This window comes from Callospermophilus lateralis, chromosome 10 (genome assembly GCF_048772815.1).
Source record: "Callospermophilus lateralis isolate mCalLat2 chromosome 10, mCalLat2.hap1, whole genome shotgun sequence".
Classification (NCBI taxonomy): domain Eukaryota; kingdom Metazoa; phylum Chordata; class Mammalia; order Rodentia; family Sciuridae; genus Callospermophilus; species Callospermophilus lateralis.
Genome location: NC_135314.1, coordinates 33,400,282 through 34,553,714, shown reverse-complemented (window position 1 = coordinate 34,553,714; position 1,153,433 = coordinate 33,400,282).

The following is a 1,153,433-nucleotide window of genomic DNA, read 5'->3' as shown; positions in this document are numbered from 1 at the left end:
TTTTATAAAAAAAGTCAAACTTTTTAACTCCAGAAAAATCTGTTGGTATTTTTATCGATATATTGAATTTTTAAATAAATTTAGGGAGAAAAAATGTGTCTTGACTTGAATAGATTAAATAAAATTGACCTGGAATTTTAAATTTGTTCAATATTTATGCATATGTTTGAGGATAGCATGTTTGTTTTCTGAATGAGTGTTTTGAAATTTTCTTCTAAAAGATTTTAGCTTTATCAATAATTTTATTTCTAAATATAGTATGTTTTATTATCAATACTATTATAAGGGTCTTTTCCATACTTCTTTAAAATATGCAAAAGATATATTTTCAATAAAATAAATTTTATCTTTACAGTTGCTTCTCTTTTATTTTAGAAGAAAAGATTTATACTTTTGCAAACAGTGATTAATCTGTTTTTATTTTCTTCTAATTTCTGAATTCTTTCTCTTAATAGTTGCCTTATCAATAAATATTGGATCAGGTTGTTAAATATTATTTTATTACCTAAGAAGGATACTGATAATGAAAGACCTACACATTTTTCCTCTCTACCAGGACACCAGAGAGGTTCAAATTTTCTCAAACATGTATGCTTATAACAAACCAATTAATGATCACTTGCACAGAACTCCCAGTGAACATTGTAATAGGTATTTGCTAGTAAATATTTTGAAGAATTCTCTTCAGTGAAATGTTTTTAATAGGAGGCATAAACTTTTTTGAGATTGCTTAATGTAAATAAAAAGAGTATATATGGGTTTATGAAGCATTGTTGGCTTGAAGTCATGCAGGCTGTGCAATTAATGGAACATAAAATGAAGAATTTCATAAATGTAAAAGGCTCTTTTGTGTGAATATCATGTCCATATACATTGCTCCACAAAATTTTGTCTGTAATACCTGAATTAAAAATGAATTTTCAAAGATGAAAAAGGACATTTAATGGAATTATGTTAATAGTTTCTTAATTTTCCAATATAAATATATTTTAACTCCTGAGCATAATAACTGCCTGTAACTCCTTAAACACCAAAAAAATATGATTTGTATAGTCCATGTTTGTCCAATTAATGCTTTTTCATTATAAAAAAGGTGATGCAGCTATCAGAATAACACCATTAGATTTATAGAAGATTTTTTTAGTATTAAAATTTATTTACATTCCTAAAATAATCCACACTTACAATGAATTATGTTTTATTATCTAATAAATTTCTGTACCTTTATGAATTTGAAAAAAAAATTAGTAGAATTTATTTTTCATATGATGCTTGTGAAATGTAATACTAATAAATTAGAAGTTGTGTTCTTACAAATCACTTAAAATATCTCTTCTTTTCAGAAACATTTAGCTTAATAGTTTATATACCATTAATGTCCTAATTTTTCTGTGAATCTGCCTAAGTATGGCGTTTCATGAGTTGTGTTTGTTCTTTGACAGAAGATTATGGTTCTGCTACAAAAAAAAAATGGATGTGCTATAGTAAGATGTACTTCCAACTCTATATAATACATTTTGATGTATTTTCCTCTAGTAAGAAATATTTTGCATACTTGAGAAAAGGAGATGTTAAAAATTTTCTTTTTTGTGGTTAGTTTTCCAGAATCATCTCTATTTTTGAGTTTGCTTAGTGATCTATGCTTTTCTTCATTAGGGAAGCTAGTGGGTTATCATATCATTATAGTTACTCCTAAGGATCAGCTTTTTATTATATCTACTAGTTTCAAATTATCTATAATGCATATTAGTAGTTTTGTGCTTATACCTATATTTTTTTCACTTTCTGAAGTATACATACTTTTCTTTGTATACATTATTTTGTAGATGGATATTTTATATTATTTTGGCCTTGATTTCTTTTTATGTAATTATTTAAAAAATATTTTCTGTATTTTTTGTTCTGTTTCTTCAAGTTCAAGATTATATAGTGATTTTCCCTTCTTTCTTTATTAAGCTTCATATATTTTATCTTTTTCCCCCGTTTTTATAGTCTTTACATAAATGGGTATATTAATGTTTTCATCTGTTTGTTTTGGTTGTTTGTTTAATTGTAAATGTTTGATATTTTCCCTTGCTGCTTGGCAACAGGTTTCTCATAAATGCTCTTCATCTGATGGTAAGGATTAATGCTCAATCACATTCACACATTTTTCCTTATCATATTTTTATTGATTACACACATGCTGCATTTTTCCTTTATTCATAATTGAATAATAATGACTACACAGTAAAATATTTTTGTTTTTGTTTTTGGCAATGCCAAGGATTAAACCCAGGACCTTGTACATAATAGGCAAGTACTCTACCTGAGCTATATCTCCCAGGTCTACAACTAGCGATTTTTAATCTTTCTTTGTTTTTATCAGTTCCAGTGGACTTGCTTGGTACATCTTTGCTTCCACATTTAGACTTGCAATCTCTGTGTGATACTATAGGAATTTCTCAAGTTTTTATTTTCAAAAGTAAATTTACCAGTGCTTCTGCCACCAACTTTCTCCATTCTGTTTCTGCATTCGTCATTGCATATAAAATATGTTTGCTTTATAGGAATCAATTCTCTTCTTCAGAAAATATATACTTTCTCTTCTTTGTAATGTGATGCAGATGGTATCTCTCACTCCTTTATTTCTTTATTTTATTTCCATCAAGATCTAAGCAACAATTCAAGATTTTGGTAGACTATCTATATATTGTAAAGTCTGTAGATTGTATCTGTCTCCTAGTTATTTTTTAAAAATTGATTTCTCAAAGTTTTTTTGTGCTTTTTTTCCTTGTTCTTTGTCACTATTTTTGTATTTTCTATGAGAATAAGGAGAAAGATGCTGAACTAAGCAACCATGTTTCCACCAGAAGTTTTTTGAAATAATTGGAAAACATATAAATACTTAAAAAGCAAGTAGACATATAACCCTTTCCATATGGTATAAATCTAAAGGTTGAATATTACTTTCTAAGCAGAAAAATATGTTATCCTGCATTGTTTAATTCTATCAGAACTAGTAATAAAAGTCATTTAAAAATGGTTGACATCTGGTTTCTAAAATAAAGAACCTTAAGTGAACAATTACACCACAGGCAATATGTGTCATTCTCAGTTTTCATACAGCATGTTTTTCAAAATTCTGAAGGAAAATGAATGATTTAAAATTAAGGAATAAATTCCACTGTAGATCAGCATGAGGTGAAATTATAAACACCTAATAATATTCCAGGAATTGTATATTATTTTTGTCCTTATTTCAAAGTATAATAAAATAGAAAATGTGTTGTTTGTAAAATTTATTTTTTTTAATGAATTATATTGGGCCCATCTCTGCTGAACACAAAGAATACTGGACTTTGGAAAGTTCTACTGTACAATTTTTTTTTTTTTTACCTGCTGATATTGTCTTCCTCAGCTCTATCAACTTGTAAATAAAGCCTGTTCACTTGCAGCCAGAGTTGGAATTCGAATTGGAATAATTTATTTATTTATGTAAATCTTTTGGTAAGGGAGGGAGATGACCTTTAGGCAATCCTGCTAATTTGTGGGTTTTATGACACAGAGCATATATCCTTGGACAATGATGTTAAAGAAGAAATACATATGTAATAGAAAGAAAATATACTAAAGTGTAGGATACATTAGGTATTATCCCAAAGGTCAAAATTAACTCTATCTAGATTTAAGCTTCAAATTTGGGTCAGCTAAGTCTCATATCTCATTCTTTTTGTTTGCTTTTAAAAACTGTAAGTAAATGACATAACTCAACATTGTAGAGGGAAACTGTTCAGAAGGACATTTGGTTTGGGCTCAGGCACAACTGAATATTAAATATATTATGGAAAAAATAAATCTAAGATTTGTGGTCATTATGTTTAATTTAATACATTTGGTAATGTTATAATATTGTGACTATATGATTTACTTTAAAAAATCATTATGCTTAGCAATTCTCAATCATTAAATCAAAAGAAGTTTTAAGGGTTGATTAGAAAGAGTTACAGTAAATATAGACTTATATTTTTCTACTTTTGGAAGCAAAATATGATGATATTTGCTTTTGGAAATTATAAAATTCCAGAATGACAATAACACTGATATTAATGACAGAAAATCTAGGACTGATCATTTTCGACATGATCCAATCAACAGAATGATGAAAGCCATGGAATCTTGGTAGAGTCATTAAACACTGAGCCCTGGGAAACTCAAATAAAGTAGCCAAGCATTTTGTTGCTGAGTTTCTCAGTGTAATTTGTGTGTATTTCAGAATAGAAAGTTAATAGACTATACTTGAAGGAGAAATTGTTAAGCAAATGGAGAGAGGAAGACTTGGTCAATTGAATGATTTGTCTTTTGACTATCTAAGGAAATTTATGAATCACTGCACGCAAGGTAAACCTCTTGGAACAAAACTCTTGGTATTATATTCTTCAGGGTTTAAACATGCACTTGTGGGGTCTGGGATTGTGGCTGAGCCATAGAGTGATCGCCTAGCATGTGGGAGGCCCTGGGTTTCATCCTCCCCACCACATAAAAATAAATAAACAAACACTTGCTTGTGGTAGAAACCTTAGGAATAGCAGGTTTGAAAAGTGCCTTTATGCCTCTCTTCCAAAAAAGTCAATTCTATCTTAGAAAAGAGTTGCAAGAATCTAAAAAGTATTCAAGTTTATAAAGAAGTTTCACCTTGTAAGCATAAGCTTTTTATATTGGGATATATGAGGCAACAAATTTTAGAGAGAAAGAAATAAGAAATATGATAATAAAGGAAAATAACACATTCAAGCACTAAACATTTATTACATATATCTTAAAGTGGTGCTAACACTAGGACTTCAAGAATTTACACTACATGTCTGAGCTTGTGCTATTTATCTAGTATTTGACTTAGGACTTATACACAATGGGTCTATAAAACTCCAAAATAAACAAAACCATTTGTCAACTATCCATTCCTGAGTAAAGGCATGTGGTTTTTGTTTCTTTGGGGTATGGGACATTTTTTGTTCTATATTACTTAAGAAATTTAAATAAAAACTGCAATACAGCCAAGATATTTCATAGCAACAGATGTGTGTGTGTGTGTGTGTGTGTGTGTGTGTGTGTACTGAACACATTTAGGCTTCATTAGAGTACATATTAATGTACTAAGGGGAATTTAAAGGGTTGAGCTTGGAAAAATTTTCTCATGGTATAACAAGTAGTATCCACATAGGACTCTAGCAATAGGTGGTGAACAGGAATGTGTTACACAAGAACTCCAATATTAGGAAATTACAATATTATATAAGGCCATTCCATCCAAACCTATCCAATATCCCCGTCTAGATGAAGACATTATCTTCAATATGGAGAGGGACAGAGAGAGAGAGAGAAAGAGAGACAGAGAGAGAGAGAGAGAGAGAGAGAGAGAGAAAGAGAGAGAGAGAAAGGGAGAGAGAGAGAGAGAGAGAGAGAGAGAGAGAGAGGGAGAGAGAGAGAGATATCAGAAATATCAGCAGCTATAGGGAAGGAAACAAATATCTTGTCTTTCAATGTTATTTGTTTATACAAACATCTTCATAAAAGTAGCCTGGAGCAAACCTGCTATTAATGCTCAGATGTTAAAGAATGTGAAAGATCTATGGAGAATAACCACTCATATCAAGATTCTTCTTTTACCTCTTCTATTGCCACTAAATGGAAAGATGATATTTGTGTAGTTTCCCTGTCCCCAACAATAGACAGAAGAATTACCAACTTTCCATAAACTAGACACTAGGTTAAATTAAAATTCAAATTAATAAAGCTATTACACTATTTTTTTTAGTATAAGTATATCCCATATAGCATTTGGTTCTTAATAATGCCAAAATGTACTCTTGGCTCATCTTAAATTCAAGTCCAACTGGTTTTCACTTTATTTGCTGAATCTGGGAACTTTAATTATTCCTCATGAAGCAAATGATACATAGGCTTTGGTCTCTCTAATTGGGAAAGATTCTTCCGCAAGGCCTTGTGAAGGGATTTAATGATCTTCTATTAATAATTTTGAATCACTTTCATTAAACAGGACCTCCCAAATAATTGAAGCTTTTGGCTATTAAAAAAGCATCTTCCATACACTCAATAATTTCTGTAATAAAATGCCATAGTAACAAGAAAATCTGCTCCTTAGTAGATACAACCAAGTATGGTAGCTTCCCCATACCCATGATTTTGATTTATACAGTTTATTTTATCCATGTAAACTGTGGTCTGAAAATATGAATGGGAAATTTTGGAAATAAGTAATTCAAAAATTTTCAATTATGATTTCTTTAGAGTAACTAAAGCTTGCACAATGCTGCCTCAAATTGCCCTGTGCTTGACTCCTGCTTGGTTCAGCGTATACATGTTGCATCTACCATCTTTCTGTCATGCACTTAGTAGCCTTCTCAGTTATCAGATCAACTCTGTGGTATGTCTGTGCTTGTGCTCAAATAGCACCCATTTTACTTCATAATAGCTCCAACACACAAGGTAACAATGTCAGCAATTTTATTATAATATATTGTTATAATTCTTCTTGTTTATTATCATGTGATTTGTCTAATTTTTAATTAAAATTTATTTAATATTTAATTTAATATATACATACTTATCATAAGTATGTATATATATATATATGTATGTATACATATATTATTATACTATTCTATTGCTAGTTAAGAGCATTTGTTCCAAAATGTATGTGTGTTCATTTTTTGAAGTTAACTTCTTGAGTTTATTTTAAATTTTGTGAGTATACTTTTATTTACATTGTATGTATAAGTATATACATAATTATCATAAGTATTTATATATAGGAAAAAAAACAGTCTATATAGGCTATAGTGGTATTCATGGTTTTAAGCATCCACTAAGGTACCTTGGAAATATATTCCTTCAAGGAGAAGGATGGATTAGTATGCCATTCTCCTGTGAATGGAAGCTCAGAATTAACAGGTACCTTTCCCATTGGGCCTTTGAGCCAGTTTCCTCAGGAAAAGCACAAGCAGATATTTAGTAACACCTACTTATGTGATATGAATTATCCTCGGCCTTTAGAGATCAGCTCAAAGGCCACACTTCTAACAACATTTGAAGTCTTTCAGTCCACACAGCAGCGTTCTTCATCATATCACTTTCATTCCCCCTGTGGCAGGATGCAATGACATGTTTACCTTTCTCTCATTAGAACATGAGCTCTATACTTTTCAACTCATCATTTCTTCTTTTATCTTCCTCATAGTACACGGAAAATCTTATACCCTCTAATATATCTTGAAATAAAAGATACACTTAATGCATTTGTTAGGTCCTATTTGTGTAGGCACTATGCCAGGATTAAGAATTTCAATGTAAATAAAATTACACTCACAAAATTTAAAATCAAATCAAGAAGCTAACTTCAAAAAATGAACACACATACCTTTTGGAACACAATGCTCTTAATTATCAGGAGAATAAAAGAGAAGCCTAAACATTATCATTATTATTAATTCTTAGTATTTACATTGTTGCTGTTGCTATGAGAAGCAGCTCAAGTTTGCTTTGTGTCTTTCCTGGGTCTTAGCTCTGAATAGAATCTAATTTGTGTATTTCTTTCTTTGACCATGTCATTCATATATAAAAACTTTAACCTTTTGAAAACATTTCATTGCCTTCTGACCATCTGAGGCTGAATCTTATCAGGAGTAACGCTTATAAACTCTCAGACTCAGACTTACTCCTCTCTTCAACTGCAATTTTCTATAAACCTGGGCAAAATAGTTTACCTAAGGGGCCAAAAATTTGTTCAGCTCCCCAAGCCAAAACATTTCATTAGTGTACCATTGTTCAGTTATATGTATTTGTGACAGAAAAGCCTGTAAAATTAATACTTGTCTATATGTTCATGCCTTGTAGCCCAAACCAAATTCTAGGAATCACATTTAAGAGTGTCTGTTTAGGTAGATACTGAATGCAACAGTTTTTCTGCATTAATGCAAAGGACTTCCCTCTGTAAACAGCAGCCTTAGCAAGGGACATAAACACTTTCTAAAAAAAAAAACTTGAATATATCAAGGGAATATGTTTCAATACCTGCACACTCATAGCAAATTAATAAAAACATCAATAAACCTTATCCAGAAGTTAAAGTAGTTAAATATATTTTAACTGATACAGAAAAACAAAATTGCATGTACTAAAAATATACAGATGTTTGGATATATATATATATAATATACATATTTTATATATATATATGTGTGTGTGTGTGTGTGTGTGTGTATAATGTTTAAATTAGGTTAAACATATCTTTCTGATCAAATATCATTTCTTTATTATTAAAATATTCAAAATCCTTTCTTATAACTTTTAGAAATGTATAATACATTGCCATTTTCTATAAGCAGCATAGTGAAATACAACACAAGAATTCTTACTCCTATTAAATTGAATCTTGGGCCCCATTGATCAATCACACACAACCCCCACCTTAGTATCTTTTTCTTACTCTCCTCAGCTATTGCTGCTAACCATTCTATCCTCAACTTCTGTGAGATCAATGATTTTACCTTCCATATATGAGGAAATTATGTGCTACTCATGTTACTGTGCATGGTTTATTTCACTTCACATAATTATCTCAGTTTCACCCATTTTTCAAAAATAATAGTCTTTCTAAAATTTTTATAGTGTAATAATATTCTATTGAATACATACACCACATTTTCCTCCATTTATCAGTTGATGAGCACTTTGGATTTTTCCGTTTCCTGGCTATAGTAGTGCTCTGATGAATACGGGCATGCACATGTCTAGTAGGTCACTGGATAGCTGTAGTTTTAAATTTTTGAAGATGTTACATACTGTTTTCCATAACAGGTGTACTGTACTACATTCCCATGCAGAACATCCCCTTTTTTCATAGTACTTGTTATCTTTTCTTTTGATAATAGCCACTCTTACTAGAATAGGTGGTGTGTTATGTGGTTTTGTGTTGAGAGCCACAGCCGAAGGGGCCCCAGCAAACTTCCAGCTGCCAGCTGATGATTGGCTCACAACGGCCCCAGCAACTTCTAGCTGATTGGCTCCTCTGCGGTGATGCTCATTGGGCTGTTTCCCCACCCTTTCAGACTACGGAGCTGCTCATTGGGGGATTTTTTTGGCTCCGCCCACACGACCCAGCCAATCGGCCTGAAGAGCAGGAGGAGTGGGGGAGGTAGAGGGGCTTGGGAGAAGCCGGTGGTGGCAGTTGGGCTCTGAGGGTTTTTCCTGAGGAGCTGTGTGGTGTGGTGTGTGGTTCTAAAAATAAAGTTCATTTCTTTTGACAAGTGGTTCCAAAACCCTCAGAGCCCAACAGCCACCACTGGCTTCTCCCAAGCCTCTCTACCTCCCCCACTCCTCCTGCTCTTCAGGCCGATTGGCTGGGTCGCGTGGGTGGAGCCAAAAAAAGTCCCCAATGAGCAGCTCCGTAGTATGAAAGGGCGGGAAAACAGCCCAATGAGCATCACCGCAGAGGAGCCAATCAGCTAGAAGTTGCTGGGGCCTCTGTGAGCCAATCATCAGCTGGCATCTGGAAGTTTGCTGGGGCCCCTTCGGCTGTGGCTCTCAACAGTTTTGATTTGCATTTCTCTGATGATTATTGATGGGGAGTACTTATTCATTGGAATGTCTTCTGAATGGTCATATTGACAACAAAGAAATGAGGCACCCATTTCTCATTACTTACAAAAACCAACTCAAAATGGATTAAAAAGATAAATGTTAGCCCTAGAATTGTGGAACTAGTAGAAGAAAACAGGAACAAATTCTGTAACATATTCAAATGGCTAAGGATCTGGGGGACATACCCCAGAAACTCAGGAAGAAAAATTGAAAATAGACAAATATGATATATCAAATAAAACACTTGCTCCATGAAGGAAATATTCAGAAAACTAAAGAGACAGCATATAGAATGGGAGAAAATATTTGCAAATTATAAATGTGATGAAGAGTTAATATTGAGTACACTTAATAACTCCAAAAAATACAATATAAAAAAGTGAGAAATAGGCAATAGCCTTAAGCAGATATTTCTGAAAATAATAAAACAATTGCTAAAATAATCACTCAATATGTGTGTGTGTGTGTGTGTGTGTGTGTGTGTTTCTTTTTTGTTGTTTTAGGGAGGAAAAAGCTAAGGCTTTATTAAAAAGTCATTTAAAAAAACAAGCACTACGCAGTACTTTTAGAGAAATTACAAAAACACTCTTTTAACATATGACATACTGATTTAAACGATCCTCTAAAGAAGACATAAAAAATGGCCAATAGCTTTATGAAAAAATGGTCAAATCATCAGAGAATGCAGGTCAAAACTATAACATATCACCTCCCTCTAAGAATTGCTATTATCCAAAAGACAAAATGTTTTGATTTGCATTTCTCTAATTGCTAGAGTTGACGACCATTTTTCATATATTTGTTAATTAATTATATATCCTCTTCTGAGAAGTGTCTGTTCAGGTTCTTGGCCCATTTACTGATTTTTGTTTGTTTGTTTGTTTGTTTTTTGGTGCTTAGCTTATTGAGTGCTTTATATTCTCCAGAGATTAGTGCCCTATCTGATGTGTGGGGGGTAAAGATTTGTTCCCTAGATGTAGGCTTTCTATTCACCTCACAGATTGTTTCTTTTGCTGATAAGATATTTTTGAGTCCATCCCATTTATTGATTCTTGGTTTTAATTCTTGAGCGATAGGAGTCTTATTAAAGAAGTTGGGGCCTAATTCAACATGGTGAATATTAGGACCTACTTTTTCTTCTATTAGATGCAAAATCTCTGGTTTAATTCCTAGACCCATGATCCATTTTGAGTTGAGTTTTGTGCAAGGTAAGAGATAGGGGTTTTATTTCACTCTAGTCAGAATGGCAGCTATTATGAAGACAAACAACAATAAGTGTTGGCAAGGATGTGGGGAAAAAGGTACACTCATACATTGCTGGTCGGACTGCAAATTTGTGCAGCCAATATGGAAAGCAGTATGGAGATTCCTTGGAAAACTGGGAATGGAACCACCATTTGACCTAGCTATCCCTCTCCTAGGCCTATACTCAAAGGACTTAAAAGCAGCATATTACAGGGACACCACCACATCAATGTTTACAGCAGCATGATTCACAATAGTGAAACTGTGGCACGAACCTAGATGGCTTTCAGTAGATGAATGGATAAAAAAAATGTGACATATATACACAATGGAATATTACTCAACCATAAAAAAGAATAAAATCATGGCATTTGCAGGTAAATGGAATAAAACCATGGCATTTACATGTAAATGGGTGGAGTTAGAAAAGATAATGCTAAGTGAAGTTAGCCAATCCCCCCCCACCAAAAAAACAACAACAACAACAAATGCTGAATGTTTTCTCTGATATAAGGAGGCTGATTCATAGTGGGGTAGGGAGGGGGAATATGGAAGGAATAGATGAACTCTAGATAGGGCAGAGGGATGGGGGGAGGGGCATGGGGTTAGCAAGGATGTTGAAATATGATAGATATCATTATCCAAAGTACATGTACAAAGACACCAATTGGTGTGAACATACTTTATATACAATGTATATGTGCAATAAGTAAAAAGGAAAAAAAAGACAAAATTTTGCAAGTACTGGAGAAGATGTAGAGAAAGGGGAACACTCCCACACTCTGTGTGGGAATATATTTGAAGAGGCATCTGCACTTACATATTTATTACAACACTATTTTCAACAGCCAGGAAATGGTGCCCATCAACTGATGAATGGATAAAGAAAATATGGTATATATTCACAATAGGTTACTATTTCATCATAAAAATAGAATAAAATCCTGTTATTTATGGCAACATGGATGGAACTGGAGATTGTTGTTGAATGAAATAAACCAGGCACAGAAAGACAATTAGTAGATAATCTCAGGCTTTTGTAGAATGTAAAATAATTTATTCCATAGAAGATGGGATAGAATGGCGATTACCAGAGGCCAGGGTAAGTAAGGGAATGTGAATAATGGGGAGTAGTTGATCAATGGGTTCTATTTTAGCTCTACAGGAGTAAGAAGTTTTGGTGTGCTATCATACTATGATGATTACAGGTAGTAACTACAATAATATATCATATATTTTAAAAAACAATAAAGAAGAATTTTAGATAGATTGGGCAAATTTAAATGACATTTGAGGAGATAGATAAGTTTAACCTGATTCACGCAATGCAAACTGTATACGTGTATCAAAACATCAGATGGCACCTACATTGATAGGTTGATTTTTTATGTTATTATGTATGAGTTAAAAAATTTTTAAATAATCATCACTGAATGGAGGCAATAAATATTTCCAGTAACATTAAAAAAGTATTTATAAATATTTATTCAGGTATACAAAATATAAGGACTTTTATTGTAAGCCTTGGAATTCTACTATGCAAAAATAGAAACATTTTCAAACAAAACAATTTACAGTAATTCTATGTCATTGATGGTTATAAAATCCATGGTATTTTAACTAACACATTAAATAAACTACTTAAGGTCCTTAAATTTCTACACCATTTATTTATAGTAAATTATACTCTAGGGGACATACAACCTACTAAGTTTATAAATGTATAAATTGATGATAAAATGCTGTGTTTGGCATGGGTATATTAGACATGGACTAACTGACCTATTAATACCATTTCTACCTTTATATGCTTACTATACAATATACTTGGTATTTCTTTCAGGGCAAGAGACAGTCTACCTGGATGATGTTAAAACAATTCTTCTTTATATAAGTAATATATTTCCCTACTAATGCATTGCATAAAGCTATTAATAATTCTTTTAGGCATTGATAAATTCATCTCAGTTTTTTAAACCTTTAGAGACTTGAACATGTTAGTCATGAAGAATAGCTATTACTATTAATAGCAAGAATAATACTGAGCATTAACATTTTATATTTGACTCATATCATTACCCTACCTAGAATATATTTTTCTTCCATGTCTGCCCATCAAATATTCTACAATTTTCAAGACCTAGTACAAATATGCCAGTCTTTTTGAAACTTTTTCCAATTTCTCATTCTAGGAGTTATCTCTTATACCTTTTAATACTTTTAGAAACTTCTTAAGCATTTTTTTGATGATACTCATCATATCCTACATTTTATCAAATTTATATTCACAGATTTGAAATCTGCAAAAAATGGAAGAAATCGTGTAAAAAGCACTTATGTACTATATCATTAATTGTTAGAGGTATTTTTACAGGTATTTTGCCCTATATTTATGCTGAATATCTAAAAGCAAATAGAAGACACCATGGCATTTCTTATATATACTTCATATATTGCTAGGAACAGGATTATTTTCATATATAATCATGATATTATTGTATTACCTCCAAAATTTAGCATAAGTACAATACCATTAATTAAAATAGAGTTTTTATTTAAATTTGCATATTTGTACTAGTATTCTCTTACCATCTGCAACAGTACCCTAAGGATTTTACTAAGGTTCACATAATGCATTTATTTTTCTATTTCATTGTTGTTATTTTCCCATAATAGTGTTTTTCTGTTTTGTGCCTTATCTCAAATTGTGTGTATGTGTGTGAGGGAGTGTGCACGTGCATTGAATTACTCATGTATAAATAACTTAGGTCAGTTGTTCAACTTACTTAAATATTAAAGATAGAGATTTGGTATAAAACTACCTAGCTACTTTGCCACACTAGAAAGCATGTCAGTGTGTTATCAGTGATTCAGAATCTGATCATCTAGCTAAGAATACTCTCCAAGTCTCTCAAATATATTTGTTCACTTTTTAATTAATAAGAAATAGGTGAGGTAGTATTTTGAGATAATGTATATATATAAATATATATATAAATATATATATATATATATATATATATATTCTGTATTTCAATAGTTTTTATATTTTTTCTATGTTCATTGATATATTTGATTAAACAAACTGTATACGTGAATATCAAATGAATCCTGTTTCTCTCCTTACATAATCTAGGAAAGTGGTGAAAATATGATATGCCAGTTTAATAATTTCCAGGGAAATTTAAAAAATTAAAATTCTCATATTTTATTCCACAAATCTACTAAATAATGCAGTCTGTGGGTGGAGCCTAGGAATAAATAATTTGACACATAAGTTCTTCTAGTGATTCTAAAGTGAAATGAAGTTTGGTAACCAGTGCTTAGAACTATTTTAATTCTAAATGCTGCCATGGCTACCATCTGTTTATAGGCATAAATTAAAAAAGACTTAGACCAGTTACACCACATGTTTTATGTTTTTTTTAGGGCTTTTCTGCCTCTATGTAGGTTGCTTGTCCTCCCATATACAAACCTAGAACTGTCAGGAAGTTAATAATTTATGGTATAGCCCTAAAAATTCTTGGATAGATTTCTTTTTTTCCCTAAAGATTTCTTTTTTTCCCTTTTTTCTTTTTACTTTCTAAAGTAATCTAACTTAATAAAACCATTGATTCAAGATCTGCTTTGTATACATAATAATGTTTATTTATATTAGAAACAGAATATTCACTGAAAGTCTGATCCTGAGTTGGTATGCTAGAAGTGGTTCACTCATCCATCAGATGGTAGTGGGAATAATGAAGGTGGTAATCACTGGAATACTGTAAAATTGCAATTATTATTGTACCTGGAAGTGATTTGATTTTAGGAACTGGTATAATTGAAGCATAGGCTTATGTGGTAATAGAGGATTGAAAGCAATGGGGCGATGGTAATTATAAGGTTATAACTTTACATGATCCTTGGTTAATAGGAGGAAAACCATGAAAAAATAAAACGACACATTTAGATTATGGAACTTAAAATTCAATGCATAATATAAAAGTCAAAGTGCCTCCACAGCAATATTTAAAGACATTATACTCTACTGGATTAACTATGCTGAAAATTGGGCCCAGGAATTAATTGTAAGCGTAGTGGAGTTACAGAAGATACTGAATGCATGCATAGTGTATAGAGATCTTTTAAGTTTAATTCAGGTCTCTAACAGGAAAAGACAGGGCCATGTAGCCTATCTAGGATGAGGATATTTGACTGATGAGTCTAAGATACATGAACCAATATTTTTTCCTGGTGTCTCTATGCTGATATAAGCAGCTACCCCCATCGAAGAGGAGGATACTCTGCCCTCACAAACTTTTACCTTATGCCAAGATCTTATGCTCTTCTCAAGATTCTCATTTGCATCTATTTTCTCCCTCCAATCCAATAATTTGGATCAAAGCATTACATAGCATAAAAGACAATACAATTCTGATAGTTATAAAAAATGCATATCCAGAGAGTTATTAAGATCTGCAGTATGTCTTTGGCAGGATCTGAGTGAACACATAAGAAAATTGACCATAAAAGTATTAATTATGAGAATATAGAATACAAGGCTGGATAGGGGGACGTTTATTAACTCCTTTGAAATTCTGGATGTTTTGTCTAAGTATGGACAGGTTCTGTTCCTGATATAATTTTAGGGATGCCCAACTAAAACATGAATGTAATTATGGTTTATGGTAAATAAAACAGAGATTTTATAATTAACTTAGCATTGAATACCAAAAAGGACCAGAAGGTTAATGGAGGTGTAAAACTTGACTCATATTAATGAAAAATAATCTAGAAGTAACAATTCAAAGTTGAAGTCCTTTCAAATAGTATAATTAAAATCCTTCAGTTTTCACATTTTTCCCCCCTTAGGGCTACTCTTCATTGATTAGAAATCCAGTCTTGAAGAAGGCCACCATAAATATATATGTGCAATATTGAAAATATTTTCTAATTAGTTTTCAAAGCAACCTATGGTCAATTAACAAACATTGCTTTCAGAAAAGGAACATTGCTATGGTTTAGATATGAGTTGTCCTCTGAAAACTCATCTGTGAGACAATGAAAGAATGTTTAAATGTAAAATGATTAGATTCTGAGAGTTGTGATTTAATCCGGAGATTAACCCATTGATAGGGATTAACTTTATGGTAGCTTTTGGCAAGAAGTTTATGACTGGAGGATGTGATTCTCTGGGTTATGTCTTTGGGGATTACATTTTGTTCTTGATACAAAAAGTTCTCTATGCTTCCTGCAGCCCTGTCCTTAGCTGCTTTCCTTCACCAATTCCTTTCCACATTGAGGTTCTTCATTATTTGGCCCTAGAGCTATGAGTTAAGACAATTGTGATTGAACTTCTGAAATTGTGAGCCCCAAATAATCTTTTCCTCCTCTGTGTTGCTCTTGTAAGGTATTTTGGTTACAGTGATGTAATAATAATTGACTAAAAGTAGATATTTTCAAATATATGTAGCCAATACAATATGTAGAAGGTTCTCTAAATTTACAGTATCTCACCTCTTAAAATGAAGAAGAAGAAAGCCTAGATGTTTACATGAATTCTGTTCAATTACAGTCAGCCCACAGTGTTCCCTCATCCACTATGATCCATTACCCCCATCCACTATTACCATCTGCTCAGGTCCTAGTGCATAGTAGTATGGATAGCAAAAGGATTGAATGAACTCACACAAAAGAGGGCCTTATGCTAAGAATGATTAAGAGAAACTCCTGTATCTGTCCAAGATTCTCCAGACAAGATAGTGAATCAGAAAAATATAACATTTTGATGGGGAATGTACCACACCAAACACCTGAAAAATATTGGAATACTGATCCCTATCTTAACCACATTCAATTTAACTTTCTTGTCAAAAAGAAACCATGGAACATTGTGAGATATTTTGAATAGTTTGATAACTCATTATTTATGTCACTATTAGTTTTTCTCTACTATGTTATAAATCTGCTTGGCAAAACTGTCAATTCTTCTTTTTTTATGTTTCTTTGCATTTGTATATTAGAAAGTAAAAACTGTGTATTTATTTACCAGAGTAACCCTAACAAATTACCACAAATTTGATGATGACAAATTTATTATCTCACAGTTCAAGAAGACAGAATTATAAAAGTCACAGAGTTGGCCAAGTCTCTTTCTTTCCAAATCCCATAAGAGATTATTTTTCTTTACTTTTCTAGCTTCTTGAGACTCCTGGTATTCCTAAGATTGTCCCTGCATATATAGCTCTTCCATTTTCTTCACATGGCTTTCTGTGTACCCATGTGTCCTTTTCTCTCTCTTACAAGGGCACTTTGTGTTGGATTTAGAGTGTACCCTAATCTAGTCTGACTTCAACTCCATTTTTACCTGAATAACTTCTTCAAATATCCTTCCTAAATATGATCCCTTTCTGAGAATATAGATAGACATGAATTTGGGGAGGTGCAGTTTAAAACATGATAAAAGAGAAAATAATCATTTAATGATATATAATGGGATTTTCTGTCTCTCTAATGGACTTCATTTAGACTTTCAAATGACAAATTTAAAAAAATTTATTCTTTCTAATGCACTCTATATTTTAGATGCATAATATAGAAAGTATTATTAATTATTCATTTGAGTGTAAGATATGATTTCACTTATGTAATTTTTTCAATAAATCTATTTTAACACACTATGAAAATATTAAAAATTAGCTTAATGTTGAGCCCTTTAACTATAATATTGTGCTTTAGATGCATGGTTGTAATAGGTTGAATCTTACCTCCTCCCCATACAAAAAAGGTTTGAAATCCTAAATTCCAGTACCTCAGAATGTGATCTTAATTGGAAATAGGGTCATTACAAAAGTAATAAGATTAAAATGAAGTTTATAAGGGTGAATTGTAATCCAAAATGACTAGTGTACTTTTAAAAGTGTGGGGGACTTGAACACAGGCATAAACTGAAGGAAGAAAATTGAAAAATACATGGTGAAAAGTCTTACCTGTAATGATGGTGATGCATCTTCAGACTAAGGCATGCCAAGGATTCTGGTCAAGCACTGCAAGCTGGCAGAGGGAAGGAAGGAAGGATTTCCCTTTAGAGCTATCTGTCACAAAGAGCATGGCCTTGCTGACACCTTGACTTCAGCAAACCTTGATTTCTAGTGTGCAAAACTAGGAAGCAATACATTTCTGCTCCCTTAAGACATCAAGCTTTAGGTTTATTTATTTATTTATTTATTTATCTTAATGTCAGACCTGGAGAACTACAACTGACCTGCATTATGTTATAGAATGTTGTGTAGATTCTTATGATATAGATCCCATATCTCTATAATGTGTTTTAAAGTTTTTAATATGTAAATTTGAAGACAATTTCTCTATCACTTGATTATTAAAATATAACATCAGTCACTGAAAAAAGAGGAAGATAGTTATAGGAATTATTTTTTTAAAAACTCCCTCATAGTTCCAGATATAATATGGTGTTTCACTGCCAGTCTGGAATATGCAATGGCAATGGAACAGATAAATGAATTGATGAAATCAAGCTGTGTCTTCCTGTGCAGTATTTATGCAGTGAAGCAAGTGATGACAGATTAATTGATGTTGGAATTTGACACATATGTATTTACAATACATTGGGTGTTTATCATGATTGACAAATATTGTGATAAATTATCAAAACTTATACGGGTCATCTTTTCAAATTTTTTTAAAAATCCAACTTTATTTTCTATATAAGCCATTTATTTACTGACACTTTGTAAATATTTTATTTTAAACTTATGATACATGTACATTCATTCTAATTAAAATTAGTTGAATTATCTTAGTTGTAATTTCTTGGCAACCTATTATGTTATACACTGGATTTTGTTGGTGCAACAATGAGAGGTGGATAAGTGTCAGTTACAGTGCAGAGAGATGAATCTTTAACCTTTAAGATTTTTATACAATTTAATCAAATTCCAATCTTGTTAACTATACTAGAACTTTTGAAGTTCTTTCACTTGTTAAATGGTAACTTTTACATTGTAATTTTGAAATATTTAATTAAATTTTTTTCTACCCATTTTAAAAAGAAATAAATTTGTTTCACTTTCCCTATAATATATATGTTTAATTCCAATAAGATTATACTTACTTTAGCAAGATTGAGGATATTTAAAAATATTATTTTGTTTAAAATATACCCAATCTTGGTGGGAGGGAAAGGAAATGGGAGGTGGGAGGGAAAGGGAGTAGGAAGGGGAATTGCAAGAATGGGGGAATGTGATGGTCATCATTATACAAAATATATGTAAGACAGTTTGAAGTTAGTGTCCACATACCTTATATACAAACAGAGATTTGAAAAATTGTGGTATATATGTGTATTAAGAATCGCAATGCAAAAAAAAAAGTATGTGTATAAGGCCATGAATAGACATGAACATACTCTATATACAAAGATATGAAAAATTGTACTCCATATGTGTAATAAGAATTGTAATGCATTACCCTGCCATGTATTTAAAAAAAATAAAATCAATAAAAGTAATAAATAAATATGTAAATAAAATGTAATGAAGAGGAAAATAATAATAATAAAATATACCCAATCTTTTTAGTTCTACCTTTTTAATTTATTTTTAGTTGTGGCGACAAGTAGCATTGAATTTATCATCTTAAACATTTTTAGGTGTAAAGTTCAGTACTATTTAACACATTGACATTGTTGTAAAACAGATTTACAGAACCTTTTCATTTTACAAAACTGAAAAACCGATTGTGTCCATTAAATATACTACCCCTTCCCCTGCCCTCCAGCTGTTGGCAAACACCTTTGTACTTCTGTTTTCATGACTTCTATGACATAGAATCATCTTCTGAGTAAAGTCATGAAGTGTTTGTCCTTTTGTGATTAAATATTTTACTAAGCATGATGTCCTAAAAATTCATTCATGCTTGTGATGGCTTGGATATAAAGTGTCCACCAAAGAGTCATGCTGAAGTCTTAGTCTTAAATATTTTTATATTCAGAAATGGAGCTTTGTGGAAATAGGGTGATCATAAGGTTCTGACTTCAGCAGTGAATTAACCCATTGATTGCTGAATGGATTACTGGAAGTTGGTACAAACAGTAGAAGGCACGGTTGGGGGAGGAATATTATAACTGTGGGTATGACCTGGGAGGATATTTCTTGTCCTAGTTCCTTTCACCCTTGAGTTCTTTCTCTCTCTGTCTCTTTGACTTTTCTTCCCAGTTGCAATGAGCTTAATAGTTTACCTCTACCATTCCCTTCTACATCATGTTTCTGCCTCAGAGCCACCTGCCCACAAACTGAAACCTCTGAAACTGTGATCTAAAACAAAAACTTTTCCATTTCTTAAGTTGATTATGTCAGTTGTTTTCATCATAGCAAGAAAACACTGACACAATTTTTTAGCATGTTGCAGAATATTTCTTTTTTGGCTGCATAATATTCCATAGTATTCATAAAACACATTTTACTTATTTATAGATCTAATATTTAAAAGTTAATTTTCATAAATATGATGCTGCTGTTTTTAAATCCAGAAAACCTATTTAAGAATTTAAATAAACTGTTTCATTAAATTCTTTCAACCTCCCTGTATTAATGTGCATAATTTTACTATAAATGTTTTTTCTACTTTCCTTAACTATCAATTTCATATTGATAGATTTGGCAACAGTGCAGTGTATGACTTGAGTTCCTATGTTGTACTCCAATACTTTTAAAATACCAAAGGCAGATAAAGTGAGAAAACTTTTCTAGAGTTAATGGTAATTCATAGTAGTCAAATATAGCTATGTATTTCAGGGAATGGATGCTGGACTACTCAACTGTTTGATCACTACATGAAGGTTTCATGTAGGGAAAGGGTATCCACCAATAGTGTGTAAAATGCTCTGAGATTTATTCATTTAAATAGACCCTAATCTCCCCTAATTAAAACATGAATCCTCATCTTTAAAATGGTATACTTGTTCTGTTATTTGTGTTTTGTTCTAGCACATTAATTCAAAATAATATTTATTATCATGTCCTAACCAATAACTTTTTCTTATGTGAATAATTTGCTTATTTTCTAATCCTCAAGTAATATGCTCAACTTTTCTTCTTATAAACATCAGTAAACCTGTCTCCTCCTATTCTAGCAAAGGAGACTGCTATTAACCAAACTTTCCCAGAGTTCTTATACAGATTACAGCATTGGTTAGTATCACCAGCAAATAAAATATAAGAAAAATTTAAGATTTAAAGTAGCATATAATACCAGAAGGATCTTGAAGAGTAACTTTTGCTATTTTTGATTTTTTTGAGGTATATCTTTAACACATCTTCAGTCTGAAAAAGAGGATTAATTTTGTGTTTTTTTTTTTAATGCAAGCTGCAGAGTTGGACTTTTTGCCTGAGTTTAAAACTAGACTTCTCATTTGTTCATTATGTAACGCTGAGTAAAATATAATTTATCTTCAATGTTTTTGTGTAGAAAAGCAGCACCACTATTATTATTAAAGTATTTAGTTTTTCTTATTCTTCTTTTTTGTGCTGGGGATTGAATCCAAGGGCACTTTGTTCCCAAGCTACATCCCCGACATTTTTAAATTTTTCCTGCAAGAATTGGTCTCGCTAAATTATTTATGTCCTTACTAAATGGCTGAGGCTGACTTTGAACTTGAGATCCTCCAGTCTTGACCTCCCGCATCAGTCACCTGGATTACAGGCATGTACCTGAGTGCTCAATAATAGTGTTTCATATGGATTAGATAAGACAGTGTTAGGAATTTAAAATAGTACCTATCTCAAATAAACTTCCCCCAAATATTAGCTACACAACATTATTATTAATTCAAGGGAAATGTGAAATTTTATTCTTAATTATTTAAACACTATTTTCTGCCTGTGAATGCCATATGTGCAAGGATGTAAAATTTAATTTTCTGTATTTGTAGAATGGTCTTGAGAATCAAACTAGACAACATAAGACAGGTCATTGTAAACTGCTATATGGATATACAGTTTTATTGTATAATCATTTTCACACAAGAATAGAGATAGAATGGTTTATACATTCCTTAGGCAGTGTATTTTTCTATTTTTTCATTCAAAGTTGTCTTTGGCATCCTGGTGAGACAGATATCTCCTTGTGAAATTCTTCAAGAGCAAAGGAGAAAGCAGTGTAATTTGTTCTTGATCCCTTGGGCTCTCAGAAAACTCTCTGGAGATAAAATTAGAAGTTTTCTTAGATTCTACTATACCCTTAATTTAATTGTACTATAAAATGTTTTTAGATATATCTTAAAGTCTAGATGACAGTGAATGATGATTCAAGCTTTTAATATTTTCATGGAAGATACACATGAAATACATGTTTTAGACAGGGGGGATATATGGCTTGAATTTATCATTCTTTCTGGAGTTTTGCTGGCTTTGAATATCTTGTTTTGGACATGCTGATGTTTGATAAGTAATTTGTCAATTTGAGTTACTCAGGTTAAGTTAATAACATTGCCATGATTAGAAGTAGTTGCTAAAATTAAAACACTTTAAATTTTAATTATTAAGTAAGATCTTTCTTATTAACAAGTTAATATCAAGCAAATAGTATAACTTCTCAAGAGCCTCATCTTCTTACGTAAAAAGAAAGAGTTATGAACTGCTATAAATTTATGATCTTTACATATCATTATATTCTGTAACCCCAAATAAAAGTAAATATAAATATTAGAACTGTATCTTTAATGTAATGTATCATGTTTCCTGTTAACATTTTTTTCGTTTTTTTTTTAATTTAAATATTCAGTGATACTCAAGGTATTATTATGTGGTTTTCCTAAGCATTATGAGACTACCTCTCTGTGCTGTGCTTCCTCAAATTTACATTCTGTTATTTGCAAGCATCATTAGCAATAAGCCATTATGCCAAAATCAACAGAACTGTTCTTTAAAAGGTAAGAGGAGCAAAAAGTGCATACACTTGGTTCTGAGATGCCTTTTTATTAAGATGCTCTTTTTGAAGCTTAGCTTCATACACTTGCCTGTTCAGTGCTATCTTTCTAGTTTATATGCAACTTTTAATTTCCTCCCCCAGCTGAATTTTGCTCTATCTTTGCTTAATTGCTTGTGTTTGGGGGAGGGGAGATGACATATACTTTGCTCATCCAATCTTATTGGATTCTCTGGTTATTTTATTTTGCAAAAGGTCAATGCTTACTTGGCTTCTGATTCACACTTCCTTGGCAACCAGTGAAAATAGTTGCAGGTTCATGATGCTGATAAATACAGGCTCCTGTCCCAGCTCTTCTACTTAAAACTGCACGCCATTTGGCAAGTCCTTTAAAATTTTTGGCCCTTCATTTACTGCTTTATTAAGTGATTATAGCAATTCCAGAATACCCTGTATTTAACAAATACTAGTAAGTATTTAACAAATATTAAGACAGAAAAGAAAAAAAGGTACCTTTGTTCCTGGTGCTGTACTTTTTAGAAAATTCTCTTAATTGCTACAATCCACCAAGTTACAGACCACTAAACTTCTGTTAAATGTTAACTTATCTAGATGATTTTTTTTTTAATTTAAGAGTACGAGGCAGAGATCTCGGTGAAGAATCAATTGTGGAGATGGTAATAAATTTATAATTTGTGTGTGTGTGAGTTTAGGTATTTTAAGTCTTAACAAACATGAGTTCAGGTATATACAGATCTTAACACCATGCCATTGGGCTAAGAAATAGAACAAATCTTATTAACTATTATATTGTATGAAATATTTCTTATTATCTAAACTAGAAATTAAAATTTCCAAATAAACCGTCTTTCAAATTAAACATTTGGATGGGAGCTGTGGCTAATGCCTGTAATCCCAGCGGCTTGGGAGGCTGAGGCAGGCAGATTATAAATTAAAAGCCAGCCTCAGCAACTAAGTGAGGCCCTGAGCACCATAGCACCATTGCAAGACCCTGTCTCAAAATCTCACATAAAAGTATAAACACCTGGCTGGGAGATGTGGCTTAGTGGTTAAGCGCCCCTGGGTTCATTGGTACCCTACTTCTCACCATCTTACTACAACATGTTATTACCATAAAAGAACTCACAGTTCTGAAGGATATTTTCAAACCAACCCCTAATAGATGCTCATATGCAATCACTATTTCAACAGTCAAGTTATCAGCAATAGAGAGGTGTTGACTTCATGGTGTATAAATGCCACATTTTTTTAATCCATTCATCTATTGAAAGGCATCTGGGTTGGTTCCACAGTCTGGCTATTGTGAATTGTGCTGCTATGAACATCGATGTGGCAGTATCCCTGTAGTATGCTCTTTTAAGGTCTTCAGGGAATAGTCCGAGAAGGGCAATAGCTGGGTCAAATGGTGTTTCCATTCCCAGCTTTCCCAGGAATCTCCATACTGCTTTCCAAATTGGCCGCACCAATTTGCAGTCCCACCAGCAATGTACAAGAGTACCCTTTTCCCCACATCCTCACCAGCACTTGTTGTTGTTTGACTTCATAATGGCTGCCAATCTTACTGGAGTGAGATGGTATCTTGGGGTGGTTTTGATTTGCATTTCTCTGACTGCTAGAGATGGTGAGCATTTTTTCATGTACTTGTTGATTGATTGTATATCCACCTCTGAGAAGTGTCTGTTCAGGTCCTTGGCCCTTTTATTGATTGGGTTATTTGTTATATTATTGTCTAATTTTTTGAGTTCTTTATATACTCTGGATATTAGGGCTCTATCTGAAGTGTGAGGAGTAAAAATTTGTTCCCATAATGTAGGCTCCCTATTTACCTCTCTTATTGTTTCTCTTGCTGAGAAAAACTTTTTAGTTTGAGTAAGTCTCATTTGTTGATTCTTGTTATTAACTCTTGTGCTATGGGTGTCCTATTAAGGAATTTGGAGCCCGACCCCACAATATGTAGATTGGAGCCAACTTTTTCTTCTGTCAGACGCAGAGTCTCTGATTTGATATCAACACAATCACCAAGAACAATGAGAGCCCCACATCTGGACCACAACTTTTCACTCAATAAGTTCCATTTGGTATTCACCTTGGGATGATTGTTTGGCATCTAGTGCCAGGTCACTTCCCTGGACTGATAATATAGATGTGACCTCATTTCTCCTGTAAACCATTTCTCAATTTAAGAATTCTCAAAATACTATTTTGTTTCATCTGCCAAAGATTATGATGATATTATAGTATAAAAATTATTATTTAGAATTTTCTTCATTTTGATGTGATTGGTGTGGTTGGTGTGTTTTGCAGGAAAACTTGTGTATTTGTAGCATCATTAAATCCATGTTAATCAGATAAATAAAGGCAAGGGAAGGTATAGTAGAGTATTTTGTGCTGAAGAGGTAATGTAATTTCTAAAACACTAAATTAGGCTGACATCTGGAATTGTCTATTGGATTAATCATTACCTCAGCACAATGGTTCAGATTTGTATATATGGCTCAGATATACATATCCAAGGAGACATTATCACTTATCAGATTTGAAAGCTGCATAACAACCTAAGGGGAAAATAACTGCAAAGAAAAATAGATTCGTGGAGACTTGGAAGCTTCAGGGTATGACAAATCTGTCTTTGGAGAATTTGTAAATAGTGTATAAGGATATTTCCCAAATGTAGAGAGACTATATAAATATACTCAATGCAAAATGGGGGTTATATTTATATTTCAAGAAAAAATTCTGAAATTACTAAAGTCTAAGAAACTTAAAATATAAACTAGGAGACAAAGATTCTAAAGTTGTAATGGTTAAGATTCTTGGTAATTTTTAATTAATATAGGGATAAAATCACCAATAACATCCTCACTAGTGTAGGAGGAAAAAAATGCTTCCAAAATACAAAAGATCATACTGCCAAATAATATCTACTTGAGTTTAAATAATTTGAATGCCACTGTGTTACACACTAATGAATGATTACCAAAAAATGTGGGTTCTCTCATCTTTTTCTCACAATAATCCTAAGTATCAGTAGGGCTGATAGGCATTTTGTCAATTGCCGTATTAGTCAAAACTTTCTATATAATCTGATAAAATTTCTCTTGAAAATATGGAATGTAGCTAAGGTAATTTTGGGGAAGTGAAGTGTCTGACTTAAAGAGAGAGAGGGAGAGAGAGAGAGAGAGAGAGAGAGAGAGAGAGAGAAATGAAAGAAAAACCTTCATTCTTATTTCAATTGAGAAAACAAAGCCTTATGAATTCCTCTTTGTGAGCTAAAGAGACCGGTAAAAAAAAAAAAAATCCTTGAAATCTTTAGTGTTGAACTAATGTAAAGTATTACCTCCTTCGTTTCTACTATACAAGAACAATAATCTTTTGTTTCTTTAAAATCCAATGTTAGTGTAGTTTTCTACTGAAATAGTTCTGATTCCTAAATCTATTCATATGTATGCACTACTTGTGATAAATATTACTGACTTTGAGTACATTACTTTTAAAATTAGCTTTAATTAGTTATATATGATAGTAGATTGTATTTTGATATATTATACATAGGTAGAATATAACTTCTCATTCTTCTGGTTGTACCTGATGTAGAATTACACTGGTTGTGTAATCATATATACTGTTTGTCTCTGTGCATCCAAAGGCAAGCCGGGATTAGGGATGACTGTCTATTGAGGCCAGACGTGCTCCAAGCCTGGATAGGGCAGTGAGAAATGTTTTGGGCAGAACCTAACATAGCTTCCACACCAAGGAAATGTGGACCTGTTCTCAATTTCCATGACTAGTGTCACATTTACAACAAACATAAACTGAAAACCCATACTCCTGAAGTGTTCTCAGTGCAGTATTATTTTTTTCAAACTTCTTCAAGGAACCCTAGTTATACACAGGTACTGGAAACCATAGCATTATAAGTACGTGGAAAGAACATATAGAATGACAGGTTATTGCAATTTCAACTGCAAAGGTTCTCTTTTAATTCACAAATTCCTGTGGTAAAATTCTTTTGAAAAATAGTGATTAAGTAATATTTTTCTAAAATCCATTAGTAGAAAGGAAAAATATTAGAATATCAATTGAAAATCCTATATTCTTTCTTGACCCTCACTTGTCAACTTATTAACCCATATTGCCTCTGAGGGAAGAATTTTTAAATCTTCAAATACATAAATGCACTCTCTCTCTCTCTCTCTCTCTCTCTCTCTCTCTATATATATATATATATATATATATATATATATATATATAAATATAAAAATTTGCTCACTCTTACTGAAATATTTGTGGTGTAGACACATAAACTTCTAAGGATTGCCTCTTTTATTTTGGTAATGGATTTATTTACATATGTGCACAATATTTAAAATCTAGTGAGTTGCCTAATATTTTGAAAATGTGATTAATCATTGAAACAGAAATTTTAGCAGATGAATATTTTTGCATAAGCACATCTATCTCACATATAAAGGAAGAGAATTGCATGGAGGGCTTGATTTTCTTTGAAGAAAAAAAGATAAATTAGGTAAGTTAATTTGAAAAGGTAATATTTTCTGTATATATTGATTCTGTAAATACTTCATATATTTTTATGTTTTCATGATACTAATATCCTTAGATAACCCCTATAAAGTAAACATAAAAGTGAAAAAAATAGGAATAATCAATGTATTTGGAAATCATAAAATTCCACTCATTTGAATACTAAAAATAATTTGTGGCCCTTTATACACTTTACATGAACCTCAAAAGGGTGTGAAATTCAAAACAATCTCTCTCATGTAATTAGTTTTAAAATTCCTCTTTAAATTACTTCATGTCAATTTTGAACTAAAATTAAGTTGGAAACTGTAGGAAGATATAAATTACCATAGTAACCCAAAATTGAAAGATGAAATCTTTAACAAGCAAGAATTTTATTTCTCCAGAAAAAGAGAAAATATTCCCCAAGGTTATATAACACTTATACCATTATCACTAATGATTATCGCAGGAAATAGGTGAAAATTGTAGGCCTAACATTTGTTCATTCTATGGCAAAGTCTCCCAGGGTGGCCAAGTGGCTGAGACTCTGTGTTAATAAAGTAATTCACCTTCTGACCTTCTGGTATTGATGGGAGAAATAGTCTCATCTTTGAGATGATGCTTATGTTTTATAAATTGTTAAAAATGAGAAGTACCTAAGTTAATCTTTAAAGGAATAAAAACATGAAATAATGTAATCCATTTCTAATTCTACTATGTGTTCTAAGATTCTTTTACACGTTTCTTTGCCAATTTCTGATAAAGGCTCTACTCCTTTCCACAATTTCTATCTTTATTTGTAATTGTTTGTTTACTCTCCTATCCTGATACTCACCAACTGTCATTACCTTTTACTTTTTAAACACAGCTCTACTTATATTGACCTCTCTTTTGCTTCCATCTCTTCTTTTGTTCTCATTTTTTCTCACTAGCATGTGACAACCAAAATCTTGAAGCAGTCAATTTCCTTTTAACTGCAGTTTATCTGCTACTCCTAATGAAACCTTTCCATCCCAATAGCTACAATAGCCTTACTATTGTCATAAAATGACACATTTTTAATTAATGAAGTAGTACAAAGACAGCGTTATTGGTGACTATGAGCTATCATTTTCTTTGTACATTTACATTTTTTCAAATGTGCTTCAATACAAACTCTTTGGATTTTTTTAAGGTTATAGTCCTGATAAAATCAAAATTCTTCAAGGGAACATCTACATACAATCAATTTATTAGACACATTGTAACAGTGATTAGTTTGTATAGAATGCTTTTTTTGGTACATGCAAAATTCTTAACATTAATTTTTTCATTTGCACTTCAAAGCAAGATTTTGGTTAATGGAAACTTGACCAAAATTTTACTTAAATAAAATTACCTTTCTGATCCCTTAACTCAATTTCCAATTTTTCAACTCTACTCTTCCTTTATCAACTTTTTCAATATTTACATTCTGTTCCATAGCCATAAATTTATCATGCTTTGCATATAAATGATTCTAAGTACTGAAAATAATAATGACAACAAAACTTTCATTATGGTACAATAAATATTTAAGTTATTCTTAGCATTCAGTTTAAATAGAAGATCTTTTTTTGAATTTCTAATTAATTGTAAGTACATTAAAAATCTCATATTTTTGTAGTGTCTGGATAACTTTTTCATTTAACTGGAAAGAGAAGCATCGCAAACTTTTTTCCTTTCATTTTCTCATACTATTTAGTACTGAATAATACCCATTCAACTTACTTTTAGATATTTTAAAATCAACTGGAAATTTTGGGGACAAATGCTCTCTGAACTTTCTACTCAGCTGTTTTACTTGTGATTGCATTCCAATCACTTTTGTACACCAAACATTTACATTTCTTGAATTTTACATTTATATTTCTGGTAAAGTCACTTACTCAAAAAGATAACTAGAAGGTAAATATGGTAGACCTTACTGGTCTGAAAATGTCTCTATTTGAGTTTGTGCTTGATTGATAAGAGATTTAGCAAAAGTTCAAAACTCAAAATGCTTTTTTCCCCCTAAAAATTTGAAGAAATTTGTATCCAAGTTACTGCAGGAAAAGTATAATTGACAAACCTATTTTTCAGTTTTTTTTTTCCATTTAAACTTTTAAAAAAAGTTTCCATAAAATTTTTGATTATTTTCTGTGATCAGGGCATTACAATTTTATGATTGGAATTCAACCTATTGCATGGCTGTTACATATTTAAAAAGATTTAATCCAAGAGATCCTTTTAACTTCATTGCCATTCTAGGGTAATTGAGTACATAACCAATATAAATAACTGATAAAGAACAATAGCTGAGTCTTTACTTCGGGAAAGTAGACTTTCCTAAAATTACCAGCTAAACCAGTAAACAAATAATTCAGCAAACAACAACAAACCATAATACAATCTGTATTAGAAATTGCTACAATATAATATTTAAAATGTCCAGTTTCAACAACAAAAAATGAGACGTGAAAATAAGTTAAAAATGGATTCATGCAATAAAAATCAAAGATAAATAACAGAAACTACCAGAGAGCTTCCATGTAATATATAATGCAAAAACCTTTAAAATAGCCATTACAAAAAAATTTATACATCCAAAAACTTTAATAGAATAAAGAGAATAAATTAAAGATTAGCACATCATATTAGAAGTGTTTTTATACCAAAGACAAAGCAAATATTATGAGTTAAACAATAATAAGATGACTCATTATATGCATCAGAACCACAATAAAATTAATGGTTGACATCCATGGTCTGGTAGAATTCTTGTGGAGTAAATGAGCAGTAGGACCTACTGCATCTTCTGAGACATTTGCTTCATCAAAATAAATGGAGACTACAATGAAGTAGAATGACAGTTGAAGTGCTGAAACAAACAATAAAATGCCAATCAATAATCTCATATCCAGTAAAACTGTCTTTTAAATTAATGGTAAAAAAATCAATTCTCAGAAAAGCAAAAATTGTGAAAAATTATAAGCCTTACTTTATAGGAAGTGTTGAAGGAAGTTCTTCAGGCTAAAAAGAAGTGACACAGCACAGTAATTCAAATCCCACATAACACAAAATAGAATCACAAAAAAAGTTTACTGTGAACATGTATTTACCCAGTTACTGTGTCCCACAATATATTAAGCAAGAACTGACAGAAATGAAATAAAAATAAATAAATAATTTAACAATGATATTTAGGGATCCAAATAAGTCATTTTGACAAGGAATAGCACAACTGTGCATAAGATCAAGATGGAAATAAAGACTAAAATAAGCTTATGACCCAATATATAATTCATACACACACACACACACACATGAAACACTACTACTATGCTGTTATTCTTAAATATCAGAATATATGTTTTTTATTTCAAATTCATTTAGAACATTGTCCAGAAAAAATGATATGGTAGATCATAAAACAATCAATTTAAAATAATTTAAATAAATGTGTTATTTGCACAAACTAGAATGAAAATTTTAAAAAATGCAAAGAAACTTGAGAAATGTACAGGCATGTGGTAAGTAAAAAATTATAAGATAATTGCATGAAGAAATTATTGAAAGTTATAAATATTCTGGATAAATAAAAATGATTACAAAGCATATTAAAAAATTAAGTGACACAGCTAAGAAGTGAATAGAAAATAACATATATGAACATCCATAATGAGATACAAAAAAACCCTCAAATTAGTTTTCTAATATACCATTCTATATATATAAAAGCATTGATAATATAAAGCACGTAAAATAAAGGGAATAATAAATATTAGAAAAGAATTAAAGAATTGAAAAGCAAACAGTAAACCAAATTTGGATGTTTTGAAAATATCAACAAATTGACATTTTTTTCTTCATCAAGGTAAAATGTGGACTCTATAAGTAAATTCTTGAATGAAAGAGGGGATATTTCTATAGACATCACAGAAAGAAATGAATTGTAAGTTAATTACATAAGCTACATATGACAACAACTTACATAATTTAAATGGAATATATTCATTTCTAAATATCCACAAACTACTGAAAATGACTCAAGAAGAAACAGAAAATTCAAATACACTTGTAATTAAGGAAGAGATTAAACTCATAATTTAAATACTTTCACAGTCCAGATAGCTCCACTGGTGATTCTACCAAATAAGGAATTTATACCAATTCTTCATAAACTGTTAAAAAATTGTCAGAGCAAGAACACTTTTCAACTCCATCTATAAAGCCAGTAATACTCCAACACCAAAATCAAACCATTTAAAATAGAAATGATACAACAATATTATATTCAATTTATCCCAAAAAAAACTTAATAAAATATTACTGCAACAAAAATACAGTGTATGAAAAACAAAAATACAGCATATGAAAATGATTGATCATCACAGGTAGGATTTATGCCAATCTTTCAAGATTGATTTAATATGTATAAATCAATTAATGTAATATAACATATCATGTGAATAAAGAACATAAAAATGTCCATTTCGACAGAGTCATAAAATAAGTATTAAAGAGAATGTTGAATGGTTTTGAGTTGTATCTATTTTTTATTTAAAAATTCCCAGAGTAAGAATAAAACGAAGTTTCTTTTAATTCCAGTGTCTCTAGAGGCTGAGACAGGAGGATCATTGGTTCAAAGCCATCAATTGTGAGGGGCTAAGCAACTTAGTGAGACCCTGTTTCTAAATTTAAAAAATAATACAAAAAATAGGGCTAGGGATGTGGCTCAGTGGTTGAGTTCCCCTGAGTTCAATCCATGAATCACCAACTGCCCTCCCCCCATGCCTGGAAAAAAAAGGAAGTTCCTTAAACTTGTATAGATAATCCATGGAAAACCCACAGTGCTTTTTACCAAGTAAGAGAAACCAAAGCAGGATGTACACTCTCAGACTTCTCAAAATATTTTACTGCAGACTCTAGCCTGGACAATTTCACAGGAAAACAGAATTAAATCATCCATAATGGAAAATAAGTAAAATAGCCTTTACTCACAGATGACATTATCATGTATATTGAGTGCCCCAATGAATCCACTAAAGACAATTGAAACTAGTAGAAGACTTCAGCAAGTGTTCAGGAGAGAAGATCAGTATAAAAAAACTTATTGCATTTCTATATACTGGCAAGGAACAAAGCAGAAATGTGATTTAAATTAATTTCATCTATAACAACTTTATAAGAAATAAAATATTAAGAATGTACAAATAAATAGAACAAATCAAAGGTAAAACATATACTCTTACAATTAGAAAATATTGAAAATTTTTTTAGGTTTAAAGAAGACCTATGTCAATGAAGAGTTTTCACATGTTCACACATCAAAATGATAATAATATGAAGTTAATAATCCCACATATACCCATAGATTCAAGTCATTCCATACCAAAATCCCACTGTGCATATCTATAGTCAGTTGATTTTGACAAACATTCCAGGACCATTCAGTCAGGAAAGAGGTATCTTCCAGACATGGTCCTGGGACAAGGGAACACTGATAAGGCATACAAGTGAAACGGGGCCATTTCATTACAACACACAAAAAGATTGTTTCAAAATGCACCGTAGACCTAAATGTGAAGCTAAAAATAATCCTTTGGTGTAAAATGCAAGGGTAAATATTCTTCACTGTGGGTTTGAAAGACTACTTAGACATCCCAGGGCTTAAATAACAAAAGAAATAATATGGCTATCATCAAAATTAAACAATTTTGAGTCACAAAACCCTACATTGAGAAAATGAAAATATAACCTATAAAACGAGAGTAAATATTTGCAAAATGTACACCCAATTACGAAATTAGAATATATTTAAATATATAATTAAAATATAAATAAAGACCTGTTATAAGTCAAGAATAGAAAGATAACTAATTCAGATAAAAATTTGGCAATGAGTCTACATTGACAATATTCCAAAGAAATTTAAAAGTAGCTAATGAACACATGAAAAATACTCAAATCCAATAGCCATCAAGGAACTGCAAATTAAAACACAACAAGATACTACTTTAAGTCAAAGTGAATGGTCATAATCAAGAAGAAATTGAATATCAAGTGTTGGTGAGGATGTTGAAAAATTAAAACCCTGATACCTTACTGGTTGAAAAGAGAGAATGCAATCATACTGGAAGATGGTCTATCAATTTCTCAAAATGTTAAACAAAGCAACAATATCTCCCAAATATTGCAACTTTCTACACCTAAGAGAAATGGAAGCATATAACCCACATACACACACACACACACACACACACACACACACACAAAATATCTTGTACACAAATCTTCAGGGTTGTCTTACTCTTAGTGGTCACGATTGTATACCAAATTGATGAAGTACTGAAAAAATAGAGCATATACATATCATGGGCTTTGAATCAGTCATACAAAGGAATGTAATACATGTACATGATATGAACATGTATGAACCTTGAAAATATTATTCTATGTGAGGACAGCCAGTGATAAAAAAAACCCCATAATATACAATTCTCTTTATTTGAAGCATTCAGACCACCAAATCCATAGACACAGAAAGTAGCCTAGTGGGTATGGAATTTTCTTTTAGGATAATGGAAATGTTTGAAATTGATTGTAGTGAAGATTACAAAAGTCTGCAAATACACTAAAGATTGTTAAATGGTACATTTCATATAGATGAATTGCATGATACACTAATTAATATTTTTTTTGTGTGTGTGTGTTCTATTATAATGTACCTTGAGGAGACACTATTTCCATGAGTCAAGGAAAGTGAGCTTTTAAAAAATGAATATAAAAAATTTAATTTCCACTGTTCTAGGTATCCTTTTATCCTCAACATTTTACCTTTTTAAAAATCTTGTTATTGTTCGGTTTAGATATAATGCCTTCTTCCATGCTACTATTTACTTCAAATAATAGAAAAGCAACAAGGAGACATTTCTCTCAGAAGACTTATTAATAGGCTATGTTTAAAATAACCATATGTGTTATCTGTCTTTTGGGGTCGGTTATCCAAAAAATGATAAAAGGAAGAGGACTTTATTCTGGAATAGAATACCTCGTTCAATTTCTTCAGAGGTCATTTGATTTTTTCATTTGATGGAGTTACTGGTAAAATATTACATGACACTCTGAACACAACCAGAGAAGCATAGTGGATGACTGCCATCTATGTCAACCTTCAATTAAAACTGAGCTTTAAGTTTTATTTAGTGTTTCTAACCAATGTTGGCACAATCTGTTCTGAAAACAGATTTCTCTTTAAATTCTGCAGGGTAGAGTATATTCCTTCTTCTTTAAAAACCTTTCTCATAAGTTCCCCAAAAGCATATGTTCTGTTTCATCTACAACATGTTTTGCATGGTTTTTCTTCAGAAATGAATTGTAATCTATCCTCCATTGACAACCCTCCCCTCATGTTTTAATTTTTATCAGTTTAAACATTTCAAGATCTTCAATAATAATATTGGTATTTCATAAATCATGGACATCAACCTGTGTTCTTTCCTTCACACCAATCCTCAGGTTTCTTGACTTGTTCCACGGAATTTATCCATTGTTATTATAGTATAAAATATTTGTTTTAAAAGTGAGTACTTCATAAGATTGACATTTCTATTACCCTGGTCAAAAACAGGAATTGTGCTATTATGTAAACCTAGTGGTTTCACATATTCTGTGAAGGAAATAAAGTCATGGTAGAAAAACATAAACATCATAGCTGTTCTGAAGATGATATTCATTGATATAAGTGAATCATAATACTAGAAATACATGTTAGAAAAATTTAATGTCCCTAATGTACACTTTCAAAGTGAAAGCTGAACAAAAGAATTATTAGCCTCAGGTGAACATTTATTTGAACATTTATTCCCATAATTATTATTGCCTGTTTGGAAAGCACTTCAAATGTGATGAACAGAATCCTTTCTTAAACAATTCTCTCCCTTAGAGTTGCTACAGAAATGAGAAGCTTTAAAATAGAACAATTAAGACCCTATCAATTGTGGAATTCCAAGAGAACCTGGTGTCTGTTATCTGCATGTTAGCATCATAATGTGATAAATAAGCACTAAATAACAGTTTTTCACTGAGGAACAGAATCAGCTAATAGACCAGATTTTCTCCTAAGAAATTTTCAGGAACAATCTGTCTTTGGTCAGCCTCCAGGCTATCTGGGACTCACTTGCCATTATATAGGACCTCTTGACCCTGTATCTCTAGCAAAATCCTAGCAAATTTCACAATAAAATAAAAATTAAAAGAAAAGATAGCCTGTGATTTATTTTTAAATTTTTACACAGTGATTCCATATAAAAGGAATCCATGCTATTGTATAACATCTGGTTGTATTTTAAAAACTATATACTAATTATTAAAATGATTTGACCCTTCACTCTGTAATGAAAATATCACAAAAAAACTCAAAATTATTACATGTTTAGATGGGAGAATAATATTGTACAGCAATTGGAAGAAATATGATAAATTTTATGTTTCAAAATTGAATAAGAATACATTCAATTTTTTTTTATATATACAAAATCACATATATGAGGTTGTGAGGGGAAAGGGGGGGAGGGAGAGAATGGAACAACAACAGACGAGGTAGAGAGGGAAGATGGGAGGGGAGAGGAGGGGGGATAGTAGGGGATAGGAAAGATAGCAGAATACAACAGTCACTAATATGGCATTATTTAAACATTGTGAATGTATAACTGATGTGATTCTGCAATTTGTATTTGGGGTAAAAATGGAAAAGCATAACTCACATGAATCAAATGTATGAAAGATGAAAAAAATAAAAAAATAAAAAAAAAAGAATACATTCAATTTTTAAAAAATAATCATGAAAAATTGAAAGTACAAAAGTAATGACAGGCTCAATGGACTTTGTTCTTGTTTTAACTAAATACTATTTAATTTTATTGAACTCCAAATTTTCAAAATGATTTGCTCATGCAATCAACTTCAGCAAAAAAAAAAATATGACATGGAAATGGCATCCAATACATACTATAAAGGTCAATAATTTTAAAAAATATATATCTCCCTTCCTCATTTTTATTCAATTCATTTATGGTAGTGATAAAATACACAAGAAATTTCCTTTCAATACCATGCAGTACCATCACCACTAACCAGTTCCAGAATGCTTTTTTTAGGACAAGATGAAATCATATAGCAGGAGTTTTATCAGAAGATATTTTTCTGAATGAGGAGGAGGAGAATGAAGATAAGTAGAGCTACCAGATTGACATGCAGTTGTGACCTTTATGAAAGATCAAAGTGGGGGGAAATGATTGTTACCTAAGTAGAGTCCCGAAGTAGATTGGAGTTAATAGGGAATTCTGACTGGGCTACTGGGGAGTTGTTAAACTGAATAGCTATTGGAGGAGTTTTGTCTCTGGCAGAAATGGGCCATCTGTGTACTTTTCTCTAAATTCAGTAAAAAAGAAACACCACTGATATAGTTAATAATATTTCATGAAAGTTGATAAAACAAAATTGTGATTAAATTACTTACTAACAATTATCCTACATGCTCAAAAATAAAAGTACAACCAGTGGTCTTTTGAATATAAAATATATTGCACAAGAAACCAACATATTATAGAAAACTCCTCTTGAAGCCAGCTTCTAATAAGCAGAAAAATATCCAAATTTTACTCATTTAATTAAAACATGGTAAATTACACATCTTCCATATCAAATGACACTATTATTTGCTTTCTTAATAAAAAAAACTCAAATTATTAAAGTAGGAGAAAATTGAGTATTTCCATGAGACATAATGCACATCTTTTTTATAAACAAAAGGACAAGGCTATATTTAAGGTATTGGGACTTTCACTAAAAGTATAAAAAATGAGAATGTTGTAGGTATGCTCATTAAAATTTGCTCAACATTTCATCAACCAAAATGTTTATAAAATATTTTTTTTCTTGTGTCTAAAACCACCACAACCTTAAAATATTATGTGTCGATTGTGGGTTTGCAGGGCAGAATTACAATTCCAAGATGAAAAAAGTACTACCCTTGTACATGCTACTGGCTAGTTTATTGTTTTCCTTCATGCTCATTCATTCACATTAAGTAAAATAAATTCTTTTGTATTATCATTGTTGTTTTTTCTGGGGGGGTCTAGTTTTAAACTGGTGCTCTTTCTATTTGTCTTTAATCTTTTCTAAGATGCATGTTTATTCAAAGTTTAATATATATGAAATCAGAATACATTTTCTATGGATAATGTCTTTTATTTGATAAAATGAAACAACCTTTTTGTGAAGACAAATAGCAAAGAGTTTTACTTACATCAAAAGACACTTTTGTCATCATATATGGATTCTATTCTCTAAAATCATGGTGAAGAATTCATCGGATGTTTTCTCTGGTGAGTCCAGCACCATGTTCTGAGTTTTAGTCTGCTTAGGTTCCTATAACAAAGACTGAGCTGTGATGAGCAGAAATTTATCCCCTGGGCTTCTGGTAGTGAGGAAAACCAATATTAGGACACTAGAAGATTGTGTGTGTGTGACAAGACCTCTTTTCTGGTTCACTTTCTTGCTGCATCCTCACACAGTGAAAGAGGTGAGTGTCTCTCTGGTTTCTCTTTGTATGGGGACAGATACCAGGAAAAAAGTCTCTATTCTGAGAACCTACTCTTCTACCAAAAGCCCTACCTCCAAATACTATCACACTGGGGAATAGATTTCAACATTTGAAATTTTGGGGAAGTATAAACATCAATCTCTAGCATACAGTAGAAATATGAATGGTATTTTGCTTTAGATTCAACTGTATTTTTCTTAGTAAGGTCAGTAAGGGCTAGGTTTTTAAAGATAACCATTTATCCTAAAAGTTCTTTCAATCCTTTACCTGCAAAAACATTTAAAGATTTAACCATGTTCTCAAAAACACAAAATCAATTTAAATTATATTTCTGTAATCTTTTTAGAGAAAGTGACCTTGTGGAATTACTTCATCATTTTTAGTAAGTGACATTGTATGATAAAGATTATATTATTGCTTTAAAAATTCATCTTTTGTAATGTTCTAGATTATATATAATAACATCATTTATATTGTTGCTAATTTGTCAAAAATCATTGTGATTGATATATATCAATTTATCTATTGGAATTATCTATCAAATGAGTGGCACTAATCAGAGGAAAAAAAATGAGTGGGTTTGACATACTTCAATTCTCTATATTGGAGAGTAGAAAAAGTACTGTCTGCTTTAAGAGAAGTTTCTCCATCAAATGTGTCCTTACCTAACTCACTTTTCCTTATTCAACTCTGTGCCAGGGATTTTTTTTAAAAGAATCACCAGTTTTTAAATATAGGAGGCATATGTTTTTTTTTCCTTTTTTGAATATTGTTTTATATGCCTGATGACAAATTCTAAAAGATGATATGGTGAATCAATGACATAGGAAAAGAAGATCTGTTAAATGAAGTATTCTTCACTTCTATTTCCCACTTGGCCTTTGGAGAGACAAATATAAACATTAAAAATGACACAATAATTATTTTATAGATTATTCCATGTTTAGGGGATTCTAAATGGATAATATGGGCTATATCAAGAGGTATACTACATATATTTCTTTAATGGATTATGACAAATGCCTATGATTTTATAATTTTTGCATAGAAAGAAGTAAGTAGGAAGATTCTAATCCCTGTGAAAACCTGGAACAACTGAGTTAAGGAAAATGTTTACAGTAAAAAGAAGCTTCATTAAAACATAATGAATATTTTTAACTGGAAATAAAGAATTAAAGAGTGACATTCTTCTTCTTTTTAAAGTTAGTTTCATGTTGGTCATTTTCCATATAAGCATACATTTATCAATGATTACCAAGATTTTAAGTATATTAGAAAAAATATTTAAATTTGATTAAATAAAATTATTAATTTTACTATATTGTTCCTGCTTTAAAGATGTCCAATAGTCTTCTTAGACATATTTAGGGAGATATTTAAAATAAAAATATATTCATAAATTATATACAATAAAATATGATGTAGGAAAACATATCACACTTTTCTGTTGTTTCATTTATCCAGTGTCATATGTAAGTGATTAGAAAGAGTGATAATATTTTATGAAACAAAATGTATTTCTAATCACAAATTAGTGAAAGAAAGCATATACTATAAAATATCCACACATTTAATTATCAAAAGCAGAAGAGTCTAATTCAAATCTGAAATGTATTTATTGATATGTGTGTATATTTAATGCATAGAAAGTTTATTTCTCTCCTAAATTTTATATTTCACTGAATTTCCAACAAAACTACTCAGGAAAGAGAAAATGATCAAATAAAATATAAATAGGACCCATGGTTCTCTACTTTTCTAGAAAGGTGTGCACGCACACACACACAAGGGACACAGGATTTTTAATCAGAAATGATAGGTAAAAGTTGGCATTGCCAGGAGCAAAATGCATTTGAAAGCTTTGGTCATGCTGTGTGAAAGAAAAGAAAGCCAACTTTAAAAATGAAGCTGTTAGCATAAACTTTTTCTTCCACTAGAATTTCAACTGTATCATTTTAACTAAATTTCTATTTCAAAAATAAATGCATCTGTAATGTATAATGTGTTCCAAATGGTATTTTTGAATAAACTACAAATTTAAGGGTTCATTTGCTAACAAATATCCCTCCAAATTATATTATCAATATATAGATTTACAGTTATGTTTATATATTTACATATATGTGTGTGTGTGTATACACACACACACACATACACACACACAAAGGAAAAGAGTAAAGCATAGCAGGGACCAGGAGCGGATTGATATATACAAATAGAGAAAGGGAGAAAAGATGGGGAATATGAGAAAAAGAATGTTTTAGGTAAGCTGGATAAAAAATATTTGGAAAGAAAACTTCATATATTTTTCACATTTTTATTGATATCTAAAACTGCAAAACCAAAAGTGAGTAGAACTAGACTTTGGGGAATGTAAAATTAATATTCAGTAAGACAAAATTGCTGGAAACATCACCTGCTCATATCTATTGCATTGTGGTTTAGGAAATTGACTTCTGACCTATAAAACCATAAATTTTATAATTTCAGAGTCAAACACAAACCTGTATCTTATATTCATTCAAAATATAGGCAATATGAATTCAATTTATTATTTGTTTGTTTACTTTTACTACTATCACCATAAGTGTTAAAGATTGAAAACTCTCAAAGGATGTTTAATGATACTTATTTCCTTTATGATACATAACATAGTCTAACAGATAATTAGAAGTATAAATGCCTTATCATCCAAATAAATTTTTGCATTACAGATAAACTGTTTTACATCAAAACTAACTTTCAGGGACATTTAAGGAAATACACTTGTGTACACAACACAGATAAATTTAACTTTACACAAATGAGAGGAAGGAAAGAAGAGGATGTAATGCACGGTGGTTGTAGTTTCCTGTCTTTTGTAGAAGAATCAATAGAATATGCCTAAAATTGCTAAATTAGAAAAAAAAAGGTGTACTATACAAACATAACTTAGACATCCAGATGTAATAATTTCAGATTTCTCAACAGAAACAGTGGAAAATAATCATTTCTATGGAGGTGGTGCAAGATCTGTTACATTTCAATAGAAGCTCTTCAATACCTTCTAGTTTTGACAATGCAGAGGTTTTTTCTGGTTGAAAAATATAACCTAAAAACCAACCCAACAAGCATACTAAAACAGATGATATTGCTTGTGCTTTTCTGAGAGTTGTAGAATTAAGGATAGCTTATATAATTCTGCACTACAGCTTTACTCATATACAAAAAAAGTATGAGAAAACACTGTATTTGGAATGCAATACAAAGGATCTGTGATGTAAAGATGAAAGTTCTGGAGAAAACAAAATGTAGCCTAGAGAATAGCATTTTTGAAGGCTGTTAGAAGTTAGTTGTCAGATATTATATATGATCAAAGGACTTTTGAGATACTAATTTTATGAGAAGAAGAAATTAATAAAGGCAGGAAGAGAAGGCTTGGAGGGCAAATTAGGATGAGGCTTGATTATAAACATCATTTTATGCTACAATGAAGAATTAAAGTATTTTCTTATAAAGATGTATAATTATCAAATATAGTTAAGATCAATTTGAATTATATAAAGAGAGGTATTAGTGATGATTTCTAATGTACCAAATATGATGATTTCAATTATTAGCCAATGAAATAGGTAAAATGAGAATGTGTATTATAGACAGTATCAAAGGAGATGGATCAAGAAGGAAAGATGGAAATAAGAGAATGAGGTAAAGAACTAATACCTGAAGAGCTCTGGTGGATGAGAAAGATGATTTGAAAATTATAATTAAGGATTTCCAGTTTGATAATTATACCAAATCAATTGCATTTTTTTTAAAAAAGATGACACTTTTCAAATTCCAAATATGACAACACAATTTTAAGCAAAATTCAAGCAAGTACACCAGATATAAAAGTGTTTCAAATTCAATTATTGACAAAGATTCAATAGTGTTAGTCTATAAATGAAGATAGTCCTGTTTAGTTGTATCCATCAAATTTAGTAATTGGGCCACATAAATTATGATTTGAGCTACTGTAAACAAATGGGTGGTGACTGTGATAAGTGATTGTAAGATTGGAACAAACTTCTTCTATTACATTAAATCATATTGAAAGAAGTTTTGAGTTCTTCCTACTTGAACCGTTTTTGTCAAAAAATTCTCATGAATGAGATACACCATAGCATAAAAGAATGCATATTTTATTATGCATGAAAATGTAACAGAGGGAAAATATTATATATTCAAATGATAAGATTAGCTTGGTTTTTGCCATATGGTTATACATTTTTTATTACTTAAAGTTTTTTGATGGATAATTCAAAAAGTGTCAGAGTTTACAGCAAAAAAAAATATATCTTAAATTCAAAGAACATAATTATGAAGATTGATTAATTACTGGCATGTGGCCATTTTATAACTTTGGTTTTGTATACATGTTTTGCTTTAATTTTTGATGAAAAACTTGTGATTATAACTAGGAATATTTTGTTAACTGATTTTGTTTATTTAAGTGTAAGGTTTGCTTATATTCTGGCAGGCTTGGATTTTTAATAAATAAAAAATTAAAATCACAAAAGTAGCAAATCAGAAAATCTATGTTTTTAACTTAGGTATTAATCATTATAATTTCAGACTTCGAAAGGGAATTTTCATTTTCCCAGAGCTAATAGACATATTTTCCTAGAGAAAGTGCTTTATATTGAGTTAAATACCTTTGAAGATAAAGCAGTTAAGATATCTAAGAGTATCAAACTGATGCCTAGTGTTAGGCAAGAATTAGAGAAATGCATTGGCCATGAAGGGGGTTAAGACTTTCAAAATCAAATCATGGTGTTGGTAGAAAAGTAAATACAACTACGCATTTTATAGCAAAATTTTAATAAGATGTTATTATCAATTTACTTTAATCGATTCTTAAAATCAGTTAAAATTCTAAGCCTACTTATAATCCACTTTGCTCAAATGTAAAAAAAAAATTCAAATTTATTTGCTCCTTAAATAAGAGTAAAACTAAACTTTCATAAGGCCCTGAACTCAGGAAGTTCTTGAGAAAAAAAAATTGAGGCTTGAGATTCAGACTGTGATTTCAAACTTTCACAACTATTGCAAAGATCTGAGAAGGAGATGACAGAGGCAGCTGGTTAACGATGGAGAAAAGCTTTAACCTCAGACTGTTATATTGCATGCATCTTTGAGAAGCTATGTTCTAACTTAAGTAGCCTCGTGGATTTCAAAGGTGGTTTTATTGAATTATAGACAAACATTTAAAACTATTATAAAACTATTTGGGTAACTTTGGGAACATACATAGTGATGGTAAAGTAAATAATAATAATTTTGGAATTCTTCACTAAATACATTACCCAAACAATTAGCAAGTATTTAAGAAGAAAGTACAAACCCATGTAACTATGTTCTCTTAAAATGAATAATGAGCCTAATAATGGAGATTAGAATTTTATTTTTATATTTCTGAATAATTTTGTATTTTTATCTTGCAATACTCTATAACCATTTTAGCCTTGTGAAGAAAAGCACTGTATGGAAGTAACCATTTAAGGACATTTCATACAGGAAATTAAATGTATTATCTATGATACCTCATGTCTTAATGATAATTTTATTGGTTAATGCTGTTGCCAAAATGCAAATTACAGTGTTTTTTTTGTTGTTGTTTATTTTTAGTAATAACAAAACTAAGTAAATACTGTAGGATAATTATAATTTCTTGGGGCTTTATATTTGCTTGTTTAATTTGTGTACATCTTTTAGAACAGAATATATCAAAATATGTTTTGGCATCTATCTTGAAATAAAACATTCTTGTCCTTATTACAGTTTGTATAGAGAATTCACTTATGCTTTGGAAATATATGAGAGTTTTATTCACCATGATAATATAGGTAATATCACTGTTGTAATTTATATACTTGTTCAAATACTTGGGTTTTCTCTGTGCACATATTTATTTCAATTATCAAGTATTTGTTATGCAACACAAGCTACAACCATTTCTGAGAATGTTCAGATAAGTAGGCTCTATAGCTATTGGAAGTTAAGTTTACAGTCTAACAAGGGATGGTAAGAGTATATAATACTATATGACAGAGTTGGAATCAAGTTTTGTGGAAGCTGCAGATATAGAGAAGCTCAGTTCCTGGAGATGTGAGTCAAAGACAGGACTCAAGACTTGAACCAAAAGAAGGATGGTGCCTTACACATTAAAATGAGAGGATGACCCAGTCACAGATAATGTTGCTGGAAAGACCAAGATGATTTCTGGAAATTATTTGAAACTAAGATGACTCTGATATTAAGTGGTATATTTGTTTCAGATACATATTGAGTCCTGTGATGACCAGTTGTTAGGTAACTGAACATAAAAGAAGAGAAGGAAAAATTCATGGCAATCAATGAAAAAAATGTGTGACCATATCATGAATATTTAATAGGTATTTTAAATTATTTTTACAAGTTTAATAGGGTAAATATTTTCCTTAAGGTTCCAAAAGGAATTCCCTATGAACAGAAATAAAAACAGCCTATTCTGGTCTTTATTTTAATAATTTTTTATATAAGCATATAATTATTATTATTACATGAATAATGCCATTTTATGGATATCTACATGTATTCAAGTTGATGCTCATTTCCCAAATATATATTCTTTGTATTTTTCCCATGTTCCTTTTGATTTATGAATATATAATAAAGCCATTTTGATTCTTTTTATTTTTGTACTAGGGATGAAACCCAGGAGCATTTAACCTCTGAGCCATATTCAAAGCCCTTTTTTAATTTTTGATTTTTTAAATTTTTTTTCTATTTTGAGATAAGGTTTCACTAAGTTGGTTATGGCCTTGCTAAGTTGCTGAGGCTGCCTTTGAACTTGTGATCCTCCTCCCTAAAACCCAGAGCTGCTGTGATTACAGGCATACCCCACTGTACCCAGATAAGACATTTTCAATCATAATGATTGTTTACCATAAATAATACAGAGAAACACGTAAGACAGAATGTTCTAATATGAAAATTCACAGATCATTACAAGTTTACATAGTTTTTTAAAAATTCATATGCATGATTGGAATGATTAAATGTATGTTGGGGCTCTAATTACACAAAAACATATCATTTGAAAATTGCTTAAATCCAAAGAGGATAAAGAGGGAAAGTAATTGTAATGTCATAATGACTTTTAGAAAAGTAATGATCCACATTAAATTCTTGTCTTAGTTATAAATATCAAAAATGACAATTCAAGAAGATATATTTTACTATGTATTGATTATATTATGTCCTGTTTGATATTATAAAATCAAAACAATTGATTTTTAAGTGATGCAATCATAGTAATAATAAACTTTGAAGTATAAATACCCTACATTAAATATGAACAAAATATAAAAATTAATATTTCATTATATGCCGTGATATTTAACATGAAATGGTTGTGTTAAAGCAATAACAAACATAAAAATTAGCAAAGGACTCTGGACTGCTGTTATCTAATTATTATTGACAGAAATATTATATTTTACATGTAGAAGAAATTTTAAATTCATATGTACTTTGTAATATATAAATATTAAAAATTTTATATTTATGTTTCTATTTGTATATAAAACTTCTTTATTTAATTATTTGCAGTTCTGGAGTTTGAGCTCAAGGCATTTTGCATGCTATGAAAACACTCGTCCAATAAGCTATAACACAACCAGACATTTAATTTTAAAATATTTACTTCTTTAATGACCATAAAGCACTATGGATAAAATACTGTGCTAGGAGCATTGCAAACATTATTAATTCAATATTTATAAAACACTAATTGACCATACCACTGTTATCTCCATTTAAAGATGAAGAAGGCTGTATAATTAATCAGGTATTATAACCCTGTGTGCATCTGTGACTATGTGACTGGTGTGATTCTACACCACATACATCCCAGAGAATGAGAAGTTATACTCCATTTAAGTACTAGGTGCCAAAATGCATTCTGTTGTCATGTATAACAAATTAGAACAAATTTTAAAAATTTTAAAAATATTAATATGAAGAAGACAGGACACTGAATATGTCACTTCAGAGAGTAAGTAATAAAATTGGAATTTGAAAAAAAGTTTGAATGTAGATTAAGCAGCCATCTTTAACTCTAGTTTACATATTTTTTTTTATATTTGACCTTTCTATGTTGAAATGTAATGGTAGATAAAGTAAACATTTGCAATATAGTTTTCTTCCTTGTCCTCCTTTCTGTCTACCCTGTAATGACAGTCCCCCCCCACCCCACACACACACACAAAAACACAGTTGACACTGCACAGGTGCAGTGAAAATGGAGGAGGGGCAAACAAGGATAATACAATAGAAACAACATAGCTGATTTGAAAATGCATGATTTCTTTATTAGGATTAAATGAACAAGAAGCATAGAGGAAGGAAGAGTACATGTGTATTAATGCAGATTTGGTGCTATGTCAGAAGCATAGTACAACTCAGCTAACTATGCTTCTTTGAATTATTTTATTTATTTATTTATTTATTTATTTATTTTTGGTTCAGGGATTAAAATCAGGGGCATTCAAGCACTGGGCCAAAACCCTAGCCCATTTTTGTGTTTTATTTAGAGACAAGGTCTCACTGAGTTGCTTAGCATCTTGCTGTTTTTGAGTCTGATTTTGAACTCAGGTTCCTCCTGCTTCAGCCTCCTGAGCTGATAGGATTACAGGCATGTGCCACCAGCTGAATTATTTTAATTAGAGTGACTAACCTCAATATCTGCATAAGCTCTTTTTGGACATTATTTATTTACAGTTCCTATACAATTATTTATTTTAGTGTGTGTCTGTTGTATTTTTCTTTTTGTTCTTTCTAGTTATACGTGACAGTAGAGTATAATTTGACTGACTTATCCAAACATGGAGTACTTCTGGATGTTTGTTCTTCCCCTCCCCACCAGGTTGTGTGTCAGCACCCACATATCAGTGAGAAAATTTGACCTTTGTTTTCTGGGGATTGGCTTATTTTGCTTAGCATAAGTTTGAGTTTTGCGAAAAGTGAGATACAGGGGTTAAATTTTATTCTGCTACATATGGATTTCCAGTTTTCCCAGCACCATTATTTGAAAAGGCAGTCTTTTCTCCAAAGTAGGTTTATGGCACCTTTGTCTAGTATGAGATAACTATATTTAAGTGGGTTTGAATATGTGACTTCTTTCTGTTTGGTCTTCACATCTGTTTTGGTACAAATAATGTGCTGTTTTTGTTACAGACTTCTGTAGTATAATTTGAAGTCTGGTACTGTGATGCCTTCTGAATCCGTTTTCTCATTAAGGATTGCTTTGGCTATTCTGGGCCTTTTATGTTTCCAAATGAATTTTATGATTTCTTTCTATTTCTATGACGAACATTATTGAAATTTTAGTAGGAATCACATTAAATCTGCAGAGTGCTTATGGTCATTTTGACAATATTTATTTATTCTGCCTACTCAAGAATATGGGAGATCTTTTCATTTTCTAATATCTCCCTCAATCTCTTTCTATAGAGTTATATAATTTCCATTGTAGAGGTCTTTCATCTCTTTTGTTAGATTGATTCCCAAGTATCATTTTTGAGGCCATTGTGAATGGGATAGTTTTGCTAATTTCTCCTTCACTTGATTCATCACTTAGATATATATGAATGAGATTGATTTATGTGTCTTAATTTTATATCCTGCTACATTGCTGAATTTATTTATCGGTTCTGGAAGTTTTCTGGTGGAGTTTTCTGGGTTTTCTATAAAAAGAATCATATCCTCAGCAAATAGGAATAGTTTGTGTTCTTGTTTTTCTAGTTGTATCTCATTGATTTCTTTCTTCTGCCTAACTGTTCTGGCTAGAGTTTCAAAGATTATTTTGAATATAGGTGGGGAAAAAGAGCACCTCTGTCTTGTTCCAGTTTTTAGGATTAACACTTTTAAATTTTTTCCATTTAGAATGACGTTGGCCTTTGGTTTAATATTGTAAAAAGCTTTTACAATATTGAAATGTGTTCTTATTATACTTAGGTTTATAGTGTTTTGAACATGAATTGATGCTGTATTTTTTCAAAAGCTCTTTGGATTGGTGTTAGTTCTTCTTTGGAGGGTTGGTAGAATTGAGCTGAATATCTATATGATCCTGACTTTTTTTTTTTTTTTAGTAGACTTTTGATGGCATCTTCAATTTCATTGCTTGAAATTCATTTGTGGGGCTGGGGATGTGGCTCAAGCGGTAGCGCGCTCGCCTGGCATGCGTGCGGCCCGGGTTCGATCCTCAGCACCACATACAAACAAAGATGTTGTGTCCGCTGAGAACTAAAAAATAAATATTAAAAAATTCTCTCTCTCTCTCTCTCTCTCTCTCTCTCTCTCTCTCTCTCTCCCACTCTCTCTTTAAAAAAAAAAAAAGAAATTCATTTGTTTAAATTTTCTATGACTTGTTGATTGATTTGATTGTACACCATCTTCTGAGAAGTGTCTCTTCAGTCCTTGGCCCATTTATTGATTTTTTTTTTTTTTTTTTTTTTTTGGTTTTTAGCTTTCTGAGTTCTTTATATACCCTAGGGATTATGGCTGTATCTGATATGTGAGGGGTAAGGATTGCTCCCAAGATGTAGGCACTCTATTCACCTCACAGATTGTTTCTTTTGTTCAGAATAAGCTTTTTAGTTTGAGTCCATCCCATTTATTGATTCTTGATTTTAATTCTTGTGCCACAGGAGTCTTATTAAAGAGGTTGGGGCCTAATCCCACATGATGGAGATTAGGGCCTACTTTTTCTTCTATTAGACATTAAGTTTCTGGTTGTATGCCTAAGTCCTTGATCCATTTTGAGTTGAGTTTTGTGTATGGTGAGAGACAGGGGTTTAATTTCATTTTGTTGCATATGGATTTCCAGTTTTCCCAGCACATTTGTTAAAGAGTCTATCTTTTCTCTAATGCATGTTCTTGGCATCTTTATTCTATATAAGATAATTGTAATTTTGTGGGTTAGTCTCTATGTCTTCTATTCTGTACCTTGGTCTACCAGTCAGTTTTGATGCCAATATCATGCTATTTTGTTACTATTGCTCTGTAGTATAGTTTAAGGTCTGATGTAGTGATGCCATTTGCTTCACTCTTTCTGCTAAGGACTGCTTTAGCTATTCTGGATGTTATTTTTCCAGATGAATTTTGTTACTGCTTTTTATATTTCTATGTGGAATTACATTAAATCTGCATAGTGCTTTTGCAAGTATGGTCATTTTGATAATATTAATTGTGCCTATCCAAGGGCAAGGTCAATTTTTCCATCTTCTAAAGTCTTCTTTGATTTCCTTCTTTAGGGCTTTCATTATATATATATATATCTTTCACCTCTTTTGTTAAGTTGATGCCCAAGTTTTTTTTGTTTGTTTGTTTTGTTTTTTGTTTTTTGAGGCTCTTAAGAATAAGGTAGTTTATCTCATTTCCCTTTCTGTGGATTTGACACTGATATACAGAAATGCCTTTGATTTATGGGTGTTGTGTTCATCATCACTAGCATTTAGAGAAATGTAAATCAAAACCACTCTAAGATTTCATCTTCCTCCAGTCAGCATGGCAGCTATTATGCATGCAAACAGTAGGTGTTGGCAAGGATGTGGGGAAAAACGTAAACTCATACATTGCTGGTGGGACTGCAAATTGGTGCAGCCAATATGAAAAGTACTATGAAGATTTCTTGGAAAATTGAGAATGAGACCACCATTTGACCCAGATATCCGTCTCCTTTGTCTATACCCAAAGGACATAAAAACAGCATACTACAGGGACACAGCCACATCAATGTTTATAGCAGAACAATTCACAATAGCTAAACTGTGGAACCAAACTTGATGCCCTTCAATAGATAAATGAATAAAAAAAATGTGGCTTAGATATACAATTTAATATTACTCAGCAATAAAAGAAAATAAAATAATGGCATTTGCAGGTAAATGGACGGAGTTAGAGAAGATAATGCTAAGTTAGCCAATCCCTCCCCCACAAAAAAATTCAAATGTTTTCTTTGATATAAGGAAGCTGATTCATAGTAGGATAAGCAGTGGGAGCATGGGAGGAACAGACAAACTCTAGATCGGGCAGAGGGATTGGAGGGGAAGGGAGGGGACATGAGGTAATGATAATCATTACTATCCAAAGTACATGTATAAAGACATAAATTGGTGTGAATATACTATGTATACAACCAGAGATATGGAAAATTGTGTTCTATATATGTAATAAGAATTGTAAAGCATTCTGCTGTCATATATAAATTTAAAAAATACAGGTGAAGGAAATTTAAAAAAAATTCTATGACAGCCTGGTTCAATTAGGGTAGGTTGTATTTCTCTGGAAAGTTGTTGATATCTTTATAATTTTGTATTTTATTGGAGTATGGGTTTTCAAAATAGTTTCTGATGAAAATCCATTTTAGTAGTGTTTATGGTGATATTTTGTTTTTCATCATGAATGTTAAAAATGTGTTTTTTTCCCTCTTTCCCTTGAATAGCATAGTTAAGTATTTATCAATTTTCTTGTATTTTTAAAAAACTAAATTGTTGTTTTACAGATTTTTTGAATTATTTGTCTTTGTTTCAATTTTATTGATTTCAGTTCTGATTTTAATTATTTTTCTGTCTTCTTCATTTGGTGTTGATTTGTTCTTCTTTATTCTATGAACTTGAGATGTAATGTTAGCTCATTTATTTGGTGACTTTCTTTTGTTTTCATGAATAAGCTCAGTGATATGAACTTTCCTTATAGAACTGCCTTCATACTATCCCAGAGATTTTGATATGTTGTGTTCCTATTATCATTTATCTCTAATGATTTTTTTTTATTTTATCCTCGATTTCCTCTGCTATCCCTTGATCCTAGAGCAACATATTATTTAGTCTTCAGGTGTTGTAGTAGCTTCTATTTTTCATTATATCTTTGATTTATAATTTAATTCCATTACGACATGTTAGAATAAAGGTATACTTCTAATTTTGTATCTGCTAAACATTGCTCTGTGGCCTGAAGTGTAGTCTGTTTTAAAAAATTATCCATGTGATGTTGAGAAGAAAGTGTATAGGCCTTGATGGGTGAAATATTCTATATGTGTCTGTTAAGTCAAAGATGTTAATTGTATTTCTTAGTTCTGTTGCTTCTTTGTTTAGGTTTTTTTTTTTTTTTTTTTTTTTTTTGGAGAAACTATGCAGTGGGGAAAGAGTTGTGTTAAAGTCACCCAGTATTATCATGTTGTAGACTATTTGGTTCTTGATTTTGAGACGTATTTGTTTGATGTACATAGGTTCTCCATTATTTGGGGCATAAATATTTATGATTGTTATATCTTATTGATTTATAATTGTAATAAGTAGTATAAAATTACCTTCTTGGTCTCCTCTGTTTAACTTTGGTTAAATGAACACTTTATCTTATTATGAGAATATAAACCTTGCTTGTTCTGAGATTCAAGTGAATGATATGATTTTTCACATAATTTTCCTTCAGTCTATGAATGTCTTTCCCTATGAGGAGAGTATCTTAGTATATTTTTGCATCTTGATTTTTAATTCATTCAACCAGTTTGTGTCCTTTAATTGATAAGTTTAGGCCATTTACATTCAATTTTATTATCGAGAAATTATTTGTATTTTTTGTCATTTTGATTTATTACTGGTTTTTAATTTCAGTTATTTTCTTTTCTCGTTGACTAATTTTCTAGTGTCGTTCTCCTTTTGTTAGTTTTCAATTTTATTTTTAATTTCTTTTTCATGAAATATATTTTTTTAGTGCAGTCTTTCTAGTTCTGAATTCTTTAAAGTTTTATTAATCATGAAAGTTTTTTATTTCATCATCAAATCTGAACCTTAATTTCGTCATATATAGTATTCTTGATTCACATCATTTTCTTTCAGGGCTTGGTTTATATTATTCCAAGATCTCCTAGTTTTGAGAATCTAGGTTGAGAAATCAGCTGATATCCACATTGGTTTCCCTCTAAGTGTGGCCTGTTGTTTTTCTCTAGCAGTCTTTAAAATTTTATCCTTATTTTGTACATTAGACATTTTCATAATGATATGCCTTGGTGTAGGTCTGTTATAATTTTGTATAATTTGGAGGCCTGTAAATCTCCTGTATTTTTAAAATAAGTTTATTTTATTTGTTTATTTTTATATGGTTCTGAGGATTGAACCTGATGCCTCACATGCTAGGAAAGTGCTCTGCCACTGAGCCCAAACCCTAGCTCCCAAGACTCCTACTTTTGATGTTCATTTCATTCTGAGAAATTTTCTGATATACATTTTTTGAAAATCTTGTACATTCATTGGCTTTATATCTCTAAATGTCATCTATTCCAATAAACCTTAAATTTTGTATTTTTATGATAACATATTTCTTGAAAGTTCTGTTCACTCTTAATATCTTTTCTCCATAGTCAACTTGATTTTCCATATTATATATTTTGTCTTCTGACTGAAACTCTATCATTTAAGTGGTCTGATGGTGATCCTTTTCTTTGAGTTTTTAATTTGGATTATTGATTCTTCATTTTGAGAATTTCTGACTCATTCTTCTTCAGGATTTCTATCTGTTCATTGCAGTGATCTGTCCCTTCCTGTATTTTATCCCTGATTTTACTCCTTACATTGTCTTTTAACTCACAGATCAGTGTAACTATAAACTTTGTAAATTTCTTCCTTAACCTTTTCTCACTGCGATATAGCATTCTCTTTAAGAGTTGGGTTTTTTTATGTTGTTTGTGTATACCCATTTATCAGTCAGAATAGGAGGAGGAAGAGCTTCTACTATATGAATTTATAGTGTTCTTGAGGATTTCTTGTACCTCACATTTTCAGGGGGTATGAATAACAACAAACAATGCAATCAATATTCAGCATTAAAATAGTTAGTTCCAATTTTGGCATCTACAGTGGTATGGCTGTCAGTTGCCACCAGTAGGAAGATGTAGCATGTTATAATTCAGAGGCAGGATGAGAGAGAATACTAGTGAAAAGTTAAAGGAAGAGTGAAAGAGAGAACAATAGAATGTGGCTGTTTAAAAAAAAGAGAGAGGAAGAGAACTAGGAGATACAGAAAAAAATAATATTCAACAAACTATATATATATATAAAGACCAAGGTATACTAATCAAAAACTCTAGTCCTCAAAAGATAGAGTCAATAAAATAACTACCTTCAGGAAATTTTTGAAATAAGAAATGTGAGACAAATATATATATTCAAATATCCACAGACCATTCAGCACAGAAAATTTTAACAAAAATGGTTCTTGATTGAAGATTGAGGGATTGTTTCTGTTACAATGGTCAAAAAATTGCTTATAAATTTATATGTTGGTTGTTAGTTCCCAGTTGTCTCTTCCCATTTATTCTCATGGTATTTACTATGTGCAAGAGCAGTATTTGGGGACTATCAAGTCCTTATTTTTATGGAGCTCGTCTTTGTTGCCTGATCTCAGCTTCCTTTCTTAGCAGTATGAGATGGGTCCGGTTGGAGAGTGTTATCTCTTCTTAGCAAGGGGTTGCTATAGAGTTCTATAGAAGGGGTGCCCAGAGGCAGAACTCCTAGAGGCAGGGGTTTAGCTAGACCCCTGATCCTTTGTGGAATGATGTTTGATGGAACCTTTAAATCAGAACATCTCCATATTCCATCTGCTGTCAGTTCTCGGAGACATCTATCCTGGGTTCCACTGGAAGAGTGGAAGAGGCAGTCTTTCACCTTCCTCTGCCTCCCATGGGTCCATATCTTGGCCACATGGGTTCAGTCCCAAAGTGAACTTCATGCTCCCAGCCACCCAAATAAGTCCCTGTTTGTTCCCAGCTGGTCCTGCTAACCAAGATATTCAAACAGTGAGAGATACCCACATTCTCTCATAACTGAGTATCCATTCCATGCCTGAATTCCACCTGTTTCTTTGGTCACCTTCTGGGTTGTGTGGCAGGCCTCAGCCAGGTCAAGTTTTTGGGCCCAGACAGAATTACACAGGTCTGGGCATCTGCGTTTGGACTCACACTCTCTTGCCAACATAACACAATGGAAAAAGATGGTGGATGATCCTGCTCTCTCCAGGTCATGGGAGAGTGCTGCATATCTGTCACATGACAGTAAAGTGCAGCACACCCAATGGATTAGCTCAATAGTTTCCCTGATCACCTTTCTCTCTGCTTTAAGATATTCCTAAGTGCCACCAAAAATGAGCACTCTCTTAATCTCCCTCTTTGACTTGCCCTGGTTCCACATTGGAAGCCCCTGGTGCCAGGGATAGATTCTTTCTTTCTTTCTTTCTCTCTTTCTTTCTTTCTTCCTTTCTTTCTTTCTTTCACTTTTATTTTTAAAAATTCTATCTAACCTTCTATGCCCTTAAGCCATTCTGAGAGTCCATTTTTAAATTGCAGTATCATTCATTCACTCACTCATTCATTCATTCATTCATTCATTTCTTCCTTTTTTTTTTTTTTTTCTTTTTAAACTGACCTCAAAGAGAAGCTGTTTGTCTTCTTTCCAATTTGGACAGTAACTTTCCTGGTCCCATGCCACAGATCAATTGCACAGCGACTTTCTCTACTCTGCCATCTCAACCCCATTCTCTGCATAGGCTCTTTACAATACTTTGTATTATTTTAAAATTGAAAACACAACTCCAATGTACTTCTAGATTATTGTTTACACACACACACACACACACACACACATATATATATATATATATTTTTTTTTTCTAGTGAAGTGAGCATGGATGGAACATTAGTGTTACAAGACAAACATCCACACAAAGTCTAGCTGGGCACAATTCACGAGCCACTTGTCAAGCAGAAACAAACTTTATTTTTAGAACACACACGTCACACCACACGAGCTCTTCAGGAATTCCCTCAGAACCCAACTGCCACCACGGCTTCCCACAAGCCTCTCAACCCCCCCCCACTCCTCCTGCTCTTGAGGCCGATTAGCTGGGTCGCATGGGCGGAGCCAAAAAAAGTCCCCCAATGAGCAGCTCCGTGGTCTGAAAGGGTGGGGAAACAGCCCAATGAGCATCACCGCAGAGGAGCTAATCAGTTGGCAGCTAGAAGTTTGCTGGGGCCGCTGTGAGCCAATCATCAGCTGGCAGCTGGAAGTTTGCTTTTTACCAAAGGACTATTAAATCATGATGTTTTATTCTCATGTCTTATGTGTACCACATTTCTTCCTATATAGAAAACTATAAAGTTGTTTACAGTTTACATCTTCAATGACAAGATATTGAAATATGGGGGCATGATTTATCTACCAATATATCTTACCCATTAGACATACAACAGTATCAAATACCTGTTAAAATTTTCCTATCTGGGTAAGTTGAACTTAGAACTAAAGTACCAAAATTTAAAATTCAAGATGATTCCTGGTAAAAGTATTCAGGTTCCCCAGGAGGAAGACTAATTTGAGCAACAGCAACTTTGAAAAGACAGCCACTGCATTTCTCTTTGACCCCTGAGCCAGGCACTGAATCCTGCCTGTGGCTATATCATGCACTTACTGAGGGTTGCATAGGAGAGGGTGATGTTGCATATTTCAGCACTTAGTTTGTTCTTATTAAAGAAGCTTCCTCTTGTCTCCAGCTACCAGCTGGAATTACTCCCTAAAACTGTAAGCCTTATATGAAGAAATCACTTTTATTTACATGGTAAAGTCTTATAAAATGTGTATATATGCATATTAGCTATGCCTCAAATGATTTCCTATCTTATAAGGTTGGAAAATCACCTGCTTAAAATTAGAGAAAGTGTAGGAGGAATGGGATATGCATTTTTAAAAGCAGATTGAGTTACATTGATATCATAATTTGACAGAATAAGCTTAATCACTAAAGAAAACTATTTTCTCTTTGGAAAAATTCATAGGCCAATGCTTATCATCCATTTTCCTTGTTAAATGATTATCTATAAATAGGTGTATATTCTCCCACTAGTGTTAAATATGCTTTATTTTTATGACACATTGAGATGTTTTCCTCATGTCAGTTTTTATTTGATTTTTGCCTTTCCCAAGAACATTTTGTAAAAGTGTAAGTTAAATTAAAAAAGATAGATCTAAAGATAGAACTTGTACCATAAATTCAAAACTTGATGTGGTTTTATACATTTAGTATTGCAAAGTTGTGAGTTAAGGATTGACCTTGCCATCTAAATTACTTTATAAAGCAAGATAAGTATACTTTTTTAAAGTGAGATTTTAGTATTACAGTAATTACATCAAGTAGTGTATTGCACAAAATTAACAAACTGCCTAATTTAAAATAATTTCAAGTGTAAAATTATTAAAGTATGATGCATGTTTAGCTTTCTGATTTTATTAAATGAAATAGGATAAAATGAAGTAGACATATTAATAGCTATTTCTTCAGTTTAAAAAATTTTCGAATGAAGTAAAATATTTTATAATTTAAAATTCTCTTGACTGATTTTATCACATGGATCAAATAGATCAAGTGTTAGTTTCAAAACAATGTATTCCAAACTTCATGTATCTGACATAGTTTCTGATCTTTAAATTTAATGTTCCAGAATAAGACTTGTATCCTTCAATCACTGTTACATATTTGCTTATATTATCATGTAATAAAAGATACAACTCTCAAGTTGAGTTGGAAATAACTGGCCATGGCTGCTCCATTTTGGTGGATGTATGAATATATTAATTATACAATCAAATATATATATATATATATATATATATATATATATATATATATATATAATATACAGGTGCATTTCTGTGTGTATGTATCACAACGTTAAAGTGATTATCTAGAAAAATTTAGAATGAAAACTGAGGTTTCTTTACATCATAAAAATAAAGAATCAAATGGCTTAATCCTTTTTCAAAAATAAAAAAAAAGAAATCTTTACCATACTTATTAAATAATTCATTTCTAATTGTGTCTTATATTTATCTTAAAATAAATGTCAGAAAAGCCTAAAATACTATAAAATTTAAAATAATTTAAAATCCAGTAATAGAGTTAATAAACAAACAAATAGAAATTTATGGGTGCACTTTATTGACTTTTTTTGAAAGAAATAACTCACAATAGTACATAGGAAAAAAAAGTGCCACTATTTTTTAAATATACACTGGAATAGTAATTATTCTACTTCCTGTAGGGGAAAAAATGAAGAAAATTTAGCATTTAACTGCACCCAGAAATAATCTTTTATAAAATACTGCTACTGATTGTTCTTATAGAACTTTCCTAAAACCTTAGACTAACAGAGGGTACAATACATCACAAATAGTCTTTTTCAAGATTAGATCTTGTAACTTCATTATTGATCTATGATTACTTTTAAAAACATCTCTTTCCTACTGCCACTGTCAACTGTCAAAATGGAGAAAGCATTTTGTTTGCTTGATGAACTCTTGGTATGTCCTACCCTTCAGAATAACTAAGAGCAAATTTAATAAATACATGCAATGAAGAGCTGAGATAGAAGGGGGAAAAATAGCTAGCAGTGCCTAACAAGAGGTTTGGAGAATAAAGACTGAGAGAATTCTTCAGCAGTTGCTAGGTGCAGCAATTGAAAATTTTTAAAAAAATTTAAAAAAGGAAAAAAGAAGAATAACTATAAGTGTTATCCAAAATAATGAATGGTATTACTTTTAATGTTTTTCAAATAATACAATAAAGAAATACTTCAAATTGTATTTGATAATAGCTTTAAAATCTCAGCTCTACACCAGGACTGGAAAGAGTGACAATGTTATTACTATTTGTGACAATGTTTTTACTATATGACAATGTTATTATCAATTAAAATCTAAATCTATAGGGAAAATCAATAAACCTACAGTCTTTTAATATTTACTCAAATATGTAAAGTTAGCTTACATGTATTTTATATCTCTATTTCTCTAATATATGTATAGTGTTTCTACTCCCATTTAATGTCTTTATTTCTTGAAACTCCCCTTACATGCCAAACTTTCAGATTCCTCTTCATCCTCCTCCCTTTCTGAAAGTATTTTATTTTAATATGACTAAGAACCTCTAATGTGTTCACAAATTGAATTTATTTTATCATGAACTCATCATAGGCTCACTTCTTGTTTTGACTGGGTGCTTTCTACTAATATGTTCTAATTACAACATAGCAGACATCAGCACAGCAAACTCTGTCTCATAAGGTGTTTGGGGTCAATTAAATTTCTCATATTTTATACAAACTGCTGTCAAACAAAATGTCCTCCATGCTATTTAATTACTTCTTTAATTTATATGCAAAGACTTTAATTCATGTTAAATCATTTAAATTGGCAAAATGCTATTTTGTTATTTAAAACATTTGGAAAATGAGCCATCAATTTCACTTGTGTCATCTGCCATTTCCATTATATTAGATAATTTGTATCTTTGAACATGGAATAAATTTTCCATTCTATCTGCATTACCAAGCTGAGTACACAACTCACACATTTGTCTAATCTACATACTATTGTATAACTAAAATCCAGTTGGTAAAATAGTCTAAAATCAGAACATAGATACTTCAAGTCATTTGATGGAGGAGATGAGTAAATATAACTGTTCTAGTAGGGTAAGTTTAATATAATAAGCACTTAATTCTCTCCATTAAATATGGGAATTTATTGTAAATCCTATTTGAATTCTACTTGCATTTGAAAGTCTTTTAAAATTTAAAATGATTTCAACTTTAAATGAAGGATTAACATTCAAGAACATAACTGTAAAATAGCAAGAATAAAATATTTCCATATTAGTAAACATTTATTATAAATATACTTCTGATGTAGATCAGGGTCATAGAACAGAGAAGCTATATTTGATTCTCATATATAGGAGAATTCAATATCTGAAAAAATAGTAGTTTAACAAATTGGGCAAATGCACTCCATTATTTAACAGATATGCTGGCACAACCATCCATGTTATGAAAATCTATAACATGGTTCACTATTTTGCATTTTTAAAGTTATAATTGTCTTATTTCCTGTCTTTCCTTGTATCACTTCAAATGGTGATAAGTGTTTGTTTCAATCACCAAGTAAGTATAATATATAGTACATGAAAATTCAGTCTATCAATTATATTCCCTCCTGTGTTTGTTTTCCCATTCTAATTTTCTTTTCTTTCTGAAGTCTCAATTCTCTTTTGTTATCATTTCTTTGCTTTTTATTGTTTAGAACACCCCCTTTAGTGACTTGTTAAGAATAAGCTTGCAAGCAATAATTTTCTGTTTTCTTCCATGTAAAATTGCCTTTATGTTGCTTTCAATCCTAAAGAATATCTTTGCTGAATACAGAATTTGGATTTTACAAAGTTTTTCTTTGAATACTTAAAAAATGTCATGTTGCTTGCCTCAGGTGTCCATGGTTTCAGATGAGAAATCCATTATTTTTCCATCTTGTTTTTCTTTTTCAAGTAAGTACTTTGTTTCTCTGTAATTGCTTTTTTAAAAAATGTTTTTGTTTTTTTAATCTCTCTTGAACTTTCAGTAATTTAACTATGATGTGTATTGGAATAGGTATTCTCTATTGGATTCACTGGACTTCTTAAACTTACTTTAGAACTTTCACCACATTTGGAAAATAATTTAGAAATTATTCTCTGTAACAATTTTTCAGTCCACTCCTCTTCTTTGGGACCAAAATGATTAAAATATTAGTTCTTTTATTATTATCTCATAGTTTTCTAAGAGTCTGTTCATTCATTCATATCTATCTATCTATCTATCTATCTATCTATCTATCTATCTATCATCTTGTGTTACTAGGACAGAAAACAGATCTTTTCCCAAGCTAGATATGTGCTCAACCATTGAGCTATATCTGCATTCCTTCATTCCTTTTTATTTTGAGACAGAGGTCAGACTAGCTTGAACTTGAAATCCTCCTGTCTCAGGCTCCTGAGTACTGGGATTATCAGCGTGCACCACCTCACCTATTTTCTTTCTGTTTTATATGCCTATTTCTCTCTTATTTTATCTGCATAAGTTCCACTGATCTGGAATTCCACTTGGGAGTGTTAAGTCTGCAAATAATTTATTGCTTTGAACCTCATAGGCTTGGACAGCTTGACTGCCACATCTGGGAATCTTTCCATGTGAAGATGTAGAAAGACGCCCATTTGCAGACAGCCACTGGTAACAGGGTGGATTCCACTCCTGACACAGAGTTTCTTAGCTTTGAATTTAGATGTTGGCTAGCCTTGGGTAAGAGATGACTGCCCACCTAAACAGCCTTCAGGCTCTAGGTGCCTGGAGGAGGAAGAATCACTTCGCAAATGATAAGGTCCCAATCAGACCAACATCCCCACAATCACTAGCTTCTTGTTTACCTTGAAGAACCCTTCTCAACAATAAATTTCTTTAATGTGTTCCCCTATAAAGTAAAGGTTGGCAAGCTTTCTCTCTTTGTTAGGAACAGACCAATCAGGTCTTTTCCACCCATAAAGTCCCCGCTTTAATTATATTTCCTGTGTCCTGAGTATTTTTTGTTTTGTTTTGTTAGTACTTTTTTTTTTTGGCCTTTTATTCCCTGCTTTTTTTTTTGGCCTTTTATTCTCCATACTGATTCCCTCTCAGAGCAGGATGTGATGAGAATTCTCATTTTTAAAATTTTCTGAGGCTTTATTTTTAGCTTAATTTATCACACTTTAATATTATTTCTTTGCATTAAGGGAAATGTATAGAATCTATGGATGAGAACTCTTTTATGTAAAAAGTAAATTTTTTTAGTACTGGGGTTGTGGCTCAGCAGTAGAGCTTGCCTAGCACATGTGAGGCACGGGGTTCTATCAACACCACATAAACAACAACAACAATAAAAAGTTAAAAAAAGTTAGTAAATGTTTTAATTGTAATTTATTTGTCATACATCATTGCTAATATTGAATCTGTTCATTTTATGAATACTCAAGAAATTCTCAAGAAACATATGTACCTTAGAGATATATTAATTTTCTTTGTAGTCATTTTTTTGTGCATGTGTTTTATGTTTTATAAACATATAACAATATTTTATATTTTTTTGAGACAGATTTATTTTCATCTGGCATACATATATTTGAAATAGGCAAATCTTCATATCAAATATGTTAATCCTTTCTGGTTGGACCAGTTTTACTCTTATTATTCTTTTATTTATTTTACAGAAAGTATTAATTTCCTAGCTTTCACTCTGTTCATGCTTTCTCTCTCTTTTTTTCTTTTTTCTTTTTTTAAATTTTAGTATTCCTTTTAGACATTTAGGACAAAAGGTTTTGGTTTCACCATGGACTAAGTGCACTAGGTTGATGTGTAAATTTTTTCCATATTTGTAACTAATAAATAATTTTTTTACATAAGAGAAGTGCCAAAATCATGAAAAAATATTTTTTGCAAAAGAAAAGGTGGTTACAGGGCATAGTGGTGCCTGCCTGTAATCTCAACAACTGGGAAGCCTGAGGCAGGAGTCACATGAGTTCAAAATCAGCCTCAGCAACTGGCTAGGTGCTAAGCAACTCAGTGAGACCCTGTTTCTAAATAATAATAATAATAATAATAATAATAATAATAAAAAATAGGGCTGGTGATGTGGTTGAGTAGTTGAGTGCCCCTGAGTTCACTCCCTGATACCTCCAACCCCTACCTCACCCCCCCCCAAAAAAAAACAGTGGTTTTATCAATTGATATTATAATTATTAATGCTAAAATTTAATAAATTATTCTTGATTAAGCATTCAAAAAAAATCTTGGACTATAAGAACTGGCATTTCCATAGTTCAGAGTCAAAAAAGTAACACAACTTTGTAGTAGGACTTTTTACACCCTATACAATTTCCTCTGCACATAAGATATAAGAATCAGGATGTCAAGCAAAAATTAATTTTAAAAAGTATACTTGGTGGAACACTTTTAAGAGTGAAGAGCCAGATATCTCTTCATACAAATTTGAGAATTTCATTATAAACTTATTTTCTTTTTTAAGAGATTAAAAAAAAAGAATCTGAAAATCAAGGTGAATGTAAGTCTTTTAGATTTCTACTGGGAATATTATTAATAATATAAATATTTGATGTTTAAAATTATATTCTTATAGTCTTCTTATTTGTTCAAATAATATTTTTAATATTCTCATTAAACTCATAAATGTTTATAAAGTAACATCTGGAAAAGGTTTCAGTCAGGTCAAAGCCATTATTTTGTACATTATGAACTTCCTATTTTTCTTGATATTAAAGTAGTTCATGATTTCAGACAAGTATGTTGTCATGGTTTAAGCCAAAAAAAAAAAAAAAAAAAAACGGTAGTATGAAGTTGAATTAAGCATTCTCTCTCTCTCTCTGTCTCTCTGTCTCTCTGTCTCTCTCTCTGCCTCTCTTTTATATTTATACTAGAGATGGAACGATGGAACACAGGTGCACTCAAACACTGAACCATATCAACCAGCTCCTTTTTTAGTTTTTATATTGAGGCAGGATTTTGCTAAGTTGCTAAGGTCCTTGTAAAGTTTTTTGAGGCTGGCTTTGAACTCACTATCCTCCTGTCTCAGCCTCCTGAGCCACTGGGATTACAAAAATGCATTACTGCTCCTGGCCCAAGAGCTAATTTTAAAGATGTGTTAGTTAGAAATTTTAATTTCTAGATTCCAGAATCAGAATTATTTCACACAATCTAACACTGAGTAATATTGTAATGCATTTTCTTAGCATAATGGCATGGTAATGAGATCTATAAATACCTGAACTCAGTTAAGACTCAAAATACCTAAACTTACACACATATATATCAATTATAACTTGATTATCAACTGGTCATTTTCTTATATTTTAGAACTAGGTGTTGAAAATATCTCAATGAATAATCATAAATGAGATTAGAAAGTAAAATTTATAATTACATACAGAAAATATTCTGGGATAATAGCTTACTCACTATTTTCTTGAAGTTGGAGAACTTCATGTCAATATAGGAGAGTTTTGTTACAACTTACTGCTTATGTTATTAAAGTTAGTAAATGTTATCTGAACTAGATGAAACTTATAAATAAGAACTGGAGAAGTATATAGATGTCATGCCCTTTAAAATTTTATTATAATGTTGAAAAGAAACAAAAAATAAAGTAACAAATATCTGGAGGATGATAACTCTCAGTATAAAAGAATTAATGAGATATGGAGCATTGATAGTTGATTAAAACATAGCCTAGACCCTGCTGAGAATGTGAAAAAATAATTTATACTAGTATAAAATTAATTACATAAAATATAGGATATCTGAACTGGACATTTTAGATTTGAGATATTGCAATAATCCATGTGCACTTGATTGGAGTTGTCACTAAAATAGTAAAGCTGGTGTTGGGAACAGGCCATATGATTCCTCCTTTTTAAATTTCTATTAAACTTAAAAAAATCACATCAGAGGTGGGTACAGTTATCCCACTTTTACAGAAAAGAATACTAAGGCCCTGCAAGTCATAGAGTCACCCTCTATTTAATATAGGGAACTAGTGCCAGAACTTCCATATAAGTACTTTCCTGAATTTTAATAAAAGATGTGCACTCTTACTATATTAAGGTACTACCAAAAAAAAAAAAAAAAAGAATGGTTTAGTTAATATAAAGAGAGGCTTCCAATATAAATTATCTTTCCTTCAAATATATATGAATTTTATGCCGTTGCAATATTAACAATTTGTTGCATTATATAAATATGTTAAATCAAAGTACTTGAGACATTTATTAAAAATATTTTATTAGCAAAAGCTCATACTTTAATTGAGGAAGTCATGAGGATGTATGAATTATGTTTTGCTTTATTTTCTAAAACATTAATATGGTTAGAAAGAGATTTTTGTAAATTAACTGTTAATAACTTTTATTAGTAGTAATATTTTTCTTTGCAGTTCTATTAATATTTCATTGTAAGTGACTGCTAACAAGACTTAAAGGCATGACCATCCAGTAATCATTGTGTTAAACTTCTCTAAATCAACAGTTAATAACAGAATTGTCAGTATGAATTGTAAAGAAAAACATTTTCTAAAAAAAAAAACAACAATTATCAACTTGTGCAAAAAGGGAACTGGTAAATATTCTTAGTAGTAATTTTCTCTAAGTATTATGCATAATAAAGTGACAGTTACAATAAATACAAATATAAGACTTTTTTAAATCACAAATTTCATATATAGAATCTAATTTTTGTGTGTATTGATGTACTTTTTCAACTATACTTTATTAACTTTTATGTATGTAAATGTACAGTATGCAATATACAAGGAAGAATTCAAAAGACATAAAATGTTATTTTAGAAATATGAATTTTTAAAATTTGTTCTCTTTAATAATACATGACAGCAAAATGCATTTCAGTTCATTGTACACAAATGAAGCACAGCTTTTCATTTCTCTGGTAGTGTATGATGTAGAGCTGCACCATATGTGCAGTCATAGATGTACCTAGGGTCCATCTCATTCAACCATCTTTCCTACCCACTTTTGCCCAAAGTTCCTCCATTCTTCTCTTGCTACTGCCATCTCCCCCAACCCCATTATGAATCAGCATCCACTTATCAGAAGGAATATTTGGCCTTTGGTTTCTTGGGATTGGCTTACTTCACTTAGCATGAAATTCCTCAACTTCATCCATTTACCTACAGATGCCATCATTTTACAATCTTTTAAAGCTGAGTAATATTCCATTATGTATGTATAGAACATTTTCTTTATCTATTCATCTATTGAAAGACATCTAGGTTTGTTTCACAGTTTAGCTATTGTAAATTTAGCTGCTATAAACATTGATGTGGCTATGTCACTGTAGTATGCTGATATTAAGTCTTTAGTGTACAGACTGAGGATTGGAATAGCTGGGTCAAGTGGTGGTTCCGTTTCAAGTTTTTTAAGGAATCTCCATACTGCTTTCCAGAGTGGTTGCACCAATTTGCAGTGCCATTAGCAATGAATGAATTCACCTTTTTCCCTTCATCCTCACCAATTCTTATTGTTGTTTGTATTCTTGATAATTGCCATTCTTACTGGTATGAGATGGAATCATAGACTAGTTTTGATTTGCATTTCTCTAATTACTAGTGCATAGAACATTTTTATTTATTTGTTTATCAATTGTATCTCTTCTTCTGTGAAGTGCCTGTTCATTTCCTTAACCCATTTATTGATTAGGTTATTTATTCTTATGGTGTTGAGTTTTTTAGTTATTTATATATGCTGGAAATTAGTGCTTTATCTGATGTACATGTTGTAAAGATATTCTCCAACTCTGTGGGCTCTCTCTTCACATTATTGGTTGTTTCTTTTGCTGAGAAGAAGCCTTTTAGTTTGAATCCATCTCATTTATTAATTTTTTACTTTATTCCTTGTTCTTTAAGAGTCTTTTTAAGGAAGTCAGGACCTAATTAAACATGATGAAAATTTGGGCCTACTTTTTCTTATATTAGGGCAAGGTTCTGGTATATTTCCTAGGTCCTTGATACACTTTGAGTTTTGTGAAACGTGAGATACAGTGGTTTAATTTGAATTTGCTGCATATGGATTTCCAGTTTTCCCAGCACTATTTGTTAAACAGGCTATCTTTTTTTCTATGTATGATTTTGGTGACTTTGTCTATTATGAGACTGTATTTATGTGAGTTTGTCTCTGTGTCCTCTATTCTGTACCATTGGTCTACAAGTCTGTTTTGGTGCCAATACCATGCTGATTTTGTTACTATAGTTCTGTAGTATATTTAAAGGTCTGGTATTGTGATGCCTCCTCATTTAGTCTTCTTGCTAAAAATTGCTTTGACCTCTTATTTTAACAAATAAATTTCATGATTGCTTTTTCTATTTCTATGAGAGATATTGTTAGCCTTTTAATAGGAGTTGCATTAAGTCTGTATAAGGATTTTGATAGTATGGCCATTTTGACAGTATTAATTCTGCCTATCCTAGAATATGGGATAGTTTTTTCCCATTTTCTAAGATCCTATTAAATTTCTTTCTTTAGTGTTTTTATAGATGATTTAATTACTGGAGCTTTAGAAAGATGTGATTACAATTATTAAACTCAATGAAGAAATTTTCACACATATATGTGATACCAAATGATTAAAGCTTATGTAATTTTCAAATTGTTTAATACATATTTCTTTTAGCTTTCTTTTTAATTTTTTTTATGTAAACCATGTCCCACGAATGTCTTCAAATTGGTTTCCTAAAGTATTCTTTAAAATCTATGCACTATTATTCTATTTGTTGCCATAAGCAATTCAAATTATTTGCTTTCTTGTGATGCTTTGATCCTCTTGTTTTATATCCTAAAATTATTATAAAAACACCTTTGATTCCATTCAAGTTTAGAGTGAAGTATATTTATCCACAGGAAATTTAAAGACTTTTAATCATCTTCACATTAGTATTGCATGCTTGACTTTAAAACACAAATTTATCAAGCTTCTTATATAAAACTAAAATTAGATAATAAATTAAAACTTGATGCTTTCCAATATTACATTTGCTTATTAAAAATTGCATTAAATTGCTCATGCTGCTTTTGCAATTATGTTTTCCAAGATAACTCTTTGTGTCTTCATTTTATTCTCTTTACATTCATCCAGGATGAAGATGTCAAGAGAAGGCTGATGTGGGTTTTTCATTTAACCAACATTGAGATACAAAGGATCTCTTAATTACAGTACTCCACCTTACAGTTGTTTTTTTTTTTTTAATTTATGATGGTGCAGGAATAATGCACATTTAGTAAAATTTTAAATTTTGACTTATTTTCTTCTTGGGATAGCAATAGAGGGTAAGATATTTTCTCATGATGTAGTGCAGTAGCAGTGAGCTGCAGCTCCCAATCAGCCATAAGATCACAATTTAAACAACTGATAAGCTGTAGTGTACTGGTTGCTAAACTATGAAGCATGGTAGGTTAGGACTCTTGAATGCATTTTGACTTACTATATTTTCTAATTATGGTGGGATTTGGTAGGTTGCCAAATAATATTTTATTGAATGTCTCCACATATATTTAGGCAGGACAAATATCTTCTCTTTTACCAAAAACAAAAACAAACAAAACTCTTCTGAAGTTAACCATGTGATAAAACAGTAGATAATAAGAAATATCTCTTTGAAATTGTGGTATTATAAATATGTATCTGCTTTTCTTCCCTGTTTCTTGACATACACCTCCTGAAGCTTTTGTAGTTTCTGGGTGATAGTAATGTCTTCAGTATGCTGCTCAGATGATAGAGGATTGGGGCTCCTGATGGCTGAAGGAAGGAGATAATCAGGAGATAGTTTAAAGCATGTATGATAGATTGGGATTTTCCACCTTACCCTTCAACTTGCAATGAAGGGAAAGGGCTAAAGATTAGTTTGATAGCCAATGGCTAATAATTTCCTAAATCATTCCTGTTATGGTTTGGATGTGAGGTGTCCCTCAAATTTCATATCTGAGATAATACAAGAAGGACTGTATAAGAAATGATTGGGTTATAGTCTTAACCTAATTAGTAAATTAATCCCTGGTGGAATTTACTGAGTGGTAACTGGATGCCTGTGGAGTGTGGCTGGAGAAAATGGATCATTGGGGGTGTGGCTATGGGGTATATATTTTGTATCTGGAAAGTGATGTCTCTGCCTTTGCTTTCTAAACATCATGTGAGCTGCTTTTCTCTTTCACATTCTTCTGCCATAATATTCAGCCTCACCTTGAGCCCCAAGGAAGGAGCCTACTGTCTATGGATTGAGACATCTGAAACATTGAGCCCCAAATAAACTTTTCTTCCTTTAAAATTTTTCTGATAAGATCTTTTAGTCCCAGCAGTGAAAAAGATGACCAAAACAATGCCTATGTAATGAAGCTTCCACTTAAAAATAAAGAACAGAGTTTTGAGCTCTTCCAAATTGCTAAGCATCTAGAGGTTCTAGGAGGTAGCTCACTTGAAGAAAGAATGGAATTCTGTGTCACCACCCACATAGCTATTCCACAAATCTCTTCCATTAGTTCATCTGTATCTTTTGTAATGCCCTTTTGAAAATAAACTAATAAAGTCAAATAAAGAGAGTTCTGTGAAACAATTAACTAAACATAAAGAGCTGGGTCATGAAAAAGAAGCCTCAATTTATCTTAAGTGGTGGGCAGTCTTGTGGGACTGAGCTCTCTATCTTAGGGAACTGACACTATCTCTGGTGGATGTAATCAGAAGACATCCATCTAATGTCCCCAGAAAAATCTGTAGGAGAATTGCTTGGCAAGTGGGGGTAATAATCCCACATATCAGGTGTCAGAAATTTTGATTGACTTTGTGAGAATAAAGATTAAATAAAATTTTTACCTTTTTTTTTTTAGAGAAATTAAGGTTGTTTTTTTTTCTGGACATAGTGCAGAAGTGCACACACATGAGTTGACTTCTAGATGCTATGAATTAGTGAGTGAAAAAAAACGAGAATATAGAGCAGTTATCAGAATCCTGCCATCAATGCAAAGAAACTTGAGTTCTATCCTGTGACCAATAGGGCCGATTAAAGGCTTTTAAGCAGGGGAATTAGTTGGTCAGATTTGTATTTATGAAAGATAATTCTGGCAGCAGTGTAGAGAATGAATATGTTTTGGGCATGACTAGAGGCAGGAAAATTCATTAAGGAACATTTGCAAAGAGACCTCTGACATGACACTGAGAACACAGGGCTCTGATTCTAGCTCAGACACTAACTGTTGGTAATGTCACCTCTAGCAAGTCAATTGGCCTCTCTGAGGTCCCACAGCTGTGTGTAAAATAAAGGAGTCTTGGACTATTTAGTCTCCAAGTTTCTTCCTGTTCTGATAGGCAATATTATAATAGCTTCCACATTGTTTATCATAAATTACAGGAAAGAAACTGCTTTCTCTGTGGAGTATTTGTGTCTTTTTCAATATAATTGTTGTTACTACTATTCATATGTTCATATTCAGAGCACAAGTAGTTAATACAGAAACCCCCAAAGCCACTGATATGATATTTAAATTTAGTATTAGCAACACATGTTGACTGAAGGCTAGTTTTTAGTACTCCTTTTATGAAGTTCTATTTTGACTTTATATTAAACTTTTAGGAAAAAAGATCTTTGTCTAAAGTGATATCATATAGTTAATATTCTATTTTATTTTTTTCCCCTGGGGGAATGATTACAGGGGATTGAACTCAGGGGCACTCAACTACTGAGCCACATCACTAGCCCTATTTTGTATTTTTATTTAGAGACAGGGTCTCACTTCTCACTGAATTGCTTAATGCCTCACTGTTGCAGAAGCTGACTTTGAAATAGTGATCCTCCTGTCTCAGCCTCCTGAGTTGCTGGGATTACAGGCATATTTCACTGTGCCTGACAGTATTCTTAATTTTTAAGAGATGGCGGGTGTTAATTTATTAGTTAGTCATAATTCTTAAAACATCATATACACATAAAGACACTAGTAGAATGGTCATAATGTTCTTGTAAAAATACAAGGAAATATGTTACAAATATAGTCCATAACAGTTTTTAAACATATCCCTGAATTTAACTAACATGTAGCAGTTCACATTTTGAATCATAGAGTTGTATAAATTTTAACTTATTTCTCTTAAGTATATATTTTTACTGTTGAGACAAATTGATATAAATGATTTAAATTTAAAGTAACAGAAGTTTGGATATTGTAGAATAACATTAACAATACTTGTTATAGTTCACATTATAAAGTCACAGAAACCGAAACTGGAATTGTGTGTTCCTTGATCATTTTAAAAGACTTGACTATTAATATTTGCTGCACCAGTAACATTTGACTTAGTTATAGCTATTTTTTTAAAATTCATAATTGACTTACATTGCATTATATGACTATGACAAATTCACTTGGCATTGATAATTCGCTTGCTTTTATTTTAGCTACCACATTAGAAGTGACAGAATCTGATGTTATTTTTATTTTATATTAATTAGCTTTGATCATCTGATGTTTTTGTTATGGAAATTTCTGAAATAATACTACAAATACTTTAACATTTTAGCATTGGATTTCCTGGAGAAATCTACATATGCATCTCCATAACACAGTATATGTCTTCAGGGCTACTCTTTTTAAGGGATCATAAAATAACAGTGTCTCTGGTTGTATGGCTATTTTAACTCTTCAAATTTCTTTGGCCTGCTTTTCATTTACTTTCTTTTGTCCCTTTCTATGTGAATGTCTTAGTGGGCTGATTTCGGTGGTTTTGCCTAATCATGGCCTTTTTGTGAACCCTTGGTGAGGATTAATGTTTCATACAATAAATAAAATGTCATGTATTAAAATATTAGAAAAAGAAATATCACATAAATTTTATATTCCTAAAACATGTAACATATTAAATAGTCCATGCTTATGAAAAATAGTATTATTAGTTATTCATACTTGCTACTGTTAATGGAATATAGATAGCGATTTTACAATTTTATGGTATCAAGCATCTGGAGAATCATGGGTTTGAGTTAGTCCCTAAAGAAACAGTTCTAGATACCATAATCCCAAATGTTGAAATCTTGAAAGAAATGTGAAATTCCCCAAAGCCTAAATTAATTCATTAAAAAGTCCCCCAACATAAAGAATGTAAAAATACATTTCTGGACAAAATAAAGAAGTATTTTCAAACATTTTAAAATCTATTTATAAATGTAGTTTCATTTTTTATTGGCACATTGTGAAAATATATATTTATGGGGTAAGTGTGACATTTAATACAAGGTGTAATGATCAGATCAGGGTAACTAGTACATCTCTGACCTCAGATATATGTTCTTTCTCTTTGTTTGAAAAATTTGAAACCCTCTGTATTAGCTATATTGAAATATTCATTAATTGCTGCCAATCATAGTTATAATGCTGTGCTACTGATGACTTTTTTTCCTAATGCAATCACATCCCTACAACCATTAACACTTCTGTCTTTATCCTGTCACCTTATCACTTCTAATAGTTCTTGTTTGAATATTTAGGTTTTTATGCACATAAAATAGTATTGTTGCAAACCAGGATTAATTTGACCTTCACTTTTCCCATTTGGATGCCTGCCTTTCTGCCTTCCTTTCCTTCCCTCCCTCCTTCCCTCTTTCCTTCCTTTCTTCCCTCCTTCCCTCTTTCCTTCCTTCCTCCCTCCCTTCCTACCTCCCCCCCCTGCCATCTATCTCTCTTTATTTCCCTTTCTTCCTTCCTTCCTTCCTTCCTTCCTTCCTTCCTTCCTTCCTTCCTTCCTTCCTTCCTTCCTTTCTGGAATTTTCTTTAAAAGGAAAATAAGAGAAACACTTAGAAATCTCAGTGCAGCATATCTGGGAGGGGCAAGACTGACTAACTTTGTTTCTTTATACGTTGTTGTAACTTGGCCTGTCTTCCACTAAGTTATTTAATACAAAGTCATTCAAGCAGACTTGCTTGTATTGTTAATTATATTAATGTAAATGATTCCAGCTTTTCCCCATCCATTATAATACAGAATATGGGTTTTGCTATATATAGCTTTTATTCTGTTTAAATATATTCCTAGTATAAAACTAATTTTAAAGAATTTAATTATGAAAGAATGTTGAATTTTATCAAATATTTTTTCTGCATATACTGAGATTATCATATGATCATTATAATACATTTTGTTTATGTGATATAATACTTTTGCTGATAAACATTATGTTAAACATACTTGCATGTTTGGGTTAAATCATACTTGATCATATTGCATAATCTTTTTTATGTTCTGTTTAATTAAATTTGCTAGTGTTGTGCTGAGAATTTTTACATATATGTTCATCATGTATATTGATTCATGGTTTTCTGTGTTTTTTGTTTTTTTGTTTTTTTGCTATTTCCTTGTCTGCTTTTAGTATCCATGTGATTCTGTTCTTGTTGAATGAGTCTGAAAGCATTCCTTCCCTTTGATACCTTAAAATAAATACAGTAGAATTGTATTAGCTATATTAAAGTCAGCTAAAATTCAGCAGTGGCACCATTTCATTTTGGGTTTTACGTACTTGGGAGAGTTTATTACTGATTCAGACTCGTTACTTATTGATCTTTTTAGTTTTTTATGTCCTCCTAGTTTAATTTTGGTATATTAAATGTGTTCAGAAATATGTTCAATTTTTCCTGAAGTTTCAGTGTATTGGCATGTTATTATTTATAGCAGTCTGTAATGAGCGTTTGAATTTTGTCATCACTTTTAATTTTCTGATTCTATTTATTTGGGGGTTCTCTCTCTTTTTACGGTTAGTTTAGGTAAATTGTTATTAATTGTTTACCATTTAAAACAAACCAATTTATTGCATTGATCTTTTTGCATTTTTTTAATCTTTGTTTATTTCTACTCTATTAATTTCTGTAAGTTTTCTTTGTACTAACTTGAGTTTTGTTTTTTCTTGAGCTTTTAGCTTCACAAGTCAAATTATTAGGCTCTTTACTTGTTTTTTTTTTCTTCCATTTTCAATGTATGCCCTCTCACTCTAAACTACCCTTAGTATTGCTTTTATTACCTTACATGCATTTTGGTATTGTGTTTTTATTTCATTTGTTGCAAACAAATTTTTAATTTCTTTTTTAAAATTTTTAAAAAATATTTATTTCTCAGTTTTTCGGGGGACACAACATCTTTGTTTGTATGTGGTGCTGAGGATCGAACCCGGGTGGCACACATGCCAGGCGAGTGTGCTACCGCTTGAGCCACATCCCCAGCCCCTTTAATTTCTCTTTTGATGTCTTCATTGATCTATTGGTTATTCAAGAAACTATGGTTTAATTTCCATTTCCATATATTTGTACCAATTTAAATTTTTTTCTTTTTGTTGATTTCTCATTTTATTCTGTTGCAGCCAGGAAAAGTGCATACTATGATTTAAATTTTATTTTTAATTTTATAGACTTGCTTTATGAGTTACCATAGAGTCTATTCAAAAGAGAATATCTCCTGAGTCCAGAAAAATAATATGTATCCTTATGCTCTTAGATGAAATTCTGTAAATGTCTCTTAGGCATATTAAAATCTATCTCACCTTTTTATAATTATGGATTTTTATTCTTTACATTTTTGTTTATAATTTTTGGTCTTCCTCATTATTCATATGAATTTGACTTACCAATGGATGTTAGTTCTTTTCAAATTTATTCCACCTGTAAACTTTTTGCAGCTATTGTCAAATATATTATTTTCAATATTTTATAGATCTAAGGACACAATTAAATATATATATAAACATATATACATAGCCATATGTATGAATATTTATGTAATTATCACTCAATATCTGTGAAAGAATGGTTTCATAAACTAACATGGACTTTTAAGAAATCCATGTATCTCAAGTCTTTTATATGAAATAGCAAAGTATTTTCATTTGAATTATACATATACTCCCATATTTATAATCATCTCTGCATTACTTACAATACTTAATGCAATATAGATTCTACATATAATTATTATAAAATATTGTTTAGGGGATAATAACATGAAATAATGATCTGTATCTCTTCAGTACACATTTTCCCAAATATTCTTTTTTTAAAAAAATATTTTGTTAGTTGTAGTTGGACACAATACCTTTATTTTATTTTTATTTGGTGCTGAGGATAGAACCCATCACCCCGCATGTGCTACTGCTAAGCTACAACCCCATCAGTTCCCCAGATTTTCTTAATTTACAGTTGGTTCAATCTGTTGATGCATAACCCATTCATATTGTATTTTTTTTGTATATAGTAATCTTTGTTTTGTATAAATGTTTGCCCATGCTCAGACACTGAGTGCATATATAATTGCAATTGTTTTTTCTTCTTGTTAATGGTTAAGTCATACTATTAACATTCTGTTACTTTTTTCTAATTGTTCTGTATATCCTTTGTTCTTTTCTTTAACTTTTGGGCTGGTAGTTTTCTGTGTTGATAATTTCATTCACTTCCCCTTCTCTCTCTCTCTCTTCTCTTTTTTATTGTCGAGTTTTATACTTTAATTTATTTTCTTATCGTAGTTATCATCTTTTTACTTATAGTATACAACTCCTTTAGCTATTTCTTATAGTCTTCTGCTGATGAATTTCTTCAGTTTTTGTTTGTCATGGAAAATTTGTCTTTCATTCCTGAAGAATAGCTTTGCTAAGAATAGTACTCTTGGTTGGAAATTTTTGTTTTTGTTTTATTTCAGTATTTTGAACATACCATCTCATTGTGTCCTTACTTGCAAATTTTCTGCAGAGAAGTCTATTGTTAGTCTAATGAGTATTCCATTCCAAACACCTGATATTATTCTTTTATTGTTTTTAGAATTCCATTTGTCTTACAGATTTAATACCATATCAGTAACATATTTTGGAGATAATTTTTTAGTCAAATCTTTTAGGAATTCTTTGAACTTTCTGTACCTTAATGTCCATGACTTTCCCAAGATTTGGAAAATTTTTAACAATTATTTTGTTAAATGTTTTTTCTATTTATTTTTTCTTCTTTTCTCGTTTTGGAACACCTATAATATAATATGAATGGTTGCTTACTTAATAGCATCCCATCAGTCTCTAAGTCTTTTGTCATTTTTTTTCTTTTATATTATATTCATATATATATATATATATATATATATATATATATATATATATATATATTATTTGAAATAACCTGCTGGGTTATTTCAAAAGACCTAACTTATAGCTCATAAAGTCTTTCTTCTTCCTGAACAACCTTTCTGTTCAGGGTCATTGACTGCCTTTGTAAATTTACTTGTTAAATTATTCAACTTCAAGATATCTTTTATTGGACCTTCTTTATAATCTTTGTCTCTGTTCTGACTTTCTTATTCATATCATAATATGTCTTCATAACTTCATTAAATTGTCTTAGGCTAAGGATGTGACTCAAGCCGTAGCGTGTTCGCCTGGAATGCGCAGCCGCTGGGTTTGATTATCAGCACCACATAAAAATAAAATAAAGATGTTGTGTCCTCCGAAAACTAAAAAAATAAATAAATATTTAAAAATTCTCTCTTAAAAAATGTCTATATTCAAATATACTTCATTAAATCATTTTTTAAAAATTATTTGTCAGTTTCTTTTTTTCTTTGTTTTTGCTACACAGTTATTATATTCTCTTCAAGTGTCACATTACCTTTTTTTTTAATTTTCATGCTTCTCATACCCATATGTTGGTATTTTTGAATCTGGTCAAATAATTGCTTTTATTATGTTTTAAAGCGACCTTTATAATGAATATCTTTTTGCTGTAAATGTGTCCTAGGTTGTCAGTTCAATACGCTGTGTTGGCTTCACTTATAGTTAGTTGCTTCAGTATTGCACCCATATATCTTCTTTAGCTGTAATCGACGTTGTCCTAGGCTGTAGGGATTGTGGAATTTTTCTACTCTCTGAGCCAGAGCTCCCTTAAGAGGAGTAGGTTTGCTGGCAACTCTGGGTTTGAGGAATCTGGTTTCAAATGTGAGGTGTCCATCCATGGATCATATGAGGATGTGGCCATACTGGTGGGCACAGTATGGTGCAACAAGGCATGACAGGTAAAAAGCTGAGATGCCCTCTATGTCTGAGGGCCACACAGGGGCTGGGCTACACCATTAGACTAGATATAATACATCTCACTGACTAGATATAACACACCTCAGTGTCTGAGTGCAGCTCGAGTAACCCTGTGGGTCTTCGCAATGCTGAACCTCAGATAGTTTTGCCCAGTTTCTTTCTGGGACAGAGTAGCTGGACTAAAGAAATACCTCTTAGGGTCTCAAAGACTGAGCTTTTATCAATAGACTGCTTAAGTGTTTTGTGGGACCATAGAAGGATGGATGAAACTGTCTGGTAGCTTTCTGGAGGACGTGAAATGCCATATTATTCAGGAAAGTTTGCTTTGCTATTGTAGGTGGTTAAAAGGGCTGCTTGTCTGCTTCCATGGGCTTCAGTGGCCTGAACTATTTAGGTCTGGCTCCCTTTCTATATTCTAGGGCTGAGAGTTGGTAAATGGGGCCACCTAGATGTTAGATGTTTCCCAGGAGTTTTAGAAGGTCAAAATGCTCATGGTAGGTGTAGAGAGTTAACCTACTGCTTCCAGAGGACTTGAAGGCTCAGAGATTTTCTGGCGATGTCCTGGGGCTGACGGTGTATGAATGGGGCTTCCTGGTTACAACAGGGCAGTGGGAGAGTAGGAAAGGCTATCCAATCATTTATTTGTGACCGCCACTGTCTGAGATTCTTTGGGCCAGCCATCTAGTTGTTTCTTGAGTAGTTGGTGTTTAAGCAGAGTACATTTGGGTGGTTTACAGAGATGGTGGAGATGGGTGAGGTAGCTACCCAGCTGCTTCATAGAACCCAGGATGGCAGCTTCTCAAGATGCCTCAGTGTAAAAAACACCTGGATGGTGGAGAGGCCAACATGCACTAACCTCTTTGTCAAGGGAAATGCAGTGAGGCGGTTGTCCAAAAATACGCGACTGGATTTACAGTTTGGGAGTGCTGCATGTTTATCCAGCAGTAAATGCCTCAGGTTTCAGTGGCATGAGTGAGGATTACCAGAGGACTTTGGCTTACTCTTTTTCATCCAAGCCAATTCCATCATCATTCAAGGTTCTTTTTGAGAGTTCGGAAGGTGGATATTGTATATTTGGTTTCCTTTTTTTTATAAATTCTGTGTGTATATCTATGTTCTGCAATGTCTTTGCTACATCCCTACCATACTGATGCTCTCCCTCAAACAATGCAGTCACATAGCTGATGGTTTTATTTTGTTTTGTTATTTTTACTTGTTTGGGAGCTTTGTTGTGGAGAAAAGCATTCCAGACACCATCAATCAATCATCTTTCTCATGAAATGCTAAAATTTATTTTTAAAATGTTTATGTATATTTTTAAAAGGCGATTGATTTGAGAAACGTAACTGTGTAGACTATAGTCCCTTTTATATAATAAAGTAGACAATAAGAACACATTTTATAAGCATAAAACATAAACATTCAGGTACTTTCCTGACAGGAACAAGGGTATAATATTTATGAGCAAATGAGACATATTTATGAATAAGTAGATCATGAAGCAACATATATAAAATCAAATCATTATGCTTAATAATTGGGTGAATCTAACCTTATAATTATGAATATCTGAAACCCAGTGCTTTCAAAGTAAGACTTTGAAAAGACCAATTAAAAACTTCAATATATCATCTCTACACATGCATTCACTCAAAGAGCTGAGATTTTGTGGAATTTTATCTTTCACCAATACAGATATATAAAAAAAGGATACATTTTCATTTACTGAGTAAGCTTCAAGGTTTTTATGCCCAAGTACAGTGCCCATTCGGACAAAGGATAGATTTTTTAACTAATGTTTCCATTGTTGCTGTATTGTATGACCAATCCCATCCCCAGAACTGGACTTTTACCCCTGAAATATATCACTTTTTAGGGAAACTGCAGTTTTAAAATTTCAAAATTAAAGATTTTATTATTTTGGTATTGCGATTTTTTAGAATTTTAGGATCTACAGAAATTTTCTTTCAGGTTTTCAAAATTTAGTATTGTGGCATTGTGATTGTATTTTTTAATTTAACCTGTTGTATAAGATACTTAGGCTTCCTATGCACATATGTCTAAGCACATGGGTAATTTTTAAAATTTTTACTACCATTCCTCTACAGCTTATCTGCAATTTTACTTCTTCTAAGAAACAGTTATTAATCTTTGTTTTCATTCCTAAAATCTGAATAGCTATATCTTTGATTTGCTTTCAAGTAGGCCATATATATCTCAGTGGGTATCTTCTTTATTCCAGGGTTGAGAGGCTTCTGATCTTGGCCAGTGCCTTAAAGAATTCACGATTTAAAACTATAGAGAAAAAAAATAACTTTATAACTGAATCACTTGGAATTCAGTACTCACGATGGCTTGGGAGAACATAACCCTAACTGGTCACATTTGTGAGAAATGCCATTTTGAAATTGGGGTAACACTTCACCACATCAGTCTTTGAAATAAAGAATTTCTGAACATTGAGAACATTTGTGCATTGTGTTGCTGCCTATATTACAAAATGCACTTCAGTGAAGTGCGAAGACAATTTGAGCAGCAGAAACATTAAGGTAAGAGAAAAGACAAATTAATTAACTTGTCAAATCCTTTTTCTCAGCATGAATACAAAGGATTCCAACATAACCAGGTATCATTACCCAGTAATGTGGAATGACCTTTTTTCTTTCTTCACTTTCATTTCAATTTCAGGATCCAGTGATACTTCAGAAACAAGGTATTCAAATGAGTTGCATGTAGTGATTGAAAATATAGCCTCATATATAATAATAATTTATTGAGATTGTATATCAAGATGATATATGTGTATCCCATGATACCAGCTGTCTATGTTACTAACAAGATACAATTGATCGGTAGAATTTTGACTAGTTGTATTTTTACTAAAACTTAATAGTTTCATTTTTTAAAAGATTAAATTGAACCCTAAGTACATTTGTGAAGACAAGAATGGTATACAACCAGAGTTATGAAAAATTGTGCTCTATATGTATTATATGAATTGTAATGCATTCTGCTGTCATATATAGCAAGTTAGAATAAAATAAATAAATAAATAAATAAATAAAAACAAAAATCAAGTGATGGAAGAATATCACTTTAAAGTGTAAAGTAACACATTTCAATGTGTAATTAGGTTTTGCTATAATATTGATAAAGAGAATCATCATATTGATATGAAAAAAGATTAAATTGACAGTGTCATTTCCTTTTAAGTTTGAAGTACTAATATTTTAAATATAATTTTTGAAAATTGTTGTGCTATTTTAAAATTTTCCTCAAATAAAACATTTGAATTTTACATATATCTTAATTTATTTTTGTAGATATATATACATATTGTCCATTTCATGTACAACTATTTTCATTCTTAGATTGGTACTACTCATAAAACACATTATCTATAAAAATTTGTCAATATACAAAGCAAGTTGAACAAGATTTTACTACTATAAAGTTGAAAATTAAATATAACAGAATAATTATGAAGTAATTTATCAGTTATGATTATTTTTGCTATATGTCCAAATATATTTTTTCTGCCCATGAAAAAACTTAATCCTTGAAATATTAATAATAAATAGTCTATGGTACTTTTCTGATATTCAATCATACAAATATAATTTTTCATTTAACTTTTCTATTTTATTAGTATGAAGGTATAATCATACATGAAAGAAGGAAGAGCCTATTTTAATGGTCATATAACACATAGTTTGTCTTTTTCCTTTCAGCTCTGTAAATTTAATGTATGGAAGTGATTTGAAATCAATGATAAACATCTTCCTATTATGTTGAAGTAATATTTTACCTTTTTTCTCCAGGCCACTATAGCAAGGAAGAGAAGATAATCCATGCCTATGGGTTAGCTTAAGAAATGCAAACTATTTTTTTTGTGTGTATTTATTTATTTATTTTTAATGTACATATGACATCAGAATGCATTACAATTCATATTACACATATACAGCATAGATTTTTCATATTGCTGGTTGTATACAAAGTATATTTAGCATGGATTATGAAAGGGGACCCTCATTACTATACAAAATATATGTATGAAGATGTGAATTTGGTGTCAACATACCTTATATATAATCAGAGATATGATAAAATATAATATAATGGTGTATTAAGAATTGTAATGCAAAAATAAATAAATAAACATTTTTAAAAACCCAAAGTATATTTACACCATTTGTGTCTTCATACATATACTTTGGATCATGATGTTCATCATATTTCACCATCATTTCTAACCCCATGCCCCCTCTCTTCCCCTCCTACCTCTCTGCCTTATTGAGAGTTCATCTATTCTCCCATGCTCCCCTGTCCATCCCAATATGAATCAGTCTCCTTGTAACAGAGAAAACATTTGGCATTTGTTTTTTGGAATTGGTTAATTTTACTTAACATTATCCTCTCTAACTTCATCCATTTACCTGCAAATGCCATGATTTTATTCTCTTTTATTGCTGCTTAATATTCCATTGTGTATATATGTCACATTTTTATATATTCATCTACTGACGGCCATCAAGGTTGATTCCACAGTTTAGCTATTGTGAATTGTACTGCTATAAATATTGATGTGGCTGTGTCCCTATAGTATGCTGTTTTTAAGACTTTTGTGTCTAGACCAAGGAGAACTTACCAGCTCCAACCCAGAAAGATGTATTACAGAAACTTTTAATAACCAATAACCATGTTAGTGGTTGTCATCTAGAATCCTAAAATCTAAACTCAGGCCAATATCAGTTTTTATAAAAAATATATAAGAATCCTCTTTTGCCTTTAAACCTCATCTTCCATTGTTGTTTTCTAAGATTATTTTCTAAGGCACTTTGTTCTTTAACTCTGAATCTGAAATGCTATATTAAACAAGGCTTATTCCTTGACTTTTTTGAGAATGCAAGATTTACCTGAAAATATTTCATGAAGAAAATAAACTCTTTAAGTGGTGTGACTTATTTTAATTTATCTTCATATCTTTAACACCTAACTCAGGGTTTAGAATATAGTGGGGTCTCTATATATACATGTCAAATGAATAAATTAATGGAAAAATGAATGAATCAGAAATAATGCTATCATTCACATCTACATTCAGTCTACATCTACCTATAGGTTTTCATTTTCCATTTAAGAACTTATATTTTAAGGTATGAAATATATGCAAAGGTGTATTGAGGAGAGGCAAGCTCTTTCAGACATTTCAAACACTGGTACAATAAAAGGCTGATAGATTTTAAGCACAGTTTTATGTACACACACACACACACACATACACAAATTGAGTGGAATGTACAGAGATTTTCTCGAAGCCTTGATCTTTCCTCATATATGTACTTCCCATTTGTTACAATTGAAGAACATACATCAACTGATCATTATCACTTAAAATAATTTACGTTAAGACTTATGTTTGCTATTATGTGTTTTATGGCTTTGAACAACTGTATAATATAACACCAGTATTATTAAAAGTAGTATCACTGCCCTAAAAAGTTATCTATGCTCCACCTATTCATGCCTGCCTCCTGCTTAGGTTTTGAAAACAAATGAGTTTTTACTGCTTCAATACTTTGTCTTTTCCAAAATGTGATAGATTTCATGAATTTTTTTCCACTTTTAATTATTAATATGCATTTATGATATATGCATGACATACCATGACCTGTTCCTTTTTAGCACTAAATAATACCACATTGTCTAGATGTAGCTCAGGTTATCCATTCACATGCTTAAGGATATCTTGGTTGTTGCCAATATCATCAATCATGATTATAGATTTCATAAATGCTAAGGTACATTTTTGTGTATACATAGTTTATATTTACTTTGGGAAAAAATCAATTTTTGCTTGGCTTCTAAGGTAAAAAGTATGTTAAGTTTTTTAAGAACATATCAAATGTGTATCCAAATGTGGCCAAATCCTTTTGCATCCCCACCAATAATAAATGAAATTCTCTGCTAATTCACATCCTCCTCACAATTTGGCAGTTTAAGTGCTCTAGATTTTTGAAATTCTAATAGGTGTATAGAAGTATCTTATTATTGTTTTGATTCGTTTTGCCCTGATGAATTATGATGTATACCATATTAGATAAGCATATTTGCCATGTATGTATTTTTTTTTTTTTGGTGAAGTTCCCTCAAGTCCCATTTTTACATTATTTGTTTTCTTAATGTATTTCAGAGCTCTTTGTTCAGTTTGGTTTTTAATTCTTATTTGTTCTTTTTAGCTATACATGATAGTACAATGTATTTTAGCAAATAATACATACATGGAGTGTAATTTATTCTATTTAGGATCCTGTTCTTGTGGTTATAATAGTGCAGAGTTACCCTGGTCATGTATTTAAATACAAGGTAGGAAATTATGTCTGATTCATTCTACTATCTGTTCTACTCTCCTCCCACTTCCCTTCCTGTATTTCCCTTTTCTAATACAATATATTTCTCTTACCCTCCCACCCCCACCCCACTAACCTCCCTTGTTTTGGGTTAGCATCCATAAATCAGAGAGAACATTCAGCCTTTGGCTTTGTGGGATTGGCTTATTTTACTTAGCATGATAATCTCCAGTTCCATCTATTTACAAACAAATGGCATCATTTCATTCTTCTTTATGGCTGAGTAATATTCCATTATGTATAGGTACCACATTTTCTTCATCCATTTATCTGCTGAAGGACACCTAGTTTGGTTCCTTAGCTTGGAACCAATAGTGAGTTGAGCTGCTATAAACATTGATGTGGTGGTGTCACTATAGTATGCTGATTTTAAAACCTCTGGGTATACTGAGGAATGGGATAACTGGGTCAAATGGTGGCTCCATTCCAAGTGTTTGGAGGAATCTAATGCTGCTTTCCAGAGTGGTTGCCCCAATTTGCAGTACCATCAGCAATGTATGAGCATATCTTTTTCTACACATCTTCATCAATATATATTGTTAATGTATTCTTGATAATTGCCATTCTGATTGTAGTGAAGTGAAATATCTGTGTAGTTTTAATTTGGATTTCTCTAATTGCTATAGATATTGAACATTTTTTTCATATATTACAAACATGAAACTTGTATATTTCACAATTTAATTAGTTCTATTATTTCTTTATTGCAATTTGTACATTTTATTCTATAGCTCTTGTACTAATTATTTATATTTATAAATGTCTTAGGAGTGTACTAATAATGTAAATAGAATTATATATTTAAAATTTCCAATTTTTCATTTCATAGGAAAACCTTTGACTATTGCATATGAAACTTGTCTCCCACGATCTTCCTATAATCACTAAATAATTTGAGAGTTTATCTTTAAACTATTTTCTATGACATAGATAATTATGTAATCTGTGAATAAAACAGTTTTATTGCCATTTGTGAACATTTATTTTTCCTTTTCTTGTAGCATTGGCTAGAACTTTCAGTACTTTGCTGAAAAGCAATGGTTGAGAGTAGACACCCTTGTTTTATTCTTGATATTTTGGGGAAAACTAGTTTCTCCCCTGTAAAATAATGCTAGCTATAGGATTTTTGTAGATATTCCATACCAAGTTGATATAGTTTCTTTATACTCCATGTGTACATAGAATTTTTTTTAAAATAATTTAATTTTCAAAAATACTTTTTTGCATCTATTATGTTTTTTGCTATATGAGACAGTTGATATGATTAATTATTTACACTAATTATTTTTCTAATGCTAAAGTAGCCATACATACCAGGCATAAATCATACTTGATCATGGTACATATTTTTTACAATATATTTGGATTCAAATTTCTCATATTTTATTGAAAATTTCTTTCACCTATGTCATTAGAGGAATTAATATGGAGATAATATGTAGTTCTCTGTTCTTATTAAGTTTTTCTCTGATTGTAACATTGGATTATTGACAACGTTACAGAATGAGTGAGAAAGTAATCTTCTGATATTATATTTTAAAAGAGAAGGAAGATAATTGATGTAATTACTTTTTAAAATATTTGTGCAGAATTAAATGATTAACCAATCTAAGCTTAATGTTTTCAGGTTTTGAAAGTTATTATATAGTGATTTGATATCATTAATATTGACAATCCTATTCAGATTACATATCTCTTCTTGTGTGAATTTTGGTGGATTGTCTTTTTCAAGAAATCTCTCCCTTTTACTTAGGTTGCAAATATATGGATATAAAGTGCCCATAGTAGTCATGGATTTTATTTGACATATCTGTGGAAGCTGAAGTGGTATTCCAGTTTCATTTGTAATATTCATAATATGTTTTCTTTTGTATATTTTCCTAGTTTGATGGATAACAGGATTACTTTTGAAAAAATCTTTTTAAGGAATCAGTTTTAGTTTTCTTGGTTTTCTCAACTGATTTACAGATTTCAATTCTATTGATTCCTGTTTTAAGCTTGATTATTATTCTTTTATGCTTATTTTGGATTTTTTTCTAGCTTCCTAGAAGATGAAATTATTTATTTTAGGTATGTTTTCCTAAGTAATCACTGTAAACCATATATTTTTTTAAATTGTGTCTTTATTTTCATTTAGTTCCTAATACTTTTTAAAATTTTTTTGAAATTTATTCTTGGAATTATGCATTATTTTTAAGTGTGTTATTTATCTTCAAAATATTCTGCATTATTCAGTCATTATTCTGGAGTCCAGATATTTAACTAATTTATTTAGGTACCAGGGATTGAACCCAGGAGTGCTTAACCACTGAGCCACATCCCCAGATCATTTCTTTTAATTATTATTATTTACTATTTGTGGCAGGATATCACCAAATTGCTTAATGTCTAACTAAGTTGCTGAGGCTGGCATTAAACTTGCGATTCTCCTTCCTCAACCTCCATAGATATTGGAATTACAGGTGTGTGCCACAGTACCCAGCCTTTCCCATTGTCTAAATGTGTGGAGTTTGCAAATTACATTTACAGTCAATCCCAGTATATTTTCAAACAACACTATGTTGATTCACAATAATGTAAGTCATTTATAATAACGAGATAATATTATCTCCTCCCATCCCTTTTATATTACAACTATTCATTTTCACTTATGTCTAGGCATGCATAAGCATGTGTAGGCATGCAAAAACAAATATGTTATTAAGTCGATATTGCTCATATCTATTATGAACAATGCATACTTAATACATGTCCTTTAAAATTATTTGGAATTTATTGTAATGGAAATGGAAAATATTAAAGAATATTAAATATATGGCTCAAAAATATATTTGTATTCTCTAAGATGTTATGTAGACATGATAACAAGGGAAGAATTCCAGTGTAAAGAAGATTAAATTTAAGCATATTCAGTTTAGTGTTGGGGAAACAATAGATAAGGAATGGGATTCCAGTAAGAAGAAATGGCATGTAAAAATGGGAAAAAACAAAACAATCATAAGAAATGTAAATATATGCATTGTGATTATAACTGAAAAGAGAAGAGTGTGATTAGCTTGACACTTTAATGGTGTGACTGATGTATTTGGTTAAAGCCACATGATACAAGTCCTTGTTGGCCATCCTCCTAGTGAGCAATTTGTTTTAGATGGTTAAATGGCTTTGTATATTTTATACATTAAGGCTTTAGTTGCTCTATCAATGAAATATTAAAACTTTAGTTGCTGTATCAATGATTTATTGAAAACAAGAGCAGTGGGAAAAAATGTGGATGCCCAAATCTCATTTAATTTCTATAAAAGTTTCAACTTCATCATTTTGCTTAAGTTTATTGCAAGTCTAAGAATATAGAATTAACAATGTTTAATATACAAAATTTATAGAAAGGAAAGTGTATTTTGTCTTGAGATTTTTAGTATGAGATCTCAGATTTAATATTTGAGCTTGAATATTTTCCAATCCAGGATAAGAATCATTAGATTAGTTGTAAATGTATTGATCTTAATAGAAAAAAGTCATGAGATGTATGCTGAAAATGCTAAATTCATGGAATTTCAGATCAAAAGTTTCATTATGTAACTTGCTATGTATGTCCATTGTTCAATATAAAAAAGCAAACAATGTAAAGCAATCAATATCATGTAGACTTAATTGAAGTCATAAGAATTTGAAGAGTTCTTTTAAAACCAAGGTTTCATGGGGTAGAATATTATACTAGAGATTTTTAATTAGTTATCTCAGAGGTTTCATAAGTTTTCATAAGTTTTATCATTGACCCCAAAGTGTAAAGTGGGTGAGGAAAACTAGACAAAGGATGTAAGAATGCAAAGAGATACAGTGGAAAATCTTGAACAATTTTGACTAAAAGTTTGGGTGAAGAAGATAGAGTAGAAAAAACTTGGACCATAGAAACAAAGTGACAAACCAAAAAAAAAGGTAAATGAACAAAGAACAGATACTTAAATTGTCATGCTTGAAGAAAAGGGTAAAGGTATTTTGTCAAAAAATTAAAAATGTATTAATTCTTAAAAGATATCTATGACAAAGCTATCCAAATGGATAAGAAATACAAGATTAGCAAAGCATAATTTTGATTTATGACATTTGTTTATGACTTGACAGTGGTTAGGAGGAAGAGATGTAGATAAGTTCTGTGAATTAGGGGATGAGTTTCTGTAACTTATTAAAATATAATTCCTATTATTACACTGGGGATAGGAATATACCAATAAATGCTACATTTGTCATTAAGAACCTTTTATTTATTTATTATTTACTTATATTTAGATTATTTCCTAGTTGACACATAACAACTATTTCATATGTCAATAGAATAATGTGATATTTCAATCTACGAAATCATTTTGTAATCATTAAGTGGGGTTAAACATATCTATCTCCTCAAACATTTTCATTTCTAAAATATTTTTTAATTGTTGATGAACCTTTATTTTATTTATTTGTATGCAGTGCTGGGAATTGAACCCACTGCTTCACACATGCTAGGCAAGCACTCTACCACTGAGCCACAACCCCAACCCCAAACATTTTCATTTCTTTATGGCAAAAACTTTCAAAATACTTTATTCTAACTTTTTGAAGTGAATGGGACATTTATGTTATCCATAGTCATGCTACTTTACAGTAGCTCACCAGAACTTCTTGATTTTAAATTATAGCTTAGTACCCATTGATTGATATTTCCCATACCTCCATCCCACTTACTTCTACCAGCCATTGGTAATCACCATACTACTCTCCAACAAGTTCAACATTTTTAGATTCCACATAAGTGACATCATGTATGTTTCCTTCTGTGCCTAGCTTTGTTCACTTAACATAATGATTAGTTTACACACATGGTGTTGAAAATGACAGAATTTCATTGTTTTTAATGTTGAATAATATATATATATATATATATATATATATATATATATATATATATATATATATATATATATCAGATTTTATAATGCATCCTTCCCTTGATGTACACATTGGTTCCATTTATTGGCTACTGTGAGTAAGTAACAGAATGAATAGAGAGTGCAGATATGTACTCTGATATACCCTTTCCTTTGGATATTTGTACCCAATTGCAGGATTGGTGTATTAGGTGGTAGTTTTAATTTTTTGAGGAATCTTTATAAACAGTTTTTCACAACTGCTATAATCATTTATATTTCCATCAACATGTATAAATGTTTTCTTTTCTCAACATCCTCACCAGCACTTTCTATTGTTAACTCTTTTTGATAACACTTATTGTTTTATTTTTATTTTTTTTAGTTAGATGTAGATGGACACAGACGTTTATTTCATTTACTTACTTTTGTGTGGTGCTGAGGATCAAACCCAGTGCCTCACATTTGCCAGGCAAGCGCTCTTCCACTGAGCTACAACCCCAGCCCTGATTAAACTCATTTTTACTAGAGTGAGCATATATGTCATTTTCATTTTAATTTGTGCTTCCCTTACGATTAATGACATTGTGCAGTTATTCATATATCTGCTGAATATGTGTATGTCTTCTTTTGAGAAATGTCTACTTAATTGATTGACCATTTAAAAATGTCTTTCGTATTTTGTTACTGAGTTTTTAGAGTTCTTAACATATTTGGATATCAAACATGTCAGATATATAGTTTTAATATATTTTATATAATTATGCAGGTTGTCTGTTCACTCTACCATTTCCTTTTTTGTACAGTAGCTTTTTCATCTGATATAAATTTTCATTTTGCTTTAATGCTTTTAAGGTCTTGTTCAAAAAATATTTGCCTACGTGAATGTCTTGAGATATATCCACTAAGTTTTCTTCTGATAGTTTTGTATTTTAGGTCTTATTTCGTATTTCAAGAAGCTTTAAATTGAGAGTATTGTCAGGAGCTTCTGTTTATCAGTGCAGTTCGAAATTACCAGTTATGAAAGACGGTGAAGAAAAATTTATATGCTTAATATTTCCCTCCAGATATTAGAAAGGCTTAGTATAAGACATTTAAAACAGTGCTATCTCTATTTGATCTTATTGTTTGCTCCCACATAACCGTACACCTAGCTTTTTTTTCTTTTTACATATGTACTTTTTAAAATATTTATCTGCCTGTAATGGACATTATTGAATAATAGTATATGACTAAAAAAAATTTATACTAATTTTAATGCACTAATTTATATGTCTTTTATTTATATACAGTATATATAAATAAAATATAATATATACATTAATATATATATTATCCAAATCTTAGTTACATCAACAGTGTTTAATGCAATAATTATTTTTGTATCACAATGAAAAGTTTTTTCAAGGTCACACAAGAAAAACATATTGTCATAGTTGTAAATAAATTATAAGTATTGTTTACTTGAAAAACAGTATTTCCTTCAGTCTAGATTTTTCATCAGGATAGCATTATTGCTTTTGTTCTTATCACTCATTCTTCTTTACCTTATGTTGAAAAGTATTTGTTGGTGTAAACTGTGTGTTTCCAGAGATAGTTAAGATTGATAAAGGTCAAATAAAGAAATAACATCTCCTAAGAAGCCAAAGACAACACTTAGTATTTTGGAGCTTCCTAGGGGAATTGGGAATTAAGATGACTCCAGGAATTTCTTAAAATCATCTAAAACTTTCATAGTACAGCAGTGTGCCAAGGAAAAATCATAAAAATTCAGCTCATGCTGGAAGGTTTTTTTGTTTGCTAATCTTTTGAACATTCAGCCCATTAAAGGAGACTGTGTCACTTTTCATTTAAACAATGTTTAATAACAACCATCTGATAAAAATTCCACATATCATACAGCCTGCAGTAAAAGTAATTTCTCATGTCCTCATCAACAGTGAAACTGCCAAAGAAGTAAATAATCTCACTGAAGAAGACAATGTATTTACTAGCACAGTCATTGTTCAATTTTCACAAGCTGCTAAATGCAAATGTTGTCACCATTTTCTTTGATGTGCTTGTAGAAAGAAGCTGGTGAAAATAAGCTGAAATATTATGTTTTGGGTTTGTGAAAAACTGTAGATGTCACCATGAGTTTTTTTTTAATTTATGGCTTAATCTGCATAATAAACGTTTTTCTTTCTTTTTTCTTTTGGTAGTAGACATATTTTCTTTACAATTAGATAAAATATTTAGAGATAGGACTCATTAAAGATAATATAAACCCTTTCATAATATATTTTTTGTTTACTAATGCAAATGCTTGACCATTGATGGCATGGAACAGCTGTTCTGAATTTCAAATTCTTAAGATACACTCTGCCTTTCACAAAGTCATCCTTCATTTGTGGATGTTTGTACAAAATTAACAACAACAAAAAAACAAAACAAAATTGTGATGTTTTATTTTTTAATGTAATTTTCTTGTTGTACTCCATCAGTCTTTCATTTAATATAATAAAAAGAGTCTCTCTTAGTGATTATTTTCTCTCTTTGTTTGAATGTCAGATTAGTTGGTTTATGGTCTTGGATAGATTATTTATTTTTTCTTAGAATTACGAAACAAATAAATGTTGCTTTCACTTCCAAATCTAGATATCTTCATTGACTCCATCCCTATGTGTCACATCTGTACTCTTGAAGTATAAACAGTAAGAAAGGTTTTAGTTCCTTTTTAATGTCAGGAACTAACAGTAAGCCTAAGAAATATAGTATGGATGGCAGAATTTGGTATATGAGGTGGTATAGCTGGTTTTCTATCTTTCTCTTTCTGTAGTATTATTATTATTATTATTATTATTATTATTATTTATACACATAGTAATTTGCTGTGAGTTTTTCAATTTAAATTGGAAACTCTTATCTACATAATTTGACTCTTAAATATCAGTTGTATTTTCCCTATGGAAAATAGGTTTAAAAAAAGGTTATTGGAAAAAAAAATGAATAGTAAATAGTCTCAACCAAATGTTTGACTTATCCTTGTTATTTCTTTTTGCATTTAATCTATTCATGTAAAATATCTCAGGTTAATAAAAATCATAACAATTTTAACTTTCAGTTAAAACTGGGCCAATAGGATCATACACAGTGCACTCATTAAAAATTTTCAAGTTACTTTTTTTTTCTAAATATCCTTTTTGGAGGTGATTGGGTATACTGGGGATTGAACTCAGGGGTACTTGACACTGAGCTACACATCCAGCCATATTTTTGTATTTTAATTAGAGGCAGAGTCTCATTGAGTTTTTTAGTGCCTTGCTTTTGTTGAGGCTGGCTTTGAGCTTGCTATCTTGCCTCAGCCTCATGAGCCACTGTGATTACAGGCATGCATGCCTGTGCCTGGGGGCTTAATCATTCTTTTATATATATCCTAAAACCTATAAACAAGAAGTCTCTGGAATTGTATTAAGAACATATAGCACTGATTACACTGATGAATAAGAATCAAAATTCTATCTTGTTTAAAGGTTCAATTTTCTCTTTCTCTTTAAATTGCCAGAAATTCCCCCACATTTTTAGTGCTTTCTTAATAGTGTTTGTGTCATGATTTACTGTGATAACCTATTTATGATATTACAATATTTAATAAAACCATTTTATTGGATGTTTATTCACATGGGCAAGTGGATGAGAATCAGAAACACCTGGGGGTAATCTACCTGCAATTTCATTTTGATTTTGTGAAAGATAGAGAACTATGTCTACGGCTCAGTACACTTCAAAAATAGGGATGGTCTAAGAATTCTGTCATGCTTTTATTTCATTCAGCTAAGTGCTACTTTGCCACAGTCCGGTTGCAGCAAAATAAGGGGGAGGGGGAGTGAGGATGAACAACTTGTGTACCTTGATACAGTAGGAGCAGTTTATTGTAGGACCGGATCCATATTTATACATTCCACACAGCTTATCTTAATTAGCATAACTAGATACATCAGTCAACCAATAAGGAATCTCCACACTTAATGGCTTGCTTTTGTTACTTCACAAACCTCTCCCTCTGGCATTTTGCCAGGCGCCATCCAGACTTGTTTACAGACTCTAATATTTCTCTGGCAAAATGCCAGGTGCCATCCTGACTTGTTTACAGACTCTAACACTACTTGAAGATTAGGGGAGGTGAAATTTGCAGATCAAAAGTAAAAAGGTGAAAAGAAAAAAAAAATACATTGTAGGTTCACCTGCTTACATTGGTAAAAATACATGGGAAGTTTTATGTTATAAAACTTAAGTTTTGTCATATTTTAATATTAAACTCTTCTTGAAGGTATTAAGAAATAGCACATGGAACCTCTCTATCCAAGTTCAATGTCATCTGAATACTAGTAAAACTATTCACATACATGGAGTCCATAATACCAAAGTATTAATAATAAAAGTATTTTTGAGTATGCAGTTATAGCTCTTGGTAACATTCTCCTGAATTTTGTTCCCCTAAATTGGAGAACTCAGCTAGAGATGACACCAGTGTTCTCTCTGAGGAAGGCATCTTAATAAAAAGTGGTGAGAGAGGAAGACTCAAAGTGGATATATTTTAGTTTTCTCTCACCAAATTCCCATTTAGGAATGGAGAGGGCAGAGGTTTTACTCTTTGTTTTTCCTAATTTTCCATATGTAAATATGAAAAATAGCGAATAGATTTGGATGTTACTTTCCACATATAAGCATTTAATATTAATTCAAAGATTTATGGAATATAAATGTTAATTCCCATTCATGAATGTTACAGAGTGATGATCTAGATTGGCTATAGCTAAGCTATAGAACCAGAGTGAAGTGGTTCAGCTAGCTTTATCAACTGGTTTTCTAGAAAACCTCCAGTCAATTGGAAGTGGAAGATATTATGGTTTAGATATGTGATATGCCCCCAAAGCTCACACGTGACAATGCATAAAGTTTCAGAAGTGAAATGATTAGGTAGTGAGAGTTGTGAACTAAATGGTGGCTTCAGCCACTGATATGGATTAGCTGAGCTGTACCTGAAGGCAGGTAGAGTATGGATGGAGGAAGTAGGTCATTGGGGGCATGCCTTTCAGGTTTATATTTTGTCCCTGGTAAGCAGAGCTCTCTTTCCTTCCTGTTTTCCATGTTCTTAGCTGTTCATCAGTTCCACCATGCCCTTCCACTTTCCTTTCGTCCCTTTATCCTTTCGTTCTTCCTTCCTTTCTTTCTTTCTCCATTCTAGGTGTGATGACTAAAGAAAGGATTTTACTTTGCAGCCCATAAAGCAAACAGTTGTTACAGCATCTGATGTGGTATATAATAATATCAGTAAAGTGTTGAGTTATGGAATTCAGAATAATACTTCATCTTGGAATAAGTAACAAGATGTGTTGAAAGCTGCTTAGTGAAAGATGAGGATAGGAAACAACTCTTGGTTAGTTGAGATAAGTTCAGTAGGCCCCTTAAATCATTTCAGAGGGATTATGTGGACCAACAGCTAAATGAATAGTTTAGGAAGAAAATGAGAACTGAGAATGTAGAGTTCTAATTATAAATGTGACTTTTGTGAACATTTTCTGGCTGAAGAGCAAAGTGGTCATGGGGTCAATGAGATTTTCTTTTCCTCTTTTACCTTTCTTTGATGTTTTGCACTTTTTGTGTTCTATTTAAGAAATCTTACCTTCTCAAAGGATAAAAAGATGTTCTTATGTTCTCACTTTCTGAAACTTTCTTAGTTTAACTGTAGTGTTCAGATATAAAATCCTCCTGGAATTAAATTTGTCTGTAGAATGTAAATTGTGTTTGGAGATAGTTTATTTTTCCCCATATACATGTACAATTAACGCTTCAGTTTTATTGAAGAGTTTTTTTTTTGTTCATTGTTCTGTAACTTTGCCCTAAATGAAATATTCCTTCATATTATGAAACTCCATTTTCAAATATTGCTTTGTTTCTCTCCCAGGGGATATTTATTTTCCTTTTTGCTTTAGGTCCACACTATCCTAATTTCTATAGCTTTACAGGAAGACAAGATAACCCTCATAGTGATCCTCCGAACTTGTTCACCTTTTTAAGGATTTTCTTTGTTCTTGTTCTCTTTTAACTTTGTAGAAATTTTTAGCTTAATAAATAATATTTATAATTAGCTTTCTCCCACATGACCTGCCAATACATAAGTAATTTTCAGATATGTACATTATGCACTACACAAATTTTGAACTTTTGAATTGACAGTGGTAATATATAACCATAGAAACACAAGTTACAAATACAATTCCTATATCAAAGTCATTCATTTACTTATGTACATTCATTAACTCTTTTGAGTCTTACGCACAGTTTAGAATCTAATGAAAGCTAGTGAAATTTCTCCTTAGAACAATAAACATATGCTCCTAATTACACATCCAAAATTTGAGTTTTCAAGGACTTACCCGAAACACATCCAAGAATCTCTATTACAAAGACCTGCTTGAGATTTATTTTTATGTGCTTCATTTCCTTTAATAGAGTTCTTTTATTAAACACATACTTTTATTGAGTATGTATGAAAGCAAATCTACATTAATTTCTAGCTTATATTTCTAGCTATCAGCATCCCATTTCAAATGACACAAAACTCCAGACTTGATTCTAGGAATGTTTTCATGTAGTTTTGATAAATGTACAATAGAAAGAATGTATTGTAAGATATTATAGAATAACTGTTGTATGTCAGTCATTCCCTTGCAATTGAAGGGTCACTGGCTAGAATATACAAGGAAGCTTCTCATCTTTGACAGTTTATATTGAAGATTCAATGACAGTGCAATACTTTCATGCTGCTGGGCATTATATTAGATGTCAAGAGCCCAGCAAAAATCTAAAATTCTTTGTACTGTGATTCTGAAGTCAGGGTTGCAATTAGCTTCCTTAAGTCTTTCTGTTAACCATTTGAAGTTCTTTTTCTTTCTTCTAGATGTAGTAAAGCCTAATACTAACTTTTCTTTTTTCTTAATGTTTTGTGCTAACATGAATCACTGGACTTTGTTTTAACTAAACTTAGGAAAAAAAATGTCAATTGTTCCCCAAATCAAGTAATTTTTCATGCATATAAAAATCATTTGGTTTTTCTTTGAAATGGGTGCAGTTGAGAATTGTAGCATTAAATCAATAGTATTAGAATATGTTAATTGTATCATGTCTAATCAATCATAACAATACCCTAAATCCCATTAAAATTTTTCTTACTAATGTATAGTGTTAAAATCATCCTTATTTAAAGGATTTAGATAAGATCAGAAAATGTTTGGTGGAAATATCAGAGATTGTGTAATAAATTTTAATATATACATCAGGAAATTTATATATGGCCATTTTAATTTTTATAGTAAGCTGTCTAATTTTTAGTACTTCAGTATTTTTAAAGAATAAAAAACATGTCTGAGGTAAAAAAGAACAAACAAAAAAGCAATCAAACAAGCAGTATTTAGATAAAATTGAAATAAAATTTTAATAGAGTATCTTAATGGCCCATCTCCCACCCTTTCCTATTTTATAAAAATATACATGCCTATAATCTCATTCATTTGAAAGTGACATTTAATTTTAATTTACGCTGAAGAAAATATTATACTACCAGTCTAAAACAATGTGTGTTTGTATGTGTGTATGGTTTTACAATGCATAAATGTGTCATAGTTTATTTGTATTATGATTCTCAGGGAAGATGTTTCAAATGCCACTATGGATTTTTTTCTTCTTGTGAAGAATGAATATTGAATTTCATTGAAAGTCTCTGCAACACTGAAAAGACCTGTTTTGATCTTTAAAATTATCACTGTAACAAATAATATAATTAGAATTACTAATATTAAAACATCCTATAATTTCTGAAAAAACTCTAATTTTTTAATACACTGCAACATTCTGTTAGAATTTACTGAAGATTCCATATCAAAATGAGACTTTTGTTTTGTGTGCTTTATCAGATTTTGTGTCTGATTCAAGGACTTGAGATCTTCATGGGCTGTTTCAGTAAAACAAAACAAAACAACACCAACAAAAAAATCACAACTCTGTAAAAGGCTACATCTTGCATGTCTAACAGGATTCCTGTGTGAAACTGACTAGCCTACTGATTTTGGAAATGTTAACACTTTGATGATTTTTTTCCTTTTGCTATCATAGTAATTAAATTGAGTGAATTTTCTAGTTTGCTTTGAATCAATGTTTTATGCCATATTTTTCTATACAGAGAAGAATTTCATTAATATGTTCAAATACATAAGCTTACATATGCTTCTTTTACTTCTTTCAACTTTCTAATTAAAATTTTACATGCAAAATCTTATGCACCCCTTTTATTGCTGTCTCTAAGCACAGACCTTAATATTGCTTTGTTTAGAAAAAGAGCAGCTAACTTTTGTAATTATTTGTTAATTCTGTCTTTAAAGCATCTACATATGTTTTATCTCAAAATTACTTTGTTTTGTTTTCTTCAGTCTTATGATTATCTTTCAAGTTTTATATTTTTCTTAATTTACAGTTTTTCTATGAATTTGCCTCTCATTACCTGTTTATACATAATCTTTGGATACAAATGCAATATTATTATGATTATTATTATTAGGATTGTTTACATCTTAATAATGTAAGTAATAATTTACCAATGATTTACATCCCAGCCCTTTTTGGTTTTTATTTTGAGACAGTTTCTCACTAAGTTGCTTAGGGCTCTGCTAAATTGTTGATGCTGTCCTTAAGCTTGCAATCTTCCTGCCTTGACCTCCCAGGTGTTGAGAGTACAGGCTGGTACCACTACTCCCTGAAATATTTTTATTATTAATATTTCTTTCTTTCACCACTGGTAATGCTGTTTCTCCCCCTCCTTTCTCTTCTTCTTCTTCTCCTTTTTCTCCTTCTCTTCCTCTGCCACCTCCCCTTCTGTCTTTACCCTCAGATATGACACTGAATTAATTCTATCTCAGTGCTCATAGATTATCATAATCATCATTCTTCATTTTTTCTTATTTTTTGATACATTTATTTAATCTCTATATCATTTGTTTTCATTTTTCCATTCCCTTTACTCTTCCTCATCATATGCAACATCTACTAGTGTTCTAAGTAAATATTCTTAAAGTAATATGTATATTTTCCAAAGAGTAGTTCCAATTTAGTCTTCTGCACTCTGGCTCTGAGGCTAGGTTGGTTGCTTATCACTTTCTGCAACCACATCTGATGCTGAGATACAAATCTCTGGACATGCCCCTGTCACTGGCTACAACAATATTTTAGTTCAGGCTGCTATGTAGTTCACCTGCACTTGTTCAGAAAGACAAAGAATCATGAATTCTTCAATAATTTAACTTATAAACATGAATAAGCATTATTATAATTCATCACTAAGAATATTAAAATCCTTTAATCAAAAATATCATTTTGGCCAAGCATGGTGGTGCACACCTGTAATCCCAGTGGCTCAAGAGGCTGAGACAGTATAATCATGATTTCAAAGCCAGCCTCAGCAACAGCAAGGTGCTAATGAGATTGTGTATCTAAATAAATTACAAAATAGGGCTGGGGTGTGACTCAGTGGTTGAGTGCCTCTGAGTTCAATTCCTGGTACCCAAAACCTCTCAATTAAAAAAATATATGTTTATATATATCTATAAATCTCTATATAGCTCTCTCTATATATATATCCATATATATATATATATATATATTATGAATCTTCAAGAAAGATTATCACTTTTATCTCTCAATAATTGTTATTTTAATGATTATCTCAATAAATACATCAATCACATATTAAAAATATACATCCTCATCCAATGACAAGTACATACCTCTCCCTTTTTACAGAAAAGTATACACTATCTCAAGTATGTTTATCACTCTTTGTCTTAGCTTTTTGCCTGCTGTGACCAAAAGACCTGGAAAAACCAATTTTAAGGAAAAAAAGTTCATTTGGCGCTCATAATTTCAGAGGTCTCAGTACATTGATGGCTGACTCCATTTCTTAAGGCCTGAGATAAGGCAAGACATCCCTTATCTCAGGGAAGAGTGTGGGGGAGGAAAGCAGATCAGGACTTGACATAAGGAAGCAGAGAAAGAACAAGTTCAGTTTGCAAAATATGTAACCCAAAGGCATGTCTACAGTGACCCACCCAATCCAGCCATGGCCTATCTCCCTGTTAGGGGATTAATGCATTGATTGGTTTAAGGAGCTCATAATTACAATCATTTTACCTCTTAAGTTATCTTGCATTGTCTCACACATCAACTTAAGGGGAATACCATATATCTAAACCATAACTCTTTTATTAAGGAAGAAAATATGATATGTACAAATTACATATTAAATAATGTAGTTTTTGTTTTATTCAAATGCAATTATAAAATCTAATTCTGCCACTTGCTTCTTTGGCTCAACATTATTTTTTTGAGACTTGTTCATATAGAAAATGTGAGTACTTCATTATTGAAACCACTGTATCATATCACAATTGAATGAATACAACACAATTGATGACTCTTTTCATACATTTGAGTTGTTTTGAATTTTCTTATATTGCACATAATGAAGAAACAAGGATATGCAGACATATGCATACTTTTCCTTTGAATAAAAATGTAAATATTGACATATATTAATTTGTAAATATTCAATACTTATTCATGGCTTGACTGTTTCTCTGCTATATTCTTTTTTAATGTTCATTATTGTATAGTAGCATCATAAATGAGCAAATATTTTAATGTCAGGAAATAATAATTAGAGAAAGAATATGAAAATATAAAGGAAAACTGCAGAAAACAGTTTTTTATTTGAAATGTGAACACAAATGTTCAACATCAATTACAACCTTTGAAATATTATGTCACCAAGAGAAAATTCTGAAAACAAGGTAGAATAAAAAATTTACAAAATCTGTCTTGTTACCTAGAAAACAATAGGGCTGAAATAATTTGTCTGATGCAACTCTTGGGATTCTGAGTCTAATATAAGCTCACATCCTCAAAGGAAGACCTGGTTAGTCACATTCAATTTCAGTCCATAATTTATGTAGTAACAACTAAAGATCCTTGTCCCAGTCCAAAGGTAGGTTGCTGTGCATGTGTTTTTGTAACTGCCTGCACACAATATGAAGGAGCCAGAGTATAGAAAAAGAAAACTATCTTCCAAATGTCAGAAGCACATGATGTGTTACTGATGACTGCTTCTGATCACACAAACAAAAACCGAGGGACAGTGATGATTATTGTTCATTTCCCCCATTTTTCTAAGCCTTTTGGTCTCCAGATGATATTACTTCCCAGGGATTGAAAGAGCCAGTGGCCTATCTCTTTTTTTAATATATTTTTAGACATTGATGAACCTTTATTTTATTCATTTCATTTATATGTGGTGCTGAGGATGGAACCCAGTGCCTCACACATGCTAGGCAAGCTTTCTACCACTGAGCCACAACCCCAGCCCGGCCTGTCTCTTTTACCTCATTTTTTTCTATTTTCTACTTTTTGTTAGGCATATATTAGAGACAAAGGCACTCTAAAGCAGTTGTACATATTGTAAGAAATAGAATCCAATTGTGTATATCTGAAAAAAATCTCACATGATTTAATAGTCTCCTGAAGACCACATTTTCTATTGGTTCTTTGTAGTTACACATGACAATAGAATGTATTTTTACATATCAAACATACATTGAGTATAATTTCCCATCTTTGTGGTTGTATATGGTGTGGACTTACACTAGTCATATAATAATATATGAACATAGGAAAGTTATGTGGTTCATTCTACTGTCTTTCCTTTTTCCACCCCTTCCCTTACCTTAATTCCCCTTTGTTTAATCCAATTAAATTCTATTCTTCTCCTCCCCTACCCACTAATAGTGAATTAGCATCCTCATATCAGAGTGAACATATGGCCTTTGTTTTGGGGAATTGGCTTATTTTACTTAGCATGATAATGTTCAGTTCCATCTACTTACTGGCAAATGTCATACTATTCCATTGTGTATATGTAAATTTTCTTTATTCATTCATTTGTTGAAGGGCACCTAGTTTGGTTCCATAGCTTTTTTATTGTGACTCAAGCTGCTATAAATTTTGATGTAGCTGTGTCACTATAGTATATTGACTTTAAGACCTTTTGGTATAGGCTGAGAAATGTGATAACTTGGTCAAATGGTGGAATCACTCCAAATATTCTGAGGAATCTCCATACTGCTTTCCAGAGTGGTTACCCCAATTTGCAGTTCTACCAAAAATATATGAATGTCCCTTTTTCTACACATTTTCATTAACATATATTGTTAATGTATTCTTGATAATTTCCATTCTGATTGGAGTGAGATGAAATCTTAATGTGGTTTTTAAAAATTTATTTATTCTAATTTGTTATATATGATAGAATAAAATTCAATTCATATTACACAAATGGAGCACAATTTTTCATATATCTGGTTGTACACAAAGCAAAGTCACACCAGATATTTGTCTCATTCTGTTGTTTTTCCTACCCCCATACTTCCTTCCTTCCTTTCCCTACCCTTTGACCTATGTAAAGTTCACCTATTTCTCCCACACTACCAACCCCATCCCCATTAAAAATCACATCCTTATATCACAGAAAACATTCAGCATTTGTTTTGGGGGGGGTTTTAGTTTACTGCACTTAGCATTATATTCTCCAACTCCATCCATTTTCCTGCAAATGCCATGATTTTATTCTCTTTTAATGCTGAGTAATATTTTATTGTGTATATACACCACATTTTATATCCATTCATCTTCTGAAGGATATCTTGATTGCTTCCACAATTTAGCTATCATGAATTGCGCTGCTATAAACATTGATGTGGCTGCATCACTGTAGTATGCTGTTTTTGAGTCCTTTGGGTATAAACTGATAATTGGGATGGCTGGGTCAGATGATGATTCCATTCCCAATTTTCCAAGGAATCTCCATATTGCTTTCCATATTGGCTGAACCAATTTGCAGTCCCACCAGCAATGTATGAGTGTGCCTTTTCCCCCACATCCTCTCCAACACTTACTGTTGTTTGTACTTTGAATAGCTATCATTCTGACTGGAGTAAGATGAAATATTAGAGTGATTTTGATATGTATTTTTCTAATTGTTAGAGATATTGAACATTTTTTTTCATACATTTGTTAATTGATTGTATATCATCTTTGGAGATCTGGAACAATTAGAGATCCAGAATAGCTAAAGCCATCCTTACCAAGAAGAGTGAAGCAGGTGGCATCACTATACCAGAGCTTAAACTGTACTATAGAGAAATAGTAACAAAAATGGCATGGTATTGGAACCAAAATAGACTTGTAGACCAGTAGTACAGAATAGAGGACACAGAGACAAACCTACATAATTACAGTTATCTTATGTTAGACAAAGTCACCAAAAACATATTGAATAAAAGATATCCTCTTCAACAAATGGTGCTGGGAAAACTAGAAATTTTTATGCAACAAAATGAAATTAAGCCCCTATCTCTCACCATGCACAAAACTAAGCTCAAAGTGCATCGAGGACCTAGGAATTAAATCAGGGACCCTGTGCCTAACAGAAGGAAAAGTAGGCCCAATATCCATCATGTTGGATTAGGCCCCAATTTTCTTAATAAGACTCCTATATAGCAAAAATTAAAACCAAGAATTAATAAATTGGATGAATTCAAACAAAAAAGGTTCTTCTCAGCAAAAGAAACAATCAGGGAAATGAATAGAGAGCCTACAAAATGGGAGATTTTTACCACATGTACATCAGAGAGAGCACTAATCTCTAGGATATATAAAAAAAGTCAAAAAATCTTAACACTAAAAAAACAAATAACCCAATCAATAAATGGGCCCAGGAGCTGAACAGATACTTCTCAATGTAGTTTTAATTTGCATTTTCCAACTTCTAGAGATGTTGAACTTTTTTATATATATTTTTTATTGATTATATTTCTTCTGTGAAATATCTGTTCAGTTCCTTATCCCATTTATTGATTGGGTTATTTGGGTTTTATTTTGTTTTGGTACAGATGGCAAAGATCTCTGTTCATGTTCTTGACTGTCTCCTTTGTGTGAAGAATATTTTTACTTTAATACTATCTCATTTATTGATTCTTCATTTTGCTTCTTGTGCTTTAGGAGTCCTTTTGAGGAATTTGGTTCCTCCTACACAGATAAGATGGAGATTTGGGCCTACTTTTTCTTCTAGTAGGTGAGGGTCTCTGGTCTAATGCCCTCATTCTTGATGCACTTTGAGTTGTTCAGCTCCTAATATTATCACCTAGTTGGCTGGATTTCAACATATGAATATTGAAAGGAGATTAATATTTGGATAATGTTAGACTCAGTTACTTCCTCCCTACAGGTATACAGATGGCCAACAAGCACACTAATAGATTTTCAACAACACTTATCACTCAGTAAATATAAAACAATACTACAGTGAGATATTTTTATAGCCATTTTCTTATATTAGGGTAATAATATAATAAAAAAAATGTATCAAACATCACAAATATCGAAATAGGGAACATTTTGTGCACTAATGTTAGGAAACTACAATATTATAGCTACTATGAGAAAAGTATGCCATTTCCTCAAAAAGTTAAAAAAGTAGGATTCTTATGAATTATGTTCTGAATATATATAACCAAAATATTTTAAAGCAATTCTCAAGGCAATAGTAGTACATCTATGTTCATAGCAGCATTATTTACACTAGCTAAAATGTACAAATAAGTTAAATATCAATTGATGAATTTTAACAGAAATATTATATATAGTATGTATACATAGATATCTAAAATATATTGTTTGATATATATATATATATATATATATATATATATATATATATACAAACATTCATATGTACAAAGGATAATAATCAGTCTCAAAAAAAAGGCAATTCTTACGTATGACACAATATGTGTAAATTTTGACATTATGCCAAGGGAAATGAGTCACAAAAAAAGGCAATTACTGTATGATTTCAGTTATAAAAGTAGACAAAATAATAGACACAGAAAGTAAAATGCTTGATGCTAGGTCTAAAGTCAGGGGAAATAGAAAAGTATTGCATAATTGAGAAAAATTTTAGTTTTTAAAATTGAAAGCAGTATAGAGGTGGATGACACTAATGGTTATATAACATCATGACTGTGTCTAGTAATATTAAACTGTATACTTAGAATTGTTTAAATTGATAGATATTTTCACATATTTTACCACATTGAAAAATGGAAAAAAAATGTATTGCCAATTTTTTTTGTTTAATAAATCTGACAACAATGATACACCAGTTGAGAATAGGACTCCTACTGCCTACACCTAATTAAAAAAGTATTGTTATGTGCCAATTTAAAAATAACTTTTTTTTTTTGTCAAAAGAAATGGCTACCATTTGTGTGGAGCAAGTCAAGTACTAAATAATTTTGGAATGCTTTATACCAAAAATGTGTTTAAAGATTAGAGGTGGTGAAATAAACATATTGCCAATCATCAAATTAAAGACTATTGGAATGTTAATAGTGATTATTGTGTTACTTGATTTCAAACACTGAATAAATAAAAATCCAAGAATCCAAATTGCTACCAAAGAACAATTTGGAATTATATTTGTCACTGCTATATACTACATATCAACTAGTTAATCTAAAACTTGATTCAATTTTCTGGTCCAATGGGGACTTACAGAATGATTTCAATAGCATTTAGCAATATGGAAGTAATATTCCAGGTATGCCCATTTTCATGAAATAATAGGCATATCTATACAGTACTACTGCAGCTGTGCAAATGACTGGTTATATAATGCCCCTAGGGGAAAAATTAAGAAAGCTCTAATATAGAACTTCAGATGAAAATAGAGATGTAGTTTGCCCTCAATATCTGCTGAGGATTGGTGCTTAGTACCCCCATAGATACTGAATTCCATGAATGGTCAACTCTCTTATACAAATTGATAGTATTTGTGTATAACCTACACAAATCCTCATGTATACTTTAAATAATCTCTAACTTACCTGTAACATCTAATATAATGGAAATGCTACATATTTACTAGTTATGCTATATTTTTCAGGGAATAATGACAAGCAAAATATTTACATGTTCATTACAGACACCATTTTCTCTAACTCTTTTCTAATCTGGAGTTATGTGGGATCAACTGTATAAGTACATGCTATTCAAAATTGCTCTTTGCTTTGAGATATCAGGCAAGATCGTACTTAAGAAACAAGAGAAATGTAGAAATGATTGGTGCAACAGCCTTAAAGAGTATTTTTTCCTATTTAGGTTGAATATTTATTTACATTACAGGAATATTATAAATGTTAGTTGCTTACCTTGTTTTGCTTTGTGTTAGAAAAGACAGGCAAGGAGTTTTTTGTTTAGATATGGGGTCTCTCCCAAAAGCTCATGCGAAATAGATAATCTAATAAAGTTCAGAGGTGAAATGATTAGATGATGAGAGTTGTAACTTAAAAACTGGCTTTACCCACTGATATGGATTTACTGGGAGGGAAGTGTTGGCAGGTAGGATGTGGATGCAGAAAGAGGTCACACAAGGTATTCGTTTTGAGGTATATATTTTTATTATTGGTGAGCTGAATGCTCTCTCTCTCTCTCTCTCTCTCTCTCTCTCCCTCTCTCCTTCCTGTTGCCATGTTCTGAGCTAATTTCCTCTGTCTGGTCCTTCTGCTGCCTCATTTGGGTCCAGAGCAATGGATTTGGCTATCTATGAACTGAGACCTTTGAAACTTTGAGTCTCAAATAAACTTTTCTTTTTCTACATTCTCTTTGTCAGGTCTTGTGGTCACAGCAGCAAAAATGCTGACTAAAACACAGGTTAGGGGAGAAAAGAACATAAAATTACTTGAAATGTGTTAATGAAACAAATATATGCTATTTGTATAAAAGATTGAGTACTGTTATTAGAGTAAAAGCTATAAACATCCTTTCTTTCATTTTATATTTGTTAAATTACAACTGATGAAGAAAATTCCATTTTATAGGGGAATCCCAAATAATAAATGTGGAGAAGGGATAAAATTAACAGATAATTTCTTTGTAACTTTAAGCAAGTACATATTCTGAAAAAAGTCCACTAAATATTAGATATGATATGGTGATAAACAGGGTATTCCCATAGTGTGACATGATTACATAATAGATGAGTTGCAAATTGCATATGTAATCAAGCTTAGGATCAATAACTGTAAGTCTTTTGATGTGATTCAATATGAATTGCTTAACATTATTTACTGGTATTGAAATATTACTTTAGCTAAATTTAATTCTCTTGGTATAGGTTCTGATCTGTATGAAATTTAGGAAATGAAACATTTTATAAGAGATTTTATATATATACATACATATATATGTATTATCAAAAAGTTAATGGGTAAAAATGTCATACTTCTAAATTAAAATGTATATAATATCAAGTAACAGGACACATAACTAGATATTTGATTAAAATATATAACATTTTGAGAAAAGTTTAGAGAATTTAAGTAACATTAAATATTAAGAAATGTAGATTTATTATTACTTTAAGTTTATTAAAAATGAATTATTGTAGGAGAAATCCCATGTGCTTATGATATGCATACTAATGTATTTAGGAATAAAAAGTAATTTTGTGAGAAGCATTTTTTCCACAAATACTTTAAAAAGGTTAGGTGAGCGCGCGCGCACACACACACACACACACACAAACACACAAATATATGATAATACAAATGTGTTATGATTACTTTGGAATATCAACTTTATTTACTTAAGAAATGCCTAGAATTAAGAGTTTCCTGGGTGTGTCAATGAGGGTGTTTCAGAGATAATTGGTATTTGGGATATCCAAAAAAAAAAAAAAAAAGAGAGAGAGAGAGAGAGAGACCAGTGCTGAGTGTGAGCAACAGTGTCCAATAAACTGGGATTCCCACATGGAGCAAAGGGTCGAAAAAGGAGGAAGCCCAGACTGATGCAAGCATGATTCTTGAATGGGTGCATAGAAAGCTGTAGCCATCATCAAAGAAAAGCAGACTTCAATTCCTTTACTTTTCTAACATGAACTCTGACCAGTTATTCTACAAGTATTTTCCAGGCTTCCGTCACATACTTCGACGGCATTGTTGGTTCATGGCTCCATCTCCTTGGACTGAGCAGCTGCTAATACCCCGTATAATACTAATATCTCCAGTGTGCAGTGGCCATTACGATTCACCTTCCAAACATGTAAACAAATCTAGGAAATCCCCTTTTATAATCTTACATGGAGACATCCTATTGGGACTAGAAGTGGTTCTAGAGAAAAAAAATTGTAAGTTTATATTTTCTTAGTTGATTTTGTGGTTTCTGGAGTTGATTGTCTAAATTGGATAGACCTAATGTTCCTAAAGCTGGTAGTAAGGAGGACAATGACAATTCATGTCATGAACTTTTTAAAGCCATATACATAGTGAATGCATTTGATACTCATAATATGCCACTTGTGAGAGTCAAAATGTCTAGTGACTCTACAAATCATATTTTTAACACTTCTGGAAAACTAAGCAATATAATACTGTTCCCTGGTTACTTCTTCACTGAACAACAACAACAACAACAAAGTGGCTCAGGAACTCATTTTTTTTTTCAACTCTAGGTGTGCATATGCAATCTAAAGCCTTCTTAGTTTGTACTGAAGGAGAAACTTCTCTCTTTCAGTCATAGGAATAGGGTTCGTTGAAAATTGATCATAAACCCCCAACCTGTCATAGATTGAATTACGATGCAATTTTAGCTCTTATCCATAAACAGTGTCTGTAATGAAAGTAAAGTTACTGCTAGGGGGTAAAAAAGACATTCTGTAATTTCGAGAACAGGTGAGAGGACACTGAATAGGCTGGGGAAATTCCTACATTCTGTTGGGTTCATTTGCTACAGGAAGTGACTTTCCAATCCTTAGTGCCAGTGTCATCTCCACCCGCAACTACACACTGTGGTATTGACCTCTTCATCTCTCTGAAAGAATGGATTCTTCATTGCCTGTGGAAAAAACAAGGATCTTTCTTGATGATATTGCCCAGTCAGACAACGCTGGTACTCCTCAGGACCCACCTTTACCACCCACTTTTGATAACTAGACCCAAATCTAAGCAGGCTCCTAAAGGAGAGTTATAAAGTGTGAACTATGAGGAAGTGCCTCACACCAAGGGACCTTCCTGAGTTTTACAATGTATACAAACAGAGGTCTGAGGAACATGTATGTGAATGGACTTTAAGCATATGGAATAATGGTAGAAGAAACATAAAATTAGACCAGGCTGAACGTATTGATATTGGCTGGTTAAGCTGATATGCTGAATTTAATGTAGCAGTTTAAATTGCTAAAAAATAATGTACTAATAATTTATTCAGTGGGTTGGCTGAAATAAGGATCAAATTATGTAATTGTGAATGAGCTGGAAATGCCTGATATTCCTTGGTTTACTGTTGATTATGTGACTCAAATTTTCAGAGAAACTGGAATGCTGGATTTTCCAAATAAGACCTTCTACTCCAAAATATAGAAGTCTAAAAGATGTGCATTCATTACTACTTTAAGAAAGATTTATGAGGGAAGAATCAGTATCATTGATGAGCTCTGTCATTGCTCTTCTTTATATGCCATATCTTACCATGAGAGCTGAAATTACCCAATTAGAAAACTGAAATGCAATGAGTATTATTGGATCTCAAAGTATCAGAGACCAAGTGATAGCACTAAACCACCACAGGCAACTTGGTTCATACCATAATGCATAGCAATGTAGAAGCAATGACTAGATTCTTCTGACTTATATACATCTAAGACATTGGCTAATCAATCATGATATTTTCAGAAGTCAATAAGATGGGAAATTAAAGTTCATACTCAATTTATATGAGCATAAAAATTTCAGAGCAAATGTACAAGCAGAATATCGTGGTTTCTCAGCCAATTCCAAGACTTGAGTCAGTTTAAGTCTCAAGGGGATAAATTAAGAAAAGGCAAGCTACTTTTGAAGAAGGACTTTGGTACAGTACCAAAAAGTTAAAATGTTAATTTTTCTCCCATTCTTCCCCTAAGGGGCCTATGGACTTGAATCAGGGTAAATATACATTAGGGAAAAGGCAATGATCTAGTCTTTGGGGGACTATTCAATACCATCTCTGAACTGACATTGATCTTGGGAGATTCAAAATATCATTGTTACCCTCCAGTCAAAATAGGGACTTAGAGAGGTCAGTGATTTATGAAATGTTAGCCATGGTTTGACTAGGAGTATGTTTAGTGGGTCCCCTAATGCATTCTTGTGGTTGTTTCCCCACTCCCAGCATGCACATTTGGGATAGAAATACTTAGAATATTGTTTTTCTAACATGTGGATTGATGGTTATTAAGGTGCAGGAAAGACTAAATCGAAGCTGGTAGAACTTCCTTTGCTTGGGAGAATAGTAAATCAAAAACAATGTTGCGTCACTGGTGGGATTACATAGATTAGTGTGACCACCAACAACTTGAAGGATGCAGGTGTGGTAATTCCTACTATAGTCCCACTTAACTCCCCTATTTTACCTGTGCCGAAGGTAGATGTATCTTGGAGAATAACAGTTAATTTTCATTAGCATAATAAGGTGGTGACACCAATAACAGCTATTGTAGCAGATGTAGTTTATTTTCTTGAGCAGATTAATACATCTCCTACTACCTGTAAGTAGCTATTGATCTGGCAAATGCCTTTTTATCCACACCTATTTATAGGGCTTAATAGTAGTAATTTCCTTTCATCTGTCAATGCCAGTAATATAACTTTAATGTCTTTTTTCAGGGGCATCAATCCTCCAACCTTGTTTTATAACTTAATCCACAGAGATTTTTCACATAGTGTCACACTGCTCCATTGCATTGATGACAATAAGTGACCTGTCTTTGAGTCTCCTAATGTTTTCTTCCATATCATCTAATCATTTTAATTCCTCTATAAGATTCTTAATTTCAGTTATAAGATTCTTCAGCTCGATTATGTGATACATCTGCTACTTAGTATCTTTTCACTTAAATTCTCATCATTTTTCTTGCATTGTTTTCCTGACCCCAGTGAGTATCTTTGTGTTCCTTCTAATTCTTCATAAATCAAATATCTCTGCTTAGTTCCTAAGATTTATTTTAATACTTTATTTGGAATATATTTCCCCATTTTTTCAAGTTATTCACTCTCTCTGTTGTCTTCTATACATTAGATCAGACAACTACTTCTCTCAATCTTGTCAGAATGGCCTCATACATTTGTATTTCACTAATTTATCCACCCAAAGATTTTAAGCTATCTATCATATCTTTATTCTTTTCTAGAGTGCTGTCTCTTTTGTGGTTGCCCTCTGGACCTTCAGATATGCCACATCCTGTTAGTTTCCTAAGATTGAAAATGTAGAAATGAGACATTCTAGATGTAACTAGAAAGGTTGGAGTGTTGGATATGCATTGGGGTTTCTTCTTTTTTCACAATGAAACTGAGCAGAGGCATTTGTTTCTCACTCTCTCTGCAGCAAGTCACAAAAGGATCCATAGGTAATTCTGAGGAAACATTCAGGCTGAGTTTGTTAGTCCTGGGAAGGTAGATACTTAAAGTTAGCTGTTTGCTTCTCATGCTCCTTGTTTTCTGTGGTCTAGTATCAATAAGGAGTACAAAGTATCATTAATTCCTAGTTTTAGTCTTTAAGAGAACTCTGACTGAGAGGTATGAAAATTGTGACATCCATTGAAGAACCAAATGTATAATAGGAAAATTGATAGACTCAGCTTTGTCACTGGGGTGAGCTGAAAGAAAATACCAAGAAGTCATGCCAAGGTCTGACCCAGTTTGCCAGAAGGCAACTATTAGTTATTTCTGTTTGCTTCCAAATACATGCTTGTTAGAAGGGAGACTTTCAAGTAGCCACTGGAAATATGTCCTATAAGTTCCCTTTAGAGATTAAATAGGAGCTCTACATTTTTGTCCCCTTTCTCCGCTACTCCAATAGGTTATAGCCCAGTAAAGTGTTCACATACCTGTTTAAAAACATGTCTTTTTATGTGATCTAGGGATATTAAATCATACACCTTGCCCTTTATGATTCCAAGCTAAGTGGTTCATGATGAAGTACTTGGAAAGGTGGTTATAAAAGATGGAGCATTCAAGTCATGAAATAAGCCAATTGCAGGCAAAAATGGGGAGCTAAATATTTTAAAACCCTTCTCTGCTCTACTACTGGGGCTATGAAACCACTGGAAGTGCACACAAGACCATAAAAACTTTTTGGGGGCTTTCGATACAGTTACCTATAATTAGTTTCTTGTGCTTCCAGCATTAGGAAGTTTAAGATACAATCCTGTTAAAACTGTAAGATTGGGGTGATCAATGCCTTGACAAACTCCTTCAGGGGGGGGTATTAATAGACCTGGAGTTATCACTGGGGTGAGCTGAGGCAGAAAGTTTGGAAGTGCATATCATCCTACCCCAAGCTGGGCACAGGATACTAGTTGTCTACCTCTTTAATTACTAGATACAAGTTAGTCAGAACCATACCACCAAGTAAATATTGGGAGAGGATGACTGTCTCTTCCAGAGAGAAACAAGGGACTGCATTTCAAAATTGCATCTCTAAACTATTCCTGGGAGATGAAGTGCCTGAATGTGCTGTGATTCTTGTATAACATCGCCACATTTATCTGTGGTCTAGAGTGTTTCTAATCCCTTTCCAGCCCAGAGTTGATAAAGTAAGATTTAAATTGTGGGAAACTTTAGCATTAAGTACATAATTGGGGTCAAATATTTCTCTCCATGTGGTGCAGTTGAATGTTGGGGATTCTCATCATGGCACAGTGACAAGAATACAGTCTGAGTCCAAAGATGCCTTAGCTTTTATTATTTACTTGACATGGATGTTTTCTTAGTTGATTGGTGGTTCAGAGTCTCTCAGCTGGTCTCTGAAAAACTCTGAGTGACCTGCTCTGTGATGAGAAGTTTATTTGGTGTGTCTCTTGGTGGAGGTAGTCTGCCATGTGTCTTGCATCCCCTCTGCTGATTCCATCTATATTTATCCCTATAACTCAAAAACCCATGGGATTTCCTTTTCACAGCTTTTACTTTTGTTTATTAGGCAAGAATAATGTTTATTTAATTTTCAATCTTACAATATCTTTCTTTTGTATTTATATATAACCATTTTTCAGTATGCATAGGGCCTTATTCCCATGACTACCTCCTCCCAGATAGCAAAATCTATGGAATCACAAGTTCTTAATATAAAACAGACATAGTATTAACATACAACTTACACACATTTTTTTCATATACTGGGAATTAAGTCTAGTTTACTTATGTTAATAAAATCTTAATATTATGAAAATATTGATATTCTGTATCATTTATTGAATAATAACATAATATACATATTCAGAACAAATGCAATTTCCTTAAAATAATTTAGATCTATGCTTGGTTGATGCAGAACTTACAGCTTCAGATACTGACCTGTATTTATGTTTTGTTGCTCCATTTGCTTGATATGTTGTATGGTCAACAAAAAAATAGCATTGTTATCACATGGAGATTATTAGATGCAAAGACTTTTGTGCCTCTCAGCTCAGGATCTCTGAATTAGAATTTGCATTTCGCATTGTTTTTAAATGGCTCTGATAAATTTAAGAAGTGCTAGTCTAAAGGAAAATTACCTATTGGGATAAATTTCACTACTTACTCCTGACAAAGATCTAGGAACATATTACAGTAAACTAAAAGATGAGTTTACTTTTTGAGTAGATAGAACAGATTCCATTCTGCAATATTTGCACATAATTTTTATTGATTGTTACAATGTTTGGCATAAAAACAATCATGCCCACATTGAAATACAATTTTTCTTCTTGTTTCTAGTTTTTAACATTATAGAGATTACTTACAAAAATGTTTTATTTTGGTTTTGTGTTTACTTTTCTCACCAGATATTTATCTTCTTTTATTAGCATTCAAAGGGATTTTACTTTTGTGTTTTTTGGTAGAATTATAGTGAACATTATCAATCTATAGGTTTAGATATTTTAAAATGATATAAATATATTTTTCTATTGGCTATAGTCTATGTTTGTTATAAGTATGCCAAGTAGGAACTAAAATAATTTTTGTTCTCTTATGTATCCTGTAATTTAAATTATAAAACAATTGCAGCAGGTGCAAATACTTTATAAAATTTTTGGAAGCTAATCAAATAATCAAACCTCTCAATGAATATGTAGATTATCTAAAGAATTGTATCTTACAGCAAATTTGTCTTTGGGAGAAAACCATATTATACAGCTGGTATAGAATGCTATGATTGTCTGGACTATGTATGAGTATACATATTCTAGATTGTAGCAGACATGATATAACTCTATGTGAAGGTATGATATAAAAAAACTATCCTGAAGTGGCAAACTGCAGAAAGTTACAGTGCTGTTACGATACAGTGGAACTTGAACTTCATTCATTCATGAATATGTTGTTATTTCTCAAATATTTATTTGACATCTTATATAGGCTGGACTCTGTCATATCTGTTGTGGATAAAGCATTGAACAAAATACTAAATGATGTCTATAGTCACACACCTAATTTTAGTGATAGGAGATGCAATGTAAACAATTAAGGAACCAACAGATATACTAAAAAGGGGAAGGTAAGTCATATGAAGAAAAAATATTCCTAAGAGAATAATAAAGGGAACTATTGTAAGTAAAAGTGACCAAAGAAGTCATCACTGTTAGAATGACATTTAGATGATTAGCAAAATGCAAGGGAGTGAGAAATTCAGATATGGAGAGTGATAAAATGGAGAATGTTCCATGCACAAAGAATTTCAAGGCAAAGATATTAAAGGATGAAAATCTTGCCAGTGTAGACATAACAAGGAGTATATCGTAGTAATAAATATCTGGGTGTGAAATATAAAAATGCCAAATGAGAGTGTATATACCAGTTTAATGACATTAGTTTTGACTATAATAGGCAGACACTGAAAATTTTTGAGCAAAATAACATGATGTTACATTTGAGAAATATTTAATTTTGTTTGATTTGTTGAGAATACAGTTTAGATGAACTAGGATAGTAACACAGAGACTATTTGGGGGTCTACTGTGAAAGTAGTGTTCTGTGAAAGGGATGATTATGTTTTGAACAGAGTAATAATACAGGATATACTAATTCTGGAGACTTTTGTTAATCTCTATCTGTATACATGTTTTTATATATACATAGACACATTTTTAAGGAGCTATAGTAGACAGAATAATAATCTCCTAAATATGCTTATGTCCTATTCTAAACACAAGAACCCATGAATATACAACTTTACCTGAGACAGGGACTTTAAATTTAAGGAACTTGAGACAGGGGGGTATCACATTGGATTATCTGCACATGCCCAATGGTCCTGAAAAGTTGGAAAGGGAGACAGAAGTAGAGAGTCAGAAGGATAAACCACTACAGGAAGAATACACAGAGATAAGCAGCATTTTTTTCTTTGAAGATGTTGAAAGGGAACCAATTAGTTTGGAAGACGCAAGGAAAATTGCATCTTTACACTCCTGAAAGGGATAAAGCTCTACTAATAACTTGATTTCAGATTAGTGAGGACTGCCTAAGATGTCTGACCTACAGAACTGCATGGTGATACACTTGTGCTATTTTAAGTCATTGTTTTTGGTCACTTACATGCCATTAGTAGACAATCTCTGTCACCTGAATGTGAATTATTTTGATAACAAACACCTGAAAAAGTGGGTAGAGCTTTGGAATTGGGTGGTAAGCAGAGACAAGGCAGATATTGAAAAGCAAGATAGAAAAAGACTCAGATTGTTTGAAAAGACTATGAATAAAGACAAGGATGTTAGCAATTCTGCTAGAGACTCTTCAGTAGGAAATGAGGATCATGGTACAGAACATACTTCACTAAACACAATACTCAAATCATCTGCTGATAGGAATATGTTTGTTAAAGACACTGCTGATGAGGGCTGAATAGGAAATGAGGAATTCCTTATCAGAAATAGTAGGAAAGAGAATCCTAATTATATAGTGATGGACAGTTTAGCAGATTGTGTCCTGCAGTTAAGTGAAAATCAGAACCTGAAAACATTTTTATAAGACATTTAGCTGATGAGATTTTTAAAGCAAAAATGTTGAAAGTGTGCACTGATTTTTTTCCTGATGTGAATAGTAAAAAATAAGAGGAAAAAAATAAATTTGGGGGAAATTGCAAAACAAAAGAAACAAGAATTGATAATGTAGGAAGTTCTTAATCTATCAGGATTGAAAAAGATGCTAAATTGTGTATTCTATGAGGTATGTTGATGATGTGACTATGTTACCCTTAGGAAATACCATAAAATGCCAAAAGATCTACATACATATTCAGTAAAGACTCTAGAAGATATTAAGGGTATAACTCACACATTCTGTCAATGAAATAAAAAATCATTTTGGAAACATAATTGTTATTCCTTCAGTAAAATAAAAATAAATGGGTTAAATTATATTTAAAATGTTCTGTGGATGACCTTGTATGTAATGGAAGAGTCTTTATGATATGCATTAGACAGCTACAAAGTCATGAGAATTTTATACCAGCACAAATATGAAAAGTATAGAGAGACTACAAACTACAAGAAGGCTATCAGATCCCTCAAATATCTATACGCAGAAACTACACTGATAAAACTACTCAACTGTAAGTACCATCTTTCATTAAAAGAAGTATGATTCTGAAGGTAGAGGCAGAAATCCAGAGGGTGGATCCACCCATTACATTATTTCCAGACCTTAAAACTTAGTGGTATTTTACTGACTGGTTTTCAAAAATTATTTGCAATTGGCAACTCCTTTGCTTTTTTTCATTTTATCCATTTTGGGACTGGAATGTCTACAACAGTTATAGTAAGCCAATTCTGTCATCATATTTTGGAATAAAACAGTAGGGAATTTTTTTTTAGTATCAGAAGTCCACATATGATGAGACTCTGCTTCAGGAAGAAACACAATGAGATTCTCACCCAGGCCTAATTTAGATGAGTTTGATAATATGATTTGAAATTTTAACTAACGATATTTTATGAGATTTTGTACAATAAACGAATCCCATAAGAATTCAGGCTTTTTGTGAGCTTGGATAAAGTAAACATATTTTACACATTGATGAACCAGAATCTTTGGGGGGCATATAGTGGACTGTGATGAAGAGAATATGGATCCCTAAAATATGTTTCCATTTTGTCTTCAGAAGTTTTGATATGTTACCTATGAAATTTTGTACATCTGATTAAGTTAAAACTGGAGAAGAAGATTAAAAATCAAATCAAAGGAGGTGTGAATACCTAAGCCAGGGACATATGAATTGCTATGATTGTTCTGAATATGGAAGAAGAAGACTTTAAGAAGCTGGGAAAGTCAAGGAAATGGATTCTCCCATTTAGTTTCCCAAAATGAATGTAGCCTGTTGACACAGTGATTTTAGTATCATAAAATCTGTGTAATATCAGACCCATGGGATTATATGTTAACAAATTTGGGGACTTTTTAAAAATCTGCTAAGTCTGATATGAAAAATTGTGCTCTATATGTGTAATAAGAATTGTAATCATTCCATTGTCATATATAAATAAAAAAAAATTAAAAAATCTGTAGTCATTTGTTATGGTAGCAAAGTGCAAGCTAATTCAAAAGACATTATTTACTAATGGTTTAGATATAAAAGATGAAAGTAATAATTTAAAGAAAAATTTCAAGTTTATAGTAATAAGGAAGAAGCAAATCTTGAAGACAAGATGTTTACATTAGAACATGTGAAATTGATGATGACTCTCAGAATTCCAAGCGAAGATATTAATAAATCTCCTCTACCAGTAGCTAAGGAACATGGGGGATGATTCAAGTTGCAGATCCACATGTGGGGGTCCACTTTATCTAAATGATATTTTGAGCCACAAGAAAGAGTATTATCACCTTTCAAGTGAATATACAAACAAAATGTTCAAGAAATAAGGAGTAAATTCTAAGATATTTTAAACTTTAGAAGTCAGGATTATGAAGAAAATATAGGAAGCAACATTTTTAAATCAATAAAAAAGAGAATACTGGTTTTCTAAAAGCTATAAAAATAATAACAACATAATAAGGAGAGGGACATGATCAAATGAGAACTGATGTTAGAATGAATAAATCAGGATTAAAAAGTGACATTATATTTAGCAATGTGAAGTTCATAGGTTTTTTAGTCATCTTTGCATTGTTAAAATCCAAGGACCTGACAAGCACAAGATAGAGGAGGAAAAGTTTAATTGTCACTCATGTTTTCAGAAGTCTCAGTTCATATATGATTGACTTTCTTGTTCTGGTCCTAAGTTGAGGCAGAACATGTGTCAGAAAAGTGTAACTGAGATAATGAACTCAGGACTTGGCAATCAGGAAGCAGACGGAGCTGAACTCATCAGAGGCAAAATATAAATCTCAAGGGCATGCCCCATAAGGTCCCACTTCCCCCAGCTACACCCTAGTGGCCTACAATTACCACCCAGTTAATCCATGTCAGTAGATTAATGCACTGAGTAGGTTAAGGTGCTCCTAACCCAATTATTCCACCTCTTAAGTTTTTTGCATTGTCTCACACATGAGGTTTTGGGGGACACTTCACATTCTAAACTATGACAATAGGTTATCTTAAAATGGACAATTTCGTGTGATGTAAGAAAAATAACTCTGGTCATAAATAATTTTACCAGGGGTTAATATATATATTTCTTTTTGCTTGCTGATGATTATTTATTTTCTCATATTTTAAAGGCTGTTTTAAAAGCCATTTAGTGGAAGAAATTTCTGATTTTTATATTCAGTGGTAATTTGCTATGGAATAGTTTCTTCTGTTGTTAATGGAATGAACTATTCCATTTTGGTTTAATATACACCATAGCCCAATATTGCTTCACTTAAAGCCAAAATATAATAATAGTAACACTTATTTTATTTTTCCCTTTTTCTAAGGCACAACCATGGAATTTACAATTTCATTAAGTGTAAATGTCATCTTTTCATTGTTAAAATTCAAGGACCTGACAAGCACAAGATAGATATATAATGGTATTTGCTGTGTCATTATGAGTAAAGAATCAATAATGTACTCTTTAAAAAATAAATAAAGTAAACCTAGACATAATTTTTGAACATATTTTGTATGGAATGTTTGCCTACATTATTTGAATGGTGTTTTTAATGTTTAATTCTTTGACAAGGATGTTTTAATACTAACAATATATGTTTAAGATAATTTATTGAACTGCCAGTTGAACGAGAACTATGGCCCCCTTAAGTAGCATAGACATGGTATATTACAAAGCAGAACTTCTACAACCAACATAAGATACTTGAAGTGAAGGTGTGTTATTAATGTTTCATGCAAACTCATCCCATTCAGCTTTGTAGTTTTCTGTGTTCTTCTAATAGATTTTCAGAATTTGAATTGGTGGGGAAAAATTCAGCTTAAAACTCTAAGGACTATTTTACCCTCAGAGTCTTGATGATGGAACCATAGACACCAATACCACATATAATAACAGGAGAATTGGGTCATTTATTACCTGACCTGACTTCAACTACAGGAATTTGTTTTTCAACATTCAATATAATTAAAATATATTTATTTTCAGAAATCACTGATGTACATTCTTAATAATTTATTCAAAAATACATTCAAATATCAGTTTCTCAAAACTTAAAAACCATTAATGTAATAAAAATAACTGCTGCCATTAGCAAACTGAGCTTTTGAAAAGAATATACATGCATGGAAACATATATTTCCAAAATTAGTTCTTTGTGAAAGAAGATTTCCAATATTGAAATTTTTTTAAATGTGGCCACTGCTATTATTATATTTTGACTTTAAGTGAAGCAATATTGGGCTATGGTGTATATGAAACCAAAAAAGAAAAAGTGGGTAGTTAATACTTAGAATAATTGGTCTACTATGGATACAAATATCTATCTCTTTTGGAAAACATAATTATGTGGTTGAAAAGATTGAGGACATGGGGAAGAAGAGTTGGCATCTTCATTTGAAGACGACAATTCAGTCGTCCCTCAATCTCTAAAATATGAGTTCTTTTAACTTTATTGTCTGAATACATAAGGGATTTTTGTTTCTCTATAATTCAAGAAAGAGAAAAGGCAGTTCACACTCCAGTTTTATTGGAAAACAGTTAAGTGTTCTAATAGTTTGTTTTAATTATTTTTTTGCTTTTTCTTCACCATTATTACTTATTTAAAATATTAGATTGTCTTTTTATATTCTTCACTTTCAGGGAGCATGTCCTGACACATAATTATTTGTAGGTAGCCACTCTGAATGATTCGTGTCTTCCTTCCCAGAGCGAAGAGGCCTTGACCTTCACGATATCTCATAGAGAACTGGACATTGCCCCATCCTGGAAGTCTGAGTATGTGTCTTCAGACATAGGTGTCACCATACAGCCCTTGGGTTGAATTACACTCACATGTCCTTTGTAGCTCTGCCCCTTCTTAGCTTTTCTTGGACGGAACTTTCTAAGAATGAGGGTCCTCCTAATAAAAGCCCATTTCCAAATGTCTTTCTCTCTCATCAGCCTCTTGTGACTATCCTTGCTCTTTCATTTGGAGAGCTTGAGGCCGAGAGAGGAAGAGCTGTCCTGAAGCTTGTTGAAAGGTAAAGTGTGTGTCTGTGTTTTGTTTGGTGTCCCTGGAAATTCACATGAGCGACTTTAAGTTCAGCTGCCCCCATGGGTTGGGAGCGGCTATTATTTGCATCATCATCATCATCATTATTATTATTATTATTATTATTTACTTTTAAAAGTAATTATAAAAACTGAAGTGTTTTAGCAAAACATGATGTTACAATATATCCTTTTTTAATTAATTTTATTTTTTAAATACATGAGAGCAGAATGCATCACAATTCTTATTACACATGTAGAACACAATTTTTTATATCTCTGTAAATAAAGTATGTTCACACCAATTCATGTCTTCATAAATATACTTTGGATAATGATATTCATCACATTCCATCATTATTGTTAACCCCCTGCCCCCTCCTTTCCCCTCCCATCCCTTTTGGGGGGATTCACTAAATTCACTTAGCATTATCTTCTCCAGCAGTAACCATTTACCTACAAATGCCATGATTTTACTCTCTTTTATTGCTGAGTAATATTCCATTGTGTATCTATGCCACATTTGTAATCCATCCATCTATTGAAGAGAATTTAGGTTGGTTCCACAGTTCAGCTATTCTGAATTGTGCTGCTATAAATATTGATGTGGCTGTGTCCCTGTAGTATGCTGTTTTTAAGTCCTAGCTGGGTCAAATGGTGGTTCCATCCCCAGTTTTCCAAGGAATATCCATATTGCTTTTCATATTGGATGCATCAATTTGCAGTCCCACCAGCAATGTATGAGTGTGCCTTTTCCCCCACATCCTCACCAATATTTATTGTTGTTTGTATGCATAATAGCTGCCATTCTGACTGGAGTGAGATGGTATCTTAGAGTAGTTTTGATTTGCATTTCTCTAATTGCTAGAGATGATGAATATTTTTTCATACATTTGTTGATTGATTGAATATCCTCTTCTGAGAAGTGTCTATTCAAGTCCTTGACCCAATTGTTGATTGATTTATTTGTTTGTTTTTTTTTTGGTGTTTAGTTTTTTGAGATATTTATATATCCTAGAGATTAGTGCTCTATCTTATGTGTGAGGGGTAAATATTTGCTCCCAAGATGTAGGCACTCTATTCACCTCACAGATTGTTTCCTTTGCTGAGAAGATACTTTTTAATTTGAGTCCATTCCATTTATTGATTATTGGTTTTAATTCTTGAGCTATAGCAGTCTTATTAAGGAAGCTGGGGCCTAATCCCACATGATGAAGAGTAGGGCTTACATTTTCGTATCCTTATTAATTTTACTCCATTAAATAAGTCCTTAGAATTTTATAATCAAATGTTTTAAATCTACTTGTGAACATAGAGTTTATGTATGTTTGTTAGTTTGTTTTAAATTAATGCTTTATATATCTGGTTTATATTTTTTAAATTTTTGTTGTTTTAATTTTATAGTGTTAGTTTTTAAATTACTCATGAGCTAGTTTAATCATGTTAATTTATATTTAAATAAAAAGCAATATTTATTTTATTTTTCCCTTTTTCTGAGGCATGACCATACTAGGTTTATTTAATGCAGTATAAATTCAATAGATTTTCTTAATGCTTTATTATTTTATTCTAGTTATATATGATAGTGGGTTTCATTTTGACATAATCACACATTAAAGGAAGAAAAGTTATTACACTTTAGTCCCTAATACTTTCACTTTCCCTCCCCTTATCCCCTTCCTCTACTCTAAATAGCCTTCCATTTATTTACAGATTTTAAATTGATGATTCATACATAGAGGTGAAATTCACTATGGTATATTTATTTATGTATATAGAAAAAGTTGCCAATATTATATTTTATTTCACCATTCTTTTTTTTTCCTGTCTCCCCTCCCTCCCCACTTATCCACTTCCTCTACTCCACTAATCTCCCTTATTTTTATGGTGTCTCCCCCTCCAGTTTTTTTTCTTATTTTGACATAACTTTCCCATGTGAGGGAAGAAATTTGATTCTTGACTTTCTGAGTCTGCTTATTTCACTTAGTATGATGCTTTCCAGTTCCATCAATTTACCAATAAATGCCATAATTTTATTCTTTGGGGCTGAGTAAAACTCCATTATGTATATGTGCCATATTTCCCAGTCCATTTGTTTGCTGAGAGGCACCTAGATTTTGTAACTTGGCTACTGAGAACTGTGCTGCCATAAACATTGATGTGCCTGTATCACTATAGTGTGTTGAATTCAGCTTTTTAGGATAAATACCAAAAGCAGAGTATCTAGGTCATGTTGTTTTTCCATACTTTGTCTTTTGCAGAATTACCATAGTGCTTCCAAAATGGTTATACTAGTCTAGAGTCCCACCAACAATTTTTGAGAAATTCTTTTCCTCTACATCCTTGCCAGCATTGATTATTATTTCTATTCTTGATAATTGCACCCTAACTCAAGTGAGGTGAAATCTTGGTGGTGTTTTGATTTGCATCTCCATGATTGCTAGGGATGCTGAAATTTTTTTTTGTATCTTTGTTGTCTATTTGTATATCTAATTTTGAAAAGTGTTTATTTAGTTCTTGTGTCCATTTGTTACCTGGGTGATTTGTTTTTATGCTGTTGAGTTTTGTGATCTTTATATATTCTAGACATTAATCTCCTATCAGAGAAAGATCTTTCAAAAGATCTTCTACCATTATTGTCTCCTGCACTCTATGGAAACTTTTAAATTTAATGCCATACCACTTATGGATTCTTGGTTTTAATTCTTAAGTTTTAAGGGCTGTGTACCTTCCTGTCACTGGTGTGGTCAATTAGTCTCTCGGCTACCTCAGTCACAGTGGGTAGAGATGCGGAATCAACACACAGACTCCAGGAGCTTGTGAGAGAACTGGCTGGTGACAAACCTCAAGTTGACATCCAGTAGCTCAGTTTATTTTTGGAATGCACACAACTGTTATAGGGTTCGAGTGGGGCGTGCCTGTCAATCATACATAAGCAAGATAATATCCATAAGCCAATCATCTTCTGCCTAATGTAACCACACGGTGAGGAAACTCTAAATATTGCTGTCATGGTGGAAAGCAATCTGGAAGGGTCTTTGACCCTAAAGGAGGGGGCTTACTGAGTCAGGGATTTCATGCCCTGAAGCCCCTGACTCTCCGTTTCCTGGCCTGGTAGTTTGGCAGTGCTAACCACAAGTGCTCCTGTCAGGCCTGAACGAACATGGATATTTCAAGCACTTCTGAGCTGCTCGTAGCTGCTAGCTGCGACTGAAAATTATTCCAACATTTCCTCCCCTTTTATTAAATTTGTTGCCAAAGGAGAACCATGATGAGAGAAGAAAGGAAAAGGGCAAAGCATAGAAAAAGGCAGAAAAAACAAAAAAGAGAAAAAGGGAAACACTCAGACATGGCCCTTTCTTATAGTTGCAGTAGTTTCCTGCTGTGGTGAGTGGGCAGCCACTGCTGACTAGGTCTCTATCTGTCACTTAGGTCCCAATCTGAGCTGGGCATGGAAAGTAAAGCAGCCACGGGAGCAGGGGACCTTTCTCAGAAGGGGTGAAGACTTAGGCCTTTGCACAGTTGGGGGGGAGTGAGGGTCTGTGCCCCACCTCTGTTGGACCCTAAGTTTTCTGCTGATGGCCCCTCTGTGACTGTGCCTGTCTTCAGATGTTTCTCCCTTGAGGAATCTTACCCATCATTGACTAACCAGCCATCCTCTGGGGTCAAACAGGGTGATGTGGAGTGTGCAAGGCATTGCCACCGAGAGGGCTCTCCGTCTCCTTGATAGATAATGCCCCTTGGCCTCCACGCCAGCATTTACCTTAGGATCTGGAGACTCAGGTTTCTTCTTCATGGAGGGCCACCTCACAGCACTGGACTGGTGAGGCTGCATTCAGGAAGGAAGGAGAAGGCCATAGAAAGAGAACAGTAATATTGTGACAGAGCTGACAGACACAGATAGATGAAGAGCAGAGCAGTGCTAAGACTCAGGGCATGATCCCTCATAGAAAAGTGGCCCTAAGTTGGTATTACTTAGCTCCTATTCATACCTGGCATCTATATGGATGTGAGAGAATCATTACTTCCCTTTTGACTTTCCTTGCATGCATAAACTAACATAGCTTGTTTTGTTTCTACTTTGTTGAGCTTTTTTTGGAAGCATCTTAAAAGAACATATACTAAAACAAGAAAAACTATGTCAATACCAGTGAGGATCCAATTAGCAGGGTCAATTAAACCTGACAATTTATCCCATAGATGATGTAAGATTGAGGGGTTAAAAATTAGCTCTGCTCTGGTTTCATTTAGGCTAAGAATCTGAGCATGCAGCGTCATAGTGAAGTTTCTAAAAGTCATATCCCAAGTTCCCTTAAGTCTATTTTTCAGTTCAAGCTGAGCTTCTGTTACATTTTTTTTTTTTTTCTGAGATAGGGGTTTGACAAACGTACAGAAATTGAGGACTACAGGGTACTCTAACATTCAATTGAAGCATATCAATTTTCTCATCAATAAGGTCAATCTGTTGCTGTAACATTAAGATACCTCCTTGCAAGTGCAGGAGTGGTCAGGGCTGCTGCGACCACAGTGAGGGAGGCAGGTATAATGGCTGCAGTAATCCCAAAATGTCACCTAACTCTGGGAAGGGAAATATTTTTTTTGTAAAGTGAACCTCTTGAATGGAGGAGTCATACTTTGTTGGAAACCATAACATGGGGGGTGTTCTCATTAGCACTACTGTCTTAACAGAGGAATTCCAGCAACTGGTTGACTCACACTGGGAATGATCACGATTAAAACCACCATTTTTGTGATTTTGAGAGGAAGTTCAAAGAAGAAGGGTAGCTTAACACATAATAGCACGTTTAGCTGAGGGTTTTTCTAAAGAGCAGAAAACTAAATGGCATCCATGGTGACAATAGGACTGATATCTATACATTTGTAAGCACAACATAACAATTGTTTGCCTAATTGCAAAAGGCTCCTGACTGTCTTTCTTTTTGATAACTAAAAAATAAATATTAAAAAAATTGTCTCTCTCTCTCTCTCTCTCTCTCTCTCTCTCTCTCTCAAAACAGTACTGTCCTAAGAATGGCAGCCTCCCTGGCCCCAAGACACCCTTCCCTAAATGAAAAAAAAAAAAAAGTCACCTCCCATCTACTTAAATGTTTTAAAATTATGAATGTTCCCATGTCTATTGAAATTGATAAAGGGCCAACATATACTAACAAGATATTTCAAGCAATTTGAAATGTTTGGCATATACATCACTTAATTGGGATTCTCTAGAGCCCTTAGACTCTTGAACTCTTGTGAGTTCAAGAAAGAACTCACAAGAAACTATGCTAAGTCCCCTCATGATGCCTTGAAAAGAATCTTATTTGCTTTAAATATTCCTTCAATTTCAAAATGTTCTACTGAAATAGCAGCCCATAAGCATTGGGCCCCCTCTCAGAGTCCTCTCATCTACCTCTGGTCTCATGAAAGGATCCCATAATAAATGCATGGGATTTTCTGTGGCTCCTCTTAAATGTCACACCAGTCACCAATTGCCAAGCTCTGGAAATTGAGCCTGGAAGAAAGAAAGAGACCACCATGACCTCCCTACCTGAGCACTCACAAGATAACCTGAGATAATATCAAAGCCCTATCAGATCAAGCCCAGACCATGTCACTTGGTACTCTCTTCTTGCTTATGTGTGCAATTATAACCTGCAAGTCACAGGTAAGTGCACAACAGGTATGTATGAAAGAAGAAAGGCCTCTGCCTAACGGCCTGATAACTCAAGGCCCTATGTTGGCCTGTCTCAAAATACAGTTTAAAGTATGTCCCTTGAGCGAAAAACCACTTTGCAGATAGCTATCCCTCATGAATGGCTGTCTGCAGGACAGTTCTCCTCTAGTGGAAAGCCTCTACCACCACCTAATGGCAAAAACCCTTCAGTGAGCAAAATACTCATGCCATTGCAATTAAAAAACCATGAGAACAATCCACACTCAATTAATCATGATCAGAATGTTGTACATACTTCTCTCAAATATTGCAGAATGCATCCCAAGTACAAAAATCAGGAGGACAGTGGGAGCCCCCCGGATCAACACCATCATAAGACTCCTGGTCCTCACAGCTACAATTTCAACTATTGCGCTCTCTCTGTTCTCCTACACCGGACTGGAAGGACCACACCCAACTGATTGGAAACAACTTATGCTGTTCCTTGGACTTTAATTGGACTTTCCCAGGTTTGATCCTCACCACCACATACAAACAAACTACCAGGCCAGGAAACCAAGAGTCAGGGGCTTCAGGGCATAAGATTCCTGACACAGTAAGCCCCCTCCCTTAGGGCCAAAGACCCTTCCAGATTCATTGTTCTCCATTTATTTTAAAAGACTATCTTTTTTCCAACATGTTTTTAGCACTTTTCAACGTATCAGATGTTTATAATTATATGGGTTTGTCTCTGTGCCTTCTATTGACTTATTCCATTGGTCTTTCATATTTATTTTGATGCAAATATAATGTTTGGATTTTTGCTTATTTATTTGTTTTGTTTTGTTTTTGTTACAGAGCTGTAGTATTATTTGAGAGCAGGTATTGTGATGCCTCCTCTTCTTTCTCAGGATTGCTTTGGCTATTCTGAGACTTTTAGTCTCTCAAATTAATTTTAGAACTTCTTTTCTATTTCTGTGAAGTTCATCATCCATATTTTGATGGGAAGGGGATTGGATCTGTGAAACACTTTTGTAGCTTGGCCATTTTGACTAAATCTATTTTGCCTATCCACGAATATGGGAAGTATTTCCATCTTGTTTTCTTCAATTCCTCTCTTTAGTGTTTTATTGTAGATGTATTTCACCTTCTTTGTTATATGTATTCCCAAGTTTTTGTTTGATTGAAAGTTATCAGTTTTGTATGTTGAACTTATATCCTACTACTCTGAATTTTTAAAATCAGCTCCAAAAGTCTTGTGGTAGAGATTTTTGAGTCTTCCAGAGAGGATTATGCTATCAGGAGACATAGAAAATTTGACTTTTTCAATTTCTGTTCATATCCCTTTAATTTCCTTTTCTTGCCTGATTGTTCTGGCTAGAGCTTCAAAAATTATATTCACTAAGTGTGATAAGATTGGGCATATTTGTCTTTTTCCTTATTTCTAAAAAAAAATACTTTCAGCATTTTTACGGTCTGTATGATGTTGGCCTTGGATTTGCTATATGTAATCTTCACAACGTTGGGGTAGTTTTCTCATATTTATAGTTTCTCTAGCATTTTAAAGATAAATTGAGGCTATATTGTGTTGAATGCTTTTTCTGCATCTATTGAACTTATCATGAAGACTTCAAGACAATCTCTTTTTTATCTTTTTTCTAATTTTATTCCATAGTCATTGAACAGGATACAAATACCTCTATTTTCTTTGTGTTTGATAAAATTGCACTGTGTCCTAAACTGTGGTCTAATTTAGAAAGGTTTCTTTGTGCCACTGAGCAGAAAATGAATTTGGTGTTCCATGGATGAAATAGTCTACATATGTCTGTTAGAACAATATCCTATATGATTAATAGTAATTTTTTAGTTTTAAAGAGTCTTTACTTAGTTTTTGTCTGTATGACATCTAATGGTGAGAGAGGTGTGTGGAAATAACCCAATATTATTGTATTGGAGTCTATTTAATTCTTTATATTGATAAGTGTTTGTTTTGTGGATGCTGTATGAATGCCCTGATGTTTGGTATAAATATTTACAAGCAAAATATCTTGTTTTGGAATGAATCTTGTAAAGTGACCTTCTCTGTGTCTTCGAATTAATTTTATCTTGAAGTCTATTTTTGTCTGATAAGAGAATAGCTATTTCAACTTGCTTTTGGTCTCCATTAACCTGGTATATCCGTTTCTCAGCTTCTTATTCTAAGCCCTCCTGGATTTTAATCTCTGGACTGTAACACTAATTGGCTTACCTCTTAGTGTGACCTGCCCTTGTTCTCTTGTGGTTTTTAAAATTCTATTCTTATTCTGTATAGTAGGAATGTTAAGTCCATGCCTTGGAGAGAATCTATTTTGATGCTGCCTACTTGGAGTTCCAAATGAAATAATGTAAAATTTTCCAATCTTTAGGAATGAGATGAGAATCCAAAATTTTACCTTATTTTAATGAAAAGGTTATATGTTCCTTTACTTTTTATTTTGGTGCATACATCTATAATGTTATTCCAGATTTCTTGAATATTCGTGTAATCATCTCTTAACAACTCTTCTTTATCATTTACTTTATTTTCATGATGTTATACTTTGTCTTCAAGGCCTGAGCATGTATATTCTATGTGGTCTATTCTATTGATGATACTTTTTTTTTAAAAAGAGAGAGAGAGAGAGAGAGAGAGAGAAATTTTTTTTAATATTTATTTTTTAGTTCTTGGCGGACACAACATCTTTGTTTGTATGTGGTGCTGAGGATCGAACCCGGGCCACACGCATGCCAGGCGAGCGCGCTACCGCTTGAGCCAAATCTCCAGCCCTTGATGAAACTTTTGACTGAATTTAATTTGATTTATTCTTTCATTTCCAGAATTTCTTTGGGTTTCTATTTTTATTTAAAATCTCTCTTATTAAAATGATCTTTTATTTCCTGTATTTTCTAAGTTTATTCCTTACATCTTGTTTTAGCTCATTGAGTATTTTAACTTTGAATCTTCTAAATTATTTCTCCAACATTTCCTTCACAGTGGTATTCATGGAATCAGTTGTTGAGTGTTGTGGGCTGCTTGAGTGATTTGGTCCCTTGCTTTTTAAAATTCCCTTTATTTCTACTTATCTTCTGGGATGATCATCTCTTCTACTTTGAGCAAGAAACTATTAAGTGAGCTTCTTTCTCTTTTGGAGCCCCAGGCTGGACAAAGATATATCCAGTTATTGATACTTCCAATCCATGTGTATTGTCTTTTATTCGAATTATCAGTACTAATTTGAGAGAAAATACCAAGCCCTATTCACTGCAGTCCATTTAGAGCAAAGTCATTTAATAAGTTTTGGCGGGTGTTGGTGGGGGTGGCAGCGGTGGGACTGAGGGGCTGTGGTGGGGAGGACTTGTTGAAAATGTTCTCCAAGGTTCCCCTAGTCTGTGTTTATAATTGTATTTATATGCTTATTGAAAATAATAAGGTTTTTTATTAAAGATCATAAAATTATTATATAGGAGTTGAAAAAATGGATGAAAGAAAAAAATTTCAAAGGAAAAAATGAAGACAAAAGAAAAGAAAAGAATAATACAAATCAAGGTAAAAAAATAAAAGGATGGATGGGAAGAATGTTTCAGACAGAAGTAGGTGGCACAAGAAATAAAAATGAGAATAAGAGCAGTAAGCATCAACTGGAGCTAATCAGAGATGGATGTTTTCATTTAATTCTTCAAAGCATAAGAATAAATATAATCAAGTGTCATGACGACAAAATATTGAATAAGAAGGAAACATCTATCAATTGAAATGGTAAGTATATGCAAGCTCACAATTAATATCAGACCTATTTATAAGAACAGATGTTGATTTAGTGACATTTCTTGAGTCTTCCTGATTTGAATTTCATCACTATTTGGACCTTTAGAAGATGGCCATCACTCTTCAGCTTTATCTGTGTTTTCCAAGGTGTGGAGGTAGTGACCATAACAAGTTTACTCACATACAATTCTAAGAGTTCTCCTCATATCTTTGGTGTGTCGAGCTTTCTATTGGGTCAGAGTAAATGATCCCTAATTGTGACTTAGTAGCCTGGTTATGGACCTGTCTTATGGACCCATCTGAAGAAAAGCTCCATGTATCCACTGCTGTCAAACCCAGTGTGGGCTACCCACATTTATCAGAGTGCATGGGATTTGGCACTCTTAAGTAGAGGCACTGAAGTTTTTTGTTGTGCCACTGGGTGGCTCAGAGGTGAGAATGATATAGGGACATTGTCCTCTTTAGACTGCATGCATTGCAGAGCAGCTGGCTTATATCAGGGCTAACTGGTTGGTAACTAGTGTCTTTGGGGGTGCTCCTCTTTAAGCACTTTTATGGGATTCACAGCTGGTGTGTGTGCATGAGGTTCTCTGCTAGCTACTTGGTATTAGGCTCAGGAAGTGATCTTTGTGGATCTGTGCATCTGAAGAAAAACTGAGTTAACTAGAAACTCTGGGAATTTAAAACTGTGGATGCTCCTGGAGGTACAAGAGCACCAAAATTACTTCCTTGATCACTGTGAATATTTTTATTAGTGGTTTCATTGGCACGGGGTCCCAAGCCTGCAGTGCTGTTTGTGGGCTGTTTCTGTTGGATGCAGGACTCAGAGCTCTAACTAACTTCTGTAAAATGTTGTGTGTCTGATTCCCTGGACAGTACTGTCTTTAATGTGTCATAAAGTTTGATGACTGTCTGCAAGTGGGCTATCTGTGAGTGAGTTGTGGTGCAGAAGCCTCCACCTGTCTGATGTAGATCATTAGGGGTATGATCCCTATGACTTTGCTCTGGCTGCATTTGACTGCCACTGCCAGTGTTTGGGAACCATGGGTCCCTTCTCCCTTCCACAGGGACTTCTATGGAGTGGTGCTATCCAAGCGCTTTGTGTCTTTCTGCAACTGCCAGCCCTATGGATGCAGGCTCTGTGGGATATCTGTGGCACAGAAGCCTCTATCATGGCTGGTACAACTCAAGGGTTTCATCTGATACTATAAAACAGGAGTAGGATGTCAGTTGGTCCATCTTTGCCTGAGCTTTAAGGGGGCTATGGGGAAGGCTGGCTTTGGGTTAGCACCTACCAGAGTGATTAAATCTTGATTCAGTTCCACCACAGTCCACTTGTACAAGGTGGTACAGTGTTTGGGAACTGCAATCTCTGTGGGATATCTGTGGCACAGAAGCCTCTGTCATGGCTGGTACAGCACATCAGGGTTTCACGTGAAACTATAGGATGTCAGTTGTTCCATCTTTGCCTGAGCTTCAGAGGAAGCTATGGGGAGGGCTGGCTTAGGGTTAGCACCCCCAAGAGTGATTAACTCTTGATTCAGCTCCACCACAGTCCCCTTGTACAAGGTGGTGGGGGGTTCAATAACTTTCAGCTAGCAGTGATTCTTCTGCAAGTTCCTTCTAGAGAGATTACTGTGACAACACGTTTTAAATGTATTTCATTTATTTTTGTTTGTTACTGTCTTAAGGAGCAGAGAAGCTATATTGATTTAATTTCTTAATCTGGCTAGGTATAGAAGCTACAGAAAGGCTGACCATCCTAGTACAGCTTTCAGTTCACAATTTTATATAATCTGTGTGATTTCCTTCACTGTCTCTGAGGCTTCTGTCTTGTTTTAACTTTGTCTGTTTTTCTTTGCAGCTGTTGTTGAAAAGGTAAGATTATGGGCTTTCCCCTTCCTTCTTTCTACGTTACCTCTCCCTTGAACCCTGTCTAATAAGTGTTCAAGTCAAAAAATTCTGTCTCTATTTTCTGTTCCATTAACCAAATTTCAAGTCCCATTCTTAAGTTTTAGAATATTTACTCTGTCACCCACCTTTCTGTCAGATTTTCTTTTACTGGTTACTTTCTGCGTTTTGGAAGAAACAAGAATAACTAACTGTCTAGATCTGCTGCACCATCTTCTCTTCCAAATACTGGGAACATTCTCTTAACTCAGTGGAATTTTATCAATTTTATCATAGGGAATTGAATATTTCTTATCCCATTTGAAGTCTGAGACCTGCAAATCTTAACAGCTCCCTGGTAGTTGCTAATGCCCCAGATGTTTAGTTGTTCGACTTGAAAGCTAAAAATTATAACTCCCTCAGAGGCCCTCTCTAATGCACAATTTATTTTCTCACCTTTTCAAAATTGGGGATATGATTAGATTTATTTTGCTAATATCATATTTTGTAAATTTCATCAAGGTATACATTTAAACTGCCAGTATAAAATAACTAACTTTATTGCTTTGACTATTCATACTAATTTGATATGGAATCTCCAATAAAGTGGTTAGAAGTAACTTGCAATTATTTCTATAATGCAAACATTTTATTTTGGTTTTCTCAGTTTCACAAAGCATTGTACATTAATCAAATATCTTTCATTTTTACTGAATTTTTAAAAATCTTAAATATTGCTAAATAATTACACTATATAAAAAGTAAAATAGAACAAGATAAGTTACCACAGGGTGGTCAAATAATTTAAAAAAAAAATTTAGAATAGAAATGGGCATGATGCCTCATACCTGAAATCCTAGCAGCTCAGGAGTCTCAGGTAGAAAGAATTCAAGTTTGAGGCCAGCCTTGGCAACTTAGTGAGGCCCTAAGAAACTGAGTGAGAACCTGTCTCAAATTTAAAACATAAAAAGAGTTACAGATGTAGTTCAGTGCTTAAGCACTCCTAGGATCAATTCCCAGTACAAAATTAATAAGTAAATAAGTAAGATAGATATTTTGCATTATGATATCTCTGGAGAACTTTTTTGTATTAAAATATATTGTTTTACACTGAATCCGTAAATATTAAATTCATTAATAATATTAAAAAAGAAGTTAAAAACCTTTGTTTAAATACAAATATTTACAATTTTGAGGGCTTTATTATGGTTCCTGTGAGGATTCCTTTTTTTTAATTTTATTTATTTTTTTATTGGTTATTCAAAACATTACAAAGATTGCAGAATCACATCGGTTACACATCCACAGGTAACAGAATACAACAGTTACTAATATGGTATTATGTAAAAACGAGGATTCCTTTTGTTTTCTCCTACTCAATTGCATTGGAAATGAGTTCATATGTCACATTATAAAAGCAAGGCAAATGCCAAGCCTGTGGTGCACACCTGTAATCCCAGTGGCTTGGGAGGCTGAAGCAGGAGGATTGCGAGTTCAAAGTCAGCCTCAGCAAAAGTGAGGCTTTAAGTAATTCAGTGCGAACCTGTCACAAAATACAAAATAGACCTGAGGAGGTGGCTTAGTGTTCAAGTGACCCTGAGTTCAATACCCAGTATCACTTTCCCCCCCAAAAAGCACTGTAAACACATACTTTTGATACAAACTTTAAACATTATTTCAGTGATTTTTTTCCCCTCAAATTTTCTAATTGGTGATTTAAATGATGTTTGCAATTTAGATAGTGAAAAATCTAAATTTTTCCCTTTTTGTTTGTTATGTTTTTCAATGTACTTAGGAGGATACAATGATGCCTTACCTTAAACCTAAACCTAGAGATGCCACAGTAGAGGGGTAAGGTTTACTGCCCACCTGAAAAATAAAATAAAAAAACCCTAAGAACCCCTTGGAGAATTGTATATCATCTTCCAGTAAAAGTGAATGATTAGCACGCATGCAGTGTTCCCAGTCTTTGTACCACTATCTTGCACAGGTCTCCAAACTGCCATTGGCAAAAGTGAAGAGGGGTCCCATACCTTTAAAGACTCTTCAATTTCCTCTCTCCTGATACAACCTCATTACAATTTTCTCCTTGGTGGACAGACTGCATTAAGTTAATAATAAAATTTATCATTTCTTATATTATTCTCAAAATAAGCTACACATTTTTTTTTTATTTTGTATCCCAGAAATTCACCACCCCAAATGACAATTTATAGTCTCTTATCTGACCTCATTTTGCAACACTCCCTCCACTTCTTATAATTATTATCCTAAGCTCACTATCATTTCTTACTGTCTATCAACAAAATAGTGTATCTTTACACTTTTCTAATGTCTCTTTTAAGTTTTTATTGTAATTGTAACCTGGTGATATTCATCTCCTGGAGTAATTTGAAGGTATTTTGTGTCATATCCCTAATATCAACAAAGAGATAAAATTGTTCTGATAGCTGCCTCTAGGTCACTGAGGATCATTGTCATCATCATCATCAGTCTTGATTATGAGGTGGTCATAATCCAAGTTGTGTTCCTTTTTGAAAATTTTGATATTTACAATAACCTATAATTTCAAGTCCTTGCTTACCTTACCTCTGGTTATCCTATCCTATACCTTACTTTACCTTCTACTATTGTTATACATTAGATTTTCATCATTACTAATATTTATAGTTGCTTCATAATTTTCACCTTTAGCCACCCATTTGCTGGAATGAATTTTTTTATATTTTAGTATCCTTTCACTATAGTTGACTCCAATAACCCTGTGACATCACTAAGACCTAGAGCTATTTAATCTGAACACTCTTGTTGATAATTATCCTCTTTACCACACTTAAATGCTAGAAAATATTTTTCTCATTCCCTATTCACTTTCTGTATTTTACTTTCCACGAATAACTACAACTCCAGCTAAATCTGACTTTCTCTTACTCTTACTTTCTTAGCACATAGTATTAAGTGCACTTTTACTATACAACACAGAGAAAATTAACCTTGGCTGAAGGAAAACACAAAACCATTGCTAAATTATCAATCATTCAATAATCTTAATTACTTATTGGTGCTTGGAAAATCTATCTGTATTCTTGTATACTCTTTAACATTTACCTCTTTGATAATATTTTATCATCTGCACTTTCAGGTGATTGACATTTTTAATGATTTTTTAGTTACACATAAAATAATCAGAAAAGAACATCCCAATCCTCTATAACCACTCATTAACAGTATACATCTTTACTAATATACTCTGCTTATTATATTTTAGTGAATAAGCTATGCATTATACTATACACTATATAGGAAGTCCAAAATCTCCGTATAGGAGTGTCTCTTCAACAATTTCCACATTCTGGCATGTATAACCAATATTTGTTTGTTTGCATAAGAAAACAAAGATTCTGTATATATTCACTATTTTTCTATTAGTGAAATTTTTACTAGTCTTTTGCCATATTGACGATAAATAACATTTATATAACTTTTTTAAACACATAAAATGCATATGCATGTAAGTTCCTGTAATGATACTTCTGTCTGAAAGGGTAAGTACATTTGAAATTTTGATAAATATTGCTGAAACGGCCTTATGAAATATATTAAAGGGTTCCTGTTTATGCATGGTTAGCCAAAGGACACACTATTAAACAGTACACCCATTTTGTTTGTCAATCGAGAATATGAAAATTTCTATTTCAGTATAGTTTTAACATGTATTTTTATTATGGTAGAAAGATAAAGAAATATTCCAATCCTCTATTTTCCTTATATCCAAATCTTATGAAAGGTGATGTCATGCTTACTACTACAAAAAAGTAAAATATGTTTCTCCTCTTGTTGACTCTGAACTGGCCTTGTGACATACTCTGTCAACTAAAATTTGGAAAAACATGAATGATGTTTCAGTTCTGAACCTGGGTCTCAAGAAGTACTGTGTACATGTGCATGTATTTTTTGTGTGGTACTGGGGATCGTATCCAGGGTCTGACACCAGTTAGACTGGTACTGTACCATTGAGCTAAATCCCTAGCCCATGATCCTGTATTTTTCTGATCATTTTCTTTTGTGTTATTCTATCATCACCATATGAAGAAGCTTGGGCTAGCTTGTTTGATGATGTGGTTCATTCACCCATATTTCTTTAGTTAAATATTGATCGGACAATAAACTTCTAATTACCAATAAAGTCATCAATGCCATTCTACAGGAGCCTGCTCCTCACTGTCCATCAAGCTGGCCACAGATACATGAGTAAATCTATCCCAGGTCAGTTTGTTCAGGTGATCTAGCATAGGTACATATTTGGAGTTTCAAAATAAAAGGAAGGAACAGAATGAAAACATAAAAGCATTTCATTTTGTTTTTCACAGCACTGAGGTACTTTTTTACATGCAAATCCCTAAATGTATTTGTTTTTTGTCTCTGTGCATTATATATTTTTTTACTTATCTGTCATGTTCAGTGATACATTTCTTATGTTACTGCAAATTAATACTGTGTTTTAATATCTGATTTCACTGCTCCTCATCTATTCTCTTTCTTTGCATTGCTTTTCTTTTCCTTTTCTTTCCTTTATTTGGGGGGTGGGGTGGGGGTAGGTACCAAGGATTCAACTCAGGGGAACTCTACCACTGACCCACATCCTCAGACATATTTTGTATTTGATTTAGAGACAGTCTTACTGAGTTGCTTAGCACATCTCTTTTGCTGAGGCTGGCTTTGAACTCACTATCCTTCTGCATCAGCTTCCTGAATTGTTGGGATTATAGGCATGAGCCACCATGCCTGACTACATTGCTTTTCTTAATGTTGGTTTTAATATTATTTTCTTTGTAATGTATAGAACAGCTCATTTTAAGTGAATATGTATCCTTTTGTAATTCTTTGGAATTACATTCATGAATAAACATTAGTGGAACTTCATGTATTTGATATAGAAACTTTCCTACAAAAATTAGGTCTTCTCATTTTTAAAGACTATTTTAGTGCATTTGACCACATTTTGAAGGTTTCATCCTATAGGGTTCTGGATAGTCATTTAGTTTTAATGGAAAATGTTTCCATGAATGTCTAGGGAATATAGTTGCATGTTTTTATTAATATTACTATTCTAGAATGCTAATTCACTGAATGGTGATTGGGTGAGGAACTTACTATTGCTTGGAAGTCTTTATTATTCTTAGGTGACAAATAGTACTAAATATAACCTATTGATTTATATCCCTCAAGTGAATATGTTAATTTGATGTTATAGTGAATTTTTTTATGTAAGCGTTTTCTTTAGTTCTTATTTTTCTATGACAGACCCTTTAGTTCTCCACAGCTTATATCAATTATGATCTGTACAAAGGGTTATAAAAACAATTTAGATAAATATGAGATAATGCAATTAAATTGCTCTGTGAGTCCTAGTGTATAAGAAAATTCTACAGATGGTTTTTTGACATAATTGTATTTTGAGCAATTAATAACTTACTGATGATTTTTTCCTATATTATGACATAATTAATCTCCCCATTGATTTATACTTCTATTCTAATTTTCAGAATTTTTGTATTTTGCATTTAAAATTTAACTCTCTCTTTGAAGATTAATTTATGCATATCAAATTTAAATTAATACCTAAAAAGTAAGATATTTTTCCTGACTATATTACTTCAAATCATTAAAAAGAAGAAGAATGGCAATCATTGATTTTCTTACATTAGTCATGGTTATTCCTGACATATTTTAGAAAAGGAAATTGTTATACTTTGTAACCAGACCATATTTAATCTTTTAGTATCATGAAACAATATGATAGTCAAATAGAGTATTAAAAAATTGGATAATTTTTAACAAAATTCGTTATCTTTCTGCAAATAAACTATTTATTTCAGGATTCAACTTAAAGAATTTTATATATATAGGCCATATTTGGTGGTTGTCTTGCAAGTTTGGAGGATAAATTACAACTCATTTAGTGTCAAATGTAATTGATTTACATAATAGAAAGGTAAAGTAGAATCTGGGGTTCAAAAACAAAACTCATGCTAATTAGATAGTTGTGAAATAGTTTAAAATAGTTGAAATTTTATTACCAATACTTATTTGGTCAAAAATATTCAATAATATAACTTTACCTTTGACAGGTTAAAATTCATCTTAGAGACAAGACATCAAGTATCACAATGGGTATAAAGGTATTTCTACATTTAATTGGAAAAATATATGAAAAGGAAAATATAATTTGTATTATATGTATAAGAAATTTTTCTTCTGATGAAGAAACTAAGATCACTTTCACATTTTAGACCTGTAAGAATATTTTTTTCACAAGAGAAATAAAATATCAACTAGCTATATAGCATACTGGTTGTAAAAACTCAAGGGCAACTATTTCTTTTAAGAATAATATTAAATAAAATTTTTAGTAATCTAGGAATCATATATTTTAGATACCAAGTAGTTATCTTTAAATAACATAATGTTATTTCAAAAAGATTATAGAATAGAAGGTCCTCAGATGACATTTACTTCACATAAACAATGATATGACAGACATCTACTGACTACAGCTCCTTTGCGGAAGCTATGGAATCTAGGTGGGATATTCTGAAGCCACAGTGAAACCAAAGAATTGAGAGCAATTAGCCTGGTAACCAGCCCCATTCTTCAAGGAACACTGTATTAGTCAGATTTCCATTATTATTACAAAATATCTGATAAAGAAATTTTAAACTAAAAAGGTTTATTTTGGAGGTTCCAGTCCATGATCAGCAGGCCCCATGAGTTTGGTCCTATGACAAGACAGCATATCATGGCAGCAGCATAAGTGAAGACAAATCGATTGCCTCATCTGTCAGGAATTAAAAAGGGAAAGATGCCAGGATTCCATAATACTATCCAAGGACATATGCCCAATGTAAGGGCATTCCACTAGGCCTCACTCTTACAAGTTTCACTACCTACCAGTAATGCATCACTGGAAAACAAGCCTTTAATATATAGACCCCATTGGACAATTATCCAAATCATAACAGATCCAGAGAGAACCACATTTGGCTGTGACTCTGTAACATGCCTGATGATTTGAATTCCAACCATGACCTATGAAGCAACTCTGAATCCCAATTCCAGGCCCATTGTGACATATTCTTGAGTCATCAGTATTCAGTGATGTCTGTCTGTGATAATGGTAGCAAGCTCACCAAATAAAGATCCAGCTATAAAGTAGGCCAATCCCCCCAAAACCAAATGTCAAATGTTTTCTCAATAGTGGATGCTGATCCATAATTGTGGGGTGTGGTGGGTGAGCAAGGAAATAATGGAGAAACTTTGGATTGGGCAGAGGAAAGAGAGGGTGTACTGAGGTGGGAAATATGGTGGAATGAGAGAGACATTATTACCCTATATATCGGTATGGTTACACGAATGGTGTGACTCTACATCATGTACAACCAGAGAAATGAAAAGTTGTGCTACATTTGTGTACACTGAATTAAAATGCATTCTACTGTCAAGTATAACTAATTAGAAAAAATAAAAATTAAAAAAAAATAAATACCCACTGTAGCCTTTAAATTTTGTCTAAGATTTATTTTTTCCCCTGTCCTACTCTTCTATAGTCTGGAGGCATTCCTACCTAGTCATGGGTTAGTGGGAGACACACTTCAGGGTATTCTACCAGTAGTTCTGCCAAACTTGAACTGACTTCGGATCTTTAAGGAATCCTGTGCCACATTTCTGGCTATCCTTGACCATAGTCTAAGAGCAATTCTATCCACCCAGGACCTAATCAAAGATAATACTATCTATGCACTTGGTAACAGACTGTCCGATCTTGATACTGATTGTGGTCCTTGGAACAGTCTATGACCTGCTCCAGTTTTGTTTAACTGCAAGTCTAGATGTAATCTTGTTTGACTGAGGCTCCTGTAGGAGGTCTTTACCTACCTACAACCAGTGTATAAAAACAGAAAATGGTACTTGCTATTCAAATGCACAGACACCAAAGCAAAGCTACAAGGGTAATTGAGAATCATGCAACTATGATGGTACTAAAGGAAATAATAAAGTGCCAGCAACTACCTCCAAGAAATGAAAATGGAAGCATGTTCTGAGAAAAAAAAAAAAAGTAAAATACTTATATTAAGGGAGCTCAAAGTTGTACAAGAAAGAACAATAGGCAAGTTAATGAGATCAATAAAACATTATGTAAAAAAATAATAAATTCAACAAAAGATAGAAATAATTAATAAACAACAAAGAAGCAAAAAAAAAAAAAAAAAACCCTGGAACTAAAAAACAGCATAAATGCAATAAAAAATACAATAGCTCCAACAGAAGATTCTATAAAGCAGAAATATATGATTCAAGGATAGTTTCTTTGAAATTATTCAATCAGAGGAGGAAAAAAGAAAAAAAAAACCTAGTGAAAAAAAAGTCCTCAATATTTATAGAACATCATCAAGCAAATACATACACACACACACACACACACACACACACACACACACATATATATATATATATAGACACACACACACACACACATACATACACACTGATATATATATATTTATATGTATAATATCATGTATAATTCTGGAGCTCTAACGTTGAAGTATAAATACTTATAGATATAACTTATATATAATTATAATTTATATATACATACAAAAATTATGAAGAAGTATATAGAGAGGCATAAATATAAACAAAGTAATTATGAAAATAATCTAATAATACAACATAAGTAAATGGAAAGATATACCACGTTAATGGGCCAGAAGAATTAATTTAGTTCAAATATGTATATAACTTAAAATAAAAATATTCATCAAAATAAAATGTCAATCTTACAGAAATAGAAAATGTAATTTTACAGTATATATTGAATCACAAAATATTCCAGATAAACAGAACAATCCTGAACAAAAAGAGCAAAGCTGGAAATACTTTATTTCCTGATTTCAAAACATTACAAAGATACATTAAAGAAAACGATGTACTACTGGTATGAGACCTAGACCAATAGAGAGCCCAGAAATAAACCACTCATCTATATTTACTGGACCTTTGACAAATTCAACAGGAACATATAATGGCAAGAGGATATACTCTTTTATAAATGATAAGAAAACTGAATTTCCACTATAACAGAGTAGAAAGATAGACTATGGAATGGGAGAAAATATTTGAAAGCCATATATCTGATAAGGTGCTAATATTAAAAAAATTATTTGGAACACAAACCATTCAATAAAAAGTGAAACAATATTTCTAAAAATAGGAGTGAAGGACTCAAATAGATATTTCTCCAAATAAGACAAAAATGACTAACAGATATAAAATATGTTCAATATCATTAAGGATATATAAAACTTGGCATATGTTGCAAAGTTATATAAAAAATAAAATTATTATTAACAAGTATGTGTAAAAAAGAAAAAAATTAAACTTTTTGTTGGATTACAAATTAGTATAGCTATTACATAAAATATAGAGAGGTTTCTCAAAACTAATTAACAATTAGAAGTATCACACAATCTGAGAATTACAGTTCTGTGTATACCACCAAAGGAATGAAACCAGCATCTCAAAGAGATCAGCATCTTAAACTAACCATGAAAAATTATTCTAAGTCAAAGCTTTTAGAATGTATAATAAATCAGTGAAAAAATCATATACATTCCAAACATTGATGTTGCTTTTGAGACTGAACTCTACCTTTCTTAGAGCATAATCAAGTATAATTCATAAAACTTTCTAATCTCCCAAGAAAATATACTTATATGATTTTCAGATGATAGTACATACCTTTATATATTTCCACAAATCACAATGGCTCAAACAATGCAAATTTAAGCATTTTGTACTCTAAAGTATTGTTTTATTCCCTCATACAGTCATTTAAAATATGAATAACGAATTAGCCAAGAGTTGATAACTTTATTCTGTAAGGGGTCAAGATGTAAATGTTTTAATCTTTCTGAGTCATATGGACTCTGAAAACTACTGAGGTCTGCCATTCTAGTATACTACTAGTTGAAGACAAATACACAGATTAATAGCCATATTTTTGCCCTATTAAAACTTAATTTACATAAATTTCTTGTGGAACAATTTTAGACCACAGGTCATTGTTTGTGGAAATGTGATTTGCACACCAATCCGAAATAAAAACTGCAAACCATGTGAAAATCCATATTCTAAAATAATTCTTAAATAATGATATTACAAGTAGAAAGTTTTAAAGATTTCAACTAGTTACCAAGTATTTCCTCTTGCCCAGCATTTCTTTTTTCTTTTTAAAAATATTCGGAAAGTTTAAAAATGCCATCCTGAGTGTGGAATAGTGTTTAGCAGAGATTGGGAAAGAAGGGGAAAGTAGGCAAATGGAGGGCAAATTTGATGAGTGCAATTTGTACACAGGGATGGAAATATCACTCTGAATCACACTTCTATGTACAATCAATATGTGTTCATAATGAAAAGAAAGTAAAAGATTATTCATTTGTCTCCAAAACAAAATGTCTAATTCTTCTTTTGCACTGCCTCTCAAACGACATCTCTAGTTGATGCCTTTTGCACTCCTTATTATCTTCATCTTATTTCATTTTCTTCTCCATTTTCTTTATTTTTTTCCTGGACAATAAATTAAAATTAAAAATGAGGAAAATGCTAAGTAATTAAAATCATAGAGATGATTCTGTTACATTTGGTTTTATTTCTTGTCTTCTTCTAATGTATTATTTTTTCTTGCTTAGTATTTCTAATAAAACCATGAAAGAATATTGTGGGTGGGGGAAACTAAGACATTAAGAAGTTTAAATTCAGAGACAACACATTTTATAATCCAAGTGGATTTGATATGGCGGAGACCTGTTGGTTAAACCAACGTGAAATGATATATATGTCAAAATGGACTGGCGGGTAAGAAGACAATCTCATTCAGAAAGAATTTCTGGAATTTCTGGAGGTCAAAACCTAACCATCATACAACTTGTCTCACTATAAGTGATGTATTTGAAATGGAGTTGGCATATTTGCACATAAGTGCAGGAATATTTTGAAAATTTTATTAGGTTCAAAGAACTTATAAATGCATATTTCAAGGGACATGGTATTCATGTCAAAATGGCATTAAAAATGAAGAGCTGTCAAATAGTCCTTCAGGAGTAAATAGAAATGCAGGCATCAATCTTACTTCAGTTCCTGGGATTCTCAATCAATTTTTGAAAGCAGTTTACTGATCTACCCTAAAGGGGAAAAATCACAAATATATTGAATTGACTTTTATCCTTTCATGCTTCGAAAATTACAATTTTCACACACTTTTGAAGTATTCATGATATTATGTTATTTGTGTTTCTAATGAATTTTAGGTAAAACATGAATTTCATCTTTTTAAACATATGTTAAACAGTCGTGTGTACTGCATAGCACTGACTATCCTTTACTAGGTTTAAAAATAATAATTGATGTTCGAAAATCAAACTTAAATGGAATAACATATATATATATATATATATATATATATATATATATATATAAACTGTCACTTGTAAATATATAAACATGAATGGTCCCTCAGTTTCAATGATTTGACTTATAAATGTTTTATTTAATGCTGGTTTAAAATGATGCAATTCAATAGAAATAATACTTCAGATTTGATCTATCTCCATCTCTGGCCCATAATAAACAGTATGAAGCTCTTTCAGGGTGCTGGGCAGTAGGGATAAGCAGTAGCTCCCAGTTAGCCATGAGATTTATAAAATTAATCAACTGGTACTCTACAGCACACTGAGTTGCTAAGTTATGATTTTTACTACATTACTAGTATTAAATGTGTTTCTTATGACATTTTCAAATTTAGATGTGTTTATTGGGATGTTACCCCATCATAAGTTAAGAAACATCTGTACACACACACACACACACACACACACACACTCAAACACAGGTGTGTATATGTGTGTGTTCATCTGATTTCTTCAAGTATTATAATATCTCAATCATCCAGCTTGGCTTTAGAATTACTATTACTATTTAAAATTAAATGCCATCTTTAAATCTAGTTAGTTTTATTTTATACACTCTAAAGGGGGTTTGTCAGCAATTCTCTGCCCAAAATAAAATGTTAATAAAATAGTTTTATATTCTTAAAAATTAGTAAATAATAAGAAAATATTTTGAACTTTATATATTTGGATTGATTTTCTGAAATTAAAACACCACCAATAATGAAACTAGGGTGACTATTTTTCTTGAACATTATTGTTATTCAAAATTTAAAGGCATTGATTCATGAATGGCTTCATACAAAATAGTCAAATGAAAAATTTTAGGAAAATCTTCATTATTTTTCCTTTCATTCTTCTTCAGCAATTATGAACACTGACTTACTTCCTTTGAGCTTATTAAAAAGCACTTATGAGTTGGAAATCACTAGGATAAACTCCAATTGGGATTGGCAGTAATTTTATATATATATCATCCATAAATCAAAAGACTGCACATCATGCCATGTTACTATTTATTTTTTCATAAATTTGCTTTTATGGTATTTCCTTTAGCTATACTTCTTTATATTTATCCAATACATCACTCTTTATTTATGTCAAATATAAATTTTGTTGTTTGCAATCAGACTTTTATTTAGACATATTTAAATTTCATTTCTCTTTATAAAAAATAATTTTGTCAACTGTCTGCATTTTCTAACTCAATTGAGTTAATGTTAAGTAAAGATATTAACATAATATATGCTTTTAGTATAAACATTTCAATTTAAAAACCATCATAACTAAATTTTTTCCACTTATTGAAATAAATGGATTTTATTATTGTTGTCATTATTGTTATTTAGCAGTGTGTTGAATCCTGGGTTTACTGTGGCCCACAGAAACAGATAGAGTGAAATTTTCCAAACTGTATCCATGAAATAATATATGTAAATAATGTGCTTTTCCTTATAGTTCTAGTCATTATTATAAATATAGATTTGCTGGTGTGATTATTTTATATATTCAAATCTATTAGAATTAGAAAACATTAGTGCTTCAGATTTATCATTTTTAAATTAAAGTACCTGTCTCAAAAGGTCATTAATATTTTATGTCACTTTGTCATTTTTATTTCTAGTCTGAGGGTTTATAGTCAAAGTACTGATTGGTTGGCCACCCACATCTGCAATCATCTGAAATAAAGTTGAACTTATTTGGTCTTGTTTTTCATTGTAAACCATTTCTACATTCCCAACCATCTTCTTCAGGTTATTACTATCAATAGTTTCTGGCTTATCTTTCTTCCTTTCTTATAATAAAAATAAGCAGTTATTTGGAATTTAAAATTATTTGTTATACAAAATTACTGCTATCATACTATTAGTTTTTTCCTAAACATTCTCATTAAATTACATTTAGAAATTATTCCTTGTTAGTTCAGTATATATTCTACATTTTTGAAAGTTATATAACAAAAATTTATATATACAATATATAGAAATATATATACTTAGTTTATGTTATGGTTTTGATATGAGATGTTCCCCAAAAGCTAATGTGTGAGGCAATGCAAGAAGGTTTATAGGTGAAGAGGTGAAATGATTGGGTTATGAGATCCTTAACTGGATCAGTGCATCAATTAACTGGTTGGAAACAGTAGGTAGTTAGAGTGTGGTTGGAGGAGGTAGATCACTAGGGATGTGCCTTTGGGGTATATATTCTGCTGGAAAGCAGAGCTCACTCGGATTTCTGGTGTCCATATACTAACCTGCTTTTTTTCTGACATGAAGTTCTACCCCATCTCAGATCCAGAGCATTGGAGTCAGTCCCTTATAAACTGAGACCTTTGAAACTGGGACCCCTAAATCAACATTTCCGGCTCAAATATTCTTGCCATGTGTTTTGGTACAGTGATGAAAAAGCTGACTGAAAAAGTTGATGTATACAAACAGTTTATTGTTGAGAGTCATATATTATGGTTTGAATATGAAGTATCCCCCCCAGTCCCTATGTAATTGAGGAGAAACAATGGGATTGTAAGAGCTGTCATCTAATCAGTCCATCCTAGTTTGAATGACCAATTGAGAGGTAACTGTAAGTAGGTATAGCATGGTTGGGGGAGTTGGGTCACTGAGTGTGAGTTCTGGAAGATTGCATCTTCTCTACCACTTTTCACCTTTTTCTCTCTACTTCCTAGCTGCCATGAAGTGATCAGTGCTCCTCCGCCATAGCCATTCATCATGAATGATCTGTCTTACTTTGGACCCAGAGCAATGAACTTGGCTGAAAGTGGACCTGTGAAACCATGGGCCAAAATAAAATTTTCCTCTATTATGTTGTTGTTATAGGGTATTTTGGTCATAGCAATAAAAATAGGATACATTATGCTTCAGCATAGTCATTTTCTTATAATTTAAATTCACAATATTCCAAATATATTGCATTTTTTAACAAAGAAATAAGCATATAGATATATATTTGGTATTGTTGGGGAATTATAACCAAAGAAAATAAATTTAGAATTGTAGTTGCCAGGTCAAAAACTAAATCCATTTTTAATTTTATTACATATTGTCAAATTCTCCTCTGCAAATATACTCATTTCATCTTCCATAGGTAACATGGAAGAGAATTATTCTTTCCCATTAGCTTCATCAGTAGAATGTACTGTCAAGTTTTTAAAATTCCCAGTCTGATAATTGAGTGTGTTTCAGGGTGCTATTTTTAACTATATTTTTATTGAGTTAATTATAGATTTACTTGTGCTTCTAACAAATAACAGAAATCTCATCTATACTTTCCCAAGTGTTCTCAAGTGGGTAACATGTTTTGAAACATCTTATGGTATGTCGCAACAGGATATTGAAATTGATAAAACTGATTAATCTTGTTCCAGATATCCTGTTTTTCTTGTACTCATTTACCCTGCATGTGCATATTTGATTCTATATTATTTTATTATATATATAAATACAGATATATATATATATATATATATATACATATATATATATATAATAGATTCACTACTATAGTGTATGTACAAAACAATTCTATCACCCAAAGAATCCTGCTGTTTGCAAGTAAATGGATGGAGCTGGAAAACATAATGCTAACTAAAGTTAGCTAATTCCAAAAAACCAAATGCTGAATGTTTTCTCTGATATAAGAATGCTGATTCATACTTGAGTGGGTGGAGAGAACATGGGAGGATTAGTGACTTCTAGATAGAGGAAAGGGGAGGGAAGGGGAGCCAGGAGGCCCAGGGGTAGGAAAGATGGTGGAATGAGATGGACATCATTGCCCTAAGTACATGTATGAAGACACAAATGTGTGACTCTACTTTGTGTACAATCAGAGATATGAAAAATTGTGAATCTATTTTGTGTACAACCAGAGATATGAAAAATTTTGATCTATATTGTGTAATATGAATTGTAATGCATTCTTCTGTCATACATAGCAAATTAGAATAAAAATAAATAGAAAAAAGAATTCTGCTGTTGTCCTATTATAGGACATGTCTCCCCCACCCTATCCCCAAGTAACAAATAAACTGTTCTCCATTTCTAAAATGTTTTCATTAGAAAAATGCAAATAAAAACTACTCTAAGATTTCATCTCACTCTGGTTAGAATGACAAGTATCAAGAATATAAACAACAATAAATGTTGGTGAAGATGTGGGGGGAAAGGTGCACTCTTGCTAGTGGTACTACAAATTGGTAGAAATATTAGGGAAAGTAGTATGGAGATTGCTCAGAATACTTGGAATGGAACCACCATTTGAACCAGCTGCCTCACCTCTCAGTTTATATCTGAAGGACTAAAATTAGAATACTACAGTGATACAGCCATATCAATGTTTACAACAGTTCAACTCACAATAGTCCAACTATGGAACCAACCTAGGCGCCCTTCAACAGATAAATGGATAAAAAAAATGTCATATATATAAACTATGGAATATCGCTCAGCCTTACGGATGAATGAAATTATGGCACTTGCCAGTAAATGGATGAAGCTGGAGAATATCATGGTAAGCAAAAGAGCCATTCCCCCAAAAGCAAAGGCTGAAACTTTTCTCTGATATTTGGATGCTAATTCACAATAAGAGTGAGGGTGAAGGAAAAAATAGAAGTACTTTGGATTAGGCAGAGTGGAGTGAAGGGAGGGGAAAAGGACTGTGGAGAGGAAGGATAGTAGAATAAATCAGGCATCATTACCATATTTGCATATATGATTACATGACTGGTGTCATTCTACAACATGTACAACTAGAAGAATGAGAAATTACACTTCAATTATGTATGATGTGTCAAAATGCATTCTACTGTATGCATAACTAATTAGAACAAATTAAAAATAAGGAAAAGGTTACATAAATAAAATCCTATGGTATGAATTGGGAATCTTTCACAAAGCCAAGTTGTCATGTGAATGGATAAATCGTTTCTTTATGTTGCTGAATAGTATTTCATGGCATGGATGCTTCACAGTTGTTTTAACCATCATTTCATTTAAACACATCTGGTTTGTTTACAGATATTAGCTATTACAAAAAAAAGTTTATCTAAACATTTATAGAAAGGCTTTTTTATAAACATAATTATCTTTATTTGGGTTAGATTCACAATAATGAAATTTCTTGGAATTGAATGTTTAGTTTTATAAGAAATTTTCAAATTGTTTTATGAAGTAACTGTGTTACTTCCCATTTTTACCACCAAAGTGTGGTTGATTTTATTTCTCTGTGCAAGTACCGACATTTAAAGTTGTCATTAGTTTTCATTTTATACATCCTAATAAATGGTAGATACATAGCATTGTTGTTTTATTTTGAGTTTTCCTGATGGCTAATTATGTTCAACATCTTTTTATTGGTATTTGCCATCTGCATATTCTAACCAATGTAATGTTTGTATATAATGTTTGCCTATTTTCCCATTAGATTATCCAGTTTTTAAGTGTTGAAATTTAAAAATTTTCTACAGTGCATGCCTTAGTTGTTTGTCATAAAAGTGGTTTTCAGATGGTTTTTACACACATGCAGCTGGTGTTTTTAATCCTCTTTATATTGACTTTCAAAAACCAAATAATTTCATGTGAGGCAAAATTTCACTTTTTTCTGTCATTTTTAACTATGTTGTTTTCAAAATCAACCCAGTCTTAAAACCAAAATAATTTATATTTTTTCTAAAGATGTTATATATAGTTATGTGTTTTAGAATACTTACGGTATCATAAATTTTGTAAATATTTAAAGTATTTTTATTTTGCATAAGTTAAAAGCTATATTTTAGTTAGTTTTTTACTGTCTTGCTTATGGATATTTGATTATACTACTTGCTGAAAAAATAATCTTACTGTTAACTGCTTTTGAATCTGTCAAATATTTAATATAACTGTGTTGATCTTTTTCTGGATTCTGTGTTTCATTCATGATTTTTATGATTCCTCTTCAACACCATACTGTTTCAATATTCAGCTCTATGATAAATCTTCATGTCAGGTAGACCAATTCCTCCGATTTTTATTCTTCTTTTATAAGTTTCTTTAGCTAAAGTCTGGCTTATGAATTTTCATGTAGATATTATACTAAGTTTGTATATGTCTGCAGAAAACCTGAGGTTCTGATAGCATCTCCGTTAAAACCATAGATCAATTAGAGTAGAACTTATTTCTTTGCCATAATAACTCTTCCGATTTAGGAAAAATAGTACCTATCTCCATTTTCAAAAAATCTGTTTGATTTATTTCATCAATTTTTTAAAATTATCAACACATATATTTGGCTATGTTTATCCCTAAACATTTCTATTTACTTTCATTTATTATAAGTGATACTTTTTTTTATTTTGGCATCTTCATGTTTATTGTTGGTATATCAAAAGGTGATTGATTTTTATAGTTTGATTTTTTTTTTTTTTTTTTTTGGTATTGAGGATTGAATTAAGTGGCACTCAACCACTAAGCCACATCCTTAGTCCTATTTTGTATTGTATTTAGAGACAGGGTCTCGCTTAGTTGCTTACTGCCTCGTTTTTGCTGAGGTTGGCTTTGAACTTGGACTACACTTATTTTTATTTTTTATCCTCTGACCTTACAGAAATCACTTACAAATCTATGAATGTTTTTCAAGATTTATAAAATTATTTACAATATTTTATTTTGTATTGAGTTAGTCATAATTACAAATTATTTGGAATAAAATTTGTGAATTTGTGGATAATTGCCATGTTACAGAAGAAAACATTTAGTTCTTACCACAATGTAGATTGCAGTATAATTTTTATTTTTTTGTTTCTTTTCCATATTTAAAAATTTTAATGGTCATTTTTATATTCTCTTTTGAGAATTGTTTACTTATGTCTTTTTACACAATTTTCTGTTGGGTAATATCCCAATAGCTCTTTCACTCACCCTTAATATTTTAGTTCTACAAATATTAGGTCTATTAACATTTATCCATGATGTACATTGAAAACTTTTATTCCAAGTATTATTTTTTCTTTTCCCTTTTCTTGTGATATTTGTCATTTGTTAAAATGGAAAAGCCTGAGACTGAATTTTGGGGCTTATTTTTATAAATCTTTTTATGTCTTCTTTCATTGAATTTATCATATTTATTCATATCTATGGGAATTTCCCTGGTTATCATGACACTTGAATGCTTTTCATTATTATATTCAGATATCTTCTTTGTGGTAGATAGGCAGCACTAGTCTGTTTTTGATTTTTCAAAACCAAACTTGTCAAATGTATCAACTTGTCAAATTATTTCAGCATCATTTACTTAAATATTTTTGATAAATTAATGTAATTTAATCTTTATCATATAACATTCTACATATATATTTACATGGTCTGAATTTTCTATTTAATATTTAATCTGTCTATTCATTAGCCAAAGCCACAGTGTTTTAATTGTAAAATATAGCACATTTTATATAATATATTTTTTGTTTTCACATTTTGTGGCATATTTTAATATGTTTTGGAAGTACACTTTAATATATCATAGAAATAGTTCCTACAGTTTTTTTCCCCATTGTTTTTCTGGTAAGTATTTTATATTTTGTAAAAACTTTTGAATTCAGCAAAGTAGCAGAATATAAAATCAACACCCATAAATCAAAGGCATTTCTGTATATCAGTGACAAATCCTCTGACAGAGGAATGAGGAAAACTACTCCATTTACAATAGCTTAAAAAATAAAATAAAATAGTTGGGATTGAACTTCACAAAAGAGGTGAAAGATCTATACAAGAAAAACTACAAAATCCTAAAGAAAAAAATCAAAGAATAAGTTAGAAGATGGAAAGATCTATCTTGCTCTTGGATAGGCAGAATTAATATTATCAAAATAACCATACTACCAAAATTACTATAGAGATATAATGCAATTCTGATCAAAATCCCAATGGCATTCCTCATAGAAACTAAAAAAATCATGAAATCATCTGGACTAATAAGAGACACAGAATAGCTAAAGCAATCTTTAGCAGGAAGAGTAAGCAGGTGACATCACAGTACTAAAGAGCAATAGTAACAAAAACAGCATGGTATTGGCACCACAACAGACTGGTGGTAGACCAATGGTTCAGAATAGAGGACACAGAGATGAACTCACAAAATTACAATTATCTTATATTAGACAAAGGTGTCAAAACATGCATTGGAGAAAAGATAGCCTCTTCAGCAAATGGTGCTGGGAAACCTGGAAATCCATATGCAAAAAAAAAAAAAAAAAAAAATGAAATGAAATGCCTATCTCCCACCGTGCACAGAACTCAACTCAAAGTGTATCAAGGACCTGGGAATTAAACCAGAAACTCTGAATCTATTAGAAGAAAAAGTAGGGCCTAATATTTATCATGTGGGATTACGTCCCAACTTCCTTAATAAGACCCCTATAGCACAAGAATTAAAACCAAGAATCAATAAATGGGATGGATTCAAACTAAAATGTATCTTCTCAGCAAAAGAAACAACACGTGAGGTGAATAGAAACCTTATATCTTGGGAGCAAATTTTTACTCCTCACACATCAGATTGAGCACTAATCTCTAGGGTATATAAAGAACTCAAAAAGCTAAGCACCAAAAAAACAAATAACCCAAGCAATAAATGGGCCAAGGACCTGAACAGACATTTCTCAGAAGATGATATACAATCAATCAATAAATATATGAAAAAGTGTTCATCATCTCTAGCAGAGAAATGCAAATCAAAACTATTCTAAGATAACATATCACTCCTGTCAGAATGGCAGCTATTATGAATACAAACAACAATAAGTGTTAGCAAGGATATTTGGAAAAAGGTACACTCATACCTTGCTAGTGGAAATGCAAATTGGTGCAATCAACATGAAAAGAAGTATGGACATTCCTTGGAAAACTGGGAATGGAACCACCATCTGACCCAGCTATCCCTCTCCTTGGTCTATACTCAAAGGACTTAAAAACAGCATACTACAGGGACACAGCCACATGAATGTTTATAGCAGCACAATTCACAATAGATCAACTGTGGAGCCAACCTAGATGCCCTTCAGGAGATGAATGGATAAAAAAAAATGTGGCATATATACACAATGGAATATTACTCAGCAATAAAAAAAATAAAATCATGGCATTTGCAGGTTAATGGATGGTGCTGGAGAAGATAATGCTAAGTGAAGTTAACCAATCCCCCCCCCAAAAATGCTGAATGTCTTATGTGATATAAGGAGGCTGATTCATAGTGGGGTAGAGAGGGGGAGCATGGGAGGAATTGACAAACTCTAGCAAGGATGATGAAATTTGATGGACATCATTATCCACAGTACATATATGAAGACTTGAATTGGAATGAACATAGTTTATATAAAACCAGAAATATGAAAAACTGTGCTGTATATGTGTAATAAGAATTATAATGCATTCTGCTGTCATTTATTTTTAAAAATCAATTAATTTTTAAAAATAAGCTGTATTTATATACCTTTTATTTAACACTACAAAAAAAACCTCTTTAGGTTCATCTTATTTAACTCCATTATAAAGGCTTGTGGTACATTAAAATGTACATATTTCAATGCAATAATGGTCTCTATTCAATCATTTTTATTGGTGCATTATAACTTGACATAACTGGTTTCATCATTACATAGTCATAAATGTACAGAAATAAATTTAATCAATCTTGCTCCCTAGTATCTCCCATTTCCCTCCTATCTTTTTTCTCCATGTCTCCCTTTTACTCACTGATCTCTCTTCTGTTTGCTAAAATACTGCTATCCAATTCCATCCTCCTGCAGATGACATGTTTTGTTCTTCTTTGTGACGGAAAAAAATCTCCATTGTATATATACATGCCACCTTTTCTTAATCCATTCATCTGTTGATGGGCATGATATGAAAGCTGGTTCCATAATTTGGCTATTGTGCTTTTTTTCTATACATAAGGACATGCTTACATCAGTATAGTATGATGACTTTATTTTGGATAAATATTGAGGGATGTACAGCTGAGTCATATGGTGATTCATTCCTAACCTTTTGAAGAACCTCTATATTGGTTTTCAGAGTTGTGTTTAATTTACTATCCTATCAACAAATTCCACTGCAACTTAAATCATGAGGATAGTCTCTAGTGCACAAATTGTGCTTAATATGATTTTTCAGAAACATTGCAAATCCTAGAAATGAAAATTGTTTTTATTCACATACCAGTGTGTGAGAATATTTATAAGTATTGTAGTGTTTTTTTCAAGCTGTGGACGATAAAGGACCCATTGTCAATTCTGGTGAGTATTCTCCTTTTAAAAAGGAATATTTTGATGTGACTCATCTATCATACACTTTATAAAATATTAGTTTCTCTTATAATATTATGTATTATACATAGTTGCACATATAGTTCTGTTTTAAGGAGTGAATATAATTTCTAATTCTTTTTAAAAACATTTTGTATAAACTCTATTTTGACCTATTCTGAGTTACAAATAAATATGAAGTTAATATGTCCTTGAAATATTACCTATTAATAAATAATTTAACACAATATTTTATTATCAGTAATTCTGAAGTAACAACCCAGAGTTAAAAAAATGTTTTCATCAGTAAATCTACTAGCATATTTTATTAAACATTTCTGAAAACCAAAAATGATAAATTGTAACATCAAATGCTTAAGCTAAGAAAAATTTTTGTTAAAATAATGGGTTCACTAATTTGTAATATTATTGTTAAAGAAATGAATTCTAAACATGAAGAATCTTTGTTGAAAATGATATGTAAAAATTAAGATAATATATCAATATTTAATATCACCTAGAGAAAACAAAACTGTACTTGAAAACCACAATGCATATGTGAAGTTTTATCATGCTGTAGTCCCATTGTCCCAAATTCCAAATATTGTGCTAAAATCCCAATGATGTTCTTCACAGAAATAGAAAAAGCAATCATGAAATTCATTTGGAAAAATAAGTCACCCAAAATATCCAAAACAATTCTTAGCAAGAAGACTGAAGCAGGAGTTATCACAATACTGGACCTTAAACTATACTATAGAGCTATAGTAACAAAAACAGCATGTTATTGACACCTCCCAGACAATAAGAGAACTTAGAAATAAGAATGATGAAAACAGAATAAGGCAATGTTTTTCTTGAGAAAGAAAGAAACAATTTGGTACCACCTACATATAATTATAATATGATTGTTGCATTCAAGTTAATAGAAAAATTGTATTGACTATGAGTTGCTTGATTTTAATTTTAATATTAACACAGATTATAAGAATTAAACTTCATAATTTTAAGTTTCCAATTTTTTATTACTATTGCTGTGAATGAAGGGAGATGTCCCCATTGAAAATAATCACATTGATTTTGGGGGGATTAATTAGTGTTTTACCAACTGTAATGTTCTATACCAAAGTTACCAGTACTTATAAAGGTAAATACAAAGATTTTCAATCTCATAATGATGGATTGAAAAGTTTTGCAGAGAAATATCTACAATTTTGTGTGTGTTTTTCTGATTGCTAAATATTCCATTTTTCTTTCCTCTAGGACTCACAAACGAAATGGAATAAAATAATCCCATTCTTTAGATCCCGAATTTTCTTTTATATTAGTTCCAAAGAGCACCCCTATTTATAGGTGTTAGAACAAACAGGCAGCAAGGTGAAATGGTCTTTTTACCTGACAGGGTTTTCAGTCCAAGTAGAAGATGAGGAGAAAATTTATCCTTAGCGAATACTCTCAGAGTAAGTTTCTTACAGTTACTCCCTAGAGGTTAAGTTAAGAAATAACTGAACACTAATACATCTACCAAAATTGCCTAGTTTGGCTCAATTCTCCACTAAAGGTGTGACTGTATTTCTTTTTCTCCTGTTTTTATAAGATATCTTTAAGTGACAACACTATAGTTTTAAGGTGGATATTTTAGACATTTTTGAAGAAAGTGCAAGTACTACAAGTTAGAATTGTTTCCAAATCTAGGTTATTTTAAGAAAATGTTAAAATGTCAGAGCCAACTGCTTTTCCTTATATAATCAATCACTGATGTATCTCCACTGTTGATTCAGTCAATAGAAGTATAAGTCAGTAATTCATTCATATTTAATTACATAATAGGAAATATCATTCAAAACAGTAATTTTTATTAAAAATATACAGCTTGTTTACTTTTATAAGCTTGAAGTTTTCTATTTTTGTAGAGTTTTGTGTACAGAACATCACAAAATTTATACTGTGGTTAGATGTAATAATCTTATTGTATTTTTTGTAATTTGTATCATTACAAAAACATTATTTAATAAATAGTGTGACAAACAGGAATTATGTGTACTTAAGCTTTAATATACGAGGTCATTATATAATTATTCATTTCTTCTAAAATGATGATAGGAAAATATGATTGCTATGGATTTTTAAATGTAACAAAAATCTAAAGAATACATATTTCTAATTACATAAGACTATACTCACAGGATTTTTTCTCATTCATGTTTTTGAGAATGGAAATAAAGGAATATCAAAACAAAAGGTGAATTGAATGATGTGTTAGAAAGTTTCAGTCCTGTAAAAATCAACAAACTTGGTTGTACACACCCAAATCTATTTTTATGAAAAAAGACAAAAATTCAAAAAAAAAATTCTGACGATTTATTACCATTACTTATGTGAATTATTTTAAAATTTGCTACATAGATAATTTTGTACTTTACTTTCTTCCATAATGCTATTCTCATAAATTATTCTGATGGCCTTTTCAACTATTGAATTTTAAAGAAGTTACTTAAAAAGTAATTAGTCTTTTTAACAGTATTAGGAATCATTAAATAATTTGTATAAATATATGTAAGTTATTTTCACTGTTGCAATTTGCAACTGAATTCTCCCAATATTTGCATGCAATAACATCTGTTCCTTTGGGAAGAAGTGTATTTAGCATTTTGTTTTTAGAAATGTATGTTTGCAAATATATTGCATACACAATATTTATTACATGAAAGTATACCTTTTATGCAAGAATAATAAAATAAAAATTTCATCAATTAATAATAATGCAATTGAAATAAATAACTAGATTATTTCAAAGAAACACACACACATATTTGTGTGCATACATACATACATAGAGAGGGAGGAAAAGGAGAGGGAAATAAGGTGGCAAGGAAAGGTATAGGAGGAAAGCAAGGAATAAAGAAAATAATCCTAGAAAGTTGGAGAGAAGGAGGGAAGAATAATATAGCACAATTAGACAAGCATGCCTTTCTTTTTATTATACTTTACTTGAAAAATGTGACTATATATGCTTTCAAATATAGATATCATGAAATATTTCATTATAATTAAGAACAGAAGCAGCATCCTTGAGAATTATATTTGTTAATCTTTGTGTACCTGAGTAGAATAGATTCATAGATATTAGAAATTGTCAATCAAACATAAGAATTCATAGCAGGGAAAAATCTAATTTAGCATACATATTATCATTGGAAAATATAGAAATAGAAAATAATGAGTTAAAATGTGGTGTTGTAAGCATTGAAATTTGTGTATCCCCCCCCCCAAAAAAGAGGCTAAAATACATATTTCTTCCTTACTTTTAAGATAAAAATACACCTAAATATTATGTATGTTAAATAAAAACCTGTTTAACATAAGACAAATTTTATAATATGTGTATGCTTTGGTGAAACAGAAAGCAAGTTTAAGCTTGATAGTGTATTAGCAGTCATTAAATTGTTAAAGACTATTGAATAACCTACTCAAATTTAAAATAAAATAGATGTAGTTTATAAAGTATAACATTATTTCAAAGTGATCAATATTATATCTTGGAAGTATTCCATGCTATTTTTCAAGGATGGAGTTCATTTACTACAAATTATCAAACAAAAACAGAAAAAGATAATATGAATAGATTGAGGTATGGCTCCTAGTCTTTACATCACTTTAAAAAAAAAAATAAGGGTTTCTCTTAATTTAACTCTTCCAAGAAGAGACCTATTAATGTTAGGCAGAACTTTTAAATTTTTTAAATTAAGTTTCCTAAAGCAATGATCAGAATGAAACTTCTTCCCAATTTTTTCTATTTTGTTCTTATATTTTTTAATTTAGTTTTAGTATTTATTGTTTATACTTCATGCTTCAAAGTTTACAATTATAATTTAATGATGCAATTAAATGCATAGAAATATGTATATTTTGATCCCTTGTGACTAATGTATATACCCACATGACACATGTTGAAGTCAAGAATAGAATGCCATTATGTCTCTTATGGTTTAGATATGAAACATCCCCAAAAAGGTCACATGTGAAACTGCTAGCATTTTCAGAAGTGAAATGATTAGATTATGAGAGGTACCACCTAAGTTCTGGATTAATTCTCTGGTGATTAACTTGCAACTATAGACAGGTATAGTGTGAGTGGAGGAGTTCACTGGGGTTTACAATTTGATAAGTGGAGTTCTGTCTCTCTATTTCCTAGTTGTTACAATCTGAGTTGCATTCTTCTGTTGTGCCCCTCTGCCATGATCTTCTCTCTCAACTCAGGCCCAAAGCAATGGAATCAGCCATCTATGAACTGCAACCTTTAAACCTGTGAGTTCCAAATAAACTTTTCCTCCTCTACAGTCCTTGTCAGGTATTTTGATTACAGATATTTAAAAAATGACCAAAACAATCTCAGAAATGTACTTTGCATCACTTTAGAAATCAAGTTCTACACTTGGGGAGCATCCACAGTTGATTTTTGAAAACTATACATTAGTTTTATTTCTACATAAATTTTATGTGAATGGAATTACACAATTGTGCTCTTCTATATCTAATAGGATATTACTCATTTGTATGGATATGCTGCAAATTGTATATACATTGTCAGATGGATGAATACTTCCGCTGCTTTCAGCTTTTGACATTGTAAATAATGCTACTTATGAACAAATTATATGTTATGTGAACACGTTTTCTTTTCATTTCTTTAGAATAAACTTGCAAAAAAGTAGTTTCATAAGATAGGTTTGATGTTAGAAAAACTGCTGACCTGTTACTCAAAGTGGGGATTTATTGTTTTATTCCCAGCAGTAAGGTAAGATAATTGCTCTTATGCCACATCTGTGACAGTATTAGGTGCTTATCAACATTTTAATTTTAATCATACATTCATATACATATATGCTGAAATAACAGAGAACTATTATATATGGAAAATGTGTATGCAGATGTTGAAAAATTAAACATGAATTATCATGGCAAAAATTGATAGAGGACATGGTAAAAAAGAAAACATGAAGCCTAATTATCCAGTAATAATGGGGGAAATATATTGTCATACCAAATAGCTGCTAATTAAAACATAATGCCATTATAAAATGTATCAAATTAATGTGATTAGAAATAAAAATGCAAAATGTTACCAGAGTATTTAAAATGAGTATCACATATGTTTAATTTGGACATAGATAATTTTAGAATTTTTGGAAAAATAGGCAAAATATCAAGTTATTAAAATGTTCTGTTACCTGATATTTCAATTTATATGCACAGATAAAAAGGATAGAGGCAGAAACTTTCAACAATGATTCTGAACAAAGATATACAGCATCAACATATCTAAAACATTTTAAATATTTAATAGAAATTGTTAAAATACACAAAATATGCATGAATAATTACACCATACAGCACACTTGGAAAAATACCTTGGAAATCATCATGTTTAAGCTTAAAAGATTATATATTATTTTATTCCTATTCATATGTATTATTTTGTCCCACTATTACATTTCCTGATTTTGCTTTATTTATTTGTTAGCTGTTCTGGAAACACTTCAAATATTATATTCATATCCTTCATTTTACTACCTCTCCAAAGTTTTCCTTCTTCCCCCATCCATACACATCAGAAAAACATCCATTTGTGATACATCAACTCAATGCCTCTCTATATCCCTAATTATATCCTCCAGCATTTACTATTTTTTATGAAATAGGCATCAAATATTTTTGTAGTTGTAGCACATGTTCTGAAGCATTCCAAAAATAGCATTTGTGATATCTTGAATAATAGCTGCAAGTTGACCACATCATGTGTGAAACTGGTCCTGGAGTTAATATTATTTGCCCTACATATCACCTCAGATTTGGATTATTTCCAAAATATAAGATTGGAAAATACTGAACATGTGGTTCTGTAAAGCCTAAAAAGTACATCAAGTACAAGGGTTGGATGCACTCTACCTTGATTACTAACAACCAGTTTTTTGTTTGTTTCAAGTGTTCCTTCTAGGTACATATTTTGTGTATATAATTATATGTGTGACAAAGGTCCTATTTGTTCTTTAGGTTTACAAGTTGCCTTGAAGAGTGAAATATCACAAAAAGTATGAAACAGCACAACTTAAATGGTTTTCTCTAATGAAATCATCTTTTTCAAGTATAAAATGTCTTGTGAGAAAATTCAGTTTTCCATTATTATTTGCAGCAATGGAAGTTCTGTTATAGAAATATCATGCTGGTTACAGATACAATATTGATATAAATGAATTTAAGAATTTTTAAATAATGTGTAATTTCAGTATTTCAAATAATTACTTCTACATTCCATAGGAAGAAAAAATAAACATTAGAGGATATTAAGAGTTTTTAGTTCTTAGCCTAAAATTCTTGTATTATAACCTGTAAGAAAAAGAATGAGCACTTTCAATTTAGCATAACATATTGTCAGCAAGCCATGTGAAAGACAATCTGCTTTGTGTTGAGGAAATGATAGGAAAAAACGCTGAGCTACAGTCCCAGAGAATTTTACAGTCAAACTATATATCTGGCAATAATACAACAATATAAATCAAGAATGATAAAAGTAGCACTTGTGGACTTGTAGCAAAGCTCAAATAACCCTTGATGACTGGGGCAACCAAATCTAGGCAAGCTAGTATTGAAGAAGGGAAGTGACATTTTAACTAAATTGTTGAATATTTGTGAGATTTCACTATGTGATGTTGAGACTGAATATTCCATAGAAAGGCCACAATATCATGTGATTCCAGAGTGCAAATGCTAATCATAAAGTAATCAAAGAACTATTTATTCAGTGTACTTTTTTTTATATCTTTGTTTTATTTATTTATTTATTTTAATTGGTGCTGAGGATTGAACCCAGTGCCTCATGCATGCAAGGCAAGCACTCAACATTGAGCTACAACATTTTAATGTCAGAAAATGGGCAAACTCCTGGATTATGAGTGCAATATGTCTTTCCTCAAATGATCAATGGAGAAAATACAGGGAACTATCTCTGATGATCCAAGACAACATAGTGTAACAATGAACTGTTGGAAGTACACACACAAGGCCCTTAGAAAACATATAGAATCAAGTCTTTAAATAACATAAGGTTTTGGTAAAAAAGTAAAATTCAAAATTAAACTATTGAAACATTCTGAAGGTAAGCACTGAAATCCAACAGATTCCCTTTAAAGGCATAATCATGTGTGGCAATATAGCAGCTCAGAAATGGAAATAAATTGATTTCCACTCTTACTGTGAAGGAGAGACACCATGCCAGACCTCACCAGGAGAGAAAGGCCATGTGGTCATGGCAAGAGCTTAACATTTTGGAACACAGCAAATCTGAACATTAAATTTAGTTTAGCTAGTAATAAAAACACATTCCTGCGATGTCTGATTTATAAAATAATCTTTTTATGGACTTTATAAATTGATTGTGCCTGAATAAATCCAGGATTTGAAAAGGTTAATTTATTATAAAATATTATGGAGCACCTAATATGTCTCAGGCTTTATGTCTTAGGCCAATGCTTGGAATGCCAAAAGTAACTTATTCTTTTTTTCTATGTCCTCAAAGTCATTAATACATTGATGAGACAGACAAGTACTTAAGAAAGCACAATTTAGAGTCAAAATTAATTATTCTTTATGCTTGAGGAATGTTAAGTCCCAAGAAGATATTTTGTTTAAAATTGTAGAATAAATTCATCAGAAAGGTATAGGGGATGAGCAGAAGAAAAGATTTTCCATAATTTGTGAGTATTTGTGCAAAGGAACAGAAGCAAAAAAATATGAAATTTTTGAAGAGTTTTTTTAGTATGATAACACAAATGTAGGAAGAAAAAATTTCAAGATAATCAGATGAACCTAGAACATAAGAAAAGTGATCCCAGAAAAGCATGTGTACTCTTAATAAAGATTTCAAGATTTAATCTAAGATAGAGAACTTTCAAATGCAAGTAATGAGGAAGAGTATACCATCATATGTAAGTACTGAATAAAGCATTTTCATAAAGTATGAACAGAAACAATTTATGTGAGAAAGCATAATTATACATTATTGTAGCAATGCAGTAAAGAAAAGATGTTGATCTACAAATACAAAGGTAAATTTTGAGGTTTGGGGCAATTGCTACCACTAACTGAATACATGATTCTTGGAGTAGAACAAGTACCAATGGGGCAAAAAAAGGACTTATTAATTTATGATTGCCCAACCCCAGAGGGCTAGAGATTTGTTTATCATAATCTTGAGAAACAATGAAGTTAAAGTAGCATAGATAATCAGAATGTCAAGGAGACTATCTGAGATAAGACCAAAATTTAAGGCAAAAATTATTCTGCTAGTTAATGGTTGATAAAAGTGAAAAAATAGTTTCATTATACCTTCAATGTCAAAGATTACATTTTCCAGAGAAAGCCAAAGGGGCAAATGTAAGAGAATTATTTGAAAATATTAAGATAACAAAAATTGATCATTGAATTTGTAAAGTGATGGACACCAATGGCCTTGGCAAAGCAATTGCATTGGGATAGTAGGAAGATAATATACATTTCTGATTAGTAATAAACGTGACTAAGAAAGAAAAAGAAAAAGGATGAAGAGTTCAGGGGAGCATAAATAAGAGATAATGACCCAATTCTGATAGAAGTAATTAAACGTGTCTGTATTCTAAAACAATAAATTAAAACATAACACTAGTGGGGTTACTTAAGGATAATATCTGCTTCAGCAAGTAAAAAAATTACACTTCTCTCACTCTGATATTCTTTCTATGCAAAGTGTGTGTGAGAATTTTTAAACAAAAAATTTATATAGCAATAAATTTATTTTAAGATGCCTAATTAATGTTACTTAATTGGTGACATCATTTTATGAAGCTACTTTTTGTATTGGCAAGTAATTGCAACATATTCTATTCTGTGATTCCTTTCCTTCTAAAGTTAAACACATTTTATATGGTCAGAACCAAGGGTAATCTATCTGTAATGTTTTAAAAACATGGCTATAGGATTTTATTGGTGGTGATAGTTTTTATGACACACTCAGTATAGAGGTTTAACATAGTATTTTTGGAGATAACAGTGGAATCATGATGAAACATCTTATAAAATAAGAAAAACAGAAAATGTGAAATGGCTGCATAAAACAACACTAAAAAATATTTTTGTCCTACAGCCAGAAACCTCTCATTTATGATGGTAATAATTAATTATTTAACTACTTAACTAATTGGTTACATATAGAAATTGATGTTTACTCGTCCCTTTATGTAAAATGCTGTCATTTTATCCCAGTGTTTACAAGAATCTACTTGAAAAAGCTTATTTTCAAAATTAAGATCTACTAGAAGGAGTATAAGTTTCATAATTTTTCTTCAGGGGGAATAATATAAGCTGCAATATGATAAGTGATGTTTTTTATGTTGAAGCAAATTCAACTTGAAAATATTAATAATGTACTTTTAAAAATAAATGGAAATATTGTTTGTATTTTGATATTTTGTTTTGATAATAGTATTCATCAATGTACTTTTAGTTAAAGAGATATTAACAATGGTTTTGAAAATTATATTTTTCATGTCCTGAAAAAAATAATAAAGTAATATTTTCCTTTGAAATAGAAAGTAGAATGGCTATGACTCTTACATTTGAAAATTATAAAATTCAAATATGATTTAAATACTTAAAATTATATACATAAAGAAATAAGTAAAAGCCACAATATTGCATTCTTATTAGTTATTTGACCCTGTTAAATTTATCAATATTTATGGTATGTTTGTATAATGCTGATCAAAATGGTACTGATTCCATGAAGTTATTTTGACAAATAAGTTTCTCATTCTATTGTGTAGTCCTTGTCTACACCTCTCTTTCCAAAAGATTCTCAAAAAAATAGCTAGTTCTATAGAAGTGTTAATATTACATATTGAGTACATTAATTATTACCAAATATAAATTAATAGTATATACATTTCTATTATTTAATATGACATATTCAGTTTCATTCATTAACATTAATTTGACTTTTCAATTCAAATGTATTTTTTAAATTTTACAATCTCCTTGGTACTACATTTACTCCATTTTATGATTTCAAAAGGAAAACAAAATCTAGACCCAATCAGTCTATCTCAAATAAAATAGGCAATTAATATTGCCATGTTCCTTTAAGTGATAGTTTTGAGTAATTATGAGTAAGTTCCTTTGAACTAACCAAGAAAGATTAAAGTTAAATGTGAAAAATATTGTTCAAAAATTTGCTTTATAATAATCAGTATTATGAAAAAAATTGTAATTTAAAAATAATTAAAGGAAAAAGATATTTAAATGAACCAAGTTTCAGTATCAACTTTAAATTTAAGTTTTTGATTAAATGGCATTTAAATTGCTGTATCAAATTACTGAATCTTTTTAAAATTATAAGTGCATATTAATTGTACCAAATAACAGGTTTCATTGTAAAATTTCGATGTGAATATAACATGTTTTGATCATATCCCCTTCCTATTAGTCTCACTAATTCCCCACCTTCCCAGCTCCCCTTCCCTTTTCCTCACAGTTTCTCTTTTTTTTTCTAGATTTCACATGAGAAAAAAGGATGCAATACTTGTCATGTTGAGTCTTCAATTCACTGTATCTTGACCGTCAATATTTGTGTAATCAAAGTACTAATATAAATTATCATGTAAAACATCATTTTATAGGTTTTTCTTGTTCTCATCCAGCAAATAATGATGTTTAAAACATTATATAGAGAGAAATAAAAATCTAAATGTAGAAATCTTTAAATACCAAAATAAGTGTGTATATCTGATATTTTTTTCTGCCAAATGTTAGTCATATCAATATTCTCATTGTAGATGAGGAAATTGAAACTCAAGGCAATAGTAATTTTTACATAGTCATTTCACCTATGTGTGACAGAAGTACAAGATAAATATAATAGCACTCTATTTTTTGATTTCATGATCTAATCAGGATACACTCTTGAAATGGATCTTTCCTCTCTCCTTCTAAGTCACTATGTACTATTATTTGCCCAGCATAAACACCTGAAATGTATTTCCACTTTAATTATTGGCTGAAATTCTTGTAGAATCAGATATTCAATATGAAAACCTGTGATGTGGCAGGAATTTATGAAATATATGACTAGGTGAGAAGAAACATGACACTTACTTCTACATTTCAAAAAAGATAAGTGATGACATTTGGGACCAAGTGAGAATCACTTAGTGAATGTGAAAATTGTTCAGTGTTGCTAGAAGCAGCTGTAAAAGTCAGACATCAGTGTTGACTTTTGATAAGAATTAAGCCATAGACTTCAGGCAATTGACGTTCTGAAAACTGTTCATATTTTCTATTGTTCATTTCAGTAACTTGAAATAAATATAAAAATTATATCAAGGCTTCAAGAAAACCATCTAAATTCTCTCTCTCTCTCTCTCTCTCTCTCTCTCTCTCTCTCTCTCTCTCTAACACACACACACACACACACACACACAAAGTAAAAAAAGGAGATGTAAAGGATAAAAAAATAAATATTAAACAAAGGATGCTAGTGTTACAATATTAATAGTAGACAAAATTTAAGACGCCATTATAAAGTTCTATATATAAAAATGAAACAATTCAACAAGAAAATGTAATAAAAATTTGAATGAGGCTTTGGAATAAAATTGATGACTTTATGTGCATGCATATTATTGAATTATATAAGATCCACTTATGTAAACACAAAATAAAAGAATGATTGACACAAAGAGATTTAGAAAGAGACACAACTAATAAATACTACTTATTCAAATAATATAATTTAGGCAGGGTGAACATACATCAAGAAACTGCCCTGCTAGTTCCAGTCAGGCTAATTTTAGATGGTCCATAGATGGAAGGGAAAATATTGTTAACTCAAAGTCAATTATCAGAGTTCAGCTAAGGAATATTCTTTTAGGTCTTTTTGTAAATGGACATATTATATACACATAATTAATTTAATATAATATGCAGCACAGAATGAGGTTTCTGTTCATGAAACACATTTCTCACTCCTCCTCATCTCACAGCTAGACAATATTTTCTAGTATATACTGGAATTTGACCATGCCATGCATCCAAATTCTGCTTGATGTGATATCATTAGAAATAAAGTATGCCACCTTAGTTCAGGCCAGTAAAAATTATTGCTGCATATTGGTAGCCAGGAAGACCTATAAAAGTAGACCTTGTTTGTTATTTCAGAATTGAGAGAGATACATAGATAGGTATGTGTGTATGTGTGTGTGTGGGTGTGTGTGTGTGTATGTGTGAATACCCACAATATATAATATTTGCTATAAATATATTCACAGAGATATATATGTAAAATATATCAGATATATCACATGTATATCACATATATATCTGTGATACATATATCTATATATATTTATATCTGTATATATCATAAGAACTACAGATGTAGACTTGAATTTAATATGGATGACTTCCATCCTTCCAATAAATTCATCAGTGTCTAGAGCTCTAAAGACGTTTTGAAAATATAAAGCTCTACCAAGACATTGGAAGGGAAACTTTAATCTTTGTTGAAATAAGCAACAAAGACCGGAAACAAAGACCAGAAACAAAGATTCATAAACTTTTAGTGCCGAAGCCTATGAAACTCTTGAACTATATTACTGGTTTCAACATAACTTGTGGATTTACTTGACAGAAAAAAATCCTAAAAAACATGTCCTGGTCACCAAAATAAAAACAGGTACAAACTGAAAAATGTACAAGAAGAACTCAGCAATGAGCCAGAAAGAGACAAAGCTGGAGTTCTAGAACAGTAATGTTTTGGTGAAATAAAAAAGCTATAAAAAAAAAGAACATTAGATCCTCACATATAAAGAACTTAATTTTAAATTTCAGAAAATCATGTTCTAGAAAAATGAATTTGAATTAATTACAACAATAAGCTACAAGAAGAAAAAAAGTTATATTTTTGTGCTAATGTATGAGTTTGGAATATCTCAACGGGAAAAATCAGTACAAGAAGATAATGCAGAAATACAAAATAGACATGACAGTTATTATACAAGAGAACATTTTTTAAAATGGAAAAAAAAGTATCTTAGAAACTGTATTTTGAATTCTACAAAAGAAATGAGTGGAGAACATACAATAAAAAATGGCAATAGCATCTATAGATACCTATAGATTAAAACAATCCCTCCAGCTCTAAATAGGATGGATTAAAAAAAGAAAAAAAAATGTTGGTGTATTAAGGTTGATGCTGTATTACATTATCTCGTTATTTGAGGGTGGGTAGAATTTTTTACTTTTTCCAATGTATTATTTAACCAAGAATAGAATAGTAGTTTACTTTCAGTATAATATGTAGAAGTAAAGGGAGTCCATTAACTCTGGATGGACAATTCAATACATTGCAAAATTCAAACCACTAGCAGCTTAAGGATAGAAGATACAATTTTAATATTGGAATGTAATATTTTCAGTTTAATTTATATATTTTAAGTCACTTATGTTTTTGTAGTTCTTTGAAATAGAGCAAGTTAATAACAAAACAATGGCGTATTTCCTCCTAGGAGGAAAATAAAAGAATTACTTTGCTGACATAGTATTTTGGGCTTTATAACTAGCATTATTTTGTCATATACTAAAGATTATTCAGTAATGGGATACTTTTAATTAACTATAAGTATCAAATATTAATTCTGCTATATTAATATTTTTAAAATTAATATTCAATTTTCCTTTTAAACTTGTAGAAGCACAGAAGTAAGAAATACCTAATACTTAATTATTTTCCTAATTCTCTTTCAGGTTTACTTCTTTTTTTAGTAAATTATTTTTCTCTTTTTTATTAAAAGCCTCTGAAACTTTCTTTCATCCAATTTAAGAATGCCATTTTAGAATCTAAGGTAAATATCTATTACTGAACTAGAAAGTAAACCACCTGTGAGTCTTCATCATAGCAGAGAAACAATTGAATGCCTTATAGGAAAAGGCATACTTTTTAGAATTGCATCTGTTTCTTTCCTTCTGTAATTGTGATGTAAAGGAAAAAAAATAGACTATCCACTTCGTATTAAAATTGCTATAAATTACTAATCTGTATCATATAAAAGCGCATTCTTGAATAAAATATACCCTATGTAGTTCAAAATATTTTGATAATGGAATTTGATAATAGTAATGATAGTTGATGTAGCTAAATGTTTCCTATAATATTTTATTACTAGCTGAAAACACTAAACACAACATGATATTTTGAGTGCTAGTAAACTATCAGTGTTACATCGATTAGGAAATTACACAAATAATCATATAAGTTAGAATATTTCTGATTCTTTACTCTCCTTGAATACATTTTATCCTATGAAAAATCATTTTTGACTAGTAGTAAAATTCATTTTGATGCCAGTTTTGAAGACTGGAAATAAACCCATGTTAAATGCCACTTGCAGTACAAATTATTTGCCCCCGCCCACATTCATTTTTTTCTGGTCTAATGCCCCCATTTCTCCAATTCTTCTGATTATTGAGCTTTGATTTGAAATTGACTAGGATCAGCCTGAATCTGGGACCTACTGGTAGTGGGTAGGGCAAAAAGCCTTCTCAGTGTTTCTCATTCTTGTTCCCTAATCCCTGACCTATTTTGTTGACCTCATTGTTTTAGAGTGTTAATCAGAGTGCTCCTTCATCTTCTGCCCACCCAGGTGATGAAAGCTGGGTTCCCCTCCCTGAAGTGGGCTGGCTGAGAAATATGGCGAAAATCCCAAGACAGTTTTAAAGAGTTTGTGTCGGTGGGTGGGGTTAGGACAACTCTTGGACCTTAAGGGTCGAGCTTCCATGCTGGAAAGAGAGAGCAAGAGCCCATGTTTGCTTTATTTACATGAAGAAACTTCAAAGTCAATAAGGTGGGAGTTGGGCTGCCCCATTTCCAATGGATCATTCCCAACTCCAGAGGTAGGAGATCAGTCTGCGGAGGCATCGCTCGATCCGTTAAGTGGAAGGAGCCACAAAATAGCTTGCAATGTCAACCCAAAATCTCTTTGGCTCCTAGGCTGAGTGAAGATGTTTAAATAACTCAAATAGCTCAGGGTGGCTCTCCACAGTGCTCCTTTTATAGAGTCAATGCACTAGAAAGTCTCCGGCTTGCTGGGTGTGAGGGTGCATGTCCATAAGCCCAACTATGTGAGAGGCTGAGGCAAAATGAATTTTATATTGAGTTAGGCATCTTACCAAAAAAACAAACAAACAACAACAACAACAAAAAAACATAAAATGGGCTAGGCATGTAATTCAGAAGTTGAGTGCCCTGGCGCCCTGGGCTTAATTCCCAGTTCTGAAAGAAAATTTTAAAATTATAAAAAAAAAAAAAATGAAAGAAAGAAAATAAATTTTCAGGCTCTGCTCCTAAGGACCTCATAGTAAGATGAAAGAAATGTGTCTTTTGAAAAATATAAATATCAGGATTTAAAACAAAAGTTTTTGTAGCACAACTTGAGGTAATTTTCTGGATTAATCTATGTATTTTTGTTTTTTGCTTTGATAAACCACTGATTATCAAAACAAAAATTTTGCTGTGAAAATTTGAAGAGACGAGAAATTTTATTGAAGGCTATCACAGTAAGTTAAAGAGACCAGAATTCTGTGTGGATTCATCTGAGACCAAAGGGTGGAGATCTGGGGTGAAAATCATTATACATGTGTATTTGCTAATTGACTTTACACAAAGTCAAAGTAAACTTTCTAATTACAGGTAGTTTCACAACTTGGAGCAAGGCACCTTCTGAATTTAGGCTCCTAACCATTCACAAAAGCTTAAAGATATGAGAGCTTTTTGGTTTTGCTTTTGTTTTTTTATAAGAATGACATATTTTCCTTTTTAATTTTTTATATCAGGATATTTTGATGTATATTGACAGACATCTTTCTTTATGATTACTTTACAAAGTAATAATTCCAATTCCAATATCTTGAGGAAGACATTCCTGGATGCTAACTATAACAAGATATTGAAAATATTTACATTTCAAGGAGGCAGAGAAGGAATATATAATTTCAATTTTTTAAGGCAAATGTTCTAAGAAAAAGGACTTTGGAACCCAGAATTTTAAAATATTTTAAAATATTATGAGTCACAAATCATGTCTAGAGTTGATTAAGCAGAAGAAAAAGCTAATGCTTTTTTGGTACTATTTTAAACACAATGTACTTACAAAAAATCCATTAATAGCATCTTTTCACTACAGGAAAGGGTCCTGTTGTAATGTATCACTGAATTTTCCTATTGCTTCCCTTTGAATTCCATTGATCTTATTTAGTCAAAGACTAGGGGAGAAGGTAAGGAACCTCAGAATACAAAATTCTTTCAGCTTTCTGCTTGCTGGGTTATTTAGGTTGGCTACCTCTCTCTATAATGACCACAGTATCATATATATACCTTCCCACTATCTGTATCTTCTTCATATTCTAGAAACTGATATATTCTTGTTTCTTCAAGTCATTGCCCTAGGGTGGCAATGACTCCTACTATTGCTATTCTCAAGTACTTAATATACCTTGTTGGCTTCTTTAATTTCTGAGCACATATATTTGGTCAATAATCAATTTGTCAAAGACTCCACAAATGACATCACTTGGGAAAGTCATACCTTTGTTAATAGGAATCTAACTAGAATAGTTAAAGTGTTATACAAGTATAACTAAAATACAATTACCACCATATATAACTTAATAGTGTCTTGTTTATTGCTATTTTAAGGGGATATTTTAATACTATAAAATTGCTATTGATCAGAGCAATGCATAAACTTTTAAAATATTATAAAATATTAATCTTATAATGTTTTATTTCTAATAATATAGCAATGAGGTTACTTGACATAAATAATACACTATTAAGGTTTGATAGTGATCATTGAAAAATGATGATACTACAATAGGTTTCCAATGGAATTAGTTCTGCACAAAAATAGAAAACTTCTATGAAAGAAGAGAAAAACTTAAGAATTCTTATGTAGATTTCCCTGCCTTGAAGTGTGCTTTATGAAAATTATAGTTGTAAAGAGAGTAGGTACTCATGAGGATCGGAGGAGGAACACTATTTGTTGGTTTAGATTTATTTTCCATTCATGCTGAATTGATCTCTGAAATTATTAAGATCTTTTTTCAAAAACCTCAATCACATTCAAGCCATCCTAATTGTCACATTTATTACATAAATAACTTATTCTATTTTAAAAAATATGGTCTTTTAAACTTTTGCTTTGAAACCATATATGAAAGAATTTATTGCAATTCTTAGAATGCTGTGTTTTAAGAGGTGCTATGCAACTCTGGTTAGTGATGGACTTCACGTCTCCTCAGAAGTTTTACATAATCTTTGATTCCTTATGTGTGTATCATGAATATTCTGTTGTATGTTTTCATTGAGTTGTAGGCAAATTTAGAAAATAATGGATAGACTCTGTTATGTTATCTATACATTCCTAGTTGGGAAGCAGGAGAACTGCATTTTCAGAGTTTTAACAACTTACAGAAAAAGTGAATTGAATTTCTGAAGCCTGGAAAATGATAAGCAGGAGGTGAATGAGAGATAGTGTGCTAATAGCCCTGGAGAGTTTGAAAAATGTTGTGGTCATGCCTTTTGAGAGAATCTCTTAAAAGGAGATAATGGGCATGGCCAAATCTGTAAAGAAACGATCTTGTTATCAAGTGCCTGAGAACATGGCAATCAAAAGCAGGGGCAGTCAACCAGAACAGCCCCTGAGAAACACATTTGATTCCTTCACAGAGAGGCTGTGCCTGTGCCACTGAAAATGAATTAGCCAGTACCATTTCTCTCTCCCCTCACCACACAAAAATTAACAACTTTTTTTGTAATGCATAAGTGGTAAACTCGCACATGATGGAGATAAATAAAGCATATTTCATGAAATTTCCTGACATGATACTTGGGAAATGGAATATCAGATTTAATGATTCTTAAACATCATTAAGTTCACAGTTCTTTGACCTGTTCAATTAATAACTTTAAATCAGTGCATTTTATTTCTGCTTCATTTCAGCCATGCATCAAAATAGCTAGCCTTTAGGTGTTACCATCCAGAATCATGCAATACTTGAAATTCCAAACTTTGTTAATCAATTCTAATAAACTATCTTCCCTGCCTTTTTTTATGGCAAATTTTCTGTGTTCTCCCATATCTTCTTCTTAGTCTTTGATGTTTCTTCTCATCAGTTATATCCTCTTTATATCCACCAAACCATTCAATCAACCCACTATGTTCTTGATACTGTCATGGATAATGACTCTCAATTATTAATAGATGTTTTGGCTTCTATTAGGGTATGAAAAGTGGGACAATTAAATGTAAAGTTCATGGCTATTGTTACCTTCCTCTAAATAGCTTAAAGAAATTTCCTCTTCACTCAGTTTTCTTTTTGTGTCTGCCTCAAGATAAAAGAAAATTTAAAAAATAGAGTCTCTTTATAAGTAGCAACAGTGTCAGTCTCAGGCAGAATATGTGAAGGAGTCTTTTAAATAGCCAACTGATGTTCCTTAAGTCATTCATAAAATGCTTCTTCAGTCAGTTTCAGCCATCTTCCTCAAGTTATATTGTGGCTTACTATAAAATTTTGGCTCCATTTTCTTCCAAAACTAAAATCTCCATGTCAGATCATTTATATAATCTATGCTTTCTTTTTCTTTCTTTCTCCCCCTCCTCCTTCTCCTCCTCCTTCTTTTTTTTCTGTTTCCCTCTGTATGGGCTATATGCATTTATTGAATTCTTTTTTGTTTTTTTGAGAAATGCTAAACTGAGCTTTCCCTTCAAACTGTCAATAATCTACTGACCAAAATAATTGAGACTTAACCTATAAGCCCTTTGACTCTTTTCATGATCTCTCTTAACGTCTTGGCATTCAGAACTCCATATTCATCATTCCATGATTCATATTGATTTGTAAGAACTCAGTTTGCCTCGATGAAGTTTGTTTATATAAATTGATTTTTGTAAATTTTTATAAATTGATTTTGTAAATTGTGGTTCATATATATAGCTGTAAAATATAAATGGAGATATCCCTTGTGTATTTTCTTCAATTTCTCTCAATAATTACATTTTGTAAAACTATGTACTATGTAAGAGAGGAAGATGGTGGGAGCTAACTAGATTGGATATTGTCCTTGGAGGAGGAGAAGGATTGAGTAGAAAATGGAAATAAGGAGGAAAAGTCTTTCTGGAAACTCTATGAACAACCCCTACATGGGAGCCAAATGTTCCCATCTCATGCAATAATCATGGGATTACTAAAGGTCCTGCTCAGCATAGTTCACAGGCAAGGAGTTAGGAAAAAAACAATAGAGCCTCATAACAAAGCTAGGAATTTCCAGAATCCTGAGTATGTCACCATAAAGAACTAAGAAGACATATCACCATATCACCAACAGGAAGTTTGAATTGGTATAATTCCAAAATCCTTTCAGATGTCTCCAGGTTTATTTGTACTTGTATACGTGTGTGTGTGTGTTTCTGTATGTGTGTATGCACTCAATTTCATACAATTGGTCACCAGTATAGGTTCTGTGTTTACCACCACAGAAAAGATACTGAGCATTTCTAACACTACAAATAATCCAACTTTTTGAAGCCATGCTTCTGCATCCTATCCGTGTCTGTAATACCAAGCATAACAATGTTCTACTCAGTTCTTTTCTATTTGATCAAGAATCTTTGTGGTTTCCTTAATTAATTAATTAATTAATTTTTGTTTTGTTTTGGATGCTGTGGATGAAACCCCGTTCTTTTGGCCTTGCTCAAAAGACAAGTGCTCTACCTATATCCCCAAACTCTCTAATATCTTCCTTGATGAACTTCTTTGTTCTCTATGGTGACATACTCAAGATTCTGGAAATTCCTAGCTTTGTTATGAGGCTCCATTGTTTTTCCTGACTCCATGCCTGTGGACTATGCTGAACAGGACCTTCATTAACCCCATGAACACTGCATGAGATGGGAGCATTTGGCTCCCATGTAGGGGTTGTGCATAGAGTTTCTGGAAAGACTTTTCCTCCTTGTTTCCATTTTCTACTCAACCCTTCTCCTCGTCGAAGGACAGCATCCAATCTAGTTAGCTCCCACCTTCTTCCTCTCTTACATAGTACATGCTCTGCAATTATGGACTTTTAAAAGTCCAATGACTTTTAAATCAGCAAAATTTCATCAAGGATACCTTGGAACTTTCATGACTTTTTTCAAAAAAATTGAGTTCTTTCAAAACTGGCTCATCTAAGACTCATCCCTTCCCATTACTTTCCCATTACCATGTTTTTTAAAACCAACTTGGATCATCCTTTATCTCCCTTCAATCTGTTCATATATTCCCCCTTTCCAACTTTACCCCTGACAGACTTCCCATGCCACACCAGCACCTCAAATAGAACTCTATGACTCTTGCCACCAAGGAAATACCTTCAGTGTCTCTGAGACTCCTATACAATTACCTGAAGTAGAAAATAAAGGGTATTTAAAACATATTGTACATTTTATCCACTCCAATAGCTTTGGAAATATCCAGATGATTGTGTGGTGTTTTTCAAAACTTCCATAAGGTTATATATCCTGGTAAAGAAAATCTTAAAAGCTCCCTCTACAAATATTGATGAGGACTCTTTAATTCTTATATTTTGTAATTTCAACCAATTCCATTTTTAAAAAAATTCTGATGAGAAACACAGTAATAGGGCAAAGACAATGCAAATTATATTACATAAAACAATGGTTTTTATATTTCTGCTTTTGCCTGGCTCATCTAATGTTTAATATTAAATGTATAAACTATTTGTGTCTAATTTATGTGTGTATATGTTTGTATATGTGTGTTACTGTATGTATAATGTGTATTTAATGATCATATATTTATATATGTACACTATTTTATTACCTCCAGTGGTATTGCCAAGTTAATTTATAAAATACATTAATAAAATTCTATTCCAACTGTTTATAGATAAGCACTTATATAAAGGTAGTATTACCAAAGCATTCAGAAATTACAAAAAAAGAATTCTAAATTTCTCAAACTGACAGTGTAAATTATTAAAATAATTACAAAAGGTTTCTCAAGTCTTTTAAATATTCAAGTTCACATTCACACAATCTTTGTCAAACAAGTCTAGTTTAATATCATTGTTTTAATGAAAAGCCATAGACTCCAACTTATCAATCTTAGGTATAAAACAAACACATATTTTCATCTACTTGAATATTTTCTTCACAAATGTATACAGGTACTCAATTAATAAAGTAGAATTATAACTAGAAGGAATTAAGGATTTTTAAAAAATAAATGTACCCTACGTAAATGTATGAAGACATGAATGGTGTGACTGACTCTACTTTGTGTACAACCAGAGATATGAAAATTGTGCTCTATATGTGTCATATGAATTATAATGCATTCTGCTATCATATATAACAAATTAAAATTTTAAAAGGAAGATAAAAAATGTAAATGTGAATTTGATCAAATTTAATTATTATTTTGACAATCTTAATTTCAATATAATCATGTTGTATAAAATATGTATGTCATTTTAAGGAGAGTGTCCAAGTTCTTCTTTGTAATTTGTAATTTTTTTTTAATATTTATTTTTTAGTTTTAGGTGGACACAATATCTTTATTTTACATTTATGTGGTGCTGAGGTTCAAACCCGGTGCCTCTTGCATGCTAGGCAAGCGCTCTACCACTGAACCACAACCCCAGCCCCATAATTTGTAATTTGTAAGCTAATTTAAGGTATTCTAGGTTTACAGGATGTGTTTGTTACTATTTTAGGGAAAATTCTAATGTCTTTCTAAAATAAAGTGACTAGTTAATATTTGGCTTTTTTTTTTTTTTTGAGAAAATATAGGCTAAAACCTGAGTCGATATAAAAAGTTATAATGGTTTTGCAGAAAAATAATTGAATTTGTTATGAAAAAGCTAGTAATGGGCATAACATTTTAAATAAAACTACTTTGACAAAATGAGAACATGGTTTTCTTTCAGTTAAAATGTCAAAATATATTGGTTATTGGCCTTACCTTAAAAAAGAGTTTGTAATTTCTTTTCTTTGTCTTCTGAGTAATGTGCCTAGAAGGCAGATTCTGTATTTGATTAGTTTCTTTCCATTTTAGATTGAATTTTTCACTTTCATATTACTTGATACAACCAAATTTTCCTGTTTTACAAAACATGATAATTTTGCAATCACATTTACCTTACATATCTACTTTTAAGACAGTTTGTTTATTGTCACTGTAATTAAATAGGTATATAAGTATTGCTTCTCTCTTACTCATGATCCTTTTTAGCCAAATTATCAGACCTACAGACAAGTTTGACATTTTGCCCTCCCCAAATCTGGTATGAATGACATATTTTACACATAAAACTAACTGGTATTTTTCAGAGGGACCCAGGACTATCAAAATGATTTTATCTTCCACCTTATACAAGGAAATATGACAAAAATAATTAGGTTTATTTACTATAACTTAAATTAAATAGGGAATATGAAAAAAAAAGATTAGCCTTCCCTAAATCAAACATGTTTATGGTTAAAATATTCTTGTAAAGTTGCTAGTTTTTAGACAATGCTGCAATAGGCTTCTATTTATTGGAAACTCAATCCTTTTATATCTGATATTAAGACAACAAAGTAATGTCATTTATTGATTACAATTTCACTTACTTCTTTCAATATGAACTTGATCATATTTTAATTTCTTTAATTTAAATCTAGTGTATTCCAAGCCAACAATTTCCAATGCGGTTTCACATGAGTTTTCTATTCAGTTTCATTAATATAAAGATATTTAAATTATTTCTTCATTTTCAATTAGATTTTATTCAAGTCCTCAAATCTCATTGTTAAAAATATGTTCTTATATTCATGTTTTGTCACTGTCTTGAAACTGTCACTCATAGAAGGACCACTGCCACTATTGTTGCTAAACTTTCATCATAGCAAGTATTCTCCACATGAGAAAAATCTCAGTAAAACCATTCAAGAAATCTAGTGATTCGTTCCTTTGTGACAAAAATTTCCTTGTCCTACTCATCCCCAATCATCTGAAGTAATATAGAGAGCTAACAGATTATTAGTATTTAAACTTGCCAAACTTAGAGAAAAACTCAAACTTCCATGATCTAGTTTTATCCTCAGTCCTGATAGTACTCCTGTCTTTTTGGTGGGTTACACCAATGGCCCCATGGAAAATAATAAACAGGGTGACTCATAATAATTTTCCATTATGTCTGGGACTTTAACCTGGGCAAAGAGATATTCTAAAACATTTTAGAGATTGATTAAATATACACATATTTATCACAAAGAGGTTAAAGCTCTACTTTTTCTAGTTATAGAAACTTAATTCACTAGGAGCAAAATCGTTGCAAAACAAATATTGAACCCCACTGCAACCTTATACCCCTTATATTCCAAAGGTTCCAAATTTAGACACTCAAGTAATATCTTCTCAAATTGGAGACTTGACAGGAGACTCTCTGAAAAGTCCTCAGAAGCAGCCAACACCACAGAATTAATAGCTTTATGGAGAACTTGGGGAAAAGGAAATAATATCACAAATTGGTTCACTTATACCCAAGACGTCAATATAAGACCCCCTAGGAACCCTTTTTCTATTTACTATCTTCACCATTTCCATTAACTTTCTTTGCTTTGTCTTTGCTTCTCTATTGAATTATTTCTTGTTTCCCCTCACCGATGCCATGCTTTGTCTAACCATTTGTCTATAATAACAAAGATGCTAAAGTCTATGCAATTCCCTTGACCAACTCATAGCATCATTTCATAATACCGATTTTGATCATTGGTTTTGTTTTATTTTTCTTTTGTCCACTTTCAGTTTCTCTCAAATTAACATATTATTCTCACATTTGAGGAATCCTTCATGTTTTGACTTCAGTGAAGGCTATTAGGTATAAAAGTTCATCAGTGTATAAAAATTGTTACAACTGCAAGTTGGGGATAGAATCACAGTCCTGGAGAGAGGCGATGATTTCCCTTACCTCTCTTATCCTCCAGAAATATCAGAACAAAGCAACTTCGAAGGCTGAGGATGGAGGGCAGCAAGTGTGAAGCCTGCCCAGGCAACTTTGTGAAATCATGTCTCAAAATAAAAATATAAAAGAATGGGGAAATCTATCTATCGAAGGTAGAGTGCTTCGATTTTCAATTCATGTACCCTACCAGCCCCTCTCCCATACATCTTCACACAAACACAAATAGCCTAAAAGACTAGGAGTCAACTTAAAAGATTCTGGTGCTATATTGGATCATATATGGGCAACTTTTGTACCTGAAGGCAATAATGGGTAGATCATTCAAAAGTACATCGTAACTCCTTTATTTTACGCGCTCTTCAGTGTACAATAAATGAAATTGTGTACAGTCATATTTAATTCACTAATAGCATCTCCACATATCTACGAAGACTCTAGTGAGTGGCCTTTCACATTGTTTGGCCTTGCAAGTGATTCTGGCTTTGTTGGAAGACACTGGTGAAGTAGTAGAAGTAATTGCTGTAGATATATTTTCTAAAATGTTTTTGATGGCTATGTCATTACACAAAATATGCAAAGTAGAAGTTGAAAAGTACTTCAGAATGCTGTTGTCACCCTCAATGTACTTTCTTCTCTGAGATTCGAGTACAACATTTAAGGAAACTCTCAACTGCCTCCCTTTAAAGCACAGGTTGCTTTACTCCTCTATTCTACTTTTAATAATCTTTCCTTTTATTAAGTCCTTAGGCGTAGCTTTCATTAAAAATGTATTCTCTGAGATGTTTTATTCAGGCAGCAAAATAAACATACCATGCAATTGGTCCTTAAGGGCCAACAAAACCATGCCTATTGGCTCAAACTCTGAAAACTACTTGGATGAACAGCAACCAAGGTGTGGCGGCATATGTTCCATTAGTAATTATGGTTAAGCATAGGCTTTGTGTGTCTAAAACAATAGTGGGGACTGACCAAGTGTTTGTAGTAGCCCATTTCTTACTGTTTACTTTGTCTTGACCAAACTTTCATCAGGGTTCTATCCCCCATAGATGTCATGGAACTCTGCTTGTCCCTGAGACTGAGCAAGCACTAAAAAAAGAATCTACCTGCTTATCAATGTACACTAATATCAATATACAATGACATCAATACACACTAATAAATACAACATATTTCCTGTCAGAGCCTTGTGGATATTTCCCTTGCATGCCAATACCTTAAAAGTTTCTGCTGATCTCTGCTAAATGAGACAATAAAAACATTTTTTTTTTCTGTTTGATTTTGAGATGCTTGCAGTTACTGAGTTTATAGTATTCTTTCTATTGCAATAGTCTTTCTGAGGAAAGTCTCCACTTATGTAGCCTAAATTTGATTTTATTTGACACTAGAACAAACATTCATATACAGGTTTTTGTATAAATTTTCATTTTTCCCCCAGATTGCAATTGCTGGGTCACGTAGCAATTGGAGGTTATATGTTTGTTATTAGGAACCTACCAAAACTGTTCCCAGAATAACTGTAACATTTAATATTTCCAATATAAATCTAACTTGGTTAGATTAGCAATCTCAGTTAGCAATCTAACTCAGTTTCAACTCATTCTAACCATCATTTGATATTTTCACTATTTTTGTTCATTTAGCCATTCGGATACATGAGCAGTGATATATTGAAGTTTATTTTGCACTTCTTGATGATTTATTTTATTGAACATCTATGTCTGCTTTTATGAAATGTCTATTCATGCCTTTTGGCTATTTAATTATTTCTGTATTATTGGATTCTGAGAGACCTTTATAATTTATAAATATGTATCCTTTTATGGATATGTGATTTGTAAATGTCATCTCCAAATCCATTTTTAATCTTCACTTGGGCTTTTCAGATCAAGTATTTGATTTTGCTTAAGCAGAGTTGATTTTTACTTTCTATACTTTTCTCTCTCTTTTTTTTTCTTTAACTCTATTTTTATTTGGCTGGGTATCAACACTAAGAAATATTGCCTACCCCTAGAATCTGGAGATTTTCTTCTAGATTTTTTTTAAAAAACTTATCCTTTCTTGTTTTGCTTTTAAACTTATTATTCATTCTAAATTTTCTTTATATAGATTTTAGGTTGATATTCAGTTTGGGGCCTATAAGATGTTTGAACTGTTTTAGCAACTTTTGGTGAAAAAGCTTGGATTCCATTAGACAGTGTTTCCACCTCTAAAAAAAATCAAGTTCACCCTATAATATTGCAGGTGTATTTATAGGTCCTCCATTCTTTTCCATGGATATCTCTCCAATAAGAGCAACATGTCTATAGTTCCATAGCCATGTTCAGGACTATTTCTTCTTGTTACTTTTCTGTGCAAGGATTATTTTCAGCTATTTTTTTTTACCTATAATTTCCACATATGTTTAGAATAAATTTGCAAACAACTATAAATTTTGCTATAATTCCAAAAGCAATTATATAAAATTGTAGATCAATTTATTAACAACTGAGTTCATTATTTGTCTGAATTCTCCGAAACATTCAGAGTGTAATTTTCACTTATTAAGGTCTTCTTTGACACCTTTCATCAGAATTTTGAAATTGTCAGCATAGTGACCTTCTATATGTTATATTTATGTCTAAGTAATTAATTATGTTTGGAAAGACTATAAATAGTACTATGTTTTATGTTTTGGACTTTTAATGTTCCTAAGAAAGCTTATGTTTTGAAAAAAATGGTCACTAATGCATCAAGATAAAACAGAGGGCTTTAGGGAATGAAGAGACCTCTAACCACATCATTGGATTAATCTATTTGATGGTTTAATAATTTGAATGGACTACAAGTAAGCAGGTGTGTTGTAGGTAGAAGAAGTATGTCAGTAGGTTCATGCAAGCTCTTGGGGATTGTATCTTCTATTTCTCTCTTTGCTTCCCAACTTCCATGAAATGAGCACTTTACACTTCCACAGTGATGTTCCACCTCACTGTGGGCCCAGATCAATGAAGTTTGGATGATTGTGGACTGAACATTGGAAATTCTAAGCTAAAAATAAACTTTTCTTCCTCTTTTTCTTGCTGGTTATTTAGGTCACAGTGACAGATATATGCATAGAGTCACAGAATCACTGTTTCCAGGTAGAAATGCAAATGTTTTGTTTTGTTTTAGTTTGGTTTGGTTTTGTATACTATGATATGGAGCTCACTTATTCTTAACGTGTATTTTTAAAATATTCCTTGTTTTCTCTATTAAGAAAATCATGTTGTCTGCAAATAGTTTCCTAATTCATTCACATTTTATTTTTATTACTAATATTTTCCTTACTGCAGGGCTAGAACTTTCATTACCTTGTGAATAAGAATTGTGTCCTAGTTTCCTGTCTTAGGTGAATGGTAGAAGTAGAAATTTTTCTTGTCTTTTTGTTTGCTTATTTATATTAGATGCTTATTTTCAAAGTAAAGTTCTCTTCTAATCCTATCTTGTTTGAAGTCTTTATTATTAAAAGATGTCAGACTTTGTCAAGTGCTGTTTGGAACTCCATTGATGATCATATGTTTTTTCTTCTTTAGCTTGTTGTTTTGAAGCCTTACACTGAAAATTTTTTGAATTTTGAATCAGCTTTGAATATGAGGAATAAATCCCACTTGGTGTTTTGACATAATTCTTTATATATATATTTCCAAACTTGCTTTACTGATATTTTATGGAGATACTTAATTTCTCAGCCCATGAGAGAAAATGGCTTAAGTTTTCTCTTTTCTTTATTGTATCAGAGTACAAAAGGCCTGTTAAGTGAGTTGAGAATTAGCAAGTGTTCCCTCTATTTTCTTGTTGAAATAGTTGCAATTGCTGTTAATTCTTGTTTTGATATTTGTTAGAATTCTCCAGTGCTAACATTGATCCCAATATTTTTTCCCAGTAATTTTTAGTTACTTTTTAACTTTAATGATCATAACATTATTCAAATCATCTTTTAATTACTGGTTCAGTGTTATTAGTTTATTGTTTTCTAGGTATTATTGTATTTCTTCTATGCTGTGAAAATATATGAGCATATAGTTGTTAAAATAACTCTATAAATATTCTTAAAATGGTTAAAGGATCTGTAGTGATGTCTTCTATTTCATTTTATTTCATTAATTTAGTGCTCTTGCTATTTTTCTTTTATATAATTTGAGGCTAATTAATTTTGTTGACACTTTCTGAAATGTAATCTTTTTATTTCAATGTTTAACTCTTTTTCTATTTTCATTTTCAGTGATTTATGTTTGTATTTTTACTGTTTTCTTCCTTCTGTATGTTTTATTTTCTTGATTTCTCTAATTTCTTGAGAAATGAACTTCAATTATTGAAGGTCTCATATATGTATGAGAAAAGGAAACAAAAAAAGACAAAAAGAAGTAGTGTATTTTTGGGTGAAGGGTTTTATATGTTTCAATTAAGTCCTGTTAGAGGATTGTACTGTAGATCTTCTTTATCTTTGCTAATTTAACTTTAGAAGTTTTATCACTTTCTAAAATGAAGAGAGGGGTGCTCAAATCCCTGATTGCAATTGTAAGTTTCTGTTTTTACTTTCAGTTCTATTAGTTTTGCTTTATGTAAGCCTTTATTATTTGGTACAGATTTATTTAGGATTCTTATGCCTTTCAGATGAGGTCAGTCTTTTTTATATTATATAATGTTTTTCTTTGTCTCTAGTAATTTTCTTTTATTACTTATTGGCTAGTCCAATACATGATTATGACTATTTTATAGCATTAGTATTCAGATATTTAGTTTGTAAATTTTTTATTAGCTCTGCCAAACTGAATAACCTATTTATATCATATACACTTATTCTAATTATTAACCTGTTAACAGTTTAGTGTGCTATTTTATTATTCATTTTCTATTTATTTTATTTGATTTGTATTCCTCTTTCCTTGTTATGGTTTGTAAATAAAGTATCTTCTAAAAATTCCTGTATTATTACAGAAGGTAAAATCATCATGTTATGAGAGTTGTAGTCTAACCAGTGGATTAATCAATTTGATGGGTTAAAAATCTGAATGCATTAGTGGATGGGGACATAGTCAAAGCAGCTGGATTACTGGTGGTCTGCCTTGGGATTACGTGTTTTGTACTAGGTTTCAAGGCTTTCTCTACCCCCCAGCTGCTGGGAACTGACCAGCTTTCCTCCATCATGCCCTTCCACCATTCTGCTCTGCCTTACCCAGAGACCAGAGAAGTGAAATTGGTTGACCGTGGACTGAAACTCTGAAACCATGAGCAAAAATAAATTAGTTCTCCTCTAAGTTTTTCTTTGAGCATTTTGACCACTGTGACTAAAAGCTAACTAGCATCATTCTTTTGCTTTCCTTCATATAGAGATATTTTTGTTCTTCTTATTATTATTGATTTCATTTTGGCTTGCTTAAGTCATTCTTAGCCTATATGTTTGCGTATTTTTGCAGAGTGTTTATCGTGGTTTAGTAGTCGTTTTTATAGTAGTAGATTTTATACAACATGCATTTACACATATGAATTACAATGTATTGATAGTGACATTTTGTCATATTGAGTAAGTGTGCCAATTTCACTTCCATTTAGTCTTCTCCACTATTTCCATTTTAAATTCCATTTTCTGAGCATCAGGTAATGCCATAATTTTTAATTCAATTTTCATTTGATTTATAATATTCATGAAGAAAAGTATGACCTATTGTTTGTACCTACATTTGCCCCTTCCTTTGTTCCCTTTTTTTTCTTCTGATGTTTAAAAATTCTTCCTTTGTCATTTCCTTCAGTTAAAAATACTCCGTTTAGCCAGTCTTTAAGGATTTATCTGTTAGAAATAAATTAATTCAATTTTTTTTTTCAGATTGACTCTATTGTCTCTTCACCTCAGAAATTTAATTATACTACTCACAGAATTTGCAGTTCATTGTCTTTTCCACACTTGGAAATACATTAGTTTTTTTTTTTTTTAATCCTCATAGTTTCAGACCAGTAGTTTATACCACATGAATTGAAATCTCTCATAGGTAATGTGTGATTTTTTTTGATGCTTTCAAAGTATTTATTTTTTAATTTTCAAATGTTATAATATATGTTATCATAAATTTCTCACAGGGTTCATTCAGCTTTTTGAGTCTCTAATTTTTTTTCTTGTACTAAATAATGAAAATGCTTTAGAAATTCTTTCATTCCTACTGTAATTCTTTTTCCTTATGGAATGTCAATGGCACACATGTCAGTTCCTTTGTTAATTCCTTCAAGTCTCTGGAAGCCTGTTTTTTTCCTCTCTCTCTTCATTTTTTCTCCGTTTTACAGATAGAATAAATTTATTTTTTTGTCTTCAAATACTAATTCTATTTTTTATTATCTTCACACTCTTACAGGTCCCATCCAGTGAGTTTAGTATATATGTTAGTGATCTTTAGTATTTGATTTTTAAAATTTTATTATTCTTTCAAATTTTCTTTTCAAAATTTGTTTCAAGACAATTAATTTGTTATTGAAGCGTTTTTGTGATGGCTAATTTAAATTCCTTGCTAGATAATTGTAATAACTGTATAACTTGCAGATTGGTATCAGTTTTGATAATTCTAATTTAGTCTATGGTTTCTTGGTATCTTGATATTATAAGTATCATATCCATTTCATTCTGCATTTCTGTCTGTGTCAGGACACTCTGAATCCTATTAAAATATTTTACTTTTTTATATTAAACTATTTGCTTTTATTTTGAAATGGGCATGCTATATTTATATCATAATAATTTAATTTTCAAATCATTTAGTAATATATTGTGGCCTGCTTGGATTATCTCGTGTCACTATTGCTTCCTGACAGAATGGAATAAATTTTCCCAGGTCAAGATACTGGGTGTCACTTGGTGGTAGGAGAGGAGTATTAGAGTTCCATTATGGGTATCCACTGTGTATCAGGAAGGGAAAGGACAGTCTTAGGACCACAGACATTACTGGTTTGGGCCACTAGCTTTTTTTGTTCAATCAACTTTTCCCAGTGTTTTGTTGTAAAGGAGAATGGTCTTGGAACATTATTATTTTTCATTCTGATTGTGAATTCTAAAAATTCCTATTTTACTCTTTCCGTCTCCATAAATCATGACCTTGGTCACAAAATATTCCTATAATAACTTTCCAACTGCTCTTTTTATCTCTACTCTTCCTCTTATGCTCTATCCCCATATTTCCATCTAAATCAAACATTGAAACATCTTCCCATGTAAACTAGTCTTAAATCCCTTCCTCTTGTTATTCTTGACTAAATTTCAGAATTTATATCTTTCTCAAAATTAGCATCCATTTAATTAAAGTTCTCAACTATACTGATGTTTCATTAGTTTTAATTTACATTTTATAGGATTTTCTACTCGGTAAGTCTTTGTAAACAAATCATGTATGTTCTCTCTTTCTTCTCTGGTGGGATCATGAGCTGGTCTCAGGCCTATTTGTTTCCTGGTGTTTGATATAACAAAGCTGTTCTGACAGTCTTTTTGTGGCCTTTCTCACCTTTCTGCTGTTTCCTCACATGTTCATTATCTAGATTCTTTGAAGACACAGTTTGAGTCCTTAGCCTATATCCAGAGCCTTCCCTCTTTTTGTTCAGCTTTCTTTTCTCTTCATCGGAATTTTACACATGTTGACCTTCACTAGTTCAGAACTTGTCTATTTTACTTAAAGAGACTTCCTGTTTATGCTGAAGTAACATTTCCCCATATCACAGCAGAATTTCCATGTGCAAAACCAAAGCCATCATGAGTTCCTCATTCTTTTAATTTTAGTCAGGGATATCTGTACCTTGTTCCTTGATGGCCAATATCTGAAAAGAGAGAGAGAGAGAGAGAGAGAGAGAGAGAGAGAGTGTGTTATGTTTGCCTTTGTGTGAATGTTTGTGTAAGATCAGGGTTTCTTGACTTCATCATGATTGGAAGACAATGCCTAAATGTCAGGTATTTATAGAAATTGTAAAATGGCAGCCCAAGATGAAAGAATATTTTACACAAACATACATGGGGATATTAAAAATTTTAATGCACCCATCATACTTTTGTTTGCCTTCTCTTTTAATTTATGTTTGTTAAATTAAATTTAGTTATATACTTAGTTGATTAGGTTAGTTGATTTGGTCAAGATATGAAATTAATTAAAAATAAATGATATAATTTAAAGAATAGGAGTATAAATCAAACATTGAATAACATATGTTTTTGAATAAAGGAACATATAATTCTATTTTAATATATAGAGTGACAATTTTATAGCAAATTTCAAAGCTTCTTGGCAATATAGAAACCTATTTGACTCGCTGATTTATACTTTATTTCAGTAAAGGAGAAAAGTACAGGTGCTTTGGACCTTAGTTCAGAGCTCAATTAACTTTGAAAGGTTTGAAAGTAATTTCCAAGGCCATACAAGTATCTAATGAATCAAGTGCCAAGGGAGGTGAAAGTGCTTGAGCAAGAGATAATAATAAACCTCCCTGTTTTTGACCCACAAATCATAGATGACTTTCTTTAGCTTGGTAAGTAGGACAACAGATTTTTCATTTTCAGAATAAAGAAGATTAAACAAATATAAAGAAAATAAGTATACTTCTTATAGAAAAAGTGAAAAAATACAATTATAACAAGTAAAATTTGAATAATTAAAGCCCCTCTACTTCAAGTAACTTCATTCTGAAATGTTTTGACATCTTCTTAGAGTATAAAGTTATTTGTAGTAGTAGCTTCTTTGACTAGAATTTTTTGCTGTTTCTCTACTTCGTTTCAAAATATATGACTGCTTGTTAAAAATTACTGATCTTTTTTGTTATTTTGATGCTCTTTTAGATGGCTTGTCACTATTATATTTATTGATTGCAGTCACTAAAACTAATCATATCTGTCTGCCCTCCAATCTTTACTTAGGTTTACTAAATTTCTGAAAAGTATATTTAAGGAAGTAACACTGCCCATCTCAAACAAATTGCCACTCTCCTCTCTGATATGAAACTCTTTTATGATGGAAATTCATGGGGCATCTCAGGTAACTTCAATTATATTATAATTTTGTATATTATATGATTAGTAATAATTGTTGCCATCCAGAGTCACTTGCTTTTGAATATGTAACAGCAAAATAGTAGTGAATTTTTGTGTTCTAATGGAGCACATTGGTTTATACACTAATCTTTAGTCAGAATTAAATGACTTTTGTCCTCAAAATTGCTTACATCATTGATAAGACTACATCAAACTAAAACATTCTGAACAATAAAGAAATCAATCAACAGAATAACACAAATATGAATAAAATATTTGCAAACCCATTTTTCTGGCAAGAAATTTATATACAAAATATATAATTACATCAAACATATAAGCAGAAAACAAACCTCAAGTAATTCTATTAAAAATTGAAAATAATCTAAAAGGATATGTTGAGCAGAAGATACATAAATAGTCAAGTTTATGAAATAAATGCTCACAATCACTTATCACCAAGGAAATGCCACAAGGGGATATTTCAACTTACATAGAATGACTTTTATTTAAAAAAAGTGTAAATGAGCATGAGGAGAAAGGAAACCCGTATATACTGAAGGAGTGTAAATTAGTATAGCTATAATGGAAAACAGTATGAAAGTTCCTCAAAAAACTGAAAATAGAAGTAGCATATGATTCAACAATCCCATTACTGGCACATACCTAAAGTAAAAGAAATTAGTATGCAGAGAAGAAGTTCCTTCTCTTCCAAGTTCATTGTAGCACTATTTACAAGAGTCATGATTTGGAATCAACCTTGTTGTTCATTGACTAGTGAATGATAGAGAAAATATGATATATGTGTAACAGAATATTATTTATAGAACGAATGAAATCCTGTCATTTGATGCAACATGGATCAGCCTGGAGGACATCATGTTAAGTTAAAGAAACAAGAAATAGAATGTCAAAGACCACATGTTTTTACTTTAACTTGGAAGCTAAAGAATTGATCTCATTGATGTTTAACATAAAATCATGCTTACAATACACTAGAAAGAGTAGGAATAAGTGAGGCATAAGAAAGACTGAATTAATGGATGCAAAAATACAGTTTGATAAAAGGATCAAATTTTAGTGCTCTATACCTTAGTTAGTTGAATATAGTTAAAAATTTACAATATATTTGAAATAACTTGAAGAAAAGGATTTGATTGTTCCCAACACAGAAAAAAGTGATGAGTGTTTGACATAATAGTTATGTTAATTACTTTGATATGATCATTATACATTGTATTCATATATCAAAATATCACACTATACCCCCATTAATATGTACTACTATTGGGTCAATTAAAAATGAATTAAAAATTTCCTACATTGAAATATGTAATAGGAAGTAAGAACTATTTTTTCTAGGGTTATGCAGCAGTTAAGAAATAATAGATTAAATAAATTCAAGACAGAAGATACCCCACAGTTATTTAAAATTTTATGTAGAAATGATGACATACATGTTTGAGAAATGAACCATGGCAATATAATCTATATTCTTAGAATTTAAGTACTCAAGTAAAGGAGGAGTTGGTTGAACCATGTTAAATAAAGATGACTTTTAACATAAGGTTTCAATTTGAGAATCCAGTCCTAAAACTTACTTACTTCTAGTCAGTGGTCTTATAGCTGTGCCATTCAGATACATCACATTGTACAAGAAGAATATTTTGTACAATGGTCACAAAGTACAAGAAGAATATTTATAACTCACTAAGTTTTAATTTCATGTAGCAAACATGTAATTTAGTTTCAGAGTCCAAATGTTCTAGATTAATTTTAACTAGTGCCTACATTTTTAAAAATCTAGCTTATGATATTCTTTTCATAATACATTTGTTTCCAAGATTGTTAAAATCGCTGTATTTTCTGGATTTGGGATAAAATAATTAGGCTGGTTAATTTTGTTTATAAATTTTCATAGATTAAAGTATACCTGAAGAATTGTGTAAGTATATTTTGGGTATGTCTGTAAAGTTATTTCCAAAGAAGTCTGGCACACAGAGCAATGAACTGAGAGAAGAAGACCCTTTCTGAATGTGGATAGCACATTTCAAGAGCTTGGGGACCCAGATGTAGTAAAACAGAAGTGGGAAGGAAGCTGTCACTAGTTTTCTATCCTTCTATCCTCTTTTTTTTTTTTTTCCTACTGGAGTCACCTATGGACATTGACTCAAGGCTCTTCAGTCCTTTGAAAGCAGACTTGCAACAATGGATTCAGGGATTTTAAGGACTGTGGCCTAAGGCTGGGGCTGAATCACTGACCTCTCTCATTCTGAGGTTTCTGGCTTCTTCATTAAGCAGTTTTGGGTTTGCCTTGCTTTCCAATCTGCAAACAGTCAAACGGGGTATCTCTAGCTATGTGAGTCAATCTAATAAATTCCCTTTCATAGCTATGTATATTCTATGGGTTCTAATACTAGTACATTAATCTCATTTAAAAAAATCTTTTATAGAACAAGAAATGTTTTTGAATGCATAATGTTAAAACAAGCTTCATTTTGAAACTGTTTTTGTCCCAAATGTCATGCCTTTTATGTAAGTAATTTTTTTTTCTTTTGTTATTTACACATATCTCAGGTGAAATAATTGAAGTTCCAAAATGTTGTTCACCTATTATTATAGTCCTTAAATCAAACTTTGGCACATTAAAATTAACATCCTTATTCATATATAATAAATGAAAGAAATTGTAAAATGGAATTTTCAAAACACATTTGGAATTCTTAGAAAGTCCAGCCATCTTGCAATGAAGTGTGAATATATTCAGAGATCATGTATGTAATTAGAAATAATCAAAATAATATAAATTGGAGGTATTTGTAGTTTTCTTCAAAATAACTGAAGTAAAATAAGTAAAATAGAATATTTCTCATTTGGAGGCTATATTACTTGAGGATTTATGTGTGTGTGTGTGTGTGTGTGTGTGTGTGTGTGTGTGTTTGAGAAAATGAAATCTGTTATAAACTTTAAAAAGTACTGCTTATATCTTATTAAAATTGTGATTTCAAGCTCGAAAGTTTACTAAATAAATCAATTAAAATAGGATTGAACAACAATAATCTTAAAGAGAAGCTGCAATCATATTATTTTAAATAAATCTTACCTTTTGATGTATTCAAGATGAGACCTCAGAGTCTTATTTCTGCAGCAGAGTCCCATTGCGTTCTTTACTAGTCATAAAGAATCAGGGATTTAAAAACCCTATGTTGCTATGTGTTATAGTGTAGAAATTAGGTGTCCCCCAAAAGCTCATGTTTGAGATAATGCAAAAAAGTTTAGAGATGAAATGATTGGGTTGTGAGATGTTTAACCTGATAAAGATTAACTAGGTGGTAACTATAAACATGTAGCTTGTGGCTGGAGGAGATGAGTCCCCAGATGAATGCCTTTTTTTTTTTTTTTTTTCCCCTGTACTGTTAAGTAGAGCTCTGTCTACTTCCTGTAGCCATGTCTTGAGCTGCCTTCCTCTGCAGCACTCTTCTGCCTCAGGTTGGGCCCTAAGGAATGGAGCTTACCATCTACAAACTAAGATCTCTGAAACCATGAACTCCAAAATAAACTTTTCTTAAAATTGTTCTTGTCAGGTCTTTTGGTCACACGAGTGAAAAGCTAAGGAAAACATTTTGAATATCTTGCAATTTAATTTCCAAGTATAAATTTTTCTGACATCAGATGAAGTACTTCAATTTTGGAAACTTAGCTTCTTTACACACTAGCTTAACCTTTGACTATATTATATTAAAAATATAATTACATTTATTGGAAATATTTACATCTGTTAGTCATATATAAGAATATGAGAATAATGTTAATTATCAGTAATTAATGTCTTTTATTAAAATCATAAATACATGCAAGAAGAATAAACTTTAATAAAATATTCTAATCACATTTATGAAAGTAAATTTGAAACATGACCATAATATTAAATTGCTATATGTTTAAGTTAGAGAAGCAAATATATTCTTTGATGCAGTAGACAGCTAGATACATTTTATACTGATAAACAAAATAATATTTTATAAAACTCTAGCAGTAAATAAGAGGCACATATTTTATAATATTGTTATGACAATTTGCTTTTATTTGTCTCAATTTCTAGAAAACTAGTTAATTAACATGTATTCTCTGGAGAAAAAGGTAATCATCATGGAAAATAAAGTTTGCTAAAGTCTAAAATCTTTAAAATTATATAGATTTATATAGCATAATGTTTATTCAACCTGCATTGTACTATCATTTTCAATCTCTGCATCTCACCTCATCATTGACTCTATTTTATTTTGGATATTAGAATATGACATGTGTTACACAAAACACGTACTAAAGTATTTTTTAATTACTAAGAGGAAATGTGTCTATAATAAAAAAGAAGGATCCTTATTTTTAACATACCAAATATTGAAAAACCAACAAGAGAAACAACAATGCTGTTAGTGAAGTAGTTAATATATAGGTATTGAAAATACTCATCACACTTCCCATATATTTCTATAGGGAAACCTATAAAGAGAAAAATGTATGGACCTAGTTAATGGATTTGTTTAAATTGAACAGATGATAAAGCAATGGTAAATGATTTTTTTCCAATATTTTGAATGGTACATGTTATAAGGGGAGGAAAGCAAAGAAATAAAAATTTATTTTGTTAATTAAATCTTTACATAAATCATTTGCTTTGCTTTTGATGTTTAATGACAAAGTACTATGTTTAATGACAAAGTACTCAACATATTTTGGCAATTGCTGTGAGCAGAATATGAGTTTCAATACAACATGCAACATTATCAAAACTTCAAAATCCTAAAAATACACTGCAGATTACAAAAAAGTAATGATTGAAAGTAACTTTATATAAAGGTAAATAATTATAATTTCTAATTTTATATAGAATCAACTATTTGATTCCTTCAAATTAATTTGAGATTTTTTTCAGTATTAGAGTTAAGAAAAATATCTCCCCTCCTTTTATTTATTTATTATCTATCTATCTATCTATCTATCTATCTATCTATCTATGTTTTCAGTTGTAGTTGGACACAATGCTTTCATTTTATTTATTTATTTTTATATGGTGCTGAGGATGGAACCCAGGGTCTTGCATGTGCTAGATGAGAACTCTATGGCTGAGCCACAATCACAGCCCTCCTTTTATTTTTGATTGATTGTTTAATTAAGCACAGTTATAGGTAAGTCTTATGCTGTGTATTTTTAATTCATAACATTAATGAGATGATCAGCTATTATTTTAAAATCAAAATATGATTTACAAATATGCTCATTAGATGAACTTGTATTATCTTATTTTTTTGTATTTGATATAAAATAAGAAAGTTTTCTTTACTGTTTAAAGCTGTGTACTTGGTAGTTGTATCATATCAGTCCAAATTGAGATAGATTTGATATATAATCACTCAATCATGTTTCAATATTAGGCTTAACATTACTGAACAACAATTTAATTGTAACAATGTATATAAGTATGTTGAATAGAACAATGGTCAAAGATCACAAATGAAAGCTTCCCTTGACCATTATTATACGTCCTTTATTTAGGCTACTATTTTCACTTCTACCTGCAATTACTCTTACATAGATCTATAACACAACAAAGATAAAACATCTGTTGTAAACTTCAAATCATAGAGGCATGGTTCAATTATTTATAATAGCAGCACCAGGGTTTTAGTACCAGTCTTTATTTGTAGGAGAGATAAAGGGATGTTATTTTTCTGCTGATGGGTCTTTCCGATTTTGACCTACAGTACATTTGGGGGTTAAAATTAACATCTTGCCAATTCCTCTCTCTCTCTCTCTCTCTCTCTCTCTCTCTCTCTCTCTCTCTCTCTCTCTCACACACACACACACACACACACACTTGTGTGTGTACAAGTTCATTTAAGGTTATAATCTCATTTAAAGATGTAAAATTACCTTTAGTTAACAGTTTGCTCTAATATCAACCTGAAGTTTAAATAGAAATCTTGAGTGACATAATATTATTTTATGAACAAATGTTCAATGAACTGTTTTGAGTTTGACTTTCATACTGTGTAAGTCACACAATGATTTTAAATATTTCATATTCTAATCTTACAAGTAGTAAGTAATATATAACCAACAGCATGCAGTTGATTCAAACAATAATTGAGCACGTTTTATAAATAATCTCATTTAGAATAACATGCACAATTCCAGTGTTGAATACTTTGATTCTTAGTAAAATATATACTTCATTGGTCTTCTGATTCAAACTTAGAAGGACAATTCAAGAAATAAATATAATTATTGGTTAGTAGATGATATAAAATTTAATTCTTTGAAGTTATAATCTATTATGTTAGAATTGTATACTTATTAAATATAAAAGAGAAGATGGAAAATGAAGCTCTATAACATTTAAATACAAGCAAAATTCTTGTGAGAACATCATGAAATTGTACACAAGTCATATCTTGACTTGAATCTTGAGTTTTAACTCAGGTATAAAATCTTTAATGAAAAAAAATTCTGAAAACTTTTGATACACATTCTTCATTCTTTGTGTCCTGAGGTAGTGATAATACAAAATAACTGCTATTAATCTATTTAATTACCAGTAAATAATATGGACAATGACTAAAATATAGTATTATTTTAGGTATTTTATAGAAAAGGTTTTAACAACCATGTACATGCCTATTACACATGAATTAATAATATGAAATTTCCTTGGATGTTAAGGATCTATAAAAAAAAAAAAAGGAAAGCGTATTTGAATCCTTAGACCTAATTTTACATTCTCCACTATAAAAATTTACAGATAAGTATCTCAAATTATTGCATTTTTGTAGTAGGGATATGCATATAATTTCCCTTCTATATTTTCAGTTCCTTTTTGTTTTAGTAAATACTTAAAAGAATAACAATTAGATAATTATATCATTGCATTTCTTGAAAGCTGACATTCTAATAATTCAAATTTATTAATAATGGAAAATGTACAATTCAGTTTTAAGTTGCTACAGTCGTATAAAAATCTTTGATTAAAAAGAAACATGCAGAGCTGTTGTTTTGTTATATTTAAACCTCAGAAAATCCTAAGAAATTTATTTACTAACTAGTAATTCTAAAAATAATTACATTAAATTTGATCTCATGAAGAATTCATAAGATCTAATTTAACATTATTCTTGTTTTTGAAATGCAGGTTTTTTTCATGCTGGTTTATAATGAGTTTACAAAATAGAAATAATAAGTCAATACAGGTTCATGTTTAAAATTAAAGTTTGAAACAATGCTTTAAAGTAGTGAAAATATAACATTTTCTAAACATTTTTTAAAAATGATTTTAGTTTCTTGTTCTATATTGAAACATATCTTTAAAATAATGTTTCCCCTTTATGTGCCATGAAGAACAAAATGACAATTTTGCACTTTTACATTAACTATTCACCAAAAATTTACACACACAATGCATTGGCATGGTGGAACATCTCTGTTGTCCCAGGTACTCAGGATGCTGAGGCAAGATGATCACCAGTTCAAGGCCAGCCTGGACAACTTAGACAGGCTCTGTGCCTAAACTAAATAAAATAAAATAAAATAAAAAGGTCTGTGTGTGTAACTCAGTGGATATAGCGCAGATTAAATTTCCAGTGCCACAAAAAGAAGAAAAAATTAACAATTACAGATATTACTTTGTATCTATTTTTACAGATTAAATTATTTTCAAGAACAGTGAGGAATAAAAAAAAAAAACATACTTCACTTCCTTCCTTTAAAGTTTAGAGACTTTCCAAAATTCCTCCCTCTATCTATTTTTTAATATACTTTGCTTCCTAACTGCTTGCCCTTTTGTCTTTTTATCTGAGAACTCTATTTTGGGATAATTTGATTTAGATTGAACATCACTGCTTAGGATATTTTTGATTTAACACCAATACAGGGTAATATTCTTGAACTCTATGAAATGTATATATTTAGGAGCAATCACATTACTTCCTATTAGAGGTATTTATATAATCATGGTACCTCTTTCTCTAAAAAAAAAAAAAAAAAAAAAAAAATCATACTCACTTCTACTTTGGCATCTCCAATTGAAATTTTTTCAGTTTGGGAGTGGCATCATGCATTTATAAAGATCAACTTGCATTTTAAATCTTTCATAATGCTTTCATGGGTAAGATAATTTTTTCATAAGTCCTACATTGAAGAAAAAAATAAATCCCAGCAAATGAAGTCAAGAAGTTATATTATATGGAAATTTTTGTGTGCTACCCAAAATGACCTGGATAAGTTTTTAGGTGCAATCAATCTTCTTGTCTGTAATTCTTTTTAGGTTCAACATTGATTTCTATAGCCTTTTCTAGTAGACAATGAATTTTAAATGTTTGCCAATAACAGTTGGCACAGAGTCATATAAAATGGATGGATGCTTTTCACATTTTTGACTTGAATTCTTTCCACTATTCCTTTCTCAAAGCTATATAGTTCTTTCCTTGTTGGAAAACCAAGAACTCTAGTTCTCAAGTTTTATTTTTTCTTTCCAGTCTCCCTCTCTTGAGAATATATAGGAGAACTCTGTGACCTTGTGTATGTTGAGGAATACACAACTATTTGACACTCTAACCTGCATTGTAGCATACTCTATATTTCCTCAGGAAATCCAGGGCTAAGGTAAGGATTTGAATTCAAAACTGTTAATGCTCTATAACATTGTAAAATATTGAAAGGAGAAAGGATAATAAATCATTTGCTGATTTTCTTGTTTTATCTAAAAGAACAGTTTCAAAGTGATTGTCTTTCACTAAGTCACAGTGTCTCTTTGCAATTAAAGAAGGAAAGACACCTAGACCTGCTGATCTGAATATAAGCTCTTACAATTAAATGAATATGGAATCTTCTGTATGTCAAAGTAGTGATAGTGGAACAATGCATCATCTACCTTCATTAATGACCATAATAAAAGGTTTTATTACACCTTGGAAGTAAATGCAGCAAACAATTTTTTTTGCAAACAAATTTATTGAATCTTAAAACTTGTAATGTCTGTCTGGAGTGTACATGTAGTATAGCATGATCTTTTTAATTGACTTATAGTTATCTAATATACTTATAGTTACCAAGGCTGGAACACCTGGTTCTTCAGGTGACTATGAAGAAGAAAAACAAAACAAAAAATTCCTAGATATGGATAATTGTGTCAGAAAACTGTGTTGTTTTAAAAATGTCAACTTGTATGTCAGAGAAAGGTATGTCTGTGTTTATATGTTTGTATGTAATTTTTAATTATAATAAGGAAAATATTCTCCCTCTATGTTCATTTGGAAATATTGGTAAAATATTTTAAAAAGCTGAAAAATAATCCTAAAACTGCATAACTTGGCTTTATAAAAGGAATAATTTTAAATTTAGATATTTATGAGAGAATGTTAATATTTACAATTATAAGGATATATGATTTTTTTATTAGAATTTTATTTTCTAAGAGCCTTTATAGATGCCATCTTAACTTGTCCCCACAGTTGATGTGGGAACTCATCAAGGGAGATTTTTATGATTTACCTATTGCTGATAAAACAACAGGGCTAAAATGATTAAGTGATTTGCTCAATTTGAATCAACTAGTTCAAGTAAAAGAAGAAAATATATTTTTTTTCTTCCCATTTTAGATTTCCAACAGAGACCCTGTAAATTAAAGTATTAAAAAATAGATTAACAAACAAGTTTATTAGTGTATGCATTATGCTTACACATGAGCACAGAGAGATGAGTACCTCTAAGAGATAGATAATTAATAAGAAGTTGGACATATACAATATCTTAACAAAAGAATAACACATTTAAAGTGAATTACAGGACAAAGGAAAAAAGATTTCCAGATTCCTAGACAAATTCTGAAAAGAGAATTCTTACTCTATTATGTAGATTACTCTGGTGTCATTCCAAGGTTAAGGGTCTAGAGTTGTTTTAGTAATTGACTTTTGCCCTTCATGGTAGACAGTAAAGAAGGGGGCACCTTTGTAATTTATGTCTTGCTTGTAGGCAAATAGTGAGTGAGCAGAAAGTCCTATTTTTCTTATTAATAAATAACTATCCTTTATTTTTTATCTTTTGAAACACTTTGAATATTGGATTATCACAAATTGTGTATATTTATGACATACAATGCATATTTCAATACATGTATTCAATGTGTACTAATCAAATGAGGTAATTGAATTTCTCCAAGCTACTACGTTTTGTCTTGAGCCTTTAAACTCTTTTGTTCTAATTATTCATAAATACATTGTAGGTTACTGTGAACCATATTCATCTATTCCAATACACTAGAACTTAGTACTTTTATCAACTCTATTTTGTTACCCATTGTGGAATTTTTTCAGTTGTCTTCAGTTTCCAAATGCTTTATTTCAAAATGGCATATTTCAGGTGGTGTATTCTGCTACCCTGTAGTTGTTCAGACCCTTGACCTATAATCATTTATAATAAACTAAATTAGCAGTTTTACTCAATTTCAGTGCCATATTTTTATAAAAATACAATCATCTATATACATCTCACGATTATTATATTACTATGAAAGTAAAATCACTATGTTATCAATTATTGAGGTTAATTTAATACACTTCATAATTGGTTTTTGCATCCCAATCCCTTTATTACAAAAAAATATGAGATTTTTATTTGTAACTCTTACTGAATGTATTCTAATAGTGAATTCTATTTATAAAACATTGTCAAATTAGGGTCCTACATACAACCTGCAATTCAATATAATACATAAAAATGGGTGAGAACTAACAGCAGGAATTATCAGCTTATAGTCAGCCTTAAGAATTATGTACTACTATGCCACCCTCAATTTATATTAATAACAATCAATAATAGGATGATTTTATTATACAGTTGAATTCTTGACACTTTCCCAAATCAGTGCTTATTTAGAAAATATGGTTAGTTTCTGGAGTATATAATGGATCTTGGGTTTGTCTTGCTGTTTTAGTCCCAACATACAGTGTAGTTACAGTGAGGCAGTATCCTTACCACAATGTGGGTATGTAGTATGTTCAGTCTTCCCACATGAGGAGAAACTATCTTATCATATGTTCAGTCTTCCCACATGAGGAGAAACTATCTTATCAAGTCTCAAATGTATATGGTATTTTCCAGTTTCTGGAATAATTTTGACAAAAGATAATGGTTTCCTTTTCTCTCTACATCAATGATAGCTGATTTTCCCATTTCACAAGTAGTGTGGCTACTTGAACTCACTGGTGCAATATTAGCTCCTTCCTTTGAGCACTGATCTTCCTCAAACCACCTCTCCATCTTCAAGAACCTTATATTTTAAAATGTTAATTGAAAGTGCATAATTCAGTATGGTGTAGAGCACAAAACCTTACATTTTTAATGTGATTCCCAGGAAATTGTATTCACATTTAAAATATTTCATGCATTTTTATTGTGTTTACATTTAATGCTGGGTATTAAAATATTTTTTCAGTTTTTTAAAAATTTTTCAAATTAAAAGAATTATCTAAAATATCATCTAATCTCTATCTCCTTCTACCAGCTTATGTGTCAAATGACAAAGACTGTTGAATACAATGTTATTAAAATAGAACTCAAGGACAGCAAAATAATTAGAAACTATCAAAATGCAAACTTTTTTAAACAGTTGTATATGATATATTAATGGTAGAACAAATCAATATGGTACTTAAAATATGTTCAATTTTTCAAAGAACAAAACATTTGTAATATAGCAGAATATAAAATAAGTATACAGAGAACTAAACCTTTCTTTACATCAAAATAACTACTTAGAATATATATTTATAGAGAAATAGAAAAAAATGTAGTTGGAGAAAAAAAAATAAAATAAAATTGACCAAATAAGCAAAACATATAAGTTGAAAACTTAATGAAATTCTCAAAAGGAACACAAGTAGAATTCAACAGAATAATATTCTGTTTTGCAGGATACTCAACATTACAAAAATGTAAGTTATAAGCTAATTTATAGATTTAAAATAATTTCATTAAAAATAACTGAAATTTTATGGACCTTGATAAGTTGAAACTAGTTATCATAGATAAAAAACATTAAAAATTGTTAACAACAAAGAAATATAAAATATACAAGTGTGACTAAATATATGACAAGCTAGAATATATTTAATGTTCCTATAGTCTAAACATTATCATTTTGGTACAGGAATAGACACAATGAGATAAAATGTGAAATACAGAAATAGTTGCAAGTATACCCAGAAATTTCACATACGTAAAACTGCCATTGCAAATCATTTGGTTAAAGGAAACTTTCATAAATGGTTCTGAGATAGACAAACTGGTAAAATAAAGATACAAATTGATCGGTATCTGAAAATAAGTTCTAAATGAGAGCCATAAATTTAAATAATTTTTAAAATGTGATTTTTAGAACACTAACATAGGTGAATTATCTTTAACATGAATGTAGGAAAATATTTTTCACTATAACTCAATATTCTGCAACAATAAAGATTGATAAAATTGATAAAATAACACTGTACACACACATAAATTTCATATGTGAAAACAATCAGGAATGATCTGATGACATTTTAAAATATAAACAAGATAGATATTAGCAAAATATGTCACACAGATGATTAATATTTAATATTTACAAAGGATACTTAATGACTGGGGAAAAAGAAACTGAAAGCAAATTGACTATTGACATTTTAATGGGCCAAAATTAAAGTAACTTCAGAAAATAGTGTTTCAGTCCTCCCTACACAGCCTAAATATGAATGGGGAAAAAATTAAAAGTAAAATACAGAAAAATTTAAACTATAATTATTGCTAATTTGATTTTATTCTTCAGCAATATGGCTTATTTTAAATATGGGTCAACAATTTTTAAGTCACTGTCTATTTTATGACTGAGCAAAAGCATCAATATGAAGGATGTTGGGAAGTAATGATTCTCTTTGTTGGAGAAGGAACTTAAACATATAGAATCCAGGAGCCTAGAAAATTGAGCCTTGAAATGTGATTTTTGAAATTACATAAGAATATGCTTATATATCTCTATGAATGTGTCTATTTATATTTGTGTAACTCTCACGAGAGAGAGACAAGAATCTGTAGTACCAAGGAGTATACTTAAGACCTAAGACTTGATTTGGAGAATACTAATTGGGATATTACCATGGTTTGAATGTCACCACCAACATTGCAGAGCCTTTCTGAGGGTGAAGCCTTGTGGTGATTAGTGCATTAACATATTCATGGATTAATAGGTTAATGATTTCACTCCAGAGGGGGTCTTTTATTAAAGTCAGTTGACTTCTGTCCCTTGCATTTACCCCCTCACATGTGAAGGCCTAGTGCCTAGGACTCTACAGAGAGGCCTTAACAACAAGGAGGCCTTTAGCAGACTCAGTCCCATGAACTTGGACTTCCCAGTCTCCACAACTATGAGCGGAATAAACCTTTATTCTTTATAAATTACATAGTCTGAAGTATTGGATTATAAAAATAAAAAAATACCCTAAGAGAGACATTGAATTTTAAAAAAACAAGTACATTTTCAGAAAAACTAATAATTAATAAAGTGTTTTAAATACAATGAATAATTAAAGAAATAAAAAGTTTTTTCAATCATATGATTGAAGAAAAAAAAAGCATTGACTTTTCTTAAGTAGAGACCTTCCAAAATAAGCAGATGTAAAAACTGTAACTGTAATAATATCTAAAATTGCTTTTAACTATAATTGATATTAGAACACATTAATTTTAAAATTACTTACTTGTTATATGTCCACATAACCTCCATGCTTTCTATACTGCACATCTCTTAATCATTACAATAATATTGTTATGAAATCACACAGGAAAATTCTCCTGATTTCCCTTTTCAACTGTGTCAATTTCATTCTCTTCTCTATTTCTTATATATCATAAAGACCCTCATATCTACTCATGTTTTTTATACAAATTCCAAGTTCCCCTTAATTTTGTCCTTCAGTCATGTTCTCCTCTATCAAATTCATCATTACATGGGGAGCTTTCAGACTCTAGCATATATTTCAAATTTATTTCCTTATTTTTTCATAGGCTATAATTCTACTCTATGGCCACATCATATCTACACTACAATTTTAAATTTTGGTTCAAAGTGATAAATATGTGTAAAATATAGGTCATTTCTTTGCAACATATGATTTACTAGGAGAAAAATCAGGCCCAACTCTGTAACATGTCTATTTGGGAACTAAATTTCTCAACAAGACTCCTAAAGCACAAGAAATGAAATAAAAAATCAATAATGGGATGGTATAAAACTGAAAATTTTCTTCATATCATAGAAAACAATCAAGAATGTGTACAGAGACCCTACAGATTAGAGAAAATGGTCCCCACCAGAAACTCAGATAAGGCACTAATTTTCAGGATATTGAAGAAGAAAAAAAAAACTAACCACTAGAAAGATAAATAGCTCAATCAATAAAGGGACAAAGGAACTGAACAAAAGCTTCATAGAAGAAAAAATACAAATGGTCAAAAAGTAAAAGAAAAAAAATTCAACATCTCTTGTAATTGGAGAAATAGAAATTAAAACTACCCTGAAATTCCATCTCACTCCAGTCAGAATGGCAATTATAAAGAATACATGAAGAATAATGAATTTTCGAGAGGATGTGGGGATAAAAGTATTATCATATACTGTTTGTTGGTAGGACTGCAAATATGTGCAACCAGTATGGAAAGTCCTTAGAAAACTTGTAATGGAACCACCATTTGAACCAGTTATCTCACTACTCGGTCTATACCCAAAGAACTTAAAAACAGTATACTATAATGTCATAGCCACATCTATGTTTATAGCAACTCAACTCACAATAGCCAAGCTATGTAAACAACCTAGGCATCCTTCAACAGATGAACAGATAAAAAAAGTATGGAATGTACACACAATGAAATATTACTCAGCCATAAAGAAGAATAGAATTATGGCATTTGCTGATAAATGGATGTAACTGGAGAATGTCATGCTAAGTGAACTAAACCAATCCCCCAAAACCAAAGGCTGAATATTCTCTATTATTTGTGGATGCTAGCCCCAAAAAAGCGAGGTTGGGGAGGGGAATAATAGAAATTCGTTGGATTAGACAAAGGGAAGGGAAGGGAGAGGGCAATAAGAAAGTAGAATTGATAGGTCAAAATTTCCCTAGTCTTACATTTGTATGTGTGATCAGGGTAATTACACATGATATACAACCATAAGAATGGGATCCGAAACAGAATAAGTTATAGTATATGTATGTATGATCTGCCAAAATACATTCCACAGTCATATATAACTAACAAGAACACATTTTAAAAAGGTAGAAGCATCTACTCTGCTAAAGACTCTGTCAATAGAATGAAATAGAATGAAATAACAAGGCAAATACTGGAAGAAAATACTACAAAAGTCATATTTGATTAGCGAAACTGCTATTAAAAGTAATAATATTCTCAAATCTTAACATTAAAGGAAACAAACATCAAACGTGCTTATTATTATATCGAGTAAAATACTTTAACCTACACCTCACAAAAAAAGATACATACATGTAAAATAATCATATTTACAGATGTTCCACACAATAGACTATCATGGAAATGCAAACTAAAACAGCATTTATATAACTGCAATTATTTAACAATCATACTAATAATGCTTCTAAAATGGCAACTATATAGCATACTGACGCTATCAAGAACTGGTAAAGATTGGTTCAAGAATGACTGTCATTCATTGCTGGTGGAAATACACAGTGGTACAGCAACTTTGGCAGACAGTTTGGCAATGTCTATGAAATTAAACATACAACCCTGTCTTCCAATCACACACTTAGGAATTTACTCCAAGGAATTGAAAGGTTATGTCACCAATAAAATCTGTACATAGATATTTATAGCAGAATCTTTTTTCATAATTGCTGAAACTTAGAACAATTCACTAATCAAATAAATTAATGGATTAATAATTTGTAGTGCAGTATAAAAATAAATAACAAGCCATGAAAAGCCTTAAAAATTTGTCTTTTAAGAGACTTAAATGAATATTATTAAATAATTGAAGCCAATCTAAAAAAATTTACATACTGTAAGTTTGGAATTTATAACATATGTGAAAGGAGAATAATAAAAATATGAGTGTTTGTTTGGGGATAAGGGAAAGGAGGGCGTGTAGGAAGAGCACAGAGCCTTTTAGAGCCGTTAAAATACTCTTCATGATACTGCAATGGGATAGGTGACATGTCATGATTGTCCAAACCCACAAAATGTTCAACATTGTAAAATAAATTATAGACTTCGGGTGATAATGAATGGTCAATGGAGGTCTATCAATTATAGCAAATTTATCAGTTTTATAAGGAAATTAGTAAGAGGGGAAGTTATGCATCTCTGGATCAAAGAGTATATGAGATATTGATATATCTTCTTTCTAGGGTAAATATGAACCTAAAACTGTTCTTTCTTTTATTTTTAAATTATGAGTTATTCTGAAGTAATAAGAGCAGGGATTTGGGTGAGGCAGCTGAATAAGTGCTGATCTTATATCTCTGGTGATGTATAGGGGGTGGCAAAGTTATGAAGTGAGAAGATCCAAATGATTTCTGTTAAAATTAAAAAAAAATCAAGATCAATGCTGCAACTTTATTTCTATTGATAGAGGCAGAGTTCAGGAAAGAAATTTGAGATTAAAACTCTGTGGTCATCATTTTACAGGTGGTATATAAAAGGTGAACATTCGTGAGATCACTCAGGGATTGAACTCAGAAAAAAATGAGTGTTGAAATTGCACCAGACAATTCAAAATTCACTACTGTGCAGGTGGGAAAAGTAGGAAGAGCTGGTGAAAGAGAATGAGAAGGAGGGGAAAAATGAACGAGTGTGATATTTTGATGGAATTTCTGGTTCAGTGTTGTATTTGTTCTGAAGCTTTCCTTGCTGCACATACCTAAAATTGATAACTTACAATTTATTTCTTCCCCACCCTATATCCATGTGGGTATGTATATGTGAGTGCATTTGTCTGGGCTAGATTATAATGTTTCATAGTCAAAACAAATTTTGGGACCTTAATACTATGCACATTTTCTAAATCTTGTATATTTCTCCTTTTGCATAGATACTAAACTTTTTATATCCATTGCTAATGAGTTAAATAGATTTTTTTTTCATTATTTTGTGCTCAGCTGTCCTCCTGGATAATAAATTAAGGGAACATTGTTGGATAATTTAAATATAGCTTGTTTTCCTATTTTAATTTAATACATGAGCATGAATCAAACTAAAGGGTTATTTTTATGTTTTTTTTTCCATTGTTTATGCCACAGGCCAATGTCCCTCAAAGTATACTTTTACTTTTTTTTCCACATAGCATAGAGTAAATATGAAGCCATATATATATATTTTCCATGTCTGTTTCTAAGTTGGCTGCATTTTCTAGAGTAGATAATTGAAGCTTCGGATTTATGTAAGAAATTCTGTTCACAATGTAACTATGTTTTGGAGGTCAAGAAACTATATTCACAAACTCTGTATTAAAGCACGTCAAAGATACTTGGGAGGCTGAGACAGAAGGATAACAAGCTCAAGGACAGCTTGGGCAACTTAGCAAGACCCTGTCTCAAAAATAAAATTAAAAGAGCTGAAAATGTAGCTCAGAGCTAGGGCATTTGCTAGACCTCCCATGCATGAAGCCCTGGGTTAAATCTGCAGTACCACATGCACACATACACACACCAAAAAAAAAAAAAAATTACAAAGACTTTCCAAGATTGATTACTTGGACATAGTTTATCATATATAAAATATTGAAAATTCCTAAAATAAAATAAGAATTAAAAGATTATGTCATACCCATATGCATGCCAACTGATATTTTCAAATTATCAGTAGTTCTCAGGAGACACTCTAAAATTCATTTTAGATAACATAAATTTAAAAAATATATATATATGAAGGAAAATATTACCTTGGTATGATTTTTTTCAGCACTATAGAGTTTGCTACAAAAATATGGCTGACATAACAATTACCAATTTAATTAAATTTATTTGTATGTCTATAAGTTATAGTTAAAATAAATTTTTCATCATAAAGTTCTTGTTTTTTCAAATAATTTTTTTCAGGATTTTTTTAAAACTGTGGGTCTATATACATTTGATATTAAAATATCTTGTCTAGATGACAGGGTTAGCATTCTATTTAAAATACAGCCAAACTGTCACTAAGATCTGTATTTCCTAAGCTATTTGGGTATGGTGACAGGTATTTCTATGTATATGTCAGTGTACATGCATATCATTTTTTATAATTTTATATAATTTCAGTGATTGCATTTTAGAGCAAAGCAGAGACAAGATTAGTTAACTCAAAATCATGAATACTTATACTATATTTTATATTTTATACAAGATAATACTTAAATAGTTATTGGATATGTATTATAATGTGAACAACAATATTTTCTGCTAATGATAGAAACATGAGTAAAATATAATCCCTGATTTTAAGGACATCAAAATGAGAGGAGAAAGGAATGTATGCAACCAACTGCATCTCATAATTATCAGGGGTGTTCCAGTGAAATGGAATTATTATGGGAATATAGAGACAGAAAAAATGAGTGCTTGAATTAGCTTTTGGAAATGGCTTCCCAGAAAAATCAGGTTGTGACAAAACTTGCGTTGTTTCTCTAGTGTGAAAGAAACAGAACAGAAATGTGATAGAGCATGATTCAAGCAGATATGCAAGTAAGTAGAAACTATGTCTTATTTATATTTTCATTATTATGGCTTAATATACGTTTTTGGGGGTATAAAAATAAATAATAAATAAATTTACTGCATTAAGATTTATAGGCTCACTAAAAAGTGGAAGCAAGTGACTGAAGAAGATTGACAAGGAAGACATTGCAACAATGACAGAGGCTGAAGAAACTAAATTATGATGACATTGATATTGCCATTAGACTACCTACTTTAGAATTTAGAAGTTTTTCTGTAGAAAACACGAAATTTGGGGAAGTTTTTAAACGCATCTTCAACATTTTTAGTACTCTGAAAGATTTAGAAATGGAAAGTGGTAACATGGCGGTGTACCATAAAATAAAGAATTTGAGAAATGAAAGAGACTATAATACTTCTTATTTGAAACTAAGAGGAGATGAGAGGAAGACCCAAAAAGTAGAGCAGTTACCTATATTTTGAGAGATAAGTAACAGGAGAATATTGCCCAAAGCATTGAGTTAATTTATTTAACAAACAATTTATAAGCCTTTATAATATGCAAGAAATCATAATCTGCAATACATTGTAGTGGCAATCCTTTACAAGTATAGGAATATAATCATAAGTACTGCTTCTCATTATAATGAATAATGAAATATATAATACAATGCCACAAGTGGCTAGAAAATAAAAGAAAATATATAATCAGTCCAAATTTCTCAAAAAAAGAAAATGAAGTCCAATTTTTCAGTTTTTCTTCTTTTTTTTAAAGAGAGGGAGAGAGAGAGAGAGAGAGAGAGAGAGAGAGAGAGAGAGAATTTTAATATTTATTTATATTTTTTTTTAGTTTTCGGTGGATACAACATCTTTCTTTGTATGTGGTGCTGAGGATCGAACCCGGGCCACACGCATGCCAGGCAAGCGCACTACCGCTTGAGCCACATCCCCAGCAGTTTTTCTTCTTTAAGGACACTTAACATCATTAGTTAATGAAAGTCTTTGTTGTTTTTGAAATAGTATACAACTGGCCTCCATAACAGACACACACACACACACACACACACAACACACACATTTTCCCCCCTGAGAACTGGGGATATTTTTCTAGGACACTTTCCATGGATACCAAAATCCATAGATGTTCACATGTCTTTGGCAAAATGGTGTAGTGTCTGTATATAAATAGTGCATAGTCTCTTATTCACTTTAAGTCATCTCTGCATTATTCATAATACCTAACTAACACAATGTAAATGCTATTCAAATAGGTTGTTGTTTTACTGTATTTTAGGGAATATTGACAAGAAAGAAGTATGTATATGTCCAGTACAGATTATTTTTTTCTATTTTTTCTAGCTATAGTTGGTTGAATCTATGGATGAAAAACCTATGCTTATGGAGGGATGACTCTATATGTGTATATCTTCTTATGTGTGTCTATACATTCAAAACAAAATATTATGATATGTTTATTTTTGTTTTCTCAAACAGCATTTTTAGTTATCTATGGCCAAACAAATGTGGAAGGAGAAACAATGAGTTTAGATAATTTGTTGACTTTATTGGATACTCAGTATACACACAATTTAAAATATAACCTACTAATTTGCATACTGACTAATACATTGGTGTTTCCACCATTTAAATATAAGTTACTTATTATTTCAAGTATGGACTTCTTACTAGGAATTTTCAGGAGGTTTGGTCTAACATGGGAAAATAAATTAAAATATGATTTTATGGAAATTTGTTTTTTTCATGTTTTTGTTGTATAACAGTTGAATATAAAAAGTTGAAAGACAACACAAATAGTGGACTTCTTTATATTATTCTCCTCTACACAATACTTCCAGGTTATTTTTTCTTCTTTCTAAGGACTTGCATTGCAATGATTCTATAAATCTTTCTTAACTCCTACAAGGATGGTTGATTTTTAGAATGCTATTGAAAACGAACTTGTGGGACAGGTAATTCCTATGTGGCAAACCTATTTGCACACTGCCATCAGCATGCAATGACAAGATACAAAAACTGTCAGAGCAATTCATGTGAAGAACATCACACCAAATAACATCATAGAGGACCCATGTAACCAATAATAACACATTTTTCTTGATCTGTTAAACACTGTACATATAATAAAATATTCGCCTGATTGCATTTATTTGCATTTACATTTTATTCAAAGCATGTCATGTGTTCCTATAAACAATAAACATACACACATATCCACAAAGTTTCCAGTGCATTAAGTTCCATTGATAAGAAATATGAGACACAGGCAGAGGTGGAGACTCTCTGAGAGATGCAAACCTTTATTACCCCATGGCACTGCTGTAGTAGTTCTAGCCAGCAATTCCACAGACACTTAAATCTAAATTAGTTAATGGTCCTTGTCAGCAGCCTGCCGTTCTAGGGATGCTGCAAAGTATTTCTTTCTTCCAGTCACAGACAGCCTTGGCTGGAGTGAAGTATATTGAGGAAATAAGGCATGTGTCATCAATGAAATATATTGGATCTCTAATGTGTATTTCCTGGAAGCTGTTATTAATCCCAAATTTCTCAGACTGAATGTCTTGTAGCTGTCAAAAGGAAATAGTGGTGATGACAGAGCAACTGAGATTTTAAAAGTTAAATATCTTCCAAGTATAGATAATTGATTACTAGAACTCAAAAGAAGAAAAAAAAAAAATATATATATATATATATATATATATATATACACCTTTAAATAAAAACGCATTTTAAAGCAGAAATACATTTTTTTAAGAAGTAGTGACTTAAAACAATAGCACACTATTTAGCTTAACATTAAATTGTAGTCACATCTATCATTGTATTGAAAATAAAGTATTATTGAGTCTTGGTCATTTGGCTAATATCAAGTTAAAAGAAAATATTGATAAGCTGTGCCTCATTGGGCTACTTATTAAACATTTCTTGCCCCAGAGTCGTCTTTTCTTAAAAAAAGTATAATAATGCACTTTTTATAAGGTTTTTTTTTTTTTTTTTTTTTTTTTTTGGTGTGTGTGTGTGCCTGGCATCTAGTGGACAAAATAAGAGTATATGGCAAATGGCAAATAAATGAATGAGAGAGTTAAGAGAACTAATCACAGAAAATTCAGCTTGAATGTCTGTTTAAGGAGACAGGATCAGGGAGATATCACTCTATCATTTGGGAGCTCAAGGTTCATGTACAAATTCCTTAATCTTGCTACACAGCATCTGTGAAATGGAAATACTAGTTTCATGATGATAATATAGGAATTAAAGGAGCAAGTTCCTATAATGCAGTATATTGGTTAAAACAGATGTTCAATAAAGAAGAGGAAACATTTTCTATCTTCTCTTACCACTAATTAGTGCTGGGCTCATCTCAGTCACCACTTGTTCATCTTTCTGACCTATTCTGAACCAGATTCAAACTTCTATCAGCACTTTGATACTAAGTCTTTCTAAGCAGTACTTGTAGTGCAAACCTAGTGGAAATGAAACTGTTAAGAAGAAAAACCTCAGGGTGCTACTGCCAGAGGCATGTCTGAAAGTATTAACCTAGGAAGTTACTTAGAATCAATGCCTGCTGAAAAATGGAGAAGACTTGATCTGCTAGAATTCACCTTGGAAGTCATTCTCTTTTTTATCAAAAGCAGGAGCCAAAGAAGATTTATAGAATGAATGAGATGAAGTTCAACACAGCACAGAACTGCAGTTACAATGGGTGAAGTCTCTACATTTTTGTTCAAAGAATCAGAAATTGCACACATAAAATGAAGTTAATTTCTAAGCACCAATATAATAATATGACCATTTAAACTCAGCCTAACTTACAATATATAAAATTATTAATTGATGAAAAAAAGCATAAATGAAAAATAAGATAACTCATAGAGGACAAAAGTAAAATTATTAATCTTAATTGCATCTACATGAAGAATATGTTTGTTTATGTTAAGAGCTGTTTGCTAACATGATATTATGGTGGATACTATATGATACTATTTGAGTGCAAAATCAGGAATATTTAAATTGTATTTGTGGATTTTATGCATATTAAGTACATGAAATAAATACAGAGGTAAATAAAAGCAATATAATTCTAAATAAAAAATATATTTAAACAGTTTATGAAGAAAATGAAAACTAACAAGTTGAAGGGATTACTCATCATGGGTAAAGGACCAAAGAAAGAAAGTATGACCACAACTATATGAAAGTGAATTAATTATTTTCCTGTTATCTGTTCAGTATACAAAAGAATAAAATTTTGAAAATAAGCAGGAAATATAGCTGGATAAGTAGAAGTGGGGCCAGAGAGCCTTAAACAACTACAATAGCAGTCTTAACTGGTAGTAATACCACAAGGCTGAAAGAGTCCTAATTAAGAATACAATGTAGAATTTAGGGGAAAAAATCATAACAGTTGGACTGCATGTTGATCTAGGAGGAAACTTTGGATATATGAACATACATGTAGAGACTCTAGATTTTAAATATACAGTCAAACTGTATTCACAAAATAATTCATCAATAAATCAACAGTCATAAAATTTCAGATACCATTGTACAAGAATTGAGGGAATTTCTTTTTCTTAAACTGGGGCTGGAAAACTTTAGAATCTGATGGAGTGGAGTTCAAAACATAACAATGCATTCATATTTTTTTAAGTATGAAGAATTCTTAATCTGTAAGACTCATAATTTATATAAGAAAATATATTAAATGACTATTGTGTGTTAAAATACATGATACAGAGATAAAGGGCCTCGGACCCTGTTAATAAAAAAAAAAAAAAATTGCTCATTCAGGTGAGAGAATGTTGAATAGAATCTGACAAAGAGAACTAGAAACGTTAAAGGAAATTTATAGAAACGGTATGATCAATGCAAAAGTTAGGGCATTGAGGATGTGTTTAGGTAGTTAGCAGGAAATTAAGCTTTTGTTAAACTAAGAAAGCCAGAATTTACTAGTAACTATATGTTCAAATTTTCAAAGACTATTCTTCAAAGATGGAGCAGTCTATCCAAAAAATATGCAAATACATTCAGAAGATGGCACTTGAAAATATTATAAGTAGATCCTTATGAATACCATATAAGGATGAAGAAATTAAAGGGAAGCAAAAGCAAGCTATTATAACTAATGTGGAATTAATGTGGAAGCATGTAGGAAGCCACTGATGAAGTATAATTAGGGAATTGAAAGGGTTTTAGAAACTTACTTGGATGGTGTAGTGAATACAGTTGATATTCTGCCCAGTTGATACTATCTTTTTTCCAAAATATTAAATCTATTTTTTTGTAATACAGCTTCCACTGTGGCTATATCCGCCTGGATCCCAGCTGCCAAACAGCAGAGAACTGCCCTCAGCCATGGTGACCTGCTTAGCATGTCCTTATAATCCCGACTATCTAAGAAATTTCATAGCCAAAGGGCTGTGCGGTATACAAGGTTGGTCCAAGGGAAGCAGAAACCCTGTGGAATAGTTCATGCTTTAGCAGACCCCAAGGGATCCAGCTGAAAGAAGGATTCCTGCTAAGACCTGGTTGCACTTTTGTATCTAGAATCTCTCAATTCCCTTCTCTAAATTAGAGCACTACCTCACTGAGTTGTTTGCAAGACCATTACCAAGTGAGAATTTTCTTTAGAGAATCAAACCTAAATGAGTCATTTGTGTAGAGAATGGGCCCGCATGGCAGTCAGAAGATTGGGGAGGAAGAGTTAAGTCTATAATCAAAGTACTTATAGGGATCCTACCAAAACTTAGATTAGAAATAATGAAGAGAAAGAATAGTAAGAAGATAATTTCCATATCCATGCAGGGTTGAATTGATAAAACAAATATTCATGTTAAGGGATAAGGGAAAGTCAAAGATAACATCAAGCTCTGGTTGTTGGTCTTACAACACTCTAAAATATAATGCATTCAATAATTTTATGCAGGACTGGGGATGCGGCTCAAGTGGTAGCGCGCTCGCCTGGCATGCATGCAGCCAGGATTCAATTCTCAGCACCATGTACAAACAAAGAAGTTGTGTCCGCCGATAACTAAAAAATAAATATTAAAATTTTCTCTCTGTCTCTGTCTCTCTCTCTCTCTCTCTCTCTCTCTCTCTCCTCTCTCACTCCCTCTTTAAAAAAATAAATTTATGCAAACATTCAAATACAGAGAAATAAGACTAAATTTTTAAAAATATGTATGCACTTAAAAAGTCATCAAAAACAGTAAAACAGGTATCTGGATTGAGGACAGGGCATGGGATCAAGGATGAAGAAGAAAATTACAGCATCATAAGAAAGGGTTTTATGCTGGAGAAATAATAATGATGTTTCATGATGTCAAGTATGTAATTATCTTAGCATTCCCTTTTTCTACTACTGAAGTAGGAAAACCATGAAAGAGAAGAGGGTAGACTAAATGAAAAATAATTGAAGAGAGAAGAGGTTAGGCATCAAAATTTGGATTTTCTAGCAGAAAGCTAAAGATTATAGAGTAGACTTCAGAAAATCCTTGACTCCAATTTATTCATCTGTAATGAGAAAGCACTTACTATATACAGTGAGACATAAATTCTATAGTATGTGCAAAAATGTCAATTTCAGCATACCATCCTTATCTCTTTTCCTGTGATCACAGCTAATTATGCATTGATACACTGAAAACTCTGTATATTTGTTTTTTCTTCTTAATATCAGAGCTCTTGAATTTGCCCTTCCAACTTGCTAGCATTTCTTTTTACCTGACCCACTTCTAAACTATGGACTTCTCTAGCCTTATGCCTTCCACTTTAGTATTCTCTGTTCATCCCGGCCAATTTGCCCAAATAACTAGCATATAACTACCAAATACATTTGCTTCATGAATCAATTTGACTATTTTAAGAGTGCAAGCCTAATTTTTTTGTGTGTGAACAGGTAAGGCGGAAAGGGAATCTATTATTCTCCATATAATTTCTTAGTTTGTGTTATTGCTACCTAAGATTAAGTCCCTTAATCCAAAGAAAAGAAAATAATTCCCTGGTAATTAATTGGTGTATATAAAGTACACTTAAAAAATAAAGGTAGGGAATTATTTTGATTATGTTTCTATAGGCTCATAAATACATCTTGGCCAAACTACTTAATGAAGAAGATTCAGATCTCATAGTGGCAGTTTAAGTTAGAGCAGGTTGTGGATTATATACAGAACGTGAACTGAAGAAATATATAAAACTGAGATTTTATTTTTTTTATTTGTTTTAATTAGTTATACCTGACAGTAGAATGCATTCTGACACATCATACATAACTGGAGTATAACTTCTCGTTCTTCTGGTTGTATATGATGAAGAATTATACCAGTCATGTAATCATATATGCACATAGGGTCATACCTCTGATTAATTTTATTATCCTTCTTAACCTCATACCTCCTCCCCTCTCTTCACTTCCTTTTGTATAATCTAGAGTACCTCTATTTTTCCTAAACTGTCACCCACATTGTGATTTAGCATATGCATATCAGAGAAAACATTAGGCCTTTGGTTCTTTGGAACTGGCTTATTTCATTTAGCTCCACTTATTCACCAGCTTCATCCCTTTACCAGTAATAATTCCATTCTTTCTAAAATATTAGCTTTATTTTAGTGTAAACAATTTATTACAGATGTAACAAAAGTTATGTCTGTATCTATGCATGAAATTTCAAAACTAAATTTAGAAGTAATGCTCCATTTTGTACAAAAACCACAACATTTTTACCTATTCATTTATTTCAGGACACCTAGGTTGGTTCCATAATTTAGTTGTTGTGAATTGAGCTGCTATAAACATTGATGTGGCTGTGTCACTGTAGTGTGCTGTAGTATCCCTTGGGTATAAACTGAGTAGTGGGATAACGGGGTCAAATGACAGTTCCAGTCCAAGTTTTTTTGAAGAATCCCCATACTGCTTTCCATTGTGGTTGCACCAATTTTGCAGTCCAGCCGACAGTGTATGAGTGTACCTCTTTCCCCACTTCCTCTCCAACATTTACCGTTGCTTATATTCTTGATAATTGCCATTCTGACTGGAGTGAGATGGAATCTCAGTGTAATTTTAGTTTACATTTCTTTAATTGCTACAGATTTTGAACATTTTTTCATATATTTGTTGAGTGGTTGTATTTCTATTTATGTTAACTGTCTATTAAGTGACCACACGCAGCAGAGCTGGATGTAATCCAAGTGGTTTGGGAGGCTGAAGCAGGAGGATCACAAGTTCAAAGCCAGCCTCAGCAAAATGAAGCACTGAGAAACTCAGTGAGACTCTGACTCTAAATAAAACCCAAAACAGGACTAAGGGTGTGGCTCAGTGATTGAGTGCCCTGAGTTCAATCCTGGGTACCAAAACAAACTAACAAAAATAAGAGACCACATACAAAAGCCAAGGCTACCTTGAGAGGTCTTAGTCAACTAGAACATGATAACAAACAGTTTCTTATAATCTGGACCAGGTAGCATACATTCCTTTCAAGCACAACTATTAGGGAAGAGATGGAGAACAGATCCTGAAGGATAGATAACAAGGAAAAATATTGGGACTGAGATACTGACTTATAAACCCATCCTTCTGGTTTCAAGTCAAATCTCTCATAAAATAATGCTTATTCTCCCTGTTTACACAGGCACAGAAAAATGTACACATGAGAACATATTACACAATACCCACCTGGAATAGAAATCTATCTGCAATAACAAAATGATATCTTGTCTACATAATTTAGATCTTTCCAAAATAGAGAGGGCTGGTGCTAGAGCAGTAGTTTCAAAGTTGTTTTTTTTTAATTTTATTATTATTATTTTCTCTATTACTGATATTAAAAAATATATTACTATATAATATGATTGAACACTCACTCATTCACAAATATATACAATTATATAACATTTATCTTTTGATTTTTCTTCCCTTTTTCCTATTTCATTACTACCACACTATCCTTCTTTTACTTGCTTTCCTCTTCATTCTTTTTCTATTTCTATTTCTAAACCCTTGCATTCTTCATTTTTCTTCCTTCCCTAATTACTAAGGACACACAAAGCAAAAATTTAAATTGTACTAACAACTTCTATATTGGTCAGTACTAAATTTTACCCTGAACTCAAACATTAGGCCCATGAACTTCTGTCAGTTATAGTCAACATGAATGACCAGCAATTGCTGTAGACATACAAGCTACAGTAGAATTAATTTTGAAATTTCATGCATAGATACAGACATAACTTCTGTTATACCTGTAATAAATTGTTTATTACAAGTTAATATTTCAGAAAATAGACCTTTTATCATCATGAATTTTCTTTTCTTAACAAAGCTAATACTACAGATGTATAATTCTTTATTGAGTGTATGTATGTGTGTGTTTCTCCCTAAGTCAAAAGGGTTACCTTTAAGACTAATTGGCTAAAATGGCTAACTTATTTTATGCTATCTTTTCCTGTAATCATTGTTTTTACATGCTCTATAAACAATACTACATCACAGCATTAGGATGACAGAAGGGATTCTAATAAGTTAAAGAGTGATGGCCTGTAATTGAGATTTAAAACATATCCTAAAACACAGCCATTTCTCCAAAGTATTAAAACATACAGAAAACATTTAACAAAATTTACAACCATAATTTTACTACTGATTATTTTTACAATGTAAACAGAATATTGGAAAATGTGTACTAAATCAAGAGTTTTTTTTCTATATTTCTCTATTTTTTGGCCAATTTATTTTAATAATATATTCAATAATTGGCTAAGCAGCTAGTTTTTTTTCTATTATTTTTCCAGCTTCTTTTAGACAAAAATATGAACTGAAATACACATGCTTTATTCTTTACACTCTCAAATATTGATAAATTTATGACTTGTGTCATCCTTATAAACTAAAAGCTTGCAAGTGATTCATGCAACTATACACCTGAAAACTCATATACAGAATCTCAAAAAGGTCAGGTCATGTGGCAAGCAAAGACAATCCAAATCAGATTACCATTTGAACACTGAGTTGATATTGATGAAGGAAGAAAACTTGTAGATACCTGAAACATTGCATGATAGGGGGAAAGCAATTACAGTTGACCTGAAAGCAGCCTGTAAGTGGCATTCTTGACGCTTGATGACTGGAAAAGAAGCTAATGTTGCTGCAGTGGAAAGAGAAAGAGGGAGTTGACATTAGAAAAGTAAGGCAGGCCATTTAGTGGGATCTTTGGATTTTATTCCAAGTGAGATAAGAATCAGTGGAGGATTTTGAACAAGGTCAAATAAACTGTCTTATGTTTTGTCATGACCTATATGCTGTTTTTGTTTTTTTTTTAACTTTCTTTTAGTTGTAGATGGACACAATACCTTTATTTTGTTTGTTTATTTTATGTGGTGCCGGGGATCAAACCCAGTGCCTCACACATGCTAGGCAAGTGCTCTACCACAACCCAGGCCCCCAATATAATGGTTTTATTAAAGAAAAGATTGACATTTGGATGACAGGATATTAGTACAAAGGCAGTGCAGTTTCCAAATTATGAAAAAATGTATAGTGGAAATTAAAGATATAAGGTCTGTAATTTTCAGTATTTCTTTCCTTTTTTCAAAAATATTGTATCAATTTATTAAATTAGACTTTTAAGTTCTCACCTATATTTTGCCTTATATATGCTTTGAAGCTTAGTGAACACTTTCATCAATCTTAGTCATCAGGGCAAGAGTAAAAACAAAATAAACTTAAACATATTTCCACAGTGTAGAAAAATCTTTTATAACATTGTGTTATGGATGATTAGGAGACGGTCAGGCTCAGAGAGGAGGAAAAAAAATATTAGAGATTTAAAAGAGCAAACATAAAGTACCAGGGGGAGGAAAGATCTTATCATAGTGCGAAAAGTGAAAGAAGTCAAAGTGACATAAAAATAAGGGTGAAGTGAGTGGCTACAAAGCTGAAGATAAAGGCAGGACTCAGGTAATGCAAGGCCTTTAGATTATTGAGTTAATTTCACATTTTATCCTAAAAGAAAAGACACTCATTGAAATATTTCTATTGGGCAGCTTATACTATATTGTTTCATTTAAAAAAAAATTACTCTGAGCTCTCCAAGGCATAGAACTGGGACAGGGAGGGACATGTAAAAAAAAAAAAAAAAAAAAAGAAAGTGAAAACATAGATCATTGAAGAAGACTGACACTACCAGACTTCAATATTCACCTTAAAGCTATAGTAACCAATACATGGTATTATTTGAGAAAGAATAGACAATAAATAATGAAAGGAATAGAAACATAGAATACACCAAAATAATAGCTAGTAGAACTTTGACAAAGGAGCAAAGACAATCCAACAAAGGAAAAAGAATATTTTTCAAAAAGAGGTAGTAGAACAAGTGGATATCCACATGCAAAAATTCAATCTAGACATAGGCCTAACATCTTTCAGAAAAAAACAAACAAACAATCATAACTCAAAATGGACCACAGACTTAACTATGAAACACACAAAATAAATCAACTTCTATAAGATAACATAGGAGAAATCTAGATAGATAATCATGGAAAACACGTTGCTCAAAATAATTGATAAGATGGGCTTTATAAAATTAAATTCTTCTTTTTATGAAATTAAATTCTCCTCTGGAAACAATGAGAAAATTCACAGAATTGAACAAAATGCTTGCAAAAACACATTTGATAAAATAATATCTAAAATATGAAAAGTAACTTCTAAGATTCAACAATAAGTAAACAAACAATTCATTTCAAAAATGGGCAAAAGACATTAACAAATACCTCAGCAAAGAAGATGGTAAACAAGCATATGAAAAGATCTAAACTACAAGTTAAAACAAGGAGATTCCACTGTACACTAATTAGTTGGATTTCAAAATTGTAAGTGAAAGGAAAAAAAATGATAAAGTTATATAAATATAGGGTTGGAATGGAATGCTAGAATATTGTAATGACTCCTGATATAGTATTACTAATGTTTTTATAATTAAGAATTAAGTCCATCATGTAAACTGAAACGGGGAATATCATGTGAAGATTCAAGAAGAGATAGCTGTGATTTTCGGTAAATGCTGAACGCTAGGAAAAAGGCTTGGTACACATTCTTCCTCATAGCTTTCAGAATGAAACCATATGGAGGACATTTTGATTTGAGAATTTAGTTTCTAGAAGTATAATATAATAATATGCAATTATATTAAGACAGTAGTAGCTCTTTGGTAGAGCAGCCCTAGCAAATGAACAAAAGAAGTGTTAAAGCTAATATTATTTAAATTATCCTTTTATAGAAAAATCACATAATGTACTCATAACTAGATCATCCTAATGAATGAAATTTTAATAGGGGGATATGTAAACATTTAAAGGTTGCTTTTATTCTACAAAATGTCATAAGTTCAACTATAATGTTTTTAGTATATCCTGTGTGCTTCAAGAATGTTAATAAAAAACGAGTAAGTTTTATATATTTTATGTCTGTTTATACTATCCATATGAAATAAGAACCTGTACACATCACAAAATTAACATAAAATTGCTACCAATCCTATGAAACCCAAAACAATCAAACAAAACACAAACCAAACACAAAAATTCCACTATAATAGTGGAATTTCAGTCTTCATCTTGTATGATGCCCAGGTGAAAAAAAAAATCTTTAATTTCCCAGGATAAATCCCACTTGATCAACGTAAATAATCCTTTTGTTCTGTTGTTGGTTTTAATTTGTTAATATTTTGTTGGGGACTTTTTCCCTTTCTGTTTATCAGGAATACTGAACTGTTAATTTTCTGTTGATGTAGTGTTCATATCAGGTTTTGGAATCAAAATAATTCTGGCTTCATAAAATGAGTTTTGAAGTTTTTTTCTTCAACTTTTTGAAAAGTTCAAGAATGGAAATTAGTTCATTATTTGGCATTAAAGACTTTGCTGATCTAGATTTTTCTTTGATAGCAGACTATTTATTAATGACTCAGTCTTCTAGAGTTATGTTCAGACTATCTATTGCATCATAATTCTTGGAAGGCTGTATGTTCTAAGAATTTATCAATTATTTCTAGGTTATTAAGTTTATTGCTACATAGTTGTTCATGGCAGTCTTTTATGATCCTTTGGCTTTATATAATGTCAGTTGTAATGCATCCTCTTTCATTTCTGATTGTGAGTCTTCCCTTTCTTTCTCTTAATATTTTTTTCAAGATTTGCTGATTTTATTGATTTCTTAAAAAAAAAAAAAAAAAAAAAGCTGAGGCTGGCCTTAAACTGGTTATTCTCTCGTCTCAACCTCCTGAGTTGCTAGGGTTAGAAGTATATGCTACCATTCCCAGTCACCCTACTTTCCTTTTATGTTTGTCCTTACCTGTGAAGTGAGTATCATGTAGGCAACAATCTACATAATGGGATAAAATATTTGCAATCCATATTTCTCATATGGGATTAATACTCAAAATATATAAGGAATATGAAAGGAATTCAAATAACTCAATTAAAAATGGTCAAAGAATTTGTATGCACATTTCTCAAAAGAAGATATACTAGTGATCAACAGGTATGTGAAAAAAATGTGCAACATTATCAATCACCACACAAATGCAAATTGATACTACAATAAGATGTCAATTTATTTCCACTAGAATGACTAACAAAAGACAATATGTGTAGCATACATTGTAGAAGAAAATGAATCCTCTATATATTGTTGGTGTAAATATACATTAATACAGCCATTATAGAAAATATAATGGAAGTTCCTCAAAAAAACTAAAATAAAAATAGATATACCATACAATCCAACAATTCCACTATTATAAGTAAACCTAAAGGAACTGATAAGTGTTTTGAAGAGACACATGCACTGCCATTTTCTTTGCAGCAGTATTCACATTGGTAAGAGATTGAAAAAACTGTGCCTATCAATTAGAGAATAAATAGAGAAAATGTGGCATAAATCGAAAATGAAGTACTATTCTATTTTGCCATTTGAAACAATATACATAAACTTAGATGACATGTTAAGTGAAATAAACCAGGCATAGATTGACAAACATCACATACTTTCACTTACATGTGGAATAAAAAAGAAAAAAAACTGAACTCATAGAAGTAGATATAAGAGTGGTATATATCAGGGCTAAGAACGGGGGAGGGGAAATATGGAAGAGGCATTGCCCAAAAGATACAAAATTTCCATTTGATTGATAGGAAAAAAAATTTCTGGTTATTTTGTTAAAGAATTGTGACTATATTTCATAATAATGTAATATATTCTTGAAAATGACTAAGGAGTAGATATTAATTATTCTCAACACACACAAAGATTATTACTTATGTTAATTAGCACAACTGAGCCATTACAAATTGTGTATGATTTCAAAACAATATGTACATTGTAAATATACTCAATTTTTATCAATTACATTTTTAAAAGTGTTATTATTAAAAAACACAGGAAATTTTAAGCTATTTCTATAGAATCCCATGTTTTTAAATTCAAGATATTTGATGATTTCAGTAAAAAATAATGTAAGTTAATGTTAATTAGAAATGATTTATAGCTTCTCTTAAACTTCACCTAATAGATTCTTTTATCTCTCTATATTTGTCTTTATTTTGATCTTATCTTCTTCTGCTTTTTGACATTATTAGGCATTTGTTATAGACATAAATTTTTTCTTTTCAATTTTCTGGTTGGGTACTCAAGTTAAAAATGTAAAATTATAACCCAAATATAACTTGGGTCTTATTAGCATAATATCATTAGAAACTCTAATCACTGAAAGTTACCCATCTTCTCTGATTTGTATGAATTCACAAATTTATTCTGAGGAAAAAAGCAAATTTAATTCCTATTTATTATTTACATTACGAAAATAAGTATTGTATAATCATATAGATTACTAAATATTTGAAGCTAATCCAAGCATTCAAAAATAAAATAACTAGCATCAAGTGACTAATGTTCACAATGATCAAAGTCAAGTGATAAAATCAAATCAGATCAAATTCATAATATGGATGATAAGAAAATATTTTTTTACTAATAAAGGAATATTTCATGAAATTTTACTCAGAGGAATTAATCATCTAAAAAATAAAATTAAAAAGGGGCTAAAAGGTTTCACATGTACATCATGATAAAGTAACAAGGTATACATATTATCATATGTTTTCATACATATAAGAATCTAAGTACTTTCAAGGAAAAAAAACAGACTTTATTTTTTTGTATGGTAAGAAGAAAGCAGACCTAATAACAAATGACATAATGGAAAAATGGAGCTACATAGGAACTCATGGCACTCTGTGAGTGTTCTCTCACCTGTCATAATTTCTGAAATTCTTTTTTTTTTCCCTACAAGAACAGTATCATGTGTCCTTAGGAAAACTGCCTATTATGATTGTTATCTCTTCATTTTTCACCTTCATACATCCAATTTCTTCTCATAAATTGCTTCAGATTTTGATTAACCAGGAAAAGCAGTCATGTCACATATATCCTTCTTTTTCCCTACCCATATGAACATTCTTAATTGGATTGATCTGAGCATTTTTTAATAATATATCTGACATTGATCCTAGAACCCTCAATATAAAGCTTCAGCTGACCAGCTTGAATTAGCTCATGGAAAAGTCTGTGTAGTCAATTAACAATAACTATTTCATGCTGCTACTCATCAATCTGGGGAAAATAACTGTCTCTCCAAATTTATTTTAAATGTGAGTACTAAGTAAGTGTGTATTCTGTCTTTTAAGACAAGATTTTCCTTTTAATGTTCGTGTGCAAGGAACATATATTCATAATAATGGTTATAAAAGGAGTGGGCTAGGACTGGGCAATAATCCGTATTTTTACATATTTCAACTCATGAAGTGTTACTATTGCTGGTCATTAAATGTCTCTTATTCTTTTCAGAATATTTGATAGTATATTGTATATCCCCACTTCTTTGATGTTAAATTTAGTCAAGGTTTGCCAAGTTCAGTGTTTCTCAAACTTCATTATTCCTCAGAATCTACAAAGGGCTTCTGGAAATAGATTTCTAGGTTTCAATTCTAGAATAACTGAGAGGAATAGAAACTAAATTTCTAATAAGTTACTAAGTTGTTCTGATGTTGCTGGTCAGGCAACAAACTTTTGGTACCATATTTTATGAATTCTTACTGGAAAGACAATAATTTTTGAAAGCCAGTGAATAATTGTCAAAGCTCTCTTTTCTCTCTCTCCTCTGTGGAAACCTGCAACATCCAACTGGCAGTGTGTGTTGGGTTGTTATGGTTAGGATATATAGTGTCCTCAAAAGCTCCTGTGTTAATGCAGGAAAGTTCAGAGGTGAAATATTTGATTATGAGAGCTGCAACCTATTTCGTCCATTATAGTTTCAGTGAACCACTGGGCTAGGTGCTAACTCTGGGTTTCTGAGGTATGGCTGGATGAAGGTGGGTTGCTGGGAATGTGCTCAGATAGGGGTTACCTTCCTTACCGCCCCTTCCTCTCTCTGCTTTGTGGCCATCATCAGGTAAACAGCTCCCCTCCACCATTACATTCTGCTATTATGTTCTGCCTCACCTGGGACCCAGACCAGTGGACTTGGAGGACTATAGACTAAACTTTTAAAAGGTAAAAAAAAATATACTTTCCTTCCTCTAAGTTGTTTTTGTCAGGTATTCTGGTCAGAGTGATCCAAAGTTGACTACCACAAGGACTTGTCTACAAGCTTGGGTGCTACACTGAAGACATGCAGCAGAGCTCAGACTTGGTAAATATGTAATGTGAGTGACAGTTAAACTTTTTGTTCAAGTAACTAAAATTTTCCTATTGTTGGTTTTCAAAGCATGCTCAGAGATTGAAGTAGTAGCTCCCTGGTATGTCACCTGCTAAGCATGCAATTCAATCCCCAGCACTGATTAAAAAAAAAAAAAAAAAAAAAAAAAACCTTACTGAATCTAATTGACAATTATGTGTTTTACAAATTTTTAAATATCAATCTGTGATTCTTAAAATAAATGATTCTAAGCAGGAGAAAATAAATCAATTCACTTTCTTTTTCTTGTATAAGTGTCTCAGAATAAAATGTGAATTGATTTTTTTACATTAGAAAAGTGAAATTATTTTCTTTGCACATTTAAATGTATATAAGAAAAATTTATTAGGTAACTGTAAACTACAAAGAAGTGTACATTTTTAAAAATAGTGTTTGGTAATATTTATTTGATAATTATTTCATAAAATCTGATTTTTGTTAGTTATAATATTTGTGCAAAATTTTGAAATGAGTGGGATAATAAATGTTTAACAGAAAAATAATGATGCAAAGTGTAACTATAATATATAAAATACAATACAGTATACATAAAATAAAGGAATGATACTGTAGTTTCCAAATGCATGAATTTAAATTAATAAATAAAATTCACTCTTAAGTTTAGGGAAAGTTTTCCTATACTTTTTCAAAGTCATGATCTATTAGATAAATAAAATACTTCCTACAAATAAAATATGTAAACCCCCAAAAGTAGCATTTTAAAATACTTCAGTATACCAATTACTATTTTTCTCTTAAGCCATAGGTATTTTTACTTTGGAAATACAAAACTGAATAATCTTTCATATCTCATATTTTGTGTATTGGCACTTATATAGTAGCACTGGAAACATTTGAGCTACTATAAAGAAAGCAACCTTTAAACCAATTTCATTTGACATATCTTGAAAAATCAAATTACACTTATGAATCAGATTAATGTGTCTTAAATATCCTCCAATTTCTTAGAAGATTATATCAGCATTACAAGATCATTCAATTCTAAATGATTCAAGTACAAGGAGCTACAAATTGAAAAGATAAGACAATTTTTCATTGTGAAAGCTATCTGATTAAAGTACAACAAACTGCGCATCACATGCTGCTGAAGAAAATATTTTTTTTATCACCAACGCACTGAAAAGTTTTGTATTTATTAAATCACTTCTTAAGATAATGTATGTCTATACAATATTATTTGAAATTTTCAATAATAAAATCTATATTAAAGTATCATTATATAAATATATAATGCTTTGTCATGCTAAGTTATTTTTCCTCTGTGATGTGACTTATTCAACAATTTTACCAGGATGAAAACTTTTTCATCATGAAGTATATTTTTTGAAATAGTAGAATCTTCAAATAACAAAGAAGAATTCAAGTAGTTTGATAATTGTGAATTCTCTTAAGGATGCTTGTTCACACCATGTAATTTGGAAGAAAGGAAAAGTGTCTAATTCAACTAAATTTTAATTTTTTTTTAAATTCACAATTTGTAATCTTAGTAAATCCTCATGAGATTTTATGTGTCATTTTCCATAACAGACTTCATATAAATCAATGATTTATTTAGTATATATTCTATCATAAAATTAAAATCAAATACTTTAAATCTGTAAGTGTGGTCTAAAAGATATTCACAAATCTCATAGAAGATTATGTATAAATCTAATTTGGGTGTATAAACATGGGTTTGGAAGTACATACATGAATTTATGGAAATATAAAAAATAAACATATCATTTCTTTAGTTGCCATTTAATTTCTAAATCTTAAATACTGTTATTTGGATATATGTTTTGTGAATTTCTCCTTCCTTATTTTAATTGACTAATTGTAATTCCCCAATATTAGATATTTTCTCAAAAATCTTGTGCCTTAGCCAGATGTGTTGTCACATGCTGTACTCCCTGTGGCTCAGGAGGTTGAGACAAGAGGATCCTGAGTTCAAAGCCACCTTCAGCAAAAGTGAAGCACCAAGCAACTCAGTGAGACCCTGTCTCTAAATAAAATAAAAAAATAGGCTGGGGATGTGGCTTAGTCTTTGAGTGCCCCTGATTTCAATCCCCAGTACTAAAAATAAATATATAAATAAATAATAAAATCTTGTGTCTTTCATAGATATTCTACATGTTAAATATCTAATATTACTTGTATAATAAAATCATAAGAGTGTGACCTAGTCATGTATTTTATAGTATTCTATCATTTTGCATCTGTTTCAGAAATTACACACTTTCTATTAATTTTGTTTATAATTATATACAATTTTATTTCACAACTTATTTGAAGAACATTTTAGATTACACCATGTTTGTTTCAATAGAAAGGAATAAATCCTTATCTTCTGAAATAGCCAGAACTTTCTGTAGATTAAGTAAAATCAACTCACTAGTGTCCAAAAGTATAGTATTCAAAGTAGATCTTTCAGAACCTAAAAAGTGTTTATAAATATAATATGAAATGTGAAAACAGAAACTAAGTTTGTTTCTTTGACAACATCTATGTTTGGAAAACAGCAATAATGATTGAATCTATAATTAAACAAAAATTTCTGATGCAATCCCTACTCTAGATTTCTTTTGAATTTACAAATAGAAACAAAATTGCCAGTTGCGTTTTCAGTACTCATGTGGTTTTAACATACATAAGTAAATATAATTTTTAAATTTTAATTTAAATTTTATTTGCTTACCTTTCTAACCAAGTGCTGATAATATATAGATCGATAATTAAATCCAGTAATGTGTAAATACTAGACAGGTGTTGTACTACTGAGGTCCATACCTAATTAAGAAATATTTTTGACATAGGTGTTAAAATAGGCATTTGAGAAATGATGTGTCATATCCACATATGGTAGAAGGATACTAAATTATTCTTTCACCAGTTATAAAAAACTGTTTAAAGTGGATTAAGATTGAAAACTTAATTAAGATAAAACTACTAGAAGAAAACATAAGGGAACACCTCTGGACATGGTAAAATACCAAGGTTTTATTTTGCAAAAATACCTTCCGAACACTGGAAACATAAATAAAATTTGACAAACAATATTACCTTAAATTTAAAAGTTTGCACATATTAAAGGATAGAATCAACAGTATGATAAGAAAACCTGTGAAATGAAAAACGATTTTGCCAACTATATCTGACAATATCTAATGAAGTCCCAAAACTACATAGGTGAAAATAAAATTGCTTTAGAAAGAATGATAGACCTAAGTATAATTTTTTTAAAAAAATTAATATCCAACAGATATATGAAAAATTGTTCACATCAATAATCAACAGGGACACCCCCCAAAAAACCAAATAGATAGCACCTCATCCCAGTAAGTATGGTTATTAATGAAATTAAAATACATTAAAAGTGTTTATAAAGATGTTGAGAAAGGAAGATATTTGCATACTGTTGGTGGGAATGTAAGTGCAGACATTATGTAAAATAGTATGGAGGTTTCCCCAAAAATTAAATATAGAACTAGTGCACATCTTCCTCTCACTAATGGATATATAATAAAAGGAAATACAATCAGAATATCATAAAAAAATCTGTACACCCATATTAATTTCAACAATATGTATAATAATCAAATAATGGAAGCAAAGTGTTGAATACATAATGAATAGATAGAAAATATGCTACCTATACACAATTGAATACTATTCAGTCAGAAAAAATAATGAAAATCGAATCATTTGTAGCAACTTGGATAGGACTGGCAAAATTATGTTGCATAAACCAATCAAAAAAGACAAATACCACATATGTGGAACCTAAAAAAGGTGATCTCATGGAAGGTAAGAATATAATGGTGGTTATCAGAGTATGGAGAACATGAATGGAGGATGGGGAAAGTTTAATCAATTGTACTAAATTATTGTTAGGAACAAGAGATTAAAAAATGTATTGCATATATCATGAAACTACAAGATAGTTTCACCATGATATGTGTGAAAAGGTAGGTATGTTTAATCTGATTTGAATACTACACAATGTACACATGTATCAAACATTAAAAGGAACTCTCTTAATATGTACAATTTGTATGTTTTTATATACCAACTTAACATTTTTAAGGAATCAAAAAAATAAAATCTAATACTTTAAACAACATTTTTCATTTTATCAATGTTAGGAAGAAGGACAAAATCAAACAAATTTATTATGCATCATGTTGAGGCATGTTCAGAGATTTTTTACAACCTAATTTTACATGATTTTACTTGAAGAGATACTTTTTTTCTAACATAAATAAACAATAAATAAGAAAAAAGTGAGCATCTATAAAAATTTTCCTAACTTCATTTATTTTAATAAGGCAAACATGAGATTTGTCATCATGTTCTCCTTGAAATTTGTCAAAATTCATTGCTGCTAATTCTGTCAGAATAATCAATAGTCAAGAATGAACACTGCGAAATATTAAATATGTAGATATCTATCAATCTAGCATCCATCATTTTATCTGAATATTTATATACAATAGAAACATTTGAAATACACATAATTAATAATATTTAACCCAAATTTATTACTTTAGATAAACTTTTGTTTTATAACTCTTCCATGTTTAATTATTTGTTACAACTTTTAAATTATACATTTCATTTTCTTGCAGGTATGATTCTTTTTATTAAAGTTTATTTTCATGGTTTTCAAAGTTTGGTATTTTTTAAATTTATTATATGATGCAAAGAAATGCACAATTCATAAATCACATTAAAATACTTACATGGCATTTGACTATCTAGCAGATTATTTTTGTCTAAGAGTGAGCATCATTTTGAAATTAACTGCACTTTATATAATCCTTGACACTTTAGGCATTACTATATTTTTAATTTTAGCTGTAGATAAAAATAAAGATTTGGAGGTAATGAATTGTGGGGAGCGGCAAATAAATTATCACTTTGAACTCCATAGCCTTGAACAGTTAGAGTGCTCTTTTGGGTTTCTCTCAATACAACAGTGCTGAAAGACACGCCCACTTGCAGGTAGCCCATGGTAATGGGGCGAATTCGTGCGGGGAATGGAGTTTATGAGCTAGATAGTTTTGAACTTAGATGCCTCCTAACTTTGGGGGATACCAGTGTACCTACATATCCTGGAGGTGCCTGCTGCCCAGAGGAAGACAAATTACTGCTCAAGTGATAAGTCCTCAACCAAGATAATTCCCCACAGCTCCTTTGTTCTTATTTACCTTTGAAGAACCCTTCCTCACAGAAAAAATTCTTTTGGTGTGTTTCCCTATAAATAAAGCACTCTCGGGCTTTTTTCCTTTGGACCCATCAGATCCTTCCCCCCAGTCAAGCCCCTGCTTTCAATGTAAGTATTTTCTGTGTCTTTTGCTTTGTTTCTTGGTATTACTTTTTCAGCCTCTTGTTTCCAGCCCGTCCATACCTCGGAGGTTTACTTATTCCATCCCAGGCAGGCCACGTTGGAGAATGAATCTTTTATTATTATTGTTGTTTCATCAGCATATCTATTTATTCTGTGATAAAATGACAACAAACCAAAAAAATTAGTATTAATAATATGAGCTCATGTTGTAAATGAATATTCCTATAATGTAGATAACTTAAATTAATCGAGTTGAGTTGTTGACATATTAAACAGGTAGGGAGGATATTACTTCCACAAAATATTTTAAATGCATTACCTCAGAGATTTTCTTTTGTATTTCCATTTTTATTAGAAAAAACAAATACAGTCAGTCTCCATATACCCAGGTTCTGCATCTGCAAATTTGAACAATCAAGAATAAAACAAATTTTTAATAATTGCATATTCACTAAATATGTTGATAGTTTTCTCATTATTCTCCCGAAATACCTAAGAACAAGCTATTATAAGTAATGATTCTAAGTACAAGAGATGTTGTAGACATGTTATATACCAAAATTATGCCATTTTACTTTAGCATTCATGGATTTTTTTGGGCAGTGGGAGTCAGGGTTCATTGAACCAACCATTCATGAACATTAAGGAATAACTGTATTAGAAATATTCAACTTACTTTTTAACACCTATAATTTTAAGCATCATCACATGGGCATTAATAAATGATATGTCACTTAAATATATCTCTGGGTGAAAATAAGAAATGATGAAGAAACGTTTGTTTTTTCTAGCTATTGCCTCTCTTTTTGTGGATCATTTTTTCCAGATCTTCTATCAGTAAAGAGTTTCCAGCAATCTCAAATATTTTGATGGCAGTGCTATTATTAAAATTACAATTCTACATAACATGAACTTGTTTAATAAACTTATCTATTAGTACCATGTAGATCAAGTCTATAAATTAACTTAATGTGTCTATAAACTGAGTACTATCATTTGAGCTGTTACACTTGAAACAGAGGTAAATTAAAGATAAAACAAAATTATAATTTATGCTGATACATCTAAAAATCATTTTAGGACTAGAACCTAATGCATGATTCTGCACTTGGCATGTAGTTTATTTCATACTAAGACATTAATTTATTGTAATTAGATAAAGATATCATCCACACATACTAGATTTATCTTTAGGCAACAAATTGAGATTTAGGATATTGCAAATTGAATTAAAAATATACTTTACCATAGAAAATATTTTATTATTTATTCTGGGCTTTTCCACAAACTTCATAAGTAATATTCAGAATTTGTATATATAGTATTCTATATTGTAAAATCCATTATTTTATTCATTTCTGACTTGACTTGCTTAGTTTTGGAGACATACTTCTGTCTGAGTTGGGAAATATTATTTCATACTGAAGGTTTTCAGCATATATTTTTCATCTTTAAATTATTTTAAGTGACAATTTTTAACTCTTAGCAACACACAAATATTGACTGAATTACTAGAACATTGTACTTAAATAGTTTACAAATATAAGCATTTTTATTTTAAGAACTGCAGTTTTAGGATATGAGAAATTCCAGTTGAAAGATACATTAACTTTTCAATAATTGAACAGTTTCTATTAACTTTGTTCTCTTTGATGACACACTAGATTTTTGAAGTTTTAGTTCATTTGGTACCAATTTCAGTATTAATCTGTGACCTTGCATATGCCTCATGACCCTTTATCTTATGAATATGTCTAGGGAATATTTTCAGTGCACTAAGTGGAACACTTAAATCATTAACAGACTGTTTGTTTTTTTTTAACCATTCTGAAGGCCATAAATCACTCTTATCATATTATTTTTAGTTCACCATCACATATATTTTTATCTGAATTTTTCACTCCCTGGCATTATTCTGTATACCTCTCAGCACACCTGTACCCATTATATTTGATTTAATGTGACAATCGAAAGAAAATGGTATTGACAGATCCTTCTTGGATGTAATTACTCAACAAGAGCCATCCTGAATCAATTAATCATAGTTTAACTGAAATTTGATGTTCTGAAGCTACAGGAAAGTAATCATTCATAAGTTTTCAGAGGAGAGGTGCATCCACCTTATTTATAATTTTTCACTTGTTTTGGAATCACCTGGACAACTGTTGTATCATTTTTTGATGAATAATACACTAAAAAATTGCATTAATGCTAGATTAATGCACATAAAAGAAAATACCAGTTTCTCATTTTAATCACATTATCCTCATGATTTATTTTGTCCTTCAATAGTGCTGCAGAAAATACAAGCTTTTTACTAAAAATTACTAAAAATTTACTAAAAGTTTTCAGTATTTGTAATAAAAAATATATTAGTTCTAGCAATAAAATTAAAACAGGTTATTATTTATAACAGTCATTTATTTATATGTGAACATAGGAAATTAATGGAATTTTACTGTAAATACATGTGCTATCATTATAGTATAAAGATTAATACAAATTTATTAACACTAATATAAAATTTTAAGACTTTCATTTATTCCATAGTAGAATAAGTAAATTGTCACTTCTAAAACAGTCTTATTTATTTCAAATTATCAGATTATTACTAAATATTCATTTTTAATCTTCACCTAGGCATGATTTGAATACAAAACAAACTACTGTGGGATCTTACATATTGATTTCTTATGCCTTTCAGAGTGAAGTAATAATTATTAAGTTAAAATTATTTTAAAGAGTCTAAAAGTAATATATATGCAAGGATACACAACAACATAAAAACTCAAATGTTATGAAAACATTGTGTGTGAATGTGAAAAGACAAGAAATCATATGAATTTGACAAAAATAATAGAAAACAAAGATTTTTTTTTGTACTAAATTAGAATCAAGTGATGAATAATATTGTGTTTCATGCATGTAACCTAAGTTGCTAAAAACATGAAAAGTTTATTGCTTAATGGTGATGCAACTTCATGTTTTTAAATTGGATATTACATAACAAAATTTTTAAAAAACAGATATAAATATGTATAAACATATTGAAAAATGTTTTTAAGAATTGTCATAATTTTTTTCATTGAAGTCCATGTAACATCAAAGTTTATAGTAGTAATAGTAAATGATTGCAAAATGAAAGTACAAGAGACAGTGGCTTTAAGGTTATTTCTGGCAATAATAATTGTATTGATTTTTGTTAAACGTGAATCTTCATAGATTTAGAGAAACTCAGGAAGAGTTATTTATGTTGATCAAACTTATTAATATTTAATATTAACAAGTAATTAGTTTTGCAAACTTTGGATGTTGCTCAGCTGTAGAGCACTTGCTTGGCATGTATGTATATACATATATATATATGTATATACATAGATATGTACATATATATGTTTGTGTATATATATGTATATATATACTTATATATAATTTTTCCATTTTTTAATTAGAAAATAATAACGTAACTTTTCATGAGGTTAAAAATTTCTTAGATTTCCTTATCTAAAGTAAGCAGTGGTTTCTTTGTTTTATGATTTTATCTTCATAAAGTTAAACAAATTAAAATTTTTCCAATAATTTTAATATGATTAAATCCTTCCAATAAACTTATAAATTAATTTTATATGCTTTTAATTGTTAAAATTATTTTGTTAAATAGATTTTAAATACCTATTTCTTCATATTGCATTTATTTATTTTGCTTTATACGCTCCATTCATTATGTGATTACAATGTGATAAACAGTGTGCTGATTATTTTTAATAGATAATTTCCTGTTATACCTGCTACGCCTCCATGAGATAGATCATCTCACCATTAGTTGCATATGGAGAAATCTGAACCTGAAATATTTTGTGACTTTCCAAATCAATTGTACAGCTATTAAGTGTCAAGATTAAGATACAGTCTCTGCTTTCTTAATATTAAAGTTTATTTTTTGACATTACAGAATACACTGACAAAGTTCTTGATAAGAGTTCTCCACATTTGCTTTCTTTATTCCTCACTTACTATTTTCTCTGTAGTTATTTGAATGATCTTTTTCCACCTATCTGTGGCAAATCTTCTCTATAAGGTTATACTCAAACTCTTCTTGGATAAATCATCTCTAAAGTGCGAAGTCCCTGAACAGTTGTTTATTATACCTTACTTAGTTGGCCTCTCTCAAGAGCTCTTTTTTTTTTTTTTTAAGATTTGGTTCTCACTTCATTTTTCCAATTATTTAATTTAATGATTATCTTTAGCAGAATAAACAAAAATGTAAATTTTCTAGTTTTAATTATAGGGAAAGATTTTCTTTTCTTCCTTTCTTCCTTCCTTCCTTCCTTCCTTCCTTCCTTCCTTCCTTCCTTTCTTTCTTTCTTTTTTTTTTTGTACAGGATTGAACTCAGGGATTCTTGAGCACTGAGCAACATCCCCAGCCCTTTCTAGTTTTTATTTTGAGACAGGGTCTCACTGAGTTGTTTGGTGCCTAAATTTCGGAGTCTGCCTCAGCTTCCCCAGCTGCTGGGTTTACAGTGGGGCTCTAATGTACCTGGCTAGTAATTTCCTTCAAAATAGAGCTTCATGGAATTGATATCACAGGATGGACTGTAAACCTGTAGTCATTGAGTTTAATAAGGTTGAATGCATAATGAATAAATGCTTTAATAAAGAGGACATTAACTTTTCATCTTGAGAGTCAATTTCCCAATTAAAATGATATATAAGGATGCTTCCAACATTCTATCACTTTTCAAGTCATAAGCAAATACATACACACCTATAAGCAGGCATGCAGACCTATATGCAGACCCACAAGTGCTCCAAAGTATGGTGCTCCATTTGAAACCATCATAAAGTTAAAAAATTGGGAAATTAGACAACACACTATTATATAATTTAGATCCACTTGATAACCTGAATATTTTCATCAGTTAAAATATGGCAACAAAAATTGAGTAGGGTAAAAATAGTGTCTCTAAACAATAGTCTGTTTTGTTTTTTTATGTTTTCAATGTTAACAGTTAACCAATGTTAAAGCTCTCATGTATAAAGTGGAAATAAAATCATAAAATCCCTTAGGCTTATGCCCTCCACCAAAATTTTATAAAGAAAGTATTTGCTTACTCATATGGCTTTAGTTGATGTCTAACATTTTAATGTAAATATAAATATTGTAATTTCAATATATTTTAAACATAAGTGTTTTAAACAAACTATTACTTCAGTATTTCAATAGAAAAAAATGAATTCTACTAGTAAACTTTTTGAAAATACATAAAAGTTCATTTTTAATGTTGGAAAATTTACTTCTTTCAATGAAAGCTTATCTGCATTTTTATTTTATCACAACCAGATAATTTTATCAAAGTATGTGTTTTGTTGTTGTTGTTTATTTGCTTGTTTCTTGGCACTGGGCTTTGAACCTAGGGGAGTTTTACCACTGAGAAATAGTCCTCTTTTTATTTGTAATTTGAGACAGGTTTTTGGGGCTGGCTTAAAATTTGCACTCCTTTTGCCTCTTTTTCTTGAGTCACTACAGTAGCTATAGGTATTTGCCACTGTGCCATTTCCAAGTATATTCTTATACATCACAGTCTTTTGTTGCTTTCTTTATTATAATTTTCTTTAAAAATATAGATTGAAAATTGAAATTTTTTGTTGAAAAAATATTGGTCTGTGTGACTTCAAGTATTAAAAATTTAGTCATGGCTGAATTATCATTAAAATTACTAATATGTTATTCATCAAATATAAAATGAATTTAAAAACAAATAGTAAACTTTAACAAGTCCACTTCTTAGTGGTAAAATACCTTTACAATTTTATTTTAATTATTTTTTGAATATTTTACCTATATTATTTCATTTTCTGTGTATAACTGTCATTTAAAGGTAAATATAATAGTGTCCAATCTATAATACTATGTTTTGCTTTATTCATGTTGTTTGGTTATATGCCATTAATAAGTTAGATATCTGTTTACATTTAAGTGTTTAAGAATATAATTTTTAAAAGATTGTCATTCACATTTTTTAACTGATTTTTAAAAAGCCAACCAATAACTTAGAAATCTAGTATTAAAAAAAAACTTTAGTGTTTAAGCCAGGTGTGGTGGTGCATGCCTGTAATCCCAGCAACTCAGGAGGCTGAGGCAGGAATATTGTTAGTTAAAAGCCAGCCTCAGCTAGGAATGTGGCTCAGTGGTTAAGTGCCCCTGAGTTCAATCCCTGGTAAACTTTAGTGTTTAAATTTTCTGAAAGCAAATCTTTTGGAATTATTCAGTTTTCAAAAGATTTTATTTTTCTACAATCAGTGCTTAGTTCACTGTGTAAATTTCTCCCTTCACACTTGCTAAAGGAAAGACCTGTTAATACTTGACATGGTCACCCTAAGGCATGTCTTTGATCTGAGCTGTTAAATCAAAGAGGTTTGAAGGAATGATCTAGGTAATGTGTAGACACCATGTTTCTTCTTTCATATTCTCAAATATGAAAAATCAGTACTAAGTAAGAGGATAAATGTATGATAGAATAGAGCAAGGGCTATCATATTACTAGAAGGAATATTAGAGTAGAAAATGACAATGTTCTGTCAGTATTATCTTAATGTTACACTAATGTTTTGTTAACCTTGTCAACACAAAAATTATCTGAGTTTTTGAGTGATTTTAATCAGCACCTTTATTCATAAATGCATGTCATGTAAATATGTGTATATGGATGGCTGCATAGGTGCATATATATATATGCATTTGCGTCTCCTTTTGTACATATTTAATAAAATCAATGTATCAAAGATTATTAGGCTATTTTTATTCATTTCATAGTACATTTTAGAAAGCTTTGTGTATCCAGATACATGCCCCTTTTACAACATATTCTTCTTCATTTCAAGTTATTCTTTCCTTAAAATTGTCTTAGAGATTTTGAAAGTTTCAGTAAGAGGAGATGACAAACGTTTGAAGAGATAAATATGTTTAACCTGATTTAAATAAGATGTTACCCAATTAATATGTACAATTTTTAATGTTTTTGTGTATGTATCAGGTAAAAATAAATTTTAAAAGCCTATATAGAGGACTCATTATATTTTACAGGGTAAAATGTCCTTCCATTATTTTATGAAAATCACAAATCACTTATCACTTTACATACATTGTTATAAACTTTTTTCACAATTTGTTATTCTGAGGTCAGTTTAATGAGAAATATTTTTTTTCAATAAGAATTCTCCATGTGACTAATTTTTATAATTTTCATCTTTAGTTTTTCCATTCTCATGCATCACAAAACACTGGAGTCATTTTCAGTAATCTTTGTGTCTCAAGTATTTTCTTTCAAATTCATATAAGCATTTACAAAATATATTAAATATCCCAGCTATCCCCACTCACCCTATTTCATTTTCCCTTTAAAAAAGTAACAATCTAGAAATGTGCTATATTAGAGGGAAACTAAAATAATTAGCAGGAAATATGTCCATTTAGGGATAATTAAATAATTTAGATGCTTAATTGTGATGTGATATATAGAGATCTCAAATATAATAATAAAATTTTTTGATAATTTTCAGATTGTTATGTATAATACTACTGTGACACTATGGTGTCAATAGGAATGAACCAAACAGGTGATGTTTGTCTTCGTTAGTTTGCTCACATTGCAATTTTTTTATTGAAATGTAAAGCCTTTTGTATTAGTTTGACTCATTTATGTTTTGTAAAACTAATTTATGTTGTGTAAAACTAATTTATGAGAGCTACATTGTAAACTACAGAAGTACACAGGAAAACAGAATGATATGAGATATGGGTTCTCATCTTATAATTTACATTACTTATTTTCAGGATATGATATGAATATCATACAAATTTTATATCCTTTTTTTACATCTCCTTTCTTAAATACTGTCTTGTTAGCTTATCCTAATAAAGGCTAAGGTTAGAATATTTGGTATCTTATGATTATAAGATATATAATACCTGTCATTATTTCAAGTATAATTCCAAAATTAATTTTGATTGTTGTGAAAATTAAAAGTCACTGACTGACAGTTTTGAGATTACATGTTTTCTTTGTTTTAAAAACACAGGGTTATTTTTTTCTTAATTAAAAGAATGAGGTTGTTTTCTGGCTGTCATGGTAAGACTAATATGTATTAATACACCTAGCAAAGTACTTCTATATGCTTAATTCTATACAGGTGTTTGTTCTAATGTAGAGATCAAGTTTCATAGGAATGTTTTTTTTCTACCATCATGAGTTTTAAATTTTAAAAAGAATAGATGAAGTCGCAAAATACCTATAACAGGTAACAAATCAATTCTAATTTAAAAATCATAGGACCAGACCATCATTTTTAGTTTATTGATATTTAATTCACTACATTTATTAATGTTGTGGATAAATTACTAGAAAAAGTGTAATAATAAATATTAATTAATTTTATATACATCTTCATTAGTAGAAGGTATATACTAGTGGTTATTTCCTTGTTTAGTAATATCCCAAGGTTTGAAAGACAAAAATGTACAGTATTACATAGAATATTTTACATTAAAAATGTTATTTTATGAGAAATTTAGTAGTATCTACTTCTTCTTCTCTTTTATTTTAATGGCTTTCCTATTATGCTAAATTTGTGATGTTTGATGAGAAAATAGTAATAAACATATATATGCTAATTATGTAAAATGGATTTAAAGATTTTTAAAGCATCATTAAAACTTTAACAATTATAGAACAGTAAGTTTATTAGTTCATGCTTCATCAAGAAGAATGGATATTCTTTTTTTTTATTGGTTGTTCAAAACATTACAAAGCTCATGATATATCATCTTTCATACATTTGACTCAATTGGGTTATGAACTCCCATTTTTACCCCAAATACAAATTGCAGAATCACATGGGTTACACACTCACATATTTACATAATGATGGCATATTAGTGACTGTTGTAAGAATGGGTATTCTTAACACAACAATAAATCAATTAGTTAGGGCTCAGGTGAATATTTGAAGAAATAGAACTTTTTCAATACAGCATTATGTAATGCTCTAATAGACCATAAAATGAAACAATGAGGCAAAAAGAAATTATGACTAGAAATAAAAAAGGATAAATTTTAATACAGTATTTAAAAAATGAGATTAGATCAACATCTTAGTACTTTACTGTAATTATTTATTTTAAATAATATTCTGTAAGTTCCTTTGGATCATGAGTTGTTCCCATAAGATATGTGGGGAGAGAGACAACTACAGGGATAAAATTAGTGATAGAAACAGAAAAACCAGCTTTCTGCAAATATTTCAGTGATCACAGAAGTATACAGATTTAATTATGATGTGTCCATTCATGAATTCAGCTCATAAATTTGTTGTGTTATTATTCATTTTTCAATCACTAAAGGACTTATCTGTGCTCCCAGAAGTGAAATTTCAATAAGTGTTCTCACAAAGTTTAAAACATTATTAAACACATATTTTAGAAATGTGGGATTGGAGTAAATATGTTCATAAGAATAGGCATCTGAATATTGGTATTAAAATGTATTCTGCAGGAAATATGTCTGTTTTAAAATATCATTAGATATATTTGGTGGCAGCTTAAAATACTATATCCACTCTATAAGGTAGAAGGGAACTCAAAAGTTTTTCTAAGTTTATAATAATATGCCTAATAACAAATATAGAAGAAATTTTGAAATACAAATTCACTCTTGATACCATAAAATTACCTTTTGGTGTGTTACATTAATTGTTGCTAAAAATCTTACCTTTAAATTGGATGAGAAATATCAACCTAGTTTCTATTTATCTTTCCAATATATAAAATAACTTCATAAAAATTATAAAAAAAATTACTTCATAAAAGGAAAGAGAATCCTTTCTGAAGCTACCTCAAGTATTTAAATCAAACATCACTAATGATGGAACTCATTGACATCACAGGAACTTCTTAGGAAGCAGTGATAATAATTTGGTAGTATTCCTGTGATATTTTTGCCCAAAAGTCATAATTAAAACATAATCAAGAGGAGATAGAGATAAATAGAAACTAAAAATGTTCTAAAAAGTACATTTTTATATTCTTCAAAATTATGTAATTCATATATAAGATCAAAAAAAAAATGAAGAACAGTGGTGCTTGCCTGTAATCCCAGCAACCCTGGAGCCTAAGGCAGAAGTGTCTCATGTTTAAAACCAGACAATTTAGAAAGAAGTGTTCTGGATTAAATTATACCAAAGGGCCAAATTTAAGAGTGTGTATTATAATTTAAATAGATGTTACATTACTGAGATAAGTTTCACATTTTGAATGAAGTATCTAAGATGAAGGATAAATAAACTTGTTTTTTTTTTCCTGTTCTTTATCTTGTTCTGTAATTTTGAAATGAATTTAAACAAGTTTAAAAACAGAAGACAAAATCCTATAAAACCCTGCTTCTCATTCACACTGTACTTGTAATGTATACCTTACTATAAACTAGACCTTATTATCCTTATAAAAAGAAAAGGGAAAGAAGAAGGAATCATAGAATTAGGAGCTCAAAGGGAGCAATTAGTACATAGAAATAAACAGCATTTGACCAATAAAGAGGGAAAAGAGGACCAATTTATTCATGCTGTAAACAATGTCAGGTAATGTTTATTTGATTGACAAATATTTTGAAATTTTAAAATGTTTAAAATGTTCAATAATGTAAACATTTAATTGTACGCCCATATTATTAGCATAGGAATGGAATATTATAACTGGAGGTCAGTGTGGAAAGAGACATAACCAGTTGACATAACCTATGTTGACAATGTTCCGTTTCACTTTAATCAAAAGACATCATATTATTCTTTTTTAACCTTGTTTTATTTTGATGGTGAATTTTAGAAAATGCTTTCCTCTGTACAATATTCTTGACTATCAAAACATATTCTGTTTGATTTTTTGATCAAAGATTCAGTCATTCTGAATCCTTATTCATCAAACCAATGACACTATTGAATTTTGAATGCAATTTTCAACCATATGAAAGTTTAACTCCCTATGCTAAAATATTTTTCCACCATAATTTTAGTGACTTTACTTTCCTTAAGTATTGATAATGGATCTTTTTCTCCTTCTAGAAATCATCGTTGATTTATCTAACTCTTAGAAATATGATTTTTAAATATCATTTTGGGTATATAATAGATGTGTGTGTAGATTTTATAAATTTATTTTTCATCAGTTATGATTTCTTTACACTCTTTATGAGTCCGCTCACTTTTTTAACAGATTTATTTATTGCTGTTGAAAGATATATTAATCTAGCAAAGCAGATCAATGACATTTAATAATTATATTGTTTTGAAGGCCTAAAGCTATTTCTATCCAGTTTGCAGAATCAATGTTCAGGTGCACGTGTTTCCTCCTCTATGTATGCCACTTCAGTACTTACTGGATTCCTAGGTGCACCCAATTTTCCATCTTTTACTGGTGTTCTGGTGTTAGGTGGTTGTGAGAATTTACATAGGTCACATGAAGGAGCCTAGGAGCCGGAGTCAAGTCACAAGGGATCATAAGTTTCCACTGAATACAATTTAGGAAAGCTGCCAGCTGCTCTTGAGTTAAACTTTACATACAGCCAGAAAAAAAAAAAAAAAAAAAAAACTTAGAAAGAGGCAAAAGACAAGTGAGGCTCACTTAAGTAAAGACTGAGGAGAGGTTTCAATTTGTCAGATTATTCTGTTTCCTGTTGGCCTTCCCTAATGTTTCATCTGAATCTTCTCCCTGTGAATACTATTCTTACCCACATTCTTGTTTCACACCCTTTCCAAATAAACAATCCTAAAATGATTTCTGTGAATGTTTATGCTATATGCATGCTTGGCATGTAGGTATTATTGTTTTGGGTGCTCATATTTTCATTTTATCATAATATTATGTCATATACCTCATTCTATTTATTACATTTTTTTATCACTATTACCTTTTAAAGACTTATCCCCATTATTAGTGTAGACTAGCTAGTTGTCTCTAACCAATACTACTATTCTATAACAGACCTACATCGAATTTTAATAACTTAGGGTTAAAAGGTTAGTCAATGAAATTCCTTGTATGTAAGGACTTACTTGAAAATATTTGGGAGATATTTACTAAGGATATCATTCTTGGGTCATTAGTTGTGCATATACTTAATTTGACCAACCAAGCCAAATGCTCTGGTTGTACTAGAGATCATCAGGGACTCTGTGTCTCCATTACCCCAAATACTCACCATTAGTATGTGATAAGGTCAATATGATATCAGGTATTTATTTTCACTTGATTACAAAGTGATATGTTACAAAATATTTTTAAAAATCTTCATGTCTTTCTTAGTTTGTGAATTTCCTTTTCTACCCACTGCCTAACCCTTGGCTTATTTTCCTATTTTTAGTGCTCTATTTCTAGTTGATTTTCAGTTATTAGTATATTTTAGTATAACATCTATATGCAAAATGTTAATCTTTCTCTGTTTTCTCATTCTTCCCTTACAGTTTTTCATGATATCTCTATTAAACATCACTCTTCCAGCTCTGTTTGTTGTTTAATCTTAAGTACTTAAAAATCTTGTTTAAGAAATTCTTGGTTGTTTTTCAGTAACAATGATAGTTTTTAACATTTTCATTTACTGACTTTATAATTTTACTTTTCATTAAGTTTTCAAACCATCTGGAGTCCACCTTTCTATGTGGTATTAGGTAGAGATCCAAGTTTATTTTTCTCCACTTAATGAGCCAATTTCCCAAACATTATCTAATAAACAATCTGTTCTTTCCACATTCATTTGTGATGCCATCTTTATTGTGCACTACGTGTTCGTATATTGATGAGCATGAGTGAGAAACACTAAGAGCTGGCACTTGGCAAAGTTTGTGATCCAGGAGAAAACGGTGGAAAAATAAATGCCTGTGAATGGCTGGTTAGGCCGGACCTGTTTCCACTAAGTTTGCCCTTCCATGTGGCATTGGTCTTGTTCTAATACTATTCACATCATTTTCAATTGCTAAGATACCAAGTCAATAAGGAAACACTGGTATTTTTAAAAAATTTTAAAGTATTCTCTCTGGGGAAGGCATCAGAGGAAAGGAGGAGGGAAGAGAGAGGGAAAACACTGGGGAATGAAAAGGAGCAATTTATGCTTTGTGCATGTATGAATATATCACAATGAACGCCACTACCATGTGTAATTATAATGCACTAATACAGTCATAATAAAAGGAAAGTATTCTCTCTCTGCTCCTCTAAAGTTCTGTAGCATCCATTCTCCCACATATACTGACCCTAGAGAGACTTCAGTCTCCATAGAGATTTCTTAAATTAGTTACATTTGTTGCTGTTAGTTGCTGGAATTAGCATTTCCCTTTAACTAATATTGTTGCTCTAGGCTTGTTTCTCTCAGCCTACTGAACTTTCTGGTGATTTGCTGTGACCCAAAATTTCCTCCAGGGCTTCTTCATATACACCTCAGTTTAACATCTTCCAAAGTTTTCTCTCGTACTCTCTTCTACTATGCAACCAAGGAGTTTCTCTTCTTAATTTGTAGGAAACTATCTCTTCTCACATGGCCCTTTTTTGGTAAGCCCAGATTTTTTTAAAACAAATATCTGCTATGATCTTTATTTGAGAGAAGGAATCTCAGAAGCTGCAACCTAATTAAATGAGAAACAAGAAAGGGGGAAGCAGTAAAACAACATTAAAATGCACTTTCCACAGGTATATTGATGGGAATTAAATGAATACATGAACCACACCAAAAAGCCACAGTACAGTTACATCCAATGCAGCATATATTTAAGTAATGCTTTCTGAGTTATAAAGCACTTTTAAATTCAACTATTTATGGGAGACTTACCTAGGAAAGTCTGTCCACCTCAGCATCTCACAATAAAGGCCAGTTGCCTTGATTCACTAGTTTTTCACACAGCAACATTTTTTAGTATTAATAATTTTGAATTCTCCACTTTGGGATGTACTGTTTAAGAAAATTTTCATGTACACTAACAAAAATGCCTGACTCTCTTATCACACATTATTTTACTGGGCTACCAATTATTATGCCCTAAGGAAAGAAAAACTAATTTTATTATTAGCTTAGGTACAACACAACTAGGAAGTAGAATCTACTACTGAAAATTATTTCATATAACTTCTTTTAAAATTAACTGCACTTTTAGATTATTCATGCCACTGCTGCTCTCCAATAGCGTGGATAAGTGAAAGTTGATGAAATTGCTAAATTGAGTTCTTCAGAACAGCAAACTGGAAACTTTCCAGGAAGTTAACACTTTTCTTGATTGAAGATCAAATCATTTATTTTAAGGAATAGTCTCTTCATGGTATCACCCCAGAGAATTTGAACTGGGGGTTTCAAAATCACAGTTTGAAGTTTCTCATCTCACCAACTCCCACAATGAAGCTAGGGTCAAGTATGTTGAAGTTATGAAACAATATACTCTAAACTAGAATCAAAAAATAATAAAAAAGTAGGAGTTGTTAGAAAGTCAAGCAAATGTAATTCATTTTTCTTGCTTACAGACTTTTAAATTTTGATTGATAGTTTTGATATCTTTGCTTTTTTGAAATCATTATGTAGTCTCCATTTTAAAAAGATAGCTAATGTTCTGTTTAGATGATAGAGTTATTTAATCTTTTTGATGGAATTACATGAATAATTTTGAATTATTCCAACTGGCTAAAATGGAAAGACTTGTTTATTGAATGAGTAGAAAATAATTATTACTTATTTGAAACTGTATAAGCAGTCAGATTATTTTGCTCTCTTTTGGTTCATTTGTTGTAATCACAATATACACAAGCATTCTATCAAATATTCTACCCACTTTCATTTTTTTAACATTTTGTTTTTTAAAAAGATTCAGAAATTAAATAGACAGTGTATCTCTCTGCATTCTTGGTAATAAAACCCAAATGCAAATCCCTATTTGGTAATTTTTTGTGAAGTCCCTTTGATGATACATCTCCTGTGAGAAATTTTGCCTGGCATTCTAAGGGGTAAAATTATGATTAAACTCTTTAGGACAATTTTCTAGCCATTTCTGCTAGTTGCATGCCAGTAACTGCTACTCAGTGCCTAAGGAGGTGTATTGCCAACAATGTCTGGATCAAGTCCTGGGGTCTCCTGTTCCATGGATATTCTACCTCAGCTCCAGGGATAGTAGCTGCATTTCCATATACTATTCCTTCATTATTCAGAGTTCTCATTACATTTTAATTGCTGATTCATTATTACAGTAATCCATGTAATAGTTGATACTTCTTGTATTAAATTCTTCAGTTTTCTGGATGTCTATTTCCTGGTTAGATCCTGACTAATACACATGGATGGCAGAATGAGGTTGAAGAAGAAAAATTTTACTTCCTGTTGACTGCTCAAAAATACAGATTGACCTTAAAAGTAATAAATGCAAAAAGTTTATTCTTATGGGACATATAATCCCATAGACCAATATAGGACTGAAAATATAGAGGGAAGGAGACAAATACCATTGTTCTCAATTGATGCAGCAGAGTAAGCAATAAGTCTCTCTCACACACACACACACACACACACACACACACCAAAAAAAAAAAAAAAAAAATGACCAGGATACAGGGAAAGACCAGTCACTATTTTCAAGGAATTCCTTCAGAGTCTTACCTCAGAATAGTTAAACTAGATATCAAGTGCCCAAAGAACATGAGGATTTCATCAGTGTGAAACTCACTTTGAAACTAAAACTAAAGAATTGGGAAGAGATGGTTATTGCCATATTGCTTCTATTAGCCTTCTTTTTTGTGTAAATTTTTAATTTATATATGACAGCAGAATGCATTATAATTCATATTACATTTATAGAGCAAGGTTGTATACATAGTATATTCACACCAATTTGTGTCTTCATACATGTACTTTGTATAGTAATGATCATCACATTTCACCATCACTAATTACCCCATGTCCCCTCCCTGCCCCTCCAACCCCTCTACCCTATCTAGAGTTCCTCTAATCCTCCCATGCTCCCACTCCCTATCCCACTATGAATCAGCCTCCTTATATCAAAAAAAAAAAAAAAAAAACATTCGGCATTTGGTTTTTGAGGATTGGCTAACTTCACTTAGCATTATCTTCTCTAACTGCATCCACTTACCTGCAAAGGTCAAGATTTTATTCTTATATTGCTGAGTAATATTCCATTGTGTATATTTGCCACATTTTCTTTTTATCCATTCATCTACTGAAGGGCATCTAGGTTGGTTCCACAGTTGAACTATTGTGAATTGTCCTGCTATAAACATTCATGTGACTGTGTCCCTGTAGTATGCTGTTTTTAAGACCTTTGGGTATAGACTGAGGAGAGGGAAAGCTGGGTCAAATGGTGGCTCGATTTCCAATTTTCCAAGAAATTTCCATACTGTTTTCCTTAATAGCTGCACCAATTTTCAGTCCCACCATCAATATATGAGTGTACCTTTTCCCCCACATCCTCGCCAACAATTATTGTTGTTTGTATGCATAATAACTGCCATTCTGACTGGAGTAAGATGAAATCTTAGAGTGGTTTCAATTTGCATTTCTCTAATTGCTAGTGATAAGGAACATTTTTTTCATGTATTTGTTGATTAAAAATATAAGCCAATGCAACAGTTTTACTAAAAACAATTCTAGGAAAATTGGTGCCCTTGGAGATCTTAGGTTCACTTACTAGTTTTTTTTTTTTTCCTACTCTAAAGGAGTTCACTATTTTTAATCATTGTTTATTTTGTAAAAGGATTCAGCTAACATTTTTAAGGCCAATAATAGATACAGATTTTTGGATAATGTCCAGTAACCTTGGATATGTAATTAGAACAGATGGCAATGTAAACAAAATGATATATTTCTAGCTGCCTAAGCACAAACTTTAATTAATTTAACATATATTGTGATGATTAATTTTTAGATTTCAATCGGAGTAGTTATTTAAAATATTTTGATCTTTTAAAAAATTGCATGGAGAACTATAAATGTATTGTATTATCTTATGTAGCATTTAAATGGCTTCAAATTTGGTTGAACTGCTGAATAATTACATGAGGTAACCATGTAAACAGAAGAATTACAAAGTGTTAAATCACCATAAGAAATAGTTTATTCAGGGCTATAGCATTCTATCCTGTGGTTCAGTGATAGAGCACTCGCTTAGTATGTAAGAGACCCTGTAGTACATGAGAAGCCCTGTAGTATGTGAGAGGCCCTGGGTTCTGGGTTCAATCCTCAGCATCACATATAAATAAATAAAATAAAGGTATTGTGTTCATCTACAAATATATATATATATATATATATATGTATATATATATATATATATGGTTTATTCAGCAGACTCTTAAAAAAATCCAAGCAAACACTTAAAAGAAATCCAGGCTAATATTTAAGGGTACTTGAATTTTAAAATTTTACATAATTTATAACTATGAGCAAACTAAAATACCTTATGAATAATTGAAAATCAAATTTCCAAAAACATCACAAATATAACAAATCCTTTTTTCCTTTGTAAATATATATTTGTAAAACTTTTTTGAATAATTTCTAGATTAAATATTTCCAATAAGTTTTCAGGGCAATCTAGCCTAAAAATATTATATTGACTAAGTATCTCACTGCCTTTGAATGCATATCTTTTTCAAATAACTTGATGTACTATTTCACCTTAAATTCTTTCCTTATAACTAAAATTGAAAATATTTAAAATATAATTCACTAAGAAATATTGTTATCAATTTAGGTGCTAGCAATTATAATTTCATTTTTATAAAACAAATCCACTTAATTATTTTTTACTACTCCATCCTTGATACATTATTCTTTGTTCAAACTTTGTTTGGACTGCCATTTGATCCTGACCCATTGCAACCCAAATAGCTTCCAGTTCTATTTCACAAGTTAGAAAATATTCTTCAGTCTAATAGCAGAAGCTCTTCAAATTATCTAACAAATAGAGACTAATTTTGATAAACATCCAATTATTTTTTTTTCAGTCTGAACATTTTGGCTTTTATTTTTTTAAGAAGACTTATATATTTGCTTTAATACATAGAGACCAGTCATTGCTTTCTTCTTTTTGCTCCCCAGAAATCCTTCCTTTTGTTGACCTCCTCTTTCTGCTCATGTGCTTCAAATACCTTACTATGGCATTTTCAAAACTCCCAATGGTACCTACTCACTCTTGTCAGCTCTGTGGGAGACAGATGTTACCACATCTCCTGTTGGATGGGACTTTGTCAGAAGAGAAGCAGACATTCTTTAGGATCCATTTATGAACTACAAAACTGACATACATTCTATTATCTTGCTCCAACAATTTTTATCTAAACATTATAGGATACCATTATTCTGCAAACATATGGAGTTTTAATATACAACATTTTCAATAGGTTTGTTTTATTTTACTAGGTCTGAGAGCATTTATTTAATAGAGTTAGCACCAAACCTAGTCATTAAAAATGGCCCAAATAATTCTGCAAAAGGCACCATCCACCCCAATAATCACCGCCATTTAAATTTTCCTAAACACAAATCCAAGAATAAACTTCAAGAATTATGTGTATTCAAGAATCTATAACTATATTTTTTTTATTTTGTAGTTTTCTGATATGTTTATTTTTTCATGTCTTCATTAATGCACTATAATTATACATAATGGTGTAATTCATTGTTGCATATACCTTAATGCATACCATAAAGCAAAATAATTTGGACAATATCTTTCCCAATATTTCCCCTGTCCCTTCCCTCCTCTTTTTCCCTGGCCCTCTTTCTGTACTCTACTGATTTGTCTTTGATTTTCACAAACTTTCCCCTCTTTCTTTTCTTTCCTCCTCTTTTACTTCCAAATGTGAGAGAGAAAACATGGTAATTGACTTTCTGAGTTTGGCATGTTTTTCTTGGAAATTACATAATTTCAATTTTCTTAATAATTAAATGATACCCTATTGAATATATATTTCTTTATCCATTCTTCCATTGACAGACAACTAGACTGATTACCCACTTTGGCCATTGTGAATTGTACTGCTATAAACATGGGCATGAATGTATCACTATAGCATTCTATCCTTAATATTTTAGGTTAATAGTAAAGAGTGCTAAAGCTGGGTTATATGATACTTCCATTCCTGGTCTTTTGAGGACCTTTCATCAGAATTACCATATTTGTTGTGTTAACTTAAATCCCACCAGTGGTGTAAAAGTGACATTTTTCTTCATATCTTCACCTGTATTTGCTATTGTTTGTATTCTTGATGACTTCTATTCTGACTGGAGTGAGATGAAATCTCATTGTAGTTTTGATTTGCACTTCCTTAATGATGAAGATGTTGAACATTTTGTTTTTTATACATTTGTGGGCCATTTGTCTTTTCTCTTTTTTTAGAAGTGTCTGTTTAGTTCATTTGCCCACTTATTAATTGGGTTATTTGTTCTTTTGTTGTTAAAGTTTTTGAGTTCTGGATATTAATTCTCTGCCAGCAGAGTAGTTAGCAAAGATTTTCTGCCATTTTGTAGGTGTTTTCTTAATATCCCAAATTGTTTATTTTGCTGTACAGAAGCTCTTTAATTTTAGGTGATCCCATTTGTTAATTCTTGGTATTATTTCCCAAGCTTTTAGGAGTCCTATGAAAATTTGCTGCCCCTACATATATGTTGGAGTGTTGGACCTGTATTTTCATCTAGGAATTTCAGTTTCTAATTCCTATGGCTTTGATGCATTTTAAGTTGGCTTTTTTTTTCTTTTTTGCTGGGGGCAGGTATTGATTCTCATTCTTCTACAGATGGTTTTCAATTTTCCTAGCACCATTTGTTAAATACCTTGTATTTTCTCCAATGTATATTTTTGGTCCCTTTGTCAAGGAGCAGATGATATGGTGTTCAAATTCACTGAAAGACAGGGATGTTATATATACAGTTGTTTACAAGAATTTTAGTCAACACCATGGATATAGGGAAGATATAAAAAAAAATCCTGAGAAGACAATTTTTAATCACTCTCCATAATTTCTTAATATTTACTCTAGCAAGAAGAAACTTGGATAATATCATTAATAATTAACTCAGTATTAAGAGCAGGACTATAAAAAATATTTATTATGTAGATGACCTATTTTCCTTCAGACTGGTAATAGAATGTGGAGCAATATTTCTAAAAGTTATTAACAAAGGGTCATCTTTGAATCCCTCTCAGGATTATTGAAAATAGTGGCTTCCAAAGCAGTCAAGAGTGGACATAACTATATTTCCTTATTCTTGTTGTAGTATGTTGCACTATTTTCAAGCTTGCTAACCACCTTGAAAAGTTGGAAAATTATATAAGTATAGATCATTCTACTATCATGGTACATTTGGAGTTATTTAAGGCATAAGACATTAAATTGGGTACATTAGATAAAAGTTTATGACTTCATAAAAATAAAATCACTACTGGCATTGGCTGAGTAGGTAAAATTGTTGTATATGACTTACTCCTGCACTTGGGCAATACTTGCTTTTAAAATATCTTAATACCTTTTCTTAAAGGTCTGATATACCATTTTGCAAAGATATTTTATATCATTGGTACCATTTCTCATAAAAAATATATAATATTTGGTCAGATTAACAAATTCAGCTCATTAATTGTGAATTATATTTCATGTTTCATACACTTTTTTATAAATTACTGAGGTGAGAACATAAAAAGAACATAAAATACCTTGTAATTTTAGTGAGAATCATGTTTCTTGATATTCTTAATTCTTGTGTATATCTTTACACATATATATGATTTAATACTGAAGTTATCTACTAAGATGTGAAAATAATTAAATCAAATAATCATTTGAGGAAGCATTTAGATTTCATTATTTTAATTGCTTCTTAATACTGTTCTAGTTATTTTTGTTTCACATTAAAATAAATATACCCAAAATTTTATTTGTTGTGATTTGTGAGTTAATATTTTCCTTAGAGTTAAGGAAAATATAAATTTTAAAATACAAGCATAAAAATTGTCTCAGGGAATATCAACAACAGCTTCTCTAATGTCTGATGAAATTAATTCTTAGGTTTCTGTGAAATATTCTTTTCTGCAAATACATCAGATAAAACCAACAGAATTTCTGGTTAGGAGTATTTAGGAATTCTGTTTACTAGTGTAGCTTCTGGAACTTTTCACAACCACAGTGAAAATGACAGAATACTGGTTAAGTCTAAGATCTTTCATGATTTAAAACCAACCCAGAAACACACCATATATATGTTTTATCATCTCACATTTACCATGGGTAAAATGTCTGACAAGGCTGAAATCAAGATATTGATTGTGTGTGACCTCAGCTTGGAGTTTGAATAGAATCATCTGCTTTGCAGCTTCCTTGGGTTATTGGTAGAATTTATTTCCTTGGAGGTGTGTAACTAGCATTCATATGTTCTAGTAGTATCAAAACGAGCCCATTCTCAGTTCCAAGAGATAGCACTCAGGTCCTTGTCACGTGACACTCGCCATAGGCCCTCTCTAACTTCAAATATCTTCCCTCAAAAAGGGTTTAGTCTCTTTTAAGGGATCACCCAATTGGATCCCTGGTTGTCTGCGATAATCTTCTTTTTGATTAACTCAAAGTTAATGCATATGGGATCTTAATTAAATCTGCAAAATTATGTTAATTCTGCCCAAAATCGAAGGGAGGGAATAATACAGGGTATTTACACCAAGGGATAGAAATCTCAGGAGACATTTCAGAACTCTGCCTGCAGAAGAGGCTTTGCTGATAGAATGTGATTGGCTAAGGGAATTGCAAAGGAGAACTGAACAAAATCAGACATTTCTTCATTTTATGAAGTAAGATTGGACTATTAAATGTCTAAAATATTTTAAATTAATTTCCTTCATTCCTGTGTGCTGTACTCAATTAAGATTTTTATTTAACTCTATTTTAATGGATACATAAAACCATAAAATAAAACATACTAAAGGTGTACTATATGATGTTTAAATATATGTATTGTATATATTGAGGTAATGTTTTAATCTAGTTAAGTTTATCCATTTTTTCAAGCATTACCATTTCTTTACAATATACACTTTCAAAATCTTTACTTTCATTTGGTTGAAATGTATAGTACATCATTGTTGGTTATAGCACACCAAAGTCTCCTGCTCATATCTCACTGTAGTGTATGCACATTGAATAAGCTTTTCCATCTCTCTGTGCCCCCTACTCTCTCTAGTCTCTGGTAATCACCATTATTATCACTATTATGTGATTAGATTTTTATATTCCACACATGAGTGAGATCATACAATATTTGTTTTTCTGTGCCTGACTTATTTCATTTAACATAATCTAAAAGCCTTTTCATGCCTAATAAATATTTATTTGATATAAAATACATCATCAAATTAATCACTAGAATAATAAAATTTCCATTAGAGAATAAAAATTGTTTCTTTACTGTATTCTGATCTTTTTGAAATGTTTAGCTAAGATGATGATGATGATAATAATAATAACAAAAATATTATACAATTTCATATTTCCTGGACTTTTCCCACAGGTAATTTTATCTCAGTATCCCTTTCTTATGAAATCTTCAATAGTATCTAAAAAGTTATTTATGCTTTACTCCATTATTTATTTGTTTGTTTAATTTTGAAACAATGCACATTATGAAAATTTTAATGATTCGCCAATATACTTTCTTTCTGTTTTTTGATTTTTGGTGCTGGGGATTGAAACCAGGGCCTTATGCATATGAGCCAAGCACTCTGCCCATCCACCCTTATACTTTGCTTTTAATGCACACTGTCTTACTTTTCTTCTCATCTATTGCAAAGATTTATTGCAAGCATGCATTAGTAATTCAGATGATCATTTCTGACACATATAGTTCTTATATTAATATTCACAGTGTAATTTTGTGTTTTTTAATTAGTAATATAAGGTCAAAACTAGATATACATTACATTCCATGCACTACTCTAACTATTGAGAATATAGTAATATTGTAGTAAATACATAGAAAATGTTCCCAAAAGTATGAATTTCTTTCTACTGGACTGAGAAAAATTATCAAAATATGTTGTAAAATAATCATAGGTTGGGGATGACTACAATATATGTAATAAGTCACTCTAACTGCAATAGACAAAATTAGAAAATTTTTATTGTTATTAACATTCTAAAGCCTGAAGAATTTTTTTTCCAAATTTTAAGTAACTTAAAATATTGGCCTTTTTCATGGTCAAAAAACAATTAACTACAAAACTCTAATCCAATTATACCAGTTTGTTTGCATTTTAAATGTTGTGCACATTAGTTCGTCTATTTATGCTTTCATTTCTCCTTACATATGTTTTGATAACATATTGTGCTGTGAAATATATAATTTTTTATTTGGGAATCTTGTGCACCTCTAGATGTAGCTTCTAATATATCTATCAATGACCCAGGCTTCTTCCTGATTATATGACCTCATGTAATCACACCTTCTTGTGTGTGAGCAGCTCCTCAGAGAAGAATAAGACCAAAGTGATTGCATGCTACTTCTGAGATTAGAATACAAAAAAAAAAAAAAAAAAAAAAAAACTGTGGATATTGTCTTATTTCTCTCCTTCCTCTGTTTCTCTATTTTTTTTTTTTTTTGTTGTTGTTGTTGTTCTGTCCCTCTTCTTGCTTACTCATTCTAGTGAAGTAAAATCTCCATGTTGTGAGCTGCCCCGTGGTGAAAGTCTCCCTTGGCAAGGAGCAGAGGAAAGCCAAAGACTAACAACCAACAGGGAACCAAGGACTATCTAACACTGGAGGAACTGTATCCTACAACTCCTGTTTGAGCTTTAAAGTAAATGTTGCCTCAGTTGAGATTTGAGATGAAGCAACCCCTACTGACCTTTTCAGAAGCCTGAGAGACCCCGAGCTTCTGACTCCCACCTGGAATCCTAGGCACTGAAACTATGGATTGATAAGTGTTTCTGTCATAAAGTAACTAAGTTTGGAGTTAACTTGTTATACAATAATTATCAACCCAAAGTTGTTTATATTAATCTCTTCTGATTGTGTGTTTTACTCCTTCTTTCATTACTAATCTACATATTTTGTCCTGTACTTTCCCTTGACTGTTTTGGAGGTAATTGGTATCGTATTTTGTTCTTTTAATTTTAGCATTAAATAAACAATTTATAGATTATCTGGCATTAATTTATTCATTCATAGCTTTATTGATTTATTTTATCTTATTTTTTAATTGATTTTATTTTTAAAATACATGATAGCAGAATGCATTACGATTCTTATTACACATATAGAGCACAGTTTTTTTATATCTTTGTATATAAAGTATGTTCTCACCAATTCATATCTTCATACCTGTACTTTGAATAATGACGTCCATCACATTCTACCATTTTTGCTAACCCCCTTTCTCCCCTTTTCCCCTCCCACCCCTCTGCCCTATTTAGAATCCATCTATTCCTCTCATGCTCCCCCTCTCTACCCCACTATGAGTCAGTCACCTTATATCAGAGAAAACATTCAGCATTTGTCTTTTGGGTATTGGCTAACTTCACTCAGCATTATCTTCTCTAACTCCATCTTTTACCTGCAAATGGCATGATTTTATTCTCTTTTATTGCTGAATAATATTCCATTGTGCATATATGCCACATTTTTTTTTATCCATTCCTCTACTTAAGGGCATCTAGGTTGGTTCCACAGTTGAGCTACTGTGAATTGTGCTGCTACAAACATTGATGTGGCTGTGTCCCTGTAGTATGCTGTTTTTAGTCCTTTGGTTATAAAGGACTTTCTTTTTTGGTGCTTAGCTTTTTGTCCCTCCTTACATTTCTAGTAAGCTTTTACAATAATGATTTGCTGTAGAGTTTGATAATAATAATTTACCTACCTTTCAACATTATCTAATACCTTTCTTTGTCCTGTTTGCAATGGCAACAATATATCTCATCTTGTTTAGCATATGATTTTTCAGTTCTTGATTTCTGTATTAGTTAGCATAGGCTAATAGTAGAAAATACTGTATATAGACTGAGTGGCTCATAGAACATGAATATATTTCTTACAGTTATGATGGGCTGGAAATCTAAAATCAAAGTGCTATCTGATTAAGCTCATGGAAACAGCACCCATTCAGGTTTTCTGAAGACTGATTTTTCATGTGGAATTTCTGCTTAAGAGTACTTCTTCTCTTCATCTAAAAAACCATCAATCCCACCATGAAAGTCTATCACTTATGGCCTAATCAAATCCTAATTAACTCCTGTGTACCCCATTTCTAAATATCATAATATTGCGAGTTAAGCTTTCAACACATGAACTTGGAGAATACAAACATTCAGTTCAGAACAATGTGAAAACCAGATTAAGTATAATTTAAAAAAACATGTATATATTTATGGTGGGTATCATGAAGTTTTCATACACACATTCATTGTAAAATTATTAAGTGAAGCTACTTAACATATACATGACTACATTTATCTATCATTTCTGTGATGAGAAGATTTAACATTTACTCACTTAGCAATTTGCAAGTTACCTTTTAATCACAATGATGTAATCTAGATCTCTAAAGCTTATCAGCATTGGAACTTTGTTCCCCATAGACTAACATCTCCTTATTCTAACCACAACTCCTGGTAACTACCCTTATACTCTCAGTTTTCATGAATGCAACTCTTTCAAATTCAGTGTGTGTGTGTGTGTGTGTACATGAGATAAATTTATATACTATATATGTATATATACACACACATATATGCATATGTATTTTTTTGTATATATATATATATATATATATATATATATATATATATATTTGTAATGGCAATAATGTATCTCATCTCATCATGTGGTATTGTTTTTCTATACCTGACCTATTTCATTTAACAAGATGTACTACAGGTTGGTCCATGTTGCCAGATATCGTGTGTACTTTAAGAGTATTGTGTGTGTGTGTGTGTATGTGTGTGTGTGTGTGTGTGTGTGTGTTTAGAGCCAACATATTGGACAATGTGGAAAAAAATGGATAAAGTTATAGAAACATATGTTAATGAGACAAAATCAGAAAGACAATGAGTAAGGAAATTGAATCAGTAATAATAATGTACCAAACAAAGTCCAGGATTTGATACATTCATTGCTGAATCCTGCAAAATATTTAAGGGATTATCAACACCAGTGTTGGTCAAGATGTAGAGAAAAAAGAATACTTATATTGTTTTAGTGGCTGTTATAGAAAACAATTTGGAGGATCCTCAAAAATATATACTATTGATTCATCAATCATACTTTTGAATACATATCCAAAGAAATGACAATCAGGTTATGGAGGACACCTTCACTCCTGAGTTTATTGTAGCATTAATAACAATAGCACAGTTAAGTTACCACCTTAAGTATATATCAATAAATGGATGGAAAAAGAGAATCATACATATATTTACACAAACACACTCATATGTTGATTTTAGCATATTTTATGATTCTTAAATAAATTGATTAGTTCATAAGAGGTTGAAAATATGATGATTTAGTAGTTTTTTCATTATATACTTATTTGTTATTCTTTTGCAATCTGAGTTGTATTACTGTTTTGTTTTTTTTAAAGAGAGAGTGAGAGAGGGAGAGAGAGAATTTTTAATATTTATTTTTTAGTTTTCGGTGGACACAACATCTTTGTTTGTATGTGTTGTTGAGGATCGAACCCGGGCCACACACATGCCAGGCGAGCGCGCTACCGCTTGAGCCACATCCCCAGCCCTGTATTACTGTTCTTTTATAAACTCATGATAAATATTTCTTATTCTCATTTGTATAAAGAAAAAAATCAGTATAATGTTTGCTAACATTGTTGGGAAAATGGATGCTTATTTAACTGCTTTGATTACTTTTGTAAACATATTACTATAATTTAAAAATAGGAGATGAAAATTAAATGTGCAGATTTATTATAAATATCTTTGTAAGTGGATACATTTTTTTTCTTTTTGAGCAAGATTTAAAAGATATTAATTTACTATACCAAGTTCCATTCAGATCTCCTGATATTTAAATTATTGAAAATTTGACCATTGTTATATCTTTAAACTGGATCATTTTTCCATTTGATATGATTCTTCCCATTAGTGTTTAAATGCTTCCTTGATTTTTGATATAAAGATCAACAAATATCAACTTTAATTTAATACATTCAGCATAGAATCAACCATTTTTCCAGAGCCTTGGTTTGTCAGTTTCTTTAAAAAAGAAAGAAAGAAAAAAAAAAAAAACAGCTTGGATTTTGATAGGGACTATGTTGATATAAAGATCAATTTTTTCATCTATGCAATATTAAGTACTTTTTTTTCCGAACCATAAGTGTGGGATATATTTCCATTGATACGTTTGTCTTAATTTATTTATTTTTGTAATGTAAATATTGATGGGTGATTTTGCTCATTTTTTAATTGATGCATATTTATTATACAGAATAGAGGCTTTCATAATGGCACACTCATACATAAATATAAACAATTTGATCAGTTTAACTCCCTTTCCTTTACGCTCACACCAACCCTTTACCATTCTTCTACTCCAATGGTCTGCCTTCCACTTTCATGTTATCATTTCTCCCCCTACATCTACCTCATATAAAAGAAAACATTTATCCTCCTGAATATCGGTTATTTTGCTTAACAGGATGCTCTTTAATTCCATCCCTTTGCCCCTTAAATGATGTCATTTCATTCTTTTATATGACTGAATAGAACTCCAGTATGTATATATACCACATTTATTTTCTTTCATCAATTGAATGATGAGAATTTTGCAACTTCTAGAAGAAATCATAGAAGAAATGCTTCAACATATAGGAGTAGGCAATGGATTCCTGAATAAAACTTCTACATCTTATGAAATAATAGAATAAATAAATGAAATGGAATCAAATTAAAACGCTTCTTCACAGCATTTGGAAGCAGCAATATGAAGAGAAAATCTTTGCCAGCTACTTTTCCAACAGAGTATTAACATCCAGAATATATAAAGAACTCCAGAAGCTCACCACCAAAAAAAAAGAACAAATAATATATTTTTAAATTTGTTTTAAGATGCCTGTTTAAATTTTTCAATAAGATACTGTGAACTTATAGTATAAAGGTCTTTTGTAGCATGAAATATTTGACTTCTCAATCATTTGCCTTGTATCTTCTAGAAATTTTAATTAATATTATCATGACAATTTTGTTTAATTTTATGTACTGTTGTGTCCATATTTTTACTTTTATGTCTCATAAAATATGAATTCAATGAAAGTAGAAAATGATATAATTGTGTATACACAGTTTTTCAGGATGCTTTTTATTTATAAAATTTCTCAACTCTTACTTATCTTGCGAACGTTCAAAAGACCTTATGCAAATTACATACATTTTTGAAGTACAATTTAATATTTTATAGATTTCTATTTGCACTTATGATACAATAACTGCATGTTTTCATAGCTATTTCCCATACTTAGAAAAACAGTCTTGTCTTAATTATTTTAGGATGCTTATAATATAGCAGGTTTTAAAAATCTATACCAAAAGAATTTGCTAATCTTATAGCCATTTTCTTAATGAACATTTTATTAAATATACAGAGAATTGTAGCAAACATTCACAAAACACACAGCTTTTCAATGCTAGATTATCATATTAATACATTATTCAATAGAAGATAATATGCATCCAACTGATATATGTCTGCATCAAATTAAGTAACAGAATATATAAAACCTGTGTTACCTGTTAAATATTTTAAATTACTCATATAATAATTATTTAAACTTTCTGAGCCTCAGTTTATCTATGTATAAGCTGAGGATTATGATGTCCGCCTACTTTAGTTAATTTATTTATTTGTATCTGCTTTTCCCTAATAGACTAGACACTATGCATGATTTTTTAACATTGAGAAAATAACTTGAAAAATAAACTATCCATGCACTTAACAGCAAAAGTGTGAGAAAAATGACACAAAATCACATGAAACTACATAGAACATATTGACTAATATTCAAACATAAGGCATTATAATTTCATGTGTATCCTTTTAAAACTAAGTTAAAACATAAACAAAGCTATATCCTGTAGAAATGGTCTAATATATCAAGCATAAAATCCCCTTTTTAAAAATTTACTGAGTTACTTTGTTGTTTAGATATAAAATTAAATTTTAATGTACACAGTATCTTGTAATTACTAAAGTGTCATTATACTTTAATGTAATTTGATTCTTAGTATTCAGATGCAAGCACAGCTTAAGGAGAAAAAATGGGCTTCTAGGGTTGGGGTTGGCAAACCAAAAGCCTTGAGTGAATTCTGTCCTGCAGCTTGTTTGTATGGCTGAAGAGCTAACAATGTTTTCACAGTTTCAAACATTTAAAAAAATTGAATAGAAAAAAATGACTTCTCAGGACACTTGAAAGCTATATAAATTCCAAATTTTATTGGCTGAATTGTTTCTTCATAATCTAAAACATGTTGAAAGTATAAACCCTAGTATTTCAGAATGTGCCTTAATCACCCTTACAGGTGAATAAGTCAAAAAGAAGCCTTAGAGAAAGCTCTAATTCAATCTGACTTATGTCCTTATAAGAAGAGAAAGTTTCGACTTACAAAGAGGTACCAACAGATCTGTGCACCATTGAGGACATAGAAGGCTATCACCCCAATTCAAGAACAGAGGCTTTAGACTAAACTAAACTTCCCCAAAACTTTCAGCCTGAGAACTGTGGGGAAATAAGTTCCTGTTGTTTCAACTACCTACTATGTGTTTTTTTTTTTTGGTCATTGCACCTATAAAAACTAATAAAAGTGTTCAGAAACTGAATGATATAAACCCTTCATTACTATTATTACAAAGCCCCTTCATTACTATTATGTCTTCTTCATAACCTAAAAACTGTGTTGTAGTTGTAATGAAAATAATTTGGCCTGGAATCCTAGAACACTTACTATCTGTCCCTTTAAAGAAAATGTTTGCCATTTCCTACTGAATGATGTCAGAGAGATGTACATTAGAAGGGAAACTTGCATAATGCTGTGATTTTTAAAGACTTTCCAAAATGTTTTAAACATCATCTATGGAAACTCCTCATAATAGTATCTTTCTTCTTTCACTGTTCTGTAGCATGAGAGAAAGAAGAAAGTCTCTAAATAAATCAGGGCTGCTAGACTCTAGAAGCTAATGTGTAAAATATTTCCTTAATTAAAATTACCATTACTGATAATAGAGAGAAACTGATTATTACTTTCATAATAAAACTGTAAAATTTTGAAAGGTTAAGGATAAAGATCCCAAAGATAGTTTTGATACTGACATTTATAATTATTATGCTAAGTACCATAATGAAGATTATTGTTAAAGAAAGACTCCAATGAATCCAAATGAAATCCAAAAGAAAGAGAAAGCTAAAAATAAAGGAAGTTACAAAAACTAGATTAAGTTGTGGTAATTATTGTAAAGAGTTAATGACAGAAGCAGCCATATCACCACGGTTGTTTTCACCAAGTGGTTCTTATTTTCTTGAGAGTTAGAAGTGTGAAAAATAATGTGAGAAAATGTCAATCCAACTTTTCTGTTGAAATTTTGGGAAATAATATATCTCAAGGGGCCACAGTAGGTGTAAAGAATAACAAATGCTAGGTCTTCCAAGAAGAGAAGATTCTCCAAGTCCCAAGGGAGGGAGGGAGGTGATAAAGGGAGCTTCCTTGCCAAAAGCTGTTGGATTTCATTTCTGTAGCTTTATTCAGAACAAAAACAAATTGTAGGCAGTAACCTAGGTCTCCCAGCAACACAGGCACACAAGAGGATGCAAGGTCGCATCTCATGAACTCACACAATTAAAGCCTCTAAATAATTCTGTTTCTATTCAGTATCAAAAGGATAAAGAAAAACAAATGAACAGGCATAGTACCATTGTATTCTTCCCTTCTATAAATGGATGCCCCTACTATGTGCCAAGTGCTCTCATTGGATGTGAAAAAGAGAAGAGTGAAGGAGAATCCTGTGGTCACGTAGGTAACAGACTAACTAAAGCAATGTAGTTTTTTCTAACCAATGAGACTGCTGATATTGTTTCTTTAAATTAAAAAAAAAAATCCAGCAATTTAAACTTGGTGAAAGTAGCATGTATAAGTTGTTTAATATATATTTTTTTAAAAAATTATAGAAAACTGTAATCCCAGTGGCTTGGGGGGCTGAGACAAAAAGATCCTGAGTTCAAAACCAGCTTAAGCAACAGCAGGGTGCTATGCAACTCAGTGAGAACCATTCTCTGAGTAAATTAGAAAATAGGACCTGGGATGTGTCTCAGTGGTTGAGTATCCCTGAGTTCCATCCCGAGTATCTCTCAAAATAAAGGAAAAGAAAAAGAAAAATTAAAGGAAAGCAAACAAAACCCTTAATGGACATTCCTCTTCAGAATAAACCTAATATCTACTTTATAACCGCCAAGAATATAATATTAAAGTTTAGCTTAGTGACAGATGAAAGTTAAAACAAAATTTTCAAATAATTGATTTAGCTGTGTCATATGCTTCCATGTCTTTAACAGTGGTTGTTTAATAGCCTGTGGGGAAAGTTTCATATGCAGTGTGTGTGTGTGTGTGTGTGTGTGTGTGTGTATGTGTGTGTGTAGAAATAGAATTATAACTTGATAGGCATACTGCACATAATTTTATTTCTCATACATACATTTCCTATGAATGAATCAGCCAGAAGTTGGAAAGTATGAGATATATACATTTTATAAAATGGAAAATGGGGACTTGAATAAAATGTAGAAATGGTGATCAAAATTAGCTTTTCCCTTTTAATGTCATGAATTGAGGGACTTTAACTTGTCTGTCTGTTCAACATAAATTATGTTATAGGTGTGCAGTAATTTTCTCCTTTCCATCATTTACAATTAAACATATCACATATATTTATAGGAGACACTCATGGAAATTTGCAGCTCAGTTGTTGGAGTAGATGCTGAGGCTTCGCACCTTTGCATTCCGGGCTCCTACAAGTTGGCAGCAATTCAAACTTTATTATGCCCTAGTATCAAGTTCTTGTTTAATTGTGATAATCTTGTCCTCAGTGATTTTTTACCAAATCATAACATTTTGCACTGCTCCTGACATAGGAATTTTTTATCATTTTTATAGTAAGATTAAGTTTCAAATCTGAAAACAGAACCTAACCTCATCTCCTTGAGTAATTTCTTCAAATAACATTTAAATCCAGATAAAAGAGCTACGCCCCATTGTCATTGCTTCTGTGTTCCCTAAGGTAAGAGAATTTACTAGCTCATCATCTCTTTAGTCAGGAAAACCAATAGTGATCAGTAAAAAACAGATGCTCTTTAATTTACCTGCTCCTTATTTCTAACAGTTTTCCAGTTAATTTCATTTATCTGTTTAATTATCTGCCATTATTTAGTCATTTTAATCATTTTATCTGTTTTTGCTTTCTATTAAAGATGGTAATGATAAGGCTTTTAATAATAACTCTAATGAGATTTCCAATTAAAAACTCTGATACCTCACCTGTTGATCTCAAGGTATATTTTTGCACATGATTAGAAGAAATTATTTAACATAGGAAGGCAATAAGAGAAGCGGGTAAAAGAAAAGAAAAAAAATAAAGAAGATATATAAGGAAAGTTGTAAGGGAAAGAGAGAAAGTAAAAAATAAGAAAAAAATTAGCCTTGGAAAAGATGTAGCAATTTTCACAAAAGTAGGCATACTTAAATTTGAATATGTATATATAAAAAAACAATGTAAAATTGGTAGCTACAAAAGGGACCAGTATAGATTATCTATCAAAAATGTTGATACAATTTTTAAAAATATAAACTTATCTTATTTAGGAAAATAATATTCACATCAGATTGGTAAGTATGAGATTTAATTGAATGTGACTGTTGGTGGTATAAAATACAAATAAGCCATTATAACTCTCCTAAGTATAATTTTTCCAATTGAGTCTTATATTAATTACATGTGTGTATGTATGTATGTATATATATACAATTATATATATAATTGTATATATCTTATATTGTACAATATTTTCCCTCTTCTTCCTTTCTTCTTCCATTTTTCCTTATCTTCCTCTCTTCCTTTTTTTTATATCTTACTTTCTCTCTCTCTTTGCTTTCTCTCTCTTTTTTTTCTTTATCCATTTCTCTTTTATTCTCTCCCCACATAGGACAAGCAACTATTGACAATGGGTCCTACAGAAATTGCTTATAGAACCACTGGAAACTGATAAGAAGGCATTTACTGATGTGCTTGAAATGTCCTTTAACTATAAATTCACTTCTAATTTTATATATTTGAGAAGAAAGTAGAATAGCATGCATTTTGCAAATCTTTAACAAACCCATGTGTGTATATTTCCCTGTGTTAAAAATTCTATATTTAGCTCTTGATAAAGGAAATTCTGAATTATTCCCTAAGAATAGATAGAAGATATTTTTTTCTGTCTCCTTTACGGTCCAGGTTTATGCTCAAGGGAAATGGATCCATTATTAAGCCACTGCCAATCTTCATTCACCCAACTGTGTCATAGAAGAAAGCGACAAGCTTTGCCTATGACATATTTTTCTATACCAGCCTTACATTTTGCTCTGGGTCTACACAGTGGAATATTTTTCTTCCTTTTCCTCAGGCAGAATATTTCATGAAAAATTCATTTTTTTTCCAACACCCAACTCTATGTAACTCTTTATAAGAAAGGTAGACAAAAGCAAGTGACCTTGAGTCCATTTGAATGACTAGTTCTGAACTGTTGGCTTGCTGTTTCCTGCTTTCACCGTGAGTGTCATACTTCTTATGATGACTCTTGCATACAAATTTAGCTTCTGTATTCCACTGTGCTTCACTCATACCAATTAGGTAGTCCACACAGACCTCAGAAAGTTGGCTATTTTTAAAGTAGGTTGAGTTCAAAGTTCTTCCAAAGACTAGAGCACAAATGTCTCAGTCTTTCAAATGTGTTAAGTGTAAGCATTGAAATGAGAAAAATGCTGTTGTTTTTACACATTCAATAAGCCCGGAAATTTGAAGTCAGAAAGTTATTGTGATGATGCATTATTCTTTACCTAACAATGATTATAATTAATAGTTCAGGAATAACAATGCAGTGTTCAAATATATGAAACATAAAATAAAATAAAATCAAACCAGAACTGTGATGTATCTGTGAATAAAATCAAATAGATAAAAAAAATTGGCATTTAACTAAAACTGATATATACATCTAACATTGTAGATATATTCTTATCATTTTAGGATCACAGTAAATATAGATACTTATAATCATGCCAATTATTTTCAAAAGAATAATTCTTCATCTAAAAAAGTAGACCTAAATCCATTAATCAAAAATTATCAACATGGAATTTCAGACAAAATACTGAAGGTAAACATAAGAGAAACTTAGAAATTTGAGAGGAGGTGACTATACTTAACCTGGAAATGCTCCAAACTCTTAATATCACCTTTTTCTTAGAATTCGCTTTAAGTACAAAGACAGAACACATTTTATTTTGTTTTAGAATTCTTGTTTTAATATTATGGTATAGAATTAGGATTATCATGTATGGTTCTTTTGATTCGTTCAAATAGCCCAAGAGTTACACACGTAACCTTCCTGGTATGACTGTTAAGCATAATGTGACCCTTATTTCTCATTTGATACTTATTAGTTATAAATTTTCAAGACCTATATTTTTATGACAAAGATATTCCATGACTTGAACATGATTCAGAAATGGAAGAAGTTTGCTGTCAACATTTCACTTAAGTATGAATCCAAGTAGCATTTTATCATGATTTACAAGACCCATCCTATTATAGCATCAATTAATTTACACTGTTTCTTCTACTTTCATTTTAATTTCACATCTGTATGCTTCCAATACAAAGTTTCTCCAAGGCAATATTTTCATGTTTTCTAAATTACATGCACTTTGATTTCTCTTTAATAGAATGTCCATTTTAGCTCAGCTTGAAATCCATATCCTCAATCAATTCTTCTTATGTCTATAAAGCTGGAATTTTGTCCTTTCTTTTGATTCTCAAAGCCTCTTATATTTAATACATAGATTTTTTATCACTTCTACTGAGATGTTTCATCACATTTTTTTTTATCATCATTGATTTATCTGTTTCCTCAATACAGTAATTCTGATTGTTCAACATTAACATAAATATCTATCCCAGCTCTGGAATATTGCTCTAGTTTATCTCCCATGATGCTGTTCCACCAGAGCCATCTGGATGATTTTTCTCTATTTTGAACATGACATAGTTTAGTTCCTCCTTTTTCCAGGATATATACATTTCTCTGTTCCCTTAAAGTCAACTTTAGGATTCAATGGATTCTTCTCTTTTTCTATTCCTTCATTTAGAATCCTTATTTGTGAATATGTAATGCTATTTAAGAAGGCTCAAAACGTATTCCATAAAGTAACAGACTTGTGAAGGATTAAAAAGGAGTCACAAGCTGAGCACTGTGGGTCATACCTGTAATCTCAGCATCTCAGGAAGATCGTGAGTTCTAAGCCAGCCTCAGCAAAGGCAAGGTAGCAAGCAACTCAGTGAGACCCTGACTCTAAATAAAATAGAAAATAGGGCTGGGGGTGTGCCCCTGAGTTCAATCCCTGGTAAATTAAAATGGGTAGAAACTTATTGTAAAGAGTTTACTGACAGATCAGTTAAAGTAGCACCCACATGTTATTTTTTGGAAGTCAATGATCCAAATAAGAATAATGGCATAGGGTATTTAAGTTAAATCATACCATATTTTTTGTATATCAAAATAAAAGACGAGCAGAAGGATTAAATTAAATAGAGGAAAAAATGTTGAGGAAGCAAGAGAGTGAAAAGTACAAAAAGAGAAAGCCAGGCAGAGAAAAGTAAAGGTGGTTGTTTTTTTGACTTGGTTCTGATGAACTTTATTTTTGGAAATATTTGAGAAATTATCAATTATCCTGCATGAAAGGTGGAATCCATAGTTTGTAGCTTTCTACAAACTTCTTAAGCTCAGTTTAAATAATATTCTAATGTTCACTTTTGTACACTAGTCTGAACACCATACTTTTGAACTTTTTAGCACTTTAAGTTTGGGGAATCCTAGTTTATGAACTATTCTTTTGTATGCATGATGAACTTTTGTACTTTTAAGCTGATGTAATTTTATTTTCAATGAGATTTTGTATCAGATAAAGGGTCTAAGGAAGACCCTGATGCCAATGAGTAATCAGATGTTGATACTCAAAATCTCTTGAATTTACTGCTTTCTCATTGACCAGGAGGAGAATTCATGAATAGGTCTATTGAATCTAAATTTTACTGCCTGAATTTTGATTTTTCTGATTATGCTATGTATTTTTTCTTTGTTTTTCTGAGTTTAAGTAGATCACTCCTCTCTTTCCAATATGGGTAAGGGAGGGCATGTTTCAGGGCATGTTTCTCAATACCATATAAACTATGGCTAGACTCCCATAGTTTATATGGTATTGAGAAAACTGAGGCAAACATAGGTTCCACCCAGTGTAAGAGTCTGGGATCTTATTTTTTCTAGAGAAAAATATGTGAATTTTGAAGAACATTTCAGAATTTAGAAGGGATGATTTAGAACTGCAGTAGATACTTAACCTTTAACTTTGTTAAAATAGTCCATCTTAGGAACTCATTTAAAAGAGGTCATCCCAGACTTCTCAAAAACAAAAAAATAGAATGTATTCTTTGATTGATATGAAGCTTTAAAAATACAAAATGACTAAAAAATACTTAAAAATTAAACAAGGATAACCCTTATTGTCCAAAAATGAACATTCTTTAGTTAAAAGCTTTGGCTATATAAACAAGTCATCTTAATATATGTTATCTGACAGGAACAAAATTTGAACTCACTTTTTCTTTTTAATCTAGTGAAGTTTGTTTTATTGCATTACAATACTTGGCATATGGCTTAAATTTATTAAATGAAAATTCTAAGATTTTCATATGCATGTTTGAAAGAAGAAAAGTACATAGGTATTGTGGTTTGGATGTGAGATGTCCCCCGAAAGCTCACGTGTGAGACAATGCAAGAAGGTTAAAAGAACAAATGATTGGGTTATGAGAGCGTTAACCCAATTAGTAAATTATCCCCCTGATGAGATCAATTGAGTGGTAACTGGAGGCAGGTGGAGTATGTGGCTGGAGGAAGTGGGGCATTGCGGCAAGGCTTCAGGGTATATATTTTTAGTTGACAAGTAGACATCTCTCTCTCTCTGCTTCCCAGCTATCATGTGGGCTGCTACTCTGAGTCATATTCTTCTGCCATGATGTTCACCCTCACCTTGAGCGCTGACAAATGGAGTCTGCTGTCTATGGATTGAGACCTCTGAAACTCTGAGCTCCCAAATAAATTTTTCCTCTACAGCTGTTCTGGTTGGGTCCTTTTAGTAACAGCAGCAACAAAGCTGAATAAAATAACAGATGTCTGTTATTTTTTCATATCTGGATGATGTTGTCAAACTCCACTTGTAATCTTTTACAAATTAACACTTGATATAAATTAAATATTCTCTCAGAGAAAATAAAAATTACCCCACATGTTTTTTTCAAACCATATGACTTAGGAAATCTTTAACAAATAAAAATGCTATGAGTTTTTTAAACAAACAAACAAAACTTCACACATACAAAACAAAAACACAAAAATCAGACATTCATTTTCAAAGTTATCTGGCTCAAATATCATGCAGAAACACAATTTTATTTGAACTATGTTTAAAATCTAATAAGTTTAAATTATCTGGAATTAAATTTATTGCAATGAAAACAATCTTTGTTTAATATTTCTTTAAAAAAGCTTTTAAAATTCTTTTGATAGCTTTAAATTTTAATGTTATTACTAAATTTAAATTAAATGATAAACATTCATTAAATTTCTGAATCATGTCCAAAAAAGATAAACTGCTGAACCATTAATTACTGAACACTAGTTTAAGCTTATCTTTTTTGACTACTTATTAAAGAGGAACCGAAGATATTTGGGTTTGCTGGTAAACAAGTTCAGAGCCACATGTAAAAATATTCAATCATTAGGATGCATATACTTTTAAAGAGTATGAAATGGTGCACTTTCTATTTTTTGCTCAAAATTAACATTATGAAGGCTTAAGAATTCTAATCAATATATAATACCAAAGCTAGAAGTAATAGGGTGAAGAAAAATAATTTTTGCATGAAAAATATGCAAACCATTGTGAATATAGGTTTATATAAATGATCATATATACATAAACATTTAAGTAAATAGTACATATGAATATGTAAACATATATATCTGTATGAATAAATATAAGGTATGAGAAATAAAGTATATATTTTTATTGTGAAATAGAGCACTTTTTGTCCTAACATAGAATGTTTTGTTTTCTACAATTAAAAAGAGTAAAAGCATAGGATCAATACCTGAATGTATATGAAGAATATAGAACACTTATAGAAAAATAATTCTTGGAAAATGAATATCATTTATAATAAGTTGTTAAGATTGGATGGTTGATTTATCAGACTTAAGCTTGAAAATGTCCTGATAGAAAGCAAGAATTTAATGTACTGATGGAAAGCTAGGTTTCCATAATAAAAAATCTGAGTTTTCTTAGATGACTCTGTTCTTATTAACAGTTTGTAAAAATGTTTTATTTTGCTTATTAGATAATCACCAGAGAAAGCAAGATTTCTGCATATCTGTCAAACAGTTTCTTCTGCTTTATTTTGTCTTTATCAGGTCTTGGATTATTTTTAAATAAACCTCTCTGTTAAAGAGCTAAGAATTATTTACAAGTTGAGTCTTTCTACATTAGTTATTAAATGTTTTGTCACTCTATTTGAATCTATGACTATTTTTAGAGTAATGTGATTATATTATATCAAGTGTTTTAAAACTTTGACTATTTTCAAAATTTCCCAAAGTCATATTCTAACTGAAGAGTTTTTCAGAAAAGCCCAAGAAGTTCTCAAAGGAACTTGTTTTCTCACCTATAAAAAATAAAGGTGAAACTAATTAGGCTTACTTAATATGTAAAAGTTACTGGAAAACAATGTTAAGGAAAATATAATGCTAATTCTACCATAGGCTAACTTTGTTGCAAAATGTGTTATTGATAAAGCCAAAATTATGCAAAATTAATTAAAAAAAGTTCTTACTGCCAATGTTCTTCCTGTTTGATCATTTATAACTTTTTATATTAAAATGTATATCACCAAAATTTCTACATCCATTGCTTTGTAACGAATTTTCTTCATACTCTTAATTATGAACACCTTAACTCTTCTGTCATGTGAAATGCACTTATTGTCTTAATCTGATGGTTTTCTCAAATTTTCTGCAAAATCTATGATAAAATAATTATAAATTTGTGGAAAAGACTGATAGATTTCAAATGACTTTATGATGATACAATCAAAATAGGTAGGAATTTCTAGAACTTTAATGGATAAACCAATTACTAAAACTTCTAGCCCCATATTAAGCAAACCATAAACTAATTACATGAGACTCAAATTAATAATGATAATTGAACTTTTCATAAGCTTTCTTTTAAAACATTGCTGATTAAAAACTTTTTTAAAATTTTTTGTTTTCTTGATTTAATGACCTTTTTTTCTTTTCTTTTCTCTTATGGTATCTATAACCTACAACAATTTGTTTATACATTTATAAACAAAAAATTAATATTGGTCTCTCTCTCTCTCTCTCTCTCTCTCTCTCTCTCTATATATATATATATATATATATATATATAAAACCATAATATGTATAAACACTAATATATTTTTACTAATATATTTTTTATGTTATGGAAGTATACATATTTGCATTAGGTAAAAAGAAGTTATTCTTTTTGTAAAATGCATGTAATCAATCAACTCTATAGATTGGCTTTTTACTTTGAAGAGGCTTTAAAAAAATCTAATTTAATATTCCTACTACTTGACAGTTTTAGAAAATTAAGGTTGATTTTTATGGAGTTGAATGAACTCTTGCTCCATGGATATTTCTGCAGCTTCTACTGAAGTTTCATATTTTAAAAAATACATTGAATTACAACTTTTGTTCTGATTAGAGACTGGGATTATTTTACAAATTACTCTCACCAAAATTATTTTTTTTGTAAAAAATGGTGATGACTATAGAGAGAAAGATTATATTTCAGTAGAAAATTATGGTGCACTTTTTATCTGACTTTTGGATGTTAATTAACTTTAAGATTTTGGTTTCTATCTGTAAACTTGGTTGGATTTTTAATTCCCCTTGGTTCACTAAAATCTAAAACTATAGTTTTCCAAATTCATGCAAGCTGAAACTAGATGATTAAATATGAATTTCAGATGAATCTCCACAATTGATTATACATAGGTAAATTTTATGTCTAATAATTTGTGTGCCAATCAGAGAATCTGGCAGTATATCCCATGGTAAAACCCAGAAATATTCAAATGAGGAACCCAAAGAATCCATAAGATTTTAACTACTATCACATTTCACCATCTAAAAATGATTGGAGTTACAATATGCAAGTTTTGACTAACTTCCTTCTTGACAGCCATCAATCATTATAAAGCTTAAAGAACTTCGTTTCCATTTGATAAGACAGTTTGTGGGGCCATGCCTCTGTGTTTTCCCTAAAAACTGTCACTGGTTAAGGGCCACTGGTACCCAAAAAAATAATAATAATTAACTTTATTATTCTATCATTTTGGTCTCATTCACTTGATAGCTTTTTTTTCTTCAAATGTGATATAAACATTCAATCTAATTTCTCTCAATTATTTCTTATAGGAATACAAAATGTTGTTCAACATATTATTACATTTCTGTGTAAATGTTTCTTTAGTGAATATAACTTTTATTCTGTCCTGTTTAAACTCTGTGAATGAGAGAAAATTTTGATATGTATTTATCCTGATTTCTATATTCTCATAGTAGACAATATGTAAGACCTCATACTTATGAGAAGCAGAACTTCATAACTTATGCAGAGTGGAGGATGTCCCCTTAACAAGCCAGTATCCCAGGGAGACAAAGAAGTTAAAGCAATTTTCAGTGGTCAAATTCTTGGTCAGGTAATGGATAAACTGATGTTCTGATGAGACAGCCATTTGCCCAGAAAAATGGGTTGTTTATCAATGTAAACTGGTTTGCAAGAATTTCCTGATACTAATTATGATGATACTTAGTGTTTTATAACTCTAATTTCCTCAATAGGATTTTCTTGAAGAAAATAGATGTGATGATATGTTATATAAGGTCTCAGAAAATTTTAGTGTGTCAAACCAAGCAGTCTTCTTTCATCTTTATTTATGTTGTGATTTTTAAACATTCTGTATCATTTTCTGTTAGAAATTTGACTTCTAAATTATATATTAGTATAGCTATTTTTGCATTCTCTATCCTGTTCCTTGGATCTGTATTTCTAGTCTTGTCAATACCAGAAACATTCTGCAAGCTCTTACATTTGTATCTTTGATCAATTTGAAGTGAACTTTTGTGTATGGGATTAGGTGAAAGTTGTGATTTTTTTTTCTATTTTTACTGGTATTTCAACTTCTTAAACATATTTTAGGGGAAGACCATATTTTCCAAATTTCTTCTTTAAAATTTTATTTGTTTCCTAAAACTAAATTAATTTTATACAGATAGATCTATTTCTGGGCTTTATGTTTTTTTCTTATATCAATAACCCATTTTTGTGATTATTGTAGCTTTATGGGGGGTTTTAATATCAGATCCTTAAAAAGTTTCATTCATTGATGAAATTTTTGCAATTCTAGATATTGTAATTTTCCTATCAAATTTAAGAATCAGATTGACTTGGCTTCTGGACCCAGAGTAAAGTCCTCTGGCTGCAGTGCTGTCACAGTGGCATCTGCAGCAGTGGCACAAGAGAGCCTACAGAATGGGAAAAAATCTTTACCACACACACCTCAGATAAAGCATTAATCTTCAGGATATATAAGGAACTAAAAAAGAAACCAAAAAACCCTTAACACCAAAAAAACAAACAAACAACAACAACAATAACAAAAATAACTCAACCAGTAAATGGGTTAAGGAACTGAACAGACACTGCACAGAAGAAATACAATCGATCAACAAATATATGAAAAAATGTTCAACATCTCTAGTAGTTAGAGAAACACAAATCAAAACTACTCTAAGGTTCCATCTCACTCCAGTCAGAATTGCAATCATCAAGAATATAGTCAACAATAAATGTTGGTGAAGATATGGGGAAAAAGGTGCATTCATACATAACTGGTGGGACTGCAAATTGGTACAACCACTATGGAGAGCAGTATGGCGATTCCTCAGAAAACTTGACCCAGCTCTCCCACTCCTGGGTTTATACCCAAAGGACTTAAAATCAGCATACTACAGTGACACAGCCATGTCCATGTTCAAAGCAGCTCAAATCACAATAGCTAAACTATCTATGGAACCAGCCTATGTATCCTTCAATAGATGAATCAAAAAAAAAATGTGGCATATATATTTAATGGAATATTACTCAGCTTTAAAGAAGAATAAAATTATGACATTTGTAGGTAAATGAATGAAGTTGGAGAATATCATGCTGAGTGATATTAGCCAATCCCAAACTACCAAAGTCCAGCTATATTCTCCTATATGTGGATGCTAATTCACAATGGAGTGTGATGAATAGAGTTACCTTAGATTACATACAGGGGAGTGAAGTTAGGAGAGGGAAGAGGACAAGAGATAGGAAGGATATTAAAACAAAATAAACATTATTTATGTATATATATATATATATACATATATATACATATATATATATATATATATATTATATATATATATATATATATATGTATATATATATATATATATATAAAACCAATATGATTCTACAAAATGTATAATCAAAAAATGAGAAATTATATCCCATCTATGTATGATATATCAAAGTGCATAAATGTATTCTATTGTCATGGAAAAAATGTAGCTACTTCCCCATTTAAAGGTTTGTAAAATGTCAAAAAGAAAAGAATCAGATTACAAATTTTTAATCCATTGGTCAAAAAATTGCTTAATTGACATTATTTAGAATGACTATCTGTCAATCAATTAGTTGTGTAATCCATAATACTGTGCTTCATTCTTTTTAAAAGTTTTTAAAGTGTTTCTTTTTCTTTCTTTTATATCATTATATTTTATGTATTTATATTTTATGTCCCTATTGCACTGGCTAGGACATGCAACATAATGTCATTTGAAAGTATGGGAAACTATATTCTCTTTTTGTTCTTGACATTTGCATGAATTCTTTAGTCTTTATGAGTATTGTGTAGCTGAATGTTTTCATAATTTTTTGATGAGGAATATTTGTTCAATTTTGAATTTATTAAAGATTTTATCATAAATGTATATTGAATTTTTTCAGATGTTTTTCTACGTTTATATAAGTAGTCAGATGGTATATATCTTTGAGTGTGTTAGGAACATAATTTATATTAATTGAATTTTCATTTTTAATCTAAATGTGTATATCTGGGAAAAACTTAAGTCTGTGTGATGTACCAGACTTTCAAAACGTCTGTGAATTCAACCCTTTAAAAAAATTTAAAATATATTTTAGTTGTCAATGGACCTTTATTTTATTTATTTACTTATGGTGCTGAGAATCCAACACAGTGCTTCACACATGCTAGTCAAGTGCTCTACCACTAAGCCACAACCCCAACCTCAACTCATTGAAATTTTAAGAATTTGTGGGACTGTACTCTTGATATACAATAGTCTTTTTGAGATTTTCCTTTGAGTTCTTTGTTTTTAACAATGCTGTGTTTCTAATAAAATAAGTTGGGAAATTTCACTTTCTTTATTTTGTAGAAAGATTTGGTTAAAAATTTTAAGACATTTTCCCTTGTTCTTGGGTAAGGTATTTTTCTGGAGTTAGTTTTAAAATAGGTGTGGAATAGCTGAGATTATTTCTTCTATAGAGGATATTTTACATAGATAGGAATATATAATTGGATTGACAGTGCTTATCTTTCGAAGAATACATTTATGTTTCACATAATGAGCTTATTAACATAAAGTTTTTCATAATATGTCCTTATTGTCTTTGAAATACCTGTAGTACCTGTCATGTGTTTCCCTTTTATTAACATTGATCTTTTTCCTGATTAGCCTGTCTGTACCTTAGTAAATATTTTTTATGTTTCCAGCAGCGAGAAGCTTTCAGAATCTGTATTTTCAAGTTTTTGTTTCCTATTTCATTGTTTCATTTCTTTATTATTTTTTCTGCTTGATTTGAGACTAATTTGATTTTACTTCCAGATTCTAAGTGTGTAAGAAAGTTTACACTATTGAGTTGACTTTTATACCTCTCTAATAAGTTATTATTCCTGTAAGTTTGACTTAGTGATGCTATATCTACATCCTAAAAATTCTAAAAATTAAAAAAATATATTGTTTGAAATGTGTTTTATTTCATTTCAATTGTGCTTTTAGTTCTTCTTAAATGTATGATTACTTGGAAGTTTATTTATTAAATTTTCAGTATGTGGGCATTTTCCAAATAGCTTTCTGAAATAGATTCCTTTTCACATTTTGTTAGTTTTAGATAATGGAGATTATATGATTTCTTTAGTTTTATATTTATTGATCCTTGTTTTATGATGCATAGTATGATTTATCTTGATTTTTGGTTCAGATTATGAATTATCTTGGGAAATATTCCATTGCCACTTGGAAAACAATAAATGAATTATCCCATTTCTAATAACAGTGTTATATAAGTATCACTTAGGGAAAATATCTAATTTTCCACATTCCTTTTGTTTTGTGGGTTTTTGTTGTTGTTGTTGTTTATTTGTTTTGTTTTGCTTTATTTATTTATTTATTTTTGGGTGAGGGTGGTACTACAGTTTTAACTCAGGGTTATTATTATCACTAAGCATTCTGCCTTTCATTTTTTGGGATGGACTTACTTCATTTAGCATGATATTCTCCAACTTTATCCATTTATCTGAAAATGCCATAATTTTATTCTCTTTTAATGATTAATAATATTTCAATGTGTATATACACCAGAGTTTCTTTATCCATTCATCTATTGAAGGGCATCTAGCTTGCTTTCAAAATTTAGCTGTTGTGAATTGAACTGCTATTGATGTGGCTGTGTTACTATAGTAGGCTGATTTAAGTCCCTTGGGTATGGACTGAAGAGTGGGATAACTGGGTCAAATGATATTTCCATTATGAGTTTTCTAAGGAATCTCCATACTGGTTTCCAGAGTGGTTATGCCAATTTTCAGTTCCACCAGCCATGTATGAGTATGCCTTTTATCCCACATCCTCACCAAAACTTATTGTTGTTTATATTCTTGATAACTCATTCTGACTGGGGAGAGATGAAATATTATAGTAGTTTTGATTTGCATTTCTCTAATTACTAGAACATTTTTTCATTATTTGTTGATCAATTGTATATCTTCTTCTGAGAAATGTCTGTTCAGCTCCTCAGCTCATTTATTCATTGGCGTGTGTGCGTGTGTGTGTGTGTGTGTGTGTGTTAAGCCTATTGAATTCTTTATATATCCTGGAGATGAGGGTTCTGACATGCATGTGGCAAACATTTGTTCCCAAAATGTAGGTTCCCTCTTCACTCATTGTTTCTTTTGTTGAGAAACATTTTAGTTTGAATGCATCCCATTTATTAATTCTTGATTTTATTTCTTGTGCTTTAGGAGTCTTGTTAAGGAATTCAGGGCCTACTCCAATGTGATGAAGATTTGAACATACTTTTTTTCTCTATTAGGCACAGGGTCTCTGGTCTAATTCCTAGGTCCTTGATCCAGTTTGAGTTGAGTTTTATTCATGGTGAGAGATAGAGGTTTATTATTATTTTGCTGCATATGGGTTTTGAGTTCTCCCAGCACCACTTATTTTAAGAGGTCATCTTTTCTCCAATGTATGTTTTGGGCTCCTTTGTCCAGTATGAGATAACTGTATTTATGGAGTTTTGTCTATGTTTTTTCTATTCTGTACCATTGTACATGTCTATTTTGGTACCAATATCATGCTATTTTTGTTACTATAGCTTTGTAGTGTAGTTTAAGGTCTGGCATAGTGATGCTGCCTGCTTCACTCTTCATGCTAAGGAATGCTTTGGCTATTCTGGGTCTCCTTTTTTCCAAATGAATTTTCTGATTGCCTTTTCCATTTCAATAAGGAATGACATGGGAATTTTAACTGGAATCACATTTTTTCTTTCTTTAGTGTTCTGTAGTTTTCATTGTAGAGTCTTTCTTTCACATCTTTTGTTGATTCCCAAGTACTTCTTTTTTCTTTTTTTTTTTTAGGCTATTGTGAATGGGGCAGTTTTCCTAATTTCTCTTTCAGAGAATTCATCACTGATGTATACACATGCATTTGATTTATGGGTATTGATTTTATATCAGGGTACTTACTGATTTTATTTTGAATCTTCTAAGTCAACAGCAAATATTGATAGTTCAAGGTCTTTTATTATGTTCACATCCCTTTAATTTCTTTCATCAGTCTAACTACTGTGGCTAGAGTTTCAGGGAGTATATTGAATGCTTCCAGTTTTTCTCCAACTAGAATTATATTGTCCTTGGGTTTAACCTAGATAGCTTTTACAATGTTAAGGTATGTTCCTACTATCCCTAGTTTTTCTAGTGTTTTGAAAATAAAAGGGCACTGTATTTTGTCAAATCATTTTTCTGCAACAATTGATATAAGCATATGATTCTTACATCTAAGTCTATTGATGTGATGAATTATATTTATTGATTTCCATATGCTGAACCAATTTTGCATCCCTGGAATGAACCCCACTTGATCATGGTGCACTATGTTTTTAATATGTTTTTGTATGAGATTTGCCAAAAGTTAATTGAGAATTTTTGCATCTATGTTCATCAGGGATATTGGTCTAAATTTTCTTTCCTTGTTGTGTCTTTTCCTGTTTTTGATATCAGGATGATACTGGCTTTGTGGAATGAGTTTGGAAGCATTCTCTACTTTTCTATTTCTTGAAATAATTTGAGTAGATTTGGTATTAATTCTTCTTTGTAGGTCTTTTAGAGCTCAGCTTTGAATTTGACTAGTCCTGGACTTTCTTGGTTGACAGACTTTTGATGAAGTCTATTTTCTTCCTTAAAATCGATCTGTTTAAATGTGTATGTCCTCTTGAATCAGTTTGGGTTGATCATATGCCTCTAGAAATTTGTCAGTATCTTCCAAGTTTCTATTTTTTTGGAGTATAAATTTTCAAAATACTAATTATCTTCTGTATTTCAAAAGTGTCTGTTGTGATATTTCCTTTTTCATTATGAATCTTAGTAATTTGAGTTTTCTCTCTCCTTCTTTTCATTAAGCTAGCTAAGCATTTGTTAATTTTATTTATTTTTTCCCAAGAACCAGTTTTTTGTTTTGTCAATTTTTTGAATTGTTTCTTTTGTTTCAAATTCATTGATTTCTTCCATGATTTTAATTAGTCCCTATCTTCTACTACTTAGCACCTCACTTTTGCAGAGGCTGGCTTTGAACTTCTGCCTCAGATCCCCAGCTGCTGGGATTATAGGCATGCATCCCTGCACCCAGCTTTCCCACTGTTTTTTGCTTACTTTTTCAATTAATTATTACTGTGAGAGTGGTTCTTTTTGAGTTACCCATTTATTTGATAGAACTTTTAAAGCATCCTATGGAAGCAAGTAGAGAATCAACTATCAAAGGACATCATCCTTATAACTTCTCACAGAGACTCACAATCATGTGCTATATGTTGATGTCTACATAAAAACAGTTTGTCATGTATGTTAGTTAAATTTCTTTTGACTTATGTTAGGAATGGTAAATATGCCTCCTGATAGTATGCTGTTGTTAGACACAGAAAATATTCTTTTGTTTAAAAAAAGACTGTCTTTCCATATCTCTCTCTCTCTCTCTCTCTCTCTCTCTCTCTCTCTGCCTCTATTTCTCTGTATATATATCTATATATCTATATATATATATATATACACATGCATAAACATATATCTTATATCAAGCTTATATCAAATTATTTCCTCTAGAAGAAAAATTATAAGCAACTTTTATTTTTTCTTTATTCATGTGATGTAGCATATTTTGCAATGTGATAATATTTAGATAAATAAAACCTATTTTACATGCAATAGATAATCTATATACATTCCAGTTTTGCAGAATACTCTCAGTCTTAAATCTTTTGAACTATTTAAATCTTTTGAACTATTTTAATATTTAGTAACAGGACTTAACTCTATTTGGAGAATTAGAATATAGAATATTGACATACATAATTTAGAATATAATGTAAAACATTTTCAGAATTATACATTTGTTTACTTTGTACTACTTATATTTAGTATACATTTAATCCATAACTGCATTTTTATCTTCCAAATCAAATTGAACTTCAAAATAAATATAATTTCAACTTTTAGAAACTGTAAAAATAAAGAATAGACAATTGAAAAATGACAAAGTTACTGAATTTAAATATTTCCTAGGTGACTGCTTTGAAAGTTATTTTTCTTTCCTGAGTGTGTTTAAATGTTAGTAATATTTATATATCATCAGTCATATTAATTAACAACAAAATAACACTTAAGTCACAATATAATATACATCTATATACAACAATATACTGTGTAAATGAGTTAAAAGAACCAGAATTTGAAATGCACTGATATGTTTGCCTCCATACTCTAATAAATATCACTGAAGAATTTTTTAGAGGTAGAGGATGTAATTATCAAATCAATGGTGTAATTCAAGGATAAGCAATTTTCAAAAATACGAGTTAATATTCCTTATGGAAACTGGCATAAATAGGATTATGGAGGGATAAGAATAGTGGAAATTTATTATCTTTCAATTTTGAGATATTGAGAATGAACAAAATGCATTTAAAATATGTGTAAACTCATCATTGTATGTGCAATTGAGGTCATAAATCTCATTTTTCTCTTTCCTTTTTCAACCTAAATTCATATTTTGAACCATTTTACTGTGACTCATTAAATTGAAATTTTATTTTATAGAAATTATTAGCAATGACAGTGAAAATATGTAACTTTACAGCACATAAAATGATTCATGCTTAGAGCAAGTAAACAAAAAAATGTAAATATAAAAATAAAAGCATATCTTTTATACAAAGATGCAATATCTGCCAAATTAATCTGGTCTTAAAGACAATTAATGAACATGCTTTTCCTCTTATGGGCTAGGCTCTGTGAAAAATTCATTTACTTACAATTGTCACATTAAACACCTATTGACAGTCAACAGATTAATTTTAAGGAAATTTGATTTGTAGTAAAAGCATATTTACCTTATCTAAATATATATATATATATATTTTAGATACAGACACAGATACCTTGCTTACCTTAACACAGAAAGATTGAAGACTACTCCACAAGCAGTTTTCATTCGGAGCAACCTCATATTTTAATAGGCATAGTTTTCTTCTTAGTTCTTATTAGTTCTCAAATCTTATTAGTTCTCAATTCTTTATGTACTAACTTTAAATTAATAGTATTTTTTATACCTACCTAGTGCTATATCATCCTTAACTATACAACTTAAATTTAGAAAGTTAGCAAATGGCATTCTTCCAACACTTATTGTCAATACAAATTATTATGTACCATAAGAGGTACCCGAGTGGTATGGGAATGCAGTCTCTTGGTAGTTTTCTTTTCAGAAAAAGCTTTAAGAAAAACTGAATACCTCTGGCTCCCATACAGAATACATGAAAACATTTGTGCCATTTTTGGTGTCTCTGATGGTATGTACTAATTTACTCTACAATATTCTAATTTCTATTATGCAAAGAAAAATGTGAAAAAAGCAGAATAATTGGCTGCTCTCTCTTTCTTCCTGTCTTCAAATTAGAAGTATTGGCAATATTAGTAAACTCATTTATGAAGAGCTCTTTTTCTTCACAGTAAGATACTGAACACTTTATAAAAAAAATTCCATTTGTTCATTTTTGTTGTATATGACAGTAGAAACTATTTATACAAATATGGAGTATATCTTATTCTAATTAGGATGCCAGTCTTGTGTATGTACATCATGTTGAGATTCACTATGGTTTATTCCTAGCCTGTACATGTAGGAAAGTTATGTCTGATTCATTCCACAGTCTTCCTAATCCTGTTCCTCCTCCCTTCCCTTTATTCCCTTTTGTCTAATTCTATGAATTTTTATCACCACCCCCTTGTATGTTAGCATCCATATATTAGGGAGAACATTTGACATTTGTTTTATGGGGGATTGGCTTACTTCATTTGGCATGATATTCTCCAGATTCATCCATTTACTAGTTAGTGTCATAATGAGATAAGGCAAAGGGCAGATAATTAGCATAGACAATTAATGATTAGGTGAGGAAGATGGGGGCTAATTAAAAGAAAGGGAAACCAAATGCTATTATCTTCTGAGCACTTCTCCCCACTGAAGTTTACCACTACCTCTGGGCAATCACTCCTCCCAACCCATGAAGTTTCTGAGTGGCTCTTTTACTGCCTTTTGGTCATATAGGCAAAACAGAAATGGAGAGGGGTCAGAGGATAGGAAACCTGATACCTATAAAGGGACAAGACACACCCCCTCCCAAGAGCAGGAGCTCTGATTCCCCAATCCTCTCTAGAAGAGGCTACTATCTCTCTCTCTCTCTCTCTCTCTCTCTCTCTCTCTCTCAAATAAAATTTGCTTTCTATGCAAATTTCTATTTCTTGGCATTTCTTTGGTGTTTAAACTTCAATACCAGGGGTACCAGAACCCAATCCTGACTTCCAAGACCAGTATCAATGAAGCCATCCTTCTTTATGGCTGAGCAATATCCGTGTATATATAAATCGTATTTTCTGTATCCATTCATCTGTTGATGGACTATTATGTTGGTTCTATTGCTCATATATTTATTGTCCTTTGGCATTTGCATTCCTTTCTTTGAGATATATGTGTTCAGGTTGGTAGTTTATTTATTAATTGAATTACTTATTCTTTTTTTCCCACTTTTTTTGAGTTCTTCATATATGCTGGATACTAATCCTCTGTCAAATTAATATCTCGCAAAGATTTTCTCTTATTCTGTAGTTTTTATCTTCGCTCTATTGATTAGTTTTTAATTTGATGTTATCTCAGGGCTTAATACTTGCTCTTATTTCCTGTGCTATCAGAGTTCTATTGATATCTTTACTGATCCTTGCTTCCCGAATGCTAAAGTATAACACCACAGAAGCATGCCAAGGCAAGCAGAGAGTGGAAAGTAAAAAGGCTTATTAAAGATAGCAGAAAAGACTTCTCCTTTTGGAAGAAGGGGACCTGAAATGTAGAATCTGTGGGATGGGGAGGTCTCATTCCTTTTATACCTGAGGTTTTCTTTTGTCCTCCTATGTTCCTGTCTTTCATCTTGCTTATTTTCCTCTATCCTGCAAGTGATGGGGGATGCAGGTGGGAATTTGGAAAACAGGTGGCCAATGGGTCAGGAGAGAAGTGATCCAGGCTGGAAGGGCCTAGGGTGATTTGATGAGCACCTTCCTATTTGCTAGGAGCTGCTTCAGTTCTTTAGGACAAGCTGAGGCCTTGAGAACATTAACATTTCAATCTCCCAGGTATAGTTACAATGATTTTCTGGCTCAGATTAGACTTCATTTTTCTCTGTTAGACTTGATATTAGACCATGTTTACCTAATGACACTAACTACCCATCTTTAAATCTGGATTCACTATCTAGGAAATCATTCTTTGTGCCAGTATCTTGAATTGTTTTCCCCTGTGTTTTCTTCTAATTGTTTTCATTCCATGTCTTATGTTGAGGTCTTTTATCCATTTTCAGTTAATTTTGTACAGTATGTGTAAGGATGGCTTTAGAACTTAGACTAAGCAACTCCATTTTAAAACCCCAGTTTGAAACCTTCGGTCTCATCAGGCACACCTATGGAGCCCTCCAGTATGGCCCTCAGATACAAACAAGTCAATTTTTGCCTCCCTGACCTACTTAGAGTCCCTGGCATATTGCCTTCACTCTGATTAGTAGGAGAAGCAAGAAAATTAGGGTGGGAACTACCAGACCAGATGCTTTAACCTCAGGATGAATGACATCACTGAAGAATCTGGTAGCAGCTGTTAGGAATTGAAAGGGTGGTCAGAAGCCCAAAAATTTAGTATAAATGACAGAGCAAATGAACAGACATTGAGCCAGCTGATACTTATGCATACAAGCCTGAGAGCCTGAGGAGGACCTGGACTGACATCCCAACTCTTCTCATCTGCCTGATCCTCTGCCGTGTTCTCACAGCTCTCAAACTCTATAGTAGCCTCTTGACTCTGGTGAGAAAAGGACTTCTCCCTATAACCACCTCCTCAGCCAGCCATCATCTCCACCCCAGGAGAAGCCTGCCTTGGTTCCTGACCTGATCACCACAGTCTGAGTGAGTATGCATCTGCTGCACTTAAAGCCTAAGGCTTAAGACTTTGAAATCTAGCACTTAAGCTTAGCACGCAGAGGGAATGTCTATAATAGCTGTGTCAGGATTATATGTCTTTGCAATGCTTAGAATTAATCTAGAATTGTTTTCTGTGAATTGATTATGTCTATTGCAGTGCCTAGCATTAAGGATCGTCATTTTCTTGATTTAGAACCTATAGAGTGAAATTGTATTGAGTGATTTGAGTGAACAAAGGATTGAAAAGGGCAGAAGCTCATGGACATTCTTTATTTCTCCCCCTTAACTTTATAAGTCGCACCTTTTGGCCATTGCGACAGTATGAGAAACAATGGTCTGTTTTCAATCTGCTACCTGTGGATATCTACTTTTTTAAATAATTTACTTTTTAGTTGTAGATGGACATGAAACTTTTATTTTATTTATTTTTATGTGGTGCTGAGGATCAAACCCAGTGCCTCACCCATGCTAGGCAAGTGCTCTACCACTGAGACACAATCCCAGCACCCCCCCCCCCCATATCCAGTTTTTAAGCACTGTTTGTTAAACAAGTTATTCTTTCTCAAGTGCATCTTACTATGGTCAGGGAATATTTGGCTGAAGACATGATGATGTGTGGATTTGCTTCTGAGTCCTTTGCTCTGTTGTATTGCTCTAGATTTCTGTATTTTATGCCAGTGTTGTGCTGTTCTTGTCACTGTGGTTCTGCCATTTGTTTTAAAGCCAGGTGTCATGATGCCTCCAGCATTGCTCTTTGTACTCAGGATTGCCTTGGCAATTTACCCTTTTGTGCTTCTGTTTGCAATTCAGAATTGATTTTTTCCAGGTTTAAAGAATACCATTGGCATTTTGATGAAAGTTCAATTGAATCTGGAGATTTCTTTGAGTCTATGGCCATTTTAACAACTTTAATTCTCCTAATCCACAAACATGGGAGGTCTTTCAGTCTTCTTGTGTCTTCTTCAATCTCTTTCTTCACTGTTTTATTATTTTAATTGTAAAGGTCTATCACATCCTTAGTTAGGTTTATTTCTAGCTTTTAATTAATTAATTTTTTGTGGCTAGTACAAATGATATTACTTTTCTGATTTCCTTCTCAGGAAGATAATTATTAAGGTTTAGAAAAAATACTAATTTTGTTTCAATTTTCTTTACTGAATTGGTCTGTCAGTTCCAAAAGTCATTGGGTCCATCTGATACTGCCCTTTCTCCAATGCCTTTCTTTGTTGGGACACTTTTTTTTTTTTTTTTTTTTTTTACTGCTTCACTCTCAGTGTGCAAAAACTTCCAAGATTGATCCCTATTACACACACAAAGAACAAAAAGTAACAACAACAGAACAATTGCAGCAATAAGATGCAAGAGGAAAAGTACACAATAAATACATAAAGCAAAAAAATTAAATTATAACAAGTAAAAAAGAAAAAAAAACAGTGGAAAAGAAAAAAAAGGAGGGGAGGGTAGAATTTTTTTTATTAATAAAAAGAAAAGAAAAAGAGATATAAAAATAAATAAGTAAATAAAAGCTTCCTCCTTAATGAAGTACTTGAATCAGGAGGAAGCATGCTAATCAAAGTTTCTCTCCAGGTCTCCTTAGGCTCTGTGCCCTGTGGACCAAGTGAAAGCTGGGGACAATTGAACTCTAATTCTTCACACTGTGGTACCTGCCAGATCACCAATGAAAGTGATTGATGGAATCACAGACTAGTTGAAATTTCACTCAGCTGGTTTGCATCCTGGAACAATCTAGCAGAATGCAGAGCTTGCCATGCAAAGTTCTCTCTGGAGAATTTTTAGTGATTCCATTCAAGGGTGGGACAACTATTGGTGCTGAGGTTTGATGATGACTAAGCTGGTATAGAATACAGAGGTCTCTAAGCAAATAATTTCTCTAGAGTACTTTAGATTATGTGTCCTGGGGCAGGGGACAGGTTTACCATGCAGCTAGGAAAAGGCAGTAGAATGGTAGGGGGAGATGCATGGTCTATCAGCTACAATTCTGGTATCCCAGACCTATATGAGAAGGGAAATTACACATGATTGTTCACTCCCCCAGGATCTCTCATCAGGTCCCTAAAATCACCAGTATTAAAGGGAAGTGTCTTCTGCCCTTCTCTTTGATACAGTCTGGTTTCCCACCACATAGAATTCTCAGAGGACTTGTGTCAGAGTCTCTTCAATGGGCCAAACTGACCCACAAGATATCAGCCCACTGAACCATGGCTGCAGAACTGCAATGAGGTCTGAGTTCTGAGAGACAGGAAAATGGCACAGGTCTCTGATTCCCAGAGTGGGAAGCTTAGACAATAGAACCTTTTTTCAGGAATGCTCCCTGTCACAGCTCCTTGAGAATACACTGGTAATTGTGGAGCACTTCTCCAGTGCCATCTTGTTATGCAGTTCCTAGACCTCTTATCTGTTTAAGATTATGCCTGCAAGGTGCTGAAATTTGCACTCATGTAGCTCATTTGGACTTTCCATCTTTCATCTTTCTTCATCTCACTTATTTCCCTAAAGACGGGGGTATTCATTCTCTGTGTCCTCTGTTCTGTTATCCAGTTGGTGCTGAGGTGCTCTGATTCTCACACTATTCCATCATCCAAAATCTCTGGGCATCTCCATGTCTCTCTTTCTCTACTATTGAAGTCAGTGCTCTCCCACAGGCACCCATCTCGTCTCAAATCCACCATAAATGATTTTTTTTTAAAGTTTCTTCTTGCATGACAAATTATTATATTAATATTGAGTTCTCATGTGTCATGGAACATTGTGTTTTAGGAAAATTTATCCATTTTCCTCAGACGGATACAGATATGGTAAAACATGATTTAAGATCATGAGTGAATTCTGGATATTCAGACCATTATTAAAATATGTTTAACAAATGAACATATAGTTACTTTGCTTCAAAACTCTGTACCATGCAGAGACTGAAAGGCACACAAATTCAAAAGTCATTATGATATTAAAATATGTATTTTTAAAAGTTCATTTTTCTGGAATACATAACATGTATATTTCAAAAAAACTTTATTTTTCAGCAAAGAAGAGGCTTGGAACCTCCTGTTAGATAGCTATATTTTCATGCCTTCAAGATATAATTTTAGTTTTTCATGTACAATTATTTTTTGTTAATTAGCACATTCCTAATAATAAAATTTACACATCACTAGAAGTATAAGGGAACATTATAAGCTTTCTTCTTACCACTTAAATTCTTTCTTAATCCCATTAAATTTTGCTAAACTAATATAACATCATTGTCCAAGATTTAAATATAAAGTTTCTTAACTATGATACAAAGGTAAAAATGAAAAAAAAAAAGTCAATGATGTTATTAACTTTGCTGTGAGTGTATTTGCCAGAGTTATTTCAGGATACTTAGTTTCTTTTCAAATATCTATCACTTTATTTAGACAATTTTTATTCTTGATTCCATTTCATACACTTGCCAAAGATGTCTGTGATTTCTCAATAATGTTTATCTACATTATCTTCTCAAACGACTCTTCTATCATTGCCCTATTTTCAGAATAAAATAAGCTCCTTGGCTGACAACTCTCTTTTCTATGGAATTTACCTCTTTTATCCATGCTTTGCCAAGTCATGTCAAAAGGCCATTACAAAATTTAGGACTGAACAAACAACCAAGGAACCTGCAGAAGAAGGAACACATACACATCATGACCAACACATCATTGATGTGAATAAAGTTATTTTTGTGCAGCTGTTTATGTAGAAAAATAAATAGCTGATGTGTTTAACAAACATTAGTTTCTTTTGTTCATACAAATGCAAAAGTGGTATATTTTTTAGTGTATTTTCCTAAATTCAGTATTTCTTTCTTGGAATACTGGATTGGAGAAATTACTACTTAGAAATTAAAAATGTTTTTTAACAGTATATAGTGTCCTTCTTTATCCCTTTTGATTAACTTGGGATTGAAGTTGATTTTATTCAATATAAGTATGGCCACTCCTGCTTGCTTCCAAGGGCCATGTGAGTGGTATAATTTTTCCCAACCTTTCACCTTCAGCCTGTGTATGTCTTTTCCTATCATATGAGTCTCCTGAAGGCAGCATATTGTTGGATTTGTTTTTTTTTTTTTTTTAATCCAGGTTACTAGCCTATGTCTCTTGATTGGTGAATTTAAGCCATTAACATTTAGGGTTACTATTGATATATGGTTTGTACTTCCAGTCATGTTTGTTTGTTTGTTTGTTTGTTTGTTTATTTATTTATTTATTTATTCTAATTTGGCTAGTTTTTCCTCTTTGGTTATTTTTCTCCCCCTTTACTGAGATACCTCCCACTGTTAGTTTTGGGTGCTATTTTTCAATTCCTCTTCTTGTTGTATTTTGCTCAAAATGCTTTGCAGTGCACAAAATTACATATAAGAGGTTGTGAGGGGAAAGGGGAAAAAACAAAAAAAAACAAGGGAGAGAATTGAATAACAGCAGATGGGGTAGAGAGGGAAGATGGGAGGGGAGGGGAGGGGGGATAATAGGGGATAGGAAAGGTAGCAGAATACAATAGTCACTAATATGGCATTATGTAAAAACATGGATGTGTAACCAATGTGATTCTGCAATTTGTATTTGGGGTAAAAATGGGAGTTCATAACCTACTTGAATCAAATGTATGAAAGATAATATGTCATGAGCTTTGTAATGTTTTGAACAACCAAAAAAAGTTTTAAAAAAAAGAAATTAAAAATGTTTAAATAAAAAAATGCTTAAATAAATTTTAGTATCTTGATTTCCCACTTTATTTCATATTATTGATAACACCATTCCTTAGCACTAAAAAGGATAACTAGAATGTAATTTTGAAACTCATGACTTATCTTTTTCAATGATTAAAATGAGAATAATTAAAAGCAGAAAATGTAAAGGCCAGCTTACTCTTTTCAGTGTAGTTCATTAGTTCAATTAATACTGTTATCTAATCAATTACATTAGATTGATTGTGTACAATTATTGTGTACCTCCTCTAAATTGTTCTCTGAAAGCTGATGACAGGAAAGTTCTAGTTCTCATGTTTCTTTTATTCTAGTGGGAGATATTGACAAAACACGGCAAACAGGTATGTTTATATCAGATGAGGGAAACTACAGTGAAAAACAAATGTACTGAAGAGCTGATATTAATTATCAAAACATATAGAACATATATAAGAAAAGGAAACAGCTAATATAAAGGCTCTGCACTCATTTTATAAGGCTACCATATAAAATTTCTAAAAAAAAATTTTAGGCTTAAAACAACAGAAACTTATTCACATATTTTTATGGGTCAATGTCTGAGATCAGATTTTCAACAGAGCCATACTTCTCTGGAACCACTAGTAATGAACTCTTAATTATCTCTTTCAAATCTTAGTGGAATTTCCAAATTCCAATTTCTTGCCTCTGCTTTCACAGAGTTTTCTCCTTTGTTTCACCTTCTTGTGACTCTTATAATGACATTGAATTTGGGGGCCACCAAGATAGATAATCTAGGTTAATCTCAGTATGAAATGATGAACGCATTTATATCTACATTTTCCAAACAAAGTCACATTCACAAATTCCAAGAAGTAGGGCTAGATACAAGTTTTAGGGGCCACCATTATACACATGCCATAATGCAAGGAAAATGCACACTTCCCATATTCAAAAGAATACCATAATGCTATATTAGTGTGAATATAAAGTATAAAAACTAGCAGAGGCAGTGTTATGGCAGGAATTGTGAACCCACAAAGAACATGTTAAGTCCTTGTCCCCAATATCTATGAAGTGCTCTTTCTTGAAAAATATTAACTATGAAGAATATGAAGTGAGGTTTATTGAGTCCTAATCAGATATGACTGGCCAAGTGATGATGCAAACAGAGTTTTCATTGCTATATCTACAAGAAAAAATGGCAAGAATTGCCACAAGCACCAGAAACTCAAAAGTGGTAGTGAAAGGTTGTATTCAATGTCTTACAGGAAGTACAGCTCTAACAAAACTTTGCTTTTAGGTTTCTGGCCTCCAGAATTATGAAAGAATTTTTATTCATTGTTTTAATTGCACCAATTTATCCTAGTTTATACAGCATTCCTAATAAATACTAGCAGATAACTGAATTAGGTGTAAATAAATCTAAGGATCTAAAGACCACATATATCTGTTAGGAACTGAGTTCAGGTTCATAGAATGGAAAACTTGAATAGTAACTCATTTAGACTTTGAATAATATATATTTCAAAACATTTTCTTGTTACATTTTTTTATGCAACAAGAGACCCAGGAATGTTTTAATAGCTTAAATATCTCATCAAAGTCTTAGGATCACACTATCATTTATATCATCCATAGGGTGTGGTTCCTAGCCACATGCTTACAAAACAGCTAAAAAGAATGAATGATACATGTAGAATGTAGAAGGAGGAAAGACCAACCAAAATGTAGGAGTGCCACCTGAACCTGCTATCCTTGTATAACATTCCTGAAAATTGCATGTTGCAATTTCTGGTTATCAATTTTGTTCTCTATTTTATGTATCTCAATAAGGAATGCAGTAGGGAATATGTTCAGGGAATAATTACAGTGCATAATAGGCACAGACTGGTAGCCAGGAGTCTATGTATTACTATGATAAGGATGTGAAATTTTATGCAGCTAAACATTACAAGTCATTTCTGATTATTTAAGAGAGTGTGAAAAACTGATCTATATTTTAAAGATTTATTCTGTCTCAATTGTTTGGTGTAAATCTTAGAAGACAGGGAGACCATTTAAGATCTTATAGATGACAGCAGCCTTGACTAACATGACACCAATATAGGTGGGGAAGTGTAGTAATTCTGGATCTGTTTCAATATTAAAACTGAAAAGATTTTGTCACAGTTTGAATTTGGAGTATTTGCTGTAAAGTTGTGTCAGAGATGGCCATAAGATGTTTGGTCTCAGAGATTAGAATTTTCCCTTACTAAGATGAATGAGTATTGTGGAACAAACAAGTATCATGACAGAAGTCAACAGTTTGGTCTTAATGTTAATATTAAATGCCATTTACACTTCTAAACACAGAATTTCCCCCAATACAAAGAGGAGTTTTGAATCTAGAAACATTTGAAGATTGGAAATCTATACTTAAGAATCATTATAAAATATATTTTGTCTTATTTGGTTATAAAATCATCAATATGATAAAACACTTTGTAAAAATTACAGACATAAAATTTTAATTTATTCATATTATCATCATTCAACTTTTAGTAATAATTATCCCGGCTGCCGCAGTCAGGCTGGCTGAAGCAAAATAACCGTGGGATGACGAACAACTTGTGTACATTGATACAGCAGGAGTAGGAGCAGTTTATTATAGGACAGGAGCAGTATTTATATATATTCCACATAGCTTATCTAATTAACATAAACTAGATACAGTAGTCAACCAATAAGGAATCTCCACACTTAATGGCTCGCTGGTGTTACTTCACAAACCATTCCCTCTGGCATTTTGCCAGGCGCCATCCAGACTTGTTTACAGATTCTAACATTTCTAATTGCTAGTGATGATGAACATTTTTCATATATTTGTTGATTGATTGTATATCATCTTCTGAGAAGTGTCTGTTGAGTTTCTTGGCCCATTGATTATTTTGTTTTTTCCTTTTTTTTTTTTTTTTGATTTTTTTTTTTTTTTTGTGTGTGTGTGTTTAGCTTTTTGAGTTCTTTTTATACCCTAGAAATTAGTGCTCTATTTTATGTGTGAGGGGTAAAAATTTGCTTCCAAGATGTAGGCTCTCTATTCACCTCACAGATTGTTCTTTTGCTGAGAAGAAACTTTGTAGTTGGTGACCATATGATTTATTGATTCTTGATTTTAATTGTTGCGCCAAAGCAGTCTTATGCAGAAAGTTGGGCACTAATCCCACATGATGGGTATTAGGGCCTACTTTTCTACTATTAGATCCAGGGTCTCTGGTTTTATTCCCAGGTCCATGATCTATTTTGAGTTAAGTTTTCTGCATGGTGAGAGATAGGGGTTTAATTTCATTTTGTTGCATATGGATTTCCAGTTTTCCGGGCACCATTTGTTGAAGAGGCTATATTTTCTCCAATGAATGTTCTTGGAACTTTTGTCTAATATAAGATAACTGTAATTTTGTGGGTTAGTCTCTGTGTCCTCTATTCTCTACCATTGGTCTACAGTCTGACTTGGTCTGATACCATGCTGTTTTTGTACTGTTTTTGCTCTCTAGTTTAAAGTCTGGTACAGTGATGCCACGTGCTTCACTCTTCCTGCTAAGGATTGCTTTAGCTATTCTGGGTCTCTTATTTTTCCATATGAATTTCATGATTGCTTTTTCTGTTTTTATGTGAAATGTCATTGGGGATTTTGATCAAAATGTATTAAATCTCTATAGTGCTTTAGGTAGTATGGTCATTTTGATAATATTAATTCTGCCAATCCAGGAGCAAGATAGATTTTTCCATCTTTTAAGATCTTATTTTACTTCTTTCTTTAGGATTCTATAATATTCATTATATAGATCTTTCATCTCTTTCGTTGATTCCCAAGGGTTTTTTGTTTGTTTGTTTGTTTTTGTTTTTGAGGCTATTGTAAATGGGATAGATTTCCTCATTTCCTTTTCTGAGGATTTGTTGCTAATATACAAAATGCATTTGATTTATGGGTATTGATTTTATATTTACATTTATTGATTTTCATACGTTGCACCAAACCTGCATCCCTGGGATGAATCCCACTTGGTCATGATGCAGGATCTTTTTGATATGTTTGTGTATTACATTTGCCAGGATCTTATTGAGGAATTTTCATCTATGTTCATTAGAGATATTGGTCTGAAGTTTTTTTTCTTTGATGTGTCTTTGCCTAGTTTTGGAATCAGGGTGATATTGGCCTCATAGAATGAGTTTGGAAGTGATCCTTTTTTTATGTTTCCTGAAATAAATTGAAGCATATTTGTATTAGTTTTTCCTTAAAGGTCTTGTAGAACTCGTCTGGGTATCCATCGTATCCTGGGCTTTTCTTGGTTGGTTGATTTTTGATGGTGTCTTCTATTTCTTCAATTGAAATTGATCTGTTTAAATTGTGTTTATCATCCTGACTCAATTTTGGGAAATTATATGACTCTAGAAATTTGTCGATGCCTTCAATATTTTCTATTTTATTTTATTTTATTTTTTATGACAAGATGTTTTACTATTAAAATAAAAAACTTTGTATAAAAGTATTACAGATCAAAAGCTATATTTACACTTATTGATTGAAAGTCCAATTAAGCATCAAACTCTGAAAGGGTACAGCAACAGGCTATACATGCAATACACTGGACACACAAACACTTAAAATCCCACTTCTACCATATAATGATTTATGTGAAAGGAAAGAAAAAGACAAAATCTTTTAACACCCCAAATTTTCCAAACAGGCTGAGGATGTAGTTCAGTGGAATTTGGGCTTGGCCAGGAGCAAGGTTCTGGGTTCAAATCCCCAGCACCATACAGACACAGACTCCAAATAAGTAGCAATTTGCATAACCTCTAAACATTTAAAACTTCCCATTTACATATCTAATAAGATTGAATTAAAATTTAAGATTCCAAGAAATCTGCCCAGAAACTACAATGGCAGAGATACCAAGTTAAAAAACCATTGAAAAAGTTACTCATCTCTGAAAAGGCACTTCTCATTGTTATAAAAAAGTGCTTAAAACCTGAACAAAAGGTTTCTTCCTTATGCCAGACTTTCTAACTGTGTAATATTTTCTATTTTATAAGAGTACAAGTTTTCAAATAATTTCTAATTATCTTTTCTATTTCTGTAGTGTCTGTCATGTTAGTTTCTTTTTTATCATGTATGTTAGTAATTTGGGTTTTCTCTCTCCTTCTCTTCATTAGCATGGCTAAGGGTCTATCAATTTTATTTTTTTTTTTCAAAGAATCAACTTTTTGATCTGTCAATTTTTTCAATTATCTCTTTTATTTCAATTTTATTGATTTCAGCTGTGATTTTAATTATTTCCTGTCTTCTACTGCTTGAGGTGTTGATTTGTTCTTCTTTTTCTAGCGCTTTGAGATGTAATGTTAAGTCATTTATTTGTTGAATTTTTCTTCTTTTAAGGAATGAACACCATGCATTGAACTTTTCTCTTAGAATTGCCTTCATAGATCCCCAGAGATCTCGATAGGTTGTATCTGTGTTCTCATTCACCTCTAATTTTTTTTAATTACCTTCTTGATGTCTTTTGCAACCCATTGTTCATTCAGTAGCATATTATTTTTTCTCCAAGTGTTGGATTAGATTTTATTTCTTATTTTATCATTGATTTCTAATTTCATTTATTATGATATGGTAGAATACATGGTAGTATCTCTACCTTTTAATATTGCCTAAGAATTGCTCTGTGGCATAGTATCTGGTTTATTTTAGAGAGGATCCATGTGCTGCTGAGAAGAAAGTGTATTCTCACATTGAAGGATGAAACATTCTATATTTGTCAGTTAAGTTTAATTTATTGATTGTATTATTGAGTTCCTTAGTTTCTTTGTCCAGATTTTGTTTGTAAGATCTATTCAGTGGTATAAGGGGTATGTTAAAGACACCCAAAATTATTGTGCAGTGGTCTATTTGACTCTTGAGAAGAGTTTGTTTGATGAACATAGATGTTTTATTGTTTGGGGCATATATATTTATAATTGTTAAGTCATGCTGGTGTATGGTGCCCTTGATCAATATGTAGTGTCCTTCCTTACTCTTTTTGTTTGACTTTAATTTGAAGTTTACTTTATTTGAAATAAGGATGGAAACCCCTGCTTGCTTCCGCAGTCCACGTGAGTGGTATGATTTTTTTCCAATCCTTCACCTCCAGTCTGTGAATGTCTTTTTCTATGAGATGAGTCTTTTGGAGGCAGCATATAGTTGGGTCTTTCTTATTTTTTATTTATTTTTATTCAATCTAATAGTCTATATGTTTTGATTAGTTAATTTAGGTCATTAACATTCAGGGTTATTATTGAGACGTGGTGGTATTTCCAGCCATTTTTGTTTATTTTTGGTATTTTATGTGACTTGGTTATCTTCTGAGTAGATTTTCTTTTAGTGTAATACCACCCTTTCAGATTTTCATCATTGTTTTTCATTTCCTCTTCATGAAATATTTTGCTGAGGATGTTCTATAGTGCAGGCTTTCTCATTGTAAATTATTTTAACTTTTGTTTATCATGGAAGGTTTTTATTTAATCATTAAATATAATGCTTACTTTTGCTAGATATAAGATTCTTGGTTGGCATCCATTTTTTTTAAAGAGCTTGGTATATGTTGTTCCACAATCTCCTGGCTTTGAGGGTCTGGTTTGAAAAGTCTGCTGATATATGGATTGGTCTCCCCCTATATGTGATCTGATTCCTCTCTCTGTGGCCTTTAAGATTCTAAACTTATTCTGTATGCTAGGTATTTTCATTAGAATGTGCCTTGGTGTAGATCTGTTGTAATTTTGTACATTTGGTGTTCTGTAAGCCTCTTGTATTTGGTTTTCCAATTTGTTTTTCATGCTTGGAAAATTTTCTGATATTATCTCATTGAAGAGATTGTGCATTCCTTTGGTTTGAAACTCTGTGCCTCTATCCTAATGAATCTTAGATATGGTCTTTTGATGCTGCCCCATAATTCTTGGATGTTCTCTTCATGGTTTCTAACTTTCTTCACTGTGTGATCAACTTTATTTTCCAGATTGTATACTTTGCCTTTATTATCTGATGTTCTTTCTTCTAAGTGATCTAGTCTATTTGTTATGCTTTCTATTGAGCTTTTTATTTGATTCATTGTATCTTTCATTTCAATTTTTTTAAAAATTTTTATTATTAGTTGTTCAAAACATTACATAGTTCTTGACATATCATATTTCATACATTTGATTCAAGTGGATTATGAACTCCCATTTTTACCCCGTATACAGATTGCAGAATCACAGGTTACACATCCACTTTTTTACGTATTGCCATACTAGTGTCTGTTGTGTTCTGTTGCCTTTCCTATTCTCTACTATCCCCCTCCCCTCCCCTCCCCTCCCCTTCCATCTTCTCTCTTCATTTCAAGGATTTCTGACTTTTTATTTTTCAGATTTCTATCTCTCTCTTGAAGTAATCTTTTGTACCTGTATTTGCTGTCTTATGTAATTGTTGGAGTGATCAATTTTTGCTTGTATTTTCTCATTTATGTCATTATTTAATTCATAGATCATTTTAATTATGAACCTTCTCAACTCTTTCTCTGACATTTCATTAAATTCACTGTCCATGGGTTTTGTTCTTATAGTATCCTGGTTTGTTTGGGGCACTTTCCTCTCTTGTTTTCTCATGTTGTCTATCTGTCTTCATTTCTTGCAGTGTGGATCTGAGATATTATAGTTTTTTCCTTATATTCTTGTTGTACCCATGCAGATTGTCTGTACCTCATCTTAATGTTGGGCTTCCAGACCCTGCTGGTGTCCCTGAATATATGCTACTGCATCTAAAGGTGGTGGAGGCAATAGCCAAGGTAACTCAAGATAATACTTAAGGTGCCCCAAGATGGAAGAAATGTCTTACAGAGATGGGGCTGAACAGGTGGGCCTCACACTTTCTTTGGGATGTCTGCTCTGAGATGTGGCTGCTTCTAGGTGCTGTCTATTGTCAAAAATTTAGGGGCCACTGCATGGGGAAGGCTGTAGAGATGACTACAGTGTCCACAGATGAAAGTGGGCTAGGCTTAGGCTCCCAGGTGTGTGTGGGGTGCAAACTCCGACCTACCCTTGACCTGGATCCTGCACAAGAGGATGTGGGATTATCTGGGATGGGTCTAGACTTCTTTGATAGTCTGCTGGTCTAAAGAGGCAGTCCTGTGCCAGAGGCTGGGTTCTTTTAGGTGTCTTGCCCTGGTGGTAAAGAAGTTGACCCAGGCATACTGTGATCCTAGGTCCCACAAAGGCTGGTGTGGGGGGATCTGGGCTGGGCCTGGACTCCTTTGGTAGTCTGCTGGTCAGAAGGGGGCAGTCCTGGGCTCCAAAGGGTGTCTTCCTTGCTGGTAAATTGGTGGACCTGGGCCTACTGTGGGCCTGGGTCCTGCACAGGTTGGTGTGGGTGGATCTCACTAATATTCTTAATGACATCTAGTAGATGATGGAGTCATTTTGTCATTTCCAGAAGGCTTTCAGTTTATTCATTTATTTATTTTTTTTTTTTTTTAGTTGTAGATGGACAGAATGCCAGCCCCTCAGTTTACTTTTACCAAGTTCATCAGAGGAATCAATATTTAGGGCAGCTGTAGTTTTACAACATTCATTTCTTGAGTATTAAGACTTGAAATCAAAATTACTCTTTACTAGTAATAAATATTTGATCAAAACTGCTCATGTTGTTTAAATTAATGTAACAATTATATAATGCTGCACAATATCAACTTGGAGAAATTTTAAAAATCTGATTACTATTATTCTGTAGTATTGCAGAAAAAATAAAACTGGCATAGAATGATTTTGAAGGAAAGTAACTACTCATCAAAATTAAAAATACATGTTAAAACAAAGTAATTCTTTCAAGAAGAAACTGATAACATCAGTAATTCTTTATCAATCAAACTGAGTTTCTGGTTTAAAATTTTCCAGTAAAAAAAAAAAAACAACCCTGAACTGGTATGCTTATGAGGAATATTGGACTATAGGTAAATTATTTGAAATATCTTTATCTCATTTTGGTATTAGGATAATGTTGGTATCAAAATCAGTTGGGAAGCATTTCTTTCTCTTCTATTTTCTGGAAAAGTTTTATAGGCAAATATTAATGTCTCTTTCCTAAATAAATACAAAGATATAATATATACTTGGTTTGGAAAATTGAACTTTCTTTAAGTTGATAAAGATTAAAAGCAAAGCTAATCAAAACACAATAAAATTTTTGCAGATATTGGTAAGTTTTTTCTAACATTTATATGGAAAATATTAGAGAAATAAAACTTTTTGGAAATTAAAAAAACAGCTTTGTAGGGCTCCCACTAGTCAATATTAATATTTGGTATGAACATTTTTAATATAACAATAGAGACAGTATACTAATTGTGGAAGAATAAACAAATACATAATTGAATAAAATACAGTACACAGAATAAACCCTAACAAATATGGTCATTTTTTAAATGTATAACTGAAATATACTTCCTGATAATCCTTAAAAAATTAATTTGTTAATCAAATTTATAAATTAAAGGTCAGAATAAGAATACTTGAATTTTTAACATTTCCAATCAACTTGTCACACATCAATATAAGGTGTCATCCTAGTGCTCAAATCCAAATTTGTATCAGCATAAACCATAAATATTGGGAAGATTACAGAATTAAAATATACATTTATGCTTTTATGGAATTGCATACCTGTAGTTTCTGAACAAACAAACCATTAATAAAGTCAGAACTATCATACCAAATAGCCATTAACATTCTAATAAAATAAAGTGAAAGAAATAAAAAACAATGATCTTCTAAGAATAAAAATGGTAATTTAAGAGAACCATGAAAATGGCAACAATACTTAAGTTCTTTACAGATTATTTTACATTAAAATATTTCACTTTAAATGTATAAATGTATTTGTCATCTATCAATGAAGGAAAGGCACTAATGTGCTGTGGACAACTTTTAAAATATAAATCCATGACTACTATCCCCCTTTATTTTACATGAACTTGACCTAGCAATTATCAGAATGAATATTATATAATGTATATAGAGATGTGCTATGATATTTATGCTACTCCTATTAGAAGGGGATCAGGTGAGGAAAGATGAGAAGGTTTATAGTGCTTTCAACAGCTTCAGGTGACATTAATTATTCATGCTATTTGTTTAATTGTGGTGACTGAACCTCCCGGAATTCCTTTTCTTGAGCACTGGTGATAAAGCAGCATTGGTGACTGGCACACTTTTTGAGAGGTGGAGATGGGGAGAACCTTTGTCTACAGTATAGGTGGTGATGCTTTTTTATTTAGGAAGGTCATGGAAGCATACTTTTCCTTTAGGAAGTTGAGAAGAATAGTGTATATAGAAGAATATATTTCTGGGAGAAAGGAGAAGGAATCTTTGTTTATGGTAATGAGTGGAAGACCTGCATGGCTGAGGAAAAGGAGAGGAAAAATGACAATTTTATGCTGAGCTTTCTGCTGCACAGTGGAAAGCAATTCCTGCGTCATCTACCAAAAGGTAACAATTTTTAGAAACTTTTATGGGGAGTCACTCAAGGAAGAAAAATATAGTAAAAGATCTACCTATAGTTCAGAAGTTTACGTAAGACCTCTTGGGCCATTCATTCTCTGACGGAGAGGAGTCAGATTCAGACAAAGATTGCTAGTTTGTCCCATATATTTATTATTCTGATGAATGGAACCTGTTGCTCTGTTGCCACTTTATCTTTCTCTAATTTAGACAACTCTCCTTTTCTAGATTTGGGTACTGTGGAGGGAATCTTCTTTCCTCAGTGCCTGTAAATCTTGTCATTTTATATGAAGTTCTCATTGATAAGGTAGACATGACTTTCTCTTGTGTGTATTGACTATTTGGTGTTTGGAAATGAAAAGATTGGGATGGAAGTATTGCTGGAGGTGACAAGAACTGCATTCCTCTTAGCTTGCTAAATTGGATAACCAGCCCCCCACCCCAAATCCCTCAGGAGGACTTATGTTATGTGGGGAAATTTCTTTGATAAAGACCCAGATAATGAGTGACTTCAAGACAAAGATACAGATTTGTGTGTGTGTGTCTCACTGGAGTTTTACTGCTTTTATATATGGATGAAGTAACATTCATATCTGATGGAGTTCTTCCTTGAGGAATGGCATCTGAGTTGGACCACTTGCTTGAAGAATAAGACCTTTATGAAGATCTGTAAGGCTCAGTCACGCATGAGAAGAAAAACTACCATGCGATTGGTTTATCAATTTGGAATGGCCAAATTATTATCTACCTTTCCCTTCCCTGTCTTGACTTTTATTTTTCCTCAGAGATGATTCTCTATTGTCTGTACAGGTTAATGTCTGAGAAGTTATAAGGTGCCACTGAGGAGAACGACTCTTGCATTAAAGGCAGTTTGACTTTCACTGAAGGTTTTGGAAGTTGTCCTGAACAGATTATTTATTTTTTTTTTCTGTGACAACTGTCTTAGAAAAACAATTTAAAGCTGATAGGATTTATTATGCCTTGTGGTTTCAGCCCATGATTTGTCCAGCTTTGGGCCTGAGGCAAAGGTCAATTCAGAAGGAAGGAAGAGAATGCTTACTTCATAGCAGTCAGGAAGTAGAGGAAGAGATAAAGGGTCTGGGATAAGAAATATCTTTCTATGATCCACTTTCTCTAAGCATACCCCTCTACCTACAGTTTTCATCACCTCCCAGTTTTCTATGTAGCGTCCAATGGATTCATCCCCCGAAGAGATCAGAACCCTCATGAACTGATCACTTCCTCAAAGTCTCAAAGCTTAACATTGGTGTGTTGAGGACCAACTTTTCAATACATGAGTCTTTGGGAGTCATTTCATATCCAAACAATAAGCAAAAGCTCTGGGTTTTCCTTTTTCAGGAGTAAGGGAAGGACTCATCCACTCTTGGTTCGGTGACAGGAAGACTGAGAGTGGTTGCCCTCAATCTTCTAAGGTAGAAAGACATTCTTCAAGAGGTGGGTAATTCTGATTATGTTTTCTTGAGTTTCTAGATGACTGTTCTTTTCACTTTCCTTTTTCTTCCTTCTTTTGTTATACTTGGCTTTCTTTTGATTTTGTTTTTAATAGATGCTAAATTTCTTTGACACTGTATGTATTTTATTGACTCTTCCCTGAATTTAAGACAAATAGCACCCAGGTTTTATTTTGTAAAAGTAGAGTTCACACTTCTTTATACATTTTACAGATTTTTTTAAAATCCAGACACATGGATTTATTTTCATTTATTTTAGAATCTGGAGTCTTCATTTACAACTGCATGAATATAAACTTGTTCATAGTTTTATTTTTATTTGTTTTTTGGTATTGGGCATTAAACTCAGGGATATTCAACCATTCAGCCACAAACCCATCCCTATTTTATATTTTACTTAGAGACAGAGTCTCACTGAGTTGCTTAGTGCTTGCCATTGCTGAGACTGGCTTTGAACTCATGATCTCCTTTATTCAGCCTCCCATGCCGTTGGGATTACAGGTGTGTGCCACTGTACCTGCCTCACAATATGATTTTTAAATTCAGTGTTTTCTTAACTCATTTTGACATTCAATGCTTTATAATCTCCAAATTTGCTTTGTCTATGTCTACCTTTTTTTCCCTAGGCATTCTATAAATTTCATTTTCTTCAGTAGTTTTCTCTATGCGTTGAGGAGACTACTATTCTCTTATGGATTTGTTTCTGCTAGCACTTTTTCCACCCATCTCATAGGGACTTTGTTCTTGTTTCTAGACTGGATCTAAAGTCCCTGTGAAGCACTTGTAACTGTGCCTGATGTCACACCAATATAAACAAGCAGTGAGATACTGCTTGGGCCCATTCCTCCCATCATCGTCTAGTGATTGCTCACTCCATATAAGCTCATTGATCCTTGGCATAGGTTCAAAAACATTTCAATGAAGACTTGATCATATTTTTAAACAAATGGTGTTAGGACGATTGGATGTCAATGAGAAAATATTAAACTTCATCCTATATTTCATACTTTATACCAGATAACTCTAAGTGGATTATGGATTTAGAAGTCAAGAATAAAACAATTGAATTTCTAGTAGAGACAAATCTAGTAGAGACAAATTTTGTAGGGAAAAATCTTTGGGTAAGAATTATCTGGACACAATGTCAGAAGCATGATCAATTTTTCTTTGATTTGAATGGTAAATTTAAGTTAATTTAATTAAAACAGTTTGCCATGTAAACATCATTTTTAAAGAAATGATGAAATTACCTACAGATGAGAGAAAATACTTAGATATAATACTTGTGACAAGAATATTATAACCCAAATGTATAAATAGCTCTCAGCAAAACAATAGTTATAATAATACAACTCAGTTTCAATATGGGATGGGCCAAATTATGAAAATATACTTCATTCAAGAGTATGTCTTAAAAGCAAATATAAATACAAAAGGAGGCACAATGTCAATAATCATTAGAAAACTGTAAATTAAAATGACAATTGGGTAATACTTCATAAATTTTAAATTGGCTAAAAAAGAAATAACTGGTAATATTTATGGATGGTAAATGTGTGAAACAGCTTAAGCACCAGGCATCACTAGTAAGAAAGAAAATGGAGTAGAGCTACTTTTGAATCTCAGTCACTTTGAGCTACTGCAAAAAACCACCATAAACTTGGTGACTTATAAAATGTTGGAATAACTTTCGGTTCACAGCTAGTAGCTACGAGCAGCTCAGAGTGCTAGGAAAACCTACACTTGTACAGGCCTGACAGGAACACCTGCAGGACAGGGCGCTCTGCTCTAGTGAGCCATCTGTGAAACCACATCCTTGGTACTTGTGGTTAGCATTGCCAAACTACCAGACTACCAGGTCAGGAAACCGAGGGTCAGATGCTTCAGGGCATTTATCCCCCACCTCATAAACCCCCCCCTCCATTAGGGACAAAGACACTTCAAGACTGCCTTCCATCACAACAGCAATATTTAGTGCTTCCTCATAGTGTGGTTACATTAGGCATAAGATGATTGGCTTATAGACATTAAGGTGCTTATGTGTGATTGGCGGGCATGCCCTACCTGAACCCTATAAGAGCTGTATGCATTCCAAAAATAAGCTTGAGCTTGAGCTTGTTGAATGTCATCTGCTGTTTCTCATCAGTCAGTTTTCTCTCTAAGCTGCTGATGTCCATGTGTTGATTCAGTATCTCTAACCCCCTGCAACAAAGTAGCCAATTGACCATCAAACACACCAGTGACTAGGAACATATACAATAAAGAAGTGAAAGTTATTTTTCATAATTATGGAGTCTGGGAATCCAAGATCAGGGTGCCAGTGTAGTCGTATTTTGCGAAAATTATTCTTTCAGCCTGCATCCTGTCAATTTCTGGTTATATCCTCACTTGGTAGAGAACAGAAGGAGAAAACAAACTCTCTCATGAATTATTTTAGGGTGAACTAATTTAATTCACAAAAGCACCACCTTTATGGGCTTATGTAATCTTAATTATCTACTAAGGACCCACTTTCAAATACCATGATTTTAAGGGTAGAATTTTAATAAATACATTTTGAGAGGATACAACCTCCTAACACACAATATGTTATATAACTTAATTTTTGTAGCATTATGGAAAATGGAAAAATATATATAAGAATCAAAACGTATTAGTAGATGGATTAGTACAAAGGTGGATTTTGCAATTAAATGTAAGAAAACACAGACCCAGACAGATGATAGATAGATAGATAAACAGAGAGAAAGAGTGAATTACTATATACACAGATAACAAGGTAGGTTAGTCTGCTTTTCATCATTATGACCAAAGTGTCTTAAAAAATCCACTTAAAGTAGGAAAAGCTTATTTTGGGGTCAACATTTTCAGAGGTTCCGTTCTTGGGTGACTGGCCCCATTGCTTTGGACCCAAAGTGAGGCAGAACTTCATGGCAGAAGAGCATGGATAAAGAAAAGTGCTCCGCTCATGGCATCTGAGAAGGAGCAAGTGGAAGGAGACAGAAATAAAATATACAAGATCCAAGGTATGACCCTAGGGACCCACTTCCTCTAGCCACATCCCACATATCTACAGTCACCACCCACTTAGGTCATTCAAATAATTAATCCATCAAATAGATTTTTCCACTAATTCAGTTTCAGCTCCCATAATCTAATCATTTCACCTCTGAACATCCTGCATTAATTCACATTAGATTGGTGGGGGAAGACCTCATATGAAAACATAACAGGAGGAAATATATAAATGTTTCCATGTGTATAACATGCATAACTGTGATACATAATTATATTTCCTAGTTTAGTCTAGTGAGAGAATCTAGAAAAATAAGGCCCCGTAGCAATGAAAATATTTATTTACTTACTTTGAGTCTCTAAATTCTATCTATTAAAAATAAAAAACATAAAACTCCTTTGAGAATGAATTGATTCTAGAGTTGAGGTAGGGAAAATCAAGTAAAGCCTGGGGCAGCTTAGAGTATCAGAAGTATACAAATGCTGATATAAATAATTATGTAGATCCAGAGATACATACATAGAAACAGAGACATTGATATGGAGAAAGAGATGGTGCATGCCTGTGAGAAGAGTTTAGAAGAGATTTTGAAAGAACTCCAACTCCTAAACCTTAAACAATTTAAACAACAACAATATTGTTATTATTTTACTGAGTTACAGAATTTATTTATTTATATATTTATTTGAATAAATGTATTTGTAAAGAAGGAATATATTATTGGGGAATGTGGCACAACACTCCCTTACAAAAAAATATCCAGAGAATAGTATTTAAAAATCATTATTAGACTAACAATAAAAATTGAAGAAGGCAAGGTCTATAATGAATACTAAAATATGCAACCAAAATCTTGAAAAGAAACAAATATAAAAGAGGGGAGTAAAATGGAAGGGGAATGGGAAATGAAATCAAATTCTTTGTATGTATAATTATGTAAAATGAAATCAGATACTTTGAATAAATATAATGCTCTAAATAATAGCTAAAAAAGAAAAAATACATATATATGCATATACACATATTTATGTATTTATGTATGTATGTATGTATGTATTTATTTATTATAGTACTGGCAATTGAGCCCAGGGCCTCACACATGCCAGGCAAGCATTCAAACACTGAGTTACATCCTCACCCCTAAAAATAAATATTTTTTATAGTCTCAAATGATCTCCTTCAAGATATTTATTAATTACAAAGGAAAAATTAGAAAATTTACAAAAATTAAAAAATAAGAAATTGTATTTCAATACAATTTCAACCAAGTGATTGATGTCATCATCTTCAGTAACCATACATATTGACAAAATTCACAGAGAAAGGTAAATTTGTGTACATCATTCCTATAAAACATTTAATAAAATTGATGTAGTATAAAAAAAAAAAACTTCAGACAAACACAATCTGAGGGGAATTCTATATAATATCTTACCAGCCTTCTTAAAAAGTGTCAGGGTCATGAAAGACAAGGAAAGACTGAGAGTTTGTGAGAGAATATGCAGACATAACAGCTAAATGCAATTGGACCTTGAATTTATTGTGAAGCAGAAAAATAATATTAGTAGAAAAACTGGTGGAATCTAACTCTTTAATTATTTAATGTTAAATTTAGTTTCTTGATAGTCACCATGGCATATTATGATTGTTAGTACTTGAAGATGCCGAGTGAAGGACGTACAGAAAATAACTGTACTGTTCTGCAACTTTCCTATTTATATTGTTGTCATTTGGATATGAGAGTCCCCTAAAGCTCATGTGCTGAAGTTTCAGTATCCAATGCAGCAGTGGTCAGGGGTGAGGCTTTGGGGAGGTTGTAGATTAAGAGATAAATGGCATTATTGGAAGGTGGTAGAAACTGGAGGAGGTGGGACCTCCTTGAAGGGTATGTGTCCTTCCAGGCATTCCCTTAGGTATTGTACCTTGTCCCCAGTGCCTTTCTGCTTTCTGACTCCCAAGAAACGAACAGCTTTCCTCTGCCATGCTCTTTGGCCTCCGTATTCTGTCTCACCACAGGCCCATAGTAATGGAGCCAGCCAAACATGGACAGAAACTTTTGAAACCACAGGCCAAAAACCATATTTCCTACTTGAAATACTTTTTATTGGGTATTTTCCTTACAGTAATGAAAATCTGAATAATACATATGTAAAATTATTTCAAATATTAAAATAAATGATGTGGGAATCATAAATTTATGTCTTATATTTTTAATATATATATATTTTTTTTTTTTTTTTTTTTTTTTTTTTTTTAATGCGGTGCTGAGAATTGAGCCCAGTGCCTCACATGTGCCAAGTGAGCACTCTACCACTAACAGCCCCAGCCCCAACGTTTATTTTTGAATTTGGAATTTCCTTAAATTTTATTGCTGTTTACAATTTAATATTTTCTTGTTGTTAATGTTACCAGCAACTAAAATGCTTTGTATATACATTTGAGTTGCATATATTAAATATTTTAGACATGTACTTTGAGTTTTTGTTTATAGTTATCAAATCTCTAACATACATTTTGATCGAAACTAAAACAAAGTATGTGAAAGTATTTTCAGAAAAAAAAAGTAAGACCTATAATGACACAATCCTATTGAGTAGCATTATTGTAGATGACTTTTACCATTTTTTTTTTCAAATTTGAGAAAGAAAAGGATGCTTGTACTTTGGCTTCTTGGTGACATGACCTGTGGACCTTGTTAGCAAAGCATACTGCTGGAGCAGTAACAGGAGTGACTGTCTAATTGGCTTTGTTTCCCAAGAAGTCATTATGTACCCAGAATAGCATGTGTCTTTTCAATATGACAATAATTAAATCACCTCAACCACTGCACACAAGTGTGAGTTAGTTTAATGCATTGATGAGTACCTGAGTTTTACAATTCCAGCGAATGTTACCTGAGGTAAGCTTTCAATAGGTAATTTTAATACACATTAATTTGATATATTTCCCACTTCCCCTTGGCTCATAAATTTTAAAGAAGACTCTATTGCTGTTCTATCCTGATTAAAAATTCAATAAAACTTGTTCTTCCTTAATTAAACACTCTCTTTCCTACCAAACAAGGATGGCTTTGACTTTTCTCATTACTCTGTGTTGGTAGTAGGGGTAGTAGTTCCATAGGTTGAAAAATCATAGACTACTTAAATGGAAGAACACAGTGTTGTTGACATTAGAAAGTGGCATGGTTAAGAAATTCTTTTAAAAAACTATAATAGATTTTTTTTCTGACCAAGGATGCAAATATTCAAAATGAAATAAGTTCAATTACCATTTCACCTAATGTTTAACCCAGAGGATCATTTGAAAAAGCCACTTGCATTAATCAGATATGAGGATAACTAGAAACTAATGGCTATATAGATGTATTTCTTTGATTAATAAAATGCAATTAAGAGAAAGTAAATAAGATTTTACTACTGAATAAAAGTAGCAGGAGCAAAGTAAATTTGAAGCAGCAAATAATGCTATAAGTATCTTCTTACCATACAGTTAAAAAGTATACAATTGACAGAATTAGAGCCATGGGGTATATATTGATTGTATTTCCTCTAATTTTTTCTTTGAGTAATTAGTATAAAATAGAATATATTTAGCCATCTATAGATTACTAAGAGGTTATAAGGTTTATATTGTGAATATTTTAGATAATGGCTTTTTAAGGAATTATTTATTATAAAATAAAATAATTTGTCTCTGACATTGGTTGATCAATTCAAATAAAATAAAATATTAGAAAATCAATTGAACTTTCTAGAAATGTTGATAAAATTATTTTAAACTTCTACAGACTAAAAGATATTCTAACAATGCTTACATCCTGAATCTTTGAAATACTATTAAAGCATCTTTAAAGTAATTGAAAAAGATTTACTTAATAAATGTCTACCAAAAGGATAATGCTTGCGTGTATCAATAGATATTTCTAAGTACTTACATTAAAATTAATTTAAGCTTATGTTCAATAAATTTTAAACTTTAATACAATTAACATTAATATCTTTCTAGCAAATTGTTAGTCTTCAAAGAAATGAATTGCAAATTTCATACAGCTTCTCCTCTCATCAGAAAGCAGACTGTGTTAGGTTTTTCACATAGTATTTGAGTGATGTTGCATTGATAAAGGTCCTCTAAGATCTAGCTTTTCAAGGTGAAGTCCAAGGACATGTAACAACTATATAGCTTGGGAGCTTGTTAGAGATACAGATGCTGGGAATCTGCTTCAGACCTGTAAGAACAGAGATTGCATTATATGTTTGACAAATACTATTCTAAGATATTGATTCCTGATTTATTTATATATTGACTATACGAAGAATTTTTAAAAAGCAGAGACAAGTACTGATGACGTTTCAATCTCATACATTTTGATTTACTAGGATGCAAGGCAAGTTGGACACAGATTTTTAAATGGTTCCCAGGTAATTTTAATAAGCAGCAAAGTTTGGGATCCGCAACTGTTACTCCAATTCATTATGGGGATCCATAATAATCACTAGTACTTAAATTTTTGATATTGTAAATTTATCTTAGCAAAGATAATTACATTAATGATAATCTTTATTTCTGTTAAAGAGGAAATAATTTGTTTCAGACAGTCCATTTAAACAATATGTTCTTGAAAATTTTCACATAATTCAAAGAATTATAAATCTGATAAGGGATCTATTTCATGTAGTTGCTTCTTTAACACAATGGTTGTAAATATATTCATAATTGAAAGCTTCATTTTCATTATTACATTATTAGCATGATTATGCCTATTTTAATTTAATTTAACTTTGGTTCTGAGGATTGAACCCAGGGACTTATGCTTGCTAAGTTTATGCTTTACCACTGAGCCATATCTCCAGCTGTGTGACCATAATGTTTTAAATTTTCTTAAATTAATTGTGGATTTGTGTTTTGTTTGTTTTGGGTACTGGGGATAGAACTCAGGGCACTTCACTACTTAGCCACATCCTCAGTCTTATTTTGTATTTTATTTAGGAACAGGGTATCACTGGGTTTCTTAGCACCTTCCTGTACTTAGGCTGGCTTTGAACTTGCTATACTCCTACCTCAGCCTCCTGAGCTGCCAGAATTAAAGGTGTGCTTCCTAGCTCCTTGCTTAAATTAATCATGTTTTAAGCAACTTTTTTTCTTTTCTGTCCTGGTGGTGCTGGGGATTGTGCTATGCACAAATTCTACAACTGATTGAACTATGCCCCAATCCTACACAAGTCTTTTTCAATTTAAAAATATAATTGTTTTAAATAGAAAACACCCTTTTTATTTATTATTTATTTTTTATTATTTAAATATTTTTTATGCCGGAACTAGTGCCTATTTGCACGGGTGAAAATAAAAATTACCTAGAAGGTCACATATTGTTCTTCATTATCATGCACAGTGCACTTAAACTTTTGGATTCAGTGAAAAATGAATATTTAAATCTATGCAAGGAATCTATTAATAGAGTTTTATTTAGCTAAAATATTATGCCCTTAGGGTACCAGTGTCAGGTATCACTCCTGAAACCTGTTTTGTGTAATTTTGGATAGTGGCATTTTAAGTGGCTATTTAATAAATACCAGTGGTGATGATTAGTCTACAGTGCTTTTCCTGGGGCAATATAAGCAAGCACCATGTGTAATAATGCATTTTTTATTTTAGTTGACCTATCTGAAGTTAATAATTGCATATGATAGTGTAAATTCACCTTGATGACCTTACCCATAACATAAATAGCATATGTGTTTTTGTTTTATTAAGAACTATACAGTGATAATTCTTTTTATAATTTTTGTTCAGAATAAATCCTTTAATTTACACTTGTCTTTGTGGGTAATATGAATTTTCTAGAGTTGTAATAATGGAAAAATAAATAAAGTAGAAAGAGATATTAAATATAGAAAAGTAGAGAATAAATGTAATTGCCTAAGCCAGCTAATGAACACCTTAATTAAACATCTAAAAGCACTAATTTTAACTAAATCATACAATATATAAAGTTATTCTTTAAAGTTGACATATTTTAAGTTATCATTTATACGAAAACAAAAATCATTTTTTTAATTAATCATACATGTTCTCATTTACATATAATGGTCAATACACAGGAAGCTCTAAAAAGAGAATTATGTTTTGAATCTTCATTATTTTAAAGAGAATAAAAGTTATTACCTATATACAATCCAAACCTTATCACAACTTCAAAATTTTGAGACCAGAACTCCTAATGTCTAGATTAATGTCCAACTAGTTTTGGCCAATGTACTAATTAATACACATAGTTTTGATCTGTGCTAAATTTTATTTAATATCTTAAATGTGATCTTAAATTAATTTTTACATTTTAAATCACAAAAATGTTTTAAAAGTTGAGCTTTGATATTTTATGGTATATAAGCTTTTGTTTTTTGTCCCATTTTTATATAATTAATTGAAACATACATAAAAATGATAAATTATATTAATTACATTCCTGTACAAAATTATAGCAATTTTTCTATGAGATAGAAAATGAAGAAGAAGAAACTCCTGCCTATGAAAGACTTTTATTTAAAACACATGGGGATAGAATTATAGCTCAGTGTTAGAGCACTTGCTTAGAATGTATGAGTCATTGGGTTCAATTCTTACACCACATAAATATAAATAAATAAAATAAAGGTATTGTGTCCATCTACAACTAAAAAATATTTTAAAAGAATAATTAAAATGCATGGACTGAAGGTGAGCTATCATACATTGGAAGTAAGAAAAATAACATGGTGATGAAATAACATTATACTACCTAGATAAATTTCAATTTCAAGCAGACCATAGGATATGGATATGGTTGTAAGTACTCATTTAAGTATTTAAGTTTGTGTTAAATCTAAAATATCAATAGCATTGGTAGCAGAGACAATATTTGCCAGTTTTGTTTTCACAACTTGGAAATTGATAGAGCCACCTACATCCATTTATTATGACTGTTATGTACAAATTAAACACTATAAAGCATCTTGTAATAAACTGCTATGCACATGCCTAATAAGGCTAATAACATTTATAATGATGCCAGCTGTTAAAATCCAACAGATATACATAATTAATGGCAGTTGAAGCTTACCTACAGCTTTTCCATCTGCTTCATTAGAATACAATTTCCAAATTAAACAAAATACTTTTACATTGGAAGGCAACAGTTTCTCCAAACCCATTCCAAAATATGTGAAGATTTTATATGTATCTTAAAATTATATTTATCTTTTAAGAAAAGACTCAAGAGATTTTGATACATACATATGGAAAAATATCATCTTTCTACAGAATCTAATCATATTTTTATATGTATCAATTCAATACCTTATTAATGAATAAAATCAATACTGATTTTGTGTATATACATCCATGAAATTATAAATAATAATATATTTATTTATAACATAATGTACATATATATAGTCTTCAACAATCATGTAATATATATGTGTGTTTACATGTGATTATCATCAATTTTGTACAAGACTTCATATTAAACACTATACATTTCTTTACTTTGGTAATATTCAAAACAAAACAAATATTGTTGATACTAAAGTTTATAATTTTAAAAAAAATAAGCATAAGAGATGTAATAATACAGAGATAGTTTTCAAATGTTAGAAAAAAAACACACAATTAACAAAGGACCAAAAAATAGAGGGAAGAAACATCAATTTTTCATTGGCAAAAATCAAGAGAAATTATGTAAAACTTATATTGTGAACATTCAAAGAACCAAATGTGTGGTTGAAAATGAGTTTGATGAGATTCTCTATAACATCTCACTTTTTTAATGCAAAGCATTGAAAGTTGGCAGAGTATTAAAATTCCTCAACAATTAATTTTGTTTTACTCTTTTCATTTTTTTTTTCTGTGACCAAAAGATCTGATAAGAACAATTAGAGAAGGAAAAGTTTATTTGGGACTCATGTTTTCAGAGGTCCTAGTCCACAGATAGCCAACTCCTTTGCTAAATTAAACAAAATACTTTAAAATTGGAAGTCAACAGTTTCTCCAAACCCAGAGGTCTTAGTCCATAGATAGCCACCTCCTTTGCTCTGGGCTAGAGGAGAGGTAGAACATCATGGCAGAGGAAAGGCAATTGGGAACATGGCACCAGAAGCAGAGAGAGAGAGAGAGAGAGAGAGAGAGAGAGAGAGAGAGAGAGATTCTACACTACTCACAGGGACAAAATATATATCCCAAAAGACTGCCACCAATGACCTGCCTCCTCCAGCCACACCCTCCCTGTCTTCAGGTACTACCCAGTTAATCTCAAACAGATTAATGCTCTGATTAAGTTAAGGCTCTCATAACTCAGTCATTTCATTGCTCAACTTTCTTGCATTGTGTCACACATGAGATTTTGGAGGACACCTCATATCTAAATCATACAAATTTAAACTTAGAAAAACAAAAAAATGTGAGTTAAGTAGATATAGAAAGAATAATAAAAGCCCCTGAACTCATATTTTTTTTTTTTTTTTTTTACTATTTGAGATAGATTTCAGTTGACAACTAATAGGATCCAGGAAATTCATAAGCCATGAAGCCATGCTGTGAGTGAAGCTCAGTACTATTTCTTCCCAATCTCTCAACTTTTGTGTTTCAGAAAAGTGAACAAAAATAAGATTCATCCTTCAAATTCTACCTTCAATTTAAAATTCATCTGATTGATGTGGACAAAAGTATTAATAAAAATTAAGAATGGAGAAAGTATAAACAACATTAGTAATTAGAGACAGACCCTTGGAAAACAAGGAGAAAGCATCAGATAAAGGAAGAACTCAGCCTCAGGAAACATAACCCTTTGTACTAAACATCACAGAAGAAGAGAAAACATGGATAACTATACAACAAACAATAAAAATATAGAGTCAGCAAAACAGAAGCCCCAAATCCAGATAAATCAGACAAAGTATAACCAGAACTAATGAAAAGGCTGTTTGAACAGTTCAGAAAGGCAATTCAAAAATATGAACAATGCCTATATAATATAAGGAAAAAAACATTCAAATTCGTAAATATTTTAAAAATAGAACTAGAGTATGGAGGGATAGATTGACATAATTATATTGAGTATGAAAATGAAAGTAAAATTAAAACATTTAAAGATGGGACAAGAGTTCTGAATGAGTAAGATTATCTAACCAAAGATAATTAGTATTGTCAAATTTGAATAATTGTAATAAGGGATAGAAAGTGTTCATGATGAAAAATACCCCAATAAATATGAGTTCTGAATCAGAAATGAATAAAACTTGAAAATTAAGGGTCACAGCATATATATGAGGAAATATAATAGCAATTACCATCAACTTGGAACTTGTTCTATTTGTTTACTTGAAACTTAAGAGGACAATTCTTTGGATATCAACATGAAACAGTAAGTAACCTCAAGGAAAGATGATTAAACTACCTCTCTATCAATACTGTGATAGAAAAAAATAATTGTGGATATTGGAGTTTTGGATGATATTTGGTTTATGAATTTTTACTTGTGTAATTACTTGTTCTATTTGGTTAAGAGAATGGATTTTTTTGTATAAATATAAATTATCGCCTACTTGTGCAAAGGCATCATGCAAGATAAATCCCTCTCTTAAGAGAAACTTTTACTCAGTGGTTTAAGAATATTTTAAAAATAGTAATTTAATAAAGCAATAAATCCTCGAGTGATAAGACAAAGAAGTAAGAAAGTTCAAACTTCAAATGATGGAAAAATCATGGGATGATTGTCAGAATGCTCTTAGATTCTTCTGGTGTCTTCTGGGTACCAACTCTGGGCTAATGTGCAGCTTTCTCCAGCAGAGGGGTGTTTACGTGTCTGAATTTAGGTGAAAAAGGGAGGAAAAGAAGAATAATCTTTTATCATTTGTGTCAGTTTCTGTCTTGCTATCAGACTTGAGGAAAAGACAAAGCTTGCCTTTCAACCACCTTTATCTCCATATTCCTCAATTTTAGGGAGAACTATTTTGGTTTGTTTCAATGTTACGTATGCTTGTGAAGTTACAAGAATAAATAGTTTTCAAGAAGTTTGCAAATTGCAGTGCTACCCTCAATAGTCAAGATATGGATGCCAGGGGTGGGGGTGGTAAGTGCCTGTAATCCCAGCAGCTAGGGAGGCCAAGACATAAGGATCATGTTCAAATCAAGGTTCAAACACAGCCTCAGGAAAAGTAAGGTGATAAGCAACTCAGTGAGACCCTGTCTCTAAATAAAATACAAAAGAGGGCTGTGGATGTTACTCAGTGGTGAAGTCCCCCTGAGTTGAATCCCTGGTACTCTCCCCCTTCAAAAAAAAAAAAAAAAGATGTGGAAAAAAACTAAATGTCCACTGAGAAATGAATGAATAAAATAAGGATGGGATATTAATAAGCTTGTAAAAAAAGGAGGAAACTTCACAATATGCAACCATGTGGATGAACCTTGAGAACATTAATCCAAGTGCAATAAGCCAGTCACAAGAAAACAAATACTGCATGATTGCATTTAAATTAGATCTCTAAAATGATCATATTCACAGAATCAAAGAGTGGAGAGGTGGTTTCCATGGATAGACAAAGAAAAAATGAAGAGTTATTAATGTACATCAGTTAAGTAAGTTGAGTAAGCTGTTGATATTTATCATAAAACATTGCACCTATAGTCAGCAATAACAAATTTTCTATTTAAAGTTTTAGTATTTTAAGCACTACAAAAATCTTGTGTTATCCACAATAAAATGTTCTTACCACAATAAAATTTAAAAAATAGCTACACAGAAATGTACAGAAAATACATAACTTATAACTGTGTTAGAAGTTGATATGTTTCATGAAGAAATTGAAACCAGCTCTAAGGAGTGCACAATGGTTATGATGGCACAGGGGTTTGGTATTTTAGATGAGTTTGTTGAGAAGAATCTCTGAAACACAGCAATGTAGACTCATCTAATGAGTCTACAGAAGTAGCCATGTGGACTTCTGAGGAAAGGGCTCTATGGAGAAAGAGAAAAACCTGATGAAATGTCCTGAGGGCAGAATATGCAGGGGCATTATGAAGTAAGAACCAAGAATCCTGTGTTCCTGAAGTAAATCAGGAAGAGAAACTAAGAATTAAAACTAACAGGTAAGGGTGTGTGGGGTAGGCTGAGTAAAATGTGTTTTCATTTTTTTTACATAAGTATATAAGAATAAAACAGTGAGATCCATTGTTAGGTGTTTTCTTTTTGAGGAAATCCTTCTGCAATGGAATTGTAACACTGTGTGTGTCTATAGGATTATTTTGCTTATCATTTGTCTGATTGATAAATAGGAGTACCTCATATAACCTAAATTTCATTACTTGTTATGAACATGGTAAATAATAAATGACTATTATTCATCTAAATAAATGGGTTAAGTATGAAGAAGTTCATAGACAATATATATGTTGGAAAAATAAAATTTAGAGTAAGTAGTATAGATTATATTCATATATATGTTTTTATGGAATATCCAATGACTAATACATCATCAATAATATGTAGAAAATAAAGGATCCAGCCAGGAAAACAGAATGAATGGCCTGTATTATAGGAGGAAATAAAGTGTGTGTGTTTTTTCATGACTGTGTTTTCTAGAAGGCAAGTGAAAACAGTAATTAAGGTTAAGTACTAATCAACTCAAGCAAATATTGCTTATAGAGCAAAATAATTTATGGACAAAAAAATTTACCATTTTGTCTAATAACAGAGATCTTTGGTGACTAGCGAGAACAGCATCGTTGTAGTTGAGAATCAAAATCACAATTTGGGTAAAATTAAGAGAAAAAATATGACTAATGAATTAATAAAATCAAGCAGTGATCATCAGTTTGCTGATATCACAGAAAAATCATAGATTATTAACCTGAGGTAGATATTCCATAGCACCATCTAAAACATAAAATATAGTCTTAAAAACGTCAAACTTGAATCTAAAGTATGTTGACACCATAGTTTGTTATATGTAAAAATCCAGATTGTAGCAAAAATGATACACAGTTTGAAAATAAGTAGAAAGGAAAAGAAAATACTATGATGAAGGCATAATAGATAGATGAAAAACAAACATAAAATTACCATCAATCCAAAGTATTTGATTTATTGGAAAGCGATTCAGTCAACAGATGAGAAAGAATTCTATTTATGAAAAATGTGGGGAGTTTTGAATAATGCTTGGCTATTTAATATTATATGAGAAGTATATTTTTAAACTTCTGCCGAAATGGCACAGTACATATTTAAATATGATCTATTTCTTAGAGAAATATCTTGGAATCTTTATTGATAATTATATATTGTTATGATTTGGATGTGAGGTGTCTCCCAAAAGCTCACATGTGAGACAATGTAAAATGGTTCTAAGGAAAAATGGGTTGTGAGAGTCCTAACCCAATCAGTGAATTAATCCCTGATGCGATCCACTTATTAGTAACTGAAGGAAGGTGGGTGTGGCTGAAGGAAGTGGTTCATTGGGAGTGTGGCTATGAGATATATATTTTCTATTTGGAGAGTAGAGTTTCTCGCTGCCGCAGTCTCTGGCTGGGCACAAATCACGAGTCTCCACACAGCTTGTAGATTCAAACAGCAATTCTTTATTCCCAAACTCACACCGGCCGTCTACAAACACGCTCTGGGGGAATCCACGTTCTCTGCCCAAATCCACCACTGCCCAAATCCACTCCCCATGGGCTTCTGTCTCCCAAAATATACTGTCTGACCCTAAGCACTCAAGAGGAACTCAGCAGCAGGATACGCCCTATTCTAAAGGGGGAACACCCTAATCTCCTATTATGCTAAACTGCCCTATTCTAAAGGGGGAACACCCTAAACACGGATCCTGCCCTGGTCCTTGAGCAAGGTCACCTTTCAGAAGTCCTTCCACTAGACTGCATGGGAGTAAGCTGGCAAGGAGATTGTCATACCTACTTGGCTGATGGCTCCCAGCATCTCGCCCTGTTTTTTTAGGATCATTGTGATGTGAGCTGCTTCCCTCTGCCACACTCTCCTGCCAATGATGTTCAGCCTCACCTGGAGGCCTGAGGAATGGAGCTGGCCCTCTCTGGATTAAGACCTTTGAAACTGTGAGCCCTCAAACTTTTCTCCCTCTGTAGTTGTTCTGGTCAGTTACAGCAATGAAAAAGCTGACTAAAACATACATGGAAATTGTTTTCAAATAATTAGTTTTGAGAAAAGAGAGTGAGGGTATAGAGATACAATTTCATGATTTAATTATCAGTATAACTAGGTGATGTGTGTATGGATTAATAATATTCTATTTACTCCATATTTGATTATTTCTAAAATCAAAATTCTAATAAATAAAGCTCTAAGATAATTTATTTAATACTCAAGTAAAATAAACAATGAATGGAAGGACAAATATTATAATGCAGTAATCAATAACTTTTGCAAGGAGTTATCCTATAGTAAAAAAATAAGATTTCAAGAGAACATTTCAAGATGAAAGAAATGACTTGGTTATTACTAACAGGAAAGATCCAACATGATAGTAAATATTGATGATATAGGATAGATCTAGAGTCCTTGGATAGGTTACACAAACTCCCCAAATGGAGTCTGATATACACTTTCAGCAACTGTCTTTAAAGCCCAAACTTGAACTTTAAAGAGAAAAATGGATAATCCATTTAATACTTATGCTGTGGCACTGGGATATATGGTATTGGGATTTTCAGCACCTTCTCTTTTGCTCAAATATGAAATGACAAGCAAGGCCACTAGCTGAGAGTTCAGTTAGCATAAGATAGGTTGCAGGTGTGAGAGGAATGGAGAATATCTCACACAGTCTTCTAGAGGACTGGGGGAGGGCATAAAATGAAGTAGCATCAAAAGTCTACTTGAGATCTGTGGTCAATGATTGGGTAGAGAAAGGTGATGGGGGGGGAAGGACAGGAAAAGGGGGCATAGGAAGGGTAGCAGAATAAAATAGATACTAGTATTGCTGTATGTATACACGTGTCTGTATAACCAATGTGATTCTGCAACCTGTACACTTGGAAAAATGAGAGATTATATCCCATTGGATTCAAATGTATGATATGTCAAGATCATTGTATTGTCATGAGCAACTAATAAAAAAAGAAGTAGATTTATCCACAAAAGATATTTTAAGGAATAATTAAATATTTATTAAAAAATGGGTTATATGTTCATCTTGAAAGCAGCGCAGTACCCTGAGATGGCTTGAGAGTGTGTGTGTGTGTGTGTGTGTGTGTGTGTGTGTGTGTGAAGGAACACATGTGTATGCATATAAAATAATTAGAATAACATTTAAAAGAATATCTGTCAATTTTTAAGCATTAAATTATCCAAAACAATAAAAACTAATAATTTAAAATGAAATTTTCATTGTTTTGAACCATTTTGTCCATGAATATCAACACTCTATCCTCATCCAGTTCTCACATCTCTCATGGGTTTCCAGATTATGACCAGTCTTCCTTTTAGAACTATTACATTTGATAATAACATTCCCCCCCACACACACACTTAATGGCTTTCTGTTTTTGTTGAGATAAAGAAAAATCTTTTAATATAAACTATAAGACCATATGTAATCTGATCTTTGCCTTCCTCTCCAGCCTTATTTCAGTCTTTTCCTAGTGGTTTCAATTCTATTCTCAAATTTCATCTTTACCTCCTCTGCTCAAATACTAGTTTCTCAACAACATGTACAATTAATTAAATGAAGGAAAATATTAATTGCTTAATGGTTAATGTACAATTGTTACTTAATATTATTTGTCAACCCTGAATCCTGGGAATATTTTATGCTGTAGACTAGAGACCATAGTTTATTTTTGCAATCCCAAGAAATAGTAAGATGCTTAAATAGTGGGAAACACCTAAAGATATTTGATAAATTTATGTATTTTATACAACTATTCAACATCTTAATTCATTGACTTTTACATGCAAAAAGTTGATCTTAAAATTTACTTGCAAAATATAATATAAAGTGATCACATGCTTTATTATTGGCTTTTTGTAGATCTTAGCTATATATCTGTATTAAAAATAAAACTGGGTACAGTTGCGCAAGCCTGGAATCCCAGCAGCTCAGGATGCTGAGGCAGGAGGATGGTGAGTTCAAAGCCAGCCTCAGTAATAGCAAGGTGCTAAGCAACTCAGTAAGACCCTGTCTTTAAATAAAATACAAAATAGGGCTGGGAATATGGCTCAGTGGTCTAGTGCCCCTGAGTTCAATCTCCAGTACCCTTTCAGAAATAAAATAAATATAAGATAATATGTAAATTAATTTACATTTACATTCAGATATATTATATGTACATTTTTAAAATCACCTATGGCTCAGTGTTTAAAACCATAATTGTACATAACAGGGTAATACAAGCTCAATAAATACTTTTTCAATGAGTAAATAAAAGAATGAATGCACTAGATCAGAAGAGGAATCTCTTTTCTTAACCCATTATATTGATAATTGGGTATCCATCTATCTCTATTTATGTGTATGAATGTTGTTTCTTGTTTGTTACAATGTAGAGGGCTTCTTCTCAAGTGAGCATACGTGTCCCCTCTAGTGTTCCACATCTTCTTAGTGTCTTAGTGTCTTTTGAGAAGGCATAATTTTATTTATTGTACCATAGTATGTTACCCCTATTATCATTAGGCTTAACTTTTTTTTGACCAGTCTTCCTTTTGGCAAGTGAGAGTTATCAAATATTATACATTAATGGGCATTTTTTTTTTTTTTTTTTGGTACCGGTTATTGAGCTCAGGGGCACTCAACCACTGAGCCACATCCCCGGCCATATTGTGTATTTTATTTAGAGAGAGTGTCTTACTGAGTTGCTTAGCACCTCCCTTTTACTAAGGCTGGCTTTGAACTCTAATTCCTGTCTCAGCCTCCTGAGCTGCTGGGATTAGAGGAATACAACACTGTGCCCAGCTGTGGGCATCTTCTATAAGGTCTGGATGAGAATGCTGAAACAAAGCATAATGGACAGGCTTAGCAAACTTTCATTCAGATAACTTCATGACCTGATCGGGATAGATTCCAGAACTGTAGATCGCCAATCCACTTATGTTACATGATTTTCTTTCTTGAAAGATGCCAATAATCTCATATTTGAATTAATAACCTTATAAATATTTACTTAAAATCAAATAGGCCAGGCATGGTGGCACACATCTGTAATCTCAGTGGCTTGGGAGGCTGAGACAGGAGGCTTGAGAGTTCAAAGCCAGCCTGAGAAAAGGCAAGATGCTGAGCAGCTCAGTGAGAACCTCTCTAAATACAATACAAGCAGGGTATGTGGCTCTGTGGTTGAGTGCCCCTAAGTTCAATCTCCATTACCAAAAAAAAAAAAAAGCAAATTCATCATAGTGACTAAGAAAAAAACTGAACCCAGATGCCTGAGTTCTATTTTTCTCACTTCTACCTATCTTTAACATGTTACTAATCTCTCTGGATCTCTGTTTCCTCATCCATCAAATGGCAATGACAACAACAACAGTAGTAATAACAACATGCCTCTTGAAATTGTTTACCGGCATTGAAGTAAATGAAACATGATTTGTTAATGAGCTTAGACATAACAAGGGACATATAAGTATATGCTACATAACTAAACATACATAGAGTTTTCTTTCCATTTTCAATGCTTTTGATTGCAAGAATGATTACAAACTGAATGCCCAATTTGTATGTATCTCACCTTGCTTACATTTGAGATTACAGAATCTGATAATAAAAAAAGGGAAAAAATGATGAGATTCATTATCACTTATTATATATTAATTGCATGTGATGACATGTTTATAATGACAATATAGATTTCTTTTACTGGAGTTTACTCAATTTATTTAAATTGTTTATGAAAAATTATACAGAATTTATGGATTGGGGGGCATGGCACACTAGGAAGTATCACTATTTACTTTTTGGTATATGTGTGCTACTGAAAATTGAAGTGCTGGCATCATACATGCTGGGAGAGAAATCTACACTGAGCTACATCCCCAGTGGTTTGCATTTTTAATTTTGAGACAGGGGCTTATTAGGTTGCTGAGTTTGGCTCCAAATTTGAGATTTTCCTGCCCCAGTCTCCTGGATTCCTTGGATTATAGATAAATGCCACCACACTCTATACTATTTTTGGAGAAAAATATGGAGATCTTTTATGATTAAAAAACTACATTTGGGTAACTAAAGGCCCACATTTATTACCTGAGTGTCACAATTGCCAGAGTATATTCAGTGAAGCAGATAAAGATGATGGAAGTTGTCTTTTTTGGCAGGGGTGGGGGTGGGGGGATTACCAGGGATTGAACTCAGGAGAATCTGACCATTGAGCCACATCCCCAGCCCTATTTTGTATTTTATTTAAAGACAGGTTCTCACTGAGTTACTTAGCACCTCGCTATTACTGAGGCTGGCTTTGAACTCACCATCTTCCTGCCTCAGCCTCTAGAGGCACTGGAATTACAGGTGTGCTCCTCCGCGCTTGGTGGAAGTTATTTTTTTGAGGTGACAAACTTCTCAATGACTTTCTCGTATCTCATGATTATATAAAAATTCTGAAATCTTAGTGAAGTAGGATATTGGGGAAAATCTCTGATAAAGTTGTCGTTTGTTAACAGATTTTTCACAGTGTGAACACTTATTTTTTACACTCACATTTCCTAAAAATCTCAATCTCCATCAGTCAAGAACCAGGAAGATATGAAAAAAAAAATAACAGAAATTTGATGTGCAGGTGATAATTTCCCTTCTTGTCATGTAGTGTGAACATTTTGAGGCAGGTTATGGGGGACTGATGAGATCTGAGATATATGGGAATTGTACAAATGGATAGCCAGGGGATATGCAACTAGGTAGAAGGAAAATTAACAAAAATTTTAATTTTGTACTTTTTGTCATCAGTTACAGTTAAAACTGGATGTTCAGAAGTTTCCTTATTCTTATTTTAAAAAATAATAGAACCAGGAGGTTCTGTCACTGGAAAAACTTTATGCTGCTTCCATATCCACCTGGTCAGCTGGGACATTTATTGAGAAAATTAACTCAGTTAAAACCATTTATTAATCTAAAAAGTATACAAAAATAAAAGCCATGGCCTAGGTACCATAAAATACCAATAATAGACTGTTTAAAAATTAAACTTCTTATAGCACAAGCCTACCAACCCATCATGAGCCTCGATACATAAATTCTTAAGATTAACCATGGGGTGTATGGAGAACTTCTCACATGCTACTTGGAAGAAATTATTTTTCCCTAAATAAACAAATTGAGCAGATATTTCCCAAAAGTGAAGAAAGGCTTTTGGCAGACCTAGTGTAAAAGAGTTGACTGCCTACAAAATAGCTTTATGATGCCATAAGAGGAAAACTTTAATGTCATTGACAAAAATTATCATATATGTGGTAGGAACAAACACACACTTTCTGATCTTCCATGCCTTATTTAATCTAATTATTGGGGTCAAGTGAATATTTAGAAAGCAATAACTGATTTAGTTTTCATTCAAGAGGTTTAAGAAATGAAAAAAAATTCAGTAATGCATTAGGTAGATAATAGGAAGGATAAACAAAAAACAGAAAAAAATTTCATGGGAAAAATATCTCCCATCGGCTTTTAAATAATGGCATAAAAACAAAGAAATTTGGTTGCATTTCTATTAAGGATTGTATAGTTCATTAACAATATGGGGTGGAGATTGGAGGTAAGAGATTTGTTCCATTTGGTTCTTAAATTGCCACACCAAATATTTCCTTTGTATCCTAGCTTAAAGGAATACAAAACTTTTAAAAATTTAAAAATGAAATAAAAGTCCCAAATGAAATAAAAATCCTAAATCTGCTTGTTCAACTCCTGGGTTGGCATCCTACAACACATAAAGAACTGGGTGACATGTCCAGGGTGGTGGTAGTGCATGACTCATTTTAGAATTTCTGGATACAGAATTTCAATATATAGTTACCCTTCTGGTGCAAACAGAACACTCTAGGAGGCCTTAAGGCAAAGCATATGGAGCACTGGAGCATATGGAGATGTTTGGTAGAAGGAATTAAAGTGAAGTTTGAGTAGGAAAATAGAAAGTGAGATGGAAAGACCCATCTGTAATCACACAGATTCTACCTGAGTGAATCCTTTAGGTGGATAATTTAATCTACAGATTAAATCTCTTTAACCAGCTAATAATCCATTGTTCATATATATTAAACATTATTACAGTATTCCAGAAGGCATTGGGAGATCACTATTATGATTAAGAGAATGATTGTATGGGTCTTTTTAAATCCCCCTAAAATCCTTTTTATCAACCCTGTATGACCAGTATGGTCATAAAACAGTTGGTTCCTGGAGTTTAGCAATAGACTTCCAGGATTAGACAAGTTTCCCTTCATCAATTCAGCTGTACTTAATATGGGGTAGGCTACACAGGAAGTGCAAGAACCAAGAGGCATAGCAAGTCACAAGACAATTCTGTTTTCCTTACAGATCAGTAGCCAATCTAGTTACAAAAATAGGGTGCAGGGTTTATGAATTAAAACACAGGATTCTAGTTAAATTTGAATTTCAGATAAAATAAATACATTTTTTAGTATAATTATTTCCCAGATATTGCATGGGGCAAATAACATATTTAACCTGTATACCTTCTGTGGAATCTTTATGGATGGAAATCTGGTATACAATTATTGCTTTCTATGGGAATATTTAAATTACCATAATAGAGTTGGTCAGGAATTAGACTTCATAACCACTTAAAATATGTGTATTATTCTATTTGTCTTGTTCTAACAAAGGCTGGGTAAGTTGTAAAGAAAAGAGGGTTATTTTTACTCATAGTTATGGAGTTAGGGAAGTTCCAGTTAGAATGGCTATAACTGGTGAGGACCTCATGTTGTATAACATGGCAGATGGTATCAGATGTTGGGAGCACAGGTAACACTGGGAAGCAGGATGTTCAAAGAGCACAACATTACCAGGACTAATCATGCTGTACAACAATGTGTTCTCATGGTAACTAACCTCTTAGACTCAACTCACTCTCAGAAAATGTAACCCACAATTTCAAGAAAGAAAATCCATTCTTGAGGGCAGTGCCTTTATGAATGTGATGGTTTGGATATGAAGTGCCCTGCCAAAGCTCCTGTATTAATACAGGAATTTTCAGAGGTCATATTGAGTTATGAGAGCTATACCCTGATTGACCATCCAAGTTTGAATGGACTGTGTAGTTTCTGTAGGTAGGTAGGGCATAGCAGGAGGAGGTAGGTCACCTGGAGCTAGCCCTGGAAGGGTTCTTTTTTTCCGTTGGACCCCTTTCCATTGCTTTATCTGTTTCTTGGATATCATGAGGGGAACTGGTTTTCTTCACCACTCCCTTTTGCCATGATGTTCTGCCTTAACTTGAGCCCACACAAAAGGACTCAAGCAACCACGGACTAAATATCTAAATCATGAGATTATACCTTTACTTCCTTAAGTCATTCTTGTTGGGTGTTTCATTCACAGTGATGAAAGATGGCTAATACTATGACCTAATCACTTCCCAAAGGCCCTACCTCCTGATACTGCCACATTGAGCAATTAAGACTCAAAATGAGTTTTGGTGCAGGGCATTCATATCTAAACCATAGTAGTATACTATTGCACTACATGAGGATAATAATCCTTTCTTTCTCTGAGGAAGAGGTACAAGGATTAAGAACTGTAGTCAACCATACTACAAAATGACTGATAAATCCTACTGAAACCAAAGTCTCTGTCTATTCCATGCCCTTCACAAGAGCTCTGCATTCAAAGGCTGTCTGTGCAGCTGTTTGTCATAGCCCATTAAATAGCACTCCATACTTTTCTATGGGATGTTGATATGAACTGCCCCCACAGTTAATTCTGGGACCAGATTACTGATTAGGTCTTGGGTGATGTTAAAGATATTGATGAAGAAGTCCAGAAAAGATTGCTCGTAAATGGAAGTGGTATATTACTAGACATACTAAGTAGGGAAAGTTGAATGCCATCCACCTTGTTCATGGGCAGATATTAATTTACTGCCCATCAGACTAACTGTAGAGCACTCCAAGGACTTTTCAGGCCCTTTGCTGCATAAACTAAAATATATGACTCTGTGAGACAAAACCAGTTTCCTGATTCCCTTATTGAGGATTTTTCTGGTGGCTTGGAAATTATCTGCAATTCATTCAGCAAATGGTAAAATCCTAGAGCCAGAAGGGCACAGTAAGAGACCGTTTTGTTGTCATTGTAGTTCAGTAGAAAAAAATTAGACTTGGCTTTTTAGGGCATTGTTTTAATATTTATATACCTTCGGACCTTGCAATATACACAAACAGATATTAGATAAATAGTCAAAACAAAAATCATCCTTTGGAATTCTCAATAGTAAAACTTTCTATAGGAATTAACAGGCAAGATTAAAATGGGACACATAGACAATTGTGGGAAGGTGTGTGTGCAAGTGTGTGTATAAATGCATACCTACATAGACACGTACAATCACACAATATACACAAAAAAATCAAACTGCAAAAATCATTTGTCAGTTCAAGGATTGGAACACTGAGGCATGTGCCTTTGTCCGACCTCAAAGGTTTCTTCCCCATGCATACGGTGCATATACAAATGCAGGTACTGGTAAAATGCAATAATGGGGAGAGAATACATATTATAAATGTTCCCCTTGGTAATCCAGGGAAGTTCTCTTAGGGGAAAACAAAACAAAACAAAACCTACCTCTACCCATTTGAAGAGGCAAGAACTCAGTTGAAAATAGCATTAGAAAAAATCTCTCACATTCAGGAGCTCCACCATATCTAGCAAATGGATTATTTTGGACATATGCCAATAGCCACAGGGTGCTACAAATTGTTGTTAACTGAAATTGTCACTTATTCTACTTTATGCTTAGCTTATCTTCTAAAAGAAGCAGCTTTGGACAAAACAATTAAAAGTTTGAGAGAGAAAATTCTTTATCATTTTAGACTCCATGAATATATTTCTTCTAATCATATTATACACATTGCTGTTACCAATGTGTAAAAAATAGGCAAGGAAATAGTATAAAGACACACTACATTTCTCCACACTCTCAGAACATTGTCTCATTTAAAATTAAAATGGGTGATTGAAGTACCTGTTATAAAAAATATGTGATAAAAATGCTTACATACAAGGGTTAATTTTTTAAATGATGTGTACTAAATATACACATAGTTCCAAAGATCAAAAAGGGTAATAAGGAATGGGTGAAAGAAAATACAGAATTTTTCTATCTCATCTTACTAAATCTTTCTTTGATTTTGGTAGTAATATATCTATGAATATCCAAAGAAGTGGATATAAATTCAAGAGTCAAATTTTCCCTGCAATCATATGTGACAGTTTATGTTCCCAAATGTGCTTTAGACTGTATCTACACCCCTGCAGCCAAATTTGAACAAACTGACTACAACTCTATTACTACCAACAGAGACAGTTGTGTTATTTTTTTTTTTAACTAGTGAAATCCTTTGGCATCCATCTCAAGAGAGTCTGACAGAAAAATGTCAGGCAGTTTCCAAAGTATCTGCCGTATGGGTAAGAGGCACAGTCAAGCCAGGGTGAGAAAGTCAGAACAAGTAGGGGTAGGAGGTCAAAGAGATAGTACACAGAAACAGCAGTGATTCTGAAAAATAAGAGAAATACCTGTATGTGGATGAAAGTCAGAGAATTTTCTTGAAAAACTCTTAGATCTTGAGAATAATACCATCCTGTACTCATTTTAGATCTGGTACTTTCTATGACTGATGCTAAGAGAAAACCCTTGTGAAGACCTGTGTCCTTCACAGGAAGAGTGTTACAATTCTACTGGTTTATGAAGTCTGCCTGAATACTGCACTTGGATAATCTAGGAGTAAAAATGATGCTGTGTCTCCTGACCACTGAATTTCCTGGTAGCCAAAACCCATTAATCATCAACTTGTACTTACAGGTTATATTATATTAAAATTCTGATTAATTTTCAAATAAATTGAGAGAAATATTACCAATTAATCATAGGAAGGGATAATTCTGACCATCAGAACTTCTTTTCTTTTTAGGGTGACAATCCATGATTAAATAATAGTGTCGTAGGGAAAATGGTTGCTGTCAAGTTACTAAAGACAGAGGTTGATTTATTGATTTGATTATAGCAAAAGTGGGTTTATATGAAAAGTATTTGAGAAAAGTAGAAATAACAAGGACAATATTAAGAGATACAATCATGGATGTTGCATAGTTGCTGTTTATTACCCAAATCATACATGTTAAGTTTAGTAAAAGAAGTTTATAGAAAATTTTGTGGTTTACCTGGAATGGAATTGCATGTGATACAAAGAATGTATCCTATAAGAGCTCCATGGGATATAAAATATTTTTGTGCAACATCATGTGGGGTGGGTTCATTCACTTTGGCCCATATATCAGTGGTTGGATGTTCTGTGTTTTCAGAGAATTTCAGGAGATTATCTAAGAGTATGAGTTAGTCTATCTGTTTGTCACTCTCTTAATGCCTCTATAATAACATTTTTAGAGACCCCTCATAAGCATAAAAAAATAGCTACAATTTCAGATTTTATTAGAAAGCACCACCCAAGAAAATGAGTGTATTGAACTTTGGAGAAAATAAAGCCATAAAAAATTGGACTAAGAAAATAATTCCTGTAGTATAGCAGTGTTAACAAATAGCTTAAACCCTCATGTACAAAGGACTAATGGATGTTTTAATCATTGTGAAATCTGATGTATTTTAAAATCATCAGCCTGAGTTTCTAGAGGACTAAGTTAGAGATTCACAATTATGGGAAACTTATTCTCCATATGATGTGGCATACATTAGGGCAAATTCCATGTGACTAAGGAACTGATCATCTTTACTAACAGTCTAGAGACAATATGGACAAAGTAATTTTTTCCTTTGTGTTGTAACTATTAGGGACAAGAGAGATACAGGAATAGTCATGTCATCCTGATGGGAAATGAATAGACTATGTTACATACTAATATCTGATAACTAATATATTAGTAACCTATTGCTGTGTAATACCTAAGATGGTCTCAACATTCTTAACAGTTTGCACAGACTTGAGATTTTTTTTCTCACCATAGACAACTAATCTACCTTCTACAAAGCACTTACCTCAGAAATCTTGAAATTGTAATTTCTTTCTCTATCTTTTGAGAGATAAATATTCTACTACCCAGAATTGCCTTCCTCAAGACAATTCCATGAACAAGAAATATAATTTCCCATTATTCCAACCTCTGTTGGAGAGTAGAAACATGCACATTAATAAGCAAACACATATAACAGAATCATTTTGAGAAATTTTCTGCAAAATTTCTTCTGTACTCTTGCATAAACTCACTTTAGAAGTTAAAAATCCTCCTGTCTTCTGTTACAGAGAAGTTGAGTTCAATCTCTTTCCTATTGCAAAAGCCTTGATAAAGTATTGTCATTTTTAGTATTACTAAACACTTCTGTATTAGCAACAAAATTACCATAAACTTAGTTGCACAAAACAAGACTCGGTTATTAGTTCTAAAGAAGTGTAACCAGGGCACTGGGTATTTGAGAATGCAAGAACTGTCACTAATTGACTAATTTTTCTTTGGGCTATTAAAATATAATACTAATCATTTGGTGATAGGATAATGAGATATTTTAACTTGCTGCAGCTGATTAAACTACTTGTCACTCTCTTAATGCCTTGTACTGTTTTACTTTCATGCACTGATCACCATCTGTAACATTACATTTCTGTCCTTTTTATATATGTCCCTGTCCAATCCTGTGTAAGCTCCATGAGTCATAGGGTTTTACATTTTTATAGTAATATATATCATCAGAAACTAGGAAAGTATAAAGCATATTTTATGGTCTAAATATATTTTCATTGACTAAATTGTTATCATGGCTGGAAGTTTTGCTGTTGATAGTATCAAAAATCTATGTAAATATTTTTGGTAAAATCATTCATTATTCTTTTATTTTGTTACTGTTATCATTGGTTTTTTTCACTTCTGAGAAATTTGGGAAAAAAATCACCCTTCATATTCTACTTTATAAATGTATGGTGAAAAAAAATCTCTTTTCAGTGTCTGCTAAAAGAGGAACAGCTAAAATGTATTTGCATAGAATTACAAGTTTAATGTTTCCTTGGGGCATTCAGTTCTAGAGCTTTCAATCATTTCCTCATCCTTGCTCTGAAATGCCTCAGTCTATTTAGGCATTTGGTAATTTCTGAAGCATTTTTCTCAGTCTGCAAATTCTTACTTGGATAGAGTACTTCTCTTCATGCTCTTTAAAAATCAATTTTACTTTTCTGCTTTAGCTTCATAGTTTTATCTATTTCGGTGAATGATGGTTGATTCTTCCCATTAAAACCTTCTCAAAGCTAAAAACCTTGAAGTTCAAAGCCCTGGATAATAATTTGACAACATTTTTGAAGTCTGTCAAAAATGTTAAGATACAAGAATGCTCAAGTGTTAGCATCCTACTACTCTATCATTTTGCTGATTCATACTAACTCCTTATATGCCCATAGTTTCTTCAATTCTAGTTGAATACTGTTCTTGTAATAGAATGATCTTCTCAGATGTTTGTCTGTGCCTGTGTGTATGAAACAGAGATAGAGAAGGCACACAATAAACCAGAAAAATTTAAAAACATGAAGGGAAGATGTCTCTTTTTTTAGTATTTATTTTTTTAGTTTTAGGTGGACAAAATATCTTTATTTTATTTTATGTGGTGCTGAGGATCCAACCGAGTGCCTCACACATGCCAGGCAAGCGCGGCACTTGAGTCATCTCTCCAACCCAAGAAGACGTCTCTTTTGTGTAAAAAAATAGAGATGCCAGAGTCCGGCTGCAGCAAAATAAAGGCGGGGGGGGGGGGGGGGGGGGGGCGGATGAGCAACTTGTGTAGATTGATATAGCAGGAATGGGAGCCGTTTATTGTAGGACCTGAGCGATATTTATACATTCCACACAGCTTATCTAATTAACATAAACTAGATACAGCAGTCAACCAATAAGGAATCTCCACACTTAATGGCTCACTGGCATTACTTCACAAACCACTCCCAGGCACCATCCAGACTTGTTTACAAACTCTAACATTTCTCTGGCAAAATGCCAGGTGCCATCCTGACTTGTTTACAGATTCTAACAAAGAGAGAGAGAGAGAAAGAGGAAACAGAGGGAAAGATAAAAAATAGAATGGAATAGTGGAAGACACAAATATTTCATGACAAGAACTTTATTATTTTCTCTTCTATTCCTATTAATTGAGATATCTGATTATTATGTAGCTACTTTTGTGCATTATGCTTTACTACCAATTACAATGATTCTTATAAAACAGAATGCATGGTGATTAGATGATGTTGGAACCCATAATAAAGGAATATGGCAATCAGTAGATGCTAATGTAAATTAAGGAAGAAAGCAAGAGTGTTTTTTTAACACATTCACAGATAGTTTGTCATTAACCTCCTTAGGACTGGTGAGCTACTGAAGTGTAGCAATAGATGATAACCCTAATTAGATTTGATAGAAAACTATGGAAAAACGTCTAGTGAGGAGACTCAAGGAAGGTAATGGAAGGAATTTACCATGGATCAAGAACACATAGAATGGTATGTTTCTTTCAAATGGATTTGAAGACACAGATTCTGATAGCATATAGTACAAAGGGGATCTAAGGACTTAATAGATGTATAGTTAAGGTGTATATAAAAGAATATTAAAAAACCCAGTTATTTTTAAGTTATGCATATTAGTGTAATGTGGTGATTGACCCAGTATTAGACAAAAATTGAATAAATCAGTGGTGGAAGCTACTCTTACTTTTTAAATTTAATTTACTTATTTTTTACATACATGACAATAGTGGAATGCATTACATTCATAATTATCCATCCACAGCACAATTTTTCCTAACTCTGCAAAAAAAAAAAAAAAAAAAAAAAGAGAGAGAGAGAGAGCTCTTACTTTATATCTACTTGATTTTATATAGGCCACCTAAATATTCCTAGCTTCAGGTGAATACTGATGTATAACCAGCTAACTCGAATCTTAAAAAAAAACAAAAACTAAAATTTATTATTCTCCCTCACAATTTCGGGTTTAGAATGGGCCCAGCAGGGCAAGTTTCTTCAGCAGTCACTCAATCAATTGCCATTTTAGGTGAAGCTTGACTGGGATGAACACTGAAAATGACTTTTTGCTCTTATGTCTGAAACCGGGAATGGGATGGTAGCTCTATACAGCTATCTGGGATTTCCTAAATAAAAGTGCCAGACTCATGGTAATTGGATAGTTTATTTAGTGGTGTTTTGTTTTGTTCTACACAACGAGCTTTCCAAGTAGGAAGAAATTGTAAGGAAGAAAGTTTTTCCTCTTATTTCTCAAGAAAATCAGTCAGATCGTTTTTTCATAAGAGGTAAAGTCAATTCTCAAGACTTCCCTTTAAACATGGATTCCAGATCTTACAGGAAAATGATATTGATGTACTGAGAGAAATAATGAAGCATAAACATTTTGGGAATATGCTATCACATTAATAACCTCAAACCATTTATTTGCTTTTATCTAAATATAAGGAAATAGGAGAACATACAATCAATCAACAAGTACATGAAAAAATGCTCACCATCTCTAGCAGTCAGAGAAATGCAAATCAAAACCACCCTAAGATACCATCTCACTCCAGTAAGATTGGCAGCCATTATGAAGTCAAACAACAACAAGTGCTGGTGAGGATGTGGGGAAAAGGGTACACTAGTACATTGCTGGTGGGACTGAAAATTGGTGTGGCCAATTTGGAAAGCAGTATGGAGATTCCTGGGAAAGCTGGGAATGGAACCACCATTTGACCCAGCTATTCCCCTTCTCTGACTATTCCCTGAAGACCTTAAAAGAGCATATTATAGGGATACTGCTACATTGATATTCATAGCAGCACAATTCACAATAGCTAGACTGTGGAACCAACCTAGATGCCCTTCAATAGATGAATGGATAAAAAAAAATGTGGCATTTATATACAATGGAGTATTACTCAGCACTAAATAATGACAAAATCATGGCATTTGCATGGAAATGGATGGCATTAGAGCAGATTATGCTAAGTGAAGCTAGTCAATCACTAAAAAACAAATGCCAAATGTCTTCTTTGATATAAGCAGAGCAACTAAGAACAGAGCAGGGAGGAAGAGCATGAGAAAAAGATTAACATTAAACAGGGACAAGAGGTGTGAGGGAAAGGGAGAGAGAAGGGAAATTGCATGGAAATGGAAGGGGACCCTCATTGTTATACAAAATTATATATAAGAGGATGTGAGGGGAAAGGAAAAAAAATAAGGGATAGAAATGATTTATAGTAGATGGGATAGATAGAGAAGATGGGAGGGGAAGGGAGGGGAGGGGAATAGTAGAGGATAGGAAAGGCAACAGAATACAACAGACAATATGTATGGCAATATGTAAAAACGTGGATGTGTAACCGATGTGATTCTGTAATCTGTATACGGGGTAAAAGTGGGAGTTCATAACCCACTTGAATCAAATTTATGAAATATGATATGTCAAGAGCTTTGTAATGTTTTGAACAACCAATAATTTTTAAAAAAAGGAAATAGGGACAGGGTTAGTATGTAGATTTGGGGACACAAGCATATGAAGAATAGTTGGAATCTGTATACTTATAGTAATCATTCCAGAAATAGCATGATACATAAGAGTAAAAATATATCTAAAGGAAGTTGGCACATGACAACATTCAAGAACTGAATAACTAGAACTATATTATGTAGGGCTTTCAGTTAACTCTCCTTGAAAGCCTTGCATAATTTCATGGATGTTGGCATAGTACATAAGATTTATAAGTCAGAAAAGATTGGTGATATTAATGACCTTCTTATTTTCATGAGTTCCCTCTTAGTCCCAAGATACATGGTGATATGAATGAATATAGATGGACACTAATCATGTAGTGGGCTTGTGTCTCAGTTGAGTAGTCACCCTGAATATACTTGTACATATATGAATCAAAACATCAAAGGTACCCTGTAAAAATATACAATTACTATGTACCAATCAATAATTATATAACTAAAAACTAAAAATAATCTAAAAATAAATAAAAACAAAAAATAATCTAAAATGGTAAACCAGATCTAGAATAATTCAAAAAAATTTTAAATAGGCAAACAGGGTTTTCTGGATTTTGCTACTAACCATTAGAAATTAACAGATTTAAGTATAAATTTTATTTTAACATATTCAGGTTTTTGTTCTTTTTTGTTTGTTTTGTTATTCAATTTTGTTTTTTTTTATGATGCTTATATTACAGCATCATTTGACATTGGGAACATATTTTTAATATGACCAGAAGATTTTCAAGCTATTTTTGACTATCTTATGCTTTTTTTGCTCAGACATGAAATTAGTCATTTCTCCAAAGAACTTTTGTTCCTTTTGGAGAGCAAGAAAAATTTAGTGACCATCATCCAGCCCCTATAATTCCTCATTGTCATTGACTACTTAGTTTGCTAAAGCTGTCACAAAAAATTCCAGAGGCTAGGTGGCTTAGACAGTAAACATTTATTTTCAGTTTGAGGCAGGAAGTCCACAAGTAGGGTATTGATATTCTTCCATTGATTTGGTGAGGATTTTATCTTTGTACCTAGAGACACTTTTCTAATACAAATGAATTTCAGCAAAAGTGCTGCTATGTGACTACTGAATCTACATCATCACAAGCATTGTGACATTCTTCTAGTTTCCTTTTCTCTGGGCATGCACCCTGGGAACTCTGAATCACAATGAAAATTGTCTTGAAGCTGCCATGCTAGACAGAGCACATAGAAGGATCAACTCATGAAGATTTCCTCTGCTACTTGATCCTATTCACAGCAGGAAACAACCTGGTCTCCAAGTAACTCATTTCCAACCAAACTCATCTGATTGCAAATGCATGAGAAATTTCAAGCAATACTGCTTTGTTAAACCCAATCCACTCTTAAGACTGAAAGAAAATGAATTATTAGTATTATATTATGACTTTTTACTTATTAGTAACCCAACCTATAAAAAAATTTTAAATATACTAAAAAGTGTATCATTCAACAATTTTTCTCATTTGACTAGTCTCCTTTTTAGAATTCAGAATGATCTGAGTGAGTTCAGGGTACTCTAACAAAATACCCTTAAAAAAGTAACTTATAATATAGATTTATTTCTCCTGGTTTGGGATATTAGGAAATCTAAAATGAAGACTTCAATAACTTCAAATTTTAATGAGGCCCAATTTCATAGTTTATAGATGGGGTCTCCTTTCTGTGTTCTAAAATGATAAAAAAAAAAAAAAAAAGGGTAAGTCAGGTTTCTGGTACCTCTTTTTTAAAAGCAAAAATTTCATTCATGACCTAATCTTCCACAAAGGACCTACTTCCCAATACTATCATCACATTAGGTATTAGGTTCAACATATGAATTTTTTGGAAGTGTAAGCATTCAGATGATAAAATGAATTACAAAGATAGTTTAGGTTTTAATTAACCAAGTTTGGGGATGGCTTGTTATTCAATTAAGGTGCCAGATACATGATTTCTCATTTTGGCCAATGTGAATTTCTGTATCTTGACTGTATCTATAATGGATATTTTCCATTTGGCCCCCATATTTACTTTCTGTTCTTTTTCCTTAATTTTTCTCATTGTCTCAAGAGATTGACTTAAAATTGTATAACAGAATACTTTTGTCCTCAAGTTTCTAGTTGAGTTAAAACAGTAGAGAATATGAGAAGAAGTTTGGAGAGAGATAAGATAATGTGATACTATATGTATTTCCCTGGCTAATTTAATGCTTTGAGGTCAATATTGTCTAGCCACATCTTCTAAATAAATTCACAGTGCCCAGAACTTTATATTCACATAGCCTGTCTGTCTCCATATTTCTCTAAGTAGCCCCTCCTTTTCCCCTTTCAGATCCTAACAGTAACAGTGCCAATATTGCCATATAGTACTATTTGTGATTTCATTTCATATTGCTCACATCTTTGAAGATTGATCATTAAACACTCCATGAACTGCTGAATTCAAATATACCCTCTATTTCTTTCAAGGACCTTGACAGATTGTGTGACTTGGTTTGAACTTTTTCCAAGGACACAGTCTGTTGAGATGGGATTTTGGACTTGGTAGCTTGATTATTTGGGAAATATATGGATAATTTTACTGCTATGGACTACCATAGAATTCCCCCTGATTTTTATTTTATTTTATTTTATTTTATTTACTTTTTTTCTCTCTCTTTCTCTCTCTCTTTAAACTGGAGATTACACCAAGGGGTACTTTAAAATTGAGCTTAGCTCTTTTATTTATTTTTTATTTGGTGTAGGTTTTCTCTAGTTGATGAAGATAGCCTTGTCATCCTTCTCCTAAGCTTTCCAGTAGCTGGAATTACAGATATTCGCCAACAGATCTAGCCATGAACCATTTTTATTGTCCCTATTTCTATTAATTTTTATACTAAAAAGTTTTGAAGACTATTTCATTTTTTCTGGTCAATCTTCATGTTTTTTCGTCAGGTACCTTTCTCTTTGTGGTGACTTTTGTTGTTGTTGTTTTTTTTTTTTTTTTTTCTGTTCATTGTCAGTGACATGTAGCTATTCACCTTCACTTTCAATGCTTTCCCAGAACAAAGTTACTGACTTTTTCCCAGTTTAAAATTCTTTTTGTTTATAAGTCATAATGTGCCAGCACCAAAACTTGCAAATACAGCTAGGCAAAGAAAAGGAAATATATAGCAGTGTTCACCTTTGATGTGTCAACTGGAGGAGCAAAGGCTACAGAATGAGTGGAAAAGAGAGATTTCCTCCAAAATCTGAGCAAGGAAATTTTCCCATAGCCAAAGTGGAGGTTTTTGTAGCATTCACAGTGAAATGGACAGTGAAGCTTGGGAGCGTCTCCATCTTCTCTTTTTCTGGATGAAATATTTAATTGATGCTGCCATGTTCATACTTTCGCACAGCACAGTACACATGCATTGATCTTCTTAAGACAACATGGCATGAAGAAGCTTAGCTGAAATTGGTGGAAATAATTCATTATTATCCTAGGTTTGGACTAAATTCAGTGCCTTGATAGGATTTGGGTTGCTTCCCTTGCTAAGAGTTTAGTGATAACATACATAGTCAAAATAGTGACATACATCTCTGGCAGAAAATGTGTGCAGCATGTCAGATATCAACAACCTGATACTCTTTTCTTACTGAGTGGTTCTGCTGGAGGAACATGAGTAAGAAAGCTGCATATTCCATGGAAACTTCCATGTTCTTCTCCCTTCTTTAGATCAATGCTGCAGCTAATGCATAGCATCATGGCAATATTTTTTTTTTCAAGGAGACAAGAGAATCCTACAATAAGCCTAGAAGACAAAGACCCAATATATTCAACAGAGGTACATGCAGACTCATCTTTACTGCAGCACTGCTCACAATACCTAAGGATAAGAATCAGCTCAGTTGCCTGTCAACAGTTGAATGGATAAAGAAAATATTTTACATATATATAAGGGAGTATTATTCAACCATGAAGAAGAATGAAAGCTTATTGTTTGTGGGAAAATGGATGAAAGTAGAGGACCTTATGCTCAGTGAAGTAAGCCAGGCATGGAATGACAAGTCTTGTATATTTTCTCTCATATGTGGAAAAAAAAGGCAACCTAAAATTAGAAGAGGTACTTCCAGGGAAGAGGAAGGGAGCAAGAGGAAGTGAGCAGAAGGGAGGACATGAACAGAAGGTAACTTGAACATGATCACACAGAGTATGTATAGGTAAAGGTCACAGTGAAACCATTAATTTTTATAGTTAATGCATGTTAATAATAAACATTTTATAAAACAAAACTCATATACCCATATATTACAAAATACATTGCAATCTGTCTAGATGCCAGTACAAATAGTGTTCACTGCCTAGCACCTAAGTCAAAGCCACACATTTTAGGCGTTTGCTATGGAAGAAGCTAATAAGTGCTCGTGTTGGGATGCTTAAAAACCACTCTTGGATTTGATGATTCACTAAAATTAGTTACCTGGCTCAGGGACTGTTTTACTCATAGTTATGGTTTATTACTGCACAGGAAAAAGTTTAGAGGAAGGCTGGCAAATGTCCCAACTGTCTTTCTCAGTGAAGTCACATAGGATTTGCTTCATTCTCTTGCAGTGATGTGTGACAACATGTGTAAAGTGGTGACAACCATGGAAACTCACTTAAACTTGGTAGTTCAGGATTATTTCGGAGTATCACTCATTTAGGAATATAACATCAGTTACTCAAGCTCCAGACTAGGTGAAAGTAGGAGCTCACCATAAATATCATGACTAATGTAAAACTATTTGAAAAAATACTGATACTGTGCAGTTCCAGGCTTCATGCATGCTAAAATTCCCTTACCCAGAGGCAACACTCCAGGAGCTAGTTCCAAAAAGTTGGCTGAATGCTAATCCTCAAAATTCCCAGTGTTTTAAGCAAGACAGCCCTGTATTTTAAGCCAAACAGGCCTGCTGAGTCAAGAGTTCAAGAAAGTCACTTTCTTGAACAGTAACCTTTTCTGCATTTGTCAGAATAAAACATCCTATGCAATCCCAGAAGTAAAATTTCACTGGTTAAAGAGTTCAGGTGTTACTACTGCACCAGGTCCCTATTGTGTAGGTATGGGTTAGTTGGACCTCTATTATACTTAATTCTCATTCAGAAACCACAAAAAAGAGCAATGAAATCAAGTAGCAAACTCTGATCTAGCTTTTGAAATTTTAGCCTGGATATTACGCGTACCATCCCCTTTCACATTCTAACAATTAAAGTAAAGTCACATGGCAATGCCTAACTCTTTCAGGTGGCTTAGAAGTACACTTTTAACATATGCATTAAGAGCAGAGGATCATAGAGATTTGTGATATGCTGCTAATAACCTTTATATTATTATTTAAAAATGTTCTCAAAAATTATTCTTAGCAATTAATATCATCTCTGCATTAGCCATTGAAAATGCTCTTCATTGAATTAATATATAAAAACACTCTCTTATAAATCTGTAGGTTTTCCTTTTAGAACCAAATATTCTATAGAGATGCTTCCTAGTTGATCTCTACTTTATCATATTTTTTTTTATTAGTAAGTTGTTCTGATCAGGGCTTTAATTGGTAAATATGCATACTTGTGTGTGTATGCATGAAATTTTTCTGTGACATCTCAAAATTTGCTTCTTGTTCACTATATGTTTAATGCATTCCCCTCTGCCCCCCTTCATTTGACCCTAATTTTAGGTCACTTAATCTAAAAACAATTTGTTCTATTATTTCTAATTTGAAGATATTAAGGCATTAGCTGATCTTTGATTAGTCTTAAAACTTTTGTATCTGAAAGAAGTTGAATATAGATGTCTCTATTTCTTGTTTTCATGTTAGTTTATATTTGATTCAATAAAAGCAATTATATTAATCTGATACTCAATAATTTTTTTGTGAATCTTTCCCTAATTTAAAAAGTAAATTTCTTGATTTTTGTTGATATTGTTTTAATTTTATTTAGTATTCTAAATAAAACTAAAATAGAAAACTAAAAGTATTTTATTAATATATTTTTGTACATATTTTAGAAATCTTGTTTGCTAAGGATACTGTATTTTAAAATAGCATAGTATGAACCATAAACTTGAATATTTTTATGTCCTCCAACCCACACCTCCACAAATTAGTGTGAAGTCTAAGCCCACAGTGGTAACAGTATGAGGACTTTGGGAAGTGAACTAGGTCATGAGGATTAGTACCCTTACCAAGTAGAAGTCAGACAATTCCTAAGAAGGCCTCCTCCTACTAAGGATACAGAAAAAAGCACCAACTGTCTATGACCAGGTAAGTGCCCTGCACCCCAGTCTGCTGGCACTTTGATCTAAGTATCCAGAGATGTGAGAATAAATTTCTATTGTTTATAAGCCACCTAGTCAATGACTTTGTACTATAGAAACCTGAATAGATTATGATAGTAAGCTTTTGCAAAAATAATATAAAAGGATATTAATAAGAAATGCTTTTAAATTTATGAAAAACAAAAGATGTTTAAGAGTACTTGCATAAAAAACAAAGAAATAAGATGAAACTATAACATTTTTAAAATATAAGTTTTAAAACTTAAATTATAAAACATTTTCTAAGTATGATAAAATTATTCAAAGTATTTATTCACAAGTCCCAAACTTTACTATACATTTTATTCTCATACATTTATGCATTTTGTTTTTTTCTTAGCTTTAAAGAGGCCAAGATATTAAGCCAAATGATGTTTCCTATTTTTCAAATTTTAGGGTCAATAGTCAACTATATTTTTGTTTATTCTTCAAAAATTTCTAGATGACAGTTTAAACACACTGACTTTAAATTAGGAAGGGGACTTTATTACCATCTTCTTTATTAATTTTGTTTGATGCTTTTATTTTTTGAATTTTCTAAAAAGTGATCACCTTTGAACTACATCTTAGCAAAATGAATAACAGTTTTAGTCACAGAAATTTTTTTTTCAAGTACTAGAATTCCAGTTACCAGTACAAATGCACATGGAACTAATAAAGATGAACTTATGAGGTATTCTACTGCTTTACATAACTCTTTTAATGACTTTTATATCAATGGTCTGCTGTGGAGAGTGCGTTATACACATAAATATTAAGGCAATATTTTCTTTATGATTTACAATGCCTTTTTCTTTTTTTAAAAATATTCTTTTAGACGTTGATGGACCTTTATTTTGTTCATTTATTTATATTTGTGCTGAGAATCAAACCCAGTGTCCCACACATGCTAGGCAAGCACTCTACCACTGACCCACAACCTTATTTCCTATAATAACTCTTTCTTAATAACTCTTATAACTTTCATCCTGTTAAGCATCTGGTCTTGAGGTTTTTTGTTTCAGTTTTTGTTTTGTTTTTCCAGAAACCTCCACCTTGACACTCTTCGCAGCATTCCGCCATCCTTGACACTCTGACCTTGAAGTGGTATTTACTCCACCTTTCATCTTGAAATTCTTCTCAGGCTTTGTTTCAATGACACTGCACTTTTGTTTTTCACTTTCTAGATCTAAAACTGTACACTTTTTTTTATATAGAACTTTTGAAATATTTTGCTTGTTTTAAGTAGCAAAGAGATAATTTAATGGAAACTACTTATTTTTGTAAATTTAATATATATGATTTAAATAAGATATTGACGTGAACATTTTCTGAATTTTAATAATTTACAATTTTGATGAGACATATCAGTTATTCATTAGTTGTACTTTATTTTCTTAAAGATATTATTTTCTTAAATCCCTTTCTTTTATTGCCTTAGTCAAAGCCTGCTCTATGACTGATTTTCAGAAATGCATTTATTCATCCTCCTGACATGGGATGGAAACCATCAGAATAGACAGAAAGAAAATGTGTGAGAAAAGAAGAGAGGCAGTGATTTAAAATGCAAATTTAAAGTCCAGATCCAAGGTCTATTTCTACATACTTTGATCACAAACTATAGTATTAAATTCATTATAAGACTTTATCCACAGGTCCATAAATACCCTCTCTCCTAATCTGGATGTAAAAGAAAGACAGTTCCAGGAATGCTTTTGCTCAACAAATAAATTTCATTGTGACATACTTTTATGATCAGATTATTTTATCTATAGGCCATACTCTCCACTAAATCCTTAATGCTACTTCAATTTAGTACTGTTTAAATTCACAAAGCAGAACAAGGGAAGTGCCCTGATGCAAATTAATGGAGGTCTTTCAACAACAACAACAAAAAACAATGCCCAATAGGTGATGATATATGTTTCCAACACAAAGGAGAATTAAAATACCTCTTAGTTCACCTCTCTGTACTATATATTTTACATATATAAATGTAAAGTTAAGCAACCTGCTTCCTCTCCAAAACCCATACTCTCCCCTGTCTCTTAGCATTTGTACTTCTTGCTTTCTCAATAAAATTAGTCAGTGCCTCAGTTTGACCTGCTTTCAAATTCCTTTCTGTAAAGACATCAAAAATCCTCATGGTCTAATTTAAGGACCAGTTTCCTTTTGGGGAACCGCCTTATGACCCCAGTTCTGGTGACATGTCTTTCCTGGAATTTATTTTTGTCTTTTGCTTAAAATTATGTATTATTTTTATTTATTTATTATTGACTTTTTTATAAGCTTTTAAAAAATTTTGTTTAATCTTTTTTCTTCAAACTTTCTTAGGTAACTTCCTATGAAAAAATATTACTTAGAAGACAAATTTTAGAAAGTTGACCTGCCTAAAAATGTATTTATTCTTCCTTCATCCTTAATTGATGCTTTGGTAATAAAATTTTATGCTCTGTTTTTCTCAGAAAGTTTCAAAAAATATTTTCTTCATGCCTTTCATTTTTAATATTGAAGCTGGACACATTCTTAATCCTTTAATTTATCTCAGAATACATTTGGTATTTCCCCATAATTTCAGATGATGATATATTTCATGGTCCATTTTTAAATATATTATTCTGACTATTCATTTTAGTGAGCTTTTTCTATCTATGGATTAGTTCTGAAAATTTTATTAATTATAAATAATGTCTTCCATAACATCTGTTCTCTATTACTGAAAGTTTTATAATTACCCTTTTAAATAAACTATATTTTTTAATAAAATTTTAAATACATTTCCTTCTAATGCTGTTTTTATTTATTCCAATTTTTGAGATATTTTAACAACATTTCTTTCAACACTTTATACTATTAGTGTCATTATATTTTTGACTATAAGACTTTAATGTTTTCTGAATATGATATTTTTATGATAAGTTTTTTTTCTTTGACGTAACTACATCTCACATCTCTGGTTTATATTTACAGTTTGTTTGATGTTTCATCTATTTTTACCCTCTTTTTTTCTTTTCTGTTTGTTCTTTATCTTTCATGTTACAGACTTCTCTCCCACATTTGATATTTACAAACAATAAGTAGTGTCTTCAAAGTTTTCCCAGAATATTTCAGAACAAATTTGCATTCGTAATTGGAGGGAGGGGGGAAGAAAAATAAATGCCAAAGTCTAAGTTTGAATATATTACAAAAAACTGAAAGATTACAGGGTCTTAACCCAGAGAATAAGGAACTAAGAGTAGTGGGTGATATATGCTACCTTTTATCTTCTTAGTGTGACTGATGACTTTAAAGTGATGCCTGACACGCTGACTAGCACATTTAACAAACCTTAGAGCACACAATCTGTCACAGATTGGTCCTCAATACCTTCCTACAATGCTTGGGGTTGTGATTCCATAGGTCTACATCATAGGACAAAAGTAACTGTGAAGTGAATCAGCTCCCATGATTTCAGCCCAAACATGTATTCAGTTATGTGCATCTTTGAAAGGAATAAGCTCACTTCGTAATTCTAGTACATCTAATCTAACAGATTACAAAAGATTTCTTCTAATGAAGCAATATTATAATTGTATGATATAATTTCTTATTTTTATTATATATATATATATATATATATATATATATATATATATATATATATATATATAATTCAGTAAAAGAATAAAGTTAAATGAGACAATGACACATGAATGGAACAAAAAAATATGATAATAGGAATAACAACTTAGCCAATGGAAAATTGCTAATACTGAGTATTAGCAGATATATATCTTGTGTTATTAAGGATTGAAGGAGAAAAATACATTATCTTTCACACCTTATGGAGTTCATTGTGGAATATATCTAACAGAAATATCAGAAAGATTAAAATATGTTGTCATAGATTTTGCAGTTACCTTTTTGTAGGTTGTTGCTTATTTCCTTTTTCTCAGTCTTGATAATATGTCTTTGCATCATTGAATAAACAATGTATCAGACAAATGGCATTCTTATTGCCAAGACAAATGAATAGAACTATATATGAGAATGGAAAAAAAATGTGTTATTTAATTAGTTTTCTCACGTTACCTGCTTGTTCTATTTGTTTATTTATTTAAGTATACGTCTTTTCTATGGTATGGTTACCTTCTCCTAGATGGAAGCAATGTGAATTGTAATCATGGAGAATATTTGAGAAACAAAAAACAGCATGAACAGAATTGCAATTAATATTATATAATTTTACAGCTGTTTCTGTACTTTGAGAGATCCAAAAATGTCAAGAATAATTTACTTATGGTGGCAAAGAAAAATGAAATAATGTACAAGTGCAATTTCCATAACAAACTCATTTGGAACCTCTAACTTAGCCAGAGAAAGCCCATTTATATTGAATTCCAAATGAGGTGAAGGGGCATGCAAATGAAACCAAATTGAAAATATGGAGAAAATACTGAGAAAAAGTTCCTTCCAGTGTCACCATGGAGTTCTCTGAGACTCTATGGAACAACATAGAGCACAGATCCACAAGCTATCTTAAAAATAAAGTAAGAATAACACCTTCACATGAAATCCTACATGATATATTCAATGAAAAGTGTCCAAGTCCAGTTTGTGTTGCTACATCAGAATAACAAAGAACAGGTGATTTATAAGAGATAGAGAAAATCACGACCTGTGTGATGTTTACTCAGTTTCCCCAAACTAGCACAGTGAGTTAGAATAGAAATATTTGAGGTATGAGAAATTTAAGAAATAAAAACAAGATTCAGAAATAAGTGAAAAGTGGGGCACAGTGGGATGATCCAGCTCTGGTGGAGACTGGATCTAACAACAAAATGAAGCCCACCATGCTATATTTAAATGTGTAGCAAAACCAGTGGGATTCAGTGTGGAGGACTTCCTGAGGAAAACAGGAAAAAGATTTCAAAGACAACTTGCTTGGGGCTTAGCATGTTATGCCCACCTCCTCTACTTGCAGAATCCAGGAAAATATAGTACTACTTTAAAAATATAACTGGGATAATAGTAGTGTAGGGGAAACTACATAAGTGAAAAATTTTGAAAAAATAGTTTTATGTCATGTTTTAATATACTAATAATCCCTCATTATTATGCTATGTTGAATGTAGTTATTATTCTTTCTTTTTTTTTTTGCTTTTCTTCTAATTCATTTATTCGATCATCAAAATATAGAATGTTAAAACTTTATTTTCAATTAATAAAATTAAAAATATTAGTGGTTACTCTTGGCAAAGATAATCTCACAACATTAAATTTTAATGTTGAGAAGGATCTCTCTGCTTACGACATTTAATTGTATTTTTTGTGTAGTGGTAAATTTTGAGATTTATCTATTTTTTTTTGATATCCAAGTATTCCACCACCATTTTTAAAAAGTACAAGATTTTCTTTTGTGTTGTTCTTGAAGCATTTTATAAAAACAGTCAGCCACACTTGTATGTTTCTAGTTTGAGGCAACAAATTTCATTGTATTGATATATGTGTCCTATTTATCAACAGTACCAAACTCTTGATTTCTACAGTTATATAATTAATTTTTAAAGCAAATAAAGTGATCCTTCCCACTTCTTTTTCAAAATTATTATAGTCATTGTACCTCATTTTTCATGTTAATTTTATCATAGTCTTGTCAATACTTATATTGTGTTTTTAAAATTTAATGGGAAATACATTACATCTTTGCTATATTGAGTCCTCCAACAGATGAACACAGAATATCACTCCACTTACTTAGAATATCTTAGATCTCTTTCATTAGCATTTTGTAATTTTCTGAATGCAAGTGCTATACATGATTTTTTAATATATGTATTTCTTTGAGTTTGAAACATGTTAATAGTAAAATAAATTTAATAATTATTGCTTTGTTTTATTGTAATATATATATGTATAATTAATCTTGTATTTTAATACTGTGTCCAGAAACTTTGATAAAGGCATTTGATTTAATTTTTATTTCTAGGTTTTTTAAAATTGTCTACATTGCAATTATATCATCTGTAAATTAAATTATGTAGTTTAACTTTTACATATTATATTATAGTTTTAGGAGTTCTATCATATACCTCCACAACTAATTTTAAAAAATGTTTAAGAACTGAATTTTGGTATTGAACATTAATAATTTTAATGAATAATTTTTGAAATTCTTCAATTTCATAATTATCTCATGCAAAAATACTGTGGCATAAGTATTATAGAGAGAATTATAAGTTAAATAGAACCTTTGCTAACATGTTATAAGTTAAATCACAATATATATGATTTTCTTGGCAAATGTAAAATAATTCAATATATGATCCATGAATTTCTTAATATTAGTAGAATAGCTCCTATTATTATGAATTTATTTTACTTATCAGATCTTTTATTCTGTTGTTGCCAATTCTCTTAATGCTAGCTATACAAAGAGTATTATGAAATAACTTTACCAACTTTTAAAAATGTGAATTGCGTGCTTCCATTTCTTAATTTCCACATTAAATTTGTTTGGTTTTAAGGTTCTGAAATTAATTTTTTAAAGCTCCTTAATTACAAAAAAATTAATATTATATTATTACTTTTACATAACATTTATGAAATAACATAATTAATGTAATGGAAGAGATTTTTCAATGATTTAAGATAAAGGGTGGAGTTGAAGAAATTATCTAAAAAGGCATAAACAATTTTTTTTTTCATGTTACAGTTAGGTTTCTTGATTTTGGATAGGGTTGCATGAATCCACACATTGGATAAAATTGCATAGGGATTTGCATACAAATACACACAGATATAGATTCCCAGATCTACATTCATTGAAGTCCACATTCATCTACATTTATGTAGCCTCTATAACTCATTAATTCAGAACAAGCTCTATGAATTGTACCAATGTAAATATCCCTGTTTTTTTACTGTAATGTAATGTTGCAAGATGTTAATCTGGGGACTGGTTGTGTGAAATTTCCTTAAGACTTTGGTATATCCCTTTCAAAATACATGTTATTCTATAATTAATTTAAAACATACATTTTAAAAGTAAATAACAAAAAAAAGTGTGCCTTACTAGACAAATTTTATGCTGCCCTACTCTGCCCTGACTAGTGTTTGGGAATTCCTATACAAGAATCCTTTAGAGAAATTTATGAAACTGTTATATAAACACTTCTTATTTTGGTAGTAGAATATCATGATACTGTTATTTAAGAAATGTCACTTTTAGTCTGAGTGTTTTAAAATAGCAAATATATATATATATTTATATATATATATATATATATATATATATATATATATATATATATATATATATATATTGTTCTCTGGCATATGTTGGGAATTACTGCTTAATTTAAAATCAATCCACCTACCTTTTTCTGCTCCATGTTGGGCTGCCCAGACCTTTCAATATAGTGATAGAATATAAAATGAGCCTTAAACTATCCATACTGGTAGATAATATGTCCAAGGTAAGCTATAATTGATAGTCATTTCAGTATTGAGGAAAGTCACTGGATTTGCATTATTCTTCTTTTATTGTGAAAGGATAATTCACATTTGATCCTATGAAGTGATGTCTTTGGTTCTCTGCTTCATAATCCCAATGGGTGCTATTCATTAGCAGTGGGTAACAAGATGAACTAACAGGATGAACATGAGTGCATAATGTTATTCCTTAGTTATTAAAATGTGCAATTCTGGACACATGGTGAGAAGAAGAATGTGTTGATACCATGAGATAAATTTCCTATTATACTCTGCATCTTAATACAGTTAAAACCTTTCATGGGTACCACATTTAGTTTTTGCTCTGCAACTTAAAAGAGAACCATGGAGGATTAAGAGAGAGTCCCCAAAATGATTAAAGGATTAAGAATATGACCCTAAAAGAAGGTTAAGGGATGATAATTGTTTAGCCTGGAGACTAGGAAACCAAGAGATAAATTGGAATTATATGTTAAGAATATATCAGATGACAGACAATTAAAAAAAAGAACATTTTTATGTATTCTCTACTTCTGCCTACTATGTCCATAATAACAGATCATAAATTACAGAAGAAAAAATAGATTGTATTTTAAATGGAATTTCAAGAAAATTAGATCTTTTAAATATTTAAAATTATTGTCTATGGATAGTGTGGCAACTCCATTGTGAAAGCAAATAAAAAGAATATTCAATCAAAATGAGCCTAATTTGACAGGGAATGAAATGCATTTTCTGTCATAGAATCCCCTCAGCAAAGAATTGCTCTAATGTTAGGCAAAAACAATACAAAATACTTTTACAAATCATATAAAGCAGATATATCTATTTTTTCATTGGTATAAAAAATACTTCTTGGCACTAAATGATTGTATGTGAGATTATGTTCTCCCTCTGCAGAGTGTGGGGTCTACTCTCTTTCCCTATGTGGCATATTTTCCCTCTTTAAAAACTTTAGGATTCTACTTCTTTCCATTCTTCCTGCCTATTGTCCTAAACCTGTGAAGCCATCTAGTTGTTTATTTCACAGATATTTCCTGAATATCTCATGTTCTATAAAAACTGTTTTGTCTGTTAAAAACACAATAGATAGCAAATAAAATAATAAATTTTGTAACATGGAGTTAAGGGTCTAGCAGTCATACAGAGAAGTAAATAGGTATTAGAATAAAGAGTGCCATTAGACCATATAATTTGTAAAGATTATGTTTAAAGTACTATAGTTACTTTAAGGTAACTGCTCAGTCTTTCTGAATACTAACTTTTCCATCTGTTTCTTTCCCAGATGGAAAGTGTTCATTATATCTTCTTGACATATGGAGTGAGGTCTTGAATTTGCACAACGAATCTGTGCTACATTTTGGGCCTCTGAGGTACTCTGAGGTGAGGATTTCCCTTGGCTGGTCTAATCATTACCCATGGGTCAGGAGTCTGTCTAGGTGACCCTATCCTCCTTCAGGTTTAATTTATTCCCCTGATATCTGGCTGTGATTCCCATTTGATTCTTGAACTGTTTCAGGTCACACTGGACTCCACTTACAACTCTATTTAGTCCTTTCCAAGGCAAATTTGTGAAACATTGACCAACAAACATATTAGTTACATTTTTATTTAGCCAAAAGTTATCACAATCTTTTCAGCAGGTGGCTCTTCATGAAAGTGGATCAATGTTAAAGAAATGATTACCATATTCATGAGTACAAATGCTCTTGATGATCAAGAGGCAATTGGATATATCCCACATTTTCTTTATCCTTTCATCAATTGATGGAAACTGAGACTGATTTCATAGTTTGACTATTGTGAATTATGCTGCTATAAATGTAAGTTTGCAGGTACCACTATAGTGGATGGCTTTAATTCCTTAGGATAAATTCCAAATAGTGGTAAAACTGGCTAATACAATGGCTTCATTTCTAGTCTTTTAAGAAGCTTTATACTGATATCTGTAATGGCTATCCTAATTTACAATCCCACCTATAGTGTAAAACTTTTCCTTTTATTCCACATCCTCTCCAGCATTTTTTATTTGTATTCTTGATGATTTTAATTCTGACTGGTGTCATATGAAGTACCATAATTTTGATTTATATTTTCCTAATTGCTCATAATGTTGAACATTTTTTCACATATTTGTTGACTATTTGTATTTCTTTTTTTGAGGGTCCTTTTGAGAAAGTGTCTATATGCTGGAATGTTGAACATATATTTTTTTCCCAGGAGTTGCATAACATAATTTCTATGTCTTTCACCCATTTTGAGTTGATTTTGTGAAGGGTGATAGATAAGGGCCTAGTCTCATTCTATATATGGATATCCAGCTTTTTCAAGCAAGGTTTGTCAAAGAAATCATCCTTCTTCCAGTGTATATTTTGGCACCTTTGTCAAGGACCAGGAGACTTTAGAAGTGTCTTATCTTCTGTACCATTGGTCTATGTGTCTGTTTTCCATGGAGTTTTATTCAGTCATAAGTCATAAAAAAGTAAAATTATGCCATTTGTAGAAAAATGTACAGAACTTGCCACCATCTTGTTAATTGAAATAAGCCAAACTCACAGGGTCAAGGGTTATATGTTTTCTCTCATATGTCTGGGCTAGAGAGAAAAAATTAAAAGAAAGGTGAAGGTATGATTTTATGAAAAGTAAAGGATATCAGTAGAATAGAGGAAAGGGATTAGGGGTAAGTAAGGAGGGGAGAGGAGAGAAGTGCTCTGATGGGATATTGCCCAAACCGTATTATTATTTGTGTGTGTATGTGTGTATGTTTTTTTTGTGTGTAATAATATGTAGCAACAAATATCACCATATGTACAACTGTAATGCACCCATAAAAAATGAGAAAGAGAGGGAGAGAGAGAGAGAAAGAAAGAGAGAGAGAGAGAGAGAGAGAGAGAGAGAGACATTTGGATTACTACTCCTGTTGAGTAGCAACAGGATGAGTCTCTCGGGAGTGCAGGTGATCCCCTGCTGGTACTTTCAATATTGTCCTGCCCTGTCATTAACAAGGTCAAATTACAGCCCCCCAAATGCAGAACTTCCCTATAATGTAACACAGTGTGTACATTTAGCAAAATATCACATGGTACCCATAAATATGTATGCTTATTATAATAGCATATATCAGTTGAAAACATTTAGTTTTAGAAAAGCAAAAGAAAATTGATGGAATATTTAATGATTCAAAAGGGTCCAAATCTTAAGCTTATGTGTCATCAAAATTTGTTTTCTATTTAAAGAAATCTAATGAAAAATAAAATCAACAAGCCATGATATTTGTTGAAGTAAAGGAATTATAAAACAAGCACTAGAAAAAATATATACAAATTGCCACTATGTGATTACTTGCTATAGATGTTTTTTTTCTAATTTTTCCTATATATGTGTACATATATGGGGAAAATTAAAATATATATGTATCTATATATACTTATATATTTAACATTGCTAAAATGGTCATGCTACAGAAGGTAATCTGCAGATTCAATAAAACACAATCCAGGTACCAAAGGTTCTTCAAAAAATAGAAAACATACCCTAAAATTTATATAAAGCTAATAAAAAAAAACTTCAATAGCCAAAACCATTTTCAACAAAGAAAAGAAAGCAGTAGGCACTATAATATGAGAGGTCAAAATATACTGCAAAGAAATCTTAGTCAAAACAGCATAGTATTTTCTGAAAAACAGAAATATATATGAGAAAAACACAATATTTAAACTATTAGTAAACCCATTTATCCAGAGTTATCTGATTATCAGAAAAGGTGCTATGAACACACACTGGAAAAGTCAGCCATTTCAATAAATAGAATTATTCTGGGAAAATTAAATATGCACATGCAAAAGACTGAAACTAAATCCCATCAGTTATTAGTTACAAAAATCTATTCAAAATAAGTTAAAGACATAAATGTAAGATTTGATCTATGAAACTTCTGAAATTCATACAGAGAATGATTCAGGGCATTGTAATGGGAAATTTTTTAGTGAAGATCTAAAAGCACAGGAAGCAAAAGCAAAAATGAAAAAAGAGAATGGGCTTATATGAAACTTATAAGCTTCTGCCCCCAAACCAACCAACCAATCAGAAAATGAATTTTTGACATTTGCCAGTAAATGGATGGATCTGGAGACTATCAAGCTAAGGGAAATAAGCCATTTCCAGTATACGAATGATTGATTGTTGTTTCTGATATGTGATAGAAGTTCACTAGATTAGAAAAACCGGAATGAGGAGAAAGGATGGAGGAATAGGATTGAATTTGACATAATTTTTCTATGTACATGTATGAATAAACCACAGTGAATCTTACCATCTTGTATACCCACAATACTGGGATCTTAATTAGAATAATATACATACATGCTTAAACAATTATATCAAAATGGATTCTACTGTTATAACCAATAAAAAGTGCAATATACAGAACAATCTAGACAATGGGAAAATATGTGCAAAACACACATTTGAGAAAAAGCTAACATCCAAAATGCATAAGGAACTCATGAAACTCAAAAATGATTCACATAACCTCTTTTAAAAAGGAGCAAATTAATGTACAGACATTTCTCAAAAGAGATACAAATGACCAGCAGACATTAAAATTTGCTCAACATCACTAATTTTCAGGGAACTGCAAATTACAACCATAATGGGATATCATCTTATCCTACTAAGAATGCCTCTTGTCAGAAAGACAAAGGATAAGTGCTGGCAAAGGTGTGGAGTAAGGAAATGTTGCACACTGTTGGTAGGAATATAAATGCATACAGCTTTATGGAAGACACGATGTAAGTTTCTTAACAAAATGAAAGCAGAACTGCCATATGACCTACCAATCCCACTATTGGTATATATAAAAAGGAAATTAATTTAAAAAATCAATTTAAGAAGCATCTATATTCAGATATTGATTGCTAAAATATTTACAACAGTCAATAAATAAAATTAAAAAACTAAGTGTCTCTCAACTGATGAATAAAGGAAATGTGATGCATATACACATTGGAATTCTATCTTCTTATAAATAAACAATAAAATTCTGTCATTTTGGATGACATGGATTGAACTGGAGATTGTTATGTTAAGTGAAATATGCCAGGCACACACAGACAAGCACAGCATGAACTCACTTATATGGAATCTCAAATTTTTTATCTCACTGAAGTTGAGAATCAAAAGGTGGTTATCAGAGACTGGGGAGCATAAGGGTGAGGGGATGGGGAGAAGGTTTCTCAATGGTTTCTAAGTTACAGTTAGAAGAAAGAAGCTCTGAAGTGCTATTTTATAGTGGGGTAACTATAAATAGTGATAATGTGTTGTGTATTTTTTAAAAGGTTGAAGAAAGGATTTGAAAGCTTTTAACATAAATAAATATTAAATGTTTGAGGATTCTGAAAGATATTACCATAAATAATATTAAATGTTTGAAGAGATAGGTATGTTTAATCTAATTTAAACATTATGTAATGTATACATATATTTCAACCATCATGTTACTCTATTGATATGCATAATTTTTGTTTTATATAATTAAAATAAATAAATACAATTTAAAAATTAAAAAATGAGATTTTTCTCCTCTGTACTATAGGTCTTAAATCATAATATATTTGCATATTAATGTGATATGTTATACAATAACCCATTATATATTATTTTTAATGTATTAAATAAAAAAGCATTTTTATACCATTTTGAAAGGATGTTAAATCTGCTTGAAAAAAATTAAATAACTTTATTGGTGTTGTTTAACATTATTGACTTTATTTAGAATAAAACTTTGCTGAGGGAGTTTTTAACAGAGAAGTTACTTGGTAACAAATATCCCCTCAAGTAATTATTTGAACTTATCCCATTACATAACTGATTAAAAAGTCTTTGAGAGGCTGCTAGTGGTTCTACTTGTTTTATAAAAACTTTATGATCAAACTTGTTTTATCATATGTGGATCATAATGTGATAATAATGAGTAAAATGTAAGTAATAGTTTCTAATAGAAGTTAGATTTAACATGTTATTACCTTACTCATGGAATCAATGTGACAAATAATTATAGCATTACAAAGACCTTGGAACAATCCTGACCCATAATAAACACTGTTTATAGTATGATATTTTATTAATGCTCTGAGAGAAAAAATTATGTATATACATAAAATTTAAAAAAATACATATTAGGTGGTCAGAGGATTACATCTAGTGTTTAAAACTATTTTCTCCTACTTATTTTATATTCTTTTCATCCCCAGCAAAAATTTTGGCTGAAGTGTGTGGACCAATATATAATTTTACTGTATTTGATAGTTATAATTTTACTTTGCTAATTACAGGGCAGCACAGCACCAAGGGGTTCCCCAGAATATCTTTGAACCTTAGGAGAGATATTCTGCACTCCCACAGTGAGCAATAGGAATTTGATTCTCTCTTGATCTTGAGTTTTATATTGAAAATATTAGGTCATTTTAAATATTTTTTTCATATAATGAACAGTCCTATTGAGGCATATCAGTATCTGTTGCTCAGGAATAAATCACCTCATAAGTTAGTATTTAGAAACAATAATGATTTATTTACTCATAAAAATTTGGGTGTGAATTTTTTTTGGGGGGGGGAGTACTGCGGATTGAACTCAAGGGCCCTTGACCACTGGGCCACATCCTCAGTTTTATATTGTACTTTATTTAGAGACAAGGTCTCACTGAAATGCTTAGTATCTCATTTTTGCTGAGGCTAGCTTTGAACTCACCATCATCCTGTCTCAGTCATCCGAGGCACTGGGATTGCAGTCATAAGCTGACACCCCACTTGGGTGTGAATTTTTAATTTGACTTTTCCTAGCAAAAAAAAAAAAATTCATTTTGTATCATTACTGTCTGGTAGAATTAAACCTACATTTAGAGCATCATTTGGGATGGCTGGTATGGTTAGATCTTTTCTTCTACACCCACTAGAGTAGACTAGAAATTACAGGTTGTTCATGTAAAATCAACATTTAAAAGGGCAAAGACAAAACCTGTAAGGATTCTAAAGACCTCATCTTAGAACATACAGAGCCTTATGAATTTTACTGTCAAATAAACATGCAAACTAGACTTAAATGGTAAAGAAAGACTCCATATTTTGATAGCAGGAGTTGCAACAATCTGAAAATAACAAAGTACTCACATTATTTACTGCATTAAAATATTCTTATCCTTGTTCCCCTAAAGTATTATCCAATAATAACAAGTTTTAAATTCCAGTTCTTTAGGTCCAGCATTAGGTCTTGATGTGGGTAAGACTCTTGAGATAAAGTTTTTCTTAATTAGGAGAATTGCAACTTAAAAATACAGATTTATCATCCTCCTTCATACTCAATAGACAAGGAAAAGACATGCAGACCTACAGCATATGATAGTACAAATCAAATTGAAGAACAATGAAAATACACTTAATAGTAACTAGTCCATAGAAATTTTTAAATGTACACAGACACACATTTATAACCCCTTATATTCTGCACTCAAAGCATTTTTTGACCAGGAACCATTTCTAAAAAGAAAGAGAAAATAAATGTGGCATTCCCATTTTTTTTTCCTCTCTGATTCATGGGAATACATTCTGGGCTCTGGGATCCAGATCTGAGGTATATTTCTTTTAAATAAGAAATTGTTCACGTTTTTAATACTGTGGCATTTACATCTTTCTTCTATCATACTTCAAGGTACAGAGGCTTCTTTGGTGTTTAAACAGTATTTGTCAATTTTAGTATATAAGTGTTTCTTTCATTACTACAACTCCCTTAAAATTTGCATGAGTTTCATTTGCATCTTGAGTGTATCAGTATTTGAAAATAATAGAATTCATGTTTCTTTGTGAGAAAAGCTTCATTCTCTTTTAGCTTGATTCTGTCTTGGGATGATGTTTCAAATTCTTAGAAGCTTAATATATCATAGCCAATATTTATGTTAAATGAGTAGATTATCAATAGTTTGTCAAAAGGAGGAAATGTGGGTAACTATATGAAATGATGAATATATCAATTTGTTCCACTTCAGTAAACACACACACACATAAAATCATATACGGCCATTATAGAGATATTGCTTATAAAGTGACATACAAATAATATACATATATATGCCTATAGTGCATGCAGTAAACTTTATTTTTAACAAAAATACTTGAAACATAATAAATGATATATTCTTTTTAAATTAATTTTTTAGTTTTAAATGCTTTACTTTATTTTTTTATACGTGGTGCTGAGAATTGAACCCACTGTTTCACACATGCTAGACAACTGCTCTATCAATGAGCTACAATTCCAGCCCCATGATATTTTCTTTTGACATATCTTTTATGAAATTGTCACTTGGACATGTGAATTATTATTTCCGAATACACATATTGTTTATTTAACCTTTTAATATTTTTAGAATAATTACCAATTAATGAGAAATGATATTCTTTATGATTTACTGTTGATATTAGTCAGGATTTGCTTCATAATTGAAAATATTACAAATATTAAAATTGCCTTTTTGTTTTAAAGACAACATATATTATTCTTTTTTGTTGTAGCATTCTATGTATGTCCATTAGGTATTTTCATTGATTATATGGTTAAAATTTTCTATGCTCTTATATGTACAATTCTGGTTATATATTCAGCTATTATTTTGGTCTTATTTCTTCTATTAGTTCTATTAATTAAATATATATATATATATATATATATACATATTGTATAAACATATATGTATATACACACAAAAATATACATGTATAAATACATCTATACATATATATGTATATATATATGTAAAATTTGTATGCATATATAAATACATATATATGTAATTATTGGATTTCCTTTTATGATATGAAAGTCCTCTTCTAATATTTAAATACATCCTTATCCTGGTAAAGACACATTGGGTTCAGAATGGCAAATCCTGTGAATGTCTTAGTCCTCTAATAAATCTTAGCTCTTACTCTCCTATATGCAGGAAGTGGGATGAGTGCTATTAGCTTCTAGAAAAGAAAGAATATGAACTAAGAATTATTCCTAAAACCAATGTAAGAGTACTGTTTTAGAACAAGGGTCCATGAAATTTCTTACTAAAGACCTTAATAAATATTTTATATTCATGTATCATAAAGTCTCTGTATGAGGACTCAATCCTTATACAGAGAGAAGATTAGAGAATGAGCTATAAAGAATATTTCAGTCGGGGCTGGGGATGTGGCTCAAACGGTAGCGCGCTCTCCTGGCATGCGTGCGGCCCGGGTTCGATCCTCAGTACCACATACAGACAAAAGATGTTGTGTCCGCCAAATACTAAAAAATAAATATTAAAATTCTCTCTCTCTCTCCCTCTCTCTCACTCTTTCTTTTAAAAAAAAGAATATTTCAGTCAAAGTTTGTAGCTATGTTCTAATAAAATTATTTAAAAAATGTAAATGGTCAAAGGTCAGGTTAGAATCTAAGACTGTGGTTTGCTGACTTCTTATCTAGGAGTTGAACTAAGAGTCATGGGTAATATTTGTAGAAGTGATTATGTCCCCCAAATTAGGATCTGGTAATTACGCAGGATAGGAGGCCCATATCTGTTAAAGAATATTCGCGAGTAGATTGCATGTGATTATGCATGTATTTCATACTTTTCCTATTTGAATGGGAAAATTTATTTTTTTCCTTATGGCATTTTACATTACACTTATAAATTATATTTTATATTACATTTATACATTACTCGTGAGAACAGAAGTTCTAACTTAGGCATGATCTACTCCATACTGGCTGACATTTAAATTTGACAAATATACCTTCTTGTAGTCTTGATAGTCATTTCACTGTAATTTTATGTTAATGATTGCTATTGTAGTTATTTTTATAAATATAAATATTCACTTTGGAAGGTAATTTCTTATTTCAGGCTGTTGTTTTGATCTGTAACACTTTTGGCATTCTCCATAATAATGCCTGTATGATAATTTTTGTTTAATTTAATCTGATTGAGTTTTTTTTTTTTCTCAGATCCTTTGGTTGCTGTTTATTGTCACTGAACAGAATACAGAAAACTATCTTATCCTCTGTCAATCCTCATTCTGCTTCCAGCAACAATCATAAAAAAATTTTAGGATCTTATACTATCTTTGTGTCTCTGAAATTGTCTTTCAGGTTTTGTTTCTCCTACCTCACCAAGCTCAGCTCTGGAAAATTACTTCTAAACTTTCTTAATCTCTAAACTTTATCTATTGAATTTTAATTGCAACACATACATAATATCAATTACTATTTAAAAATCTATTATAAAATTATTTTATCTTTTTTTAAAGGAGACTTTATTTCAGAGCAGTTTTCTGTTCACAGTACAATTGAGCAGAATTACAAAAATTTTCAAATATGATTTATCGTGTATGTAAATAGCCTCCTCTTTTATTAAAATACTCCATAAGAGTGGTACATTTGTTACAAATAAAGAAACTACATTAGCACACCAATATCCCACAAAAACCATATCATACAATAGGGTTGATTCTTACTGTTATACTTTCCATGGATTTAGATAAATATATAATCACATGCATCTACCATTATAGAATTATAGGTAATATAGTCACCTTAAATATCTTTTGTTCTCTAATTTTTCATTCTTCTCTCATCCCTACTCCCTATCAACTACTAATCTAGTTTCTAACTCCATGATTTTCCATTTTCAGAAACTCATATAATTGGAATCTAAAAGTACAAAAGTACATTCTAAAAGTACACTTTTTAGAATGCTTTCTTTTACTTGGTATTATGTAATTAAGTTTTCTTTACATCTATTTCTGGATTGATATTTCTTTCTTACTACTGAATAATATTGTCTTATCTGGATTTACCACATTTTATATACCTAGCTATTGTGATGATTAATCTGGTTTGTCAGATTCACTGGATTGAGAGAGATTTAGAATTAAGAGTTTTTCTTGCCCAGCTGACTGAACATGCTCAAAGCCAACCTCAGCAATTTATTGAGGCCCTAAGCAACTTAGGAGTGTCTGTCTCAAAAATTAATAAAATAAATAAATAAATAAAAAATAAAAAGGGCTGGGGACGTGACTCAGTGTTTAAGCAGCCCTGGGTTCAATTCCCAAGTAACAACAACAACAAAAATAAAAAAATCTTCTAAACTTGGCATAGCAATGGAAGCCTATAATTCCAGTGACTCAGGAGACTGACAGAGTAGGAGGATTGAGATTTAGAGACCCATCTATAGTGATCATTGACTGAAACACACAAAATTATGAGCCCAAACATATTCTATTATAAATTGATCACTTCAGGTATTATGTTATAGTGATGGAAAGCTGAAAAGCATAATGTCTGTTCATGAATTGACCCATTTAATCAAACTTATAAAATTTTGGGAATAGAGATGTCAATAGCATTTTATTATTTTTATTTTAATATTTATCAGGTTGGTAGTCATATTCTCTTTTAATTATATTCTTAATATTTTTTATCTTTTTACCTTCTATTTTTTTTCTATTTTTCTTAATTATCCTAAAAGAAGTTTATATTTCTTTTTCAAAAAAAAAAAAAAACCTTTTGGTGTCATTCATTTCTTTACAAAGTTCTTGTTTACAATTTTACTAATTTCTGTTCTCAAATTATTATTTTTTATTTTTTGATTTTTTTGTACCAGGGATTGAATTCAAAGGCAATGTGACCACTGAGCCACATCCTCTGTCCTTTCATTTGTATTTTTTTTATATCAATGTCTTACTGAGTTGCTTTTTGTCTCGCGTTTGCTGAGGCTGGCTTTGGACTCATGATCCTCTTGCCTCAGCCTCCCAAGCCTCTAGGATTATAGGCATGTGCCACTGTGCCAAGCTTCAGTTAACTATTTTTGAATATGTGACTTTGGATTTAATTTTTTTTTCTACTTTTACTAGTTTCCTAAGGTGAACATTTCCATAATTGATTTAGATTTTTTTTCTTTTTTAATATATGCTTTCAATACCATAATTTTTCCTCTAAGTACTATTTTGCTTCATCAAATATATATTAATACTTTGGGCTAGAGATATGACTAAATATTAGTTTGGTAAGGATATCCAAATCCCTGAATTCTTCTAAAAAATTGATCACTTGCATTTTTATTTTCATTTAGGTTATACTACTTTTTTATTTCTTTCTGTATTCTGATATGAATTTTGCATTACATAGTTATCTTTTTTTAAGAGAGAGAGAGAGGAGAGAGAGAGAGAATTTTTTTCATATTTATTTTTCAGTTTTCGGTGGAGACAACATCTTTATTTTATTTTTATGTGGTGCTGAGGATCGAACCCACCGCCCCGCGCATGCCAGGAAAGCTTGTTACCACTTGAGCCACATCCCCAGCCCTACTTAGTTATCTTTTATAAATCTTCAAGAATTAGGATTCCCAGCTATCTTTCTGTTATTGATTTCTAATTTAATTCTACAAACATACAGAAAAGATATATGATTTTTACTTTAAATTGTCTGGGCATGTTTTATGGCATGGAATGTGTTTAGTTTTGGTGAATATTTCTCATGAACTTGAGAAGAGTATAAATTCTGCTATTGTTGGATGAATTAGTCTAGAGATATCAAGTACACCTAACTGATCATTGTTATTTTTGACTAAGGATGTCCTTAATGATTTTTGCTTATTGGATCTGTCCATTTCAGATTGAAGTGATGTTCAAGCCCCATCCATAAGATTGGATTAATCTATTTCTTTTCACAAGTATACCAAATTTTACATCAAGTATTTTGTTGCTCCATTGATAGGTGTTAGCATGTTCTTCATTGGTATAATCATCTTTGAAAATTGACCACTTTATTATTGAATGATGACTTCCTTTAATCCTATTAACATTTTTAGCTCTGAAATTTGCTTTGTCTGAAATTAATAGAGTTATTGGTCTTAAAATCAATGTTATGACAGCATATATTTTTCAAAGTATTTTGTGTTTTTTTTTATTCATTTATTATTTATTGTAGTACTGGGATTGAATTGGTGCTTTGTCATTAGCAGTCTACCACTGATCTACATTAACTAACCAAACCATTCATTTTTAATACACATTGTTTTTATATTTCAAATACATTTCTCTTAGACACCATACAGTTGAGTGATGTTTTTAGTCCACTATATTATCAGTCTTTTAATTGATACATTTAGATGATTGATGTTAAAATTGAATATTGATACAGTTGTGTTATTACCTACAAATATTTGTTCATGTGTTCTATTTCTTAACCTAATATTTACATATATATTTGTTTTACACTCTTTTCTGGTTTTTGTGAAATTGATTGAGCATTCAATGATTATCTTTTCTCTCCTTTTTTAACTTATATGTTTAATTGCTCTTTTCTTTTTCAAATCTCTTAATATTATTCTAACATTTACTAGATATACTTACAACTAATCTATGTTCCTGTTTTTAAGAATATATTTATAAATAACTGCCCTGTTTGTGAGTAGGGCAAGGAATTTATAATTGTGCAATGATTCTAACTACTCCCTCCTATGCTTCACATCATAATTTGTTTCACTTTTCCATAAGAATACATTATGGATTATATTGTCACTATTATTATTTTGAATTACTTAATATTTGCTAGATTAAGAATAATTTTAAAATGTTGTATTTCACCCTCTTTTATTTCTTTACTAATGTTCTTTTCTTTACGTGGATACATGTTTTCCAAGTATATCATTTTCTTTATCACCAGAGAACTTCTTTAAACATGTCTTGCAAGGCAAGTGTAGTGAAAAAAAAAAAAAAAAAAAAAAAAAAAAAAACTCTTGTCTTTTCTGTTTGTTTTTTTGGTCTATTTCTTGTTCATTTTTTGGATGATAATTTATCATAGTATGAAATTATAAGTTTCCTCTTTTTAAATCTTTTTCTTTAGTTTCAAACTGCTAAACATTTTTGTACTCCTTCTCTTGCATGATTTCTGAGGAAAAAATCAGATATCACTTTTATCTTTATCTGCTGATAATGAGTTTTTTTCTCTCTTTCTCTCTCTGAGTTGTGTGTGTGTGTGTGTGTGTACCCGCGTTTTCCATCAGGCTTCTTTGAAGATTTTTCTCTATATTTAATTTTCTGTTTGAAAATTATATGCATATATATATGTTTAAGTATGTTCTGTGAACTTCCTAGATCTGTGGTTTTGTATCTCACTTTAATTTGGCAAATTCTTAATTTTATTATTGTTTCAAATATTTATTCCATTCTTTTGTTCCTTTCTTCTCCTTCTAGTATTTCTATTATATGTTTGTCACATCTTTCGTAGTTGTTCCATAGTCATTGAATAAGCTGGGTTTTTTTCTTTCTTTTTTTTGTTCAATCTTTTGTGATTATATTTCAGTTGTGGAGGGTTGTATATGATAATCCTCAAGTTCACACATTTTCCCCACAACTTTGTCATCTACTAATAAGACCATCTAAAGCATAATTTGTTTTGTTAATTTTTTTTATCTGTAACATTACTTTTTGGTTCTTGGCATTTCCCTCTGTTTGTATTATCCTTATGTTTTTGGATGCTCTCTATTAGAGTCATTAGCATATTACTCAGTTTTTTTTTTCCTGTTCTCAATCTGATAATTTGAACACCACTGCCATGTCTGGTTTTATTGCTTGCTCAGCCTCTTTAAAATTTGTTATTTCCTTTTAGTACATCTTGTAATTATTTTTTCCCTTGGTAGTTGAGCCTAATATATTGGGTAAAAGATATTGCTGTAAACAGGATCTTAGTAATCTGGTAAAAAGTATGAAAGGGCAGGAAATAACTTATAGCTCCAGTTATGTTTCAGTCTTATTAATGAGCCTGTGCTCCTGGACTGTAAAATTTGCATGGGCTGCTCTGCCTACTCCCCCTTGCATAGGGAAGGATACCTAGAGTGGGCTAAGATTGTGTATTTTCATACTTATACATGGATAGATAGAAGGGAGTGGAATTAAGTATTTCTCTATCCCTAGGACAATTAGGCTCTAATAAAACCCCAGTATTTTATATTATGAGAATAAATCATTTTCCCTTAGGTTAGTCCTTATTAAGAAAGATGAAACACTCTAGGATATATCAAAATTGGGCCTTTTTTTCCTTCCCTTGGAAGAAGTAAGAAGGACAAACTCACTGATAAACACTGTGTGAAACCATTGGAATACTAAGAGGTAAAATTCAGCATGGCTCCCTTTCTATATTTGGATTTCCCTAGAGTTTTACCTCTTACGCATGTCCAGAGTAAGCCTTTGGCAATTCATCCGTTGTAGTTCAGGTTTCCCTAGCCTTGCATTGGTACCATCAGAAGTTATGTGGGCTTCTGTTCTAGTAGATTGTGATTCTCTGAACTCTCCTGTCATTCTCCAATTTGATGAGTAAACTATGTCCCTTTACTTTACTCTTCTTAAAAATGCAAGTAAAGCTACTGCTTTTTCAGTTTTTTGAAGTCTTTATTTGCTATTAAATGAGAGTGGTGACTTCAAAAATTCTTAAATTCCACATCTGAAGCTGGCTTCTTAGTCATTTTTTGATATTCTCTGCAGATATATTTGAGTATTCTTTCTTTAAACTTGTTAAACATATTTCTTTTCTAAAATCCATGTTTGATAATTTCAATGTTTCAACTAATTTGGGACTTATCCACTGTTTATTATTTATTTTGCTTCTCAGTAGTGAATTATTTACTTGTTTTTCTGCCTGTGAGCTATTTGATTTCATGGTCATTTTTAGTTGTTCCTTGATTTGAGGATCTATAACAGGATTTGCATTTACTTCTGTCTCCTAACCACCCAGAGCTATTAATAACCAGGACCATTTAAATTTAGTTCTTTGATGGCTCCTATTTTTCAGAAAACACAAGTAGTATATTGGGGTAAAAAAAAAAAAAACATAGAAAGTTCAGAGTTAGAGCCACTTAAGGATTTTAAGTTTTCAAAAGAGGTTTGTATTTATTTTGCTGAAGTTGAGATAGCTAAACTTCCTTTCTATTCCACCTCAATGAACTTTATTTCTAGTTGAATCTTACCTTGAGGGTGTAAGATTCTAAGTTTGAAATACTGTTTTATAAAGTGGACCTTTATAAAAAGTTTATGCAGTATTATAACTTCTCATGGGTCCCTGCATTCAACTGTTAATTTAGAAAACGCTGGTCCAGAAAAATCAAAACAAAACAGAACAAACAAACAAACAAACAAAAAAGATGAAAGCTACCTTCTACATCCACTGTTTTTTAATACATAATTCATATTCCCAATTCATTTGTGAATTTTTTTCAGCAACTTGAACAGATGTTTACAAAAGTATCATTTTTGCTTATCTAACATTTTTGCTGTTTAATTTGGGAGAAGTAACTAGAATTATAAACTTCCCAACTATATCAAATATATGTTTATTTTATCTAACTATTTTGTTATTTGTAAACTCATTTCTTTAGTATTCCCACCATTGTCCACTTGCCTTCTTGTGAAAAGGCTTTCTTTGCAGAATCATGAGTGAGACAACATGTGTGCTGCATGTAATAGAAAGTCAACAAAAGCTAGTCATGACCTGTTCTGTCCTAAGGTGTGTTCCAGTCTGTACCAGTTCTGTTTCACATTCTAGGGCTTATGATTTTATTTTGGCTTCCTTTCAATGAATCTTTTGTATTAACAGTAATATGATCGCATTTCATGTATTAGGCAGTAAAGCTCTACTAAGCAACTACATTTTGTTAATGGATATGTAGTCTCTAATGTAGATAAATACAATTAAAATCATGCAGTAATAAATATGCTATTGTGACATCAGTATCTTTTCCAGACCTTTTGTATATGTGGCAATAAAGAATGAATGAGGTATATTCAAATAATATAATAATATGTATAGATAATATTCTCTTTTTGGTGAAAATTAAAATGTAAAAGGTAATATCTTTTTTGTAAGCACTAGCTTGTGTTATCTCTTTTGCTATCAAATTGTGGTTAGTTCTTGTTTTGGGAACTTTATCATTAATTGAGATTTGAAACTTATCATTTTAAAAATTCTAATTTAACACACAGTGTTGTAGTAATTGTGACCTCTAATTCTACATGTGTCCATTTAAAATATTCTTTGTGATTTTTCTTATCTGGAATTTTCCCTCAGTTTCAATTAGTCCATAATACTTATCCTTTGGTGGATACTTTTTGCATTAATTAAAACATCAATATCAAGTAAATTTGGCAATTTTCTTATAGAATTAATCTATTGAAAAACCAAATGGTACTCTGCAATGTAAAGCTTAAGATGCACTTATGTTAAACTGAACCTACAAATAGAATCACTAATTTTACCTGTTTCTATGATGTCATTCCCTTGGTTTCAAATGCAGTCAGAAAAGAAAGAGATGACAGAAGGAAGATGAATCACTTCTCCTTAACAGAATACATAAAAAAAATATGATTCTACCCACTGTATATGTGAGGTAAAATTTTCAAGCTATAAAGTTTTCATTTAACCTAGCAAAAACTCAGTCTGTATAAAGAAATAGGCTTTGTTGTGGGACTCAAGAGAATTTTTAGCAAAATGTTTTTGTAAGTATACCCTCCAGGAATCTATGCTGAAGTAAAGACAGGTATAATTACTATCCTGCCTTGAAAACAAAGGTGCTGTTCCACAAATCAGCAACTTACACAAATGAGTAGAGAACGCAAAGATAGGAAGTAGTGATATTCTGTTGTTCTTTAAAGTCTAATGACTATTAAAAACAAAAAAATCACCATGTGAACTGCTTCCCTCTGCCACACTCTTCCACCATGGTGTTCTGTCTCACCTCAAGCCCCAAGGAATGGAGTCTGTTGTCTATGGATGGAGACCTCTGAAAACATGAGCGCCTAAATAAACCTTCTCTCCTCAACAATTGTGCTGGTTGGGTTCTTAGTCACAGTGGCTAAGAAAGCTGATTAAAACAGGAAGAAATTGGATACAACAATATAGTTAATTGACAATCTAATATCCTTAAGTATGTGAGAGTTACAAGAATTAAAGCATAGAGGAAATACTGACCTTCGATGATATACTTCATTATAAAAATAGAAATCATGAAGAAAAAAAGTTCATGGTTAAAATTTGAATAAGTTGCAGCTTAGTAGTTTATATTTAACTGGTACTTTAGAAGATGAGCTCAACTGCTAAAATGTGGGAAAGTAGTGGTGGAGAGATAGTAACTTGCAAGAGATAATAATTTGAAAGCAATTATAGAGAAGAGAATTAACTGAACAATTATTATAAGATCGAGAGGAATCATGGTGGTCCTATTAAGGCAAGCAATATTGAATGTTTTCAACTATTTATTTTCAGTAATAATGAAGAAACTAATAATGATAGCAAACACATATAACTTAGTTTGAATCAGTTGTTCTTATATTCTTTATGTTTTTTTTAAATTTTTATCACGTAATTCTCAGTCTAGTGAGATATACCCACTACATATATTTTAGGGGTAAAAAGTAGATTATTAAAAATGATATGTAATTTGTTTAAGGTTAGAGAGCTAATAAGTGTTGGGGCTATATTCCAAATTTGTACTATATATTAATATGTCACTTGGTGGTATGTAATTTACTGCTGAATAAAGTTTTAAATTATCTTTCTTGGGCATATTTCAATCAATTTTTTCAATACCTGCATTCAGAGAGAGAAAACACAGCCTGGCAAACATCTCCCTACATCCTCTAAACCTTCAATAATGGTATACTTCTTTACTTTAGATACAAATCTTCCTTGATAAATATTTCCACTCCCTGTAGCATTTTCCTGTGTTTTCAGTTTGCTTTGAGTAAGGGTATTTGTCAATTTTCACATCTTCTCAAGATTGTTCTAGGGAAATATTTAAAATTGCATTGAGAGAAAGCCCAAAGGCAGTATGAACTGGCACGGCATCCTACCTGTTTCTCCTTATTGGTTGAAGGGGAGAACATCACACTCTAGGACAACAGGGCAACTATGCTTCATAGGAAATTTCTATAGCAAGGGATATAAACAGAAAAACAGTGAACACATTTCCCTGACACAAGCAAATAACGCTGTCTTCCTGGGTCAGCAGAATTACAAAGTGATTTGCTGTCAGTCATAGCCATGCATTATTAGTCTTCTGATAATTGAAGGTATCATAAGCAGCACATAACATGATTTCTCTTATTCATAGATCCTCCAGTAAAAGCAGCCCAGTGAATACCAAAACAATGTTGGTATGCAAGAAAATTAATTGAATTTTTGTATAATGTGAATTAGTTATGAACAAAAGTATTTCTAATTTGCTAGCAATTTATCATTTTAAGTTACCAGATCTTTATACGTAAAATTGTGCATTGCATTGGATAAGGCCTCAGATACAGATGGTGTGGTTCAAAGGTGCAAATGTAGGGAGTTCACTGAAAAGACTATTTACAAATGTTTGGCTGAGTGAAAGAGAAGTCAAGCAGGGATGGTAGAATACCATGGGATGCTGTTAAGCCTGAAGGAGCAAAGCTAGCAGATGCTGAGGTTCTTTTTTTAGCATACTGAGTTTAAAATACTCATTGATTCATTCAAATGGAGATGGAGACAAATTGGAATTGTTATTTGTCTAGAAAAACTTTTAATTTTTACATGAGTAATTTGAGTAAGGTAGAGAAAATAGTTTTTCAGACTAGAGTGATGTGTAGGTTCATTTTTGTTGTTGTTGTTGTTTTTAACTGTACTAACAAGCCTGATTTTCAGGCTGAATAACAATCTTCTGTTCCTTTAGTATGACAACTGAGCAATGTGAAAGAATAAACTAATAAAATAAAGGTGGGCTAATAAAATAAAATCCAGTTCTTACTTTGTTTCCATACATAAGGACTATTATTCTATATTTTAAAGTACGGGCTAATAAAATAAAATCCAGTTCTTACTTTGTTTCCATACATAAGGACTATTATTCTATATTTTAAAGTACAATTTAAATTTTGTAAGATTCTAAATAGTGAATTTTGTCACATTTGTTCTAAAGAAACAGAATAGGGAACAAATGTTAAGGGATGAGAGCACAGCAGAGCATGCCACAGTGAACAGTCAATACCTAAACTCATCAAGGATGTGGGGTTTTCAAAGAGATTTGCTATAAGAATCATGATTTTTGCGTGAACATTTCAGATTATATTAAGGTGAGATTTATATTGATACTGAAAATGAAAATTAATGCTGATTCTGTTAGCTGATGTGATGTCAGGAAATGTACAGAGCTGAGGTATATTATCTTCCCAGCTAGAGTGAGGTATAAAAGGAATATGAGGTATAAAATGTAATAGAGGAATTGAAAAGGGTGAGTCAGGCAAACTTAGGAAATATGGGGAAAGGGAAAAATAACAGAGAAAAGGCAGAGGAGACTATAACATGGCTTGGATGCAGAAACATTTAAAAGAAATAAAAATGGTACTGATTTCATATTTTAAAAAGCAGAAAAATATCAATGGAAAGAATAAAAATATAGAAAAACTGACATAAGAATAATCTTTTTAAAATTTTTACTATGCAATATTCAATATGTATTTTTTTATTAATATTTTATATAACCACAGTACAATTTCACAATGGGTAAATTAATATTGGTAATGGTATGTGCTATTTACTTTTATTTCATGGCTAATAATTTTTAAATTCCTTTTCTTACAAGTTAGTTATTTAACTATACAATCTTCAGTCCAACTATCTGCCCAATTAAGCCTTATTTAACTTTGCATAAACTATTACAACGGAGAGGCTATGCAGCACAGTGAATATGAGCTAAGTCTTCGTGATTTCAAAGTTCTTTAGCAAAATATTCTTTCTCTGTATCTCAATTTCTTCCACTGAAAAATGTGGATGGTGCAATAGTACTTATTTCATGCTGTAGCCATATGTATTAAATGACTTAATTTATGAAGTCTCATAAATTGATGATTGCTAAATAGAATGTGTTTAATCATATTGTTATTGTTATTAATAACGACAGAACACCAGTTTGTGCCTGTGAATAAACATCTCCAATAACGTTTGATACAGTATTTTGAATTAATTTAAGGCCTCCATAAAAATTACCAAAATCAGAAAAAAAAATTTTGTTTTCTCTATTTCTTCATTCTTTTTTCTTTATTTTAATATTTTATATAACCACAGTACAATTTCACAATTGGTAAATGAATATTGGTAAAATACTTTAAACTATATTACAAAACTAAAAAATTTCACATAATTTTTCATGAACATTCTTTTTTTTTTGTTCAAGGATTCTATCTGTTCTCCATATTATTATCTCTTATTTTTTATTTATGTATGACAGCATGCTCCATATTAGTTATAGTTACTGTTTCTCCAGCCTGTAACATTTCCTCATCCTTTATCTTTCAGCACTTTAACACTTGAAAAATATTGATCAATTATTTTGGAAATGGCCCTCAATTTGGCATATCTAATCATGTCTTATGATTAGTAGTAGTAGTCTTATGATTAGTGGTGTAGTACATTTTTTGAAATGACACTATGAAAACCTATTTGGTGCCTCATAGCAAGTGGTTTCTAATATTAATATATCACACTTAAGCTTAATAACCTGAGTAAGGCGGCATCTTCCACATTTCTCCAATTTTCAACTTCTCCCTTTATAGTTAATAAATAATCTTGGATGATAGTATGAGATTATTAGAGCCCAATTCTGACTATAACTTTTGCCTTACTATTTTATAATCCATTAGTGAATATTATCTTCAAGAGTTATAATGATAGTGTTTGCCTGATTGGAATTTTGTATTTTCTTCTTACCTTCTGTGTTTATCAATTGAAAGTGTAAGAGTAGATGGTCTTCCCCAGATATTAATTTAAGAAATTATTTAATCTTTAACCCATTATTGATATTAATTCATATTAAAATATTCACATATATTTATTTATATAAAATTGTGTGTATTATATGCTATATTTTTATTAAACATATTTACATTTACTAATTTATATTTATTATTAATTTATTATTATTCTAGTTCATTTGCTATTTTATTTATTTATTTTTGATATTGGGGATTGAACCTAGGGCTCCTTTGCTTATAAGCTATATCCTAATCCCTTTTTTAAAAAATTGAGATTGGGTCTTTTGTTGTTGTTGTCCTTTTTAGAATGTACTTTAACGTATTATACATACATAGAGTATAACTTATTCTAATTATCATCCGATTCTTGTGGTCATACATGATACAAAGTTACCCTGGTTAAGTATTCAAATACAAGGATAGGGAAGTTATATCCTATGAATTCTACCATTCTTCATATTCCCCTTCTGCCTCCTTTGTTTCATTCTCCTTTGTCCAATCCAATGGACTTCTATTCTTCCTCTCCCAAATTACTGAGGTTCTTGCTAACTTGCCAAAGTTGGCCTTGAACTTGCATTTCTCTTGCTTCAGCCTCCTGAGTTGTTGGAGTTACAGGTCTGAATTCCTCAACTTGGTTAATGATTTTTCTGTTAATATAAAGATATGAATATTGATACTTTTATGGGTTTCTTATTTTTCTGTTTTTTTCTAACTTTAGTCACTTAGAGAGTTTTCAGATTAACATCTTTCGTCTTCTTTCAACAGCTCCTATTTTTTTAAAACCTTTTGTTTCTCACTAAATAAGATATCCCAGTTAATACTGCATTTCCTTTACTCTGAGGTCATTCCCTTCTCCAAGAATCATGAATCCTTTTATTGGAGAGCTGTGTTTAGAAAGCAACATCATATGCTCACTTTTAATAGAGTATTTTGCATCACTATATATCACATCTGTATAACTATATTCATGTTCACGTGCACATATACATACATGAATATGTGTATATATATATATATATATATATATATATATATATATATATATGAACATGTGGATTCATGTTATTGAAAATCACGAATTTGTACTTTTTTACAGCATATATTTCAGTACAAAGTTGAATTCTGCTAAATTTGGAAAACATCTCTATATATGCCTATGGTATAAACATTCAGTGCAGAAGTTGGGAGTATTCTAGTCCATGGCTGCATGAACATATATACCATAAAATAATCACATATGTGGAAGAGGAATAAGTTTAACAAAAGAATAGTAAACATCAGGAAGAGAACAGTGAAGAAGAAATCAAATTAATAGAAAGTAGTTAAGCAGATTGAACGAGTCAGTGTGACAATAGAAAACAGGGTAAGGCTTAAAATTATTTATTACCAGATAGATTTCTCTGGCAAGAATTGGAGAGGGATTACAGCCTCAGAGTGGCACATGCATGTAATTCCAGAGATGTAGGAGGCTGAGGCAAGGTGATCTCAAGTTCTCAGCAAATTAGTGCAACCCTCAGCAACTTAGATCCTGCCTCAAAATAAAAACTAAAATGAACTGGGAAGCCTAGTAGTAAAGTGTCACTCAGGTGGATTCTCAGTAAATAACAATAATAATGGGAAGTGAAGACTGAAATAAAATTATAATAAATTAATTTTTTATCCTAAATATGGATGTAAAAATAGAAAAAAATAATAACCATGATGGTTTCCTAAAATACTGATAGAATGAATAAAATGTACAATACAAAATAAGCATTTCTTGCATTTAATAGTATTACTGAGAAATGGAGACACAGATTGGAAATCCATTAAAAGAACATGCAAAGTAAAATCTGAGAATTATTCTTTAAATTGGTCCCAATAAGAAAACTGTAGCAATATGATGATAATTCAGTTTAAAAAGTCACAGCTTTACCTCTTTAATTATGATTAGTAACAAGAAAGATTGAAATGAGGCAGTAAGTCTTCACAGTTGATAGATAATAGTGACTCTTCAGACAGAATACATGTGGGACAATTCAAGCAAGAAAAGGCAAGGTAGATTTTCATTTTTGTTCATGCTACAGGTCAACATTGTGATTCAGCCAACTATTTAGAAGGGAAACTATGTCCAACTTTTGGTAGCACTTCTCCAAAATGCAGAAATGGAATTAACTGCTAGTTATCAGATTTGGCATAGTAGGAATTATGTGCTTGTGCGAATATAAGTTGTCCAAACAATAAGTCCCATAATATGATCCTACTCAGTTTGTCAGTAGAATGATAGCCCTTTGTAAATGTCCACATCCTAATCTCTGGAACATGTGAATATATAACAAAATGTTCAAGGAAATTTACATATTTGTTGTGTTTATAAGTCTTGAGTTGGGAAGATCATTCTTATCTACAAGGGACTAATCTAATAATAGGAACCCTTAAAATCCAAGAAGATATAAGAGAAGAACTTGAATTATTGTTGGCTTTGAATAGTATGAAATGAAGGAAACCACAGAACAAGCACTGGTATTGCCTATAGTCTATACAGCCTGCAAGAAAACTGATTTTGGTTCTGAAACTGCAACAAACAGCAATTGAATCTCACAGGAGATTCTCCCCTAGAGCTCCTGAAAGGAACACATTGCTTCTCACATTTTGATCTTAGCCTAATGACACCCACATCAAACTTCTGATTCATAGAATATTCTATTACCAAAGAATAGTATAGAAATAGATTTGTGCTATTTTAAGCTACTAAGTTAAAGGAAATTTATCACAGAAACATGAAATTAATGCACTGGTTTCTGCCTCAATTCTGTATACATTTAGAAGAAGAGAGAGCTTAGCAAGTTAAAATCATTAATTTTAAAGAAGTGTTACACTAAAATACTGGAAGGGAACTGGATCTTTGCTAAGCACCAATTATATATCAAATATGTTAAGCATCTTAAAAAGTGGTTGGTTATAATCATCTCAATAACCCTTTAAGATCTCATTTTGATCATTATCTATATGGAAAAACTAATGCTTGGTTGGAGAGTTGGAATAATATTCTGAAGGATGCATAATTACTAAAGTGTGATACTCCGATTTCTAGCTAATGTAGGTCAGACTGCACAGCCCATATGCAATAAGAGGTCATATTTCCTTAAATGTCTGGACTGTGTCAAGCCCTGTGGTAATAACTTTATAAACATTATTTTATTTACCATCCATAGGAAAAATTATATTGAAACTGGTTGTAAGCAAGCACTTTAAAAAAAAAAAAGAATATCAGTGATTAGAAAGACTGAACCTTGAAGAATAGGACGTGGGTGACATTGAAGTTGCTGGAAAATAGTAAGGACAGCAGCAAGAAGATTAGAGATGCTTTTGTCTTTAGTGGTTTTGTTTTAAAATATCAAAAGTATTAGAAATACTAAGGATTATGTGTGTGTGTGTGTGTGTGTGTGTGTGTGTGTGTGTGAGAGACATAAAATGTGTACATACAGCTATGCACATTTTATAGTTTGAGCTTTGCTTTTTGATGTTATTGATATGGTCTTTTTTTCTCCCCTAGAACCATTCTGTGGTTAAATGTAACTGACCATTAAATCGAGAAAACATGAAAATTTAGCTGATTAATGAATACAATGGTAAAAAGTATATCACACATGAAGCTAAGAGAGATATAGCTCATATTTATATTCTAGCAGAAAAAAAGTATATTCAAGAAGCACAATGCAGAAATAACTTTCAAGATGCAGTTATAAGAACATGAGTGGCTTTCTATTTTCTACGAAATAGCTTGCTATGAACTTAAAATTTTAGCTAAATTTTACCTGATAACTTGAAACCGTGAGACAATTTTATTTTATTTTTCCAAAGGTTTTTTTTTTCAGAATGAAATATTGACATTTGCATGCTCCATTTATTCTGGGAAGTATAGTAATATGCTGTACTATTTTGACCTTTTTCAAAGTGAAATTTAATTAGTTGACTATTTTCCACTAGTCATTACCTTAACTTCATTGAGTTGTGAGAAAGGATAGGCTACCTATAAAATGTATGAAAAATGATTAAGGATTTAACATTTCATATGTCTTTAATCCTTGTGATACTCTCAGTTCTGTTTCAGTAATCTCAGATACAGAACCAGTATCTGATCGTATTGAAGTCATGATAATATAGCACAGTGTTCATTACAGCACACATATCATAATGCTTAAAACATTTAACTCATTCTCACATTTCAAGAAGTGATGCCTTTTTAGTGTGGTATATAAGAGAGAGAGAGGAAGATATTTAGAGTACAAGAAATTAATAATTTTGCTGTCTAGGAGTTTTTTTCTTTCCTGCTACTCACATGAAGGGCAGTTAAATAAAGAAGAGCTACCGTAAATCATAAGAAATAAATAGTTTATCTAGTCTGTGCTGCTATTTCTTTAAAACAAACTGCTATTACTTTTAAATGTTTCTCACAGAGTATATTAATTGATATAAAAATCTGTCTTTATACAAAATAATGAATAAAACACTTAAGCTCTAGATTCCATCTGGAGAGAATGCATGGATAAGAGAAATTAGATATTCAGTGTTTTCAATAACAGCATTTTAGCAGATGTGTTTCTTATACTGAAAATAACTTGCAAACATATATGAGATTGATAATAATGACTCACATTTCATATTTGAGTGTGGTCTCTTTCAGTGCAACACTAAACTCTAGTCATCATTAAAGCCTGGAGTTTTTTAAGGTTAATGTGATATTACAGTTTTCTCATTCATATCAAAGGAAGATCTTCAGAAAATAGAAGTTTTCTTTGTCACATCCTAGTGATCATATAATTCATTCCTGTGTACTGCATATAAATCCGGTTAAGGATAAAAATGGTATCTTAACAAAAATACATTGCTGTAGCACTTAAAATGATCTGCCATGAAACATCAAGATTTTTATATACACTATACCATTTTAAACCTGCCATCTGCATGTTACTGGTGAATCTTAGGAGCAGGAGACTTATTAATTACTTTCATCGTGAACTACTTGTTCCATAAAATAATAATAATAATAATAATAATAATAATAGTTAAAGATGTAATATGTCTTTCCTTCCCTAATAACTTGGAGACACGGACACAAAGTCAAAATATTTTCTTTTCCATATGTTCATATGTTTACCTTCTCCAACATTCTTATTTGTTCTCCGGACTGTACACCTTATGACTAAATTCAGATCTCCCTGCTGCTGAGTCAAGTACTAATCAGATTCTCTCCCCTAAAAATGACACATTTTAAAATAATTCTATTTCACTTATGCCCTTTTTAAGAATGAGAACACTTTAATTAAGCCAAGTGAGCAGGCCTTGAATTGATACAAAGTAATTCACACCAACAGCACAGTTATAAATAGTATAATAATTCAAGTCTATGAATATATTATTATTATTACAAAGTGGTATTTTAAAAACACTCATTTGTTTGAGAAATCACATGAGAATATATTATACTTTAAAACACCAGTTTCCAAAAATGAAAATGACTATGTGAAATATGGAGACAAAGGCCAATGGAGAAATCTCTAGATGCCAAATTCATTAATCTTCCTTGAACCAACATGTAGAGTAATGATTGTTGACTTCTATCTTGCAACAGCAGAACACAGGAGAGAATACAAAGTCATATACATATATGTATTTTGATCTTTTTCTAAATAGAAACTAACACTCTACATGCCAATTGTGGCACCTTTTAAAAATTATTTACCAGCCTCAATGAATGTCTGGTTTCATTTATAAGCACAGCAGCAGGTTTTGTTGATCCTCTAGAGTCTACATGTGACATTCATGAGTGTATGTAGAACATGGCAGGGGTTGTGTTAGTTTTTGTTGTGACAGAGTGGTACTCAAGATGCTCAAGTCTTTCTCTTCCACTCTCATTCTGCCAGCATAGTTAAAACTGAGGTGCCTGAAATAATGTGTTCTCCAAAGTAAATACCAGGAGTCTTCTTCTTTAAAATTATTATTATTATTTAGGATTAGTGTCTAATTTTTGCTTTAGGGAAGAATTGGTGACAGCTTTATTTTAACTAATCTTTCCTTTGATTTAATATACTTAATAATTTTCATAGTATGCTAAACCCTATATGATAATTTGCAGATTAGTTAATTTAGAATGTGTCTATCAGTGCTCACTGATAAAGCTGGCTCTTCCTTCTTACATTACAGTTTTCCATTTATTTGAAATTATAGAAGACACAGTGAATTGCTTTGGAAGCAGAACTTGTGTGTGTGTGTGTGTGTGTGTATGTGTGTGTGTGTGTGTTGTGTGTGTGTTTTAATAGTTGGAAGAATTGAGTACTTGAATGACAGTTTGACAGTTGCTGATTTCCCAGGCCTTTTTACCTAGGTCTCAGTAATAGCAGAAACACATATAAATGTGGGTACATCACAATTTTGTGGTATTTTGGAATGAAACACTACCACCTCACCTCTAGAAGGATTGTTCTCTGTATTAGTTAATCTGTATTAGTTAAGTTTTGTTACTGTGACCAAAACACCTGACCAGAACAATTTAGAAAGAGCAATGTTGGTTTTACTGTATTTCAAAGTACCAGTCCATGGTCAGCTTACTCTGTTTCTCTGGCCTCAGAGCAAGGTAGAACTTCACAGAGGAAAGGCAGGGCTAAAGAAAGCTACTTCAGCTCATGATGGCCAGAAAGTAGAGAGCAGGATTCAGGGGGACAATGTATAAAACTCAAAGTCACACCTGAAGTGACCTACTTCTTCCAGTCACAAGTTATCTCCCTACACTTATCACTCAGTAAAGTAATCCTTTCAAACTATTAACTCATTAAATGAATTAAACTATTGATTAGATTATAGTTCTTAAAAACTAACATTTTTACCTATTGCTACATTGTTTCATTAGCTGTTGGGGGACACTTTATGCAAACCATGACAGGCTTTCAGAGAACTGCCTGCCCTCAAGAACCAAGAATATTCTGGGTTCATGTAAGTCACTGATATTAGTGGATTACTTGTTATTGAAGATTGATTTACATATCCTGAAAATACTGATGCCAATTTCTAGGTGAGACTTTACCAATGGTACAGACAGAAGGTCTCTGTGTGTGTGTGTGTGTATGTGTGTGTGCATGCGTGCGCACACACATGTGTTTATTAAGTATTAGTAAATATTATTTGAAGAACTGTATGAGCAAATTGACTGACACAATGTGAATGGAGACAAGGAATAAAACTCGATACTATAGATGACATTTTTTCTGTGAAGATTTCCATAGAAAGACAGAGGTATTGATTTCAGAAATTTTCTCAAGTGACAAATCTTCCCAGAAACCTCAGATTTTTGTAAATGTGACTAGTTGTATGTTGCCAGTTGGACGTTTCCAAGTTGTAACACATTATTTATTCTCCCAAAAGATTCAATAATTTATGTTTTATTTGAAGACCTTCACTTTCTTGATCACCTAATCTAAAAATCCAGAAGTAATTGACTTATTTTCCCTTCCTTTTCTTACACTTTTAAGTCCAATGAATCTCAATCCCTTAATATATTTCATTTGTTCTTCTCAGCATTTGTAATACTTTTTAATCTCTTGCCTGCTCTAGCCAATTACCTGGCCTTCCTATATCCATTTATTTGAACCTTTAATCAAGTCTCCATAAAAATCCACCAATAATATTATGAACTTAAAACCTGGTCTTGTTGCTTTCACATATGTATGCTTCAATGTTCCCCATCCTTTCTAGAACTTTTAATGAATCATAGATCTACAAAATACTTAAAAAGTGGGAAAAATTACTGAAAAAAAATTTCAGAATCATTTGTTTGACAATTTATAAAACAGATATATCAAAGCTTCAAAGAATGTTTGGTTAATTTTGGTTAATTAATATTTATAAAATTGTTTGACTTTTCCTTTGTTTATAATAGTTATTAACACCTTAAAATCTGCTTTTTTTGGATGGACACAAGGATAAATGGCAGGTCTCTTTGCACTTTGTGCTAGGCCCTGTTTCTACCCTGAAACTATCTGTACTTTTATTTTGTGTCTTGGAAATTATAAATTATAAATTACTTCAAGTCTCTAGATATTACAAGTAGTTTCACTGTCATCCCAGTGACTTGGGAGGCTGAGGAAGGAGAATTTTGAGTTCAAAGCCAGCCTCAGCAAAAGTGAGCTGCTAAGCAACTTAGTGAGACCCTGTCTCTAAATAAAATACAAAATAGGAATGGAGATATGAAGTAGTTGAGTGCATCTGAGTTCAATCCCTGGTACCCTCCCCCCCAAAAAAAATCTATCTAGTGACTATTAAACCTTTGTTTCAAATCAATGTGAATTAGTTATTCCTTTTCCCAGAATATAGTCTTTGAAGTATAAGAACATCCCTTTATTTCTTGAAGTTCAGTACCTATGGGATAGTTTTTGTTCAATTAATATATACAGAATGAAAGAATGAATGCACATATAGATCTACAAAAGTGACTTGTGTGAAAAATGATGATTTTGTTAAAGATTATTTTATACAAATGTAAATGCTCATTAAATGTTAAAGTCTACATGAAAGTGAATTATAATTTCTTTCATATCACCTTTTCTTGATCTTGATGTGATTTTTGAAAAAACCCAACTCAGCACTATAGAGTTTCCAGAAAGCATTCAAAATGTGTAAGATCTATTAATATTGTCAACCTCAACCACTGAAAAAATTGTGTAATATTTTTTTCTTTGTTTGCCTTTGATTCTTTTCATAATGTGGATATGTGTGTGTGTGTTTCCTGGTGAGCTTAAGTTGGTTATGAAATTGTTGCACTACTGGGTTTACTACAGCCTAGAAGTTATTAGATTTTGGCTTAACAATAGATGATAACAAGTTTGCCTGTCTGAGACAGTCTCATTCTCAAAATCATGGAACTGTAAACTTCTTTTTAATAAATTTTGCTTCTACTTTTTCTAAGAATGTAAAATACATTTATTTCTTCTGTGAACTGCCCAACTTTTGAAACTTGCCTTGGTACTGTGCCTCCATCTTTACATTTCTAAGATTCTGTTTAACCAGTTTAAGTCTGCATTTAGATGACACAAATGTGCATAATTCTTTAGAATCTATATGTCTTATAGAAATTGTCCTAAAAATGAAGCTGGATTGTAACACTTTTCATATGTCTGCATCTTAACATGCTTACAAGTGTAACAGACTTGAGAAATTATGCTTTTTACTCTCTTACTGGCATCATTCTTCTGTTTTACCAATTCTCCCAAGGCAAAGTATTCAAATGAAAAACTTCTGACTTTCCTGGACAACTTTATCTACCTAGAAACCTACGTTCTTGTGGTTTTTATCTTCACATTATGTATAGAAGCTTTGTTCTTCAATATTGAGTTTTTTAATAATTTTTTATTTGTTGTAATTAATTATACATGACAGTACAATTATCTTGACATATCATACATTTGAATCAGATGGGATATAATTTCTCATTTTTCTGAGTGTACAGGTTGCAGAATCACATTGGTCATACAGTTACCTATATACATACAGCAATAGTAGTGTCTATTTTATTCTGCTGCCCTTCCTATCCCCCCTTCCTTTCCCCTCTCCTCCCATCACTTCTGTCTACTCAATCTAATGTGACACACTTCTTTTGTTTTCCTCACATCATCATACATGTATTCTGTATAATGATGAGAGTCTCCTTCCATCTTCCATGCAATTCCCCTTACCCCTTCTTTTCCCTCCCACCTCTCTTCCCTCTCTAGAGGTAATATTTTTCTCATTCTCTTTCTCCCTACCCTATTTTGAGTCCCCCCCCCTTATATCAGAGAAGACATTCAGCATTGTTTTTTAGGAATTGGTGAACTTCACTTAGCACAATCTGCCCTAAAGCCATCCATTTCCTTGCAAATGCCATGATCTTCTTATTTTTTAGTGCTGAGTAATATTCTATTGTGTATATACGCCACATTTTTTTAATCCATCCATCCATTGAAGGGCAGTATAGCTATTGTGGATTGTGCTGCTATAAACATTGATGTGGCTGTGTCCTTGTAGTATGCTGTTTTTAGGTCTTTGGCTTATAGTCCGAGAAGAGGAATACCTGGGTCTAATGATGGTTCCATTCCCAGCTTTCCAAGAAATCTCCATACTGCTTTCCAAATTGGGTGCACCAAATTGCAGTCCCACCAGCAATGTATGAGTATACCTTTTCCCCCGCATCCTCGCCAGTAGTTGTTGTTGTTTGACTTCATAATTAAAACAGCATGGTACTGGCACCAAAATAGGCTGGTAGATCAATGGTACAGAATAGAGGACAAAGAGACCAACCCACAAAATTACAACTACCTTATATTAGACAAAGGTACTAAAAGCATGCTATGGAGAAAGGATAGCATCTTCAACAAATGGTGCTGGGAGAACTGGAAATCCATATGCAACAAAATTAAATTGAATCCCTATCTCTCACCATGCACAAAAGTTAACTCAAATGGATCAAGGATTGAGGAATCAAACCAGAGACTCTGCATCTAATAGAAGAAAAAGTTGGCCCTAATCTCCATCACTTGGGGTTAGGCCCCAAGTTCCTTAATAAGACACCTATAGCACAAAAATTAAAACCAAGAATCAACAAATGGGATGAATTCAAACTAAAAAGTTTTTTCTCAGCAAGAGAAATAATATGTGAGGTGAATAGGGAGCCTACATCCTGGGAACAAATTTCTACTCCTCACACAACAGATAGAGCTCTAATCTCTAGGGAATACAAAGAACTCAAAAAGTTAAATAACAAAAAACAAATAACCCAATCAACAACTGGGCCAAGGACCTGAACAGACACTTCTCAGAAGAGGATATACAATCAATCAACAAACATATGAAAAAATTCTCATCATCTCTAGCAATCAGAGAAATTAAAACTACTCTAAGATACTATCTCACTCCAGTAAGAATGGCAGCCATAATGAAGTCAAACAATATTGAGTTATGAACACTTTAGAAACTCTTTATGGGTGGACTCTTTATAAGTGGACTTGCATGTTTCCCACACAACTTTTAATTTTGCTTTCCAATATCATATATAAATGACAGCTTAATGATATAATACTAAATCTCAAAGGTTAATTTTCAGGATGAATCGTGTAATATTTATTTGTCTTATAATTAAAATTTTATACAAAGAACAATTAAAAAGCATCAACAATAAAAAATAATAAATGACTTATTGTTGTTTTGTTATGGGGCATCTATTTTACCCTGAGTAATTAAAAAAATGTGTACTAGGATTTATAGCTCTCAAAATTAAATGAGATATAGAACATTTTTTTTCAGTCTTGGTATTTATATACCATGACTATGATATAAAATTTAGGGTGTTGCTCAATCATATGGCTTTATGCTGTAGGAGTCAAAGCTTATATTCATAAGATTCATTCAAAATTAAATCTTTCTATCTATTTATTAATCTGTTGATGCCTGTATACATCTTTCTATTTAGATTCATAGATTAACTTCACTTTTTATTATTCAACAATAAACTTCAATTAATTGAAATACACACATTGCATTATAACAAATGGAGAAAAGCTGAAAGCTGTCAGTTAAAGATCTGGAACAAGATCTTTAATTCAACATAGCACTGGAAGTCCTACTGGGAGTAATCAAGCAAAAGAAGGAGGTAAATAATCTAAGTTGTAAAAAAAATATATCCAATTGTCACAGCTTGAAAATTATACTATTTTTTGTATGTTGATATAAAATCAACATACAAAAATTATTATTGTTTATGTCAATAGTGAATTATATGAAGTGGAACTCAATCAATACCCTTTATAACAGTTAAAATACTCTTAGAAATAAATTTAATAAAGAAGTTGAAAGATCTTTATGATGGACTCCATAAAACTTTTATTAAAAATTAAAAAGATTATTAAAAAATTAAAATATATCATTAGTTCATGAGTTTTATGAATCAGTATTATTCTTATTCCACTTATCTCATTGCAGTGTGTGTGTGTGTGTGTGTGTGTGTGTGTATATATATATATATATATATATATATATATATATCCAAAGTGAATAAATTCACTTTGTCAACGAGGTTTCTGCATTTCTAAGTTCATTACATTACTATTCACTTTAGCTAAGAAATGGAAACAAGCTATGTGTCTATCAATGTAGGAATGGATAAAGAAAATATAGTATTATATACATGGTGGAATATAATCATCCTTAGAGAAAAATGAAATTCTAAATCAATAACAAAAACTTTTAGAAATTACAAAAATGACTAGAGATTTAATAACACACTTGTTAATGAATGGTGAATTATTGAAGAAAATATATGGAAATTTATTTTTAAAAATCTCAAACAAAAAATGAAAAAACAATATACTGAAACTTGTAGGACCCAGCCAAAACAATAGTCAGAGGAAAAGTTATATCAATGAGATGCATTGAATACATTAAAAAAAGAGAAAGTTTTTGAATAAACTTCTGAAGGATTTAGAAAAGCATGAAAAACAGACATAAAATTCATAGAAGGAAAGAAGTAACAAAATTCAGAGCAGAAATACATGATATGAAGACTAAAACAATAAAAAGATCAATGAAGCAAATCTGATTCTTTCAAAACACTAATAAAATTAGCAAAGCTTTAGCTAGACTAATAAAAAATGCAGAGGACCCAAATACAATTCATGATAAAAAAGGAAACATTACAACCAATACTGCAGAAATACATTAGGAATTCTTGAAAAAATATATATACTAGCAAGTTGGAAATCCTAAAAGAAATTGATGAGTTTTGGGACATATATGTCCTATGAAAATTGACCATGAATTCATAATAAAATTAAATAAAATAAAAACTTTACTGGACTAATACCAAATGGTGAGATTGAAACAATAATAATTCTCCAGATAAAGAAAGACTCAGGATCAGATGACATTTACTGGCGAAATGTAACAAGTTTTTAAAGATGAACTAACACTAATATAACACTAATGCTTCTCAAAATATTCCTTAGAATTGAAAGGTAGAGAACCCTTCCAAACTGATTCATTCTATTAGTACCCTTTTATTAAAACTAAACAAAAACACAACAACAATAAAAGAAAACTATAGACCAAAATTCTTAATGTACAGAGATTCAAAAATTGTCACAAAATGTCAAATTGAATTTGAAAGCACATCAATAAAATCATTCAGCAGGATCAAGCTGGTTTCATCCTAGAGATGCTAGGAAGGTTCAACATACTCAAAATGAAAAACATAATGCCTCAAATCAGCAGAATGAATGACAAAAATTATATAATCATCTTAATAGATGTAGAAAAAGCATTTAATGAAATGCAGCAGCTTTTTATATCAAAAGCTTTGCACAGATTTGGTACAGAAAGATCTTATCACAATATAATAAAAAGGTATATATGAAAACATATAGCTAACTTCATACTGAATGTAGAACAGGTGAAAGTGTTGTCTCTAGGACCAGAAATAAGACAAAATGACCACTCTCACTGCTATCACTCAGTTTAGTACTAGAAACTTTGGACAGAACAAATAACCAAGTGACAGAAATAAGTTGTACAAATAGAGAAGGATTAAATAAAATTATCCTGTCTGCAGACAATATAATTCTGAACATAGGAAAATCAAGGACCCTATCAAAATCATGACAACTGATAAATAATTTCAATAGCAGGATATAAAATCACCAAAGATAAGTAGCTTTTCTATAAACTGAAATGAATTTTTGATAAAAAAATCATGAAAGCAATCCTTTTAGTAATACCCACAAAATAAATGATAAAATACCTAAAAATAACTTAACTAAGGAAGCAGAATATCTCTACAATGAAAGTTATGAAACTGTGATCAAAGAAATAAAGAAGACCAAAAACAAACTAATTGAAAGATTACCTAAGTTCCTGGATTGGAAGAATTTGTATTGTGAAAACTTCCATGCTACCCAACTGATCCACAAATTCAGTACAATTCCTAACAGATAGCAATGGCATTTTTTAAATAACTAGAAAAAAAAATTCCTTAATTTTTTATAGAACCACAAATGACCTTGAATAGCCAAATCAGTTGCAATATACCAAAAAAAAAAAAAAAAGTATAAAGCTGAAAACAGCGTAACACCTTGATTTCAAGATGTACTGAAAAGTCACTGTAACCAAAGAAGTCTGATAATGGAATTATAATAGACATATAGACCAAGGAAACAGAACAGAGACGCCAGAAACAGACCCATACATCCATAATCAACTGATTCTTGACAAGGGGCCAAAACATACATTGCAGAGAAACATTCTCTTTTGTAAATGTTACTGACCAAACTGGATATCCACATGTGGAAGACTCAAACATGATCCTCATTTCTGACCTTGTACAAAATTATATCAAAGACCTACTGTAAGAATTGAATCTTTGAAACTGCTAGAAGGAAAAATATAGGAAACACATCAAGACATTGGTTCAGGCAATAATCATCCTGATAGGATCCCCGCATACATGCGAAACAGAGTCAAATATTGACAAAAGGTATTACATAAAAATCTAAAAATCTCTTGAATACCAAAGGAAATAACACAGTGAACAGAAAACATACAGAATGGAAGAAAATGTTGCCACCTACTCATCTGACAGAGGGGTAATACCCCAAATATATAAGGAACTGAATACAAAATCAAGTAATCCAATAAAATGATCTAAATAGAAATATTTCAAAAGAAATACTAATGACTAAAAAACAAGTGAAAATATGCACAATATAATTAGTTATCAAGGTAGTACAAATCAAACTATGAGATATTCCTTCATTCCACTTAAAATAGCTGGTAAAAAATAAAAGTAACAAATACTGGCAAGATGTGGAGAAAAAGGGAATGTTCTACAGTGTTGATGGATAGAGTCATTATGAAACATACAGCCTTATGAAGCTATCACATTCCTGGATACATATCCAAAGAAACTGAAATCAACATACAAAAGAGATTCACATACTTCTATGTTTACTGGGGCACTATTCATAATAGCTAAGTTATGCCATAATCATCCTAGGTACTCATTGGAATACTTTTTCAGCCATAAAGAATAAAATCCTGTCATTTGCAGCAAAATGAAATGAACTGGGGACATTATGTTAGGTGAAATAAACCAGACACAGAAAGAGAAGTAATATATGTTCTTTCTCATATGTGGAAGCTAAACATAGTAGGTATAATGATAGAATAATGATTACAAGTATTTGGAAGTGCCTGAGTCTTGGCATGGTGGAAATAAGATGGATCTATTTGATCAGTACATGTTTTATGCATCTAAGAACTAATATGTACAATTAATTCGTCCTAAGTAAACACAATCTTGTAATTTGTGTGGATGGATGGGATTTGAGAGTATTAGGTTAAGGGAAACAAGCCAGGCACAGAAAAACAAGTACTGCATCATCTCAATTATATGCAGAGCTTAATAATTTAATCTCATAGAAGTTGAGAACACAATAATGGTTAACAAAAACTGTGAAGAATAGAAATATTATGGTTTAGGTAAGAGGTGTACTCAAAAAGCTTGTGTGAAATAATGCATGAGCATTTAGAGTTGAAATGATGGATTATGAAAGCCTTAAACCTAATGGGTACATTAATCCACTAATGTGGATTCACTAGGTGGTAGTTGTAGGCAACTAGGGTATGGCTGGAGAAGATAGATTCATGTGGGTGTGTCTTTGGGGTTTATTATTTTGTCCCTTGTGAGCTAAGCTCTGTCTGCAGTATTCTGAGCTACTTTGCTTTTCTACACCCTACCATCATGATGGTCGGCCTTGCTTTGGACCTAGAGCTGTAGAGTTGGCTGACTGTGGACTGAGACCTTTGAAACAATGAGGGCCAAGTACCTTGTTATTATCAGGTGTTTTAGTGACAGCAAAGAAAAAGCTGCCTAATATTAGAGGTATTGATGCAAGAAGAAGATATTGATCATAGGTACTAATAGAAGAGAAGAAGTTCTGATGTACCAGTACACAGTAGAATGACAATAATTATGATGTACTTTGTAGTTCATAAAGCTGGAAGAAAGGATTTTGAATGCTTTCATCATGAAGAAATTATATATCTTTGAGGTATAAATGTTTGTACTGAGTTAAATATTATACAATGCATTCATAAATCAAAATCAAATTATATTTTATTATATATAAATTTTATATCATCTCACATTGGTTAAAAGGTAAAAAATAATTTTATAAGAGTCTTACATTAAAGGATGAGGTTGTGGCTCAGTGGTAGATTGCTTTCCTCGCACATGTGAGGCACTGGGTTTGATCCTCAGCACCACATAAAAATATTAATAAACAAAATAAAGGTATTGTGTCTATCTACAACTAAAAGAAATATTTTAAAAAATCTTCCATTAAGAAAAAATAAATGTTATTTGATAATTGAAGTTTTTATAATACACTCATTCCTACTCCGAAGTCTATTTCTGGATTAAATAAATTTATAAAATGAATAGAATGCAGGCTAGGGTTGTTGCTCAGTGAGAGAGTACTTGACTAGCATGCATGAGGCATCAGGTTCAATCCCTAGCACCACATAAAAATAAACAAATAAAGATATTGTGTCCATTTACAAATAATTTTTTAAAGATAAATAATATGGGCTGGGGTTGTGGCTCAGCTGTAGAGTGCTCGCCTAGCATGTGCGGGGCCCTGGGTTCGATCCTCAGCACCACATAAAAATTAATAAAATAAAGATATTGTGTCCAACTACAACTAAAAAAAATAAAAAATAATAATATTATGCATAGGTCATATTATTTTGATTCCATAAAACAGGACTGCCTAAACTAATGCTTTATAGTTCACTACATCACAGTTGTGCTAAAATGTGGCTTTGCCATTCCTTGAGAGGGTTATGGAGAACTGAGATGACAGTATTCCTTAAGTCATTTGCTTCTATTGAGGAGCAGCTGCAATTTAGAATAGAAAAGTACACAGATACTAGTTATTCTTTTTATATATCTCAGTTTGAGCTTCTCTTAAAAACACTGCTGTGTAACTTTTACAAATACATTTGTCTTTGATATTATTTCATGCATGTACACTGAACAATATTATATAGACTATGATACCATAATTACATTAAGTCTGTAAGAGACTGTATTAGTCAGGTTTTAACCATGACATGAAAATATGTGTGTACATGTGTTTGTATGTGTGTATACATGTATACTTATTATAAATATATGTATGCATATATATTTATTATGGAAAGAAACCTATTGCAAGCATTCAGATTATGTGATTATAGTGAAAGAGGGAGGTCTAAAATCCATAGAAGGAATCAGGAAGAGCATGAAAAAACTTTCAAGCATGATTTGAAACTAACCCATAGTGTAATTTCTGGCTTGCTTAGAGAAGCCTCAGTTCTGCTTTAGAATGCTGAACAAATTGAATCAGTACTACTGTATTAAGTAGGAAAATCTATATTAGTTTAAATCAACTGATTATGGATTTTAATCACATATATAAGTGTTCTTCACAGAAACACTTAGTGTTTGATTAAGTAATTGAAGACTATATACTAGTTAGCTGATTCATAATACTGAGAGACATGCAAACTGCTAATCTTTGTGATGTTCCAAAGTAGAATTTTTCACAATATTTGGGATCATGGATTTATATTACACTTTTGGGTGTTGAGGGACACAGACAAGTCAAGATGGCACCAGGCACTTTGCCAGGAGGGGTGGTTTGAGAAGTAATGCCAGCGAGCCATTAAGATGATGGAGATTCCTTAATGACTGACTGCTGTGTCTAGATTATGTCAATTAAGTTAAGCTGTGTATAATTATTAAGATGATGAGGATTCCTTAATGACTGATTGCTGTAACTGGATGATGCTAAATTGAGTCAAGCTGTGTATTCAGTTATGTATATATATATACCTCGGCTGTCCTACAATAAAGCGGCTCCCGCAGTATCAACCTTCACAAGTTGCTTGTCACCCCCCAGTTACTTTGCCCAGCCAGACTGTGGCATTTGGGAAAGGTACTTTTGTTTTTTCACTTGATTTGACTATGTTTCTCGCCTTATTGGTACTAAGAATCAGGTAATTTACTATAAATTCTGTGGCAGATACACCCTAAGGTGACTTTAGTGAGTCCCAACTTTGTATATCACCCTTGAGTCTGGGCACAACACGTAATTACAGTGCTTTATGTAAGACTGATTTAGCAGATAGGAAATGAGAGATTGTCCAGTTGGTCCTAAAAAAACAGAGGAGTGAACTGTGTAACACTTATGGAGAAGGCCAAGAATTAGGAAACTTCTATAACTTCTAAAATCACATGATGGCTGCTTGTCAACATCCAGTAAAAAACCAAGAACCATAGTCATATGGCCAAAGGAAACTGGATTCTTCTAATAACATCAAAGAACTGAGAAGCAAATTCTCATATGGCTAAGTCTCTAGTGAAGACTTAATGTAACTGATCATCTGAGGACCTTGAGCAGAAAGCCCAGCTAGGAGGTACCTAATTCCTAACACATAGTAACAGAGCATGACCAGTGTGATTTTATATCATGTACAATCAGAAGAATGAGATGTTATACTCCATTTATGTATGATATATCAAAATGCATTCTACTGTCATGTATAACTAATTAGAACAAAAAAATGAGCAATAAATACAACTGCTTTATGCAGATAAATCCCAGTGATTTGTTATGTCCAAATAAAAATTTTGTATTACTATCTTTCTCTATTTATGCATTGGAAGGCCGAACTTTTGAGCTGGTATTCTGTTAGCAAGTCTCTCTAGCAGTCAGTTCCATTAAGCTTCATCCCTCACACTAGTTCATATTAACAAGAAAGAAAGTTTGTGTGTATTGACTTTGATAAGTTTTAGTACTTATCATATTGTTGCGTTGGTTCAGAACTTTCCCTAAATAGAGAGACAGCTTTAATTGAGAAAATGTGCAAACTGGTATGTGATACAAGCCTATAAGAAAATAAATAGCGGAAGAAATATACAGACCTAAATAATAACTGTAGAGGCCTTTGGGCTCTGGATTCCTACATCTTTGTTTTCCTTTTTGTTTCACTGCTTTTTGTTGTGCTAGGAATTGAACCCGGGTCCTGGAGCCTGTCTCCCACTCAGCTACACCCTGGCCTCCAATAACTTTGAAATAAAATATTTTATTTAACTTTAATCATAAAGTCCAGTTTACATCGAATCATCTTGGTATCCTGTACAGACTTTGGTAGATTTAACATTTTTCGTCACTCTAGTAAATTTTTTGTGCAGTCTTGATCCTTAAAAAAAATTTAGCCTTGGAATCAAAGCATTGACCTTTATCCAATGCCCAGGCAATAGTCCAGAAACTGTAGCTTGTCTGTCTTGGCAAAATTCTGAGACCTTCCTCACTCTCCATGTGCTAATTATCCTTGTGAGTATCTGAAAGCAAGATTCTGGCTTCATTTTCAGAAATACATTATTTAAAAATAAAAGGCAACAGGCAACCCTACCATTTTGGAGATAGAACCTCTACTTGGAAAAAGGTAGGAGAAGCCAAATCATTTCAAAGTAATTTTAAGGCCAAGATATCTTTCAGAGTACTTCTGAAATGATCTAGTGATTAGGCACATTACAGAAAAGTAGAACAACAACAACAAAAACACAGAAATTATGAAATGAATAGAGAAGAGTAGCTCAGGAAATAGTTTAAACACTGCAAAAAATAGTTTAAATAGTTTCAAAAAGCAAAAGGGTAGATTTCAAAGGAGATTTGAAGCTTCATAGAATAAATTAAATCTATAATGCAAATTCACAAAGATGAATTCACAAATTCACTTAAGACAACTGTGTAGCTAATCTGTCTTTAACAATAATATTGCAAAGAGAAGTGCACATTGATTCTTTACCTGGTGAAAGCATGACCGGGAACCAAAGAGATATAACTTTAAAAAGTAAGGAATTGGTTTAGGAAAAGACTAAAATGATAATTCTATTCAGAAAAAAGGATCCAGAAAATTATGAATCACAATCCTTAGTCCAAAGTTCTGACATGGAAAGTAATTTCAAAGACAAATGGTCTTTCATAACTTGATCTGAAAGCAAAGCATGACCTTATGTAAATCATGCTGGGAGAAAAGTGGACTTGAGGTTATTTATAATATTTGTTAATCTCATTTTATGTGAATATTCACACATTTTTGTACAAATACTAATGAGTTTTATCATGGAGTATTCCCCAGGTCACTCTGGGTCTTTCAATATTCACACACAGAAAAAACAATATTCTTAATATCTCAACAATCTCAAATTTTCCAATTCTGAAATACATTTGACTTCATTGTACAGAATAAGAGTAGAAAACAAATTTAAGAAGCTCATGTTCAAATCTGAAGATAGAGAACCCACTACAAACAAAAAAAAAGGAAAAGAAAAAATAGGCATGCATATTGCCTATTCCCTGGTGGGATAAAGCTAAGATATTTTTATCAACTAGAACTCTAAGGAATAGGAAAAATTATGATATCCATGCTAGGGGTCAAACTACAAAATTAGAAATTGAATTTGGGCCTAACTTAATATTGATTCTTGAGGAAATTACCATTTGCATGGGATTACTTAAGCAAGGTGATTGAGGTAGACTCCAAAGTCACCACAAGAGCTACCAAAAATCTTATGTAGCAAAGGTCTGAAAATTCCCAGTGCATATTTTTTAAACTAGTTTTCTACTGGCTTAATCTCATTTTTTTTCTGTCCTATGTCTTTTCTCATATATATGCAGTTTTATTTTTTACTTTCTGTTGTTTATAATATGTTAGGTCCTCTTCAATCATATTAAAATGATATATGAACAAATAAAATCAATATTCATCATATGATAGATTAACATTGTTAAAGAATAGTGAATAACAATTGTTTACTAAAAAAACCTTTATTGAATACCCTTTACTTTTTCAACATTGAGAAAGTTCTATATTTAAAGTTTTGTATCCACTACTCAAATATTCACTCTAGAATTGAATCAGCACCTCTCTTAAAAATAAGTTGTACTTTTCTGATAATTTTAATAAGGACTATTTTTGTTGTTGTTGTTGCTTTGTGTGTGTGTTTGTGTGTGTTTGTGTGTTACTGGAGTTCCAACCCAGAGTTTCATGAGTGCTATGTAAGTAGTCTACCATGACACCTCAGTCCTAATAATGAGTATTGATTAATTTATTTTTATTTTCAATTGGTATGTAATAAACTACTTTAAAACTTAATGCTATAAACCAAACATTATTTCTCATGTTGTGTGGATTAGTATTTGGGGCAGGGCCTTTTTAGTTCTTTTCATTTTACTCCTGTGGCATCAGTTTGGAAATTTATTTGGCTGCATTCAGCTGGCAGCTATGTTAGTTGGAAAGTCAAGGCAGGCTTAATTCACCTGTTTGGAAATTTCACTATTTCTGTACTTGGCCACCTTCTTTCTCTGTAGTTTCATTCTTTAGGTTTTCCTCTTGTTTTCTATCTATCTATCCCCTAAAGTATAACTTGACTTTTCTTATAGCCTTGGAAGTTGTTTCTACAAAACAGAAGAAATAAATATCGCCACCTTCTTAAGGCCTGGGTTTGGAAGCATCGGATAATCAGCTGTGGTGCATTCTGTTGCCAAAGAAGCCAAAATGTGTATTGAAGGAAAGGTTAGTATTCCTATTTAAGGCTACCTTTTATTCAAAAATGTATATTTTCATCTCTCATATGTTCGGCAATGGAATGGCACTTTAATTCAAAACTGTTTATTTGCATTTATTTAAAGATAGAAATATTCCTTTTTCCATTGAGCTGTGTATAATAAGGCAGATATTAATCAAATAATTATTTTAGAACACAATTATAAACTTCTTTATGAATAATGAAGAGAAAAAAGGGTGGTGCATCATCCAATGTGGAGGAATCAAGAACTTCAGAACTGTTATTTAAAAGACAAATACAAGTAACACTATGAAGTCCAGGGAGACTGATAGAATTTCAGGAAGAGGTAATTCATACAGGTTGAGGTATGATGATTTATTAACCTTTAGGTAAGATAGAGCTGCTAGATTGAAGAGACTAAGACAAAGAATGGCTTGTAATGATTTGGAGAGTCAGACTAGAACAGACAGCACTGGATATTCATTTGCACAGGCTGAGTGAATGAAGATAGCATGCTGGTTTTCAAAATTTGAGTTATAGTCATAACATAGGAAGCCTCTTATAGAAGTGAGTTCTGAGTGATGAGGATTGACATTATTGTCTTTAATCATTATTAAACTTCACACTTGATGCAGGACATACAGTGATTTAGATAAACAAAAGCACATGGAAAATAATGTTTATTTAAATTTCTATTGTAGTAATTCAAGTGACAGATTCTGATAGGCCTGTCTGGTAGCTAAACATGGAGATTGGTAGAGGTTCATATATAGGAGATACTTTTAAAAGCAAAATGAAAAGAATTTGGTGAATTACTGGTCAGAGTAGTTAGCAATAAAGATATATTTATGTTAATAATATGTAACTGTCTCCAAACCTTGTATTCTCTTTTCCAGGTATCGCTTTGGACATTGAGTGAATTTTGGACATGTGGTTCTTGGATGATTCTTAGATTTCCAAGTTGAAATGTTAAGTAGTTTCTTAAAAACACAGATAATTTTCTACTTTCAATTTTATTAATTTAGTAGTTGACTCCATAAATTTATTTATGAACACATTAATGTGTCTATGTATATGTTTACCATGACAATTATTACTGAAATATCATCATATAGCATCTTCTAAAATATACTTTAAATTGAATGAACACTTCAGAAATTACCTAATCTTGGGGTTGTGGTTGTGGCTAGTGGTAGAGTGCTCACCTAGCACATGCGAGGCCCTGTGTTTATATGTCCTCAGCACCATATATAAATAAATAAAATAAAGGTATTATGTCCAACTACCACTAAAAAATAAATATTTTTTTAAAAAGCTTAAAAAATTACCTAATATTAGTTTTTCTCCTAGAAACTGTTCTTGAATACCAGGAGTATTTATTTTATCACATGCTTCCCAATATAATCCTCTACAACTCTCTATAAGTCCAACTGTTATTGAAATAGAGAGAAAAAAATTAATAATAGCTAATAATTTTTAAGCTGACAATGCCCAACATATATGAATGCTAAATGCTGTATTTGTCCATCTAATACTTACAATAACATTTTGAGGTCAGAACTGACATTATATTTTTTACACATATAAATAAAACCTATTTATGAAATGTTGAATATTCATGCCTCAGTTCACAGGTTATTTTGACACAGCCAATATTGAACCTCTGCAAACTGATTTGGAGTCTTCCATATCATCATTCTGACAAGGTACTTAAGAGAAAATTAAGAAAGAAATAGCTTTCCATGTCCTTGAGCATAGCAGCTGGTGTGGGTACAGTGGCCTAGTCACCAAGATCAAAACTGACCTACCTGATGATAGAAAATTGGCAATCCCAGTGTCCCCTTTGCTGTGCCTGGATGAAGCCCACCCAGATAGGAAGACTGAGTGAATAAGGATGTCATTCTAAATTCTTCAGGTTCTTCCCCTAGAAATAAAAACACAGATAAAAGATATTATCACACAGAAAATAATTGAGTATTGATTTAATATGCTTATACTCTAATAATGATAATATTTTAAACAAGGTAGAAAATAGAATATTTCTTTTCTAAACTTAGAGGGACTTTCTTTGTTACTCTACATTTAGAATTTCAAAATCCACGTTATCTGAGTGAGAAGATATATGACTTAGCACTATTTCCTTTAAAACATCACACATCACACTTTTCCAGTAATGATCTCTAATGTCTGCATTTAAAGTCCGGATTTACTTTAATGATAACAGCATGAACATTATTCTATGCTTTAGGAAGAGAGACATATTTTTATTCTTTATATTAACTTAAAAAGCCAAAGAAAATATTTCCTAAATGTAATGTGATCCAACTTCCCAGTTTGCCAGGAATTCTCTTTGCTTTCTTACCTTTATACATAAATATTGATTCCTAATCATTATGTTGTTTTCAACATAATCCCTGTTTGGTTGGGTGATAAACTACTTGATCACCTTACTTAAAACATCAGGGATTTCTTTCCTTTGTTACAGATATATAACAAATTCTTTCATTTGTTACAGAATATATATTCAAAAGACCTTCTTAAAACTATACATTTTCTTGGATTGTGCAATGAAGTTAGAAATGTCATATCCTCGTTAAGTGCTGTGTAATGTATTTTTTTCAATTAACTTGTATCCTTGAATCTTTTACATTTGTCTCTTAAATTATTATTGGTTAATAATAATTATTATTATTAGCTTTCCTTTGTCCAAATCATTAGAGTGATATTATGTTCTTTCATATTCTTTCACTCTTTAAATTTTCCTTTCTGGACTTAATCCAGTGTAAGTTCTTAAATGTGATGACCTGGATGCATGAAGATCTTGTACAAGAAGAGAATAATGTGGGCTCTTTTGGGTTTACTTTTGCTTTCATGTCTTCTGACTTCCATGAATGGTCTCCAGGGAGTTAAGCATTGTGTCCTCTCCTTTGTCTGCCTGCAGCACATTGCCCTGATCCCTCTAGAGATAAAGCTTCAGCTTCCCACATTGACACACATCAGACTATATCTTACCTGTGCCACAGAAATGCTCAGATGTTGTTGAAAATTGGCAATCCCAATGTCCCCTTTGCCTTGCCTGGATGAAGCCCACCCTGACAGGAAGACTGTGAGTGAATGAGGATGACATGCTTTCACTGAAAGTCACTACATTTTTTCTAACTAGAAGTAGATAGCTAAATTCTGACATTTTCTAAAACTGTACTCTCCAGAAAAGAAAAGTAATTTTTTAACAATATAAGCAGATATGCTACTGAAATCATTTAGTAAAACTTACTTGAATTTCATTCATACAAATCCAATAAATACTTCAAAAAGCCCATACATTGTATACTCCATTCATAGTTTAAGATAAGATGAAGATAGGTTAAGATGCACTTTCCCAAGGCATTATGAAATTAAGACAGAGAAATAACTTTGTTGTCAGAACTGTTATTTTATGTTTAGCTTCTTAAGTGAAAATGCTATAGTCTGAAGAGGCATTACCTCTATAATATTTTTAATCCCTTCTTTTCCCTTAATAATGGAAGGTTTTAAAGTTCTGTTTGAGCAAATTTTATGTCAGTATTTTACAGGCAGAAATTACTAAGAAGAACAATATTGAGTAATTTTCTCTTAAAAATAGGGGGGAAATCAATTCTGTGTATCTTTTATTTATTAACTCAGTTTTCTTTCTAACTTTATGAAAATGATTTATATGAAAACCTGACAATAAAGACACTGGCAGTTGTCATTCTGTTACAAGACTTTTCATAAACTTGGCAAATCTCTTTAAGAATGACTGCTTTTTATTATAAGGTTACAGAGGGCACAGAAGCTACCTTTTAGAAAATATAGAGAAAAACGTAAAACAGAAATAAATAAAAATAATGAATCTAGATTATAATGATTACTCTCTGCCCACAGAATTATATAAAGTTATAACTAGAAAAATGCTTAGGAGTGATAGTTTTTGTTGTTCCTGGAAAAGATGTTGTATTCCCTGCCTTTGCTTTGTGCATTTTAAACAAGATTACAGGCCTGTAACTAATATCTCACAAAGTGTAAAAACACTACTGCCATGCATAGCAGATATGAGGCAGATTTTGTTACTCTGGGTTAGTGATGAAAATGATTACCAAAGGTTTATTTGCATGATAAGTCTTTTGGACTATACTTGAACATTGGTGATAAAGAAATATTTTGGTGATTGGTTAAGCAGTAATTTAGAAAAGAATTGTTGATTAACTATATTTAAGTTTTAGCCCATGAAACTGTTTTTAGATCTGTCTCTCAGTAATTTTTTGCTACCTAGAGAGCCTGAAAAGCCTGAAAACCACTGTTTCAGGAAGTAGGTAATGTAAACTATTATTGCAGTAGAGAAAAAATATATATGTATAGGTATATTTAATAATAACTAATATATATGTATATATATATTTAATAATAACTAATGCTTTTTAAACTTACAATGCCCAACATATGTGAATACCAAGTGCTGTATTAGTTCATCTAATACTTACAATAACATTTTGAGGTCAGAACTGACATTATATTTTTTACACTTGAAAAGAAAACCTATTCATGAAATGTTGAATATTCCATGCCCCAGATCACGAGTTATTTTGACACAGTCAATATTGAATCTCAGCAAACTGATTTGGAGTCTTCCATATCATCATTCTGAGAAGGTACCTAAGAGAAAATTAAGAAAGAAATAGCAATTCATGTCCTTGAGCATAGCAGCTGGTGTGGGTACAGTGGCCTGATCACTAAGATCAAAACTGAACTACCTGCTGATAGTTCATGGGAAACATGAAAATACATGAAAAAATCCAAACTGACAGGTATTACTGTCATATTAACTACATATTAGTATTACCTACATATTATCTTGCAGTGGATGATCACCAAACTTAGATTTTAATTGGGAAATGGGCATTTTGAATACTGTTTTGGAAACTATTAGGACACTATTTTTAATATATACCAGAATTATTTAAATTTAAGATTCTTCCTTAGCACAATCAAATAAAATGTTTGGATCAAAAATCAATCAATAAAAGAACTAGAATTATATTGGGGCACTATATTGGGGAAGTATTCAATACTTAAGCTGGTAAGTTTATGTTAATGAGAAACAATCACAATGGATATATTTTAGCCACAGGTCTCTTGATGTGTGTTGCAGAAAAATAACATTTTTGAATGTAGAAATTTGAAGAAACCACAATATTTTTAAATGACCACTACATTTGAATTATATTTTTAAATACTATAAAAATAGGCTATGATAGAATACACGCAACCTTAGAAACATAAAAAGAAAAACATCTGCTTTGTATTAAACTTTGAGCTATAAAACAAAATAATGTTTTCCATAAAGCTCTCATATTTAAATATTTTAAAATTTATTTTATCACAAGCCAACTTTTATTTTATATTTTTTAGGTATTTAATGGATCTAGTAAATATGAGTGAATTCTAGTGTATTGCTCATGTACTATGATGCTTATGGTATAAAAGAAAAATAATAGTAATCTTTAGTAAAACATTAGACATTTTTGCTCTTTTTAATCAAATAGAAAAGAAGCTTTTACATAATCAGAGGAGATAGGAATGTAGATAAATATATGCACACAAATACATGAATAGATATTTAAAAACACACAAAAGCTCTGATTTATCTTAACTATAGAAACATTTTAGCACTGAAAATATCAGAAAATATATCATTGATAGAAATTATAGAAAAGATAACATAAGCTTGTTTAATTTTTTAAATTAAAATGCACTATTCAGTTAGTAAACTGAAAACAAATCACATCATAGATTATACATAGAGTCACTTAATATTGTTACATTTCATATCAGTATTAACCATGTTTATTAACTAAATAATTTATTTAAACTCCTTTTACAGGGTACAATAATACCTTTTTTCTTTAAGCACAGTTTCATGCTAAGCATTGACATATTATGTTCATCAAATATTTTTAATAGATAAAAATCATTTTGTCATAATTTTACTTTTGATGTTAAAGATATTTCCAATGATAATTCAGTATTTATTCAGGAATTGCTTGTGTATCTTCTTATTTACAATTTCTATTAATTTTTATTAAATTTTCAATTTATGTATTTGATACTTAGCAATTTTTTTTCCTTTGTATATGCTGCAAATGTTTTTGACACAGATATTCCTAAAATTTTATTATCTGTTTTATTCTATTTTTTTGTCTGTCTTCGAACAGATTATCTTTACTTTATTTCTTCAAATGCTTAATATGATCTTCCTTATGTTGAAATTAGGTATTTACCAATATTTGCTTTAGTGTTGAATGTTTCATATTTACTTCTTTGAACAAAGTAGAGTTTATTTTCCATATCACCGAGAAAAGAGACTAAAGAATTTTTTCCTAAATACTTTATTATTTATGTTAGGTCTAGATATCTGTATAATTTAACTTTTCTCTAAGGATGTGTCATGGGATCTTCCATACCTCACAAATCGTGTACATACTAGCTCTGTTGCTTGGAGGGTTTCTTAAATAAATTTTCCTCTCAATGCTTAAAGTATATTAGTGTTTTAATTGTTGCCTTATATTTTAATTCCTAATATATTAGTTTATCCATATACTAATTGTATGCTATCGTCTTCCCCTGTGGCTTTCACTTAAGTGTAAATACACTACACTCTATTACGGCTTCATGATGTGCGAAAAATCTGCAACTATCAGTTGATAGCTACTATAGATAGTTTATATACACAAATGCATATATGTACATATATACATATATTTATATTGTTATGGTTTATATACATATAAGCATGTTATTATATATACATGTATTATTGCATATGTTTCACATTCAAATTTTTATATACGCATATTTTTACTGTTTTCATAATGTTATATTTTTATACCATTCTGTTCTCTTTTTTAAATTATTTTTTTACATATGACAACAGAATGCATTACAATTCATATTACACATATAGAGCACAGTTTTTCATATCTCTGGTTGTATACAAAGTACATTCACTCCAATTCATGTCTTCATACATGTACTTTGGATAATGGTGACCATCACATTCCACCATCTTTTCTAACCCACTGCTCCCTCCTTTACCCTCTCACCCTTCTGCCCTATCTAGAGTTCATTTATTCCTCTCTTGCTCCCCTTCCCTACCCCACTATTAATCAGCCTCCTTAGATCAGAGAAAACATTTGGCATTTGTTTTGGGGGGATTGGCTAACTTAGCATTATCTTCTCCAATTCCATCCATTTACCTGCAAATGCTATGAATCTCTTTTATTGCTGAGTAATATTCTGTTGTGTGTATATGACACATTTTTTAATCCATTCATCTATTGAAGGGCATCTAGGTTGGTTCCATAGTTTAGCTACTATGAATTGTGCTGGGATAAACATTGATGTGGCTGTGTCGCTGTAGTATACTGCTTTTCCTCTGTTTTTAAGTCATTTGGATATAGAACAGGGAGAGAGATAGCTGGATCAAATGGTGGCTCCATTTCCAGTTTTCCAAGGAATCTCCATACTGTTTTCCATATTGGCTGCACCAATTTGCAGTCCCACCAGCAAATGTATGAGTGTACCATTTTCCCCACATCCTCGCCAATACTTATTGCTGTTTGTCTTCATAATTACAACCATTCTGACAAGAGTGATGAAGTCTTAGAGTAGTTTTCATTTTCATTCCTCTAATTGCTAGAGATGATGAACATTTTTCATATATTTGTTAATTAATTGTATATCCTCTTCTGAGAAGTGTCTGTTCAGGTCCTTGGCCCATTCATTGATTAGATTGTTTGTTTTTTTGGTGTTCAGCTATTTGAACTCTTTATGTACCCTAAAGATTAGTGCTCTATCTGATGTGTGAGGGGTAAAGATCTGCCCCCAAAATGTAGGCTCTCTTTTCACCTCACAGATTGTTTCTTTTGCTGAGAAGAAACTTATTAGTTTGAATCCATTGAATTTATTGATTCTTGATTTTAATTCTTGAGCAATAGGAGTCTTATTAAGGAAGTTGGGGCCTAATCCCACATGATGAAGATTAGAGCCTACTTTTTCTTTTATTAGATGCAGTGTCTGTGTTTTAATTTCTAGGTTCTTAATCCACTTTGAGCTGAGTTTTGTGCATAGTAAGATTTAGGGGTTTAATTTCATTTTGTTGTATATGGATTTCAAGTTTTCCCAGCACCATTTATTGAAGAAGCTATCTTTTCTCCACTGTATATTTTTGGCATCTTTGTCTAATTAATATAATTATAATTTTGTGGGTTTGTCTCTGTGTCCTCTATTTGTACCATTGGCCTACCAGTCTGCTTTGGTCTCTTATTTTTCCAGATGAATTTCATGATTGCTTTTTTTCTATTTCTATGAGGAATAACATTGGGATTTTGATTGGAATTGCATTAAATCTGTATGGTGCTTTTGGTAGTATGGTCATTCTCATAATATTAATTCTACCTATCAAAGAGCAAGGTAGATCTTTTCATCTTCTAAGGTCTTCTTTGATTTCTTTCTTTATTATTCTGCGGTTTTCATTGTATAGATCTTTTGCCTCTTTTAATAAGTTGATTCCCAAGTATTTTATTTATTTATTTATTTTTGAGGCTCTTGTAAATCAGGTAGTTTTCCTCATTTTCATTTTAGAGGATCTGTCACTGATATACAGAAATGCCTTTGATTTACGGGTGTTGATTTTATATCCTGCTGAATTTATTTACTAGTTCTAGAAGTTTTCTGGTGTAGCTTTTTGGGTCTTCTAGGTATAGAATCATATTTTCAGCAAATAGTGCTAGTTTAAGTTCTCCTTTTCTTATGTGTATCCCTTTAATATCTTTTATCTGTCTAATCCCTCTGGCCAGTGTTTCAAGAGCTATGTTACATAGAAGTAGTGAAAGAGGGCATTCATATCTTGTTCCAGTTTTTAGAAGGAATACTTTCAATTTTTCTCAATTTAACATTATGTTGACCTGGGGCTTAGCATAGCTAGCCTTTATAATGTTGAGATACGGTCCTGTATCTCTAATTTTTCTAACGTTTTGACCATGAAGGGGTGCTATATTTTGTCAAATGCTTTTTTTTGCATCTTTTGAGATGATCATATGATTTTTATCTTCAAGTCTATTGATTTGATGAATTGCATTTATTGATTTTCGTATGTTGAATCAAGCTTGCATCCCTAGGATGAACCCCACTTGATCATTGTGCACTATCTTTTTGATGTGTTTTTCTATATGTTTTGCCAGAATTTTATTGAGAATTTTTGCATCCATGTTCATTTGAGATATCTGGCTGAAGTTTTCTTTCTTTTATGTGTTTTTGCCTGGTTTTGGAATCAGGGTGGTGTTGGTCTTATAGATTGAGTTTGGAAGTGCTCCCTCTTTTTCTAATTCCTGGAATAAAATGAAGAGTATTGATTTTAATTTTTCTTTAAAGATCTTATAGAATTTGTCTATGTATCCATCTAGTCCTGGGCTTTTCCTGGTTGGTAGGCTTCTGATGGTGTCTTCTATTTTATGTCTTGATATTGGTTTGTTTCAATGTGTCTATCATCCTGATTCAATTTGGGCAAATCATATGACTTAAGAAATTTGTCGATGTCTTTGATATTTTCTATCTTATTGGAGTACAAGTTTTCAAAATAATTTTTAATTATCTTCTGTATTTCTATAGTGTCTTTTGTGATATTTCCTTTTCCATCATGTATGTTAGTAATTTGAGTTTTCTCTCTTCTTCTCTTCCTTAAATAGCTAAGGGTCTGTCAATTTTATTTATTTTTTCAAAGAATCAACTTTTTTTATCAATTTTTTAATTGTTTCTTTTGTTTTGATTTAATTGATTTCAGCTCTAATTTTAATTGTTTTCTGTCTTCTACTGCTTTTGGTGTTGACTTGTTATTCTTTTTCTCGGGCTTTGAGATGCAGTGTTAGGTCATTTGTTTGTTGACTTTTTCTTCTTTTAAGGAATGAACTCCATGCAATGAACATTCTTCTGAGTACTGCTTTTATAGTGTCTGAGATTTCAATATGTTGTATCCATGTTCTCCTTTGCCGCAGTCTAGCTGGGCACAATTCAGGAGCCACTTATCAAAAGAAACTAATTTTATTTTTAGAACCACACACGCCAAACAAAACAGCTCCTCAGGAAAAAACCCTCAGAGCCCAACTGCCACCACCGGTTTCCCACAAGCCACACTCTCACCCCCCAGCCTCTCCACCTCCCACAATCCTCCTGCTCTTGAGGCCGATTGGCTGGGTCGCATGGGCGGAGCCAAAAAAGTCCCCCAATGAGCAGCTCCGTGGTCTGAAAGGGCAGGGAAACAGCCCAATGAGCATCACCGCAGAGGAGCCAATCAGCTAGATGTTGCTAGATGTTGCTGGGGCCGCTATGAGCCAATCACCAGCTGGTAGTCTGAAAGGGCAGGGAAACAGCTCAATGAGCATCTCCAATGAGCATCACCGCAGAGGAGCCAATCAGCTAGATGTTGCTGGGGCCGCTGTGAGCCAATCATCAGCCCGCAGTCTGGAAGTTTGCTGGCAGCTGAAAGTTTGCTGGGGCCCCTTCGGCTGTGGCTCTCAACACTCCTTTACCTCTAAGAATTTTTTAATCTCTCACTCAATGTCTTTTGGAACACATTGTTCACACAGTAGCATATTGTTTAGTCTCCAGGTGTTGAAGTAATTTTTATTTTTTCATTGGTTTCTAATTTTATTTCATTATGATTTGATAAAATGCAGGGTAGTATCTCTACTTTTTTGTATTTGCTAAGAGTTGTTTTGTGGCATATTATATGGTCTCTTTTAGAGAAGGATCCATGTGCAACTGAGAAGAAAGTTATTTGTTTAATTGAGGATGAAATATTCTATATATGTCATTTAAGTCAAAGTTATTGATTATATTATTGAGATCTATAGTTTCTTTATTCAACTTTTGTTTTGAAGATGTACCAGTGGTGAAAGAAGTGTGTTAAAGTCACCCAAGATTATTGTGTTATGGTCAGTTTAACTTTGAACTTGAGAAGAATTTGTTTGATTAACATAGATGCTCTATTGTTTGGAATATATATATATATATATATATATATATATATATATATATTCCTATTGGTGTATTGTTCCCTTGAGCAATATGAAATGTCTTTCTTTATCCTTTTTGATTAACTTTGGCTTGAAGTCTATTTATTTGATATGAGCATGGAAACCCCTGCTTATTTCTGCAGTCCATATGATTGGTATGATTTTACCCAAACTTTCACCTTCAGTCTGTGTATGCCTTTTTCTATCAGATGAGTCTCCTAGAGGCAACATATTGTTGGGTTTTTTTTTTAAACCAATCTGCTTGCCTAAGTCTTATGGTTGGTAAATTTTGACCATTAATATTTAGGATTATTATTGAGACATGGTTTGTATTCTCAGCCATATTTGTTTATTTTTCTAGTAAACTTGACTTGTTTTCTTCTTTGATTGGTTTTTCTTTAAGGTTACTACCTCTCTCTGCTGATTTTCATTATTGTTTTTCATTTCATCTTCACGAAATATTTTGCCAAGGATGTTTTGTAGTGCTGGTTTTCTAGCTATAAATTCTTTTAAATTTCATGTATCATGGAAGAATTTTATTTCATCTTCAAATCTAAAGCTTAATTTTACTAGATACAAGTTTCTTGGTTGTCATCCATTTTCTTTTAGAGCTTGATATATGATGTTCCAAGATCTTCTAGCTTTCAGGGTCTGTGTTGTAAAATCTGCAGATATCCTAATTGTTTTCCCCCTATATATAATCTGATTATTTTTTCTTGTGTCTTTTAATATTTTCTTCTTATTCTGTGTGTTGGGTATTTTCATTGTAATGTGGCTTGCTGAGTATCTTTTGTATATTTTGTACATTTGTGTTCTGTAGGCTTCTTGAACTTGGTTTTCCAAATCATTTTTCATATTTGAACAATTTTCTGATATTATTTTATTGAACAGATTGTTCATTCCTTTGGTTTGGAACTCCATGCCTTCCTGTATCCCAATAGCTCTTACCTTTGTTCTTTTTATGCTATCCCATGTTTCTTGAATATCCTGCTCATGTTTTCTTACCATTTTCACTGTGTGAACTGCATTCTTTTCAAGATTATATATTTTGTCTTTATTGTCTGATGTTATAACTTAAAAGTGGTTTACTCTGTTGGTGATGCTATCAATTGAACTTTTAATTTGGTTTATTATTTCTTTCCTTTCAAGAATTTCTGTTTTTTTTTTTTAAGAACCACTATCTCCCTGTTGAAGTGATCTTTTGCTTCCTGTATTTGTTTATGTAGCTCCTTATTGAAATAATCATTTGCTTCCTGTATTTGCTCTCTCTTACAATATTTTTCAATTCACAGAACTTTTTAATCATGTGCATCCTGAGCTCCCTCTCTGTAATTTCTTCTGCTGTAGTTGCTATTTATTCTAATAATATGTTATCTTGGATTTGGGGGGTCACTTTCTTCCCTTGTTTGTTTATGTTGTTCCTGTGTCTTTCCTTCTAGCTCTGTGGGTCTGGAGTGTTACTGTTTTTACCCTATAGCTTTATAGTGCTCCTTTAGGGTTCCAATACCTATCATTTATGGGGAAGGACAATGTTAACAGATCCCAATATCAACTATATACCACCTATGAACAATTCATTGCTATTAAGACATTTACAGTTTGGTCACAATGTACAGAAATGTTGAATTTGATTATTATCTATAATATAATCAGAAGGTTTATAAAAGGGTTTATAGTTTTTGATTGTGGACAATGAAGTGGAGGTAAGGTGTAGTAAAATATACTGAGGAGGTAGGATGTGTGATATAGAGTTAATATATCTTAGGAAGTGTGAAAGAGAAATCTAATGAAGAGAGTTAGTAGTGAGAGAATAGACAGGAAGTAATTTTTGCTAGACAAAAACGTGGGAAGGCAGTAGCGTACATAAAACAAACACACATATGTATTCAGGAAATTAAAGAATGTTAAAATAGTAAAAATTGGAGGGGAAAAGAAAAATAAAAGAGAAAAAAGGGGGGCATATACAGCACACCTATAATATAGATTTTCCAGTCCTCAAAATTCTTATTTATACAAAGTTTTTGGTTTCACATATGTTGGTGATGTGAAGGCAGGAGGATAGAGGGGTAGAAGAAAAAGAGAAAAAAAGTCTTGAAGGAAGAAACCAGGATTGTTCCTGTTTCCCTTCTCATGCAATAGGTGAGTTTATGTGTTGTTAGCAAGTATCTATGATCTCAGAATGGTGAAGGTAACCAGGTTGGGAAGGCTGGTCCTGGTAAAGGGTGCCTGGATGTGAGGTGTGGCACCCACCAGTCCCTGCAGGAAGACTGCACATCAAGGGTCTCTTTTTGAGTCCTCTCTTATGACTTGAGTATCCAGTCCTCTCTCCCTATCTTGCCTGAATAATTCCAAATTACTCATCTCTCTGTTAGTCTCCAAACTTTTACTCTGTTTTCTTCTTTCTTAGCAGTTCTCAGTTGAGAGACCTCTCTCCTGAAGCTCCCATAGGCGGTGCCCTGGCCACACTGTGCACCTGTCCCACTGAGAGCTTTGAGATAATGTGCTGGGTTACTGCTGCAGGGGAGGGGTAGGGTTGGAAACCAGGTACCTGTCCAGCTGGAATTCCAATCTGGGAGCTGCCCCCACCAAATATGTTGAGGAAGGTGACCCAAGATAGAGGTGGGCTGCTTCCAGCACCGGGATATTGGGGGAGGTGGGGGAACTGGGAGATGGGTTGTGCTATTTGTTCAGTGATGAGCTCTGTGACAGTCAGTTTTGTGGCTTTTCCTGCCTCCAGAGCCTGTTTAATGACCCTATTAACAGATAGGAGACTATGGCCATACCTGCTGAGTCAAGTCACAAGATGGTGGCAACAAGGATATTCCCTTGTTGGTCGATGGGGGTCCACAGGGAAGTGGCAGCCAGAGGTCCTCAGAGTAGGTAGCAGTTGAGTGTCCTGCACGGGAGCAGAGCAACAGGTGGGAGTTCTGTGCTGATAGGTGATCCTGCTAAGGTGTTCACCAGCCCTGCTAGGGCTAGAACTTCGGGAGTTGGGTATAGGGAGTCCTGCTCGAACACTGAAGCCCAGAGCACTGGTGATTTCTGCATGAAATCAGCTGTATTGGGATCCTCTATCACTCTCAGAGAAGTAGTATTCCCACTAGTTTAGACCTGGTTATGAAGCAACAAAGAATGCTGCCTCTCTTTGGGCTGCCATTTTGCATTATCTCATACATTTTTTAAACTTTTTAATTATTTTGAAATGGTTTTGATAATTGGATGAGTGAAGGGAGACTAAGTGAAGTAGAGAGAGTGTTGAGGAAAGGGAAAACAGAGACTGATATAAAATGGGTCAGATTCCATGCATGTATGATTTTGTCAGGATAAATCCAGCTACTATGTATTACTCCCAAACACTAATAAACAAACTTTTTTAAAAAGTGGATTTCAAATGCAGATTATTGTCTTGTTTTTGATCTTTAAGGAAAAGTTTTCTAATTTTCATCATTGAGTGTGTTGTCTGTTTTGATATATGTGGTGTTTATCCCATTGAGGAACATTCCCTCAAAACCTATTGACAGTTTTTATTATGAAGTATTACTGGATTTGGTGAATTAGGTTTTTTTTCCATCTACTAAGATGGTCATAAAGTTGTTGTTTTTCATTCCATTGATATCATGTATCATATTTATAAATTTGTGTTTGTTTAATTTTCCTTGTATCTCAACAATAAATCCCACTTGACCTTGGTGAATGATTTTTTTAATGTGATGTGTTGCTGAATTTTGTTTCCCAGTACATTGAGAAGAAATTTTACTTCTATGTTCATCAGAAATACTGGCTTTTATTTTCTTATACTATCCTTATATGGCTTTGGTATCATGGTCATTCTGCCCTCATTAAATGACTTTGGAATTGTCACCTCCTCTTAAATTTTTTGGAAGTATTTGAAAAAGATTGGGACTAATTCTTTATTTACTGATTGGTGAATGTGTAAGTTCCTGGGTAGTAGTTGTTTTTTTTTTTAATTATTTTTTTATTGGAGCCTTTTTATATATTGGTTAAAAGTTCATGTAGAAAAATAAATCACAACATTTTCAAATTTTATTGATTTCTGTATGTTGAACCTACCTTGCATCCCTGGGATGAAATCCACTTGATCATGGTACACTAAATTTTTAATGTGCTTTTGTATGCTATTTGCCAGTATCCTATTAAAATTTATGCATCTATATTCATCAAGGATATTGGTTTAAATTTTTTTTCATTGATGTGTCTTTGCTTTTGGTATCAGCATGATATTTGTACTCATAGAATGAGTTTGGAAGAGTTCCCTCCCTTTCTATTTCATGTACTAATTTAAGAAGTTCTTTAAATTTCTGTTATAAACATGGCTGAGAATGTTTAAAAGCCCAGTCCTGGGCTTTTCTTTATTGGTAGGCTTTTGATAGCTTCTTCAATTTTGTTACTTGAAATTGATCTGTTTAAATTTTCAATATCCTCCTCATTCAATCTGGGTACGTTATATGTCTCTAGGAATTTGTCAATGTCTTCAAGATTTTCTAGCTTATTGAAGTATACATTTTCAAGATAGTTTCTGACAAACCTCTATATTTCAATAGTTTCTGTGGTGATCTTTTCTTTTTCATCATGGATTCTAAATAGTTTTTCCCTTTCTTTTGGTTATTTTGTTAGGGTTTATCAATTTTGTTTATTCTTTCAATAAACCAACCTTTTGTACTGATATTGGTGTTGATTTGTTCTTTTTCTAGGGCCTTGCGATATAATATTAGCTTATTTATTTATTATCTTTCTATCCTCTTACTGTATGTGCTCAATGTTATAAAGTTTCTTCTTAGACCTGACTTCATAGTGTCCCAGGAATTTTGATGATGATATTTCTCCAATGTTTATAATTCTTAACTTTTATATATTTTCTCTTTTTAATTTAAAAACATTATTCAATATGTTCTTTCAAAATAGAACTTTAATGGTTCCTATCATTCCATTCATTCTATCTAACCACATCATCTTTCTATTTTTTACTTCATTTCTCTTATTTTTAAAATAACCTTACTCCCTTTTTTCTTGCACACACACATATAAATACATATGCACGTATATATGTCCATGCATTTCTTATATATAATTTTGTTTATATATGTATGTGTGTATATATACGTGTGTGTGTGTATATATATATATATATATATATATATATATATGTATATAACATATATGTGTGATTCTCTTTACATAGTTCACTGCTTAGTTTACTGCTTATTTTTATGGTGCTCTGTTCAGGTCTGTAAACAAGTCAGATTGGTGCCTGACATTTTGCCAGAGAAATGTTAGTCTGTAAACAAGTCTGGATAGCGCCTGGCAAAATGCCAGAGGGAGTGATTTGTAAGGTGGAGCCAGCAAGCCATTAAGTGTGGAGATTTCTTATTGGTTGACTGATGTATCTACTTTATGCTAATTAAGATAAGCTGTGTGGAATGTATAAATACCACTCCTGTCCTACAATAAATGGCTCCTACTCCTGCTGTAATAATTGTCATAGATATCAAATTATTAGTTACCTATGAGTTTATGTTCCCTGAATTTTTCAGCTATCTCCAATGGGTTACTAGAGTAGCAAATTAATTTTAAACTCCAGTTTGTTTCCTCTTGATGGCATAACATGGTGGTATAATATAGGTAGATGATTCTAGGTAATATTCATTAACTGATGAACAGTTCAATTTACTACCATTGCCTTACACAATTAAAAAATGTTCAGATTGGCTGACATAAATATCAAAGGATAAAAGATAAACTTCATATCATGCATATGCCCAGAAGAGGAGAGGCTAGTGAATACTTGCTTGCCCACTTGTTTTAATTAGCTTCTTTCCCAAGGAGGAACATAACACTGTTTTGATATGATTCAAATAATTCCCATGTGAATGTGTTATTGCTACTTATTTCTGTCTCACAAAAGAAGTGGAGATGTTAATTACCTTCTAGGAAAAGAAATTTAATCTCTCTTCCAATATAACCTTTCTCTGAGAAGCCTACACCCATATATCCCATGATACAGATTATAACCCTCTTTTTAAACCAGTTCAAAGTGCTATCTATCCCAAGTACTTCTCAAAGCTATTTGTATTACCTAAGGTTCACACTTCACTACTTTTTCTATAATTTCTATTGAATAGACTTGTAGAAGGAGCCATGACTCTACACCAGCTCCCTATCTCCCCAGGAAGTAAAAGAACCAGGCTAAGCTTAAATTTAGGATTCTGTCTTTATTAACATTGTTGATTAATTCATTGTTTTGTGTGTGTACCTATTGAAGATATTTTCTATAGCTTTGTAAAATTCATATTTTTTTCAAGTGTTAGCAGACTTTAAGTATTATGAACTGTATCTAGTAAGTTAATACAGAAAAAAAGCACTTTTGAAGCCATAAAAATTAATGTCCATGGATTATATGAGTCCATACTTAATTTTCTATACACATGTATGTGTTCATAACATTTGCAATAACTTATTAATAAAGGTATAAAATCAACAAAATTTATAATAATTAGAAAGTTATGAATTTATCATTTCCTTAAGAATCACACTCTAGTAAGATGGTAAAGTATTTACTATTCATATATTTATAAATATATAAAAAGTTGGTAGAAAAAGCTTTATTCAGATACATTATTGATTTAAATGCTAATTCTACCTACAAATCAATGTATTTCAGCATGCAGTGTTATTCTCTTTTCTTTTGTCAACCATATAATCTATTGAAGTCACAGGGATTATAAAAGTTAAGAACAGCAGTCATTTATTGTTTATAGCCTTTAGATAGTTGAAAATTTTATTCCATAATAAAAATAATGAAGCAGAATTAGCTTTCACATCATTTTAAGTGAATTTTATTCAAGAGAATAAGATTTGTTTATTTCATTCAGGAGAATCAGATTTGTTTATAAACATGGTAAAACTACAATGAAAAAGTAGATCAATTTTGTTAATTTAATATTCCATTGTTCACTGACTTTCTCATAATACTTGGGGACATATACATTCATTTGAACAGTGATTTTGTACCCAAGTACAAAATGAAAATTTTAAATGTTTAAGTAATATAATCATGTATTACAAAAGATACTGTTATTGATAGATTTTTGGTCATACTATGAATTGCATCCCATATAACTGAATTAAAAATGAACTATCTACAGGAATCTGCTTATACCTCTATCAGAATAGTTTAAAGTACAGCAAGCTGGGTACAGTGGTGTACATCTGTAATTCAGACTACTTTGGAGGCTGAGTCAGGACAATAACAAGTTCAAGGCCAGCCTGGGCAAATTAGAGAGAACTTGTATCAAAAATAAAAAGTAAAAAAGGGTTGGGGATGTATATCAATCGTAGAATGCTCCGGATTGACTGATAAGTATTACAGACAATAATATAAACAAACAAACAAACAAATAAATAAATAATGCAGAAGCAAAATAATATTTAATAAAACATTGTATTAACATACAATATAATATTTCTATATATAATACATTGTATATAATACCCTTATTTATGCTCCCTATTGCTTGATGTCATCCAATCCCTTGGGACAAATTTTGTAACAGTAGAGAATGGTGAAGTACAGAAGTGCCGCAGTCCGGCTGCAGCAAAATAACCAGGGGGTGGTGGTCGGGGGTGGGGGGGTGACGAGCAACTTGTGTACATTGATACAGCAGGAGTGGGAGCCCTTTAATGTAGGACAGGAGGGGTATATATACATTCCACACAGCTTATCTTAATTAACATAAACTAGATACACCAGTCAACCCATAAGGAATCTCCACACTTAATGGCTGCCTGGCGTTACTTCACAAACCACTCCATCTGGCAAAATGCCAGGCGCCATCTTGACTTATTTACAGACCCTAACACAGAAGTGTAATGTTGCACGTATCCAATGACGCATGGAATAAAAAGCAGAAATTCCAACACATTATATTCTGAATATTTTGTTACAGAGTAGCTCATTAAATGCATACTCTTCATGCCTATATTATGGGCAATCCAACTTCAATGATCACACTCTCAACCACCAGAGTGTGCTGAGATATTTCACCTGTGTATGTGAATTGAGCATCATCTGAAGGTATTAATTAAGGTGAAGACTATCATATCTTTTGATGTTTATTACTGTTATTATTTTGCCTTCAGAATCTGTTGACTTCTCATTCATTTCCTAGTTTCTAAATCTTGGTTCCTCTTTCTTCATCTTGTTCAGTCATTTCCATGTTTCTCTATATATGTTATTACACATATGACTCCATATATAAAATTTGTAGCTCAATTATCATAATTTCTACATTCTGTTTCTCTGTTTCTCCATATTGTCATTTTCTAATTAACAGCTAATGTCATTTTGTAGCCTATTCTGTGTAAGGTGACCAGCTACTTCAGTTATCTAATATAAAGTGGATTCACTGAATATAGAATTTGCAGGGTTAAAACTTGGAATGCCCCCCAAAACTGTGTGATTCCTTCCTTCCTTCCTTCCTTCCTTCCTTCCTTCCTTCCTTCCTTCCTTCCTTCCTTCCTTCCTTCCTTCCTTTTTAAACCACTAAACTACATCCCCAGTCTTTTTATTTTAATGTTTTATTTTGAGACAGGGTATCTCTAACTTATCTCTAAGTTAAATTGTTGATGCTGACCTTGAATTTGACATCATCCTGCCCTCCAAATCATTGGGATTATAAGCATGCACCACCATGCCAGGCTTGTGTACTTCATTGTTATGTTTTGCTGTGGATAGCTGGAAGCCATGGACATTCATAGCCCTGTCTTTCTTCATACATATTAGTTTGTTATTGTTGTTGTTTGTTTATAAGTTGTGTAATAATCTACCTCATCCTCTAACATAAATGGAAATGAGTTACATGAATGTCTAATATACTTGGAACAAGTAAAGCTTCTCTTTTGTTTAAAAGCTTGAAAAAGAAATTCCATGGTTAAAGAGCATTCATAAGTTTTCATGAACAGGTTTCTTTGATAAGGATTGGTGTGTGTGTGTGTGTGTGTGTGTGTGTGTGTGTGTGTGTGTAAGAGACTTTAAGTAAATATCTGAAAGTTTTCAGTCTATCAATGTTAACCATTTTTCTATAGAGGCAACTCTTCCTATAAACTTTTGTATATAATCCTTAATTTCCGTTTAAGATTCATAAATTTTAAGAGACATTCTTTTGAGCAGACGGATTATTCTAGCTCATTGCTTTCTCATATTCATCTGGACAGTCATACATCTTGCACTTTGATGGCTCTATGCTGAATGGCCATCAGGTAAAAATAATAATGTTGCATGTATAGAGTATGTTTTCAATGATTCATGGGGTAAAATATAGATACAGTTATTTCTACCAGTAACAGCACTTATGCTTGAAGTAATAGTTCTTTCCGATATGGAAAAAAGACCTTCATAATGTTTAATTCTAAATCTTCTAGACAATGGGCTCTCCATCTTGAGATTGCTCAGGGTATACAGAGAGAAATCACTTATTTTGATAAGATCACCTTGTGCACACTGCACAGCTGAAGAATGTTTCAAATTCCCTAATGACAGGAAATACAATTATCATTTGTGATTTGTTTCTATTCATATATGTACCTGCATGACTCTTTCTCTTACAAATAGTAGTTATTTATGCATGTGTTTATTGATAAGACTTGTACTTCAATTTCCTGAAGACTGTCTTACTAAAGAAAGAAGGAAAGGGAGAAATCAATGCTATGAAACACTATGGTAATCTCTTGTATATTCCATCCTCTGTACATAAACATATATTATACAACTTTTCCAGACAAGACTCCCCTACAGATTCTTAGGAGACCTCCTATGCAAGTATATAATGAATGGGAGGTAAATTTCAAACAAATAGCTTATTTTTATTTCCAATTCAGTCATCCATTATGTTGGTCCATTATGTCTTGGCTCCTATGGAGCTGAGCACTGCAGGAACAATGAGTGGAGCAGTGCTGACTACTGTTCTGATTATGCTGGAAGCTGAGATAGGGTAATTTAAATACAATGAACTGGCCAATGGCTGGGTAGAGAGGGTTGAAAGAAGTGAGGAAGTCATTTACAGAATTGGGCAGCATCACAAAGGCAAGATTATCCAGGCTCCATCCCTCATCCACAGCTCATGCATTCCTCCTTGGAATACTGTGGCCATCACCTGCTGCTAAAACTCACTTTGCCCTCACACAGGTTAGCAAATAATGTCTATTTGGAACTATTAGGATTTGCTACAGTTTGGCTAAAGAAAAACCCCACCGAGCTTTAAATAAGAAACTGCACCTGTACTTATCTCATTCTGTCTTCATATAATCTGCACTCTAGTAATTGAAAATCAAACAACAAATGTAAGAATGGAAGGATATTTAGGTCTAAGAGTTGAGAACAAATAATAACAAAAGCTCTAATTCACATTGCTGGTAGAAGCAGAGATAATTTTTGCAGATATTGGGTATATTTCTTTGCCTTTAGATACACTAGCTACTGAGAGAAAACTAGAGGACAACTTCAGGGGTGAATCTCGGTTAGCAAGTTTAAACATTTTTAGCAATGATTCTGATGATTCATTACAAATAAGAGTAATTGCTCTTCGTGAGATATAAATTCAAAAACAAATTGAGTGTCAATGTGTAGAAAAAGTAATGTGGTGAAGGTTCAAATCTGGATTGCTGCCCCTTAACAGGAAAGCCTGTTGGTCTCATTTAATGCAGTATTTTATTGATCTCTTATAATAATGTGGCAAAATTGGTATCATTATCCATATTAGAAGACCAAAATGTGAGCAAATTGTGTGCTATTGTGAAATTCATGGATTTGAACAATCACTGATTTCTTTGAAAATTTTCTTTGTTAATACTATCAAAAGCATATCACAAATTACAACTGTTACCTTTGCCCTGATAAATCAGGTTCGTTTGAGCAGTTTGAAAATAATTTGATTTCATCATAGAACTATTGACAATTTTACTTATCATTGAATCAATAGCACTATCATATAAAATACAAAATTTTTCATTTATTATATATTTTTAAATTTAAGGGACAGTTAAATTTTAAAAATCTAGCAAATATTTTGACTGTGATTATGACCGTTTCAAAAGTTTTCTTCCTTTTATTTTAAAACCCAAATAAGGTTTCATTTTTCTTAGGAAATAATGTGAAGCAAATTATTTCCTTCTTCTGACTTTTGGTTTCAGAATATGAAGAGTCTTTTCTGCAGATTTTCTTACTGAAATTAATAACTTCTTTAGCATGAAAAGTAAATCCAAAAGATCAAATATGGCATGTGTAGATAGTATTTAGCCCTTAAGACAGATCTTGCCTAAATCCTGCTTTCAAAAAGCTGAAGGCAAAATGATTCTGTGCAAAAGATTTTGAGTTAGAAATTTCCTCATCTAGTAGAGAGAATTATTCTGTACCTTAGGGTACAACTGGCAGATCATCATCCATTCCTCCCAATGCAAATTGAAAACAAAATTTGGTGGGTATGAATTAAATTAATGGTAGTAAAAACACACAGGACTATTTTATATTTTGAGATACAAACATAAGGTTGACAATTATTACTGAAGACTACTCTGGGGCTATTTTATCATGAATAGATTTATTTCATCTACTTTTTCTAGCATTAAACATGTATCTAACGTACAGGGCATCATACACTTGGCATAGCTCTAACCAAAATATATTCAGAAAGAGGGAAAGCTTGACTGTGAGCTTGCTGCACAGTCTAATCCTATAATTTGGAATGAAGGAAGCAAAAGTTGCTTTACAAAGAACAGGTGCTACAGGAAAACTAGTCCAAGGTAATAATCTTTGCATAATAATGTACTCCATTATTTGGTACACACACTCTTTAAATATCTAAACAGAAAATTTCAACATCCCAACCCACTACATAATACAGAGTGTGCTTCACAAATTATTGTTTACATTATTTGACTTCTCTTACTCTACATGTTCACAAATATTAGCTCCTAAAGTCCACATTACTTCTGTAACATCTCACTAAAGCAAAACTCCTTACAAGAAACCAAATTACCCCATTCACTGGACATTATGCATATTACTTTCTGTAAAATAGATGTATTAAAATTTACCTTCAAAACCATTCTCCTTTTTAATTACATATGAAAACAAAAAATCACAATTCACAACTCTCCCATAAAGATAAGTTGTATATGTTTTAAATTTGTGTGTAATGAATACTTTATTCCAAACAGATACATCTGTTATATTATTTCTCCTATTGCAGAAATAAGTAAACATGGGATGTCTTTCCCTGAGGAAGAATTTTCTGCTGCATTTTCCTCTTTGTAAACAAAACATAGGTTTCCTCTACAAACAGAACTTTCATTTCATTCATTTTTAGAGCAAAGTTCAAATGACTGTATTGGTCCTATGAGTTTGCTTTGATTCTAAGGACTAGCCCCAAACTTAAATAGACAAACAAGCAAACAAAAGCCCCATTTCAGAGGTAGTAAACAAAAGAAAAGTACTTTCATGAGGATTTTACAAACATCAAATCACACAGGATCCTGTTTTTAGGAATCCTTTTTTCCTCATAGATTTTGAGGATGATAGAGAGTAGAATTCAGTGTAAGATCATAACAGAATACAGTCTCCTTAAATAAGCCAAACTTCCAATTCCATAGCCTCAAACCATAGTAATTAATTCTATCTTCAATGTAGTCAATTCATGTTGAGGTTTTTCATAATAAGAAGACTCAGTTCCTGGGTGAAGAAAATTTAACCATAATATTTTCATTTGATTTGAAAATTATTAAATCATAAAATTTATAACTGAATTTATTTTGGAGTACTTGAAATTCATACAAGATTGTCATAGTCTTGATGATATATTATGTGTTTTATGAATGTAAAATACAGGAATGAATTAAAGTGGAAAAATATATACCTGCCATTCATTTCACTTTCCCTGCTCTCATTTTCATTCTTACTGCCTTGCATACTTAGTTCTTCTATAAACCTAGCTACTTGAGTAGTCTTTCTGGTTCCAAAACCATTCCTCCAACACATTTTCTACAGTGCTGTGAGTTAAATCGTGTTCAAATACAATTTTTTTGTGTGTGTGTGTATGTGTGTGTGTGTTTAACTTCATTTTTGTTGGCTATCCAATGCTTGCCAAATTACATCTGGATCTTGTGTTTTAGGTGAGAGCTTAGATCCCTACCCTGCCTGTGTTTTCTTTCAAATTCTAGGAAGTTATTTAATCATCATTAAGTGAATCTCTATAATATTTTATTTATTGTCATCCCAAACATTTTTTTGTACTCTCTGTATCAACCCCATCACTTCTACTCCTGTATACCTTACTTTTCTCATTATATTTTGAGACAGAGGCTATTTGAAAGAAAATATTCCACTTTTTTAATCTAAATATGCCTATTCCTTTCCCCCTCCCCTCTAGGTCCAGATGGGCATCTTTTATTAGTTTCCTTTACCACATGCAGCATTACCACTGGAGCTCTGACTCTGATATTCTCATTGATGACTTTGCCTCTTGAATAGCCTTCCCTTCACTGCATCCTTATTTGTTAGTCCACTAAAAAATAAGTTCAAGAGAGCCTCTTTCTAAAGTTTCCTAATGAGAAAAATAAATTTCTCTATCTTAAAATTATCAGCCCATCAGGTGTGACAGACCTACCCCTCTACTGCTACAGTATGATACAAAAGCCATTCCGGTGCATTACAAATACACTCAAATCCCAAATCCCCTGAAATTTGGCTTGATTTCCTTCTGTCTTCACAAACTATTCTTATAATAATAATTAAATCATTATTGTTAAACTGGTATTTAATGGAGGCTTTCTATGCAAAACTTAACTTGAAAGCTTCAAATAGATTATTTAAATTAATCCAAAGAAAATACATTTGGAAATGTAGAAAGTCTAAAAGAATTGCCCACAGTATAATGGAACTAGCAATTGACAGAAGTTGTGTTTCAATCCAAGCTGTCTAACTCCAGAACTTACATTCTAACAGACCCTTTTGTATTAGAAACCAGATTTTGAAATAAATAAGAAATGAAACAATTATCTTAGTTTATCATGAATTTTCTGTACCATTTAGCACTATTGATCGTTACATTATTTATTAAATTTTTCACTTCCTTGGTTTCTGAAATTGCGATTTTTTTTTTCAATTTTTTTCCTCAATTTTCTTCCCTCTTCTTCTAGTTTATTTTCTATTAACTTTATTTCTCCTTCACTCCACTATTGCAGTAATCATCCAAGTGATCTCTTCATGACCTTCTGTTGTCTCAATAATCTCTTCCTTTATCCTATTACACAATCTTTTGATTGTCATTTGTATGTGAATGACTGCCAGTTTTATAAATTCTACCATGACTTTCCTCCTGACATCGGAATATGCATTTCCAGTCAACTTGAGCAAGAATTTTTGCTCCTTGTTTAAGCTAAATACAGTCACCTCAAAATAAAAGGAAAAGTTTCAGTGTTCTCCATACCGTCATCAAAAGTGTTATCTTTTCTGGCCTCATATCTACTAATATTGATAAAATAATGAAGTTTGAAGAACTGGTCCAAAAGATGAGATGTACTACCTATCTTAATTTTAAAAGGGTTATAAAATATCAGAACAACAAACCATCATATTTAGCAGTAAAATAACTAAAATTTGTAAGTGAATATAAGTTTGTTTTAATCTTTTGAGATAACATGGTATATTATAAAATGAACTTAGGTATTTAGATTTTTTTTGACAACTTGGTCAGTTTTATTGCTTCCTTGAAACCAATCATGGACTTAATTTTCATTTTTTTCTGATTAATTCTCCCCCAAATATACTTGTTTTTCTTCCTATTCTAAGCCATCCATAATTATTAAACTCTTATGCTAAAAAAAGTATATAATCTAATCAGGGTAGGGAATAATAAAACAGAAAGGAAATTCACAGGAGGCTGGAAATTTATTTTTTAAACTCTGATTACCATCCAAAGGTGGTAAATGATTAACACATGATGTGGTGAAGTCAAATGAGTAATGGATAAGACCATATACTAAAATTCAAAGAAAGACTGTGTATTTAACCTGACACAAGCTGATATATAGATATCTGTTATTCACTTTTTGTGTTATTGTTGCTATCACTAGCATGGAGACAGATGTATTGTGCCACATTTACTTTAGTGAATTTAAAATATTTTAGGTTCCTTTATAACTTTCAGTCTGAAATATAAGACAATTAATTCATACATGGAAGACTTTGAGAAACAGTCTATTAAAGTAAGATATAAACTAGGGAGTCATGATCAATATTTTCTGTTGTAAAGGAAATTTTCACTATTGAATGCAATATTAGTTGCTGAAGTGCATGGGTGACTAATGGAGTAGTAATGTACTATTATGGAAGAACTATTTATTTTATCTTGATATAATGGGAAATCTATGAAATGGGATGAATCTGAAATTAATTTCACTGTGATAGGAATGTGAGGGTTCTTAGAAATTGGAGAGTTTTCAGTAATTTCTTTTACTTCTCATGTATGTTTGTATTCTACGGAGAAGCATCATACAATATCTTAAGAAGAGGGTCAGTCTATATTAATTTTAATAAATGATTTGTATGCATATTAAAGTTGAGAAGCATTGCTATGAAGGCTCTTCTAGCAAGTGTCTCACAATGAGGACAATTTAGAAGAGAGGTGCCAAGCAACCCACTGCATTCCAAACGTGTACTGTAAGAGGAAATAAAATTGAGTTGTCTTAAGCCACATAAATATGGGGTTACTATTTATTTATTTATTTAGTGGTACTGGGTATTGAACCCAGGGCTTTGTGCATGTGAGGCAAGCACTCTACCAACTATGCTACATCCCCAGCCCAGTAGATTTATTTTTTAAGCATAATTTATTTTATTATGACCGAGACAAATATCAGAAGTCCTGTGTCATATGGAATAAATGATCCCATATAAACACTTGATATATGTTACCTGAAAATTAAACATGAAATATTAAAATAATTAGGTTGTTCCAGCTATAAGATGTCATATTTAAAAATTTTTAGAAATTATTTAAAATGTTTTAGAGTTGCACTAAAATAGGCACATTTATTTTTTCAATTCATTTAATTATATAAGGAGGCATAATTTCATCAAGTCACTGCACTTTTTCTGGTATTTGGTACCATTCAAAGTGACCATTTCAAAAATTCTTGCTTTCTATTACATTCAAGAGAAATTTTTTAGCAGAGTTTAGTTTGTAATTAAAAATAACATCATCAAATCATCAAATTTAAAACAATGGCTAGACAATTTTCTGAGGATATTCAGATTATTAACAAAAGTAATTTTATAAGGTAAATCAAACACTAATGACCTGTGTCATAATTTGTTGTGATTTGTAGGGGACACAAACACAAACAACTATCTTACTCTATATTCTAGAGAACAAAAACAAAATATAATTGAAATGTTTTCTTTTAATTATAAAATTTAAAGAATTTAAAGTGATAGCTTGATTGAAGATTTTCTACAATATGGGCCCATGTATGATACTTTTCTAAAAATCAGTAAGTAGATCTCTTTAGTAAACCAGAAGAGTTTAGACAATGAATTTTGATAATGTCACTTAATAATTGGGGTAGAAACAAGATAGTGTTATCAATAACTGTCATCCCAGTAGAAATTGCCCTTTTGGAACTCTGAATGATCAAACAAAAATTGAACTAGAGAAATTAGGATGATTTATATACAGATGTTCCTCAATTTACAATAAAACATGAAATTAAAAATTTCATTTTTAATTTCAGAAATTAAAAATACCATTAAGTTGAATTTGCACTTAATATGCCTAATTTTCCAAGAACAACAACATAGTACATTGTAGAGTCAGTGGTCTACTCTCTTGGTTACATGGTTGAGTGGTAACTGTGTCTCCCTACTGCTCAGCATCCTGAGATGGTATCATGTTGCATGTGCAATCTTGAGGAAAAATAAAAAATAAAGGCAAAGTTTCTCCTGAATATGTTGTTTTTGCACTATGATAAACTAAAAAATTACCAAACCATCTTGAAATTGGAGGAATCTGTACATGAAACCTATCATACCAGAAAACTCATATAATGCTCCAGTATGATCAAGTATCAGTGGGATATAGTCACAAATTACTCGCCACTATCCTTGTTATTGTATGCTAACACACTATCCAAAAACACAGGAAAACCAAAACAGGAACCTCCACCCAGCTATCCTTTATATGCCATGCAAGGCATTTTATAGCATGAAATAAAATTTCATATTGAGAATCTTTAAGTTCAATATTATAAATAAGATCATGTAAAATATTATTTAATTTATACATTTTTTATTTAAAATATTAAAATATTTATGCATGCATGAAAATTTAGTGCTACACAAATCTATTTCTTCATGAGACACTGAAACCAGAACTCTGCATAGGTTTAAATAAATCTATTCTCTGAATTCAATCTAATTTCATTCTATTTAGACTTTTTAAAATTAATATAAGATCTTTGTCAAATCAGACTTCTGCGATATTAGCCAACTTACATACTACAACTGAGGAAACAAAGTTTTCTGGAGAATAGAATGAAATCTGAATAACTCACAGAAAAAAAAAATACGATAATTTTGTCATAAGTTTAGAACAAATGTTTTTGTTATAAGAAATAACAAACTTGCTTATTTTACTGTTTTTTCCTATAAAGTATGGTAGAAGATAAAAGTTTATAATTATATAACTTGCTACAAGGACACAAGTACATATAAGAATGTGTACTGGAGAAATAAGAGCTACAACTGTGAGTTAAATTAAAAACTGTATGTAAATGTTTTGAGGTGGAATTACTGAGAATGGTTTCAGAAATCAAAACTTTTATTGAGATTGTAACAATGAAATATTACAGTATAACTGTAAGCAAGCTTCTCATTCTTTCAAACTTCAGCTACCTCACTTCTAAAATTGAAAAAGCCTAAAGAACACTTTATTCTGCAGATTAAAGAGATGATACCCACGAGGAACTGAAAGCTAGAAGATATTAAATGCTAGCAAACTACCTCTTCCTAAAATAGTTATCCCTGGAAATTTAAATTCATTAACATTACAGAAGGTCTCTCTCTCTCTCTCTCTCTCTCTCTCTCTCTCTCTCTCTCTCTCTCTCTTTCTCTTTCTCTCTCATAAACACACATATACACACACACATACACTGGAGTGTGTGTGTGTGTGTGTGTGTGTGTGTGCACCTGTGCATACACATGTATGCTTGTGATAATTTTCTAGCCCATCAGAAAAACAAAAACTGTGATCTAAAATTAATCAACCTCCACATAACCACCCAGTATTTCCAGTTAGATTCTCCTAAAGAAATAAATTTCATTGATAATTTACATAGATTCTGAACTCTGAAGCAATATATTCTTAATGGATAAATGTTTGAAATCAAATATGTGAAATTATTTTTAATTTTTTACCATGATTTATCAACCAAGTGCAGATGGCAGGTTTCAGAAAACATAGTTTTCTTTGAACAATTGGACAGAATTATTCTTGGCATATGAGAACATCTTAAATGATACAGAAAGAGGTTTGAGGTTTTCAATAGTCCTTGAGTATCAGCAATATCACATTGTTCAAATGTACTTAAAAACAGGTCTTTTTGTGGTTTTCCTTGGTGAAAAATTAGTGAAGATTAGGTTATGTGCATATGAATTTTTTAAGCAACGATTATTTAGGATACACATATTTCTTCAGCTTCTTGACATTTAAGAACCAATAAAAGTCCCTCTTTCTGAAAGGCCTTCTTCCTATGTCTTCACCTACTGACAAGCAACTCAAAATACCATCTGGCACTCTGGTAGATCTGTCTGGTCCAACACAAATTTCATATGAAAATCTGGTGAGTCATCTTAAATGTTTAAAAGCCCTGGAAAGTACTTATAGCAAGTCATATTAAACAAATTTAAATTGGGAAGGCATTGTACTATGCCCTGACAACAGAAAGTAGCTTGTTATTTATCAGGTACTGAGGGCTAAACAATGTTCTTATAATAATAACTTATTTTTCATTCAAAATATCTAATAATAACAAACTTGCTTATTTTAATGTAGAAGACAAAAGCTTATAATCTCTTTAGCTTTCTCTCTCTCCCTCTCTTCACCCTGCAAATGCTTGTTTATTCCATGAAAGAAAAATACTAGATTGGATCATTGAAATTATATAATGAGATAATAATGAATTTTGTTAATCTGGAATCAAAAGAATAGAATGATCCTAGGTAAACATTGGTAAGAAAGGGGAAATTGTTTAACTGCCTACTGGATAGTTCTATGCCCAACATTTACAAATGAAGTCTACTACAGCTTAGTGAGAAAAACACATTATTCTAAGTATTTCTGGTAATAAAAATCTCTTATCTTTCATGACACACAATAAAAATATGCAATTATAACTTACCAAAAATTAAAAAAATAATTCTAAAAAAAAGAACATAGATCAAACGCTAGTGCTAGTCATTGAGCAGAATTTACAAATAAGAAGAAAAAACACATAACTACTCTCCACCACTTACTGGCTGCACATCTTAAGTTATGTAATATTAAATTAGTCATGTGAAAATTTGAAATAATAATAAATTTTATTAGAGATGTGTTAAAAGACACATATATACAAAACAGCAAAAAAACTGGTACATGTTGACTTTTTACTAAAAATACTATTAAGTGTATTAGCAGAGAAATGTTCCAGAATATCATGTTGATTTGTTTGACTCTCTTATGGCATTTTCTATTGTAGAAGGGGAAGGTTGAGGATATTCTAATCCCTTTCTCTTCAAAGGAAATTTAGAGCATTCATTTATTTTATTTAGAAATTATGAATTTGGGGATCTAAAACTTTCTCTTTTCCTGGGAAGCTGCATTATTTCCTGACTTCTGCTGTTAACTGATTTCACCCATGTCATGTGGTTTGTTCTCCTTCATAATTGCTATTGCTTCCTCTTAAATCTGGCACCATGTCAAGATACCACTAACACTGTTATTGTTAATATTTCCTTTTGTCAGGTATTAATATCTAGGGGAAAATCCCATGCCTTTCATTCCAGGTATGATTTGGATATGATTTGTCTCCACTCAAGTTTTTATTTTATTGAAGTGTGATTTCTAGCTTGCAATACTGACATTTAGGGATTTTCAGAGATGATTAAACCATGTGGACTTTATTTTTCCAAATAGATTAATGCAGCCTTGGGAGAAGTCTCACTTTTGTGAAAATGGATTATTTATATCCCAGAGTGAGCTGTTAGAATGATAACTTGATACTTCTTCTTTCACATATGTGCTCTTCTTTGCATGTGCCCACTTGGTCTTTCCCCATGAGCCCCTTAAGCCCCTTACCAGACACCAAGCATATGCTATTGCCATGCTCTTGAATTTCCTAAACCAGGAACCAAAATAAACTTTTCTTTATAAATGATCCAGTCTCAAATACTCAGCTTGGCAAAGAATATAGACTAATAAAATCCATAAAATTCTTGTGCAAATTGTTCTGTCTTTAGTACCCTATGTGTGGTGCACATAGCATTATTTCTGTTTTCAAATATGCCAGACATTTGTTGAAAAAGTATTCATAGATCTCTAGGTTTTCAGTAACTGTTCAAAAAAAATTCATATAAAGAAGAAGCTACCCTTTCTCTGAGGGAGCTTACAGTCAAATGAGATGACACACAAAATATCATGATTCAATCTACATTACAGGAATATCCACTTACCTATATTTAGCAAGGTCTTTTACAGAAGGTAGCTAAGTTGAATTTTAAACAGAACTGTTTTGACAATAGAACGATGATGTGATGTGTGTGTGTATGTGTGTGTGTGTGTGTGTGTGTGTGTGTGCATGCGCATGCGTGCGCGCTCCTGAGTGTGTGTATGTGTGTTGGTGTGGCACTAATGGTTAATGGTTCTGGATATGTTTCCAAATTATTAGAAAAATCTCATGCCAAGACGTACTTGTGTAAGGAGCCAACCCACTTTTTTTTTAATTGTAAATTGTTCAGCCTTGCTGGAATATAACAGAGTTACAACAAAAGTACATGTAGAGAGAGCAGAAAAGCAATCAGATAAACAGAGAACAAATTTGTTTGAAAAATTTATTTTAAAGACAAATTGTTACATATTTCGATGGTAGTGCTTTCTCTGCTAATACACTTAATAGTATTTTTAGTAAAAAGTCAACATGTACCAGTTTTTTTGCTGTTTTGTATACATGTGTCTTTTAACACATCTCTAATAAAATTTATTATTATTTCAAATTTTCACATGACTAATTTAATATTACATATCTTAAGGTGTGCAGCCAGTAAGTGGTGGAGAGTAGTTATGTGTTTTTTCTTCTGACCCCAGCTATTATTTTGACATCTCTCTTATTTAGTTATTTATTAGTATACTTTCATTACATAATTTATCTTTTCAAATGACACAATTTGAATCTCCCTAAAAATGATAATTTATTGCTAATTATTTCTTCAAAACTGGATGAAGTACAGATATCAGTACTGATTTACTTTCTCACTTTCCCTTAAAGACATTGTCATTATAATATTTTCTTTCTTACTTTTTCTTTCTTTCTTTCTTTCTTTCTTACTCTTTCTTTCTTTTTCTTTCTTTCTTTTTTTTCTGTCTCAAATCTCTTAGGCCTTTGTAATGCCCCCAGCACACATGTTTAGTGGATCATATTGCCATAGAATTTATTGTAGAAAATAGAATTCATCAGATGGGAACTCCCTCCTCTCTCCACCAGGAGCACTTACAGCCACATGCCTCTGTTTAATCTTCTTTTTTTAAAAAAGACAAAGGATCCATCTTCCTAATGGAGGCCAGTTCCTTCAGATGTGCTCTGGATTCCATTTTCTCTTGTCTTCTTAATGAATTTATACCTCGATATTTTCTTCTTTCTCTCATAGCTTAAGGCTATTTTTTTTCAACTAGATCATTGAATACTGTCTCATGTTTCCCTTTCTAGGAGCCTTCCTTGATTGTATTTTTCTTTCCTCGTTCCTTTTGTTGAGTTTCCTGCTCACTCTCAAAACAAATTTTTATGATCTAGTTTGTTTTCAGTCCCCACATGGTCTTTAATTTCAAAATGTATTTCACTGCTGTGACTGAAGAACCCGACCATCACAATTATAGAGGAGGAATAGTTTATTAGAGGGCTCACAGTTTCAGAGGACTTAGTCCATAGAAGGCCAGCTCCATTCCTCAGGGGTGGAGGTGAGGCTGAACATCATGGTGGAAGAGTATGGCAGAGGGAAGCAGCTCACATCACAGTGATCAGGAAGCAGAGAGAGGTTTCCACCATGGAGATATAAAATATATATTCCAAATCCATACCCCAGTTACCACCTCTTCCAGTGACACCCTACCACTTCAGTTACCACTCAGTTATTCCCTATCAGGGGATTGATTTACTGATTAAGATTCTTACCACCCAATCATTTCTCCTCTGAAACTTCTTGCATTATCTCACATGTGAGTTTTGGGGAATACCTCAGATCCAAACCATAACATGTGTTGAGTGTGGAGAAGGTGTTTGGTGGTTAGAGCAACACTATTTTATCAGAACTCCCTAATGAAAAATGGAGGAAGTTGCAATAAAGAATATACTGCTCCTGAGCATAGCATTTGGAGAACATGATAAGCTCACTGCATTCCTTCCCTCATTCCATGGTTGCTCTCACCGTCATCATAATCAGGCCACTGTGGCAGGAAAGGGCAATGTCAAGATTTAGTAGCATTAGTTAGCCTGTTAATTCATCAACAGCTTCAGTGATATGACATCTTCAAGGCCTGGGGACTATAGTTTTGTAGATTTTGATTTTTTTTATAGGGAGGCCAATGAAAAGTGATTCCCCTCAAAGAAAAGTTAGAACGTTCAGATTAATAAGTGGATGCCACTGGTCAAGTTGTTTAAGCCATTAAACAATAAAATTTCTATATCATGAATGTTCTGAGGTATGTGTGGTTCTCAGTTTGCCTGTGGAGCAGGGGTTTGAATATGCCCACCCACTTTTTGATCCCCTAGACAGCTCCATCCACTGTACCCTTTGACGACCCTTCCTGTGCTCCAGTACAGCAAATTTTTTTTGACAGTTTTTAGCACAGTGTAGCTGATCATGGAATAATGATGGATTTTGAAATGCTTAAGTTAAAGTGCTGTATCCTTGAACTTGATTCCTGTTATCCTTCTCTGAGGAGAATATCTAAGAGTAAGCGACCTTTCTTGACAAGATCCCCTATGAGGAAGTCTCAAGGGTTCACTTTCTATCTTATAGCCTGCTATTTGGATGGACAGGATTTTGTACCATATGGCTGTGTTGATTTCAAACTGACAAACTTGTTCTCCTGTGCTTCATGTTTTGTCCCACTTTCTGTCCTAGGTATCATATTTTTTCCCCAAGAGTGAACATCATGTATGATTTTCTACACCAAAACTTATCTAAATCATTCCACCACTCTGTAGATGGCTCACTCTTTTTAATTTGTGAGCATTAAATCAAATAAGACTTCTTCCCAGAGCTATTATTTCAGAATCAGATCTAATTTTGGAGCTGCCTATTATTTATCTCTCCTGCAAAGTCATCCCTTTCTTTATTGTTTGTATCATTTTTCAGCTGATTTGTTTGTCAATATATTCTCAGCTCTAGAACAGAATCTGAATACAACACAAACTTAACTAGCAATTTTAATGAATAGATAAATGAATATATGAATTTTTGAAGAGTTCTGCACATATCCCAACCTGGAGATGATTGGTACTATACAACATTGGTCAGAAAGATTATTTATTTAAAACTCTAGCTGGTTCCCTTTCCATTAATTTCCTACTATAATACCAACAGAAACTTTGCACTTATGATAATTAAACCAAAATTTATATAAAGTCAGTAATCTCAGAGAAGTTCACCAATTTATTTCAGGTCAGAGTAAGTAGCCATGTACTTACTTACTACTTTAGTAGGCCTATTCAGTACCAAACACCATGCTGTAGCATTGAATGCATTGACATTTGCATTGAAGATACTTAATGTTGTTGCTAAATATTAAAGCAAAATTTGGTACATTTTCTTCATCAAAATCCAGGGATTTCATTCCTCAGACAGTGCTTCAAAGGAAAAGACATATGTTGAAGATTGAAATTTGCAGAAATTATTATCTTATTCAGAGCTCACATCCAGAATATATAAAGAACTTTCAAAACTAATAACAAGAAAACAAATACCACAATAAAACTGAATAGCCTCTTTGAACAAACACATAAATACTTTCATATATATATATATATACATATACATACATACATACATATATATGCATATAAACTAAATCAATATAAATAAATATTTAGGAAATGTAATTTAATAACAAATGTGATATAGCACTACAAACCTAAAACGGAATAATTAAAATTAAAATAGAAAAGCTGGCCAAGTTGGCATACTGCTTACTAATCCCAGTTACTCAGGAGGCTGTGCTGGGAGGATCATATAATAATGCCCATTTTGGGCAACATAACAGGACACTGTCTTAAAAATTAAAAAAAAAAAAAAAGAAAATAGATGAACCATAAGAATGACAGACAAAGTGTGGAACAGTTTGATTTTCTGATTAAAGTACATATAAACTTAACATGTGACTAAAAAATCCAACTCTCAAGTAATTTATCAAGAAAAATAAATATATGTGGTGCACAAACACTTGTATACAAATGTTTATAATCACTGTATGTATGATCATCAAAAATTCAACCACTCAAATGCCTCTTAAATGATGAGTGGATAAATAAACTATGACACGTTGATGAAACAAAATGCAATTCAGTGATAAGACAAGAAAAAATAACCAAAGCATGAAGCACCATGAATCCATCTAAAATGCATTATAATAAAGAAAAAAAAGATAAAATTGTATGGATAGAAAATAAATTAATGGTTGTCAGTCACAGAGGGTGTAGGAAGTGTTGATTTTTTTTAAAGATTAAAAAGGAGAATTATTTGGGAAGTAATGAAATATTTTTTCTTAATTTTGGCTAATGTGATATAATTTCATTCTTCAAAACTCATAGAATTTTTCACTATAATGGGAAATTCCATTCTATATGAGTTATATCCCAATAATATAACTTTAAATTCTATTAATTATTGTAAAATATTTAATTCTCCCAAATTAAAAATGATGTCTCTTTCATCATCTGAAAAATTTGCCAATGATCTGATTTCTGTCCTCTGTTCTTCTGAAAGTAGATACTCTAAGTAATAAACTTTAGAATTATAGATAAAGATATACACCTAAGAAAACCAAAGTTGGTAAGTCACATTATTTCATTTCTTGCTGCCCATCAATATTACTCATTTCTGTTCTTTATGTTTATATTTACTTAATTTTCTTCTAGTTAACATTTTTGTGGAGAACACAAAGTTCCCCACATAAATATGCTTTATCCACATTCTAACTAGGTAGGCCCTAGAGTCTTTCATTTATCTTAGAAGGTTTAAAGTGTTAAATTGATTTAGAGACCTTTGGTCACTCCAGCCGTGAATATAGAAGCAATAGCCTGCAGTGTCTTTTTCACATAATATTAAAGAAAAAATTTCCATATAAAGTGTATAGTCTATCAACCTCATTTTGCTATGAAAAAATTATGGCTCTGAAAGGGGAAATGACAATTGCTCAAGGTCATAGGTTAGATGTCTATGTATCTGCCTTCTAGTAAGGAGTTCTTTCCAAATAACAATTCTGTCATCCTGAAGATGATATAGAGATATATTGAGGTAGAAATTTTTCAGAGATAATTTTACCTCTTGTTAAAACCAGAATGAAAGAAAAAATTCACAAACTATGGTATAGAACAACTCTATTATTCATTGTTACTTGATTGGAAAATACTGAGTCAAATTTCCTCCTGCCTAATAGTGGGTATAAGTGACTAAACAACACAATGCCAAATGGTTGTCCCAGGAGCAATCATAGGAAATACCAGGTTTAATGATATCTACAAAAGAAGCATATATTTTTCTTGTTGGGTTCAAAAAAAAATTCTGCTAAAACCCAAAGACAGATTCTCTCTTTGTGTCACACAAAACATGAGAAAAAAATTAAGCACTACACTTAGTATGAAAAAGACATCCTTCAGACAGAACAGGTGGCTGGCATTTTTCTATGTATGAAAGTAGCATAACAAATTAAACATGAAAGAATATATAAAGCCATAGGAATAAAATGATGAACATAGTTATCCATTAACAGAATAAAAATATACTACTTCTGTAGTATAAAATGATAGTAAAATTTATCCACCATTTGTTTACATGTATCACCTTATTCACTTTCATTATTCAATAATTTTGATAACTGTTCAACCAGCTCAAATAGGGAAGCCCAAAGAGATGGTGATGCTGATGTAGAGAATATTTTTCATTTTGGCATTGGATGTTGGACTTTTGAAAATTTGGTCATGTCTTTTTATGCATATTCTCTGGTATAGGACAGTTGAAGTCTTAAGAATCTGTTCTAGTTTGTATTTGCTGGGATATCTTTCCATTTCAGTCCATCTTCCTGGTATTTTCTCCTAATATCTTTTTCCTTTTATCATTTTTCTCTTGACTTAGAGTCAGGTGGTATCCTTTTGTGACAGTATAGCAACACAAAATCAAGTCCTCTGATACATAAGGCACCATGTAAGTGGATTGAAGTTTAAAGAGCTTAGCTGTGTTGTTCCTATGTAGAGAAGACTTCTCATACACTTTATTTAATACAATGATTTTTTTAATACTCAGGAAATTCTGAGAATATAGGTACTAGTTGTGTAGGTATACATGTCTGTGGGTATGTAGTATAAATTTTAATTGTGGTTTACACACTTAAAATTTTTATATAAGTATTTATAGAAAAATGGGAAAATGTTAATCCATTTGTATAGTTTTAGGTTTATTATTGCATAAGAGTCATAAACTATATTAAAATAATCCTTCAGGTTATCTTCTAGCACTAATGCATTGCATCATATTAATATCAGCATTTTTTGTCTCAGTGAAATCTACAATAAAATCAAAATGATTTGGGGCAATTTTCTTTTCAGTAGAATATTCATGCAAGTAGAAAATGCTTCAATGTACTGAAGCCCAACAATGTTAATGTTGTAATTATGGAAGACTTGTTTAGAGGTAATGAGCTAAAGTTTTGGCAGAACTTGTGACCATGAAAGCCTAATTTTTGGACATGGAATCCACCTCACCACAGAAACACATATCAAAAATGCTTGGTTGTTGTAAATCCCTGTTAGTAGGGCATCCAGCAACATTTCCCTTTGGCTGGCAGTTTACGTGGGATTCAGCTGTATGTCCTGAATGCTTTGAGTCCTCATAATCATATTATGTCTGCTCTTGCTCATGCTGAAACTGGCAGCCTAAGACATGTTGAATTGATTTTTAGTTGGCTGTTTCCTATTTATTTCTGGAATGGGAGTTAGTTGAATAGACTTCAATAATAGAAAATATACTTTCCAAAGTTTTACAATTAAGCTCTGTACTTTTGACTCTAATGAGAGCTCTCATACAAGAAGATCTAAATAAATAAATAAATAAATAAATAAAAAGCATTTTATCTTGAAAACCTCATGCTCCAAATTCATGTTAATTAAAAACTCTGCTTTGAAGATTTGAGAGCTAATTGATAGTCTTCAAAAGATAGTAATATTATATTATGTTCACTCAGATATTTTCAAATAGCATACTTGTGCCCAAAGTATTTATTTATATTTAGGTTACTCCTCCTCATAGCTCTCCAGAATCTATATTCATTGATATGAGAGCAGGCTAAATAGAATGTGGACAATATTAAGGTGTATCTATTATATTGCTACATTCATATTTCTCATCCTCAACAAGAGTCAAGTTCAAATCCACCTTCTCTTCAATACCATTTATGGAAGATGGTAAAATAAAGATTAGTCCTGGAAAAATGTAAAGGTAAGTCATTTGTTAGCCTCATTATACCACTGATGGTCCTTGAAATCAAGGAGACATATGCATTTGTGCATATATTAGAATATATTAGGTAGTAGAATATTACTCTTAAAAGTGGAAAAATATGGAAATCAGTCATATATTCTTATTTGTGGAGGCAAACATGGTTTATCAGTACAGATGCCAGTTGAACAGATGCTATTAAGCTAGTCTTGGGCACCAGTAGAGGAATTACATGCAAACAACCAAACATTTAATCTGAAAGAACATGTAAATATTCTTTATAATTTTCATTAAAGACTTTGGATCTTACATTCAATGAACAAATGACAGAGTGGTTAAAAGCTAAGCCTTATCATAGTCTCATTATACCACAGATTGTATGGTCAATTTCAATTTATTTTATTTTATTTTTTTTTAGTTGCAGATGGACACAATACATTTATTTTATTATTTTATTTATTTATGTGGTGCTGAGGATTGAACCCACTGCCCCATGTGTGCAAGGCAGGCACACTACCACTGAGCCACAACTTCAGCCCCTGAATTTCAATTTTTTTTATATTGATATTGCAGAGGAGAAATAAGAATTAAATTGCCAAGTAGACAATTTTTAAAGTACAGCAATGATCTTTGAAAGAGATCATTATAAGGTTGTGCCTCACTTTATGTTATAGATATTCAGCAAATATTGCCTCTGTATATATGACAGCAGGGGTTAACTCTTTGTGAAGAATTTTCTAATTGCTCTACCCATCTCAATATTGCCAATTTTGAATGCTAATAAGATTCATCTAATTAGCACTGTTCTGATATACATGTTATATTTATATATTCTTTCTGACCTCTATGACTTGATCATAAATGTATATCATAGACCACTTGGCACAATATCAGATGCATTGCAAATACCCAATAATAAATACATATAAGATATTTAAATTTCATTTTAAGCTTGGAAACTAAAATGTGGTTTTAACGTAATAATACTTAACCTTTGGTAAGCATACAAAGGTAAAACTACAACTGAAAATATATATATATATATATATATATATATATATATATATATATATATATATATATATATTCAAAAAGAAAAGACATGAATAGTTGTTTCTCTATTCCTGTAACAGATATCTGAAATAATCAACTTTAAAAAAAATATTTATTTTGGCTAACAATTTTAGAAGTTTCAGTTCATGATCCTTTGATTCTTTGGGCAATGGTACATGGTAGAAGAAACCTCTGGCCTCAGGAAGAAAGAGAGTTAAAGGGAGGGAGGGAGGGAGAAAGAGAGAGAGAGAGAGGGAGAGAGAGAGAGAAGGCAATTCCCACAATCCCCTTTGAGCACATATTTCCAGGGAACAAAAACCTCCACCAAACTTGACCTCACAAAGCTTCCATTATCTCCCAATAGTGCCAAATTAGGGACCCAGATTTGCCATACACATCTTTGGTAATATTTAAGATTCAAACTGTAGCATTCTGCTTCTAGTACGTACATTTTCATGTTAATTTCATGATGCAATATACATTTAATGAATCCCCAATTGTCCCTAAGTCTTAACTCTTCCAGCATTGCTCCAAAGCCCAAGTCCAAAGTGTCCTTGAAAACTACAGAAAATTTATGATGTGACAGGCACAAGGTACACATTCCAATTCCAAAAAGAAGAAATTGAGAGAATGGAAAGGGAGATCAGACATAAGACCAAGCAGGGCAAACAAATGCTCATGTTCCATGTTTAGAATCTGGTGCTGAAACAGGGAGAGGATTTGGAAGGGCTTGGGTGTATCCACCCCAAAAAGTTTACTGGTTGGAGGCCAAATTGCTTCTATCTCAGGCTGGTTTTGCACGTGCCTGGAGCATCTCTTGGCGGGCATTGAATATTGATGGTATCTCTATTTTCTTTAGGTTTTTCACTATAGCTTCAGTTTTACTAATACAGTTCCACACACCACCCTGTTGGGGGCTTCTTGAATGAAGGTCGAGCTTGTACATATTACTTTGCCTCCCAGCCATTCCTCTGAAATCTGGATGGAAGAATCCATGAAGGTATAACTTGCAATCTGTACACCTGAAAAATCAGCACCAGGTGGATGATGCCAAAGTGTACTGCCAATGCACACTGCATGTGGGTCTGCTTTATCAATGGATGCAGTGTCCTCTCAGTAACTTGCTGGCTAAATGTAGGGAAATGAATCCCAGAGACAAATAATACCCGAGGTGGCTCTTGCAGGCAGGGTACGATGGGCTCTATTTTCAAAAGACTATGCCTTGAAAGGCATTTTAAAAAACTGCATTTCTCTATCTTTGACCCTGTGATGGATCCCTCCTTGTTGATTCCTGAGATGACCTCAAGGCATATTTCCTACTGACTCAGCGCAAAGTTCTTGCTTTGTTTTCATACCTGTTATTAGCCACACCATCCTTGGCAACACCTTCAATGATGCCCCTTTTCTGGCTATGTCACAAATGTTTCAAGTGTTTCTGCTCTGCTCTCCTTTGTTCCTGATTTTTCTCATAATTTTGGAAAATTGGAACAAATACTATTTTTTTAAAAAAAAAAAGCAGCCACTATTACTCATGCCACAGTCTGAGTGCTTTGCTGACTTGAAATATCCTCCATCAGATTAAGTAGTCCACCTCTTTTAAACTCTGGCTTCCACAAAGGGCCTAGACAAAATGCATTTAATTTTTTCTGTTCTAGTGTAACAAGGATAATCTCTGGTCTAGTTGCCCAGAGAATCCTCATTCCTCTCTGAAACCTGTAGTATAGTGTTTACCGTCCACATTTCTATCAGCATCCTGAATTTCTAAGCTTCCAATAGAATTGTCCAATAAGTTCCACGAACAGTAGATTTTTCCAAATTCCTGTTCTGAGCTCCATCTGTAAACAAATTCCAAAGTCTCTTCAATGTTGTCTGGTATAGGTATTGTCAGACCTCCACTTCTCAATACCAATGTTCCTTGTTACTCTGCTTTTCATTACTATCAAAAACAAGGAAGATAATCAACTTACAAAGATAAAAAAGTTTTATTTTGGCTCACAGTCTTAGAGGTTTCAGTTCATGATTGTTGGCAAAGCAGGACCTCCTGGCAGGAGCATGCGGTATTGCAGAACTATTTACCTAATATCCAGGATGTGACAGAGAAAGAGGAAGTGTTTAGTTTAGTTCCCACATTCCCTTTTGATGATATGACCTCTGTGACCTTTCACCAGGCTCTAGTAGTATCTACTGCCTACCAAGGACACCAAATTAGACACCAAGCCTTTGCCATGTGGACCTTTGGGGGATTTTTAAGGTCCAAAGAATGGAGGCATGTTAAAAGGACTTGTAATTTAATCTCTAATGCAGTAAGGATTTTGTTTTGTATAAAAACATACTACACAAGGAGATTAGTAATTATATTGCTGTGAAAATACCAACATATCTGAGACTATAAAAATGAGTTCAAGCAAAGATATAACCCTTGTGTAATTATGAACAAGAGACTTTAACAAGTTTCTATAAAGTTCTCACGTTTTTGTAATGTCTTTTTTCCTACCTTATCTTTCGGTTGGAGGGGGAAGATAAACTATGAAATTGCTGTACCTCATCATATAATTATGATTTGAATGTTTTAACTCTTTACATCTTGAAAAATTCATTTAAATTGATGAGAACTTTATTTGAGCAATAACTAGAGAACACACCTCTCAGACAAATTGAGAATGACTAAAACAAAAGGGGAGGAGAAGGAACCATGGAGCTAATCTGAAATTTTAAAAAATCCCATTACTCACCTATTCGGCCTGGATATTAAGAATTTATGATTTTGTAGCAGTCATTTGTGGTAATCATAAGAAGTTGGAAGGGAAATGGATTTTATGTGCCCTTAAAAAATGTTCCTAGATTTATTTAAAGAGTAATGTGAAGCACCCAAATTTTGCATGAGGAAACCTAAATCATACTAAATATCTGAGTTCAGGAAGGAAAGCTGGGCAGAATAGGAAACTGAAGTACTGAGATCTCCATATAAAGGCATCCAATAACTGACAGTTTAAAATGAGATGTAAACAACTGAGGGTTTAGAACCTTAGAGGTGCTCCTTTAAACAAATGTGTACTCTTAGTGATAATTTTCATGCTTATTTAAAATATATGTTGCCCTATAGATTGTTAATGGCTTCCCTGAATCAAAGTTTGTGTGATGTACTCTCGGATAATAAAACATCTAAAATGAGATTAACACAATGCAAATTATATTTTGCAATGTTTCCTCATATGAATAACCTAGGAAATTTTAACAGAGTGGTATTTGAGATCAAGGGGAGTATATTACCTACCAACATTAATCACAGTTCATATCATGTCTATATCCTCAGTGAATAGCAGAGGATGTCCAAAGTGAGCAAAACTAATAGTTGGATTGATGAGTACATCAGAAAATTCTTTATATAACAATACCCTTGGAGTCCAGTCTTTTACATATGCTTAAAGATACATAAATCACCAGTATATTCTTTTGGCATATTTCTTTAGGAATTGATTTATTGAATCATTGAATTTCTTCATTTATGTGCTTTTATAGCCAAGAAAGATAATGAGATCTTCTCACATTTGAAAAACTGCTAGATTTTTAAATATTACTAAATAAAAGCGCAGAAACAATTTTTTTTATTGGTTGTTCAAAACATTACAAAGCTCATGACATATCATCTTCCATACATTTGATTCAAGTGGGTTATGAACTCCCATTTTTTACCCCAAATACAAGTTGCAGAATCACATCGGTTACAAGACAGCTTGAGCTTGAACACTTTATACAACAGAAATAAGAGGTGATTTAATCATTATGACATTATTTTTTACATATACTGACTCACCAACATAATAGACTAATATGTAGAGAATTCTTTATGAAATATGCTTTTTACTTGGCATATATGCTTCAAGTACAGAGTTGCTATAGCATATATTTGCCTGCTTCTTATCCAGAAGGAAAATCCTTTCCATTTTAGTTTGGCATGTTTTAAGATCTTTTCTTTTAACAGAATTTCAGATAAAAAAAAAAAAAAACTTAAGATACCACACAGCACTTTAAATGACTTTATTAGGCAAACCTATCACATTTCTAACTAAAAATTAAGCTAACAAAGAAAGGATACAACTTTGTTTATGGGGAAAAGACATGTGACTTGATAATCTGATTTATATGAGATAGAATATTTTAAATATGCAATCATTAATTCAATGGGAAGATTTTCATGAGCAAATTATAGATAAAATTTTGCAGACAAAAAGCTGAACAAAGGGCTTAAAGATGCATAAATATGCTTCTGGCTCAGTGGTAGAGCAACTGCCTAGCCCGTGTGAGGTACTGGGTTCGATCCTTAGCACCATATAAAAATAAAATAAAGGCATTGTGTCCATCTACAACTAAATATATATATTGATTAACTAAATATATTGATAAACTTAAAAAGCTGAAAAAAGAAAAATGATCAAATATAAAGAATAAAACATGAAGAATAACACACAGAGACAGCTGTAAGATCTTAATAATTCTCCATGTTAGCTATACAAGAAAATAAGGTTCACATGGTGCCTGTTTTCCTGAGCAATATTTAATAAATGTAATGTCTGAGTGTTGAAAACAATTGTTTCATGTATTAAAATTAAATTCATCATTATTTGAATACCTGCCTTAGACTAAATGAGCAAGTTCAAGTTCAAAAGTATAAGATGATAATTCAAGGTGGAGTGTTTCAATTTAAATCATCATAATGGTAATGAATTAGGTCTTCCATGAAAAAGATTCATTTTCAAATGCTTGTGAGTCATGTAAAGATGTAGCCTATATTCCATTTTATCAAATAAATGAGATATATTTATCACTGATCTGAAAACTGGTAATCTGCTCTGATATCAGTTTTTATTAAGTTCCACAAGGGTCAGAGTGGAATAGGATGGCTAAGAGTAGAAGTCTGAAGTGCTGTGAAAAAAGACTCTGACCTATTTTATTATTTAACGTAGCCTGACAGCACCATACCAGTGAACATTTGTGACAGGACTGTTGTAAAGAATGATGATTTCATTTGATCAACTCCATATAGTGTAGGTGGTATAGCCTTGAGGCAGTGCAGCTTAGTAAACATATTTTATTACCTAGAAATGTTTCTGTACTTTTAAGGTAAAACTAACAATGTTTAAAATGAGAACAATTTTCCTTACTCATACTCAACAGCAAATGAAATATGAGAACTAGGACAAGTTTGATCTTGAAGTGCTCAGAAGAAATGCTGTTGTCTAATGGGTCATTTTGGTTTTTATCCTAGTTCAAGCCACACATTAAGTTAGAGCAGAACCACAAAATATCTAGTTTGGTGACAACCACATGTTGATAAACTTTATTTTGCAGTGTACAATCAAATTTATTAATACAGAAATTAGATGATATATAATTAATGTAGCTGTCTTGACAAATCAGGAATATCTGTACACACTTACACTTTCCTATAAGAAATATACACCAAATATATTAAATCTACATATCAAATAAAGATGTTATAAAATAAACAAAATGAAGTTCTCTTTAAATGCCTATATTGATAAGCCCATTTTATATTTTAATTTAAATACATTTGGGGCTGGGGTTGTGGCCCAGCGGTAGAGTGCGCACTTAGCACATGCGAGGTCCTGGGTTCCATTCTCAGCACCTCATAAAAATAAATAAAATAAAGGTATTTTTTCCAACTACAACTAAATAATAAATATTTAAAAATAAATAAAAACATTTGACTGAGCATGTAGTATGAGTGTGTGTTTGTGTGTGTGCATGTGTGTGTGTGTGTGTGAGTGTGTGTGTGTGTTTATAGTATTTCCAAAATTTTACCACACAGAGAGTAGAGTCTCTGGTTTGAAAGAAGAAGAAGAAATCAATATTCTATGATTTTCAAATGAACTAATTGGACAGTCATTAAAAATTAAGACATCTGCACTTTCCTCACAAAGTCCCTTTAACTGACAAATTGACCATATTCTTCCTGTGGACAATATTATTGCATCTGAGTGTTTTAATATTCTTCCTTCTACTGAAAACATGAAATCATTACTTGATATTTGTTTCAGGGAAAATGTTGAAATGTACTTCTACATGTTTTCCTGATGCTGATGTGTATCACTGTCTACTGGAAGGGTATTCTCATAAAAATTTTACAGCTGGCAAATTCATTATCCCTGTCCTCCTATATTTACCTCCATCTCACACACTTATCAAGTAATTCATGGATTCCCCAAACTCAGAATGTGTAAGATGTTGCAGAATGTGGATCAAGAAGGCAGCAGCAGCAGTAGCCAAATGAGTCCTACTCTGTTTTCCAGGTTGTGCTCTCACTAGTAAAGCTGGTCTTGCCTTCAGTTTCACTTCAGAGGCCATGCTCCCTTTTGAAATAACTACACAATGATGAGTAAGTAACAAAGTGACCACCTAAAGTCCCTTTCACAGAAAAGTTGACTTGCAAGTTAACATTCTTTCAAGATACAGTATGCTGTAGTGAGAGTTGATAAGCCAAATTCTACTATTGTTCCTAGTCCAAGGCCAACATGTAAAGAGTTTTTTGCCTTTTGTTTTATCAATGATTTTATTAGAATTTTGATCCATTGCTTTTATGATAAGGAGGGAAAATGCACTCACTTCTGTGAGGAGCAGATTCTAATTTCCTTTTCACCATTTTGAGATGGTCATGCATCTTTATGTTACATCACCTTTTTATTTCATTACAGATTATTACCAGATATTCTTGGCTGAATTGACAGGGGCCCATGACACTAGGCCTCAGAATATCCAGACTTCTTATGCTTATCTTGCAAGAATTATCACCAGTGCTGTCTAACAAGAGCTTAGCAGCTATAAAATATCTTTAGAAGAACATCCACTTATCTTTGGGGCATGACATTTTTTGCAGAGATCTATGTCTAAAAGAAACTCCCTTATCTCATTTACATAGATTTTACAGTCTCCAAAACTGTGATAAAGAACTCAAGTTTTCTATCAATGATTTAGGAATGTAGGCCAAGGAAAGAGCTAATGCTAAACTATTTTTCATTATCTAATATTATTGTATGTAACATTTATGAGTAGTAATCTGTAAGGAAGAGAATGTGCATCTTGAGGATATCAAGAAAATATTAATTTTTACCTTGTATGTGTTTTATAGTATACAGTGGAAAACAGTTTGAATAATACATGGCTATAATATATAGTTACACACCAAACAATAACATTTCAGCCAATGATGGACCCCATGTGCAATGGTAGTCCCACAAAGTTATTATGGAGCTGAAAATGTACCTAGTAGCACCATAGCCATCAAATACCATAGTGCAACAAAACACTTGTGATCATGTTGGTGTGGAGAAACTGCTATATATCTATTTTTGCAAAAATTCAGCACATTATATATAATGCATAAAATTTGACAAAATAATAAATTACTATATTACTAATTTATGTATTTACTATGATATACTTTTATCATTATTTTAGAATTATTTTATATAATTGAGATGTAAAATAATATGCCATAATATTGTGGCCACAACATTACTCTGGCCACACCTTCTTATATCTTCTCTTTCCCCTCTTCTCTTGATTGAATTAAAAGACCACAAAAATGAGTGATTGATGGATACCACTAGGTTTTTGTTAAGTACATGCAAAGAAAACCCAAAAGAGACAGAAGAAAGGTGCATGGGCAAAATAAAAAGGCTGTTCATCAGAGCTGCCAGCTCTATTTATATATATAGGTAACATTAAGTCATTAACATCATTAGAACAGATTGCTCATTGTATAAAGTTACTGTTATGTAGGCAGGTTTAGGCACAGTGATACATTGGTGTCATCTAAGACAGTTCCTTTGTTCCCAGAAGCTGAGTGTCTGAGTTCAAGGTTGAGGCTGATAAGATTCTAGAATAAAGACTCATCATAAAGGATATTACCATAGCAGCTAGGCAATGAGCATGTATTAGTCATCTTACTAGTTCCTAGTAAGACTGCAAATATTCCAAAGACTGCAGAATATTCCAACCATGGGAATCAGGGCACCTGTTATGCCACAGGAGTTTCCTCACCATTAGAATTCTGCCTTGTACATTTCCACAGCCAGAATCCTTACAAATGCACTCATTCTATGATGTGCACAAAAATGACAATAGCCTAACGGGCAACTTTCTAATGATTGAAGTGTGTCATTACAATTGAAAGACACTATGCTAGAGGACTATTTGTTTCATCATCATTTTGCTTATTTTTTTAATCATGTTTTTAAAAAGTATTGGCAATGCTAAGAGTTCTTAGTTCTGTAAAATTCTTAGGTAAATCATAGATTTAAATAATTGAATATGAAAATCCATATTATCTCATCAATTAATATGCAACCTTTAAAATAATGCTGAGTATCTCAATGTTTTTCACATGTAATAAAATAAATAAAAATAAAATAAGTTTTCTCTACTTTTGAACTTTTTTCAATAATATCTGTATATATGAAACATATTTTCATACACAACAAGCAGTACAATGTTTATATCAATAATATTCTTCCTATGAAATACTTAGTATAGTACACACATTTTTGATTGTTTTCATAAATGAAATAAGTTCAAACTGTGGTATTTATATAACTGTTACAAAAACTTACAAACCTGAAAAGTTTCAAGAATCATCATTTCAAAGTTAAAGACCAGTCAAGAAATTTTGCATTTCCTTCAGATTTAAAGATAGCTATTGATCATTTAAAGTATTCCTAATTCATTTCAGTCCATATAAATGTTTCTTTGTAACTGCAGTATATTATCTTACTAGGGAAAGCTTATATTCATCAGATTAAATATTTTAATTCTTTTATTTTTTCCATATTTTATTGGTTAACTGTATTTGTGCATTATAATGGGATTCATTGTTACATGTTCATACATGCATAAAACAATATAATGTAGACAAAATCAAATGAATAAAATTTTGAAGAAAATATTTAAAAAGAATGTTATTAACAAAGGCAGCAGAGTTACAACGGTAAGAATATATGACAATAAATTGAGATGGGCTTGCTTTAGTCTTTATTTACTTGCCAATTGTGTATTTTGAACATATCATGTGAGTTTAATAAACCTTCATTATGATACCTGAAAAATATAGAATTCACTTTTTAATAATTTTCTGCTCAGGATTTTAAGCTATAAATATTTCTAAATCATAGGTCAGTGTATGTTTATAATGTATTATTATGTTCACTATTCATTCTACTTGACATTATTAAGTTATTTCAAGAAAATTTTTTGTATTTCTTGAAATTTTGATTAGCAATGGAGTTGTATAATTTTATTATTTTATAAATAATCATTTTATAAATAAACATGTTGGATTGAAGAAATTTGCTCGAGTAGATACACTTTAAATTTACTTTTGGTCAATTTTATATGCATAGATATTCTGTAAGTAATAAGTACTTTGTATTTCTGAAAATGTCTCTTGTGGGACAAAATAGAAAAGTGTGAGATGACGTGATGTAATGAACTCTTAATTTTCTTCCCTTGGAGAAAATTCTATTTTTTTTTTTCAGAGATGGGCAAGACCCATGCCTTATTCCAAGGATATTTTTTGTTTAAATGATAAGGATAAGTAAAGAATTTATCCAAAGCTTTGTAAAGTTTTCTTCACCATCAAGGCCATTTTCAAATAATAGTCCAAATGGAAATTTCTCGAAATGTAAGGAATACTTTTTATGCCTATGTCACTGTGTGCTTACCGCCTTTCTCTTGAACACTGTGTAATTTTCTACATCCCTAACACATCCAAGTGGAATCTCAGTTCACTGAAGACAAGACTTACATTTTCACATTAAGAATCTTTTCACATATTTAGAGCTCAATAAATACAGTTAAATAAATAGCAGTAAATAAATAAGTAACAGAAAAGAACATTAATTTGGGATGACCTAGTAAAAGAGACTGAAAAGTAAGTATAGAACAACAACAACAACAAAAAAATTCATAGATGAAAAGAGATTTTAAGGAAATGGATTGTGCAATTCTGCAAAGAATCTGAGTATACTGACAAGTCAGCTATCAAATTTGAAGATCTCTGGTAAGAAAGCAATTTTATCAGGGATGGATGTCAGAGTAAAAGAAGAATGAGTTGAGGAGAACAGGGAAGCAGCAATTCCAAAAATCCTTTTTGTTGAAAAATTACAGGTGAAGAAAGAGAAATAATGGTATCATAGAAGAAAATAAAATAGGGATAAGGAGATTGTGGGGCATGGGGCCAGACCATAAAGGTACTTCAAAGTGCACTTAAGAACTGTATCCATTCTTAGATGGAACCTGACTGTGTCTGCTATCAATGCTCAATCTATAGTGTTCTATGGTTATGTTCACTTCCTGCACTTAAATTTCTCACAGATTCTTACATTTCAACAATTCCCAAAAAGTTCAAATGCATTTTCCTTTTCTTCTCTAAGTCTTGCCTATGGCTGACACATTATTATCCTTTTTTTTTCTCTTTCCACTGAATCTCTCCAGTCTCTCCAAACTCATTTTGTAACGTGAAATACTATTCAATGCATAAGAGTTCAATGAATTAAGTGCTTTTTAAATGAAATATACTGAAGTCAGCACATATATGTGCAATTACATACATATCTGAGTACTTGGCAGGCATTGCTAATTTGTCGATGTACTTTTTATATTAATAACTAAAGCAATGTTAAAAAAAAAAAGAAAGTAAGCTTGTAAGCTTGTACTAATCAACTAAGCACACATAGATAAATTCTTCCATTCCTGAGACAACATTTTTGGTTAGGTTAAGGTCTTATATTATACCCTCATCTCATAAAAAAAAAAACAAACTTAATTTTTAATCTTAAAAAGAGTAACATTATGATATGTATATATGTGTTGAAATATACTCAACCCTTTACTATATGCTATTTTTTAATTAGTTACAAAATGGGCATATGTACAAATATATGCGAGATCTCAGTGACTTAGTATTTTAAAATAATGTAAGATAAATCAAGAATAAGTTCTAAATTGATGTTGTGTTAAAATGACAATATTTTGAATATGTTATGCTACATTAAAAAATCAATACATTTTAAAAGACTATATTATTTTTTTAGAGAGAGAGAGAGGGAATTTTAATATTTATTTTTTAGTTTTCAGCGTACACAACATCTTTGTTTGTATGTGGTGCTGAGGATCAAACTGGGCCACACGCATGCCAGGTGAGCGCGCTACCGCTTGAGCCACATCCCCAGCCCAAGACTTTATTTTGTACTCTATACTGTTATTTTAAAGGTATATAATTTTATTCACAGTGAGATAATATGTTATTATTCACTATATTTTAAGATTTTTATTAATTTTTCTGTGCTAGATACCCTGAAGGACATAATGGTAAGAATAAAAATATTTGATTTAGTCAATGTGTGGCTATTAGTGTAGAATTTATGCATATTACATATTTATCAGGAAAATGTAAAACCCATCAAAATTCACCAAGACACACACTAAACAACATACACAGAGACATTACAGATGTATACACACATATACATATACACAATTAAGCAGTTAATCATAAATACTCCATCTATTTTAGAAGCACTAAAATTTTTAGCATTTTTAAATAAGTAATGAAACCCTAGTCCATTTATTATTCTTTCAGAGGAAAAATAAAAATATAGGCAATTTATAATTGCTTTATTCTGTGTAACTCTTCAAAGATTGTAAATGGTATTTCTACCTCTCTTGCTCTTCTGCCTGGCCCTGTTTTCTTTACCTTTGGCTAGAACTTCATCTGGATTGTTGCTTTTTAAGTTAAAGTTAAATACAATTTAATTATCACTCCTGAAAGTTGGGTCTAGTTGGTTCATACAACTTAACTTTGATCTGTGTGTATGTGTGTGTGTGTGTGTGTGTGTGTTTGTGTGTGTGAGAGAGAGAGAATATCTAATAGTCACACATGGAATAAGTCAAATATTTTTATACTTACCATTATGTCCTTCAGGATATCTAGTACAAATAAATTAATAAACTTATTAAAATACAGTGAATAGATGCATATTGTCTCACTGAAAATAAAAGTATATACCTTTAAGATAACAGTATAGAGTGCAAAGTAAAATCTTTTAAAAAATATTGATTTTTTTTAATGTAGCACAAGATATTCAGAATATTGTTATTTTAACATAAAATCAATTTAGATTTATTTTTGATTTATCTTACATTATTTTAAAATCCTAAGTCACTGAAATCAAGCATATATCTGTACATGTGCACATTTGATTTATCTTTAAGTCATTTTGTAACTAATACAAAAAATACAAAAATAGCATATATTAAAGGGTAGCATACATTTCAACAAGTGAATATGTACCAAAATTTTAACTCTTTTTAAGATTAAAAATGAAGTTTTTCTTTATGAGGTGAGGGTGTAATATAAGACCTTATTACCCTAACCAAGAATGTTATCTCAGGAATGGCAGAATTTGTCTTTGTGTGCTTTGTTGATTGGGACAAGATTACTAGATTTCAATTTTTTTTTACTGTTGCTTTGGTTATTAATATGAAAAGTATATAGACAAATTAGCAATGCCTGTCAGTGAGAGAGGTGGGGGAGAGAGAGAGGGAGAGAGAGAGAAAGAGAGAGAGAGAGAGGAGGAAGAGGAGGAGGAGGAGGAGGAGAGTAGGGGAGGAGGAAAGAATGCTTAAGAAATAGCTACATGTCATATTCTAAATTCAATGACTAAGTTGATTTGTTATGATATAGAGAACAAATGTGGGTTAACATTTTAAAATGACGTCTGTGAAAATTTCCCCATGGACACATATAGAAGAATTTTTTGTCCTCACCTTTGGTTAGATTTCTGGACCTCATACAAACAGTAAAGGCAAATATAGAATTATGAATTGTGAAGTATTGAGTAATTTTACAGTTTCCAAATTTTAGCTTCAGGAGTCTGTTAGGCATTTTTGTATCCAATACTTCATAATTTCTTATGTCTATTTATTAATAACATTCTTAAATTCAATTTCTTGCCATCCCTGAATTTTTATTTCTAGTCATCTGTGAGTTCTTATTTATCATTAATTTCAGTCTTCTATCTAAATGTATTTTTCCTTCATAAATATATTTCATTGACTTTCTATTCATTAATCATCATTGTATTCTAGGACTGTATCAAAGAAAAAATACAGTAATTACTCATTTTGTCACTGTATGCACCTTCTGTCTTCTCTGTTTCCCATATAAAGAGAAACATGCAGTTTTACCTAAACATTAACAAAAATATAACAAGAATATCTCTTTCTTCCCATTATTTCATCAAATACAAATAAGCAGTATTAAGAGAGTATAATATATATGCTCTGTACTTATAAATATGCCTTCTATATCTTCATGATTTAAATTCTTTACTTCGAGCTAGCTATTTATTCTTTGAATGGACCCTCATAGTTTTTCTCATTTCTTAAAGAAACTTCTCACTTCTGGTTACATGATTTCAAATGTCTTACTTCCTTAATTGAACTTTCTTCAAGATATAATGTGGATACAGGTGTCATGCAATCAGTCCAGGATTTTTCAGTAGGTGGAAAAGATGACAGAATTAGTCAAGTTGCCCCTCAACCCCACTGGGTGTGACAACTGTGATACATAATAATGCTTAAGCAGTACACATGAAATGGAACTAGCCAGATACAATGTGTTTTGCAGAAACTTTATTCATAACACCTGAAATGGTTAGTAAATTTATGAGGATAAGCACATCTTATACACACATATTCCTCTTTGCCGCAGTCTCTGGCTGGGCACAAATCACGAGTCTCCACACAGCTTGTAGATTCAAACAGCAATTCTTTATTCCCGAACTCACACCGGCCGTCTACAAACACGCTCTGGGGGAATCCACGTTCTCTGCCCAAATCCACTTCTCCCAAATCCACTACTCTGCCCAAATCCACTCTCTCCCAAATCCACACCTCATGGGCTTCTGTCTCCCAAAATATATTGTCTGACCCTAAGCACTCAAGAGAAACTCAGCAGCAGGATACGCCCTATTCTAAAAGGGGGAACACCCTAATCTCCTATTATGCTAAACTGCCCTATTCTAAAGGGGGAACACCCTAATCTCCTATTATGCTAAACCGCCCTATTCTAAAGGGGGAACACCCTAAACACGGATCCTGCCCTGGTCCTTGAGCAAGGTCACCTTTCAGAAGTCCTTCCACTAGACAGCATGGGAGTAAGCTGGCAAGGAATTTGTCATACCTACTTGGCTGATGGCTCCCAGCACCTCTTATATTGGTATCAAAAGTTTTATTAGAAGGCAATTAAAAAGTCATATATTACAAATGTTATTCAAATAATCACTTTATATTATAGCTTCAGTTACTATCAAAGTGAATGCTTTTTAAATGTATATATTATGAGAGTTTGAGAATTGATAAATAATTAAAAATAGTTAATATAGTGAGAAAATGTATATAATGTTTGCATTTAGAGGAAAAGAATATTGTTTTGAAATTATTTACTTTAATATGAAATTCAGTATACAAAGCCAATATTTTGTATATTGATAGAATAAATGATGTGTAAAAGTATAAACTGCTTATAAACACTAAAGTACTATTTAATCATATACTATAAAATTGTTTGAAGATATATTTTATAGTAGTATAATACATCAAATTCAACCTTACCCTGAATTTGTTGTATTTTTATATTTATATTATAAAATGATACAAAATGAAGGAAAAAATATAAAAGGAAATCAAGGCCTACAATATTATATCAGTATTTTTTGTCATGCAAACATGTCAATATGAATCATGATTTAACCATCTTATAAAATGGGATCATCAGATCTGTCAACACTTATATAAAAGTTCTACAAAAAAAAGAGATTTTAATAGAAAAATCATAAGGTGACATCATTCATTTTGAATCATAAATAAAATAGTCCCTGGGAACTGTTAAAGGATACTAATTTGAAATTGTTTTGAAATTATCTTTTGATTTTGGCTTGACATTCTGAAATTACTGAACTTTTCTTCACTTACTCTTGTCATTATCACATACTTCTTAACAAACTTCAAGGAGACCCTCATTGTTATACAAAATACATGTATGAAGATGTGAGAAAAAGAATTGTGATACCCTAGATTAGGTATAGAGAAGTGATGGAAGGGGAGGGGAGGGGTTGGGGAGATAGGAAGGATAGTAGAATGAAACAGACATTATTATTACTGTGTGTACATATGTGAATGCATGACCAATGTGATTCTGCAACCTGTATACTCAGAAAAAATGAGATATTGTATCCCATCTGATTCAAATGTATGATATGTCAAGGTCATTGTACTGTCATGTGTAACTAATTAAAACAAATTTAAAAATAAAAAATAAAATTATATCAATGGAAAAAAAAGAAGTTCAATTCTAATAATTTCAGTGGTCTCCTCTCTAACTACTTTGACAATTTCCCACTTGATATATGCAATTTTCTCCACAACATTCTGTGTTAAACAATCATAAATTTTATAGGTTTATCTTTTGTAATTTGGTCTTAATGTCTACCCAAATTTCCAGACAAAATGTTACACAATTTTAAAACATTGTTGAGTCTATGTATTTTTTTTATCTTTGTTTTATGTGTAGATCGATTATAAGGTGGACTAGCCCTAAAGTTCAACCTGCATATGTTTAATGAAGTTGATTTAAATAGTACAGATATACACTCATGCATGCACATGAACACACACACACACACACACACACACACACACACACACGGTGCCTACACACCTCTGAGTTGTAGCAGTCTTGAGTCTGAAATCTACAGGGCAGGCCAGCAGGTGGGAATCAAATTCAGGTTGGATTCCCATGTTGCATTCTTGAGGTAGAATTCCTTCCTTTTTGGGAAACTTCTACTTTTGCTTTAAAGACTATTAATGGATTGTTTGAGGTCCATTTACATTATGAAAAGTAATCTACTTTAGGTAGAAGTCAGCTGATCACAAATGATAGTTGCATCTAGATGGCCATTTTAGGATTTCCTTTGAAAAGAAAAAAAATTATAAGGTTGATCTATAACGATATGACAGCATTTTAATAGTATCATTCTGGCAACTGTGTTGGAATATATTCTTCTTTAATAGCAAAACTTCTGGATAATTCACTTTTTATCTTTGTAAAATTCATATTGATTTACATTTGAAATGTACTGTTTATCTTTCTGCCAATAAAATTTGTAAATAAAATATATATTTTTCAAGTGTTGTTTGATCAAAGTTTATGTCTGAAGTTTTAAGTGATAAAAGGTCCAGGAAGCTAAAAGAAGAAACAATGTCTCTGGATGAAATTACCATTAGGAATAATAAAAATGTAATTGATCAACATACATTTTGATAAAGCATGATAAACATAAAAAATTATTGAAAATTTATTTCTCTGTAAGGTGGCTATTTTAAAATTAGTTCATAGGGACAAGATTGAATATTGGATGTTGAAAAAACACTATCTATTGCTAGGATTCACTGGAAAAGTTGACATCTAATAAAAATATGATTTGCAATTAACATGGGGCTTACAAAAATTCTATTCATTTTTCTTGTTAAATGTATTACTAATAGGGAATATATTGATAGCCATTAAATTTACCTAAAAATATGATAACAATAAATAATTGGTTGTTTGGAGGTAATCCTAAAAGACTTACTCTTAAGGGAGGGCATTCTAGACATACAAAAGTCATTGTTCAAAACCTAAATTGGAGGCATGTCCGGTTTGGTTGAAGAGCAAAGATATCAATGTGATATTAGCAAGTGAAGGTGAGGTTGCATTCTGGGAGATAAGGTCCAAGAGTTTACAGATCATGGAGCATCTGGATGGCCATTTTAAAGGTTTCATTTTACAGAGAAAATATTTTATAGGGTTGATCTGATGTGACTTGACATTTTAATAGGATCACTCTAGCAACTGTGTGGAAAATAGACTGGGGGCAAAGGTGGAAGTGGGGAGATCAGTCACAAAGATATTGCAATAATTCAGGTGAGAGATGATGGTGACATAGAGTGAATTGTTAGCAGTGGCAGTGGTAGGAACTGATAGAAGTGATGGCATGTCCTGACAGAATTTAAAGTTGCAGCATCAGAGAGTCAGAGTAGTATCTAGATTGACCTCAAATGTTTTAATGTAAGAATCTGTGGGACTATTAATTGAGAAAGGAAAACTTTCAAAGGAGAAAGTTTGAAGCAATAATCATAGATTTATGTATATATATATATATATATGTGTGTGTGTGTGTGTGTGTGTGTGTGTGTATAAAACAAGGGGCTAATTCTTTTTTTAAGAGAGAGAGAGAGAATTTTTTTTAATATTTATTTTTTCGTTTTCGGCGGAAAACTAAAAAATAAATATTGTTTGTATGTGGTGCTGAGGATCCAACCCAGGCAGCTCGCATGCCAGGTGAGCGCCCTATCTCTTGAGCTACATCCCCAGCCCCATGGGGCTAATTCTTAAAGTTCTTATACAAATGTATAAGAAAATAAATATCTTGACTTCAAATTGTGCAAATGACATCAATATGCAATTCACAGAAATCGGAGAGTAAAAGGTCAAATGATAATTTTTTTTAAAGAATTCAAATTAAAGAGATATATAGAGGAAAAATAAAAGAAATGTTAATGTTTGCCTGATGTGCAGAGTGGTATGTCTGTGTGTGTATGTGTTACTGATTATAACTAATGCCAGGAAATAATGGTGAGACGAAATGAGCATGCAATACAAGTGTTGAGGATATAATTGTTATTAATATGTTATTAAAAATGGTCAAATATTGATTTACTTTACCCATAAAATTCAATAATTACTCAAAATTAAGAAAAAAAAATGAATGTTATCACAATTTATTGTAATTGTTGAAAAAAGGGAGAACAGTTTAAATGTCCAACAATAGAGACCAATTTAAAATAATCAGGTATATGATTTTATATATTATAAATGTGCTGTTCTGACTTACCTTCAGGTAGAAGGGTTCTCTGTAATCACTCTACTTTTTTATCTTTCTGTGTTTTTCAGATTCTTGTTAATAGTAAACATGTTTTACCTTTTATGATCTGAAAATAAGAAAATTATTATAAAATGAATTAGGAATGTTTTATAACAATGCATTGTTAAGGAGTAAATATATATATATGATCATTAAAAGGGATATCAGAGGAAGCTGTTTTTCTGTCAGTCTACAGCCTATTTCCATCATTTTATGGATTTCATATTTGTGAATTCATTAATAATTAAGATTGATTTGCAACCCACAATCAATACTCATGCCACTGCCAAGCTCTTTTGTAGACATTTTTTCAGAGAAGTGAAAAGTTTTGAGTCACCCAAAGCATAACTTCCCAGCTATGTTTAAATGAGATGATGCTCTGATTTCTTTTTCAATTTTGATATAATAAACAAGTATCATTTTTGTCATCTGTTTATGCCACAGTTTTCATACTTTTACACTTTCTGTCAGTGATTTTGGTTTTGAAAACAGTCCCCAAAATAGAGCTGAAGTGCTATCTAGTACTTCTCTATGAAAGTCTTTATGAAGAAAATTCATGTGTTCAATAACGTTTAAAAGGTGTCTTAAAACAGAAACATATATAAATAAGCTGTTTATTGACAAGCTGATAAAACGTGAACAACATCTCACAGGAACCTAACCTTGTATTTCTCCTAGGAGAGCTTCTTCAATATTTGTTATTTCAGCCTCTATAGTGACTTTCCTGTAGAATAAAACTACCAAATGCAGTAAGTAACCATTTACTATCTATATGAATTTCCCAATGGCAGGAAGGTGTTGTGAACCACAGATATCTCCAGATAATTTTCCATAAATGCTACTAGAATAACTTGATAATATTGGGAAAACAATAAATATTTTTGATATTTGCATATTTAAAAGTTTTTTTTTTTTTTAAACTGGGGTAATATTGGTAGAATAAGATTCAGCAACATTTCCAGGAAGAGATACACACAATCTTGAAGGGACCATTGTGAAGATTTAAGAAAGTTTCCAGCCACTGGTGAAGAATATATATATGTATTTCTTTCCTGGAGTCTACAATGAACACTTACTGTAATTTTCCTTTGCTATCTTTGATGTTCTTATTTATTGATGAATAGAAAATCATACCTGGACTGTTCAGAATATTTGTGATTCAGTTTTGGTAAAAAGTATCTCCTAGAGTGGGAACTCTTGATCATGTGGAAAAATAAACAAACATACAAATACCTTAGGTCCTGAATTCCAAATGCAATTACTTTCCTTTAGAAAGCTCTGCCATTTCAATAAGCTCTGAATATTAATACAGTAATAATTTTTCTGCATTGAATATGCAGGAAAAACATAATTTAGATAAGTTTCCAATTGGGTAAAGTGTTTGAATTAATAAATATGATCAAAATATAGCTCTGCAGGGTGAATATTTTATTGAAAAGAGAAAGATTAATTTTTATAGTGTATGGGTTACTGAAAGCTCTAATTTATATTAGAACAGTTCTATAGAGTAAGAAAAGCTGATAGGATCTGAATGGGCAATATTTGATATAAGTAAATTGAGTTTGATAAAGTAAACTAAGAATAAAGATCAGGAATTTTAACTACAATGTGTTATGAAATCAGTTGATGATTGCTGATTTGTTGTTTCTGATGAAGTTGCTTTAACTTTCTTTTTTGTTCTTAAACATTCAAAATTATTTTAAAATTTTAAAGTTCATCAATATGTAATAATAACATATTGCTAAAGATTTTAAACAGTTGTTTCATGGTTCAATTTAAAAATTACTGAACATGTGGAAAAAAAATATGTACCATGCCCTCTTATAAAACATCACTTTTATTTTAAGTGTCCATTCTAATAAAATATAATAGAATGTCTGTACTTTTAAAATCCAATATTATCCAGCCTAAGGGACTATCTAAAAGAATTAATGTTCAGGTTTCAAAAACAAAAGTCTCAGAACATAGAATTTTATTCTCATCTTTTCAACTTTGAAATATGAAACTTGGCTCTATAGCTTAAAAAAATCAGACTATGCCATGATTTCTATCAATAAGTATAAAACTTTTATTTATTTACTGTTTTTCTAAAAGTAATAATTGCATCAAGCAAAACTAACATGTCAAAATCAATAGTTTCACATAAACAAATTAGATATGCCCCTCCCATCTAGTAGGACTATAATAAGAGAAAGTAAATGCTACTTTTTGAGAAAGAAATATTAATGTGATCATCATGACTTTTAATAGTATAGGAAAATTATGCTTTGCCTTGAATTCTGACAAAGGTATTTGAACAATCAAAATAGTCCTCTGAATATCTATTGTTGCTTTTTAATTGAGAAACAACTTTTTTAAATGGGTCATTTGATGTATGTTTTTCAAGGTGTAGTTAGTAGTATATTTTTCATGTAGATAGCATGAAAGTATTCATTAAATGTTTAATTGGCTTAGAAATTAAACATCATATGCAAACCTGTGAGGTTTTTTTTTTTTGACTCAAAAAGGTCAAATTGAAAACAAAAACACATTTTCCGTTTGTATTCTTATAGAAGTATAACGGTTTTTATTTCAATTTTTTGAAAGAAAAATAATAATACAGTAGGTTCTTTTCAGATACTAGATGCCATGTTAAAATACCAATGCTGCCAGACCCCACATTCAAGCCGTGAGTGGACTTAGATAGGTCTATAATTATTTCCACTATTTAGATCTCTGAGGCTTGTCTTCTCTGAATCATACACAAGAAGATAAGGATTTAACTTGGTAGCCTTTTGCAGCATCAAGGGAAACTATATTTCCCACATATAGAGTTAGGAAGCAAGAAAGTGAAAACTTTCATCTCAATCTGACTGTACTTCTGGAAAATGAGGTCCAAGAACAGGTCAATGTCAGTATTACCTTGTTTATTTTTTTTAAGGAGATTCATATGATTTCTTTTGTAATGTGGTAAAATGTAACAAAGGTTTTGAAATTATGCATGGCTTTGCAATTGCCTTAAGTCAATTTTTACCGAGGAAAATAATCTTGTTTTTAATATTCTTATTGAATATTTTACACAAAAGTGAAAATAGCTATAAAAATAAGGGGAAATATGCTATTTTATGTGACAGTATAGAGAGATTTCACAGTGATCATATATTCAAATTATAATGTTAACATATCAGAAAGCGGTATTTGCCAGTGTGATAGAAACCTTCATAATTCACAGTTGAGGTTACTGAGCTAGTTGTTCACAATGCATGTCTTAATCTTTCCACTTTGCTAAATTGATAGTACAGGGTGTAGTCCTCCATTCTTATGTTGGAGGACTGCTCCAGTTCCAAGCTTCCCATCCAGCACTGAGGCTAAGAAAAAGGGGAAAGGGAGAGAGAATAATAGTACTCATTCATTTTGCTCATTATTATCAAGACAGCAAACACTTTCCTTAACACAACCCCTCCCTAGTGGATAAATATTTATAGATATTGACTAAGGAGTGTTGAGTAACTGAAAGACACGCTGGACATCTGATGAGTAAGATTTGTGATTATTTGTATAGGAAAAGAAAAAAAAAGAGAGAAGAATTGGTCTTTGTATGCCCAGTTTGGGTGGTCTGGGCATTTTTCAAGTGTGATTAGAGAAGAAAAAAAAGATGAGAACTTGAAAGCCTTATTTTTACAAATCTCTAAGTGAACCAACTCAGTGTCCTAAATGATCTTGAATTTGACTCATTTCAGACCAATGAATGGTATATAAATGGCATATATACATAAATACATACATATATATATGATTTAAATTAAATGATAGAATGATATACTCAATTAGCATTTAAAATTTTAAAAAATGAAATACTATGTGCCAAATATCAGACAGATGTCAGAGTTTATCTGAAAATCATGGACTTTAATTCTGTCACTAGAGATTTTTATACAAAAGTGGAAATAATTTTGTGCCTATAAACTAATACCTTCATTGAAGTTCCATAAGATTAAGAAATGAAAAAAAAATTGATACAACTAATAAGTTGTATGGAATTCAAAGATGATATAGATAAATATCTAGTCTTTGCACAAGTCTGTAAAGGTGAGAAATATTTTGGAAGCAAGTGATGACAAAGAACAGGGTTTCTGATTTTACATTTGACTTGGTGACCTGAGGTAACCATTAAATTAGCAAAAAATTTTAATAGGACAAAAAGGAGGGGAATGTACCCATAATCATTTTTTTTTCAAGTGACATAATATCTCTTACTGGTAGAGTTGCAAATAACTGTTTGAATATGATACTATTAAATTTGTGAGTCTGATTATCTATTAAGTCTGCCTAGAAATAAAGCAAGAATTACTTATCAAGGTCATGAAAAATATTGAATTTGAAACAAGGGCAAACAAATATACTTTTAAGCAGTAGAAAAGAGAATGAAATATTCTCTGATGGATGAGTAGAGAAAGTATGAGAATATTTGGGAAAAATTTAAAGTATTTAAGGTTAATTTAGTATCTGATAAAGTTGGTAGTTGCTAAAAAGGAAAGAAATTAACTCATAAGAAACCATTTCCTAAGACCACATTTCAGGATCTTATTACATATAATAGTCTTTGACTTTTACTATTACATACAGATTTACCCAATAGCAGCTATAAGAAATATTTTTAAATTGTTCAAATGATAAATTCATAGATTAGATTTTGTCATTCTATAGAAGCAGGGTGCAATTACATGTACCTTTCTTTCCCTTCTCTTCATGAGTCAGATGTTACTTTCAAAACAGTTTCTTCAGACATGGAAAAGGCATGTCAATATAGTAGTTCAAATTTTTAAAATTTATTAGATAAGAGTCAGATACTAGAGATAATAAAATCCAATAATGGATTTTAGTTCTGTATTAAAATGTAGATACATTCAGGCACACACTGTTAATTTCATGAATAATTACAACAGATGACCAAGGATGGCAGTGGAGTGAGTCTTCTTTATAAAATTACTAAATAGATTATTCAGACCTTGGGTATAATGGAAACAACTGATTACCAGGACACAGTGCTTCAGATGTTTAAATAGTTTTTTAATTGAGTACATCCATCCAATGTTAATTCTAAAATAAACTGTATCTACAAATCCTTTAAAAAATCAGAAACTAATTTTGCCTGTTAATTTTAAACTAAACAATTCTAGGGATTCTGCCTCTTAAAAACATCATAATTATGATTATAAGACCAAGCAAGATGATTTTTCCTCTGATGATCATTTAAAATCTTAACTCTTAATCAATAAAGTTAGAGGGATTAGTTACTTAAAGATAGCATTTGTCTCAATAGAAAAAGAGGGTTTATCTTAATAATTCTGTTGAGCTATGGCCATCCTAAATAGGAACAAGACAATGCATATAAAATTTACTGGTACATTTTAAGACATTGCAACTTAATTCTGTGAACTAACTAAGCAACATTTTCTTTCATTTTATAAATAAAGCATAGCAAAACCAAAACAGTTGGAAAATTCCTATCTTAAACTAGTTTGGCTGAAGAATGTATGTCTCTCCAGTGAATATAAATTTGCATCTAAGTGTTAGCATATATACATGTAAATAGTCCAGTTCCTAGGGACATGGAATTGAACAAAAGAGACATTCTTTTTTTGTGAATAAGCTGTCCTTAAGGGTTACTTAGTTAAAACTTTGTGTGTTTGTTGACACTGCAAATAGGAAGGTGATTGCCCTATTCACTTTGACAGAAAGGGTTAGTTTTAATGGATATCAATTGTACAATTAATTCTTTGAGGGGGAAAGTGACTGATTGATAGCTTTCTATGGACAACATTAAACACCTTCCCTGACTGCTACAAGTGGATATAACTGACCATACAAGAGATTTTATATCATTTTCTTATAAACTCTATGTCATTCTCTACCTTATGATTCCCAGACATCTAGACACAGATTTTACATGGGAGGATATTCAGTCATTCCTTCATTCTTTTATTCATGATAATTTATTAGCTAATTAATTTTTCAAGTACTTATGAAGTAACTCAAAAGTGACAATGAAAACTGGTCAGTAGGAAATTATTCATTTACAAGACCCTGTGAAAGTTGGGGCAGTCTGAAGACACATATATTTGTGTTGAAACCTGAGATACACAGATGATATTTAAAAGATGAAATAAACAAGCTGATATTCAAAATTTAAAGGGAAACACCTGTGCTGTCAAATATTTTGTCTAACATGCTCACTAGATTATTAAAAGCCTTAAATGATAAGAAGTCTGCTAAGCATATGACAGAGTTCTCACATGGTAGCTGTTCAACAAGCATTTGAAATAATCCACTTGGGTAAGATTTACTTACAAGGTGACAATTTGATATAATCAAATAACACTAGAAAAAAACAGATTTTATTTCAGGTATTCTTGTTTATTTGTTTTATAACCTTGGTCAAGTCACTTAAAATTTCTAGGACCAAATTCCTCACCTACTATAAAGAAATTTAAATACTATATCCCAATTATTTGTAATGGATCTACTGTCATGTATAACTAAAAAGAACTGATTAAAAAAAATTGTCCCATAAACTCAAATAGGTGTTGCAAGAGCAACAGAGAAAAAAGGAAGGTTAAAATAATCAGGAAATAACAAAATATAATTTTAAAATGGTACATATTTTGTTTGGTTCTTTCTATCTTTTAGTGCAGTACTTAAAGGAAAATATTTCAAAGTTGACATTCATTATTGCCTTCATAATCTTTCCTTTATTTGTTCTTTTCCTTACCTGTCTTAATTTGCATTCTTGCCCTTTTATTCTTTGTGTGTCTTCCATTGCTTTCTAATCTTTCATGTTTAATAAAATATTCCTTTTAGAAACCTCATTCTATTAAAAAAATACACAGGCCCACCCATATACACACAATAAGACACCAACATTTTTCTTCTCTTGTGTTGCACATACACACAAAAAATACTGTTCATATGGAGAATATAATTCTTATAAAATTATTATAGAATATAACAATTTATATTTACCATATTCATAATGATATCTGACATTTCTCAAGCTCTAATTATGTGGAAAGGAATATGCTAAGTATTTTTATATTTAATTTAATTCTTACAACAACCTTAGGAGGTTAAAGTTTAGCCAAGTTAGATACAAATTATCAGATCAGAAGAAGTCCAATTCTAGTTATTTTATAGTAGAATGATTCACTATTATAATCCTAAGGATTCAATGGAGAAAATATCAAAATCATTGGCTGACTTCTTTTGGGAAAAGTAAATTATAGAAAAAGAACAACTAGATGGTTTAATTGTATTTAGCATTTTAGCATAAGTTAGTTTTACAAATGAATAACCTGTGTGTATCTATAAGTATTGTGTTCTATATTTTTGTTTTTTCCTTGTATTTCCTCCTCCTTTCCCTTTATTCTATTATACTCATTATTTTAATTTTTCTCAAAATAACTTTGCATTTTGAGGATGTAAAGTGATTTCATTAACTATTTATAAATATATTTTAACAAATTCTAAAATCACCCTTATTTATATTTTTGTTAATACCAGTGAGGATGGCTTATCATAAAGTACAGACCATTAATTTTTTTCCAGAAAAACAATTGATGAGGGTACACTGTGTAGTTATTTTTCAAATTGCAAGGTTATGTAAATGCTTAGTAATATCCAGCAATATCTCAGAAAAGATCAGCCACCATGTACACTTATTTTATTAATAACAATTGCAAAAGTCTTTTGAATTTTAGTCACAGCAAACAAGACCTTTACTTTAAAAGGTTTCATTCAAAGTTCTGTGCACAGCAAAGTGCATGGCACTCAATTTATCTACCTAGGGAAGATGAAGGGCTTAACTGGCCGTGTGTGATTGGAAACTCAGACTTTAGGAAGTTTCTCAGAAATACAGCCTGGTAAGCCACCCCTCTGACTCTCACATTGTTATTATATAAATGCTATGATTTTTTTTCTAAAGAAAGACTGGAATTGGCTATTTTTACCCCAAGACAAAGCACTTTAGATGGAAACAATATTATTTTTTCTGTCAGAAAACATTTTATCTAAGCACATTGAGTATTCTTCACTAAATCAGCACAAACAGCTACAAGAACAAAATCAAACATCTCCAAATCTAGATTTTATTAAAAAAGAAGTTATGCTTCTGGAAGTGAAAATGTTATGTAGGCATATAGGAGGGAGAAATAATTTTGATCAACAATATTAAAAAGATAATGTTTTCCAAAATTCACCTCAATAACATTTTGATTTTGATTGTTTCAAAGATTGTATTTTATTTTTTTTCAAAAGGATAGTTTCTCTACTTTCTGAAAAATTTGGGAACTATTATATTTATATAGTTTGTATAAATATTTACAAACCATTTAAAACAATGATTTCTGAAATTAAAAACTTTATCATCTAATATATGAATCCTTATCAAGTACTAAAATACGCTAAAATCTTACACTGAAACAAAACATTTTCTTGAATATTGACACTTAAATACATTGAGAGTTGGTTTCAGATTTATAATCTCAGTCACAAGTTAAAACAAACCCATAAATTAGAAACAAAGCAGCTCACATCTAAGGATATGCTTTATTTTCCAGTGATGATGAAATACTTTCTGAATGTATTCGGCTCACAAATATTTAAGCCCAAAAGCAAGAAATTAATAAACACTATCATCTCACACCTGAAAGAACATAAATTCCCACCACACCGAAAATGATCACTAAGTGATCACCAGATTCTCATTAGTTTTACCACCAATTGAGGAAAAACCTGCTGAGCCTGAATGAATCAGAACTCAAACTAGACTTGGATAATAACTAAAACAAAAGATGGGATTGGGAGTGTGTAATGGGAAGGTTGATTGAGATAGAACTGTGAAGGCCAAGTTGTGTTACGAAATTCTTATTTGCAAATCCAACTAAATCTGAACAAATAATAAATTAATTTTCACAGCTGTCTACTTTCTCATGATTTAGGAATGCAGTAAACATAAATCCAGTAACATTGTTCTGGGTATTTCATGAAATCCACAGGTCTTTCCCAGAAGGTTTTGCAAAATATGACACCACAAGGCTCTGCCTAAAAAGCTTTATCTTTCTCCCTAGTGCATATTATACATTGAAAATATTGAAATTGTAACCTCCAGCACCTGTGAATGTAGCCTTACTTAAAAATAAGGTCTTTAAATATGTAATTAAGTTAAAAGCAGCTATTTGTGATGTACACTAAAGTCAATATGACTGTGTCAGTATAAAAAGGAAGAAATTTGGATTGCAGAGAGACACACAGATGGAAGATGTAAAGACCAAGGTAGGTCATCTAAAAGCCAAGGGAAAGACTGAGACTACCAAAAACCAACAGAGAAGCATTTAACAAATACTTACTTCTAGTCATTAGAGGGAAGAAATTTTAACAACCCCTGAACTTCAGATTTCTAACATTCAGAACTGTGAAAGAATACTTATTATTTCTTCTAACTCACCCAGTTTGTTACCTTTTTTTACAGCAGCCCTAGGTGCTGTTAGAGCAGCACCTATACTTTTCTTCCTTTCAGAGAATCAGGGCTGAACTTTCATGCATATACTTCTGCCTTGAAAATACTGTAGTGACAAGATGTATAGTTTCCCAACTAATTCTGTATGAGAGATAATGATGGCAAAAAAAAACAGTAAACATTAGTTCTCTTTATCTAAAATAGAAGTTTCCTCTTAGTAGGTGTTTTAATGAATAGTTTGGTCATTTAGAATGTGAAGAAAGATAATTGGGTGTAGAACTTCATAAACACCACATTGTAAATTAGATTATCAATATTTTAATTTGCTTAAAATAGTGTCAATGTTTATCAGAAAGATTTGTAAACTGTAGCCATAGTGTCTAAACAAGACTGGTTTTCTGAGATTTTTTTTATACACATCTGGTAAACTTTGCTGAGGGAAAAAACCATACATTATTGGATTATAATGAATGACTGATTATTACAAAGCATAATCACTACCCTTTGTCTTATGGGTACCCTTGGAACATATCTTATATGTTATCTGTGCCCCTGAGTGTTGCACAAAATTACCTGCCTGTGGATATTGGAATTGCTCAACACAAAGGAACATGTTAATTATGCAGTCTTGATTCCACAACAAAAGCAAGTAAATTATAACTCAATACAAACACAATGAAAGACTATTTTCTTGTTTTATACATTAATTCTACCTTAAAAAAATTCAAACGCAAAAAATTATTCTTAAGTAATTATAAGCTAGGAATCCAGGGTACAAATGTGAGAACATTCCATTGGCATGTGGTCGTCTGTATTGGAAAATCAGAGAATTTTATTTTCTCTTCTAGAGCTCAACAAAACTCACCCTGGCATACCACAAAGCAAATGTTTATATTGAATAAACACTAATTATAAAGCAGCAACTAAATGGCTCCCATATAATATTGTAGTAAGATTTAAGGGACAAAAGGAGAACACTAAATGAGGAAAGTAGTCTTCAATGAGCTGGTAATACATTTCTTAATAAGTATGCAACATATTTAGTTTCAGAATTTGCCAAAAGACACTTATATTAAAACTAATTGGTGTTTTTTTTTCATTTTTCTTAAGTATATGGTATGATTTTTAATCTTAAGTATTTTCATGCTATTTTCTGAAATATTAAGAAGTCTAATAAATGCAAGTCTCAAAGAAAAAAATATTATTTATCTAGAAGTAAAGAAATCATGACATTGTTATGAACTATACCATTTTATGGTTTAACTATTTTTAATTAATTAATTAACTTTTAGAAATTATGTATGATAACAGAATGCATTATAACTATTATTACATATATAGAGCACAATTTTTCATATCTCTGGTTGTATACATAGTATATTCACACCAATTTGTGTCTTCATACATGTACTTTGGATAATAATGATCATAACATTCAACCATCATTAATTACCCCATGCCCATACCCTTTCCCTCCAACCCTTCTGCCTTATCTAGAATTCCTCCATCCCTCCCATGATCCCTCTCCCTATCCCACTATGAATCAGTTTCCTTATATCAAAGAAAATATTCGGAATTTGTTTTTTTTTTTTTTGAATTGGCTAACTTCACTTTGCATCATCTTTTCTAACTCCATCCATTTACCTGCAAATGCCATGATTTTATTCTCTTTTATTGCTGAGTAATATTCCATTATGCATATATGCCACATTTTTTTATCCATTCATCTATTGAAGGTTATATAGGTTGGTTCCACTATTTAGCTATTGTGAATTGTGCTGCTATAAACATTGACTTGTATGTGTTCCTGTATATGCTGTTTTTAAGTTCTTTGGATATAGACCCAGGAGAGGGACAGCTGGGTCAAATGGTGGTTCCATTCCCAATTTTCCAAGAAATCTCCATACTGATTTCCATATTGGCTGCACCAATTCGCAATTCCACCAGCAGTGTATGAGTGTACCTTTTTCCCCACACCCTCACCTACATTTTTTGTTGTTTGTATTTATAATAGCTGCCATTCTGACTGGAGTGAGATGAAATCTTAGAGTGGTTTTGATTTGCATTTCTCTAATTGCTAGTGATGATGAACATTTTTTCATTTGTTTCTTGATTGATTGCACATCATCTTCTGAGAAGTTTCTCTTCAGGTCCTAGGCCCATTTATTGATTGGGTTATTTGTTTATTTGTTTGTTTGTTTTTGGTGCTTAGCTTTTGAGTTCTTTATATACCCTAGTGATTAGTGCTCTCTCTGATCTGTGAAAGGTAAATATTTGCTCCCCAGATGTAGATTATCTATTTACCTCACAGATTGTGGAATACAACCAGAGACCCTGCATCTAATAGGAGAAAAAGCAGGCCCAAATCTCCATCATGTGGAATTTTGACCCCAACTTCCTTAATAAGACTCTGTGGCACAAGAATTAAAAATCAAGAATCAGTTAATGAGATGGACTCAAACTATGGTGTAACTCTTGACTCTTGTAATTTAATTGTACTCAAAATATATATCCTAGGTTGTCTGTATTTGGTTATGATTACATAGTGGACTAAAAATTTCCAAGGAGTCAGTGTTAATGATGTGTACTCCATAGAAAGTTAAAATTGAAAATTACATAATGACAAGCAAAGTTTTAGTTTTAAATGTTTTTATTTTAATTTGTTATATATGAGAGCAGAATGCATTACAATCCATGTTATACATAGAGAGCACAATTTTTTATATCTCTGGTTGTATAGAAAGTATATTCACACCATTCATGTCTTCAAATATATACTTAGGATAATGATTTCCATCTCATTCCATCATATTTTTAACCCCCTTACCCTCCTTTACTCTACCTCCCCTTTCCCCTATTTAGAGTTCATCTAATCTTCCCTTGCTCCCCCTTTCAACCCTACTATGAATTGTGTATATATGCCACATGAATCATCCTCCTTATATCAAAGAAAACATTTGGCATTTGGTTTTTTGGGGGATTGGCTAACTTCACTTAGCATTTTGTTCTCCAACTCCATCCATTTACTTGCAAATGCCATGGTTTTATTCTCTTTTATTGATGAGTAATATTCCATTGTGTATGTACACATTTTATTTATTCATTCATCTACTGAAGGGCATCTAAGTTTGTTTCACAATTTAGCTATTGTGAATTGTGCTACTATGAACATTGATGTGGCTCTTTCCCTGTAGTATGTTTTTCTTAAGTCCTTTGGGTATAGATGAGGAGCAGGATAACTAGGTCAAAAGAAGGTTCCATTCCCAGTTTTCCAAGGAATCTCAATATTGCTTTCCATATTGGCTGCCATTTTGCAGTCCCACCAGCAATGTATGAATATGCCTTTTTCCCCACATCCTTGCCAACACTTGTTGTTGTTTGTATTCTTAATAGCTGCCATTGTGACTGGAGTGAGATGAAATCTTAAAGTAGTTTTGATTTTCATTTCTCTAATTGCTAGAGATCTTGAACCTTTTTATATATTTGTTGATTAATTGTATAGCACCTTCCGAGAAGTGTCTATTCAATTCTTTGACCCATTTATTGATTTTTTTTGATGTTTCACTTTTTGAGTTCTTTATATACCTTAGATATAAAGCAATGGTAACAAAAAGAGCAAGGTATTGGCACCAAAATAGACTGGTAGACCAATGGTACAGAATAGAGGACACAGATACTAACCCACATAACTACAGTTATCTTATATTAGACAGAGGTGCAAAAAACATATATTGAAAAAAAGATAGCCTCTTCAACATACGGTGCTAGGAAAATTGGAAATCCATGTGCAACAAAATGAAATTAAACCCCTCTCACCATGAACAAAATAGTAATTATGGATAATAGTAGTTATGTATACTTTTTACTATCCATACTTTTTTTAACAGGAAAAAAATATGCTGTTTTCCTGATGACCCAATTTCAAGAAGTAAAATCAAGATTCTTTTAATATTATGTTCATGTTTGCAACATTTTTAATAAATAGAAATTGATTTTGCTTTTTTTGTATTGTAGCAGAAACTCTAGTAACTATGGAATGGGCTAGGCACAATAATTCAGTTGATTTGCTCTATTACAGATGAAAGTTTGAAAATGAATAAAGGATATGTCATAGACAGCAATACCTATATTCTTGTGAGTAAAGCAAACTAAATCTTGTAAACTCCAGAACGATTTTGTTTCTGTGTAAATATTTGAATACAATATTTACCTAAAAATCACTTTATAATGTTACTTATTATGAAAAATTACAAATTTTATTTATATACACACACACATATTTCCAATGAGAGAGAATTTATGCTGTTTCACTTTATAATCAAACAAATTCCATAGCATTTTTGCACAACAGTATATTAGGTTACCGTGTTCATATATCTGGATCCAGGAATAAAGAACATGGTAGGTAGGTTTCTATCAGAAGTTATCATACTCCCTTTGGTCATACTCTAAGAAGTCAGAATAATCCATAGAGTGATCTCTTTGGGAAATATGGTATTACCACAAGAGTTACTAGACAATAAAGAGCATCTATTGCTACCATGGGAATACCATGAATGAATAATGCCTGTTTCAATGTCCATCTCTGAGAAATCTTGAGATATATGCAGTATCTGACCACAGCCATAACTGAAGGGAGAACACTCTGTTTAAAATCAGTGAAGCCTGGGCTGAGGTTGTGGCTCAGCGGTAGAATGCATGCCTCACATGTGCGAGACCCTGGGTTCGATCCTCAGCACCACATAAAAATAAATAAAATAAGTGTATTTAAAAAATTAAATAAGTAAAATAAAATCAGTGAACCCATAAAAGCATAATATACTACAACATAATACTATATAGTACAACATAATACTATATTTTCATGTAATTTGCTTGCAAAAGTAGGTAACCAAAACTATCATTATTTTTCATTTTTAATGCATTATAGTTACACATAATATATATATATAACATTTGAAATAATCATGCATGCATAGAATGTAATTTGCTCCCCTGTAGTCCTCATCTGTCTTTCCCTGTTCCCCTTCTTCTACTCTACTGGTCTTCCTTGTTTGTGTGTGTCTGTGTGTGTGTGTGTGTATAATTTTTGCTTAGTGCTTTATAGGTATACATAAAAGTGAAATTAACTGTGGCATATTCATATATGTACATAGTATAAATGAGTCAATTTAATTCCAATGTCCCTTCCTTTTTAATAAGAGCCTCTATGATGTCAGTAAAATCATTAAGCTGTCACAATAAAGCAATATAAAGTCATTTTGTTTTTTGCACGGTTGTGTAGCAATATTTATGCCATATATCAATTTTCCAAATATGAACAGTTTGTTTCTACCCATTTAATTTTTCAGAATAACTGAAGCCACTTAAGTTAAGTGTTAAAACTATAATTTCCCAAGGTTAAGCAAAGTAAAAAGATGGGCAACAGCTTGAATTCCATCCATTAAGTTATACAATTGCACATCAAACTCTTTTCCATTCTCATTTTGAATTTTCAACTTATAACAGAATATTAACAAAATTGCCTTTGCTTCTGCTAACAATATGCCTTGTATCTAATTTGCTTTTTCCATGGATCATTATTATCGACAAAGAATAAATGAGAACCTGTCCTTATTTTTGTTACCTTTAAAGTTTCACATAATTGCTCCCCTTTTAAAGGTCTTCTAATCCATGTGTTTCAAAATCATTTTATTCTTTTGTTACTGCTTTTGTTATGGTAAGTTTTTCCCCATGCTGTCAACATAACTAATGACCATTTCAACTTCATTTGGGTTAGTAGTTAGAAATTGCATATGGAGACCAATTGTGCTCTCCAGTCTCCCTCTGCAATGAATGAAACCCTCAAGCTAGCATGTACTGTGGCCAAAGAATTATCATGTCTTGAAACAGAAAACACATCCAATATCTGGCCTTTGGGACAATCAATAGCTGCCTCTGTCACTATTTATTGATGTTAACTATAGCTGTAATATTTTGGGAGATTAATTTAGGAGATTTTTTAAATGCTTCTACAATCATTTGGCAAAAATAACCAAACCAAAAATTTATTTTATAAATTAGCATAAACTGTATTTCATGACTTTTAACCTTGCACAAAATACAAATCTGCATTTCTGGAAGTACTAGATTCTTTGGGAAATGAGAAGCACCCTCATCTTTTCTGAAGTCCTAGAAAATTGATTCTAATATTCATTTTTTTTGGCATGAAAATCAACTTGTAAAAGTTATAGTTTTAAGCCTGGTTATATAGTCTCATAATTTCTAAAAAGTAAAACATTATTCATTATTCATTCATGTAATAACAAGCATTTTATAAAATATATACAATTAACATATGTAATTTAGTTAACTTGTCAATTGCATAAGGCCAAATTACAGTCAGCACTGTTCTAGTTTCTATAGAGTCAAAATGTCAGTATAAATCTTTGCCTTTTCCTTAGGCTTTCTGCAATTTTATTGACTATAAATAAAAGGCATGAATTGTGGGGTAGACACCACATGGGTCAGGGAGTGCAGCAGAAGCTACAATATTCATGCTATTATCAATAGATGATAATTAAACATACAGAGAAATTTTATGTTGTATAAAACCAGAAGTGAATCAAGTTTTATACAGAAGTGTAAGAATGAAGAGATGAATAGAGCCCACTAAACTTTAAGAAGGGTCCAGCCATTTGAGACAAAGAGCCTTTTAGACAAAACTAAAGCCAACTATTGAAACTCTATATAATAGACTGCTTAGGTAGAGTTTAGAGTGAAAGAAAAGAATGTTTTGAAAACTGGAGAAGCAGAAAGAAGCTCACTGATATCAAGGATTTTAATTTATAAGTAAATATTTATACTTTATTATGAAGATATTTATTGGTGACTGAAACAAAGAGACACCTTAAAACAAGTATTTTGAGATCATGTAGGGGATTCTTCCCATCCATTTCTAGACTCCCTCTACTATGCTGAGAGGTCCCATGTTTCTGTACACAGGTGCTAAAAGAACCATAGGGAGGGAATTGGGGATATAGCTCAGTTGGTAGAGTGCTTGCCTCACTTTCACAAGGCCCTGGGTTCAATCCCCATTCTCACCCCACCCCCAACAACAACAACAACAAAGATATGTAGGGAGAACACAGGACATCCTGAAAGCCAGGAAATGAAAACAACAGAAAATGAAAACAACAGGTCATGGTTTCAAGATGGTTGAATAGAGAAGATTGCTTTCCATGGATGTTCCATGGAATGGAAACAAAAAAAGCAGACAGACGGCTTCTAAGCAAGGTTGGTGAAAAGAAAAAGAATTTAAAACTGGACATTCAAAACAGATCCGAACTCAGGATGTTGGATAGAAAATTATAAATAGATAAGAAAAAAACAAAAAACAAAAAAACAGCATCGCAGCTTCTTCTGGTCTGAAGACACCAGCTTCAGCTCTCCCTCCATGAGCAAAGTGAAGGGATAAGGGAATTAAGAGTAATCTGCATTACTTTAAGGCCCGAGGCATGTCTGGGTACAGAGAATTTAGAGATCAAAAACACTGCTCCACTAAACTGAAAAACATGCCATACCATATCCTTGTATGGGAAAGAAACAGAATCTCTCAGGGCTGTGTTTGGAAGACAGAGGAAGAAACCATTTCCAAGCTGTGGTGATGGGGCTGGCCACTGGGGGAGGTGATTCCTAGCAAACCTGAGTCTGGCCTGAAATACAGACCCCCTAAACACAAACTGCATGGCATAGAGTAGGCCGAAGTGACCAAGAGAAAATCAAATATGGAAAGAATTTTACACAGGAAGCAACAGGTCATGCAAACCCACATGGTTCTCCCCTCCCCTTTCAATCTGGCTGATTACAGAATCAGCTATCAGAGACACCCCTGGCAAGGAATTCAAAAGGGTGAGGAGGAAGAAATTGTGTTTGAGGACTGAACTCAAGACTAGGAAACACGGGGTCCTCATGTAATATAATTAACTAAGAATTGGTTTCTCCACCACAGGAGTAGAACCTCAGAGAGATCCCCTAGGGGTGCAGTCTTCCAGCATGGACTGGCATTTGCTGGGCCCTGGAGGTGCACTAAATATTTCCAGAGAAAAGAAGAGCCAGGAGCCTACCTAAGCCTAAACCCTGCCTCCAGAATTCAGTTTACTGGATTACTTCACTTACTCCAGAAATGCAGAGGGTGGAGCATCATGCTCCAGACAACACTACCTAATGATGCTAAGAAGAGAAGTTAAGAATATTTGAACTCTAACAATTTTCTGTGGTATATATACACAATGGAATATTACTCAGTAATATTTTGCAGGTAAATGGATTCCGTTGGAGAATATAATGCTAAGTAAAGTTAGCCAATCCCCCCAAAAAAAAATGCAAAATGTTTTCTCTGATATAGGGAGGCTGACTCATAGTGGGGTTGGGAGGGGCATTATGAAAAATTAGACAAACTCTAAGTATGGCAAAGGGTTGGGAGGGGAAGGCAAGGGGCCTGGAGGTAGAAAAGATGGTGGAACGAGATGAACATCATTACCCTAAGTCCACATATGAAGACATAGATAGTGTAGCACTACTTTGTATACAACCAGATATATATATATATATACATATATATATATGTATATATATATATATAAATGTGCTATATACATGTACTGTGAATTATAATGCATTCTTCTGTCATATATGACAAATTAGAATAAAAAATATATTAAGATTTTTTTCTAAAAATGTTAATTTCAAGTTGAGTACAGGCATGACTTTTGCTTTTGTTTGTACAACATATGTAGGATCCATCAGTTTTTAGTCAATTAAAGATCTTGAATATCAACATAATATCAAGATAATAATTGTAGGAGAGGAAAAAAACCACAAAACTTCCATTTTTAACCACACTGTTCTACTTCTTTTCTCTGACTTATGTTATATTTTTCAACATTGATTTTCTTCATGCAAACATATATTTCTCTTGTCTATACAATTCCTCTTAAACCATCTGGGAGCAGATAAATTTTCATCTTCTGTAAAATTTCTTTGCTAGCTAGGATTGTGCACTCTGAAGTAAGAACTCATTTGGCACTTTTAATTTTTCATATCAATTTAAAAGTATGTTAAGGCTGATGTTTCCAAGTCACCAGATAATATACAAGCCAGTAAAGGGAGACATATATTTTACATTTTTTGTTATTTGGCTTCCATTTCACATTTTTCTCAAAGATTTAACAGGATTATTGGAAAGATGTCTATAGCCCTAGAAAAACAACATGACACTAGGCTGACTGAAAAGTATGAAATTTATAGGGTGATGTTTTTACATACAGCAGGTGATAGCAGTCACAAGAACCATTTTCTGTTAACTTCAAGTCAGCACAAATTTATCCAATTTTTATAATAATCTCTAAGAAAGAGGATATTGTTACATCTATTAGTACGATTGGTATTATACAGCCTTAATTTTCCTCTGAGGAATTTTTATACAGCCCTCTGCCCTTCTTCACTATTTTAGAAAAAAGAAAAAAAAACACATTTGCCTATTTCTAAGTACACATAACAAATTGCAGATTCCAGTCAATCCTGAGACTTTACAAAGAGATAGAAAATCAAGGTCAATTTCACTGGCTTTCAGAATTCAGTGAACCCAGGCTTCAGGCTTGCCTGAAGCCATTTCTGAACCAGCTTAATTTAACACCACACCTTTACCATATTAGTAACTAAAGTACCTGAGGAAATTCTTGGATGCAAGTGTTATCAGTAACTTCTAAAAGTTTGTTTCACAGTGTATCATTGTATCCTGTTTTATTTGCCTTATAATTCTCCTTGGAAACAGCTGGTCTGTGGTCCCTGATATATCTAGGCCAACAATAAAAGAAGGTTATTATTTCTACTTCCTGTGTCTCTACCCACTTACAAGCAGTATTTAACTTTCTCTCTTTAGGTTCTGAGTTCTTATTTCAGATAACAACAGTAAAAAAATGTTGTTACTACTATGATTTGTATGTATGTTGCAAGGGCTTAGGTGTGCTGGGGGGGAAGCTGAGATAAAAATTAATTTGATGGATGAAGCAAATATGTATAATATTTTCCTGGAGATGCTGTAACAAATTGCTACATACTCAAGTAGTTTAAAACAAAAGGAACATTATCTCGCAGTTCAGGAGGCACTAAGCCTTAACTCAAGGTGTTCATAGGCCATATTCTGAAAGGTCTAGGAATCATTTTTATTGTTTGGCTCTTCTCAGTTCTTGATGATTATCTGAAATCTGGCATTCCTTGGTTTATGGTCACATCTTTCCAATTTCTGACTTTGTTGTCACATGGTATCTATGCCTGTGTGTTTCTGTACCTCATCACAAATCTTATTTGACTTACAACCTACCCTAAATCAATATGCCCTCATCAAAATAAATCCCTGTGAATGGAATCTACGTATAAATAAGGCAGCAGTCACAGGTACCAGGAGTTAAAAATTAACATATCTTTTGGGATGTGCAATTAAATAAGTAACAATATACTAAGAAAAATATACAGAAAAAGGAGTTGGATGAAAATGTAAGAGTCTGTATAGTTTTGATTTTTTTGGGAGAAATTTTTAATCTTGTTAGGTCTAGACATTGCATATTGGAGATTAAGAAAGCTAAGTATATAAATTCTTACTCTTTAGAGAACATTCCTACAGAAGGTAACTTGATCTTTTTACCCTTCCAGCCCTCAGGATATTGAAGAGCAACATGATCATATTTTATTCAGAAAATATTTAAGATATAGATATAGAAAAACAAGTTATCTCATGTTTTCTCTCATATGTGGAAACTGAAAAAAAAGCTAAATTTAAAATATAAAAAGATTACCTGAGATCAGGAGGAATTAGGGGAGGGACTATTACTAGGGACCAAAGGAATAGGGTTAGGAGAAGAGATACTAAGGAGCCATTATAGAGGTGGTAGAAGAGAAGGTGGATGCAATCTGTTCAAAATATATGCATGTAAGAAAATATCATGATGAAACTCATTATCTTGTACAATTAATATGTGTTACTAATTATAATTTTAAAAATAATTTTAAATAAAAAGTGATAAATTAATCAATATACAAATTATGAAGATGTGCTATCAGTTGTAAATGGCATTCTTTTCTTAATAAAGTCTGGATTTTTTTAAGTTTTCATAGTCAAAGTAATTACTTTAATGTCACTTTTTAAAATATTAATTTATAAAGTAGATAGACATGTTCTTTTTATTATAATAGCATTATGGTACTAGAAAAAATTTACAATAGAGAATTAAAAGGCATCATTTGCATTCTTAAATATTTATCCTATCTCCACTATATGATAGCTTGTATCAGTTTATAGAATATACATATATTTTAAGTAGTTATTCCAAACTTATTTGATAGATTTCTGAATATAACTGTAAATGTTAAATCAAACAAATTCCAAATTATTTTTTGATCTGCACATATATGTTACATACTTATACTGTTAAAATTTTACAGAATTAGACTTAAAATTTATTTAATTTGCTTTTGTTATGTTTTGAGGTGTCCCCCCCAAATTAATGTGAAACAGTGTAAGAAAGTTTAGAGGAGAAATTATTGGGTTATGAGAGCCTTAACACAATCAGTGAATTAATTCCCCCTGATGGGATTGAGTGGTAACTGTCAGCAGGTAGGATATGGCTGGAGGAGGTGGGTATTGGGGGAGTGCCTTCAGGGTATATATTTTATAGTTGGAGAGTAGAGAATCTTTTTCTGCTTTTGATCATCATGTGAGCTGCTTACTTCCTTCACTCTTTTGATCTTATGGTCAGCTTTCCCTGGAGGCAAGGAATGAAGCCATCCTTCAATGAACTAAGACTGGTGAAAACATGTGCTCTCAAATAACTTTTACTGCTTTATAATTGTTGTGATTGGGTCTTTTAGTCACAATAGTGGAAAAAAAAATGACCAAAAGAGTTTTTAATCCAGTCTTTAGTTTCCAATTTCAGGACTTTTTACATCATAAGACAACATAGTCATGCTGCAGTCATCCAATTAAGGATGGACAATTGTAACCAACTTGAAATTCTGTGCTATTAAAGATTATAGGTCATTTCCACAAAATAGATATGTTTGTTTAGCCATATGGCATTCTATTTTCACATTTTCTGATATAAAACATGATTAAGTCAATGTTTAACTGGTCTGTTTCATGTTTAATAATATTTCTACTTTTATAATTTTCAATAGATGATCTTTCACCCTGTATAGCTACTAAAAAAGAAACATTCAGTTGTTTTTTTAAACTAAACATCTTATTCAAAATAATTGTAGATTAGCATGAAGGTTTAGGAAATAATTCCTATTTCAGAATCATAGAGATTCCTTTACCCTAAACCTAGGTACCCTCAATGGTAATGGCTTACAGAATTATAATACAATATCACAACTAGATATTTATTTTGATTAATCAAGCTATAAACTATTTCCATCATTGCAATGAGCTTTGTGTTGCTCTTTAGTGCTAGGGTTTTTTCATTTAGCTTAATTCTTTAAATGTTCCTTCAAGTTTATGATTATTTCATTAATATGTTCTTGTTTATTGTTGAGTAGTCTTCTACAGTATAAATACACTACGATTTGTTAGTTTGTTTAACCATTTATCAGTTGGAAGTACTTGAGGTGGCTTCATTGTGGGGCTATTACAATTGTGCTACCATATACATTCTTGTATAGATTTTGATAATATAAGTTATATTCATCTGGAAAATGCTTAGGAGTAAGATTGCTGGACTGTATGGTACTTACATTTTTAGTTTTTTACCAAAGTGCCAAGCTGCTTTATAGAATGACGATACCATTTACATCCCCATCAGAAACATTTGAATAACCACTTTTTCTACACTCTCTTCTGCATTTGGTACTGTCAGTAGTTTAGTTTAGTTTTGTTTTGTTTTAATATAGACATTCTGATGTACATTCCACATAGCAAACTTTTAAATTTTTTATTGAGTACAATTTTCCAGTCTATTCATTTCATGATTTATGTTTTTGGTCTTAAATCTGGATCCTAAAGTTTCTTCTCCCACTGTCTCACTCTCTCATATCTATCTCTATCTCAATCTCTCTCTCTCTCTCTCTCGCCTAAAGTTTGCAGAGATTCCCATTTTATGCTTTATTTTCTTTTTAATTTTTAAAATAAGCTGGGGTGTTTAGATTGGAGAGTTTTTATTTTTTGTTTGTTTGTTTTCTTTTTTCTTTTTTTTCTTGCATGTTACTCTCCAAATGCTGCAGGGACATTTGAAATGGTTATCCCCCCCCAATTGAATCTGTACCATTATCAAATAATTGGTTTCTGGGTTCTTGCTTTTGTTCCATTTTTCATTCTTTGTGATACTCTTCCAACACCACAGAGCCTTAATTCATCCCACTTTACAGTTATTTTTCAAATTTGTTTTAGCTAAAAATTTCTTTTTTGCATTGCTATATAAATTTTAGCAGAATCTTATCCAAACCTACAAAAATAATGATGGATAATCTTCTTTATTCAAAGTTTAATAATTTAAAATATTAACCTTGTGTAATTTAAACAATATTTAAATTTGTATTTTATCAAATACTTGGGTGCTATGGCACAGCTATAAAATCACTATCATGAACTTACTCTTTTTAAAATTGGGACACATGTGAATATCTTTAAGCCATAACCAATCTCCAAATAAAAACAAAAACAAGTTTGTATTTTCATGTAACATAACACTTTTCTTGTATATAATCAAAAGCATACTAATCCTTTCTCCAGGAGATAATTTTAAGTTCATAGATGATGTTTATTTTTCACGATACACTGTAATTTAAACATTATGAAGTAATGTTGACAATATTTTAAAAAAATAATAAAAGGTTGTGGTTCTTTACCTCTTGGGGTCGCCAAACTTTCATTAGTCAAGTTGAGACTATGAGTAGATTCTCTGACTTTAGTTACTGGACATAGGGCTACTAAGAGCCGCCCTAAAGAATTTCATTACATATTCTTGTGTATTTCCATATCTGAGTAATAGGCCAATTTTCTTCGGTAAGCGGATTAAAGTACCATAGCCAGTACCACTACTTTTTTTGGAAAGTTGATTTAAAGGAATGATGAGCCCAGAATAGTCAGGTGAGTAAAATAACTTCCACTTCAGTAAATTATTGGTATGTCTTGTGCTGGAAACATTTCTCCTTTTGAATTTAAGATTTCTAACCCAGCAGAGCCTAAGGGGACAGGAAGCAAATATTTTTGCTAATATTTGAAAAGGATAATACTATATTTTGCCACTCCCATTATTACCTCTTGATTCTTAGATTTATGAATTCTGTGTCTTGAAGAAATAGCACCATATTTTGGATACTCTTTTGTATGCCAATTCAAATCTATACAGCATTCTGGAGAACCTTGCCCTACAAGATATCACAACCTAACTGGAATTGGAACTAAGCCTTTTAAAGGCTACTTTAAAGCCAGCTGCTTCATAATTGTGAAAATGTGGTGTGATCATTATTCTAGTTCATGAGCTTGGATCCATTGTTGTAGTTCATTTGCTAAGAAGTGACATATTTGATCAGAAGTAAGTTGTTCTATAGGCCCACAGATGGTTGTTTTGGCAGAAGCTACCATTTAGGAATACAAATATATATCTAGAGTCAGTGTCCATTATGGTAAAATTAGCATGTTATTGTTTCAATGGTAAATCTGTAGTTTTAGGTCTCTCACACATTTGGAAGCTTTCTTTTGTTATTTCTTCAAGTGCTTTTTTAGCTCCATCATCATTTTCTCCTTCTAGAATTCCACTGTCATGAAGGGTCCATTTTTTTCTACATGTTCCTGAGTCTGTGTTTATTTATTTGCATTAATCTATTTTCTCACTAGTTTCCTCATTGATTGTTTTTTTTTTTAATTTTTTCTATCTTCTATTTTATCAATTCTTTCTTCTCCCAAATTTATGCTTCTGTTTAGGACATCTACTTTTTAACTTGTTCACTGTATTTGTCAGTTTCAAAACATGACTTTATTTCCCCCTTACCTTTCTTGATGATGTTTTCTATATTTTCATTTGTTTGAAATGTCATAATTATTGAAGCATTTTTATTATCGCTGCTTTAAAATCATTGTGAAATAATTTCTAGCATTTCTGTCATCTAAATTGTAATGTTTTTTAATTTTCCTTTTGTATTCAGTTTGAAAACTTCCTTTTAGTATATTGTTGTTTGTTTTTACTGAGACCTATATGGATATTTTAATTAACATAATCTGATCTTTCCAAATTATATGCATGTATCAAAATATAATACTGTTCCCTATAAATGTATACATTATGGTTTGTCAACTATAAATAATATTAAAATATTTTTAAGGTTTTAATTTTTTTATTTATCTTCTTACATATACATTAGAGTATATTTGACATACTTGCATGGAATATTATTATATTTATGATCCTATTATTATGGTTGTATATGATGTGTAGTTTATTAAAATATTTTTAAATGAGCATTTGGGATATTATGCAATAAGGTTCTGAATCTTAAAAAAAAATATATATATATATATATATATATATGTATATACATATATATATATATATATATATATATATATTTATCTAAATTGTTATTTTCAACATCATTTCAAAAAGAACACATTCTGCACATAGATATCCAGATCCAATGTTTGGTCTCTGAATATGTATGGGGTTGGGGGGTTACTTGAAGACCTCTAACCAGTTTACTATATACGGGTCATAATACTTATGGCCCTAGTGGGGATGTAAGATATTTTCTGTGTCCCTTATGACAATTGCCTGTTAAGTTATGAATTTGGCCTTTGTTATCTTAGTTGGTGGTATAACAACAGCTTGTTGGATTTATTTTTTTGCTTGCTTTTCTTTTTAAGGTTTTCAGCTTAAATAAATTCTTCATTCTAAGTTTTTAACCTGGAATTTTTCTGTTTTTCCAAGTTGGCCTTTCCTAGCCCATTGGCTAGTGAGAGCAAGATTTTGCTGGAAATTTATTTTTCCATTTGTACATATGTATTTACAGGTTGCTGGTTTCTTCAGTTTAATTATATGGAGGATATGAGATGAAAAATATCAATAAATTTACTATTGCATTATGATTTTTAATAGATTATTTTTATAGAGCAATTTTATTCAAATGTCATGTTATTTTTCTGGTATCAAGGTCCCTAGATGATCTGTCTACTACTACATTTTTAGAGTATTTTAATGGTTGTTTCACATATAATAGCCAATGTTATTTTTTCCCTTTGCTGGTAAAATAATGAAAACTGTTTCTACTCCATTTTTCCAGAAGCAGAAGTCTGATAATAAATTTCAGATTTTACATTTTATGATATCTTTATATAATAAATTTATATATATATATATATATATAATAAATATTTATTTGTAATATATTTTTCTTGTAATTTCATGATTTAAGTAGCAATGTGTTTCTTTAATAAGAGATAATATTCTTATTTGCCAATATTAATATGAATTTCAAAGTCATGATGATACATATGTTTATATTTGTCTTGTCAAGTAGATTGTTTCCTAGAACTATATTAATTCACATTTAAATTAAAACAGCAAGCTAAACAGAACAAGTTGTATCATTTCTTTTTTCAAATCAAAATTTAATAATAAGCCAACTACTTGTTTTTATTATTTGTTATAATTGAGTCAATTATTTTTTTAACTAGATTTATTTTATATTTGTCCTAATAACCAGTCATTTTGATTTTTAAAAATTATTCAGTCTCCCAGAATAGAGAAGCTATACATGTTTTAACATCTTAATTTTACTTTTTCACTTGAAAAATATCATTGATATGCTACTTATTTACTGTGAGATAATAAAGAATAGGACTACAAAATTAGACCAAAGACTTTTAGTTTCTACATGGATACAAATGAAGAGTGCCAACACACACTAATTTATTAAACTCTAGAACTAACATTGATAAAATTCATATTTCAATAGTCTTACTGTGCTCAACTTTGTCCTATAATCTAAAATTCTAAGGGAAATTTTTCTAGAACATAATTAGGATAGATATCTCTGACAATGAAGTTTTAGAAGGCTGAAGTCTCTTTTTAAAAGGCAGATGCTCTAACAAAGAGCCATGAAGTAGGAATGAGATATAAATGGTAAACACAAGAGGATTCCCCAAGAACATCAGAGTGATTAAATGCTCTGTACAGATAGGGCGTAGAATGGGAGAGCTATGCTTTCAGATATTACCTCTTGAAAAAAGAGTTTATAAAATATTAAAGTGCTTGAATTTTCACATTTTAAACAGCAAGTGTAATAGCTTCTCCTTCTTTTTGGTCTATGATCTAAATTCTTGATAGATATTAAAATACCCATCCCCCACACTGGGATGGGGGGAACAGTGTTAGATGACTATCTGCCTTGCATGTCTAGTACCTTCTGTGTTGTTTGTACTCATGGCATATGCTACGAAAATATGAATGAAGATGATATTGCATTCTTTTCTGTCCTTTTTAAGCTATTACTGCTATACTTATCTATTTCCTTATTAACCCAATGAGTTTTTGCTAAATTATTTTGTATACTGTTTTCAAATACATATTAACGACAAATACTTTTTTTTGCAAGTTTTAGATTAGGTTACTAATTTTATTTTCACAAAAATCTATTTAAAATGATGATGATGACTATTAGTAATATTAATAGAGCCAAACAATAAATAACATATGTTAGGAATTATTCTCTGTACTTTGTATTTACTCAAACCTTAATCCTCATAGCAGTACAATAAAGTCAAGTATAACTATATCCCCCACTTTATACAAGAGAAAAGTGAAGAATGGTTAACTCAAACAAGTTATTCAAGGTCATAGAGCTAGAAGACAGCTGAACTGAAAATGATTAGGGCCATTCACAACAGGATCTTTCCTGTTCATGACTATATTCCCACACTTCTCTAAAACTAATAATCTTTTTTCCCTTATTGGTTTATTGAAATTTATACATATTTTAAAAATCATGAATACTCAATTTTCAATGCTTTTAAGAAATTGTAGAATTATCAGTCTTTTCAAGTTTTACATTTTCCACAAAGTCTTCCAAGTTCGGAATTTGAAGTACTTTCTCCTTCTCTGTGACTATTTGCTTATCTTATCAGACATATTGATTTCTACCTTGTAATGTTCTAAAGTGTCCTATAATGTATTGAAAAATTGAATCATAATCTTATTAGCCAGACATAACTAGCAGTTGTTAATTTCCCATATGTTTTAGTTTTATTGATTGGTTAACATATTCTTTTGATTAATTTGTTCCTTTTAACTACTCTTTTTTGTCTTTATTATACATGTTTCCATATTCCATAAATTATAAAAATGTCTTCTTAAATTAATAATACTAGTAATAATGTAATATTTTTGATTTTGAAAATATGAATTAATAATCTTATCATCAATAAATTATTTCAATAATATGTATCAGGACCCCTACTGCATTGTATTCTTTATCTTGCCAATTTCCAATTTTAATTTTATCCCTAATCCTATTATGGAACACAATTATCAAAAATAGGAAAGACAAAAGAATTTATACATTGATATATGCATTGAAGTGTTACTTCTACTAATGGAAAATTGAAAACAACCAGAATATTGAACTGGAAAAAAACAAAACCAAACCGAAGTTCCCCTTATTCTTATTAATATTCTGCAGTTAGAACTATAGTTCATAGAGTCACTAATTTTAAGCAAAAATAACTATGCTTTCTAATTAAAAGATAAATGCTATTTATAATGGATACTGAGTCAATATTTTGAACTGTTCAAAACTGTGCATAGGAAAATTATTAAAAGACACACCCTTAATATATTGTGCTTTCCTCATGATTTTAGTCTGCTCAAAGCAGTGACATCCCTATTTGCCAATCCAGGGAGTGATTTAATATTTTATTTTCTGTCACTCAGTTATAGAATAATGGTGTCCATTTCCTCCTTTCTAAAATAACTTCAAATTTCAGCCTTTAGAAATAATACTGACTTTTCTTTTTTCCCCTCATTTTGTTTCTATTCTTTCATGCCTGATCCATTTTCTTTTTCAGATTTTGAATGTTGGTCTCCTCAGATGTGTAATGTTCTCCTTCAGTTCACTTGTCCTGAACATTCTCATGCATTGTAATTGATTGTATGAAAAATCTCATCTATACCCACTCTCCATTTGATATGTATTAAAATTCTGGATTTTTTTCACATTACAATCTATTTTTCTAGCTGTCTGTTCTTTCCCCTAGCCAAGTTTTCCTACATGTATGTAAAATTCTATATTCTATACAAAGTTTATCCCTCTAAATCTACTTCTGTAATATTGCTTACATTAGAGAATAAAAAATTAAGAAAATCTTACAGCTTCTGTTTAATATCTTATATAGGTAGTAGTACTTCAAGATTTTTTTATATCTTAAATATATTTCTTTATCTTGGTTTTATATTTAACATCCTAAGTTCTCCTATCATAGCCACCTATTTTTCTCTTGTCTCCATTCCAACCTGTTCCTTAGTGAATACTGATAATTTTTTTTTCACAGAATAGGAATTGAACCAAGGAGTGCTTTACCACTGATCTATATCCCAAGCCTTTAAAAACAAAACAAAACAAAACAAAAAATGAGACAGGGTCTTACTAAGTGGATGAAGTTGGCTTCAAATTTGCAATCATCCTACCTCAGTCATTCTAGTGCCTAGGAATTAAGATATATGCCACCATGCCTGGCTCTGATTGGGCTTTTTATGTAAAGATAAATCTAATATCTCTTCATGTACAATATTTTGTTTTAGAACTACATCTTTTTGACTAGCACTTTCAAACATTTTTTTTTTACCAGTCATGGTTTTATACCATAAAGTTCATATATTTGGGAGTGTTGCTTTTGGTCATTATTCTTTTCAATATGTCTATGGTACAAAGGAAATGCTTAAGATCACTTCTCCCACATATCATGTAAAAAGAGCAGGTGTGGTGATGTAGTACTGCACCACACAGTCAATATTTTAGAATTAAACAACAACAACAAAAAAGACCTTAAAGATAAATGAAGAAATGGCATTTTGGGGGTATTTACTGGTTCTTAAAAGCATTATATTTCTGAGAAAGGAAAGCAGATTGGGGATTATCAGTATCAAGAAATTTTCAATTAAGAAATTGATAGGTGAGGAAGACTTTGAAATTGAACTGGCTTCATAAATGACCTAAAATGTTGTTAAGTAATAAGGAAATACATTTATTTCAAGTAAAATCATACCACTCAATGTCCCTTCTGTTTGATGTTCTGGGGTGAGGAAGAGAGCCTGGATTGGCAGGTGGCAGCACAGCAGGTGCAAAACAAACACAACACATTGTGCTCTTGCACTAAATATCAAGAAGAAAACACCTTCTCCTACTTTCCATATGCACAGAAATGTATTAAACTACTGAGTTTCTACTTAAATAACATTCTACATTTTAAGTGTATACAAGTGCATGTATACATGCATATATACAACAATGAAATATTTATTTTTTAATAAAATTACCAGTGTGGATTTGCACAATTCTGTAGAAAATTTTAAATTAGATTTCAGACTAGCTAGGTAATTACCATATAAATTTTCCTCAAAATTGTTATGTGTCAAAAAGTTTTCTGTAGTATACGTACAAAAATAAGAATAATTCAATTTTAATGAGTAGATACAGTATACAAGATATATGAAAAATACATTTTTTTTTTTCGAGTTTGTACCTCCTCATAGGAATTGGCCATACAAAAGTATTATAAGGAGCTGAGGTGGTAGCTCAGTAATAGAGCGCTTGCCTAGCACATGTGAGGCACTAGATTGGGTCATCAGCACTACATAAAAAATAAATAAATAAAGATATTGTGTCCATTTACAACTAAAAACAAAACAAAACAAAAAGATGCTGCAATAATATATTTTATTTAAAATTAACTTAATCCAGGAAAACTAATGACAAAATATAAACATAATCTTCATTATTCTAGAAATAGAACAAAAGTGTCAGAGACAACATATTGGTTAAGTGCTTATGTTTATTATTTGGGAGAAATTCCCCAAGCAAGAAATATGCTTCATTTAATATAAATAGTCATATTTTGGCAACAAGGATTCTTAGAGTAGTTCTGAACTTATAATTTTGAATATTTTCATAGAAATTATCAAGACAACCCCTGAAAACTTTACAAATTATTCTCATGAAATAATGTTGTAGTTTGTTTTAAGATATTGCTGGCAGTACATGAGATTTAATGTCTCTGGAATGTAAGAAGCCTGTGGCATTTTAATCCTTATTGCTGCTTCACATGTCACATATTTCCAGAGAGAAAGTTAGTTCCACAATGGCTGAAGGAGATTGAGCAAGAGTTGAAGACAATGATCACCATCCCAAAGAGAGTAAGGTCTCTTTCTCACTGACATTTAGGCAATATTAATTGCAATATACACTAAGGGGAAGAAATAGGAATTTCTTGATTGATCAAAGTTGGTGTTGGGGAAATAACTCTGGCAAACTCAGGTCAATAATCACAATATATTTTTTTTCACAGTTAATAAAACGTCAAATTTGTTATAGGAAAGTAATTGTAGTATGGTTCTTGGTTGACAGGAAGAATTTTAATGATTGTAGGTTAATACGCATCTTTTTTATAAAATTCTTTTAATAGTGTATTTAGTTTGTTTATATTTTTTTGAAAACTAAATGACTCAATTTCTTTATTCTTTAATGGTTTATATATTGACTCATTCTCTATGACCACTACCCAGTAATTAGACCTAACTGATCTGTTATTTGTTGACAATGACATTCTTTATACATTAAACATATTCATAATAAAAATCTAATGTTTTAATATTTCAAATTTCTCTAGCATTTATTTGTACAAGTAAGCATAATGTATTTCATTGTATTTTACTCTCTGTGTATTTTTTAAACCATAGGGATGAACCTGAAATTAAAGGCAGCTGTAAACATTAAAATTTAATTTTCTTAGTTGCTGAGTTGAATTTTGTATAAAGTTTATAGTTTATTGCATTGTAGCCAATATAAAGAGAGATTTAATCTAATTGTTGAATATTTTGAGAATATTCCCTAATTTATACTTTTAAAATATTTTAAAAGTTCCAAGCTAAGGAGTTTGGCATTTGGATGGAAAATTTTGTTTTAATTATTCCACTCAGAAACCATCCTATCAATGCTTATTAGTTGTTGATTCCAGTTCAAAAATGCTACTTACCATGATGGTATAGAAAAATATTACTCCTTGCAACATTTCCATTATCTACACTTCTCCATTGAAGGTATGTTCACAATTCTGTCACAGCATTTCCAACTTAAGTAATGGGAAAAGGAATTTCTTGTTTTCCTTAACTCTTGGATCCAGAATGAAGCTGTCCCAAGTTGATGTTTTTATGTGCATGGACACTAGCAAAATATAGAACTCATAAGAAGGCTTGAGAAAGATTACTTGATATAGTTTATTTGAAATTATTTTTATAAAAAGATAAATAAAAATTTTAACCAAAAATTTTCAAATTTTACTGTGTATATTAGGCATCTCTGGCTTCCTTAATCTTGAGATTATTAAGACTTCTCAAGAAAGTGCCCCATATTCCAAAATATCTATTCATTTGTATCAAATTTCTATAATAAAACTTCTATAATAAATGTTCTATAATTAAACTTTTGGAATAAAGTTTCTATAATAAAAATTTCAACTCTTCAGAGAAGATGATTTAGAATAGTGTGTTCAGAGGAGTCTGATAAAATAATTTCACAAAAATATTTGAAGGTTAAGAGTATAAACTTATATTTCTCACACTTCGTGATACATTTGCATTATCATTTCATAGTAGGATTCTTACCTATAAAAACCTTGTGAGGAATGATAAATTCCTCTATTAACATATGTAAAGTTATGTTCAAGGACAATTCTTATACCATGTAAAGCATGATTATGCCTTGAAAAAATAATGAATGATAGAAAATTCTTTATGATGTTGAGATATGTTCCTGTTATCCTTAAATTTTCTAGTGTTTTGAACATAAAGGGGTGCTGAATTTTGTCAAATGCTTTTTATGTGTCTATTGAGATGATCATATGATTATTATTTTTAAGTCTATTGATGTGGTGAATTCATTTATTGATTTCCATATGTTGAACCAATCTTGCATCCCTGGGATGAATCCCACTTGATTGTGGTGCATGATCTTTTTGATGTTTCTGTATTCAATTTGCCAGAATTTTATTGAGAATATTTTTTACATCTATGTTCATTAGAGATATTGGTCTAAAATTTTCTTTCTTCTTTTTTTTTAATGTGTTTTTGCCAGGTTTTGGAATCAGGGTAATACTGGCCTCATAGAATGAGTCTGGAAGTGTTCCCTCTTTTTTCTATTTCCTGAAATAAATTGAAGAGTAGTGGTTCTTCTTTGAAGGCCATTTGAGAACTCAGCTGTGTATCCATCTGGGCTTTTCTTGGTTGGTAGACTTTTGATGGCATCTACTATTTCTTCACTAGAAATTGATCTGTTTAAATTGTGTATATCATCCTGATTCAGTTTGGGCAAATTATTTGATTCTAGAAATTTGTTGATGGTTTCAATACTTTCTATTTTATTGGAGTACAAGTTTTCAAAATAATTCAAATTATCTTCTGTATTTCTGTAGTGTCTGTTGTGATATTTCCCTTTTCATCACATATGTTAGTAATTTGAATTTTCTTCCTCCTTCTCTTCCTTAGCATGGCTAAGGGCCTGTCAATTTTATTTATTTTTTCAAAGATCCAACTTTTTGTTTTGTCAATTTTTTCAATTGTTTCTTTTGTTTCAATTTCATTGATTTCATCTCTGATTTAAATTATTTTCTGGCTTCTGTTGCTTTCGGTGTTAATTTGTTGTTCTTTTTCTAGGGCTTTGAGATGTAATGTTAAGTCATTTAATTGTTGACTTTTTCTTCTTTAAGGAATGAACTCCATGCAATGAACTTTCCTCTTAGAACTGCCTTCATAGTGTCCCAGAGATTTTGATATATTGTATCTGTGTTCTCATTCAACTCTAAAAATTTTTTAATCTCCTCCTTGATGTCTTCTGCAACCCATTGTTCATTCAGTAACATGGCAATTGCAGATATATGGATGAAGTTAGAAAAGATAATGCTAAGTGAATTTAGTCAATCCCCCCGCACAAAAAAAAAATGCTGTTTTCTCTAATGTAAGGAGGCTGATTCATAGTGGGGTGAGAGCATGGGAGGAATTAAGATAAGGCAGAGGGGTGCAAGAGGAAGGGTGGAGGCATGAGGTTAGAAATGATGGTGACATGTGATGGACATTATTATCCAAAGTATATATATGAAGACATGAATTGGTATGAATATATTTTGTATACAACCAGAGATATGAAAAATTATGCTCTATAATAAGAATTGTAATGCATCCCACTGTCATATATAAATAAAAAATAATTAAAAAATAAATAAGTAAATAAAAGTAAATTCCACATTATCATTTTGTTGACAATTTAAAGAAATTTTGTCTTGAAACATAATGCCTTTTACGATAGTTATTCATTTATTTTTAGAAAGAATACAGCCAATTGTAAAAATAAAATAGAATTAAAATTCCATATGTTCATTTTCTAAGTAAGATTATGAAACTGATAAAATATAAAAGAGGGCTGGGTTTGTAGCTCAGTGGTACAGCACTTGCCTCACATGTGTGAGGCTCTGGGTTCCATCCTCAGTACCACATACAAATAAGTAAATAAAATAAAGATATTATGTCTATCTACAACTAAAAAAATATTAAAAGATATATAAAAAAGTTTTCTTTATTTAAGATAGCTTGTAGTCATTTCTAACATTAATACTACATATTTTTTAGAATGTGTCCACATTATAGAAATTAGGAAGTGATATATATTTCTATATGTAATTATTATAATATTTAAAATTATTATTGCATTATTATTACTTATTACTTGAGAATAAATAAGTGCTAATAGTAACAGAGTCCTTAATGTGACACTGACACTATTCTATGTGCTAGATTATGCAATTTTTGCAACCTTCTATAATAATATCTGCATTATATTATCTTCAATTTACACATGAGAAACTGAGGCATAAATAGCACAGTTAAGTAACTTGACCATGATTACACATCTAGCAAATGTTTAAGAAAGGATGATGTATTTTCCGTACCCAAATATTTTCTATTCTTCAGGCAAAGAAAAATTTTCAGAATACTTTTGAAATCCCCCATATTAAGAAGGTAGTCTATTTTAAAGAATGATATTCCTAAACATTTATACATTTAAAACAAATATTTGATTTAAATGCTTAGTGATAAGTTAAAAGATGAATTAAATAAAATATAAGTGAAACAAATATAAGAAGCACAGTACTTTGGTAAAACAGACATGATTGAATGTCTTCAAGGAAAAAAAAGATTACATGATTTATTTATAATGTGAAAAATTACTTGACATTGGTAAAAATGATAATATCCAGCAATTATTAAGGCAGGACCAAGTTAGTTATAAGCAGTAGGCGAAAAAATTAGAGAGCTTTTATAAAATAGAATCCTCATGAGGTTTTTTATTTATGGAAGTAAAGAAAGGAAAGGGAACAGTGAATGATGACAGTTCTTGTCACAATGACAATTCTGTGTTGGACTGTAGGTGACTGCTGTTGGTATCACTCATTCAGACAATCTTAGAGTACAAGCATGAGCAGTAGCAGATTTGAGTTGGAGGACAAATGACTTCAAATACAGATACATGGATTTCAGAGCAGTATAGAAGATTCTGTGCATGTGAAAGTACAGAGATATGTTGGATTTTAGTGTAAGTACTATAATTCAATTTTGAAATGAACTATAAGTTTAAAAATAATTTAAGGTATTATAGATGTAAGTAATTTTTATGAAAGTGCTCATGATTTATGAAAAATATCGATAGATTATTTTGATTGCATGATTAAAAAATAGCAGGTTTTTGCATTTTATAAGGGTTTATATCATATGACATTTAAGTTTTACTTAGAAGTAATGGGCTTCAGGAAAAACAAAAGTACTTCATTCATCCATGTATATTGAGTAGTAAAACTTGTAGAAAATGATACAAGTAAATTAATATTAAAAATAAGTAAGAATTAGAAATTAGGGGAAAAAAACATTTTCTCCTGCTGATTATTTCTTACTAATAAGAATTTTCTATGGTATTTCAATTAACATATTTTATGCAGTTTGCCATAAGTAAGCACATTTATATCTTTTTCATAAAGACTTTTTATATTTTCTAAAAAAAAAAGAATGAAAAACTTAGAGATTATGAACATGATCTTTCTTCTTAAATCATATATCTTCTTATGGTTTTGGAATGGTACTTTTTTGATATTTGTGGCAAGACAGTTTTAGAGGCATCATATTCTTTTTCTAATTTTTTAAATTATACTTTTTATTTTTTTAATTAGTTATACATGGCAGCAGAATACATTTATACACTTTGATATATCATACATAGATGGAATATAATTTCTCATTTTCCAAGTGTACGTTAAGAATCATATTAGTCACTTAGTCAAATATATACATATAGTAATAATGTCTGACTCCTTCTACTATCTTTTCTATCCTCACATTTCCTCCCCTTCCCTCCCATCACTTCCCTCTACGTAATCTAAGGTAAAACAATTCTTCCCTAGGGCCCCCCACATTATTGTAAATTAGCATTCACATATCAGAGTAAACGTTTGGCCTTTGGTTTTTGTGGGATTGGCTAGAAGCATATTCTTCTTAACATGTGGTCACATTTTACTTTGAATTTACTGTTATTTTGAGATGTAAAATGTACATATCTGATGGTAGTTCTTTTATAACTATGAGAAAAAGGAGTATTGTGAAAATAAAAGGAATCAATACTTTATCAAGCAAGTATTTCATTCTTTATTGGATGCTTATTTGATTTTTTTTTAAAGATGATAAATGTTTAACATTTTCTAGAAGGTAGCTCACAGATATATATGAGCTCTTAGCATATATCTAAATGAATTTAGTTTAATTATATTTCTTTATCACCATTTGCATGACCAATTTTTACCAGGAGTTAAAGATCATCCCCGAGAGGCCCCCCAAACCACTGGGTGTTTTAAGATACATTTTCTTTTCTTTTTTTTTCTTTCTTTTTTTTTTTAACATACATGACCCTAGTGAAATGTATTACACACACTTTCAACATAAAAATTTTTGAAAATGCTTTATGTGGTGCAGTGAGCAGAACCTATAGGTTCAGATTTTACTCAAAAGAAGTCTATCTGTACTTAGAGTAACTCACCATGAAATAAAGTTAATTACAAAAAAAATCTGAAAATAAAATTCAATTATATTAGGATGGTGAGTTGCTTGTGATTTCAAACTCTGGTTAAAGGTGAAATGTTTGCAAATAAAGTGATGTTTCCATGACATTGTTCACTGAAGATAGTTAAAATGGTAAATTGTATTTATATATATTTATCACAATTCAGCATTTTAAAAAACATTCAGTTATAAAGATAAAAGGTGTGTAAGTCAAGTTTTCATTGCTATGACCAACATATCTGACAAGAACAACATAGAGAAGGAAAGATTTATTTTGGCTCACAGTTTCAGACTTTTCAGTTCATGGTTGGCTGACTCCATTACAGAAACATCATTTTGGAAGGGCAAGGCAAAGGAAAGATTCTCAGCTTATGGCCATCGAGAAGCAGAAGGGGAAGGGACTAGGGAGAAAATAAATGACTTCAGGGCATGCTGCCAGTGACCTACTTCTTCCAACTAAGTTTTCCTTCCCAGTAGTCCATTTACCCATCAATGTATTAATACACCCATAAGTTCAGGGCCTTTACCATCCAATCACGGACTAAAAGCCCCACCTCTTCACCTTTCCGCATTGGAGACCATGCAATCCACATATGATCTTTTTGAAGACATTTCAGATCCAAACCAGAGCAAAAGGTATTTCTGTTTTTATTTTGAGGAATTACAAAAAAAAAAAAAAGAATTACTGGAAAGTGATCATGTTATAATATTTGCCTAACCTTAATTTAGGATGCCAAGATATATAACTTCATTTAATTCTAAAATTTTGTACATGATTTTGATACTGGCTGTAGCATATGGGTTCACAGAGAGCACTTTGGTAATATTTGCCTCTCTGAGATTATTTATGATACAACTCTAAAAATAAATACATTTAAAAAGATGTTCAATGAATAAAAATTATAAAGTACGAGTTATTTCCTATGTATCTGTTAATAAAAAAAATTAAAAAGCTAATTAATGTCATTATGAACATGAGTTTAATGAAGTTAGTATTAAGTAAAATTTCCAATTAGTTAGATTTCATTAGCTTGTCAAAGAAATTCTCTTGTGAGTTGTGGAGAATGTTAGAAAAGATTGAACACCTTTGAATGATGTATTATGTGCAGTTGTCAGTTTAAAATCTCAGTTGTAGAAAAGGAAGAGTATAATCTGATTTGTGTGTTTGGTCATATCACTCTATTGATCTTGTATTTGGTTACATTTCACTTGGCAGATGAAATTGAAAATGAATGTCCAAAATGATGCATTTGATTTTCAGTGCAAGTGGTCATTAAGGCTGCAAGTCAGAATGCTAGCAGTTACTTTATCCTAATAGCTGTATTGAAAATATCGAAAGGAAATTCCACATCACCACTTTCTGCATAGTATACAAAATAAGCAAAATATTTTATTTAAGAGCATCGTATCCTAATATAAATAGGCATATTTCGCCACCAACATATAGAGTTTACCAAGTTTAGCTTAGTATAGTAATTTTATTTAAAGATATACACACTTTTATATTTCATATCAGAAGGTCCAGGAACAAATAATTTTTATATAAAATATTGTAAATTGTGCAGATGGCTGTAATGTTCAGCACTGGACTGTCCTGCTTTTGTGTACTTTTGCTTTATATTTACTTCAAAATAAGAGCATGTGTTTGTCCTTTAGAGCTTTTGAAATGTCTTAGTAATAAGTTCTTTATTTATAATTAATCAATTATCTCCCAATACTTGAAAATACAGCAAACTTACTTGATACTGGCTTCTAGATTATGTCTAGCTTAGGAGTTGTCTGATATAGGGCATGAGGGAAGCAAGTTGTAATATAATTTTGAAAGCATGTTTTTCTTACCAAACATATTTTCTATTTTTCAGCCACATAAGAATATATAGAATACTTTTGAATTTATCTAAAAATAATTTGAGAACTATTCTAATTTTGTTATTTTACATAATTAGTATATTTAAATAAGATTAAATTTGCATCCAAATGCAATTTTTCTGGACACCTAGCATTTAGTTTCATTAATATTTTTGTTAAGAAAATACAGAAAATATATTTTTATTATGTACCTTAAATTTTATGTGATCACAAAAGTCCAATTAAGATACATAGTATCTGTGGACTTCTGTAGGAAATAGTTACTACCCAAAGAAAGGTCAGGACTTTCGTTTTATTTTCTCATAGATAATCTTTAAATTCCTGGAATATCCTGATTTATAAAAACAAAAAAATATGTTTTCTTAAAAACGTGAGAAAAAGTTGATATACATTAGTAATTTTAATATCAAAAAACAAATTAGGCAAATAATTGAACTAAAATAAATCAAAGGAATAGTCATATCTCGTAAGTAAGAGTAAAGGAGGCTTAATTAGATTTCTAGTAAAAAATTCAATCACTGTGTGAAGATAACAATGAAGTATATTGAAGATATTTATACATTGGAGAAAATCTATATGTATACTATCAAAAATGGACAATATATTAAATTAATATATAATTTCATAAGAATAAAATATAAGAGTTTGCCATGAAGATAGCAAAAACAAGACAGAAAGCAACTATTGAAGAAGTCTGGCTTATAACTTCAGGAATAGATTTAGGAAAATATATCGACTCAGATCTGTGACAGGTTCAGTAGCAGAAACTTTATCACACTCACATGTAAAGTTTCTAGAATGAAGAATCGTGGACTGAAAACTGAATCCCTTTATTTAGAGAGTGAGTGGAGACTGATGATTGGAGACTTTGGCAGGTGATCAAAAGTCAATGAAAAAAGAGATTTAGATCATAACAATGACTGACTGTGTTTACATGTCTTAACTAGTGCTTTCTATATTCAAGTCATATTTAAAAGACTTTTCTATATGTTGAGGAGTGGAAGACAATGAGGGATAATGTTTATATAGTACTTAATCTGAGTTTAGGCACTAATCTATATGCTTTAAAATATTAATTCATATATTCCTCATAATTAACTTCCAATTTTGACAGTTTCTTTGGTTCTAGTGGGCCCCAGGTAAAACTCAAACTGTCTATAAACAATGGCATTCTCTTTTTAGGCATTTAGAACACAAGCTACAGGATCATGGAGGCTTCTACTGATATTTAAGAGTATAGGGTGAGAACTTAGGGTCAAAATTCTTACAATTTTGCAGGGTCAAAATTCTTGCAAGCAGCTCCTGAGAGGTGATGTACAGAGCTTTGTGAATGAAACTAAAGCTGCTTTGGAGACCCCATGAAAGAAGAGATGTCAGAAATATGGAATGTCTGCCAAGGGAAGCTGGAGGCATATGGAAATCCTGTCCAATGGAGAACCATGTGGACTATAGCCACCATGGTCAGAGCCACCAAGGTCACACCAGAGGGGTTATCCAAGTCCCTGAGAGTCTACATCCTATCATGTTTGCCCAAGATGTATAGCTGGAGATATACAATTTTGGTTTTTACATTCTCACAGGCGTTCCTAGCTGAAAGTTAACCTTGAGTTTCAGGAAAGACTTTGGCCTTGAACTTTTGAGCAGTATTCCAGTTAACAACTTTGGTTTCTTGAAGATGAACTGAATATATTTTACACATTGGGATGACCATTACACTTAGGGCTAGCGGTGTAAAGGCTTAGCCCCAGTTGGCACTATTTAGAGGTAATGGAACCTTTAGAGGGTAGAGCCCAAGGGAGATCTTTAGCTCACTGAGGGAATGCCCTTGAAGTGTATTATGGGACCCCAGTCTCTCTCTTCTTCATTCTCTGTTCATGACATAAGGAGTTGTGTTCAGTTATGTGTTTCTGCTATGATATTCTGCCTTGCCACAAACCTGAAAGCAAAGGGATCAAATGAAAATGGACTAGAAATTTCAAAACTGTGCATCAAAATAGTCTCTAAGAACATTTTCTAGAATTTGTCATAGTAATGGAAAACTGACTGATATACTTGGTAAGCTACATTCATCCCAGTTCAGACCAATATTTAAAGCAAGTATATTGAGGTAAGTAGGCTGTGGGAAAACAGAGGTAAGCAACTCAGAGAACTACGAAGTAGGTGAACAATAGGGTAGGGTCAAAGTCCCACTAGATTTGAGATAGAGAAGCAGGAAAACCACAACAACTTTGTTTGGAGTTCTTGAGAGAATAGAAATCCTTACAATTTGCCTTTGTTTTTCATATTTTACGCTTTTTGCCTTTTTCATCTTGTTCTTGGTACACTTGATTTTGGAATATCAAACACAAAATAGGCACTTAAGCTTTATTTTCACTATGCTGGTGGCTGCCCATGGCATCAGACTGTCTGGACATAGGAGAGAGATTGTAACAGACTTGGGAGAAGCTTTGAGAGGTTTTGTGACCCACAGCTGCTAGTCCTTCAGTCTGCAGAGTGGAGAAGACAGAAGGGTAATATCATTTAAAATAGTGGTCAGATCTCTGGGATAAAAAGTTTGTCTGAGCAGGATAGACATGGGAGAGATCCAGGGTAGGTAGAACGTGGTGGTGGCCAGCCCCACTACAGCATTCAGGAAGACCTGGAAAAACTCCCCATGCCCCAAAGGGTCTAGAATATAGACTAACATGCTCCACATCCCTTATCCCAGGGAACAGACTAAATCTTTCAGAACCAAGTATTCCACACAATCCAAGTTGTTTTACAGGTGATGCAGGTGAAAGGGCTGACACACAGCCCTGCCACACTTACCCACACTGTCATTATAATAAAGCAATTTTAAGGATAAAGTCTACTCAGAATCAGAAAATGCTTCTCCAACAGATGCTGCCAGGCAAGAAGAGGGCAGAGCTCAGCCTTCAGACTCCCATGTCTGGTGTGAGTCAGAGCTGAGAACAAACAAACCACATGTTATTTGTGTCACACAAACTCTCTCATAGCTGCAAGATATTAAAATCAAAACCTGGGGAAGAAATATCTCTGTCTTAGAAACCTCAGCAAGTAGAGAGTCAACAGTCTTTATGACTGCTATTGCATTAACTGCTTGATATAAACTGATTCCCAGTATAGTCACATATTTTCTGTTGTATCAGAATTCTGATTTTACTCTGTCAATTGATAAAATCCTCTCTTGATATGTACTCTCTCTTATCTCCATTCTCTCTCCCTTTCCTTAATTCTTTTCTGTTCTCTCATTTTCTCTCTTTTTTTCACCCTCACACTTTTTTACTCTTTTTTCCTCTTTCTCTTTTACTCTCTATTGTCTGTTATCTTTATCTCTTCTTCCAATCCAATTTAACATACTATGATTAATGATTAATCTTTTCAGTCTACTCTATATTCTCTCTCACCACTGTTTTGTTGGGTTAGTGTGGTTATGGAGATTATTAGCAATAACTCTTATAGCATATGCTGATATATGGTTTGTTCTTAAATTACCACTCTTAATCACTGTTACTCATCAAAACACCAATATCATTCTTAACAGAACAAGAAAAAAGTGTCCTAAAACTCACATGGAATAATAAAAACACAAAATAACCAAAGCTATTCTGAGAGACAAGATCAATACTGGAGAAATCACAATACCTAGTTTGAAATTATACTACAGAGATATAGTAACAAAACAGCTTTTGTATTAGCATTAAAAACAAATAAGCAGAACAATGAAATAGAAGACACAGAAACAAACCCACACAGATTCCCATCTGAACATTGACAAATATGCCAAAAGCAAAAGTGGAAGAAAAGAATTTTTTAATAAGTGGTACTGGAAAAACTGATTATCAGTATATAAAATATTGAAGAGATCCCTCTCTCTCACCTTTCATAAATGTCAGTTCAAAGTGCATCACAGATTTGGATTAAAGACTGGGAATTCGATCAGAAGCTGCAACTATACAAAAAAAAAAAAATAGAGCACCCATGTTTTGATTTATATGCACAGACAATAAGTTCTTTAATAAGACCACTAACACTCAGGAAATAATACCCAAAAGTAATAAATGAAATAGTATCATATATAAAAGATTCTGAACAGCAAGGCAAGCAAAACTGAGAAGGCTGAGCCTACAGAATAGAAAAAAATCTTGACTAGGTGTTCTTCTGGAAGGTGATTACTATCCAGACTAGATAAAGAAATAGAAAACAACATCATAAATACAAAGAGCCTAATCAATAGATGGCCAAATAAACTAAACCAACATTTTTAAACAAAGAAATGCAAATGCCAAACAATATATGAAAAACATTGTTAAAATCTGTATCAATTATAGAGATGCAAATCAAACTACACTGAGATTTCATTTTCTCCAGTTTGAATGGCAATCATCAATAAAATAAATAAAAATAAATGTTGGAAAAGATGTTTGGAGAAGAAAACACTTATGCAGTGTTGGTGGGATTGTAAATTAATACAATAATTTTGAAAATTATTGTGTTAGTTTTTCAAAACCTGGGAATAGTACCTCTATTGACCTAGTTGTACCAATTTTCATTATTTATCCCAAAGAATGAAAGTCAGAACACTATAAAGATGCATGCAAATTCATGTTTATAACAGCACTATTCACAATAGCAAAGTTATGGATCCAGCCTAGGTGTCTATCAATGGATGAATAAACAAAAAATGTGGCATAGATAAACAATGAAATTTTACTCAGTCATAAAGTATGGAATTATGTCATTTTGTAGGGAAAATAATGGAACTGGGATACCATGCTAAGAGAAAAAAACTATTTCACATAATTAGCCCAGAATTATACAAAAAATTGTATTGCAAAAATTGTTTTACAAATATTGAGTATAACCACTATGTGGATCTTTAAAAATGTCAGTATTACTTATGGATCTTTAATCACTAAACTGTCTTTAGTGCAAGACTAAGATGTATGGAATACTTGTGAATAGCCACTAATGTGGTGGCAATAATTATATAGCAAAATATAGTATGCCAGATTCATAAAGTCAAGGGTCATGCATGTGTTCTAATATTGAAAGCTAGAGAGAAATAAGGGAAATAAAATGGAATATCATTAATATAGAAGGGAGAACAATAGAGTAGAGAAAGAGGATCAGAAGAAGGAAAGGGCAGAGGAAAAGGAAGATACTGAAGAATAAAATGGACCAAATTATGTTATCTGCATGTGCAAACAAATAACAATGAAACCTAGTGTGATGTATAATTATAATGCACTGATATTTTAAATCAGTATATTTCTTGTTATTTACAGATAATTGAAGCATAAGATCATTACAATAGGTGTAGAAATATCATGGGATTCAAATTCAGAACATGAATGATAAAATGTATGAATATAATAAAATTGTGGCAGTCACTTTAAAGTCTTCTAATAAAATATACAGCTATGGTCATACTATGTTGAAGACATTCCTAATACATTTTGGAAAAATAAAAAATTGCCTAATCTTACCACTTCTGTCTAACATTATACCAGAGATCCTGGTTTTAGCAATAAGGCACACACACACACACACACACACAAATAGATGAAGGGCTACTTATAGATAATGATTATTTACATATAAAGTGTCTAGAAATAACAATTAATTAATATACCTAACTAATTTTATTTTTAAAGACTAAGAGCAAATTTTGTAAAGAAAGCTTTTAAAAATGTACAATTTGATATACATTTACACAAAATATAAATAAAACCAGAAAACTTAAGGACACATTTAGTAAATTTTGTGTATGTCTTGGTACTGAAAACTACAAAACACTCTTGATAGAAATTAAAGAACAGAATTATAAAGATATATAGCATTTTATGGATCACTAAACCCAATGAACACAAAAAAATTAAAAACACTTCTCAAAGAAAGCTTTTAAGTAGCTAATAAGCATTCCCCCAAGAAACAAAAAATACTAAATATCTTTGTTTATCAAGCAAATGCAAAGAAAATCCAAATTAAGACAATTTTGCATTCCCATCAGAATATATAAAAGTAATACCAAATTTTGATGAGAATGTAGAACAATGTTATTTTTATACGTTGCAAGCCATTGTGTGCTGCAGCAAAATAGCAAAATAACGGGGGGTGGGGTGGGTGGGGGTGACGAACAACTTGTGTAGATTGATACAGCAGGAGTGGGAGTCATTTATTGTAGGACAACAGAGGTATTTATACATTCCACACAGCTTATCTTAATTAACATAAACTAGATACAGCAGTCAACCAATAAGAAATCTCCACACTTAATGGCTCACTGGCGTAACTTCACAAACCACTCCCTCTGGCATTTTGCCAGGCACCATCCAGACTTGTTTGCAGACTCTAACATTTCTCTAGCAAAATGCCAGGCACCATCCTGACTTGTTTACAGACTCTAACAATTGTGCAAAATAATGTCTTTAGAAAAGAATTTTTTAACAGAATCACATGTGTTTACTCTATGTCCTGGTTATTCATAATCTGTTCAAAAGACTCATTCGATATAAAAGTCTTCTTAGTTGCCTGTTTACACTAACTCCAAACTAAGGTCCATCAACAAAAGAATGGATGAAAAATGTGGTACATTTGCATGATGGAATATTTAAGAATAAAAAGGAATAAACTCTTCTTACTCACATCTGGTTAGGGTACCTAAAATACTTACCTGATCGATTATTGTATGACTACATTTAGATGAATTTTTATAACAAGCCAGACTGACCTGAGCAGGCAATTCATCTGAATTGTGACTGCCTCTTCGTGATCAAATACAAGAATTGAAAGACAGAACTATGAGAAAACTTTCTGTGGTGGACAACGACCATTCTTGTGTGGGATTTCAGTTGCCAATTGTATGTTAATTGAAATCAAGTATCTCTCAGTATTATGGTTTAGATGTGAGATGGCCCCCAAAAATTCATGTGTGAGATAATTCAAGAAGGTTTAAAGGAAAAGATTGGGTTGTGAGAGTGTGTATTAATTCCTGATGGGATTGAGTGGTAACTGGAGGCAGTGGAGTATTGCTGGAGGAAGTTGTTCATTGAGGGTATGGCTCTGAGGTATATATTTTGTATCTGGAGAGTTCAGTGTCTCTCTCTCTCTGCTTTCTGATATTCATGAGAGCTGCTTCCCTACACCATACTCTTCTGCCATGTTGTTCTGCCTCACTGGAGCCCTCTTTCCATGGACTGAGACCTCTAAAACTGTGAGACCCCAAATAAACTTCCTTCTTTATTATTGTGCTTGCCAGGTCTTTTAGTGAAAAAAAAAAAAAAAAACTGACTAAAACACTCGGGTCACCACAAAAGACTCATAATAAGGGGCTGAGTATATAGCTCAGATGGTAGAATGCTTGCCTAGCATGCAGAATGCCCTGGGTTTGATCCCCAGCATAATAATAATAATAATAATAATAAGAAGAAGAAGAAGAAGAAGAAGAAGAAGAAGAAAACATACTAGGAAACTCATTCACTGACTACAAAACAATTAATTAGAAATTTGTGACAAATTAAAAAAAAAAAGCAGAAACGTTTTCTTCCTGGAAATTTCAAACTTACTTTTCTTCAACAGTTGGGTATGAAGGAAAGCATATACTGAAATTTTAGAGCATTTTGAAAGAATAAAAGCAAACAATGAGAATTCATAGGATACTACTAATGCTAGCCTGAGAGAAAACTTACAGATCAGGTAAGTCAAAAAATTTAAACAAGTAGTAAAAGATGTATGAAATCCAAAACTCCTTCAATAAAGAATGAACTTAGTAAACTGTAGTAGAAGCACTGAGTATAGTACTATGGAACTTTAAAAAGCATGAGGATCAGCTGAAACTCAGTTATTAACAGTTTCTTGGAATTTATTCTTAAGGAAAAATATAGAGTGTGTAATATTGTGAATAGCATGCTTCCTTTTATGTAAAAAAGTTGGGTGGTACATGTATGAATGGGTGTATATACTTTAAAACAAACAAATGAACAAGAATATCAAATAAAAATATAGTGGGCATCTAATATTTATATAAGAAAAAGGTAGAGGAAAGATGAAAAAATGCCATAATTCTGTGTTAGATAGGATTAACTTTTGGTGTATTATAAATGTTTTTCATAATTATAAAACAAAGTATATTGGAAGAGCATAGACTAATGAATGAAAGTAAAACAAATTAATTTATATGAGACTGTTTGTGGGGTATCACACAGAGCAGTTATCTCAAGTGATCTTAAAATATACTAATCCTACTGATGTGATACATTTTAAAGAGAAAAATAGCTGCAAAAATAATCATAAGCTGTTTTCAGTAATTGTGTTATATTCATATTTTTATCCTGAAACTGGCATGTGGGATAAAGCAACCCATTAATTATGACAATGTGGTAATAAACCAAGGTTTTTAGCATAGAAAAAAATATAAGTATAAAAACAAAGAAGCAAAAAACCTGAAAACCTAGATCTAATCTAGAAATATCAGCGTGAACTTAATTCTTTGTTTTCTCTTTCAAATATATATTTCCGAGTTCTATTCAATGAAAAAGTAGAAATGATCACAATTTAGTAGCAGTGATTTTATTTCTTTGCTAGACTTGAACATTCTTATTGCTAGATTATAGTCTCTTGGTGTCATTTCTGTAGGGACAAGTGCATGGAGTACTGCATACATGGCATACCTTAAGGGCATCTGAGTGACAGGCCACTCCCCTTGTGCTAGGTGTGTGAGCGGCAGACCGCTTACCCAGTAGGCACAGCCCTGGGCATTAGGCCACGTGTTGCAGTCTCTGTGCTTGTTCCACGGTCCACTCCTCGATTGGTGGCTGCAAGGACAGTTAGCAGAAATTGCATTGGTGCCTGCTTGTAATCTGCTTAGCTACTGCCTGAGTATATATACATGGTAATTGCACAATAATCAGACCTGCTCCTGTTTGGTCTCCTGAGGTCTTGATAAGCGTTTCCGCAGCCACACTCTTCTCTACCCTGTTTCGTGGACCTCCTCATTGGATGAGAGAAAGCACACATACATTTCCACTAATATGAATGAGAAATCCTTGGAGGAATAGCTTATCCATTTTTATGATTAGAAATACACAAGCAAATTTTATATATATATATATATATATATATATATATATATAATCAGAAACAAAGAGCATTGTCAAGTAGACTGAGAAAGTTTCCTGCATTCACTCCTCCTGGCCAAACATAGGACAATTTTGTGTGTCAGTGAGAACAATAATTGTGAAGTATTAGAACATAGTAAATACATTTGAATCCAGGAGACTGCTTCCCAAATATGTGTGGTAATAATATGTTGGTTACTTTTGAGTGAGGCTGGAAGGCAACTCCATATTTGGAATAGTGGAAGATGAAGAGGAAAACCAAGCTTGTATTTTCCCTTCTCTGAAAAATTTCTGCCATAGGTAATAGGCAACTAATTCTTATGGTATAATTACTTTTAGTAGTATTCCAATCAAAGAGGAGAAAGGAATGCTAGAATTACAATGTCACTCTTTCACATTTCATAATGAAAACTGTATCTGGGTAGCTAAGTCCCTTATTTCTTTATGGAATAAGAAATATAATGATCATTTATGTGCTTTCTGGTGGCAAACTGTACCATTAATGAAGTAATCTTGGGAGAAAGATCAGAATCAGTTCAAAACTCCAGAGTTAACATCTGGTATAAACAAAATATGGGGATCAGATAAAGATGTTGAATTCAAATGCATTGAGATACCTAACAAAATCACGACTTAACAGGAATAGATTTTCTTCAATCAATTCCAAAGTAATTAAAATATTAAGAGGCACAGTTACAATATATTTTTTTTTTGCATACCAAGGATTGAACCCAGGGGCTCTAAATTTCTGAGCCACAACTCCATCCCTTTCCTTTTTCATGTTTATTTTTATTTTGAGAAACAGTCTCTCAAGTTGTTTAGGGCCTCACCAGCTTTGGACTTGAGATCTTTCTGCCTCAGCCTCCCAAGCTTCAGGGATTATAGGTGTCCTGTGCCACCTACCCAAACAGATATATATATTTTTTTAATTCAGGAGAAATCTAAATGGGAAAATACTAGTTTTTGTCATTGTTCTCTTAATTGAAATTATGCAAAACGATTTTTTTAATTTTATTTTTTAATTGCTCATAGACTTTTATTTTTTATTTATTTATATGTGGTGCTGAGAATTGAGCCCAGTTTGCCTCAGACTTGCCAGGCAAGTACTATACCACTGAACCACAGCCTCAGCCCAAAACAATTTTGAAACTTAAAAAAAATTGGTAAATATTAACACTAACCAGATATTTAATAATAGATTGATTTTTTAAGTCTGACTGTGGTTTTAAATGTGTGTATATATTAATTCGAGATTTTGAATTACAAGTTCTCAGAAATGTTCTCTTGATAAAAACTGACACATAGTACGGACGGCCTCCAAAATAAAGTCTTTTATTTATTTAAATGAACATTTAACTTAAGTTGAAAATCAGTTGGCATTTATTAACTAAAGTTTTGGATTTTGTTATACTAGTAAAATGAGAGGGAGAGGAGGATGAGAAAGAGATATGCTGGATGGCTGGATAGGTATAGATCTTTACATATATACACAAGACCTATACATACAGATGCAGATACATAGATGCAGATAATGAACTAATAGGTAGTAGAATATATGGATGAATGGCTGAGAAAAGACAGAAAGATACAGTTAAGGGATGAGAGGGTAGAAGAGGAGAAGTAGTTATAGATGAACATATACAAGTGTACATATACCATATACTTTCCAACACCCTTACTTGTTTTCACAAAATAACTTCTTATTCTTTGTAATTTAATTTTCCTCAATCCATTTTTCCACTTTTTAATGCCTTTCCAAATATAATGCCAGAAGTAAAGTAGCAAGAATATTGACCTCTAGCAAAATTGTGCTTACTTTAGTATCTAGGTTAAATGATTGCAACTGTTCCATAAATAATGGCGTAATTATATGAAAGCTTAGTAGAAGTATGATTTTATTGAAATTACCAAAAAAAAAAGATGTATAGCATGTGATTTAACAAAGAAAAAAAGCTTTTATGTGTAATATTGATCATTGAATGATGGGGAATGGAAACATAATATTGCTTATATAAAATTTGAAACCAAAGAGCACTAGGAAATTAATTAAATATGATATAGCTGTTGTGTGCACTGAGTGGGATTCTCTAGAGACTTAAAACAAAGAAATCCAAATATATAGGTATCTTAAAAGATATCAGGATTATCATTATATCTACAATTGGTTTATAATATGTGTTATATTACATTCAAACATTGTAACTTAACCAATAATTCCTTTAGTAAAATTTTTCTAGCAATATGTAGTTTATTATATAAAGCAACATCTAGTGAAAATTTTGCTTTGAATGCTGCATAATTGTTTGTAAAGAATTATGCCAAATTTCTTAACAAATAAGATAAAAAATATTTAATGCATAATGCCAAGAAATAGAAGTTCACATTTCTTTACTGTATTAAATATCACTTTTTAGGAATTCAAGTACATTATTCAAGAAAAAAATGCACAATTCAAGAGTAAATTATTTATCATTATTTCAGCAACTCAGCACAAATATCAACTTAAAAAAATGTATCCCACAAATACATACCTGAAGACTCAAACAGTCCTATTTCAAAAATCTAAAAGAAAGAAAGAAAGAGCAAATTCAATTAAAGCATAATTTGATGATTTTTTAAATGGTTAACCCTGCAATGCCCTTTCTTTGTTTAAATACACTGTCCTTCTATTCCCTTTAAAAAGTACATAATAATGTATTATTTCTTCCAATTTAATTCAATTGTATTTTGAGATTTTTTTTGGCATCTTCAGGACATCTCATAGCTAACTGTTCATGTGCAGTGAAAGCCACAGGCCAATTTGTTATTCTTTTTATACTTCTTATTCTCATTTTCACTGAAGACAACTTAATTGTACCTGAATGAGTTAATTTTGCTATTCATCAATTATACAATGTAAATAAATGCCTATAATTTTCTCCTTTTTCAAATTTAAAGTTGTTCAGACTGGCTATAATTGAGGTCACATATTGGGATTCAGATAGTTTTTGTTTAACATTCCCAACATGAAATGTGAAATTTATGCAATTTAACATTTATATTTACACTACATATTGCCTTGTGGAGCATTGCAAATGTGTAATGTTACAGACTCTAACATTCTAAGCTCAAAGTTTCTTTGCAAATTAAACAATAACTCTTTCAAAATCATGCTGTCTTAAACTTTGTTGAATATTCATGATAAAACATTATTTGTGGACTGAATAAATTGAAGACCTAAACTAGCCTCTTTTAAAACATTAAAGTATGCTATTGTAAAAATATAAACCACTTCATTTTTGAAGTATATATTTTTAACAGGGAAGCAGCAGCAGCTTCTTTTTCTCTCATCACAGACTTATATGAGTTTCTGTCTGTTTCTGATAATCTCTCTCTCTTTCTCTCACATTCTTTATCTTCTTCCTCCCTGCTGAAATAATACTACATTCAAATTTGATGCCAAATAGAACTCTTTTGCAATCCTTTAAACAATGGAAACTGTAAATTCAGAAAAGGGACATATTGTACATTTTTACAGTAAAGACAGGCATGATATTCCCTTGAGTATTTCTAAATCTTTTCTTATCTCTGAATGCTTGTCTTCTTCCATGTATATTAAAGTAGGTCTGTTTTTCTATATTCCCTGCTTGTTTCCAGTTTGGATTTTTTAAATAAATTAATCATGTAATTTAGTTATTTCAAACATATTTGAATCTTTTGTTTCTTTAATGTTATAAAGTCTTTTTTCTCCATTCATTTTTGGATACCAGAATTTTAAGGAATTATTAAGCCTAAGAGTAGAGCACAATTATACCTCAACTCAGAATAAACTTCTATCTCTTGGAATTTCAAGAATGCAGTATAAATTTGGAAATTCTACAGAACCTTACTGTAAGCTCTGATTAGAAATTAAGTCATGGTAGAGCTATAAGATCTTGTTTTTGCTAGATGAATTAGTTTAATATAATCTCCCTTTTCTGCTATTTGGCTATTTAAATATTGGTGTTCTCACTAAAATTCTGGAGTAGTAAGTTTTGGTCAGTATGCAGCAAAATTTATCACTGTGTTTTATTTTATCTCTTTCCTTTATGAAAACTTATACATTTGGCTATCTTATGCCTTCTGGGAGTTCTTCAACCTCTAAGTATTCTCTTAAAGCCTTTTCTGAACATTCTCTGCCTTTATTATCAGAATTGTGAAGTCTCTCCCTAAAACTTTTCCAGTTGATTAATATGGTCAGTGTTAAGTCTTTGTGTGACTCACTTTGATTCCTCTCCCTGGGACTGTATTCACCCTTTTTTCATACTTTCTCTTTTTGTTGTTGTTGTTTCTTATTGATACTCCTACTAAGAATTCCTCTTTTCTTTCTAGGATATTGAGATTCCATATTGCACATTCAATTCTTATAGTTTTTACGAAGGCTTTAACTGAATTGTTCATGCAACAGCAAGTCTGGGAGCTTTCATTAGATCATTAGACCATTAGAATGTCTTCACACATTCTACAGAGAAAACCAAAACTACAGCGAAAATAAATAAATCTCCATAAATTATTTAATTCCAAGTAGAGATTGTTGAGAGACTGCTATTGTCAATCTGGCATTATAGAATGTTGGAGACTTATGAAAAGTATTTGGTCCAACACTTCATTTTACAGGAAAAAAAAAACACAAAGACTAAACAATTTGATATTTAAACACAAGGCATGCGGCCAATGAGCTACATCCCCAGGTTTTTTCGTTACTTTATTTTCAGACAGATCTCCCTAACTTGCCCAGGCTGTCCTCAAATTTGCGATTCTTCTGATTCATCCTGAGTCACTAGAATCTCAGTGATGTAGTCATGTATCATCATGGCTGGCAATTGCTCAATATCTTTAATCAGAAAACAACTATAGTAACAACATCAATGGAAATAGATCTTAATTTCTCCTTTCCAAATGTTTCCAAGCTTTCAAATATCATAGAAAATTGCTAGTCTTTGATAAATGTTGTTACACTGCCAAATATTCCTGTTCACTCAAATGTATATCACATTCCCATTTCATATCTGATTATATTCTCTGCAATAGGAATACGATAATATATAAGACATGCTCTTGCCAGTTAATGGATTTAAGTAAAAAGTGGAAGGATACACGTACAAGACATGACATAAACTTGTACATGTATTAATTTAGAAATGATCCATGTATGGCTTGAATATTAGCATCAAATTAGTATAAAATTTGGCTTTGTTCCTTCATAAAGTGTCTCTTAAAAGTTTTTATAAATTCTCCATCATTCTTTTTCCATTAACTATATTCTTGAACAAACATTGATAATAAAGCATTTTATAATTTCTATAATGTTTTAAACTGCAGATTTACTTTTCACTACACTTAAACTTCCTGGAAAATATATGTAAAGGATTTTTAAATCTGTGTGTATTTAATCCATAGAAAATGCAAATTGCTTTGGATAGATTTCAAAACAGTTTAAGAAGTAATTTATCTATTGTCTTTACTTGCATTGAAATCATAAAAAGTCTCTTAATGAAGTCCTACCTAGCCACCTCTCTGAATTAATATTATTTACTATTTTAAAATATAATAGCTGATGTTCATAATATTCTGTGTAACATTAGGAAGTTCCTTGGTGCTTGAATTCTCACCAGGTGAAAATATGTTGATCCTAGGTCTGTTTACCCCACATGGACCAGTTATATAATATTATATTATATTTGCTGATATTGTAAAAATACATATTGCTACATATTATAACAAAGATAATATAATACCAATAAAAGTTTAAATAGAATGGCAATTGCTTAAGACAACTGTAGTAACAACATCAATGGAAATAGATGTTAATTTCTCCTTCCCAAATGTTTAAAAACTTTAATAACAAATCAAAAGGAATAACTAATAAAAGTTTAAGTAGAGATATAATAACTACAAATATTAGGGGAAATTAGAAAAAAACATTTCTACTTCAAAATTTCACAAAATATATATAAAGTGAAACAAATAATATATTAAAGCATGTATGTACTATGATTTTGCTTAAAGAACTTTGTTCCATATACATGTGTCTGTTAAAATTAACTTGAAGCAATGGACAGTATGATTTTTATTTTTATTTGTTTAAGTTTATTGGATTATTTAGTGATAATAGTAAAGAATATGATGCTGTCTTATGAGTATAAAATTTGGCTTTTTTTCTTCATAAAGTGTCTCTTAAAAGCTTTTAAAAATTCTCCATCATTCTTTTTTCATTAACTATATTCTTAAAAATGTTTTGTAGAATCTGAAAAAAAAGATTAAAAGAATAAAATTTTGTCATTTTCTACTTTTTTCAGGAAGATAAGACTCCTTGTCATCAATTAATTTATTTTGTAGAATGCAGGCTAATTCTACACAAACTATTGCTAGCACCAAGTGTAGTTGGGCAAGATATTTTTACAAAAAATATTAAAAAAAACAGAGAGAAAACAATAGCACCAAAGGCAGCTTTTGTACATTTGGTATTTTGTATAGTTTTTACAATGACAAAAAGCACTGTCATAGATTTTAGTGCCACTGCTTTTGAAAAGCAATTCTCTGTTATTTTTCTCTCTCACATTTCTTTTTTTTTATGATGTGGCAATATGTATTTGCATTTCAAAAGGAAAGAAAATGATGTGAGCCAAAATAAGAGTCATGATCGCTGTTTATCATTAACTCAGAAAATATCAAAGATTAATGATGATTGATGAACTTGAGGATAGAACAATACTCAGGAACATTATCTTTTATTCTGATGTTACATTGAACAGAAAGGTTAAATTGGAAAATTAAAAGAATTCTTATTTTATATTTCTCCATAAAATGAGTTAGTAACTCTATGTTGGTTAAAAAACAGGCAAAAAGAATTTCACATTAAAAAATGCTGAATTCTCATAAATATTAAGCACACTTTGTTAACAGTCTACTACAGATCAAATATAGTTTGGGATGCTAAAGTGGGATGGCATAAATGTCACAGACCCCAAGTGAGTGCTTGCATTGATAGGAGAGACTTGTTAGGGCAGTTCTTCCTTCACAAATAGGAGTAAAAGTAATCCTGAGCTATGAATGATTATTTAGATAGATATCTTCACAGAGTTCAGAGAAGTTGTAAGATAGTAGGATAAGGTCTAAGTTTTCTGATTAGATATAACAGGGAGCAAATTCTTTAAGGCAAAAGAAAGAATGCTACATTATGATAAAATAAATGCACTGCAATTTGGGTAGAGTGACAATGTGTGCACGTGCATGTGTGTGCACCCAAGTGAGCACTTATTTATTTTGGAGGGCACCAAAGAAGGTTTTAGGAACATCAGTGTATTTGAAAAGAAAAGATTCTTGAGATTGTATTTGCTTCACCTATTTCAGAAATGAGTAAGTGCCCTACCCCCTTTTTTTTTTTCTTCTTTTTATCACATAGTGACTGGGTCAGCCTCAAAAGGCACTGCCTCTCAAATTTTCCTTCCTCCAGACCTTTGTGTAAGTAGAAGCAGATAGGAGCACAAGGAGCCTAGACTTCATTCTGAAGGCAGACAAATGTCATTGAAGGAGAAGCACAATCAGAATGTGTTTTTGAAATTACTGTGAAGTCTGGAGGGAAAATGATACAATTGAAAGTAGAAAACAAGTTAGGAGGATGACAATATTTAAGGTCAAAAATCTTAACATGATAGATAAAGAGATATATCAAAATGTGTAAATGCATTCTACTGTCATGTGTAACTAATTAAAACAAATGAGAAATTAATAAACAAATATAATTGATGTGGAGGTTGAGAGGTTGGGAAGAGTGTAAGATTCAATACTGGATTATCAGCTGTCAAAATTTGTTGATGGCTTAGATGTGAGAACAAAATGATGGAAACTTTTTATAGAATAACCCAGATGCCCATCAATAAATGAGTGGATTAATGCAAACTTTTCAATTGGAAAGATAATTTAAGGTTATGCCCTTTATCAATATGATAGGTAGATATTTTATTGAGAGCTGAGAGAAGTCTTAGGTAGATATTTTATTGAGAGCTGAGAGAAGTCTTGCACAAACTAGTGAGAAACTGACACGCAACCACTGACATCTGAGAGATAGCCTTGCTCTTTCAGCTATGTCTTGGTATACTGTCAAACAAAAAATTTCACAGATATCAGCATCAATAATGTCACACTCTGACCATAATTGCTTAAGAACAAACAAGACTACTCTGTAATCATGACTGAAAATAAAAAAATGAACATTGCTTAAATCATAAAAACAACCAAACATGCCCCTTTCCTGGCTAAAATGAGTGACCATTACCTCTTTACAAATGGTAATTTTAGTGTCAGTTTGCTTTCATTTTCTGCTACATGAAAAGAAATACAATCTCAGAATCGCCATTGCTTCCTGACAGTAAAAACATTCCAAATTTAAGAACAATGCCACACCTTTTAAAACTCTCCCCCAAATCACAGGGCATGAGTCCAAACCCTTTAATTAGCAAACACACTCTGGGCCAGAGGACCCTTCCAGGTGCATGCCCTTCCTTACTGCCAAGTGTGCTCCTCCTGTTCTTCAGTATGAGGCCATTGATATTAGTAGAATATGTATCAATGAAAGCATCAGTCATCAATTAAATTCAGATTTAATACTGAATCAAGTGTGTAATTAAACTTTCCCAAAGCAAAAGTAAAAGAGAAGTTCATAAGACATAGAAATTAGAAAACCTCTTTATATAAGCTATTGGTCTCTCCCCTTCCACCCTCACACTCTGCAGATCTTCAACTAATGTACCTTCAAATTGCTTTTAAAATATAAAATCTCACCATTGTGTACATCCATGAGAAATTAATTTTAAAAATAATTATGATAAATTGCAGAAAGATCAGCAGAGGAAGGATGCAGGCTGTGAGGCAAGAGGAGATACTGGGAACTGAACTAGAACAAGATACATTCCATGCTTTTATAATTATGTCAAAATGGATTCTAGTGTCATATATAAACAAAAATAATAACCAATAAAAAACAAAAATAAAATAAAATATAAAATCACATAAATGTGAGATACCTTATTAAAAGAAATATGGTTTCTATTTGTTAGTCATGGTTACTGAATAGATTCTTAGTTTGTAAGTACTTTGCAATTATCTTCTTCATTAGGCTTATTGAAGGATGTCTTCTGAAAAAATGCATTTTGTTATCAATATATTTGTTCATATATGCTGTTAGTCCTACTACATTGCGATGGCAGTGGTAAAAACATATGTAAAAACTTAATGTTGTTAATTTTTTAAACTATTCATTTTTACCACATAAATATTGAAGGTATGCATTTTTCTATTAATTTATGATTAGTACAGGAGAACTGCAGTAAAATGCATAAATTAAAAGATTCCATATGTATTAAATACAAATCTCATTCATTGCTTGTTAGTGCTAATTTAAATTTTGTTAGTCATCTTAGATAAGCAATTGATATTTTCTTGCTTGAAATATGACAGAAAATTTGTGTAGATTTGAAATAAAAAAAATGAAAAATAAAAATATTTTCTTCATGAAGTTCTACTGTAGGAATAAAAATACAAATACCACTTTTATTAATAATTATATGCTTCTAAAATTGACCACCAACTTCTGGGGGAAAGTTTTAGCATCTTAAATTTTTGTGTCATGTAATAGAAAGTTGTAGCTTGCAGTTGATGACCCAAGGAATATCAACCAACAGAAAGAATTAAAGCTTGCTCTCTTGAGGGAGATGAGGAAGCAGGAGGATTCCAAGTTCAAGGCCAGCCTCAAAAATTCAGCAAGGCTTTTATTTCAAAAGAAAACATTTTTTTAAAAAAAATGTTGCTTCATTTTGCACTACATTTTTTTTCTCAGATCCTTTCCTCCCCCATTTTCTCCCTTCCTGCATTTTATTTCTTCCTTCTTTTCTTTCACTTTTACTTTACAACATTGTGTTTCTGTTTTCAGAAAAGGAGAATGAAGCCTTTTCCCAGATTGTTCTCAGTTTCAAATAAGAATCTTTTCTTTTCATTGCATTTATAAGCACATGGGCAGAGTATTTATTACTGATGTTGACAACATTTTTACTACTGAACGTTTAAATCCTTTTAACCATTTCAGAGTCCCAGTATATTTTTGCGCAGTACATTTATTTTGTCTTAAATGCCGATAATATAAAGAATGAAAGCTTGAGTTAGATGTTGAAATGTCTTTTTAATCAGTTTAATCAATTAGAAATATATTTGATTATTATGATACATAAAATTGATATCTATCATAGCATACATGTAATAAAAGTTCCAATTTTGCTGAATCTTTTTCAGTACCTACCCAGTCCTTGCTGATGTTGCTAAGTCCAATAGAGAAAATAGCAGAACAAACCCTTCAAATACAAGTTGATGACACTTTATAACACACTATATTCAATTGGAAAAGGCACATATGTAACAAGAATGGAAGTTTTAGCCAATAAATCTGTATGATCTTTGATTTTATTTTTTCTCCACACATATATTTTTTGCATTTCACCATCTTGCATGGTTTATGGATAGTTCAAGGAAAAAAAACCTGCAGTGTTGAAAACACACATGAAAAACACAAGATGACAAGGATAACATTTCTCATGACAATGAAATTTCCTTTATAGGAATTCCCTGAGTTCCTCAATGTTCTAAAGGATCCAATGTATGTGGCTGTTTCATGATGGTTTTAAACTTTAGATTGGCTTTATAATGGGCATGTGTGTGTATGTTCGAATATATGATAGCATGCGTGGTGTGTATCTTAATACTTGTACTTACACAAAATAATAAAAATTTCACAATTATATGTTTGGTAATACCCAATTCTTGATTTACAAAAAGTGAAGATGGGTGCACATTTTTATTCCCTTCAAGTGGCTATTGTACCTTGAGACCAAGCAAAAGGATCAGGATTAATTGAATACCTTACAGTTATGTGAAAAGTTTGTTTTGTTTTAATATACATTTAATTTTCTTCCTGGGTTTAAAAACTGATGTTCAAACAGGGTACCATCACTTGATATCTAGTGCAGTTAGGTATGCATTTTGAATTGTTGAGGTATTTACATATGTCAAATATCACTTTTACCTTTGCAACATCTGTGGTTCTAACTATATTTCAAGAAGTCAGGTTTCCCTCAAAAATAAACCAAATTATGCTATGTATAAAGATGAACATTCCACAATGAATTCCACCTTTATGTAGTCTATAAAGCACAAGTAAAAAACCACTTTTAAAATGTTTTTGCTAATTCATCTAGAGTTTCTGGGGAATATCTGACTTTTTTGAGAAGTCAGATTGATAACATTTACACAATCTAAAAATATGGAAGAATCAACAGAGAATTAGATCATAGTAGGTTGATAATATAACATTATTTTAACACCAGACAATGACACTTCCCATAGTTTATTCTAACAAATCTTCTCAAGCACTGACTTGAGATCTAAGCCTTGAAATAAAATTTTAACAAAGATAGATCTCATCAACAGAGAAGAACAGTGTCCCCACTTTCTTTTTCTTCTTTTCTTTCTTTATTCTGCCCCTCCTTGTTTTTAAGTGCAAAATAGAATTACATCATCTTTTTATTTCTAACACAAAGGTGGTCACTGTATTTGTTCAGACAAAAATATCTTTATGATAAACTCTTTAAACTATGTCCATGACATAGGACAAGATTAGGTATATTAATGCCATTAATGATCTTCTAGAAATGTTAAACATACAAAGTATCTGCAGGGAAGCAATATAGTAAAGATTTTATGTTCTGGGTTAAGTGATCTTTTCTAATGCAAAATATTAAGACTTAATAAATAACTCAAAATAAATTGAATACAAGGAATGCACAAAACAAAAAAAAGTATAATGTATACTAATAAAATAGTGGTCAGTTCAATACATGGAATTTTCACTTGGCCTTTTATTTTATTAGAATATAATACATTTTTGTTTTGCACATTTCTGTATTCATTTTTTTAGAAAAAAAAGTTGTTAACTTGTAGGAATGCAACAAAATATGTAATAATCATGTTCTCAGAGTATTTGAAGATGACGAGAAACCTTAAGAGAAATAATGGCTGAAAATGTCACCAAACTGGTAACATACACAAACCTATAACCCAATGAGCTGGGTGAAACTCCAAAAGAATAAACCCAAAGACATCCATGCCAATGGAAACTATAATTAAACTTCTATAAACTAAATAATAAGCAAATATTTAAAGCATCCAGGGAAAAATGTCATTTTAACTACATGGGGAAAACAAGACAGAATATATCACTCATATGAAACAATAGAAATCAAAGAGGAAGCAGAACAATAATTTTAGAGTGCAAAAATACAAAACAAACAAACAAACAACAACAACAACAAAAATAGCTTTACCAGGAAATATCCTTCAGAAGGCTTAAACATTATTAGGAAGATTAAATAACAAGGAAAATTTATTTATAAGAAAAGCATTGCCTATTTGTCATATATATTTATTCTGTAATATATCTCTTTTTTCCAAAAGAAAAAAATAAGATAAAATCAAGTGGTTTATATTACTTAACTCAGGTTTGATTTTTTACTTTGATATAGAAAGAAAAATATAGAGGAAATTTACAAACAGTTCAAGAACCAGAATTTATTTTTTAAAACTACCATACCTGGTAGGTATAGTGAAAGAATTTTGTGGATCAAATTTGTGATCATGTCAAAGAAAATGCTTTGAATGTGTTGAATGTAAACAGCATCAACTAATAAAAGCATAGAGATACAGCAATCCTAAAATTTTGGGGAAAAAAAAAGATAAAAATTTGTCTTACTATTCAATACCTTATGCTGAAACACTTTAAATTACTATAAAGCTTACATGTTTGTTTGGTTATTGTTTTGATTTGTTTTTGTGTTTCATTTTAGATATTTTCCTGATTTCTCTGCAAAATTACTCTAAATTCAAAAGGTAGTTTTCCTTCTCATGCTTCTCTCTTCTGAGGTCTCTGATTTAGCCATTCTTATAATATCAACAATAAACATGGCTAGACAAAATCATCTAAATCAAATTAGAAAAAGTAAGGTTTCTTTCAGAAATCATTCTGATGCTCATTTTGACACTCAGTTTTTTATTACTACATTTTTTTCTCTCCATCTTAGTGTATGGTTATCCCTTAACATCTGTGGGGGATTGGTTCCAGGACCCCATGTGAGCATATGCTCAAATTCCTTACATAAAATGTCATAGTTTGGAGATATCATCAATAAACATCCTTCCCTGTACTTTAAACCATCTGTACAGTACTTATAATACCTAACAAAATATAAAGTCTGTATAAACAGTTGTCGTACTGCTTTCTTTAGGGAATAATTATAAGAAACAGAGTGTATATTTATTCAGAATATATGCAATATTTTTCCAAATGTTTTCAAACTACTGTTGGTTGAATGAATCTGTGAACTGGAACTCATGGATTCAATGGGGCTCACTGAACTTATAAGAAGAAACACCAGAGAGCTTTCTCACCTAGGAAGGGTCATGTGAATACAAAGAGGCCATTTCCAGAATCCAGAACTATAAAAAAATAAATTTCTGCTGTTCAAGCCATTCAGCCTATGGCATTTTGTTATAGTACCTTGAACAAACTAATACACTTCCCCTACTTCTGGCCATCATTTCAAAAGTTACAGTTACTTCAATATTTAGATTTGTTTTTGTTTGTTGTATTTCTTAATTAACTTATTTACTACCAAGTCCAACTCTTTATATTAGATCCCACATGGTTTTATTTAAATTACCTTAATTGTCCACATTTCTGTTGCCCACCGTGGATACTTACTAACTACAAACATAAACTTTTACATCCACAGAGGAAAAAAAAAAAAAGAGTAAACTTGGTGATACAGAAGGATATTGTAGTCCCATAGGATAGATTTGGGGAATACTGATAAGAGGTCCAAAAATGTACAACCCTTTTATATCATGGGGAAAACATGCAAACTGGAAGATTGCTATCTACTTATGCATCTTTATGAATTCTAATATATGCTTTTGTTCTGGTTTGTGAATGTTTTCTGACCTGTGTGAATTTGATAGCATTTAATAACATGGTTTAATTATCCATTTTTTCCCTTGTAAGCAATGAAATCCTGAAGATAGCAAATAACTTTATTCATATCTGGTGCTATTTAAGACATCAGTGGTTTGATCATTTTTATTTAAAGGCATTTTGAATTCTGACCCAATTCTGTCATAGGTTGTTATTCATTTCATGTTTCCTGTATATTCAAAACTTTACATATTTTAAGAAGTCTCAAAGTTTTCTTTGGTCTCTTTAACATATTTGTTTTACTACAAATTTAATTTATTGTCATTTAAACTAGAGTGTTTATTAGATGCCTCTTTAGCTGATCTTGGAAAAGCATGAAACAATGATGATGCTGATCACTTCAGTGTTGTTTGTTTCCTTTGACATTTAGTGAATAGGTGAATGATATATGAAAAGAGAAGATACAAAGAATGTAGGATTTCTGAAATGGAAAAATACAATACAAATCGTACTTTGATTTGGATTTCATTCTGATTTTGGCAGCATCCACTCCTCTTCTTGTCTATATATGATTGTATAAGTGACGTATGCCTCAAAATTATTAACTTTTAAAATAAACAATTACTTTTCAAATTACTTCACATGGCTGCTTTTAAAATTCAAAGTACTTTTCATGGTATAAACAAAAAAGAGTAGAGTAGCAAATCATATAACTGACAGATCTAAGTCTGTCTCAGGAATAAGGTAAACCTGACAGGTTGAGAAAACTATAAAACTATAAACAGTTTCCTTGGGATGAAAGGAGTGTGATAAACTTTGAATTAAAGAGAGAGGAGGGGGGTAACTTGTTACTTCATAGGAAGAAATCTACAGGTGAAGCCATACATATATATACTGTCTGGATCCTACTTATACCTTTAGGCTCTTCTGAAGATCTCTGTAAAAAAAGACTATACAGATATGGTCAAATTCATTTAGTTTTAATTTAGTTTGTGGGAAGTTATAATATAGAGATTTCTACATAGAGCATGTTTTATAGGCAGACTTGTGAGTAAAATGCAATTTGGCTGAACTATGTGCTCTCATACTACTCTTGAGGTTAATTTTTCAACTCCTTTAATCAAAAACAGTAATACAAATGATAAAAACAACAACAAAAAAATGAGAATCTATCCTGGACAATCCTATCCAAGTAACAGTTTACCTCATGATGAATTTTAAATCACTGTGAAAATTCAATCCTTATATATTAGTTACCTTGTTTTACCTTCTGTTTAAAGAATTACAAAAGAATTGGCAAACTAAATTTATTTACCCCATTTCTTCTGAATGTGTATAATATTGAATTCTGGTTACTATTACATTTTAGAAAAAAAGTACCTAGGGCTCAATATTGTTTAAAGGCTCTAATACCTTAAGGTACAAAGACACAATTATCTCTCTGACATCTGAAAAGGTGAATGATATTTATTCTCAAACCTGTTCACTGTTTTCATGTCTATGTCTGTTTCCTGATTCTGGTCCTGAGACTTCTACTTACATCTTTGTAGAGTCATTCATACAGTGCTTTATTGGGAATTTACCCCAGTGTATGGCAAAGGACAAGAGAACTCACCATTCTTTTTTATCTTAGATTCACCCAGGTGCATATCATATTGTTTTTTTTGCTGGTTCGGCTTAGCTGAAGATTTAAAATCATACTTCATCCCTTGAGACCATTTTTCATCAAATTTTCTGCAAACAGACAAAAATTTTAAAAATGGTATCCTGTGCAATTACTGCAAATAGTTTTTGCCAGTCTAGTTGCCGGTGTCTCTTACTCTGCATTATTTTAGTTCCCAACAATATTTCAAATTTGTTCTTTTAGAGATTCTCACTTCATTCTTAATTGGAATGAAGCTATACACATATATGTCAATTTTGACAGTAAGATAAAATTGGTCTTGTCAACATCACAACTAATATACTTTTGTGCTTCTGGAACTACACAGATATGTCACAGAAATTAAAGAAGATTTTGCCTTAGATATATAATAATTTTCAATTCAAAGCAAAAGGAAAAGCACTTTGAAGTCAAGAGGCTTGATATGTTGGTAAATTAAACTAATAATATATTACAAGAAAGAAGAAAAATCAGTGCTCTTAATTTGAAAATATTTTAAACTAAAAAATATGGCCCAGAACATGGTAGCACATTACTATAATCTCAGTTACTATGAAGGCTGAAGCAGGAGGATCAAAAGTTCAGGGCTAGCCTAGGTATCATAGTGAGAGACTTTCTCTCAAAATAAAAACAAATAAATAAATAAAAAGGGACAGGGAACATAGCTCACCAGTAGAGTGACCCTGGTTTTAAAACCCAGTACTGCCAAATTTGAACTTGAGAAAAGTTTGCTTAATGAACATAGCGGCTGCGTTGTTTGGGGCATACATATTTATAATTGTTAAGTCTTTTTTGGTGTATAGTTCCCTTGAGCAGTAGATAGTGTCCTTCTTTATCCCTTTTGATTAACTTTAGCTTGAAGTTTATTTTAATTGATATGAGGATGAAAACCCCTGCTTGCTTCTGCAGTCCATGTGAGTGGTATGATTGTTCCCAGCCTTTCACCTTCAGTCTGAGGATGTCTTTTTTTTTTTCTTTTTCTTTTAAAGAGGGAGTGGGGGCGGGGGGAGAGAGAGAGAGAGAGAAAGAGAGAGAGAGAGAGAGAGAGAGAACTTTCAACATTTATTTTTTAGTTTTTGGCAGACACAACATCTTTGTTTGTATGTGGTGCTGAGGATCGAATCCGGGCAGCATGCATGCCAGGCAAGCATGCTACCTCTTGAGCCACATCCCTAGCCCTGGATGTCTTTTCTTATGAGATGAGTTCTTTGAAGGCAGCACATTGTTGGGTCTTTTTTTTTTTTTTTTGATCCAATCTGCTAGTCTATGTGTTTTGGTGAGTTTAGGTCATTATATTCGGGGTTATTATTGAGACATTATTTGTTTTCCCAGCTATTTTTGTTTATTTTCTGTATTTAACTTGACTTGGTTTCTCCTCTGATTAGTTTTTCCTTTAGTGTTATACCTCCCTCTGCTGATTATCATCATTGTTTTTCATTGCCTCTTCATGGAATATTTTGCCAAGGATATTCTTTAGTGCAGGATTTCTAATTGTAGATTCTTTTAACTTTGTTTATCATGGAGTTTTTTTTTTAATTTCATCACAGAGTATAAAGTGATTTTGCTGGATATAGGATTCTTGGTTGGATATAAGATTCTTGGTTGGCATCTATTTTTCTTTCAGATCCTGGTATATGTTGTTCCGTTATCTCCTGGCTTTAAGGGTCTGGGTTAAAAAATCTATGGAGATACAAATTAGTCTCACCTATATGTGACCTGATTCCTCTCTCTTGGGGATTTTAAGATTCTATGCTTATTCTATATGCTATGCAGTTTCATTATAAAGTGACTTGGTAGAGATCTGTTCTCATTTTGTACACTTGGTATCCTGTAAGCCTCTTGTATTTGGTTTTCCAATTAATTCTCCATGTATGGGAAATTTTCTAATATTATCTCATTGAAGAGTTTGTGCATTCCTTTGGTTTGAAACTCTGTGCCTTCCTATATCCCAATTACTCTTAGATTTGGTATTTTGATGATGTCCTATTATTCTTAGATGTTCAGTTCATGTTTTCTTACCATCTTCACTATGTGATCAACTATTATTTTCCAAATTGTATACTTTGTCTTCATTATATGATGTTTTTTCTTCCAAGTGATCTAATCTGTTCCTTATGCTTTTTTATTGAGTTTTTAAATTTGGCTTATTGTTTTCTTCATTTCAAGGATTTCTGACTTTGTTTTCAGAGTCTCTGTTTCTTGAAGTAATCTTTTGCTACCTGTATTTTCTCTCTTTTCTGTTTGTTGGAGTGATCAGTTTTTGCCTGTATTTACTCATTTATGCCATTTTTTTAATTCACAGGTCATTATAATTATGAACCTTCTGAACTCCTTCTCTGACATTTCATCAACTTCACTGTCTTTATGGGTTCTGTTATTGTAGAATCCTGGTTTGTTTGGGGTACTTTCCTCCTTTGTTTTTTCATGCTGTCTTTGTGTCTTCCTTTCTTGCAGTGTGGATTGAGATATCACAGTTTCTTTCCTATATTCTTGTAGTACCCATACAGATTATCTGTACTTTACCTTGATGTTGGGCTTCCAGACCCTGTGTTGTTCCTCAATGAATGCTACCGCAACTAAAGCTGATGGCAGTAATAGCCAAGGTAACTCGAGATAATAGTGGAGGTGCCCCAAGAGGAATGCAATATCTTACAGAGATGGGGCTGAAAGGATGGGCCTTAAACCATATTTGGGATGCCCGCTCTGAGATGCAGCTTCTTCTAGGCCCTGTCTATTGTCCAAAAGGTAGGGGTCGCTGTGTAGGGAAGAATATGGCAATGTCTGCAGTGTCCCAAGATGGAAGTGGGTTTGGCTTGGGCTCCCAGGTTGGGGGTGGTGGAGAACTCAGACCTACCCTGGGCCTGGGTCCCACATAGGTCGGTGTGGATGGCTCTGGGCCATTCATGAGCTCCTGTGGTGGTCTGCTGCTAAGAAGAGGCTGTCCTGTGCTATATCCTGAGCTTTGGTGGTTTTTTGCTGGTGGCAGGAAGGACCCGGGCCCAGTGTGGGCCTGGCTTCTGTGAAGAGTGGTGAGGGTTAATTTCAATATGTCAACATGATGGGGCTAATGAGTGCTTAAATTAATCATTTCTGAGTGTGTTTGAACTCCAAGAATGTTTTCAGATGAGAGTAACATTCAAATTCATGCATCTGGTAGAGTTGGTTGTCCTCAAGTTAGGTGGGCATCACCTAGTCTGTTGAGGGACTGAAGAACAGAACCAAAGGCGAGGAAGGATGAATTGACTCCTTTTTGTTCTATTCCAGCTACTTGAGCTGGGACATCAGTCCTCTCTAGCAGTTGGAATGTTGTTTACTTCATAAAGTACCCTGCCCTTCAAGTTGTCAGAACTGACTAGAGTAACATTACAAGCTGTTCTGAGTCCCTGGATAGCAAAGATCTGATAGTAGAATTTCATAGCCTTCATGCTCACATGAGACAATTCCTCATAACCTTTTATATATTTATATGCAAATAAATCCTTTTGTATACATTATATATGATCTCTCATATATATACATATGCATATATATGTCATTTGTTGTTAGTTGCTCTTCTTTCATACACACAAAGACACACACACACACACACACACACACACACACACAAATTGTTCTATTTCTTTGAGAAAACTTGACTAATATAGGTTGTTTAGCATAGAAATTAAGAGGCCAGAATGTAAAGGATCTAAATTCTAAAACTGTGTTTCTCTTCCCTAACATGTTGTTTTGGAAAACTTAATTGACTTTTCTGAAGAAACTTGCTTTTGTAATCCTTAGGATGAAGCCAACATTATGTATTTTCTCATAGGGTTTTCTTAAAGATTAAATATGTTTTCATATAAGTAATTATTTGGTTTTTATAAAATAATTATATTAATATTTGAGCAAATATTATAGACATTATTCAGAAAAACTTGTGGGTAATTTTATTTTATAATTTAATATTTCAAAATTTCCAACATTTTTACAATTATTGATTTAATGTTATGTTTACATATTCTCCTCTTAGTTATGTTGTGAAAATTATAAATCTATGAACTAATTTGCTGCATTAATTTTGCCACCATATGTCTTAAAATGGAGGTATTTTGCTTATATCTTATATCTATGATCACTGCTGGGGATGGGGAACTCTGAAAAAATAAAAAGATATTAATTGTGTTTGAAAAGGAGGAAAACATATTAGTTGGTTCTCCTTTTGGATAAAGATAACATTAGATCTTACTCATGTTTCTCACATGTTTCTACTGGGTAGAAACTGATAGGAAGCCACAAAATATAACACATAAAATACTTTTCTAACAAGCATGCCTATGACAAGAAGATTCAAGATAAGGCTAAATAGAAGGTTAGGATAAATGAATTATACACTTGAGAAACTGAAAGAGATATAGAAACTTTCAACCAAGGCACAATATTTTCAACATACAAATCTACTGAAAAGGCAAAATAGCTTAAGGCTATTTTATCACCAAAGCTACTTGATTCTTCTGGAATCACTGAACTACAGAAGATACATAACTCCAAAATTCATTAGAAAGTTTGGACTCAAAGGAAAAGGAGAAAAAGTAATACTGTGTCAAGGTTAGAGACAAAGTTTATTTATAAAACACATTTAATATTATATGGGGCCTAACTTGGAGGCTACATTAGTGAAACGTACAAATTTATGAGTGTTATTGTTTTTAATCAGAAATCATTATAATTAGAGTATATTCAAAACTATGCTGTTTAATTATGAAATATTTTAACAAAATATTTTTCAGATATAAGAAGCTAAAATTTTCTTGGATGACTTGATAATCATGAGAAACAAAATATTATTCACAAGTAGCAAAATAGAATAATAGAGTGGCAGCACCTTAAAAGTTTGAAGAGACATTTTGGCTCATGGGCCTTATCTTATCCAGGTTCTATAAGTATCAGAAGTCCTGGGAAACTTGAAAAAATACAAATTCTTTGACCTCTCTGTGACTTAATGATATCAGAAATTCTGAGGACGGTATCCAGTAGTCTGTGTTGTATCCAGCCCTCCATATTATTTATATTCACTCTAAACTTTGGGCACCACAAATCCATTACTATTACACATGCATTAGGAGCAACACAAGAAGGACATCACACAAATTTCAGAACAATAACAAATAAAAGTTTAATATAACCATGTTCTACATAGTGCATGGGATATTATTAGAGAAAAGCTCATTAATTGCTTGTCTAAAATTAAAATGTAATGCAATATCTTATATTTTTATCTGGCAAGTCTAGCTTGAACAGAAAGGACCAGTGATAGATTGGGCAATGAAACCTTCTCACTTTAAACATAGGAATATTTAAGTTCAAAGTGATAGGACAATGGTTGTTTTTTTCAAATGGTTTAGTTCAAGAAAGAACCTGGGTTTCAATACATGTGGAATCCTCACTCAATTTTCTTTCCCTTAACTCCTTTTGGTGTATGCTAAACTCAAGGCTTGTCTAAGCCAGCTTCGATTCTTTCATTAAAATACTATAGACCTGATGATTTAAACATCAGAAATTTATTTTCTCTAGAAAAGAGAAAAGACTGGAAACCCAAGAATAGGGGGCCAGCATGATGAGGTTCTGATGAAAGTTCTCCACCTGGCTTGCAGATGAATGTCTTCCTGCTATTTTCTAACTTAGCAGAGAGAGACATCATCTGGTGTCCTTTCTCATAAGGACACTAACCCCATCATATGTGTCCTATCTTCATGACTTATCTATACCTAATTACTTTCCAAAGGCCCATCTCTAAATATTGTCACGTTGCGAGTTGGGGTTCCATGCATAAACTATGGTATAGTAAGTGTAATGTTTATATATTATAATTGAGAAAAGCATTGCAACTTGACCTTGAAATAATGTTTAGAAATTTGATGTAAAAAATACACACTGATTTACCTAATAATATGTATCATTTATCAGAATAAAATCTAATGTTTTTCAATTAAATTACATTTATGAAGTTCTATGCTCACTAAAGCCACACAATTGTGAATATATGTTGTTTGATTTTATTGTGTACATCAAACTGTACATCAACTAATAAGCAAAAATACATTTTTAAAATTAATGGACTTTATCTTTTAAGCAGTTTAATATTTGCAGAAAATACAACATCCCTATATATATTCTTGCCTTTCCTTCTCAGATGGCCCAACTTTAACATCTTTTATTAGTATTCTGCGTTTGTTACAATTGATGAGTTGATGTTTGTATATTATTATTATTGATACATTATGATTAACTACAGTTTCTCAATTAAATCTCACAATTTGTATTACATATTCTATGGATTTTGACAAATATATAACAGCATGCATCTACACATAATAATGTCAGTGCCCTAAATCCTGTGCTCAAAGATTAATTTCCAAATCATTGGAGAGATTGCAGGCATCTAAAAGGAATTATGTGAGCAATGAGGGAGCAATATCTTTAATTCTTTTTCCAGCAGAAGAAATTTCTATAGTTTAATATTCTTAGTTCTTTTCCTTTTTTTCCAGCAAGTTCAAGGGCCCAGATTACATGGACTTTACGGATGAAATTTTTCATTCCACTAAATTCAACCAAAACACCACCAAAACATCACTAAAATTAAATGGACCACAGAAAATAAAAATAATTAGAAAAGATTCACAGAAAATCAGTATCTTCCTGTGTGAGTCTCTTGGTAACACTAAGTGACATAGAGGAGAAATTTATGCTACCTTTCTAATAGCAAGGCAATCTTTTTTATTTGTTTTAGTCAAGCACTAGCATCTGGTTGGTTACATTTGAGCTAAATTTCATGTTCTTAATAGTCTGTTCAAAACAGCCACTTCAAAGATTTCTTTTCTCCATTGTATTTGATATTGGTATTTGTTCTTAGTCCTTTGTGGGGTGCATTAAATGGATCATTTTACACTAATCGAAACTGTTTGCCAGTTACTTTGGCAATTTGGAATGGAATTTTTACTTTTGTTTTTCATGAAGGCTTGAGCTGGATCACAGTAGATACAAGAAAACTGATAAATATGCATTTTTTCTCACCATTTGTCAATATATTGGCTTCATGGTTAATTGTGCACAATCCATATGTTTTTGTAGATAATGGGAAATATTAGTAATAAAGCTTATCTTTATTGGTGAATGTTTCTACTTCAACTGCCCAAGAATATATAAATATATTTGTACATTTTGGATTTGTATGTGTGTGTGTGTGTGTGTGTGTATTCTTTTTAGTTCCTATTAATTATTTCAAATTAAATAGAAAAGAAGGTACTTATCTTGTTTGGTAAAAAATGTTGTCAAGTAAAAGTTACCTTATGAGATAGTCAATATTGTTCACACACAGAATTCTAGCAGCTATTTTCCTAGGAAAATCTGACCTTTGATTTGGATTAGTAAGAAGCACTGTAGTTAAGTTACAATATAATAGTTCAGTGATTCATGGACATTCAGCAAGGAAGAAAGATATAGGAATAAAACATTTAATATAACATTATAACCATAAAATCTTTAGTGTTGTTTTAGGTGAATTCCTTGTGATATTTAAGAGTTAAGGATATTTTATGTAATTCAAGGATTTTAGGTTTCATTTTTAAAACAAAATTCTCTAAAATCGTGTTATTTTTTTTTTACCCTTATATACTGCATACCATATTAATTTTACTTGGCAAAACAAGAACACTTTTGACAAAAATAGAGAAGGGGGAAATGTATCTGCAGAAGTTTTATTTGCTGTTTCCTTTAGATTTTAGATCTATACTTATGTTGAATATTCCTTTTGCTTGTCAGTGATGCTCTCATTTCTTCTAACATTTATCAACACAGGCACTTCTCAAATTACCTATCTGTTTAGGTCATTGTGGTTGAGTCTGCTTTGCTTTTTCTGGAAGCACAGAATTTTTAAACTTATATTCTATTAAGTGTTGTAGTGTAAACTAGATATTGGACCTTTTTGGTAATATTGGCTTCACACTCACTCTTGGTAGATTCTACATTTCAAACTCAAATATCTTGCCGCTGCTTTTTAAAATTATTTTTATGAAGATGAGTCATAACTTCTTTTGAAGATGGGTTTTAGAACAGAAGGACTCAGTCTGTTTTTTCTTCTAAAACAGCATTTTCCAAATACACTCAATAGAAGAGGGATCACATGGTAATTGCGCTATGGAAACGCTGCGCACATTTTTCTTTTTTTGTATTAACCAATAATATAGTAAAGATTTTAATAAACATATAAAAATGGAATGGTGATTAGTACACAATTGATTTAACACTATTCCTTTAGAACATGATCCCTCCCTTCTATTCAGGAGAACTAGTAACAACATGTAGAAACCACTGGAAGGAAGCTGCTCTAAACATTGCTAAGGTGCATTGCAAGGAAAAACACAGGGACTCTTGGTTTCTACCTAGATTTTGATGTCTTACAAGTAATTAAACTTTTTAGTTACATGGTTTGATCTTTCTTAGGATCCTTCACAAAATCAAAGTAGGTGTACATGCATTATTGCAGGGAGACACTAATACTCACAGGAGGTTAGAGATTCTGCTCTTAGGTTTTATTCAAATCCAGCTTTGAAGAACGTTATAATAAACTTAATTATTTCAAATGTTCTATCTGCCAAATTCCTGAAATTGAGAAGAAAATTTAAAGGTGATTCTAGATGTAGGGGAGCAGACAGTGGTAGAGAAGTGAGACCAAAGACAGGGAATGTACTTATGGGCTAGACAAGCCTGTGAGGGCACTATCTGTTCCCATCTTCTATGAAGCAGTCCAGTGCCCAGCCTCCACTCTCAGCATGTGAGATCCTTTCCCATTTTCAGGTGCCCTTCCCTCCCCAAATCCAGTCTGTTTCAAAATGACAGTTCCTTAGTTAAGACACTGAGAAAGTATCAAGGGATGAGTTAAGAGTCTTTCAGAAAAACTCTCTCCCACCTAAATTTCACTTAAATAATATATTCCTCTCAGTAATGATCAAAGCACATTCCTAGAGTTTCTATTTTTTGACAATGAAGCACAGTATTAAACAAAATATAATAAAACATGAGTAAAACTACTTATTTGAAAGTGCTAACATACAAATATTCTACTGGAAGATAGAAGTGAAGAAAACAAACAATTCTTAGAAAAAGTATGAAGTGATTGAAAAAACTCTATTCAGAAATAAGTGGAGAAATGTTAGAGAACTGAGACTTGTTGCAATGACACATGAGTAATCCCAGTGACTTGGTGACTGAGGCAGAAGGACTACAAGTTTGAGGACAGCCTGGGCAACTTAGGAGACACTGTCTCAAAAAAAAAAAAAAAAAGAAAAGAACTGAAAGGGCAAAGTACAAATCCAAAATCCAACTCTGCAACTTGATAGTTCTGTGTCCCTATCTACCTGTCATCTCTACATTTTGACTTTTTGACTGTAAACTAGGGATGTAAATAGAAATCATCATTTGTCTGTTTGGATCTCAGATGAGATTTATTTATGTAGAAATCTTAGCACAGTGTCAGGCACATGGTAAACACACATGCTAGTATTCTTCATCAAGCAAATCTGTCAACATGTCACCAATATAAAAGTTCTGTGCTCAAAAGAGAGAAGAGTTGTTTAAGACTTTTCCTTGACAAAAAAAGAAAAGAAAGTCAAAGAGGCATATGATGTTCTAAATACTTAATTTTTTTCTGAATATTTGTTGTTTTTTCTTGGAGGCTTATATAAAAGGTGATAATTTACCATTAATGAAGTAATTATGCCATAACCTATACTAATGGTAATTCTTCAGACCCAGGTAGTAGGTAAATAAGTAACATCTCTTCAGAAGCAAGGAAAATAAACCCAGGACTGTTCTGAAGCATTTATTAAAATAAGCAGGTAATGGAGGGGTGTATAAAATCTAAGCTGGTGACTGCATTTTCACACTCATGGGGACAGTTTGGGATTAAAAGGTGTTTGTAATTCATGGATTTAGGAGTTCACATAAAGAGTTCTAAACACAATGTAAGGAGGTTTGAGACCTATTATTAGGAACTGATTTTTACTAGAGTATAAGGCTTTGCAAACTGGAAGTAAATATATATATATATAGATAGATATAGATATATAGATAGATATACATATATCTCCACAAAAATATGATATTAATAAAATATGCAATTATAAAAATTTTGAATGACAGATAACAAAGAAAAAAAAGCATAAAATATTGAAGCTATGTAATTATAAATATATAGAAATATTTTAATTTTTCAAAACCTTTCAATTAATATTAACATAGTAAAGGAAAATCAAGTCACATATTATTAACTGATGTGTGTGACAGGGGAAGAAGTGAATTTTCATCTTAAGGGTTGGTGTTCTCCTTGAAATGAAACACCAAATTATAAGGTAGAAACCAAATTCTGGTGAATTAAAGAATCATGAAACTGGTTTTAGGAAAAAAAAAAAAAAAACTGATGCTAGTCACTATCATTCTAGGTGACAGAAATACAAAAATATATTATTTTAATCTTTTCCATTGAAAGGAAATGTTTAATAACTTATTTCATGTCTGTACCCTCGACCCTGTCATTTTCAACATTTTACCAGAAGCACAATAAAAACATATAAAGCATCTTCATAAAATTTTGAATTGTTATTCAATAAATGGAAAATATCAGTAGTAATCATAACTAATTAGAAATAATGCTCAAAATACAAAAAGATTATACTTCACAAAGATAAATAAACTTTTCAGTAGTTAAGGAGAGAAGAAATCTTGCACATTTATGTGAGCTATTTGTAGAATGCACAACAAACATAACAACAAATTTTGTATAATATAATGTGAAATATAACCAGTAAATAAACTACATTTGGCCTACATTACCAGTTACATTCATGGTAAGAGAGGTGATAGGTCAGCTCTGTTAAAATATATTCAATCTTATTTGAAGAATTTTGTTCTTGTTTGTTTGTTTTTGCTTTGAGGCAGGATCTCTGTGTTGCCCAACCGGAAACACACAATCATTCCATCTGCCTCAGCCTCCTGAGTAGCTGGGATTACAAGCCTGGGCCATGGTGCCCTACTTTTATGTTATTTTTTACTGGCCACATTGAAAAAGTGAGAAATTCAAATGTATCATTCCAATGACAAAGGTATCAATGCAACTCAAAATTATACCTCAATGACAGGCAGAGTGGTAGAAGCTGAGGCAGGAGGGTTGTAAGTTTAAAGTAAGCCTCAGCAACTTAGTAAGGCCCTAAGTAACTTAGCAAGACCCTGTCTTAAGATTAAAAATAAATAAATAAAAAGGGATGGAGATGTGGCTCAGTGGGTTAGTACCTCTGGGTTTAATCTTCTGTACCAAAAAAAATTATACACACACACACACACACACACACACACACACCTTATTAGTAAAAATAGATTACAAAACGTTTGGGAAAGGAAAGCTATTTTGACAATATTAATATAGTGAGGGATGCTGAACATGGCTGCACTCACTTTGCTTTTTATTAAGGGTAATAAACAGAAACAATAAATGGAAGGTATGGAAACTAATCTCATCTCAACAGCAAAAAGATATCTCTAATGCAACTGTGTATGAGGAATTTGCTACTCAGAAAGATAAAAGCATACTTTGGAAAACCATTTTGTAGATAAATAGAGAAAATAGGAGGGTGATAGGGGACGATAATCTGTATTTTCCTTTTAATACTAAAATGCTATGATTCTCTGCTAACTTAAGTAGACCAAAGATGCTTGAAAGATTTAGTTAGCAATTCTAAACCAGAGAGTTAAAACCTGAAGGAAAATTACATAAAATGGCTTCATTTAAAACAATAAATTATGTCTAAAATATCAAGGATGTATTGAAATTTCTGGTAAGAATGTTTTGCCATAGTTAAAACTTTTAACTTGCTTGAAGAATATATGCTGAGTCAAGCATTCACCGGACTATGTGAATGGGTGCCTAAAACCATAGTTCATTTAATCCAAAGTAGATACTGCACTTGGGTATTTTATTTGTTTTAAACAGTTGATGATCTCTGCTATTTCCAATGTTGTATGCTTCCATGATCTGTTGTCGATCTAGGGTGTAATGATTTAAAATACAATTCATCAAGTAAAACTCTTTCTCAATAACATGTTGAAGATTTGCTTGCCCACCACCTATGACTGCTGACCCAACAAAACAACCAATTGAACATTTTTACTTTTCACTTTTCAAGCAAATATTTGACATCATAGTGGTAAAGTTTTAATCCTTTTGAATTACTTTTCTTATCTCTAAGATTGCTGTTACCTATATGCCTTTTGGAAAGGTTCTAAGTAATAACAAAAATATCTCTTATTGAAGTCTTTTGGAACAAGGAAGTGTGTAGAAGATACTATTTAATGACTTTTTCATTAATCCTCATACTTCTGTGAGGAGTATATCCTTGATATGCAGGTGAAAGAGGATTATATGGCCAAGCAGTGAGCCAGAGTGTTTCAATATAGCTTATGGAACTATAGAAAGAGTTTCTTTCCTGATTAGGTTAACTGTTTGTGGAGAGTTGTTTTAAGAATTTTAAGAATTCTTTTTAAGAAATTTAAGAATTCTTTTTATGACTTCTATGAAAACTCACACTGTGCCTATGAAAACAAGTCACAATGAATTCACACCCAAGCAATAAGCTAATTTAAGACAATATTTGCTCTACCACTGGATAAATGAGATAAAAATCACTTTTTATTTTAGTGGTTATTTTAACTTTTATTAGTATGTCATGAATATTGGCTAAAATATTATAGGTATCCACATATCCTTTTTAATGAATTTGCTATTTTTCCAATTGTTCCTTAAAGAAAAAAGTTTTTTTTCTAGTTTTCTATTTATTTTTTCTCTGTTTAATGAGCAAAAAATATTTACAATATTTCTAGGATGTGAAATCCAACATGAAGTGTGATTTTTATTCTTAAAGTGTTTAAAATTAATTGAGAGAAAAATTTAAATTCTGAGATACTTCAAACCAAAAAATTGTTCATGTTCACAGTATATAGTTAGATATTTAAGTTAATCATGATGCTTTTAGAAGTAATTTGCTTTCTAATGCTATCAATATCATTTTTATTTAAATACACTTTTAAAATATACATCTTTTAATACATAATAAAATTTAAATTATTCCATTATCTTTTTCTTTTTTTAATTAGTATATTTTATTGTTTTTGACAAATTATTGTAAAAACTGTAAAACTAGAATGTCTTTTATAAGGAATTTAAGTGGTTTTCCAAAATTTACATGAGTAATAAAAATCAGACTCGGTATTCTTGATTCCATATACTGGGTTCTTTTAACCCTCAATTCTAAATCTGTGCTTTGTTCTTTGCTATAGGTTCCAGTCACAACATATGTACTCAGCCTTATAAATAAGCAGGTAGGGAAACCAGGAAAAACATTGGAGGGTAATTACAAGTCACCAAATCTTGTGATTAGTGACAATACAATACACACTGACACATTTCTTCAAGTACTTTTTGTCTGGTCAATTCTATTTTTTAGTACATTTTCTTCTCTGGTTTAATTGTGATATTTAGGTTTAGAAATCCTTTGCTGAAAAGTTAACCTTAAATTGCATGTTAAAAGAAAATTTCTTAGACTTATACTACCATGCATATAACCTGAAGTCCTACAAGAATTACCACATAAAATAAGAAAACAATTTTAACATTTAGCCAGAAATGAAGATTCAAATAAAAAAGTTTGTGTTAATATCCTCAAAGTATATTACATATAATGATATGATGATCAGTATAAATAACATGTATTTTTATTAACTCTTACTCTCTGAATTGTTGTACTAGTCTCATTTACAAGTTATTTACAAGATCTCTCTCTTTCCCTCTTTATTTCACCATTATCCCAGGATCTATAATCAAAAAGCCAATTTTTTTTTTTTTGGCTTCAATGCATATGGCATGCCATTGTCAGACTAATTGTCAATTAAAACATGGAGAATCTTAAAATTGTCTTTGGAGGAAGCATAAAAATCATGTGCTGCCTTTCAGTGCTTTAACAACCTAAATCAGTATATTCAGTAGGTCAATGGGCAAATGAATCATGCACATATGCAGTCAATCCAATTTAAGTAATGACCAGGTCCTGTTACCTCCATTTCAAAGTACTCTCATAAAAATTTTATTTACACTGTATATTTGGTAATAAAAAGTCCTACAAGCTTATTGGTAAGAACTGCAATTTTTATATCAGACTAAATTATTGAGTATGAATGCAATGAGATAATAATCATAGGTTAAGACATAGATACATGTAAACTTTATATATTCCCTACATATCCTTTATGTAGGTTAATAAGAAGTTGAGTTAAAAAAATCCTTGAAAGATAATATTTTAAATAGATAAACAAATAGTTTGTATTTCCATAAATAAATTTTTTTAGAAATTTCTTTAAAAATAAGGTTTATTTTTGAACTATACATTAAGGTTATTCCTATATATATGAATGAGATATATCCCTAATATATAGGGATAACCTAATATATAGAGATAACCTTAATATACCTTTCCAAGTTTAAATTTTTAGATGACGAAAGTTCTTTTCATTTCTAAATTGCAGGAGATTCTACAATTTGAATTAATCAATTTCAGTTTAACTCCTTTAAAATGTCTTTCAGTTCAATAATAAAGAGAGACAGAAAAACAGAATATGGAATCCAAAGTACTCTTGCAGACATTAAAAGAGGTGATTAATTTAAAGTAGTCACAAGGTCCTAATTAGTGGTTACCAATTTTGGAGGTGACATATTATTTGCTACAATACATTGTGGAAGCAAAGGTAGGTTTTTGTTTTATTTGTTTTGTTTTGGTTTTACTTTTTTAAAGAAATATTTTTAATATAAAGAAATTTAAGAACATTTTATTATTTGCAGTTCTACTCTATTTGTTGCTAATCTTAAGGAATATTCAAATCATTAGTATAAAACTCAAAATATTGTTTATTATTTAGGTATCTATTGTTTAGATATCTATTAGTAATTTTTGGAACATTACTATTATTTTGACACCCAAATATATTTCCAACTTAGATTTCTTAAATGTAAGTTTAGGATGTGTGTGTGTGATTTTGTTGTTTTTGTTTTACTTTCTTGCTAGTTTTTCAGGGAAAAACGTATCTAGTGATGCAAAAAATGTTGGAAAAGTATCCTATATTTGGAAATTGGTTTTTCAAAAGAGGCAGGTAACAAACAAACAAAATACTAGTAAAAGCAAGTTTTGTGTAGGATTGTGAGAGAGAGAGATAGAGATATATATATATATATATATATATATATATATATATATATATATAGAGAGAGAGAGAGAGAGAGAGAGAAACGGGAAGCAGGGTACAACTGGTGGGTAGTGCTGGATTAGGAAAAGACTGATTCTTATCACAGTTTCCTGAGGTGTGTCAAGTGATATCCAGACCAAGTGATATAATGAAATTAGTGGGAAGATAAGATCCTATATTCTAAAATTCTTTTTGAAAAAAAATCTTTTGAGGACAGACACATTAAAGTCCAGGGAAAACATTCAATTTTGTGAGATTTAAAGTTCTCAAAAAATAAATAAATAAATAAATAATAAAATACACAGATGGTCAAAGTATACATAATCTTTGGGAAGTCTTGCTCCCTAATGCCTCTGGGTGTGCTGTGCATTGTTTGTCAAAATGGTGTCATGTCTGTTAGAACAGCTTGGCCAATTTTGACTGCATTTCTTCCTAAATTAAAGATAGCAAGATGAAGCTTGTACTTTAATGGAGAAAACTTGAGTTCTCTCACCAGCTCTCAATGAACATGTTATTTCTCACTGAATAATTTGCATTTTTTATTTGAAAAAAAGTTATTGTTTTCTGTGACATATTTTAATACTTTACTGTGAAATATATTTTTAATTTTTAGAAATTGTATTATTTTGGGGGATTGGCTAACTTCACTTACCATTATCTTCTCAAACTCCATCCATTTACCTGCAAATCCTGTGATTTTATTCTCTTGTATTGTTGAGTAATACTCCATTGTGTATATATGCCACATTTTAAAAATTCATTCATCTATTTAAGGGCATCTAGGTTGGTTCCACAGTGTAGCTATTGTGAATTGTGCTATAAACATTGATATGGTTGTGTCCCTGTAGTGTGCTGTTTTTAAGACCTTTGGGTATAGACCTAAGAGAGGGATAGCTGAGTCAAATGATGGTTCCATTCCCAATTTTCCAAGAAATCTTCATACTGCTTTCCATATTTGCTGTACCAATTTGCAGTTCCACCAGCAGTATATGAGTGTACATTTTTCCCCACATCCTCGCCAACACTTATTGTTGTTAGTATGCATAGTAGCTGCCATTCTGACTAAAGTGAGATAAAATCTTAGAGTGGTTTTGATTTACACTTCTCTAATTGCTAGTTATGATCAACAATTTTTTCATGTATTTGTTGATTGATTGTATGTCATCTTCTGAGAAGTATCTGTTCAGATCCTTGGCCCATTTATTGATTGGGTTATTTGTTATTTTGGTGTTTAGCTATTTGAGTTCTTTATATACCCTAGAGATTAGTACTCTATCTGATGTGTGAGGGGTAAAGATCTGCTCCTATGATGTAGGCTCTATATTCATTTCACAGATTGTTTCTTTTGCTGAGAAGAAACTTTTTAGTTTGAGTCCATCCCATTTATTGATTCTTGTTTTTAATTCTTATGCCACAGGAATCTTATTAAGGAATTCGGGGCCTCATCCCATATGATGGAGATTAGGGCCTAATTTTTCTTCTATTAGATGCAGGGGCTCTATTTTCTTTGATGTAAGAAGGCTGATTCATAGTGGGATACGGGGAGGGAGCATGGGAGGAATAGACAAACTCTAGATAGTGCAGAGTTGTTGAAGGGGAAGGTAGAGGGTATGGGGTTATAAATAATGGTGAAATGTGATGATCATTATTATCCAAAGTACATGTATAAAGACATGAATTGGTGTGAATATACTTTATGTACAACCAGATATATGAAAAATTGTGCTCTATATGTGTAATAAGAATTGTAATGCATTCCACTGCCATATATATAAAAAAGAGAGAAATTGTATCATTCACATAGTTAAAACAATGAGACTAAGTATAATATTTCACCAGATGTAGAGTTGATGTTAGAGAATTTTTGAATTCTGCTTCTGCCACTTACCTGCATCACTGAATGACTTTGAAAAATGTTTCTGATTAAACTCACAAAATTATAAAATTTTTATCAACACTTCATAATACAGTTGAAAAATATCTATTATCACTTTGAACCTTTATTTAGTCATTCACTCAACAAGTATTTATTGAGCTTATATTTAAGTGGGAGATGGATTATCAGAAAAAAAAAGTTTTTCTCATTTTTTAGGAATTATATTCCATGTGGTAAGAGACAGTTAAAAAAACAAAATATTAGTACTAACATGTTTAGTAGAGAGAGAGAGAAAGAAACAGGGAGCATGGTACAACTGTTGGGCAGTGCTGGATTAGGAAAAGACTGATCCTTATGGCAGTTTCCTGATTTTGCACCATGCTTTCCTCTGCATGGCCCATCCTTTAATCCCTTAAGTAGTTCTCTTTGTCAAAAATCACTTAGATTTAGACTTTTTTTACCCTCAGAGGCGTTGACCCCACCCTGATTGTGAATTCAGGGCCTAATGATATCATAATGTAAGGTCCCTCTGGCCTTTGCCGATCCTGCTGAGAGCAATTAGGAAAAGCAGAGTCAGGAGATAAGAAAGAGGTTGATTCAGTAGATAGCATTGATGATACAATTATTGGGCTCATTTGTAATTGATGACATTTATTTAATTTTGTTCATTCTTGTCACATATTTTATTCACAGCAGTGAAAGAAAAGCTGACTAAAACAGTACTGGAGGTACTAGCCAAGACAATAATAATAATAATAATAATAATAATAATAATAATAGAAACAATGGGCTTACAGGTTAAAGAGGAATAATTTAATTCTTCTCATATAATGTGATTGTTTCATTAAGAATCTATGAGAATCTATAAATGACTTGGGACAATAAGCAACTTTTACAATATTACTAAATATAAGTTAATGTATAAAAAATCAATTGTATTGCTATATTGGTGGCAATCATAGAAAATACAATTTAGAAATAACATGATAGCATCAAAAACACCAAATACCTATAAATGAATCTAAGAAATATGTATAAAGCCTCTATAACCACCTCCTTCAAGAAAAATTTTGATTCTGCAACACATCTTCACTCATTATCAACCTTCACAAATCACCTTCCCTCGTTATCAACTCAAAAGCAGGAATTAAGATACCTGCCAAGCAGAATCAGTTGCAACCCTTAAGACTTCAGTCCAGTTGAGGGATGTGTTTCCATTGAGTGGAAAGGACAGGAAGAGAAATGGAACTGTGACATGGCAAGAGGAATTAGAAAGAAGGCACTGGAATTTGTGGAAACTTCAATAACAACCTTCACCTTTTTCACATTTTTACTTAAGACTGGCCTTGGTTAAAATCTTTGACATTTCTCTATGCAAGAAAAGAAGAATCATTTTTTTTTCAAGTAGAGATTTTTGGTTAATCTATCTTGAAGACTGACACATAATTTTGTATTCTTCTGTAAATGATATGTTGATTTGAAGATATTTCTTTTCTTTCCCCAGTGGTTTCACTAACGATTTTATTCAGACATCTCATATTATACTTGTAGATAAGGTGAAGAAATGCTAAAATTTCTTTTGTCAGAAAAGAAACTTTATATTCTTTTTTTTTCCTCAATAAAAGGAAGACTGAACTGGGATTAAAGTGAAAGATGATATATCTGTGTAGGATGATCAGAGCGAAAAAGGAAATAGGTAAAAGAAATACCTATTAGGGTTTTTAACCAGATAATCATATCATTAAAGTATAATCTTGCCTGAAAGCTTGTCTGAGTGTTTGTTTTCTAACAAGAATCATACTACTGATGTTCTTGGAACAGTTGACAGGCTCCTAATGTAAAACTACTACCTTTACCAATAAAATTCTGGGCTACTTTTTCAGATTGTATGTGAGGAACATTCTAAGGGATTCATTCTTTATTGAAAGGGAATATGTAAGGATGAAAGTGGTAATGAATGGAACACAAACAATATAATTATTCAGTCAAGGGCAGTTATTAATTTGCTTCAACTTGGTACATATGCCAGAAGCTCTATTTATGCGGTCCAGTCAAAGAGAAAGAAAGACATCTCTCAGCCCAAGGGAACATAGAAGCACATCTTTAAAACAAGATCCATTCTTGACCATATGCAATGGCACTTTCACAAGTTGATATTCAGAGAAACAAAGGAAAAACGGACACAAATTTTATTAGGTTTCTTTCCAAATAATTTAAATGAAAGTGTAGCAATGAGAAAAAAATTTCAATCCCCAACTTATTTCTCCTTCCACCTATAGGAATGGCACTTAAAAAATTTGCACCATTGCACACAAGGTAGCATTCTTATCCTGACATGTGCTTTTTCACATTTAAATACTGAATAATCTTTAAAATAGACAGTTGCCATTTTTGGCACTAAAATGTCTATTTAAAATTCACAGTAATATCAGTTTTTGAATTGTCTAGACAAGAATCTTTTGTGATTAAGGAGTTATTCCAGCCATGATCTGCCTTATTTTATTCTAATTTGAATATAGGAAATTTTATTTTCTATATTGCATGCTGTTTTCATGTACAATCATATGTTTAGTATAACATGTTGGAAAAGTACTTTTCCAGTAATTGAATAGTGAATCATACCTAAATCTGTATCTAAACCATGCCAATTTTGCAGACTCTCATATTGCTTTGGATGTTGGCTTATTTTGTTTTGCTTTCAGTATTCACAGTGAATTTTCGGCAAAAAATTGTAAAGATCTTGTGATATTATTCTGAATCGGTAAGTTTTTATTTCCATGTAAACTGTGGGTAGTGTTCCGCCAAGTATTCCCTTCTTTCTAATTGTGAGACAATGGTGTTGCTTCCAGGAAACATTGAAAATTGTACACATAAACTTTTCACAATGTTTCTCAAAAGAATGTGTGTGCCATGAAGTATTTGTAAACATTCTCAACTATCCTATAGTATCTTTCATAGAATCAATAGTCTTGAAAGTTTTGTTACATCAAAATCCATCAAAATAAACCTATCAATATAAGAAAAAATTGATCCAAATAGTAAAACTAGTATTTTGGTGGCATACTTCGGATTGAATTCAGGAGCACTTTACCACTGAGCCACCCCCTCAGCTTTATTTTCCATTTTATTTAGAGACAATGTCTCACTGTGTTGCTTAGCAACTTGCTTTTACTGAGGGATCCACCTGCCTCAGTCTCCCAAGTGGAGCCATTGGGATTATAGTCACAGGCTACAACACCCAGCTAGTCAAAATCATTCTATTCTCACTAGAAAAACACCAAGGGTCATTTACAAAGAAAAATAATATTTTCTTAATAGCCTAGATCTAATAAAATGTGGGAATATTAATTGTAACTTAAAAGTTTAGGTTATCTAAAAATAATTAGATCCCTTTTAGATTTTGCTTTAAATCATTGGGAATAAGTAGGAAATGACCAAGCTAGCTTATAGATGAATAGAAACGTGTGTATTCTTTTATTGGACCATGTCAATAAGTTTTTAATGAGAAATAACTTCTTATTATCTACATATGGTTTTAAACATAAATTATGTTAAATTTATACAAAAAGAACTAGGCATATAATACAGCCGATGAATATCCAACACCATGTTTTTTCCTGAGAGAGATGGTTTGTTTTGTGATGAGCAGGGACATCCTCTAAAATTCATCTCCTATAGAATGAAGTATATGGAATTTGAGGCAAGTGAAATAATTCTTTGAGTTGAAAATGGAAATATTTCAAAATTAACAGCAAACAAAAAGTTAGAAATAAATCACATCTAATGGAATAAGATCCCTGTTTCAGAGATTTGTGCTACCATGTTTCATTATTGGCAATAACCAAGATAGGTGGATGGATGGATGGATAGATGCATAGATAGATATCTTGGTATGTGTTTTCAGTCAGCTTTGATCAAACAACTTTCAGTTACTGTGATCAAACAACTTGACAAGAAAAAATTTATAGGAGGAAGTTTATTTGGGGCTCATGGTTTCAGAGTTGAGCCTCAAATACAGGATTGTCTTCATTGCTCTAGGCCTGAGAAGAGGCAAAACATCATGGTCGAAAAGTGGGGTGGGGGAGAAAAGCAGCTCATACATAGACATAAGGAAGCCGAGAGACATTTCACTCACCAGTGATAAAATATATACCCCAAAGGTATGCCTCTAATGATTCACCTCCTCTAACCACACCCTAACTTTCTATAGTTACCACCCAGTTATTCCCTATAAGTAGTTTAACATGCTGATTAATATAAGGCTCTCATAACCCAATAATTTCACCTTTGAATATTCTAGTAATATTCCATACAGGAGCTTTTGGGAAGGGAATACCTATGTCTAAACCATAATAAAATAAGTATATTGAAGTATATACTCGTGTGTGTGTGTGTGGAGGGGATTATATATATGGAATTTTATTTAGCTTTTTTTAAAAAGGAAATTCTTTCATTTTTGACAACATGGATAAACAAGATGAATGTTCAAATGTTATACTAAGCAATATTAGCCTGACAAAGAAAGACAAATAGTGCATAGTCAAAATTATATGTGGAATTAAAAGAAGAAGGAGGATGAGGAGGAAAAGAGCAAAAGGCAGCATGCGAAGAAGGAGAGAAAAAGAAGTATTGTTAAATATAATTTCCAGGTCATTATGTTTTAAGTAATTATTTGACTTGCAACTTAAAGCTATATTTTTCAAAAATGTGAAATTGTAGATTGAGCTCACCAAATTTCTAAAAATCTGCTGTAAATATATAATATGTAAAGCCAATCAGTGAAACTTACTTTTAGTCAAATAAAGTATGGCTTCATTTAAAAAAAAATAATATGAAAACTTTTTAAAATATTTTCTCTCTACCAGGCTAATGAAGTAATGAAGATTATGTCATAGTTATGCAATTAATTTTGTTACTGAAGATGTGGCATACACATTGAGGAAATTAACAAAAATGGACATTTATAAGTAAAAATCCTATCTCTGGTTAAAAAAAAAGAAAAAGAAAAGAAAGAAAAAGGTAAATTTACAGAAATACACAGTTACATTGTTAATATTTGACTAAAGATTAAAAGGATAATTCAGGTTTGTAGGAACATAGGAAAGGTGATCAAGAGTTGAACATAGGAGGAGATAATCTGAAAATCAGCATCACTAAAATGGAGGCGATAGTTGATCTCACAATTTTTACTGCTGTTCAGGCATAGTGCATACTCTGGTACAGGTAAAGATTAAACAAACAAACAAAAAATACCAAAAAAAATCATCTTTGAGAAAGGCTTTACTTCCAAGTTCCATGCTAAAATGACTCTATGGCCAAGACAGAGATGAAAATTGCAATTTTATATATATATATATATATATATATATATATATATATATATATATATATATATATATATATATTTTTTTTTTTCTTTCAACAAAGCTATATAAAACACTATCTGAAAACTTCCAGTGCATTAACTCAGTAAGAAATTAAAAATTTTGAACATACAGAAAAGCTTAGATTGGAATGCTTTTTGTAACTTTTGGACAAATATGATTTGAAAAAAATTACAAAAGCAAATTAATTTCCTGGGGTTTTGCTCAGTATGTAAGAGAGCAAATTTCTAAAGAAACAGATTTGGTTTGATCCCACTAGGTCAAGGTGAGATCAGAATGAATGCAATTCTCTTCTACATTTCATTTTAATATGCTCTTTTCTCTCTATCCCTGCTCCCTCCCTTTCTCTCCCTCTTTCCTTTTGATTGATTCTTTGTCCTTGTAGGAGGTTTTTGGTCAAGCAGTGAATTGTTAATGTTAGTATTTTTACAAAGGTGTAAAATATTTTGCTTTGTTAGCTCTGATCTCTGGATGCTCACCTTACATTAGGAAGCTGCCCTATTTATTTGGAGTCAGTAATGCATCTCCATGTGTTGTGAGCATGAGAATATTACCTTTGTGCACTAATTAATTGAATATGGTAATGAGGGCATGACCACAAAGTCAGAGTAGGAGAAAATGAGAAATTAGGCAATTTATTTACCATCGTAGAAACAGCAAAAGCCTGTCTTACTGTCCCTAAAACAATACTATTTATAAGTTATATTTTACTTATTAGTTATGTTAAAATTTGAATAGATTTGAGAAGATTCCATTTTTTCTTAATTTCTTTATAATTAAAATAGTGATTTTTTTAAACCTAAGATATCAAGTTGAATAATGGGACTACTATATTAATTATTCTTTCAAATTATGGTAAAAGTGCTTTGTTTCTTGTATCCTATATTTTATTAGCATACATTTGTTTCCCAACTACCACACAACATAGCTTTCATCTAAATCTTTTTATTATGAACTACTAAAGAGTTTCTTGATTACCTCAACTATAAGAGCAAATATAAAGTTTTAAATTTTGTATCACTAACAAAGTTTTATAATAATTCTACAATGACATGACAGAGAATGTAATTTCTTAAAGCAAATCACTAATAATCAATATTCAATACCAAATGAAGCATTCTCTTCTTCATACAGTTGGTATTGTCTGCTTAATTTTAAGAAGTCCCTATTCAACCTATGCAACCCTCCAAAATAAAATTGGTAGTCAACACATAGAAATAAGTTATTTTTTTCAAATTGGAAACTCTATAATTTTTTAAATATTTTCAGATGAATGTTTTTCATGCCAGGTTGAAGTCTATAATGTACATAAATTAAGTCAGGACAATGTGCATTATTTGTGAATTATCTGTGTCATTGCACAAAGTAGATATAGAAAACTAGGAAGACTCTAATTTAATGGAATCAAACATTTTTATTAGTGTATCTAAAAGATCTCTCTTATTTTGAGATGTGTGTTCATGGACAGCAATTATTGTGTTTTTTCACAAAATGTCACCTTGCCCATCTGAAAATGATAATATCACCTACATAATTGGACTTATGACATATGTCATAATTTCTTATTAATTTAATAATGATGGATAATTATTGTTATTGGTTGACATGTACTTGTCGATTTATATAGTTATGAGTATATTTAAAATCTTATGAGGAAATATATATATACTTTTCAGCAGAGTTAGCTGCTCTGAACATAAAAGGTAGGGAGGAGTAAAGAAATTTAATGTTTAATTTATACTTAATTCACTCAACACTTGTTTGGATCAGAATGAAAACAGTGGCCAATTCTGGAAATATTCTCATAAAAAGTAAAGATGCTCTATCATTTGTTATTCTCTCCAGAATACCACTCATATGACGAGTTTTTCATTCCCTCAACACATGCATATATGTGTGCATGAGCATACATATAGAGATAAACACACACACACATATATGTAGTGTATATTTACACACACTACTCTCTATAGCTATCCACCCCTTACAATTTCATTTTTTATAGCTTTTATGGGTACATTATGATTATACATATTTATATGATTCATTGTGTCATAGTCAAACCTCACTTTCCTAATTACACATATTGTTGAAAATAATTCTTTATGTAATATAAGTATTTTGTGTAACTTGATTATTTGTTTTTTCAATGTCCTCATTTATATTTTTCCTGAAATAATGACCACCATCTCAAGTTCTTTTCCCTTTCCACAATAATTTGTGAATGTGTAAACTCAATATTAGGATTTAACATACAGTTGGCAATCACTCTGGAAAATCTGTTTTTATAAATAATATATAAAAAATGTAGCCCATCTTTCTTATAACACAAATATAATACATACTATTAAGAAAAAAAAAACTCTAAGGATGTTTTCTTTATATATTTTTCCCTTTAGTCAAACAAATCTAAAGTGATTTTTCAGAAAGGATTCATAGAACATTAATATTTCAGAACAAACTTAGACAAAGCAGTAATGTGAGGCTTCTCCATCCAAAGCAGCGATTCATAAAATGCAATGTTCATCTGAATCATCTGTGGTTGCTTGTTAAGCAGGCAGATTCTTGGATCCACCTCCACATTCATTGAAACAGAATTTCTGGGGAGAAAATCTTCATGCAGATAAATATGGATTATGATTTGGCAAAGAGTTAGCTGGCTGAATGAAAGTAGCTAGCCTCTTAAAAACTGCAGTTTAAATTCCTTCTGTGTTCTTGAAACTCATCTTAAAATTCGCAGAGTGCAACAAAATTAGCCAGTTTTCTTTTCTATAAAAGGGAAACTAACATTTGTCAAAAAGCTAGAAATTGGAAGACTAGGATTCAAATGCAGATCTGTCTGACTCCCAAATCTGTGCACTTTCTGCAACAATATGGACATCACTTTTAGTTTAAGTTTCTTGTATGAATTACTTTGGAATCTTTCATTGCATAATCATATAGAGAAGAAAGCAGGAAATCTGGAATTCGTTTTTGCCTACATTTAAGTTGCAGCCCTGACACTAACATTCCTTTATAATATGGAAAAGAATAGAAATGAAAATCTTCCTACTCCCCCAAACCTCTACAACTGACATTTATATTTCATTTTTTCCTTCATATAATAAATTATTTCCCTATATCATCAATTGCCTTGCCAAAGTCCCACCATAAGCAAACTAATTATCATGGCCCAATTATGGATCACCTGGTGCACTAGTAATCATATCTTTTTAGTCTATTCTGGAAATTTTTCTCACCTTACCTTTCAGGACCTTGACATTTTGAAGAGAATAGAACAATTATTGAGTAAAATACCCCATAATATATAAATCCATCACAATTATATATTTAGTTTCTGCATTTTTGGCAGAAATTCCATCGAAGAGCTTTATAATTCTTAATGAATCACAGCAGTAAACATGATGAAGACATGTACTATTATTGTTGATGTTAACTTTGGTAACTTGTTTTAGCTCTTTTCCTTTCTTCATTTATAATTCTCAAGAAAAAGTACAAAATTTCAGTAAATTTCAGCAAATTTGGGACTGCAACATCATGAAATAGGAAAGGATGGACCGGAATAGTGCAGGCTCTGATCTAGAAACAAGATGTCCTCTGACACTTTACCCTGGCAAGTCACCTAATCCTGGGGTATAAAACACAGGATGGGCTACTTTTCCGGATCTCACAGGAAACCATCCCTAGATTATTCCCAGGTTTCTGTTATTCCCTTGCCCCCTGTTAGTAATAAACCCACATTATGCAACTCATGTGCATGGCTCTTCTGTCTCATTAAACTGATAAATTGGTTGGTCAAAGTTGGTTGGTCAAACTGATAAATTGCTTCACAGTAGGTGTTGACCAGTTTTTTCAGTGTAAAATTTCTACCGTTTTCTTTAAGAATTTGTGGGGAGATACTTTTGTGCAGTATCATCTTATGTTTATCATTGTTTTCACCATAATATGTGAATAATTAGTGCTTGAAATAATTATCAATCTTAGCAATATTGCTTGTTTCTGCTAGATTTATTACTTAGAAGTTAATGTAAGTCAGCACTTTCCTTTCTTTTCTTCCTTCTCTCTATTTCGCATTCTTTCTTTTTTCCTCTGGTTATTTTTATATTTTCTATCACCACTGTCTAGTTACTCACATATTATCAATCCGTTTCCTATTTAATTATTCATGTAAGTATTACTGCAAAACTTCTTATTTCATTTAACTATTTTGGGTCAGCATACTAAATGTCTAAAAGAATTCATTGAAATTTCATTACATTCAAGGTTCATTTTTTTTTTTTTATGTTTAGCCACCTGATACAATTCAGAATGTATTCTTGTAAAAGGTATGATATATAGTTTTAATAATTCTTATATATTACCTACTTTTTCAGCACCATTTATAAAAAAACTTTATTCTTTTATTGATCAGAAATTCTACTCTTAAGACATTCTGTTGTGTGTGAGTTTAAAATGTGATATGTATTTATGAGATATGACATGGTTTATGTGGTTTATGTCCTCTATATGATTTATGTTGTGTCTTCTTAGTCTTTTAGTGAGAGACATTGCATTTTATTTTGCCTTATAAAGATAGATGCATTATTTGGTTAAAGCATATTCATCTAAATTGTGAATTGCTATTTTTTTTTTTCCTTTTTGTAGGTGTGCATTTTCTGCTTGTAATTGAGTTTGGAGAAAACAAGTTCAAGTGATCCATTGTATCACATGATGACTGTGGTATTGTATACTTGAAACTTTACATCTTCAACTTAGAGTCATTTCAACTCTTCTCACCAGGAAAAAGGTAAGTATGTGAGATAATACATATGCTAATTAGTTCAATTTAGCCATTCCACAACGAATAAATATTTTTAATTATTGTTGTGCACTATAAGTAGTCATGTTTTGCATTGTGATGATTCTGACAGTGAAAGACCACATGAGCAAAAATGGACTCTCATATCACCTACTGCTATTCGAGACAGCTTGCAGTAGCAAACATGCTCTAAGGTGTTCCCACAGCAATACAAGTGCCTACTGATGCATTTCTGACCATATTTTCATCCTTAAGTTACAAATATATATATAAACATTGATTTGTCTATTAAAAAAAGCAAAAAAAATTTCCTTCTTGGTCATGAGTAATGTGTTGTCATTGGGCATACATTTTCTAGTGCATAATAACAAAATCTGGATATTATTTCAACTTCTTTGGTACATCTTTGAGGAGCCCTTCAGTTTTAATGTACTTTTAATTACTTCATGTTTGTCTCTTCAATAAAGGAGGCAGTTATATCTTATTTTGAGAACAATTTGGAAGTGATTTTTATAATAAATGCCTCCTAAGTTTATTGATATATCTGATATATGTGGTCTTAATTTGTTTTATAAATTATAATTCTAGAAACTATACTATATTTAGAATTTCCATGCTTTTTGTATCTGTGATCTATTTTTATCATTCTTTAAATTCATTTTATTTTAAAGGAATATGTATATGCTTACCTTTGTACTCATATCTTTTTTGAAGCTGGTATATGGAAGGCGCTAAGTTTGGTCATCAGCAAACCCCCAAAAAATCAAGTTTCTCATATCTTTTTATAAAAATGCATTTGCTTAATTTTTTACTTAGACTTTTGCTATCAGTTTTACTAGTTTCACATGGTATTATTGTTTGTTTCTCATATATTACCTATTTTGTAGCCAATAAATGAGTTCTACTTTTTTCTCCATTTTTCACAAATGTCTACTTGTATTATTTTTATTTTGTCAGGATACACAAAATTTGCATGCTAGTATTCCTCTTTTGTCCACACTTTATTTTTGTTTTAGTTAAAAAATTTGAAATATTAAATGCTTATCACTATTCCTTTAGTTGTATTTTTTTCCTGTATTGTCTTGTTTTTTGTTTTTTAAGAAATTTTCTTAGTAAGTCTGCCAGTGGGGAGTTCAGAATAGTGAATTTCATAAGATATTTTATGTTTAACACTGTTTTTATATAGTCCTGATGTATAGTGCATAGTGTGGCTGGATATAAAATTCTTGTTTCAGACTTTTCTTAAAAGTTTTGAAAATGCCTTCAATTTTCCCTTGCTTTATATGCTGTTTCTAATAGCTTTGACCTGATATGATTCTTTTGTCCTCATAAAAATGTATTTATTTTAGCCTGGAAAATTCAAAGTGTGTGTGTGTATATATATATATATATATATATATATATATATATATATATATAATTTTTTAATACAAACAATTTCACCTTAATTTTTCTTCAATCTAATCATTCTGCATCAATGTTAAGTACTTTGTGGGTACACTTTTTATGAAGGTTTTAAACACTTTTATTAATGAAAACTTCTAAGTTGTTAGATAGGAACAAGAAACCCAGGAGCGCTATCATACAGTAAATTTCTAAATATCTCTTTTAGAGAATGGTTTGGGATAAATCTAAAAAAAATGACTATAAGTTCTCTATTTTATTTCATTATTCCTCTAAACTACAAAACTTTCCTTGGCAAGATAACATTCTTTCGCATTATACACAAAGACTTGTCATGGAATATAATAGAAGAATCACTAAAACCAAGTTGTTTTTATTCAATTTAAGTTATTTTTTATTATAGTTACTGTTTTTTGAAACACCATGAAGAGGTGGCCAGCCCCTTGTTAGGGGGGTTCTTCCTTTTCAGGAGGTTGTAAGCCACCATAAGAAATTACCGCCTAGAATAAATAGTAAAGAACAAAAAAAAAAAAAAGTCAGAAAGATAGTTTCAAAAGATAGAGCCCTTGATAGGTCCAGTCTACATAGGAGCTGGAGCTAGCCAATTAGAAAATGGCTCCTGGGGTTTATTTAAGGGGGTACATCAAAGTCAGGGATAAGGTTTTAGGGGTGGAGTCTTGCTTCATGATGTCTTGCAGTCAGCAGGTTGATTGGCATGTTGGCAGGTCACACCCATCTTTAAGAGGCTGTGTGACTGCAGCAGGTCATTCCATTTCTGGTGCTGTGTGGGTCATGGGGCAGAACATAAATAGGGCTCAAAATGTGTCTGCACAGTCGGCCAGAGGAAATGTCCCCTGCAAGTTCCCAGACACCAGATTCTTCTATTCAATAGGCTGCAATGCTGATGTAGTCCACACATAGCCCATAGATGCCTCTCCACAGTTGGCATTTTTGCTATTGTGGTTATGTTTTTTTTTTTTCCAAATATTGACTTATTAAGGGGAGTGATTGTCTCTAGCATATTCAACAGCATAAAAGACACTATTTTGCTATTTCCAGTTGTTCTTTCTCTAAAGTACAGATAGATGTTCATGATTCTTGGGAGTTATAAACCAAATTTAGTGAATAATAAATCTGAGTCATAAAATTTGTTTTCCAAAACTCTCAATCTTTTTATACAAACTAAATATGTCAGAAAAGTATTTCTCCTCTGAACTTTCTAAAGAACTCTACTGTTTGTATAAAATCAACATTCTTTTCCTTTTGGGCTTGTCTTTAATAAAATTAAGCAATATTTACTGGAACTAAATAACACAGTAACAATACCCTTGATATATTTTTTTAAATAGACACAAATGATTTGATGGTATGTAACAACTGATAGATGTAAAGTAGGAGAGTATTTTATACCAGAGAGTAGTTCACTATTCATACCTGTTCAACATTGTACACTTCATGGTATGTAATGAGAACTTCTCATCATTAGTTATTAGATAAAATTATTTAAGTAGATGTCAATTAAGAAATCTGTTTTATTTTCTAAAGAGAATAACATAGTTGTAGAAATATAACATTAAAATATTTAAAGATATAAATGTAAGAATTTTTAAAAATACAAAAATTCACATACTGTAAATAATTACAAGCTAAAAAATTCCTTAACATTGACTTAAATTAAATTTTCTAAATAACAATTCAAAAATTTGTTACATATTAATCTAAATTTAAATTAAAATAAAGAAAGCTCTTATACAGTGTTTAAATAGTAATTGAGAGAACAGTGTTCTGCAAATTGATAAAAATGGACTCAGTCATTAGTACCTGTTAAGGTATACATCCAATAAGTTTAAGAATTCATTTATAAAAGTTTATTTGAATTATTATATACATTATTCTATAATTGGCCTGGCATGCAGATATGAACTAATAGATGAATATTTCTCCAAATTATAGTTTCAGATAATTTATTGGTGACATTTTATTGGTATTTTAATAATGTTGTGATTTAAAAGTTAAATAGGATGCTAATAAAATATAACTTTGCCATAATGCTAGAAAATATTTTTTTTCAAAAAATAAGAAAATGTATCTTAGAATTTTAATTTACTATTGAAATAGTATTTTTGTAAGAAAAAAATAATGCATTCCAAACCCAAAATGTTGTAAAAATTAAATGTATAGGAAAGTAAGATTGATAATGAAGGTCAAATCTGGTCATTATTTACAATTATTCTGTTTGATAGAGACCTGGTATACGACCCCTTCTCTCTCTCTCTCTCTCTCTCTCTCTCTCACACACACACACACACACACACACACACAAACACACACCAATTACTGCAAAAAGTTTTTCTTTAACATAACAGCATTTGGACATTGCAAATAAACATTGTTATCTGGATCATAATATTTTCCCAAATTTAGGAACACTTATTTTTTTTTTTTACTTTTTTTTTAACTAAACCCGTTATCTTTTACCCTTAAATTCCTTTCTCCAAGACTCCTTATAAAGAACATTTTTAATTTAATTAGTTACAACTTACAGACTATGTAAAATGTAAAATCTGTACTAATTATACTATGGTTCGAAGGGAACATAAAACTCAATGATACACCTACACAGAGTAGAAATAGAAAAGCTAATGACATCATGATGGGTATAGAAAGAGTTTCTCAGAAATAGGAAGTGAAATGGAAAGAATAAAATTAATGGCAAAGTACCAGACAGTATTAAAGTTTGTCATTAATCTATTAAGCTAGTGAAGAGCTTACTTTCAGAAGACATACAACTTTATTAATGGTTAGCTATATAAAGTTTGACAGGTTGAAGGAAATGTGCTGAAGGGAACATCTTGTCTCTGGCCCAATGATTTGAAGCAAAGAGGGAGCTTTATAAACTGAAGTACATTTTGCATTTCTAATTTGGGCAATTATTTGATACCAATGACTTGATTACAATTTTTATATAAAACATAACATGTGAATGCACAAGTGCTGTGAGAAAGTGCCCTACAATATCTGAATAACAATACATCAAGAGGTAGAGGCTGAGTTGCTTTTTGAAAGAATGATTTCACATTATTCATCTCTTAAAGAAAATCAACAATTATAAAAAGCCTTTAGTACTTCTTGATTAGTATACTCCCTTACTTATATATTATCATAAATTTATATTATTTTTATCCAGTTTAACATAAGAACAAACATAACATTGAAAAATTCAGGTAATGAAAATTCCAGGGTTAACAAAAAGCTAACCTCAAAGGAACTATACAAATTAATTTACATGGAAAATTATAGTGAGTAGACAAAGACTTTAGTTTTTAGCTGAAATATAAATTATGAAGCTTATAAAGTGAAATGGAAGGATAAAATCTGAATTAAAAATAAAGGAACAGTGCTCTAACATTGAACCAGTTAAGGTTTAGATAGAAAAAAAATATTGAAGAAAGTTATATTTTGAAGATGCCATCTCTGTAGAGGTCATGTTTTTACTGATTCCAAGACCATTACTTATTTTTGGAAATATGTCTAATGATTTTTTTCTAATAAGATAAACTGAAAGTTGAATCTCGTGTTGCATTTACCAACATGTCATGCACTCTTGAAGGTGATACTCTCTAACCACAGCTTCTGTTTTCTTTGTTTACCATACCTAATTCCAAGACAAAGAAACTCAGAATCTAATCATTTCTTGACCTCGATCAGGCTGTTCAATCTTGCATAAAACACTTTTCACATTTTCATTTTTCTCAATCTCTGTTTTTTTTAAATTTCTGGCTTAGACTTTACTGTTCACCATTAAAATTACTTCATCAAAAATTTCTTTGACCCTCACTCTAAACTTTTATTTAAATAAAAAAATTATCTGTTTCAATCTATTACTCCTCTTAACTCATGTATAGAAAAAGAAATGCAAATTCACATGGGCTGGTCTCACTATAAGTTCATGCTCACTAATGCATTACCATTTATTATTTATTTGGTGGTGCTGCTGATCAACCCCAGTGCCTCACTCATGCTAGGCAAATGCTCTGCCACTCAGTTACCTACTTTCCTGCCATCTTTCATATAATTTCAAATACACTTAATTGAAGATTATGCATATTTCCTTCTTCCTAGGTTGTTTTACTCTTCCATTTTTTTCTCTAATTTCTTCCCCATTCTGCTCTAGTCTCCAGTCTTACTCCCAAGAATATTTCGTTATCCTTGATTTTTTAATGCAGTAGAAAAAGTATTGAGATTTTTTCCTGTATTTTCATTAAGTCTACAACATTCCTGAACCCACTATCAATATATTTTCTTTTACTTCTGTTAAACTTTTCAATCCTAACTGAAACCTTCTCCTCATCTCTGCTTTCTTTTCTGTATTATCTCCATCAGATTATATATCATGATGGCAGTTGTAATGGAAGTAAATATCAATGACACCATTATCTCCTCTGTTCAGTTCTTCTATATACCTTAGTCCTAAAATTACCCCAAGAATGGTATTGATATGTATTTCTTCTCTCCCCTTCTTCAATTTCATTATTTAATCAATCAATGCCATCATGCTATTACACCATCATTGTATCAAAAGGAATTTTGCCAATATCAGTAATGACTGCCACAAGTCAACTTTATGGTCAGTTCTGATTCAATTTGTCAGCAGAACTTGATGCTTTTAACATATTTACTTTTTGAAACCTTTCATGTGGCTTTTGAGATGGCAATCCAGCTTATATCTCTTTCAACCTCACGTGTCTCCTCCTTTTTTTGTTGTTATTGTTTTTATTTGTTTTGCTTATACCTAATTGAGTCCCAAAGTTTTGTGTGAACCATTACACAGTCATCAATTCTATTCTTTATCTAGATATATCCACCAAAACACACTGTTCTCCCTTTGGCATTCAGTGCACTTTATATATTGATGACTCCTGCATTTTTCTATCTAGCTCAGAATTCTGTCTTTAACTCCAAGAACATATTAAATCTCCTTTTTACATTTTTATCTAGAGATAGTTTATTATCAAATGAAGACCAAACTGTTATAATGAAAATACCTCAAAATGGAGAGATATAAGTGTATAAAATATTGTTGTTTGTTCACATTTCCATCTAGAAATAAGTATCAGATTATGTTGCACAAGGTGGAATAAAGACTTTGTTTATATTATTTTTTCTGTGATCTAATATGCTGGCCTCATATGCAAGGCCAAACCTGTGTTATCACTCTATCTAGTTTCCAGCATGCAGAAAAAAAATAAAATTGACAATGAGCTCATTCATATTTCAGTACAGTGGCTTTATATTAAATATATCAAGCAATCAACTAACCCAACAAAGGAAGAGTAAAAAAAAAGGGAATGTATAATGATTAAAGGACAAAATTATTCAGAAATTATAACTTACATATTTTTATAATCATTTTTAATCAAGCAGGTTTTCTAAGTATAGTATTTTTAAAAATATGTTTATTTTTGTTTATTTATTTTTATGTAATGCTGAGGATCAAACCTAGGGCTTCACATGTTCATGTGTGAGGCAAGCTCTCTGCCACTGAGCTACAACCCCAGCCCTAAATATATTCTTCATTACATTTTCTCACCTATTTCTATTCATCAGTAAACCTTACAATGTATTTTTACATATATCATTTACAATAACAAAAAATAAAGCAAGAAACAGACAAAAAAACCCTAAGAATCCAAGTATAACTCTAATGAAATACATGTAATACTTCTAACAAGAACTCACGAAATATTACCTTTCAGTAAAAAGTTTACTTAATGAGTGTGTTGTTTCAATTTTCAAATTGAGTGCTTTGTAGATCATTGTTTTTTGAGAAATATAGTCTAATTGTCTAACTCTACATTCATGTGGACTATATCTCTTGGATCATTTGAAGAAAAATTTAGCAAATGTTACTTCAGAAAAGTTTCATAATATTTGGGAATATTCTAAGCTAAAGTTATGTGTATAGACACTGTAAGTTCCACACAGAATTTAATCTTTCTCATCATTCTCCAAAAACAGTGATGCATTTTTAAAGCTAATATTATTTTGGTAACAATAAGATCTAAGATAGCCTACTGTGCATCTTGCTTGCATTAACTGGTATGATTTCTATGTTAAAGAAATCCTAAGTCAGGCTGAGTTTGTGGCTCTATGGTAGAGCACTTGCCTAGCATGTGTGGGGCACTGGGTTCAATTCTCAGCACCACATAAAAACTAATAAAATAAAGGTTCATTGACAATTAAGTATTTAAAAGAGAAAGGAAGGAAGGGAGGGAGGGAGGGAGGGAGGGAGGGTAAGTCACTGAAAATCTAAGCCAAAATAAACTAAAAATCCAGGTATTTTCTAATGTATTGGGAAAAATGGATAATATTACTTTATATGGAAAACATAACTTAAAATGAACCTTTTAGAGTTTTGTTTCAGTGTTAAATGTTTACTGTACCTAATGAGCATTTTAAAGGAATCTTAAGAACAGACTTACCCTAGTTATCATTCTTAAGATCTTGCAGAAAATTATGTTTCGGGAAAGGGAAGAATGTACCTTTCCTTTGGTTTTAACGGAAAACTTCTAATGCTAAAATATTTCTCTGAAATAGAATTATTTGGGATGAAAACAGGGAAATCTTTGATTTAATGATAATGGAAATTTAATATAAAAATTTATGAAAAAAGTATTATCCTAAAAAACTCCAGAAATACTTCAATTATGCCAACAAATCTAATTCAAAAGATCTTTGAAAATCAGAAAGAGAATGAATTTGTTGACTACCATCATACCATTCTGCCACAAATAAATGTAAGCCTCTTCCAAAAATGAATAATGTGTAACCATTGAAACAACCTTTACTAACAAATATTATTTTAATTAGTCACATCTATTTTAATGTCAGACGATTTGTTTTCATGATTTTATGAAAAAATTGCAATAATTTAGAGATAATTAAAACCTTGAGACTTACAAAAAAACTAAATTTTATCCTTAATTTGTTTTGTACAAGCAAAGTAAGACATATTTTTACAAGTGACTTTCCAGAAAAATGTAACTGATATTTTAAGTTTTATTATTATTTATTAGAATTCAATATTTGAATATGAGGAAGGTAAAACAAGTATTAGTCATGAGAACAAACCTCTCAGTAGAACAATGAAGATTAGTTAGATTAGCTACTCATAAGGAGATGCTGCAATATATTTAACATAAATATGAAAAGGAGTTAGCATAATAACCAACAAGATTTTTTTCCCTTCCTGAAGTGAAAGACCCTGGTTGTTTCCCTTCAAATGTTGTAGAAGATAAAGCAAAAACCAATAATAGACAATAGAATTAAACATGCTCATGTAGGCAAACAGCACATTTCTCTTTTGAAGTATTTTTCAGAACTCTTAAAATTAACAATGGAAAATACTTTCAATTTATAAAAGCATCAGAAAAACACTTATGAATAAATTTAACAAAGGAAGTAAACAGCATGTATAATAAAAACTAAAAAACATTGCTTAATAAAATTCAAGTAAGTTGAAAATCATCCTGTGTTAATGAAGTGGAAAATATTTAGATGATGGTATTTCTTCCTCTTACTTAAAACAAAATATATGCTCATTTCAAATGTGAAAATGTAAAAAAAATACAGAAGAGAAAATAATATATATCTTAGCATTTTCTTAACCACAAAATTACCAGAGAAATCTATTTTATCCACTGATTTATATTAATTATATATGACCCAAAGGCTTTCTCTATATCTGTAAACTCAATTTTAAAGACTTATTAATTTTTACTTTAAACAAATGTTACAATGTTTGTTTTCTCCTTATATGTGAACTAGTTACCGAGAGACAATTGAGAGCTGCATCTATGACAGAAATTTTTTTAGTAGAGTCAAATCATTTTAATATATTGAGTACAGCCGCAGTCCGGCTGCAGCAAAATAACCAGGGGGCAATGAACAACTTGTGTAGATTGATACAACAGGAGTGGAAGCCGTTTATTGTAGGACAAAAGTGGTATTTATACATTCCACACAGCTTATCTAATTAACATAAATTAGATACAGCAGTCAACCAATCAGGAATCTCCACACTTAATTGCTCACTGACATTACTTCACAAACCACTTTCTCTGGCATTTTGCCAGGCACCATCCATACTTGTTTACAGACTCTAACATTCCTGTTTTTAATTTATCAACTTAAAGTTTGTTCACATGCTTATTGAGAGTGCCTTTCTATTACATAGAAAATAATCTCCCCCAAATTTAATAGATTTCATACAAATAATTCTTAATTTTTGTGCACATATAGCTAGGCTCATTTTTTCTGAATAATGCACAGGATCACTTATATTTTTTGTAATTAATTAAGCTCCAAATTCCCAGACAGAGAATAAGAAGTTGTTTTTACCTATGTATCTATAAATCTCTCTATTGATCTATCCATCCATCCATATATATGTATATATATAATGAATTCATATATTCATGTGTACATATGTGTGTGATTCATATGTAGATATATGAAATTTGAAAAAAAATAGGCTATTGTAGAAAGCTAATTTTATTCTCTTTACAAGAGTGGGAAAGAGATTAGATGCAGAAAATTGTATTACACAAAAGAGAGATCACTGTGGTCATTTCTAGTGGAATGTTAAAAGTGTCTTTCTTTTGACAATTTCATCATAGCAAAACAAATAACTCTAACTATATTGACTATAGAAATATGGGAAGAAATATTTCCCATGTTAATACAGATAGTCTTCTCTATTTCAGACAGGACAGAATATTTCCACACGGATATGAACCTCAGAGAGTGCATACCGATATAACAAGGTTTATACTTTTTTATCTATAAAAGTAATTTATACAATTAATGCTATTGTCTAAGTCCCCTGAAAATTATGAAGGTCAGGAACGTGAAATCACAGAACACAAAAATATACTTAACAAGAAATAAACCAAAAAGAAGATAAAATCTTTTAGTAAAGCAGAGGCTCGACTATTAAACTCCCTAAAGAGCAACATCAGAGGAATAATCTTAGAAGAGACTATTAAATTCTCATTTAATAAAATTAACTCTCAAATCTGGTATTTAGTGAACAGAATTCAAATAACCTTTAAAATAATAATTGGACATGAAAGGAACCAAAGGAGCTGGATCTTGAGTAGAAAAGGGATTGAGAATATGTTCTCTTTATATCAGGAATTCTAATGTTCCAAGGGAAAAAAAATTCCAAGTTAACATCTATATGGAAACTCTAAATTCTCAAAACATGGTTTCAAATCTTGGAGACCATGGAGTTAACATAAATACGGAACCTGTGTCTCAAAATTCCTAACATGAATCTTTTTACCTTATTAGGGTAAGTTCCTTCTCTGTAGTCAAATTGATTGAAGTGTTAATAAAGTTTTCAGGAATTGTCCATAATGCTAATTAATCAAAGCAATTTTAATTAATTCACATCTGCTTAAATTCTAATTCAACTCTTGAAATGATTTTTTCATTACTATACCATTTAATACTGAACTCTTGTATGTCTATGAGTATTCTGTAACATTTCTTGAGATTCTGAGGGCACCTGTATCCAATGGCACAGTGCCATTTAATTTGTCATTAGGCAAGTATGGTTATTTGGTCATATCTCTAAAAATGACCTAGTGTGAGAAAACCCAAATTCAAATATAATTTTTGAAGTTTAGGTTCATTAACACTACAACAATAATTATTATATATTATAACAGCCTATATCATGTTTCACTGCAACTCAGGCAGATAGGTGTATTACTTTAGGTTTTAATCTGTTTGATCACTACTTTATTATAATGTCTATTCTGGGTACAAAACCCTACCTCATCTTCTTTTTTTGCCTTTTCTATCAAATATTATTTTGCTACTGAAAGTCTCATTCTTGTTTAGTATTAACTCATTGTAGGAAAGTCTTTCTTATTTTTTTTATTTAAAATGGAAAACTCTTTTATCAAACATCATATTGGTATTTAGTCTTGCTTACAGAATCAATACAAATATAAATATGTGGATTCAATTAGTATAGGGTCTGCTTTATCTTCTGTAGTAAGGATAAATGATCAATTATAGTTCTATCAAATACCTGCTGCCTTTCATCAGTGAAAGAATGTCATGGTAGGTCAAAAGACACCTCTAGCAACTCATTAATACTAAGAAAATTCCCACAATACTTTTAAGGTTATATTATTTTAGGTCCTTATTTTAATATATCTTCATTTATTTCATATATTTGTCTTTCTTACTGAGTCCCATTTTATTGCATTTATTTTAATTTTTGAATCATTTTTATGCATTCTTTTATTCAAAATATAATTTGCCTCTTTGTTCACCAGCATGAGCTTAGTGTCTATAACCATTTGATGTACAAGGTAGATCTTTTGTATTCCATAGAAAGTACCTTATTTTAATGCAAATAACGCATAATATATAGAAAATAGCGGAAACTGCTAAAGATGGTAGAAAGATCACAGATTTATTCATAATTTATTCATAATTGCAATATTTCCATGTGACATTTTAATGTTTCTTTTACTTTTTGTATATGAAATATATTCAGGTGTTGAAGAATGGGTTTGAATATAAGATGTCCCCCAAAAGCTCATGTGTGAGACAGTGCCAAAAGGTTTAAAGGAGAAATGATTGGGTTAATAGACTCTTAAACCAATCAGTAAATTAATCCCCTGATGAAATTATCTGATTGGTAACAATAAGGGGATAGGATGTGGCTGGAGGAGGTAGGTCCCTGGAGTGTACCTTTGGGATATATATTTTGTATCTAAAAAGTGGAGTCTCTCTGCTTTCTGATCAACTTGTAAGCCACTTCCCTCCACCACACTCTTCCTCCAATGATGTTCAGCCTCACCTTGAGCCATGAGGAATTGAGCAAACCGACTATGAACTGAGACTTCTGAAACTGTGATCCCTCAAATAAACTTTTTCTCCACTACAATCATTCTGGTCAGGTCTTTTAGTCATAGCCACAAAAAGCTGAATAAAACAGAGAGAATTTCTTAAACAAATATACTTCATTTAAAATATAACTTTAACCTCAAAAAGTAACTTCAAGAAATTTTCTAAGGCTAAATATGTATCTATATATCTATGTATGCATATTTAAGAAAGCATTTCCACTTTTGTCTATTTTTCATGAGTTCAAACCCTTTAAGGGTACAGCTTCACATGTACTTTATTTTCAATATGTATAATTTTAATTGTATGCAATTATACCTTTTCATAATTGTTATTACTCTTTGGTATTTATCTCATAACATTAACATGTCTGAATCTTGTATACTTTCAAAGAAATTTTAATCTTTTAAAATTAACTTTGTAGTCCACATTAAATCTATTTGATGTATAACATAAAAAAATCTTATTTCTTTACCTTTGTCTTAAAATTTTTTCACGTCATTGTTGTCACAGCATATTAGATTTAACCCTTTCATTTTGGTTATCTTTAAGGGTTTAAATTTAATCTTTCACTTTGAAATCTTATGTCATTTTAGGGTTTGTTTTAATTGATGTAATGAGTAAGAAATCTTTTTTGATATTTTTACATGCTTTTTATTTGTCTTCAATTTTATTCTCAATAAGATATTAAAGATAATATAAATTATAATTCATTTTATGTGCATTTTAGTGCACTGTCCTCAAATTGTAGCAATAATAATTAACATAGTTTAGAGAAATACTTGTTTCACCTATTACTATGAGTCATGTAATTTTACTTTCTATAAAATATACTACCATTATCCCAATCAATAAGGATCAAAATACAGGAGACATCTTTGACTCCTACATTCACACATTTTCAAATTTTTGGGTTCTTCACAGGCAATGGTTTTCTTACTGATAATAAATTCTATTTATTTTCTTTGTCACCTCTGATTTAGTTTTCTATATATTTCACCAGAAATAGGATATAATAGCTTATTTTTCCCCAATATTCTTTAACTCATTACTCCAATTTTCCTTCTCAATATATAAATTTTAAAATTTTTACTTCCAATATATATTTTTATTTTATTCTTACATCATTGAAATATATTTACTGTTACAGCTTTGCTCACTGAACTGATATCAGGTTTTAAGAGATGAACTATACATATTTCAAGCTTCATTCTCCAAGGACTACACATTATTGATATAGTTTAATTTTCACTGCAACCTCAGTAAAACATTACTCTCTTTGCTTTTCATTGTTTTTCAATGAAGGTTTCATTTATACCTTCCTTTTTTTTTCACTTTTAGGAAGCTGACTTCCAAATATTTCTCTTATTATTGTTATATCAACTCCATAAAATTTGCCCTTAACCAATTATGTTAATCTCTTCCAGAACTCATTATTTTTACTTCATTTTAACATTGTTACTTTAGCATGTCTCTACTTTTTCTCTAACTGTAAGTGATTTGAATATTGATTCAAACTTTGATCTTTGCATGTAGTAAAACTTCTTTATATTTTTGTAATTATATGCCCAGTAAGAATATCTGAGGTATGCATTTAAAGGCCAGGTATTCTTGCTGTTTAGCTTGTTAAACATTTTTCTTAAAGATCAAGTTTTTGCAAATACTACTATACTACTTCGAATTATGATTTTAATAAAATAGAAAACAAATGAAAATGGTAAATAGTATTTGCAATGAGTATAAAATTTCAGAAAATCTAGCAATACTGCAGCAAAAATATTTTGACAAGTAAATAGTAAATCAATAATGGCTAGGGATACTCTACCTTATTTATTTAACATTTGATGAAGTTTGTAGTTTATTTGAGTTTTTTTGTTTTTCAAACCAGAGTTCAGAGATTTTATGCATATTTTCCTGATAAATATCAAGTCAATTATCTTAGCCCTGCTTTATAGTACTGAACCATATTTCAGTGATTAAAATAAACTATTTCAACAAGGTAAGTAAAAAAAAAAATAAGAATAGTAGGAGAACATAGATATTTAAAGTCTTTTAATATAAACCATCTCAAAAAACACAATTTTCATAATAAAATGATTCAAATGACAGTGAATAGAGAGAAAACAATCATAATGAAATGTGAACATTTGAAATTTCATTTAACCTTTAATTAAATTCATTTTTAATAATTTAGATTTTTGTCAAAGTATTTGTGAAATTTTTACCATAAATATTCTAATTTGTTATTCAAAAACACTGAGATAAATGGAAAATATCATTTAATATTTCAATGTATTTATACCAGATTATGATCAAATACATATAATGCTATCCTTTTAACATCACATTTACAATTATTTCTACATATATTTATTAAGAATGATATATGTATCTTATATCTCATAATCACCTTTCAAAGCATTTAGGGTTTTTTAACAAAGAAATTCAACAAAAGAAATAGGTTAAACAAATGATTCTTCATTGAAAAACTCCATTTTATAATATCAACTTTATATAAAATGAGAGATATAACTTTGGCCATAGCCAAAGTTATATCTCTCATTTTTTTATCTTCTGATTTCTCAGAAATCTTGTAAAATAGTAGAAAATGACAAATTGTACTACTAATGATAACTGCTAAAACATAACTTTAATTATAGCTACAACTACTAATTAATTATAACTATTAATTATAACTTTTCACTTGAAGTAGGAGGAAAATTTTATCCACATAATGATTTGTGGTAATTCAATAACACCAAACAATAACAACAAAACATTTTCTGACTTGCGTCCTAAAGAGAAAGCCATTAAAATTCATTTATGATCAGAGTATGCACATACTTCAGTGAAAATGAGAGAAGAGTCATAGGATATTCTTGAATACAGACTTCTGGGGAGAAATCAAAGCATTAAAGACAGAAATCAAGGTAAGTAACTGAAACCCAACAAAATATAGCAATTTCTTCAATTTTAGTTACTTTCAATCTTACTTTTAACCTCAAATTCTTACCATATATCTAATGAAAATTTCTAAAATCTATTGATCAGTCTTTCTTGGAAGGGTCTCCACTCCTATTGGCTGCTGGCATCCTTGGTTTCAAGGCTTCTCATTTAGAGTTTTATCTTTTTATACAATCTGAAATACAGCCTGCTTATTGAAATTGTTTGTAACAGAGATATCTCTGCAATTATGCAGGATGTTATTGTTTTTAGAAATAAACAGTGCTTCATCAATTTGACACATGTAAGAAAAAACAAAAGACAGAAACAATGACCCCTAATATTAATCACACAAACAAATACATAGCTTAAGATTAATGGCAAACCAATGTAAATTGTGAACATAATAATGCTATTAGAAAGATTAGAAAGTTAATTATCTTCATGTTTTTGACAGTATACAAAAATCACCAAACATAAAAGATTAAGACATTGGACTCTACTAAAATTATGGAGTTCTGTTTATAAAAATATACTATTAAGAATGGTGGATCAGTGGTAAGAGCAATTGCCTAGCATGTGTGAGGTCCTGGGTTTGATTCTCAGCATCGCATATAAATAAATGAATATAATAAAGGTCTATCAATATCTAAAAATATATATTTAAAAAATATTGTAATATTATGAAAAATGCAGTTGGAAAACACATGCAGTATCAATAGACAACCTAACTCACACCTAAAATATGCACTGCATTCCTGTTTCTTTATTATCTATCCTTATGCTAAAACTACACTGTCTTAATTGCCATGCCACTGACTATTCATATTTGTGGGTTCCACATCTAGGGATTCAACCAACAATAATTTGAAAATACTTTTTAAAAAATGTTTTTGAATATATGCAAACTATTTTTTCTTCTCACTATTCCTTACACATACAAAATAGCAACTATTTTTATAGAGTTCATATACTATCAGATATTGTAAGAAATCTAGTGATGGTTGTAAATATAAGGGAGCTGTATATACTACACTATTATAAGGTACTTGAGCATCTGCAGATTTTGGTATCCACAGATGGTTCTGAAACCAATCAAGAGATTGGATATCAGGAGATGAATGCATATTTACACTAACTCTTTATATTTGAAACCAAGATTTCTTAAATTGGCTCTTCTTTAAGATTGTTAGGCTATTGTGATATGTTTGCATTTTCAACATACATTTTAGAATCAGTTTGTATATTTCTTTTTTATTTCTATAATAACAAAAATTTCTCTAATTGTTTTTGGAGGTACAGTGTCTTTACACAATATTATCAGTTGGCATCTTTATATTGAACTTGTTTTTAAAGGAATAGAATCTTTGGATGAGTATTTTTTTGTTTTTTGTTGATTTTGACTTTTCTGTAATCGATTCTCTAAGTTGACTAAATTTAAAAGCACTATTTTCAATAGTAAAGGGAACACTTATAGTCCATGACATAATGTGGTAATTGAGATATGCAAATTATCAAAATTGTGTACACCTCCTCGAATTTTTTTAAGAAGTTCTCCTTTAGAGTCCCTTTGGACTTGAGTTACCACATCAACCAGCAACTATTTTGAGGGACTCCTTCTGCCATCAGATATGTATGTTTAATTTTCACTGGATCATAGGAAAATTATATATATATATATATATATATATATATATATATATATATTCATTAGATGGTAGAGTAGATACCAAAACATTTTTTCCTATAAAACTTCATTATAACTCTCTCTCAACACTTATTTCATATGGGGAAAATGTTTTACCAAATTTAAAATAATGTGAAAGAAATATCTGTAATGGTTTTAATAACTTAATAAAATTAAAAGTCTGTGTATCAAGACACCTAAAATGTTCAATTGTTGATTGAAATTATCAATCACTTCTCATATGTTGAAACAACTAACTTTATTTCTTTTCTTCTCTACATTTATTTTCTGGGTCTTTGGAGACCAGGACTGATTGACAGGTGTGCAACTGCACTGACAAATACTGTGATCTTTGTGGAGTAAGTTTTTGCAACCCAGGAGGTATGACTATGCAAATACTAGCAGATGGCTATGCAAATGTAAATGTAGTTGTTCTACTAAAGCTTGACATAGTGGTACATTTAATTAACTTTAAATATATTAATAATTGTTTTCTAGAAAATTTATATTAACAAACATTTTAGAGACTTTTCATCCATTACAAAATTCTTCTTACCTGTTAGTTGGGCTGATAGGCATTGTGAAATCTTGGCAGAACATTTTCTAGTTGAAAGATTTCAATCTCTGGGAGTATTACATGGCAGATGGCAATGTAAAGGAACTACTCAACTATCTGAGGGTTGTGTTTACGTAGCCATCTGCTGGGTATTCATTCCCCTGGGCTTCACAACTTAGTAGAGGCTAGAAAGTATGCCTACAATTCAGCATTTAAGAGTCCACACACTGTATTTATGTATGCATATATATTTAATATAGATATTTGAAAATATTTTTCTGTTAGGTAGATAACAGAAAATATTTTCTGTTAGGTAGATAATTCCTAACTTTATATAGTTTAAGAAGCCATTCACTTAATATTTTAAATAGATGCAATTGAGGTATTTTTTTTTTATGTTTGAACTGAAAAAATCCACCAATATTAATATTAGCCTAGTTTATTTTTCTGCAATATGTTAAAACAATACTTGGAAAATAATACTTTGGAGATGAATATATTATTACATGGATATTTTGTAAATTAGTGTCTTTAAATAATAAAACGCTAAAAATAAGTTGCAAGAAAAAATTAAGCCAAGAGTATTAGGGACATAATTGAAATATTTTCTCAGTGATTTATTATGTTAAATTTTATTTGATTTTTTTTATCTCCTTTACTTATAGATGTTTTTAAGTAGTATCCAAATTCATTTGTGAACTACTCTTGTGGTTACTATATTATGTAGATCGGAAAATATTTATTTAAATACACATATTTGGGGAAAATCACATACTATATATTTTCCTTTATTGTTGAGAGCCACAGCCGAAGGGGCTCCAGCAAACTTTCAGACTACCAGCTGATGATTGGCTCACAGCAGCCCCAGCAGCATCTAGCAACATCTAGCTGATTGGCTCCTCTGCGGTGATGCTCATTGGGCTGTTTCCCTGCCCTTTCAGACCACGGAGCTGCTCATTGGGGGACTTTTTTGGCTCCGCCCATGCGACCCAGCCAATCGGCCTCAAGAGCAGGAGGATTGTGAGAGGAGGAGGTTGTATATGTCCTTCTGCTAATTGTTGTTTGACCAGATCATGGGCTGCTTGTATCTTTTCTTTAGTCAGGGGCCACTGAGGAACCCATACTGGTCTTTCTGATTTACAAGTAATTTTTATTGTTTCAGTGGCCCTTTCTGAAAATCCAACCCATGTCTGTCTGTTCCTTGATCTATTTGTATTGGTGCTGCTATAGCTTGTTCTTGTTTGGGTGCATTTTGGTTGATGTTATTTGTTAATGTCAAACCTAATTGATCTAGGACACTTTATATTAAAATGATTTTGAAAATATCTGTTATTCTTGTTGAAGTTATATAAAATCTTATCCTTGAAAATTGAGTTAGAGTTGTTTGTTACCATTGAAGTAATTGAAAATTTTTATATATAATTTTGCCTCCATTAACTTTGAGAATTGGCTGATGTTAATGTAAGGCTGGTAAATTATATAATTTGCTTTCAAATTTCAGGGATCAAATTATCATTTAGCTACAGCAAAACAGGGTTTCATATCACATGCTGTATTTTGAGAGAAGCATTTTCACCATCAATAAACATAAAGAAGAAACTCTGAAGAAAAGGCAGCAAGTGTTTCATGAAGTACATAATGATGACCTCTCTGAAGTACACCCTTGAGTACTGTTGTATGTAGGTCTTTTTCTATATAAAATGGAAACTTGAAATTAATAACTTTAAACAGTTATAATTTATAGATTCTTCAAATAGTCTGTCCCTCAACAAATGAGGTTGAATATTCTTATAGTAGAAATTTTTTGCTTTGATACTTTATGCCAACAATTTTTGATATATGAAACATCTAAGGCGATTTTCTGATAGAAAATTATCTCATTGAAGTTCCTAGAATGCTTTCACAACTTTACTTTCTAGAATATCTCTGAGGATCCAAATCCTCTAGTTTAGCCAGTTGTGCCAAATAATTAATACTTTTCTGATCTTTGTAAAAGAATTAGATCCATTCAGTAGCTTAGGAAATCCAAAAGGAATTTGTCTTAATATTAAGCTGTCTGATCTCATAACATAATGCTGCTAGGGGGACTAGAATTTTTTTGCACCAGGCAGGGGATCAAGGAGTAAATATATTAACAAATATTAACTACAGATGATTTCATTCTACTGTACTTGAAATATGAGTGATAAATATGCTTTAAAATAAATTATCTTATTGTCCATAAATGTGTAGAGTAAGAAACCCATGTGGTAATCTAAATTAGATATCTAGTATGTCCATTTAGAAAACATTATTGGTCATCAGTAATATAAAAATGTTCAGAAATATTTTCTAGGAAATTAGTAATTTTCTCATTTTACAGAAATTTAATGTGTTTCAAATGATATTTTGCTTACATTATTTCTGTGCATATCCTAGGTCAATTCAAGTAACATGTTCAGTTATTCTCTCAAAATTGTAGAACTAGGAATTAGCAATATTTAATCTTAGTTATTTTCTCTGAAAATGTATGTAAATGTTTGAATATAAATTTTTAAAATGAATATTTTTAGAGATAAATATATGTATGCATATATAATAAATAATAAAATAAATTAAAAGAAGTGAACTAAGAAATAAGGTTCATAACATATTTATGGACAACAAGAAAATTTATTTTAAAGAATATTATCACTCATATTTCAAGTACAGCAGAATGAAATATATATATATATATATATATATATATATATATATATTACTTTTACATTTGTTTTTATTTTACCCTTATCTCAGATTGAATTGTTTTAGTAAACCCAAATTTGGTCATCATCTACTCAAGTGCTGACTGCATTATCAATATTTTATATGTTGATATTGTTCATCTTGTGTATTATATTTTAATATTCAATTCAATATCAGTAGTGTCAACATTCCTCTCTTTCTTGACAAGTGAAATTTCTGTTAGCTGTTTTGTTGTAACCTTCAGTGAAAGCCTAGAAAGGCAATACATATCCAGTATTTATTGAATTCAGTTTTTGAGATTCTAAGTAATACAAAAGTCTTTTCATTAGCCTTTTCTCCAAATAATTTAAAATTTCCAAAATCAGTTAAGCAATTAAATCAAAGAAATGAAAAAAATGTTTAATAGCACAGCCCTATTGTAACTAACACTGGATAAGGAAACATTCAAGACTCCAAATTCTCTAAAAAATCCACACAGTGCCAGTAACATTCATTGAACTGGGAAGTCATTATGACCCAATTCATTCTATTTATTGTTATTAAATATTGAAAATACCCAGGAACCCTGTAAATGTCTTCTTGAGTATGTTTGGAATTATTTATTCATTTATTTACTTGGGAATTTTTAGGCTAATGTTAATATATAATGAATATGTGAATACCAAAATAGTTGTGTTACTGAAAGATGAATCCCTGATGTACAACAAAGGTCAAAGTTATTGAGTGCCTCAGACATCAAAAACCACCTTTCTAGTTTCCAGGACTCTGTTTGAGAAAGAAAAGGAAGTCATGATTGAAGAAAATTGTCAACTTGTTTTTCTTAAAATCCTAAATCAATACTAAAATTAAAAAAAATGCCAGTAGCAATTCCTAGAATACAATGTCTGATGTTTTGCTATTATTCTGGAATTCAAATTGTTGCACAATCACTTTTTAATTTATGCTTTTAACACAAAGTATATATTGAGAAAGGAAATACATGTCCATATAAAGTTTAATAATGAAGCTATGATTAAATTGGTCTCATATTAGTGAACTCCATATGTTTTCTTTCTGTTATTTATCAGAAATTCATACAATGGTATATTCCTTTAAAAAAAATTCAAAACCTTGAATATAAATATTTGGGGGTCTATTATGTGAATTTTACTGTGATTGATTGCCCATTTATAGGAGTCTTTTTCCAGAGTTAATTGAGTCTAACTCTGATATTTGACATTTTCAATTCCATGATGATATAACCTTTACTCTTTACTCTAAGGCAGGTTGAAGGTGATATACATGAAAGCCCTTTTACTTATTAAAGATAAAATAGGAAAGCACAGGTTCAATGTCAAAATGATTCTGTATTAAGGGATATTGTACTATGTTGTGAAGAGGGAAATTATAAAGTAATCAAATACTGTATGAAAAGTATTCATCTGACTTATTTCTTTTTAATTTGCTGCACTTAAACCAATGGAAGTTTAAGTAAAAGATTGGAAAAAATGAATTTTAATCAAATAGGGACTAAATTTATTATTTTAAAAAGTTTTTAAAAAGAGCCAATCCCATTTTTAGGGAAAGATAGTGATATATTCTGATAAATTATACTGGGAGATAAATTCTGATAAATTACACATTTTAAAAGATAATACATACCACAAACCTCATAAAAATAACATATTGAAACAGCTTTACATAGCTATAAAATATAATCTTTATTATTTTGATTAAATATGATAGTTTCTATTTGAGGAAATAGAAACATTATTTATATTTCCCTTATTATTGTTGATAAAATATTTTTCATTGTTGGTAAAAATATTTTTAATATAATACATGGTTTTTCATACTCATGACTTATTAATATTGATTATAACTTGTTAGGATTTATAAAGTTGTCTTCATACATAAACTGTAATAAATGAAAAAAAAATTCCCATGGTATACTTTCTATATCCCTCTATCAAGCATCATCCCTCTTCTACTAAGTACTTTTTCTACACTGGGTAGTGATATAATTGATTTTATACTTTTCTTGAGTGGTAAGGATTAACTTGTCCCAAATCCATTCCATGTAGATTAAACTTCAAGGAAATGGAACCGTTTCTTACAGTGCACCAAGGAAACTATCTAGTCCTTGTCAATCAGGACAAATGGATACTGGTACTTCCATCCTGCACTTTATTATCTCAAATTATATGAGGAGATGATGAAATATGGAGTATTCCACCACTACCAATACAATGACATTACAATACAATACCAATATGATGACATTACCAATACAACACTGAGTTGGCAGTATAGGAGGCAGTCAAGTTTCTACCAGTCTATATTGCTCTTATATTTGCTATGTTCTTAACAAGGAGAAATGCAAATATTTCTCAATTGTGCCACTCTAAGCACACAGATCCCAGTTTGTGATCACTCTCCACATTCTGATTTCCATTTTTTTAGACTTTCATGGTGAAGTCCAAAGTAGGTCACTTGCTAATGATGTTATATCCAAAATGTTCTCCAGATGAGACACTACTCCAGGCAATTGTGAATGTGTGCATGTGTGTGTGTGTGTGTGTGTGTGTGTGTGAGACAGAGAGAGAGAGAAAGAGAGAGAGAGAGAAAGAGAAATAAAAGTATCTCTTCAACTCCTTTGACTCCATGATACGCACAGTAAATATGAATAAATTTTCTTTTATCTTAAAGTGAGATTTTATTGGAAGTATACAGAAAATCAGTAAATACATAAATAATATATGTTGACATAATGATAAGTGAAGCAAGATAAGGAGATAGATCAGCATAGACTGATTAGCAAAGTTTATAGGAACTGACAATGATATTGAAAGTCATGCTCTCATGTTTTAGAATGAGTAAACAGTAATACAAAATTAATCGTTCAAGTCAAAGTTGCTAATTTGTCCACTGTCAATGAAGAGTATTGCACGAAATAAACTTTTCCTAAATTATTTTTAATTGCATATTGAAACCAACAGCCTTGAAAGATATAAATGTCTATAGGAAAATGCACCTTTATTATTAGGAATAGAAAATATGACCTAACATAACAATTTATGACTATACACACAACTTTTCAAGAATAATGCAAATATAATTTAAAATGTTTTTGAAAGAAACAGTGAAAATATCAGAATATTTTGGAAAGAATTTTCAAGTCTGTAATATAAGAGTTCTGTTATTTGGTCTTTTTTCTATTTTATTCCAAAGTAGCTTAATGCATTCAAATAGGTTCTGCATACTCTATGTCTTTCTCACATCATTAGTCCTGAACAACTGCTGAGAAGTGGCATTACAACATCAGCCTCCACTGAGAGGCTATTCACACCACTGGAAATTATGGAAATTTGAAAGTGGTGACAGGTGTTTCTAAAAACTCTTTTGAATTGCCATGTTTACCTGCTAGGTAATATTGCTCAAAGACTGTGCCCTAAGTTTTAATGACATGTTAAAATCAGTATTCAAAGATTTTTTAGATCCAGCAATATCAATTCAAAGACACTCTACCAAATATCAACATAGGTAAATATTGAGATAAGAGTAGATAGATGAGTCTTGAGAGAAATTATGAGAAATGAGAGAACACGTTTGTAATATGTAAAAATTGCAATTTCAAATATGAGGCAGATAGGAGAAAACAGTGATGCTGACAATTTATGAAATCCCATATATACATTTCTAATGAGTAGTGAGATCTTGACTTTTAAAAACATGCTTCACACAGTTTAAAGAACAAGTAGCACCATCTTCTTCAGAAACACCTATTTTTCCGTGTGTACCTGGTGTTATACAACTCATGTATGTATCAGTGAATGAGAAGGAACTATATTACCAAAATAATGGTTTGTTTACTTTTGCTCTGGGGCATAATTTTAAAATCTGTATTTATCTATTATAGGAGGAAAACAAAGAAAAATAATTATAGCTGAATAAATATAAATTTTAAAAACAATTATCTGTTAACAAAAATTCAAAACCACTAGAGAGAAATTAATTTGGACAATTAAAGTAACTAAACTAGATTTTACTAGTTTAAGGTTTATTATTTTTATTTAAATCAAATATATTTATTTATTTTTAAAAATTTATTTTAACTGATACATTAAATTTGCATATGTTAATGAGGTATCATGTATAGTTTATACATGTACATACTATATAATAGGTAAATAATGTTAAACATATTTATCTCCTTAAACACTTATTATTTCCTGATAAAGAAATACTCAAAATTCTTTCTAGTTTTTTGAAATGCACAGTACATTTTTGTTATCTATAGTCAACAACAAAATGCCAGATCTTCTCATTTCTAACTATAATTTAGTAAGTATTGATCAGCTTGACCCATCTCACCCACATCTCACTACTATTCCAGCCTCTTGTAACCACCACTCCACTCTCAACTTCAATGAGATCAGCTTTTTAGATTCCACATATGAATAAGATAATATGAGACCTGTTTTTTTGTACCTGGATTATTTCATTTGACATAATGATCTCTATTTTCCAGCCATACAGACTCAAATGGCACAATTGTTGTTCTTTCCTTTTTTGACTGAATAATATTTCATTTGTTAATTTCATGTCTCCTTTTTTCTTTTTGCTCAAGTTTGCTTTGACTACTTTAATTTTCTCATGCTTCCCATACAAATTTTAGGGTTTTCTTTCTAATTCTATAAAGAATGCCATTAATATTTTGATAGGGATTGCATTGACTCTGTGGATTCCATTGGTTAGTATAGACATTTTAGCAATAGACATTATTCCAATCCATGAACATGGAACTTTTTTCCACTGTTGTGTGCTGTCTTTAAATTTTTTCACTGAGGTTCTATAGTTAAAATCTCCTGGTAAGTAACTTATAGAACATTTTACCATAACTATTTTCATAATATGAAAACATGACAAGGAGTTCCAAAACTAAAACCACTGAAATGATTATTAAAACTGAAGATTAAAGCACATGTAATGATTCACTTCATGTAAAATCGTATTTAATAACATGTCCAATACTGAAGACTTACTAGAAGCCATAACAGTTTGGAAGAGACAAATTACACAAACACAAACTTATATATATATATATATATATATATATATATATATATATATATATATATATATATATTCACACACACACATATATATCTATCTCTATCTATCTATCTATCTATAGTGTTGCTACATACATAAATTTCTCTGCAGTTCATGAATTTTATAGATAACATTGTAGTATGACTAATGTAAAGAATTCTGTAGATAACACTGTAGATGACTAATATTTAGAATTTCTTAAAGAAACTTGTACCTGGTTTTCCAAATATGGTATTTCAATGCCTCATGAATTTAAGTATAAGCTCTCAAATTTTGAACATCATTTAACTTAGTAGGTAAGTTGAATTAGCATTATCTAGACGTGCTCTTCAGAAACAACAAAGCTCAATTTAGGCACTATGCTTAAGTGAATCAGAACATTGCAACTTAGAGTTCTTCTAATTAATATCATTGCTAGATTCAAGAAGAATGACCTTGATAGAAGATGGAGTTTAAGATTTATTGAGTTCAGAAATTCTCATGGAAGCTTTTTGTGTGTTTGGTTATTATCCTTCAGGGAAATAAGTCGTTAAATTTATTTCATATATCAAACATTAAGTTAATACATCTGTCCTAGTGGTATTCAATCCATTCTGGTTGCTTTTGTTTTGTTTTGTTTTTTAATATTTTTATTTGTGGATGAACACAATACCTTTACTTTATTCATTTATTTGTATGGGGTGCTGAGGATCAAACCAAGTGCCTCACACATGTGCTAGGCAAGGACTCTACCACTGAGCTGCAACCCCAGCCTTATTACCACAACCTGCTTTTTTTATTATTTTTTTATTGTTATTGTTATTTTTATAGAGGTACTGGCTTTGAGAAATTATCAAGTTTTATTAGATTTTGTTGTATGCTTGTCAGAAAAAATTGTCAGACTCTTCATCTATTTCTCTCTCTCTCTCTCTCTCTCTCTCTCTCTCTCTCTCTCTCAGTCTGTATTGCAGATGACCTAATTCTCTGGGAAAATATATATTCATTTCTATTTTTGCTATTAATACATATCTGACAAAAGCTGTACTTTTAGAAGATGCTATGCTGGACATTGTGTGACTTTTACTTAGCATTAAACGATGTGATGATCATCTCAGAACAGAATCATTTTGCACACTTTGGCAGAAACATTATTTGCAATTCTAAGTATGCTAGATACTTTAATGGAAGATCATTGCAGCAGATTTAATTCGAGTAAAAATGTGCTTAAACACCCCCCCTCAAAACACTCATTTATTTTTAAGGAAAACTTTGAATTCAATTGAAACTTTAAGTGTTTATGTTTTAAACAAGCTCAAATTGACTAATATTACATTTCACAATGAATACTTTGAGGACATGTATTCTTTTATCACTTACAAGATTTCACTTTTGCATCTTTGGCAGCTCTTACTCCTGTGGTTTTCAATGTTACAATTAACTCATGTTTTTATTAGAAAACCTGCCCTTCATTAGTCTTTTATTTAATTCATCCCATATACATAATATATCTTATTATAAAATAGTATGAAAAGTGACATGAAATTCCTCTTAATTTTGTCTGAATATATTGTTCGATTGATTTATGATTATCCTATTGTACTGAGGATTTCATAGATTCTATGAAGACCTGAGTTAAAACAAAATTTACCTGTGAAATTCTTTCACATGAAATGTGTATGGAATCTCTTTCCCTTTGTTATAGTGCCAATAAATATACACAAAAATAAACCTTTGATCTGGCTTTTGGCTCTTATTACTAATATCTGTCTTTAAAAATATTTAGGGGCATTAAATTAATGCTATTATACCTAATAAGCTAAATGTCTCTGATCAGGTACAAAACAAAGATGACATTAAAAAAGAATTCCAGTACTTGTATTGATGATATGGAACTTAGGAATTAAATTTGAAATAGAGTTTCCAGACTCAGCCCTTTATAATGGTATCACAAATATAAATGGCACTCAAAAAAGGAAACAAAAGAAAAAAAAGAAAAGAATCAAAAGATAAAAAGAATTCAAGAAGATTTTATAATCTTTGGATTATTGAGATGATTCTTATTCAACACCCAACATCTCAATAGATATGTTTTATTATTATTTCGTTTTACAGACATTTTAGTTAGTATGTATATATAAAGCATTTTTTCAGTCATTTAAAATGTTTGGGGAATCATTATATAATGGAATTTTCAGAGACTATTTTCACAGGACCCAGGGTCTTACCCTTCCTATTCATTTTTAAATTTCTTTTTTGAAGAATTGAGTATATTTCATTACAAAGGCATTAAAATCATGTGCTTTTATCACAATAAAACTTAATTTAGGGTGGCACATTATTTAACTTTATTTAATAAAATAATACATCATATGGGACTTGTATGAAACTGGTGTCCATGCCAAGAATATATTTTAGAAGAAAAAAATATGAGAGAAATTCTTACTAAAACCAGATCTGTTAAAAAAACTTTTGAAAGCTAATGTCAAAAGCTGGGCTTAGGAGAATAAAAGATCATCTCATTGCTATTGATAGAGAACTATAGCAATTTTTCAGTCACCCAGAATTCAGTAGACAGGAAGGCTGGCTTCCCAACACTAGAGTTACAGATCTCAGCATCATAGTCCCAGAAAATAAAAGAAACCATAAGGGGACTTTAATGTCATTTATATAGAATAGCTTGTGACTGCTGTGAGGTTCACTTAGAGATGCACAGATTCTCTCAGATACAAGGGGCGATTGAACAACATTGGCATATTTTTTTTCACTTGTTTGACAAAGATAGTAAATTGGGTAATATACAGTGAGGAATTCTGTGTGCCTCTTCAATTCTATGTGGATTGTTTTTGTTGTTATGAACTTTTATTGTGCCAACAAATAATGAATATCAAAATACTCTCAAATTCCCTCCCCCAAATTATGGCATTGATCTTATTTGCAAGTGACTTTGTTCTTCCATGGTCTTTCTAATCTTACACTATAAACTTATGAGCACACCATTTTTTAAAAGAACTTGGCAATAATTAATTCAAGCATGTTTAAATTCCATTAAAATATCTGAAAAGACCACCTGAACAGGAAGAGAATTGGTACTGTACTTTCTGTCTTCTCATTGTGAACCAAAATTTGACCCCATCAACTATTCTATTGATATCCCAGATGAATTCTCTGAAGTATTTTCCCTATGGATTTATCTGCAATTTGTTCTCTGAGATATTTTAAGAATTCATTAGAAGTGATTATAGAAAAATCTGCCTATTTTCATTTGTAGTAAGTGATTCTATCCTGGCAATTCATGACCCTTTAAACTTGAAATTCATTGAAAAAAGGACATAAACAAAATTTAATTTCACTTCTTTTACCAAGGTTATACAAAATGAAAAGATATTTGGGAGAAGTATGATAGGCCATTACAATTTCCTCATAAAATATGTAAATATCTTTCTGAATTTCATGATTAATGCCATACTCTAAACTTAAAATGTGATAATATGTATGCATATTTTTTTGGAAATTTCAGACTCAATGCAATGACCTAGTAATATAATTAATTCTGAATAATTTGAATTCCTCTTCAATATAAAGATACACATTTGTGTATATGTACAAACAAATAAATCCATTGTGGTGTTATATGCTGTATAAGTATTTATCTGTGGTACACTGAAAAATGACCCTCAAATATCGTATATACCTGTCAGGACCTATGTAACCTGTGAAGTTTATATTACATGGCAGAAAAGGGACTTTGCAATTATAATAAATCAAGGTTCTTGAGAAGGGGAGATAATCTATTACTCATGTAGACCTAATGTGATATAATAAGAAGGGTCCTTATAAGAGATTTTTAGAAGCTGGAGTCAGAAGACAAGGTGAGCTATGATGGAAGCAAAAGTTGCAGTAGTGTATTTGAAGGCTGAAGAAAATGACATAAACATGAGAATACAAATGACCATTAGAAGGTAAAAGCGTCAAGGGGACATTATTTCATCAGGGAATCTAGAAGAAACCAGGCTTGTCAGCACCTGGATTTCAGCCTAATAATTCTATTTTTACACTTCTAACTTGTAGAAGAGTAAAATAATAAAATTACATTTGTTTAAATCATTAAATTTGTAAAATTTAATTTGTTATAGCAGCAATTGGAAACTAATAAACCAGGGCTTGTGAGTTCTTAAATCAATCACCTGCTGGTTTACTGCAGTATTTAATTATTTTTTCTCTATTAAATAAAATACTCTTTAACATTCCAGTGTTGAATACATAAATATATATATTCCCTTTTAGTCTTGAGAGACATTCCCTTTTAATCTCTTTATCACCTTACTTATAAATGGATAAATACAATTAAAAATCTCCTCAGCTGGCTGAATCATAGTGCCATAAATTTGAATCTAATCTAAACATATTTTAAAGTTGCAAATAATATTGATTACAATTTTCCATGAAATAGTGTGAGTAAACTTAGTTAACTTTCCTATAGTGACATCAAGGTTTAGATTTTCCAGATTATTTTCCCTTAAAGAAACTCCCAGAGGGTCTGTGGATTTTGATTAGAAATATTAAGTCATAAACTTCTTTCAAATTGAGATTTTTTAAAAAGGAAAACTTCACAGTTGGTCACATGTATTAAGGAGATTACTTTAGATAAATTTTCCCATCACAAAATCTCAAACATCTGGACATTTCCCCTTTGTGATAGTTTATTTGGGAATTCCGTAAGAATTAGCTGCATGTATACAGTAGAATAGGATTTTTCGCTGCACATGATGATTAATTCAGACTCATCACATTAATGCCTTCAGGTGAAAACAAAACATTGTTCTTTATCTTGTGTGCAACAGTAAGCATACTCTCATACAGAAATGGCCTGCTTATGAATTTCTTTTATGTGTTAGACTATCTTTTTAGTTCTTTGTTGGATTTCTAATTCAATGAATGTTGAGAAATTTATACATTGTTATTAGTGAATCACAAATAATTTTTCCTGATGCAGGTCAAAATTAAAAGCTAATATTTCACATTTATAATTTTGAAGTGTATTTCAGCTTCAAAAAAAACAAAACAAAACACACAAACTAAATGATCTTTTGTTATTAAAAGTGCCACTATGGCTAGCATTATGGCATGCCTGTAATCCCAGTGACTGTGTAGGATGAGGCAGAGGATCACAAATTCAAAGCTAGCCTCAACAATTTAGTGAGGGTGAGGCCCTAAGCAATTTATTGGAATCTGGCTCAAAATGAAAAATAAAAATGGCTGGGGATATTGCTCAGTGGTTAATCACCTCTAGGTTTAATTCCTGGTATCAAAAGAAATTTTTTTTAAAAAATGAAAATTTCACCATTGTCACATAGCAAATATGGTGGTGGAAATCCTCTGGATACATGGATGCATTCTAGTTTCAGTGTCCAATGTCTTTATTTCTGGGGCTTCTCAGTTACTGACATGGCTTGTCTTATACCACCAAAAGTATTAGCCTAAATCTAAGTGTTAATATTAGATATTCATATTAACATTAAATCTAAGTGTTAATACGAATTACATGCAGAGTTGGCATTACGTAAAACTTGGAAACTTATCTTACATCTATTAACACCCAATGACTTGTAGTTTTCTATGCGTTTATTTTGCTGAAACAAATATAAGCTCTTAAGGGCCTTTTTACAGTTCCCTGATTTGGAGCAAATATATCTACAATTTAAAACAAATCCTTATAAACATAAAAAAAGAAAAAAGAAAGAAATGGATTAGAGATAGAGCAAAGATCTGTGGGGTTTTTTTGTTTTTGTTTTTGGTATTGTTGTTTGTAATTTTGTTTTTGCTATTGTTGAAGACATACAAAGTTGATTCAAAAGAGATCAGAGAAAAGGTGCATGACTAAAAATAATATCCAGGGATCACTTATTTTCTGTTTTCTTTTGACCAAAGTGTAGGAGGGATATGATCTTGCCAGTTAAAAAGTTGTTCCTGCTGATTGTGGAATTAGGAGAAACTGTAGATGAAAAAAGTTAAGATGAATGAGGAGACTGGGTTAAAATTCAGTGGAATAGAGCTCTATTCTTCTTTTAAATACAATGTTTTAATTTACCAATGTTATTGTGCTGTATTAAATGATTCCCAAACTAGTACAATTTCAAGACACATAAAATGTACCTTAAGGTCTTTTTATATAATAATAATATAATAATATAATTTAAAATATTTAAATGTCTTGGCTGTATGGCCTAAGTCTTTCATTAATTATATACATATTTAGATCCTCACAAAATTGAGGTTCTTTAGAAAATAGATCATATACATTTTCTCTTAGATCATATATCCATTTCTCTTATCAGATTGATTATTGTGATTTCACAGTGCTTTTGTTCCAGTAATCCTTATTTTGTTTAATACTGGACACATAGCATAAAAATAATGATTCTGGAAATTTGTATATGGAAAAGAGAAATCATAAAGTGCCTTTTTTAAATGGAAAGGTATAAGTTCCTGACTTAATAAGACAATTAAGAATCATATGCTGAAGTTACTAAGATCTATGAAAACAAAGAATATTCTGTCAAATTATGAAGAAAGAAAATGAAATTAGTACTAGTTTTTTTTTTCTCTCTAGCTGTGATATTATGGCCCTACGTTATGGAAAGTTTTTAGTTAAGATGGAAAAAATCATTAATGCATAGGGTCTCCTAATCTATGTAGTTGCAGACATCCACTCATGAGTTTTGGAACAGATGTCCATCAAGGGGCACAGCATTTCAGCTATATAGGAGAATTAAGTTCTAGAGAAATATTTTATAGCATGGTGACTATAATTAATATATTGAATATCTGAAAATTGCTAAGAGAATATTTTTAATGTCATTAACACACACAAAATGATAGCTTCATGAGGTTACAGATATACTAATTAGTTTGATTTAGTTATTTTAAAATGTAGACATATATCAATACATGTACAAGTAAATATTATCAATTCACTACATGAAAAGCTCAGTATACATATACAGATATAGAAGCTGAGAGACATTGCTATGGATTGTCATTTAACTATAATAATTTGATTATCATTTAACTATAATAATTTTGGTAATACATTAGTTTCTTTAATAATTAGAAACAATAATCCTAAATTCCTACAACTTGTTAAAATTTCACAAGATGTAATTACATAAACAGTTTGAGTAACATTGCTCTATACACAGTGTATTCACATGTATGTGTGTGTGCTAAGACAACTATAAAATATTTCTACATGCAACACAAAGACACACAAAAATACTAATTACTATCTATATACTAGGGTACTGAAACACATACACACAGGACACTTGATGCAAAGATATGTATAGATGGTGTGTTGGATCCCAGAAATTTTGGTATTATTAAGTAATTTACATTGGTCTACAGATATTGATTTAGACAGTAAACATTTTTCTCTGCATATGTTGAAGTGATGTAGTTTCATCAAACATTGGCTAAGGTAAAGGTAAAGGTAAAGATATATTGAAATATATTCATTGAAATATGTCTGGATCCAACTGCCAGGAAAAAGTAAAATAAAATGTTAGTTTTGTTTTGCTCTTAAAGTTCAAACACAAAGAAATTTGGCTATGATCTAAGTATAATATATGCTAAACATAAACATGGGAGAAAGCAGAATTTGGCAGAATTGGTTTCACTTCTCATTCTCTATTACCATATCCACTGTACACGCACTCACCAGCACAAAGAAAGATGGAAAAATAACCAAGAAAACCACAATCACATATTTACAACTGTATAAAAAGCTTTCAAGTTTTGAGACCTGAAAAAATTGACAGAGACTGTGGAAAAGATCGGTAAAGACCACTGTCAAACCTTAATACATTTCTTGCCCCAATCTTGAGGTTAAATCCACAAAAATATTAGATAACCCTTAAAGAAGTTTGTGAATCAGGAGCAGAGGAGACCTGCAGTCTGTTTCACAGAATTCTGAGCAATTCTCTCCAACTCACCTCATATTAAAATGGCATGGGATTCTGTGAGGTAGACATAACAGTGTAGGACATAATTGTGTCAGAGTGGGAGTTCATGACCTAGAAGAATCACTACTGAGTTTCCAGTGTTCCTGGAAGATGAGCAGTGGCCATGTTTTTTTTATGGACACTTTATGTTTCAAATTATTCAAGAAATCAATGGGTAAAGAAATATTGTCATGTTACTGAAAATAGCACACAGTAATGACTGGAAGTGATTGCTGAAAAATTTGAGAGGTAACGCGATCTCACAGGGTTTGCTGCCAGGAGATGCAGAGGAGAAAGAAAAAATACTGATAAGATAAAGATAAGGATAATGATATATCAATGCTCAACTGTGCAGCAAGGGGAGAAGAGGTGAGATTTAGACCCAATCACATTTGTCTCAGGTGGTTTAAATTAGACAAGATGTTGCCCAAAGCCCAGATACAGCTATATGATGTTATAATGTCAATATAGAGAGAAAAATGAAGAGAAGCGGGAGAAAATCAAAACAACAAAAAAGCAAAATTTTGAACTTCAGATTAAATGCTTGTCATTTAAGGACAAGTTCTGTTGCACAGTTAAGAAGAGGATTACCTTCAGAATTCTGCTCTTCACTTCTAAACGTGGAGCCAAGCAAACTCACATCAAGAGAACATTTCACAAATTTAAAATGAAAAGCATTCAGAAATAGATATGGGACAATAACTAAATTATCTATTTTTGCATAATATTTTACATCATGCTAATAAGCCATAAAGATATTTATATGCATAAGTATCATATTCTTTGTCAGGCCAGTATGTGAGCCAAGTGATATGCCTTACAGTTTGACTGTAGTAAGGGTGGTCAAAAAGACACATTAAAGATCTTTCCTCCATGTTTTGTGAGATAACTATCTGTGTTCTTCCAAAAGATATAAAGAATAGTTGTTCAGATTTTAGACAATGAAGTGGTTAATAGGCAGGATATAGGTACACATTGATAATAAGACACTATATGCATTTCTCGATTCATGTTTTTGTATAGAATTATCCCAGGGAAGCAATACCGCTGACCGATGTCCCCGATTCTTTCTTTTCTTTCTTTTATGGTAGGGGGGGAGCAGGGTCTCACTAAGTTGCTGAGGGTCTCACTAAATTGCTGAGGCTAACCTCAAAGTTGTAATTCTCATGCCTTAGCCTCCAAAATCTCTGGGATTGCAGGCATGGAATTGCCATTGCACCCATCTGTTTCAGTTGATGGCATATTAAACATCTACTTCAAAAAGATTCTAAAACGGATGTTGTGGTTTAAACATTCCCTCCAGAATTCATGTAGACATTTAATTGTAATTGTAATAGTATTAAGTGGTAGGGCCCTTAGAGGTAATGAGTCCTTGATGGTTCTTCTCTTGTTAATTAATTAATACCATTATCACTAGAGAGGGCTTCTGATAAACTGAAGTTCAACACTCTGTCTTGTGTGTGCTTGCTTGCCCTTCCATTATGTTATGATACAGCATAAGGTCCTTACCTGATGTCATGGTCATGCTCTTAGACATCTCAATGTCCCAAATTGTGAGTCAAAAACACATATAGCTTATAAACTTACCCAATCAGTTGTTGTTATATTTTGGATGTAAGGCATGCCCTAGAATGCTCCTGTTAATGCAGGAATTTTCAGAGGCAAAATGATTGAATTGTAAGAACTATAACCTAATCAGTCCATTCTAATTGGAATTTGTCCAGGGGAGGTGTCTCACTGGGGGTGTGACATGGAAAAATATTCTTTATGTAGCCCCTTCTCTTTCACTCTTTCTCTGTTTACTGACCCCACCATGACTTGATCATCTTTCCTCTGCTGGGCCCTTGCCCCCTGATGGACCACAACTTGGGCACAGAGCAATGGAGTCAGTCATCTATAGACTTGAGACCTCTAAATCTCTGAGCCTCAAATAAACTTTTCCTCTCTCATTGTCAAGTATTTTGGTCATGGTGATGCAAAAGCTCACAATACAGTTGTAGTCTCTTTTAGCAGCATAAAATGGACTAAGACAATTAGTGTGATATTTCTCAGTAAATGGAACAGTCATCACCATTCGTTAAAAGGAGAGTCTATTCTGTGAAGCCCATTAGGAAAATAAAGTCAAAATCCTGGAGAAAATAAAAGACAAGGTATTACAACAGTCTCTAAAGTTAACCATATATAACATTAGAGCTTTTAGTTGTATTAGTTCATTTTCATCCTATAATGAAATACATGAGGTAAACTAACTTTATAAAGGAGTTTTATTTTGCTAACAGTTTCAGAGGCTGAACTGTTGAAGACCAAACAACCTTATTTGGTTGGTCTCTGGTAAGAGCCTAACAGTGAGTGGATGGCATCATGATAGTTGGATATGTGGATGAAAAATTATCACATTTCAAAACAGGAAACCAAAGAGAGATTCTGATATTTGGCTTATTCTTGTAACAACTTGCTCTCCTGAGTGCTCAGGAGTTTCACAAGAACTTCATTCATCCCTTCCGAAGGCAGCTTCCCCAGGGATCTCTTAACATAGTCACATTGAGAACCAAGCTTCAACACATAAACTCTTGGCAGAGAAATTCAAACAATATCCATGATAGATGTTGTAAAGTGGCTGTTTCTAATAGTAGAAAACAAACAGTATATTTCAAGAAAGAAGGCAAATTTAACATTTTCTTCAACACCATGATGACAGGGAACTTACAACTCATCCTGATATTTGGTGAATTATTTTCATTTTTTAATATATTTTTAAGATGTTGATGGATCTTTATTTTATTCATTTATTTTTATGTGAGTCTGAGAATTGAACCCAGTGCCTTGCATATTCTAGGCAAGTGCTCTACCACTGAGCCATAACTTCAGCCCCTATTATCATATTTTTTGTAGCCCCTTGGATAACTACTTTTTCTAGTCTACCTGAAATTATTTGAAGGGTCATTTAATTTGGAGCCAAATGTTCTCCTTTCTTAAATAACTTCTGAACCAGACTATAGATGTATCTTTTTGTAGATCCAAATCAATGTCCTAAATTATTGATTTTTGAGGATAATATGGGCTACCAGTAACATATAAGATAAGCATTTTTCTCTTATTCTGGAAGAATTTGCCAATTTTTCCCTACCACGATGAGTGATATAACGGTTTTTACTACTACTTATTGGAGACTATCTGATTTTACTAGTTGTATCTCATTTTTATGAGAAATCTCTTTGGTCTTACAGTCTCTGTATACTTTCCAGAGATTGCTCGCTTCTAAATTTTGGGCCAAATCTTGTCCCTCTCCCATACAATCCTTATACAACTCCTTGGGCTTATACTGTGCTTTCTCAGAGACCCTTATGCAGAAATATCAGTAAGGATAGTGTGTTTAGTAAAATAGCAAGCCCTCCCCCCAACAAAAAGAAAAAAAAACATTTCTCTTTCATAACTATAAATACAAAGGTTTGGTAGCAATCAGAAAGATCCAACACAGGAGGTTCATGGAGAAACCTTATTAAAGCCTAACTCAATTTCAAAATACAGAGAAAAAGTGCTCAATATTTGCAGTGTAGTTAAATTACATGAAAGTAATGCAATTTCAGAATATGTTGAAATCCATTATCTATAATTGCCAATGGGTTCTAAGAATAATTTAAATATTGTTTAGCTTTGGATAGTCCTTTAATGTTGATACTCTTTCTTTAGGCAAGGCTCTCCTGCTACTGACAGGTGGCCAAGGTCATGAAAGTTTTATAAAACTTGAGGATTTTCGTTGAGATCTTATATCCCTTTTGAACTTATTTAAGATGTTAACTGTAGTCAACCTAGCAAACTTTTTAGAGCAGAAAAGTAAAATGCAATGATAGTATTAAGTTCATGTGTCTTTACAAAGAAACACTATTTTCTTCTTGTCTGACTTAAAGTTTATAGAAAAGTAAGATGGAGATTTCTTAAAATGTTGATCACTTAATGTTCAAAGTATTTGTTTTTGCCTTTTAAATTTGCATAATATAGGCTATGGACATAAACTGTCATTTTAAATACATCTACATATACTTCCAGAGGGTAAACTTTTGCTTCAGTTACATTACATAGACTATAGTGAGATTGAAAACCATTTGCCAGCAGCATGATAATACAAATTTAAACTCATATAGTAAGCTTTACAACCATAGGGTAAGATAGTCCAATGATAGAATAAAAATATGAATAATAAATATAAATATAAAAAATGTGCTCTAACCCGTCTTTACTTTGTATCTTAGTCAACTAATCAGTTAGTTAATAACTTAAAATGACTATTCAGACTTCTGTGGGTTTTGCTCCTATTGTTCTGCCTATTGTGAAGACGTCAAATCCTAGTCCTCAATTTGACACAAAAATTGATTTTTTTCTTTTTTAAAATAGCAGTTGTGGAAGCACTTGTCTTTCTCAATCTCACTTAATTTTCATTAATATAATGTTCTCTCTATTTCATTTTCTTGCCAATATTATAATTTCTTTCTTCTTCCTTGACTTAATAAAATTCCATTGTACATATATACTATATTTTATTTACCTGTTCATTTGTTGGTGTATCACTAGGATGGTTTCATAACCTTCCTATTGTGAATTGTGCCGCTCACTATAAGCACAATTCTAGAGAATGTATTATCTCTAGACTATGCTATTTTAATTATTTTGGACAGATAATAAGGAGAGGTATCTATCCACTGGTGGTTGCTCCATTTTTGGTTTTGGGCATAACCTCCATACTGATTTCCAAAGTGACTGCACTTAGTTTCATTTCTACCTAGAGTGTGTAAGTCTTCCTCTACATTCTCCCAGCATTTATTATTACTTGTGTTCTTGATCATTGCCATTCTGACTGAAATGAGATGAAATCTCATTGTAGTTTGGATTTGCATTTCTGGGATGGCGGGAGATGTTAAAACATTTTTTTCTTAGTTTGTTGTTTATTTCTCCTTTTTTTAGGAAGTGTTTGTTTAGTTCATTTGCCTATTATTTGATTGGATCATCATTAATATCATCATCATCATTATTATTGTTTTGGTGTTGAGTCTTTAGAGTTCTTTTTATATTGTAAGTATTAATCCTTTTTTGGAAGAGAAGATGGCAAAAACTTTCTGCCACTCTCTAGGTTCTCTCTTCATGGTATTGTTTCCTTTGTTGTAAAGAAGCGTGTTAGTTTGATGCCATTGTATTTATTGATTGTTGGTGTTATTTCCTGAGGTACAGGAGTTCCTATTGAGGAAGTTTTGCTGCCTGTGCCTATTATGTTGGACTGTTCCCCAATATTCTCCTCTAGTAATTGCAAACATTTTGGTATTATTCCTAGGTCTTAGATCCATTTTGAGTAAATTTTTTTTTTTTTTTTTTTTGGTACTGGGGATTGAACTCAGGGGCACTCCACCACTGAGCTATATCCCCAGCCCTATTTTGTATTTTATTTAGAGACAGAGTCTCATTGGGTGGCTAAGTGCCTCACTTTTGCTGAGTCTGGCTTTGAACTTGAGATCCTCCTGCCCCATCCTCTCAGGCATGTGTCCATGAGTTAACTTTTGTGCAGAGTGAAAGACAGGGATAAGATTTGATATTTAACATGTGAATATTCGTTTTTCCAAACATTATTTGTTAAATGGACTATTTTATTCTCAGCATGTTTTTGGTGCCTTGTGTTTTTTTTTTTTTTTTTCCTTTTAGTTTGTGGTACTAATGATTGAACCCAGAAGCAGTTTTCCACTGAGCCTCAGCCCTTTTTAATTTTTATTTTTAGACAGGGTTCATCTAAGTTCCTTAGGACCTCATAAGTTCATTTATTTTTAGTCAGGGTTCATCTAAGTTCCTTAGGACCTTATAAGTTGCTGAGGTTGGTTTTGAACTTGTGATACTATTATCTCAGCATCCTGAGGCACTGGCGCCTTTGTGAAGATTCAGACAACTGATGTGGGTTTATCCCTTTATCTTCTATTATGTTCCATTGGCTATATGTCTAATTTTATTCCAGTTCCAAGATGTTTTTGTTACCATGGCTCTGTAGGATACTTTAAAGTCAGATATTAAGATACCTCCAGGTTTTCACCATTTTCTGAGAATTATTCAGAGCATTGAGCTTTTTGCTTTTCCATATAAGTTTTTAGGTATGTTTTTCTAGTTCTGAGAAGAATATTTTTGGTATTTTAACGTGGATTGCTTTGAAACTCTAGATTGCTTTTTTGTACTATGATTGTTTTAACAATATCAATTCTCCATATCAATGAACATGTGAGCTCTTTCATTTTCTGGTGTCTTCTTTGTTTCCTTCTTTTCCTCCTTCCTTCTTCCTTCTTTCCTTCTCTTCCTCCTCTTCCTTCTTTTTTCCAGAATTCTGTTACTATTCTTCCAGAGGTATTTTACCTCTACTTAAATCATTCTTAAATACATGACTACTTTTAAAGAAACATCTTTGTGCTTTCACTTTTTCAAAGTATACTTGGTTTTGAAAATTGAGTTCTCTTTCTCCACTCTTTCATTCGCACCCTCCGAAACTAGCTAGCACTTTTACATCCACATTTCTCAATATTAATATGAATATACTACAATAAAGAGTAAACAATTTGTTTTTCTATTTATGTTTTTTACTTTTTTCCTACTGCTAAACTTTAGCAGTTTTGAATTGTATTCCATTATATCAAATGATCATAAAACTATTTTTTTATAAAAAGCACTCACTTAGCACAAGAAATTTTATCTCCATGATTTTTCAATTTGAGCAATTGGTACTAACCCGCCATCAAGCTACAACTATGACTTTGCTTCACCAGCATGGAATAACAATTTTAGTGCTCCCACAACTCTTCCCTTGGCATTTACAATGACTCTGTAAACTCAGACTGTCGTACTGTTGGAAGATAAGAAATAGAGCAGCTAATTCATGTCACCTTAACATTCAGACTGGAAAGAGGCACTGTGTGGTTATGTGATGATTATAGAAACAAACAAGACAAATACCTCTGGAGTCCCAGCAAATAATCAATGGTATTGGCTAAACTGAAAATATAATTTGGAACCATTTACTACTTTGAGCATTAAAGAAACTGTGGTGTCTAGCCATCATAGAAATGTCCTCTCTCAGCTACCAAGGGACAAGTGGTAAGAAAGGGAAAGTGTATTTTAGATGTTTTCCTGTTTTAGTTCTAGTAAATACATTTTATGAGAATACTAGGAATTATTGAAAGTAAAGGAAGGGTTTCAAGTATTTATGAGAATACTAGGAATTATTGAAAGTAAAGGAAGGGTTTCAAGGATTTTTATGCTCTGTGATTTAGATCTATTATCCTTTAAAATTTCAAATTTGAAAAGTTAAGGTTAAGAGCATATAAATACTTATTTTAGAAATAATTATATATCTGCTGAAAATAAATCACACAAAAATAATAACTAGTTTGTTGCCATAGTAAATACATTAAAAATGACATTAGTTTTTTTAGAAATAGTTGTTGATCTACTAATAGAAAAAAAGTCCTCATCATAATTAGAAAAAGTTTAAATTGCAGATAATGCCATAAGTAAAAATTAAATGTGTCATAGTAATTAGTATTTAAAATTGTAATGTAAAAATATATTATGTGTATTTTGAAATGAATTTAAAATCAAAGTTTTTAAAATCTTGCAATAAATAAGAATACAATGTTCTTCATATATATGAACATAATTTATCTAATTTATGAATTAATTTTTGCATAATCACTAAAACTAAATTGAGGTAGCACTATATTATACTAATTTTATGTTAAACCCATGACTTGATTACTTATTTTAAGAATAACAAAATTCTTTAAAATGTATATTGCCAGTATTTATTTATCATTACATCATTTGTAGAAATTGATAGATTTTATATACTTATGTATAAAGCCATTTTATTCACTGAAAATAAATTACGATTATAATACAATGTGATAATTAATGAAAGTATATAGTATAATTATTAAAAATCACTAAAACATATTTAGTTTCAAATATACACATGTATAACATATACATTCACACACAATATTTGACTAATTATTTCAATTACAGATGTTTTTAATTGAGTAATCTCTTAAAATAGCATTATATTTTAAGACTGACTGTATAGTTCACTTGTTTATTTATTTATTATATTTTTTTCTTTCTTTTACTGAAAAGCCCTGCCCTTTCTGTTCTCAAAATTCAGATCCTCTTAGCCAACTTAATAGAATTTGCATTTATACATATATTAATGAGATAGAAAGTCTTTGCTATGTAGAATAACTTGATCATGATCATATAAAATAGAATATTATTAGTTTTCATTATATGCCATCATATCACATAGAAACCTATTACTTTTTAATTTTCACTCATTTAAAATCATCATTTAAACCACTTTTCAGGATTATGAGATTCAACATTTTATTATATAAAATTGGAGGCTTATCCTTGGTATACTTAAAATTGTTGTCTTTATAATTATATATAATATATATATGTATATAAATTGTATGTATGTGTAATTTCCATATTATTTTTATAAATATATTTTCAACTTTTCCTAAATCTTAGAACCACTTAGTGATATTTTAACAGTGAATTAAAGGAGGGGATGAAGATTGAGAATGGGTGTAATTTACTAGGACCTTAAAAGATTTATTGTGCATTGAAAGTTAAGAATGACTTGCCTAGAGTCTGAGTAGGTAATGGCTCAAGATTTCTAAATATTTCCTGCCACCACTAGAAAGAAGAAAAAGCAGTTGCTATCAGTTGAATTGCATTTGCTTTTTGCCCTAGTGAGGAATCAAATGTTGAGAGTGAGGGGGATCACTTGAAGCCAAAATCTTTTCCGGCCAATTCTCTTTAAGCTTATTTGAATAAGCCATGTGGATGACCATTTTCAGCATCTTTTTGTAACTTTGGGGGGCTTTAGATATTCACATGAACTTTCATTTTTAGTAAGACCAATTTAGATTCACTTTTCAAGACTTTTTGCCTTTAGCCAGAAAAATAATAAAGGTTTAGCATCTGCCATAAATTTTATTTGCCTTTACAGAATGTACTAACATGGTTGTTTTAAAGTATCACAACATTTGTTGAATATTTTTATTTAATGTGAAATTCAAGGCTGCAAAATGTTGGAACATAAGGGCACAATCAGAAATATACAATCATTACATATGCCACAATGAAAATACATTTTCTTTTTTAATGCATGCATTCAGCATTCTCATTCATGACTCCATGCAGGCACTCTGGCAAGACCTATCAGTACTTTTAGTTAATACAATACTAGATTCAAATTTGCATGTTCTAGGTTTGAAATGCAGATGATGGATCTATTATCACATAACATCTATATCAACTACATGTCTGATTTTATTGTTATAATAAAAACAAAAAGCTAATAACTATTTTAACATACTCTTGCTTCAGGTGAAGAATGTGTCATTACCCTTTTGATGATACACTTTAGTTTTAAAAATATTATATATATAAATTGTGACCTCAAAGATAACTATAATACAGTATGTCATAGTTTCCCCCACTAAATTCCTTTTTTAAGTTTTTCCATAGGAAAAGAGACCAATCAGAATTCTACAGGAGCTGCTCTGAAACATATCTGAGAAGCAGAACTGAGCAATTAAAAAAGGTGAAGTCCCAAATTGTTTTGTCAGGAAGACTTAGCTGCCCAGCTGTTTATATATCTGTGCTTGTGTGGGTGGGGGTCAGTCTTTAACAGACAGGCTACATGTTTCTATTTCACTCTGTTTTAAACTGGGGAGAGTCCTAAACTATGGCCAATGAATAAAAGAGGAGAGAAGCAATGTGTTTAAAAGGATTGGGCAGTGTTAATGAATGTGATCCAAACTGCCCAAATCCTTATTTACAGAAGAGGCAAGATATCACCTACAGTACCCACTGATATATTGGTACAGTTCTGAGGTTAAGTGTGATTTCTATAGGTGAGGAGAAATTTGCAACTGAATAAGATAGAAATGTTGAATACAAAAATGAAATTTTGTTTATAATCTGAGCAGTTCCCAATGTGTTTATTTAGAAAACTACCAAAATCTGTCATATACCTGAGAGAGTTTTATCCATATAAACAAAATGAAACATTTTATACTGAACATATTTCCAAAGGGTGAGGGGAAACTGATATAAAATTATGCTTTGATTATGTCACTAATCTTACTTTATCATATTCATTATTTATTTGTAAGGGTTATGTATAGATGTATTTTATAATACATGCAGAGATATTATCTTTTAACTGTATTAGTAATGTAAGTATGGAAATGTATCAGGGCTACACATTTTCACTATTCCCACTCAATGCTGGAACACCATTGTCTGAAATAGTGCCTAACATAGGCTAAACATCTATCTAATAAATATTTTGAATGATTGAATAAGTGAACCAAGTAATTACAATTGGCAAGCTATTTAGGTTATCTTTCATCCTTAAAATCAAAATACTATTACCCATACAGAATACTGCAAAACACGATTAACATACATGTTTGTATATTTTTTTATTTGATTATACTTTTTTCTCTTTCTTAGAAAACTTTTCTTCTTCTGAATCTTTGAAGTCTTTTGCCAGTAATGTAGATCTGCAACTCATCATACACTAGCTATTTCAGACTAAACTCAATGCAATGTTAGCCCTTTTTTTCTTCAACATTGAACATTTGCTCCAACCAGAAACACGTTATAACATTTTATTATTCTGTTTTTAACAATGTATTTTTCCTTTTGTATTGTTCTTTTTTAGTTACACATAACATTAGAATACATTTTGACATAATTATAAAAACACGGAACATAATTTGCTCTAATTTCATACACAGTATTTTCTTTTCGTTATCTGTTCCTTTACCTCTACTCTACTGATATTTCATCTATTCACTTTTTAGTTATTTTTTCCCTATAGTTAGTGTCTGGTTGATGTACATGATGGTGAGATTCACTGGGTTATATTCATACATGTAGTTACAAATGTTAGGTCAGATTCATTCTACTCAACAATGTATTTTCAAGTATTACACTATATTGCAAGAACTATGACTGCTTTCATTCTGTTTCTTTATATTTTTTATTGTTAACAAAAGTAATCATTAATAATAATATTGTTATTATTCTGTTATTGTTATTTTACCTAAGCCATCTATATCTGATATTATTTTTTCAAAGTAGGTACAGTAAACCTCTTGTGAGGTCATAATACAGATATGAAGAACCAACAGCCCCCATATCAGGCATTCTTTCCCATCTTCTGTGTTGTCTCCTGCTATATCTAATGCCTATTTACAGAAATTTGGAAGCTTGGTTAGCCCTAAAACACATCAGCATACTAAACCCAGACTCTGTGTCTTCTTGGAAACCTACTACACTACTACCCCAAAATTCCTCAGCCAGATTGTCAGTTTTTACCTTGATATTTGTTCAGTAACACACTTTTTATTGGTTATTCACCCTTCACTTTATCAAGTTTTTTTTTTTTTTCTCTCCTCTCACCTTAACTTCTTGTTATCACCTTCCCCATAATGACCTGCCTTCTAGTCTCAGACTGAAGATCTCTTTTCCAGGGAATCCAAACTATAACAAGGTCTTTCCTGTTTTTGCATGGCTGGTTCCTTTTTTTCCTCCATCAGATTTCAGCTTATATATCATGGTAGACTGAGTAAGAACTCTCAAAGGATGCCCACATGCAAATTCTTACAACCCTTGAATATGTTATTTTTATGTAGTACAAGGATCTGTCCAGATGTGATTAAATTAAATATCTTAAAATGGGGAGATAATCTTAGTAACACATATAGGTCTGAGGTAATCAGAGTATTTAAAAAAACATATTTGACAAATTCAATTTAGCAGAAATCATTTAAGTAAAATATCAATCCTGAAGTAAGAGGTCAGCTTTCTGCTCCACAGAGCAATTTGATCAGTGAACTTTTATAGGCCAGACACAGAAACTAAGTAGATAGATTGCCTGATTGTCTGTGGCTAAGGATTTGCTTCATTTGATCATGATGTGAGCTATCTGCCTTATTTTTATACAGTGTAATATGTTTTTTTGGCTCTCTGTGATTGGAAGAAAACCAGCTGTTGATAATTATCCCCAGCTCAGTTATTAGCTATATTTCTAAATTAGGCTGCAGTCCAGTATGTATAGATTCATGGTATGGAGGCAGCCTCGGGCCAAATTTAAATTCACAATGATTCTTATTAAGACAGAGAGAGAAGGTAAGGAAATGGAAGCAGATGCCAGGGGGAAGAAAAAGCTAGTTTTGAGGGTAGAGGAATGAATCACAGATCCAGGAATACAAGCGACCTCTAGAGGTAGATAAAGCAAGGCAGCAACTTCACCTACCAATGCTCCAGAAGGGATGGAGCCTTGCAGATCCATCCTTTAGACTTCTGATCTCCAAAGCAACAAAAATCATAAATTTGTGCTGATTCAGGTAACTGAATTTTTGGAAATGTGTTACTGCAGCAATAAAAAAGTGATACAAATATTTTCTCAAAAAATTTCCGTGACTGCTTTGCCAATGGGAAATTTTCCTTAACGAACATATGAGGAATATGATACAGTTTTGTTTTGCATGTGATATACCGCACTAATTTAAAAATAAAGATTTCAAGTAGCCATAATTTATTTGATTATCCTTATAATATTATTTTTACTATCTCAATATTTTTTTTTCTTTTTTAAAGATGAACACAATACTTTTATATTATTTATTTATTTATTATGTGGTGCGGAGAGTCAAACCCAGGGCCTCACACATACCAGGCAAGTGCTTTACCACTGAGCCACAACCCCAGCCCCTACTATATCAATATCCTGTAAAAATCTACATTCTTTTCTCAAATTTAAGAGTTAATATTTGAAATTATAAACATTTTCATGGACACTATGCCTTCTGTTTATTTTTGTGGGGAGTCACATTATTATTTTTTTTTTATTTTCTTTCTCAATCCTTGGGGCTGAGATTTGCTTTATAGCTTAACCTGATATGCAGTGACTTTCCAGTTGGGCTATCAAATGACATTTGAGGATATCATCCTCTCAACAGATCCTCCCAGCAGGATTGCTTTATTACTCACACATTCAACCTCCTACCTTGTAACAAGGAGGACACTTATATGATACTTTCCCATGTCTCTTAATGTACGTATGTGGTCCTTGATATACAGAATTAAAAAATAATTAAAAATACAAAAAAATAATCTCTAAAGACCAGAGAGGCAAACAATTAGTGCCTGTTCCTCAACATCATTCTTTGAAGTATGTAGAAACCTATTTGTTCCTTGAGTAGATGCTCATTGATAGTGTCAATTGCTACCAAAAAGCCATGCTTTGATGTTTCATTTATTATATTGGAGATTAAGTTTTTTTAAAAAAATGCTTATGTATATATTCCAACCTTCAAAAGTGATTTTCAATATACTACTGGCTTTAATTATATTATTTCAGTTTAGACTAAATTTCAGTTACCACATTTGGCTCATTGTATAATGTCATGATTAATAGAAACCCCACATATTCTCTTTAAATAAGACCTCTGAAGGATAAAGAAGAGACTAAGAACTACATGGGAACCAAGAAAATCTATACCACATGATAAATCTGATTCTTGGATTAATTGGTAGAAAGCTGCCTCAGGGTTGTTGCTTCTCAAACTTTCAAATAAGGCACCTGTTCAATCATTCACTCCACAGTATTTAGTGAATGCCTGTTACTGAAGACATAGTTCAAATAGTTAGAATGCAGCATGAACAGAGTTCACATGTTACAGGGCTCTTGCCAAAAACATTAATCCTGTGAGGCATAGATAATAAAAATTAAGCAAAAGAAAAAAAAAGAAAACGGCCTCAAGCAAGAAATAAATAAACAATCACAATTGTGAACATACTCAAAGAACATGACAGTAGAATATAAGACAGAATAATGGGAATGAAGGTGTTCTTTTATCAAGATGCAACAGGAAAGATCTCTTTGAAGGAGGTATCATACAAAGAATAAACATTGTATTGGTCAAAACATTTCTGTGACTGCTTTGCCAATAGGAAATTTCCCTTAACAAACATATGAAAAATATAATATTGTTTTGTTTTGCACATAATATACCATACTAGGTTAAAAACAGAGATTTCAAGTACCCAAAATTTACTTGATTACCCTTTTAATATTATTTTCATGCACTATCTCAATATTCTTTTTTATTAAGAATAAGCATTGTATTGGCCAGCTTTACATCACTCTGACAAGAAGAGATTTTTTTAAAAAAAAGTTTATTTTGGCTCTCAGATTCAGAGGTTCATTCCATGGTCAGCCAACTCCATACATAGCTGTGAGCCTGAGGCGATACAGAACATTATGGCAGTAGGGGGCTCAGTTCATGACAGCCAGGAAGCAAAGAGAGCTTCACCTTCACCAGGGAAAAAATATAAATCCGACAGACATGCCTCCAGTGACCTACTTTCCATAGCCACACCCTACCTTCCAAAAGGCAACAGCCATTTAAACCATTCAAATGCAATCTACTGATAATGCTACAAGTTTTATAATCGAATCATTTTCTTATAAATATTATTGTGTTATTTCATACATTAGCTATTGGGGGACACCTCATATCCAAATCATAACCTTATACCCCTAACCCCTAAGAGCTCATGCCCAGCTCTCAATGCAAAATACATTTAGTTTATTTCCAGTAGTCCCTCCCCGTAGTCCTACAATTCCAACATTACCCAAAAGTCCAAGTCCATAATCTTATCTAAGACTCAAGGCAAATTTTTGACTGTTAGCCCTATAAAGATCAAAAGCAAGTGACATACATTAAATATATAATGGCACAGAAAACATTTCCATTTCAGAAGGGAGAAATAAGGACATAGAAAAAAGGAATGGAATGAACACAAGACCAAAATGCAGCTCAACGAGCAAGTACTATAGCTTTACATCCACAATCTGGGGCACATAGGATTGTGATATTCTCTCCAAAGTCTTATGTAGCTCCATTCTATGGCTTTGATGATTGCAACCCAGATGGCCTCTTTCTTATCTTGTTTCTGCTTGATTTCTGCACATTTCCATGGCAGACATTCCACATTGCTGATCTTTTAATCTTGGGTGTCTCCATTACAACTTTGGCTTCCTTCCTACATATTCGTGCATCTCCCTCTCAGGAGCTGCCTGAAGGGATTATGACACTGGTACTCTTTGCCTGCCCTCCCAGGCTTTCTTCTGTAATCTTGGTGAAAGCTGCCATGATCCCCTAACTCCAGTATGCTGCATTCCTATAGAGCAAGCACAAAATAGCCAATGCCAATATCTGACACCTTCTTGAGAAGTTACTAGGCCTCCTATGGCTAGGATGGCACTGGTCTCTGAATCCCTACATGGCTTAGCATGGTGAAACAACTTCCTAGGATGCTATGCAAGCAGGGTCCCCCACATGTTCTCAAAGGATTTTTTTTTTCTTTTACATCCTTGAGCCTGCAATTGGTGTAATCTTGCCAATTACAGAGATGCCTTCAAATCATTTTTTCTATTGTTTCTGTGTTAAGTACTTAGGATTTCTTTAGTGGATTTAGTATTTTCAACTACAATGCTTTCCTTGGCCCCAGTTTTATATGACTTTTTTTGCCAAATTTCAGGTTTTTGAAACCTTTATGCTGTACTTTCTGCTTTTGATTTTCCAATAATCTTGGTAAAAACCACTAGCAATATTCATGCCAACTCATAAATGCTGTTTTGCCTTGAAATTTTCTCCACTACATTGATTAGTTCACCATTTTTAAAATCAGTGTTAAAGAAAGCGTCAGTACATGGGTAAAAATGTGGACAACTTCTTCACTTAACATGAATGGCCTCTACTCCAATTTCTGGTAGAGTTCACCCTATCTTCTGAAATCTCATGCGCCCAGTCTTTACTGCTTACATTTTCTATGTTGTATTATACTTTTCTTTTTATATAGTTCCTGTTTTAATCTTGGGTACTAATTATGTTTTGATTATGAATAACATATTTCTAAACAAAATAATTAAATTTTGAATATTTTGATCATCATGTTGTCCTCTCCACCACATGGTATTGATCCTAAATAAATTACAATCTATACATAGTCTTCTTAATTGAGAATGTATCTGTTCTCATCTAATACCAATACTTCTAAAGAAGTAGACAAAATAAATAAATAAAACTCTAGAAAAATAGATGATTCCAATATGATAAGGGATTCTGCCAAATATCAGTTAAGAGAATGAACTTTGTCCTTATATTTTAATATAAATAATCAAAAACCAGTCAGCAAGTAATAATCAAACCAAACTTTCATTAAGTTTGGTTTGATTATTAATTAATTTAATTAATGAAGTGACATATGTTAATTGTATTAAAACTAACAGCAATAATAGTATTAAAATGAAGAGCATCAGTAGTAGTATTAGGAGTAAGAAGAGAATAATGTAGAATAGGAAGAAAGTAGGAGTTAATAGGAAGAATAACAGTAGAAAGATTGTCAGATGCAGTTACAATTAAAATGTGGGCATGAACAGTATTCTAGCCAAAAGTTATAGCTCATTGGTCTTAAGCACCTTGGGTAATACATGAGTAATATCTTTAATTCCATCCATTGATTTCACTTGGGTTTCATCAATCTAGATAAGTCAAAATATGTATTTCAAAGAAGGATTATCCTGGTCACTTGTAAATTCAGTCAGAATTACTGTCAGTGACAGCCTCAATGGTTTTATTCAGGTTGGAAGCAGTGAAGTTTAAACGAGTGATTAATTCATTAAAAATTATATCATGGAATACAGTAACAGACTGAATATACTTCTCACCTATAAAACTAATTAATTTGAACTAAATTTGTCTTGTAAACACTTGAGTCATAAAATAGAATTGACTTATAGAATTAAAGCAGATGGCATTCTTGTTTGCCTAATGATCTTTTTAGTGGAATGACTTATTAATAGAGGGCTATGAAATACGACTGCAACAAAACTTTGTTGTATGTTGGAGTGATATGGAGGCTGGTATAAATTGGTTCAGCTAAATAGGCATCCTTTTTGCTAGAAATGTTAGGTTACCCTGCATATATTCCTTTTTTCTTTGCATTAACTGGGTAAATGTTATATCAAGATGCTGGGTTGACTAATTAAGCAAATGATATCTGCGTTTTTCATTAGTCTTTCAAGGAATTATGCAATATGGCTCAAAGTATTAAGTTTTAGATATGAAGGCTAAATAAATATCAACATAGGTATCATTTAGTTTTTTGAAAAATATTTGTCATGACCTATCAACTTCTAATTTTATGATAAATTTCCCTTTATTTGCTGACATTAATTTGACTGTGCTAGTCTTGCAAGTTTCATATTGATTTTCATCATCAAAATAAAAGCATACTTTTATAGTGTTTTTTTGTTGTTGCTTTTGTTGCTAAGATTCACATTTTAATTAAATCTTTATTGTTAATGGATTTAGGACTAGTTGCCACCTTAATAAATCAGAACTACCAAATCTGTTCAGTTTACTCCAACTGCAATCAATGTTAATTTTCTTTTGGTTCAGCAACTTTATTTATTTTCTATTGGAAGTTCAATTACTTTCAATTACAGTTTCAATACATTAGGATAAATGTGAGATAGCATCTAAATTGTAATTTACAGAAGCTCAATTTTTATTATCTTATGCATTTGAACTTACTTATAAAATAATCTTTGGAGGCAAGTGTGTTATTAATTTGAATATATGCGTATTTTGCCCAAAATTATTTATGCAAATATAGGCACATGAATTCACTGAGAGTATATTGGTTTTAAATAATGGTAAAATCATGTAGCAAAAAATGAGTGGATTAAAACCACTGAATTACTCTTTCATAGTATGAATGTATTTTCTGTAGATGTTATTCTATATTTCCTTTCCAATTTTTTTAGAATTTTTGTTTTGAACAGCACAAAAGTTATCAAATACTAGCCAATTTTATCATTTTCTATAACTGTACTGGATCAATTCATTATATTTTGTATATCTGAAATAAGTTTGATCTTTACCTTTTGTTTCTGTAAAATCAATCAACATTTTAATTTGCCATGTGTGTTATTGCAAAAATATTGCTTACCCTTCAGTGAGGACTTTAAAAATTTAGTTTTTCTTTTAAATATTGAGAATTACACAGTAAGAGTATCTAAAAATCATATTATCATTGTAGTAAATATTTTACTGTATCATAATATTTTATAGGTTGCACATGAAGTTTTCAACTATTTATTATTCGTGAGAAGTAATGGTCCCTATGTATTTTGGAATAATAAAATTATACTAAAAATGATGTATCTTTTCTTAAAGAAAAAATGGAAACAATCTGCTTGGTTTTCAAGTCAATTAAATATTTTTAACAATCTGTACTTAATATTCTAATAAAATTTTAAAGAGCCACTAATAAAATTTAATTAAGGGATTCCTTTCATTGATTTCATCACAACTTTTAAAATTATTTTCCATTATAACCTGCCTATATTATTTCTATAGAAAAAAAACGAATCTCTTTAGATTTTGATTGGAAAAAAATATAAAATCAGGGGTTCTGTAAGGAACCAGATATTTTAAGTTGAGAAGAAATATGGAGGAAGAATTTGGTTCTTAATTTAAATTTCAAAAAATTGAGCCAGATTTTATATTTAGTTATTCACAACTCTAACACTATAAACAATTATTCATAACACTAATACTGCTGGATTTCTATTTCCTATACAACAAATAGTTAAAATGCATAATCTTAATGATATATAAATATTAACTGTAATTTCTATTTTAATTGCTTTTTTAAAGTTCTAAAACTATATGATGTTGAGTAGAAGGATAGAGAAAAAGAAAATTATTAATTATGATTTTTAAAGGGAATGCTAACATTTGGGCACTTGAACTATTGGTAAACGCAAGGAATCCTAGCTAATAATAATTAAGGTGCTTGTCATAGAATTGAACTTGGTTTCCATTTAAATTTAAATTAATGTAAAAAATACTTCTTACTGTCTAATATTAAAAATATTTACTTAGGTTTTTTTTTGACCTTTAAGCCCATTTTGGTACAATCTTATATGCAAATTTTAATTATGGTAGAAAATATAGTTAAGACATAGAGTGTGAAGTAGTTCATTATATATTTATATATGTTATATATTTATATATGTACATGTTTACATATATAAATGTATATTGTGTATATATATATAAATATATGCATATATCATATATATAAATACTTATATATATAAATATAGATATTTATATATTTCATTTACTTTAGGGTAAAATAACATAGTACTTGAGACTAATTTATTTATCAAAAGCAGAAATTGAGCTGGAGGCAGTGGCACATGCCTCTAATCCAAGTTATTTAGGAGGCTGAGACAGGATGATATCAAGTTCAAAGATAGCTTCAGCAATTTAGAGAGACCCTGTCTCAAATTAAAATATCAAAAGTGCTGGGTATATGGCTCAGTGGTTAAACACCCCTGGGTGCAATACCTGGCGCAATATATATATATATATATATATACATACATATATACGTATGTGTGTGTGTGTATATATATATATATATATATATATATATATATATTTATATTTATATTTATATATATAAAGGAAAATATATATATGAAAACCCAAAGGAAAGGAAGCCGAGATTTGTTTCTTAAAGATCTAGAGACTGGGAAGTCCAAGATTATGGGTCCAACCTTTGACAGGAGGCTTTGTGCTGTGTCATCTCATGGCAAAGGCCAAAGGGCAAGAGAGGATGAAAGAGAAAGAGAAGGGAAGGGAGCCTAACACATCCTATTATCCAGAACACACACCTAAGAAAACTACCATTCCTATGATAACAGCATTAATCCATTTCTGAGGCTCTGCACTCCTGATCACTTCCTCACAGTCTCACCTCTCATTACTCTTGCACTGGAGATTAAGTTTCCAACCCAGGACACTTTGGACACACATTCAAATTATAATAATGATGATGGTATTTATTAATATTTTTTGAATACAGAAAAAGTTCACTTTTTGTATTATAAGATACACTTGAAAATCTGTAGGCATTTAATAAACATTCAAGTTAAAGATAAGAATTTACTATTTAGAAAAAGTCCCCATTAATAATTATCTAAGAGATTATTATTACACTTGGAAATATTCAATGAGATTGGTGGACATATCGTAAAGCACAAATGAAGAATGCTCATGGTTAATTAAATTGCATTTCTTGAAAATTCATAAGTCAATCAGATATGAAGCAGTTGCTCTATCTCCCTGCTAAGCATTTAAGACTGAGAAAGAAAAAATAAAGGGATATGTTGGGTTTAGCAGTATTATAGATGTGAACCACATCACTAGGAGATAATACCATATTATTTTTCTGGAATGACAATGAGGACATTCACCTTAAGAGGCTCCCTTTGATGTGGTATTTAAAATCACAAGTGAGGGATGTGTTAGGAATAAAACAAAACCACAGGTGGTGTTTTGGTTCTCAAGTCCATAATTCTTCAAATAGAGTGAATTAACAGATGAGAACAAGAATCTGTATGAAGTCTGAAATAAACTGTTCAAATGCTTAATTTTCTTGTTTAGATCTTATTACCAGTAACAACAAAACACTATATCACAATGGTGAATAAGGTTCATGTAATTACTAGCTAGTGAATAATTATCACTTGCCTGCTATTATTTTAATTTGGGGTTTGTTTTATAAGATGAGTAAACTATCTTTCTTTTTTGAGAATTTACCAGTGAACAAACACATTTACTTAAAAATACTTTTTATCACACTTTCTTTAGACAACTTTTTTTTTTAAATAAATCCATCAAGCCTTTTCCCCTAGAGTAAATCTTGACCACAAAAAGGGTATTTTGTTTTTCTTCCCAACACAGTAAGGTAATGAAGGTCCAGTAGCTACTGAGGGCCATAGGTCACATGACTTCCCACAAAGTATCATGAATTCACTTCCCCCTTCAGGGTGATGAAAGATTGCTAGTTAAATTTTTTTAGCACTTCTGCAGAGCTGAAGTCATATTACTGCATTGATGATGATCAGAAATTATTAAAACAAGTATTATTTTGAAGGCTGATTATCTTAGTGAGTAATAGGAGTAACAGTTCTATATTTTTTTCAGGGTAACATCAATGATATAGAATGGGAGGGATAAATAAAAACTATTTGGAGAATCTGAAAAAAAAGTACCATTGTTAAAGAAATACAGTAAAAACTTAAAAGAAATTAAAATGAAAATTGGAATAAAGACCTTCAAGGTAACTTTCCAAAAATTTGAAAGTTATCATTAAAAGACATACACTTATCATGCATGGGTAACAGATTAGTGATTGGGTGATTAAAATCTTTATTATTAAAACCAGGAATATTATGATTTATTACAACTTTTGTAGACTCATAAAAATGTTGGTTCTGAGACAAAGATATAAACTTCAATGATTGTTTCTCACTATGGTTCAGTAAATTAATGTCTGAAAACTTATGAAAATACTATATATTTTTTTTTATTAAAACACCTAAGTAATTTACAGTCTCACTTGATTCTTTTCTGACTTGTGGCTGTTTCTCCAGTTCTTTCCCAAGAGGTTTAAACATGACCTTACTTCTTAAAATCACCTATATGATCTTTAAAACAAATAAAACTGTTATAAAACATATCTTTGCTGAATTTTTGCATAGCTGTGCTTTTAGTTCTTCTAGAAACAAAAACTGTAGCAAAAATTCAATATGAAATGTTAAGATAAATTAGAGAAATGAGCTACTGGACTAACAAACACATGTTCTCTTTAAAAGGTGTAACCTGAACTCAGAGACAACACATTATTTTCTTATGGAATGTTGGGCCAGTGTTGTCAATAGTTTGACTTTTCCAGAAAGAACATAAATTTGTGTTTAATATTAAGTATCTTGAGCATCAAATGTATGCAACAAATTGAAATGTTCTTGAACATTCTGTGGGGGATAAAAAATTATAATTGAAGTCTCTATTTGGCATATATATCTCCAGGTTTGCTTCTCAAAGTCTAGAACAAAAGAGAGAAAAAAGTGTGTTTCAAATGTGTCATTCTTTTCACTGAGATTAATTGTTCACTCATGCATATGTTCAAAACTTTAAAATATTACGTTCAAAAGACTGTTGTTTAGTTTTCTGAGTTGCAATAGTTTTATGGTTGTTGAATGGGACACTGACTAACTCTATTGTAAAGTAACACCTGTGGAGGAATACCTGTGATAAGGCACACAAGGAACAGACACAGACACATAAAAAAGTGCAAGCAGGCAGACAGCAGGAGTGGAGAGGAGTGAAGTGAAATGGTGAAGAAGAAGTGCATAAGTTAAGTGTCTGCTCCTGTCTGCCTGGGAATTTATTAACTCAAAGAACATATACCTCCCATTACCAAGATTATATTCTAATTAGTATTACTTTACCCTAAGTCCTAGCTAACTGAGATAAGATCCAGGCTAGAAGTAATATGGGGATCCTACCTACCAATGCATACCCATGGAAATCAGATATTGCCTGCATTGTTGTCTCATTACCTCAGGAGGAAATGGCTGGGCATTCCAATCATAGGAATCAGGGCTCTGGTTATTCTCCAGGAGTTGCTTACCTGGGAAATGCTCCCCTGTCTATTTCCACGGTCAGAATACTTACAGTCCCACTTTGTTTGTTTGTTTGTTTGTTTTCTGAGGTCTTCTGGATGAATAATATCTGTTTACTTCTTAATGCTGGCAGGGGCAGGCATTGACAGCAGCAAGTGAAACATAACAATCCCAGTAGCAGTAAACATCCACCTATGAATAATTGTTCGACCCAGATGAAATTGAGTAACCACAAAGTTAGCCAATCCAACAAGTCTAAACCTCCATCATCTTGTTGGACCTTATTAATAATATCTTTAAGGTAATCTAACTCCCTTGAAGTAGAATTACTGTTATCACTTAAATTGCAGGGACACATATTATTAAACTCCTGACATCCTTTATGATGCAAGAACAACAGATAATCAATAGCAGCCTGATTGTCAAGAACGGTTTGACGGTGTTGTTTTTGTTCTTCATTAAGCATATTAATTGCCACAGAGGTATGATTAATACTTTTTACCATAACACAGGTCAGCTTCATTGTGATTTTGTAAGCCCTGACAGCTAGTCCAGGGAAACCACTAAGGAAAACACTAAAGTATCAAATTCTGCCTTAGAGAAAAGATTTACTGAATCATCACTGTTTTCATCAAGGGGAATAGACCTCTATGAATACATTGTGCAGGATGGTAGCCCATTAAATCCTACAAAGATGGTAAGAACACAGTCTGTTAAGATAACAATGGGTACCATGTAACAGGTATATAACAATTTCAGCCAAGCGAACCTAGGTATTATAATGGATTCTAGAAGTCCAGGAGTCTGACTGAACAAAGTTTCCCACTACTGGGGTACACCAGCAGAATAACATTATCATAATGATCAAAACATTTACAGAGTTTTCTGTGAGTTTAGCAAACAAAGCAGAAACTAAGTTTTCCAGAGTACTTTTTAACCCCATTTGAGTCAATAACTACTAAGCTGAGGCTGTTAATGATTTATATCCCCTCAAGTAACTGGAAGTCTTGTAGCTTGGGATCCTTTTTAAAGTTTCTTAGCTGTCCTCCTTTAATGTTTCCTCTCTTCTGAGGAGAGTGATCACTGTCCTCTTGTTTGGTGGAACTTTCCTCATCCAGGATCAAACAAAACTTGGGAAGTGGAAAGCGGACTGTAAAGTCCCTGAAGTCCATTCATAATTGACAGATTTTTAGCAATGACTGTTTGGGAATAAAATGTCTATCCAAAGCAGACAACCAATTGTGAACATTAACTTTGCATTGCACATCGAGTACATTAATTGTAAATAAAAAGGTATTTAAAGCATTGTTAATATGAGAGAGACTAGATTCCCCCTTTTTGGTTTTAATTTTAAAAGGCAAGTTTTAAGAGTACAATGTGCTTATTTGATCAAAGTTTGTCCAGTAGGATTATAAGAAATATCATGATTTAAAATTATATTTCTTTGATTACAAAATTGTGCAAAAACACAAGATGTATACACATGTCTATAGTGGCAAAACAAAGAAATAAATGAGAAATGCAAGCAGATACTTTTTTTTTCTTAGACTTGTGGGCACTAGCTTAAATAAACCCAGAATGAGTATTAATAAAAACATGAAGACAGGAGAGAAGATGAAAAGGAGGGAAATGGGTAACATCCATTTACCAAAGTACATAAGAATGTAGGCCCCATGGGTTCACTATATACGAGTGTGTCATAAGTTGTAAATAAGATGGTTTGAGAGTTTAGAAGAGGACATATCTATTTGGTGGACCCTAAAAATGTCTCTCTAGAAGAGAAGAATTTAAACTTGAATTTTCTTTCCATTTCAGGAGAATATTTTGCTTTAACTAATACTGTAGACCATAATTGAAATAAATGGCATAATATTAAAAATATTTATAGTAAAACTCATAGTTTTGTTATTTAGTTAGTGATATAACTATCAAAGCATGAATATTTATGAAGTGCTATTTTGAGGTATACTAGTTTGAGCACTGATTATTCTATTAAGCCCTTATACTCATTCAAATTTCTCACATGCTGCTTCTATTTACTAAATGTTATCCTGGCCTCCAAAGTTTAATGAATTTTTAATTGTGAAGTGATGATATGGCTTTCTGCTAACACTCAAAAGCCATCCATCATCAACTATATTTTACTAACCAATTCCCTTTAGCTCCTGATCACCTGAAGCTTACCTCCTCCTTTGACAACATATAATTTGACTTGTTTGGAACAAAACAAGATATACACCAGTTTGCTTTTGGATTTCATCCTTATGGTGGTTACTTAAATTACAGTTTCTCATTTACATATAGTAACAGCATAATTGGATTGTTATCTTAGTTTCTCCTGGGAAATCCATTCTGCATACAAAACTCTGCATTTTAGGCTCACCCATGTTGATCCTGTTTATTTGCAAACATATATCTATTTATTATTCATTGAAAAACTGCCTGTTCTTATTTTTGCATATTCTCATCTCTTTAGCTAAAAGAATCTTTGCAAATCATTTAAATATGTTTAAGATTCTGTCACCTTCCCAATTAAAATATGCTGTTAGCTTACCTAAAAAATACCATAAGTTTACTTAAAAATATAATTTTCATACTTCTACTTTTGAATAGTCTATTTTATAAATGATTACTAGCAATAAAAACTACTTTGACAATCAGTAATTATATGTGCTGTATAACTAAGGTCAAAATTTTCATTTTATTAGTATACTTGTTTAAGATCACTTAACTTCAGATCTTAGTTTATAATATTATTATAGGAAAATAAAATGACTGATTTAAAAAATGGTAAAAGGTGTGAAAAATATTAAAATTAGATGGTTGCAAGGAATTGCAAAAGGCATGAGTAGTGATTTTCAAATTCAATAAATTTCTCTGCATCATGGTGTTAGATGACTTGGATTTTTAATGAAAACTTCAGTCTTAATGATTTTCTAATATTTATAAATAATTCCAATTTAACTTAATAATTTTTTGCATATATGTGTGTGTGTGTGGGGGGGTGATGGGAATTGAACGCGGGGTCTTGTGCATGTGAGGCAAGCACAAGACCTATATCCCCAGCCCAATTCTGTGCAATTTTTAATCATAAAATTCATTAGGTTTTAAATATATAATGTGTATAAAATATAATTTTCCATATTTATATGGATATTTATTATTTTCTCTTACCTTTATTAGATATGACTCTTATTCAAAGCCTTGAACATAGCAATAAATAACTCAATATACAATACTAGATAAGATATTAACACTTTCACCCACTTATTACATCATTACTTTTAAATCTTGTTTCCACATACCGTGTGCATATCTAACCACAGTTTTCTAATAAAAGCATCCTCTTGTGTTGAGACAATGGTTCATTTTGGATATCATTTACTACCTCCAGAAAAAAACTGGACTTTTAATTAGGAGGCTTTCTCATCTCTAATTTCTCACCTATATGCCAAAGTGTTGAAAGTTCTGACTAATAACCATTTCTCTGGGTTAATGTTTTGCCTACTGTTAGAGAACAAATTAAGCCACTTTGGTAATTAGCTTTATTGCCAATTCCTATAGCTTGAGTTATGATGCCCCAAACATGTGTCTGATTCCCTGTCATATCAAATAAAAATGTTGAAAACATTAAGCCAGTAGATAAGAAAAAATATATACATACACGCACATATTTTTTGTTTGATTGTTGTTTGTAGGTTTTTTGAGGTTTTTTTTTTTGTACCAGGTATTGAACCCAAGGACACATTAACTACTGAGCTACATCTGCAACCCATGTTATTTTTTATTTGGAAACAGGGTCTCACTAAGTTGCTGAGGTTGACTTTGAACTTGTGATATCCCTGCCTCAGATTCTCATGAGATGCTGGGATTATGGTGTGCACCATCATCCCCTACAAAAATCTATTCTAATCTGTTGGAAAACACAGGATTGAGGGAAGAATGTTGTTTTTCAACTTTGATTATTAGGTCTCCTACTTATGGGTAATTTGCATACCTCCTGTATAAAATTAGAACCACACCACCTTATAGGGACATTATGGAAATGAAATAAAACAAATATGTATCAGGGTCTTTCCTAAATCATTGACTTCTCTTATTATTGAAGAAAAAAAAAAGCAATGTGGAGTGGAATGGGAAAGGATGAAAGTGGAGCAAGGTTCAAAATAACAAAGAGCAGGACTTAGCAAGTGGAACAGGCAGAACATAACAGTAGAGATCAGATCATTTTCAGTGTTTTTCCTCATGCAATATGCTATTACACCACAGATGCAAGTCTATCTTCTCCAGCAGCCTCCAGCAGTTTGTTTCTTCGAAGCCAATAAAGTGAATCCTATCTTACTTTTTTGTTTCATAAATATTTGTAAATAACAAGAATAAAGAGACAATACACATTAGTAATTTCTCAAGAATCTGTTTTCAGAGAGAATAAAGGCTGAAAGTCACATTAACAAATTAATTCAGGGATGTACTTGGGTAGTTTTTATGCCCTTGATTGCGAATGTCTGCAGATTTCCTATGCATGATTAAAACCCGTAATTGAGCCCCAGAGAGAAGGAGAGAAAAGCTGTTGACTTCTAGGCCACTACTACAGTACACAGAAAAGCTAATTTTTGGTTTTGCACCTTTCTTTCTTTTTTCTTTTTCTTTTTTTTTTTTATGAGCTATGGTCATTAGTGAGTCATCTAAAGTCCTTCAACTTTAGCAACTAGTAAGTATTTCAAGGAGTGGTTAAAAAAGACGTGAGATTATACTTAAGGGTTGTATGTAAAATAAGTACTTAATAACCATTATAACCAATTATGTTTAAGTGCTTACATGGATTAGCTTAATTTTCTGCCAATTCCATGATGCAATTATTATAATTATACCCAGTTTTCAGATTTAAAAACTATTTTATAGCTAGAGAAAATAACTTACTTTGGTTTGCAAAGATCATAAGGAGTGAAGAGTTATCATGTCCAACCAATCCAACATAATAGCATATGTCCTCAACAAATAGACTATAGTTTTCCTTAATTGTACTCATAATGTTTATGATTAGTGGTAATGTCTACTTTATTTCCATGTTACCTTTATTCAAATAAAGGATTTTAATTTTATATCAGTTTAGACACAAGGTAATAGATGCTTACTTGAGTTTATGGCGTAAGATTTGGCCTAAGATAAAAGACTGCATACAAAAGATGATCTATTTTTCATATTTACTTTGTATTGGTTTAAGTACATTATATGATTTTGTGACAAAATGCAAAGTAAAATCTTTGAATTTTTTTCAGGTTAGACTATTCATTAAATGTCTAAATACAAATGTCTAAAACATTTTGTTTAGTGTCTGAGGATCAAATATAAAAAAATTCTTTTGAATCTAACAAATGAATATAGGTTCTTTGAATCCTCCATGTAAATAGATTGTCCACTGAATTTTCTACCTATGGACCAACTCATTGCAGCTTCGGAAACTCATCATTCTGGTAAAAGCAATTTCACATCTCAAATATAAAAAAAAATTTTTACTCATTATTTGTCTTTACTCCTGGGAGCACTTAACTGCAGTGTACTTTGCTTCACTGAAGTTTTCTCTTCATTTGAAGTCACTCTATTAATTTCCCCAGGCCCTTTGAGCATCTTTTCCAGCTCATCCTCTTCTGTATTTTATTTAATTGAAACCAAGCCCTGGGTTATTGTTTCCTCTCACTGGTTTCTCTTCTTCGAAAGAATTTATCTATGCCTATGACTCAATCATTACCTTTCTGTCAAAAACACATTCACTGAATTTCAAAAGTTGTTTGAGTGGTCTATAAAATATTCCCATTTGAATATCTTTCAAATGTTGAATGATGATGGTGAAAACTAATCTCATCTCTTTTCTTAGTTGTGTTATGCCAAAATCAAGCCTAAGACAGAGATTTTGGAGCCATGGTTTACTGTAACTTTCTGAAAGCAGAGGAAGCACTAGAGAGTGTACATTGGAATAGTCTCAGTTAAGATTGAGATATTGGAACAGGAACAGAAAATTTCTGAAATAAAAGTATAATTTTTTAATAAAAGGATAGAAGAAAATCAGGAGTAAATATTGATTGCTTTTTATTATGTTGGCCAGAAATGATTATACTTTATTCTGCATGAACTTCTTTCTGTGGCCACATGAAGGCTAAGGTTCCTTTTAATCTTGAAAATGTACATTATTGCAATTTACCTATCCAGACTGGACAATCATGTGCTTGTTATAAATGACTATGATAAACAACCATCATTTTTCCCTTTTCTCTTTTAGTAATTTTTTTTGTAGTTGTAGATAGACAGAATGCCTTTATTTGTGTATTTTTATATGGTGCTAAGGATCAAACCCAGTGCCTCACTCATGCTATGCATGTGCTTTGCCACTGAGCTACAGATTCAGCTCTCATTTTTCTTTTTGCATAAACAAAATTCACAGTATGAGGGAGAGACTATTTTGCCATGTCTCTCTTTTGTAAATCCATTAACAAATTACAAATTGAACAGGGATTTGTTTATTTCAAATTAAAATCTGTTTCTTAAAGCTACTCTTTGAATCCTCATTTCCCTATAAAAATGATACTACAGAAAAGAACAGGTAAACAAAACACCTTCTTCATTATAATTTTTATTGATGACAATCTTCCAGTGAATGATTTGTATGTCAAAATCAACAGAATAAAACCAAATATTTTATTTTTAACCTGAAACATAAAAAAACCTTCTAATGCAACTAGATTTCAACTTAACTAATTTTAACATGGACAAAATGCAAAAAGGTTTATTTTTTTTAAAATTCTGCTTGCCTTTTTAAACATGTCTCTGATATAAAGAGGACACATCCTTTAAACTGGTGGTAGAATTATGTTTATTTGGCTATTTGAGTGTTTAAGCTACACATTCATAATTTTTTTTAAAAAGAGTAAGTATGTTTTCAAGAAAAGCAAATAGAATCAACAGAAATATTTTCTAGTTTAATATGAATTACATAATACAATACTTGAATCTATAATTTTTAGATCAAATCTATAGTCAATTTTCTATGATGTTAATGTTATTAGCAAAATTTAGCAAAACAAGGCAAAGATCATTAAACTGTATATATTATTAGACTATATACACAATACTACACCAGTGACTTGTTTGTGATCTCTATATTTGCCCATATATTTGAACTCTGTTGGGATTTCCCTGTAACTCCTTTTCTGATGAAGAGTGACTTTCATTTAACAGGATCATTGTAGCTATAGAATCAGCACTGGAAGATACTATGGTTTGAATGTGTTTATCTCCTCTATAATCTATGTTGAAATTTGATTCCAACAATAATCATTTTTGAGAGGTAAGACCATTGGGACATTACTGAGTCATGAGGTCTCTGCCTTCATGAATGGGATCAGGTGTCCTTGTAGGAGGTTTTAGTGCAAGGAATTTGCCTCTTTTTTTTCCATTCTGCCATGTGAGAAAACAGCATCCCTCCCCTCCAGAGAACACTCAATGAAGGTACCAGCTTGGAAGCAGAACCTGACTCTTATCAAGCAATATTTCTGAAGATGCATTGGCCTTGGACCTCCTAGCCTCCATAATTGTGAGAAGTAAAGTTCTGTTCTTTATAATTTACCCAGTTTTAGGTATGTTATTAAAGTAACACTGACTAAGAATTAAGACTCAGAGTTTTCTAGAAGAGATAAGGAGCCAGATAACTAGGCTTACTTCTCTTATCATATTTGCATGTGTCCCAGATAGAAAGTTGTAAAAATCATGGAGATGGGTGGCTTACATACTTCTTCAGGGGAGAAAAAGGTGTTTTTCTGCAAGGTCTCTATGGAACTGCTAGTCTCCAGGCTTAATATTTTCAGTATCCATCTCAGCTTTAGAACTGTGGCTATGCTCTTACTCTAAAGGCCCTCAGAACTGCTATGAGCTGGCCATTCCTGTATGGTGTAGTGTTCCCCTACTGGACAATCTTTGCTCTAAAACTGTGTTGAGGTGACTAAAATATTTTCAGATCTACTTTATCCTCTGTGGCACTCCATGACAATCCTCTTTTCCAACTCATTATTTTTATAGGTATCATATCTGAATCATGTTTCAAAGTCTTTCCCTATGCATCATTTCCTTTCTCTCTCTCTCTCTCTCTCTCTCTCTCTCTCTCTCTCTCTCTCGCTTTTGCTTTTTACTTACATAAGCGTTATTCTAACCCCATAAATTTTACTCTGAAGATGGGTGCTGTAATTCTGTAATCAGAGGCTGAGGTAGGAGGATTGTGAGTTCAAAGCCAACCTCAGCAAAAGTGAGACACTAAGCAACTCAGTGAGACCCTGTCTCTAAATAAAATACAAAATAAGGCTGGGGATGTGGTTCAGTGTTTGAGTGCCCCTAAGTTCAACTCCCATACCAAATAAATAACTAAATAACCAGAAACTTCACTCTGAATCTAGTCTTAAAAGTTGGTTCCCAAAGGCCCCAACTGAACACTAACACATCTCAACCCTCATCCATGATACATTCACCAACATGTGGCCAATCCTCACAAAATTACACTTACCCTGTAAGTGTTTACATTTAAAAATCTTTTCAAGGCTTCTGCTTTTAAGTTTGATATGTAAATACTTTGGAAGACATTACTGTCCTCCAAGAAAAATATGGACAAATTGAAAATCAATGATTCTGTTGTTGTTATTGTTGTTCCACAAAAAAATGAACAAACAACAAAACAGCTTAGTTTGTAGGACAAGCTACTACTCTAAAATCTGGAGGAAAAAGAGAATAGAGAATCACTGCTCAAATCTGCTTACTGAAAACAAAATCCATGGAACTGGAAATGTGGTAAAAGAACAAAAAAATGTTAATTTTGTTGAATTAGTAAATGAACACTGCATAGAGAACAACATGAAGAGAGAAAACCACTGGGGCTGCAGTCAGGAGAGGTCTGACACCTATACAGACTAACTTCCAGCAACTTTATAAGGTTCTCACAGTAAATATCTGAAAAAGAGGTCCCTTTGTAAATTTCACAGTGTAAAAAGAAGAACAATAGTTGTGAAATACTTGTACAGCTTATCTTAACAAAGACATCCTCTCCAAGAGAAATATCCTCACTGGAATCCTACCTGATAGCCATGGAATAGGGCATTCCTGTCACTCCAGCTAACCTCTTGTTTCACCAAAAGGAGAGGGAACTGTACTAACCAACTAACCAACCAACCAACCAACATCTCAAGTCACAGATTAAAGAGAAAAGACTACTAAAAGATCAGATATAGTTGTAACATTATAAAACACACCTCACCATCCCAAGAGAGCTCTAGTGTACAAATTCTGGATTAGAAGTGAAAGGGTTGCAAACCATACACTCAAAGTCCAAAGGTGGAAACAAATTCAAGGACTCTAGAATAATGCACAGCCTAGGACAGCTGTAGCTGAAATAAACATTAAATTCAAGTCCAATTTCTAGTCATATTAATGTAAAACTTATGACACTTTTTTTACCTCCATTTTTCTGTACAGCATGACTGATTTTCAACAAAAATAAATTACAAGACATATCAAAAAGCAATAAAAATGTATAGTCTGAGGAGGCAAATGCTTTAGAACAAGACTTAAATATGACATACTTATGGGATTAATCAGACAAGTCTTCCAAAATAACTATAATTAATATGTTAAGTGCACTGAAGAATAAGTAGACAATATGCAAGAATAAGTAGGAAATGTAATCAGAGGGATGGAAATTCTAAGAAAGGAACAAAATAAGATGATAGATATCCAAAGCACTTTAATACAAATGAATAATGCCATTAATGGTCTCATCAGTATACTCAGCACAAGAGAAAGCATCAGTGAGTTTGAAGACTGTCAATGGAAACTTTCCAAACTGGAATGCAAAAAGATATAAGAATAATACCATAGAGAGGAACACTTAAGTGAAGCTGGATCATTTTAGATGACATAACATTGGGCAATTAGCTCATCAGAAACATTATAAAAAGAAATGCAGCAGAAGAAATATTTAAGTAATAATGGCCAAGAGTTTTTCATACTACTAAGAAGCACCAAAATGTTAGATTCAGAAATCTTAAAGAACTTCAACTTAGATAAATACCACTAAATACACATCTAGTTCAAGTGGTCCGACACTCAAGACAGAGAGAATCTTGAAGAAAGAAAGTGGGAAACATCTTACCTATGAAGAAATAATAAAAATTACAGTGGACTTCTCTGTATAAATCAGGCAAGCAAAAATAGTAGAATGTAATATTTAAAATGTTAAAATCATTAACAAAGCAATGTCATAATGAACCCCACTATTATGTATAACTACAAGGACTAAAAATTTTAAAAAAGCAAACCAAACCACTGGGCTTGAATTCTCTATTCAATCTAATTACCTTTCAAAGTAAAGAAGAGAAAAGGATTTTCCTCAAACAGAAATGAAGAAAATGCATTGCCTTTAAGATACGTCAGTAACAAATTATGCTACTGGAAAGAAAATTATATATAAGTCAGAAGCAAGTCTACTTAAAAAAGGAAACATTTTTAGAAGAAACAAATATGAGTAAAAATTATTCTTAAGCTAAAAGGTAATTTTATGGTTTAGATACTAGGTATATCCCAAAAGCTTATGTGTGAGACAATAAAAGAATGTCCAGAGGAGCAATGATTAAATTACAATAGCTATAATGTAAACAGCAGGTTCATTCACAGTTTCTGATTAACTGGACAGTAGTAGTGATGTGGGTGTGGCTTGAGGAAGTAGGTCCCTTGGGGGTGTGTCTTTGGGGTTTAAAATTTGATCTTAGCCCACAGAATTCTTTCTCTGCATCTTAGCTGTTATGTCCTAAGCTGCTTGCCTCTGCCTTGAACTTCTATCACAAATGTTCTGTTTTACTATGGGCCCAGAGCTTTGGAGTCAGCTCCACCATAAACTGAACCTCTAAAACTGTGAGCCCCAAATAATCTTTTCCTCCTCTAAATTGCTCTTTTCAGATCTTTATTTATAGTGACAAAAAAGCAAACTAAAACAGTTAAAATAATGGAATAAATGTTTTGGACAAGAGCAACAAGCAGCAAGCGAGAAATATCACTAGCGACAGGGGAAAAAGGAATTTTAATCCTATGATTTCATTTTCCTGCACAAAAGGTGAAAAGAATTGTATATTTTAAGAGATGGGCTTAGATTAATTAAAAATGCATGTTTTACACTTTAGGAAATACTCTAAAAATTTGTTTAGATAAATAAATTGATTACTGAGAGGAAATGAGGTAAAATCATAATGAAACTTTCACCAGAAAGTGAAAAAAGAACTTCAAACCACAGAAAAGAAAAAAGAAACAATAATATAGAAAATAAAAATTTTTGCCAGGTGCCTTGGTGCACACCTGTAATCCCAGCATCTTGGAAGGCTGAGGCAGGAGGATCACAAGTTCTGAGCTAGCTTCACCAAGAGTGAGGTGCTAATCAACTCTAAATAAAAAATATACAAAAAGGTCTTGGAATATGGCTCAGTAGTTAAGTGCCCCTTAGTTCAATTTCTGGTACCCCCACCAAAAGAGAGGAAATTTAAAATCTAATTATATCAGCAATCATTTTCAATTACAGTCGTATAAATACATCAACTACACAAATACTTTCAGAGTGAATATTTTAAAAGACACAACTGTTGACTGTAATACTTTAACATCTAAAATTCTATTAGATTTAAGATAGAAACACAAAAAGTGAACCATGCTAATGCTAATCATAATAAATTTAAAGGTAACTACATGGATTTTAAACAATGCAGGCTTCAGAACATGGAAATTAAAATATCCCAAGATGACAGACCAATTTTAAGAATATGTGCAACTAATAATTGAACATCAAAATTTGTGTGGGAAATACATATGTAAGTGAAAATAAAAACAGATACATCATTATTGTATTTTGAAACTTTACTACACTTTTATCTGTAAGTGTTAGATAAAGTGGACAGAGCTTAATAAGATACAGTTGACTAGAAATACACTAGATCTGATTGAAATTTAGAAAACACTACATGTAACAAAGCAGAATACATATTCTCACACCCTCACATGAAACCATAAAACATACTTTGTCAAATGTAAAAGAGTGGTAAACATGCAAAGTATGTTTCTTTTCTTTGTTTTTTTTTTTTTTTGGAGAGGGGACAGATACCTGGGGTTACAAGGGCACTTGAACACTGAGCCACATCCCAGCCCTATTTTGTATTTTATTTAGAGATAATGTCTCACTGAGTTGCTTAGGGCCTCACCTTTGCTGAGGCTAGCTTTGCCCTCTCAATTCTCATGCCTCAACTGCTAACATTACAGGTATGAGTCGCCAAGACTTGGCTCAAAGTAGGTTTTTACTATAATACAATAAAACAGGAATAATAATACTAATAAGGATAAAACTGGAAAATTACTGAAGTTTTGGAAATTAAACCACACATCTAAGTAGCACATGTGACAATGGAGACATGAGAAAAATTGAACAAGTATTTTGAACTTAGAACACAAATAAAATTTATCTAAAGTCATCAGAGCTTAGAGAAAAATAGGAAGTCTTCAATACCTATGTCAGAAAAGAAGAAATATTCAAGGAGTGAAATCAGAAGCAAGGTAAGATAGAAGTCTCCTGACTTTCTCCCTACCCACAGATGCTCTGAAGAAGTACCTATAGAGTCCATTTTCTCTGAAAGTTAGAAATTTTCTGAGTGTCTCTTGCTGTCAGTCTATTTGTGTGCTACTCTAACAAACTATCATAGACTCAGTAATTTATAAATGATCAACAGCAATGCAGTCTGGAAAGTCCAAGAGAGAGATGTCACCAAGGAGTCTGGTGAGGGCAGCTCTCTGCTTCCAATATGGCATTTTATTCTTGCACCCTCTGGCAGATATGACCACAGTGTCCTCACATAGCAGAAAGGTGAAAAGTACAAAAGGGATGATCACTATTTCCCTTCAGCCCCTTTATAAGCTTCAGCCTTTATAAAGCTGCACCCTCATGACTTTATCAGATTCTAAAGGTCCATAACTTGGCAATTAAGTTTCAACACAGGAATTTGGGAGGACATCCAGACTATATCACCTGCACAATAGATGACTGACACAGTGTGGATCAAATGGGTCGAAAAAGCCGATGCACACTTGGTTACAAATGGCACCCTTTCTCTAGGCCATACAAACAGAAGTTTTCTAACAACCTCTTTCTGCCTAAGAAGAGAAAAATTAGGGCCAGATGTATAGGGTCTTAACTCTAATGTTTCCTAGAGCTTTTAATTCACATAGCTTTAGGAACAGTGGTGACTAGGCATACGTAAGTGTCTCTGGACCACAGAACAAATTAGCAGCTTCATGTAAGAGCATGAGAACTTACAGAGATTTCCTTCTCTGTGATCAGGGCAGAGAAGGAACCAAAACATATGAATCTTAGTAACACCTTGAAGTGATATGCCAGCATATTCTTCTGTATGCTGCTGACACTCAAGTCTCTAACCAACCAGCATCAGACACTTAACTGGTCTGACAAACTAGTCTCTGGAACCTGACTGATAGCTTGTCATTTCACAAGCCTTCTCCTATAGCTCACTCCAGCATTAAATCTGGGTCTACCAATTTCTCCTGAAAAAAAAGTTTGTCCACACAATAAATACCTCAAATTTTATAACTCCCACCAGAGGGACTGCATTCTAAACTTATTATCATGTGGACATGAAATCGTCCATGATTACAATATAAAATTTGATTTTAAACAGGCATGTGAGCACTTCTAGGGGCTACACCTACCTGTGAATTTTAGTGACAGATAAGTGACAAAAAGGTACTATTTATGCACACTTCAGTCACTGAAATGCACAATTCCTGGGTTCTCCTGAAATAGTGCTTTGCTATACATTCTTCCAGTTGCTATCTAATAGTGGCTTCTAATTCACCTGTACTACAGAGTTATGGATCTAACAAACAGTCAACCTCTTGAGAACTGAATGGGAATCTAAGTACTCCCTAAGTTATTTCCTTTGGCTCACTGTGGTGATATATCCTGGTCTGCCAATACTTCCTGGAAGGAAATTGTCCACACATTACGCATTTCACATTTTTCATCTTCCATCCAAGAAACTGAATTCTAAAGTTCTGAGAATGAAAGATACTTGGCTTTTGCTAGCTTTCATAGATTATAGAAGATAGAGGTGGTTTTACACCCTCATATGCATTCTTCCAGGAGCTACCCAACCTAGGATAGTATTCACATCTAGTTTCTCCATACAATGTGTTTAAATACTTTTTCCAGGTGCTTAGATCTTCTATCTAGGCTGCTTCTGAAAGTTCATAGGGAAGACATACAATAGAGCACCAGGAAACTATATAGAAATTTGGGTATTTCCTGAGCCTTTTCCTCTGACTTGCTTTAGCAATAAAGCCAGATCTGTAAATTCTTTCTGAAAGTTATTTGCTCACACATCAAGCACCAAAGCTTCTAAATCTACCTAAGAAATGACCTTTTTAACCGCCTTTGTCTAGGAATTGATAGGCCTCTACATTCCTGAATCTCCCTAAATCACGGAAAACAAAAATGTATATATTCAATGTCCTAATTCACTAGCTTTATCTTCAGGATCAGTGAGTGTAATTTTTTTGTGGGGGAGGGGGGCTAGGAGGGTTGGATGGATTGAACTCAGGGAAACTTGATCACTGAGCCACAACCTCAACCTTATTTTGTATTTCATTTAGAGACAGGGTCTCACTGAGTTGCTTACCTTGCTTTTTCTGAGGCTGGTTTTGAACTTGGGGTCCTTCTGCCTCAGCCTTCTGAGCCACTGGGATTACAGTGCAATGTGCCACTGCAGCTGGCTTAGTGAGTGTAATCTTAATGAGAGTGTAGGCCATATTTGCAGGTAAATGGATGGAATTGGAGAAGATAATGCTGAGTGAAGTTAGCTGATCCCAAAAAAAGCAATGCAGAATGTTTTTTCTGATATAAGGAGGCTGATTCATAGTAGGGTAGGGAGGGGGAGCATGGGAGGATTAGCGGAACTCTAGATAGGGAAGAGGAGTGGGAGGGGAAGGGAAGGAACCTGGGGTTAGAAATGATGGTGGAATGTGATGGACATCATTATCCAAAGTACATGTATGAAGACACAAATTAGTGCGAATATACTTTGTATACAACCAGAGATATGAAAAATTGTGCTCTATATGCATAATATGAATTGTAATGCATTCCTCTGTCATATATAAATAAAAAGAGAGAGAGTGTGTGTGTAGGCTTTTGCTACAGGTGTTCTACCCTGTTCATTGTAGACAGAGTGTGAGATAAACTTCTATTCTCATGCTCACTTTAGGATAGAAAGAACTAAGACACAAATTTAACCCTACAATGTCACAGCTGCATCTGCAGGGACAGGCTTCTGATGACATTGACAGGATTTGGCACATCTTGATTTACTACTTTTAGAATTAGGAATACAGTGGTGCAGAACAACACAAAGTTTTGAGAAGCAACTTGAATCTCTGGCCAGGCTGATTGGTTATGCTAGTCTCCTACATACAGCCAGTCTTATAGAAATAAGAGAAATATTTCTGAAATTCAACTTTATCATATTAGAAAGTGTCTCCTCATTTGGACTGTCAACCAGGGAAATAGTTATACAGATTATAGAAAGAATCTATAACCTTGAGGTTTTAAATATGACCAATCCCAGTCACTGCTCCCTCCCTCCTCACCTCCTCACTATCCTGTCATCTAACATCACAGAATAGTTTAATAAGATTCCTAACTTTATATAACTAAAATTTACAGTATTTTTAAATCTGATATTTTTTCAATGTAATGTCCTCTGAGACTCATCTATGTTCTCCAGGTCCATTAATTTGTTATCTTATATTGCTGTAAGGTGCTTGTCATATGGATATAATATTTGTTTATGCATTCTACTGTTAATGAAAATTTTAGGATCTAGATTTACACTGCTATAAATAAAGATGTTATTAATATCATTGTATATGTCTCTTAGAGCAAATGTGGACTCATTTCTGATAGGCATGTAGCAAGCATTTGAGTTCTTGACTCAAAAGTTTGCATAAGTTCAATTCTACAACATTCAGGAAAAGAGTTTAACTCTGTAAATCTGTATCACTAATTTATATTCCTGTCAGTAGTGATGACTGTTTCTCATTATGATTTCAATTTCTGTTTGTCTAAAGACTAAAAAAGTAAAGCATCTTTTCACATGCTTCCAACCCATTTAGATTTTTTTGGCAAATTGTCTCTCTACTATTTCACTAACTGGTACAGGCAATCCAGAGTTTGTCAGATGGTTCATGCACCACTTTATAAAGAATAGTAGAAGCATTATGAAAGACAACTGACCTCAAATGCTAGGCTCTGTTTTCTCTTTTCTTTTTCATCAAGTATGACTGTCATTTTTCAATGTCTCATAATTTCTCTGATGCTATCAAAAGGTATTTATGGTTTGCTGGGTTTTTCTAATTCTTCTCAGTTGGAGTGTGTTAGTCATATTTACCTAGACCTCCCAGAAATGGAACACACAATTCTGTTTTCAAGAATGTCAAGTATTTTTATTTCTAGAATCAATTATCTAGTCTAAAATTTTCCCTTATCAAAGTGAATGCCATGACAGAGAAGAAGAATGTCTTGGGGGTTTTATTTTAATCTCTAAGTTTTAGAATCCTTAAAAGAATTTTAGAATTTTAGAAATTGATTCTTTCAAACATCAAGAATTTGAGAATTCTTAAAAGTTTTAGAAATCTTGAAAACCTAGTATAATCTCTATTATATGGACGAAGTTTGTTGTTTGTTTTGCTTTGAATTCTCCAATGTAGTGATCTTCCAACAGTTTTAGAAAATGTGCGCTCGGCAGTCAGTTTACCACCAAATTCCAATTTGTGATATTGAGAGGGAACTCTAAGAGTCCATTTAGATGGCTTTTACTGAATATCACTAAATTAGTCCATTTATTTGCCTTTTACTGAATATCACTTTAAGAACATAATATGGGCATTGTAGTTGTCACAATATCCTTTAGTTCAAGAATTCTGCGTTGTTAAATCTATCAAAAATAAGAGAAGGTAGATATCTGATTTTCCACATTTGTTTGTACATTACATTTCTTCAGTATCAATTGCTACCTTCTAAAATATTAAAGGTGTTTATAGATAAACTATGAAGTGACTAACCTCTTTTTAGTTTCCTATTTTCTTATTTTGATTTTCATAATATGCTTTATCAAAATGAAATCCATAACTACAGTTTTTCATTAACATATATGACAATAATTAAGAAATAAATGATATAGGCTGCATTCCACTAGAATAAGTTAAATACAACTCATTAGAGAAGCTGAATAACTATTACCAAGAATATGTTTTAAATATCTTCATGCCCTCTGTAATTTACAAATTTATTTAAACTCTTCTCCATTTTGGGTCACATTTCATTCATTAGGCTTTAAAGATGCTTATTCTATAATCAAAGCATTTCACAGTATCAGACCTAAGGCATTCTGTGAATAAAATGCCTATGAACCACAGCTTTGGGAATCACATCTGGTCAACATGCAATCTTTGTAGCGCTATGAGAAAGGTTCTTCCTCAGCAGTGAACTGGTGAGGTGAATAATTCAGGTAAGAATTGACATTGCTGGAGGCCAAATTGCTGAAATATTTCTCGATTAGAATTATAAGAACATGAGAGATTTTTGGAGAGAGAATAAAGGTCATTTGGTCCATCAAGACATATTCTTTTTAGTACTCCATTTCCCCAAGGATGGCATCTAATTGTTTCTTGAATGACATTCCTGCTTTTTGCCTCAACAACTTTGCCTGCAGGCTCTTATAAGCATTTATTATTCTCCACATGAAAAGGTACTTTCTGAAATATGTGCTGAATTTATTTTTTAATTTCCATTTATGTCTTCTTGTCCTATAATCTGTGTAGAAATGGAAATAATAATTTGGGTTGACATTATCTATGGCAGTTAAGACTTTATATGCTTCAAATCAGACAGCTCCAACCCTGTCCTTAATATTATATGCCCAGATTTACAGTTCAGGCCACCAGCCCTGAATAATAAACAGTGGTAGAGGTCTCAGTTACAACACTGTTTCCAAAATGCAATATTCTTTCAACATACATTTTTTCTTTGCAGAATAAAGATTATCACTTATTGAAAATAAATGAAAAATTAACAGTCTTTACATGTTTGTTTACTTTCCATATTTCTGTTATTCTGAATATTATTAGTTACCTCCATACTATTATGTAAATCAATTTTAAAGAACACATATAAAATCATTAAGAATAATAAAGACACTCCACAAGCAACAGTCTGTGCCTGGGCAAATACACACACACACACACACACACACACACAAATGCACGCTGGCACACACACACACAGGCACATGAACACACATACACACAAAAACACACTAAAAAAAAAAAAAGCAGTATATGGGGTAGGGAGGCAACAAGCTTAATATACTGCTGGTCCTAGCAGCACATTGATCTCAATAATTGCTGGTATAAACATGAGTTCCAGACTTGGCTATTTTTTTTTAGACAAGATTGGCAATACCAACCCAGTTACCCAAAGAATCTTTAGCTGAAGAAATGAACATTCTTTCAGAATATTCTGAAATAGGATGACCAGTGTGGACTTCTCACTTATGTGTTGTTTCTAAAAAAGAACACAGGAGAATAGATGTATTCTTTTTATTATCAGGGTCCTTGTCATTAGTTTTATTGTCACAAGAGTAGGGGAGACTTCCCTATGATCGTAAAAGATTCTTTAATCACAAAGGAAGAGGAAAGTTGTGACAAGAGATATATTTTTTATTCCTTTTATCATAAAAGCAGCGGGATACTCTCCCTTCATCATGAGCAAAGTGAATCTCTTTTCCCATCTCTCCTTTGAAACAACTTTTGGAAGGAGAGGGTCATAAAGTTTCAGAAGAAAAATGGTGATTCTGAGAATATTTAGAATTTTTAGGCCTATTTCCAAGTAGGAAATAATAATGGTTGGAATCTCTCAGATTTCATTTTAAACTAGAAAAGTCTTCATTAAGTCCCAATCCTCAATGACCAAAGCATTTTTTTAAAAAAATTAAATGATGTTTTTCAAAAATTTATTACTCCATTCTGAGTTCATCGGGACCCTCCAACAAGAGGTCTTGTATACATTATAAAACCTTCAAGCTTAGAGTGTATGCAGTATAAAATCATGTACAATTTCAGAGTAAGAAGAGGGGAAATTGATAATTTTAAGTTGACTTCCTAGAAAACAAATTCTAGAATTCCTATCACATGATAGACACTATACACACTATCCAACTATGATTCATTTTGTATTGCTCATCTTTTAGTTAAAATTTAACTTAACTGCCACATAAAAATATAAAATTTGGCTTTATTAAACCAAGAAAGAAATCCACAGTGTGTTAAGTGTATAAGGTTCAAATTGAAGTGAATTATTAGGGTGAGAATAAGTCAATTGTTTTTTTTTAATATTTATTTTTTAGTTTTCGGTGGACACAATATCTCTATTTTATTTTTATGTGGTGCTGAGGATCAAACCCAGAGCCCTGTGCATGCCAGGCGAGCGCGCTACTGCTTGAGCCACATCCCCAGCCCAAATCAATTGTTTCTACTAGGAAAGCTCACTGAATTTAATATTTTTTTTCAAAATACTTTAGATATTTAAAGGGTTTGACGTATTATTTCGGTTTACATCTACACTATGAGAAATTAAAAAAAATGACAAGTAACAGTTACTGAGTTACCATGTAAGATTATTTTCTAAGTTTTAGTTCAAACATCTTGTTCAGGGCAAACATGCAGGGGGGTAAAAGGGTGTTAGAATAGGAATTAATGTAGCAGATGCTTTTATAGATATGGTCTCCTTGAATTCTCATGACCTTAGAAGATAGGTATTATTCTCTTTTTATAGATGAAGAAATGGATACCTTTAAAAAAAAAAAAAAGGCCAATTTGACTAAAAAGAGCTACATCTATCAAACAATCCCTTCCCATTCTAATGGCAAGGACACAACTTATCCAATTTATTCCACCCTCATTCTACCCCTTTCTCATTTGGCATGTAAGTAATCAGAAATAAAACCATAATTTGGGTCTAAAGGGAACAATGTATACAACTAATGCTGGGGTGGTATAGTTTCCCTTCAGAGGGTTCAAAACACACATTTTATCCACTAAAATGGAAACAGAAAAAACAAAAACTACTAAAATTTAAATAACAATGAAAATAACAAAATATCAAAGTACACATGGCTAAATAATATTAGATACGCTCACTACACTCACCCCACCCAATCTCAGTCCCTAAACAAAGGGAGGGGAAAAAATAAAACAGATCTAGCAGGAAAGGCAGTTATAATGTCAGGGTTGGAAATGATTTTAGAGAGGTCCCCCTCATTTCACAGGTGAAGCAACTGAGACTCAGAAGAGAGGTAATTTGTTCAAAGCTACATAGCTAATCAGTGGCAGAGCCCTGACTGGGTATAGTTTGTAGGTGAGAAAATTCACCAAAGCTACTTGTCCTGGGATGGGAGGTCTCAAATGTTTATTTTTCAAACTATTTTTTCTGCTATGCCCTAACTTTCACTAAATATTAATTGACACTTTATAACTGATACATAGGACAATCTTAAATATATATGTCTTCAAATTAGACAATATTACATTAATGTTTGGGTGGTAAGATTGTATTTTGAAGCCTGAGGCAGATAGGCATACATATTTTTGGCATTTATTATGTTTATTATGTATCATTAATGTAACATTTAAAATTACTATACAAGTATATTTTGCCATTTTGTCTGTACTTAGTAACAAATTTGCATTTTTGATTTAATGTAACAAAGGCTTTGATGTAATTTCTGTTAGATTTTGCATTTTTAAATTACTATTATACTTAACCTCAAGAATGACTGATTCTTATTGTATTAGTATTGTGAATAATCATGTGCAATGTTTTGAGACAGAGTACTATATTTGTGAATATAATTTTATGGCTTTTTTTTCACTTAGTAGAAACTTTTCCATCAGTATGGAAAAGTAAGAAAATTGCTTTTTGCTGTATAATCTGGCATTTGTTGTAGATTAAAGCTTATTTTTCTGTGAATAAAACTTATTCAATATAGTACTATTCTTTAAAATGAAAATATATATATATATATATATATATATATATATATATATATATATATATATATAACATTTGGGGACTGGGGTTGTTGCTCAGTGGTAAAGTGCTTGCCTAGAATGTGTGAGACACTGGGTTTGATTCTCAGCACCACATAAAAATAAATAAAGGTCCATTGACAAATAAAAAAAAATTAAAAAACATAAAATTTGTACACATTAGTGGGGTATAATGTTATAATTTTGTTAATGTGATAATTTGTTGCAGATATACATTGTCTGATGTTTAAATTATGTTAAACATATGTCCTCAAACATTTACCATTTATCTTTGATGAGAACATTGAAAATCCTTTCCTCTGTCTTAATTTTCTAATGTCACTCCTCTGTGCAAGGTGCTTCAGATCTTCTTACTCCTGTATAACAATTTTAGTGCCCATGGAGCAACTGTTATCCACCCATCCCTCCTCTCATATGTTGTTCTTTGATATGGAGTATCAGTGATTTTATTCAAAACTAACAAAAAAAAAGGATCAATATCAATAGTATTTGTTGCAGTACATTGTCAATTATGTATACTCCACATTTTATGACAATTTCAGGTATTTTCTGATATCTTAATATGAAAAAAACTGAATTCAGTATATGTTTATAATGCCCATTATTACAAGAAATAAATGTGTTCATATTTTACTTTAAAATATGTATCGGCCAAGGAAATATATATTGGAGTAAGTAAAACTATGATCATTGTCAAAGGCTTAAGTATTACACAAATTATTGAGCCACAACTCAATGGTCAATAATTTCATGTATCAACATATAGGTATTTTATTAATGAATATGTTAGGAAAAGCCATAATTAATATGTATGATTAGAAAAATGTATGAGATCCTGCCTTTATTAGTTCATTCTAAACTCTCAGATTTTACTATTTGAAGCAAATGAAGAGGCATTTGCTCTTTAGGTGTTAATTAGATTGGCACAATTTTAAATCTGTAATTTACAATAAAGTGTAAAGATGACTGCTATAGTATGAAGTTCATGCATACCATACACCACAGTTATTCTAATAAATGACAACGGATTTTCTAAGGCAGATAATTATCTGTGAGTAAATTGCATGTTGGCTTGACACTGGCTCCCACAGAAGCTGGCATATCCCTCGCCAATCTCTTTCTTCCCCCTGATCTATCCCTTTTCAACAAACACATCTAACAGCTGTGAATGCAAACAAGGCACATTTGGCAAAAGTGGGAACCAGATGCCAAAGTCTGAATGTATGTTCTATTCACAGCATCAGGGCCTGTTGCTAACTCCTTGGTGTCACCTCGGCTGGCTCCCTGTTTAGATTGCCTACTGGCAGGCAACAGAGGCGCATCTGGAGGTATTGTTGAGGTCATGCAGCTGTGGCCTGGTCTTGATTAATTTATTAGATTACACCCATTTTGAGGAGGTTTCTTGTTTCTAAGAATGTTTTGGAAAAATAAATACAACACCACCACATTTCATATATTTATGTAGCTTTTTAAAATAATACTAGTGATCTTTGATGATAAAATCCCCAATAATAATTTAAAATTTTGCCTATGGAACATTGATATCTGGAATGGCTAAAATGCAGCAGCAATGCAAAAGATTTTGAACTAGTATAAAGAGCAAATTAATGTTAGAATCTACATGATAAATGATTTTAATTACATAGGCAGAAAATTACCAGCTTGTCTTACCTCAGATGCTCTTTAAACCTAAGGTAGGCTTGCATGTACAAACTTTATGTAGACACCAGTATGTGAAACAGAGGGAGGAATAGCATGCCAGGTGGGAGGTTAGGAAAACAGGGAAGATGGGAAGTTCAACAACAGGGTAGACAACTCTCATTTATTGCTGGTTCTTACAATAATTTCTGGGAATCCTTCCGAAATATTTTGTTGAGTGGTTCATACTTGAGGAAGAAAAGGGAGAATTATTGGTTTCCATTCCCCTACAGCCAAAAATTATATATCATTCTCTTTAAAACCCTGGAAGTTCTAGGTTGTGTATGTGAGAATATTGGCCAGGTATCTACGATTTTTTTCATTGTATGGAATAATAATTTAAAAAATGTGCACGGGACACATCAAGTTATTTTCAGATTACACTTGAAAGAAAAATGTATTCTTGGCTAAATAGTGTAACTTATAAGAGTGAAATAGTAAATAAGGACTAACAAATACCCAGACCCTATTAAAAATAAATCCTCTTTGATGGTCATTCAGAAAACCTAGGAATCAGAAATCATGCAAAAATAATAAATCTTGTTAAAGAATGTTTCTCTAAAGATGCTAAAGCATATTTAGATCATCTAAACTTATTAAAATCCATTTATAGAGGTTTTCTTGTAGATCTTTAAATATATTATTGCACTCATTCTCACAATAACTCTAAATATAGATATTCTTATAGTCATTATCACCCTTTATGGTTGAGAAAACAAAGATATAGAAAAGTAATCAATTTTCTCAGAATTATTCATGTAATGAGGCCCAGACTAGAACTTGCCCTTTATTCTGGATATTGTATAAAGTATAGTGTCTGCTAAGGAACTAGCTGTTCCTGAGTGGAGAAGAGATGCCTACAGACTTTAGAGCATGCACATTATGCTGGAGTTTCCCACTCACAAGCAATTTGCCAAAGCTGGCATACATGGTGACCATGCCTCCCTTTCATCTCTCCCTCTTTCTCTAGCTTAGAAAATCTGCATGCAGTATGTCATTGACCTTCTTCCTCCACGCATATCCACTCTTATGGTCATTTTCTATGTCTTTGCTTTCAAAGAAATTTTTGAAGAATAAATTGTAATTAAAATAACCAATAATAATAAAAAAGAATATTGGCTTTCTAAGATTTTGCATTACTAATCTGATAAACTTGCCTTTCTTCAAAGGAATAATGGATGCCTGACTCACTGGGAAAGGAAAAGTGAAGAGAAAAAAAAAAGAAAAGAAAACAAACAAACAAACAAAAAAGCATACTTGACTGAAATGTAGCTCTTTGCTGCAGTGCTTGGCTAGTGTGTATGAGGTTCTGGGTTTGATCCTCAACTCCACAGAATCAACACCAGAAAGGCTAAATGGAAAAATACTGTTAATTTTTATATTACATTTTCAGATTTTTATTAAGTTTGAAAGTCATAAGAGAAAAAGGGTAAGTTAGTTATGCATTGGTATAGTGTACATCATTTGATTTACCAAGTGGAGAGTCAGAGTCATGTAAGATAAATTCAATTATAGATGACATGTACTATGTGGGAATAAAGAAGAACACTATTAGTTATCTTGAGTCTAAAAGAAGGGGAATTTGTATTTAGGAAGCAGAGTGGAATCAATTTAGGTCCTCAAACAAGAGCAGGAGTGTAGATAATATTTGAAAAAGAAAATTCTACCAATCAAGTTTGAGGTTAAGTTGAATTGGATAGTGAAGCAACTGAAATGAAAAAATAAAAGATAGCTGATCTAGGTATTCAAATAAGAAAAATCCAGAAGATTCATCAAAAACATAGTTGCCAAAATAGGAAAAGTTATGAAATATATGAATATGTGATTCTAAGTCAAATCTTAGAATGCTAAAACCTGTTTAGAATTATAGAGACATTATACAAGAGATGCAATTTCAGGAAAAATAAGTAGTGTACTTTAATTTGTTTTTTTAAACTGTTCTTATAGCTCAATCCACTTGGATTTGTGAATGAATGAATAAATTTTTTTTAAAAAAACTATTAATGAGTAAATAAATGAATATGAAGAGAAAAGAGGACATTCTGTATTACCTAAGCCCAGAATTTATACTTTAGGACTTCAAATGTTTTCCACATTAGTTGCTTAAAGGAAAAACAAAAACAAAAACAAAAACAGAAGAACAGTGAAGAGACCATATGACCAGATGTAGCCAAAAAGATCAGAGAAGTATTCTAGACAATATTATCAATGTAGAAAAAAATGAGAAATTGGTGTGCAATTCTATAAAAAAAAAAAAACATAGAAATTATTGAAAACAATTTTGGTGTGAAAAAAATGGTACATCACAGAATGATATCTGTGTTGCAGAAAGAAGAGGCCCTAGAATGCAAGAGCCAAGATATATTAACAAATACAGTGCAATACTATGTCAAATTGACTGGAAATTATGTTTCTAAAGGTATTTGTACCTGATTCATCTTCAAATCTCCAAAATTGCATATGGTTATGCATTTAGTTTTGCTTATAAAGCAAGTTCTTGATTAAAACAAAACATTTGGACTGAGCACTTTGTAAACTGAGTGAAATAAATGAAACATGTAGTTGTATTTTTTAGAATGGTCATAAAATATTAAGATGCAATGAGACAAAAATATACCTAAGTTGGACTAGCATATTTAAAACATAAGCAATAAATACATTAGGAATTGTGGAAATTTTGCCAGATAAAACAAAGTCCTTCATTTGTGGATTTAAAAATTTAACTTCTAAATGAGGATATGATGGAGAGTAACACTTCTAGTTCATCTTTCTGAGTAATATGATCACACACATTTCAATGCAGAACATTATCCAATAATGGGGTTTGCAAAGCAGCAGCTATTCTGCCTCCTAGATGATTGGAAAAAATGGTATTCTTAGACATATTTTGTTGTTGTTGTTCAAGTAGAACTTAAAAGATACCAGGAGTTTTTGAGAAGTATTATTGAGAAAGTGGGAGTTTTTATTTGAACATTTGAGGCAATTAATGAAACTATCTTTTCTAAACTTACTTTAAGTTCACATGAATTTGCTAACAATGGTAGCAATATCTCTTTTTCTACTTTATAACTATGAAGGAATTATTTTGAATAAGAAGTATTAATTGTGGGCTGGGGATGTGGCTCAAGCGGTGGTAGCAGGCTTGCCTGGCATGTGTGCGGCCTGGGTTCGATCCTCAGCACCACATACAAACAAAGATGTTGTGTCCACCAAATACTAATATATATATATGTATATGTATATATATATATATATATATATATTATTAAATATATTAATATATAATATATTAAATATATTATAAATATATAATATAATATATAAATATATTAATATATAACATAATAAATATATATTTAATAAAATAATTAAATATATTTAATATATATTTTTTATATATATATTAAAATTCTCTCTCTCTCTCCCTCTCTCTCCCTCTCTCTCACTCTCTCTTTAAAAAAAGAAAAAAGAAGTATTAATTGTGAAAGTTAACAATTATTTGTGAAAATTAAAGATGTTGCTCCATGTAAAAAGAATTTATGAGTTCAAACTAGTAGTCATGTAAAAATGGTTAAAACTTCATTTTGTTACATAGGTATGATTATAAAGCATGAAGTTCAGATAAACTTTATACATTAATTCCCTGATTTAAGAATCAATGTAAGATAGTCTTGTAATTTTAAATATAAAGTTATTACTGTATTTATAATATGAAATACATGCATGTCTACTGGTTAAACAGGGTTTTTGTTTGTATTTTAATGATGAAGTTTTAAGTAGCTGCTGGCAATTTAAAAATTGAAAACTTACATTATGAATATTAAATGGTCAAGAACTAAATATGAAGAATGAAAGAAAAAAAAAGGAGAAGCAGATGGGGAGGATGTGAAGCCAACCAAATTTAAGAAGCTGAAACCAATTAGAAAGCTGTCACTGAAGCCTTTCCACAGCAGACCTACGATGGAGAGCAAGTATGATGATAAAATGCCCTGGATGAAAGCTTTAAAAAGTTGGTAGAATGTCAAGAAGCAGGAATAGTATATAATGTTAGTGCCTTCATATGCAATTTATGAGAAGTTCAATGCAGGTCTGTTTCTGGTCTTGGAATCCAGATTGAGCATTGGATAAAATGGGGAAGAGATTGGCAATACTATCAATCTATGCCCTGGCCACATACTCAGAGCTTCTGTGGGGCTGATAATTGGCAACAAGTTAAAAATGGAAGTTCAGTACATTATAAGGACTTAAAACAATGTAATGTTATGCTCTTTGGAGGAAAGGGAAAAAATGAACCTAGGAAAAAATGAAAGATTGATGAATATGTTCAATTTTTTTCTACAGTATTCATATCTATTATGGTAGACTTCGATTTTATCAAAATTAAAGATTTATATCTGTATTATTGAACCTAATAAGATATTTTGAAAGAAAGTAAATATTCTTAACCTAATAAAATCTTGAAAAATAATTCAATTTTTTTCAATATTTATCACAAGAAAAATGTGTTTCTATACAACGTTTTAAAATATGCACAATATGGTTTACTTTAATTTGTGTTCTACTGTAGTTTTGAGGATTAGATAGTAATATACATACTGATTTTGGTTATACAACATAGCTGATATGATTGTTTAAGGTACTCTATATTGAAAAGAAGAGAAATAATAATTAAAATATGTCTGTTAATTATTTGAAAAAAACATGCTAAACATATCAGTATTTACTTTAAACTATGAAGAGAAAATAACTAACTCCATAAATTATTCAAATAGGTAGCAGATCAGATACTTTGAAGTGTATTTTTCAAGTGACTTAAAAACAGTTGTGAATTCACAATATCCTTCTAATTATCGTCAATGATAATTGACCATATATGATCATTTGACCTAAATTCTCAGGTTCATTATCTATCAAAAATAAATGTATACAATTTTTGACTATTATAAGCATAAGCATTCATGTCTTATATTAATTTTGTTAATATTAAAGACTTGAAAATCAAATAAATTACAAAATATTTTGAAATTTAATAATGTAAGTTTTTCACCTCTGTAGTTTCTATGAATTATGGAAAATAAAAGGCTTTACTTAGATGGGTCAACTGACTAGTAATTTTATGTCACAGCTTAATTGATGAGACATTTTTTAAATTACCACTAAAAATTTATATGAAAATAAAAATATTGATAATTTAAAAATCCTTTAATATTAGCATTTTTTTATTAAAAAAGCATTGTTATGTGCTTTCCATGTGTTTTTGACTATAAAGTACAGGTTTAGATCTTTTGGAATGTTTGAAGTATGTGATGTTTATCTAAGTTTGCAGAAATAATCAGTTAAGTAAGATTTATTTTAGCCACTTACCTCTCTTGAGATATAGCTAACTGTTCCAGGTGTAGTGGGTACACACCTGTAATCCTAGTAGCTTGGGAGGCTGAGGCAGGAGGTTCACAAGTTAAAAAGCCAGCCTCATCAACTTACTGAGGCATTAAGCAACTTAGCAAGACCTTGTCTCTAAATAAAATTATAAAACAGGGGCTGGGGAGGTGACTCAGTATTTAAGTGCACCTGGATTCAATTCCTGGTACCAAAAATGAATAAATAAATAAACAAACAAACAAATAAACAGACAAATAAATGAGAAAGAAAGAATGAAAGTAAAAAGAAAGGAAAAAGCAGAAAAAAGGAAACAAAGAAAGAAACTGTGTCTAGTTAGGAAATATATAAAAGACACAAGATGTAAAACAGCACTTTCATTGACAGATTATTAAATCTTTGGATTCCTTCTTAAATAATATGCTAGAAAACTACCCTCACCTCCTTTTTGCATCATTAGAAACCAAAGGGACAAATGGGAATCTTAACTTCAGTTTAACAGAAACTTTCCTATATCCCCTAGTGATATTGGCACTCACTTGGGGTGCCAATAAGACCTCTTAAACTAGCAGCTCTCAGACTCGAGGTCAGACTTCTTAAACCAGCAGAATCTCTTAAGTCAGCAGAGTCCAGATTTTGGTGTCAGAGAATAAGCATTTTACAAATAGTTTTGGGGATATTATATTGATAAATACTAGCCCCACTTCGAGTCCTTGGGTTTGGACTCACACTCATGTTTTCTGGTTGTGGGAATACAGGCTGTGGGAAAAATTATATCATGTATCATCCAGTGGCTCAGAGCACAGAGGACTGATAACCTAAATCTTTTTCTTTTTAATTGCTCTTTTTAGATCTACATGACAGTATAGTATAGTTTGACATATTATATATACATGAAGTGTAACTTATTCTAATTAGGATTCCATTCTTGTGGCTGCACATGATGTGGAGATTCACTGGCTGTGTATTCATATATGAGCATTGTAAATTTATGTCTGATTCATTCTGGTGTCTTTCCTATTCCCATCCCTTACCCTGCCCTTCATTACCCTTTGCATAATCCAATGAAATTCTATTATTCCCCTCCCAACTCTCCCTTGTTGTGGGTTAGCATGCACATATCAGAGAGAAATTCAGCCTTTGGTTTTTGGGGACTGGATTATTTCACTTAGCATGATAGTCTCCAGTTCCCCCATTTAATGGCAATTGCCATAATTTCATTCTTCTTTATGGCTGAGTAATATTCGATTGTTGATAAACTAAATCTCAATGTCATGCTCCAGTAAGCAAAGAAACTGAGTATTGAATAGACTGTTTAATAGCTCTGAAAGGCAAGTCATTATTTTGGGAAGGTCGAGTGAAATCATTATTCCACTAGATGTAATCCTGGAGCTCCTGGCTATATTATTTCTAATCATTATCATCATCATCATCATCATCATCATCATCATCATTATTCCTGTGCTAATGAGACAAACACTTGGTTTTGCTTGTGACCATATCAGATTTAGCAAAGGGAACCATGTTCTTGATATCCTGCTTATTCTACACTACTACCACCATGACATATCTGTCCCTAAATCCATGAGTGAATATTATGAACTGATTTGTGCTCCCTGCAATTTGTATGCTGGAGTCTTAAACACAAATATCTCAGAGTGTGACTTTATTTGGAGGCAAAGCCTACACAGAGAAAATTATAGTAAAATTAGATTGGGTGGATTTACCTTAATCTCCAGTGATCGATGTGCTTATAAAGAACAGGAGATTAGGTCATAGAAAAGCACAGAGAAATAAGCTTATAAATGCCAAGGAAAGGGCAACATAATAAAACAAAAACAACAACCACACACACACACATACACTCACACACACACACACACACACACACACAAAAAGTACAACTGCCAACACCTCACCTTGCACTTCTAGCCTTCAGAAGTATGAAATAGCTATTTGGCAATCCTAACACACTAATGCACTAAGGGAAGAGGTAACTAATGACTCACATGGCAAGTCCAATTGTGCATTTGATCATCAAAAACTTTCTTCTCAGTGGGATCCTTTAATATACTCCTGTATTTTTCTGTGTTGGGTCCAATTTTGGAGAACTATCATTATACCAAACCCTATGTACAGGTGGTACTTATTTTTTGTGTGTGTTTGTTTTTTCTTCTACTAAAGCACAATACAGAGAATGAATTTGACATCAAATGAAAGACTTTGCTGTATATATTTGGGAAATATTTCTGTGATTTCCCCATCAATGTTTTTGACAGTCGATGTTTATTTTGGTTATATAGGTAAAGTGAATATATAATTCATTTCTAGGAAATATTTGATCAATTAGCCAACAGATCAGACATTTCCAAATACCCTTTTACCCATCATCTATTATAGTGAATTTATCTTTCTTGTTCTTCTTGTTAAATACTTTTAAGTAGCTTCTTTCATGACTGCTTGTTTGAGTGGAAGCAACTCTGATTTCAAAACTAATATATGGAAGAGATACACTATAGTGATTTTTCACAAATGCTTATATAATCCTTACACTATATTTCTCCAAATTTTCATAAATCATCTTCTCTATGATTTTATTTAGCTTATATGTAATATTTTATATCATATATAATAAAATAATGAATGTATTTCTATCTCCCTGTCTTTAAATCTCTTCTACATTGCACTAAGATTGGATCAGCTTCATGAACATACAATCTATGTCGTTGAACAGTGACATGCACTGGAAATTGTCTCACACAGAACAATGTTTGTATTACTCAGGGTTCTACAATTGGAGTCAATACCTGATTGGCTTATGGTAATTAACTTTCATTCTGGAAGATCTATCTACCTTCTGTGGATCTACCTTCTACCTCTTCTGTGGAGGCCAAACAGGATAGTAAAATGTGGTTGTGATGGGAATCATCACATTTGCATCATCCAAGTTCTAGATGGTAGCATTAATTTCTTCAGTCCCTTCAGGTATGTGATATTATTTTGAAAATCTATTCTCTCAGCTAGAGGAAGTTCTAGTAGCTTTCATTGACTTTTTCAATATAATAGTCTTCACTTCACATACCAGGAAACCAATATTGGGGTTATGCTATAAGATTAAAAACTCCAGTGATCACCTGACTTCTATAAGCCTGTATATTTATGGGAAGGCCACAATGATATTTTGGATCTCCCAGATTCAAGGTCAGTTCAGAGCCAGTGTCTAGTAGTACCTAAAATTATTAAAATAATAATATTTGGTTACCCTGGTAAAAATTCACAGGTAATTTTGGGAGAAAATGGAAGAAAAATTAATAGCAAAACTTTTTGATTCTATGCTAGTGTCCTTCCTAGGGTGGATTTGGCCCATACTTCATTAAAAGAATTCTGGATCTGTATACTGGCTCAAGTCTGGGAATTGCCTCATATTTGAGATAGACTTTTGTACCTTTGTCCTAGAATTTTTCTGCTTACATAAGTCAATTAAGAATTTGGTGGGTTTTCTGTCTGTTTCGTTTCTGGGAACACCATAATTGATCACAGATCTACATGAGTCAGACCATTCTAATCATTGCTTCTCCTTTGCTGCGCATTATTATTGGTATGACTGATACCACTGGTTATCAGTGACATGTCCTGCTTCCCCACATGCTGAAGTTTGAACATTAGAGAAGCACGCGGAGGCAAGCACACAAAGCAGTGTTTACTTAAAAAGGGGTAAACTAAACTTCTCCTGGAAGGGAGAAGGGGGCCAGAGCTAGAATCCTGGAATCCCCAGAAAGGAGGTATTCTGCCCTTTTTATATGTCCTAGGCTTCCTTTGTTCTCCTGCTTTTCTCCTTCCTGCTTATGTGACTAGGCCCCTGGAATGCCTGGTGGCATGGCCAAATGGTGGGAAACAGGTAAGCTGAAGGGGGAAGGGCAGGATGAAGCAGCCAAAGACACATTAATAACCTTATAGGTCCCAGTAGGGAGGGGAAATTCCTGGGACAGGTTACCTTGGCAACAGTTTGGAGCAGTGACAGGTTCTTGATAAGATCCCTCAGGGGAGAGTTTCCAACTTCCCAGACTCACTCAAAATTGGCCTCCTTGACTGGACTTGACTGGATTTACCTACCTACACTGACTGCCTGTCTAATTCTGGCTTCATGACCACCCTGCCTTTGGTAATTGAGTGTCATCTGTGGCTCCTGCCACTTCAGGATCCTATTATAATCATTACATTTTAAGTTTCCCCATTGAGTTTCTGCGGTTCCCATGATAAGAGATGAACAATAAAAGAGCTCTTCCAGAGTACTGGTGAACTCATAGTAAATCTGTTTCTTACATTTTTGATGAATGACACCACTTCCGGACCCTTCCAGTATGAAGAAGAAAGTTGTACATGGTAAATACACTTCAGCATTTCAGAATCTTTGCATCCTATTATCAATAGTAAACCAATGGACTCTCACATATTTCCAGTTCATTCACAAATATGGATCACTTGATCCATATTTCAGCCAAACAACCAAAAAATAAAAAAAAAAAACTATTTGTACTTTTTTGTATACTGTGAACTGCTACATTAAATCGAAATCTCTGAATAATGGGCCCATGTTAATAGATTCAATCTACCTAATGTTATGTTCCTTCTACCATTTTCCCACATCCTTAAAATACATTTCCATGCATGTTCCCTAGAACTCTGCTTGTATGAATTAGAAAACTCTAGAAGCATGCATCTCTGCATGGGTCTTACTGTTCTTTAATCTTGGGGCCTCCTTAAACTTGCACCTAGCTATAGGTCTAGAGGCAAAAATGGATGGTAAGGGTGGATGCTGAGGAATTATCAGCATTGTTAACCTGGGCAACTGCATCATGGAGTTCATTACTGTTTCCATAGGCAATGCAGAACTTGTTCCCTCAGAAGAGGTAGAGAGGTGAACACCACAGAAAATGGAAGTGGGGATTCCACTTCCTCTGGTAAAAATAAAACCATTAGAGTATAGGAGTTCAATGTCCTCAGTTTGTTCAGGGTTCTTTTGACATAATCTCCATTCAAATTTACAGGATCCCTTTTCTTTCTAAGCTGAAGACACACTTCAAGGTTGAAAGTTAAACTTGCATTGCATTTCAGCCACTTGCAGGATGAGGGCCTGTGTTTGGCTTTTAGCTCTCTCAGCCCTATAAGAGAAAATTCTCTTTCACTGTACACTGAGAAGGCTTTAGATTGATTATGCACATCTGGAGCTGAGAAACTTAATCTCTAAGCTCATCTTTCTCCTTTGTTGTTGTGTCCAGTGAAACCAGGAACAACCAGCAAACATTATTACAATCCTTACTTTTCCTAAAATCTAGTCACTAAATTTGCCTCTCATAAGTGGCAAACCAGAAATACTAAATGTATTCAGTTTACATATCTTTTTATACAGGCCACACCATGGATTATCAGTACTCTTCTAAACTACCAGAAGGAGAGAGGTATGCCACTTTGTGACTAACCAATTCAAAAATGTTAACTCTAGAAATCACAAGGCCAACTCGGGAAATTCATTCTTGTTATTCTGTTTTTCCTCTGGAACCACTCCTGATACCAGAATCTTATTAGTTAGGGTTCTCTAGAGGAACAAAATCAATAGGTTGTGTATGTCTATAAATATGAAATGGGACTTATTAGATTGACTTACATGATCAGAAGCTGGATAGTTCCACTGTGGTCATCTGCACTCTGGAAAACCAAAGAAATCAGTAACCACTTAGTTCCATAAGCTGAACTTCAGAACAAGAGGGCTAATAATGTAGCCCCAGTCAGAGAATAAAGGTCTAAAAGCTCCCTACAAAATAGCTGTGAAAATCCACACTGTAAAAGTGAGGTTGCTGGAGTACAAAGTCCCTGGATGACAGCAGTGGCAACAAAGGCACCCACTCAAAAAGAATTGAGGTTGCTTCACAGCAGCTTGCTCAATTTTCCAGCTTTGATCCATGTGGCCACAGCCTGTCGGACAGCGCCACCGACATTCAGGGCAGGTCTCCCCTTTAGTTTATTGTTTCACATGCCAGAACCTCTGGAAACACACTCATCCACATATTTAATTCTCTTAATACTGAGCCTCTCTCTATTCAATCAAGTTGACAATCTAGATTTACCACCAAATGTTCTACTGTCCAATTGGGAAAAATAAATATGTACATAAGCACAGAAAATATGTACATTATCTGTATTCTTCACCCCCTGCCTACCTCTCTGCATATTTTCAATGTCCTATGAGCATGAACTCCACAGGATCCAAAATTTCTGGCTATTCAAAAGACTCAAGACAGGTGCAAAGTAAATTTTTACCTGTATTATTAAACAAAAAAGAATGGTAAACCCTCTGAGAGTTCAGGGTTTATGTTAAAAAAAAAAAAAAAGAAAGTGTAATTCAAAAACAGAAAAAAAGGTGATGATTTTTTTAAGAAACACAAATGACCAATGAACCCTTTCCTTCCCTTGCTTGCTTGGGCAACTCCTCTTCATCATTAGCATTCTGAAGGTGGATAGTGTTGGTAGAATAAGTATTAAGAAGTAAAATAGCATTTGACTTAGCCTGGTGCAGCATTTCCACTGTTCTGGTAAAATTAAATGCATATGTATGATGAGCTATACAGATTTTAACAATTCAGCCTGAGTTAAATGTTCTTATATTTGCATCTAAAACTGGCACTTCAAAATATAAAAATGAACTCTAAAATTCATGCTAATCATTTAAAATTTTAAATAACAACAAGAACAAAAAAATATCACTAGGGTCAAGAGAGGCCACAAGAGAAAGTGAAAAGCTTTCTATTTTCCTAGTTTTCACAGTTCAACTTTCCTACTTTTTGAATATGAGAAACTCACATTTTCATTTTTATACTTGGTCTTAAAAATTATGCAGCAGAGCCAGCACAAATACATTTCTGGGATTTCAACCTCAGTAGGCCACTATGGAGTCCAAGTTTCAGTCAACCAACAAGCAAATAATTAGAAACACACTCAGATAGTTGCAAGAAGGATGTAAACAAGATTAACACTCAGTCTAGTTCATACATTCTCCTTTCTTGTTCTAATAGAGTTAGTATTTATTCCCACATGTATTTCCTATAATGTTGTATCTTTAATACATCGTTTCCTGGGTTTTAATTTGATTTTGTGATTACCATACAGAATGGTAATATCTGGCTGTCATTCTAAATCTAAGGACATTTAATTACAATGTGTTAAAAATAAAACAAACAAACAAACAACAACAAAAACAACAAACCCTCTCCTGACCCTCAAGAAAAATCCAGAAGAAGTTTCATCAGATAAAAAATGTCTTTATTGTACATGAGTGAGGTGTTTGGGACATTTGAGTCATTTCCTCTTTCCCTACATCATTCCAGCAGTGGTGTCTGTCCTGTTGTTTCTTAATTGAGACTTGACTCCTTCCACTTGCACATATTGTTGTCCCTGATAGCAGTGTTAACGTTTTCATGGTTTACTGACCCTGGCCATCATGAGGATGTAGGGTTACTACAACATAATTGAGGAAGAAAAGAATATGTGTAACATTCAGGTGATCTACTGCAACTTCTCTTTGCAAGCTACAGTTGTAAATGATTGTCTGCAATCACTTGTGTAGGCACAGACATGTAGCTTCATTAAGGAAGGAGGTAGTGACCTATCTGGTTTAAGTCAGGATAGTCAAAAGATAGTCTCTATGTCTAATCAGCTTTAATGTTGGTCTCAGCTATATAGTCACTTCTACCCCAAATAACAATTTCCTGGGAAGTCTTCTTCTGCTGACTAGATGAATTTAAGGCAGAGGCCAGGACATTTTGTCTTGAAGAGGGAAAAATCTGGGTAGGTAGGATTACCTCCAAAACTCACTAATGATTTAGACACAATATTATCAGTCTCAATTGTGTTTTCCTTCTGTATAATCCTAATGTCTTTTCTTGCTTTCATAAATAATGATCCTATTTATTTATTGTAGTACTGGGGATTGAAATTAGGACTCTTTACTGCCAAGCTATGTACCCAACACTTTTTAGTTTTTACTTCAAGATAGGGTTTCATAATTTGCTGGGCCTGGCTTCAAACTTGCCATTCTCTGCCCCAGCCTCCAGAGTTGCCAGGATTACAGGCATACGTCACTACATCTGGCATGAGTAATGATTTTTAAAGTAAATCATGGGTCCCAAACATTTTAACTTCTTTTTTAAAGAGCTCAATCTGTCACACAGAGTCTCTGATCGTTCAGTGCCAAAAGCCTGTATCACTCCGACCAGCAAACTACCTATATCAGCAGAAGTACTAGGTGCCAATTTGGAAAGGCTAGTTCACAAAGGTAAAGGCAAATGTGAATTACGGTTAGGGAAGCAAGATCAGCCCATTATCATTCTTCTATGTTAATTGATTTTTCTCCTAATATACAAAAGATAAAAGTGAAATAGCTTTAATATGTATCCCTTTTTCAACTGATAGGAGAATATCCAAAAAACAAAATCACTGGGTCAACTTAAAAAACATTGCAATAGTTTTATATTACAATAGAAGAAATGAATGTTATTCACTGTACCCAAACATGATATTTTGTGGTTTGTAGTTTTATTTTTGAGTATAGTTATTAAATCAACTTTTAACAAATAAATGCAGTGTGAATGGCTATAAGAGCTAGATTCATAAAATGATGCTCAAAATAATTTGTAACACTACAGGAAAGCAAAAAAGTATGCAAAATGCTTGGCAAATTAGAAAAACCTTGATATCATTGCTCTTGTGAACTATTCTCAAATTAATTAGTTAATATATGTACAACTTTATGCTAAGAAATAATTTCTAATTACTTTAAATTCATGTTTGGAAATAACAAAATAGACATAATACATTTGTTTCTGAGAATAAAATGTAATTAACGATTTCTACTTGAAACATATGCTCCAGAGAAAACACAGATTATCTTTCTAGGATGCTACACTTCAAATGGCACGAACTTTAGCCTAGGAACCTGACATGTAATTCTTTTGAGCAGCATAAGCATTGATATCATGCTTTCTTACTTGAAAGCACATTAACCCAAATGATTCATCTGTTTATTCTTTCATTATTTATGCATGCATGTATTCAACCATTTGTCCAACAATTGTTTGCAGGCCACTGACTATGACCTGGGCCTTGTTGTAGATTTGGAAATACTTTGGTGAAAAACAAAACAAAAACAAGATACAATTATTTGTTTCTGCAGTAAGTGTTCTTTGTATTATTAGTAAAAGAATTACATTATTATTTGATTTTCAGAAAGGAATTTGATCTGAAACCTCAATGGGGGATTCTGTATTTTTCCCCCACTTATCAATACATTATGATGCAAGTCTCTGATTATATCACTCTGAATTATGAATTTATTTCATAGTATCAGCATTTGAAAGAATGAAAACTAGAAAATAATTAGTGGCAATGAAACTACATTTACATATCCAGTGTGTAACCTGGGTGGTAAATCCAGACACAGACATTGCTTGGTGGGAAGAAAGAATATCCAAGACTGAAACTGAGAGCCAGGGTGAGGCAGATGGCTCCCCATGATAATGATCTTTTGATGTGGTTATTCTTGTAGAATCACCTTGACACTGCCCCGTGCCCCTCCCCTTGTTACAGGACTCTAACATTGCAACCAATGATATGACAAATGTGATGGAAGGTCACTTTTATAAAGAAGTTACCTTATACAATACTCCTTGATGTCAGACACTTTCCAATTTTTTTCTTTTCCTTGTTAGCAAAATCTAGCTGCTATGATTGTTACTGTTACAGTAATCGTATGCTGACAGTAGGCACAAGAATGAAAAGTAGATGCTTTCCTAGTCAACCTTCCACAAATTAAGGTGATTTTTGACAACAACTAAGTTGCAGTTATGTATGACCTTCTGCACAGGACACAGCTAAGCCAAATCCAAAGAAATTATAACATAATACATGCATGCTGTTTTAAACTTAATTTTGTGATGATTTGTTATGTGATATAGAAAAATAATCAAATTATTACAACATAATTTTTATTTTGCTTTGTTCACCAAAGTATTTCTATATCTACAACAACCTCCAGGTTGTAGTCAGTGGTGTGCAAACAGTTGTTGGACAAATGCTTGAATACATGGATGAATCATTTTGGTTAATGTGCTTCAAGGAGAAATGCATGAATGATAATCTCTGTTCTCATTATACTAGCAACAAGGAAAAGAGAAAGGAGAGAATAAACAAGACATATTTTATGCACGGCAATCTGGAATATAAAGAATAGGTCCTAATGAGAAATAAAGAAATAAGTTCTTACTTTTGGGACCAATGGTGTGCCCAGTAGGCAATCTTTCATTATTAAGTGCTTCATTATGTCACTCATACTGTTTCAAATACTTAGATGGTTTTCATTTATTTTTTTGCAACAAAATCATTAGAATGTTTCAGAATGCATGCATGATGCTTTCATTGGAAGTTATTAAGAACTCCTTGGTATCAGCTTCTCTTCTCACCTGCCAGTACTCAAAAAAGTCATGCTCATCTTTCCTTGATATCTCACATGTCTCACATCTTGAATTAGGTTCTCTGCACTTAATTACTAAATTTTACCCATTTTTATAACTTTGTAACCAAATGTTGTTCTTTAATGGACACTTTTCATGATCCCTAAGACTAATACAAATCCTTTATTGTAAATCTTATTCCATCATGTATCTTGATCATATCTCAATATGATATACCACTTTAAAACTCTGTATTTCATCATATATTAGAGAAGGTGAGGAATTGAATGGAAAAGCTTGAAATCAGATACAAGAAAGGGAGGCTTTAGAGAAATTAAGTATCCAAATATAATTTATTAGCTAAAATTTATTAAGGAATAATGATAGAGTGATTGCTTTTCTCAGTGACAAACATATCTGAAATTATTCAGCAATATAGAAGATGAAAACTTCCAAAGAGGTCTGATGACAAGTCAAATATATGGTCGTTTCACAATCCATTTAACATGGCAATCAATACTGTTATGTCTTGGGAACAACCTCTTACAAAAATCATTCGAAATACTTGGTATAGTTTTAACATATGCCAAGAATATTGAACTCAAGGAAATTTAAAACACATATTACAACACTTTTATTTTCTTCCAGCACAGTGAACTTCTATGTTAAAAATTTAGCATTTTTAGACAGAAACAGAATTATTCAATAAAATATCTTTTATGAGATTTTTATTTTTATTTTTCTTTATAAAACTATCATAAAATATTAATATTTCATTTTACAAATATTCTTCAATCATGTATCATGTTCCAAGATTTATATTATTAAATTTAATTTGGAATAAATTTTCCACAATGATTGTTTATCAGTTGCGACAAATGTCATATGTTAAGAGAACTCATTGACTGTTGTGACCTGAGCATACACCACTGATTTCTTTTGGACCATGTATTCATTAAAAACAAAGCAATGACTATCTATTTACTCTCTTATTATACTGGACAGCAAAGCTCTTCTAACAGTTGTGCCTTAAATAATTCTATTTTGTTTTACATTCAGCTTAGTCTGAAGTATATAGTTCTTCCAGCTTGATTTCAAAGTGTGCTGAAACAGCAAAAGACAACATTTATTGAACATTTTCTGATCTAGCCATCGAAAAAAATCCTTTTAAAAAGACTCACTGTATGTATTATTTATTTTTATATTTTATACTACTTTCCCATCAAAAACACAAACATTTGTACATAAAATTTTAAACATGTAAAATACCAAAGCAGCAAATGAAAAACCAGGATGTGAAGATCAATACAAAGAGGATTGTACTTAGGTAAATAAATGAAGAAGAAAGAAGTAAAAATGAAGGAAAAGTAACCTTGGGAAGTATTAGTGAAGCATGTTTAAATGATGTTAAACAATCCTGTCAGGGTTTTGCAATACTTCCGTTGAGATTCATACTTTCACCATTAAAAAAATCTGTGCCATATTCAGAGCTAATGATCAAAGGTGGTCACATGTGTCTGAAATCTATGAAGTTTAAAATTAATAATAAGCAGTCAGAGTTTAATAATATTATAACTATGTTTTTAAACTCTATAATAACATTGAATCTAAATCTAAAAGGTGTCTGTATTATAGAAAAATACTATACACTTAGTGATAAAGTGGCTACCATTTCAGATATTAAATTTTCTGTGGTTCAGATATTCAGTGGGCTTGGCTGAAGCCAAGTTTAGAAATCCCCAAGACTAAAATCAAGATGCTTGTTGAACTGTATTGTTTTCGGGAGGCATTGTAAGAAAATACATCTTCAAATCAACACAGGTTGTTAACAGATAGCTTTTCCTTGGAGGTGAAAACTGAGTTTCTACTTCTATGTAATCAATGGTAGGGATCATCCTAAGTTTCTGAAAAACACCTGCATTCTTTGGGTGATGGTGCAGTTCTTTCATATCTAAACTGAAATAGCTCATTAATTCCTTTTAGATTTCATATTTTCCTGACTTCACTTTCTGCTTGTCTCTTCTTTGTTTCCTTCTTCTGTGCCATATCTGATTATTCAGAAACTCTGTTCATAAACACACACACACACACACACACACACACACATACGCGTGCGTGCACACACACATGCATACACACAGAGATATACAAGTTTAATCAACATTTTTAGACTATTTTGTAACAATGAGCAGATATCACTACTTTTCATAAAAACATTTTTAATAGCTGTATTGTTTTTTTTAAAATTACATAGCCTTATTAATTACAATTTATTTCATTTCTAATTTTAAGTCACATTTTAGTAGAGCACTTTTCTTTGTAACCATGAAGAGTATTAATTATTGCACCAAATTTGTTAGATTACTTGTATTGGCAATATGATTCCTCCCAGAAAATTTTATACACCCACTTGCCAATAACTAACTTTATCTTTAAACAATTTCATACTGAGTTTCTAAAAAATATAAATCTACAAATACTTAATTTTAATTAATTTAATATTCAATTTAATTTTTATAATATTTCACTGTTCAGTCATTTTTTAAACACATAAATTATAAATTTCTCATTTGAGGTCCTGGAAACCACACAATCAAAAAATTTATTCTTAATTAGATTATATTTAACATATCCATGAAAAACCATAAAAAAACAGTATCTAATGAAGGCTGATGGTGGTATATTTTCAGAAAGACTCATTAATATAATGTTATCTGATATGGAATGGATAAAATAATGGATATTGGAAAACATATAGATGTGCAATGGACATTATTGGAAGAAATGTACTGATTTAAAAGGTGTGATGATAATGGAGTGAGATGAATAACTGCTAAATATTAGAGAATAGATTACAACAATATTGAAGACTGACTGAAACCTCATCTTGAGGTACAAGCATGAAAATATTCTCTGAATTTTTTTTTGTCCAGAAAAAGTTAACAGTTGTATTTATAATTGCTAAAAAGTTGAACCTCTGAAACTTGTTCACTGAAATATTTTGACTTTCATTAATGTTTTTCATCTCCATATTTATATTAAAAATTCACACAGAAATGAAAATGAAAACAATGGTCAACACCCAATTTCTTTCCCCATTTTTCCATTCACAATCATATATCAAGGTACCTTTCGACCTCATTGGGGGGACTATCTAATTTTTAGAACTACAATAACAAGAAGAAGAAAGAAAAAAAAATTTTGAGATTGAAATATTTCCCATTATAGTGAATTCTTCTCCATGTGCCGCAGTCCGGCTGCAGCAAAATATCCAGGGGGTGACGAATGACTTGTGTACTTTGATACAGCAGGAATGAGAGCCGTTTATTGTAGGATCTGAGCGATATTTATACATTTTACACAGCTTATCTAATTAGCATAAAATAGATACAGCAGTCAACCAATAAGGAATCTCCACACTTAATGGCTTGCTTTTGTTACTTCACAAACCACTCCCTCTGGCATTTGGCCAGGCGCCATCCAGACTTGTTTATAGACTCTAACATTTCTCTGGCAAAATAACAGGTGCCAATCTGACTTGTTTACAGACCTTAACATCTATGGATGCAGCATGCTAGTTAGGTGTCTTTTGACATATTTGTTACATGTTTTGCATGGATAACACACAGGCTGGTGTCTTCAAAAAGGCCAACCAAATAGATCTCACATGCCTCCTGTAAAGCATCGATAGCTGTGCTCTGAAAGTGCTCATCTGTTTTGAAATCCTGAGCAATTTTTTTTTTTTTTTTTTTTTTGCACCAGATGCTGGAAAGAGATTTTGCAAATCAGAAGCTCAGTGGACTTAGATAACATCTAATTTCACAAAGTATCACAATACCAGGACTGTAATGATGAATGTTCTTCACCCCTCCTGTAAAGGGTGCACTTTTGCAATTGGCTTTTGTAGACAGTTGTTTCCTGGGTGCTTTACCACCAGTCAATTTGCAGGCATTCTGTTTTGTAGGAGTCAGGATAGAAAGACCTTACTTGTCCCACTTTTCCTTCTACTGGAGCTCAGTGAGCTAGAGGTATTATTGGCATTAGGTCTCTTTTTGTTGCTACTCTTCTTTATTAAAAACTAAAAACAAAAATCTATCTACAATGTGGCAGGAACTACTCCCTCAGACTAGTCTTTATTTCACCCTTAGTTGTACATTCAAGTTCTTCTTATAATTATACCCTCCTTTTTCGTCATTTTGGAGGCTAATAGGCTGAAGTCCACGTGTCAGCAAGATTGGTTCTACCTGAAGACTGTGAGAAATAACCTATTTTATGCGTCTCACCTCACTTCTGCTGGATTCTGGAAATCATTGGTTTGGAGTTGAAAAACCATGCTGTCTTCATGATCTGTCTTTGTGTCTGTCTTTTTGTCTAAATTACCCCTATTCATGTGATCACCACTTATGGGATTGAGCATTCTCCAATGACCTAGTCTACAAAAATTAATTATATCTGTTGTCATGTGTAAATTGGCTCACATGCTCTGTGGTCCTAGGAATTATAATTTCAACATATGAATTTTGAGGGGACACATTTAACCCATATTACCACCTCATAATAGCATCACCCTGTTGATTAAGCTTTAACAAATGGAATTTTGGAGGAGATTATTTATATTCAAACAATACCTACAATGTGTCAGTTTTCTTATCTAGAAAGCAATAATAAGTATTATCGGCTTTATGGAATTATTATGGGAGTAAAATATATACTATGAATAAAGACTTAAGGGACTACATATTTGTCATCAATCATATAGATATTGTATAATTTTTTATTATATGACTTAATTTTTTATTTTTTTAATAAGTTATTTATTTATTCTAATTTGCTATACATGATGACAGAATGAAATTCATTTCATGTTACACATTTAGAGCACAATTTTTCACGTTACTGATTGTACACAAAGTATTTTTATACCATTCATGTCTTCATACATGTACTTAGGGTAAGGATGTCTAACTACCTCCATAGCCCCTTCTTTCTCCTACCTACCCTTTACCCTATCTAAAGTTCCTTCATTCTTCCCATGCTCCATTCCATCCCATCACAATTATGAGTCAGCATCCTCATATTAAAAAAAAAAAAAATTCAGTCTTTTTTTTTTGGTGGATTTTCTTCCTTCACTGAGCATTATATTCTCCAACCATCCATTTACCAGAAAATGCCATGATTTAACTCTCTTTTAATGCTGAGTAATGTTCCATTGTGTATATATAACAAAGTTTCCCTATCCATTCATTTACTGAAGGGCATCTAGGTTGATTCCATAATTTAGCTATTGTGAATTGTGCTGCTATAAACAGTGATATGTCTGGGTTCCTGTCATATGCCGTTTTTAAGTCCTTTTGGTATAAACTGAGGATTGAGATATCGGGGTCAAAGGGTGATTCCATTCCAAGTTTTCCTAGGAATCTCCATGATGCTTTCCAAATTGGCTGCACCAATTTGCAATATATGAGTGTGCCTTTTCCCCCACATCCTCACCAACACTTTTTGTTGTTTGTATTCTTGATAGCTGCCATTCTGACTGAAGTGAGATAAAATACTAGAGTAGTTTTGATTTGCATTTCTCTAATTGCTAGAGATGATGAACATTTTTTCATATGTTTGTTAATTGATTGTATATCCTCTTCTGAGAAGTACGTGTTTCAGTTCCTTGTCCCATTTATTGATTAGGTTATTTGATTTTTTTTTTTTTTTGGTGTTAACGTTTTTCAGTTCTTTATATACTAGAGATTAGTGCTGTATCTGATGTGCTTGTGATTAAGATTTGCTCCCATTCTGTAGACTGTTTACCTTTTTGTTTCTTTTGCTGAGAAGAATATTTTTTAGTTTGAATATATCCCATTTATTGATTCTTGGTTTTAATTTTTGTGCTATAGAAATCTTATTAAGAAATTTTGGGCCTAATCCAACATGATGGAGATTGGGGCCTACATTTTCTTCCATTAGGCTCAAGGTCTCTGGTTTAATTTCTGGGTCTTTGATCCACTTTGACTTGAGTTTTGTTCCAGGTGAGCAATAGGGGCTTAATTTCATTTCATTAAATGTGAATTTCCAGTTTTCCCATCACCATTTGTTGAAGAGGCTATCTTTTCACCAATGTACGTTTTTGGTGCCTTTGTCAAAAATAAGATAATGAATCTATCTAATATATCCTACTCCTTGGTCTAGAAATAAAATTGACAGTCAAATTTTAAGAGCAATCTGGGGGCTAGAGATATAGATCAGTAGCAGCCTATTTTCCTAGCATGCAGAGGGCCCTGGGCTTCATCCCCAGAATAGAAAAGCAAAGGAACAAGCAGAATTTGCTACTCTTTGTACTTCACATATGGTGTAAGATTTCTAGATGGTAATTTAATTCTCACAATCACCGTATGATGAAATACATGTCATTATTACCACCATTCTGTAGATGAGAGCACTGAGAATTTCAATAATTCAGGTGAAAGTAATAAATAATAAATAGATAAATAGATAAATTTAGGTCTCTTAGGTGGTCATTTATAAACTCGGTATTAAATTCAAGGAAGTTGATTCTTGAGTTTATTTTACTAAACCATCTCTGTGAATATCTTACTGCTTAATGTTTTAAAACTGGTGGCATGGAGACATGATAGATATCATCCAATGACTGTGGCCGTGTCACACTTTTCTCTTTCTTAAAAGACAATAGTTCCAGAGGAGATTTACTTGGTTTTCAATTGACTTCTATACAGTCTAGTACTTCTGTTGTTAGAAACTATTTATTTCATTTTCTTAAAAAAAAAAAAAATCAGTTTTTACAGCCAAGCAGGGCTCATGCCAGTAATCCCAGACACTCAGGAGACTGGGTCAGAATTGCAAGTTTGAGACCAGCCTCAGCAGTTTAGTGAGGCCTTGAACATCTTAGCAATACATTGTCTCAAAATCAAAAATAAAAAGATCTGGGCCCAGGTATGGTGATGCATGTTTGTAATTCCATTGGCTCAGGAGTCTGAGGCAGTAGGATCATGAGTTCAAAGCCAGCCTCAGCAAAAACAAGGTGCTAAAAAACTCAGTGAGACCCTGTCTCTAAAATACAAAGCAGGTGCTAGGGATGTTGCTCAGTAGTAAAGCCCTCCTGGGTTCAATACCAATAACCTACACAAATATTAATAAATAAATAAATAAATAAATATTAGTATATTTTAAAAAAATTCTTAACAATATACAATAAGCATTTAACTTGGTAATCATTAACAATTACCAGTGTTTTGTTTGTTTGCTTGTCTGAAAACAACCCACATGGCAAATGTGTAATTTTTTCCTTAACTCTTTAAGATATTAAAGTTTGAATTGCCCTTACCAATAGCATCATTCTCTGCTCTTTCCAAAACAAACAAAATATACAAAAAAAAAAGGTATATAGAAGAGTGACATGAGAGTGAAATTCAAATTGTATTCATATGAATTCCCAAGTCATTTAGCTTTGATCCCTCTTACTTGTTCACCCTCTTTCCTAGAACTCTATAGTGTGACTGTTTTCCCCTAGTGATGCTCTTTCTCTAACCTCTGAAAGCTTGAATTTAGTATTTTTCTTATCATTGGAAAACTCTCCTTCACCATTTTGCCTAGCTAACTCCTTTTCATCTTAATGGTTCAGTTTATGTGCAATTTATTTTGTGAATCATTTTATGTCTCTGCCAACTGACTTTTTCTCTCCCTGCTACATCGATCAACAAAAAAGATCACATTACATAAATCTTCTATTGATTTCCAAGTCACTTATCACTCTGAGTAGTTGCCCACTTATTTTTTCTGTTTTAAGTATAATTATGCTTCATAGGATAGTATCAATGCCATATTCACTACTAATGTGACTCTTATCAACTTATTAACTAGTGGCCAACAAATGTATTCCTGACCTTATTCTTACTCTGTCACACAGTAATGTAAGATTATATATTTCTGTATTTATTGAGTTATCTGTATGCAAAAAGTCAACATTACAATAATGAATAAAATTAAATATTCAAGATAAATTTAATGTTACTCTAAAATTTAATATTTGTTTGAAGTTTTCACTATTAAAAACATTACAAATGTGCTACATAATAATCATTGTAAAATGACAATGTTAACAAACAAGTGTGATGGATACTAATTTAATTTAGATAAAGAAAAGAGAGAAGAATTAAGATATTCCAGAGTCTGTATTTTTTCTCCTCAAATGAATCTTGCCCTAGTCTAAAATTGCCAGTCCATCAGGCCTACATATAAGTTAATACAAATCATGGCAATGAGGAAAAAAACCCACATTATAATAAGTCTAGGAAGAGAGAGAAAAGAAAGCAAAGATATGAACAGCAGGGAATTGCTTAAGAGCCTGCTTCTTGTTATACCTGTGTTTTTAATCCAGTTTTGATTTTAATCAAAAAGTGAACACTCAGAGAATTAGAGGTGGATAAGAGGAAAAGCCTGAGTTTGCTTTTGGACAAAAGTAATTGATTTCAATGTAATGACAAATTGATAGTGAGAAGTGTGTGTGTGTGTGTGTGTGTGTGTGTGTGTTTGTAGGTGTGAAAATAGAATATGAATTCTACTTGCTGATCTTAAATAGCTCAGAAAACATTTATTATATTAGTATGAAATTGATTGAACCATAATAACATCTCATTACTTTATAACAACTATTTTTTATAAATTAATATCAACATTCATAATGGTTTTAATTCTACATGAAAATATATATTATTTCACTCTTGAAACATAATTCTAGTGTTGAAATTTATCAGGGAACAGAAGTCAGTAATACTAACATCAAAGAATCTGGAAAATTATTTTATCATCATATATAATTGAATTTATAATTTATTAAGTAAATTATAAAACAAAATTTTTGGAAGATGCACTTTAATATTTAAAAATATTTTTCAGGGTAGAATTAATTTTGACTCCAATATAATTTACAAAATTAAAATTTATATAGGAAAGGTAAATCTCATGTCATAAAAAAAGAGAGAAAAAAATGCATATTTACCACTATCTAGAAAATATTAGTAGAATTCATTGCTATATAGTTAAATTTTAGCAATTATAACAAATGCAGCAAACTGTATTAATAATTAATAATAATTAATTGTTATAATTACATATTTTATAATATAGTTATTTATTATTTAATTATAATTAATGTAATTAATTAATGATTCAATTAATTAATTTGTGGAAATTATAAAAAAATATTTTTCTTTACATTAGTAAATTCCTACACTATATTATTTAACTGTCACTATTTATGCCAGTATCTGAATTTGATTAAATAGAGAATTTGTTTATAAGGTTTGGAACCAGAGCTTTAATATCGCAGAGTACTACAACTTAATAGTTTGAAATAATAAATAAAAATTTAAATGCAAAAATCACATCACAAAATACATTATATTTTCATCTTTATAAGTATGTGGTATAGCAGATAATTTTGAATATTCTGATATAATTATTGTTGGATTTGTTCAATTTTATAATAAATATGCAATGGCCAGTTTTTAAAATATTAAATGTGGTAGAAAAAAAAGCATATAGAATTAAATAAAATGTGTTTCAATTTTGGTATGTTGGCATTAAGAGGGAATAACTTTATACAGCTGAAAAAAATTTTGATTGACTAAAATTTTACCTAGTTTTTTTTCTTTTCATAAAGGTACTTCATAGTTCATAACAAGAAAAATCAAATATGTTTGTGGTAATTTTGTGTGTAGGAAAAGTTTGAAGGAAACTTGTCCCACTTCCTTTCCTAATCTTAAAAATAGTCCAGACAAATTTTTAAATTAAGAGGGACCAAAAGAGATAAATAATTCTTTATTTTTCACATATCATGTTCATATGTGACAGCCACTTATTCTGAGCATTATCAATAGTGATAAACTTGGAATGACATAATATTATATTTTTGTATCTCTTGTTCTCTTTTGATTATATATATGAATATTTCTTTGCACTGTTTTACTTTGTAGTTATTGTCTTTGTGCAATTCTGTATAATCAATGACATATAAACAGATTTAAAAATAGATAAGGATTGGGATGCAGCTCAGTGGTATAGAGCATTTGTCTAGTATATGCAAGGTTCTGAGTTAAATCCTTAGTAAAAATTTTTTAAATGAGAGATAGATTAAAATAATAACTTTTCCTCAAAAAGTAACTGAAATTCTCATTTTATCCAGTAAAAACTAGTATTAATTCATTTTATACATTTGCTAATTTAGTGCTAATTTATTTAAAGTAGAAAAAGTGTACTTTCGTTTAAGCGAAATTGTTTAAGTACATATGTTGTTTTATTTTTTCAAAGGACTATAAAAAGTACCATGCACAGAGTAATATTTAAATTACAGAAAGGCTGGGTACAGTGGCATATGCCTGCAATTCAAAAGTTTTAGGGCAGCCTCATAAACTTACAAATGCCCTGTCTCAAAAAATCAAAAAGAGTTCCAGATATAGCTCAACGGTAAAGCAACCCTTTGGGTTCAATCCCTAGTACTTATAAACAAAAACAAAAACAAAACAGAAATGTATTTCTCAAAATTCTGGAGGTAGGGAAGCCCATGATTAAGGTATCAGCAGATTCCTGGTGATGGCCTGGACCTTGTGGATATCACTTCCCACATGTCTTCACCTAATTACAGATATGAACTTGTTCCCTCGGGACATAAATCCATTCATAAGGAGAGAGCATCAATGACTTATTCTCTGACTCCAGCCCTTACCCTCAGTAATACTGTGTGAAAATTAGATTTCAATATAAGATTTTCTAGGAAAAACAAACATTTAGACAATAATGTGTTATTGGATCACTTTTATAACCTAGAATTTCTATTTATTTATTTATTTATTTATTTATTTATTTATTTATTTATTTATTTATTTATTTATTTTGTTACCAGGGATTGAACTTGGGCACTCGACCACTGAGCCACATCCCCAGCTCTATTTTGTATTTCACTTAGGGACAGGGTCTCATGAGTTGCTTAGCACATTGCAGTTCCTGAGGCTGGCTTTGAACTTGAGATTCTCCTGTCTCAGCCTTCCAAGCTTCTGGGATTACAGGCATGTGCCACCGGACCCAGCACCTAAACTTCTTTGCACCTAAAATTCTTTGACAGTAGAATGAGGTGGACATCGTCACTAAGTTCATATATGAAGATACGAGTGGTTTGACTCTATTTTGTATACAACCAGAGATATGAAAAATTGTGCTCTATATGTGTATATGAATTGTAATGCATTCTGATGTCATATACAATAAATTAAAATTTAAAAATAAAAGAGAGAAACACACACATGAAAAGACATTAATAGACATTGATAAATTATATAAATGAAAAATTTTATATATATTCATATTACATAATTTATAATATATTTGTAGAATTTATATAGTATGCAATGCATAATTTATAATTTATGTCATATATAATGCATATTGCATTATAATCAATTGATAATATATTTGTGCTCCATATAGAATTTAAATATATATTGATATATTGATATTTACAATTATCAAGATACTCTTTTAATCAGTGTTTGCACTGCTGTGATTAAAAGACCTGGCAAGGATAATTTTAGAAAAAAAACTGTTTATTTGTGGGCTCGTGGTTTCAGAGGCCTCAATCTATAGATAGCTGCCTCCATCCTCAGGGCTCCAGGTGAGGCCAAACATCTAATATTGTTTCAAAAAAAAAAAATAGTGCTTATTAGCGTAAGGACTGATTCTACTGAAGCAAGGAATATATATGATGATCCTCTAGCATTTTGTAGTGCAGAAAGTAAGAAAATTGCGAAGATGGAAGAAAGACAAAAGTTCTTTATATAAAAGAGACAAAAGGACACAGAAGCCAAAAGAAAAAGGTTTTCACTGTCATGGCTGGAACAATTTGAAAAAATAAATTGAGTATAATCATTTTTAATTATACTCAAAGCATAAAAAATAATCTATAAACTCATACTGATAAAATAAATGAGAGAATAGAGACATGCCCCATAGAGAATTGCAAGTAACTGATGTGGTGATTCTTTCAGGAGATGGAGCATAATTCTCTACTTCTTTAGGATTCCCTGTATATAGTGACAGTAGTAACTTTATATTGTGATAAACATTCCTAAAGCCATATGATCAAGGTTAACATGAACAGAGATAAGCCATGTATATTGTAAATACTTTTGCTATGATATTATAAGAATCTCCTTTTATCTCTGAGGCATTCCTTCTCTAAATTCATAAATCTAGTGCAATCATGAGAACAATACTAGACATATCTCAAGTTAGAAGTGCAGATAAAAGACTAACTGGTAGCTCTCAAAACTGTCAAGGACATCAAAAAGAATCTTTCTGAGAAACTCTCACAGCTAAGGGGACATAGTAAGAAAATATTATGTGGTGTCCTGACTGGGATCCTAAAAGAGAAAATGTTGAATTATGGTTTGGATACAAGCTGTTCCCCCCAAAGCTTCTGTGTTAATGAAGGAATGTTGAGGTGAAATGATGATGTTATAAGAACTGTAATCAAATTTCTCCATCCAAGTTTGAATAGACTAACTGAGTGCTAACCGTAGGCAGTTGAGGTATGGCTGGAGGAGGAGAGTCACTGAGGGTGTGCCCTGGAAGGGTTCATCTTTCTTCTTTTCCCCTTTCCTCTCTCTGATACCCAGCCACCATGAACTAAGCAGTTTTTCTCCACCTCAAATTTCTGCCATGATGTTGTTCCTTCCTTTGGGCCCAGTACATGATTTAAAAGAACCATGGATTAAACCTCTAAAATTGTGAACTATGATAATTTTTTTTTTCTTTAAGTTGTTCCTATCAAGTGTTTTGGTCACAGCAAAAAAACAAACAAACAAACAAAACAAAACAAAAACTAACATAGATGTTTAAGTAGAAAAATAAAGAAAAATGAATACAGAATGAAGGTCAGTTAATTATAATTTATCATTACTGGGTTGGTTAATTGTGACAAATGTACAATGCTAATGAAAAAGTATTAATAAAGAGAAAATTGGGTGTGACATATATTAGAAATCCTATGTACTACAATTGCAGTGTTTCTGAGAAGTTAAAATTATTTAAAATACTGTGCAAACTACTTAGAACTATGAGTAGTATATAGTAAGCAATTAATAACCATTAGCTATTTGTTTTATTTATAATAGTGTTAATTTTTAAAATCATGAGTACTTTGATAATATCATAATACCAGGTAATAGGGTCAGGATTCAAACCCATATATGCTTGTTTTCCTAACCATTAAGCCAAACTGTGTCTCTTATTAAAAGTATAAAGAGTTCTGAGTTTTTGAAAACTGAGTGTAACAATTAATAAAGAACATTCTCCTTTAAAAAACATATTTTTAATTAGCGAGGCTTCTGTTTTCTACAGTGTGTACTGATTGTGTTACATTTTCTCAGTCATTCGTCAATTTCAGTAACAGGGTTCACTCAATTTTTTTTTTTTTTGTAATGTAAGATGTTAAAACTCAATGTGAAATGATAAGTCCTTCAAACAATATCAAAATATTTTCACTTATAAATAATAAAATCAATCAATTTTAGGATATAAGATTGTAGCAATATCAAATTTTCAGGACCCTAGTTTTCAGCAATCATTTAAAATTTAACACCTATTCTTAATGTGTTTTAATATGAAGTAAAAGAAATTCTCTGCATCTGACTGTTATAAAAATCCTATAGAGGGAGTTTCTTGTGGCACTCTTATTATCTGGGAGAATTTCTTACTTTCTTTATAACAAAATTAAGTCCAAATAGATGCTTTCTAGAAGAATGCATTATGATGTACTTAAATTGAGATGTCTTTTTCTGTCAGATTTCAAGGTCATGGTAAGTGTATCTCATCTAATATAGATTATTCCACCTATTTTTGTTAATTCCAAAATTGGGGCAAAAATAAACACTCACACATTGTTTCTGAGACAGCAAATTAGTATAATCATTCTGGAAAACATTACTGAGATTCTTAAAAAAAAAACTATGAATGAAACCACCACTTGACCCAGCTACACCACTCATTGGTAGATTTTCAAAAGATCTAAAATAAGCGTACTATAGGAATATAGACACTTGAATGTTTATAGTAGCATAACTGACAACAGCCAAATTATGGAATCAGTAAAGATGCTCATCAGTGGATGAATGGATAAATAAAATGTGATATGTGTATATAGATAGATAGATAGATACACACACACACACACACACACACACACTCACTCACTCACACATAATGGAGTTTTACTCAGCCATAGAGAAGAATTAAATTATGGCATTTGCTGGTAAATGTATGGAAATGGAGAAAATCATGCTAAGTGAAATAAATCAGATTCAAAGAATCAAGAGTTCAGTGATTTCTCTCATATGTGGAAGCTAGAGCAAAAGAGGGAAAGAAGAAGGCAGGGCAGGGGGATGTATGAGATATCATAAAGGTTTAGGGAAAATCTACTGATCTTCCCTAAGGGGGAGAGGAAAGAAAGACGGGAAAGAGAAGGAATTGTGGAATGCCTTCATGTTAAAAAAGCATGTTATGTGCATATATAAATAGACCACATTGAGTTCCTCCTTTGTGTGTGGAAGCACCAATCAAGGTTAGATAAATGGATGAGAAGGGGAGAATCAGTGGAGTGGAGGGGGTTGGGGGAATAAAATGGATAGTGAAACAGAGTGGGTCAGACTCCATGAATAAATGATTTTCTTGGGATTAACCCAGGTACTGAACACAGAGAAATCACTGGACTCTTGATTCTTTGAATCTGACTTTTATAATTTTTGAAAATTATAATTATAATTAAAATTATAATTTTCATGAAAACTGAAACTTTTTATTTGCCATTTGTAAAAATTTTGTTAATTTACCTTTATAAGAAGCAATAAAATTTAAAATATATATTATTACAATTTTCTTCACATCAATAGGCATCACTTTGTAGGTTTAATTGGGGATCCCTAGTTTTTTTTTTTTTTTAAATATACTTCTAAAAGTTTATCTGGGCCCTTCTACATATGGCTATTACGATTCTAAATTAAGTTTAAGAAGAGTTTAACTATTTTGTAAAGGTTTTCAGCTCCTGGAACCCAGTATTTATAGATAGGTATATCCAGAAGGCAAAGTATTCAGTTTATTAGAAATCTCATTTCATGTTGAATCTTTTATTTTTCAGAGCTAAGATGAAAAGTTAAAAGAAAAAAAGCATGGTGTTAGATTATACAGTGTTTTCACAGTATATCTCATTTCATAGACATTTTCTTGAAACCATTAGGCAATACCTTATTCTGGTTGCAACTCATCCTAACAGAAGAATCCTGTGATTGTGTGTTTTTGATGGTGATATGCTAATAGTTCTTGAGTGCTTGATTCCATTTTCATCCTCAAGTTGGAATTTGCTTCTGAGATCACCTTGAACAACCTAAATTGTCCAATAATTTTCCTTATCTAATCATGCAGGGCGGGGAAAGGGGGTGGGATAATATACCTAATGTCTCTGAATTTCAGAAAGCTGGATTTCGAACCCCCAAAGTAATTATGGTTCATTGCCCTTTCTTTTCTAATCATGTCATAATGCTTTGCAAGTGTTCAAGTAAGAGGAAGAATTGCAATTATCTTTGTTTAAGTTAAAAAAACTAGAAATGCTTAGACTTGGGAGGAAAGAATTCAAAGGCCATGAGCCAGGCCTGGTGGTGCACACCTGTAATCTTAGAGACTTAAGAGGCTGAAGCAGGAGTGCTGTAATTTCAAGGACCTAAGAAACTTAGGGAGACCTTGTCTCAATAAAAATTAAAAACATCTAGGGGTATGACTTACTGGTTAAGCATCTTTGGATACAATCTCTGTGCATATAAAGGTAAAGTTCTTAAAAACAACTAAAAGTTACTCTAGTAAGCATAGACATGTTAAGAAATTGAAGCAGGTTTATTGCTTACAGAGAAGGTTTATGGTTGTGAATAGATGAATCACAGCATTCCCTTAATCCAAAGATTTATCCAGAGCAAGGCACTAACTCTTCAATTCTGTGACAGATGAGAGAGATGAAAAAATTGCAGAAAAAAATGTTTGAAGCTAGCCGACTTTGGTTCTGGAAATTTAAAGAACAAAATTATCTCTCTATAATCAAAATGCAATGTGAAGTAACAAATGCTGATATAGTAACTGCAGCAAATTATCCAGAAAATCTATTTATGATAAACATTGAGTGTGGCTGCACTAAACAACATATTTTTGATGTGAATAAAGCAACATTTAATTGGAAGTTGTCATCTATAATTTCATAGCAAGAGAGGAGAAACCAACATCTTGCTTCAAAGCTGAAAAAATTTGGTATTATTTGATCTGGGGCAGTATTATTCCAATTTGTTATTTCATCTTTCCATGGACATTTACTCTCTGTATGAATCTTTGTGCAGAATTTACTATTAATATTAGGGCCACTCAATGCTGATGTTAATGTTTACATCTGAAAAGACTCTACCTCCAAGTGAGGACACAATCACACGTTACAAATGAACCCTACTTTTTGGAGGAGAGTATTTAACGGAGAAGAGATGACTCAACAGATTGAGAAAAAACTTTTAATAATATTATAATAATATATAACAATACTATAATATGCATAATTGTAATATCATTATAATAATAACACATATAATTATGATAATCCTTAATAATCACAATTAAAATATATTTGCAAAAACTTTATTATTAAGTAAACAGAAGTAAAAGTCTTCAAGTTCTTCAATGGGGCAGTGAATTTGTAGATGTGACACCAGAAGAATTAGCCACAAAAGAGAAAATAAATAAATTGGATTTCATGAAAATTAAATTTGTATGCTTCAGAAGACACTCTAGTGAAAGTCAAAAGACAAGTTATAGGACCGAAGACTATATCTACTCATCATGTCTCATAAAGGACTTGTATAAACCATCCACATAATATTTAAAAAAATAACACAAAACCTTACATCTCAATAATAAAGAATTCAGTTGAAAATAGGTAGAATTTCTTTCCTTTTTAAGGTAAATAATATTCTATGGTGTAAATGTGCCATAATTTCTTATCCATTTATGTGTTGATGGGTGTTTAATTTGGTTTCATTCCTTGGGTATTGAAAATCATGCTGCTTTGAACAAGGGAGTACAAATATTTCATCAACTTAAAGTTGTTTTTTCCTTTACGCATATGTGCAGAGGCAGGAATCTTGATGTTGTGGCAGTTTTATTTTTAAGCTTTTGAAGAACTCTCTTACTGTTTTCTACAACCACTATATTTACATGTCTAATAACAATTCACAAGAGTTCTTTTTCATGCACATCCTTACTAACACTTCATATTTCTTATTTTGGATAATAGGTTTTCTAACAGGTTCAACTTGCAGTCATCGTATAGATATAAAATAGATATAAATTACATTTCCTTTATGATTAATAATGATCTCCATTTTTTCCCTAAACCCATTGGGCATTTGTATATCTTTTTTTGAGAAATATCTATACAGATCCTTTGCCTGTTAGGTTGTTGGTTTTTGTTTGTTTGTTTTTGTTTTCTTTTTCTTTTGCTATTGAATTGTTAATTTTTATTATTCACTTTGCATATTAGTGTCTGATCAGATATACAGCTTCTGAAGAAGATATTCTCCCATTCTATAGGTTGTCTCCTCACTGCATTGATTATTCTTTTTGCTATGCAAAAAATGCTTATTTTGGTGCAATCCTATTTGTTAATTTTGTTTGTTGTCTGTGATTTTGAGATAACATCCAAAAATATATTGCAAAACTAAAGTCATGGAGTTTTTCACTGCTTTATAGTTTAATGTCTTAAATTTAAGTCTTTAATTTATATTGAACTCATTTTTTTGTAAAGCATGAGAAAAGAGTCTGATTTTATTTTTTCCATAGTAATTATCCATTTTTCCTAATACTATTTATTGAAGAAATTGTCCCTTCCCATTGTATGATCCTGGAATCTTTTAAAAATATGATTTTGCCCTAAATGCATAGATTTATTCCTGATCATACCATTTTGCCCCATTGATCTAGGTTTCTAACAATATAGATGAACATAGAGAACATTAAGTTAAATTAAATAAGGTAGAATAAGAAAAAATATGTATGCACAATAGAAAAAAAGGAAAAAAAAGTGATACTCATATAAATATGAGTAGAATGGTGGCTACCAGGGGCTTGTAGAGGGTACAGGAATATAAATGTTGGCCAAAGGATACAAAACTCAAGAGGAATAAATTCAAGAGATATATTTTTAATGTAGTGATTACATTATATTATATAGTGATTATAGCTAATAAAAATGCTTTGTTTATTAGAAATTTGGTAAAAATATAAATTTTAATTATTCTCACTTCAAGAAATAAGTATGTGGGCTGGGGATGTGGCTCAAGTGGTGGTGTGCTCGCCTGGCATGCGTGCGGCCCGGGTTCGATCCTCAGCACCACATACAAAGCAAAGATGTGTCCGCCAATAACTAAAAAATAAATATTGAAATTCTCTCTCTCTCTCTCCCTCTCTCACTCTCTCTTTTAAAAAAAAAAAGAAATAAGTATGTGAGGTAATGGGTATGTCAATGTGCTTGAGTCAGGCATTGCATATATACATATATATGTGTGTATACATATACATATATGGATATTATGTATTATATATTATACATGGATATATATTTTATATTATGTATTACAGACACTTGTATATCTGTATCAAAATGATATATTGTACAGCATAAAATATATATTGTATGTCAATTTGGAAAAGGCAAGGGACATATATAGATATATCTCTAGTGCAGATAAGCAAGTAGCCAGTACACATGAAGGCATATTTACTACCAATAATCATCAGGGAAATGTGAGTCAATAGCATGATACCATTTTATAACAATTAGGATAGCTAGGACCAAAAATTCAGATAACAATTGATGTTATTAAAAATACAGAGAAATCAGAACTTTTATATGATGCTAGTGGAAATGTAAAATGAGACAGTTATTTTGAAAACCAGTCTGGGTATTTCACAAAAGGTTAAACATAAAGTATCTATGTGAGCCAATAATTTAACTCTTAAGTAATAATGAAGAAAAAAACGTATGTCTGCAACAACACTTATGCACAAATGTTTATAACAACATTCTTTGTGATATTGAAAAGATGAAAAATTTCTAAATGTCCAACAAGTGACAAATAGCTAATTAAAATTCAAATTTATGCTGTGAAATATTATTTAGTTACATACAAGGATAAAGCACTCATATATTCTACAACATGTATGTACCTTGAAAACTTTCTGACAGAGATTTAAATCAGTCACAAAAACTATATATTTTGTAATCTTAATTTATTAGATAAAAATAAAATTTAAAAACATACAGAAAAAAGAAATAAAACTAATAATCTAAAAGAAATAGTACAACATTCAAACATCTGTTAAAATTGGTTTATTTATATCAGTTTTAAAGCTATTATTTTAGTTGCAAACTCATTTTGCACTGTTACTTCTAGATCTGTCTTCACCAGATTCCATCCCCACCCCACAGACATCAACAATTCATTGTTAGAAATCTGTGCCAGAGTTTCATTATGCTGTTCCTCTAAATATTTAGGTTCTGATAATTCTGAACTTTTATCTTCATTCTTCCAGGTCTAGAATGGTAGTTGCTTTCTGAAGTCATATTTATGTTACTCTAATACTCCAGTTTCCATGTTACTGTTAGTCTTCTATTACACAAAACTTAGGGAATTTAAGCATTCTTTATAATAAAATTCATTCAACTAAAAATGAGTTACAGTTTCTGTTTTCTGAGTTAGTATGAGTGATATAATCAATATGTTTTAAGTTATATTCTGCAGTTATCCATTTTCTGAAATGTTTAGTAATAAACAAATGATATCCATTTATAATGATATCTTACATTTTTAATATAAATATGCCAGAGATAATATTTTTAGCAATCATACCACATAGGAGACATCATTGTTGATGATGAAAGAGTCATAATAGAATGCACATGTCTTAGCCCTCTAAGTTCTGTATTAACGTGTCAAAAGATCCTGTAGTGAAATACACATTAGAACTGAATTAAGATTATAGTTTTTGATGATTTCCATAAATATTTATTTATCTATAGAAAGATAGCTTTAGATTTGAATTTCTCTATTTCCTATAGGTGTGGAACACCATGATTGTAAGAAATATGCTTGCCATGTTATTTTTAATGTCAAAAGAACTAAATAACATTAGTTTCTCTGTAATTTACATTTACACTAAAAAGAAAGAATCTTCAGTTGCTTTTACTAAACATAATTAACAGAAATATTTCAAAGGCTATTTGATAACATATTTCAAAGGACCAATGGAGGTATTATCCTTTAGATGTGAGGTGTACACCAAAAGCTCTTATGTGAGACAATGCAATAAAGTTAATAGGTGAAATGATTAGATTTTGAGAGTCTTAAACTACTCAGTGCATTAATCCACTAATAAGAATTAAGTAGTTGGTAACTTAGGTAGGATTTGGTTGAAAAAAGTAGGTCACTGGGGCATGTCTTTAGGGTTTATATTTTGTCCTTGATGAACAGAGCTTTACTGCTCAGTGGCCATGTTCTGAGCTGCTTTTCTCCTCCACACTTTTCTGAAAGAAGCTTCTGCTTTTTCTAAGGCCAGAGCGATGGATTAAGCCATCTATGAACTGAGACTTCTGTGACCATGAGCCAAAATAAGCTTTTCCTTTTCTAATCACTCTCGTCAGGGATTTTGGTCACCTGTATGAAAAAATACTGACTAAAACAAATTGTTACAGAGAACTTGGTTTATTGCCATGATTAACCTGACCATGTGGTTCAGAAATCTTTGGAGCTGGTTTGTAGAGGAAGGGATTTTGAAAAGTTTGGAGATTTAAGCTGAAAAAGTTTTAGAAGGCTATAAGCAGAGCTTAATAAGCATTTATGGTGGGAATTCAGAAAACCAGAATGCCAATAAGACTATGGACAGTAAAACATGAGGTTTCAGAGGAAGAGGACTCTGTTGAAACTTGAACCATTCATGTTATGTGGGCCCTTCATGTTATGTTGTGGAAAAAAAAAATTGTCTACATTTCCCCCAGACTTTCTGTGAGACTGAATTCAAAGATGATGGACTAATTAATCTGGTGGAGAATATTTCAAGGCAACATAGCATTGAGGCAGTGGTATAAATAGTGCTTACTATATAGCCAAGTTTACTATTATATGAGGAACAGAAAGTGAAGGTGAAATATTAGAAAAACAAACAAACAAACAAACAAACATGCAGTATGTCTAGAAAAATTGTGATTTAAATTGGGTCTATGGAAGTGGGGATTGTTAAAGCCATAGAGCTCCTAAAGAAATGTTAAATACTTTGAGAAATATAGGAAAGATAGGTTGAAAGTATTTCAAGAATTGACAAAACCACACCCATCAAAGTCTAAAGAGTGTAAAAGTAGAAATTCTTTTGAGAAGATACTAGTGGGGCACACTGTTTGCAGTGTGTATGTGGGTGGGGTGATGGGTTGATGCTAGCAAGACAAAGGATTCTAGCAACATTTCAAATGAAGACCTGGTAGGCCACGCAAAGTTTAACATGGTTGGGTGCCTGAGTGCTGTCCCTGAGAGGGTAATACCTCAATGTGTGAGAAAGACATCAGAGTTAAAATAAAGACAACCAAGATTAAGAGATGCTAGGATGCTAGTACCTGATATGTCTGCTTAGGAAATTTGCAAGAATGGACCAGAAAGAAATCAAGACAGAGACCATTTGGACTACAAACAGTAAGTCCACAGGGGCAGATCCATACAAGCCCTCTGGAGAGAACACCCTGATACCATGTGCTCCAGATGCTGTATGTTGAGGCATAGGAATTGGCCCAGCTAAATTTCAGTCTTGCTTTGGTCAAACTCTTCTTTATGCCCCTATTTATTTCTTTTGGAATAGAAATCTTTACTCTGTACCACCATATATTGGGTATATGTAACTTTCTTCTGGACTTTTTTTGGTGAAAATATCCAAGAGAGAATGCCTTGAGTCTTAAATGAGATTTTGGACTTAGTCTTTTAGGTGATGTTTGAACTATTAAGAATATAGGGACTCTTGAAAATGGACTACATCTGTTTTGCGTTGTGAAATGGGCATGCACTTTTGGGAACTGTGTGTAGAATTTTGTCATTTAGATATGAGGTGTCTCCCAAAGTTCATGTGTGAGATAATGCAAGAAAGTTTAGAGGTAAAATGTTTGGGTTATGAGAGCCTTAACATAATCAGTATTTAAAACAACTGATATGGATTAACTGATTGGTAACTGTGGGCAGGTAGGGTTTTCCTGGGAGAAGTAGATCACTGAGAGTATGCCTTTGGGATTTATATTTTGTTCCTGGTCTCTGCTTTATTGTGGCCATATTCTGAGGAACTTTTTTTCTACACACCCTTCTGACATGATGTTTGGGCTCACCTTGGGCCCAAAGGTAAGGCTTTGGCCATCTTTGGACTGAAACTTCTGGGACTGTGAGACAAAAATAAACTGTTTGTTCCTCTAATTCTTCTTTTTAGGTGTTTTTGTTATGGAAATGAAAAAGTTGATTAAAACAAGAGGTATGCTAGCTTTCCAGGATTTGCATAACAAATTACCACAGACTTGTTGGCTTTAACAACAGAAATTTGTTTTCTCACTGTTCTGAAGTCTAGAAACACAAGAACAAGTTATTAAAAGACTTGCTTTCTTCTGAATTCTCTGACCTTAGTTTTCACGTGGCCACTTCCTTACTATGTGTTCATTCAGTCATCTCTCTGAGCATATACACCTGTGTCTGGTCTCTGTCTTGATTTTTCTCTCTCTCTGTCTCTTTCTTGCTCCATCTTGATTGCCGCAGCCTGGCTGGCTGGGAAAAATAACCAGGGGGTGAAGAACAACTTGTGCAGATTGATACAGCAGGAGTGGAAGCCGTTTATTGTAGGACAACAGAGGTATTTATATATTCCACACAGCTTATCTTAATTAACATAAACTAGATACAGCAGTTAACCAATAAGGAATCTCCACACTTAATGGCTTGATGGCGTTACTTCATAAACCACTCCCCCTGGCATTTTGCCAGGTGCCATCCAGACTTGTTTACAGACCCTAACATTTCTCTGGCAAAATGCCAGGCGCCATCCTGACTTGTTTACAGACTCTAACACTTGATCATATCCTATAAGCACCCAAACACATTGGAATATTATGCACTTTAAATTCCCCCATATTAATTTAATTTCCCCTTTCAGATAGTCTCTCCAAATGCAGTCACACTCTGAGGTACTGGGGGATAGGGTCATAACATATAAATTCGGAGAGGGGATATAATATGACCCATACCAAGATGAAAATTATCTAAGAAATTATTTGACTTTTCTTCAAAAATGAAAAGTCTACAAGATTGAGTGATTTTACCAAGTTCATTGAAATCTTTTGTGGCAGAACTGAAACCACTTCAAGACCCTTTACATGTCACTATTTTCCTAAACTTCTTGAATCAAATGCACTAAGAAGTTTTACTAATACACCTAGTCATCATCATAAAATTATTTCTAGTTTTCTATTATTTTGTTATTGGTTTGACATTATTATCAACTTTGTAAAATTCAACTCTATGGGGGCAGGGTGAGGATATTATACAGGCAAAACACTTGTGAAGAAATTACATTATTGGCATTCAGCAATATTTTTTCATATCCAAAGATTCCTGTTCATTCCTAAAGGCTCTACATGTGTTCTAGAGACTTTCACACTGGAATATTGCTAATTTCTAGATATGTCTCTATGATGAGGTAACATACAAATAAGAAAAAAATATCCATGTATATTTTATAAGCATATTTATAAACTGGGTTCAATTCATACCAGATTTGTAATATTGCAAGAATAAGTAAGAGCCCCTTATCATGTACAACGACAAGAATTGTATCCTAATTAGAATAAGTTATGCTTCATGTATATATAATATGTAAGACATAATTTACTGTATATATATATATATATATATATATATATATATATATAAAAAGAACATATTTTAAAAAGATATTAATTTCTATTGTGTGAGGTGAAGTGAATTATAAAAATTAAGCAAAGTATAGAAATACATAAAAATGGAAGCAAACACTTAAAATTTCAGCTAGTGCTAAACAAATTAGTAAATGATATTTTCATAATGATGTGTTAATCTACTGGTAGATTAATTTTATTGAATTATAAATTACTTTTCCTCTAGAATTATCTAAATTAACTTAATCTTCATTTTCTCTCTTACTTTTGTTAAAAGTATTTAATTTTACCATGTATTTTAATCTTAAGATTTTTTTTTTCAAAAATGTCAGGAAAGACCAAGAAGTACCTCTGTACTCCTATCACAAATAGAATTTTAGTAAACAACTTAGAAAAACAGTAAAGATTTTTAATAACACAAAACAATATATTTCTTTGAGTGCCTATGCTCTGCATTTATCTTAGAAACAAAAATAATATAATGTTTTATTCCTACTTTTTTGATATGGCTTTTTTATTTGTGGTTTTTACTTATCACTATGAATTGTGTCTAAAATTGTGTTTACACCTATTCCTTTTTAAATGCAGCTATTTAAAAATTGTGTATTTAGATATAGTTTGCCCTGATCTGGAAATCAATAATATTGGAAGTATTTTTTTCCTTCAATTTAAATTTTGTAACAGGAGAAAAAGTTAGCATTTCAGTGTAAATGGTTATATTGGTGGCAACAGAGATAATGCTTTAGTATTTCTTCATATATAACCATTGTTATGTGAATGATTATCTGAAATAGCTATAAAATGTAGACATAGATTTCAGGAGAAAAAAATTCATCATGAAAACTAACAACCAAATAAGCATGAGGAAAAACACATACAGAAAATAAAATTTTTATAATTTCTAAAGAGTGATTAAATGAGATTCAACCTAAACCATACTCTATTCCATTGGATTATAATTGCATAGAAAATCAAGCAAATGAGCAATTAGCTGAACGTAAATATAAAGAAGGCTAAAGTAGAAGTGCTTAACACCAAATTGGAGGGGCCAATTTGTTATTAGGGAAAGAGAAGGCATATTGTTATTTGGAATGTTTATAAATAAATGTTTTCCCATATCATATTAAACTATACCAGTCATATTTTTAGTTTTTATATTTTTAGATCACAAAAGTTATTTTTAATTATCTTATAATCACTATGTACAGATTCCTTGATTTTCAAAATAAACTCTCACAAATTTACCATCTCTGTATCTGTGGTATTATTATTCTCTACAATGGCAAATAGACCTCTCAGTAAACACATTCTTAAAGAAAAATATATAAACCCAAACATTTGCCTAGTTTTCTACAGATACTTGATTTTCCACAAAATGTTTCTCTATTCACTTTAGACAAACATCTTGAATTAATAAACATTAGTCTTGGGTTAATAAACACTAGAAAATCAGGTACCAGATATGATTGAATTTATTGTTTAAATGTTTTATAGCTCTTGGTAGATTGACTAAAATAAGAATGCAGACATATTCAAGGGTCTGACTGGAAAGCAGGGTTAAGACTTTAGAGGTAGGACAAATGCAAAGTATCAATCAAAATAGAGATTTAAAACTAAAAATGATTCTCAGGTAAAAAGACAAGACATGGAATTATAATCTTCATTGAAAGATTCAAATAATGACTAATACCCACATATTTACTTTCTGAGATTCACAGAAGGTAACAGAAAAAATCTGAAAGACTGATTAATGTTTCTAGATTGGCAGCTAACATCACTAAGTCAGATATTTGGCATTGTGATGTAACATATGAATGGTTTCAAGGGAGAAACCTAAACTGTGAAAGTTAAGGACAAGAATATTCATACAGCATGAGAAGAAATACAGAGAGCTCTTTGTCAATCAGAACTATGATATGTTCATTTATTATTCAACAATGTGAGTAAGCTTATGTCTCAGTTGATATATGTGACTTTATTTCAAGGTACTCTGCTGACAGTGATGTCACAAATTCTGTGAAGGCTCTGAAACTTGTCCATGGGCATTGAACTCCTAATAAGTTCTTCTCCTTGATTATATCACTGCAAATGGAACAAAACAAATAATCTTTCGTATTGTGATTTAGCAAATGTGTTGCTAAACCAGGTTGTTTCAGGGTCAGAAATTCTAATACAGGATACTCAGAAGGTACATTTGAGATGTCTTTATAAAAATGATTGTAGAAGAGCACATCAGAACAATTCAGACCAAGTTAGCCATTTCATTTTGACATATCTGAATATACTACTTCATTCCTACATCATCCTTATCATAGGACTAAGTATCATTTTATAAATTCTATAGATGGGAATCAAGGGTATCCATTGGCTCTACAAATGAAATTTTTCATGCTACTAATCCCTGATCCTATATTCTCCTACTCCATATACATTTAGATAACTCCAAAACCAGTTAATCCCTGGGCAGTAATTTATTGAGATTTCTACACATAAACATTGTTAGTTCTCTTTAGAAGTCCTTGACTTCATAAAACTCACACTGTAATGAATGATGATAGGCATTTGTTATGGTTTGGATGTGAGGTGACCTCCAAAGAGCTCATGTGTGAGACAATACAATACAGAGGAGAAATGACTGGGTTGTAAAAGTCTTAACCCAATTAGTGATTTAATCCCTGATGGGATTAATGCAGTGGGAACTGGAATCAGGTGGGGTGTAGCTGAAAGAAGTGGTTCACCTGGACGTGGCTACTGGGTACATATGTTGTTATGTGGCGAGTAGAGTCTCTCCCTGCCTCCTGATTACCTTGTAAACTGCTTCTCTCAGCTACACTCTTCTGCCATGATGTTTACCTCACATTGAGCCCCAAGGAATGGAGTCTTCTGTCTATGGATGAGACCTCTGAAACCATGAGGTCTCATCTATGGATGAGACCTCTGAAACCATGAGCCCCCAAACTTACTTCTCCTCTTCTACAATTGTTCTGGTCAAGTTGTTCTTTAGTCACAGGAGTGAAAAAATCTGACTAAAACAGCATTCTTCACAGAGCCATGATGGTGCGGGAAGATTCATGAATTCGAGCTCAGAGAAGAGCAAATGTGTTGTCAGATAGTTATTTATCATTTTCTATGTAATCCTCAGTTTTTCAACTTCATGTATCTAGTTTTCTTAAGCAATTTTTAGATCTATGATTCACAGATCTGAAACTGAACTTAAAATTCTTGCTAGATCCCTTCAACAAACGCAGCAAGTGATGCCAAACTGAACTTATCACATGTCTGTCACTCTTTAAATCAGTTTTTCTTCTAAAATCTCCCAGTTCACTCAGTGGTTCCATGTGTTTTTCAAAAACTGGAAGCCTGGGAGACTCTTCAGATTCCTCCACAACCATCATTCACCAAATGTAGTCATTATGGTTTATTTTTTTCACTTCAAACATTGTTTTTTATTCTTTTTTTCTACATCTCCATTGCTTTTCATTTCTGTAGCTGCTCTTTTATTGATTTTGTGATATTCTCCTTGCTTTCATTTTATTCCAATCAATGCTAAACTTTAAAATCATTTTTTGTCCTATAATATAAACTGATTTTTAAAATTCAACTTCTTTCCATATTTTTTGTTTCTAAACATACAGAGCTCTGCCCTTTTTCCAAATGTGTCTAGCATAAAACCTCCCTTATGTCATAGTCGGCAATATTTGGCCACAGATTTGACCTGTGCTCATGCATCATCAAGCTCTTGCATATGCTATGTCCATTGTTTAGAATATGCTTAGACTTTTGTTTGATGACGATATATATTCTTCCTTTGCAAATATATTCTTAACGCCCTCAGGCAGAGGTCTGATTTGTTTCTGCCAGACTTCACTTTTTAAACATATCTCCATCAAAGCAACATGTGTATTTTATTGATCTAATTAATTTCTACTTTTGTTGGCCTTGTCTTTTCAACAGAATACTTAAGCATGACTAGATATTTTAGAAAGCTTTTAAAATAGTTGCCTTTGTACCTCTTCTCAATACCATAGTAGGGTAATTTTAGACCTGTCAAGTCAGGAGTGGAAAGTGGTATCATCTAATTGTGGGAATTATAGAAAAGCTGTGGATAAGCCAGGTTTCATTATGCTGAAAACTCTCTTACCTTCACAAATTCTATAGTTTAATAATGATTCCTTCTTACTCATCACATCAGCTGTAAGTTAGAATGTCTTTCCAAAGCAACTCATCTCTATGTGGCATCTCAATAATCATATCGGAATCTCCATATAGAACATTGTTTTTACAATCAGCATGACAAGGAAGGCAAAAATGAAGAAATTTCACATAATTTATATGAATTTCTACCAGGAATTGAGTCTCATTTTGTCATTTTATATTGGCAAAACTAAATCACATAACTACATTCAAGTTCAAAACAGCAGGTAAGTATTATCATCCTGAATACATAAAATGAAAGAGGGCAACAATATTGTTTTCTACCATAAAGATACAGAAGATAATTGACAAACAGCAATTATTAAATAAAGTGACTGTTAAATATTTGTGCACCAGTATTAAACAGCAGTAACATTTCATACTGATAAAATATCAACAGTAATATTATTTAACTGCATAGTGGACTCTTTTGTAATCTAATTAGATAATGTCTGCTGGATTAGTTAATATCAATGAAATGTTATGATTCAACATAGAAGCATGGCTATCTTTAAAAAAAAAAAAAAACACAAAGATTTAACCCAGTGTCACTTAACTACAGAGCTACAATTCACACACTTTTTATTTTTTATTTTGAGAGAGGGTATAGCTAAGTTGCTTTAAGGCCTTACTAAGTTGTAGAAGCTGGCTTTGAATTTGTGATCCTCCTGCCTCAGCCTTTAGAGCAGCTGGAGATGGCTGTCTTTTTAAGACTGGTAAAAATAAATGACTATGTAATTACCCTAAAACATCTGGGAGCTATAAGAACTTCACATTTGACCATTGTCAAATGTATTAAATAATAGTATTAGTTTATTTGAATTTTAATTTTTTTCAATATCTGAATCTCTATTTGAACATGTTTGTATGCCTGTATTACATAATGGTATTGAGAAGAGAAATTGTTTAAGCCTCATGAAAGTATCAAGGTCACCCTTGTCATTTATTCTATAAACATAAGGAAGTTACTACATTTAAGATGATTTTGAAGCAGCTACAGGTGCAAAATAAATTTGTATGCAATTAGTGTATAATTTCTTATACATTGTCTAATTTGTTGTGGTTTTTAGGGGTAATAGTTATATGATCTACTGTGAACATCTTTATAGTTCTAATGAAACTGTCCTTTTAACTATCTAACACAAAAATGAAGAATTTTCTTGTCAGTATTACTTTGGATTACCTAGTAGGTAACCCTTTTTTTCTATTTTCTTAAATTTGTATAATTCATTTGAAGAACTGCTAAATAATTCCATGTCCCTAAATACTTTGATTTGTACAGATGACAGCGAATCATGGTCTGGTGAATAGAGGATCCCTGAAGTTTTGTTTCTGCCTCCCTGTCCTATATCAATCATATATCAAATATTCATGACAGTTAAATTTCCTTCTCAGAAGTTGACTTGAGTTTTTTGTTTGTTTGTTTGTTGTTGTTGTTGTTGTTGTTTTTATGAGCTGCATTTAAACACTCTAAAATTCTATCTAAAAATGAGAGAACTAGCAATTTTCCCTTTTTGTCTTCCTCATCTTTTGATTTATGATATACATAGATCTTTGCCATCCCACATGGTAAATACAATCCAATCGACATTTCATGCTGAAGGAGAACTAAAGGGTAGGAAGAATATCTCCATTAGGTCTACTGGGGATGTTAAGAGTCTCTGGAGATACAAGATTATAAAAATATTTTAGAGTGATTCTTTGCTTGCTTTTCTTATTCTGCTTATTATTTCCTTATATTTTATAAGAATTTCCCCTTAGCATTAATTTGGAGTATGCTACTAGGTTACAAAATGATAACTTTATTAGCCACTGGCCAGCCCTAAACTTAGTGAAATTTTTGATGTACTTCTTATTTTGTATTAGTAAAATCTACTGTTAATTTCACAGACATATGAGGAAGATGTGCAATGTAGTAGGCAATAAGAATTATTAGAGTTACACCAATGCATTTTACATCTCATGGCAGAAGGACACCCCATTTTGAAATACTGGTGTAATGGAAAACTTAAAATCATGATATATTTAATTTGTAGTTATGATCTTTTATTTTATCTCATTGATAGTCTAAGCATAGATTTGAATATAAATATTTTAAAATTAGCCTTGATACTTTAAAGGGAGTTGCAACAAGATCTTTACAATTTCACTTTTTCTTTAAATAAGTTTATATGTATCAGAAGATGCCAGAAAGTATAAATAGATATTTCTTTGGAGAGGAATTGTTATCAGACTGTGTTTATGCTGTATATATATATTTTGTCATAAACTTAATATCTCTATGAATGTATAATTTTTCTTTTGTTAAGTAAGAAAAATTTCCAATTTTTTTGTCCTCCTATTAGGATCAATCATCCTCAATGTTAATATTCATCAACTAAATGTCTCAAAGGGGGGTCCTATAAAACCTTGATTTAATTATTAAAAATATTGACTCAAAAAATAACTTTCATTATATCCACTTAATGATCAAATTTGACTCCTGAGAAACCATTATGTCACTGACAAATTTAACCCTAGAAAATAGAAAACCAGAGAAGACATGTGTTTATGGGAGGTGAAACTAGAGTAATCCAAAATTATGCATATGTGTAAACTACACATCAAATATTATGCACGTAACATGTATAAAAATGTGCATTATATAATATATAATATAAATCTATATTATAGACTTTTATTTAACATACAGAAAATCTCTCAAGTTCACACTTTGTGAATTTTGAAGTGGCTAAAGTAACCTGAATGAGATTATCAACTAGCTATCTATATTAGCTATCAAAAATATATTGTTGTAACTGATTTGATCAGTGAAAGAAAGTATTCATCTTTAGTACAGTTTGATAATTAAAAAAACAATAATTTACTCAACATTTACTTTGAACCTCAAATTATGCTAACACTATCTTTACATTATTCATATGAGTTAATTATTATTGTGTAAATTTTTTATGTACAGATATATTTTTAAAAATAATTTGATGCCTGAGAAGACTGCAACATTTTTAGTAAAAAGATAATTCACAATTCATCACTGAAGTCTCCACTGAGCAGCAGGAAAAGATGCGATGTCTTCTCTAATATGTTGTTTTCTTTTAACATAATAATGCATAAGAAGCAAACAAATCACACTGTGAGTAGCATAATAATTAGTATCTTTAAATTCTGAAAAAAATGTTATGATTATTAGAGAATCCAGCTACTATTTCAACTTTCTGTTTACTTCATGACTGTATTTTTGGAACTTTTGATCATTTCAACTAATGTTTTCAATTTTTTTCAATCCTTTTTATTTTCATTGTGGATGGACACAACACCTTTATTTTGTTTTATTTATTTATTTTTATTTTACTTTATTTTTTTTAATGTGGTGTTGAAGATTGAACACAGTGCCTCACATGTGCAAGGCAAGCGCTCTACCACTGAGCCACAACCCCAGTTCCAATGTTTTCAATTTTTAGTGTGATAAGATCAAGTTATTGATAATACACCTTTTTTGAAAAATGATTGTTTAGTTTGTATAGTTACTTATTCTTTCAAGAAAATTAGTATGATGTGAATGCAATGACTACAAAATTTAGTTATAGTTTGGGACACATTTTCCAAGGCATCTAGAATATTGATTTGTGGTAGATTATCTGACTTTTAATGTGATCTTATTAAACTTATTTCTGAGATAAAAATGTATTAAAACATGTTTTGTGCTTTATCAAGCTTACTTAGTCTGACACTACTGCTATTTCCATTGAAAATCTGTCTAGACAACTAGGTTTACCAGCTTGGTTAAATTCACTGATTACCACTCAGCTAATAATTGTTTCATACATCCAACATTTGTATTGCTTTCCTATGTGCAAACTTAGCTACTATGTCCTATAAACTTTTGCCAGAAGAAGCTTGATAAGTAATTATGTTCAAATGGACAATATCCAAGTTTTTAGAGGTGAAGAAGTGAAATTTTTTTATGATCTGGAAGCTGCAAACTAGCAAACATGATACATAATTACATAATACATGTGTGTGTGTGTGTGTGTGTGTGTGTAATAGCTATCTAAAAGCAATATTATTAAAAAAAAAAAGGGAGAAGGAATGTGTGTCTCCCCCCACCAATAAAAGCATACTGAATTTGGAGTTTTAAACAATTACAGAGAGATCTGAATCCATATTGGGCAACTTCCCCACCATTTGGCACAGGCTTCCAGAGTTGGCAGACTTTGATTTGCAAAGGCCCAGAACTGGACAAGAGGTTGTGGATGAAGGTGTTGCTAGCAGAGCTGTATGGGGAACCTAACAGAAGATTTTGTCCAAAATATTTTTCTAGCCAGTATTATCCACTATTTCTTTTTTTTATTTTTCTTACATGTTATTAAATTATAAATAAACACTAAAGGTTGAGTAAGTGATATTGGTGAAATTGATTACATTTCAGTACTGATAAAATTAAAAACATGAATATCAACAGAAAAAGATATATGATAATATCGATAAAATAATGCAAAATAGGAGGATGGGTCTATGTGTGTTAGGGCATGTGTTTGTATGTGTATGTGCTTGAAAGTTTTATTAAATTGTCATTCAATTTTTTCATCTTTCATGATTTTGGATCAATTCAAGGTCATCTGAGGATATAAATATTCTTTTGCATAAATACGAAGAATAAAGAAAAATATCTGCTATTTTTCATGAGAAATTCAGAGATATTAAATTTTAAAAAATTAAACTATATTAAAAGTTATCAACAATTCACAAACTAGGACATCAGATATTTAAACCCATTCTGTTGGCAATAGGTAAATATTTAAATGTGTGTTTGTAGCACAAATACCTTCTTACCATTTTCAACCTGTTTCTAAAAGAATCTTGAAAAAATAAAGTAGAAGATTGTAAGAAAATATAAGTTGAAAAAAATTATAATCTCTATACAAAAAGTTTTATTATAATCACATGGTGATTGGTGCTGCCCTTCTGAAAAGTTTTAAAGATTTTAAAATAATTGATCAAATTTTTAATCTTATTCCAAATATATGACATGAATATAAGAGTACATGAACATACGGATGTTGAGAAAAACAAGTTGTATCACATTTAATTAAAATATATTTAAGTAAAGATATATATATATATTGTTTTTAGGGCAGTCTAGTATGTCTGATGTAGCAGAGTATAATATTTATGTTGACATAATTAGCATATTTTGTGTTTGCACTGCATCCAAATTTCTGAAATAGTTGCCAGAAATGTAAACATGACGAAGACTACATGCTTATCCCAACTGAGGCTGTACTCTATTGAAGATGTATGAAATTTTAAAAATTCGTGGTAAATGCTATATTCATAAAGATAAAATCTTGTCATATATTTACAATGGAAATAAAATTGTAACATAACACTGAACACATAAAAAATGTGAAAATCTGAAAATGAGTGGGATTCAGGCAGAAGTAGAATCAAAGATGAAAAATTAAATGAAAATAAACCCATCCAAAGATGGTAGATTGCAAAAATGATCCTGATTCTGCATTTCATCTCATACCTATATTCTATACTATTGTGAATTTTCATTTCTCTTCTACTCTTGACTTTGGGCCATGTGATTTACTTTTCTCGGTGATCTATTAGTAAACTAGATGAAAGCAGATATTTTAAAAGGCTGTGATCATTTTTTTATTTCAATTTTGCCTCTGAACCTGCCATGAAAATAAACACAGTGTGATAGAATATTGTAGGATGAGAAAAACATGGATAAGAGATGACCCTTTCCAGTGTGTTAGTTTCTTGTGAATGGTGTAATAGGTTACCACAAACTAGGTGATTTTAAAAAGATGAAATATATTCTCTCACAGTTTAGGTAGACATAGTTTTAAATAAACACCAGTAGAACAAAACTCAGCACTTTTGCAGAGCTCCCTCCAAAGGGTCTTGGACTAAACCCTCTATTTTTACCCCTTCTGGATTCCACCCTATTTTTTGATCTAATCACTGGAATTCCTACCTTCTTGCTCATGTTGTCTTCTTTTGCATGTGTGTCCCTGTACAGTATCCATCTTCTAATGTCTTAAGACACTTGTGATTGCATTTAGGTCCAGTACTGATAATTTCCCCATTTTAACATTTGTAACTTAAACATATCTGCAAAGATCTGTTTTCCAAAAAGGGCAACATTTTCGAGTTTTTGAGAAAAATTCTTATATGTTTGTAGTGCAAACTTTTAGCTTACCACAATTTTCCTTCTGATACAAAAGATTTATAATACATATAAAATACATTCACTATATCTCAATTTCACAAATGTTTTAAAATATTCAGTATTGCCAGTCAGATAGTTCATGCCTCTGATCCCGGAAATTTTGGAAGGCTGAGGCAAGAGAATTGGGAGTTCAAGGCCAGCCTCATTAGTTTAGCAAAGCACTAAGCAACTCAATGAGACTTTGTTTCTAAATAAAGTTTAAAAAGAGGCTGGGGATTTAGTCAGTGGTTAAGCACCTCTGGGTTAAATCCCCGGTGAAAGAAAGAAAGAAAAGGAAAGAAGAGAGGAAATAGGAAGGAAGGAAGGAAGGAAGGAAGGAAGGAAGGAAGGAAGGAAGGAAGGAAGGAAGGAAAGAAAGAAAGAAGGAGATTCAGTATCAACTCAAATCCAAAAAACTTCATCAATGTATCATAATCTAAAGTTTCAAATTTATGATCTAAATAATTCAAATAAATGTGTTTTCTACTGCATATGATTCATCTGGGGAATAAACCTCTCTTCTGTATATGAAATTGTGGAACTAGATGACTGGTTATCTGCTTGAAAAATACAGTATCAGGACAAGTGTAGAATAAATTATAAACATTCCTATTATAAATGGGGAAAAGTGTAGGTAAGAAGAAGATCACCAATCTCAAGTAATTTCAAGATCCAATAGAGTAAATTCAGTCAAATTTGCAATCTCTAAGCTCTTTGTCCTTTGGTCCATAGATCTGACTTCTCCTTTGGAAAGATACATGAGACCATATTTTTAGGGTTTTGGGTACAATGATGGATAATCTCCATCTCAAAATTCTCAGTTTAATCACATCTTTTTTTTGAACCCAGGGCACTTAACCACTGACTCACATCCTCAGCCATTTTTTGTATTTCATTTGGAGACACGGTCTCACTGAATTGCTTAGGGCATTGCTAAATTGCTGATGCTGGCTTTAAACTTGAGATCCTTCCTCCTCAGCCTCTTGAGCTATAGGCATGTGCCACCACACCTGGCCTAATCAAATCTTAAAAAGCACTATTTCCAAATAAGTAGAAGCTGATGTCTTTCGTGTTTATTTTTTAAGTCTACCACTGGGAATTCAAAGACAAGGCCATTTTAGTTTGGTAAGTACATACTATTGAGACTGGCCTAAATCACTGTTTTATAGACTTAAGCATTAAAGAATGCTTAATGTTTTTAGTGGGACACCATGAGGAATTAGTAATTGTTAATGACACAGTGCTTCTGCATACACAATAAAAAATTCAAAGTGTAGAGAGCACGTCTTGTTTTCTAAGAACTAGAGGAAATACAGCATAGTTAAAACATGGGAGTTGGAGTCAGAGATAACAAAATAACTGGTTGTCAAAAGATGGGCCATATAGCCATATAAAAATACTTGAAATTTATTATTACTACAAAGATAATGAGACATTTTTAAAAAAGATATTTTCGTAATACCATTATGAAAGCAGAAGGGATTTAACACTAGCTAAAACTTACCAACTACTAGCTCTAGAAAATAGGCACTTGGAACCTTTATATATCATCAAGAAAGGAAGTCCCACATGCCTGAAGATATGTAGCTTGCACACCTTGCATCGTACTTTTTTATTTATAAGAAAGATTGAGTGCTTTATATTGCACAGTAACTCCCCCCAGGGCTTTAATCTCTCCTCCACCAAAATAAATAAATAAATAAAATATAAAAGGTCCAATAATACTTCTGAGATACTTAGTACAGCAACAAAGAAACCAGTCTCATTCAAAGAGTAGTGCTTTTAGTGAGAAAGAAAGCATCTCTTTAGATTGGGACATTTTTAGTTGCTTACTTGTATTCTAGGATATGACATAAGAACAGAGAAGGCATTACATTAGATGGCAGTTTAACATTTTTCTTGACATAATGATTTCTTTAAATGTCTCCAGCATTTCACAAAGTAGACCAAGGTTTCCTACAGAATTAGTGCAGGGGGAGGTCCTAGTAGAAATGGAAAAAAAGTAGAGACATTGTGTAGATGGTCATGGAAAACACTGAATTGGAGGTGTTATGCAGAAAGGGTTGCTAAATCACATGCAAGTCCATGACCATTTATTGCCTAAAAAGAAAATGCCCATCAGGAACTTCTTTTTTTTTTAAGTTCCTGAACATACATCTGTTTTTCAATTCTAACACTTTAATAAAAAGTACATAAAATGTTAGTTTCTGGATCTGCCTATACTGGCCTGCATGGGACCCAGGCTCACAGTAAGCCCAGGTCCATCTCGCCACCAGAAGAAACCAGCCAGAGCCCAGCCTCCAGCACAGGGCTGCTCCTTTTGACCATCAGACTACCACAGGAGGTCAGGCCTGGACCAGATCTGCCCTCTCCAACTTGCACAGGACACAGGTCCAGGATAGATCCTAGTTTGCCACCCCAAACATGTGGGAGCCCAAGCGTAAGCCACTTCCATCTTGGGACACTGCAGTCATCACTATAGCCTTCCTGACAAATTAGCCCCTACCTTTTAGGCAATAGACAGGGCCTAGAAGCAACTGCATCTTAAAGCAGGCATACCAAAGACAATGTAAGACCTATCATTTTGGCTCCAAGATACTGCTTCCATGTTGGAGCATAACAACTATTATTTTGAGTTACTCCAGCTATTGCTTTCACCAACTTTAGTTGCAATATCATACAGTGAGGGCCACCAGCAGTGTTGGAAGCCCAACATCAAGGTGAGGTACAGACAATCTACATGGGTACTACAAGAATATAGGAAAGAAACTATAATATCTCAGATCCACACTGCAAGAAAGGAAGACACATAGACAAAATGAAAAAACAAGGGAGGAAAATGTCCCAAACAAACCAGGATACTACAATAACAAAACTCATGGACAGTGAAGTTGATGAAATGTCAAAGAAGGAGTTCCAGAAAGTTCATAATTCCTTTCCTGGTGGGGCAGACTAGCCAGAGCCTAGCCTCTGGTGTAGGATCACTGCTTTTGATCAGTGCACTACCCCGAGAGCCAATATCCAGCCCTGATGGCTCAAAACAGCTCACGTGGGATCAAAGATTTCACTAGGCCCAGATCACCCCTCTGCATGCTGGACAGACATTGCCAGAGCCAGCCTTTGGAGCAGGGCCACCCCTTTCTACCAGAATATAATCACAGGAGGTCAAGCACAACAGCCCAGATCCTTGTACTCCAACTTATTCAGGTCCCAGACACAGGATGCAGTAGCATCCATTCAGGGACACCAGCAGGGCCTGGAAGCCCAACATCAAGGTAAGGTATAGACAGTCTGCACAGGTACTACAAGAATATAGGAAAGAAACTATAATATCTCAGATCCACACTGCAAGACATATAGACAACATGAAAAAACAAGGGAGGAAAATGCCCAAAACAAACCAGGACACTATAATAACAGAACCCATGGACAGCAATGTTGATGAAGTGTCAGAGAAGGAGATCAGAAGGTTCATAATTAAAATGATCTGTGAATTAAAGAATGACCTAAATAAGCAAATACAAACGAAAATTGATCACTCCAACAATGAGATAAGAGAGCAAATACAGGTAGCAAAAGATTATTCAAGAGAGACATAGAGACCCTGAAAAAAAAAACAGTCAGGAATCCTTAAAATAGAGGATACAATAATTAATATTAATAAACAACTCAACAGAAAGCATAACCAACAGACTAGATCACTTGGAAAAAAGAACATCAGATAATGAAGACAAAATATAAAATCTGGAAAATAAAGTTGATCACACAGTGAAGAAAGTTAGAAACCATGAATAGAACATCCAAGAATTATGGGATAGCATCAAAAGACCAAATCTAAGAGTCATCGGGATACAGAAAGCACAGAGTTTCAAATCAAAGGAATGCACGATCTCTTCTATGAGATAATATTAGAAAATTTTCCAAGCATAAAGAATGAATTGGAAAACCAAATACAAGAGGCTTATAGGACACTACATACACAAAACTACAACAGATCTACACCAAAGCACATTATACTAAAAATGCCTAGCATACAGAATAAGGATAGAATTTTAAAAGCCACAAAAGAGAGAAATGAGATCACATATAGGGGGAGACCAATGTGTATCTCAGCAGATTCTTCTACCCAGACCCTCAAAGCCAGGAGATTGTGAAACAACATATACCAAGCTTTGAAGAAAATGGATGCCAACTAAGAATCTTATATCAAGCAAAACTAAGCTTTAGATTTGATGATGAAATAAAAACCTTCCATGATAAACAAAAGTTTAAAGAATTTACAACTAGAAAGCCTGCACTATAGAACATCCTCAGCAAATATTCTAAGAAGAGGAAATAAAAACAATGATGAAAATCAGCAGAGGGAGAAAATACACTAAAGGAAATTCTAATCAGAGAAGAAAGCAAATTACTGGTTAAATACCAAAAATAAGCAAAAATAGTTGTGAATACAAATCATGTCTCAATAATAATTCTGAATGTTAATAGGCTAAACTCACCAAACAAAAGACATAGACTAGAAGACTGGATTAAAAAAAAACAATATGGTGCCTCCAAGAGACTCATCTCATAGAAAAAGACACACTGAAGTAAATGAAGGTGAAGAGGTGAAGAGTTTGGACTGTGGAAACAAGCAGGAGTTACCATCCTCATATCAAATAAAGTAGACATCAAACTAAAGTCAATCAAAAGGTAAAATAAGGACAACACATACTGTTCAAGAGAGCCATACACCAACAAGACTTAACAATTATAAATTTATATGCAGCTATGTTCATCAAACAAACTCTTCTCAAGTTCAAGAGTCAAGTAGAATCAAACACAATAATTTGGGGTGACTTAACACACCTCTTTCCTCACTAGATAGATCTTCCAAACAAAAGATGAACAAAGAAACTATAGAAATCAACAGTACAATCAATGACTTAGACTTAACTAACATATATAGAATATTTCAACCATCAACGAGAGAATATACTTTTCTCAACAGCACATGGATCCTTCTTTAAAATAGATTATATTCTTTGCCAGAAAGCAATTCTTAGCAAATATAAAAAAAAATAGAGATACTACCCTGCATTCTATCAGATCATAATAGAATGAAATTAGAAATCATGATAAAATAAGAAATAAAATCCACTCCAACACCTGATGACTAAATAATATGCTACTGAATCAACAATGGCTTACAAAAGACATCAAGGAGGAGATTAAAGAGTTTTTAGAGGTGAATGAGAACACAGATACAACATATTGAAATTTTGGGGACACTCTAAAAGCAGTTCTAAAGGAAAGTTCATTGCATGAAGTTTATTCCTTAAAAGAAAAAAAAGTCAACAAATAAATGACTTAACACTACATCTCAAATCCCTAGAAAAAGAAGAACCACACAATAACAAAAGCAATAGAAGACAGAAAATAATTAAAATCAGAGATGAAATCAATGAAATTGAAAAAAAAATAAACAATTGAAAAAATTGCCAGAACAAAAAGTTGGTTCTTTGAAAAAATAAATAAAATTGACAGACCCTTAGCCATGCTAATGAAGAGAAGGAGAGAGAAAACTCAAATCACTAACATATGTGATGAAAAAGGAAATATCACAACAGACACTACAGAAATACAGAAGATAATTAGAAATTATTTTGAAAATCTGTACTCCAATAAAATAGAAAATATCTAAGGTATTGACAAATTTCTAGATTCATATAATTTGCCCAAATTGAATCAGAATGATGTACATAATTTAAACAGATCAATTTCAAGTGATGAAATAGCAGATGCCATCAGAAGTCTACCAAGAAAAGCCCAGGACTGAATGGATACACAGACAAGTTCTACAAACCTTTAAAGAAGAACTAATACAAATACTCTCCATTTTATTTCAGGAAACAGAAAAAGAGGCAGCACTTCCAACTCATTCTATGAGGTCAACATCACTCTGATTCCAAAACCAGGTAAAGACACATCAAAAAAAAAAAAAAAAAAAGAAAAGAAAACTTCAGACAAATATCTCTAATGAACTTAGAGGTGCAAAAATTCTCAATAAAATTCTGGCAAATCAAATACAAAAACATATCAAAAACATTGTGCACCATGATCAAATGGGATTCATCCAGGAATGAAATTAATAAATGTAATTCATCACATCAGTAGACTTAAAGATAAGAATCATATGATCTCAATAGATGCAGAAAAAGCATTTGACAAAATACAGCACCCCTTTATGTTCAAAACACTAGAAAAACTTGGGATTAAAGGAATTTATCTCAACATCATAAAGGCTGTCTATGCTAAGCCCTAGGCCAATATCATTCAATATGGAGAAAAATTGAAGACATTCTCTCTAAAAACTGGAACAAAACAGTGATGACCTCTTTCTCCACTTCTATTTAACATAGTTATTGAAATGCTGGCCAGAACAATTAGAAAGACAAAAGAAATTAAGGGATTCACATCAAAAAAGAAGAACTCAACTTAGCACTGTTTGCTGATGATTTGATTCTATACATAGAAGACCAAAAAAGGTTCCACCAGAAAACTTCTAGAATGAGTAAATGAGTTCAGCAATATAGCAGGATATAAAACCAATACCCATAAATGAAAATCATTTCAGTATATCAGTGAAAAATCCTCAGAAATGGAAATGAGGAAAATTACAACATTTACAATAGACTCAAAAGAAAAATAAATAAATAAAATATTTGGAAATTAATTTAACAAAAGAGGCAAAAGATCTATATAATGAAATCTACAAAACCCTAAAGGAAGAAATTAAATAAGACCTTAGAAGATGGAAAGATCTACCTTGTTCTTGGATAGGCAGAATTAACATTGTCAAAATGACCATACTTTCAAAAGCACTACACAGATTTAATGCTATTATGATCAAAATTCCCATGACATTCCTCATAAAATAGAAAAAGCAGTCATGAAATTCATCTGAAAAAATAAGAGATCCAGAATAGGTAAAGGAATCCTTAGCGGGAAGAGTGAAGCAGGAAGCATCACTCTACCAGAGATTAAACTATACTACAGAGCAATAGTAATAAAACCAGCATGGAATTGGCACCAAAACAGACTGGTAGAACACTGGTACAGAATAGAGGACTACAGACTAACCCACAAAATTATAATTATCTTATATTACACAAAAGTGCCAAAAACATGAATTGGAGGAAAGATAGCCTCTTCAACAAATGGTGCTGGGAAAACTGGAAATCCATATGCAACAAAATAAAATTAAACTCCTTTTTCTCACCATACACAAAACTCAACTCAAAATGGATCAAGGACTTAGGAATAAAACCAGAGACTCTGAATCTAAAAAAAATGTAGGCCCTAATCTCCATCATGTTGGATTAGGCCCCAACTTCATTAATCAAGAATTAAAATCAAGAATCAATATAAGAAATGGATTCAAACTAAAAAGTTTCTTCTCAACTAAAAAAACAATCTATGAGGTGAATAGAGAGCCTATATCTTGGGAGTAAATTTTTACCACCCCTCACACATCAGATAGAGCACTAATCTCTAGGGGATATATATATATAAAGCTAGACACCAAAAAAACAACAAATGAATAAATCAATAAATGGGTCAAGTATCTGAACAGACACTTCTCAGAAGATGATATACAATCAATCAACAAATATATGAAAAAATGTTGATCAGCTCTAGCAATTAGAGAAATGCAAATCAAACTACTCTAAGATATCATCTCACTCCTGTCAGAATGGCAGCTGTTATGAATACAAACAACAGTAAGTGTTGGAGAGGATGTAGGAAAAAAGGTACACTCATAAACTGCTGGTGGGACTGCAAATTGGTACAGTCAATCTGTAAAGCAGTATTTTCTTGGAAAATTGGGAATGAAATCATCATTTGACTCAGACTATACCCAAAGGACCTAAAAACACCATATTACAGGGACACAGCCACATCAATGTTTATAGCAGCACAATTCACACTAGCTAAACTGTGGAACCAACATGAATGCATGGATAAAAGAAAAATGTGGCGCATATGTGTGTGTGTGTATATATATATATACATATATTTCACATCAATAAAAGTAAATAAAATCATGCATTTGTAGGTTAATGAATGGAGTTAGGGAAGATAATGTTAAGTGAAGTTGGCCAATCCCCCAAAGAACAAATGCAGAATGTTTTCTCTGATATAAGGAGGCTGATTCATAGTGGAGTAGGGAGAGGGGAGCAAGGGAGGCATAAACAAACTCTAGATATTGCAGAGGGGTGGAAAGGGAAAGGAGTGGTCATGGGGTTATAAATAATGGTGGAATGTTATGGACATTATTATCCAAAGTATATGAAGACACAAATTGGTGTACATACAGTTTGTATATGACCAGATAAATGAAAACTTTGTGCTCTATATGTGTAATATAAATTGTAGTGCACTCTACTGCACATACACTAAAAAAAAAAATTAAAAATATAAGATAAAATGAATGCACAACCACAAGAATTGGATCTTAATAAGTTATACTCTATGTATGCATATTATACCAAAATATATTCTACTGTCATATATGCCTAAAAATAAAACATAAAAAATAAAATAAATGTTAGGTTCTACCTTTAAAAAAAAATCTGTAGAAATAAGGTCTCAAGAAGTTCAATTGGCAGTGTTTTGCAATAATGTGTAGGTCAAGCTTAATAAAAGACACAATGAAGGGTATATTAAATGGATTTAAATGTTATTTTCACTATGAAGTAATCAATCATAATTTAAAAAGAAACAAATTATGGGGTTTTATCCTCACTTATACTTTTTTAAAAAATATTTAACCCTTGAAATGAAATATTAAGGCTGAGGATCATATTAAAAATCAATTAGTTTCATTTTGTATATGACCATGTTTGAGACATCTGTGAGATTTTCAAATACAGATGACTAATGGCTATCAAATATGTGATCATATGTTTAAGAATGAAAAATGACTGTAAAAAAGAATTTGGGAGTCATCAGGAAGTAAATGAAGGGAAAATGAGGCAAAGAATAGTTATGGTAGTTCCAGAAAGTATGTGAAGTGCATAGGACATACTGACTTAGGATAGCACTAAATTTAATAGTATATGTAAGGTTAAGAATATTGATCATTAAGAAAGACTGAGAGGGGGCTGGGGTTGTGGCTCAGCAGTAGAGCACTCGCTTCACACATGCGACACCCTGGGTTCAATCCTCAGCACCACATAAAAAAGTAAATAAATGAATCAAAGGTGTTGTGTCCAACCACAACTAAAAAATATATTAAAAAAAAAAAGAAAGAAAAAGAAAGACTGAGAGGAAGCGTGAAACACACTTCACGAAAGTCACAAATGTGTGTCTTGAAAGTAGCCAAGAGAAAGTTTTTTTGTTTTGTTTTGTTTTGTTTTTTTAAGGAAAGTATATCTGTCATTATCTTGGTTTGTAACTTATATGTGGCTAAAAACATAGTCCAACAATTATTCTTATTCTTTATTCTTATTATTCTTATTAGCCCCATTTTCCTGGCAATTCTTTAAAATATTAATTCCATTTTCAACTTCCCATATCTATTCTCAGATATATTCTTAACTCATTCTCAGAGAAAACTTGTGTCCTAATTTACAATAGCAATTAAAAAATGGAGCAAAAAACTTTTTTTCAATTTTCTAATTGTCACTGATTAGGATCTCTGTAACAAAGCATTGGCTTGCTATTTATTAGAAATCAACGGCACAGAGCACACATATGCTAGAGAAATCTCTGAACAACACATGCCCTATCAGAGTTGTTCCATGTTGAAATAAAATGTACTCTAGCCTTAAACAGACATTGATGTCACTGAAAGCTCATCTCTTTGAGCAAGGTGGCTGTTTGTAGCTGAACCTAGTAGTAGCTTTGTCTACCAATACTTTCCTGAAGAGGGATGGGGGTAATGCATCTCTATGATCATGCTAATGAACACACTACCACAAGTATATTTTCCTCCCTCCCTTCCTTCCTGTCTCCCTTCCTTCCTTCCTCCCTCCCTTCTTTCTTTCCTTCTTTACTTCCTTCTTTCCTCCCTTCTTCCTTCCTTCCTTCCTTCTCTCCTTCCTCCCTTCTTTCCTTCCTCCTTTCTTTCCTTCCTTCCTCCCTTCTTCCTTCCTCCCTTCCTCTCTTCTTCCTTCCTTCCTTCCTTCGTTCCTTCCTCCTTTCTACTGTCCTTCCTTCCTTCCTCCCTTCTTCTGTCCTTCCTTCCTTCCTCCCTTCCTTCATTCCTTCCTCCCTTCTTTCCTTCCTTCCTTCCTCCCTTCTTCCTTCCTTCCTTCCTTCCTTCCTTCCTTCCTTCTTTCCTTCCTCCTTTCTTTCCTTCTTTCTTTCCTTCCTTCCTCCCTTCCTTACTCCCTACTTTCCTTCATTTCTTCCTCCCTTATTCCTTCCTTCCTTCCTTCTTTCTGTCCTTCCTCCCTTCTTCCCTTTTTCCTCCTTCCTTCCTTCCTTCTTTCCTTCCTTCTCTTCTTCCTTTCTTTCTTTTTTGAAATATCTTCTTTCTAGAATAATTTTCTCTTTACAACTTTGTGTTTTCAAATTTAAGTTCTCTTTTCCCAACTCTTCACCTATCTATACTTATTGACTAGTCACAACCTATTTCTTAGAATAAAATACACAACACATAATTTATAAAGTTATGTGATTATTTTCATTGGTCTCTCTCTAATCCTATGTTGTTATGGGGAGGCTGCTCAGAAAACACAAATGAAAGAATTTTATTTTGCAAATTTTACCTGACCAAGGACTGCTTCTATCAGAGACTGAGTAGCTCTCTGAAAGAACAGCAGCCCCAAGTTTTCCCTGACCGAAGTATTTTGGGAAGAAAATTATACCCTGGTGACTTTCCTATGGAATTTTGTAAATTTCAAGCAAGTAGAATATAAGGGCTGCAAATGCAGTTAGTAGAGCAGAAACAGAAAATCATATCTGAAAGAACTGAAACTGAGACCTGGAGTTCCCTGTTGGAGAAATCCATTTATTCCAGTACAGCAGAGCCTTTTATCCAGGGTAGGTGGAGCCCCTTAGGACAGGAGGCAAATTCTCATTGGATTACAGAATGGTTTTGTCAGTCACCCATTGGTGACTTTTTGGCACCTTAATCTGCATAGAGCGGGAAACAGACCCAGAAGAGAAGCCTAGTCAGCGCCATCTTAGGGCGAGTAATCCAATATTCCCCCTTTTTAGTTTAATAATGGGAGTAGGGTCATCATTCATTCTGACTGCTTCCTACTGAGCCTGGGCGTCTCTGGGAAGGGGTGGGGAGAACATTGGATAACATTGATATTAACCCCCAAAGCAGCATAGGTCCTGGTTCGCGTCCCACCAATCCTCCTCAGTGTTCATGGATGGGAGGAGCCATGCATCCTGGTGAAGAGTATCCAAAAAGGTTTTCCATGGATCTGCCATTTAGCAGGTCATGGGTTGAGTGGTGGAAGACTGGTCAGGATCTTCTGAGGCCAGTAGTTGGTAATTCCTAAGAAGGAGCTGGTTAAAAGATTGGTTAGAGATTTTTGCTATCTGATTTTGAGCAAATTTAATCATGCAAGGGAGAAAGAGGCAGGCCAACAGAATAATGGAGAGTGGTCCAATTATTGGCCACATCCTTTCCAAGAAGGGTGACTGGAGCCAGAAGGAAAAAGGAGAGGTTTGGACGCCTTCTGTAAGCCTGCTGCCAGATCATTAAGTTATTTTGAATCTGGCTAACATAGGAGAATATTTCCATGTTTAATTGGCCTGAATATGGACATCCCCCATATACCTCTGGCCACCAGAGGCATCATTTGTCCCATTGATCATATAGGAAACAAAGATATGGCCTCAAGGACTGCTGAATAAGTTTTGTTGAGGCAGGTAAGGATAAGTCAGAGCAACCATGCAGGGGCAGTCTGCCATTGTGGCTAGGGCTGTAGTTTTAGTATTTTTTTCAGTATAGGTTTGTCTAGCCTTAAATCTCCAGACATAAGGGAAAGAAGAGACCATAAAAGTAAGGCTTATGAGAGTTAAGAAAAGAAGAGGCTTAGTGACTCAAGGGTTCATTTTCCAATATGGATTCAGGAAGTGTGACCTGAGGGCTGGGGATGTGGCTCAAGCGGTAGCACACTCACCTGGCATGCGTGTGGCCCGGGTTCAATCCTCAGCACCACATACAAACAAAGATGTTGTTTCCGCCAATAACTTTTATATATATATATATATATATATATATATATATATATATATATATTATATAAATTCGCTCTCTCTCAAAAAAAAAAAAAAAAAAAAGAAGAAGAAGAAGCACGATTCAAGACAGACGGAGCTTAGACTGCTCCACATGCAGATGAATCATAGGTCGGCTTGAGCCTGAAAATATGAATCCAAGGAGTTAATTGGTTATTAAGGAGTGCTAGACTGGTTGAATTTGGAGTACATAATACAAATTGTGTTGGACTTTCCCACTTCGGTAGTAGGGGACCCTTGTCTCCTGGCGGATTAAAGAGGATAGATTGGCCAGGTGACATGGAGAGAGGGATCTGGGAGGCTTCTGTATCTGGAAGAAGCCAGTCCTGATGTTTCCAGATCTCAGTACAGAGATGAGAAAGAAGTGGTAAGGCATAGTGATTGGGGATGGGCCAAGATAATGAGGTAAGGCCCAGAGGAAGGAGTGGGCATCCATACAGGACTTCAAAGGGAGAGAGAGATGAAGGCAGCTTAGGCAGGGCTGGCAGACAGAAGGGCTAAAGGAAGTAGTTTCATCCAGTCCATGAATAACTTTGTGAGTACCTCTTTCAGTGTCCTATTGGTTCTTTCTACCTTTCCTAAAGCTGTGGATGGTATGGGCAGTGGAAATGCCAAGGAAAGGACAATCCTCGAGCAACAGACTGAGTGATATGTGAAACGAACTTGGGCCGTGTTATCTGATTGAAGGGAAGTGGGCATCCTGAATCGGGATAATATGGGTTAGTAAAGCATCAGCCACAGTGGTTGCCCTTTTCTTTGTGGTGGGAAAGGCTTCTACCCATCCAGAAAATGTGTCCACCATTACTAGCAGATATTTGAACCTCCTGACTGGCGGCATGTTGGTAAAATCCAGTTGCCAGTCTGCTGCAGGAATATGTCCCCTGGTCTGATGGGAAGGAAAGGACTTTACCTGTAAAGGGGTGTTAGGATTGTTTTTTTGACAGATAGCACATTTCAGGGAGATATCACGTAGAAGCTCCTTGTCTTGTGGGGACAGAGAAAAGAAAGAATAGTGGAGGGCAGGCCTGGAATGATAAAGAAGAATTTTGAAGAAAGGAGACAAGAAGAGACAGCACCCTTGAAGGCCGGAGCGACTGGAGTCCCTTGTAGGTCAAAAGATCCTTTAGATGATGGGGGGAGAGAATAGTGAGTGGGGATCCAAAGGTAAGTTTTGGGGCTTCCTTCTGTAAATCATGGGCAGCCGCCAAAGCCCGCAGGCATGGAGCCCATCCCTTAACAGTAGGATCTAATTGCTTGGATAAGTAAGCCATGGGGGCAAAGGAAGGCCCATACTTTTGGCCAAAGACACCAAGACTCTGTCCACCTCTTTCATGTACGTATAGGATGAAAGGACGGGTTAAGTCAGGTAAATGCAGGGCTGGAGCTTGAAGAAGAGCCTGCTTTAGTTTCTGGAAGGGCCATTTGGCCATGGAAAGCAGTAGTTCATGTATTGGTCCCTTTGTGAGGTCATATAGGGGTCTAGCCAGTAGGGAGTAGTTGGGGATCCAGGCTCTGAAGTATCCAGTCAGACCCAGAAAGGATAAGATCTCATTTTTTTTTGCTTTAGGTGTTGAGAGGGCATTAATAAGATTTTTCCTGTCTGTAGTAATGGCCTTTTTTCCTTGTGATAAGGAAAAGCCGAGGTATGTGACCTCGGGTGAACAAACTTGGGCCTTCTGGGGAAAGGTACGATACCCCTGACTGGTCACATGATTCAGGAGACCAACAGTATCAGCCTTTGAGGCCTCCAAAGAGGAGCTACATAGGAGGAGGTCATCTACATATTGGAGAAGAGTAGAGGTGGAACAGGTAAGATAGCTAGTATCTGGCCAAAAATATGAGGGCTATCCCTGAACCCCTGGGGAAGTACAGTCCATGTGAATTGTTGTGAATGTCTGGTTTTAGGGTCAGTCCAATATCTTGGGACTCCTTGGCTAGGTATGGAGAAAAGGCATCCTTTAAGTCTATGACAGAAAAGTGGGTACTTATGGCAGAAATTTGTGACAAAAGGATATAGGAGTTGGGAACCAGCTGGTGGATGGGTTTAACAGTGGAGTTGATGAGGCAAAGATCTTGAACCAGGTGGTAAGTGCCTTTGGGCTTTTTTACCACCAGTATGGGGGTGTTGAATGATGAATGTGTGGGCCTAATGTATTCTTTGGTTAATAAGTCTTTTATGATTGGCTCTAAGCCAATGAGAGCTGCTGTAGATAAAGGATATTAGGGCTGGCTGGGGAAGTAGGAGGGATCCTTAAGTTGTACCACAATGGGTAGGCAATTTACCCTGGATGGACTTTGAATGTCCCATATTATGGGATCCACTAATTGTACAGGTGTAGGAAACTGACTTTCAGAGTGGGCTTCTACTGATGTATCACATTGAGAGCAGCCTCTTTTCAAGCTGAGTGAGATTGGACATATAGAAGGGAACATGGACACACACAATGCCTTCAGATTCAGCCACTTCGCATAAAGGGGCATAGTAAGGGGTTGAGTGGAAGGATTATGAAGCATGCGAGATTGGGTTGCAGGGGTGGGGGCTGAAAGAGTTGGCTGGGGGTAAAGGGGAAATGGAGATGGGGCAGAAGGATGGGGTGCAGAAGGTGGTGAAGGACGATAAGGGGGTTTTGTTCATCAGCTGGGTCAAAAGAAGATACAAAAGAATCACCAGGAGGTGACGGAACAGACTTACATGCTAAGAGGACTTGTTGAGGACTGCATGTGGAGCAAAGTTTGGGATGGGTATGAAGAAGAAAAAAGGCTTCAACATAAGGAATCTTCTTCCACTTTTTCGAGCGCTCACAGTAGTTAAACAAGTCACGATGAATTTGGGGATCTAAGGACCCTTCAGCAGGCCATTTACTGAGATTGTCCAAAGGGTAGTATGACCAGTCCTGGGTGCAAAATTTGATTAATAATTTAGGCTTAATGTCAAGTTGGAAAGAAGGCATTTTGGAGGGGAGTCATTCAGAAGGGAAGAAGAGGCCCACATGGTGAGGACAGAGGAGAACGCGGAAAGTCAAGGAGAAGAAATTCCAGACCAGAATTACTTATGGGAACCAGTTGGGCATCCCCAAGAGATAGTTCCGTTGAACAGTCTCAGTAGAGTGCAAAACAGGAGGAGCAGTCGGGTTGTCACCCAAGACCTCTTCCCGTAGGGCGAAACACTGAAGGTCTCGGAGCACCTAGCGCTAGGCATTTGTCGGAGAAGAAAGAGAGAGAGAGAGAGAGAGAGAGAGAGACTGGTGGGAAGGAGGGTTCTGTTCTTCCCTCCGATTTTGTCAGGGTAGGGCAGGGACCGTCTTGGGAAGTGACCTAGGAGACCACTGTGGTCATGAAGACCTAGGTGGGGTGAATTCTCCTCCCACAGCCAAGCATGGGAGAGTTGCTGGACTATCACTGTCAAGTTCTCTGCAATAGCAAGACCAAGGTGGTCACTTCTTAGGGGGCACTCACCTAGAGATGGGCCAGTGTTGTTCAGGAAGAAGCAAGCGCTGGAGAAGGTGGATGAGGATGAGAAACCCTGGTAGGTTTGAATTGGGAAGGGTCCTCAGGGAGAGGTTGTCCCCCCCACGGGTTTCAGCACCAATGAAAGAACTGAAACTGAGACAAGGAGTTACCCATTGGAGAAGTCTGTTTATTCCAGTACAGCAGAGCCTTTTATCCAGGGTAGACAGAGCCCCTTAGGACAGGAGGCAAATTCTCTTTGGATTACAGCCATTAGAATGGTTTTGTCAGTCACCCATTGGTGACTTTTTGGCACCTAAATCTGCATTGAGCGGAAATAGACCAGAAGAGAAGCCTAGTAGGCGCCATCTTGGGGCAGGTAACCCAATAATATCCTCATTTATGGGGATCTATGTCCTCATTTGTATAGATCTACATCCTCATTTTTATGGGTCTCACAAAAAAAAAAAATTAAATAACATCTTGAGAACAGCCTGTAACAAGTTTCTCACAGGAACAAAGAAGATGGAGTCCATATGGCTATACTTACTTATGTTGGTCTATAGTTATTTCTTATACTTAACCACTGTTCTAGTAACCTATATCCATCTCTATATTTATCTGTAACTATCTGTAACTTATTAGACCCATGAGCTTATAATTATCACCTTACATTATCTATATTTTTTGTTAGCAACTTAAATCCTATGTCTTACAGTGATTATATTGTTGTGTTGTTACTTCTTCTATCTTAAAACTAGAGCAGACTGCAGTAACAAAATTACTAATTTTATAACATTTATAATCCTGTTAGGCTTACTAATTAATATTTCATTAACCTATAATTTCTAATCTATATTCTATAACTCACAACTTGTTTTGATTAAATTCTGAGTATAACAATATTATGCCTTAACCTTGGTACTAATTTCAGCTTCACTCATTTTTTATAAGTATTTTTGCTTCCTCCTTTTTTTTCTTCTTCTTCTTTTTTTTTTTCTCTTGGCACCCAAAATCAAACCCAGGGACACTTAACCAGTAAGCAAAATTCTCAGCAATTTTTCTTTTTCTTTTTCTTTCTTTCTTTCTTTTAAATTTTGAGACAGAGCCTTGCTAAATTGCTGAGACTGGCTTTTCTTTCTTGATATTCCTGCCTCAGCCTCCTGAGCCACTGGGATTAGGGTCATGTGCCACCATAATCAGTTGCTTTCTTTCTTCTTTTTTTTCCCCTCTATGGTTTTACCTAGTTTACTTAATTTTTTTGGAATGTTTCTCTTCCAAATAGTCATATATTAATACTGCCAAAGGATGAAATTACAACAAATTTTGTTCAAAGATTTTAAGTGGTTTTATTTACAATTGAATGATTTTGCCACACATCATTCTTAAAAAAAAAAACAGAGTAAATGGTTCAATGGACTGAGAAGTTGGTTTTATAGATAAGAAGGGCTGAAAAACACAGAAACAGAGAACCGGAAAATGGTTGATCATTTCAAAGTTATTTTCTTTGTAGGATGGAACAGCAAGACAGAACAATAGAAAAATGACTGATTACAATGACATTATTTCAGGTTACATTTTTGGGAGGAATAAAGCAGAGAGAATTTCACTCTACTGATTGAAACTGGTCTCCTTCTGAAATCTGTTATCTCTCCCTGATTTCTCAGGTCAAAAAACAACTTTGTTTCTGCTTAATATATAGACTCTCAGCATGAATGATTCCATTGTAGATTTTAGTCTGCTATATTGAATTTTATTGCAGAAACTTAGTTAAAAACAGTGACCTCCTGTAATTTATATTTGATATTACTATCTGCCTTCCTTCAAGGTCAAAAGAGAACCTCATCTTTCCATACCCCCAAATAATATTAATACTATTGGCCATTATTTCCTTCAAAGCACAATGTATATCTAAAATTATATATACATATATATGTACATATATATACATATACATATATATATATACCATATACATATATACATATTATATATATATATACCTGAAATTTTATGTTTATATAATTTGACTATGTGTTAAATAAATATGTGCATGTATGTGTGTGTGTTAAATATATATGTGTGTATATATACCTGTGTGTGTGTGTGTGTGTGTGTGTGTGTGTGTGTGTATATATATATATATATATATATATATATATATATATATATATTTGATTATGTGTTAATATTCTTATCCCTCCTTGGATGCAATTACCTTGAGAAAATAAAACGTCTTTAACAATATATCATCAGTAACAATATATGATAATAACTTCAAAATGCATTTTTACTTAAAGTAGTATCTTAATTTGGTCCTTTTAGTAGCATCACATAATATTTTAATTGCTAAATTGTAAATAAATAAATGTTATAGATTTAACTAATTACTATATACTAATTATGCCCTCTGATATGGGTATACAGTATGTACATTTCATCAAAGATTTCACAATCTCTTGGAATCATATATATAAAAAGTAATAATATTCTAGTAATGATATTCAGATACATGAAAAACAATTGTAAATTAAAATCATAAATTTATAGTAAACTCATTGGCAAAAATAGCTTTTCAATAATAACCTGTAGTATTTTAATAGGAACTAAAGTAATTTTATAAATGACTTTGTAGCCAAGTTAACACTTTTTATTAACAATAAGTACTTTGATGCACACAAATAATTTATTTTACCCACCTTTTGAGCTACCTATATTTTAGAGTATCTTAGAGACTTGTTGAATTGTTCAGTAAATTATTGTTATGTTCTTGAAGTAGAAAAGCACAGGGTTGAACCATGGTACTACATCTCTTGAACATTTAACCACCCTGTTTGATTCTGAATCACAGCTTAATAGTACATGTTCTCACTTGGTGTTTGTAGCTGTCCTTAAAGATATGCTAGTGAAAATGAGGATTCATGATATTTATTAAAGGAGCAGTAGCAGGAACCACTGACAAAGAAAAGCCAGAGTGATGATGTCAGTAGAACCTGTGGAACAATGTAGAGAATCATAATGAGATATATATGGTAGTAGTACATCACTTCCAAGCTTTCAGATAAAAGTCTCAAGGTGTTGCTTAATGAAATTATAGAAAGGGAAAAGAATATTTTGTTATTCTCCCCTATATGACACAGGTTAATGCATCTGAAAAACAGGGAAAATTTGGGGAAATAAAGTCCCAATGCATATATTCATTTGGGAGAAAGATATATTATCTGAAATCTAACTCAATCACTTTTCAAGCTAGTGGTGATATATAGCATATAAAATATCATCATTCCAAGCCTATATCTAAAGAGGTGGTTGTAATTAGAGTAATTGTTCATGACTTTGCTGAATAAGAGAATAAGCTGAGTGACTTCAGAAAAAGTTTTAAAGATTAACTAGCCCATGCCAACCTTAGTAGTGATAAATTTTGATTATGGTGTACATGAATATTCAGTTTTTAAAAGCTTCATGGTGATTTGGTGATTACAAAATTTGGAACCTTTAAAAGTATTGATTGCATGAATTGTCATTCAGACATTTCCACTTACTTATCTAACATGGAATAAGGAAAGCTACAACTGATAATCAAAACTATCCAAGTGTAGCAGAGTGTTTCAAAGATTGATTATTTGATAACATCAATTCTTCATAATTTGTCAAAAGAATAGTCAAATGATAAAAGAATTCAGGTAAGTAGGATATAGATTACACAAATATTCTGGTTAAGATAATGCATTGCATGTTATAGTTTGGAAATATTTTTGTAAAATCTCGGAAGAAATTAAAAGTTCAAAAAATTGCTTACCAAACATGCTCCTGAAAAAGTCCATTTTTTCCTAAATTTATTTTCCAAATACATTGTTGTACTTTGAATTGTCTAATATTCAAAATCATTTTACTTGTAAAACATGTAATAGTTGTCTACATATTTATTGCTGGGCACTCTTGCAATTCCAGCAACTTGGGAGACTGAGGTAGGAGGTTGTCAGGTTTGAGTCTAGCCTCAGCAATTTAGTGAGATCTTTTCTCTCTCAAGAACTGAGAATGTAGCACAGTGATAAAGTGCCTTTGGTGAAAACAAACAAACAAAACTATTAAACTACATGTTTAAACACGATTAATTCATTATTAAATTTCCATTTTGGTAACAATAATATGCATTAAAGTTAATTGGAAACACTTCTCTACTTCATTCCAAAACACTGTGCCATAAAGCAAAAAAAAATTTGTATTGATTGACAATTATACACATTTACTCAAACTTCTGCTGTTTGGTCAAACTCTTTGTGAAAGTATGAACTTTTATAAGACACTTGTTTTTCTTTCATAATTCCCTGGTTGTTTTTAGAACCATTTTTTTAAATATCATTGAGCTCCAAGAGCATGGAATAGAATTTTTTTTACATTCTTATTAATCACTCAAAATTATTATTTTTATTTTCCACTCAACATAGAAATAAATTTAAAAAGTAAAAAAATATAGATATATTTTTTATAGAAAACCAAATTCCTTCATCATGCCTTTTAAAAGTTCAAGACAGGACAATGAATATTAATTGGACATTATGACCAAACATGATATTAGAAAATTAGGCAACACAAGTTTAAGGTGAAACTTACATTCGCTTAAAAAATACTTTCTGAAGAATAGTCAGGAGACTTAAATAGTAAAATCAAAAAATTGAAGAAAGGGAAACTGAACAGCTGGGAATAGGCCAGAGAATAGTACAAGGAATTAGCAACATGGAGAAACATTTGTCCAGACAGCAGACTAGGACTGCCTAGGGGTTTGGTTGTGACAATGAAATAAACCTATATTTATGAATATTTCTTAGGTAGATGAGGAAAATGAATATTATATCAGACTGTAGCAGTACAACCTTAAGTGATATGAATTTTTAAATTCCAATTTACCATCCATCCCATACATATTAGCATTAAGTCTATCTAATCTCAAATAAAAATGAGACAGTAAAAATACCAAAGCAAAATAAACAAAATGACACATATTTTAATGTGTCAAAGTTCTTAGAATTTGAAACACATTTTCTTGAACTACGTTTCTACTTTTCAAGACATTTTTTGATTCAAGAGTTGTCATACTTTCATCTTTTCAGAAAAATCTTTTTCAAATGAATCCTAGCAGGAGTGATAAAAGAAAAAAAAAAGAGTTTGCTATGTGTTGGTTTTCTGTGAAATATTTCTTTTTACTCTGTTCTTGATCTGAAAGAGCAATTTTGAGTAACCCAGGGTTCATACAAAAAAAAAAAGGTGCAAAATAAACCTTGAAACTATCACTGTGGTTCTATATTCAAATATGTGAAAGAAAAAAAAAAAGGCATATGGCCATGACAGGGATCTCAAAGTGGAGCACTTAAGGAAATCAGCATGAAAAATAAAGTACCCATTACCAAGTGATGATTTACTGTATAATTTATGGGAAAGTAAAGTATTCTTGAAACTGCACTTAGCACCTGGATGCCATGAAATATAAATTGAGATGAAATGTGTTCATGAAATTCCATTAATAAGAGGTATGATGCTGGTTTCCTTTCTATTTTGTTTTGAGTTTAACTGAAAGCAGTGGTAAGCCTAGGTAATATTCAGTATAATTTTGATTATTTTTTGGACTCATGAGATCTTGGTTTTTGAAAAGAATTTGGAAATTATATAATTATATGGTGTAATCTCTTTCTTTCTCAGTGTTCTTGATAGATTAATACTCAAAATATTGAGTTCAATCCCTGATATCAAAAACAAACAAACAAACAAATAAAAACTTAAAATACAAAACTACATACATAATACATTATTTATCTACTATGTACCAGAATAATATTTGGCAATTTAGGAAATATCAGTACTATAATCTAAATGTTTGTGTTGCTTCAAATTTGTATGCTGAAAATCCTAACCCCCAAGATGGTACTATAAAAAGGGAAAGTATTTGATGTGATTAGTTCATAACATATCGTTATGAAAGAAAATTGAGAAGTCTTCTTCTCATCTTCAAGCATGTGAAAACACAGCAAGAAGAAGCCCAGTGTACCGTAAAGCTGCCCTCACTAGTAATGGACATGTCAGGCACTTGAACTTTTCCTCCCAGCCTTCAAAACCACGGGAGATCAATTTCTGTTGTTGAGAAACTAATTGGTTTATTACATTGTGTAATAGCAACATGAATAGACAAAGAGAATTGATGAATAGTATGGATGAGGACAGAGTTGAGTTGTTGTTTTAGTATACTTAGCATGTTAGTTACAGTTCTCCCAAAAAAGACATGTGGGGGTGGGGGAGGCGGGGATGAATGAATTTGCTCAGGTGCTTATAGAAGCTGACAAGGCCAAAATCTGCAGGATAGATGGGTTGGTTGGAGAGTCAAGGAACAGCTGATGTTGTAATTCAATTCTGAATGCTTTTTATATGTATCAAAGCCTTGATCTTCTGTCTGTGGCATTCTTGGGAGGTGGTTGAACTTTTAGGAGGTAGAAAATAATAGAAGGAAGCAGGGTCTTTGAGGGTATGTCCTTGAAGTAGATAGTGGGAACCTGACCCCTGCTGTTCACTTTGCCTCTTGTTATTAAACAATTTTCTCTTCCACACACTCAATCATGATGTGCTTCTCACCACAGTCCCAAAAACAACAGGCCCAAGCACCTCTGAAACCATAACCCCCCCCCAAATTTTTTTTCTCCTCAGAAGTTGTTTATCATAAGTGTTTCATTATAGTGACAGAAAGCTAATTAATAAAAGTGAAAAAAACATAGGGGAAAAGTGATAGTAAGAAACAGAAAAGAAGAAATGTCAGCAACTCTAAATTACTGTCTTGAACAAAAATAAAAGTTATCTTTGAAACGTATATCACTCTAACTTTGGAAGAAATGGGAAGACTTTGGGGGGATTTTAAGTATTTCCTTTATTATGAGGATAAGGTAGTGGATGGCTTTAGCCCAGCCAAATGTGTTAGGATAAAGTCCCTTTAGCATAGATGGTTTGATTTGGGCTCCAAAACTAAGTCCATGGCTAAGCTTTAATGCATAGTTTAGTAACTCTTGGCTCATGTATATTATAACTAATTAAGACCATTTAAAAAAAAGAACCTAGGATTTGAAAGGGGGAAAGACATTCTGAAAAGACAATGGAGAGGATTTTCAGATTCATGAATCTAAACGAAAATTATCTTCCAAAAATTTTGGGATGGTTTTCTATTCCTTACTTGAGGCCAGGAGAGGGATACTTCAAGAACCTATCCAGAGAATTTCCAAGTGTTTTTATGGAGTCTAAGTCCCATCCAGGATGTCTCTGGGCCAACAAAAAAAGAGATAATTGCTTTTCCATTAGGAATATGTCTATATCCATCTTACAAAATAATGGACTAAAGAATGTGTGAGCTTTTCTCATATACCAGACACAGACCGCCACATGTGACAGGCCTCAGCAATTTAAATTCTATCCAAGAGGCATTCATGAGGCTTCTTTGAAGAGATCATAAAAATTTTAATAAGAGAAAGAATCAGATTTTAACCTTTCCCAATATTGCAAAAAAAAAAAATGCTGATTTAGGAAATATCATCTCTCCCCTTGTGCTTTTCATCATTACTATGTTCTAATTGTGGGTGAATGAATAACAAGAAGTTCCTTCAGAAACAGGAAAAAAAAGAGAAAGAATGTCCTCCTGAACAAATCTGCCTCCCTTAGCCATTCCACCTGACATGCCACACACAATTAAATGACACTGGCCTGTAGGTAAGAAAGGGAAAAGATCCAATTGCTATTGAGGCTCATATAAAACTTTGTTACTTAAAATTTATCAGAACTATCTTTGAAAGTGGCCAAACTTTAAGTCACAGAAAGATTAACATATTTACTGTGGGATTAATTTAAAGAATTAGTAGAAATGAAAATGAAGTTACAGTTTTGATTAGGACTTGTGCTTTGTGTTAATTTCTTCTACTAATGATATTTTTTTACTTTTATTTATTTATTTGTTAGTTTATTATTTATTTATTTTTCAGATGAATCATCCTGTATTGCCCAGTCTGGTCTTGAACTCCTAGGCTCAAGTGATCTCCCTGCCTCAGTCCACCATGTAGCTAGGATAAGAGGTGTGCACCACTGTGACCAGTGCTGTACTTTTAAAATTTCATCTACACCTCACATTAGAGTTAATGCTTTTAAAGTAATATCTCCACAAGTGAAGTCTGTGGCTGAGATTTCCACACCACAAAGATAATTTCAGTGTATTTCTTAACATCTGCCAGTAAAATGACCATTTAGATTCTATAGTGGCCTGTCCCTAAGGTCACACCCTTGTGTAACTCTTCCCCCATGCTGAGTAATATCTGAAAGGCTATTGTGGTGGGTGGATAGGGTGGAGAGGGAAGCTATGAGGAAGTTACCAATGATTGATTGTAAAATATTTGAAGGCAGACAGCATATTAAAAAGCCTATGGAGACATTCACAGGGTGAGGAGCTGAGGTTCCCTGCCAATAATCAATACCCCTTGCTAGGCACATATGTGAGTCACATGGATTTTTTCCATCAAGTCAAACCTTCAGAGGACTGTACTCTAAATTGTTATTGCATAAGAAATTCAGGACTAAATCATTTTGGTCAGCTAAATTATTTTCAGCTAAATCATTTTCAGGATCCTGATCCCACAGAAATTGTGAGATCCCTATTAAATTTAACCAATAACTTTTGAAGTAATTCAGCTATAGATAATATAGATTCTAATCTTATCTTAAGGTTGTCCAGACAAGGTGAGATCCACTTTGTGGATGGTGAAACAGCGCATTTTATTTCCCAAATTCATGCAAATTATCTTTAGCTCCCTACCACACATTAAACCTATGTTCTTAAGCCCTGTCTTTGCCTGAGTTTAAAAATTACAGTTTTTATGATTTAGAACTCCTAGTGGTTTAACATTTGCTTCAGCAGTAGTAATTCCCTTTTTATATCTAGAATACAATAATTTTCCATTTTTGTGAAAAATATTGAAGTCTGCATCTTGGTAAGGAAATCCATTTTTTATCAGGATATAATAGAAAAAAAATAATTTCTGCATCAAGCCAAAGTTATGTGAAAGATTAAAACTGTTTGTACATCTACTCTCTGTTTGAACGTCCATCTTTTTAATCACAAAGTGACCTTAGGCATATATCACACATTGCATTCCATCCAGGCCAGTTTATTATTCTGTGAAGGCCATTTTCCAAAATTACTCTTTCATTTTAAAAATTAATATTCTGAATCTCTGAATCCTCCTGATTCCAGTGGAAAGCATTAAAGAAAAGTATTTGCTAAATAAGTAAATTTATTAAAATCAGTGAATGTCTATTTGAAGCACAGGTTCATGGGCTCCCATTCAGGTCTATCAAATTAGGTTATTAAATCTTTTGGGTGTCAACATCAAGGGAGAAATACCGTAAATGTTAATATATTCAGGTGCAGTACCCAGGAGAGTCTGCATTTTATAGTTATCAGATAAAGCCTGGAAATCTGCATTATTAAAAATCTAAACAGGTTATTCTAATAAAAGTACAGCTGGTGACCATCTTTAAGGATCTATTGTCAATGCTATTTTTCTTTTTCACTGATTTTTTTTTCACTTCTTGCCACCAATTCTTTAAAGGCATAGCTATTTATTTGTTTGCATTTGTGATTGATCTTCTCTTCTTATTTGTTTGATTTGATTTTATATGGGTTTTCATGATTGTGATAAAAGATTCTATGGTTTTGAGGAAAGAGGAGAAAGAAAAAAGACAGCAACATTGAATTATGGGTAGGGGCATTAGTAAATCAAGTTTTTATAAGTCAGAAATTGCTCTATAAAATTTCTGTGAAAATGCAATTAAAATGTGTATAACATGGCAGTGCCCAGTAAATGATAATATGAACACTAGCAGACATTTATATTTTTCTTTAGTTAACTGCTAAATACTAACTTTATTATAAATATTAACAAAAAGAAAACTGATGTCAAATTAGAACTGTTAGGACAGTTTCAGATAAAGATGACAATTTTTTGATTGAAGTTTGCAGTTGGAAATATCTTTTCAATTTAGAAATGCAATTATGCCTCTTAGTGCACAGCAGGGTATATCAAGTTCATGATAAAAAGCTATGTATTTGATTGGCAACTGCAAGTACCTCATAACTAATTTGATGTGACACTTTTAAAGGGATACATGCATTAGTTTTTCTTTTATTCTATTGATGTAAATTGGTTTATGGTCACCATAAAGACAAGGAAGATAATGTTTAATGCTTATTTTCAGAGAAACATTCAGAAAATAAAATAGTAAATAATACACACATACACATACATATAAATTCTTAAAACATATTTGAATGCCCTAATACAGGCAAATTTTATTAAAATATGATAGAAAAAAACTAAAGAACACTTTGATATACTTGTTATTTTACATAAAATATAATGAAATTATTGATATTCATCCTGAGGAGCTTACTTTTGCACTAATATATCAAGATGTTACATATTGATTAAATTATTTTTTCTTAATGACAAGAAGGTTTGAAATGTTGGATTGTCATTTGAAGCTTGCAAAATTATGGCTTCAGCTATCTGTGAGTATCCTTGAATATTTTTGAATTTTCATATTAGTTTGTGACTTTGCTAAATTGAAGTACAAATTTAACTGCTTGTGTTTCAAAGCTGGTATGCAGTCTACAACTATGTACGAAGAGAGGAAAACTATTCCATAGGGTATATTATCATCCCAAGCTGCTCTTTTGACCTTTGTTAATTATGAAGTACACTCTACATGGGGAGAATGGGTTTGGACATAAATCTCAAGAACATATCTTGGTTATTAGTCTTTCCATTCTGTTGAAAATCTGCCTGAGATTCAGTTTGCTATAATAATAATAATAAAATCTAAATATAATAAGGTCTAATTTTGGCAGACCTATGTAAGGTAGAAAAAAATAATGTATTTTTAAAATGACTATTCCTACTTACTTTACAAATATAATAAATATACAATAGACACATAATAATTTAAATGCTGCATCAGTGATATAATTGTAAAATATACTCATATTTTTCATTGTCTTACAATTTGAAAATAACTGTTGATTACAAACAAAAGAAAACTAGATTGTAGTTATTAAAATTTTCTTATAGAATTCTAATTGGAAGATAGGTAATCAGAATTAGATCAAATAAGATGATATAATAAAAATATTATTTATTAAAACTGGAATCAAAATATTATAAGTATAAATAATAATATATGCTTTAGAAATAATTCCCTTTTCCACATAGATTTTTATATAAGTTGCCAATAGTAAGAATGCCTCAATTATCCTATAAATTAATAACATGTATGGGAAAAAATACTTAATTGAAGTCATAGTTACACATATGAATAGATTTCAAAGTTGGAAACAGCTTTTAAAAGAGTTTTAACTTTAGTTTATTAAGAACTTAGTATCCTATACAGAATAAATGATATATTCTTTAAAATTTTAAGTTCAGATAGCCAATATCTTTTTTAGTAAAAGGCAACATTTTTAAGTACGTATTAGACATCAAAAGTTAAACAGATATTGAAGAATTTGTAAACAAATATATCAAATAAACTTAGATTTAAAAAGATAAAGATTTATGAGGAAAAAAAATCCTCAATTTACCAAAACTGACACTAGTATATGTTCTGTATAATCCCATATGCAAAAAACAAATCCCATAGAGGTCAAAATATTTGAACAAAGATATATCAAGTCCTCCATGTTTTTTGTTGAATGTATTCATTTATTTTAGAACAAAATTATAGTACTTTTAACATAGTTCTTTCATTCTTTAACATTTTTCAAGTATTTATGACCAATACAATCATCACATCAAACTCTTATGGGGAGGATGCATGATGGAAAGATAATTACATGACCATCTGTTTTGCAAACACAAAATTTGAAATTTAAAATAGAACAGTTAAGTTAAAGAATATAAAACTAAGTGAATTACAAGATATCCAACATTCTATGGACAAATTGTATTTGATTGAGGAATACAATATTATTTTCAAAAAATCACTAAATATTCACATTAATAGAATGAAAAAATGTGGTTATCTCAATAAATATAGATGAAAATACTTTATAAAATTCAACATAAATGTAATGATCAACATAATGTCCCAGAAAGGGAAGTGGGCATTTTTTGTCTGGTCAAACCTATATTCAATTCCCCATCTAAGATTAGCAATGAAACAAAGACTATCACTATTGCAGTTCAAAATCATACTTGAAATTTTAAAGGAGGCACAGATCAAGAAATAAAATGTTTGAAGCTGGAAATAATAACATTGACTTTTTATTATGTATGGTAAATGAATGTGTATTACACAATACAGAAACATGAGAACAATAATCAAAATTAAAAAGTGACAACAATTTTATGTGATATAAGATAATTAAAAATAAACACCATTACTTATCACATCAAGATTTAAATATGTATGTATGTATATATATATATGGACATATATATATATATATACATATATATGTGTGTGTGTGTCTGTGTGTCTGTGTCTAAAACAGCCTAAATACATCCTACAGTCTTTTGATTTCAATGTCTGGTGGAATGAGCATATTGGCAAATTGTCTCTTTGAAATCATTATTAACAGTTAAAAAAATGCTAAAAATTGTCCCCCAAAACACCCATTATTTCATATCCTTGGAAACTGAACAAAGGCAAATCAGAATGTGATAGTGTTCAAGAAAAATTGTTAAGTTATGGATGAGAACAGTGGGAGTCTGCAGTCTTTTTGCCTGGAGTAATGCTTGTTTACCATTGCCTCGACTCGAGCTTCTTCCCAGCCAACCTTGATGTGGTAGTATTACCATAGTGGGCTGGAAATGGAAAAACAACAACAAACAAACAATAAATAAAAATTAAACAGCAACTTTACTCCCACAGAGCAGACTTGATTTGGAGAAGACAGTGAATACCTATGTGTGGCTCTACTGTCAGTAAAAAACTCTTGACAAAAGCAATAAGAAAAACCATGACTCTGCTAGCCTGGGTTTCATATCATGGTTAAACCACTGATAATCCAGCCAAAAATTAATGTGAAATCTTTGAAATTAGAGAGAAATAAAAAGCTACATAACTCTTCACTTATCTCTTGCTGAGTAGGAAGCTACATATATGAGCCAGAGAGACCAAAGGTGGTCTAGAGAAAATAATTGCTGAGTAAGATATGAAAACGGTTTGAAATTTATTTTTTATTATTAAAACCTATGTATTTTAATATATTTTTATTTTACTGCTGAATTATAATTATATATAATAGTGGAATTCATTATGCCATATTTTCACATGCTCATACACAATTTGATCATTTTAATTCCTCAGTGCCTTGCCTTCCTCTAACTCATACATAAACTTATTATTAGAGGTTGGGAAGCCTCTTATGTTTTAAATTTAAACTCCTTCTCAATTCTGATTTTACCACTATCTCTGTAAACATTACAGTGATACTAAGGATGCAGGAATTTAAAAAAAAAAAAAAAGGAAAAACAATAGTGATATGTGCAGTTGTGTTCTACAAGGGCTACAAATTCCACAGATTAAGTCCAAGCAAGTTACTAACATAAAAAAGTCAATGCGTACAAGTTAATAAATTAACAAAAAGTAAAATAAATAAGTAAAATCTATAGGGTGACAACTACCAACAAGGGAGAAGAAATGGCAAAATCCAGAGTTGTTACAAATTATTATCTAAAATATCCAGTTTTCAAAAGTAACTTATGATCTGCAAAGTAATAGGAAAGAATATTGAAGATGAGCTGACTATGAATTAATCCACATACTGGATTTATCAAATATAACTTTCAAATCATGTATTATAAAAGAATCCAATGGATAAAAAAAACTATCTTTAAAAATAAATTACAACACTACAAGCATAGAAAATATCAATAATAATAATATGAAAACAAAAATGAAAAGTTTAGAATAAAATATCTAGAATTTTAAAGTAAAAGGTAATAATAACAGTGTAATAACAGAAAGCTATGTAAATCTTCACTTATCTCTTGCTGAGTAGAAAGTTATATACATGAGCCAGAGAGAGTAAAAGTGGCCTGGAGAAAATGTTTGCACACATGCAAACACACAAAAGAAATATAAACATGGTAGGCTTAAAACTTACTCTCTTAGTTTTCTATATATTCCCTAAGAAACTATTTTTTTTTAAGTGTGGCTTTAAACTATGGAAATGTGTTCTCCACAGTTCTGAGAAATGGATATCCGAAATCCAAATCTTGACATCAAAATCTTGATGTCAAGAAAATGTTCCTCCAAAGGCTCTAGGGAAGAAATTCTCCTCGTCTCTTCCCAGTTTTGCAATTGCAGGTGACCCCTGGCAATTTATGAAAGAATAACGATTTGTATCTCTGCCTCAGAATGATCATGTTCTGTCTGTGCAATTGAGTCTCTGTGTCCAGATTACCCTTCCTTCCTCTTCCTCTTCAGCTTCCCTTTCTCCTTCTTACCATCTTCACCATAGTCATCTTTATTGTCCTCCTCCTTCTCCTCCTCCTCCTTCTCCTCCTCCTTCTCCTTTTCTTATTAAGGACTGGGGATTGAATATAGGGCTTCTTGCTTGCTAAGTTCACTCTACAACTAATCTATATCCCCAGCAACTCTCAGTATGAAGACACCAGTCCCATTGGATTTATTTTCCACCTTAACTTAGCATGACTTCATTTTAACTTGATTGCATCTGAAAACACTTCAGATAAAGTTCCCAAACAAAATCACATACATAGGCTGTGGGTGGATATAAATTTTGGGCGAACATCATTCAGCCCAGTATATTCTTCCCTCTGACTGCTATAAATCAGCACCATTCTCAAATTCCAAATGCATTCACCCCATCCTCACATTCCCTAAACACTTTTCTCACTCATCAATTCTAAAAAGTTCCCAAACTCAGCATTTAAATCATGTAAATCATGCACGAGTGAAACTTCTCATTCCTGGGGAAATAGTTCTCACCATCTGTGTTCCTGTAAGACTAGGAAATAGTCTGCTTCTAACATTGGCAGGATAAGTATGAGACCATCATTTCCATTCCAAAAGAGAGATATAGGGTCTTATAGAAGTAAGGGTCATGGGTGTTGGGCAAATCTGAAATGCAGCAGGGGAACTTCCATTAGGATTTGAGGTTTGAGAATAATTCTTTATAACTTGATAATTCACCCCTCTGTGCACATGGAGGTTCTGCTAACTCCAGCCACTGATCCTCAGGACCCATGGGTTCCCTGCCTCTGGGCCTACAGTGGTAACCTTACCATGTTGACTATCAGTTATGGCTCTACACTCTCTTGGATCTTCAGTGATGGTTGTGGTCTTGAAATAATTCTTTATTCATTTTTCCCCAGCTCTGCCCTCTTCAGTTCACATTGGCAGTGTCTCTACTAACATAAAATTCTCAATACTCTATCATGGATTTCAGTAGAATTGTAGCCATTTTATAAGAGGGCTCTCTATCAATAGTTTCTGAAAAACTCATCTTTATTTCTGCCCTTTAATGAGATGGTTGAATGGTTATATCCCTAATTTCTTAAGTGAATATCTGCCAGTCATACCTTTCTCTCTGCTTTCAGAGCAAGATGTCCTGGATAGGACAATTATTTGCTAAATCTTTGCTTTGTTTTGAATGTGGTCTGTTCCCATCAAAACATGTTCCCCCAATGCAGGGGTACTGAGAACTGTTAGATTTTTAAAAGGTAGGACCTAGTGCAAGGTGGTCAAGTCATAGTGATACCACCAGTAACCAGTGACAATGTGTTCCATTTCCCCAGGTGTGGAAGTTTGAACATGTAAAAATTGCTGAGATACTTGTAGAAAAAGCAAGTTTTATTTAAAGAATAGAAACAGACTTCTGGGGATGAAGACAGGAACCATAGCAGGTATCCAAAGAAGTGGTAATGCCCTGTTCCTTTTATACCTCTTAGATTTTCTTTGGCCTCATGCCCTCCTTCTCCCTTATAGCTTCCTATCCTGTGTAAGTGACCAGTGGCCAGGGTGAGCCAAATGGTGAGAACCAAATTTTGGAGTGGACCAGACAGTAAGGTTACAGCCAGAAGGTATTAATTAACAACCCCTACAAGTCCTGCTGGGAGGAACAATTCCTGAGACAGGTTACCTTAGCAACAGGTTGGAGCAGGAGCAGGGGGAAGGGCTTTGGAAGGAGGAGGGAAAAAGTCAGCATTTGATTTTATTTCCAACCAGTCCCCCACCTTCCAGATAGGACTCAATTATTTATTATCTACATTGACAGTCTTTTTGTCCCCTGGCTTCAATGGGGACACCACTCTGAGAGGAGATTAACATAATACAGGCCTTAGTCCTCACAAGTTTATTATTATAATGAGAGGCTACTGCTCATAATCAGGCCCTTCCACATTTTCCTGCTTCCCTTTCTACTTATCCATCATGTATAATGGAGCTAGAAAGCCCTAACTATTATAACAGCACAATGATATTTGGACCTTTTCATACACCAAAATTGTGTGTGAGCCAAATAAATCTCCTTTTATTTATGCATTACCCAGCCTGAGGTATTTCGTTATAGTGACAAAAATTACACTAATATAATTATTGTGCTTTTTTATTGAAAAATCCCTTTCTTAATTTATTTAATCTTTTCTCACACTTACAATTAATTGAAAGATAAAGCCAGTTCATAGGTTTTATATTATGCCTGGAAAGCTCAGTGAAATAAGCACATTCATGTTGCACAAGGTTTACTTTCCACCTAGTTATAACACAAGATTCAGTCAAGTTTTCTTTCGTTTCATAACAAAATTGCTTTTCCCTGTGCCTAAAAACTTGTTCTTCATTTCATCTGAATCAACTTTAGTATTCATAAATATTAAATTCTAGTAGCATTCTATTTATGAAGATATATGTATTTTTAAGACAAATAAATGCTCTCTCTGTAGCTCTCTTTCTGTGCCCTCCTTATCATAATATTCAACATCTATACTTCTGTCAACAATCTCTGGAAGGGAATCTAAGATATTTCTTATACTATGCCTAAAAAATCTTACAGCATTTACCCCTTTCTCACTTCTATACTTTCATATTTTAGATATTCATCATTGTTTAAGTAGTGTTATAATTCTTGCCACAAAGTCTGTAGTCATTTCTTAGTGCTGACATATATCATACTTGAAATGAAAAGGACTGAATTCTCCCACAGTTTGAGGGCTGAATGTCTGAAATCCAGGAATCCATCATATTCTCTCCAAAATCTTTTGGCAAGAATCTTTTCTAGCCTTTTCTGTCTCTGGTTTTTGTCAGCCATCCATGGTGTTCCTTAGCTTGTGGAAATATATCTCTAGCTCATAATGATGGCTATATTCTTCTTCTGTGTCAGTTTCTTTGTCCACATTTTTTTCTTTTCATGTAAAGACACCAGAACACCCAATTTAGAACACCTAAATCCAACAACGTGACTATTTCCACAAAGAAATAATTTCCAAATAAGGTCATATTCTGTTTCCAGGTGGTCATTGACTTTTGGGGAGAAATCAGAACACAAATTCTACTTGCAATTAAATAATTTATAATTGATTCAAAAGTTCGAATTAGAAGGCTGAAAATACAATAAAAGATTAAAAAGTACAAAGTCAACTATCTTCTCTCCAAGATAAACACATTTAAAGGTAATTATAATTCAAATTCCAATCAAAGAAATCTGAGAGCTACATAATATCAAAATTGACCTAAAAAAAATTAGACTTTTTAATAACAAAGGCTCTAATTATTCACTTTAAATGTACATAATCTTAAAACTATATTTAAAACTACATGATGCAAAGGTGAAAAATCGGAAAATAGAAATGGTTAAGGTCACAATCATAATTTGACATGTTGACTTTCTTCCATTAGCAATCAGTAGAAGAAATAATAGATAGGATTCACTAAAGAGATAGAGAACTGAAACAATACTACTAAGACATTTGCTGTAATTGATCTTTTAGCAGATTGTAACCAAAAAAAATGCCAAAAAACACCTTCTATTAAAATGTATGTTAAATAATCACCAACATACATGATACAAGGCTATAAAACAAATCTAAATAAATGTGACTATATTGAAATAATAGGCTATATTTACAGATTACCAAAAAATTGAATTATAAATCATAAACATTACATAAAATTTATAAATTTTGTGAAATTATCCCAAAGACTTATAAACAACCCATGCCTAACATTAGGCCAAAATACCTTAGGATAAAGAAGCTTCAACTAATTAAAAATTACTTTTAAAAATTTAATTGAAATTTTAAATGCACTTTAAAATTTTAACAAAATGATAAATCAAGCCTCAGGTTAAAAAATATGATTTGTAATATATGAAAGAGAATTGATAACTAGAAAATATGAAGAATACTTAAGACCTTAATAAGACATACATTATCCTTAAAAACTGCAAAATACTTCTATAAATAAATCAAGCAAAAATATATGAATTAATCAATAAGCACTTAAAAGATAGTCAACATTATTTCTCATCAAAAATATGCATATCAAGATCATGATGAGATGCAACTATATGCCTATTTGAATTTCTAAAATAATTAAGTATTCCTGAGAATGTTGCAAAACCAGAACCATAATATAAGACTACCATAAGATCCAAATTGTTGGGACTACTTTGGATAAATTTTATGGCAATTTCTTATAAATTTAAAAATTTATCATATTAAGCTCTTGAAATATATGTACACACAAGACTCGTTAGTATACATTTATAGCAGTCTTATTCTTAGTAGCCCAGAACTATAAACAACCCTGAAGGAACCACACTAAATATGAGCTAAATAAATGAAATTATATTTAAGAATATTATCATATTCTTAAAACATTTTAGTCACTTGAATGAATTTATGTTGCATTTAAATTCCAAACATTTCTAAGAAGGGCCTCAAATAATAGGTGTTATGTATATTACCAAGCTCTCTTGAGCTACTTTTCTTTTCACTTTATTTCAAACATGATACCTGTTTTATTTTCACCAAAGTTCTCTAAATTGTCTGGGTCTTTGATATATCATTGCCTATAAATATTGTACACATTTTGTTAATTATTTTTGGTTCATTCTAACTAATAATACTTAGCTTTTTATTCTTCATGCCTGGTATACAAATAATTATTGAGTGTCTTCTATGGCTTTTGTTCTTCCAGGGTCTGGGACACAACAGTAAACAAGAGATAACCTCTATCCTTGTAGATCTCCACTGTAGAGTATGGTAGAAAAAAGAAATATACAAGAATTCAACCAACTTTGAAATGTAATATTACATATTATATAATAATTTATTTATAATTATATGTAAATAATATGGCATAACATTCAAAACTAGTAAGTAATAAATAGTTATTCAATTAGCATTAATAAATAAATAAAGTTTTCTCCCTTAACATTCCTAACATAGGAGAAGTGTTGATATTTTATATGGAAAAATGGTCTAAAGAACTAGAAGAAAAGAAATATTATTATCTGGATTACATGTTCTAAACTGAATCCCCAAATGACTCCACAGCTCCTTTTAAAATTTTTTATCTTTATTATGATATTAGAGTAATTACTCATCAGTTTTGTTTGCATTATATATGGACTTGTCTTTCTTCTGTGACGACTGGGAACTTCTTAAGGGAAGAATTATTTCTATTTTTTCACTATTATTTATATTTTTTTAAAAGAGTGAATGCCTATGGTGAGTACTAATTAGTATTTGGATAAATGTTTCTATGTATGAATAAGTGTACTTGTAGACATATTTAAATACTATGTAATTCATAAAGGCTTGTTTCAAATAGGTTCAGATGGATTAATATCAATAGGTTAGTAATGCATTCTATTATTCAACAGGAACTGCAAAACAGATTAAGAGCCAATTTGCAATAGGGAGAGGAAGTAGATTTATTTTCAATATGTTAAGTTCAAGAGGCCTATGAGGCATTCAAATGATGAGTTCACAAATGAGTATTTGAGGGACTTTATCTTTTTTTTGTATTTCTTTTAAAACACTATTTTTCTTTCTGATACACTTTTTCTGTGTTTCTATTGCTCTCTACTTACTGTTTCTTATGTTACAAAATTGCCCATCAACCTTTCTATTTCCAATAATAAATTGGTTAAAACTCCTTAAATAATATCCTTCAATTAATGGAGACCAATAAGTTGGACTTCAACAAACACACAAATGGCTAAAATTATTCTATTATAAATTACAAGAAACATATTATATGAAGGGTAAAGAAGCATTGAAAGATATGTCAACGGATATTATGACTGTCATACTTCAGTTCAGGAAGCTGGATGGTATTTAGGATGAGTATAGATTTTGATGACCAATGGGAAATATTATTAAATATTTTCTGAGATATCACCAAATATTAGACACTTGCCTACACAATTAATATAAATATCTTAGTTGAATGAAATAATAAGATGCTCACATTTTACAGACACAGAAATTAGGGAACAGAAAGTTCATGACGTCTAAGTTTTTTTCACTAATATGTGATCCCAAACAAATTTTGAAACAAAGTTGAAGGATTCCAGTCTATAGTTTTCCATGATTTATTTTAATCACTGCTCCAGTTCTTATTAGATTTATTCTTTTTCCACAGCTATCTAATTACTACATGACTAGATATATTTGATTGAAATTCTACAAGCAAACATGGTGTTTTGGTAAATTAAATGAGAGTATTTATTTAAACACATGCAACATAATGCCTGATTATCAGAGAAGCTAAGAATTCTTAGTTCCCAGTTCCTTCCCTTTAACTCAAGGATGAGAGCTTCTGTTTTTTTTTTTTTTTTACATTCTGTTTCTGTCTGTATCCAGTTTCCTGTGGGCTGTCAGGGCTGCTAAATCAGATACCTCTTCATACGTGCCACTTAGGAGAGGCAGGAACACTGTCTTCCTGCAGCTCTTGGGCCCTTTAAATACAGAGTGAGAGCCTCTCCTGGGTCTCTGGCAGCAGTTCACTGTCAGCATTTCACTGTGGTCTGACCTCCACAGGAGCCTGCAACTCGTTGATAATACAAAAAGAGAAATCTCTGCTCTCTGACAGACACTGATGCCCGGAGCCTCCAGTCCCAGCGGGCTGTGACTTGGGCCACAACCATCCACAGCATGCCACAGGCTGAGTCCACTTTGATGAAATCGGATTCTTTTCTCCATAGAATGGTTCACTGGACTCATTTAAATTAGGCTATAATTCTCACTGGAGCACATAGGTTTTGGTGGCTAACATTTTTTATTCCTTTGAAACCCAGTGGGTTGTGTGGGAATTTTATCCACAACCACTATTGCAATGTGACTTGCTATCAGAACTGCATTTTGAGATATGTTATTCTGATTTCTGAAGCCACTGTTTTACTTAAAGTCTCATAGCAAGTTGAAAGAAATATAGCAAAATCTCAGTACATTAGACTTTCTTGAAAATATTGTAGATCTCCAATCTGCCATTGTATTGAGTTTGAATTTGTTAGGGTTTTTTATTTTTGTTTTATGTCAAGAAGTGATAGGAAAATGGTGCCCTATCTACAATATTTGTTTATTCATGGAGAAAACAAGGACTGAGAATTCCTTGTATTCCATCTGGTGTAATTTTAAGCTTGTGGCACATTCGCATACAAGAAAATGAAAAGAAAAAAAATTTGGTGCTATGTCAGTATAGTAAGCTCTGTTCTGTGATGTTACCACTTACAGAAGCATCACATCTTCTCTTAATTTGTTGGTCAAGTTTTTAAAATTTGATTAAAAAATAACATCCAATAAACTTTGTAAAAAAGGAATTAATCATACTGCATAAAGGAAATGCTGAATTACTGCTTCAAAAATAATAGGGTTTGAGCTAAATCATCAAAACTTTTCAGTTTCATTTAAAAAAATTATTTGAAAAAAATATAATGAAACTCGTGAAGGGAACTTGTGAAATGTATATTTTTAGAGTATATCAAGAAATAAGTTGATATTAGGTTGGAATACAATTTATCTGGTAATCAAAGAAAAACAAGAAAATAAATGCATTAATTTCTAGGCAATGAATTCTATTAAATAATTTGTTCAATATTTAAAAAGTTTAAAATTTCTTTTCTGTAAGACCTTATTCTAAATTCAAATCTTTTGTGTCCCTTTGAATCAGTGATAAAAGTTCACCATTGTTTATGTTTGGAGCAGACCTCAAGTCTCTGTGTACCTCATGATACTAGCTTTTCCATCAAAGATATCTAACATGAGAGTGATGGTAAGTTCCATCATTTGAAAATAAAATTTACCATGTAAAAAAGAATGTGCTCACTAGATTCAAAGCTTAGACATATGAAAAAGGTAATTTTTATTACCATTTTACTTGTCTTAAGCATTTTTTAAATTCCCTACATTTTCAGTAAAGTTTTCTAAGAACCTTTACCATCTATTACAAAAATTCTGTATTCCTGATAATAAAAAACTTCTGGAGACTCTTTAAAAAATGAAAATCAACAGAATGTCTGTTGATACATTTATTTCTGGATCTTTCTAAGATGTCAGTAGAGAACTGTGAAGCAAACAAAACCTATATTCAAGGCAGTCTATGAAATAATCACCTCATGGACTTATATTTTGATCATGCCATTATTTTAATTTCAATCTACTTATCCAAACCTGCACTAAATCCAAAACATTTTTATGATTGGAGGAAGCTCTCCAATATAATATGTTTATGACTTAGACAGGCAGTACATTAAGTAGTGACTAAACAGAGCATGGAGACCACATGTACACACAGAGAATATCAATAATGAATTAGTTATTCTACTAAAAAGTATAACAAGGATAACAGAGTAAATATCATGAAGCTGAGGAGGAAAAGATTCCAAATACATTCTACTAGCTTATAAAAGTAATCAACATATAGGTGAAGATTGGTCAACATATTGTACTAGTTTGTTAAATTGCCAATCCACACATGGAATAAGATTGATAAAAGTAAAATAACTTATGGGTCTCTCTCACTTGTGAACAATATGCAAAAATCCTTATTAAATGCTGACCTAACACAGTACTATATAAAAAATATACACAATTACTAAGTGGATTTTTTTCAAGAAGTAAAAGAACATACTAGCATCGGAATAGTTCTTAGGCATGTAAGCTTATAGTTATTTTCAGAAACTGATGCCTGAGGTAAAGGGTCCTTTGTGATATCATTCACAGGTGTATTAATGACTTTGTTTTGCATTTGTAAACTGCTTATTACAAGAATTCCTGTGCATGGTCTTTGGTCACATAGGCCAAGAATTCAAACACACCAAAGTTGTAAATTTCCTATAAAGCCCCATTTAACTTCAGCTCAGGGCTCAGAATTTCAGAGCAATAGATCATCTGGGTCCACGGGATTTATAAACCTAAGTTCTCCAACAATCCCAGTGGTGCTTGGTCCCTTGCTGAGTGCAATTCCCATGTTTCAATATAGTTCTTAAAACTCTAGCCAGAGAAATCAGACAGAAAAAGAAAATGAAAAGTATACAAATAGGAAAAGAAGTCTTCAAATTATCCATCCACTGATGATTTCATTCTGTATCTAGAAAGCTCAAAAACATCTTTAGACTTTCTTGACCAGATAAACAAATTCAGTAAAGTAGCAAGATACAAAAAGCATCATAGAAAAATAAATATTTCTCTACTCCAATAATGAAACTTCCTAGAAAGAAATCAGAAGAAACTATTCTATTATTAATAACCTCAATACATATATACAAAATTATTATTATTATTATTATCATCATCATCATCATCATTATCATTATTATTATTTTCCAGGTGTGGGAAATTGATAGAAAATTTAAACGGTATCCTCAAGTCTGTGAAGCCAGTGTGAAACTCGAGTTTATACATTATATAGCTATAAAGTTTTCACTCTTAAATAATGGTAATGATTCTGAGAACATGAAACATACCTGCTGAACATAGGTGTGGAAAATTGTTCAAATTTACAAATCATTGGAGATAGTTCATATTGAAACAATGGGTTGCCATTTTATATAAATAAGATTAGCAAATATAAAAATATTAACAAAGATGTTGAAAAACTGAAACTTAATCATTAATATCAAAACTTTCATAAACAACTGGCAGCATGAAGTATTTTGTCTTATGCTATCAACACATGCCTCAAGGAATATGTATAAGAGCATTAATTAAATATCTTGTGCTTGTATAGAAATAGTCTACAATTCAGATTTCCTCTGAATGAGACTATCTGTTTGTACCTTGCTTTAGAATTTGTAATATTAAATATATCTTTCAAGATTTATAAAGCATTTGTATATTAATATAATTTTCAACATTCATTGATTTTGACAATATTTTAAAAATGCAGAACATATCACAAAATTCTAGTGATGGATATAAAGGCATTCTAGTAAGCATATTGTTATTTTTCAATGTTAAAATTACCAAAATATTTATTTTTATGGAAACAGTGATGATCTCACGTTTTCAAATTCATATTAAACATGTGAATTACTACCTAATCAGTTATACTCAGGATGACTATATACAGAGTTCTGTTAGTTGACTTGATGATTTTCTAAATCATCTAAATGGGCTATCTCATATAATACATACAACCATATCAATTAATACTACAGTTATCCCCACTGTAAGGATTTAAAAACCTGCTATTTTGGCATATATATGCTTTGCCCAAAGTCATACAGTCGACAAGTATAATAACCTTCTTTCTATAAAACACTCCTGACTGCTCTTTCTGAACTTTTAACTTCCAGCTGCATCTTTACTGGTGAAATAACAGGTGGTGTGTATCTAGTTTCAATGTTATTAAGAAATACTTGTATCATATAACATCTATAAAAACACCAAAACATTATAGTTAATTCTACCGTTTTATGAAGTCAGCTAAAAATCTAGTGGTATGTAAATGTATTACACAATAACCTAGAATAAATATATTTTGCAAGTTATTAGCATAAACAATTATAGAACATTTGGTATTTATATATTTTTAAAAGTCCTTTTAAACAAAGGCAAAAGAAGAAAAATAAAGTAACTGCAGCATTTCATCCATAACCAGATGGCCAGGCATAGCAAATCAGTAGTATGTAAATAACAGCATTTCAAGGACACATAAAAAATGACTAGTTACTCCACATCTAGTTAAACATAGATGATCCTCATGTAGACAAGACAAAAATATGTACCTTTTATCGTGACTAATGTAGTCCCTGGAGTTGCCAGTATCATTTTCAAGTTCATTTATATAAAGGTATGAAAACAGATGTGTCAGGAACATCTGGATGCTGTGCTAAAATCTACTATGAAATATAGTACAACGGCAATTCCACATGCACATAAAATAAAATGGGAGAATTGTAGTCAGCTCTAAGTCACTAAAAGTCAGCAGCATTTTTCTCTGTCTTGATGGCTGTAGCAAATATATTTTTCCTTTAGTATTAACAAATACTCAATGGAAACTCATATATATATATATATACCCTAACCACTCAACAATTTTAATAATAACAAGCAAATAATTTTAGAAAGAATATGTGGGTACATTTTGCTATGAACATAAGTTTAGTAGTGACAGCAATATTCATCCCAGCAAAATTTTATCAAAATATTTACTTCAAAATAATCACTTGTGATGTATTGAGGAGAGATTTCCAGCAAAAACAGGTCATCCAAAGCTAATTATATGTCTTTTGTCTTTATGCATACATTATGACTGGCAAGCTGCCAAAGGACATGTGTATAAATAATGAACAAAATGATGAATTAAAAAATTCTAAACCACTGGACCAGGCTGTTGCCTTAATGGCAGAATATTAACTTCCACACCTGGTCCCCATTCTGATAATCCTGAAGTATCTTTATCACATTTATTTACATTGTTTGCTCTCAAATATTTACATAGTCATATAAAAGAGGATTATAATCCTTTGGAAATAAAACTTAAAAGATTAATAAAAGATTAACTTGACTGAAGAGATGTTTGCTTCAAAAAAATCTTATCTTTTTAAATAAATGCCTTAAGCAATTATTTAATTTTAACCTTTCTTAAATCATTTCTCCCAGCGTAGCCTGTATGACATTGCTGCTTTATTCCCACTGGTTTATTCTAATCATAACTCCTGCATTTTAAAATGTAGTCAAAGCAGAAACAAGTATTCAATACTCTTTTTATTCAATCCCTCATGTATTTTTCAACCATTAAATCACTTCTCAGAGTCGTGAAAAATGAACCTGCCAATTTAATTGTACTTTTAAGAATTCATTTTAGTTGCATTTTGTCAATGTTTATTAATTGTAGGTGTTAAGATTTTACCATGAAATTACATTATATATTTCATTAATTAAAAAAGAATACTGTATGCTAAGAGAATTTAATTTTCATTGTTTCTTAACATTATTCAAGAAAATATCTCCCATCATTTAACCTTTATTGTATTCTTGATCTTTTTATGTATAATAAAAATTCAGGTACATTTGACATTTATAGAATATTTGGTTTAGCTATTGCTATAAATGTTCACAATAAATTTCAAGCTTTTAAAATTTACTTTTAAGTAAACTTAAAGGACAAATCATATTCAGTTAGAGTGATATATTACAGACATTAATCTTATCCAGCTCCTACTTTTAACTTTTAATGAGGACAGCACACATGCCATATCTGGTCTCACCATGACTTCCTATTCCATGGTAGGTGCTACTGATCCTTTAAAGCGCTTTCAGAATTGGGCTCAACTTTGCTTTAGAATCTTTCATGTATTATGACTAAAACACATAACCAATTAATTAAATTTTGCATTTTAAGGCAGCTGTTTAACAATTGGTTTTCTTCAAAAATCATTTGGAAAGCTTTGTTACAATAATTTCTAAGCCTGCTTCCTAAAAATTTAGACTCAATGTATTTGAGAATCTATATTTTGGTAAAAATCTAATAATTTACCATGATTTAATTGTCATACAATGTATACATGTGTCAAAACATCATGTTATCTCATTAATGTCAAAGATTGTTATGCTTATTTCTTATTTTATTTTATTAGTTGTAGAAAGACAAAATACCTTTTTTTGAGAGACAGAGAGAGAGAGAGAATTTTTTTTTTTTAATATTTACTTTTTAGTTTTCGGCGGACACAAAATCTTTGTTTGTATATGGTGCTGAGGAACGAACCCGGGCCGCATGCATGCCAGAGGAGCGCACTACCGCTTGAGCCACATCCCCAGTCCTATAGAATACCTTTAGTTTTATGTGGTGCTAATGATTGAACACAGCACCTCACATGTGAGAGGCAAACACTCTAGAACTGAGCTACAAATCCAGCTCCGATTTTATGCTGTAATGTATCAATTAAAAATGAATTTAATTTGAATTAAAAAATAAATTACTGTCTGAAAAAAAAATTGTGATCGATCTAAGAAGTAAGATCGTCACATATTTAAGGTTATTTTTTAAGAATTGCTTTGAGACTAGCCAAGCATTCAAAACAATGATTCTCTCATTGTATGTCTTATTTGCTTACATATTTATACATTTAGATGAGTAATTTATTTTTAGTGTTCAAGAAATGTTATAAATTTAATGTCTATTTCTTCACCACCCAAATTCATATGATGAAGCCCTTAACGAATGAGATTGTATTTGAAGATGGAACCACTAAGGAAAAAACTAAGGTTGCAAGATGTCATAAGAGTTTGGGCCCTGATCCAATAAAATTAGTTTCCCTATAAGTAGAGATGCTTACTATCTTTCTTTCCCACATAGGCACATTGAAAGGCAGACTCTATGTAGACAGTGAGAGAGTAGTACTTTGACTACTATTAAAAGAAAGAGGGCACCAGAAGCCAATGAGGCTAGCACCATGACCTTGGATTTTTACTTTAGAACTTTGGGAAAATAAGTTTCTATTGTTTTAATTACCCAGTCTATAATATTTTATTATGGCAGCCCAAGACAACTATTATAAATAATAAATTTGATAGTAATTTATTCCTATCTTTTTTTTTATCAAATTACTCAATTGATAGTAAAATTTCTTATTTCCACAAAGAACACTAGCATGTTTCTTTCATTTTGTAGTCCAGAGGGGTAAAGCATAAACAAAATGGAAAAATATATACAACTTAGATGTTAATCAAGAAAACAAAGTAAATAATGACTATGGGAATAAGAGATTTGTTATATGAATCAGTCTTTACTGAAATGTACTGTGATGTTGAAAAAATGTATAAGTAAAAAATCAGTGAAACAGAGAAAAAGTCACTAACAATTTCTCCTATAATATTGGTGCACATGTCAGCACTCACAGGGAAAACTAAAAAATCAAGTACATTTGACAATTGAAGAGCAATAGAGAGGAAAGAACTCAGGAGAGATCTATGGAAATTTCCAGGTTTGGGAAGCTTTTGCCTTTGTGTAACTGCCTGCTGTATGCGTCTGCCACCAAGCATCTGAAGCTTAGCCTAGGAGTTGCCAAAATCAGCTGTCATGGCTAGCTCCACTTGTAAATGGACTGAATTATACCACCCAGGGAGGTCTGTGACTGAGCTTACCTGGAGAATCCTCCAAGTTTTCAAGCTGATGCTCCAATTTTTCCTTTCAAAACTCAAATAAGATTTTAGATTATTTTTTTCCAAATCCTAATTAATCACTTATAATTAATTCTAACCCAAAACTTAAAGGAGGAGATTCAGTCTCAGTCTTCATGCAGTCAAAATAATATGAACCAGTACAAGAACAAAACAAAATTGCAATTTAAGCATTCTTTCTAGGTTCAGGTTATTTTCTCCTGAAATTTTTCATGTTAAGTAGAATGCAATAATAAAGTACTGGATGGAATAAAAAAAAGAGGAATACTGCTATTTATTTTTCTCATAGCTGTATATATCAAAATGCAAGTCTTTCAGAATTTTTAGTTAAACATAGATGAAATGAGTCTAGTAAATGAATGCTGGCTGAGGTTCTGGCCCCAAATTTTGTTATTCTCTTTATTATCATTCTTAATCTCTTTGTTCACAATAAATTTCAATTTTAAAATAGAGTATGTTTTTGGAATCTTTAATATATTAAGGAGATCTGAGTCACTTAGCTACAATGCATATTGTTTACCCTTCACCTCATATAGTACATGCTAATCAAGGCCCTGCATTATTTGGCTTTATCCCAGAAAAGATTTTCTTTTTTACTAACTTATTTCAGCTTCTGCTCTTTTAAAATATCTAGATCATTTCTGATTATGATATTTTACCAATATACTCCCAATTTTAAAACCCATATTTGTAAAATGAGTTACACAGTAGCTGAGTTTAGAAAGTGAGATTTTAATTATCAAGATGCTTAGAATAAAATGAAGAACAGTATATTTTTTCTTAAGGGTGTTACATTATGACAAATTGAAGTGGATTTTCTTTCTTTTTTTAATTAAGGGACAGCATTGTTATAAGGGATAATAGACACATCTCTCCTACAGACGAATCTCCTTATCTGGGGTGAAGACTGCCTATTCTCAAGAAAGTAGAACCATTTCACCCTCTCTTGAATGTGCATTCTCCTTGGTGACTTGCTTTAAAAATCGAGTGTAAAAAGTGGGCAGAGGTAACTATGAAATGCAGAAAACAGACCTACACTGCCTCATCAATGTAGAGCCCTATTGATAACATATATTTCCATGTAATGGGGTAAGCTTGGTTCTTTGCCTACATAGTTTTCCTTCCAAATTCCCATAGTATAAACCAGCCTAAGGAGATACTGTTCTGGGCATGTCTCAGATAGATTCCTGAAAAATAATTGTTAGAGTCTGTAAACAAGTCAAGATGGCGCCTGGCATTTTCAGCAAGGACTTTCCAAGTGGTGGCAGCCTGCTCTTTCCTGCCCCCCCCCCCCCCCCCCCCCCCCCGCCCGGGGAGCGGGACTCCACTTCGAGAGCCCAAATCCAAACCTGACCCGGAGGCACAGTCTCACAGGCTCTTGCTCCCTGTGCCCAGTGGTAGTTTGAGTCGTGAACACTCCCCGGACTCTCCCCGGGCCATCTGGGGCTGCCCAGATGCTGCAGGCGGAAGACGACCTGGGAGCCTGAAGTTTGATCATTTCCAAGGCCAGTAACTACAAAGGTTCTCCCACACCTGGAGGCTAATGAGTAATGAGCACTATTAAGGCTTATTTCAAATGTAAAAAACCTTGAGATAATGTACTAAATTGTTCAGAAGGTTGTTTTCTTAGTGGAATACTACAGGATTTTCTTTAGCCATCCAGAGTTCCTGCCTTCGTCCCAGTGCCAGTGAAGACGGAGGTGCAAGAATTTCCAGTGTTCCTGAGAACCGGAGGAGACTTCGGATCAAGCTAGCTGCCTGCAGAACTTACCTGGACTGTGAACTTAAGCTAGCTGCCTGCAGAATTTACCTGGACTGTGAGTTAATCTATTGAGACACTGCTTTACCTGGACTGAGACAACAAACTGTAATCTACAACAAATTGTAACTCAGTATCTTTACAAACGGTGTCATTGCTTGTATAATTTTTCCAAGGGTTTCTTGCATGGAGCCATCAGTTGGCTTGGTATTGTGGCATTTTGTATCCTCCCCTTCTGCTTGTAGCAGATTATTTATGGTGTTTGTGTAAAAACCACTACGGTCGTTATTTAAATTAAACAAAAGGTGGAAATGTTAGAGCCTGTAAACAAGTCAAGATGGCGCCTGGCATTTTGCAGAGGGAGTGGTTTGTGAAGTAATGCCAGCGAGCCATGAAGTGTGGAGATTCCTTATTGGTTGACTGCTGTATCTAGTTTATGTTAATTAAGATAAGCTGTGTGGAATGTATAAATACCTCTGTTGTCCTACAATAAATGTCTCCCACTCCTGCTGTATCAAGCTACACAAGTTCCTCGTCACCCCCGGTTATTTTGCTGCAGCCGGACTGCGGCAAATAATATTAGCATTAAGGAAAACCTAGTAGAATCTAAAAAATTGTGAATTTTAATTCATAATCATATACTGCATTGGGTTCCTTAGTTGTGACAAATTTGGTTTTACTCTAAATAAAATTGGAATATGTTGTTATATTATTATACCAATCATTTTGTAGGTTTGAAACATTTCTTTACGGCATGAAGTTCTGGACTCAGCTCAGAACTCACATTTTCCTCATAAATCCAGCATACAACCAGACCATCTCTTGTACTTGCATTTTTGACATAAATATCTGAGTTACTTGCCCACCTATGGTTAACAGGGAATAATTGAGAAAATAAAGCAATTACCATTTTGTCATGTAAAGAAATTTCCATTTTTGTAGTAATTGTGTACAGGTATCAATTCATTTCTTATGTCACCTAAAGTATAAATTTTAAAAAAGTACACATTTGGGTATAGTTAAATACAAATTTTGAAAAAAAAAGTATTAAAATATATATCTTGACATTATAATATACTCTGGGAGAGGAAAATTGTCCCTCTGTCTCAGGCTCTGTGGCTAGAATTATATTTACCTAACAATTTAACAGACTATCAGAAGAAAAGCATACCAATGTTAAGTGTAATTTTGCATGCACACTGAAATTCTCACCAAGACAAGAAAGAAAATATTTTTTAAAAAACAAGAACCAGAGAAATGGTTAGGACTAAGAGTTTATGTATATTTTTTTAACAATTTGTGGGAATGTGAAATGAAAATGAGATTTTGGCAAGGGACATAAATTTTGGGAAAGTAACTAGGAAATACATAAGAAAATTAATGGAAGATTAAAGGCTATTTTTCTAGTAAAAGTAGGTTTGCTTGGGCAGAAATACTTGTCTACTTTCAGCTTCTGATAAAAAGAATGTTCTTGACCTCATTCAAGATTAGACACCTTCCTTTTATAGATTTTATAGCTGTCTTTTATAGACAGTGGGAGGTAAGAGAGTCTTTTCAGTATTTGTTATTTATCAAGTGCTTTCAAATCAATAATCTGCCCGAATAGCATATTTTTAGGACACATGTTTTGAACCTCATTACATTTTGTTTTTAATTTTTTTCCAATAAATTTTAGATATTAATAACCAAACTCTGGTAGCTGTGTAGAGAATAATTTGGTTCATAACTGAATGATAAATAACCTGCAATGATAGGAAAGAATGGAATCAGTATGACAGCAAATAAACAGCAAGGAACAAATTTAAGAAAACTCTCCCAAATTCCATTTAATTATTCTCTTAATGCTGGGGATAGCTGGTCCCATAAAATGGTTGCACCTCCTTTATCTTATGAAGAATTTTGACCTTCATTCTTTGAAGGTACAAATTAGACATTACTTGTCTCAACCAATTCACATTGAAGCTGCAGTTTTTAAGACTAGTTAAGAATTCCTGTTTTCAGGGAAATCAACTTATCTAGGACCACACAGAATGAACTATTAAATTTTGATTTGATGTTTCTAGTGCTTATATAGTGGTGTTGAGTTCTTGTTCTATTATCATGAAAAGATTTTGGATTATTTTTTCCAAATCCTAAATTCCAAGATGTAATGATAATGTCCTCAACAATGAAAAGAACTTGTAGTGACTATACACATGCAAATTTTCTCATTGGTTTTGTTTGTGTGGCATATTCTTACGGAATATTCTATCTTTAATTTGGCTGGCATTACCGCATGAAGGCAGAAGCCAGGTATCTGATCAGATCCACATAGTAATGTCCATACATGGGAACCCTTTACTTACTTTGTAGCCAGAAAAGATGAAAATTGTTAAAAGACAAGGTCAGAATGGTACCTGTAGTCCTCTGCATGTTCCATGACCTTTGTTATTAGTCATGTTAGTATCTGCATTCTGAAACCCTGTCAATTTATAATAGGTTATAAAATATAAGATCTAGAAGAACAGAATATGACATTGTAAACTCTAAAACTTAAATTTGTCAGAGTATAGATTTTTAGTTTGCCCATATATAATTTCTGGTGTCCTGCAGCCTAGTAAAGGGAGATGCTGGGGAACCCTCCAGTTCTTGCAAGGGTGGCTTATCAAGGAACTGAAGGAATCGTTGATTTGCAAATGTTTGTGTCATAAAAGGCAGTACTTCTTGAGCCTCTTTTACACTTCATGAGTTTCTTTGGGATCAAACTGCAGGGTTTGATTAAAATATGGCTTTTAGATAAGGGTTGAAGGATGTCTACTTTTCAAACAAAGAGAAAAAAAAATCCCTTCCAAAAATTTTCTCAGAAAAGAGGATAGGCCTTGAGCTTATGTAGATATTTTTCTCAATTAACACATGGCAGTAGAGTTGAGTCATTTTCTGATCCTGGATGTCACACATCCATCCTCTATATTTCATTCAACCAGGTGTATACATTGGCAGGAGCAAACCTGAGTTCACTTTTTTTCCTAAATGTTCTAGTTAACATGGAGAAGGTTTGAAAACCTGGTGTAAGGGGGTGATGGCTCTATATCTGACTCACTGAGAAAAAAGTAGGGGTTAATAGGGAGCAAAATAAAGTTTGAAAGAAAGTACATATTTGAGATCCAGAGGACAAACAAGATAGATTGACAAAAGCAACCTCTAGTTGGCTTTTACACAATTGGGGAAAAGGGAATACTTCACTGAAACATTTTTTTTTTTTCTCTTTTTCAGGGAGAAGAAAGACTTCAAAGTTGGAAAAAGAAATAGCCATAGACAATGTTTCTTGATATGTGATTTTAGGAATAACTGTTAGCTTTATGATGATGTTAGAATTATCTGTGGAAACATTTTCTTGGAAACCATAAAGATGTTCTTCCTGTTTTCCTGAGAACAGTGGTCTGGATCTTGCTTGCTGTGGCTTGTGTTAAATAAGGAGGATTTTTATTTTGATCAAAATGGAGGTGGTTAGCCGCATATTTTAAGTTTGTCCCAGCAAGGTGACACTGTGTGCTTTCTCCTAAAATCCTTAATGTATACTCATTCTCCTGGCTGAAAAGATGGCAAGACTTGTCAGTTGACAGAGGTCACTCATTTTTAAATCTGTGATGATAAGGATGATATGCTCTAAGTATGAAGTACTTCTTGCCTACAACTTCTCGTGACACCAAATTATTCACTTATGCTGCATCATGTTCTCTCAATCCATAAATGAAAGTTTTAGAGATGTCAGTAGGCACAGGGTGACCTAAAACTATATCAAAAGAGGTTAATCCAGATGGATTTGAAGTATTATGGATTTAGAGTATTATGGATTTTTAAGGGCAGAAATAGTGCTTTTGGCCATTTAATTCCAGTTAAGTCTAGATTTTTATATTTTGTATTTGTTGATGATTGAGAATGGTATAGGCTGTGAAAACTTAAGGAGTCCTCCATAGTTTTTGTAAACAAGCCATTTATTTGTGCCATGAAATGAATTTCTTAGTGTGATTCAGTCTATAAAAGAATTACCAAATGAGAAATATTTTCAGCTAATTTCTTTACCACTGCAGTGGAATCAATATACATAATCACCAAACAAAAAGAATACCCTAAAGCTGGAGGAAAATATATAAAATCTATCTGGAGTGGTAGTAGCAATAGTGTGGAGTTTTGCAGATTTCCTGAGGTATGGTTGGTGAGATTTGCTAGTCAGTCCGCAATTTGGAGGGTTTCCACATTCATTTTTCAAACAAATTTTAAAACTTCAGTTTGTGCTGAACATGCACAGATATTTTCTTATTATTATCTAAACAATACAATATAACAACTGCTTATATAAAATTTACACTATGTGCTATAGAATACAATTGATTTAATGTACACAGTTAAATGTGCATAGTTTATTCACAAATATTGTGCCATTTTATTCAAGGATATTGAACATCTGTGGAATTTGGTATCCTCCCTGGTCACTGGAAACAATTCCTCACAGATAGGGAATGGTAGTTAGTGCATTCGGAAAATAATTTGGTCATGCATACTGTGATTTTGTAAATTCTGGGGCAGAACTAATTGTATTTTAAATACTTACACTTCCTCCATCTGCACCTATGTCCCATTTTTTAATTAATTATTTTTAATAATATTTATAGTTATGGTTACAAAAATAATACATGATCTGTGTTGAAAGCTATGGAACAGACAAATATTACTATAACAATTAACTGACCTCCTCCCCACCAAACCCAGGAGAATATCTGTTTTGTTTTAAGTATTTCCAATCTTTATAAGGATACTTACAAAGGCTTAGAGAGTTTAATGATTTACCTAAGCTCTTTAGAACAAAATGTTAACAGTAGAGCTGACTCTTGCTGGAGTGTAGGATTTTGTAGTTTGTGTACCACGTGCTCCATGTGGTCTCCATGATGGTGGCACCTCTTCACAACTCTGAGGCTGTAAGGAGAAGCTCTTTTACCTTCACTGTAGTGAAGAGTGAACTCAAAAATATTCAGTGTTTCATTCTAATCACACAGCCTTCAGAGAGAAGACTTGAGATACACGTCAATCACTTGACTGCAATTCATGGGCCCCTGTACTGTAGACTCACACCCCACTGCCACACATAGTGGATCAGATATGTGAAAACAATGAGAACAGATTGCTAGATTCAGGGGTTGGTAGCTCATGTCCAGTGGAATATCTATTTTCATTTATTCGGCTGGCACCTCTACCTGAGATTCAGTTCACTGATTTGTTTGTAGATATAGTTTATAATGAGTAAGCTTGGGAATCTTTATATATATATATATATATATATATATATATATATATATATATATATATATATAATTTTTTTTTTTTTTTGGTTGGAGGGACTCAGTTGAAAATCTACAAAATGGATATGAACTGAATAAGTTCTCAGTATTTTGAATGTTTTTTTTTTTTTTGCCTCATGAATGGAAAACAGCAACTTGGAATAATGAAGTTATTCATTGTTTCCTTTCACAATGGTTATTCAAGCCTCAAAGTGCCACGAAAGACATACCCAGAGCAGTATAATATCCCTTAGGATCTCATAATATCTACCTTTGTTCCAAGAATCACTTCAAGATAGACCAGCCAATGGCTGAAATACAAGTGTCTTTTCTGTAAATCTATTCTTTTTGGGTACAACAAATTGAACCCAGGTTGCTTAACCACTGAGTCATATCCCCAATCTTTTTTCATGTTTAATTTTGAGAAAGGATTTTGCTTAGTTGATGAGATTGGCTTTGAAATTGTGATCTTCCTGACTCAGCTATCCAAGTCACTGAAATTACAGGCATGTTCCAGATGCTAGGCTATAAATTCATTCTTAAAGGAAATTGTGTTGTAGATGTGGCTCAGGTCTCTTTGATATTAAATCAAATGCTAGCCCCTTTCTGATTGCTGGAACAGTAAATTGTTGTCTTAGGGTATTTACAAATTTGATTTAAAGAAGTAATTTAATTTTGCTCTCTAAAATATCTAACTTTTTCTTTTTTATTTGTTTTAATTAGTTACACATGACAGTGTACAATGACCTTGACATTGTATATTGTCATGTGTAACTAATTACATTTGAATCACTTGGGACACAATATCTCATTTTTCTGATTATACAGTTTGCAGAATCACATTGGTCATGCATTCACATATATACACACAGTAATAATAATATCTATTTCATTCTACTATCCTTCCTATCTCCCCAACCCCTCCCCTCCCCTCCCATCACTTCTCTCTACCTAATCTAAGGAAGCAGGCTACCTATGTCCAATTTTATGAGACAAAAATGCAGGTCACAAAATCAAAAGGGGCTACATGACATCCATTTGTCCCCCCAAAATAATTTATATAATAATTATTTAACATTCTTTTGTATCTATTTGTCTTTTTCAGATTGTGAGACATTGATTAGTAGTCAATATTATTAGTCAAGAAGTTAAAGATGGATTTACAAATCAAGTGGAAAAAGCATAGCAGAATCTGTTTTTGACTGTATATTGAGCAGCTTTGACATTTCTATTGATCCCTAGAAATATAGCATCATTCTTATTAATATGAGCTGTACAGTGAGAAATAGCAATTTTTGTAGAGAGTTGAATGACATATAGTGGGCAACAATTATGTCACCATCGCTAAGAATCATGGAGTTTCTACAGTGTGTCAACTACATGACAAATTCCAAAAGTCTATCTAGATTCATTGTGAGAGGTCAGTTTTCCCCTTTGCTAGTGTGCAAACTCTTTAGTAAGAGTTTAGTAGCTTGGTAGATTTTACAGTGGGAAAAGAGTATGCCTCAAATATTTCATTTGGGGGAAACTAGCATAGCTAGTTTTGTTTTCAATTACATGCATCATCACAAAATAGAAGTAAATATGGATTGTTTAAGGTTGTGTCAAAGAGAGTCATTTGTGGCTTTGAAATCTTTCCAAATAGAGTTCCTGGATTTGTAACATTGTAAAGGAACAGATACAGCAAGGGAACATAGAGGTGTGTAGGGAAGCCTCCCATTAGAGTACTTGCTTTGTCAATTAGGGTGGTACCTGCAGCTAACATGTGCAGACTGACTTGAAAACTATGCTATATAACATATATCAGAAGCAAAAACTTGTTCAGAAATATCTTCAGTGAGTCCATTATTTTCATGGAAAAAGAGGTGAAAAGGTTGATCAAAATTAGGTAAGCCAAGTGTGTGGCTAGTGCAATATTATAATACTTTTAAAGTTCTGGAAATAAATCCTAGAACCTGGAAGGAAGACATAAAGGTATGATTTTGCAGAGGCAGCAAGATTGGGAGGAGTTTAGCAACAATATGCAGCTGCCTCAAGAAATTTATGTAACTTTTTTTTTTCTTCTGAAGAGAGGGAAGGACAAAATTAAATCAGGAATTGCAGGATCAGATTTTAAGTGCCCTATGATATATTGGATGCAAAGTGGGTAACAATTATTTGCATCCATTGAAATTTTGATCTGGAAACTTTCTAGTTTGAACAGCTAGTGGCTTTAGGAGAAATGAGAGAATCTATAAGAGGACTCTACTAGTTCAGCGACAAAAAGCTCTTCAACATACTAAACAAGAGTGGAGTCGTGGCTAAAGCCAAAAGGATTGACTATAAGGAATTGGGAAAATATTGAGGAGGCTTGCAATATAACTAAAGAATCCAAGTCCATGTTAAATGTTTTCCTCAAAATATAAATACAAAGAGAAATTACAATTCAAGTACAAGAAAATTGAAAGGCAACCTGAGCAGATGTCAATAACTGTAAACCAGGTGCATTAGTGGGAGCTGAGGTAAGAATAATAGCTGGAAAACAGACTGTAGGGTAGAAAGGAATTATAAGAGTTTATTACTTATATACTGTACAAATTGATAGAATTTGTTCCTTTCTGAATCAACCTTCTCTCTCTCTCTCTCTCTCTCTCTCTCGTTAGTAAGGTTGCTATTGTAGGTGAGGAAGTAAAGAAAAGAATACTGTACTATATAAGAGAAAATACATTATTCAGCTCTTGTTGTTCTTGAGAAAGAGGTATAGGGCTCAAAATGGGACGAATTTATTTCTTGTGCAAAAATTGTGCATGGGCTTTTCTCTCTGCAATAATCCAACCTCATTAGCATCTGAGGTACAAAAAGTAATTGGGACATTTTTTAAAGTTAGACCATTTCAGAAGATTCTAAATCAAGATGGGTCTCCATTAGGGACAGTAGGAAATTTGACCTTTATGATTGATAAAATGTTTGCCCAGAGAATTACACAGTTCAAATTGAATTAGGACAGAAAGATAGAAATCCCCTCAGCTGAGGGTAAAGTCACACCAGGGTCAGTTCAGACCTTAATCATCCATTTTCAAATTTAAGATATGTAAGTGGGATCCAGTGAAGGGTCTCAGCTGACCATGTCAATCAATGGGGAACTGTCTCTCAAATCTGGGAAAGCAGATCTCCCAGGGTTCTGGCATCTATAGAAGTTGTTATTTTAGCTTTCTTTTTCTTCAAGTGAAAGACATTATTTTTTCCAATCTTTTTTTTTTTTTTTTTGTACTATCTGCAAACATTTGGGGACAAATGGGGAGGCTTTGTTGTTTGTGAGAAAAAAACTTTAGACTTTGAGTAAGAGTTCTATTTATGTTTTTGTAAAGACTCAATTTGCAAAGTGAGAAATGTTGATTTTAACTCCTTTTTCCTGTCTTTTTACTGCAAGCTATTTTCAATGAATTGAGTAGCAGCTTCAATAATAGAACTGAAAATTTGCCTTTAGCTCAAAATAATCAATATACTTAGATACAGTGTTTGAAGTAGCTAGTTTTGAACTTTTTCAATTCCTTTTTATTTATGGTTTAGGTATGAATTGTCCCCGAAAAAAATCATGTATGTGACAATGCAAGAAATTTTAGAGGTGCAATGATTGGGTTATGAAACCCTTAACCTAATCAGTGCAGTGAAATGGATTAGCTGGGTAGTAACTACAGGCAGGTAGGGTGTAGCTGGAGGAAGGAGGTCACTGGTCAAGTGTCTGAGATTTTTATTTTATCCCTGGTGAGGAAAACTCTTTCTGCTGCTGAGAACCATCTCCTGACCTGCTTTCTTCCTCCACCCCCTTCAACCATGATGTTCTTCCTCATCTTGGACACAAATGGAGATGGTCATCTGGAGACTGAGACCTCTGAAACTGAGTGCCAAATAAACATTTTCTCCTCTACAAGTGTCATTGTCAGATCTTTTTGTCACAGCAGACCAAAACATTTTAAATGTGCAGATATCTGCTGTATTTATGACAGGATTATTGATAAATATTAAGCCAGTTAAATTGATTATGTATTCTGACATACAAATGTTATACAAAATTAATTCTTCCCTCTTATGAGTAATATTATATTTACAATTTTAATTAACAAAGTATACTATACCATTATTTAGTGTTGTTCCATGTTTAAATATGGTTGTTTTTATTTGAAATGGAAATAAAACTTGAGAAAGAAGCAGCATTCACCTCTTGAAAAATGTAATAATAAAAATATACAAGGATTTTAAATAATATGCTAACTTGAATTGTCACTAAATATTAAGTTTTTCTAACTTATATTGGTGGCTTTGATTTAGAAATATTTCCAGTTTTGTGATGAAAATAAATCTTTAAGATACCATCCTGAGCAACTGTAAATGGATGCTACTGAGGAAGATTCTGGCAGCTCCAGGAGCAGTTATTTCAGGGGGCTTTCCAGATCTGTCTGCTACCAGGTGTTTGAAAAGAGAATGAAATCTCTTTAGATAAGACTGTACCCAGGACATAAGAGAAGATACTTTGGGCAAAGTAGTGAGAAGAGAATGAAAAATAGAATGCTCTTCTAATGAAAGTATGCATGCTATTTAAAAATCATAAGTAAAAACAAGTGAAACCAAGTCTAGTATTGGTCTCAGAGAAAGGGAAGCTCAAAGACAGATAACCATATATTTTTTTATAGCTAAACATACGAGCTATTCCAGTTGTAATTCTATTGCACATTGTCTATATGCATATATGCTTTCTGCTCAATTCAAAATTTATGACAGCAGGTGAGTTTTTGTAGTTTATTTCTATGATATTTAATCACAATAATTTAGGATAAAACATACAATTACATTAATGGTATTTGTATTTGCTTATTTATTTTTAGTGATTATATAGGGGGGTATTTACTTCTAAAGAAAATATACTTGTAAAAAGTACTCTATAATGGTCCTGTCTGTGTTTCTATTTGGAGAATCATCATTTCTACTTTCAAAATGAGAAAAGCTATTGAATTGACAATTTGATCATTTATGAAAGACAAACAATACCATGCAATATCAAAAAGAATTACCAACCACTTTATATTCCACATCTCTAGTGTCTTTTTTGACCCACAGTTTTTAAAGTTTTCTTTCTTTGAGCTTCCCTTTCTCTGAGACCAACACTAGACTTGGTTTCATATTCTCTATACTGATAAATAGTTTTTCTTTTTTTAAACATCCTAAGGATTGTCTTGTTAAAACGTTTAACAGCAGTGAAGCTCTTTTGCATTCATCTTTGCCTTTGTGTCATTGTGAAGGTCAAAAACTGTCCGACTCCAGCACATGTACTCCTAATAAGGTTGTCTTTCTTGTACTTCTTTACCCTCAGGCACAGCACATAATTCCTCATGAGTGTCTTCTGTCATAAAGAAATACCCAGACTCAAAAATACTTCAAAAAAGGGGTTTGCTGGCTTAGTGGATAAAACCCCTGACCCTTTACCTCTGAGAACATGGCTTAAATTCAAACTTTCAATGTAAGTGAAAAGAGATTTACAGAGTTATAGATATTACCTGTGCAGAGTGTTCTAGAATAGGTCAGAAATATCTGTAACAACAATAACAAAAAAATCTCAGCACTAAATTTACTTGAAACACCACTTATCTCCAGAGGACAAAGCTTTGGAATTTGAAATTAGGATTGCTATTTAATCCTGAGTTATTTATTATCAATTCTGCTTTTTAAATTGAGCATATTTGCCTCTGAGCCCTTGTTAATTTCTTCAACATCCCTGGAAAATACAAGGTCTTTAATTAAAATCAAAGCTTCTATCCATTTTAAAAAGAAAACCACCATTTTAATGACTAGTATTTGTCTATTGTATGACTCTCAGAACACTTCTCCAAGGTTAGGAGATGGGGTGTCTTCCTCGTAGGGGCTGGACATCTGCCAGCACAAAATGTAAAATTGTCCTGTGAGAGAAGAGTTCATAATTGATTTTTTTTGGTGGTGTCTGTGTTTTCTAGACTTCATCTTAGGCTATAAATACGTTCTGATAGAGACTAAGAATAATTATATTACAGAAGTATGCATTGTACAACTTATCCAGCACAGTGTCAGAGAATCTATGAGTTAGCATCTGCATATAATGAAAATAATATAGCAAGGATGACATTTGCATATACAATCTGTAGTGAAGCCTTGAAAATAGGTCACATTTCTCTCTACAGGAAAATGATAACAAAGAAGCCTGGGGTAATACAGAAAGATTAAAATGCTGATGTCATGTGCATGTAATAGTAACAAGTATTAAACCAAGCTTTTGTTTCTTTGCCCATGCATTAAATGCCATTATGCTAACATTATATATTAAACACAGATGAAGTAAATATGTTTTAGTACTGAATGTGACATATAATTGTGTAAATAATTTATAAGTGTCAGGTCCCACATAGTATAGAGTTATCTCTATTAAGTAAAAAAAATATACATTTTTTATGTATAGTTTCTTCTTTTAATACGAAAAGATGCACAAAATAGAGAAAAATAAGACATATTTTGCCTCCCCAATATATTTATGCCCCCTAATATATATTTAATTAGAAAATGAGAACTTAGTAAATAAGATAAATAAGAAAAATAGAAAATATTTTAATAATGTTGCAAGCACAAAATATTTTAACAGTTCAGTAAGTTGAAAATGTATTTGAAATTAGAAGAGATTCACTGAAAAGGCCACTCAAGTAAACTGAAGGTCATTTAATACAAACTTCTTTGTATCATCCAAAGTTAATAATCACATATTTAATTATACATTTATCTAATAATAAAAAAGCAACTGCCATCATCCCTTTAAACATCCACTCTTCTTTATGATTCTGTAGGTATTTTTCATGATTCATGGTATGCCAAAGCTAAGTTACATCTACTGAAAAATCTATAAATAAATTCTTAAATGCCATATCTGCTGTAATGAAATAGTGAAGGTCTCTACAATGTTCATAAGAAATAATCAGATAAACCTTAGAGATTTTTAGATTTCTGTTTGTATTTGTTACAATGATTATTTCTACTTGGTAAATTATTTTAATTTTCTACTTAAAAATATATTTTGCATTGACATTTTGGAATTAATTATGTGGTGTATTCTAAAAGATCATTCTGATTCTCAGAAATCACTCTGGTTTCAAACTATTTTTCTCACACTTAAGTAATTCCAGAGTACCTCTATAACTTTATGCCCCATCATAACTTTATTACAGCATTCTGGCATCATATGTAATCAGTTGATATTCTAATGTCCATAGTATTTTTAGAGCTGCTATCCAATGTTGTATGGCAATGCTTTCTAGGGAATTATCTTTCTCTCTCTTTCTTACAATCTAAATCTTCCAGTATGGAGCATCCTTGGGAAGATAGTAGAACAAGGGGAAGTTAGTACCTCAATTACACAATAAATAGAAGCATCAGAAATCCATATCCAAGCATGGCTGATGTAGAAATTTAAAGATCCAGCCACAACTTTCTTACACCAATTGGAACGCCTCTGCAGAGCTGCCTGTAGAATTTTCTGAGACCTCAGTGATTATTTAGAAAGATAATTATTCCCTCTGTTTCTGATTCCCTCACTCTGTTACACTTTTTTCTCTCCAGATTTTACTGCCCCCGTTAATTTTCTGCACTTAAATCTCCATTTTGTAGTGTTTCCTATCTAAGGCACCTCCTCGCTTTGCTGAGTGAGGAGTCCATGAATCACCCCTGTTCAACTCCAGCATAAAAGCTTACCTCCTGAAATTTGACATGTGTAAGTAGATGTACATTGCATGCGAGCACGAATTATTTCTGACAAGAAGCAATTTCATCTCTTCCCAAACCTGTAATTAAAAATGGTAGAAATACAGGACCTAACATCCCACAAACACTGTCTCTTTTAACTAGCATGGATTTCTTTAGAGTTAAGAATATATCCTTCCTTACACAATAATTATGAAATTCTATAAGTTCATTTCAATTGCTATAAAAAGGCATTCAATAGATGTTTTAATACTCAAAGTAGAAATTTTAAATATATATATATATATATATATATATATATATATATATATTTTGAAGAATATTGGCCATTTAAAACTTAAGCATTTATTCTAGAAAAATCATGTTTAATCATAAATATGTAATAACCATAATGTATAAATGATTAGCTTTTTTGAATTTATGATGTATATAGGAATAATTCATTTTCCAAGGTTTTATTATAAAACAATATTTAAATAATGTGATATATATATATATATATATATATATATATATATATATATATATAGGTGTTTGTGTGTGTGTGCGCGCACGTGCGCAAATTTAGTAATTAATTCCTTAAAAATGTTCAGTGCAAACTCTTGTTAATTATAAACTGCTATTGAATTTTCATTAAGCACACAAAGCAAAACTAGGTGATTTATAGATGTAAATTGTGTTTTATAGAAAAGATATGATATGCATATGAAAAGTGAAGCTTTTATTTCAGTAGAGGAGCTACAAAAAATAATAAGATAAAGTGCAGAACTTTCCAATTTTACACAATCAAATTTATAGCATGTCATGTTTATGAGGTAAAAGAATATTGGAGCCACAATATTTCAATAAAATCACAGTGTTTCATCATCAGAGAAAAACCTAAGAAGTTTGAACAAGTTTCTCGTAAAACTGTCTATACAGAGCTACTTTACAGATAATACTGGACACATTTGTAACTTAAAAAATGTTTTGACTGATATTGTAGAATATCACTGTCACCATGGTAATAGTCACTAAAAAATGGTTTAAAATAATAAGGGTAGAAGATAAAATAATCTTTCAACATGCAAAATACAGTTTGAGTAGAATTTTATACTGATTTATTGTGAAAAATTTACAGATGAAAACACTTCTCTAAAATTAACCTAATAGATTTTGAACATATATAATTCAAATAACCAATTATGTGGCGATTTTAACAGTTGTTATTCACAAGGATGTTTTTGACCAAACGTATGTAACATTATCATAAAATGTAGAAGTTTTATTCATGAAATGATTTTCAGATAAAACTTTTCTTTATATTGCTAGCCTCCTAAAGTTCATGAGTAGGTTGTTTTTTTTGTTTTTTTGTTTTTTTTTTTTTTTTTTTTTTTTTAATTAAGAAACAGGCTTTGACAATGAGAAGCATTTGAAAGAGTAGTTGTAGAAGTGATAGGGGGAACTTCCTGTGAAAGCTGACAAGGAAGTCCTCAGGAACTTGTTGCTTGTGGATGACACATTGTGGCTAAACTGGATCTGCTCCACAATCTGGAACCTGATTTACAGGTTCAAAACTGTCAGGAATCTAATGGAGAGAGAAGTGCTAGTGGTAGAAGTGACAGGGCCTCTCTGATCTTTTGAATTCAGGTACAGTACATTTATCTTAAAACTAATGCTAACATATTAATCCACAGTATCCACCCCTTGTACCTTATTAATGATGTTGTAGGACACTTGCTTTGTAGGAAATAATCTCCTACTTGAAATGCTAACATTTATTTTATTGAACTTTGGCTATTAGAGCTAAAAAGTATGACCTTATTTATCCATGTATCCCATTTATAAATCATCTATCCTGAGGATAGATTCAAACTCTCCTGTAACTCTGGTCCAAATTCTTATTTTTCAAAATTTTTCAACTAAAGTTAGTTTTTACTTGATGTTGAAAGAATCATATCTGAGTACTGTAGTCAATTTATCTAAACTGATAAAGTATCTGAAGCAAGACTTTCATTGGAAAACATGATTATGTAAGAAGTTGGTACTATAAATAATCTGATGTCAGAATGTAAAATTCTTACTCCTGATCATTACTACAATTAAATATAGCAAAAACTTACCTTCCCTTCTCTATAGATCAAATTCAGATGTATATAAGATGAATACCTTAGATAGTACCTATAGTTAGCTCTAGCATTTCATATACTGTCCGTCTTCTGGTTGGTTGATGCAAGCATAGAACAGCTTAAAGTCAAGAGATTACAGTTCATCAAAAAAGGGAACATGATTCTCTCATCATTTGTTGGTTTCCTTTATATAAATTTATTCACCTACTACATAACACTGTTCCCTTAAAATTTGGTGACAATTGTAAAATTTTGTTTTATAACTATAACATCAAAAAGTGGTATAAAATAATTTGGAGGATAGGGGATGTGGGGATAGGACAGAAGAATGAAACAGACATTATTACTTTCGTATATATGTGACTGCATGACCAGAATAATTCTACAACATGTACATGCAGAAAAATGAGAAATATATCCCATCTATGTATGATATATTAAAGTGCATAAATGCATTATACTGTCATGTATAACTAATTAAAACAATTTTTTTTGAAAAATGAGAATATCTTTGATATTTTTAACACCTGAAAACTTAATTTTTCTTTCAAAATATACAAAACTAATAAAAAATTTTTTCAAAAGATTTTTCTATTGGTGATAGCAGAGTAGATATGAACAAGAGCAGGGTTTAACATTTAAAGGACTTAGTTACAGAGTCTTGAAAATCACTAGATTAGTGAAGAGAGCTGTGTACACATATCCATCTATAGGTCTGCATTATAGTTTTTAGCTTGAAGCTATAATTAGCTATTGAATTTTGGTTATGTTAATCTTTCTGAATGTGAGTTTCCATATTTAAAAAAATGACACTATAAAAGTCATCTTGCAGATATTTTGTGAAAATCAACTAAAAGTCATGTAAAAGTCTTCCATAAAGGATGTTATTTTATCTATATTGTGATTATTTGCTACTTCAAAAACTAGGCAAAGCTTTACTATAGAAGACATTCTATTTTGAGGTTTTTTTATAAGTAATCTAATTCTTGTTAGGTTGTTGATAACTATAAATGCCATCATTATATTTCATTTAGTTGCATTAACATGGGAGAAGTTAAAACAGTATGCCCTTGACCTATCAAATTAGAATTGAAAAGCAAAGAGCACAGGAATCTTTACTGTAGAATTATGTATGTGTATGTAGACTATACTGAGAAGAGAACAAGTTTACAGAGGTTTAGAAATGCTTGCTGGGCTCTTGGCCACGCTGCGCAGAGGTCCAGTCCCATGGCAGCCGCCTGCCCGGCTCTGCAAGCAGCCCCCGGTGGCCCGGCACCATGAGAAGGGTCCCCTCCTGGCCCGGCAGATGGCCCCCGCCCTCCCGGCTCTGCTAACGGCCCTGCCCGCAAGGTGAACAGCCCCTCGCCCGCCCAGCTCAGGAGGCGATGTGAAGGGAATCTAACCAAGCCTTTATGAAATAGCGAACTGGGAACTAAAAGCAGAGATTGAGTCAGACCAGAGACAAGCCAGTTCCACCCTTCCCTTTGGACACTCCGGCAAGGAGCCAGGGGCCTCCCATAGCAGAGAGGGGAAGTCACCAAAGTTCGGCCAACGAGATTCCTTCCCAGCGGAATCTACTTTAGCAGGTGTGTGACTCCCACCCACATCAGATACAAACAACCGGGAAACTTCAAAAATCTCTCCGTGGGCGTGACCTTAAGGGCCAAGGGACTCCCGACCTCCAACTCCCCCTAATGCCAGTGATGTGGGCGTGACTGTAGGGGCGGAGCGAAGCAGAGAAGACTCCCCACCCCCAACTCCCCCAACTGCCATCTGAGAGGGCCTGACGGTAGGGGCGGAGGGAAACAGAGGACACCCCAGACCCCCAACTCCTCCTACCGCCAGCGGAGTGGTCGTGATTGTAGGGGCTGAGGGAAGCAGAGGGGATCCTCGACCCCCAACTCCCATTACCACCAGCGGTGACACCAAACGTCTTAGCCGCCAGCTTCCGAGGGTGTGCCCACCAAAGGGGTCTGGAAAAGTTAAACTATTGACTCCCAGACCACAGCTCCACAGCACTGGGGCTTAGATGATTAACAGAGAGAGTGCTCAGTCGTTCAGGAAGTAGGGCACGCAATGGGGCTGAAAGTGTAACCAGATCCTTGGAGAACTGCCTCCAGTGAGCAGGACTTGGCTGGCTGGCAGGAGGAAGGGGAGGAGGGGCTGTAGAAGTGAAACGGCTCTGGACCAACAGGATTGAGAGACTCCCAGGAGCCACCTTACAGGAATTGCTGTCGATGCATTAAGGGCAAAACTCAGCCCAGAGGGCACAGCTTTGCCTATGGGAAGAGAAGAAAATGGATCTCTAAGACCTAATTTTATTTCTTATTTTATTTTTTCTTTCCCTTTTTCCCTCTTTCTTTCCCCTTCCAAGTTTTATTGTTCTTTTCATTCTCCTCTATGCTATCTATCTCCCTCTCTTTTTTTCTTTTCAAGAGCACCTTCCTTCCCCTTCCCCCCAACTTTCATCCCAAGCATTACGTCCTCCATTTCAAGTAACTGTAAATGCAAATAGGTGAATATTTCGAGGCCATCTATAGTGCTCCTAAGTACCTAGCTACTACCAACACCCTGATCCAATCGACGGTTAGTTTCCCCCTTCAGTAGAGTAATCTTCTAAAGTAGCCAAGACATACTAACCCTTATACCTTCATAGCACCTAACCTAAAGTCCAAAGAACAAACAACAAATCACTATATACATACAAAATCCGGAAGCTCTTTATAAATTGCATGAATCAGCTCTAAAGTACAATAAAGCCCAACATCTCTAGGCATAATCTCCCACCACAAAGGAGAAACAACAGAGATATACAAAGCCAAAACATATGTATAGGAGAAAGCAGTTACAAAGCAGTCAAACAGAGCTGGAAAGTAATGTGAACAACATGAAAAAACAAGGGAAAAAAGGATTACAGATAATGCAGGACAACTTAAATCTACAGGAGGACCTAGAAGCATCAGAAACATGGACAGGGAAAGAAATCAAGGCATACCTAACTCAGATGGAACAGAATATTAGAGAAGACATGAGACAGCAAGTTCAAGCATTGAAAGTATATTTTGAAAACGAACTAAACAAATTCAAACTGCAAAGAATGAGCTTTACCAGGAGATAGAGACCTTAAAAAAAAAAAAAAACAGTAATTTTAGAAATGCAAGAAACCATAAACCAGATTTAAAAAGCTAACGAGAATATTACAAATAGACTAGATCAAGTAGAAGTCAGAACATCAGATAATGAAGACAAAGTTTATCAACTTGAAAAGTATATAGTCAACACAGAAAAGATGCTTAAATCTCACGAGCAATCTATCCAAGAGATATGGGATCTCATTAAAAAACCAAATTTGAGACTAATTAGGATAGAATAAGGCACAGAGACTCAAACCAAAGGAATGGACAACTTATTAAATGAAATAATCCTAGAAAACTTCCCAGAGAAGAGAGATGGAATGGATTGCCAAATCCTGGAAGCCTACAGGACCCCAAACATCCAAAACCATAATAGACCAACTCCAAGACATATAATTATGAAGATAGCCAACATACAGAACAAGGAGAGAATATTAAAAGATACAAGAGAAAGGAGGCAGATTACATTCAGGGGTAAACCAATTAGATTAACAGCTGATTTTTCATCACAGACTTTGAAAGCAAGAACAATGTATTTCAAACACTGAAAAATAATGGATTCCAACCAAGAATACTGTATCCAGCAAAATTAAGCTTCAGATTTGACAATGAAATTAAAATCTTTCATGATAAACAAAAGCTAAAAGAATTCGCAGCCAGAAAACCAACACTGCAAAGCAGTTTGGGCAAAATTCTACAAGAAGAGAAATGAAATAATAGTGCCCAAAACTAACAGCGGGTGGTATCTCAGTAAAGGGGGAGGAAAATAACCAAAAAGTAAAAACTAGCCAAACTAAAATAAATAAATAAATAAACATGACTGGAAGTACAAATATTTCAATTGTAACCTTAAATGTTAATGGACTAAACTCACCAATCAAGAGACACAAGCCAGTAACCTGGATCAAAAAAACAAATCCAACAATATGCTGCCTTTAGGAGACTCATATGATATGAAAAGACATAAACAGACTGAAGGTGAAAGGTTGGGAAAAATCATTCCACTCACATGGCCCTCAGAAGCAAGCAGGAGTGGCCATACTCATATCCAATAAAATCAACTTCAAACCTAAGTTAATCAAAAGGGATAAAGAAGGACACTATATCCTGTTAAAAGGAAACATCCACCAACAAGACATAACAATTATCAATTTGTATGCACCAAACAATGGTGCGGCGACGTTCATAAAACAAACTCTCCTCAAGTTCAAGAGTCAAATAGACCACAACACAATAATTATGGGGGACTTCAACACAACGCTCTCTCCATTAGACAGATCCTCCAGACAAAAGCTGAATAAAGAAACTATAGAACTCAATGACACAATAACCTAGACTTAACCGACATATATAGAATATATCAACCATCATCAGGTGGATACACGTTCTTCTCAGCAGCACATGGATCTTACTCAAAGATAGATCATATATTATGCCATAGGGCAACTCTTAGTAAATATAAAGGTGTGGAGATAATACCATGCACCATATCTGATCATAATGGAATGAAACTGGAAATCAATGATAAAAGAAGGAAGGAAAAATCCTGCATCACATGGAAAATAATATGTTACTGAATGATCAATGGGTTACAGAAGACATAAAGGAGGAAATCAAAAAATTCTTAGAGATAAACGACAATTCAGACACAACATACCGGAATCTATGGGACACAATGAAAGCAGTTTTAAGAGGGAAATTCATTTCCTGGAGTTCATTCCTCAAAAAAAAGAAAAAAACAACAAATAAATGAACTCACACTACATCTCAAAACCCTAGAAAAGGAAGAGCAAAACAACAGCAAATATAGCAGAAGACAAGAAATAATTAAAATCAGAGTGGAAATCAACAAAATTTAAACAAAAAAAAAACATTGAAAAAATTGATAAAACTAAAAGTTGGTTCTTTGAAAAAATAAATAAGATCGACAGACCCTTAGCCATGCTAACGAAGAGAAGAAGAGAGAAAACTCAAATTACTAACATACTGGATGAAAAAGGCAATATCACAACAGACACTACAGAAATACAGAAGATAATTAGAAAGTATTTTGAAACCCTATACTCTAATAAAATAGAAGACAGTGAAGATATCGATAAATTTATTAAGTCATATGATCTGCCCAGATTGAGTCAGGAAGACACACACAATTTAAACAGACCAATAACAAAGGAAGAAATAGAAGAAGCCATCAAAAGACTACCAACCAAGAAAAGCCCTGGACCGGATGGGTATACAGCGGAGTTTTAAAAAACCTTCAAAGAAGAATTAATACCAATACTTTTCAAGCTATTTCAAGAAATAGAAAAAGAAGGCGCTCTTCCAAATTCATTCTATGAGGCCAACATCACCCTGATCCTGAAACCAGACAAAGACACTTCAAAGAAAGAAAACTACAGACCAATATCTCTAATGAACATAGATGCAAAAATTCTCAATAAAATCCTGGCGAATCGAATACAAAAGCATATCAAAAAAATTGTGCACCATGATCAAGTAGGATTCATCCCTGGGATGCAAGGTTGGTTCAATATACGGAAATCAATAAATATTATTCACCACATCAATAGACTTAAAGATAAGAACCATATGATCGTCTCGATAGATGCAGAAAAAGCATTTGACAAAGTACAGTATCCCTTTATGTTCAAAACACTAGAAAAACTAGGGATAACAGGAACTTACCTCAACATTGTAAAAGGTATATATGCTAAGCCTCAGGCTAGCATCATTCTAAATGGAGAAAAACTGAAGGCATTCCTGCTAAAATCTGGAACAAGACAGGGATGCCCTCTCTCACCACTTCTATTTAATTTAGTCCTTGAAATACTAGCCAGAGCAATTAGACAGACAAAAGAAATTAAAGGCATAAAAATAGGAAAAGAAGAACTTAAAATATCACTATTTGCGGACGACATGATCCTATACCTAGAAGACCCAAAAGGGTCTACAAAGAAACTACTAGAACTAATAAATGAATTCAGCAAAGTGGCAGGATATAAAATCAACATGCATAAATCAAAGGCATTCCTGTATATCAGCAACAAAACTTCTGAAACGGAAATGAGGAAAACCACCCCATTTACAATATCCTCAAAAAAAAAAAATAATAAAATACTTGGGAATCAACCTAACAAAAGCGGTAAAAGATTTATACAATGAAAACTACAGAACCCTAAAGAGAGAGATAGAGGAAGATCTTAGAAGATGGAAAAATGTACCCTGTTCATGGATAGGCAGAACCAACATCATCAAAATGGCGATATTACCCAAAGTTCTCTACAGGTTCAATGCAATGCCAATCAAAATCCCAACGGCATTTCTTGTAGAAATAGATAAAGCTATCATGAAATTCATATGGAAAAACAAAAGACCCAGAATAGCAAAAGCAATTCTAAGCAGGAAGTGTGAATCTGGAGGTATAGCTATACCAGATTTAAACTGTACTACAGAGCAATAGTAATAAAAACAGCATGGTACTGATACCAAAACAGGCAGGTGGACCAATGGTACAGAATAGAGGACACAGAGACCAATCCACAAAATTACAACTTTCTTATGTTTGATGAAGGCGCTAAAAGCATGCAATGGAGAAAGGATAGCATCTTCAACAAATGGTGCTTGGAAAACTGGAAATCCATATACAACAAAATGAAGCTGAACCCCTTTCTCTCACCATGCACAAAAGTTAATTCAAAATGGATCAAAGAGCTTGATACCAAATCAGAGACTCTGCGCCTGATAGAAGAAAAAGTTGATTCCGATCTACATATTGTGGGGTCGGGCTCCAAATTACTTAATAGGACACCCATAGCCCAAGAGTTAAATACAAGAATAAACAAATGGGACTTACTTAAACTAAAAAGTTTTTTTCTCAGCAAGAGAAACAATAAGAGAGGTAAATAGGGAATCTACATCCTGGGAACAAATTTTTACTCCTCACACTTTAGATAGAGCCCTAATATCCAGAATATACAAAGAACTCAAAAAATTAAACAATAAGATAACAAAGAACCCTATCAACAAATGGGCCAAGGACCTGAATAGACACTTCTCAGAGGAGGACATACAATCAATCAATAAGTCCATGAAAAAATGCTCGCCATCTCTAGCAGTCAGAGAAATGCAAATCAAAACCACCCTAAGATTCCATCTCACTCCAGTAAGATTGGCAGCCATTATGAAGTCAAACAACAATAAGTGTTGGCGAGGATGTGGGGGAAAGGGTACACTTGTACATTGCTGGTGGGCCTGCAAATTGGTGCAGCCAATATGGAAAGCAGTATGGAAATTCCTGGCAAAGCTGGGAATGAAACCACCATTTGACCCAACTATCGCCCTTCTTGGTCTATTCCCTGAGGACCTTAAAAGAGCATACTATATGGATACTGCCACATCAATGATCATAGCAGCACAATTCACAATAGCTAGACTCTGGAATAAACCTAGATGCCCTTCAATAGATGAATGGATTAAAAAAATGTGGCATTTATACACAATGGAGTATTACACAGCACTAAAAAAGGACAAAATCATGGATTTTGCAGGGAAATGGATGGCATTAGAGTAGATTATGCTAAGTGAAGCTAGTCAATCACTAAAAAACAAACGCCAAATGTCTTCTTTGACATAAGGAGAGCAACTAAGAACAGAGCAGGGAAGAAGAGCATGAGGAAAAGATTAACATTAAACAGAGACGAGTGGGGGGAGAGAAAGGGAGAGAGAAGGAAAACTATGGAAATGGAAGGAGACCCTCATCGTTACACAAAATTACATATAAGAGTTTGTGAGGGGAAAGGGGGGAAAAAACAAGGGTAATCATATTACTTAAAATGTTTGGGGAACATGAAATATGTTTTCTAATCTTTTAGTGAATTTTCCACTAAACTGTTGTGACAGTGTTTTCAGTATGGATTACTTCACTGTATAATAACATGTATTTTACTAAATACAGTTAAAAACTAGGGAAAGGACATGAATCTGTCCTTTAGAAATTCAGGCTGCAACCAATCTCTTTCATATTTCATTTGACTCGTGTATTAGATAATCATATTTTGGCACTTGCTAGTCATCAAAGTATTTTATAAAATTTTTCCATTGCAATGCTTTTCTCAGAGGCAAAATATGGTTAACTGTTCAATTGAAATGTTTCTTTTCCTTTTGGTGCTTTTGCCAATGAAATTAATTGCACCATATTTTCATATTCATTTTTGTTAATCGTTTGTAAAATGTCAGCCTCTTGAGCATTTTTTTAATTTTAATTGTTTAGTTTTGGTTTCTGGGTCAGAAGTGGAAATAGTGATATTAATAAATTCATGATATTCTTATCTTATGAGGACATTTCCTGTAATACTTACTTGGTAGTAAATATTAATGCTGGTGAGCTTTTAAAAACATACTTTCAGCAATTTTGCATTTTTCTTCAAATTGACTATATCTCAATGAACAACTAGTCTGTGAATCCAGAGGAAGCAGATAGGGAAGTAAGTAATGTCGAAACACAAACTAGAAGCTGCCTCTTTGAAACTCATTAGTATTGTTTTAGTTTTTGTGTAAAAAAATAATAATAATAAAGTTACATGTTTGTAAGGAAAAAAATAGAAATGCTTGCTGTTTGGGAACACAATAAAATAAAAATAAGAATATGGTTAAAGTAAGTGGAGAATTTTAGTTTTTCATTGCTCCATAACAAATTACCATATATTTGTTGGCTTTATTTTTTTAATTATTTTTTTTTTGTTATTTTTAGTTATATATGATAGTAGAATGTTTTTAATATACATGGAGTACAACTTCCCATTTATTGTGGTTTTACATGATGTAGAGTTGCACTGGTCATATATTTATATTTTAATATAGGAAAGTTAGGTCTGATTTATTATACTGTCTTTCTTATTACCATCCCTCTTTCCTTTCATTCCCCTTTGTCTAATTCAATGAACTTTTATTTTTCCCTCTGCCCTGTTTATGGTGAGTTAGCATCCACATATCGAAGAGGACATTTAGTCTTTGGTTTTGGGGATTGGCCTGTTTCATTTAACATGGTAGTCTCCAGTCCATCCATTTAATGGCAAATGTCATAATTTCATTCTTCTTTATGTCTGAGTAATATTCCTTTGTATAGATGCAACATATTTTCTTTATCCATTTATCTGTTGAAGAGGAACCTAAGTTGGTTCCATAGCTTAGCTATTGTGAATTGAGCCTCTATAGACATTGATGTGGCCATGTCACTAGAGTATGCTGATTTGAAGTCCTTTGGGTAAATGCCAGGGAGTGGTCTAACTGAATTAAATAGTGGTTCCATTCAAAGTTTTCTGAGGAATCTCCATACCACTTTCCAGAGGGCTTGCACCAATTTGTACCCACCAACAATGTATGAATGTACCATTTTTCTCACAAACTTCCCAATATTTATTGTTACTTCTTTTCTTGATAATTGCCTTTCAAACTAGAGTGAGATGAAACCTCAAAGAAGTTTTAATTTGTATTTCTCTATTTACTAGATATGTTAAACATTTTTCATATATTTGTTGATTGATTGTATTTCTTCTTCTGTGAAGTGCCTGTTGAGATCCTTGGCCTGTTTATCGATTGCATTATGTATTCTCTTGGTGTTAAGTCTTTTTGTGTTTTATATAACTTGGAGATTAATGTTGTGTTTGAAGTGTAGGTGTGAATTTCCCCCCCATTCTGTAGGCTCTCTCTTCATGTTCTTGATTGCTTCCTGTGAAGAAGTGTTTTAGTTTGATACCATTCCATTTATTGATTCTTGATTTTGCTTCTTATATTTTAGGGGTCTTTTTGAGGAATTCAGTTCCTATGCTAACAAATGGAAGAGTTGAGTCTATTTTTCCTTCTAGGAGGCACATGGACTATAATCTAATGCCTAGGTGCTTGATTCACTTTGAGTTTAGTTTTGTGTAGGTTGAAAGATATGGGTCTAATTTCATTTTACTGCATATGGATTTCCAGTTTTCCCAGAACCATTTTCTTGAAGAGGCTATTTTTTCTTCAATATATATTTCTGCACCTTTGTCTATGGAGAGATAACAGTTTTTATGTGGGTTTATCTTTGATAAACTTAGATGAAAAAATCCTAAATAAAATTGTGACAAATCACATACAAATCTACTGAAAAAGATAGTGCACCATGGTTCATTCCAGGGATGCAAGTTTGGTTCAACATATGGAAATCAATAAATGTAATTTATCACATAAATACAATTATAGCCAGGAATCCCATGATTACCTCAATAAGTGCAGCAAAAGTATTTGACAAAATATAGCATACATTCATGCTCAAAACACTAGAAAAACTAAGAATAGTATCTCAACATTTAAAAAGACATATTTGTTAAACTGAAGACCAATATTATTCTAAATGGAAAAAAATTGAAAGCATTTCCTCCAAAAACTGGAACAAACAGGGATGTCCTCTTTTACCTGTTCTGTTCAACATAGCCTCAAAACTCTAGCCAGAGCAATTAGATGAAATACATTTAAAGGCTATGAATAGGAAAAGAACTCAAATTATCCCTATTTGCCAAAGACATAATTCCATATATTGAAGACCCCAAAAACTCCAACAGAAAAGTTCTAGGACATATAAATGAATTTAGTAAAGTAGCAGGATTTAAAATTAACACCCATAGATTAATTGCATTTCTATACATTAGTGATGAATCAACTGAAAGAAAAACTAGGAAAACTATTCCATTCACAATAGCCTCAAAAAACTCTGTGGCTTTAAACACCACATATTTATCATCTAGCGATATCTTTGGTTCAAGAGTTGGGTATGGCTTGGCTAGATGTTTTTCTTCAAGATCAAGTGACACTGCAGTAAATTTGTCAATCAGGCTATATTCTCATCTGTGTGATTGACAGGAGGTAGATCCACTTTGATTCAGTTTGTTAAGGAAACTCAGTTTGTTTACTGTTGGCTCCAGGAAGTCCTCCTTTTTTAGGAACAACCCACATTCCCTCACATGTGGTTTGTACTGTAAGCCATTCCCACCCCAGCAACATGTTTCTCCAGGGCCAGCGGGGATGTAAGGGACACATCAAAGCAAGTCCACATTGAATTTAACTTTCATATTCTCATGTAACATTTCCTTTCTTCTTCTTCATAAATTATTTTATAAGATATAGTCAGAAAAAATTTTGTAAATAACAAAGAAATATAATTATGTCTGCATATTAATGGAATATATAGCTTTATATCAATATTTCAAATATTTATCCTGAACACTGAATATTATATTTATTATAGACATAGGAAAAACTTCATTGTAAATACGCATTAGTGATCAATCAAATAGGCATTTTTAGATGATATTTCATATATGTTATTTCCTTGAATTCTCTCAGCAACTCCCAAATTTATGGCCTTTATGTTTTTAGTTTCTCCATCTAACACATTGGAAAACAACTTAGGCTCAAAAAATTGGTTTATCCCAGACCAAATGTCTTGGGAAGTTAAATATCTATAATTTAAACTCCTTTCCATGGCTTATTCTTTTTTTTTTTTTTTAATGCTAGGCGAGCGCTCTACCACTTGAGCCACATCCCCAGCCTCCATGGCTTATTCTTATAACACTATGTTGCACTACTCTTCTGATTGATGAATAATTTATATAATTGGCAATGCTTTCTATCAAAAATTAATTTATTTAATAGATATTTCTAAGATCATATCTCCCAACTCTAAGAATCTTTCTTGTCTTCAATTTGATAAAAAAAAAAACATCAAAATAATACCTTAAATCCTACTCTATTCCAACAAACACTATCAACATGTATTTATTATTGTCACTGTCACCACAACGAAGAAAAAAAGTTTCATGTTCTGAATATATATTTTGTTCACAAAAAGACCAGGGTATGAACCTTTTTTGATCAATAGTCTATCAACTTTGTCATGCTTTTTCAGTGTTCTGAATTTGCTATTCAATTTTACAAGGCAAACAAATCAAACAAAAAAGAAAAACAGACATATAAGAAAACCAGAGAAGGTGGAAATATTTTTAACACCAGAAGTTCATGTAGTATGCATGAAACTGCAATTTTTTTGGTCTAAATCTAAATTGTTTTATTCTTATTTTTAATGTTAAAATTTCTTGAAAATCTTGTCTTTTAATTTACCTTTCCTAAATTTCCAGTTTTTTTAAAAATACTTTTTAGTTGTCAATGGATCTTTATTTTATTTATTTATATGTGGTGCTGAGAACTGAATCCAGTGCCTCACACATGCTAGGCAAGTGCTGTACTACTGAGCCACAAATTTCCAGTTTTTGATACCACATAGCCATCTTATGATCTTTGTCAATTTTCAAGCTTATGACAGGAAGCTCAATAGCAAAATTCAAAGATGATATTGTCAGTATTTTCCTTTGCTGAAATTTGTGAAGATAGTCTTTCTGATACAACTTTTTATAAATACTGGGTAAATAGGTCTCCTATTTTTGAGACCTATTTTTATAATACCATTGAGACAAATGGTATTATAAGAGATATTCTAATAAAGAGTAGTTAGAAGATAATCAGTTTGTTTAGCTATTACAAAAAGGAGAAAAAAATTATCCTTTTCTGCTTAAATATATTATCAGGAGAAATGAAGTCATACAGATAAATATCTGATGATTAATTTGAGTTTCATTATTGTTATGTATACAATGCAGAAAACCTTCCTCCAGTCAGTCCAATGTTTCATTTATCCCAAAATAATACCAAATGTTCTTGAAATAAAATATCAAATTTAAAAAATCTTTTAAATTTGATAATTACTATTAAAGATGTAATAAGCACGTTGATCTGAATAAACCACAGGAAAAATCTTAAAATAGTTTAAAATTTTTTCTTTTCTAACATATTACCTCTGTATACATACAGGATATTATTCAATAATTCTAATTGGTAACAGTTAATATTTTAAAACATGTACTGTATTCCATTAATTTTAGAAATCATTTTATACTTTGTACATGGATATATATGATTACACATGCTTATGTTTTAATTATAAACCCATTTCCCTAAAAAATACACTAACATGTTGTCATTAAAAATGAAAAGGAAGCTGGGCACGGTGGCATACTCCTGTAATCCCAGTGGCTTGGGAGGCTGAGGCAGGAGGATGGAGAGTTCAAAACCAGCCTCAGTAAAAGTGAGGTGCTGAGCAACTCAGTGAGATCCTGTCTCTAAATCAAATACAAAAAGAGCTAGGATGTGGCTCAGTGGTCCAGTGCTCCTGACTTCAATCCCTGGTACCCAAAAAAATAAAATCAAAAAAATAAATAAAAATGAACAGGAAAACTTATCTAGTCCAAAATATTTTTGCATAAATAATATTTGATTGACAGATAAATCAATGTGTTTAAAACTCACCAACTAAAAAAAATGAGAAACTCAGAAGCAGAACTATTTTTCACTCCATAGATGATACTCACTTGTGGAAAATCAGGAAGACCCAACATTAAAAATATAGATTTTTCTCACATTAGATTTGAACTATTGGTTGTTGATTCACTAACATGTAAGGTAAAGAAATAATATGTTAATTAAATAATGTGGAATTTGAAAAATTAAGTGTTATCTTAGGTTTTATAAATTATAATATTTGTTCTAAGAATTCAATGAAACATTCTAGCTCTGTCACTATATTCTTAATTCATTAAACTAATAAATTAATTCTTTAAGAAACTTGCATCTTTAATTTCAATGATGTTGTTTACATTAAGAAAATGAGTAGGTGTTTAATGAAAAGAAGACATGTCAGTGTTAAGTAGTAATTATGTAGTTAGTAGAGTAAAGCAACTTAATGGTTGTTTTCTGCAATGGTGTTGAATGGAAATAATATTTAAATGATACATAAAATTGCACATACAACACTAGTATAGTGTAAAAAGAACTTTAAGTAAAACAAAAGTATAATATTTAAATATAATATTTCACAAAAATTTCATAGACAGCATATTGAGAAAATAATCGTAATCTATGAAATCTAGTCAATATCAAATTTTAAAACATTTGTACTTATTAGAAGTATTTAAAAATGTAAAGCATGAACAGAAAACCTTTTTCAAAATATTTTCATGTAAGAAAATGTTTTATTGATAAATTGTCATTCTAAAAACTCACTAATCTAAAAATTAGGATCTCATTTTTAAAATTATTTTTTTGAAGTTTAATTTATTGGAAAATCAGCTTTATCTAATGTATTAAATGTATGAATAACATGAACTATTTTTTTGGTCAATGTGGTTATAGGACATTGAATGTAAGTGTGCTTTACAACTGAGCTCCATTCACAATGCTTTTATCTATCTATCTGTCTATCTATCTATCTATCTATCTATCTATTTATCTATATATTTGTTTAAATGTTAAGACAGGATCTTGTTAAGTTACATAGGGCCTTGCTAAATTTCTGAGGCTAGCCTCAAACTTGTGATCCTCCTGCCTCAGTCTCCTGAGTTCCTGGGATTACAGGTGTGTGCCACTGTGCCAGGTAAAGTTAAACTTTTATAAATACTTTCATACTTCCTAAAAATTATTACTGATTAAATTCAAACTGAAAACATCCCTTTCCAACCTTTGACAGATGAATAAAGGTAAATATAAGCAAAGCAGAATTAACACATATACATCAGCCCTGATATTACAAGAGGAAGCCAAAATCATGGCATCAACTTTAAAGAACTTCTATTAATGGGAAAAAAGTAAGTAAGAAAAGATAAAAGGAAAAGCAGATGAGATATGGCTGAAGGAAGCATCCTAGAAAAAATGCTTTCAGGTAGAAGGCATTCTGAAAAAAACTTTTCAAAACCTTGCATTTTGGAGGGTTGACATTCGGAAAGTAAGCTGGCCATATGTTAGGGCCCTGTAAACTAAGATGATTTTGTCTCCAGGGTAGATCAAACTTACTAGGTAGTGCTAACTAGTAGTGGTTACCCAGAATAGGAATCAACAGAGAACACAGAAACACTTAAATCCAGGATGGCAGTGCCTTCTAATTTAAAACTTAGCTATGTGACTGTTTTACACTTGTAATACATTGGCTAAATGGGCAGAATGGGTAATTTGTATAATAAAATGTTATGAAATTGATCCCCAAATGGATCTGTGTAAAATAGGTAAAGTACCCATAATTTTAAAAAGTCAAATAAAAATAAATAAAATTGAATGCACCTGTGTGAAATGGGTAAAGAAAACATATGTAAGCACTTACCTTATTGATATTGAAATCTTAACATTTCACGAACATATATTCTAGTTTTCATAAAATCTTGCTGATCATTTAAAATATGTCCCAAAATTTCAAATTTAAATATTCAAATAAAAACATAGAGTGGCTGGGGTTGTGGTTCAGCTGTAGAGTTCTCACCTAGCATGTGTGAAGCCCTGGGTTTGATCCTCAGCACCACACACAAAAAAAATAAATAAAAGTATTGTGTTCAACTACAACTAAAATATAAATATTAAAAAAAACATAGAGAGGTCAACACAAGTACTAGTTTATTTTAATTTCTCTAAAAAATATAATCGATGCAGTGTAAACTATAGTACTATTGCATACAGGAGAAATTATGTATTTGCTATTTAAGCATTAGATGGAAAGAAAAGCCCCATATGTCTAGTAAGGAAAAAACATAACAATACAAAGGTAATTTTTTTAAATTAAGAGACAAAATTATGTATATCATTAATAATGAGCAATTATTAATAGTAATAAATTGCATTAAATAAATTAATGGCAATAATAATATATAATTTCAACAAAATATATTGCTTCAAGAAATAGTGACATGAATAATTATTAAATCAATTATTTAATAAAAATTAATTTTGTATAATAGAACAGGTCCACTTCATTTATTGATGTCAAAATATATTTCACATGAATTCAATAGGTTACTATTAACAAAGGATCTATGAAACATTGAAGGAAAGTTTGTTCATTATGTGTAATTGAGGATGAATAAAACTTTTGAAGAAAAATTACAAAGGGTAAATACAAGAAAATACAACAAAAGTGTAACTCTGTTATATATATATATTAAAATGTAAATAATATGCTAAAATTAAATGAACTTAGAAGGTTTGATTTGAACTGATGTAATTGAAATGGATTTACATCATGAAAGAACATTTTTGAAAACATGGAATCTGACCATTTCATTTTTGAATCTGTCAACCTCATTATTGGCATCTATCTCAGAGCTAGAACTCTAAACAACTATTTTAATTTCAGCACCATCAAATGATTTTTTGATGGTTCAAATGCTTTAAATTTTTTAATTTTACTTTCTAAATGAAAAATCCCAAACACAGTAAGTTTAATTCTACATACTGATATAGTATAATATTTAGATAAAGATGCATCTTCCTCTATTAACTCAGAGAATATACAACCTGGTAACATAATTTTCAATTAATGAGAATAATATAGGCTTTTCCTGAAAAGTCAAAATGTACAAAGACATGAAAGATTCTTGAAATTACTGGTGTGTGCTAGGAGCACGAACTATATAACACAAAATCCTAAAACCATTTGAACATTGTATGTTTAAAATGGCTATTAACTTGATCAGAGCCAATAGAATGAAAAGATTGATTTCTGGAATTAATGGGAACAAATGGAATGCAGGAATGTGAATCCTTAGTGATGTCATAGAAATATGCATGAATATGAAGACCAGGAGACCCAGAAAGCCGAGAACTTGACTCATAAGAGCATGACTGGTTTTTGAACTTTCAGAGATAGTTCAAGAAAAAAAAAATATTTTATTCATCCAATTACACTTCACTTGGTCTTTCTGTCTACTCCAACATAAATTCTCATTTATTCAATTGTGTTCAAGATAATACGACTGGATTACATTTCTAGAAAATATATGTGGAAAATCAGCCTAAAAATTACAGACCATAAATCAGTTTGTCAATACGTTTTTGTCTTCATAGTACACATTCAAATACTAGAGTTATCTTGTCATTTATAAAGCAACTTAATTATTTAAGATAATACTAACATTACTGATAATAACAACACAACTGTACATCAACAGGATAACATATATTCTATTTTTCTCCTTAACTTTCTCAATATTTTATAAATTTAGAGAAGGCAGTTTTATATTCCTGAACACAATCGCATATTGTGTTTATAAGAATGAGCAAGTTTTATAGCTTGCTTATTACTTTTTCTCTAGTTTCTATGCCATATTTTATTCTGTTTCCTACACATCTCCAAAACAGTGTTTTCTACTTGTTGCATTTCATAGCCTAATCACTGTTTTATTGCAGACTTATGAAGGACACTGCTCTTGACAACCATGCTCTAAATTGAAACTTGCCTCTGAAAGGTTTGCTTTGAATTGTGTTTCATATATTGATGTTATTTTACCTACATTAAGAATGATTGTATAACATGCTCTTTAATATTACTATTAGGTAGTGTATCTCTATTTCCTTTCCCATATTCATGCATTTAATCAAATTATCTATGCCTTGATATTTGCTCTAAAATATGTGAAAAATGTGGCCCACAGGGATAAATTGTTTAACTGATTCATAAATCATGAATATCAACAATTGTATAGGCCAGAATTCCAACAAAAGCAATAGTTGCTTTCTCTGCTACTTCTGGGGAACATAAAAGTAGAAGATGAAATCACATATTCAGAGAAATACTGGCTTTTCAAAAAATGAAAGGATTCCTTTTGAAGAGAGACCTATGACAATGGGTAATTGTGGTGAATGCATTTCTATGAATAGTCATTTTTGTATTTTCATTGTACTATAGATTTTAAGGGTTCCTGATGAAAGCAACATTCAGGAGCAAGGTAGCAAATGAAAATGCTTTACGAAGTCAATGGATGGTTTGTTTGAAGCACTGACAACAATAGGATGTGTGTATTTTCAAATAAATGTCTAGTCCATTGGGAAAGGTAAAATGATTAAAATATAAATAAAAGTACCTAAAACCAGAGTAAAATTTCATAAAAACAAGATAAAATTGTGCTTGTTAGACCCACACAAAATTAGAGCCCAGAAATAGTGACAGGAGAGGTCTAATATTGGCTTGCCATTAATACTACTTCAGGGACTTTCTAAAGTTCCATCAGGTTTCTTCTGGTTCTACATATGCCCTATGCTTTGCACACCTGGCACATATGTGCAGATTTCTGTAACAAAGACTTTTTTGTTTGCTTTTATTGTAAGAGATAGATCCCTTTTGTATTTCTTATGCTGGTCCTGAACTCCAGGGCTCAAGAGATCTACCTGCCATAGCCTTTGGAGTAGTTGAGACTGCAGGAATGTTTCCACACCCACCTATTACAAAGATTTGTTGTTGTTGTTTTATTTTGTTTTGTTTTCCATTCTTTAAGAGTGCAAAAATTTAAATAAGATGCTCTAACAGAAGACTTGTCAAACAACACCCCACCACCATTAAGCTGATGCCAACTTCTGTCTTGGCTCTCCAAGAACAATGAACTTTATATTGAAGCAGGTTAAGAAAACTTTTTTGCTTTTAGAAGCTGTGCCTTGACTCAACCTCACTGAGTATACATACAATTTACTATTGCATGCATAATCCCAATGTAATTCTCTGTTAATCCCAAATAAATATCCTTAATCTTTCTCTGATAATCATTTAGATTTGACACCAACAAACCTTAAAAATTCCTAAAAAACAAAAGACAAAACTTAACAACTTAAAACTGACTTTCAGGGATTAATCATTGTTATGGTTTAGATATATAGTGTCCCCCCAAAATTCATGTGTGAGACAATGCAAGAACATTCAGAAAAACAGAAATATAAATAATTAATACATCAATATCTGTGACTGTATAATCCAACAGATTACATAAAATGGGAAGGATTTTATCCACCACTTTCTAATTTTAGACCTCTCCTAACACTTTTGGTAAGATCTACTGACCATAGATTTTAATCTTTTATAAAATGTTTGGTTAATTGAGGCCTTGACATCCTCCATTTTGCAAACTAACAATATCCCCTAAAATCTACTTAAATAGTAAATTGGAACCTACTACAAATAATCATTTTCTAAGGTTTGTGCATTGGAGTTAAGGCAAATTCTGAAGATATTTACATATGTAAAGGGTTTGTTCTGGGGGTAATCATGTAATGTAGAGAGATGACAACTTGTAATTTCTTTGCACTGTCAATTGAGAATGAATACAGTCATGATCATCTGAGTACAAAATAGGTAACTAGTATAATAAATTACTGACAGAAGAGGGAGAGATCATCCTAAATAGAATAGTTATTTTTCTCTTTCACATGTACTTTCTAATAAAAAACTAACAATAGGCAAAAATGCTATTTACATGAAATATTATATTTTCATAATTTTCAGATACTAATTCATATGAGAATATTAGTAGTTAATAGCATTAATCACCACTATTAATATAAGACACAGAGGTGATAACACACAATTACAAAATACTTTGTATAACTTCTTCTAATTATTGAGAGATTAATAGGTAAAAAAGGAAAGTATATCAGAGTCATTGTGCTATCTCAAATTCAATGTAGGGGCTAAGAAGTTTTTAAAAATCTGTCATTGACAGAAATACCAAAGTACATATGTGTATGAATTTGAAAGCACAGTTAAAATATGTTCATAATAAACATAAATTAACAATAAGTTATATTTCTCTTTAGTAGCATATATAGGTAATATTTTTCATTATTGATCATCATCATACAATCCATAGCTAATACTTTTTTAAATGTGCCTGAGTCACTGACCAATATGGGAAGATGTGAATTATGTAGCTACATTTCAATTCTAGGTAGTTTGACATGTGAATATAGGATACAATTTCCATTTTTAATTCATAGTCTCTATATCTCCATGATATCTATACAATGCTATCTGACCTGGTTGTCATTGTTAAATGCTAAATAAAAAAAATTGCTTCTAAAGATAAAAGCTTTATTCAAATAAAGTTGCCTATCAATAAGTAAAAAGGAATAGATACTTCATCAAGATATTGAAACCTAAAAAGAAAACTTATGAAATTTCTAGCACAATGATTTACGTAGTATATTACAAAAAAATATGGTGTGTTGGGAATTAATCATTTTTAGTTTATTTATTTTTTATCATTTTTTAAGTTATACATGACAGTAGAATCCATTTTTGATATATTTATACAAGCATGGGATTTATAGTATTCTAATTAGAATCCCAGTCTTACAGATGGTGAGGTTCATTGTGGTGTATTCATATATGTTCATAGGAAAGTTATTCAGATTTTTTCCAGAGTCTTTCCTATTCATATGTTGGGATTTTAAACACTAAACACTCTTTATTTGTTAGAATACTAGTCTTTAAATACTTTTTCCAAATACAAACAATATTTTATTATTTCTTTTTGAAGATAGTTGACAATACTAGAATAGAGTTTCTCTCTCTCTCTCTCTCTCTCTCTCTCTCTCTCTCTCTCTCTGTCTTTCTCTGTTTCTTTCTCTCTTTTAGTTGCACCCACATCCTTCTTTTGCTCTTTATTTGGCAAACAGAGGAAATTATGATATTATTGCATAATGTATCAGAAATATTTGTTTAATAAATATTTGCAAGCTTCACATATTTTTTAAGATTCAAATGAGTAAGTTTTCAAATTTTCAATAAAATATTTTTAAGTTCCAGGTGGCTGGAGGACATATTTTTTCTAAATGATACTATCTAAATTGCAATTAATTTTTCTACTGCTTTGAGCATATTTAAGTTTGATTTTGTTACATTAATTAGAGTAAAGAATTTAAAAATAAAATGAAACTGCATAACCTCAGATAATTGAAAAGCAAGCAGGCTGACAGCAAAATGTGAGGACAGATTTTAAAAAGTACAGTTCCATATAAAATTCATATTTATTTTAGAATGTCCTTAAAATTATATTCATATGAATTTGAAGAAAAAGTGTTCATTTTCGGGTTAAAGGGATTTGCCCCATCAAAGCTCCTCCATTTTTCCCGTGTCTCCTCATTATGGACCAGTCTCCACTTAGAGAATATTTGGCCTTTGAATTTTGGAATTGGCTTAATTCACTTAGCATGATATTCTCCAACTCCATCCATTTACCTGCAAATGCCATAATTTTATTATCTTTTAATGGTGAGTAATATTCCATCGTGTTTATATACCACAATTTCTTTCCATTCATCTATTAAAGGACATCTAGGTTGGTTCCAAATTTAGCTATTGTGAATTGAGCGGTTATAAAATTGATGGAACTGCCTTAAGGAGCTGAACAGACACATTTCAGAAGAAGACATATATTTCGATCAACAAATATATGAAAAAATATTCAACATCTCTAATAATTAGAGAAATATAAATCAAAACTACTATAAGATTTCAACTCACACCAGTGAGACTTGCAGTTATTAAGAATACAGACAAAATTAAATGTTGGTGAGGATATAGGAGGAAAGGCCCACTCATACATTGCTGTTGGGACTGAAAATTGGCTCAACCAATCTGGAAAGAAGTATGGATATTCCTTAGAAAATTTGGAATTTTGGAACCATCATTTGATCCAACTATCCCTCTCCTTGGTCTGTACCCAAGAAACTTAAGCATACTATAATAACACAGCCACATCAATGTTTATATTTTTTTATATTGCTCATTTCAAACATTTTCATATTTATTTGAATTATTTTGGTATAGATAAAAATATTGTTATTGACATTGAGATTACATATTAGAAATATACCTAAATTAAGATGTAAATAACACTAGACACAATCAATCTCATATCCTTACCAATACTGAAAGAAGTTGTGCTTATATTGAGACCTATTTATTAATACTCAGTAAAAGATATGTACCTAGAGCAAACTGTAGCTTTCATTCTGATACATATTTTCCCAAAAAATATAATTGCAAGGAATATAAATTTTTATTTGAAAAATTTGTGGATGAATGTAGAATCAGATAAATGAAACTCAGATGATAATGATGTTTACTACAATATAATCATGATTTTATATAAACATTTCCAATGTACTGAGAACTGCTGAAGGGAATATTTTTCAAATATCTTTATTTAACACTCTTCAGACCTGCTGATGACACACAAAGGTACATACTTCTCCATATTTTCTCTTAGTAATTCTATCATTCTGCTACTAAGGGAAACATATAATTATTTAATTTATAACATTATTTTAATTCTGTCTCATAGAAAGTTCATCTTATTTACCCTAATTGATCTTCTAATTATATAAAATTAGAGTTTCATGGATATTATCTATTATCACACTGAACTAACAATTATTGTCATTTAATTTTTTTCTAGTATAACATGTTATGTTTTGTATATGAGATCTCCCCAAAAGCTCCTGTGTTAAAGAGGGAGATGGAATAATTAGATTATGAGAGTGATAACCTAACTCGTGGATTAATCCACTTCATAGATCAATAATTTAAAATAATTAACTGTATGATAACTATAGGCAGGTAGCACATAACTAGAGCAGGTTTACACAGGAGGTATACCCTTGGGCATTAAATCTTGTCCCCTATCATCCTACCTCTTTATCTACTTTTGACTACCATGAGTAGACAAAACTTTCTCCATCATGCCCTTCCACCATGATATTCTTCATTACTTTGGGCCCACAGCAAGGAATTCAGTCAAATATGGGCTGAACATCTGAAACTGGGAGCAGAAATATACTTTTTCTCTGCTAAGTTGCTCTTGTCAGGTATTTTGTTCACAGTGAAGAAAAGCTTAAACTACAGTGAAGACAAGTTTAAACTTTTCCCTTTTTTTTTTTTTTGTTTATAGTGAAGAACTCTGAAACTGTGATCACCAAATAAATATTTTCTCTTCTTTTAATGGGATATTATGGTCACCACGATGAAAAGACACAATCAATCTCATATCCTTACCAATACTAAAACAGCACAATATTCATGAAGCAACATGGAGATTGTTATTGGCTTTTAGCAAGGTTTACTGTGAGAATCAGGAGCAGAAAACAGAACTGAAGTATTTTAAAAACTTGCAGTTTGGCCAGAAAAGTATGGAAAACTGAGGCTATGGAAGGTGTTGTAGTTAAAGAGATTACAACTACTAAGAAGATGATAAATACTTTACAAGGATAAAAGGAAAGGTCTCTTGAGGGATTCTCAGGAACTGACAAGACTAGACCAATCACAGGCTCCAGAGTATAAAAGTAAACATTTATTTTTGAAGAAACCAGGAAGGCATCTTGTTCATACACAGGAGCCTAATTGTTTCAACATGCTCAGCCAATCAGGAACTTAGTAGCCTCTGCAGCCATTGTACAGGACCTAGCTACCCTTAGATCTTGTGTTTTCCTCTACTTATTTTTGTTTCTGTGACTAAAAAACCTGTCAAGAACAGTTATAGGAGAAAAAGTTTATTTAGAGACTGATGGTTTCAGAGGTCTCAGCCCATAGAGAGCTGACTTTGTTTCTTGAGCTGTGAGGTGAAGCTGAACATCATGGTGGAGAAGTGTGGCAGAGGGAAGTCACAGACGTCACACCAGGAAGCAGAGATAGACCAAGCTCAACTCAAAAATATATACCCCGAGGCACATCTTTATGACCACCTCCTCTAGCCAAACCCTATTGGCTTACAGTCAACGCACAGTTACTCCTTGTGAAGGGATTAATGCACCAATTAGGTCAATGCTCTCATAATTCAATCATTTCACCTCTAATCTTTCTTTCATAGTTTCATACATGTGCTTTTTGGGTACATGTAACATTTAAACAATGTGAGAAGGGCTTCCCAAATATTCTGGAAATCACATCTCAGAACATTTTGCCCCAGGTGCCAGAGATGGAGTTACCAAAAAAAAAAAAAAAAAAAAAAAGTTTGCCTGGTTGCATTTAGGTCTTTCTTTGGTTTCTTCCCTTCTTTCTATGCTTCAGTTTTTTTTCCTTTACCTTTTTAAAAGGGACTCTTTGCTCTGTTCCATAAATAACTTATTTTGATCTTTCCAGAGACTCACATCACAGCCAAGAGGCTGCCTTGTGTTTCAAAAGAGACATTGGACTTTTGGGCAATATTAGAATTGTAAAGATTTTGGGGATTCTTGGACAGGAACTAAATGTATTTTTTAATTGTGAGATGAGCATGACTTTGGGGGAGCAGGGAGATAATGTTATGGTTTGGATACAAGGAGTCCTCCAAAATCTTCTGTTAATGAAGGATGTGAAATAATCATATTGTGAAAGCTATAACATAATCAATGGATTAATCAACTTGGTGTATTTCTAATTTAAAATAATTGTTGGGTGATAACTGTAAGCAGATGGAGCATGACTGGAGGAAGGGGCGTGCTCTTGGAGATTGTATCTTCTTTTCCTCTATCTTTCTCCTCTCCCTTTCTATCTCTCTCCCCTTTCTCTCTTTCTCTCTCCTTTCTGGTCATCATGAGAGGAGCAGCATTTCTCTTCTACACTTTCCAACATGATACTCTGTTTCACCTTGAGTTCCAGAGATATGAAGTCAGTGAAACGGGAGCTAAACATTGAAACTGTGAGTTAAAATGAACTTTTCCTCTGCTAAGTTCTTCTTATCAGATGTATTGGTCACAGTGATGAAATGCTAATATCTATCAGAAGAGTTGTAATTCTATTTTCTAACTATTTTGGATAGTTAAAGTGAGAAATTCATTACTCTGTGAATCTTTCATTTGTGATTTTCATATGTGAGTAGGAATATTACAGAAATGAAATAAATCAATCTCATAAATGAAATATGATGTTGATGTGTAAGTTTTAAAATGCAATGATTATGCATTACAAAATATTGCCTCTTTTTATATTATAATTTATTTTATATAGAATTTTATAGAGAATTTCTGAATTTTTTAATATTTTATTTTATGATGATAAATGTACTGCTTAGATTTCCACTACTATTTTTTATATAATTATCAATCAGAGAGAGATCAATTACACTGGTTGAGAATTTAGTAGTTGTCCAGATATGGAACTTTAAAATAATTGGTTTTTATATTTTAATTACTTTTTAATTTTGTTCTGATTATGATAAAATTAATAATTTATATTTCGGCAAACAATATTGATTTCAATTTTACAATGTAAAAAATTCCACTTACTGCTAAAATCAAAGGGACCAAATGAGAGCATAAATATATGAAATACTTGATAAGGAAAAAAAATAATTGTTATCTCTAAAATTTTACATGAATTTGACTAAAACCTATGGGGAGGTTATTTTAAAAATCTTCCCTTTGAAGAATGTGCTTAAGCCTTATTCATGATGCAGTTTTAATACCTCTGTGAAGTTAGAAATTTCATCTAACAATATAAAACATATTGTCACTATAAAATTTTTCAGAAGTAACAACAGAAATATGTATGGGATCTTTGGGAAAAGTGACTATACAATTTCTATCAATTCAGGTATTTATCATAAAAGAAAAAACTGAAGAGAAAAAGCACCCTTTAAACTGCTTTCTAGGTTACTTCAGGTTATTTCATTTTTAGTAGAGCCTATTAACATCATTTTTACATAAATGATTGGGTTATATTTCAACATATTCAATGAATAAGGAAGCAAAAATAATTTAAGGAAAACATCTCATTTCTGAAGAAATAAATTTTAAAGGAGAAATTGTAGGAATAACAGGAGTGATAGATAATCCTCCTAAATCTAATTTTAAGTTTTTAAAGTATCTCACAAAATGTTGCTTCAAATATCGCCAGTATATTCTTATATAGGCTCTCATTCTCACAAATATATTAACAGATAAATTGACTAGGATATCTTCTTTTAAGTCAATAAAGTATCTAAAATTTAGGACTACAAATATATCAAATGAACATATAAAAGTAATAAACACCAATGAGATTTCTGATTTAAAAGAAATGAAAATTTCAGCAATAATGGGAGGCTCAATAAATGAAAGCAAAGACAATCTAAGTTATACAAGCTTTCAATTTAGAAAATATGGACTACTTATATTTCTTGCTTAAAGGTAAATAAACAAAAATCATAAGGCAGCTATTAAAGGATTTTTTTAAAGCATAATACCAAGGATGATAAAAAAGTAATTTAAATAAAGAAATCTATGGCACAGGAAATCAATTTTAGAATGAAATGCTTTATGAATAATAATCTTCAGGACAATAAAACTCTGATTTTAAAAAACTAAAAAAAATAAGTCTTTAAAAGACAACCCAGAAAATAGTGGAGATTAAAATTTTCTGGACAAAACAGTCTTGATCACTTTATGAAAAGGAACCATCACCATCAAGTACCAGGCAAAATTTAAGAACAATCTACATTCCATTATACAAAGGTAAAAGTATTAATTTTAAGTTTAAAGAATTAACTCTTGCAGGTTTTGTCACTCAGTGTTAAAGCACTTGCCTAGCATATACAAGTCCTGGATTCAAACTCTAATACCACAAAAACAAATAACAACAATAAGAATAAACTTTGAAAGTTGAGTATGTAGCTCAGTTGAAGAGCACTTACCTAGCATTCATTAGACTTTAAGTTAAATGCCTACAGCAACTCCTCCACTACACACACATATAGAGAGTGCAAAGATAAATATTGTAATCATTAGAAAAATCTATGCATCAAACATATAGTCTGACACTTCTTTATAATTTAATAGCTACTTAAATTATTGAGCAATATAAATTAATGAAGACAAAATAATTGTGACAATTTTTCTATGCTAAGCCAGGTTAGGTTTTGTACATAAAGGACAGCCAAATCTATTTTAAAATTCCAGACATAGTTGTTATTTTATTTAAAAATGAACATAAATATTATCACAAAAATATGAAAAAATATATTATAGACGTCCACATAAACATCATTTAATTAAAATAGAAATTAAGAATTTTGTGAGCAAAAACTGTTAAATCAAAGTAGCATACATGCATCAACTATACTATTCCAGCTAACTTCATATCACAGAAATAAAGCCATTGCTAGTGTTGAAGTTAGAACTGTGAACTTATTAGTAAAATAAATACATTATTGTGTCACAAACTTTGAAATTTTTTGTAACTCCTGATAATTTGTATAACTTGGAAAATTGCTTTTACTTCATGTTTAGAGATTTATTCATAATGTATTATGTAGAACTGTTTAATGAATTTTAATACTATATAGCACATATTTGATTACTTAAGTTCATATAAAATAATATTTTTTTCTTTTATTTTCTTTGCTATGTTTTGTTTTGATTTGCTTTTGACTTTAATTTTGGAGCAGATTTAGTTCTGAGAAAAAAGGAGAAGAGATTTTCTTTCTTTATATTTTCTTTCACTCATATGTATAGCTTCCCCCATTATCAATATTCTCCATCAGAGTGTTGTACCTGGTACATTTGATAAATAAACCTATATATAGACATAATGTTATCATACAAAGTCATCATTTAAATTAAGTTTTAGTCTTGGTACTTTGTATTCTGTGGGGTTTGCACAAATATGTAATGACTGGTATCCACCAATTTAGTACTCTCTTAAAAATCCTCTGTGCCCCATCTGTTAACCCTACCCTCGCACCTACCCACCAGCAATTATTAATACTTGTTTTTTTTACAGTTTCTGCAATTTTGTGTTTCAATTTGTTGGCTTTTTTCCTTTTTTTTTCCATCATTAAGGCCACATTTTTATGCTTTCTGTAGCTGTAATACATCTTGAAGTAACATGTTGCTCATCTTATTACTTTGTTCTTTTTTCACTGATGTTAGCTATTGGATTTCTTTGTTGTTTCTTTTTTTAATACATTTTTTTAATTTGTTATTTTTAAATATACAGTACCATAGGGTGTATTTTAAAATATCATATATACATGCAGTATAACTACCCAGTCTTATTGTTGTACATAATGTGGTGTTACACTGGTTGTGTATTCATATATAAATATAGAAAAGTTATGTCTGACTTTCAAATCAATATCTTCTTGTCTTCTATTGTCTTTTCTATACTCATCCTCCTCCCATACTTTTATTCCCTTTTGTCTAATCTAATCAATTTTATGCCCTCCTACCCTGCCCCTTATTATGTGTTCACATCTGTGTATCAAAGAGAATATTGGGCCTTTCGTTTTGGGGGATTGGCTAAATTCACATAGCATGACAGTCTCCAGTTGTATCCATTCACAAGCAAATGCCAAATTGCCACTCTATTTCTTGGCTGATTAATATTACATCATCTCCATATACCACATTTCACCTGTTGAAGGGTGCCTAAATTAATTCTATAGCTTAGTTATAAACATTGATGATTAATTCTATAGCTTAGTTATAAACATTGATGATTATAGCACCTCACTCTAGTATGTTGATTTGAAGTCCCATGGTTATATGCTCAGGAGTGGAAAACTTGGTCAAATGGTGGTTTCATTTCAAGTTTTCTGAGGAATCTCCGTACTGCTTTCCAGAAGGGTTGCAGTAATTTGCAGTCCCACCAGCATTGTATGAGTGTACTTTTCTCTCCACATCCTTGCCAACTTTTATTTTTACTTGTATTCTTAATAATTACCATTCTGAATGGAGTGAGATGAAATTTCAGTGTAGTTTCAATTTACATTTTTTTATTTGCTAGATATATTGAAATTTATATATATATTTGTTGACCAATCATATTTCTTCTGTGAAGTGCCTTTTTAGTTCCTTTGCCTATTTATCGATTGGGTTATTTATTTTTTGGTCTTAAGTTATTAAATTCTTTGTGTATTCTGGAGATTAATACTCTATCTGATGTGCAGGTGGCAAAGATTTTTCTCCCATTCTGCAAGCTTGCTGTTCACATTCCTGATTGCTTCCTTTGCTGTGAAATCTCTGATGTCTCAACACAAACTCTAGAATAGTTTGTAAACATTTATGAAATTATTGATGGGTTTTTGCTAGAGTTTGCTTTGAATCTCTAAAATTGGATTGCACAGGTATTTTGAAAATATTCCTTTCTATGAACATTGTATATCTACTTAATTATATTTTATGGTTTTTTTTTTTTTTTTTGAGGGGTACCAGGGATTGAATTCAGGGGGCACTTAACCACTGAGCCACATCACCAACCCTATTTTTTATTTTATTTAGAGACAAGGTCTCATTGACTTGCTCAGTTCCTCATCCATTGCTGAGGCTTTCAACTCAATACCTTCTTGTCTTAGCCTCCTCAGATTAGTCTCTACTGGGATTACAGACATGCACCACCATGCCTGGATAATTCAATTTTTTTTTAAATCAGAATTTTTTTTCTTTTTATAGATCTTGCATAGATTGTGTTAGATTTATACTTAACACTTTCATTTTGTAGGTTTACAGGAGTATATCATAATGAATTTTTATTTTCAAATTCTGGTTGTTTATTGTTGTTGTACAGTACTGTGGTAAATTTATATATTGACCTTATAAGTTAAAAACTTGATGAACTCACTTATTAGTTCCAAGTGTCATTTTTTCTTCTGTCACAGTTTCTACAGAATCAGTTGTTATTTACAAAGACAGTTTTAATCTTTTCTTCCTGATTTATATATTTTCAATTCATTTGTTCTGCAAATTGCAATAGAAAAACTTCCAAAATTACGTTAACAAGGATACTTGAAAGTGGGCATGTTATATTGATTCTGATGATAATGGGAGAGTTCCTGGCTTATCATTATTAAATATAATGTTCTGTGTGTTTTAATTTTATTTTCAATAAATATCTCTGTCAAATTGAGAAAATTCTCCTTTATCTCTACAATACAAAACAAGTTTTTTCTTTTTTTTTCATGATAAATAATTTGGGATATTTTTTAAGTGCTTCTCCTGAATTTATTGATATGCATATGGGATTTTTCTTCATTTGCTTCTTGTTCTGATAAGTTACATTAAAACATTTTAAAGTGATGAAAAGGATTTACATACTTAGGATAAATTTTCCCTTTTGTGGTGTATAATTACTTACATGGATGATCAAATTAGACTTGATAATATTTTTTGAAGCATTTTTCTTTAATTTTCAAGAGGTATGTTGTTCTATATAATTGTTCATAATATTTTTCTGGCTTTGTCTTTAGCATGAATGCCTTCATAGAAAAAAATAATATTTCCTCTACTTTTGTCTTTTATGTACTTTCTGTCCAACACTAATTGTCGATTCTATTTCTTCATTAATTATTTGAGTGTTCAAATTGCCTAATTCTTCTTTGGTAAGAATTAGCCTATTAAAGCATGATTATGAATACAGAAATTTGTGTATTTTTTTTCTTTCAATGTCCATTATATTTAAAGTAATACACCACTTTCATTTCTGATACAAGAAACTTGTATTCTCTCTTTGTCTTAGTTATAATTGCTAGACTCTTATTAATTTTATTGACCCTTTCCAAGAAGCAGTTTTCAGTTTTATTTTATCTATTGACTTCCTACTCCAATTTTATTGACATTGCTCTATTTTTTTTTCATTCTGTTTGTTCTGTCTTTAATTTATTCTTCTTTTATTCAGTTTCCTAAAGATAAAATTTAGATGAGTATCTAGCCACAGTTAAGTATGTCTCTTCACCCAGGCCAGTTAAGCTTCAAGAAAATCTCTGCACAATAACAGAATGGTCAGTTGTAGTGGTGCATATCTACGGTCCCAGATACATGGGATGCTGGGACAGGTAGATTGCTCGAACCTTAGAACTGGGGGATTACCTTGGCAAAACGAAGAGATCTTGCTCTTAAAATAAATGTTCTAGTATCTTTCTAAATGGCTTGTTTTTCTTCCCTGCTACCAGAAGTACTAGAATAGTTTCTACAATGTTATTTTGAGAATCTAATTGTACTTCTGTAGGTAAAACAAAACAAAACAATAAAAAGCATTACTAGTTCCCCCATAGTGCTAATTCTAAAACCTGTCCACATTGAGTTTCTAGTAATTCATCAACCAAAGTTTAAGTATTCTACACTGACACTTGTTGGAGACATCTAAATTTCTATTGTGGCAAATTGTGCTTTTCTGTATTTGCCTTTCTTTTCTATTTTGGTGACATAAAATTGCCCTGTGATTTTATTTCTGTTATAAATTTAAGAGCTGTTGATTTTTTCAGTTTGAGCAGTTTTTTACTTATTAAATGATGTGGTGACATCCAAGTTTCTTATGTAAGCAATCAGGGGTCCAATTTTAAAAGAATTCAAACATTATTTTTTGCAGTAAATACAATTTTAAACAAATTTCTCAATGGATAGACATAAGAAAATATCTCAGCTATGTTGCAGGAGTGAAATATTAAAATAGTAGTGTCTTTATCAGACTTGCATGACTGATTTTTACTTATATTTAGCAATATCCATTGTACTTTAGATCAGAAGTAACTTTTATAATATTTTAAAATAGTCTTAAATATAGAAACAAGTTTTGTATTATTTATTTCTTACTATGGAATTTCATATTATAGCTTTGCATTCAGAGAACTTACATTCTCTAAATATTATATTATTAATACAAAGTTACCTAATTCTGTAAAGTTAAGGATGTTTTTCAATATTTTTCTATTTTTATTATTTTTGTTTGATCCAGAAGCACATCAAAATTTTAGAAAACATTCTAAAATTTATCAATATCACTGTAAATATGCTTTTTCATCATCTTTTCAGCCTTTTTTACTAGATGCATTTATTATTATTATTCATTTTGTCCTTAAATTTTTCTCTTATTTATCCTGAATAGAGCCTTTTAACCTTACAATCTGATTTTTCTGATGCTAGCATAACTTAAAATTATCTTTATTACTAATTTTCTAAAATGTATTTTCATCACTTTACATTTAATCTCTCTTTTTTTCCATTTTACCATGAGTAGATATTTTCAAATACTTATATGTGCTATTATTGCAATATTCTAATAAGCACTAGAAATGGGAATTGATAAGAGGAGTAGTTGTGAGTGGACAAAATTGCAATGTATGCAGTCAAGGAGAGAAATAAAGAATTTCCACGTGCTTCTGCCACTTTCAATGCTTTATTCACTCAAATTATTCAATACAATTTCACTCTGTAGGTTCTTAATCAAGAAAACAACAATCCTTAATGCTAGGCACTGCAATAGACATAATCAATTCACAGCAAACAATTCTAGATTAATTCTTAGCACTGCAAAACACACTTAATCATGATAGGCTAATGACAGACATTCCCTCTGCATGCTAAGTTCAAATGTCTTAAGCCTTAGGCTTTAAGTCCAGCAGATGCACACTCACTCAGACCATGGCGACCAGGTTTGGAGCCAAAGCAGGATTTTCCTTGGGTGGAGTGGTTGACCAGTTGAGGAGAGGGTCATAGGGTGAAGTTTCGGCTCTCACCAAGGTCCAGATGGGACAATAGAGTTTGAGAGTGGTGAGGTTCATGCAGAGGCTCAGGAATAATGACAAGTGATGGGATGTCAGGTCCTCATAAGGCTCTCCAGCTCAAGTGCATCCTTGTTTCAGCTGGCTGAATCTCTGCTCATTTGCTCTATCATTTATACTAAATTTTGGGGGGTTTTTGACCCCCTTTTTAATCCTTATCAGCTACCACTAGATTTCTCAGTGACATCATTTACCCTGGGGTTAGAAACATCTGGTCTTATGGTCTCCACCCTGATCTTCTTGCCTTTTCCTCTTATCATGTGAGGACAACCTGCCAGGGGCTTCACTATTTTTATCAGGGTGAGGGGTAGTAACTTGTTTGAGGCCATACTGGAGGGCTCTGTTGCATGTGCCTGGTGAGACTGCAGGTTTCAAACTATAGTTTTTAAAATGGAGTTGCTTAGGCTGAGGCCGAAGGCCATCCTAACAGGAATATAAAGAATAAAGCTATTAAAATCAGTATTTTACTAATTATAAATTAAATTAAGGATAAATAGGAAGTTTTTCTAATTTTTCCATTGACATGAAGAAATTACATAAGATGTAAAAATAGCTGATGGCTGTCAAAAATAAATACTAAAACCACAATTGCTCAACATTATAAAAATATTTTCCCTTAAAGTTGTGTAGGTGAGAAGCTCAAAATTAAAATGTTAACAGAGCAGCTTTTACATTTCCAAATGGATTCTCTTAGAGGGGAATCATTTTTAAGTCTTTCTCAATTCTTTTGATTGCTGCCTTCAACTCTTGATATTTCTTGCCTGGCGGCTGAAACAATCCTATCTCTGTTGCTTCACACCAGCCCCTGCTGTGGTGTTGTTCCTCCTCCACTCTGCTTGTGTAATCTCCCTCTGCCTCACTCTTATATGGACACATGTTCTTTAATTTAGGGCACAAGTGGACAAACTAGGATCATCATATCATCATATTAAAGTTCTCAAATTCTTAATAAATTATACATATTCCTACACCATCTTAATGTTAATGATGGTCTTCACTTTCATGTATTAGAATTTGGACATATATTTTGGGGCACACCAAGAAGCTACTGAAAATAATTTTTATAAATATTCATTAAAATATTGTCAGTTTTCTGTTAAGAAATATTTCTATGTTGTTACATTATTATAAACTTGAAAGTTAATTTCTATGGAGTTACACAGTTGTGGGAAGTACAATAGTTCTAACTGACAAATAATAGAAAAAGATTTCACAGGAAAAGTAAAGTAGAAAATTTTCTTTCATTAATTTAAAAAAAACCATCTGGTTAGGGGTTATATTACTAATTTAATCTAATTATATTTAAATTATTGTTCATGTTAATTCCAATCTATTTAAGAGGATTAATATTTTAATTAACTTTTTAATTCAATAGCTGAGTATTTCAAATTTCATCATATTCTTCAAGCATCATAAATAAAAATTAAGGGCTGGGGATATAGCTCAGTTGGTAGAGTGCTTGCCTCACATGCACAAGCTCCTGGGTTCAATCCCCAGCACCACACACACACACACACAAATCCAATAAACAAAAATTAAGATCATGTATTCATTTGATAAAAATTTATGCTAACCTATCAATGTTAAACTTCTGCAAATGAACTATCTTTATATTTTAACCAGTTTCCAGGTAACAGATATCAGAACAGCCTCTTATTTTTTCCCTATTATTTCTATATATGTTATTCTTGTTAATGTTCATTTGTTTCACTCAGATGCAACATTCAGTTTAAGAGTTATAATTTATATTCTGTATATTGTGTCACTGGCTTTTGCTTGTATACTCTTTAAATAAACCAAATGAATAAATTAGTTTATTTTTTCAAACTGCCTGTTACCTCCAGTATTTCCTGAAAACACATTGCCTGTGGGTATATATGTGAATGCATGACTAATGTGATTCTGCAACCTGTATACTCAGAAAAATGAGATATTGTATCCCATGTGATTCAAATGTATGATATTTCAAGATCATTGTACTGTCATGTGTAACTAATTAAAACAAATTAAAAAAAAAAAAAAACATTGCCTAAAGGAATGTCTGAAGACCTATTGAGCTAGCAATTTTAGTAAACAAGGGGACACTATTTTAAAATCTTTTATAATGTAAATATTTATTTTAATTACATTTGTTTTAATTTATTTACGAGTAATAATTTTTTCAAATATACAAAGTTGAGGGTCCATTCAGGAAAAAAAATTGACAGCATACTCTAAAATCCAGTACCTGGGACAAGAGTTAAAAAAAAATAGAACAATATTGTAAATGAAAATATCCTTCCTTTGAATTTTATATAATAACTATTTGAAATAGAGCTATTAAACCTTTTTATGTGTTGACTATTTATACTCCCCCAAATTTATGTTGAAGTCCTAATCATCAGTGGGATGTTACATGGATATGGGACTTGTGGCAGATGATTATAGTTATGTGAAATTGTAGGAAGGGGCCCTTGAAATCTATCTAATTAGTGACTTTATAAAACAAAACAGAGACTGCTCTTTCTTTCTTATTATGTATGCAACTAAGAGAAGAGGAGTTAAAGAATAAACAACAATTCTGGCACCCTGATCTTGAACTTCCATGCTCCATTACTGTGAAAAATTAGTCTACTTTCTAAGTTGCCAATCTAAGGGATTATTTTATGACAGCCTAAGCTGACTCATGCAAAGACAAAGAGTTAAAATGATATTTGTGTAATGATATTTGTGCAGCTAATTTTTTATTCCATTATATTTTATATATTTGTGCCCCAATACAATGAAAATTAAAGTAACCTTTTTCCATAATGCTAATTTAGACATAAATAACATTTGCCAAACAAATCAGTTCAAAAACCTTATTTGACAGTGTCATATGAGTCATAATTTTTTTTTGCTTTATTCTAGGTAAGGATAATAAGATAGCAACCAACATGTTAATCAAATATTTATTGAAGATCTATAAAACGAAAGACCCTTAATACAATGTTGGGAAAGATATGGATTCTGAAGAAAGTGGAAACTGACAACCCTCAGGGAAAATAGGAAACTGAGGACTCTAATCTTTCACAATTTTCCTTATCTGCCAATGTTCCTCAGGCAAAGTGAATGGCAAAAGTGAATGAGCCTGGCAAAAGTGAATGGCAAACTGCTCCTATGACCTGGCCCTGCTAAAGCATATAACATTCAGACCCTTGTTGTATCCAGTTACCATTTTCCTCCCTAAAATAGGCTCCTCTGTTGCTTAATAAAGCATAGCTCATTCTGTTGAGGTCTGTCCCCATTTCTTTTTATTTTTGTATTTTCTTTCATTTGGTGCCAAAACCCAGGACATGGTTTGGAGCTTTCCACCCCTCTCCATCCTAATAACCTCCATCATCTTTTATTATTCTATCTCCCCTCTATTTATTTTATTCTTCCCTCCTAATAGAAGGAGATCCTTCAAACCCTCCAAGTCCACAACAGGTAAATGGTAGTGAGTAAAGGACCCAAAATCAACCCTATTCCTGGGCTAAATTTTTGCTGCCTCACTGCCATGTGGATGAAGCAAGGACCTGAATGATTTTTGTTTTGTTTTGCTTTTTTTAGTTTGAAGGCAACTTTCTTCTAACCATACCCCCTCCAATTTCTCTCTTTCTTATACACTCAGACATCTGGATCTGGGGCTGCATTCTGCCATTTTCTTCCTGCATGCAATGCCAACCTTCTCATTCTTTGGAAAGGTATGATCTCTCTTAGTTTCTCACAGAGGTGCTCTGCCCAAGACCTTCCACTTTTCAGCTCATCCAGATCCCCAGGGTTCTTCACCGTTGAGATTGTAGAAGGGGATGGCCTCTTTCTCAGTTGGAACTTTTCTGTTTGGTGAGGGGAGACATTATAGGATGCTCTGATCTTGACCACCACCCCAGTCAAACATCTCCAACATGAGGGTTAACCATTCTATCCCATGGGACTCCCCCTTAGGTTTTCTTATTCAAACTTTTTAAAATCCTCCACTTCCACTCCAATATCAAAAATAAACATCTTATTAGACTGATCTGGCCACAATATCAATTGGACAACATAAGTCAATGACCCAAATTCAGAATTTGAGAACTTTGACCCCCAAATCCTCCAAGTCTTAGACAAATTCTTCCAATGAAATGGCAAATGGCCTTAGATTCCTTACCCCCAAGGTGTTTTTTTTTTTCTTACCTTCACTTAGGCCCTCACTACGCCAGCCTTGCTCTCCTCTGCAATTAATCCTCATTGACTTCCCACTACATAAGCCACCTAGATCAGGTCCTGACCCCCATCCTTCTTCTAAAATACCAGATGAGCCCCCACCAAAAGTTTATAAAGCTGAAAGCTATAAAGATAAGTTTCTTAGACAGTAGTGACTAATAACTATCAAAGAGACTGTTGGAATTACAAGCATTCTTCTGTGTCAATTTGAGACTTACAAAACTTCCTAACCTCCTATGTAGGGGCTCCATTAGAGTTTCTGGGTTTGCTAGTATATGACTAGCCTCAATATTGGTCTAAAACATGTAAGTGGCATATAAAAGTACTAACTACCTTTACCAAGAAAGCTCTGATATCGATGAAGGAACCTATACTAAACACAGAGGTATTGTCAAAAGATATGTATTTTCCAAAAAATAAAATGGCATTATACACCTTAACTTCAGCTCATAAGGATACCTGTGACATTGTAAAAGGTAAATTTTGTGTTTATTTCTAAAAACTTTGCTAATGCTTCTAAAGCCTTAAATGGTGTCCACTCACAGATTAGTGGCATGTCAATCCCACCTAAAGTTTTAATGAGTTAAAATATTCATGGTTTTCAGAGATCAGATGATATTACTGATTGTTTTCATGCTAATTGATTGCAAAAAAATGCTTTGCTGTCATATTTTTTTGTTGCCTTAATATGATCCCTGCCCTTTGTACACCTCATCCAGTTACCCACCAACTGCCACCATGGACTTCTGGACTGTCCTGATGCTAAATAACCTTAACCCTCCATGTTCCATGTGATGAAGAACAAGGACATTGGGTCACTTTACCCCAAACTCATCCTTTTTCAGCAGAAACAGCCAGATGATAGAGTCATTATCCAAATAACCTAAAAGAATTTAGGTCTGATCTGAAAGTCCTTGAGGGGAATGTTAGGGGACAGACAGATGTGAATGGAGGAAACATGAAGTTAAGGGAATAATTCTATCAAGTAAGCTACTCTGCTGACCCCCACGTGCTTTCATTCTTTCATTTCCAAGAAGCAATTTACCTGTAGCTCTGCCTGGCCTCTGTGAAAATCTTTATATCAGATTATTTGGCAAATTACCAGTTCACTGTAGCAGAAAATGCAGGCATAAAATAATGTTGATAAGAATCCAAATTACACTGAAGGAGGAGACTTTTGTGACCAGATCCTGAAACTCTGGGATATAAGGATAGTTGCTCTTAACCATAAAATGTGTAAGAATGTATGGTTAGAAATGCAGTTAGAATGGTCAGCATAGGCCAAGGTGACCTAGAGTTACCATGACAATGGGGACTTGAAAGTCTGAAGCCACCCTACTGTCAGTTAAAAATCAATATATAGAACTTTGGAAACTTTGAACTCTTTTGAAAAGTCTCTGAGACTCCCCAAAAAACTAAGTGGACCTACTCTGTCCCTTGACAGTGTCTCCTTTACCTGTTCTCTGTCCCTTCAATACACTTTTTCTGTTAGTCTGAGCAACATGCCTAAAATCTTTCTGACTTGATTGCTAGAATTGGGGTTTGAACAAGGAGTCATTGTGGAACCTCATTTTATTGGAATTTCCCCAGCTCTATAACATTTAAAATTGAACTACCTTCTCTAGACTCTCATAGGACACTTTTTTTTTTCTATGCCCCCCTCATCTAGCTGTAAAAAGACCAGAAAATATGTCTTACATAATTAGAGTGAAATACCCATCATCTGTCTCAGTTGAGAAATCCAAACTATTTTATCTACTGGAGATATCACCCAGAATACTAACAGGCCAACATCAAATTAAAAAACATAATATGAAATCATCATCCTGTAAGTATGAGGACCCAAAAGTACAAAGGGAATATCTAAGAAATTTTAAGGGTATAACTAGCTGGCAAATTCCTCCCTTAAATTAAAATATTATCAAGAAATTAGTAGCCTTCATTCTGAGTGAAGCTGCAGACAGAGATGCAGATAGAAAGGTAGAAACTGCTGACCATAGGAGGCTGCAAGGTTGGGGAGATGTCCCCTTAACAAAGAGAGCGTTTTCTTGGCACTGGCACCAGTGTTTTATTATCTTTTTTTGTTCTTTTTTTTATTCTTTTTGTTGTTGTTGTTCAGCATAAATTCTTGTGCTTAAGAAAAAAAAAAAGTACGGGATTTCCTAATCACATTTGAGATAAAGAAAATGCCTAAAAATTTGCTGCATCTAAACCTGGGCTGACTACTGACTGGGAAAATGAAAAATTGTTAAAATGCCCTATGCATGAGGTTTTACTCAAAACAGCAGCTTCTCTTTCATGGCTTCTGACAGATCTTTATCTCTCCAAGGCTTGCATTTAAGATATAAATTGCAGAGAATTACAGAGCTTGCAAGACTTACAAGACTTGCAGGTAACTGGTTTGAGACCAATGGAAAAAAAAAAAAGTTTCACTTTTAAATTCAAACTTCTGTGGAACCTAAATGGCTAGCTGTCTTATCTACTCTTGCACTCTACCATCCTGCCTTCTTAACAAGTTCCTCCATAAATATTAAAGCACAGGAAAGGAAAAATGAAATGATCTCATATACAAGTCTTCTTTTTCTTTGAGAATCTTTATCTGAGCATTTCAGGACACTCACATTCTTTAGCTATCTGGAATGACTTTAATCTGAACTGAAAGTGAACTTTAGTCTGACAAAGATAATTTTCATGCTCCTTTACTAGAGTAATTATGATCATGTCATTTTTTTAGAAGTTTTTTTTTTTTTTCCTATTTTTTTGAGCTCATGGTTTTATGGTGAATTCACATTGGATCCTGCATGCTTAAATTATATTTTTTTCTGACCTGTCATATTTTATCAGACTATAGAAGTTTTTACACTCTGTCTTTGTTTAGAGGACAATTTCAAATGTTAGGCTTCAAATACATTGGAAAATCTTCGTTTATAAAATGCTAAGAAGGAGAGAGACAGGGTGGTGTTGGGGATAAATCTGATAGCCATCAAGTGAAAACCCCCACCTGAAACTTTGATTTCAGTATCCATCATAGCTGTAAGACTTTACACCTAGCATTTCCAACTGTACATACCTGCCCCATATTTAAGTTATAGTGTAAAACTCTGATAGGCACTACTTAATTTATAATTTGTTAAATTTAATAGAGGTTTTAAACATCTACTATGTTTTCTTCTACCTAAGGAGATCTACCTACAGAAAGTTACAACATTTTTGTTTCCGGTTTTTTGTATGTGTACACACCTGTGTATTGTATTGTTATGTCTATATATGTGCTTGTGTCCATAAATCATGTACATTATATCAAAATTGGCATAGATAAATGACTGCTTATAAATAAAAATTAAGGGAGAAATGGATCCAAATATCTCTTAGTTTACATGACTTAAAAAAAGACTCAATTTAAATAGGCAAATAGATGAGAGTAAAGGTGTCTTTAAACTTACTAACTCACAAGTTTTTATAGGTAGTCAGACAATTAATAGTGTTAATTTTTATAAAATATCCATAATATAATATCCATTGTTTCTAAGATTTTTCTTCAACAGTGAAGAGATAGCTAGTACTGTTAACTACACTTTTCTGATATATTTGTTTGTAAGGTTAAACATGAGTAAATTAGATTTAACATCAACATCAATGAGATTAATCATTGATATGTTTTTTAGAGAAGACATCTGATTAGTTTACAGAGTTAAAGTGCTAAAACATCAATTGCTAAATATGAAATTAAATACTCTTGATTTCTTCAATTCCATAAAGTAATATATTTAAACATTAAATGTATTTTCACAAATTGGTAAGTGAACAGCAGCCACCTGAAAATAGGCCTGTCTTCTTACATCTTCACATAGAAAGATTCCCAGATGTGGCAGTCAAGCTGACCAAGGCTATGTAGTTCAAAGCAATAATATATTTGGATTTCCCAACAAAATTTATTTAAGGAGACAGTAGAGTCCACAAAGTCTTTTAAGATGGTTTTACTTTGTTTTGTTTCATTTCAAATATAGAAATAAGTAAGAATAATCCTGAAAAGAATATTAGAAATTTCATAGAAAATATATTTTTCCTTGAGCTACTAAGAAATTTTTTCTCGAATCCTAAAAAACAACAACAACAAAAAAGGAAAATCAAAGTAAAAATTTTAATTATCATGTCAATAGCAAATGGATGACAAATATGATGGTAGTGGAGTGGAAAATGAGATCAATTTTATATTAAAATATTGTTTTAGTCAGCTTTTTCACCGCTGTGACTAAAAGGATCTGATCAGAACATTTTCATAGGAGAAAAAGTTTATTTGAGGGCTCATGGTTTCAGAGATCTTAGTCTATAGAAGGTTGGCTCCATTCCTCAGAACTGGAGGTGAGGCTGAACATCATGGTGGAAGAGTATGGCAGAGAGAAGGAGCTCACATCATGGTGATCAGAAAGCAGAGAGAAAGAGAGACTCCTTTTGCCAAATATACATACCCCAAAGCGATACCCCAATTCCCTCCTCCTCCAGCCATACCCTACCACTTCATTTACCACTCAGTTAATCCCTGTCAGGGAATTAAATAACTGATTTGGTTAAGACTCTCACAACTCAATCTTTTCCCCTCATATCTTGCATTGATTAACATGTGAGCTATTGAGGACAGCTCACATCCAAATCCTAACACATATATTATCCAATTCCTAGGAAAGTTTGACAATCAGTCAAAAGAGAAGCCTGTGGAAATTTCACTTTTACATTCATAACATTGATTTTAAAAATTATGGAAGATTCAATAACACACAGTTGGACAGAAATGTGAGGAAAAGAAAAACCTCTTATGACCTCCTAGTGTTAAGTCAAAAACAAACACCTGTTTCAGATCAATACATATAGAAATGATTTAAATTTTAAAAAATATATGTTAATTTAATTCATCCATAATACATTTAATGAAATATATCAAGATTTGTATATTGTAAATATGTCTCTGAATGATCAGAATATGAATAACTCATATTTTGCATCTTTTTAATTTTATAATAAACTGCAATAATATTATTAAATTAAATACTTTTATAAAGCTAAATGAATTTAAAATGCTATTTAAAAGACTACACAGAAATGACACTAGGAAATGTAGCAATTAAAATAATAATATTCAAAAGATCATTATCAATGTAAGGTAAAAATTAAACAAAATTATTACTAAAATCATGTGTCTTAGAAATGTAATTAATTGAATAAAATAGTTATTTTTTATTATGTGACTATAATATTAACCTCAATTATTAATTTGCAAACTACAGGTTTTTATTATTTAATAAAATTATGTGTATGTTTGTATGTGTTTTTCCATTTAGTGTCTGATGCAGATTAAAATATTTTTTTCAGGGCATTGGTCATCAATACATTGTCACACTATATTTAAGTCTGAATTGAGTTCATGGCACCTACCTGCTAGATGTTAATCAGTGGTAAGATGGCAGGAATATAGATCATGAAGAATCAAAAAAGAACTCTTAAATGTGTCTTCTCTTAAGTAACAGTTCCTTTCATCTCCCCCTTTATTGGTATAAGTTAAAAGATCATAACTAATTTCAAGAGTGTAGGGAAATAAAATATTCTTGTTTGTCTAAAAATTTGTTCTAAGCTAAAGTTTTATTTGAAAGCCCTACATTTCTCAGATTCCTGTTTATTTTAATCAGTTTTTCTCTGCTGTGACTAAAAGACCTGGAAGAAAAAAAAAACAATTTTAGATGAAAAGATTAATTGGGGGGCTCATAGTTTAAGAAGTCTCAGTCCAGAGAACGCTGGCTCCATTCTTCAGAGATCGGGATGAGGCAGGACATCATGGCAGAAGACTGTGATGGAGGGAAGCAGGTCACGTTATGATCAGAAAGCAAAGAAAGGCTCCACTCTCCAGATACAAAATATATACCCCACAGCTATATCCCCAAACCCACCTCCTTCAGTCACTCCCTACCTGCCTTCATTTATCACCCAGTTAATTCCCATCAAGGGGAGGCTCTCATAACCTATTCACTTCTCCTCTAATCCTTCTTGCATTGTCTCACCCATGAGCTTTTGGGGGAATGCCTCACATCCAAATCATATCACTATTCAATAAGTCAAGTTATAGAAAGATAGAAACATACATCTCATAAAGAAATTATGTCACTGTCTAGTATATTACTTACTGAGCTCACTCATCATCTTGGATTTTTTTTTTTCTTTAGGTTGCTTAAGGTTAACTCTTTGTTATTTTCAATTCTCAGGGTTTCTACAAGTGCATAAAATCATGATCCCCCATTCTAATACTTCTAGAAATAGTTCTTTCACCCTAAAGTCTCTCTAGTATTTCCCTTTTACAGTAACTACTTCCCTAGCTCTAATCCTTGGAAAAAACTGATAAGTTTTTGTCTCTATAGTTTGTCTTTTTTAGAATATTTTACATATACAACCTATGATATGTTATGGTTGAGCCTAGCTTCTCTTATTTAAAAGTAATGTATTTATCTTTGAACTGTGTTGAAATCAATAGAAAATTCCATTTTATAGGTGAATAGGTTTTCTTTTTATTGATTTTCCAAAATTTCCTCCCTTGTTGAGCCACATCTTGGAGGTTCATAGTTTTTAATGTTTAGGAATAGAACTTCTGTGATCATTCAGCTATGGGTTTTAGTGTGCACATAGATTTCAAATTTGATTGGTGAATTTCTAGAAATAAAATTATGAGTTACATAAGACCATGCTCAACATTATGAAGAACTGTCAAACTCTCTCCCTAGGTATACAATTTAGCAACTTCTGCTGTAATAAATGCTTTGAATATTTACTAAAATTTGAGTATTTACTAATATTTGCTGCTATTTGCTAACATTTGTCAGGTTTTGCATTTTACCCTATTTAAAAGTTGCATAATGGTGGTGTTTTTCTATGGTTTTAATTTGCATTTCCATGATGATTAGTGTTGATAATTTTTCAAGGGTTTTTTCACCACAGTTTTATTTTATTTTTACCTATAATTTATTTTACCATTAACCTTATTTTTGTCCATGATTTTTGCCTATTTTTACCATGCTGTTCGTTGTTGATAATTTTGCTGCTGCTGTTGTTATTATTTTTACTAGTGGTTATTATTGAGACTTATGTGTCCTTTATTGTGATTATTAATTCTTTATTAGATATGTGAGTTTTCAATATTTACCTTTATTTTTCTTCTTAGCCTAACATCCTTTGGACAGTGCCTTTTTTAAAGCAAAAAAAAAAATTCATATTCATAAAATCCAAACTATTTTTTTAATTTTATAAATAGTATTTTTAATATTTTGGCCAAATTTCACAAATTAAAGTCCACACACATTTTATCCTACTAATTTTTAATTTTTAAATATTTAATTGTATTATACACTCAGTTAATTTTGATATGTTTTATAAGGTAACATTGAAGTTAGTTTTTTGTTGTTTTTGCATATGAGCATCCAATACTTAGGTACTGTTGCTTGGCAAGCATATTATTTTGTGAAAAATTCCCTGTTTAAAGCCAGAAGAGATAGTGTATGTGTGGAATCCCAGCAACTCTGGAGGCTGGTGCAGTAGGATGGCAGTTTGTTTTTAGTTTGAAATCATTACATTTCTTAATTATTAGTGTTATTTCCTGAGTTAAAGGAGTCCTTTTGAGAAAGTTGCTGCCTATGTCTATATGTTGAAGTGTTTCCTCTGTCTCATAACAGTTGCAAACTTTCTGTTCTTATCTTAGGTCTTGGATCCATTTTGAGTTTTTCCAGGATAAGACATAGGGATCTAGTTTCAATATTTTACATGTGAATAACCTGTTTTCCTAGCACCATTTGTTAAATAGGCTGTTTTCTCTCTCTTTTTTTTTTTTTTGGCACTTTTGTCAAAAAACAGATTACTGTAGATGTTTCAGTTCATCTCTGTCTTTTGTTCCAGTGGTCTACATGTGGATTTTTGTATTGTTTTATTTTTTGTTTTTACATTTTCTAATTAGGGCAGTGCAGTTATGCATTATATTGTGGTTTATTTTGACTTAATTTTACAAGTATGGAATACAATTTGCTCAAAATTAGTCACCAGTACTTTCCTTTTTTCCTCCTTTCCCCTGTTCCTTTGATCCCCTTCTTATACTCTGCTATTTTTTCTTCTGTTTATTTGCATATATTTTATTAATTTGTGCTTATAGATATACCTGAAGTTAAAATTTAATGTATTATAGTCGTACACATAAAGGTGAAATTCACTGTGCAATGTTCATTTAGGTACATAGTATAGTTTGTTCAATGTCAATCCTCTCTTTTCCCATCCCCCCTCCATCCCCTTCAAGACCCTTCCTCCTCTCTACTGACTTCACTTTTATTTTCCTTTGAGTCCTGTCTCACCATCCCCACCCCCAACCTTATTTTGACCTAGCTCCTACATATGAGAGAAAATATTCAACTCTTGAAGTTCTTAGCCTGATTTCCAGTTGTTTTGTTTTAATTAATGTATTATAAATATATATGTATATATATTTAATTTTTATTGTAGGTTGTTCAAAACATTACATAGTTCTTGATATATCATATTTCACACTTTGATTCAAGTGGGATATGAACTCCCATTTTTACCCCGTGTACAGATTGCAGAATCACAAAGGTAAAATTTACTTAGTGAAAGAGACTGTATGTCTATTTTTATGCCAATACAAAGCCAAGTCTTTTTAATTACTAAGCCTCTGTAGCATATAATTTGAAATCAGGTTTTATGATGCCTCCGGGTTTATCCTTTTTTCAGAATTCATTTTAGTATTCTGAGTCGTCGTCTTCTTTTTTCTTTTTCTTTCAATAAAAATTTTAGAATTTTTTTTCTATTTCTAAAAAGCATATCAGGTATTTTGTTGGAAATTGCAGTAAATATATAATATGATCATGTTTGGTAGTATGTTTTTTTTAACCCCTTTGTTTAGATTATTCTTAAGTTTTTTGTTTTGTTTTGTTTTTAACTACTGTGAATTGGAGTGTTTTATTAGTTTTTTTTTCCCAGCAGATTCATAATTGGTATATAGAAAATCTATTGATTTTTTATATTGATTTCATATCCTGCTACTTTTCTGAATTTGTTTATCAGCTCTAAAGTCCTACTTCTAGACCTTTTAGGGTCTTCAAATACATAATCATATCTTCTGCAAACAGGGACATTTGACTTCTTCTGAAAGGCTTGTATCCTTTTTATTTCCTTCTTTCCCAATTCTTCCCACTTAATGTTTCAAGGGCTATATTAAATAGAAATATTAAAAGTGAATATTCTCATCTTGGGAATTTAAAATCTGTTATGATTAAGGTTAGTATTGAAAAGGATTCATGGATTTACATACATGTTTTGTCCTTTTCAAGTGCTCTTTTGTCTTATTCATGTATGGTCATCATTACTTTCTGCTGTGTGCAGTAGATAATCCTCAGGGTCCTCTATGCTACAATGCAGAAGCACTTCTGTCTGTAGTTTGAGTATTTTGTAAATAAGTTAGATCGCAAACTAGTAGTTTACCTTCCTCTCTTCTAAAAGTGCAATGACTTATGGTTATTCTTGCCCTTTATTCTTCAGATTAAACCTTTTGTTCAATAAGGGAAATAGGAAAAAAGGTACAAATTTAGCATGGTAGTTTTCTCCGAGCACTACCCTATACTGAATGAGGTTTTTCTGTCCTATTCTCCCTGTAGGTTCCTTGTAGATATTTTTCCTTAGCTTCCTTATAGATTACTAGAAGAAAAGTCTAAAACTATAGAACTTCTGCACTATGGGACTTTAACATCATGATATTCAAATAATTTGAAATTAATTAGTGATCTTTCTTAGCCAAAATAAAAAACTAAATCAAAGTTTCATACTCTGGCTATAAATTTCACTCTTCAGATTTCTGAGGACTGGGAAGTTCCAGAACAAGTCCTTTTAAAATATCCTTTTTGCTAGTAATTTTTAATGTGCACTCTCTTAATTTTTCAGGGTATTTCAATTTAGGCAAATCAAAGCTTCTGACTGTTGGCTTATTGAAGTAACAAAGCATTTGTATAATGATATTAGCTAATAATTCCATACTATCTAATAACAAAGGTACTTTTGAAAAGAGTCATCAGAAAATTTACTAAATAAATTTCCATATTTTTGGGCTGGTCAATAACTTACGATTTTGATTTTCTGATTTATTTTAAATATCCCAGTGTTTTTTCACTTTATTGGCATTTGAAACAATCTTTGGAACTCAAAGAGAGGATCAGAAATGAAACTTCAGACAATTTAAAGCTATTCTATAAATCATAAAAATTTCCATATTGTTGCTATATCGAATTGTATCAAGGACTTAACATGCATTTTTGTTTTTGCATTCATTTTTCAAAACAAAAGCCACAATCAGCAGGATCTAACATTCATCAAAGTCTTTTCCATCCATATTGTTTACAATAGAAACACATTTAAAAGATGTGTTATGAAGTCAAAATTCAGTAGAAGATCAAGAGAAAGTACTGAGTATGTAGCTTAATTCACTCTTGATGTTGTTAATACTAGATAATGTTTTAAGCAAAGACATCATGTTTGTTTTGTATATTTGGCAAGGATGTTTCTTTGGTTTTAAACAGAATTATTCTTTATTCCTTTATAAACTTTACTGTGTTTATTTTTTGATGATAGAAAAACAGTTCTAAAAACAGGGCTCCAGAATTCTAACCTAAGAACATAAAAAAATCATCTTCAAAGCCAACATTTTGCTAAGCAGATTTGAAAACAAACTACCCTCCCTAAGGAGCCATTAAGCATGACTTTTTTTTTTTTTTTTTCATGCTTAAAGAGCAAAGAAAATCTCTTCCTGGTAAGCACTATTGACAGTCATGACCGTCTGGCAGCTTATTTCATTAAAAAGAGCTGTAATTTATTTTTCTTCATTTTTACAGATGCCCAACCAGCTGCAAAGTTGTATAGCATTTATATGTGTTGATGTGGGAAATTATGGTTTATTTTTATGTTGCAAACTTAAAAGTACATATTTATTATGATTTTTATAATTATAAATTCTTTCTTTAATATTTTATTTCATTGTCTTCTTCAGACTTCACTATCCTTAGTAAAAACTTATAGATAGATGCATGTATCTTTAAATGATTTTTTATTCATATTCATTATATTGACTGAATTATCTGTTTTTTCTTACTTATACAATAAAATAGACATGAAACATTTTTATACTCTGGGTACAACTTTCATTTCACAATTTGATAGCTCTTGTGCATAAACTTGCTTACAAACTTAAAAATATTAATCACTTATGTTATATGTAAGTATATACAAAACACACATATAATATACATGAACATGCATATAATGTGTATGTTCATATACACATTTAATCTTTATATGTATTTGCTTTTATATTATTTGCATACATGAACACTTATGTAATCTTACTAGAAATTGTGATTCAAATTACCTTAAATTGGATGTTGATTAAATGCCTTGTGCAATGTCTTTTGAAACTTATAAGCAATTCAGAAATCAAAGACACTCTTTACTAACCTACTAGATTATTTCTTCTTCAAATTCTTTGTTTTTCAAATGAATGTTATTTTCAATAGGCAATTATATGTTTTTATATGGTAGGACTTGAAATCTAAATTTCAAAAGGACTGAAATATTTCTGTATTTAAAGATATAAAGAATTTTCAGACAGAAAATTAATTTTAATTGAATATAATAAAAAATGTAAAGTAAATGCAGAAGCATAATACTAAATTCATTTTGAAACACAGGTTTATAGATAATTATTTTTCTGAAATATTTTCATATTTCTTTTTTTGAACATTCTTTGGCATATCCAAAATTCTTTAGGCACTGGTATACCTGAAAGTTATAAAAATACCTTTAGTAAATGATTACACTTTATCATTAGTATATATATATAAACTTAGTATATATATAAAAGAGACTTTTGTGGTAAATACATTCTCTATTTATCTCACTATTTTGTACTGAGCCTCTGCCTTGGATTCTAAAGAGGAACCAGGACCTTTAACTGCTTTTGTCTTAAATCTGACAGGTTCTTCTTGAAGCACTGACCGACTGCTCCTTCCAGATATGCTTCTAGCATATCTTCATGAGCTCAGCTCATTTTCTCCTCTTAGTGTGCTTATATATGAGAGCTGGTTCAAAGGAAGTGACCATCATAACAGGTGTCCAGTAGTTGTCTGTAAGGACATAACATGTCCCTAGTTCAAACATTTGAAATATGAAAGTGGGAAAACTGTACTTATCTACCACTATTCAGGAATGCACATGAATGTATTGAAAATCACCTGGAATAGTTCTTTAGGAACATAGTTTACATATTACTTTTCTTTACATTTCTTTATGTTCTAGGCTTTTGGTAAAGATAAATGTTCTTCAAACTGATTATCTTTGTTTGAACATTACCCACATTTTATTAATTTCTAATCTTAAAAAATGAACAAACATATAGAGAATCATTGTATATGCTCACTCATCCATTAACTCAATTATGAAAATATGTGAAATTGAATAAATATTCTGTGTACCAAAGTATTATAACTTGACACAGACACAAACCTTTAGGAGAAATGGCACTGACACTTATAATTTCTTAGTGTAAGTATCAGATTCATAGTTCATGTTTCCCTACCTCACAAGTTCTATTAAAAATACATATGTGACTATAACACTGCATAACTAGAGTTAGAATTTATTGACTCATTTAAGGAATTTTACATCAGATATACATATGCTGAAAGTTCCATAACAATACAAATACAAATGTAAGAAATCAGAAAGAAAAGTTATATTTTACAGTTTTATGTATTAAGTGCTTTTTCTAATTTGAGAAATATTGTATTATTACAGAGGCAAATTTATTTTAGTTATGAATAAATTTATAATTAAATATTTTCCTTTTTGTTAATATGACTGATAGATTAGTTCTGATTTTTCCTCAAAATATGGATATAGTTAATTGTGTTTTGTATACACTTGGTTTGAATGATAAGCTTTAGATAATTAAAAAACTTCTTCAGAAGAATTACATGTCCGTGACATTGATTATTTTATTCTAGTTCTAGTGACATTTCTTTATGCTAATTAAAAAATGCAAGCATTTAAATTTTTTCAATGCTCTGACTCATTCAGAAATAGGATTTTTAATAGATTTCTTTTCCATTATAAAACTCTAAATTTTGAATGTCTTTTTTCCACTTATATAATCTCATCTTACATTTTTTTCTTTTGATATGAAATATCTTAAATATTAACAGTTAAGTTACTAACAAATTATTTAACAATCATCAGTTATTTATTGTTTTTAACCATTTTTTTCATAAAATTTGGAATATAATTTATGCAAATTTCAATATTCTTATTTTATTTAATATATTTTAAAAATGTGCTATTAATCTTATTGAAAAATATAATTATATTAGACATAAAATATTTTGTTGTGTAGACATACTGTATTGTGGATGTATGTAAAGTTGCTTTTAAAGTATAAAAATTATAGTCAGATTTTTTTTCTGTGATAAGTAAATAAACAAAAACAATTAAATGAAAATAAATAAATAAAAAGGCATTTTGGCAACACTATCTTTGGAATTTCCTCTTATTTATGTCAAAACATTTATCCGAAAAATTTTTAAAATTTTTTTTTCACTGTCAGTAACCTATATTTAATTAATTTATTTATATGTGGTGCTGAGAATCGAACCCAGTGTCTCATACATGCTAGGCAAGTGCTCTACCACTGAGCCACAACCCCAGGCCCTATCCAAACTTTTCATTACCAGTTATTCAGATAATTATCTGCCTCTTTCAAGATAGTTCCTTCCTGGTTCACTCTCAAGATAGTTCCTTCTTGGTTCATGTAAATGTCCATGCTTGCTTTGGTAAACTCAGTTGAATTGTCAAGCTTCAATTAGGTGTTAGTATTATATTATTTCTTCCAATTATGAAAAAAGAAAAATTCTTACATGTATAAATCTGAAAGAAAACTTAATGGAAGATGTCAATGAGTGAATACAGAATAGAGATTTCCAGGAATAATAGGTGATGTTTGCAATTTTTTTTTTCCCCTGTAGTGAGAATTAAACCCAGGGGCACTAAACCAATCAGCAACATCCCTATCCCTAGCCCATATATATATGTTGCTGATTGGTATATACACACATACATACATGGTCTCACTAAGTTGCTTAGTGCCTTGCTAAGTTACTGGCTGGCCTTCAACTTGTAATCTTTCTGCTTGAACCTCCCAAATCACTGGGATTATAGACATGCAAAATAGTGCCTGGCTGTGTTCTCTTTTTCATATTGTTTGGTAATATAAATAGAATAAATTTGAAAAATTCAGGTTAAATATGTTGAGAGAGTAATTTATTTTATAGAAATATTATTTTTGTTTTAGAACAGAGGAATGGAATCCATTTTAATGTACACTTATGAAATACTAATAGATCACTTATAATTTGTCTATCACAGCTATTCATTCTTTGGAAAAATGAGCTTATATACTTTTCAGTATAGCAGGAAGGATACAAAACTAAACATTATCAGAAAGGATTAACTGATGATGTAAAGATCTATGGTATGTGCCAGGGAAAAAGTCCTATATTTACACACACAAACACACACTCTCACACAAACACACAATATTATATAGTATTCTGTGTTGATTAAATACAATATATTTATGAAGGTAAAAAAGAAAATCAAGTTGGGTTTATGTGTTTTTCTCTGAAATATTTGGTTTGGGTTGTATCACCAGGACAAATTCAGTTAAGGAAGAATTAATTAATTCATTTATATATTAGAATCAATTTGCACATAAAAATGAAAAATGTATTTCACTAACCAGTCAAATCTAAAGAAGGATGAGTAAGGAGTTTGAGTTGATGGAAGAAACTGTTTTCCCCGTTTCCAACATTTTTAAAATGTCAAGTAATTATCTACCTCCATTGTGTCTGATGAATAGTCAGCCACTTTTGTATACTTGGTTTCCTCTTGTTTAGGTAAAAATTTAATATTTCCTCTCCACATCTGTTTTGTGTGGGTTTGACTATTATGTAAGTAGTTGTGGTTTTCTTTGTATTTTCCTTCTAAGAAATCACAAACTTTCCTGAATTTATAAATTAGGAACGAACTTTCTGAATATTAGAAAATTTTTGGTATTTTGCCTTTGAATCATTTTTAGTGCCCCACTATCATCTATTTTCCTTTTAGTATTCTAGATATAGGTACATTAGATATTTGTTGTGTCACAGATTCCTTTAGCCTCTGCTAATTTTCTTTAATTTTGTTTCTTAGTTTCTCGTATTTAACCATTCATACCAATAACTTCAAATTCACTGAGTCTGTACTGTGAATATTTGTATGATGAATTGTTTTCAAATATAAAGCTCTTCAATTTTTATATTTTTATTACATTGTTTATAGTATCTGTTTCTATGCTGAAATTCCCTTTTAAATTCATTGACTATTTTTAATGTTTGTGAACATATTGTAAGCAATTTCTTTTAAATCTTTTTCTCCTAGGATCAATATTCGTGTCATCTAAGTCATTTTGTTAACTGCTATAATTTTTTATAATTAATGAAATGTTCAGGTGTTTCTGTATGTTTTTCTTTTTTTATTGTATGCTTGGTGTTACAGATTTGTTATTGTAGAGTCTATGTTTTGGTATTTTCCTGGGACATATGCTGATTTTATTCCTTGTAGGTGGTTGAATTACTGGCTAACTATCTTCATCTTCTGCATGTATAAACTGAGGATTTTTTAGGAAGGATTTTTTTAAAAAGTACAATGTGTCTCCAAAACTCTAACTCAGCAGGATTCAAACTGTAATATGTGTTTCCTTTGAAGATCTGTAAAGTATTGAATTTATTTTTTTAGAGCAGATTTAGATGATTAATTCTCACATATGATTATATGATTCTTATAAGTAAGAGTGGTCTCAGGCAGGTGCATTTTGCAATAAATGTATTACTCTATATGGAATGAACCAAAACTCTAAAATCTCCCAGTATTCTTTGAGCTCCAGGACATTTATTTGTCTCTGAAATCTATGCTGTGCTTGATAAGTGGATGTCCTCTTTTGAGTTTTCTGCTGTGGGAACACAGCCTTGCTGCCATTCATGGATTCAGGGCAAACACTCACATGATATCTAAGCCTCCCCAACTTGTACAGCTATATGCTCTAGGGACTTGAGGGTTTCAGATGCATGCGTTTGCCTCTCTGTTTCTAACCTGAATCAGTTTTGCTCTGGGGAACATCATTTTTTTTTTTAAATTTTTACCCCTACTCTTTACTCAATGCAGTATATAGCAAAGTAGATCCAATGGATCACCACATGACCTTCTCTTGTATCATGAATTATAAACTTGAACTTGACCAAAGACTGTAAAGAACAACCTGAAATATTTTAAAAATATTAAATATTAAAATTATTATTATTTTAATTAAGTATAAAAATATTTTGTCTATTCTAAAATCTGCAATTATGTAATGGATCAAATAGTACTTAAACTGTTATCATTGGATACAGAGCTTTATGTATTTTTAAAAAAACAAAACAAAAAGTCAACATGAGAAAACAACGGTCTAATAAAAGTAGCAACCAGTATTTTCTCTTAATTAACCCATCTTCACTATATTTGGAAATGCCTTTATTTGTACACACTTCATAGATGAGTTTGAAACAGCTAACATCCATTTCTTGGTACAGGAATTTATAATGAATTTTTGTTAACAGACTCTTAAGCTTTTCCTAGAGTTCCTTCCTCTTCTTTTGAGCACAGCAATGTTCTTTCTTAATTTAGTTGGGTTCTAAACTAGCGGAGCTGTGCCTACTCTATCAGCATCATTGGTTCTGCTCCAGGGCTTACACCCTTCCATTTATTTCTTTGACACTCTTCAAGCTTAATTCTGTTCCTTAACCTTTCCTAATTTGTGCATTTATACTGAAGACATAACTTCATGTTGTTTCTTCAGTAACTTTTGTTTAAGGTACTTAAGCTGAACTGAAAATGCCTCAAGACAATTGAATTTTAAAACAACAAATGTGTCCTTAAAAAAATGTGGCATTTATACACAATGGAGTATTACACAGCACTAAAAATGACAGAATCATGAAATTTGCAGGGAAATGGATGGCATTAGAGCAGATTATGCTAAGCAAAGCTAGCCAATCCTTGAAAAACAAATGCCAAATGTCTTCTTTGATATAAAGAGAGCAACTAAGAACAGAACAGGGAGGAAGAGCATGAGGAAAAGATTAACATTAAACAGAGACAAGTGGGGGGGAAAGAAAGGGAGAGAGAAGGGAAATTGTATGGAAATGGTAGGGGACCCTCAATGTTACACAAAAATACATATAAGAGGTTGTGAGGGGAAGGGGGGTGGAAACAAGGGAGAGAATTGAACAACAGCAGATGAGGTAGAGAGGGAAGATGGGAGGGGAGGGGAGGGGGGATAGTAGGGGATAGGAAAGGTAGCAGAATACAACAGTCACTAATATGCCATTATGTAAAAATGTGAATGTGTAACCGATGTGATTCTGCAATTTGTATTTGGGGTAAAAATGGGAGTTCATAACCCACTTGAGTCAAATGTATGAAAGATGATATGTCATGAGCTTTGTAATGTTTTGAACAACCAATAAAAAAATGTGTCCTTAAGATTACTTATAAAATGTACAAAATTAATTTTGCAATTACCTGAGTAATCTGCATAACTGATGTTAGATTCAGAAATATAATGTTGACTAGAAAAGCCAGTTTATTGATTCTAACAGTATAAAGAATAATTAAGACTTATTTAAACACTATTGATACCCAAATTCTAAATAATTTCAATGAGCTAATTTTAATAAAAAAATACATTTGGACATTTTCAAGTTTTTAAATATTATTTGATAGTGAAATACTTATTGTGGTCAATTTTTTGGTCATTGATGCAGAAGAAGTTGTAATATGTAGTGTTTGTGTTTGATTAGAATTTTCTATGGATTTATGATATCCTGGCAACAGATGGCAATCCCATAACAGGAATTTGAAGCACACAGATAAGAGCAGAACTAAACAAAGCATATATACAATTTACCTGTCCACACTCATCAGGCACAACAACAGTTTCTCAGATGTGAATTTTCACTTTCAGAATCAAACTGATCATTTTGATTTCAGAAAGAAATTGTGGAGAATCAAGAATATATGCCATTAATCTAATTGACGTTTTTGTTGTTTAGTCTGAAGACATTCAGGCTATTATATGAAGTCAATGAACAAATAATACATATGAGAATGAAATTAATATATTTTATAAACTTTTTTATATAATAATCTTCTAATTATTACACAGATAAACAATATAGATTTACTATTCTATTACTAGCCTTAATATTGTGAGAGTGAAGTTTTAGCTTTTAACTAACTTATTGAAAGAACTTTTCAATAAATATGACTTCAAAAAATTAAGATATATTCTCTCAAATACACAGCCAGGAGCTGAAGACAATTTTGAAAATTTCATAAATGTACTTTTATTGTACTCTCTTCTTGCTTGAGTTTGAAGTCTAGGTACTATGTGTTGTAGATTTATTTGGCTATAGGTTACTTTATTTTTATTTTATTCCATTGCTGATGAGGTGATATTATGAGAGAACCTATTAAAAATTGAAAGAGAAAAAAAAAAAAAAATATATATATATATATATATATATATATATATATATATATATATATATTCCCCCTCAAACAGCAGCAAATATATAGAAGAGCCTGGCTGGCAGGTTGAATGACTACCATGTTTCCCAGCATGCCCTATTGAATGGCATGATGCTATACACATCTATAGAAGTATACTGAATTTCCTGACCTAAATAACAAAACATCTTCTTGATTTTCTGAAAGCTATAGGTAAAGCTGAGAGTTAGTGCAAACATGTCTGACTTGATTGGGATTGCCCCAAATTACTTCTTTAAATCCTATGTTACACAGACAAGAATTCTAGGGAGGTTTCTATGTTGCTCATGAAATTCAAACCCAAATATTCCAACTTTTTCCTGCTACTTTGCTTCAGTTCCTGATAAAAACCAATTTATAATCCACGTGAGGAGACTATTTATATATAAATTGTAAAAACTATGAAATATCTCTGAAAATTGATGATATGATAGGCATCACAAAATTTGGTGATACCATTAGAGAATATGACAGTAAGCTAGATGTAATCGTTCTGAAATCCATCTAATAGAAATGGTTTTTATAAGAATTGGTCATTAGAGATACATTTTTTAAACAGTGAAAAACTGGGAGACATGCTGAATTAGAGAACACAGAGTATACATATTATAGAATAAAGTTAATCTCTACTTGTGGGCAATGCAAAATAAACTAGGGAAAATGAACTTAACTCTAATAGAAGTTTAACTCTGAAAGCTAATGAGAATATATAAATTGACACATAAAAATAATACCAGATTTTGAAAGTACATAAGAGGTTTGTATGCTAATTTAGATTTAATGTTCACAATAATTTCAGAAATGCTATTTTTACATTATAGTGGAGCATCATCACCTTACGAGTTCTAAAAAAGTTAAACTACAATCCAGAACATAAAAATTAGATTTTAGATTTTAAAATTTACATGATTTATTATTATCCTCTGATATTTTGAATGTTCATCATTTTGTGAACCATTTTTCCCCCAATCATTTCTTGTCGTTTTATCTACTGTTAAGATTGACTGTAACACCTGTTTTTTGTTTGATTGTTTACTTGTTTTTGTTTTTGTTTTGTGGTTCTGGGCATTGAACCTAAGGTACTTTACCACTAACCTACATTCCCAATCCTTTTTTTTTTTTTTTTTTTTGAAACTGGATGTCCCTAAATTACCGAGATCAAATGTGAACATTTGCTCCTCCTAAATCAGCTTTCAGAATCATTGGGATTAAAAATGAGTGCCACAGTGCCTGGCCTAACACTTGTTTTAAACTGCAGTGATTTCAAGTATCCAGAAAAAAATATGACAGAATATAGCAAGACCATGGATTTTACAGTTATTAACACTTACCATTATTACTCCAATTAGAGTATTAAACAAATAAACCAAACTGCCAGGCATTATACCAGCAACATTACTATCTTGAGGCACAGATTTTAATAATATTTTGTCCTTTCAGAGAGTACTGATTTTTGTGTTGAAAGAGTGTTTGTGTTTTATTCAAGTCTTGTTTTTACAATCTGCTTCTGTTTTTTAAACTATAGCACATTAAAGGATGAAGGAATTACATATAGCGATGCACCCAGGATCATCAACTCTATCTTCTCATTAATTCCAGTTTCTCTCCTAGCTATCTGTACTTCATGGGGAATCACCAATTTGATCTTTTTGTGTGTTTTTACCATTGGAAACTTTTGAGTTTCTTTTACTTGGATTTTTCCCATGGAAATCCCATCACTGATTTCTTCACTACTCTAACACCTGTGAAGCCGATTGTAGGAAATGTCTCACTATGCATTTGCTGATAGAACATAAGAAAAGATGTCACTGGGCTTCCTTGTTTTTTATTACTAAAATTTTGCCTTTAATGATTAGACAAAGCAATGCTTGATGGAAATAATAATACTTGAATATTTTGTATTTTCTAATATAACTTTTAACAAATCATTTTGGACAATGTTTTCATGAAGGCAGCTTTCTGTTGGGAATTTATTTCATTAAGGTAGTACTTTTCAGGTTTCTTTTATTTTTTAGATTCATCTTCATTCCCTTATTTGTTTTCCCCTTCCTTCTTTTCTTTCATCTTTTTACCTTTATTGATTTTCTTTATTGTAATCATACAATTTTAGGGAAGCTCTTCTTTATTTGGCAATAGATAATTGTTACAAGTATAGAGTTGAGGAACCAGTGACATTTTTTAAATTCTCAACTGGGTAAGTCAATTATTACTTTCTAGATCCAAATATCTTTAAGTTTCAAGCATAATGTCATATCAAGAACCATTTTATTTTCATTAGAAAATTTATATTCTCTAATTTATTTTTGTTTTCCAAGGCTGATTTTATTTTAAAAGTGTATACTTGCCATGCATTCATCTATCATATTTCCATTTCAGATCACTTAGTTCAGAGTTATTTGTGGTTATGTTAATTATTTTTATTTAATATTTTAAGTACTCCTAGTGGTCAACTAAAAACAAAGGCATTCTATATTTAAGTTATAAGAAAATTAGCAAAATAAAATGAATTATTGTACTATAAGCACACATGAATAGTATAATAGGAAAGCTGAAACACACAAAAATGTAAGAATAAAAGTGTTTAAATGAAATGTGAATATAATATGAGTCAACAATTTTTTCCCTAAATATATATTTTTGAAATATTATTTGCTCAATGAAAATGAATTTTGGTTTTATTCAAAGAGAGTATAGATTTAGTGGTTGCCAAAGATTAAGTTAGATTTTCATATTCATATTTACTTCTAAAAGTAAGGTTTTCCTATTCATATTTACTTCTAAAATAACATCTATGGAAATCATTTGAAGTGAAAATTTGTTAAAAATTCTTTTTTTCCTTTCTTTGGAACACTGATACTTAAAGAAAAGCTCTTTCCAAAGTTAGTAGTATGTACTTTTCTGTATTTTCTTCTAACTCAACCTTTTAACACTAGATTAATGAAATCATAACCCTCTCTCCCAGACTTTCTGCTTCTAAACTTCTTTCTCTTGTCCTACTTAGTTTCCCAGTTATTTTTTGACAGCTCCATCTCTAAGGAGGTTTATAGATTCATTTTTTCCCCTGGGTAAAGGCTCTCCTGAACTTGAAACCCACTAAATAGACTCTGTTGGTGACTTTAAAACTCATTCCTTTCATTGGTAAGCAATTTTAGCAAATTCTTCTCTTTTTTTTTTAAATTTGTATTCAGTTTTATGTTTGCTTGTTTTAATGATGATTTAAAGATTTATAGTTTTCACTTTATTATAATCTGAAGTACAAAGCAAATGTTTTTAACCATTTTAAACTCTCTGACTATAATATCAGTTTTTACTTTTTCTTATAGGCCCCAACATTTATCAAAAGGTTAAAGTAATTTAAGTAATATGTATGTTTTCAAGAACTTTTAAATTAGGATTGATATATTTATTTTGAGGTACATGCTGCATATTTAGATCAAAAGAAGAATATTAAAGAAAATCCAAATTGTTTTCTGAACCCAGAACTCAAGTTCTCAAATGCAAAATTGAAGATAGGAATAATAATAAAAAACATATTTGAAGGATAAGGACATTAATTTCCTTCAAGATAAAAACAACACATGAGAAATGGTTGTATAAAATTTATTAAGGAAGAAAAATATATGTATATCGTATACACTAAAAACAATAATAGCTGGGTACAGTAGTGCATGCCTGTAATCCCAGCAGCTTGGGGAGGCTGAGACATGAGGATCGCCAGTTCAAAGGCAGTCTCAGCAATGGCAAGGTGCTAAGCAACTCAGTGAGACCCTATCTCTAAATAAAATACAAAATAGGGCTGGGGATATGGATCTGTGTTTGAGTGTCCCTGAGTTCAGTCCTCGATACCAAGAAAAAAAAAAGTGAAATAATAAAGAAGAGTTCATCAGATAAGTAACTGTTAAAAATATACAAGTACCTAATATGATTTTTTGTGATACTATCATTCTGTTTATAGAAATTTAAAAATATTTTAATCATATGTTACTTTAAGCATATTAGGCTTATATTCCCATTATGAGTATAACACAATGAATTCCATCATTATGAATACCTATAAAACACCAATTTTAAAAAAAGAATAAATAAATAAAAGCAAAACAAAACAGCCAAAACAAGAGATTGTTGGGTAATATAATGTTCATTAAGTAGTAAAGTTAGATTATGGAATTATCTTAATTGTTTTTTTCCATTTTTTCATAAAAAAACCATAAGAAGTAGAAATGCATTTATTTTCTAGATGAAGAAATTGAGGGTTAAAGGGGTCTCTTGGGAGGAAACCTATACTCTTAGCAATAAAATTATACTAATATTTTATGTCAACTAAATAGAAGATAGTATATAGCAAGAAAGTCTCATCAATAGATAAAATGCTAGGGAAGTCTTAAAGGATGAGATAAATATTTAGTTCTGAGTAACAACCACCGCACTTTTACATGCCAATTGATGCTAATGTTTTGTAAAAAGCCTCCTATAATGACTAAATAATTAATTGTAAAGCATATCCACAGTGAAAAACAAGCATTGGTAAAATAGACTATTAACAATGATATAGTATTTTGGAGAAAATATATTTTTTATTGTATTTTGTCTTTTCAAATTTAATCATTGGGGTTGACTCAATTAATACAAATTATTTTATCTCAAATTACAAGGCTTTATAAAAAAAAGGAAACATGAACTGTTGTGAGCCATCATGGGCTGTGTGGGTAAGCCACGTGCATTTGAGCAAATGAGGAGACTGGTCTGGCATTGTCCACTGATTCGACTGTGTGTGCCTTTCTTCTCACTCTGCCTGTGATCTCACACAGCACCTGAAATGGTGCTGTGACTTGCCAAGATGTCAATCAATCTGCTGATCACCAAGCAAGACTCCACCTTTCAAAACCCTATCCCTTGCCTTATTTGGGTGGAATATTCTATTGAATGTCTTTTTCCCAATAAAAAGGGGTATTCTGGGTGTGCTCTCTCTTGCTTTTTCCAGTAGTATCCAGCATGGAGCTGACCCTTGGGGTCACAGAGCAATTCCACCCTAGAAACTCATGTTCATGTGTTGCATGGTTTCTTTGCTGTTTTCTTAGTTTGTTTTTGCAGCCAGCTCCTTTGAACCCAGCTCATCTCACCAGCCCAGCCAGCTGGCAACAATGAACCTGTGTAAGTTTAAACTTTCTTGTTTGAGCTCTATTAATGCTTTATGAAGGCTATAAGGCACTAAATTATTCTGGGCTTAGAAAAAGTGGATAACAGGTAAAGATGTGATAACCAATTGTTACAAAAGCTAGGAGAGAGCTCTGAAGTTACATTACCTATTTTACTGTTTTGTTTCACACAAAATAATAAAGAGACTAATAATTTACATTTGTTCTACCCTTCTCTTTTTAGTGTAACTACCATATGCATACCCTTCAAGTTTTGCTGCCTGTGTGTTAGCAAAATTTTTTTTTCTTGATATTGTCCTCAATATGGCAGAACAGACTGGTTCAAAGCAAAGTTTTGATGAAACATTTTCTCAGGAAAATCTGTTTCTGCTGCTAAAGAAACTGCCACCTACAACCATCTGTGGTTGTATGTTCCTTGCCAGACTTTTACGTTGTTTTTATATAGATGCTGCCTTTGTCTCTTTTGTGGTATCCAAATATGGCAAGCACCTCTATCAGTTGCATTCTTTTGCTGAATGTGTTTTACCCTCCTACTAAATATTATTACAGTCAGTGTTCACAAACATATACACATGCATTACATATGTAGTTCTTTATATTTTATATGCTAAAGTGAACTATATAAAAAGAAACATAGCAATGTCTTAAAGACTTACTCCCAATGTTAGTAACAATGATTTACACAATTATAATGGATTTTAAAATAAATTAAAAATCATTTAAAAAAATTGTGTTCTTCAAAAATGCTGACTTTCAACTAAGGTACATAAATATAAATTCTCAGTGTAGTCAAACCTCAACACATCTAGAAAGTGTACTTGCCACAAGGAAAAAAGTGAAGATTACCTATAAAGAAAATGAGATTTCTCCTTACAGTGACAACAAAGTAACTCATATCAAATAAAACCTTCCACTGATAATACCTTGAAAACTAGAGAGAAAATATATATATATATATATATATATATATATATATATATATATATATATATTTACAAAAGATCAAACAAAAATATTTGTGAGACATTTGGGAAAAAATTGGAAATTGAGAAGTCAAGTTATAATGAAAAGTGTATTTTTTAATAATCTCTTTTTCCTTTCTATTGGCGCATTATAATTATTTATAACAGTGGGGTTTGTTATAATCTATTTATATGAGCACACAATAATAAAGTAGAATCTGAACAATTTCATTTCCCAGTGCATCCACTTTTTCTCTCCTCTCCCCCACATCTCCTTCTTCTATTCTGCTGGTCTCGCTTTTATTTATTTATTTTTTAAAAATTTGTTCTAATTGGTTATACATAAGAGTAGAATTCATTTTGACATATTGTACACAGATAGAGCACAACTTCTCATTCCTCTGGTGCAGAATCACTCCTTACCAACCCCACAGCCAGTGAGGGAAATGGTGGGGCTGTGGAGATGGGAAGGACAGTGGATTCATGATCTTTTTATTTGAAGTCTTTAGTGATTGGTAGTGTAGGCTCTCATGACTAAATAGAATACAACCTATATTTGAGCAGTTTCAATGTCTTAAGGAAACACAAAGTCTTTGACTATAGTAATGTATAAGGATTAGTGAATCATGATTCTTCAAATAGAAAAACAGATTCACAATTGAGAACACAATTTTCCTGAGCCATTTGTCTCATCAAAAGCTGTGTTTGTATATACATGTTTTGGGAGACGAGAGAAGCTGAGGACACAAGAAATCAAAAATAAATAAGCTTTTACAAATTAAAAATACAAATTTTAGAAAAAAATAAAGCTTTTTAAAAATTTAAACAGGAAGAGATTTTAAAAAAATAGAAAAAGAAAAAAAATAATGAAAAGCTGTGCCCTAAGAAAAAGCTTCGATTTTTTGGTGAGAATCTGAATAATAACTCAAAAGCAAAGGCATGTTGGAAAGGTAATTAAAACCTTTTAGAACCTATGTTTGTTGTAATAGACAGTAATTGTTATAATGAGGCTATGAAACAAAACACACCAAAACTCAATGGCTATAAAAAACAGCAACTTATTTTTGTCATCATAGTTTCAAAGAAAGCCTAGGTCTTTAATCCATTTTCAGTTGATTTTGTATAGGAAAAAAGCCATGGGTCAAATTGTACTTAGAATACTAAACAAAGCAATTAGGGAAGAGTAAATAATTTAAGGAGTACAAATCCATATGGAAGAATTCAAAATTATCACTGTAGATGATTTGATTCTATACAAAGAAAAACTAAAAACTCCACCAACAGACATTAAATGGATATAATGAGATAGCAGGATATAAAATCAACATAGAAAAATCATTAGGCTTTATATACCAAATATGTATTTGCTAAAAAAAATTATGAAGGCAATCCCACTCAAAATAGTCACACACACACACACACACACACACACACACACACACACATACACCACACACACACACACACACACATGCACACACACAGAAGGAAGTACTTGAGAATAAACTTAACTAAGGGGTAAAATTATTTTAAAATGTGAATTACAAGCACAGATGAAAGCAACTGAAGACACTAAATGGTTTAATGGGAGGAAAGCTGTACCATGGTTATGGATAATAGGTATTAATATTAAAATATTCATACTACCCAAAGTGACCTACAGTCACTGCAATCCTACAACATATCAATGGCATTTGATATAGAACTAGAAAAATCTTCCAGTAGATATGGAGGCACCAAATACCCCTCATACCATAGGAAACTTGAGCCAGTAGAACAAAGCCAGAGGCTCCACAATATCTGATTTTAAGATATATTACAGAGCCATAGTATCAAAAGCAGATAGAGTCATTAAATACACATGTGGACCAACTGAACAGAACAAAGTACCAGAACTAATCCATGCATCCACAGGCAGCTGATTCTTGTCAAAAGTGACAAAAATATACAATGGTGTTAGAACAGCCTCTTCAACAAATGATGTGGGAATTTTTTTTTATTGAAATTAAAATTGCTAGCACAGTGAACACACAAATTATAACAAAGCGACAAATCCTTATTTGTGTCATGGGGAAATATTTAGTAGTCTGAATAAATCAAACCTGTGATCATATTCCCTTATGCCAAAGTCTAATCCAGAGATAGGAACTAACTCTTTTCAATCATCTAAAGGTTGATTGAGATGAGTAAACTGCCAAAGATCTAGCTAATATGACAGAAACCGATATCTATGTTAAACAACAGATTCTCAATGTAGGCCAGGTTATCTCATATTGGAAGAATATACATTCTAGGACTTTCAAAGGTAAAGAAAATTTAATGCCTGTCTACAAAGCTTCAAAGGACAGGGGGACTTATGTTTTAGAAGTCAGTACACATTTACCAGTAGAAAAATCCTGTGCTCTTGAGAATTTCACAAAATCTACTCTGCCCAGTGCTCTATAAATGCAGGAACAAAGCCTGTATGAAAGAATATCTCTTTTCCACTATTGAGAAGTATTGCTCAGTAAAAATGACTCTTTTCAGAATGTTACTGTTCACTGACAAGGCAGTAGCCACCCAAGTACTCTGTTGAAGATATGCAATAAAATTAATGGTGTGTTTTTCTGTATGCCAACACATTTTTCTGTGACCCATGGGTTGAGGTATAATTTCGAATTCTGAGTCTTATTATTTAAAAAATGAATTTTCTAAGGCTATAACTTTCATAGATGATGATTTCTCTGATGGATATGAGCAAATCAACAGTAATCTTTCTGATTTATATTCATTATTCTGAATGCCATTAAGATATTTGTAGTATAAAGGAGAAAATCAAGATATTCAACATTGATAGGATTTTGAAAGAAGTTTATTTTAACTTTCATGGATGACTTTGAAGGACTCAAGTCTTCGCTGAAAGAAGAAAATAAAAATATGATAGAAATAGTTAAAATTAAAAGTAGTGTCACAATGGGCAAAACTATGACATCTGCAGTCAAGGGGGGAGGTAAAGAATGCCTAGAAGCTGTGCCCTTTTCAATGCTTTATTCACTTAAAACCACTCAACCCCATTACACTTTATAGGTCCTTAATCAAGGAATGACTATCCATAATGCTGGGCACTGCAATAGACATAATCCATTCAAAGCAAACAATTCTCTGTTAACTTCTATGTACTGCAAACACTTAATCATGAAACACCTATTACAGATATTTCCTTTGCATGCTAAGCTTAAATGCTAGATTTAAAGTCTTAAGTCTTAGATCTTAAGTCTAGTAGATGCACACTCAGACCACAACAACCAGGTCAGGAACTGACAATAGCTTCTCCTGGGGTGGAGTTGATGGCTGGCTGAGACAGTAAGGGGGTGTAGCTTTTTTCACCAGAAGCAAGAGGCTGCTGTAGAGTTTGAGAGTGGTGAAGATTATGCAGAGGATCAGGCAGATGATGAGAAGAGTTGGGCTATCAGTCCAGGTCATCTTCAGGCTCTCAGGCTTGTGTGCATCAGTGTCAGGTGGTCCAAATGTCTGTTCATTTGCTCCATCATTTATAAGAAATTTTGGGAGTTACTTCTTGCCCTTTAGGTCCCTATCAGCTGTTACCAGGTTTCTAGTGACATCTCATATCTTAGATAGAGCACCTATAGTCTTGTGATTTTTGCCCTGATATTACCCTATGACTCTTATCAGGGTTGTGAAAGTGACTTGTTTTATCAGGTTATGCCTTATGACATATCGGAAGGCTCTGTAGGATTGTGGCTGGTGAGAGTGCAAATTTATTTTCATCCTTACAAGTAGACATGACTATGTGGCTGAACTGCATTCATGTAACAAAATTTTAATGGAAAAAGGGCAGCTTCTTATATATGAGCAAAGAAAGTATTTTTTTTTAAATGAGGACTCCTCCTAATAAAGATCCTGTGAACATTGTTTAAATGCTAACAATGTATTTAGAATACATAAGTTTACTTGATAAAATAGTGGCAGATTTAAAGGAATCATTTTAATTTTTAATTAAGTTCAGTTGTAAGTAAAATGCTATCAAACAGCCTCATGACTATAGAGAAAACTTTCATAAAATAGAGCCAATTGATGTGGCAAACTTCATTGTTGTCTTATATTCAGAAATTGCCACTATCTCCTCTGTATTAAGAGATTAAACATGACTATAGTTAGTAGCCATCAATATTGAGAAAAAACCTCCATCAACCAATAATTATAGCTTGCTGAACAGTCAAATAATAATTAACATGTTGGGCAATAAAGTATTTTTTGGAGAAATAATGTTATTCTACCTTCAAATTTAGTGTAGTAAAGTCATAATATTTTATACACTGAGATATAAAAATTTATGTGACCCACTTTATTGTGATATTTGCATTTTAACATGTTCTGTAATGAAACCAATAATATTTCCAAATTATGCCTGATATTCAATATTCATATATATGTATACACACATATACACAAACATATAAATATATGTGTTTACTTATGTATGACATAAATCTAAAATCTACAAAATACAGACATTCTGAAATAAAACACAGTAAGAAATAACACAAAAAGCACAGAAAATGTTCATAAATTTTATTTAATGAAAATTTTAAAAAAGTCTGCCTTTCAAAGCTATTAAAAAGTCAGAATAGAGTGTACCTAGGTTTTTTCAGTGCAGAAAGAAACAAGCATAGTAAACAAGGAGACAAACATATAACTGATATTATTAGGAATTAGGGAATGAAAATTTAATCATCTCAGTAGGAACTTTACAGTGGCTACATTAGAGGGAGTGAGACATAGATTGAAGAGTCAAAAATCTAACGATCAATTGCTGGTGAGAATGTGATTTGGATATCCAAAAGAACTTGCTACATTTCTAATAGGAATAAAACTTTGTTCAGTACAGTTGCATTTCACATTAGTTTCCCAATTTCAAAATAAATTCATACTTAAATCATAAACTAGCAACTCATTCCTATGCATTTATCCAGTAGATATGAAAATGTATTACACTAAAACCTGTATGCAAATATGTCAATGGGTATTTTTATAACCAAAACAAAATTGGAAACAGCCAACCTATTCTTTAACTAGTAAATAAATAAATGCTTTATAGTACCATTCCATACAATGCAATGGCATTTAAATGAAAAGAAAGTAACTCTGAATGATTTTTCAATACATTATCCCAATTAAATTAATCATAGACAATTCTATTATACAATCTTTCTTTATATGATTTACTGGACAAAACTAACTGTGTAATGAAATAAATGTCACTTGCTAACAGGAGATATGGGAGGGGAAAGGCTATGTTTCTGAGTGGGCACCTGTGTAATAAAAAAATTCTTTATCTATGATATGGTAATTTTTAATTTAAAAAAATTTTTAATTCTAATTTGTTATATATAACAACAGAATGCATTAAAACTTATATTACACATATAGAGCATAAGTTTTCATATCTCTGGTTGTACACAAAATAGAGTCACATTCTTCATGTCTTCATACATGTACTTAGGATAATGATGACCATCGCATTCCACTCTCTTCTATTCTTATGCCCCCTCCCTTCCCCTTCCTCCCCTTTCCCCCTTTGCCCTAACTAGAGTTCATTAATCCGCCCATCCTCCCTTCCCGCAGCATATTATGGATCAGCATCCTTAAATCCGAGAAATAATTTGCCATTTGGTTTATTGGAATTGGCTATTTTCACTTAGCATTATATTTCCAGCTCCATTCATTCATCTGCAAATGCCATGATTTTATTCTCTTTTAATGCTCAATAATATTCCATTGTATATATATATATACCACATTTTCTTTATTCATTCATCTACTGAAGGAAATCTAGGTTGGTTCCACTGTTTAACTATTGTGAATTATGCTGCTATGAACATTGATGTGACTGTGTTCCTGTAGTATGCTGTTTTAATTCATTTGTGTATAGACTGAGGAGATGAATAGTTGGATCAAATGGTGGCTCCATTCTCAGTTTTCCAAGGATTCTCCATGCTGCTTTCCATACTGGCTGCACCAATTTGCAGTCTCACCAGCAATGTATGAGTGTGCTTTTTTCCCCACATCCTCACCAACACTTATTTTTGTTTGTATTCTTAATGCCTGGCATACTGACTGGAGTGAGATGAAATCTTAGAGTAGTTTTGATTTTCATTTCTCTAATTGCTATTGATGATGAACATTTTTTTATATATTTGTTAACTGATTATATATTTTTTTCTGAGAAATGTCTGTTCAGTTCCTTGGTCCCTTTGCTACTTGGGTTATTTTATTATTATTATTATTATTATTATTATTATTATTATTATTATTATTATTTTGGTGTTAAGATTTTGGAGTTCTTTGTATATTCTAGAAATTAGTACTCTACCTGACATGCATGTGGTAAAAATTTGTTCCCAATTAGTAGGCTCTCTATCCACCTCACTGATTTTTTTCTTTTACTGAGGAGAAACTTTTTGTTTTAATTCATCACATTTATTTATTTTTAATATTAATTCTTGTGCTACAGGAGTCTTATTAAGGAAGTTGGGGCCTAATCCAACATGATGGGGATTTGGGCCTACTTTATCTTCCAATAGATACAGTGTCTCTGGTTTAATTCCTAGGTCCTTGATCCATTTTGAGTTGAGTTTTGTGCATGGTGAGAGATAGGGGTTTAATTTCATTTTGTTGCATAAGGATTTCCAATTATCCAAGCACCATTTTTTGAAGAGGCTGCCTTTTCTCCAATGTACATCTTGTTAAATACAAGATAACTGTAATGTTGTGGATTAGTCTCTGTGTTCTCCATTATGTACCATTAGTCTTCAAGTTTATTTTGGTGCCAATACCATGATGTTTTTGTTGTTATTGCTCTGTAGTATAGTTTAAGCTCTGGTATAGTGATGCCACCTGCTTCACTCTTCTTTCTAAGGATTTCTTTAGCTATTTTGGGTCTCTTATTTTTATAGATGATTTTCATGACAGATTTTTCTATTTCTATGAAGAATGTCATTGGGATTTTTATTGGAATTTCATTAAGTCTGTATAGTGCTTTTAGTAGTGTGATCATTTTGACAATATCAATTCTACAAGGTAGATCTTTCCATCTTCTGAGGTCTTTTTTGATTTTTTTTTTCTTTAGGGTTGTGTATTTTTCATTGTAAAGATCTTTCACTTCTTCCATTAAGTTAATTTTATTGTATTTATTTTTTGATGCTATTGTAAATACAGTAGTTTTCTTCATTTCCCTTTCAGAGAATTTGTCACTTATATACAGAAATGCCTTTGATTTATGGGTATTGATTTTGTATCCTGCTGCTTTGCTGAATGCATTCACTAGTTCTAGAAGTGTTCTGGAGGAATTTTGGGGGGTCTTCTAGGTATAGAATCATACATTAGTAAATATTGCTAATTTGAGTTTTTCTTTACCTATCCATATCCCTTTAATTTCTTTCATCTATCTAATTGCTCTGGCCAGTGTTTCAAGAACTATGTTAAATAAAAGTGGTGAAAGATGATATCCCTGTCTTGTTACAGTTTCTAGAGGGAATGATTTAAATGTTTTCAGCATTTAGAATTATGTTGGCCTGGGCTTAGCATAGATAGATTTTATGATATTGAGATAAGTTCCTGTTATCCCTAGTATTTCGAGGTTTTGAACATGAAGGGGTGCTATGTTTTTGTCAAATGCTTTTCCTGTGTCTATTGAGATGATCATATGGTTTTGATATTAATTCTATTGATGTGATGAATTACATTTATTGATTGATTTCCATATGTCAAATCAACCTTCCATCCCTGGAATAAAATCCACTTGATCATGGTATAGTATCTTTCTGATATGCTTTTGTATTCATTTGCCAGAATTTTCTTGAGAAATTTGTACCTATGTTCATTAGAGATATTGGTCTGAAATTTCTTTTCTTTTTCTTTCTTTTTTTTTTTAATGTAGTTTTGCCTGGTCTCGAAATCAGGGTGATGTTGGCCTCATAGAATGAGTTTGGAAGTGCTCCCTTTTTTTCTATTTCCTGAAATAAATTGAAGTGTATTGGTATTAGTTCTTTTTTAAAGTCTTATAGGGCCAGGCTGTGCATCCATCTGGTCCTGGGTTTTTCTAGGTTGGTAGATTTCTGATGATATCTTCTATTTCGTCACTCGAAATTGATCTGTTTAAATCATATATATCATCCTGATTCAATTTGGGCCAATTATATGACTCTAGAAATCTGAGGATGCCTTCAATTTTTTTATTTTATTGGAGTACACGTTTTCAAAATAATTTCTAATTATCCTCTGTATTTCTGTGTTGTCTCTGTGATATTTTCTTTTTCATCATGTATGTTAGCATTTTGAGATTTCTCTCTCCTTCTCTTCATTAGCATGGCTAATGGCCTGTCAATTTTATTAATATTTTTTCAAGGAATCAACTTTTTGTTCTGTAAGTTTTTTCAATTGTTTCAATTTCATTGATTTCAGCTCTGATTTTAATTATTTCCTGTCTTCTATCTATTGTATAGATTTTTTTCTTTTTCTAGCACTTTGAGATGTAATATTAGTCATTTATTTGTTGACTTTTTCTTCTTTTAAAGAATGAACTCCATGCAATGGACTTTACTCTTAGAACAGGCTTCACAGTATTCCAGAGATTTTGTACTGTTCTCATTCACCTCTAAAATTTTTTTAGTCTCCTCCTTGATGTCTTCTACAATACCTTGTTCATTCAGTAGCATATTGTTTAGTCTCCTGGTGTTGAAGTAGCTTTTATTTTTTATTTTATCATTGATTTGTAATTTATTTCCATTATGATCTGATTCAATGCAAGGTAGTATCTCTACTTTTTTATATTTGCTATGAGTCGCTTTGTGGCATAGTATATGGTCTGTTTTAGAGAAGAATCAATATACTGATGAGAATAAACTGTATTTGTCCACTGAAGGATGAAATATTCTGTGTATGTCAGTTAAGTCTAAGTTATTTATTGTAACCTTGAGTTCTATACTTTCTTTCTTCAGCTTTTGTTTGTAAGATCTATTTTGATTTTTTTCTTTAGGGTTGTGTAGTTTTCATTGTAGAAGTCTTTCACCTCTGAAAGTTAAAGTCACTCCAAATTGTTGTATTGTGGTCTATTTAATTATTAAACTTGAGAAGAGTTTGTTTGATGAACATAGATGCTCTATTGTTTGGGGCATATATATTTATAATTGGTAAGCCTTTTTGTTGCATGGTTCCCTTGAGAAGTGTCCTTTTTTAATCCATTTTGATTGACATTAGCTTGAGGTCTACTTTATTTGAAATGAGGATGGAAACCCCTGATTGCTTCTGCAGTATATGTGAGTGGTATGATTTTTCCCAATCCTCCATCTTCAGTCCGTGGAAGTCTTTTTCTATGAAATGAGTCTCTTGCAGGCAGCATATCATTGGGTATTTTATTTTTTCATCCACTCTGCTAGTCTATATCTTTTTATTGGTGAGTTTAGACCATTAACATTCCGGGTTATTATTGAGACATGATTTGTCCTTTAGTGTAATACCTCCCTCTGCTGATTTTCATCATTGTTTTTTTAAATTTCCTCTTCATGAAATATTTTGCTGAGGATTTTCTGTAGTGCAGGTTTTCTATTTTTAAATTCTTTTAGCTTTTTTTTTAATCACAGAAGATTTTTATTTAATCATCTAAAGATTTATTTTCCTGTATATAATATTCTTGGTTGGCATCATTTTCTTTCAGAGCTTGGTATATGTTATTCCATGATCTCATGGCTTTGAGGGTGTGGGTTGAAATGTCTGTTGAAATATAAATTCATCTCCCTATATAGGTGATCTGATTCCTCTTTCTTGCAGCTTTTAAGAGTGCATCCTTATTCTGTATGCTAGGCATTTTTATTTTAATGTGCTTTGGTGTAGAGCTGTTTTAATTTTGTACATTTGGTGTCCTGTAAGCCTCTTGTATTTGGTTTTCCAATTCATTCATCATGCATGAGAAATTTTCTGATATTACCTAATTGAAGAGATTGTGCATTCCTTTGGTTTGAAACTCTGTGCCTTCCTCTATCCCAATGACTCTTATATTTGTTCTTTTGATGCCATCCCATTATTCTTGAATGTTCTGTTCATGATTTCTTACTATCTTCACTGAGTGATCAACTTTATTTTCCAGATTGTATACTTTGTCTTCATTATCTGATGTACTTTCTTCCAATTGATTTAGTTTGTTGGTTATGCTTTGTATTGCATTTTTTATTTAGTTCATTGTTTCCTTCATTTCAAGAATTTCTAACTTTTTTTTTTCAGAGTCTCTATCTCTTTCTTGGAGTAATCTTTTTCTACCAGTATTTGCTTTCTTTTCACTTTGTTGAAGCGATCAATTTTTGCCCATATTTGTTCATTTAGATCACTCTTTAATTCACCATTCATTTTAATTATGAGCCTGTAAAATCCTTCCCTAACATTTCATAAACTTCACTGTCCATGGGTTCTGTTATTGTGGTATCTTTGTTTGTTAGAGCACTTTCCTCCTTTTTTTTTTTTTAATGCTGTCTATGTGTCTTCCTTTCTTGCTGTGTGGATATGAGATATTATGGTTTGTACCCTATATTCTTATAAAATCCGTGCAGATTTTCTGTACCTCAACTTGATGCTGGGCTTCCAGACCCAGCTGGTGTCCCTAATTGTATGCTACTGCAACTAAAGTTGGTGGCAGCAATAGCTGAGGTAACTCAAAATAATAGTTGATATGCCTCAAGATGGAAGTAATGTCTTAGGATCAAAAGGGTAGGCCTTACACTGTCTTTGAGATGCAGGTGCTTCTATGCCCTGTCTGTTGCCAAAAATGTAGGGACTACTGCTTGGGGAAGGCTATGGCGATGTCTGCAGTGTCCCAACATGGAAGTGGGTTAGGCTTGGGCTCCCAGGTGTGTATGGGGTGGCAAATTTGGATCTACCCTGCTGTCAGGTTGGGCAAGGGTGGTGGTTCTGTGCATGAGCTCTGGTGGGAGTCTGCTGGTGGCAGGATGTTTCTGAGCCTACTGTGAGTCTGGATCCCATGCAGGTTTATGTGGGCAGATCTGGGCTGGGCCTGAGCTACTGTGGTGTCTTGTTATGGTAATTATTATATGACTCTAAGTTTTTCTAAACTCATTCAATGGCACACTAACAACATTTCTCATACCTAACAATTAAAAATTCAATAAAACCTATATAAAAACATTACAATTATTGATAGTTAAATTAACATAATAAGGGTTCATGACAGAAAACATTCTAAAGTTGTCATTAGGAAACAGAGTCAAAGAAAGAGTAATCATAATGAATACAAGTAAAATAAAATGAGATTATGTAGTAAAGAATGAATTACAACAGAGAGTAAATATATGTGAATACTGGCTTTTTAAAATAATAAGTACAATGATATCTTCTGAAATTTAACTATTTGAGGTGATAAATGAGTTAATAAACCTGATTGTGGTGATCATACAAAGTGTGTATATATATCAAAATATCAAGGTATACTCCTTAAATATATACAATTACAATGCATTAATTATACATCAATAATTCAGAAAAAAAGTCTCCTGAGGCTTATGCATGACAGCATTGATGTAAAAGGTAAGTAGAATGTCAATGGGCTTAAAGAGCTAATAGGTGTTGCATTGTATGTAAAGTTACTTAATGCAGTTCCTTCAAAAGATTTTCTAATCATTATTGATTCCTATTGAATTATATACATATAAATTAAATAATAATTTAAGGATACATGAGTAAACACATTAATTGATGAAGGAATTCGATAAATCAAAAAAAGGCAAGAAGGAGAGGAAATTCAAAATAGAAGTTTAAATCAAGGTACTGCATTTAACTTTAAATATATAAGTACGTGAATTAACTATAAATCAAGTGAATACACTAGTTGCAAATATTATCATACAATACAAAATATTTGGTGCTAGTGGGAGATAGCACTTTATATTTTTTTATTTAAAACTTAAATATTTTAAATATTTATAAATTATATAAAAAAGGTCAAGGTAATATCCCAGCATACAACATGTTAAAATTCATAAGATTTGGCATTTGAACAAAAACACTCAGTGAATAAAAATCTAGGCAAATATAGCCCATAAAGAGATAAAACAAATTATTCCAAATTGATGTAAATACAACATAGATGATACAATGATTGCATCACAAAAATTAGAAAGCTGCTAAGTAGTCCATATGATCAAAAAGCTAGATAAAAGTTTAAGGAGGCTGAGAAGAGAACTGTTTTGTATAAAAACAAACAAAAAGTAAAGTAAATAAAATGTGAAATAAAGCTATATTTCCTTACTTGTACAGTAAGGGAATCAGAAATATCATCATATCAGACGTGATATAGGAAAAACTACTGTATACAAATAGCTCTATTCACTATCCAAAATAATCACACATAGAGTAAAGGGCTCAATACAAGGAAGAGATCACATATGTGGGATGACTTATTATCAAAATACACGAAAAATTAAAATGCTGTAGGAGAATACGGAGAAAAGAATGAAAAACTTCTTAAAGGTCAGTGGTAAAATTTCTTAAAGTTTGATTAAACTACAAACTCATAGATACAAGAATCTGAATAAAACTGAAAGCAATAACAACTATAACTGAATTCATTATAAAAAAAAGTTGTTTGGAGAGAAAGAGAGATATACAGAGACAGTGCACGAGAGAACACCAAACAAAACATGGAGGGAAAAACATTTTTTGTGCAAAGGAACAAAGAACTGAGCAGCACATTTCTTATGAAAAAATATTGTAAACTAGCTGACAGTGAAACAACTACTTTAAAATATCAAACGAAAAGCCACTATAAACACGGACTTATTTTCCCTGTAGAAATACCTTTAAAATTTAAAGTTCAATAAAAACTTCTTCAGACATACAAAAGTAGACAGAATTATCAATAGCATACCACACTACAAGAAATATGAAAGGAATTCTTTCAAGTAAAAGAAATATTGTTAACAGAGAAAATTGTACTCTCACAAAGAAATGAAAAATGATGAAGTGATAAAGATTTCATTTCATAAAATTAACATATTTATAATATAATCAACAGATAAAGCCATTCATTAATAATAATAATACATCATGGGATTTATAAAATATACAAAAATAATAAATATGACAATAGTAATACTAGGACTGGAAGAAAAAGAATGGAAATATTCTACATGCTACTACATGCTAATTAGTATATATGTTAAATGAGTATGTATATATTAAATCTCTTATATTACATGTGAATTAGTATAATATCACAATATGGAAAGTTATTACTTACAAAATGTAAACCATAAAGCAATAAATAAAGTAACCAGACAAAATATCAATGCTCAACATCACTAATCATCAGGGAAATGAAAATCAAAATCCCAAGAATATATTAACTCAGATATGTTGGAATGTAAACTATCAAAAAGACAACATAAATGAGTATAAATAAAGATACAGAGAATTGAGAACACTCATATGCTATTGGTGAGAACTTAAAATAGTAAAACTGGTTTGGGAACCCGTATGGCAGTTTCTTGATAAATAAATAACTGAATTAACATAAAATTCTGCAATACTACTTCTAAATATTTAACTGAGAGACGATAAGGTGATGTTCAGATTGCCCAAGCTCAGAGTAACACAATTCATAACACCTGCTACAAAATCAACCCGTGTTCATCAATATATGAATAGATAAAGGAAGTATAAAATATATACACAATAGAATACTAATCAGCATCAAAATACAAGAAATTCTGTCCCTTGTGACACATGGATGGAATTAGAGAATATTGGCAAATTTACCAAACACAAAAGACCAATAATGCATGTACTCACTTATATGTAAAAAATCAAAACATCTGAAAACAGAAGCATAGATTAGAGTAGTGGTCATTAAAAGCTGGGGCTTGGGAGTTGGAACATGATAATCAAGGGGTACAAATACTCAGGAGGAATGTCTGATTTCTTTTTTGGGGGCGTCTATCACACAGTGTGATAAATATAGATAATAGTTAAGGGCAGTGTTTAATATATATAAGAGTAAATCTCAAATGTTCTTACAAAAAAATTGTTAAATATTTGGTGTGATGAAGAAGTTAAGAGGTTAACTGGATTAATTATTTTCACATTGTATTGAATATTATAACATGATTTTTACCTCACAAATATGTAAATGTCTTTAATGTTTCAATACATAGTAAACATTTAAAAGAATTAAATAAACCAAGGTGAATAAAAATAAAATATAAAAGAACTTATTTATTTAAAAAAATCTATTTCAGGGGCTGGGATTATAGCTCAGAGGTAGGGCGCTCGCCTAGCATGGGCAGGACCCGAGTTCGATCCTCAGCACCACATAAAAATAAAGGCATTGTGTTGTGTCCATCTACACCTAAAAAATAAATATTAAAAAATCTATTCCAAACAACTAGTAAAAGTGAAAAGGAGATATGGAAAGAAGTTATATCAAAGAAAGAATTACATATATATTATTATTAGGAATAAAAATAATTGCATAATGCTAAACAGCTCAATTCACTAAGGAAAAGTAGTAAAAAACAAAGTGTTATATCTAATATCAGTGGTTAAAAATTCATGCAGCAAAACTTGATAGAACTCCAAGAAAAAACAGAGATTATACAACCTCTCTCTAATACATCAAACAAGTGCACATAAAGGCAGTAAGAAATGGAAGATTTGAACAATGCTATCAATTAATCTAACTGAATTGATATTCATATGAAATCTCATCCCAACAACAGAAGAAAAACATTCATTTTAAATATATGTGGAACATTTCCAACTTTATAAGATAATCTCAGGCCTAAAATAAGGTTTGATAAACTGAAAATATTCATCAATAATAATGTATTCTGTGGCTGGGACTGTGGCTCAGAGGTAGAGCGCTCACCTAGCATGTGTGAGGCACTGGTTCAATCCGCAGCAACACACAAAAATAAAATAAAGATATTGTGTCCACCTATAACTAAAAAAGAAATATTTTTAAAAAATGTATAATGGCTATACATAATAACTTAAGCATCAATATAGGAAGGATGTTTTGAAAATTCCCAAATATTTGGAAGTAGAATCATGATCATGGGACAAAAACAATTAAATTACAATTTCAATTGAGTGAATGTGAAATTCCAAAGTGGGATATTTCTAGATATAAATATATTACTACCTGGTTATATTATGAAAAAAAATGCCTCAAATTAATTACCTCATATTCCACTGTTATGTAGTTTAAAAAGAGAAGCAAATTCGATTTAAACTAAGCAGAAGGTAGACTACTAAATACCCCAGAAGTAATTGTTTAAATATGAAACTAAAACAATAGAAAAATCAATAAAACCAAAATTAATTGTATAGATTAGCAAAATTAATTAAATTGTTAACTAGATTAATTTTTAAAAGGAGAGAAGACATGAATTGTCAATACAGAATATCTAAATATTATCTTAAAATTATATATACCAAAAATTTGACAAATGAGATGACCTGAGCACATCACTTTAAAGACAAAGATTACAAAGCTCATCAAATAAGTAATAGATAACCTGAATATACCTAACTTTAAATTATAGGTAAAAAATCCTCATGCAAAGAAAACTCAAGTCTTAAATAGTTACACTGGTATATTCAATGGAACATTTAAAACAGAATTAATACCAAGTTTAATAGTATTTTCCCCAAAATAGAAGATAAAACATTTTTGGGGGGAATGGGGGCTGGTAATCAGGGATTGGATTTAGGTGCATTCAACTGAGCCACATCCCCAGCCTGTTTCTGTATTTTATAGAGAGAAAAGATCTCACTGAGTTGCTTAACATCTTACTGTTACTGTTACTGTGGCTGGCTTTGACCTCACTCAGGATCCTCCTGCCTCAACCTCCCACTGGGATTGTAGGCATGAACAACCACTCTGCTAATGAAATATTTTAATTCATTATATGCTGACACAAATTCTCTGATAATGTAACCATAAATTCATTATGAATAAGTTAAACTACATATCAATGGATTTCTAAATAGCAAATTGGATTTAACAACATGAAAAAAGAATAATATGGCAATATAAATGAATCTATCCCAAGAATGCAAAGTTGGTTAAACATTAATATTCTAATCAGTGAAATTTAGAAAAAAATGAGATTTTTTTTTCTCAATAGATGCTTTAAATACATTTAAGAAATTTACCATCCTTTCCTGATTTCAAAATTAAAAAAAAAAACTTTCAATAAACTAGGAATAAAAGGAAAACACTTAAACCAGGGAAAGGACATCTATGAAAATATTAAATATTTCAGCCACTAAGCTACCAAGCCCCTCTCCTTACCTTTATTCAGCAATGTTATAGATGATCTAAACAGTGCAATTGCTTAAGAAAAAAATTGTCAGTTAATTTGGAAATAAGGATATAAAAATTTCTTCTTTGTGAATGACATGATTATCTAGGGATAGAATGAAAAAAATAATGTGAAGATTATTAAGGATACAGACTATATGCTTGATTTTTAACAATCATTTTTCCATATATTTATAATTAAGTAATGTAAACTGAAATTGAACCAGTACTGTTGCCAACATCATAAAAACATTGACTACTAGGGTTAAACCTCACAAAGGGTATATATGATAGAACAAACAAGGCTAGTCATCAGAGAAAATGCCCATTTATTGAGGAACAGCTCTGCATATTTATAGAGCTAGGGGTGGTTTGACAGTTATGACAATTTAATGGTTGAACAGTTTGACAGTTGGCATGGGGAGCTTTCTGAATGGTGGGTAAGGATCATGTGAGTCAGCAGGGCTAGTCTGATTGGTGAGTAAGGATCATGTGAGCCAGCAGGTCTAGTATGATTGGTGGGTAAGGATATGTGAGTCAGAAGGGCTAGTCTGATTGGTGGGTAAGGATATGTGAGTCAGAAGGGCTAGTCTGATTGGTGGGTAAGGATCAAGTGAGCCAGCAGGACTCACCATTGGACGGCTCTTCTTGGGGGATGGGGAAGTTAGTTAGTCTTTGGAGCTGGGGCAACTCCCAACAATATAAATCTTGTATTACAAAAAATTATTGAAAATTAAGTTTTAAACAAATGCAAAGATATGCAATGATCATGGCTAGAGAAGCAAAATTGTGAAGATTTCTCTTTTCCCTAAATTAGGATCTAGATTTAATATAATTCAAGAAAAAAAAATAGCATAGTTTTTCACTTGAATTAACAAGCTATTCTGAAGTAAATATAGAAATGTAAAGAGCTATAGTAGCCAAAAGAACACCATGTTGGAGGACTTTAACTATCCCACATTGAGTTTCATTATGAAGATGGTGTGGTATTAATCTTAAAATGAGTGAATAGACCATTGTCAAAGAATACAACATTTATATGTGTATTACATGTTTTTTTTTCAACAGATGTCCAAAAGAGATTCATAGGAAAACGTATATGCAGTTCAACTGATGCATTTTGGAAAATTGCTTAAACAAATCATTAAAATCATTATAATTAAAAAATGATAAATATTTGATTACATAAAAAATAAGAACTGCTATTTGAAAGATATTGTTGGCAATATAAAAAAAGACAATCCATAGGTTGGAAGAAAATATTTAAAAATAATGTACCTGGTGAAGGATATTTAACCAGATATTTAAAAGAGCTCTGAAAATTTCATAAGCAAAAACAACGCTGTTTTAAAAAATTTCAAACTTGTACTTCAATTTTAAATAATGTACAGATGGCAAATAGAATCATTAGAAAGTTCAACATCATGTCATGATATAGTCAATAATAGCAGAAAATAAATTAAACAACATTTGATATCCACTTACATTCAAAAAGTATATATTTCTTGGTAAAATAAGTAGTCCTGTAACATTTGATATTCTATTAAGCTATTTTATTTATTATATTTCAAGGTTAGAATCATTACCATTACAGAGCTGGGGATGTGGCTCAAGCCGTAACGCGCTCCTCTGGCATGCTTGCGGCCTGGGTTCGATCCACAGCACCACATACAAACAAAGATGTTGTGTCCGCCAAAAACTAAAAAATAAATATTAAAATTCTCTCTCTCTCTCTCTCTCTCTCAAAAAAAAAAATCATTACCATTACAAATAATTTATGAAAAAATGTTGCCATATATCTCTTATACTAAACAGCATATTACTGGAAGTAATAAAAGCAGACAAGTAAAATAAAGAATCATCATTATGATTGAAAATTAAGTAGCAAAATTTTATCAGGCAATAAAAGCTTCTTCAGGCAAATGCCCAAAGCTAAAAAAAAAAAATAGCTGACTACAAGAGGCACTTATAAAATTCAGCATCATTCCTTTGTCTCTGGAAATAACAATATTGATGATGTTGTATAAAATATCCCTTTTATGATTATTGAAATATACCAATAAATATGCTGGATGGAAATTCTTCATATCTTTAAAATAATACTACAGGTTTGCTGTAAGAGAAACAGAACAATTAACTTGAAGTTGAAACCCAGAAACAGACTAAAATATATATATCAACTTAAAATAGATATTGCATTATGTATCATGTATCAAGGGGACAGAAATTGACTCCTGTTTATATACTTCTTAACAAATGAGAAAGTAAAATTAAGTAATCACTTCACTTTACACATCTTTATGATATTATAGATGGAAATCCCAAATAAAATGTTTAATGATATACCAAAAATGACAAATAAGTTCAAATTTAACTGTGTCAGAATTTAATCTAAGACATATCACAAAGACATGAGTCAGTAATTTAATGATAAAATATCTTATTTTCAACATGTGTAGTAAATTAGGGTTGATACATTATAAGGAATCTATCTAATGAATATGAGTACCAAATTGAAAGTGGGATGAGATTTGGGAGTTTATACAGAGAAACTTTTATTGTCACTAATTATGTTAAAATATGGTAAACGTAAAATATTTTAAATTTTGATTGCTATCATATTGAAACACATGGATTTTGTTTCATACACATTAAGCGAGTTAATTTGCAGTAAACTAAATAAATATTTTTTTCTGCCTTATTTTAGGGCATAGAAAGAGCAATAGAAGAATCAGAGATCTCTGAGAAGTAGAAAGAGAAATAACAAAAGAAAGCATTAGAGCTGGATATATGAGATCAAGAGGAATGATATACCATCATTATAAGAGATAAATAATAGATATAAGCAGGAATATTTTGCATTATGTTATTTAAAAATAACTGTGAGATACTGTAATCTCTGAATTGTTTTCATTATTCTTTTTGACTATACTGTAAGAAAAATTTCTCTCTAATACTTAAAATATAATTCAAACGAATGCTCTAAAATTGTTTCCAAGGCTAAAAAAAAATCAACAAAAAAAGGAAAATAAAAAAAAGGAGTAAAAGAAAAGAAAACTTTATATGCAAAGAATTATTCTAAGGTAAAAACATTTTATGTAATAAATGTAAGAAAATACATAATTATTTCAATAATTTTGGGAGGTCCTGAAATTTCTTGAGGACTATGTAGTCCATCATTGTTCAAATTTCCAGTTTGGGTATTAATTCAATAGCATAAACTTATAGACTTGTGCAAAATAAATTTGATAGGAATCAGACATTCTTTTGAAGGTCTATAGCTCCCACTTAGCTATTATATGACTAATACACATGTAGATTTGAATATTTTATATTTTTAGTATATTTCTTGCAGGATTTAAAATAAAACCCCCCAAATCTGTAAGCTTAATGTAAAATTCTAAAATTTTGTGTTCCTAAGGTGAAATAATTAAATATTATTTTTAAGGACTATGCTTCAATAGTGCCTGGAAAGAACAGCATTTTATTAAAGGAATATGTTCTTCTTGGTAACTCAGAAACAAAATATGTTCAATTAGGAAATGCATAATATTGAAGTATAGATAATTTTTAAAGTACATATATATTTTAAAGAATATATCTCTGTGTATGTATATGTATATAATTGCAAACCAGAGAAAATCTGAACAAGGCTCAAATGTTACATAATTCTTCCTGCTTTGAGTGCATGTGAATTTTTTATTAGGTATTTCATAATATCCAAAGATGAAATACTTCATTTCCTCCATTGGATTATTGAATATATGTATCTTCTTCACTCCCAGGAAAGTTCATGAAGTAGAAGAGTAATGAATCAATGGCTGATATGCCTCCATTATATGCTGCAAAACAGTACCATCCTCTGGCCAATATTTAATAGTATCATAAGTAATTCTGAAAGTAAGTTAAGGAAATATCTAAGAAACAAGAGCCAGTTTTGTTAATTTTTTAACAAGAAATTAGCGTATTTTCAATTGCTGCTATCATTTAGAAAAGAAAAAAATTAAATAAAAAGTTACTATTTTTGTTTTTATATTGGTAAAACATAACTTGATGGTATAGGTCAGTTTTCCCAATGAGTCTGGTCTCAATGGGACTTAGCCCCAGTCACAAGGATTGTTTGAATGTATGGAGTTCTTGGGATTTCAGAACATTTGTCATACAACTTTATTTTTTCTGTTTTTAGTTTTATTTTTTCCATATATTTTTATTGGATATATCCGAGTAACAGCCAAATAAGATTCTCAGATGAAATTGAGGGTCTAAAAATGGTCTAACTACCATGGAAATATATATGTATATATTCTGTAGTCTTGGTAAGACACTGTATGTTTTAGCTTCAAAAATGATCTTTCATCAAAAGGGTCTGCAGAGCCTCTTTGTAGTAGATATTGATTTGCTTAACAATTGGTTCCAAATATAGCAAAAAAAAAAAAAAAGACTTTTGATCTCAATGGCAGAAATGTTTTATTCCATAATTATTTTGTAACTGTGACAATCAATGAATATTAGTTAATAATGTTGTAATTATGAATATATGTCAAACTTTCTTAAATATATATAATATAAAAATCTATACATTCAAAACTGTACAATAGAAAAAAATTTAAAAGATGAATGAACTTGTGGTTAAAATTTTTTTATATAAAATAAAAGGAAGTAATAGCTATAGGATATTCAGATACTATACATGTTGATAAAAATAAATATGCTTCTATAAATTAATGAAATATTGAAAGTAAATATATATGAAAAATAGAGCACAAAACTAAAGTATCAATTTTTATAATACTAAAATATCAATTTTTGTTCAAGGAAAGTAAATCAATTTCTTTTTTAAAAAATATTTATTTTTTTATTTTTATTTTTTTAGGTGGACACAATATCTTTATTCTTTATTTTTATGTGGTGTTGCAGATCGAACCCAGCGCCCCACACATTCCAGGTACTACTGCTTGAGTCACATCCTCAGCCCCTCAATTTCTAAGTCTTGTAGTTACTATTTTAAAAAGTAGTGTCTGGCTGGGATTGTGGCTCAGTGGTAGTGCACTTTCCTGGCATGTGTAAGGCACTGGGTTCAAGCCTCAGCACCTCATAAAATGTAAATAAATAAAATAAAAATTTAAAAAAGTAGACTGAAATCAAATTCCCTAGTTCAATAAAACACAGAAAATGGATAAATTTGTTAGAGCCATAAAAATTTATATATTGTTTGTCACACTAACAAAATTATCCATTTTCTGTTTTATTGAAGTATTAAGCAGAAAAATTATCCATTTTTCTGCTTAAAAGTATTGGTATTATTTTTTTAGATAGAGCCATAAAAATTTATATATTGTTTGTCACACTATCTAAAAAAATAATACCAATAGTTTTAAGCATTGACACATCAAGAAGGTTAGAATAACTTTAATAAATGAAATATAACATATACCCTGAAATGTATTGATCATTCTGGTATTTACAATACAGAATCACTTGCAACAATTTCCATATATAAAATTATAGAATTAAAGTATATATCTGTATACATATCTATATATCCATCTCTCTCTCTCTCAGTATATATATATATATATATATATATATATATATATATAATCTATTATAATAAATATTTGTGTATACTGGTATGACAAATATATGTACCATTTATTTGTTAATTTGGCACATGAGGTTCATAATATGTTTGGTTTTATTTCTCATTAAATTAACAAATATTTGGTCAATTTTAATAATGTTTGAAGAACAGTTTTACATAATTAAAATATGACATCAAATATAGCATAAATTAAGATTTAATTTTAAAAGATAATGAATAACCTAAAGAAAAGCTCCTAAAATATTGTTTTGTGAGGAGAAAAAGTATCTATCCAGAATGATTGTAAAGTCATGTTTCCTGTGACAGTGAGGATTGTGTCTTGTTTATCAATTCTTCTCTAATGCCTAGGAGAGTATTTCAAAAAGATAGCTCCTAAGTAAATATTTGTTGACTGTATAAATGAGCAGCTAATTTATATAGTGCTAAAAGTATTGCATTTTATAGGTAAATTTAAGAATAAAGGAATTTCGTATGTATCAATTAATTTAATAAACATTCACTAGTGAAATCAGCAAACAAACCAAAAACAGAATTATAATGTATAAACATAAAATTCCTTTTTGTTCTTTAAAAATTGAGGTACAGGAAACCACATCAATATATCTCACTGAAGAATTAATTTTATTTCATTAGTTAACAGGTATCTGTGCCAGGTATTGTTTCAGATGCTGAGATTACAAATTATGAACATAGTCATAAATTCTTGCTTCTACTTAGAGTTTATTTTTCAGTGGTATGAGTCATAAAACTCAAAATCAAAAGTTAAATCTGGGCCTAGTGTTGCCTCTATTCCCAGCTGTTTGGATGGCCGAGGCAGGAGAATACCTTGAGCCCCAAAATTGAAACCCCTATGGGAAACAGACAAATAAATTAACTATCACAAATGCCTATCTAAAGAAAAGTAACTGATTTATAGAAGTATTGGTTTGAATATGAAATATTCCTGAAAATCTCATGTGTCAATTCAGAACTGTTCAGAAGTGAAATGAATCAGTGGATTTGTCCTTTTGATGAATAAATAATTTGAATGGATTAGTATGGTTTGTAACTGCCCATAGTTGGAACATGGCTAGAGGAAGTAGGTCACAGGTATCATACTTTCATTGCTGGCTCCTCACATTTTCTCTTCACCTCCTGAATGCCATGGGGTGACCATCTTTCCTCCCTATGCTCTTCCACCATTATATTCCACCACACTGCAAGCCCAAAGCAATGCAGTCAGCCAACCACGGACTGAAAATGTGAGACAAAATAAATTATTCCTCCTCTAAATTTTTTATTAGGTATTTTAGTTACATTGACAAAAAGTTGATTAACACTTTTGTTTAATTCTCTGTTTGGCATATAAACTCTTTCTGTTCACACTGCTGGACGAACTTTCTGAACATCATTTGGTTTTGAATGCTGGTAAGTTTGGGAATCATTCTTCACCTAAATAAACAAGTTAATTTGTGAAGAATTTTTTGTTTTTCATTTTGCAACAAAATTTTCCTATGCTTTTAAAACAACCTTTTCTTTCTCATACAAAATATGTAAAATATGTAGCCTCAATCTTTCCTTATGTATTCATGTGTGTGTGTGTGTGTGTGTGTGTGTGTGTGTGTACACATTTTTATAAAATCCATTGTTATGGTTTAAATATTAGGTGACCCCCAAAAGCTCAGGTATGAGACAATGCAAGAATATTCAGAGGTAAAATTATTAAATTATTAGAGCCTTAATCTAATTAGAAAAATATCCAATAGTAAATTCACTAGGTGGTAAATGTAGGCAGATAGGGTGTGGCTGGAGGAAGTAAGTCATTGGGAGCTGCTTTTGTAGTTTATATTTTATACATGGTGAACAGAGTAGAGCCTTCTCTTTGATTCCTGGTTACCATTTCCTGAGCTGATTTCCTCCATCAGGCATTTCCACCATGATGTGCTGCATCACCTAGGCCCAGAGATATGGAGGAGTCAGTAAACAGTAGACTGAACCTCTGAAATTGTGATCCAAAATAAACTTGTCCTGCTCTAAATTTTTATCATTATGTGTTTTGGTCAGTGTTGAAAAGCTAACTGAAACATCCATTAACAGATACTTTAAATACAAGTTAAAAACAAAAATCAAACAGCAAAGAAAAACAGCTAAACTAAATTTATTGTATCTTCTTACATCTTAAATCAATATTTTTCATAATGTTTGTCCTTTAAAACTTCACTTACAATAGAATACTAAATGGTAAATTTTATGTATCTGCAAATATTTTCATTTTGCATTTATTTTTGAAGGGTGTAATTGTTAATTTATATACCTCTGTAGGCAATTACCAGTGATAGTTCTTTTTGTCTCCTCAGGAAAAAAGACAACCTTTTGTCCCCCAATTTTTTCATTGCTGTTCCTACCAGATATGCTGTCATTTTAACCATATTTTTTCTAATTCATTATGTTTTTCCCTTTGACTTTTAAAAATTATTTTTTCTCAAATTTTTAGTTTCAGAAGACTAAGGAAACAAGACATTGTGATTGTTATTAGTATTATTCCTTTGATATAACATTAAAAGCATGCTTTTAATTTTGTTTTAATTAGTTGGGGAAATCCTGTAACCATTACCTCTTTATTTTTTGTTCTCTCTTCTCTATGTCCTCACATTTGTTCTCTCAATGTATGATCACATTCACACACACACACATACACACACACACACACACACGTGCGCGCGCGCGCACACAATCTGTTTCATTTTTTTGATATTTTCTTGTTATATTGTCTTATAAATGAATTTTTCATATATTTCTTCCACATCTTCTACATCACCTATTACATCTTTACAATTTTCAGTCATTTATATTGACTTTTGTTAGCAATTGTATATTTTGATAAATTACATTTTTTTGCTTTTTCTTGTAAACTCATCATTACTGACAGGTTCTTACTGTTCTAATAGCTTTGTACTTCTATTCATTATTCCCTTCAAGATCACACACACAATTTTGTTTTCTAAATATAGCAGATACAGCACATCTTAGTCCATTTTGCCTGCTGTTACAAAAATGCCATAAACTTGTACTTTTATAAACATCAAGAATCTATTTATTATAGGTACAATGGTTTGAATTGTAAGATTCAGACACAAACAGATTGAAGGTCTGTTCTCCATTCTTGGTGCCGCTCATCTTCTGGATTCAGGGAGATATATCAGGAATAATCTATTATTGCAGTGATAAAGTACAAAAAATATATATAAACAATGAGACTTCATAAAATGTTAAGATTGTAATTAACACTGTCATTCTGCCTACATGTGTCCTCACTTGGTAGGGGAGGAGAATGAGAGCTCTTGAGCCTCTCTTTGAAGGTAGCTAGCTCCACTCATTAGAGATGCACTACCATGAGCCGCCATCTCCCAAATACTCTATAACAATGATCCCACAATGGAGATTAAGTTCAGTGTTTGAATTATGATTGACATAGAATAGCACGCTGTATCCCAAGTATAAATTTAATCTAACTATATTACAAGATTTGTCAAGGTTAGAATAAATTTGTTTGATATTTGGGAAATTGTGGTGGGTATATTGGGTTATTTTCCAAAATTTTTACGGTGTTTAGCTTGTCATATAACTGAATTGTTCATATATATATGAACAATTATATATATATATATATATATATATATATATATTTAAATATATTTATGTATTCTATAATATACATAATATATATAATATATTTTATTATAAATATATTTAAATATATTTATGTATTCTATAATATACATAATATATATAATATATTATATTTTATTATAAATATATAAATATATTTATATATATTTTCATATATATATATATATATATGTCCTACAACATGGTACTAGAATTTGGTGAGGGTTTTCATATTCTTTTGTATCATAATGGAATATGTGTATATATATATATATATATATATATATATGAGAGAAGAAGAGAGAGAGAGAGATACTTTGGCTCTTTGACTTGTTCTCCAGTTGATTGTAAGTGAAGCTACAATAATTCTGACTCTGAGGCTTTATGAAGTTTCATAGGTTTATATATATATATATTTTTTTACCATTAAAGTGACAAAAGCACTCCTCATATATCTTTCTGATTACTGAGAGTGAGAGCCACATAGAACAACAATTGCCCAACTCATTCTCAGAAGATGCTCATAGCACAACTGTGCCACTCAAGCACTTGATGCAAAATCTGAAGCAGAAATTTTCCAGATTGTCTACATTCCAGTAAGTATAAAAACAAAATTATATTTAAGTTTTTTATTTCCCTTATTTTGCAATGATAACAACTGATAAATCATGTTTGATGTCAAAAAGCTTTGTGGATGTCAGAAAGTCATTTTCTGGAAGTTTTCTTCTAAATACTTTTTTTACTATGGGTAGCTGAACACTGGGATTTCCATTCAACTAAGCTACTACTAACTTCTCTTTACATGCTTTAGTTTTCAGCCTATTTGTGGCTGTATTGGTTAATATCACCAAGTCTAATGTTGTTATAATATAGAGTGTTCATCCCTTGTGGATGTAAGATTAGATCAGGTTCACTCATGTGCCTTTTCCTATTTCTCTGAAACAAATTCCCTGAACTCATTTCTCTGGATTATGTGCATTCCATCTTCTTTTCCAGTACACAGAAATTCAGGTTCTTTGCTGCCACTGTCACAGTCAAGGCTACCGTTTGGTTCCTTTAAGTTAATTCCACAAACTATTATGATGCAATAATTGTTTTAAAAAGACTGTCTTAGATAATACTATGAATTTTTGAGTAAAACAGGACTTCCAGTTACTAATAATTACCAAAAATACTGTCATCTCTATAGTGACCTAAATCTTTTTTCTTCAAATAATGTCTCCAAAAGTTACAATTAAGACCATTTGGTTCAACTTAGATGATCTGTGATGTGTGATGTGTGTTATTGATGGAATCTAAGTATTCTCTGCAAGTCTGTTGTAACTCAACAAATAAACATAGCCTCTCAACATCTTTGAAATTTCAGAAATTCCACTTTTCTTCTGATATTTTTGTATCCTAATTCACAGAACACTTTTTTGTCTTGCAAGAATTAATTTGATGAATTTTTTCTCGCATGTACTTTTCATTATATTTTTCCTGCTACTATAATAGAATGATATAGATGGAGTGATTTATGGATAATAAAAGTTCATTTAGCTCATAGTTCTGGAGGCTTGCAAGGCCAACAGCATGGTACTAGTATCTGGTGAGGGTTTTCATGTTCTTTCATATCTGGTGGAATATCAAGCAATCATGCAAAATAGAAAAGTGAGGCTAAGCTCCCTCTTTCAATGAAGAATCCATGTTTGAGATAATTAAATAATCTCCAAGCCAATTTTATTAATCCATTAATGAAGTTAGAGCCTTTGTGACCTAATCACCTTTTAAAATTCCTATTTCTGAATGTTTTTACAATGACAATTAAACTTTAATATGAGTTTGGAGGGAACATTCAAACTATAATTACATTCTCACCAAGTTTTCTAAAGGGATTGTGTTCCACTAAGCACACCTTAGCCTTTTAAATACTTCTTATTGAATATAAATGGAAATGGGGGTGCTAGAAAAAATGAAGCTAAATTTGTCTTTTTCCTGGAAGGTTGCTCAGTAATACATTTTGATAAGAAAATTGTAATGATTTGAGTAAAAGTAGAATACAAGTTCAAAATATCTTACTAAAGGGATCTTTTAAAATGTTTACATAAATATAAATGTGTTGACATATACAGTATATTTAATACATATGTTTCAACACACAAAACATGAAAATTTATAATGTGTATAATTTTATTCTTATTTACATAATTTAACATGGAATTCTATAAATTTTTACTTGGATTGTACATGTTTCTATGGATGGATCTTTTCAGCAAGTGATACTACTAGTACCATAGGGATTTAATGAATATTTAATAGGGGCTCAGTAAATATTTGTTGTTTAAATGGAAATGTTTTACTTTAACATAATTGGTAGCATAAATTCTCTGTAAACTCATGTAATCCTCAGATTTTTATGTTTCAAAATGTCTTCTCACATACATACAATAATTTTAACTCCAAACTGTTATTCTGTTAGAAGTATTCTAATTTCAATATCTGCATGTTAGGGAAAGCCTATCTTTATCATAGCAGGAATCGCCTCAGTCTATTAATTTGTGCCTGTGTATATATATGTATGTGTGTGTGTGTGTGTGTGTGTGTGTGTGTGTGTGTGTGAGAGAGAGAGAGAGAGAGAGAGAGAGAGAGAGAGAGATTGTGTTTTTTCCAGGAGTTTTAATTTTATTTCAGTATTTTAAAATGCAGCTACTCTTAAGTTCCACAGCTAAGCACCTGAAATAGATGAAAATTTACCTTTCCTGTATGTGATTTAAAGTCAATTCAGTAACTGTAGACATGACTTTATAAAGAAAATCTGAAATAGGAAGTATTCTCTTTCTAGTCACCAAAACTAATTCTTAATACCCAATATAAAATGTTCTGACAGTTAACAGAAGCTTTAATCAGGTTAAGAAACCATAAAAAAATAAAATGTGTGTGTTATATTTTAATTAATTATAACAATAATTTAATCAGATCATAAAATTTCTATATGGTTATTGGTAAAAAGCTAAATGCCTCATTTAAAAATCGGGCATGTGAAGTATTCCAATGAGCTCAGAATAAAGTCAAACATACCTAGTTGTATGTAGATCTCCCTAATTACCTAGGAGGAGATTGTCTTCATCATGAACATAAACATCTAAAATCCACAAATTATAATACTGATGCCATTTAAATATACGTGTCTCTGTAACATGCCTATGGGTTAATTTTTGCTGATGAGTTTATTACTCTGATTTCATTGCATTGCAATGAATTCCTATAGGCAAGCACCTGGAAGTAATTACCTGAAAAACTTAACTATATGCACAGGTATGGCTTAGGAGGGCAAAAATATGCTTTAGCTCATGTAAAATTCAACAGCTTCCCTACTGTGTTACATTTCTAAGTTAAGTGAAAATCACCATACTCAACTTTTGGATCTAACTAAAGCAAATCTATAAAATTCAACCTGGTTTATTTGCCCATAAATATTTCTAATCTTCATGATTCTTTCTATATATAACTAAAGCCAGTTTTGAAGATATAGAATCATTTTAGAAGCAGGAAATATGGACCCATACCCTGAGCTGTGGAATTAAGTTTTAACAAGACTTTCTGATTTTTCTCATCAGTTTTTAAGCTCTCCAAAAACTTTTGTTAAGACCTTTATTATGTCCAAATGAGAGAGAGAAATAAATTACAAAATAGTCCCAGATATATTGTAAAATCATTAAATAATTTTATAAACTATCATGATGGTCAGCATCTTTAGCACTGTATATACAATAATACTTACAATCATCAAAATGTTTCTTATTTCAGAATGGGTTTCTATGTATGAAAATTATTTACCTCAATTAGACCTAAATGTATTCTACTTTTCAGACTTGCTGAAAAATAACAGAAGAAACATGATTGAAAAAAAACTATTGAAATAATTCAAATTGTAAATCACAAAGTCTCTGTCAAGTATTTTACGTCAACATGTTTGTGAAAAACATTGATCTCTGTTATAGTTTGTATACAAGGTGACCCCTAAAATGTCATGTGAGGGACAATGCAAGAATGTTCACAGGTGAAATGTTTAGACTATGAGACCTATAACCTGATCAGTGGATCAGTTTGAGAGGAAACTGTAGGCAGGTAGGGTATAGTTGGAGGAAGTGCTTTGGGGTTTATACACTGTCTCTGGTGAGTGGAACTCTCTCCCTGCTTCTTGGTTGCTGTGTTCTTCTCTTCACCAGGCCCTTCCACCATGCTATTTTACCTTACTACAGTCCCAGCACTATGGAGTTCATCTACTGTGGACTGAAACTGAAATCATGAGCCAAAATAAACTTTTCGTCCACTAAGTTGTTCACATTGGGTATCTTGTCAAAGTGACACAAAAGCTAATTAAAAAAAAAATATCATGAGACTATCTTCATTTATTTTGTGAAGGCAATACCAGCATTTTGACACTGTTATGGCTCATTGACAATATAATGTTTTCTTACCCCTTATCCACATTTTTGACCTTTAATTTACCTAACTTTGACATCTGATATGAAGATTCTATACATAGACATCAACATACCAATCTATTAAAAGAATTATAAGAAAATAGCCTACAATTTCAAATAATAATTCCTACATACAGAAATTACCTACTTTTTCTGAGCCTTTATTGTAATTGTAATTCTTAACCTTTTATTTATTGATGAATAAAATTATAGTTTTACATCTATATACTTTAGCTTTTCTGAATGCCAATATTTTATTTTTACCTTTGATTTACTTATGCTTACATTCTCAGGACTTTTAAATTCGTCATTCCTCAATTCAAGATTCTTCAAACAGATGACTTTGCTTATTAAATTAACTATTAATGAGTAACTTAAAAACAAGAAACTGAATAGCAAATAGAAGATTTGACATATCAATAGCTGATATCAGGAATAGCTACAGGTCCACTGATATCAGCCAAAATGATGTGTGGAATGTGTCTTCAGTGGTTTGATACCAGATAATCTTGCCCATGAAGTCTCAACTCATGGCTCTGTTTTCAAGAAAATAGTATATGTTACTATTTTGGATCACTTTCTACCTCTTCTAGTCATTGGCACTGGATCTTTTAATTGGCAAATCTTTAAGAACTACAAGACTACATTTATCATTTGAAAGGGTAGTAGATAGCTAATATTAACTAATAACTATGTCTGTCCTTTATTCTGTTTAGTGTAAGTGTACATTTCTTCCTGTAAACACAATTATCATACTTTAGAAAATACAACTCTATGATTTGAAACAATAATCTTTTTAGTGAAGAGTAGCAATTTCTGGTTATTAAATCTAAAGAGGATGCTATTAGACATCTGGGCACCAGGATGTTTCAGTAATTTTATTATCTTTTTTAGTGCCTCCCCCTAAACTTTCCTATCTTCTACAAGTTCTTAAGCAACTGTAAAATCCTAGTTAATTTCTTTTTAGTATACGTATATAAATTCCACATCACAAGAATTAAAATAAAGAGAAAAAAATTAGATAATTAGATAGAGTCAAATGGACAAGATTGGATAGGAACTCAGAGTATAGAATTCAGTTAATTTTAAGTGATTGAGAAATTTCCATTGTTGTATAAGTGTCCTCCAGACATTAACCTTTTTAAGGTTTTGCCCCCAGCCTGTGAGGTTGAGAAACTTTTAAGAGGTTGGACCTAGTGGGAGGCCTAAAAGTAATTTTTTCTTCCTGTCTTAAATGGAATTTTCTAATATCATGACTTAAAACAAACATTTTTTTTCTTTATAATTATGTCAGGTATTTATTATAGTAATTAAAAGCTTACAAATGCAGATGTTATAACTAATATTTAAGTTTTATTAACTACCTGGTGATTACTTTGTCTTCATTTGCACCTTAGAGAGTAAGTATGTTAGGTCTGGAACACTGACCCAAATTTTAATAATTTATGGTTCTAAGTCCCCAGTGTTGTTAAGAAAATGCAATTGCAGCAATATTTGATGTTTTACACCACTGGTAATTTAAATAAAAGCTCTGTAGGAAGTTCCCTAGGTTCCATCCATGATACTTTTGACCCTCATTCCATCACAAATACTCTGTATCTTCCATGGAATTTACCAGATAAGACAAACCATAAAACTTCTTTTGTATCTTTTAACATAGTAGGATTAAGGGTCCCAGATTGTTTTTATTAAGAGCAAATACACATTTTATAGTGATGAATGAGTGATAGGTAAGATGTACATCACTCATACCTCTACAACTTAGCTCTGGAATTAATCATTCAGATATTTGGAAATTGTTTGTTCTTATGTAGTGTGCATTATAGTTAATGAAACTACCTTTGAAATCATAACAACCAAGAGACATGAAGTATAATTTCCCTGCTTATACCCATTTGCATTGCCATAGCATACTTCAGACTGTGGGGGCCTCTGTAATAAAATGCTATGAACAGGGTGGCTTATAAGCAAAAACTTATTTTTCACAGAACTGAAGGGTGAGAAATCCAATATCAAATTTTTAAATGACACATTCAGATCATAGCTACATAATACTTCTTGAAAGACACGAACACTTCAATTTCTTAAAGGAATTCTGATTCTATAATTAGCTAAATTTGATCATTCTTATATTATGTGTATCATTTCAAGATTCAAAATTTCAAAATAATATTGTTTTCAATTTTTATTGTGGGTGACGTAAGTTGTTCTAAATGTTCTTCCACTGAAATAGATTATCAAGGGGAAGCATCACTAAAAGAGTTCCCATGTGACAGGGGAACAAGGAGACATAAAAATTTCTATGTCCAACTCTTGATCAATTAAATGAATATATTATTACCTGTGTACTAATTCTTGCTAGAAGGACCTTATGTTACTTTGATACCAATGTAACAGATACTGAGACTTGGAGTCATGTAATTCCTCCAAAAGTAACACCTGAAGAAATACATTAACAGAGATTATGCCCAGGCAATCTGTCTCTTGGTATATGCTCCCTACTAATCTCATATTAATACAAACAAAAACCAAAGTAATTAATAAATCCCACTGTCATTATTTTATGAGTTGCACTGTACCTCTAAAATTCTTATGCTGAAGTTCTAATTCTCAGTGCCTTAGAATGTGATTTTATTTGAAGACATAATTGATTATTTCCTTTATGGGAGTAATTAATTTAAAGTCAGTAAGGTTAACTAGATTAGCCCTAATCTAATACAATCAAATAAGAAGGGAAATTTAGACAGAAGCACATTAATGGAAGAAAATATGAAGAGACGTAGGAACAAGGGAATCATCTACAAGTAAAAAATAAATAAATAAATAATGGGGAAGTAGCTTCCCTCAAAGCCCTCATAAAGAGACACTCTTTCAGTGTCTTGATTTTGAGCCTTTTCTTCCAGATATATGCTACAATAAATTTGTCTGATGGTCTGTCACAGCATTCAAAGCTAACTAATACTGTAATATTGTAATTGTCAGAGGATTTGGCAGCATTGTTTTTTGTTGAGAAGAATGTTAAATTAGTAAAGAGTGAAGTTTAATATAAGGTGAAATGTTTTATAAGCCTTTTTTTTTGTTTTGTTTTTTGGACCAGAGATTGAACTCATGAGTACTCAACAACCACTGAGCCACATCTTGGCCCTTTTTTTTTTTTTTTTTTTTTTTTGGTATTTTCTTTAAAGGCAGGATCACACTGAGTTGCATAGTAACTTGATAAGTTGCTGAGGCTGACTTTGAACTCATAATTTACCTGCCTCAGCCTCTAGAGCTGCTAGAATAACAGGTGTGCACCACCATGCGAGCTATAAATTAAACATTTGATTATTATCATGTAATATCTCTGGAAGTAAGATTTTACTTTCTTCAGGATTCTTTTTATTTTATGTATTGTCAAATTTTTTACTGACTGTTTTTTAAGTTGTCAATAGTCCTTTATTTTATTTATTCATATGTTGTATCAAGAATCATATTCAGGTCCTCACACATGCTAGGGCAAAATCTCTACCACTGAGCCACAACCCCAGATCTCCAAACAATTTTAATACATATTTCTTGTTGAATGTGCTTATTGAAAAGCTCTAACAGTCTTTATAAATTCGTGATGGAAAACTTATTAAATGGTTAGCCAGATTTTAACTGATCCTAGAAAGCAGTCTTACGTGGATACTTATGGTTTTGTAAGGTGTTTTGGCCTCTCCTATGAAGGTTTGGGGATTTTGGAATTACTCCACATATACAAGAATTTAATATGTCCTAAATTTCCAAAGAAATTCACTTTAGATTACTTAATCCTTACTCTGATGAATATATTTTTCAATTAAGGTACTTTTCCCAGATTTCTGTAGATTATTCATCACTTCCACAATGTTTTTACCAATTCCCACTACTTTTTTGGACTAGTCAAGTTCTGAGTTAATTAAACAGAAATAAGCACTGTGATGAGTCCTTTAGGTAGCCCCTGGAGGTTAAAAAGACAATAACAATATTTAGTATGTAAGGTTTACTCTGCTGCCTCCAAAATAATGTTCCAGCATCCCATATAGAGGAAAAGAAAAAGATGTTTCATCTTCAGTACCGTCATTGACTTTGGGAGGACATGGAACAAAATCTTCTAAAGATGCCAGCAAGCTTTCTTACTGTTTTCACTTTCCTTTTGCCTGATTTAGAATTTTACTAGATAGACGTAAGCCTTGGATTGTTTTCCCAAGCTGGTTTTGACAGTCTATGCTTTTTTGTCAATGTTTTTGTTGGATGGTTGAAACTTCTTGCCACCTGCTCTGTGGTCTTCCTGTTGTCACTTCTAGATATGGTTATGTTTTAAAGATTTTTTCCTGTTCAATGGGTATAATTGCTACTCATAAGTTTAGTGGTATACGAAGTCTCTTTGTACTTTCTTCTTACACTAATTAGTGCTCTGGTTTCCTAATTATTTTTCTCTATCATCTTATTATTTATCATTGTTTTAAACAATTTAATTTCTTCTGAAATTTATTGGTGCATAGTATCAAAATATGCTTTGGAAATTAAGAAATAATTTTTGGTGTTCTTTTTTTGCTAAATTTGGAGTAGTAGCATTTAATATATTTGGATCCTAAAAATTTATGTAGACTTAGATTGCTGTGGATTTGAAAAAGTTCTGCTTATAAGCTAATCATTATTTTAATTTTTGTGTTTCAATGTTGTGGCCTATGTTTCTTATTATTAAGTCAGGTCTCACAGCCCTAGCATAACAATGACATGGATTGAATGTGTTGCCCAGAGTTTATGTGTTACAAACTTAATAACTAATACAATAGTGTCGAAAGGCATATTCTTTAGAATGATTAGATCCTGTGTGTTCTACCTTCATAAGTGTATTCATGTTTTATAACAGGAGTGAGGTCATTATTATGATATTATTAGAGCAATGATTTTAATCCCTTCTTTTATGATTGCATTGCCTCTTGTCCTTCTAACTTCTACCCATAAGATGATAGAGGAAATCTCATACCAAATGTAGGGCCTGTGATCTTGGACTTCACTGCTTCCAGAAGTCTAAAAAATGTTTTTTCTATTTTTCCTAAATTTCCCAGTCTCAAGAATACTCTCATAAGGGCAGAAAACAAAGACGTGAATGCTATTATTTCAGAATTTAGATTGAGAAAATTGAAGAAATTTTGAGTATGTGAACCACGATCAAAAACCTACAATATGAAAATACCAGTACTAAATAAAATTTTGCATTTCAAAAATCAAAGCCTATTAAACAAGAAGCTACAATGATTCTCATGTTTTTGTTTCTATTTCATTGCACGTCTTTGAACATATATTGGTTTATTCAATCCTAATGTTTGTGCAAAAATTTTATGCATATATATTTCTTGTCTTCCATTACAATATGTAAATTGTTCTGAAATTTAAGTTAGATGGCTAATTGACAGGAATTTACGTTAACGCTTTAGTGATCCATGAACCTGAGGGATTTGGAGAAAACCCCAGGATTATGAACAAACTGTTTTATGTGGAGTTTCTTTGTATTTAATGAATTCAATCAAAGCCAAACTTTTAATTCTGGTATTTTGACTCTCGATCCAGCACAGTATGTACCAGTCCTGCTACCCAAAGTTATCATTCACTATTTCATGGCTGAATCAACTTCTGAGAGAAGAAGATCTGCATGTTTCCAGTCTGTGTTTATGTATTGGCCCCCTTCTGTTGTCTGTGACTATTGTAAACAGAATTAACTGCAAGTGAATGGGATGTTGAGTCCCACAGTCATCTTGAATTTATAACTAACTTGTTCTTCATAGAAATACCAATTGTTTTGTCTGGAGAAAGATTTGCTCTGTGTCTTTTGCATTTTAACCAGAAACAAGTCTAACATTCATTCAGGTATCAAATGACCTTTTCTGATTTCCATCTGAGATGCATTTCTCTCTAGTGTTTTCAGCAAAGTTCTGTTGGAAGGTAGTTGTCAAATTTTCCCTGTAACCCATAACTCTATATTTTAATTAAATTAAACCACTTAATAGGATAAACTGTTTGCATAAATGGAACTGCTGTTTCTCCATATGTTTCAAAATTAAGCACAGCCCAAGCTATTTTATGTATTTACTTTCTAAGAAACATTATCTGCGCATAGACTTTAATAAGCTATGAATATTCAGTGGTTTTGCCAATATATTCCTTGCAGTGCTATTTATCTGTTCACAATCATAGATTAAGCCAATATTCTCTGGATAATTCCTTTGTTTCAGGCATTAGGCTTCAGCTGTGAATTCCTTAGTGTTTTACAAATTAGTACAAAAAATAAACATAAAAATATTATGTGGATACTAACATATACAAATATAAAATATATGAACAGTGCAAAATAAGGTTTTACACTAAAATAAGTACAATGTTATTACCAATAATCAAGTATTTTAAATCTACTTTTATTTCTTGTGTCTTATTATTTGAGGAAAGATATAACAGATATGGATTAAAAAATATATTTTTGGAAAGTGAATGGGCAACCATGGGGAAAATCAGTGGCCTTTGTGGTAGACAATTCATTTTAATCAAACTAACCCTCTGAACTTTACTTGATTCACTCATCCAATACAGTTTCCCAGTGTGGTTATATTTGATTCTGGGTTGAACTGACTCTGGGATTTATGAACCATTCAGTTCCAATTGAAATCTACTTTATGGTACACTGGTCTTCTGTGACTCAGAAATACACAATATTAAGAATCCAAGCATTGTAAGCAAAAATTTTTGTGGTAAAATATGAAAAAAACAGTATCAATTACTTAATACAATCATTTGAATTAATTTGATTTGGTTAATGGAACTTGAGCCTAATAAATTTTAAAAACATCCACCTTGAAAACGATTTTTTTACATGGTTTAAGAGAAAAATAAAATGAAGGATTAGTTTTATTAGAAAATGTTTTATGTTTTATACTAAAGTACTTTAATATTTTTTATTCTTAGTAATGCTTTTTTGTTCTTTGTAAATAAAAACATGCTGGATTTATGTTTCATATAGATACTGTGTTTAAACATAAGTTAATTTTTGCTGGTCAAAGTGGCACACACCTGTAATCCTAGCAGCTTGAAGGGTGAGGCAGGAAGATCAAGAGTTCAAAGCTAGCCTTAGCAAAAGTGAGGCACTAAGCAACTCAGTGAGATCCTGTCTCTAAACACAATACAAAATAGGTCTGGGGCTGGGACTCAATGGTTGAGTGCCACTGAGTTCAATTCCTGGAACCACAAAATATATCTATATAAAAATATATAGAGAGAGATAGATTTTTAAAAATATTTTTTGTAGTTGTAGACAGAATGCCTTTATTTTATTTGTTTATTTTTATGTGGTGCTAAGGATCAAACCCAGTGCCTCACACATGCTAAGCAAGTGCTCTGCTATGAGCTATAACATCAGCCCTATATACATATATTTTTTATAATTTTTCAATAATTATCTAAAAATTTTATTTATTAAATATTTTCTTTGAAAAGTAAAATAAAACTATAGCTTACTATTATTTAAAGTTGCAAACATAATATTTTATTTAATGCTTTATATTAAAGGGAATATTTGTTTTATATAAACTAAAATTCCTATGGCACAAATAAATTGATGATAACACTAAGACAAAATAGCTTGTTATGCTAAAAAGGTTTTAAATCATGTTTATAAACTTGTGTTATATAAAGTAAAATATTTCCAATTGGACAAAATATATCAGAATCAATTTCATAATTAATGACAGAATAAATTAAGAAATAAACAAAGAAAGGCACCTTTTAAAATAAAATTATTTTTCAAAGGCCTTTTTTTAGCTTATATGATTTGACTGTTTTTTAGTCTATATGAATACTGCTGACAACATAATTTCTACTCTCAAAATTCATGGAGCTGGGCACCATTATGAAACAAAGTGTAAGGAAAGGAGCAAACTGTTATTGTATGGACAGTAATGCTCTGACTGCCAAGTAAGAAATGCAGACCCTATCTGAAAGCTCTGCTTGTCAATTGCTTTATCTGAAGCTGAAAGAATCATACATCACACAGACTTGGGGATACCTATGAACAACATTGTTTTCTACTCTATTTACAGTATTCTCTGAATGTAAGATCAGGTTATTATATTTTAATGTCAAAGAATTTAGGTAGGTGCTCATATACAAACATAATATTTGAAAATATGTTCATTTCATTCAAAAAAAAAGGCCAGATTTAGAGTTTTAGATGGATTTGCTTTCACACTAACAAAGATGGATATTTACTTTCCAGCTTATAGATGTGAATAGGAAAATAATAAGATTTATTTTTTATTTTGTGGTCAGTACTTTTCAGGAAAATAAAGTTTGCCTACCAGAATTTCTCCACTGTCAATTTCATCTTTGCATTACTTTATAATTGCCTGCACACATGTTAGGATTGTTACTATGTCCTAGACATGTTCTAATTATATTAAAAAATAGAGTAGAATATGGTATACTTGATATACTATTCTGTGATTTCCACAAGAAATTTGGCAAATTCCTTCAAAAAGAATGGCAAAGTGTAAAACAAATAATGAGCTTTTTATACTGGGTGAATACTGAATATTTTCTAAGGTGTCAAGCCAGTCCCCTCCTAGTTTTCACACATTAAAGCCAGATGTATTGCACCTAATCATGTGCTTTTGTATTGCTTTGGATCAAGTGTATTTTATACCATTTTGTTTAAAATTCAATTCAACTGGAAGCATTTTTATGAGAATTGGACTTTATTGACTGTATTTAGTAACAGGAATAGGCAACTAAGGAATAATAAATGCCTTCTTGTTAAACTGAGAATGGCACTTTGGATGCCTAGTTATTTTTGATGAAAGAAAATAGAATATTATTGTAAATACTTCTGAAACTGTGGATAAGTGTTGACAAAAAAATCACATTTACTCTTTTTTCTTCAGATAAGAAAGAAGGAGATAACCCAGTAAGACAGGACATCATGGCAGAAGAGTGTGGTAGAGGAAAGCTGCTCAGTACATGGCACCAGTTAGCAGAAAGAGAGACTCTCCTCACCATGACAAAATGTACACCCCAAAAGCATACCTCAATGACCTACCTCCTTCAGCCACACACCACATGCCTATAGTTACCACTCAGTTAATCCCTATCAGCAGATTAACTCACTGATTAACTTAATGATCTAATAGTACACTAATTTCATCTCTAAACATTCTTGTTTTGTCTCACACATGAAATTTGGGGGTGTCCACATCTTAACCTCTAAGAAATGTTAAACTAAAAACAGATGAAAGTCCACTGCATGCTTCTGCCAAAACAGGTGAGTCTGGTAGAGGACTCTTGCCTCCATAATGTTTGCAGTGCTTTTTGTGCATTTGATTCTTTATCTGTTTTTAACCATAGTTTTTTTTTATTGAATTATTTCGCCAAGTATCATTTTTCCACTATACCCATTAATTATTCTTTCATGCATTCTTAAAATACAAGACTTTACATGTTCTATTCATTGTTTACATTCAAGTCAGTAAAAAAAAAGTAGTTTTCCAGTATTTAGACTATAAAATTTCTGAATTTTAAGTTCTTAAAAGAAAATTCAGTTGGTTTTAATAATGTTGGTGGAATGTATAAGTCTGAAATTCTGAGGTGTTAATATTATGCTCTAATGGCTTTATGTTTTGTTGATGTAAATGCTGGCCACAAATTACATTGATAGTAAAATTTAACTACTGTAAGCTAAAAGAATTGTTCTTGTCATTTGATATTTTTCCTGAATTAAGTTAATCAATTTTATGTTCTATATTTATTAAAATGACAGATTGATATTTTGTTGTCATTTCTCTGATAGTGTGTTTTCTATGAAAATGAACTTAGAAAAGTAAAACAAAGAAGTAGGAAACCAAGAACAAGAAGTTGGGAAGAATAAGAGATAAAATGAATAAACTGATAGCTTTCTCAAAGTCCCATTTTCTTTGTTCTGGATTTCTGCATAGTTTATTAAATTCCAATGAAGCTTGAACATGTTCTGAGCATTGAAACTGAATTGTTACTTTTAATGGAAACAATAGAAACTTCAATTATAAAGCACTTTCCTACATATCTCTGACATCTTGTCTGAAACTGCTTCAAAAAATAAAAATAACGAATCATAGATAGTAATTATCAGATGACTCAATTAAATGTGATGATAAATTTCAGCTTTTACAGTGCAATTAGAGTTTCTATTTAATAGGTTAAAAAAGAATTTCCTTTCATTTTATAAATTAGCAAGAAGTGTCCTAAATTCAGAAGTCATCACAGATACCACTTAATTCAGCTGACTAAAAAAAAGAAGGTATTATATAATATAGCACCAGTAAAGTTCTCATTTACTATCATAAATTTTATAAATACTGTATTGAAGATTATTAATATAAACATTTTAATATTCCAAATTAAAATAATTAATTTAGCATCATACACAAGATTTTATTTGAGATTGTAAATAAAATAGTATATGAATAAATGTATAAGTGTATATTCATACTATAATGATTTTTGAAAATATTTTTAATTGTATATGGACACAATACCTTTTTTTATTTTTATGTGGTGCTGAGGATTGAATCCAGTGCCTTTCACATGTGAGGCAAGCACTTTACCCCTGAGCTATAATCCAGCCATGATATAATGATTTTTATCATTGAAAAATAAAATATAAGATACTATCTTTTAGGAGAGCATATCAAAAAAATAATAAGTTCTAACTAGGCAAATAATACTATTTAAACATTTAATTCAACTAACAGTATTCTTATAAAATGAACATATTTTTAACTCCATTTTGAAAAATATGATTACTTTATTCAATGAATAAAATGTAGCTTTGAATTTCTGCACATTTTCAGACTGAGTATCAGCTTTCAACCATCTACTTAATTTCTGTTTTTATTTTATAAGATTTAAACAAACTATTCTTGAAAAGTAATTTTAGGAGTATTTCTAAATTTCTTTCCACACATACTGTGCTTTAATTCTCTTAATTGCATTTTTTTCTAAAATTTTTGCTTACTCTTCTTAAATCATCATTTTAGAAGATTATGTGACATGAGGTCTTAGATATCAAACAATTCAGTGAATGATTTCCCCAGCTATCAGATCACAGGCATATAGTTATCAGCCTTCTAAATATGTTGTTTTCTTAGTTGTTTAGCTCTCTGAATATAAAATTTAGATTACAAATATTTTGCAATTTCCATTGTGTGACAGGGTAAGAATTGTTAACAAAATTCCTGATTGAGACCACCAAGACTGAGAAAAGTCTAGAGATCAACTGGTAAAGTAGGCTATACCACCTAGGACACTAGCAGTAACAGGAACCAATTACATTTTAAGAAGACAATGTTTAATAAATATGTTTAGGTTATATTTCACACTTATCCATGTTATGAGCTTTTAAATAACATTAAAAGACAAAAATGAAAATTTATAACCATTCACAACACAGAAAAGAAATAAAAACATTAACAGTTAGAATGTATAAGTATTGTTGATATCAATAAAAAAATAAGATTAAACTCCATTAAGAATTTTTTTAAAGTACAGATAGGCAATTTGTAGAAGAGAAAATGAAGGTACATGAAAATTATAACTATATCACATCCATCTGACTAACAAAAGCTTAAATGCTAAAAGTATTGGAGAGATGAAGTAGCATATGTTCTACTGGAAGTGTAAACCGTTGGAATATTTTTAACAAATAATTTGATAATAGTTAAGAAAGTTTAAACATGTATCCTCCAAAAGAGTATCCACAGCCAATACCAGGCTGTAGAAAGAATTCAGTGCTAACATTCATCTACTTCTCTCCTTTTCCCCATAATGTGGTAGATTCTATTTGGGTTGAATGATGTGGGTTTTTTCCTCTCTGATGGGTTGTGAGTAGAAATGTCATTTGTTATTTCAAACTAATACATTCATTTGCACATATGAAACCTTTTGTTCTCTTCTCTTGTTGTGTAGACAAAACAAAACAAAACATAACATAACAAACAAACAAAAACCTGCATGTTTTAGCTCTAAGATCCAGCAATTAAGACATGTTCAATCATGAGGGAACATGTTGATTCAAGTATCTGGAGAAATTTTGAACCATATGGGATTCAGGATGATTATATGTTGTCTTAAAACAGTGATATTTGGGTTTAATAATGTAGTATAACATGGATAATCCTTACTAATATAGTGATATTTCTTGACAATACATACAAAAATATAATATGTATTATAACAACATTTACAATTTTAAATAGGCAAATATTTAAATCATGTAATGGAAAATTATTCTGCAATTGAAAAGGTTATTATTTCTCCATGTATGACCACAGTATTTCAATGAAAATCTTCTATTCACAGGCATACAAATTAGAAAAAAAAAAAACATTTTTTCTATTTACATATGTGCAACTGAGTTTCCATTTCCTTCTACTTAATGACATTATTGGTAAATAGCATCATCAGGTTTTCACATATTATTAGCTAAGAGTGAATTTGGTTTTGATTCTGGTTTATTTTGAACAGTTCAGCATAACATAAAGATAATTTCAAAATAATATGTAGTTCAAGCTCACAAAGTACCTATAACGTGGGATTTCCTAGCAAACTGAGCATAAATATTTCCCCGTTTCTGTTTCCTGGGGACCTTTTCATAAAGCTTTCACCAGTGCAGTGTTTCTGCAGTGGAAAACAGCCCCCACTGAGACTGGCCTCAGAACTGATATTTGCCAGGTAAACATTGGTACAGGGTACCAGCTAGTTTCATCCTGATTGGCCATTGACTTGTCAATATTTCTCAAATATTTTAAAATTTACCCTATCACAGGTCATTATGAAGTTCAAATCCAGTTATTTTTTTCCAAATGATCTTGAAGAAGCACCATCTATCCTTGTCTTGCTTACATCTTATCTGCCTACAGCATTACAAACTCTAAACTTGTGTTTACTAGCTGAACCAGTCACACAACCAATTTTACATTTTTAAGGTTAAGACAAAGAAATACCTAGGTTAATGTGTATGGCTTTCATTAAGTTAGGAGTTAGTTATAATTATGTTTGTCTATTGATTATGTTAAAGTCAATAGAGAATTTTTTCTATTTTTTTAGTTTTATTGATTTTATTTTTTTAAATACACAACAGTAGAATGCATTACAATTCTTATTACACATATAGAGCACATTTTTTCATATCTTTGTATATAAAGTATGTTCATGCCAATTCATGCCTTTATACATGTACTTGGTTTGTTTGTTTTTGCATTACAATATTTATTACACACATATATGTGTTTGTATATAAAGTATGTTGATACCCAATTTGAGTCTTCATACATGTAATTTGGATAATGATGTCCATCACATTCCATTGATGAATTCTAGATAGGGAAGAAGGGTGAGAGGGAAAAGGTGGGGGTTGGGGATTAGCAATAGAGAAATTTTACACTTAACTTGAATAACTTATATGTTTATGAACATTTTTTAAAATTTTCTTATTAAATGTGTTTCCACATTATACATGACTATAACCCCAGGGACTAAGAAGAGTGAGGCAGCAAAATTTCAAGTTGCAAAACCAAATAAAAAGGGCTAGAAATGAGGCACAATAATAGATGGCCTTTGGGTTCAACCCCAGAAAAAACAAATAAAACAAAAAGTGTGTATCACAGACTTGTCATGAAATAGAAATTGTAAATAAAGAGAAATATTAGGTAAATTGAGAAGTGATTTTAATTTTGAAGAAGTCAAATTATGATAGTGAAGTAAAATAAATTTCCAACTTATATTCTTTAAAAAAATTACTAAATGTATCTATTCAAATCTAAATCTTTGTGATAGATTTATACAACTTTTTCAGTTATTGCAATTATAGAAATATTCTGAGTTATCAAATTCCTTTCGAAGGAATATGTTTTAGTTCTTTGTAAAACTAGGTTGACTCATCAACTGCAAAGCATCAGTTAAAATTTAGGTGCAGAGTTCATGTTTCCATGAAACCATGTGGAAGAAAATTCTGCCCAATTTGACATTGTAAACCTTTCCTCACATGCTCTTGGGAGTTACTGCAATAATTAAGATATTATTGCTGACTTATTGTGGCATGAGATGACATGAATTCATATTAAATGAAGTGTATACCTAGGAGATATAAGTCCAAACAATATTTTAGGTAAGTTTTTGAAATTTCAAAAGGCATATAATTCCTATTTTCTACAAATTATTTCAGAAAGTAAAAATGAGGAAAAAAATGTATTCAACTCAGCTCATATTACTAAAATTTCACTGGCACAACTGGGCTTGGGATGTAGCTCAATGCTAGACCATTTGCTCAGCATGTGTATGTGCAAGGTCCCATGTCCAAGCACCAAAAAAATAAAAAAAAAGCTTCAAAAACAAGTTTTTTTTAAAGAAGCCTTTTTTCTTCTCATAGGTACTGGGATTCTAGTCTAATGTGTTGGACCTTGATAGATTTTGAGTTGAGTTTTCTGCAGGGTAAGAGACAGCAGTTATATTTCATGATATTATATATGGATTTTCTGTTTTCTGAGCACCATTTGTTGAAGAGGCTATTTTTTTCTCCAATGATGTTTATGGAACCTTTGTCTAATATGAAATAACTGTATTTGTGTGGGTTTGTCTTTGTGTTTTCAATTTTGTTTCATTTATCTTCATATCTGTGTTTGTGCTGATGCCATGCCATTTTTGTTACTATAGAACTGCAGTATAATTTAAAGCAACTCAGTTCACAATATCTGAGCTATGGAACCAACATAGGCGCCCTTCAAGAGATAGAGAAAATGTGGTATATATATATATATATATAAAATGGAATATTACTCCACCATAAAGAAAAATGGAATCTTGGCATTTGCAGATAAATGTATGGAACTGGAGACTATCATGCTAAGTGAAATAAGCCAGTTCCAATAAACCAAAGGCTTAATCTCTCTCTGATGTGTGAGTTCTAACACACAATAAGGGGGGAATAGAAGTAAATTGGTTAGACAAAAGACAATGAAGGGAAGGGAGGGGAAAGACAGTAGAATAAGTTGGACAGACCTTTTCTATGTTCATATACAAATACAAAACCAGTGAAACTCCATATCATGTACTACTGCAGGAATAGGATCCTAATTAGAATAAGTCATACTTCGTGTATGTGTGTGTGTGTGTGTGTGTGTGTGTATGTATGTATATATGTATATATAAATATAAAAATATAATGTGCTATCATGTATATCTAAAATGTACAAGTAAAAAATTTAAAAGGTCAATATCACTTAGGTTATTATAAGAAAATAAACTCATAAGGTGTTTTCACTTGAAATATAGAAATGAAATTCCTAAATAAGATATTAACAAATATATTCACCTATATATTAGAATGTTTAAAATATAATAAGCAAGAAGAGCTTATTCTGGGTAAACAAAGAGAACTCAGTTTGAAAGCTACAATAACCTACTAAAAAGAGAAATGTTTTTATTTCAATACATGTATGAAAGTCTTACAATAAAGTCAATGAGTTCATGGTAATATAACTGTAATAAAATTATATAAAATTAATAAACAATGGTAAATTTCTTTATTTTTTCTCAAACTACTTAAATTAGTATTCTCTTCGTCTTCCTTTGTTCAGTCTTTCCATATACATATAGGATTTTGGAAATTAGTCTGCCTTATAATCTATGTATCTATTCTAGAACCTGACAAGTCACTAACTGATAAATAAAATCGGGACAGAGAAGTAGGCTATTTTCTCACAATTTAAATAAAATAAATTGGTTATAAATTAAGGATCGATAGTGAAATTGGAAACTGAAAAATAATTTGAGCATTGTTTTACACAACAAAGACTGAGAACACATAAACCAATATAGTAACTTTAGAAGAGTATACTTTCAACATGTATAATTGAGTAATAAAATTTAGAATATATAAAAAATATTTCCATAATTTAGAAAAATTTTAGTCAACTTTTGCATCAATGTAATAAAATGACCCAATAATAACAAAGTAGAGGAGGAAAAGTTTATTTGAGACTTATGGGTTCATAGATCTCAGTCCATGGTTGGCTGATGTTCTGAGTCTGAGGTGAGGCAGAAAACCTGGAGGAAGTGGGTGATGGAGTAAGGCAGTTCAGGACATGGTAATGAGGAAGCAGAAAGAGAGAGAACTCTGCTCACCAGGGACACAGTATAAACTCCAAGGACTTGACCCCAGTGATTCACTTTCTCTAGCCACAAGTTACCTGCCTACAGTTACCTTTTAGTTAATTCATGCCAGTGGTTTAGTCCACTGATAGGTGAAAGCTGTCATAAAAATTCATTTCACTTCTGAACCTTCTTGCATTGTCATCCACATGAGCATTTAGAGACACCATATCCAAACTACAACAGTAATCAAAGATAATATATGTCAAATTAAAATTTAAAATGTTACAAGGTGACATCCCCTAGTTATCAACAAAATACTAACACAAACTTAAGTCATTCCACTCAATTATACTCGTTAAAATCTATATGTTAGGTGTGTCAGTGTGGCAGGAAAATAATAAATTCATATGTAATTGCTCACTAAAAATTAACTAGAAAAATTTTTCATTGAAGATATTTGGCATTTTCTAGTAAAGTTGATAGTATCTGACATACATTTAGTGAGTCCCATTTAAATGAGAGTTATATGAGAATTAATGTCAACTATTAATTTAACATCAGATTTTGATTAAGTACATGAAATTCAGGGTGTTACATTCTGTATTTGGATTTCAGTTCTATCAATAACTAATTCTGTGACCTTCAGCACTCTTTGTAAATATTCTGTATCTCATATTCTAATTTTCTTTATTTATAAAATGGATATGCTTGTGTTAGTTCAACTATGTGGAAGTACTATGTATATGCATATATATGTGTATATAAATGTGTATATATTTGTGTATATATATTTATATTTACATGAAAAATTTAAAAATATTCTGATTATATGGCTAATTCATGATGGTAGTTTGTTTAAGAGAAGTATGTGGGCAGTGGAACTGGAAAAAAAAAAGTAGTATGAAATGTATTTTATTTGTTTTGTTTTCTTAAGGTAGAAGACATGACAAATATCAATAAATATTTACATAATATTATCATTGAATATGAGGAAAGATATAGCCATTATAATATTGTTGTTGTTTACATACACTTTGGTGAATCATAAGAATATATAAATGAGAGGAAGAAGCATTGGAAGTCAGAAAGTGAAAAACAATAACATGTATAATTGGTTTGAGTAACATTAGGTTATTAAAAAAAAGAAAATGTTGTCATAGTTACAGAAAGAATTCACTTGAAAAAACGAACTGATGATGAAGCAGTAAGTCGGTCTCAGGAGCAAGCAATGGAGTAGTTTGTGACTGAGTACCTAGAGAAAGAGAGTGGCTTTTAGGGCTGGGGATATATCTCAGTTGGAAGACTGCTTGCCTTGCATGCATAATGCCATGGGTTCAATCCCCAGCACCACAAAAAGGAAAAGAAAAAGAAAAAAAATCTCTATATCTATATATCTATATCTATATCTATCTATATCTATATCTATATCTATATCTATATCTATATATATATATATATATATATAGAGAGAGAGAGAGAGAGAGAGATGGCGGGTTTTAAAGCTGCAGTTACTTGGTGCAAAAAGGATTATATATATATATATATATATATATATATATATAGAGAGAGAGAGAGAGAGAGAGAGAGAGAGAGATAGATGGCGGGTTTTAAAGCTGCAGTTACTTGGTGCAAAAAGGATAAAGCTTTAGGCACAATACACAGACCAGAAAAGTGCATGTTTGAACAGCTTTGTGAGCAAAAATAATTCTCTCGATTATTCTTTTTGGCAATAAAGCATAGGTGCTCTTTGTTTCGTTACTTACTCTTTGAATAAATAAATTTTAAATGGGTAGCAACATACTGTATATAAATGCACGTATATATAAAAACAGAATATATTTATTCTACTTATGAATGAATGAAAGATTTAATCTTTAAGTACTTCATAATGTCCTATGAGTACTTATCCAAAGGCCCACTCTGTGACTATTTGCAGTCAGGGGTGCCTGTGAGGAAACAAACTAACTTCCATAAAAAAAGAGCTTACTATCTGTGGCAGAAAACAATTCTGTCCTTTGTAATAAATGGCAATTTTTTGATCCATTTATTCATGTTAATTTTAATATATTGGTTTGTTTATTTGATATCAAAAGCTCAACAAATTATATTTTGCTGCTGCATTTTTCTTATTCTCTTTGGTTCAGTTCATAACTCAGTCATCCACATCTTGAAATCTTCCTGTGCATAAATTCCACCCTAATGATTTAGCTTTTAATGTTTTAAAAAGCTGTGAGTCTAAAATATTAAGGAGAATAAGCAAACTGGCTGGTGACATATTACAACCAACCAAAAGCTTTTATCACATTTACATATGGAAATATATATGAACATATACACAAAGTTCCAAAACTATGTTGATACTATAAAAATGTAACCCAATATTAATTAATTTTTTAATATTTATTACAAAAATAAGGCAGCCACCCTGGAAGTACGTGGGCAGCAAGTCAACACTTGAGCACACGATATGTTAGGCATAATTTCACACAGCAAAACCACGTTCATCTTTCAACAGCAAATGCAACATACTTTGTCCATCTGCTGCCAACAAGAAAAATCAAGAATAACATAGGAGAACTGATCATATTTTCCAATGTTGAATCAGACGTCAGTATTTCTTCTTCCATCCTTGAACATTTAATGCGAATTCAGTAATGTAAGTATGTCAATAGAAGACCCCATTCTACAGATTCTAAAAGTATACAATAGTTAAGACAAAATTAGCAGTTTTTTTTCTTATATAACCAATTAGCCTTCTTTTCTTTTTTTCTTGGTATCTTTTATTCTACCTAATCAGTGTTTTACATGAACCATTATTTCTTCTATTTTATTTTACCCTAATTTATTTAGTATATATGACACATATTATATTCTGTTTAATTGTTCCAAATAATTAAGATTCAGAATTTCAATCCCTATCCCTCCTACATAAGCAATGTTTAGAACACAATTTAAATAATTGCATGCAGTGCATATACAGAACACAGAGGAATCAATGAGATTGTTTTACTCATTAGATAGAGTATTATGGGTGTGTTGACTTTAACAAAATTTAGAGCAAAGAAATGCTTTTAAAAAAAGTTAAACTTTGCAAGTATTTTATACCTGTGTAGACATAGATGGACAACATTAATAACTATATGTACACATAATTTTTAGAATGTCTCATTTCATAATAAAGTTAATGAAACAAAGTAATTCTGTTATCAAAATGTTTTCACTTAAGATTTAATTGTGCTTAACAAAATTATTTGGATCGAACGATATTTTACAAAAAAAGATATTTCTTTAGATAGAAAGATAGGAAGAGTACTTTGGATATAGAATCTTACTCTTTGGTCAAATGCAATTTATCCTTGAGCCTATTATTTCTCTTCTTAAATGCATAAAGATTAAAAATTATCTGTGTGGTTCCATAAGTGAATAATTGTTTTGAAAAAATCCTAATGAGATATGTCTGATAAAAATATGAATTTCCATCTCACATTTAGAAAAAGGAGTCTGTACGATTTTCTAAAGCACTTGTGGACATTGCATGTTTTTATAATATAATACTGTATTGTGTAGGTTAATCAAAAACACCCTGCTTTAAGTAACCTTTATGCTACTGCACACAAACACACACAAAAATAAAACCTAACAAGTGAATCGCACAAGAGGTTGAAATGTGTAAATATAATTTAGTAAGTCATATTATTAAGTTTAATTTAAAGGCAGAACTAAAATTTTAGAAGTACAGATGCAATTTTCATGTTTGGACTGGACTTTTGATGTTTCTAATTATATTTCAAAGTAATTAAATTGGAAAACTATAGTCTCATAATTAAATATAATAGCCAAGCAAATATGCAAAATGCTTCAAGGTTTTGAGAGAAACAGGATTAGTGGTTTTAATAAGCATGTGCTTCCACTAAAACATCATTATGAGTTACTTTCATGGATTATTTGTAACCATGCTTCTAGAAAATGCTTTAAATAAGATGGAAGAGAAATTGCTTTATGTAGAACACATTATCTTGCATTAGTTGTGGTTTCCTCTACCACTTAGAAAATGATTTTAGCATTATTATTATATCTTGGTACAGAGGATCAACATGTGTAAACAATGTCCAGGAATAATTTGAGAAATACCCAAGGCAGTAGTTCATGAAATGTGCCAAAAAACCTACTTTTCTTTCTCAGTCTCCTCTTTGTAGCTCTAGGTTAAATACCATCTCCTAACCCTGTCTAATCAATTAATATGTCATAGCCTAATAATGCTTACCTTGAAATACAGCACAAAAATATTGAAAGATACATGTTTTCCTTATTTTGAACTATCTTTGACTTTTGGCTAAAGGCCAATTTTTTGACTGGGACTAATTTAATATTCCTTTTGTAAAAATTGCCGAACATGAAATAACGTTCTAACCCACTATTGGCATTTCACGACAATCACAAACAATCTTTTCAGCATGACAAAATAGTTTCCTATATTGGAGATCACCTTTGATCTTCCTCACAGACCTTTGCTATAATGTTGCATAGCACATAAAAATGCCACCTTCCTTTTATCAAATAATTATATCATAAAAATATGCACAGTCCACAAGGGCTTTACAAAATCATGCAGATGCCTTTTTCTAAACATGAGCGGAAAATCCATATTTTTATCAGACAGTATCTCTTTAGAATTTTTTAAAACAATTATTCATATATGAAACCAGGCAGATATTATTTTAACATTTATGTATTTAAGAGAGTAAAATAATATGCTCAAGGATAAATTTCATGAATCAGAGTCACAAAGAAAAGCACATACTCTGAGTTTACATTCTATGTCTTGGACTTTTATAGGATACTTCTGAGAACATAAGCATTTGTGTCCAAACTATGAGTGAAATAAAAATTAAATCTAAAATTCTGAAATAGTATAAACCACCAATCTAGTGACTAAAGAATTTAACAAAATGTTTTACCTAATAATTTATAAATAAGTATTCAACAGATGACACAACTTTGAGATTTATATGTGACTTGAATTAATGCTGCTTTTTATGAATTACTCAAGTAAACATTATATTAGGAATTTTAAATGGACCATGACAATGCATAAAAGCACATTTTCACGTCTTGTCAAAACTTTGTGCACAGGTATAATTTCAAGAAAAATATTTTACTTGACCAGAAATAAAGTATATATAAAATTGTACAGTATCTGTGTCTATAAATATTTTTTCTGTTAAACATTGTTACTTTTTGAAATAATGTGCTATTTTAAATTAATATATATTTGTGCCATAGGATTAAATAATTTTCAGAGCAAAACAGTGTTTTCAGCTTTTAAACTACCATCTCTGATCAAACAAAAATTCTTCTTTTAACCAAACTCATACTTAGTTAATCAACCCAAGTACTTAGGGAATATGTATTTATAGTATTCAATATCAAATGATACTTTCTGGAATTTTTTCTGTTTCCTGGATAAATCTCTTCTCCCAAACATAAATTTAATAATTTGGTTTTCTACATAAAATCTTTTTATAATTATCCATAAATCTCTTGAAATATCAAGAACAAAAAATAGGAATGATAATAGTTGTCTACTGTAGGCTTGGAAAACACAAGTAATTCACTAAAAGCAATCTTAATTCCCACAACAGCTTTATAAGATAGGGACTAAATTAATTGCCATCTAATTTATAGAGAGAAAGCAGCATGTAGAAATTTAGAAACTTGTTACAAAAAGTAAGTGACATCTTATGTCCAAAGCCCGTATATTTAATTACTACATTTAAATTTCTCCTATTTTCTGTGCAATAGAATTATTTCATTTGAAATCATAGATTTCCTGCCACTATACAATAAATTTGGCGGTCTGTGTTTAACTTCACCACATTTCTTCTTGTTTGAAGGGATATAATATTCATCCACAGTTAATTTGTTCACTGATCAGAACTCATCTCCAAAGTGTTCAGTGTCATCTTCCCTCCATTATTAATGATCTTTCCTAATCATTTTATCTATCATGAATTCTGTAGTTAAGAATTTAGGGATAGACAAGTTTCTCTATCTTTAAAATAAAGAACAGAATAAAAAAAAACAATAAAATCTAGGGCTATAGATCTACCTCAAGCTACTATTTTAACTTTCTTATTTCCATCAACGTTTTTATACATTCATATTTTTTGCCTTCCATTAATTCCTAAAGCCACTTCCTATTCAATATATTCTGAAAATAATTGGTCATCCACACTCATATGTCAGATCCATAGGACAATTTCTTTCACTTGGACATTTTGCATTTTTACTCTGTTGTTAATTACTGTCTTGAAATACACTTCATATGTGTTCATATCACCTCTCTTAATAGTTTTCTAATGTTCTTCCCTATATATCTTCTCATATTCATTCTATATAGTCCCTCCTTTTTTGGTGGGAGGGGCAGAGATGGAACTCAGGGGCACTTGACCACTGAGCCACATCCCTAGTCCTAATTTGTATTTAGAGAAAAAGTCTCACTGAATTGTTGAGAGCTCACTTTTTCTGAGGCTGGCTTTGAACTCATGATCCTCCTGCCTCAGCCTCTGGAGCCAATTACAGGCATGCAACATTGCACCGTGTCTATAGTCACTCTTTAGAGAACATTTTTAACCTCTTTTCCTCAGCTACATGTTATCCTTAACTCAGTATGTCACATTTTGTCTTTTGAGTTATTGCAGTATCCTTACTTTTGTACATGGACATTATCTGTTCATTTTCTGAACCCTGACTTTAAATCCTCATGTGAATTTTATTCACATCCAAACAATGGTGAATCCTTTTAAAACAATTTCCTAATGGCCCCTAATTTACCTTTTTATTATCCTGCTTATTATCACTTACTCATAGGCCACAACCATGTTCATTGGGATTATGAGTACTATTTCTTTTTCAATTTTTTAATGGTTCTTTTTAGTTATACATGACAATAGGATTCAATTGGACATAACTCTCAAAGCATGAATATAATTTGCTCTAATTCAGTCCCAGTAGTTTCCCTTCCCCTTCTCTCCCTCTCCCAATCCCCTTCTTCTGCTCTACAAGTCTGTCTAATATTTATTTATAGTTTTTTTAATTAATGTCTTGTACATAATGGTGAGATTCACTGTAGTATATTCATATATGTACAAACTATTTCTTAATTCACACCCTTGGTTGAAGTCTGGCTTTAAACATATATTCAGAAAGAATTGTGTAGCTTAAATCTAATTCTGATCATTCTTCTGATCAAAATATTTTAATATGTTCTGATCACATTTAATATGAAGTCCAAATTCATTAACATGACACCTAAGCTTTCTATAGGCCTACTTTTCTAAACTCTCTAGCTGTATCTAACCCCATTTTGTAAATGATGAATCAGTCTTAAGGATCTCTCTCTCTAATACTCAGAGATGATTTACCATATATCAGTTAACTTTCGTTAAGCATATCATAACTTCTGCTAGGAGCATCTTTTTATTTCTTTATGAAATGTACTTATATCAATTGTCTAAGTGGTATCTGAAAGCCTGTATCATGCATGTTCATAGAGAATCATCTTAGTACTTAATGATAAGTTTTGTAATTACTTCTGTCTTTTTTTTAATCCACTGTTTGAATTTAATGGAGCTAGGACTATGTTTGACTTATATCGCCGATGTTTAACATTTAGTATTTTTTCAATAAATATTGTTCAATGACTAAATAAATTGTTAAGAGCAAAGTCTGATTTTCTCAATGTAATAAAATTATTTTTATGCACCTGGTTGTATTTGATGTATGCCAATTTTCTATTGTAGAATTACTTAATATACATATTTAGTTTTATACCCAAAGTTATTATATTGATAAAATTTAATTCTATATGGCTGTGATAGAATGATGGTTATACTTATAGAAATTTAAAAGTTGAAGGAAGTAACCATTGAAACAAAATGTTAAAGAAAACAGAAATTGTCTCACAGTGTTGAGTTTGTGGAACTAGCAAAGTATTTGGAAAGCAATTTCTGTTAGGTAATAGAATTTGAAAGCCTGGAGCTTAGGAGAGAATCCATAGTTGAAGATCTCAAATTAATCTGCATAGAGTTAATATATAAACCTGGGTTTTGATGATATGGTTAAATAAGAAGACTGAGAGAAATGGGGATTATGAACCATAACCTGAAGTGCTCCCAACCCCCATAGTTAAGGATTCCAAAGAATAAAGCACAAATGGCAGCAGAGAAGTGGATAGCATAGAATTCAGGGGAAAACTAGAAAATGACATATTTGAAATAAGTGTTTTAATTTTTTTTCAATATAAAGGCTGAAGAAATAGCAGAATGGTAGATTTTGAAAAACTAACTTTTAGATTTGTCAGGATAGAGACGTTTTAGTCAGGAAATTCTATGTGCAAAGCAGAACTGTATCATTCATATATATATATATTTACTGATGAACAATTATATAATATATATATTATATATATATATATAATATATATATATTTACTGATGAAGAATTATATAAAAAGTAAGAAAGATTAAAACTCTAAAGAGTCAGCCCCTACTTCTAAAAATTCAAAATCTAGTGTGAGAAATAAGCAATAGTGCTAAGGTTTATTGAACTATATCAGATTCTTATTATTGTACTGAATACTTTTTACATCAACTATCTTAAAAACAAGCATATAAATAAATATTATATTATCTATATTTTACAGAAACATGAATCTGAGCAAGGTTAAATATTTGCCCCCAAACTATAAAGATAAGGAGTGATAAGTTTTTATTTGAAAGTTTATCTGACTTCAGCTCTGTTCACAACACAATAACACATGACTACAATGTTATATTGGAAGTGTTTTGATACAAGTCATTTTGTCTAAGAGGATTTCTATATCTGTATGGAAAGAGTATATTCACATAATTCTCTTTTCTGAGAATTTAGGGAGTAAAAAGTCACACACATACATATTGATTTTCTACCTACTATAATACAACATTTCTCTCAATACTACTATGCATGTACTACCAAAGATGAATCTTGGTGCTCATTCTGAATAATATCATATCAGCCTTTCTTCCACACCTTTACCTATAGATATACTATTAGGGATAATTATACTATTTGTTATGAATTTAAATCTGGGCTAATTTGTTTTTAGGTCTCTCTTAAACAATTACTAAGTAAACTGCATTAACAATTTAATTCCGCATAAAGACTGAATAAAGTACATATGTACCTCAGTAAAAAGAAATTAAGGCAATATCTAGAGAGAAGAAAAAGTATGAATATATAGAATTTTGATTACATGCTCATTCAAGGTTTTATTTATTTCCTAACTTTATCTGTTTATTTTTATTTTATTATAGGGAATAACTCATAACTTTGAAGAAATTTTCACTGCCTACACACATTAACACTAGTGTGTTTGCTGCACATAATCAAAATATTCTAATGACTAACATGTCAGATGTAAAATATATTGGAAAGAAAATATCAACAATACTTGAAAATTGGATGATATTGAAGACTATGAAACAGAGACTGAATTTCAGAAATTTATTCAGATCAAAATTGATGTGTTTGATTTTTTGGTACACTATTCAAATGGAAATTTTTAGCAAAAATCATATCAACTGTATATTGGGTTTTGTACCTCAAATGCATTATCAAGACTGGTGGCAGGCTTAAACTTAACATTTACTAAGTGAGTTGTATCACCATAGAGAGGTATCATAAGGAGGGAAGATAAAAATGCCAAAGAGACAATCATTTTCCTTATTTTTGGCACCAGCATTTGAACCCTAGTGTGGTATGCTTAACCACTAGGACACATACCCAATCATTTATATATATATATATATATGATAATATCTCACTAAGTTGCTTAAAGACTGGCTAAATTATTGAAGCTTTCTTGGGATTGGCAATCCTCCTGCCTCATCCTACCAAACTGCTGGGATTACAGGTGTTTGCCACCATTCCCCAGACAATTTTAATAGAAATAAATAGTGACTTGTTTTTCTAACAGGTATAGACTAGAGGGTTTCAATCTTGCCCTCATATCACAAACAAATATAAAACATGATAGATTAAAATACTTTTCATACATTAGACAATAAATAGTAGCAATTCACTTTTCTTTATTGGGGAAATTACTAGGAGAGCTCCACCATTATCTTGGCTTTTCCCCTGTGATCACATTTCAAAACACAGCATAGAAAAATACACTTAAAATAGAAAATAAAATAAAATTGCCTTTTGGACTCCTGAAGTAGCTAGATTTGTGCAGAAGAGTTTCAAAGATGAATAACAGATTCCAAAGCTCTTAAGTGGAATAAAAGGAAATCTAGCCTCTCAAGAATTTGGCAGTCTCAATGAAAACATATAAGAACATATTTAGACATTGAAAGAAGCAGGGAAATGTGACAGACAGCCAAGATACACAAAGAAGGTCATTTGAATCAAACACAATAATGAAATGAAACACTAAAAATGTTAACAAATGTTAAGTATGCTCTTAATGGATATAAATTTTATGTATAGTATGTATATATCATAATATCTTCACACATATCCATATCTATTTTTTCAATTTCTTTACATAAATAACAAATAGTGTGAAAATAAATATAAAAGGACAGAAAATGCATATTTTGAAATATTAATCATAAAAGAACCTTCATCAAAAGAAAGATAATTTGCCACTAATAAAAAAAATAGTGTACTATGGTTAAAAAATCAATTTATTAAAAACAATGCTAACTTTTTTGTTCTTCAAAACATAAGGAAAAAAACTGAAGATAACTAAGAAATAAACACATTCACCTTAAAGATAGGTTTCAATACATTTTTCTCAGAAATTGTTATTATCAGTTTTATTTTTTTTAAAAAATGAATATTTAGGAAAAAGTAAATGCTCTACTAACAAAACTAACAAAATGGTGTCTATGCTACATTGTACAATCAATACAGAATACACTTTTTTTGTTGTTGTTGTTTTTCAAGAGCACATGGTAAAATTCATTAAGTGGGAAAATATGATGGGAAAGTCCTCATAGAAAGTCCTATCAATTTAACAATTGAAAGCATACACAAAACAATCTCTAATAATACAGTGAGATTAAAATAAATAACAAACTTTATAGAGAATCTTCAGATATTTGGAAATTAAGCAAAGTGTTTCAAATAACTAGGTCAAAAATATCACAAAATTAGAAAATACATCATATAAAATTCTGTGAACAGATGTTCAGTTTTCTCTCATCTCTTGTTTAAAGGAGCAATTAAACATTTAAGCCCAGGGGTATGGTGGTAGAAGGTAGGCAGGAATGACACAATGTGGAGGAGTACCAGTACTGAGTGTGGGGGTGGTGCTTGAGCAAAACAGAAGGTCTCTGCCTAGAATTGTGGCCTCTCCTGATGTGTGGGGATGTGATCAGGACTGGAAGTGTGTCAGAATTCTCAAGCAGATTTAGAAGGGTGTCAAACATGATGACATCTTGGGGAAGGGTGCCAGAGCCCATGAGGTGACATTTAATTCTCATAACAAAAATTGAATTATTGTCTTCAATTTGGTGAAAAAAAAAGAAAGATTAAATAGCTTCCTTGAGGTTATACAATTACTAAATGGTGAATCTATCTTGTGTTGGAGATATACAATAAGTATACATTAACAACATATTAATATTAGAAAGCATCTAAAAATTCTGTTTGGGAAATATTGAAAATGCGTCACCTTGTATGAGCATTATAAAATAAAATTTCAAACTAAATGCAGAATGTAAGCATATTTCCTCGGCTAGAATTTCTTCATAAAATATTTTTTTAAAGAAGTTAAGATAGGCAAGGAATTATTAAGGTATAAGATGGTAAATTTTCTAAGTAAATCCATGGAACTAAAACAATGCATTCAGCGGAAATTGCAGAGGAGCTGTTATTTTGAGGTTTCTGCCAGTTATTCATGTTTCTAAAGGTAGAGACTAAAGGTAAATGACTCTTTTGTTTAGTACAATGCATTAATCACCCTTTGGTTATTAAAGGAAAAGCATTGTCTGCAATGAAATGTTTAAGATAAAAGGGGGCTGCACTGATTTGCATAAAGTAAAAAGGTATTTTAGGTGTGAGCAGGATTATTATTACTTTACATGATAGTTGGACTTTCTCAAGAAACTTTCACAAGGATTTTTTTTTTTTTTTAAAGATCCTAAGGCTCAAAAGGGAAAAGAGCTTAGAGATTCTTAGATGAGGAGTCACTCTTACAAAAACAGGGGGAAAAATGAAGTGAGAAAAACAATACATTTTTCTTTACTAACTTTTTCGTCTTTTCCACCATTATATCTCATTTCCTAAGTCTCCTCCCACACTTACTAACACTATCTTTACCTGTATTATATGAAAATTCCTGGGAGGTTTTTTGTTTTTTTGTTTATTTGTTTGTTTTTGGAATAAGCTACCATTGTAGACCATAAAGTCCATATCCAAAACAAATCCCTCATGCTAACTGATATGAAATCAAATTGAAACTTCAGGAAAGCAAGTAAATTCCAAAGCTGATTAGATTTTCGTAAAAATAAGAGACTCACAGCAAACCATCAGAATGTATCCAATCAACCCAAGTCTTCATAATAAAGATATGTACTCTGCATTAAAACTTACAAGACCCTGCTGTGTACCAGGCTCTTTTTCTCTGTTCTGTTGCATTGTTCCTTCATTAAAATAGTCAAGTGATTGTCATGCCTAGAGCGTCTCTCATTCTTTTCTACAAATTAGAATATAATTTTATTACATTATACTCTTGCCGCTGTTTCTTGTCAGTACTTAAAGACCGTACTTCAAATATATGAAGAATCCTAGAAACCAGAATGATAACAAAGATATGCCTTATTATAAATATCAAATAAAAGCCAATTAAACCAATTTGGTTATAATTTCATCTTTTTATACCTATATGTATCTGAGCTCTGCCTTGAAAAATTAAAAGATTATCATAAATAATAGCAGCAGATGATTACAATGTGAAATGTGAATTTAAATTATATAAATTATTTTATATAGTTAATATCATTAAGGCCAGAAAATCTACGATCAAAAAAAAATGAAAAATAAAAGACACAATGAAAACATCTATTCCTATCCAGCTTGTTCTTGTCACCTTGCTACCCAGGAAAACTCTGAGTTTTCACATGTATTCAGCAAAGAGCTTTTCATGCATATTTAAACAAATTCAAACATATATTTCTACAATTAAAAAATTCTTATCCACACTATTTTATTCTATACTTATTCTTATCTATAGATACAACTTAGTATTAAAACTGGTCTTAAAATTTATAAATGGGTTCTGGCTGTGTTGAGGATTAAATGCCCAAGAAATGCTAAGGCAAGAGCAAAAGGTTTTATTTGAAGGCTGGAACACAGAATCCTCTAGAGAGGAATGGGGTCCAGAACTGGTGTCCCAGGGAGTAAAGGTGTCTTGCCCCTTTCATGGATTTTAAGTTTCCTTATCTCTCATGTCCTCTCCTCCCATCCTGCCACAAGGTAGAGTGAACAGGTTGGGAATAAAGTCACCCAGTGGGTAACCATTAATAAGTCCTCGCTGGAAGGAATTGTGGAGAGTGGTGATTTGAATCATAGTCAGACTCCCTCATGGTTGTATTGCATTGGGAACTTCTTATGAAAGGATTCAGGTCAAGATGGGCCAGTTGTGATGATGAGGCTGGCCAGAGGAACCTTTGTGCAAAGGCCAGAGTTATCAATTGAGGACTTGAGTTCAGAAACCAACTCCCAGGAATAGAGAATTCTAGCATTAAAAAAAAAAAAATGGCCCTAATGTCTTAACGATCCTCTTTCATATTATCTACTTTCCTGAAACTTTCTCACAAATAACCTTTTGAAGACATCTAGATAATAAATGTGCTGAGCTAGCTCTGAGTCAAATTCCATCAGAGTTTGGCTGCCCAACTGGCCCCACGTTTTTTTTCTCTATGCATGTCTGTTTGTCTTTTGTTCATCCCCCCATCCACCCTTGTCCAGTTTCTTTCTATGAATTAATAGCTGTGGCTGAGACCAGAGATGAAAGGGCCCTGGCAAGGACCAATTCCCTGCAGGCAGGTGAGCTTGGCAACAGGTGAGGAGGGGAAAGTATTCTGGAAGTATGAGCATTTTGTTTCCTTTTGAACCAGCCCTGTCTTCCCAATCCAATCATTTATTATATACACTGACTGTTCCATTGCCAAGGTCTCAATCTCCCCTCTGATTGAGGAACCCTTAGTGCTGTAAGAGGTAATGGATTATGACCACTCTGGCTGCTTCAATCCAAAAGGGGGTGATGTGAAGCAAGCATTTTGGGTTTTCAAAAGCTCATGTGTGAGACAATGCAAGAAAGCTTAGAGGTAAAATGACTGAATTATACGAACTTTAACCTAATCAATGAGTTAATTAACTGAACTGTAATTAAAGGCAGGTAGGGTGTTGCTCTAAGAGGTAGGTCATGGAGTGTAGGTCATTGGGGAACATTCTTTGTACCTGGGAGTGGAGTCTTCCTCTTTCTCCTTTCTGATGGCATGTTCCCAGCTGCTTTTCTCTGTCTCACCCTTCTGCCATGATGTCCTCTGTGACCTTGAGCTCAAAGGAATAGAGCCAGCCATCTACGGACCAAAACTATGAAACTTTGAGCCACCAAATAAACTTTTTCTCTTTAAAATTGATCTTTCAGGTCTTTTGGTTAAAACAATGAAAGAGCTAACTGAAACATATTTTTAAATTAATATTCGGTTCACATATATTCTAAACTTCTTGTTTTTGTTTCTAGGAGTATTCATATGTTTGAAAGTACAGCTCTTAATGTGAGTACTGACAGGGAGAAGAGAGACATAACCATTAAGAACATGAGGCTTAGGGTTTTAATTCTATAAAATAAGACTACCATGCTGACCTTCACATGCATTTTCTATTAAGCAACACAGTGAGACCCTGTCTCTAAATAAAATACAAAATAGGATGAGGATGTGTCTCAGTAGTTTAGTTTCCCTGAGTTCAATCTCCAGTAACAATAACAACAACAAAAAAGCAATTTACCTATAGCCCTGCTTGGCACAAGTCCACAGGATGTGTTATATTCCTCAGCAAACTACGTATCATATGCAATCTGAAAAATCCAGGACCCCAAATACCAATAGGAAGAACAGACGCTACCCTCAAGGAGCAAACTTTTGTCATTTTTACTCAGACTGGATTTCAGAACTCAGGAAATAAGGATAATTCTCCCTAACGATAAAATCTGTAATAGCAGGTTCCAAATATAATCAGTCACCATGTGATGAGTGACCTAGAGATATCATGTATAATGGGGACTTAAAAATTTGATGTCAGCCTTCTGTCAGAAAATGTCAATAGGTGAACCTTGCAGGACTCTCTAGAAATTTTCCTGGGACCCAAGTAAAACTAGAGAGCAGTGGAGGTGCACTATCCCTCCTCTCCGACATGATCCACTCTCTAGAGTGAATACATGATCCACTTTCTTATCCCTTCTAACAAACTCATGCCTGTTACTCTGAGTGACATGTCTTAAATCTTTCTGATCTAGTGGCAAGAATACTGTTGGATGGGGGGGGGGGGTTCACACTGTCTCAGTTTCCTGAAAGTCCCTAGTACTTTAACAGTTTGACATCAGTGTGCAGGTATATGTGTCAATATAGAAAGTTTCTTTTCAGAAAATCAGTTTCATTAGTCTTTCACTGCATCATATTTAATGTTTTGTGTCTGAAATCAGAATTAAATAGTCCTTCCTTATGCATGATTATCAAAGAAACACTGCAAACTTTTACAGACTTTAATTTTTTTCTTTTCATGTTTAATTCTATAAACCAAATAATGATTTATCATGGCATATGATGCTGTATACATAATATTTATGTTTATATTTGAAGAGCAGTCATGCAGAAAATGAATAAAAATGTAATATTCTTATGAGTACATTTAAATAAAGAATAACTTCAGACCTTCTACATATTTAAATATTTTTCACTTAGCTTTTTTTAGTTATGCATTTTAAAGAGTGAATTAAGGTCATATATTCCCACAAAGTGAAAAAAACACAAATGTTCATCAACTGATATATGGATTTTTAGAAAGTATATTCATACAATAAGAACATTATTCAGCAATTAAAAAAATGAAATATTGATATACACAACAATATAGATAAACTTTTAAAACATTATGCTAAATATCATATAGCATAAGTCAAAGAGCCACATATTATATGATTACATTTTTGCACAATGTCAAGAATAAGTGAATCCATAGTGAAAGAAAGTAAATTAGTTTTCAACAACTGGAGAGTAGGAAAGGGGAGTAGGCACAGTGACTCTTGCCTGTAATTCCAGAAGCTTGTGAGGCTGGTGGGGGGAGGAACTGCAAGTTCAAAGCCAGCCTCAATGATTTATTGAGTCTCTGAGTAATTTAGCAAGACCCTGTATAAAAGTCAAAAATAAAAAGGTCTGGAGATGTTGCTCAGTGGTTGGTTAAGTGACAAAAAAAGGTGAGTAACTGCTAATCAGTGCAAAATTTCTTTGGGAGTAGTAAAAATATTATAAAATTTATTTTGATGATGAAGGTATACTTATAAATATATAAATAGTCATTGAACTCCATACTCTAGAAAGATTGGGTACGTGTTCTGTAAATTATAACTCAGAAAGTTATTAGAAAAACACCCTATATTTCTGTTATATTTCTATGCTTTCTTGTATCTTTACCTATTGCTGTTTTATGTGATGCATGTTTGTGAGTACAATATATATTGATGTGATATTATTTTGGACTTCATTCTTTAGTTTATTTAACATTATATTTTCTGTATATTTTTTAAGAATTTTATTATCTAGTATATTTTTAAAATTTTTGTAGTTTTTGTTGGTGGTATAGTGGTTGTTGTTGGTACTTAGGTAAATTTATTTATTTATTGGCTGGCTGTGGCGGAGGGTACTGGAGATTTAGACTAGGGGCAATTTATCACTAAGCTACATTTCAGCTCTTTTTATTTTTTAGTCCCATTTTCTACTCTTTACTGTTTACTTATATAAAATTACATTTTATATAATATCCTTATTTTTTGGATAGCTATTTTTTCCTTCACAAAATGAAAAGACAACAGAAAGGAGATGAAAAAAAATATAATTGGCATGTTTACATTTCTTCCCATACACAAATTCTTTCCTGAAGCAAGAATAGTCAAAACTATTAACTTTTCAGTTTATGTTTGCACTATCAAAACTTTCTATAGGATTTTAACTGTAAAGAGTATTCTTAGGCACTCACATATTACAAATAAGGAAATAATTTGGAAGTGTATCACCATTTTTTTTATATTTGGAGCTTCTGTTAATATTTCAAAAGGACATCAGTTCTGCATTGTAGGGGCTAAATAAATAGGATGCCTTCTCTGACCCTTCACTTAATTTTTTTTTTTTAGTTCTATGGTTTAGTATGTTCAATGTTTCCTATAAATTTTAGAGGAATTTTATAGTTTCTTGTAATTTATCAATTAGTTTCTAAAAATATGTTCACAAAATGTTATTGTCTAGGCTTTTCTTGTTAAAAACATACATAACTTTTATAAGTGATGTACAGTCTGCCTCCTTATATTCTTATATTCTTAAATATATATTATTTCTTGAGAATTTCACAAAAGTGTTTCCAGTATACTGAAGCTCAAAGTTTTACATGGCCTTTTCTCATTAATAATTGCCAATTATTTCCTTTTTAAGTATCATTAATTTTATTTGAATGAAACAGTTTAGGTAATATTGAAATCTATTTTTCTCCATCATAAACAAGATAGTTCTTGAACATCATCAGAATTCTTGGCTTGCTATAATATTTTCTTAAATTGCATCATTGAATGTTTGATTTGGTCTTCTTTAAATTTCAAAATGTAATAAGTCACATTTAGTTTCCATTTCGTTTTGCTTGCTTTTATATTTGCTGTTAATATTCCAACATACAATGTTTTCTACAGCATCTAATTTCCATTGAGGCACAGTTTTCAAGGATAAATGTCTCCATAATTTTCTAATGAATATATCCTTACCAATTTTTAGATATCTTTACTTTAAACATTGTTTTTATTTGTAGGTTTATTTCTATGCCATCCCTGATTTATTTCCATGCCCTTTGAATGAATTTAAATTCCTCATTCAAGTATGTGTAGAACGTTCTTTGGAATGGGAAGACATACCCTAACCTAAAATACTCTCTTTCTATACTTTTACAGAAATACTATTTTCTGTTAACAGGGTTTTGCCATTAGTTTCTTTGTGCGGCATCAATTATACTGCCTGCTTTTCTGAAAGTACTTCAGTTACCTAAATTTTTAAACCTTGTTGTCAGAAGGATTCTGGCATATGAATAATAGTTTTACACTTTTTCAAGCCCCTATTCTTTCAAGGGTATTTTGGTTGTTTTCTGGGAACTTCCATGGCTGATCTTTCTTGATACCAGCCATTCTGTTTTTTTTTTTTTTTTTTTTACCTCTTTCTTTAAATCTTCTCTCTAATTTCAATTCAAAAGCAACATTGTCCAATATGATTTTGCAAATACTGTCTGAAATATAAAAGCTAAATATATGTTAGCTTGTTTTGCTGAAATTGTCATGTGCCGCAATCTGGCTAGACACAAATCGCGAGCCACTGAAGCAGGAACAAACTTTATTTCTGAACTCCACCAGCACACTCCACACACACTCCCCGGGAACTCTCCCGAACGCCACACAGCTCCTCCAGGAACCACCAACCAGAAATTTCCCCTCTGGCACTTCCCCAAAACAATGAGAACTCTTCAGGAATCCCCGAGAGAGCTCAACCAGAACTCAATGGGAAATCCGTGAGAACTCAAAAGTCATCATCTTAATGGCTTGCTGGCATCACCTCTCAACCACTACTTCTGGCAAAAATGCCATGCGTCATCCCGACTCGGTTGTGGCCCTCAACATCTCCCCCCTTCTGTTTAATTAAACAACAAGCAATGTGGCTTAGGGACCGTGCCTGTTAGGCTGCCCAATACTACATATGGTTCTTACCCGTCATCTGATGAGCTGACCTCAAGGCGTCAGCCTCCTGTCTTAGGTTGGTACCACTGCAATTGGATCTTACCCATCACTGACTACCAGTCCAGCATACAGCCATACTTGTGGATAGGCCTATGCACCAGTGGGGGGGTGAGGTTCTTTGCCTCACCTCTGTTGGCCCCCAAAATTTTAGACCATCACTAGCAGAAGGGAGGAGGGTACAGAAATGCCACGACACCAAGCCAATTGATGGCTCCTTTGGAAAAATTGTACCACCGGTGACACCATCAGCAAAGATACTCCAGCACTACCACAATTCACTGCACCAACAGATAGTTCACAATGTATACAAGTGATACATAGTCCAGGCAAGTTCTGCAAGCAGTTCAAAGCAGAGGAATCTATCAATATGTCCATTTTCTCCCAAAGTAAATCGACTTCTTGATTGAGCATTACTTGTTGAGTTATTATTCATTGATGCATCAGTTTATACAGTTTGTTGTGATAGCTATCGAAGAAGCTATAGTTTGTTTTATCTTTGTCTTCACCGGCACTGCAAGGAAGATAGGAATTCTGGCAATGATGGCTAAAAAGAAATTATGTAACATTCCAACAGGTACTAAGAAAACATTTTTCTGAACAATTTACATTATCCTGAACAGAATTATTAAATAAAATGAAAAGGAAAGGTGAAAGTAAACAAACAGATCTGTTAAGCTCCTGATTTGTTCACATATTAAAACAATCCTCAACAGCTATTTACCCAATTTAAATTAAACCATTTAAATCACGTGAATAAAAAAAAAATTCAGATCCATTTTTTCATGAGGGCTCCTCATATATATGGACATACACACATACAGACATACAATACAAAACAGAAGTGCGCACACATAACACAATACATACAACACATAAGATGATAGTAAAGGCCTTGTAGCTTTACACAGGTGAAATCTCCATTGCAATGTTTAAAAACTACACAGTCAAAAAATAAGAACTGATCAGAAAAACATTAACCTAGGTCTGTATGAGCTCAAAAAATAAAATAGAACTTTATGATGTGGAAAACGGCAATAATAAAATAGATATTGAAAAAAGACATCCTGGTTACCACCTGGGTTTGACTTTTTTTTGGATATCCCATCCTTTTTCCTGTAACTTGCATAATGGGTCTGAAGGTATTCCCACAAGCAAGCCCCAAGGTTTTTACATTTGAAATTGGCCTTAATGGTGTTCATTATTCATTAGCCTCCAGGTGTGGGAGAATCACTGTCGCAGATGTAAGAATAGCCAAGCTGGAGCTCTGGATATCAGCTGTTATGGGTTTGAGTCAAATCATCTTCTTTTTTGTCTGTAGAAATTGCTTTGGTTCATCTCTCTGGAATCCAAATTGGCTGCTGTTCTCCCTGTGGAAACATGCAAACAGAACCCCGACTCCAGACAATCACTGTGTCGTGACCTTTCCATTCTCCTGTTAGAATATCCTTCCAAAGTACCTTGGGCTTATGCACGCTTTTTTGATACATATGTCTTTCCGCAGCACTGAGCCCTGATGAATCCAAATTTAAAAAGTTTAGAGTAAAAAGGGTTATTTTAAATTTATCTTTGGGGTATATATACCCCTTTCCAATTCCCTCTTTTTGATTTAATAAGTACATTTTAATAGTTTGATGAGCTCTTTCAACTATGCCTTGTCCCTGTGGATTGTATGGAATTCCTGTTATGTGAATAAGGCCAAATGATGAGCAAAATTGTTTAAAAGAGGTAGAAGTATAACCAGGCCCATTATCTGTTTTAACTGTTTTGGAATGCCCACAGTGGCAAAATTTTGTAAGCAATGAGCTATAATATCTTTAGTTTTTTCTCCAGCATGAAGGGAGCCCATCAAAAATCCAGAAGAAGTATCAACTGTAACATGCAAATATTTTAATTTTCCAAATTCTGGCAAGTGTGTGATGTCCATCTGCCAAATATGGTTAGGTATCAGTCCTCTAGGATTGACTCCAAGATTAACTTGTGGTAAAAAGGTCACACAATTTTGACATTGCTTTATTATTTGTCTAGCTTGTTCCTTAGTTATTTTAAAATGCTTTTGTAAGTATTAGCATTGACATGGAACCTTTTATAAAAATTTGTAGCTTCTTCTAGTGTAGAGAAAATATGTGTGTCATGTGTAGTTTTATCTGCTAAATCATTGCCCAAACTAAGGGCTCCAGGCAATCCTGTATGTGCCCTGATATGTCCTATAAAGAATGGGTCTTTTCTGTCCCAGATTAGACTTTGTATAGTGGAAAACAAAGAGAAAACAGTAGAGGAAGGGGAAATCCTACCAGCATCTTCAAGGGATACTACAGCATTAACTATATACTAACTATCAGAAAATAAATTAAATACAGAATATTTAAACATCACAAAAGCTTGTAATACTGCATTAAGCTCTACATTTTAAGCTGATTGTTTGGGTACTAAAAATGTAAAAGTTTGATCAGGTATAACTATTGCTGCTGTACCATTATTTAACCCATCAGTGAATATATTTGGAGCATTCATGATAGGTGCATTTCTTGTCATTTTTGGAAAAACTACAGGATGCAAAGACCAAAAAGACAATAAAGGATGAGGTGGTAAGTAGTTATCAAATGAAACATTAGATTTACACATGATTATTTCCCAAGTATTTACCTCATTAGCTAACTCATCAATTTGATGCATAGTATATGGTGTAATAATTTTATTTGGAGAAATTCCAAACACTCCCTTTCCTGCTTTTATTCCTTGAGTATCAATTGTCCTACAGCCTCAGGATACCTAGTAAGAATAGTGTTAGGAGAATAAGATACATGTATCCACAATAATGGAACTTCTTGCTAAAATACCCCTGTAGGAATATTTTTACTTGGTATTACAATAAATAATAAAGGCAAACTTATATCAATTCTATCCAAATGCATATTTTCCGTATATGTTTCAATAATTTTTAATGCCTTTCTTGCTTCAGGCATTAACATGCGGGGTGAATTTGGATCTGATCACCTTTTAGGATATCAAATAAAGGTTCCTAACTCTCCTGTTGGTATGCCTAGATACGGCCTTATCCAATTTATGTCTCCTAATAACTTTTGAAAGTCGTTAAGTGATTTGAGTTGATCTACTCGTATTTGAATTTTTGGTGGACAGACCATGATCGAGGATAATAGAACTCCTAAATAATTAATTGGAAAATTTAATAGTACTTTATCTGTTGCTATCTCTAGATTATAATTTTTTGATAAATTTGTAAGTGTGGCATAATATTCTCGCAATGTGTTTTTATCTTTGTGTGCTAATAATACATCATTCATATAGTGAAATATTTGTAGTTCAGGATTTTGATTTCTAAGTGCCTGGATTGCTTTGTTAACATAAATTTGACACATAGTTGGGCTGTTAGCCATCCCTTAAGGGAGTACTTTCCATTCATATATCTGATCAGGACCTTCAAGATCCACTGCAGGGATAGTAAATGCAAAACATGGACTATCCTCAGGATGAACTGGAATTGAAAAAAAAATCTTTAATATCTATAGCTAAAACATACCAGGTATTTGGCAAAGTAGACAATTGAGGAACCCCTGATTGAGCAGGTCCCATAATAACCATCTTATTATTAATGGCTCTTAAATCTTGCAATAATCTCCATTTACCAGATTTATTTTAATGACAAAAATGGGAGTATTATGGGGAGATACAGAAGGTTTTATATGTCCCTACACTAATTGTTGTTTGACCAGGTCATGGACTGCTTGTATCTTTCCTTTAGTCAGGGGCCACTGAGGAACCCATACTGGTCTTTCTGATTTCCAAGTAATTTTTATTGTCTCAGTGACCCCTTCTGAAAATCCAATCCATGTCTATCTATTCCTTGATCTATTTGAATTGGTGCTGCTATACCTTGTTCTTGTTCTCCTAATCTTTTTTCTTTCCTAAAACCTTGTCTAGCCCTAATAGTGGGCACACCTGGATTGATGTTATTTGTTAATGTCAAACCTAATTGATCTAGGACATCTCGTCCCCATAAATTTATAGGAAGATGATCCAATACATATGGCTATATAGTTCCTTCACATCATTCAGGATCCTTCCAATCTAATACCATTGCACTTCTATGTGGATTAGTCACCACTCCTAGGCCTTGAAGCGTTTGAGTGGCTTGTTGTAATGACCAATGTTTCGGCCATTCTTCTTTTTTTTTTTTTAAAGAGAGAGTGAGAGAGAGAGAGAATTTTTTAATATTTATTTTTTAGTCTTGGTGTACACAATATCTTTGTTTGTATGTGGTTCTGAGGATCGAACCCAGGTCGCACGCATGCCAGGCTACCGCTTGAGCCACATCCCCAGCCCTGTTTCAGCCATTCTTGAGGAGAGATGATACTGAGGTCTGCATCTGTATAAAGTATCCCATTAAATTTATGTCCTTGAATATTTAGTTTTAGCATTGGGCGAGAATCTAAATTTAAAGATAGCATAGCTCAATCTACACCTGTGGAGCCTAATCCCCTGGAATGTCTTTCTATAGTACTACTGGAAAATTTATCATGTAGGCTGGGTATTATTAATAATTGTGCTATTCTATCTCCTGGTGAAATTACTGATATACCCTTTGGAGAACTAGCTATAATTTTTATTTCACCTGCATAATCGGGATCAATTACCCCAGGACTTATCATAAGTCCTTTTAGAATAGAAGAACTGTGTCTTAACAATAAGCCTACTGTTCCTTGGGGAAGAGGTCCTTTTACCCCTGTGGGAATGATTTGAACTCCCATCTCTGGAGTTAGTACTGCTCTTATGGAGGCGCAGATGTCCAAACCTGCACTTCCTCTGGTTTGTCTGATGAGAGACCTAATGGATAATGTATCCTGGGCACTACCCTGATGGTGTCACTTGGTTCCTCCAGTGCCCCGTATATTTGTGGTCGTGGGCCCTGGAACATTGGTCCCCCCTGTCCGTATTTTGGCAATGGAGCCCGAAGGCTTTCTCCACATTATCGTGGTAAACACTTGGTCCTTGTCCATTTTTTAATAATGGAGTACCCTCTATGGTGGTTTGAGAACGGCATTCATTAGCCCAATGTCTCCCTCTACAGCATCTTGGGCAAATGCCCAGTATTCTACTCCTTTGATACCTAGCTTTGTTAAACCCTCCTCCTATGGGGCAATTCCTTTTAAAATGTCCTGTTTGTTCATAATTATAGCATGTTTTCAGTCTGGCATCTAAAGCCTGTTGTACTGCAGCTGCCAAGACTTGCCCTTGTTCATTAATGTCTCTACATAATTTAATATATGTGTTTAAATCTTCATGTTTCCATGGTCTAATGACCTCTCTGCACCAACGATTTGCTTGCTCATAAGGCAGTTTTTGTTTTATTAATGGCATTGCTTGTTCTGTATCCCCAAAAACTCTGGCAGCTGTTTGAAGAAGCCTATCTACAAATTCAGCATAAGGTTAATTATCTCTCTGTATTACCTTAGATAATTGACCTTGTAAATCTCCATGTCCTTGTAAAGTCTTCCATGCCCTAACTGCATCTGCAGTAATTTTTGAATATATAACAGGATCATATTCAATTTGTTGCCGTTGACCCTCATAAGATCCTTTTCCTGACAACATATCTAGATTTCTTTGAGACTAACCAGCTGCTGCATTTTGCCTAGCCATCTCCATGCAAAATTCCTCATTGGCAAGCTTCCATAACAAATATTGTCCTCCATTTAGCACAGATATACACATGTTAGCCCAATCTGCTGGCGTCATGTTCAAGTTGGTAATGGATTCGACCATGCTTACAGTGAAGGGTGCTTGGGGACCATAGGTTGTTACAGCCTCCTTTAACTGCTTCACTGTTTTGAAATCTAAAGCATGATGAATTCACTGCTCTCCTGCCTGCTCAAGTATAGGTCATGCTAATCTTTGAGGTCCTGTCTCAGGATCCCATCTATCAACTATGGGGGTTGAGGGCCACTCAGCTGTCTCCATAGGTGGAAATGTTGGTTAAATTACGCCCTCTGGTGATAGAACGGTGTTAGTAGCAGCCTCCTGTTGCAGCTTTTTCCCTAATAGCCCCTTTTCCTTTAAATTTTCTTCCTCAGTCTGACTAGCTCGAGAGACCTTCTCTTTTGCTTGATCTAAAATGTCTTTCTCCATGGTCTGAACCTCTAAGAATTTACTTAACACTCTTTTGGTTTGTTTTTTACTAATTTCTAATCTACTATAAAGATAACACAACCCAAAAAGATAACACAAAACAATACCGAAACAGAATGAAACAAAAATGGAACAAAAATTTGTTGTATCAATTTTCCTATTTTCTTGACATGTGCATTTGTGGTCTATTTCTATCTCTTCCTCAGGGGCGAACAACTTCAAACCTTGAGCCAACCATTTTTCCCAGTTTGCCTGAGAAAGTTCTAGGGATAGGCAGCTTGAAACAAAAACAAAACAAATCAAAACAAGAACACATTTTTTTTTGAAATGGTCACCCATTCTCTCGCCTTCCCTCAGGGGCGAGCAATTTCACTCGCCAAGCTTCAGGCGTTCCCCACATGGGCCACCAATTGCCACAGTCTGGCTGGGCACAAACCATGAGCCACTGAAGCAGGAACAAACTTTATTTCTGAACTCCACCAGCACACTCCACACACGCTCCCCAGGAACTCTCCCAAACGCCACACAGCTCCTCCAGGAACCACCAACTGGAAATTTCCCCCTCCAGTACTCCCCCAACCAATGAGAACTCTTCAGGAATCCCTGCGAGAGCTCAACCGGACTCAACAGGAACTCCTCGAGAACTCAAAAGTCATCATCTTAATGGCTTGCTGGCCTCACCTCTCAACCACTACTTCTGGCAAAAATGCCATGCGTCATCCCGACTTGGCTGTGGCCCTCAACAGTCATGTGTGTTCTTTTATCCATCCATTTTGGATTTGTATAACTTCCAGCAGGACAGGTAGGATGATGACTTAAGAATTTAAGCTTGTACATTTGAAGACATGGATCAGGGTATTCAGTCCTCTCTACTTGCTATAATCCAAATTAGAAAGTGATGAGATTGGTTGAGTCACTACTGTGGAATGAATGTTGTCTTTGATCTGTTGCAAGTTATTTGTGATGTCAAGTAAAAGAAAGATTTTAGGATCTAGATTTCAGAAAATTGGCCAAAGCAGTACACAAAAGGGTGCAAAGATAGACTTCAAAACCTCCTGATTTATAATCTAAATGTTCACTGGTGGCAAAATTTTAGAATAGTGAACTTAATAGATGATACAGTAGAACTTTGAAATGAAAATGTTGATATCTAAAAGCAGAACAGAATATTTAAATTCATGTAATGCTAAGGTAATTTAATTTCATTCACGTTATTAGATTTTGTGATTCAGGAAGGATTTCATAATATAACTCTTTATTTTTAAAGAGAGAAAGAGAGAGAGAGAGAGAGAGAATTTTTTTTAATATTTATTTTTTAGTTCTCGGCAGACACAACACCTTTGTTTGAATGTGGTGCTGAGGATCGAACCCGGGACGCACGCATGCCAGGTGAGCGCGCTATGGCTTGAGACACATCTCTAGCCCATAATTTCATTTCTTTATGGGAAGACGTGTGATAGTTTATTTTCAAGTAGAAGTTGATTTGTTGATTGAATAATATTAAATAGTATTTATAAATTGATCGTTAAAAACTTGGAGGAAAGGACGACTTTGAGTTTGTGACACTGGATTTCATTATTGAATTTAAACCATTTAGCATATTTATAATGACTAGGCAGAATAAGAAAACAGTGACTATTTGATGAACAGAAAAAAAAATTCTGTGTAAATAGCTAATGAATTGTTTATTATAATAACAAGTTCTAAGTTAAAAGAAGTAAACTAATACAAGTTTAAAGGCAATATACATAAATTGAATTAGAGTTTAAACTTCATTTAAATTCTCAAACTAAAACTAGTTTTAAACACTTATTCAAACTAATTTACTCCGAATAACATAATTTAAGAATTATTAGGATAAAATTGAAATAAATTTTTTGGTTCCAAAATCTTGGTCCCTTTCTTGCAATGAGAAGAGTTAGGAATCTTAGGTAGAGTAGTGGGCAGTGGGAATAATCCTACAGTACATGTAATTTATCATACCACATATCCAACAGTATTTAAATATCTAACAGGTATAAAAGAATACAGGATGTAGATCCAGGTTTTCAGGGGATGAATCCTTCTCATGCTATTTCAAAACTGTGTGATATATTATTTGGGAATTTTTGTCACTCAGATCCTCATATACAAAATTAAACTAATAATAAGGCTCATTTTAAGAATTAAACTAAATGAGGAGCTATAGCATAACCTAAGAAATTCTCTTTCTGTACTTTTACAGAGAAATACTGTTTTCTGTAAACATTATTCCTATTATTTTTGTTTGTTTGTTTAGCACTAGCTACTCTGATTCTCTGCCAGTACTTCAATTGTCAAACTTTGAGAAATCTATAAATTTCTTCATGTGGCAATCAAACACTATTGGACTAGAACATTTGATTTTATGTTCAGTTTTCTATTTATCTGATAATTTTAACAATGCTAGTAATGATAAAAAGTTTATACATTCTGAAAAGTTAGAATAATGAAACAAATTTCAAGTGGAATGGCTGCTCTATGATAACATTATATCACTGAAGACTTTAAGTTATTACCATGGAATGACATAAAGCCATGTTACATTGTAGGTAGTATGTATATAATTTGTAATAGCATTTATAAATCAGCACATTCCCTTTTTATGTACTACATAAATAAATGATAGAAAAATTCTTTTTAAATCATGTGTTCATAGAAAACTGATTTTCTCCATCTCCATTTAATTCATTTATTCAATGATAAACATTAGTTCCTTTAGTATTTTCTGAATTTAATAGCAAAATAAGAATTGAAGTGCAAGATGAAGCTAAAGAAAAGGAGTTTTAATAGAAGTTATTTTTATATTCACAGAAGGTGTTTAATTTTCCTTTGCAATATTATATTTTTATCACTCAGATGTTTTCTTGCCAATTCTAGTGAAATGTTTATGTTTAACATTTATTTACATGTATAGGTAATTGGTAACTATTTTTGTGTGTATGCACACAGCCATCATTTTTTTCTTCTACTCCATGAACATGCATTTACAACTCTCTCCAAATAGAACTAAATTGTCATTTGTTTACAGAATATATTGCAAAGAACATCATATTTATTTTACATATATATGTTACATATGTATATTTTATGTATTGTCTTATAAGGACAAAAGACATAAAAATTAATATATGATGCATTTAACAATAAACAACATATAATATGTTATATATATATATATATATATATATATATATATACACACACATATATTGTCCTTCTAAGAAGCTTTATATAGAATGTGAAGTATTAACAGTAAACAATTTTCCAACAAAAAATATTTATTCACAAAGCAAGACTTTGCCTAGATTTAGACAAATTTCCTTATTTTCAATAAACAGATGGAGACTATTAATTGTTGTTCTGTTAAATCATTCTAATACCTCATCATTTACTATTTAGGTGCCAGATATGTCTGGGACAGATGGAAAAACAGAGTGGCAAATGCAAGATGATATGGGCTTTGCAAGGATGATACTGTTATGTTAGCTGTGGCTTTGGCATTTGAACTACAGAAGTCATCATGGTAGGAACAGAGGTGCATGTCTATAGCCAAGCAGGATCATGACGTTCATTTATATGGAAATTTGGAAGTGAGATGCATTCAAAAATCTTAGAACTGGATACTCTTTATGTCTATTTAAACTCAAATCTGAATTTTATCAGTTTCATAGGATTTACTCCTTTTTCTTTGTTGTTTATGTACATGTAAGATAGGATATTATCTTGTAACTGGCTCAGAATGCTACATGGACATATTCTATGTCATTCTAGTCTTGAAACAATTTTCTACTCACAAATTTCTTTTTTTCAGGATGCTGCAGGCCTAGTCAGTCATTTTATATAATTCAATGTGTCAGAAAGATCTTTTGTTTGTTTGTTTTAATGATTTTTGGTGGGCTTTTCAGACTTACAATTGTAGGTTGTTTCCTCTACAAAATCTCTGAACAAAATGGCCTTAAGCATGCTCCAAGAACAAGCTGTTCTTTGGCATAAACCATTTGACATTCATCCTACCTCCCGAAACTTGATTCATCTGGACTGTGACATGTCACTGAATTTAGCCAGAAGCTAGAAATTTTGCCTTTTAGCACTTTTCTGTTTTTATGAACCTCCTGGACCTTGATATAAGTTTCTTTACATTCTGACCTTCAAGGTCTACAGAGGTCTCACAGACTTTTTACTCATGATTCATGTAAAAGTCATGTAACACTGCATTGTCAAATATGCTTTGTGTTTAAGAAGAGTTGATTCCAGGTGGTAGAAAAAATAAGTCATACATGCCTTATTCTCACTTAATATATTCCTTTTCTCTTTGTAAAATTATAAGTTCATATACACTGCATTCCTTCAGGAGGGGATTGCATTTAAATTTTTGGGAAAATGTGTCTTATTTCAGCTTATTGAATGGCACTGAATTCTATACCCTGTAGTGAATGGACAAATATGTCATTTTCACTGTCTTCTGGGGAAAGTATTTTTCTAATATTGATAGTACTTCAGTAGTTTATTGTTTTCAATATCAATGTGCCAAGAAATTCAAAGGAAAATAAAAAATACACCCAGTGTGTAAAATGTCAGATCTGGTATTCTAATGAAATTATCATTTTCTTAGGAGAATAGAAATGAGACAAAATATAATAGTAATTATTCAATAAAGAATCACTTTTTAAATAGTTGAGAAAATTTGCATATCTGTAAAATGTTTAAATGTTGTATTGGGCTGCAGCTATAGTTCTTAAATTTACTATTTGTTATAATATATTATCTTTTTAAATGTTCATTATTATAACATAATTTTTAGAATATATCACCGTATATTATTTTATAGCATCTATAGACATTTGATTATTTTTTTAAATTACTATGTATATTAGGATTTAAATTTTATTAGCAAATAAAATTTGCATCAACCTATACTTTAGCGACATGATAATCTGTTTTGTTGTATCTAAATTTTTTGGAAAAGCATGCCTGACCATTGTTATTTTTTGGTAAACATTTGCTTGAAGCAGCACAGGATCTGATTTGAAATAGGTAAAGCAGCTGTTTTAGATGCACAGAAAATGTTGCCAGAGAGAAATTGTGTCCCTAAGGCTTGGGCTGAGATACAGCTTTAAAAAATTAAATTAGCCCTGCACACATTTGGCTCCCCTGTTGCTTGGCTTTCTTGCACCATGGCCCTCCACTATGGCTTCCTATTTGTTTGGCTCAAACTCTTCTGTAGTTTATTGACAGCAGCATGATAAATCACAGTTTCCACTGGGCATCATACCTGCTCACATGGTCCTAGTCCCTGAAAGGGGGCCAATATTCATGACTTCTCATGCAGGATTGTGAAATTGCTCTTTGAAAAGCTTGGAAATTGATGTTCCATGAAACAAACTATTCTAAACCCATGCAGTAACTCTCTGGGAGTTGCGACTCTTCCTTCAAAATGACAACAATGCTGAATTTAAAGTGGCATTCTCTTTGTGTGAGAATAAGATAGTTATATAACTATTTCATGCATGAAGAAGATAATAAATATAAGGAATAGGAAGAGAGGTTTCTAATTTTTTACAAAAATTATGTGTTAATATTTCTTAATTACTTAGGCTTATCAATTCTTTATTGATAATAGAAACTATCCTTTGCATCTGAGACAATTTAAATAAATCTCATTTGATTCATATTTAGCCATGAATTTATCTCATTTGTGGAAAAAAGAAGACAGTATCATTTTAATTGAATAAAATGTATCTATCGTCTACCTGCCTTAGGCTATTGTCTACTTAAATTTTAATTAAACTATGTGCCATAAATTTGTGGGTAACTGAAGATTCGCCATTGTATGATTTCTGTGTAACAATGACATCATCATAGAATGAAATAAGTTATTGTTGCCAACTGGAGAGTAATGTCATTAAATCAAAATAAATATTAAACAAAATTAGATAGATTGCAAAAGAGAAATGAATAATTACCTGTCTGCTAAATTGACATTAATGAAAAAAATCTGTGTTGTTATTGTTCTAATTGATAAGCAACAAAATAACTTACTCATGTATTATTTTTAATTTAAATAAGTCATTGTTTATTCTGTACTAAGTAAAAATACATATTTCAAATTTGTTTACCACTTGGATGGAGAAAAGAGCACTTTTTTGAAGCCTTAAGTACTGTTTAAAAACTGTATGCTCAAATGAAATGAACTACATTAGTTAAAAATAATATTCCACAATTTTGCTATATTCATTGATTCAACATGTTTAGAAAACACAAATACTAAAGAGGGAACTGTATCCTATGGTTACACATAGATAATAAGTGTTTTAAACTAAAATTTTTATGGTTTTAAAAGGCAAGAGGTCAAATAATTTAAATAAGGTTCATGGTCACGTTTCAATACATCTTTGTGCCTCCAGATATTACTCTGGGCTAATGATGTCATCCAAAGGACAACATTTGTAGAGTGCACTTTTTGCCATTTCTTGGGTGGTTTGATTTGTTTCTCCACTGCTGTCACTAACATAGTAAATCAATGCTACATGACACTTTTCCAGTGCTATATAACATAGCTCTTCTTACTTTGTCTAGATTCAGAAGGAAGCTTACGGTAGATGAATCCCTTGCAGCCTGATTCATTTCTAGTATTGATTTTCAAAAGTCTAGAATAGGATGGCAGCATTTCAAGTTATTGAACACTTAAAGAATAATCTTCTTGGACTTTTTATTTTTATTCAGCTTAAAATGTGATACTAAATAGACATTACTGATTTTTAGGTTATAAAGGATTTATAAAAGCAAACATTAAAGAGTTGTGTTCTTTTTTATTTTTTGTTCCTTTTATCAGTTTGTCTGACATCCAATAATTGTAGTTGCCCTGTGCATGGATATAGACCATGATACTATAATTAGATACCTTCTATCAAAAATTCTATTCTCCAAAACCCTCACAAAAATAAAACAAAACTCTTTAAACCACTTTTATTTTCATTTTGCCATGGTAGAAGAAGCTATACATTGGTTAGTTCAACTTTTTTCTCTAAATGTTAATGCCATCTTACACTTTGAATGTATGTAACTTAAATTAAAGTATGGTATATGCTCTCAGAATTTGATTTTTCTTAAGATTTTTATGAACAAAATCTGTTCAGAAGAGTTACAACTGAGACTAATAATATTTTTCAGGTCTCTTTCTGTACCAAGTTTACTTATATTTAATTCAATGACATTGTATTTTGAAAATATATGTCAAATATATTTCTGTTGTTGAATATTTTGTGCATATCTTAAGACAACAGAATAACATTAACTTTGATTTTTTTGAAGTAACCAGTAAATTTAAGACTGTTGTTACCACCTTCTGGAAAATTGTGGTGTACACATTGAGATTGGAGTATATGGTCATTGACATTTATTGAATGCTCCAATTGTCAGGTGCTCAAGACACCAACATGCAACATGCAAGAATAATACCAAGGAAGCATTCTTTTGCAAATTAGGAAATAGATGTCAATAAATTGAAGTCATATGCCCAACCATTGTTATACATGCAGTAAGGGGAAAAAATATAATTTGAATCATGAAGTTTATATTTTGGATTAACTGAAGTACAAATTAATGTAATGAATAGAAGTATGGAGTCTTCAGCCAAATTGTTGTTTCAAATCTCAGGTCTGTCACTTAGTCCCCAATACATGACCAGTGGTTTACATTTCTTATGTTCCTATTATTATTTATGAAAAAAATGGATCAAAATGGAATCTCTTTCACAGGTTATTTAAAATGGAATCTCTGTCATAGATTATTTTCAAGTATTAAATGCCTTTATACAATTTGCATATGTAAATCTTTTTTCTCACAGTGCTATACTTAAAAATATAGCTATTGTTAATTTTTAATGTTTTTCTAAGGTCATTTGATTTAATAGAAATATTTGTGCATAATATATTAACATTTATATATTAATTTATTGTGGATGGAATATAACTTAAAATAATGAAATTTGTGCATAATATATTAATATTTATATATTGGTTTATTGTGGATGGAATATAACTTATAACATTACACAATATAAATATATATATAGGTTTATTGTTGATGGAATATAACATAACATTACAGAATATAAATATATATATATATATATTTGGATATAAAAATAAGTTATATTTTTATATATATATTTTTATATAACTTAAACTTAAAATAACTTATAACATTGCCCATATATATATATATTTGGATATAAATATATACATATATATATAATTTGGATATAAAAAAATCACCCAAAGACTCATGTATTGTAAGTCTATTCCCCAATGCTAATATTCCCCAATTTATCTTCACTTGGAAAAATCAAGTTTTACAAAATCCTATGATTGTATACATCTTCAGAAATATGGAACATATTTATTTATATGTAGCTGACTAAACCAGTGACAAAATAAGAACAAATTCAAATTTTTATTGTCAGAATTCTGACATTTCAGCAGACAGTTGTATAATTAAAAATATCCTTATCCAAATGAACAAGTTAAAAAAATATTTCTGACAATACCTTCAATCTTTTAAAATGCATTTAAATACAATTTGCTAAGAGAAAGCACCATGACAGCTGGGTACATGCCTATAATCCCAGCGGTTTGGGAGGCTGAGGCAGGAGGATTGTGAGTTCAATGCCAGCCTCAGCAACTAAGGGAGTCTCTAAGCAACTCAGCAAGACCCTGTCACTAAATAAAATATAGAAAAGGGCTGAAAATATTGTTCCATGTTAGGGTTCAATCCCTTGTACAAAAAAATAAAAAATAAAAGCACTGTGACAACCTATTAAAGAATCTGGAAAACTTGAAATAAATATTTCTTCATGAAAATTTAATTAATTGGTGATTCATTTATTCAGTTGTCCCTTATAAGGTTTTCATGAGTCTCACCCTCAAGGACACTAAAGAGATCATCTCTGACAAATAACAGTCCTCCATAATTTGGTAAGATCATGTTAGGATTCTCTGAATTAGCACTTTTCCTTCCATTCCAAAAATTAGAGCTTCATTTCTACTATCTTATTTCCTTCATCTTCACTTATTATTTCTCTATAAAGATTTAGCTTTTAGTCTTGGAAACATATGATGATCTCTCATTATCCATATTGGCTATAATCAACTTCATATGTCATGATTCTATAGCTTTTTTATTTTTATTTATTTGCCTTAATATTGGATTATTTCAATATTGATGTTGATTTTCCCCCATGCTGAAGCTTCTCAAGTCTTGCAATGTTTTCAGCAGTTTTTTCGACAATAACTCCTCACCAAAAGTACCTATTAAAAACATACAACTTTTTAATGTGTGTGTTTGTGTGTGTGTGTGTGTTATTTTTTACAGCTGTTTTAGGCTTACAGCAATTTAGAGAAAGGTTCAAAGATATCCAATATATTCCCTGGTCCCCCAAATACGTAGTCTCTCCCACTCCCCACATTTCCCCCTAGAGTGGTACATTTGTTACAACTGATATATCTATATTGATGAGACATAATCAGACAAATTCCAGAGTTTACATTAGTATTCATACTTCCTGATGCCCATTCTATGGGTTTAGACAAATTAATACATTGTATCTATCATGTTATTGTTTGAATATAAAAAAATCGTCCAAAGACTCATGTATTGTAAGTTTATTCCCCAATACAGCAATGTTCAGAGCTAAGGATTTGGGGCTCTGATTGGATCATGAGTGGTCTAGCCTCATTGATGGACTAATACACTGAGAGATTCATATTGGATGACATTATTAGAAGGTGGTAGAATGTATAGGCAGTGGAGACTAATTGGAAGAAACTCTCACTGGAGTGTACCCTGGCATGGTATATCTTATCCTTGACCCCTTATTTGTCTCTCTCTCTCTCTCTCTCTCTCTCTCTCTCTCTCTCTCTCTCTCTCATGCCTGCTTGCCATGAAGTGAGCAGCTTTCATCCACCAGATCATTCTGCCATGATTTTCTGCCTAGCCTCAGGCCTACAGTCAACCATGGACTAAAATCACTGAAATCATGAGTCAAAATAAAAATAAAATAGATATTTGTTTCCCTATATTTTTCTAAGATATTTATCATAGCAAAGAAAAGTTAACACATAGCATTGTAGAATTCTATTACCCTGAAAGTGCTCTATTTATCTACCTATTTATCTTTCTCTGTAAATCACTGATAATTTTACTATATTAATAGTTGTGTTTTTTACCAGATGTTACATAGGTGTAATTATACTTTAAGTGTTCTCTTCCGATTGGCTACTTTTACTATAAGTTTCTTCATTTTCTTTTCATGATAAGGTAGCTAGCTCGTTTCTTTTCAGCACTGAATAATATTCCATTTTTTGGATGTGTCACAGTTTATTTTGGTGATCAATAGTACTTGTTTTAACACTTGATTCTATTAATAATTCCTTTCTGGGCTGGGGATATGGCTCAAGCAGTAGCACGCTCGCCTGGCATGTGTGCAGCCCGGGTTCAATCCTCAGCACCACATACAAAGATGTTGTGTCTGCCGAAAACTAAAAAATAAATATTAAAAATTCTCCCTCTCTCTCTCACTCTCTCTTTAAAAAAAAATAATAATTCCTTTCTTAACTGACTTCTTTTATACCAAACACTCCTAATTTTATTTCTTTCTTATATACTACTTCTTTTAATTCCACTTTCATTTTACCTCCTTACTACTAAAAATTTTTAATTTGAATTGACTTGGGCTCAGGCCTCAAGTTATTCTGTTTCTGAATTTATTACTTACAAATTGTATCACACACAAACACCCCCACACACATGCACACATACATGTATGCAGTAGATTTATATACAGAGCTGACTGATAACTCTCAAAATTCATGACACATTTTCTTTGAATTCTAATATATATATCAAATTTAATAAGACAAAATTGATTTTCTTATCTTTCCTTTGACACTAGCTCCTTTAAATTCTTTTCTGAGTAAATAACAACTCCATGTTTTCCAGTTGCTTAGACAAATATTTTGGAGCCAGTTTTTACTTTTTATCCTTTGACCACACCTCATAACAAATTTATCAGTAAATTCCATTTGTTTTTATCTTCAAAACATATTGGACTGGAATGCTTCTCAACACATCTCTTTCAATACCTGGATACAAGCCACCATTAACTCTTTAGCAGATTGTCCTATAGCCTGTAAACCGCAATCCATGCCTCTACATTAGATTCCTTTACCCTATACATTATCAACAGCAGTTAGAAAGATGATTTCTAGAGTATTGTTTCTGACAAAATATCTCAAATAGCTTTGTATTTTATTCAGTTAAACTTTTTGAAGTTTCAATAGCTCAAATTTGAATTCATCACAAAAGATTTTCAATGACTCTAATACCTCTCTTAAAACTCTGTCTTTATTTCTTATCCACAGTCACTCTGATCCAGGCATTTGAGCTTCAGTCCTCCATATTTGCTATTCCTTTTATTTTTTTAAATTTTTTTAAAAGGTGTGGTGGCACATGCCTTTATTTTTTATTTTTTAAGATAGAGAGAGGAGAGAGAGAGAATGAGAGAGAATTTTTTAATATTTATTTTTTAGTTTTCGGCGGACACAACATCTTTGTTTGTATGTGGGGCTGAGGATCGAACCCGGGCCACACGCATGCCAGTCAAGTGCGCTACCACTTGAGCCACATCCCCAGCCCCAATATTTGCTATTCCTGAGCTCAGAGCATTCTTATCTTGACAGACATAGAACTCAGTTTTCATATTCATGTGCATCTTATCACATGTTAGCTTATCTTTGTTGCTGCACTCCCTGACTACCCTCTTTAAAAAGTAATTGTTTATTCTAGTGCTTACATTTATCCTATTCAATTTTCTTCATAATATATACTGTGATTCTAAACGCTTTTTAAAAATCAATTATATTTTCATGAGAATTGCGCTAAATATGAGACTATTTTGTTTGATCATTACTGTGTCTCAAGTATATAAGTTTCACAAAAATATAACCCAATTAAATTTTTTGAATGATTTGTTGACTGAAAGAAACACTCACAGTATTTTTCGCTGGTTTCTGAAAGTTTTTACAATAATTTTAGTGATGGCTGTTTTATAATAATGTGGCCAGATCAAAACACAAACAATTCCACTTGTGTCATTAAAAAAAAGAAAAACAAGATCTGAAGATATTAGAAAGAATATGTTACTGTGAAAAGCATCATATTTTTTTCCTCTTTTTCCAATGGAGAATTTATTATTTAAATCTTAGAAAATAGATGAACAAGAAAATAATTATAAAATAATACAATTAGGTTATTATTATAATATAATTGAATATATGATAATCACAGAATTATCTGAAATGTTTGCAGTTTTATAAGATCTACTTGGAATTATGTTTTATAATCAAAAAGAAATCTAAATAATAGCACTTCTATACTAATATTGGGTTACCAAAACTCTTATGTGGATGAGAACATTCACTGCAAAACAATTTATTTGGACTTTCATACCAACATGGCTTATACAAATTATTACACATAAATATGTGAGGTGAGGGCTTTGTTAACTAGCTTGAATATGGTAATCATTTTGCAACATATAAGATTACTCAGTACTCCTTGGGAAAAAAAAAAAAAAAATATATATATATATATATATATATATATATATATATATATATATATATTCTGTTGATTATACATTAATAAAGATGAAAAAAGAAAGCAAAACTCTTGCAATTAAAATAAAATAAAAAATATTGCAAATAATATAATGGAAACATTGTAAATCTTTAATACTTGAAAAGACTGTCTCAGAATCCTAAAGCAAAGCCACTCACAATGTTCGCTAAAATTATGCATACTTCTGAAAGGTAAAATCTGTCATTTTTAATGATCTAACTTTAATGTGCTTGGGTGGTAAGATTTTCAAATTTAATATCAAATTAGAAGTCAATTGAAAGCATAGACTACTTACCAAGTAAAAAATGCCTGTGAAAAAAATGTGTCCACATTTACACATTTTTTTTGAATATTTCATACACCAACATACTTTTGAAATGCAGAAAATAATATTTGTTATTATTTTCTCAAAAAAACCCCACTGGAATGTACATTTGCTGTTTTTTGTTTATTATAATTGACCACCTCATAAACATTTTGCCATGATATCTTCTTTTATCTACTTAAATTACCAAATCCCCTCAAACTTATAAATACTAGATAGAAGAATTTCTAGCATTTTTAATAAACTCTCCTTAGGATATTTTAGATTTCTGAAATGTTGTTGCTTGATTTGTCAAAATATTTATGAGAACACCCTCCTTCCATGTTTCCAACCTTGTTTAAAATTATTTTACTGAAGTTTACAATGTGATTTTAGTGTAGATATACATATATATATATATATATATATATATATATATGGATATATATATGGATATATGTATATGCACATATATATCATGGAATTATATATATATATTAATAATTTGTATTGGTTTTATATAATAAATATTATAAAATATTTTAACCATGGGCTATAAATAGTCTTGAAAATTTAAATTGTAAAATATTATTTTCAGACGTTTTTGAAACATAATATAAAATCTCTCATGTTTCTTAATTTACTTGTGTTTGGATCTTCAGGTTGAATATCATTATGTAGATTTTCAAAATACATTTTGTTCTTATTAAATTATCATGAGTATAGAAAAAGAAATCCAAGATATAGCACCTATTATCTTGAATTACATTTCTTACTTTCTTAAGAATTTTATATTAATACCATATCTGCATAAATGCATTGGTGAATTCTTCTATAATCATTATTTTGATTGTTGTCCCATTCAAATTATTCTTAAATGCAGAATATCAAAAACTTTATTTGACAAAATGAATTTTAAAGAGAGACTATGGGATACTTCTTTCTTTGACAATTAGTCAACTATTAAGAATAATGTCTTCCAGTTCACAGAAGGAATAAGAATGGTCAATAAATGTATGAAAAAATGTTCAACATCTCTGAGTAAACAACATTAAAGAAATGCAAATTAAAACTACAGGGAGATTTCATGTCTGTCAAGTTAAAGTGGCAACAATCAAGAATACAAGTAACAATTAATGTTGATGAAGATGTGGGGAAAAGGGTACACTCATATATTGCTGGTGGGACTGCAAATTGGTGCTACCACTCTGGTAAGCAATATGGAGATTCCTCAGAAAACTTGAATGGAATCACCATTTGACCCTATACTAGCTTCTCAGCATATTCCCAAAGAAGTTAAAATGAGCATACTAATGTGACACATCTACATCAAGATTTATGGCAGCTCAATTTACAATAGCTAAGCTATGGAACCAACCTAGTTGCCCTTCAATGGATAAATGGATAAAGAAAATATGTTATAAATACACAATGGAATATTACTCAGCCATAAAAGAATTGACTTTATGACATAAGCCAGAAAATTGATGAATCTGGAGATTATTGTGTTAAGTAAAATAAGCCAATCCCCCAAAAAACAAAGGTTGAATGTTCTTTCTGGTATGTGGACACTGACACACAATAAGGGCATGAAGGGAGGATAAAAGTTCAGTAAATTATACAAAAGAAATGAAAGCAAGAGATGGGGAATCTAAACAGGAAAGACAGTGAAAGGAATCAATTTAACTTTCTTAAATACATATATAAATACAACAGAGTGAATCTCTACATCCTGAACAAAGACAAAGCAGGAATTCTAATTAGAATAAGATATACTCTGTATTTGTATAAATATGTCCAAATATATTGTACTATTATGTATAGCAAAAAGAACAAATAAAAAATAATGTCTTTAAATAATTTTAGGGATCATTCAATGAAATTTCTAAAAAAATCATAAGTCAATGAAAACACAACACTTGATGTGATTTTTTTCTCATTTTTTAATTACTTAGAATATTGCCAAATAATATTTTAAAAAATAAAATTAAATGGTGGCTTCATTTTGAACAAATTCATTCAGTTGCAGTATGTTTCAAGAGAAAATAAAGAAGTTCTGATAAGGAATACAATTTTGCATAACATCACTTATGCTGTCTTTCAATGGGCTTTTCCTTTTCTATCAGATTATGGGAAAGATAAACACTTCAAGTGATTCCATCATATATAATGATGAATCAAAAGGTAACATTAAATATTGTCTGAGTAAGTCTTTAGAGTGTGTCTACCTTTCTTTTGGCATCTCTTATCACATTATCAACTCCTTTTAAGTAACAAGAAATTGAATTATGATCTTCAAATCATAGCTAAATCAATGTAGGAAGTGCTCTGATTCTCAGTTCTAATGATGAAAAATCATTTAAAAATTGAGTCACTATTAAAATAAATATAAAACCTATAGTTGTTCTATTTTAGGCAATTTGCAAATTATATGCCCTTTATATCTTAAGAGAAGACTATATACTTCATTTGAGATAAAGATACAATGATGCAAATAGAACTTTTTCAAGGCCTTCCTTTTTTTATAGATCATATATTGAATTGGGTTAAATTAACTTGAAAGCTGGGAATTAATCTTGTTTTCTAAAATGCACAAAGTGATAATCAGAGATTATGCAAATTTCAAAGGATCACACTTTGATTATTGTTAGTAGAAAGAGGATTGAGTTATTTCTGATAACACAGCAATGACTTCTTTTCTTTGTTCTTCACTGACTATCAGAGTATCAAAAAGTAATGCTCAAGCTGGGAGCAGTGGTGCAAGCTTGTAATCACAGACACTCAGGAAGCTGAGGCAGAAGGATTGGGAGTTCAAAGCCAGCCTCAGCAATTTAGCAAGGTTCTAAGTAACTTTGCAAGACTATCTCAAAGTAAAAGTCTAGGGCTCTGGCACAGTAGTTAAGTGCCCCTGGGTTCAATCCTTGGTACAAAGAAAGAAAGAAAGAAAGAAAGAAATGCTCAAACTGGTTTACCAAATAAAAAGTTCTCAGGGGATGAAATATGCCCATGTTTGCCCATACTTCTTCTTTTTGGTGATTAAAAAGTAAAGATTTAGCAATTTAGCTTAATTAATATATACAGATATTACTGTGATCTAATAAATTTTTTAGAAGTTTCATGTTCTCTTCCATGAAGAATTTCTGAGGGCCAAAATAGCTTAAAGAAACACAAAATAAAATTCCAAGTTCTCTACCATTTTAGGTTAGTCTGGATTCTTCAGAAAAGAAAATGGAATCAACAGCATTATATACATATATATAATCAGTTATTATGGGACTTGGCTTAGATGATTATGGATACCAAGAAGTCCATGATGAACCTTCAGAGAGTTGGAGACCCAGGAAAATCAGTGGAGTGATTAGTCTGAATAGTCTGAATACAATGAGTGGCTGTTAGTTTAAGTCCTATGTCTGAAGGTCTAAACACCAGCAGCTCTGATATACAAGGTCAGCAAAAGATGTATATCTAAGGTCAAAGGGAGATGGAGAAAAGAGCAAGAGACAGAGGGACACAGAGAGATACAGAGACAGAGAGAAATTTGTCCTTTCTACACATTTTTGATTTTGGTGGTGCTCGATTGAACTCAACGCCTCACACATACTACATAAGCACTTTACCAGTGAGTCACATCCCTAAGACCCTTTTGTATACATCTTTGCTCTCTCTCTCTCTCTCTCTCTCTCTGAGCTCTCAAGGAATGGGGTTTTGCTTACTTAAGTTGTGAGAACAGAACTTCTTTATTCATTTTGCTGATTGATATGCTAATCTCTTCATTGTTAGAGTTGTAAACAAGTCAGGATGGTGCCTGGTATTTTGCCAGGAGGAGTGGTTTATGAGGTGGCGACAGTGAGCCATTAAGTGTGGAGATTCCTTATTGGTTGACTGCTGTATCTAGTTTATGTTAATTAGATAAGCTGTGTGGAATGTATAAATACCTCTGTTGTCCTACAATAAATGGCTCCTACTCCTGCTGTATCAATGTACACAAGTTACTTGTCACACACACACACACACACACACACCCATTATTTTGCTGCAGCCGGACTGGGGCACTTCATGAAACACCCTCACAGACATTGACAACCAGAAATAATATCTTACCACTTATCTGTACACTCTTTACTTAAGTCAAGTTCACAAAAAGTTGCTAGACACACATGCCATCACCAAATTACTAAGCACAACTAAATTCTGACTTTTCACAAATAATTCAATTAGTAAATTAATAGAAAATAAAGAAATGAGTTTTATCAGTACATTATTTTTAATATTTCCGCAAATACATGCTACCCGAATTTACATGCGATTTAATGTAGGAGTTATCCTATTAATAGCCAATATGATATGTGATAATAAAATTAAAAATGGCTTTTAAATTCTGCTTCATTTTCAAGTAGCATAAACTTGTAACTGGATAGCTTAGCTTCTTACAGAGGTAATTTATAATCTTTTGGTGTTTGGGTAACCTAGAACCCTAAAACATGCGTACATTTTTTTTTTTAAAAAGAGGATTTTCACATGCCAGAATATATTCTTTTAAAACTGTAACATTTCAAATGTGTATTTTTTGTATAATGTCAAAAGACAAAATTTGAGATCATCTTGTTTTCCCATTTAAAATGGTAATTTTGTTATTTTTAGTGGCATTTTGGAAAGATATTTCATCTTCTTAACAATGTATTTTACATAGTGAAGTAAGGGGAAATAAGCAAGGATAATGTAGACAAGTGATAAGAATTTTTCTGCATGTAACATATTGAAGTTTTTTGTAATTGCAAGCATGATAAATATTATTTAACATTCGAAATTTGACAGCAAATTTCAATTTACTTAATTTTAACAGTCTTATTGAAGTATGGAGGCAAACTTTGGAGTACATGGCTTACGTAAGTTTTCTCTGAACCCATTCCAGATTGCTATTCCTTAAGGAAATGATATTATTAAGTTTAAAATGAGCAAGTCTGAATTATCTACTACCATTAAGAAAGCATTGATTGGAATACGATGATTTTTGTTTGATTTAAATCTTTATAACTTCTATGATATAACATTTTTTTTAGCTAAGTTATTTTGCTGGTATATTCTTCCGGCACTGTGCAATGATATTATAGTTAAGTACTGGAGTGTGCTCCACAAGACCCTTCAAATGTTCTTTTTCTATATGCTTAAAGACAAGTGAGAAAAATAGTAATTTCAATTAATATGTGAAAGATGAAGGTGACCTCAATAAGTTGTAAAATTTCCACTTCAAACTCTTAGATAGAGTTATTTCCAAATAATTAAAATGAGACCTTCCTACCTACAACCCATGTTTTAGACAATCCAGCCCATCAAATCTTTGCATTGAGATGAAGTTTTATCTAGAGTCAGAGGTATTATTGGTTTCCTAAGAGACATACGTCCTTCATATAGTTCATGTTAATGAATAGGGTGAGTTGAGTAGAATCATTTTATAAAGGGACCAATTTTGATAAAAATTGAAGCATTAACATAAAAGCTGCTCCCCTGAGTGCAATGTGAAATATCCTTTTTTGAAATATATATTTGATTTTGCCCGTAGTTTGCTCCTTGCCTTCTAAAATGAGTGCCTCAGACTCAGAGGTTAAAACAAATTTAAAACACATTAAAATTTCACACATTACATCATGGAAAGAATTGTGATCAGAGTCCATTATGCACCTTTATAACAATATTAAGTGGTAGTTGTTAATGTATGAAAAAAGTAGTAAAAATGGAGCTTTATTGAATTTCTCTGTGAACTACATATACTATGTTCACAAAAGTTTTTCTTTTATGACTAAACATATTATAATATATAAGCATAATAAATAGTCAATATGAAACAGCAGTCATTTTAAACATAAGAATTTGTTACTTAGAGAAGCAAACCTATATTTCAGAGTTTTGATAAACATTTCGGTAAAAGCAAAAGTAAACCATCAGAGATGGAAGGCAGGAAAAAGTGGTGGCTAAGTTAAATCTTCCCATGATCATCTTCCCAAAGAGAGGACAAGTTGAAAATCTATTAATGAACCAAAATAATCCTAATAGCTAAGTAAATCAGGTGAGAGACTAGAGTGCCTGCATTTACACTGCATTAACAAAATCTAATGAAGACAATGGAAGAAAGCAGGAAGATATCCCTGCATCACCCAAGCTGCCTGGCACAGAGACAACTCCGTCCTACTTAAAAAAGGAGGGATAATTAAGTGTAGTTTTAGACTTAAACCACAGTACCAGGTCTGCAATATTGAAACCCAATGGCTAGGCAAGGTTCCATAAAACTTACCATCAGCCCAATAAGCTGCTGGAACTATATTGGGCCACATGTCTGACTGTGTCTATCAATACTTCAAACTTTGGCAGACAGCATAGCAGGGAGCAAGATTTCACCTTCTTGGAAGCAGGGTACCAGGGTTTCAGCTTGGAGTCCAGTGCCAGGACCACCACAGTGATGCCTAGCACCCAGTGGAATCAAAAGGCCCTATTTGCATGCCAAAGCTCACTGATAGCACATTTAAACTATTCATCAGGTGGAGAACTATGTGCCAGTGAGACACACTTAAGTTTTAACTTCCATTAGCTCCATCATTGAAATGGCCTGAATACCTCCCAAGCCTTCATTCCCCCAAAATTGTGAGATTCAGGCACAATCCACCCAAGCAGTCTTGGTTGCCAAGGTACTATCTTTCCCATTTGTCCCCAAATTATGGCACCATAATTATCTCCAGTCAGTCCTTATAAACAGGTTCTAGAACTGCCCTGGCACCAAGCAGAGGCCTGAACCCTTGTGTAACAGACTTTGTTTTGATCTGCAACATGACCACCTATGGCTTGGGCCCTGGTGCACCCCTGAGACTGTGAAGTTTCTTGCAAATGTGAAATATACATGTGACCCAACTTAGCACCACGTTGAAGCGGGTAGAAGAGGTTGCTGAACACAAGACTTTACCCTAGAACTTGGTACTGGGGTGGTAAAATTTAAAGGCCTTGTCTCAGGACTCCTTGTGAAGAGAGCCTCTGAAACAGCTCCAGGGATCATAGTGTGACAAAAGATTGGCAGCATTGGTAACCTCAATTATGGCATAGGATCCTGGAGCCGGCCCATAAACTGTTACAATGCCCAAAGCTGTGCAGAATCCTACAGTATGGAAACAAGTTGGTAAATACAGACAACAAATATGGGCCCCAGGTAGTGGCTTGTGGAACATCACACTCTAAGTATTTTTTGTTTATTTCTGGACAATGCATAAGGATTGAACATGGCTCTTGATTTCCTTCTAATTCTGAAATAGTGACAGCACACCAACAGCAGACTCCTATAAATCCTGGAACCAGTGCGATTTAGTACTGAAATGAGTTACTACATGCTCAGAGTTTCTGGAAAGACCAGCACAAACAAAACCAGATTAGAAAAACTAGAATAAATATCGATTCATTCAATGTCCAAAAGATGCTGCACAACAGCTGCAAACTGACCAGGCAATAACTACTATGAAAGAGCTCTTTGAGATTCTTTCTTTCTTTTTATAAAAAGAAAGTGCTTTAAGGAAACATAATTAACATGAAGAAAACAGAGATATACTTCATTACTCTAACAAGGAAATTTTTTTTATTTAATTGATTTTATTCTTTTAAATACAGGACAGCAGAATGCATTACAATTCTTATTACACATATAGAGCGCAATTTTTCATATCTTTGTATATAAAGTATGTTCACGCCAATTCATGTCTTTATGTATGTACTTTGTTTTTGTGGGGGTTTTTTGCAATAAATTCTTATTACACATATATATCACAATTTTTCATCTCTTTGTACATAAAGTAGGTTGACACATAATTTGTGTCTTCATACATGTATTTTTGATAATGATGTCCATCACATTCCACCATCATTGCTAATCCCCTGCCTCTTCCCTATCTAGAATTCATCTATTCCTCCTATGCTGTCCCTCCCTACCCCACTATGAGTCAGCCTCCTTATGTCAGAGAAAACAAGGATGTAAGCAATTCCAAAAAACAAATTCTTAAATTGAAAAATTAGATCAGCCAAATTGGAAATGTGATTAAAGGTATCAAAAATAGGATTGAACAAACAAATTAAAAATAAGTGAAGTCAAAGAAAAGCTATTTGAAAACACATAGTTGAGGATAAAAAGAGAAAAGGAATAAGAAAGTCAAAATTAACCAGATTTAGTTCAATAAAATCTTCCACAGGATATGTCATAATCAAGATTTCATGGCTGAAATATAAAGAGAAAATTATCAAGGAAACCAGAGAAACACACTAATAAAACAAAGGGGTGTCCCATGTCAACTGACTGCACGTGGCTCCGTAGAAAACTTATAGGCCAGGAGAGAGTTCTGTAAGATTTTTCACAGTACTGAAGGAATAAAACTGAGGGAAGAAAACTGTAGACAGTAAAATTATCCTTTCTAAAAATAAAGGAATTGTGAAGACATGAACAGATCAATGAGAGTTGAAGGAATGTATCTCTGCCAGTGTTATTTTACAAAAAAAAAAAAAAAAAGCTAAAGAAATTCTTTAGACAGAAAAAATATTTATTTAGTGAGAAGAAAACAGAAATGTAAAATTCACTGTTAAGAGTAATTATATGGCCAGGTGCAGTGGTGCATACCTGTAATCCCAGCAGCTCAGGAGGCTAAGGCAGGAAGAGGGTAAGTTTAAAGCCAGTCTCAGCAATTTAGGGAGACGCTAAGTAACTCATTGAGACCCTGTCTCTAAATAAAATACAAAATAGGGCTGTGGATGTGGCTTGGTGGTCAAGTGCCCCTGAGTTCAACCCCCTGTACCCACCCCAAGAGTAATTATAAAAACAAGTTCAGAGTACTCTAAAACTGTAGGTGTGACATGTAGAACATTCATACCTTCAGCATAAACAATAAAAAGCAAAACAAATAGAAACAACAACACATTGATATGTTAAAATATAGACAGTATCGAAAGATGCAAAACAGATACTGAGAAATAAAAATTTGAGGAGAAATGGAGTTCATTCAGACAATTTCCTTACTAATATATATTTTTTGTTCTTTTCTGTATTTGTTTCTGTTCTTTACAATCATGGCAAGTTACTATACTTTCAAAATAAGCTGCTGTAATTTAACATAAATTCTGTAAGCCTATTGGTTGCCAAAACAAAATTCTTTAACATAAAAAAAAACAAATTATTAGCCAAGAATAACATCCTACTTACTAGAGTGATTCACTTAATCATCAAAGAAGACTACAAGAGAAGGACAAAAAAGCTACAATAAAACTAGAAAACAAACTACATAATGGCTCTAGTAAGATCTTTCTTATCAATAATTATCTTAAATTTGTATGTAGAAAAAATGACCCAATTAAAAGACATTAAATGACTAAATGGATAAAATTAGAATCCAGTGTATTTAGCTTAGGAGAAACTCACTTCACCTGTAAGAACTCACAGAAATTGACAGTGAAGATACAGAATATGATATTCCATGCCAAAGGAAGCCAAAATAAAGTATAATTAACCAATATGAATTTCACATAAAAGACATCAAATCAAAAACAATAAAAAGAGACTAGATCATTACATAAATATAAAGGGGTCAGTTCAACATAAGAAATGACAATTCTAAATGTATACACACTCAATATTGAAAAACACAAATATATAAAGGAAATAGTAACACACCTGAAGGAAAGACAAATTCTATCAAATAATAGGTGGAGTCCTTAAAACCTCATTTCCATTAATGGACAGATCATCCAGACACAAAATCAACAAGCAGCAGCAAAAACTGCAACCCAGGCCAAATGCACCTAAGAGAGATTTAGAGAACATTCTGCCCAACTGTACCAAGAATGTGTTTTTCTAATCAGCTCAGATGAGACTATTTCAAAAATATGAAACATTTTCTAGGACAGATGATATCACGGGCAACAAAACAAATCTTAAAAAATAAGAAGTTAGAATCCAATCAAGTATCTTTCCCTACTACAATGCAATATATATAAATCAATGACAAGAAATTAACAACAAACAGAAATCAATACCAAGAAAAACTCTGGGAACAATCTAAACACAGGGAAATTAATGTGTTGTTTCTGTGTTCCTGGTACTGGAGATGAAACCCAGGGGTGCTATACCACTGAGGCACATCCCTAACCCTTTTTAAAAGAATTTTTCATGTTGAAACTGAGTCTCACTAAGTTGCCAACGGTGGGCTTTAACTTGTAATCCTCTAAGCATAAGCCTCCTTAGTCACTGGGTTTACAGGTAGGCTCCACTACACATAGCTAAAAGTGTTGTTTCTGAACAAGAAAGCAAGTAAAAAAGAAATTTTAAAAGTTCTTAAAACAAATGAAAATGGAGACGCAAATCAGCAAAGCCCTTGGAATTCAACAAAACCCTATTAACGGGATGCTCATAGCAATTGATGCCTACAACCAGCATCACCACTATAAAATAGAACTGCAATAGACAGCCTACCACTGCATGTAAAGGATCCAGAAAAATAGTAACAAACCAAGCCCCAAATTTGGAGAAAGAAAGAAGTAATTAATATCTGTGTATAAATAAATGAGACTTGAAACATGAAACAAAGAGTTGGCTCTTAGAAGAGATAAACAAAATACACAAACTGACAGTAAAATTAAGAAAAGGAGAAAAGGGGACATTACAACTGACAGTGCTGAAATATAAAAACCACTAGAGATTATGATGAACAACTATTGGCCAATGAAACTAATAATCTAGAGAAATGGGACAAATTTAAGATACATTCAGACTGAATTATGAAGAAATTGAAAACCTGAACCAATAAAGCATATGAGAATTAATCATTAATTAAAAAACCTCCCATCGAAGGAAAGCTAGGACCAGTAGGTTTCATTTCTGAATTCTACCAAACATGTAAACACAAACTATTACCAACTAACTTTATGTTATTGCAAAAACTAGAAAAGAAGTCCTTAAACACATTATATGAGGTTGTAACTACCCTGATACATAAACTAAATGAGGGTTCAACGAAAACCAAAAAAAAAAAAAAAAAAGAGAGAGAGAGAGAGAGAGAGAGAGAAATTAGAGGTCCAAATCTTTGATGAACACAGAAGCAAAAATCTAAATAAAATATGACCAAACTGAATCCAACAGTACATTAAAAAGATCATTGACCATGAAAAGTGGGATTTAACAGAATGCTAACTGATTCAACATATTAATATCAATAAAGATGGATACTTTCACAATATAAAAAATCCTGTGGTCATCTCAATAGATACAGAAAATACATTTCATAAAATTCAACATTCCTTCATGTTGATAAAGTCTATAGGTGTAAAAGGACTATACCTTAACATAATAAAATCCATCTAAAATAAGTTAATAGTAAACATCATCCTGATTAGGAAAAAGCTGAAAGTTTTCTGGTAAGACCTGGTAATGATTCTGCAATCTTTGTAATGTTTTGAATAACCAATAATTTAAAAAAAGACTTTCATTTTCACCACTTTCTTTCTACATAATTCTTGATGCCCTAGTCAGAGCAATCAGGCAGGAGAAAAGAAATCCACCTTGACTCCTTGTTTGGATTCAGTTTGGCAATAATTTATTTAGGATTTTTGCTTCTGTGTTCATCAAAGATTTGTCTTCAGATGAAATTATCTCATATAAAGGAAAACCTAAAAATTTCACCAATAAACTCTGAGAAATTATAATTTATAAAGGAATTCACCAAAATTTAAAGATACAATAGCAAGATATAAAAATAAGTAGCATAGAATCAAGAAAGTAATACAGTTTACAAAAGCTACAAAAAGAAAATACTTAGGAGTAGAAAAAAATGGATGAAAAAATTGGAGAGAAAAGAAAAAAGTAGAAAGACGCCCTTTGTTTATGAATTAGAAGAATAAATATTGTTAAAATGTTCATACTAATTTGTTGCAATCCCAAAAAAATAAATTCTGAAGTTTTTAATGAAATAAACAAATGCCCTTGATAGTCAAAGAGAAAGCTATCTTTAACAGAGAAAGAAACTTTCATACTGTTTTCAACAATGGGCATACTAATTTCCATTCCCATCAGTGGAAAGAAAATAATTCATTTTTCCACATTTCCAATGCTTGCAATATTTTGAAATTTTAATCATAGCCATTCTAACATAGGAGAAATGATATCTCACAGTAATATTAATTTGCATTTCTCTCAATATTAGTGATATTTAGTTGTTTTTACATATATCTGTTGGTCATTTGTGTGTTTTCTTTTGAAAAAATGTTTATTCAGGTTATTTGTCTGTGTTTTAATTGTTATTTTATATTTATATTTATATTTTATATTTATTTTTATATTTATTTATATTTAATTGTTATTTTCTCATAATTAAATTGTTTGAGTTCTTAGTATGTTTTGGATATCAATCTCTTATGAGATGTATGCTTTGTAATTATTATTATTTTTTTTAATTTCACAGATTTTTTCTTCATTCTGTTTGTTGTTTTCTTTGTTGTGCAAAGGAGTACCAGAGAATTAGACAAAACAAAAGAAGAAGGAGAATGGGGATATACCTTAGTGGTTAAGGGCTTTCCTAGCATATGCAATGGACTGGGTTTAATCCCTATTAATGTAAATAAATAAATAAATAAGATTAAGAATTTTAAAAAAATTACTGGGAAGTATCCATGCTAGCAGGTGATAGTATCTTGCTTGTTAGACACTAAGATCATTAGATAATACTAAATGGAAATAAACAATTGATTATAAGCAATGTGATATATAATCACCTTCTCTAAAGATGTATTAGTAAAATATAAAAGAAAGTTATAATATGTGTTTAAAAATATTTTCTACTCAATATCAAAAATTATATATCTTGTTACAAAAATAATCAATGAAAGAAGAAAACCAGTTATATGAACTCATATAAGTATTGTTCTATGCAGAGTTTTGTGTTAAAATATATTTAATATTTTCTATGTACATATTACCTCTGTACTTCATTATTATACTATAAACTAATAATATCAATATTTTATATAAGTACCTTTGTCATAATCATCAGTTATTTTGTAAACTTTATCCAGATTTTTAATATTTTGTTTATTTTTATATTTTATATTTTAGAAGTCTGTGATGCAGATACTAGTCTAATCACAGGATTATCACATGGAATATACTGTATTCCACATATAAAGTAGTGGAGGACTATAGAATTTAAAAAAATAATATATCATGCAGAAAACAAACCAATATGAAGAATAAAGATTGTCCTTTAAGTGATGAGTCCAAGTAGTACCAGAGGACACACATAGTGAGTGTGTAATGAAGGAGAAGGGAAAAGTTTATAGAAAGAACTATAGTAAAATGATTCATCCCATTCAACCAAAGCTTTCAAGATTTTACAAGTGTATCTTGTAGCTTCTGTCTGAATTAAAGACCCCCATGTGTGATGAGTTAGTTTCCCCAATGGTCACCCCATCAACATGAGCATGAAGCCAATACAACTCTCATGACCTATATTACTCTTTCAGAAATGACAATATATGTGTATGGCTCTCTTGGTAAAATTCTTTAATAAAAAGAAAGTTGGTAGCCAAGTGATCTCTCTTTTCTTAATGAATAGCTTTCTCTAGAAAGCAATACAAGTGTAGCCTCTGTAGTTTATGCTGTATTTGGAATCATGAATAATTATCCAATCATTCTAGGTACAGCTTTAAGAAAAAATGAGCCCTTGGTATGAACAGTAATTTTGTCAATCATATAGAATCTGGAGGAAGCTACTTTTTAAATGAAAAATCCATTTCTCAGTATATAATTTAGAAAAACACTGATTGTATAAATGACTAAAAAGTATCAACAAGCATTCTCTAGAAAAATGCATCAGTATGCAGGTATATTTCAAAGGTAGGGTATTATTACCAGTAACTAAACTGAAAGTACTGTCATATTTTGCCAACTTGGCATTAACCATTAACAAAAATAATATTATACATTGAAAAAGTGATTAAATAATTTTCATTTCCTTCAATCAAGAGATGGATGCTATTTCTGCACCCATTGATTCTGGTCTTTGTGCCAACATCCTGAAGGAGGGCAAGTCTGGGATTCAGAGGATTTACATGCTTTCACTGTGGATATACCTAAGACTATGCCATTAAAATAGAAAGGAATCCAGAATAATGGAACATGAGAAGCTATATAGGCAAAAGTCCCACTATCTACAGTGAGCACATCCTTGTTGGCCACATCACTCCTTCAAGTTGAAGCCACTGACACAGGATAAAACCCTCTGAAAATAGTGGAGTCTCAAACCTGGACTGCTCAGTAGACACTAAACAAAACTCATGATGCTCAGGCTAATCACCTAAAGAAAATAAGTTTAAGGTTGATTTCTTAGGCAGTAGTAAATGATTGACACACATACCACCCAAATATGAAGGATTCTTTATTTTTTAATTTAATTTAATTTAATTTAATTTTTATTGCTAGGGATTGAACCCAGTGGCACTGTATGGCTCTTTTGAGACATGCTCTCACTAATCTGCCCAACCTGGCCTCAAACTTGTGATCCTCCTGCCTCAGCATCACTTGTGTCTGGTATTACAGCTGTGTGGCACCTGGACCAGCTGTGTTACTTTTCTTATTCCTTCCAGAATCCCTCCCTTAACACTAAGCAATCACAGATACTGAAACTAAAAAAATACTAAACAATAACTTGGAATTAAGGCATAATTATGTTTTATCTTTACTGGAGGATGACAGTTAAACTGAGATTCATTGCCTTGAACAAAATCACTGTGAAATTGATGTGGATACTTTTTGCTTTATACAATTTGCCACAATAATGTCAAAGGAAAAAGCTGGAAATATTTATTTCTTTGTTTTTATTTATTTATTGTCCTGTTGGGGATCAAACCTAGAGCCTGTGCATGTTATGTAAACAATCTACCATTGGACCATCTTTGAGCCCCTGTTTTTGGTTATTCCTTTTCTGGCCACGGGACCACTACTAATACATATACTTGAAATGGTTTTGTCAAGGAATGAAGTAAGTAACCTCTCTCAAGGGTACTTTAGGTATGCCTAAGGAAAACTGGCATTGCATTCTGAAATCTTAGCAAATCACTTTTACTCATGGTACATATCTTTTTTTAAGTTGAAAGTTTTTTTTTTTTTCAACATGTATCTATGGAATAATTACAAGCCCACTGATCCTTATTCTTCTGGCCTCCCTGGGAAAGGTCAATCTCAGGAGTGTGGTTGACTTTTAGGCCTCATGATATTAGACAGAGCCGTTCTAGTCCATGAAATGTGATGCACTTTACTGTTTTAAATTTAGAGGCAAAGTTTTAAATAGCAATATTCATATTAGATCACTGTTATATTAGTCAGGTTCCAGGAAGAAAAAACCAAAACAAATTAATAAATAAAAGTGAGAGAGGCAGAAAAAGACAATTCCAATACAGATATAAAAAGACAGAAAAAGAGATTATTTTCAGGGATTGAGTCATGAGATTGTAAATTTGGCAAGTCCAAAGTCTGCAGGGGAGGGTGTTAGACAGGGAAGCCAGGGAAGATGTAATGTTCAGCTCAAGGCAGAAGGCCAGGTGCTGGATCAATTTCCCTTCTTCAGAGCATGGCATTGTTTTCTTTAAAGGACTTCAACTGATTAGATGAGGTCCACCTGCATTATGGAGGGTAATCAGCTTTACTCAAAATCTACTGATTTAAATTTTAAGATTATATAAAAAAATACATGACAGGGGTTCTTGTTAAATAAGTATAGTTTAGCTGTTCTTGTCTTTTAAAAATTACAGTAGGAGATGTTAGATATGGTAATTTGTTTCACTATAATAGCCACTTTCCTATTTATCTGTATCCCAAAGCATTATGATGTATATGCCTCAAATATGTGCAACAAAATTTGTTAAAAAATAAACTGAACAATAAAAAAACCAGAAAATTTTACAATAATGTTTGCCCAAATATCTGGACTGGTATCCTAGCCAACCTAACACAAAAGAGCCATAATTAAAGCAGGGTCTATGATGTTGCATGTCTACAGACTGACAATATGAAACCTACTGCCCTCAAAATCTCCCATTAAGTCAAAGATACTTAATTAAACTTAAAGGTTTTGTTCATTTTGTAGTTAAACCTGCTAATTCTTCCCCAAATATGTTTTTCCCCTCATATTTTATAAACAAAATACTGGATTTGTGCTGAATGTATGACCACCTGGAATAATAATCATATTTTGAAGACTTAGTTGAAAATAATTGTAGCTATGTGCCTCCTAAGATCCAGTCAATGAAAAGAATAAAAATCTGCCTGCTGTCTTTTCCAAGAATGCTTTTAACAGGAAGAAGTGTGTTTTTCATTTTTCTATTAGTAAATTGAATCTGCAGAAAATTTACATGATAGGAAGGTAGAGAAGGTAGATAGTTGTAAACTGACATCATGATATAAAAGCCTTATGCTGCCTTTGCTTACTTAAGGGGAGGGTGGGAGACAGATATTTCCATGCTTATTAAGGCTATTACACTGGCTTTCTTACTTTATTTTTATTGCCCGGAAGTGAAATTGATATAATTTCTTTTGATAAACTCTGGTTTCTGATTACAATATGTCTTTCCACACATCTACAAAAATCATTTACCTTATGTAGAATAGCCCACTAACTGATTTTGTAATAATAATCTATTTCAATGTTATTTTTTTCCCATAACCACTTGCCTTCCATTTTTTATGAAAATCTGTGTTTTTCATTAATCAGGAAAAAATAAGATTTCCAAATACATATACAAATCCATATTTCATTTTTTACATTGGTTGAGTCATTGTATGGAATTTCTTAAAGTTTCTTAATTATTTGGCCAAAATAGCAAGAGCTCAATACTTTTATCACATTTAAACTGGGAACTTTTTCTAACTCTGTTCAATCATCATGTCATTACAGAAAAGAAAACAGTAAAAGTACTCATGTTTTAATCCTTTTTCTCAAAGTAATATTGCTGTAATTTTTATGCAGTGCTTTTATGATACTGGAGTTAACAATATCTATCCAATCCCTCATTCATCTAACCATTTTTCTATAAAAGAATTAGTGAGAATATACTACACACCAAACCCTGTGCTAAACTGGGAAGATAAATGTATGAATAAGGCAGAATGCTGATTTCAAGCTTCCAGTAACTTCTGAAGAAGAAGAAGAAGAATATAGGATATTTATATGCCATGTATCACACAAAACTAGGGGAAAAAAGGATAGGCATAAGATATTATATTGTTGCTCATATAATGTGAGTTTTAATGATTCTCACATTTGATGACCTTCATAAGAAGTGGAATGACTGATGCTATGATTATTGATTTCTCAAAGCCTGGAGTTTTCTCCTTTAGAATTGCTGAGAAACTCAGAAAAGAAAGGGGAGTCATTTGGACATAGATTAATGGACATGTCCTTAAAGTGAATCCACAGGGACTTTCTGAATTTCTTTGGTCATTATATGGCCAGTATCAATTCCTTAGAAGGGTTAGCAGTCATTTTTTCCCCCTGTTCATAACTGTTTTGTGGTAAGAATAAATCCCTAGGGGTTTTATTCTTTAGAAAGTGTCAGTTGTTTGAATTCATAAGAATACTTCCCTTAGATTGCAGCTGTTAATACTACTCTTTCTGTTTCAAGCAATCTAAGTTTCTTGAGACTAGAGAAAAAATAGCATAGAGAAGGCTTTTCAATATAACCTAGAAGAAAATATCATAGATGTGTCCCATCCTTTTCAAGTTCAACTTGTACCCCACTGGATGTATCAATATTTCATGTTGATAAGAACAAATGGGGTGAGGATGAGATTTGATCAGATTTGATGAGTCTTATACGAGGAAATAGAACTCAGCAGTAGCTGATAAAAGTGCTAAATAGCTGAAAATAAACCTAAGATGTTCTGAAGCCCTTGCAGACAAACTCCTGTGGTTTTCATGATTCTGTGGATGGAAAGGAGAGTTATATAAATGTGAGTCTTTTTGCCCATTTGTTTAGGAAGAATAAAATGATCCATTTTGTTAAAAAATAACAATTTTCATAATTTAAATTTAAATAGCTTTTGTTTCAGAGAAATGAGATGTTAATGTTTTGGATGAATCAGTAGTCACTTATGAGTGGAATTCTTTTTTTTAAGAGAGAGAGAGAATTATTATTTTTTAAAGAGAGAGAGAGAGAGAGAGAGAGAGAGAGAGAGAGAATTTTTTTAATATTTATTTTTTAGTTCTTGGTGGACACAACATCTTTGTTTGTATTTGGTGCTGAGGATCGAACCCAGGCCAAACGCATGCCAGGCGAGCAAGCTACCGCATGAGCCACATTCCCAGCCCATGAGTGGAATTCTTTGGTAGAAAAAAATCTCTAGATTTGGAAGATAAAAATTCCTATATGGGGGGATAAAAGGCATACCACACAGCTGTATGAAAGCCATAAGTGAAGAAGTAAAAAGAAATAGTACTGAGAAGAAAAGGAACATATTTAAACTATGCTCTTAAGAGCTTTAAATAAAGAAATAGGAAGAAAACCTCCATAAGAAAATCATGATTATTGAAAACAGATAATTAATGATAACTCTTAGTCTTCCTTGCCAGAGATACACAACATGTGGATTACAGCTTGAGCATCTGGAGGACAACACATAACTTTTGGATTTATCTTCCTGTAGCCTGAAGTGCCATGCTTTCCTTGCTTTATAGATCTAATTTTCTAACAATGATGCTATCCCGCCCCAACCTGCAGATTGTGTCAAGACCTGGGCTGAGATTCTCAATCTGATATTTTTATATTACAAATACTAGTACTAAAAATGAAACTACTCTCTGGTGCAAACTTAAACCATACCTCCCTTAATTCAGATGCTTGAGTTATTAATAGATAAATTCATCACACATCATAGAATTAGCCTCTTATCCTACCGTTTGTGTCTGCTCTTATTATATAACCTATTAAATAATAAAATTTTATATGTCATTTCAGAACTTTTATATGATGTCCACTATGGACTGAATGTTTGTTCTCTCCTCCCCTAAAGTTCATAGGTTGAAAATCCTAACACATATGTGATGATATTTGAAAGTGGATCCCTTGGGATGAAATTAGGGCATGAGAGTAGTGCCTTTGAAAATTGCCTTAATGTTCCTATCAGACGAGGCTAGAGAGCTAGCTGATTCTCTTTTTGTCACATAAGGATAAAGAAAAAATTGACAGTCTGCTGTACAAAAGATAACTCATATAAAGAACCAGTTCATGCCAGCACTCTGATCTATGACATCCAGCCACTAGAACTGTGAGAAATAATTTTCCATCATGTATAAGCTACTCAGTCTAATGGCACTTCATTATAGCTGCCTGTACTAAGACAGAATCTTTACATTAACTGAAAAACTTGCCTGATTCCAATCATTTGGATGCCTGCAGTTCTGTGGATCATCTCATACTTTTAGATTTGTAGTTCATAAGTCATAAGATAATGACAAATTTTAATAGTTGAAATGAATTAAGCTAAATTTGATATTTTAATGTGTTTCTAGATTCTTTATAATACACACACAAACACAATTTTGTATTTGATTGTACTTTTTAAAATTGTTCAATTGCATGAGTTCAAAATGAATTAACATAAATAATATGTTATCCAACTCACAAAAATATGAACAGAATAAATATAGATTTTTGATTTGTCTTAATACAATACACTAATATTCAGGGTGGTTTTTATGAAGTAATAGGTGACTGTTACAGAAGTGGAGGAAATAATACACACTCTAGGTTCTGCCACAACCAAAATGTAAACTACATGAGTTAAATTTAGGTTGAGGAAATAATTTCAACTATTAAAGTTCCCTTAAAATGGAAATTCACATTACTTAATAATGAAATGTTAAGAGCTACTAAGTGTAGTATATTAGAACACAGCGAATACACATATGATCTATGGACTTTTATTCAGGGAGATATTTGGAAGTATCATTTGAGTTCTTATAGCTATCATAAAATGCAAGAAAAAGATGAGTTAAACTGAAACATTACAGTTTAATGTAATGAACTATAAAGTGTTAATCCATAAACATAATTTAGTGAGAATATGCATCATCCAGAACTTTTAGATTTAAGAAACAAAATTTATTTTAAAATCAATTCTAGGTCCTTAAACTTATAAAACTTTCTTAAGGAAAGAAATAGCCTCAGAGTCAAAAGAATATAAACCATGTAATTAAAGACTACTGGTAGGTTAAGACTTCTGATGACTTAATTTATTGCTTCTCTGCTAAACAAAAGTGCTTCTAAGAATCCTTAGAACATTGTCTCACAGAAGTCTGAAATAATTGTGGGCATGGATATATATATATATATATATATATATATATATATATATATATTTATATTTGATTATATATATAAAATATAATTTTTATATTATATATAGTATAAACACTATATTGGTGAAAGCAATGCCAGATTAGATTAAAAGGGTCCAAGTGAAAAGTAAAACATTCTTGAGTATGAATGGTAAGGAAATAAGATATCAAATAATAAACATAGGTTATTTTAAGAAAAAGAAAGTTCAGATCATAGGACAAAAACACATAGACAGAAATAGACAGGGTTTAACTTCAGAAATGGAAAACAGGCCTAATCAAGAAGTATTCTATAACTCCATATTTTTGGAAATGGTTAGGTCTGGCTGGATTTCAAAAATTTATGTAATATAGTGACTACCATGTACCTCCCATTCTTCCACTTTTCAACAGGCTGTGACTAATACTATTTGTCCTCAAATTATCTTTGAATGTTGGTTTCATTCTGAATCAATAGAATAAATACCTCAAAAGCCATCTCTGCATATAATTTTAGAGCTTAATGTTCTGGATTCAGTATCTGATACCATTAGATGAAATAAGGACATATTGGAAATAAATCTGTATGTTATTTTTTTTTTCAGGGTTAGATGAATCACTGGGATATGCAGGAGGAATTTTGGAGTTCGCTGCCTTAGTATGCCCATTCCTCCTCACACACATGCTCTTTAGTAGTTCTCTTCTTCACTAACTGGTAATTCCTCTCTGCACTGAGTCTGCCACAGTATCTCTCACCAGACATTATTGTCCAATGGAATGAAAGAAAACTCAAACCAGTGAAGACTTTAATTTTCACATTTGGACTTGCTCTCATTTATTGTTTTTGGTATGGGATAACTTGATACTCTATGAACTTTTGACTAGAGTGCTGGAAGTTAAGAGACACATGAACTAACTGCAGCTCTATCCAGCATCAACCACCAGCCTTTAGGACAAGATGAACAAAATAATTTTATAAGATCTGGCCACCTGCTTCCTTAATGAATGATCTCAGCCATATGAGTAACATAGCCAAGTTTTGTTGAATTAGTCTGGACTTGAAGAAAAATAACCATAATATAGAAACTTGAGTTAATTTTTTCTTTAAGTCTGTGTACTTGAAGGTATTTTGTTATGACACAAAAATAACTGACAGAAAAAAAAATTCATATCTTCAAATGTATTAGATAATATAAGCATATCCAACATAATTGACCTGAAGACACACATTATTTTATAGAATGTCCTTTTATAATGATATTGCAACTATTTGGCAAAATCAAATGGAATCAGTACAAGAAAATACTAAAAGGAAGAATCAATTACTTCAGAACTTCAGAGTAAAAGATAGATTAAATATTCAAGAAGTTAGCTGACTACAGGAGTGGAACTGGTAGGTTAGCAGTATGGATTAGAAATTTATAAAGATATTTCACATTTAAAAATCATTTCCCCACAGAATTTCTAGAGTCAAAACAATTTTACAACAGATAAATAAAAGTTACTATGAAAATAGGAGTAACTTGTATAGCACACTCAATCCAGAAGTTTACTGATGAAACTATTCTGTTCAGTCTCGAAGTAATTACTATGTCACTACAATGTGCAGAGATCCATCCTGGGTAATGAAGGCACAAAGGCACAATCTCTTTCCCTAAAAGCCTACCATATAGTAGGAGATTAGAAAATAAATTTAGGAGATATGAAGCTCAAAGATAGGCCATAGCGTCTTACTTGTTTCTTTTATTATTTCAAGATAAAAAATATCAGACAAGATTTATAGCCAAAGTTGAATGATCTAGTATATAGTGACAGACTGGAGTTGCATTGCTAATGAGATCCCAAACATGCAACAGAATGAGGCTGAAACTTCTAATACAAATTTATGGTGAGTACTCTTTTCATTCTATGTTCTTTAGAAAAATCTATGCATGAAGTTTCTGTGTCCCTAAAGCTATTTGTCCAGCTTCATACATATTGAATTTAATCCTATCACATTAAGTGGACAGAATCTAACAAAGCAGCCAGGCTCTTATAAGTACAGTAACTATTTCATTATTGTTTCCTATTCTATTTTTTTTTCTGTGAAAACTAAATCTAAGGAACAAAAAAAAAAAAGTGCTTTATTGAGCATGAGAAAATTAACAATTAGTAAAACAGAATTAAAATTCACTATCTTAAAAATAAATAAATTGCTGCCTCTGAGTTATAGAGTAACATATTAGGTAGATACTAGCCATGATTAGTTCAGGGTAAACATTTCTTAGGATTGTAACTTCTTTGTGAACTTAGAAAATCATCAGTACATATTGTTAATAGGGCGTAAAAATCTATGCTGTTCTAAATCTCTCTACATCATGAATTCAAGCATAACTTAAGTGTATTTATCTTCTATAAGGAATTGGACACTGTTCATAAGATGTAGGGGCTGGGGTTGTGGCTCAATGATAGTGCACCTGCCTAGCATGCATGATGTACTGGGTTCAATTCTCAGCACCACATACAAAAAATAAAGATCCATCAACAACTAAAAAAAAAAAAAAAAAAAAAAAAAAAAAAAAAAAGTACCCAAAGTACCCAAATAGGTTTCTTTTTCTTTATTTTTAATAAGATAAATATTTTATATTTGACAAATTATGCTTAAAGAAGTAAATTAAGTGATTTATTTTACTAAATCATGATTCCAATTGAACAAATATAAATATTTGTTAATCTGTTAACAAAACATTATAGGTTAATTTTTAAATTATTTTTTATCACTTATTTATTTATTTTTTAATGTGGTGCTGAAGAAGGAAACCAGTGCCACACATGCTAGGCAAGTGCTCTACCACTGAGCCACAACCCAGCCCTGTAGGTTAACTTTCAAACATAAATTTTGTATGTATCTTTGATTTATATAAAATTTTACTAAGAAAACATTCTTAATTGACTAACTTGGCATTATACTGTACAATTCCTGGCATTTTTTTTTCTCTGCCATGTATCCAGGGTTGTTCTGCCCCTACTGTATGCCTCTAATGCCCCCTAAAAACCCTAAAATCAAAAGGCCTCTGATTTCTTCACAAACATAAAGTATCTTTTTGTTGGTTTCAAAGAGCCTACAATGGTTTGTGTCCTCCAAAATATTCACTTTAAGACAAAGAGGGGCATGCCTCACCATCTGCTTATAAGGCTTTCAGAGAGCTAGAGTAACACACTGAGATAGACTCATTTATGAAATAGGCATATTGATTTGACCTTAGAGCTTAGACCTGTCTAGAATAGGAAGTTTCACAATTGACAGTAATGTTATTTGGTCTCGGGCTTTTTATTGTGGGGGATTCTCCAGAGCATTGTAAGAGATCTAGCAACATTGCTGACCACTACTCACTATATGCAATTACTACACAACCATGTCTAACAAGTAGAATACCTACTGATATTGGCAAATCTTCCTTGAGTGGCAAACAGAGACCGATTGAAGGCCATTGGTCTAGAATTTTAACATCATTATATAGAAACTGATCATGGAACACATGGAAGACATTTGAGTGAAAAAAACATTTTCACCCAAAGTCAGATTTTTACATGAGAAATAATTTATTACATTTTTATTCTAATATTTTATTAGTAAGAAAACTTTGATGGTGCCACTACTTTCTTACAGAAACCTCAGTGTATATGCCAGTTGTTGGACCTTCCATACATAATTAAACACATCCATTTCACTTGCTAAGAACATTCACTTTTCAACCTGAAGTTCCTAATAATGGTGTTTTGTGTGTGTGTGTGTGTGTGTGTGTGTGTGTGTGTGTTTGTGTGTGGTATTATAATTAAAAAATAATGCAAAACTTCATAAGATAAAATTTTCAGTAGTTTTAAAATGACTAATAAACCCTTAATCATATACAGCCTGTCAGAAAAATAAAAGTTTATATTGTTGAGATGTCCATTTCTCTAATTAAAATTAGAAAAATTAGCTCAAAAACATATAAATACAGTGAGCAACAGATATCTAGCAACTTGAAATTCTAAAAAAAAGTGAACATTTACTTAACAATGCTTCTTATTTGTGTGCTGTCAATATTCTAAGTCATCATGTGAAATGAAAATAGATCTTTCAGATCTGCAATGTTTCAAAGGTGTAATCAATTAATCAGTCAGATACATAAAAATGGTAAGTTTGGAACATTCTGTTCTCTTCATGGGTTTTTGACAATAAATTGGTTATTTTATTTTTATATTAGTCTTAGGTTACCTATTTTATTTTTGTTCTGAAAATACTGTGTGCATGTGTGTGTTTGAATCTGTGTGTTATATTTAAGATTTAAATGCTTGCCTGTGATTCAAATAAACAATGGTAAGTTTAAAACTAAAAGAATAGAATGATTTGGGGATATACAAAAAAATAAATTTTAACTGATTTAAGTATGTCAGTTGGTCTTTTCTTCTGGAGATGCATTATTACTTTCTCACTTTCTACAAGTGAGAAAGTGGGTGTAGTGATTTGCTTTACAAGAGTCTGAAGACTCAAACACCTCAAGAGCCAAAAGGTTAGTGGTGCTTAATGTTCAGTCCTCAAATGAGCAGCATCAGAAGTCCCTTTCAAAAAATGATCATACTGCCCCACCTGAAAGATCACCCCCCATTCTCCTCTCTTTAATGATAACAAAGTGTGCATCAAACTCAATAATATGTACTTTAACAAGTGTTCTCCTGCTAATGGATGCTCCACTTTGAGTAGCATTCAGGTAAACTATGAGTTTTTTTTTTTTTTTTTTTTTTTTTTTTTTACAAAATCAACATAGCGTGGTGAAGAGTAAGGCAAACTAGAAATGTGCATTCTACCTTAAAAAGTTTATTTCAGTTTTATTTTTTGTTTGATTTTAAAATTTGTTTTAAAGACAACCAAAACACACTCAAAAAAGCAAAAAGAACACTGGATGGAGAATCGATTGTGACTGTTCTATCAGGTGCTGTTCTTGAAACTTTTGTTTATGCTGTTCATCTTTCCACTTCAGAATCATTTTTAATGATAATTATGCCATTTTTCCTTTTTTGTCATTTTAATTTTATACATGACTTGAACCATGTGGTTCAGATCCTATCTTCATGAGCTAGTTATTTTATTAGAAAGTTTTATGTTATCTGATTTCAAAATATTTATTCAACTATGATAAATTCACCTGTTAAACTTCCAACATTTTCTGTTAGTTATAATTTATCAAATTTCACTGAACTAAAATACTTTTGAAAAAAAACTAATTTTATGAGAATAATACCATACTTCAGTGGTTGAGGGATTGTTTGATCCTCTAATGGCTTTGTTTTGCTTTTGTTTTTAACTGGGAATTGAACCTAGGGATGCTTTACCACTGAGCTGCACCCGGAGTTTCCCAGTTCTTTTTATTTTCTGTTTTGAGATAAGATCTACTAACTTGCTTAGTGCCAAGTTGTTCAGGCTGCTCTTGAACTTGGAATCTTCCTGTCGTAGCCTGCCAGATCAATGGGATTGCTGTCATATGCCACCACTCCTGCCATGGCTCTGTAATTTCTTTTTCCTCCTAATTTTCAATTTCTCTTCCAGTTAGTAGCTCTAAAATTGTATACTTAGAATTTTGACATTATTTAATTTCTGTATATGAAAGCAAGTATTTTCACTCCATAGGAAATAGGAACTAGACGTTTCTTGCAAGCATTTTTATTATTCTGATTTTTGAAATTATTATTTAATGAAGGAAAGTATTTCCTAGCAAGAACAGTTAGAACAATTACAGAGGTAATCAATTACTCATGGGAAGATTTGACCAAGGGTACGTAAGCAAGATATGAAAATCTTCTAAAACTTTTCTCCCAAGAATGCAATTAAATGTTATTTATAATAAATGAAAAATGTGAACTCAACACTAGAAATATTAAAAGAAAACAAAAAATAGCAACAAAAAAAAATCTGAAAATCTTCTCTGGAGAGCCTCACTGCACATGGAAGGTCATGCTTTCCTTGGTGAGCTCCTTGCATGTGAACTATGAGGATTTTTAGACTTACACAAGATAATACTGCCTCATGAATTAATCTATTTAACTACATGCATTTTTTAATACAAACGTTATTGGATGATAAGAATAATTAAAGGCTTAAACTACCACAATCCATTTGACACTGTAAAAAGTTGAATATTCTGAAAGTGTAGTCATATAATAGGATTTGAACTTTCAACCTTTTGTAATATTTAAAAAATCATATTCCCTAGGCTTTGTAATTTGTTTTTATAAGAACATGATAAGATTTTCAGGTGTAAATAAGATTTAAAAAAACTTTAGTCTGAAAATTGAATTTCATAAATAAGTTTTTACTAGAAATCTTATTTTAAATAAAAATTTTAAAGAATTTAACACCAAAATAGTCTTTCCATTTTATAGCAGATATTTTTTTACCTTTTTGATTATTTTAATTATTTATTTATTTATTTGTTCTTACTTAGTTTATATACAACAGTAGAATATATTTTGACATATTATAAATATATAGAGAGTATAACTTTAAATTTTTCTGATTATACATAATATAGAGTTACACTGGTTATGTAATCATTTATGCACATAGAAAAGTAATGTATGATTCATTCTACTAACTTTCCTATCCCCATTCCCTTCTTGCCTTCATTCCCCTTTGTCTAATCCAGAGTCTTTTGTTTCTCCCTCCCCTGCCCTTTATTGTGATTATATCAGAGAAAACATTCAGCCTTTGATTTATAGAGATTGACTTATTTCACTTAACATGAAAGTCTCCAGTTCTATCTATTTTCTGGTAAATGCCATAATTTCATTTTTCTCTATGGCTGAGTAGTATTCCACTGTGTATATATACCACATTTTCTTTATCCAGTCATCTGTTGAAGGGTACCTAGGCTGGTTCCAGTGTTTAGCTCTTATGAATTGACCTGCTTTGAACATTGAAGTAGCTATGTAGGATGCTTATTTTAAGTCTTCTGGGTATAAACCAAGGCGTGGGATAACTGGATCAACTGGTGATTCCATTACAAGTTTCCTGAGAAATCTGCATAGTGCTTTACAGAGTGGTTGCACCCATTTGCAGTCCTACCACCAATGTATGAGCATACTTTTATCCCCCCATCCTTGCCAACATTTAGTGGAGCAGATTAAATCAAGGTAAAAACAATAGGACCCTGTAATCTTTAAAAAACTCTGACTTGGTGCGACCAGGTTCATTCTCCTCTCCAAGAAGACTAATTCTCACCCTCTCACTTTCCAGGATGTCCCATTCCTTTATTGCTTTTCTCTTCCCTTCTAATTAACTTTGCTATTATTTATTAAGGTTCCCATCTTTCTTGGAGACTTCTTAAGCATGGACACAGGAATCATAGGTGGGAACCTTTCCAGGTGCTTGGCTCAGTCTTCATTTGGTGGATCTCCTTGGCAATGGTAAGAGTTCTTTATATATGCTGAATACGATTCCCTTCTCAGATAGAGTTGTAATAATGCTATTTTCCACACCAATGGATCTTTTGGTTTTGGTGTTCTTTTATTTTATTTCAGTTTTTTGATCAACAGGTGCTCTTAATTTTAATGATGTTCATTATTTTCAAAACTCATTTTCTTTATGATCAGAGTCTTTTTTTCCAATGTTGAAGAAAAATTATATTTAATCCAATTTATTTATTTATTTACTTATTTATTTATTGGTGGTGCTGGGGATTGAACCCAGGGCCTTGTGCATGTGAGGAGAAATAATTTCCTTTTTATCCTAAATCACATAGGTAGTCTTCTCTTTGGTCCTAGAAGCTATTTGTTTGTCTTATCTTTCACATTCAACAATATTTATGGAGTTTAGATTTTGAAGTATGCCATGAAATCAATACAGTTTTGTGTGACTTTTCAGAAAAATACATACTATTTGTTAAAATATATACATTTCTTCAGGGCACTACAGTAGCATACTTATCATAATGTAGATTCAAGTCAATTTCTAAACTGCCTTCTTGTTTTTGATGTCTCATGTATTCTTCTATTCATTCAATATTAGACTATTTTTACAAGCCAAGGAAAATCTACTTCCTTTCCTCAGGATTAGGCTTTCTGGCTGCATTTCTATTGTCTTTTAATCAACTGCTCATAGATAAAGTTTATATTGTTTCATTTAAGATTCTGCAAATTTCACAATTTAAAAATTCACTTGCTTATCAAAAGGCTGTCTTTCAAATAAAAATTAGCATTACACATGATTATTTCTGTCTTGTACTTAAAATGCATGTTTTGGAAGTTACCTCCGTGAAATTTACTCCAACTATGAATTGTTTTCCAGTTTAGTTCACAAATACACCACAGTATTTATTTCATAATGGAATTGATATAAATGGCCTAATAAGTTTACCAAATTTTGCACTTATGCTATTACCTATGAATCAATGTTGATCATCTATTCAAAATCATAGTAGGCTAACAAAAAGTAAAACACTTGTTAATAAAAATGAGGAAAAGGAATTAAAAGGACTTTACTGGCTGACTTGCACAATTTATACATGTTCTTAGAGATACATAAATCATCTGTGTATGAGTGATATGATGTGAGAACATCCTTGGAATGTTTTCTGAATTATGTGATGAAAATGATTTTCACACAAATTTTTTCTTATATAATGTCACTTATGATGTTACAAAGCATTATATAATGGGTGCAATTATACTTTAATATCTATGCAGAAGAAACATTGCTACTTAGTAGAGAATTTCAATTCCTTTGGCTTTGCCTGTGCATATTCCTAAAGAAGAAATAGGTTTGATCAGAAATTTGGTTCATGTGGTCAATAGGATTGATTATAATGGCTTAATGTTTCTTTTACACCTGAGAAGAATAGAATTAAAGCCACACTATCTGTTTTACTAGAGGTTTATGAGTAACTTAAAGAAATAAAATCACCAATATTCTGTGATTTCCTAATTTTATGTCAGGTTTTGATTATTATATGGAATATGATTTCTTAGTCATATTTATCCCATTGGCTCTTTGTGGTCTAGGTACAAATTGCATCTTTAGCAGACTGCATTATTGAGAAGGGAAGGCTGAAGTGGACTGTTGCTTACTATGAACAGAGATAACATTGTATTAAGACAAATATCTAGGGATGATATGAAGAATTCACAACTGTTTAATTATTTTGTCATTCCTTCAAAACTAACATCTATGTAATATGCAAAATCAAGTACTAGAATGTCTAGATAGTATTAAAGTTCTATACAAATTTCAAAATACTAGCATTCATTTCCCCCATCTCATTTTAAACTAGTAACAGTTTGTGGTTTAACATCTTCCATATGTCAAACTTCCAGTAAAAATATACCCTAAAATTAAAATTATTGATTATGCACATATTTAAATACAGAGTAAAGAAGAAAGAAATCGGGGTAAGGTGGATTTTATTGTTAGCAATGAAAAAACAACTGTAAAGGATGTGACTTAGGGAAAGATGGGAACTATATTGAAAGTCTGATAAAAATCACTATGAGCACTATCCACTGATTGACAAAGAAAAATCAATTAAAAGTAAAAATCCACAACAGTAATTTATTCAAAACACAATGATTAACAATATTTGTGAGGGAAACTGAATTATGTGAAGTAGAGGGAAAGTATACTTGGGTAGAATTGGTTAGTTGTAGGTTTGCATATAATATGGAATTTCTGATATCAAAAGTCTGATCAGACTAAAGATAACAGTAAAAACAAATATGACTTATTGCAGCACAAAAAAGCAGAGTTAAATTTTTTCGACGTTTTTCTATGTACATATAAATAAATAATCTTGAAATTATTCAACTGATAATTATAAAAAGGGCTCTGAAAGCTGGAAAGACCATATACTGACTAAAGATTTCAAGACTTGTGAATAGGAATATGGTGAGTTCATTGGTTTTTCTTCTTATTTCCTATAATTTATTGTAATGCATGTCAGGAGGCTCGGCAATTTGATAATGGTAACAGGTACAAAACACCTTCCAAATGTCTTTTCTTTCTGGCTAAAGATTGGGAAAGGTGAATCCTAATAAAGGCCCAAAACAAAAAGAAGCATAAATCTCACTTCAAACTATTCCTCCACGTTTCCTTAGTCCATGGCGACAATGACAGTATTGAAAACTGAAGCTGTATAAGTCTTTCCTCCACAACTAGTGTACCAATGAATAACATAACATATTCATACCAGCAGCAGCATTGAAGTTATGCATCACCTGGAATTCAACTAAATGGACAAGGACAACTGGGCCGAATGAATTTACCTAAATTTCCTATGAAAGTTGCCCAACAAGAGCAGGAAATTTAGGATTTTCCTATGATCTCTATACATTTACATAGGAAATATTGAGAGGAAGCTTAGATTCCACTAGAAAAATGGGGCAAACCAGATTATTCTCAAAAAAATGTTCAACATACTAAACTGTCATGAAACCACTAAAACCAGAAAGAAACTAAGGTTGAACCAACTGCCTTGTTGAGAAAAAAGAAAATGTAATTAGAATCAAAATCTCCCAAGTTAATGACCCCAATGTCCAACATATAACTGAAAAATCATCCATTACAACAAAACTCAGAAATAGAGAATTTAAAGGAAAAAGAGATAATTAGATGATATCAACACTGAGATGAATCAAATATTGAAATGATCTGAGGAGGATATTAATGTCACCTTCATAAAAGTGTTTCAAATAGCAATTACATATTTTTTAAAAACTAATGCAAGACTAGGAAGAGATAGTAGTAAAAAAAAGGCAGAATTACAATAATAAAAAGAACAAGTTGGAAATTATAAAATGAAAAATAAAATACCAAAAGCAAATCATTGAATGCACTTACTAATAGAAGGAGATGACAGAAGATAGCAAGATTGAACTTAAAAACAAATCAGTAAGACTTATTCAATATGAGTAATTGAAAAAACAGAGTAAGAAGAAATAAATAAGTTAGGCCACATGGACCTATGAGGCAATAACAAAATATTTAATATATGTATCAAAAAATACCCAGGAGAAGAGAAATATGTTGTGAAACTAAAATGCTTATAAAGAAATAATGTTTGGAAACTTCCTGAAAAAATAAAACCTAGCTTAGAGATATGAGTGGCTTAGGAAATCCAAAATTATATGCACACAAAGAAATCAATAATAATAATAATAATTTAAAAATTTGAAAACAAAGAAAAGTATTTTAAAAGCAGTCAAGAGATAATACATGTGATTTATAGGGAAGCGTTGATTTGAATGGCAGCAAATTATTTTATGAAAATACAGACCAGAAGAAAGTTGCACAATACTTTTCAAATGGTAAAGGTAAAAAACTTTCAAATCCACAACTATCTCTCAGGACTAAATTAAAAAAAATAAATGTATTCAGAGAGGATTCAAGATGGTGGGCTAGAGGTAGGCTGCATTCCTTGACATTCCATGACCTGGGATTTAAACAGTGAGAATGCGGTTTCTCTGTGAGTTATCGAAGGACTCCTCTGACAGCTGCTCCTGTTCAGGAATCCTGATCACTGTGTCCGTCCTGGTCTCCCAGCCTCAGAATCCATGCAGGGCCACAGATGCTCACCCACACAGGACCCCAGCTGCCGCTCTTGTGTGGACCTCTATCTACCAGTGTGGGGCTTCTCTGGTGGCATCTCTCTTAGGACAATACAACCTCTGACATAGTCACTTGCACCTGAATACAACAGACAGAGTCTGTTTCAATGAAATAATATCAGAAAATTTTCCAAACATGAAGAATGAATTGGAAAATCAAATAGAAGAAGCTTACAGGGCACCAAATGTACAAAGTCACAACAAATATATAACAAGGCAAGTTATAATAAAAATAGCTAGCATACAGAATAAGGAGAGAATTTTAAAAGCCACAGGAGAAAAAAAAATCAGATTACATGTAGGGGAAAACCAGTTAGGATCTCTTCAGGTTTCTCAATCCAGAACCTGAAAGCTAGAAGATACTGGAACAACATATATTAAGCTCTGAAAGAAAATGGATGCCAACCAAAAATCTTATATCCAGTAAATTAAGCTTTGATTTGATGATGAAATAAAAACTTTCCATGATAAACAGAAACAGAAGTTAAAAGAATTTAAAACTAGAAAGCCTGCAGTATAGAACATCCTCAGCAAAATATTCATGAAAAGTTAATGAAAAACAACAATGAAAATTAGCAAACAGGGGTATTACACTAAAGAAGAAATGAATCAAAGGAGAAACCAAGTCAAGTTAAAAACCAAAAAATAAACAAAAATGACCAGGAATACAAATCATGTCTCAATAATAACCCTGAATGTTAATGGCATAAAATCATCAATCAAAAGACATAGACTGTCAGACTTGATTTAAAAAAAAAAAAAAAAAAGATGCAACAAATGCTGCCTTCAAGAGACTCATCTCATAGGAAAAAGCATCCATACACTGAAGGTGAAAGACTTGGAAGAAAACATACCACTCACATGGACTGTGTAAGCAAGCAAGGGTTCTATCCTCACATTAAATAAAGTAGACTTTAAGCCTAAGTTAATCAAAAGAGATAAAGAAGGATATTTTATACTGCTTAAGGGAAACATACATTAATAAGACATAACCATTATAAATATATATGCCTCAAACAATGGAGCATCTACTTACATCAAACACTTCTCAATTTCACGAATCAAAGAGATCATAACACAACAATACTGGACGACTTTAACACACCTCTTTCATAATTGAATAAATCTTCCAAACAAAAGCTAAATAAAGATACTACAGAACTCAGAAATACAATCAATAACTTATACTTAACAGACATGTACAGAATACTCCATTCATCAATGAGTGAATTCACTTTCTGCTCAGCATCACATGGATCTTTCTCTAAAATAGACTATATATTATGCCATAAAGCAACTCTTAAAAAATACAAAAAAGTAGAGATATTACCTGGCATTCTATCAGATAATAATGGAATGAAAATAGATATCAATTATAAAATAAAAATAGAAGCTACTCCAACAAGTAGAGACTAAATAATATGCTATTGATTGACCATTTGATGCACAAGATATCAAAGAGGATATTAAAAATTCTCAGACATAAATAAGAACACCAATAAAACATATCAAAATGTCTGGGACAATATGAAGGCAGAACTAAGAGGAAAGTTCATTGCATTAAAATCATTCATTAAAGAATAAAAAGTCAACAAATAAATGACCTGAAATTACCTCACAAAACATAGAAAAAGAAGAACAAATAAACACTAAAAGTAGTAGAAGACAGGAAATAATTAAAATCATAGCTGAAAACAGTGAAATTGAAAAAAAAAGAAACAATTAGAAAAAATTGACAAAACAAAAAGTTGGGTTTTTGAAAAAATAAATAAAATTCATAAACCCTTAGCCATGCTAACAAAGACGAGAGAAAAGTCAAATTACTAAAATTCATGATTGAAAAAAAAATATCAGGATGAACACTGCAGAAATACAGGAGATAATTAAAAATTATTTTGAAAAATTTGTACTCCAATAAAATGTCAAAGACATCAACAAATTTCTAGAGTCATATGTTTATCCAAACTGAATTAGGATAATATACACAAGTTAAACAGATCAATTTTGAAAATGAAGTAGAAGGTGCCATCAAAAGCCTACCAACCCAAAAAAACCCAGGACCAGATGGATTCACAGCTGAGTTCTAAAAGACCTTCAAAGAGGAACTAAGACAAATATTCCTCAAATTATTCCATGAAATAGAAAAGGAGAGAACACTTCAAAATTCATTGTATGAGGCAAATATCACCCTGATTCCAATAAAAACAGACAAAAGACACATCAAAGAATGAAAACTTTAGACCAGTATCTTTAATGAACATAGATGCAGACATTCTCAATAAAATTCTGGCAAATTAAATGCAATAACATATTAAAAAGACAGTGCTTCACGATCAAGTGGAGTTCATCCCAGGGGTGCAAGTTTGATTCAACATATGGAAATCAAAAAATGTAATTCATCACATCAATAGACTAAGAGATAAGAATTATATGATTTATCAATTGATGCAGAGAAAGCATTTGACAAAATACAGCACCCTTTCATGTTCAAAACACTTGAAAAAGTATGTATAATAGGAATATACCTTAACATCATAAAAGTTGTGTATGCTAAGCCAAAGGCCAACATCATTCTAGAAGGATAAAAAAGTGAAAGCATGCCCTTTAAAAACTAGAACAAGACAGGGATGCCCTCTTTCACCACTTCTATTTAACACAGTCCTTGTAATTCTAGCCAGAGCAACTAGACAGACAAAAGAAATTAAAGGGATACTGATAGGAAAAGAAGAACTCAAACTGTAGGAGTAACTCTCCATTTGCAGCAAGCAGCTATGAGTAGCTCAGAGTGCTTGAAAAATCTACACTCATTCAGGTCTGAGCCTGTATGAGGATGGGGTGCTCTGCTCTAGGGAACCATCTGAAAGACCACATCTTCAGTGATTGAGATCAATGTTGCCAAAGAAATGAGAGACAAGGGCCTCAGGGAATGATTCCCCCAACTCATAAGACCCCCTTTCATAAGGACAATGATCCTTTCAGACAGCCTTCCACTGTGTAGCAATATTTAGAGCTTTCTCATAGTGTGGTTACATTGATCATAAGATGATTGGTTTCTAAAACTTAGGTAACCTGCTTGCTTATGTATGATTGGAGGATATGCCCTATATCAGTTCTAATCATTTCCACATTAAATGAGCTTGCTGGAGGTCAACTGAGGTTGCCACCTGCCAACTCTCAGCAGATCCCAGTGTCTTTCTGTTGATTCCATGTCCCCCTAACACCCGCTGCGACTGAGGTAGCCAAGTGACCCACAACAACATCTGGCACCCAACATCTTCTCGCACCCTCGCACACGGGGCTGGCCACCCCGCTGACCTCCATGTTCTGTGTGCTGGTGGTTCCCTGAAGGTGAGCAAGGAACCCCTCTCTTATCCCCTTCCTTGTCCTTGTGGAGCATTGGCCCCTGAGTTGAGGCACACACCGCCATAAATGTTGGTGTCACCTTAACCCTCTTTCTTTACCTGGTGAATTCACATAAGGGACTGATTCTCACAGAATTTGGAACCTCGATTTTCTCTGTTAAAGAGAACTTTGCTCTGGAGACACCCACCATGTGGTCATATGGCTTTGACTTAACAAGTCAAGGAAGTCCCCCACTAATCACAAGACATTGGATCCTAAACACATTTTGGTTTGTCCTAGTCAAGACCCTCCATGTCAACATCTTGGGCCCCTTATATTAGGCATCTTATCAAGTCAAAGACATTGCTTTTTTTTTTTTTTTTTAAGTCTTAAAAACATTACACCTCCAAAATACAATGAACTCTTCAGGAACCTCATCCAAAGTCCCCAGGAATGGTTTCCTGACTTTTTGTCCCAAGTCAGAGGCAGGTGGGAAGCCTATACAACCTGGTCCTATTCAGATTTACTGGTTAAACACTGGAGTGGGAAGGAGCGACTGCAGAAACTAGGGCTGCAATTGCCCCAGTATAAAGTGAATACCTTTCCAAATGGATCGCTGCTATGAAGGAAATGGCCCCATCTTTGGGACCCTTTCAGGCTTTAACAGCTGCCATTAACAAACTAGCAGTTAATCAAAATGCTAGTTTTGGATATAACCTTCAGGCTGATATCTGATCCCATTTGCTAGGGCTGTAATCAGCCAGGTCACATTACAGGTACTGTCCTAAGATTGGCAGCCTCCCTGGTCCTAAGACACCCTGCCCTAGATGCAAACAAAGGTTATCTCCCATTTACTTAAATGTTTTAAAATTATGGATGTTCCCATTTCTGTTAAAATTGACAAAGAGTCAACCTATACTAACAAGACAATTCAAGCGATTTGCAATGGTTGGCATATACAGAACTTAACTGGGATTCCCTAGAACCATTAGAATCAAGGTATCATACAAAGAACACACAAGAATTAAAGGCCATGCTAAAAAACAGAGGGAGGAAACTACCAAGCCCCCTCCTGATGCCTTGAAAAGAATCTTGTTTGCTTTAAAATTTCTTTCAATTTCAACATTTTCTATAGAAATAACAGCCTAAAACATTGGGCCCTCCTCTCGAGGGCCTCCCATCTACCTATGGTCTCATGAAAGAATCCCATAACAAAAGCATGGGATGGTCCAGGGCCCTTCTTAAACATTGGTGGAGGATTTACATATGTTAACAGGAGCCTCATTCCATTGGGTACCAACAAGAAATGTCAAACCAGCCACTGACAGCCAAGCTCTGAAAACGGAGCCTAAAGGAGAGGAGGAGATCACCCAACCGGAAGGCACACTAGATAACCTGGGGTGATATCAAAGCTCTAACAAACAAGCTCACACCATGTCACCCACTGGAGACTAGAGCCCTCGTACCCTCTTCATGCTCATGTGTGCTATTGTAACTTGCAACTCACAGGTGAATGCACAACAGGTAAGTATGTGGAAAGAAGGGCCTATGTCTAACAATAGCCTGATAACTCAAGGCCCTTTGCTGGCCTGTCTGATCAAAGTGGGCACACTTCAAAGCATGGCTCCAATTGTCACTCATGGACAGCTATCTGCAAAGCAATTCTCTTCTCATGGATGGCCTTTGGTGTCACCTAGTGGCAAAAAACCCTCCGTGAACAAAATACTCAACCACTGGGGGAAAAAAATGAGAGCAATCCACACCACATGTAATCATGAACAGAAATGTTATACATACTTCTCTCTCAAATCTTTCAGAATACATCTCAAGGACAAAATTCAGAAGGATAACAGGAGTCCCCCGGACCAATACATCATAAGCCTCATGGTCCTCACAGCCATAATTCCAACTACTGCTCTCACTGCTCTCCTGCCCCTAGCTGGAAGGACCACACCCAGCCAGGTGGAAACTACTCATGCTGTTGCTGGGACTTTAACTGGACTTTTTCTTTCTCATGCATCAATGCAGATGAGGACTCTCTATATACTATTATGTATCATTCTGTCAATCAGCCCGCAAGTATATACATGTGGTGGTGGCTCCATCTCCAGGGATCATTTTACATGTTGGTTTGGATGATAATGTATTGCCTTTCTTGTTCGCTACTAATGTTTCTTCATGATGCCCTGTAACCTCCGACCCAATAGCACAACACCCTTGGAATTTGTCATTCTCTGCCATACACGGGCCTTTAGCATTTTGAATAATGTTTCTGATGCAGGGAGGTTATGTAAATCCATAATTTGACTTCACAAATGACACTCTTTAGGAGCCATGGATGGGAAGCATCACAAGTTACTGGCCACTCTCCCTAGAGGGAGAAGCAAAAATAGTCTCTACCATGCCCCCCAATGCTAGAGACTCACATTCTTGGTCCCAGCTTTTTCTGCAGCGATGCTCATGGAAGAAATTTGAAAATACCAGCAAAGGTATATCCCCAAGAGCTGTATCTTAGAGAGATTGTCTCTCCCTTTCCTGACCTCTTTTCTTTTTGATGAGCTTATTAGTTGGCCCAGGCCCTACTTAAAAGGAAGATGAAAAATGAAATTCTCAGCAAATACAGTAGTTTTCAAAAAATATAGAAATTGGGTAACAAATGCTCAAAATAAAAAAGAAAGACAGGAGATTTTTTTGCAATTCGGCAGACAATTGTTATGTGTTGCTTACAAATGTATAAATGTCAGTCTTATTGTCACCATTGATGCCATTTGGTTTAATGGTTCTTTTGAAAATCCCTCAGGTACCCATGATACTAGAGGCCATGTATGTGTTAAGCCACCCTTCTTCTTTATAACCTCCAACCAGAATCACAAAAATGGTTATCTGAATTGTGATAATTCCCATTGTGAGTTAACCAATTGTTGGAACTCCTCCATTAAGACAGCAGTGCTAATGAGAACACCCCCCATGTTATGGTTTCCAATGGAGGATGACTTCTTCATTCAAGAGGTTCATTTTACAAAAGATATTTCCCTTTCCAGAGTTAGGCGAGATTTTGGGATTACTACTGTCATCATAGCTTCCTCCCTCACTGTGGTCACAGCAGCTACCACTGCTGGTATAGCTTTGACCCAGTCCACAACAAATGCTGCAACCATTAATCAGGTATTGCAGTGCTCTACCAAAGCCCTGACCACCCAGGAGTGACCAAACCTGCACTTGCAAGGAGGCTTCTTAATGTTACAACAACAGATTGACCTTATTGATGAAAAAATTGGTATGCTTCAAATGAATGTTAGGGTACCCTGCAGTCCTCAATTTCTGTACGTTTGTCAAACCCCTGTCTTGGTAAAAAATATAACAGAAGCTCGCCTTGAGTTAGCAAGTAGACTTAAGGGACCTTGGGATATGGCTTTTAGAAATTTCACTATGATGCTGCATTCCCAGATTCTCGGCCTAAATGAAACCAAAGAAAATTTAATTCTTAACCCCTCAATTTTACAGCAGCTATGGGATAAACTGTCAGCTCTAATTGACCCCGCTAATTGGATCCTTGCTGGCATTGGCATAACTCTTTTTGTTTTAATGTATGTTCTTTTAAGGTGCTTCCAAAAAAAGGCTCAACAAAGTAGAAACTAAGCAATCTATGATAGTTTATGCATGTAAAGAAAGCCAAAAGTAGAATAAGGAGTCTTCTTCAGCTGTGTCGATGGCAGCTATGGGTCAGATCTAAGTAGATACCAACTAAGGGCCTATTTTCTATGAGGGATCAGGTCCTGAGCCTTGTCATGGTTCTCCTTTTCACCTATCTATATCTCTCAGCTCTGTCCCAATACCCATTCCTTTTTCTCATCTAATTACTGTTTGCTGGTTCTATGGCCTTTCTCCATCCTTCCTGAACACAGCCTCTCTTACCCAGTGCTGTGAGCTGGGCGCTCCCTGGAGAAGAAACCTGAGTTTCCCAAAACCTGTGACCAGAGCTGAGACTCCGCCAGCAGGTGAGGGGATCCTCAGGCAGATGCTGGGCATGGAGGCCATGGGGGCATTAGCTACCAAGGAGACAAAGAAGTAACCCTCTCGGAAGTAATGCCTCACAACAAATGCAAGCATTAATCAGGTGCCTCACATCACCTTATTTGGCCACAGAGGATGACTGGTTAGCCAAAGACGGGTGAGATTCCTCAGGGAAGAAACAACCTAAGACAGGCACAGTCACAGAGGGGCCATCAGGAGAGAACTTGGGGGCCAACAGAGGTAGGGCACAGAACTTCACCCCCCCAACTGTGAAGGGGCCCGAGTTCTCACTCTTTCTGAGGGAGGTCTCCTGCCCCCATGGCTGATTTGCTTCCCACGCCCAGCTCAGATAGACCCAAGTAGCAGACAGAGACCTTACCAACAGCAGCTGCCCACCCGCCACAGCAGGAACTTGAACCACAGGGATAGGGCAGCTGTACAAAAAGGCTATGTTTGGATGTGTTTCTTGTTTTCCCTCTTCTCTTCCTTATGCCTCTTTACCTATAGTTCTTTCTCTTTTTCTTTGCTTCTCTCTTTCCTTTTCTTCTCTTATCATGGTTCTCCTTTGGCTAAAAAAATTAATAAAATGGGAGGAAATGAAGGAGTAATTTCAGTTTGCAGCTAGCAGCTAGGAGCAGCTCAGAGTGCTTGCAAAACCTATGCTTATACAGGCCTGACAGGAACACCTGCAGGATGGGGCACTAGGCTCTAGAGAGCCTTCTGAGAAACCACAACCTCAGTGATTGAGGTCAGCCTTGCCAGGGAACCAACAGGCAAGGGTCTCAGGGCATGATTCCCCCAACTCATAAGGCCCCCTTTCATAGGGACAATGATCCTTCCAGAGGGCTCTGCACTGCATAGCAATATTTAGAGCTTCCTCATAGTGCAGGTACATTGATCATAAGATTATTGTTTTCCAAAAGTTAGGTATCCTGCTTGCTTATGTGTGATTTGAGGATATGCCCTATCTCCGTTCTAAACATTTCCACATTAAATGAGCTTGCTTGAGGTCAGCGGAGGTTGCCAGCTCTCACCAGCTTCCAGTGTCTGTGTTGACTCTGCATCCTCCACACCTGCTGGGACTGAGGTAGCTGAGTGACCCACAGCAACATCAAACTACCACTATTTGCCGATGATAGGATTCTATACTTAGAGGATTCAAAGAATTCCACCAGAAAACTTCTAGAAATAATAAAAGAATTCAGCAATATCAGGATATAAAATAAGCACCCACAAATCAAATGCATTTTAGCACCAGTGAGGAATCCTCTGAAAGAGAAACTAGGAAAACTACACCATTTACAATAGCTTCAAAGAAACAAAACAAAACAAAACTAGAATACTTAGGAATCAATGAAAGAGGTGAAGGATCTCTACAATGAAAACTGTAGAATACTAAAGAAAGAAATTAAAGAGGACCTTAAAAGATGGAAAGATCTCCCTTGTTATTGGATATGCAGAATTAATATTGTCAAAATGACCATAATACTAAAAGCACTCTACAGAGTTAATGCAATTTCAATATGAACCTCAATGACATTGCTCAGAGAAATAGAAAAGCCAATCATCAAATTTATCTGGAAAAATAAGAGACTCAAAATAGCCATAGCAATCCTTTGCAACAAAAGTGAAGCAGATGGCATTACTAAACCAGACTTTAAAGTATACTACAGAGCCACAGTAACAAAAACTGCATGGTATTGGCACCAAAATAGACTTGTAGACTAATGGTACAGAATAGAAGACACACAGACAAAATTATCTCATACTAGACTAAGGTGCCCAAAACGTATATTGGAGAAAAGATAGCCTCTTCAACACATGGTGCTGGGAAAACTAAAAATCCATTTGCAAAAACAAAATTAACCTCCCCTCCCTCACCATGCACAGAACTCAACTCAAAGTGGATCAAGGACCTAGGAATTAGACCAGAGACCCTGTGCCTATTAGAAGAAAAAGCAGGCCCAAATCTTTCTCGTGTTGGATTAGGCACCTACTTCCTTAACATGACTCATATGGCACAATAAATAAAATCAAGAATCAATAAATAGGATAGATTCAAACTGAAAACTTATAATCAACAAAAGAAACAGTCAGTGAGGTAAAGAGAAAGCCTACAGAATGGGAACAAATTTTTACCACAGGCACAACAGATAAATCAGATAGAGCACTAATAACTAGGATATATAAAGAACTCAAAAACTTAAACACAAAGAAAATTTAAAAAAATAACCCAGTCAGTAAACGGACTATGGAACTGAAAAGACACTTCTCAGAAGATGATTTACAATATTAACAAAGACTTGAAAAAATTTTCAACATCTCTAGTAATTAGAGAAATGAAAATCAAAACTACTCAAAGATTTTTTCTCACTCCAGTCAGAATGGCAGTTATCAAGAATACAAGCAACAATTAGTATTGTCGAGGATGTAGAGAAAAAGGTACACTCATACTTGTAGGACAGCAAATGGGTGCAACCAATCTGGAAAGCAGTATGGAGATTCCTTGGAAAATTTGGAAGGGAACCACCATTTGACCCAGCTATCCCACTCTTTGGTCTATACCCAAAGAACTTTTAAAAAGCATACTACAGGGATGCAGCCAAATCAATCTTTGTAGCAGCACAATTCACAATAGCTATACTGTGAAATCAACCTAGATGCCTTTCAATAGATGAATGGACAAAGAAAGTGTGAGATACACACACACACACATACATACAAATACACAATGAAATGTTACTCAGCATTAAATTGTTGAGGGCCACAGACAAGTAAAGATGGCGCCTGGCACTTTGCCAGGAGGAGTGGTTTGAGAAGTAACACCAGCGAGCCATTAAGATGATGGAGATTCCTTAATGACTGACTGCTGTGTCTAGATTATATCAATTAAGTTAAGCTGTGTATAATTATTAAGATGATGAGGATTCCTTAATGACTGATTGCTGTAACTGGATGATGCTAAATGGAAACAAGCTGTGTATAATGAGTTAGGTATAAATACCTCTGCTGTCCTACAATAAAGCAGCTCCTGCTGTATCAACCTTCACAAGTTGCTTGTCGCCCCCCGGGTTAGTTTGCCCATCCAGACTTCGGCATTGAATAAATAAAATTATGGCATTTGCAGGTAAATGGATGGAGCTGGAGAATATAATGCTAAATGAAGCAAGCCAATCCCCCCCAAAAACAAAGACAGAATGTATTCTCTGATTAGTGAATGCTGATTCATAATGGGAGTCAGGGGGCATGACAGGAATAGATAGGGAAAAGGGAAGGGAGGGTAAGGGAGATGGCATGGGGGTAGGACAGATGATGGAATGAGGTGGACATCATTACCCTAGGTACATGAATGAATACATGAATGGTGTGGCTCTGTGTACAACCAGAGAAATAAAAAATTGTGCTCCATATATGTACTGTAAATTGAAATGCATTCTGCTGTCATGTATAACAAATAAGAATAAATAAATGTAAAAATATAAATGTATAAAATATATTATCATTCAATGGAAAGTTAAAATAAAATTTTGCTTAACAGATCAAGCTCTACATAATGCCTAACTGAAGTCTCCATACCAGAAAGATTAATGGTAAAATTTCAGATTGGAAAACTAAAAAATAGCATGGGAAGAAATTAACATAATAGAATGTCTCTTAACTCAGGTGTTTACTGAATAATGTTTCACAGTTGAGATAAAAGTTACAACACTATTCTGGTATGGATTTCAATATATAGAAAGAACGTACTTAAGGAACATATTTAAAACATGATAATGGTAAAGAGAATTAATAGAGAAAAATTTCTGTATTTTTTTAAAGAGACAGAAATAGAGAGAGAGAGAATTTTATTATTTATTTCTTAGTTCTCGGCGGACACAACACCTTTGTTTGTATGTGGTGCTGAGGATTGAACCTGGGCCGCATGCATGCCAGGTGAGCACGCTACCACTTGAGCCACATCCCCAGCCCCAGAAAAATTTCTGTATTAAAAGTGGGAAAGCATTAACAATAAGGCTATGATAAGGCATATATAAGGCACTAAAATATATAGTCAATAGTACACTCAAGCTAAAAAATAAAATATAAATCTAAAAATGTTCAGATCATCGAAGGGAAGTTCAGAAAATTACTGTTCCCTAAAACTGTACAGAATAAATAAAATACAAATATGGGCTATGTATACAACTCAGTTGTAGAGAATTTATCTAAAATATACTAGTTCCTGAATTTGAACCCCAATACCATAATAGTGATGATGTTGATAACAACAACAACAACAACAATAATAATAATTTATTAGTCTAAAACATAATAATTACTTTAATGTATGTAAAGATAGTTAAAAGGCAAACTGGTAAAGCAGATTAAAACATACATAAACATACAATAAACTACAGGAAACCTACTTCAAACTTAATATTAATTGGTAATAAAAAATGGAAATCCTATACACACTAAAAATTAATTTTAAAAGAGCAAGTTTAGTTTGTTAATAATCAGAAAAGGAATATTCAGACAAAATTACTAGGATAGAGACATTACACAATGATACAAGATTTATTCTGCCAAGATAATATTGGTAATTTGAGACCCAAATGCATGAAATAAAAACTGAAAAGCTTAAAGTACAGATCACACCATATGGATGGTTTTAGCAATCAACAGAAATACTGGCCCGAAAAAAAATAAGAATGTAAGTGATATCACCGCACAGGATCCAGTTGATATTATAGTGAACTTCATCCTTTATCAGAATACACATTCTTTTCTAGTGCTTCTAGAATTCTGAGGAAGAAAGACCTCAGTGTGGGTCAGAAAACACACCTTAATACATTTTTAAATAATTGAAATCATAAAAAAACTCTGACAATAAGAGTCAAACTAGATATTATTTACACAAATACAGATAAATTTTTAGTTTAAGTAAAATACATTAAATTAAAAGGAATTCTCGAAATAAATTAAAATACATAGAGCTAAATAAAAATTTCAAAAAACAACAGCAAAATTGTGATATGATAAAAGAGTGTTGAAAGAAATATTTTGACCAATAAATGCTGACATTAGAAAAGAAGAAATATCTCAGATTAATAACCTCAGATGGAAAAAAAAAACTACACACAATGAACCTAAAGTGACCAGAAAGAGTAACAATGAATAGCAATGCTGACTCCTTGAAAGTATTAAATTAATAAACTTCCAATGAAATTGATAAAGATAATAAAAAAAATCAATATCAGGAGAGTGTTAGATTTTCATCACTATGACAAAATACCAGAGAAAAGCAAGTTAAAGATTCAAAGATTTATTTTGATTTGCAGATTCGGAGATTCAATTCAGTATCCTTTGTTCATTGCTTTTGGGCTTGTAGTGAGGTAGAAAGAACACTATAACAATAGAGCCTGTGATAGAAGAAAATTGCTCATCTCATAGCATCTGGGAAGGAAAAAAAAAGAAAGAGGAAGGGGTCAGGGTGCCAATATCTGCTTCCACAGCAGTAACCCAGTGATCTAACATCAACCATCTAGGACATACTCCTAAAGGTTTTCCAACCCCCAATAATGCCACAAGCTGCTGACCCAAACATATAGCTTTTAGGGGAATGTAAGATTTCCATAATAGGAGAAACACTATACCACCACACATCCTTCAGCCATTAAAAGATAAAATGTAAATGATACAATTTCATCCCCCAAATTTGTGACAATTTAGGAGATATGAAACAATTTCTCAAAATACAAAAACTATCACAACCCAGCCAAGATGAAATGTATAAATTAAACAATCCTGTAACTGTTAAAAACACTGAATTAATAAGACAATCTTTTCTAAAATGAAAATGCACCTAATTGGTTTCTCTGGATATTTTTACCAGTCATTCAAAGAAAGATTAACAGGGATTTTTCACAATTTCTCCTAAAATAGAAAAGGAAACTCTTCTCTTACATGGTCAGTTTTATCCCTCAAGCTAAAACCAGATTCAAAAATTTCACCAAAATTTTAGCCCATTTAATTCAGCAAAGCATAAATGAAAATACCATACCATTATCAAATGAGATTTATTTTACTTTTCAAGCCTTGATTTTAAATCAAATAATATAATTCATATATAATAAGTGAAAGGACAATCACATGATTATATAAGTTGACACACATAAAAGCATTTAGTAAAATTCAAAAAACAAGTCTCAGTACACAAAAATAGAGGTAAATTTCCTAATGTAATGAAAGTTTACAAGAAGAAATGTACAGTTGACATCATACTTAAAGGATAAATGCATGCTTTTCCCCTCAGATCTCAAACAAGGCAAGAACCTCAGCTTTCACCATGCTACTCAAAATAGTATTATAAATTCTAGCATTTTAATACCTTGTGAAAAACTGTATACAAATGATGGGGGAGAGGAAGGATAAATAGAAACATCTCTGTTTGAAGATGCCATAATTATAAATAGAGAAATTACCTATAAATCTAAAAATTAATAAGGAATGATGAGTTCAGTAGGGTTTCAGGATACAGTAACAAAAAAATTAAACGCAACATCATACACTGACAACCAAGTAGAAAGTAATATCAAGAGAAAAATAACTATATATATATATATAGTTATTTTTTTTCTTTTTTTGATACTTTGATTGAAGTTAGGAACATTCAACCACTGAGCCACATCCTCAGCCCTATTTTGTATTTTATTTAGAGACAGGGTCTCACTGAGTTGGTTAGCTCCTTGCCTTGCTGAGGCTGGCTTTGAACTTGTGATCAGCCTGTCTCAGCCTCCCGAGCTGCTGGGATTACAGGCTTGTGCCACCATACCCAACTGCAAAATAACAATTCTGCCAATATAATTAAATATCTACGTACATATCCAACAAAACCGTAAAGGATATGTGATAGAAATTGTAAAATACCTATGAAGGAAATCAAAGAATATCTAAATAAATACACAGGCTGAGTTATTTTGGTTTCTATCTAGATCTTGGGAATGAAATAAACAACTATTGAGTAAAGTATATAAATTTAATGAACAAATTACACCCCTGAATAAGCATCAAATAAATGATTATTGAATATTACAATATGATTCAAAACATTTATTTTGCAGATTGATGAAAATGTTAAATACCTTTTTATATAGCAAAAGCATATAAAATCTTTTCTGATACCATTTGAAGTACATGACAAATCATTTCATGTAACATAATATGTGATTAGAGGGATGATTACTTAAATCACAGGTTAATATGTGATGATTTCAAACATAAATGTATGACTGAATCAGAAGAAATCGAAGCACAAATTTTAATTTTAATTTAAAAGACTCTATGATATAAGTGAAAACTTTGTAGATAAGCTAAGAACTCTCTCCAGTGAACCATCCATGTAAAGGTATCGATTCATTTGCTTCTCTTTTAAGTGTTTCACATATGGTGCCTTAAAAAAGTCCTTTTAGAAAACCTCAAGAATGAATTGTATCATTAAACAGATGTGGTCAATTATTTTGTTGTGTGATTTATTTCTAAAATACTTAGCATTTTAATTCAAGACTTTGATATCCAGTTGTATAATTTAATGAAAACAATGACCAGCATTCTTTTTACTATAGTCTTATTATTAAATTGTAATGCTGTCAAGGAAACAAAATTCAGCCAGTTCTACTTTACAGTGATGATTTCAAATTCTGCTATCTTTTTACTATGTATGTCATCTTACTATTTAGTGAATAAAATTATGAGGATTTATATCAATATATTTAACAATTAAAACTGTTTCTTCATGTTTACATGGTTTTACTATTGTTTATGTACATTTTACCTGAACAAAAATTATATTAAAAACCAGATAAATGATTTGAGAAGTTACTAGTTATAAGAAGTTTTATTCTCCAGTGAAATCTGTTTTATTGCTTTTCCCACAGAGATTTGTATTCTACTTTCCCTCAGCCTTCCAGGGCCTGTTGCAGTATCTCTGTTTTAGGAATTCAGCATATGTTTTTAAGTGAATCTGTTGTTACCATCAATCTGAGATTAATTGGGAAAAAGAAAAGTTTGCAGTTTCCCACACAGAATGTTTCACATTGTTACATCCTCTTGTTACATGTAGATAAAAACACCTCATGGACATTTTTATTAAATGACAGTCATGTCAGAAATTTTTAAAAGTCAACTGAACCAATAGTTTAAATGCAACTCATGAGAAGAATGGAATACCTCTCTATTTTACTAGTTTGGTGTGATGTTTCTTATGCTTGTAGTTGGAATAAAATAGCATGCTAAAATCAAATACACTAATGTAATATTACAAGATAAGAGTGACATGTTAATTAATAGCTGTGATCTAAATTTTAAGCCACATGTTTATCCTGTTTATTATTAATATTGAAAAACTTCATAAATTACTATACATCCTTCATTTATTTACACTCTACATGTAGACACAATATAACCTAAAATGAAAAGGATTATTATAACATAACCCATAATAAATATAGTATAAATTTAAGGGTAAAATAGATTATTCAAACTTTCCTAAAGTAAAATAGATCATCAAAATATACAAGGACGGTTTTCTTTTCCTTGGTGAGCACAAAGTGAAGGGAAATGAATGAGATAGAAAAAGGTGTGTGGAATTGCACATTTTGTTTTTGTCATGATAAAAAAAAATAAATCAACGACAGATTTTCTTTTGAACAATTTTGTATTTTCTCCAGAGTGCATAGTTCTGATGAAATTGATTTTTCTCAATCACTGTCAGTGTTGAACTGTGTATTTCACTAACAACAATAACTTTTCTCACAGGGCAAAATTTATGAAATATTCCCAGGTGAAAATATAAGAGACATGTAATACAGTATAACATTCAAGACATTTCTACTTAAAATGATGGTAAACATAAATAAAAACTGTATGTGAATACATTTAAATGTTACAATGCAACTTAATGCCATTAACTTCAAATGGTTCAATTTCTATGCCCATGCGTGCACGCGCGCGCGCGCGCGCACACACACACACACACACACTCACACTTGAATATAATAATGTGAATAACAAAAGTTGAAACAGTTATTTTAAATATCATTCACAGACATTTGGTTTTATTAATGAAGACAGTGGTAATCATCACACGTCCTCAAAACTCCTGATAGTCCCTGTTTCTGGGCACTATTGGGCAGTAGCCTTGTGGCTTAATTTTAACCTAAGCATTGAGAGTGAATAACATCTGGACAATAGATTCCAGAACCAGGGTGCAATTTTGTTACTTTTGTGCTTCAGCATTCATAAAAAATGTTACATGAGATTGTCATTAATCTGGTCCTTAAGTTACTATAATAAACATAATCCAGTGCACTACCTCATAGGAAATTCAGAAAGAATGAGAAAACTGGATTATGTTTAACAATGGAGATGTTGAAATTGTTACGTAGCTATACTATCCTGTCGATAGAATGCTAAACAAAGTGGGTTTCATCAAGAATGAAGAGTTTTTCCTAGTTTATTCAAACATATAATGTTTTTATTGCATGAAAATATTGTAGATGAGGTTACAACAGTAATATATGGAAGTTAATATTAATATGTATATAAATGATTAAACATTGGTAAATCTCAGGTAAGTAGTCTGAGAATTTGAATATGCACAATTTTGGGGACACTGATGTTTTTTCTTTTTTTAATTAATTCTAATCAGTTATACATGACAGTATAAAGTTCTTCAATTCATTCTACACAAATGTAGCAATTTTTTTGTTTCTCTGGTTATACATAGAGTCACACCATTGTGCAATCATACATATACAAGGGTAATGATGTCCATCTCATTCCACCATCTTTCCTACAACCTTGCCCCCTCCTCCTGACCCTTTGCCCCATTCAAAGTTCCTCCACTCTTCTCACACCCCTCTTCCAACTATGCATTAGTATCCACTTATTAGAGAAAACATCCAGCTCCTGTATTTTTTTTTTTTTTTTGGAATTGACTTATGTCCCTTAGCATGACATTCTCCAACCCCATCCATTTACATTTAAATGCCATAATTTTATTCTCTTTTAATGCCGAGTAATATTCCTTTTTGTATATGTACCACAGTATCTTTATCCATTCATCTATTGAAAGGCGTCTACATTGGTTCCATAGTTTAGCAATTGTGAATTGTGCTGCTATAAACATTGAAGTGGCCGCATCCCTGTACTATGTTGTTTTTAAGTCATTAGGCACAGACCAAAGAGTGGGATAGCTGGTTCAAATGGTGGTTCCCTTCCAAGGTTTCCAAGGAATCTCCATACAGATTTCCAGATTGGTTACACCAATTTACAGTCCTACCAGAAATATATGAGTGTGCCTTTCTCCCCACATCCTTGCCAACACTTATTGTTGCTTGTATTCTTAATAACTGCAAATCTGACTGGAGTGAGATGAAATCTTTTGATTTGCATTTGTCTAATTACCAGAGATATTGAAAATTTTTTTTTCATATGTGTTGATTGTATATTTTCTTTTGAGAAGGGTCTACTCATTTCCTTAGTCCATTTATCGATTGAGTTGGTTTTGTTTCCTTTTTTTGTTTGTTTGTTTGTTTTTGTGTTTTTTTTTTGTTTGTTTGTTTGTTTTTAGTTCTTTATATATCCTGGAGATTAGTGATCTATCTGACTCATGTGTGGGATATTGGAGCTCTTTATTGTGCATGTAGTATGTAGTATGCTATGTCAAACCTTTAAACTTTGATATTTTATGTTATAAAAATTTTTAGCCTTTCCTTTCTTAATCTTCAGTTTTAATATTTATCTGTACTTACCAGTTTTCTACATCTTTTTGTTATGCTTATTTAGTCATTTGGCAACTTTAAGATTTTTTGAATTTGGACATTCAAATTATATTTTTATTATATGTTGTTTTCTACTCTTTTTCTACTACAAATTGGGTGAATATGTTTATTTTTAAATCCTTTAAACAAATCTTTAATAATTTTATAGATATTTAATGTGCAAACACACACATACATGTACACACATACTGAGCCAAAGAATACATCATTAAATGTATATGGAGATTGATAGATAAAAATAAAAAATATATATTTTTAAAATTTTGTGGAATTTCATTTATTAGGAAACTTTAATAACTTTTACAGAGAGAAAATAAATTGTAAGTATTCCTGGAAAACACACTAACATGTAGAATTCATATTGGCTCTAGTTTATTGTTTTTTTATATGAAGAACCAGTTTTGATATACTTTAGCCACAGAGAGCATTCTGAAAAGATGTATTGTCAGTAATGATCAATCTCAGGGATATTTAAAGAAAATATAATAAAATTACTGCTCAGAGGGCACACAGCAATAACAGGATGCAGCAGATTCTACCTAATAGACAACAATGGATTATTAAGATCCTCAAAACATTATACACAAAGTAAGTTATAAAAACACTCCCTAGCTTTTCATACAGCATGGTTACTAAGCAACCAAAAAAATGCTACATTTTTTGTAAAATCTCTGAATTGTGATAAAGATAAACATCTAAACCCAATATGAATTTTAATTCATTGTTTCGTAAAGATAGTTGACAGATTTTATTTTCTAGAAAGTTTTCTTACAGATGAATTATCAATTAAAACATTCAAAATGAAGCAGCACTAATTTACTAAAATTCATGTATTCTCACTTAAGTTAGAAAACAGGAATTGGGAAACTGGTCAGGGACCATTTTCTCTGTCATCCAGGTCAAGTAAACATGGATGGGCATATGCCAAAGCAGGTCATTTTTTTTCCTATTCCATTTCAACTATCCTAAAAATGTTCCAAACAATATATACATTTATTATATTCAATATGTTAAATGTAATTGCAATAATAATGATTGATACCCATGAATGCTAATATATTCCAAACCCAAGTGTTCAACTAACATCTTTACCTAAACATTTTTTCAGAAAAAAAAATTAAACAACAATATAATAGATATTCCCATTGCAAGTCAAATAATTTGCAGCTTGGGTTATGTATCACAAGATATATTTTATATATTTTATACTTGGGTCCAAACTTCATTTGACAGACAAAATTTTTAAACTCTATATTTTACATGAACTGAACATTTTTATACTTCTTAGTAGAATTTTTACCTCCATAAATATTTTCCAGAAATACCAGTTTTATTGGTAAAAGACATTTTTGTAAACTTAACATATTATTTTTCTTCACAATAAACCCATAGATTAGTCTTGAATTAACAAATTCAATACATATTATGACTGATTTCATTTAAAGTATAAAACTGCTAAATCTGTCACTATTTAGTGAAATGTCTCTGATACTTATGGTACACTTAACTCCTTAGCTTAGAAAGAAAAGTATGCATGTTTATTGCTTTATTTCAAGAATGACTTTTGCAACAATTTCCAGTAGTCCTCAAATTTGCTATATTGCAAGAAACTATATATTCTTGAATATTTAAATGCTTAATTCTTTTTCCAACCTGCTCACAATTTTACTTCTTCAACTCAGCATATATTAAGTATTTGGGAAACAATGTTTTTTACTTATGTGATGTCATTCAGCCTAGTGGAATTTTATTCATTATGCATTGGTTTCATTTCTCATTGTTATAATATTTGTCTTACCCATAAGTGAAACTGATTAATTTGTATGAGAAATGCTGCCTACAGGAAGCCCAACTATAGTATAGATACATTTGGATTACAGGCTTTCAAATTCTGTAGCTTTGTGAGGAAACATTGGTTCTCCATTCTCATATGTAAATAAAAGTGTCTTACATTTCAGTATACAAGTCCATTCAGCCCTTCCTTCAAACATGTAAATTTATCTTCCTCTTTAGTCAAGCTATAGTCAGAGTGCATTTTCTTTAATGCCTAATTCTAGTCTTTGTTTACTGTTTTCAGTTCTTATTGATCCAATCCAAAAAAACTCAATGCAAGCATAATGTGGAGAGTTACTTTCTTTTAAATTCCTTTCTTTATTATTATTATTTTTGGTACAAGTGATTGAACTCCAGGGTCACTTAACTGAGCATCATATTCACCCCCACCTTTTAATTTTTTTTTTTGTTTTTTTTAATTTAGAGACATGGTCTCACTGATTTCCTTAGGGCCTCACTAAGTTGCTGAGGCTGGCTTTGAACTCACAATTTTCCTACCTCAGCCTTCTGAGCCACTTGAATTACAAGCATGCATCTGGCTTCTTTTTAATTTCTGATATGATGTTTTTAACATCACGATATGATGTTTACGTGTGCTGCAAACTTTCGTTAAAGTACTATAAGTAAAAATAGCAATGTTAATAGAGCAGACCAAGGAAAACAAAGTTAAACAATATATAACTCATGCTGAAATTGTTCTATTTGTTGTCATTATGGCTATCTTCCCAATGCCTTCTTTTGAACCTTAGTCTTTTTATTTTCTCAGGACCCTGAATTTACTGTGTAACTCATAACAGCTCATGATTAAAAAAAAAAAAAAAACTCTAAAACTTCTCATCAAAACTACTACTTATAACAAAATAGCACATACACAGAATTTTGTAAACATAAAATCATTATTTTTAGTGGCTGAGATAATTTAAATTAATATAACTTGCCTTGGTGTATGCATTTTAAAGGTTTGTATATAAATATTTGAAAACATATTTTAATTGTGTGTATTTTGCATCTTTTATATCTTCCTTATTTATTAGTCTGTTAAATGCTTATGTTGACTTTTGAAATATTTTCAATTTCTACTCATTGGATTTCTGAAAAAAAATTATAAGAAAAGGTGAAATTAATTATCAGATGCCATGAGAGATGGCTTGTATAGCAGTTGATATACTCTTTCCAGTGGAGCTCAAAGCCACAAAAACCTTTTAATCCAAGCATCCTTCCTTTACAACTGCCCCAAACATTGACTTTTGTATCTTCAAGAAATTTCCTAAAATTACTTTATTATTAGAGAATAACAGTGGAAGCTGCTTTAATGAGTGGATATATCTAAGCATGCTACTTTGCAGGAAGCAATCACTTAATGCTGATTAGAAAGTCAATTGTGGATGGACTTCGCAGCTGAACTGTCAACTAAGAAGGCTAAACACCCCAAGGAATTACACACACAAACACCTAAACACACACACACACATACACATACCAGTGCTACAATCAAAACAGGCATTGCTTTGAATCAGAAGGGATATTCCCTAGTCCACAAAATTTATCTTATCCCTTCACAAAAAGATAAGTTGAAAAAATAGACATGATTTAAGAGAATTTTTATCCAACAGAAAATACCACAAAAGCTCTACAATGAGAGTTTGAGAAAGAAGAAAAACAGAAAAGAATAGGGAAAATGACAGATAAGAACAAGAATCATGACTCCAGATATAATCATGTATTAAAATATTGCAAAGATAAAGCCAAAGACCTCAAAAGCCTAGAAAGTCACACTGGAAATTCTGGATAAAAAAAAAAAAAAAAAGGATAAAAATAATTTGTGCCATTGCAAAGTTAAAAATTTCAGCAAATTAATGGTTCTATTAAAATAAGTATAAAGAAAAATATCATGGTAGAAAAGACAGTGAAGGAAATATAGACCTAAATTAGAAATGCAAGCAAAATAAAATGAAATAGGGAAGGACTTTTCTAAAATTAAGGAGAAATGATTAGTATACCAATGAGGGTCAAACTAGAAGTAATGACTTTTCTAAAGAAACACTTTTTCAAAAAATCTAATATATTGTCTGAGATGCTATTTCAGAAACAAAAATAACAATAAAAATTTTATTGTACACACAGGAAAATAGCTCAGGATTCTTTGCAACAATATTCATAGGAGAATGAGAATTAGTGAAAATTTACTACTTGTTAAGACTGACTTTTTAGGCAAGGTTTCACTGCTGTGACTAAAAGACCTGACAAAAACAATTTTAAGGAGAAAAGTTTATTTGGGGGCTCACCATTTCAGAGGTCTCAGTCCAAAGACCAAATACAGCCATCTCTACTCCCCAGGCTTGAGGTGAAGCAGAGCATCATGGTGGAAGAATGTAGGGGGAGAAGAGGAAGCATCTCAAGACATCTAAGAAGCAGAGACTTCACCAGCCAGATACAAAATATATACCCTAAGGGCAAGTCCTCTGTGACCTATCTCATCCAGTCATAGCTTATCAGCCTTCAGTACAACTCAGTTACTCCTTATGAGGAGATTAATAGATTAATTCACTGATTGGGTTAAGGCTTTCATAACCCAGTAATTTTACCTCTAAGTCTTTTTACATTGTCTCACACCTGAGCTTTTGGGGGACACCTCACAATGGAATCATAATACTGGCTTAAGGTATATTTTTCCTCACCATAAAATAAATCTTCACAGTAATCCATGTTACTTATTATTATAATCATTTTACATATGAGAAGATTTTGGCACTGAAAGATTAGATAATATTCACAAGATTACAAATAGAGGAAGTGACCATATCAGAATTAAATTAAAGCAATTAATGAATAGTCCAAATGTGGTAGAAATAGACACACAGACGCAAAGAAAGACAACAAAGGTAACAGAGCAAGATAAATACCATAACTTTGTATATAGATAAATAAAACTGGACTAGTACAGTTAGCAAAGCCACTAATCAGGTTACATTTTTAAGAAAACTATACTTTGCATATAATAATCATATTCCAAATAAATGGATAATTATGCTTAAAATTAAAAGAATGGTCAAAGTTTACTAAAGAAATTATAACTAAAATCTTAGATTTACAAATTATTCCATATAAGGATAAACTCATGGTCAAATGCATTAAATAGCACAAAAATAAATACTGAAAAATAAAGATCTGATTACCCAGAGTAATATACAAAGCATTTATCATCAAAATTCACAAATTAAACTCATTGGAACTGGTAGATGAGTCGATTGCAGACAAATTAATTTCCCGAGTCTCATAAATGTGAAAAAAATTACATTTATATTATTTGGAGAGTTACCAGCCAATATGTAATTGGGGAAGTAGAAAAACAAACAAACAAACAAAACAACATTAAGCATTTTGGTCTATTTTCTCCACCCTCAAGTCTTAAATGCTATTTGAGATGTTAGGAACCTAAGTGGTGACTTTGGCAGGCTGGGTGGGGGGGGGGGCACAACTTGAACTTCACAGCACATCAAGGAGAAAAAATTGGGGTACAACTCCTAAATTCTGTTGAAACCCAGAGGAGACAAGTCCAAAGTAAAAATATATCATCAAACTAAAGCTTGGTTTTTAATTTTTTTCAATTTTTCATTACATTACGTTGACTTGTGTTTATAAGTTCATTCAAGTTAGGTATAATTTGGGAACAAAACTGTATCTATAATAATTGTAAAATATATAATTGCTAATATATTTTACATTCAATCTTCAGTAAGAAAAACATAAGGAAAAAGATTAACATTAGAAACATCAAAATGTGTCAGAAAACTGAAAAGAAAGTCTTTAAAGCAGTTCTTTGGTATAAACAAATGGATTTAAATAAAGCTCTAATTAATTTTTCAAGGAATTAAAAGGCAAGATGAAAAATTTCATGTGAATATTTTAGATCATATAAATTAGTACCAAATGGAAATTCTGAATTAAAATATGAAACCTAATTATCACCTTTACTGACAGAAATAAGGAATTCATTAGGGAAGTATAAGTCAGACAAAAATGTCCACACAGAAGCAAAAAGCCAAAAATCCTAGAAAACACATAAATATTCTAGTAAGTGTATAACAAACTTACATATTTAAAACAGATGAATCAAGGTTTGTGAAGAATCAGCTGGGTCAGGAGCTGCAATTAAAATGTCTGGAAATAAAATGAATCATACATTTAAAAGGGCTAGGGATTCAATAATTATATTAAAAAGTGAATAAATAGGTGAAGTACATCTTAAAAACATTCAGAGGAAATACACATTATGATTACAACAGAAAATATAATATGAAATTTTTACTTTCCAATGGGAAAAAAAATGAAGTGGAAAAATGGTAAAGTTCAAGATAGTGGAATGAAACATGGAAATTTCTTCAGGGCAAAAAAAGAAAAAAGAAAAAAAGGGAAAATTGGCACAAATGGAGTAGAAGAAGATATGGCAGAGTAAGAAACTCCACAACTACATTTTCCGTGAAACAATAAAAAACTTCTGTCAAAACCCAGAAAATCTAATATTGCCTGACATCTGGCATAATGACCAAAATCTCATGCCTATCTTGATTTTAGTTTTACATCAAAATCACTTGGCAGGGGCTGGGGTTGTGGCTCAGCTGTAGATCGCTTGCCTAGCATGTGTGAGGTGCTGGGTTTTGATCTCAGCAACACGTAAAAATTAATAAATAAAATAAATGTATAGTATCAGCTACACCATATATATAATCACTTGGCAAAAAATTTGAGCATTGTGATACCCTAGCTTTCCTTCCCTTTCCTCTTCTGCCTGGCTCAGCAGGAGCCATACAAGCACCACCTGCCTTCTGGGTACATGTCCTTAAAGAAACAGGATGGATCTCATCCACAAAAAATTTGTATTTGACATGTTTTGTGCATTTCTGAAAAATCTGTTCCAAATGTGTGATTTATTTCACCTGACTGGGCACTTGCTTAGAGCTAGGCTCTGTCCCAGGAAGTTTTGTTGAAAATATTTATATTCAAATGTTTTTGTCTCTGACTCCAGAAGCAGTGGATAACAATTCAGGGCAAACAGTAGAGAAACCAATGTTTCTCACACTGGAAATGAAACAAAACAAAACAAAGCCAAAAAAAAAAAAAAAGCCACCCCAAACAAGCAAAATGTTACTCCTTACTTAGTTTATATCATGTATAAAGATGGCATGATATTCCTTGTATGTTTGTTTTATAAAACTTTATCTAGGAATATAGAGTCAAGAGATTCTTTCTGTTTTCAAAGAAGTAAGCAACTGTGTTGTGAGGTCATATGGGAAAAGTCTATGTATGCATTCAAGGAGTAGAAAAAGCTCACCAGCTCAAAGTCAGAAAGAAAACAGATTCCTCAGTCCCAAAGCATAAGGAAGTGAATTCTCTGCCCTCCACCTCAGGGAGCTTGGAGCTCTCAATAGAGTCTCTAGTGAAAACATAGCCCAACCATCACTTCCCACGCAGCCATGTGATATCTTGATTCACAAACTCACTAAATTCAACCCCAGCTATCTGACTTGGAGACACACATCTGTAATCCCAATGGCTCCAGAGGCTGTGGAAAAAGGATTTCAATTCCAAAGCCAGCCTCAGCAACTTAGCAAGGCACCTCAACAAGTTGACCCTGTCTCTGATTAAAATAAATAAATAAATAAATAAATAAATAAATAAATAGTAAAATAAATAAATAAAAAAGAGCTGGGGATGTGACTCAGTGGTGGTTAAGCAATCCTGGTTCAATTTCTTGTACCAAAAAAAAGAAAAAGAAAAGAAAAAGATAAAGAAAATAGCCCCAGCATCTGACCTGCAAAAATTATAAGTTAATAAATGTAAGTTATTTTATACTCATCTCATGTAATCAATTATACAATTTTAGAAAATGAACACAATGTAATTATAGAAGTAAACATACTTCATGATATGCAGGCCCTAATACCAACTTAATTGTTTTATATCTCCTCTTTTCTCAGGATATGCAAATTCTATTTTTGAAACTATTTTGGTTAGCTTTTTCAATGCTGTGACCAAAAGACCTGACCACATTTTTCAAGAAGGACAAAGTTTATTTGGTGCTCATGGTTTCAGAGGTCTCAGTCCATAGATGGTCCACTCCACTCCTCAAGGCCTGAAGTGCAGCAGAGGACCATGGTGTAAAGACATAGCAGAAGAAAGCCGCTCAGGACTTCTTACCTGGAAACAGAAAGATTTCTCTTCTCATCGAGGACAAAAAATACACCCTAAAGGCATGCCCCAGTGGCCCACATCCTCCAGCCACACACTTCTTACCTACAGTTACCACCCAGTTAATGCCTATCAGGAGACTAATGCACTGATTATTTAAGTCTCTCATGACCCAATCATTTCACCTCTACACACTCTTTCACTGTCTCACACATGAGCTTTTGGGGGACACCTAGTATCTAAAGCACAACAGTAACAAAAATAAGTTAAATTTTTTTTCTAGTCTTATAAAGTATACATCACAGGCATAGAGCTAGAAAGGCAGCAGATAAAAGCAGAAGAAAAAGAAAAGTGGGAAAAAAATTATGAAAAATGGTAAGTAAAGCTGGGAAAATGAATGAGTTAATACTTTTAAAAATTTAATTTTATTTAAAAATAATTTTGTCACTGCCTCACTAAACATTTGTGATCCACACACTTAAAGAATCTGATGAAATACCATTCTCTCTCTAGCTTATAAGGATCTTGCCACCTGCCAACTTGTCCTGGCTCATCTCCTGCTTCTTTAAAGTAGCTCCCTTGTTCCTGCCATTCTGCTTGCATTTACATTGAACATGTAAAATAAGTTCTCCCCTTAGGGCCTTTTCATGCCCTGTGGATGGAAGGCTTATATTTGCCAGTTTCTTGGAATTCAAATCTCAGGTAAGTCACCTTCTGATAAGGACATTTTCTTCCCTTTATTTAAAAATGATCCTATAATTATCATTTTTTGTAACTGTCCATAAAACACTGTATGTAGCATTTTCAGAGATTTTTTTTTCTTTTTGAGTGTGTGCATCTTTAATTTTTTATGATCCCTGGTGGAATTTCATTAAAAGAGCAAAGGATATTCTGTGCCTTATTTTCCACTATATCATAGTGGCCTCAATAGAACCCGGTACATAGTAGGTTCTCAGCAGATACTGTATAAATTGATGAACTTTTAAAGAAAAAAATTCTAGATTTTTCATCTTTATTTAAACTATCTCTTTATTCACCCTCCTTTGAAAAGCAATTCTGTATCAAGATTTGTAAATACTTTTCATTATAATGCCTTGTTATAAACCTTCAAAATGTAATACTGTTTTATTACAGAGAAGCTTAAAGTAGTACTCAGAAACATATCACTATATTTACTATATTTTTTTAAAAAAGAAATTATTTGATAATATTGCTTCTTAAATAATGTGCACTGCTTGAAAGGTGACTTTCCATTTATTAGACCAGAAACATGTTTGAGAGAGGTGACAGAGAAATTGGTGAGGTTGACTGTGCTATAGTTTTAAATAGTATATTTCTGATATTTGTAGCTCATAGAATGTTTTCATTTTTTTGCATTCATTTTTAACACCATGTAAGCTCTGGTACTGAATTAATTATTTGTTCTTTTATTTATCCCAGTGAATTTCATGTGATTATAAAAGATTCATTTGATTTTGTTCAAGTAAATTATAATTTTTCCACAGGGTTATCTTTTAAATTATGTCCTCTATGTTATTTGCATATTTGTATTAGAATTATTTTTAGGACATGAGTTGTGAATTATTGCTGTTTCATGCATCAAACAATCTTATCTGTGTCACTCTGAAGATGTAAATATAAATTCCTATCATGAAATTTATTCAAAAATGATTCTTACAAACACCTAAAGATTGAAATTCTACTTGTAGTAATACAAATCCTCTCCAAGCATCAAAGAACACAGCGTTCTTTTTGACTTAGTTTTGTGGTGATTAAAAAAAAAGGCATAATAATTGATAGGTCTTATCTGCACAACTGTCAATTTTGACACACTTATATTAATAGACTAATAATGTTTGACATGGCTCAATGATAATGCATGCATTCATATCACTAAAATAAAAGAATAATCATTTATTATATTTTGGAGTTGAAAAGCATTTAAGTTGCTACGCTAAACAATAGTACTTCACAGGGCCCATGAATGCTAATTTTCTCTGAAAATTTTGTGAGAATCTCAAAGACAAATGATTACCCTTATCTCTCTATTTCCATGACATGAATTTGTTTGGATCAATGCTCTAAAACCAGTGGGGAGAAGGAAAGAAAATAACTGGCCTGTGGTCTCCTCTTTCTCAATTCTGAGACTGCAAAAGGAGGAGAAAGATAGATTCGATCTCATTTACTTATAAAACCACTAACAACAAGTAGAGCGCTCATGTATGCATGAAAGGGTACTTTCGTATGGAATTCATCTACTTTTGATTTATAAATGATTATTTCAAATAAACCTAGAAAATATATATTCGTGAGGCATAAAACCTTGGAAAATATCAGATAAGCTACTCAATTTGAGGTGTAAAATGGAGATTTCTTGTAACCTGAACACTCCTTGGTGGTAATCTGGGCTCCAGATGTGATTTAGAGGAAGTAGGAGCCCAGGGGGACTGCCCGGGGTGAACTACATATTCTCCTTTCTTCCCTTCTGCCTCTTTGGCTTTTTTTTTTTCTTTTCTTTTTTTTTCATCTTTCATACATTTGATTCGAAGGCAGAATACAACAGTCACTAATATGGCATTATGTAAACATTGTGAATGTGTAACTGATGTGATTCTGCAATTTGTATTTGGGGTAAAAATGGAAGTGCTTCTTGAGATTATCAATGAAACTCGACTCGGAGTGAAGCTTTTAGCTCAGGGCAGGCTTTACACAACTCGCCATTTTCACCCCTAGAAAACTCAGTAGGAATCCACAGGAATCAAGTTATAGTAAAGTCATGCTCACGAGCTCACGACTGTGCTAGGCACCCTTATCCTAAGGGCAGTAAAAGGTAGATGGTGCAACTCAGGGCACTTCACCATACACTTCCTGTTTGTTTTTTCCTTTCATTTCAAACTCTTTATCTCTTTCTTCTCTGCACTTCTCCTGCTTCCTCCTCAGTTCTCCAAAGTTGTGCAAAAACAACAATTTTTGCTACAATTTTTTCCTTTATTCCTAAACTGTTGTGCATGTATTTTATATCCTTATTGTCATTTTTCAGTGTTTCTTTGTGGTTATATCTTAACCCAAAGCTCTACTGGATAACTTTATTTTACTTTCTTACTTATTTCATTCCTTAATATTTGAGTATCAATCAACTGACACTTTGCAGAAGTTAATTTTCATTTTACATATTTTTTTAGCATTTATACATTCAAATATATTCTTCTTTCTTTATAATCCTAATTTTATATAATTTGAAAGATTTTTTTCAATTTAATATTATACATTTTATGTTTTCTCCTATTACTTCTATAATTATTTTTTAATCTTTAAATCAACCTAGAATTAGTTTTTTGTATGGCTTTGGGATTATTGTTTAAATTTATTTTTTGCTCCAATTAATTGTCTAGTATATGATCATTATATATTGAAAATTTTATCAATTAAGTGTTCTCTTTTTATTTTTTACTTTTTCTTTTTTTAATACATGACAGTAGAATGTACTTTTGCAAATTTTCCATACATAGAGTATAACTTATTCTATTTAGGATCCCACTATTGTTGTACATCATGCAGAGTTCCCTGGTCATGTGTTAAAATATGAGTCTAGGAAAGTTATGTTTGATTAATTCTACTGTCTTTGCTATTGCCCTTTCCACTCCCTTCTCTTAATTTCCCTTTGTCTAGTCCAGTGGATTTCTAATATTCCCTTCCCCAACCCCCCTTGTATTGGGTTAGCATCCACACATCAGAGAGAACATTCAACCTTTGGTTTCTTGATTTTAACTTATTTCACTTAGCATGATAGTCTTCAGTTCCATCCATTTACCTGCAAATGTTATTATTTCATTCTTCTTTATGACTGAGTAATATTCCCTTGTGTATATATACAACATTTCTTTCTCCATTCATTTGTTGAAGGACCCTGAGGTTGTTTCCATAGTGTGGCTATTGTTAATTGACGTGCTATCAACATTAGTGTTGCTGCATAAATGTGCTATGTGATTTTTAAGTCCTTTGGGTACAGAATGAGGAGTGGGATATCTGGGTTAAGTGATAGTTCCATTCCAAGTTTACTGAGCAATCTCCATACTGCCTTCCATAATGGTTACAACAATTTGCAGTCCTATCAACAATGTATAAGAACAACTTTTTCCTCACATCCTTGCCAACACTTATTGCTACTAGTATTCTTTATAATTGCCATTCTGACTGGAGTGAGATGGAATCTAAGTGAAGTTTTAATTTTCACTTCTGTAATTGGTAAAGATATTGAAAATCGTTTCATATACTTGTTGATCATTCATATTTCTTCTGTGAAATGCCTGTTTACTTCTGTTGCCCATTGATTGTATACTTGTTTATATGGTGTTAAGCCTTTTGAGTTCTTTGTATATCCCGGAGATTAATGCCTTTTCTGAGGCACTGGTGTAAAATATTTTCTTTTGCTATGAAGAAGGTTTTCAGTTTGATATCATCCCATTTATTTATTCTTGATTTTATTTCTTGTACTTTAGGAGACTTATTGAGAAAGCCAGTTCCTATAATGGCTTGTTTGAGAATTGGGCCTACTTTTTTTTTTTTTTTTTCCTAGTAAGTGCAGGGTCTCTTGTCTAATGCCTAGGTCCTTGATCCACTTAGGGTTGATTTTTGTGCAGGGTGAGTTATAAGGGTTCAATTTCATTCTTTTACATATGAATTTCCAGTTTAGCTAGCTCCATTTTATAGCACAGCCTGAACTGTACATTAAATGCCTGTATATAATCTATATAACTTATGCTTACTTATTTTTCTTGCTTAATTCTTCATTATAAAAGTTTCATCCTCTTTATTGCTACAGGTACATATATACAGATATATGTAACATTTTAATACATTTGAAATTCTTAAAAACTTAAGAATATTCTTTCCAATTTTATGTAGTTTTAAAAGTTCTTTAATTTATATACACATTTGTATTTTTCTTATAGATAAGCTAGGAAAAGAACATCTTTATAGTAGTATTTGTTCCCATTATGGACTCTTTATTTTTCCCATTTAATCACTTACATGACTCTTCATATTTCATTCAAATTTCACTGATTGTCTTTAGTGTTTTAGTTAGCTTTTATTAATTTTATTTGTAGATAGCTAAGAATTTTAAAAATTAGAATGTTAATTTTTTATGAATTAAAAATTATAGTTTTTCATTTTGTAAATGAAGCATTAATGGTATATAGTAAAATAATATACATGTTTATAAATTAGGGAGATTGCAAATTATTTTCCTGATTATTTTGTTTATAGAAACTACATTTTCAATTACACTGATATATTAAATGGTAAATCACTATGCTGCAAATAGTGATTTTCAGTACAAATCTTGCTTGCTGTAAATACTTTGGAATTTTTGACTGAAGAAACATCTGAAATGAATGTATGAAGATCTGATGATGTGAATTACCTAATCTATAATTGTAATTACACTAGATATATTTTCTTCATTAGAAAATTTGTTTTTGAGTGTTCATATTGTTTATACGATGTGAAGTATTTATAATGCCTTTTTTCCATATAAAGCCAAATTCATGCTCTACAAAATCTTATCTATACCATGAGTCTCTCAGAATGTCATAGCATTTGTTTGTAAATTATGCTGTTACTTTCCATCTACTTGACATCTCCCCAATTGGCGTTTTAATTGAACAGTATCTTTTACTTCTTTGAATCATAACCTTGCACGATTAGTAATAGAATTTTATAAAATATTTAGAAGCACATTTCACTTCTTTGAACAGAGTTCTTTGTCCAGACTTACAAAATGTGTAAATTAAAAATATGTCAGTGAAAAACATTATGTATAAAACATATTGATACATTTCTAGAATTAATAGTTTAAATATTCTGCATTTTAAAAAGCTGGCAATAAAAATGTCCAGTATTACAAACAAGATTGAAATAATTTGTTTCTTATATTTTAAAGAATTTCTATTCAAATTTTCCAATTAAAAATATTAATATATACATATAATATATATACATATATAACATACATACATATATAAAGTTTTGCATATACATATATAACATATATACATATATATAAAGTTTTTGCCTTGTCAAATATGAATATTTAAACCCAAACTGGAAATTTTGTATTTAAAATAACATACCTATTTATAAGCTAGGGAGATTGCTTATAAATTTTATTATATAAAAATAATGTACCATACATTTCAAAAAACTGGGGGAAAGGATTTTGAAAGATTTTACCATGAAGAGGTGATAAACATTTGAGGAGATATATATGTGTAACTTAATATAAACATTGAATAACTTATACATGTATCAAAATATCACATTACTTCATTAAAATATACAATATTTTTAATTTCTATGTATTAGTTAAAATAAACTTAATAAGAAAAAACAAATTAGTAATACACACAAAAAACAAATAGCTAGGTACAGAAATATTATCTCTTTTAACTACATACAATGAAGAGTCCTCATGTCTGTTTCAAGTCACTAATCCTCATGCAAAGATAATAACTATCTCAATATTTATGCATAAAGAAAAACTGTAACCAACTTGAAATTCAGTTAAATGAAAGTTAGGCATCTATAGCTTTTAATTCTTTTTTATTGTTTATTGGTTCATATTAGCAATATATAACAGTAGAATTCATTTTGACCTAATTATAAATACATGGAATATGATTTGTTCCAATTCAGTCCCCAGTGCTTACCCTTACCCTCCACTCCTCCTTCTCCCTGTTCTTCTTCCTCTACTCTACTGATATTTCTTTTATTTTATTCATTTTGAAAAATTAGTGTGCTATGTATGTACATAATGGTGAAATTAACTGTGGTATATCCACTATGTACATAGGAAAGATTCATTAGGTCAGATTTGTTCCACTATTTTTCCCTTGTCCTGTCCTTCCTCTCTTCTCCTCAAATAACTCCTTCTTCTCCCTGATCATACTTTAATTTTGATGGAATACCCTCTTCCCCATTTCATTCCTTCTTTTCCCTTATTTTAGACTAGCTTTACATATCAGATAAAACATTTCACCTTTGACTTTCTGAGTCTGGCTTATTTCACTTAGCATAATAATCTCTAGTTCCATCCATTTACCAGCAAATGACATAATTCCATTCTTCTTTATGGCTGAGTAATATTCCACTGTGCGTGTGTGTTTTGAGTGTGTGTGAGTGTGTATCACATTTTCTTTATCTGTTCATCTGTTGAAGGATGTGGAGAAAAATGTACCTTTTTCTCCACCTCCTCATCAACACTTTTTATTATTTGTATTTTTCATAATTGCTATTCTGACTAGTGTGAGATGAAATCTCAATATAGTTTTGATCTGTACATTATTTACATACATATGCATAAGAATGAATTTATATCCCATCTATCACCCTGCAGAAAATTAAATTTAAGTAAATCAAAGACCTGGGAAATATACCAGAAATTCTGCAACATATCATCATAGGAACAACCTTCTGTAGGCAATACCATTAAGTGGAAGAAATAAAGCTAAAAGTCAATAGGTGGGATAACATCAAATTAAAACTTCTGCACAAAATATAAAATAATTAGAGTGTGATGCAAGAATCTATAGAATGGGAGATCTTTATCAACTACTAATCACATAGTTTATTATTATCCAGAATATATGAAGAACTCAAAAATTTTAACACCAGAAAACCAAATAGCCCAATTAATAAATGAGCAAAATAATTTCAAAAAGCCACTTGTTAACATAAGAAATACAAATGGCAAATAAATATATGAAAAAAATGTCCAAGCTTTCCAGCGCTTTTTTTTTTTTTTTTTTTTTTTTTTTTTTTTTGGTGAGGAGCAGATTTTCAGGGATTGAACTCAGGGGCATTGAAAGACTGGACCACATTCTCAGGCCTGTTTTGTATTTTATTTAGAGACAGGGTCTCACTAAGTTGCTTAGTGCCTCACTATTGCTGAGTCTGGCTTTGAACTTGCAATCCTCCAGTCTCAGCCTCCCGAGCCACTAGAATTATAGGCATGTGCCATGGTGCCCAGGTTTGCATTTGATTTTTTTTTCAATTTTCCACTAAACATTATATTCTTGTCTGTTTTGATCTGGGTTTTCAACTTTAGCAGTATTTCAGTATTATTGCTATTTCATAATATTCTATGTAAATATAGCACATTTTTCTCTTCTAATATAATGCAAATGTTTACAGATTTTAGCAATTAGGAATAACTAATAAATGTGCATGTGTGTGTATGAATTATTGAGTGGTCTGTTAAATCTTTTTCTGTATATTTTTGCATTTTTTTTTATAAATGGTGTACTCTAATAGATTTTTTAAATACATAACATTAACATGGAATAAGACAGAAATGATAATATTTTAACTTTATTGATAAGATTCATGCACCTTTCTCATTTTAGGTTCTAAGAAGATTAGTGTCAACTCACATACTTAAAACTTTCTGTGTATTTAAATAAACAAATAAATTAAAAAATAAAATAAAGGCATTAGAAAAATAAGTTTTATATACAGTTACTTTAAATTATAAGAATATATTGGCTGGGTATGGTGGAGCATGACTGTAATATCAGGTTCTCAGGAGGCTGAGAAAGGAGGATCATAATTTCAAAGGCAGCCTTTAGTAACTTAGCAAGACCCTTAGGAACTCAGCAAGATCATGTCCCTAAATAAAATTTTAAAAAGAGCTGAGGATGTGACTCAGTGCTTATGTGTCTCTGGGTTCAATCCATAGTACCAAAAAAATAAAAGAAAAAAGAATATATTAATATAATATTTTTCTGATGTCATAGCAATTATAAGTAATAGATGATTTAAATTTTACTGTAATGGTCATTTCATAAAAATTCACCTACTAGGCTTATAAATAATGCACACATGACTAAGAGAAAAATCTCTTATAGTTGTAGTAAGAAAATATTTCAGTTAAATGGTATAATAATTAAAATATGATGAGGTAAGAGACTTTCAGAGAGAACATTCAATCCTTGACTTTCTGAGTCTGGTTTATTACACTTAGCATGATGTTCTCCATTTCTACTCACTTACTGACAAAAGCCATAATTCCATTCTTCTTTTATAGTTCTTCTTTTTTACAGTTCTGGAGGCTTCTGAAATTATTATACCAGTAGATTTGGTGTTTATGGAGGGCCCATTTTTGGGGGATCATAAATGAAATCTTTTCATTGCTTCTTTACATGGTAGAAAAAAGAGACAAGATTTCTCCCTGAGCTATTTTTCAAAGGCAATAATGACATTCTTTAGGCCAATTATTTTACAATCTAATCACTTCCCATGTTCCTCATCTCTTAATATCATTGCCTTGGTGGTTAAGATTTCAACAATAAGAGTTTGGGAAGGATGTCTAGACCATAGCACTCAAGAAAACTTATCAAGTTCTCAGACTCTTTCAAAATGTTAGGTCAAGATACAATACCTTTTTCTTTACATTGGAGGAAATAATTTGGTATAGCCAATTATGGTTGATTTTCAAAAAGTTCACCAATGTAGTAAGCACCTGAATATTTGTCAGGTCTTTCTTCCACCCTCTGGTATCCATATGGTATCCATATATCAAATCATGCCTTCCAGCAAGAGAATACACCACTTCTTTAGTCATTAATAGAGTGACCTGGCCTGAAGGTCTGAAGAATCCTCTCATAATAAACATTCCTTTATATCTCAGTGTGAAAGAAAGTAAGAAATAATAGAGGCTAGGCTAAACTGTGAATGTGTACTGCTATCTATCCAAGTACAAGCAAAGGAGCTCATGCAAAGGATGCTAATGGATGAAGAAAACTCAAAAAGACATAATTCAAGATCAATAACCTCACACTAAGAACCAAAGGCTAAGAAATGGCTCATGTTTGGAAAGTTTGTGAGAAATTGTTATTTTACCTTGTAGTAACTACATTGATTGCTGGCTTCTGATCTTATTAAGTTATAGAAGTCAATAAACATCCTTATGGTCTGAATTTTTATTTTGTCCCTTAGGACACCATGACATATTAATCATCACTACATCTACTTCCTGATTACTCATCCAGTATAGCTGCCTGTTGTGGTAACTTTTCTCAACCTTACGTTTAAAGATTCAGTGCAAACATGTGACCCTCTATCTACTATCACTGCTCATGGAAGAAGTTCATGACAGGATTTCCACATCCATAACCCCTGATCTACCAGAGACAGATCTACCAGTGACAGCTACCCCTAAAATTTTTATCACTCAGAAAAGGAGATACTTTGGATGGACAAAAACTCTCTCCTTCACCAAATTTTTGTCAGAGTTCTATGAGCCATTTTCTCAATGATGCCACATCCATGATAGTTTTCCTGTCTTGCTTGTCCAGCCATGCCTAAGCAAATAATCAAGCCAAGTCAATCTCAATCAATCTCTCTCTCTCTCTCTCTCTCTCTCTCTCTCTCTCTCTATATATATATATATATATATATATATATATATATATATATATTAAGTGGACACAATATTTTTATTTTATTTTTATGTGGTGCTGAGGATTGAACCTAGTGCCTCATGCATGCTGGGTGAACATGCTACCATTGAGGCACAACCCAAGCCCCAATCTCTCATTCCTGATATTTCATTACTCTTAATATATGTTGACCTTGCTCTGCCCTGGTTAGGACTCTTATTCAATGTGTTTTGAAAAATTCACCCTACCTTCCATATCTGCATTTGCTAATTTTCTATCCACCAAAACTTCCCTCAGCTCATTTCTTGGAAATAAATCTCTATTATCTTTCTTGTATTTGGAATGGAATACAGTTCTACACTTAAGTCTAATTCCTCCTACTGCAAGCCATGGGCGAGTATAAAATATATTTTTACCACTTTAGCCAGTGTGGGACTCTGTATTTGAATGGACTCTTCAGTGGAATATAGTTAGTTAATAGATTATCTGGCTTTTATCTATTTTTTAAATATTTTTTACTATGGGTATATTTTGATTATCCCTCTGTATTCTGTGAAGGAAGATCCTGATTTTCCACTTCATTTTCTGTTAATTATATTTTTCAAGTTTCAAGGGATGTTTCCAGAAGACTATTAGGATTCATTCCAGTCTTCTAAAATGAGATGAATGCTCATATCAAAAACTGTCCATTTTCAAGTTTTATGTTCTCACTCTAATGCAGCACCGTAGAGATTCACTCCCAGTCATTAACTTTGATTTTCTGTTGGAACATATTAGTCATGTCTGAAAAATACTTTGAGGAATAATGTCTTCTGCTCCAAAATAAGAAAAACACTACCCAACAAAGTAAAACACTGGTTATCCAAACAAGGAATACAACTGAATGATCTGGAAGACTTCTGAATATATTAATTGATCATTGATCACCCACCAAAAGAATTTCTGATTACTAAAACTGGGCTCAGTTCCAAGTATATGCATTTCCTGATGTGTTCCCATATTATTCTGCTGTTTCTTGTCTACTTTATTTGTTAAGGGAAAGCATTTAAATGAAGTGGGGGTATATTTAGAGGAAGGCAAGCAACAATTGGAATGGCATCTGCCTTGAGTGAGTACCTCCCACAGGCTACAAGAAAAGTGTATCTTCTTAGAATGGCAGTTAATTCCATTGGCCCAAATGGTTCAGGGGAATCTATGTTTACAAGGCTTTTAGAAGCACTTGAACCTACCCTAAAAGAGTATTTTTTTTTCCCCTCAAAGTCTTGCTGTGAATTCCACTGTCCTTATTATTAGATCTTGGATTGAAATTTTAGCAGATTGTCTTTAGGAGATAAAGTTATCTTTCCTCCCATGGAAGTCTTCTGGATTTCATATTATGCTACCACCTGATATTAAGTGTTGGTATTAGGGTATTTTTTTTTTCAGTGTTTTAATTGAAGGTGAATGTAATCTGCAAACTTTACTCCTATTCCAACTTCTGCCTCAGAGTACCATATATTCTCATGTTTTGTTGCAAAAAGGTAGTCACATGTCCACATAATTTTTAAAAAGCTCAGAAGTTCAAATCTGTAAGTTCCTTGAAGATGCATAGAACTATTTGGTCAAAGCACCAAACAGTACGTTTTGTGTTTCTCTACAAAATAATTGGTACAGTGTTCTTTCACAGATGCAAATATGCACACACACACACATGTACACACACATGTCCAACACTAATATAATCACATTCTACCCCTAACAAAAATAACCAGTGCCATCACTCCATCAACTCAATATGATGAATTTCTTAGTGATGTAAACACTACATCAGAGGATACAGGCTCAGGACAGAAAAATAAAGGAGTTTCAATTAGAAATTATTTAATCCTATTAATACTTAAATATTCTTCCTAGGTCTCTCAAAGTAACCACAATCAATTCAGAATAGCCAGCTTTATGTCTTAAATGATAGACCACTGCAGTTTAGGTAAAGGGTTGAACTAAGTGCTCCCAGGAAATTCTATTCTCAGAACACTTTATACAAAATCTAAGAAGTATGGCCAGTCCTCTCTGGTGACCTCATTATCTTCCCAATATGTGTCTGAGGTGAAGAATGATTTTGTCAATCAGTGTCCTGGAGGACCAGTGTAGGCTCAGTGAGAGGATCCCTTTTTATCTTTCAGGTCTTTGATCTTCATGGGGTGCAATTATCAGGCCACTGACTCTTCTGTCATTTTTGTCTTTGGGGAATCTCCTGCAGGCTTCAATTTTCAGATATATTGTACTTTAGACCTTATTTTGCTTCATGATAGAGTTTTAAGTTTATGTATATCACTGTTTAGAATCTATTTTATCAAACCATATTTGCTGTCCTGCTCACTTGCATAACATGAAAATCATTGAGACATTTTATGTTTTCTCTCATATTTCCCGGAAAATCATAAAAATGAATAAAATTCTCATAAGCTGCTACATTTTACAGGAATTTTTACCAGTTATTTTTAAAGACATTTATATTTTATTAGTCAAACAAAATTACACAGCCAGCAACACCTACTTAAATGACTGCACATGTATAGTTTCAATGATAACTGTCACTGGTTTAGTAATCTAGAAAATTAAATGTTTATCACAATATACTTGTTGTAGCTAATCAATCATAATGCTTGAGATATATTTCCTAGGAAAAAAATTGTACCTACTACTCATCCAACAATCCAGTCCTAGATATTTATCCAAATAAAGAATAATATAACCAAACAAGGAATTGTGCCTGAAAGTTCATAAAAATGTTATAATAAACTAAAAGTGTTGAGAATTGAAGTTTCAATTGTGTTGTTCTGTATGAACCTGATGAAATAGCACAGAGTGATCAAGAAGATAGACTAATGATACTTTTCACTACATGGATAGTTTTCAAAAACCCTTTGCTGACTGAAAAGAATAGCCACAAGAGCATACACTGTATAAGAGTATCTATTTAAAATAATAGAAAATTCACACATGAAATGACAGGAGGCAGATCAATTTTTACCTGTTTGTGGCCTACAGGAGCAGACTGCCAGCAAAAGACCCATGAAATAACCATCGTGCATAATGGAAATGCTCCACAGCTTGATTATGGCTTTGGCTTCATGAGTATATCCATTTTTCAATATCACCAAGTTATTGAATTAGTGAGACAATTTATTTTATGAGAATTATATACAAAACTAAAATTGAAAATAAGGACTAATGAGAAAATATTCAAGATTGCTAAAAGAACAGAAATTATAATAAAGCTTTACAAATAGAAGTAGTTAGCTATAGCCAAGAGAGATGGATAGATTTCTTTAGGCTTCCTCAGACTAGTATGTTAAAACCTGAACTCAGGAGAGCAAATTTGTGAGACTAATTTGTTCAAAGTCTATGAATTGAGTGTCCTTTTTACAGTAATGACTATAAAAATGACTCAGCATTTTCAACCAGAAAAGATGATGCTGGTTGTATATTAGCCTAATGTATTAGGCAAGATTCTCTAAAGGAACAGAACACACACACACACACACACACACACACACACAAATGTAGATACACGCATATGCACACACACACACACACATACATGTATATATGTATAATTATGAAAAGGAGATTTATTAGATTGGCTTATACAACCAGAAGCTGGATAGTTTCTAAATGACTGTCTCCTGGCTGGAAAGCTGGAGGAACCCATAGCTGTTCCAAGAAGCGGAAACCTCAGAACAAGAGAGAACAATGATGTCACTCTAGTCTAGGAGCAAAGGTCTGGATACTCCCTGGAGAGTAAGTGGCAGAGTCTGTTTCAGAGCTGATGTTCAATCCTAGCACCAAACAAGAAACCTTCCCATCTCCACTCAAGAAGAATCAAGCTTACATCTGCTGCTTCCGTTTTCTTCCAGCTTTTGTTCCATCCAAGCCCCATAACTACTGGATTGTGCTGCCCACGCTTAGGGTGGGTCTTCTCTTTAGTTTGCTGTACCACATGCCAATCATTTGTAGAAACATCCTAATTGAGAGACCAGAAAGCTTCTTAATCTTAAGCATGTTTTAATTCAATGAAATTGACAATTCAGATACATCACACCTAACTTCTGATAATTTTAATATCAAACCCTATTCAGTATGCATCCTCAGCCCAGCAAGATTTTATGGTCATAAGCTGTGGGACTCAATAATCAAACTTTAAGATGTCAAGTTTGACCTTTCTCTTAATGAATACCTTCCTTTTCATTCCTATGATGATTTATAATTAAAATGGAATAATATAGCAAATAAACCCATAAATATTAATAATTTTGTTTTAAAATTAGAAATAATATGCTCATTATTAAAATGCTTGCAATATGAAGGGAAGTTGGATATTAGAGACATAAAAATTGTTTTATTCTAGATGAAAATATAAAATTTATTCTAAACTTGAAGTGAAAATATACCAGGAAATTTAATTTGGAAGAAATACACCTAAAAATTTTATTAAAGTTCCTGTAGATGACTAAATTAATTCAACTCATAATAAATCTCATTAAATTTTTAAGATTTGTAAAGTACTTGATTGCATATAAATGATCTGTATAAGAGTGCTCAACTGGATATCTATAGTACTAAAAGGGAATATACAATAGAATAAAATTTTATATTTGTATAACATTACTCAACTGGATATGTGTAGTACAAATAGGAAATATATAATAGAATAATGTTTTATATGTATAGTTCAATCTGCTTGTTAAAATTTTAGTTCTTAAGATTGCAGATGTAGCCATGTAAAGATTATTTATTCTTTATTATTTGCTTTCATGGATAGTAATAAAATCAATAAATAGATTAATAAAATAATTAAAATTCCATTAAAACATCAATATCACACAAAATTTAATTAAAAATATAATACTTTGATATGAATTCAAATGCTTTACATGAGAACTTAAATTTAAACCTAAAAGAATGAATGTGAATTGAAAACCTGCGTTACTTCAGATATTCCTTTAAGTAGTCAGATTTACTCTGAGATGTCAAAAGCTGACATCACTACTGAATGGTGCAGGATCAGCATCAAATGTAATTCTGTTGGGGAAAGTTAAAGCACTGTAGTTTTTCAGGCAGCACAGGATAGAAAATCAGAAACCCAAAGACAATGTGTCAAACAGAACTAGGTGGCAAAGTATTTGTACTAAATCTAAACTTCCAGCAGATGATAATAAGCTAACAGCAACAAAATCTAATTGTGTTAACATCTTTGTGAAAGCAAGGAAAGCAAATAGGCAAGAGGGAAACACACACACACACACACACAAAAAAAAAAAAAAAAAAAAAACAATGAATATTCACTGCAAAAACATGGGAGATAAATTTAAAAATAGCAGATAAGGAAGGATCAAAAAGTCTACTATAAGAAGGATCAAAGGCTGGGTCATTTAAAGTCTATGTTTCAGAACTCCTAGGTATGACACGTTTCAACATTGAAGACAACTTACCACAAAGGAATCCAAAATTAAACATGAAAGAGACAAGCAATTGATAAAATAATGTGTGCATGCACAAGTAACCTATTTAACAGCATGGTTATATGGCGTAAACAAAGGACTAAAATATTTAATATATAAATTGGAAACTTTAAGCCAAGGATTTTATATTCTGCAAAAACACAAACTAATCACTATAAAGTTTTTGGTGTACATAGTTCTGTTAAGTCCTTTTGGGGTGAGCTTTTGGGGTGAGCTGGCTTTGAACATGCAAAATGGCTAGAGAGAAATACGCATGGAGTAGTATAAATATGATTTCATATATATAATTATTAGAAAGTGAGGAATAAGATCAAAGGAAGAGAGTATAGGTTTTTGTGCTATGATATTATAGATAAAATCTAACTATTAAAAAATAATGGTTAGTATTTGTGAACAATTTACTTCAATATTTTAAGAAAAATATCAGTCAATAGTATTGCTATGATGTAACTTTTGAGTGAGTAAAATATAGTAGAACAAATAAAAAGTTTGCAATAATTGAATTTTATCATTTCTTTTGTCTTTTAGTACTGGTAATTTCTGGTACTGAAGAAAAGTAATTTCTGGTACAGTAGAGAAGAAAAGAAAAAGGAGTTACAGAAATAATAAAGAAATTTAAATAAGCATACATTCTTACTTTGGATTAGAATTTGGAAAAACATTTGGAGAAATTTGTTCCCAGAATATAAGCAGAAAATACTAAAGGTGAGCCTAGAAAAGAAACAACTTTTCATGTAAGATATTTAAGCAGATTACAAATTTTTTTCAAAAGATTACTATTATATTTTGGTACCAGGGATTGAAACCACTGAGCCACATCCCTAATTCTTTTAATTTTTATTTAGTGACAGTCTCACTGAGGTGCCTCGTTAACTTGCTATGGCTGGCTTTGAATTTACAATCCTCCTTACTCAAACACTTGGATTACAGGCATGAGCCATTGCACCCAGCCAAAAGATCTTTGAAATAAACTTGTAGGTACCATCACTAGCTAAAGATAAGAGAAATTTTGCATTAACAATTGTAACAACAAGATGTATGAAGAACCATCAATATTATTAAGTCAGTGAATTAACATAAAAATCAATGTATAAAAGAAGAAATATTTGCACTCAAAAGCATGTAAGAAATCAATTCATCATCTTGAAACTGCTTATTTTTTTATATTTTCCTTTTTTCTTGTTTTGTAATATCCAGCAAATTAGCAGGTATATACATTATTTATCAATGACTCTTAATGGCAAAATAAATATATAAATAAATAAGGCAAGCACACATGTATATGTTATAATCTTAAGAAAACCCAGCTACAGCACTTCCAAAATACAGAAGAGTAAAATTGAATCATTTTTCAGTCTTCAATTTATCTAACCAAATTTTACAAATTGTCTGTTAATTTATCTTCCTTGAAATTCATTATGTTAGCTTCTAAGACATCACAGTTAGCCAGGTTTTCTCTAAGTTCTCTGGTAGTCTGTCTTGTTCTCTTTTGCCATAACCTCCTAATTTTTGTGACCTCTTAATTTAAGAGCAATCTAAGCCTCAATACTGAGAAATTTTCTTTATTTCTTCTATTAGTCTCTTCAGAATAGCATTTGTTTTAATGTTGCTGAATACCATATATTTACTGAAGATATTTGAAGGTATTACTATTGCAAATTTCCCACTGGTATTTTGCATCAGTATATGCAGCTAGACAAGATGCATCACACTTAATGTATCCAAGATTGAGCACATGGTAGTCATCTCCAAACTAACTTCAACTACAATCTCCTCCATATCAGTTCCAGTGAACTCCACTTGATTTGTTGTGTGTTGAGACCAAAAATGTCAACATCATCCTTGATTACTTACTGCATGATTTATGAAGCTCTTACAAACTATTACCTCTCTGAACTTGATTACCTTGTATTACTATCATTTTTACTGTCTCTCTTCTTTCCCCACTGGGGAGAAGAGACCTTTGATCTACTTCAGATAAGAACAGGAAAACTCCCATTTTAGAGCTCTTTAAAAAAAAAAAAAACAAACAAACAAACAAAAAAAACTTCAGATTGAACCTTGGGGCACTTTATCCCAGAGCTACATTCCAAGTCCGTTTCTACTTTTTATTTTGAGACAGGGTGATACTCATTCTTTTAGGGCTTCACTAAGTTGCTGAGGCTCCCTCTAAATTTGGCATCCTCCTTCCCCAACCTCCCAAGCTGTTGGGATTATCGGCCTATCACAGGGCTTTTGCACTTGCTTGCCTATGTCACACATATATGAAGACAGTAAAAGAAGTTTCCTTAATTTCTTTTTTTTTTAACTTTTTTTTTTTTTTAAAGAGAGAGTGGGGGAGAGAGAGAGAGAGAGAGAATTTTTTTAATATTTATTTATTTTTTTTTTAGTTCTCAGCGGACACAACATCTTTGTTTGTATGTGGTACTGAGGATGGAACCCGGGCCGAACGCACACCAGGTGAGCGCGCTTCCGATTAAGCCACATCCCCAGCCCTCCTTAATTTCTTTAGGTGTTCACTTAAGATTTCCGTATACTAAATTCCCTTGCACATATGATGTTATCTTTCCCTGCTTTATATTTTTATTCTTGACACTTGTGAACACCAATCCTCAAAATAATACCTGACCATCTTATTTATCTTCTATTTCATGCACTGCAATGTACATTCTACTAGAGTAGAAATTTTCTCTATTCACTTCTTTAATCTGGCTGCAAGCTACAATCTAAAAACAAATATTTACTTACTACATATGTAAGTGAAGAGATGAAGAGGCATGTAGTAGGTACTACAAGAAATAATTTACAGGAAAAATATAAATTATTTTTCATTATCTTTGAGCTACTTGTAGAACATTAAAGTAGAGATATATATTACATATCTAGTAATAAAACTATATAGTTCACATAAATTTTAAGAATAATTCTATTATTCATTAAGTTCATTATTCCGTTTCTAAAGCTTAAAACAAAGTACCAGGAAAATTGAAGTGAATAAACACAGGTAGATCATGCCCATATTGAACCTGAATTTCCTACTATTGATACTGATTTAAATCTTTGTAATAATCTAGATTATTAAAATGTGGAGGCTTTGTAGTATGGTAATAGACAAATCATAAAAATACATATTTTTGGGAAATGCCTATTTTTAGGGGAGGTAGGTAAACATAAGCTCTATGAAAAGTAAGAATTAGTACAAAAAAATATCACAGAGATAAATTTCTCTAAAGTGAAAGAGAAGATTTAAAAAAGCGTATATTCAACAGTGCCAAATACTGCAGTGGGATTAAGTAGGATGAGAGTAAAACCTAGGGATTGGATTTATTGATGAGGAATTCATTAGTAATTGTAGCAAAAGCTCCTATGTAGTGATATAGATGGGGACAAATTTAATGCACTGGGGAATGAAGAGGAAATAGAGACATTGGCATTAACTGAGTTCTATGATAAAAGGAGAGAAATAGGGCATGACATTGTATGGAGGATAATTTCAAAGGCAGGAGTTTTTAAAGCATGAGAAAAGCCAATGTATGGGTTGACTGAAGGAAAATACACTGGGGAGGGGAAACAAAGTAGTTAGGAAGAGCGGTACCAAAGGCTGAATGAGGTCAAGAACAATATGACAAAGCCTTAGAAGGCCAGTTTTTCCTTTCAAGTCTAAGGTATATCAGGTGGAAAATATGGAGGTCAGGAACATGAGAATACCTGACAGAAGTCTTCACAAATATATTCTTTATGGAGAAGGATCTGAAAAAATCTATTCGTGTTATGTCCTCTCATTTTACTCGGGTTACATTTGTGAGGTCTGTCTCCTTTGAATACTATCTGAGCTCCAAAAGCAGCTTGCCATAATTTCAGAAAAACAGTCCTAACATTTCTGGGGGATAGGATTGCCATTCTCCGATAGCATATATTAGTTATATATGTCATTATATATTATATATAATTTACACATTATTATATAGTATTCTAAGATACCACAGCACAGGGGTCCTACCATCAATTTCATGATGTTACTGCAGAGAAGGAAGTCATGAAAGTTATCATGATACTGGGAAACTTCTGATGAACATGTTAAAAGCATTTACTGATAATGGAAATAAATAAAATCCTATCAGTGTTTTTATAAGGTACATACATAGAGACATCAGGGATGTACAGGCAAACAAAAGACTACACAAGAACCCAACAGGAAAATGGCCATCCACAGTTCAAGGAGAGAGGTGTCAGAAAATAATCTCCTGACACCTTGTATCAAGAGGACTGCTGGCCCTCACAGCTGTGAGAAAATAATTCTCTAAGTTCTCTATTGTTTAAACCCACTCAGTCTGTGGTATCTGTTATGATAGATACAGCAGATTGCAACACTGTTTTCTTTTTTTGTAAACAGTCTTATTCCTTCTGTAAAATAATGTAAATAACAACAACAACAAAAAAATAATAGGTGCAAGAATGGCACTATTCAGGGCTGGGGTTGTAGCTCAGGGGTAGAGCACTTGCCTAGCATGTGTGAGGACCTGTGTTCTATTTTTAGCACGGCATATAAATAAAGAAAATAAAAATCCATTGAAAACTAAAAAAAATATTAAAAAAAAGAATGGCATTAGTCATAGAATTATTAGTAAAGTTTTAACATTAGTTAAGAAGTTAGAGTGAACCCTTACAGCAATTACTACTGCATTCAATTAATAGACAAAGACTAAATAACTTTCCTAAAGTCACAAAAATGTAGTGACAGAACCAGTGGTTATTGTGGATGAATTGATTTTCTGTAATATCATACAGATAACTCATTAATAATGAGTCATATGTTGAAAAGAAGAGAAACTTAAATAATCATGTTTGAAGTGATAAAATCTAAATCAAACAGAAATCGACTTAAGGCCCTCACACAACATATATATTGTAACAGGAAAATAACAGACAGTTTTTCAGTCTGTAGATTCTGGAACCAACCTGGAATAGCAAAAAACTAAAGTTAGCCAGAATTTTGCTTTCTCAACCTATGATGACATGAGAGAGGTGAGTAAGTACTTAAGATAAGGAGAGTTAATAATGATGGTCTTGAAAATTAAACTGGATGGCTGTACATATGTGAGAGATCAGAGACATCAGAATGGATGGGAAAGTATTGGATTTTGGCTATAACACAGTCCTAGGTTTTTCAAGGAGTTAACAATAAAGTAAGGGATTTGGAATGATAGGAGGTGGCCATCAGAGTGTTGGAGATAAGAAATTCCAATTCTAGATTTTGTGTGTGTGTGTGACTAGTGATGACAATTTTACATTAGGTACCTGCAAATCAATGACTGAGAAAGTCTGAAGTACAAATATTCAGAAGAAAGGAATTCAAGGTTCTGAAAGGCAGAGGGTTCGAATGATTACACATGTGTTTATATTATCACAAATATGCCAAGAATTAATACAACAGTAGTATTGGAGAGGGTGTAATAATTTTAGAAGCTAAAGTCATGGAAAAATGAAATGTTCAAGAGTGGATGGATAACTGAAACAGAAACAATTAGAGTTGGTTGATAATACGTTCTTATTACACAAGATTACAAAATCAATTTTGTGTGTGCTTTCCCAAGAGGTAGAATACTGTTGTGAAAAGTGGCTCTTCGTAGATAACATTCCAGAAAGTTTGACATGAGTTAGCGTCCTTAAAAGAAATGTCAAGTTTTCATTGGCATGAGAATGTGTAGATGAATGGAATATATGAAGAAAAATTAAATATATATGTTGAGAGTTCATCATAAATTCCAGAAAATGTGATAGAACTGGAGAGAAATAAAACAGGGGAAATAATGGAGGAAATATGAGATGAGAGTTGACTTTGATCTGGGAGGCACATGGCATCAGTGCCCTATTCAGGTATGTAAGCACAATGATATTGAATTCAGTGATTTCAAGACACATACTGTGATAGTGTTCTAAATCAGAGGAGTTTGGATGATAAGTCTTAGTTGATATTGAACTTCTAAAAATGCAAATGAATAATGTCAAGGCCATTTAAAAAATATAACTATGACCCATAATCTGTAACAACCTATCCAGGAAATAAACTGTGTTGTCTACAACAAAACACATGGAAAGCAAGCATGTATTAAGTTCGTCTTATAGGACTTACTTACTTATCTCTAGTAACAGTTTATGAAGCCAAACAATAATTCCTGTAACAACAGTCAAAAATTGATAAAAATTTGATTAATACCTAACATTTTCCCAAACTTTTGTTCCTATTTCCAATTTAGGACCAGTCAGAGAAAGCCAATTACACAAACTTAACCAACAAAGACATTTTCCATGCCAACAGCTCTAATCAAATCTTACTAAAGACACCCATTGAGCTGAGGGTGGTGCTTTCTCCCCCTTCTGTCTGCCTTTGAATCTGCAAGACAAAGTGATGGTGGCTGACTCATTTGCTATTTTTTTTTATAAGTCTTCAATCATTCTGTATTCCTGTATTTCTACAATCACTTTCAACACTGAGACTAGAAAGCTTAGTGGAGTCATAGTCAATGTCTCTGTGTTCCATAAAATGCTTATGGTCAAGATTCATATTCTGTGTACATGTACTTTCTTATTCCTGGTTGACGGATTTGAGGATTTTTCAGGATGTTGAATGTATAACTATGTAGGGCCCTTTCTCCAGGATAGCCTTACTCAAATTCCCCCTTTGTTAACTGCTTGCCTCAGGTCCTTGCTCAGAAATCATCATATTAGGGTGGATTCTTCTGATTAGAAAATTTAGCACTGCAACCTATCTTCCCATGTTTCATCACTGATCACTCCTTATCTTTGTCACTTATTCTGCACTTTTTGCTTTTAAAATTATTCATTATTTACCTATTTTGTTATTGTTGTTGATTTGTATTGTTCCCTTTCCAAACTAGAAATATAAAATCTTAGGGATACAAGCCCATGATCTTTGCTGTTGAATGGATTCCAAGGTCCTAGTGCAGTGCCTGGAAAAGGGCAATTGATAAATTGATACCATTTGTACAGAAAAATATTATAACCCAACACCATCCAGAATATCAACCCTATCTTAAATTTTAGTATCTACTGAACTCTAAAACATGAAGCCTTTTTGTGGAAAAGCTATTTTTTTGGCTAATTTTTTCCATAAAAAATTGAGTCAATTTAAAGTACATGAATACAACCTAATCTAGTAATTTTACAGATGAGTCATTCACTAATTTTGGAGAGCAATTTCTTCTGGTTTCTCCCTGGAATTCAGAGTAAGGATAATGGCACCTTCCCACATCTTCATATGAAAAAAACATTGCTCCCAACTCATTATTTCCTTATTATTTATACAAACACTGTTGGGACTGGACAATGGATTTGGGGTCTTTGACCTTCCCAAAGACAGAGGTGTAACCTCCCTTAGAAATATCTTGGTGCAAAGGTGCAGATACCAAACCACCTAGGTATATGGAGATGACCTGTTCAAAGGAAATCTTTATTATACAAGTAATTTTATTAATTCATAACCTTCAATTCAATTATGAGCACAAATTATGGGCACAAGCTGATAAGTTCTAATTTGGCTGCTTTTACCCTCAGCTTTGGTTTTATCTTGAAGAAGCTTTCTCACAATAAATCCTTCTGATGTTTATACCTATATAATACACGTGTGGAGCTCCCTTGTGGTGGTAAATCTTCCTCCACCAGAGGCATGGTAAATCGCCAAGCCTTATTTTTTTTTCTCTACTTTTGTGTCTCTTTTTTTTTTTTTCCTAATCCCCTCATCTACTGGTCTAGTTAGCTCAGAATAAGCTATCTTGTGCAATGTGATGCAATAACTACTATTTTTTAATAATGTTTCAATACCCTCAAAACAAAAATTGTTTGTTTTATCAGTTCTTGCTAGAAAACCCTAAAATTAATATATCACTTCTGACAGTATGTTTTCAAGGGATTTTTGTTATTCTTAACTTAATTCTTGCATACTTTAAAGCCACAGATAGTATAGATTTCTTAACAAAATTGGAACGCTTTTGTGGTTGAATTAATCAGTAGAGTAGAGGAAGAGGACCAAGGAGAGGTAGGAGGGGAGGGAAAGGAGAGGTACTCAGGAATGAGTCAACCAAATTATGTCATGTTCATGTACCAATATACAACAATGAACCCCATTATTAAGTAAAAGAAGAATTCACCAATACAATTTTTTTTAAAACCAAAAAAACAAAAATAATCGTATGTTGATACTCTAATGATCACATTAGAATGTATTTATAGATAGGGCCTTTAAATAAACTATTAAGATTATTTGAAGGCTTAAAGGTAGGTCCAAATAAAATCTGATTAATGGCATTATAAAGGGAAATTTGGACACAAAAGAGAGACACCAGATGTGCATAGACACAGAAGAAAATTACAATAGTGCATAGCTGAGAATGTAATGATCTGCAAACCAAAGAACAGTCTTTAGAAGAAAACAAACCTGCTGATACCTTCTTAACTAGGGTTTTTTGTCAAAATTTTTTTTTGACAAAAAATACTTAGTTAAGTAATGTAATTATATTTTTAATTTTTTCCTCAATGATAGTCATTTTTATGATATTCAATTTTAAAAGAATTTATAGGAAAAAGAATTTATAATTTTTTGAGATACTTATCTCTGAGTCATGCTTCTTTCTTGATAAAATGACACTGTCGCTTTTCATACATCACCATTAGCATAAGCCATATCATCTTCCCTTTTTTTGAGACATAACCATGTAAATGCTACTTTTAATACTTTATGTGCATTAACTTACTTATCCCTCTGAGAATTGCAGAACTTGAAGATTTAGAAAATCATCAGCTTATCTATATTGAAAAGTATTCCTTTCATGTGAAAGGAGTTAATGAGAATAAATAAGAAACTAAAAACAATAAATAAAAAAGTAAACAAACCTTTAAAAGTGGGCTAAAAAGTCTGAACAGACATTTCTTAAAAGAAGACATACAAATGTGCAAAAGATATGAAAAATACTTAGCATTACTTATCATCAGAGAAATATAAATTAAAAATACAATGTGTTATCACCTCTTATCTATTATAAGACCCATTATTAAAAACTCAGAATATAGCACGTGTTGAGGAGGCTATAAAAGGGATTCCTTATACATCATCATGGCAATGTAAATTAGTAGAGCTATTATTTTAAAAAGTATGAAGTTTTCTCAACAAATTAAAAATAGAACTACCATGTGATTCAGAAATCCTACTAGGGAGTATGTATCTAAAGACAATGAAATCAGTATATTAAAGTGAACTATAGATTCCCATGTTCATTGCATTATTATACACAGTATCCAACATAGGAAATAAATCTAAGTTCCCATAAAGGCTTAGAAATTAATAAAGAAAATGTATTATGAATTTACATATAGGGAGTACCATTTACAAGGAAGGGAATCCTGTCATTTGCAATAGCAGGTCAAAACTTGTTGGATATTATTGGTGATAAAATTGGGGAGATATTGGTGAAAAGATACAAAATTTCAGATGTGTGAAAGGAATAAGTTCAATAAATCTCTCACACAACATGATGACTTTAGTCAATAACAGTGTATGAAATACTCGAAATGCTATAGGAGTAGATTTTAAACATTCTCACCACAAGCACATACAAATAATTATGGAAGACAATGCATATGTCAATTAGCTAGATTCCACTATTCTACAATGTATACATGCTCAAAACATCAGGATATATACATATACATATACAATTTTTATTTGTCAGTTCAAATAAATAATTTCTCTAAAAGAGAGAGAAAGCATGTTTGAGAAGGAACACTAACGTATGCTTGTCAATCCCTCCTTGGGGAGATACACAGAGATTTAATGAACCATCTTCTTTGAGGCCAGGCATGAAGGTTATAAAAACAAAGAGTTTCAACTTGGACAGACACATATGAATACGCATTATCATTCAAGAAAAGGGAAGGGGGATCCTAAAGGTGATATGGATATTAGCAGGGATATTACTGATATCATAGGTCTCAGGCTTAGACTATCTGGTTCTTAGTTTCAATGGTCACAATCAGCTCCTAGTTTCAGCAAGTCAGTATGATTCTCTCTAGAGTCTTATGGCGGATAAAAATGGATGTTTATACAATTTTGTCACCCTAATAGGCTAGCCAGGGATACTGCCCTTGTAGCCAGGACCACACAGCATTGAGACAAGATCATTCATGTAGTCTTATAATCTAATCAAACTTCCCCTGTGAAATTTTGAGCTTGCTTGCACCCTATGACCACCTACAACCCCCCCACAATTTTTTTTTTCTTTTTGATTTCTCCCTTTTGGAATGAAAATACCTTGCTATGTCTGTCTCTTCATTTTATTTTGGAAGAAGATAGCCTGCTTCCTTTTAGTAGCTCACAGCTGAAGAGAAAGTTTGCCTCAGAATGGATCATAGTTTGAGTTTCTCCTACACTTGATGTAGATGATATTTAGATGGGACTTTGAAATTTAAGTCAATTCTTAACTCTGTTGAAATTATGCACTTTTGGGGTGATGTAAAATGTATATTACATTTGAGTAAGATGTGAATTTTGGGGGTCAAGAGGGTGACATATTTTAGACTGAATTACTTCCACTTGAAATTCATATATTGAAATCCTAAACCCAAGCAACTGAAAATGTAACTCTATTTTGAGATAGGGTCATGAAAAATTATTATGTTCAAATAAAGCTATTAGATTTATTTCTTATTCCAATATGACTGGCGTTCCACAATCAGAACAGTACAGACATAATAGACATGTGTGCATATGGAAACAGCTGCATAAAAAGACAGCAAGAGTGTGAACAATGAGAAGATATTTATGTTGTTCAAGTTACTCAGTCTGTGGTATTCTGTTGTAAACCAAAACCATTAAAATCAAAATTGAATCCCAAGGTCCCTGCTTGGAGTAGAAATGTAATAGATTCAAAAAGAGCCATGAGGATATTATAAGAATAAAGATGATATGTAGTATTGAAATACCATCCAGGTGGGTGAGGTGGTTCATGCCTGTAATCCCAGTGACTTAGGAGGCTAAAGAAGGGGGATCAGGAGTTTAAACACAACCTCAGCAACTAGGAGAGGCCCTAATCAATCCAGAGAGACCCTGTCTTTAAATAAAATATTAAAAGGGGCTGGAGATATGGCTCAATGGCAAGTGACCCTGGGTTCAATCCCTGGTAGCAAAACTAATAAAAAAAAAAAAGAAATACAATTCAAATTTGGCTAAACAACACTACACAAAAATATATTCTTAGATTATTTAAATTTCCAATAATGATTCATTCTCTTTTAATCAAAACCATTTTAGAGGCTTAGTCATTTTGTCAGTAATACCAAAATATTGATTTATAACTAAAAAATGATCAATTTACCAGAAATAAGAGCTTAAACAAAAATATATATTTATTATTTATGTTTACAAAATATTTTATTCCTAGTCATACTCAAACTTTTTATTATAAAAATTTAACAATGCAGTTTATTTTAGTAAGGGATAATTTTATATTAATAGTGCTCTGATAGGGGAAAAATATTAAAGATGATGATTCAATTAGTAATAATAAACTAACTTCAACTTATAGAGTTTGATACATGTATATGGATATCTAAAAGTATATCTACAAATAATTATGTATAGATTTATATAATGTATAGATATACACAGACACACAAACATGTATAGATCTCCTTGGCTTACAATGGTTTTATGTCCTGATAAAGCCATCATGAGTTCAAAATGTTGAAATCGAAAATACATTTACCAAACATCATAACTTACTAAATGAATAGATTGAAGAATATTGGTTGTTTATTCTCTTGATCACATGGATAACTGAAATTATAAATGTTACTATAAATACTACGTTTGAAGTAGCTTAATAAGAATAAAAAGGAGATTGAAGATTTATGAAGCTCATGATATATCATATGGTCATCTCCTGTTCTGCTGTGGCCTTTGGAAAACACATTCCTGATGACATTTTTTTAGTGTTGTTTCATATCAGGTATACTACTGATGAACCAAATATTTATTTATAATAAGTGAAGTATTTCTCCTTAATATTATGACTATCAAAAATGTCCTTATATATTTTCAAATACCCTCAGAATGTGGCTCAGAGACAAGGGAACTGTTAGGACAAACACACTAGGATAAAGTTAATAGCCCTGGCCAGATTTTGTGGAGGAAGGGATGCAGACATGCTGCTTTAGTCAGATTTTTCTCTGCTGTGACCGAAAGACTTGACAAGAACAATTTCAGAAAAGGCAAAGTTTATTTGAGGACTCACAATTTCAGAGGTCCAAGTTTATAGATGACCAACTCCATTCCTCAGCGCCTGGGATGAGGAAGAGTATCATAGAGAAAGAGGGTAAAGGAGGAAAACAACTGGGAACATGTCACGAAGAAGTAGAAAACTGTTCAACATGGACAAAATATAACCCCAACAGCAGTCCCCTGTAGACTCATCTTCTCCAGCTGCACCCTATCTGCCTCCAGTTATCATCCAGTTAATCCATATCAGGGGATTAACACACTAATTTAAGACTTTCATAACCCAATCAATTCAGCACTAAACCTTGCATTGTCTCACAATACAAGTTTTGGAAAGGAACACCACATAGTTAAACCATAACAAATTATTATTATTTTTTTAACTCACAGCCTTTTCTATTGACCAATCACTTCCACACACATCCATCCATTGCAAGTCTTTCTCAAAAGAGAAACTTTTAAAAGGAGGATTTTATAATACTAGTGGATTCCTATTTCCTCCATAGCCTCTCTGAATGTCAAAGATTGTTGTTAGTCCTCCCCAACATCTCCAGTTTGAGGTGGAGATGAGCATTGGGCTTTAGTAAATATCACCTCTTTTACATATCTAAAACAGCGGGGAAGTTGGGAAGTATGGGAATAAAATTTCTTTCTGATTTGCCCCCATAAACCTTAGACCATCTTGCTTTTCTAAGAAGAACTAGCAAATACAGTGGGAACCGACAAGGCAGGGTCCAAGAATAACATTTCAACCTTACTTTATGAAAGGTCCTTGAGATCCAGTTTCTACACAATAGATAGGGAAGTACGTGGTTTCAGAAAAGCAATAAATTATTTAAAATATCACTTCCACAATAGATTAGGATTCTGGGGACTTCAAGAAGCTGGTATTATATCCCTGTTATGTTTTAATGACATATTCTCTTTTCTACAATTTTTTCTTATCTGTCTTGAGGACCACCTTGACCCATCTCCAAAGAAATGCTCAGTACAGGAATATTTAGAGTAGCATTCTACATGGTAAAAGGTCATGCTACAGAAATCTCACTCTATCATTTGAAGTGTCTTATAGTTTAGAGGTAATGAGACAGTGCAAACTGATTTGTTAAAACTATTACATAAGTCACACCACTTGTGTCTACTAAGCACTTGAATGTGGCTAGTCTGAAGTGAAATGTGCTGTAATATACAATACACACAAGTTTCAACTTCATTCAGGAAAAAAATATAAAATGTCTCAGTTTTATATTGATTATTATTGAAAGAATAATGTTTTGAATATATGAGTTGAATAAAACATATGTGCTGCAGCCAGGCTGGCTGGGCAAAATAGCTGGGGAGTGACAAACAACTTGTGTAGATTGATACAGCAGGAGTAAGAGCCCTTTATTGTAGGACCCGAGTGATATTTATACATTCCACACAGCTTATCTTAATTAGCATAAACTAGATACAGCAGTCAACTAATAAGGAATCTCCATACTTAATGGCTCGCTGGAGTTATTTCACAAACCACTTCCTCTGGCATTTTGCCAGGCACCATCCAGACTTGTTTACAGACTCTAACATTTCTCTGGCAAAATGCCAGGCACCATCCTGACTTGTTTACAGACTCTAACACATATGATTGAAATTAAAAAAATAAAACTGTTACATATGAGGTCTTTCTATAACCGTGTTTCCCAAACTTAAGTTGTTTAAGAGTCATAATCCTTATTGTGGTCATTCTTAGAACAGTGATGATTTTTTATTTAATATATTTTGTAAAGTTAGAATCTTTTGAGTTTCCAATTTTGAAGTATTTCACATACAGAGGAAAAGATCAGAGAATGACATAACAAAGTATAGAGCATCCACTTATTAATTTTAAAAAATCTTATTCTGTTACTAATGTTACAACTTTTGCTTGCTTTGGTTTAGTTAATAAATTTATATATTCATTCTTGGTAACCAGTTAAAACTAACCTGTTGCATTCAACTCAATGCATTTACTAATGTTGGATGCTCTGAAAATAAGATTTGCAGGCATCGATCACATGGAAGTGGGTGTTCTGATGCTCTGAAAACATATCACATGATATTCTGTTTGGCTCAGGAGTAAGAGGTTACTCTGAGGTGGGAATATATGACTAAATAATGCTCTAGATTAAGCACTCAAAAGTATTGATTACTGGACTGGTTAAATAATTAGATTTCTTTCATTTGAAACTGGCTAAACCCAGACATGTTTACACCAACCCCACATATCTTCACCAATGAAAATATTTCTGACATGTATTCTTTCCTATTAAAAGATTTTTGGTGCAGACATGATTAGCAATTTCTGAGTTCTTGTAATGATAATAATCCTGAAGATTACAGTAATGTCTTTACTGACATTAAAATCTCGCCTGTGAGATTTTAATGTCAGTTATACCGACAATATAGAAGTTTTTTTTGCTTCTTTGTACAGTAAGTTGCTGTACATAGGAAATTTTTTAATTGGTTTTATTTTTAAAATAAATGACAGAGAAATGCATAACAAATCTTATTACACAAACAGAACAATTTTTCATACCTCTGTTTGTATATAAAGTATGTTCACACCAATTCATGTCTCCATACATGTACTTTGGATAATGATGTCTATCACATTCCACCATCTGTATGTAGGAAATTACAAGTAAAAATTCACTATATATTCCAGAGGTTTTTTTACAAAATGTTTATATTGTGTGTATTCAATCTTTTATGAATAAAATTTTTAAAATATTCAACATGTTGTCTTTCAGTTTTATAAATAATATAATATAGAGGTATCTTATTAAACTTTTTTCATGACAATAGGTAAATAACCCACACCCAGAATTTTTTATGAACAATCAGTATTTATACACCCTTCTGTGAATGGCTGACAAATATCAAGTTTCATTTTCCTGTGAATCTGGCTCTATGAGTCTATCATCTCTGAGGAAACATCTAATGTCAATAAAATTGACTTTTCTTTTTTGGATTTATTCCACACCATCTATCCTAACTCATTCTCTTGAGGTCTATTGTGCTCTAATAACCAGAAGTTGTATAATTTAATAAGTTAACACTACAGATATGCCTCATGGTAGGCTACATTCCATGTGTGGTCAAAGGCAACATTTTTAATCAAATTAATTGAAATTCTATAGGAAAAATTATAAATACTCACTTTATATGGATTAATAATAACTCAAAATATTCTCACATCATTTTTTTGCCATATATTTTCAAATAATGAGTTCAGGTCAGATCAGATTTTTTGAGGGAATTCGTTTTATTTATTTATTTTTTTTTAAATTCAACAAGATTTTCAAACAAATTAATCCCTACAAAAGCCTTTACATTTTTTATATGAAAATTGATGTTTTAAATATTTTCTTATCATAGTCTGAAAAATATAAATTTAGGAAGAAATATAAAAAAGAAGTATGTGACATCTCCACAGGGAATGAACCTAAGTTAATGGAAGTACATATTATATTTATGGATACAAAAACACTTATTATTAAAAATTAGCATGATTCCCCAAAAAAATCTGTATATTTTGCATTCCCAATAAAAATATTAGTAGAATTTTGAAGAAATGTTCAAAGTCATTCAAAGGCAACACTTTTAATCAAATTAATTATATGTATGGAAATTAAATTTATTCTAATATGAGAAAACATTTTGTATTATAAAATGTAAATATCAAGACTAAACAACTTGTGAAACTTACCTTATTTTTGAATAATTATGAATTTAGTATAATCAATACACTAATGCATTGACACCACAATAGCTATACTCATTGGATGTAGTCATTTAGAAAAAAAGAATAGTAAAATTTACATCATGTTATATACCACAATTGTGTTGAAATGGAGTATAGAAATAAATATAAGAGCTGAAATTATAACATTTATATTATAAAATATGAAGAAAATGTCTTACCTTGTGTTAGGAAAATATTAATTGAACAGAATACAAAAGTATGCATTATAATTGATATAGTGTACTACATCAAAATCAAACTTTTTTACTTTTCCAAAGACACAAATAAGTAAATAAAAAATAAAGAAAAGATTAGGAAGCCAAATATGAAATTCATATACCTAGTAGACAGTTTTATCTAAAATACATGAAGAAGTTTTAAAAGTACGTACAAAAGAAAAAAGCAAAAATCAACTGACATTTCAACAAAGATTTATGAGGAGATAATAAACATAAGAAAAATGATCAGTATTCTTAGTATGCACAGAAAAACAAATTTAAACAACAATAACACTGTTCACATTAAAGTGCTAAAGTTGAAAATAACCTCATGTTGGTGATGGTATAGTGCAATCTGAGTAGTCACACTTTGCTGATGAAAGTGAACAAATACTATAGCCACTTTGTAATACAGGGCAAAATTGTCTTACCAGTTTAACATACACTAACCATGAATTAGCAACCCCAAGTGATTCAAGAACGAGAAACAAATCCTTAGTATCTGTTAAGAGAAATAAATTGTCACATATACAGGAAATACAAAGTGGCCTGCAGAAGCTTTGTTCATAGTACACAAAAATTGGAGCAATCTTAATGCAAATTACATCTTCAGTAGATAAACTCTGATAGATCTTTACTATAAAATACTACTCAGTAATGTAAAATAAATTATCATTATTTTTTGGGAGGGTATAAGGGATTGAACTCAGGGGCACTCAACCAATGAGCCACATCCCAGGCCTATTTTGTATTTTATTTAGAGATGGGTACCACTGAATTGCTCAGCACTTGGCCATTGCTGAGCCTGGCTTTGAACTCTTGATTCTCCTATCTCAAAAAATAAATTATCCATACATGCAAAAACATAGGGTAATATCATAATTATGCAGTATTGATAAAATACAAGAAAATATACATCTTGTTTGATTCCATTTCTCTGAAATTCAAGAATACAGATATTTATAGTGACAGAAACAGGACAGTGCTTGCCAACTGAGCCAGAGGAGACTGATATATGCAAAGGAACATGAGGGATGTTCTTAGAATAGTTGAAATGTTTACATATTGATTGTGGAGATGATTACAACTAAATATGTGCCTATCAAAACTTACAATCTTGGGCTGGGGATGTGGCTCAAGCGGTAGCGCGCTCGCCTGGTATGCGTGCGGCCCGGGCTCAATCCTCAGCACCACATACAAAACAAAGATGTTGTGTCCGCCAATAACTAAAAAATAAATATTAAAAAAATTCTCTCTCCCTCTCTCACTCTCTCTTTAAAAAAAAAAAACTTACAATCTATATGCTAAAATTACTAATTTAGTGGATAATTACATAACAATAAACTCAAAAATTAGTAAAATTTTAGAATAATTGAGATGAAATTTTAAAAACACAAAATTATTGCCAATACTACAAAGCAAACATTTATAAATAGCTGTCTCATAATTTTTTCAGTTTTCTCAATATTTAAGAAAAGATCATTCTATTAAAATAATCTTTGATTACTCAAATCTGATACTTGAATGAATTCTTTCTTTGACATACCACTTAGAATTCTCAGATTGTGACATCACAAACTTAACACTTCAATTTATTTTCTGGTATTTTTGCACAGTAACAGAAAAGCAACAAGTTTGATAAATTTGCTATACATTTAAGTTGGCTACTGAATGCTTAATCTAGATTTCAAATAATATCTTTTGCCATATGTACTGATTCCAGTGTCAATAAATAAATAAAGGATATTTCATGCTTTGAACACCTTCAATTTAAAGAAACTTAGCCCTCTTCATTGAAAGATTCTGACTACAATTTCAGCACGAATGTCCAGCTGTTGGTTCTTTTCAGAGAACTATACCAGAAAATAATTGTATTACATGGATTTTCCTGTGAAAATTGTTTCATGTTTACAGGTGATTTTTTCTTAAACATTTTCCCTGTAAGATATAACTGCCTGTGGAATAGAGGGCTTTCCATTTATAATATTAAAATGTGATTTTCCTCCAACTGGACAATATCCAGGTTAAAAAAAAATAATTTGTGAGGACTTATCAATGCCCAAGCTACATTTAGTGGCAAGAAGGTCATTGGATCATTGCAATATCAAATTTGATATATGTACCATGTTCAGATTTTTGAGGATTATTGTATGCTAGGATGATTTTATATCTGAAAATTTGGCAGAGAGTATTTTGATGATTATTTCGTAACTTTACCTAAATGCTCAAAACCAAGTCTTACTAGTTGAAAAAATATATTAGACATTTTTATAACACTGGCATTACAGGATCTTAGTAGCTCTATCAAACATTTATAGGTCTGTTAAACAATTCAAAACATTGAAAGATTATAAATATCATAAAATTTAATTGTGTATTCATAAGTTGCAATCATATTTCAACAAATTAGTAATCTAAAGCATATAATAATTTACCTCATATTTTGAGCTTTCATACTTAATACTGATCCCTCATGAATATAAAGGTCATTATCCTAATTATATTAAACATAGACTTATTTTATCCCATTTTTCCCATGTACAAAGTTGCATATTTCCTCATATAGCTTCTTTTTAGTTCCACTTGCGATCCTTTTATCTTCCACTAACACAAAAAGTTCCTTTATCTCATTTTATTTCTTCTGCCAAATGAAATTTAATTAAAAGAGCTGTAATATTTTTCTGGACAAAAGAAACCTGTAAATAGCATGTTATCAAAATTCAAAATGAAAGAATGAATAACTTCAGGTCTAGTGCCATGTTACAAAATGTCAATTGATCAAGTCTGCCTCAAAATTCTTTGAACTTCACAATTTATTTATTGTTCTTTTTTCCCATTGTGTTCCATAAAAAGTTGATCTTTAATAATGTATGGAATACTCTAAACATTCTATTTACTTTGGATTGTTAAAATGTCTACCCCAGTTTAATATTTTAATCTTCTGTTGAATTGTGAAAGGCATCCTTGGAAGTTACACTTCCACATTTCCTTTTCTGGATCTGATTCTTCCAGTGTGTTAGGGTTAGTAGAAAGTCAACATGATCACTCTTGGGTTATGAATTTTGTGGTAGTTCCTCCTGTGTTACTGATTACTGCTTTCATAGCCAGAAATTGGTGCTGTGACAATGGTCCAAGGGGACTACCTTCTCACTCTTTGCCTCTGTTTCTCTGTCTCTGTCTCTCTTTACACACACACACACACACACACACACATGCACACACACATGCACACACACACACACACACTGCTTATAGAATATAAATCCATCTGAAGTTCAACAGTGCCTCTCATATCCCTTTCAGGTTCTGTTTCCCTGTTGTAGGGGAACCCTTTCCCACCTTGGTTGGAATAAAATAGGATGGTAATTTCAGTTCTATTATTTTCTAAAATAGTGTTGTGATTCTAAGAAAATTCACCTGTCTTTACCACTCTAGATGTAAAATTTGTACTTGGCTGGATCCTGTCATCCACTTCAGTTTGCTTTTTACCTATTCAATAGGTGCAAGAAAAGATCAGTAATTCTACTGACAATTCACCCAGTCAGCTAGGGCTTAGGAGCAAGCATTCTTAAGTATTTTATAGTTAATTTCTAAGAAAATCACCTCATTGGGCTTCAAGCAATAAAATTCCATAACATCTTTGTATTCTGTAATAGCCTTATCAATTACATCTACATATTCTAGATATGTATACTGATACAGGCAATTGATTCTTATTCTACATTTGACAAAATTTTACACTTGACATGTGTGTATTCTCCTCACTCCTGAGATGTCACAAGTTCTTGATTTTCCTTTTAGTACTTTGGACACTGAAACTTCAGTTTCTTCCATTTCTCTTTTTCCTCTTCCCATTTTCTTATTTTTTTACTATCGTTTAGGGATATCATATATGTTATCACCCCCTCTTTTCTACTCTTTCTAGTTACTACCTTTTCTAAGCCAATCTCATCTATGGTGGTACATGTCTATAATCCCAGTGCATCTGGAGGCTGTGGCAGGAGGAGCGCTAGTTCAAAGCTAGCCTCAGCAACTTAGTAAGGCTCTGAGCAACTCAGCAAGATCTTGTCTTAAAAAAAAAAAAAAAAAAAAAAAGGACTAGTTGATGATATATTTTGTCCAAATACTTTTTACTTTTGTCTTATAGAAAGATTTTGTATCCTTTTACACAATTGTGTAATTTGAAGTCCTTTCTAAGGATGGAGAATAATGTCTTATGTATTAATTTGTGCTTGGCTATAGACTTGTTCTGGACAATGACAGATGAATGGAAGTAACTGATTGGAAGCTTTAAGATTATCAGTGAATTCCAACCACATTATTTTACTTTTTTTCCCCTACAAGCTGGCTAACCCACAATTGGTCTTCAATTATAGTCTAGATCTCATAATAATCACCATACATGGACAGACTTGCAGTTGAGTGCTAAGCAACAAGTTACAGCAGACCCACAATAGCTCAGAATTGAAATGTACACATAAAAATTAGTTTTTGTTATACTTTCCTTTTAGTAAACCATAAATGTATTATTGCATGTTACTGTAGCAAACATGTCAGTCATACATTTATTGCCAGACTCTAAATCCTATGATTACATGTACAGGTTTCTCTCCTGAGTACATCTTAATCTTCAATCAGAGTAAGCTTAGATGTCCTATAAATTTCTCAGTTTCAACATGTACCCAAATTAATCTATCATCTGCTCAACTTATTTTTTCTGTTTCTTAATTCAATGAAATATGCCACCACATAGTTATCATCCTGAACCAGAAATTTAAATGTTATTCTTGATTTCCATGTTAGAATTACTGTTACTCTTTAAGGCTTGCATTATTAGTATTAATTCTTTTTGCTTGTATTGGGGATTGAAGCCAGGGGCACTTAACCACTGAGCCATATCCCCTACCAATTTTTATTTAATTAATTAATTAATAAATTTAGAGACAGAGTCTCGCTAAGTTGCTTGAGGGTAACTACTTGTTAAGTTGCTAAGCTACTTGTGTTGCTGCTAAGTTCCTGGGTTTCTGGGGCTGACCTCAAACATGTGATTGTGAATAGCTGGGATTACAGGAGTGCACTACCACACATGGCAAGACTTGCATATTTTTACTTCAAAATTCTCACATTTAACTTCCACTGGACCTATGTAATAAGTATTTCCCAATAAGCCATTTCTCTATCAATCTGATTTAGCTCACATCATCATTATTTGATCCTCAGTATCATAATAGCATTTTCCTGATGTAACTGACCTGTTTCCTTCTGATCCACTCACAAGATCATCACACATGATCAATCTAAAAATGTAAATCCAGCATTTTGTGTTCTGGGATGATGTAAATATACAAGCAAACAAGCAAACAAAGCATGCTAAATGCCTTCGTATGAACATAAAACTAAAGAATAAGTTTATTTGCCTGTGTTAAAAACATTGTCTAATCACTATTTACTTCTGAAACTTATCTTTCATTCTCTCTTTACTCAAAATGTAATAGAAATGTGAACTTTATTTCAGTGCTATAATGCTTTGTTTTGACTCAGAATGTTCCCTCTAGCAATTCTTTTTTTTTTTTTACTGTTATCCTTTTGCCAGATAATTCATGCTCATTTTCAAATTTTAGTTTGTTTTATACTTTGTCTTCTGTTTTCTATGCAGCTCTTCAAATACCTATCAGAGTTTTTCTTTTTATTTACTTAACTTTTATTTTATGCTTCATCAAATTATAAACTATTTAGAGATAGGTAAGAACACTGCTTTTTCCTCTTACAAAGTACAGCTCCTTGTGCTATTTATTATACGCCACCTATAAAAATTTAGTAGTTATTTCATAATTGATATATAAATAAATTCTATCTTCCCATAAATTCCACTATATTTTACACCTTTAAAATAAAATAATCTATGTTTTATTTCCTGAGTTCTATTACTTTTTTTCCGCCTTTACATTATAATCAAGGGTTCGTAAGTGTCTATCTTCAGATAAAATTTTAGGAATATACAAGTTTAAAATAATGAAAAGGAGAATATCTCATAAAATTCAGACTGTTTTTATGAGAATAAAATCAAATCTCTATCATTTGATGGGTACATTTTGCAAACTACAAGGTATTGTTTCCAGTACAATTCAAATAAATCATAGGAAACATTAGGTTAAGTAAAGTAAAAGAAATATATACAAATTTAAAAGTCTATGTAGCTATAGAACTATTTGTTCAAAGACTTTAATATAAAATGTTCTCCAAATTTTAATCATAAAGGCATATTTTACAGAATTTATACATAATCTTTAAATATGACTAATACCAATTCCCCTATTTTTTGTTTGTTTTTGCATGTTTATTCTCACAGAAATAATTTGGAGAGCTTTCTTCTCCTCTTCTATGTGGGCCCACTGTGATATGCTTTAGCCAGTAGATTACAGTAAAATTGATCTTCTAAGACTTTTATCTGTAGACCCTTTGGGTATTGCCAAGTTCTGCTTCTTTCTTTCTTTCTTTTTTTTTTGGAGATCAGTTGTCATACTGAATGCTTAGAGACCACATGGATAAATTTCCTTGGGAATGAGAGAACTATCTTGTTTTTTCAGCAATACCCCAGTAGAATGAGGTCAATAAAATGGTTAGGAGTAACATTTGGGAACAGAAGAACCATTCAGCTAAGCCTTTAAAAAAGTTATAAAACTTTTCTGTCCAAATGAACCATAGGTAATATTAAGTCAATATTGTTTTAAATCACCATGTTTTGAAACATAGTGTTATGCAGTAAGTATACATGGTGTGTCTTTTAGAAAATGCTTTATATAATGAGATTTACAGTGCATAAACACCTAAGAGATTCAAAGGATATTTCCAGATCTAATGGCTTCAAGATGTTTAACATTTCTCAAATATTACCTTTCCCCTTCTTTCTGAAACCACAAAGGCAATGAAATGTTCTTAAAAGGATGTTGGCACAGACTTTTTATGAGCTTTAAAAGTTCATATAAAAATGTATACTATGCATGCAGGCTATAGATATAAACAGATTTTTCCATGTTCTATCAATATCACTTATTACCTGTTGACTTACATTGTTCACGGGCAAAAAAGTAGAACAACATATGACATTAAATAGTGGTTATATAAAGTTTTTTTCCTCCTTGTATTATTTGATTTACTATTATTTTTCTTTCATTGTTTAATGTCACTTATTCACAGTCAATTCCAATACTGTTTATTATCTGAGTAATTTTAGTAACAGAACTTAAATGTCTCAGAAATCAGTAAAATATTGACCTTAATTGAAACAATTCAAACATGTTTTGTTCTACTTTTCAGAAATATGTATTCAATTCATTATATTATTGAATAACCAAGTATATAAAAAAAATAGTATTCTATATTTCCAGTTGTTTGATATATCTTTTAATACCTTAAAAGTTAACACTTTCATCTATTTTTTACATCTATTTCTTTGACATCTATTTCTTTAAAATTAAAAATATCAATGAAGACTTTGAAAAAGTATGTGAATTCTAGCATAGTTGAATTATAATACAAATATACATATATTATGATTCACAAAACAAAATTCACTTCCATCCAAAGTATAATCATCACAAACTGATGTTAATAACCAAATTGATGATACTTTATGTGAGTTTCTGGATAGGTGACAATAAAAACTAAATGAATTTTTCAAGTGAATTTTATGAGACACAGAATTAAAGAACCAAGCCAAAGGCACGTTAAGTCAGATTCTGAAGAAAGTAAAAGGACACAAAGTTTGAAAATTCAATTTTGGTTTCTTAATAAAACAAACTGCACACATACTTCTCAAATATCAGTCTGTAACACATTGTATCTATAAAACATGCCATATCAAAGTTTTATATATGTTATAGCAAAATTATATCTGATGTGACAGATTGGGGATACTTTCATGTAAAGATTGATCAATGACTCTGCTTTTGCAAAAGCTTCAAACATAGGAAGTCAAGAAAGGACACTTGTTCTCAACTAAAATCAAGGAAATTGGGTGTAATTCAACACATTCATTTTCATAGTGATGAAATATTAAAAATTTATAATAAGACTTTAGAAAATCTGAAATGTAGAACAACTTAAAATAAAGGACAGATGTATTTAAAGAAAGTGAAAATATTTGGATTGTAACTATTAATCTTTCCTGAAAACAAAGAAGTCATTCATGAACTAATTGACACTCTAGTCATAGAGAAAATACAATGACTTCTTTACAAAATGATTGTGGAGGGAGAGTATAATGTGATAAATTCCTTTGTAATTTTTCAAAAAAAATATATTTTTAAAATTAATTCTGGTTAATTTTGTAAGGCAATGGTTTCTTTTTAATTTTTTCTAATTAAATGAAAAACTGAATTAAATTTTCATAAAGTTCATTGGTACAAAAATTCCTGTTCTATTACCCACTTTAGATATTTCCTTTTTTCCTTTTGTGACTTGGTGTTATATTCATATATTGCACCTAAACATGAACAGTTGATAGATTGAAACAGTTTGATATGAAATTACTATAGCTAGGAGACATTATATGCTCTCTAGCTAATGAATGATTGCCGCAGTCCGGCTGGAGCAAAAGAACCAGGGGGGTGACGGATAACTTGTGTACCTTGATACAGCAGGAGTGAGAGCCCTTTATTGTAGGACAGGGGCGGTATTTATACATTCCACACAGCTTATCTAATTAACATAAACTAGATACAGCAGTCAACCAATAAGGAATCTCCACACTTAATGGCTCCCTGGCCTTACTTCACAAACCACTCCCTCTGGCATTTTGCCAGGTACCATCCTGATTTGTTTACAGACTCTAACAAATGATATAAACGGCTTGAGTTTGTATATAATGACTTTTGCATTTAGGTGAAGAAAAGACAACAGAAGCATAAAGGCAAAGATCACCATCACAAAGAGAAATATTTGTTTTAATAATTCAAGATTGGTTATAAGGATCAAACTTTCAATGATCTTAAAAAAAGAAAGAAAGAAATATGAAGGGAAAGAAATCAAGGTATGTCTTTGAGACCAAATATACCAAGGCCATAATTTTCAGCACTAAAAAGAGTTACACTCAAATAATCTGAAGATTGTAGACCTATCGGACTGAAGCAGATCTAAAAAAAAAAAAAAAAAAAAAAAATGCCTAGAAATCCAAGGAAGACCCATTTTCACATTTTTCTAATATCCTTGACTCTGTCTTATCTAAGAATAAGAGATAAAAATCTTAATTATTGCTTTGTTGAACTATTAAAATATTATCAAGCCAAAAAGAGATTTTTTAGTTTTGAAGTTTGAATGCTAAATAATGTACTTAACAAATTAGAAAAGTATAATGCCATTCATTACATTATATGTAACATTGAGGTTTAAAATATATATATATAAAATGTTTAAGTTCTTTAACAGTTATGCAAACTTTACATTTGCTACAGAGCATATATTAATGCATGTATTTTTGTTTGAAGTTTGGCATTAATATCACTATAATATATTATTTTAAGTTTATTCACAGAAATATTAAAGTATAATAATCATGTAGGTCCAAGCAATTATTTATTTAAATTATTTTTTCTCAGTATAATTAAGCATTTGAATTTTAATAATTGATTGACTATAAACATGGTAGAACTCAATATTTCATTTTGATTAAAGATGTAAACAATGCTAAATTGTAGATCCCACCTCCTTTGCAATGTTTAAATATAGTCCTCTAAAAATACTTACATAAATATTAAGTGAATTTCATCATTGAACATCTCTAAATTAATTTACATGCTAGTGAGAATCTTTTGTTTACTGGAGAAATTTCATGGGTTATAGCCTTGTGTTACTAAGCTATTTCCATATTCTTTTAGTGGTTTCTCAGATAAGACTTTGTCAGTAAATATTGTACTTCTCATATTTTTATGTTCTGGATTTAAAAAAAATTAAAATTGTCTTACATGTTCTCTTCAAGGGTTTAAAACATTTCTTTAGTTTTTGAGCAAATCTTCTGGGAGGTACAAGTACTTACTCAAGACTTTGAAATTAGTCACACAAGTCATTTATTGCTTTCTTTCCTAAAGGATGCTAAAATTCTTTCCCTTTCTCTCTTGATTGCTTCTTTTCCTCCTTTTTTGATTATTCCCCTGTTGGACAATTTTTCATGCTACTAAGAAATAGAAGACTATTTTTATCACAGAAGAATATGCATAACGATATAAAACATATTTCAATTTATTTAGCCTTTTCTGGGATAAAGTCCAATTACAGCCCTTGAAGTATGCCCTAGTTAATATTATGCCTGTGTTGAACTTTCAAGATATGTTTTATGATAAAGAGCCATTTAAGGACTGTATCTTGCTATCGGCTGATTTTAAAGTGCTAATTTAGTTACTGTTTTCTTTTTCCAATTAGTCTCTGCTAGATAATCTGTGTGTATATACAAATAGCATATATTTAAGAATTACATTAGGCGAAAGAAAACTGTGCATATATAATTTTTCATCAGTGCTTGCATTTGTTATAATTGTTTATTATATTTGAATGATAATAAAATCTTTGAAATTGACCATAGAGGTAAGTCTTATTATATTTCACTTTATATATGTGATTTTTTAAAAATATAAAAGAACCTTTTTTTTGCTTTTATGTTTGTGCAAAATCATTTAAATCAGATGCAATAAAATTTTAAACAGTAAAATTTGAATATTCTGTGCTAACAACTTATATATTTTTCAAGGGTAGATCTTTAATGAATTTATTTATTTATTTATTTACCTATTTAACTTATCAAATTTATTTGTAATTGATACACAAAACCTACAAATTATACATATTTATTGAGTGGCATGTGCCATTTATATACTTGTGTAGGGTTGCATAATTTTTACATCATAATAAACATAACTATCTGATTTATCATTTCCTTATGGTAAAAACATTCAAAATCCCTTCTTCTAGCTTTTGGAAACATACAGTACATTATCATTAAATATAGCCACCCTACCGTGAATGGCACAACAGAGCATCTTCCTATTACCCCCCTCATAGATGTCTTCTCTTTTGTGTCCAAATGTTTCTTTTTCAGTATTAATTAACTATAATATGGGTACTGTCTTTAACAAAATTTCTTTCTGTCATTTATCTCCCTTCAATCACTTTTTCTCCCATAAGGCAAAAGATTTTTTGTAAATTTTTATTTATGTACTAAAAAGTCTTCCTTTTTTAGTGAACGATTCTTGATAGTACATAATTGACCATATATTCATAAGACTTTAAACACGGAATGCAGAATAATGAAACCCATTATAGCAGAACAGTGACAAAATCTTTATAGTTATTTATAGACTGAAGATATAGTAGTTTTTATTTGCAACTAAACAATATGGGACACTTCAATATAACCTATGATTTAGAATATAGTTAAAAATGAATTCATAAATAAATGGGCTAAAGAGCTGAACAGACAATTCTCAGAAGACATACATTTGATCAACAAATATATAAAAAAGTTTAGCATCTCGACTAATTAGAGAAATGCAAGTCAAAACTACTCTAAGATTTCATTTCACATCAGTCAGAATGGGAGTTACAAAAAATACAGATAGCAACATATGTTGTTGAGGTTGTTGGGGGAAAGGCATGCTCATTCATTGCTGGTGGGACAGCAAATTAGTGCAACCAATCTGAAAAGCTATATGGAGATTCCTTAGAAAACTTGGGCCACTTGACCCAGCTATCCCACTCCTCAGTCTATACCCAAAGGATTTTAAATCAGCATACTTTAGTAATGCAGCCACAAGAATGCTTATAGCTGCTCAATTCACAATAGCTAAAATGAGGAAGCAACCTAGATGCCCTTCAATAGATGAATGGATAAAGAAACTGTGATATATATACACAATGGAAGATTACTCAGTATTACAAGGGAATAAAATTATGGCATTTGCAGGTAATTGGATGGGGGTGGAGAATATCATGCTAAGTGAAATAAGCCAATCCCCCCAAAAAGTAACAAAGGCCAAATGTTCTCTCTGATAAGTGGATGCTGATCCATAACAGGGGGAACAAGGGAAAAATGGAGGAACTTTGATGGGACAAAGGGAGGGGACAGGGGGCATGGAGGTAAGAAAGATGGTGAAATGAGATGGATATCACTGCCCTAGGTAAATGTATGATTTCAATGCTACATTGTGTACAACCATAGATATGTAAAGTTGTGCTGCAATTATGAGCAACAAATCAAAATATATTATGCTGTCATATATACCTATTTAAAAATTAAAAGAATTCCTGTATATATGTTTCCCATTTAATTACAATAACACATTTTATGACTATTGAATATGGGCTTAAAAAATCTTAACTGATTATTTTAGAAAGCATGTGTATAGCTATTCAATAACTCATGGTCAAGAAGGAGAGGAGAGACCAAGATGGATAATATTCTTGGTGGCAACTGACTATTTTTAAATTAAGAAACTAAAACAGATTATAAGTTGCCACAGGCTTTCACTTAAAGTCTTAAATAAATAATATAATTTCTGTCTTATCAGTTTCAAAAACTTATGCTGACTCCTTCAAAATTAAAGATCTTTCAATAGGATAGATGATTTCTAATGATTCTACTATTACAGTATTGTTTATATAATAATCCTGAATAAAATATATTTTGTAGAAGCTAATGTACAGAACCTGTGGTAGGTAGTTTCAAGTACAGATATCTGTCAAAAATTTCTTATAAACTTAAATTATAATTGACTTATTCCTTGAGTTTAAAATTCCTAATAAACTATATAATTACTTTTCCAAAAAAAATCACTAGTTGAAAATATTCTAGGATTTTTTGACACTATATTGCCTACATTGTAGGATTTACCTGATGTTAGACAAGGAAAAGACAAGTCAAAGCATAAGGTTGCACACTATGATTTTTATAGTAGCCCCACTTCTCCATGATTCTGTAATTATAACCCAGATAGGACAGTGCTCCGTGTTTAAGTGGCATGCTCATAACCTTATTTGGTGGTCAAAGTCATCCAATGTGGTAACCCTATGATATGCCAGATTTCCAGTTAAGATTTCCAACTCTCACAGACTTTAAGTCTAGTGAGCGTTGTTATTGTGATTTATTATTCTATATTGTTAGTAGATATTCTATATCATACATCAAACATTTTTTAAAATGCACTCAAGCAAGCTAAAGTATGCTGAAGAATATAGTTAAGTCTTACAAGTTAATAGCAAGACATAAGCATCAGAAAACCTAAATTTTATCTTTTTTTTGTATTATTACTTGTCTTGATATTTTCTTAATACTTCTACAAGATTGTTTTCTCCTTGGCTGAAATATCATGTTAGAAATCATTGGTAATAAATGAATATAATCAAAATAATTTTCTAGACACATGCTTCAACATCTGATCCCTATTAACTCTCAGTCTAAAGTATTTTGCTAATTTATTCATTCACTTATATTTATTGCACACCTGTTTTATTAGAAATATTTCAGTTACCAAGATGTATGTGATAAAAATACATTCCCACCACCAAAGAAGGGAAAAAGAAGAAAGAAGAATACCTAAAAACTAATATACATTCCAAAATTTAAAAGTTGTCTTATAATTTATGGACGTCTAAATCATATATTTAAAAAAAACACATATATGCTTACATAAAAATACATAGTGAACATATCAAAATCAGGTATGAGCTTAACATTACCTAATTGAGGATAATTTAGAGATGAAATAAAGAAAAGGAGTTGGCAGTGGGTTTGGTGTGGGAAGGCTTTAAATATGATATTATTGTTACATCTAGACGGTTAATGGAACATTAAAGGTGCTTACACTGCTTTGTATGTTTGATGTTTCACATTAAAAAAAACAATTGTAAAAGAAAAAAATAGATATACACATGTATTTGAACACTGTTTAAAATTGTGAAAGAATATATAAATGTGAATTCAGAGCAATTAAATCATAATTGATTAATTTACTACAATTTTCAGAATCATTAAAAACAAGCAATTAAAACTATCAAGATGGGCATGGTGGTGCACATCTGTAATCCCAGTGGTTTGGGAGACTGAGGCAGGAAGACCACAAATTCAAACCCAGCCTCAGCCAAAATGGAGTGCTGAGCAACTCAATGAGATCCTGTCTCTAACTGAAATACAAAAAGTAGGACTGGGGATTTGTCTCAGCTCGAGTGCCCAGAGTTCAATTTCTGGAACCCCCCTCAAAAAGAAAAAACTCTATCAAATGATAACAATATTATAATGATTGAGGAAAAAAAAACAGAAATGTTTATATTTCTAAAAATGTATTAATATATATTATAATTTTCTATATGTTATGAGCACATAGAAATGTAAAACATTATCTTCATGGCTATTATTACATAACTGTCAAGTGTATGACAATATTTTAGGAGAACATAAAAAGAAAAGAGGAAAGAGAAAAATAAAATGAATAGCCTGATAAATCCCCAACATGTCTGATGATAATCATGTGAAGTGTGTATGTGGGTAGGTGTGTGCATGCAAAGAAGTATCAGTACATTAAGAAGATGGTACTAACTCTTTATAGTTCCTGGCATTTAGGTCCATTATTTGTCATAGAAAAGGAATACATTTGTCATAGATTATAACATTTTCATCTTTAGGAAAAAAAATATGAAAGAAAGTTCATCAAGATGCACTCAAGGATTTAAGTATATGAACAAATAAAATAAAAACAAAACAAAAAATGTATTTGTAATCATTATTCTAAAATGGGAGTTGATAAAAGTATGAGGAAAATTCTTGGAAAGTTATGAAAATTAATTTTAATATTTCAACTCATTTACAGGGTCTTTTATTTCTAACTTTAATGGTCTTGGTGTAAATGTTATTTGTTTATATATTATTGCTATTGCTGAGATTTCCATTAGATCAATCAAATATTTAGGTACTAAAAATGCACAACAGTTTAAGTATCAGATTTTAGAAACTCAATTTATTAAAGGAAAAATGTTGTAAAAATTTAGATGTACAACCATTTAATACATGCTTTATTACATATTGTTTTAAGAAAGGCTGAATCACCATGGAGCAAATAGGATACAAATAATGAATTAGAGTATAAATTTAAGCTAATCTGCACATTTAAGGAAGATTAGCTAGAAAATGTGCACTCATTCTCAAAAATCAAGTGTTTTGTATAACTTACTAATGATATTAGACTTAGTTACATTTGTTGAGCACTTATATGCTAACTACTGCATTAAAGTAGTTTGTATCAATTGTTATTTAATTTCCTCCTTAGAATGACAGTAAAACTTTGCTAAATTAACCTTCATTTTTACAGATAATTAAATGGAAACATAATACCTTAGATTTCATTGAAGACCATGGGAACAAAAACATAAGGTAAATCCTAATAAAGAGAATAGTGTTATTGCCAGGATATTAGAGTCTTAATATGATATCATTACAACATATATGAAAAATACAGTAAAAACTTAAAGCAGCTTCACTGAAAATGGTTGATTATAGACATGATTCACATCAACTTTGGGACACTTTGGCTGTAGTTCGTAATATGCAAAATGTTTCAATTCAGGGGAAATAAAATATTACATTTCACTTTAAGTTCAGGTACCTAATCTGAATAAATGTGCTATGAAGTAAATTCATGGAAATAGGAGAAAAAAATGGGTATCATCCTTATCCTGGGGAGATCATAAATTCATATTTAAGCTTAATGAAATTGAGTTGCTTATGGAATATTCACTGTCAACTATCTAGGAATAGTTGGAAATATATTTCTTCCTCAGAACAGAGATGTTACAAGACTTAAAAACCATTATCTTCTCCATTATACATTACAAATTAAAATCATGCAGCAGAAATTGAAATACTGCATTTATATGATTTATTTGCTTAACCATGGTCCTAAGTACATCAATCCTACCATCACATATATGAACATACCCAGTAATAGAATGATCTCAAACAGCAAAACAGGAGGCCACCTTGTATACTTTCTATCCCTAAATGCAAACAGATTATGTAAATTTATTTTTATTTTCTAAATAATATATTTCTTTAGGGATTTCTATAAAAAATAATCTTAAGAACCCCAAATAGATCCACATAAATATTTTTGACAAAGAAGAAAAAGCAGATCAAGTGATACTGGATCCCTTGGACATTCATAGAATATAAATGGGCTTCAAACTAAACTTCACAACTATATAAAATTTAATTCAAAATGGAGCAGAGACTTAAATGTAAAGCATAAAATTATGAAACTTCTGGGAAATGTATCTTTGGAAACCAACACTAAGAAAACAGTTCTTTAACATAACATGAGAAGTATAGCACATGAAAGAAAACTTGGCTAAACTTGTTGTATTGATCAAATTTTTGTTGCTGTAACCAGACTACCTAACAAGAACAACTTAGATGATGAAAATTTTATTTTGACTCATGGTTTCAGAAGTTCAGTCCATTGTTCTGGGCTCAAAGTGAGGCAAAATATCATAGCACAAGGGTGTGGTAGAGGAGCATTGCTCACCTCAAAGTGGCAGAAAGCAGAGAGAGAAAAGGCAAAAGGAGACAGAAGAGAAGATGAACAATTCCAAGTCATGCCCCCAGTGGCCCACTTCCTTCAGTCAGGTTCCACCTGCCTACAATTCCCACCCAGACAGTCCATCAAAACTAGATGAACTGATTAAGTTACAGTTCTCATACTCAAATCACTTCACCTCTGAGTATTTCTACTTTAACACAAGAGCTTTGGGGGAACACCTCATATCCAAAACATAACACTTGGCCCCATCACATTTTGAAAATATTTGTCTTGTGAAGAATTCTAAGTAGATAGAAAGACAAATTATACACTAGGAGAAAGTATTTTCAAAGGTCATATGCAAAAAAGGGATTATAACTTGAACATAAAAAGGACACTCATAACTCAACAATAAAACAAACAAATAAACAATCCCATTAAAAAATGACCAAGGGTCACAAACAGACATTTTACTAATGAGGATATAGGTAAGACAAACAAGAATAATGAAGGAAAATGCTCAACATCATTATCCATTACAGAAATGCATATCAAAACTGTTGTTAGATGCCACCATACTTCTATTAGAATGTTTAATATATTAAATAATTATACCATCAAATCTTAAAAAGAATGCATATAAATTTGGATCACTTATATATTATTGGAGGAAACATAAAAGTAAAGAGCCACTCTAGAAAAAGCTTTTTGATAGTTTCTTTTAAAATTAAAAATGAACTTACCTTATAAACCAGAGATTGCACTCTTTGTCAGATATCCTAAAGTGATTTGAAATGTACTTTCATATAGAAAACTACAAACAAATTTACATAGTAGCTACCAGTAATAGCAACAAACTGGAAACTTCTCAAAAGTGCTTTAATGGTGGATGGTTAAACAACATTTGGGACAGTCATACCATGAGATACTCCCTGGTAGTATAGAGGAACAAATTATCGATGGACACAAATTGTATGAAGCTCAAAGAGATCATGCTAAATGAAAACAAACAAAGTGATGTAAAAGAATGCATACAGCATGACTGCATATGTATAACTGTGAAATAAGATAAAATGGACTACTATTGGCTAGGGGTTTGCGGAAGGGAGGAGGATTGTTATAAAGGGGTAGCATGATGAAGTCTTGTGATGAGGCTGCAGTTACGTAAGTTAATTTTGGTGACAGTTATATGAAGCCTCATTTGTGTTTAAATCACTTGGAGCTATGTTCACACACACACACACAAACACACTCACACAAACAAACAACAACAACAACAGCAAATATGTGCATGTATAACTGAAGAAATCTGAATAATCTCGAAATCAATTTCCTGGTTTTGACAATGTACAATAATCATGCAAAATGATAACACTGAGTAAAGCAAAGGAAAGGTTTATTAACCAATATTCTATAAAATCCATCATTATTTCATAATAAAAAGTTAAAATTGTTTTCCTGTGTCTTTGAATTATGATAGATTTATTTAATTCTTATGTGGCACTGAATAACTGTAAGAAGGTCTTCGTTTCTTTGTTTAGCCTCTTTTAAATTTCCACAATAATGGATGTTTAATTTTTAATATCTGTGTGCATCAATGTTATTCTGAAAGCCAACACAACATTTATGCAGAGAAGCAAACTATTATTTACTTATAACAAATAACAAATATGCCTATTCTGGTTTAAACCAATTAACTCAGGGGTAAACCACTAAGAAGATGTAATTCTACATATAATGGAATCTACAGAAAAAGTCAATGTGGATATTTATGTAAGAAAAGCAAATGGATTTGCTGTCCTTCTGAGCCTTCCCAGAAATACATTGAGAAGGTCCAGGTCCTTTAGTCTAATCCTTTTCAATGTAACCACATTTTTACAGGAGAAAGAAGAGAACAGTCAGTGAAGGCAATTGTACAATCCAGAAATAAAACTTCAGGGATATTTAGAGTCCTAGTTAATTAATCATAACTTTAAGGCTTTAATTTTACAGCAAGTGCCAGATTTTAATAAAATTTACTCAGAAAGTCTTAATTGAAGAGAAATTTCAAATGTTTATTTTTCACACAACTTTTAATGCTTTCATTAATTTTTCCTTTTTTCCCTAATTAGCTTTGAGAGAAAATATGTTCATATGTGTACTTAAAGTTGTTGATCAAATTTTCATTTGCTGTTTTAGAAATATCAAGAATATCATCCATCAGTTTATATTTTAATTTCAACAGCCCTTAAAAATTCAATAGTTTATTGTAGAACCCTGTGAATATTAGAAAAGTCTTATTGTGTCATTTGCTTACCAAAGTTAACTGAAGCATTTCTTCTTGGAATAGATACAGAATTAACGTGTTAAATGGATGGTTCCATCAGATTCTAGTTAGAAATGCTTTCTACTAAATTTTGTAAACTAAATTTACACAATACTTTTTAAAATAATATCTACTTTAACTTCAAAAGCTAAAAAAAAAAAAAAAAATAGGCACCTCAGCTTTGATTTGGGGGAGTTGTTATTTCCAGGGATACTTTTCTAAGGTGGGGAGATGTCACAAAAATGCCATTAATAGCTCCTGGGAGATTCACTAAAATGAAAAAAAATTATATTTTGACAGACTTTTATTTATTGCCTCTCCAGTACCCTCAATAAAGAGAAGAACTAAATTTTGAGGATGTGCACAAGATTGTGTGTATTTTTCTTTGTTGGGTTTCACAAATTCAAACAAATTTATCTGACTATACATACAACTCCCAAGGCTTGTATAAGTAAGTTTAGGAAGAATCATAGAAAGCTTGTTAAATGATTTAAATAATTATCCGGGAATTTTTATATTTTTATTTGATATGCATATTATTACTTCTGCAACTGATATCCATAATTATTGCTGATGAAACCCAAAGAAAACAACATAAAGATATTTGTCTAAATCTCTCTTGAAGCAGAATCACCAGAAAAGAAAAAGAAAATTTACTAAAATTATTATGTTCAATAATCATTTATCATGGGTCTGGGGTTGTGGCTCAGTGGTAGAGTGCTCACCTAGCATGTGTGAGGCACTGGGTTTGATCCTTTGCCACATAAAAAATAAATAACTAAAGTAATGGAATTGTGTCTATATATATATATGTACACACACACATAATTTCCAGGGCATGATATGCTGTAATATGTTGTAGGCTAAATAAATTTGTATATATAGATAGGGTTTAGATAGGAGCCTGGAAAGTTTAATAACTGATATTAATTATAAACATATGTGAAATTATTTTCATTAATAACTTAAAATCATCTTTAAATTGCAGGTGATCATGTAAATGTGGAATATGAAGTTTTGAAGTATATTATGAAAATATACATGGGTTAAAATGTGTACCATGTGGGCAAAAGTGATGGAAAGTTATATAATTTATTGCTGTCAACAACTTGCATACCTCGTAATCATTCCTGAGGTCTATCTAGTTTTGCTTAAATATTGTACATTGCACATAATGAAAATAGCAATCACAAACATTAGAGCTGTTAGAACATTGAATAGAGAGACATTAGTTGTTCATGTTCCAATTTTACCAGAAATACAGAGTTAATCTTATAAGTTAAAGAAAAACTAATATCATCTGAATCTGCTCAATGATGTTACCTAGGACTTAAGTTTTAGTAAGTTAGAACATACTGACCAACTTTATATAAATATAAATGGCTACTTTTTGTCTTACTTTCTATACTTTAGATATTTGTTTGGATTTTTTTACCCTAGAATGTATTTATATTCATATCTCTTATTTCTATTTCTGTATGTATTAAATGTTTACTTATTATTTATTATGCAAGTCTATTGGGAAGTTCCTTTGAATGTTATATCACTATTGTCATTTTTAAATATTATTAAATGTTAATATTTTTAAAGTAATTGATGTAGAAATTAAAGTATACATTTTTTAATAATGTCATTTAGAACTATATTTACCTTAATTGAATATACATACTTACGTAATTATGCATGTTATATTTTTTAAAAAATTTTTCACAGAACTGAGGCGTATAGAATTATCTGAAAGAATCCACATCATCCATCTGCATATGTTGCTTATTGAGTGGAAGAAACTAGAAGAGAAGCCTTAAAACACTTCTTTAGAAACTTATGGCTACCATGTCATAATAGTTTATCTTCCTTAAGCTGATATCAATATTAGACTTTGGTTTTATTGTTTTTGACATTAAGTTCTTATCAAAATTAACACTTTCAAATGCAGATTTTTAAAATTTTATAGTAGTACAACTATAATAAAAGTATCAACATATTTCTTTCAGTTTTGCTGCTATTTCATTTAATTTGTAAGGAAAAATAAAATTTTTAGCTTAAGAGTTTGCCAGAAATATCAGACATATAAGAATGAATTTATGTATAATAATTTTGTGAATTAGTTTAACAGTTATACAACATCATTTATATTTATTTGAGCCAATAATTATAATATGATTATTCTATTTAGTTAAAGATTATCCTCATTCCCTCTTTACTTTCAGATTATTAGGTTATTAATCTCTCCATTTGGGTAAAAATCTAGCAACAAACCAAAAAAAAATATTTTCTAAAACTCATGGTGTGCATTCAAAGTAATATATCACAAGGAAGAGGCATAAATCCAAAAGTAATAAAGAAAGATGTGAGTCAGTGGACATTTTTAGTGAATCACAGGTGTCATATCATTTTTATTTTTAGTAGAAGAACCACAAGTATCAAAAACACTAATTTATTTTTTAAATAACCCATTTTTATGCTGAGTGTGCTAGCACATACCTAAAATTCCAGTGACTAAGGACACTGAGGCAGAAGTATCAAAATTCAAGGCCAGTCTCAACAATTTATCAAAAACTTGTCTCAAGAAATAAAAAGGGCTGGGGATGTGGTTTAGTGGTAGAGAGCCCTGGGTTTAATCCCTAGACCATGGTAGGCAAACAAACAGGGCTAGAAATATAGCTCAGGAACAAAACACCCCTGGATTCTATCCATGGTACTATAAATAGATAGATAGATGATAGATAGATAGATAGATAGATAGATAGATAGATAGATAGGATAACTTATTATCTAATTGTGTAATGCCATCAGTAACTGGTATGTTTTCACATTTCTCTCCTTTTCCAAAACTGTGGTTTCTGTTTTAAGTTTGTTCAAATGCATTAATTTGTTTTCTTTATATTATGTGTATTTTTTGAGAAAAATCCTACAGAATATTGTTACCAGATAAGTATAATCTACTAACTGATTTTAATTTATGACAGTGTGAGGCAGACACAAAAGTTTTCACATTTTTACAGGCATTTTTAGAATCGACTATATTTAAAATTGCATTGTAATCCTAATTTCAAAAGCAATAAAAAGCTTAGAATTTTCTTTGAACCCATTTGTTTTTTTTTTGTTTGTTTGTTTTTTGTTTTTTTTTTTTAGAGAGAGTGAGAGAGGAGAGAGAGAGAGACTTTTTTGATATTTATTCTTTAGTTATCGGCAGACACAACATCTTTGTTTGTACGTGGTGCTGAGAATCGAACCCGGGCCGCATGCATGCCAGGCAAGCACACTACCACTTGAGCCACATCCCCAGCCCTGAACCCATTTGTTTTTAATATATCAGAAATATTTCTCATTTTGGAAGAGATGTATAAAAAAACTAGTTTTTTTCTTATTATTCTGTAGATTTGATTTTCAACACAAATTTTATCAGTGTACTACATAAGTTTAATACACATAGCACATAACACTAAGTGTGAATTTCAGTAATGTTTTTTCAGGACCATATTAGACTGCATGAATATAAATTGGGGTTCAGCTTCGGAGACACTTTCACTAGTATATTAACTTAATCCATTTGTAAATTTCAGGGTACTCTTCTGCAGTATTTAAGTCTATAGACCATCACCTGACATTTCTGTACACAACTATAAAGCTATACAAACAATCCAACTGTTTAAAACTGCACCTCAGACTTTAATATATTTTTTTCTATGTACAAAATCTTAAGGGTATTAGAAGTTAGAGAAAGAGAACTTCTAGGTCATCTTGTCTCTGTCTGTTCCAATATGGATTGTTCCAGGCAATATATTCTTAAATATTCTGTCTCACAGCGATTTTAAATGATTCAACTGAGAGAGCTTCTGTTCCTTCCCATGGGATCCCTTTCAGCAATCTCACACACTTCAGTAGAAACCTGTTTCACATACTCAGGGTTTCATCTCTTCCCTTTTGCTATACTTTGTTGAGCTTGGTGTTGAAATGCAGCTTTGTCACATTGTCCTTCAGATACCATGAGCATCTCTGCAGCCACACCACATTGTTTTTACATACATGGGAAGGAAAAACATTACTTTCAAAATTAAGAAAGTGCATTGCATCATAAAATATTCATTAATACAATAGAAACTATTTAAAATATAACTTCAATGTAAGTTCCATAGAGAAATTTAACACTGCAGTAAAATACAATCATGCACCACTCAAAATAGACACATTTTTGAAAAATGCACTAGTAGATGATGTAATTGCTAAGGTAATTTTGTCAATGTGAATACATGAGAGAGTGTATTTACATGAACCTAGATGATATAGGTTAATCACTTGATGAGACATATAAGAATGTTACCAGAGTAAAATGACATACTGATTTATGGTAAAATATCTTGATGAGTATACCCTAAAATAACTATAAAAGTAGGGTATAGCAAATACATAAACCAGTTACACAATCATTTGCCATTTTTTATGTATTACATACCATACAAAATATATTATTGCTAACAGTTTATATGGCTGGCAGCATAGTAAGTTTGTTTACAGCAACATCACCACAAACAAAGATATAATGTGATATTGTGCCAGTTATAACATCATTGGATAATAGGGATTCTTTTAGCTTCTCTGTAATCTTAAGGGGCCATTATCTCACATGTGGTTCATGTCTTAAGAATGATAGATAAATAGACTGATAGGTATATGACAGGCAACAAGAATAGCAAAACTAAAATTTGATCAAAACATATATTTTTTAAAAAAATCTCTTATCATAATTTAAATAAAGTATTTTTTGAAAAAATTTAAAATTAGAATCTCAAACAAGTTTTATTTCCTTCTCCATCTTTATAAAATACATATTTTGACCAGCAAATATTGAATTAGAAACTGGAATGACCAGATTTAAGTTGCAATTCTGTTGGTTAACAGCAGGGTAACTTTGTTCAGAATGCCTGTTGCTCTTTTGTTTGGTGTCTAGAAGAGGATTCAAACTGTCCACTAAATTTTGTATAGCTCTAGTTACCATTCCTTATAATTTTTGTTGATGTTTTTGTTTTTCAAATATAAATGATTTGTTGAATATTGTTGCATGGCGTTTCTTCTACATAGCTTGACATATTTTATAATTTTTCTATTCTCCATGAAATATTTCTTTTCATATTATAATTTATGTTAATAATTCTGTTGACTTCTTATATAATCACTAATATGTAACAACCTACTTCTCAATCATTTGCATTCATATAGCTCACTTCTGGTTCACACTTTAAAATCCTTTGCATATCAGAACAAATTAAGAAAGCACCAACTCAAATAAATGTGTTTAATTTGGACTTAAATTATAACAAGGACTACTAGAATTTAATCCTGACAGGAATAAATGAGAAGAATTGAACATAGGTTGTGATTAAATAATGTTAATCTATTATATAGCTAACCTATTTTCAAACACAGAACATTTAAAATTGAACTAAGGAGAAAATAATGGCCAATAATATTATGTCAATTACAAAAATTTGTTCTGAGGAATTGAAAACATGTTAATTTTATGTCATGCTGTAGATAGTGCAGAGGAAATATTGTAAAATAGAAAATATGAGCATGGTGTGAAAATATTCAAATCACCTCACAAGTTATCCTATTATCAACATTGGAATAATGATTTCTTTTTTCAGTATTATGTCAAAGTCCCTACAAATGCATTTTCAGATATACTTAGCAAAATCTCCCAGAAATATAAGGACAGTGCTTAGCTTTTTTTTTTTTTCCCCAATATGAAGATTTTCTTAATGCGGCCTTGCTGTGTAGTTAGTAGTTCTGTATATGGAGTTGAGAGTGATAATAATGTAGCATATGCACAATTTTACAGATATTAAACAGGTGTGGTATAGAAGAAGATAGGATCAGTGATGGTAACAATTAAGTTGTTAATTTTAAATTACTGGGCTGGGGATGTGGCTCAAGTGGTAGCGCGCTCGCCTGGCATGCTTGCGGCCCAGGTTCGATCCTCAGCACCACGTACAAACAAAAATGTTGTGTCCGCCAAGTACTAAAAAAAAATAAATGTTAAAAAAAATTCTCTCTCTCTCTCTCTCTCTCTCTCTCTCCCTCTCTTTAAAAAAAAATTTAAATTACTCTTTGCCATTTTATGTTATTATTAATAACTAGTTGAAATCTTTATTTTGGTTTTGAAAGGGCTCAATTAACATATGCAGCAAAATTGTACAAAATTTAGAGAAATCATATGTTTAGAACTTTTGAAAACAAATAAGTAACTTAAAATCACCTAATCCAATCACTGAGAAAAAAAAAATATTGTTGACCAGTTTTCTGTCATCTTGTGGTACCCATCTATTTAAAATTGACATGTCATGACTTTTTAGTTTATTTTACAAAGATAGTATCTGCCTGTCTCTCTGTGTCTTGTAAACTTAATATATCCTTTAGTCAATAAATTTTCTTTTGTACAGGTTTGCAACTGTTATGACTTCATAGACTTCTATCTCATAAAGGATTATTAAAATATATTCTTTGCAATCACAGAACATTTTTCTAGATTAGCTTTGTTAATTTATTCCTTGATCACCAGTTTTTAGGATATATTAGATTGTTTAGTTCGCATAAATTATCAGGAAAAGAATCTTGGTGGCATAGAGTAATTTACATTTTGGGATTGGAACATACAATAAATTTATTTTTCAAAGAAAATATTCTTCAGTGAAAATGTTACCACACATGTAAATTTAACCAAGTATTACTGCTATTAGTGATAGTAATTTTATTTTAGTTATATTAAGATACGTTGTGGTAAATTCTGTTAAATAATATTATAATCTTATGAACTGATTTTTAAATTATTTTATTTAAAACAATTTTATTAATTTATGGTTTTTCATGTGAAATTTTTTCTCTGTGTATCACTGTTTGGGGAATGTATAGTCCCTATTTATTTAGCTAATTGCTTTTTGTGTATTTTCTTCTGATTTAGTAATGTTAAGAATTAAGTCTATAAATATTTATCTAATTTCTTACTTAGCAATACTTGTATAGAGTACGTGACAACAAGCACTTTTATTCTTTTATAGAAAGAAGACGCCTACTGTATGCCAGTTTTCTCTCTGTAAACAGGATATCAGATATATTTGCTCTTTTTGCTAACAAGATTATCACTCAATAGAGCAGTTATTTTTCTCCCTGAGAAGAAGGAAGTTAAGGGAACCTAATTTAAGTTACATTCTCTATTTTCATTTTGTTTTCCAATTAGGGATATTGCCTTCTTTCAAAACTTCATATATATTATTATGCTACTATCAGAGTCTATTATTACAGATGAAATGTATTCAATGTGCAGCATACAACTAACAGGCACCATAAACATATCTGAAATATTTTTGGATCATGAGAGAGTCAGAAAGGTGAAGTAAGTTCCAAACATAAACTCATTTTCACTAAAATGACAGTAGGTTCCTTAGACAATGATAGTTAAAATAATTATATTATCCAATTCTGATTCTAAGCTTTATGACTAAACAAAGAGGGAAAGAATAAAATGTTTTCTTAGCTTAACCTGGTTTGTGCTATTTGAATATTTATTTTACTGATTATTTTTACATTATTATTTGTTTAAAGTAAGACAGAATAGTGAGTCAACTCTTATCACCGCTTCTGTGCTTTTTTCTTATGAAGTATATATATTTTAGTTTAAATATTATTAAAACTTAATCACTAGAAAAAAATGTTGTATTTAATTCAATTAACTTGCTGTGTTTTCAAATCCATATTAATATATCATCACAAGTTTTGGTACTGGTTTAAAATGTTTTTCCCCCCTCAGGTCTAAAATGTGAAACACTAGTTTTTATAAATGTTATTTATATTTATTGTAATAGCTTATTTGTGTCTTTTGTATTTGTACAACTATTTTTTGAATGCTTTCCTTGAAGTCTTTTACTATGTGATCTGTATGCTTTTGCTATGATGTTTGAATGTTTTTTAGAAACTGTATTTGGTTTGATATTTGAATTGCCATTTGTTTTATCACTTTGTAGCTAACATTTTATTTATTTATTCACTATACACACTGTCCTTTGATTCTTATTTTCAATAAAGAAGTTGTCATCACTTTGCATATTTTAGATGCAACATTAATTTTATATTATGAACACACAAAATTTGTTATCAAATTTAAACAAGATGTAACATTCCCTAATTATTTATTTTAATTTATTCAATGTTTATGTTTCAGAAATTCAAATTGGATTTTTATTTAACCTAATATTTTAGTCAGTTTTATATCACTATAAAAATGGTGAAATGTCCCACTTCATAATTCTTCTCATATTTTATAAATTAGAGGTAGAATGAATCATCATTGGTCCACCTTGCCTCATAGTTTCCAACATTTACATAACTATGCTATGAGAAACAGTTCTAATGTTTTTGAAACAATGCTACTATTTTTAATGAACTGATTTCATTATTATAGACATGGTCTATTTATTTATCTTGTTCTGCTTATGCTTCTAGACATCCTAACTTATAGCAAATTGTTGGTTGGGTTTCTCAGTTAATACTAGAGGCAATAAGATCATGCTTTTGGCCTTAAAGAATGAGTACTGACTTTTAAATTACTGTCCTTCCTGTATTTTTATGTATTTGACATGTATTGGTTTAGGATTTTAGCCATTTTTTTTCTTTGAATAAATGGAATTTGCTTGACTTTATTGTTAATGGACATTATAGGTTGCAAAACCTAAATAAATTAAAATGCTTAGACTCTACTCTTTAGTACTATGAATTTTTTTAATGTCTGTGAATACTTTCTCCAACATTTCAAAAATAAAAATCAAAGATTAAGAATCTAATTTCCAAAGAGATACTTGCATGCTCCATTTATTGTGACACTCCTCACAACAGCTAAAGTAAGGAATCAAAATAGATTCCCATCAATGGGTGAATAAATAAAGGAGACATGATACATATACACATGTGGATGTTAATTAATCATATATAAAAATGAAATACTCTCAACTGCAACAAAATGAATGCAAATGGAGATCATTATGGTAAGTGAAAATAAATCAAACACTGAAAGGTAAGTACTATCTGTTCCTTCTCACATGTGAGAGCTAAACTACATCAACCTGAATGAAGAATAGTGATTCCTAAACTTAGGAGGATTGGAGACAGTGAGGGTGATCAAAGGAGGTTGGATTTAATCAGTGTATTCTTTTCACATATGTTGAAATATCACACTAATGAACCTCACTAATATATATGATGAATACCTGGTAATCAAAAATAATATAAAACATTAATACAGCTTATTTCTATCTTTTCAATGTGGACAAAAAAGAAAATAAATTAAACCATATTCATGCAAATGTATTCTTAATACAAATAGATCATACTTTGTTTTAGAATATTCTAAGGTTATAAATACTGAAAATATGGTTTGGTATTTTGTGAGTTCTCTTTTCATAAAATGTCAAGGTTGTTCTTAGTTTTCAACCTATGAAAACCTAGAAAATTTTAATGAGCTATTTTTTTAAATTTAAATGGGTACCTAATAGTTTAATATTTCAAAGATAAGACAAAGGGAAATTTGCAAAATCAAATCAAATCTGTGTTTCTATAGAATACAGGCAAATATTCCAGGAATGAAAAGGAAAAAAATAGCTTACCTACTTAGAAATTTTATATTCTTGTACAACTATCTGGATGGCTGTCTACAGGAATTCAGATAACTGGTTAACTTTCTATATCTTCCCTTGTTTTAGCCTGGGGAAAAATATCTTTTTCTACATTTAAAAACACTCCTAAACAAACAAACAAAAATAAATAAAGACCAAAAACAGGTATTTTTAAAAAACAATGTCACGAACCATTCATTTGACTGAGAATCCAACATTTTTTTTTTAATTTGAGGTTTAGAAAAGCATCATCTTTAAAAAAAAAAAAAGCAGGTATGTGGATATTTTATCTTAACAATATTTCACTGCATTACTTTACTTCTTAAATAGTCTCAAATTTTTAAAGAACAATTTTTTTCACCACTTTAGATCACAAAACCATATAAATATTTTAGTCAGTGTGGCAACATCCATCATGAAGAACCAGATTATATCTTATCTCCTGAATATCTATATAAGAACAAAACGATATGAAGATATATTTTTGTCATTTCCCTCATATAAGAATTTTGCAGCCAAATTTTATTTCAAAATCTCTGAGGAACTGTTAGTAATTCGACTGATTAACCTCAACTAGAGCACCTATAATATTCTGGGTGGAAAATTTAATTAAAAGATATTAGAATGGCATCTAACTTCTGCTTTCATACATGGTTTCTAATTAAATAATTAATTTGTTTATTTATTCATGCATTCATTTTTCATGTTGGTAAACATCAAAACCACAGCTTTTCATATGTTAGCCACGCACTCTAAGACTGAGATACAACCTCTATACATGGTTTCTTAATTGAACTGTTCCTGTTACCATAGTTACTGTGTATATACACTAACTGGCAGAGACAAGTTCTAGAGCTTTGTAATGTTTTGAACAACTAATAATAATTAAAAAACAGAACTTAGGTGCAAAAAAAATTAGGTATGTGTGTCTATGTATTTGTGTACGTATGTATTTTTGCGCTATCAAAGACTGAAAATATTCACATCAAAATGTAAGTGGAAAGTTGTTGTTCAATGACATCTATTACAGCATGATAATGTAGCCCCTAGACTTTATTAGAGCCACTGTAATAGGTATAGGGACTACTCTGAAGGAATTTTACAGTGGAAGACAAAATTGAGTTTAACTCATAATGTAGCATGGGCAAGCAGGAATTTACGCAATTGACCACAATACAGATATCTGGCTAAATCAATCTAACAGGTTGTTTGCAGAAAAAGACCATGGTGATTAGATATCACTATGGAAATAATAAATGAAGAAGGTCTCTTACCAGAAAAAGAGGGTGATCAGATATCAAGGGTGGGCATTCTTGCTAAACTGACTTATAGGAATGCTTTTTCTGTTTTCATTTTTTATTGGTTATTTTTAGTATGACAGTATAATTCATTTTGGTAGAATTATTCAAGCATGGAAGTGTCTATCCTAATTAGGACTCCATTCTTGTGGATGCACACAATGGTGGGATTTAATATGATGTATTCATATATGTACATAGAAAAATTATTTTGGATTCATTCCACTGTCTTTCCTTTTCATGTTTCCCCTCCTTTCACTTCATTCCCCTTTGTCTAATCTACTGAATATCTATTCTTCCCCTCCTTCTCCTTTATTGTGGGTTACCTTCCACATATCAGTGAAAACACTTCACCTTTGTCTTTTGGGGACTGGCTTATTTTACTTAGAATAATATTCTCCAGGTGCATCCATTTGTTGGCAAATGTCACAAAGTCATTCTTCTTAATGGCTTTCCAGGATTCTTTATAAAATTGGATTTTACAACCAACTTCAGATATGGGCCAAGGAAAAAGTTTGGGGGTCTGACTAAAGTTTTTTTCCAACCAAAGAATCTTTGTCAAAACATCCAATTATTTTGATACTTTGCCTTTTTTTTCTGATGATGCCTTCTCGTCTGCTACTAATTAGCCTTAGAGATAATTTTATATTTATTTAATTCAGAATATTAATTAGGGAATATGCTTAAATTATTTTAATTAGTTAAAAGGAGTTTTCAGCTTGTACTTTCAAGTAATGACACATAATTAAAGGAATGTGTGAGTATGTGTGATATGGTTATTATAATTCAAGTTATAATATTTAAGTTCTCTTTTAAAGCAAAAGTATAGAAAAACAACTTGGAAAGAAGAACATTTAGGGAAACATATGGCTTGTGGGAGTCCTAAAATGAATGGAGGTTTAAGTTCAATTTTTCTACTAATCAGGTATTTTGTATAATTTTTCCAATATTTATTTTCCCCCAAAGTCAAGCACTATCTATAGGTAGGTAGACCACGTATTCATATGCCTAATTCAAAAAATTTAAAAGGAAAATGAAGATTCTAGAAAGCACTTTTCATTTTATACCTCTGGAAACTCATAGCCTAAATTTTGCAGCTTCTTTTAATATTATTAAATTTGGGGTTACTTTTATATTTATGTCCATAGTCTCTAATTTTCTCATTCTTATGTATTGAAAACCAGAATGCTTTAATTTTGTAGTTTAAATTTACAAATTAAATATCAATGATAACATCATATGCTTCTCAACTGCTTTCTGAAAATTAGTAAAGGTATTAGTGCTAGTGACTAATTATAGCTAAAATCTAAACACTAAAAATAATCATATGTGAGAAATGTTAAATCATAGGTACTTAATTCTAGAAAAATTAGAAATGTATTAGGATTCAAGATAAAATAATGCTATTTTACACTTCAATTGCAGAAACTTTTAACCAAAATTATTTTATTAATAATTATTTAATTATTATGGAGTGATAATTTTATTATAAAATATGTTTATAACACAGCTTCATAAAATAGTTTACAATGATGCTTCTATTATACAAATCCTCTTTTAAAAGTATGATATATAAAATTAGAATCTTTGGCTGGGGCAGTAACTCAGTGATAGAGCACTTGCCTTGCATGTGTGAGTCATTGGGTTCAATCCTCAGCACTACACTAAAAAAAAAAAATGCATGCTGTCCATCTACAACTACAAAAAAATTTAAAAATTAGAATCTTATTGTATGTATGAATCCCCTCTTAAAATTTATGGTACTATAACAATTACATACAACTTAAAAACACAAGTCTAATAATATCATATGAATTGCCCTTTTAGAGACCTCTATTTAGACATTACTTTATTTTTAGACAATCAGCTCATTTTTAGTTTTTTCCATAGTGGAAAATAGAGCAAATTAATAATTCAATTATTGCATGTTTCTTCAAATCTTCTTAGAATTGAAGTTTTTGTATAAACTAAAGCCTTTTCTTTGGTGTAGATATTATGTATTGTATTTCAACAATTTATAGGGTGAAATTCAGCTAAAAATCAATTATGTTTCTTTTCAGTGTATTTACTGCATAATTATTTACTATATCTTTTTTATATCTCATGTAATTTATAGTTTTTTGTTTAGTATTTTATAAAGCAAAATCTTAACCTCACATAAGTTGTTAAATTATCAAGATTTATCTACTATTTTGAAATTCAATACTCACTACTGAAAAAAAAATCTGTTATATGTTTAGATGACTCTTACATACCTATATTCTATGTTAGTTGGATCTCTTGATTAACCTGTTTTCTAATCTGGCATTCTCTTTCTTTTCTTAGGTTATTTTATAGAATAAATAATACTTGAGTACCAGTCTTAGTGTTCAAAAATATTGCAAATTTCACTATTAGTCATTAATTATTTTACATCTTTAAAATCATCTCAATATCATGGATTGTGATTGTGTTAAATTTACAAGCTAATGGAAATGTTCACCTTGTATTAGCCACTGTACTTCAGTAATGCAACCAAAAGATGACTACAAAAATCTCAGAGGTATACATCAATAGAAGCAACACCAAATTCATACTCTTTGTCTTGAATTGTATAGTTTCAATATCTGTATACTTCTTTTACTATCATTATTATTTTGGGGGGTACTGGTGATTGAACTTAGGGGCATTCAACCACTGAGCCATATCCTCAGCCCAATTTTGTATTTTATTTAGACAGGGTGTCACTGAGTTGTTTAACATCTTGCTGTTGCTGAGTCTAGCTTTGAACATGTGATCCTCCTGTCTCAGCCTCCTGAGCCACTGGGAATAATTATTACATTTATTGGTTGTTTTTACATATGCTTGACAGTAGCGTGTATTTTGACATACTATACATACATGGAGTAAAAACCATTGCAATTAGGACCCCATTCTAGTGGTTGTACATAATGTGGAGTAACTCTATACAGCTTTATTTGATTTTTTTAATGTTTCTATAATTCCCAATGGGTTGTTTTGATTTTCAACTTTCTATTTTCCCTCCTTCTTTGGTAATGTTTTACCTTTATTTGACAAATGATGTATCTATAATTGAAAAAATGAAGAGTCAATTGTGGGACTTTCCTAAAATATTTCAGGTTCATATAAGAAGAAAAGAAAAAGCTGTGGTGAGATTTTCTTTAGCCCTACTTCTCCCATTCAGGTGTATAAGAAAGGGAAAATAGTAAGAATACTTACTCTGAAAAGACTCATTCCACTATTCTTGCCACAACAAGTCATGTTAAAATAAATAATAGCTGGGTGCCATGGCACAAGCCTGTAACCCCAGTGGCTTGAAGGCTGAGGCAAGAAGATCACAAGTTCCAAGCCAGTCTCCGGTGCTAAGCAACTCAGTGAGACTCTATCTGTAAATAAAATACAAAATAGAGCTGAGGATGTGTCTCAGTGGTTGAGTGCCCCCGAGTCCAATTCATGGTACTAAAAATTAAAATTAAAAATAAAATAAATAGTAATTTTACCCTAGACTCTATCTGGAGATTGTCTTCATTATCCATGTCTGAGAAATTGTTCGTGTCCTGGTAGGTACTTTGCAAATATGTCACCAAAAACTGTTTTCTGGTGGAAAGTTACAAGCCAGATTTATCCTTCATTGAAGCACATAGCATCTGGATTCTGTATAGATAATTCTTGTATACTTAGTACAATCAAATATTTTATTTCTCCTTCTCTTTTTACTTTCTTATTTCAAGGTATATTGCTGTTTTGGCAGCTTTCACCTGTAAACAAAAACTTTTATGTATTCATTTTTCTGTAAAACCAAGAAATATAAAAAAATGATAGAAAAAACTCTTGTCTGATATTCATTTATTCCAGATAGTCAATTAGAATATTATTAGTAAATTGGTCAATTTTTAAAATAAATAGTCTAGGGAATTGTCGCTCTAGAGACCTTTTTTTTTTTTTTTTTTTTTTTTTCAGGGCTGTTTCTGCCATGTTTAATGTGCAGATATCTAGGGAAATATTTTCCCAGGCAGGATACAATAAATCTTTCTGGACTGACAGTAGGTCGAGTTTATGTTTCTTGATCTTAGCTAACACATTCAAACAGATGCCTACCTCTTTCTAACATAAATGTGAATATCTCTGGTAGTAAGTTTTTGTGCATTTTCTTCAGCAGGGAATCTTCATGCTTACACTCACAGAAGAATACAATGCCAATCTATGTGTAAGTCAGAGGCATTTTATGAAGTACAAACGATACATGGAGATTTATGAAACTTCTTATACACCATAATACTTTTCTCTTTTTCTTTTTTATAATACTGGAAATGGAACCCAGGGCCTGGTACATACTAGAGAAGTGTTCCATCAATGCCTAGATGTTATCATTAAAGTCTAAACTGATATCTTTGTGTTTGTTTCCTAGATTATTTTGTGTTAAACCATATTAAATGATGTTGATTATTTTATAAATTGAGGTTTTAAGAGCAAGTGGAAATTAGCAAGTATATGCTTTCACAATCATTGGCTCTTAAGTCCATTTAAAATTAGTAAGCTTAATTATTATTATAAACTCAAGGATAGGTTGAGTCTAAATTATAGGAAAAAGACATAAAACATATACTTGTAAAAACAATTTAGTGTACTCCAATCAGTGATTTGGGGAACGTGTTATTCATTTATTTTACTAACTCACATGTATTTTTAAAGCTTTTTATAATATGTAAATGTGTACAGTAAATGCCAACACTGGAAAGACTTGCTTAATCTAAGTAAGTAATTATGTTCACTCCTTCTATTTGAATGGCAATACTTCCTGCAGCACACAATTTAAGATATATTTTATGCCCTCCACAACTGAATAGTTAAGGTTATACAGGAATAAAGAAATTGCCCATAACCAGCATGTAACTTCACTGCAACAATACAAAGAAATATCAGAAGTGGGTCGTAAGGAATACTTCTCTGTTCTTTTATGAATGAACGGGATTATCTAAAGACGCTATGTGTCCTTGAAGTTTCCCAGATGGATTCAATGAGGAAACATTTACTCCAGCAGGCAAGGGGCTGAAGCATTCATTTTTTTCCTGAATAAGTACAATGGAGGCGGGTTAGAGTTTTTTCACTAGCAATTTATTACAAAACACTGTAGGTAAAAGAGTCTAATATTAATAAGTCCTACAAAGTCTTAAAAGTGAAAAGATCCTAACTGATTAATATATTATGTAAAATAAAATCATGCAGGTCAATGAGTCACTTACAAATCATGATGCCATATGGTAAGGAAGGGATGAAAGATGAGTTAGATACAATTAAATATAATTTTTTTAGAAACCAATTTTTAAATAAATAAATATTATTTATTCTAGTGTCACATTCATGGCCTGGAAGCACTCCACTGCCAAAAATAAAAATAAAACATGACATTTTGATGAGTAAGAACATATTTTTGAAATGATGATAGGAAATTTTAAAAAAGGAGGAACAATCTTAGCATATCAGATCAAAATATAGAAAGATAAAGTTTAAGAATATTGATATAAAGTGCTTCAGAAGAAAAAAAAAAAGAAAGATGACCTTAATTCCTAATATGTGGAAAAAGTAAAATAAAATCAAGGGCAACTTGGAAGTGTTAGATGGTGTTATGTGTTGAATTGTGTCCCAACTTCAATGTACATCAAACAATGTACATCTAAACACCAGTTACCTTGGAAGAGTAACTTTCTTAGGAATAGGGGAATTTCATATGGATACTTAGGATAGAGTCATGGTGGAATAGAGTCAGCTCCTAAAGTAATACGACTGATACCCTTATAAAATGAGGAAATGTGAACAATGTGACATACATAGGGATATTACCAAGAAAAAATAGAGAAAGCCATTTATAAGTCAAGGACATGATTGAATTTTTCTTTCACAGCCCTCAGAAAGAAACAACCCTGCCAACACCTGGATTCCATACTTCAGCTTATATAACTATAAGATGGTAACTTTCCTTTTTTAAGCCACCCAGGATTTGGTACTTTGTATGACAGCCCCAGAAAAGCTAACATATGAGACATATTCTTATATTCATGACGATTCTCCATTCAGTATTGAATTTTAAGCCTAGATAATTAATAAGCTGAAATATTATTTCAAACTATGTCCCACACATACAAACATATTGTAGAGAGTGGCTACTGAATTATGGCTTTTGAACTGCCCTATGACAGAGGCAATGCCTCTCTTGGGAATTCTTGGTGTGAAGGTCTTAATTTGAGACTGCACAGTTGTTATGGTGACACCCTGTTGCATAGGAGGTCCTGTGCCAGCCATGGAGCTATTCAGTTCTTGACCTTGAGATTCAGATGCAAGTTGCTCAGGGGTAGAAAGTTATGGGCACAAGCTGATAATCATAATCAGGCTGCTCATACTCATGACCCCAAGGTTACTCTGCTTACTTTGAAGAAACTTTCTCACAATAAATCCTTCTGATGGTTATACATATATAATGAATATGCTGAGCTTGTTGTGTGTCATTACCTTCCTGCCAGGGTTGCAGTCAACCACTGAGACCCAGCTTTTTCTTTATTTGTGTGTCTGTCTTTTCTTTTTTCCTTTTTTCCAATTCAAGGGCTGAAAACTTAATTAATGAAGCAAAAGATGGCAGGGAAGGAAATGTTAAGATAAATAAATGGGTTTATTTCAGGTGTTGAAAGATAGGAAATTCTGTTGTCTGTGTTGAGTCTGATGGCATAGAAACTCAGGCAACAACTGAAGCTGCAATTTTCAGTGCAAGATTAGTAAGTAAAAATCAGGTAAAACTTCTCTGTTAAAGTCGTGTGTATGTGTGTGTGTGTGTGTATTTATGCTGGTATTGAATCCAAGGACTTGTGAATTCTAGGCAAACACTCTACCAGTGAACTACACAACCCAGACACATCTTGCAGTCTTGAGGTTAGAATTACTCTTTGGGAAATAGTTTTTCTCTTAATGCCTTTAATTGAGTGGATGAGACCCACACATGGCATTGATAATAAACTGTTTTACTTAAACTGAGTGAAAATCTAAATGGTATAGATTAAATACCTTTTCAGCAACATATATGCTAGTATTTAACTAACTTAAATTTGGGCACTATGGCATAGCCAAGATAGCACTTAAAATAATCATGGTTACACATTTATTTTACCCTTCCCTTGGGGTGACTCCAAAAGCAGAGTCCTTTACTCAAAGTCACTCTCAACTAATAATAATAATAAAATATTAGCTAATTGTTAGTTTATTAAACAGTATGAATTAAACCATTAAAATTTTTCTAATTTATTTATAAGAATTCCTAATTAAATGTAATGTTAATATTTACAGATGAATAAAAACATGAAGAAATATTTTTAACTTTATTTCTTTCTCTCCCCATCAAAACTTCATTAAAATAACAGTTAAAAAACTGATCATACCAATTATTGTATAGATTACAGAACAACTAGAACACTCATATTTTTTTGACTGAAATTGAAAATACAAACATGTTAGAAAATTAATTATAAATCTGGAAAAATTATACATGTGTCTTTCCTATATCTCAGAAATTCTGCACCCATGGCTAATAAATGCGTATGCCACTAGTAAAAATTGTGCAAATGCTCATAATGGCTTTATTGATAATAGTAAAATAAATAAATCTCCATCATTAGGATATTATTTTTCTTTGCTATTATAATGAAATACCTGACTCTTCATACTTATAAAGAAACAAGGTGTATTTAGCTCACAGATTTGGAGGCTGAAAGGCCTGCACCACCAAATGGCAGATGGCACAACAATAGTAAGAGAGCATGTAGAAGAGATCATCCATCCAGACATGATGTCAAAGAGGTAGGGGAGTGGTCAGGCTTATTTTATAAATGCATTTTTTCCAAAACTTAACTCAGATTCCTAAAAAGAATACCTTAATCACTTCCAAGAACAGTGCCCTGAGAAATACCCAATGACCTCCCACTAAACCCCACCTCTTAAAGTTCCCATCACCTTTCACATTGCCACATGGGGCACCAACCCTTCAACACTTGAACCCCTGGGGAACAAACCACATCTAAATTATTGCAACTACAAAGGAGGCATAATAGTTCAGGTTTTCATTGCTAAACTTAAATAAAATGAATGAAAGCAAACTGAAGGATGAAGGACCCAGACATGTCAGTATGCAATAGTATTTACAGTATGACCTCATTTATAGAATGTTTAATTAACAATGTAATTGTTGATGTGCAAAACAGTTAACAATCATAGTAGGAAGGGGGCCAGTAAATGAAAGGATTTCAGAACATGACACAGGTGACATTGTTATTAAATTATTTAGTCTTTTTTTCTTCTTTCTTTCTTTCTCCTTTTTTTTTTTCTTGAAAGAAAGAGTCCAGTCAAGAGATAAAGATAGAACAAGTATAAAAGGTTTATTTAGTGAAGTGAAAGCACACTCCACAGGGAAGTTGGAATGGACTGTTATAAGACAGGAAGTAGCCATCTTTTCTATTTTAAATGTTTGCTAGTTCATTCAACTGTGAACTTATGATTTGTACACGGTTCTGACTGAATTATTCTTTAGAAACAAAAATATTAAAGAAGGTACAAATCCAAAAGAACAATGAAAATGGGAGGAAACCATAATTTTGAAACCTGGAAGCAGATATATGAGTGACAAGAATGAGTGCAATATACTGGTTCCTTATTGAAGAAACATATTTTAGCTGACTATGTATAGCTTCTCAGAATATTTATGATGGTATAAAATGTTAGTTAAATCGATTTTGTAATTAGCCATGTATAAAAGTGATAGATTTAAAGAGTAGTGTCTTCTTTGTTATGCTGTATTACACACATACTATCTGACCAACACAATAAAATCAAAATACGCTCAATGACAAACACACCAACTGTGTGGAGAATTGAAGGCTTTTGTTGGAATAACATGTTTTTTTCTCTTAAAAACACATTTTAAGCCAATTCATCTCTCACCCTTACTTGGATATTATGATAGAAATTCTTTTGGGGGTGGGATTCATGCGTATTAGTTGGATTATTTATCAGTTTTTTTTTCACTGTTGATTTAATATTTTGTTTTCTGCTCCTTATAATACATTTATTAGTTGATTTATCTTTTTCTAATATATTTATCTTATAATTAATAATTAACTAATATAAAGAATTAAATTAATTTTGATAAAGAAGATGTATGAGATAACCAAAACTCCCTGAAGTGACACTGAGTTATGTGGTTATTGTTAATCTCTTCTTTCCCAATACTAATCTGAATAAATGGAATTATATTTATGGTGAAGCTCACCAAAAAATAGTGTCATGATGTTGTTCTCAATTTAGCTCTCAAAGTGGATAGCAGAGAGTGTAACTTTCATGTTTCAAGACTGGTTCATCCATATGTGTAAGAACATATGAATGCCATGCTGGCCATTGGGTTTGTAATTTAAGACTCTCAGGATAACTGGCACCATGAACTCCATATAAATATACTCTGCTTTATCCTATACCTACATATCCATGATAAAGTTTAATTTACAAAATAGGCATAATAAGATTAATAGCAAAAACAAAATAAAATGAATCAATTATAACAATTCTAGTATGTTATATGAATTCTGTTTCTTTCTCTTTCAAAATATATTATTGTACTTTTCTCACTTTCTTAAAGGATAATATGAAATAACACAATGCATTAGTGATGAGATAAAGTGAAATAATGGAGATACACATTGTGATATAGGGTTGGGCTGCTAAGTGAGGATTACTTGAACACAAGCATGTGGTACAACTTACTGTTGCTATAAAAATGACTGCAGTATGAATGAAGGGTGGGTAGTGTAGAAACATGGACATGCTGGACAAGGGTATAGGTCATGTCTCATATAAGATTAAGTAGGATTGCATGAGAGTTCATCACACTACTCAGAACAGTATGTAATTTTACACTTAGGAATTGTTTGTTTATTTCTTGAATTTGCTATTAAATATTTTCAGACTACAGTTGATTATAGGCAACTGAAACCACAGAAAGCAAAACAGAATAAGAGGAGAATTATTCTTCATTGCATAATAGTACTCATTCAGGGTTTCCAAAGTGTGGCAGTGGTAAGTAAAACTATTCTTCTTCCCTTTTTTTCTCATCTTCTTGATAATCCAGTGTCACATAAAGGTTTTTGACTCAAAACAGTCTAGCTCAGAACAGTGACTATATTTTCACAGAATATTGTCTCTGACATAGGATGTCATGAAACCTTTATAACTAAGCCACTTATAATACGTATTTATTAGTTCTGTTGGTAAAAGCTGTTTCCTTTGTTTTATACCTGAGTATTTTGTCCCCATGCATGCTGGGGTATAACCATCTTGGAATTTCTCTATGGACCTCCTTCAATCCACCTCCATAATGCCATTCTGAATTTATCAGCCATTAGAATGATTTCATTACTGTAGCTTATGCAGTTAAATGTGACCTCTTGTACTCTGTATTTTCAGTACGCCTATCATCTCCAATTCTATCTGCAAAGCTAGTTCTAAAGCAGTGTATTCTATCATCAGTCTGATCTGCAGAAGACAGCCACAAGGAGATTGTGATGTGGATGCTCTTTTCAAACAGCACAGTCCTGGTCGCACTAGTGAATGATGATTCATTTGGTGCTTCATGAGGTACAGGATCATCTAAAGGCTTTTCCAGTCATATGCCCTTTCTAACATGTCCACTAGAAAGTTTAAGACTAGAGTAAGGAAATCCTCTTGTCATTTTTTTCTCTCACAGACCCCTAAATGAATGATTCTATAATTAAAAAAATTTATTAGTTGTCTCCCATAATCAAGTCAATCATTATCTTATTTAACTGTGTTAGTTCATTGGAATGGCCTCAACAAAAAACCATAGACTATTTTTTTTCACAGTTGTGCAGCTGAAATTCCAAAAATAAAATGCTGGTAAATTTGGGGTTAGGTAAGAATGTATTTTAAGCTTTGTTGCCTTTGTATACAGATGGCCACCTTCTTGATTTCTCTTCACATGGCTATTTCTTTGTGTACCTATGATATTGACATCTCTTTGTCTTGCTGTCCAATTTCCTCCTCTTAGAAACACACTAGTAAATTGGATTAGGGCCACGTAATATATATGGTATATTATACATTTTCTTGAGGCTATGAAGCAAAAATCACAAGAGATTCTTTACATCCTTTCCTAAGCTGCTATTTGATTGCTAAGCTTCTTTAGAAATAAATGAATTAATATATAAGAAATGAAAAGAATATTAATTTTAGAACTGACTTAAAGTGAATCTGTTACTAGAATAAATAACCTAATGAATAATGCCTTAAGCTCTTTTCAATCTTCAATAAAATAAATGTAGAAATTGGAACAGAAGACTAATTCAGGGAGGAAAATCTTCTTAGAAAAACCAGAACAATGTGCATTGAGGAATGGAAACACTTTTTAACAACATAATTTTTTTTGTATAAGGTGGATGATAGTTTCTACTCAGTGGTTTGATTGAGTATTATAGCTTGCAGGAAGTTATTCTTTAATTACAAAAGTTTAGAGGGTATTGTAAGTGTATTTTAGAGAAGAAAAGGAAGGTGTTACAACAAATGTATACTTGTATATTCTATTTGCTTTAAAGGAATAGTTTCAAAATAAAATGTTATCTGTTAGCTATAGTTGAATTATAAATATCTCAAAGTTGCACTTTAATACACATTTATTCCCATGGATCTAAATTATTTGCAATAAATCAGACTATGCTATGATTGTTCTGAGGTCTAGCTCAGGTTCTGATCTGATGCATGTATCATCATCCTTGGACTTTTTAACTAGAATATAATCTTTATAGTGATTATAAAAGTGAAAGAGGGCAGTTGGAAATAGAGTATGCATCTTAAGGCTTAACTCATAATTGGCTTATTTTAACTTTTATCCAGAGGGAATTAACCAAAGTTAATCATGTGATGAAACCCCAAAGCAAGTGCAGTTTGTTTCTGGTGGACATCATGGAAAAGTCACTCTAACATACATTGATGCAAGGGTGAAGGCTTATGTTTGTGAAAGATTGAAGAAGATAAGTTACTAATTCAGCTTACTACATAATAGCCTCAAATATTATTATTGTTTTCATGAGGGCAGTATTAAGGTGAAATCTCTCTATTCTGATCAATTATTATGTTTTTAGAGACAAAATTTCAACTAAATTAAACAAAATATTAAAATAAAAGCTAATATTACCATTTAAGCAACTTGCTTCAGCCTCCATAGATGGTTTATACTTCATTCTATTAGAGAAATAAACTACATTTCCACAAAAAGGACAAAATCTGTCTGCTGACATTATGTGTTTCTAATTGCCATTGCATCATATTTGACACAAATATTTTCACTGGGATATTTGAGATACATAATTTGTTTCTTGAACCTGACACCACCCCCTTGTACTTCAACCTGCTGGGAGCCATCAGCCAAGTAGGTATGACAATTTCCTTGCCAGTGTACCCCCATGTTTCTTTAGTGGAAGGACTCGTGGAAATAGGACATTTTGCAGCTACATTGCATGTAAGGTGACCTTGCTCAAGGACCAGGGCGGATCCGTGTTTAGGGTGTTCCCAGTTTAGCATAATAGGAGATTAGGGTGTTCCCCATTTAGAATAGGGCGTATCCTGCTGCCTGAGTTCCTCTTGAGTTCTTAGGGTCAGACAGTATATTTTGGGAGACAGAAGCCCATGAGGTGTGGATTTGGGAGAGAACGTGGATTTCCCCAGAGTGTGTTTGTAGAAGGCCGGTGTGAGATTGGGAATAAAGAATTGCTGTTTGAATCTACAAGCTGTGTGGAGGTTCGTGATTTGTGCCCAGCCAGAGACTGAGGCATCCTCAAGAGCTTGAGGAGTAATTCTACAAAAAAAAAGCCATTGCAAGGGTGCAGGAATAGATTTAAGGTGTGATTACTCTGTTGGTGCATACTACAAGAATAAATAACTTGTTCTAACATCACTGAGTACTACTTCAGAAGTTCATAATATACTGTTTTGTCAGCCATTTGACAGGCCTTTGCTGGCTTGAAGATGAACAAGGCCACTTGAGAAAGAATGCAGGTAGTCAGAAGGGGCTGAAAAGAAGACCCAGACCAATAGCAGGTAGGCAGTATGGACTTCACTTCTATTGCTACAAGACACTGAATTTTACAGCACAGCAGAACTACCTTGAAAGCAGATTCTTCCTCATATCTTCCAGAGAAGAGAATATTCAATCCACACTTTTCCTTCAGCCTTTTGAGACAATGATTGTAGAATCCAGCCATGCCATTTCCAAACACTTGACCTGGAGGAACTAAGAAATTTGTGCAGGTTAAAGTTACAAAATTCATGGCAATTTTGCTTTCATGGCATGCAGTGATAGCACTAATAAAATGACAAAATGATAAGTTCACTATACATTTAATTTTGGTTCATAAATGTGCACACTCTATTGTCACATCACTATTTGAAGACAAACAGAAATTAAAATCTACAAGTGGTGTGCAAGATCAATTATGGTCAAAGGTTTTTGGTTAAATGGTATTTAAAAACAGAAATCACAACTAGAAAATCACAACTTGAAAGCAAATAAATGATAGACTATTGAAAAAACAAACAGCGACCATAAAGTCTTATACTTAGAAAAATAATTTTTAATGATGAATTTGAAATGGAAATGTTTTAAATAAAATTAAAAGTAGATTAAGTGAAATAATTTAAAATAATATAAAATAAGCATAAGGTGAATTAAAGAAAAAGTAAAAGGTCTAATATAGGAAGAAATTTTATCCCTGAAAGCAAGGTTGATACATTTTCAGAAATTCAAAGCAAAAAGAAGCAGCAAACAGTATATAAACCAAAAATCATCTTTGATTTTATAAAACAGGAATTGGAAAATTTTTCTAAAGGACAAGGTAATGAATGATCTAGGCTTTGATGATAATAAAGCCTTTTCACAGACACTCAACTCTGCTCTTGTTGTGTTTAAATGTATATATTTTAAAAGTACAAAAAAGTGATACAATTAGAGAAGACTTCAACTAGGAAAATTAGGAAAGGAAAAACAAGATTAACTTAAAGAAGGAAAAATAAATGAATCTGTATATAAGTCTATACATAAAGCATCTATATAAAAAAGTGAGTAAGTGTTGGAGTTGTGGCTCAGTGTTAAATAACTTGCATCACATGTGTGAGGTACTGGGTTTGATACATAGCATCATTGAAAAACATAAACTAAAGGTATTTTGTCTATCCACAACTAAAAATACGTTTTAAAAAGTAGGTAAAGTCAAATGTTAATATATTGGAAATATTAACGAAACAGACTTCTGGAAATACTAAACACAAATAAAACTCTAGAAGGTAGAAGAAAAGGAGCAAATATAATGAAACAATTTCTGGAAAGGAAAGATAACACTTTTAAGAGATACTTTAGAAAATATATATGATATTATAAAATTTATTAAGATAATAATTTTGTAAACTCAGATAAAAGAGATAAGTTCCTAGAAAAATATTAACAAATTAAACTATGCTATTCTCATGAAATTACATTAGAAAAGATAGGTAAATAATGAAACAACTGATTCATTAATCAAGTACAAAAATAAATTAAAATTTCATTCATATTTTCCATCAAATTTGTATTTTATTTTATCTTATTTTCAGATATTTTAATTGTTTGTTTACATAGTATACCCAATTAACATAATTTATATAATTATATTCATAAATATTCTTATATGTTTCATTTTTATATAATTCTTAATTCAATGTCTGATACTTCTGAGTTTTGTTGTTGAGAGTCATCTTTAGTAAGAAAAACCAGTAATAGTAATAACAAATAGTAATAATGAAAGCAAAAACAGCAACATTTCCATCTCTAATAGATTATTTATTTTTAAAATTTTGAATGTATGAAGCATTGGAACAGATTTTAATCAACAGGATATTCAATTCAATGACAGCTGAGGATAAATTGATAAAAATCTCTTTGAAGAACAATTTTATAATGTTCATTATAAATAAACAGCACTTTGTAACTAAAATAATCAATAACTTAGAAAATTTCATTATCATGTTGACAGAGATAATGTAAAAAACTCAGTTTTTAATTTGTTTTAATTTAAATATGTTGTAGAATAAATGGAGATTTGCTACAATAGACTAATTTTTTGAATAGTGATTGATGTAAAGCAGGAAGGAAAAACATTATGATAAAGGAAAATATCTGAGAGTTTGTAATAGTTAAAAAAAAAACCTAGAAAGACTGGCAGTTAGTTGCTAATAAGTTTTTCTGATAACTGGGTTGTTTTTGTTATTATAATTACAATAATCTTATCTTGATTTATATTAAAATTTTTAGATTAATATTTTGAAGACTCCTGTTTTTAAGATAATTTGTATTTTTCACAAAACACAGTGATGATAAGCTTCATTTTCAAGGATTAAATTTTACATAATTAGAAACATTAAATAATTAGATAAATGCAAATAAATGCAGTCAACTTTCATTTTTAATGGAAAATTTGAGAATTTGCTTACACATGAAAATTTATTTGTAAACTGAAATATCAATAAACCAAGTAGTAAGAAATTCCTGTCACCTGACATGCAACTTCTCAGCAGCGGTAATGCTGTAACACTCTGCTTTCTTATTTCAGCTTCTATAATTTAAGTAAATATCATTTTTGCAGTCTATATAGTAACATTTTTTTCAAACTTTTGACCTTTTTTCTTATTGTTTTCAAGTTGTATATTGTTTGTAACCACAACACTGTGATGTACCAGAGAGAGAATATATGTGTGTTATGTAAACTTTATACATGAGTGAGTTGTAACAGTTTAGGCAATGAGTTCACTATTAATTAATCAATGATATATATTAAATAACTTGTTTATGTATAGAGCCCCACACAAAGCGAGGTTATGACTTGATTAGTTGATGACAATGGCAACAAATATCCTCAGAAAACTAACCTTGTATTTACCACAAGAACAATTTTTCCATGTTCACACATTGAACATTTATAGTGACTACACAGGACTTAATCTCCAACAATAACAAGTATACTTATTTGTATTTAAAAAATATTACTGCACTTACACAATGTTCATAGCTCTATAAATGCTTTTTTCTATTTATATTATAAAAACATCCAAGGACCTGACTAATGCAAAAAAATTAACTTCAGTGAAAATATATGCCCAGCAATTCAGTAGTAAAACAGTGACTCTACATAGATCAACATTGGGGACCTGAAAAAAGATACAGCATTCAGTAGAGTTGAAAGCACCAATAGACAAAGGAACCTATTCAGTCTGTAGGTGATGGCAAGGTATTTTTAGTGCAGGAGGTTTTTTTTTTTTTTTTTTTTTTTTTTTTTTTTAAACGAAGCTTACTGAATTTAACAGAATAAACAAATAATAGGAATTGCTATCTATGTTTAGAAATATAAGAAAAAGTGATACCTTGCAAAAGTTTTGAGAGATGGGAAGAACATCAATAGAAATTAAAATGAGAACACTGGTAACTCTTAGATAAGAAAGTCACCTTCAAAAGGAACCTAGGTCAAAATTAAAATATTTTGGAAAGATTAGCAAGAGAAGATACCTAATTTTTCCATTCTATAATTAAATTAATTGTAACTTTGGGTTATTTTTGTCAGTGTGGTAAGTATGACTAGTTAAATTAAGAGTAAGAGTTTACTATAGTACCACTTAGGAAAGAAGCAAAAATGTGAAAACACTTTAACAAAGGACAGAAATGAATACAGATTTCCTATGTTTCTAGGACAAGTTTTCTGTCTAGAATTCATGTTTGAAAATAATCTGTTGCTGTAAGATAACAAGAGTATCCCAATAGCTCAGGCAAGTGGTGATGAAGGTGGATGGGAAAATTCCTATACCCAGGAGAAATTGAAATATTGGTCTTCTTAGTACTAGGTATTAGGTGGTTGAAACATATCATGTTAAGAATTTTCTATAAAAACATTCTGGCACCACTGACCCTCTCACAGAAAATGTGTAAAACCACTTATAGGGCTTTGTAATGTTTTGAACAACCAATAAAAAAAATTTTTTTCCCTAAGGAGAGTCAAGAAAACATAGAAATGAAATATACTTTATAAATAAAAATTTAGAGTGTGTAAATAATAATAATAAAGAGGAGACAGAGACAAGTTGCAGAGTCAGGTAAGGTGGTAGAATGGCTCTATGTCCAAGCAGCCATGTTTATTTATACCAATAGATTACATTAGGTCATTAGTACTATAACTACATTATTGTTTAGAGTATTTTTCAGTAAGGTTGATTATAGTGCAGTTACATTTCACAGTTATAATATGCAATGTTAGGAGGTTTGTACAGTTCTCAATAAAGTCCATTGTCTGTAGTTACTGTAAGGAGGGCAGACCCAGGAGCACCAGAGCTTGATGAAACATTGTAGTTATGTAGCAAACAAGTTCCTTTATTCCCTGAAGATATGTGCCTGCAATCAATGTTGAAGCTTAATGAGGCTGTAACACAGAGGCTTCTGAGGGCATTGACAGACCAGCTAGACATGGCACATATATTAACTATATTACTACATTCTAGGAGAAATTGCAGGGCATTCTTAAAGGTGGGAAACAGGATGCCTGTTACTCCCTGGGAGTTTGTTCACCAGGGGAACGTTTCCCTGTACATTTTCATTGTCAGAATCCTTACAAGAGTGTTCAAGAGTTTATCATCATATGGCTATAATAAGAAATAAACTAAAATCATAAATATTGAAGTATAAGAAATATAAAAGTGCAAAAATATTGATGAACGTATGGGTAATTTTAAGCAATACATTTTCTATTAAAATTAATATAAGATAATTAATTTAAGAAAATGTCAAAATAATATTTAAAACATTTAACAATATTAGAAGAATGATTGCTAACTAAGAATATTGACATATTCCTCATTCCTTTTAGGAGAAACAGGAAATATACATTTAATTATCAGGAATGATATTAATACCTAACAAAATATTTTAAAGGCAATAAATACATTCCAACGCTGACCGAAAGATGAGATGAAAGGGAAAAAAAGGTAAAATATTAAATATAAAGTACACCTGTAATCCCAGTGACTTGGGAGGCTGAGGCATGAGGATTGTGAGTTCAAAGCCATCCTAAGCGAAAGCAAGGCACTAAGCAACTCAGTGGGAACCTGTCTCTAAATAAAATACAAAATAGGGCTGGGGTTGTGGCTCAGTGGTAGAGTGCCCTTGACTTTAATTCCAGTATCCCCTGAAAAAAAAGTAAAATTTCACAAAAAACTTCAAAAAATTATTTGAAAATATAAAACTTTAAACAAATCACTAAATGATAGTTCTATACATATATAAATATTTAAATAGAAAACATGGAACTATAAAGAATCTCAAAGAAAAGAGACACAGAGATGAGGTGCAGGGGCAAGGAAGGTAGCACAGGGATCCTTTGTCCAAGTAGCCACGTTTTTTTATACCAATAGTTTACATTAGATCATAATGTAACCAGTTACTAATAGGTTACATTAGTACCATAACCACATTATTGTTTTAGAGTATCAGTCAAGTTGTTAATGTTGCAGTCGCATTTTACAGTTACAATATACAATGTTAGGAGTTTTGTGCAGTTCTCAAGAAAGTTCATTGTCTGAAGTTTCTATTAGGTGGGAAGCTCCAGGAACACCAGAGCTTGAGGAAACACATTGTCGTTATCTATCAAACAATTTTTTCTATTCCCAGGGGCTATGTGTTTAAGATAAAGGTTTAAACACTCCTGAAGAGCATTGCTACAGTGGCCAGGCATCCTATGTCTTTGACAAGAGAAGTTTCCCAGTAGCCAGGTATTCTGTACCTTTGTACATAAATGTCCTAGCCATCAAGCATGCCACAATCACAAATAATATCAGAGACCCAATCCCAAACACAGAACTCCTACATTTAACTTACAGGTAAGTGTTCAGAGTGCAAGAAAACAATATATTTGACATAAATGCTATTTATATATTCAGAAACATAGTGGTACCACCACAAAATAAAAATGTAATGAAAAGGAAGAGTTTGTTTAATTATACTAATATAATAGTATCAGTAATAATGAAAATGTCTCTAACGAAAATTTATATGGCTAAAAATTGTGAGGACAGTTACATGGAGTACTGCATACGTGGCATACATTAAGGGCACTTGAATGGCAAACCATTCCCCTCATGCTAGGCGCAATTGGAGGCAAACCACTTCCCTATAGTCACTAGCACCAGAGTATGAGGCCATGTATTGTGGTCCCAGCTCTTGCTCCATGGTCTGTACCTCTATTGGTGATGGCAAGGACAGTTGGCAAGAAATTGTATTGGTGGCTGCCCATAATATGCTTAGCTACTTCCCCAATATATATACATGGTAACTACACAATAAAATGAGACCTGCTTTCAGCTTGGTCTCCAGAGGTCTGGATTTGTGATTCTGCAGCTATACCCTTCTACACCCTGTTCCATGAACCTCCTCGCGGACTAGAGAGGTCACGCAAAAAATGTCATTTCAAATAAAATGTCATTTACAGTTACAATATGCAATGTTAGGAGTTATTAGAAACAATATAAAACAATTAGAAACAATATAAAACACTTCTGAAGTATAAATCTAACAAATATCTTCCTATGTATATATGACAGTATATGTGTGTATGCATAAAATACAAATTTATATATAGCACAAATATGTATGAATATTGTGACAGATAAACTTTTAAGCTGATCCTACACCCCTACTTTTCATGAGTTTGTGTGACCTCCATCTCGAAGTGTGGGTTGAATTTTAACTTGCTTCTCACCAATAGAACAACAACAACAACAAATTGTGACAGCAAAACCTTATTATTTGTAGGTGATTACATGATTACTTTTCATATTCTTGTTATATTTGTCTTATTCTGTCTTTCTATTGCAAGTGTGAGAAGCAAGCAGTCGTGGAGGGTGATCCATGGCAAGGGACCATAGGTTGTTTCCAAGAGCTTAGGAAAAGGAGCAATGGATGGCCTCTAATCAACAGCTAGCAGTAAACTATACCCAAAAGAAACTGAAATCTCCCAGAACATACTTAAGTCAAGCATTACCTTCCTTAGTCAATCCTTCAGATTATAATGGAGTCCATAGCAATCCATTTATATATAGCTTTGTGGGACCCTAAAGAAGTTCCAGCTAAGCAATGCCTAGACTCTGACCATAGAAGCTGTCAGTCAATAAGTGCAAATTGTTTTCAGGTAATTGATTTTATTTTATTTTATTTTTTTGATTTTTATTGTTGGTTGTTCAAAACATTACATAGTTCTTGACATATCATATTTCACACTTTGATTCAAGTGGGTTATGAACTCCCATTTTTACCCTGTGTACAGACTGGAGAATCACATCGGTTACACATCCACTGATTTACATATTGCCATACGATTTACATAGCAACAAAAAATACTCAGTTCTAAATGTAGACAATTTTCCACCATGATAAAGCATTTAGTAGAACTAGATTTTGAGAACATGCCTAGCCACATTTTGTTCCTCCTGTTTCTCAATCAGTAGCCAAAGCAAGGGGTTATGGGTTGGCTTAGTTTATTTTACTGACAGGGAACATTTAATTGACAAAAGGGGTTATATGGAATGTACAGATCTTGCAGAATGTCTCTTATACCTCCCAGGAACTGTATCTGAAGTCAATAGAAAACTCCAAAAATCCAATTCAGGAAGGAATGCTTATGGCTCATAAGTTATGGTTTGATCAAAACTCAAGCAAGAAACTGAAATCAACTGATAAACTTGATGACAGCAAAGCATCATGGAATGAGTATTGGAAGAAGTAGTTGTAAATACCAGCAACGGAATCAAATTAATATTATAACTATTTAGAATGATGGTTGGCATGGACTAGGGATAGAAAAGAGGAAGGGAGGATGGAAAACTTTGATCATTTAGTACTAATTTTACACTTTGATAGAAGAAATAAATTCTGGTGTGCTACAACACAACTCAAAGACTGTGGATAACATTAGTAAACTGTATTAAAAAAGAAACTAGAAAAATTTGAATCTTTTTCTGTCAGTTAAAGAGTAAATAGATGAATAAATATCAGGATAAACTATATGGTCATGGAATATTATACTAGTTACAAATATTATCCATATTTTGTTAGAAATTAAAATGCATTTTAATTTTTTAAAATGCACAACTTAGATAATATGAAACAGATTTTATAAAAGGAAAAGAAAATATTATTAAATATATTTCAGAACATAGAAAATGGAACTTTTCAAAAACAATAAATTCAGTTCATAAAAAGTAAGAAATATGATTAGATCTACAACTAATAAAGTAGCATCTCTATAATATAAATACCTGTCTCATATATCCTCCTTAAATTCTATCATATAAAAATGTTAAACTAACATTAACCTGAAGCAGGACCGCCCCTTCTGATCAGTAGACTACTAAAGGAGATGAGACCCAGCCCAGACTGCCTACACTAGCCTGCGTGGGACCCAAGCAGACAGTAGGCCCTTGTTACTGCTCCAGCAGTGGGGCAGACACCCGCCTAAGATTAGCCTGTGGCTCAGGACTGCCCCTTTTGTCCACCAGACTACCACAGGAGTCAGACCCAGCTCAGATCTGTCCTCACTGATTTATGCAAGACCCAGGTCCAGGGTAGGTCTGAGTTCGCCGCCCCCCACACATGGGAGACTTAACCTAAACCACTTCCATCTTGGGACACTGCAGTCACCCCCATAGCCCTCCTGAAACAGTAGCTCCTAACTTTTTGTCAACAGACAGGACCTACAAGCAGCTCCAACTCAGAGCAGGCATCCCAAAGGGAATGTAAGGCCCACTATTCCAGCCCCTTCTCTGTAAGACATTGTTTCCATCTTGGGGCAATTTAACTATTATCTCAAGTTACCTCTGCTATTGCCGGAAGCAACCTTAGATGCAGTAGCTACACTGAGGGACACTGACAGGGTCTGGAAGCCCAACATCAAGGTGAGGTGCAGACAATATGCATGGGTACTACTAGCATATAGTGAAAAAGCTTCAATATTTCAAATCCACATTGCAACAAAGGAAGACACTTAGACAACATGGAAAAGCAAGAAAGGAAAGTGCCCCAGAAAACCAGGACACTATAATAACAGAATCCATGGAGAGGGAAGTTGATGAAATGTCAGAGAAGGAGTTCAGAAGGTAAAGATTTGTGAATTAAGGAATGACCTAAATGAGCAAATACCAGCAAAAATTGATCACTCCAACAAAGAGATAAGAGCAAATACAGGTAGCAAAAGATTAGTTCAAGAGAGAAATAGAGACTCTGAAAAAAAAAAAAAAGTAAGAAATCCTTGAAAAGAAGGACACATTAAATCAAATAAAAAAAAACTTAATAGAAAGCATAATCAGACCAGATCACTTTGAAGAAAGAATATCAGATAAGGAAGACAAAGTATACAACTTAGAAAATAAAGTTGATCACATAGTAAAGATATTTAAAAACCATGAACAGAACATCCAGGAAATATGGGATAAAATTAGAACAACAAAGCTAAGAGATATTAGAATATAGAAAGGCAGAGAGTTTCAAACCAAAGAAATGCACAATCTCATCAATGAGATAATATCAGAAAATTTCCAAGCATAAAAACCAAATTGGAAAACCAAATACAGGACACCAAAGTACAAAATTAGAACAGATCTACACCAAGGCACATTATAATGAAAATGCCTAGCATACAGAATAAGGATAGACTCTTAAGGTGGCAAGATAGAGATATCAGATCATAAATAGGGGGAAACCAATTCATATCTCAGCAGATTTTTCAATCCAGACCCTCAAAGCCAGGAGAATCTGGAAAAACATTTACCAAGCTTGTAAAGAAAATGGATGCAATAAAAGAATCTTATATTGAGAAAAACTACGCTTTATATTTTTTTTGTTGAAATAAAAAACTTCCATGTTAAACAAAGTAAAAAAAAAAAAAATACAACTTGAAAGCCTGAACTATAGAACTTCCTCAGAAAAGTATTCCAAAAAGAGGAAATGAAAAACAATGATGCAAATCAGCAGAGAGAGATATTGCACTAAAGGAAAATCTAATTAGAGGAGAAATCAAGTCATGTTAAATACCAAAAATAAACAAAATGGCTAGGAATACAAATCATTTCTCAATTATAACCCTGAATGTTAATGACCTAAACTCACCAATCAAAGAAATAGACTAGCAGATTAGATAAAAAGAAAAGAACCAACAATATGCTGCCTCCAAGAGACTCATCTCATGGGAAAAGACATCCACAGACTCAAGGTGAATGGTTGGGAAAAAATCATCCCACTCACAAGAACTGCGGAAGCAAGCAGGGGTTTCCATCTTTATATCACATAAAGTATAGTTCAAACTACAGTCAATCAAAAATGATAAAGAAGGACACTATATACTGCTCAAGGGAACAATACATCAACAAGACTTAACATTTATAAATATACATGCCCCAAACAATGGAGCATCTGCATTCATTAAACAAACCCTTCGCAAGTTCAAGAGTCAAATAGATCACAACACAATAATTTTTGGTGACTTTAACATACCTCTTTCGTCACTAAATAGATCTTCCAAACAAAAGCTGAATGAACAAACTATAGCACACTATAATATAATCAATAACTTAGACTTAACTGACATATATGAAATATTTCATCCTTCAATGAGAGAATACACTTTCTTCTTAGCAGCACATGGATCCTCCTCTAAAATAAACCATATACTATGCTACAAAGCAACTCTTAGCAAATATAAAAAAAGTAGAGATACTATGTGCATTCTATCAGATCATAATGGAATGACATTAGAAATCAATGATTAAATAAGACACAAAATCCACTCCAACACCTGGAGATTAAATATTATGGTACTGAGTGAACAAATGGGTCACAAAAAACATCAAAGAGGAGATTAAAAATTTTAGAGGTGAATGAGAATACAGATACAATGTATCAAAATCTCTGGTACACTAGAAAGCAGTTCTAAGAGGAAAGTTCATTGCATGGAGTTCATTCCTTAAAATAAGAAAAAGTCAACAAACACATGCCTTCATATTTTATCTCAAAGCTGTAGATAAAGAAGAACAAATCAACACCAAGAGAAAATAAATAAAATCAAAGATGAAATTGAAACAATTGAAAAAATTGACAGAACAAAAAAATGGTTCTTTGAAAAAATAAATAATATTGGTAGATCCTTAGCCATGCTAACAAAGAGAGGATAGGGAAAACTCAAGTTAATAACATGTGATGAAAAAGAAAATATCACAACAGACACTACAGAAATACAGAAGTTAATTAGAAAATATTGAAAACTTCTACTTCAATAAAATAGAAAATATTGTAAACATTGACATATTTCTAGAATTATATAATTTGAAAAATTGAATCAAGATGATACGCACAATTTAAACAGATCAGTTTCAAACATGAAATAGATGATGCCATCAAAAGTTTTACAACCAAGAAAATCCCAGAACCTGATGGATACACATGCAAGTTCTACAAGACCTTTAAAGAAGAACTAATACCAACACTCTTCAATTTATTTCAGGAAATAGAAAAAGATACAGCACTTTCAAACTCATTCTATGAGGCCAATGTCAGTCTGATTCCAAAACCAGGCAAAGATACATCAAAAAAAGAAACCTTCAGACCAATATCTCTAATGAATATAGATGCAAAAATTCTCAATAAAATTCTGGCAAATGGAATATAAAAACATATCAGAAAAAATCCTGCACCATGATCAAGTGGGATTCATCCCAGGTTAGTTCAACATATGGAAATCAATAAATGCAATTCATCACCTCAATAGATTTAAATATTAGGAGCATATGATCATCTCAATAGATGCAGAAAAAGCATTTGACAAAATACAGGACCCCTTTATGTTCAAAACACTAGAAAAACTTGGGATAACAGGAAATATTTCAACATCATAAAAGCTATCTATACTAAGCCCTAGGCAAACATCATTCTAAAAGGAGAAAAATTGAAGGCATTCTCTCTAAAATCTGGAACTAGACAGGGATGCTCTCTTTCACCAATTCTATTTAACATAGTTCTTGAAACACTGGCCAGAGCAATTAGACAGATGAAAGAAATTAAAGGGGTACACATGGGAAAAGAAGAACTGAAATTGGCACTATTTGCAGATGATATGATTCTATATCTAGAAGACCCTAAAAGTTCCACCAGAAAAGTTCTAGAACTAGTAAATAAATTCAGGAAAGTAGGAAGATATAAAATCAACACCCATAAATCAAAGGCATTTCTGTATATCAGTGATAAATTCTCAGAAGTGGAAATGAAAAAAAGTACCCCATTTACAATACCCTCAAAAAAAAAAAACTTAGAAATCAGCTTAATCAAAGAGGTAAAAGTTCTATATAATAAAAATTACAGAACCCAAAATAAAGAAGTCAAAGAAGACTTTAGAAAATGGAAAGATCTACCTTGCTCTTAGATAAGCAGAATTAATACTATCAAAATTATCATATTTCCAAAAGCACTATAGAGATTTAATGCAATTCCAATCAAAATTCTAATAACATTCCTGTAACTATACTATAGAGCAATAGTAAACAAAACAAAACAAAACAAACAAAAAAAAAAACAGCATGGCATTATCAGCAAAAGAGACTGGTACACTAATGGTACAGAATAGAGGATACAGAGACTAACCCACAAAACTAAAGTTACCTTATTTTAGACAAAGGTGCCAAAAACATGCATTGGAGAAAAGATAGTCTCTTCAACAAGTGATGCTGGGAAAACTGGAAATATGTATAAAACAAAGTAAAATTAAACTCCTACCTCTCACCATGCACAAAACTTAACTCAAAATGGATCCAGGACCTAGGAATAAAGCCAGAGACCCTGAATCTAACAGAAGAATAAGTAGACCATCATGTGGGATTAGGCCCCAAATTCCTTAATAAGACTTCTGTGGCACAAGAATTAAAATCAAGAATCTATAAATAGGATGGAAACAAACTAAAAAAGTTTTTTTTCTCAGCGAAGAAAAAAAAAATGTGTAGGGTGAATAGAGAGCCTTCATCTTGGGAGCAAATTTTTACGCCTCACACATCAGATTGAGCACTAATCTCTTGGGTGTATAAAAAACTCAAAAAGCTAAGCACCAAAACCCAAATAACCCAATCAATAAATGGGCCAACAACCTGAAGAGACACTTCTCAGAATGATGTACAATCAATCAACAAATACATGAAAAAAATGTTCATCATGACTAGCAATTAGAGAAATGCAAATTAAAACCACTCTAAGATTTTATCTGACACACTCCAGTCTGAATGGCAGCTATTATGCATACAAACAACAATAAGTGTTGGTGAGGATGCAAGGCAAATGGTACACTCATACACTGCTGGTGTGACTGCAGCCAATATGGAAAGCAGTATGGAGATTCCTTGGGAAATGGAACCACCATTTGACCCAGCTATCTATCTCCTGGATTTATATCCAAAGGACTTAAAAACAGCATATTACAGGAACACAGCCACCTCAATATTCATAGCAGCACAATTTACCATAGCTAATCTGTGGAACCAACCTAGATTCCCTTCATTAGATGAATGGATAAAAAGAAAAGAAAATGTGGTGTACATATACATGGAATATTTCTCAGCAATAAAAGATAATAAAATGGTGGCATTTGCATGTAAATGGATGGATTTAGAGAAGATAATGCTAAGTGAAGTTCGCCAATCCAAATAACCAAATGCCAAATGTTTTCTTTGATATAAGGAAGATGACTCATGGTGGAATAGGGAGATGGAATATGGTAGGTATAGACAAACTCTAGATTGGGCAGAAGTGTTGGTGTGAAAGGGAAGGGGCATGGGGTTAGAAATGATGGTGGAGTGTGATGATCATTATTATCTAAATTACATGTATGAAGACAGATTGGTGTGAATATACTTTGTATACAACCAGAGATATGAAAAATTGTGCTCTGTATGTGTAATAACAATTGTAATAAATTCCTCTGTCATATATAAATAAAAAATGCTAAACCAGCATTAGCCTGTAACAAGGAAATTTTAAAAAATGGTTAATGGTCTTAAAATTTTGAAGCACTCAAGAAGATTTAGTGTTCTCCTGAAAAGTGATATACTCTTTATATCTTAAAAACATTAATAGAGTACTAGAAAGAAAAAGCAAAGTAAATCATATTAGAGCATAAGCACCAAATGAAATATTGACAAATCAAATTCAACCAGGAATTTTTAAAAAGAAGAAAATATCAGGTCATCACCAAATAAGATATATCCCAGGAATGTAAGAATAGATAATGTTAGCTTTCTGATATTTAGTAAGATAAAAGGATAAAATTATACAATAATATGATATATTCAGAAAAATCTCTGCAGTCTTTCAACACACTTCTTGATAAAATTCTTAGCAAAATTGAATGCCAAGAAAGTACTTTCATTTAATAAATGATATTTATTAAAAATTGAAAAATACTTTTTAATGAATCATGACATTTCTAGTGCACACAAGGATTACTGATATTCTGCTTCTTTTCCATGTTTTTACAAGTTCAAAGTTCTCTATTAGACAAAAGAAAAGAATAATATTATAAACCAAGAAATAAAAATGAGTTAAAAAATGAATGAATAGGGAAATAATTAATCAAAAGATTTTTAAATAGTGTGTGCAGACACCTGGTAGAAAGTAGAAAAATATTATTTGTAAAAGGTAAATAACAACTTGAGTACAGTGGTTACTGTTGAGATTGGGCAGGTAGATATTGGTGGTCATAACATCAAAAAAATTGTCAATGATACCTGTAATATTTTAATTTCAGAATCTACTCAGGCTAACATTAACATTTGTTCAATGTGATAGATGCATAGGTATGACATTTCCCAAATTAAATATATATATATCAAGTGTGTGTGTGTATATGTGTGTATGTACATATGTAAAAGGAGATAGGATAGTAAAATAAAGCAGACATTATTACTTTATGTACATATATGACTGCATGACCAATGTGTTTCTATAACATGTAAATTTGGAAAAATTAGAAATTATAGCCCACCTATGTATGATATATCAAAGTGTGCATTCTACTTTCATATATAACTAATTAAAAGAGATAAAAATTTTAAAAAGAGATAGGCAGACTGAGAAAAATTTGGAAAACTGAGTTCAAAATGTTTTTCAGGATTTGACTGATAAAAGACATGCTTTACTCCCTAAATGATTGATATTACACTTTGATGAAAATATTTAACTTGGTAAGACAGAAACGATGATTTAAATATAATGATTTGAAATAGGCGTTTCTATGTTTTCCTGAGAACCATCACCTTTGTTTTCTTTGGATATATTGCAGAGAAAAATTTAAGAGTGTAATTTTGAAGGTTGGTCTACTCTTATTTAATAGTTACTTTGTAATCACTCTAGGAATACATTCTCATCTGATTGGCTTACAAAACATTTAGTACATCCTGAAAATGGTATCGAGTCATAAAACTCATAGATTTTTAATGTGTTGACGAAACTTCAAAATCCAATTCAGTGTTACTACACTGAGTAACAATGAGATTATAAATAATTATTCTGCAGATGGTTTTGGACATTATTATTCCTTACAGACATAAGCATATATTGTAGATTGATTTGATTCATAATAAAAATGAAAGAAAATGATGAATGTAGAAGCTGAATAGATTTTTATTCCTGCAATCTATCCTTTTTATATATTTTTATGGTTTTAAGTTCATATACCTACATCTTACAATCAGTATAATGAAAATTGATAAGAACAAAATAGCTGTTTGAGGAAAGGTGCAAGAAATTTAAACCTGGATTTATCATGCCATTTTAAAATGGAACCAAAGAATTTTTCCCTTTTATTTGTCATATCACCTTATTAAATTAGAGATGATATCATTTTCCAAATTTCTTTGCAAGAGACATTTCTTTGCAAGAGATTCTAATGTATCACATACTTCTGAGTAATTTTTCTGTCAAATAATTTAAGTTATTGGAAATATTCTGTTCAAAATATTTTGTCTATATTATATTTTGGAAACAATTTGGTTCTTTTTCACATTTCAGCATTTTTAAATCCTTCTTTCCATATTATTTATAGGTTATATATTTATTTTTCTATGTTGCACTTAGGTTTTGAAATTATAAACAAATTTTACTCATGTTTCAGATGTGATATCATACCTTAGAGTTAATGTTTTTGCTTTTAACTTTCATACACAATATTTTATGTTGAGTAATCACTTAATAACAACTCATTATTTACATGAAATTTGAGTTAGAAACAATATAGCATATGTATTTAACTTTGAGTAATGTATTTATCTAATATTAAGGCATTAGCCATTAAAATCTACTAGTCAAATTTATTTTCTTTATCCTAAATAAAACCATAAATTTTTATCAGTGATGTTTTTGTATCATAGAAATAGAAGAATGCACATAAGCCTTTCTAAAAATAACATCATCCTTTCTAAAAATAACATCATCTACATAAGTATTCTTTATTAAAAAGTTTGCTACACTCATGATCCTAGGTTCAATGACCCGTACTAAAAAAAAAAAAAAAAAAAAAAAATGTTTCTACACGTAATAGTAAGCTCCTTTTGTTACTGTGAAGTATACTATGTTCAAATATTACAAAATATGTTTTCCCCTTTGTGTTAGATATTTAAAATGTTATCAGGGTAGGCTATTTTAAATACAGCTTTGTGAGCATCTTTGAACCAGTCATTATATAGACATTGCAATATATTTTTTTCTCTTAAAAACTAAATACTTAAAATTATAATTGCCAAGTCTCATAAACATACACACTTATCTATATCAAACATCACCGAAGAGTTTTCTCTTGTACAAATTTACAACTACAACTATAAAGACCAAAGCTCCAGTTCCTGGTATGTATACATCATTCTGGTTTTAATTTGAAATGAGTAATAATGGGTGAGAAAATTTTCATATGTTTATTGGCAATGTGTTTATCTCTTTCTTTTGAAGTATATCTTCAAAGATTTTGGCTGAATTCTTATTAAGTGTTTAGTGACATTCTACAAATTTTGCAATTTTGTTTTATAATAATTTAGTTCAAGGTTGTTCTTTTTTTAATTTTCATTTTGATAGTTTGATGTAGATGACTTAATTTCTAAACAATGAGTATTTTCAGTTCCCTTATTTTCTTAATTTCTAGTTTCTTTTTTTTGTAGTAAGTTATTACTCATTTAAAATGGCTGAAATTTGTTCTGTGGCACAATATATATATCTGTTTTGTTGTAGTTTCCCTGTACATTTTTGAAATAATTTCTATTGTTCAGTTGTTGAATGCTCTATAATAGATAATTAGGATACATTGGAGGGATGTTAATAATACTGTACTGTATACATAAAGCATATATAGCTTAGAAACAAGATCACAAATGATTGCACATGTGGTGGGACTCTATATATCTTGTACAACCAGAGAAATGAAAAGGTGTGCTCTATTTATGTACAATGAATTGAAATGCATTCTGTTATCATGTATAACTAATTAGAACAAATAAAAGCAAAAGATCACAATGTGAGTCTTAATCATGTCTTTGGGGTTAAGGAAAGATGATTAATTTTAGAAATAGCAGAAACTTTTATCACCATGTGTTTTTAAAATAGGTTCAATGTATAGTTTTCTCAGGCAGGATCTCATTATTTTGAAATGCTCTCAAGATGAATATATACATATATATAAATATAAATATATGTATATAAAACTGTTAATGTTAGTCAAACAATTACAACATAAAATTTATTCAATCTTAGTTGTCATTTATTGTTTGTTTTTTGAATTTTTCCATCTCAATCTCATTTGGTTCCTTCTTGGAATTTCTGAGCCATTGCTTATTACCACAATCATCTCATGATAACATCTATATGGCTTCTGCAATTTGATGACTTTTCCTGGCATGTAGAGATTTAAGTGGAGCAATTTACTCTGTACTTTCCAACTGCAGTGCCATTTCAACACACAGCTCTATATTTAAAGCAGGAAAAACAAAAAAGAAATTTCTGGTTTTTTGCTCAAATAAAAAGAAACACAGATATTACTATTTTTCTCAGTCTAATGAAATAGAACTTATACATACATAAGTTAAATTTTTTTTTCATAATAATACATTATTATTATGTGAGTTCAAATTTTAAAATGTCATTGAGATTTTTGAAAAATTGAATACTATTTTATTTACATGCTTTGTATTTTAGCAAGATTTTTCTTATTCATAGTAATATTAACCATTATAATTTTCATGTTAATAAAACTGCACTTATTCATTTATAAACTAATTAAACATTTGCTATGTACAAAGTGTCATGATAGGTAAGAACATTTGTTAGCAGTATTTTTACCCTTATATTTGAATTCAACGTATATTTCATATTATTAGGTACCTAATATTATATTATATATTATCTCTAAATTTATCATTTAAGACACCAGACATCAATGGACCTAGCATCTCAGAAGGCTGAGGCAGGAGGATCACAAATTCAAAGCCAGTCTCAGTGACTTAGTGAGGCCCTAAGCAACTTAGCAAAACCCTTTATTAAATTAAAACAAAAAGGAATGGAGATGTGGCTCATTGGTGAAGTGCCCCTGAGTTGAATCTATAGTACCAAAAACAAAATTTAAAAAACAACAAAAATAGCAGACATCATTTCACAGGTTTGTTGTTGTTGTTGTTGTTGTTGTTGTTATTGTTGTTGATTGTGGTGGTGGTGGTAATGGTTTGTTTTTAGATAAAACATTCAACAGCAATTTTGACAAAGGGTTCTGGCTCATGGTTGTTGATAGATGTTAATAAAGATATAAATTAGGGATACCATTATGGGAAGAACTGAATGAAGATAAATGTCCCTGCTAGACATGGCATGGTTGTTGCCTTCCTCAGTTCTTCATTGACTAAGAGACTTTAGCTACTCACTAGGTACATTCTTGATGGGGATACTTGGGTTTTATTTCAACATGGCATTCTGAAAGAGGTTAGCATCTTTAGGTTATATCCTGAGAAATTATATATCATCTTTTCTACCATATTCTATTTCTCACTAAAGCCAAAGCTGATGTAAAGGGCACAGAAAACAACAAAAGAACATGAATATCAGAGAGCAGAACCATTGAGGACTGTCTTAGGGCTATTTTCTGCAGAATCAACATTCTTATAAGTAAATATGACTTTCTAATACCTTGTTCCATAGAATTTAATAATTCCCCAAGTCTGAATAATAAAATATAAATATCTTGTATGGTATAAAAGACAATCCTTGATTAAGTTCCTTCATAGTAGGTTCTACTTTAATTTCTGCCAATGACTACCCACGTCTCTACTCCATCAACTCTCAAGTTTCTTACATACAACTATAGTAATGATATGATAATAATGATGAGGATGGTATTTACTCATAAAAGTTAACAATTCTTTAGCATGTTGTGTTAAACAGTGATATAATCAATTCACCTACTTAAGTTTATTTAATCCTCAAAAAACTTTCAAAATATTTGTACTATTATCATTGCCATTTTAAGGTTGAAGAAACTCACACATAAAGCTTAGGAGGGAGTAAAAGTAAATTACAGTAATTAAAAAAGTTAACAAGATGCTTATTTGATGGAGATTTATTCAACTTATCATAAAGTTCATAACATGTCATTCCTTATTTCTAGATACATCATATGAGTTTCTCTCCACTTAGAATATTCTAGCATGCTATAAAAGTTCTTTCCATTTTTCATTCAGTGTCCAGTTTAAACATTATTTTCCATGATTCCCAAATGCACACCTATGTTGTCTTTTTATTTTGGTTTGCTGCATTTCACAAATATTCAAATAGTTTACTATGTTTTTTCATTTTAGTAGCAAAATTTAGTTCAATATCATCACTTATTCTTTCTTGATTATAAAGTATTTTACTTGGTATATAAATAGCAAAAGTTACTTGGATAAGTGGAATTATTCAAGAAAGTAATATCAAATTGATCCTATAAAATTCATGAAAGTTTTGAAATATTAAACAACAGCACACATATGGAAAATGGTATTTATAATAATAGTAATCATAGCTTACATGTTTACAAATAATAAGCAGAGTTCCAAGCAAAGTCCAAATATTATCACATGTGCTTACGATCCTGTGCAATTTATAATGTTACTGTCAGTGCTTTACAGATGATAGAATTGAGACATAGGTCTGATAAGTCATGAAACAGAAGTTGCAATGAATATTCTAATTCAAATTATTTACCCTTGTTCAGATAAATGATTTGAAAAATATCATTATTTGAATATGAGGCCTTCCCAAAAAGCACAAAGAGATAATGCAGTATTGTTCAGAGGTGAAATGATTAGATTAGAAGAGATTAAAATTAATCAGGATATTAATTAATTTGATGAATTAATAATTGTAATGGACTGAGTATTTACTGTAGGTAGGTGTGGAATGGATAAAGGAAATAGGTCACTGGAATCATGCATTTTGGAATTTTGTCCCTGGCTCCTCCAACTCTCTCTCTCTCTTTCTTTACTGACTAAGCTGAGTCGTTTTCCTCCACCATGCCATTCCATGGTGATGTTTGGCCTCATCTCAGGCACACAGCAGTGGAATCAGCTGACCATGGATTGAGACTTCTGAAAATGTTAGCCCCAAATAAACTATTCTTCCTCTAAGTTGTTTTTGTTAATTATTTTGATCACAGTAATGGAAAGCTAAGTAACACAAGTTAGTAGGTTTTATGGTCTGAAATTTCATTGTATGGATATTAAGAAACTAAAGAAGATAATTTAACAGGATATTGATGTGTTCAAAAGATATGTTATTAGAAATATTATTTCTGCTTTGTTTAATGAATGCTTAAAGGAGAATCTTTAAGCACAGAGAAATGTAGCTTAAACATACACAAACATACATACACATTTAGTTATATCATAGGGAAACAACATTTTAAATGCTACGGTCCTCACTGGATTATAACTCAGTGTTCTGTAAATCAAGATGCACAAAATTAAAAAGATAACAAACTGAATGATAAAAAAATCCATGTTCACAAACACAAATAATTTAAGAAAACTTAAAGCCAGATCTTGCTTAATATTATATGCAAAGTAAAAGGCAAAGCCTATCTGTGTAAGGAGAACTCAGTTTTCTTGGTTGAATATACATTTACATTTTCTTCAAACAAAATTAGATATCAGTCTGAAACTTATGCTACAGATAAACTATTGAAGCTTTTAGATCTATATAAATTTGGAAAAAAAAGAAATTGGTATATGGAAAGTTTCTCTGGTGACTATTTAGTACCATGTCAATTTAGATATAATAATTCTGTCATAAAAATGAGTCTCAGTGAAGATTACATATGCATTCAATTGTTTTGCTTTTTATTATACTTTGTCAATATTTCTCACCATGAATTTATAAATGTTAAATACATTAAAAAGGCTTTTTATCCCTTTGTTTTTCATACTAGGAAAATTTTTTTCTGTTTAATTTCTTTAAAAGGGTAAAAGAAATACCCCCAAATTGTCATTCTAGAATAGAAGTACAATATCTGGTAGGGGATATCTTAATAATTTTTTGCTATGTACTCTAGTAACCTGTTTAATATCATAATGAATCATATGCAGGAAAACTGAAATTCCAAGATCAGAAAAGATTAAATCCAATTTCTCTTCTCTCAAGATGCAGAAAATGAAAGTTATTAGTGACATTTGAACTACTTCTCCACTCTCTCTCATTTCTAAGTTATATGCTGGTAATAATAAAAAATTCTATGCCATAAAAATAAGTGTTTTACAAGATTCATGGACTTTGCTAGTGCTCCTTTCACCTTTAATACTTTTTCAAATATGGTTCATGTCAATTGTGACACAAAATCATTATGGAATAACCTTGGTTCATGGGAAGTGAACGGGTGGTCTCTGTTAAGTGTCCCCACATAGCTGACTATATTATAAGTACCTCCATGGCTTGTTTCAACACTGAAGCCAAAGGTTGAGTCTGGATAGAGATGAAATTCTATTATAACTTTAAGGGAAAAATCACATCTCCCTAGCTGGAAATAATATCTTTATCAAAGCTCTTGAAGTAATTTAGCTGCATATTTTTTTCACATGCTTCACACTTCCTACTTTTTATTACAATAATTCATGAATATATTTTCATAGAAACCTCTTAAGAGTAGAATCTTTATCTTAATACCTTTACATTGACTAGAGAACATAGCATAATAGATAAAAATATCAGTAGACAGAAGTACACCAAAAACACAGTGGATAGAGCTCAACTAAATTTTGTTAAACTCAATAAATAAGGTATTTTTTTAAATTAAAACTTCTATTAGACAAATATAAAGGATTATTTTAGATAATTAGGTCTGCTAGTTGATTGCAAAAATCTCTCTCTCTCTCTCTCTCTCTCTCTCTCTCTCTATATATATATATATATATATATATATATATATATATATATATAAAACTCACAAAGTTCAGGAAACTGCTATAATTTTATCATAGCAAAATTTATAATTAGAAATACTAAATAAAGAGATACATAGGTTAAAGAGTGGGAATGTACTAAACAAGCATGGTTGGCATGTTTGAATGAACTTCACATAATCTCCCCTTCATATATATATATATATATATTACAGGATGAACTGGAGCTTGATCACAAATGTAGCAACAGCAGGACACACACATTAAAAGACCTAAGCAAGGAATTGATATATGTGACTGTGGGGACAAGCATGGAAATCCAAAAATTTATACACTATGACATTAAGAAGGGTATGGTGAACCTCAGGCATCAATACAAGTTATTATTCTCAGGTGGATTTGCTTTATCTCTAGGGGAGTCTCAGTTTTGCTACACAAGCCATATATACATTCATATATATTTTAGTTGTGTATGTATATATTTGTATTTTTAGTTGTAGTTGGACACAATATCTTTATTTTATTCATATTTATGTGTTGCTGTGGATCAAACCTAATGCCTTGCACATGCTAAGTGAGCACTTTACTGCTGAGCCAAGAACCCAGCCCCCCAGGTCTTTTAAATAAACTGCATTGGGCCTACTCAGATTACTTAGGATAATCACCCTTAAAGTCAGCTGATGATAAACATTAATCATATTAGTAAAACACCCTCACATCAAAACAGAGTTTGTGCGCTAACCAAATTGGTCCCTAGCACTGACCATTACCAGATTATTGATGGAAATAATCACAGATTGTTTGATTAAAATATCACATAAGAACACATTGATCAGAAAATATTAATGAATTTTTTGACTGACATAACTGATCATAATGCCAAATTGCTTATATGATCTTCAAATTACCCTCTCTTCTAAGATATTAACCTGTGTTTGCTACATTCCAGGGTAAGAAGCGTTCATTATCCATGCTGTTATGTTAACATTCCTTATACCAAATTCAAATTGAAGGGTCCAATGGACCACCCTCACATCAGAGCAACTGCATATAAATGCACAAGTCCCTACATGTAGGAGTAACTCTACAGCTAATAGCTACAAGCAGCTCAGAGTGCTTGAAAAACCTATGCTCAGACAGGCCTGACAGGAACACCTGAAGGGTGGGGTGCTTTTCCTCTAGCAAGCCTTTTGGGAAACCACATCCTTAATGATTGAGGTCTGCATTGTCAAGGAATCGAGAGAGGCAAGGGCCTCAGGGCATGATTCCCACAACTCATAAGGCCCCCTCTCATAGGGACAAAGATCCTACCAAGCTGTCTTCCAACACATAACAATATTTAGAGCTTCCTCATATTGTGGTTACATTAATCATAAGATGATTGGCTTCTAGATATTGTATAACCTGTTTTACTTGTGTATGACTGGAGAATGTGCCCCACCTGAGCCCAGTATCAGTTGTACTCATTTCCGAAATAAATGAGCTTGCTGGACATTGGCTGAGGTTACCATCTGCCAGCTCTCACCAACTCCCGTGTCTGGTGCCTGTGTGTTGACTCAGTGTCCCATGCCCCCAGGACTGAGATAGCCCAGTGACCAACACAACCACACCTACAGACTCTTGATTTCTATAATTTGGTAGAATGATTGACAAAGTTCAGGAAACTGTTATAATTTTATTATAGCAAAATTTATAATTAGAAATACTAAATGAAGAGATACATAGGTTAAAGAGTGGGAATGTACTAAACAAGAGCTGTCATTGTCCTCAGGAATATTATACTCACTTGGTCTCAATGTGGCAAAACTCAAAATATTGAAAACTAGGGATGATGTTCCATGTTTCAGGTGTTAAGGTTTCCTTTGCATCTCATTAAGTTGGCATGGTTGAATGAACTTCACATAATCTCCCCTTCCCAAAGTCACTAATATACAATGCAAAGCCCAATGCACTATGTGTTTGGTCTCTTTAGTGTGAATGTCCTTCTCCCTGAGTCTTCTCATTAACATAAACTGTCAGGGGGGTCTGAGTGCCTCACCATGAAAAACAAAAACAATCCAATCACTCTCAAGAAATTTCAAGTATTAATAACAACTTCTAAGGAACTAAGGAAAAAAATCTCAACATTTATTTTGGAAAAGGGAAAATTCTACATAACACCCAAATTAGCACAGTGACTTACATAAAATAACTAAGACCACATACTTAATTAATTTTCAGTCTTGATTCTCATTTCTTGATGCATTCGACAACTTTACACTATTAAAGCAGAGTAGCTAGATAATCAAATTAAAAAGAAGAAGCATAATTTTAGTTCATAGTTTTGGAAGTTTCTGTCTCTGATCAGATAGTCTCTTCCTTTAAGGAGAAAAAAAAAAAAAGAGTGAATGAGAGAAAAGAACTGATTTCCCATAATCCCCTTCAAGAGAATGCTGTCAATGACATAATGCCTCCAAGTAAGTCCCACCTTTTAATAGTTAAAAACTGACAACAAAAATTTTAACACATGGATGTTTGGGGAAGATTCCAGATCCATATATAGGTCTTAATGTACATAATAAAACAGTATATATATTTTTCTGAATATAATTTTGATTATTTTCTCCCTAAATATACTATTATATCTTAATGACAAATAAACTCCACCTCTTTTAAAATTATAGACTATACTTTGAGTATTTTCTTGATGAAATTCAACTATTCGATAAAGTAGAGTTTGTTAATGATTTCTTTCTCTCTTCAATTAGAAGAGAATTATTTAAAGGATATAACATTTACCAAAATATGTTCTGTTTTATTAGCATTACATTATAAAACATCTAAGTTTTGGTTCATTGATTCACCTCAAGTCACTTCCATTCAACTCTTTATCATTGGAAATAATATATAATGAATATATACACATATTTGTGTGTATAAGAATATATGTATTTTATCAACTATATATGTCTATTACTGAAATTCATATGTGGAATCTAAACCCTCAATATAACCATATTTGATGATAGATCCTATGAGGAAATAATTGAGGTTGAAATATAGAGTTTTTGACCTAATAGGATTAGCATATATTTAAAAAGAGTCTTGAGAGCTTTCTTTTTCTCTCTCCACTTGTACTTATGGAAGAAAGGCCCTGTGAGAATATAGCAAAAAAAGTAGTAATATAAAGCCACACAGAGAGAAAGTGATTGTGTAAACAACTGATTTCAGATTTACTGACTCCAGAATTATGGGAAATATAGTTCTTTGGATTAAAAAACCTACTCTTGTGATATTTTGTTTGGATAGCCTGAGTAGACTTATACAGATTTTGGTAACAAAAAGTGCTGCCCTAAAATATATCTAAAAATGTAAAGTCTAGAGAAGATTATAGAAAAATCCTAGGATTCTCTGAAGGGAATGTCAGTAATTTTATGAATGTTGAAGACTCTTCTACTGAGATCTGACAGAAAAGAAAAAGCTTGAGTGAATTCCTCCATCTTTTCATAAAACACATAAAAAATATGAACCAGATTTTGCTACAAATATGGATACTGGCAGAAATTAGGGTAAGAGAAAAAAGATAATGATAGAAATAAAAGTCATTTTGGTGTGGTCTCAGATGTAAATTAGAAATAGTTTATTGGAAACGAGAAGAAGATAAATCCTTGTTGTAAAGTTACAAAGAACTTGGATGAATTGTGTTGTAGTGGTTTTTGGAAGATAGAATTTTGCAGGTGATGAAGTGAGATATTTATCTGAGGGGATTTCTAAGCTGTAGGCTGAAATTGAAGCTTGATTTATTCTGACTGCTAATCATAAAAGGAAGTACACAGAAGAAATGAAGAAGAAACTAGAAACTTAAGATTTGCAAAATTCTCAGCAATGTGCACATTGCAAAAGAATGAGCAAATATGTTTTGAAGAGAAAAACACGGATATGAATGAACAATAAACCAAAAAAATTAATGGAATTACACAAATAGAATGGGAGAGGACCCTTCCAAACTCATTCCTTGAAATTAGTATCACTCTGACAAAAACATGTCAAGGAAAGAGAACTAAATATCCCTGATGAGCAGAGATGCAAAAATTCTTAAAATACTGGCAAATCAATACAAAAAATTATTAAAAAGATAATGCACCATGATTAATTGGGGTTTGTTCCAGGGATGCAAAGGTTGGTTCAACATACACAAATCAATAAAAGTAATTCATCATATCAATAGATCTGAAGACAGGAATCACGTGATTATCTCAATAGAAGGAGAAAAGGCCTTTGACAAAATTCAGTGTCCATTCATGTTCAAAACTAGAAAAACTAAGAATGGTAGGAACATAACTCAATATTGTAAAAGCTATATATGCTAAACCTAAGGCCAGCATCTGGAGAAAAATCAAAAGTATTCCCTCTAAAAATTAGAAATAAGACAGGGGTGCTCACTTTCACAACTCCTATTCAATACAGTCCTTAAAACTCTAGCCAAAAGAATTACTCATAAGAAAGAAGAAATTAAAGGGATACAAATAAGTAAAGAAGGACTTCAAGAATCCTTTTTGCCAACTACATGATCTATATTTAGAACTCCCAAAGAACTTCACAAGAAAACTTCTAGAACTCAAAAATAGATTTAGCAAAACATCACAATATGAAATTAACACCCATAAATCAATAGCTTTCCTGTTATCTGATGTTGAATCAACTGAAAGATAATTTAAGAAAAACTATCCAATTCACACAATCCTCAAAAAATAAAGTAATAAAAGTAAAAGATGTGCATAATAAAAACTACAGAACACTTAAGAAAAAAGCTGAAGAAATCTTAGAGGATGGAAAGATCTCCCATGTTCTTGGATAGGCAGAATTAACATTGTCAAATGGTTATACTACTAAAATTGTTATATAAAGTTAATGCAATTCCTATTAAAATCCCAGTGACATTCTTCATAGAAATACAAAAAGCAGTTATAGAATTTACTTGGGAAAATAAGAGGCCCACGATAGCCAAAGTGATCCTTAACGAGAAAAGTGAAGCAGGAGGCATCATACTACCATCCCTTAAATTACTCTTCAAAGCTTTAAAAACAAAAGCAGGATGGTATTGGCATCAAAGCACACATGAAGACCAATGGAACAAAATAGAAGATACAGAGAGAAACTGAAGTAAATACAGTTGTCTCATATCAGACAAAGACGCCAAAAACATGCATTAGAGAAAAAGTAGCCTCTTCAACAACTGGTCCTGGGAAAACTGGAAATCAATATGTTGAAGAATAAAATTGAACCCTTGTCTCTTATGCTGCACAAAACTCAACTCAAAGTAGATCAAGACCTAGGCTTTAGACCAGTGAACCTGCACTTACTAGAATAAAACGTAGGTCTGACTCTCCATCATGTTAGTTTAGGAACCAACTTCCTAAGAAAGACACCTAAAGTACAGGAGGTAAAATCAAGAATCAATAAATAGAATGGTATCAAACTATAAAGCTTCTTCACAGTAAAGGTAAACATTAAGAATGTGAATAGAGAGCCTACAGAATGGGAGAAAATCTTTACAAACTACTCAGATAAAGCATTAATTTCCAGGATGTATAAAAACTTAACACCAAAGAAAGAAAGAAATAGGCTAAGTGAACTGATGCTTGTTAGAAGAAGAAATACAGTCAGTCAACAAATATATGAAAGACAATGTTTATCATCTCTAGCAATTAGATGAATGCAAATTAAAACTACTCTGAGTTTATCTTTCCCTAGTCAGAATGGCAATTATCAAGAGTACAAATAATAATAAATGTCAGTGAAGATATGCCAAACAGCATACACTTATACATTGCTGGTGGGACTACAAATTGGTGCAACCCCTATGGAAACCCATATAGAAATTCCTCAGAAAACTTGGAAGGGAACCACCATTTGATCTAGTCATCTTACTCCTCAGTATGTACTCAAAGGTCTTAAAATCAGCATACTACAGTGACACAGCCACATAAATGTTTACAGCAGTTCAATTCACAATATCTAAACTACAGATCCAAACTAGGTGCTCTTCAACAGATGAATGGTTAAAGAAATATGATACATATATAAAAGGGATTATTACTTAGCCATAAAGAAGAATAAAATTAGGGCAATGGATGAAACTGGAGGCTATCATGTTAAGTGAAAAAAGACAATTCTAAAAAAACAAAGTCTGTATGTTCTCTCTGATAAGTAGATGCTATCTCACAATGTGGTGGGGGAGGGTGATGGAAGATTAGAAGTTCATTGGATTAGACAAAAGAGAGTGAAGAGAATGGAGGGAATATAAGAACAGGAATTGCAGTGAAATGAATCAGACATACCTTTCCTTTGTTCATTTATGAATACACAACCAGTGTAACTCCACATCCTGTACAACTACAAGAATGAGAAGTTATACTTCATTAATGTATAATCTGTCAAAATACTCTTTACTGTCATGTATAACTAAAAATAACAAATAAAAAAGAAAGAAAAAAGAAACAGATATAATACATTTCTTTGACTTAATTATTAATAAGTAAAAGACAAATAATTCTAGAGGTTAGGTGTACTTTCAGTGCTACACTTTATTTTAATCTTAGGTATAAGGACACAGTGTGTCATTAACTCTTTAAATATTTGTAGTATGATGCTAGCCTAACATTGCACAGTTAATATTACATTTGTTTCACCACAGTGGAAAATTATATTGTCTACCTTTAGGTACTGACATATCTGGAATACAAGGCTATTGCCAATGACAGAACTTTGTTGTTCATGGTCAATGTTTGTTAACATAGGTAGCATTAACACCCCAATCTTGCAAAATAGATTACTAGCTATGTCTCTGGGGGAGAGGAGGGTACTAAATAAATACATGAAATAGCAGTATTCCTTATATTTACTTGTTTTGAGCAAAATCATATATTACATAACTAAAATTATTATAAGAATATATTCTTATTAGGTTAAATTTTTAAAGGCTACAAGAAAATTACAGAAAGAAAAATGTACATGTTCCATATTAATTTTGTTTTTTTCTTAGTAGTGCATGTAACAATATAAAATCATACTCATACAAACAAAATGTTTCTGCCTTCTATTCCAATGGAAAATACTAACTTTAAAGACTTTTGTCTGACTTGACTCTAAATAATAACATTCCAGCTCTCAGAAATCACAATTCTATCTCATCTATTAAAAAAAGGTCTTAACAAGAAACAGAAAAATAAGAAGTAAAAAATAACCTATATTATGCTCCTGTAGCTGAAAAGTTTGCAATGTTTATCAGTATTATACTTGATCTGATAAAATGGCAAATGACAATTTTCATAAACATATTAGTCTTATTTTCTTTTTTCTATGTCAATATATGCAATTTATTACTGTTTTTATTACCATAATTGTTGTTATATTTTTCTCTAAGGCTAAGATTTTCATCTTGCTAATAAGGCCTTTCAATATGATGTATAATGTGTTCAATTCTTTCTTTCTGTTCATGCTTTTTATGTTCTATCAAAGAAACCTATCCTCAAATTTGTAAACATTTTCTCCCAGATAATTTAAAATTTTAGAATTTACATGCGGATGTTTTATGAACTGTTGTTATTATCTATGTATGACATATATTTAGGTTCTGAATATAAATGTCAACCAAGTGTTCATGTGTTAAAGAATTGGTTGTCTGTCTATGGCTTATTGAGATGTAGTGAAATCTTTAGGAAGTGGATCCTAGAGGAAGAAAACTGTTAACCTATTGGGTTCATGCCTTGGAGGGGAATATTAGAATCCTAATCCCTTCCTCTCAGTCTTTACTTCTTGACTGTGAAGATGTGAGCAGACTCTTTTGCCAAATACTACTGCTGTGATAAGCTGCCTCACCACAGGTCCAAAGTAATGAGGTTAGTCTTAAACCAAAACTCTGAAACCAGGAGCCAAAACAAAATTTTCTTCATTATAAGTGGTTTATCTTGGGTATTGATTATGCAATGGAAAGATGACTATCAACAGCATGCTTTGGAATCAAGTTGTATTTGTGTCTATTAAAAATTGTAGTTGTTTTATCACCATTTGTTAAAGGTAATTTTATTATTCTACTGCAAGACTTCAGCAACTTTGTCAGAGTGAATTGACCGTACTATTTTTAGAGTTTGTTTTTCACTATATATTTGTCTTTAGTTTTAAAGTAAACCTGAAAATTAGCAAAATATTCAATCACTTTCTTCTTATCAAAGATTTTAGCTTTTATAGAGGCTTCCATTTTCATAAAGATTTTTGAATCAATTTTCAATTTGTATGTGTCTGTTAGAATTTGAGAATATGTTAAATCAACACATTTACAATATATAATTAATATCTTGTTCATGTTTACCCTTCTGTTTCTTGAAAGTTTTCCATCTTTCTTTATGTCCACAGCCATAAACTCTTCAATTTTCTATGAATTACCTTGTAAATTTCAGCATCTTTTATTCAACATATTTGTCCAAGATCTTTTGCTTAAGCATAGTACTTTAATTAATTTTGATAAATTGATCATAAGTTCTTTGGTCATACTAACTTAAATATTAGTTCACTGAATTTGAAGATTTTTTTAAAAAAACTACATTTATCATATGACCCATGAATAAAAGAAGTCCTTTCTATCATATATACATTATTTACTCTTGCCTTATATCACTGACAATGAATTCTATAACATATTGAGAAGGGCCTTGGAAATCTATGCCTTAATTACTATCAAAGAAGAAATGTTTAAGTCATTCTTCCTTAAGTATAAGTATGAGGTATGTCTAAGATTCTGTTTATGGATATGAAGAATTTTCTTTTTCTGATTTTTTTTATAAATGCTTTTCATGTTATATCTAAGAAGCTTTTGCCTAATTTGAGATTTTAATTTTTTCCCAAAAGGTTTGTTGTTCAAGTGTTTGCAGTTACATTTGGAATTTATTTTGCCTCAGTGTTATGTGCAATATGGTTTTAGTGTTTAAAATCATGTTTTGTGTGTAGCTATGTCATTATTAAATATCTTTGTTTAAAGGCTACCATTTTTTCCAGTGATTTGTCCTTGCAAATTTGTTCAATAATATTTACTATGTTATAACATATATTTTGGGATGCTCAGTTCTGTTCCATATACCTAAGTGTCTATATGCAAATATCCACAGTCTCAATAATTGAAGGCTTACAGTCAGAAAGTTTTAAAATCAGAAATTGTAAATTCCCCAATTTTTCTCTTACATAATAATTTTGGGTATTCTCAGTCTTGTCAGCTTTATGTATATTTTTATATTTAATTTATTAAATTAGAAAATATCCTGATGAGGGGCTGGAGATGTGACTCAAGCGGTAGCATGCTTTCCTGGCATGTGTGCGACCCAGGTTCGATCCTTAGCACCACATACAAACAAAGATGTTGTGTCCACCAAAAAACTAAAAAATAAATATTAAAAAAATTCTCTCTCTCTCTTTCTCTTTAAAAATTAAAAAAGAAAGAAAAAAAAAGAAAAGAAAATATCCTGATGAGATTCTGATATAAATTTTATTCATTAAATGCAGTATATCAATTTGAGAAAATTGGCATTTTAAAAATAGTTTTATAATACATGAAAATGGAATATCTCTTCACTTAGAACTTTAATTTTGCTCAATATTATTTTAATTTTCAGCATACAAGTAATATACATGCTTGAATAAATTTAGTCTATATATTTTAATCATGAAATGCTTTCTTGACTGAAACTAATTTCTTGATTTTATGTTTACATTGTTTACTACTTATGAGTAATAATGTAAATAAATTCTGTACATCGTTCTTGTATGGTGTGTCATAACCAGTTGTATCTTGTTTATCATAGAGACATTTATTTTGAGATTTATTTGGTAATTTGTTAAGACATATTTATAGCATTCTTTGGAGATAGTTTGGTTGTAAATGTTGGGTGTTACCCTTAGAACATCTCCACAGAATAACCCCAATATTCAACATCATCAGTGTCCATCCAGTTGACTGGTCAAAGATAAAATAATGACTATATAACTGTGACTACATAGTCATTATTTTTATGAGACCTAAAGTGGCACACAGATTTACATGACTGATCAAAAAAAAAAAATTTCTGATCTCTAAATTTTTCTGGAGCTTTCTTCTTATAGCCACCTTTTCTTTTCTGAATTTTACTCTCCTCACCTCAGAGAGATTGATGTGTTCTGCTTGAGCTAGCCCTCTCTAAAAAGTGGTCCAGAAAGTGCTTTCAGGCAAAAAGCCAGGTCAATTATACAGTTTCTCATCTCCTTTTTTCTACTTTCAATTACTGTGAAACTCTTTGTTTGTCAAACATTCAAAAGTTTTTATCTTGAATAGGTTTTTAATTGTCTACATTTGAAGGGCATAGTAATTTTTTGGTGAATACATGCAGCTATGTATGTCTTTGTTCATTCGTATTTGAGTCCCTCAAAATATGTCTGATTTTTTTACCTTAAAATTAGTCTTTTAAATATTTAATGCAAAATTATACCCCTTAGTTACAAAATTTGATATCACTCATTTCCTTTTAGTTTTATAATTCTTTTCAATGTTCTATGCATCTTTTCTACTGAGCAAAAAGGGGAGTATACATGGATTTGTTATTTAAATTCATTTACCTTTATGCCATATATATAGCAAATATAGAATAATGCATTACACAATTTCTTCTTCTCTAATTTAAAATGTGTGTGTGTGTGTATATCACTATATCTTTATCAATCTAGATCCATAGATGTATATATTATTAAAATGTCATAATACAAGTATACTTAGTATTTAATTATGTAGAAAACTTGAACTACTTTACTAAAATTCCTTTCACTAGTTTAGACCCAACATAAAGTGGTGACAGGTAGATAGATCCTTTGAGCAAATGAATAGTTAAGATTATTTCAAATATTAAATTAAATAATATAATATTATTTATCTAAATTTATATAATTTTTATATTTTTATCACTCACAGAACTAAATTATGATAAGCTTTCAATGACATGTTTTATATGTTGCTTTCCTTAAGCATTTATTTTTATCTTTTTTGTTATAAAATTCTTTACACTGGAATGTGTGTGAATTTTTTTTCTACTATCCTTAGAAGTTTCTTATTATCACAGAAGTTGATATTTAAAACATATAGTTTTTTATTAAATTTGCTGCACATGCCTGTATTCCCAGTGACTCAGGAGGCCAAAACAGGAGAATCACAAGGTTAGGGCTATCTTTACTAACATAGGGAGATCCTGTCTCAAAACAGAAAAAATAGAAAATTTAAAAAAACAAAAACTGGAGATGTGATCTACTGATAAAGAACCTATAGATTTAATCTCTAGTACAGAAAAAAATAACTAATTTGATCTTAACTTAAAGAATGAATGAAATATCGTTTTTGATAAAATGAATAGACATGGATTGTAATAATATAAAAAAAATACTGAATTTCTCAATCCAAGAAAAACTTTCTGAAGTAACCATATAAAGACAATGTAAAAAATCTTTCCATAGTCATGTCTGGTCATAACAAGCAAAATAATATTTAAAATCAAGAGCTAAATAAAATTTTAAGAACATTATTACCTTAGGAAGTCAGGTTTTATTTATTTTTTGTTGGTAAAAACAAGTATATGCACACATACCTAGGAATATGGATTATGTTAGAAACCTCCCAGGAAATTAAAGGACCTAGTGCAAACCCATTTCTGACAGATTATACCTATTTTAAAACAAAATATGTATTGGACTTTTCAAGATCTACATCACATTAAGCCTCAATTCAGTGGATCTGAAATAGTTGTTGATACTATTCTAAAATCTTTCTAAAATCGATTACTTAGAAAACTCTATTATGAGAGTCCAATTTACTTAGCCCATTTGTTAGAATGTAATTTTAATTATGTGGCACTTTTATATTAGAAATTATCTTGTAAAAATTATAAGACATTCAGATAATCTGCTTTATGGCAAAATTATATGGAACATTAAAAAAAATTCTTAATTGTAAAATTTTGTCAAAGCTTTGACCTCTTCCATCCTAGGAATTAGGTCAGGGTTAATATCAAAAATGATATACAGGAACAGAGTGAAGGGTCTACAAAACACTACTGTTTGATTAATATCATATATTGAGTGGGAGTGAGTTTTGGGCCAATGTATGTACAGAGTCATCCAGGAGTACAGCAGGGTTCTGAAAGATTGGTGTAGACTCCTGTTGAGTTCATAATGTATAAATGTTAAGTGTTCAAGGCATGCTGCCTATAAGTTCTTAACCAAAGTCATCTACTAATAGAATTTAATTCATAACACATTACCTAAGATCAATAAACATTTTGTTGGATGCATTGTGTTGCAAGTATTATACAAATCAAAAGATACACGACTATTGTCTTTATATATTTGTGACTCTTTGGGGCTTATACTTTTCTTGTTTATTATTCTTTGAAATACAGTATGGTTTATTAAGACCAGACTGCTACCAATGGACCTTTTGCTGCTACATTCCTCTATACAATGACAATCCTAATCAATGAAGAGAATGGTAAAATTCCAGAAATTTCTAAGTTTTTTTTTTAATGTAAAGTTCATTCAAATGTGTAAAGTCACAATATTTGCCTGTTGAGTATGTTCATGCTTGAAAAGTATATAGCAAGCAAGTTTTAAATGGAACCTTTCTCCTTTTCCTTTTCTCTAAAGACTTAGTTTCTTTTTTATTGTATTAGGTGCAAATATGATTTAATTTCACAGGACAAACACACTGAATTTTCTTAAAAATAAAGCTACTATATAAAACTACAACCAGAATATAATTGGTAGCTTATTGGGAGATTAAAAGTACTATAAGACATCTTCATATGAGGAAAAAAATCAGACTTAGATGGCTTCTTAATATTCCTAAAGTTAGAACAAGAACTGCTACATATGGAAATTATAACTTTAGTGACCTTGGGTAAAAATAATCCCTTTCCACTGAGATTTGGAAGGTTAAAACTTTTGGCTGGGCAATGAAGCTAACCTTTTGACAGGTTTTGCTTTTAACTACTTTCCCCTTACTCATTTTTTCTGTAATTCATATTTTATTAAAATGAACATTTACAAATCTTTTATGTTTACATTTTTAATTTGCTAATAACACAATCTTACCTTGACTTGCTATTTCTTTCTCCATCTGTCTGTGTCTGTCAAACTTTGTGCTACTGGAAGGCAAAAGTCACATCTCTGACATATTTTTATCAAAATAAAGTAAACAACCTATTGACCTAAAATAGCAAACAGAATATCTACCTAAATGCAATTTTTTTTTACCATAATAGAGTAACACAAAGTAGACCTGCCCTGCTTCCATTAAACATCTAGAATAATGAACAACATATATGATACCATAATTTTCAGATTGGATAGCAAAGAGCTCAGGACAATGGTTCTGAGTGAAGGAAAACAAAAAAGCTAAGTCTATGGTTGATTGCTGTGCAAACTGAGATTTCAGGTTGCAATACAAGAAAGAAAATTCAGGCAAGGAGACAAGAGACTGTGAATCAGAGAATCCAAAGCAGTTGGAATTTGCCAGAAAAATCTAATAAAGGAACTATACAATGATGACATTCAAAAAAATATAGAGCTATTTAAGTTTAATACTCACATGTGTGTGAGTATGTAAATTATCCAGTGCACAGGAAGAATCATTTATTTAGGTTTTTTTTTTGTAATGTGGTGCTGAGCATTGAACCCAGTGCCTCACACATGCTAGGCAAGTGCTCTACCATTGAGCCACAAACCCAGCCACAGAAGAATCATTTGAAAGATGTAAGTAGAACATAAATCCTCAGGTCTCAAACATATCTGGGTATTGTTTATATTCTATCCTGCCTAATCTCTTAACATACAGGATGATTAATGGTGCACAAAGAAGGGCATTGTCTCACAAATGTGAATGAATGCTTTTGAATAAAGGTTTTCTAAATATCACTAAGTCAAATCTTAAAGGCAACCTTGGATCAAATCAATTCCTTAGCTTCTCTCTAGGAACAACAAAAAAAACTCAATTGTATTTAAAGGAACAAAACTAAATCCAGCATTTAACAAAAACATTTGCAAAGACTAACATTCAATTAATATAAAAATAGAGGAAGGGTCTACAAACAAATAAGGACAAAAAACATAATAAGAAGAAAAACCCATCTATATAAATAAAACAAATATCACTGGTAATAACAATTGACCAAAAACAATGTTTTACTTCAAATAAATCAAAAACTGATGTATTTAAATGTATGCTTAAACTCAAAATTTGACTTATATAAGTGGTCCAGTTATCTTTTCAGAGAGCAAAATTTAAAATCAACTACCTATTTGATAGATAGCATACATATAATATGACACATTAAATTTATGAATTCTCATGACCAATCTTGTTACTCCACCAATCTGTAACATCTCAACATTGGTAATTGTATTTTTCTCTACAAAATCTTAAAGTCAATGTTGACTAGTCTCTCCTTTTCATCACTCTGTATCAGTTCAGCAGAAAATTCTGTCAACACTAACTTCAAATTATACATGAAATCCTTTTCTAACATCCTTATTATCATGATCTAAACTGAAAAATTTTTGTTGTAAAACGTTTAATGAGGTGTAAAATAAAACTGCACAATTTGCTTCAGTTTTTACAGAGAACACATCTGTGCAATTACTGCCATAATAAAATAAAAGATATTACTTAGCACTATGAATATCTTTTCTTGCTATTTTAGAATCACTGAAAAGTGCAATAACACCATTGATGCATATTCCCTATTAACAAATGGAATCACACAAGGTGTCATTTTTCATCTGTAGTATTTTCTTCATTATTACACTTACAAGGCCATTCTTATTACTTTGTATACTTTCTTCATTATGGTAGTATATTTTTCAAGAATCAAAGCTTAAATAGAATACTTCAAATACAAAACTTTAAAGACAAAGCTTAAATAAAATGCTTAAATAAAAAAAGAATAATGGTGTCATAAAAAATACTGTTTTATTATATTTATAAATGCTCAAATGCTTAGGAGATTTTAAAACTCCATATCCTTGCCTATACTAGTATTCACAGTCTTTTAATATTAACCAATTTAGTAGTATGCACTTACATTGTGTTTTAATTTGTATTTTTCAAATGATGATAAACTCTGTGTTTATTGTCTGTTTAATCTGTGATTCACTCATCTGGACCTTTGTCTCTCATGTTCACCTTTGCCCATCTTTGAGAAGTTTTCTTCTTGGTTCTTACATATTTTAAGTAAAGTTTTGATGAAAATATTGTGAACAATTTCTCCTTTTTACTCTTTAATGAAATTCTAGTCATAACACTTTGCACTTCATATTTGATAACAGTTTAGCTGAGTATAGAACTCATTAAATGTTTGACAAAATTGGAAATGTTTGAATTTGGTATTCCATTGCCTTTGGCTCCATTGATATCTGACAGCAATCTGTTCATCTTATTGTTGATAACAAGTAAGTTACTTTTCTCCTCCTTTCATAATTAACTCATTTTCTGTGTTTTAACATTTTGACTATGATGAGCACAGCGTGGATCTTTTTGAATTTACTGAAGGCATATAGATCAATTTTATCAAGTTTATGAATCATTTCTATACTATTTTTGCAAATATTATTTTTATCCATTTTTTTTCTTCCTGTAAGGCCTCATTATGACTTGATGCTTCCCACAAGTATCTGAGTATGTACAGTTTTCTTCAATTTTTCTTCTTTCTGTTCTTCAGACTGGAAAATTGCATCTAACCTGTCTCAAATTCATGGATTTGATGATCAAATCTCTAGAATAGTGTTTTTAATGATTTTTTTTTCCTTTTAACTCCACACTAATAACACATTGTCTTTGTTATTATGGAATTGAGATACCTTTTGATATCTCCTAAGGTACCTCATGAAGATTATGTCTGATTTTTTTAAAGATTGTTCTTGCTTTTCTGTACAATTTTTATTATTCTGCATACATTTTTTATTTTTGTATAAGTTTCTCACTTGTCTAACAAATCTCCCTGGGATATTTGATAGGAATTGAGTTGATTCTATAGATGATTTTCACTTAAATACAACATTGAATAGAAATCATTCTGGCAGTCATTGTTTCATTTATATTTCAGGGAAATTGTTATCAATATTTTATTGTTAAATATGATGTTAACTAGATATGTTTCATAGTGCACCTACATTAGGAAATGTCTATTCTCCATTTGCCAAGATATTTTTTTTTACTATGAATACATTTCACAGAGTCACAAAAGTGTATTGTTTAATGTGTACAGAGATAAAGCTGTATAGAATAAATTTTACTCTGTACATCTAAGACAGCTTATCTAAATTAATGATCATTAACAATTTCCTATTTTATAAATAACTGTAAAAGTCAACCAGTTAATAACAAGCTCAAACTCCTTAAAACAAGTTCATCACTGGTGGAATCATTCCTATGAACAACTTTCTGAAACTAGCCAATCAAATAAGAGCAACTCTCCCCAGCCTGACATCAATTTTTCTTTACTGCTATACAACTAGCCCCAAACAACTGTTCAAACAAAACACTCATGTAAAATCAGAAATCTTCTGTGTTTTAACTGTGCTTAACAATTACAGGTATCCTTTACTTGAAATGTCAATCTAATTGTTTAACATATTCTTGGGGAATCTCTTTTTAACAATTGTTTTTATTTATCTAGTCATAAAATTGTTTCCCTATATTGATTGAATTTCAAACACCAATTTCCTATTTTTTTATAATCACCTCACAATCTGTTCTTTACTTAGAAACCAGACGCACAGCAACATTTATCCTTGCTTTCCCTTGTTTTGTTTCACATTGTTTATTTTCCTTTTAATAAATTATATCAAAGATAGACTGAGCTTACTGAAATACAAAGCAGATTTGGATTTCCACACTATTTCAGTGATAAGTGCTGCAATATACACCTTGTCTGTTGCATTAAATAAATATAAATTTACATCTTAAAAACAGAAACACTTAGAAGTAATTTATTTTCTAAAGTATGTATTCAAGCCTTTTATCAAACAAATGTATTGTAAAATATTATGTGAATCAACATTATCCACCATAGAAATGTAGAAAATTATTATACCTCACAAGTATTTTATGAATTCTAGTAACATTTTTGTAAAATGAACAAAAATGTTCAACAACATTTATATGTATATGTGTACCTTTTTCAGTGTTTTTACATTTTTTATTTTATATTATTATGAGAACATTTTCAATAGTAGTTTCTGAGATCATAAAATAGGGCTTTTGGTAATATTCATTTTTGGAAAAAACATTTTTCCTGTACTTAATATATCTTGTTTTATTGGCATTAACATTTTTTGTATAGTAAAAAAAACCCATAATTCTATTGAATGTGCAAGTTGCTCTAAATGTGATTTTTGTTGTCATTTTTTTATTAGGTTTATCAAATTTTGAAAAAAATGTATCTGGGCCTTTAGCAATTTATATTAGCATGCTCCTTGTGGAGGATATGAAAGACAGCATGTAGAATGATTGTATCAACTCATCAAACAAAATTACCTTGTAGACCATGGCATTGTGTACAGAAAAACATCTAATATTTACCATGTGGACCAAAGTGAAGGTATAATTAACATATCTTTGATAACCAGATATTAAAGGACAACAGAACCAAAGAAAAATAAATAATATTGTTACAAAGGACAACTGATAATATCTCTCTATTAAAAATTATGAAAATGTGTGCTTTTAAAAATGGACATGGAAAAAGTTCTTCCATTAGATCATTGATAGAATAAAATGTGGTGGGTTTCATTAAAAAAGGAAGACAGGAACAAAACTGATGTAATATGACTGACTACAATAGGATAGTATTGCTTTTCAGAAAGGCTTCTAGATCAGTCCGATTAATTTACATTAGTGTGTTTGGTTCCTTTCTACATTTATGTACTCTCTGTACAAAGGGTTTTCTTATACAAAGCTGCTCATAGCAAATGGACAATATTTTATCTTACAGTATAAACTAATATGGGATATGCTTTTAACATCTCTCTAAACTTTGATCTAACATCAATTACTTTTGTGTACAAGCATTTGTTCCCATCATGTTCTTGTTTTGTTGTTATGAATTAGAGATAGTACTAAACATCACACTTTTGTGAGTATTGTTTAAATCTTTAGAATTACTCACCTGATGAAAATGGTAGAATAGAGATAGTATCCCTTGTCATCCAAACAGGGTAGCTACAAATTATATAAAATTTATCTTTAAAATTAAACATCCTGGTAGTATACATCTGTAATCACTACTGCTTGGGAGGCTGAGGCAGGGGGATCATAAGTTTGAGGCCAGTCTAATTAACTTAAGAAGGCCATAAAAACCTAGCAAGATCCTGTCTCACAATGAAAATTTAAAAAATGGCTGGACATGTCACTCAGTGGTAAAGTATTTGTGGGCTCAATCCCAAGTACTAAAGTAATAATAATAATAATCGGTAAAAACTTGTGAACAAATAAATTATAATACATTTTCTTCTGTTCTTGACTGAGAGAAAAAGACTCAATCCATATGAACCTTATAACTTTAACCTATAATATTAGATGTGGAAGCTCAGAAATTTAGGATATCTACTATCTATTGGTATTAATCTTGTGTTTTTAAAGTTCAAGTTTATAAATATAAGGTTTACTAGGACTGCATTTACCAGTCTCTAATATCTTGCAGTATATTCCTTAGGTAAATTACATCTATATCTTTAAAGCAACCTTCTAAAGGAATAATGGCTTTATTGCAATGTAATTGATACATTAAGGAACATCAAATATTGTATTTTTCTGTGTTTCCAAGATGTTTTTATATTAGAAAGTAATTAATGTGGTTGCTTGGAGAGCACTGAGAAATTTTTTAGTGTGGGAGTATGTTACCACTGTGAATTCTAAGGCACAGAAATATCTTTCTCCCCCAAAAGAATTATAATCATGTTCAGTTCATGTGTCTTTGAATGTAAGCAACGAATACCCATCAGAGAGATTCCAGAGCTTGCCAGATCCATGCTTTTAATCATGTTGGTCAGTAATTCCAGTGAGTTCTGAGCTGCAATACATGCATATGGACATTAAAAATTGATTCAAGGGTATGTTGTCATACAACACAATATAAATTATATCATTTATATTGAAGACATATTTTTAAATTAACCAAAATCTTTAATCTCTTATAAATTCCTAAGTTAAGGAATTTATTTAAATTGAATCATTGATGGTGATAATAACTTTGTGAACTTTTTTAGGATTTTTTATTTAATTAGTTATACACATCAGTAGAATGCATCTTGACACATCATACATAAATGGAATATAGCTTCTCATTCTTGTGGTTGTAACTTGATCTTATGTCAAGATTTTGATAATGCAAGTGGTGAAAAAAAGTTCAAATGATGATAGCAACATCTTATATAATACAATATGCAAGCAAACCTGACTTTATTGTGCTTCACTTTATTATGCTTTGAAAATATTGCATGTTTAACAAATATAAGATTGGTGTCAACCATACTATCACCACCTTCTCCAAAATGGTTTCATTTCAAAACTGTTTCACAGTTTGGTAATTATCAAAATATTTTAAACTTTTTCCACTATTATTATAACTGTTATAATGGTCTGCGATCAGTGACCTTTTTTTGATTTCAGTACTGTAATAGTTTTGGGGTGCCATGAACCATGCCATGAACCGTGCCTACATAGAAAACAAGCTTAATTTATAAATTATATGTGTTTTGACTCCTTCTCTAGAAGTCAGACTCACCCTTCCCCCATATATTTTACTCTACTTGGACTTTCCTTTTCTTAGAAACACATGAATTTTAAAACTAGATCAATTAATTACACTAGATGGCCTCATGTGTTCAAGTGAAGGGAAGGTCTCTCCTTTAAATAAAAAGCTACAAATGACTAAGCTTTGGGAAAAAGTCTTTTTCAAAAAAAAAACAACAGAAGGCTGGGGATGTGGCTCAAGCGGTAGTGCACTCGCCTAGCATGTGTGCGGCCGGGGTTCGATCCTCAGCACCACAAAGATGTTGTGTCCGCCGAAAACTAAAAAAAAAAATAAATATTATAAAATTCTCTCTCTCTCTCTCTCTCAAAAAAAAAAAAAAAAAAATTAGAAAGAGCAAAAACTAGGCCTCTTGTGCCAGTGAGCCAGTTTGTGAAAATAAATCAAAATTCTTGAAGGATAGTAAAATCACTAATCCAGGAAGTATGTGAATAGAAAAGTAAAACAGCCTTGTTAATGTTATGAAGTAATTTATCTTGGTCTAGACAGAAGATGAAACCAGCCAAATGTTCTCTTCACACAAAGCTTAGTCCAGAGCAAGTCCCTAAGTCTTTTCAATTCTCTCAAGGCCTGGAGAAGAGAAAAAGCTACAGAAGCAAAGGCATGGAAGACTCATGTCCCTCAAGAATTACATGAAATGTACTCACTTTCTGTGCTCTGCAAGTGGAACATAAGGCCTACATAGTAGCACATCAGTTTAAAACATTGTTTACTGAATACTGGAAGACCCCTGTGGTGATCTACTGTTCGAATAAAGATATCATTCCAAATATGACTGTTGATTGTAATTGCAACTGATCAACCAAAACTCTAATGGTGTTGTGCCTTGAACTTCATATTTTACATGCCTAATAAACAACATATAGTCCCCATGGATTAAGTAGCAAATTAAACCATTTAGGAAATGCCTTTTACAAAGCTATCCCTGACATCAATAGTGAGTCCTGTGATAGATAAGGGAGAGTAAATTGAAAACACTCGAGAAAGCATTCACTCTTCTAGATATCATTAAGAATATTTATGACTGAGAGGATGAAATAAATCCAAACATCAACCTTAAGAGGATTTTGGAAGTAGATGAGAGCCTTTAAGGATGACTTTGAGGGGTTCATGACCAGTGTAGAATAAATACAGATGTAATATAAATATTAAGAAAGCTAGTTCTGGAACCCAAAGATGTCACTGAATTGCAGAATGTATTTTTACAATTTTAATGGATGAGGAGTTACTTCTATGGATAAGCAAAGAAATGGTTTCTTGAAATGTAATCTACTCCAAGTTACTACAGACATGATTGAAATTACAATGAAAGATTTATAATATTATATAAACTTATTTGATAAATCAGCATGTTTTGGAGAAGACTGACTTAAGTTTTGAAAGACATTCTATCATGAGTAAAATGCTATATAATAACATTTTATTCTACTAAGAAATTTTTCATGGAAGGGAAGAGTTAATCAATGAGGAAAAATCATTGTTGTATTATTATAAGAAATTTATAAAGCCACCACTACCCCACCCCCATCAAGGTTATCAGCATTGTGGTGAAGACCTTCACCAGGAAGAAAATAAATATAACTAACTGAAGAGCCAAGTAGTTTTCAGTGTGTCATAGCAATGAAGTATTTTAATTTAACCTTGTATATTGTTTTATAGACATAGTGCTTTTGCATAATAGATAGACTATAGTACTCTATAAATATAACTTTATTGCAACATTTGTTTTATGGCAATGGCCTGGAACTGAATCCTCAATATCTCTAAGTTAGGCCTATGTTATGAATTGTTCAAAGCATTTTGTTCATGAGGTACATATTGGTTTTTCAATGCTCATTTAAGAGTGAATGAAACATAAGACATAAAAATTAAATGTCCAAGATCACTGAAGCTGTAATTTGAATCTAAATAGACTAATTCGGAATTTGGGATTATGACCATTACACATACTTAGTGGTATGGCATTTTAATGAAGTGTATTTTTATCTTGTGTTTGTGATTTAGGCAAGGCCTTAGAGTTCTGAAGATCCTCAAATGAGTATTCTTAGGTGTTAGTATTTGCCTATGGAAGAAATGTTTCCTCCTGGACAATGTGCTGGTCTATTAGCTAGGAAAGGAAGTTACAAACTTGAGCTAGAAAGTCATTGTATACTGAGGAAAGATATAGTTTGAAAGGGCAAATAAAAACCTAGGAACCAGGATTTAAATTTTATAAGAATAATAAATACTGACCTCATAAAAAAATCAAGATATTATGTAAAATACAGATAAATATATATGAATATTAAATATAAAAATTAAGGCAACTTGTGATATATGTGTGTGTGTGTGTATATATATACATATATATGTATGTATATGATATCACATATGTTATGCCATCTATAACTGGTTCTCCATGTGTGTTCTTCATACAAATATCTACAGTATTACAAAAGTTAGAACCATGACAGGTTTACTAACTCAGAATCTATAGAGTGCAAAAAAGAAATTTGTGATTTCAAAAACTTTCCAAGTAACCTCAGTAAATCACATGTAAAAGTACTTCTTTCAGTCTTTCATATTTCTAAATTTCTCTGGGGTAGGAAAAAAGAAGCCTTTACACATAAGAATTCTTCACAGGTTTTACAAAAGGTGTCTGTATCAACTTGTAAAATATTTAAACACTCACATATATAAGCACCAGTACACACATTCCAACAATCTTGTATATAACATTTGCAAAAGAAAATGTTCAAAACTATTAGACAATGTGTGTACTTATGAAACCCTGTGTTACCTCTAAGTTATACAAATTATGATTCAGCTTATTTCAAATTATCACCCACCTAATAGGATTTCTGATAAATTATTGTGCTATCTATAAGTAGAATTAAAAGAAATTAAAAAGTATAATTTGAATGATATATGATTGCCTTTAAATTTTCATGTTTTACATAACAATTGCTGTTTAGAGATCTAAGACAAGGATAGTTTTAATGAAGATCAAATATTCCTAGTAAGTAAACCAACTCAGATGTAAAATAAATTTTAATATACTTTGAATTTTGAATTATTTTGGAATAATCATATATATTAAATTGTCTGTATTACATTACTCTGCACATGTTTGTTGGTGACAAAACTTTGTGCTCCTTTCAGTACTTACTTAAGAAGACAGTGACAATGAAAAGTATAACAAGAAATTTACACTGTGTGAACAAATGAGATCAACTCTTAAAACCGTAGTTTCAATAGACCCAACTGAAGTGTAACACCTTTTCAATATTGAAATAATAGCACACTTACCAATATCTTATTTGTCCATAGTGTTGCCACTTTATCCAATAGATTCATAAACAAAAATTAAGGCCGAAATTAGCATGATTATAAACTAAGATGACTAATCTTAATTAATTAGCAGCTTGAATATGAATCAAAGTGATTATCAGCTGTTAAATAATGACATATTAACTCAATAGAGAGCCCAAATTTGTCATAAAATGTTTAGCTTCTCAGTTTGTGGTCCATTATAAAAAATATTTTGAGATCACATATATTTAAATACATATATTTATAGATAGATTATATATATATAAGTGTATATATATATATATATATATATATATATATTCTTTGAATTATTTGTCAATTATGGCAATTAAACTTGTGAAGAAACAAAATAAAAGTAACCTTGTAAACAAAACTAAAATCAATGAGAATTTTTTCTACATTTTCTTCTGTTTTTACAGTTTTACAAATTGACATTTCCTGATCCATATTGTGTTATTTTTTTGTTAAAGGTGGGAACTCTATGTTCAGTTTCAGTTTCTGGCATATGTCCCTGCAATTTTTCAGGCACCATTTGTTAGAAAGGCTATCTGCTCTTCCATTGAGTGCTTTCACAGCTTTGACAAGGACCAGTCGATCACATTTGTGTGGCTCTCTTTCTGGGCCCTCTTATGTGTTCCTCATGAGCATATCCTCTTGAACAATACTTTGGTCTTTGTCTGACTATAACTTTAACTTGCTTTTTCAAATTGGTTCGTGTGACTTCAACTTTGTTCATATTCTTCAGTATTTTTTTGCCTTTTGGAAGCCTTTTGCCTTTCATGTAAACTTTATAATAAATTGTTACATCTGCAATATAACTTGGTAGTACTTTGGGACTAAACTGAATGTATAAACAAAATTTAAAAAAAAATATTTATTATATTGAATCTTCAAAATATGAACATTAATCTTCTCTATATTTAATTAAATCTGCTTTGATTTCTACCATCTGAATGTCATAGTTTTCAACATACAGATCTGACGTACATAGTCTAGATTTATTCCTAAGTATTCCTTTTGTGTTATTGTAAATGACATTGCCTCTTTAGTGACACCTTCCAGTTGAAGAGACATACTTCTAAACTGACAACATTATATGCCTTTAAATATTAATTCACCTAAAATGAGTGATACATTAGTCACAACAGTAAATTTTTACAAAATAGCTTATCTTATAGGAAAATGTTGTTTGGGGGAAAAATGCACTTATACTGAATAAATCTGGAACAGAAACCTATTAACATTTTTGTTTCCTCTACATTGTGTCTTTCATCATACATATTTTTCCATATTGAGTGAAATATTTTATGCAAAATTCTTTTAATAGTATGTAATGACATGAACTATAATATCACCATATTCTTTGCTTATAAATAAAAAAATGGAAAAATTCTGTTTTAAGTGTATAGTTGCTAGTCTTCAAAAACATGCCCAGTACTTCTTGAATTTACATCTTAAATAGTATGTCAAATGCAACACAAAGCATACATTTAAGTTATTTAATGAGCCTGATTTTTTTTAATAAAACTTATTTACTGTTTGTTACCTCATTTAAATTTCAAGATATCCCCTAATGATTTTGTATTACTTTCACTTCGTCTCCTAAGGACAGCCTGGAAAAAAAAATACAAATATGGATGCTATGTAGATTTTGTTTTCTGAAATAAGAGATATCTATTTGTAAATATTTAAGAAAAATAGTCAGGCAGTAACAGGTGTTACACTGTCTTCATAGTTTATCCTATTTAATTTATTACACACCAATGTACAAGTTCCCTCAGCAATAAATATATGTAATTGTCATTAAAGACCCTATATTACTAGGATGTAAATTGTTTAAAAGAATAGATACCTTGCACATTTTTAACACTTAATTGTGTCATGATTAATTTATATATTCTATTTAAGTAATCATTTTTAAAATATTAGCTTTGCAGAAACATTTAATGATCCATCTGTCAACAGTCTGGCCACAAATTCTTAAGTCTATCCACATTCCAAAAGCTCAGAAGCCATTTAATTTTAGTGCTATTTGTACCAGATACAAATAGATGAAGTCAATGGACATCATGAAGAAGTAGAAATGCTGTTGAGTGTAACATATTTGGGATCACCTAAGAGCATCAGCCATTCAGCTCACTGTAGGTGCTCACTGAAGCACAGCATCTGACAATATGGGACAGTCACCCACTGTTGAGAATCAACAAAAGAAGCAATGTCAGAACTCACTAGAGCAATAGGCAAATCTTTCAGATTGTCATACTTCTTTCCCCTAAGGGAGTGCCCTTAGGGATTGTACTTGTTGTAACTAGCAAATTAAAACTTCTTTATGGAAATTTATCCTGATACCATGGAACTTTTAGTCAGTTTGGAAAGGGGAGAAACAAGGAAAAGCTAGTATAAAATAGAAGACTTTTCAGGAGATGAGATAGAAATAATTATAGGAGACATAATAGTTTAAAAATATAAGAAAATTGTATGGGTCCATACAAAATGTTAATTAAAATGACACAAAATTTTTAAGCTACATTGTTAAGAAAAGGCAAAAACCTATATATTTACATTAAAATTTTGTGAGTATAAGGAGTAAATCATATAAACTTCCAGGAAGAAAGTAGTGACTGCTAAAAAAAGATATCTGATGCCATGACACTGCCATTTGCAACATTAAGCTAGAGTGAAGGAAAATAGCTTCTATATTCTGAGATTGAGTAGGATCCCAGGAATCATATGACTAAGGAAGATAACACTAATTTGACAGAAAGGAAGAAACACATCCAGCAAAATGCAAAAATTCAGATCTTATGTTACACAGTAACTGATCTGAGGCAAGTATTTGTGAAATGACTTATAAATCCACAAATGATCTGGAAAAGAGTCTTCAAAAGTGAATAAGGTAAAGAGAAAAGCAAAGAAAGAGTGGTGATAAATAAATCATAATATACATGTACCTGCAAACTCACATCTTTCCAGCTATAAAATAGATACACAAATAGATAAATATAAAGTGTGACAGAAATATACAAATAAATGAATATAGAAAATAAAATCATAATAACCACCCCTAACTTGTCCAAATTTAGGAATTGAGGAAAAAGAGGTTTGGGAAACCTTCCAAGTGAGGGAGAAGTAAAGGAGAGAAGTAGAGGAGGCAAAATAAATACCATCTAGTCTTTAGTGTGCAGAATCCTGACACTTCATCGAGTGAAACAAGACATCTGAAAAGAATACTTTTGTCTTATTTACAGATATTAGTAGATTCATCTGCATTTGACCAAGATAGCAGAGTAAATTTGGAAGGAAACAAGGTGTAAAGAGAGAAAAGAACACAAAAACAACAGGGAAAGACTCGTAAGTTTTTACATATTTCACTTACAAATTTAATCATGTTCATTATGTGAAAGAAAGGTGGGCATGCATGATAATTTTAAAGGAAGCAGTTTAATAGGGATAATTATCTTTATCTACAGTGGGCTGCAAAAGTGTAGGTGACAAATAGACAAAATCTGGGATTTACTAAGGACCATATTACCAGGAAAAAAGACAAGAAAGGCAAGTGTATGCATGGGAGAAACTATAATGAATTGGATATAGAAAACAAAAAGATAAGAGGTTGAATGAGAATAAAAAAATTGCTAGAATCATTTATGTCCTGATAAAATGCAAGTACTAATGGGGTTGTGGTACTAAAAGATGTAAGAAGGAGGAAAAAAATATAATATAGTTGGTAGAGAAAAACCCCTGAAGCATGAGAGTTATTTATTTATTTTTTTTCCAGTACCAGGGACTGAACTCAGGGACACTCAACCACTAAGCCACATCTCCAGCCCTATTTCATATTTTTATTTAAGAAAGGGTCTCACTAAGTTGCTTAGTGCCTCACTTTTACTGAGGCTGTCTTTGAACTTGTCATCCTTCTGCTTCAGCCTCTGGAGCCACAAGGTTTACAGGTATGTGCCACCCACCACGCCCACCAAGGATGAAATTTTTGAATGTTGACATTAGCATAAAAACATTTGAAGGTGACCTGAAGATGACCATAAGATGCAACAACTGGAGCTGTTGAAAAATGAAGATAGGAAGTTGATGAAGTGAAAGCAGAAAATTGTATGGTTCATCTCCATGGATATTAATCAGAAAATAAGAATATATTTGAAATTAGTAGCTGCTGAATACCATAATTTTAAAAACAGAAGGAAATCTTGCCATGAAAACCTTCCTAGGGGGAGGAAACTTTAGCAGGTGAAATGAAATGACTTTGATGGTGTTTAGATTTCACTTATTTTATGTTAATCATTTCTTATAAAGTAGTTTTTTGAAAGAACTAGGAATACATAGAGATCTATTTTAAACTGGCTACATGGAATACAGAAAGAATAACTGAAGAAATTAATAATTGAAATTAATTAATGAATCTACAAATAATTTTATTAGCTCATAAAGATTATAAATATGTGATGTATTCACTGACCATTTATAAAAAGAAAATTGGAGCACAAACTATAAAATGAACTTAAGAAAGTGGATAGTAAAGGGCTCGGGATGTGGCTCAAGTGGTAGCATGCTTCCCAGGCATACTTGCAGCCCGGGTTTGATCCTCAGTACCACGTACAAAGATGTTGTGTCCGCTGAGAATTATAAAATAAATATTAAAAAATTCTCTCTCTCTCTCTAAAAAAGTAGATAGTAAAGAAAAAAAACAATAAAACACAAAGAATTAGTGTATGTAAAAGCAAGATGTTTCTAAACTAAATGAAACAAAAAAAATATTTGAAGCATAACCAAGTTGAAGATAGAAAGTTGATATAATGGGCACATTCCTACTTTAAAAAACTTAGAAAAGTTTTTGCAGTTTTATGTAAATGTATATGTATAATGTAATGTTTATTTAATATCATCAAATATTACTATTTAACAAAAATTTTGTTCAATATTAGTATCTAATTTTTTCAAATGACTTTTTGCATTTATGTAAATTGCATATTATTTATTTTAGTTGGCATAAAAAATAACATAAATATATTACTGAATATTGATGAAAATTCTAAAATTAATCTCAATCAGTAAGATTGTTCTTTTTAATTTATTGATGGCTACTTATTTTCTGGTGCCTTATTGAATATTATGTATTGTATTCTTAAAATTTTCTTGTTTTTTTGAGGGACAGAATTGATTTGTGGGGACATTCATATGGAGAATCTATGAATGTAATACATTTGAAAAAATAGAAAAAAAAGAGACATGTATCAAGCTTATTTTTTAGGGATGTTACTGTTACAAAGAATATAAAGGCCTAAAACCTGGAGAAGAAGCCAGCAACAATTTGGTTTTATTTTTATCTATATTATATTATTATTATTATTATATATATGTATTATTATCATTATTATTGTTTTTCTGCAGTACTGAAGAGTAAATCCAGGTGCTTCACCACTGAGATACATCCCCAGCTCATTTTAATTTTTATTTTTATTTTCTAATTTTGAGACAAAATCTCATTAAGTTGCTGAGGCTGGCCTTGAACTTACAATTCTCTTTGTCAGATCAGGCTGGGCAGGCAGCAACCAAAGGAGGCAGATTTAAAAGGGCCGCTGAACAGGCTTTATTGAGATAGCACTCCCCCCCCCCCCCCCCCCCGCCCCTGGGGGAACTCGATCAGACCCACAAAGGGGACAGGGGCAGGGTTTGAGGAGAAACTGCGTGGAAGCATGACCAGACTGGACTTTTATGGGGCTTACAGCAGGAAGGGAAGGGCTTGGGACAGGAAAAGGTGTCTCTAGGGTCTCTTGCCCCTTGGAGTTGGTCAGGGGAGTTGGCTGAACTCCAGGATTGGCCAGGGTGTCCTGCTGATTGACAGGTTTTAGTCAGGAGGTCTGGCTGATTGACAGGGGTTTCCGCTGGCATCTGATTGATGTTCTTTTCTGGCCAGGCTGCTTTGTTATAAGTTGCCACTAAGTCGCCACCAAGTTGCCACCGACCTAACACTTGCCTCAACCTCCTGAGCTGCTGTCTCTGCCCGCAGTTTATGCCACCACATCCAACTGGTAAATTTTAAATTTTTTGACTGCAAAAGAAAGATGGTTTGTGCAAGAGGAGAGTAAAATTTAATAAAAGCATGGCTAATGTAGCATCTAATTGCTATGCCAAGTTATCCCAACCTTATGTTGATATTTTTTTTTTTAATTGAAACAAATCTGAACAAATAAACAGCAAAAAAGCAGTGATACCACAGGTTATCTTGATGAGTCCTGCTTCCCCACATGTTGAAGTTTGAACATTAGAGAAGCACACCAAGGCAAGCATATCAAGCAGGGTTTATTTAAAAAGGGGTAACATAGACTTCTCCCAGGAGGGAGAAGGGGGCCATAGCTGGTATCCTGGTATCCCAAGAAGCCAGGCGTTCTGCCTTTTTATATGTCCTAGGCTTCCTTTGTTCTCCTGCCTTCCCCCCATTGTCTTTCTCCTTCCTGTCTATAAGACTAGGCCCAGGAATGCTTGATGGGTGGGTCAAAAGGTGGGAAATAGGTGGGCTGAAGGGGGAAGGGCAGGATGGAGTAGCCAAGGACAACTTGACAACCTATAGCTCCCTGTAGAGAGGGGAAATTCCTGGGACAGGTTACCTTGGCAACAGGTTGGAGCAGGGGCAGGTTCTTGATAAGATCCTGCAGGGGACAGTATCCAACTTCCCAGACTGGGTTCAAAATTGGCCTCCTAGATCCCACCTGACTCTATTTACCTATCTAAACTGACTGCCTGTCTAATTCTGGCTTCAGCAGCTGGAACTGATGTTGAAGAAAAATGCTAAGATATGAATAGAGGTGTTTTTACATTAAATAATTCATAAAAGCCTTGATTAAGTCTCTGCTTTGGAAAACTTCTGGTAACACACAAGACCTGTTCCTTCTTATAACAACTGTAGTTCTAACTTTATTTAAAATCAAGTAGATTACTTTTAGTTCATGTTGCTTATTTTACACATTGCTTTTAATCATATTAAAAGAAAATCAGACACAAAAATGATTGCTCACAATTTATTTGCATCATACTCTGCATACACTGATATCTACTTGTCTCTCTACCTTTGAAATGATTAGAAATCTCAGATTTCTTAGGATAGGTATTAGGGATATTAAACCTTCTCAGGAGAGTCTTTTCTATGCCAATATTTTATGTTTTCAGGTCAAAATTAGGCTACCTAGTATATCTAAAAAAAAAAAAAAAAAAAAAAAAAAAGAGGCATTAGGCCTACACTGGTTAACATCTACTAAATCTTGGTGGGTAATTCAAGTATAATATTCAGAAAATTAATTCACTTACTATATATAAAAAGAGCATGGGCTTTACAAATCAATTCATAAAAAATGATATGTCATTATAACACATATACCACATTTAATTTTAGAGAACCAAGAAGAAATTTAAGCAATGATATCTGTACAGACTTAAAATTTGTATCTATAAAACTTCATTTTTTATTCTTCATATTTATCTTCTTATTGGCCCTCAAAATTTGATACTTTTTCTTGTGTTTCAGAGTAATTCTTTTCAAACAAGCTAGATTATCTTTTTAATTTAGTGAAATAATTTTCAAAGCCCAACATAACATTTACTCCCTGTCCTTTCCAATCAAATTTATTTGTTAATGATTAATCTTTGATAAATGTTTGTCCTTATCTTTTGTATTGTGTGAGCATTTTGTTCATATTTAAAATTAGAATTTTGCCTGGGACATGGTTATATATACTTATAGTGTTTCCTTGAAGTAAACAAGACTGCAGCTATAGATTACAGTCCCCTGCAGATAATGCTGCTTCAATTATTAAGGAGCAAATTTCTAGGAAGCAGATATGCAATGCATGATGAGAAATATAAACAGTGAATATACAATCCTCCTATGTGGCATACATAACATTTTTTTTCTCATTTTCTTCTCTATTTTTTTCTGATTTCCCTAATTGTCATAGTTTTCTCTGATCTTTCATTTGTATACTTAGCAAATGATAGATAAACTGTTATTTACTTGTGCTGTGTCTTGGAAAAATAGCTAGAATATTTGTTTATGTTTCTTTGAACAAATGTTTATTGGTAAGGTATTTAAGTCATCTCATTTTAGCTTACATCTATCTTATCACTTTCTTTTATTCAATATACATGTCACTTAAAGCTCATATTCTCTCTTGTCATTTTAAGGTGAGAAATACCAAGCAATATTAAACACGTTTGCTCTTGGAATAAATGGAAGGGTAAATTAATCAATTTAGAAATGAATCAGTCTAAACTGGCTTAAAGACAAAAGGGTTCAAGATTACAGAAACACCATATATATATAAGCCTATTATTATTTGAACTGCCTCAAAAAAATATTTTGATGACCTAGTGCACTTATATGTTTAATAAATGTATACCTTGCTACTTAATTATAATAATTTCTAACATACCAGCTAAAACACTATCCTGAATAAAGTAAATTATAATAAACAAACATTAATCCAAGCTGGGCATAATGCCCAGAGAACCAGCTAAGTGAAAATGGGCAAGGAGCTCCATAAAAGGAAAGCTGAGAAAAAAGTAATCTAAATATGAAATAGCTGCAGCTATACACATAAGCATTAGTTCATATAAATAACCAGCAGCAAGGTTTTTTTCTTTTTCTTTTTTTCTTTTTTTTTTTTTTGGCAAACCATGGAGCTCAGAAATCAAATGATTAAAACTGTCTTTAGTTTCATTTCATTCCCCCATGAAATTGACCAAATTATGTTATGTGTATGCATTAATATATCACAGTGAGGTCTTCTATTACATATAATTATAATGTACCAATATAAAATTAAGAAAAAAACAATTAACTTTGTTCTTTCCTCGGTTTATAAGCCTTTCATAAGATTGAAGCTAAAGATTTAAAATAACTGCGAATCTAAGGAAATAAAAGTTTGACTCACAGAAAAAAAAAAAATTTCTTTTGCTACTTTATAATAGCAAAACACAGGCCTTTACAGAAAACCACAACTAACTTTGTTAGCGATCAGTAGCAAAGAATATTTGAGAGAAATTTAATTTCCCTCCAGAATCTTAAGGTATCAAGGCGATCTTGTGGTTCCTTTTCTTTCCTCACACACTTTGAATGATAGTAGCTTTCTTATCAGTGAAATATCTTCCAGAAACCACTTGAGAACAAAGGTTAATCTGAAATGTAATATAAAAGGGGAAATTACAAGAAAGAAACATGAAGCTACTATTATTCATTCTACATGGAGTTGAACACATTCCTATCAAAACAATGTTTTTAACCTTAGCTACATTGTTAAAATCATGACAAGTCTGATATAACCTACAAATGAAGGTTTTCTAAAATTAAACTTGGACTTCAATATGCTGTTTGGTTCAATAAGCACAGAAGAAGAGAAAAGGGGAGAGCAGAGAGAGTGGAGAGATGGACAGAGGGAAGCCACAATTATAAAGGAAAAGTTTAAAGCATCAAGAACAAAGAAAGAAGGGAAGAAAGGAAAGAGAGGGAAGAAGAAATGAAAATAAGTGCAAGCATATCATATTAGAAATACTAATTGCAGAATTTGGGTGCCATCGCCCTCTCTTGTAATCCCAGTGTCTGTGGAGGTTGAGGCAAGAGGATCACAAGTTCCAAGCCAGCCTCAGCAGTTTAGGCCCTAAGCAATTTAGCCAGACACTGTCTGAAAAGAAAAGGCTGTACTCAGTAGTAAAGTGCCCAAGTGCCCCTGAGTTCAATCAACCCCTGGTACAAAAAAAAAAAAAAAAAAAAGTATAGGAAGAAAGTACAATTTAAAAAAATTACATGAAAACTACAGTAATCAAATTTTCTTGCCAATTATCTCACTGATAGCTATTAAAAGATAACATAATTTGTGGTGCCACAATTTTTAAACAAAAAAGATAATGAAGATGCAGCAAAACATCTTATACAAATATACTTCAAACTGTTTAGGAAATTATCCAAAGAGAGAGAAATCAATATAGATCATTGCCATGTAGTAAAGTGTTACATATTTGAAAGTGTAAATCTTAAAATAACCACCAAAAGGTTTTATAGAATGTGAATAATTTTAATATAAGTTGCTATTGTGTTAGTAAAATTTTTATATAATCACATTCATTTTTTTAATATATTTTCCGTAAAATCAAGCATACATTATAATCTCCTAAAGTCCAATAATAAGTAAAAGTTGCAGCAATGAGCACATGCCAAATAAATTATGAAGTATTTATAGGTTATATTGTTTAATAACCCTATAAAATAAACATATCTTGGCCTGGGGATGTGGCTCAAGTGGTAGCGCGCTCGCCTGGCATGCGTGCGGCCCGGGTTCGATTCTCAGCACCAAGTACAAACAAAGATGTTGTGTACAAACAAAGATGTTGTGTCCGCCGATAACTAAAAAAAAATAAATATTAAAATTCTCTCTCTCTCTCTCTCTCTCTCTCTCTCTCTCTTTCTCTCTCTCTCTCTCCTCTCTCACTCTCTCTTTAAAAAAAATAAAAAAAAAATAAACATCTCTTATTGATAGTAGTAAAAGATGTCAAAATTTCACTCAATCATTCATGCTTCATCAGCTTTTATTTCATTGGTAATCTATAGACATTAGACCTCCACAACTATTTGTCTATTCCCTCATGCCAGTGTTATGGAGAATTGAAAATAATCTTTGTGAAATGTCAGCAATTATTAGAAAAAAAATGTGACACTGAAATATTCAGGTGGAAAGAGAATTATGTAAGATAATGATTAAAAAAATATATTTGAGGGATCATAAATATATGGTGAAACATTTTAAACAAAATTTTAATTGGCATAGATTTAGAAAAACTAAAGTTCATTTCTTCTTATATCAAACATACACATAGTTTAAACATTTAGTCATGCTTAATTTAAAAATTTTTTTTCTAAGTAATTTAACAAAAAATTTGACTTTTATATTATTAAATAATAAACATTTTAATATACTAACAATCAATTCTAATTAAATTACATTTTGTGAATACATTTTTGTCAAAGTAGAAAAAAATGCCCAAATTGCTATTTTTTCAGAATTCTTCTTCAAAGTAAAGCACTAAATTTAATCATAAAATTTTAATTCTTTAATAAATTTATTGCTTTGTCCAAAATAACCAAATATGTTTTAGAGAAATATGTACATGGAATGTCCTTCTATATACTATAGAGTCAACGATTAGGCTGGTTACAAGAGTGGGTGCCATAATCATATTTCCTGCGATCGAATCTGAGCATTGCCATTTATCATCTATGGGAATTTACACAAAATATTTATCTATGTTCAGCCTCACTTTTTTATCTGTAAAATGGGAACAATTTTAATATATACCACATAAAGTTACAATGGATTATTAACTCAGCAAACTCATTACAATGCTAAACACACTGATGGACACACAGAAACATTCAGATTGTTCGCCATTCTCATTGTCTGTGTTTATGATTAATATTAATTTTTTTTAACTTTATTTTTACAACAGTGTGTGTTGAAACACTAGAATTTTTAAGGAAATAAATTTTTCAAATTTGAAAACCAGTTTTGACCAACTATTTGAATAGGTAGGTACCTGTGATTTTTTAGTAATTATTTGATAGAACTTGCCATTTTAACATCATCTTTAAGAGCTCATATATTATTACTAATAGTGTGCTTGCATGAGTTGTCCAACATTTTATTAAACTAAGTATGTGCGTTTCTTAATTTCATTCTTATGGAGGTTAAAGATATTTTTTAAATGTTACACTTCATATCCAAAATTTATGAATAGTGGACTAGAATAAAAAAATTCAGAATTTTTTTACTCTCTAACATAATAATTAAAATTCTAAAATAGTAAATAAAATGTATGTCCTTTTTGCCAAGAATTTTACTGCAGCAACATCAGATTTTTTTGTGATGTTCATGGCACTATCAGAGCGCTAGCCTCACCTTTAATACAAATCAAAGGGAATTCTAAGCAGAAATTTTTTAATATTCTGGGAAAATCAGATGATATCCTCTTTAAAATATCAAAGAAGGGCTGGGGATGTGGCTGAAGAGGTAGCGCGCTCACCTGGCATGCGTGCGGCCCGGGGTTCTATCCTCAGCACCACATACAAACAAAGATGTTTTGTCCACTGAAAAAAACTAAAAAATAAATATACTAAAAAATTCTCTCTCTCTCTCTCTCTCCTCTCTCTCTCTCTCTCTTAAAAAAAAAATCAAAGAAAACCAAGAATCTATTTTTAAATTTGAATAATTATCAAAGATTTGTGTAATTTAACTGTATTTTCTATTACCTTTCCACATCGAAACTTCCAACTACTGATGCAACAAATTACCACATATTTTGTGACTCAAATATTTTCTATTTATTATGGTACAATACCCGAATTTGGAAGTGGATCTAACTGAACTAACCAAAGGTGTCCACATGAGTACCTTCTTCCAAAGGTTGTTGGGAAGAGTCTCTTTTGCTTCTCTATTGAACCTCTTGGAGGCTGTCTGCAGTTCTAGGCATGTGCCCTCTTCCATCTTCCAAGGTGACAATTGCATCCTTGCATTTTCTTTTTCTATTGTCAAGCCTTGTCTCATGCTATCCCACCTGCCTCCCTCTTTCATCTATAAAGACATTTGCTACATAAATTGTTGTTTATATAAAAAACATTACCTTGGACCCAGACAATCAAGAGAAGTCTCCTCATCTGAAGTTCCTTAATTAATCACATCTGCAAGGTCCCTTTTGCCATGCTTGTTAATATTTATAGTTCTTCAGTATTAAAAATAAGTATCTTTGAGAAGCCATTATTCTGTCTAACATATCAAGTGAATGTTGCTCATACTCATAATATCCTGCAACCCACATCAGTGTTTTCAAGTGACTTAATTTTGCCACAGGAACTATTGATAAGAAATAAATTATGATGTTTATTCCAGAAAGACATGTTCTCCTTTATCTTTATGTTATAATTTTAAATTACTCTACTTTCAGTTCATAAGTGAAATAGGTTTATCTTCTCTTCTTAAATATACTTCGTCATTCAAAAAATTCTATTTAATATTTGTCTATGAATTTAATATTCTGGAATTATTTTAGGGAGCAGAATTTTCAGTCATTTTCACTTAGTAAATCAATATTCACACAATCTTTTCAACTTTCTAAACTGAAATTGTTTCTTACCTATTTGATGAATTTTACCAGAACATTTTTTTAAAGTAGAAATTTCCTGAACTTCCTCATTACCAAATTTAGAATTACTCACCTTCCATTTAAGTTAGAAAATGTCTCATTACTTACAACACTATATTTCAATCATTTATTTTGCAAACTTAAATGGTTGATATTGATTGCTATCCGGTGACCTATATTCACAAAAGAGGTAAGGATCCTGTCTTTTTACTATAATATGTGCTTTATCCAAATGGTGACTAGGTATATATTAATTTTTTATCATGATAAAAATTTCAGCTAGTATGTTCAACTATCATCACTTCTTAAGAAAATCATGAACATTATTTGAAAAAAAAACATTGTAAAACAGAAGCTAATTTTAACATAATTCTAAATAATTATTCTATCTAGGTGATGTGAACATCACTATCTACAAGACAAGATGGGAATGACTAAAATAGAGTAGGGATTTTAGTACCAAGACATCAGAAGACATATAAACCAACAAAACTCAGTAGAAGGGGCAGAACAATATCAAACAAGTATAGCAGAATTTAACTGTTCATTTTGAATGAATTATACCAAAGTGCTCGAAGGCTTGTTTATATTCTGAAGTTTTATATTTGGAAGCTTGCTGTAGTTACCTTGTTGCAGACTAACAAGAATAATGATATGTATGCCGCCTCAATTTACATAAATGATTTCAAACTTTATTTGACAGCTTTATTTCATCACATTTCTTGGCACGGGATATTTCCTTCCATTTCAGAATAGCCTTCCATTCCTACATCATGGCTATAGAGAGATGCACTGTATAAAAACACCTTAAATCTCAAATCATTAGACAGTGTCAGAGCCTGAAGGAAATGGTAAAGCTAGGGTGATTTAACAATACATATGAAATTAACCCAGAGCCACAGACACTGAAGGCACACTTACTTAGCTGACCCAAGAGAACCCCAGTGCATAACTGCATAGTGAACATGAAGAAAAACTCTACAGTACTAAGGAATGCAGTCTGTGCAAGCAGGAACCTTCAGAGGAAAACGTCCCCATTTTTTCTTTTTTCTTTTTTTTCTATAGACACTAGAAGACCTGCGGAAGATTAAAAAAAAAAAAAAAAAGTTAAAGAGTCCTACTTAAAATAAAATGTTCCCTTTTGAGCTGCAATATTGTAATCAAACCTTCCCAAGTGTTCAGATATGCTTGGACCTCCCCATACTGTAAGGTTGGCTATGGTGATAATACCTAGCTTATATAAAGTAATGTATCTCTATTTCAGTCCTGAAAACAACCAGATATTAATATTGCTGATAGTGTTAGCTACTGCTCTATAACCAAACTCTCCATAACTGTCTGGCTGGTTTAAAGCAGTACTCATTATCTTTTTTTTTTTTTTTTTTTTTTTGCATTAACCATGTGCCTGTTTTTGTTTAAGGAGCAGCTTGAGCTGGAGTGCATGGTTGGGCTCTGGGCTTCAATCTGAGGATCTGACCAAATCTGGCTCCTCATAGAGGTATGGAATTATTCTCCATGAGGCTGGGCAACAGGGCAGAAGTCAACCTGGGAAAGCTTTTCTTTATACAGATGACAAAGGCATGAGAGAAGTAGAAATACACAACGTCTTTTGAGGATTACACTCTATAAAGGTGGAGCTTCTTGTTCTCAGCATTAAAATGGCCAGAGTAATTAAAAGAGCCACAGTCAAATTCAAAGAGTTGGGGCAACCCACACTTGTTTGTGGGATAGCAACACAACTTACTGAGACCATATAACTAAAGCTGTTCATTCCTTCTGTTTCCTCTTTGTGTCCACTATGCTACATTTCTGTAGCATAATCCTCAATTAAAAATCTGATCCTCTTATTAAAAAACAAAAAAACATTGCTTCTTTTCCACATTACTTGCAGTTCTAAAATTGATATTAGATTTGGAAAACTAATTTCTTCTGATGTCTAAGTGAATAATTTCTTTTCATTCCAGGCCATTTCACTTTAATCAAGATTTATGCATGTATATGCATATTTATCATTTATTCAATTATTCATTTATTCATTTTTGTATATATTTAATTTCAGTGTTCAAAATGCAGATCAAAATACAATTTCAATAAGTTCTTATTTCAGTTATCCCTAAGGAGTGGGAAGGGAGGAAGAAGATAAAATGGAAGTTATATAAGAAAAATAAATATCTGTACCTCGGGAAGGGCTGAAAACAGGTATTCTTACCATGATCCTTTGCTTCCTAGTCATTTGGTCAGAGAATATTTCACAACCTCCCTTTAAGATGATCATATTAAAATGTTCTTGCATAAGAGAATGTTTAAGGTGTTAGAACTGGGACTGTTGGGTAGACATGGGAATAGGGAAATTTTGTAGAAATGTATGTCTAAAAGCAATGTTCTTTCATGAAAATTAGAGTTAACTAGGGTATCAGGATATCTGCAACAGATGAAACTGTATTATAAACTTAGGACTCAAGGGTAGAGGAAAAAGTGTTAATTCTGAAAATCAGTATTTTGAATGAATCTTATAAAATCAAGGGCATAAATAATTATATAAGCATGCCATATTCTCACTGGGGAAATTTATTTCTTACCAAGGTATGGTTTTCTAATTATGAGTGTACATGAATGTTAGAATTGAATAAATGAGAAAAATATACTGTAGATAGTAATAAGAGACAGGTTTCTTACTGTCTGAGAAAAAAAGTTATAAATAAGCAGAAGAAGGTTGAGAAAGGGTGCTAGGATGAAATTATAAAAGCATATAATATACAGATAAATTAAATGAATAAATGTAGTTATCTGTGTATGTAAATGATTTAAAACAAATTAATATATCTTTAAGCTCTGCATAATGCCAAAAGCAGCTAAAGATAGTATAATCCAGGATCAATGAATACACTTAACATCCAAATCTTAGTTGCTAATACCATTCTTCAGTAAAAGAAGCTCAGGTTTTTTTTAGGGAAAAAAAATAAAACAAAACACTGGCTAATTCTCATGCTGGGCATGGAGTATATACACAAAATGACCCTGTGCATCTTGCAATGCCAGAAAGTAAAAGGGATGAAAAGGAAAAGAAGTCAAAGAGGAAGCATCTTAAGTGGAAAGAGTCAATCAGAAAGAACTAATAATGGCCAAATCTGGAAAAACTTGAATAACAAAAATTAAAAATGGTGTTAGAACATAACCCAAAGGGTAAAATAAATATCCATGATCAAATTCTGATTTATTGTAGTTATTTTAAAGTGTGGTTATTCTTTGTCTTTAAGCTATATTTAGAGAATATATTTTGTGTAATTTTTGTTCTTATTATATAATGTTTTGGAGAAAAAAGTACCGTAGAAAAGAGAAAAGCTGTTATAAATAAAATTTAGTAAATACTTCAGAACGTATGTTAGTAATTTTTTACTTTAGTTAGTGAATTTTAATAAATTTAGCTGTTATAAATAAAGATGTGATTTGTCTTGGCCAACACAAAAAAAAAATTTGTTAAAGCTAAATGTGATATTTATGTTCAATAATTTTAATAGAAAATGTTATCTTCAAGTGTACCTTTAAAGATATTGTCCAACTCAGCGTAGTCCTAAAATCTTAAGCTTGGGACTTTTTCAAATAGAATTATAAAGTGTGAATTTATGAAACACATTCTGACTTTCCCTGGTTCCTTGGTAGTATGTAATGTGTGCCCCACTACTGGCTGCTAAATCTATATACTTGCATGAGCATCAACGAAAAAAAAATCTCTCTATTTATGAGTTCTCTGCCTACATTGATTCAAATCAAGGGAGAGATTTTGAAAGTCAATTGCTAAATGAATTACTTCAATTTGCAGGGAAAATTGATTTACAATGAGACCCATAACTGGAGAGACTTAACTGAACTACATTACTCATGCTGAGAACTCTGCACTTGAAGTGAAAGGGGCAATACAACCACATTCATTTTTTTTCTATCCATGTTTCAAATGCCCAAAGGAATAATGACACTGGTTTCTTTATTACTTTACACTTTTTTCAAACAAGTGATATATACATGTAGCAGAGAGAAAAAAATACTATTTATTTTATACTTTTCTAAGGGAAAGCAAAAGGAAAGAAGAAATGGGGAAAAGAGTTCATGTCATAGAAACCCTTGCAACCGCTGAATTGTTAGGAAGTAAAAGCAAATTAACTCAAATTTTAAAAAATCCTGGCTTAGAAGAAAAATGTTCACTACATATTTTGGCCCTTTTTCCACCCAAACTTTTGTGAGGTTGGCAAAATAATAACCGCCCAAAGATATCTGCATCCTTATCTCCAGTACCTGTAAATCTCAGTTCTCATGACAGAAACTTTGCCAGTATGAGTAATATTACAGATTTTGAGATGGCACATAGCAATTAACCAGTTGGGCCCAATTTAATCATGTGACCTGTGTAAAGCATAAAGTTTCCTTCAGAGAGAGAGATGTGAAAGGAATCATAACATACTTTATATAGTTAGGAAAAATTATGCTGTATATGGGTAATAATTAGTGTAATGCATTCCACTATTATCATGTATTTAAAAATAAGTAAATTAATAAATAAAATAATTAGAAGTACAAAAAAATAAAAAGAAGAAGAAGAAGAATTTGAACAGCCATTGATTACTTTGAAGATGGGAGAAATGGTTCCTACAATGGCAGGGAAGCAAGAAGATTCTCCTCATCAAACCTGCAGGCAAGGATGCAACCATGCTGATGCCTTGATTTTAAACCAGTAAGAGCTACAGTAAAACTTTAAGATGATAAATAAATTTATATTGTTTCCATCAACAGTATAAAAACAGTATTTTCAAGAACCAAACTGTATCAAACTTATTTTGGCTTCTGTTACTCACTGTTTCTTCTTAGATGTCCATAGTTCATTCCATAGACTTTTAGAATTTTGGAACAAAATCTTCTGTAGTTAATTATTCTACTTCTGAGAAACAGTTTATAGCTTACAACTGAAGACTAGTAGATTAAATGTGTGGCCATGAAGCCACCAGTATGCAAATGCCAAGGAAACCTTTCTTGTTTCTTTCTTAACCTGAAACTATGACTTTAAACGGAGTTTAGTATAATGAAATGATGGGAAAAGAAAATAACTTCTCTGGTTCTGTCATCCTAACATCACCAACAGAGGAGAAATGTAGCATGGCAGTCTTACACATAGTACCTCTCAGACAAGAGTAAAGCAAGTCCACTTCAAGGCCAGATAATTTATCCTCTTTCCTGAAGATTTGCATTTATCCAGAGTCCTGGACAGTGGTTACTTGTACAGTTGGATGATGAGAGACTTTGAAGAAAAATTATTGGAAAATCAGTGGAGCAGTGGAAAGATATATGTGGCTAGACTTCAAAAAAGTAGAAAAAAATGTACATATGTCCCAAAGGATTTACTGAATATTAAACAACTAGCCCATAAAAAGTCACTTCAGCTGAAGAGGACATAAAGAACAATGAAAAAATGAACAACCTTTTGATGGGTGACAATACAACAGATTTGTTTTGGTTTGGTTTAAAGGTAGAGAATAGAAAGTGTTAAAGAAAATAGAATGAGATGTAAATGCAGAGTGCAACCATAGAAAGATTGTAATAGTGTATCACTATCTAAGTACTGAGTATTATTGGGGCAGAGGTGATTGATGAAATTCTTTCCTTACTAAGGTCCATAGTGAAACAGTCCACCACCTATAATTGCAAAGTGTTCCATGAGAAAGCATAAAAACTTTTAATTTAAAATATTTTTATTTCACATTGAACTTCATATGTGCCCTTTTAATTGACCAATAAATGACACTTTGTTCATCTTCCCATGTAAGTATAAAAAGTCATGGAGTCATTAATACTAGATTTTCCTTGATAATTGATATGTAAAATTCTTTGGTTTCCCTTTGATTATTCTCTAATTTTTCTACTGTTTGAAGTTGAAAATGAGCCAATTTTTTCTTTACCTCGTTTGCCCTTGAGCATCTCTTTGTAAAGGACTTCTCATCAGAGTTAAAAAAAATGGTCTGAGACATCAGTTCTTTGTATACCTGTTAATATAATAACAGATAACAATTCAGGTAATGGTAACAATGCTCCCAACCGTGAGAATCTAGATATTTCTCTTAGAGAAAGAAAGGCAACTTAAAAATTCTTTAACTCAAATTTTCAGGTTTCCAACAGGTAGAATAAGGCCTCGTGGAGCATATAGTTTGAAATCTCTACACTTTTAATTATATATTTTTAATTTTTTTACATGATGGTACAAGGGAGGGGAAAATTAGAAGTTCATTGGACTAGACAAAGTGGAATGAAAGGGAGGGGAGATAGGAATAGGCAAGACAGTAGGATAAAATCTCTACACTTTTACATGTGAACATGTTAGCTGCAATATTTAAAAGACCACATAGAAGATAAATTAAACTCTGTCATCATGAAGGCTGTGTTGTGAATGCATGTATTTTTATAGAAAAATTTTTGTTAGGACATATCAAAAGCCAATTGTAATACAAGGTTCTATTTCTTGACCTGGTGACAATTATATAAGAATTTAATTCAAAATAGTTAATTAAGCAATTCATCTATTGTCAAGAATAATCCTGCCTGTTTTTACATTACATCTTTTAAATTATATAATAACTTGATTTTTGCTTAGAATCTGCTAATATTTGAACATAAACTATTGCTTAGACTTCTTCATGGTTGAGGAGTTTCATAATCTGTGTATGTATGACTTTTAAATAATGTATACTCTAAATTTTTAAATGATTTATATTCTAAAGTCATTTTATAGTCACAACTAATTGTAGACAATCTAAACTTGAAGAAACAAAGGAAATGTTAGAACACATTGAAACATTTTTTAACAGTAAAATATTTTACTAAAATTCTTTTTTGTCCTATTATATTTGTCCTATAAAATTGAGAGGTATTCATGTCAGGAAATAATTAATCATAATATTTTATAACGCTATGAAAGGTTGTACTTTACCTATTGAATAAACAAATACAGAAAACAAATGAAGAAACTTAAGGGCTAATTTTATAGAACCCAACATTTTAAAATTTTACACATTTACAGGTTTGAATGGTCTATCTTTAATGTGGTTGTGAAGTAAATTTAAACCTTTTGATGTTTCATTTAAAAAAAATAGAGGAAAGAAAAAAAAACAGATATCAGCTATAAAGACAGGAGTTGTAGTCATAATGAGAAGTAAGCCAGTATATGTGGGAATAACTTCGAGAAAGAAATGAAATGATCTCTTCAAAATAATATAACAAAGATTAGAGATATGTCAACATAGCCCTTCATTTTCCTACAAATATTTAAAATTGAAGGGTTCATTAATTAAATAATAACATCTATGCACTGGCAATATTTCTTTATATTTGTTTTATCAATTTTGAGTTTGTTTGTTTTTTGTACTGGGGATTGAATATAGGTGTCCTTATCCTCTCAGTCACATCCTTGCCCTTTTTTAAGATCCTGTTTGACACAGAATCTCACTAAAGGTGCTTATGTCCTAGCTAAATTGCTGAGGCTGGCCTCAGACTAATGATCCTCCAGTCTCAGCATCCCAAGTTGTTGGGATTACATGGGTGAGCCACCATGCCCTGCACATCTATTATATTTCTTAACATTTTAAAAAAATTTTTGAAAATATGCCCCTCCCCAGTTTTTCTTTCTGTGCTTCAATTTTCTCAGACTTCTAATTTTTTTAATGATAAAACTGTTTAGAGAATTGTGAATCACATAATAAAAAAACTGAGCATCTGGGTGTTATATCTCCTACATAATATATCTTCTTAGTATCCACCAAGAATCATAGCTATTTCAACATTCTTTCTAAATGTGCAGATGAGGTTCATTGAAATTTAACACTAATGCTCACTTATTTTGAAAAATTAACAGTTCTGGTTTAGGTAAAAATATCAAAACATTCCACTCTCTAAAAATGCCATTTAGGAAAATTTGAAAATCGATGAAGTTTCCAAAATATATATTTCAAAACTACTATAGTAACACTTTATAGAGCATGCTATAGACAGATATCATCTGTTACTTTTTAAGATCAGAAACACTGGCTGATGAACCTGTGCAGTGCCACTCTGCAGAAGGGACAAACTAAAAACATTGAACACTGGCTTCAGCCAGGATGAGAATCTGGTAAGAAGTTTCACCTGGAAGAATGAGAAATAAATATTTTGTACAGAAAGAGCAAATATTCTCTAGAGGCAAAGATAGGATCTCAAATGATTTATAAAATATTTAACTATGATCAATATTCTTCTTCAGAGCTACAACTATAAATGCAGTGATTCAGTGTGCTATGTATAATCTTTTTGTTTTGTAATTTTATCTGAAAGTCATAAACAAAGTCAAACACTGAAGAATTAAAGGAAAAAGGGAAACACTGTTCATGTATTCCTTCCCACACATATAAATAACAATAAAATGAATAAAATGCCACAATTGTGACAGAAATGTTGAACAAATTACAAATATTAAAAAAATTTCAACTTTGAATAAAAGTGCAAGTGATGATACTACTACTAATAAAAGCAATGATTTTTGAGCTGTGACTACACATATATATGTATACACACACACACACATATATATCTCTATATATATATACATGCTTATATCATAGAACTGTGAGATTTTTTATTTATAATTTCTCCTTTTGATTTCTACTCATGTTCTATACACTCAAGAAAGGACAATTTCTACTATTTCTTGCTTCATATGACATGCATGGGAGTTGAGATGGCTATTTTTTTCCCAAAATGTTAAATTTACCAATAAGAACAAATGGTAAGGAGGAAAGAGTCTAATCAGAATTTTAGAGGTAAATTGAGTTTAAATGACATGTATTTCTCTCCATTTATAAAAAGCCTTCCCTGGGCTTGAATCATAAAGAATGGGTTGCCAAACCCTGTTGTCATGCAGTAGGAGATGATGGGCCATGATGGAAAGATCTTGCTACACATGAGAAATGCTTCAACCAGGTAGAGAATATTCCTGTGAACCAAGAATTATGAGGAATGCATAGTGAATAAATTCAAGTATTGATTAGAAGGTCCCAAAGCCTGGGGAACTTGAAAGAAGAAGTCATTGTTGCATAGTTTGAAAGGGGTTTTCCTGTAAGAGTGATATGAAAGGAGTTCAGAATTCTGCTGGGTTTTTGTAAGAAATAAAGATGTTATTTTGTTCATGCTTAATTTTCTAGTCTAAAATTCAAACACATACAAAAATGATGCTTCAGGAAAACACACACACTTATGCTAATATAGATAACATCTCTGTTTTGCCATCACTCTATGAAGCATACATATTTAGTGAAATCTCCTTCTTTAGCTTTAGAACACTTTCTGAAAATTAATGCCATAGAGAATATTTGATACTGTGAGAGTTATCCCATTCAGAAAATAAATCACAGGCAGTAATGACTAGTTTTCTTTGATTTTTTGCAGATGCATTGTAAGTACTTTCAAGAACTTGCAATTTTGTTATATTTAATAATGCAAAATAAATTTACGATAATTTATAAACTTATAGTTATCTCCTTTGACACTATACTATAAAGAATATACAAAAATATATTGACTTCAGTGGACAATTGTTAAGTAGATTGAAATTCCTAAACCTGTATCTGAAGATTTTTGTTTTATTTGAAATGTCATATTTTCCTTTTTATCATCAAATTTCTTCTATTTGTTATTTATAGTACCAGGAGTTGAAGCCAGGGGCACTTACACACTCAGCCACATACACAGCCCTGTGTGTGTGTGTGCATGTGTGTGTGTGTGTGTGTGTGTGTTTTAGACACAGGGTTTTGCTAATTTGCATAGATTAATGGACAGGTTGGTGAGACTTATACTTTAGATACAATTAAATAATACTTAAATACTTAATTATCAGTCCCTTGATTATACTACATGACATTTTAAAGTGAATTTTTGAGGTTGAAATTAAGGTTACTAATCACTTGTAGTCAAAGGAGAATATCAGACTGGTCCTAATTCAATAACATGAGCAAAGACTTTTGCCTAGCAGATACAAGAAAGAAAGATCAAATGAATTTGAGGCATAAGAATGATACAATTCTAGCATGTATATGGAGTGACCATATATAAGGACAGAAAAGTCTTTTTTAGTAGTTGGGAGCCTTTGAAATGGGAGCCAGTGAGGGAATAGGAACCTTTGTGTTGTAGAGGAACAAAACAGAGTTCTGACAAGAATCTTAATGGGCCCAGAAGTCAATTCTATTCCATAATTTTCAGATGATAGCCCAGTCAAGCTGACATCTTGATTTCAACTCTGTGAAAGCACAAAGTAATAAACTCGGTCAAATCACCTCAGATTTCTGATCAACACACCTGAGAGATAGTGAGTGGATTTATTTTACATTGTTGAAGCTTAATGTGTTACACACCAACAGAAAACCAATACAAACATTTATAGATGTGCTGAGCCACCAAGTGTTTTCTCCACTCTAATAAAATTAGTTTCTTCATGCATTTTCAGTCAGTGTTTATTAGATCCAATAGTAATAACATATTGTACCTAACTTGTAATTTCAATGATGCAGAGCAATTGCATGGTACATTTTATGCTGATTTTCTTTCAATTTATTGTGACATTTTTTAATTGTAAAAAATAATAGTATAACATAAATTTAACATTTAAGCATTTTTTAAATAATCAGTCCAGTAATGTTCAGTATATTCACATTTTCATGTATCCAGTCTCAAAAATGCTTTCATTTTATGAAGCTAAAACTCTATACTCATTAAACTACAACCCATGTTTCCTCTTCTCCCTCATTCCTCTCAACTATCATTCCACTTTATGTTTCTATTATTTGGGTTAGTATAAATATATCACATAAGCTGAATCATATAGTATTTGTCCTTTTGTATCTGACTTCTTTCTTTTTTTATTGTTGGTTGTTCAAAACATTACATAGTTCTTGATATATCATATTTCACACTTTGATTCAAGTGGGTTATGAACTCCCATTTTTACCCCATATACAGATTGCAGAATCACATCAGTTACACTTCCATTGATTTATTTATTGCCATAATAGTGTCTGTTGTATTCTGCTGCCTTTCCTATCCTTTACTATCCCCCCTCCCCTCCCCTCCCCTCCCCTCTTCTCTCTCTACCCCCTCTACTGTAGTTCATATCTCCCCCTTGTATTATTTTTCCCTTTCCCCTCGCTTCCTCTTGTATGTAATTTTGTATAATCCTGAGGGTCTCCTTCCATTTCCATGCAATTTCCCTTCTCTCTCCCTTTCCCTCCCACCTCTCATCCCTGTTTAATGTTAATCTTCTTCTCATGCTCTTCATCCCTATTCTGTTCTTAGTTACTCTCCTTATATCAAAGAAGACATTTGGCATTTGTTTTTTAGGGATTGGCTGGCTTCACTTAGCATAATCTGCTCTAATGCCATCCATTTCCCTCAAAATTCTATGATTTTGTCATTTTTTAATGCAGAGTAATACTCCATTGTGTATAAATGCCACATTTTTTTTTTTTTTTATCCATTCGTCCATTGAAGGGCATCTAGGTTGGTTCCACAGTCTTGCTATTGTTGCTATTGTGAATTGTGCTGCTATGAACGTCGATGTAGCAGTGTCCCTGTAGCATGCTCTTTTTAGGTCTTTAGGGAATAGACCGAGAAGGGGAATAGCTGGGTCAAATGGTGGTTCCATTCCCAGCTTTCCAAGAAATCTCCATACTGCTTTCCAGATTGGCTGCACCAATTTGCAGTTCCACCAACAATGAACAAGTGTACCCTTTTCCCCATATCCTCACCAGCACTTCTTGTTGTTTGACTTCATAATGGCTGCCAATCTTACTGGAGTGAGATGGTATCTTAGGGTGGTTTTGATTTGCATTTCTCTGACTGCTAGAGATGGTGAGCATTTTTTCATGTACTTGTTGATTGATTGTATGTCCTCCTCTGAGAAGTGTCTGTTCAGGTCCTTGGCCCATTTGTTGATTGGGTTATTTGTTATCTTGTTGTCTAATTTTTTGAGTTCTTTGTATACTCTGGATATTAAGGCTCTATCTAAAGTGTGAGGAGTAAAGATTTGTTCCCAGGATGTAGGCTCCCTATTTACCTCTCTTATTGTTTCTTTTGCTGAGAAAAAACTTTTTAGTTTGAGTAAGTCCCATTTGTTGATTCTAGTTATTAACTCTTGTGCTATGGGTGTCCTATTGAGGAATTTGGAGCCTGACCCCACAGTATGTAGATCGTAGCCAACTTTTTCTTCTATCAGACACAGTGACTTCTTTCTTTTAGCATAACATCTTCAAATTTCATTCATGTTGTAGTATATGTCTGAAGTTCCTTCTAAGGATGAGAATTATTCAACTATAGTCTAATATCAATAGTGCTGTTATAAACATGGGTATAGGAATATGTCTTTGACTTCTGGCTTTCAATTTTTTTTTTTTTTTTTTTGGACATTCTCAGCAGTAGACTGAATGTTTTTCTCCTCTCCAAATTTATCTGTTGAAATCCTAAGTCCCAGTGGGATGGTGCTAAGAGGCGGGTCTTTAGGAAGTAGTTAGTTTATAAAGTTTTAGCTCTCCTGAATGGTATCAGTACCTTTCCATCATTCTCCAAACTAGAATAAAGTTCTCATAGAATCTGACCGTGTCCACACACCAATCTTGGATTTCCAATCTGCAGGACTGTGTTTCTCTTGTTGATAAGCCTCCCAATCTATGTTGCTTTCTTATAGCAGTCCAAATTTACTAAGGCATATGTAGAACTGAAATTTCTGGATCATGTCGTAATTCTTTTTTTTTTTTTTTTTGAGGAACCACCATACTGTTTTCCATAGCAGCTACACTATTTTACATTCCCACCAACAATAGACAAGTGTTTAAGTTTCTCCTCATCCTCATGAACATTTCCTACTTTCTGTTTATTGTAGTACCTATACTAATGAGTATGAGGTTCTATCTCATTTTGGTTCTAACTTTCATTAATCTGATGATTAGTACTTTTGATAATAATTTCATATGCTTGATGATTATCTATATATCATCTTTGGAAATATTCTATTTAAACCCTGCGGCCATTTCTTAATTGCAATACATTTTTTTTTCTGTCTGTGATAAGGCTCCTTCAAAAGTTCTTTCCTATGAATGGATAAAGGCTTTGCCAACTGTACTTACTTTCAGAATGTGACTTCACATCTTTTTTCCCCCATCCCCCATCTCTGAAATTTTATTCCTATGTTCCCTTTTTGTAAAAATTCTTTCTTTGAGGAAAAAAAAATTACATTTCTCACTATACTACTTGCCATGCCCATAATCTTGGTTACTCTCCCACTATCTCTGTATCTCATTTACAAGTATTATGAGACAGCCCCTTTCACACTGAGAAGTTTTAAGGACTGGATGACCTCATGATTGTTCAACTACTAGAACATGGTACTGAATAGAGAAAGTACTTGATAAATTGCTTAAGGCTTTGCTAATTTGCTGAGGCTGTCTTTGAACTGTGGTCTCCTGCCTGAGCTCCTGAGTTGATGGGATTTCAAACATGCATCTCCATGCCTGGCCAGAAAGCACCATGATTTAAAACAAATAATTTTAAGATATTAATTAAATGTTTATATCTCATATCAAGTTAATTCAATATGATTTCATTCATTTGTTCATGAAGCTGGCATAATGTTTAGAAATCTTAATTTCAAATATTTTTACAATTTCTACTACCAATCACTTGAAGTATGTTATGCTACGTGAAATGAATCTAGCACTGTTTAATAAAATTGAATGCTGCTGAATTTACAATAGTATTATATTTCAATAATCCCTTCATAAATATAAAGTATTATAAATAAAAAACGCATTTAATACCCCCAATAAAACCTTTGTAAAATTGAAAAATCATATGGCAAAACAATGTAAGCCAGACACTGTCTGTATGTAATTTTTACTTTAATGTATTTAAACCTGAATTTGACTATTCAAAACCATACCGAAATTACATACATACTAAAATATATCAGCCTTTTTTTTTATTAATTTCCGGATGATTAGCTTACAACTTTTTTTTTAAAGAGAGAGAAAGAAAAGTTAGAGAGAATTTTTTAATATTTATTTTTCAATTTTCAGTGGACACAAAATCTTTATTTATTTTTATGTGGTGCTGAGGATCAAACTCAGAGCCCTGCGCATGTCAGGCAAGGACGTTACCACTTGAGCTACATCCCCAGCCCAATCTTACAACTTTTAAGAATAGTACAAAATATAAACGATGTATACATAACAGCAGTCTGTAATCCACTCAGCAACAGTTAATTATTATTAATATTTCATTTCCTCTCAGATTTTTCTCTGAAAGTACCTGTTTTGGTAGAACTCCCACCAAATATATAGGTAGAACTCCCACCAAATATACCAACTTCCAATCTTAGTTTCCCAAAACCTCACAATGACCAAAGATCATGTAACCAACTCTGACAATGATAAGTTTGTTTGTCATGACAGGGACATGATATTAGTCCAGAAGTGATTATAAAATCCATTCCTGTCCTTGTGAATGTGAAGACTATGTTCTATTGCAAATTCAAAAATAGTTTATGTATTTGTGTGAAGTAGAGACTACCCTCCACACCAAACCATATTTAATGTAAAGAAAGTAAGAAATAAATATTTATTGAAGATACTTGGATAATTTTTTTTCTGGTGCATCACCTTATATAAGAATGCACAGTTTATGCAATGTATATTCTATCATTTTATTTAAAATTATTATGACATCAAATATCCCTTAAAACCATGCTTTCATGATTTACTTTACTCATATTACAATTTGAAATAAAATGAATTTATATAATACAGAGGTAATGCAAATGTAGGGTTGCTTGTTTTATTGAGCCATTCTCACATGAATGAAACGATATCTGCATAAAATAATAACACAGAGAAAGTATATAATATCTATCCAGTTCTCATCACTTTTCAAAATTCTGGGCACTGCTTATATATGGAATAATCATTAACATAATGCTACCTTAATTATCATTATGTTCTTACTTTTATATGTGGCTAGTGTCACATGGAGGACTTGGATAATATTTATCTGATAAGATACAATTCTAAATTCAGCAATCCATCAGCAATATAATCACCATTACAAATGACATCATATCTACACCAATTAATAACTACGTGTTTTGTGGAACTTATGTACATTTGATGAACGACAGGACCACAACTGCAAACCACTTGAGATCTAATGAAATAAACATGAAAAATCAAATTACATTACCTAGCAAATGTTACTGTAATTTATGATACAAATAGAAGAACTGGTTTTCATTTTATATCAAGTCACTTCCTATTAGCTTTTTTAATCATCTAAAGCTTATTCTTTTATAAATATTTTAAATTTGTTGACTACAGCTCTAATTTTATTGCTTTTTTATAACTCAAAATGTTATAATTTAGAGAAATATCAATGAGTTTTGCAGTGTTATACAATAATGATTGTCTAAATTCAGAGTAAACATCTAATTAAATAATTATTTTCTTAATAGAGGATAAGAAATGTAACAAAGGACAGTATAATTTTTCCCTTTATTAATTCCCAAACTGACAAATTTGAAAAAAAAAATTGCACTATGCTTCACACAACTACTATGAATACTATAGTTTACATCCCTTATGAAGGTACTTATAATATTCTATAGTAAAAATTCAAATAATGAGAATCTTGACCTGCACTTGGCAATTCTTCAAGGCTATGAGCCAGAATTTATTATGTGTCTTTATTACTATTACATTAATCTGCTAGAATTGCACATGTACAATAGTTATGACTGGCTGCATCATATAGGTAGAACAGCTGGCTGCCTGGGGCAGCAAAATATTAAAGGAGAAAAGTGTTTTGTGGCTGTTTATTATGTGAATGATTACTTGCTAGAAGGAGAAGATATTTTTTATATTGCCTGGGGCAGTAAAAACTGTCAAGTTGACATTAGTCTTGTCCTTTTAGTGGGAGACACAAGGCATACGATTCATAACTGAACATCTCAATTCAACATTAACTGTTAGTCTGTATGTTAACACTAAGTCATCCTGGGTATGATAAATGGCCTCTAAGTATTTTAGTTTTTGTCTAGTCATGTATTACATGATAAGTTGCTAATAATGTAGAAAGAACTATTATAAAAACAGGACTTGTACAATGTTAATAAATTGACTCACAGTTTTTATCTTTTAAACGTTATTCTCATATAATGTGAAACCTGTATAATTACATGAATTTAAAATACATCCATAAAGGAACTATATGAGGATTATGCTTGAAGCTTATTTTTATGTATCTTCTATGTAAGAATTGTCATATTCATGCTTCCCATGAGCACTGTGCAGTTTTGTTTCTTATATTGATAATATGCTGGCTCATGAATGGATAATTATCAACATCAAGTCCTATATCATAGGATTGGAACTAACTGCGAGCTAAAGCATTTTGATTACTAAATTGAAGCTAAAAAGACCACTTTGTTACAAAAACAAAATGAGTGGACAAGAAATGTTTCTTGAGAATATCTTATAGTGAGAAGGAGATACCATTGTCCACAAAGTGAAATGTAGAAAGAAGGCCACGTTCAGGACATAATGACCCTCACATCTCCTATATCATTCTATATCACTCTTGATTAAGTCAACTATGGAAAGTGCTGAGAAATTAGATATTTGAAAAAAAAAAGTAACATACTACCTAAAAATAACTTCACTCTTCATTTGTTATGAATGATTATAATCACATTAAATATTATTAAACAAACAACAAAAGTATAAACAAAATATAGATTGTATTTTGAAAATGAGATTTTTGCAATCATTAAAGAAAAAGCCAAAGTGCTCTTTAAGGTTTGCAAAATACATTAAAATAGAGAGAGAGCTTTGGTCCTAATTATTGTAGTCCACACAATGTATGAAATACTTTTTCGAAACCAATCTGAGATACAATTACTGAAAATAAAGTGCAAGTTATTTCTCAAATATGCATTAGGGAAACCCGAGAGTGATACAAAGATTGACAATAGTTCTTATAAATAGGTTAAAAAAACACTAAAGCAAACATCCTTTGAAATTACTACAGTGACAGATGCAGGCCTGACTGTAGATTCTATTTCTGATGTGTACCATGATGGTGTTGATAGACAATCAATTCTGTCAGTCATCATGGAAGTGATTGCTGATGGATTTTATTGTCTTAGATTCAGGGACATCATCTTGAAATAAAGTTTTCTCCAGATTGAAATTCTTGACATGCAATCAAAGTTGCAGGAGCACAGAAGACTACGGAAAAAACTGTCACTAAGAACAATTGTTACAGAACGATCTATAGGATCAGGTCAAGGATTTGTGAAACGTTTACATGAGATGAAATGTCAGAGTTCTAAAAGTATTTATGTGTAGCTGAAAAACTTTATTTCCAGACAAATGTCATTTATGTATCTGTTGAGACAAACCAATATTGTAGATTTAGTTTTCCAATATCTATCATTTAAATGAAATAGTAGAACAAAAAATGCAAAGTTGCATAGTAATACGATACAGCAACCATTAAAATTTTAATACAAAATCTAAATATTTTAGAAAAAATAACTACGTATAATTTATACAAATTATCTAATGATCAAAGTACAAAAAATGACATATAAATCACATAAACATGTATTTCTGAAGCCCTGACAATATGTTGGCTCTACTAACTAGTTGATATTTAGCTATGCATAAAGCACATACCCTGCCCCAATGTTACAAATTATAACTGATGTTATAGATATTTAATAAAATATTTATGATGTAATATGATAAGTACATGATAATTAATTGCAAGTATGATTTTTCAAATTCAAATAATGCTTAAGCTACCCATTTATGGAATATATCCAAGAAATCTTGATTTTGCTTAAGGAGACAATACTACATAAATTTATCTTTACTTCAGTGTCACCTGCAAGTGGTTCTTAGTGTCACACTCATCTCTGAAAAAATGACTACCAATTTGAGGTTCAGCAATTCACTAGACTGATTGTGTCCATAATTATGGCTGCTATTTTATTATTTCAAAAGGATAGAAATCAGAAGTAGTCAAAGAGACAAAAACATTGGGTAAGATCTGGAAGGATTTCAATGGAAAAGCCTCCATTGTCCTAAAAGAGGCACATGCTTCAAGGATCAATAGGATAATATTCTGCAAAACAATTGACCTAAGATTCTTGAAATGTCAATAATGTCAGGGTAATAAAATATATAAGCAATTAGAATGTTCTAGATTAGGACACTATATAGACAATACAAGATTTACAATTTATAGACATTGACTAATGACTGAATTAGGAGAATTGAGCTCTATAAAGATATTTTGGGGCTGGACACAGTGGAGCATGCCTGTAATCTCAGCAGCTCTGGAGGCTGAGACAAGAGGATCTCAAGTTCAAAGTCAGCCTTAGCAACGGTGAGTCTGGCAGCAACTCAGTGAGACCCTTTTTCTGAACAAAATACAAAGCAGGGCTGGGGATGTGGCTCCGTTGTTCAGTGCCCCTGAGTTCAACTTCCAGTACTCCAAAAATGAAAAAAAAAAAATTATGTATTAGGTGCTGGGGATATGGTTAAGTTTTAAGAGTCCCATCCCCAACCCCCATCATACAAACAAACAATCAGTCTTTGGGAGAAATGATTGCTGATATGTGACTATATTCTGTATTTTAATTAATATTTTATAATTATATTAAATGTTCTTCAGTTTGAAAAAAAAAACATTGTGGGTACACTGAGAACAGTATTTTTCTTGATGGTACACAATGACAATCTAGGTGAAAACAATCATGGCTTTTGTAACTCACTCTCAAAAATTCAGAAAAAAATATTTTTAATCAATTAGTGTGTATTTTACTATTTTAAATTATAAGTGCCTGCATTTGTTTACAAAAAAACATGGAGAAAAACTAATATCCTGTAATATCAAAATAAGTGATAAGTGATGACTACTTGTTCAGCCAGGTGACAATGTCAAAAAGACCAATTGATATAGAAATATAAACTTGAGAGATATCAGAACTGTAATCATTGAAAAACCTATGATATCACAAACAAAGGGATAGAAGACATCACTTTAGAAAGAACCAAGCCTAGAAATTTCTAAATTTCTGAAATTTAAAGCTCAGGAGCTGTTGAGGAAAGAAGTTACCCAAAATAAGGAACATGAATCTGTAGGATAATCTGTATGTGGAAGGGTGTGCTAGAAGCATGTGAACCAAGCGAGGAACACATCAAATGCAAGAAAGATCAAGGAACTAGAAGAAGAAGAAAGAAGAAGAAGAAGGAGAAGAAGAAGAGGAGGAGGAGGAGGAGGAGGAGGAGGAGGAGGAGGAAGAAAAGAATTTAATAAGTACATAAATGTTTTATTTATCATTGAAACGATTAGGAAAATTTGATCTACAAAATTTGTTTTGAAGCTTAAGAATCTGTGTGGACAAGACCTGCAATTAATTCTCCAGAGAAATTTGTGATAAGTTTTTTTCTATGCTGGCATTTTTCAAAGTAGTTTCCCTGGAGCAAAAACATCAGTATTAAATAGAAACAGAAATGAACATTCTTCCCCCACCCACCCACCCTACTTAAATAAGAACTATGGAGTTTTGGTGCTAGGGTTGTAGCTCAGTGGTAGAGTGTTTGCCCAGCATGTGGGAGGCACTGGGTTCAATTCTCAGCACCACATATGAATAAAATAAAGGTACATTGACAACTAAAAATAATTTTTAAGATATATAGATTTTGCCCAATGATCTGTATTTTTATTAACCTGACATGTTATTCTCATGGACACTGAAATTTAAGAAAGATTAGTGTAAGACTTTTCTAGTACAACTTTGTAAAAAAAAAAAAAAAAAGGTGCAAACTACAGAAAGATTTACTTTTTAAAAAGAAGCATAGGAAAAGAATTCAATTCTGCAAGAATGGATCACAATTCCAGATATAAACTAGAAGTCAAATAATTATTACAAGCCTAATCAACCTAATTTTTGCTTTCTTAGAAGTACTAAATTGTTTGTAGATAGCATCAAATCTCTTTCATGTAATCTACATTACATCTGCCTGAACTACCCTCTCTCTAACTGCCCCCCGTTTGACCCCTATGTGTGCATACATATACCTGGTAGGTGGTTGTCCTCCCAAAACAGCATCTAGAATCAAACACTTTAATTGAGAATATTTATACAAAATTATAAGCTTTTTGGGGGGGTTCCTTAATTCACTTCCTACCAAGGAAGTGTATGCGTAGACTGGAAACTTTCTGCCCTTGACAGAGTTGAAATCCAACAAAACATGGCCTATGAGATTAAGGGAATTATTTAAGGGCAGATATGAATATATAACTTAAATTTATGTAGTTGAATTAACTTACTACAGCAATTTGTTTAGTTTTGGAGAAACAGCATGGAACATTCACATTAAACACTTAAATGACTTATATGGGAAGTGCCTGATTAAAACATTTATATAATGTAAGAGTTTTTGACCTTTTCTGTTATCTGTTCTTTGGTTTGCTCAAAGCTAAAACTTCTACTGTTGAATGTCTTTTTTTTTTAGGAGACGGATTTCAGAAATTATCATTCTGAAATTTTAATTCAAAGACATCTTTTGTTTTTTTATATACATTATATGTATTGTCCGCTTAACTACCATTTGAAAAATAATTAGAGAAAATTTATAAATTTTCCAAGATAGTAAATGCTTCATTAAATTTTAGTTTATTTTTCTTTTTTTTTTTGTCTTTTTTTTTTTTTTTGGTCTTTCAGTACTGCATGTCTGCAAAAATAAAAAAATACATTAATTTTGGAGGATATTCTAAAAATTTCTTCAGAATTCTCATAAAGTAAAAGATGCTGTCAAGTATTTAGGGTATATTGAACTACAAATATTTGAAACCTGACTTACATTCTTACAGGGAATATTTGAAATATCAGAATAAAAAGAAAAAATATTTAATGCAAACTAATTTTAACTCCACATTAAAATTTCATGAATGTCTTCAAATTTGAATAAATATTACTTAATATTTTATATACCATGTGCAATAATTCATATTAATTTAAGTAATAAGTATAGGTATAACTAATATGGTCAAAAGTAAAACCTAAAAGAGCCTTTTGAAATTAATTTCACATGTTTGTATTATATTAGTTTTTCTCCTGCTAAATCTCAATCTCATTTTCATTAGAAGGTTCAGACATACATGGTAAGAAAATATAAAACTATTAATGACAATGTCCAAAGTTTTGCATCTTTCTACTATAACCATTTTGGTTAATTAGGATTTGAAGCGTTTTCCCTACTGGCAAGAAATTCATTCTTGACCAAACTTTGGTTAGGCTCCTCTTAACCCTGCTCTGGACAAGGTGTGTGTTTGGCATGCTGAGACCAGTTTAGGAGTAATCCTGCTAAACCAATAGAATCCCTGCTACCTTTGATATTAGTCATTTGTTCCTCACCTTGTCTCTAGTCAAGTTCGAGTTAATAAATTTCCACCGTCACTGTGCCATTGATCACACATTCCCAACTGTCCTTGATCATTCAGAATTGAGTTCTCTTTCTTTCTCATTATGATACCTTTAGTAACCCATCTTGCAGTATTTCCTTGATACCTGGAATTTAGCAGCAAAAAGTTTATTCTGCTGTTTTGTTTTTTTTTTCCTAATCTACTCAGACTTAATACTATAGAAATCTTTTAAATTCCTTTAACATTAAGCTTAATTTTTAAAAAAATGAAATTATTTTTAGAATCAAATTTAAACAGAAAAACCTTGTTACATCTTCTAGCCAATTGAAACAAAGGAGGTCTGTATTCTCTGATTAGTCTAGAAAGACATGGTAGAGCAAAGGGTAGCATTTAAGAGGGAGAGACTGCTTGAAATAGAGCAAATGGACACAGTGATTTGTTAAAGTGGTAGAAAATGTAACAATGTTCTCTGAGATGAATCCTATGGAGTTCAGTGTTGCTGTTTTTCTGACTCAAGAAAGAGTATGTAATTATCATTTGCCATTATTAGTTTTATGATTAAGAGAAGATATTACTTAATTTTCTCCAATAACAGGAAAATGCAAAAATTAGGATAAATAAATGTTTTAAATTACTATGACATGATTTTCAAATAAATCATATAACTTACAAACAATATTGAAGGAAAAAAATACCTTAAAATCTGTTAAAATTCTGTTTGTCCTAAAATGAATTCCTTACCTCCTCGCATTTTTTTTTTTTTTTCTATTCTGTTTTGGCTGTTCATTAAGATATTTACCTCTCTGAGTTTAGCTTCTTTTTGCTTATAATTTTCTTCTCAAAGCACCTGTCTCTCTACTTCCCTTTGTTAAACAAAACTTCAAGCCATTTGCTGAAATGCAAATGGATAAAATGTTCCAGGCAGGTGTTTTTATTTATCCCTGTAACTGAATTGAATGTGTAAGAAGGAAAAAACAAATGCCACCCTGTATCCTGGATACAGTGATGTTATATAATATGTAATGCTACTTGTAATTTGAAAGAAATTGCCCAGCTATTATGTAGTATGTCCTTTTGAAATTGCAGTAATTATGAAGTACAGAAGTTTTTACTAACCATCACTTCATTACGTAAGGCATATTTACTACAGTATATTTAAATAATAGTTGTCACATATTTACCTGTGTAGTCATACTTACCCTTATGACACAATATAGGCTATTTAAAATGTTTACATCAGAGTAAACTGTCTAATTTCTGTGTAATTTTATGTAATTCTTCAGAATATTGTGCTGAAGAACTCCACAAAATGAACATGTGAGGATATTGTCAAAATATTACAAGTGTTTTCTTTTGAATTTATAAATCAAAATGTCAAAATGAACCATAATACATACAAATCAAGATTTATAATTAAGCTTATTAAGAATCAGGACAAAGATGTCATTTCATATATTTCTACATATATAATTATCTTTTCTCTTACTTCGTGCTGACCTCATTTGCTGGCTTTTGTGTATTCTTATGACAGACTGATAGACTATTCAGAACGCCATTTTTCTTTCCCCTGTGTTTTTACTCTCATTGTTCATTTATACTATCAACCTCATTGATCCTCCTGTGATTATTATTCCCTTTTAATCTCGACTTTGGTCTTTTCCAATAAGTTTGATATCCTATAGCCTTTATGCATTTCTGCTAAAAAGTTTTACAGACCTCTCCTGTTAACATATTCAAAACCAAGAGCTTTGGCAAATTGTTTTCCCTAACTTCTCTTCCACCTCCATGCTTCACATCTCATTAAAGAAGACCTTGGCTAGTACTGGTACACAGTAGATGGATAATCTGTAAACATCTGCTGATTAAACACAGAGGACTAAAGATTGATTAACTTGAAATCATTCCTAAAGAAAATGGTTTTATTGTTGTTAAATGTCGGGAAATAGCTTTTCTAGGAGTCAGAGAGTATAACTGTCACATACAAGGCAAGAGTGATTTTATTTCTATTTTCCCCAAAGAGGCAAATTTTGTACAAGAGGTATCATTTGAAATAATAAAGACGGTTTCTCCATTGTCATCTGAATCTGTTGGTCTCAGCATGAAAAGTTTTGGGAATGGTGTATTTTAGAAAACATAGATGTGAAATCATTTCCTATCCCAACCTCATGGGAGGCTGGCAGGTCTGGAATTGGATAAATCTTTTTTGAATTTGTCTTCACATTAGGGGTTGTGTTATTTTAAGTCAGTTACTAATGCTTCTTGACAGGACTTATTTAAAAAACTAATAATGACTCCTTCATCAAAGCTTAGTTGAAAGGTCCTATTCAGTTCCACTAAATATTTTTATAATCATAAGTATTCTAACATACATTAAAGTATGACAATACTTTTGACAGCCCCAAGACATTAACGACAATAAAAAGTAATTTTAAGATAGAAAATCTCTATGAATAAGTGGCTGGACTTGTGGCTCAGTTGTAGAGCACCTGCCTAGCACATGTGAGGCACTGGATTTGATCCTCTGTACCACATAAAAATAAATAAATTAAAGATATTTTGTCCATCTACAATTAAAACAATATTTTTTAAAAAAAAAAAAAAAAGCTTTCAAACTTTCTATTGACTTTATACCTTGTAGAGTTTTATGTAAATGTTGAAACTAATGTATCATACTCAATGGTATCTATAAAAAGTGTAGTATATAGTAAACCAAAAGAACTACAAAATATTTTTTTTTAATCAAAATAGTGCACCCTGAGTGGAAAAACAGTGATCCTCAATCATCAGTGACTAAGTGGTCAACAGGGCCTTAGATTTTGTGGGATTCACTCACCATGCATTTCCTGCTCCTCATCTAAAAAGTTTCAAACAGACTGACTAGAAGCACTTGAAGCATTTATGCAAACTTCCCAGGTAATCAAAATGCATCACACAGCATCACCGTATCCCTGCTATTAAGCTTGAGAAAAGAAAAAGGGACTGCAATGGAGTAAGTTACACAAAGGTGATATGATAGGGCCTTTCATAATTTTGTTTTAAGTGTTTTGGGTTTTGTTTTGTTTTATTACTAATTTCTCTCTCCCTCTCTACCTAGTACCTTTTAATCTTTATGAATATTTTCCATGCAAACTATTAAAAAAAAGATTACATTTTGAAATGCCCTGTGCAAGAAATAGTATTCAGCAAAACAGTATAAGAGATTTTGCTTTTTACACAAAACAAAACCCTGTGGGCAGTCCCAGGCATGTAACCAATTACTTATCCACTTGTCCATATACCTTTTGTTATATGAATATTTTTCACAGTATGAATATCTTTAAGACTTACAAAGATGCTTTCAGCAGATCATCAAATATCTGTTCCATCAAAAAATAAGTGATAGCTACTTATAATAAGGGCACTGTAGTCTCAATCACTGTACAGAAACTACTGTGCAGAACAAAAGGAAATCCCAAGCAGGTATCGGCACCAATTATTTTGGCTTTAAGTATAATACACTTCAGAATGTTTGGAGAGTACATGTGCACAGCACATTCGAGTTTTCTGTTTTTAGCCATGTGTGTTGTAAACTAAGCAGGAAGAATATGTCCTACATGGGAAACAAAAAGAGTATTTACTTAGACACATAGAGGAAGAATCTTGTAATTAATGGAAGAAAAAATAAAATTATAATATGTTACTTCAATTAATATAAGCTATATATTTCCATCTTGTTTGTACTCAGATTTTTTTCAGGTCCAATTGTTAAAATATACACTTGTCCATACAGGCTAGGGCATGGATAGAGTTTAGGTGATCATCTTCTCCCTCATAGTTTTCTTCTCTGTTTGTCTATTTATTCATTTTCAAAATAAACACATAAATACACAACCCTGCAGAGACACATGGTCACACAAAGCTAATGGATGAAAACATCTTTAGTTTTAAAGACTAAAAAAGAGATAAGACATTAAAAATATTGGAAGTCTTCACATCCCCTTTCATAGATAGGATTCTATTCTATTGGTTATATCCCTCCCTAATTATTTGAATTAATAGGACTGAAACTCAGATAAATAGTAATGATGCCACTGAACTATTTTCCAACAGCTTATAGACTCACATTTTTTTCCTTTCTCTTCTTTTAGCAAACAATTTAGAAATAATATTCATTTCTTGTGTTTTACCTATTATTGATCCATTTCAAATATGCACATAATCCTTCCTCTTAAAACAAATTACCTATTGATATTGTATAGTCAAAGGCAAAAATAAAAACAAAGGCTGAAAGAGTTAAAGGATTTTTTTAACCAATTCTGTAATTTGTAATCATGTTGAAAGACTCAAATTATTGATATAACTTACATTTTCCCTTCTGGGGATATTATTTGGGGGAGAGTATGCTTGTAGTTTAAATCAAGAATTAAAATAGGTGGTGGTGAGCTTCCTAGATTCAGAGTTCAAATCTTTCTCTGAAGCAAAGTATCAACAAGGAATGGATTGAAATGTAAATCTCAAAATCTTTAGTGATTTTTAAATTTTTATTATATTGAGATAAATCTATATATTCATAATATATAAACTGACATTTATCATACACTTTTGTGTAAGTTTGTGGCATTAAATAAATTCACATTACTGTGCAAAAATTGCTATCTCTGGAGGTCTGTCATCTTCTAAAACTAAAACTTCATTATCTATTAAAAAATAAAAATGTCTTATCCTTTCTTTGCACCTTTTGGGAAACACTATTCTATTCTATGTCTACTCCATTTCCATCCAGATACTAGTTCAGTTAGCTCAAAGAGCTGATGACACTTTTTGTCCTTTTTTGACCTGATTCTTTTATTTAATACAATGTTTACATATTCATCTACATTGTAGCATGTGTCATCACTTTTTCCTTTTCATGGCTGAATTTATGTGTATACCCCATTTTCTCCATATTTTGAAAGACATTCTACTTTAAACTACTTTTCAGAATCATATGTGTAAGATGTTGCAGAATGTGATGCACTTATTTCTTGCACTTGCATATTGTTTAACCTCAAGCATTTTAATATTTTAAAAGTATAATTTTTATAGAGCTGCTTTAGATTGTCATAAAGCACTAGTCATCTTACTTTGTAATTAGGGATAATCAGAAGTGTTATATACAAATCAGCAAGACTCATGTGGCAGCAAATAATGTTTATTAAATGAACACCTGCCTTTTGTTTTTATTAGGTAATTTTCCTTTGCAGTTTTATTCTTAGTGAGGAATATGCCATTATTCAAAGGTGTGTAGAAAATGTACAAGAAAATGAGGAAAAAGCCTAAAAGGACATGAAATGTATTTTATCTAGAAATACAAATGTGTTATAGGTAGTATTTTTTGTCAACTGAAGTAAATAAAGATTTAATAAAAATTGTGGTAACAATATAAAATAATTTTTGTTACATTATCTTATTGAAAAATATTGCTAAAATACAAAATTCATTTCTCTTGAAAATTCAATAAACAAATACTTGATTTCTGCTAAAATTAATAAATGTTCTTTTCTCCAAGTATTTTTAGTCATTACCCAGTGCCTGTCTGGTGACTATGATAGACAGTGATGATACTACTGATTCATTCAGTTTGAACTATTGATTTGTTAAACTTGGGAAGTGTTGTCACAAGTCCTGGTTACAATTTCAAACCTAGAGCAATTATGAGTTAGAGAAAGATGCAAATCGAAAAACCACAAAGGAAAAAAAAAATGTACTGAACATTACATTAGGTAACCCCAAATATAAATATATAAATATAAATACAAATACAAAATAATGTATAAATATAAATATAATATAAATACAAAATGTAAACAGATGTTGGTTATTTATTTCTCAATTCTTCTGTATTAGGCATACATATAGGGATAAATAGTGAATTACATTTATTTAGGAATACTAGTGAGATGACAGGAATTTGTAAATTCCTTTTCAAATTTGCAGATGTTTTTCAGAAATAAATCTCTTCAGAAATGGCAGAATTCTCATAAGCACAGCTTCCCCAACAAACTTTTCAGGTAGAGGCTATTAATTTTCAAGTAGCCATTTGGTGTGCTGAGCTTAGTTGTTTAGCTCTCAGTGACTTGATTGGTCTTATATGATATCTTCAGATTGTCCTAGGCTTCCTTTTATTAACCACACTTGTTCAGGTGAGACTCTTCTTTTACATCATCCCCTTCTCCCTCTTGTATGCTAGCATGGATACACTATCATTAATTAAAAACATTAGAATGTGGTTCTGTTTCTCTTTCTCTCTTCTTTTCCCTGTCATCCTGGTTTGGGTTTGCTTTAGTTTCTAGTTTCTGCTGATAACACAGGACTTCATAATAATATTTGGCTTTCAATTTATATTGAAGATTGAGGAATGACCTGGCATTTGTTGACAGGTGTGCTTCATGAAGGTCTGGTCCCTGTTTATAAAGGAAACTAGTTTTTAAAATTTCCATTGGGACCTTTAAGTTTTGAGTAAGTAATCCCCAATCTCCAACATTTATCCATCTGTTAATAAATTAGCACTTTATACTTTAAGATATCCTTTATCAAATGAAGCATTAAGTCTCTTACCCATCAATCCAGAACACTGAAGATAGCAGTTGCGTTGAAAAGAAAAATAAAACTTTATTATCCTGAACATAACATTTTCATATAACATGACAGAAATCATTGAAACCTGGGTTAAATTTAAATGTTACAAAGGATTGTTTAAAGTATATTCTACAAGGACAAACAATCTCTGTATTACTCTTATGACACATTTCTCATTAAAATTATTTAAATATAAAAAGCATATACACCAAAAAAAAAGCATATACACCTTAAACAACATTAGGATGTTTTGTGTTGAATATTTATAAAACAAAGAACATTTTTAATATGGATTATTAATGAAAATATCTTTTTGTTGGTTCCCAGCTCTCCTCAATATTAAGCTGTAGGATCTATGATTTTATAGCCAGGAGCCAACCCTGGCAATGAATCAGGTTTAAAATCCAGCAGCCCTGAAAACAATTCCAAATGACAGGCTCATCACAAAGAAGAGATCAAGATATAGTTTTGTTACTGCCATTGGGAATGAGAGAAAGGCAAGTTCTCAAGCCCAGAACAGAGATAAAACAACATATTTGCCATGGATTCTTTTAGTTTCCCTTAGGAAAGAATAACCACTCTAAGCTCCCCGTTTCTGGTAAGTTTTTATGGGAAGAAGTACAAATAGAGTGCACCTCGGAAAGGCCTGTGTAAAGTGACAGAAATTGAACTTATGTTACACTCAGGGCACTCTCATTCCTCACTTAGGACACTTCAAGTGAAAAACTGACAGGTAAGAGCGTGTCTTTGTTAGGATATAAAAATCCAATGTAAGGACAAAAAAGAAATTCACAGTATTTTGCCTTACTTCAAGGCAAAAATTTTTGAACACGAAAAACGGAAGATCCAGCTAAGACCTGGATTCCTAGCTATTCTTGGAAGCTGTAAAATGTGGGATAAAGATACACCTGCAGTGCCTGGTTGAATGAAACAAAGAGTTTCTAAGAAAAGTTTAGGAAAAGTAAAGTATATGCATAATTAATAATCTCCCAGATGTCAGTATAGATAGTGGTCTGAAATTTTAATGATTTCAGGGAATTTAACGCAAGGATTGTCAAGCATAGATAGTCACTAAAAAAATTAACTAGGGTAACTCTCCCCTTAGGTTAGGATTACAGAAGACAACCAGAGAGAATATATTTTCTGGCAAATATATTTCATATGTTTTATACATTAGCCTTGTGTGTGAACAGGGAGGGCAGATGTATAGTTATGTCCACAGGGAAGGAGGGGAGGTTACAGAAGTCTGATATATATATATGTTTGAGTTCAAATCTTGTCCATATCTTTGTCTTCAATGAAAAAGTACCCCAAGTTTATATAATAAATTCATGAATAAATTAGCCTTCTACCTATTCATAGCTTATGCAAAAGCAACCAGGGCATTGTTCTTCGTACTTATAGGACACCAAACTCCAGAATCTCCACAGTTCTTTAAAGTAAAATATTTAACATGCATGCCATTTACAACATCTTTATTTGTAAAGACAAAATACCTCTCCTAATTGAGTAAGGGAGTTTGGAAGCAAGGAGAGAATGAAATTAAGAAAATAAATTCTCACTTGAGTATTTAGTGAAGGTATTTTAAGAATTTAGTATTTTTTCTACAAAGTTGCAAAAAGAAATACATAGAAAGAGATGTTCAAAATTTGCCTGACCTGTGCAGTGGTGCATACCTATAAATCCAGCAGCTGGGGAGATTGAGGAAGGTGGATTTTGAGTTCAAAGCCAGGCTCAGCAATTTAGCGAGGGCCTAAGAACTCAGTGATACCCTATCCCTAAATAGAATACAAAAAAAGTATTGGGGATGTGGCTCAGTATTTAAGTGTCCCTAAATTCAATCCCTAGTACCAAAAAAAGAAAAAAAAAAAGAGTGCCTGAATAAATTGATAATGAAGGCAATGTTATTATGAATAAATTAAATGAATATTTAAACATTTTCAATAAAATGTGAAAATAACATAAAGCGCTCCAAAAGCGTAAGGTAGCATGTTTTGTGAAGACAATCAGAAAATAATTTGAAAATGGAAATGTAAAATATAAAGTATAGAAACAATATTTCATTCCATGTGTGTATGGTTGCAGAAAAATAAACTTAGAGCTCTTCATGCTCTTAGTCATAGATACACGTCATTGCTATAGTTAACAGGGTAGTTTTGATTTAGTTCACATAATTTAAAAGTATAACATTGTTGTGGAGGAGGCTGCTCAGTAAACACATCAAGTCCTAGTTTTGTCCAAATTGAAGAGTGTTTATTCTGACCACTTTCTACAGGACCAAGTTGTCTCAGCAGGAAACAGCCTGGAGCTTCAACATTTTCTAGTATTTAAAGGCAAAAATGCAAAAACCACATCCAGGTTGAAGTAGCTGCAAGCAAACAGGGGTACAGAAGCCGAATTGAGCAGTTAGTAAAACAATGCAATGGGTATATTGATATTTCCACCGGATTTTCGAGGTTGGCATGGCAGCAAATAAGCAGAGGGAAGTGGGTCAAAATGACCCTGTTGAGTACAAGTTAGAGAATGTTTCTAACATCTAGACAATCTCTGACAAGGCACATTGCCCAAGAAAAATGGGAACCAAAGAGGGAACAATTTTACATTGTATAAGAATTGTAATGTTGAGTGTAATAAAAAATATTTTAAAGTATACACACACACACACACACACACACACACAAAACAGAATTGCCATTTTGTGTTGCCAAGTATGCTATGCTAGGCAATAATTAATGGGTACAGAGGCAGGGGATTTCCTATGGGAGAAGCATTTCTTAAATGACATGGAGTCTCAGGGTAAATTGAAGTCTGTTTGGTCATTGCCTGTGTAGCCTGACTCATAACAGCATGACCATAGAAGGATTTGTCCTAGTTTATGCAGGATTTCTAAAATAACACTTCCTCTAAATGAACTTAAATCATTACATGAAGCGGCTATCATATGTTGAAAAAAAGTAAATTACTTGTTTGTATGTTACTTAGCCTACATCAGTGTATTCTCAAAAATCATATAATAAAATTAAATCTATGTATGTGTATGCATATGCTTTTTCCAATTTTATAAATCATATTTAAAACTACGTTATATTGTATGACAAACTACTCTTAACTGATTGGTCAGGTAATATGTAGTTAAATCAAAAGTGTATGCTATGATAAGTAAAAGAATTTGTTTTTAAACATATTGTCTTCATTCAATTCCTACTGGTTCCTATACTTTTTTCATCCTACATCTTCCTATATATTAATTCAGGCCTCTGGGGATGCAGCCCCAGGCAAACAGTAACCAGATGCTTCTATCCTTCATTAAGCTGCCTATTCTCAGTATTATTTTTCAGATTTGGCTCAGTCTTGATCAGCTCTCTTGTCCTACTAAAAATTCTGCCTGTTTCCTCCATCAACAAGGGAAAGAGTTAGTTATTTCTATTATTATTGGGCAAAAGAGTTCACAGTACAGGGACAACCTCACTGAGAAGAGGCCAGAATAACTTTCAATGGGCCAGTGGAAGTTTACTTTTTCAGTATTTTAAAATATTAAAATAAAAAGGTGACAACTTGATTTTAGAAATAATTTAAGCCTTACAATAGTACTGAGAATATAATACAGAGATAAACACTCTGATAACCTTGAATATTTAACTTCCAGCACTTACAGGATATGAACATATTCTTATTTTTTACATTATGTTTGTTTATTTAATAAAATGGGAAATAACTGTTAATTAAAAAATAACCATGTTTATTATAGTGCAGCACTTTTGGTGGTCAGAGATTCCATTGATGACATTATTTTTCCTACACAAGTTTGTATACTAGTGACTTTTTCCAATAGTACTTACTGTGTTTTGAGTAAATATACTACAGAATTTGCAAAATACTTTAATTTTGCTTAATAAAATATAGAAAACTTCTCTCATATATTTATTTTGGTAATTTATAGTTTAAAAAAAAGACTTCAAGCTAATTGTATGTGCTTTGGGATGTAATGGATTTATTTGCCCCTATGCCTTATATTGCTACCATGAATTCTTTCCATTATAATCTGTGATCTTATGTCACTGTTCACACACTGAGGAAAGTGAATGCATTTCAGTCAGTCCTAAAGCCTCACATACCAGTGGGTGACTAAAGTTATGTTACATTTAAATTCATGCCAATGCTGGGAGCAGTGATGCACAGCTATTGACTCAGGAGGCTAAGGCAGAAGAATCTCAAATCCAAGGTCAGCCTCAGCAACTTAGTGACTCTGTCTCTAAATTGTTTTTTAAAGATGGGGATTTAGGTCAGTGTTAAAGTAAAGTATCCCTGGGATCAATACTCATGAATAAACACATTCATGTTTAACTTTTTTTTTTATTTTTTTAAAAATATCATTGTGATGAACAAAGGTAAATTAGTAGAACTTAGACTTCTATATTTATTCATTTATTGCTATTTTTTAGACTTCCATATTTAAAAGATTATTAATTTCCACTCAGATACAAAGTAAACTTTCCTGGTTTGTAGTACTTTCAAGATTCCAACTACCTGGTTTATGCTCCCTGAATAATTCCATTCCCTTTATTTGAAAAAAAAAATCAATTTATTTTAGTTAGTAATACATGACAGCAGACCTTAAACTCTACTACAGAGCGATAGTAACAAAAATGGCATGGCATTCGCACCAAAATAGACTTGTATACAAATGGTATAGATAGAGGACACAAAGACAAACCCACATAAATACAGTTATCTCACACTACACAAAGGTGCCAAAAACATTCACTGGAGAAAAGATAGCCTATTCGAAAAATGGTGCCAGCAAAACTGCAATTCCACATGTAGCAAAATGAAATTAAATCTCTATTTCTCACCATGCACACAAATGAACTCAAAGTAGACCAAAGACTTAGGCACAAGAATAGAGACCCTGTGCCTAATAGAAGAACAAAAAATAGGCTTAAATCTTCACCACTTTGGCCTAGAACCTGACTTCCTTAACAAGACTCCTAAGGGGCAAGAAGTAAAATCAAGAATCAATAAATGGAATGGATTCCAATTAAAAAGCTTCTTCTCCATTCCTTTTTTTTCAGTTTCTTTTTAACTTATATATGACAGTAGAATGCATTACAGTTATTATTACATATATAGTGCACAATTTTTCAATCTCTGTTTGTATAAATAGTATATTCACAAAAGTTCGTGTCCTCATACCTATATGTTGGTTAATAATGATCATCACATTCCACCATCATTAATTACCCCATGCCTGCTCCCTTCCCCTCCAACCCCTCTGCCCTATCTAGAGTTTGTCTGTTTTTCCCCTGCTCCCATTCCCTATCCCACTATGAATCAGCCTCCTTATATCAAAGAAAACATTTGGCATTTGTTTTTTTGAGATTGGATAACTTCACTTAGCATTATCTTCTCTAACTCCATCCATTTACCTTCAAATGCCATGATTTTACTCTCTTTTATTGCTGAGTAATGTTCTATTGTGTATATATGCCATATTTTTTAATCCATTCATCTATTGAAGAATATCTAGGTTGGTTCCATAGTTTAGCTATTGTGAATTGTGCTGCTATAAACATTGATGTGGCTATGTCCCTGTAGCGTGTTGTTTTTAACTCCTTTGAGTATAGACCAAGGAGAGGGACAGCTGGGTCAAATGATGGTTCCATTCCCAATTTTCCAAGAAATCTCCATACTGCTTTCCATATTGGCTGTACCAATTTGCAGTCCCACCAGCAGTGGATGAGTGTACTTTTTCCCGCATCCTTGCCAACGCTTATTGGTGTTTGTATGCATAATAGCTGCCATTCTGACTGGAGTGAAATGAGTAGTTTTGATTTGAAATTTCTCTAATTGCTAGTGATAATAAACATTTTTTCATGTATTTGCTGATTGATTATACATCATCTTCTGAGAAATGTCTCTTCAGGTCCTTGACCCATTTATTGATTGGGTAATTTTTCTTTTTTTGTGTGTGTGTGTGTTTAGCTTTTTGAGTTCTTTATATACCATAGAGATTTGTGCTCTATTTGATATGAGAGGGGTAAAGATTTTCTTCAAGATGTAGGGTTTCTATTCACCTTACAAATTGTTTCTTTTACTGAGAAGAAACTTTTTTAGTTTAAGTCCATCCCATTTATTGATACTTGATTTTAATTCTTGTGCCACAGGAGTCTTATTAAGGAAGTTGGGGCCAAATCCCACATGATGGAGATTAGGGCCTAATTTTTCTTTTATTAGATACAGGGTCTCTGGTTGTATTCCTAAGTCCTTGATCCATTTTGAGTTGAATTTTGTGCATGGTGATAGGTAGGGATTTAATTTCATTTTGTTGCATACGGATTCCCAGTTTTCCCAGTACCATTTGTTGAGAACCATTTGTTCTCCAATGCATGTTCTCGAACCTTTGTCAAATATAAGATAATTGTAGTTTTGTTGGTCAGTCTCTATGTCCTCTACTCTGCACCATTGGTCTACCAGTCCATTTTGGCACCAATACCATGCTGTTTTTGTTACTATTGCTCTGTAGTATAGTTTAAGTTCTGGTATAGTGATGCCACCTGCTTCACCCTTCCTGCTAAGGATTGCTTTAGCTATTCTGGGTCTGTTACTTTTCCAGATGAATTTCATGATTGCTTTTTCTATTTCTATGAGGAATGTCATTGGAAATTTGATTGAAATTGCATTTATCATTGATTTCTAATTTCATTCCTATATGATCTGATAGAATTCAGGGTAGTGTTTCTACTTTTTTATATTTGCTAAGAGTTGCTTTGTGGCATAGTAGATGGTCTATTTTAGAGAAGGATCCATGTGCTGCTCAGAAAAAGTATATTCTCTGGTTAAAGGTTGGTATATTCTATATATGTCAGTTAAGTCTAAGTTATTGATTGTATTATTGAGTTCTATAGTTTCTTTGTTCACCTTTTGTTTGGAAGATCTATTTAGTGATGAAAGAAGTGTGTTAAAGTCACTCAAAATTATTGTGTTGTGGCCTATTTGACTCTTGAACTTGAGAAGAGTTTGTTTGATAAACATAACTGCTCCATTGTTTGGGGCATATATATTTATAATTGTTAAATCTTGTTGGTGTATGTTTCCCTTGAGCAGTATGTAGTGTCCTTCTTTATCACTTTTGATTGATTTTAGTTTGAAATCTGCTTTATTTGATATGAGGATAAAAACTCCTGCTTGCTTCCACAGTCCATGTGAATGGTATGATTTTACCCAACCCTTCACATTCAGTCTGTGATTGTCTTTTTTTCTATGAGATGAGACTCTTGGATGTAGCATATTGTTTTGTTTTTAATCCAATCTGCTAGTCTAAGTCTTTTGATTGGTGAGTTTAGGCCATTAACATTCAGGGTTATTATTGCAACATGATTTGTATTTGCAGTCATTTTTGTTTATTTTTGGTATTTTTCATGACTTGGTTTCTTCTCTGATTAGATTTTCCTTTAGTGTAATGCCTCTCTCTGATAATTTTCATCATTGTTTTTTATTTCCTCTTCTTGGAATATTTTGCTGAGAATGTTTCTGTAGTGCGGGCTGTCTAGTTATAACTTCTTTTAACTTTTGTTTATCATGGAAGGTTTTTATTTCATCATCAAATCTTAAACTTAGTTTTGCTGTATATAGGATTCTTGTTTGGAATCTTGTTTCTTTTGGAATTTGGTATATATTGTTTCATGATCTCCTGGGTTTGAGTGTCTGGTTTGAAAAATCTGATGATATACGAATTGGTTTCCCCCTATATTTGATCTGATTCCTCTCTTTGTGGCTTTTAAGATTTTATCCTTATTATTTATGCTAGGCATTTTCATTATAATGTGCCTTGGTGTAGATCTGTCCTAATTTTGTACATTTGGTGTCCTGTAAGCCTCTTTTATTTGGTTTTCCAATTTGTTCTTCATGCTTGGGAAATTTTCTGATATTATCTCATTGAAGAGATTGTGCATTCCTTTGGTTTGAAACTCTGTGCCTTCCTCTATCACAATGACTCTTATATTTGGTCTTTTGATGCTGTCCCATAATTTTTGGATGTTCTGTTTATGGTTTCTAACTTTTTTCTCGGTGTGATCAACTTTATTTTTCATAATGTATACTTTGTCTTAATTATCTGGTGTTCTTTCTTCTAAGTGATCTAGTCTGTTGGTTATGCTTTCTATTGAGTTTTTTATTTGACTTATTGTATTCTTCATTCCAAGGATTTCTGGCTGTTTTTCCCCCCAAGATCTCTGTCTCTCTCTCTTGAAGTAATCTTTTGCTTCCTGTATTTGCTCTCTTATCTCAATGTTGAAGTGATCAAATTTTGCTTGTATTTGCTCATTTAGGTCATTCTTTAATTCACAGATCATTTTAATTATGAACCTTCTGAACTACTTCTCTGAAATTTCATCAACTTTGCTTTTTATAGTTTCTGTTATTATAGTATTCTGGCTTGTTTGGACCGGTTTCCTCCCTTGATTTTTCATGTTGTCTATGTGTCTTCCTTTCTTGCAGTGTGGATCTGAGGTATTACAGTTTCTTCCATATATTCTTGTAGTACCCGTGCAGATTGTCTGTACCTCACCTTGATGTTAGGCTTCTAGACCCTGCTGGTGTCCTTCAATGGATGCTATTGCATCCTGGATCTGGGACTTGCTTAAGTTGGAGTGGGTGGATCTCAGTCACTGGGCTTGAGCCCCTGTGGTAGTGTGCTCGTTGGAAGGGGCAGTCCTGCACCAAAGGCTAGGCTCTGGTGGTCTCTTCTCGGCACAGGTAGGGGTGAACTGGGCCTACTAAGAGTGTGGAACCCACGTAGTCTGGTGTGGCCATCTGGGCTGGATCTTGGCTCCTGCTGTAGGCCACTGGACTTTAGAGCAGGTCCTGCACCAGAGGCTAGCCTCTGGAGAGTGTCTGCCCTGTCAGGAAAGGGGTGGACCTGGCCTGCTGGGTGCTTGGGCCCCACAGAAGCTGGAGTTGATGGATCTGCTCCATTACCTTATTTTTTAAGGGATCTGTGTAAATTTCAGGGTAATTTCTACTTTGATTTTGTTATCTTGTATTATCCAAGTGATGGGATGGTCACTCCATAATGATATACTTTATATAAGCTTTCTTGGTTACTAAAGGTAGGGATTTTCCAGTTGCTCTGGACAAAAACTGGTCTTTTATGAAGACCACTCAGCATGAAACAGCTTCTAGGACCTTCTAGGAGCTGAGAATGATCTCTGATTGATATCAAAATGATATATCAAAATCTCTGATTGATATAAAAATTGATATCAAAATTGATATCAAAATGATGAGAGGCACCATAAGTGGCTTGGAGGAAAGACCTCTGGGGCTTCAGGGAAAGTGACCTCAGAGGTAGTAGGGACCATGCCCAGAGAAAATGGATGAAGTTGGTGAATATCATGCTAAGCAAAATAAGTCAGTCTCCAAAAACCAAAATCCCAAATGTTTTCTCTGATATGTGGATGTTAATTCAAAATAAGGGGGAGGGGCACTAGAGAAGAATAAGAGTTACCTTAGATTAGGTAGAGGGAAGTGAAGGGAGGGGAGGGAAGGGTATATATACAGAGATATACATATATTTCTGCAGAACCAATGTGATTCTACAACATGTACACTCAGAAAAGTGAGAAATTTTATCCCATCTATGTATAATATATCAAACTGTATGAATGCATCCTACTGTCATGTATATTTAATTCAAAAAAATTTTAAAAAGATGGCCCAGTTTCAATTCTAGAACTTCCTTGAATGGAATCCTGTTGAAAATCTCAATGAATTTTTAAGGGGACACTGAGTTCTAGATGAGAAAGCCAGCTTTCTGGACCCCTTGATTCCTGTCTTGTAAGACCTTGAAAACAGAATGTGGCTACAGTAAGCCAGATTATTATCTAGATAATCTGTGAAAAAAAAATAAATGTTTGATGTTCTAAATGGTTAAGTTTTCAGTAACTTTTACAAACAATAAAAACAAAAAAACAAATAAAAAAGAAAAAGAAAATTACCAGGCTGAAAATAGACTCCTGACTATCCAGTCTTAACTGCCTTCAGGAAATAATACCTCTATATTCAGCATACTCAGGTATCAAAATCTTCATTCAACTCTAATTTTATTTCATATCTTACAAAGTTCATCTTAAATCCTGTTGGTTTTGTATTCAATAATATGGTAAAGTTTCTTCCTATACCCAGTTGACATATTGATTTTTTAAATATTTTTAGTTATAGATGAACACAATATCCTTATTTTATTTATTTTTGTATGTAATGCTGAGAATTAAACCCAGTGCTTCATACATGCTAGGCAAGCACTCTACCACTGAGCCACAACCACAGCCCCAACTTATTTTTATTGTTATTCTTTCATTGGATTATTTCCATAACTTGTCACTTGGTTTGTTTGCTTTCATATCAGACTCTTAATATCGACTCTTTACAAATAATTTCAAATATTTATGAAATACAAACTGAAAGATATCACTGATCTTTCCAAAACCCTACTCACAAGTCACTTAACAAAAAAACATTGAGGCCCCCTAAATTGTTCACAGATATCACAGCACCAGCACTTTTTTCCTTACTCTTATTTTAGTAAATAGTTTAGATAGAGTGGGGATACCTGATGCATTGTTTTAGTTAACTTTCCATCATAAAAGGAAATATATAAGATCATGTGATAATATACCTGAGCTAATCTACTTAACAAGAGTATTATTTTCCTCAATTTTTTAAATATTTATTTTTTGTTATAGGTGGACACAATATCTTCATTTTATATTCATGTGATGTTGAAGATCAAACCCAGTGCCTCATACACACTAGGTGAGCACTCTGCCTCTGAGCCACAACCCCAGACACATATTTCCCCACATTTTAATTGTTGTATTGTAATTGTACATAATGGTAGGATTTGTTATAATATATTCTTAGATGTATATTTTCCTATTTCTTGGAATTGCATTATTTAAGCTTCAAGTACAGGTATTATACCAATTATTATTTTTTATACTCATCTGGCATTCTAATAAAACACACATATAACTGGACCAATACTGGAATAAGTCCTCGTTCAAAATTTAATACAGAAAATCTCTTAGTGTACATTACTGATAGAGCCTGGGTACTGAGCAAAACAGAAAATTCATTCATTTGTTCAATAAAGGCCAGACACTGTGTTGGTACTGAGGAATAGCCATGAATCAAACAGACAAACACTTTGTTTTTATGAAGCTTAAGCCCAAGTGGGGGCAGATACCATAAACTGAAAATATGCCATTTGTCAAGTGGGATAACTGCCATGAAAAGGAAAAACACACAACAGTAAAGGCACAGAAAGAGATGGTGATGGGACGGTCCCCTGTCACAGAAATCAGAACAGGTCTGCCTCAGAAGGTGAGATTCAGACCCAAGTCAGAAAGAAGATAAAGAGCTACTAAAAAAAAAAAATAAAACCTTAAAATGATGGTATAAATGAGAAGTGTCCACATGTCTGTTTTGCTCCATGTAAATGCATTTTTTTTTGTTTAAGTTAAAAATGTGGTGTTTGTTTATGGTAATACATACTGATAATGCTCAGTTTTCTTACAGAGACATGTTCTGGTCAGCTGCAAATAGAAATGACTCTTATGGGTGAAGACCAGCATTCCCATAGTATCCATTAAGGATAATCAGAAAATTTAAAGAACCGGGGTATGTTCTCAGAATGTTTTTCAACATAGACAGATCAGAATGCACAGACTGCACTAGTCTCCAAAAGATCTCAGAAGCCTTGCTCCCACTCCCAGGATTGTATCCTATTTGTTAAAGCCAGACAAGGTTCTCACTGATAAATAATTACATTAAAATTGTTATGATTTTATTTCTGATTCATTTTATCCTTATGCCAAATCAGAAAGTCTAATGTATTAGAGCCCAGTTTTTTTATCTTAACAAGACAAGTTTCTTAAATCAGACTCATACTCCAGAGACAGTTATGCCACTTAGGACAAGGGTATCTCTGATTGAATATATATTTTATATTTAAATATGCTCAATACTTATAGATTTCCATTTACCTTCTCTTTCTTTTTCTAAAAAAAAAAGTATACAATAACTACACAAATATTCCCAGTTGCTGATACATTGTTTTCTCTCTTTCTCTCTTTCCTTGTTTTTTATCTTAAAAAAACAAACAAACAAACAAAAAAACTGTTGGAGTTAAATTGACGAACATAGAATTCATTTGTTTTATTCTCAACCCACTTAGACCATGTTTCAATATATTCAATAATTTTTCAGGAAACCAAAAGATGTGTGTTAACCTGTATTTAATTCATCATGTAAGGCACTTTGGTGGGTACACACTAAAGCATACATTATATAGCAAGGCATCTTAAAATTATATTCTATGTGTTTCAAAACATTGAAAGTCAAATAAAACTTTGTTTATTTCTCTTCTCAATTGAAAGAAAAAATGTATGAACAATTAAAATTTGGCGTTAATGCTGTTTTTTATGTTTCAGGGAATTTCATTCCAGCTTGGATGTTGATTATAATATCCTGGAGTATAAAAATGATACAACTTTTTGGGTGAAAACATCTGGGGTTCTTGTGAAGTGGGTCAATGCATTTTGTATGCAGAAGAGACAAACAGAGAAAGAAATGGAAAATAAAAAATAAAATCAAGTCCAATTATTTTCTTGATTTTCTACTCCCTTTGCAAGTTTATATTTTCTGTCACTAGAGGGAGAGAAGATGTCTCTGTTCCTGACTTTAGTGTGTTGTTTGACACCCAGATATATAATCAGTGCAGTTTCCTATGCATAAGGACATTAGAATAAGATGTACTCAAGAACATGGCTATAAAATGTACTTGAAAAATTTTTCTTACTCGACATATAATATTCAAGTATTGATATATTTTACATGATATGGCATTACGTATTTTAAGTACAAGCATAACAAACATGAATGAATGGGTTCAAAATTCTTCAATTTTGTCATCATCATGTGAAGAATGAAAGCTATCGCCATGACCAACCTGTTATTCAAGGAGCACAAGAGGTTTGTGGAAGGCTGACTCCAGTTTGCAACATGCAGTTACCACATTCATGCTTAGCCAAGTACCAACCCTTACAGATTCCACATAGATGAAATGAGAAAAAAATATTATTTTTTTTACTTAAAGCCACTGAATTGTGTTGTGTGTGTGTGTGTGTGTGTGTGTGTGTTTCCTGGAGATAGAATTTGTGCATGTGTGTGTATGTCTGTCTGTGTTTTCCTGGAGATAGAATTTGTGCATGCTAGTCAAGGACTCTATCACTGAGCTACACACCAACTCTTAAACTACTGTATTTTGAGAGTTAAACATCATTTCTAGGAAACCAATTAAACTAAACACACAGAAAAATTTGCAGCATAGTAGAAACCTAGTAAATAATTCTTTCTTTTTAGTTTACTATATTAGTTCCTTAAGTGAAGTTACCTAATTATAATAATATATCAATGGAAAATGAAATATTCTCTAAAAATTTTAACATTGAATGATCCAACTTGGAATTTCTAGTGATATTTTGTAAACTGTGTGCATCTTTTCCCCAAATGGGTAACATAACTCATATATGCATTATTATATTTTTGACTAACTGAAAGTTTTATATATTTACATATGTGTACAATATATTTATTCATTCTCACTTATACATATATAAGTATTTATATATAAATAGTATTGAGTTACAGAGTGAGAAAGAAAATATATTGATTGTATTTTGTTAAAATGTGTCTTTCCAAAATTCTCGTTCATTGTCAAAGTCTCCAGTGATCACTTTTATATATAATATAGCATTTTCAATATCAGGTCATTTATTCAGTTCAATTATATGTATATTGAGATATTACTAAGTTTAATGTGTTAAGTATAATTTATATTTATGTGCATGTTTATTTAATATTTATTTATGTGTCATTTTGTAAATTTCCTAATTTATCCTCCAGAAATGTACATGTCAAAATACAACAAAACATATTATGAAAAAAGTTGAGATAGAAAATAACTCATATTAGTTTGAACCATATAGTTAGTTTGTTAAACAGGAATTCCTTAAGCACTAAATAGTTGATGTAAGTCATAAATTTGGCTTTTAATTTTCTAGTAGCCAGAACAAAGGCAAGATTATGAAATATTATGTGATTGACAAGATTCATAATATCCATAAATTTGATTGGAAAATTCACTCCTTTTCTAATACTAAAGAGTGATAAGGGTCATGTATATTTAAAACTAAGTCATTCTGCAATTATGTGAACCATGGTCTCAAAATTATACTATGCATATAATGGTTATTTATTATGACTAAATACTATAGTATTAGTACTATAGCCTTTAAGATATAGTAATTTATAAGATTAGAATATATATGGTAATACAAATTCAAGACAGAATGACATTAATAGTCAATATATTTGATTCTGTTAAAAATAATTTGCCATAAATGTGAGATATCTTGATTTCTCAAGATCACAAATTACGAAATTCAGACTAGATGTACTGTACAGATTTCAGACTCCTATTCATGAGTATTGTTTTTATTATTGCAATTCTGCTACAATTTATAAGTACAAAAGAAAATGGAGGCTAAATTTCTCATGCAAACTTCATGCAAGGAAAGTATATGTTGCTGATATACAGATTCAATAAGTGTTTATTAAATATAATCTTCAAGTCTTTAAAAACATATATGCCTTCTTCAATGTATTGTTCTGTGGTTATGACCTGCATCATAAGTTACTTTCTTGGTATATTAGAACTGTTACAACAAAATAACATGAACAGGGCATCTTCTATAAAACAAAATTATTTCTCATAGTTTTGGAGGTTGTCAAGTGTAAGATAAAATCACTGGGAGATTTGGTATCTGGTAACATTGTTTGGTTTAGAGGTGGTTCCTTCTTTCTGTTCTCATATGAAGAAAAGGGGCAAATAAGTTTCCCTGATGTTCTTTTATGAGGAAACTAGTCTCATTCATGGGTATTATGTCCTCATAAACCAATCACCTTCAAAGCCCTAAACTATTTATACCACCACATTGGAGGTAAAGATTTCAATATATAAAATGTAGCAGGACACAAACATTCAGACCACAGCATTTATTATACTGTTAAAATGTTAGCAAATATTTTTCATACATATTAATTCTGCTGATCATTTATCAAAAACATTCACATTCATAATTCATGTATTTGACACATATTTATTATTCGTGTAAACATATGTGTCATTTATCTTTCAAAAGTATTTATTGTATGTAATAAACATTAAAAACTAAGAAAAATAACTCTATCATTTTATTTGTAGCTTTATGGATAAGTTACATATGCTTTTTTTTTCTTTTGCTCACCCAATGGAAACAAAGCCAGACTGTTAGACATGGAAGATTGCTTGATACCAGTTTTGTCCCCAGAAAGGGTCTCAAAAGACCAGGTTGCTGGGAAACACAGAGCAAAGGGTGCCATAAAAGACAGAGATCAAATATGGTTGTTTTCAGTGAAATGCTCCACATCTTTAGTTGTTCCAGGAAGTCTGTTACATGCTTATCAATTTCCATCCATGAAGCTTTGCTATTTTTCTTTGTTCAGCTACATGATGCATTTTAATACTCCACTGAACATTTTATGATCAAGTCTATTATTCCCATCATATATATGTTATGTATCATATATATATTTCATATATATATATATATTATGTAGATAGATTTACATCTCTTAAAATTATTTAGAATTTTGTTTTACTTTTACTTGATATAGAGAGATTATATGCATTCTCTTTGTGAGCCTCAATATATAGGTCCCTTTGATTAAAACATAGTTCCTTTAATAATTAAAACAGTAAATAATGGAATCTTATACAGATTTTTGTTAGCTTGAGGACATTTACACATGATTGGAAACCAATAAAATAAATAAAATCTGGCTTTTATGAAGATAATCTAAAACTAATTTTTTTAGCTATAGATAATGTATTATAGTAATGGTAAGTTATGTAAGAAAAAGAATGGTGGATAAAGTTAAAAGAGACAAATTACTATCTGTTAGAGACAAGAAGAAAACTACACATAACAATTAATATCATGTTAATCAGTTGTTCTTTTTTTTAACAAAATCTAATTTAGATGAATCTGTGAGGATGAGAATCTGTGATCTTTTGTGCTTAAGTAAATCATCCATAGGCAGAGTGCTAAATCTGCCAAAGTACTATCTCAACGTCAAAGTGATCTACATTGTATACAAGAAGCTATACAATGAATACAAAAACCTCTCACAATAAGTATGGCCATTTTATGCTTTTGAGGATTATTGTGCTCAAGAAAATAAAACTCATATTATTAAAAATGTGGTTTAACCAGATTTTTCTCTGAAATTTTATAATGATATAAATAATATTGATAAAATATAAAATATTTGTTACCACAAACCAGTTAAAATTCAACTATCACTAACAAATTATAGTTCCACAGTTGAAAGTTTAAATTATGTAATTCCAACCATTATGGTTTTATGAATTAAGAACAGTAGCATACAAAAAGTAAGGCATAATATCTACTTAAATATTTATCATTATTAAATATGACATGGTATTTATCTCATAAGAATTGGATGGTTACTTCAGAAACATGTATTTATATTTGTATAATTTTGAAGTACATACATTCATAATGTCTACTTTTCCATTCTAATGGCCAGGAAGAAGCATTTCTTGCTGATAAAAGCCTTCAGTTACTTCATTTCTACTCTAAGTGCATCTCCATCAAACCACAGGAGTGAAAGAAAGGTTATAAAAAAGTGAACTAGTTTAATAAATACACTGGGAAATGGTTTACCTACTCAGTGGATATTGAAGTAATGCTTACAAAACTCTTCTCAGAATTTGAAAGAAAACAGAGTTATGTTTTATATCAAAGTAAATATTTCCTGTGTTTTAGTAGATAAATGAGTTTGTTTCTAAAGGATGTACAAATATAACCAATATGAAATTGGTTAGTGCATGAAACACCATAAATAAGAAGCATTAGATCAGAAGTTTGAGTACTTTAGAAAATTTACATGATTTCTCATTAGGAAAAAAATAAACCTAGAATGACCAGAGTTGAAGCTATGTAAACTTTTGATGTCATAGGTAAAGAAGTAGGCCACCAGAGAACTTCATAGGTGGTTACTTGATATGTCACACACTAATGAAAAAAAAAAAACCACACATTCAAATACTCACACAACTCAACGTAAAAATAGATAATAATAATAATAATAATAATAATAATAATAATAATTCTGTTGAATAGAGGCATATAAAGTTGATCTGTGGCATGCCATCTGTTCTCCTGGAAGAGCATCATCCCATGAAAGCTGGTGTGTGGCAGATATCAATCTTTATTCTCAGCCAAGTGTGTGTTACCTTATTGGCTTCTGCTTGTTATAATTCAAGTGTGGGCTTAAACATTTGTCTGCATACACATTATGAAAACATGATATTCAGACTACCCATTTTTCACATTAGCAAATGTATTTTTGTAACTGGCAAATCTGGGAAGGATTCTTTGTAATTTTCTGAGATGTGGCTGGCTATTGTATTCAGTTTATATAAACTAGATTATTAACTAAGAAGCAGAGGTCACACTTCACTGTAGTGCAAGCACCATAATGTCACTTTTATTGAGAAAACAGGTTTGTTGTTTTTTTTTTTTTGTAATGACAGCATTCATCTCTACCTTGTTTCTTAGTAAGTTAAGGCAGATTTTATTCTGATATTATTTCTAAAGTTTCTTTGTGTTTTCTAGTTATTTCACTGTTTTCTTGGACCATGACTTTCTGATATGTGCACACAATTACACAATGTCATGCCATTTGGGGACTGTCATTTAGTAAGAGAATCTTTTTTAGCCTCTTGGCTTCTGCTAGAGGAACAGATGGCTTAGAATCAGAAAAAAATGAAAATAAAAGGATAAAGGAGATGCAAAAGTAGACAAAAATGTTAACTACATCTTGAAATCCTGGCCCTTTAAGAAAGCCTGCTGTCAAGTTCATGACTGGCTAAACCTCCAGCTGTACATGATTAGGGAAGAAAGCCCAAATTTAAATGATTCTAGCCGAGCATGGCAATGCTTCGTTTTAGATAAGCAGTCACTTAAAGTTCTGTTATTCTCTGTGCTGTTGCTCTTTCATGCCATCCTCTCATCCTGCACTCTTAAGTTTCATGAATTTAGAAGTCTTACAGGGTATTAATTGAATCCAACAAGATTTGAAAAATTAAAATAAATGATAATGAGTGAAATATAAAGATTTTATTGGAGACTTTCAAATGAAGTAATTTCTAAAAACAAAACAGGGTGTTGGTAAAAGATTTAGAGACATTTAGGTTTCTAAGTAGGCATTTTATATTAATGTGTAAGTCAGCTTTTCTTTGCTGTGACCAAAACACCTGACAAGAACAACTTGGAGGAAAACTAGTTTATTTTGGCTCATGGTTTCAGAGATTCCATGCTGGGACAACTTCATTGCTCTAGGCCAAAGGTGAGGCAGAGCATCATGGTGGAAGGGTGTGGTGGAGAAGCACTGCTCCATTCATGTTGGCCAGGAAACCAAAAAAAGGAAAAGGAACCACAGAGAAGGTGAACCATTCCAGGGCATATCCCCAGTGATTCATCTCTTCCAGCCATGCACCAATACCTATAGTTATCGTTGATTAGATTACAGCTGTCACAACTCAATCATTTCACCTTTGAATATACCTGCATTAACACAGAATTGTTTGCAGGACTCCAAACAACAACAGTTAAGTAAAATTGCTTTGTATGTTTCTCAACCTAAAACATTAAAAACATAGGCTTTGATTTTATTTAGCTCCTAAATTTATGGAATATTATGATTGAAGCTACAGTAAAACACATTTTGATAATATGTGATATGATGATGATAAGAATACATATGATAACTTCACTTGTAAATGCATAAAATGGGAGCATTCAAATAATAATAGGGTGGAATTAACATATTCTTGAATAATGTTAAATGGCAGACATTTTCCAGGAGATGTCTGAAATAAAGCAAAAATGGATTCTGGAGAAATTATAAATAACAGCACAAAGGAGATAGCAAGTTTTGGAAAAGATAATGTCAATAAGAGATTTTCATCTTGACTGTCTTGTATCTAGTAAGAAGTTCCAAATCTGTTCTTGTATTTTGGATCTTGTATCTCAATGCATTAATCTTTTCTTACTTAAAATTTTTAGCATGAATTATATGCCTAGTAATTTATTTAACTAATTAATCAATTATCTAGGTATTTAAAATTAAACATTGAGAGTTTTCTCTTTCATATTGCATTGAAACATGAACTATTAGTAAACACACATCTTTATCAAAAATAATCAAAAAGTGTTGGCAAGAATATAGAACAAAGGTAATCTTCGCGCACATTGTTGTTGGGGTTGTAAATTATTACATTCATTATGAAAACAGAAAAGTATGAGAGTTCCTCAAATAATCTACCATCAGAAGCCAATAATCCCACTGTTGGATATTTGCCCAAAAGAAATGCAGTTGAGAAGACATCGTGTGCACCCTCATGTTCTGCAGGACTATTTATAATAGCTAAAAAATGGAAACAACTACAGTGCCCATCAACTGATGAAAGGATAATGAAAATATTGTGCATAAATTCCATGAAATACTATTCACTCATAAAAAATAATAAGTGTTGTCATTTGTATCAGTATTGATAGAACTGGAAATCATTATTTTTACTGAATAAGTAAGGCACAGAAAGATATATATGCATGATTTTATTCATATGTGGAGTCTAAAAATTTTGATCTCACACAAGTTGATAGTAACTAGAGACAAAAGAAAGTGGCATTAGGGAAAGATGGGGAAAATTGATGAATAGGTATTAAGTTATAATTAAAAAGAGGCAAAAGTTCTGGTGTACTGTTGCACAGCAGGGTAAGCTGTACACAAGAGGCATACTTTGTGTGGACTTGAAATGGTTCTATCAGAGATGTGAGGGAGACATAGAAGGCCCAAAAGAGTCTTACATTCGTGCATAGGTTAAAATTATAAATTGTTGGTTTAAATCTGAAAAGATAGGAAAAAAAATAGCTAGTAGTGTTTTCTACCAACATATAGAGTAGAGCTCAGAAAGGACTCGGAAAGTAAGAATGATTATAGGAAATTAAAAATCTATGGACTGGGGTTGTGGCTCAACAGTAGAGCACTCACCTAGCATGTGCAAGGCACTGGGTTACATCCTCAGCACCACATAAAATATATAAATTAAATTTTTTAAAAAAGAAAATTTATCTTATATCTCAATATTCAATTTGAAAGCTTAATCTCAAAAGTGTTGATCTTTGTGCATTTCAATGGCTGTCTCCTATCAAACTTTAGAAAAGTTACTTAATCTAAGCCTTCATTGTCAGGGAAACTATATAACATATGTTTAAATACACTTTATCTGCTTTCTGTTGAAGCATTAGTCAAATTACTTCATTAGGGTGAAAACAAGTGAGCCTACATACAGTTGTGGAAAATCTAGTGTTATTATATTTACATATTAGTTTATAGATTCTATAAGCAATAAGAAGACACTTTTCCTATATACATAATCATCTTACATTATACAATTTCCCTGAACAGCAAATGGAGGAGCCTGCATGGGAAAATTTATCAATAGGAGTTCCTCCAGTTTAATTTTATATTGAAAATAACAGAAAATATTTCTTTGAATACTGTTCTCTTTCTTATATTAATTGTAGGAAAAACTGAACTTTTTGATCAGCCTTCATAATAACAAGAAGTAAACTGCTTCATTTGCTTTGAAATATAGAAATTAAGTAAGCACATCACTGGAATTTCAATTTCTTTTCATTTATTTTTATTGAAGTTAGGAAAATATATAATTATTTTGAGTTTATATGTGATTTTTTTGATTCATTGTCTCTTCTTGATCCACAATATTACATTCTACTTTAAACTTTACAATATCAACATTTATATGAACATTAAATGGTAAATAATTAGAAATATATTAAGTAGTATTAGCTCAGAATGATGCCTAAAGTTTTATATGAATTTTGGCAAGTACATATTACATTATTGGGAGCAAATATAATACAGTATTCTATTTTTTTTGAAATAGAAAGAAAATAAGATGGTCAAATGTCCCCTACTAGTTAATTAGAGCAATAACTTAGTGTTTTTTTTTTAATTATTATCGTTTTTTCACTGTCTTATCTCTGGTTTGTTTCAAGACAGATTTGTTTCAAAGAGATTCTATTTGTTTCTGGAACAGATTTGATATTCAAGAAAGCACTTTTAATAAAAATTGCATTTAATCAATTTATATGAGCTGTACACTTTTTTCATACTTAGTAACTTGCAATCACTGAGATGTAATAATAAAGACAGGCACCATGTTTGCTGCATGTAGAATGGATGTTAGAAACTGGAAACCTCATAATGGAGATAATTGTGTAACTCACTGGAAAATGCAAAACCATTGGTAATCTGAGGAATACAGATCATATTTTTATTAGGGATAAACACTGACCACTCTGAGTAGATAAGTATTTTGAGAGACCAGGTCTCTAACTTTTAGAAGTCTAAGGTATGTTCTAAACATTATATTTTACTTATGTGTTCATTTCTATGTTTACATGCATATAATTTAATAATCTATAAAATATTTCTGAAAGTTCTCCTTCCATAAAAATTTAAATAAAAATTCTAAACAGATTATAAAATTCAATAACAGATCATAAGTTTCATTCTCAAAAAGAAAAAAGAAAAAAAAATGAGTCCTTAAAGATTAATTGCATAATGACAAATAATTAAAGTACCTCTAAACTATAACAAAAAGATGACAACTGCACCAGAAAGCAAAAGTAAATAAATGTGTGGCAAAATTCAATATTTTTTTCACCAATAGCCTTACAATGGTGGATAAATTATTAAGTACTATTCTCAACTTCAAAAGAAAAAAAAAGAACCTCAAAATTGAATATTGAGTCAAAGTTTTAACTGCTTCCAACTCCTACAGAAAAGATGATATGCCAGAGGCCATCACTGAGCTCTGAGTAGTGCAGAACCTGTCAGTCAAGGTCATGCATGTCGCTTTGTTCTTTCTGTGTGTACTCAAACATCCCAAGTGAGAGACAGAAAATATGGGTGAGAAAAAGAAAAACGTATGTAATATTTCAAAATGTTTTTTCATCTCAATAATATGCATGAAATAAAATAAATTTGAGCTCTAATATAAGAAATTCAATGTATGACAGAAAAAGTATAAAAGCTTAAAAAGTACAAATAAATGAATACTGTTTTAAAGGTTTTTAAAAATATATGAAGTAAATGTGATAAGCAAAAATATACACTTCCAACTAAAACCATTAAATAACAAAGCAGTGTAACTAATATTTAAATACTGTCATACCAATAAGCATATTGAATATAAAGAATTGAAATATTACCTTAAATTACATAATAATCACATTGGATATAAAGGGAAAATCTGCTTATCTGTTTCCTTTATCTATTTAAACAGAAAGAATCACATATGTTAAGTGTTAAAGAATGGAAAAACAATATTCTAGACTAACACTATTCAAAATAAAGCAAGAGTGACTATATTTGGATAAGAAAAGTTATATTACAAAGCAAACAATAATAGTGGTTAGAACCAGTCACTTTATAAGGATAAAGGGATAACTTAATGATGAGAACCTAACAATCAAAAATGTGTATGTGACTATAACAGATCTTAAAACCACATAAAACAAAAATTAATAGAAATGTATGTGAAAATATTAATATCCACAAATGTTGTTGAGGATTTCTGTACTTTTCTCTGGGTTATTGAAAAAGGGTAGAAAGAAAAATAAGTAATGGAAAGGTCAAATCACTTGGAAACTCAAACTATGGATTCTCATGCAAACAATAACTGATAACATAGATAGTTTATCTCTGTTAAATACTTATAAGCCAAACCTAAAAAAAAACAAAGGCCAAATGTTTTCTCAGATAAGCGTAAGGTAATCCATAATCGGGGGAGGGTGCGTGGGATGAGTCCAGGAATTTTGGATTGGCAAAAGGGGAGGGAGAGAAGGAATGGGGGAATGGGTTTAGGAAAGGTGGTGGAATGAGATGAACACCATTATCCTATGTACATGTATGATTGCACAAATAGTGTATTCCTACTTTGTTTATAACCAGAGAACTGCAAAATTGTTCTGCATTTGTGTACAATGAATCAAAGAACATTCTGCTGCCATATATAATTGATTAGAATGAATGAATGAATGAATAAATAAATAAATAAATATTATCTTGTATACAAAATCTCATAAAGAAAAATCCAGACTTAATTGGCTTTACTATTTTATTCTACAAAATATATTAATAAGACATAACACCAATTCTATACAAACTCCTGGAGACTAAGGTACATCTAAACTCACTTTATTACCAGTAATGTCACCCACATACCCAAACTAAAAAGTAAAATTAAAAAAAACTAGAAAGCAGTATAAATTATGAACATAGGTATAAAAATCTTGCAATTTTCTAGAATTCAACAAATATGAAAATATACTATAACAAAATATTTTTATTGCAGGAATATATGTTTGATTTAATATAAAGTTATCAATTAAAGTAATTAACTATGTACCAGTCAAAAAATGGAAATCATATTATGTAATTATGCCAGGGATATGCAAGAATTGAAAATCTCATATACTGCTTGTAGAAATGCATGTATAAAGGCAATTTTGAAAATAAATTTTGAGAGTTTCTTAGAAAGTTGAATATAAATGGATCATATAAACAGCCATGGCATCCATAGGTATTTTTGCTAAGAAAAATCAAGCATATGTTCTCTAAAAACATGAAAGTTCATAACAGATTTACTCATAATAGAAAAAAGAGAAACAAAGCATATTTCAAGATGTGAAGACAAAAATAATTTGGTACATACAAACTGCTTAACAAGAAAAAAAAGAATGTATTACCCCTGACACAGAAACAGCTTACTGAATCTCAAAATATTTTTTCTAAGAGAACAAAGCCAGACTAAAAAATAATAAAGAAATGACAGGAATATGAACTACATAATCCTATTTTCATAAAATTTGAGATTATGTAATCTAAGAAGTAGGAACAGGAAGTAGATAAGCTGTTTGCCTGGAGATGAAGATCTAGGGAGGGTTAGGAGAGAGAAATTGCAAATAGGCATAAGGAGACTATTGAGGATGATAGTACATTATTATATGGATTGTGATGATATTTTTATAATGTACACAAATGTTAAAATGTATCATATATTTTACATTAGCTATGCATAGTTTATTCTCTGCTAATTACAGCTTAAAAGGCTGTTGAAAACAGTCTTTGTTATAAGAGTATGTGCATAGATTTGTCAATTATATTACAATATCTCAGAGTATAATGTCAAATTTCAGGGCCTCACAATAGTTGGGTAAATTGGGTTACTTTGAAATTAATGTTTTGATTAGGCCATTGATATAAGCATTTAATTCATATAAAATGTTAATGGAAGATTTAGTACAAAGGAGGAATATGTTGCCGAAATTTTCACTGAATTCATGGTTGATAAATGAAGGAAGCACCCTGATATGACTGCCACAAAGAAAAAATAGTGAGTCAGCTTTGACGAATTTTTTTTAAAGAAAAATTACATTAAATTAGACAAGCAATTATCTGTAAATGGTAATACGGAATAAGTATATTTATAAAATGTTGTGCCATGTCCACGTTGGAGTAGAATGAGAAGACTCTATTTGAAAGAGTTTAAGGTGAAGTAATTTACTTTTTTAGAGATAAGGTGACAAAAATTTCAATTTGAAAATATATGAAAATTACCTTGCTTCTAGGCTCATTTTCAATATCTTAGCTTGCTATAGAAAATATTTATGTCTGGGAACTTTATAAAGAAGGTGGGTTTATTCAGCACACAGCTCTGGAGGTTCTAGTGCATGAAACTAGTGAAAGACTCATGGGGCTCCCAGCGGTGGGAACCCAAGTGGAAGAGGTCACATGGTAAAACAGGAAGCAAGAGAAGGGTAGAGACAGTTCTAGTCTTCTTTTGGTTTTCTTTTGATTTTTGATTTTGTTTTCTTAACAGCTTTCTCTGCTGAGAACTAATACAGTAATAACAAACCTGCCCCCACTCTGCAAGACCAGAATTTAGTCAATCTGAGGGTGGTCATGGCCCAATCACCTCCCACTAGGCCCTGTCTCTTAAAAGTTCAACTACCTTCTTACTATCACACTGAGGACCCATCTTCCAGTACTTAAAACTTTGAAAAATCAACTACATATTCATTACAGCATAATCATACCCTGAGAAAGGTGTCCTCATACATCTAGGATTTGTATGGTCATACCTGACTTATAATTTAATAATGAAGCAATTTTGTTTTACTTTCTGCTTTTATTTTATATGTTCTTCCCCATTGTAAATATGTCTTTACCCTATCATTTATGCTGTATTAGTAGCATTTCCAGCTCTTCTTTATTTTCTTCCTTAGAACTTCCAGGCTTCCATGAAAAATGTCTGGTTTGGTCAAATAACCTAGAATTCTCTCTAAACTGTCCCTTCCACCTGGCTGCAAGTAGAATTATAAAAGAAGTCTGTTTTACCAGCTCAGACACTTCCTGGGTGGCCCAGCTGCTCTGTCTAGATCATGTTACTCAGTCAATGTCCCCTTGCAGTCTGTGCCCTTGACTTTAAGACTCTAGTGACCTCTATTTTCATTTTGCTGAGGATTAAGATATCCAATTATTTTAAATAATTCTATTCATAAAAATACAGAAAATAGCTTTAGATGTTATTTAGTTGTTGTTTTTTTAATCTGCCAGCCATATAAGCTTTCTTAATTATTGAAACAATGCAGACTTTTGGGGAATTTGTTTCTACCAAAAGTTATTGAACAAAAATAATAATTATTAAAAATAATATATAAGTTGATAGAAAAAAATTTAAAGCTTTAAGTGAATACTGATTTTATGAGTAGGAAGAAAATCAGTGTGATTTCCATCAAATAATTAAAAAAGCAATCTGACAGAATTAAAGAGTGTAGGAAAATGTTTGTTAGGTTGTTCATTGTAGTTTGTAGTAAAAGAAATATAGTGAAATTAAAATTTAGCAACTCAAGACCATACAGTAATTATGTAATTAAAACAAACAACAGATCATAGGTTTCTGACTTTTACTGTATATGATTCATACCATATCTAATTTTTACATTTTCCCTTTTGATGAATAGAAAACTGATATTCAGACTGAAGGTTAAATTTCTGGTAATCTAACAAGAGTTTATATTGTACCAGACCACATATTAATCACTTTCCATTCTTCTATTCCTACAGTGCAACTTAGGAAAAAAAATCACTCATTGACATTTATCTATTTATTTACAGTGTAATTTCTTACCTCAGTTACTGCTGGTTTGTCTTTAAGCAAATTCTAATGTCTTATAATTTAAGTAGGGGTTTCTGGGTTAGTAAGATTAAGATTTTTATTTCAGCTCTATAATTTTTTTGTATGTGACTGTGGTTAAGCTACTTAACATTTAAGAACCTCAGGTATATGTCTGAAAAATAGAGATTAAAGCAAGTGAAGTTATGCACTACACACACACACACACACACACACACACACACCACTCAAGTCTTTGGAGGTAAATAATAATAATTAGTTTCCTTACTCAATATTGTCTGAAATGCATTTTCCTTCGCATTTCAATGCCTTTATCATCATAGGTATTGAGAAATATAATTAATCATAATGTTAGTAATAACTTTACACTCCTGATCCAGGTACTAAATTAAAGCATTATAATGTGATAAGAAGAATCTCTTCACCAGATGGCTGCTCTCTCAGGGAGCAAAGACCTGTCTACAAAATTAGCAAGGCTGACAATTTCTTTTTTCTTTGACCTCAGTTAATATACTCTTGCTCCAACCTACTTTAAAAGATAAAAAGTGTCCCAAATATTTTTCTTCCATTACTCCTCAATCCATAGGGTCTATTCATCCTAAATTAGATTCTTTCATCTAATAGTAAGGATAAGTCGGCTTATTTGCTCATCCCAGTCTTATAGCTACAACTTCAATAGTTTTAATCTCTTGAAATATACAAAACTCAATAAACACTTTGTCTCCTCCTGACTGTCCTCTCCTATGACATTATAGACACACCAGTGCCTGGAAAATTCTTCTTAGTTAGAATTCAGAAAATTAATTTGTCTAATATGTTAATCTTTTTCACTTTAATAAGTGTCCCTTTTTTCCTGTCCCTATACTGAGAATGTTAAGCCAAGATTCCTTAGTACTATAAAAATATTTTACTAATTTCAGAGGTAAATCATTTTGGGGAAATTTTTCAGTGTTTTCTTATTAGGAAAAAAAAGTATAGAAAAATACAAAATAATAAAACCAGTAAGACTTTTATCCATAATTCACAATTGATAATTCTTAACTCATCTACTAATTTCATTACACATATAGATGAGATATTTCAGTTAAATATGAAGTTCATTTGGGCATTCATCTTGAGTGTATTACCAAATTTATCTTGAAACTCAAGCATTTGGGATCCTACTTACATTAAATGAATACATGTTTTTGTTGTTTAAAAATATTTTTTAGTTGTAGATGGACACAATGCCTTTATTTATTTATCTTTATTTGGTGCTGAGGCTCAAACCCAGTGCCTCACCCAGGCTAGGTGAGTGCTCTACCACTGAGCCACAACCCTAGGCCCACATGAATAAATGTTTTAATTATTATTTTTAGAAAAACAATATTTTCCTACCTACATCATTTACCAATTGATTCCCAATATTCCTTGTATTATTGAAATGCATATGTGTTTACCCATAAATATTTAGACTAAAGCTTACATCACTGATGTATAATATCATGAACAAAGTAAGAAACAAATAGAAACATTCATTATAATGATCCATTTATTTAGAAATAGCCATTGTTTTTCAAAATCATATTAAGTTCAGTTACTAATAAAAATTTCCAGTAAATTTTGTTTAATTTTTAACTTTATAAAATTTAATCTTTTTGGTGATCAAGTGTAGTAATGTATCATGTATAGATGTTTCAATCAACAATAGACCACATAAAAGGTGGGTAATATAAGGTCTTATGTGATAAGATCTTATGTGCTGTTGTAACCATCTTAGTCTGTGTAAGAACATTCCATGCTGATTGAATAAGCCCAAATTGCTCAAAGATGCAATTCTGAGAACATATTCCATTGTTAAATGACTCATGACTTTACTATAAACATTAATTGCAAGTGTTCAAGTCCCTTCATGTACTTAAATCTGGAATATTTTAATGATATAATTATAAATAAATCATCCAGAAATAATTCTACATTTAGAAATTTTACTAGGCAATTTCTAGACACACAAAACTTAAGCAACTATGGATAAATTACAACTATAATTCAAATAAATATTGCAAAAGGAGAATCACACATATACACAAATTGAACTGTGTGGTCCCTGAACTTCTGAATCAAAATCATTTGCAGAATCCACATGTTCCATGACAGCTCAACGTGAGTTTAAAAAGCTTCTTGAAGCCTAGCACAGTGATGTACTCCTGTAATCCCAGTGGCTTGGGAGGCTGAGATGGAAGAATTGTGAGTTTCAAAGCATCCTCTGGCAAATGAAGTGCTAAGCAACTCAGTAAGACCACGTCTCAAAATAAAAATACAAAATAGGGTTGTGGATGTGGCTTAGTGGCAAATTCCCCCTGAGTTCAATCCTTGGTAGCCTGCTCCCCTCCAAAAGAAAAAAAAAGTTCTTGAGATTTTCATGATTGAAATACTATTACATAGACAAACTATCATTCAAATGAAAAAAAGAAAAAGTTTAACCTGATACAAAAAAGATAGAAAGTAAGTTACCAATTATGGACTTTCTAAAAAGTGCCTAATGGAAAAGTTATTCATCAAGCTTGAAAAAAGCTTTTCTTTTTCCTGCCACATACCACATGTAAAAACAAAACGTATGATTTAAAAATTTAAATGTAAATATATGTCATAAATATATCTAACTCCTAAAACTAAACTGGTGGAGGTCATTTGTGAAGTTTTCAAATTCTTTAGTCTAGAGTGCTCTAGATTATCACTGTGCAAAAATAGGATAGAACATGAATATATTTTTTCAGATATGTGAGTCATCTTATGTCTGATAGCACCATATTTTCTAGATTATGCTCTTGATAAAGAAAATGCTGCCTATAAAGAGCTTATAGTACTTATTAATGGATTTCTCACATCTAGCTGACCTCTTGTATTTACACTTGGCATGAAATTTTTTATGAAACTTCCAGCTGCGCTATATCTGACTGTCAGATAGTGTTGACCTATGATATTCAAATCATGCTGATCCTGTCTCCAAGCACTGTTTATCATATAAAATTAGCTCAATAAAGTAAAAAAAAAAAATGTGCACTCCAACTTGCCCCAATGACATTTTTTGTCTATTTTTTTGTTTGTTTGTTTTTCTTCAGCAAAAACAGAACAACAACAACAACAACAGAAACTCTTCATCATTTTGGCAAGTACCACTAACACAGAAAACTCTCCATGCCAGTAACCTTTAAATCAAATACCAAAAGCCTAACTATATTTATAAATAAATAAGTAGAATTATTTTATGTCTTGTTATAAACAGCATAAACAACACTTTTTCCCTAAAGAAAATTCTTAAAATAATATGTAACAGAATTAGTCCATAATTGTTCCCTTAGTTTTGCTTTCCAACCCCAGGAATTGTTGAGGAAGGATGTAAGAATAAAATTTTATCAGATTTAACCAACTTTTAACTTTACTCACAAGCTTGGTGGAACTTGATCCCTTCAGTGTTTGACTTGACACAGGCACTATATACTTAGGATAGGGAAGGAGTTTCATTGCCCATTTATTATTTTTACAGTCCAATATTTCTGTCTAGTGCCTAACTTCCATAGTGAGAAGCATTGCAGAGAAACATAGATCAGTGCCACAGACAGGAATATGACCCAAGAATACCAACCAGATTTGTTCAGTTTTATTGTTTTGTTTTGTTTTTATAAATTTACTTGACTAAAGCAATCCTTCTTCCTGCAAAATAATATTTTGCAATAATATTTTAATATAAAGCTTATTTATTACTAGGTATAATTCATAGATTTTGTGCCTGATAAAAATTGAGTCTATGAGAGCCAGTTTAAAAGAAATTTGACAAGTGACACTTGTAGCTTTGTATTTTTGTCACTATCGCTAATCACAACAAAAATGATAGAAAGCAAGTTACCAATTATGGACCTTCTAAAAAGTGTCTAGTAGAAGTTACTCATCAAGCTTGAAAAATGCTTTTTCTTCTGGCACACACCTCATGTAAAAACAAAACTTATGATTTGAAAATTTAAGTGTAAAAACAAATAGCAAAGAGAGTCCATGACAACAGAATATATTAAGTGATGATATAAAGTAATGAATCTAACTCTACAACATTCTAATACACTCTCCTTAATATAACAATAATAATCTGGAGGCCATGAACACTTGGACAAGTAAGATTACTAGTTAAAATTTCTCCACTGTCTTGACAAAATTTTGACACAGGTAATACCACATTTTTTAAAAACATTTCAACAATGGACCTCCAGGGCAATACTATTTCTTGGTTTAATAAGTTGAGTCCTGAGGACATTTCTTTATCTTCTTTCTGTATTTTTTTTTCACTTCCTTCTCTAAAACCTCTGAATTTTGAAAAGATGAAGGGTTCAGTTCTGTATATTTTTCATGACTTTCTTAATAAATATCAAGATTACTTAAATGTACTTATAAAACAATTTTGTTTTTCAAAAGGCAGTTCTACCTATACTAATTGATCTATAAAGTTAATTTTGTGGATTATGACAATTATATTCTAATAAAATTAACCAAAAAGTAATAAGAAAATAACACAATAAATTGTACATAACAAAATAATTTAAAATATGTTTCAAAGGACAAGAAATTATAGCTTCAAGTTGGAATAAAATGTTGACAATCATATATCTGACAAAGACCTGGTATCTAAAATACATAACAAACCTATGATTAATTCCACAAGAATAAGTAAAAAACAAACAAACAAACAAAATACAGAAAATTAGGTTGTTTTTAAAAATTAGCAAATGAGTGCGCACAAAAAATTCATTATATTTAGTAATGAGAAAGATTTAAATTAAAGCCATACAAGCTATTAGTTCATACCTATTAGGAATACTGTAGCCAAAAAAGATGGAAAATAACAACTAAAAGTTACATGTAGGAATCAAAACCTGCAAACATTGCTGGTAGTCATGTAAAATTAAACAGTAGCTTTGTAAAATATTTGGACAGTCCCTTAAAAGGATAAATATTTAGTTTCCAAATGGTTTACCCACTCTACTCTTAAATATATACCCAAGAGAATTGAAAACAAAAGACCACAAACTTGTATATTCTTATTCATAGTAGTATAATTTATCAAACAAGAATTTAAAATAATGTAAATTGATTGATAAATAGAATAAACAAATGGACATGTCCACATAGTGGAATATTTAGCATTGGAAATGTTTTGCTAAGTAAACGAAGCCAAAGAGAAAATACACACATTATATAATTCTGTTAATACAAAATATCCTGTAAAAACAAATCCAGAGAAACATATAAAAGAAGGGGAACATAAGCTACTAGGTCTCTTTATTAAGCTGATAAAAATGTTGTAAATACAATATTTTGAAAATTGTATAAAATCCACTGAAATATACATTTTAAAGATGATTTATTTATGGTATGTTTACTATATTTCAATTTAAAATAGATGAATAAAAATAACTCATTGTCTCTCTGATCTTAGTGAATGATAACTTTATTGCACTAATTTTTCAGATCAAAAATGTTGAAGAGAATGTGTGTTCTTATTTCTATTGCACCCTGGCAGCAAATTTAGAAAATAACTTTCCACAATAATTAGTTTTTATAATTAAGATATATATTAGCCTTTGATTTTTCAGATTCTCTTTATTAAAGTAAAGAATATTCCATTTAGTATGTTGGATGAATTTATAAATAAATAATGTTTCTGTGAAATACTTTATATCTATTGAGATAATCAATTGACCTGTGCCAAAGCATACATATTCCAACTACTTCTCAGCAACTTCATAATTTCTATCACATTCAAATAATTATCATTTTTACACAAGATATATTAGACTATTAAATGGACTTCTTTTTGCAATTTTTTCTTAGTGCATTACAATTATATATAATATTGGCATTCATTTTGGCATAAATATATAAGCATTAGTTTGCTCCAGTTATGATTATAATGAACAGATTCACACTAAGAAATTTGATAATCTAGGGGGAAAAAAGTCCTAGATATACCTATCTTACAGAAAATGAGTCACAAAAAAATTGAAAACCTAAACAGGAGTGTAACAACAATTATAATTAAGTTGATAATGTAGTCTCTCATTAAAGAAGTCTCCAGGACCAATCGATTCTCAACTGAATTTGACCAAGGATTTAAGAAAGAAATAATACAAATTATCCTTAAATTATTTCTTAAAGGCAAGAATTCTTCCAAATCATTTTTTTTTTTGAGGCCAGAATTAAATTGATAGGAAAATCAGATAAGGACACAACAAAAAAGTAAAATGCAGACCAATATCTTCGATGAAGATAAATACAAAAATTCTCACTAAAAAGTTAGCAAACCAAATGCAGTAGCATATTACAAATTTCTTAACTATGATTAAATAAGTGCAAGTCTCAGAGACTGAAGGAAGAATCAACATACGCAAATCAGAAAACATGATACACTGTGCCAACAGATCGAAGGATAAAGTATATGATCATCTGAACAGATTCAGAAAATACATTTGATAAAATTCAACATCCTTCATTATGGAAGTGTAGAAAGATGTAGATATAGAAAGAATTAACCCAACATAATGAAGATTCTTTGTAATAAGGAAAAGCTTAAGGCTTTCTCTTTAAGATCTGGAACAAGATACAGATTCTCATTTGCTATACTTTTCTTCAACATAGTACTGGAAGCTTTACCCCAATCAACCAGGAAATCATGCAGGAAAAAAATAAATCAGAAAAAAAGAAAGAAAGAAACACATAATTAGTAAAGACATTTAATTAGGTAAAATTGTCATTATTGCTAAATGACATTATCTTATATATAATAACCCCCAAAGACTTCAACTAAAAGATTAATAGAATTCATAAATGGAGTAGCCACAGTTGAAGAATATAAAACAAACATTAAAAATCAGTACCAAAGCTTTATGATAATGGTAAATTATGTAAAACATAAATCAAAATTATATTCCTGTTTATAATAGCTACAAAAATAAAATATTTAGAAATAAATTTAACCAAAAATGAACAATCTCTATAATGAAAATCATCAAACAGTGGTAAAAAAATTGAAGAGGATACAAAAAAGTGGAAAAACATACAATGTTTAAGGATTGAATAATCCATATTATTCAAATGCTCACACTATACAAATCAGTCTATAGATTTAGTTAATCATCATCAAAATACCAATGACATTATTCAAAAAACTAAAATAAATCCTAAAATTTATATGGAATCTCTCTCTCTCTCTCTCTCTCTCACACACACACACACACACACACACACACACACAAATCTATCTTATTAAAAAGGAACAGAGCAGGATGTATTTATTGCACTATATGACTTCAAATATACCCATTATAATAATCAAAAGAGCATGTTATTGGCATAAAGAGACACCTAGACCATTGACATAGAACATAGAGTCTAGAAATAAGCCTACAAATTCATAGCAAGTAAAATTTCATGAAGGTATTAAGGACATGCCCTGGAGAAAGAACTTTTTAAACAAATGGTACTGGGAAAATTGAATATCCACCTACAGAAAAATAAAACTAGTCCCCTGTCTTTCACTAGTTACAAAAATCACCTTGATACAGATTAAACACTTCCACTGAAAACCTTAAACTATAAAATTCCAAATAGAAATCATAGGAGAAAACCTTTAGAATATAGGAATGGGAAAGATATTTTGAAGATCCTAAAAGCACAGAAAACAAAAGTAAAAATAGCCAAATAAATTTTGCATCAAACTAAAAAAGCTTCTGTACCTTAAAGGAAATAATCAGCAGAGAGAAGAGAACAAAATGTTAATGTACATGCAGTAAGAGCACTTGCCTAGCACATGAGACAAATTGGGTTCAATCCTCAGTGCCACATAAAAATAAATAAATTAATTAAAGTTATAAAAAAAGACTGAAGTGCAAAAATGTAAATAACTCCAAAAACTAAATAGCAAAAAACCAAATAAACTAATTTTAAAATGTGCAATAGTACTAAAGAGTCATTTCTCTAAAAACGCAAACAAAAAACCAACAGCTGCATTACAAAGACTTAATATTAGTAATCACTAGGGAAATGGAAATGCAATGGGATATCACCTCACCCAAGTAAGAATGACTTTTACCAAAAAGGCAAAGAATAAGTGCTGGCTAAGATATGGAGCAGAGGAAATCTTTGGAGATTGTTTGTTGGACTGTAAGTTAGTACAGGTATATGGAAAACATTATGGAAGCTCCTCATTTTTTTTAATAGAAGCACTTTATCATTCAGTAATCCCACTATTGAGTATATATGTAAAGAAAATGAAATCTGAATATTAAAATGATGCCTATACTTTCAGGTTCCAGCACTAATCATGATAGCCAAGATATGGATATAACCTAAACATCCAACAACTAATGAGTGTATAAAGAAAATGTCATGCATATATCCAATGGAATATTATTCACTGATAAAAAGGATGAAAAAACTATAAAAAAGAATGAAACGCTGCCTTTTTGTGGCAAAACAAATTGTACTGGAGATTAATATGTTAAGTATTCTAGGCACAGAAAGACAAATACCCCCTGATTCTACTTCTGTGTGGAATAATAAAAGTCAATCTCATCTAAGTTAAGGGTAGATGGATGGTTATCAGAGGTGAGGAAGATGAGAGGGTCAGAGAAATGAGGACAGTGGGTAATATAGTTGCAATGAGAAGTAAGTAGTTTTGGTACGCAATTGCACAGTTGATGACTACATATAATACTTTTTATAGTATATTTCAAAAAAATCTAGAAGAAAACATTTTCAGTGCTTTTTCTTAAAAATGATAAATATGTGAGAAGATAAATGTGATTAACTGGATACAAATATTACACAATGGATATATGTATTGAAGCATCACACAGTACCTTATTAATATGATTAATATGTGCAATTAATATTTTTATCTGTATTAGTTTAAAAATAAATTTAATTTATAAAGAATTTAAGAAATTTTAGGGTTAAAGTGTTTTCATTTGTAATAACAAGATATATGAATAACTGTAGTTCAAAATAGAAATTAATATCCTATGAATAATGTAAAATACTAGAAGTCAATATAATGAGAGATTTCCTATTGTATAAAAAAGATAATGAGTGTAATGCATTCCACTATTGTTATGTATGTATAAAATTAAAAAAAAAATTAAAAAGACATGATTTTAGACAATATTGAATTTTCAATTTGCCTGGAACAAAAAGTTGGATTAAGGAGAACAGGGCATCTGAAATGACTGGAAAACAAAAGATGAACTTAATTTTCCTAAACTTTTTGTTCTCTACAACTTCTAGGAATTAAAATTAATATATTTTATATCCTTTTTAAAAGTCAACTAAATAAGTGATAGATATTCAGAAGCATATAAAACAAAAATAGAGAAAATATGATTTGTATTGTAGTTTCTGCATGTGACTGATATTGAAACCATTTTAAGTAATTAGGTATGGATATTGCTAATTAGAATATACACTTTCATAAAGTTATTCTATGTTACATCATTGAGTAAACAAGTCAAATACCTCTTTTGTGCTATTCAACTGACCACTCTCAGTGTGGCACACAGGATAAGGAAAGGGTTTTAGTGAACTAACATATTTCATTCACACTGCACTTGAGTATTAATAAAATTGTTCTGTGTTATCTGTGGGGGATTGTTTCAAGACCCTAGCATATGCTAAAATCCATTAGTTTATGTTACTTATATAAAATTATATAATATTTGCACATATAAACACACCCTCTTTTATGATTTAAACCGTGTCTTCATTGCTTAAAATTCTAATATAATTTTAATGATATGTAAATTGGTATTATAATACATTATTTTGACAATAATGGCAAAAAATTGCACATGTACAGTACAGTAATTTTTTAAAAAATATGTTCAGTCCATGGTTGTTTGACTTCATAGCTGCTGAATTTGCAGATATGGAGGATTATATCGATCTCAATATTTAGAATAAGTTCATATTTTTTTAATAAGATATAATGAGTCAAGTTGTATTGACAGTATAAGAAAAAGGGCACATCTATCTGTCCATGGTACCTACTCTGTAATTTTGGCAAATAAGAATGTTACTTGAGCCAAGTTATGATATGGAATGAAATGTATCATCTCATCTCATCAAATAAAAAAACTATGATGAAATATTTGTAAGTATGTTTGAAAAAGATAATTAAAAAACAAAGGCTAAATAAAATTTGTAAAGTTTAGATGAAGTATTATTGGTTAATCAGAAGCATTATTCTCAGAATTATAGACTTACAGAAAATTACTAGGACAACAGAAATAGAATGTAGATGACTAAAGTTTTTGCTTGTTTCACACATGAATTGTCCCTTTCCTGGACTCATCTTGGCAAAACAAAATTGATTCCTAGCAATAAAAATGAGGCTATGGGGCAATTCCAGGTCATAGAGTTTATAGAATGCAGATGGGCATTGCCATGTTGATGAACAATGAAGGGTTGACTACATTGGTATCATTAGAATGATCTCCTCTAGAGCCATCTGGTGTTGTTTTTCAGATGTACCTCGAAGGACTCATCAGAGCCTCAAAGCAGTAACTCTTTTCTTACTATTGCAACTACTGTAATAGAATCTGCTGTTTTTTTCCACACCAACAATCTTTAGAAAGTGTTCTTTTAATAGTTAATAGGAATATTATATTTTTCATGGATTGATGTGGGTCACTGCTACCATCTTCCCTTTTCTCTTTAACTCTCATTGTAATATTTGCATAATATTACTGCTGGAAAAGAAAGATCCGTAATAAAGAAGTTATGTAGAACATGTATAAATGTATATGTGTTATGCATGTCAGTGTACAAGTGCAGACACATTCTGCATCCCATATTGAGAGCTATAGAAATGCTATTAGGGATTTTCTTTCTTAGGAGAAATTCCACTTCTCCTGGAGGAGAAAACAATTCCAATTACCACCTTTAAAATCCTACAAAATATGAGTAATATTATGATAATTTTCTGAATACTTTGTTTAAAAAGCTACTTAGCAATCACCCAAATAAAATAAAGTTAAATATTAAGGAGATTACATTATATGAGAAGAAAATGTGGCAACATTGTTGGTTTAGAATTACATTTTAGTTTTAGATTTAAAAAAAAAAACTATTTCAAATCAGTTGGTAATACTTTCAGATGTAATTGTTTTTGAGTTATTAAATAATAATTCTGAGAAACACTAAATTTACTGGCTGCCAGGGAATAAAATGAAAAGAAATCAACATATCATTGCCATTTTTTAGGACTTAATTTTTTTTTTTTTTTTGTACTGGGGATTGAAGTCAAGGGAACTCAACCACTAAGCCACATCCTCATACCTATTTTGTGTTATTTTAAATTAATATATTTATTTTAATAAGATATACATGGGGCTTGGGATGTGGCTCAGGCGGTAGCGCAATCGCCTGGTATGTGTGTGGCTGGGGTTGGATCCTCAGCACCACATACAAAGATGTTGTGTCTGCCAAAGACTAAAAAATAAATATTAAAAAAAAGAGATATATATGACAGCAGAATGCATTTTGCTTCATTATACACAATTGCAGCACAACTTTTCATTTATCTGGTTGTACACACCTATTTTATATTTTATTTAGAGACCGGATCTCATTGATTTGCTTAGCATCTCTCCATTGCTGAGGTTGACTTTGAACTCCAGATCTTCCTATCTCCTGCCTCCTGAGCTGCTAGGATTTCAGGCCTGTGTCATGGAGCCCAGCCCAAATATTTTCCCCTAACTATCACATGAGTTATAGAAAATATTGGTTAGAATAGACTACTTACATTAGATTACTCTAGTTAAAAATATCTGTTTTATAATATCTTGCAACAAAATAACAATAATTCCACTTTCATTGAGGTTTTATATAAATGGAAGTTCAAACACATAAAAACCATATCAATAACATCTGGAATTTAAAGTGTGTTTGTTGTCGTTTGTATCAAAGAAAATACAACTAAAATATAAATAAGTGTGTGTGTGTGTGAGAGAGAGAGAGAGAGAGAGAGGGGTGCAATTTTTTTTTTCCTTGAAAACGTAGTAAAACAGTGAAACGGCTGGAAGAAAACAGGGTCAACACTCCAACATATAGGCATTGGCACCGACTCACTTAATAAGATGCCTGAAACTCAAGAAACAAAACCAAGCATCAAAAAGTGGAATGTCATTAAATAAAACCTTCCACATAGTAATGTAAACATTAAAGAGTATAAAGAGACAGCACACAGAATGAAAAAGCTAATAACCCACTAGAATGGGACAAAGATCTAAATTGACATTTATCAAAAGAAGAAACACAAATACATGAAAACATGTTCAACATCCTTAGTAATTAGGGAGATGAAATTAAATTTATATGATTTCATCTCACCACATACACAATGATATTCATCAATAACACAAATAATGATAATTGTTGGCAAGGTTGTGGAGATAAAAGTACTTATTTTCTGTTGGTGGAACTGCAAGTTAGTACAAACTGCACTATTATATACAACTATAATTAACTAATAAAAAGGATATAAAGTAAATAATTTTCTAAAGAGACAACATCACACAAACTACAAAATATATAAATATATACATTGACAATGACAGACAAATTTGAATTAAATTCTAATGTAATATTAAAGAAACACCCCCCAAAATTTAAATAGCATTTATTAGAAAAATAGTGGAAAAGTCACTTTTTTAATATAAAAATTTTTTAATGTCTTAAAATACATTTAAGCTATTTAATGAAATATTGGTAAACTAAAAATAATGGATTCGTTTTTTCTTTGGAAAAGAACATAAAATAATTTTTGGAATAACTGTACATTTTAACATTAAATTTGATTAAACTAAATGATATTAGTGAGGTACTAAATATGCATAGTCCAAGAACCCATCAGTAATTGCTGTTTGTTACTTTCAAACAGTTCACATAATACAGGCTTATTCTTTCCATTAGGTAACTGACAGAATGCTCAATGACCTATGAATTAAAATTGACAATTTAATAAAATGGTCAATAAACTGATAAAAATGTATTTTGGAATATGCATAGTGATCATATATTGATATTCCTATTTTTGCTTTTTGTGGGGATTTGAGTCCTATTTTTTTCACTTACAAAAGATAAGATATAGAGAGAAGAAATACAGACTAAAGTTATCAGTTCCTTTATGGCTTTTTAAAATTTATTAACATGTAGAAAATATTTTAAAATGACTTTGTATGTACCTAACACTTAGGTTATTCCCATTATTCTATAAATACCCAAAAATACTTCCCTAAAATAAATTGAATCATAAATATTTATATTTATAAAATAAAATCCTTTTGAACTACAATTCAAAGGTGATAAAAGCACATTATAAGAATGGTATAAAAAAGAACATTCAGTAAAACGAAAATTTCCATAAGAAAATGTCTTTACTAGTGACTTAATAGGGTTTATCTGATAAGAAATAAAAAATTAGAAAGCTATATTAAATTGGCAATGAAATAAAGAGAAGTTTATAGAAAACTACTTATTGTTAGAGTTTGTAAACAAGTCTGAATGGCGCCTGGCAAAATGCCAGAGGGAGTGGTTTGTGAAGTAAAGCCAGTGAGCCATTAAGTGTGGAGATTCCTGATTGGTTGACTGCTGTTATCTAGTTTATGTTAATTAGATAAGCTGTGTGGAATGTATAAATACCTCTCCTGTCCTACAATAAACGGCTCTCTCTCCTGCTGTATCAATCTACACAAGTTGTTTGTCACCCCCCCCCCTTCCCCGGTTATTTTGCTGCAGCTGGACTGCAGCAACTTATGAAACTGTAAAAATTATGTTTTCAAATATATATAATGCATGGATATATTCAAATATATATACACATTATATGTGTATAAGTATATATATATATATAATTTATACATATTGTATATATATGATTTTCATCTCATAATCTATAAAACAATAAAAAATATATATATATATATATATAAATGCAAGTTGTACTGGTGGATTTAACTAAAATTGCTCTGATAGTCCTGAAAATTAAAGGAGAAATCAACTTTGAAGATACTGACTTTGTGGATGTGAATACAAAAGGAATAGAATTTTAGCAATGTAGATAAAATTGAGAAGTTATTTTTCATTGCAAAAATCACAAATTGATACCAACCTATGCCAGTGACAAAAATTTAAAAAATCAACTATTTTGGCTAGTGGGAAAATATAGTGATAATGTTGAAGTCAACTCTTTTAAGTTTCCTCTCAATGCCAGTACTCTGAAAAACAATAAATATAGGAGTGATCATTGTTAATGCATATCTGTCATTGGAATCGTTACTTTAAACTCAAGCAACTTATGCCGAAAGACAAATCATAATCTATCATAATCATGTGTGCATTAATGACATCAAGAATAACAATGAAAAACACCAATGTACAGGGAATGATAAGTTGGTAAGTGTGCAAATAAGTAAACTGGAGGGAAACAGAAGAGGATGCCTGGTAACTCAGTAACTGGCAATCTTCATGTCCTTGCTTTTATTCCCTTCAAGTCCGAGTTGAATTTCCTTCTAATACTTAAGTTGTATTCTTTTACAAATATTTGACATGATATAAGAGGTTATTTGAAGTGGGCTTCTAATACTTCCAACCAAAATAATCTTTATTTACACTTTGAAGTAGATAATGATGAGTATGGATAAATTCAATTTTGATTGTAGAAATGAATGTTTTTTAATTCAGGGTATTAAAAATGAATTTGGTTTTCCAAAGTCCATCCAGTTAGGCAAGAAAAACGACAGAATCATTCGTTTACTGTTTTAGTCAGTGAATTCAGTTTACAGTAAAGCTGAGAACAGTGACTCATAAATAGAAGTACATTAGTCTACCAGTGTAACAACTCATTCATGACATTCAGTCCTAAAGCAAGTGTTATGTGAAATCAACCTCTGAGTCTTTACCAGTACTGTTTGGATTAAAATAATTAGTAACAAATTTTTATCATAAAGTACACCTTTGCAAATGTAAGTGATTTCAACAAGTCTCAAATACTCTGGGGAATCTTTGTAGATATAAGGAAGAATTCTGGAGGCATTGCAATTATAATAAGAACTAATTATCAAACCATTTGATACTGGGTGATAAATGGCATTTTAAAATTTTACATTTATTACATTATTTATTTTTGTATAGAATGGATTTTAATTAAAACATTTAATTTTAATCTACAACATTTTATAGATTGTATATTAAAATATAATATTTGTAAAATTATAAATAAAAATCTACATATTTATACATATATAATTAAAATATATAAGTAACTTAATTAGATGTGTATAAGTATTTATATAATTTATAAATATTGTACATATATGATTATTCTCATTCTCATAACAAATCTATAAATCAATCACTGTTATAAATCACTTTCAGCCAAAGAAAACATTGGGGCACAGAGAAGTTAGATAAATAGCTCAGCTTAATAGAGGTAATAGATCATTCAGTTGAAGTTTGAATCTATGTTCCTGCACTCTCTGTTCTTTTTAAAACTTTCTATGTATCTCCTTCTTGATATAGAACATGGTGTAATAGACCAAACACTGAGCCTGGAGCTAGAAAACTTAATTTTGCCCTTAATCCTGCTAATTACTACATCTTTATTTTTATATTATCTAATCCTTCTGTTTCAATTTTCTTTATCTGTAAATTGGGAATAAGAATTTTTCTCCTGAGCATCAAAATGTAATGACAGTGCAAAATATTTTATGAAAATTAAAATAGTTCAATATTTCTTTTGAAAATACTAGGTGCCACATGTTTGCAAAATATGATTTTAATAAATGCTTGTGAATTGAATATAGGATTGGGTTAATGTTGAAAAACTTTATGAAGTTTTATCCTAGACAATAGAAACATTTTTTTTTCACTAATAGATAAAACTAGAAGTGTCCATTTTTTGAGGAAATAAGATGGCCTTCTAAATTAGACTATTTCAAACATAGGAAAATATTAAAAGAAACTAATGAATTTTTTTATGCTTACATGATATAACTGGAGTTTCTTAGAAAGGCTGATATGAGAGATGTATTTTAAGACACCAGCATATAACTAAAGTATATTTGCTAAAATGTTTATTAGATTACTATTTTCAATGCACCAACTTACCAAAAATCTCAAAACGGTCATTTATTATCTCATAATTTTCTGGGATCAATCTTCTGGGTTTGGGATAATTTGTTTCTATACTCAGAGTATTCCAATGATGAAATAAATGTACTAACCAGGCTACAGTCTCTACTGAGGATGGAGTTTCCTTCCACAAACAGGGGTTGTTAGCAGAATTTCATTCCTTCAGATCATAGAAATGGGATCCTAGTAACTTGACATTGCCTTACCACATGACCCTTTCCACAACTTGAGAATTTGTTTTTCAAGGCCAACAGCACAGTTCTGAATTTGTCTCTATTAGTCAGGGTGTACCTGACTAATTCAGGCCTATCCAAGACTGGGATTAACACAAAGTCCACTGATTTTTAATTTATTTACCTGATAAATGTTTTTCTATTGTTCCTGTTTAGTTGAACAGCAGCAGAAGTTGTAATCCTAAATATCCATAGAGCCCATATTATCTCAAAGTGAAGAAACTCTGCAAGATTTTATTTTATGTATTATATTTATATGATGTCAGTGATAAGGCATAATTTTATAATTCCATCTCTCACAGGGGAAATGTAATGTTCCTCTTCTATCCTTTCCTCTTTGCTTTCTCTGCAAATATATATCAAAATAATATGTCATGAAGAAAAATATCAGCAAGTTCAAAGAAGGATTTCATCCTATGTAATTAGACAATTATGCTTTACTATCACAAATGAGTAACTTTTATTAGATTTAGTGCTACTTGTAAAAATGAAAGAATGTTTCATAATACTGTCAGGATTATTTAAGTCCAAATATATTTCAGATATTTCTAATATTCTCAAAATGTGTTTTACAAAAAAAATAATTAAAATAGGAAACTTAATTAGGAAAACTTTTTATGAAATGCTATTTATGGACGATTTGTAATGCATGTTTTAGTCAGCTTTTTTGAGACTGTATTAAAAGATCTGACCAGAACAATTGTACAGGTGGAAAAGTTGTTCTGGGGAATAATGTTTTCAGTTCCCAGTCTATAGAAGGCAAGCTAAATTCCTCAGGGCTCAAGATGAGGAAGAACATCATGGCAGAAGAGTGTGGCAGGGGGAAACAGCTCATATTATAATCAGAAAGCAGAGAGAGACTCCAATCACCAGATACAAAATATATACCTCAAAGTAATACCCCCAGTGACCAATCTCTTCCAGCCTCACTCTGTCTTCAGATACCATTCAGTTAATCCGAAAAGGGGATTAATTCACTAATTGGCTTAAGTCTCCCACAACAAAATCATTTCTTCTCTGAACCTTCTTGCACTGTCTCACACATGAGCTTCTGCAGGGTATCTCACATTTAAACCATAACATTGCATATTTCAAAAGTATTTAAATACCTCCTGTAAATTATGTGTATTTAAAATTTGTTACCTGGCTCTAGGAGAACTAAGTTTATAAACATGATATTTATGCAAATGTAATACCACAGAATAGACAGATTGTAGAACTCTCTAATAAAATAAATAAATAATTAGAACAAAATAATCACACACAAATGAACACTCATATATACAAGCACATACACATACACACACACACATAATTAAAAAGGGGAAAAGCATTTTTAAAAGGGAATAAAAATAGGTTTTCCATGGTGTATATTCTTTAAGAATATTTACTAGAAGAAAACATTGTTGCATTCTAAGAACACAAATGCAGTACATATCAAACACACAATAATTTCTCAATAGAAAAATATAACCATACACAGTTCTGAATCCCATTGCTACCTCCAATTAGGACAAAAACAACAGCAGCAACAATAACAAAAACAACAACAACAAAGCAGAAAGCAAATAACCAGTAGTCCCCATTTTTTTTTTCTTAGCAGTGTGGACTTAACTTTACTTTTTCCAGAAAAGTAAAGATGTAGTAAAGAAGAATCTAATGTGCTCATGTACCAAATGATTCCCAACTACCTTCAATGATAAATAGTTTTATATCCGGAGCAAAAGAAAAATAAATGTAACAGGCCTATCTCTGAGAGTGACAGCCTAGGAAAAGAAAGTAATAATTTCCTTACTTCTCTATAGATTAGTAAATAGTAACCAAAATGTGGTAGTCACAGGGAGTTGTAAGGGAGTGGGAACTGCTTTTAGGGAGAGACTAGTGAAAAAGAAAAAAAAATGAGTCATTTGATTTGACAGTACTGTATTTCTAACTCTGAACTACTAAGGGATTCCCACCAAATGGACAGAATAATCCTATTGAACATTTACAGAAAATATCACTGAGTAGATATAATGAACCCTAATAGAGTGATTTAAACAAAATTGTATAAAAGAGAATAATGTTAATGCCCAATAGAATTACTATTGATGCAGTTTCTGTCACATCAAGGATCTGTATCAAGAATCTAGATGAATTTATATTTTACTTTTGTGCTGCCCAACAATAGAAAAGCAAATCAGAAACACAGTATCCTGCTCTAAAAGTAAATCTCTGAAGGGAGAAATAAGTAGATTTCATGTATACTGGACAGGAGTGTAAAGAAATGCTCCCACTTTATATAAGTTGAAGTCCAGAAAAAGACTTTCTTGTTGAATATAAAGAAAGAAAAAGCAAATATTATGGTAAACATGAATTACTCTGAGAGAAAAAATAGCAAAATTCATATATAAATATATAAGTACATATACAAAGCAGATGATTAAATAAACATTTACATATACACTCAAAGTACTAATTTCTTTCCCTTTGTGATTCTGTTTTGCCCTGGCGACTTCTGGCTTATAAAAGAGTTTGCTTTTATGCATGCTTAAGCTACATTTCTACTTGATAAAGAGGACAACTTCTAATACTGTAAATGCATAAATGATTATAAATGTATAAACTATTTTAACACATCAAATTCGTTAACATAAACTCCCACTGGTTGTAGTCTTATGCAAAGAGCTTGATAAAGTCCCTATGTTTTCCTTACAAAAGATTTTTAGGTAAGAAATCTTAGTCTTTTCCAGATGATTCTTGTTTTCATCTAACTGTAACAATTTTTAGAATGGATACCAGTTCTTTTCAACATACGCTTTTTGTGGCATTATTGTAGACAAGGATTTTGGAGTACATGTTTACTTCTGTAGTGTTTAAGGACATTGTGGAAAGAAGCATCAACCTCCTCAGGATGAAAATGTATATATAGTGAAATATATCTTGAGCAGATTACTGATGAAGGCTAGACAACATGTGTGATGGATGTGATGGTTAATATTAGGTGTCAATTTCAGCAGATTGAGGGCTATCTAGAAACCTGAAATAGTATTATTTGGGTATGTTAGTGGGTGCTTGTCATGGAGGATTGGCATGTGAGTGAGTGGACTAGGTGAGGAAGAGTCATCTTCATTGTGGTCAGGGACCATTCAATTGACCATAGGCCCAGAGAGAACAAATATAGAAGGTAATTAGTCTCTTCTTCCAAAATTGGGCATGCTCTTCACCTACTTTGGATATCAGAACTCCAAACTTTGGATTGCAACTCTTGTACCAGTGACCCCTTACCTTGACCCTCCAATCTTCAGCCTCGAACAAAGAGTTAGAACATCAGCTTCTTTGAACTAAGATCTTTGTGACACCGCTCCAGAACTGCCAAGCCATGCAGCTTGCCTACTGATACCTGCTGAAGTGGCAGTGGAGGAGTAAAACAGGGGAGTGGAAGCCTGGCTGGTTTGGACATGGCATATTCAGCAAGGACAGCCCAAGACAGGTGAAGACTGCCATATAGGTGCAGCAGGCCTGAGTGGGGCAAAGGTGGCCAGCCAAGGTATATCAGCCTGTCACCCTTCAGTGGATAGGCCTGGACACTATGCAGATGCCTGATGCAGAGCCTTCTTCATACATCAATACAGCCCTATCCTATGACCCCAAGTTCACTCTTCTGTCCTGCCACCAGAAAAAGGAAATGGGGCAGACTTGAATGAAAGTTGGAATTCAAGAATTGACAAATATCATTAGTACATTTTTAAACCCAAATTAGCATAAATTTGGACCAATAACAGTGAACCAAGTGCTACATAAATCACTAGACTAGTACAATCGGGTGAAGAAAATCTGTTATTGGATCCCCTGTAGCAATGCAAGACTTCTATTCTTGTTCCTATTCTTCAATAACTTCTGCTCTGACATTCACTCACACTGGTCTGTGAATTTCATTCTTTGAATTCACAAGACAAAATCCCTGAAAGAAGAAGAAATGATAGTGAGCTTCTGGAGTCTGCTTCAACACTGGAGCGTGTGGTCTACCATTAAGAGCTGCAACGCTTCTCTGCTGCAGAGGCCTGCGGCTTGTGCAGAGCCCACTGAAGAGCAGAAGCAGTGCATTGAGTTTTATCTCAAAACTCTGGCTTCATTTGGACTTGGACCAAGCCATATTACTGATTCTCAGGGTCTCCAGCCTGCTTATTACCTGTTGTGGGACTCCTGATTCATAAAATTGTGTGAACCAATTCCATAATAAATCATGTATAATACATGTATCTATATATATGATTATTTCTGTCTCTCTGGAGAATCCTAATACAATAAGACTAGATATTTCTTACCTTTCAGCACATTATTCGTGATTAGCCACAATATAAAATTTTGTTACTCTATCAATTAGTTTCTCATTAATTTTCTATTCAGGCTAAATTAGAGCCATTTTAATTTAGTTTAATAAATATAAGTATTGAATTTGGACTTACCTGATTTGGAATCTGATTTCACCTTATCTTCCTTTTGTGGCTTGAGATGCTTAAATTACTCATTGCAACTTTCATTTCTTATCTTTAAATTGATGGTAAATTTCTTAGCTTTAAGATATATTCTGGAAGTGCCTCAGTCTCCAGGACAAGATGGCCAAGTAGAGAAAGGAAGTACAGACCAGACTTGTGAAACAGGAAGAAGGCTCTTCAGTGAGGTAAGTCACAAAGGAACCTTGCTGATATATAATACTGAACTGCACAATTCACAGTGCTCAGAGAGTCAGTAACTTGAGCATAAGAAATAACACTGTGGAGATGTGCCAGCTGTGGTTGCCAGGAGAGCTGAGCCTGGAAAGCAGACAAAAGAGAGAGTGGCCTGTGGACAAAGAAATTTTAAAAAAAAGAAAAATTGACATACAGAAACCTGTGCTTTACAGAGGAGAGTTGATTTTAATAGACACAGAATTGGTAGCGGAAGTGTCTCAGTGAAAACAAATCCAAAGTGGTCTGCTGAGGTGAAAGTATTCCGTGGGAGCAGCAATCCCTCCTTGAGCACTAGGCAGAAAGCCCTCTGTGGGCAGCCCTCTCAACCCTCTGTCACGATCAAACACACTGGCAGCTGAGGAAAATGTTCTCAGGCGCTGAAATCTTGAAATCTGTCACCACCCAGCTGGTGTAGCTGTGAAGAGACAGGTAAGCACAAAAAAAAAAAAAAAAAGAAAAAAAAAATTCCAGTATCCAGTGAAAAATTTTCCAGAGGGTTCCTGTAAAAGAAAGACTAAAATAGGAACAAAGAAAAATTTACCTGGACTATTCATCCTCTGGATCTCAATGGAGAAGAATCCCATAATAACTGTCATCCCATAAGAGTTATTGCAAAGATATCCACTGTAGCCACACAAGCACATTTGCACTCCAGGGTGAATACATGATGAGTCACATCCATAGCGTGAAGGTAAAACCTGTGTAGGAGGTTTATTCCCTATGCCCTAAAAGTGAATTTTTCTGGAAGCCCCCCAAATCCAGAAACCCAGCAGAGACAGAAAGTGCCACATCAATAGGGGGAATGGACCAAATTTCAAATATCCACCAACAAAGTTCCAAAACCCACCAAAGTCTAGATCCCAGCAACTAGAAATCCAATCTAGAACTTTGCATCAGCCCTGATACAGATTTACACAATTCATCAGCATTCCCCTTTGGATCCCACTCAATATTGGGAGATTGAAAACTGAGAGCTACTTCACCCAACTGACACCTAGGTGAGAAACACAATAACAATGGCCAAAAATCCAGAGCCAAAAATAAAGAGAGAGTATCTATCCTTGACAACTGCTTTGACCACCACAGAAGAAACAAACTCTCTTATTAAGATATTTTAATTTTATTCTCTTTTACTTTCCTTTCTTCTTTTTATTAATATTATCATCTTTTAACTCTTTTTAAATTTTAATGTTTTTCAGTTTTTTCAAATATAATTTCATCATATTGTGTTATTCATTTTTTTCATTATGCATGATTTTGTGTGTTTGTGAGTGTGCATGTGTGGTTGTATATGATCTCATTGCAGATAGGTTTGAAAAAAATATATATATATATATTAGAATTAGATGGGGTATAATTATAGCAGAGTTTAAGTTACATTGTTCTTATATTTGCTGATTTGTTTATACCTGCATGCCCTTATCTCACCTTCTTCATTTTCTTTCCCAAAGAACAACTAAACTCTTCTGTTCCCTCCTCCTCTTTCTCATTACTTTCAATTAACATTTATTCCTACTTCTTTATACCCTGCACCAACTTCCTATCTCCTTCCTGTCCTCTGATCACTTTTTCAAATACTTAAAACTTTCTGTTATCTTCCTACCCTATTTCTCTTACATGAAGTGTAAGAGCATTAAATAATAGCGATCATATAAATTATGTAATTCTTACTCATTCAAGTTTTGTGATTATTAATACAGTGGACAACATAATAGAAACCTGTTGTTGAACACCTAATCTAGTTCACCATTTTTTATTATCAGTACCATTGGTAAATGTTCAACCAACATTCCTATACAGTTGGCAATTAGTATTATAGATGTTAAAATAGACACCAGAGGTTTATCTTAAAGCTATACATTTGTGGCTAACATTACTGTATTTTTTTCTCCTTCTCCTTTATAGGCATGCTGAAAAGAGATTAAGGCACTCTGATATTTCCCATATCTGAAAGAGATTGGAGATTAGAAACTGAGAGCTACTACACCCAGCTAACAGCTAAGTGAGGAACACAAGGACAGTGGCCAAAAATACAGAGCCAAAAATATAAAGAGTGAGCATCTGTCCTGAGAAATATTCATATCTCAACCAAGATACAATGAATCTTATCTCATCCACAAACTGGCCCTACCTGAGCCTTAGCTGCTGCAGTCCAACTGAGCACAATAACCAGGGGGTGGCAAGCAATTTGCAAAGGTTGATAAAGCAGGAGCCGCTTTATTGTAGGACAGTAGGGGTATATATACATAACTGAATACACATCTTGTTTCAATTAACATCATCCAGATACATCAATCAGTCATCAAGGAATCCTCATCACCTTAATTACACACAGCTTAACTTAATTAACATCATCCAGACACAGCAGTCAGCCATTAAGGAATCTCCATCATCTTAATGGCAAGCTGCCTCACAAACCATTCCCTCTGGCAAAGTGCCCGGTGCCATCTTAACTTGTTTATGGCCCCTAACACTTAGCATTATCCCAACTTAAATAATTATGGAGACAAAAACCCCAAAGCAACAAGCAAAACATAAGGAGGAACAATCAGACAGGAATGTTGGATCATGCCCATTGACTTCTACTCATATATCAAAAACAGAAATCCCAGAAAAAATAAAATAATTATACAAAAAAGGTGACACATGCAAGTCCAAGACCTCAGAAAACATGGGAAATCAGGCAAACAAATCCCCCCTCAAAATTCACAATCCCTCAAGAAAGGATTGCAATACTATTGAAATAGAAGAAATCTTAGAGAATGATTATAAAAATCTGATTGTTAAAATGTTCAATGAACTAAAATAAGATAAAAGGAATGAATTAAGACAGAAAATATAGGAGATGAAAGAGGATTTCAATAAAGACATACAAACACCAAAAAGAAAGCAATCAAAACTCATAGAAAAGAAAGACACAACCAATCATACAAAAAAATTCATATAGAAGCATCACTAACAGATTGAATTTGTAGAAAATAAAACTTCATCCCATTAAGACTGAACTTCAGGCCTTAAAAACAGGGGATATGAACTTGAGTAGACTGAATGTAATAAGGGGAAAAAATCACAGAATGTAATAAGAATATAGATGAACTCCAGGACAACATCAAGAAACCAAATGTGAGAATCATTGGAATAGAAAATAACAAGGAGAGACAAACTGAAGGCATTAAGAACATTTTCAATGAGATAGCAACAGAAAATATTCCCCATATTAGAAAAGAGATAGACATTTACATACAGAAAACAAAGTACCCCAAGTAGACCTAATCAAATGAGAAGCTCTCCAAGACACATCATAATTAAAATTCCTAACACAGAAAAGAACTAAAAAAGAATGTTAAAGTTGCACGGGAGAAATATCAGTTCACATTTAGAGGCAAATCAATAGGCTCACATCCAATTTCTCAATTCAGACCCTAAAATCAAGGGGTCTGGAATGAGATATTCCAAGCTCTTAAAGAAAAGAACTGCCAGCCAGGTTTATTATACTGTGCAAAGTTCAGTTTCAAACTTGAGGGGGGAATAAAAACTTTCCATTACAAGTGTAAACTAAAAGAAATTATGACAACCAAGACAGCACTATAAAGAATACTCAAAGTGCACACAAAGGAACTATAAAATAAGTTCTAAATTTTCCAAATAGATAAAAAATCTGTAGAACAGTAAGCTACTGAATGAAAATGAAGACAGTATTGTATTGGGGTTCTCTAGAGTAACAGAATCAACAGGAAGAATAATTATAATAGAGGATTTATTAGATTGACCTACACAACCAGAAGATGGGTATTCCACAATGATAAGTCCAAGTTGTTGATGCCTCAGAAAAAGAAGACTCAATGATGCTACCGCACTCTGAGGCCAAAAAGACTTTGGAAACTCTCTCAAGAATCATTGGCTGAATTTGTTTTGGAAGAGTGAAGGGGTGGCAATCTGATAATCTCAGGTGATCCCAGAAGCAATCAGGAACCCATTCAAGAAGAATTGAGTTTACATTTGCTTCTGGTTCCTTGTACTTCCAACTTTCATGTTTTCCAAGCTTTAAACCTATTGGATGGTGCTCCCCATGTTTAGGGAGGGTCTTCACTTCAATTTGCTATCCCACATGCCAATCATTCCTAGACACCCTCACTGACTCACCTAGAAGTCTCTTAATTTTCAGCATCTCTTCATTCAATCAGGTTGACAATTCAAATTAACCATTAAAATATGAAGTATAGCAAAAGCTCAAAATTTCAGGAGACAAACATTAATACTAACTCTAAATGTTAATGGTCTTAACTCCCAAATTAAAAGACACATAATAGCAGAATGGATCAAAACACAACATCAAATGTATATTTGAATATAATTCTCTAATAAATAAAAAAAACTTACAATGTGTGTCTTCCATTTGTTCTATTCATTATCTAAAACTTATTTTAAATATTTATTCATATATAGTTTTTAAATTAATTTACTTTTTATTGATTTTTTAAAAAATAAATGACAGCAGAATGTATTACTCCATAAAATATTGTTTTAACTTAAAGTTTTTATAGAAACTACACCCAAGAGTAAAAATTGTAAACAAATAAACAAAGAGAAAAACAAATATAAGGTATTTCATAGAGGAAAACTATTTTCTTTTTTACTTTTTATATTGGTGTTTTATAAGCAAATTTGCAGTGAGGCATATTTATAATGGTATCTACATTGTAATAATGTTATTTTTAAGATTAAATGATTTTGTACTAATTTATGAAATACTCTACATCAAATTCTATGTCTGTCCTTCAAATATATTATCTATACTCACCAAATTCACACTTTAAAAGAGTCATCATTCTCTATGCATTCAGGAAGAAATAGAAAGTCTAAACAATATGTTTACTGGTGATACCTAGAATCTAGAAAAGAGGAACTTGGAGTCATAATTCTACACACAGTAAGTCATGTTATGTCTTTTTCAGTTAAAGATATTCATATATTTTAGCAATTATCTATGTTAAAGATTTTTTAACAAAAATTAGATCATACATAATAAAATTCAAAAACAAGAAGATTTTATAGACTTTAAAAAATACATTATAAAATTTGCAGTTAGGTAATAAGACTGCTATTCATCATATCCCATAGGTTACCATAGCTAAAGTAATATAGTCCTCAAAAGTAGATGATTTTAGGAAAATGTTAATACATAAATAATTCTCCAGTTATTAAACACATATCTTTGATATCTCCAAACAGATCACTTTCTGGATTAGCTAATAAAACATGTGAACAATCAGTATTTTTGTATTATTTATAATCATATTTTAAAACTTCTAAGGCTATTTAAGATCTGAAAGTTTTAATTGTTTCTACTTTAAGGAGTTTGTCTTAAGGAAAAGAAAACAAGAATAAAACATTTTTATATGTGGATAATGACAAAAATGTAGACTTCAGCCATACATTGTTTCACAAGCAGCATTTTAGTCATGTTTTTGATGCTTTTGCTAAATCTCACTTAAAATTTTTTGGCTTTTAAGATATTGTGTGTGTGTGTGTGTGTGTGTGTGTGTGTGTGTGTATACACATACACATATATACTTATATATACATATATATGAACACTCACATTTGTAAGTATACAGTTTGATAGTTTGATAATTATGGTTCTTATACAATAATGCAATTATGACCATAATCAAGGTATAAAACATATCTTCCTATTCTAAACTGGTTAAATGTACCCGTATTTACAGTCCCCCAATCCAGTCCCAGATAAATTTTGTCACTGTTGTCTTATGTATTGTACAATAACCCATGAACGGGATTTCTTTCACTTAGCATAATGCTCAGAGACTCATTAATTTTATTGTACACATGATCATTTTGGTGCCTTTTATTCCTTCAAATTCCACAAAATGAATATTGTGTAATTTGCTTAACTAATCGATGAGAATTGAGTTACTTCTAATTAGGACTACTGTGAACAATGCCATAAGGATACTGAGGTTCACACATTTTATGTGTATATGTTTTCATTTTGTGGGGGGTACCAGGGATTGGATTTAGGGGCACCAGACATATGAGCCACATTCTCAGCCCTATTTTGTATTTTATTTAGAGACAGGGTCTCACTGAGTTGTTTAGTGCCTTGCCATTGCTGAGGCTCAATTTTATGTTTTCATTTTTTTTTAGTGAATAAAAGAAATAGGTATTACACATCATATAGTAAATGTATGTATAATTGTGTAACCTACTCTTTCACAGTTTGTATAGGGTAAGACTTTAGTTTTCCATAGGAGTTCTAGTTTTTCAATATCCTCCCCATATATTGCTAATAACTTTAATCATTCTGGTAGGCAGAGAGTAGTGTGTGTGTGTGTGTGTGTGTGTGAGAGAGAGAGAGAGAGAGAGAGAGAGAGATTTCAATTAACATTTTATGATGAATGGTGATGTTTCACATTTTATTATGATTATTAAATACAAGTATCTCATTTTCTGAGACATGTTTTATTCATTTCTTTTATGCTTATTTGTTTGTTTCTTTTTGGTCATCTTATTCACTTATTGTAGGAGCCTATATATTTGGGGCATATTTGTATTCTGTATTCTGATATACAATAGAGCCATTGTAGGTTCAGTTCTAGATTAGCACACAAATAAATTTAATTTAAAGTGAGTTGTAGTAAGTTTTAAAATTTCCCAGTGCATGTAAAAGTTGTGTTTACACTATACTATAGACTATTAAGTGTGAAAAAAGTGTTATATCTAAAAATGTTCATATTTAATTTTAAAATGCTTTATTGCTTAAAACAATGTGATGATAATCTGAGACTTCAGTGATTCTTAATCATTTGTGCAGTGAAAGGACATTTCTCAATGTTGATGGTTGCCGACTAATTAGTGGGTTTGCTGAGAGCTGTAGTGGTTGTAGCAATTTCTTAATAACAGTGATGAAGTTTGCTGTATTAACTCTTCCTTTTAGGAAAATTTTCTCCATATCATGTAGTGCTGTTTGATAGTATTTTACAATAGACTGTGTTTGAAAATCTAGTCAATCTATTCTCTCAAATCCTGTTATAATTTTATCAGCTAAGTTTATGTAATACTCTAAATCCTTCATTGTAATTTCAATGATTTTTCAGCATCTTTATCAAAAATATACTTCATTTTAAGAAAGATTTTTATGTTTATCCATAAAAAGCAATATGATATTGTGGTAGTTTAGTGATAATTTCAGGTCCCACTTCTCATCCTTTTCTCTTACTATTTCCATCAGATCTGCAGTTATTTCCTTCAGGAAGGTTTTGAACCTCTCAATATCTTCCACAAGGATTGGAATCAAAATCTTCCAAATTACTGTTAATATTGGTATTTTAACCACTTTGTATAAATCACTGATTTTCTTATTAGAGTCTAGAATGGTGAATCTTTCCCAGGTTTTCAATTTACATTGCCCAGATATGTCAAAGGAGTAACTGCCTATGACATCGATAGCCTTATGCAATGAATATAACACTAAAAGTCAAAATTACTCCTTGATCGATGAGCCGCAGAATGGATATTGTGCAGAAGGCATAAAAACAACACTAATATCATTGTATATCACCATCAGACCTCTTTGATAACCAGGTGCACTGTAATAGAGGAGCAATATTTTGAAAGGAATATATTTTTTGAACAGTAGTTCTCAACAGTGAACTTAAAATATTCAATAAATCAAGCTGTAAACAGATGTGCTCTCATGCATTTTTTGTTGTTTCATTTATGGGGCACAGCCAGAACACATTTAATGTAATTTCAAGGGGCCTAGTATATTTGGGATAAAAAAAATAAGCATTGATTTTAACCTAAAGTGACCATTTGCATTAGCCCTTCACAAGAGAGTTAGTCTTTTTTTGACTTAACTATAGTTATAACAGTCTAAGGTGAAATTTTATTCTAATAAAAGTTTCTTTTGTCTACATTGAAACTCTACTGTTTAGTGTAATTACCCTAATAAATTATCATAGCAATCTTATGAATAACTTGCCGCAGAAGATGTTATGGTTATTCATAAGTCTCCTTTGAGATTTGGTGCTTCACCTTGCACTTTTACAGTGTGGATATGGTTTCTTTCCTTAAACCTCATCAGTGAACCACTGCCAGTTTCAAACTTTTCTTCTTCAACTTCTTTACCTCTCTCAGCCTTCATAGAATAAAAGAAAGTTAAGACCTTGTTCTGACTTAAGAGGTTTTGTTCTGAATTAGGTTTTGGCTTTTTTCATCTATTCAGATTATACTATAATTTACTTCACAACAATACTGTTTTTCTTTCTTACTACCCATCTGTTCACTGGAGTGGCATTTTTAATTTCCTTAAAGAAGTTTTCCTTTGCATCATAACTTAGCTAATTCATACAAATGCCTTAACTTTCAGCCTATCTTGGATTTTGAAATGCTTCACTCTTTAAACTATATCATTTTAGCTTTTTTAAATTTAAATTTAAAGGATTTGCTTTACTTCCTTTCACTTGAACATTTAACCCTCCTTATAGTGTTATCAATTGGCTTTATTTCAAAGTTATTTCAAAGAAAATAATGAGGCTGAAGAAAAGGAGAGAAACAGGAAATGGCTAGTAAGTGAAGCATTCAGAACATACATTGCATTGATTGATTTGGTTCACTGTCATTTAGTTATTAATCAAGGTAGCCCAAAACCAAAAATAAAAATAATAACAAATATCATCGATTACAGTTCACCAAATCAGTTATAATAATAATAACAAAAAGTATGAATTACTGTGAGAATTAACAAAGGTAAGACAAAAGTATGAAGTGAACATATTCTGTTTGAAAAAATGGTTCCAATAGATTTATTCAATGTAGGCTTCCCACAAGGCTACTGTTTGTAAAAAGTATGCAGTATCTGTGAAGCACACACTCACAAAATGGAGTACAATGAAGTTATGTATTTATACAAGTTTTTGTTGCATATATTTTACAAGAACACTCTCCCAATGTGTGCTTTCTGGCTCTGTGTTTTAAAATAGGTCTTTTGAAGACTTTATTTTTATAAGATGTTTCTCATTTAATCCTTATATAAAATTACATAATGTACTATTGGTACAACTTTAAGATATAATTTAATGTCACACATTTATCTTTCACTATCATCTCAGGCTAATTTTACCCTAACATATATTTAGTCCTGTAATTCATTTTGGGGGTGGGGGGGAGGTACTGGTGATTGAGCTCAGGGGCACTCAACCACTGAGCCATATCCCCATATCCCAGCCCTATTTTGTATTTTATTTAGAGACAGGGTCTTAGTGCTTAGCACCTAACTGTTGCTGAGGCTGACTTTGAACCCACGATCTTCATGTCTCAGCTGCTGGAATTACAGTAGTGTGCTACTACACCCAGCTAGGCCATATAATTATTTAGCTAATTTTTGTACATACTGTGAGAAAAATATTAAAGGTATTCATACATGCAATTTCCATTTTCTTTTTATATCACTTGGTATCACAACACAATATAAAATATAGATTCAGATATAGATATTGATATAGATATGGATACCTGTTTTCACTTTGAACTAATTTTAAAATAATATTACTATTGCTATTGCCTTCATTTAATTGTTGTACCAACCTCTAAGTTTATATTTTTTTTTCTTTTTAACTTTTCTTACTTAATAGTTGATATTAATTGAAAAATTATAATCATACACATTTATGGAGTACAATGTGATATTTTGACCTATTATACTGTGTGAAATGATTAAATCAATCTAAAATACATCACCTTGCTGATCTACCATTTCCTATTGCAAGGCATTTGAAAATTAGTTTCTTATTTTGACATATACAATATTTTAGTAACCCTATTATGGAATAAATTTCAAAACTTATTCATCCTATTTCAAATGCTTTATTCTTTGAGAAAGGACTCTCTGTTTCTTCAGTAGCATCTGGTAGCCATCATCCTACTCTTTACTTCTATGAGCTTATATTTTTTAAATTCCATGTATAAGAAAGATCATAAGGTGCTTATCTTTTGTGTTGCTTATTTCACTTTGCATAATGTCCTAGATTCATCCACAATGTTGCAAATGACATGGTTTCTATCTTTTTAAAAAGAATATTAGTGCTCCTGAGTTCAATCACCAGTATCCCAAAAAGAAAAGAATTATAGAAATAAATACATGTTAGGGTAAAAATATTAGTGCTGTGTGTGTATGTGTGTGTGTGTGTATGTGTGTGTGCATGTGATTTTCTTTTTTAGTTTTTTCATTGGTGAACATCAAAACATCATGATACTGGTATAAAAACAGAAGCATGCAGCCAGGTTCAGTGACGCACACTTGTAATCCCAGTGACTTGGGAGGCTGAGGCAGAAAGGTCAGGAGTTCAAAGCCAGCCTTAGCAAAAGCGAAATGCTAAGCAACTCAGTGAGACTCTGTTTCTAAATAAAATACAAAATAAGGCTGGATTGTGGCTCAGTGATTGAATGCTGTGGATTTCAATTCCTGGTACCAAAAAAAAAAAAAAAAAAAAACAAAGCTAAACAAAGTCCAGTTACCTCTATCAGTGGAATAGGATAAAAAGCACAGCAGTAAATACACACATTTATGCACAATTGATTTTCAACAAAGGTTTGAAGAACACACTATGGAGAAAGGATAATCTCTTAAGTAAATAACATTGGGAAAATGGGTTATTCAGAGAAGAATAATCTCTGAGAACCTTATCTCACACCAACATACAAAACTAAACAATTTTTTTTTACAAACTTAACAAGACCTGTAACTGTAAAAATACTAGAAGAAAACACGAAAAAACTACACAAGTTTGGTCTGGACGATGAAATCCTAAATCAGCTTAAGAAAGTTTACTTATATTCAAAATTTCTTTTTAATGATCATGATTGTTTCTTTCCTTTCTTGATAATTCATCTTTTACCAGTGAAATTTTATGTATTAAAATATGTATTCAAAATTCCTTGCATTAGTTATAATATTCACCTAACTTTTTGTTTCTTATTTCATTTCAGTGCCAGCCTTTGCGGGGGTGGAGGTGAGGATCTAACCCAGGGCCTTTTACAAACTAGGCAAGGGCTCCCATCATTAACATTTCCAGCCCTCATGGCCATTATTAATTGCTTTTGTATTGCTGCCATTTTTTTAAATCTTAGCCTGTGCTCCATTTACTTAGTTCTTCACTTTTTTTTTTTTTTTTTTTTTTGTAATTTTGGCTTTCATCCTAGACATTATGAATGACCATTATTTCTTCTCTTTTTACTTATAGAGCATTTAATATTATTGTCCAATGAATATTTACTTTATGTCACCACTGATTATTTACATCACTTTATGTTATCAATTAATGTTTAATTTATATTTCCTTGAATAGACTTGAAGTGCACACTTGTTATGTGTTGTCCCCTCTCTAATTCATATACTTATGTTTATTTGGTCTGTTTGGGTTCTACTTGAATATATGTGTTTCAAGGGTCAAAGATGCAGTGGACAGAGTTTGTACATATATGTTTCATTTTTTGTTTTGTTTTGTTTTTTTCCTCTTAAAGATTTCTTTTACTCTTTCTGGTGTTATATTTCCTATTTTTCCCGCTCATTCCTTAAGCCAGAAGGATTGTGAAATTCTGGTATTTGTCCCTGTGGAAAAACATGTGAGATGTGTATACTGCCTGGTTAGAGTTTTAAAGCCATGAGTACTTACTTGTATAATCTTATGCCTCCTCTGTTTTAAAAAAGTATGCACTACCACTAGTTTATCTGCTTTTGTGAACTTTCCAGAAACTTTGTAGAATTTTTTGTTTTGCTGTTGTTTTTGTTTTTTAATGTTCCAATAGTACAATGTTCCTGGCAAGAATAAGAATTTTTAATGAAATCTATTGTAACATATCAAGAAATATAATTTATCTCTCATTTGTTATATTTTTGAGTGCATTCTCTAGTTTATTAGTCATAAGTAATTAGTAACTATCTCACATAATTTTAATATATATAAAATTAACCAATAATGTTTTCACCTGATAAAAAATATCAAATACTATGAGATAAAGGAGGAATAATGATCATTAAAGATTTGAACATATCAAGATTATAATTTTCACGATTTTAGCATATAATTTTTCCTGCTAACTTTCCTTATTTTATGTTTTATGATTATAATATTACTTTAATTGTAATAATATCCCATTTTACTTTTTAAATGTAAATTATAACAATATGAAATTATGCTAAATCATCAGTTCAGTATAGTACTGCATTTACTAAATATGTGAATTTATGTATGTGTATACATATGTTTTATAAGATATGCAGAAATTACAAATTCCCATCCTTGACTTTAAATGCTCAAACTGATTAGCATTAAATTTGTTGTGCTAAATAGTCTGAGAAAAGCAGAGCATGAAATTGACTTGACATGGTCATATCATATTTTACAGTGGGTCACATTATAATTAAATGAGAATTTTATTGTAACTACACATGGTGCCTTTCCTTTGAGAATATATTCTCATTCTAAACAATTTTATGGTAATATTATCAGTTCCATTAAGAGATCTGCCTACTTGAAACATGCTAAAGTTCTGAGATTTCTGTTTGTCCAAATATAAAGTATACCCTGAGTGTTTAAGTAGTCACAGTTTGAATTTAAGACAACAGAATGAGAAAGAAAAAAGATAAATAGAATTTAGAACATGTAAATTTAACTATGTTTTTAAACTATACCTGGTTAATATTTATGCTTGACCCAGAAAACTTAACTAGTGCTTAAATAAATGGTGGAATAATATCTAAACCAATTTTTAAACTGAAACGTGCAGTCACTGATAAAAGGAATATAATTTTGTGCCATTTTAACAATGAGGAAAGTATCTAGTTACCTAGAAATATTGCCAGTATTTTTTTCCTGTATAGTCAAAAATTGTAGTTAATATTATAAAACATAATTTAAACCCAGACTTTAATATATTCGACTATAATATGCACATGTATTTAATTTTTTATGTTTACATTTTTTACATAAGAATTAATATTTTTGATTACAGTTGATAACATAAAAGGTTACATCTATTAAAACAATTCCTCTGCTTATTATTAGAACCATGCAAATAGTGTTGACAGGTGGGTATAATGCCACTTTATTTGATTTTAATGGGTTTATCCCTAAGAACAAAGTGTAGACCAAAAAAAAGTTAAAATTTTGTCAAGGTCACAAATGGATTTTCACATGGTTTTGATGCCAAGCCATAAGTTCAATCTCAACTTTCCTTTTTTACCTCTCCCCAAGCCTTTAAAAATTCATATTTGTAATTCTGAAAATAAAATGACATTTTTTCAAAAATCCATATACATTTTGTCTGATTTCTCCATATAAATTCCAAGCTATAGTAATAAATTTCAAAACATATATTTTCAATACAAATTTTATAAGAGTCACAAAATCAATATAAACAAATTGTAACTACATATTTTTGTCTTCACAAATCAGAAACAGGATAATTTATTGTTAAGTAACAGTCTCAAATAATGGTTACAGAATGTTTTCTGAAGAACTATCTGTATAAAATTAGTTCTGTAAATTAATAGCATTTTGACATCAGGCTGGTTATCATGTGTTCCATTTTCCCTATCTGTAAAATGTACATAAAAATAATTTTGAACCTCAAAAGTGTATGCCTGTTTATACTGAGTACTTATAAATCATAAAATGGCTGGTATTATTTTTAATTATCACATTGCAAGTCAAACATAAACAATGATGTTAGCTGTCATGTTTGCTCTTTATTTTCTTTATTTTATAGTTTTAAAATTAATGAATTAATTCCTCAGTGTACTACAAAAAGGACAAATGAATTTTTTATGTAACAAACACTTAGACTTAAAACATAGTTGATAGGGCTCAATACATTGCAATTATTAATCTTAATGCTCTAATTATGTTAACTTTGCTAAGTGGGGTTCTGTTTAGATTAGTTACTGAGTCTCTCTCTGTGTGTGAGTCTTGTTTTAAGCCTTTATTTTGAAATAATTATAGATTCACACAAAGTTGCAAAAGTAATAAAGATAGATCCCATATGTTTTTCACCCAGTGGTGACATTCCTGATTTTTTTTAACATCACTTTTGGTAGATTTAGAGCCCTTCATTGCTTTCTGATATAACAAGATGACCAAGACACCTTGGATATTACCTTTCCCAAATCTAGAAACAGCCATTCTCCAAGGGTCTTTCAACTTTGTTTAGTGTGATATGATTTTTAGAAATATGATTTAGATAATAGGTGTGGTTATTGTTACAAAATATCACTATGTCTAGGTATTTTCTGTTACTGAGTTAAGGGGTATTAATTTTTTAAAAGGTGAAATACATTCCAAGTGTATACTCATCTAACTCAAATTTGGAAAGTTTTTACTTAATTATTCAATATTATATTTATATAAATTCCCCCTATATGCACAAATCTCACTTTGGGGAATAGAAAACACAGTAGAGTGAATTGGACATAGCTTTATTTTGCTCATAAATAAATACACCACCAATAACTCCACATTATGTACAACCACAAGAATGGGATCCTAATTGGAATGGGTTGTTCTCCATGTAAGCACAATATATGTCAAAATACAATAAATGGTCATAGTATCTAAAAACAACAAATTAAAAAAAAAGGAAAAAAGGAAAGAGAGAAGAAAACTAAATAAATAAAAGAAATAGGGGCTAAACATTAATCCTAAGAATTCATGGGTTAAAATTAAACCTTATTCAAGGAAAAATGAAACAAATACAAAGAATTGTGAAAATATTAAACCATTACAATACCCATATAGTTAGGGTAATACTTATATTATTTTCTAAGTCCATTATTTGAGCAGTGAGGAGTAATGAATATTTGTTCTTTTAACATTTGTATATGGTCAAATATTACAAAAACTTCAATGAACAAATTAGCATAAGCATTAACCCATATTTTCTTCATGACATAACTCATTATGATGATATTCTGTTTTTTATATCCAAGTTTCTGTTACTTAGTGTTTATTTTCCATAAATTAAATACATAAATTTGACAATTAAAATGTCTTAATTCAGTACATTCTATGTAATGGAAGCCAAAAAAAAAAAATGAAAATACTCTAAAAAAGAAATGTGAGGGAAAAAGGAATACTTTCCAACACCATCAGATTAAAACCTTTTTTTTGCTTTCTTTGTGATTGTAGAAAGCTCATCAATACTTCTCTATTCATTCAGCAGGTCTGGCATTACATGGCTACATGCCTGGATAAAAGTGTCTAGGAACAGGTGGAAGTAATACTTCAAGGCTACATCTGGTTAGTAATAAATTGAAATCAGCAAAAACCAAGCAAAACAAATCAACAAAAGAGTATATTTGGCCATAGTACAATATCAAACCACAGGAAGGTTAGTTGAAAGAAGAAGTAAGACACTGTATGAATGATACTACTAAATTCAAAACAGGTTTTGTGCCTTACTTTACTTGATTACTTGTCAAAAAGTAGTAATTAAACATATTTGAAAAATTTGTAGAGTCAAAAATTATAAAACTTGGTTTTGAAATTTTTGTCTGCTTCAAGCAGATACTAAGCAAAACATGGAAAATATACATTTCAATTACTTTATTTAAATAACCTAATATTAAATATATTTCACAAAATGGAGATGGAATAAGTACCATGAAAATGTACTTGGACACTTAGGGTAATTATTTCTGAGTCATAACAAATAATTACTTCTTTGATGGAAGTTCTATTTAATTGACAAACAATTCTCCCTATTTTATTTTTAAGCCATTTGAGAAACTGGCTAAAAATTATTGTGAATGTTGAAAAATTTTGAACATAAGCTGAAAATTGACTTTTTAAAGTGTCATTGTTTTGATATTTGGGTATCCATAATATAAAAGATATAATTTATTTAAGGGCAGAATTAAATATTATGGAATAGATGTAGTTCTTATAAAAATTCTTGTTTGCATTTTGTAAGTTTTCAATTGTATTTTACAAAGTGACTAAATTTTATTTTAAAATTTTTATCTGTATCTATAAATAAGAAATTTTGGAAGTCTAAATTTTAAGGATTACTTCATTAAATTTGCCCATTTGAGTGTTGGATAAATTGAATATGTAATATATTATGATCAGCATTAGAAATGAATTGAAATATTCAAATTATTTTCTGTGGTTTGCTGTATAGATCACTGGGAGGGAGTTTTATTGAATGAACTTTTTTGAAAAATTAAAAATTTATTTCAAAATATGGGTCAAAATTTACTCTTTTTCTGAGTCTCAGTCCTTTTCACCTACAGATTATAATAATAAAATTGCAGAAATAATAAAATAGTGTCTGTTTAAATAGTTCCTAACTTCATCATATATCATAGGAAATTAGTATCTGGAATTCCTAAAGAGATCATGTAAATAAACAGAACTACTCACTAATCTATCTTTAGAGTGCTGTACAGTCATTTGTAAATGCAAGAATGTCCAAAATGGGAGTTTAAGAAGGTGAAGTA